At 55.2% G+C, this 1,080,819-nt stretch overlaps 27 protein-coding genes, 4 long non-coding RNA genes, 3 other non-coding genes and 5 pseudogenes across 102 annotated transcripts; 14 read left to right on the plus strand and 25 right to left on the minus strand.

Moving 5' to 3' along the window:
* Positions 1-9,712: 9,712 nt before the first annotated feature.
* LOC105726520 (5-hydroxyisourate hydrolase-like) lies at positions 9,713-12,673 on the plus strand. Its single transcript, XM_012465995.2, has 4 exons — positions 9,713-9,772; positions 10,187-10,326; positions 11,781-11,916; positions 12,417-12,673. The coding sequence occupies exons 1-4, from the start codon at positions 9,713-9,715 to the stop codon at positions 12,504-12,506; spliced, it is 426 nt and encodes a 141-aa protein (XP_012321418.1). The 3' UTR covers positions 12,507-12,673.
* On the minus strand, positions 11,517-93,304 carry GAS8 (growth arrest specific 8). 13 transcript variants are annotated; one of them, XM_064369900.1, is made up of 25 exons: positions 92,457-93,302; positions 88,747-88,834; positions 81,103-81,215; positions 77,069-77,137; positions 76,121-76,245; positions 73,270-73,537; positions 68,490-68,627; positions 68,117-68,270; positions 66,603-66,710; positions 65,811-65,936; positions 61,126-61,236; positions 59,377-59,492; positions 58,588-58,644; positions 58,315-58,509; positions 33,703-33,789; positions 30,409-30,606; positions 26,054-26,260; positions 22,857-22,911; positions 21,977-22,182; positions 21,227-21,394; positions 20,775-20,861; positions 17,463-17,672; positions 13,838-13,903; positions 13,324-13,409; positions 11,517-13,177 (listed from the first exon to the last, which is right to left on the minus strand). In XM_064369900.1, the coding sequence occupies exons 1-25, from the start codon at positions 92,559-92,561 to the stop codon at positions 13,081-13,083; spliced, it is 3,240 nt and encodes a 1,079-aa protein (XP_064225970.1). In that variant the 5' UTR covers positions 92,562-93,302; the 3' UTR covers positions 11,517-13,080. The 13 variants fall into 13 exon arrangements, with proteins under 13 accessions (XP_064225970.1, XP_064225972.1, XP_064225971.1 ...); XM_064369902.1 differs by lacking the exon at positions 13,324-13,409 and having other exon boundaries at positions 92,457-93,301; XM_064369898.1 differs by lacking the exons at positions 11,517-13,177; positions 13,324-13,409; positions 13,838-13,903 and adding an exon at positions 15,577-16,452 and having other exon boundaries at positions 92,457-93,303.
* DBNDD1 (dysbindin domain containing 1) lies at positions 37,664-55,210 on the plus strand. 6 transcript variants are annotated; one of them, XM_064369912.1, is made up of 5 exons: positions 43,475-45,797; positions 46,369-46,686; positions 51,976-52,122; positions 53,042-53,182; positions 53,677-55,210. In XM_064369912.1, exons 2-5 carry the CDS (start codon positions 46,461-46,463, stop codon positions 53,832-53,834), a joined length of 672 nt encoding a protein of 223 aa, XP_064225982.1. In that variant the 5' UTR covers positions 43,475-45,797; positions 46,369-46,460; the 3' UTR covers positions 53,835-55,210. The 6 variants fall into 6 exon arrangements, with proteins under 6 accessions (XP_064225985.1, XP_012321417.2, XP_064225982.1 ...); XM_064369914.1 differs by having other exon boundaries at positions 46,546-46,686; XM_064369913.1 differs by having other exon boundaries at positions 43,475-44,092; positions 45,736-46,686.
* Positions 93,305-93,716: 412 nt separating the features above from the next.
* On the plus strand, positions 93,717-97,267 carry LOC135271884 (tigger transposable element-derived protein 1-like). The gene is made up of 4 exons (XM_064369940.1): positions 93,717-93,788; positions 93,931-94,100; positions 94,442-94,545; positions 94,857-97,267. Exons 1-4 carry the CDS (start codon positions 93,717-93,719, stop codon positions 95,228-95,230), a joined length of 720 nt encoding a protein of 239 aa, XP_064226010.1. The 3' UTR covers positions 95,231-97,267.
* A 3,058-nt stretch (positions 97,268-100,325) lies between these two features.
* On the minus strand, positions 100,326-119,183 carry DEF8 (differentially expressed in FDCP 8 homolog). 6 transcript variants are annotated; one of them, XM_064369978.1, is made up of 12 exons: positions 119,153-119,183; positions 114,713-114,846; positions 113,907-114,004; positions 112,017-112,166; positions 110,134-110,275; positions 107,763-107,927; positions 107,041-107,168; positions 106,770-106,883; positions 105,420-105,500; positions 104,580-104,720; positions 104,318-104,427; positions 100,326-103,118 (listed from the first exon to the last, which is right to left on the minus strand). In XM_064369978.1, the coding sequence occupies exons 2-12, from the start codon at positions 114,834-114,836 to the stop codon at positions 103,016-103,018; spliced, it is 1,356 nt and encodes a 451-aa protein (XP_064226048.1). In that variant the 5' UTR covers positions 114,837-114,846; positions 119,153-119,183; the 3' UTR covers positions 100,326-103,015. The 6 variants fall into 6 exon arrangements, with proteins under 6 accessions (XP_064226048.1, XP_012321422.1, XP_064226047.1 ...); XM_012465999.2 differs by lacking the exon at positions 119,153-119,183 and adding an exon at positions 116,451-117,765 and having other exon boundaries at positions 104,580-104,669; XM_064369977.1 differs by lacking the exon at positions 119,153-119,183 and adding an exon at positions 116,451-117,765 and having other exon boundaries at positions 104,580-104,714.
* A 10,793-nt stretch (positions 119,184-129,976) lies between these two features.
* On the minus strand, positions 129,977-146,207 carry LOC105726524 (tubulin beta-3 chain-like; annotated as a pseudogene). Its single transcript, XR_001109548.2, has 6 exons — positions 145,258-146,207; positions 144,732-144,890; positions 137,038-137,043; positions 133,740-133,848; positions 132,109-132,219; positions 129,977-131,339 (listed from the first exon to the last, which is right to left on the minus strand). The product of XR_001109548.2 is annotated as a tubulin beta-3 chain-like (transcript).
* Positions 146,208-148,392: 2,185 nt separating this feature from the next.
* TCF25 (transcription factor 25) lies at positions 148,393-191,321 on the minus strand. Of its 5 annotated transcripts, XM_012466002.3 has the most exons (19): positions 191,054-191,260; positions 179,107-179,268; positions 177,063-177,137; positions 176,037-176,155; positions 174,794-174,859; positions 170,289-170,371; positions 167,951-168,081; positions 166,715-166,814; positions 165,559-165,652; positions 163,357-163,449; positions 163,017-163,122; positions 160,876-161,035; positions 158,913-159,000; positions 157,712-157,870; positions 156,234-156,324; positions 155,209-155,288; positions 153,448-153,520; positions 152,829-153,011; positions 148,393-150,447 (listed from the first exon to the last, which is right to left on the minus strand). In XM_012466002.3, exons 1-18 carry the CDS (start codon positions 191,243-191,245, stop codon positions 152,853-152,855), a joined length of 2,031 nt encoding a protein of 676 aa, XP_012321425.2. In that variant the 5' UTR covers positions 191,246-191,260; the 3' UTR covers positions 148,393-150,447; positions 152,829-152,852. The 5 variants fall into 5 exon arrangements, 3 of the variants coding, with proteins under 3 accessions (XP_012321425.2, XP_012321426.2, XP_012321424.2); XM_012466003.3 differs by lacking the exon at positions 152,829-153,011; XM_012466001.2 differs by lacking the exon at positions 148,393-150,447 and having other exon boundaries at positions 152,710-153,011; positions 191,054-191,321.
* LOC135271878 (uncharacterized) lies at positions 181,793-184,969 on the minus strand. The gene is made up of 2 exons (XM_064369897.1): positions 184,314-184,969; positions 181,793-183,995 (listed from the first exon to the last, which is right to left on the minus strand). Exon 2 carries the CDS (start codon positions 182,870-182,872, stop codon positions 181,793-181,795), a length of 1,080 nt encoding a protein of 359 aa, XP_064225967.1. The 5' UTR covers positions 182,873-183,995; positions 184,314-184,969.
* Positions 191,322-193,738: 2,417 nt separating the features above from the next.
* Positions 193,739-230,257, minus strand: SPIRE2 (spire type actin nucleation factor 2). 2 transcript variants are annotated; one of them, XM_064369986.1, is made up of 15 exons: positions 229,984-230,257; positions 216,048-216,091; positions 210,605-210,961; positions 207,191-207,271; positions 206,922-207,086; positions 205,641-205,727; positions 205,225-205,348; positions 204,359-204,528; positions 203,475-203,664; positions 201,825-201,937; positions 199,474-199,608; positions 199,225-199,292; positions 196,763-196,790; positions 195,474-195,589; positions 193,739-195,140 (listed from the first exon to the last, which is right to left on the minus strand). In XM_064369986.1, the coding sequence occupies exons 1-15, from the start codon at positions 230,228-230,230 to the stop codon at positions 194,918-194,920; spliced, it is 2,148 nt and encodes a 715-aa protein (XP_064226056.1). In that variant the 5' UTR covers positions 230,231-230,257; the 3' UTR covers positions 193,739-194,917. The 2 variants fall into 2 exon arrangements, with proteins under 2 accessions (XP_064226056.1, XP_064226054.1); XM_064369984.1 differs by lacking the exon at positions 229,984-230,257 and adding an exon at positions 225,899-226,252 and having other exon boundaries at positions 193,741-195,140.
* An 18,044-nt stretch (positions 230,258-248,301) lies between these two features.
* On the plus strand, positions 248,302-332,635 carry FANCA (FA complementation group A). 9 transcript variants are annotated; one of them, XM_064369949.1, is made up of 43 exons: positions 248,302-248,412; positions 248,924-249,033; positions 250,739-250,832; positions 254,975-255,117; positions 255,557-255,652; positions 257,527-257,600; positions 265,519-265,631; positions 267,485-267,567; positions 271,010-271,043; positions 271,514-271,580; positions 274,122-274,234; positions 276,457-276,533; positions 276,937-277,078; positions 277,482-277,615; positions 284,750-284,860; positions 287,037-287,132; positions 287,220-287,279; positions 289,131-289,219; positions 291,177-291,237; positions 291,325-291,374; positions 293,909-293,982; positions 294,883-294,996; positions 298,885-299,021; positions 301,793-301,863; positions 302,162-302,255; positions 302,411-302,598; positions 305,400-305,496; positions 306,886-307,062; positions 310,713-310,786; positions 312,469-312,597; positions 316,428-316,512; positions 321,310-321,482; positions 322,966-323,074; positions 324,830-324,889; positions 325,032-325,136; positions 326,117-326,229; positions 328,180-328,318; positions 330,342-330,404; positions 331,109-331,214; positions 331,669-331,741; positions 331,921-332,077; positions 332,211-332,303; positions 332,460-332,635. In XM_064369949.1, exons 1-43 carry the CDS (start codon positions 248,334-248,336, stop codon positions 332,565-332,567), a joined length of 4,365 nt encoding a protein of 1,454 aa, XP_064226019.1. In that variant the 5' UTR covers positions 248,302-248,333; the 3' UTR covers positions 332,568-332,635. The 9 variants fall into 9 exon arrangements, with proteins under 9 accessions (XP_064226019.1, XP_064226018.1, XP_064226020.1 ...); XM_064369948.1 differs by having other exon boundaries at positions 248,334-248,412; positions 332,211-332,635; XM_064369950.1 differs by having other exon boundaries at positions 248,334-248,412; positions 331,933-332,077; positions 332,211-332,635.
* On the minus strand, positions 259,971-260,728 carry LOC110568318 (small ribosomal subunit protein eS26-like). The gene is made up of 2 exons (XM_021670993.2): positions 260,563-260,728; positions 259,971-260,170 (listed from the first exon to the last, which is right to left on the minus strand). Exons 1-2 carry the CDS (start codon positions 260,726-260,728, stop codon positions 259,971-259,973), a joined length of 366 nt encoding a protein of 121 aa, XP_021526668.2.
* LOC135271879 (large ribosomal subunit protein P1) lies at positions 299,955-300,479 on the minus strand. The gene has a single exon (XM_064369917.1). It carries the CDS (start codon positions 300,351-300,353, stop codon positions 300,009-300,011), a length of 345 nt encoding a protein of 114 aa, XP_064225987.1. The 5' UTR covers positions 300,354-300,479; the 3' UTR covers positions 299,955-300,008.
* Positions 332,599-344,109, minus strand: ZNF276 (zinc finger protein 276). Its single transcript, XM_021671006.2, has 11 exons — positions 344,089-344,109; positions 343,154-343,454; positions 342,807-342,853; positions 342,281-342,730; positions 340,330-340,408; positions 338,843-338,926; positions 335,696-335,806; positions 335,551-335,626; positions 335,138-335,255; positions 333,264-333,363; positions 332,599-333,191 (listed from the first exon to the last, which is right to left on the minus strand). The coding sequence occupies exons 2-11, from the start codon at positions 343,435-343,437 to the stop codon at positions 332,921-332,923; spliced, it is 1,620 nt and encodes a 539-aa protein (XP_021526681.2). The 5' UTR covers positions 343,438-343,454; positions 344,089-344,109; the 3' UTR covers positions 332,599-332,920.
* A 935-nt stretch (positions 344,110-345,044) lies between these two features.
* VPS9D1 (VPS9 domain containing 1) lies at positions 345,045-358,752 on the plus strand. The gene is made up of 15 exons (XM_021671001.2): positions 345,045-345,170; positions 347,085-347,160; positions 349,100-349,192; positions 349,299-349,461; positions 352,916-353,027; positions 353,096-353,158; positions 353,530-353,582; positions 353,673-353,760; positions 354,351-354,436; positions 354,759-355,189; positions 355,947-356,076; positions 356,413-356,615; positions 356,924-357,023; positions 357,339-357,443; positions 357,874-358,752. The coding sequence occupies exons 1-15, from the start codon at positions 345,072-345,074 to the stop codon at positions 357,968-357,970; spliced, it is 1,899 nt and encodes a 632-aa protein (XP_021526676.1). The 5' UTR covers positions 345,045-345,071; the 3' UTR covers positions 357,971-358,752.
* On the minus strand, positions 348,049-353,611 carry LOC135271885 (uncharacterized). Of its 2 annotated transcripts, XR_010340011.1 has the most exons (5): positions 352,813-353,611; positions 349,621-349,713; positions 348,979-349,452; positions 348,505-348,689; positions 348,049-348,278 (listed from the first exon to the last, which is right to left on the minus strand). It is a non-coding gene; the product is annotated as an uncharacterized LOC135271885 (long non-coding RNA). The 2 variants fall into 2 exon arrangements; XR_010340010.1 differs by lacking the exon at positions 352,813-353,611 and having other exon boundaries at positions 349,621-351,530.
* Positions 355,184-366,408, minus strand: LOC110568319 (uncharacterized). Of its 2 annotated transcripts, none has more exons than XR_002478616.2 (6): positions 366,327-366,408; positions 359,645-359,874; positions 359,053-359,188; positions 358,598-358,726; positions 356,540-356,766; positions 355,184-355,299 (listed from the first exon to the last, which is right to left on the minus strand). It is a non-coding gene; the product is annotated as an uncharacterized LOC110568319 (long non-coding RNA). The 2 variants fall into 2 exon arrangements; XR_002478615.2 differs by having other exon boundaries at positions 364,092-366,380.
* A 760-nt stretch (positions 366,409-367,168) lies between these two features.
* On the plus strand, positions 367,169-371,325 carry SPATA2L (spermatogenesis associated 2 like). Its single transcript, XM_012466005.2, has 2 exons — positions 367,169-367,539; positions 369,409-371,325. The coding sequence occupies exons 1-2, from the start codon at positions 367,237-367,239 to the stop codon at positions 370,378-370,380; spliced, it is 1,275 nt and encodes a 424-aa protein (XP_012321428.1). The 5' UTR covers positions 367,169-367,236; the 3' UTR covers positions 370,381-371,325.
* On the minus strand, positions 367,709-386,646 carry CDK10 (cyclin dependent kinase 10). Of its 11 annotated transcripts, none has more exons than XM_012466009.2 (14): positions 380,986-381,088; positions 378,568-378,796; positions 377,256-377,327; positions 376,658-376,760; positions 376,317-376,398; positions 375,924-375,991; positions 374,384-374,436; positions 374,229-374,298; positions 373,484-373,543; positions 372,992-373,115; positions 372,772-372,911; positions 372,486-372,538; positions 372,123-372,253; positions 367,709-368,654 (listed from the first exon to the last, which is right to left on the minus strand). In XM_012466009.2, exons 1-13 carry the CDS (start codon positions 381,070-381,072, stop codon positions 372,156-372,158), a joined length of 1,239 nt encoding a protein of 412 aa, XP_012321432.1. In that variant the 5' UTR covers positions 381,073-381,088; the 3' UTR covers positions 367,709-368,654; positions 372,123-372,155. The 11 variants fall into 11 exon arrangements, with proteins under 11 accessions (XP_012321432.1, XP_012321431.1, XP_064226043.1 ...); XM_012466008.2 differs by lacking the exon at positions 367,709-368,654 and adding an exon at positions 371,328-371,526; XM_064369973.1 differs by lacking the exons at positions 367,709-368,654; positions 380,986-381,088 and adding an exon at positions 386,563-386,646 and having other exon boundaries at positions 371,328-372,253; positions 378,724-378,796.
* LOC135271887 (U6 spliceosomal RNA) lies at positions 382,266-382,370 on the plus strand. The gene has a single exon (XR_010340014.1). It is a non-coding gene; the product is annotated as a U6 spliceosomal RNA (small nuclear RNA).
* A 3,427-nt stretch (positions 386,647-390,073) lies between the features above and the next one.
* Positions 390,074-398,304, minus strand: SPATA33 (spermatogenesis associated 33). The gene has a single exon (XM_064369974.1). It carries the CDS (start codon positions 390,299-390,301, stop codon positions 390,074-390,076), a length of 228 nt encoding a protein of 75 aa, XP_064226044.1. The 5' UTR covers positions 390,302-398,304.
* Positions 398,305-399,325: 1,021 nt separating this feature from the next.
* Positions 399,326-409,123, plus strand: CHMP1A (charged multivesicular body protein 1A). Its single transcript, XM_012466018.3, has 7 exons — positions 399,326-399,445; positions 402,532-402,551; positions 403,684-403,761; positions 405,054-405,200; positions 406,470-406,598; positions 407,047-407,234; positions 407,630-409,123. Exons 1-7 carry the CDS (start codon positions 399,439-399,441, stop codon positions 407,649-407,651), a joined length of 591 nt encoding a protein of 196 aa, XP_012321441.1. The 5' UTR covers positions 399,326-399,438; the 3' UTR covers positions 407,652-409,123.
* A 5,143-nt stretch (positions 409,124-414,266) lies between these two features.
* DPEP1 (dipeptidase 1) lies at positions 414,267-437,782 on the minus strand. 2 transcript variants are annotated; one of them, XM_012466022.2, is made up of 11 exons: positions 437,619-437,782; positions 421,981-422,193; positions 416,824-416,956; positions 416,475-416,607; positions 415,980-416,130; positions 415,753-415,822; positions 415,306-415,482; positions 415,141-415,225; positions 414,987-415,062; positions 414,728-414,863; positions 414,267-414,647 (listed from the first exon to the last, which is right to left on the minus strand). In XM_012466022.2, the coding sequence occupies exons 2-11, from the start codon at positions 422,082-422,084 to the stop codon at positions 414,480-414,482; spliced, it is 1,233 nt and encodes a 410-aa protein (XP_012321445.1). In that variant the 5' UTR covers positions 422,085-422,193; positions 437,619-437,782; the 3' UTR covers positions 414,267-414,479. The 2 variants fall into 2 exon arrangements, with proteins under 2 accessions (XP_012321445.1, XP_012321443.1); XM_012466020.3 differs by lacking the exon at positions 437,619-437,782 and adding an exon at positions 430,705-431,170.
* A 1,488-nt stretch (positions 437,783-439,270) lies between these two features.
* On the minus strand, positions 439,271-443,394 carry LOC105726534 (uncharacterized). Its single transcript, XR_001109550.2, has 2 exons — positions 443,300-443,394; positions 439,271-439,352 (listed from the first exon to the last, which is right to left on the minus strand). It is a non-coding gene; the product is annotated as an uncharacterized LOC105726534 (long non-coding RNA).
* Positions 443,395-453,522: 10,128 nt separating this feature from the next.
* CPNE7 (copine 7) lies at positions 453,523-471,665 on the minus strand. 4 transcript variants are annotated; one of them, XM_021671011.2, is made up of 15 exons: positions 471,348-471,665; positions 469,726-469,911; positions 466,078-466,152; positions 465,793-465,867; positions 465,139-465,222; positions 464,524-464,613; positions 464,309-464,407; positions 463,152-463,238; positions 462,791-462,850; positions 461,656-461,789; positions 460,972-461,026; positions 460,403-460,454; positions 460,202-460,335; positions 455,009-455,245; positions 453,523-454,224 (listed from the first exon to the last, which is right to left on the minus strand). In XM_021671011.2, exons 1-15 carry the CDS (start codon positions 471,519-471,521, stop codon positions 454,087-454,089), a joined length of 1,680 nt encoding a protein of 559 aa, XP_021526686.2. In that variant the 5' UTR covers positions 471,522-471,665; the 3' UTR covers positions 453,523-454,086. The 4 variants fall into 4 exon arrangements, with proteins under 4 accessions (XP_021526686.2, XP_012321447.1, XP_064225997.1 ...); XM_012466024.2 differs by lacking the exon at positions 471,348-471,665 and adding an exon at positions 470,014-470,056 and having other exon boundaries at positions 469,726-469,860; XM_064369926.1 differs by having other exon boundaries at positions 454,142-454,906; positions 471,348-471,521.
* A 6,380-nt stretch (positions 471,666-478,045) lies between these two features.
* LOC105714205 (coiled-coil-helix-coiled-coil-helix domain-containing protein 2-like) lies at positions 478,046-480,630 on the plus strand (annotated as a pseudogene).
* A 3,710-nt stretch (positions 480,631-484,340) lies between these two features.
* RPL13 (ribosomal protein L13) lies at positions 484,341-486,683 on the minus strand. Its single transcript, XM_012466026.2, has 6 exons — positions 486,658-486,683; positions 486,325-486,448; positions 485,978-486,119; positions 485,596-485,769; positions 484,960-485,016; positions 484,341-484,541 (listed from the first exon to the last, which is right to left on the minus strand). Exons 2-6 carry the CDS (start codon positions 486,426-486,428, stop codon positions 484,383-484,385), a joined length of 636 nt encoding a protein of 211 aa, XP_012321449.1. The 5' UTR covers positions 486,429-486,448; positions 486,658-486,683; the 3' UTR covers positions 484,341-484,382.
* LOC135271890 (small nucleolar RNA MBII-202) lies at positions 485,830-485,913 on the minus strand. The gene has a single exon (XR_010340016.1). It is a non-coding gene; the product is annotated as a small nucleolar RNA MBII-202 (small nucleolar RNA).
* Positions 486,684-488,453: 1,770 nt separating the features above from the next.
* Positions 488,454-534,876, minus strand: SPG7 (SPG7 matrix AAA peptidase subunit, paraplegin). Of its 5 annotated transcripts, none has more exons than XM_064369946.1 (17): positions 534,747-534,876; positions 530,927-531,029; positions 527,024-527,107; positions 516,851-517,092; positions 514,887-515,026; positions 512,621-512,723; positions 511,560-511,685; positions 510,327-510,489; positions 509,764-509,937; positions 503,095-503,219; positions 500,824-500,926; positions 499,218-499,328; positions 494,822-494,937; positions 492,410-492,566; positions 491,288-491,454; positions 490,741-490,818; positions 488,454-488,852 (listed from the first exon to the last, which is right to left on the minus strand). In XM_064369946.1, exons 3-17 carry the CDS (start codon positions 527,076-527,078, stop codon positions 488,670-488,672), a joined length of 2,043 nt encoding a protein of 680 aa, XP_064226016.1. In that variant the 5' UTR covers positions 527,079-527,107; positions 530,927-531,029; positions 534,747-534,876; the 3' UTR covers positions 488,454-488,669. The 5 variants fall into 5 exon arrangements, 4 of the variants coding, with proteins under 4 accessions (XP_064226016.1, XP_064226014.1, XP_064226015.1 ...); XM_064369944.1 differs by lacking the exon at positions 534,747-534,876 and adding an exon at positions 533,672-533,854; XM_064369947.1 differs by lacking the exons at positions 488,454-488,852; positions 534,747-534,876 and adding exons at positions 488,860-489,867; positions 533,672-533,854.
* On the plus strand, positions 517,150-523,795 carry LOC110568322 (NADH dehydrogenase [ubiquinone] iron-sulfur protein 4, mitochondrial-like; annotated as a pseudogene).
* A 7,413-nt stretch (positions 534,877-542,289) lies between the features above and the next one.
* LOC105726508 (large ribosomal subunit protein uL24-like) lies at positions 542,290-543,527 on the minus strand (annotated as a pseudogene).
* Positions 543,528-550,799: 7,272 nt separating this feature from the next.
* ANKRD11 (ankyrin repeat domain containing 11) lies at positions 550,800-775,845 on the plus strand. Of its 6 annotated transcripts, none has more exons than XM_064369922.1 (13): positions 550,800-551,119; positions 632,244-632,328; positions 725,635-725,780; positions 739,242-739,380; positions 753,097-753,267; positions 753,444-753,647; positions 755,240-755,382; positions 757,714-757,861; positions 758,252-764,856; positions 768,539-768,637; positions 768,770-768,913; positions 772,081-772,173; positions 774,780-775,845. In XM_064369922.1, the coding sequence occupies exons 3-13, from the start codon at positions 725,694-725,696 to the stop codon at positions 774,963-774,965; spliced, it is 8,019 nt and encodes a 2,672-aa protein (XP_064225992.1). In that variant the 5' UTR covers positions 550,800-551,119; positions 632,244-632,328; positions 725,635-725,693; the 3' UTR covers positions 774,966-775,845. The 6 variants fall into 6 exon arrangements, with proteins under 6 accessions (XP_064225992.1, XP_064225995.1, XP_064225994.1 ...); XM_064369925.1 differs by having other exon boundaries at positions 725,638-725,780; XM_064369924.1 differs by lacking the exon at positions 550,800-551,119 and adding an exon at positions 552,312-552,328.
* LOC135271888 (U6 spliceosomal RNA) lies at positions 610,351-610,458 on the minus strand. The gene has a single exon (XR_010340015.1). It is a non-coding gene; the product is annotated as a U6 spliceosomal RNA (small nuclear RNA).
* Positions 702,615-702,911, minus strand: LOC105726540 (NEDD8-like; annotated as a pseudogene).
* A 75,182-nt stretch (positions 775,846-851,027) lies between the features above and the next one.
* ZNF778 (zinc finger protein 778) lies at positions 851,028-862,776 on the minus strand. Of its 8 annotated transcripts, none has more exons than XR_010340013.1 (7): positions 860,303-862,163; positions 859,736-859,827; positions 858,770-858,896; positions 857,253-857,336; positions 856,332-856,408; positions 853,043-855,234; positions 851,028-851,116 (listed from the first exon to the last, which is right to left on the minus strand). XR_010340013.1 is itself a non-coding variant. In XM_064369991.1 (7 exons), exons 2-7 carry the CDS (start codon positions 860,325-860,327, stop codon positions 853,363-853,365), a joined length of 2,277 nt encoding a protein of 758 aa, XP_064226061.1. In that variant the 5' UTR covers positions 860,328-860,458; positions 862,713-862,776; the 3' UTR covers positions 852,050-853,362. The 8 variants fall into 8 exon arrangements, 7 of the variants coding, with proteins under 7 accessions (XP_064226061.1, XP_064226058.1, XP_064226060.1 ...); XM_064369991.1 differs by lacking the exon at positions 851,028-851,116 and adding an exon at positions 862,713-862,776 and having other exon boundaries at positions 852,050-855,234; positions 860,303-860,458; XM_064369988.1 differs by lacking the exon at positions 851,028-851,116 and adding an exon at positions 862,566-862,618 and having other exon boundaries at positions 852,050-855,234; positions 860,303-860,458.
* Positions 862,777-863,100: 324 nt separating this feature from the next.
* On the plus strand, positions 863,101-866,069 carry LOC105726543 (small ribosomal subunit protein eS4, X isoform-like). Its single transcript, XM_064369980.1, has one exon. The coding sequence runs from the start codon at positions 863,167-863,169 to the stop codon at positions 863,884-863,886; it is 720 nt and encodes a 239-aa protein (XP_064226050.1). The 5' UTR covers positions 863,101-863,166; the 3' UTR covers positions 863,887-866,069.
* A 12,021-nt stretch (positions 866,070-878,090) lies between these two features.
* SLC22A31 (solute carrier family 22 member 31) lies at positions 878,091-883,655 on the plus strand. Its single transcript, XM_064369933.1, has 9 exons — positions 878,091-878,506; positions 879,859-879,962; positions 880,113-880,267; positions 880,484-880,652; positions 880,875-881,020; positions 881,129-881,237; positions 881,342-881,556; positions 882,470-882,581; positions 883,192-883,655. The coding sequence occupies exons 1-9, from the start codon at positions 878,105-878,107 to the stop codon at positions 883,409-883,411; spliced, it is 1,632 nt and encodes a 543-aa protein (XP_064226003.1). The 5' UTR covers positions 878,091-878,104; the 3' UTR covers positions 883,412-883,655.
* CDH15 (cadherin 15) lies at positions 883,384-897,131 on the minus strand. Its single transcript, XM_064369941.1, is given in 13 exon segments — positions 883,384-884,490; positions 885,446-885,604; positions 885,726-885,862; positions 886,491-886,730; positions 886,977-887,216; positions 887,396-887,538; positions 889,308-889,561; positions 890,895-891,080; positions 891,657-891,785; positions 893,025-893,185; positions 894,481-894,625; positions 896,203-896,358; positions 896,949-897,131. Coding segments are annotated over 13 exon segments (2,427 nt in total). The 3' UTR covers positions 883,384-884,196.
* Positions 897,132-924,969: 27,838 nt separating this feature from the next.
* On the minus strand, positions 924,970-983,445 carry ACSF3 (acyl-CoA synthetase family member 3). Its single transcript, XM_012466035.3, has 9 exons — positions 982,755-983,445; positions 981,580-981,735; positions 973,352-973,506; positions 971,239-971,387; positions 965,098-965,210; positions 949,111-949,237; positions 931,355-931,489; positions 930,729-930,840; positions 924,970-925,684 (listed from the first exon to the last, which is right to left on the minus strand). The coding sequence occupies exons 1-9, from the start codon at positions 983,421-983,423 to the stop codon at positions 925,567-925,569; spliced, it is 1,734 nt and encodes a 577-aa protein (XP_012321458.2). The 5' UTR covers positions 983,424-983,445; the 3' UTR covers positions 924,970-925,566.
* An 82,378-nt stretch (positions 983,446-1,065,823) lies between these two features.
* LOC110568317 (uncharacterized) lies at positions 1,065,824-1,067,521 on the plus strand. Its single transcript, XR_002478612.2, has 2 exons — positions 1,065,824-1,066,003; positions 1,066,433-1,067,521. It is a non-coding gene; the product is annotated as an uncharacterized LOC110568317 (long non-coding RNA).
* The last annotated feature ends 13,298 nt before the right edge of the window (positions 1,067,522-1,080,819 follow it).

Genomic DNA, 1,080,819 nt, shown 5'->3' on the forward strand with positions numbered 1-1,080,819 from the left:
ACCTGCAGGCGGCTGGTGAGAGCGGGGCTCGGGAAGACGTACTCGCTGTGTCTTGGAGCATGAAGGCAGACGTGCAGCGTCTCTGCTTTCTCTGTTTGCTTTTCCCCGTCTCCCTTTCCCTAATCAGGACTTAACATCTAGTCGAAATGTGTTGTCTCTGTACACAGTGTAAGATCACTCACCGCCATGCGCGGCTGCGGCTTTTCTCACCTTCTGCAGAGCACGTGCTGCGGGGAGGAAGGCGGGGGGAGGACACCTCCACAACCTGGCAGTCACCACAGCTTCCGTCTTACAGATGAGCAAACCGAGGCAAGAGTAAGAGAGACTCTGGCCATTGACCTGGAACCCTTGACCTTCTCTGCCTTCCCGAGACACTCAGTACTGGGTCAAGGGCGTCCTCAGGCCTCCAGGCCTCTGGTTCTCCCGTTTTAGGGATGCCTGGCTCGGCAGCTACCTCCTCTACTCTGGACAGGGCCCGCGGGACAGGGGATGCCCTCTCCCAGTCCTCGCCCATCGGCAGTCTCTTGTTCCCCTCCCTCCCTGCCCCAGTCGCTATGGGAGCCTCTCCATCTACCCCTTCCAGAACGACCGCCCGTGGGTGTCTCCTGCGTCATCTCAGTTCTCCGGGCCTCCATTCAGAAGTCCGTCCTTAGAGGCTTACCTTTTACTGAAATATGCTTGGGCTCCATACAAATTAGACAAGGGCTCCCAATGGCCCAAAAACGGCACTTTTGATTTCAGTATAAACTTAGACAACTTTTGCCACCGCCATGGGAAGCGGTCTGGTTCAGGCTTCCGTCACTCTTCAAAGCTGCTGTTCGCTCTGCTGGTCCCGCTCCCCTTTAGCTCCAAACCCGACTCTCCCCTGACACCCTCCCCATGGCCCCGGCTGACACCACCTCTTCCTCTGACCCGCCGATTTTCCTCCTCCTCGACTGCATCGTGATCCCCCCCCGACATGACCCCCCAGCCCTATCCCTTTCTCCCCTCCAGCCTCCCGCTTCTGACTCTGAGTTCTCCCATCTCCACCCTTCACTCCTTCTCCAGCACAAAATACCCAGCAACCAGCTACCTGGCTTCCCTTCGGGGAGGGAGCAGGGGCTGAAGGAACTGTCCATGTCCACAGCCCCTTCTCCCACTGCGATCTCTCTCAGATTGAAAACCATCTTGGGGCATTCTCCTCCGATCCTGATACTTAAAGAATTTCAACATCATCTTATAAACCCAGTCTTATGATCCACACTTGGTGATGTAGGGTCGTGGGGTGTCCCTTATGCTGTGCTCAGGTGCACGATCCAAGAGGCAGAGAGACAGGACACTGAAGAACTGGTGAAGAGCATCTGGATTTGGGGGGACCACATCGCCTGTGAGCAGAGATCAGCGGCCCCCAAATGCCCAGAAGCATCTGCATTTATTAGGTACAAGCAGGGGGCAGGGTCGTGAGTGACGTCATCATCTATAGGCTTAGTGATAGGGCATACATAATCATGTGAGTTACAAGTGAGGGAACCACCCCATTAGGTCACCTGGGCAGAGAGGTGGGCCGTGCGCAGCAGGGGGCCGTGCCATGCACAGTACTAGAGGGTCGTGTACAGAAAAGGGGTCCACCCCCATCAGGTCACTGTGGCAAGGAGGTGCGCTGTGTGCAGCAGGTGTCCTGCGCAACACTTCTTATCTGGGGGCTGGAGACTTCAAAGGGTTTCTAATAGAAGGATACTGTAAGCCATCGCAGTGGGAGCCGGCAGACTTGTGCTCTGAAGATATTTATGGGAGGATGATTTGAGCTGGCACAGAAGTGAGAAAAGACTCACAGGGTGTACAGCCGCCGTGACTGGTCACACCAGAGGGTTCCTCTCCCTCGGTTCCTTCCAGGATCTCAGGCCTGAGGCCGACTTTCCACAGGAACTGGATGCAAGGTGCTACAACTTCTTTATCAGGAGGAGCGGCTCCTGCTCCAAGCCTGCCATACAGCGTGTGCCCTTTCAGGCAGGGACGCGGCCGCCTGGGTCTTTGGTTCTCGTCCTGGTCTGGCTGTTTTCCCATGTGCTGCTTCTGTTCCGTGACTGCTCTAGGCATTCCTCCTACTACAGACTACTGTATGGTTATATAGAAGTATACCATAAATCAGCACTAAATGTGTCAGTACAGCTCCGACTACAATACCTGTATGATTCTATAGAAAGATTATATATAGAACTAAGTGTGCTCGATGTAAGTATTAAGTATGATTATATAAACTAGACATAAGTAAGCCGTAAGTGATACTTCAGGCACTAATTCTATAAACTAATATATGATTATATATGAAGGATTATATACAGGAAACAGCTGAGCAGTAACACCATAAACTAAGATATCTCCAGGCTAGTGCCTGGGGCCTGCACAGTTCTCCACCCTCGGTGCCCATGGCGGGCGGTGCCCACAGGCACAATCTTTATATTATCCCCTCTTCCGCCCTCCTCCCGGAAGAGAAGGAGAGAGTGTGGCTCATGATCTCCATCAGCAAGACCCTACTGGGCCTGTCCAAGCCGCTGCCATCCCCTGGGAAGAGCCTTCCTGGGAGGTCCAAGCCACAGACCCCAGCCAGGCAGCCTTACTGCAGGCCTTAGCAAAGCTGCCCAGAAGGCCGTGGATTTTGAAAAGCTGAAAGAAATTCCCCAAAAAGCAGAAGAAAATCCTGCCTAATTCCTTTCCCGCCTTACAAAGGCTCTCCAAAAATAGACTCTCATCGACGCTGCCTCCTCATACCCAATCTACCCTCGACATCCGACCTCACAGCAAGACCTCCTTAACCTGGCTTTCAAAGTCTTCAATAACAGGGATGAGCGGCGTAATGAGATGAAGCCCGAAGAGATCGTGCTGAATACCAGCCTCGAGCTGCGGCTATCCGACAGCCTCGCCATCGTAAGCACGGGCACGAGACCCGAGGGCAGTGGCCCTCCTGGGCCTCGTTTTAAGAATGCCACTGGGCATGGGAAAGCCTAACCCACGAGTGCTGAAAAGTCCCTGCCCAGTCCACCAGCAGACAGGCCACTGGAAGTCTGACTCCTCCCAAAAGATGGACAGAAAAGCCGGCACCTCAGAGCCACCACCCACTCAGCAAGACGAAAGGGAAGAACTGCTTGCGCTCCGGCAGTTCCTCCGCCTAGACCGACGAGGCCAGGGCCCCAGCCCCATCTGCCATCACTGCATCAAAACCCAGGGTAACTCTACACGTAGCAGGCAAGCCGATCTCTTTTTCAATCAATACCACGGCCACCCACTCGGCTTTGCCTGAATTCTCAGGACGCACTCGCCCCTCTCAGGTCTCAGTTGTGGGGGCTGACGGACCCATCTCACACCCACGTGACACCAGACCTTTTAATCGCTCCCTATTCGATATGGTTTTCTCACACCCCTTCCTTATCATCCCATTGCCCTACCCCCATCCTAGGCAGACCTCCTAACCAAATTCAAAGCTTCCATGACCTTCTTCTCTTCCCCACAACTGGAGTCTCCCCTCCTCCTCTCTGCCACCCCGCCAGCCCTCAACCCCTCCTCCCAACATCCACTCCCTACTTCTGCTGTTAATTCATTACTGTGGGACACCACTGCCCCTTCTCTAGCAGCTCACCATGACCCCATCAAAATCCAGCGAAACAGCCATCCAATTTCCTAATGTCTCACAGTATCCCATTTCACTAATGCACCTAAAAGTCTTATCACCCATCGTAAACAGACTCCTCTCACAAGACCACCTTAGGCCAACACGTCCTCCACACGACTCCCCTGTCCTCCCTGTCACATAGTCCAAAATCTCCAGGCTGTCAGTCAGGCGGTCCTTCCCAGGCACCTGGTAGTTCTAACCCCTATAGGCTGCTTTCCCTCATCCCACCAGGCACCATCTGTTACACTGTGACAGGCCTAAAACACGCCTCTTCACCCTGACTCCCAAAATCTCTTTGCTTTCACTTGGACTGACCCTGAAACCCTCCAGTCATGACAACTTCCTTGGACAGCGCCCCCAGGCTCTGGAGATAACCCCCATGTCTTTGGACAACCTGCAGCCCCAGAGCTCACCTCCCGAGCCCCTCCCCTGGCCGGCTCCTTTAGTAGGCAGCTGAGCTCCTCCTCTGTAGCGCCGCCCTGGAGGACTCTGACTCACACTACTGCCCTTCTAAACTTTCTTCTAGTAAAGGATGTAGGGTTTCCCCTCCAAAGCACAGCTCTCCATTCCCACAGCGACGTACTTAGAAGTCCAGCTCTCCCCGGGGCCCGAGCCATGGCCCCAGCACAGGCAGCACTGATGGACGGCCTGCCCCCACCCACCTCTAAGGGTGAAACCCTCTTTCCTAGGACTAGCAGGCTTCTTCAGAATAGAGATTCCCAATTTTGCCCTCCGAGCCCACCCCCTGCATGAAGCAGCCAAAGGCCCCCTCAGTGAGCCCCTAAACCCTTCACACAACATAAGCCCTACCTTCCACAAACTGAAAGCTGCCACCACCCCTGCTCCACCTTTGCCTGTGCAGAGAATGAAGGGCTACCCTCTGCTACCACAGGTACTAGCTAAACAACTAGACACCACCCAGCGTGGCCAACCTGCCTCGGAGCCCTGGCACCTGCCGCCAGCCTAGTCTTAGAAAGCAAAACAGTAACATTCGGTCAAGACGCCGCAGTCCACAGCCTACAGGACCCGCTGTCCTCCGAGCACTGTGCACTCCTTCTCCTTCTCGTACCCAACGCCTCCAGGCCCTCTTTCTTAAAACCCTGAGTTCCGCCTCTCCAGAAGTGCTCCCTCAGTGCTGCGTCTCTACTTCCAGTATTGAGGAAGGAGACCCAGGCATCTGGGCTTCCCTCCCGCTCCGTCATGCACTGTGCATCTCAATAGAAGAGAGAGCAGCCCAGCTGGAGCCTCCTGCATCTCCTTCCTGAAAATAACACGCTTGGTTTTGGGGAAACTCTCCGGAAGACACTGTTTTTACTTAAAAAGAGATCAAGCCAAAACCTTTTCACATGTGAGTCCTAACACTGTAAACTGGACGCTTTCACACGTGATTCCTGAAGCTGTAAACCAAAACCCTTTTCATATGTGATTTCTAAAGCTATAAACCCACGATTCTTCCAAGTTGGTATCAAGGCAGAGCCTTCCTCTGTGAGGGGAGCTGAGCTTTGGACAAACTACCGCTCAGGCTCCCGGCGATGTCCGCGTCCCCCGCCACTCCTGCTGCGGTACGGGCCTCCCCGCCCACGCGCTCCTGCACTGAAATATCACCCACAGCCTCTTTTCCCTCAGACCTCCCCCGAAGCTCTCCCTGATCCTGACAACCAGTTATTTATAGACGGCCTCTCTTCCAAGTCAGCCGACTCCCATAAAATCGCTGGGTATGCAGCGGGGTCTCCCTCGATCGACCCAACCGCTACCCCCGGGGACCTCCTCCCAAAAGGCAGAACTTACAGCTCTCAAATGTCCTGACGTCTCACAGCATGCCATTTCATTAACCCTCTCCAAAGGCAAACAAGTCAACATTTTTACCAACCCCAAATATGCCCATCACATTCCCCATTCACATGCCGCCGTCTGGCAAGAGAGAGGATTTCTTACTGTCAAGGGAACCCCCCTCACTAACGGTCCCTTATCTACCAACTCCTGCTAGCGGCACAGCTCCAGCTAAGGCAGGAGTTAGACACTGCTGAGGACACCACACAGGATCAGAGGCGATCTCAGAAGGAAACAGCCTGGCGATGCAGCAGAAGAAGCCTCCCTTTCTCTGCCCCTGCCGCTCCTCCTCACCCCCACCCTCCAGCGCCAGTACTCTCCCACGGAAAAGCCTCAATGCAGCGACAAGGGGCCTCCCTCCAGGGGAACTGGATAGTCACAGACCGAAAACTCATCCTCCTCCGAGAACAAACCAAAGACATTCTAACCCTCCTCACCAGCCCTTCCATGAGGTGCCCACCCACTGCACCTCCTCCTTCGCCCTTGTCTCTCTTCTCCCACCTACTTACCCACTGAGAGACACAACCTCCAACCGTCACATACGCTCTGCCACTTCCTCTCAAGGGACCCTCCACATCAGCTAAGAGGAACACTCCTGGGGGACGACTGGCAAAGAGAGTTTACCACAGGCCTCCTGCCAAGCGGGCTGAGTTTCTTCTTACTGTTACAAACACCTTCTCCAGGCGGGTGCAAGTGTTTCTCGCCTCCTCTGAGACAGGTGCAGTAGTCTCTCAAATTCTTTTAACAGAAATCATCCCTAGATTTGGTCTCCCGCGCTCCACACGATCAGACGGCGGCCCTCGCTTCATCCCCCAAATCACCCGAAAGGTCTCTCAGCCCCTCAGCGCTCAGTGGCCGCCTCCACATCCACACCGCCCCCAGTCATCAGGAAAAGCTGAAAGGGCAAATGGGATCCTTAAAACTCAGTTAACCAAACTCACTCTTGAAGTCCAGAAACCCTGGACCTCCCTTCTGCGCACGGCCCTAGCCCGCATCAGAGCTAGCCTGAAAGCTTCCTTCCTCAGCCCATTTGAGTTAATGTATGGACACCCTTTCCTTTCACAAAACAGGCCCCCTTCTAACTCTCAGCTAGAAGAATACCTCCCAAAACTTTCCCTCATCCACCTTCTTCTCCATGAACAAGCAGACCAGGCCCTCCCAAAGCCCCATGGAAGCCCCAGCAACCAGACCCTGCTACCAGGAGAACATGTCTTTCTAAAACCTCTTCAACAGCAAGCGGGAAGGTCCCTTTTAAGTGCTTGTCACAACCCCCACCGCAGCTAAACTCTCAGGACATGTCTCTTGGTGCCATCTTTCCAGATTAAAAAGAGCTCCTGAAGCACCCACCGACCCGTCCCCTGCCACCCTCTGCCGATTCTCAGGCACCCTCCTTAGTCCAACCAAACTCCACCTTACAAGAAGTTAGCCCGTCCCCGAAGGAGACCCCTGACAAGTAACTCATTCGTAATCACCTCTGCCCCTGCTCCAGGTGCCAAGGCCCTCACGATGGGGAACAGCCTCTCCCCATAGCATAACAGGTATCAGAAGCCCTCTCCTCTCTCCCCATTCCCACACAAAAAAGGTCTTAACTTCCCTATTCCTCGCTCATCCACGAGGAGACTCTGACTATCCAAGGGACGGGACGCTATCAGCCACCTCACAGCCCCTCTGGAAGAGGTCACCTCCCCATACAGCCCCCACCAACTCCTTCCCCCAGACACGGACTCCGATTCTTCCTCAAGTTCCTAAGTCCTCTAATCGCCAGCCCGACGGCCTCTGCTCCCTCAGAGCCCCTTCTTACTCTACAAGGCTGGACCATCTCTTGTCACTGCGCTCCAACTCTACGCTTCCCAGTGCTGGACCTGCGTTTCCCTTTCCTCTACTGCCTGCTCAGCCACCCCAAATTATCAGCCCGGGGACCACATTCCCGTTCGATTTTCACACACTGTCCAAAAAGGCTCTGCCTTTGAAGACAAAGCCCTCACCCTCACTGGGAACTATCCCGCTGCCCTCGCTCACAGAGCTACCAAACTTCTCTCACATACACTGCCAATTACAACCGCACAAAGCTCCCTCACTCTGCTATCCAAGGTCCCATTCTTAAGTGTCACCTCTTCCAACAGACACACATGCAGGCACCATCCCTCCCTCCACCTGTGGCTCAACTAAAACCATCTCCCATCCCTCACCCGGGGTAATTATTCAGTCTTCCCTGAAGCTAACGGCCTCTTCACCCAGCCCCTCCGCATTATCTCCCTCCCTGCCTCTCCGACATGGAAACCCCTTCCCCAGACAGGAGTTCTCGAAGGGGTCTCTCTCTCCTCCTCACTCTGAGTTGCTGAAGCTGATCCTAGTCTCTCTAAATGAGGAAACTAGGCACTCCAACACCTAGTCTCAATCCACTCGTCTGTCTGCATTAACAAGGCAGGCATATTCTTCCTCTGTGGGTCCACAGCCCACTTTGTCTCCCACCCACTGGACAGGTACTTGCACCCTAGTCTACCTTGCCCCCCACGTTAGGCTTGTCCTCCAAACCAAGAACTCCCTGTCCCTGCTACGTTACATGCCTGCCCAAAAAGACCAATACTGTCCATTCCCTTATTACCAGCCCTCGGAGTCACCACCAGTGTCGGGTTAGGAGCCGGAAGCCTGAGAACCTCGTTATCACATTTCCAGTCACTCTCTGGAGACTTCCAATCGTCACTAGAAGAAACAGACTCTATCACTCACCTCCAAAACCAACTAGACTCTTTATAGCAGGATTCCCCATACAAAACTGCCGAGGTCTAGACCTCCTCGCTGCTGAAAAAGGTTTATGTCTATTTTTAAATTAACAATGCTGATTCTACCTCAATGAATCAGGGCTAGTACAGGACGCTGTGAAAAACTCAGTGACCAAGCACAAAAACTTAGTCACTCCACCTGCCGCCGGCGGTTCCGAACTCCTGGGCGCCCTGGCTACTGTCCCTCGTAGGCCCCGCCAGAACCCCGTCCTCCTTCTAGCATTTGGTCCCTGCCTCTCGCCACTCCTCACCCAGTTTTTACAGGACCGTGTTAAAGCTTTCACCCATGGGGCAATACAAGATATGAAGCCGCTCCAAGGACACCAACAGCTCCCGGAACGACAAGCCCTGCAATCTAGCCTCCCAAACAAACGCCGAGAAGCAGCCCCTCTCCCATTACCTATTAAAAGGCAGCTGAGCCCCCACTCTGATTGCTCTGCAGCTGCATTCCTCTCTCGGCGCCACAGCAAAGCTGCCGGACCTGCTACGATTGAGCAAAGCCTGAATGCAGCCACCTGGGGGCCTGGGGCGGCCCTGGAAAAACAAACCTTCATTCGAATTCCTGTTTACACATCCTGGTTTTTTTTTAAACTGCCGCCACAAAAGTCACAGAATAATGTAAGTCTCTCAAAAGCTGAAAAACGACCTCCGTACCTGTTACAAGCGGATAGATTCAGTCGGTCCTGAAACTCCCTGACGCCCCCTCTAACCCCGTATACACCCCTCGTTCTGTAAGCTCGGGGCTGCCTCCTGTGACGGTTACGGGGCAGCCCGGCAGGTGAATAAAACTCGCTTACCTGACTTGGGTCAAGTCCCCTTTGTCTCGGCTAATCTTAACCGTACTTGCCCTGTAAGGGGCTTCCGTGACACACCCGCGGGGCTCCAAACCTGGCGCGGACCCCAATCCCGCCCCACCTGCGCGCCCGCGGTGACGCCCCCGCCCACGCCCGATCCCGGCACCGCCCCCGGCACCGCCCCGCGACTGGCACCGCCCCCGGCACCGCCCCCTCTACCGCCCACGCCCCCGGTACCACCCCCGGCACCGCCCACGCCCGATCCCGGCACCGCCCCCGGCACCGCCCCGCGACTGGCACCGCCCCCGGCACCGCCCCCTCTACCGCCCACGCCCCCGGCACCGCCCCCGGCACCGCCCCCTCTACCGCCCACGCCCCCCGGTACCACCCCCGGCACCGCCCACGCCCGATCCCGGCACCGCCTCCGGCACCACCCACGCCCCGCCCCCGGCACCGCCCCCGGCACCACCCACGCCCCGCCCCCGGCCCCGTCCTCGACTCCGCTTCGGGCTCCAGGTCTGTGCGCCCCGATTCTCCACCAGCGCCCCTTCCTGGGCAAAGCCCTGCTGCGGTCCTCCCGGTGGGCACGAGGTGGTCCGGGGCGGAGTGACGGCCCCGCCCTTCCCTCTGCCCGCGGGCGTCGCAGTCGGTGGGGCAGGATGAGCTCCGGGGCCGCCCCGCGGCTGCTGCGGCTCCAGCGACACCTGGGCCCCCAGGAGGTTAGGGGGCCAGGCCTGGACATGCGGGGCCTCTGTCCCCTCAGCTGCCTAGGGCGGGGCTGAGCGTCGAGGACCCAGGAAAGGGGGCGGAGGAGAGAGCCCAGAGACCGGAGTGCCTGGGGGACGATGGCCCTTTCCTGGGGGGCGTGGGCGGGAGACTGGGTCCCCAGTGGGGCGGGGGAGCGGGGGAGCGGGGGGCTTGGCCGGGAAGGGTCGGGAGGCACCGGTCCGCTGTTTACGTTTGGAGCCTCTTCAGCTGACTAGGCAGTTCCAGTAACCCTTGCCCCGGTCCCCTGGGCACTGGGAGGACTGTCCAGAGAGTTGTTTACACCTTCCAGCTGGTGTGGACGCAGGATTGGGGCGGGTGGGCACAGGGCCCCAGAGGCTCACCCTGGCCTCCTTCTCCTGGCCTAGGGCAGCAGCATGGAGCCTCTGGGCAGCCCACTGACCACCCATGTGCTGGATACCGCCTCCGGGGTCCCAGCCAGGGGCCTCTGCCTCTGCTTGTCCCGGCTGGAGGACCACAGCCAGCAGTGGATGGAGCTGAGGACTAGGTAGGCGGGAGACGCTGGGAGGGGGGTCCTGTCCTGAGACAGACGGCAGGGGCTAGGGAGCCAGGCAGTGAGGCTGGAGAGCAGGGCTGACCGCTGCTGACCCTCCACTCAGCCCAGGGTGCGGGGAGGGGCGGGGGCCTCTCTGAAAATACGGAGATGAGGAGGTGCGGTTTCCTCCCACCTCCAACCTCAGGCCACTGAGCACCTGATGGGGTGGGAGTGTTTCTGCCTGTTCCTGGCAGCTGTGGGAGCGGGGGCGGGGAGGGGGTTAGGTGAGCCCTGAGGGGAAGACCTCACTGTCTCTGAGATCACAGGTAGCCCTGTGCCAGGCAGTAGCTGGACACTCTGCTCTTTCCATTCTCCATACACCCTGAGGCCAGCACCACGATTACTCCTACAGCAAGCCCAGGTCCGTGCTGGGATTGCCGGGCAATTCCCAGGTGGGTGTCACACCCACCTCCCCAGGCCTTATGGCCCCTGCGTGGGAAGCAGACCCCTCTCTTCCAGCCAGAAGGGCAGGGCTGGGCCCACAGGATCAGGGTGTGACGGTGCCGCTCCTACATCCTCATTTGACCCTTCACAAAAGCTGAGGCATTAATTCCTCCAGGTCCCACCTGAGGGTTAGGAGAGCACCATGTGGCCTACGGGTCTCATGGGGGTTCCCCACATACACTCGTGCTATACTTTTTTTTTTTAGACGTAGTCTTGCTGTTACCCAGGCTGGAGCGCAGTGGCGAAATCTCAACTCACTGCAGCCTCCACCCCACAGGTTCAAGCATTTCTCTGCCTCAGCCTCTCTAGTAGCTGGGATTGCAGGCAAGGACCACCACACCTGGCTGATTTGTTTGTATTTTTAGCAGAGACGGGGTTTCGCAGTGTTGGTCAGGATGGTCTTGAACTCCTGACATCATGGCCTCCCAAAGTGCTGGGATTAAAGGCGGGAGCCACTGCACCCAGCCTGTTCTTTCCAATCACAGCAGAAGCACACACTTTAAAGACCAGCTGGCAAGAACGATGTGAGGTTTTCCGGAGGTGACTGTGGGCAGAACCACAGGCATTGAGGACCCTGACAGGGTACCAGGGCACACGACATGTTTGCTCCGTGCAGTGGACAGGCCCGCCCTGTGGTGAGAGTTTGGTAGTTACTGACCCAGAAACCCACAGCTTATAAAATAATACCAATAGTATAATCCATTTGATGAGTTATTTTGTTTGTCAACAAATATGCATAGAGAAAATCTGGAAAAATACATGCCAGCTCTAAGGTGGTTACTGCTCATGGAGTAAATTATGGGAGCCTTTTCCCTTTTTCTTCTCTGTGTTGATTCCCTAAAGACAGTGCTGTGGGTCCCACTGTGTCTGCTCACCCAAGTCTGACAGGTGGGGTGCAGACCCAGGAAAGCTGGGGTGGGGAGCTCCTCATCTCCCGCTCTGCACCCTCATCCTCTCCCCAGCTACACAGACCCAGATGGCCGCTGCCCTGGACTCCTGACGCGGGACCAGATGAAGGCAGGCACCTACAAGCTCACCTTCGACACTGCGGCCTACTGGAGGAGGAGGGGGCAGGAAAGCTTCTACCCATATGTGGAGGTGAGCGCCCCGGTGCGCTGGAGGGGCTGAGATCTGTGACTCGCTGGGATCGGCATCATTTAGGCAGTGGGCAGACTGGTCCTGGGTTGTGGCAGGTGGGTGAGCTCACTTGCTTTGAGCTCCCAGAAGAAAGGTTTCCAGGCAGCAAGACTCTCTGGAACACACCCATCGCTGACCTGCCCACGGTCAGGCTTTTTGGGGAGACTGGGCCAGGGGTGACTCATCCCCTCTGTTGATAGAGGTTTTCATCCGAGCCAACTCCAGCTCTGTGCCTGACCTCACTGCCTCACCCTGCACTGCAGCCGCACAGAAGCATGTGCACTGTCAGGCTGTGGCTGAGCTCAGGGCCGTGGCTTCTGAGCAATGTCCCTCTGGTGGGGAGGGTTCACTCCATCCCGGACCCTCAGTCTGGGCTGCTGAGCTCTCCCAGGCACGCTGGGGCTAGACGACCAGTTTGCTGCCACCCCCTCACCCTCTCTCCGGCCTTCTCTCCATCTCAGGTTGTTTTCACCATCCCCAGCGAGGCCCAGAAGTTCCACGTGCCCCTGCTGCTGAGCCCCTGGTCCTACACCACCTACCGAGGGAGCTAGAGCCAGGCCCGGCAGCAGGAGGCCACCTGCCCCTTCCCGCACGCGGGCCGTGACCCTCACCCTCAACAGGGAGCACCAGGGTCACCCGCTTCCTAGGGAAGTCCTGGAGATTCCCAGTGGGCAGCTGTGACTCAGGCATCAATAAAGTCACTGCCAGCACCCGCAAAGCCGTCCAGTGGTTGGGACAATGGCGTGAAGACAGGCAGCACAGTGCCCAGCTCCAGGGGAGCGCAGGGCCCTCTGAGAAGGTCCTGCTGTCTGTGGTTGGAGGTGACCAGGGAGCAGGCCCCGGCACAGGCTGGACATGCACCCAGAGGAGGAAGTGGCGGGGACGCCACGGGTGAGGGTCCTGCAGGTGGTTCCATCCACGGAGCCAGGCGAGAGGATGGAAGGACACGTGGAAAGTTTTCATTTGCTGATGATAAAACCTAAAACACTTGCTGTCCTTGGTGTGAAAGGGGGTGTCATCCAGAGAGAGTTCCTAGGCTGGCTCTGGGGGCCGTGCCCCCCCAGAGGGGCAGCTACGTGGGGGTGCCCACCAGTCCCGCAGGGCCCTGGCCTAGCGTCTGCCCGATCACAGCTGTCTCCAAGGGCTTGAAGCCCACGTTGTCCAGAGGGATCCCGAAGGCCAACAGCTTCGCCTCGTACGTGCGCAGCAGGTCATTGTGGGCCTGTGGGGACAGGGCAGCGTTAGGGAGCTCAGGGTCCCCGCGCCCAGGCCCACCAGAACTGAGGGTCCCCGCGCCCAGGCCCACCAGAGCTCAGGGTCCCCGCGCCCAGGCCCACCAGAGCTCAGGGTCCCTGCGCCCAGGCCCACCAGAGCTGAGTGCAGCTCCGTGGAGGGACAAGCATCGTGAGCATCACGGTGTAAAAGGATAGAGCCAAAGGCCTATCAGTCATTTCCTGTGTGGGAGACATCATCCAGGTCAGGTATCGCAGCAGGGAGGGGCCGTCACTATTCCCATTCCACAGATGAGGAGACAGAGGCAGAGGGCAGAGACACTCGGGGCACAGCTGCTCTGGCCCTGGGTGGATGCTCCTCCCTCGGGTTCTTCACGCCCTCCCTACCCAGGGGAAGGGGCCGACCAGGGAAGGGCCCAGGTGCCCCCACACCCATCCCAGCAGAGACATGGTCTAGATGACAGAGCTGTGCCCCAAACCAACAGAACCCAGCTGCCCTCAGCCACGACTGCACCCTCACGTGGGGACAGTGATGACTGCCTTGTCAAACGAGGTACAGAGTGGGCCCCGGCGGGGTCCCCAGAGAGCATCTGCATTTAGAACAGGCTGGCGCCGAGGGTGTCTCTGAGGGAGGGCAGCGCACGTCGCACCTTACAGACCCGGGCCAGCTCATACTGCAGGTCCTTGATGGTGCTGTTCTTCGATTCCAGAACATCCTGAGGAGAGAGAGGTGAGAGTCTGAGACTCATCTTTTGACTGAGGCAATGGGGGTGGCCTGGGGGCTCCAGGCTCTCCTCAGAGACCCGGGGAGTAACAGCCTGGTTCGACGATGCCTCCATCCACACAGGGTTTTCAGCAGAAAAAGGTCTCCAAGGGTTGAGAGAAAACACGGAAGGAGCAGAGAACAGGGAGCCACACGTCTCCATAAAGAAATGGTCCAGGCCAGGCGAGGCAGCCCATGCCTGTGATCTCAGCAGTCTGGGAGGCCAAGACGGTAGATCATTTGAGGTCAGGAGTCCAAGACCAGCCTGGCCAACACGGCCAAACCGCCCCCCGCCTTTTTTTTTTTTTTTTTTTTTTAATAAAGACAGGGTTTCACCATGTTGGCCAGAATGGTCTTGAACTCCTGACTGCAAGTGATCTGCCCGCCTTGGCCTCCCAAAATGCTGAGATTACAGGCGTGAGCCGCCACGCCCAGCCAAAACCCCTTCTTTACTAGAAATACAAAAATTAGCCAGGCGTGCTGGCTCACACCTATAATCCCACCACTTTGGAAGGCCAAGGCGGGCAGATCACTTGCAGTCAGGAGTTTGAGACCAGCCTGGCCAATGTGGTGAAACCCTGTCTCTACTAAAAATACAAAAATTAGCCAGGTGTGGTGGCTCACACCTGTGTAATCCCAGCCACTTGGGAGTCCGAGGCACAAGAATCGCTTGAACCTGGGAAACAGAGGTTGCAGTGAGCTGAGATTGCACCACTGCACTCCAGCCTGGGTGACAGAGCAAGACACAGTCTCAAAAAAAAAAGAACAGTCCAAACCCACAAGAAATGCAGATGAGGTGGCGGCAGGCGGCGTGCGGCCGCACACGGAGACTGTGCACTGAACACTCCTCACACACCGCTTGCATGTCTCGAAGCTTGTGAATGTATTCTCTCAAGTTTTCCTAACAGAAGAAAGTGGTCTTCAGCAGCGCTGGCCCGCCCAGATGTGGGCAAGGGTCTCACCACATGGCCAGGCCAGGGGCTTCTTGGGCTACTGCCTGTGGCCACGACTGGGCCCAGCCTAGCTTTACAGCCGTCTCTGCTGCCCACGGACAGAGCAGCCCTCACACCTGCGCAGCCTGCAGTGTCCCTGCCGGGGCCTCTGTCACTTCGCCAGAAGATTCCTCACTTAGAAGTCACGGTAACAATGACCAGGAAAGGAAGAGCTGGCCCACATTTGGCTCCGTGCTCAGCCTGGTGCGTGGGGACAGCAGCAGTGACCCTCATCTCAATGGTTCAGCAGCCGGCCGGGTGCAGCCTCAGCCAGGAGCTGGGAACGCACCTCCTCCTCCCAACAGTGGGACCTCACTCCCTCACCTGCCTGTGCTCACGGCGCCCAGTGCTGAGCAGACAATCTCAGAGTCTGCCTCTGGCCCCAGTGACACCCCACTTATACAGCCTTACTACCTCAGGCCCTGAGAGCCAGGCCATCCCAGATGACCAGGGTCCCACAGGCACCACTGCCCACTAGGCCAGGACCCACAGTTCCCCAGTGTGCAAACACCAAGCCACCTCGGCCCCTCCCAGCCCCACCCGTTGACTCAGCCTCTGGGCAGCTCTCAAACTCTCTGCCCATCCCCATTCTGTGCTGGCCCCAACCTGCCCCCTCCAGCCCTGCAATCCCAGCAGTGGCAGAGTAGGCTCTGTCCAGTTCTTCCATGGTTACCAACCGGCCCGAAACTCAGACACAGCTGACAGGCCTTTCAGAACCAGCCCCTCAGTAGTGCATCTGTACAACACCTGGTGCCCCCAGGGCAGCTCAGCAAGGGGCTCCAGCCTGGACGACAGAGTGAGACTCCATCTCAGAAAAAAAAGAGATCAGCTGACTTGAATGAGGTCAGCCCTCGGCCTGGTGTCGGTGGTGAGCACATGCATTTGTGTTCAGCTCAACTGCGTGTGCACGAACCACCTTAAAAACGCCATCTGGAGGACAGGCACGGTGGCTCAGGCCTGTAATCCCAGCACTTCAGGAAGCCAAGGCGGGTGGATCACAAGGTCAGAGACTGAGACCATCCTGGCCAACATGGTGAAACCCCATCTCTACTAAAAATACAAAAATAAGGTCAGGTGTGGTGGTGCGCACCTGTAATCCCAGCACTTTGGGAGGCCAAGGCGGGCAGATCACTTAAGGTCAGGAGTTGAAGACCAGCCTGGCCAACATGGTGAAACTGTCTCTACTAAAAATACAAAAATTAGCCAGGTGTGGTGGCACATGCCCATAATCCCAGCTACTTGGGAGGCAGAGGCTGCAGTGGGTCAAGATGGCACCACTGCACTCCAGCCTGGGTGACAGAGCAAGACTCAGTCTCGAAAACAAAACAAAAAAATACCATCTGTGAATGTTCTCAGGATAACAGATACTTCCACGGTGAGGAAGCCTCGAGCCGATGTCCCAGGCATCTATGTCGCTGAAGGACGAGCCCAGCACAGCAGCAGAGTCAGACGGTGCGCGGTGGCCCCAAAGGCTGCATCTCTGTGACCAGCCAGTCTCCCTCTGCGGGGCCTGTTGGTGAAGACCTCACGACCAGCTGTTGCAAGCTCAGGGGCACCAGCTGGGCCAGGGGCATGCATCATCCATCTTGGAGGGCCCCAAGGAAGCCACAGGCTGTGCCTCAACTGGCCAGGATTCCAGTGTCAGTCAGAGACCTTTGCCCTGTGCCTGTTCCTTCCGTGACTTTCCCTAACCGGGTCCAGGGAACAGAGGCCAGGCCCAGGTCCAGAAGCTAGACAGGTAAGAGGCACCTGTGAGGCAGTCTGAGGCTCCAGCATCCTCCTGATCCTCCAGGGCACGCTGTCTCTCCCCATGGGGGCCCCAGGCCTCATCTGCTTTATCCTGGGACACCCTAGCAGAGCAGCACCATACGTAACCGTGACACAGAATGATGGAATGTTCCAGGCTCTTCTTAGACCTCATGTCCCCAGTACCTGCAAAGTGGGGTCAGGGTCCCCAGGCTCCCACAACCCTGCACTTACTGTGTCCGTAACTGCCCATGTCCTAACCCGCCCGTCTCAGGGCCTCCTGGCGCCCTCTCTGTCCCAGGATGGGGGTGGTGCCTGGGCTGAGAGCTCAGGAGGTGCAACCATCCTCCAGGCCTGTGTCTGGGTCTGCTGTCACCAACACAGGCGCTCAGGCCCAGAGAGACTCCATGTGGCTTTTCCACTCCCACGCCCATTGTCAGGCTGCACTGAGATGACTAGAGCCTTAGGTGCTCGGATGAGCCAGGCCTGAGAACTGGAGTGAGCAGAGACCCAGAGGTCAGGAGGCACCGTGAGGTCACACAGGGTCCAGGAAGATCAAGAGACTTCAGCAGAACTGGTGAGAGGAGACCGCCAGCTAAGACGGCGGGAGGCATCCATGCCGCTCTGTTCTGGGGCCACAGGAAGCCCATGAATGCCCCTGCCCAGTGGTTGACCGAGGCGTCTGTGCCCATCCGAGGAGGCACAGCACGGAACGGAAGGGTCCTGCCATAGGGAAGAGGCCGTCCACTGGGGCAGCCTACCTCAAGGGCCTACCTCGAGCTTGCGGGACACCAGCGTCAGGGATGCGGGGTCCAGGTTGGAGGCCGCCAGCACCTCGTTGAACTGCACCTCCTTCTTCTCCACAGCGGCGCTGAGGGCCTGCAGCTTGCGCTCTAGCACCAGGTTCTTAAAGCCGGTCTTCTGCTGCACCTCCTGGATGGCAGCAGTGAACTTCCAGTAGAGCTCATCCCGCTCCTGCTGCACCTGCAGGGACAGCGCTGCGTGGGCTGTGAGGCCCCTGCCCTGGGGACATCTCACTGGGGAGAAGCTGCCTCCCACCTCTGCACCCGCCCAAACACGGTGCTGCTTTTTATGGGAGGTGGCTTTCCGACAGTGCCCACCCCACAGCACCGAGCCGGCGGTTGTCCACACTGCCCACACCCTGGCCCTCTGTACAGCTGTCCACACAGCATAAACCTTCCTCTCAGGAAAGTGTCTCTAGAGGCCATGAGTCCTGGTAAGAGGTGGAGTAGCCCCACCCTGAAAGCCACTCCATGGGTGGCTCCGAGCGAGGGCTGTGGGTTCAGCTAAGACGCGGGATCCAGGGCATCCAGCAGGCAGAGCTGCGGGTTGGGCCGTGGAGGATCTGCTCGCTCAGATCCCATGTGCTGCCTGCCCCACAAATAGAGGACCAAGAACAGCCTTGGAGGCAGCTGCCTGCCGACCAGTAAAACCATTCTTTTTTACCTCCTAAGTTTTCTACCAATTGTGCATTCTAAACAAATCGAGACTTTGTCGAAGACTATAAAAAAGTGAACAGCCTGAGCTTGACGCGGTGGCTCGCGCCTGTCATCCCAGCACTTTGGGAGGCTGAGGTGGGTGGATCGCCTGAGGTCAGGAGTTCGAGACCATTCTGGACAACATAGTGAAAACCCCGTCTCTACTAAAAATACAAGTATTAGTGGGGTGTGGTCATAGGGGCCTGTAATCCCAGCTACTAGGCAGGCTGAGGCAGACAGATTGCTTGAACCCTGGAGGCAGAGGTTGCAGCAAGCTGAGATTGCACTACTGCACTGCAGCCTGGGCAACAAGAGCGAAACTCCATCTCAAAGAAGTGAACACCTTAACCCCAGTTCCCAGAGGCCACCATTGTGAACACATGGTGTGACCCCTTCTAGAATGTTCTCTATACATTTAAAAACATTTACGACTGTTTGGAAGAAAAAAGGACCATGCTAAAACACCGCAGCTTTTTTCAAAGGCACCACCTGGCCCTGCGTTCCTTCCAGCTGGTGTCAGAATTCCCCAGGTTTGCTGAAATCCAGGTCCTCGTCCATATGCATGACACTGTAAGTGCCTCTGGCCTCCACATTGTGCTGACAAATTTGAGCTCTCGGTTCTCTAGGAAGAGACACTGACTTTGATAATTTCAGGAACTGCACCCAAATAGAAGAAAATATGGCAGAGAACAAGGCTCCAACCCAGGCACGTCTCTGCTCTCCTCTTCCTAATAATATTCACTCAAAACCCACAGCCAGGGGGAAGGGTCCCTGTCTAACACAGCAGTCCTCAGGGCCTCACCGGCTGCCTTGCAGATGCCCTTCCCCTGAGCCGTGCAGACAGGGCTGCACCCGGGGGCTGGCACAGCCTAGCAATGCACGTCCTGCAGGACCCGAGGGATCTCTGAAGGTGGGTCTAGATCTGACAGACAGATGGGATGTTCCTGAGGGGCCAACCCCACTACAACCGTCTGTGTTCATACATGTCAATTAAGTTGGAGAACAGAAACAGCACCCACCACTGCTGCTTAAGGTAAGATGCTCTGGCCACGCAAACCACAGGCAAAGCCTGAGGGGCCCATGGTGCTGGACTGGTCCTCGGCCAGAACTTTGAAACTGCACAGAGGCAGGGAGTGTCCAGGGACAGAGACAAGACCTCGCATTTACACTCACTGGAAACCTCAGAAGCACCCGCTAAATGAGATGTTTCCCACCCAATCACATGTGCACAGGTTTAAACCTGTTAGATCTGGTACAGATGAGGAAGGATGGAAATGGCCCCTCCAGCACCCTGGCAGGTGTGTGACTCAGAACGGCCCTCTGGACAGACGATCAGAATCCTCAACACAGACCCCTCAGACCCAACGATCCCGCTGCTAGGAACTGGTTTTCCTAAGAAGCAATCTCACACAGGTGCACAAAGACAAACTTATTGAGGCAGCCGTGCGTACAACAGCAGAGGATCAGAAACACGAAACACAGGGGAGTCAGCTACACGAGCAAGCATTCACGAAACGGAGCACCGTGTGGCTGAGAATGAAGCCGCTCCCTATCTGCAGCCCGATACCCTGTGAGATTAAAAAGTAAGCTGTGCTTATGCCTGATCCTGTGTTCGTAATCCACAGTCACATGCACACTAGAGCATCCAGGAAACCAGGAAGGGAGCTCACAAAGCTCGCCAGTGTGAAGACCGGTGCTCAGCACATGGAGACTCCTTTTTTTTTTTTTTAAGATGGGGTTTCACCATGATGGCCAGGCTGGTCTTGAACTCCTGACCTCAGGTGATCCACCCACCTCGGCCTCCCAAAGTGCTAGGATTACAGAGATGAGCCACCGCGCCCGGCCTGGAGACTCATTTTAACTTACACTTAAGACCCCATGACTTCTTTACAATGAGAAAGTAACATGTCAGTACTTACAAACATACACACACGGGATAAAGATGTGCTGAAGGCGCCAGGCCTCCTTCACGTGCTCAGAGGGGAGCTCGTAAGAAAACAAAAGTCATGCGTGATCCGCGCCCTGTGAGACCCCAGGCCTCCTGCAGGATACACGACTCACGTATGATCTGCTCCCCGTGAGACCCCAAGACTCCTGCAGGACACGCATGTGAGTCATGTATGATCTGCTCCCATGAGACCCCAGGCCTCCTGCAGGATACACGAGTCACGTATGATCTGCTCCCCATGAGACCCCAAGACTCCTGCAGGACACGCATGTGAGTCATGTATGATCCGCTCCCATGAGACCCCAGGCCTCCTGCAGGATACACCTGAGTCATGTATGATCTGCTCCCCATGAGACCCCAAGACTCCTGCAGGACACGCATGTGAGTCATGTGTGATCTGCTCCCATGAGACCCCAGGCCTCCTGCAGGATATGCATGCAAAACAGGCCACAGGTTTTTGCCTCTTAGAAGCTGTGGGATGAGTTACAGCTTCAGAACCCAAAAACATGGTCAAGGCACCTGAAGCTGTTCCAGGGGCCAGGGCAACAAGAAGAGCCCCGTCCCTGGCTGGCAGACCGTGGCCTGTCGTGACCCGTCACTACCACCGCCCGTGGCAGGGCCAGCCTGGTGCCCACTCACCTTGCTGAACCGCTGCTCCAACACCTCGTGCTCCCACTGCAGGTCTTTCAGCTCTTTCTCTGTGACTTTTAAACGTGCTTTTGTGCACTGTAGAGAAGACAGGGAGTCGGGACAGAAAGTATTCAAGATTAAGTCATCAGGTAACAGTCTCCTGGGAGACGGCAAGGCCAAAAACCACTGCTGGAAGGACCAGGCTCCAGGACACCAGCAGCTGAGCCCCGCCAGGGCAGGTCAGTAGCATGCGGTGAAGATGAGGGCCTGTCTCCAAAACACCCCCAGACCTGACTTTCCCCAGAAAACAAGGCTGAGAAAGGAGAAATGCCAGCCTCCCCATCTCCCTTCCTGCCCTGAGGGCCAAGCCCCACGTGGAGCCTCAGGGATCCCCGTGGTGTTCCTTCCTCCTGAGCTGAGGCTGGCGCCAAGGAGGGAGATGAATCCAGCAGGAAACTCACGAGCAGGATGTGCTTGTCCCTCTCGTAGTGCGCGAGCTGCTTCTGCATCTCACCCATCTCCTCGCGAGCCTTCTGGAGAGGGTCCGCCAGGCGCTTGTTCTGCACAGACACCTCTGCCATCTCCCTCTCCAGGCGCTCGTCCTTCTTCCGCATGTCCTCCATTTGCTCCTGCAGGCACAAGCACGGGCCCGGGAGGGGTCAGCAGGCAGAACCACAGGGGCCATGGCTGCAGGGGGAGCCGGGGGGCCCTCCTGCCCACAAACAGGTCCTGTGGCCACATACACGCTGGCACTTAGATCCCCGTTGTAGGTATAAACACAGTATTTCTGCAGTTTCAACTTATTCTGAGTTTTCTGGGAATGCAGCTTCCACGCAGATGGAGGGACTACACTTTGTTCAAGATTCCACCAAGGGCTGTTGCCTCTTGTAGAAAATCCTATCACTGCCAGCATGTGAATGATGAGGACACCTGTCCACTCCAGCCACAACGGGATACCCACTGCACCAAGCTTTTACAAAGCAATTACACTTGATTACCTCCCCCTCTTACTACAGTGAGGAAATATCCTGACAGCTTTTAACAATACGTATAGACAGGTTACGTTATTTAGGAATTTCATTAAGGGTACTAGAGGGGCATCGTCAAATAATCTCATGAAACGGGGTGTGTTGGGAGGAGGGCTGTGGTCCGGATCCCCAGGATTCTGCAGCCCACATCCCCCCAACCCCACCTCATGCGCAGCACCTCACCTTGAGGGAGGTGATGAGGGCCAGGTTGTTGAGGGTGATGTCGTTGTAGTAGTTCTTGATGTCGGTGAAGGCCTCCTCATGGCGCTGCAGCAGCGTGTTCATCTGGCCGTTCTTCCTCTCCTCCACTTCGTGCAGCTCGGTCTTTCTCCGCAGATCGAGCTCGTCCCTCAGCATCTTCATCTTCTTGTCATACTTGGCCTCAGTTTCTGAAAGGCAGCAACAAATAGCAGCTTGGCAAGGAAGAAGGTGCCCCTACGACTACAAAACATGGAGCCTGTAAACAGGACCCCAAACGCCCACTGTGGTCAGAACAGCTTTGCAAGCAAGCTCTGCAGGAGAACAGAGGGCTTTAGTGCTTTCTGCTGATGCTCACAGTCAGCACACATGCCACTGTCCACCTGCCTTTGCCAGTGACAGGCATTGCTAATCGCTCCCTGCACTGGGACTGCCAACAGCTGAATGTCAGCTGACGCTAGGGAGCGTAATCAAGGCCTGTGTGGCCATCCAGACACAGACTACAGGCTCTTATTAGTAAACCAGACTTCTGAAATCGGAGCCTTCTCAGACCAGGAACCATGGAGAAGACTATTTTAAGAATGCTGCCCATGGCACTGAGTAACTGCCACCTGCTGGTAGCTCCTGATTTTAGCTAGGAGTGGGACAGTGTGAGATAATCACAGCCTCCCAGACCCACATGGAAGTCAGTCGTTCTGGGATTCTGAGTGGGTCCGCTGACCTTGGAAACTCCCACATTCTTTCCCTTGCATGCTTGGGCTGCTTTAATCTAGTGTGTGTTCCCTGAGTTCACAAGCTCTGGAGGTAAGTTCCTTTCTGATGGGGGCTCTGGCACCCCTACACAATGAGCATGGGGGAAACTGACCTCGAACTTGCCTCTCAAAATCATTCCGCAACTTGGTGATCTCCTCAGCGTGTTTCTGCACAGGGAAAAGAGGCCGTTACTAGACAGCCAGACACAGAAGGAAGCCCACTCCCCTGGTCCTAACCTCCACGAGAAACCCAGCTCAGCAAACCTCATTCTGCTGCTGGTTGCTGGGTTCTCCACACCTCCAGGTTCATGGACTATGCCCAGGATAACATGGTTCTGGTGACCTCCACACTTCCTAACTCACTTCCCTCAACTAAAGCACCTCTAAGCTTGAGAGAGAACATGAACAGACACTGTGGGCACTGAACCCAGCTTGGTTCCTTTGCCAAACCATCCCACAGCCTGGAGAGCAGCAGTCACACCCACAGAGAGCTGTGGGATCTCTGCAGGTCCCGTGTGTAGCTTCCAACCTGCTGCACTGTTGCCTAAAGCAGCATTTTTAAAGTATTTTAATAGGCTGGGCATGGTGACTCATGCCTGTAATCCCAGCACTTCAGAGGCCAAGGCAGGAGGATCACTCGAGGCCAAGAGTTCAAGAGCAGCCTAGGCAACATAGCAAAACCCTCTACAGAAAATTTAAAGATTAGGTGCGTGTGGTGGCACATGTCTATAGTTCCAGCTACTTGGGAGGCTAAGGTGGAAGGATCACCTGAGCCCAGGGGTTCGAAGCTGCTGTGAGTTACAATTATACCACTGCACTGCAGCCTGGGAGACAGAATGAGACCTCATCTCTAAAAATAAATAAATATGTATTTTTAAACAAATAATTTGTGTACATTATATTTCAATAAACATTATATATTAAAATTTTGAATAAAAAATATTTTTTTTTCCTTGAGACAGAGTCTCGCTCTGTCACCAGGCTGGAGTGCAGTGGCGCGATCTCAGCTCACTGTGACCTCCGCCTCCCAGGTTCCAGTGATTCCCCTGCCTCAGCCTCCCAAGTTGCTGGGATTACAGGCGCGGACCACCACACGTGCCTGTAAATAGAAAATAAAGTAGAAAATAAAATTTTTGTATTTTTAGTAGAGACAGGGTTTCACCATGTTGGCCAGGATGGTCTCGATTTACTGACCTTGTGATCCACCCCCCTTGGTCTCCCAAAGTGCTGGGATTACAGGCTTGAGCCACTGCACCTGGTCATTGATTTTTTTTTTTAAGCAGTATTTTCATCCAACAGTGAACTCTGTTTATGTAACAATACCACATCCAGGACCCGGATTAAGATCAGACAGTTCTGCAGGGTTCAAGAGTTCAGCACCCTCATGCTTTGCTGCGAAGTCAGCAGTGTCACCAAGCTTCTTCCAGATTCAGTTGAGGCTGAACTGCTTCCAGGCATGAGGCAAATGTGTTAAAGTCTCCTTGAGACCAGGCGCAGTGGCTCATGCCCACAATCCCAGGACTCTGGGAGGCCAAGGTAGGCGGATCACCTGAGGTCAGGAGTTCGAGACAGCGTGGTCAACATGGTGAAACCCCATCTCTACAAAAATACAAAAATTAGCCGGGCATGATGGCAGGTGCCTGTAATCCCAGCTACTTGGGAGGCTGAGGTGGGAGAATGGCTTGAATCCGGGAGGCGGAGGCTGCAGTGAGCCACGATCGCGCCACTGCACTCCAGCCTGGGTGACAGAGCAAGACTCCATCTCCAAAAAAAGAGAAAGAAAGAAAGTCTCCTCTACCCAGCACCAGGAAGAACCTTTGAAGACTAAAGTCAGACACATCTCTCCTCCGCCCCAGTTCTCAGAGTGCAGTGGACTCCCCGAGGTCAAAGCCCCAGTCCTCACCCAGCTTTCGAGGCGAACAAGCACAGACCCCTTTCCCCCAGTGTCTTCCTTCTGTTCCTCTGGGCCTTCCCACTGGCACGCCCCTCTCCCCGCTGGTCACCTATCTGTACAAAACTGCACCCCTCCTCTCCCCACTTGGCTTTCTCTGTTTCATGTGTCCCCACCAGACTGTCTGTTTTATCTGACACAGTGATTTTGTCTTCCCTAGACCATCAGCCCCAGTCAGGCAGGCATTTTGTCAGAGATCAGATCAGGACCTAGCAGCTAATGGACACTCAGCAAACAGATCTCTTTCTTTTTTGCTTTGTCTCACTCTGTCAGCGAGGCTGGAGTGCAGTGGCACGATGCTAGCTCACCACAGCCTTGACTTCCTGAACTCAAGGGGTCCTCCCACCTCAGCCTCCCAAGCAGCTGACACTGCAGGCGTGTGCCGCCACGCCAGCTGACGTTTGTTGTTATTGTTATTTGAGACGGAGTCTCGCTCTGCCGTCCAGGCCATAGTGAAGCGCCGCCATCTCGGCTCACCGCAGCCCCCGCCTTCCGGTTTCAGGCAATTCTCCTGTCTCAGCCCCCCAAGTAGGTGAGATTACAGGCACCCACCACCATGCCCAGCTAATTTTTGTATTTTTAGTAGAGACGGGGTTTCACCATGCTAGCCAGGATAGTCTCGAAATCCTGACCTCATGATCCACCCGCCTCGGCCTCCCAAAGTGCTGGGATTACAGGCCTGATCTACCTCATCGGGCCATGGGTTTGTTTTGTTTTGTTTTTCTGTAGAGACAGGGTTCATCCTGCTGAGCAGTCTAGAGAAAAAGAAAGAAATCAAAAAAAGAGAAAAAACAAGATAGGGTTCAATGATTTCACCCAGGCTACTCTCAAACTATTGGCCTCAACCGGTTCTCCCATTTAACCCTCGCAAGTGCTGGGATTATGGGTGTGAGCCACTGAACCAGGTGCACAAATCAATTGTAACGGTGCCCTGGGAACCCCCAGCTTCAGAAGTAAAAATCAGCACAGCTTGTATGACAAACCGTCACAGCTGCCCAGGGGCCGACACGCTGGACATTCTAATGGTTGGTTCACTTTCTACTAAATGCCTATGACACTGTTCTCTAGGAAAGCACCTGGGCATCCTGTGTCAGCAGCACATCAAAGACCCTGAGCTGGATTTTTCTTCGGGATGTCAATTTTTTCCTCGAGGCTGAGACAGCATTGGGCACTTGGCCCCAAAATGGGGTTTGTTTGGATGCATGCTTAAAAATATACATGTATTTCAACAAACTGAAAACATGCAGATCTTATGCAAAAATATGAATTCCCAGTTGCTGTGGAATAAACCAGAGTTCATGCAGCACTGGGCTTGCGTCCCCAACAATGTCAGCCCCCACGTGCCCCCATCACACCTACCAGCCGCAGGTTCTTCACCACCACCTCACTGGCCAGCTCCTGCTCCTTCAGCTCCACCTTCAGCGCCCGCATATCCTTGCGCAGCGCACCCTGCTGCATGTGGTGCTCCTTCTGTGCCAGCTTCATGATCACGGTGCCCTCAGCCTTCATCTCTGTCAGGTTGTTCTGGTGCTCATAGAGCAGGTGCTTCACTTTCTGCTTGTACACCTGCAGGGCAATGAGAGTACCACCTGCTCGCCTGCACACCTGCTCACCTTCACCACACCTGCTCACCTGCACACCTGCTCACCTACACACCTGCTCACTCGTACCTGCTCACCTACACACCTGCTCTCCTACACATCTGCTCACCTACACACCTGCTCACCTGCACACCTGCTCACCTGCACCACACCTGCTCACCTACACACCTGCTCACCCGTACCTGCTCACCTACACACCTGCTCTCCTACACACCTGCTCACCTGCACACCTGCTCACCTACACATCTGCTCACCTGCACACCTGCTCACCTGCACACCTGCTCACCTACACACCTGCTCACCTGCACACCTACACACCTCCTCACCTACACCACACCTCACCTGCACACCTGCTCACCTGCACCACACCTGCTCACCTACACATCTGCTCACCTACACACCTGCTCACCTGCACACCTGCTCACCTGCTCACCTACACACCTGCTCACCTGCACACCTGCTCACCTACACACCTGCTCACCTGCACACCTGCTCTCCTACACATCTGCTCACCTGCACCACACCTGCTCACCTACACACCTCTCACCTGCACACCTGCTCAGCTACACGCCTGCTCACCTGTACCTGCTCACCTACACACCTGCTCTCCTACACACCTGCTCACCTACACACCTGCTCACCTGCTCACCTACACACCTCCTCACCTGCTCACCTACACACCTCCTCACCTGCACCACACCTCCTCACCTGCACACCTGCTCACCTGCACACCTGCTCACCTACACACCTGCTCACCTGCACACCTGCTCACCTACACACCTGCTCACCTGCACACCTACACACCTCCTCACCTGCACCACACCTCACCTGCACACCTGCTCACCTGCACCACACCTGCTCACCTACACATCTGCTCACCTACACACCTGCTCACCTGCACACCTGCTCACCTACACACCTGCTCACCTACACACCTGCTCTCCTACACATCTGCTCACCTGCACACCTGCTCACCTGCACACCTGCTCACCTACACATCTGCTCACCTGCACACCTGCTCACCTGCACACCTGCTCACCTACACACCTGCTCACCTGCACACCTACACACCTCCTCACCTGCACACCTCACCTGCACACCTGCTCACCTGCACCACACCTGCTCACCTACACATCTGCTCACCTACACACCTGCTCACCTGCACACCTGCTCACCTACACACCTGCTCACCTGCACACCTGCTCTCCTACACATCTGCTCACCTGCACCACACCTGCTCACCTGCACACCTGCTCACCTACACACCTCTCACCTGCACACCTGCTCAGCTACACGCCTGCTCACCCGTACCTGCTCACCTACACACCTGCTCACCTACACACCTGCTCTCCTACACACCTGCTCTCCTACACACCTGTTCACCCACACACCTGCTCACCCACATACCTGCTCACCCACACACCTGCTCACCCACACACCTGCTCACCCGCACACCTGCTCACCTACACCTGCTCACCTACACACCTGCTTACCTGCACCACACCTGCTCACCTACACACCTGCTTACCTGCACCACACCTGCTCACCTACACACCTCCTCACCTGCACACCTGCTCACCTACACCACAGCTGCTCATCTACACACCTCCTCACCTGCACCACACCTGCTCACCTACACACCTCCTCACCTGCACCACACCTGCTCACCTGCATCACACCTGCTCACCTACACCATACCTCACCTGTACCACATCTGCTCACCTACAGACCTGCTCACCTGTACCTGCTCACCTGCACCACACCTGCTCACCTGTACAACACCTGCTCACCTGTACACCTGCTCACCTGCACACCTGCTCACCCGTACACCTGCTCACCCGCACACCTGCTCACCTGCACACCTGCTCACCTGCACACCTGCTCTCCTACACATCTGCTCACCTACACACCTGCTCACCTGCACACCTGCTCTCCTACACACCTGCTCACCCGTACCTGCTCACCTGCACCACAGCTGATCACCTGCACACCTGCACACCTGCTCACCTACACACCTGCTCACCTGCACACCTGCTCTCCTACACACCTCCTCATCTGCACACCTGCTCACCTACACACCTGCTCACCTGCACACCTGCTCACCTACACACCTGCTCACCTGCACACCTGCTCTCCTACACACCTGCTCACCTACACACCTCCTCACCTACATACCTGCTCACCTACACACGTGCTCACCTGCACACCTGCTCTCCTACACACCTGCTCACCTACACACCTGCTCACCCGTACCTGCTCACCTACACACCTGCTCTCCTACACATCTGCTCTCCTACACATCTGCTCTCCTACACACCTGCTCACCTGCTTACCTACACACCTGCTCTCCTACACACATGTTCACCTACACACCTGCTCACCTACATACCTGCTCACCCACACACCTGCTCACCTACACACCTGTTCACCTACACACCTCCTCACCTGCACACCTGCTCACCTACACCACAGCTGCTCATCTATACACACCTCCTCACCTGCACTACACCTGCTTACCTACACACCTGCTCACCCGTACCTGCTCACCTGCACCACAGCTGATCACCTACACACCTCCTCATCTGCACACCTGCTCACCTGCACACCTGCTCACCTACACACCTCCTCACCTGCACCACACCTGCTCACCATACACCTGCTCACCTGCATCACACCTGCTCACCTACACCATACCTCACCTGTACCACACCTGCTCACCTACACACCTGCTCACCCGTACCTGTTCACCTGCACCACACCTGCTCACCTGTACACCTGCTCACCCGCACACCTGCTCACCCGTACCTGCTCACCTGCACACCTGCTCACCCACACACCTGCTCACCCATACACCTGCTCACCTGCACCACACCTGCTCACCTGCACCACACCTGCTCACCCGTACACCTGCTCAGCTGCACCACACCTGCTCACCTACGCACCTGCTCACCCATACCTGCTCACCTGCACCACACCTGCTTACCTACACACCTGCTCACCTGCATCACACCTCATTTGCACACCTGCTCACTTGCACACCTGCTCGCCTGCACACCTACTCACCTGCACCACACCTCATCTACACCATACCTGCTCACTTGTACCACACCTGCTCACCTGCACCCACCTGCTCACCTACACTACACCTCCTCACCTGTATACATGTGTACACACCTGGTCACCTGTCCCACACCTGAGCACCATACCTCACCTGTACCCACCTGTTCATCTGTACCACACCTCTTCACCTGTACACACCTGCTCACTGCACCCACCTGTTCACTTACACACCTCATCTGGACACACCTGGATACACCTGGTCCCCCGCACATCTGTTCACCTGCATCACACCTGCTCACTTGCACCACACCTGCTCACTTGCACATCTGCTCACCTGCACACCTCCTCACCTGCACCATACCTGCTCACCTGCACCACCTCACCTGTACACACGTGTACACACCTACTTACCTGCACACCTTCTCACCTATACACACCTGCTCACCTGTACCCACCTGCTCACCTATACCATACCTCCTCACCTGTACACACCTGTAGACACCTGCTCATCTGCACACCTCCTCACCTGCACACACCTGCTCACTTGCATCCACCTGCTTACCTGCACCATCTACTCACCTGCCCACACCTCCTCACCTGCACACATCTCCTCATCTGCACACATCTCCTCATTTGCATCCATCTGCTCCCTTGCATGACTCCTCACCTGCACACAGCTACACATGCCTGTTCACTTAAGCAAACCTGCACGCTTGAGGCAGAGTCGGACACCAAGGCTGGGAGGTGAGGTGCATCCCCAACTCACAGGGTGCTGAGGGGCAGAGCTGAGTTGCAAACAGGCCAGCCTGCCCCCAGAGCCCATGATCCTTCCGTGTTGTAGAGGCTGCACGCTAAACCTCAGGACCTGCGGGGTCTCTCCTGACACTGGCGAGATGAAGTGTCTCTCCCTCGGCCTCTTTTATAAAAAACACCTTTAGGGCTGTGACTCCCAAAGCCGAGGACAGACAGTGTCCCACCCTCACCCTCGTTGGGCCCAGTTGCTCTGTGGCTGTGTGGTGACCAGGTGGGCACGGGCAGGCTGGCCCCACTCACCTTGATCTCCACCTGGTGCCTCTCCTCAGCCTCTTCCATCTCCCGATCTTTGTTCCGCAGCTCGGCCTTCTTCTCCTCCAGCTGCCTCCGGGTGATCTCCCAGAAGGTATGGATCTTGTCCCGCTCCAGCTGGAAGTAGTTGCGCTCCTCCCGCTCACGGTCCAGCTCCTCCCGGATACGGCCCACATGCTCCTCCACCTGGCCAGGTGCAGTGGGTCAGGTGAGCACTGGGCAGGGGCCCGTGCATAGCAGAGGGGCAGGTGGCCAGAGAAGGGCAAGGAAGAAAGAGGGTCGACCCATTTTCACCTAAAATTAAACAGCTGAACATAAAAAGTTAAGATATAAAGCTAGGAAGCTCCAGAGACAGAACACATTCAACAAGTGGCAGAATGCTCTTTAATTTGGCCAATAAACATAAAATAACTATATCCTTTCATCCATTTCTGAGAATTTATACCTAAGAAATTTCTCGAAAGAAATATAAGAGCTTGTTGCTGAAAGATATTACCCACATCATTACTACAAGAGCAAAAATATTAAAGAGGAAACAATCTGAGACCGATGTAAATAGGGAATGGGCAAGAGGCAGTGGTTCTCGCCTGCAATCCCAGCACTTTGGGAGGCCGAGGCGGAAGCATCCCTTGAGCCCAGGAGTTTAAGCCATCTTGGGCAACATAGCAAGACCCCATTTCTGCAAAAAAAAATTTTTTTTTTTTTTGAGACAGAATTTCGCTCTTGTTACCCAGGCTGGAGTGCAATGGCGCAATCTCGGCTCACCGCAACCTCCGCCTCCTGGGTTCAGGCAATTCTCCTGCCTCAGTCTCCTGAGTAGCTGGGATTACAGGCACATGCCACCATGCCCAGCTAATTTTTTGTGTTTTTAGTAGAGACGGGGTTTCACCGTGTTGACCAGGATGGTCGCGATCTCTTGACCTCGTGATCCACCCGCCTCGGTCTCCCAAAGTGCTGGAATTACAGGCGTGAGCCACCGCACCTGGCCAAAAAAATTTTTTTTAATTAGCCACACGTCATGGCACACGCCTGTAGTCTCAGCTACTGGGAAAGCTGAGGTGGGAGAGTCACTTAAGCCCAGGAGGTTGAGGCTGCAGTTAGTCACGATAAAGCCACTACACTCGAGCCTGGGTGACAGACTGAGATTCTGTCTCAAAAAATAAACAGCCAGGCATGGTGGCTCCCAGCATTTTGGGAGGCCAAAGCGGGAGGATCTTCTGAGCCTGAGAGTTGACCAGCCTAGGCAACACATGGCAAAACCCCATCTCTACAAAACAGAAAAATAAAAATTAGCCAGGAGTGGTGGCACGCGCCTATAGCCACAGCTACTGGGAACACTTTGGGAGGACGATCGCTTGAACCTGGGAGCTCGAGGCTGCAGTGAGCCGTGATCACACCACTGCACTCCACCCTTGGTGAAAGAACAGGACCCTGTCTCTCAAACATAAATAAATACTGCAATGGTTGAAAACTTAAGAGTATATCAACTGGGAGAAATATCACATTACCCAAAAAACAAATATGCAAATGAGGTAGCAGCATTTAAACAAATTCATATGTTAAATAAAAAAAAAAAATCACCTTTAAAGATACAATGTCAAGCAAAAAATATACAAGACCAGCAGACTCCTAACCCTCAAGAGGGTTCAACTGCAAATCTGCAAATAGGTTAAAAAACATGGAGAACAGGCTTCCAGCTTCCTGGGGAGCTCATTTCCCTTAAGAATCAGTTATTTTTTGGGCACAGCCCCAGGCCCCTCCAGCCAGGCATGTCCAGGTCACCTCCAGCCCTACCCTCTGCCTGGACCCGGAAGAAGTCTTCTGAGTCTGTGGCTCCGTGTGCCATGCGCAGTGCACGGCCCTGCCCAGTGGACTGTACAGCCACTGCCATGCAAGGCCTGTCTCCACAGGGAGGGGAAGCAAACAGGGAGGTGGCAGCAGCTCACATGCTAGGACAAGGCAACGTTCAATCCATTCTCCACCCAGCAGCTCCAGACGCCTTTCCAGAACACAAACCTCACCCCACCACCTCTTCGCTCAGCCCCCGGCTTGAACTGTCCACGCTTTCCCTGCATGTAAAACACAGCCGTTCTTTAGCATGGTTCAAGGACCTCTGCCCAGCTCCAACTTCAGGTCATATGACTCTTCTAGTCTCCTTCATATTTACTTTTTATCCTAATACTATCAAAAGAAGGTAAGAATTATTAACAATAACACATGAGCTGACATAGCACTCGTGTCCCGTGTCAGAGGCTCATGGGGCAGTCACCCATCAGGGCAGAGGCTGGAGGCTGCACTGTGCTTGCCACAGCCTGCAGGTTTCAGGAGCCTCTTAGATAAAACTGTAATTACATAATTATGTTCTGTAGCCCTTAACTGCATCCAAATGAAGAATGGACTTGAAATGACTCCTACAAAGAAACTATAGAAACATCACCTCCTCCCCAAAATAAGCATAGCCAAGAAGGAAAAGGCAGCCCTGATGGGACTTTCATCAAAAACCATGAATGATCAATCAGACTGAGAAGTGATTTTAAGTAACTCATCTTTCTTTTAAAACTTTCCTTTTTGAGATAATGTTTAATTGTGAATAAAATAAAGGAGAACGCTACGTGTAACAGTTGCAAAAAAGAGTAGATTGAAAGAGAATATTCAAAATTAAAAATAGCTTTTAAATCAGAAAAACTTGTCCTTCCAAATTCCTAGCGCCCTATTAAAACGTTCTATAATGGGCTCTATTGCCTTTTTGAAAACACACAGTCCACGTGAAAGCTTTGCAGCTGATAGGAATTATGGACCAGGCTGGAGTGATCGTTCTGGCTTGCACAGAAGAGTAGATCCACATGGTAAGATGGACAAATGGTGCAGCCACGTGAGAGGTTCACACAGGAACTTGCGTGGCGCCCACCCACACCAGGACTGGGCCACAGCTGGCTCTGCCCACCTGACCCTGTGTGGCGCCCACCCACACCAGGACTGGGCCACAGCCGGCTCTGCCCAGCTGACCCTGCGTGGCACCTGCCCACCCTGGGACTGGGCCACAGCCGGCTCTGCTCACCTGACCCTGTGTGGCGCCCACCCACACCAGGACTGGGCCACAGCCGGCTCTGCCCACCTGACCCTGCGTGGCACCCACCCCCGGACTGGGCCACAGCTGGCTCTGCCCACCTGACCCTGCGTGGCACCCACCCACCCCAGGACTGGGCCACAGCCAGCTCTGCCCAGCTGACCCTGCGTGGCACCCACCCACCCCGGGACTGGGCCACAGCTGGCTCTGCTCACCTGCTCCTTGCTCATGTCCTCTGGGGCGAGTCCATCGACAACTGGGGTGCCTTTGGCTTTGCCTTTCTTCCCTTTCTTTTTGGGTGCCTTTGGAGATAATTGGGCAAGAGAGACTCTAACAGCTTCCCCCTCTTGAATGGCTCTGATTTGCTCACAGGGGCATTTGGCAGAGAAGGTTCTGGAACCTCTCTTCCTCCTGCTCACCTGCAGCACATCATTGCCCTGAGTGTTCCCACCCTTAACCACACACACATATCCTGTTGTTGCATTTGGAGAAGCACAAATGAGAAACCCTCCTCTGAAGAAGGAGAACATTCCTTCTAGAAAAGGGAGGGAATCCATTCTAAACCCACTGATTCCTTGGTCTGTGGTGGCCAAGCGCAGTGGCTCGCATGTGTAATCCCAGCACTCTGGGAGGCCAAGGCAGGAGGATCACTGGAGTCTAGAAGTTTAAGGCTACAGTGAGCTATGGCTGCATCACTGCACTTCAGCATGGGCAGCAGACCGAGACCCTGTCTCCAAAAACGATGACGGGGGAACCCATTCCAAACCCACTCACCCCTTGGTAATAGTAAACACCTCTGCTGTGGATGCAAAATGTGCTTGGGCTCCACAGGGAAGAACCCCAACGCCACACTGCCAGATGTTACCATGCTGGCTGCAATGCTTAGAAACCACCATGGAAAGACGTGCAGGAAACCATTCAGTAAGTACAGGGAGAAGTGCCTCCATAACCAAAATCGGCTGTGCCAACCAGAGGTTTCCTTTCTTCCAAACAGAAAATTCCTTCAGAGAAGCCTGGTCAAGAAAGCTTGCGCAGACGGCACCCACCATGAGTGCTCCGTAAATGGGTTGCCAGAAGGAACTGCGCGCAGCGTCGTGCGTGGTTTTAGCAACTTTGACAAGGTTGGGAGAGAGAACTTTCTAACCCCACCCCCTTGTGAAGGTTGCTGAAACCAAGCATGACACCACGGGCAGTGCTGTCTGATCACCCACTTACAGAGCACTCAGCAGACACTAATTTCCATAGCCTATCCTTCTGACTTTGCCGCTCCCAGTGGTCTTCGGCCTGTGCTTTTCTGTGTCTACATGTCTCGGTAACCTGTTTTGAGGACAAGATCTCGTTCCGTCACCCAAGCTGGAGTGCAGTGGTGTGATTACAGCTCACTGGTGCCTCCAACTGCTGGGCTCAAATGAATACTCCCACCTTAGTCTCCCCGGGAGCTGGGACCAGGGGAGTGCATTGCCTCTGCGCCCAGCTGTGGAACATTTTTATAATTACAAATTTCATGTGGAAATTTTATTTATTTTTTTCAAAACATTAAAATCTAAATTCATTTATCCTTTTTTTTTTTTGAGATGGAGCCTCCCTCTGTCACCCAGGCTGGAGTGCAATGGCACCATCTTGGCTCACGGCAACCTCTGACTCCTCGGTTCAAGCGACTATCCTGCCTCAGCCTCCCCAAATAGCTGGGACTACAGGTGCCTGCAACCATACCTAGCTAATTTTATTTGTATTTTTAGTAGAGACGAGGTTTCACCATGTTGACCAGGCTAGTCTCAAACTCTTGATCTCAGGTGATCCACCTGCCTAGGCCTCCCAAAGTGCTAGGATTACAGGCGTGAGCCACCGTGCCCAGCCCATTTATCTTAATTTATGTTTCATTTAGTCCTGAGTGAAAATATTATGAGGAGCTGAGATATGTCCAGCCTGGGTGACAGAGTGAGACTCTGTCTCAAAGAGATATGTCCAGCCTGGGTGATAGAGTGAGACTCTATCTCAAAAAAAAAAAAAAAAAGAAAAAAGAAAAAATATTATGTGGAAATTTTAGAAAACACTGAGGAGAAGAAAAAAGAAACATCACCCATATTCCTTGGTCCCAAGGATCCAACAGACCACAAACCATATTCTCACAAGCTAGTGTAAACAGAAGTAGTTTAGCCGGGCATGGTGGCTCACACCTATAACCCCAAAACTTTGGGAGGCTAAGGCAGGTGGATGGCCTAAGGTCATAAGTTCAAGACCAGCCTGGCCAACATAGTGAAACCCCATCTCTACTAAAAATACAAAAAGTTAGCTCGGCGTGGTAATGGGCACCTGTAATCCCAGCTACTACGGAGGCTGAAGCAAGCAGAATCACTAGGACCCAGGAGACGGAGACTGCAGTGAGCCAAGATCACACCAGTGCACTCCAGCCTGGGCAACAAGAGTGAAACTCCATCTCAAAAAAATAAATGAATGAATGAATAAATAGTTTGGTAGCGGGTTTTTTTTTTTTTTTTTTTTTTGAGACAGAGTCTCACTCTGTCACTCAGACTGGAGTGGAGTGGTGCAATCTCAGCTCATTGCAACCTCCGCCTCCCAGGTTCAAGGGATTCTCCTGCCTGAGCCTCCCAAGTAGCTGGGATTACAGGTGCTCAGCTAATTTTTGTATTTTCAGTAGAGACAGGGTTTAACTATGTTGGCCAGACTGGTCTCGAGCTCCTGACCTCAAGAGATCTGCTCACCTCGGACTCTTAAAGTGCTAGGTTTACAGGCGTGAGCCACTGAGCCCAGCCTTTTTTTTTTTCTAGAGACAGAGTCTTACTCTGTCACCCAGGCATCTCACTGAGTGCAGTGATACCATCTCAGCTCACTGCAGCCTCCACCTCCTGGGTTCAACTGATCGTCCTGCCTCAGCCTCCCGAATAACTGGGACTACATGCACGCGCCAACATGTCCAGCTATTTTTTGTGTTTTTAGTAGAGACCGGGTTTCATCATGTTGGCCAGGATGGCCTTGATCTCTTGACCTCATGATCCGCCCACCTCAGCCTCCCAAAGTGGTGGGATTAAAGGTGTGAGCCACCGCGCCTGGCTTCCCAGCCTAGTTTCCTATTTTCCAGTTGGTTTTCAGAAGACCCTTCCCGGTTAAGAAAACCCATCCACTTAAATCTTAATATTTAATGTACTGCTCTCTTCCTACTCCCTGCACTCCAAGAAGGCTACCTCATCAAAAAGCCCTAAAAGCCGGGGAGGAAGGTTCAGCACCACTGAGCATCTGGGACCTTCACAGACAGCTGCAGGAACTTGGTCGGGCTATGAGAGCTTTCCTCCCGCACCAGCTGAAACCCACCCTGCCATACCTGCCCAGAAACTGTGTTACTCACAACTCTTGTATCATAAAGGGAGAGCCCTTTACAGGAAAGAGACACAGACGGAGCTGATGAGGCCAAGAGCTCTGCCTTCCTCTTCCCGGTTCGGGCCTGACTCCTGCCAGGCTTTCCAAGGGAGCAGGGGTTCCTGCATCCCAAGGAACCGAGCACCCCACGGGCGACGGACACGTCCAGGCCTCCCTGGTGCAGAGGGACCTCGAGCCACTCCGGTGTGCCCCCGGCTCTCCGTCCCGGAAACCAAAGATCCTCAGGCAATCGCTGCCTCCGACTCTATTCCAGGGGGACCCCGCTGCGCTGCAAAGCCCCTGTGAGGTGAAACCCTAGGTCCCGGGGAGCCAGCGAGCGAGTCTCCATCCCAGGATGGAAGTCCCCCCGACGCTTGTCCACTCTTCGGGGCACCGGGCACCGCGCGCCGCGGGCCCTGGGCGTTCTGTGAGCGGCCCTGGTCTCGGCTCCGAGTGCGCGCAGGCCCCGGGGCCGGGGGCAGCTTGTCGGCCCCACGGGGTCCCCTCAGAAGCCCCGCACCCCAGGCCTCCTCTTCTGGGGTCTCCGTGTACCCAGGCCTCCCTGCCCCGCGCTCTCCAGGCCCCTGGCGAGGACCTCAGCCCGGCTCCCGCCCTTGCTCACCATGACGCCGGCGGACAAGCCCGGCCGCGACCCGGGTCCAAAGCGCCGACCCCGCGGAAGCCGCGCCGTTTCCCGGCAACCGCGGCAGGGGGATGCCGCGATAAGTCGCAAGATCTCGCGAGACTCCGCCCGGCGGCAGCGCGTCCCTAGAGACGGGCGTCAGGGAGGAACCGCTGTGGACGAGCCCGCTGGCAGCACGGAAGCCTTTCGCTGCAGGACGCGTTCTGTTTTTTTGCGGGAACCTAAGCTCCAAGAGGGAGAACCGTTCACTTCTGTCCTTCAGCGCCCAGTACAGCTCCCGGCAGGTGCTCAGTGAACATGTGCTCAGTGCTGAATGAGTGAATGAAGGACCTGTGAATGAATGATCCACCTGCCACCCAAAGCTCTGGGACGTCACCCACGTGAGATTCAGACCTGCGCAGAGACCGTCCCCCGGGCCTCACCGCCCCCGCCCACCCTCGAGGGGCCCTCCCAGCTGCTGCGCCGGCGGGTTCCGCACGCTCAAAACACAGGACTAGGAAAGAAAACTCCCGAAGCATCCCCTTCACAAAAATAAACCGCTCTTCCCGAAGAGGCCTCCTCCCCAGTCCTCAGGGAGGAAGAGAAACCAGAGGCTTCCAGACAGGCCCTGCAGGAAACAGCTGCCACTTCCTTTTCTAACAAGTCTCCCGTTCTGAAAACTACTGGCCGTTTTACAGTTTCTAAAGTGAATTTCCCGTCCCTGAAACTACTGTGTTGCCTGCATACAACCGTCTGTCACCCAGAAGGCCGTCATAAGCAGGTACTTCTTTTTCTTTTCTTTTCTTTTCTTTTTTTTTTTTTTGGACAAGGAGTCTCGCTCTGTTGCCCAAGCTGGAGTGCAGTGGTGTGATCTCGGTTCACTGCAACCTCCACCTCCGGGGTTCAAGCAATTCTTCTGCCTCAGGCTCCCAAGTAGCTGGGACTACAGGTTCATGTCACCACTGCTGGCTAATTTTTGTATTTTTAGTAGAGATGGGATTTCACCATGCTGCCTAGGATGGTCTCAATCTCTTGACCTCGTGATCCACGTGCCTTGGCCTCCCAAAGTGCTGGGATTACAGAGGAGAGCCATTTTTTTTTTTTCTTTTTAGACAGGGTCTCCTTCTGTCTCCTAGGCTGTGATCACAACTCACTGCAGCCTCAACCGCCTGGGCTCAAGCAATCCTCCCACTTCAGCCTCCTGAGAAGCTGGGACTACAGGTGCGAGACACCACACCGGGCTTTTTTGAAAAAGTTTTTTTATAGAGACAGGGTCTTACTTTGTTGCCCAGACTGGTCTCTAACTCCTGGCCTCAAGCAATCCTCCTGCCTCAGCCTCTGAAAGTGCCGGGAGCACAACGTGAGCCCCACACCTGGCCATAAGCTGTCAACCTTAACATCTTCTTAAAAAGTGGTCATCTTGGCTGGCGCGGTGGCTCATGCCTGTAATCCCACACTTTGGGAGGCCGAGGCAGGTGGATCACCTGAGGTCAGGAGTTCAAGACCAGCCTGGCCAACATGGAGAAACCACATCTCTACTAAAAATACAAAAATTAGCCTGGTGTGGTGGTGCATGCCTGTAATCCCAGCTACTTGGGAGGCTGAAGCAGGAGAATCCTTGAACCCAGGAGGTGGGGGCTGCCGTGAGCCAAAATTGCGCCATTGCACTTCAGCCTAGGCAACAAGAGTAAAACTCTGTCTAAAAAAAAAAAAAAAGTAGTCTTCTACTTGGGAGGTTGAGGTGGGAGGATCGTTGGAGCCCTGGAGGTGGAGGTTGCAGTGAGATCACACCACTGCACTCCAGCCTAGGTAACAGAGTGAGACCCGAGACCCTGTTGCCAAAAAAAAAAAAAAAAAAAAAAAAGGGATTCTTGCGGAAGCTCTTGTTCTCCTGTGTGGATGAAGATTCCAGAATCTATGCTCATAGAAAGTTGTGCTGGGGGCAAAGTGTGAGAAATGAAAGAAGGCTTGGTAGACAGGTCTTCCTGTCCAGCTCGGGGAGGAAGCTGCCACATGGGCTGAGCTTGCTCAGGCCTCAGGCACCCACACAGTGGTGGGAATCTGAGAATCACTGTGATGAGAGGCTTCCTGTTTGCCCACCCAAGAACGGATGGTTCTTGGAGAGGAACAGCCAGTTGGCAGAACTGCACTGGCTCAGCCTGCACAAAGCTGTGATTTATTTATAGTAAGCAGCCCTGAGGCCTTTGCGAGGTCTGGCAGGTCACTGTGCCTGGGCAAGCAGAGCCAGCATCACGTGCCAGACTCCTTTGGCCTGATAGACGCCTCCTCCCCCAGGCATAGGGTGGGAGGGGTCTCCCAGGGGAAGCTTGGCAGGTCAGACGGTGCCGCTGGAGAGCACAGTGGGGTGATTATTATTATTTAACACTTACTTCACAAGCCCAATATGCTAGCTGCTTCATGCTGATTGGCTTTTTGCTTTAGAAATCTGGCTAAGAGTCCTGAATTAAATAGCTGTATTAACAATAATTCCTTTCAGCAAAAAGGGCAATAGGAGGGTTAGCTCAGGATAGCCTAGACAGGGTATTCACTTGTCACAAGCGAAGAGCACAGCTTGGTCTATCAGTGTGGACTGCAGAGGTGAATCATTTAGGGAGCCCTGACTGCTGGCTCCCGGGGCTCCCGACAAGGCTCACTGCAACCTGTCCTTTTCATACTGAATTTGATTTCAGATGTTTGGAAAAGAGTCTTTTCTTCACGTACATGGCTTAAGATACTTTCATTCAGCATCAAGCTGTGCAGCTCAGAAACCCAGATAAATGGCATCTGAGTTTCCTGCAAAATCCCAGGGCAAATTTTAATACAAACCAACCAACTGCCCCCTGTCTGATTTCTGCTGCTCCCTGCCGCCACTCCCCACCAAGTAAACCGCCTCCAGCCACTGTGTCAACTCAGTGAAGGCCTGCAGGTTAGGATAACAAGAGTGTTAATGAAGACTAAACCTTTTATTTATTTATTTTTTTTTTTAGACATGCCATCATAGTCACTGCAGTCTTGGACTCCTGGGCTCAAGCGATCCTCCCACCTCTGCCTCCAACCCACTCTACCTGGCTTATATTCTTACTTTTGTTTTTTGAAGAGATGGTGTCTTGCTTTGTTGCCCAGGCTGGTCTCAAACTCCTGGGCTCAAGCTGTCCTCCCACCTCAGCCTCCCAAAGTGCTGGGATTACAGGCATGAGTCACTGCACCAGCAAATGGTCTTTCTTTTAGAGATAAATATTGAAGCATTTACAAATGCAGTGATGTAATATGTATACAATTTGCTTCAAAATGACCCAGGAGTGGAGGGAAGTGAATGAGGACAGGCCATGACTTGGTAGTTGTTGACTCAGGGTGATACGCACATGTGGGTGAGTTGTGACGTTCTCTCTACTTTCGTGTTTGCTAATGTCATTAATAAAAAGTTAGACACTGTCCTCTGGAGTCTGACTGCCTGTTGATTACCAGCAGGGCAGTCTTTGACGAGACCCCCTCTGTATCATTTATTCATCTCTCAAATGGGAATCATTCATACACAGTAATTACTGTCACAGTTACCACAGCTGCGTAACAACCCTAAAACACAGTAGCTGAAAACAATGACAGCATTTGTTTTGTCGTGAATCTGCAACTTGGCCATGACAAAGTAGGGATAGCTTGCCTCAGCCCCACTCATTGCGCCCTCCCCAGGAAAGCTCAAAGGCAGGGTCTGGAACCTTCTGAGGGCTTACTTAGGTAGGCAGCTGAGGCCAGCTGTTGGCAGAGGGCTCAGTAGGAACGCCAGCAGCAACACACACACACACACACACGGGTGTCTCCCGTGTGGCCTGGGCTTCCTCACAACATGGAGGAAGCTCTAGTTCCAAGAGGGGCCTTTCCAGAGAGTAGGACGCTGCTCAAGACGCAGCCTTGGGAGTCCCATGCCATCTGCTGCCCTCTGTTGGCCAGGGCAGGCCCAAGCCCCCATAATGGTTACGGAGAAGCAGCACAGATAGGGGTGTCTTCATGGGAACAGAAGGTCCTGGAAGACACATGGGATCAGAACTACTGCTGTGGCCATTTTGAGAAAACACAACCTGCCACCCCCAACAACTCCAGGTGGTCCACGCCCATCCACTGTCCCCACACCCCGCAGCTGCGCTCCCTGAGAGGCCAGACTCCGCACCCTCAGGGTGGCGGGGACGCCAGTGGGTCATGAAATCATTTCAGAGGCTTTTAAGCAGCAGTTCTGGTTTTTGTTTTGTAAACTAAAGAAACACGGAAACTATGAGCCTGCCCTGCTGACTTCCAGGCTGGAAGGCACGCTGTACCCCGCTAACCGGAGTTGGGCAGGAGTCAGTCTGGGCGGGGCAGCCAGGGCAAAGGGTCTGACTGTGGCTGGTGGAAGCTGAATGCATCCCTGGCGTCTGAGCCGCAGCCCCTCCTGCAGTCTGGGCCGCTCAAGTCCATCTGGCAAGTTCATCGCCTCTCCCACTCGCAAACTTCCTACCTGACACTTGGGTTTGGTTTGTTTTGATTAAAGTGCAGAGCATGGGCTTACAGAGGTCCCCTCCCAGCGCCCGGCTGTGCGTCCTCGGGCGGGTTACTTACCGTCTCTGTGCTGAGCTCCTTCGCCTGAAAGGAGACCTCCTCCTTAGGTCACTGGGAGAAGCGATGGGACACCCATCGCACGACGACGAGGCGCAGAGCTTGGTGCTCGCCGGGTGTGCTCGGAGAGGCGGCCCCGCGCTTGCTGGGAGGTGGGTTTCACCGAAGCTGCCCCGGCGCTCCCCGCACCCGCGCCAGCCGCCCTCCCGCGGCTTCCCGCCCCACCCGCCCCCTGCAGCGTCGCGAGCGCCTGCCTCGTCCCCACCCACCCCCGCGTGGATTCATTCCTTCACACCGTCCAGCGCGCTCTGCGATTCTGCCATTACCCTGCCCGACTCAGGCCCTCCCGCGCCCCCGCCAGCCCCGCCGGGTCCCCGCACGCACGGACCCGGAGGAGAACAGGAGCGCGAGCGAAGCGGCTGCCAAGTGAGTGCGCAGGAACCGCGGACGCCGAGCCAGGGTCGGGAGGCCGCAGCCGGGGCCGGTGGGGTCCGCGGCGGGGCGGGGCCGGGGGAGGGGTCGGCGGGGCGAGGGCCGGCAGGGGGCGCGCGCGGGCCCGGGCGGGGCCGCACCTGTCCTGCGGCTGGGGAGGGCGCCGGGGCCCGGGAGCAGCTGCGCGCCCCGCCCCGCGGGCTCCTCCCCGCCGCCGCGGCCCCCCGGTTGCTGCCCCGATGCGCTGCGCCCGGAGCCGGGGCCGAGTCGCTGCCGCAGCTGTTGGGGCGCCTGGGCCAGGAGACCCCGCCGTCGCCCGCGCCCCTCCCAGACCCCGCCGGCCGCATGGAGCCCCCGGAGAGCGCCGGCCCCGGAGGTGAGTTCAGCCCCAGCCCCCGGGACCCCCAAGCGGCGCCTCCCCGCAGCCCCTCCCGACAGGGCCCACCTTCCCGCTGCCGGAGCCGCCGAGAGCCCTTTGGCAGGTGGGGGGCGGGGGCCTGTCCGGCGGGCCAGGGACACCTCCCGGGAGCGGTCCCCGCGCAGGCTGGGGGCGCACAGGCCGGGTCTCCGCCCCCTTGTTCTCTGCGCTCGCGGCCTGGGTGCATTCGACGTTGGGTGGCCCGGAGTTTCGTCCCGAGCCCCCTCCCAGCCGAGCCAGCCGGGGCCCCGGGGAGGGGGAGGGGCGTTCCGGGGCTGGAGTTTGGGGTCCCTGTCGGCGGGGCGTGGGGGTGACACTGGCCGGTCGCTAGCTCGTCCGCTTTGTTCACCCAGAGGCGAGTCTCGGGGGCGAGGGCCGGAGACTGCGGGCAGGGACACTGCCGGGGCGCGGGGCATGCAGGGGCGCAGCCCGCCTCGGGGCTCCCGAGCTGCGGGAGTGGCTGTTCCGGGCGCGGCCCCGGCGCACGCTCATCGGGGAGGGTCGGTGCGCCTGGACCGCTCGCTGCCCTGACGGTGGAGGCCTCAGTGCAGGACCTTGGAGCCGGTAATGGGAAGAAACGTTCACAACCCCCTTCCCAATCAGCCTTTTCCAAAAGGGCTCTCGGGGTTCCACTGGCCTAGGTCGCAACTTGGATGCAAACTGCAGACTCCTCACCTGCCTGGCAAGGCCCACCACCTCCTGATTTCCCAGAGGTCCCATTCCACGGAGCCAGCAGGTGCCGGGGGCACTGGCCAGCCTGCGCTCTGTAACTGCACGGGAACCTCAGTCCCCAGCCACACACAGTGGCCGCCTCTGGAGCCCGAAGGCCTGTCCCCGGGAGAAACAGGTCCGCCCACCCGGTGTATCTGCAGTCCAAGGTCAAGGATGATGTCCTGGACATGCCCGAGGGCTGGTGGGCTTGGGTTTTGTTTTGTCATTTGTAGGAGGGACCAGAGCTCCTTCTTAAGGCTGACAGTAGCAGCACTGTGGGCATGGGAAGCCTGGAGGTTGGGGCGTGAGGGTTTGGGGGTCGCAGCTGTGACCACCTGTGAACTGTGAGAATAGGTGTGGACGAAGCAGTTAGGACCCTCTGAGCCTCAATTTCCAAGTCCGTCAGTGGAGACAGCTCCGCATCCCCGCAGGGCTGTGGAAGCCCAAGGCTCTGGGAGAGGAGGTTAGTACCTTTTCTCTCCTCCTTTGAGAAAAAGGAGGATTTCCCAGAAGCTTAAAGGCAGAGAAAGTGGGTTCCATTTCTGAGCCCATCACTCACTGGCTGGGGGCTTCGGGTCACTAAAGTGCACACGTATTTACTGACGAGGTGGCGGCTCTGTGTAGGGGACTTAGTGGGAAGACGGTGCCCGGTCATCTGAGAGCTCATGCTCTTGACACCAGCGCCCACTTCCTTAACTGCGAAGGGGCCACTGATGACTACTTTGTGGGGCCTCATGAGGTCACATGATGGTGACTGTAACTGTCATCTTTTATCACTTACTTTTGAAAACCTTACAAAAGTAGCGAGAGCAGCACGACGAAGCCCCATGTGCCACATCCCAGCCCCCAGGCCCACAACCTACTCTCCAGAATACCACCAACCTCCCTTCATTGGTAGTGTGAACCAAATCTACACATACTATTTCATTGATAAGGAATTCAGAAATATCTGTAAAATATTTCTATAAAGCATTACTAAAACACCGTTTTTGCACCTAGATGAATTAACGATTTCTTAATATCAAATGTACAGAACACGGAGGTGCAGGTGCAGGTTTGCACAGGAGTGTGACGTGTGCCCTCCCTGAGGGCCCCACCTGGAAGCCAGCGCTGTAACCCACCCCAACTCAGTCAGCCCGCAGGCCCACAGGGAGAAAGAGAGGGACCCTAAGGAGGCTGAGAGTCTAGACAGGGCCACCTCAGCATCCCTGAAATGCTCTGGGGGCCCAAGTCCAGGGACAAGCATCCTGGGGGATGGGGTGCAGGTGGCCCCTGCGTCTGCGAGCGTCTCTTCTTCCCTGCAGCCAGTTTATGATATTCATTCATTCACTCACTTCATTAGTTCACTCGTCCATGCAGTGGTGTGTGCCAAGGGCCTCCTCAATGCTCTGGGCAGGGCCCTGGGCACACAGCAAGGAACAGGATTTGGGCCAAGTTTTCCAGTTAAGAATGTACTGGAAAATAGGTCGGCAGCAGAGCACAGGGCATCAGCAGTCAGCCCTCAGGGAAGCCTGGGGGGCTGGGCTGAGGCACCCCAATGCCTGGCTCCCTAACTGGGGTGCTGCTTCAGTGCCCACTCAGCCCAGGCCCTGGCAGCCCTGCAGGGGGATGGGTCCCCCTTGATAGGGGCTGTGCTGGGTGAGGACCAGAACATTGCTGTGACCCCACACCTTGGGGTCCTTCCTGGGGCATCAGCAACAGCTGCTTGCCTCTGCCCTGGCCCTGGAAACCCTGGGGCTGCCAGCACCCGGCCCCCATGCCTGCCTGGCACCGAGCCTCTGGTCCCCATGCCTGCCTGGCACCGAGCCTCTGGTCCCCACCCTGGGAAAAGCAGCAGGGTTCGCCCATGAGGAATTTGTTTCTTCTTCCCACAAGAGCTTGTTGAGAGGGTGTCAGACAGACCCTGGTAATTGCTACCACAGCTACTCACTAACCGTGGGCTCCCTGACTCACCCTCATCTATTTATTGCACACCTACTGTGTGCTAGGTCCCAGGAATGTAGCCATGAACTAGATACAAGCTGCTTCAGTCCCATCCTGCTCTGGGGCTGAGCCTGGGGCTCCATGGGCCAACTCACAGTGTACATGTGTATCATTTCCCCCCAGCTTTGCCTGTCAGCTCCAGCCAAGAGCAAGTTTTGTTTCCACTGAGGACTGTTTTTAAACAGGTATTATTCATATATAAAGTTCATCCTTCTAAAGTGTACAGCTCACTGTTTTAGTCTATTCCCAAAGTTGTGTGGCCATCACTGTATCTTCATTACCCCCCAAGAAAACCCGTACCCATTCTCCCCTTCTCCCCTGCCCCCCAGCCTCTGACAATCACTGATCTAACTTCTGTGCACGTGCCTATTCGGTACATTTCGTAAGCATGGACTCAGGCAGGATCTGTCCTTCTGCGCCTGGCTTCTTTCACTGGAGTGAGGTGTTCACGCTCGTCCACCTGGTGTCCCGTGTCAGGGCTGCACTCCTGGGACTGAATCACACTCCTCGGTACACACAGACCACATTCCACATATCCACCGATCCACTGAGGGACATTTAGTTTCCACTTTTGGCTACTGTGAATCACGCTGCTACGGACATGCATGTATGGGTTAGGGGCGCCACCCTCCCTCAGAGTCAGAAATCCACATACAACTTTTGACTCCCCGAGAGCTTAACTGCTAATAACCTACTACTGACCAGAGCTTTCCTGATACAGTCAACTAACACATATTTGCTGCATGTAATACACAGTAGGTTCGATCATTTGAGGAACCACTAAGAGCTTTACAGGAGCCACGCACCTGTCAAGATCCATCCTGCCCCTCCTGGGGCTCAGGCCGTGTATGTCGCTGGCATCACATTCTTCTGGCCAAAAACTTAGCGTCCTGAGAGCAAAGGGTTACATCTTCACATTTGCCTTCCCCGAAGCCTCGACACAGACCCAGAGTTTACAGAATAAAGACGAAGCCACTGTCAAAGGGAGATGGAGAAGGGTCAGACTAGGTACCCGCTGGCTTCAAATGCTCACAGGACTGAATCCCATCAACGCCAAGATGCCGTCAGCTACAGGTGCGTTGCTGTCTCAGGAATGTGAAAATATGAAAAGATTTTTTTTTGAGTCGCATTCTGTCGCCCAGCAGCTCACGGCAACCTCCGCCTCCCGGGTTCAAGTGTTTCTCCTGCATCAGCCTCCCGAGTAGCTGGGACTACAGGCAAGCACCACCACACCCAGCTAATTTTTTTTTTTTTTTTTTTTTGAGACAGAGTCTCGCTCCGTTGCCAGGCGCCAGGCTGAAGTGCAGTGGTGCGATCTCAGCTCACTGCAACCTCCGCCTCCCGGGTTCAAACAATTCTCCTGCCTCCAGTAGCTGGGACTAGAGGTGCACGCCACCATGCCAAGCTAATTTTTTGTATTTTTAGTAGAGATGAGGTTTCACCATGTTGGCCAGGACGGTCTCGATCTCTTGACCTCGTTATCCACCCGCCTTGGCCTCACAAAGTGCTGGGATTACAGGCCTGAGCCACCACACCCAGCCCACACCCTGCTAATTTTTGTATTTTTAGTAGAGATGGGGTTTTGAATGTTGGCCCAGGCTAGTCTTGAACTCCTGAACTCGAGTGATCCACCCGCCTCGGCCTTCAAAAGGGCTGGGGTTACAGGTGAGTCGCTGTGCCCAGCCTGAAAAGATACTTCTTAGAGTCAGTCCAACAGGCCTGCTGTGCGCTCTACAGGGCTAGAGCTTTGTCCAGGGGTGACTGTGGCCCTTAGGACCCCAGGATCTATAGAGGACTTGGGCATTCCCATGCCCCTCCCTAGAGCAAGATGGGGAAGGGGCCTGCGGTATGGCTGAGGTCCTGCTTGGGGCCCCCAGCTCAGCACAAGCAGAGGGCACCCAGCATAAGTGGAGGATGGCGGGGGCAGTGCCTGCAGACTTACCTCCCACTGGACTGTGCCCTCGCCGGCCTCATCATAAAAATGCAGGTAGCCACTTTCCCACTCAGCTCAGACCCCTTCAGCAGCTTCTCCCAGCCCACTGAGTCAAGTCCTGAGAGCGTCCACACAGCCTGCACACACGCTTGCCGGCCTCTGTGCACATTAGGCTGATACCAGGCCTTCTCCCCCATGTCACATGGCTCCCTCCCACCTCCAGGCTCCTCCTCTGAATCTTGGCAGAGCATTCTCCCTAAAATGTGAACACAGTCCCGCACTGCCCCTGGCACTGACTGCCCCTCAGAAGGGCAGGAATCATCTGTTTTGTCTATGCCACGTCCCCAGAACAGCGGGCGATTCGGAAGTCTCGGTGGAGTGAATGAATGAGTGCCTTTTAGAGTGCCTTGGTCTAGATGACGGCCCTGCCCAGCGAGAGGGTGGCTACAGGTGGAGACCCCTCCTCTGTCCCACCTTCCTTCAGTGATCCACTCTGCCTCCAGCCCCCTGCCCCCAACCCAGGTCAGGACCCAGGGAACCTAAGCCAGCAAGTCGGAGGTTTTCCTCTCCCTCTCCTGGGCCCCAGCCAGGAAGGGGCTGGCAGGTAACAGCTGAGAGCTCCAGCTGGGTCCATGGCCCCTCCCTGTGCCGTGTGCTGGGGACAGATGCTGAGCTACTCTGTGCCTCAGCTTCCTCCTCTCAACTGCAAAGCTCAGCGTCTTCCCATGTAGCTGGGAGTTAGGGCGAGTGAGAATGGGGTTAGTAAACACAGAATGTCGGGACTATACTAGAAAACCATGAGCCGCTGTCTTGTCTTAAGACAGGGCTTCTCTTTGTCACTCAGGCTCGAATGTAGGGGCAGGATCACAGCTCACTGCATTCTCTACCTCCTGGGTTTCCAGCCGTCCTCCTGCCACAGCCTCCCGAGTAGCTGTGAGACAGGTGTCCACCACCACACCCAGCTGTCATTAACCCAGAACCACCAGCCCCACCCTGCCTCTGAGAGTGCTGTCCCCCTGAGATTCTCTGCAGAACTGCTCTTGCCCCACGTTTCCTTGATATCGGGGCGCTGTCAGAAAGGAGGTGGTGGGAGGCCAGGGTGGAGGATCGCTTGAACCCAGGAGTTCAAGACCAGCCTGGGCAACATTGCAAAATCCTGTCTCTACCAAAAAAAAAGTTTTAATTAGCCAGGAGTGGTGGTCCAGCTACTCAGGAGGCTGAGGTGGGAGGACAGCCTGAGCCCAGGAGGTCAAGGCTGCAGTGAGCTATGGTTGTGCCACTGCACTCCAGCCTGGGCAACAGACTGAGACCCTGTCTCTTAATGTAAGAGAGGCCAGGCACAGTGGCTCACACTTGTAATCCCAGCACTTTGGGAGACCGAGGTAGGCGGATCACCTGAGGTCAGGAGTTCGAGATCAGCCTGATCAGCATGGTGAAACCCCATCTCTACTAAAAATACAAAATTAGCCAGGTGTGGTGCTGCATACCTGTAATCCCAGTTACTAGGGAGGCTGAGGCAGGAGAATCACTTGGACCCAGGAGGCAGAGTTTGCAGTGAGCCAAGACTGCGCCATTGCGCTCCAGCCTGGACAACAAGAAAAAAAAAAGGAGGGTGCCCCTCAGGACAGGAGGGGCAGAGGTGGAGCTCCTGCTCTGGGAGAGGGTGCCATGGAGGACGTGCCTGTCCTATAAACTGGGGAGGTAAGAGCCCCTATGGCCTTCCTCAGCTGGGGATCCTAAAGCAGGGCCTCCTGGCCAGTGACTCACACCCTGCACCTTGGTTCCCGACTCCTACCTGCTCGCAGGGCTCTGGGCCAGCCATGCCATAGGGACAGCACCTGCTCCGTCTTGGACCTGGCAGGTCTGGGGCCCCTGTCACACCCTCCTGAGACTCAAGGCTGGGACAGAGACACACCCTCTGCAGACTCATTGTTCAAGGGTCAGCTGTGCGTGCGTGGCCACCACTCTGAGTTGTGTGGAAGCATTCTGAAATCGTGACCATGGCTCAGGCCAGCAGGACATGAGCACACTGTGGGGGTGGGGGTGGGCCCTGGGGCTGCAGCTACACCGTCCCTTGAGGAAGGGTCCAAGGGCCAGGTTGGGTCTCCTGGGGGTGTCCCCTCCTCTGGACGCCCCCTCAGCGCTACGGAGAGTGGTTCAAGCAGGCTTCTTCTGGCTGACGTCTGGGAAGTCCCCCTGTTCACAGCCTCAGAAGAGAGTCTGCATCTGACCCTCTGTCTCTTGTGCCCTGTGGGTGGGCAGGTATCCCTGCTGAGCTTGGGGGTGGGCCAGGACCCCAGTAACTTAACCCCTCCAGGATGCTCAGAAACCTCATTGCAGATGCCAGTGGAGAGGTGAAAACCAGCCTGCCCAGCCCCCAGGTCTGAAATGGGCCATGCGATGCGATGACACAGCACTCAGGGCTTCTCAGACAGGAGCCGGGTGGGCCACAGAGAATCATCTCACAGCCGGTGGGGACCAATGATCTCACTGGTCAGGCTGCGGGGCTGCCACCCAGGCAGAGCCTGACACTCAGCTCACTGCCAGGTCACCTGCCACAGCCGCACTGCCAGTTCCCATGCCACTGGGGACCTCCCAGCCCTGCACCGGTGCTCCTGACTCAGAGGCCAGGCACCTGAGGCTCCCTCGGCTTCGCTGGGGAGGACTGGGGGTGCGGATGCTCCAGACCCACTAGGGCCACCTGGCAGTATCCAGGCTGCTGGCTAGTGCCATAGGAGGGCAGGCCCACCCTTCACAGGCAGCTGTTTGCGGCTCCCGCAGGGAGACCCTCATGGAAGCAGCTGCTCCCCTGGCTTCAAGCACACCCAGCTATGATCAGTGCTCACCACTGGGGGCTGCTAAAAATACCCGACAGGGTCCTCAGGGTGCCGCTGGCAGGAGTGGGAGGGCCTTTGTCCATCTGACAAGTGCGCTGAGCACCCATTCAGGTGGGGGGTGCTGGCATCCCTGGAAGGCCCCTGTGTCTCCCCTGCAGGGTCCAGGCTTTGTCTCTCCCCTAAGAGATGGACCTGCAGGGGCTAGAGCCACAGGGCATCGAGCACTCAGGGACAGGCCTGACTCTGGCTGCCTGTGGCAAGTGAGGTGCCCACTGGGACGATGTGGATGAGAGGATGAGCAGCTGGGAGGGCTTGGGGAGGGGCTGAGGGGATCTGGAGGGATGGACACAAGAGGCTTTGCAGCCGAGGGGCCTCCTGCTCTCATCTGACAAAACAATTGTTAACTATAAAAAAGGAACAGTTAGGCCGGGCGCGGTGGCTCATGCCTGTAACCAAGACCAGCCTGACCAACATGGCGAAACCCCATCTCTACTAAAAATATAAAAATTAGCCTGGTGTGGTGTTGGGCGCCTGTAATCCCAGCTACTTGGGAGGCGGAGGCAGAAGAATTGCTTAAACCCGAGAGACGGAGGCTGCAGTGAGCTGAGGCCGCACCACTGCACTCCAGCCTGGGTGACAGAGCAAGACATCGTCTCAAAAAAAAAAGAAACAGTTGGGCTGGGTGCAGGGGCTCATGCCTGTAATCCCAGCACTTTGAGAGGCAGAGGCAGGTGGATCACAAGGTCAGGAGTTCAAGACCAGCCTGACTAACATGGTGAAACCCCATCTCCACTAAAAATACAAAAAAAATTAGCTGGATGTGGTGGTGCGCACCCGTAATCCCAGCTACTCGGGAGGCTGACGCAGGAGAAGAGCTTGAACCCGGGAGGCAGAGACTGCAGTGAGCTGCGATCACGCCACTGCACTCCAGCCTGGCGACAGAGCGAGACTGTGTCTCAAAAAAAGAAAAAAAAAAATGCATGGGGAAAACCTGGAATATTTGCCCAACTGTGAGGTGTGGCCGATGGCTAAGGGCGACAGAACGGCAGGCCTGCCTGTTCCCCCTGGCTTTTAACTTTCATTTACTGAGAATGCATTATTTTGAATTCATACACAACAACATAGGGTTTTAAAAGGAGAAGTCAGTCCACAGTGGAGAGGGGTGGGAGCGAGAGGCTGGGCATGGAAATCCAGTGGCAAGCCTTCGGGGGACCTGGATTCAGCCAGAGACCAGAGGCCAGGATGGTGCTGGGAGGCAGCCACGCAGGCCTTGTGGAACTTGCCGTGGCACGGCCTGCATGGTGCTGCCCTCCCCGGTGCTTGGGTGCCAAGGGTGATCTGGACCTCAGATTCCTTGTTCACCGGGGAGGCCAGGGCCCAAGGGGAAGGGGCAGCCAGCCTCCTTGAAGCCCCCTCAAGCTCTTGCCTGGGGTTTCAGCATGAGACCACAAGCCCAGCCATCCCGTCACCCGCTGGTCATTGCCCAGAGCTTCAAAGAACGGATGTACCATGTCCTCACACCCAGTCCTGCGTCCTGGGGGGAAGTGGGAGCCCTCTGGGTCTCGAGATGACGCCCTTTGTCTTTGGATGCAGAGATCGTTAAGGAGGCTGAGGTGCCACAGGCCGCACTGGGTGTCCCAGCCCACGGGACAGGGGACAGTGGCCACACACCTGTGGAGGAGGAGGTGGGGGGCATCCCAATACCAGCCCCAGGGCTTCTGCAGGTCACGGAGAGGAGGCGTAAGTACTGCTCCCCTGCCCAGCGCACTCTGTTGGGACCGTGTAAGCTCCCCCAGGAGATGAGGGGCTCTGAGCAGCCTTACAGGAGGGCCTGAGGACTGACCGTACCCGCTCTGCCCTCAGAGCCTCTGAGAAGCCTTGTGGGAGGACCTGAGAGCTGACCATACCCTCTCTGCCCTCTAGACCCCCAGGGCTCTGAGCAGCCTTACAGGAGGGCCTGAGGGCTGACCGTACCCTCTCTGCCCTCTAGACCCCCAGGGCTCTGAGCAGCCTTACAGGAGGGCCTGAGGGCTGACCGTACCCTCTCTGTCCTCTAGACCCCCAGGGCTCTGAGCAGCCTTACAGGAGGGCCTGAGGGCTGACCGTACCCTCTCTGCCCTCTAGACCCCCAGGGCTCTGAGCAGCCTTACAGGAGGGCCTGAGGGCTGACCGTACCCTCTCTGCCCTCTAGACCCCCAGGGCTCTGAGCAGCCTTACAGGAGGGCCTGAGGGCTGACCGTACCCTCTCTGCCCTCTAGACCCCCAGGGCTCTGAGCAGCCTTACAGGAGGGCCTGAGGGCTGACCGTACCCTCTCTGCCCTCTAGACCCCCAGGGCTCTGAGCAGCCTTACAGGAGGGCCTGAGGGCTGACCGTACCCTCTCTGCCCTCTAGACCCCCAGGGCTCTGAGCAGCCTTACAGGAGGGCCTGAGGGCTGACCGTACCCTCTCTGCCCTCTAGACCCCCAGGGCTCTGAGCAGCCTTACAGGAGGGCCTGAGGGCTGACCGTACCCTCTCTGCCCTCTAGACCCCCAGGGCTCTGAGCAGCCTTACAGGAGGGCCTGAGGGCTGACTGTACCCTCTCTGCCCTCTAGACCCCCAGGGCTCTGAGCAGCCTTACAGGAGGGCCTGAGGGCTGACCGTACCCTCTCTGCCCTCAGAGCCTCTGAGCAGTGTCTCCTCTCTGGAGGTCCACTTTGACCTCCTGGACCTCACTGAACTGACCGACATGTCCGACCAGGAGCTGGCCGAGGTCTTCGCTGACTCAGACGACGAGAACCTCAACACTGAGTCTCCGGCAGGTGAGGCCGGCGTCAGAGCTGAGGGGTGTGTGGGGAGCCGAGGCCCCCTGGGAAGTCCCGGGCTGACGCACGTGTGTTTTAGCAGAAGTCCATCACCACTTCACCATGCTGCTACTGCCCAACTAGAAGCTGCTTAAAACGTTACTTTTTAGCCGAGTCGGGCAGATCACGAGGTCAGGAGTTCAAGCCTGGTCACTGTGGTGAAACCCAGTCTCTACTAAAAAAACACAAGCCAAGCGTGGTGGCATGCGTCTGTACTCCCAGCTCCTCGGGAGGCCGAGGCAGAAGAATCACTTGAACCTGGGAGACAAGAGGTTGCCGTGAGCTGAGATTGTGCCGCTGCACTCCAGCCTGGGCGACAGAGCAAGACTCTGTCACACTGAGTCCCCTTCCCATATCCCCCCAGGCCTCCCAGCCACACTGAGCCCCCTTCCCACACACCTGCCCAGAGCTCCCAGCCACACTGAGCCCCCTTCTTGCATCCCCCCGCCAAGGTCTGCACCCGCTGCCCCGGGCCGGCTGCCTGCGCTCCCCTTCCTGGACGAGGACGAGGGCTGAGCAGAACCGTGAGAAGCAGACCCTAGGCGACCCCGAGCGGCAGGCTGCGGTCCTGGACACGTTTCTCACTGTGGACAGGCCCCAGGAGGACTAGGCCATCTCTGCCTGCCCTCTAGCTGCTGCAGGGCTGGGGTCAGAACACCACCGCGATGGCAGATCTGGGCAGTCCTGACCCAGCAGACACACTGCGCCCTCCCACGAGGTTCCAGCCGTCACGTCCTGACACAGCGAGTCGAGGTTGGAGGCGCTCCGGAGGAGGCTCCCTGCCAACCCCGAGGCCTGCCTTGTCTGCTGGGCACAGGTCGTAGCCTCGCTTGGAGACCAGCGGCTTTCCTGGGGGACACATGGGGCCCCTGGATGCCTCTGGGGGCCCCAGCACAAGCACAGCCCAGTGGCCTTAAGTCCAGCTCATTCCTGGGCCCCAAATCAGGAAGACAGCATCGTGGAGTCACTGCCAGGCACGCAGTGAGGAGTGGAGCGGACCACGGCGGCCTTGGGGTGAGGGGGACCTAGGCCTGTGAGAGCCACTCCAGGAATTCCTGGGTGTGCTCCACCCTCCACGTTTTCCCTGCTACCCAGCTCAGAAGCCAGAAGTGGGTTTGGCTAATGGGACACTGTGCTGTCCAGCAAAGCACATGGAGGAGCGGCCCCAAAATTCCCATCTTGTTTCCACCTTGCCCCTTCTTCTACCCGACAGAGCCGCTGTCTCACCAGGGTCCCCGCCCCATGTCTCAGCTCCGACACCTGCATCTGCTTCTCCTGGTCCCTGCGTGAAGCCACGTCCATCCCTCCTTAGCTCAGAACACCAAATATCACCAGACTGCCTCGGAAACTTGGCGACACCTCCCGAATGCTCTCAGGGTGGGGTTCACCCTCTCCCTGTCCTGCACCCACTACGAGGCCACATCCTCGTCTATGCTCACATCCCATTGCCCGGATACATGGCCTGCCCACGGCCCTTAAACTTGCTGGGCAGGTCTGGGGCCCATGGGACCCCAGGGGTCTATGTCCAGGGAGCAGCAGGGGAGGCTGACAGGCCCTCCTTCCTCTACTCTGGGGGTGTCTGGGGACCCCAGCTCATGCCCTCCCAATGGTCACATGCTGATGGTCACAAAATAGGCTTCTTGCTCGACAGCAAGTCAAAGAATGAGTTTAATGAGTTTAACATTAAAGTGTAAGCTTGCTCTCCATCCCCAAGCCAACCTGCCCCGCCCGTTTCCCACGAGCACAGTTCTGGGGAAGGAAAACGGGCCCTTGGCCTTGTCGGCAGAGCTTCTGGAGATACCAGGCATGCCCTGAGCTCCTCCTGTGTAGGGGGCTCTTTCTGCGGTACCTGCCCCCACTTCTGAGCCGCTCCCTGCCCCTCAGCACTGCTCTGCCATCCGGTTCCTCCCTCAGCCAGGTCTCCACCCCGGTTTCCAGGAACAGAGCCCAGCAGCTCTCTCTCTCAGTCCCGTAAAGTAGGCTTGCGCCCCTGGCCACACCTCCCCCCACCAGGGTCTTCCATCTTCTTGCTGACGTTCCACAGAGCTCATTTACAAACAGTGGGATTAAAACATCACTGCAGGTTTGACGGCCTGGCTGCAGTCTCTTCCTTTCCAACACCAGAGTGCACGAGGTGCCTGCTGAGGGGCGTGGGCTGAGCTGCCCTGGCCCTGATCATTCCCCAGCGGCCGGAGTCCGAGGGCTCTGCCGTGCTGTGCTCACTTGGGTCACATCTGGGGGCGAGGTTGTACGAACAACAGAAGGGATGACTCAGGGAGTAAGTCCTGCCCCACGTGCACCGTGAAGGTGGCCCAGGCAGGGGAGTCGCTCTCGGCACACTCATGTCCCAGCGGCCACTAGCACTGGTCACGGGGACGCACCAGATGAGGCCAGAACTCCTACCCACTGTCATTACTCATGGAGTGAGATGCCATGGAGCCCGGCCAGGGGTGACCTGCTTTCTGCCAGGCCCGCGGGGCTCTGTGTGCTTTCATGCTGGGCTCTGAGAAATCTGGACCCCCCACATGTGAAAATTTTCAGCCAGGTGTGAACCAGAAACAGCCCCGGTCAGTGCCGCACCTTCCCCAGAGACGGCCCCGGTCAGTGCTCTACCTTCGGGGAAGGGTGCACAGCTGCTACCAGGTGCAGGCATTCCACCCCATCCCACCTTCCCTTCTGGCAGAGGCAGGGAGGCGGGCAGGCTGACAAATAGAGGGGCTGAAGGCTCATGTCCCCGAGGGGTGCAGAGTGCCACAGCACAGACCACAGGGCCCAGAGGCATCACACCGCTTGGGTGATGGTGCTTCTCCACACAGGTGCAGCTGAGCCACCCCGACAGGCAGGTGAGGGCAAACTGTGGGTCACACTCAGGACAGGTGGGAAAAGACCGTGGAAAATGGGTGTGTCGGATTCGGGGAGTAGGGACTAACTTGAGAAGGACACAGGTGGGAAGGCTGGGGGGACGGCACGTGGCAGCCCTAACAAGGTGAGGGCAGAGGCAGGCGCCGAGAAGACAGCTCTGGAGGGATTCCTGTGCCTCCCACATGCAGGTTATCGTGAAGGGCCGCAGGCACGTGCAGCTGCCTGGGAGGTGACAAAACGGATGCCCAGGCTCTCCCAGGGGTGTCGGAGGGAACCACAGTGGGGCCAGGGCCGTGACCTTCCACAACCCCGTGACCACCCTGCATCCTGGAGGCCCCGCCAGATGCTGCGATGTCACGGGGCCTGCTGGGGTTGAGGGAGCACGCCTGCCTCCATCTGAGGGACCAAGACCCAGCCCCATCCAGGCCCCAAGCGGCTCAGCCGCTCTGGGTCTGGTGGAGGCCATGATGAAGGCTGAGTGCTGGGGAGGTTTTGAGCTCCATGACGTGCCCTTTGCAAACAGCGGAAGTTGAACATGCTCATCCCAGCTGGAAATTATATTTTTAAGGCTCCAAGACAAAAGTCACGAGCAATTTACAAAACGTACTATGAAGTCCCAGTGCGGTCTGGCCTAGGCCAAGAGAGAGTCTGAGAACAAACTATGCCCGGCGCAGCCAGCAGGGCCACCTCCTCCTGCCACTCACCAGGACATCTGCAAAAGGGTGTCTCCCCAGTTCCCATCCCAGGTCACCCAGACAGGCATCCGCCCCCCGGAAGGCAGTGGTCGAGGCTGACACTGCACAGCCCTGCTGCTGCTAACCCCAGTGAGTCCTGGAGTCAGGTCGTGTCCTGGAGAAAGCACACGGGCATCCTCACTGAGTCCCCCACACCCCAGATAAGAAAAAGCAAAGCCTCCCTCAGTTAAAGTTTGGTGCCTCCTGAGGCACCAAAGGGCCTGGAGCTCAAAGCCCAGAAAGGGGCTTCCTTTTATTAGGAGCCACCCAGCCCCGGGAAAAGGGTTCATGAACAGGCACCAGGGCCAGAGGTGGCCGCATGCTGAGGCCTCACAACGGCCTCTCCACAAACACCCCTGAGCCAGCCAGGGCCCTGCAGAGCTTCCCTTCCAGAACTCCAACAAAGAGGTCACAGGAGCAGAAGCTGATGATGCAGTCGTAAGTTCAGACACATCTGCAGTTAAAGCGTCTCCACCCCAAGGATAGGTGCCAGGTTTGCTAAGCAACTCACATCCCTCCCACGCAGAGCAGGGCTGCCACAGGGCCCAGATGCAGGCAGAGGTGGGGGTTGCCCAGGCATGGAACCTCACGTATGGAGCCCCACAGTTCCACCATCCTCCCTCAGCCACGCACCTGTGGGTGGAGTGGGCTTTCCCTCTGAAGGACAGATCAGCAGATGAGCTTCTACCCATCCAAACAGCTGCTTAAGAAACCTGACTTTCCCTTGACAACTGGCTGGCGTTCTTCTGAATTCTACCAAACCGAGAGGGTTTCTGTGCTGGGCCCAGACTCCTCTGAGTGACTTTATGACCACATCAACACTCCTCCACAGAGGCAGGCCCCAGGAAGGTTCAGTGTCTCCAGATGCCCCATCAAGCCCCTCCTGAAGCTACACTCAGGGTTCACAGACAGGCACCACGCCTTCCTCAGCACCACGGGAGAGCCCTGCTCCCCTCCCTCTAACCCGGGACCCAACTGTCCTCTAGCAGCAGGGCCCAGGGACTCAGGGCAGCCCCTCTGTCCACTCCCACTCCCTGCATGTGGGCTCAGAGCACCCTCATCTAAAACACCAGTTTGCAGCTGTCACGTTTTAATTTGTTTTTGGTGAGCTTCTGCAGCTGCTTTGCAAAGGTCCCAGGTAATCGGAGTCACCTGACCTCCACCAGCGGCTACAAAGAGCTCCCCTGCACCGGCTGCTCTACGTCTCCCTCCTCCTGTCCCCGGTTCCAGCCCTTCGGCCCCGCGGGTAGGGACGTGTCCTCCTCCAGGCCACCCGTGCCCTCCACAAACTCCTCGTAGGTGGACTTCTCCGCGAAGGGCCAGGGGCCCAACAGCTCCACCATGTCTGCCTTCTCCAGGAGCCGCTGGCCCACCTGGAAACAATGGCCCACTTGTCAGACAGCAAGAGCTGAGCAAGCCCAAGGATAGGTGTGGCCTGAATGTGACCCAACATGGGACCCACGACGCAGTCATCTGGGCAGAGGCCACACTAACCTTCTCCACATGCTCCCGGCACCGTGTCAGCAGGTCCAGGGTGTGCTTGTAGGCGGCGCTGATGAGGCGCCGGACCTCCTCATCGATGAGCTGGGCAGTTGCCTCGCTGTATGGCTTCTCCACCGGGGCCTTGCCTTGTTGGGGAAAGTCGAAGGACACCTGGCCCAGCTTCTCACTCATCCCAAACTGCACAATCTAGAAGTATGGAACCCGGGGTGAGCCCGGCCCGACACAGTTGCCTGCAGCCCCCGCCAGGGGATGCCCACGCTTTACCTGAGCATAGGCGCTCTGGGTGACCTTCCTCAGGGCATCGTCAGCCCCCGCAGTGACCTGCCCGAAGCACAGCTGCTCAGCCACCCTGCCCCGAGCATCATGCACATGCCATCGAAGAGCTGCTCCCTCGGCAAGTACTGCGCATAGCCCAGCCCCTTGCCCCGGGGGATGATGGACGCCTGCAGGAGAGGACACGCGCCCTCGTCACCCCACGTTCCCGAGGCAGGTACTGCGCACGGCCGAGCCCCCTGCCCAGGGGATGATGGACACCTGCAGGAGACGATACACGCCCCCGTCACCCCAAACACAGTCCCCACTTCCTCCAGGAGCCACCCTGGAGCAGCCAGGTCCACGTGACCCTGGCTCTGACTGCAGGTCCTTTTACTGGAACATGAGAGGAGACAGCCTGATCCAGGCCCCCAGACACCCTAGGGATGCCCCAAGAAGTGCACCCGCCTCTGGGAGCTTCACATGGAAACCGCCTCTACTCTGCCTACCCTGCAGAGGCTCTGGCGGGGCCCAAGAGCTGCACGCAAGCTCAGGAGTGAGGCGAGCTGAACGCTGAGGCTGCCGCCTGGAGTCACTTGCCGAAGCCCCATTTGGAACCCACTGCTCTGCCTTCCCACCCCGAATGGATCTTCTGACAAGTTCTAGAGCAGCACATTCCTTAAAACGTTATAGGGCCACCTCCTGAAGGTCCCACGGCCGCAAGACCCCGGGTTGGCCCAGAGATACCAGGCGCAAGCCTGCAGGGTGGACTCACTCGGGGCGCGGCGGGGGGACACCAACCTTCAGCAGGGGGTCCGCATGCTCCAGGAACCAGCCCACCACTGCGTGTCCGGCCTCGTGGTAGGCCACAGTTATCTTTTCCCTGGGCTGCAGGACCTGGGTCTTCTTCTCAAGGCCTAGACATCACATTCCCAGGTGAGTCAGGCGGGGCAGGAGTAGGTGGCTGGGAAACGAGGCCACTCCCTCTGCACCCAGCCAGGATCCCCAGGCCCATCTATACCAGACAGCAGAAGCCAAGCCCCTGTTCCCACTGCCTTCTGCTTTGCAGTGAAACCCACCAACCATACACCTCACACGGAAGACTTAAAACAGGCCCAAGCTGGAGTGCAAGACCAGAGTTCAAGATCAGCCTGCGCAACACAGCAAAACCCCGTCTCTACTAAAAATACAAAAATTAGCTGGGTGTGGTGGCGCACGCCAGTAGCCCCAGCTCTCATGAGGCTGAGGCAGGAGAATCGCTTGAACCCAGGAGGTGGAGGTTGCAGTGGGCCGAGATCACGCCACTGCACTCCAGCCTGAGCAACAGAGGAAGACTCCGTCTCAAAGAAAAAAAAAAAAAGAAAAAGAAAAAAAAGGAAATGCCCGGGATGGATGGTCCCTGCAGCATCCACAAGGCTTTTCCCCGGAAACCGCATCCGTTCCCATTCCCTTCAGGGAAGAAGACTGCTCTGCCCTCCACAGCAGGCATTCAAAGCTGCTTCTAATCTGCTTCCTTGGGCCTCACACGGCCTGGAAGGCCCATCCCTTTCAAGGTCTAAATGTTGCTCCCAAAAGCGGCATGAAAGCTGCTGGAAGATCCCAAGTCCCATGTGTTGGTTTAGAAACTTGGTTCCTGCAGCTGGGCGTGGTGGCTCACATCTGTAATCCCAGCACTTTGGGAGAAGCTGGGTGGATCACATGAGGTCAGGAGTTTGAGACCAGCCTGGGCAACATGACAAAACCCCATCTCTAAAAATACAAAAATTAGCCGGGCATGGTGGCATGCCCCTATAATCCCACCTATTTGGAAAGCTGAGGCAGGAGACTCACTTGAACCCGGGAGGCGGAGGTTGCAGTGAGCCAAGATCGTGCCACTGCACTCCAGCCTGGGCAACAAGAACAAAACTCTGTCTCAAAAAAAAAAAAAGAAAAGAAAATGGGTTCCTGCATGCAAATTGATTTTTTTTCTTTCATGAGATTCTCCTGCCTAAGCCTCCTGAGTAGCTGGTACTAGGCATGTGCCACCACACCTAGCTAATTTTTTTTTTTTGAGACAGAGTTTCATTCTGTCACCAGGCATACAATGGCATGATCTGGGTTCACTGCAATCTCTGCCTCCTGGGTTCAAGTGATCCTCGTGCCTTAGCCTCCTCAATAGCTAGGACTACAGGCACACGCCACCACACCCAGCTAATTTTTGTACTTTTAGTAGTGATGGGGTTTCATCATGTTGGCCAGAACGGTCTCGATCTCCTGACCTTGTGATCCGCCCACCTTGGCCTTTCAAAGTGCTGAGATTACAGGCGCGAGCCATGCACTCAGCCTAATTTCTATATTTAAAAAACGAGACGGGGTTTCGTCATGCTGGCCAGGCTGGTCTTGCACTCCTGACCTCAAGTGATCCACCCGCCTTGGCCTCCCATGGTGCTGGGATAACAGGCGTGAGCCACCACACGCGGCTTGCATGCAGAATTGAAACTGGGGCCAGAGGGTGAGCCTGCCAGGCCTAGAGCTGCAAACACCCCTCCCTCCCCAAGCTGCCAGGCTCACCTCCGATGACCCTCTCGATGGCCTGCTCAAACTGCTTCTCCTGAACAGAAGGACTCAGATGCCGGGCGGCAATCAGAGCTGCTTCACTGCAAACACTGGAAATATCAGCACCTGACCCAGGAAGGGAGAAACAGGGACACTCAGTGCTCCTCCTGGTGGCTGGAGCTTGACCCAGATCAGCTTTGTTAAGGAACATCTCCAGCAGAGAGGCCAAGGCTGAACTTCAGGAGATAACGTGAAGGGAATGGAGCTGTTCCATCTGTCACCACTATCTAGCTACGTGTTTTGAGAACCTTTATTAAGACATAAGTTATATACTATAAAACCCACTCATTTTACATGTACACATCGATGCTTTTTAATAAGCTTATCAAGGAGGGCAACTATTGCCATAATGTAGTTTTAGAAACTTTCCATCGTCTCTGTGAGGTGCCCTCTGCCTATTCACAGTTAACTCCCACTTCCTCCTCTGGCAAGCACCCATCTCACGTCTGTCCCTACGGATTTGCTATTCTGTGTATCTGTGTTACTACTCTGCACATTTCACGTGAATGGAACTATATAGCACACGGCCTTTTGTGTCTGGCTTCCTGCATGGAGAACAGCACTTTCTAGGTTCACCCATGTGGCAGCATGCATCCATGCTTTATTCCCTTTTTTTTTTTTTTGAGATACAGTCTCACTCTGTTGCACAGGCTGCAGTGCAGTGGTGCGGTATCGGCTCACTGCAACCTCCACCTCCTGGGTTCAAGCAATTCTCCTGCCTCAGCCTCCAGAGTAGCTGGGACTATAGGCTCACACCTATAGCCACGTGCTCAGCCTTATTTTTATATTTTAAAAAAATGAGATGGGGTTTTGCCACGCTTAGCTAATTTTTTATGTTTTTATAGACAGGGTCTCACCATTGACCAGGCTGGTCTCAAACTCCTGACCTAGTGATCTGCTCACTTCGGCCTCCCAGTGTTGGGATTATAGGCGTGAGCCACCACACCCGGCCTACTTTATTCCTTTTTATAGCTAAATTCAACTACAGTATATGCCACTTTGGCCATTCACCTGCTGATAGACACTACGATGTTTCCATTGATGCAAAGCAGACTCATTCCTGCTGAGGGGCAGTCAGAGTCATCCCCAAGTCATCTCTATTCCGTCATCCCTGCTGAGTCATCCCTGTTGAGGGACAGTGCTGCCATCTCTGCTGAGTCATCCCTGTTGAGGGACAGTGCTGCCGTCCCTGCTGAGTCATCCCTGCTGAGGGGCAGTGCTGCCATCTCTGCTGAGTCATCCCTGCTGAGGGACAGTGCTGCCATCTCTGCTGAGTCATCCCTGTTGAGGGACAGTGCTGCCGTCCCTGCTGAGTCATCCCTGCTGAGGGACAGTGCTGCCGTCCCTGCTGAGTCATCCCTGCTGAGGGGCAGTGCTGCCATCTCTGCTGAGTCATCCCTGTTGAGGGACAGTGCTGCCATCTCTGCTGAGTCATCCCTGCTGAGGGACAGTGCTGCCATCTCTGCTGAGTCATCCCTGCTGAGGGACAGTGCTGTCATCCCTGCTGAGTCATCCCTGTTGAGGGACAGTGCTGCCATCTCTGCTGAGTCATCCCTGTTGAGGGACAGTGCTGCCATCCCTGCTGAGTCATCCCTGTTGAGGGACAGTGCTGCCGTCCCTGCTGAGTCATCCCTGCTGAGGGACAGTGCTGCCGTCCCTGCTGAGTCATCCCTGCTGAGGGGCAGTGCTGCCATCTCTGCTGAGTCATCCCTGCTGAGGGACAGTGCTGCCGTCCCTGCTGAGTCATCCCTGCTGAGGGGCAGTGCTGCCGTCTCTGCTGAGTCATCCCTGTTGAGGGACAGTGCTGCCGTCTCTGCTGAGTCATCCCTGCTGAGGGACAGTGCTGCCATCTCTGCTGAGTCATCCCTGCTGAGGGACAGTGCTGTCATCCCTGCTGAGTCATCCCTGCTGAGGGACACTGCTGCCATCCCTGCTGAGTCATCCCTGCTGAGGGACAGTGCTGCCATCCCTGCTGAGTCATCCCTGCTGAGGGACAGTGCTGTCATCCCTGCTGAGTCATCCCTGTTGAGGGACAGTGCTGCCATCTCTGCTGAGTCATCCCTGTTGAGGGACAGTGGTGCCATCCCTGCTGAGTCATCCCTGCTGAGGGACAGTGCTGCCATCCCTGCTGAGTCATCCCTGTTGAGGGACAGCGCTGCCATCCCTGCTGAGTCATCCCTGCTGAGGGACAGTGCTGTCATCCCTGCTGAGTCATCCCTGTTGAGGGACAGTGCTGCCATCTCTGCTGAGTCATCCCTGTTGAGGGACAGTGCTGCCATCTCTGCTGAGTCATCCCTGCTGAGGGACAGTGCTGCCGTCCCTGCTGAGTCATCCCTGCTGAGGGACAGTGCTGCCGTCCCTGCTGAGTCATCCCTGCTGAGGGGCAGTGCTGCCGTCCCTGCTGAGTCATCCCTGTTGAGGGACAGTGCTGCCGTCTCTGCTGAGTCATCCCTGTTGAGGGACAGTGCTGCCGTCCCTGCTGAGTCATCCCTGTTGAGGGACAGTGCTGCCGTCCCTGCTGAGTCATCCCTGTTGAGGGACAGTGCTGCCGTCCCTGCTGAGTCATCCCTGCTGAGGGACAGTGCTGCCGTCCCTGCTGAGTCATCCCTGCTGAGGGACAGTGCTGCCGTCCCTGCTGAGTCATCCCTGCTGAGGGACAGTGCTGCCGTCCCTGCTGAGTCATCCCTGCTGAGGGGCAGTGCTGCCGTCCCTGCTGAGTCATCCCTGTTGAGGGACAGTGCTGCCGTCTCTGCTGAGTCATCCCTGTTGAGGGACAGTGCTGCCGTCTCTGCTGAGTCATCCCTGCTGAGGGACAGTGCTGCCGTCCCTGCTGAGTCATCCCTGCTGAGGGACAGTGCTGCCGTCCCTGCTGAGTCATCCCTGCTGAGGGACAGTGCTGCCGTCCCTGCTGAGTCATCCCTGCTGAGGGGCAGTGCTGCCGTCCCTGCTGAGTCATCCCTGTTGAGGGACAGTGCTGCCGTCCCTGCTGAGTCATCCCTGCTGAGGGACAGTGCTGCCATCCCTGCTGAGTCATCCCTGCTGAGGGACAGTGCTGCCATCCCTGCTGAGTCATCCCTGCTGAGGGACAGTGCTGCCATCTCTGCTGAGTCATCCCTGCTGAGGGACAGTGCTGCCATCCCTGCTGAGTCATCCCTGCTGAGGGACAGTGCTGCCATCCCTGCTGAGTCATCCCTGCTGAGGGACAGTGCTGCCATCCCTGCTGAGTCATCCCTGTTGAGGGACAGTGCTGCCATCTCTGCTGAGTCATCCCTGCTGAGTCATCCCTGCTGAGGGACAGTGCTGTCATCCCTGCTGAGTCATCCCTGCTGAGGGACAGTGCTGCCATCGCTGAGTCATCCCTGTTGAGGGACAGTGCTGCCATCCCTGCTGAGTCATCCCTGCTGAGGGACAGTGCTGCCATCGCTGAGTCATCCCTGTTGAGGGACAGTGCTGTCATCCCTGCTGAGTCATCCCTGCTGAGGGACAGTGCTGCCGTCTCTGCTGAGTCATCCCTGCTGAGTCATCCCTGCTGAGGGGCAGTGCTATGTCACCTCTGCTGAGTAATCCCTGCTGAGGAACAGTGTTCAATCTCTGCTAAGTCATCCTTACTGAGGGACAGTGCTGTCATCGCTACTCAGTCATCCCTGCTGAGTCATCCCTGCTGAGAGGCAGTGCTGAGTCATCCCTACTGAGAGGCAGTGCTGAGTCATCCCTGCTGTCAGAGTCATCAGAGTCATTCCTGAGTCATTTCTGCTGAGAGGAAGTGCTGAGTCAGAGCCATCCCTGCTGAGTCATCCCCCTCTAGGGGCACAAGAAAGCAGTCTTGGTAGCATTCCAGCTTCTTATCTTACATCTGAAGTCAGCCAGAGAAGAGAACAAAAGAGAGGAAGCACATTTTGTGTCTAAGACAGATGACACACTTCATATGGCTGCCAGGCAAGAGCTTCTCACTCACCACCCTGCTCACTCACCATCCTGCAGCAGACAAGCGTGCAATTCTGTGTGTGAATACACCTGACCTCACACTAGGCAGGACACTGCGGGGAGCCAGGGGACAGGTACCACCGGGGCTGCCAAGGCAGCTGGAAGGGATGAGACACCACAGCAGAATATTCCAGGCATAGAGGGAGCAGGTGGGGTGTAGGTCGGAGCCCGTGGCCAATGGCCACATAACCATGAGGTACTGAGGCAGAAAACAGCTGCAGAGCAGGGGAGAGGAGGACAGGAATCCCCCTGGAACAGTCCCCACTCATTCCTAGGGTGATCCTGCCCAGACAGGGAAGCAGGTTTCCTAGCATAGACGGAGCTTTCATTAAAAAGACGAGAGAAAAGCAAATGAGCTTGCCCAGCACGGAGGCCAAGCCCCAGGCGGAAACAGCTCAGGAAGCATCAGGCTGGCAGACTCTCTCCGGGACATTACTGTCAGCTCTGCAGTAAGACTCACTAAGTCTGAATATAACTAAAACGAATTCAAATGGGTACAAATTAGTTTTGGGGTCAAGAAAAATGATGTGAGGTCTCTGAACACTCTCAACAGGTGAAAAGTCCTACAGACGAGGGTGAGCGCTGCCAGAACTGAACGGAATGGCAAGTCACCACCGCCCATGAAGAGCAGAGCACACATGGCTCCCACCACTCACCAGTGAAGCCTGGGGTGAGCACTGCCAGCCTCTTCGCCAGGGCGTCCTTCCTGAGGCTCTCGTGCAGCTTCAGTGGGCGCAGGTGGACCTTAAAGATGGAGGACCTGCCTTTGATGTCAGGGGGGCCTAGTGAAAAAGAGACACGGGCTCTTGTGCATTCTGGGCCTTCAGAACAGTCACCACAGCCACATCCCAGAACTGCAAGGACCGCCGGGCAGTCACCACAGCCACATCCCAGAACACCAAGGACAGCCGGGACAGTCACCACAGCCACATCCCAGAACTGCAAGGACAGCTGGGATCCCTGTGGGGGTCTCTGCTGTCGTCCTCCAGCCAGAGCTGGGAAGCAACGGCAGAAACCAGCCAAGACGCACGCACATCTGGCTCCACAGCTACTGAACCCTCAACCCAGGGTCATGTGAGCTGACCGCGAGCAACACAAGGCCTGCCGCGGGCAGGGCACACGGATTAATGCTTCCTAACAAACACAGGAGGGTAGGGAAGGCGACGAAGGCTGTCGGGCTGCAGCGTAACAGACAAGCTGCTGTCTTCTAAATCATCGGTGTCTGCTACAAGCTCCCACCTCCTGTTTCTATTGCAGCAACATCCCTTCAGGCCCGGCCACATGGATTCTTCCCAAAAACTGCACTGCCAGCATCTCCACATTTTCAAAATGTTGCATTAACTGCTTCAGGATTACCATCACAATCTCCTCCAAATACACAGCCAATGACCTAACCAAACTTTCCAGCCCAGGGGAGACCGGCCCGACCCTCAGAAAGGTGCACTCACCAGTGTAAATCTGGCGGTCAAACCGGCCGGGCCGTAGCAGGGCCGGGTCCAGGATGTCAGGGCGGTTGGTGCCGGCCAACACCACAACGGTGGTGGCTGAGGTGAACCCTGGACACAGGAGAAGCAGGTGAGCCAAGTGGCAAGCCCGATGTGTGCATGGCAGGTAACCAGCCAAGCCTCCACGAACCGGGAACCCCACGGCCTGGCTCAGGAGGTACAGACAAGTCCCAAGGTGTGGGTCGTCCTCATCCTGACTTACGACCGGTTCCTGCAGCCTCTGATACCACTTGGTGCTGGATGGATAAGGGCATGCCAAAGGCTACACAGGAGATGGGTGCCCAGCAGAGGGAAGGGAGGAGAAAACCGGAGTGCCCCACTTCCCTCCTCTCTCCAATCAGTGCCCTCCAGATATCAAAACAATCATAATCTAATTAGAATTACCGTTGGGTACTACAGTCAAAAAAGTATTTAGGAAATGCTTTTGGCCTGCAGAGAAAAGTGTTACTAACACAGCAGCCTGACTGCTCTTCAAAAAGGCCTGCTCGCAGGGGCAGTGTGTGGGCATTGTAATGTGGGAACACTCCCACCATTCCCTGAGAACAACAGCTCCCTGCGCCCAAACCCTTTGTGCAAAGCCTGGTGCATGCCAGGCAGAGGGTGCCACAGCCCTGGCCCCCAGCGAAAATCCCGGCTTCCTTGCCAACATCTGGCATGCGTGGTCACAGCTTGCTGCTGGGGGAAGTGAGCGTGTCCCAGGTGGCTCCACTGGAGGAAGGTTCCACACTGCACCTGGCCTCCCTGTGACCCAATTCGCCTTCTGCCCTGGCTGATTTTGCCGTCCCCTTTAACATTAATAAATCACAGCCATGAGTGTAACTATAGGCTGAGTCCTGTGACTTCTAGCAAGTCACCACATCGGGGGTGGTCTCAGGGACCTGAATGCTGCCCTAAAGCCAAAGAGAAATCAAATCTGCCAGACGTCTACGTGACAGTTCTCCCAAATCTGAAAGCTGGCACAGACGCCTGGACGCGCCCAATAAGGCTTTAGCAGGACTGACAGGCGACCATCAGTCACATCTCAGCTAGAATCACTCTGGGAGGAGGCAGGCCTGGGGGGGTCTGTGAGATTCTGGGTGAGGCAGGGACAGTGAGACAAGGCTTAGAGTGGAAGGAGCACGGGCTGTGTGCACACCACCCTGTGGGCACCGTCAGGAGCACCCGTGCTTGTCGACCTGATCCCCCTCCCCAGAGGCAGCTGTCTCCCCACGCCAGAACCCTTTCCATCTGGGGGCAGGGGAGTGCACTGCCCCTGTCTATCACGGGCACTGAAGGAGGCTTGTGAACCTAACACAGCTTTCTCCATCACATTTGCCTGAGAGAAGCCTTCCTGAAAACACAACAATCAGGTATTCTCTTCTGGGGGTGACTTTAGAGAAAAAGGCTGGTGCAGACAGTCGCTCAGCAGCTGTGGAGGAAGAGCTGCACACCACAGGCTGGCTGCAGGCTGCACGCACCGTCCATCTCCACCAGCATCTGGTTCGGGGTGTTCTCCTGCTCACTCTGGCCTCCAAAGTGGCCTCGGCCTCGCTTCCTGCCAATCGCATCAATCTCATCAATGAATAAGATACATGGAGCATTTCTTTGGGCCATTGCAAACATATCACGCACCTGAAAAGGGAATCCACAGAGAGTCTGCTTTGCTACCAGCAGAAGACAGGAATGCCGGTTCTCCACCCTCTCCTCGGAAACCTCTGACCCATTCTGCCTGGGTGCACCAGCACCTCCCACAGGTGCCCACTGCCAGGGCCCCACACCGAGCTATTCGAGGTGACCAGTCCTGGTCAAGCCACGGGGCTGAGGCTGCCTGCAGCGGTTCCATCCACCTACCCTTGCTGGCCCAACGCCGACAAACATTTCCAGGAACTCTGACCCATTCCCAGTGATGAAGGGCACACTGGCCTCCCCTGCAGTTGCTTTGGCAAGACATGTCTTGCCTGTACCAGGAGGACCAGTGAGCATGGCTCCCTGAAAAGAACGAAGACAGCAGGTTCTTAACAGGGGAGCGGCTACTACACAGGACGGAGTGCAGGTTTCTCCTTAGAGTAGACGAGGAATTTGTTTTCCTCAACAGGTGACTTCTGAGATTGACTAAGAAGAATCCCACCAAATGCATACCCTTATAACCTAAGAGTTTTTTCTTTTTATTATTTTTTTCTGAGACAGAGTTGCACTCTTGTTGCCCAGGCTGGAATGCAATGGCACCATCTCGGCTCACAGCAACCCCCACCTCCCAGGTTCAAATGATTCTCCTGCCTCGGCCTCCCAAGGAGCCAGGATTACAGGCATGCGCCACCACGCCTGGCTAATTTTTGTATTTTTAATAGAGACGAGGTTTCTCCATGTTGGTCAGGCTGGTCTTGAATTCCCAATCTCAGGTGAGCTGCCTGCCTTAGCCTCCCAAAGTGCTGGGATTACAGGCGTGAGCCACAGCACCTGGCCATCCTGAGATTTTTTTTTTTTAATCTTTGCTGCCTTTTTTTTTTTTTTTTGAGATGGAGTCTTGCTCTGTCGCCCAGGCTGGAGTGCAGTGGCACGATCTAGGCTCACTGCAACATCCACCTTCTAGGTTCACCATGTTAGCCAGGATGGTCTCCATCTCCTGACTCCATGATCCACCCATCTCTGCCTCCCAAAGTGCTGGGATTACAGGCATGAGCCACCGCGCCCAGCCAATCTTTGTTGCTTTTAAAATTAATGCATATTTACCACAAAAAAGGTCAAACATTATAGAGATAATATAGAAAATGAAAACCTTCATGTTCTGTACTCAGATGAGTCTGTTATTTCTGCAGGAAAAGATGCAGCGGTAGACTTCCTGGATCAAAGGTTCTGAATGTTTATTTATTTATTTACTTATTTACTTATTTATTTTTTAATTTATTTTTTTTGAGACAGAGTCTCAATCTGTTGCCAGGCTGAAGTACAGTGGTGCAATCTCGGCTCACCGCAACCTCCACCTCCTGGGTTCAAGTGATTCTCCTGCCTCAGCCTTCCAAGTAGCTGGGACTACAGGCACGCACCACCACGCCCAGCTAATTTTTATATTTTTAATAGAGACGGTGTTTCACCATCTTGGCCAGGATGGTCTCCATCTCTTGACCTCGTAATCTACTCACCTCTGCCTCCCAAAGTGCTGGGGTTATAGGTGTGAGCCGCCGCGCCCGGCCCTGTATGTTTATTTTAATGATTACTGTCAAACTGCTCTCCAAAACAGTGATACTGACTCACACTCCCACAAGGAAGAAACAGCAGCCTGCCTCTCCAAATCCTTGGCCACAGAGAATGTGTTCAGCTCTGGAACCTCGCAGACCTGAAGGACAGAAATGCCACCTCATTCTCAACCTGTCCCTTCAGCTGTTAAGACTGACGTACGTTCGTGTTTACTGGCTGTTTTCTCTGCCTATTTCTACTATGGCTTCACCAAGTCACGCCCTTGTATCACACCTGTTTCCTTTTTATGGATTATCGTTATGCCTGAATATTGGGAGATACAAAAGGCATACCTGGATTGCTGTTTCTAGTCAAGGCTGAGGGCCAATATCTGACTATCTCAAAAGGGATCCTAAGGCTTTTGGGGATTTTTCTTAAGTGTTTAAGAAGAAAACAAAAGACATAAAGGTGAGAGGGGCCACAAAAGTCACACCAATGCCAGTGCTGGAGCCCAAAACCCAGCACCGCTCTTCCGTGGCAAGGTGGGGCCTGACACATCTCAACCCACTGCGGACAGCTGTAACACACTACAGCAGGACACCCACTCTCCTGCGCCATCCCTGCTGACCTAAGAACATGCCAGAGGTCGGAAGGAGGCTAGACTCGCCCACAGCACACTCCATCCCACTCAGGTGCTCCAGGAAATTCGCCCACCGTGACCACACGCACAGCCACTCTTCATGATGGATTCTCACAGGGGGATGCCACAGGCAGTGGTGATTTTGGGAAATCACTGTACTTCATACCCAAGAAATGGAAAGTCAGATGGGTCCTGACCCCACTAACTCTTTCCTGACATCCACAGCACAGCACAAGGCCTGTGACATGACACCGGCTGACAGAGCCCCCTCTCGCAACAAGAGCCCACGCCTACTGGGAGAGCAGGACCAACACACCACGTGAGGGGCCTTCCCTGGTACCTGACCACCTCACGCACTACCTTGATTACACACATTTTCCCCAGCAAATATATGCATATGAAAAAAAATGTAATAGACATAAATTTAAAAACAAACAGAAAACGGGTGCGTTGGCTCACACCTGTAACCCCAGCACTGTGGGAGGCCGAGGCGGGTCACACCTGTAACCCCAGCACTGTGGGAGGCCGAGGCGGGTCACACCTGTAACCCCAGCACTGTGGGAGGCCGAGGTGGCTCACACCTGTAATCCCAGCACTGTGGGAGGCCGAGGCGGGTCACACCTGTAATCCCAGCACTGTGGGAGGCCGAGGCGGGTCACACCTGTAATCCCAGCACTGTGGGAGGCCGAGGCGGGTCACACCTGTAACCCCAGCACTGTGGGAGGCCGAGGCGGGTCACACCTGTAACCCCAGCACTGTGGGAGGCCGAGGTGGCTCACACCTGTAATCCCAGCACTGTGGGAGGCCGAGGCGGGTCACACCTGTAACCCCAGCACTGTGGGAGGCCGAGGCGGGTCACACCTGTAACCCCAGCACTGTGGGAGGCCGAGGTGGCTCACACCTGTAATCCCAGCACTGTGGGAGGCCGAGGCGGGTCACACCTGTAACCCCAGCACTGTGGGAGGCCGAGGCGGGTCACACCTGTAACCCCAGCACTGTGGGAGGCCGAGGCGGGTCACACCTGTAATCCCAGCACTGTGGGAGGCTGAGGCGGGTCACACCTGTAATCCCAGCACTGTGGGAGGCCGAGGCGGGTCACACCTGTAACCCCAGCACTGTGGGAGGCCGAGGCGGGTCACACCTGTAACCCCAGCACTGTGGGAGGCCGAGGTGGCTCACACCTGTAACCCCAGCACTGTGGGAGGCCGAGGCGGGTCACACCTGTAACCCCAGCACTGTGGGAGGCCGAGGCGGGTCACACCTGTAACCCCAGCACTGTGGGAGGCCGAGGTGGCTCACACCTGTAATCCCAGCACTGTGGGAGGCCGAGGCGGGTCACACCTGTAACCCCAGCACTGTGGGAGGCCGAGGCGGGTCACACCTGTAACCCCAGCACTGTGGGAGGCCGAGGTGGCTCACACCTGTAATCCCAGCACTGTGGGAGGCCGAGGCGGGTCACACCTGTAACCCCAGCACTGTGGGAGGCCGAGGCGGGTCACACCTGTAACCCCAGCACTGTGGGAGGCCGAGGCGGGTCACACCTGTAACCCCAGCACTGTGGGAGGCCGAGGCGGGTCACACCTGTAACCCCAGCACTGTGGGAGGCCGAGGCGGGTCACACCTGTAACCCCAGCACTGTGGGAGGCCGAGGTGGCTCACACCTGTAATCCCAGCACTGTGGGAGGCCGAGGCGGGTCACACCTGTAATCCCAGCACTGTGGGAGGCCGAGGTGGCTCACACCTGTAATCCCAGCACTGTGGGAGGCTGAGGCGGGTCACACCTGTAATCCCAGCACTGTGGGAGGCTGAGGTGGGTCACACCTGTAACCCCAGCACTGTGGGAGGCCGAGGCGGGTCACCTGAGGTCAGGAGATCAAGACCATCCTGGCCAACATGGTGAAACCCCATCTCTACTAAAATTACAAAAATTAGCCAGGCATGGTGACATGCACCTGTAATCCCAACCACTCAGGAGGCCGAGGCAGGAGCATCACTTGAACCCAGGAGGTGGAGGTTGCAGTGAGCCGAGATCACATCACTGCACTCCAGCCTGGGCGACAGAGTAAGACTCTGTCTCAAAAAAAAAAAAAAAAAAATTCTGAAAGGCAAAGAGAACCACCCACTGCAGCGCCTGACTATGAGCAGAGGTGAGCGGCAGCTGCCCGTAGGGCCCCACCACGAGCAGGAGGCCCCAGCTCTGCACGTCCGTCACACACGCCAGCTTCCCGGCCTCGTGCTCACCAAGGCAGAACACAAGTCTGTGACCTCCTGGCTTCACCTAGGTCCACAGTGCATGGTGTAAGAATTATCTGTTGTTTGGAACAAACGTTCCAGTGAATACCACCCCATGGAGAGGGGCTTGAGGGGGTGGACAAGGCCACCGCCAGGATCTGGCTGTCCTCAGCTTGGTCAAAGCCCAGAGACGACTTGAAGGGTCTGTGAATCGAGTTTCTGTGAATTCAAGTATTTCTTGGAAAAAACGCCACGGCTTCTGTCAGGCCCCCCCAAAGAGTCATGACCCCAAAATGGCACCAAGAGATAAACTCGCCTTGGGTGCCCAGAAGCCAGAACCACCACCCTGACCCACAGCACCCGCAACGCGCTGGCTGGCTGGCTGCACACACTAGCCACTGGCCGGGTAGTGGGCTTTCCAAAAGGCACGACCTCTGGTCCCAGGCCTGTTCATGCAGGCTGCACCTGCTGCTTCACGTCATTACTAATAAAGTAACGAAACGAGCGAGAAGCAACTGCGACCCACAGCCATCTCTGCCTTTTACTTGAAGCTCAGGATATTACTATGTTTTCTAAAACCAATACCTTTGGAATTTTTCCTCCTAAGTCCTGATACTGCTTGGGATTCTTCAGGAAATTCACAAACTCCATAATTTCCAATTTGGCTTCTTCGCAACCAGCTACGTCTGCGAACCGCACGTCGATGCCACTCCTTAAGACCCTGGCTGTTGTCTCACCAACACTGAAGAGGCCCCGTCCTCGTCCACTGGGCCCAGCTCCCGTCGGGCCCCTCTGGCAGCATAGAGGAGAATTCCAACCAGGAGAAGAGTGGGCACCAGGCTTCGCAGAAGAGCTGGAAAATCCAAAAGAACTACTCATCATGCTCAGATCAGAAATAGCACACTCATGCCAGGCATGGTGGCTCACATCTGTAATCCCAGCACTTTGGGAGGCTGTGGTGCGAGGATCTCTTGAGCCCAGAAATTCAAGACCAGCCTGGACAACATGGCAAGACCCCATCTGTACAAGAAATATATTAATGGCTGGGCACAGTGACTCACACCTGTAATCCCAGCACTTTGGGAGGCAGAGGCAGGTGGATCACCTGAGGTTAGGAGTTCGAGACAAGCCTAACCAACATGGTGAAACACCATCTCTACTAAAAACACAAAAATTAGCCGGGCGTGGTGGCGTGTGCCTGTCTGTAGTCCCAGCTACTCAGGAGGCTGAGGTGAGAGAACTGCTTGTGCCTGGGAGCTCAAGGCTGCAGTGAGCCGTGATTACACAACTGCACTCCAGCCTGGATGACAAAGCAAAACGCTGTCTTTCAAAATAGACCACTCTAGGACTTTGTTTTGCTACACAAAAGGGAGCAGGTTTTTTTCCTTTTTTTTTTTTTTTTTTTTGTGTGTGTGTATGTGTGTGTGTTTGTTCCACTTTATTTATTCATTTTTGAGACGGAGTCTTGCTTCAAGCAATTCTCCCACCTCATCCTCCGGAGTAGCTGGGACTACAGACACGTGCCACCATGCCCAGCTGAATTTTGTATTTTTAGTAGAGACGGGGTTTCACCATGTTGGCCAGGCTGGTCTTGAACTCCTGACCTCAAGTAATCCTCCCAACTCGGCCTCCCAAAGTGCTGGGATTACAGGCATGAGCCACCACACCCAACCTGGTTTTTTTTTTTTTTTTTTGAGATAGGGTCTCACTTTCACCTAGGCCGGTGGGCAGTGGCATACTCACAGTAACCTTGAACTCTCAGGCTCAAGCGATTCTCCTGCCTCAACCTCCTGAGTAGCTAGAACCAAAGGCATGCGTACCACCACACCAGATAATTTTTTTAAGTTTTTATTTTTTTTTTAATTTTTTTTTTTAAAGACGGGGTTTCACATGTTGGTCAGGCTGGTCTTGAACTCCCAACCTCAGGTGATCCACCCGCTTTGGCCTCCAAAGTGCTTGGATTACAGGCATGAGCCACCACACCCGGCCTGTTTTTTAAGTTTTAAAGACACACAGTCTCACTATGTTGTCCAGGCTGGTCTTGAACTCCTAGCCTTAAGCAATCCTCCCTCCTCGGACTCCCAAAGCACTGGGATTACCTCTGTGAGCCATCACAGCAACTATCTTTTTTTTTTTAAATGTGTCAAAGTCCATCCAGCACGAGGCCTCTCCAGTTCTGAAGGCTGCAGTCATAGGCATTTGTCTCCCTGATGTAGCCTGTGGCTGGTTTGACAGGGTAGGGAGGGTGACCAATTCCACTGCCCACCCACTCCACCTGGCCAAGCAGCTCTGCGGGAGCTTTCCCTCCCTCAGGAGGTGCCCCCAGCAGACCCAGCAAGGCCTCCTCACGCCAACCAGGCTTGTTCCGTAACAGGAAGACACCAAATGTCTTTCTGTTTCATTTATCCTTTTTCTTGCTCTTCGGAGGCTTGGGGCCCTACACCCAACCAAGCATTCCTGGCAACTCAACAAGCAAAGACAAAGCGAAAGTCAGCCAGACACAGCTCCCAGATGACACCCGGGAGCTCCAGCAGGAGACCGCAGGTACTTCAGGCCCCGCCATCAGAGTCTGCGAATTAATCACCAGAATTCTACCTGCCTCACCTTCTCTCACCCCACTGCAACCCCTACTCTGCGCTTAAATGTACGTCTCAAAGAAATCACCTGAACCGCTACAATTCCCATTTTGACCCTGTCCTGGCTAAAGCTGGTCCTTGCCCTTGCACTCTTGGTTCAGTTTCCAATTCAGGGCAAAAGGGCCGGAGAAGACTGAGGAACGACATCCCTAGGAAGTCAACATGACAACAGGATCCAGGCTTAGCAACACTGGCTTCTGTGCTGAGTCCTGGGATGCACAGAGTACTTCATCTGGTCTTCGCTCTCGTGTCCATAATCACTTTAAAAACATATGGCACGGTGGAAACCCAAGTGAACCTAAGAGCCGTGGGAAGCTTGGCGTGACCGAGTGTCAGGGACCCCCAGGACCCAGGAGGACGGCGCAGGGCTGCCCAGCAGGGAGCCTGGCGAAGTCACAGGAGCACAAGCCCTACCTCTGCACACTAATTCGACGGTGCTGCAGGAGTGGCAGGTAGAAGTGACGGTAGGGCTTTCTGACAGGGCTCTCGCGGGGATCCCACTGTGGGGCCCGATTCTGGAAGCTCCCTACGAGACGTCAGGGATTTCGTGCTCTAACGATGACACCCAACGTCTGTTTTTCTTTTTTAAGGCTGCCTCACCAAGTATTTCCCTGCTCCAATTCTCTTCTCATGAAAGACAGAGTTAAAAACATATATATATAAGGAATATACGTATCTCTCACTACAGACATTGTAAATAATAGCGGATGCATATATATGCTTGAGAAGCATTCCAAAGCAGGTTAAACACTGCATTTTTGCTTTGTGTCCAGACAGAGGCTCTTTCCCACCCTCCTCACCCATCGCTCTCAGTGGTGTACACCGCCGCCGCCTGGCTGTGGGGCTCGATCCCCAGCTCCCACTGGGCAGACTCCAGGCTCCGCTCCAAGGTGTCAACACTGCCGACGTTAAACCACACGTACTTCTGCAGAGACCAAGAGCAAGTTCAGGGTACACCACCGCGTCCCACGCCGAACCCGCCCTCACACACGCGCCTCCCACAGCCCCTTCTCGTAGCCTTAATCTCCGTAACATGCACGAGACCTATGCCAAGGCTAGTTCCAAAGGAAGCTCCGCTAACAGCAGAAGACCCTCTGGTTCTGGCCCCATGAAATTATAGTCTTTACACTCTAGATGAATCTAAAGTGTCAACAGTGCAACAACTGCTGGCGTGTGCCTCTGTCTCCTTTGCTTTTATCTTGAAACAGAGTCCCACTCTATCACTCAGACTGGAGTGCGGTGGGACGATCTCAGCTCACTGTAGCCTCCACCTCCTGGGTTCAAGCCATTCTCACGCCCCATCCTCCTGAGTAGCTGAAAGAACAGGCACAGGTCACCATGCCCAGCTAACTATTCTATTTTTAGTAGAGACGGGGTTTCACCATGTTGGCCAGGCTAGTCGTAAACTCCTGGCCTCACGTGATCCACCTGCCTGAGCCTCCCAAAGTGCTGGCATTACAGGTTTGAGCCACCACGCCCGGCTGTCCCTTTTTTCTTTGTCTCTTCTCTCCCCCTAGTTCTTGATGAGTTGTTCTCATATGCCACATGGCAAATCTGAATCCTAGTTATAGTCCATGAGGGCTCTTGTCCTACTTGGAAGACTTTGTTATCGATACGTGGCAACGAGAAAAAATCACAATGAGAAGCTGATGGATACTAAGGGGGTATTTTACCGAAAAAATAGAAAACTACATTTTTACATTAAATAAACTTATGTCTGGAATACTCAGCCTTAAACCCACCCTCACCTCAGAAGAGGTCCCAGGGACAGGAATAACATGCACAAATTGTTTGTTCACGACTTCCAGCCGGTCCACCTGGGAAGAAGAGAAAAATTATCAGCACAGCTGAAGCAGTGAGTATGACACTCAACAGCAAACCACAGGCCTCATCCCAAGACCAGTCCCACAGCGCAGACCTGGGTCCAGCAGCGTCCAGGAGGCTGCATTCACTCTGCTGTGCAGATTCGAGTTTTGTTTTCTGATTAATTGGGATATTTCTAGCCTGGCCTGTGCATGTAATTCAAGAAGAGGAGTTACAATTTGGTACATCTGAACACCAAAGATTCCAGAGTAACTTAAAAATCTATAAGAAAGGCCAGGCATAGTGTCTCAGACCTGTAATCCCAGCACTTAGGGAGACTGAGGAGGGTGGATCACTTGAGGCTAGGAGTTAGAGACCAGCCTGGCCAACATGGTGAAACCCCATCTCTACTAAAAGTACAAAAATTAGCCAGACGTGGTGGCATGTGCCTGTAGTCCCAGCTACTCAGAAGGCATAGGCAAGGAGAACTGCTTCAACCCGCAAAGCACAGGCAGCAGTGAGCCAAGATTGTACACTGTACTCCAGCCTGGGCAACAGAGTGAGACTGCATCTCAAAAAAGAAAAAACAACTCTAAAAGGAGTATAAGTCAGACCGTCAATACAGCCAAGTCTTACAGAACTGACCCAGAAACACTTTGTCCAGCTGCAGGTGCCACAAGAAAATGGTGCCAACAAGAACGAAAATGCAGCCCCAAAGGCCTCCATGCAGCCACCCAGCAGGGAACACAGCCCCGAGAGCCGGGTGCAGCAAACACACAACTTGAGGACGCAGCCACGTCGTGACGTATAATGACAGCAGTGCTGCTCCTGCTGCTCTCCACAGAATCTGAACCACTTCAACACACTTTTCTTGGAAACTAACGATTACTCAGGGTCATACGACGAACATGAACATGTTCATGACAGGTGCCTCTTGACTATAACAGCACGACCACGTCATGGTCAGCGTGTCAGACACCTGGAAAGGAACTCACAGGAGCTCTGGGATCTGTCCAGAACCCACCACCAACAAGCATCTTGGGCCAATGTATCTGCCTCAGCCCTCCTCCTCACGGCAGCAGCTGTGGGTGGCACAGCAACAGCAGAGAGGGGCTGCAGAAGCCCTCCCCTCCTCCTGTGAGGAGTCGTCAGGGACATCTCTGAAGACAGGCACGTGCCCTGAGGCCAGACAAAAAGGCCTTGCGTGGTGGTTCATAACCGTAATCACAGCACTTGAGGAGGCCAAAGTAGGAGCATTATCTGAGCCCAGGAGTCTGAGACCAGCCTGAGCAACATAAGGATATTCTGTCTCTAAAAACAAAATTACGTTTTTTACAGTCCCAGCTACTCAGAAGGCTGAGGTGGGAGGCTGGCTTCAGACTGGAAGGTCGAGGCTGCAGTGAGGTGACTTCACGCCACTGCACTCCAGCCTGGGCAACAGAACAAGACCCTATCTCAAAAAAAAGGCCTTGGCCACAAACCTTGGTGGAAAAAGAAGACTTTCCTACAGAAAGAAGTTCAGATCTTAACAGCATATCACTTAGCAAACATCCCTCTGAGGGCGACTGAGAAACACGGCACTTGCTCTTGTGTAACTTTATGCTAAAGCCTGAGCAGCATCTCACCAGACTTCAGCACCCTGACAGACCCATGCCCAGCGACGGACAAGTGGAGCCTTGCTGGTGCCACATGTCCCTGTGCACAGACACAAAGCCCCAGCTGCTGTCCAGAGCCAGCCTACAGGGGACAGGGGTGCACTGGGCAGAGAAACGATCTGAATTAGACATGAGATTCACACTTGACGACAAACGGACCATCAGAACTTACTCACAGAAGCCGAAGCCAAAAAAAATAAATAAAAGGCCAAGATGTTAAGGAAGCTTCCACCTTGCAAGAACACAAGCTTCATAACCTCTGGGAAAAGTAACACTATGTCTCATCTCTGACCTGAGGGTGGGACTGTCCAGGACATCCAGCACACAACGCATGCTCAACGCAGGCCTCAGAGCTCACAGCTTGTTTAGGGCATCGCAGACCACACACACAGGGCGCACCACTACAGCGGCCCCCTTCCCGGTAGATAAACTATAAATTCCTCTCACCAGACCTCTGGCCAGGTAATACTGTACAAAATGCTTCCAAGTGATTTCTCTTCCAGGATCTCGAAAACAGAGGTAGAAAAATCCCATGGCAACACCTGCCCCCAAAAAGGCCAGACCGCGGAAATCCTTGTCATCCCAGGGGAAGTCCCCCCGTGGAAAAAAGAAAACACATTTTCCAGTCAAATGAACGGAGTTTCCTCATGAAAACAGCTATTTCCTTTTTCAGATATTATTAGAAAAGACCCTCCCCTCCTCACCCTACACATTGTAGCCTCAGTGCCTCCCATGAGGAAAGATGTTTACATGGTGTACAAAACACACCAGAAGCTGCAGCTCGCCAGATGCCCCAGGAGAAGCAGAAAGTCCACAGACAGTGCTGTGTTTGAGCCACTGCTGCTAGGGTCATCTCTTATCTGAGTCTTTTAAAATCCAGATCGAGAACAGACATGGTGGCTCACGTCCATAGTCCTAGCACTTAAGGAGGCCGAGGTGAGAGGACTGCTTGAGCCCAAGAGTTCAAGACCAGCCCGGGCAACATAGGGAGACCCCGTCTCTACAAAAAAAAATTAGCCAGGAGTGATGGTGCAAGCCTGTGGTCTCAGCTGCTCCAGGCGTAGAGGTGAGAGAATCATGTGAGCCTGGGAGGTCAAGGCTACAGTGAACAGTGATCACATCAATGCACTCCAGCCTGGATGACAGAATGAGACCCTATCTCAAAATCATAATAATAAAATCCAGATAGAAATCTCAGCACATTTTTAAAAATTCATTTTATTTACTTATTTTTTTGAGACAGGGTCTTGCTTGGTCACCCAGGCTGGAGTGCAGTGGCATGATCATGGTTCACAACCTCCTAGGCTCAAGCAATCCTGCCTCAGCCTCCTGAGTAGCTGGGACCAGAGGTGCACACCACTGTGCCTAGCTAATTTTTTTTTTTTTTGGTAGAGACGAGGTCTCACTATGTTGCCCAGGCTAGTCTCGAACTCCTAAGCTCAAGCAATCCTCCCACTTCAGCCTCCCAAAGTGCTGGGATTACTGGCATGAGCCACTGCACCCGGCCTCAGTATACTTTTAGAAGTTAATTTCTTTGAAACTTATGAACTAATTCAACAGCTCACCTTTAAACAGAAAGATTGATCATGGGTTTGAATTTATGTGTTCTCCCAAAATTTCAATGTTGGAACTCAACCCCTAAGGTGAAAATATTAGGAGGTGGGGCCCCTGGGAGGGATCAGGTCCCAAGGTCTCTGCATCACAAGTGGGATTAGTGCTGTCACAATCTGTCACCCAGGCTGCAGTGCAGTGGCGTGATCGTGGCTCACTGCAGCCCCGACTCCCAGGTTGATGCGATCCTCCTGCCTGAGCCTCCTGAATAGCTGGGACTACAGGCATGCACCACCACGGCCAGCTAATTTTTCTATTTTTTTTTTTTTTGAGACGGAGTCTCGCTCTGTTGCCAGGCTGGAGTGCAGTGGTACAACCTCGGCTCACTGCAACCTCCGCCTCCCAGGTTCAAGCAATTCCCCTGCCTCAGTCTCCCAAGTAGCTGGGACTACAGGTGTGTGCCACCACACGTGGCTATTTTTATATTTTTAGTAGAGATGGAGTTTCACTATATTGGCCAGGATGGTCTCAATCTCTTGACCTCGTGATTGGCCCGCCTCAGCCGCCCAAAGTGCTGGGATTACAGGTGTGAGCCACTGCGCCTGGCCTGACTTCTACGTTTTTTGTAGAGACGGGGTCCACCATGTTGTACAGGCTATGATCTTGGACCTCCAACTTCCACAACTGTGAGCAGTAAATTTACCCTGTTTATAAATCACCCAGTCTGATGTATTCCATTCCAGCAGCAGGAGCAGACTAAGATGCATGCAAACCTTCTGCATCCGCCTCCACCACGCAAAGCCATCGTGCGTGCCTCCTCTCCTGCCTCCATCTCCTCCAGGCCCAGCATTCTTTAGCTCACCAGCATTCTTTAGCTCAACAGTTTCTGAGAGAAAACAGAGTCTGACTTCAAAAAGAAATTACATGTAATTTTCCAGAGAAAGACGATTCAGAAAACAGAAAAACACTTTCCATCACACAATTGTAATAACACCAGTGCCTTCTGGAAATAAACAGAGAACATGAAAAGGATGAGGCTAGGGACACACTGCTGAGAAGTAGCTTCAGATACATCTAAAATCCCTAAAATTTCACCTTGCTGGCTTCATATTGAGCTTTAATTGCAAACTTTTTTGAGGTAACAGTCCCAAAATTGCCTGTAACTAGGGTAAAAAAGAAAAGAAGAAAATGATAAGGCAGACTGGTATGGGTGGTCCCCCTTCTCAGGAGAACCAGGGAACACATGCCACCTGTTCTAAGCAGAGTCTGCCTCTCCTTCAAAACATCTGGCCTCCTACATACAAGTGTGACCCACGGACCTACTGGCCTCTTCCTGTAAAGTTCACACAAGTTTCAGGACAAATAAGCCATGACATTGTCCCCTTCAAATACAGTGTAACTCCAATGACCCCAAAATAACACTATGAAAGGCCAGAGAAGCCAAGGTGACCCCAGGAATAGCAAACATATTGCAAGATGGAGTAAAACTTTGTACAAATTTAAGGAAAAACAGGAGTCTTCAAAGAAACATTCCTTTCATAGCAAGGCAAGTCACCACACCTCCCAATACGCTTTTACCTGTTTGCCCTCCCCACGCTCACAGGTACCCAAGCAGGAAACACTTCACACAGGAAACACAAAATACCAGCTTCGCCAATCCCAAAACCTACACGGGGATATAATTTTTAAATGATTTGCCAAGGCTGAGAATCTAAACCAGTTAAAAAGGTGCTAAGAGATGAAACAAAAAACAAGATGGCTTGAGAAGGAAGGGTAACACCCAGGAGCAAGCAGAGAGAAGACACAGCCAACATCACACACTCACAGCCCCACCGCTCACACCCAGGAGCAAGCAGAGAGAAGACAGAGCCAACATCACACACTCACAGCCCCACCGCTCACACCCAGGAGCAAGCAGAGAGAAGACAGAGCCAACATCACACACTCACAGCCCCACCACTCACACCCAGGAGCAAGCAGAGGGAAGACAGAGCCAACATCACACACTCACAGCCCCACCGCTCACACCCAGGAGCAAGCAGAGGGAAGACACAGCCAACATCACACACTCACAGCCCCACCGCTCACACCCAGGAGCAAGCAGAGGGAAGACACAGCCAACATCACACACTCACAGCCCCACCGCTCACACCCAGGAGCAAGCAGAGAGAAGACAGAGCCAACATCACACACTCACAGCCCCACTGCTCACACCCAGGAGCAAGCAGAGAGAAGACAGAGCCAACATCACACACTCACAGCCCCACTGCTCACACCCAGGAGCAAGCAGAGAGAAGACAGAGCCAACATCACACACTCACAGCCCCACCGCTCACACCCAGGAGCAAGCAGAGAGAAGACAGAGCCAACATCACACACTCACAGCCCCACCGCTCACACCCAGGAGCAAGCAGAGGGAAGACAGAGCCAACATCACACACTCACAGCCCCACCGCTCACACCCAGGAGCAAGCAGAGAGAAGACAGAGCCAACATCACACACTCACAGCCCCACTGCTCACACCCAGGAGCAAGCAGAGAGAAGACAGAGCCAACATCACACACTCACAGCCCCACTGCTCACACCCAGGAGCAAGCAGAGAGAAGACAGAGCCAACATCACACACTCACAGCCCCACCGCTCACACCCAGGAGCAAGCAGAGAGAAGACAGAGCCAACATCACACACTCACAGCCCCACCGCTCACACCCAGGAGCAAGCAGAGAGAAGACACAGCCAACATCACACACTCACAGCCCCACTGCTCACACCCAGGAGCAAGCAGAGAGAAGACAGAGCCAACATCACACACTCACAGCCCCACCGCTCACACCCAGGAGCAAGCAGAGAGAAGACAGAGCCAACATCACACACTCACAGCCCCACCGCTCACACCCAGGAGCAAGCAGAGGGAAGACACAGCCAAAATCACACACTCACAGCCCCACCGCTCACACCCAGGAGCAAGCAGAGGGAAGACAGAGCCAAAATCACACACTCACAGCCCCACCGCTCACACCCAGGAGCAAGCAGAGAGAAGACAGAGCCAACATCACACACTCACAGCCCCACTGCTCACACCCAGGAGCAAGCAGAGGGAAGACAGAGCCAACATCACACACTCACAGCCCCACCGCTCACACCCAGGAGCAAGCAGAGAGAAGACAGAGCCAACATCACACACTCACAGCCCCACCGCTCACACCCAGGAGCAAGCAGAGAGAAGACACAGCCAACATCACACACTGACAGTCCCACCGCTCACACCCAGGAGCAAGCAGAGGGAAGACACAGCCAACATCACACACTCACAGCCCCACCGCTCACACCCAGGAGCAAGCAGAGGGAAGACAGAGCCAACATCACACACTCACAGCCCCACCGCTCACACCCAGGAGCAAGCAGAGGGAAGACACAGCCAACATCACACACTCACAGCCCCACCGCTCACACCCAGGAGCAAGCAGAGAGAAGACACAGCCAACATCACACACTCACAGCCCCACCGCTCACACCCAGGAGCAAGCAGAGAGAAGACAGAGCCAATATCACACACTCACAGCCCCACTGCTCACACCCAGGAGCAAGCAGAGAGAAGACAGAGCCAACATCACACACTCACAGCCCCACCGCTCACACCCAGGAGCAAGCAGAGAGAAGACAGAGCCAACATCACACACTCACAGCCCCACCGCTCACACCCAGGAGCAAGCAGAGAGAAGACAGAGCCAACATCACACACTCACAGCCCCACTGCTCACACCCAGGAGCAAGCAGAGAGAAGACAGAGCCAACATCACACACTCACAGCCCCACCGCTCACACCCAGGAGCAAGCAGAGGGAAGACAGAGCCAACATCACACACTCACAGCCCCACCGCTCACACCCAGGAGCAAGCAGAGGGAAGACACAGCCAACATCACACACTCACAGCCCCACCGCTCACACCCAGGAGCAAGCAGAGAGAAGACAGAGCCAACATCACACACTCACAGCCCCACCGCTCACACCCAGGAGCAAGCAGAGAGAAGACAGAGCCAATATCACACACTCACAGCCCCACTGCTCACACCCAGGAGCAAGCAGAGAGAAGACAGAGCCAACATCACACACTCACAGCCCCACCGCTCACACCCAGGAGCAAGCAGAGAGAAGACAGAGCCAACATCACACACTCACAGCCCCACCGCTCACACCCAGGAGCAAGCAGAGAGAAGACAGAGCCAACATCACACACTCACAGCCCCACTGCTCACACCCAGGAGCAAGCAGAGAGAAGACAGAGCCAACATCACACACTCACAGCCCCACTGCTCACACCCAGGAGCAAGCAGAGAGAAGACAGAGCCAACATCACACACTCACAGCCCCACCGCTCACACCCAGGAGCAAGCAGAGAGAAGACACAGCCAACATCACACACTCACAGCCCCACCGCTCACACCCAGGAGCAAGCAGAGAGAAGACAGAGCCAACATCACACACTCACAGCCCCACCGCTCACACCCAGGAGCAAGCAGAGGGAAGACAGAGCCAACATCACACACTCACAGCCCCACCGCTCACACCCAGGAGCAAGCAGAGAGAAGACACAGCCAACATCACACACTCACAGCCCCACCGCTCACACCCAGGAGCAAGCAGAGGGAAGACAGAGCCAACATCACACACTCACAGCCCCACTGCTCACACCCAGGAGCAAGCAGAGAGAAGACATAGCCAATATCACACACTCACAGCCACACTGCTCACACCCAGGAGCAAGCAGAGAGAAGACAGAGCCAACATCACACACTCACAGCCCCACCGCTCACACCCAGGAGCAAGCAGAGGGAAGACACAGCCAACATCACACACTCACAGCCCCACCGCTCACACCCAGGAGCAAGCAGAGGGAAGACAGAGCCAATATCACACACTCACAGCCCCACCGCTCACACCCAGGAGCAAGCAGAGAGAAGACACAGCCAACATCACACACTCACAGCCCCACCGCTCACACCCAGGAGCAAGCAGAGAGAAGACAGAGCCAACATCACACACTCACAGCCCCACTGCTCACACCCAGGAGCAAGCAGAGAGAAGACAGAGCCAACATCACACACTCACAGCCCCACTGCTCACACCCAGGAGCAAGCAGAGGGAAGACAGAGCCAACATCACACACTCACAGCCCCACCGCTCACACCCAGGAGCAAGCAGAGGGAAGACACAGCCAACATCACACACTCACAGCCCCACTGCTCACACCCAGGAGCAAGCAGAGAGAAGACAGAGCCAACATCACACACTCACAGCCCCACCGCTCACACCCAGGAGCAAGCAGAGGGAAGACACAGCCAACATCACACACTCACAGCCCCACCGCTCACACCCAGGAGCAAGCAGAGAGAAGACACAGCCAACATCACACACTCACAGCCCCACTGCTCACACCCAGGAGCAAGCAGAGGGAAGACAGAGCCAATATCACACACTCACAGCCCCACCGCTCACACCCAGGAGCAAGCAGAGAGAAGACAGAGCCAACATCACACACTCACAGCCCCACCGCTCACACCCAGGAGCAAGCAGAGAGAAGACAGAGCCAACATCACACACTCACAGCCCCACCGCTCACACCCAGGAGCAAGCAGAGAGAAGACAGAGCCAACATCACACACTCACAGCCCCACCGCTCACACCCAGGAGCAAGCAGAGAGAAGACACAGCCAACATCACACACTCACAGCCCCACCGCTCACACCCAGGAGCAAGCAGAGAGAAGACAGAGCCAACATCACACACTCACAGCCCCACCGCTCACACCCAGGAGCAAGCAGAGGGAAGACAGAGCCAACATCACACACTCACAGCCCCACCGCTCACACCCAGGAGCAAGCAGAGAGAAGACAGAGCCAACATCACACACTCACAGCCCCACCGCTCACACCCAGGAGCAAGCAGAGGGAAGACAGAGCCAACATCACACACTCACAGCCCCACCGCTCACACCCAGGAGCAAGCAGAGAGAAGACACAGCCAACATCACACACTCACAGCCCCACCGCTCACACCCAGGAGCAAGCAGAGAGAAGACAGAGCCAACATCACACACTCACAGCCCCACCGCTCACACCCAGGAGCAAGCAGAGGGAAGACAGAGCCAACATCACACACTCACAGCCCCACCGCTCACACCCAGGAGCAAGCAGAGGGAAGACAGAGCCAACATCACACACTCACAGCCCCACCGCTCACACCCAGGAGCAAGCAGAGGGAAGACAGAGCCAACATCACACACTCACAGCCCCACCGCTCACACCCAGGAGCAAGCAGAGGGAAGACAGAGCCAACATCACACACTCACAGCCCCACTGCTCACACCCAGGAGCAAGCAGAGGGAAGACAGAGCCAACATCACACACTCACAGCCCCACTGCTCACACCCAGGAGCAAGCAGAGAGAAGACACAGCCAACATCACACACTCACAGCCCCACCGCTCACACCCAGGAGCAAGCAGAGAGAAGACAGAGCCAACATCACACACTCACAGCCCCACCGCTCACACCCAGGAGCAAGCAGAGAGAAGACACAGCCAACATCACACACTCACAGCCCCACCGCTCACACCCAGGAGCAAGCAGAGGGAAGACAGAGCCAACATCACACACTCACAGCCCCACCGCTCACACCCAGGAGCAAGCAGAGAGAAGACAGAGCCAACATCACACACTCACAGCCCCACCGCTCACACCCAGGAGCAAGCAGAGGGAAGACAGAGCCAACATCACACACTCACAGCCCCACCGCTCACACCCAGGAGCAAGCAGAGGGAAGACAGAGCCAACATCACACACTCACAGCCCCACCGCTCACACCCAGGAGCAAGCAGAGAGAAGACACAGCCAACATCACACACTCACAGCCCCACCGCTCACACCCAGGAGCAAGCAGAGAGAAGACAGAGCCAATATCACACACTCACAGCCCCACCGCTCACACCCAGGAGCAAGCAGAGGGAAGACAGAGCCAACATCACACACTCACAGCCCCACCGCTCACACCCAGGAGCAAGCAGAGGGAAGACAGAGCCAACATCACACACTCACAGCCCCACCGCTCACACCCAGGAGCAAGCAGAGAGAAGACAGAGCCAACATCACACACTCACAGCCCCACCGCTCACACCCAGGAGAAAGCAGAGGGAAGACAGAGCCAACATCACACACTCACAGCCCCACTGCTCACACCCAGGAGCAAGCAGAGAGAAGACAGAGCCAACATCACACACTGACAGGCCACCGCTCATCAGTTCCCAAGTTCAGCCCACGCAGTAAATGCTTTAGAAGTACTCCAATGTAAAACTTCACAGTCTGATTTTTCAAACTGGCCCTTTAACTTTTTTTGGAGCTGCTGATTTTTCTGAGCTTGTGTTTCTTCCACTCCTCTTAAAGTATTTCTCAAACCCTTAGGGACAAAAGGATGAGGTTCTAGTATTTTAATTCTTTTTTGAGATGGAGTCTCACTTTGTCGCCCAGGCTGGAGCACAGTGGCACTATCTCGGCTCACTGCAACCTCCGCCTACTGGGTTCAAGGAATTTTCCTGCCTCGGCCTCCCGAGTAGCTGGGATTATAGGCACCTGCCACTATGCCCGGCTAATTTTTGTATTTTTAGTAGAGAAAGAGATTTACCAGGTTGCCCAGGCTGGTCTCGAACTCCTGACCTCAGCTGATCTGCCCTCCTCGGCCTCCCAAAGTGCTAGGATTACAGGCGTGAGCCACTGTGCCCGGCCCAGTTCTAATATTTTAGAAGAAAGAATCACACTAAGAAAAGCAACCATACTGTCAAGTCAATACAGAGAAAGTGAGAGAGGCCAGCTTTCCCTGGTCTCGTCTCTCTTCTTGCTTCATACAATCAGCATGTGCCCCCAGGTCCTCACATTGAGGCAAGTGTGGGGAACGCCTTCTACTCTGTGGGGACATAGGGTCTCCAGGGACTTCGGTGGACACTGTCCCTGGACACAAAGCACAGGCCCACGGCCTACAGAAGGACTGCAAGTAGGCAAGTGTGCTCTAAGGTAACGACAGTCTGCTCATCGTTTCTGTTCTGCTTTCCAAGCACGAGGCTTAGCTGGTCCTCAGAATCAGATACACAGAAGCCAAGGCTGGCTCCCATGCCTTCCAAAAGACTCATCGAGCACCTTCCTTTGGAAAGTTTTTCTCTCACCAGCTTTACTGAGGTATCAACAACATAGACATGATGAAGGTGCTGGATGTTGTACGGCTCAATATGGAAGCCAGAAAGGGGTAGAAGGGGGTGGGGTGGAGTGGAGGGGACCCTGAGCTGCCTTACTTCTTGCCCTCTGGTCACCCACTGTGGAAGTTCCTGTAAACCTCACGCTGCTAATGATGGTGGATGGAAAAAAGGTACCTTTGGGTGGTTTCGAACAGAGCCACCGGGAAAATAACGTCAGTCTGGCCTGCAGAGTCGGCTTCTGGAAGTGGACCCTCTGGAGGCACTGAAACAAGAGACCAGAGTAGCTTACTAGCTTCTTCTGCAAGACAAAGCTGCACATTCTCACTGACAACCGCTGGAAGGAGCAGGATGCAGGCTGAGGTGTGAGATTATCGCCTTAAATATCCCATTAGAAATATGGTTCCACAGACTAAAAGGAACAATTCACTGCAGAAATGCACTGCAAATTTTTACAGCTATAGCCTCCAACGGCAAGCAAAAGGCGCCCCAAAAAACAAAACAAAAAAACATGTCTTAGAAACTGAGGCAATTTTAGTAACTTAAAATAGTGCCGCTTCAAAAACATGACTATGAAACTAAAACATAAAATTGTGTAAAATTTAAATACAGAAATATACTATGACTCATCTCTGGTCAACCAAGAAGTTAATTTCTTTTTTGTTTTTGAGACGGAGTTTTGCTCTGTCACCCAGGCTGGAGCGCAGTGGTGCGATCTTGGCTCACTGCAACCTCTGCCTCCCAGGTTCAGACGATTCTCCTGCCTCAGCCTCCCAAGTAGCTGGGACTACAAGGCAACCGCCACAGTGCCCAGCTAATTTTTATATTTTAGTAGAGACGGAGTTTCACCATGTTGCCCAGGCTGATCTCAAACTCCTGACCTCAGGTAATCCGCCCGCCTCAGCCTCCCAAAGTGCTGGGATGGCAGGCGTGAGTCACCGTGATTGGCCTTTTCATTTTGTTCTTTAAATGGGGTCTCACTGGAGTGCAGTGGCTATTCACGGCACAGACTATAGGCAGGTAACACAGCGTCCAAGAAGAGGTAAGTATTTTTGTCAAGCCAAGAAAACTTTTCTTGGCATGCCATATTTTCTTCGGTCTTCAAGCAGGAAAACATTGGCCAGGCGCTGTAATCCCAACACTTTGGGAGGCCGGGGCAGGCAGATCACTTGAGGTCAGGAGTTCAAGACCAGCCTGGCCAACATGGTGAAACCCCCGTCTCTAGTAAAAATGCAAAAATTAGCCAGACGTGGTGGTAGGCACCTACAATCCCAATTACTCAGGAGGCTGAGGCAGGAGAATCGCTTGAAACCAGGAGGTGGAGGTTGTGGTGAGCTGAGATTGCACCACTGCCCTCCAGAATGGGCGTCTGAGTGACACTCCCTCTCAAAACGAAAAAAAAAAAAAAAAAAACCATTACAACAAAAACACTGCAATAAAAGTAAACATATTACAAAACAAAATCTAAGCACTCAACCCAGTACCAACTGTACCCAACAAAATCCCAACACAACCAAAGAATTTATGTGTCCCCAGTTATTTATTTATTTATTTATTTTTTATTTTTGAGACAGAGTCTCGCTCTGTCACTGAGGCTGGAGTGCAGTGATGCAATCTCGGCTCACTACAACCTCCGCCTCCTGGGTTCAAGTGATTCTCCCTGACCCAGCCTCCCAAGCAGCTGGGATTACAGGTGTGCACCACCACACCAGTTAATTTTTGTATTTTTAGTAGAGATGGGGTTTCACCACATTGGTCAGGCTGGTCTCCAACTCTTGAACTCAGATGATTCACCAGCCTCAGCCTCCCAAAGTGCTGGGATTACAGGCGTGAGCCCCCAATATTTTATTATAAAGAAACAAGACCTGTAGCTGACAACACCTATGTTCTTCCAGCTACGTCAACATTCAGGATGAGGCAGACTCTGTAAGATAGTACCCCAAAGTAAACTCATTCCCCAACTAGTAACTTTCTAACTAACTACATTACTCAAATATTCCTATAAAAGACCACAGTAGACTGAAAAGACATGCTATGAAAAAGATATTAAAATCAGGAAAAAAAAAGCAGCTCAGAAGGAGAACGCTAAACAGTAAAGGCTGCGAGCTAACAAAGTCTTCTGTGTGGTAAATGAAATCCACCCACTGCAGCAAGTCATCCCAGCGCCAACGGCACACCGTACCTGACAGAGTCAGTAAGTAAACTCCAAGCATGCCAGGAATGCATGCTGCCGGGATGGGGGTTTGGAACCCACGGTGTGGGTCCACAGGAAACCTACAGGAACAACAGAAGGTAGTCGCACTGCACACCGTAGGCTGCCAGCTGCTTCTTACTCACCTCACTTGATCCCCATTGCCCATCTGAGAAAGTAGAAAAGGAGAGGTAATCTGAGTGCCTGAAGACAGCTGGCAGCTGAAGGTGTGCAGCGAGAACCCTGGTTCCCCAATCTTCCAGGGCTCTTCCAGGACCACCGCAAAGACAGTGTGGCACTGGTGCTGGTGGCTGGTACACACCAGGTAGCCTACAGCCCTGAAGGTACCAAGTATGACTCTTTAGGGTTCCAAAACTTGATGAAACATCCAATTCCTTTGCTTTAGTTCACAATTTAGCCCTTTTGTGATTCAGCCTGGTTAAATCAGATGTCGTTCTCACGGTAAATGTAAACACCGAGACAGGAGTCTACCGTTCCTTCCTGGCGTTTTCTGCAAGTCAGTTCACAGCGCACAGTAGAGAATCTTGGTAAATTAGTTTTTGTGTATGCAAAGTCAAGATGTGAAAGTGGGCAAAACACAAACTCCCTTAAACAGGGCAAAGTGCTGCTGTCCTCTTCCCAGTCAGACCACAAATCAGCTGACCCAACTTACCTGGGTCCCATAGTCTCACACACGGCACACAGGTGCAACCCCAGCAGCCCTCTGAGGCCCTGCCTTTCCTGGCCTCACTGCCCATCACTAGCCTCTTCCTGCTGCTCACACAGAACACAAGGCTGCAGCTACCCTACGCCAGGGCACTTTCTATTCCACGTTCCCAGCAAGCTCATCTCAATCCCTCACTTTCTGCAGGGGCCTCAGGGCCCCACCTAAAACAATAAATAACAGCGTTTCTCCCTCCTCCATTCCCTTTCTTCATTTTCATTTTTACACGGTAAAAGCCCCATAAAACTGCGTACCTCGGGAGGCCGAGGCGGGTGGATCACGAGGTCAAGAGATCGAGACCATCCTGGTCAACATGGTGAAACCCTGTCTCTACTAAAAATACAAAAAATTAGCTGGGCATGGTGGCGCGTGCCTGTAATCCCAGCTACTCGGGAGGCTGAGGCAGGAGAATTGCCTGAACCCAGGAGGCAGAGGTTGCAGTGAGCCGAGATCGCACCATTGCACTCCAGCCTGGGTAACAAGAGCGGAACTCCGTCTCCAAAAAAAAAAAAAAAAAAAAAAAAAAACTGCGTACCTCGACCATACCTCGGCTTTCTATTGAAACTGCTCTCTGTAACCCAAATGTGACGGGCGAGCAGTCCAAACCCATGCCATCTCGGCCCCTGCGACTTGTAATAAGTAATTAAGGACTGTAATTTCCACCCTACCCAGACAATGTGTAAACAAATGCTAATCTTGACTTGAACCACTTAAGTAACAATCAGAATGTCCAACGTCCCCTGGCCCTCGGAATGTCTGGAGCCCCTCACCCTCATCTCCGCCCAGGAGGTGATTTACAGAATCCACTAGCCCTCAGATCGTCTGGGGCCCCTCACCCTCACCCCCACCCCCGCCCCTCACCCCCCACCCCCGAGGTGGTTTTACGGGTATAAAACGTCTTGACACCCTCCTTTCGGGGCCACGCGAGTCCTCCGTGGCCGCCGGCAATAAAGACCCTGCAATCCGGCATACTTTTGTCTTGGTGTCGACTTCCTGTGCTCGGGCCAGCACAGCGCTGCTTCCTTTGCCCAACAGGCCTAGTACTTGCTTCCTGTCTGGTTCCTCCTTGCACAGCATGGAACCTCTACCCGAGCAAGGGCAGCGTAGGCAGCTCGGTGAATTAACTTGACCGCGTGGAAACCTCCACAACCTAAGCTTCCACGAAGAGGCCTGTTAGGTGTTTTGTTTTGTGAGGCGGAGTCTCACTGTCACCCAGGCTGGAACGCAGTGGCGCGATCTCGGCTCACTGCAACCTCCGCCTCCTGGGTTCAAGCGACTCTCCTGCCTCAGCCTCCCGAGCAGCCGGGACTACGGGCGCCCGCTACCACGCCCGAGTAATTTTTGTATTTCCAGTAGAGCCGGGGAGTCACCGCATTGGCCAGGCTGGTCTCAAACTCCTGACCTTGTGATCCGCCCGCCTCGGCCTCCCAAAGCAACGGCGTTACAGGCGTGAGCCGCCGCGCCCGGCAGGGTTTTTAACTACAGAGCGAACTGCTAGGCCAGGCACCGCGGCTCGCGCCTGTAGTCCCGGGGCTCTGGGAGGCGGAGGCCGCTGAACAAACAACAGTTTGCAAAAACCCTTTCGCGTCTCTTATCGTATCTGGTTCGTCGAGTAACTGGGAGGTGGAGACAGCCGAACGCCGCGGAGCCCAGGGGGAAACGGGCGGGCGCGCGGGGCCACAAAGCTGGTTCGAGGGGGCAAGACGCGAGCGCGAGTCGCTCAAAGCCCCGCTCTTCGCAGCGCCGAGCAAGGAGGCTGCGGGTCCCGGTTCCACCGTCAGAGGGTAGCGGGCATCCGGGAACAGCGGGTGGAAGAGGTAGCGGGGAGCAGAGCGGGAGCTCGGGGAGGCAGGGGGCGCCCCGCAGGAGGCGGGCGGCGGGAAGCTCGGCCGGGGGCAGCGGCCTCACCGCGGGGACCGAGGCAGCGCTCCCGCGCTCCCCCGCGGCCGGCGCAGGCGGATGGCGTCACGCGGCGTCCAGCGCAGCCCGGCCGCCCGGAAGCGGCGCACAGCGCCTGCCTGCTCACCGGGCGGGCCGTGCCCAGGGCTCTCACGCTGGTCCTGGACGTCCTGCCGCCTCCTGGGCCACCGCCTCGCCACGGTAAGGACAGTGGCCCGGCCGCCGCCAGCAGCCGCTACAACAGCACCAGGCCCAGGCCTCGCGCGTCCGGAGCGCGCGCATGCGCAGTGGGAACCGGGCCGCTGGCCCCGCGCCCGCTGGGAGGCCTCGCGCATGCGCGACAGGGCCTCGGCGCCGGCTGGGGCCCCCTCTTGGGTGTCCCCGCCGTCGCCTGACCGTTCGAGGGTCTGATCGCGAGCCCCGCCTCGTCCTGCCCGGACGGCTGAGCCCAGCGGCGCAGCGCCCAACTCGGGTTACCTTAAATCGGGCATCCGCGTGAACACTTGTTTCTGGGATCCTCCATGGAAAGCAGCTCCCGGAACCACAGCCGCGCGGCCCGGCTGCGCTAGAAAACCGCCCCGGGGCGTTTCTGCCGCACTGTCCCCCTCACCACGGTTCCTTTGTCCTCTTGGCTGGTTGTTCTCTGGCCTCGGAGTGCACAGGGAAGCGGCTGGGCCCTGGCGACCGGGACATCTGCCCGAGACTCCGCAGCCTCGTGTTCTGTTGACCGAGTTCTGCACGGGGACGTGGAGGAACCACAGCCTCCCTGCACCCGACACCGCTGTGATTGTGACATTTTGGAGGCAGAAATGCCTGGGAAAGGCCCCTGGGCGCAACTGTCATCCCTAGTGCCAAAAGGGAACGGAAAGCGATTACCCCGACATCAAACTGGAAGTGTCACCACGATTCCAAGCGGATGAGAAGCTCGGTCAGGCCGCAAAGGCCTCAGGCCTTGCCGTCTCTACAGTGGCGACCATCCGAGATAGTAAAGGAAAAATCAAACCGAGTTCGCAAATAGCGGCTACCTCGAGAGCCTGTCGGTTGACTCGCCATTGAAGTGCTGTGGTGGAGAGTGTGGAGCGGCTGCTGAGCTTGTGGCTGGAAGACCAGAGCCAGCGAAATGCGCCCTTGAGCGCTGCCTTCGTTCAGGGGAAGGCTAAGAGTTCGATGACTTGGCCGGCGCGGTGGCCCAGCCTGTAATCCCAGCACTTTGGGAGGCCGAGGCGGGCAGATCATGAGGTCAACAGATCAAGACCATCGTGGCCAACATGGTGAAACCCCGTCTCTACTAAAAATACAAAAATTAGCTGGGCATGGTGGCGCGTGCCTTTAGTCCCAGCTACTCGGGAGGCTGAGGCAGGAGAACTGCTTGAACCCGGGAGGCGGAGGTTGCGGTGAGCCGAGATCCCACCACTGCACTCCAGCCTGGCGCCCGGTGACAGGACAAGACTGTGTCTCAAAAATAAAAAAAAGAGTTTGATGACTCACAGCGTGAACATGGTAAGAGTTCCCGAACGGAGAGGTTTCCTGCAAGTCAAGGGTGGCTGGTGAGATTCCAGCACTTCAAGATGAACAGCGCAGCTCCCAGCAACAGGGACAGGAACCCAGAAGTGCCGAAAAGCACCGTCGAAGAAGATGAGTACACCCTCCCCCACCCCAAGTCTTTAATGGGGATGAGACAGGGCTTCATTGGAAGAGAATGCCCGAAGGAACGTTTATTTCTGAGGAAAAGAATGCTGAGCCGCGATCGCTTGATGTTGCTGCTTGGTAGCGATGCTGCAGGCGATTTTGCCGCTGGGAAACCCCCAGGGCTCGGAAGGGGTACTCCAAGCCCAATTTGCCTGTGATTTTGCGCTCCAACAGAAAGGCTTGCGTAACCAGGAGCATCTTTCATGAATGGTTCACTTACTTTCCTTGCCCCGCCATTGAAAAATGCTGTGCCCAAAATAATCTCACAACAAAGCATCGCTCATATTAAACAACGCGCCACGTCACCCTGTAAATTTGAGTGATCTTTCTGACAATGTAAGAGCAGAACACATTCATGACAGTGCAAATGACTCGATCCAGCCCATGGGTCAAGGTGTAGCCTCTACCTTCAAAGCTCAGTACCTGAGAAGGACTTCTGAGCACTTCCTAGAAGCAACAGGTGGTGAGGATACCGCTATGATCAGGGGATTTTGGAAAAATTACGACCTCACGGATGCTGTGGACAACATTGCCATCGCTTAGGAGTATCTCAGACCAGCAATAACGAACAGTGTGGAAGATTTGGCCTGAGTGTGTTCAGGCCCAGACTTTTTCCCAGGCAGACAACATTGCACAGCTTCAAAAACACATTGTGGCCCTTGCCAGAAACATGGCCTTTCAAGAGGTTGCTGAGGCTGCTGTGGGCCAGCTGCTGCAGTCCCTTGAAGAGCTCTCAAATGAGTAACTGATGCAGCTGGAACAGGAGCAGGGAGTGGCGGGGAGGAGGGTGAGGCAGCTCCCTCGCGCGGCAGCAGCTAACCACAGTTGGACTGTGGGCGGCCCTCGAACGCTTTGAGGCTGGCTTGCGGGTCCTCACTAGTCACAGCCCTGATGATGAGTGGGAACTGAGAGTTTCAAGAGCAATCAGGAATGCAGTGAGCTGCTGCCAGGAGCAGTACAGCGAGAAAAAGCGCCCCTCAAAACAACTCTCTCGGGTCGTTTTCAGTGTGTGCGGCCAAAAGTCAGTCAGAAGAAAGCAGAAGCCCCCAGATGGCCTCAGCAGTAGAGGCAGGGAGGCCGCTGCCTTGCGGTGTTTGACTCCTTGGAAATGCTGTTTCCATTTTGATACTTGAGAGTATCAATTTTGTCAGTAACACTTTATTTAAATGCATGCTTTAAGGAGCCCATATATGTGTAGGAATAGTTAGGAAAACTTTTTTTGCTTTGAGACAGGGTATGCAAGTGCTCAGTCAAAAGCTGATGCTGTCAAAAAAAAAAAAAGAGAGAGAGAGACAGGGACTTGCTCCATCACCCAGGCTAGAGTGCAGTGGTGGGATCTTGGCTCACTGTAGCCTCGACCTCCGAAGCTCAAACAATCCTCTGGGCCTACAGGCACGTCCCACCACGTCCAGCTAATTATTTTTGTAGAGAAGGGGTCTTTATGTTGCCCAGGCTGGTCTGGAACTCCTGGGCTCAAGTGATCCTCTAGCCTGGGCCTCCCAAAGTGCAGGGATTACAAGTGTGAACCACCATGCCCAGCAAAAAATGTATTTTTAAAAAGAAAATTGCAAAAGGGAGACTAGCCTTTCCAGACATTAAAACCTAGATGAAATAAAAGAAATATTGATCAAGGGGACCCCATAAAAATGTAAGCAAAATGAAACTTTTCCACAGACAAGAAAATACCACAAACAAGGTCAAATGGCAGTTCTCAAACTGAAAGAAAATATTTACACTACATCTTACAAGTAACAGGCTAATATCCCCAACATGTGAAAAACTCAAAAGATTCAGAATACCAAGAATCCAATAGAAAAATGGGCAAAAGACATAGTTCGTAAATAAATTAGATCCTGAAACATATGAAGTTGGACCTCACTCGTGATTACAGACATGCGAAGTAAAATGACGAAGACGCCATTTCTCACCTACATTGCGAATTGTGAATGGCGTGACCACACCGTCTACTGTGGCGGCTACAGGGGGGCAGGCACGGTCATACACTGCTGGTGGGAATGCAAATTGGTACAACCCTTCTGGAAGGACATCTGACACTAATGAAAAATCAACGCCTGGCCAGGTGCAGTAGCCCGCACCTGTAATCCCAGCACTTTGGGAGTCCAAGGCAGGCAGATCACACCTGAGGCCAGGAGTTTGAGACCAGCCTAACCAACATGGTGAAACCCTGTCTCTACTGAAAATACAAAAAATTAGTTGGGCAAGCACCTGTAGTCCCAGCTACTAGGGAGGCTGAGGCAGGAGAATAGCTTGAACCTGGGAGGCGTTAGGCATATCTGTGTGACACCACCATGGGTACTCTCCAACCAATTAGCACATCCGTGACACCACCACAGTACTCTCCAACCAATCAGCACATCTGTGACACCACCAAGGTATTCTCCAACCAATCAGCACATCCGTGACACCACCACAGGTACTCTCCAACCAATCAGCACATCTGTGTGACACCACCACAGGTACTCTCCAATCAACACATCCGTGACACCACCACAGGTACTCTCCAACCAATCAGAACATCTGTGTGACACCACCACAGTTACTCTCCAACCAATCAGCACATCTGTGACACCACCACAGGTACTCTCCAACCAATCAGCACATCTGTGACATCACCACAGGTATTCTCCAATCAGCACATCTGTGACACCACCAAGGTATTCTCCAACCAATCAGCACATCTGTGACACCACTACAGGTATTCTCCAACCAATCAGCACATCTGTGACACCACCAAGGTATTCTCCAACCAATCAGCACATCTGTGACACCACCAAGGTATTCTCCAACCAATCAGCACATCTGTGACACCACCACAGGTATTCTCCAATCACCACATCTGTGACACCACCAAGGTATTCTCCAACCAATCAGCACATCTGTGACCCAACCAATCAGCACGTCTGTGACATCACCACAGGTACTCTCCAACCAATCAGCACATCTGTGACATCACCACAGGTACTCTCCAACCAATCAGCACATCCGTGACATCACCACAGGTACTCTCCAATCAGCACATCTGTGACACCACCACCGGTACTCTCCAACCAATCAGCACATCTGTGACACCACCACAGGTATTCTCCAACCAATCAGCACATCTGTGACACCACCAAGGTATTCTCCAACCAATCAGCACATCTGTGACCCAACCAATCAGCACGTCTGTGACATCACCACAGGTACTCTCCAACCAATCAGCACATCTGTGACATCACCACAGGTACTCTCCAACCAATCAGCACGTCTGTGACATCACCACAGGTACTCTCCAATCAGCACATCAGTGACACCACCACCGGTACTCTCCAACCAATCAGCACATCTGTGACACCACCTAGGTATTCTCCAACCAATCAGCACATCTGTGACATCACCACAGGTATTCTCCAACCAATCAGCACGTCTGTGACATCACCACAGGTATTCTCCAACCAATCAGCACGTCTGTGACACCACCACAGGTACTCTCCAACGAATCAGCACATCCGTGACACCACCACAGGTACTCTCCAACCAATCAGCACATCCGTGACATCACCACAGGTACTCTCCAATCAGCACATCTGTGACACCACCACCGGTACTCTCCAACCAATCAGCACATCTGTGACACCACCACCGGTACTCTCCAACCAATCAGCACATCCGTGACACCACCACAGGTACTCTCCAACCAATCAGCACATCCGTGACATCACCACAGGTACTCTCCAATCAGCACATCTGTGACACCACCACCGGTACTCTCCAACCAATCAGCACATCTGTGACACCACCAAGGTATTCTCCAACCAATCAGCACATCTGTGACACCACCACAGTTATTCTCCAACCAATCAGCACATCTGTGACACCACCACAGGTACTCTCCAACCAATCAGCACATCTGTGACCCAACCAATCAGCACGTCTGTGACATCACCACAGGTACTCTCCAATCAGCACATCTGTGACACCACCACCGGTACTCTCCAACCAATCAGCACATCTGTGACACCACCAAGGTATTCTCCAACCAATCAGCACATCCGTGACACCACCACAGGTACTCTCCAACCAATCAGCACATCCGTGACACCACCACAGGTACTCTCCAACCAATCAGCACATCCGTGACACCACCACAGGTACTCTCCAACCAATCAGCACGTCTGTGACATCACAGGTACTCTCCAATCAGCACATCTGTGACACCACCATGGTATTCTCCAACCAATCAGCACATCTGTGACAACACCACAGGTATTCTCCAATCAGCACATCTGTGACACCACCAAGGTATTCTCCAACCAATCAGCACATCTGTGACATCACAACAGGTACTCTCCAATCAGCACATCTGTGACACCACCACCGGTACTCTCCAACCAATCAGCACATCTGTGACACCACCACAGGTATTCTCCAACCAATCAGCACATCTGTGACACCACCAAGGTATTCTCCAACCAATCAGCACATCTGTGACACCACCACAGGTACTCTCCAACCAATCAGCACATCTGTGACACCACCAAGGTATTCTCCAACCAATCAGCACATCTGTGACATCACCACAGGTATTCTCCAACCAATCAGCACGTCTGTGACATCACCACAGGTATTCTCCAACCAATCAGCACATCTGTGACACCAGCAAGGTATTCTCTAACCAATCAGCACATCTGTGACACCACCATGGTATTCTCCAACCAATCAGCACATCTGTGACAACACCACAGGTATTCTCCAATCAGCACATCTGTGACACCACCACAGGTATTCTCCAACCAATCAGCACATCTGTGACACCACCAAGGTATTCTCCAACCAATCAGCACATCTGTGACACCACCACAGGTATTCTCCAACCAATCAGCACATCTGTGACACCACCACAGGTACTCTCCAACCAATCAGCACATCCGTGACATCACCACAGGTACTCTCCAATCAGCACATCTGTGACACCACCACAGGTACTCTCCAACCAATCAGCACATCTGTGACACCACCAAGGTATTCTCCAACCAATCAGCACATCTGTGACATCACCACAGGTATTCTCCAACCAATCAGCACATCTGTGACACTACCAAGGTATTCTCTAACCAATCAGCACATCTGTGACACCACCATGGTATTCTCCAACCAATCAGCACATCTGTGACACCACCACAGGTATTTTCCAATCAGCACATCTGTGACATCACCACAGGTACTCTCCAACCAATCAGCACATCTGTGACACCACCACAGGTATTCTCCAACCAATCAGCACATCTGTGACACCACCAAGGTATTCTCCAATCAGCACATCTGTGACACCACCAAGGTATTCTCCAACCAATCAACACATCTGTGACATCACCACAGGTATTCTCCAACCAATCAGCACATCTGTGACCCAACCAATCAGCACGTCTGTGACATCACCACAGGTACTCTCCAACCAATCAGCACGTCTGTGACATCACCACAGGTAATCTCCAACCAATCAGCACATCTGTGACACCACCACAGGTACTCTCCAACCAATCAGCACATCCGTGACACCACCACAGGTACTCTCCAACCAATCAGCACATCTGTGACATCACCACAGGTACTCTCCTATCAGCACATCTGTGACACCACCACCGGTACTCTCCAACCAATCAGCACATCTGTGACACCAGCAAGGTACTCTCCAACCAATCAGCACATCTGTGACACCACCACCGGTACTCTCCAACCAATCAGCACATCTGTGACACCAGCAAGGTACTCTCCAACCAATCAGCACATCTGTGACACCACCACAGGTACTCTCCAACCAATCAGCACATCCGTGACATCACCACAGGTACTCTCCAACCAATCAGCACATCTGTGACACCAGCAAGGTAATCTCCAACCAATCAGGACATGTTACTTCACCCCACACCGGATTACATTCAACCACACTGGATGGAAAAGGCTGTTTTTTCTAAGCCTGCAATTGACTTGTATGTCAACAAAGCGGATTCTCTCCTCTGTCCCCAATTCACCACACACACCAGGCTAAGGGACATGTATTTAATGAGACAGTGACAGCAGCAGTTACAGGCCAGCTGGGTCCCACGCTGTGGCCTTGCGCGAGGCGCTGGCGCTGCAGACCGGGTCCTTGCCGGGCGCTTCCTGCCGCGCTGCGGACTCTGTTTAGAGACTGTGTCACCCGGAACGGGCAGGTGGGGGATACGCTGGGTGGGAGGCTGAAGAAGGAAAAAAAAAAAACGCCCAACGCTTCGTCCAGCAAACGCCAGCGCAGTTTTTCTGCGGACACAGTGATCTGCACCCCGAGTAATGCGATGCACGTATTTGGGAACGGCTGATACCGTGTGGCAGAAACGCGATGCCGTCGTGGGGCGTTGCAGACTGAGGGGTGTCGGGAGACGGCGTTTGGCCTTTCACTCCCTCCTCGGCCCCCACGAGGACGGGAAGCCAGACGGGAATCCAGCCTCACATCACGGTCTCTGAGGACTCCAGCGTGTTCCCCGCTCACCGCTCCCCCTGAGGTAGGTCAGTACCGCGCCCCCATCTTCCAGATGGGGAGACCGAGGCAGAGCCGACAGTAAGAACCTCGCCTACAGCCACCACGGTGGGGAGAGGACAATCCCCTTCCTGACGGCGGAGGGGACAGAGGAGGCTCACGGAACGAGCCCTTGAGCCGGGCGGCCTTTCTGTCTCTGCCCCGTGCCCACCATGTGCACCAACAGCCAAGCACAGTCCAGGGTGTGGGACCCATGTAACCCCTCACCTTCCACTCCCCGAAAAGGACAGAGAGGAGCACCCCCACTTCCCGGGGCAGAAGGCTGGGAAGCCACGTCCCAAAATGTCCTCTCCCGGGGCCCCTCGTGGACCACAGGGTCTATAAAGTGCACACAGCAAAGCCAAGTGTCCCCGCACCCAGGGCTACAGGCCTCCTCTGCTGTCCAGGGGCCTCTGTCCTGCGGCGTGAGGGGCCTCCCACACCCCCTCCCCTGGTCTTCCTGAATGGGCTCAGCTGGGCAAACATTCTCAGCTCTCGACCTCAGGCCCCCAAGACAAGGCCACTGGCCGGTCGTTTCCAAGCTACCCAGAGCTCTCCACAGGCAGCAGGACACAGCTCCTCCAGGCAGATTTGGTTCCAAGAAACGCCACGAGGAACCACTGTAGGATCCCGTTGTCTAACCTGGAGGCCAGGACATCCTCCCCAGGCGGACCCACGGCCTCCTAGCTTAGAGCACCAGCAAAGGTGGGCTGGGCCAAGGCAGGGGCACTCAGCAGGGAAAAGCTCCATGGCCCGCTTCCCTGCAGGTGACCCACTGGGCTGACCACGCGGTGAGGCCTTAGACCCTCAGGCCCCGGGTAGAGGCCGGTCTACAGGTGACAACTATGAACAGCCCCAGCTGGGGACAAGCAGAAGCCCCCCAGAAGGTGCGTGGCTGGAAAGGATGGAGCCTGCAGGCAGAGCAGAAACCCACTGCGTGAGAAACTCGGCCCTGGGCTGGGTGGTAGAGCCGCACCACACGTCTCCTCGGAAGCCCTCTTGGGGTCTTGGCCTGACGAGTTTCCAGGGTGGCCAGGACAGGAGCTGCGAAATCTCTAGGGCCCAGATGCCCTGGTCCAGGGGTGTGGAGGGCTCTGTGCCACAGGGGAGGTGAGATGTCCCCCAACTCCCTGCCCAGGGAGTCCTGCACTGGGGAAGGGTGGGGGCCACATAAGGACCCCTCACAGGAGTGCAGCCAGGTGTGGCCACCCCGAGTCCCCACATGCACGTGGGAGACCACAGTCCTTGACAGTGCCCACCCACTCTGGCCCCGCAGGGGCGAAGGGGTCCTGGGGCCGCACCCCAGGGGTCTCCAGAGCAGAACGAACAACTTGACGTTGGCGGGGTGGGTCCCGGTGGGCCAGGCGGGTGCCGGCACTCCTCTCCAGCCCTAGGCCTCCGCGTCAGCACCTGGCTCCTGGAAGAGCGACTGCTTCCTCAGGCTGAGCCGGGCACACTTGGGGCACGTGGTGGAGTTGTCGTAGTAGCAGTCCCTGGGGGCAGGAACAGGAAACGGCAGCGCTGACTCCCCACACGCGTCCCAGGTCAGCTCTCGTCATCCCCTCTGCAGCCATTACCAGAGGCCAGAGTCAGGCTCTGCACCAGGGGAGTGACTGTGTGGTCGTGTGCAGAGCGCCCGCCCGGCGTGCAGGGGTGGGCCTCCGGGGTCCTCACGGTACCGCGATCGGCAACCACACGGGTCCAGTTCACACGGCTGAGGGGCTGAGCCAGGTGGCCACGCCAGCCTCAGAGCCCTTCCTCACGATCCCCCGTTCCTATCCCAGGGTGCCTGGCACCTGCCTCGGCTCCTAAACTGTGCCCTGCGGCACTGCAGCCGACTTCAAACTTTTAAACAGAACATGGCAGTGAGTGACATCTGTGAGACCTCGGGCACACTGCCAGCTGACGGAGTCCAGTCTCAGCCCGAGTTTCTGCCACAGTCCCCTCTGTGTGACACCATGGCGCTGCAGAGCCGGGATTTCAGCAGTTACTATGGAAAATAGCAAATTCCAGGCAAAAATCAGGGGACAGAAACTGGGGGGAGGGGAGTGTTCCAGCTGATTGCACGTCTGGAAGACATGTAGAGCCCAAAACCTGCACACACGTCAGTGAGTCATCACACTTACTGAAGCATGAAATTCAAATATTGTTCTTCTAATTTGTGTGTATTAGTTTTCCAAACAGCCACTAAATCTTTAGGACATAAATACTTATAAAGTTGTTTGAACGTAAATAATTTTCCCCCTGGCTCTAGCGGCTAGGAAATCGACAGCGTAAGTACTTTCAGGGAGAGTGTCAGGAATTTCCTTTGGCTTAGGAACACTTTGAAAACATTACCAAGACATTAAACCACAAAGTTTGGGAACCTCTAGCCTATACTAACCCTCGAAGAGTGATTTCTATCCTAGTGGTGAGAGGAGGCAGCTGGCACGCCGTGAACACGTCGGGGCTGGTCCGGGAGGGGCCTGGGAAGGAGCAGCCCCCCAGCCCCCAGGTGCTGTCCTGAGGGAACTTCTCATCCAGTCAGACATCAGGGTCTGACTCAGTATCTCAGGGTCAGCAAAGATCCATCTCCCTCTCTCTAGGGCACCAGCGCCATCTCCCGTGGCATCCTCCGTACCTGAGGCCAGGGGTGGCTCCTGGAGGACGGGCAGAGCCCCACCCCCAAGTGCAGGGCCCCAGCCACACCCACCTGTGGAAGACGGCCGAGCAGTCGGTGCACACAGACGTGTGGCTGTCGAACGGGAACAGCACGTCTCCCTCTCTGCAGAGCTCACACACGAAGCCCTTGGCCTGGCACCGCTGGGGGAACAGTGTGGTGTCGGGGCACGGGAACATCAGTGCCGGCTCCTCTGGGCACTCCAGGCCAGGGACACACCAGGCCGGGTGGTGTCTCCCGCAAACCCCCCTCAGGGCTGGGGCCGGGGGAACGCAGCCCTCGGGCAGAGGCCCACCTCGCAGTCCAGCTTGATGTGCTTGGCGAAGAGCGTGTGGACCTCGGTGAGCGAGCAGCCCAGGCGGCCGGCGTGCACGTCCAGGAGGTCCTGGACAGAGTACATCTCGTCGTTCTCCACAAAGTGCTGCCGATCCTGGAGCTGCCAAGTCCCAGCAGCTGTGACCCCCGCGCTGGGGAAGGCCCTGCCCACTGCCCACACGTGGTCACACCAGTGATCAGGGCCAGGTGCTCAGAGAAACGAGCTACAGAAGGGTCTAGGCCCCAGGAGTAGAAACCAGGAGCCCCAGGAAGCCAACAAGGGAAGATGGACCAGAGCCACATTTCCTGACCCGTGTAGACCCCGCCCTCCACTCCCGATGCAGCCCCTCCCAGGCACACTGTGCCCCCTCATTCCCCACCCTTCCGGCTCTGCCTTGTCCACAGGGCTCACCACCCCAACACATGACTTATTTTTCGTGTCTTCCCTACTTGAAAGGCACTCTAAGGGCGAGGACTCCTGCCTATTTTGTTCACTGTGCCCAGAATCTAGACCAGCTGTATCTGTTGAAGACGTGATTAGGTGAACCTTGCAAACTGTGCTTCGCGGTGAACCTGCCTGAGGAGGGTGGGGCTCCACCCCCATGGAGATTCACATAGAGGCTGCAGGGCTCCCCAAACTGAACAGCCTGGAGAACTCCTCTGTGGGTAGAATACCTGCTTGCTTTGCTCCCTGGGACAGTGCTTAGGAGACCCTCTGCTAAAGCTGTGACATGCACACGCTGGAAAAGCCCTGAGCCTGAGCTGCCTTGCCGCCCTGGCCGTGCTTCCCCTCCGGGGCCAGTCCCGCCGTCAGTCTGACCTGCAGCAGCAGACGAGCCTCCATGGCCTCCCTGCAGGTGAGGAAGTACGGCTTCATGAGCAAGATGTCCTGGCGCAGCTTCTGCAGACAAGGCGGGAGTGGGCAGGCTTCCTCAGCTAGGACGCAGGGCTGGCCCGGCACGGGCCTCACAGGGAGCCCTGCTCACAGGCAGCTTGCCTCATGCCTGAGGCCACGCAGGGTCAGGTGGGGTCGGTTCCCCAGGAGGGGCCCAGAGCTGAGGGCTGCAGCGAAGCACACGTCCAAACCACAGCCCCTGGGCCGGGCAGGACCGTGAGGCTCACTTACCCTTCCCTCCCTCTCACCCGGCTCCACGAGCACACAACTGTCTAGGAGCCAGCAGCCTCAGGACCCACGAGCCAAACTTCCAGAGCAATCCCAGCTCCCGCCCCAGCCCTGGCCTTGGCAACTCAATGTGCTGCCCCAGTCTCGTCCCTGGTAAAACGGGACCCAATGCCTTTCCCCACCTCACGGGAGGCTCGGTCACGTCCCGCCTGCTGGGCCGCAGCTCCCGTCTGCGCTTGGCTCCCGCCCTAACTCCTCCCTGACCGCTAGCTAAGAGAGGGGCCACCAGCCACACACAGCCACAGAGCCCTTGAGAGTGGCCGCTGAGCAGTGAGAGGGCCGTAAGCAGAGAATACACACTGCAGACAAAGCATGGCGCAAAAAGAAAAAGAACACAAAATATCTCAAAAACGTACACTGATTTCATGTTGAAATACTATTCTGGATATATTGGGCTAAATAAAATACATTTTTAAAATTAACCTCACTTGTTTCTTTTCACTTTTTTTTTTTTGAGACAGAGTTTCGCTCGTGTCGCCCAGGCTGGAGTGCAGTGGCGCAATCTCGGCCCATTGCAACCTCTGCCTCCCAGGTTCAAGCAATTCTCCTGCCTCAGCCTCCTGAGTGTCTGGGATCACGGGCACGCGCCACCACACCCAGCCAATTTTGCATTTTTAGTAGAGACGGGGTTTCACCATGTTGGTCAGGCTGGTCTCAAACTCCTGACCTCAGGTGATCCACCCGCCTCCACCTCCCAAAGTACTGGGATTACCGGCGTGAGCCACTGAGCCCAGCTCTTTTTACTTTTTTAACATGGCTATTAGAACATTTCATATTGCATTCATGCCTGGCGTAAGAGGACTACTGCACACAGCTCCAGCACCTTCAACGGAAGGGCAGCCATGGCGCCCAGATCACCCTAAGCAGGCGGCCTCCCTCCTCTGCTCAGAACCTCCCACGGCCCAGAGGATAAGAGGGTGCTGGCCCAGCCCTAGGGCCCATCGGACACGGCACCCCTGCCCCCCACTTCCAGGGCCCCAGCCTCACGCGAATCTCCACCAGCTCCTCCACGTAGTTGAACAGCAGAGGGTTGATCTCACGGAGCCTGAGCACGGGCCGAGACACCATCAGCGCCAGGTAGCGCATGCTGCAGCGGGATACCTGCGGGCAAGGCCGGGTGACACCTCGAGTGACACCTCGAACACCCACCCAGGGCCCGTGCACCAGCGACACCCGCCGGGAGCACACGGGCTCCACACCCCAATCCCCCTTCCTGCTCTCCCTCCCCAGGGGGATGCCCCCACCTTGCAGCCCCCACCTTTCGAGGCTCGAAGTCCCAGTTGTGCACCACACGTGCAGGGATGACGGCCAGGTCGTTCCAGTGGCAGTGGCTGCAGTAATACTGGCCGGTGTAGTCACACTGCCTGGCCTCGCTGGGCACACCCCCTGCAGGGGGCAGGGCCATCACCAAGTCAGAGGGGCTGTGAGGGTCCCCGCCTCACCAAAGCCCCCCACGGCTTCCCAGCCTCACAGTCTGTCCTCCCATGGACCACGGCCCTCGGGGAGACAGCGAGCCAGGCCAAGGGCTCCCTCCTGACTCATCCTGTCCTCAGGTGGTCCCAGCATCTCACTGCCCTGTTTTCTGATCAGTAAAAGGAGATACAAACAGGGCCTAGGGCTGTGTGGGGACCGATGAATTAACAGCAGCAGCTCTCCAGAGAGGAGAGGTGGTGCACACACGTGCGTGACAACCGTGTGATCTTCCCAGTCCCTGGGGATGACGCTTTCTGTGACAGAAGGCTGCCCAGGGAGGCCGAGGCCAGGTCCCAGGGGCAGTCACAGAACCGCTGGAACTTCAGTCCGCTTCAGCGAGAAAAAGTACCAGTAGCAGACCCGTGGGTCACTTTCCAAGGGTAACAAGCAGGGACTGCCTCAGGGCCTCACTCTGCTGTCTGACTGACGTGTCCTCACACACCTGCACACCCAGCTCCCCCGCCAGGAACAGCTCCCCTCACCCTCATCTCTCCCCGCCGCACTCACGCAGAGAGATGGGCACCCGGCACTCGGCACAGCGGTAATCCTGGCTGTCCAGCCCGGTCTCAGGGCAGATGTTCAGTTCGTATTCGGCTTGGTGGCTGACTTTGGAGCTCACGCAGGGCTTGGAGATGAGGTTCAAGCACTTGCTGTGACAGCGGTAGTAACACCCTGGGGTGGCAGGACACACTTCTCAGAAGTAGGAAGGGTGCACCTGCAGCCCAGGCCACCCTCAGCCACCCCGCCCCCTCCCCATGGGTTCCATTCTGAGGCCCAGATCAATTTAAGCCCTCCTGGCACCAAGGGAGGCCTTAGAACCTCAAAGATCTTCTTGCCCCTGGCCCCTGAGCCTTGCCCCAAAGGTGGCCCAGATTTTGTCCCTCAACTTGACTCACATGTCTGGGGTCAACCTGCCACTCCCACCCCAGACCCACTGTGTCCAAATGGAATGAAAAGAACTCCCACCCTGCCCTCCCAAGCCCCTCAGCTTCCCATCCTGCTTTCAGCAGCTCCACCCTTTAAACATCGTGAGTTATCCTGACCCCGATGTCTCTGGGTTATTTTGTACTTTTTAAGAGACAGGGTCTTGCTCTGTCACCCAGGGTGGAGTGCAATCACAGCTTCCTGCAGCACTGAACTCCGGCACTCAAGCCGTCCTCCCATCTGTGTGTCAGTATCACAGGTGTGAGTCCCCACACCCAGCCAGAGTTTTCTCATCAGCCACCCTCCGTTCCCAAACCTTCAGCTGGCAGCACACTGAGCTGCCTCTCACTCCCAGCACCTGCCTCACCCGCCGGTGTCCTCCTCCCCTTCTCACTCACCTCCCTCTTTGGTCCTTGCTCAACCAGCAGCCAGAGTGACCCTATTAAAGCCCAAGGATATCCAGCTCCCACCTGTGGCCCCACTGCACTTAAAGAAAAGCCCCAGCCACCTCTGAGCCCACCTCCCCCAGACGTAGAGCTGCAGCCACACATGGCCCTCTGCCCTGCCTTAAAGGCCCTGGACTGTGGAAGAAAGTTGCCCAGGTGCCATGGCAGGAGACCGAGGGCACGATCTGTCCCAGCATAATAAATATCTGATTGCTTAGTTATAGCACAGAAATGACACTGAATAGATACTAGATTCAATCACATAATCAATTATATAATCAATCTTATTACATCATTATTCTCTATTAATCTTCTATTCTGAAGTGTAGGAACATTTCAGTCGTATAGTATCGACATAATCAGGTGAAATATAATTCGCAACTGAAGGGGCACTGTGAGAAGTGATCAGGAGGAGAGCAAATGCCTTGTGGTAGCGCCAGCACCTTGGAAGGCGCCCGTGACTCAGCAGGCTGGCCTTGCGGTAACGCCAGCCCGTCGCTTAGCAGGCCGTGAGGGGGAGTTTCCCTTTCACTGGGGAGTTCAGAGAAAACTGCTCTGCCGGCTCTCGAGGAAAGTCTGACACTAGCCAGCCGGCCCGCGGACATCCAGGGGCTTAAACCCTCTCCGTGGCGCTGTGCTCTGATGGTCACCATCCTTGTCCACTTTCACGCTGCACCTTCCCACCCGATGCTCCCTTGTAAATTCTTAGAAGCTGTGAGAAGTTAGAGGAATCCTGAAGCCTTTGCTCTCTCTGATAAGCGCATAAAAAGACACTGAGGTAAGTGCCTCCCTTCCTTGCAGCGGCTGCCTGAGAGGGAGGGGCCCTCAGTACTGTGCCCACGTGGCCCCTGGAACTATGCCCACGTGGCCCCCTGTATTATAAGAATGGATTTGCTTGAGATGAGTCACTCTCCTGACTCTGCCCCCCTGCCCTGTATACAACAAACATCAGCGTGTCCAGGCCGTCGGGGCCACTGCTGGACTCCGCCCCCGGTAGCAGCGGCCCCCCGAGCCCAGCTGGATTCTTCTTTTATCTCTGTGTCCTCATCTCTTTCTTTTCTACGTCTCCACACACAAAAGAACGCCCACTACGCCCCGTGGGGCTGGACCCTGCACTGGACACATCAGCCTCAGGTGGTAGACACGGCCGCCCCCACAGGAACAGTCCTCCCTGGATATTCTCTTGGCTCCCTGACCTTCAAGTTTTTGCTTCAGAGTCAGGCAATACCTTTACATTCTGCCCTCAACGCGCACGCCATCTGCCCTAACGTGCTATTTCCTTTCCCTTTTTCTCCACTGTAATGACTGACACGCCATGTGATTCACTAGTGTTATTTCTCATCCAGAACAGCACTGTCCAGGGTAGACAGTTCAACTGAGGAAACGCTTATTTAATTAATTTTGAGTAGCCACGTATGGCAAGTGGCCGCCACGCTGGACAGTGAGCCCGGAAGAGGCAGGAGCTTGGGCCTCTCCCATCCCCCCCTCCTCGTCTGGGCTTGGCCCACCTGTGCAGGTGTACCAGGTCTGAATGAGCCCCCAGATGATGGTGTTGCACTTGTCACAGGTCTGCTTGACACTCTTGCTCTTCTCCTTGTAGAAGCGGTGCTCCAGGAGCACTCGGATGTTTGGCTCATCCTCGTTGGGGTCCTGCAGAGGGCGGGTCAGGGAGAGTCACAGGCGGGCATGTGAGCGGGAGGGACGCGGCCTCTCTGGGCCACGGGCATGTGAGCGGGAGGGACGCGGCCTCTCTGGGCCACGGGCGTGTGAGCGGGAGGGACGCGGCCTCTCTGGGCCACGGGCGTGTGAGCGGGAGGGACGCGGCCTCTCTGGGCCACGGGCGTGTGAGCGGGAGGGACGCGGCCTCTCTGGGCCACGGGCGTGTGAGCGGGAGGGACGCGGCCTCTCTGGGCCACGGGCGTGTGAGCGGGAGGGACGCGGCCTCTCTGGGCCACGGGCGTGTGAGCGGGAGGGACGCGGCCTCTCTGGGCCACGGGCGTGTGAGCGGGAGGGACGCGGCCTCTCTGGGCCACGGGCGTGTGAGCGGGAGGGACGCGGCCTCTCTGGGCCACGGGCGTGTGAGCGGGAGGGACGCGGCCTCTCTGGGCCACGGGCGTGTGAGCGGGAGGGACGCGGCCTCTCTGGGCCACGGGCGTGTGAGCGGGAGGGACGCGGCCTCTCTGGGCCACGGGCGTGTGAGCGGGAGGGACGCGGCCTCTCTGGGCCACGGGCGTGTGAGCGGGAGCCATGTGGCCTCTCTGGGCCACGGGCGTGTGAGCGGGAGGGATGTGGCCTCTCTGGGCCACGGGCGTGTGAGCGGGAGGGATGTGGCCTCTCTGGGCCACGGGCATGTGAGCGGGAGCCATGTGGCCTCTCTGGGCCACGGGCATGTGAGCGGGAGCCATGTGGCCTCTCTGGGCCACGGGCATGTGAGCGGGAGCCATGTGGCCTCTCTGCCCCTCCCGCTTTCTGCAGGTCAGGTACAGGGCAACGGGAAAGGAGGCCATCCCCACCTCTCCCAACACCATTAGCTGCAATATGGGCCTCAGACACCTACGGGATTTTTACGTGAGGAAACCGACACAACTTCTGTAAGCCTCTATGTTTTGGGGATTTTGTTACCACTAACTTACCTGTTCCCTAACGAATAGTCTACTTTCCACAGTCCCAGGGACTCATGAGTCAGCACAGGGGACCCAGGGCAGCCGGGCCAAAGCACACGCATACCCAAGGCCTGCATCAGGGATATCTGTGGCTTGGGACCCATCACCTTCTTCTGTCGTCACCTTCAGGACACCACCCCTCCTTGTCCAGGTCATGTTCAGGGAGGAACTCAGCCCACCCACTCGCTTCAGTGGGTGGACACATAGCCCAGAACTAGCCAATCAGCCACCGTCATCGGGTCAGGGGTGGGCCCATGACTGGCCAGTGAAACTCAGGCCTGAGGCTCCTGCTATAACCACAGAAAAGGCAGCTGTCATCACCCGGGGCAGCCCAGCTGCTGGAAAGCAAGGTGCGGCTACCGGGACCGTCTCTGCCACCACCACATGCTGGATCAGACACGGAAAGTACAGCTTGAGACAAGACTCCTGCCATCAGAGGATCTTCGAATCACCAAGCAAATACATTTTTCTCTTTGGTTTAAGCTATTTAGGGTTGGGTTTCTGTTCCTCGAAATAAAAGGGTCTAGACTAATAGAGAAACCTCCCTCGGTTCTGTTCGGGCAAGGGCCATCTTCCACCCTGCCTATCTAGTGCCTTTCTACCTCAGCCCTCAGGCCGAGAGGGAGACCACTGCCTGAGAGAGAGCTAGAGGCCGGCGGGGGCCTCCTGGTCCCACAGGTCTGGCCTCAGCCCCAGGCTGCCCCGTGATGGGGCGGGCCCACACCCACCTTCAGCTCCTGGAGCTTCAGCCGGAGGTGGATGAGCCGCACGACGGCATCCTTCTGCTTCTCCGACTGCTCGGGCAGCTCCAGGATCAGCTGCTTGCATGCCTCGATAGCCTGCCGCAGCTGCTGCACATCAGAGGCCAGGAACAGACCCTGCGCAGGTTGGGGGGCAGTCACATGCTCACACTGCAGGCTCTCCCTGTGAAGTCCCATCCTTCGAGACAGGCCCAGAGCGGACTCACTCAAGGGCCACCCCGTGCACCTGTTCCCCCTGCGAAAACCTAATGTGTGAAAGATGCTTTTCAAAAGACAACTTCCTTCTTTAGAAATCCGGTTGCTTTTTCCGCTATGTCATTTCGGTTACTTCTCGAGCTTCCTCTTGGAGGAAGGCCAGGGAAATGACATTTGCTGTTATGAAGGAGAGTAAGTAGCCTCAAGCTTAACCTCCAAGCCCAGGCAGGTGCCAACCCCCCAGCACTTCCGGCTGCTTTCTCCACATAGCAGCCAGGGGGCTCCTCGGGGGCCCAGCAAGACCCCAGACTCAGAACACTCTGGTGCTCCTGGGGAAGACAAGATCGGGTCTCAGAGCTGGGGAGCCTGGGCTGACCCTGCCCTCAGGAGCCTCCTCCTCCTCCAGGCTGCTGGGCTCTGAGGCCCAGGCAAAGAGGACGGGGCACCCTCCTCTCTCCCAGTCTGTGGCCCCAAAGCAAGTGCTGAAAATGTCATAATAAATAAGACAAGCTGAGCACAGTGGGTCCCACCTGTAATCCCAGCAGTCTGGGAGGCCGCCGTGGGAGGACTGCTTGAGCTCAGGAGCTTGAGACCAGCCTGGGCAACAAAGCAAGAACCCCACATCTGTACAAAAAGTTTAAAAATTATCTGAGCATCGTAGTGCACACCTGCAGTCTCAGCTAACCAGGAAGCTGAGGTGAGAGCATCGCGTGAGCCCAGGAGGTCGAGGCTGCAGTGAGCCGTGATCACGCCACTCCAGAGCCAGGCAACAGAGTAAGACCCTATCTCAAAAAAAGAAAAAAAAAAAGATACTCAACTTGATTGGATTAAAGGAAAAGAAAAATAAACAAACAAAGATATGAAACACATATATGAAGTCCCTCTAGTGGGCAAAGCTCAAAGGCCACACACAAAATGAACAGTGAATTAGAATGGGGAGGTTCTGACCAAATCTTTTCAGAGTTACATTTTAATGTTATTGTAATGTTTCTCTCAAAAGTTGGAGACAGTTTGCAAAAAAGGTTTTCAAAGTTTTTTTTAAAAATCCTTGGCCGGGCGCGGTGGCTCACGCCTGTAATCCCAGCACTTTGGGAGGCCAAGGTGGGTGGATCACCTGAGGTCAGGAGTTCAAGACCAGCCTGGCCATCATGGTGAAACCCCATCTTTGTTTAAAAAAAAAAAAAAAAGTCCTTACAGCCTCCCCTTTTTCTTCTTCAAAGCAAGGTTTCCAAGGAAGGAAACAGAACAAGCAAAGGGCCCGTGACGCCGACCGGTCAGGAGGAGGCAGACAGGGGCTTCTCCCTTGCCTCCCGCACCCCCTTCCCTCAGCACCGGGGTCTGCAGGACCCCGAGGACCCCAGAGGGAACCGACTCTCACATTTGCTTCGTGAAGACAAGGAGCTCAGGGGAGAGGAGCAGCCCCAGGTTCAGGAACCGCAATCCAGGCTGTCTCCACCTGCCTCACACAGGCTCTGAGGGTGGGGGTCCGCGGTGTCACACAGGCCTCAGATTCGAAGCCGGGAGCCCTGGCTGAGGTGGGGGCTGCACCCCAGCTCACAGGATGCTGCCCTGCCACCTGGGAGCAAGTGACAAGGAACCCGCTGGCCCTTCCCGCCTTGAGGGCTCACTCAGTCCCTCTCCCCCCCCACATCCGAAACCTACCACAGGGCGGGAGAAGTGGTCCTCAGACAGGCCGAGATCCATCACACGCTCGGTGCAGCGGAACTCTGGCTCTGCAGGGGGCAGCTCCGGCAGGGCTTCTGGGGGAAGACGGGGGCAGGTGTGGAGGGTCAGCTGCTGCCTCCTGTCTCCCATCCCCAAGGGAGGAGCTGGACAGCAGGAGTGGGACAGCGATCCAGGAAGCCGCACAGAAAGCAGGCACTGGGGAGCTGGGCAGCACTCAGACCTGCACATCCACTTCTCACGCAGACAGGAAGAGCATTCGAGAAGAGCAGGTGGAGAAGGTGCTAAAAGGTCCTCAGGATGGCATTACAGAAACATCCCCATTCCCAAGGCAGACGCCTCATGCATGAACGTGGGGATCACAGAAAAACCACGCTGGCTACACGGTAAAATCCACGAACGCCAGGGCCCACTCCAGCCCGTCTCTGCAGCTGCCCCGCCCCATCTGCAGTTTCTGAGGCTGACGCCATCCTGATGCCCAGAGCACAGTCAGTCGGGTAACCTCTTCCTCACAGGTCTCAGGGCCGAGCTCACCCAGCCAGTGTTCCCTGAGCACCTACTGTGTGCGGGGCCCTAGGATACAGCAGTGACGAGTCAGGCACAAATCCTGCTGTCAGGAGTGTGACTTCTAGTGGGCACACAGAACCACAGAGCAGGTGGGAACAAGAAGACAGCCAGCAGGCGTCAGCTCCGTGGGGAAGGCAGGACCACAGCAGGAAGAACGGGGGTCACAGAAGTGGTCAGAGACCTTCCCAGCTCCCACCCCGCCTCCTACCAGCACCCACCTTCAGGTGTGGCGTCCGGGGCCTCCTCTCCAGGGCGCTGCTCATGCTGACTCGGTCCCGACTGCTTGTTGAAGGGGTTGAGGTGGGCCTGCCGGAAGCGGGCCAGCTTCTCACCATATTCCATAGCATTCCACCTGAGGGCCAGGCAGGGCCGGGATGAGTCCCCTGGTACCAGGCTCACCACAGACCACCTCCTCTCCCCGGCCACATTGGGGTTTCTGGGGTGAGGTGGTCCTCGAACCACACAGCCTCTTCCTGAAACACCTCAGGTGCCCCGCCCAGGCCCCCATTGGTGGTGTCGCCTTGGGAAGAGCTTACAGTGACAATAATTCCACAATAGGAGAGAGGCACGTGTCCCACCTGAGGGGCCCAGCTCCTGCCTCCCAGCACAGGGTCCTCCGGCCCCAGACGCTCAAGAGTCCCAGCCCCAGAGCTACCTATGGGATCCTCTCCGGCCTCAGCCCCAGACACTCACTCAGCCCCGGTCCAGCTTGCTAGCCACCTGCTCCTGTGAGACAGACCTCCCAGAAATGGTTGCTCCTTCCTGGGCCCCACCCAAAAATACTGCTTTCCTGTCAGAGCACTCCAAAACCTCAGCCCGTGTCTCAGGGCTCAGGGTTGGGCACTTGGGGACAGTGCCAAGGCCCATTCCTGCTCGGCCACATGTGGGTGAGCAGCCCCCACCTTCCCCATGCCCAGGAAGGGGGATCTTGGGAGAAGCCCCACACACGCATCCAGGCTCTCTGGCCTGGTTCTGATCCTGGATGTGCGACACAGCCCGAGCCAGGCTGCCGGCTCTGCGCCTCCAGAGCCCCAGGAAACAGTCGGGAAGGGCCTAGTTCTCCACGGGGCAGAAGCTGAGAATCAAGAATGGCTCCTTCCTGGCCCTGAGCCTCAGAAAAACTGCAGAACACACAGGACTGATGGCTCCTGGCAGGGAGGAAGGCACTTTGGTCGCGTGGGAGTAGAGGCGGTTTGCATGCCGCCCTCCCAATCAGCTTCCTGGGCCACGTTGCTTAGCCTCTCTGCCTCCATTTCCCCATCTGCAATGGGCCACGGTGAGGGTGAAATGAGCTAATAGAGATCGCACAAAACAACCTCTCAGTAAGGTTTGCGGATGTTACAGGATGTCTTCAGTACTGCTTACACTTTCACGGCACTTGTACAGTCTGAAATAATTCGCAATTATAAAAAAAAATCCGATCATTTATCCTCTGTCCCTTCTCCCAAAAGAAAGAGCTGAGCCCAGAGGAGACAGCCCTGCTCAGGGTCACGCTGTGGCCTCGGGGAGCTGGGATTTGAACACATTGTCTCACTGGCAGTGGGACGAGGAGGCCACCCCAACCCCACATGCCTACCCTGCCACTGGGCAAGACTCCACCCCACCTATGGGACCAGCGCTGCCTGTTGTACCTGTGGGGCAGGAGTGTGGGTGGGGCACCTGCACTCCAGCCTGGAAGGACCCAGCACCCACTGACAGGCTGACCCCGGACCAAAACAGGGAGGTGCTGGGAAGACAGAGGGAGCGTGGCCCCAGTCCCACCTCTTTCTGTTATTACCTGACGACTCTGGGTGGGTCACGGAGCCAGAGGCGGCCACCCGACGCCAGCGCCTCCCCAGTCTCCCGGGGGCACCCAGGACACAGGAGGAGTCAGGCCATCGACATCACGCCTCCTCCTTCCTGAATGGGGTACCGCGTTTTGCTTTTGCAATTTCCCAGCCTCCCCTGCAGATAGACCTGGTCATGTGACTGTGTTCTGAGCCCCTGGGCTTGAGAAGATCAGCAGATCTGAGCAGCTCTGAGCTCCTGGCTTCACTGACATACACAAGTCCTCAGCCCTTCCATCTGCCCCAGGAAGTAGGTGTTCTCCCTGATTTATAGGCAAGAAAATGGAGAAGCAGAGTCTGAATCGGGGCTATCTGAAAATAATAGTATGGGCCAGGCGTGGTAGCGCACACCTGTAATCCCAGCACTTTGCAAGGCTGAAGCCGAAGGACCACATTAGGCCAGGCTCGGTGCAGTGAAAACCAATCTCTATTGAATGTAACATACGTATACGTGTGTGTGTGTGTGTGTATATATATGCATGTGTATACATGTGTATGTGTGTATATATGTATGTATGTATAGGTGTGTGCGTATATATGAGAAAAAAGAAAAGAAAGACTTTTGAGACTTGTCTTTTTTTTTGAGACAGAGTCTCGCTCTGTCACCCCAGGCTGGGGTGCAGTGGTGCAATCTCGGCTCACTGCAACCTCCACTTCCCAAATTCAAGCAATTCTCTGCCTCAGCCTCCCAAGTAGCTGGTATTATAGGCACCCGCCACCACACCCAGCTAATTTTTGTATTTTTAGTAGAGATGGGGTTTCACCATCTTGGCCAGGCTGGTCTCCAACTCCTGACCTCGTGATCCACCTGGCTCAGGCTCCTAAGGTGCTGGGATTACAGGCGTGAGACACTGTGCCCGGCCAAGACTTGTCATTAAAGGTAGAGGCTGCACCTCTCCGGCCGTTCCCACATGTTGCTACGTGGGATGCAGATGTAAAGGCTGGAGCTGGAGCAGCCACACTGGGCTGTGACATAAAAGCCATGCATGAGGATGGCAGTGACAGGACTGCAGGGGACTCCGCCTGAGCCCTGAGGCTCACAGCCAGGCTGCACTCCAGTGATAGAAATATGGTATTCCCACCACTGTCATTGGGCAGGAGGTTTCTGCATCTTACAGCCAAAATAGATTCTGACTGAAAGTCCAGAGCGGTGGCTCACACCTGTAATCCCAGCACTTTGGGAGGCCTAGTAGGCGGATCATCTGAGGTGAAGAGTTTGAGACCAGCCTGGGCAACATGGGGAAACCCTGTCTCTACCAAAAATACAAAAAGTAGCCGGGCGTGGTGGCGGGCACCTGTAATCCCAGCTACTTGGGAGGCTGAGGCAGGAGAACCACCTGAACCCAGGAGGTGGAGGCTGCAGTGGGCCAAGATTGAGCCACTGCCCTCCAGCTTCGGTGACAGAGTGATACTCCATCTAAAAAAAAAAAAAAAGGCCAGGCACAATGGCTCACGCCTGTAATCCCAGCACTTTGGGAGACTGAGGCAGGTGGATCATTTAAGGTCAAGAGTTCTAAACCAGCCTGACCAACATGGCAAAACCCCGTCTCTACTGAAAATACAAAAATATTAGCTGGGCGTGGTGGTGCACGCCTGTAATCCCAGCTACTCGGGAAGCTGAGGCAGGAGAATGGCTTGAACCTGGAAGGTGGAGGTTGCAGTGAGCAGAAATCGCGCCACTGCACTCCGGCCTGGGCAACACAGCAAAACTCAATCTCAGAAAAAGAAAAGAATCAGCCCTGATTTAGACTCTGGTTCTGCACTTTCTTGCCTATAAATCACGGAGAACGTGTACTTCCTGGGGCGGACGGAGGGTTAAGGGCTGCTGTGTCAGCGAAGGCAGGAGCCCAGAGCTGCTCAGAGCAGACACTGTCACACACACCGCGGCCAGTGCAGGAAGGAGGGCGCGGCAGCTAAGCCGGGGCAGCCCCTGGAGACCTCCTCGTGTTTCAGGCACGGCCAGAGGAGCTGAAGGCAGGTGCCCGGGCACCGACACCGCTGCTCTGCCCAGCGCTGTCCTCTAGGCCACGACCTCTCCTCTGGGCTGTGAAAAAAAGCCTCTTTTATTTGCCGAGTGAGAGTCCGTGCCAGCCCCAGGCCTGGCGCACGGGCAGGGGAGCAACGAGGGGAGGCCTTAGGCCTCACAGCCTCGGCTTCTCCGCACACCCTGGCCTGGGGACGCCCACCCCGCCAGTCCTGCACCCAGGTGTCGGCGCGGCCCCAGAAAGGAGCCGGCAGGAAGCGGGCGAGTGTGGAAAGGGGCCTCGCGCGCCCCGCCCCTCCTCCCGAGCCCGCCGCTGTCACGGGTTCGACCCCACGGCTCAGCAAAGAAAAGAAAACAGAGGAGGCCGGCGGGGCTGGGCGCGCGGAGGGAGCCCGGGACACTCGGGGTGCGTGGGGCTGGCCTCGCGCGTCCCGCCCGCGGGGGACCACCGGGAAGCGGCGTCGCCCCTGCAGCTGCAGCCCGAGAGCCTGGGAGCTCCCGCGCGCGCGGGGGGAACGGCGCCCCGGCTCCGGGGCTCGCAGGGACGGGGGGCCTCGCTCTCGGCTGCTCCCCGGAAGCCCGGCCGTGGGTCCCACCCGCTGCCGGGAGAAGCCGCCCCAGGACCGCGCCCCGGGGGGCAGGTCTCCCCCACCCACCCATTCCACAGCGGGGAAACTGAGGCCCGGAGCGGCCGGGAGGTGGCACCGCCGCGCGGGGGTCCTGGGCCGCCCGGAAACGCCGCGCACGGCGGGTGTGGACCCGGGTGTGGACCCCGGAGCGGCCGCGGGGCCCGGGTGGGGCGGCCGAGGTCTCCAGGCCCCGCGTCCCGCCAGCTCCGCGCCGCTCACCTGACCGCCGCCGCCGCCGCCGCCGCGCGTCCGCCCGGCCTCCCCGCTCCCCGGCCCCGCCCGGCCGCCCCGCTGCGCCGTCTACACCCGCGCCCGCTGCTGCCGCCTCCGGCGCGGAGGCTCATGGCACGCGGGCCCCGGTCGCAGAAGGCCGGGCTGGAATCCGAGCGTCAACACGCTTTTGTTTTCCTTTTCGTCGTCATTTTTGAGATGGAGCCTCGTTCTGCGGCCCCGGCTGGAGCGCAGTGGCGCGACCTCCGCCTCCCGGGTTCGAGCGAGTCCCCTGCCTCGGCCTCCCGCGCAGCCGGGACTGCAGGCGCCCCGCGCCGGCTAATCTCCGTAGTCTTAGTGGAGACGGGGTTTCGCCACGGCCAGGCTGGGCTCGACCTCTTGACCTCGTGATCCGCCCGCCTCGGCCTCCCACGGTGCTGGGATCGCAGGCGGGAGCACCGCGCCCGGCCACACGCGCTGTTTAAACAATGGGCGTCTTTTAGCCTTTCCTTGTAAACCCCAGTGGTTGAGGAGAAGAAAGGAACCAGCGCCGCCGTGTGCGGGACCGCGGCCCCTCCACCCTCTCCACAGAGGCGGCCACGCGCCGGGCGCTCGGGAGCTGCTCCACGGAGGCCCGGGGAGCGCACTTCGCCAGCAGCTGCCGTCCGCGGACCTGCCATCGCTCCGGCGTGTTCCTGCAGGAGCAGGGCCGCTGCTCCCCGCCCCCAGAGCCCGGCTCCTCCACGGCTCAGGCGGAAGACTCTTCACCCGCCACCCCGTGTGCCCGAGCCGAGGACAGATGAAGGCCAGCATACGGGTCTGGTGCCCTCGCCCTGAGCTCCCGGACTCAGTTTCCCCTCTCTGTAGAAGGGTGTGGCTTTTGCTGCCTCTGGCTTGGCCTGCCTTGGTGATGACGGGGCAATTGCGGCCTCCCACGTGGGAACCACACGCCATCTCATTCAACCCTGTAGAAGCCTGGGGCCAGCTGTCGCCTGCAGGACGGCCAACCGCATCAGCTTCACCACGGCCACATTGCTCAGACGGGGTGGGGGGAGACTGCACCCCGGCTCACACCCCAGATCCGTACACTGTGCTGCCGCATCCACTCAGACCCAGAGGGGACCGCATCAGCCGCTGCACTGTGGCTGCTTTGAGGTCCCCAGTCCTAGAGATTCCACTTCACCTGGCCTCTCTCCCAGCTCCCCTGGCAAGCCCTTTCCCCATCCTCAACTCCCAGCTGGGCCCCACACTACATCCTCGGCCCGGGAAGAAGTCAGCCCCCACCTTCACCTCCAGGCTCCTGCTCCCCAACAAGCCAGGCCCACCCGCACCGGGCCCCTGCCTGGCGGAGCCTCTGCTCGGCGGCCCTCGGCGATCCCCGGAGGCAGAGCCCTTCCCCTCCCTCCCTCGCCGTCTCCTCCAGCTGGGGCCCTGACCACCATAAAGCTGAGAGTGAGGCAGCATTTTGCTGGCTGTCTTCACTGCTTCAGGGCCAGTGCCTGGACGCAGCGGGTGCTTCCTCACAGGGACACAGGAGGGACTGAGTTCCCAGTTGAGGCTGGCCCTGAGAGGAGGGAGGTTCCGCCCAGCCCGTGCCACTGCGCAAATGCATGTTAGAACCATGGGTCTACAAACGCGATGGGGACCCTCCGCCAAGGATAGACAAAGATAAACCCACACTCCACACACGGTTTAAAGTCTACTTTCTTAATTAGAAGTGTTGGCCGGGTGGGGTGGCCCCTGCTTGTAATCCCAGCACTTTTGGAGGCCGAGCTGGGAGGATTGCCTGACCCTAGGAATTTCAGGCTGCAGTGACCCACTGCACGCCAGCAGGACCTCGTCTCTATACATAAATCAGTAAACAAGCACAGAGTGTGCCGTGACCATCTCTCTGTAGACATTCAACAACGCATCTTTTAAAATTTTCTAATTTTACGTGTTTATTTTAGGACAGAGTCTCACTCTGCCACCCAGGCTGGAGTGCAGTGGCTCAATCTCACCTCACGGCCACCTCCACCTCCCAGGCTCAAGTGGTTCTCCCACATCAGCCTCCTGAGTAGCCGGGATCACAGGGAAGTGCCACCGCCTGGCTGATTTTATTCGTATTTTTGTGGAGACAGGGTTTTGCCACATTGCCCAGGCTGGTCTCAAACTCCTGGACTCAAGTGATCTACCCACCTCAGTCTACCAGAGTGCTGGGATTACAGGTGTGAGCTGCCACACCTGGCCCTGTTTTATTCTTATTTTTTATTAAGGGGCAGGGTCTCACTCTGGCTGAAGCTCATCACTGCAACCTCAAATGACTGGGCTCAAGTGATCCTCCAGCCTTAGCCTCCAAGAGTTCTGGGAGAATCTACAGTCACAGAGACTTTGTATACTTGATTAGAACCTTCACAGTTTTGCGTTGCTTCAGATGTGGCTGTCCAGGCCGCCCTCAACCTCCTGGGCTCAAGTGACCCTCCCGCCTCAGGCCCCTGAGTACCTGGAACCACAGGCAGGCACTGCCATGCCCAACTAATTTTCATATTTTTTATAGAGCCAGGGTCTTGCCATGTTGCCCAGGCTGGTCTCTAACTCCTGAACTCAAGTGATCTGCCTGCCTCAGCCTCCCAAAATTCTGCGATTACAGGCATGAGCCACCACATTTATTGAGCTCCAACTGTATGCCATGCTCTGGTCAAAGCACTGGGGCACAGTGGCGAAAAAACAGACAAGGTCCCATCACTCCAGGGTCCAGAGAGTAAGCAAAGAAGAAAATTGATCAGAGATACAACGAGCATCAGGAAGGAAATGAACAGTTTGACGAGACAGGGGCTGCAGTCAGAGGAGCAAGATGCTTGAGCCAAGACTCACAGGGTCGGAAGGCGCGAACCAGTGAAAAGCATTACAGTGAACCCCAAGTTTCTCTCAGAGAATCAATATGTCAGTATGCTCAGCTCTCTTATTCTTTAAATCTGTACTTCCATGTAATTCCAGTAAACAACATTCTCCACCAGTTCCTCAGTAGTCCACATCTGCTCCCCCTCCTCCCTTCCATCCTGACTCGTCCCGGTCACCTGATCACCCCCGGCTACCTGCTCTGACACCCCGGTAACCGTCCTTCCCGCCAAAACACCTACCCTGCCACTCCAGCTCGGACCCCTGTTCTTTTTAAAATAGCCAGTCGGGATTAGTCTATCTTGTGCGGTTTAACCCTGGCCAACAGGGGGTGACAGAGCAGCAGGGACGACTCCCGTCAGCCTTAAGAACACCTTCCCCCTTGGCCAAGCGCGCAGCGGCCGGTGCTTCATCCGAGCGCCACCCCCTCCGGTGGAAGTTAACTGCCTGGCCGAGAGGACTCATTCTGGAGCGCTGTTTCTTTTGTGGCATCAAAATTTTACTTGTAACAAGTGGGAGGGGCATCCAGGTGGAAACAGCAAGTGCAAAGGCCTGGAGGAGGCGAAAGAGCCTCCGGGGACTGAGGAGCTGGAAGCGGGTCCCTGTGGGTGGCGCTTAGCACAAGGTGAGGGCCGGAGACCAGAGACGGAGGCTATGAGCAGATGGTGAACACGTTGGCCTTGACTGGCGGTGAGACAGGAGCCATTGGAAGTTTCTCTCTTAACTTTTTTTTTTTTTGGAGACGGAGTTTCGCTCTTGTCACCCAGGCTGGAGTGCGATGGCGCGATCTCGGCTCACCGCAACCTCCGCCTCCTGGGTTCAGGCAATTCTCCTGCCTCAGCCTCCTGAGTAGCTGGGATTACAGGCACGCACCACCGTGCCCAGCTAATTTTTGTATTTTTAGTAGAGACGGGGTTTCACCGTGTCGACCAGGATGGTCTCGATCTCTTGACCTCGTGATCCACCCGCCTCGGCCTCCCAAAGTGCTGGGATTACAGGCTTGAGCCACCGCGCCTGGCCATATTTCTTATTTTTTAACTTTTTTTTTTTTTTACCAAAGGTAACCTCCTACGTGAAATTATTGATAAGTTAATAAGCTTTTTGTTTTTTTGCGATGGAGCTTCACTCAATCTGTCTCCCAGGCTAGAGTGGAGTGGCCCAATGTCAGCTCACTGTAATCGCTGCCTCCTGGGTTCAAGCAATACTCCTGCCTCAGTCACCCGAGTAGCTGGGGCTACAGGCATGGGCCACCATGCCCTGCTAATTTTTGTATGTTTAGTAGAGATAGGGTTTCACCATGTTGACCAGGCTGGCCTCAAACTCCTGGCAAGTGATCTGCCTGCCTCAGCCTCCCAACATGCTGGAATTACAGGCGTGAGTCACTGCGGCTGGTCAATAATACGTCTCAACTAAAGTTATGACAACCACAGATGCATGCGGTGTGTCAAAGAGATGGTGAGCAGTTTTTACGTTTAGAATCTCCCCAAAGGTGGTGTTACGGGACCTTTGAAGTGTCGTTTTTCTGGCCAGAAACCTCTGTGGCCACCGGTGCCTCTGCCCAACTTTTGCTCGGGCTGCTGGGCTTGTTTTGCCCACTTGCCCTGGCAGGCTGTGCTTGGCTCTTGCCACCAGCCTGGGTCCCACACCTGCCAGGAGAGACTCAGGTGTGGAACGACCAAGGGTGTGTGAGGAAGCGTGCGGGCTGGCCACTGAACAAGCAAAGCGTGTGTGAGGAAGCGTGTGGGCTGGCCACCGAGCACAGTCTGACGTGCCAGCTCCTACAGCGGGGTGGGGGGGTCCAGGCGCTGGCGCAGGTGCCGGTTCTCTGCGAGGCTGTGGCCCGACCAGGTGCACCACAAGCAGCTTCCACAGCCAGCACTGGGGAACATGAATCCAGGGCCCAAGGAGGGAGTCACGGCCCCTGCTCGGGGACGCCCAGGTCTGGACCCCTGAAGGGCTGCAGTTCGTCTCTGCTTCCCTTTGCCCACACCGTGATGAGTGAGGACCATGTTACCGCCCTGTCTGTGTTACAGCTCTTTTACCCCACCATTGCGTGGGTCCCAGCGGGTCCCATTCTGCATCCAAGAAGAATGAAGCACGCAGACAAGTGGAGGGTGAGCAAGGCGAAGAGACGCTTAACCGAGCGATAGAACAGCTCAGTCTCCCACAGCGGGCAGCTCCTGTCCACAGCAGGCGTCTCGACGAGTGTTCAGCTCCCAGCAGAGAGGAGACCCTGGAGTCGGCAGCTCCTCTCTGCAGCTGGACATCCCGACATCTGCTCTGCTCTGCCTGAGCTCCGGGCTCTTATGGGCCTCAGAGGGGAGGAAGGGCGCACTGATTGGCCCATGGGTGGCCCTGGGTGGGCCCAGAAGAGGCACACAAGTTCCTACTCTGGTTCTGGTCCGCAGGACTGGCATCCCTGGCCTGAAGGTGGGGCCTCACTGGGGACCCGTCCCCTTCAACTCAGGAGTTTGTCTGCCTCCTGCCACTATCCATGGGGTACCTGCAGGCCAGCACCAGGCTGTCCTTTCCTCCCTCAGCCTCCCTCCTGTGCTAGTTGGCACCCAAAGTCCGGAGCGGGTAGAGACGGGGTTTCACCATGTTGACCAGGATGGTCTCAATCTCTTGACCTCGTGATCCACCCGCCTCAGCCTCCCAAAGTGCTGGGATTACAGGTGTGAGCCACCGCGCCAGGCCCAATGTGACACTATCATGTGTTCTTTAAGACTGGTTGTCTGACACGAACCCAAAAAGTCATGCCCTGTGTATCCCTCCAGGACAGAATGACATAGAAAGACAGAAAGGACTAGTCACATAAATTTTCCTACTAACAAAAACCTTCCAGAGGAGACAGTGACTTCCACCGTTCACCCACCGGGTTTGCACAGCAAAAGAGAGGCCCGAAGCCTGGCTGGGAAGAAATCCTCTCCCTTTGCAGGCGTGCTGGGTCTCCAGGTTCCCTTTCTCTGCAGCTCCTGGCTGCAGAAGAACAGGGTGGTTTTTGATGAAACAGCCCCCTATTCTGTGCAGCTGCTCGCCGCGCCACCGCTGTGGGGGTCAAGGAGCACCACTCAAGAAAGTCATCTTTTTCTGATTAGTGGAACCCAGGCAAAAGCCCCTCACTTTTGCAACAGGCTATGTGGGGGAAACTGAATTCACACGTCCCATTCCAACCATAGCAAAATACATGCACCAAAACCCACGCTGGGCCCCTGGTCAGCGTTCAGTACTGACCTGGCAAGGCTCCTATCATCTCTGATTCACTCAAAGTGGGATGGGATGGCCTCCGGCCAGGAGTTGTAATGGGCACTCTCTGGGCAAGACAGAAGAACAGACAGCCACCCTGAGTTAGGCCTGCTGAGCTTCCTTCTGGGGTCCCCAAACACGGCAGACCAGCAAACGGGGAGAGACCACTGGCTCCTCAGGGACCTCCTCTGTGTACACAGATGGCCCTCAGAGCCAGGACTCCAGACCAGATTTCAGATCCAGAGAGCATTTCTCCAAACAGCACCTCGATTCTGTGCAGCTGGGGAGAAACCTCCTCAAACCAAGGCTCTTCTCTCTACAGTGTAGGGAGAGACGGACAGTTCCCATGACAGGGCCACAAAGCCTCTGAGAGGCCAACGGGTCAGGAGAAGAAAGGGGCTGTTGGCAGCGGCTGGAAAACTCGCACAGACCAGGTGAAAAGACGCCTTCCAGTCTCACTTCTCCACTGCAGCTAGACCTGTGAACCGTGGGTGACAGCGCCCTGCTCGTAGAGATGGTGCCAGAGACAGCCGCCGCCCGAGAGAACTAAGCGGTCGCCTGGAACTGGCTCTGGGTCCACCGCCAGTGGGGGCAGCAAACCCACAGGCAGGAACCACAAGGGCTGTCTCGGGGGAACCCCCAAATCTGTAACCGCCCAATGGGTTCTTCTCGCCCGCTGCCCGGATAGAGCTGGTTTATCCAGATGGGAATTTCAGTGGAGAGTTTAATTCATGCAAAGCTGGCTAAAGGAGAGACTAGAGTTTTCATCCTGGGCAACACAGTGAAACCCCGTCTCTACTGAAAATACAAAAATTAGCCAGGCACAGTGGTGGCACATGCCTGCAAACCCAGCTACTCACAGGGCTGAGGCAGAAGAATCGCTTGAACCTGAGAGGCAGAGGTTGCAGTGAGCCGAGACCGTGCTGCTGTACTCCAGCCTGGGCAACAGAGCAAGACTGTGTCTAAACAAACAGGCAGACAGACAAACAGAAACCACAGCAATGAGAGCGGCAGGCGCGGGAGCGGTTTAATCATTGCAGCGCCGGCCGGGAGGAACGTTTTAGACCTGTGGTGTTGGTCTGTTATCACACTGCCATGAGGAAATACTCGAGACTGAGTCATTTGTGAAGGACAGACTTTCAGTGGACTCACAGTTCCGCATTGCTGGGAAGGCCTCAGGAAGCTTATAATCACGGTGGAAGGCAAAAGAGAAGCAGGCAGCTCTCCACAGGGCAGCAGGGTGGAGTGAGGGCAGGCAGAGGCAAATGCCAGACGCTTTTAAAACCAGCAGAACTCCTGAGACTCACTACCACGCGAAACCACTCCCATGACCAACTACCTCCACCTGGTCCTGCCCTTGGCACGTGGGGGTTATGGGGATTACAATTCGAGCAGAGATTTGGGTGGGGTCACCCATCTTCCCAAGAATTCAGAGCCTCGGCTTTTTAAGGACACTGTGGCAGGCAGGGGTCAGCGCACTGAGCAATTGATCGGCTGGAGATGAAGTCACAGGGGCATCCAGATCACCCTTCCTGCAGCTGAGTCCGATTTTGGGTTGGGGTGGGTGGGGCTGATCTCAGGACCCGGTGGCTCTTTCTGGTCTACTGAAACGCTAAATCTGAAAGCTATCTCAAAACCCGGTGGTTTTGCTTTCATAAGAGTGATGTTATCTACAGGAGTCGTTGGGAGGGTTATAAACCTCGTGATCCTGGTTACATGGCTCTGGGGAAGCAATTTATAGAAAACAAACTGAGCAGTGGCAGGCCACTGTTTAACTCTATCTAGTTGTAGCAAAGCTGATTTAACCTGGTTTTAACCTTGCCTGATGAATGCAGCCTCCGCCTACCAGCAGGGAGAGGGGTCACGTTTTCTTTTTCCTTTTTTTTTTTTTTAAAGGTGGGATTTCACCATGTTGGTCAGGCTGGTCTTGAACTCCCAACCTCAGGTGATCCGCCCGCCTTGACCTCCAAAGTGCTTGGATTACAGGCGTGAGCCACCACACCCCGCCTCAAAGTTTAATTATAAACTAAATTTCTGTCACAGTTATCTTGCCTTCCACACTAGGATAAGCAAAAACAGACAAACAAAAAACAAAAATTTAGCCTGTGAGAGTAAAGGCCACATGGAGCAGTCCTGTTGATTTTTTAAATCCTTGTACGTCTGTGGAGGCAGTTTTCTCGGGACGAAGCGTCTCACGCAGTGGGGACGAGACCCACACACAGCGGTGCCCCAGAACCACTCCCTGTCCAGAACTTCGTTACGCGAAAGACCACAGTGTAAGCCACTTAGTCCGTAAATACTTACCTACCGCCAGTCAGGCATCGTTCCAGGTTCAGGTTCTAATGGGAACAGGACAGTCTCTCGTGGAGCTGGCCCCGTGGAGGAGACAGCGTTAGACCCGGACGAGGTTCTAACCTTCCACTGGCCGCAGACCCACCTTTCACACCTCCTGACCCTGGTTTCCGCCCGGAGGCTGATCTGCAGCTGAGCTCAGCAGGAGACCGGAGGGCAGAGCACAGGCAGGGCAGGGGTTTGCTCCGAGGAAGCTTCCCCTTCAGAGGCCTCAGCTCGGGTGGGGTGGCCTCTGCTGTGGCTCCAGCTCTCACCAGGGCCCAGCCCCTTCCCCTTCATTGCTCCAGGACCCCCTAACCCAACCCTCTTCTGCCGTTAGACCCCCTTTGACCGCCCCTCCCCTGAAGGCACAGTCTCCTGATGTGGGTGCCGAGTGCTGCCCAGAAGGCAGCTGCAGAAGGAGAGTCCAGAGCGCAGGGGCCAGGAAGGGTCTCCTGAGGGGGACACCGTGGGACGTCTGCAGGGAGAAGGCTCTGGCGGAGGGCAGCCCCCGGGCCCCGATGTTCCAGGAACATTAGGGAAGTGGCGTGGAGGGGGCAGATGTAACATGAGGGAGTGGGGTCAGCGTGGCACAGGAGCAGATGCCCAATCGCAGGTGAGGAGCTGCCAGGCAGGCGCCAGCTGGGCAGCAGGGAGCGCTGAGTGGGCCAGAGCCTCCCAGCTGTTTGTGAGGGGGACGGAGGGCGACGGAGGGCCAGGCAGGTGTCGGAGCCCCGTGAGGAGGGAGGACGGGGGAGGATCGCAGGCAGCACAGGCAGTAGCAGACACCGCGGAGCCGGGCTCTGGGCGTGTTCTGAAGGTGCAGCCGGCCGCGTTTGCAGTCAGCACAGGCGTAGGCCTGGGAAGAAGAGAAGGCCCCGGTGACTCTGGGTGTCTGGCCTGAGCCCCTGGGGAGTCCTGGCCGGCATCGCCTGCATGAGGGATGTGGAGAAGCAGGGCCGGGGTCAGCTCAGCTTCGGGTGTGTGGGGTTGGAGGTGCAAGCCACGCTGCGTCCAGGTAACCTCCCAGGAAAGACACGCCCCAGAGTTCATGCCCAGTGAGTGCGGTTCCTCACGGCTGACATCTGGGCTGGCTCTAGGACTTGCTCAAACCCACCGAACGTAGCACAGTGATGCCAGGCCCATTAGTGACTTGGGCCTGGAGCTCTTAAGAGCCAGTGCCACGTAAGACGCGGGCTCAGCTCCCCCCACCACCACGCAAGGGGAAGGCCAGCCGTGCGAAGCAGCCCGTGGGGGACGGCAGAGCCCGCAAACGCCCACCCCAAGGGCGAGGTGTGAGCCTGTGGTTACCCCGCCCTCCGCCCCTTTGTGGGAAGCTAACACACTGGGTCAAGAGAAATGTCCCCTTGCTGTTTCAGGTAAGCCTGGGGTGGTTTGTTACACAAACAGCTGGCAGAGGAGACGGATCCCAGCCCCATCCACGCTGGGGGTGTCAGGGCTGGAACTGGAGACTGCGGCCTCTGCGGCCTTCAGTCCTCTGATCTGAAGCTGGGGCGGCCTTCAGTGCCCTCAGCGTCTCTTCTTCTGCACCCGTGGCCACACTGAAGGGTGACCCAAGAAGGGGCTGCTCTCAGGGTACCGCTGAACAGAGCCGGGGGAACTGAGGCTGCTGATACCCCTTGGCTCCAAGGGGCAGGGAGGCAGGGAGGTGGCATGGAGGTCCCAGGTGGGGCAGCAGGGAGGCGGCATGGAGGGCTCAGCAAGTCAGCCTCTCTGGGCCCCAGGCTCTTTCCCTGTAGGGAGATGTGGGGCACCAGCTGGGCTCCATGGGCCACACCCTCCAGGGGCCTGTGTGGACCAGGTATCGTGCACCCGGGAACATGGAGCGATGCATCCCTCTGGCAGCCCACATCTCCCCTACCCCAGCAGCCCCTCCCAGAGCCCCAGCCCCAAGACACACGACACACGGTCTTCAGGGAGCGCTCGGGGCCCCTTCCCTACCTCCCCGGTTCTGACCTGAGGCTTCCGGTCTCATGTCAGTTTCCACCCCCACAGGGACCACCTGTCCCAACTTTCAGCACACAGACAGGTGGGAGAAGTTTCCAGAAGGCAAGCCACTCTGAGGGACCAGGGAGTGGGTGCAGGGTTGTTTCTAAGTCACAGGAGGGCTGCTCCTCGGGGTCTGGATGAGGATTTATCTAGGCAGTCACTGCCCGTTCCTTCTCCCGGGTCCCTCCTTCCAGGAGATCCCCATGGGCTGTGCCTTGAGACACCCTCCAGCCCCAAGCACAGGCCTCACTCAGCCACCAGCCTGTGAGAGAATGGGCTCCCGCCTGTCCATGCAGGCCTCCCTGCCAGCCCCTCCCCCCACTGGACACCACTTTCCAGAACAAAATGAAGTCACCGGCACCAGGCAAGCGTATCTGACAGCAATAGATTTATTAAGTATCCCCAAAAATATAAACACAAACCAGTAAAAAACAAAAGCGTAAAACCTCAGGCCAGGAGCTGCAGTGAGACAGGAGCAGCACGCAGGTGGCCTGGGTGGGGAGGAGGAGGCCGTAAATACTGCAGGAGGCGGCACGGGAGCCCGAGGGTGGGGGGATAGCGGGGGACGCCGGTGGCAGCAAGATGGCTCTGGGGGTCAGGCACCGCTGGCCTGGGCCCTGGCCGCCGCCTGCCCCTCACGCCGGCCACAAGCAGCTTCACTTCGGGCCCTGGGCCTCCGACTCCTCATCATCATCTTCGTACATCTCGCCCTCCTCCTCGGCCGTGGCGTCCTGGTACTGCTGGTACTCGGACACCAGGTCGTTCATGTTGCTCTCGGCCTCGGTGAACTCCATCTCGTCCATGCCCTCGCCCGTGTACCAGTGCAGGAAGGCCTTGCGCCGGAACATGGCCGTGAACTGCTCGGAGATGCGCTTGAACAGCTCCTGGATGGCCGTGCTGTTGCCGATGAAGGTGGAGGACATCTTGAGGCCGCGGGGCGGGATGTCGCACACGGCCACCTTCACGTTGTTGGGGATCCACTCCACGAAGTAGCTGCTGTTCTTGCTCTGGATGGCCAGCATCTGCTCGTCCACCTCCTTCATGGACATGCGGCCCCGGAACACGGTGGCCACGGTCAGGTAGCGGCCGTGGCGCGGGTCGCAGGCGGCCATCATGTTCTTGGCGTCAAACATCTGCTGGGTGAGCTCGGGCACGGTCAGGGCCCGGTACTGCTGGCTGCCGCGGGCCGTGAGGGGCGCGAAGCCGGGCATGAAGAAGTGCAGGCGGGGGAAGGGCACCATGTTCACCGCCAGCTTGCGCAGGTCGGCGTTGAGCTGGCCCGGGAAGCGCAGCGAGGTGGTGACCCCGCTCATGGTGGCCGACACCAGGTGGTTGAGGTCCCCGTAGGTGGGCGTGGCCAGCTTGAGGGTGCGGAAGCAGATGTCGTAGAGCGCCTCGTTGTCGATGCAGTAGGTCTCGTCCGTGTTCTCCACCAGCTGGTGGATGGACAGCGTGGCGTTGTAGGGCTCCACCACCGTGTCGGACACTTTGGGCGAGGGCACCACGCTGAAGGTGTTCATGATGCGGTCGGGGTACTCCTCGCGCACCTTGCTGATGAGCAGCGTGCCCATGCCGGAGCCCGTGCCCCCGCCCAGCGAGTGGGTGAGCTGGAAGCCCTGCAGGCAGTCGCAGTTTTCACACTCCTTCCGCACGACGTCCAGGACCGAATCCACCAGCTCCGCACCCTCCGTGTAGTGGCCCTTGGCCCAGTTGTTGCCGGCCCCACTCTGACCTGTGCAGGGAGAAGAGGAGTAGCAGACGGGGTCAGGGGCTCTGCAGTCCGGACCCCAGCCCCATGCCCGTTGTCCCTTCTGTAAAGTAGGCCCCACTCAGCACCCCTCTCACACCCGCCGCGGCTTCCCTGAGCCAGTCGTGCTCAGTGCTCAGGACGAGGGCTCTGGACAAGGACTTGAGAGCTCGGGGTCACCCCAGAGCCGTGCTCTGCCTCCTGAGGGGACCCGGGGTGAATGGACCAGCCCTCCTGCTCCAGCCCACCTTCCTTCTGACTGGCAGTGCCAGGAGCCTACACAATAACCCCAGAATCCCTGCAGTGGGGGCTGGATGCAAGTTGGCATCTATCAGTTGGATGTGCTGGGGACTGGGGGCACAAGTCAGCGAGGCCCTGCTGTTTCTGTGGCGCATCCAGGGCCCTGCCCCGGGGCACAGGCCTGAGAACGTCCTGACCTGTTGGCGGCGGCACGGCCCCATGTTCGTGGACCCTGGAGGTCCCGTTCTGTCTCAGCAGCTCTCCAGCAATTCTGTCAGCTTCTGTCTGCTCTACACCTCATTCCCCTGGAAATGCATGAGTGCTTTCTGCTTTCCCCACGGAACCCTTTCTGGGGGCCTCCGGTGCCCAGCGGTAAAATGGAGAGATCAGCTCTCACCCTTCAAGACCACGTGAGGAGCTGACCATTCCTTGTTTCTGACAGCCGCCCCGTCCACTGACCTGAGCTTGTGTGTCATGGGCTCTGCCCTCAGAGCTCGGAGCAGGCGAAACTTACCGAAGATGAAGTTGTCAGGCCTGAAAAGATGTCCGAAGGCCCCAGAGCGGACGCTGTCCATGGTCCCAGGCTCCAGGTCCACCAGGATGGCCCGAGGCACATACTTGTGAGCTGAGAGAAGAGAAGGCTCAGGTGATTACAGGGGCCAGAGCCTCTCCCTCATCCTTTCTTTCTTTTTTTTTTTTTGAGATGGAGTCTTGCTCTATAGCCCAGGCTGGAGTGCAATGGCTTAGTCTCAGCTCACTCCACCAACCACCTCCCAAGTTCAAGTGATTCTTCTGCCTCAGCCTCCCAAGTAGCTGGGATTACAGGCACAAGCCACCATGCTCTGCTAATTGTTGTGTTTTTAGTAGAGATGGGGTTTCACCATGTTGGCCAGTCTGGTCTTGAACTCCTGACCTTGTGATCCACCTGCCTCGGCCTCCCAAAGTGCTGGGATTACAGGCGTGAGCCACCACGCCCGGCCCAGAAAAGTTCCTTTTTAAAGTTTCCTTTCTTGTTAAAAATAAGTGTGCTAATAACTTTGTTAAGCCCTGTCCTGTGTAGCTGTTAGACGTGCCATGCTGACAGGCACGCAGTACATTCTATGTCCTTGTACTTTAACCAAGATGTCTGTGCTGGGTGTGCTCGCAGGCATGTCCCAGCTCTCCACTGCTTTCACCTGTTTAGAAAAGTTGTAAGTTGTTAGTCAATTGCGTTTTAGTTTAGATTGTGAGGTCTGGCTCCAGCCAAAGATGACCCCAAATGCATAATTTGTCTATTTCCCTTTGTTCATTGTACTCTCATGGCAAGATGGCTGGCGAGGTACCCTTCCTGCAGTCCAGGAAGTAAAAATTGAGTCCCTGAAAAATCCTTTGTCTCAGTGCTGATTTTTCTTTGCAGCACTGAGCATCTATTTCCAACACTGGCCAACCCATGGGAGGACAGAGAGGCTGAGACCTGGTCAGTCCAGGCACCCCCCACGTCCTCACCAGGGCTGGGATGGAGTACGGAAAGAAAAGGGTTCCTCTTCAAAGTTTCCCTTCTCGTTAAAGAATAAAAAATGCTAGAAATAATAGTTTCTTTTAAAGACTAACTTCCTTCACAGCCTTCTTGGTTTTTTGGTTTTTGAGGTTTTTTTTTGCTAATAACTCTTTGTGAAGCCCTATCCTACGTAGCTGTTAAAGGAATGGGTACATTCTATGCCCTTGTGCTTCAACCAAGATACTTGTTCTGGACAAGCTCAGGCATGTCCCCGCTTGCCGCCTGTGCCCCTTCCTTATTTGGAAATGTTATTACTTTTCTAAGTCCTTTCGCAAGCAACGTCCTGTTTTCCTTTGTTCTCCATTGCCTTTACCTATTTAGCAAAGTTTTAAGTTGTTAGCCCGTCAGGTTTGGCTTAGACTGTGAGGTCCAGCTCCAACCAATGGAGACGGGACAGAGCAGTAAGGACCCGACGCATACGGGATAAACATTCCTGCCTTTCCTTTGTTCAGTGCACTGTCATGGCAGGACTGCTGATGGGTGGCACCCTTTCTGCAGAAAGTACAGTTGCCTCGCTGAGAAAGCGTTTTGTCTGAATGCTAATTTTTCCTTTCGGCACCTAGGAAGAAGCATCTGGTTCCAACAGGGAGGCTGGGGCAGGCACTCACAAGATGCCTCGTTGTAGTAGACGCTGATCCTCTCCAGCTGCAAGTCAGAGTCGCCCACGTAGTTGCCACTGGGGTCTATGCCATGCTCGTCACTGATGACTTCCCAGAACTGCAGAAGAAGCGGGAGAGGAGGGGTCGGCAGGAGGCCTGTAAGCCCCAGCCAGGCCCTTTCCCTTGTGAAGCCTTATAGCCCTCACTATAAAATTAGGGCTTTGGACCCAAGGCCTCCACTAGCCCCATTCAGAAGAGAGCCCCACACTCCGTCATCTGTCAAAAAATTGCCGTAATAAATATGCACCCCGACTCATGCACACCCAGGCTGACCACAGCCCCAGGATGGCTCAAGGTTCAACAGACCAACGCCCAGGCTCCCAGGCCCAGCTCTGCACCTGCTGCCAAGGGCCTGGGCCAGCTGATGCATCCATGAAGGGCATTGGTAATAAACACCTTGAGGGATAGTTTTCATTATCCCTTCTTTTCAGGCAAGGAAACGGAGACACAGAGGGGTAGACACACCCACACTAGCTGGCAGAGGGCAGCCAGGTTCAGAGGCCCAGAGCTGAGGATCGTTTCCAGTGGCTACACCTGCCCCTCCACATCAGAGCAAACCATGTCCAGTGACAGTGCTGGGACATCAGTGACCTCAGCCGACAGGACTCATAGGGACCCGGACAACCATCTCATCAAGGACCCCCAGCTGGGTCTGCAGAGGGGTCCTTGGGGTCCCAAATGGGAAGCGACCTGCCTGGGGTCACCCAGCCTGTCCATGTGGGGCTGGCATTATCCCAGCTCCCAGAGGTCATCCTCTCTCTACCTGCCACCCCACTTCTTCCCCCCGAATGCAAACCTACAGTGCTTCTCAGACTCTGCTCCCACGACTGCCGCAGAGCAGAGCCTAGATTCAGGGGCTGGACCTGCTGGGTTTATAGACCCTTCTCCCACCCTTCCCAACTGTGTGACCTTGGGTGGGTCACAAGGATTGTGACTCAGTGTCCTCATCTGTTCAATGGGCGTGATGATAGCAGGTCTTTGTGAGAATAAAGTGAGTTAATCTGTGTAAGGCATAGAAATGGCATACGGCAAACGTAGAATTATTAGCACATGGGAGTGCACATGGAGACACACACCCCTGGGTGAGAGGAAGGCCTTCAGAGAGATGCCCCCTCATCGTGGGACACACCCTGATGGCCAACCTCAGCTGCGCCCGGGAGCAGCGTCTGCAGGCAACAGGCCTCCTGGGACACAGGCCATATGGCTTCCCGGGGCTGTCTGACCTCTCCCAGTGCCCCTTGCACTGACTCCTCAGGGGTGACTTTCAGATGAGCTGATGGGTTTGAAGGCCTCAAGAAACAAGGGCCACTATGTGTGAGTCACGTGCTGGAGAAAAGGTTACTCAAGAGAAAAGCAGGTTAGAAAACAATTTGGCAGCTGGGCACAGTGGCTCATGACTGCAATCCCAGCACTTTGGGAGGCTGAGGTGGGAGGAGCCCGAGAGTGAAGACCAAGATGTGCTTTGGAACAGAGACAGGGGAGAGACATTCTAAGATGCTTCTAGTTAAAGGGGTTACTTTAGTGGAAACTGCTCTGTGCAGGAGGCAGGACAGGGTGGCAGCAAGCATGAGCCTCAGAGTTCACATCAAGACCCCATCTCAAAATAAATACATAAAGGCCAGGTGTGGGGGCTCACCCCTGTAATACCAACACTTTGGGAGGCTGAGGTGGGCGGATCACCAGAGGTCAGGAGTTCGGGACCAGGCTGGTCAACATGGTAAAACCGTGTCCCTTCTAAAAATACAAAAATTAGCCAGATGTGGTGGCTCATACATCCCAGCTACTCAGGAGGCTGAGGCAAGAGAATCACTTGAACCCAGGAGACGGGGAGGCTGCAGTGAGCCAAGATTGTACCACTGTACTCCAGCCGGGGCAACAGAGTCTCTGGTTCATAGAATAAATAGAAAGAAAACTGCTTATAGCTGGGCGCAGTGGCTCCAGCCTGTAATCCCAGCACTTTGGGAGGCTGAGGCGGGCAGATCACAAGGATAGGATCACTATGTAGCCTTGCCAACATAGTGAAACCCTGTGTCTACTAAAAATACAAAAATAATCCGGGCATGGTGGTGCACACCTATAGTCCCAGCTACTCAGGCGGCTGAGGCAGGAGAATCGCTTGAGCCTTGGAGGCAGAGGCTGTGCTGAGCCGAGATCATGCCACTGCACTCCAGCCTGGGCAACAGAGTAAGACTCTGTCTCAAAGAAAAAAAATCTCAAAGAAAAAAAAAAAAGAGAGAAAAAGAAAACCACTTGTTTCTGGCGCAGTTGTTCACACCTGCAATCCCAGCACTTTGGGAGGTAGAGGCAGCAGTCATCTGAGGTCAGGAGTTCAAGACCAGCCTGGGCAACATAGCGAAACCCCACCTCTACTAAAAATAAGAAAATTCCCCAGCACTTTGGGAGGTTGAGGTGGGCAGATCACAAGGTCAGGCATTCAAGACCAGCCTGACCAACATGGTGAAACTCTGTCTCTACTAAAAATAAAAAAAACTAGCTGGGCATGGTGGCACACACCTGTAATCCCAGCTACCCAGGAGGCTGAGGCAGGAGAATCGCTTGAACCCAGGAGACAGAGGTTGCAGTGAGCCGAGACTGTGCCACTGCACTCCATTCTGGGCAACAGAGTGAGAATCCATCTCAAGAAAAAAAATTAGCCAGGTGTGGTGGCGGGTGCCTGTAATCTCAGTTACTCGAGGGGCTGAGGTGGGAGGATCACATGAACTCAGAAGGCAAAGTTTGCAGTGAGCTTACATTGCTCCACTGCACTCAACCCTGGGCAACAGAGGAAGACTCCATCTCAACAAAGAGAAAGAAAGCGGGGACGGGTGCTTCTCTATCTGCGGCTGTCTCTGGTGGACGCTCGGAAGGCTGTGCCCGGGAAGGGGCCGGACTGGGAGAAGCTTCTTCCCACTGCATGCCCTTCGGTACTGCTGGGATTTTGTTATGAGCACACGGTAGCTTTTTAAAGAAAATTTGTTAAAAGTAAATGTCTTTGAAACAGTGTAATTATTGTAACATGTACAGGAGCATTCTCCTCTGATGAGTCTCTCAGGATACCCGTTCTTCCCGAGACTGCTACCGGCGCTCACCTCTCCACAAGGGTCACGAATGGATTTCTTTCTGCCTTTTGTGCGTTTTTGTCATTGCTAAGTTTTATTTTTTTTGCATTAAGTTTTTTGTTTGTTCCTTTGTTTTTGAGACGAAGCCCAGGATAAAGTGCAATGGCGTGATCTCGGCTCACCGCAACTTCCTTCTCCCGGGTTCAAGCAATTCTCCCACCTCAGCCTCCCGAGTAGCTGGGACTACAGGCCTCTGCCACCACGCCCGGCTAATTTTTGTATTTTTAGTAGAGACAGGGTTTCACCGTATTAGTCAGGATGGTATCGATCTCCTGACCCTGTGATCTGCCCAGCTTGGCCCCCCAAAGGGCTGGGATCACAGGTGTGAGACACTGCACCTGGCAAGTTTTTAAATTATAAAAATGAAACCAGGCTGGGCGTGGTGGCTCATGCCTGTAATCCCAGCACTTTGGGAGGCTGAGGCAGACAGATCACTTGAGGTCAGGGGTTTGAGACCAGTCTGGCCAACATGGCAAAACCTCATTTCTACTAAAAATACAAAAATTAGCCAGGCATGGTAGTGCACACGTGTAATCCCAGCTACTTGGGAGTCTGAGACATAAGAATCACTTGAACCCAGGAGGTGGAGGTTGCAGTGAGCTGAGATCAAGGCACTGCATACCAGCCTGTGTGAGAAGAGCAAGACCCTGTCTCAAAAAAAAAAAAAAGAAGGAAGGAAGGAAGGAAAGAACGACATAAAAGAGAAAAGAAAAGTAAAGAAAGAAAACAAATCAGCTGGCCATGGTGGCTCACACCTATAATCCTAGCACTTTGAGTGGCCAAGAGAGGTGGATCACTTGAATCCAGGAGTTCGAGACCAATCGGGGGAACATGGTGAAACCCTGTCTCTACCAAAAAAAAAAAAAAATTAGTTGGGCATGGTGAACACATGGCTGTAGCCCCAGCTACTCAGGAGGCTGAGGTGAGAGGATCATTTGAGCCAGGAAGGTGGAGGTTGCAGTGAGCCGGAGATCTCGCTATGGCACTCTAGTCCAGGTGACAGAGTGAGACCCTGTCTCAAAAAGAAAAAAAAAAGTTACAGAAGGGTTGCAGACGCATTTGGGGCCTTGTTCAAGCTTCCCACCTACTGCTTGGCTCCCTGACGCTGTCTTTGAGGACCCGCCATTAATTTAGTTGCTGGCAGTCCACTCTAGCCAGGGACCTTGGTTCCCAAAGCGCTGGGATACCCTAAATTTGTGCTTCCAGGGAACCCACAGCCCTACCAGCCCCTGTAAAGGAAGGCGGAGACAGTAGCATGTTGATGGGAAGCTCTCTGCAGAGTGAGGCGCGGGGCAGCAGGAGCAATGGACTGGAGCGGGTTCAGCGCCAGCAGGAGCACGGCTGTGAGCCAGGCACCACGCCTCATAGGACGTGTTTTCACCTGTGAGATGGATGTGTGAACGGTATCCACATCAAAGCCTTACACAAAGCTTGACATGTTGGCTTCATTTTGTTAAACGGTTTTAGATGCTATTGGCCAGGTGTGGTGGTTCACACCTGTAATCCCAGCACTTTGGGAGTTCAAGACCAGCCTGGCCAACATGGTGAATCCCCCCTCTCTACTGAAAATACAAAAATTAGCCGGGCGTGCTGGCACATGCCTGTAATCCCAGCTACTCAGGAGGGAAGCAGGAGAACTGTTTGAACCCAGGAGGCGGAGGTTGCAGTGAGCTGAGATCGCGTGACTGCACTCCAGCCTGGGCGACAGGAGCGAAACTCCGTCTAAAAAGAAATAAACAAATAAAAAAGGAAAAGAAGGAAATCGTGGCCGGGCACGGTGGGAGTGCCTGTGGTCCCAGCTACTCAGCACCGCAGGAGGTCGAGGTCGCGCCACCGGACTCCAGCCTGGGCCACAGAGCCAGACCCCGCCTCATAACAAAAAACAAAACAAAAAACACACCGAAACCTGAAAACAAAACGCAAAACCGGCCTCGGGACGCCGCGAGGTGCTCGGCCCGGGCGCTGTCCTCGGTGCTGACCGCGAGCCACGCTTGGGGTCCGGGGGAAAGCGGGGACGGGATTCGGGGGCGGCGGCCGAGGCCAGGCGGGGGCGGCGGCTCCCGGGGCAGCGGCCGCGCGACTGCGGCCTCCGCGACCCCGCGACTGCGGCCTCCGCGACCCCCCGGGACCCCCACGCGGTTCCCGCCCGGCCCCGCCACGCGGTTCCCGCCCGGCCCCGGCTCCGCAGGGGCGCTCAGGCGGGGGGCGGGACGAGCCAGGGCGCCGTCTCCCATTGGCTGCGAGCGCCAAGCCCCGCCCACTCACCGCCCCACCCAGCAGCCGCCAGGAGGGGGCGCCGGAGCGCGCACGGAGGACAAAGGCCCCCCCAGCCGCGGCAGGCGGCACCGCCCCGGGGCGGAGCCCGCGCACCGGGAAAGGAAAGCCCGGGCCTCGACGCGGCCTCTGCGGCAGCCGGGCGTCCTGGGTCCTGCGGGCCCTGGTGTTTCCGCACAGCCCGGCCCGGCCCTACCCCCGGGGTGACTGCGGGCGGCCGCGTGGCTTCCAGGCCTCCAGGTTTGCTGCTCCTCGGGGCGCATCCCTGAGAGATGACGGCGCGGTGCACAGCGCAGGGGTGACCCGCGTGAGTCGTCCGCGCTGCCGCGTGACCACTTGGGACCCGGCTTTGCTCCCGGCCTCCAGTTACCCCGGCTTCCCTTCTCCCACCTGCCCCGGCCGGGCGCCTCCCAGAGTCCAGGGGCCTCGCCGCGCACACAGGCACCACCCGAGGACCCCCAAACGGGGAAGCGGCCCCCTTGCCCGCCTTCAGCTGCTGCCGCCCACCCACCCGGCCGCCCCCACCAGCTGTGGGAGTGGGGGCCGAGAATGGCCAAGGAACTTCCCTCCACGGGCCTGGCCCGGGGGAATTCGCGTTTGACCTCTGGAGACATTCCAGGGTGAGGTGCCGGCTGGACGCAAAGCACTGAGCTGTTTCCCGTTGCTTCCACAAGGGAAGGGTGGAAAGGCGCAGACTGTTCCTCCCTGAGAAGACTTACTTCCCTGTTTTTGCATTGTTGAAAAGAATCATATGTTATCATTATTGTTATTTTGAGACAAGGTCTCGCTCTGTCGCCTAGCTGGGAGTGCAGTGGGGCGGTCACGGCTCACTGCAACCTCGACCTCCCAGGCTAAAGTCATTCTCCCATCTCAGACTCCCAAGTAGCTGGGACTACGGGCGCGGGCCACCACGCCAGGCCGATTCATTTATTTATTATTATTATTTTTAATAGAAACGGAGTTTCACCATGTTCCCCAGGCTGGTCTCCTACTCCTGTGCTAAAGCGATCCTCCCGTTTCAGTCTCCCAAAGCGCTGGGATTACATGAGATTCCTGAGCCACCGTGCCCAGCCAGGTATTAATTTTTAAAACAAAATAAATTAAGAAAAAACAACTCAAAAGGAATTAAAAAGTAGCGGGCAAACTAGGGCTCCAGTGCCCGAGGCAAGCCAAGGACCCAGCCGGGGGCAGAGCTGCCTCTGCCGCGTGGACCCTCAGGGGATGTCTGCCTGTGGACCTGACTTCTAGGTCCCAGCTCTTGCCTGACAAGGGCCTTGTGGGACCACGGCTCTGCGCGCATCCCAGCCACAGAAGGAGGAACCCCAGGTGGGCCTCAGGGCTGCCTGCCCTCCCTCCCCCCAGCGACCCCTGACCCTCCCAGGAGCAGATGTTCAGGGCAGGCTCTCTGCCCCAGTGACCACATTAATGAGACCTCGGCCCCTCCCATCAGGCCAGGGCAGCTGTCAGAGGGTGCTCCGGGAGTTTTGGTTTGATGTGAGGCCACTGTCCCCCAGGCCTCCCCTCCCCCAGGCTCTCCTAGGCGGGCCCAGCTGTCTCCTTGGGTGATTAGTCTCCCCACCACTGGGCCTCCCACCCTCGGAGGCGCCTCCACCCGGAGCCAAAGTTGCAATTTACATGTCAGCCACGTGGCTGGCCCTGTTGTAATTAGCTTTTTGTTCCTGCCTGGTTTCCATAGCAACAGCCTCTCGAGGAAGCCTTTCTCTGGCCCCTTCCTCTCCAAGACCCGTCTCCTCCAGCCCCTCCTTCCCGGAATCAGCGCTGCACCAGCCCTGAGCTGGGTCCCTAGCCTTGGTCCTGACAAAGCCGGCCTCCCCTATCCCGGTTTCCCAGGACTGTTCCGAACGCAGATCCTTTGGCAAGCAGGCCCCACCCGCCCCGCCCGAGCCCCAGGGTGGCTCCTGCTAGGGAGGCGGACCAAGGGGCAGCCCGGCTGTCTGGCACCTGCTGTGTGACCTTGGGCCAGGGGCAGCCTCCCAGGACCAGGGGACATGACATCCCCTGAATGATTTAGGCAGGGGTCCCTGCACAACGACACCAACGCCCCTTCCTGCCTGGCCCGGACATCTGCGAGGTGGGCTAACAATGGAGGGAGGGGCGCACCACGGAGCAGCCTCCACACCCCACAGCCCGGCTTTGTTCCCACGTCCAATCCCCAGACTGGTAGACCCTGGGTGGGCGCGGTCAAGCCCCGCGGGGGTTGCCCAGGAGCGGCTGTGCCGACAGAGCCCGGTCCCCGACCAAGGTCGTCTCGAGTCCAGGCACAACCCCTCCAACAAAGGGACAGGGTGGGGCCAGGACGCCGAGGGGTGTCGGAGCAGGCTGGAGACATCAGGACGGCTCAGGCCTCTCGGGGGACGTTCGGCTCCTCGAGTGGGGGGTTCGAGCCGAGGGCATCATGGCTGTGGGGAGAGCCGCACCCACCCAAACCTGCCCATCCCGCCCATCTCACTCAGGGCTATGTTGCGGGCCCAAAAGAGAGGGCCACGCCCAGACAGGGCCCCCAGCTGCACCTGCCGAGGCCCGGTGGAGGGGACGCAGGCGTGGAGGGGGCTGAGGCTTCGCGACTAACGTGAGCTGCGCCCCGACAGCCCGAGGTCACCTGGGCTGGGGCGGAGAGTTGAGGGCGAGAGTCCCAGGGCGGGGCCCCGCGTCCCCGCCGCCCGGCTCGGCGCGGGGGGCATCCCTTTGTTTCAGGTTCGCAGGGGCGGGGGCGGCTGGAGTTGCGGGCCGCGGGGCACGGCGCCTCCCTCCTCCCGCCCTGGGGCCCGGGGCAGGCCGGGGCGCGCAGCCTCACCTTGGCCCCGATCTGGTTGCCGCACTGGCCGGCCTGGATGTGCACGATCTCCCTCATGCTGGGCGCGTCGGGCGGGCGGCTGCGGACGGGTGCGGGCGGGCCGGGCTGGCTGCTGAGGGTCGGGGACCGCGGCCGTGTGCTCTTAAAGCTGCGGCCCCGCCCGCCGCATCGACTGACGTCATCGCGGGCGGCCAATCGGGAGGCGCCGCCGCAGAAAGCCGCCCGGCCCGCACCGTCAGCCCCGCGCGTCCCCGCCGCACCCCGCGCCCCGCGCGTCCCCGCCGCACCCCGCGCCCCGCGCGTCCCCGCCCGCCGCGCGCACTGCGGCGCCCCTCCCGCAGCCAAGGATCCCGCAGCGCTGGGCCGGGCGCGGTCTGGGGGCCCCGCGCACTGGAAAGGAGGGTCTGGCTCACAGCGGCGCCGGCTGTGGGGGCGTCGGGATCCAGGGAGGACAATGGAAACCCCCCTGGGCCCTGGGAACCCCGTCCCCAGCTACCCTCTCGGTCCCGCCCTGGCGACAGCCCCACCCTGCGGTTTGTAAGGAGGGTCTTTTTTCCTCACGCCCGTTTAGGGACCAACCCGCATCTTCCCAGCTCCCTGTCTTTTGGCAGACAAGGTGCTCTGAGCTTTGCCCGCCCGTTTGGGTGGGGGAGGTAGGTAAAGGCTGACGCAGGCCCCGAACCCACTGAGAAGAAACAAAGCGTCCGATCAGGCCTGGGAAGAGCCCGAGGCTGGAGGGCGCGGGCACAGAGGGGTGGCGGCGGCTGCCAGCGAGCTCCGTGGGTCGCCAGCTTCCGCAGTTGGGGGGCCACCTGGCCCCCTCCCTCAGGGGACTGCCAAGAGCGCTCAAAGCTTTGTGGCCCGGGCGCGCGCAGCACCTGGACGTGACTCTGCCTTGCGCATCGGTGTCAGGAATTGTCACAAGGACGCACAAGCCAGGGAAGAACCCGGCCAGGGTGGGGGAGGGTGGGCCGCAGCTTCTATCTGACTCACTCCCTGAGGTCTGAGACTGTGCAGGGTGCCTCTGGGGAACAAGAGGAGCTGAGTGTGCTGGTCAGAGAAGGGAGAGACAGAAGGACTGCAGGGCTCGCAACATCAGCTACACGCCACAGCACCGACCTCCTGGGCCGTGTATTACAGCGACAGCACCTTTGACGAGATCCTTCCGACATTTCAATGACAAAAATCCTTCAGGAAGGATCTGACAGTGCGCAGTGTACGGACTACCCCGCCTCCCGCAAGTCAGCATTCATTTCACAAAATGAGCCGCTGCAAACACGACGCCTGTGTCGGGTCTGTGTGCACAGGGGTGTGTGTGGGGGGTGTCACTGGGCCTGTCTCTCTCTTTTCTCTCAAGAGAAGCTTCCCAGTTCAGAAAGTCAAGAAATGGATCTTTTGTTCTCAAGAGATGCCCCTCCCCACCAGTGCTTATGTGGCTGTGATTGGTGTCTAGCTGCCTGGGGGTCCTCCCTGTCCCTGTTTAAGGGGGTCCTGGGTGAGCATCTCGGGTGCCTCCCTGTCTCAGCGAGGGAAGAAGCTTTGCAGCCTCGGGCCAGCCAGCTCCTGCTCTGTCCTCAGAGGGCTCTGGTGCCAGGCTGCCAGGCTTAAGGCTGACTCACTGTCCGGTCTCCCAGAAGAGGCAGGCCCTGCCAGGAAGCAGCTCCCAGTCCTGAGGCTGGCAGTCAGGGCTGGAGCTGATGCAGGGGTGGGGCTGGCCAGGGGGCTGCTTACTGGGCCTGCTTGGGAGCTGGCTGATGGCACCCCTGCAGCCTCCATGGAGGCTGAGTGCTCAGCGTCTGCAGAGGGAATGGAGATCGTCTCCTCAGCGACACGCCCAGGTTTCAGCAGAGGGACGACCCAGGGGCTCCACTGCTCCCCAGCACCAGACACCAGCGTTATCCCCAGGGACCTGTCCACTGGCTGGACCCCTGCCTCATCCCCATCGTCAGAGGCCTCACATCAAATATAGACCCCACCTGCCCACTCCCGGAAGGGCAGTCCTGGGCAGAGAACAGACCCAGCCCCCAGCCCCCAGCCCCCCTGCACTGGAGCCCCTTCCCGGCATCTCAGAGTGCATGAGGATGGTCCCATTCACGGCCCATCATGGTTGGAGGGGCTCAGGACCAGGGCAGGGAAAAAGGAATGTGTCCCAGCTGAGGTAGGTCACATGTGGTCACGTGGAGGACTGGGCACCTGTATCTACTCCAGCTGGGACAGTGTCAGAGTGGAGGGGACTTGGGACCGGCTGCACCTGCTCCTCCTTCCTCCAGGCTGGGGTTTGCAAGCAGAGAGGGAAAGCCAAGGTCAGAGTCAGCACAGGCCTGGCTGGGGCCTCCGCGTCCCCAGGCACTCGGAGCCTCTGGGGCTGTGGCTTCCTCACCTGGCGAGGCGGGCCATGCTTTCTCGGACTCCTTTCTTCCCTCTCTTGACTCTCATCTCTGCTCCCCTTCCCCTCCCCTTCCCCTCCACCCGCAAACTCCAAGCCCTTTCTGGAAGGGGCTAAGGTGGGCGATGCTGAGGCACATTTATTACCAGACTCCCGGCCCTGTGCTCCCAGGCACTGGTCACTGATTCAGGCATTTGCCAGAGCTGTCTGCCTGGGCAACTGGCACAGAAAAGCAGGCTGAGGACCCAGTCCCAGTCACCACCACGAGCCTTAGAACCGACCCTGGGAAGAGATCAGCCCCACACCACTTGTGAGGCTCCTGCAAACCTGGTCCCTTGGCCTGAGACAGGGATTTCACTTCCTGCTGCATGGCTGTGGCTAAGCTGGTCACAAAGCCCCTTCTCCTGGGGCCGTTGTGGGAGCAGAACTCCCTCTCAGAGGCTCTTGGCACACATTTCCACCCAGAGACTTCACGTCCCAGCTGATGAGGGCACAGGTCCTGAGAGCTGGCGGCAAAGATGGGGTGGGGTGGGTGCTGCCCAGTCATCGGAGCAGGTGGAGTGCCCCAGGAGTGGGTAGGGAATGTCTCTTCAGGAGCCCAGAGCCTGACAACTTCCCATGGCCTCCTCCATTCCCCATGACTGCTGGTGAGGAGTCCTGCCTAGAGTTCCGCATGGACTCCCCTCCCTGGTCCCAGAAGGGTCGGCGCTTCAACACTTTGGGAGGTCATTTAGTCCATCCTCTTTGACAAATGGGGACCAGGGAGGTAAGGGACCCCCCAGGGTCACACAGGAGCCAGGCCACATGCTAGCACCACCTCCCTCTGCCCAGCACCCCGGCCACCACCCTGCAGGCCGCCTGTGCCGTGCTCACCAGGAGCACAGCAGCACCTCCTTGAGCGTCCTGCGGAGCTCCTGGCTGCGGAAAGCGTAGATAAGGGGGTCGATGATGGTGTTGCAGAGGATGAGGGTGAGAAAGACCTTGAAGTTCTTGAAGATACAGCTGCAGGTCAGGTGCTGGGGGCAGAAGGCTACCAGTGTGAGATGCAGGAAGAAGGGGCCCCAGCAGAGGAAGAAGATACCCAGCAGGATGGTGAGGGTGGCAGCACCTCTGAGGCCAAAGCCCTGGTGGGCTGGCGGCTGTCTCTTGTGGAGCCGGGTGATGCCCTGGGCGTGCTGGCAGGCCCGGGCCAGCATGTGGACGTAGAGCACGGCCATGAGCACCAGCATGGCCAGGAAGAAGACCACGAGGCACAGCAGGACGGCCGCGTGGTCGTAGTAGGCGATGAAGAGTGTGCTGGAGAGGACGCTGGCCACCCAGATGGCCGCGATCGCTCTCCGCGCCCGCGGCAGGGTCACGACGCTGTGGTAGCGCAGCGCGTAGAAGATGGAGATGTAGCGGTCCACGGCGATGGCGCCCAGGAAGCAGAGGCTGCACAGCATGGAGCTGCAGGTGAGCACGTCGATGGTGTTGTGCAGCTGCTGCACCACCGAGGCCCGGGTCGCCAGCGCGCCAGCCTCCAGCAGGAGGATGACGGCCGTCTCCAGCATGTTGCTGCCGCTCACCAGCAGGTCCGACAGGGCCAGGCAGCAGATGAAGCAGTACGTGGGCGCGTGCAGCTTGCGGTTCTTGGCGACGGCGGCCACCACCAGCACGTTCTCCACCAAGCTCACCAGCCCCAGGCTGAGGAAGAGCCCGTCAGGGACGGACACCTCCAGGCATGAGGCTCCTGTGTGGTTAGCAGCCAGACCCAGGTTGGGGGTGGCTGTGGGGGTGGAGTTGAGGGACCCCAGGAGTTTCCTCTGAGCTCCCTGCATAGGCATAGTCCTGTCCAGGAAGCAGGAAGGGGTCGTTGGAGGCTCCCAGGTCCCCACAGTTCTCCCCCTGCAGGTGTCCTGCTCAGCTCATGGTGCCGCTGGGGGGCCTTAGGTGTCCCCCATGCCTGCCTCATTCCATCCGGGCACCCCCCAGATCTGCCCTCACAGTCACCCTCTCCCTCCTGGACCGGCCAGCTTGGGCATGGCCCAGCCAGTCCAGACACTTCCTAGCATGAACCCGCTGACCTCAGGACATCTCACAACCAATGCGAACAAACCTGATCCTCAGCTCTCTCCTTGCCTCTTCCCTGGAGGCCGCTCAGGTTCCCCGGACATCTCCACACCTCTGGCCCCTCCTGCCCTCTGAGACCTCTGCCTGCCTCCTGCTTCCCTGGGCCAGGGTCGGACTGAGGTCCTGGGAAGAATGGAGCCTTTCTCTGCATCTTTAAAGTAATCCTCGGAGCCCCTCCCACGAGGGCGGCCACATGATGGGCGTGTGCCTGGGATGTGTGAGCGCCCACCCCCGCCTGGCCTGCCAGTAGATAGTCACTGGCCATGGACAGCAGCCCCAGCCCCTACCCCGCTCCCCACGTCAGCAGCTCAGTGAGGACAGGGGCCTCCTCTGCTCTCAGCCGAAGCACGCATGGAGCAGCAACTCAGCCGTCAGCGTTCATGGCAGATTTGGGGGCTGTACCAGGGAGAACTTTCCAATAAAGTTCTGGAAGCCGAGTGGACCCTGGTGGAGACACACATCACAGGGCTGTGAGGGGCTTCCAGGCAGGGCAGAGGGTGTGAAAGGGCCCAGTGCCAGAGGTCCCCGAAGGGGGTGATGCTTCTAGGTATCACATAGAGCCTGAGGCCGCTCTGGCCCCTGCCCCTGAGGGCCCAGCCTCGCCCAGCCAGAGGAGCAGCCCCCTCGATGGCAGCCCTGGGGCTGGGGGTGTTGCCTTCTGGGCGCGGACCAGCAGACTGGCTGGGGGGCATCCTGGTGAGGTCTTCGGGACCCTCCAGTCATCTCATGGCTCAGCCTCACTGGGGCACCTGGGACACTGCTCCTGCCCTCCCCCAGCAGTGCCCCCATTTCCGCTGCGGAGGCACCACAGGCCCAGCACCAGGAGCCACATCAAAGGCGGACCTCTCGCCTCCAGCCAGTGGCCGCACGTGGTGCTCTGCCATCCGTTCACAGCAGTCGGGTGTGGCCCCCAGGCCCGGCAGGGACAGTCGTGAGGGGCCGCCACGCCCAGTGCGAGCATCTTTCTGCGTTCACTCCGGGGCGCTCCCAGCCCTTCCTTGCGGAACACTGCGTCTGTGCTGACGAAAAACCTCCTTCTGAAGGTGGAAGCGGGAGGGGGAACCGAATTATTCGTACCATTTACAGGTGCAGAAAAGGAGGCAATGGACAGGCGCGGCATCAGGGTTTCGATGTTTGTACCTGCGACGTCTGAGTTAAGACCCGTGCTCTCTGTTGCTCGCCGGACTGCCAGTCCCCGACCGTGGAATGCCCACATCACTCACAAGCCACCTCCGTGGGTGAGCACAGTACTATTTTCTGATACAGTATATATTAATTTACTTGTTACATCTGCGTTTTGCAATTTATAAATATTTTTGCTTTGAAATTAATTATTTTTATTTTTTTGAGACTCAGTTTCATTCTGCCACCGAGGCTGGAGTGCAGTGGCTTGATCTCTGCTCACTGCAACCTCCACGTCCCGGGTTCAAGTGATTTTCGTGCCTCAGTCTCCCAAGTAGCTGGGATTGCAGATGCCCACGACCACCCCTGGTTAATTTTGGTATTTTTAGTAGAGATGGGGTTTCGCTGTTGGTCAGGCTGGTCTTGAACTCCTAATAGGTGATCCGCCTGCCTCGGCCTCCCAAAGTGCTGAGATTACAGGTGTGAGCCACCATGCCTGGCCGCTTTTAATTTTTTTTTTTTTTTTTTGAGATGGAGTTTTTCTCTGTCACCCAGGCCGGAGTGCAGTTGCACGATCTTGGTTCACTGCAGATTCCACCTTCCCAGTTCAAGCAATTTTTCTGCCTCAGCCTCCCAAGTAGCTGGCACTACAGGCGCGCATCGCCATGCACAGGTAATTTTTGTACTTTTTTAGTAGAGACGGGGTTTCATGGTCTTGATCTCCCGATCCACCCGCCTTGGCCTCCCAGCGCTGGGATTACAGGCGTGAGCCACTGCACCGGGCCTAAAATGTTTTAATTGAAGTACAACACACATAAAACTGCACCAAAGACAAATATGCAGGCTGAGGGATGCCCCCACCCGGACCAGGTACACAAGCAGCACCAGACACACACACACTACGTTCCCACCCGGCTCACTCTCTCTGGCTAAGGTTTGCCCATGCTGGTGGCTGCAATCCTCTGCCTCAGACTGTGGTGTCCATTGTGTGAACACACCACGTGGCATCGGGGTGGCCTCAGACTCCCTATCAATGACAGTGCTGCTGGCAGATTCTTGTACCACCTGATGGACACGGGTGTGTGCACCTGCTGGATGGCTCGCAGGAGGGACATGGGCGGGGCTTCAGCCTTGGGAGACTTGGTCAAACCACCTTCAGACTGGTAGCACACACAGCTCATTTGGAGAGCGTGCCCTGCCCACACCTCCACAGCCCTGCGGTCTGGCCGCACCCACAAGCCTCACCTCAGTCCAGCCTTTTGCCTCCCATGACCTTTGCCACCTCACGCTGTGCTTCCAGCTGAGCACAGGGGACAGAAGGGTCCCGGATGTGAGGAAGAGGCTGAGCCTGGCTGAGGAAGGCAGACGGCCCCATCGTATGAGGGGCCGTGTCCCTGCATAGGAGTCCCTGGACATCCACAGCACCTCACAGACCCCAGCCCTGCTCCCCTCTGGCCATGAGCTGGTGAGCAGCCCTATCCCAGCCCACTGCGTCCTCACATTTCAGGGATGTTCACGTTCGCATCTCCATAATGAGGCCTTTGAGACAGAGGGTGGTTAACCCCAGCCTCCACCCCAGCCACCCAGCCTGGGACTTCAAAGGGCATGAGAATCGGCAGCCTGTTTCCTGCCAGGACACAGCTGGGGGGCATCGGAAGTGGGTGACCCTGACACAGGACTCCCACTGTGGTTCTCACTGGATGTGCCTGTCGGGGCATCGTGGGAAGCAGATGAGGTACAGACGTGCTGGAAAAAATCAACGTTCTGATTCGTTACGGTCATGGGGGAAATAAATTAGCCTCAGGATCATCTGTGATTATATGGAATCAGATAATCCTACAGCTAATCCTATCTGTTTGGATCTCCTAGTGCCCCTGGAGACGCTGCGTGTTGAGCGGCAGGAAGACACGTGGGGCCGGCGTGCCTGCTCACCAGGGTCGCAGCAGACAGCGCCTTCCCACGGGCAGAGGCACGGTCCCACGGAGCACTTTCCACAAGGACGTTTCTGGACTAGGGCCCCATGAGGACAATGAAGACAGATGCCTTCCTGGGTTTGTTCCGTGTCTGGTCTGGCACCCAAGGTCTGCAACACCCACACACACACGCACACATACACCTGCACCCACACACATACGCGTGCGCACACACAAATATGCACACACATATGCATGCCCTCAGTGTGCACCGAAGGGCTGCAGGGAAACCAGCTCTGTAGCCCAGGGTGGCCTGTCCAGCTGCAGCCACGCACAGGGAGGTGGGGGTCACCGCCGAGCTCTTGGGCCACTGTGAGTCTGCCTCTGGGTCCCAACGTGGTGGGCTCCAGTACAGCTCCCAAGGACAGCCGGGCCCACAGCCCGCCTCAGCCCTTGGCTCAGGGGCTGTCAGTTTCCTTTGAACCTGGGGGTGGGAGTCTGGGAGGTGCCTGTGTTGAAGACTCTGGGGTGGGTCTGGCTCAGTGGAAAAGGGCCCAGCTGGGGAGGAATGCTGCGATGGGCACCGGGGAAGCCACATGTGCCTCAGGCTCTCGCTGGGCTCAGCAGGGCCGGGGAGGAAGCAGGATCCACCATCCCCCACAAGCATGGCAGAGGCCAAGCCTTGAGAGTAGTCTTCAGATCTCACAGTCATTAGAAACAGGCTCAGTGGCAGCTCACGACAGCCCCAGCAGCAGTGCCAAGGCATCAGTGACCCAGCCACCTCTCAGGACAGCAGGTCTGGCCTCAACCTCTGCTGCACTCACTGTCCCTGGAACACCGGCTCTTCTTTGACTCCCAAGCACAGGACGGCTGCTGGAGCTCCAAACACCACATCCCCATGTGGGTGGACTCAAGGCATCTGGAATGGAAGAGGCAGGAACCCAGCTCTCCTTGCTTGCCTGTCATTTTCAGAGAACAAGCCCCTGAAGACTCTAGCGGTCCCCCCATCTCAATGGCGGAAGCTCATCACAGGCACCTGGCTGTGGAGGGCAGGGAACCAAGGCAGACTGGGATGATCCTGGCCACCTTCCCTGGAGCTGAGTGCAGATCCCCAGCAAAGCCAGTTATGCTGGCATGGAAAAAAGGGTGGGTGAGATGCCGGGAGGGCCCCACTCTGCACCAGCCTGTGCTCCCCAGAGCCTCCCGCTGACCAGACATCATTCCCTTGCTGCAGAAAGGAAGGAGGCTGCAGCATCTGGGGAGAGGATGTCACAGCTGGGACCCCGGTGCACCCCTCCAAATGGCCAGCCCAGCGTGAGGGCTGCACCCTCAGGCCCACGTCTGAGATGGACACACAGGGCTCACCCCTCAGGCCGCCTCTTATCACCGACAGAGGGCCCTCACCGTCCTAGGGGGGGTCCTGCACCCTAGGCTCCCACCTGGAAACGCTGAGCAGTCAGGCGACACCAGCAAAAAGATGCGCTCACAGGCCTCAGTGGGCCCTTGACAGACGATGATACAGTGATGGGGCTTTCTGGGAGGCGGGTCCATGGACCAGGACCCAGCTGGGGCTGGAACATGTCTCCTGCCTCACTGGCCGCCCTAGAGCCTTGGGCAGCCCCTCCTCCCAGCCCTTTGTGCTTGCTGCCTCCTGAGGGTGAAAGACCAGGGTGCTGTGGGGTGCAGGGGACAGAAACCCTGGTGCAGCCATAACACCTTCATGTTCTCAATCCTTCCAGAACATGCCAGCTTCTGATGCTGTCTGGCTGCAGACTCTGTCCTCCTGTAGCCGCAGCACTGTGGGATGCAGAGTTTCGGGACACCACTGCTCAAGCGTGCCCAGACCTGCTCCAGCTACGCCCCCTCCCCAGGCTGGGGTCTCAGTCAGAGCGGCCCATTCACCCCCAGACCGAACATCTCCTGATCTTTGCCACACTAGCCTTCAGAGCTGCCCATGGACTTCTCTTTCCAAAACATGCTCCTGGGGCTTCTCCTTCAATTCCAGGCACTGCCCTCAAGTTTTCTTTTTCTTTTTTTTTTTTTTGAGACGGAGTTTCGCTCTCGTTACCCAGGCTGGAGTGCAGTGGCGCGATCTCGGCTCACCGCAACCTCCGCCTCCTGGGTTCAGGCAATTCTCCTGCCTCAGCCTCCTGAGTAGCTGGGATTACAGGCACGCGCCACCATGCCCAGCTAATTTTTTGTATTTTTAGTAGAGACGGGGTTTCACCATGTTGACCAGGATGGTCTCGATCTCTTGACCTCGTGATCCACCCACCTCGGCCTCCCAAAGTGCTGGGATTACAGGCTTGAGCCACCACGCCCGGCAAGTTTTCTAATAAAATTATTTGGGCCGGGCGAGATTGCTCACACGTGTAATCCCAGCACTTTGGGAGGCCGAGGTGGGTGGATCACCAGGTCAAGAGATCGAGACCATCCTGGCCAACAAGGTGAAACCCCATCTCTACTAAATACAAAACTTGGGCCGGGCACAGTGGCTCATGCATGTAATCCCAGCACTTTGGGAAGCTGAGGTGGGTGGATCACCTGAGTTCAGGAGTTCGAGATTAGCCTGGCCAACATGGTGAAACCCTATCTCTAATAAAAATACAAAAATTAGCCAGGTGTGGTGGCAGACACCTGCAATCCCAGCTACTTGGGAGGCTGAGGCACGAGAGTCACTTGAACCCAGGAGGTGGAGGTTGCAGTGAGCTGAGATCACGCCACTGCACTCTAGCCTGGGTGACAGAGCGAGACTCCGTCTCAAAAAAAAAAAAAGATGTGTCAGACTGAACAGATGGTGGCATCCAGCCAGAGGACCGCAGCACATCAGCTCCCACTGGCTTGGAGGAACAAGGCTGAAGGCGGGCCGCAGCGTAGGGGACTCCCTGCTCCAGCCCCACCCTGAAACCCTCTACCAACAAGGAATGCAGCTCTGTCCATGAACCCCAGAGCAGGCTGATGGAGGACCAGCCCCAGGGCCCTGGCATTCAGCAGGAACTTGCCCTGAATACCCTGTGGGTCCCCTTCCCCACCGTGTCCCAGATTCTGGGAGCACAGGAAGCACGTGGCCTGGGCCCTGCCTCACCCACAGGCCACTGGGAAGAGACTGGACTGAGTGATTGGAATCTGAGGGCACTGGACACACTCAGTGCCGGGGAAAGAAGAGCGTGTGGACAGCAGAGCATGACCCATTCACATTTATAGGAGACACAGCGGACCAGGCCGGCAGTACAATCAGCATCTCTACTTCAGGGAGCCGGCCAATTCCGACCAGCACAGAAATCAGGAACGCAAGCGTACAGCTTCCGGGCGCTCTGCGGATGCTCAGTCCCACTCCCCCTCCCCCTCTGCGTCGTCCTCGTGGGGCGCCTCTACGTCGTTGAGGTGGAAGTTGGCCATCATGTCGCGCACAGCCAGCATCAGCCTGTTGAGGCCCTGGTTGCGGTTCAGACCCCCAGCCACTCCTTCCTCGGGTCTCTCCCCCTGCAGCAACGGGACACGTCTAAGCAGGGGGCGTCCATGCTGGGACTCGGAGCCCAGGGCCCCGGCAGGAAGGTACCGTGGAGCCCCAGGTGGCCCTTGCCCCAGCGTCAGACCCTGAAGCCTCACCAGGTCCCTGTGAGGAGAGGAAGCTCTCAAAACCAAAAGTAGCGTCTAGGCCAAGCCAGGCCCAGAGAGGGGGGTCAAGATCAAGTCGGGCTGGCTCACGGGCCCCGCATCAGGCCTGGCTGCTCCCATCTGAGCAGGCCCCAGCTTCCCCAGCAGAATGAGCATCCGCTGGCACGATGCAGCCTTAGCCCTTCGCTGCCTCCTGCACCGGCCTGCACCGGCCTGGCTCAAGAGGGCTCCAGATATCTGCACTGGAACCGAGGTGCCCACACCCACCAGGCAGGCAGTACCTGGGACCAGCGCGACCTACCTCCATGGTATAATTTGGCAACAGGGACCGAAAGAAGAGCGCAATCGTGTTTCCATGGCTGACAGGACTTAGTCTGAAAGAAAAAGTAAAGAAAAGTCAGAAATGGAATGGAACCGATACTTGTGGGACCCAACCCGGCCCCTGGGGCTGCCTGCCAGCTGCCTCCCTGCAGGGACACGGAGGGGCCCCACCCAGGGGCAGAGCAGCACAGCTGAGGACAGGCCCTGGATTCCCACAAAGCGGAGATCAGGGCCCTGGGTGGGCAGTGAGGCTTCCTCATCAGCTTGGGGTGAGGCTGCGGACAGCGGGAACAGGACGAGGGAGACCAAATCAGCCGAGGCAGACACAGCGTCCACAGCAAGGCTCTCATGGCCACCATCTGCCACCGCACAGGTGCCTTGCTTTGAAAAGCTGTAGTTTCAATGCCTCCTTCAGCAGTGAGGATTTGAGAGCACAGACTCCTTACAGGAACGCAGCAGCTTGCAGATCCTGTGTTAAGTGGACACTCACGGGATGCCCAGCAGCCCAGGCCTAAGCAGCTGTGGGAAGGGCGAGAGACTGTGGTCCACGGTGAGGAACAGGATAAACCTGCAAGGCAGCCACGTACGGCAATTCCTCAGTGCTACCACCCACTCCTGCAGGAATCATTCATCACAACCACTGCGTGGGGGACAGGTCCTCGGTAAGGCAAGTGCTCTCAAGGCCAGAGGAAAGGGAAAAAGCCTTTCAATGACCCAGATGCTGAAAGCCACCCCAGACACACACCAGCAGCCTGGGAGTCGGCTTGGATCTGCTCCCCAGCCCTCTCACCCTGCGGCCCTGCTCTCCCGGCCCAGCCACGGGGCTGTAGGCTCTGCTCCTGGCAGCCTGCTCTCCCGGCCCGGCCACGGGGCTGTCTGCTCTGCTCCTGGCAGCCCTGCTCTCCCGGCCCGGCCACGGGGCTGTAGGCTCTGCTCCTGGCAGCCCTGCTCTCCCGGCCCGGCCACGGGGCTGTAGGCTCTGCTCCTGGCAGCCCTGCTCTCCCGGCCCGGCCACGGGGCTGTCTGCTCTGCTCCTGGCAGCCTGCTCTCCCGGCCCGGCCACGGGGCTGTAGGCTCTGCTCCTGGCACAGGGCCTTGGCACGTGGCAACTCTGCTGTGGAACATGAATACCCTTCTACCCACTGAGCCTGGGGAAGCCACATTCTCCTGTGTCTCAGCACACCAACCCCTCCTTCCTTCCTATGGTTTTTGGTTTTTTTTTTTTTTTAGATGGAGTCATGCTGTCACCCAGGCTCAAGTACGGTGGTGCAATCTTGGCTCACTGCAACCTCTACCTCCCAGTTTCAAGTGGTTCTCCTGCCTCAGCCTTCCAAGTAGCTGGGACTACAGATGCATGCCGCTATGCCCGGCTACGTTTTGTATTTTTAATAGAGACGGGGTTTTGCCACGTTGGCCAGGATGGTGCAGTTTCATTTTACATTTCTTTCTACATCCTAAAATTCCTGTGTTTTCCCCACATCACTGCACACCTGCTACAGAGCCTGACACACAGGTGCCTGCACATTCGAAGGAGACAAGAAACGACGTGGCTGCAGAGGCAGAGCTGTGACCCCTGGTGACACCGTCCCTCTCCCCCTCCTTTCCTGTTAAGGGAAAGGCCCGCCTGACCATGTGCCCCAACTCTTAGCACCTATCCCAAGCTGGCAGCCAGTCCCTGGGAGCCCCGAAGCACTGACCTTAGCTGCACAAGCCAAGGAGTGAACGGGGAGGTGGGAGGTACCTCTCGGGCCTGACGTAGGAGTAGATGGTGTCCGCAGGAGGCAGAGGGTCAAAGCCCATCACAGACTGCGTGGTCACGTCCTTCAGAAAGGGACACAAAACGAAGATGCTACGGATGCTGCCGGGGGCCTCTGCCTCTCCCAGCAGAGTCCTTCAGTCGGCTCCAGCAAGGACTGGACGCATCTGCTGAGAGATAGCCACAGAGTCTGACAGAAATGGCTGTGCTTTTTGTACCAACAGACTTTGGGTGAGGGTGGGACCGCCCTTCTGCCACCAGGACACTCACGGGAGTGGAGGTGCACCGGCACAGCGTCTGCCCTTCTCACGGGGGTGTGTGGTGGGAAAGGAAGGGGGTCACGTGCTGCTCACGCCTGCCAAGATCTTCACCACGGGTCAGAAGCTCTCACTTCAGCAACTGCAGGCTACGGGGACCCTGGGCCACCCGAGGATCACACAGCTCCTGGTGCACTCCCTGCCCTGCCCCTCAGCCCCTCTAGTGATGAGAGTCAGAAGCTCACAGCCCCAGACAAGGCCAGCCATGCCAGTCACCAGGATCTGCAGAGCAGCCAAAATTAAACCAGGAGGTGCTAAGCTGTTCTCAGCGACGGCCCCTGGGCCTGCGACCCGCTGGCTTGCTGGTTATCTCACTCATTCTGTCTCATCCCTTAGCAACAGTATAAAGTCTTTAGGTTTTGAGACAGAAACAGAACCTCCAGCACAGGAGGTGAGAGCAGGACTATACCCCATGACTACAGAGAAGCCCCCACAGCTGCACCCGCAGTCCCAACCATGGACAGAGCAGCTCACCAAGGTGACTACTCAGTTCGTGCTCAGCCCCAAAGGATTTCTCTCTCAAAACCACGCATCTGAAACCCGGCTGCCAGGAAAGGAGGCGCCCTCGCCGTGGCAGAGCTGGGCCGTGAGGGTGCGCGCACCGTGCACACCTGCATGTGGACTGCCAGGGCGCACAGGGGCAGTGCAGGTGACTGGCTTACACAAAGCTCCCATTTCAGCCTCTCTCCTTACCGGGGGCAGGGCGGCGACGGCTTCCTTGATCTCAGAGAGGATCACGTGGCGGTGGATATTCCTGGGTGCGCGCTGGTAGAGCACCTTCCGCCTGAGGCCGAGGAGGAACGAGGCACGGTAGATGAAACGGGAACGGCCCCAGCGCCGGGCCCCGCCCGCTCCTGCCCAGCACTCGCCACCTCTCTGCATTTCCGGTGGTGCCAAAAACTGCACATTTCACTTCTCAAGCAGAAGCAGCACAGCTGGTCCCTGGCCTGCAGTGAGGGAGGCCCTTAGGGGCCAATCCCAGCTGCACGGCCTGACTCAGTGCAATCAAAAAACAAGGCTGACTGGAGCCGCAGCCAGTGGCTTCTTGTGGGAATTCACTGAGTTTGTGTACACGAAGTGACACCTGGGCACGTCACCACTGTCACTGCTACAGGCACAGGCACTGGTCCCTGGTTGAAGTCACTCTGGGAGGGCAGCACAGGGAACAAAATGCTTTCCTGTCCATGAGAAATGTCTGGTCCAGCTTGGGCGCAGTGGCTCACACCCGTAATCCCAGCACTTTGGGAGGACGAGGCAGGCGGATCACCTGAGGTCAAGAGATCGAGACCATCTTGGCCAACATGGTGACACCTCGTCTCTACTAAAAATACAAAAAGTAGCCAGTCACGGTGAAATGCGCCTGTAGTCCCAGCTACTCAGGAGGTTGAGGCAGGAGAATCACTTGAACCCAGGAGGCGGAGGCTGCAGTGAGCCGAGAATGCACCACCGCACTCCAGCCTGGGCGACAGACTGAGACTCCATCTCAAAAAACAAAGCAAGAAAGAAATGTCTGGTGCGGTGGGGAACATAGACACACAAACGGGGCCCACGACTGCCGACGGCTGGGGAACCCGCGCCTCTTAGGCACCCCCGGCACAGCCTCACGTCCGAGGCAGACAGACTTGACCGTGGAGGTGCAAATGGCCGCCACTCCCACGTGGTCCACACCAAGCCTGGCCACGCCGGTGGGCAGAACCACGGTGCTGACACACAGAACTAGCACAGGGCCAAGGGTACAGCACACCAGATAAGAACAGGCAAGGGGCTGCCTGCCAAACATAGAGCACCAGGGTCCCAGCCTCTGACATGCTGACATGCAGGACAAAAGACTCGCTCTCAGCTCTGCCAGATTTCTTTACCCCCAAGATGCTGGTGTGAGAGACTCATCAGCACCCCAGCTGATGTGGAAACACCACACAACCGGAAGCTACCACTCCAGCCCTAAGCACCCGGGAACGCCAGCTCGTGACCTGTGCTGATGACCACAGCTGCTTCCCAGGAAGCGTCTGGGACAGGACAAGGCTGTGCTCCCTGTTAGGCTCCACATGGGCCCCACGGCTGGCCACACTGCAGGGAGGCCAAGCTGCTCACAGCCCTCCTCGCCTCCCGAATCCGAGGCCCCTGAGGAGGGGGTGTGGCGGGGCTACTGCCCTGTGCAGGCCCCAGCTCACCTGTGCTCACAGGCTTCCACCGCAGGGTCTCCGGCGTCCACTGCCTGCAGCACCCTGTGGACGCTCTCCTCCAGCCAGCTCATGGTGGCGGGCTCTTTCCAGAGGAAGTGTGACCTCCCGAGATACAGGCTCACCAGCTGGCTCAGGGCAGGGGGCTGGCTGGAGGAGAGCAAGGTCTGTGAGCAGAACACTCTTCAGGCCAGCAGAGCCCCAGGGGTGGGCAGAAGGGAGGTGCAGGGAGGGCCCTGTGGGCTGCTGGACCCGAGAGCGTGGGGCTGGGGCACACAGATATGTGCCATGGCCTCTTATGCACTGTCTGTGTTCCTTAGGAAGCACCACTGACTCCACAGAAATGTGAAAATATAACCAGGGCAAGTCCATCTGTGGGCACACAGGGGGAGCCCTGGATGCCACCCTGGCTCCCGAGGGCTGGGGTCGGACCTGGAGGTCACACTGACCCCCAAGGACTGTGGGAGGACCTGGAGGTCACACTGGCTCCCGACGGCTGTGGGAGGACCTGGAAGTCACATTGGCCCCAGATGGCTGGGGGAGGATGTGGAGGCCACACTGGCTCCCGAGGGCTGGGGGAGGACGTGGAGGCCACATTGGCTCCAGGGGGAGGACTCTGTGGCATACACTTTCTCCTGTGCTTGCTCCCTCTTCGTTATTTTTTTGAGACCAGGTCTCGCTCTGTCACTTAGGCTGGAGTGCAGGAGCACAGGCCAACCTTCCACCTCGGCTTCCCAAAACGCTGGGATTACAGGTGTGTGCCCCCGTGCCCAGTACCCTCTTTATGAGCCTGGGTTTTAAGCTGGAGGCTGCTCACTGCCCCACCGGGGCTTTTCCACATATCAATGAGGGCTCCAGAGCCCTCCCAGGTCGGATGAAAGTCCCCGAGTTCCCTATCACAGGCCCTCCTGCTGCTGGGAGCAGGTCCCTCAAGGCCTCTCAGGATGAGTGAAAATGGCTCCCAGGCTCCGAAGCCACAGACACCCCACAGATGGGCACCCCTCAGACAGGCACTCCACAGATGGACACGCCACAGACAGATGGACACCTCACAGATGGACACCACACAGACACCTCACAGATGGTCACCCCGCAGACGGGCACCCCACAGACGGGCACCCCACAGACGGGCACCCCACAGTCGGGCACCCCACAGACGGGCACCCCACAGACGGGCACCACCACTCTTTACCTTATCTCAGCATTGGGTCCAAAGAAGTGATGAGCGGACACGGTGGCATCGGGCTGCACGCTGCAGTACTCTAGCAGGGGCAGGAGGACTGCGGGAGAAGCAGAGGCTCTGTGGGACCCCTCGGCCCACAGCCCAGCCACTCCCAGCCCCCAAGGTGCTAAGGGACACGGTAAGGTCTTTGTCACAGACACAGCTGAGTGCTTTCAGATGGAGGAGCCTGCAGGGCCAGTGGCTTGCTTCTGGCTGGCACTCTGAGTTGCTGCTGCTGGGGTGCCCAGGGTCTGAGGTGGGGGTCTCCTCACACCAGCCCCCAGGAGCCTCCCAGCACCCCCATCTGCATCTGAGGAAGACTCACCCACCGCCCTCCACACACGTGGGGCTGGATGTTCTAATCACAAAGTCCAGACCCCATGGCAGGCTGGTGGGAGCAGAGGCCACCTGTGTCCAGTAGAAGGGCTAGCACCGCAGGGCCGGGTTGAGGTCTAGGCCACCATGTAGGGGCATGGGCCCCCACGGCAGAGCCTGTCCCACCCCTGCCTGCAGTGATCTCCAGTGCTCTGGGATAAGTGGCGGTGGCTTCTTGGGAGCCTGCCTGCCTTCGAAGCAGGTGCTGACACTACAGCTTGTAAGACAGCAGCACCGCTCTGTCACACAGCACACGGCCTCCCAGCCCTGTTCCCGGAGACGGCTGCACTGGTGGACCACAGCACACGGCCTCCAACCCGTTCCCAGACACTGCTACACTGGGGAACGCGGCACAGGGCTGCAGAGGAGGACAAAGGTGCTTCTTAGGCACAGGAGATGAAGCTTTTGGGGTCAGCGAGCAGACCGAGGGCTTGCCAGGCCCCTCTGGTTGGCACATTTCTCTGCCTGTGCTGGAAGCTTGCCCAAAGCCATGCCGTGGGCCTCCCTGGGGCCCAGACAGAGCCCTAGAAATCCGCAGAAGCAGTGAGGCGCTGCTGCTTCCAGGACGTGCTAACAGAAGGTGAGTGGTCACGCACGTGTCACATCAGCTGCACGCAAACAACCCTCAGCCCCCACAGCCCCTCAGAGGAGCCCTGTCTTAAAAAGAGATGTCACACATGCTGTCTGGCAGGTGTCAGCCCCACTGTGCCCGCGCCACGTGTGTGGATGGAGAACACCCAGATGCAGTCGGGGCTCAGGGGCTGTGCAGGCTGAGTCTGTGTGAGCAGGACAGGCCTCCGCGGCACATCCCAGCGTGGTGCTCAGCACAACCCTCTCCGCCACGCCTCGGCACCTCTGACACCTTCCTCTGCTTTGTTCTCCTCCCCAGCACTGACACGACCCGTGCCCGGCACCTCCCAGCCAGCCCCGTCTCTGCACCCTACAGCACAGCCGCACGGGGAAGGACGGCTGCCACCTCCTCGTGCCCGGCACCTCCCAGCCAGCCCCGTCTCTGCACCCTACAACACAGCCCCACGGGGAAGGACGGCTGCCACCTCCTCGTGCCCGGCACCTCCCAGCCAGCCCCGTCTCTGCACCCTACAGCACAGCTGCACGGGGAAGGACGGCTGCCACCTCCTCGTGCCCGGCACCTCCCAGCCAGCCCCGTCTCTGCACCCTACAGCACAGCCGCACGGGGAAGGACGGCTGCCACCTCCTCGTGCCTGGCACCTCCCAGCCAGTCCCGTCTCTGCACCCTACAACACAGCCCCACGGGGAAGGACGGCTGCCACCTCCTCGTGCCCGGCACCTCCCAGCCAGCCCCGTCTCTGCACCCTACAGCACAGCCCCACGGGGAAGGACGGCTGCCACCTCCTCGTGCCTGGCATGCACGCAGCAGGTCCCCAGATGGACCGATCATCTTTCGAGTTTGGTAGGGCAGGTTTGCAGGCCCTACCACAGAATGTACGTTTCTGAAGGTTTAGGGGAGGTCAGGGACCTGGCCCCCACCACCATGGCTGACAGGACACACCCCACTCCAGCAAGATTCGGCACCCACCTCCAGGGAACATGGTGAGCGCCTGCTGTATCAAGAGCGAGGCCTTCTCCCTGGCAGAGCTCTGCTCATGCTCGGGGAGGTCCGTCTGCTGGCTCAGCAGGAAATACGCCAGTGGAACAGAGAAGGCAAAATTTGGGAGCTGCGACAGGTTCCGATGAGCCTAAAACAGACAGAAACAGAGTGGAGCCTCAAGTCAGAAAGACAAAGTATGTCAGTTGGCAGATGCTCTGACGCCACCACGAGCCCTGCCAGGAGCAGGTAGATTCTGCCGGCAATGCGAGGGCCTCTTCTCAACTTAGCATAAAGATAACTTACACACCCACCTGGGGGAATTTCCACATGCAGAAGAGAGAGGACACGGGGGCCTGAGGAATCACAGAGTGAGAGTGAGGGGGCTACAGGGAGGGAGGGCCCCACCTGCCACAGGGGCTCCTCTTTGAAGCTGAGCAGTCAGTGCTCTCAATGTGGAAAACGCACATAGCACGAAGCAGCAAAGATGAGGGCAGTCTACCACCCCGTGAGTGCTACTGCCGTTCTCAGCAGACGCCACGGCCCTCAGACATGCGACTCACTGCCTTTTTTTCTATCAAAATGGGATCACAGACTCACAGCTTTCGACCTTAAACACCATCATCCACATTCGCCTGTGGCCCCATTTTGGGGGATTCCCTGAGCTTTTCCTGCACCTCCATTTTTGTGAGATCCAGGGATTTCTATAAACCACATTCCTGAGGTGAGATTTCCTGGCCGATTATGCCAAATGCTAAACAATTCAAAGTAATTTACCCATTTTCTTTTTTTTTTTTCAGTTATCATTAGTTTATTATAAAAGAGACATATGGGAATTATTTACATGATGAAAGATTTCAGAACTTCAGTGGAATGGGCAGCTTCACGTTGATGCCATTTCAATAGTGACTTATTTCAGTCTACGTACTTTCCAAGAATGTCACCATCTCTAAATAGGAAATAATCCTTGTCATCTAGAACTACTTTGGTGCCTCCACATTCTGGGAGAAGAACTTTATCTCCACCTTTCACGCTAACTGCTTGACTCTCTCCGCCCTTCCCTTTGGAACCCGCTCCCACGGCGACTACTGTGGCTTGCCGCACTTTCCCTTGAGATGTTTCCGAAGCATAACGCCTCCTTTGGTTACAGTTTCAGCAGCACTCCTTTCAACCAACACTCGGTCAAAGAGTGGGAGAAACTTTCTAAACGCCTGTCCTGCCGTGACTCCCTCCGCCTCAGACTCGGCGAGCAGAGACCCGCGACACCGCCCTCGCGCCACGTGAAAAGGCCGCCCGGCGCACAGGCGCGCCCGCCCCGGCCCCGACCGCTGGCCCGTCGCCCCTCGAGGGCCCTGCGCACGCCGCTGACGCGGGGACTGGGAGGCGGAAGGAAAGAGGAGCTGTTTCTAGGCTTTTCTAGGCGCCCAGCCGAGGTGAAAGCAATTTACCCACTTTCGTTAGGCATAACCATGTGCTACGAAAAATTCAGCACAGAAACAGGGAAGGTAAGAACTGCCGTCACCTGCTCCCCAGCCCTGGGCCCTGCGGGAGGTCAGCATGACAAAGTCTCATGTGTCCTTCCAGGTAAGTGGCACCCAGAGGAACATAATGGGAGCCCAGGGGTCAGTTTAAATTTTCTAGGAGCTGCATTAAAGAGAAAACAGGTGAGATTAACTTTAATACATTATATCCAATCCAATCCAACTAAATTATCACTCCAACACGTGTCTGTTACTGGTGGCAGAGTTCGGGTCTCTCCTGCTGTACAGTCACTCCCCTGGGACAGGGTGTGCTGGGGGCAACCCTCCCACTGCCTCTCGGCTGCCTCTTCCTGTCCTGCCCACGAGGAGCTCAGGTGCTGCCACTTTCTCATTACTAGCTCCACGATCCTGGCAGGCAGGCGTACACACATTGGAGGGTCTGACATAAGGCTGCTGTAACATCCCTAGGAAAACCAGATTCCGCTCCGCAGAGGCTCGAGGGAGACAAAAAGTCAGGAGGATGTGGTTCTACTCTCGAACAATTACCATTTCATCACCAAACCATCCCTTGAGCACACAGACACCAAACCAGGAAAACAGAAGGAGCAGCAGACGTCTGTCCCTCCAGGGACCCACCAGGCTCCCACCTACCTCCCACTCCTGGAAGAGGCGGATCAGGTACTCATAGTTCCGGGCCCGCAAGGCCAGGTGGTCGATGAGCAGCAGCATGCAGAGGGGGTCCTCATCCGGCTCGAGACTTCCAGAGGCAGCGCAGGGAGCACAGAGAAGGAGAACGTGGCGCTGTCAGGCCGGGAGTGGGCCAGAGGCAGAGTAGGGAGCACAGTGAAGGACAATGGGGCGCTGTCAGGCCGGGAGTGGGCCGGAGGCAGAGCAGGGAGCAGAACGAAGGAGAACCAGCCACCATCAGGCAGGGAATAGGCCTGCAGCCAAGGCAGGGAGCACGGGCAGGTGTGGTGGAGCAGCCACTCACCTCAGGATGAGCTTGCAGTACTCCAGTGCGGTGCGTGGGCAGCCTCGCTTCTCCAGGAAGCTCATCTGCTTGTAGAGGGCCAGGTAGAAGCTCCTAGATCCACAACAGTTCCACATGAATTACAGCGACACAAAGCAGAAAGCCCTGTGGACAGTGCTGCGGCCAGCACCCGCTCCACCCTGCCCTCCGCACAGTGCCAGGGTGCCGTTCAGCTCTCTGGGTTCTGCTGGCATTTCCTACGTGCCCAGCACACAGAGATCCGTGTCTGGAGAGGAGGTGAGCACTCTCCTTGTGCTTTACAGACTTACACACAAATTTGCATACTGAAAACCAAACCTCTCTGAAATCTTTATCTTTTTTGTTGACTATTTATGATTTAAGGGGAGAGAATTAAAATCTCCTGTTACAATTATGGCAAATTAGATCTTAATGTGTCCTCCAATCTCAACAGTGGCTCACAGCACTCAGGCTGGACACATGGAGCCTGTGACTTCTGCATCCAGGTCTTGGTGGGCTGCTACTTCTGTCAACAGTCCACTGTCCCTTTTATGCCTGGAAATATTAGTATTTTATAATCTACCTCAAAGTACTAATAATTTCATTGGAAGAGACAAACCTAACATAAAGAAAACCAGGCCAGGCGTGGTGGCTCACACCTATAATCCCAGCACTTTGGGAGGCTGAGGTAGGCAGATCACAAGGTCAAGAGATGGAGACCATCCTGGCCAAGACAGTGAAACCCCGTCTCCACTAAAAATACAAAAATCAGCCAGGCACAGGTGGTGGGCACCTGTAATCCCAGCTACTCGGGAGGTTGAGGCAGGAGAACTGCTTGAACCCAGGAGGCGGAGGATGGAGTGAGCTGAGATCACATCACTGCACTCCAGCCTGATGACAGAGCAAGACTCCATCTCGAAAAAAAAAAAAAAGAAAAGAAAAAAGAAAACCAGTGGAGGAAATTCAGACCCAGCACACAATGTGGACCATCTGTGCAGCAGGGCTGGATGGACCTTGGCTTGCCAGGAGGGCCGAGAGAGTAGGGGTGGGTCGCACATGGGAGACACCCAGGGTGGCCAGAGAAACCAGGCGCTGCACAAGGAGAGTCAGGACAGCGGACAGAAGCTGGTCCACACACAGGACACACAGGACAGTGGACAGAGGCTGGTCCACACACAGGACACACAGGACAGCAGACAGAGGCTGGTCCACACACAGGACACACAGGACAGCGGACAGAGGCTGGTCCACACACAGGACACACAGGACAATGTACAGAGGCTGGTCCTCGCCACAAGTGCCCACAGGACAGGCTGTGGGGGGGGCCTGGTGGGAGCCAGTCCAGGTCTGACCAGTGAGGGCTGATGGCAGATGGATGGCTTTAGGGGCACAAGTGTCTGGAAGAAGAGAGTGCCACACGTGTGGCCGCTCAGGGCAGTGGAGCGAGCCTCAGGCTGACTCTGAGCTGCTCACTGATTGAAGGTTAACCCTGTAAAGCCTTCCAAAGCTTCTAAACTTGCCAGGGACGGGTTCTTTGGCCAAACATACAAGGAAACGCAACTGCAGAGCCCATCGTGGGGATGTGGTTTGTCAGGCTCATCGTTTGTTTTTTTTTTAAGAGGAGGTCTCACTCCGGTGCCCAGGCTGGAGTACAGTGGCGCAACCTCAGCTCGCTGCAGCCTTGACCTCCTGGGCAGCTGGGACCACAGGCATGTGTCACCAGGCCTAGGTGGTTTTTAAAATGTTCAGTAGAGACTGCATCTTGCCACGGTGCTCAGACTGGTTTTCAAGCAATCCTCTCATCTTGGCCTCCCAAAGTGCTGGGATGAGAGGCATGAATCACTGTGCCCAGCCAGGCTTACTTCTAACACAAACAAATTTATTTTTCTTTTTGTTTATTTATTTTTTAAGAGATGGAGGTCTCACTATGGTGCCCGGGTTGGACCCGAACTCCTGGGCTCAGCAGACCTCCCACTCCAACCTCCAGAGTAGCATCGGGCATGTTCACAGACAAAGGTAAACCTGGGCTGAGCCAATCCAATCCCTCTATCCTTGAGCCCAGAGAGAGGAAGGCGGGTCATCCTGGGTCTGTGGGCTCTGGTCCAACCTGGTGGGCAGTCACCTACTGCCTGCAGCACTGCCCTTGAGCTCACTCACAGGAGAAGGGAGGGGAGAGCTGCGAGCACCCAGGCCGGCTGCACTCACCTGTTCTCGGGTCTGCGGTAATCCAGCCGGCAAGCCCCGCTGGTGAGGCTGAACAAGGGGTGGAACGCACACTCCATACTGTACAGTGCTCTCTCTGCGGGCACAGAAACACCAGGGGAGGGTGTTACGGCCACACACAGCAACCACGGCCCCTCCTCTGATGATGCACAATGAGAGGTCTGGAAGGAAGATCACGAAACTAGAATCCTGGACACTTAAGAGGGCAGACATGACCCTGGGCATCCCAGATGCCACTCTGAGTTTATTTCAACCACAGAACTTGTGAGCTTGAGACAGAAACACCTTAAACACCACGAGGCACAACTGCTGCCACGTCCTGGCGGAATCAGGCGTCCACGCGTGAAGCACAAACGTGTCACGTCCTGGCGGAATCAGGCGTCCACGCGTGCAGCACAAACGTGTCACGTCCTGGCGGAATCAGGCGTCCACGCGTGCAGCACAAATGTGTCACGTCCTGGCGGAATCAGGCGTCCACGCGTGCAGCACAAACGTGTCATGTCCTGGCGGAATCAGGTGTCCACGCATGCAGCACAAACGTGTCCACATAAGACCAGCACGTGCAAGCTCACATCAGCTCTATTATTTACAATAGTCAAAAAGCGGAAACAGCCCAGACAGCAACCAACTAATGATGGATACACAAAATGTGGTCTATCCACACAGTGGATTATTATTCAGCCATAAAAACGAATGAGGTTCTGATCCGTGTCACAATGAGGATGAACCTTGGAAACGTCATGCTAAATAAAAGCCAGAGACAAAAAGACCACGTGGTCTAAGATTCCGTTCATGTGATATGTGCAGAACAGGCAGATCCACAGGGCAGGAGGAGAACAGCAGTGCAAGGGGCTGGGAGGAGGAGAGCTAACAGGCTGAGGGGCTTCTTTTGTGGGTAAGGAAAATGATCTGAAATTGATCATGGTGTCTGCTGTACAGCTCCGGCATATACTAAATACCAGCAAACCGTATCTTTCAATGGGTGCATTTTGTGCTCTGTAGGTAGCATCTCAATAAAGTTGTCGTGGATATCCTGGCAAACCCCTGCACCCTCTGACATCTCAAACCACCACATCTGCCCTGAAGGCTTGAGGTGCTCCCACAGCTGATGGGAACGGGGTGGGGGACTCCGTCTCACCTACGAGGTCTCGAGCCATCTCCTGATCCTCTTGAAAGCGGCAGGCGTCGCTGAGCTGCAGGAGCGAGTCCACGTGATACGGGCTCGTCTGGAGCAGAACCTACCAGAAGGGAGGACAGGCCTGGAGGAAAGCCACACGCAGCCCTCTTGGGGACAGACACCCAGCAAGGCACCAGCTCCCAGTCACGCCTTTCTTTCAGGCATTTAAAACCAGGGGAGGCCAGACACAGTGGCTCTTGCCGGTAATCCCAGCACTTTGGGAGGTTGAGGCGGGAGGATCACTTGAGGTCAGGAGTTCAAGATCAACCTGGCCAACATGGCAAAACCTAGTCTCTACTAAAAATACAAAAATCAGTTGGGTGGGGTGGCGCATGCCTGTAGTCCCAGTTACTCGGGAGGCTGAGGCAGGAGAATCGCTTGAACCCAGGCTGTGACTGCACCAATGCACTCTAGCTAAGAATATGAGATTCCGACTCAAAAAAAAAAAAAACTGGGGGAAATTAATTCCAGGTGTGACAGTCACAACGTCTCCCAACTCACAATATGCTAGTTATTATTGCTAAGCTGAACCAAGCATCTGACCTAAAGCAGGAACTCAGAACCTGACACGCCCAGGCCAGGGGCTACCCACTACGCCCTGAGAATGAGGAGTGGAGGCCAGCAGCCTGCTTTTCCCACAGGGAAGAGGACGTGAGCTCTCAAAAGCACCCTGCCCCCAACCACAGTCCTGAGGTGGCATGGACAGGGATGAGGGTGTCCAGAGAGCGTGGAGGACGACCTCCTTCTGGTTCTGAGGACAGGGTTGGTTAGGATCTCGGGACCCGGGGGCACCAAGCCTGGGGGTTTGTGAGGAGAGGACGCCGTCACTGACAGGTGGACGGGCCGTCCGGGGGCAGGGAATCTGAGCTGCTCCCCTGTGCTGAGCCAGCAGGAGGCAATGGCAGCAGCAAGAAGCCCCAAAGTCCCCGGCCTGCGTCACACAGCAACAGTCTCGAAGAACAGGCAGTGACAGCAGCGCTCCAGGCTCTCCTCAGAGTATGGACAGATTTCACTTTGCCTAGAGCCTCTGAACACATCTCCCTCTGGTCACGGGGCCTGACGGCCCTGCAGAGACAGGTGCCCTTCCTGTTGGGAAGGGCAGGAGGCCGCACACCTCCCCGTCACCAGGGAAGGACATGGCCCAGTGCAGCGGTGGCTACACGGCCCTGCTCCTGTCGGGCTGCAAGGACCACGCACCACGATGTTGTTGGGCTCCATGGACTCCACAGCCACCAGGAACTTGTGCTGCGCCTGCTGGTACTCCTCACTGTGCTCAAACGCAAACAAGGACAGGCCTTTTTTCGATTCCAGTAGCCGCATGGACAGACCTGGGAGGGGAGAGTGCTCAGAGAGGGCGTGCCAGGAGCAGGGACTGTGGGCACCTCTGCAGGGCACAACAGCTCCCCACCCTTTTGGTGTTCTTGACAAGGCCTCTGCGGTATCAACAAACTTGACCTGAGCGTGTATTTACGCGTGTCACCCGGGTCCGGGCACCTTCCCAGGATACCCACCATCTGGTCTATACCAGCAGACGGTATCCTGTCTCCTTTAGTTTCCTATCAAGATGTGTTTCCCCCCAGAACTCAGATACAGCTCAAGCCTCACTGGCCTGGAGGGAGTGTCAGGGACGAGGACACATACAGTCCACAGGTCACCAGATCCGACCAGGCCAAACCCTGCCCCCAGACCAAGTCTGATTGGGGTGAACGTCCAGGGTGGCCGTGAAAAGGCAGGGGTGGAGTGCTGTGGTACAGATGGCCACAGCGCTTTAGAACCCATGGCCACCCTCTCTCTCTGCTCCTCATGTCTGACTTTGCTGTACAAGGCCCAGTTTCTCCTGATAAACCTGAAAAACTCAGCCTCCCAGGAACTCCATGGAATAGGTGCCCCGTAGCGACACCTTCTTGATGGCTCTGCCCAAGGCCTGAGTCCTGCAAGAACTCATGGAGCCCCCGTCTGCAGTGTTCAGGGGCCTGGGGGACAAAAGATGCCACGAGCAGTGGGGTTCACCCTCTGACAGCACGGGCCTCACTCCTAGACACATCCTTACAGAATGTGCGCAGGCACAGGAGAGGCAGGGCATGGGAGCCAGGGCCGCACAGACAGCAGCAGCCATGGGCACAGCACAGCTCCCTTCCCACGGGGCCATCCCTGCCCTGGCCCCTGAGGAGTGGAAGCTGGCGTGGAGGGCCTCCTGACGCTTCTCCACACCACGCAACCAAGCACGCCAACAGGGCATCTATGTAGCACTCCATGCCTTTCTGCACTGTTGCAATTTATCTTTAAATCACGGGCACTTATTAGTTTGCAATATACAAAATAGTGCAGTTTAAAATTAACTCGATCACTTCTATAAGAAAAAGGTCGATGGCAGCACGGTAGGAAAAACCTGCATCAAAAAAAAACCAAACACACAAATACTGTGCCTGGGAGGCTCCGTGTCAGAGGCACCGGGCCAGCCTTCAGCATGCAAGCCCTCAGTGTGGTAACAAATAGTCACACACTGCACCTCGGTGCTCCAGGTGTGAAGAGACTCGGCTCAAGAGGCACTGACACTCCCAGTGCCTGCACTGGCCAGTGCGCAGACCACCCCTCCCCGCGGCCTCTGCAGACCCACCCCTCCCCGCAGCCTCTGCAGACCCTCCCCTGGTTTGCTGTACAGACCCCCCTGCAGCCTCTGCAGACCCTCCCCTGGTTTGCTGTACAGACCCCCCGCAGCCTCTGCAGACCCTCCCCTGGTTTGCTGTACAGACCCCCCGCAGCCTCTGCAGACCCTCCCCTGGTTTGCTGTACAGACCCCCCTGCAGCCTCTGCAGACCCTCCCCTGGTTTGCTGTACAGACCTCCCTGCAGCCTCTGCAGACCCTCCCCTGGTTTGCTGTACAGACCTCCCTGCAGCCTCTGCAGACCCTCCCCTGGTTTGCTGTACAGACCCCCCGCAGCCTCTGCAGACCCTCCCCTGGTTTGCTGTACAGACCCCCCTACAGCCTCTGCAGACCCTCCCCTGGTTTGTTGTACAGACCTCCCTACAGCCTCTGCAGACCCCCCGCAGCCTCTGCAGACCCTCCCCTGGTTTGCTGTACAGACCCCCCGCAGCCTCTGCAGACCCTCCCCTGGTTTGCTGTACAGACCCCCCGCAGCCTCTGCAGACCCTCCCCTGGTTTGCTGTACAGACCTCCCTGCAGCCTCTGCAGACCCTCCCCTGGTTTGCTGTACAGACCCCCCTGCAGCCTCTGCAGACCCTCCCCTGGTTTGCTGTACAGACCTCCCTGCAGCCTCTGCAGACCCTCCCCTGGTTTGCTGTACAGACCCCCCGCAGCCTCTGCAGACCCTCCCCTGGTTTGCTGTACAGACCCCCCTACAGCCTCTGCAGACCCTCCCCTGGTTTGTTGTACAGACCTCCCTACAGCCTCTGCAGACCCCCCGCAGCCTCTGCAGACCCTCCCCTGGTTTGCTGTACAGACCCCCCCACAGCCTCTGCAGACCCTCCCCTGGTTTGCTGTACAGACCCCCCTGCAGTCTCTGCAGGCCCTCACCTGGTTTGCTGTACCGGGGCCAGGTGCTCTTAGGGGTTGTCAGCCATGTGCATTTGGGGTACACGCGCTGTCTCTGCCGTGGCCTGGGGAGAATGGGACGTGGGCACAGCTTTACTTTCTGTGGTGTGTGGGGACCTAGGCTTTGCTGCCTGATCCCTGTAGTGCCTGTGCAAGCAACACTGAGGGCAGAGAAGGCATGTGGGGCAGGGTGGGGAAGCACAGGGACAGGATGCAAATGAGCGTCAGCACCTGCTGCTGGGCAGGGGGGGCAGGGAGGCCGGCTCACCAACGCCCCATAGAGAGAAAGAAAAAAGGAAATTCTGGCCGGGCACAGTGGCTCACACCTATAATCCCAGCACTTTGAGAGGCCAAGATGGGAGGATTTCTTGAGCCCAGGAATTCGAGACTGGCCTGGCCAAGACAGCAAAACCCCATTTCTACAAAGGATTTTAAAAATTAGCCTGGTGTGATGGCCTGCACTTGTGATCCCAGCACTGCAGCCTGGGCAAGAATGAGACCCTGTCTCAAGAAGAAAAGAAAAAAAGAAGAAAAACAAAAGAAAGAGAATAACATGCCAATATCCACATGCCCATCATTCAGCTTAAGAAACCAACCATCTCTGATGTGACAGTAGCTCCATGCCTTTTCCATGTCTCCCTAGCTGCCCAGCTGAGATACCATCTGACCAGGGCTTAGGGTCGGCCTGACCCCTGTGGCAGATACCCCCAAGTAACAGAGCTCAGTGCACTCTGCCTAGGCACACAGAAACAGGAGAGGCGGGGTGTGGGAGCCACGGCAGCAATGACAGTCACCACGGGCACAGCACAGCTCCCTTCCCACAGGACCATCCCTGGCTTGAGGGCCCCACAGTGCAGCCACTGCAGAGTAGGCCAGCGTGGAGGCCCCTGCCGATGTCAAGGTGGCCCCAGCCCCTCCTCCTGACTGCGGCACACGCCCAGGCCTGGCGGAGTCGGCCCTTAACACTCTCATGTGCCACATCTACAAAATTCCAGGGACAGCCTGGCCCGCAGGGAGCAGTCCCACAAAACAAGTAAGGAAGCCTCCAGAACAGACCCAACGAGGCAGCCTGGAGCGATGCTGAGAGCGGGTAGGGGACAGGAGTCTGGAGGAATCTGAAGGCTGGCAGGCCTTCTCAGCAGGAGGAGTGGTGCCAAGGAGCTGGGGCAATGAGCTGACCCGGCTGTGACAGTACAAAGTCAGGGACCCAGGAGGAAGCAGAGCCTATGTTATTCTGAGCTTCTGAGGGAACCAGCGCTGGGGGCAGTGAGCTGACCCAGCTCACACAGTAGAAAGTCAGGGCCCAGGAAGAAGCAGAGCCTATGTTATTCTGAGCTTCTGAGGGAACCACCAGAAGGAGAAACAGAAACAGGCCAGGTCTTTGTCTTGGAGGAGCAGGACAAGGGTGATGGGATGAATAAAAAGGTAACTGTGGTTTCTCCATCGAAGTCTTTTGGTAGAACTTAAATTTTTAAAGAAATGAATATAACAGGGCAGACGCAGTGGCTCACACCTGTAATCCCAGCACCTTGGGAGGCTGAGGCAGGCGGATCACGAGGTCAGGAGATCGAGACCACCCCGGCCGACATAGTAAAACCACGTCTCTACTAAAATACAAAAAATTAGCCGGGTGGGGTGGCAAGTGCCTGTAGTCCCAGCCGCTCAGGAGGCTGAGGCAGAACTGCTCGACCCTGGGAGGCAGAGGTTGCAGTGAGCCGAGATCGCACCACTGCACTCGAGCCTGGGCAACACAGCGAGACTCAGTCTCAAAAATAAATAAATAAATACAATAAAAAGTATGATACTACTATAAAAATATTAAAAGCAATCATTATCAACTAATTACTCTTATAAATCCGCATTAATTTTACTAATTACTATTAATAATCATAATTTGCAGAAATGTAAAGAAGTGGCACAGACAGACCAAGCAGATGCAAACACAGGGTGGGGAGGTGGCGCCCTCAGGCCGGGGAAATACAGCTGACAAAGCAGGCATTTTCAAGTCTATTTCTCATAATTAACACAAAAATGTGAAGTAAAGACCAGCCTGGCCACCACAGTGAAACCCCGTCTCTACTAAAAATACAAAAACTAGCTGGGCGTGGTGTCAGGTGCCTGTAGTCCCAGCTACTCGGGAGGCTGAGGCAGGAGAAGCCCTTGAAGCCGGGAGGTGGAGGCTGCAGTGAGCTGAGATCGTGCCACTGCACTCCAGCCTGGGCGACAGCGGTCTCAAGAGGGAAAAAAAAAAAAAAGAAATCCAAGGCAAATGTGAACAAGGAGCACAAAAAACACCCTCAATCTTACCCAGGATCAAAAGGTAAAGTTAAAACACCAACACGACTTTTTGTCTACACGTGATGATGCGTTTCTAAACCCACTACCATCTGTCTCGAGTGAGAAGATGAAGGAGGACCCTGGGCGGGAACCTGCGTGCAAGTTGTCTGACTCTACTCGAGGGCGCTGGCAGCGTGCAGCTGACTCGAAATACAGCGTGCAGCAATACTCATTCTTGGGCAGTTTCACAGAAATGCCTGCAGACATTGGGGGACTGAGCCGACATCTGGGCAGTCGCCAACACTAGGGTGAGGAAGGACCCAGAACACCACGGTGCAGCAGCAACGCTTAGGCCAGGTCTGGTGCCTCACGCCTGGAATCCCAGCACTTTGGGAGGCCAAGGCGGGCAGATCATTTGAGGTCAGAAGTTCGAGACCAGCCTGGCCCACACGGTGAAATCCTGTGTCTACTAAAAATACAAAAATTAGCTGAGCATGGTGGCATTGACCTGTAATCCCAGCTACTTGCGAAGCTGAGGCAGGAGAATCATATGAACCCAGGAGGGGGAGGATGCCGTGAGCTGAGATTGCCCCACTGCACTCCAGCCTAGGTGACAGAGCGAGACCCCATCTCAAAAAAAAAAAGACAGAAAAAAAAAGAAACAATGCTTAGAACTCAAGAGGTGCAAAACCAGGGCATGATACAGACCACCAGTCCTCTCTGTGGTCCAATAAAACAGAGGACTGGCCAGGCGCGGTGGCTCACACCTGAAATCCCAGCACTGTGGGTGACAAAGGTGGGTGGATTATGAGGTCAAGAGATCGAGACCAGCCTGGACAAGATGGTGAAACCCCATCTCTACTAAAAATACAAAAATTAGTAGGGCATGGTGCCACGTGCCTGTAATCTCAGCCACTCAGGAGGCTAAGGCAGGGAACTGCTTACACCCAGGAGGCGGAGATTGCAGTGAGCCGAGGTCAAGGTTGCAGTGAGCCAAGATCATGCCACTGCACTCCAGCCTGGGTGATGGAGCAAGACTCTGTCTGAAAACAAAACACAAAAAAAGAAAACAGCAGGATTACGTCTGGATAGGCTTGGTGGCTCGTGCCTGTAATCCCAGCACTTTGGGAGGCCAAGGGAGAAGGATCACTTGAAGCCAGGAGTCTGACAACAGCCTGGGCAACAAAGTGAGACCTTGTCTCTACAAAAAATAAAATAAAATAAATTAGCGGTAGCATGCGCCTGTAGTCCCAGCTATTTGGGAGGCTGAGGTGGGGGTATCGCCTGGGCCCAGGAGTTCTGGGCTGTAGTGTGCCGTGCCGATCGGGTGCCCGCACTGAGTTCGGCATCAATATGGTGACCTCCAGTGGGAGCAGGGGACCACCAGGCTGCTTAAGGAGGGGTAAACTGGCCCAGGTTGAAAACAGAGCAGGTCAAAACTCCCATGCTGATCAGTAGTGGGATCGTGCCTGTGAATAGCCACTGCACTCCGGCCTGGTCAACATAATGAGACCCCGTCTCTAAATAAATAAATAAATAAATACAAAGGGAAAAAAAAAAAGAAACTTATCTCAGAACCTGAGAATCTTAGAATTTGACAGTTTTTGAAACCACCTCCCCCTCCTTTTTTTTAAGACAGAGTCTCACTGCGTTTCCCAGGCTCAAGTACAGTGGTACAATCTCAGCTCGTTGCAACCTCCGCCTCCCGGGTTCAAGTGATTCTCCTGCCTCAGCCTCCCAAGTAGCTGGGATTACAGGTGCCCAGCTAATTTTTATATTTTCAGTAGAGACAGGGTTCACTATGTTGCCCAGGCTGGTCTCGAACTCTTAACCTCAGGTGATCCACCCACCTCGGTCTCCCATAGTGCTGGGATTACAGGTGTGAGCATCGCACCTGGTTGCAGTGAGCCGGGATCATACCACTGCACTCCAGCCTGGGCGTTTGGAACCTTACACTAGAGAAGGCCCCTTACGCTGTGAGGGATGAAACCCATCTACCCCGGCCATCTCCACAACCCAGTTACAGACAAGGTCACACACAGACCATCCGTGGACTCCCTTTCAGATCCCAATTCTGAGGGTAATGTGCGCACTCTGGCTTTAAATATTCTCCCTCCAAGGTCGTTAACTGGCTTCAGGAACACCACCCGCCTCAAGAGTGTAAGAGAGAAGGAAGCAGCTGTGGGAATGCAGTTTACCGTGGACCTTACCTTTGTTCCCCCAGGACTGCCCGAGCACCAAAATACCTTTTCAGTTCTGTGTCTGGATTCAAGTGTCTAGGGAATTGAAAATTTTAGAAAGAAAAATGAAATTATGTTCAACGATGATTCCAAAAATTTTAGAAAGCCACTTAATAATCAGGAAAGAAAACAGTGGTTTTTGGCTTAGAAGGTAACCTCCAGGCCTACTTTCTTTAAAATCACCCCCCAGCCACGGTTGGGGTCTCACCACTGCGGGTACCACAGTGAAGCAGCTGGACACTATGTGGTGAGGGGCACTTTGGGGACCGCTGCATAGAGAGAGCCACTGTGTGGGACACACATCAGCTTCTGAAGCTGAGTTAGGGCCGCACACACACCCTGAGACTACATTCGTGTGTCTTAACTGACTCTAGAAGTTTTTTTTTTTTGAAAGCTGGCAATAATTTCTGAAGTAGAGACAGCGACTCATTAAGCATCTATAAGACCAAGAGAGGAATAATCATCCGAGGATGACAAGATAAGAAATAACTTTTTGACCAGTCGCGGTGATTCACACCTGTGATTCCAGCATTCTGGGAGGCTGAGGCAAGAGGATCTCCTGAGCCCATGAGGTCGAGGCTGCAGTGAGCTATGATCACACCACTGCACTCCAGCCTGGGTGACAGAGAGATCCTGTCTTTCCAAAAAAAAAAAGGGAAAAAGAAAAAGAAGGAACTCTCTAAGATACACAAGAAGTAAAGGCAAAAGTCCTCTGAAGTGTGGATGACTTCCTTTCCTCCTTGTTCCCATTTCCTTTTTTTTGAAGACAGAGTCTCGCTCCATCATCCAGGCTGCAGTGCAGAGGTGCGATCTCAATCTTGGCTCACTGCAACCTCTGCCTCCCAGGTTCAAGCAATTCTGCCTCAGCCTCCCGAATAGCTGGGATTACAGGCAACTGCCACCACATCCAGCTAATTTTTGTGTTTTTAGTAGAGATGGGGTTTCACCATGTTGGCCGGGCTGGTCTCAAACTCCTCAGGTGATCTCCCTGCCTTGGCCTCCCAAAGTGCTGGGATCACAGGCGTGAGCCACTGGGCCCAGCCTATTTCCTAAATGATTGATAATAAACTCATATTATTTTTTAATAAAGATACCACATTTTCTTTTCCTTTTCTTTTTCTTTTTTTTTTGATTTTCTCTTTTCTCTTCTCCTTTTCTTAGAGAACCTTTTCCTCCCATGGAGTCTCTGTGGCTGCTAAGGGTGGGGCCGCACCTGTGCTCCACATAGAGAACGTGCTTCCTGGGGCTCAGGGCAGCTGGGCCGGGACGGTTCAAACCACTGCTGTCCTCAATCCTCTCTAGGATGCGATCAATATCTTCTAGTCCGTTCTCCTAAAAGCCCCAAAACAACCTCTTCATCACCACACTGACATTATTTTAAATGTCGTAAAAATCACAAAATTATTTATTTAAAGAGACCTACTACACTGTATTAGTTCCTAAAGGACAGTACAGGTCAAATGCTATGTACCATCCACACGTTCAGAAAAAACAAGACATGTCTCATAAGAAGTGCTCAGCATGGACGGAATCACAGAACCAGAAGGACCCTAGAAAAAACTGGGCTGAAAGACCACGTCGCACACCTGACAGGTGTGCTCACCTCCTCAGGTAAACAGGGTTGGGACTTGTGGCTCCAACTAAGAGCAACAAAGCCACACCCTGGTCTCAGGACACAATCAGACGAGGACGAAGGGCAACTATGAAAACACGTTTTGTGATGACAGACGAGCTCCAGTGGTGGGTCCTGTGCCACCATCCGATTAACCCAGAAGCACAGGCAGACAGCAGGGGCTCAGGGCCACGGGAGCGGCAGAACAAGGGACCCCCCCATCAGACCACACACTCCCACAGAGACACACACACAGCAGAGCTCTGACCCTCCAAGGAACGAGGGTGAAAACAGGAAGCAGAATTTAGCAAGTAATTTTTCCTTTTCTTGTTCGCTGACCTTTTAATTAGTTACATTCCTTTTTTTTTTCTTTTTCTTTTAGAGACGGGGTTTCACCATGTTAGCCAGGATGCCTCGATCTCCTGACCTCGTGATCCACCCGACTCGGCCTCCCACAGTGCTGGGATTACAGGCGTGAGCCACCGCGCCCGGCCTTAGTTATACTCCTAACGGGAAGGAATACAGATATTAAATAAACTTCCTGCAATACCACCTTGAGAAACAGGCAGAGAGAATGGAGAGGGCGTCAGGCAGAGGGAGAAGCAGAGCCAGGCCCGATCCACATACCAGTGCTTCCCCCGTGCTGCTTTTCTTAGTTTTCTGTTTCTTTTTCTTCTTCCGGAGTTTGCCACTTGCATTAGACTAACGACAGAAACACATTTTAATCAGTGGAAAGAGAAGTAAAATCTGAAGAACTGAAAATTAAAGCCGCTAGTGTGACTCTACCCTCCAGGCAGCCCCCATCATCCCCCGACCCCCAAGGGTCCTCAAAGTCCCTTCAGCTCACTTTCTTCTCTCCAGCAGGCACCACCCCACCTCTCTGAGCCCCTTGCTCTCATGCCCCTCAGACTGTGCTCCAGGGGTCCCTGTGCCCAGCCTCACAATGGTTCACAGGGCTGAGCCAGCACCCACCCACAAGCACCAGCCTCTCCAGCTCCTGTTTCTCACTTTGCCAGCCCCTCCCTGTCACACTGCAGCCACCCTGAAGGCCGGGCCCTCGCTGTGCTCCTGCTGCCTCACACTGAACCCGTATCTGTGTTCCCGACAGCTGCACCTGGCCAACCACTTCTGACAGTGGAAAGGCTCCTCAGGAGGCCCCCCAGGACCCTGAGCCTCAAGTCAGGACCCACGTGTCACTTCACATCTATGTTGCCCTCTCAACCAGAGGCTCCTGGGAGCAAAGGCACGTTCCTAGCACCCAGCAGCCTCCCAAGAACACTTGGGAGCCCTTCTTTCAGGCCTCTCTTCTGTGCTGTGCAGCACAGCGGCAGGCTGCCTGCATCTCTGCCCACCCCACACTAACCTGACCTGCAAGTTTCTTCAAAGTTCAGTTACACCAGCACCCAGATCCATACCCAGCCAAGTGAATGCTCAGGGCACAGTTAGGAAGAATACATGTGTGCACTGACACACCCTGCTGGGCAGGCGCAGACTCTCCTGAACGCAGGAGACGGGTCTGAGACCACGTACGTGGCACCCCTGATGCCACCACTGCTCTGCTGAACGCAGGAGATGGGTCTGGGACCACGTACGTGGCACCCCTGATGCCACCACCGCTCTGCTGAACGCAGGAGATGGGTCTGGGACCACGTACGTGGCGCCTGTGATGCCACCACTGCTCTGCTGAACGCAGGAGATGGGTCTGCGACCACGTACGTGGCACCCCTGATGCCACCACTGCTCTGCTGAACGCAGGAGATGGGTCTGGGACCACGTACGTGGCACCTGTGATGCCACCACTACTCTCCGGAACGCAAGAGACGGGTTTGGGAGACTCTCCTGAATGCGGTAGACGGGTCTGGGACCACGTACGTGGCACCTGTGATGCCACCACTACTCTCCGGAACGCAGGAGACAGGTTTGGGAGACTCTCCTAAATGCGGTAGATGGGTCTGGGACCTCGTATGTGGCACCTGTGATGCCACCACTGCTCTGCTGAACGCAGGAGATGGGTCTGCGACCACGTACGTGGCACCCCTGATGCCACCACTGCTCTGCTGAACGCAGGAGATGGGTCTGGGACCACGTACGTGGCACCTGTGATGCCACCACTACTCTCCGGAACGCAAGAGACGGGTTTGGGAGACTCTCCTGAATGCGGTAGACGGGTCTGGGACCACGTACGTGGCACCTGTGATGCCACCACTACTCTCCGGAACGCAGGAGACAGGTTTGGGAGACTCTCCTGAATGCGGTAGACGGGTCTGGGACCATGTACGTGGCACCTGTGATGCCACCACTACTCTCCGGAACGCAAGAGACGGGTTTGGGAGACTCTCCTGAATGCGGTAGACGGGTCTGGGACCACGTACGTGGCACCTGTGATGCCACCACTACTCTCCGGAACGCAAGAGACGGGTTTGGGAGACTCTCCTAAATGCGGTAGATGGGTCTGGGACCTCGTATGTGGCACCTGTGATGCCACCACTGCTCTTACACATTTCATGCAAATCTCACCAAGGTTCCCAAGTACATTTTGGGGCAACTGGCGATTGAGCAAAACTGAACTCAGAAAATTATACCTCCAAGGACAATCACAGCACAGAATACATGTAGCCAGTGCCTTGGAACCCTTCTGTCCAGTGCCCCTCCTCACCACTCAGCCCCCCACCTGCTCTGGGTGCACTGTCCTGGCCACGCCTCCATCCGCCCTGGTGTCTGTGTTTCCACGCCGAGCCCGTCCTTTGTTCCCTGGTGCCGCGGTGTCTGTGAGCGAAGAGCCAGACCTCTCCCCGTTCACCACAGAGTCATCCTCAAGATCTTCAATGTTTATCTGGAAAAACAGGTTGGAGAAGAGCCAGGGCGTTACTTACAGTGTGAACGCTGATGCTGAATATGAACAGTAAGATGTGAACAGGCTTGCGCTGGGGGCGCCCAGGGTCTCTGTGAGACACTGCTGGCTACACCAGGGACTCAGCTCTGGCTCTGGGTGACTTCGTGAGTGACCTCTACAGAAAGCAGGGCCCCAAGGCTATGTGACAGCTCTGCCTTCAGAGGTGATGTACGGAAGACTCCTCAAATATTGTAATTCACTCCATTTACAGAGGGCCACCTGCAGGAGAAAAGCTTAAATATGTATATCCAGCCAATGCATTCAAGTTCCTTCTTTCTCCTTTATCCTCAAGCCTCAGCTCCTCTCCAGCAGCAGGCAGAAAAAAAAAAAAAACAAGGACCCATCAAACCTACAAACTTTTTTGTAATAATGAAAATGATAGGCCAGGTGTGATGCTCATGCCTGTAATCCCCACACTCTGGGAGGCCGAGGCAGGCAGATCACTTGAGGTCAGGAGTTTGAGACCAGCCTGGCCAACATGGTGAAACCCCATCTCTATTAAACATTGAAAAATTAGCCAGGCATGGTGGTGGATGCCTGTAGTCCCAGCTACTTGGGAGACCAAAGTGGGAGAATTGCTTGAACCTGGGAGGCAGTGATTACTATGAGCCAAGATCACACCACTGCACTCCAGCCTGGGCAACAGAACAAGACTCCATCTCAAAATTTTTAAAAAAATGGAAAAAGAAAATGATAGAGGACAAAAACAATTCATACAATGGAACCCGCTCTCCTTTTTGAGACAGGGTCTCACTCTGGCGCCCAGGCTGCAGTGCGGCAGTGTGATCTGGACTCACTGCAGCCTGGGCCTCCTGAATTTAAGCATCCTCTTGCCTCAGCCTCCCAAGCAGCTGGAACTACAGGCATGAGCTGTGTGCCTGGCTAATTTTTCTAATTTTTTATAGACATGGAGTCTCACCACATTGGCCAGGCTGATCTTGAGCTCCTGACCTCAAGTGATCCTCCCACTTCAGCCTCCCAAAGAGCTGGAGTTATAGGCATCAACCACCATGCAGAGCCTGGAACCTTCTATAGCAGTGAAAATGAATGAATGAATGAATGAACTACCATTGCATATGCACATGGATGAATCTCACGAGCACAGTGTTGAATGGATAAAAGCCCACCACACATATTCACATACAGATTGCAGGCGAGACAAGCAGTGGGAGAAGGCTAAGAACTGGAAAAGTGCTGGCTCCTCAGCTAGTCAAAGAATAAACAACGGGGGCTAACAGGCTGGGTGCGGTGGCTCACACCTACAACCCCCGCGGCTCCTCAGCTAGTCAAAGAATAAACAACAGGGGCTAACAGGCTGGGTGCGGTGGCTCACACCTACAACCCCGTGCTTCGGGAGGCTGAGGCAGGAGGATCGCCTGAGCCCATGAGCCGAAAACCAGCCTGTGCAAATAGAGCGAAATCCCATCTCTACAAAAAATCAGCAGAGCGTGGTGGCATGCACCTCCCAAGTCCCAGCTGCTCAAGAGGCTGAGGAGAGTGCTGGAGCCCAGCAGTCGGAGTCTGGAGTCTGGAGTGAGCCATGATTGGGCAATGGCACTCCGGCACGGGCAACAGAGCAAGACTCTATCGCTAAATTTAAAAAAAAAAAAAAAAAAAAAAAAAGGCTAACAGAGACGAACATTAATAATTCTTGATGAAGCAGGAGATTCTGATTGATTGATCCAATCTGATGCACTAAGGTTTGGAAATAAACAAAAATGCAAGTTTAATTTAAAACATCCTGAAAACCACAAAGCTCAAAATATAAAAATACAACCAGCTCCAAGCCCCACAGCCCTGAGAGAGTTTGAAACAGAGCTGCGACTGTGCTGCACTTTGGGACAGACACCCAGGCCACGGCTGCTCGTGTGTCCGCCTTCTCTCCACTGGAGGCTCCCACGTGACGAGGATGAAATTCAGGAGCATACTACACCATCTGTCAAGAAAATCCACGACAGTAGATGTGTTATGTAAAAAGAGCACCCGATTTGAAAACACAGAAATTCCACCAAAATGCGGTTTGTCGCCACACCACCAGCCCGACGGCGATTCTCACGCCGACACCTTCTTCTGCCGGCCTTCCCTGGTGAGGCTGGGGTCTAGGCATGGGCCGGCTGCTTTGCACCTCACAGTAAAGGAAGAAAACGGAAACAAAGCCTACTGCTGAAATGTTTCTAACCTGAGGGCGGTCACTGAGAAATTCTATCTATACCATCTCCAACATTCACCTGATGATGACATCTCTTAGTGAAGCTGGGTGCTATGTACTTGTCTGTTTTCACAGACAGGGTCTCACTATGTTGCCGAGGCTGGCCTCAAACTCCTGTGGTCAAGGGATACTCCTGTCTCAGCCTGCCCAGGAGGTGGGACTACAGGCACATGCCACCACACCCAAATTACTTTTATTATGTCATGCTCATTTCCTAAAAAAAAAAAAAAATTATTTTGAAGGGTCTGACAAATTCTAATTCATAAAAAGTTCTATGCCAAGCTGAATTTCAATAGAAAGGAGCTTGGCTGCATAGACAGACAGCACATGTGATAAGTCCAAGAGCCTGACCGTGTAGACGGACAGAACGCGTGGTGAGTCCAGGAGCCTGACCGTGTAGACGGACAGAACGCGTGGTGAGTCCAGGAGCCTGACCGTGTAGACGGACAGAACGCGTGGTGAGTCCAGGAGCCTGACCGTGTAGACGGACAGAACGCGTGGTGAGTCCAGGAGCCTGACCGTGTAGACGGACAGAACGCGTGGTGAGTCCAGGAGCCTGACCGTGTAGACGGACAGAACGCGTGGTGAGTCCAGGAGCCTGACCGTGTAGACGGACAGAACGCGTGGTGAGTCCAGGAGCCTGACCGTGTAGACGGACAGAACGCGTGGTGAGTCCAGGAGCCTGACCGTGTAGACGGACAGAACGCGTGGTGAGTCCAGGAGCCTGACCGTGTAGACGGACAGAACGCGTGGTGAGTCCAGGAGCCTGACCGTGTAGACGGACAGAACGCGTGGTGAGTCCAGGAGCCTGACCGTGTAGACGGACAGAACGCGTGGTGAGTCCTGGAGGCTGACCGTGTAGACGGACAGCACGTGTGATGAGTCCAGGAGCCTGACCGTGCAGACGGACAGAACGCGTGGTGAGTCCAGGAGCCTGACCGTGTAGACGGACAGAACGCGTGGTGAGTCCAGGAGCCTGACCGTGCAGACGGACAGAACGCGTGGTGAGTCCAGGAGCCTGACCGTGTAGACGGACAGAACGCGTGGTGAGTCCTGGAGCCTGACCGTGTAGACGGACGGCACGTGTGATGAGTCCAGGAGCCTGACCGTGCAGACGGACAGAACATGTGATGAGTCCAGGAGCCTGACCGTGTAGACAGACAGCATGTGTGATGAGTCCAGTTTTGCTTCTTTAGTGAAGTTCTGCTGATGAAGCGATTTGCTGCAATCTCTACTGGCATGCATCAGTTCCAAAATGCCGTCAAACACCCTCATATAAACTTTATCCCAAAAGCTGTCACTTTCAATAGTTTTAGGATCTCGAATCGGAAACATTTCACAAGGTTCTTATCCACTGTCATGGGTTTGCTGATCTTCTTTAGGACAAGGCTTGATGAGCATTTTACTTAATAACCACGAATGAGTTTTATTCTTTCTTGGTGGAGAGGAAAAAGTCCATTTTTCCTTAAAAAATTTGTGATTTTTAGTAGAAACAGAGTTTCACCATATTGGCCAGACTGGTCTCGAACCCCTGACCTCAGGTGATCCACCTGTCTCGGCGCCCCAAAGAGCTGGGATTACAGGTGCGGGCCACTGTGCCAGCCTGGAGTTTTCTTTCTTGGATTTTTTCTGTTTTTTTGAGACAGGGTCTCACTTTGTCACCCAGGCTGGAATGCAGTGGCATCATCTCATCTCACTGCAGCCTCAACTCCTAGGTTTAAATGATCCTCCCGCCTCAGCCTCCCGAGTAGCTGGGACTACAGGTACGTGCCACCACACTTGGACAATTTTTTATTGGTATTTTTTGTAGAGATGGGGTTTCACCATGTTGCCCAGGCTGGTCTAAAACACCTGAGCTCAAGCAATCCACCTGCCTTGGCCTCCCAAAGTGATGGGATTACACGTATGAGACACCAAGCTTGGCCTGGAACATTCTATACTTTAAAAAATTCCGTATCTTTAATAGATAAAGGGCTCAGATTTTTCTATTCTCTCTTTTTTTTTTTCTTATAAAGACGGGGTTTTACCATGTTGGTCAGGCTGGTCTTGAACTCCCAACCTCAGGTGATCTGCCCACCTTGGCCTCCAAAGTGCTTGGATTACAGGCGTGAGCCACCACGCCCAGCCTCCCTTTCTTTTTTCTTTTTGAGCTGGAGCCTTGCTCTGACACCAGGCTGGAGTGCAGTGGCTCAATCTCATCTCACTGCAGCCTCCAGCTCCCAGTGAAGTGATTCTTCCACCTCAGCCTCCCGAGTAGCTGGGACTACAAGCACACACCACCATGCCTGGCTAATCTTTGTATTTTTTAGTAGAGATGGGGTTTCACCATGTTGGTGAGGATGGTCTCAATCTCTTGATCTTGTGATCCACCCACCTTGGCCTCCCAAAGTTCTGGGATTACAGGCGTAAGCCACCGTGCCCAGCCCAGATTTTTCTATTCCTTTACCAGTCAGTTTCACTAAGTTTTATCTTTTTTTTTTTTTTTTTTTTTTTTTTTTGAGACGGAGTTTCGCTCTTGATACCCAGGCTGGAGCGCAATGGCGCGATCTCGGCTCACCGCAATCTCCGCTTCCTGGGTTCAGGCAATTCTCCTGCCTCAGCCTCCTGAGTAGCTGGGATTACAGGCACGCGCCACTGTGCCCAGCTAATTTTTTGTATTAGTAGAGACGGGGTTTCACCATGTTGACCAGGATGGTCTCGATCTCTTGACCTCGTGATCCACCCGCCTCAGCCTCCCAAAGTGCTGGGATTACAGGCATGAGCCACCGCGCCCGGCCTAAGTTTTATCTTTAAAGGAACTTGCCCATTTGTCTAACCTGGAGTTCCTTATCACCCCTGAGTATCTGTGCCATCTTGTGAGCACTCTCTCATTCCTGAACATGGTATTGAATCTGCATCTTCCCTTTTTTTTTCCATCAGTCAACCTAGAGTTTGGCGATCGCTCTGTTGACGGCACCAAGTCCGGTTTTACTGATTTTCTCCCTTTTGTCCATATTCTACTTTATTGATTCCTCATTAGTTTCTTCCTTCTAAACATTTTGAGTTTAATTCACTCTTTTTCTAGTTTCTTAAGGTGGAAGTTTAAGGTAAATTTATTGATTTTTAAACACTTCTAATTTAAGATTTACAACTATAAAGTTCTCAACATTTTACAAATTTTGATAGGCTGCATTTTCATTATAAATCAGTTCGAAAAATATTCCAGGCCAGGCAGAGCAGCTCACGCCTATAATCCCAGCACAATGGGAGGCCGAAGCAGGTGGATCACTTGGGGCCAGGAGTATGTGATTGGACTGGCCAACGCAGTGAAACCCCATCTCTACTAAAAATACAAAAAAACTAGCTGGGAGTGGTGGCAGACACCGGCAATCCCAGCTACTCTGGAGGCTGAGGCAGGAGAACTGCCTGAACCCGGAAGGCAGAGGCTGCAGCGAACCGAGATTGTGCCACTGCACTCTAGCCTGGGAAACACAGCAAGATTCCATCCAAAAACAAACAGACAAACAAATCAATCAATCATAACAATAATTATGGGTTTGTCTAATTCTACTTTCTTTCTTTTTTTTTGAGACGGAGTTTCACTCTTGTTACCCAGGCTGGAGTGCAATGGCGTGATCTCGGCTCACCGCAACCTCCGCCTCCCGGGTTCAGGCAATTCTCCTGCCTCAGCCTCCTGAGTAGCTGGGACTACAGGTGTGCGCCACCATGCCCAGCTAATTTTTTGTATTTTTAGTAGAGACGGGGTTTCACCATGTTGACCTAATTCTACTTTCAACCCTGTCAGTTTTTGCTGTGTTTGAGTGTGTGTGTACTTTGGTTTTTTAGAGACAGGGTCTTGCTCTGTTGACCAGGCTGCAGTTTAATGGCACAATTATAGCTCACACTAACCTTGAACTCATGGGCTCAAACCACCCTCCCACCTCAGCCTCCCAAGTAGCTGGAACTACAGGTGTGTGTCACCACACCTGGCTAATTTTTTCAAAATTTTTTTGTAAAGACAGGGTCTCACCACGTTGCCTAAGCTGGTCTCCAACGCGTGGCTCCTATGCCACCTTATGGCCTCTACTGGCTTAGTAACCATGCTTGTTCTTAGTTTTAATGATTGCTCCAGAGTTTACATTAGGCTTCGTTTATTTAACACAGTCTACACTAAAGTATCATATTAATTCACAGAAAACATGAGAACTTTACGACAGTACACTTCCACTTTCTTTTTTTCTTTTTTTTGAGATGGAGTCTTGCTCTATCGCCAGGCTGGAGTGCAGTGGTGCAATCTCGGCTTACTGCAACCTCCGCCTCCTGGATCCAAGTGATTCTTCTGCCTCAGCCTCCCGAGTAGCTGGGACCACAGGCACGCACCACCATGCCCGGCTATTTTTTGTATTTTTAGTAGAGATGGGGTTTCACCATGTTGGCCAGGATGGTCTCGATCTCTCGACCTCGTGATCTGCCCGCCTCAGCCTCCCACAGTGCTGGGATTACAGGCATGAGCACCGTGCCCAGCCTCCCACAGTGCTGGGATTACAGGCGTGAGCCACCGCGCCCGGCCGGTCTTGATCTCTCCACCTCATGATCCGCCCGCCTCGGCCCCCCCCAGTGCTGGGATTACAGGTGTGAGCCAACAAGCCCAGCCTCACCATTTCATCAATTATTTTTTCTGCCCAATTTCTGTATCCTCTTGTTCTATTACTTCAATTACGAATGTCAGACTGGGGGATATTTTCCCATGGGTTACTGAGACGCTATGCTTTTCGGCTACCCCTCTCCCTGAGCCACAACTTGAAGAACACTGATCTTTTTCTTCTCTAGTGTCTAATGTGCTATTTAAGACTATTAAGACCCCTCATCTTATCTGCTATTAAGACCGTCAGGTGAATTAATAATCTCAGACATTGGATTTTTCAGTTGTATAATTTGCTCTTTCTTTTCTCTCTCTTTTTTTTTTTTTTTTTTTTTTTAAGATGGAGTCTCGCTCTGTCACCCAGGCTGGAGTACAATAGTGCGATCTTGGCTCACTGCAGCCAACCTCCGCCTCTCGGGTCAAGCAATGCTTCTGCCTCAGCCTTCCGAGTAGTTGGGATTACAGGCATGCGCCACCACATCCGGCTAATTTTTGTATTTTTAGTAGGTACGGGTCTCACCATGTTGGCCATGCTGGTCTCAAACTCCTGACCTCACGATCCACCCACCTTGGCCTCCCAGTGCTGGAATATAATCTGCTCTTTCTACAGTTTCCACTTCTCTATTGAGATTCCTTGGACTTTCCCTCATTATGGTCATGATTTTCTATAAATTCTTGAATATATCTGCATGCTGACTTAAGTTCATGTCCAATTCTACCATGTGTAATTTCAGGGCCTGTTTCTACTGACTGATTTTTCTCCTACTCATGTGTCGTGTTTTCATGCTTTTTTGCATGTCTGGTCATCTTTCAGTGAGGACTAGACATCGTGATGCTGCACTGCTGAATGACTGGCTTCTGTCCTTTTCCTTAGTAGAGTCTGAAATTTATTTAGGCGGGCAGTTAACGTGCTTGCATATCAGCACAATCTCTTCAATCCTTCTATTTAAGCTTTGCTAAGACAGGTCTAGAGTACCCGTTTTTGGTAGAGATGGTGTCTCCCTACGTTGCTCAGGCTGGTCTCAAACTCCTGGGCTCAAGCAGTCCTCCCACCCTAGCCTCTGAAAGTGCTGGGACTGTAGGTGTGAGCCAACATGCCCAGACTAGAGGATTCTTTATTGAAGCCTTACTTTAGCCCTACTCCTGAGAAACAGCATCCCTAAAGCCTCTACTGAAGACCCAGTCTTTTCAAAGACACCTCTGCATTCCAGCTAGTCAGAATGGAAGGTCTTCCCCACCCTCGGGAGCTCTGGGCATAGTTACCCTTCCCCACCCTCGGGAGCTCTGGTGACGGTTACCCTTCTCCACCCTCGGGAGCTCTGGTGACGGTTACCCTTCCCCACCATCGGGAGCTCTGGTCATAGTTACCCTTCCCCACCCTCGGGAGCTCTGGTGACGGTTACCCTTCTCCACCCTCGGGAGCTCTGGTCATAGTTACCCTTCCCCACCCTCGGGAGCTCTGGTGACGGTTACCCTTCCCCACCCTCGGGAGCTCTGGTGACGGTTACCCTTCCCCACCCTCGGGAGCTCTGGTCATAGTTACCCTTCCCCACTATCGGGAGCTCGGGCTCTACTAAAAATACAATTAGCCAGGAGTGGTGGCAGGAGCCTGTAGTCCCAGCTACTCAGGAGGCTGAGGCATGATAATCGCTTCAACCCAGGAGGGGGAGGTTGCAGTGAGCCAAGATCAAGATCATGCCACTGCATTCCAGCCTGGGGGACAGGGCAAGACTCTGTCTCCAAAAAAAAAAAAAAAAGTTTCATTATAAACAACACTGTAACACATCTGTGTAATAAATCCTTTTACTGAGTGAGCAAACTGGTACCTTACGGTAAATTTCTGAAGGGAAACTGCTAGGTCATTTAAGGTTTTACCAAACTGCCCTCCAAATGATCTGTCAACTGACACTTAGAGACCCCACACTGGCCAGGTGTAGTGGCTCACACTTGTAATCCCAGCAGTTTGGGAGGCCAAGGCGGAAGGATCTCTTAAGCCCAGGAGTTCAGGACCAATCTGGGCAACATAAGGAGATCTTGTCTCTAAATAAAAAAAAATAAATATTTTTTAAGAAAGAGACACGCCGTGTCTCTCACCAAAGCATTCACATTTATAACCATTCAGTTGTAAGTGGCTGTTTATCATCTCTCACACTCCTGTTTCTTAAGAGCTATTTCACAACAGAACACCAAGAAACATTTCTATTGTATTACTTCAAAATGTGAGTTATATAGAATGCTTAAGTTAGGACTGATGTGTACCACTGGATAAAATTCTTTGACATTCCTAAGAACACAAACACAACAAGCAGTCACTCATCCACGGAGGCTGTCAGTGTCACTGATACTCAAAACTCACTCCAGAAATTCCACAAGGGTTTATGTGGTTTCTGACCTTAGGGACTCTTCTTCTGTCAAATTAAGCCACACTTTTTCCAAATTCCCACCAACACAAACATAAAGGCCAAAAAGATTATTTAAATGAAAAACAAAAGCATTAAAATAACAAGATGGCCACAGTAGGGTATACCATAGTCCCAGCTATTCAGGAGGCTGTGGCAGGAGGATCACTTGAGCCCAGGTGTTCAAGACCAGCAACCTGCCTGGGCAACATAGTGAGACCCTGTCTGTAACAAAAAAAAACCAAAAAACAAAAACAAAAACAAGAGAAGACTCTGCATAAAGTCACATCAGGAAAGATCTATGTGAAGACACCAGAGAGACAGACGTGTAACAATTAGAAAAGCGGCTCCAGTATCTTTCAGCACACAGAAATTAAGGAAGTGGCCGGGCGCGGTGGCTCACGCCTGTAATCCCAGCACTTTGGGAGGCTGAGGCGGGTGGATCACGAGGTCAAGGGATCGAGACCATCCTGGTCAACATGATGAAACTCCGTCTCTACTAATACAAAAAATTAGCTGGGCATGATGGCGCGTGCCTGTAATCCCAGCTACTCAGGAGGCTGAGGCAGGAGAATTGCCTGAACCCAGGAGGCGGAGGTTGCGGTGAGCCAAGATCATGCCATTGCACTCCAGCCTGGGTAACAAGAGCGAAATTCCGTCTCAAACAAAAAAAAAAAAATAAGGAAGTGAAAGAACAAATGCAAACTGAGAAAATACGTTAAAGAGAATCGATAGTGAGCTTTCACGAACATAAAGACTTTTTAAAACTCTGTATAAAAAGGCAAAGGATATAAATGGGTTGTCACAAAGAGAATATAAAAGGCCAACAAATACATAGCTAGGTGCTGAATTTCACTAACAAAGAAGTGTAAAATAAAATAATGTGATACAATTTTTGACAAATTACACTGACAAAAATTAAAAAGATTTATGTGGGGGCGGGCTCCATGGCTCACGCCTGTAATCCCAACACTTTGGGAGGCAAAGGCAGGCGGATCACAAGGTCAGGAGACCATCCTGGCCAACGTGGTGAAACCGTCTTTACTGAAAGTACAAAAACTAGCCGGGCGTGGTGGCGCACAGCTGTGACCCCAACTACTCAGGAGGCTGACGCAGGAGAATCGCTGGAACCCGGGTGGGAGAGGTTGCAGTGAGCTGAGATCGCATCCCTGCACTCCAGCCTGGCAACAGAGCAAGACTCCATCTCAAAAAAAAAAAAAAAAAAGAAGAAGACTTATGGGGCTGAGTACAGTGGCTCGCCTGTAATGCCAACACTTTGAGAAGCCAAGGTGAGAGGAATGTTTGAGCCCAGGAGTTCAAGGTTGCAGTGAGCTAGGACTGTGCCAGCACTCCAGCCTGGGCAACAGCAAGAATTCATGTCAAAAAAAAAAAAAAAAAAAAAAAAAAGCTTTCAGTAACTGCTGTGATTCTAGCCAATTACTGAACCTTGAGGGTGGTCTTGGGGACCCTGGAGTTGGAATTGATGTCGGAAAGGCAGTCAGCCAAGCATGGTGACTCAGGCCTGTAGTTCAGCACTTTGTGAGGCTGAGGTGGACAGATGTTTGAACCCAGGAATTCTAGACCAGCCTGGGCAACAAGGCAAAACCTTAAATCTACAAAAAAAAAAAAAAAAATTAGCTGGGCATGGTGACATGCACCTGTAGTCCCAGCTACTGAGGAGGCTGAGGTTGGGAGGACTGCAGAGCCCGCACAGGCCGAGTTACACACCAAGGCCAGGACTTAAGACAAAACGTCACAGGACCTCGTGGGCAAACCATTTACTCTGTGCCAGAAACGTGCAGCCTGAGATACAGCGAAGAGCAAGACAGGAGGCCCTGGGTTAGGCAGGGTTGTTGTGAGGATTAAAGGAGTGCTCGCAGAGGCCCTGAGAGTGCTCAACCCTAGAACCAAGAGAAGGCCCCTCAAGTTCGGAGAAGACCCACTGCACTGCTGCGCCCCACCCCTACCCCATGGCCTCACCCCCACGGTGGCCCCAGTCCCCAATTAACCCCGCCCACGCCATCACCTCGCCCCCATGTCCTTAGCCACGCACTTTAGTGTCAAGGCCCCACCCTCGCCAGGCTGGCCAGAACTCCCGTTTAACCCCGCCCACGTCGTGGCCCCGCCCTGCGGACGTTGACCACGCCCTTCGCATGATGGCCGCGCCCCCTTCACAGCCCGGGCCCCGCTTAACCCCACTCATTCTGTCGCCCGGCTCCGACGGCACGGCCCCGCCCCATGACCGTATGATCCCGCCCACCTCACTGGGGTTCGAACCCAATGTAACTGCGTCCAGCTACCTTGACCTCACGCCACCGCCCACCCGCATCGCCTCGGCCCGACGCACGGCCCCGCCCTCCCCACTGCAGCCGGGACCCACGTCACCCGATCCACCCCTGGTATCACGACCCCCGCTCCCCGACCAGACTGGACGCTCGCCACGCCCCGCGACGTCACGGCCCACCCCGCCCCCACCACGGCCACCGCGATCCTCACCAGCTCGAACCGGTTGTTGACTCGGACGCCCTCCTTCCCGGCCTCCCCGGGGCGCCGGCTACCCAGCTCCCGCTTGGGCCCTTCTTCTTCCGCGTCATCGTCATCACGGAGGTCGAACTGCAGGGCGCCGGGCCCGAGGGGCTCCTGGCCGCGCTGTTCCCCCCTCAGCCTCCTGAGGGCCCGGCGCGACATAGGACCCAACGACCACGACGTCTGGCCAGAGGGAGAAGGAAGCGCAGAAAACTCCGCGGACGCCGCGCCTGCGCACTCCTGGCGTCGGGGGGCGCTGGCTGCGGCGCCTGCGCACTCCTGGAGCGAGAGGTGGGGGCGGGGCCTGTCGTGCGGCGCCTGCGCGTTGCGGCTCTCCGGAATGTCCCCGCCTCGGCCGCGGCGTCTGGGCGGTCTCTGGCGCGTCCCGGTCAGGTTTTTCGGGAGCGCCGGGTACCTGCGCGCCGTGGGCCCCGGGCTCGGAGAGGTGCCCCGCGGGGATGACGGGGTTGATGTGGGGGAAGGGGCGCGCAGCGGGCGACACTCGGCCCTGCCGGGCCTTGCCCACCCGTGTGGCCCGGACCCCGCAGCCCCGCTCGGCCCGCCGGGAACCGCCGCCAGGGCCTGTCCCCACTCCGGGCCTGGAGCGTTTCAGCTGCGTCCCGGGCGCAGCGAGTTGGTTCTTTTCGTGTCACCGTGGTCGAGCGATCTGGCCGTCGATGGCGGCCTCTGCCCTGGCCTGGAGCCGCCGCCCCCTCGCGCACCGGTGACGGACGCGGCCTCCCTGCCCGGCGGAGGCCTCGTTCGGGACAGCGGTTCTCAGCAGTTCTAGGACGCGCCGCCCGCGTTTGTTCGCCACGGTCTGAGGGCCGGACGCGGTGCCCACGCCTGCAGTCCCAGCACTGGGGGAGGCAGAGGCGGGCGGATCACCCGAGGCCAGTTTCCAGACCAGCCTGGGCAACATGGTGAACCCGTCTCTACGAAAATACAAAAAATTGCCTGTAATCCCAGCGACTCCGAAGGCCGAGGCTGCCGTGAGCCGAGATCGCGCCCCTCCCCTCCAGCCTGGGGGACAGGGCCAGACCGTCTCAAAAAAATGAAAAACAGACACACAGAGGCCGAGACGGGGCTCGGTTCCGTGGGCTGGGGGACGTGGGGCCAGGCGCCAGCAGCCTCCTGCGCCCAGGAAACAGCGCTGGTGGGCCGGCCCCGCCCCTCCCAGGCTGGGTTAGGGTTTCGTTTTCTCAGATGCGTCTTGCTCTGTCGCCCAGGCTGCAGTGCACTGGTGCGATCTCGGCTCACTGCAACCTCCAACTCCCAGGCTCCCAAGTACCTGGGACTACAGGCGTGCACCACCACGCCAGGCTAATTTTTGTACTTTTAGTAGAGATGGGGTTTCGCCATGTTGGCCAGGCTGGTCTCCAACTCCTGACCTTAACTGATCCACCTGCCCCGGCCTCCAAAAGTACTGGGATTACAGGCGTGAGCCACTGTGCCTGCCTGGGGTTAGGGTTTTAATGGGGGCTTTCATTTCCAAGCGCTTCTGTATGGATTACAACCCAGTCTTCCCATGATAGGGAGTGTAAGCCCCTGTGGAACCAGGAGAACCACAGTTGTCCTTACTGAGCGCTACACATCAGCTTTCTTATTGCTATGTGACCAGGGGAAATCCCTGACCCTCTTTCTGCCTGTTTTCTTATTTTTCATCATTTTTTTGAGACGGAGTCTCACTCTATCACCAGGCTGGAGTACAGTAGCACAATCTTGACTTACTGCAACCTCTGCCTCCTGGGTTCAAGCAATTCTCCTGCCTCAGCCCCTGAGTAGCTCGGATTACAGGCATGTGCCACCACACCTGGCTAATTTTTCTATTTTTAGTAGAAACAGGGTTTCACCATGTTGGTCAGGCTGGTCTTGAGCTCATGACGTCATGATCCGCTTGCCTCAGCCTCCCAAAGTGCTAGGATTACAGGCGTGAGCCACCGCACATGGCTGTTTTCTTAAACAGCAATAAAAATACAGGGCCAGCAGGAGGCAGAGGTTGCTGTGAGCAAAGATCACACCATTGCATTCCAGCCTGGGCAACAAGACCAAAACTCTATCTGAAAAAAAAAAAAAATACACACACACACACAAGCAAAAAAAATTCTGTCTCAAAAAAAAATACACACACACACACAGCAGAAGCTGGCTGATTTTACTGGGGGCTCCATGTGTGTGGATTTCCTGGGCCCCAGCTGATAGGAGTGTTTCTCCCACAGGCCTATCTGTTACAAGTCAGGTCCCTTCCCAACCTCCAGGCCCCATGGCCGGCATTACAGCCTGGGGTCAAAGTTCCTGGGTGAGCTATGTATTTTTGGCCAAATTATTTCACCTCGTTGAACCTCAGTTTCCTCAAGTGTAAGGTGAAATGAGAGCAGAACCTCACAGAGGAACAGGGCAGGGCACTGTACCAGGCTGAGCCAGGCACAGGTGGGCAGACAGCACTGGGCACAGGGCCTGTCTAGAGCCTCAGTCACACTTCCAGCCTCTGCGATTCCTCTCCCTGGAGAATAGGGATCTGGAAAGTGAGACTAAACTGTCCCCCAGGCCAGCAGGTGTGGCCAGGGGAGCTGATGGGATGTGGTCTGTGCTGTCTGCCTGCACCCCTGACCAGGGTGGCCAGGACCATGAAGCTGGTAGAGCCAGCCAGGGCTGCAGGGACAGAGCAGGCCTGGGACCCTTGCGGGGTGGGCATGCAACTATGCTAAGCCAGGGATGCCTTTCCTGGTCCTGGAGGGCAGGTGGCCCCTCAAGCCGAGCTTCAACCTTGGGAGAATATGCCCACTGCCATGCTGGGCGAACCCTCAGTGCACATCCCAGACAGAACGTGTGAGACTTCCTTTATTAGGCCAAGACTGGCCATGTGCACAGATTGACAGAGCTGCTCCTCCCTGGACTGGGACCTCCCAGCATCTTCAGTAGCCTCTGAGCCTGAGGCGAGTGAGGACAGCACCAGAATGTGGTAGGGCAAAGGGGCAGGACAGCTAGGGTGTGGACCCCAGGCAAAGGGCAGGGAGAAGCTTGGCATGGACTTTTTTTTTTTTTTTTTTGAGGCAGAGTCTCACTCTATCACCCAGGCTCGAGTGTAGTGGTGTGATCTTGGCTCACTGCAACCTCCGCCTTCGAGGTTCAAGTGATTCTTCTGTCTCAGCCTCCTGAGAAGCTAGGATTGTAGGCGTGCACCACCACGCCCGGCTAATTTTTGTATTTTTAGCAGAGGCAAGGTTTCATCATGTTGGCCAGGCTGGTCTTGAACTTCTGACCTCAGGTGATCTTCCCTCCTCAGCCTCCCAAAGTGCTGGGATTACAGATGTGAGCCCCCACGCCTGGCCAGACCTTTCACAGGTGGGGGGTGCCTCCCAGGAGAACCCCGCTCACTCAGACACTTCCCAGGTGCTGCCCAAGTCTCCACGGAGAGCAGAGGCGAGAAGGGAGCCAAGATACCCAATCCCCACCTAGACACCCACTGGGGAGGGGAAGCTGCTGTCCTCATTGCTGGGGACAGAGAAGAGAATGGGAACATGGGATGCAGTCTGTGCCAGGATCTAGAACCCTCTGCTCTCTCTCCTCAGTGAGAAAACCCACTCCCTGTTCCCCCCTTCCTCCCTGGCAAGGAATCCTGAGAAGAAACAGCCTCCCCAAGGGAGGGTTCTGAAGTGCGCCTGAACCCAAATGAGCTCTGGGGCCAGGAAATGATGTCTATAAATATATAGGCCGGGTGTATATATTATAAATCTATCTATATATGTATATATGTACATGCACAGCTCAGCGCATCCTAGCCCGGAACAGGGCCTGCCTGGTGCCTCCTGGAGGCCTGGCGTGCTGGTGCTGTCACTTGAAGTCAAGAGTCCTGGGGTTAGGAATGTAGAGGGACTGGGTCTGGCGGCCGCGTCGTGGCGTGGTGTTGAGGACGTCCACGCTCTTACGGCTGGAGCGCACCACGTCGGCCACAAAGCCACTGCACTCACTGCAGACGTCCTTGAGGACACAGCCGTGGGAGTAGATGTGGGGGAACGCCTCCTCCACGCTCTGCCACTGTGGTCCTTGCAGAGATCTAGGGAGCAGGAGAGGGCAGTCAGGGAAAGCAGCCAGCCAGGATGCAAGACCCCACCCCTATCCCTGACTGCACCCGAGCCCCCTCCCGGCTGCCTTTCACCCTGGGCCTCCCCTTGGTTCATCTCAGCAAACACTGCTCCCTGAGCACCGAAGTCCACCTCCTACTACTCAGCCTCCCAGAGACCTCCAAAATCATCTCTCTGCCTTGGAGTTCCATTTCCTTGGGGTGTCCTAGCAAATGGAGACAAAGCCAGCCCCCTCCCCCCAGCTCCCAGGTTACTGTTCATGCCCGACCACCACAGTGACATCAGCAGCAAGGTAAAGAACGCACTGGAAGACGTCTCTTCTCTGGACTGGCGCGGTTTTGGCAGCCGACAGCCTCTGAGGACTCTCAAAGCCCAGTGTGTAGACAGGGATGTGTGCAAACTTCTTAGAAGGCATCTTCATCTGCAGCAGAGGGAGGAGGTATGGACCAGGCACCCCCACAGGGACATTCAGGTCACACTCAGTGCTAGCGAACCCTGTGGGACCTGCGTGGGAGCCAGCACCACCCAGACAACTTCCGCAATTGCTACGCTCTCCGACGTCTGTGCCATTTGTCTGAAGACCCACACGTGACTCCTGCTGGCTGCACACACCCATTCACGTTCTCTGCTCATCTGGACAGGGCCTTCGTAGACGGCAAAAACTGGACCTTTTTACACCATATGGGACCTACCACCGTGCCCTGCACATCATCAACATTTAACATGGAGGATGCGGTGGAAGTTTTCCCATTGCCAAGTGTCAGGATATGGAGTAAGGGTTTTAAAATAGTGGTGGGGAAAGTACCCCTGAAGCAGAGTCTTGCTTCTGAACTGAGGCATGAAGAGAAACTGAAGACACAAGATCTTGCTCTGCTGCCCAGGCTGGAGTGCAGAGGCACGATAGCTCACTGTAGCCTTGAACTTCTGGGCTCAAGAGATCCTCCTACCTCAGCCTCCCAAACTGCTGGAACTGCAGGCATGAACCACCGTGCTTGGCTGGTGACATACTTGTATGTATTTATGAGACGGAGTTTCAGTATGTCACCCAGGCTGGAGTGCAGTGGCATCATCATAGCTCACCACGGCCTCTGTCTCCTGGGTTCAAGTGATGCTCGTACCTCAGCCTCCTGAGTAGCTGGGATTACAGGTGTGTTCCACCATGCCCAGCTAATTTTTTTGTATTTTTAATAGAGACGGGGGTTCACCATGTTGGCCAGGCTGGTCTCAAGTGGTCCGCCAGCCATGGCCTCCCAAAGTGCTGGGGTAACAGGCGTAAGCACACACACAGCTGCAATAAGGAACCCCTCCTAAAACACTCAAAAAGTTACAGAATGTCAGAAGATAGGACTTTGAGATGGGAAGTGAAGGGTTTTTTTTTTTGGCACCAGGCTACTAACATGGAATGTTTACAATCAAAAACCTGTAAGGGTCTTGAAAAACTGCACACTGTCTTGGAATGTTAAGAATGGATTCTGCCTGAAGGGAAATGGATGAGGTGCCTGGTGAGGGCAGGATCATCCAACACATCCGATCAAAGACAGTGGGGCCTCTCACCTACCTTGCTGAGACCCCAGAGATCCCACATACTCCTCACCTTTATGCTACAGGAAGTGCAGACAGCTCTGGAAGGGAACAGAGGAAATGCGTCGTCAGCAGGGAAGAAGCCCACAAAGAAACAGCTGAGAAACGGTCGCATCCCGGCCTCCACACATCCCGGTTCAAACCCTCCTTGCCTTCTGCTTGATCCCTGGTTACTTCAGTACTTTCATTGTACTCCAAAATCCTGCTTTTCTTTACACTTAGGTATCCACCCAAAATACATGTGGTCCTCAGCATTCTCTCAGGAAGGTCTGCACCTGGAGTTTTCTACTGCCAAGTGGCAGGATATAAAGTTTAAAAATAGTGGTGCTAAAAGTCCCTCTTAAGCAGACTCTTGTTTCTGAACTGAGGTATGATGGGTGACATACTTTTGGAATGTTTAAAAACAAAAACCTACAAAGGTCTTTAAAAACTGCACACTGTCTTGCAAAGACATCTAAGATGCCTTCTAAACAGACATGTAGACAATGGCGTGTGCCTGACACTACTCACCATGTAAGCCAGAGGGGCCTCAATTGAGATGCTCAATTCTAAACCATGATTCATGTTTTTTTAAATTCCCATATCTGATTTCAAAAGTAAATACCTTATAAAAATTCAAACATGAAAGAATTTGCAATTTAGACACCCCATCCTCAGAAATGACCCATGCTAGTAATAGTTTCCACTCTCCAGGCTTTTCCAAGCATATATCAACAAAAATATTTTACAGATAAAATTAGGTGATTTTTCTTTTTCCAGACAGGGTGTCGCTCTGTCACACAGGCTGGAGTGCAGTGACACCATCATAGCTCACTGCAGCCTTGACCTCATGGGCTCAAGTGATCCTCCCGCCTCAGCCTCCCAAAGTGCCCGGATTACAGGCGTGAGCTACCACACTCAGGCTTACTTTTTCAGTCCACGTGGGAAACTCTGCCTTTCGCTTGGGTTGTTTAGATCACTTACAGTTGATGTGATGCTTGTTACAGCCGTGTTGACATCAGTCATTTGCTGTTCGTTTTCCTTTTGACTCATTTGTCTTTCCCTCTTTTTCTACCATGTTTTGTATTAATTACTCTTTATGGTTCCATCTTACCTCTCGTTGGCTTATTGGCTGTAACTGTTCTAGTGGCTGCTTTAGGACTTATGGTGTGTATCTTTAACGTACCACAGTCCTACCTTCACGTAATACACACTTGGTAAAGCATGTGTAATATTCCGAACCTTATCGTGGTGAATCCTGCAATACTATACTTCCAATTTCCCCTCTCCCCGGCCTCCATGCTAACTGCTGTTATCAACACCACTGAGACGTGTGGTGCAAAGCGCACAATGCGTATGCATAGGTGTGAGCCTAAAAAGGGGTTAAAGAAAAGAAAAAGAGGCAAAGCCCACAATACACTGTAACTGATTTCTGTCTCGTTTTTGTGTGACTGGTGATCTTTGGTCAGACACCAGACCGTTTACCCTGCGGAGTGCTAGTTTTTGTTGTTGTTAATTCTTATTCTTGAGCTTTGTTCTCAGAATCAGTTCAGATACTTATGAACAGTGTGATCCTTTCCTTTAAGGTCTTGCTTTTACGACTCCTCAGTCAGGCCCGGAGCGGCACTGGCTGCGGGCTACTTACTCGACGTGAGCGAGGCCAGGCCTTCGTGTGCACGCCAGGTAGTGCCCTGTGACATATTTCTGGCTGTGGCTGGTGGAAACAGATGCTATTCCTGGCCCTGAGCATTGTTCCTTCAGATCTTTAGAACAGGGAAAGGTAAATTTTTTCTGTGAAGGGCCAGAGAATAACCATTTTAGGTGTGGCTAAATGAGCATCAAATGGGCGTGGCTGTGTCCCAGTAAAACTTTACTTACGGAACAGGCACAGGACCAGCTCGCCTGTGGCTATAGTGTGCCAGCCTTTGCTTCAGGATAGTTGCTGCTGGATAAAGAACTTCTATCACATGAAGTGTTACACTTGGGTCTTTTAAACAGGGTTTTTTAGAGTGCTGGAGAGAAATTAGCTAAGTAATTTCCTTCAGACAAGCGGGGCCCTCTCTGAGGCCCTCTCCTCTAATTCTGCACTGGGGACTCCAGCTGCTGTGGGCTCCTCGGATTCTCAGCTTTCCCTCCTCCGCTGGGGAGTCCAGCAGCTCTGGCTCCTGACCTAGAAGCTCTCCAGGCGATGACTGACGACCACACGGCTGCCTGCCGTTTCCTTCCTGGTGCCTGATTGTTTCATGTCCTGTTTGTTCCTGGCTGTGGAAGGTGCCTATTACCCCAACTTGGCTGAAACTGGGAGTTGCTTAGCTCTTTGAATTCAATTTAAATAAAATTTCAATGTAATTCCTCATCCATGCTAACTGTATCACATGGAACATGCTAGAACACTCCTGGAATCACAGGAAGTTCTATGGGCAGCACTGCCCCAAAGGCTTCTCACCTCCTCCTTCCCTTGTGAACTGACAGCTCAAGTGTTCAGGGAAGGCTCACCTCTTACAAAAGAGACAGGTGGGTGGCCACGAGAACAGCGGGAACCTGGCCCGGCAGCAGCAGCAGATCTGTCAGGACAGACGTGGTTAGAGCCCCGCTTTGTCCAAAGCGCCCTAGGGACCGGCCCTGTCCCTGCTGCCCCTCGGCGTTCCCAGCCGGATCGTGAGCAAACAGTCCTGGGCTCTGGTCTGTCCACACCTGCCCCTCACCCCGCAGGCAAGAGAGCGGCCCACGCCCAGGCAGCCTCACCTTCCCCTTCTTCAGACTGCTGAAGAGCTCCTTGTTCTGCAAAAACTTCTCCATCTCGGCCTTCACCAGCACACGGCGCACATCCATCACCTCCTCCACGGTCAGGGCCAGGCTCTCCACGGGGTGGCTGAACTCCTGGGGCACAGTGCAAGGGGCTGTGCACACTCGGCCTCAGGTATGAAGTCTTCTCTGCAGGAGTCTCCCCCACCTTATTCTCCTTCTGTGAGGACCCTCATGCCTTCCTGGACTCAGCCTAAACAAGCCGGACAACTTTCTAAAACACTTGTGCATCCGCCATCCAGTCCTGGGAGCCGTGTGCCGTCCCCGTTTCTTTGACAAGGCCCTGCTGCTACAGGCCAGGCCTCCCATAACCAGCGGGCCCTGCCAGCCAGCCCAGCCCTCACTGCCACGCTCCACACACTCCCCTCAGCCCGTCTGTTCAAGGTGCCGCCGCCTGCAAACACAGCACGGCTGACCCAAACCAATGAGTCCGTCTCAAATCCTCCCTCCCTGAGCAGCTCATCTCCTCTCTTCCAGGAGACCCAGGACCCTCCAACAGGCCACCTCACTCCTGAGGCTCACCGTGCTCTGCCCACCTGCACTCGGCACCCTCCCGTGTCCTGACCACTGATTCCTGGGGACACATTACGCCGAGTTTGCCTCCCAGTGCTTAGCATAGAACTTGACACCTGATCTCTCTAAGCCTCCGTATTCTGTGAAATAGGGCTGTATTTCAGCTCCATTGAGATGATACACTGAAAGCCCTCAGACACAATGCCATTAGCCATGATTGCCAAGGCAGGTGGGTACCACCTACGAAGATGCCACAGAGATGGAGATGGACCATGTTTTCTATTTTGGATTTGCAGTGGGTTATCCTGTCTAGAGCTGTGAACACTTGCCGGGACCCTTGCAATTGTCCCCACTCTGACCTGAGGCACCTAGGGCTTTGGGCTTTGGCACTGTTTCCCTTCAAATGTCACAGACGCTACACTAACAACACCTGTGGCCAGGAGACCTCATGTCGGGTGCAGAGAACAGCAGCCTCCTCCCCAGGTGAGGATGTTAGCCCAGCGCAGATGGAAGGCCACAGGTTCTGTGATGCTCCATACCCCCTTCAGAAAGCACTTCTGAGACCTCAGAGCTAAAGAGCCACTCATGTGACCTGCAGTCATCTTAACTGTGTCCTCTGATTACTTGAGAAAGAAGTGGGTATTAACTCCCTTCCTCCCCTTGAGAAAAGGAGGCTGGGCTTTGACTCACTCCCAACGAGCTGGGAAGACGGGCTCTTCGGGACGTGGTCAGTAACACTCAGTGGCTTTCACTGTGCTCACTTTTGAACCACTTGCTCTAGGGGACACCAGCCGCCATGCTGTGGGGTACCCAAGCGCCCCGACAGAGGCCTACATAGCAATGGACTCAGGCCTCCTGCTCACAGCTGGGTGAAGACCACACTTGAAGCGGCTCCTCCAGCCCTGAGACTGCAGGTCCCACCGCCATCCCCACTGCAGCCTCACAGAAGACCCTGAACCACAGCCACACCGCGAAGGCACTCCCGGATTCCCAAGCCTCAGAAGCTGTGTGAGGTGATTCACGTTTGTTATTTTAAGATGCTATACTGTTTTTGATGCAGCAATATATAACTAACCCTCAACGGGCAAGCACTGTGTGTAGCTGGAGGATAGTAACGTGCCTTGTATTTATACAAGGCTTGTACTTCACAAAGCATTTTAACACCTGTTCTCATCTGAGCCTCTTGACAAAACCTCAAACAATGACAGCGACCACACCGTTCACATCTCTCCAACACCTGCACGCTGCCACCAAGACCCACTGGCCATGTGGGTCCGTTACCTCATTTGATTAAATCACACACCAGACTCATCCACGAGATAGGAGACCGAGGGCAGAGGGGCTGAGCAGCACCGTGGCAGCCTCAGGCCAGAGTCAAGGTCTCCACCCAGCGAACCCCCATCACACTGACCTCCGGGCACAGGGCGTGTGGGTTTGCCGTCTGCCCTAACCCCACACTGAACCCTTCAATTAGAGACTTCCCCTGCAAGGTGGCTCCAGGTCTGCAGTGCAGTTCGGCTCCAGCAGGCGGCAGCAGAGACCACGGCTCCAGCAGCTCCACCACTGGTGCCCCAGAGGACGTTTAGGCCACGCCCTCTGGCCACGCCCCCCGACAGCCCTCAGACCACGCCCCTCTCCCCCCCACCCCGCGAAAGCGCTCGGACCACGCACCGGTCGGCCTCAGCGCCAACACCTGGCTGGCGACCGGTTTCGCAGAGGGAAGGTGAGCCCAAAGACCCCCCCAGGCCGCCCTGGACGACAATCGCATCCTCACTCACCAGCCACAGGTGTTTGGCATCGGGTGTCATGGAGGCCTCGGGTGTGTTCCCCGTGGAGCCCTGGTTGCCGAGGAAGGGGTGGCTGGGGTCAGGGACGTTGGCGGGGTAGGTACCTGGGGGAGAGCAGAGGCCCCGTCAGGACCGCCTGGCAGGAGCCGGGGTACGGAGGGCTGGGCCAAGGGGCTGATGGAGATGTTGGGGGCTCCAGGGTGAACCAAGCAAAAGGCCAAGCGGAGAAGCGGCTGCACAATAGCCACGGGGCAGTTCCAGCACGTAGGATGCCGAGGAGGGACGATCGCTTGAGCCCACTCCTGGCAACGGAGGGAGACCCCCATCTCTACAGAAAAATAAAAAAGCCAGGCATCGCGGAGCACGCCAATAGCGCTAGCTGCTCAAGAGGCCGAGGCAGGAGGATTGCTTGAAAACAGGAGGTCAAGGCTGCAACGAGCAATCACGGTGCCTCGGCACCCTATCCTGGGAAGCGGAGCGAGACTCTGTCTCAAAAAGAAAAACGCCCTGAGGGGTGTGGCTTCCATGCTGGGACCTTTGCTGAGGCCCATGCGGCACAGTGGACCCAGGAAGGGTCCCTGTCTCTGGGCCCTACAACGAGCCGGCGTGGGGAGTCCCTCGGCACCACTGAGGCGGACCACCGATGCGGAGCAGGACCCTCCTCCCACAGTCCACACCACATCGCAGCTGGGGGTTGGCCTCCCTCCCTGCCACCAACTCCAAGAGGCTGAGGCACAGCTCCAGGGTTGGGGGCCTGGGGCAAGTGCGAGGTTTGGAACCGACCTGGCCTGGACCTCTTAACACCAGGAAGGGAGCCATAACCACCTAACGGGATTGTCCCAAGACTCTGGCCTCGCAGGCAGACCAGGAAGCCTGGCCATGTCTGGTGGGATGTAGGGGTGGGGGACAAGAACCCTGAGTGGTGAGGGCTCTCTGCAGGGTTCAGCTCTCACGATGGTAGAACCAGCCCTGCACAGCCAGCAGGAATCGTTCTGTGCTCAGCAGAGTGGAAATCACTTGCAGGAACCATGGCAGCACGGAGGCAGGGTCCAGGGCGTGTGCGGTGAGCCCACCCGGCTTCCTAGGGACATGCCCCTCCCTTCTCAGAGGACCGCAAGGATCTCTCATCTAGTCAGCTATCTTCCTATAGCCCGATGTGTTAGTAATAATGATGTCTAGGTAACAGAATCATGGGAATTCTTTTTAAATATTAAAAAATATTTTCACGGCCGGGCACGGTGGCTTACGCTTGTAATCCCAGCACTTCGGGAGGCCGAGGTGGGCGGATCACAAGGTCAGGAGTTTGAGACCAGTCTGGCCAATATGGTGAAACCCCGTCTCTACTAAAAATACAAAAAATTAGCCAGGCACGGTGGTGCGGGCCTGTAATCCCAGCTACTTGGGAGGCTAAGGCAGAAGAATTGCTTGAACCCGGGAGGTGGAGGTTGCAGTGAGTTGAGATCACACCAGTACACTCCAGCCTGAGCACCTGAGGTGGTGCCGTCTTGCAGGCATGAGCTCCCTGAGTCCCTGGGAGCTGCCTGCTCAGGAAGACGTGGGCTGAGGTGGAGGGATGGGTACCAGCAGGATGGATCAGGGGTGGGGGTGACGGGGGGTGCGGGGGTGGGAGGCAATACTTGCCCTGGTCTTGGGAGCCAGGACTCAACGCATGTGCGCTGCCCGCTCGGGGCCGTGGGGGCTCCATCCCTGCTTCGGGCTGTGTGGCCGGCTGCAGGCCAGAGGCCACCTCACTTCGGAGCTGGGCCAGGTCATGCTCTGAGAAGGAGCGGTCCCGCTTCAGTGTCACCTCCCCACACGGAGACTCTTCTTCCTGTGGACAAAACAGATGCAGCCCTGCCCTGACAACACCCGCCAGTGCCTTCTGCCCGTGCCTGGACTGAGGCAAAGGACCCATGGGTGCCGCTGGGTCTGCTGCGATGTGGGGCGGCCTCCACCTACTTCCCAGCCTGCCCCTCTCTGGACAGTTCACGGCAAGCACCTTAATAACCAAGCCCTTCCCCGAGGCCTTCCAGAAAGTCCTAGAAAGGCACAGGTCTGGTGTCTAGTGTCAGATGGAGGCAGAGAGCTCTGGGATGGCCCTCAGCACAGCCAGCACCAGGCCTTCCTGGGAAGAGAGGACCACCCCTTTCACAGGGCAGCCAGGGTGGACAGGTAGCCTCCCTGGGACCAGCTTTTCACATCAACCGAGGGGCGCTCAGCTTCCTGGCCCTGAGACAACGCGGCCCTTCCACTGCCAGCCCTCCGTTGCTGTGGGAAGAGGCAGCCCAGGGACTCTCCCAGTCATCCTTGTGAGCAGCCCAAATGGCAGGGTCCCCGAGCCCCACCTCCTCCTGCTGGGGCGGAAAGACGCAGCGATGCCACAACAGGACATCGGTTTCAAAGGAGGGCCCTGGGCAGGGGACACCACACTCGCTGCTGCCCCCCACTTAGCTGAGCCCTTCTTGCTTCCTCAGGCCCCACCCGCCATTCCTGGTCTCCTATCAGGAACGTCCACAGACTCTGACCTCAGACGTGTTCATCTCTTCCATCTCGGCCAAGGTGGGTGCCTTGAGCAGCACACGGGGCCTCAGGCGCTGGGCGCTACCCCCAGCACCTGTGACCGACAGGTTGATGCAGGAGGTGGATCTGGAGTCTCCCGAGCATGCGTCGAGGATGCAGGGCAGAGAGCCAAACCCTGTGGAGAAAGACTCCATCTCAAATATACGTATGTATATATTATTTTAATTGTTTTTCTTTTTTTTTTTTTTTAATAAAGATGGGGTTTCACCATGTTGGTCAGGCTGGTCTTGAACTCCCGACCTCAGGTGATCCTCCCACCTTGGCCTCCAAAGTGCTTGGATTACAGGCGTGAGCCACGACACCCGGCCTACTTTAATTTTTTTAATTTAATTTTTTGAAGTGGAGTCTCTCTCTGTTGCCCAGGCTGGAGTGCAGTGGCACGATCTTGGCTCACTGTAACTTCTGCCTCCCAGGTTCAAGCAATTCTCCTGCCTTAGCCTCCCAGGTGGCCGGGATCACAGCCATGCACCACCACACCCAGGTAATTTTTTATATTTTTGGTAGAGATGATTTCACCGCGTTGGCCAGGCTGGTCTCGAACTCCTGACCTCAAATGATTCACCCACCTCAGCCTCCCAAACTGCTGGGATTACAGGCATGAGCCACTTTGCCCAGCCAATTTTATTTTTTTATCCTCAAGTATTCTGAGTTTCAAAAGCCTGTGTGCCTGAAAAATTAAGATGTTCTGTGTCTTCCATGTGTTCAGAAGCTTTTAGGGACAATGCCACCTTCCAATTTGCAACCTGACCAGGGAATGAGGGAGCCCAGCCAGGACACAGGGTCTCCCTTATCCCGCTGTCCCCTGGCTCACCGCGGGCGGCCCAGCCCTCGCCCCGCACCGGGCGCAGCCTCCGCTCCTGCTTGATCTCCTCCAGGATCTTCTCATGCAGGGACCTCTGCTTCTGCGGCAACGGGCGCAGCCGTCTCTCGGAGACCTGGGTGCAGAAGCACGCCATGACGCGGGTCCACTCTGGAGTCGGAAGAGCCGGCCAGGCCCACCTGGAGGGCGTGGGGCTCCCCTGGAGGGGATGGGTGCGGTTCACATGGCCCCTTCCCAGAAAGAAGGCCCCGGGCCAGCCCACAGGCAAGAGGAAGCCAGCCCGCCTCACCCAAGACGCAGACGCGCTGAGACACCTCCCGGGTTGGCCACAGGAGAGCGCCAGGCCCCAGGCTGCCCCTGAGGAGGAAGAGGCTGGAAGACCCCAGGGAGGAGGCGCAGAGGGGCACCTGCTTCAGTGGAGGCCTTGAGCGGATGAAATCCAGGATGAGCTCGTGAGCGTCCTTCTTCACCCGGGGCGGGATGTCCCCATCCACCTGCCAGGGAGGACGGCCAGCCTGAGACCCTGCAGGAGCCACTGCTAGTGCCGGGTGACAGGGAGGGGCTCGCTCAGCCCAAGAGGAGCCTGGTGCTCACACCCGCCCACCCTCCCGGGGACCCAGCCGCTTCTCCCGTAAGTGCATGGTGGACCCACGCTCTGAGCAGCCGTGGCATCCAGGGTCTGAGGCCTCCCCACCCAGCTGCCCCAGCCTCATCTGGAGGTGGGGGTGGGGTGGCACGAACCTCACAGGGGCCTCTTAGGAACCATGCCAGGTTGTCCTAAGGACTCCATGAGTTTTGTTAAGAAAAAATGTCCTACAGCCTTGGCTCTCACGGCCCGTCCTCCAGAGGTCACCCCTGGTACCCCAGAACCTTCCACACTTCCTTTCCCTGCCTGGCCACTGTACCTGATGTGATCTCCAGCTGTGTGAATTGGGGCCACATCTCCCTAATCCATATTCTATGCCCCAGTACCCAGCACAGAGAGCAGGGACCCGGGGCGACTCTCTAGGAGGGGCTGCCCAACAGCCAGGCCGCCTCTCGGCACCCACCCCACTCACCGTGACCTTACACACCAGGCCGCCCCCTACACCCAGCCCGCTCACCATGACCCTACACACCAGGCCGCCCCCTATACCCAGCCCGCTCACCATGACCCTACACACCAGGCCGCCCCCTACACCCAGCCCGCTCACCATGACCTTACACACCAGGCTGCCCCCTACGCCCGGCCCGCTCACCATGACCCTACACACCAGGCCGCCCCCTACGCCCGGCCCGCTCACCATGGCCCTACACACCAGGCCGCCCTCTACACCCAGCCCGCTCACCATGACCTTACACACCAGGCCGCCCCCTACGCCCAGCCCGCTCACCATGACCCTACACACCAGGCCGCCCCCTACGCCCAGCCCGCTCACCATGACCCTACACACCAGGCCGCGCCCTACGCCCAGCCCGCTCACCATGACCTTACACACCAGGCCGCCCCCTACGCCCAGCCCGCTCACCATGACCCTACACACCAGGCCGCCCCCTACGCCCAGCCCGCTCACCATGACCCTACACACCAGGCTGCGCCCTACGCCCAGCCCGCTCACCATGACCTTACACACCAGGCCGCCCCCTACACCCAGCCCGCTCACCATGACCCTACACACCAGGCCGCCCCCTACGCCCGGCCCGCTCACCATGACCTTGCGCAGTTTGTAATTCCGGGCCCGGATGTCCTGCATCAGCATCTCGAAAGGTGTGAGCTGGAACTCGGTGGGGAGGGGGTTGAACTCCTGCTCCTGCACCTTCTTCAGCTTCACTCCGTGGCGGAGCTCCCGCATGAGCTGGACCCACAGTCGGGCCTGGGCCCCGGGATAGGAGAACACTCTCAGCCCAGGCCCCCAGGCAGGGACCCTCAGCGGCCTGGGCTGCGTCGGTCGCCCCGTCAGGTGGGAGCGCGTCTTACCCAGTCTGTGTGGCCCAGGCTGTCAAGCTCGGCCTGCGGCGTCTCCACCTGCGGCTCGTCCTCCCGGAGCTTCTGCAACATCTGTGACCACACACGTGCGTTAGTCCAGGGAAGGTGCCAGAATGGCGGACGCAGGACGGGCCCCGTCCGTCAGGGACACGACCACACAACGGGGGCTCCGACTCAACCAGCAGGAGAAGAGAAGAGTGGACATTTGGTCCAGGCCTCAGGACTCGCAAAGGTATCTGGGGAAACTGAGTCATCAGCCTCAGAACCACATAGGGCAGCTGATGTCCCGTCAGGCTTCCCTGATGGCTCCTCCTGAGCAGTGACAGGCTAGAGCCCAACACCACGTGGCACCGTGCAGGGCTTGAATAAACGGCTGTGTGGTGGGTGATGAGCTGTTGCCCAGGAAGTCCAGGGAAACAGCCATGGTGTGCACTTTGTGAGCTGGGGAGGGTGCCAGCACTGTGACGAGGGCCTGTCTGGGAATTGCTCTATGCTGAGAACTTGGGAAGAAGGTCCCACACCTGCTGCCTTGGTGGCACGTGACCTCGGTAGCACAGAGCCTCTTCTCTCACCAAGTTCCAACTGTAGAGAAGCACCCGCCCTTCAACACAGCCCCCACAACCAAGACAGAACTGGTCACCCTGGCTTCTGCCCCAGGTACCTGCCACATGGCTTTGGGACACTCCCTGAGAAGCTCCAGGTGTGAGTCTACCCACGGGCCTCATGTGTGCCAGCCTCAGGCAAAGGGCACGGAGGGGGCACTGCTGTCCTTCCCAGAACACCTGTCCCTATTCCTGAACAGGCTGCTCCTGGCCGAAATGCCAGCAGCACACCCATACTCCACGGAGAGACCCTTCTCTCACTTGGTCCCACGACCAATTAAACTTTGCCTCGGTCAGCTCCCTGCATACAGAGCGGTATCACCCCAAAGGGCTTCCAGGCCAGGTGCAGTGGCTCATGCCTGTAACCCCAGGACTCTGGGAGGCCGAGGCAGGAGGATCACCTGAGCCCAAGAGTTTGAGACCAGCCTGAGCGACATAGTGAGACCCTGTCTCTAAGAAAAGAAGAAAAAAAGAGCTTCCACTGTCTGAGTAAGAAACTGATCTGAGCAGCAGAATACAGACTGAGATCAGAGACAGAGACACAACGGCATAAGGACCATCTGCTGATTGTGGGGAAGAATGTCCAGGAGGGCCAGGAGGAGCGGGGAGGGAGAGGGGGAGCGGGGAGGGAGAGGAGGAGCAGGGAGGGAGAGGAGGAGGGAGAGGGAGAGGAGGAGCAGGGAGGGAGAGGGGGACGGAGAGGGGGAGGGAGAGGAGGAGCGGGGAGGGAGAGGAGGAGCGGGCGAAGGACAGAAGATGGGCTGTGGGGATGGGGGGTGGGGGGAGGGAAGATGGGCTGTGGGATCTGGGGGGGTGGAGGAGGGAAGATGGGCTGTGGGATCTGGGGGGTGAGGGGAGGGAAGATAGGCTGTGGGATCTGGGGGGTGGGAGGGAAGATGGGCTGTGGGATCTGGGGGGTGAGGGGAGGGAAGATGGGCTGTGGGGATGGGGGTGGGGGGGAAGATGGGCTGTGGGATCTGGGGGGTGGGGGAGGGAAGATGGGCTGTGGGATTGGGTAGTGGGAGGAGAGCTGTCCAACCCTGGCACAGGCTTGGGCTGCAGATGGGGCCAAGCAGCTCGGGCTGCCACCTGGCATCCAGCACTGTGGTGACAGCCTGCCTGGTAACTGCTCTCTGCTGAGAACTCGGGAAGGAGGTCCCGCACCTGCTGCCTCTGCACTCACTAAGTCCCAGCCCCTGAGAGGCGGAAGTGGGAAGATCACTTCTCGAACCCAAGAGTTCGAGACCAGCCTGAGCAACACGGGTGCTAAGAAAAGAAGAAAAATAGAGCTGGGGAACTGGGGGGTGGGATGACCACCCGCTACGGCTCAGAGGGTCAGGGAAACCGGCCAGGAACCCTTCTTGGTTAGAGGACAGGAGAGACACAGCCCCTTACAGGGTCAGGGAGAAATGGGGACAAGCAGCAGTTAACTCCAAAAACACCTTCTGCCACTAAGGCGAGAGAGAATCCCGCCTCTCCAAGGCCTGGCCTTCTCTGTGAGATGATGGGAGACAAGGCAGAGCCCAGCTGTGCAGAGACCCCAGGACACAGAAACACATCGGCTCCCTCGGGGCAGCAGCCGCTCCCGGGGAGAGGCTGAGAGAGTCAGGGAAGGATGGCTGCTCCTAACTCTGGGTTCACGGAGAGGCAGGAGGCCCCGCGGACAGCCCCAGCTTGGGAGCCACGTGGAGCCGAGCACTGCCTGACTCTTGCTTTGTGGCTTCGGGAAGGGTCCCAGCCTCGGAGCTGGCACGTGCTCATCTGTCAAATGGCTCCTCCGCCTGGAAGAGGCAGGAGGACAAGGCAGGGTTGTCACAGGCCCAGCAAGTGGGTTCTGTCACTGAACAGCCCATCCCCACATCCCCACCTAAAGCTCTAAGCGGGCTGCTGAGGCTTTCTGTGGTTCCAGAGTATAGCGGGGCCACCTTTGGCATCTTATTTCAGAAGGCACCTGGCCCCGGAGAGGCTGGAGGGGAGGCAAGAGGAAGGTGCCTTCTTGTAGATGTGAAAGTGGGGAAGACAGAACAGCGCGTGTGGGGAGAGGTGACAACGTAGAGGAACAGGAGAGCGCGGCTGGGAAGGGGCCGAGTCCACCACTTAACCTCTCTGATAAGAGGAGAGTGTGAGGCTGGGCGAGGTGGCTCACACCTGTAATCCCAGCACTTTGAGAGGCCAAGGCAGGCAGATCACCTCAGGTCAGGAGTTTGAGACCAGCTTGGCCAACATGGTGAAACCCCTTTCTACCAGGCGTGGTGGTGTGCGTGTGTAACCCCAGCTACTTGGCAGGCTGAGGCGGGAGAACTGCTTGAACCTGGGAGGTGGAGGTTACAGTGAGACGAGATGGAGCTGCTGCCCTCCAGCCTGGGCAACAGAGTAAGACCGTGTCCCGTGTCTCCAAAAAAAAAAAAAAACAAAAAACAGTGGCTCATGCCTGTAATCCCAGCACTTTGGGAGGCCGAGGCGGGCAGATCATGAGGTCAAGAGATCCAGACCATCCTGGCCAACATGGCAAAACCCCGTCTCTACTAAAATACAAAAATTAGCTGGGCGTGGTGGTGCGCGCCTGTAGTCCCGGCTACTCGGGAGGCTGAGGCAGGAGAATCGCTTGAACCCACGAGGCGGAGGTTGCGGTGAGCCGAGATCGCGCCACTGCACTCCTGCCTGGCGCCTGGAGACAGAGCAAGACTGTGTCTCAAAAAAATAAAAAAGAAAAGAAAAGAAAAAGCAAGCGTGAGGGTTAAGTGGGAGCACAGAACGCAACCGCCGCCACCCCGCGGCCCCGACTCTGCCCCGCGCCGCTCACCTCCTTGGCCTCGCGGACCCGGGCCAGGAACGCCCGCAGCTCCAGCGTCTCCACGAAGAGCGCGCGGCACACGGCCTGGTAATGCGCCTGCGCGCCCCGGGGGTCGGTCAGCCGCGCCGCGCACAGCCGCATGGCCTGGGCGAAGGTGCGCACGCTGCGGGGCGCGCCCTCGGCCTCCTCCTCCTCCTCGGGGCCCCCGTAGCCCTCGTCCGCGGCGCCGCAGCCGCCGTCGTCGCCGTCGTTGTTGGCCATGAGGTCGATGAGCCGCTCCAGCTGCGGGCTGAGCTCGCGCTCCTCGCTCTCGTCGAGCCCCCAGTCCAGCGCGCGGTAGATGGCGAAGCCCAGGGACTGCACGGTCTGCGGGACAGGGGCGCGGTCACCGGGCGGCGCTGGGTGGCCGGGCTGGGGGGACGCGCGGGGAGGGGAGAAGGCGGCCGGCAGGTGCAGAGAGCCCCGCACCCAGCCAGGGAGGCAGCAGCCCCATGCAGAGGAGACCGAGGCGCGTGCTCACGCCTGTCTTCCCAGCGCCTCGGGAGGCCGAGGCAGGCGGATCACCTGAGGACGGGAGATCGAGACCAGCCTGGCCGACACGGTGAAACCCCGTACCTACTAAAAACACAAAATTATCCAGGCGTGGTGGCGGGTGCCTGTAATTCCGGCTAAGAAGGCTTAGGCAGGAGTTCAAGTGGCCAAGGCAGGAGAATCGCTTGAACCCAGGGGGAGAGGTTGCAATGAGCTGAGATCGCACCACTGAACTCCAGCCTGGGCAACAGAGCAAGACTCCTTCTCAAAATAATAACAATAAATCAGTGTAGCCTCACAGCAGAGAGATCTTAACTCAGCGCTTCTCGATTTTACTTTGCAGGAACCCTGAATCGACCACAAGGGGCAGCAGTAGTCTGTGGAGTGACCTGGGAGGTGCTGACACGCCCACCCTGGTCACCAACATCCCCACGGACTTCCGGGCCCACAGGCCCAGGTGGCCCCCAGGTCTTCTGGGGCAGGGAGGCAGGGGTGGCACGGCCAGACACAGGAGGTCAGCGATAATTACAAGGATACTTACACGCTGCACAGCACTCTGTTCCATGTCTTAAAGGGTTCTCAGAGTTTAAGACAAGCAAAGAAAGATCCACAACCCAAATACACCTACAGCACTCCTTACGACAGACACTGCTGGGCCCTGCACACCACCTACCCTCCTCACTTCGAGCCACACTCACGTGGGTACAGGGACAGAGGCACAGAGAGGTCGGGCCCCTTGACCACGGTCTCAACTGGCCAAGATGGACCAGGGCAGGGGGCTGCTTATGACCCCTCTCTGAGCTCGGGCCACGCTTCCAGGGTGGGAGGCCACGGTGTGGCAGATGGAGCGACGCCTCCCCCAGGCACTGTCCACTTCCTCAGACCACCCTGCCTCCCCAGCCCTGCAGGAGGGCCCTCTGGCCTCTAATTTCGTGTGTACTCTCCACCCCCACTCCCCGCTGAAAACCCAGGAAACCTGAGCCTGAGCCGGGCAGAACAAGAACAGGTGAAAGTCAGGCCAGGGACAAGGCCTGAGAACACAGCCTCCTCCATCCTGCAGAAACTCCACAGAAGGCTCCGGAACCTGCCTCCTCCATCCTGCAGAAACTCCACAGAAGGCTCCGGAACCTGCCTCCTCCCTCCTGCAGAAACTCCACAGAAGGCTCCGGAACCTGCCTCCTCCCTCCTGCAGAAACTCCACAGAAGGCTCTAGAACCTGCCTCCTCCCTCCTGCAAAAACACCACAGAAGGCTCCGGAACCTGCCTCCTCCCTCCTGCAGAAACTCCACAGAAGGCTCCGGAACCTGCCTCCTCCCTCCTGCAGAAACACCACAGAAGGCTCCGGAACCTGCCTCCTCCCTCCTGCAGAAACACCACAGAAGGCTCCGGAACCTGCCTCCTCCCTCCTGCAGAAACTCCACAGAAGGCTCCGGAACCTGCCTCCTCCATCCTGCAGAAACACCACAGAAGGCTCCGGAACCTGCCTCCTCCATCCTGCAGAAACTCCACAGAAGGCTCCGGAACCTGCCTCCTCCATCCTGCAGAAACACCACAGAAGGCTCCGGAACCTGCCTCCTCCATCCTGCAGAAACTCCACAGAAGGCTCCGGAACCTGCCTCCTCCCTCCTGCAAAAACACCACAGAAGGCTCCGGAACCTGCCTCCTCCCTCCTGCAGAAACACCACAGAAGGCTCCGGAACCTGCCTCCTCCCTCCTGCAGAAACTCCACAGAAGGCTCTAGAACCTGCCTCCTCCCTCCTGCAGAAACTCCACAGAAGGCTCCGGAACCTGCCTCCTCCCTCCTGCAGAAACACCACAGAAGGCTCCGGAACCTGCCTCCTCCCTCCTGCAGAAACACCACAGAAGGCTCCGGAACCTGCCTCCTCCCTCCTGCAGAAACACCACAGAAGGCTCTAGAACCTGCCTCCTCCCTCCTGCAGAAACACCACAGAAGGCTCCGGAACCTGCCTCCTCCCTCCTGCAGAAACTCCACAGAAGGCTCCGGAACCTGCCTCCTCCCTCCTGCAGAAACACCACAGAAGGCTCTGGAACCTGCAGGGGCACTGTTGGAAAGTGTGAGGGTTCAGGGGCAGCGCAGCCCCAGCCCCCCCATGACTCACTGTTGTCTCATATCTGCTGTAGACGGGCAAGACTTGCCGTGGAATCAAGGTCAGAGGGTGCCAGAGCAGCTACGGCCTAACGGCCACACCCAACCAGTGACAGCAGGGTCCCCTGGGGTAAGGGATCTCAGAGAGGAATCTTAGGGCCCCTCCTGGGCACAGTGACAAACAGAGGGCAGGGTTGCGGGAAGCCGACTGGCCAGAGCCACCGTTAATGCAATTTCCCAGCAGTCCTTTCTGAGCCCCAGAGGGAAATGCCAGGAAGGAGAGCGTAGCAGGAAGTGCGTTTCTGCTACGGAGCAGAAAATGGTGGGGCTGGCCTCAGCTCCTGGGGTCCCTGGTCGTGTGGCTCCGATTCTAACCCGTGACACAGGAGAGACAAAGGGAGCAGGCAGCAAAGCCCCCAACCCCCATGCTGCACACAGCAGCACCCAACCCCTCTGGCCACTCCCTCCTTTTCCTGGACAGAGCCGAAAGGGTTAACTCCAGCCCGTGCCTCTTATCTGATGGCTGCCTCCATAAAAGTTCTTTTGTGCCCAGGTCACTGGGAACTTTCTCTGAACAGCAAAAAACTTGCTTTCCCATAAGGAAAATGCTGGGCGGGGAGCCAGTCTCAGGGCCTCCCAGCTCCACCCGCCCATAGCAGGTGCAGGCCTGGGGCAGCTGGTGGGCAGTAATCGGGACCAGTAAGCGAGGGGAATCCAGGAGCGACAACTGAGATGAGCTCGTTCAGCGGTTCCCCCGCCCTCTTTCCTGGGGACGGGTCGATAAGGATGATGTCAGGATAAGGCAAGCCTCTCGGACAAACGGTCCAGGCTGCGTCCCGCACACACAGCTGTCTGTAAAACGTTTCACAGGTGCCACAGCAGACCTGCTTTGGAAAGTTCCAGGCGGGAGGCAGCAGCTGCACCTCTCTTTGGAGACTTGGGACAGTGAGGCCAGCGGCCTCCCGGCCCTGGGTCCCAGGCTTCAGACACGTCAACTATCTGGTGAATTACGCAACAGCGGGACAGAATGTCGAACAAGCCGACACAGCCACACAGACCGGCCCCACGCACGTCCCAGGAAACGACGGACACCACGGTGGCATCTCCGCGGGGCCACCAAGCAACCCCGAGTGGCACGCTGTGGGAGGTGCCAGCGCCCCAGGGTTCTCCGAGGTGGGAGGGCATCTCACCACTGAACTGTTGAGCATTACACGTGGTGACGTCGACGCTGGTTCTATTACCGTTCTTAAGTTATCAGCAACAGACCACATGCCCTCTTCTGGTCTCTCACACCCACCCTGGGTATACCACTATCTCTAATGATGTATAAATAGGTATTCCGACAAAACTGTTCTCATTTTCTTCTTTTAAAAAAAAAATCAATCTCACTTGGGCATGAAAAACTGTTTTAAACAAGACAGAAGATACTTGGGAGGCTGAGGCAGGAGAATTCCTTGAACCCGGGAGGCACAGGTTGCAGTGAGCTGAGATCACGCCACTGCACTCCTGCCTGGGCAACAAGAGTGAAACTCCGTCTTAAAAAAAAAAAAAAAACTTGACATTCAATTTTGGGAGAGGCGCTAAAAAAAAACAAAAAAGACAAAAATAAATAAATAAAATAAAAATAAAAATAATTAAAAAAAAAAAAAAAGGCCAGGTGCGGTGGCTCACGCCACCCTGAAGAGGGCAGATCACAAGGTCAGGAGATCAAGACCATCCTGGCCAACATGGCAAAACCCCTAAAAAGACAAAAATTAACTGGGTGTGGTGGCGCGTGCATATAGTCCCAGCTATTCGGGAGGCTGAGGCTGGAGAATCGCCTGAACACGGGAGGCAGGGGTTGCACTGAGCCAAGATCGTGCCACTGCACTCCAGCCTGGTAAAAAAGCCCGGCGTAGTGGCCCACGCCTGTAGCTCCAGCACTTCGGGAGGCCGAGGTGCGAGGGTGGCTCAAGGGCAGGCACAGTGGCCCACGCCTGTAGCCCCAGCACTTCGGGAGGCCGAGGTGCGAGGGTGGCTCGAGGGCAGGCACAGTGGCCCACGCCTGTAGCCCCAGCACTTCGGGAGGCCGAGGTGCGAGGGTGGCTCGAGGGCAGGCACAGTGGCCCACGCCTGTAGCCCCAGCACTTCGGGAGGCCGAGGTGCGAGGGTGGCTCGAGGGCAGGCACAGTGGCCCACGCCTGTAGCCCCAGCACTTCGGGAGGCTGAGGTGCGAGGGTGGCTTGAGCCCAGCCTGGGCAACACAGTGAGACCTTGTCTCAATCAAAAAATAAAATGAACACAAGCAAAAAAACAAACGAAGAAAACCAAAAAGGCAGTAGAAAGACAAGACGTGAAGCTGAGAACATTAATTCCGGGCAGGCTGGGAGGAGGAACGTGGCGCCCTGCTGCTGAGGGTCCAGCTGTGGGTTGGGTGGGGTTTCTGGGCACTGGTCATCAGGCTGATTTTTCCTGTTTGCACCTGAAGTCCTCTCCCTGACCCAGGATCTGTGTCCGGGAGGCCAGCCCCGCAGACCTCACCTGGGCTCCCCATCTGTCCAGATGCGGAAGGAAGTCAATGCCACTGCCCCTCTTCTCCCGGCCGGGCTGCTATGGCACCACAGGGGCCCCCCCCACGCTGGTGGTCTCCTCCCTGTCTGCTCTTGGTGAACAGTGTCTTCACCAAGTCCCTACAATTAACCTGTTGGATATTTTATCTGTGCCCCACCTCCCTGAAACAACTGTATTAACTATACATGCTTTATTATTTGCATTTTAAGATGCAAGTATGTTTTAATACATACCAAGTAATATTTGGAATTTTTTAAAAAGTACCTGGGCTTCCGAACTGGCTAGTGGCACCACCATGGTTGCAGGTTCTGTAAAAGAAGAGGGAGTTAGGGTATTTGTCAGCATCCCTGGGACCCTCACAAACATAGCTGTCACCCCACCTCCCCTCAGGGACACACACCACATCCCCAGTCTCTGTGGGAACACCAGAAAGCTCACAGCAGGCCCAGCTGCTCGGTCATGTGGACGCCCACCTAGGAGGCCCAGCTCGAGCTGGCTCTAAGCAGGACACCCAGGTCTAGGGGCCGGAAGAGCAGCGTAGCCCCTGCTCGCAGAAGGATGATGGTCAGCCGGTGGACAGACCTCCAATGCCTCATGCAGCAGTCACACTCCATCATGACCACTGGGGGGCGGGGGCTGGAGAGCAGCCAACGGGTCCCACAGAGTCCATCCCGGGCACTAAGGAGGCTGCCCCAGGGAAACTCAGCTTCAAGTGAGAGTGAAGAAGGGTGAGGAGGAGGCCGGATGTGGTGTTCACACCTATAATCCCGGCACTTTGAGAGGCTGAGGTGGGAGAACTGCCAGGGGCCGGGAGTCCAAGACCAGCCCAGACAACATAGTAAGACCCTGTGGCTACACAAAATTTTAAAACTACTTTGGGAGGCCGAGGTGGGTGGATCACTTGAGGCCAAGAGTTCAAGACCAGCCTGACCAACATGATGAAATCCCAACTCTACTAAAAATACCAAATACAGAAATGAGCCAGGCATGGTGGCAGGCACCTGTAGTCCCAGCTACTCAGGAGGCCGAGGCAGGAGAATCGCTTGAACCCGGGTAATGGAGGCTGCAGTGAGCCAAGATCATGCCACTACACTCCCGCTTGGGCAACAGAGCGTGACTCCGTCTCAAAAAATATATAAAAATAAAAATGAAAAGATTAGCCGGGCATGGTGGCACGCGCCTGTAGCTCTGCTGCTTGGGAGGACCACTGGAGCCCAGGAGGTCGAGGCTGCCGTGAGCCATCACAGCACCACTGCCCTCTAGCCTGGGTGACAGAATGACACCGTCACAAAAAAAATAAAAATAAAAAAAAGGCAGCAGCTCCATTGAGGCGCATCTTCAGGAAAGATCCCGTGGTCTGAAATGAGACACACACCTGCCTGAGATTGAGGCTGTGCACCCCCAAATCACGACACAGTCAGATGAGAAACCCAAGCTCAGAGGGAGTGACAGACTTCAGTCGCTGAGTGGGTGAGTCAGCATCCGACCGAGGCTCCAATTTGGGGCTGTCCCCCGAGACTGCTCATGCCCGTCTCAGAGAGCTGAGTCCGACTGGAACTGCAGGTGGAAGCTGGAATCTCACGCATTTCGCTTGTGAAAATGGCCTCAGGGACGCCAGGCGGCAAGTCTGCCTTGTGCAGTGCTCCGTACAACCCTGGAGGCTGCTCCAGTTCCCACGTCACAGATGAGGAAACAGAGACCCGGAGGGTGAATCTGTTTGCTCCGAGCTGTCGAGGTCGGTAGGTGCTGGAAGCAGGGCCAGGCCGTGGGACCCCAGGGCCTTCCCAAGATACTACACTGGGTGAGGTGCAAAAAATCCACCCACTTCTACAGCCTTCCTTGAACTGGGCATGCAGGGGAGCAGGGCTAGAACCGGAGTTCCAGCTGCCTGAAATTCTTTCTGGAATGAGGTAAGGTACGGACATGTATACAGAGATAAGTCATGAAATTGTCTGCTAAGTGGACCTGCTAACTCCGCAAATATTTTCAAAATGCCATCAAGAACCAGGAAGACTGCCAAAGATAAAGGGAGTCTGATACATTAGAATGGAAGCAATCCCCTCCCAGCATCAGCGCAGGGAGTAAGAAACCGGCAGCCCGCCATGGCGGGCGGGGGGATCCCCAGGCCCTGGGCAGTCCTGGCCGGGCATTCGGCAAGTCTGCAGCTGTGACTGGGTGAGGCAATGGGAAGGTGGAAGAGACATCAGACCAAACCAAAGGGCTGCCTGGAGAGACCAGGGCCTGGGCTCCTCGTGTGGGGAAGGGCTGGCTGGGGACTGGCCCTGCAGTGCCCTTCACAGACTCAGCCACGGTCGGTCAGGCGAGGACCTCAGTCCACTGGAAGCTTCTGGTTGGAATAACTGTAATGTCTGTGCCCCTGGCTCAAATACTCCACATGTTAACAAAAAAGTTGTGCCAAAATTAAACGTTCATGGCCGGGCGCCGTGGCTCACGCCTGTGATCCCAGCACTTTGGGAGGCCGAGGCGGGCGGATCACCTGAAGTCAGGAGTTCGAGACCAGCCTGGCCAACATGGTGAAAACCCATTTCTATTAAAAAATACAAAATTAAGCCGGGCACAGTGGCTCACACCTGTAATCCCAGGACTTTGGGAGGCAGAGGCAGGAGGATGAAAAGGTCAGGAGTTTGAAATCAGCCTGACCAACATGGTGAAACCACATCCCTACTAAAAATATAAAAATTAGCTGGGTGTGGTGGTGGGCACCTGCAATCCCAGCTACTCAGGAGGCTGAGGCAGGGGAATCACTTGGACCCAGGAGGTGGAGCTTGGAGTGAGTTGAGATCAAGCCACTGCACTCCAGCCCAGGTGACAGAGCAAGGCTCTGTCTCAAAAAAAAAACCTAAGTGTTCATGAATCTAACTGTATTTAAGCTGCAAGGACCTGCGGTGTCTCTGGGTTCTCAGATGAGAGACCATCTCGGGGAGGCCTGCAGGCTGACAGAGGCCTTGCAGCCAGGGCCTGAGCCTAGGACTCTGCTCAGATAGTATAAAACTAGACGCTGAAAAATTATTTACTGTGGCCTCAATCTGCACAGCCATCCCACAAACGTTGGTGCCAGGATTCCCTCGTGACAGATGAGGAAATCGAGGTTCAGGCAGGTTGAGAAACTGACCCAAGACCATACCCCTAATAAAGGGAGAAGCTGGGCCCCCACGCACAGCCAGACCACAGCAAGCAACCCACCCAAACACCCAGGTATAAACGCACGGAGCTACCACAGACGGGTTGCCAATGTGGTCACACAGGGTTATGGAAACTATCTTGGGCTTATTTGAAAAATCCTCTCTAGGGGAGAGCAGACGGAGGCCGTGAGGACTCGGGGCTCATCGCGTCTGAGAGCACCACGTTGAGGTGGGAGCCAGAGCAGGACCCCGGCTTCTATCACCGCGCACCCCAACCTCCGCTGAGAACTCAGAACTATTTCTCCCTGTAGGGAAGCACAGCCTCAGTGAAAGAAGGAAAGCTACTGGGTTTTCCTTTTTTTTTTTTTTTTCAGAGATAGGATTTCACCATCTTGGCCAGGCTGGTTTTAAACTCCTGACCTCATGATCCACCCATCTCGGCCTCCCAAAGTGTTGGAATTACAGGCGTGAGCCACCGCGCCCGGCCACCACTGGGTTTTTCTATGTCCTTCTCGTTTCTTTAAACAGGGTCTTGCTCTCTGACCCAGGCTGGAGTGCAGTGGCGTGATCGTGGCTCGCTGCAGTCTCGACTTCCTGGGCTCAAGCAGCCCTCCTGCCTCAGCCTCCCAAAGTGCGGGGGTGAGTGGTGTGAGACGCCACCTGATTCAGGCTTCTTTTGTACAAAACAACAAACGAGTAGAACCAAGATGCCAGGGAGTCTTCTTTGAAGCGATGCTGTGTACAGTTGGAAAAGATGACAGGGTTCATTTGAAAGAGAGAGGTCTGTGGGTCATTCGCAGCCTCAGTTCCCCCAGCAGCTTCAAGAGGAAGTGCTGTTCCCACACGGCAGGCAGGCGGTGGGTGGGCAGAGGTTACCGGGCAGCCTCGGCCTCCATCTACCTGGGGTGTCAGCCCAGCGCGGCAAGGGGTTTGGTGGGAATGGGGCCCCCGGGAGGAGGTCGGATTCTGACCAGCCTGTGGCTGCTGGCACTGGGTATCTTGCCCGTGTGACCTCACTTCCTCGCCTGCAGAACAGAGAGGACTCCTGCCCAATCGCACTCACACTGTAACCTCAAAGGACAAGTCAGGTGGCAGACACACAGACACGATCCTTGGTGACAACAGCGTGAGGCCAAGACCTCCTGGCCAGGCTCGGCCCAAGGGTGCCCTGCCCTTGACTCTCTAAGGCTTAGGGTCAGGACACGGATGGCTCTGGGAGAGCCCACGCTCTCTGCATGGGAAGGGGTATGACTGACTCCCCTTTTCTCCCCACCCCCAGAGAAAGGAGCCTCACACATCCTGAGGAGGCCACAGCATTTGGCTACACTGGGCCCACCCCCAGTGTACATGTGGCCCCCGGGAGTGTGTCAACACGGAAAGCGAGTGAAGCCTATCTCTGATCTCTCCTGCCTCAAGGGGCTTCCTGCCTTCCCAGGTCTCAGGCTGAGAGCTCTGAGAAGCATCCAGCTGGCCAGGGCAGACAGGGGGACACAGCACACCCACTCCTGGTGGACACATGAACTGGCCCCCCGCAGCAACTCGGCCAATGCTCCTGGAAGGTACAGGCACCCGGCCACGCACGCACGACACCCCTCCTGACAGTTTAAACTCAAACCACAGTGTCCATCGGAGACACATGGAGACACCCACGCGGGGACACTGGGCAGCCAGGAAAGAATGAGAGCCCTCTGTGTGGAGAAAACCCACGACCCGCACTGAGGGAAAGAGAGGGCAGCCCTGAGTTCAGGAGGAGACGGAGCTGCCTGCCTGCTGCACAGACACGGTTCTAGCACTGGCCGCCGGGACAGGCTTCCGCTGCCCTACACATGGATTTAGAGCATGCGGATGTGCTAACATCCAGAAACCAACGTGTGTGAGAGTGAGCCCACAGCACCCACTTCAGCCTTAGAATTCAGGCTGGGAGCCTGATGGTCCGGAGCAAACAGAGCTGCAGTCAAACAGGCCGTGTGGCCTCGGTGGCTCACGGCGCTTCCCTGAGCGTCCCTGGTTCCCACAGACGAAATACACACATCACCTACCATAAAAGTTACTGCAGGCCAGACATGGTGGCTCACGCCTGTAATCCCAGCACTACAGAAGGCCAAGGCAGGCGGATCACCTGAGGTCAGGAGTTCGAGACCAGCCTGGCCAACACATGGTGAAACCCCCTCTACTAAAAATACAAAATTAGCCTCACATGGTGGTGGGCACCAGGAATTCCAGCTACTTGGGAGGCTGAGGCCAGAGAATGTCTTGAATCTGGGAGGGGGAAGTTTCAGTGAGCCAGTATCATGCCACTGCACTCCAGCCTGGGTGGCAGGGCAAGAGTGTCTCAAAAAAAAAAAAAAAGTCATTGTAAAGATTAAGTGAAAACAGACATAATGTCTATCACTCAATAAGCCATCAATAAGAGCTTGTTTCATTCTCAGGAAATAAATTTGAGGCCGGGTATGGTGGCTCACGCCTGTAATCCCAGCACTTTGGGAGGCCGAGACGGCAAGTTACCTTGAGGTCAGGAGTTTGAGACCAGCCTGGCCAACATGGTGAAACTTGTCTCTACCAAAAATACAAAAATTAGCTGGGAGTGGTGGCAGGTGCCTGTAGTCCCAGCTACAAGGGAGGCTGAGACAGGAGAATCACTTGAACCAGGGAGGTGGAGGTTGCAGTGAGCCAACATTGCGCCACTGCACTCCAGCCAGGGCAACACAGCAAGACTCCATCAAAAAAAAAGGCTGTTGCTGAGAGCAAGCAAACGGAAGCCCAGAGGGAGAAACGCCCTCATGAAACCAGGGAGCCTGTGTTTGTACAGCAAACAGACGGTGCTCTTTGGCTCAGAGTGACCCATGTGGTGAGGCGTGTGCTTCCTCCCACATTCACTTCCGCCAGTGCCCATCTCAGAGGGCGGTGGCTGATCCCAGGAATGACATCAACCCGCTTCTTCCTTAAACTCACATACCCCTCACACAGGGCTCCCACAGGGTGTCCTCCCCCGGCAACAAGAACCCAGGATGCCAGGCATCAGTTTGTGTGGAGACCCACGTCAGGGATTTGTGTGTTGGCCAAAGAACAGCCCCCAGCAGTCCCGGCATCCCCAGCTTCTCTGCCCCTTCAGTGGCACTCTACACAGGGCTCCCACACCCAGCGCCTGCCTGGTGTGTCTCCAGGTCAGTCCCAAGGAGATCTGACACTGGTCACAGCAGAAAGGCAGCAGCTCAGAGGTGACAGCGTCAGATTCTACCCAAGAAGGTGCCCTCCCTTCTGGCTGATGAAGACGCCTCGAGATTCGGGTACGCCGCTAATCCCAGTCCACGAGGTCCAGCGAAGGTCAGGAACTGGCCCACGGCCACCCAGCTCAGACTCACCCTGGGCTAGCCTCAGCTCCGGGGCTGACACTAAGACCTCAACTCTTCCCCTCACCACCATCCCAGTCCCCTGAAGGCACAGCGCCGCATTCCTGCACACCACAGACCAGGGAACTTGTTACCTTCTCAGGCTGGCCTCAGAAGGTCAGATTCAGATGCTCTGGGCAGAACTCAGATCTGGCTTTAAAAGGCCCACCACCGGAGCCTGGAGCCTGCTCCAGGGAGAGGACCTGCAATTACAGAACCCACGAGATAAACCAGGCACCGGCAGCTCTGAAAACACAGATTCCACGGCCCTGGAAAGACCTACAGAACTGGAATCTGGGGTGGGGGAATTTTTTTTTTAAGACGTAGTTTCACTCTTATTGCCCAGGCTGGAGTGCAATGACGCAATCTCAGCTCACTACAACCTCTGCCTTGCAGATTCAGGCAATTCTCCTGCCTCAGCCTCCTAAGTACCTGGGATTACAGGTGTGCACCACCAGCTAATTTTTGTATTTTTAGTAGAGAAAGGGTTTCACCATGTTGGCCAGGATGGTCTCGATCTCTCAACCTTATGATCCGCCCGCCTCGGCCTCCCAAAGTGCTGGAATTACAGGCGTGAGCCACCACGCCCGGCCCTGACCTCTTAAACTGTAAGAGGATAACCTATGGTTTTGTTTTGCTTTGGTTGTTTTTGAAATGGAGTCTCGCCCTGTCGCCCAGACTGGAGTGCAGTGGCGCAATCTCAGCTCACTACAACCTCCACCTCCCAGATTCAAGCAATTCTCCTGCCTCAGCCTCCTGAGTGGCTGAGACTATAGGCGCACGCCACCATGCCCAGCTAATTTTTTTGTATTTTAGTGGAGACGGGGTTTCACTGTGTTGGCCAGGATGGTTTTGATCTCCTGACCTTGTGATCCGCCTGCCTAAGCCTCCCAAAGTGCTGGGATTACAGGCGTGAGCCACCGCGCCTGGCCGCCCGGCTAATTTTGTATTTTTAGTAGAAATGGTGTTTCTCCATGTTGGTCAGGTTGGTTTTGAACTCCCAACCTCAGGTGATCCGCCCCCTTCAGCCTCCCAAAGTGCTGGGATTACAGGCATGAGCCATTGCGCCCGGCTCCCGTATGCTGTTTTAATGTTGTAAGCCAGCAAATTGGTCATAATTTTTTGTCACAGAGACAGGAAACCCATACACTCCTTTTAAACTATTCCCACGCACCCCACCCGTTCCTCAGTCCCAGAGAGACACAGGCACTGGAATGAAGGGGCCTTTGGAATGAGGAGGCGAGCAGCGAGGCCAGGCTGGGCCTTCTTCCAGGGCTCCTGGGCTTCCCCAGCACGAGCTGATTCGCCTAATTACCAGGTGTGTTTCAAGGCTGCCTTCCTCCTAAACACAGCCTCAACCTCAACTGGAGCCCAAGGCCCTCTGAGGAGTTACGGTGAATGATCAGAGCCGAAACCCTCTGTCTTTCTGTGCCGAGACCCACTGACATATTTGCTTAAATGGGCCACATCCCAGGACCAGACCAACCAGTCCCTACAGGCCGTGGGAGCTCGCTCCCCCGACCAGTCCAACACCGTGGCGCTGAATGAGAAAGACGTAGCAGAGCCTTTCCTATCAGGGGCAGAGAAACCATTCTCTGTGGACATCGGGGTGACAGCACGTTGGTGTAGGAGGACTGGAGGGTGGCAGTGAGGATGGGCTCACGTCCCCACCATTAACCGAACCTCAATGGCAGCACGGAGACCCCAGGCTTCCCCGAAAAGCACAGACAGAACTTGCAACGACTGGTCAGACCGGGGCTCAGGTCACACGGGCTACGGGGCTCCCAGGCACAGTCACACAGGCTATGCTTATCGTCGGCCACGCAGGCCGCGCAGTTTCAGGGATGTCTACATAAAGAAAACACGCTTGCTGAAGGACTGCCTTCCTGTGAGGTAATCCTTGCTCAGAGGTGAGACTAAATCGGGAATGCTATCTACAAACAAAGCCCAGCTCAAACACAGACACACCCAGCTCACGCTGCACCCACACGGTGCCCCTCCCAGGGCTGGCACCGCCACACACAGCGGCCAGCCTCCTTCCCACTTTCTACATAGAAGCCCTCAGGGACGGAGGTCATTTGACATCACCGAGAAATCTGTCCAGAAGAGCGCCCAGAGCCCCCCGCCCCTCCCCACATCCCTCTTGCGCTTTGCAGAACCGCTCCGGTCCCACCGGCTGGAACCGCAATTCGGGGCGAGAATCACGACCCGAACCCACACGTGCCGCTCCCCGAGACGGCTCCGGAGAGGCGCGCAGAGGCACAGCGTCCCTCGCTGTCCCCAGGCCGGTGCTCCGGAGCTGGGCTTGCCCCAGGGCCACACAGATGTTGACGCCAGCACGGGGGTTATGTCGCTCCCATGTCGCAGAGGAGACTGAGAGGGAGGCACGAAGGCGCAACTTGTCAAGCCCGGCGAGCAAAGGGGCCTGAGCTGAGCCAGCCCGACACCGCCTGGGTGGTGGCTTCCCCTTTGTGGGTTTCGGTTTTCTCGTTTGTAAAATGGGAATCAAAACGGTGCCTTTCTCATCAGAGGCACGAATGAGAGGATAGAGGGGCACAGCTCAGCCCTGCCCTGCCAACGCCCCTCAGCAGGGGCTTCGCCCTGGATGCTGAAACAAGGCACCCGCCTGTCAGAGCGCCTGGCCTCATCTCCACACCTTGCCGTGACTGAGTGCCCCTCCCAGGGTACAACACAAGCAGAGCCTGGCCGGGCGCGGCGGCTCACGCCTGCAATCCCGACACTTTGGGAGGCTGAGGCGGGCAGATCAGGAGGTCAGGAGTTTGAGACCATCCTGGCCAACATGGCGAAACCCTGTCTCTACTAAAAATACAAAAATTACGCCAGGCACACTGGCTCACGCCTGTAATCTCGGCACCTTGGGAGGCTGAGGCAGGCAGATTACGAGGTCAAGAGATTGAGATCATCCTGACCAACATGGTGAAACCCCATCTCTACTAAACATACAAAAATTAGCCGGGTGTGGTGGCACTTGCCTGTAGTCCCAGCTACTTGGGAGGCTGAGGCAGGAGAATTGCTTGAACCCAGGAGGCGGAAAGATTTTCCTTCTCGGGAGGAGGAAAATATTCTCTCCTCTGGAAGCAGAATTTCATCTTTCCAATCTGTTCTTGCTTTTCTCCAGCAAACATACAGACACCATCTCCAGAAAACAACGAAATGCTCACCTGCACACATCTGCAGAGAGCTATTTTAAAATAAAGGCAAGCTAACCAGACAGTCCTGGACACTAAGGAGGCCCAGCCAGCCCAGCTCCAGTGGCAGAAGAAGAGGGCTGGCTGCAGGCTGGAGGCCGGAGGACGTACACGGTGTCCTCAGCAAAGGTGGACTCCAGCACACAGACATGCGAATGGGCTTCTGCGGGTGAAAAGGATCCCCCTTCACACAGGCAGTGCCCGTGACGTCGCACTGCGGGCTGCTTCCCGGGCCCACATTCCCCTCTCCCCTCAGCCCACACGAGCTGCCATCGCTCCAACTTGAGGAGGAGGAATGGGGGTGAGAAGCCAGGGCTTGCTCATTGGCGCGGTGTGGGACGGAGAGGGAGCCAGAGGAGGAGGGAGCTTCGTACCCCACAGAGCTCCCGCCACGGACCCGGTGCCTGGTGCTGCCTAGATGAGATGAATGGATTGCGAAGGCTTCGTGTTCATCCATCTGAGAGCACGGTGGGGCTGCCGAGCTGCACGATGCCAGAGCCAGTGCTCTAGGGGTGCCTTAGGGGTAGATGGCCTGAGAGCCAGGCAGAAGGGGCAGGGGCAGGAGGAAGGGAGGGGTACCTGGAGGACCAGCACCGTGCAGCATCCTAGCGCAATGGGTGAGGCCTGCCTGTGAACAAGGGTAGTGTCCAAAGTGGACAAGAAAAAACATTAAAAACAATAGGGTCACGTGTAAACAAGCTGAGCAAGGTGAAGAAGCCAGAAGGTGACGGAAGGAAGGACCGTCCCACCCGCCCGCCTCACACGTGACCCACACAGACACTCATCAGCACCGCATCCCAGACGTGTTTGAGCCAGAAGGTGACGGAAGGAAGGACCGTCCCACCCGCCCGCCTCACACGCGAACCACACAGACGCTCATCGGCACCGCATCCCAGACGTATTTGAGAAATCAGCCAGCCGGGCACTGTGGTGCAGTGGCTCACGCCTGTAATCCCAACATTTTGGGAGGCTGAGGCAGGAGGATCACCTGAGGTCAGGAGTTCAAGACCAGCCTGGCCAATATAGTGAAGCCCCATCTCTACTAAAAATACAAAAATTACCCAGGTGTGGTGGTGCGCGCCTGCAGTCCCAGCTATTGGGGAAGCTGACGCAGGAGAATCGCTTGAACCCAGAAAGCGGAAGTTGCCATGAGCAGACATCTCACCACTGCACTCCAGCTTGGTGACAGAGGGAGACTCTGCCTCAACAAAGAGATCTTTTCCCTCTGGACTGCTGGAAAAGAAAAAAAAAACAAACTAATAAGAAAAGAGAGAAATCAGCCTTGACTCAGGGAACAGCTCCCCACACAGCAGTGATGCCTGACAGAGTTTCCTGCCTAGAGTTTTACAAAGTAACGCTCCATCATGAGGTTTTATTAATGGCCTCTTAAAATAACTTCACATGGGGCCAGGTGCCTGTAATCTCAGCACTTTGGAAGGCCGAGGCGGGCGGATCAGGAGGACAGGAGTTTGAGACCAGCCTGGCCAACATAATGGCGAAACCCCGTCTCTACTAAAAATACAAAAATTATGCCTGTAATTTTTGCATTACAGGCACAGTGGCTCATGCCTGTAATCCCAGCACTGTGGGAGGCTGAGGCAGGCGGATCACGAGGTCAAGAGATTGAAATCATCCTGGCCAACATGGTGAAACCTCATCTCTACTAAAAATACAAAAATTAGCCAGGTGTGGGGGCGTGCACCTGTAGTCCCAGGTACTTGGGAGGCTGAGGCAGGAGAATCACTTGAACCCAGGTGGTGGAGGTTGTGCCACTGCACTCCAGCCCAGGCAACAGCGTGAAACTCCATCTCAAAAAAAAAAAAAAAAGTTTCCAAGCAGTCGCGAGGTCTTCGGGGTAAAGATGAGCAAATGTGTTCTAGTCCTTTTTTTCCTAATGTTAGCTTGGAAATGTGAAGTGTTACAGCTTGTGTGCTCAGATGATATTATTCATCCTTCCAAATACGGTTTAGTTTTTTGTTGGGTTTTTGTTTTTTTTTTTTGAGACGGAGTCTCACACTGTCGCCCAGGCTATAGTGCAATGGCACGATCTCGGCCCACTGCAATCTCTGCCTCCCGGGTTTAAGCGATTCTCCTGCCTCAGCCTCCTGAGTAGTTGGGATTACAGGCATGCACCAGCACGCCCAGCTCATTTTTTTATATTTTTAGTAAAGATGGAGCTTCACCACGTTAGCCAGGATGGTCTTGAACTCCTGACCTCATGATCCACACGCCTCGGCCTCCAAAAGTGCTGGGATTACAGGCGTGAGCCACCGCACCTGACCCCTGTTGCTGGTTTTTTCCAAAGTTGTTTTACACATCGACTGCCCATATTCAGTCTGTGTGAGAGGACGGGTACTGAAGGTCCGAGGTTACAGGTGGAGAGATTCAACTGGCGTAAAAAACTGAGACTAAAGTGCTGGCAAGTGAGCTGTGGACGTTCTCCTATTACATTCACAGGGAGAAATAACTATGCACCTTTTAGCGTATCTACTTATCATTGAAGTCCCAGAGAACGGCTGGATTGGCCACCTTTGAGGAGACAGCTGGCCTAAAGTCTCAGCTGACTCACAGAAGCACCAGGATGGCAGAGGAAGTTCAGGGTAATAGATTTTTCTTAAACCCTAAAGAGACAGCAAGTCATAAACTTCATCCACCTTTATGAGACAAGGTTATGAACAGAAACCAAAGATCGTATCAAATAAAAAATGAATCGGACCAGAGATGGGTACCACCCGCTAAGGTCAACACAGGGCTCTGCCTGCACTTTGAACCCCAGCCAGGAACTGCTGCCTCACAGTCCTCCAGGACTGTGAGGACCGGGAAGGGGCCACACCACCCAGGGGATGGCAGTGGAGAGAATCAGATCACTGCTGTGAAGACGCCTTGCACAGCGCCGACAGGAAGCAGGCAGCTGGGCTCCCACATGGTTCAGGGACAAACCAGAGGCCCTCAGTTCTAACCAGCGGCAAACTATTTAACCACTCTGTGCCTCAGTTTCCCCGTCTTTACAGTCAGAGGGTCAGACGGACTAGGCTGCCTATGGCTCTCTCCTGCTCTGCACTGACCTCCGGGGATGGGTTGGAGCCCAGGCACCAGCTCACAGAGGCTCCCGGCCCGCTGGTGCTGTCCGGCCAGGCACACCAGAGGCGGCTGTGGGCACAGCCCTGAGGGGAGCCATGCTGAACCCAAACGCTGCTACTGTCTGGGTGCCTGTGTGAGCCTAAGCTGCTCGTTTCCCCAGCGGGAGGAACACCGTCAAGGCCTGCTCTTGCTGTCACCTGTGTGGGATACAGCAAATTGCAGGAGTGTGGAGGCAGCTGCAACGGAGTCTGGGATGAGCAGAACCTGGTGAAGGAACAGGGAAGGCCCTTGGGTGGGCACAGCGGCCCCCACCCTCTGGGGCTGTGTCAGTGGCTTCTGTCTGGCCTTGCCCTGGCCCTTCCTGGTCCTCCACAAAGGCCGCTCATGCAAACCCACAGCTGTCAGACCTAGAAAGAGTCCCGCTCTGCCCCCCAGCAGGGTACCAGCATTCGCGGTGATATCCTGTGCTCCAAGCCAGCACTCCAGCTCTCCAGGGAAGAAAGCACTTTTTTTTTATTTTTTGGTAAAGGGTAAAATAAGCCCTTAAGCTCACCATCTTCCTAACTTCAAGTACCTTTCTAGGGCTCAATTGTCGGCTCTGGGTGATGGTTAACAGCAGAAGCAGCAAGCAGGGTGTCCCCGCAGTTTTACACCCCCCCTGCAATTTTACACACACCCCCGCAGTTTTACACACGCACCCGCAGTTTTACACACGCACCCGCAGCTTTACACACGCACCCGCAGTTTTACACACACCCCCGCAGTTTTACACACACCCCCGCAGTTTTACACACGCACCCGCAGTTTTACACACACCCCCGCAGTTTTACACACGCCCCCGCAGTTTTACACACACACCCGCAATTTTACACCCCCCACACAATCATTTTACACACCCCGTGCTCTCCCAACTAAACCCAGGAATGTGGTGTCAGTTCAGCCCCAAGTGAGAGGCTCAGCCCCACCTCCCACCAGAGGGAAAGTGCCCGGAGGGGACGCTTCTGTCTCCTTTCCCGCTGAAGGCCGGGGAGGAGGCGGCCCCCGGCGGGAGGACCCGCCCAGCAGCGGCCGAGCTCCCGGCCCCCCGAGACGCCGGGCCCAGCTCCAGGGCTCGGTCCCGGAGGAAGCCCGGCCACCGGGAGCCCGCCCCGCGCTGGGAGAGGCGTCCATGTTGTGGGGGGCTTTCGGGAGGGCACCGTCCTGTGCCGAGGACGGAGAGGAGGGAGGTGCGGAGGGAGGGAGGAAAGAGGGGGGTCCCCGCTCCGGAAACGGTGGCAGCGCCTCCGCCGGGACACCCCGCGGGGGCGGGACGGACACCCCAGACCTCGGTCCTCGCCGCCCGCCCCGGCCCCGGCCCCGGCCCCGCCCCCGGCCTCACCCGCGGCTCCGGGCTCCCGCGCCCCGACCGAGCCGTCCCCGCGCAGCAGGAGGTCCCCGGTGTCCCGCAGGCGTCGGCCCGGCGCGCCCCGCAGCCCGCGGCAGCCCTGGAAGCACACGGCCCACGCCTGCTCCTCGTTGAGCGGCTGCTCGTAGGCCTTCAGCACCTCCTCCAGGGACAGCTCCCACGGCTCCGTCCGCCCCGGGCCCGCCGCGTCGCCGCCACCGCAGCTGCCGGCCCAGGCCATGGCGGGGCCGTCATCGCCGCCCGCGCGCCCGGCCCGCGTCCGTGCAGCCGCGCCTAACGCCGCGCAGGGTCAGCCCGGCCGCCCCGCCCCGCGCCAGCGCCGCAGGTGGGGGGCGGGGCGTGTAGGGGCGGGGCGGGGGGAGGGGCCCGGAGGGGGAGGGGCCCGGAGGGGGAGGGGCCCGGAGGGGGAGGGGCCCGGAGGGGGAGGGGCCCGGAGGGGGAGGGGCCCGGAGGGGGAGGGGCCCGGAGGGGGAGGGGCCCGGAGGGGGAGGGGCCCGGAGGGGGAGGGGCCGGAGGGGGAGGGGCCCGGAGGGGAGGGGCGCCGGGGAGGGGCCCGGTGGGGCCGGGGCTCGGAGCGGGGAGGGCCGGGGCTCGCCAGGGGCCCGGAGGAGGAGGAGGGGTGCGGGGCAGGTGTAGGGTGTCGGGGCGCGGGCAGGCGCGGCAGGGCTGGGGGCGAGGGGGCGCAGGGCCGAGGCCGGGGCGCTCGGCAGGACCGGGGTGAGGGGTGGGGGCTGCAGACACGGGCCGGGCCCTGTGCTCTCGGACACGCGGTGACACCCCCGGCGCTCCCCGCAGACCCAGACGTGCGGCTCCCACTCAGGCTCGGGCCGGCGTCCAGCCGGGGACACGGCGGGGACCGCGGGGCTTGGGGGTTTGCCTCTGGGAACGCGGGAGGCAGCCAGGAGGAGCGCGCGCCAGGCTCGGGTGAGCCGAGCAGACAAAGCCCGCAGTGGCCTCCCCGAGCCCCGGGCAAGGTGACCTCCGGGGGTTGCCGCAGGGCGGCTGGTGTGAGGGCGACTCCCCGCATCCGCCTTCGGGTACGAAGCCCTTTTGATAAATGCCTCTGCCCAGCAGGGAATGTGTCTGCGGCGTGTCTCCAGGATGTCCGCGAAAAACAGACACACACGGTTGGCCAGCGACGTCCGCACCCCGATTGGGGCTGGCTGTGTCTGCAGGCCGGGTCCCTCCGGGAGGCTGGGCGATGGCCCGAGGGGCGCACGGCGAGCTCGGCTGGGGCTCATCCCCAGGCCCCTTCAGCCCTAGCTGTGCCAGAGCTGAGTAACTGGGCGAGAACGCGGCGGACCCCAAGCCTGGCTGCTGCCGGTGCCACCCAGGCAGCTTGAAATGGAGATTCTTGGGCTCCAGGGCTGGAGATTCTGATGCAGGCCTGAGGCGAGACTTGGGACATTTATTAAGTTTCCTGGTCACCCAAGAGTTCTAGTGAGATCCCATCCCAAAAAAGAAATTCCACAGTCATTTTTTTTCTTTTTTTTCCACATAGGCTGAAGTGCAATTATACACTCATAACTCACTATAACCTCAGAGTCCCGTGCTCAAGAGACCATCTACTCAGCTTCCTGAGTAGATAGGACTAAAGGCATGAACAACCAGGCCCAGCTGATTTTCTCTATTTTTGATAGAGGTGGCAGCTCATCATGTTGCCCAGACTGGTCTTGAACTACTGGGCTCAAGCAATCCGCCCACCTTGGCCTCCCAAAGTGCTGGGATGACAAGCGTGAACGACCGTGCCTGCTCCAGCTGCTCTTTTAATCTATAAGCAGAAATGAGTTTGATGATAAGGAAATGTGACTAAAGGTTTTATCATCAATCGTGGGCAACTTTTGGCCGGGCGCGGTGGCTCACGCCTGTAATCCCAGCACTTTGGGAGGCCGAGGCGGGTGGATCACGAGGTCAAGAGATTGAGACCATCCTGGCCAACATGGTGAAACCCCATCTCTACTAAAAATACAAAAATTAGCTGCAAGTGGTGGTGCACACTTGTAATCCCAGCGACTCGGGAGGCTGAGGCAGGAGAATTGCTTGAACCTGGGAGGCAGAGGTTGCAGTGAGTTGAGATTGTGCCATTGCACTCCAGCCTGGGTGACAAGAGCGAAACTCCGTCTCAAAAAAAAAAAAAAAAAAAAAACAGTGGACAACTTTCACATCTTTCCTTGGTTCCCCAAGCTAAAACACACAGCCAAAAGTAACAGGAGTGGGCTGGGCACGGTGGCTCATGCCTGCGACCCCAGTAATCTGGGTGGCCAAGGCAGGCAGATGGCTTGAACCCAAGAGATTGAGACCAGCCTTAGCAACATGAGACCCTATGTCTACAAAACTTTTTTTTTTTTTGAGACAGAGACTTGCTCTGTCTCTCAGGTTGTAGTGCAGTGGCATTATCTTGGCTCACTGCAATCTCTACCTCCTGAGTTCAAGTGGTTCTCCTGCCTCAGCCTCCTGAGTAGCTGGGACTACAGGTGTGTACCACCACGCTCAGCTGATTTTTTTGTATTTTTATTAGAGATGGGGTTTCACTATATTGGCCAGGATGGTCTTAATCTCCTGACCTCATGATCAGCCTGCCTCGGTCTCCCAAAGTGCTGGGATTACATGCGTGAGCCACCTCACCCGGCCAAAACTTTTTAAAAATTAGCTGGGTGTGACGGTGTGTGCCTGTAGTCCCAGCTACTTTGGAGGCTAAGGCAGGAGGACCACTTGAGCCTGGGAGGTGGAGGCTGCAGTGAGCTGTGATTTCACCATTGCACTCCAGCCTGAGTGACAGCGAGACCCTGTGTCTAGTGAATACATACATAAAGACTAATAGGAGCCCTCGGGCTTTGCAGAAGGAAAACGAGCTGAGCCTGAGCCGGGTGGGGGCAGGGTGCTATGCCCTGAATACAGTGAGCCGCAAACCTGGCTGTCAAGCAAATCTCCCCTCCTGATCTGCCCTTGCCACCCCCAGGATGGTTACCAACAAAGGATAAGTTAGGAATTTCAAGTTCCGCCTTAGAAAAGCAACAGCAGAAAACTTTCCATGAGGCATCGTATTTATGCAGGAGCGGCAGTCTCTCCATTTGTGGTAAGGAGAGTCCCTGGCCCACACGATGCCAGATGTGTCATGATGGGGAATTGTTCTCTGCTGACGTGTGAGCTAATCCCGTGGGCCTGTGCAGGGTGGTTTCTCCCTCGAGGATCCATGAGAATGAAGGCTTCCCTTTGCAACACCCCACTGAGTAGGTCTCTCCGCCCCTGGCCAGGAGTCAAGCTGGGGAACGTTGCTCTCACCTGGCCTGGCCCACCACTCCCCCAGCATGCATCGGAGCCACATTGGGAAGAAGATGGCAATTGTCCTAGTGGAAAGCTGGCTGGGGCACAGCAGGGACCTTCTCTCTTCCTCAAAGGGGCTCACATGTCCCTTACTGACCACAAGGTTTTAGGATGTCATTTGTGAGCTGAGTCCTCCAGCCACTGCTGCATCCTGGCAAGGACCCGGTGCTGACTCACCTGGCTGAAGAGTGATCCTTGAGGTCACCTGAGTGGGATATAGTGACCCTTTCTGAACTGGCAGTAATCATCCTATCTGGGATCCCTATGGAACACTGAGATTTTACTAAAAAAATATTTATTCTGTTTTGAGACAGAGTCTCACTCTGTCACCCAGGCTGGAGTGCAATGGCACGATCTCAGCTCACTGCAACCTCTGCCTCCCCAGTTCAAGCAATTCTCCTGCCTCAGCCTCCTGAATAGCTGGGACTAAAGGTGCCTGCCCCCACGCCAACCTACTTTTTGTATTTTTAGCAGAGACGGGGTTTCACCATGTTGGCCAGGATGGTCTTAATCTCCTGACCTCGTGATCCGCCTGCCTTGGCCTCCCAAAGTGCTGGGATTACAGGTGTGAGCCACCACGCCTGGCCTTTACTAACAAAATTTAAAAGTTAGGTTACGGCTGGGCGTGGTGGCTCAAGCCTGTAATCCCAGCACTTTGGGAGGCCGAGGTGGGTGGATCACAAGGTCAGGAGATCAAGACCATCCTAGTCAACATGATGGAACCCCGTCTCTACTAAAAATACAAAAAAAATTAGCTGGGCACGGTGGCGCGTGCCTGTAATCCCAGCTACTCAGGAGGCCGAGGCAGGAGAATTGCCCGAACCCAGGAGGCGGAGGTTGCGGTGAGCCGAGATGGCGCCATTGCACTCCAGCCTGGGTAACAAGAGCGAAACTCCGTCTCAAAAAAAAAAAAAAAAAAGTTAGGTTACATTTCCTTATTTCTTGCTGCGTGAGGGTTTGCTCCCGAAGCTGTGACCAAACTGGGGAAGAAGCGTCTGTTTTCTTGATGCTCATAGAAACTGTGTTTTCTTCCCTTCGGTCATTTACACACATCCCCCAAAAAGTACAAGATGAGACTCAGAAATGGGGCTAAGGTGAGAAGTTAGCCCAGCACGCCATGAGGCGGCCGTGCAGTAAGGCAGCAAGGGGGTTTCAGCCTCATAGACAGGGGCCCTGAGACTCACTTTCAAGCCGGTAGTGAGAATTTAACAGTGAGATCACAGGGAGAGACCACTGATCAAACTGCCCCCTGACTCCAGCTCATGGGTTCTCATCTGGCTGGTGTCACTCCTCACACAGCGATGAGTCCCTCCCCTTAGTCACTCAAGTCCGAGGGAAGATGCCCATTTCCTCCTGCGGTCAGGGAGCAGGCAGGGCTGGGCGCATGGCGCTCGCCTGCAGTCCCAACCACTCGGGAGGCTGAGGTGTGAGGATCGCTTGAGCCCAGGAGTTCTGTGCTATAGGGCACTATGCCAATCCGGGGTCCGCACTGAGTTCGGCATCAATGTGGTGACTTCCAGGGAGGAGGGGACCACCAGGTTGCCTAAGGAGGGGTGAACCGGCCCAGGTCAGAAACGGAGGAGGTCAAAACTCCCATGCTGATCAGTAGTGGGATCGTGCCTGTGAATAGCCACTGCCCTCCAGCCTGGGCAACACAGCGAGCCCTCATCTCTTAAAAAAAAAAAAAGAAAAAAGAAAGGGAGCAGGCAGGGCCGATACCTTTGATTGAAAAGTCTGTTCAGCCTGTGAGCTCTACTATAAAGAACTCATGCACATAACCACAGGAATACACACAGCAGGGAAGAGCAAATACCAGCTGTTTTTACAGCTGAGAAAGCAAACGTCTGATTACAGTGAGAACTGTGGTTATTCTTGGTTGATGACGCCACCAGGGCTATAAAACATTTAGATATTTGTCCATGAAATATGCAATGCAGGACATCAGAATCAAAGAAATGCTTGTTCTTTCATAACTTGAACTTGCCAACTGGATTTATTTTAGAAATAAAACATTGTCTGGGCGCGGTGGCTCCCACCTGTAATCCCAGCACTTTGGGAGGCCGAGGTGGGTGGATCATGAGGTCAAGAGATCGAGACCATCCTGGTCAACATGGTGAAACCCCGTCTCTACTAAAAATACAAAAAATTAGCTGGGCATGGTGGTGCGTGCCTGTAATCCCAGCTACTCAGGAGGCTGAGGCAGGAGAATTGCCTGAACCCAGAAGGCGGAGGTTCCGGTGAGCTGAGATCGCGCCATTGCACTCCAGCCTGGGTAACAAGAGCGAAACTCTGTCTCAAAAAAAAAAAAAAAAAAAAAAAGAGATCAAGACCATCCTGGCCAACCCCGTCTCTACTAAAAAAAAAAATACAAAAAATTAGCTGGGCATGGTGGTGCATGCCTGTAGTCCCAGCTACTCGGGAGGCTGAGGCAGGAGAATTGCTTGAAACCGGAAAACAGAAGTTGCAGTGAGCCAAGACTACGCCCCTGCACTCCAGCCTGGTGATAGAGGGAGACTCTGTCTAAAAAAAAAAAAAAAAAAGCTGGGCGCGGTGGCTCACGCCTGTAATCCCAGCACTTTGGGAGGCCGAGGCGGGTGGATCACGAGGTCAAGAGATTGAGACCATCCTGGTCAACATGGTGAAACCCCGTCTCTACTAAAAATACAAAAAAAAATTAGCTGGGCATGGTGGCACCCGCATGTGATCCCAGCTACTCAGGAGGCTGAGGCAGGAGAATTGCCTGAACCCAGGAGGCGGAGGTTGCGGTGAGCCGAGATCGCACCATTGCACTCCAGCCTGGGTAACAAGAGCGAAACTCCGTCTCAAAAAAAAAAAAAAAAAAAAAAAGGGACTCAATGCCAGGCATTGTAGAGATTGATGCAGGTCAGTCATTAACGCAGTTTGGAAAGCTTTAGAGCACGGTCCTTCCCTGGACCACACTGGAAGAATAATTATCTTGGGCCACACATAAAATACACTATACTAACAGTAACTCCGTGCATAAATCTCACAAGTTTTAAGAAAATTTGCGAATTTGTGCTGGACTGCGTTCAAACCTGTCCTGGACCGCATGCAGCCCACAGGCTGCGGTTGGACAAGCTTGCTTTAGACCAAGGCCGTTTTTACAGTTATGGATTGCCTAGTCCTGAAAACATGCATCTGCTGCACACGGTGGCTCACACCTGTAATCCTAGTACTTTGGGAGGCCAAGGCAGGAGGAACACCTGAGGTTGGGAGTTCGAGACCAGCCTGACCAACATGGTGAAACCCTGTCTCTACTAAAAATACAAAATTAGCCAGGCGCACTCCTGTAATCCCAGCTACTCAAGAGGCTGAGGCACAAGAATCATCTGAACCCAGGAGGCGGAGGTTGCGGTGAGCCAGGATCGTGCCATTGCACTCCAGTCTAGGCAACAAGAGCGAAACTCCGTCTGAAATCAAAAACAAAACATGCTCCTTCATTTCCAGTAGATGAGGAAATCCTGGGAGGGGGAAATGGCCGGTAACTGGGCTGCTCTGCTTGGGGATGGAGCAGAGACATTTAGTGTGATGATCAACACACCAGGGCTTGGGACTCGATCCTCACTTCTTCAAGGTATCACATTGGCAGCAACGCCCCCAAAATGTTTATCTTATGGTACAACCCGCTCAGTCATGCAAATTCACCAGGCACTGCTTTCTTACACCTGGGGAAAGAGCAGTGTGAACCCAGGTCGGTGCCTGTCCCTCTATTCTTATGGCAGGCAAGGAAACCACGCCCAGCACAGCAGGTGGGGAAGGGCCCCAGGTGCTGACGTGAATCAGGAACCACTGGTTATGTTTGCTTTTTTCCCATGCTCTATTTGGTGCTTTGAAAACTACCACAGGGAGCCCTTTGAGGGGCCATAAACCTTCTCCATCCCATGGCAGTGCAGTCAGAGGGGCTGTGTGGCTGGTGAGTGCAGTTGGCCACAGATGAAAAAACTCTAGGGATTCTACCTCTGAGCATCTTTTCAGACGCAGAGCCTAGAAGATCTGAACTGTGGGTTCCTGGAGGCGGAGAAGGTAAGTGGGTGCTGGGTCCCCAAGTATTCTGTGGACTATAATTGCACGGACAATTCCTGGGTTCTTCATTTCAGGAGAGGCGTGCCGGGCTCCAGAGTTCACGGTGGCACAGCGGGAGCCCTAAGTGCCTTGGGACAAAAGTCAGAGCAAGTCAGGAAGGAAGCGAAGCGCAGGTCAAAGGCCTCCTCCACCATCTGGACGCAGGCAGAGTCACCTCACCTGTGGCATGTGGAGTGCAGAAGATCCTTTGGACCATGCCTCACTAATTCCATTTCAACTCAAAAAGAAGGTCGACTCCTCCCGAGGGATTCTGTGCACGCAGTGCGGGGGAGCAGCCAGGCTTCCTGCACCCCCGAGGCCCCTGAATACGCTCTTTGTCACAGTCTGTGCAGCCAGGCAGGGCCAGAGCTCAGGGGCCCAGAGGGAAGAGCAGACATTTGAGAGGCCCAGGTTTTGTGCTTTCAGTTTATTTTAGGGTAACTATAAAGGCTGTGAATCCCGAGGGGGCCCGATCCAGCCAGACTGGGCTTGATCTCTGAAAGAAAACCCAGGACAGCTCCAAGGGAAGGGTTCCGGCCCCAGGTGTCCAGGTTCCCAGGCTGGCAACCTAGAAGACACGGAGGCAGAGCACGGCCGAGCCTGGACACCGCAAAGGTTCCAGAGCATGGGGTGGGACGTGTGGCCGTGGGGAGGTCCCAGAGCGGAGACAGAGGAAGCCCTGGACAGCAGGCGGCCCGGGTCAGGTAACAGGACCAGAGCGGTGCGGTGGAGGGAGACGCTCACCCCGTGATTCCCCGTCAGGAGTTGAGAAATACTGAAGGCGCTGTCTGCTTCCCATGGAGGGCAGTCAGAGTCATTTACACATGTTGAATTTGTTTGTTTTAGAAACCAGAGTGGTTAAAAATGAATGGGACATGCTAGTTCCGGTGTGAACATGAGGTGAAGAACCTCTTCCCCGCATGCAAAAGTAGACATGAGATGGTGCCAAGTGCCTCCAGCGCCTGCCCCGGGGCCTGAACGTTGTAAGGTTAGAGAAATAGGCTGGGCGTGGCACCTCGCGCCTGTCCTCGCAGCACTTTGGGAGGCTCGGGCAGGAGGACCGTGAGCCTGGGAGGCAGAGGTTGTAGTGAGGTGAGATTGCACCACTGCACTCCAGCCTTGGTGGCAGAGCAAGACCGTGTTCCAAAAAAAGAAAGAAAGAAAGAAAGAAAAAGAATGCAAAAGCTCCTTACAACTGATAGGGATGATTCTCCCCAACTGCTGAGTGACAAAGCTGAGGCAGAACAGGAGATGGGCCAGATCAAAGGACAGACGAACTTTTTTTTTTTTGAGACTGTTTCACTTTTGTCGGCCAGACTAGAGTGCAGTGGTGCGATCTCAGCTCACTGCAAGCTCCACCTCCCAGGTTTAAGTGATTCTCCTGTCTCACCCTCCCGAGTAGCTGGGATTACAGACACTCACTGCCACGCCCAGCTAATTTTTTGTACTTTTAGTAGAGATGGGGTTTCGCCATGTCGGGCAGGCTGGTCTCGAACTCCTGACCTCAGGTGATCTGCCCACCTTGCCACCCAAAGTGCTGGGATTACAGGCGTGAGCCAGCGTCTCGCTCTGTCACCCAGGCTGGAGCCAGCACGATCTTGGCTCACTGCAACCTCTGTTTCCCAGGTTCAAGTGATTCTCCTGTCTCAGCCTCCTGAGTAGCTGGAATTACAGGCACCTGCCACCATGCCCAGCTAATTTTGTATTTTTAGTAGAGACAGGGTTTCACCCTGTTGGCCAGGCCAGGCTTGAACTCCTGACCTCAGGTGATCTGCCTGCCTCAGCCTCCCAAATGCTGGGATTACAGTCATGAGTCATCCCACTCTGCCTAGATAAACCATTATCTATTACAGTGTTTTATATTTGCCTTCATCTTACTGTTTCTGGAGATTTTCATTTTTTGTGTGTAGGTCCAAGTTTCTATCATATTTCTTCTACCTGAAGGACTTTAACATTTCTTGCAGTGGTGTCTCCTGGTAATAAATCCTGTCAGCTTCTATATGTCTGAAAAAGCAGTGATTTGGCCTTCCTCTTTTGAAAAATATCTTTGCTAAGTATAGAAATCTAGGCTAATGGTGTTTTCCCAAACTTCAGTTATGCTGTTCTGTTGTCTTCTGTTTGCATGGTTTCTCAGAATTTGGCTGTAATTCTGATCTCTTCTTTCTTCCTTTCTTTTCTTTCTTTCTTTCTGGGTCCGCAAGGGGGCGTAGTTTTAAGAGCAAGAACTTCCCAGCGCCACGCTCCCCTCCCAGGCCTCTCCATTCAGGAGATTTAAGGGTTTCTGCTTTAATTTTCGCACGGGGGCAGAACCAAAGGTCAATCACTCCGGTGGAAGTTTAAAGGAACTCTTTTCATTGGCCAGGGGGCTTGGAGAAGGTAGGAATTCCTTCCAGGTTAAAAGTCCCCTTCTTCCACACCGCTTTGGATTCCATACTTGGGTCCCCTTCCACACTCCCTTTGTGGGAGCTGTCTTTCCTCTCTGGGATTTCCCCTCTGGGGTCCCCTTCCACACTCTCTGGTGGAAGCCTGACTTCCCCTCCTAAACTCCATCTCTCTCTCTCTATTCCCTTCCACTCAGTGTGGAAGCTGCTTTCCTCTCCTGGATTCCATCTTTCTGGATTCTCTCAGTGTGAGAGGAGCTTTCCTTCTCTGGTTTCCCCCTCTGGGAACCCTTCTCACTCAGTGTGAGAGCGGCTTTTCTTTCTCTCACTCAGCGTGAGAGCTAGCTGTCCCTTTCTCTCCTTCTCCTTTTTCTCTCTGCCTAAATAAATCACTTTCTGCAATAACTTTTCGGGGTCTGGTATTCACTTTACAAGCATACTGTGCCTGGCGAGATTCCCTCTCCCATTCTTGGGTGAGTCAGAGACCAAGAGCCTGCAAAAACGTCCTCTCGGGGGAGCTAAGCGCTCCCCTGCACCCCAAAACCTGGCAACAATGCAAGGATAATTTTTGTAATTTTAGTAGAGATGGGGTTTCGCCATGTTGGCCAGGGTGGCCTCGAACTCCTGACCTCAGGTGGATTCATCCACCTCAGCCTCCCAAAGTGCTGGGATTACAGGTGTGAACCACTGCGCCTGGCTATCCCCACTTTTTCTTTTTTTGAGACAGCTTCTCACTGTGTCAACCAGGCTGGAGTGATTTACTGCAGCCTCAACCTCCTGGGCTCAAGTGATCCTTTCACCTCAGCCTCCCAAGTAGCTGGGACTACAGGCTCATGTCACCACGCTGGGCTAATTTTTGTATTTTTTGTAGAGACATAGAGACAGGGTCTTGCCACATTGCCCAGGCTGCAAGTGTTACCTTTGTTGCCGTATTTACTGTGTCTTTTTTCTCTGGCCATTCTTCACGTTTTCTCTCTCTGTGATTTCCACAGTTTGAATACAGTACGCGTGTGAGGTGGGGGTTCACATTTATCATGTTTCGTGTGTGCACCGAGCTCAGGTCTGCACTTGGTTGTCTTTCATTATTTTGGGAAAATTCTTGGTAATTTTCTCTTCAAGTGTTTTTTCTGCTTTGCTCTTTCTTCTTCTTTTGGGAGCCCTAGTACATGAATTACATCATTTGATATTTTCCACAAGTTTTGGATGCCTTTGCTTGTCTTAAACTTTTTTCTCTTTGTTTTCCAATGTGGGTAATTCCTGTTTTTCTCGGTGTTGAGCCTACCGCTGCCCCATCGAGAGTGTTACCTGTTACTGCGTGGTTTCTTTCTTACGGTCTGATGAGTTTCCTCTTCTCTTCGTGAACATTGTTCACCTTTCATACAGGAGACCTTCACATATTAATCACAGTTATTTTAAATTTCCAGTCTGTTTCGATTTCTCAGTGACCTCTGAGTCTGGTTCCGTTAATTGCTTTGTCTTTTTTTTTTTTTTTTTGAGACAGGGTCTTGTATAGGGCTGAGGGCCCCACAGCGTCGTGGGATGAGCCTTATGCTGTGCTGAGGCGAAGGATTCGAGAAATAAAGAGACGGGACACAGAAGTGCAAAGAAAACGCAGCTGGGCTCAGGGGGCCACGCCACCTATGAGCGGAGACAGGCGAGGCCCCGAATGTCCAGAAGCGTGAGTATTTATTGTGTATAGGTTAGGGGGCAGGGCAGTGAGTGAAATCATCTTTAAGGATAGTGATAGGGTCGTGAGCAATAAAACATGGGGTCCACCCCCATTAGGTCACCTAGGCCAGGAGGTGGACGGTGCGCAGCAAGGGGCCCTTTCCCATGAAGGCAAGGGCCGTGTGCAGTAAGGGGTCCACCCCCATTAGGTCACCGAGGCTTGAAGGTGGGCCGTGCGCAGTGAAGAGGGTGCAGTGTGCAATACTTCTGTCTATGGGCAAACTACTTCTAAGAAGATTTATAGGAGGATGCTTTAAGTCACACAGCAGTGACAGAGCTGTCAGGGTTACCGCCACCTTCTGGCAGCTTCCAATGGGTTCTATGGGAAGATGCTTTTCAAGCAGCACAGTAGCAAGAGCTGATAAAGTTCACAGTCACCAAGGTGGATTGCCGGTCTGAGGGCAGCCTTCCACAAGAACTGGAGCAAGGTCCTACAACTCCTTTATCAGGAGGAGTGGCTCTCGCCCCAGTCCTGCCATACAGTGGGTATCTTTACGATACTGAACGCTGCCGCCTGGGCCATGGGTTGTTGTCCTGGTGTAACTGTTTTTCCCTTAAATCATGCTCTGCACTGTGTCTGCTTTAGGCATTCCTCCGACTATAAGCTGCTTATTCCTTAATTCATGCTCTGTGCTGTGTCCACTCTAGGCATTCCTCCGATTATGAACTAAGATATGATTATAGGTATATATGTAGGGAAATATTTTTTAGGCACTCACACTATTAACTATTATATGAGTATACATAGAGGATTATATAAAGGGATTTGTTAAGCCCTATTTCCATAAACTAATATATGATTATGTAAAGGATTACATAAAAGGAAATAGCTGAGTAGTAATACTATAAAGTGAGATATTCCTCAGGCCCTAACTGTGCCAGGGTTCTGCTTAGCTTTTATTCCTTGGTGCCTATATGGGGGGTTACCCACAGTCTTGCTCTATCGCCCAGGCTGGAGTGCAGTGGCGCTACCTCAGCTCACTGCAGCCTCAGCCTCTTGGGTTCAAGTGAACCCAAATAGTTAGTGCCACAGCTCCTGAGTAGCTGGGATTACAGGCTTGAGCCACCATGCCTGGCTAATTTTTTTGGTATTTTTATTAGAGATGGGGATTTTACCATGTTGGCCAGGGTGGTCTTGAACTCCTGGCCTCAAGTGATCCACCTGCCTCAGCCTCCTAACATGCTGGGATCACAGGCATGAGCCACCACGTTCGGCCACTTTGTCTTTGCCTTTTTTTTTTTGCGATGGAGTCCGGCTCTGTCGCCCAGACTGGAGTTCAGTGGCGCGATCTTGGCTCGCCACAACCTCCACCTCCCAGGTTCAAGGGATTCTCCTGCCTCAGCCTCCTGAGTTGCTGGGACTACAGGCATGTGCCACCATGTCTGGCGCACTTTTTGTATTTTTAGTGCAGATGAGATTTCACTATGTTGGTCTGGCTGGTCTCAAACTCCTGACCTGTTGACCGGCCGGGCTCAGCCTCCCAAAGTGCTGGGATTACAGGCATGAGCCACCGTGCCCGGCCCACTTTGTCTTTTAAAGGCTGTTGTTTTCTTTTTTGGGTCTCACAGTTTCTGACTGAACGCCACACGCTGCCTGCAGGCCAGTGGCGTCAGCTTAGGAGCTGAGCTGGGTTTGGGTTTTGTGGCTTTGTGGTCGCCGTGCTTACCTCTGCACACCTCTCTGCTTATGGCAGGGGCTGGGTCGCTGCACCCCATGGTCCAGCCTTCCCTGGACTCTCTGTATGTCTTCCCTCACTGCCATGGCAGTGGCTGCTGTTACTCCTTGGCCTGGAGGGTATTTTCTTTCTTTAGTTTCTGAGACGGAGTCTCGCTCTGTCGCCCAGGCTGGAGTGCAATGGTGGGATCTCGGCTCACTGCAGCCTCCGCCTCCTGGGTTCAAATGACTTTCCTGTGTCAGCGTCCTGAGTAGCTGGGATTACAGGTGCACGCCCCCATGTCCAGCTAATTTTTGTATTTTTATTTTATTAAAAATTTGTTTTTGTGTGTGTGTGAGGCAGAGTCTTGCTCTGTCGTCCAGGCTCGACTGCAGTGGTGCAATCTTGGTTCACTGCAACCTCCACCTCCTAGGTTCAAGCGATTGTTCTGCCTCAGCCTCCCTACAGGCACACGCCACCACACCCAGCCAATTTTTGTATTTTTAGTAGAGATGGGGGGGTTTCACCATATTGACCAGGCTAGTCTCGAACTCCTGATGTTGTGATCCATCCACTTTGGCCTCTGAAATTGCTGGGATTACAGGCGTGAGCCACTGCACCTGGCCTAATTTTTGAATTTTTAGTAGAGATGGGGTTTTACCAGGTTGGCAAGGGTTGTCTTGAACTCCTGACCTCAAGTGATCTGCCTGCCTTGGCCTCCAAAGTGCTGGGATTACAGGTGTGAGCCACTGTGCCTGGCCTGTGCTGCTGGGACTGTCTTTCTCTCTTTTTTTTTTTTTTGAGACGGAGTTTCGCTCTTGTTACCCAGACTGGAGTGCGATGGCGCGATCTCAGCTCACCGCAACCTCCGCCTCCTGGGGTCAGGCAATTCTCCTGCCTCAGCCTCCTGAGTAGCTGGGATTACAGGCATGCGCCACCATGCCCAGCTAATTTTTTGTATTTTTAGTAGAGACGGGGTTTCACCATGTTGACCGGGATGGTCTCGATCTCTTGACCTCATGATCCACCTGCCTCGGCCTCCCAAAGTGCTGGGATTACAGGCGTGAGCCACCGTGCCCGGCCCTTCTCTTTTTTTTTAATTACCCCCACCCCCTCCTTTTTTTTCTGAGACGGAGTCTCACTCTGCTGCCCAGGCTGGAGTGCAATGGTGCAATCTTGGCTCACTGCAACCTCTGCCTGCTAGGTTCAAGCAATTCTCCTGCCTCAGCCTCCTGAGTAGCCGGGATACAGGCGCCCGCCACCGTGCCTGGCTAATTTTTGTATTTTTAGTAGAGACGGGGTTTCACCATCTTGGCCAGGCTGGTCTTGAACTCCTGACCTCGTGATCTACCCGCCTTGGCCTCCCAAAGTGCTGGGATTATAGGCATGAGCCACTACACCTGGCCTGTGCTGGGGCTCTCTTGTCGGATGAGTGGCAGCTGGGATCCTCCGCCTTCTGCCAGCCCCACCCGCTTGTCTCTCCTTCTCCTACCCACCTTCCTCTCTTTTGTCTGAAATCCAGGAATCTGGAGTAGTGAAGCTCCCACTTTCAGTTGTGAGCGGTGAGGAACTCCCTCATTTATTTCTTAGAGATAGTCCATCTAGCCAGGCGCAGTGGCTCATGCCTGTAATTCCAGCACTTTGTGAGGCTGAGGTGGGCGGATTACCTGAGGTCGGGAGTTCGAGGCAAGCCTAACCAACATGCAAAAACCCTGTCTCTACTAAAAATACAGAATTAGCCGGGCGTGATGGCACTTGACTGTAATCCCAGGTACTCTGGAGGTGGAGGCAGGACACTCGCTTGAACCCAGGAGGCAGAGGTTGCAGTGAACTGATATCACAGCATTGTACTCCAGCCTGGGCAACAAGAGTGAAACTCTGTCTCAAAAAAAGAGATGTCCTTCTCAGGAGTGTGTAGAAGCAGTGGTGTGAGCTCCTACCAGATGCCATCGGGATGGGCAGAGGCAGCCCCTGAGGAGACCTGAGCGGCCACTGTGGACCCCGCTGGTTCCCTTGTGGAAGGAGCATTTCCAGGAAAAGGACACTCCTCACTTGGGTGTCTGCTGGGTGGGGTCTCAGCCGGACTTCAGCAGTGAAAGGTGACTCTGGACTTTCACACATACCTCAAAGTGTGCAGACAATGGCAGAACCGCTCCTGAGCATGTCAGGCTGGTGTTACAAATGGAGAAACCGAGGCACAAAAGCGTTCTTTGGCCCGTGCTACCTCCTGAGCAGTCTGGGTGCTGAGCAAGGAAGGGTCTTAGGAATTCCATGTCCCCCACCTTAGTGAACACCTCAGCATGAAAATTCCCTGGGCCAGCTTTCCCTGTGATCAGAGGCAGACCCATATGGCAGCCTCTGGGAGAGACATGCGGAGTTTTGGGGCTGCTGCAGGACAGGGTACATGACCCTGGCTCCATGTGCCAGCCCTGTCCATGAGCAGTATTAGCAGCATGAAGCCTCACCCAGGCGAGGCTCAGCCTCTATCGAGAGTCTCCCAGTGTGATGATGCTGGCCAGCTCAGTGGCCTTGGGGGTCTGCACTCACCTGAGTGTTTCTGAGCACGGCTCCTTTCCAGGCTGGTAGCTGGACCCTGCTTGCACGTGCTGGTGACATTTATGACTTATCATTTCACTTGGAGAAATTTCTGCCAAGGCGGGTGGAACACCTGAGGTCAGGAGTTCGAGACCAGCCTGACCAACGTGTAGAAACCTCGTTTCTACCAAAAATACAAAATTAGCCAGGCATGGTGGTGCCTGGGCAACAAGAGTGAACATCTGTCTCAAAAACAAAAACCAAAAAAAGAAGATGAATAAATCTGATGTTTTGCTAATTAAAATAATCAGGGCCAGGCAGTGTGGCTCATGCCTGTAAGCACGCCCTTTGGGAAGCTGAAGTGGGAGAACTGCTTGAGTCCAGGAGTTTTGGTCCAGCCTTGGCAACATGGCGTGGTGAGACCTCATCTCTACAAAAGTTAAAAACTAGTTGAGTTAGAACTTTAGAAAAAGTGCTAAGGAAAAAAATTTTAAAAAAAGACTGGGTGTGGTGGCTTATGTCTGTAATCCCAGCACTTTGGGAGGCTGACGAAGGAGGATTGTTTTGTTTTGTTTTTGAGATGGAGTTTCACTCTGTCGCCCAGGCTGGAGTGCAGTGGCGGGATCTCGGATCACTGCAACTTCCGCCTCCTGGATTCAAGCCATTCTCCTGCCTCAGCCTCCCAGATAGCTGGGACTACAGGCGTATGCCACGACACCCAGCTACTTTTAGTATTTTTAGTAGAGACAGGGTTGGCCATGATGGGCTCAGTATCCTGACCTCATGGTGAGGCAGGAGGATTGCTTAAAGCTGGGAGTTTGAGACTAGCCTGGGCAACATAGCAAACCCCATGTTTACAAAAAATAGAGAAAATTAGTGAGGCATAATGGTGCACACCTGTGGTCCCAGCTACTTGGGAGGCCAAGGAAGGAGAATCACTTGAGCCCAGGAAGGTCAAGGCTGCAGTGAGCTGATTGTGCCACTGCACTCCAGCCTGGATAAGAGACCGAGACCCTGTCTCAAAAAGACAAAACAATTAGCCAGGTGTGGTAGTGCACACCTGTAGGTTTAGCTACTCGGGAGGCTGAGGTGGGAGCATCACTTATTTGGTTGACGTGATCACGCCACTGCCCTCCAGGCTGAGCCACAAAGGGAGACTTTCAAAATGAAAATTAAAAACCAGGGTTCCATTCTTGCTAGCAGTCTGGTGGAATTAAGAGAAAGACTTTTCTCAGGGCGACTGATGACCAAGGGGGAAGTGCAGCCCAAAGCTTCATAAACTCCCCACTCAACTAATCTAAGAGGTGCACGGAAGCCACCTTTGAGATTCAGACATTCGGCGCTTGCTGCGGCCCAGGCGTGGCCAGGATGGGAGGAGAACAGGGTTCCTAACAGGGTCCTGGCTTACCCGGGGTCTCTCTGGCTCCATCAGCCAGCCTCCTCCTGAGGCTCTGCCTGTGCACCCTCCCGACGGGCTGGCCGGTCCCCTGGTCCACGCCATTGCCCTCGGCCAGCAGACTGCAATGTGTCTGAGTCAGGCTGTGCACGAGTCTTTGCGGGGGTTTCAAGGATTCGTCAATTCTCATTCCTGCTCCGCACCCAGCTCGTGGATCCAAGGCCCCCGCTGTGCCTCAGGTCACACCGAAGAGCATTTGTGGTGCTGAATGTGGTGATCTAAGCAGCCGACACAAAGCCGGCTGCCGGGGAACACGGCCCTTGGGCTGAATCCCTTCCCTGGCTCCAAGGCCACTGCTAAGGGAGGAGGCGGCGGCCTCCCGGGGCCTCCCCGGCCTCTACTTCCCCAGGGCTTTGAGGCCCACAGCTTCCCTCACGCACTCCTTTGACGAATTTTTTTTTTTTTTTTGAGACGGAGTTTCGCTCTCGTTACCCAGGCTGGAGTGCAGTGGCGCGATCTCGGCTCACCGCAACCTCCGCCTCCTGGGTTCGGGCAATTCTCCTGCCTCAGCCTCCCGAGTAGCTGGGACTACGGGCGCGCGCCACCACGCCCGGCAGGAGAATCGCTTGAACCCGGAGTCGCGGGTTGCAGTGAGCCGGGCAGCGTCACTACAGGCCAGCCTAAGAGACAGAGCAAGACTCTATCTCAAAAGAAAAAAAAAAAAAGAGATGGGGTCTCGCTTTGTTGCCGAGGCTGGTGTGGAACTTCCGGGCTCAAGCGACCTCCGGCCTCGGCCTCCCAAAGTGCAGGGGCCACAGGCCCCCGGCTGCTGAAACGCAGCCCCGCGCGAGGACCGTTTGGCCGCCGGGAGGAGGAACAGCGCTGCTCGGCGCCTCCCTCGGCTTGGCCGGCCAGGCGGTCTCTTCGGACCGACCCCATCATCCCCTGCAGGAACCACGCCAGAGGGGCCGCAGGCTCCCGCGCGAGACGCCTCGGCGGATGACACCGCGGCGTGGCGAATCCCAGCCCGCCCTTCCCACGCGCAGGCGCCTCCGCCACGACGCACAAGGCCGCGTCGCGACGCCCGGAGCGTAAGGGCGTGGCCTGGGTGCCACCAGCCAATGGACGCGCGCGCCTGGCCGCAGCCAATAGGAAGGCAGCGCGGGCTCAGCGCGGGCTCAGCCGCAGTGAGTCGCCGCCGGGGCCGCAGGAGCTCGGGCCATGTCCGACTCGCGGGTCCCGAACTCCTCCTCCGGCCAGGGCCCAGGGGGCCGCCGGAGGTCCTGGGCCGAGCTGCTGGGTAGGCGGGCGTGGGCGGCGCCGGGCCCCGGACGGGTTCCCGGGAACCCCGACCCCTCTCGCCCGAGCCTCCGCCAGTCCGACCCCCCCAGGAGGCCGCGCCCGGGGGGCTGGGCTGGGGCGGGCGCTAGGCTGGGGCGGTGCGGCTGCCACGGACCCGGCCTCGACCCGGCCCCTCCTGCGCCCCCCGCCCCAGCCCGCGCCCCCGGGGCGCCCCCTCCTTTCCCGAACGCCGCCTCCGCCGGCTGCCGCGTCAGAGCCGGGTCTGGGGTGGGCGGCTCCGCGAACCGAGGTTCTTTCGGGGTCCGCCCGCGCGCTCCCGCGGCCTGGGGTTCCCCGCAGCGCCGAGGCCTCCCCTCGCCGGCCTCCCCCGGCCTTCCCTCCCCCGGGCCCTCTGCGCGGGGGCGAGACCTGCGCCCTGGGGAGGAGGGCCGGTCCGTTTGGGAGGGTGTCCAGCCGGGGACCCCTGTGTCCACAGCGCCGTGACGCTTGGAACTGACTTCTCTCCGTAGCCGGAAGGGTCAAGAGGCAAAAGTACAATCCCGAGAGGGCACAGAAATTAAAGGAATCAGCTGTGCGCCTCCTGAGAAGCCGCCAGGACCTGAGTGCCCTGTTGCTTGAGGTAAGAGGAAGCTGGTGTCCGTCTGCCGGCAGAGTGAGATTCGGGGTTTTCGAGCCCGGCCCTGGCAAAGCCTTCCTAAGAAAACCCCCGAGGCGGCGGGCACGGGGGTCTGGTCCGCAGAGGGGAGGGTCGCCTGAGCCCTCTGCGGGAGTTCTGACCAGTCTGGGCAACAAGGTGAGACCTGCCCCTTTTATTTAAAGAAAAAAAAAAAAAAGGCCGGGCGCGGTGGCTCACGCCTGTAATCCCAGCACTTTGGGAGGCCGAGGCGGGTCGATCACGAGGTCAAGAGATCGAGACCATCCTGGTCAACACGGTGAAACCCCGTCTCTACTAAAAATACAAAAAAATTAGCTGGGCACGGTGGCGCGTGCCTGTAATCCCAGCTACTCAGGAGGCTGAGGCAGGAGAATTGCCTGAACCCAAGAGGCGGAGGTTGCGGTGAGCCGAGATTGCGCCATTGCACTCCAGCCTGGGAAACAAGAGCGAAACTCCGTCACAAAAAAAAAAAAAAAAAGACGGGCACAGTGTCTCAAGCCTGTAATTCCATCACTTTGGGAGGCCGAGGCATTTGGATCACCTGAGATGAGGCGTTCAAGACCAGCCTGGCCAACATGGTGAAAACTCGTCTCTACTAAAAATACCAAAAAAAATAGCTGAGCCTGGTGGCGCCCGCATGTGATCCCAGCTACTCGGGAGGCTGAGGTGGCGGTGGACCGAGACCGCGCCGTTGCACGCCAGTCTGGGCGACAAGAATGAAACTCCCTCCGTCGGGCTCTGTGGCTCACACCTGTAACCCCAGCACTTTTGGAGGCCGAGTCAGGTGAATCACGAGGTCAAGAGTTAGAAACCACCCTGGCCAACGTGTTGAAACCCGTCTCTACTAAAAATACAAAAATTATCTGGGCATGGTGGCACGCGCCTGTAATCCCAGCTGCTCAGGAGGCTGAAGCAGGAGAATCGCTTCAACCAGCATCCGGGAGGTGGAAGTTGCAGTGAGCCAAAAAATTGTAAATAGCCCAGTAGGCAAGCATTAATTACACACAGCTTTTGTTTATTCACAGAACTTCAATTTTTTTTTTTTTTTTTTGAGACATCTCACTCTGTCACCCAGGCTGGCGTACAATCTCACGATCTTGGCTCACTGCAACCTCTGCTTCCCAGGTTCAAGCAATTCTCTTGCCTCAGCCTCCTGTAGCTGGGATTACAGGTGTGCACCACTACTCCCAGCTAATTTTTTTTTTTTTGGTGATGGAGTTTTGTTCTTGTTGCCCAGGCTGGAGTAGCTCACTGCAACCTCCGCCTCCCAGGTTCAAGGGATTCTCTTGCCTCAGCCTCCCGAGTAGCTGGGATTACAGGCATGCGCTACCATGCCCAGCTAATTTTGTATTTTTAGTAGAGATGGGGTTTTTCTGTGTTGGTTAGGCTGATCTCAAACTCTTGACTTCAGGTGTTCCGCCCACCTCAGCCTCCCAAAGTGCTGGGATCATAGGCGTGAGCCACTGCACCCGGCCTACACCTGGCTAATTTTTTTTATTTTTAGTAGGGATGAGGTTTCACCATGTTGGCCAGGCTGGTCTTGAACTCGTGACCTCAAGTGATCAACCTGCCTCAGCCTTTCAAAGTGCTGGGACTACAGACGTGAGCCACTGCACCCATCCCAGAGCTTGAATTTTTAAAATGGAGTTCATTGTGTTCTGAATTCTAGGTAGAAGGTCTACAGTGTAAAAAATCGTGTCTCAGCAACTTGATCGACTGTGGCAGTTCTGAGGCCCATGCTAATCATTCTAGTTCATTTATAGGTAAGTTCTAGCTTCATTTCCATTATTTGAATTGCAGAAAAGTTTTTATATAGTAACCATCATTTGCTAAATTAAGTAGAAACTTACATTTCCTCAGATGATGGATTTCCACTTGTGTGTGTAGTCAAATTCTAAATGATGTTTTTGTGACTTGGTTTTGGGCTTGTTACGATGCTGTGTTTAAAAACAGTGTTTGACTCATCCTGAGGCTCAGAAGCCGTTGGCTCCAGAGTGTCCCTTGGAAAAACGTGAGAGCTGGCAGCAACAGGGATGTGCCCCTCACTCGTGGAAGTGTGAGACAGGTTGTGCTGTGCTCAGGAGAGTAGATGGGAAAACAGAAGTAATTTTCTAGGTACCTCCTTCTCCCCGCAACTTGAGAGTGGGAGACAGGGAAAGTTCTGGGTCAACAACAGTTGTTTTCTGATCCTTCACAACTTTATTATATAGTGACTTGTTTTAGAAAAAAACAGTAATTGTTTTACATTTTTATTCAAATAACCTTCAGTAATAGGGCTCCCTTGACAACTGATTACTCAATGGCATTGGTAAATGATACAGATTTTTACTTCCATAATTATATTTGAATTTCACAAATTATGCATTTTCATTCCAAGGAGTCAAGTTCAGCCACACAGATAAACCTTTAATTCATTAATTTTTGAGTTTGTTTTATTCTGCTAAAGATATAGCCAGTACACACACACACACACACACACACACACACACACACACCCCTGTGATAAAAATGAACTTTCTGATGAAGATACGTTGGAAACCAATGACTAGAAATTGGCATTGTTGGCTGGGCGTGGTGGCTCATGCCCGTAATCCCAGCACTTTGGGAAGCCAAGGCATGCAGATCACCTGAGGTCAGGATTCAAGACCAGCCTGAGCAACGTGGTGAAACCCTGTCTCTACTGAAAATACAAAATTGGCCGGGTGTGGTGACTCACACCTGTAATCCCAGCACTTTGGGAGGCCGAGGCAGGCTTATTGCCTAAGCTTAGGCGTTCAAGACTAGCCTGGGCTATAGGGTCCAGCCCTACTAGGGTTGTGGGGTATCCCCTATTGCTGTGCTGAGGCGCAGGTCTGAGAAGGAGTTAAAACACCGAAGGACAGAATAAGAGTAGCTGGGCTCGGGGGGGCCAATGCCACTTACAGGCGGAGTCTGGCGATGCCTCGAGTGTCCAGGTGCGTCTGTATTTATTAGGTACAGGTTGGGACGGGTAGTGAGTCAGGTCATCTTAAGGATAGTGATAGGGCCAGGACAGTCACATGAGTGATAAGCAAGGAGTCCACCCCCATTAGGTCACCGAGATGGGGAGGTGGGCAGTACAAGGGGTCCACCCCTATTTTGTCACCGAGGCAGGGAGGTGGGCAGTACAAGGGGTCCATCCCTGTTTGGTTCCCAAGGCAAGGAGGTGGGCAGTACAAGGGGTCCACCCCCGTTAGGTCACTGAGGCAGGGAGGTGGGCAGTACAAGGGGTCCACCCCTTTAAGTCACTGAGGCAGGGAGGTGGGCAGTACAAGGGGTCCACCCCCATTTTGTCACTGAGGCAGGGAGGTGGGCAGTACAAGGGGTCCACCCCTGTTTGGTACCCAAGGCTAGGCAATGGGCAGTGTGCATTAAGGAGGGTGCAGTGTGCAACATCGCTTATCCAGGGGCAGGCTACTTCTGAGGATATCTGTGGGAGGAGTCTTTGAGTCAGCCTAGTAGCAAGAGAGCTGACAGGGTATACGGCCACCTAGCTGCGATTATACCGGAGAGGTTTTAAGCCCTCGAACGTTCACAGGATTGCCGACCTGAAGCCAGCCTTCTGCAAGAACTGGACACAAGATACTAGAGCTCCCTTACAGCAGGAGTAACTCTTGCTCCAAGCCTGCCATACAGTGGGTATCTTTATGATACTGAACGCTGCTGCCTGGGCCGACCTGCCATGTAGCGCATGCCCTTTCAGGCAGGGGCACTACTGCCTGGGTCATTGATTCTTGTTCTGGTATGGCTGTTTTTCCCTAGTACATGCTCTGTATCATGTCTGCTCTAGCTACTACTCTTGTCTACAAACTAAGATATGATCATATAAAAAGAAAATAAATGAGCAGTAAGTTATTCTTCAGGCACTGATGGTGCCGGGGTCTGCTTAGCTCTTCCTGCTTGGTGCCCAGAGGTGGAGTTATCCACATTGGGCAACATGGTGAAACCCTATCTCTACTAAAATACAAAAAATTAACTCGACATGGTGGTGGTCACCTGTAGTCCCAGCTACTCAGGAGGCTGAGGCATGAGAATTGCTTGAACCCGGGAGGCGGAAGTTACAGTGAGCTAAGGTCATGCTACTGCACTCCAGCCTGGGCAGCAGAGGAAGACTCCGTCTCTAACAACAACAGCAACAGCAACAAAATAAATAAAAATAAAATAACGAATTTCAGCCGGGCAGGGTGGTGAGCGCCTGTGATCCCAGCTGCTTGGGAGGCTGAGGCAGGAGAGTTGCTCAAACCCAGGAGGCAGAGGTTGCAGTGAGCCGAGACTGCGCCATTGTACTCCAGCCTGGGCAACTAGAGCAAAACTCCATCTCAAAAAAAAAAAAAAAAATGGCATTGTCTACCTTTCTATCTTTTTTTTTCTTGGATACAGGGTCTTGCTGTTGCCCAGGAGAGCAGTGGTGTGATCACATCTCACTGCATCTTGACCTCCTGGGCTCAGGTGATCCTCCCACTCCAGCCTCTTGAGTTGCTGGGACTACAGGTGTGTACTACCTTGCCTGGCTAATTTTTTTGTTTAGATGGGGTTTTGCCGTATTGCTAAGGTTGGTCTCAAACTCCTGAGCTCAAGCAGTTCGTTCACATCAGCTTCCTGAAGTGTTGGGATTACAGGCATAAGCCACTTTGGCCGATCTGTCTACCTTTCTTTTGTCTTTTTGAGGTGGAGTTTCACTGTTGTTGCCTGGGCTGGAATGCAATAGTGCAATCTTGGCTCACTTCAGCCTCTGCCCTCTGGGTTCAAATGATTCTCCTGCCTCGCTCTCCTGAGTAGCTGGGATTATAGGCGCACACCACCTTGTCCAGCTAATTTTGTGTTTTTATTAGAGATGGGGTTTCTCCATGTTAGTCAGATTAGTCTCAGACTCCTGACTTCAGGTGATCTGCCTGCCTCTGCCTCTGAAAGTGCCATGCCAGGTGACTCATACCAGTGAACAATTAATTTGGCTGGTCGTGGTGGCTCACGCCTGTAATCCCAGCACTTTGGAAGGCTGAGGCGGGCAGATCACGAGTTCAGGAATTTGAGACCAGTATGTCCAACATAGTGAAACCCCGTCTTTACTAAAACTACAAAAAATTAGCCAGGCATGGTGGTGTGTGCGTGCCTGTAATCCCAGTTCCTTGGGAGACTGAGGCAGGACAATCGCTTGAACCTGGCAGGCAGAGGTTGCAGTGAGCCGAGATTGCGATATTGCCCTCAGCCTGGGTGACAGTGCGAGTCACCATCTCAAAAAATAACAATTAATTTTGGAAGGCAAATAAATTAGAAAATGGTTGACTTTGCCTCTTCCACGTTGCCCACCATGTCTCACTTTATTGAGTGCAGACCAGAGGCTAGTTGCTCAGAGAATTGTGGCTGCCTGTGGGCTGTGAGTGAGATTCCACCTGGTGGCCCCGGGGACTGAGCACACCAGTGACTGCTCCTGCCTACCAGGTGTCTGGCAGAGCATTGGGAAATCCCTGCCTCATTTTGACACGAAACAGCAATGTGAGTCAACAGGAATAGGCTTATCTGGAAGTAATGGGTAAAACTGTGTATTTGAAAGAGCCTGCTGGAGTTCTCCATTTGTTATGCTCCTTTGGAAAAAGACGATAAAGTTCTCCGTCAGAATATGTTTCTTTGTCTTGCTCCTGTTGTGTCCTGGGAAACGTAACATATAGAATGCATAGCTCTGGGTTCAGGTGCTGCCACCAGTTGCATTGTGAGCTGCTTGGGTCGTCAAATTCTAATGTTTATCTCATGTTTTTCCCTTTGCATCTGTTTTGCCCCTTTAAAAGGCAGTTTTCTGTGCCTCATCTTTAAGGCATTTTAAACTATAAGTCTTTTGTTTTAGATTTTGTCTCATGTTAAGAGAAAGCTGTGGTTTTGTTTTGTCTTTAAGGCTCTGCTTTGCAGGATCAGGCCTCACGGCTTGGGGTTCCTGTGGGTGTTTTCTCAGCCACGATGGTTGCCTCTGGTGTGGGACAGATCTGTGCGGCTCCAGTGGATCCCAGCCACCCTGTGCTGCTGACCGTGGAGCAGAGAGTAAGACCAGCAAACATGAGGAAACCTGCCCTTGTTGCTTTTAAGTTGGTTGGGAAAATAGGACATTTCTTTAATAGTGTTTCATGTAAGGCTGGGCGTGGAGGCTTAAGCCTGTAATCCCAGCAATTTGGGAGGCCGAGGCGGGCGGATCGAGAGGTCAGGAGTTACAAGACCAGCCTGACCAATATAGTGAAACCCTGTCTCTACTAAAAACATAAAAATTAGATGGGCACGGTGGTGCATGCCTGTAATCTCAGCTACTTGGGAGGCTGAGGTAGGAGAATCTCTTGGACCCTGGAGGTAGGGGTTGCAGTGAGCTGAGATCGTGCCGCTGTACTCCAGCTTGGGCGACAGAGTAAGACTCCGTTTCAAAAGAATTTATATATTGTTTCAGGTAATTTGTCTCTGTTTTTAAGAACATTTAATCTCTCTTTTTCAGAAGAAGCTGTCTTCCCTGTTAGACGTTGCTCAGTACGTATTGGCACACAATATGTTCTCCCGTCTTTCCTTTTGTCAAGAATTGTGGAAAATACAGGTAAATTTGAGATTGGAAATCTGACTTTCCACTGTTTGAGGCAATGTTTTGTTGATCTGGATGGAAGCAACAGAGTCCCTAGGTTTTCTTGGAAATTCTACCAAGCTTCTTACTAATTACAGAGAGTGGATGAAAAAGGGTTTAGAAGGCCGGGCGCGGTGGCTCACGCCTATAATCCCAGCACTTTGGGAAGCCGAGGGAGATGGATCACGAGGTCAAGAGATCGAGACCATCCTGGTCAACGAGGTGAAACCCCGTCTCTACTAAAAATACAAAAATTAGCTGGGCATGGTGACGTGCGCCTGTAGTCCCAGTTACTCGGGAGGCTGAGGCAGGAAAATTGCTTGAACCCAGGAGGCAGAGGTTGCGGTGAGTCGAGATCGTGCCATTGCACTCCAGCCTGGGTAACGAGTGAATCTCCATCTCAAAAAAAAAAAAAAAAAAAAAGGGTTTAGAAATTCCCCATGGATTGGAAAGAGGTACCTTCAGTTACCATTTTTGTCACTATTCACCCATCGTTAGTAATATTTATTAGAATAGAGCATACCATAAAAGCATGATACTCAGCCTTCTTGGGTATATTATTGTGAAGAGTTTTCCAGGGCAGTAAACTATTAAAAATGTTTCTGTTTTTGTTTTTGTTTTTGTTTTTTTTTTTTTTGAGATGAAGTCTCACTCTGTTGCCCAGGCAGGAGTGCAGTGGTGTGATCTGGGCTCACCGTAACCTCCGTCTCCTGGATTCAGTTGATTCTCTTGCTTCAGCCTCCTGAGTAGCTGAGATTACAGGCACCCAACACCGCGCCTGGCTAATTTTCTTGTATTTTTAGTAGAGATGGAGTTTTACCATGTTGCTCAGACTGTTCTTAAACTCCTAACCTTGTGATCCACCCGCCTCTGCCTCCCAAAGTGCTGGGATTACAGGTGTGGACCACCACGCCTGGCTAATTTTTGTATCTTTAGTAGAGATGGGGTTTCACCATGTTGGCCAGGATCGTCTTCAACTCCTGAACTCAGGTGATCTGCCCATGTTGACTTCCCAGAGTGTTGGGGTTACAGGCGTGAGCCGCTGCTCCTGGCCTTTCCCATCTTTTATCCAGCATACATTATAGGGTTTGTTGGATTTGTCAGGTATTGCTGTGGCCCGCGCACTCATTCTCATCTAGTTGGGGAAGCAAGGCACTAAATCCACAAGAATTGCGATGATGCAGGTGCTCACAGATTTGCAGAGAAGAGAATGGACGTGCATATCAGATTGGAGAGTTAGGAAAGCCTCCCTGCACGGAGTGTGAAGAGTGTGAATTAGGGGGATGAGAAGGGGAGGCCACAGGGAGATCCGGACAGTATGACCGGAGCACAGGGTCTGAGCTGAGCATGGAGGTTATCAAGTGGGAGAGGGTTGAGTGGGAAAGATGCGGGACACCCACAGGCCACAGTGAAGCCTGACCTTTGTCCTGGAAGCTACGAGGAGCCAGTGAAGGCTTCTAAAGAAGAGATTGACATGTCAAGTATGTGTTTTGGAATACTGTGTTGGCCACAGTGTGGAGAAAGGGTTGGAAGTAGTTTACTCTAGAGCCCAGGTGGGGAGCTAGTCAGGGCCTGCAGCCCAGGCAGGGTGCCGGTCACGGCCTGTGCCAAAGCAGTAGGAAGAGGGAAGGAGGAGGAGGAGGAAGTGTCAGGTAACAATGTGCGAGTGTCCGAAGGCCAGTGAGTTTGAAAACCAGAACAATTTTGTAAAAAACAGCGGCTTATTTCCGGCTCTACTTTTTGGTTGATGGCAATTTTCAGTAGGGCACGGTGGTTAAGCGTCTAGGTTGAACATTTTGTAGGAAAATGCGTGTATAAAGGACTCAAATGCTGTTATTTATTTTCTTCAGAATTCTTTGTTGCTTGAAGCGGTGTGGCGTCTTCATGTACAAAGCATTGTGAGCCTGCAGCAGTTGCTGGAAAGGTAGCGTACTTATGATTCAGTGTTACTGTTTTCGCAGTCTAGTCTAGTATAAATTACATTTCAAAACCAAAAATCGGGATTTTCCATTGCATATTTATACTAGACTAGGCCTGGAGAAACTATTGCTTTATTATTTCAAGAGAACATTTGGGGCCGGGCGCGGTGGCTCACGCCTGTAATCCCAGCACTTTGGGAGGCCGAGGCGGGTGGATCACGAGGTCAAGAGATTGAGACCATTCTGTTCAACATGGTGAAACCCCGTCTCTACTAAAAATACAAAAAATTAGCTGGGCATGGTGGCGCGTGCCTTTAATCGCAGCTACTCAGGACGCTGAGGCAGGAGAATTGCCTGAACCTCGGAGGCGGAGATCGTGCCATTGCACTCCAGCCTGGGTAACGAGCGAAACTGTCTCAAAAAAAAAAAAAAAAGAGAGAACATTTGCTTTAATTGAAGTCTTTTTTTTTTTTTTTTTTTGGAGACAGGGTCTCACTCTTTATTATTATTTTTTTCTTTGGAGACAGAGTGGATCACCTAAGGTTAGGAGTTCGAGACCAGCCTGGCCAACGTGGAGAAATCCTGTCTCTGCTAAAAATACAAAATATAGCCGGTCATGGTGTTGGGTGCCTGTAATCCCAGCTGCTAGGGAGGCCAAGGCAGGAGAGTCGATTGAACCCGGGAGGCAGAGGTTACAATGAGTTGGGATGGCACTTGCACTCCAGACTGGGCGCTGGAGCAGGACTCTGTCTCAAAAAAAAACCAAAAAACACGTTTTTCCTTGAGACAGCCTCACTGTTGCCCAGGCCGGAGTGCAGTGACATCATAGCTCCCTATAGCTCAACTACTGGGCTCAAGTGATCTTTCCACCTCTGCCTCCCAAGTAGCTGGAACTATAGGTGTACATCACCATACGTGGCTACGTTTTAACATTTGTTTCGTTTTTTGTAGAGACAGAGTCTCACTTTGTTGCCCAAGCTGGGGTTAATTTTTTTTTTTAATTACAGATGTTGGGGCGGGTCTCACTCTGTTACTGGGATCTTACTTTGTTGCTCAGGCTGGTCTTGAACTTGGAGGCTCAAGCAGTCTTCCCACTTCAGCCTCCCAGAGTGCTGGGATTACAAGCGTGAATCACCGCACCTGCCAAGGAATAATTTTTTTTGTTTTGAGATGGAGTCTTGCTCTGTTGCCAGGCTAGAGTGCGGTGGCATCATCTAGGCTCACTGCAACCTCTGCCTCATGGGTTCAAGCGATTCTCCTGCCTCACCCTCCCGAGTAGCTGGGACTACAGGCGTCTGCCAACTTACCTGGCTAATTTTTGTATTTTTAGTAGAGATGGGGTTTCCCCATGTTAGCCAGGATGGTCTTGATCTCTTGACCTTGGGATCCACCCACCTTGGCCTCCCAAAGTGCTGGGATTACAGGCGTGAACCAGTGTGCCCAGCCAGAATGATAATTTTTAAAACTAAAAAAGAAGCATCCAGGTAAATGTGACTGATAAAATACATGCAGCTACCTCTCCTGAAATCCCCTTAGGAGTCAAAAAAGGGAATTTGTAAAAAGTATAAAGCTATAAAGATAGGAGAGTGTAGGAGAGGAGGTAACAGAACAAAACTTTTTGTTGTTGTTTTGTTTTCTTTTGAGACAGTCTCGCTGTCTCAGGCTGGAGTGTAGTGGCACAATCTTGGCTCACTGCAGCCTTTCTCCTGGGTTAAAGAGATGCTGTTGTCTCAGCTGCTCTACTAGCTGGGATTACAGGTGCCTGCCACAATGCCTGGCTAGTTTTTGTATATATTTTTTGATGCCTAAACTTTTTATTTCACACAGCTATGCAAGTTGTGAGGCCAAGGACATGATTGCAAATAAGGTTTAATTTAAATGAACAGCCAGGCATGATGGCTCACACCTGTAATCCCAGCACTTTGGGAGACCTAAGGGGTGAATTATCTGAGGTCAGGTGTTCCAGACCAGCCTGGCCAATATAGTAAAACCCCATCTCTACTAAAAATACAAAAAATTAGCTGGGTGTGGTGGCACATGTCTCTAATCCTAGCTACTTGGAAAGCCAAGGCAGGAGAATCGCTTGAACCCAGGAGGCAGAGGTTGCAATGAGCTGAGATAGCGCCATTGCACTGCAGCCTGGGCAACAGAGCAAGACTCCCATCTCCCACCCCTCCCCCTCAACAACAACAAAATTGATGACATAAATAAGCTTTCTTCCCCATGAAAATACTACTTGTTACTTCACACTTGGTCTGACACACACAAAATCCCCACCTTATCTGGCACAGATACACTTAACAGGCAATATCAAGAACAATTTCCATTTTATTTTTCTCTAGAGCATAGTTGTCTTCAATCTTTTACTCACCTCCTTACATGGGTTTTGGTGGGGGTCGTGGGGCAGCACCCGCAGGTCTAAATCGGGGTGGGGGTGTTTGGTTCTTGCGGGCTTCAGGAGATCGATTCCTGACTACTTTGCTGTGAATTGCACAGCTCACACAGTAATGTAGCTTCACATAGAGATTGAGAAGCACATAGGCATCAAAGACGCTCACTTTAGAAATATCCCTGACTTGGCCGGGCGCGGTGGCTCACGCCTGTAATCCCAGCACTTTGGGAGGCCGAGGCGGGTGGATCACGAGGTCAAGAGATCGAGACCATCCTGGTCAACATGGTCTCCCTGACTGCTGCGGCTTCCACTATGTTTCCAATGACGAATTTCTTTTTTTTTTTTTTTTTTGAGACGGAGTTTCGCTCTTGTTACCCAGGCTGGAGTGCAATGGCGCGATCTCGGCTCACCGCAACCTCCGCCTCCCGGGTTCAGGCAATTCTCCTGCCTCAGCCTCCCGAGTAGCTGGGATTACAGGCACGCGCCACCATGCCCAGCTAATTTTTTGTATTAGTAGAGACGGGGTTTCACCATGTTGACCAGGATGGTCTCGATCTCTTGACCTCGTGATCCACCCGCCTCGGCCTCCCAAAGTGCTGGGATTACAGGCTTGAGTCCAATGACGAATTTCTTAATGGCCTTGTCCTTGGGCACGTATTGGGCACAGTTGGTGCAGCGAATAGGCTGAACGTGGCCGCAGCCGTTTTTGGCACGACCGTTGTTCCTTCTTTTCTTTGTCATCTTGGAAGCTCGCAGCAGAGAAAGAACTAGTTTTTGTGTTTTTATTAGAGATGGAGTTTCGCCTTGTTGGCCAGGCTGGTCTCGAACTCTTGACCTCAGGTTGTCTGCCTGCCTCAGCCTCCCAAAGTGCTGGGATTACAGGCATGAGCCACTGCACCCACTTATAAACAAAGCTTTGGAAGCAGGAAACACATGGACCAATAATAATGACTTAGCAAACCTGAGGAAAACCTATCCTGAGCCAGCAGTGTAGAAAGAAGAGACCCAGTTTAGCTTATTCCCTTGATTGCTAAAAGCTCAAGGATTGACAGCATCAGGATCCTCTGTAGGTAGTGGTGAAAGATTTGGGAAGCATTGATTGAAAGTGTAGGGAGAGGGCATCTGGAACCTTGGATCCCCTCCCTTTCTCCTCTCCTAAGCCAGCAGAAGACAGGAGGTTTATGTGTTATTCTCTTTAGTTCGGGGAAACTGTGACGCAGTCAAAAATAGCATACTGGGCCAGGTGCTTGAGGCCAGGAGCTTTAGACCACCCTGGGCAACATAGCAAGACCCCATCAACATTAAAAAAAAGAAAATGCAGTACTGAAACTAGGTGGTGGTGGTAACATAGGCTCACATCAGGATTTATATATATATATATATATGTATGTCTATATGTATCTATTCATTTATTTATCTTATTTTGTGTATTTTTTTTTTTTTTTTTTTTTTTTGGGACAGAGTTTCGCTGTTCTCACCCAAACTGGAGTGCAATGGCACGATCTCGGCTCACCGCAGCCTCCGCCTCCTGGGTTCAAGCAATTCTCCTGCTTCAGCCTCCCGAGTAATTGGGACTACAGGCGCGCACCACCATGCCCAGCTTATTTTTGTATTTTTAGTAGAGACGGGGTTTCACCTTGTTGACTAGGCTTGAGCCACTGCACCTGGCCTTTTTTTTTTTTTTTTGAGATGGAGTCTCGCTCTGTCACCACACTGGAGTGCAGTGGCGCTATCTCGGCTCACCACAACCTCCGCCTCCTGGGTTCAAGCAATTCTCCTGCCTCAGCCTCCCGAGTAGCTGGGACTACAGGCATGCGCCACCATGCCCAGCAAATTTTTGTATTTTTAGTAGAAACGGGGTTTCACCATGTTGACCAGGATGGTCTCGATCTCTTGACCTCGTGATCCACCCGCCTCAGCCTCCCAAAGTGTTGGGATTATAGGCATGAGCCACCGCGCCTGACCGATTGATTTATTTTTTGAGATGGAGTCTTGTTCTGTCGCCCAGGCTGGATGCAGTGTTGTGATCTTGGCTCACTGCAACCTCCACCTCCCAGGTTCAAGTGATTCTTTCGCCTCATCCTCCCAAGTAGCTGGGATTACAGGTACCTGCTACTATGCCCAGCTAATTTTTGTATTTTCAGTAGAGACAGGGTCTTACTGCCTTGGCCAGGCTGGCCTTGAACTCCTGACCTCAGGCAATCCACCCACGTCAGCCTCCCAAAGTGCTAGGATTACAGGTGTGAGCTACTGTACCCAGCCTACATCAGGACTGTTTTTTTTTTTTTTTTTTTTTTTTTTTTTTTTTTTTTGAGTTAGGGTCTTGCTTTGTCTCCCAGGCTGGAGTTCAGTCTCACAATCACAACTGACTGCAGCTTTAATCTCCTGGGCTCAAGTGATCCTTCCACTTAACCCTCCTGAGTAGCTTGTACTACAGGCATGAGCCACCATACCTAACTAATTTAAAATATTTTTTGTTTTTTTTGAGACAGAGTCTCCCTCTGTTGCCAAGCTGGAGTGCAGTGATGTGATCTTGGCTCACTGCAGCCTCCGCTTCCTGGCTTTAAGCGATTCTCTTGTCTCAGCCTCCCAAGTAGCTGGGAGTACTGGGGTGCGCCACCACGCCCAGCTAATTTTTGTATTTTTAGTAGAGATGTGGTTTCACTATGTTGGCCAGGCTGATCTCGATCTCTTGACCTTGTAATCCACCTGCCTCGGCTTCCCAAAGTGCTGGGATAACAGGCCTGCGCCACTACGCCTGGCCTAAACTATTTTTTTTTTTTTTTTTTTTTTGAGACGGAGTTTCGATGGCATGATCTCGGCTCACCGCAACCTCCACCTCCTGGGTTCAGGCAATTCTCCTGCCTCAGCCTCCTGAGTAGCTGGGATTACAGGCACGCGCCACCGTGCCCAGCTAATTTTTTGTATTTAGTAGAGACGGGTTTCACCATGTTGACCGGGATGGTCTCGATCTCTTGACCTCGTGATCCACCCGCCTCAGCCTCCCAAAGTGCTGGGATTACAGGCCTGCGCCACCGCGCCCGGCCTAAACTATTTTTTAAGATGGAGTTTTGCTTTCACCTAGGCTGGAGTGCAGTGGCACGATCTCTACTCACTACAACCTCTGCCTTTTGGTTTTAAGTGATTATTTGGCCTCAGCCTCCTGAGTAGCTGGGATTACAGGTGCCCACCACCATGCCTGGCTAATTTTTTTTTTTTTTATAGAGATAGGGTTTCACTATATTGGCCAGTTTGGTCTCGAATTCCTCACATCGTGATTGCGCGCCTTGTCCTCCCAAAGTGCTTGGATTACAGGTGTAAGCCACTGCGCCCTACCTTAACATTTTTTTTTTTTTTTAGACGGTGTCTCTCTCTGTAGCCCAGGCTGGAGTGCAGTGGCACGATCTCGGCTCACTGCAACCTTCATCTCCTGGGTTGCACTTCAAGCAATTCTCCTATCTCAGCCTTCCAAGTAGCTGGGATTACAGGCAGGAACCACCATGTCCCGCTAATTTTTGTATTTTTTTTACTAGAGATGGAATTTCACCATGTTGGCCAGTCTGGTCTTGAACTTCTGACCTTGTGATCTGCCGACCTCGGCCTTCCAAAGTGCTGGGATTACAGGCATGAGCCACTCTGCCCGGCCAAATTTTTTTTTATAGAGTCAGGAGGATCTTTTCCTTATACCAAAGCAATTCAGCGTGCATTAAAGAACAAAGAATAATGAGTATATAAAAGTACTAGAAGAAAACATGCAAGACTTTTTCTTGAGACAGGGTCTTGCTCTGTCGCCCAGGCTGGAGTGTGGTTGTGTGATCTTGGCTCACTGCAGCCTCTGCCCCCCACCGCGTTCCAGCAATTCTCTTGCCTTAGTCTTCAGGTAGCTGAGATTACAGGCTCACGCCACCATAGCTGGTTAATTTTTGTATTTTTAGTAGAGTCGGGGGTTTCACCATATTGGCCAAGCTTTTCTTCCACTCCTGACCTCAGGTGATCCATCTGACTTGGCCTCCCAAAGTGCTAGGATTACAGGTGTGAGCCACTTAGCCTGTCCAGGAAGAATATTTTCATAATCTTGAAGTAGGAATGCTTAAATATGACATAAAACCCAGAAGCTGTAAAAGATCAGTAAACTTAATTCCATGAAAAACATGCTTTCTGGCCAGGCACGGTGGCTCATGGCTGTCATCTGAGCACTTTGGGAGGCCGAGTCAGATGGATCACCTGAGGTCAGCTGTTCAAGACCAGCCTGATTAACATGGTGAAATCTTGTCTTTATTAAAAATATAAATATTAATGGGATGTGATGGCATGTGCCTGTAATCTCAGCTACTCGGGAGGCTGAGGCAGGAGAATTGCTTGAACCTGGGAGGCAGAGGTTACAGTGAGCCGAAATCAAGCCATTGCACTGCAGCCTGGGCAACAAGAGTGAAACTTCATCTCCAACGAAAAAAAATAAATGGAAAAAGTTGCTTCCCAGTATATATACACCTAATGTCAGAGCACCAAAATCTATGAAGCAAAAATGGGCAGAATTAAAGGGAGAAATAGACATTTCAGCAATAATAATTAGAGGTTTCAATACCCCCTTTCAGTAATAGGTAGAACAAGTCATACTAACAATGATACAGAAATTGAATGCTGCAAACTAGCTGACCTGACTGACGGTCAGTAGTAGCAGAATGCTATTTGTAAGTCCAAATGCAACAGTCCCCAGGATAGACTATAAGGTTCAGGCCATGGTTGGGCACGGTGGCTCACGCCTGTAATTCTACCACTTTGGGAGGCCGAGGCGGGCAGATCACCTGAGGTCAGGAGTTACAGACTAGCCTGGCCAACACAGTGAAACCCCATCTCTGGTAAAAATACAGTAATTAGCTGGGCTTGGTGGCTGGTGCCTGTAATCCCAGCTACTTGGGAGGCTGAGGCAGGAGAATTGCTTGAACCCGTGAGGTAGAAGTTGCTGTGAGCTGAGATCATGCCATTGCACTCCAGCCTGGACGACAAGCAAAACTGTCTCAAAAAAGAAAAATAAAAAAAGGTTCAGGCCATAAAACAAATACAAATAAATTTAGAAGGGTTGAAATCATTCAAAATACGTTCTTCATCCATAAATGAGTTTACTTAGAATCAACGACAGAAGGGAATTGGGAAAATCCACAATATTTGGAAGTTAAACAGCGTACTGTGAAATAATCAATGGGTCAAAGAAGTCACAAGGAAAGTGAGAAAATAATGTGAGGTTTGGCGCAGCAGCTCACACTAGTAATCCCAGAGCTGTGGGAGGCCTGGGTGGGAGTCTTGAGCCTAGGAGTTGGAGAGCAGCTTGGGCAAAGTAGTAAGACCTCCAGCTGGGTGTGGTGGTACATGCCTGTTGTCCCAGCTACTCAGTAGGCTAGAGGGTAAGGATTACTTGAGCCTGGGAGGTCCAGGCTGCAGTGAGCTATGATGGCACCACTGCACTCCTGCCCGGGTGAACTACCTAATGACGGGATTGAGTTGAGCCAGGCATCCTCCGTGTTTGTCTCCAGCCATCCCGACATGCGTGGTGTGGGAGCGTGGCTCTTCAGGAACCTGTGCTGCCTCTGTGAACAGATAGAAGCATCCTGCCAGCATGCCGATGTCGCCAGGGCCATGCTTTCTGGTATGTTCACGACAAGACGTGCGTTCTTGGGTAAAACTCATTTTGATCAGTGGTAACATGGCTTTTGCTATCATGAGCTCTGGGAAGCAGAACAGCCTCTCTCTACCGGTGACTGTGGGAACCTGGCGTGACAACCTCCCAGTGTGAGCCTGCTGTGGGTTTGCATTTAACTTGACTGTTGTGGAAATACTAGTAAGTTGGCCCATTGCCTTGTGTTACGTATTTCCATGCACCTGTCTCATAAAGTGTCCCCAGCTGCTGCTTTTCTGAACCAGCAGACCCTTGCTTTGGCAGTAATTCCTGAGGACGGACATTAGGAGAAAAACTTGGGACTGTAATGTCCCCCCACAGACTAAGAAGGTGCAGAGAGACCAGGGAATGGCGTGGACGAGTGCATCTTAGTGAGTAGTCGGGTTTGTCAGGACTTACATCCAGGGCTTTCCTGTACAGCAGCAGGAGACCCCATCTCCAAGCTGCGTTTGGGCTGATTTTCTGGCTCTTTGCTTGCTGTGTTTAGCGATGAGACTATTTTCCTTGTTGAATTCTCAGATCCTCTCTAGGATGTTTGGGTTCTGAGGGACACCTACTGAGAGACCGGTCCCACTACAGATGACACCTACAGATAAAAATTAGATGAGAAACTCACCTGTCGGGTAGCTTGTGGGTTTTTTCCTTTGCAAAAGACATTCCTTTTTCCTAAAATTGCTTGGTGGCATGAGTGACTTAGCATTCCTGAGCTCCTATAATCGGGTCCCAGATAGGTTAAATCACATTTAGAAAATCGTTCTGATTTTGGTCCTCTTGATCTTAATTTTTAAAAAGCTGTGAATCCGTTTTCCTCCTTCATGACGTTCCTCAGAATAGGATGCTTCTGGGTTCCTCTAGACCCTCTAATATTGAAGATTGGCAGGCGAGATGATCTGTAAGACTTCCCTTGGAAGCCACTTTTGTTAGAAAAAAAATTCAGCCGGGCACCTAACATTTTGGGAGGCTGAGACGGGTGCATCACAACATCAGGAATTCAAGACCAGCCTGGCCCAAGATGGTGAACTCTGTTTCTGTTAAAAATATAAAAATTAGGCCAGGCATGGTGGCTCACTCCTGTAATCCCAGCACTTTGGGAGGCTGAGGCGGGCGGATCATGAGGTCGGGAGATCAAAACCGTCCTGGCCAGCATGGTGAAACCCCATGTCTCCTGAAAATACAAAAATTAGTTGGACGTGGTGGTGTGTGCCTGTAATCCCAGCTACTCGGGAGGCTGAAGAAGGAGAATCACTTGAACCAGGGAGTCGGAGGTTGTAGTGAGCCGAATGCTCCACTGCACTCCAGCCTGGATGACAGAGTGAGATTCCTTCTCAAAAAAAAAAAAAAAAAGTGTGTGTGTGTGTGTGTGTGTGTGCGTATAAATTAGCTGGGCATGGTGGTGCCTGCCTATACTGCCAACTGCTCGAGAGGCTGAGACAGGAGAATCACCATAACCTGGACGGCAGAGGTTACAGTGAACCGAGATAGCACCACTGCACTCCAGCCTGGGCAACAGAGTGAGATTCCGTTTCAAAAAAAAACAAAAGAGAAAAAAATGCTTGCTATAAACTTGATTCATTATAAGTATTTCCCTTTCAAACAGAATTGCAAGAGGAAACATCTGGCTCATCTAAGGGCTCTGATTGGTTGGGTTTGGTGAATGCTTGTGTGCCTGTGCAGGGTTCCCCTCAGGTCAGGAGCAGCTCACAGGGGTCCTGCTTGGCCCAAGCCATATGCACACCTGTCCCTCTGAAGTAGATGGTCTGTGCGATTCACAGTTGCTTGGAGACCATGATATATATAAATGCTTTGGTTTTGTGGTTTTTCAGATTTTGTGCAGATGTTTGTTTTGAGGGGATTCCAGGAAAATTCAGATCTGAGAAGAACTGTGGAGCCTGAAAAAGTGCCCCAGGTAGGAGGAAAAATAAAGTGAAGAGTTTGGAGAATTGACCTCCTGAAAATAGGCTGCACCCTAAAGAGCAGTCCTTAGCCCAGTGTTCAGATGCGTCAGGTATTTCTGCATTAAAACATGTTGTTTGTGGGTATCTACGGGCACATGTAATACTTATGTGCATGGAGCGTGTAATGATCAAGTGAGGGTGTTTAGAGTATCCATCACCTCGAGTAGTTATCATTTCTGTGTGCTGGCAACGTTTCAAATACTCCACTTTTTTTTGGTAATATACATTGGTTGTTTTTTTTTTTCTTTTAATAAAGACAGGTTTCACCATGTTGGTCAGGCTGGTCTTGAACTCCCGACCTCAGGTGATCCGTCTGCCTTGGCCTCCAAAGTGCTTAGATTACAGGCGTCAGCAACCGCGCCTGGCCTGTGATACACATTGTTACCTATAGCCACATTGCTCTGCTATGCAGCATTAGAACTTACTTCTTCTGTCTAGCTGTGTGTTTGTACCTGTTAACCAACTCTTCCTTCCCCCACCCCATATACCCGTCCCATCTTTGGTATCTCTCATTCTACTCTCTACCTCCACAAGATCCACTTTTTTTTTTTTTTTGTAGATGGAGTCTCTTGTTCTGTCCCCAGGCTGGAGTGCAGTGGCGCGATTCCGGCTCACTGCAACTTCTGTTTTCTGGTTTTAAGCAATTCTTGCCTCAGCCTCCTGAGTAGCTGGGACTGCAGGCATGTCCCACCACTCCTGGCTAAATTTTTTTGTATTTATAGTAGAGACAGGGTTTCACCATGTTGGCCAGGATGGTCTCAATCTCTTGACCTCATGATCCGCCTGCCTTGGCCTCCCAAAGTGCTAGAATTACAGGCGTGAGCCACCGTGCCTGGCCAAGATCCTCTGTTTAACTCCCACGTATGAGTGATATAACATGCAATATTTGTCCTTCTGTGCCTGGCTCATTTCACCTAATATAATGACCTTCAGGTTCCATTTCTTTTGCTGTGAATGACACAATTTTACTTAAAAAAAAATTTGCTGAGGCTAGACTCAGTGGCTCACGCCTGTGATCCCAGCACTGCAGAAGGCCAAGACGGGTGGATCCCCTGAGATCAGGAGTTCAAGACCAGCCAAACCAATGTGGTGAAACGCCCTCTCTACTATAAATACAAAAAAATTAGCCAGGTGTGGTGGCGCATGCCTGTAGTCCCAGCTCCAGGCAGGGAGGCAGGAGAACTGTTTTAACCTTGGAGGTGGAGGTTGCACTGTGACGAGAACGAATCCGTGCGCTGCAGCCTGGGCAACAGAGTGAGACTCCGTCAAAGCTGAATAGTATTCCATTGTGTGTATATACCATGCCCAGCTAATTTTTTATTTTTAGTTGAGATGGGATTTCACCATTTTGGTCAGGATGTTCTGGAACTCCTGACCTGGTGATCTGCCCGCCTCAGCCTCCCATAGTGCTGGGATTACAGGTGTGAGCCACTGTACCCAGTGCTTTTTAGTTTAGTATGGTCCCATTTGTCTTTTTTTTTTTTTTTGCCTGTGCCTTTGAGGTCTTAGCCCTAAAATCTTTGCTCAGACCAGTGTCCTGAAATGTTTCCCCTACGTTTTCTCCTTGTCATTTCATAGTTTTGGGACTTACATGTAAGTCTTTATCCATTTTGAGTTGATTGTTGTATATAGTGAGAGATACGGGTTCTGTTTCGTTCTGCATATAGATAGCCAGTTTTCCCAGCACTTTTTTGATTATTTTTTTGGAGACAGAGTCTTGCTCTGCCACCCAGGCTGAAGTGCAGTGGCTCGATCCCGGCTCACTGCAACCTCCACCTCCCAGGACCAAGTGATCCTCCTGCCCTCAGCCTCCTGAGTAGCTGGGACTACAGGCGCCCGCCACCACGCCTGGATAATTTTTTTGTATTTTTAGTAGAGATGATGTTTCGCCATATTGGCCATGGTAGTCTCAAACTCCTGAACTCAGGTGATCCGCCTGCCTCGACCCTTCAGAGTGCTGGGATTACAGGCTTGAGCCACTGTGCCCAGCCTCCCAATACCATTTTCCATTTTTTTGAACAGTCTGTTCCTTCCCTTATCTTTTTGAAATTTTTGTCTAAAATGAGCTGGCTGTGACCAGGCATGGTGGCTTATGCCTGTAAACCCAGCATTTTGGGAGGCCAAGGTGGGTGGATTACCTGAGGTCAGGAGGTTGAGACCAACCTGGCCAACATGGCGAAACCCTGTCTGTACTAAAAATATAAAAAATTAGCTGGGTGCAGTGGCACACACCTGTAGTCCCAGCTACTTAGGAGGCTGAGGCAGAAGAATCACTTAAACCCAGGAGGCGGAGGTTGCAGTGAGCCGAGATCGCACTGTTGCATTCCAGCATGGATGACAGAGCAAGACTCCTCAAAAAAAATAAAAAAAAAACAATGAGCTGACTATAAAGTTACGGATTTATTTCTGGATTCTCTATTCTGTTTCGTCGGTCTGTGTGTTTCCATCAACATCGTACTGTTTTCATTTCTATAGCTTTGTAGTGTGTTTTGACGTCAGGCAGTGTGATGTCTACAGCTTTGTCCTTTTCGCTCAGGATTGCTTTGGTTATCTGTATTGTTTTTTTGGTTCCATGTGAATTTTAGAATCTTTTTTTCTATTTCTGTGAAGAATGTGATTGGTATTTTGATAGAGATTGCATTGAATCTGTAGATTGCTCTGGGTACATCCCAAATTTTCATTCCCTTTTGGATGTTCCTGAGCCAGTGGCTCATTTTGCCTATACTGCAATCTGTGGGCTTTGAGGAAGCCTGCTTTATCGTTGCCATGAGTTGCTCCCTGCGTAGTAGTACGCTTTAAATCCGGAAGATGTAAAGAAGGGAAATGGCAGTGATACCTTCTCACCGTCTCCTGGCTCCAGAGGTGTCCAAGGTGAAAGCCTTTAGTTCCACAGCCCAGAATGAAGGCCTGTGCTTTCCTGTCTTCACCAAGTACTTCGGCAAAACGCTGTGCCTGCAGAAGTCAGTGTCCTGCCCAGCCCTAGGTTCAAAGCCTTAGGCCATGTCCAGAGCAGTCACGAGTAATTCCAGAAAGTTTGGCCTTTTTTCTCTGTCTGGTTCCCTTCAGTATTGGGATAATTTCTAGGTCTACGAGAAAGTTTTAAAAGTTGACCTCTGTTAAGTCAGTTTCTTACTTTACTTTATTTTTATTTTTTTAAATTCTTTTTTTTTTTTTTTTTTTTTAAGACAGGGTTTCACCATGTTGGTCAGGCTGGTCTTGAACTCCCAACCTCAGGTGATCCACCCGCCTTGGCCTCCAAAGTGCTTGGATTACAGGCGTGAGCCACCGGCCTGTTCCCTTACTTTACTTTAGAATAACAAGTGTTAATTCTCTTGTGTGATGCAGGTATGTGAAAATTACAGAGTGATGGTGATTCATACTCTGTTTTGACAGGTCGCGGTTGATGTACTGCAGAGAATGCTGATTTGTAAGTTGATTGCTATGTGGCCCAGTTTGTAAATGACTCAGTTTGCTTTTTTAACAATTCTGGCAGTTTTCTGTCTTTCCATGTGAAGTATTTCTCCTCTGTGTGTTTCGCGGTGTAGAGTCCTGGTACTGGAATGCCCTTGCTTTGGTTGTAATTTGGTATGAATTTACCTTTTACTTCTTATTCTGGCTTCCAATTCCTAGTGGCTTTAGATTTAATTTTCAGAGCTGTGAAGGCATACCACGTTAATCTGTGGTTAAGAGGGAAGCGTTTTATTTTCTGTGTTTTCATTAACTTTAAAGGCTTACAGATTGCAGGAGCACTGAAGGAGGGCACTGAAAAATCTTGATGGATGTGGGTCCTGTGGGGGGTTGGACGTCAATCTGTTGTCTGAAGGCACTTGGGGACTGTTTGTGGTGGAGCGTCACTGTGCTGATGTCTGTTTTCTCTTCCTGGCTCTCTGTCATCAGTTGCACTTGACGCTTTAGCTGCTGGAGTACAGGAGGAGTCCTCCACTCACAAGACCTTGAGGTGCTGGTATGTTCCTGAGGGCGGCCTGCCTGAGGGCAGCGGGGAGGTTCCTGCTACGTTAAAAAGCCAGGATATCCGACTCTTGAGCACACTTCCTCTGCCAGTTATGATAACGTGTGTGAGGAGAAGGTGACGTTGGGAGAGAGCCCTGGGGTGCTCTAGTCAGCATTTTCCCTATGAGGATGAGGTCGGAAGGGGCGCCCCACTGCAGGACCCTGTTCTGCCTCTGGAAGTCCTGAACCAACGCTTTGTCGCACTCAGTGTGTCCCGGTGACCTCCTCCCCTGTCTGGAGTCTCCCCTTGCTCTTCCTTCCCTAGGTGTCGTCCAGGCTCTAGAGCTCACCCTGCCCCTCAGGATTCCCCATGTTTCTAGAACACACTGTAGCCATGCCTCTATGGACTTGTAAACTCTACCTGCCCTCCACGGGTCCTGCTCAGATTCATGGGTAGTCAAAGCTTTGCCCTATTTGCCTTTTCTCTCCGTGGCTCTGTAGAGATGCGCAGATACCCTCACAGGTGGGGAGGCGAAAGCTGAGGAGTGGGGGCTTGGCAGAAGGTGGGTGTTAGGGTTTGGTGGAAATGGAGCTCTGGGGTTTGCTTTCCTCGAATGTTGACGGGGAACCTTGCAGTGAAGTCGTAAGAAACCAGTAGAATTCCCCACCGTTCCCAGGCCTTGTCAGCCTTGGCATGCTTTGATCGTTCTGCTCATTTCCCATCCCTCACAGTGACTGATGGCTTAATTAAACAGGTGATTGAAACAGTGAATAAAGCACCGCATGATTTTCTGAACGTTTACGTGTGCGTCAGTTAGCTTGGGCTGCTGTAACAAACTGCCAGAGGCTGCGTGTGCGTGGCACGTGTGTTCTCACAGCTGCGGAGGCTAGAGGTTGGAGGTCAGGGTGCCACCAAGCTAGGGTTCTGGTGAGGACCCTCTTCCCGGCTTTCAGGAGGCCTCCTTTTTCTGTGTCCTTACGAGGTAGAGATGGGGAGAGCAAGCCGTCTGTCTTACCGGGGCAGTCATCTCATTATGAGGGCCCCACTTTCAGGACCTCATTGCCTAGGCCTTATCAACACCCCACCTCAAATTACTTGACACTGTGAGGTGGGGCTTCACCAGAGGAACCTTGTGGGGATACAGTTTAGTCTTGGCTGTGGCAAGTGCATGTTTTTATAATCTGGGCGATAAGATTACTTAGACTGGTGGCCCGAGAGTCGGAGAACAACCACTGACCTGCTGCTTTTTACATTTTGTAAATAGTTGCTAATACTTTATTTATTTATTTAATTTTGAGGCGGAGTTTCACTCTTGTTGTCCAGGCTGGTGTGTAATGGCAGGATCGCAGCTCACTGCAGCCTCTGCCTCCCAGGTTCAATCAGTGCTCCTGCTTCACCCTTCCAAGTAGCTGGGATTACAGGCTTGCACCACCACACCTGCTGAAAGCCTGTAGTTTTGTATTTTGTATTTTTAGAAGGAACGGGGTTTCACCATGTTGGTCAGGCTGCTCTCAAACTCCTGACCTCAAGTACGCCCACCTTGGCCTCCCAAAGTGCTGGGATTACAGGTGTGAACCGCCGCACCCAGCCCGCCAATACTTTAAAATCGGACATCCTCTAACAGTCTGGGTGGCCAGCTTCCCTTACACACTGAGGGCTGTGGTGTCCCAAAGCCCTGCCCTGTGAGGAAGGACAGCAGGGCTGAAAAGTGCGTCTCCATGGTGTCCCCACCCTGTTGTGTGAGTGTGTTGGGTTTGCACATAGCTGATGTTTAGTCAGGTGTGTGACCCTGGGGCAGTTCACTAAACGGGTAGGACCCTTGATTTTCTTACCTGGGTGATCGGCGTAAAGTGCCTCTTGCTGTTGCAAGTTGTAAGCCTCACAAGGGGGACTGGGTTTGGTCTGGTGGTCTGTGTAAGTCTGCTGGGCTGTGAGACGCTAGCAGACCTCAAATGCTCTTGGCACCTGGCTCCATGACCCCATTCAACCCCAGAACATCCTGTTCTCTCACTCAAATTGCTCAGGAAACCATAGTCCCTTCCATTCCTTCCTCATCCTCATGGATGGTGCTGGCCTCGGTCCCTGTCGTGACTGCAGTGCTTGAGGCCCTGTGTGCGGGGCTCTGCACGTGAGGCTTGGCACCACCCTTTGAAGGAGTTCCATTTCGCAGAGGGTGCTGCTGAGGCCCCGAGGGTGGGCTCTTCACTCGAGGCTTGGCACGCGCCTTTGGGGGAGGGAGTTTCCATTTCATAAAGAGTTCCACTGAGGTCCCCTCGGGTGGGCTCCCGCTGCTCCGCTCCAGGGTGTGGTGCGCCCTGCCCTTCCCAGCCTGTTTCTTTCTCCTGTTTCCCCCGCTGCTCTGCTCCATGGGTTTTGCCATTGCTTTGTCTCCTTTCTGGTTGAAATGCCACCTCCTTGGATTCAGTTTCAAGTCTGTGGTTACAGTAGCCTGGCCCAGAAAGCCCCTTCCTTGGGCACACTTTGTGCTGGGACCCACGAGTGGTGTGCAGGGCACCCTCCCTTTGCTCAGCCCTCTTTCTGCTGCATTGGCAGGTTCGACGTGTTCAACGGACACACACTTGGCAGTATAATTTCCACAGATTCTCCGAAGAGGTTTTTCAGTCATACCCTGACTCAGATATTCACTCACAGCCCTGTGCTGAAAGGTAGGCCTAGCGCAGAGGCTGCCCTGTCACTACTCAGTGTGGGGAATGCTGTTTCATTGTTGCCTTGATAACTCTGATGGGAGATGCCAGGAACTCTGGGACCACTTTTGTGTCTCTGTTTTCAACCAGAGATTGGGTTCTGAGATGCCTGAGATTGTTACTAAATATCCTTTCACCTGAAAGGAGCACATTCTTACAAGAAAATTCAGAATTGGCCAGGCATGGTGGCTCACATCTGTAATCCCAGCACTTTGGGAGGCCGAGGCGGGTGGATCACACAAGGTCAAGAGATCGAGACCATCCTGGCCAATATGGTGAAACCCCGTTTCTACTAAAAATACAAAAAAATTAGCCGGGTCTGGTGGCGTGCACCTGTAGTTCCAGCTACTCAGGAGGCTGAGGCTGGAGAATTGTTTGAACCTGAGAGGCGGAGGTTGCAGTGAGCTGAGATTGCACTGCTACACTCCTGCTGGGGTGACAGAGACAGACTCTGTCTCGAAAAGAAAATTCAGAATTATGAGTGGACAGAAGAATGTCTTTTTTTTTTTTTTTTTTTTTTGAGAGGGAGTCTCACTCTTTTGCCCATGCTGGACTGCAGTGGTGTGATCTCGGCTCACTGCTGCTTCCGTCTCCCAGGTTCAAGTGATGCTCGTGTCTCAGCTTCCCGAGTAGCTGGGAATACAGGCACACACCACATGCCAGGTTAATTTTTTGTATTTTTAGTAGACACGGCGTTTCACCTTGTTGGCCAGGCTGGCCTCGAACTCCTGACTTCAGGAACTCCTGATCTGCCTGCCTCGGCCTCCCAAAGTGTTGGGATTACCAGCATGAGCCATCGCCCCCGGCCTAAAATAGAAATAAATACGTTTAACGTGAAACATTTCAGTGGTGTTTTTCTAAACAGATTGTTTAAAAACGTAGTTCTTCTCTAAGTGCCACGATTCTGTCTTAAAATGTTATATAAGCATGTTCTCATGCAGGTTTGCCCAGCGTTCCCAGCAGACCTTCCACAGAGCATGCTGGGGGCCCACTGCTTCTGCTCTGAGAAGCCAGAGTGTCCTCTGCTGCTTCACTCAAGTGTCTAGGGATTTGTGCTTGACATGCTGTGATTACTGTCTAGTCTTCTAAAATTTGGGCATGGACATTCTCCTGCTGGAATACCTGATCACCCAGCACAGCTCACGTTATCTTTCTGCTGGCTGCCTTTGCCTTGCTGTGACTGTGTCATGTTCTCAACTAGACTGGGTGGCACATTTGATGGTCCAGGCATCGTCCGCCCACTCTGTCCTGTTACCCAACTGTTTCTTAGAAATCAGGCCAAGATGAACACTTTGATTGTTGAGCTTTTTCTGTGTCTAGAATATCCCCAGGGTAGGTGCTCAGGCGGGAAACTGGGAGGGGGACAAAGGATGCATGGACAGCTCCCGACAGGTGCTGTGAGGTACTTAGGAGTTTATCGGCACTTGCACGGAGCTGAGCTTCCTTTGAACAGTTTTCCCACCATAAATTGTTTATTGACAGTTTAAGAGTAGGAAAATTGAAATGTGATTGATATATTGGCAAATATTTACCTTGACTATGAGAAAGCATTACAGTAAGCAGGCCTAAGAAGCAGAGAATTGATAACTTAGCCAATAGGCAACAAACAGGGAGATGGTGAACTTTAATAGTTGGAAAAATACATAGTAAGATCTTTTTCACACCGAAGCTTTGAATCACAACTTTTTGGCCACCAGTGGTGGCTCACCCTTGTAATCCCAGCACTTTGGGAGGCCAAGGCACGTGGATCTACAAGGTCAGGAGTTCAAGACCAGCCTGGCCAACACAGTAAAACCCCATCTCTACTAAAAATACAAAAATTAGCCAGGCGTGGTGGCAGGTGCTGGTAGTCTTCAGCTACTTGGGAGGCTGAGGCAGGAGGATTGCTTGAACCCAGGGGGTGGAAGTTGCAGTGAGCTGAGACCATGCCATTATACTCCCACCTGGGGACAGAGCGAGACTCTGTGTCACAAAAAAATACAAAAAAGTATCTAGGTTGATGGCACACGCCTGTGATTGCTGCTCCTTTGGAGACTGAGGCAGGTGGATTGCTTGAGCCAGGGAGGTTGAGGCTGTGGGGAGCACCACACTCCAGCCTGGGTGATAGACCCTTCCAAAACCAAAAAAAACCCCACAACTTTTTGATCTCTGACTTGAAGTTTTGTCTGTTTCTCCCCCTGCAGCATCTGATGCTGTTCAGATGCAGAGAGAGTGGAGCTTTGCGCGGATGCACCCTCTGCTCACTGCGTTGTACCGCAGGGTGAGTAGAGGTGGCATTAGATCTGCTGCTGAGCTCGTGGCGGGGGGATTAAGATCTGCTGAGTCTTTGTCGTGCTTCCTGCCATGGATAGCACATGGGGAGGTTCAGGGGTCTCTACTGAGATGTGGCTGTCCTCATCTAGGCCACCATTCAGGTCAGGAGACTGAACGTGTCACTTGGGCAGAGCCCGTCCTGCCAGAGATAAGGAGAATTCTCTCCACCCGGTGCTGACCACTGTGAGGGGAGAGACGCCACAGTGTTTCTTGTCCCAGCTCCACGTGCTGCCTTTCCAGTGGGAAGCGGGAGGGGCTGTGGGTGGCTGCCGGCTGGGAGGGAGGTGCGGGGTCATCTGTCCCATGCTGCTTTGCTTTGACATTGAAGGGAGTGGATGCCTTTATTTCAGCTCTTTGTGATGCTGAGTCCAGAGGAGTTGGTTGGCCATTTGCAAGAAGTTCTGGAAACACAGGAGGTTAACTGGCAGCGAGTGCTCTCATTTGTGTCTGCACTGGTTGTCTGCTTCCCAGAAGCACAGCAGCTGCTCAAAGGTGAGCTTCTATGAGAGCCTGGGGGTGCTGGTCAGAGTGTGTGCGGGTGTGTAACTTGAGTACTGCTGTCAGCAGAGTCCCAGCTGACCGTGGGGGAGCCTCTCAGCGAGACCCTTCCCTACCTGCCTGGAACCTGTAGTGCCTCCTGTCAGCGGAACAGTCTTCGTCGGACGCTTCCATGAGCACTGATTGCTGCTCTGAGAGGCCAGAGTGTGCACTGCTGGTTCATTCACGTCTCTAGCGGTTTCTGCTTGACATGCTGTAATTGCCTTCTAGTCTTTTAAAACTTGGTGTTTGTGCATGCACATTCTCCTACTGGAATACCTGATCACCCAGCACAGCTCACGTTATCTTTCTGCTGGCTGCCCTTGCCTTGCTGTGACGGTGTCATGTTCTCGACTAGACTGGGTGGCGCGTTTGATGGCCCAGGCATTCGAGAGCTGCCAGCTGGACAACATGGTCACTGCGTTCCTGGTTGTGCGCCAGGCAGCACTGGAAGGCCCCTCTGCGTTCCAGTCATATGCAGACTGGTTCAAGGTAAGTGACCTGCCCATCACTAACTAGCACCTGATCCTTCTGGAAGGCTTGGGAATGGGGACCATGCTATCCCCACCTGACACTCTGTCATGACAGTGAATGACCTTGCTGTGAGCTTTGCCAAGTGGCCTCTGCAGACCTTCTACTGAGTGTGCTGGGGGGCCTGGGTTCTTCCTGTTGGGGCCTTGGTCCCTTCCCCTGGTTTCGTCTCACTTGCTTGATGCAGAGTCCTGCTGTCTTTTATAAGAAAATTAGGGAAATCAAGCCCCAACAACATAGTGAGGCCTCGTTGCCTCCAAAAACAACAGCAACAACAACAAACAACAAACTAGGCAGGTGTGGTGGTGCACACCTGTAGTCCTGGTCGCCTGGCAGGCTGAGATTCGAGGACTGCTTGAGCCTGGGAGCTAAGGCCGCAGTGAGCTCTGATTGCTCCAGTGTACTCCAGCCTGGGTGACAGGAGACTCCATCCCAGAAAGAAAAAAGGAAATTAGGAGAGGGGGGACACAGAAGTGGCTGCTGCTTTTTGCAGAATATACAGCATCTCTTATCTCCCTCTTTTTTTCCCTTTTGTTTTTTTAACTTGAGACAGAGTCTCATTCTGTCGCCCAGTCTGGAGTGCAGTGGTGTGATCTCGGCTCACTGCAGTCTCCATCTCCTGGGTTCAAGTGATTCTCCTGCCTCAGCCTCCTGAGTAGCTGGAATTACAGGCACCCGCCACCACGCCCAGGTAATTTTTGTATTTTTAGTAGAGACTGGGTTTCACCATGTTGGTTGGGCTGGTCTCAAACTCGTGACCTCGTGATTCACCTGCCTCGGCCTCCCAAGGTGTTGGGATTACAGGTGTGAGCCACCATGCCCAGCCTTTCCTTATTTTTTTTGGAGATGGAGTCTGACTCTGTCACCATGCTGGAGTTCAGTGGCATGATCTCTGCTCACTGCAACCTCTGCCTCATGGGTTCAGGCGATTTTCCTGCCTCAGCCCTGTAGCTGGGGTTACAGGTGTTTGTCACCACACCTGGCTCATTTTTGTTTTTGTTTGTTTGTTTTTCAGAGAGTCTTTCTCTGTCGCCCAGGCTAAGGTGCAGTGGTGTGATCTCGGCTCACTGCAACCTCCACCTACCAGGTTCAAGTGGTTCTCCTGCCTCGGCCTCCCGAGTAGCTGGGACGACAGGCATGTTCCACCATGGCCAGCTAATTTTTCATATTTTTAGTAGAGATGGGGTTTCACTGTGTTAGCCAGGATGGTCTTGATCTTCTGACCTCGTGATCCACCCTCCTCGGCCTCCCAGTGTGCTGGGATTATAGGTGTGAGCCACCGCACCCAGCCTAATTTTTGTATTTTCAGTAGAGACGGGATTTCATCATGTTGGCCAGGCTGGTCTTGCACTCCTAACCTCAAGTGATCCGCCCGCCTCAGCCTCCCAAAGTGTTGGGATTACAGGCGTGAGCCACTGCACCTGGCCTTGCGTCTTTATTTCATGAAAGTCCCGAAACAAGTACTCCCTTATTCAGAGGTGTCACATATTCTTCCCTTTTCTGTGGAGTACACACAGTGTTCTCTCTGACAGAAGTTTATGCTGCTGTTCCCAAACCTGAGTGGGTGTTAGACTCGCCTGCAGGGGGCCTTTGGAAATACAGATCCCAGGGCCCATTTCACACTGGAGTCTGAGCTTTCAAGATCAGCCTGGGCAACGCAGTGAGACCCCTGTCTCTACAAAAAATGAAAAATTAGCTGGGTATATGGGTAAGCACCTGTAGTCTCATCTACTTGTGGACTGTGGCGGGAGGATTGCTTGAACTGAGGAGGTTGAGGCTGCAGTGAGCTGGGATTGCAGTACTACGCTCCAGTCTGGGAGACAGAGCAGGACTCTGTCTCCAAAAAATAAAAAGTACTGGATTTGTTTGCCATCACCATTTTGGTGAAGTAGTTCCCTCTTTGTAGGAGTCTCAGCTTCCTGAAATTTTAAAGACCCGCGTGCCTGCATAGCGATCACGGTGCCTGCTCCTCCCCGGGGTCTTCTGAGGAGGTGAGACTGCCCAGCAGGCTGAGCCACTTAGGCTTATATTGGGAGAAGGTGGTGATCCTTGCAGTGTCAACTCACGCTTATTCCTTAAGGTTTCTTTTCATCTGCCCTCAGGCTCTCCCCAGCTCTACGCAGTTGGCCTGCTACTTAGTTGGCCTCACCTTAGTTTCTGCTAAACTAAGCTGAGAGGCATTTGCTCTGTCCGTAGTGAGGTGCTGAGGTATTTATGCCAGAGTCTACGCTGGTGCTTTTGGGGCCGTGAGTTCACGTATCTCCCAGGTCCTTGGTTCAGGGGTCTGCCAGCGTTTACTTCTTTTCAGTTCCCAAGGTGACAGTCAGTGTGAGAGGAATGCTTCTCAAGTGCTGTGTTGACGGTGTTGTTTGCTTTTCCTTTTACCTTTTCACATCACCTTCATCAAAATTTAGTTTTTTTTTTTTTTTTTTTTTTTTTTTTTGAGACGGAGTTTCGCTCTTGATACCCAGGCTGGAGTGCAATGGCACAATCTCGGCTCACCGCAACCTCCGCCTCCTGGGTTCAGGCAATTCTCCTGCCTCAGCCTCCTGAGTAACTGGGATTACAGGCACGCGCCACCGTGCCCAGCTAATTTTTTGTATTAGTAGAGACGGGGTTTCACTATGTTGACCAGGATGGTCTCAATCTCTTGACCTCGTGATCCACCTGCCTCGGCCTCCCAAAGTGCTGGGATTACAGGCTTGAGCCACCGCGCCCGGCCCAAAATTTAGTTTTAATGAAATAATAAAATGCACACAATTTAACTGTACTATTAAATGAGGTTTTTTGTTTTTGTGTTTTCAGAGACTCGGGCTTGCTCTGTTGCCCGGGCTGGAGTGCAGTGGCATGATCATAGCTCACTGCAGCCTTGACCTCCTGGGGTCAAGCAGTCCTGTCTCGGCTTCCAGAGTAACTGGGACTGTAGGTGTGTGCCACCACACCTAGCTAATTAAAAAATTTTTTGTGTGAATACAACATCCCCCTGTGTGGCCTAGGGTGGTCGCAGACTCCTGGCCTCAAGTGATCCACCTGCCTCAACCCCCAAAACACTGGGATTACAGGTGGGAGCCATCACATCTAGGCAGTTAGATGAGTTTTGATAAACATATATATGCATATTCAGTATTCAAACATCTGTTCTAATTTTTAATTTTGTGCATGAATCCCAGCACTGTGGGAGGACAAGATGGGCACATCGCTTGAGCTCAGGAGTTTGAGACCAGCCTGGGCAACATGGTAAAACCCCGTCTCTACCAAAAATACAAAAATTAGCTGGGTGTGGTGGTGGGTGCCTGTAATCCCAACTGCTCGGGAGGCTGAGGCAGGAGAATTGCTTGAACCTGGGAGGCAGAGGCTGCAGTCAGCTGAGATTGCACCATTGTGCTCCAACGTGGGTGACAGAGCAAGACTCTGTCTCAAAAAAAACTTTTTTTTGGTTCTAGGAAGTGTTAATATACATAGACCAAATGATTGCTAGTTTGAGCCCTCTGGGGTCATTAATACGGTTTTCAGCACATTACCTTATGTAGTTAAATGTAATTTGTGGGTTTGTTTACCTTTTTTTTTTTTTTAATTGAGGCTGGGTCTCTGCTCTGTCTCCCAGGCTGGGATGTGGTGGTATCATCATGGCTCACTGCAGTCTCAGCCTTCCAGACTCAAATGATCCTTCTACCTCAACTTCCCCAGTAGCCAGGACTGCAGGTCTGTGTCACCACGCCTGGCTAATTATTAAAAACATTTTTTGTAGAGGTAGGGTCTCACCATGTTGCCCTGGCTTGTCTTGACCTCCTTGTCTCAAGTGAACCTCCTGCCTCAAGCTCCCAAAGTATTGGAATTAGTACAGAGAGCCACTGCACCCAGACATTAAGTGTAAATTTTTTTCAAAAATAACGAACAGGTCCGGGCGCGGTGGCTCACGCCTGTAATCACGGCACTTCGGGAGGTTGAGGCTGGCGGATCATGAGGTCAAGAGATTGAGACCATCCTGGCCAACATGGTGAAACCCTTTTCAGCCTGTAGTCCTAGCTACTCGGGAGGCTGAGGCAGAAAAATTGCTTGAACCTGGGAGGTGGAGGTTGCAGTGAGCCGAGATCATGCCACTGCACTCCAGCCTGGTGCCTGAAGGCGGAGCGAGACTCTGTCTCAAAAAAAATAATAATAGCAGTCAGAACTGCCTTTTTTCCCGGTGACTCTAAAAGTGACTGCTGTGACCCCAGGTCTGGCTTGTGTCAGTTAGCCACCTTACAGAAATGCCTTCAGTGATGGGTCAGGACTGTTCCTCGCTGCAGCCAGTGATCATCTAGCTCGCTGTAATTGAACATTGCTGAGAGACAGTAGGAGTTCCGTTGTGGATGGCTGAATGGAGGATAGGAAGTCATGGTGTGGCTGGTGGGAGAATTTTTGTTGAAACTGTATGCTGATGTTTTGAAGAGGGAACCCTTGAGTGATCTCAGTTGTATTTAAATCTTTTTTTTTTTTTTTTTTTTAAGACAGAGTTTCGTTCTTGTTACCGAGGCTGGAGTGCAATGGCGTGATCTCGGCTCACCGCAACCTCTGCCTCCTGGTTTCAAGCAATTCTCCTGCCTCAGCCTCCCGAATAGCTGGGACTGCAGGCTTGCGCCACCATGCCTAGCTAATTTTTGTATTTTTAGTAGAGATGGGGTTTCACCGTGTTGACCAAGATGGTCTCGATCTCTTGACCTCGTGATCCACCCGCCTCGGCCTCCTAAAGTGCTGGGATTATAGGCGTGAGCTACCGCACCTGGCCTTAAATCTTTTTTTTTGAGACAGAATTGCGCTCTGTAGCCCAGGCTGGAGTGCATTGGTGTGATCTCGGCTCACTGCAACCTCTGTCTCTCAGGTTCAAGTGAGTCTCCTGCCTCAGCCTCTCTAGTAGCTGGGATTACAGGCATGCACCACCACGCCCAGCTAATTTTTGTATTTTTAGTAGAGAGAGGGTTTCACCATACTGATTGAGTTGGTCTGAAACTCCTCGCCTCATGATCTGCCCGCTTTGGCCTCCCAAGAGTGCTGGGATTACAGGTGCTAGCCACCATGCCCGGTCCTTATTTAAATTTTTAAGTGGCAAGTATTGAGCTGCTTTCCTGGCATTTGGAACAGACAGTTCATGTCTCTGACCTCTGTTTTTCCCTGACTCTGTTGCTCTCAGAGACATTTGATGAGCATTATCAGCATTTTCCCCTTTTTATCTAATGGCTTTTTGAGTTTGTATATATGGTAGTAACGTTTAAAAGAATGTACACATGGTCAGGTGTGGTGGCTCATGCCTGTAATACCAGCACTTTGGGAGGCTGAGGCGGGAGGATCACCTAGAGGTCAGGAGTTCAAGATCAGCCTGGCCAACATGACAAAACCTCATCTCTACTAAAAGTATAAAAAGTAGCCGGGCTGGACATCGTGGCTCACGCCTGTAATCCCAACACTTTGGGAGTTCGAGGCAGGCGGATCACCTGAGGTCAGGAGCTCAAGACCAGCCTGGCCAAAATGATGAAACCCTGTCCCCACTAAAAATATGTAATTGACCGGGCGCGGTGGCTCACGCCTGTCATCCCAGCACTTTTGGAGGCCAAGGCGGGTGGATCACGAGGTCAAGAGATCAAGACCATCCTGGTCAACATGGTGAAACCCCGCCTCTACTAAAAATACATAAAAAATTAGCTGGGCATGGTGGCACATGCCTGTAGTCCCAGCTACTCGGGAGGCTGAGGCAGGAGAGTTGCCTGAACCCAGGAAGCAGAGGTTGCGGTGAGCTGGGAATCACGCCATTACACTCCAGCCTGGGTAACGAGCGAAATTCCGTCTCAAAAAATAAAAACAAAAACGTAATTAGCCAGGCAGCTACTTGGGAGGCCGAGGCAAGAGAATCGCTTGAACCTGGGACGCAGAGGTTACCATTAGCTGAGATTGCACCAGTGCAGTCCAGCCTGGGCAACAGAGTGAGAGTTTGTCTCAGAAAAAAGAAAAAAAAGTTAGCCAGGTGTGGTGGCATGTGCTTTGTAGTCCCAGCTATTTGGAAGGCTGAGGTGGGAGAATCCCTTGAACTCTGGAGGCCGAGGTTGCAGTGAGCTGTCATTGTGCCACTGCACTCCAGCCTGGGCAACAAAGCAAGACTCTCTCAAAGAACAGAAAAAAAAATTAGCTGGCCATGGTGGCAAATCCTTGTAATAACGGCTACTAGGAAGATTGAGGCAGAAGAATTGCTCCATCCTGGCGGGGCAGATGTTGCATTGAGCTGAGATCACGCCACTGTGCTCCAGCCTGGGTGACACAGCGAGACTCTGCCTCAAAAAAAAAAAAAAAATGTACGCAAGGTTGTACACTTGCAGAAAGACCGTAGTAAGCCTTCAGTTCATGTTGCAGTTCAGGCTTCATGATGAATAATAACTCACTGAGGTTTCACCGTGATATCCTGTGCACTCACACATGGCCAGGGTGGCAGAAGCTCGTGTGTTTTTGCAGGTAAGTTGTTCCATTCTCACATATGTACACATTTTCTCTCCAGGTTCACCTGTGATGCGTTCAGGGCCATGCCCATATAAGACCTCCTTCCTTTGCTGACTCACTGCAGCCTTTGCCCCCAGGAGCTCGCTGCTGCCCCCTTGGTTCCTGGAAGGGTTTGCTCTTGTTCCACGCTTGCTCTGCTCTGGGGTCTTTCGGTTTCGTTGTCTGGGGGTGGCCCTCCTTGGCCTCTGTTCTTCAGCCGCCTCTTTTGCGGTGATCTGTCCACTGATGGATGAGGTTAGAAGTTGAAGTGTGTTCCAAAGTGGCTTCATCCGACAAAATCAGTTTGTTTGCTGTGCACAAACACTTGTTAGGGCATTCTACAAATTTTACCCCTAAGGGTCCCAAAAAGATACCATAGTTAGTGTTTATTTTGGCTAATTATTTTAACTTCTTTATTTGAATAACTTTTAGACCATCTCTTCAGTGAAATCATAGCCATGGCATCTGTAAATGTGTGACCCAAAGTGACTTTCGGTTTCTCTTTCTTCCTTTTCTGTTCAGGAGGCCGACTAGAGCAGCAGCCAGACGCTGCCTGGCTGGCCTGGGTTTCATGCTCTTCTCTCCACACAGGCCTCCTTTGGGAGTGCGCGAGGCTACCATGGCTGCAGCAAGAAGGCACTGGTTTTCCTCTTCAAGTTCCTGTCAGACCTTGTGCCTTTTGAGTCCCCTCGGTACCTGCAGGTGAGGAGCTGCCTGCCACGTCCATGATTTCTGGTGCTTCTGCTCACCTGCTCAGTCTGAGGACTGCCTTGGCCTCCCCAAGAGCCTTCTGCAGATCTGCGCTGAGCCTCTCAGCCAGGCCCCTCTCCTTCCCCAAGCAGTTTATGGTGAAACAACACGGACACTGCAACTGGCAAGTGCTCAGAAACCCTTTGCTCTTCTGGGCCAAGGAGATGGGTAAATACATAATGTCACTGTGCAGTCAACCTTCAAACAGTGAGCAGGTCTAAGTGGTGACATGGAAAGATGTTCTCGGCGGCACCCAGTTTTGCAGAAACAGCAAATTGTACTGCATTGTATTAGGATCTCATTTGTGCTTTTTTTAATTTTTAACCTACACTCTGGAGCCGTGCTCACAGAGGTGTGTGGGCAGCCTGTGAGTGAGGCTGTGGGTGCAGGCTGTCGCCATCCTTTTGAGTACCTGGATCTTAGGGCAAGCTTCTTTCTTATACAGGGCCCTCAACCCATTCATTTGCATTTATTTGGTTGTCTTTTGTTTTTTTGAGTCGGAGTCTTGCTCCGTTGCCCAGGCTGGAGTGCAGTGGCGGGATCTTGGCTCATTGCAACCTCTGCCTCCTGGGTTCTAGCACTTCTCCTGCCTCAACCTCCCGAGTACCTGGGATTACAGGCACCTGCCACCATGCCCGGCTAATTTTTGTATTTTTAGTAGAGAAGGGGTTTTACCATATTGGCCGGACTGGTCTCAAACTCCTGACCTTGTGATCTGCCCTCCTTGGCCTCACATAGTGCTGGGATTACAGGTGTGAGCCACCATGCGTGGCTTTTTTTTTTTCTTTTTTAAATAATTTCATGGCTTTCTTTTTTTTTGAATTATTCTCACTCTGTCACCCGGCTGGAGTACGGTGGTGTGATCATAGCTCACTGTAGCCTAGACCTTCCAGGCTCAAGCAATTCTCCCACCTCAGCCTCCAGAGTAGTTGAGACTATAGGCACACTCCAGCATATCTGGGTAATTTTTTAAAAAAAAATTGTTATTGCCCAGGCTGGTCTTGAACCGAGCTCAAGTGATTTCTTCTGCCTTGACCTCCCAGCATGCTGGGATTACAGGCATCAGCCACTGCGCCCAGCCTGACCCTGTTTTTTTTTGAGGTGGAATCTTGCTTTGTCACCTAGCTGGAGTGCAGTGGTGTCATCTCTGCTCACTGTAACCTCCGCCACCCGCATTCAAATGATTCACGTGCCTCAGCCTCTTGAGTAGCTGGGACTACAGGCACAGGCCACCATGCCTGGCTAATTATTTGTATTTTAGTAGAGACGGTTTCACCATGTTGTGCAGGTTGGTCTTGAACTCTTGACCTCATAATCTGCCTGCCTCGGTCTCCCAGAGTGCTGAGATTACAGGCATGAACCATGAGCCTGGCTCTCTTTTATTAAGGAAATTGCAGTATCCCCACTATTGCCTTTGATGTTCTCGGCGGCACCCAGTTATGCAGGAAGAGCAAGTTGTACTGCATTGTATTAGGATCTCATTTGTGCTTTTTTTTTTTTTTTTTTTTTGAGACGAGTCTTGCTCTGTCACCAGGCTGGAGTGCAGTGGTGCAGTCTTGGCTCACTGCAACCTCCGCCTCCTAGGTTCAAGCGATTCTTCCGCCTCAGCCTCCCGAGTAGCTGGGACTACAGGCGCGTGCCATCATGCCCTGCTAATTTTTTTTGTATTTTTAGTAGAGATAGGGTTTCACTGTGTTGGCCAGGATGGTCTCGATCTCTTGACCTTGTGATCCGCCCGCCTTGGCCTACCAATGTGCTTTTTTTTTTTTTTTTAAACCTACACCCTGGAGCAGTGGTCCTCACAGGTGTGTGGAAAGCCAAAGGTGTGGAGCTGCAGGTGGGCTGGCTGGCCTGGCTGGGCCCTGCCTGCTGCTTCTGGGAATGCACAGAGCCACCCTCGACTTACAGGACTAATTACATGAGAATTGCTTCATTTTTCACCTGGGAAAGCAGCCTTCTGTTGTGTTTTAGTTTTACTAACGATTTGCTTTGCATCCTCTTAAGTCCCCGGAGAGGGCTGTGTTTCTCTACTGAGCAGCACTGTGGATGGTGGAACTGAACTGCGGCCTCCCTGGAGTCCCAGACAGTTCCCTGACTAATGGTGCTGCACTCTGTTATCTGTCCTCAGGTGCACATTCTCCACCCACCCCTGGTTCCCAGCAGGTACCGCTCCCTCCTCACAGACTACATCTCACTGGCCAAGACGCGGCTGGCTGACCTCAAGGCAAGCTGCCCCTCCATGCCCACTCCTCACACCCGTTCAGCAGAGACAGCTTTGTTTTCATATTCGCGTTCTGTCTCTTCTCTGAAGGTTTCTATAGAAAACATGGGACTCTACGAGGATTTGTCATCAGCTGGGGACATTACTGAGGTAATGTTGCTTGAGCCCTGAAGGGTCTCAGCCAGTCACGCCCACGTAGCAAAGGTCCAGTTTCCTTTGTCTCTTGAGCCTTTCAGCCTTCCCAATCTCTGGTCTGGTCTTGGTTTGGGCGCAGCTGGGGGCAAGGCTCTGAAGGCCTCTGTTTTGCCTGTCCCACCATATGTGTGTTCCCAGCATTAGCATGAGGGAATTTTCTGTGTGTGGGAAAGAAGTGCCTCATGCTGCAGTAAATGTGTCCCTTTACAAGATCTTGGTTCTTGTGGGGTTGAATGGAGAGGTGGTCAGCCATGTTTTTCTTTGAATTAAAGTGTTAACTTTTTTTTTTTTCAACTCCAAGTAAAATACACATTTTTTTTTTTTTTTTTTTGAGATAAGAGTCTAGCTCTGTCACCAGGCTGCAGTGCAATGGCACAGTTTTGGCTAACTGCAACCTTCACCTCCCGGGTTCAAGTGATTCTTCTGCCTCAGCTTCCTGGGTACCTGGGACTAGAGGTGTGCGCCACCACGCCCAGCTGATTTTTGTATTTTTAGTAAAGACGGCGTTTCACTGTGTTGGCCAGGATGGTCTTGATCTCTTGGCCTCGTGATCTGCCCACCTCGGCCTCCCAAAGTGCTGGGATTACAGACATTAGCCACCATGCCCGGCGCAAGTATTAACTATTTTTGTAGAAGCCAAATGTCAGATGGCATGTGATGTATGTCACTCATAAAAACATTCTTTACTGCTTAAGACCTTTTTATTTTAAAGTTACTGGTTACTGAAGAACACTTATAGATGACATTAAAGTGTTTGGTGAAAATATTTAATGCAACTTTCCGTTTATAATTCATTGCTATTTATAAGGTACTATATTTTTTTGAGGTGGGATCTTGTTCTGTTGCCCAGGTTGAAGCAGTGGTGTGATGATAGCTCAGTGCAGCCTCAACCGCGTGTGTTTTAAGCCATCCACCTTGACCTCCTGAGTAGCTGGGGCTACAGGCGTGCGCCACCACTCCTGGCTAGTTTTTAAAATTTTTTGTAGAGATAGGGTCTCTCTGTGTTGCCCACGCTTGTCTTGAACTCTTGGGCTCAAGTGATCCTTCTGCGTTGGCCTCCCAAAGTGCTGAGATTACAGATGTGAGCTATCATGCCTGACCTAATTTTTTTTTTTTTTTTTTTTTGACACAGGGACTTGCTCTGTTGCCACTAGAGTACAGTCACACGATCATGACTCCTGCAGCGTTAATTTCCTGGGCGCAGGCAATCCTCCCACCTCTGTGTCCTCAGTAGCTGGGACTACTGCCTCATGCCGACTCCCTGGCTGATTGTGTTTTTTGTAGAGTTGGGATTTTGTCATGTTGCCCAAGCTGGTCTTGAACTCTTTGGGCTCAAGCAGTACCCCCTCCTTAGCCTCTCAAAGTACCGGATGTATAGCCATGAGCCATGCATGGCCCCAAGCCCTCGTAATTGTTTTTAATCTCAAAAATTAAGTCTTGACTCCTTCCCACCTGGAAATCTTTACTTTCAACTCTTCACTCTCTTAGTGGTAGCAAAGAGGCTCATGGCACGCAGAGGAGGGAGCAGCTCTCAGTAGAGCTCAGCTCCCATGAGGAGGGCCTCAGGTCACCGGGTCTGAGCCTTGTTGGTGTAGGAACAGCAGTGCTGTCCCTTCCCATGTCTTGCTGGCATTTTGGGATGTTGTGGGAGTGCTCCAGTGCCCCTGCTGTGCGCACTCATATGGGCCTTCAATATGTACAGAGCCTTTGCCCAGTGAAGCACAGGTTGAGTCTGGCCTTCACTGCGTGCTTTCTTTTCCTTTAAGTCGTCTGTTCTTTTTTTCTTCCTCCCTGTACTGGAACCAGCCCCACAGCCAGGCTCTTCAGGATGTTGAAAAGGCCATCATGGTATTTGAGCATACAGGGAAAATCCCAGTCACCGTCATGGAGGCCAGGTAGGCTGGGCTGCCCAAAGGGCAGGGGCAGCTGCAGTGAATACAGAGTCCACTCTGATGCCTGTCAGTGTCTTGGGGCTTGAGTGTGTCCCAGGTCTGCTCAGAACCACATGGGGAAGATTGGCCGCTGTCTATTCATAGAGAGACAGCAGTCAGGTGTATAGGGCTGAGGGCCCCACAGGGTCGTGGGGTGAACCTTATGCTGTGCTGAGGCGCAGGATTCGAGAAAAAAAGAGACGGGACACAGAAGTGCAAAGAAAATGCAGCTGGGTTCAGGGGGCCACGCCACCTGTAAGTGGAGTCAGGCGAGGCCCCGAATGTCCAGAAGCGTGAGTATTTATTGTGTATAGGTTACGGGGCAGGGCAGTGAGTGAAATCATCTTTAAGGATAGTGATAGGGTCGTGAGCAATAAAACATGGGGTCCACCCCCATTAGGTCACCTAGGCCAGGAGGTGGACAGTGTGCAGCAAGGGGCCCTTTCCCATGAAGGCAAGGGCCGTGTGCAGTAAGGGGTCCACCCCCATTAGGTCACCAAGGCTTGAAGGTGGGCCGTGCGCAGTGAAGAGGGTGCAGTGTGCAGTACTTCTATCTATGGGCAAACTACTTCTAAGAAGATTTATAGGAGGATGCTTTAAGTCACACAGCAGTGACAGAGCTGTCAGGGTTACCGCCAGCTTCTGGCAGCTTCCAATGAGTTCTATAGGAAGATGCTTTTCAAGCAGCACAGTAGCAAGAGCTGATAAAGTTCACAGTCACCAAGGTGGATCGCCGTTCTGAGGGCAGCCTTCCACAAGAACTGGAGCAAGGTCCTACAACTCCTTTATTGGGAGGAGTAGCTCTCACCCCAAGCCTGCCATACAGCGGGTATCTTTACGATACTGAACGCTGCCGCCTGGGCCATGGGTTCTTGTCCTGGTGTAACTGTTTTTCCCTTAAATCATGCTCTGCACTGTGTCTGCTCTAGGCATTCCTCCGACTATAAGCTGCTTATTCCTTAATTCATGCTCTGTACTGTGTCCACTCTAGGCATTCCTCCTATTATGAACTGAGATATAATTATAGGTATATATGTAGGGAAATAGTCTTTAGGCACTCTTATTATCAACTATTTTATGATTATAGAGGATTATATAAAGGGATCCTTCAAGCCCTATTTCTATAATATATGATTATGTAAAGGATTATGTAAAAGGAAATAGCTGAGTAGTAACACAATAAAGTGAGAATTTCCTCCAGCCCTAACTGTGCCAGGGTTCTGCTTATCTCTCATTCCTCGGTGCCTAGATAGGGGGTTACCCACAGTCAGGGCTGTAAATTCACATCAAGGATCCTGCGATTGGGGGATTTGGGGTGAGGTCAAGCTATGCATTTTGCTGTGAAGCATGATTTCTGTGTGAAAGCATGTGATGCTCCTCCCACGCTGAAACAGTCAATAGGAAGTGTTGACTGGGGAGCCCGCAGTGGGAGGGAAGACAATGGGGCACAGTGATCTTTTTTATCAGTGCTTTCTTCGTGACCAATATGGCATCGGTAGCAAAGAGCTGAATAGCACAGCTTTATTGAACTTTGTGTAATCCCAAAGCATCTTGAATTCTGGTGGTTACCTGTGTGGACAAGCTGATTGCAGCTCCCAGGGTTTTCAAATTAGCTCCAAGCAAAACGCCCCAAAGGACCTTATATGGGTCTTACAGCCTCAGATTGATCCAGGCTGCACGGCCAAGCCCAGTGAGCAGGCAGAATGTAGTCCTGAATCCCACGGACTCCGGGCTGGGCTCCCACAGCCTGCCCTGTACATGCCTTGTCCCGGAACTGTGCACAAGAAGACTTTGTGGCACAGCAGCACATCGTGGCTTTGGAATAAGCCCCTGCAGTCCACTCTCTGAAGCACCAGTCACTCTTTGTGGGAATTGCATTTCCGCTGCGGTCACCTACCCACCGTCTGCTTCTCTGTTGCAGCATATTCAGGAGGCCTTACTACGTGTCCCACTTCCTCCCTGCGCTGCTCACACCTCGAGTGGTCAGTATGCATCTCCACGAGAACCAGTTGTGTGGAAAGCAAGGACTTTCCTTGTCAGCGTCTCACAGGACTCTTGTCTTCCCACAGCTCCCAAAAGTCCCTGACTCCCGTGTGGCTTTTATAGAGTCTCTGAAGAGGTACGCAGGAACATCTAGAGGGGGACTACTGTGCTTTTCAGGTTTTTTTTTTGTCAGTGTGAAGAATTGTGGCTCTTCTGTAGAGAAACTTGTGTGATCACTAATGTGTTTTATTTGTTTTTTCGATACAGAGTCTTGCTCTCTTGCCAGGCTGGAGTGCAGTGGTGCGACCTCAGCTCACTGCAGTCTTCGCCTCCCAGGTTCTAGCCATTCTTCTGCCTTAGCTTCCCAAGTAGCTGGGACTACAGGTGTCTGCCAGCACCCCTGGCTAATTTTTGTCTTTGTAGTAGAGACGGGATTTCACCATGTTGGCCAGAATGGCCTCGATCTCTTGACCTCATGATCCGCCCACCTCGGCTTCCCAAAATGCTGGGATTACAGGTGTGAGCTACTGCACCTGGCTCATGTGTTTTATTTATAAAATATTGACTCCAAGATTAGTTGCTTACAATTTTTTTTTTAGATGGAGTCTTGCTGTCACCCAGGCTGGAGTGCAGTGGCGTGATCTCGGCTCAGTGCAACCTTTACCTCTTAGGTTCAAGCGATTCTCCTGCTTGACTCTTCTGAGTAGCTGGGATTACAAGTGTGTGCCACCACTTTTTAATTTTTTTTTTTTTTTTTTTTATTAGTAGAGATGGGTTTCACCATATTGGCCAGGCTGGTTCTCAAACTCCTGGTCTTAAATGATCTGCCCGCCTCGGCCTCCCAGAGTTCTGGGATTACAGACGTTAGCCACTGTGCCCAGTTGGTTACAATTTTTAAACGAAAATTTGTTTGATTCTGAATATCACTACTAGCATCATCTTTTTTTTTTTTTTTTTTTTTTTTGAGATGGGTTCTGGCTTTGTCACGCAAGCTGGAGTGCAGTGGTTCAATCTCGGCTCATTGCAACCTCCACCTCCTGTGTGCAAGCAGTTCTGCCTCAGCCTCCCGAGTAGCTGAGACTATAGGCAGGTGCCACCATGCCCAGCTACTTTTTGTATTTTTAGTAGAGATGGGGTTTCACCGTGTTGGTCAGGCTGGTCTCAATCTCTTGACCTCGTGATCTGCCTACCTTGGCCTCCCAAAGTGCTGGCATAACAGGCAAGAGCCACTGTGCCCAGTCTTTTTTTTTTTTTTTGAGATAGAATTTTGCTTTTTGTTGCCCAGGTTGGAGTGCAGTGGCATCATCTCAGCTCACTGCAACCTCCAGCTCCCTGGTTCAAGTGATTCTCCTGTGTCAGCCTCCCCAATAGCTGGGATTACAGGTGCCCGCCACCATGTCCGGCTACTTTTTGTATTTTTAGTAGAAACAGGGTTTCACCGTGTTGGCCAGGCTGGTCTCAAACTCCTGGCTTCAGGCGATCTCCCTGCCTCGGCCTCCCAAAGTGGTGTGATTACAGCTGTGAGCCACCATGCCTGGCCCCTTTTGTTTAAGACTGGGTCTTACTCTGTCACCCAGGCTGGAATGCGGTGGTGTAGTCATGGCTCACTACAACCTTGACCTCCTGGGCTTAAATAATCCTTCCACCTCAGCCTCCCAAGCAGCTTGGTCGAGAGGCATGCTCCACCACACCCAGCCAATGTATATGTATTTTGTGAAACAAGAGTCTCACCCTGCCGCCCAGGATGTAGTACAGTGGCTTCATCTGGGCTCACTGCAACCTCCAGGTTCACACAGTGCTCCTGCCTCAGCCTCCTGAGTAGCTGGGACTACAGACGTGCACCACCAGGCCCAGCTAGTTTTTGTATTTTTAATAGAGAGTTGGTTTTTCCATGTTAGTCAGGCTCATCTCCAACGCCTGACCTCAGGTGATCCGCCCACCTCAGCCTCCCAAAGTTCTGGAATTACAAGCATGAGCCACTGCACCTGGCCCAATTTTGCATATTTTTAATGACATGAACTAAGTACTTTTCTTAGTATTATTCATTAAAATTAACAAAGATTCATTTTTTGAATTTAGAAATTACCAAAAATTGAGAGAAATAGAAATAATTTGTAATTTTACTGCCCATTGATACTTCTGGTGATATTTTGTGGTCTAGCTTTTTATATATTAATATGTGATCAATAAGCCATATTTTGAAACAGTAAGTGCTATTTAAATCCATATATATATATATGTATTTTTGAGACAGAGTCTTGCTCTGTCACTTAGGCTGGGGTGCAGTGGCTCAACCTCCATCTCCTGAGTTCAAGTGATTCTCCTGCCTCAGCCTCCTGAGTAGCTGAGATTACAGGCACCCACCACCATGCCCGGCTAATTTTTGTATTTTTAGTAAGAGACGGGGTTTGCCATATTGACCAACCTGGTCTTGAACTCGTGAACTCAGGTGATCCGCCTGCCTCGGCCTCCCCAGGTGCTGGGATTACAGGCGTGAGCCACCGCACCCTGCCTAAATCCATCTATATTTTTATATCTTTTTTTCTAAAAACAGGCTCATAATGTACACAGTATTTAGTATGTTTCTATTTTATAATAGATTTGGGGATTGCAATCTTGAATTAATTTAAGTCATAGCTGACTTGCTTTTATTGTTTTCCTGTGATCCAGAGCAGATAAAATCCCCCCATCTCTGTACTCCACATACTGCCGGGCCTGCACCACTGCTGAAGCAAAGCCGGAAGGTCAGTTCCTGGGCCGCTTGCCCCTGCTGGGACTTGTGCTTTTCCACTTCCCTGACCTTGAGCATCTGTTGTTCAGTACCACCGAATGAGCTTGGGGGTGGCTGTGCCAGCTGGGGCCAGAGCTGTGGGTACAGGGTCTGCCCCCCATGCTGACACCCAGGGCGGGGGTGGCTGTGCCGGCTTGGGCCAGAGCTGTGGGTACAGGGTCTGCCCGCCATGCTGACGCCCAGGGCGGGGGTGGCTGTGCCGGCTTGGGCCAGAGCTGTGGGTACCAGTCTGCCCGCCATGCTGACGCCCAGGGCGGGGGTGTCTCTGCCGGCTTGGGCCAGAGCTGTGGGTACCAGTCTGCCCGCCATGCTGACGCCCAGGGTGGGGGTGGCTGTGCCGGCTGGGGCCAGAGCTGTGGGTATCGGGTCCACCTGGCATGCTGACACCCAGGGCCATCCATGGCACAGGCTCTTACTTGGGGGCCCTGAAGAATCACCTAACATAGCACTTTCTGGGGAAAAAAAATAAGACAAGATTGATGAACCAGAGACTAAATCATCACCTCTCCATGATCCTGTGCCCAGCCTCCCCAGCCCCTGGGCTTCCTTGGCTGGGCTTCTGGTCTTTTCCGCAATGTGTGTGCTTCTCACGGTGATTGAGTGGTGTTCATGGTGCACACAGAACCACTTTGTTTTTTAAACTTGTTATAAATGTTTAATTGTTCATGTGGTGGCATGTCACATCAAGGAGAACACCTCATTTACCTTCTCAGAGACTCCCATGCATGCACAGAGCAGCATAGAAATGCACAGCTCTGTATTTGACTGTGCGAAGTTTCTGGTTTTGTAATGAAAAGTTCTGGTGAGTGTCTGCCCATCTGGTCTGATTGTGAAAATTGCCTACTCCTTACAGATGCAGCCCTGGGAGTAAGGGCAGACCCCAGCTGTGCTGAGGAGCCCCTGGGACAGCTCACGGCTGCATTGGAAGAGCTGAGAGCATCCGTGACAAATGCCAGCCAATATGACGGTGAGGATGGACGGATGGGGTGCTCACGTTGTGCCCCTGTGTGTAGCCTGTGGTTGGAGCTCGGTGCCTGGGCCATCCTCCCTTTAGTGATGTCAGGCTAGTGTGTCTTCCTAGTAGTCCAGCGGTGAAGCTTGACCATGGGCAGGCAGGTGTGGATCCTTTTTTGAGACAAAGTGGAAGGCTGGTCCTAATCAGGCTGTCACAGACCTCTGGCAGAAGTTGAGTATTCTGCTCGTTGTATTTGGGTAGGACAGATGATGGGGAAGAATAAAACACGGGAAGTGACTAAGATGTGCATTTGCCTTCTCATCCTGACTGTTGGAGTAGATACTACATGAGACACACGGGGTCTCTGCCCTGTAATCCTGCTTTCACGTGACAGCTTTTTGTAAAACCCGGAGTATGAAATGTTCATCTGTGGACTGAGAAGATGCAGGTGTCTGAGCACTTAGTAAAACACGGAGTACAAAACGTTCATCTGAGGGCTGAGTCCACACAGAGTGTCTGAGCACTTAGTACAACACAAAGTACAAAACGTTCATCTGAGTACTTGAGTTCACGCAGAGTGTCTGAGCATTTAGTACAACACGAAGTACAGAACGTTCATCTGAGGACTGAGTCCACGCAGAGTTTCTGAGCACTTAGTACAACACGAAGTACAGAACGTTCATCTGAGGAGTGAGTCCACGCAGAGTGTCTGAGCACTTAGTACAACACGAAGTACAGAACGTTCATCTGAGGACTGAGTCCACGCAGAGTGTCTGAGCACTTAGTACAACACGAAGTACAGAACGTTCATCTGAGGACTGAGTCCACGCAGAGTGTCTGAGCACTTAGTACAACACGAAGTACAGAACGTTCATCTGAGGACTGAGTCCACGCAGAGTGTCTGAGCACTTAGTACAACACGAAGTACAGAACGTTCATCTGAGGACTGAGTCCACGCAGAGTTTCTGAGCACTTAGTACAACACGAAGTACAGAACGTTCATCTGAGGACTGAGTCCACGCAGAGTGTCTGAGCACTTAGTACAACACGAAGTACAGAACGTTCATCTGAGGACTGAGTCCACGCAGAGTGTCTGAGCACTTAGTACAACACGAAGTACAGAACGTTCATCTGAGGACTGAGTCCACGCAGAGTGTCTGAGCACTTAGTACAACACGGAGTACAGAACGTTCATCTGAGGACTGAGTCCACGCAGAGTGTCTGAGCACTTAGTACAACACGAAGTACAGAACGTTCATCTGAGGACTGAGTCCACGCAGAGTTTCTGAGCACTTAGTACAACACGAAGTACAGAACGTTCATCTGAGGACTGAGTCCACGCAGAGTGTCTGAGCACTTAGTACAACACGGAGTACAGAACGTTCATCTGAGGACTGAGTCCACGCAGAGTGTCTGAGCACTTAGTACAACACGAAGTACAGAACGTTCATCTGAGGACTGAGTCCACGCAGAGTGTCTGAGCACTTAGTACAACACGAAGTACAAAACGTTCATCTGAGGACTGAGTCCACGCAGAGTGTCTGAGCACTTAGTACAACACGAAGTACAAAACGTTCATCTCAGGACTGAGTCCACGCAGAGTGTCTGAGCACTTAGTACAACACGAAGTACAGAACGTTCATCTGAGGACTGAGTCCACGCAGAGTGTCTGAGCACTTAGTACAACACGAAGTACAGAACTTTCATCTGAGGACTGAGTCCACGCAGAGTGTCTGAGCACTTAGTACAACACGAAGTACAGAACGTTCATCTGAGGATTGAGTTCACGCAGAGTGTCTGAGCACTTAGTACAACACGGAGTACAGAACGTTCATCTGAGGACTGAGTCCACGCAGAGTGTCTGAGCACTTAGTACAACACGAAGTACAGAACGTTCATCTCAGGACTGAGTCCACGCAGAGTGTCTGAGCACTTAGTACAACACGAAGTACAGAACGTTCATCTGAGGACTGAGTCCACGCAGAGTGTCTGAGCACTTAGTACAACACGAAGTACAGAACGTTCATCTCAGGACTGAGTCCACGCAGAGTGTCTGAGCACTTAGTACAACACGGAGTACAGAACGTTCATCTGAGGACTGAGTCCACGCAGAGTGTCTGAGCACTTAGTACAACACGGAGTACAGAACGTTCATCTGAGGACTGAGTCCACGCAGAGTGTCTGAGCACTTAGTACAACACGGAGTACAGAACGTTCATCTGAGGACTGAGCTCACGCAGAGTCTCTGAGCACTTAGTACAACACGAAGTACAGAACGTTCATCTGAGGACTGAGTCCACGCAGAGTGTCTGAGCACTTAGTACAACACGGAGTACAGAACGTTCATCTGAGGACTGAGTCCACGCAGAGTGTCTGAGCACTTAGTACAACACGAAGTACAGAACGTTCATCTGAGGACTGAGTCCACGCAGAGTGTCTGAGCACTTAGTACAACACGGAGTACAGAACGTTCATCTGAGGACTGAGTCCACGCAGAGTGTCTGAGCACTTAGTACAACACGAAGTACAAAACGTTCATCTGAGGACTGAGTCCACGCAGAGTGTCTGAGCACTTAGTACAACACGAAGTACAGAACGTTCATCTGAGGACTGAGTCCACGCAGAGTCTCTGAGCACTTAGGTGTCGCGTGGCAGTCCACAGTGGAAAAGGCCATGTTCTAGGACTTTCACAGTTCTATGATGTCACACACAGAATCTAAAATAAGGAAGCCATATTTTTAATTGAGTGACGTTAATAAATTTTTATTTGTCATTAATTGATTTGATTTGAACTAAGGGAGGCTCATGGAGGCGTGGGTGTGTGTGCGTGCGCATGCACGCGTGTCCCAGAATCTCTTGTCGCCCAGGCTGGAGTGCAGTGATGTGATATCAGCTCACTGCAACCTCCATCTCCTGGGTTCTAGCAATTTGCCTGCCTCAGGCTCCCGAGTAGCTGGGATTACAGGTGTCAGCCACCACGCCCAGCTAATTTTTGTTTATTTTTTAGTAGAGATGGGGTTTCACCATGTTGGCCAGGCTCTCAGCTGGTCTCGAACTCTTGACCTCAGGTGATCCACCAGTCTCAGCCCCCCAAAGTGCTGGGATTATAGGGTTGAGCCACCCTGCACAGCCTAGATGGAGGCAATATTAACAAAACTTTCTTAGTGCTGGCTGGGGCTGCAGTGCCTCCGCATGGTCTTTACTCAGACCAAGGGCACACATTCCTGAGGACTGAGTGCCCTTTCATTGATGAAATGAAATCTGCACAATTAGACCTAATGTTTTAGACTACTATTTAAAATCCAGCTGCTTATTACTGAGGAGAAAAGTTTATCTTGTTAGTAATATTTCCCTTTGGAAGCATTTTCAATGAAAGCAGCCTTTCATTGATGTGCTTGTACAGAATGTGTTGCATGGGGGACATCGAGGAAATGTTTTAGTGCTTAAGCAAGAGGCTGATAAATGTCAGGTGAGTTCTGTTTCTAAAAGCAACACAATGGTTTTCGTGTTTAAATGATGTAGTTGGGCTGTCTGTGGCTCGTCACCCTGGGCAAACATGGAACCTCTGGCATTGTGCTCAGGCAGGTGTCGTACCCGGAGGGCTGACCGAGATTTCAGATGGGAGGTTTGTGTTGGTGAATGAAGAACATGGCCAACTCTCAGCTGAGCAGAAAAAGGTAGTGGGTGGCGTCTGGCCCCATCTGCCACGACACATGCTGTGTCACAAGGCTGCAAGCCCCGTGCAGTGCGAACGGACGCCAGTATTCAGCGTCTGGCTGGGGGATGTGTGCAGCCAGCAGGATCCGTGGAATTGCACTTGACAGGAGGCGGAGCTGTAGGCCACAGCTGTGCGTTTTCTTCAGGGTTCCCTTCTTTCCTAACTGGTTTTTCCATTTGCAGTTATCTCCACACAGGTGGCAGTGATTTCTGAAAGACTGAGGGCTGCCCTGGGCCACAGTGAGGATGACAGCAGCATCGAGATAGCAAAGATTCAGCTCAGCATCGACGCACCGAGACTGGAGCCACGGGAACACACGGTGGGTTTGGGGCTCAGAACAAGGCAGGAGGTCTTCATTTTCCTTTAGGCAGAGGCACTAGACGCGTGGAGCCTCCTCTCACTTTCTGTTTGACTTGCTCAATAAGCTGTACAAGTGATGTGAGATGTTCCAGGATTGGAAGCAGTCTGCCAGGGTCAGCTGCCCTAGCCTGTTTGTGTATGAAGAGCTCCTTTGCCATTTTATTTATTTATTTTTGGAGACAAGGTCTTGCTTTGGTGCTCACGCTGGAGTACAGTGGTACAGTCATGGCTCACTGCAGCCTCAACCTCGTGGGCTTAAATGATCCTTCTACCTCAAGCCTCCTGAGTAGCTGGGACGACAGGCATGTGCCACCACACCCGGCTAATTTTTGTATTTTTTGTAAAGATGGGGTTTCTCTGTGTTGTCTTGACTGGTCTAGAGCTTCTGAACTCAAGTGATCTGCCTGCCTCGCAGATGTTGGGATTACAGGCATGAGTCACCGTGCCCGGCCCCTTCTTTTTTCTTCTTTTGAGGCTGAGTGTTGCTCTGTTGCCTGCAGGGTTTAGTGAGTATTCTTTTGTGTATGGAGACAATAGATTGCAGGAAAGAAAGGACACAAGGACACAGAGTTAAAAGAAGAATTCACCTGGGCCCGGGGGACCACTGCTACCAAGGCGCAGAGTCCAGTAGTGGTGCCGCATGCCTGGATGCACTGATATTTATCGTCTACGAGGCAGGGGGGCAGGGGCAGGAGAGTGACTCATCTGACATGATGAGTAGGGGTCAAGCAAATCACATTCTTTTTTTTTTTTTTTTTTTTTTTTTTTCCAAACCATCACAAAAACTTTTTATTTGCCACTATTATAAGTCTGAACTTTAAACAGATTCTTGGACTGGTGGTTCATATCCATCAGCTCGTTCAACTTTAGCACCTGTCTCATCCCCAGTGGCTTTTTTTTTTTTTTTTAAAGTTCAGCTTTTTATTGAACACCTTATAAAAGAGGTTTAGTCAAAAAGACCAAAGCCCATATCATCATCAGACTCCTCGGATTCTTCTTTCTTTGCTTCCACTTTCTTCTCCTCAGCTGGAGCAGCAGTAGTGGAGGGGGCAGGACCTCCTGCTGGTGCAGCACCAGCTGCTGGAGCAGGCCCACCAGCCCCTACATTGCAGATGAGGCTCCCAATGTTGACGTTGGCCAGGGCCTTTGCAAACAAGCCAGGCCAAAAAGGTTCAACATTTACACCGGCTGCTTTAATGAGGGCATTGATCTTATCCTCCGTGACGGTCACCTCATCGTCGTGCAGAATGAGGGCCGAGTAGATGCAGGCGAGCTCGGAGACGGAGGCCATGGTGCGGGCAAGTGTGTGGCTAGCGCTGCCGGACGCGGTGCTAGTCGCCGGATGAAGTGAGGGCCTCACCCCAACGCGGCCTTAGCTTCCCCGGAAGGACCGAGCACCTTGGCGGCAGCTGAGGAAAGGGCGCAAATCACATTCTTACAATACAGGGGGCCACGTGGGTACAGCACAGGGGGCCCCTCCCTCTCAGGTAGCTGCTGCAAGGAGGGGAGGCACATACATCAGTATCTTTCTGTGCTCTTCTCAGAGAGAGCAAAGGCTTTCTGGATTCCTCTGTTCTAAGAATTTACAAGGGAGCATCGGGTGGGAAGGTGCAGCGTGAAAGTGGACAAGGATGGTGACCATCAGAGCACAGCACCACGGAGAGGGTTTAAGCCCCTGGATGTCTGCGGGCCGGCTGGCTAGTGTCAGACTTTCCTCGAGAGCCGGCAGAGCAGTTTTCTCTGAACTCCCCAGTGAAAGGGAAACTCCCCCTCACGGCCTGACGGGCTGGCGTTACCGCAAGGCCAGCCTGCTGAGTCACGGGCGCCTTCCAAGGTGCTGGCGCTACCACAAGGCATTTGCTCTCCTCCTGATCACTTCTCACAGTGGCCCTTCAGTTCCGAATTACATTTCTTTTGATTATTTCTATACTATAAGGCTAAAAGTGTTCCTACCCTGTAATACTAAAGCAAACGTTAGTAATAGTGATAACGCAATGAGATGAAGTATGTAATTATGTGATTGTATCTAATCTAATTGGTGTCGTTGCTGTAACCAAGTAATGAGCTATTTGTTATGCTGTAACTAAGCAGTCAGTAAATATATTCAGTATCATTGCTGTATTTACGTCATCAGATATTTATTATGCTGGGACAGATTGTGCCTTCAGTCTCCTGCCGTGGCACCTGGGCAACTTTCTTCCCACGGTTGCCTAGGCTGGAGTGCAGTGGCACGATCTCGGCTCGCTGCAGCCTCCACCTCCTGGGCTCAAGCAATTCTCCTGCCTCAGCCTCCTGGGTAGCTGGGATTACAGGCGTGTGCCACTACGCCTGGCTAACTTTTGCATTTTTAGTAGAGACAGGGTTTCACCATGTTGACCAGGCCTGTCTTGACGGCCTCTTTAGAATATGCAACGGAGACTTGTTTGTGGCCGCAGAACCTAAAATATTTTTCTGGCCCTTGACACACAAGGTTTGCCAGTCCTGCTCACTGCTGTAGAATTTTGTGATTGGCAGTTACGTGAGGGCACTTGGACTTTTACTTTCCCAGGATTGGGGAATGGGGGCCTTTGGTGCCAGTTTGCACTGTAGTGTGCTCTCCAGACACAAGCCTGTTTTGCAGTTCTGTTTGTGAAGCAGAATTGTGATGTCCATGGTGGAAGCACTGCCCGACTTTGTTCCTCCTGCTCCCATCCCCGGGACGCTGCACTCACGAGAACCATGTCTCCTCAGGCTGTGGACCTCCTGCTGACGTCTTTCTGTCAGAACCTGATGACAGCGTCCAGTGTGGCTCCTCCAGAGAGGTGAAGGCGCAGGTGTCTCCCGGGGGTGTGGGGCTGCTCTGGGTTCCCCTTCCTGCTGGGCCATGGCCACAGGCCAGGCAAGCATGAGCTCGGCTCCGCGGGAGCAAGCGGCCATGCTGAGTTTCGTCAAACAGGACACAGCCGAATTCAGGAAGCACCGTGGAAGATGGGTTGTCTTCCAGAAAGACCACTGCTTTGGCGAACAGCCTGGCTCTTGGGCCCGGTGCCTGGATTAGCCATTGGAGGGATGCGCTGGACTACATGCCCAGTGCTGATGGTTTCGTGGCTGTCTCTGCAGGCAGGGGCCCTGGGCCACCCTCTTCGTGAGGACCATGTGTGGACGCGTGCTCCCTGCGGTGCTCACCCGGCTCTGCCAGCTGCTCTGTCACCAGGTGAGCCCCTGCTTTACATGGGCCACCCTTGGGGGCTGCTCTGAGGGCCAGGCTGCTTCTTCCTGGCTTGTCTTCAGTGCCCTGGAAAATTCCAGCTGGGAAGAGGGCGACTGGGAAGAGGGCGGTCTGCTCTGCCACCCTCATTTTTATTGCAGGGCCCGAGCCTGAGTGCCCCGCATATTCTGGGCTTGGGTGCCCTGGCTGTGCACCTGGGTGAGTCCAGGTCTGTGCTCCCGGAGGTGGATGTGGGTCCTCCTGCTGCCACTGTGGGCCTTCCTGTGCCCGAGCTCTTCGAAAACCTCCTGACCTATAGGACCAGGGATTCCTTGCTCTTCTGCCTGAAGTGAGTTCTTCTTCCCAATTGCATCTTCTCTCCTCTCTCCAGAAAAGTGGCACATGCTTGTTTGATAAAATTAGAAGGGACAGACATGGGACATACTACCCAGAGATAACTTTTTAGCATTTTGGTATTTATCCTTCCAGAATTTTATCTGGCATGTGTTTATAATTTGCCTGCATTTGTTTCTTCGTTCATAAAAATGGGATCATACTATACTAAACTGCTAAAATTAATACTGCTGCTAAAATTAATAGTAGATAATAACTGTCCACATTGTGAGGCGTTCTTTGATGTCCTAGTGAGAGCTCTGTTTTGTCTTGGGGTTGTCTGGCCCTTGGTTGGATCAACTCCCTCTGGTCACCCCGTGGTGAGCAGGTCCCAGTGTTCCACACCTCGGACTGTTCCTCTAGGGCTCAGCAGATGAACAGGTCGCAGTGTGCACACCTCGGACTGTTTCTCTAGGGCTCAGCAGATGGTGAGCAGGTCCCGGTGTTCCACACCTCGGACTGTTCCTCTAGGGCTCAGCAGATGGTGAGCAGGTCCCAGTGTTCCACACCTCGGACTGTTCCTCTAGGGCTCAGCAGATGGTGAGCAGGTCCCAGTGTGAATACCTCGGACTGTTCCTCTAGGGCTCAGCAGATGGTGAGCAGGTCGCAGTGTGCACACCTCGGACTGTTTCTCTAGGGCTCGGCAGATGGGGGCCATGTGCTTAGGTGGAGAATGGTCTGCTCAGGGCCTCAGGACCTCACTTCAGGTGCCACGCATAGGCAGAGGCCAGGACAGAAGGCTGGGAGACTCCAGTGGGAATTCCTGGCTGGGGCTGGGCTTGTAGCTTCTGAGTCCTTGTGCAGAAGTAGCCCGGGTCAGGACAGAAGCCCTGTTGCAATACTGGAGATCCTGTGGGGGAAAGGGGCAGCTGGCATTATGACAGGGTCCGGACAACAGAGGACTAACAAGAGGCCCAAGAAATGTACATAGAGCTAGGAGAGGGAGTCAAATGGCAGCTATGTGGATCCCCCACCCTCAGACATGGGCCACGGGATGCAGGCCCTCAGCCCTCTGGGGGTATAGAGCCCCTCCCAGGCTCTTGGCCACAGCAGATAGTCCTCACTCACCCCAGGGCCCCCAAGACTGAGTGCTGGGTATTGGTGTGAGAGGCACCCAGCCGATGGAGAAATCAGGAGCTGGTGAGGAGGAAGGTGTCCAGGTGGCTTGGGGCAGACAGGGCCATCCCCTCTTAGGAACACAGAGATGCCTTATATGTATTCAAGCGAAGAAAGCAAAATACTGAACTCTGTATCAGATGCTACTTTTGGCATAAGAAAGGAGGGGAGAATGAAATACATATATTTGGTGGTTTTTGTTTTTTTGAGACAGAGTCTTGCTCTGTTGTCTAGGCTGGAGTACATTCGTGGCTCACTGCAACTTCTGTCTCCTGGGTTCAAGCAATTCTTATGCCTCACCTTCCTGAGTAGCTGAGACTACAGGTGCATGCCACCATGTCCAGCTAATTTATGTATTTTTAGTAGAGATGGGGTTTTGCCCTGTTGGTTAGGCTGCTCTTGAACTCCTAATCTCAAGTGATCTGCACACCTCGGCCTTCCAAAGTGTTAGGATTACAGGTGTGAGCCTCCATGTCTGGCTGAAATATGTATTTGTGAAACAGAAATACTAGAACTCTTAAGAAGGCCATGACAGGCCGGGTGCAGTGGCTCACGGCTGTAATGCCAGCACTTTGTGAGGCCGAAGTGGGTGACTTATGAGGTCAGGTGTTCAAGACCAGCCTGGCCAATATAGCGAAACCCTATCTCTACTAAAAATATAAAAATTAGCCAGGCATGGTGGCAGGCGCCTTTAATCCTAGCTACTCAAGAGGCTGAGGCAGGAGAATCACTGGAACGTGGGAGGCAGAGATTGCAGATCGTGCTGCTGCACTCCAGCCTGGGCAACAGTGCTAGACTCCGTTTAAAAACAAAAACAAAACACCATGACAGCAACTTCCTGCTGGGAGTGATCGCTCCGTCTCCTTGGCCTCATGGAATCTCATTTTTTTCACACGGGTATTGCTGTATGTACTTATATATGAATAAATGACACAAGGCCTCACTGTGTCACCCAGGCTGAAGTGCGCTATAGAGATCATGGCTCACTGTAGCCTTGATTCCCCAGGCTCAAGCGGTCTTCCTGGTAGCTGAGACTGCAGATGCATACCCCCACACCCAGCTACTGAGAGATAGGGTCTCACTGTGTTGCCCAAGCTGGTCTTGAACTTCTGGGGTCAAGTGACCCCCTGAGCTGTGATTATGCTACTGCACTCTAGCCTGGGCATCCACTTAAGGCCCTGTATCAAAGAAAGAGTAAACCAAGGACTGGGCCGGGCACAATGGATCACACCTATAATCCCAGCACTTTGAGAGGCTGAGGCAGGTAGATCACTTGAGGTCAGGAGTTTGAGACCAGCCTGGCCAACATGGTGAAACCCTGTCTCTACTAAAAAAAAGTACACGAATTAACTGGGCTTGGTGGCAGATGCCTGTAATCCCAGCTACCTGGGAGGCTAAGGCAGGAGAATTGCTTGAACCCAGGGGGCAGAGATTGCAGTAAGCCGAGGTAGTGCCACTGCACTCCAGCCTGGGTGACAGAGTGAGACTCAGTCTTCAAACAAACCAAAAAACCAAGAACGGCTGCTCCAGCCGTCCAGTTTAGAATGCACTACATTGAGTTTCGTGAAATTCAAAGTTACTTCTTCCTTCATCGCTGATTTTGTATGAAGTGCATTTATCTGTTATAATTTCCATTTTCAGGTTTTGTACAGCAGCAATTTCTTACTCTCTGTGCAAGTTTCCTTCCCAGTCACTTGGTGTTTTGTGCAGCTGCTTATCTTCAGGCCTTATTAAAAAGGTAGGTTCCCTTGTTTTCTGTTTTTTCATTCTGCTCTAAGTATCAGGTTTACGCAGCTTTCTGGCCGAAAGCCGAGGTCTGCTGCCACTTTGCGCCGATCTCAGGGGCAGCTCCGGAGCCAGGCTGTCGTGGCCACCGCTGCTGTCTGCTTGGGCAGCCTGCCTGCTGAGCACGGCCTTGTCCTCTGTTCTCTGAGTGTAAAGGGAAGTTGTAGGAAGACAGCTACAAGTCTGTAGTTACAAGGAAGTAGATGTTGGTGTTTATCAGATAAGTGAATTAAAAGATCAGTACTCATAGAAAGTATCTTTCCCAGTGAAGAAGAATTCTCATTTTTCTCATCTGCCAAGTGCTCCTTACGTTGATCAGGACAGAGGAATTTAAAGATGAGCATTGGAAACCCTGAATGTCAAAAGCAAGGGTGAAATTGCACTGCAAACTAGTGTTGTCCTTTTATAGGATTTTTATAAACGTATCGTTTATTAAATAGTGGTTTTCAGGCTGGATGCGGTAGCTCATGCCTGTACTCCCAGCATTTTGGGAGGCCAAGGCAGGTGGACCACGAGGTCCGGAATTTGAGACCAACCTGGCCAACATGGTGTAACCACGTCTCTACTAAAAATACAAAAATTAGCTAGGCGTGGTGGTGCATGTCTGTGGTACCAGCTACTAGGGAGGCTGAGCAGGAAAATTGCTTGAAGCCGGGAAGCAGAGGTTGCAGTGAGCCGAGATCGCGCCACAGAGTGAGTCTCCGCCTCAAAAAAAAAACAGCGGTTTTCAGCTGCAGGCTTCACAACATGAGAATCAACTGAGAAGCTTTTGAAACTACGGTACCTGGTGCCTTCCCAGATAAATTAATTCAGAATCTGAGGATCCAGGGTACACATATTTACAGTGATTTCCTATGAGGAGCTTTGTCTCAGGTGCCAAGTTTTTAAAGAAAACATGGAATTGGAGCTTAGGAGAGGCCAGCCGGTCCCCACCCACCGCAGCCCTTTGAGCAGTCGCGGGCTGGTTATGAACCTGACGGGCAGCCTTGTCTCCTCGGGTCAGAGATGGACGCAGTGACGCAGCACTGGTAGTCTGTTTCGCTTGTCCAATTAGCGTGCATTTTTGGTGGGAATGCTATCCCTGGCAGAGGCCTGGAGATTGGCGGTTTCACTGCTTCCAGACATTTATCCCAGGGAAGTAGGTAGGTGGCAGGAACGTCTGCACGCAGGCACAGCCACGACCACTGAGGGGCTCTGTGCCCTCCCAGGGGCTGGACTGAAGTTCCCTGAACGTGGGGTTGTGTGTGTGGCATGGATGTTGATGGTCTGTTAGCACCTGAGCATTTTCTTAGCCACTCACGGTGAAACTTGCCTAATGAAGAAACTGCTGGGTCTGTTTCAGTTTCAGTTCCTTGTGCTCAGATTATTCCCAGAGGCCCGACAGCCTCTTTCTCAGGAGGACGCAGCCAGCCTTTCCTGGAGACCCTTGTACCTGCCTTCTGCAGACTGGCAGAGAGCTGCCCTCTCTCTCTGGACACACAGAACCTTCCGAGAGCTGTTAAAGGAGGAAGATGTTCAGGTAGGTGACCCTTTCTTTTCCCTGCATGGTGCCATGTCCCAAGTCTAGGGTTTGTGTGTGCAGACTATCTTCTCTGAGGCAAGAACAGCAGCACTTAGGAGGTTTGATTGGAATCTTGACTGAGATTGTTGTGGCTTCACGTGCAGCTGTTAAGAAATAATAATGAGACGGCATGGTGCTCACACCTGTGATCCCAGCACTGGGGGAAGCCAAGGCGGGTAGATCACCTGAGGTCAGGAGTTCAAGACCAGCCTGGGAAACATGGTGAAACCCCATCTCTAAAAACAAAAATGCAAACATTAGCTGGGCGCAGTGGTGTGCACCTGTTATTCCAGCTACTCGGGGGGCCGAGGCAGGAGAATCGCTTGAGCCTGGGAGGTGGAGGTTGCAGTGAGCCAAGATTGCGCCATTGTACTCCAGCCTGGATATCAGAGTGAGACCCTGTCTTAAATAAATAAATAGGATAGATGGATATGCTGTCATACTTTCCCATTTTTTCTCAATAGAAACTTCTTTTTTATTCTTATTTATTTTTTGAGACACTGTCTCACTGTATCACCCAGTCTGGAGTACAGTGGTGCAGGCTTGGCTCACTGCAGCCTCAGCCTCCTGGGTGGCTAGGATTACAGGCACACACCACCATGCCTGGCTAATTTTTGTATTTTTAGTAGAGATGAGATTTCGCTGGTCTTGAACTCCTGATCTCCAGTGATCTGCACGCCTTGACCTCCCAAAGTTCTGGCATTACAGGCATGAGCCACCATGCCTGGGAACTTCTTCTTCTTTTTTTTTTAAATAGAGTCTCACTCTGTCGCCAGGCACCAGGCTGGAGTGCAATGGCACGATCTCGGCTCACTGCAACCTCTGCCTCCTGGGTTCAAGCGATTCTCCTGCCTCAGCCTCCTGAGTAGCTGGTACTACAGGTGGATGCCACCATGCCCAGTTAATTTTTGTATTTTTGGTAGAGACGGGGTTTCACCATGTTGGCCAGGATGGTCTCAATCTCTTGACTTCGTGATCTGCCTGCCTCGGCCTCCCAAAGTGCTGGGATTACAGATGTGAGCCACCACACCTGGCTGGGAAGTTCTTTTACACGTGTCTGCCAGGCTCTGTGGTGGCCACTCGGCATCTCTGGGCTTGCCCCTGTGTGTCTGATCAGTGGGAGCTGGTGCTGCTCTCACCAGGCTCTGTGGTGGCCACTCGGCATCTCTGGGCTTGCCCCTGTGTGTCTGATCAGTGGGAGCTGGTGCTGCTCTCACCAGCGTGCCTTGGTACTATTTATTTCCTAGGGTGCTTCCCTGGTTGCTTTGGTCTTTAGAAAAAGAACCCTCAAGATTATTGTACTACTTTTTTCCATGAATTTTATTGTTAACTATATTAGCTACACAAAAGTTAGATGCCCTGTTTTAGTGTAAGGAATGATGGGCAGGCACAGTGGAAAAGAAGAAGGATGAGGCAGTGAACAGCTCTGTACCCACCAACAGCTCAGAGGGAATTGTCCTGCCTTTGGGGCACTGGCAGCATCCCTCCCTTGGCTGTGCCACGTCAGTGGGTGTCCCTGTGCAGAGCACTGCAGCTCTGGCTTTTACCCAGATAGAGTGCGAGCTGGTCTGTGGGTGTCACTGCAGCTCTGGCCTTTACCCAGATAGAGTGCGAGCTGGTCTGTGGGTGTCCTGCGCAGAGCACTGCAGCTCTGGCCTTTACCCAGATAGAGTGCGAGCTGGTCTGTGGGTGTCCTGCGCAGAGCACTGCAGCTCTGGCCTTTACCCAGATGGAGTGCGAGCTGGTCTGTGGGTGTCCTGCGCAGAGCACTGCAGCTCTGGCCTTTACGCAGATGGAGTGCGAGCTGGTCTGTGGGTGTCCTGCGCAGAGCACTGCAGCTCTGGCCTTTACCCAGATGGAGTGCGAGCTGGTCTGTGGGTGTCCTGCGCAGAGCACTGCAGCTCTGGCCTTTACCCAGATGGAGTGCGAGCTGGTCTGTGGGTGTCCTGCGCAGAGCACTGCAGCTTTGGTCTCACCCAGATGGAGTGCGAGCTGGTCTGTGGGTGTCCTGCGCAGAGCACTGCAGCTTTGGTCTCACCAGATGGAGTGCGTGCTGGTCTGTGGGTGTCCTGCACAGAGCACTGCAGCTCTGGCCTTTACCCAGATGGAGTGCGAGCTGGTCTGTGGGTGTCCTGCGCAGAGCACTGCAGCTTTGGTCTCACCAGATGGAGTGCGTGCCGGTCTGTGGGTGTCCTGCACAGAGCACTGCAGCTCTGGCCTTTACCCAGATGGAGTGCGAGCTGGTCTGTGGGTGTCCTGCGCAGAGCACTGCAGCTCTGGCCTTTACCCAGATGGAGTGCGAGCTGGTCTGTGGGTGTCCTGCGCAGAGCACTGCAGCTCTGGCCTTTACCCAGATGGAGTGCGAGCTGGTCTGTGGGTGTCCTGCGCAGAGCACTGCAGCTCTGGCCTTTACCCAGATGGAGTGCGAGCTGGTCTGTGGGTGTCCTGCGCAGAGCACTGCAGCTCTGGCCTTTACCCAGATGGAGTGCGAGCTGGTCTGTGGGTGTCCTGCGCAGAGCACTGCAGCTCTGGCCTTTACCCAGATGGAGTGCGAGCTGGTCTGTGGGTGTCCTGCGCAGAGCACTGCAGCTCTGGCCTTTACCCAGATGGAGTGCGAGCTGGTCTGTGGGTGTCCTGCACAGAGCACTGCAGCTTTGGTCTCACCCAGATGGAGTGCGAGCTGGTCTGTGGGTGTCCTGCGCAGAGCACTGCAGCTCTGGCCTTTACCCAGATGGAGTGCGAGCTGGTCTGTGGGTGTCCTGCACAGAGCACTGCAGCTCTGGCCTTTACCCCGATGGAGTGCGAGCCGGTCTGTGGGTGTCCTGCACAGAGCACTGCAGCTCTGGCCTTTACCCAGATGGAGTGCGAGCTGGTCTGTGCAGGAGGATTGCTAGAGTCCACGAGGTGGAGCCTGCAGCAGGCTATGATTGCACCACTGCACACATTCCAGCCTGGGCTGCAGACCCTGTTTCCAAAAATAAATAAAGATATGCTACCATGAATAGGCCTCTGTTTTTGTTAGGTTCTTTCTTGGGGTGTTGTTGTTGTTGTTGTTGTAGATCGGTCTCGCTCTCTCACTGACTGCAGCCTTGATCTCCTGGGCTCAAGCAGTCCTCTTGCCTCCGCCTCCCGAGTGGCTGGGACCACGTGTACAAGCCACCATGCCTGGTTGATGTTTAAATCTTTTGTAGAGGTGAGGTCTTGCCATGTCGCCTAGGCTGGTGTCAAACTCATAGGCTCAAGCAATTTGCTGGCCTCAGCCTCCCAAAGTGCGGGATTACAAGCATGAGCCACTGTGCCCTGGTAATTTTTAAATTTTTTGTAGAGATGGGGTGTTACTATGTTGCCCATACTAAAATGGCCCTTTTATGCTTGGGAAAAAAGGATTACAGTGCTAACATCTTTGTGCCAGTGAATGCTGTAAGAATAGAAGTAATTCCTGACAGAACTTAGGTTTCTTTCCTGTGGGACTCTTCCAGCTGCAATCTCATTATAACACAGGGACATGGATGGCTGCTCATGAGATGAAATGACAGACTGTTTAAGCCTAGCGTGTGCGTCGTGTGTTCTGTCCTGCTTATTGTATTGAATTGTTCCCTTTCTCTTAGATGACTTACCGAGACTGGCTGCACCTGGAACTGGAAATTCGACCTGAAGTTGATGCTCTTTCAGATACAGAACGGTAAAGGTTTAAAAGAGCTACCCTAGTTGGGCGTGGTGGCTCACGCCTATAATCCCAGCACTTTGGGAGATGTATTCCTGGGATTGTCTTTCTTAATTACTTAAATGATACCTAGATACCCCGTTCTGGGCAAGTTTCAGACAGTGTAGATAAAGCACACACCCGCCGGGCGTAATCCTGGCATTTTGGGAGGCCGAGGCAGGTGGATCACGAGGTCAAGAGATCAAGACCATCCTGGTCAACATGGTGAAACCCCGTCTCTACTAAAAATACAAAAAATTAGCTGGGCATGGTGGTGCGTGCCTGTAATCCCAGCTACTCAGGAGGCTGAGGCAGGAGAATTGCCTGAACCCAGGAGGCGGAGGTTGCGGTGAGCCGAGATAGCGCCATTGCACTCCAGCCTGGGTAACAAATGAAACTCCGTCTCAAAAAAAAAAAAAAAAAGCACACACCCCTAGCACTCCCATTTTCCTGGGCATGGCTCTTTCTGTATGAATGGATTACAGTATTGGTGGTTCTGTGCATTGCAAATTTGTTTGTTTGTTTGAGACAGGGTCTCCCTCTGTTGCCCAGGCTGGAGTGCAATGGTGCGATCACGACTCACTGCAGCCCCCCTCCCCAGAGCTCAAGTGATCCTCCTGCCTCAGCTTCCTGAGTAGCAGGGACCACAGGTGGGCACCACTATGCCCAGCTGATTTTTTATTTTTTGTAGGGATGGGGTCTCCCTATGTTGCTCAGGCTAATCTCAAACTTGGGCTCTAGTGATCCTCTCACCTTGGCCTCCCACACTGCTGGGATTACAGGTGTAGCCGACGCAGTTTTGAGTGAGTGTGTCTTGAGCCCTTTCCTGTCCATATGCACAGAGCCCACAGTCAGGACGCAGGTTGCTTCACCATCCCCTGCTGGTGGGCTGTGAGGAGCCCTTTCCTGTCCATATGCACAGAGCCCACAGTCAGGATGCAGGTTGCTTCACCATCCCCTGCTGGTGGGCTGTGAGGAGCCCTTTGCTGTCCATATGCGCAGAGCCCACAGTCAGGACACAGGTTGCTTCACCATCCCCTGCTGGTGGGCTGTGAGGAGCCCTTTCCTGTCCATATGCGCAGAGCCCACAGTCAGGACACAGGTTGCTTCACCATCCCCTGCTGGTGGGCTGTGAGGAGCCCTTTCCTGTCCATATGCACAGAGCCCACAGTCAGGACGCAGGTTGCTTCACCATCCCCTGCTGGTGCGGGCTGTGAGGAGCCCTTTCCTGTCTGTATGCGCAGAGCCCACAGTCAGGACACAGGTTGCTTCACCGTCCCCTGCTGGTGGGCTGTGAGGAGCTCAGGTGTGTCCTCAGGCAACTTTCTAGCCTACATTTGTGTGGTTGGCCATTCTGTTCACCAAGGTCATCAGCTATGTGGTCAGCAGATAACCATTGGGATGATATCCTGAGTGGGCTTTGATCAGTAGAAGAGAGGGGTCATAGAAGTCACTCCTGAGACTAGGCCTTTCCCACAGCCTGCAGCACCTCAACCTGCAGACGGTGAGGTCGAATCTCACTGAGGAGGTCCTGAGCCACCAGTCTTCATTCAGCTGTCATTCGGGCTGTGTGTTCCTTACTGTGGGCCTACTTCCTGGGTATGGGTAACCTCTGGCCACGAAGCATTTCTCAGAAGTGATGTCAGTGTTTGCTGTTCCAGACAGGACTTCCACCAGTGGGCGATCCATGAGCACTTTCTCCCTGAGGCCTCTGCCTCAGGGGGCTGTGACGGAGACCTGGAGACTGCGTGTACCATTCTTGTCAACGCGCTGATGGATTTCCACCAAAGGTTGGCAGTGTACACAGAATTAGTCTGGGTTTTCTAGAGGGACAGAACTCATAGGATATCTACAAAGGGGAGTTTCTGGCTGTCCTGGCAGCTGATTAGATGGTGCCCACCCAGATGAAGGGTGGGTCTGCCTTTCCCAGCCCACTGACTCAAATGTTCATCTCCATCAGCAGCACCCTCACAGACACACCAAGGATCAGTACTTTGCATCCTTCAGTCCAATCAAGTTGACACTCAGTATTAACCATCACACACACCGATGAGGCCTCACTTTTTTTTTTTTTTTTTGAGACGGAGTTTTGCTTTTGTTACCCAGGCTGGAGTGCAATGGCGCCATCTCGGCTCATCGCAACCTCCAACTCCTGGGTTCAGGCAATTCTCCTGCCTCAGCCTCCTGAGTAGCTGGGATTACAGGCACGCACCACCGTGCCCAGCTAATTTTTTGTATTTTTAGTAGAGACGGGGTTTCACCGTGTTGACCAGGATGGTCTCGATCTCTTGACCTCGCGATCCACCCGCCTCGGCCTCCCAAAGTGCTGGGATTACAGGCCTGAGCCACCGCGCCCGGCCTGAGGCCGTACTTTTAATCACGGTAGTTCTAAGACTGCATTTTTATCTCATTCCAGTTTTATTATGCAGAGTACACTTGAGCGTATCACACAGCAAATTTAAGTCTGTAGAAAATAAAAGCAAGCTTTCCAAATCGGTAGCTTCTTTATGGGTATACACTTGTCAAGAGCAACAACTTTGGGCTGGGCGCGGTGGCTCACACCTGTAATCTAGCGCTTTGGGAGGCTGAAGTGGGTGGATCAGCTGAGGTCAGGAGTTCGAGACCAGCCTGGCCAACATGGTGAAACCCCGTCTACTAAAAATACAAAAATTAACCGGGCATGGTGGTGGGTGCCTGTAGTCCTAGCTACTTGGGAGGCTGAGGCAGGAGAAGTACTTGAACCCAGAAGACGGAGGTTGCCGTGAGCTGAGATCGTGCCACTGCACTCCAGCCTGGGCATCAGAGCGAGACTCTGTCTCAAAAAAGAAAAAGAAAGAGCAACAACTTTGTCTTTCTTCCGTCACCTGGTGTTGAAGATCAGTAAGTGTGAAGCATGGCACAGATGGTCCAGCAGGTATTGGGCATCACGGCATCTCACCGTCTGAGTGGAACGCTTAGGACACAGCAGTTTCTGAGGCATTCCATGTGGGCCAGAAGGATGGGCGGCGTGCACCTGGGTCCGTCCCGCCTTTGTCCCACTGGGCTCCTGCCTGCAGCGCTGCAGGGATAGCAAGTGTGTGTGTGTACCTTCCTGCCATGTCCCCTGCCTGAGGCAACCATCAATCCATCTTGGTTCATGGATTTGCCTGTTTTGGATATTTACTATTAACAGAATCATGTAGTATGTGGCCCTTAGTGTCTGGTTTCTTTTGCTGAGGAGGAAGCAGAATGTGTTTGAGGCTCACGTGTGCCATAGCCCTTATCAGCACACATTCCTGATGGCCGATGGATGCTCACGGCAGGTGTGGAGGCTAACGCCCCTCCATCGTGGGTGCTAGTGAGCCACGGTGACTTCTTGTTAACCCTACTCCAAGAATGCCGCCTGAGGTTTCCCATATGTCTGCTGTTACCTTAAATCCCACTCTTAGGTCAAAACAGCCTTGAGGCCGGGCACGGTAGCTCATGCCTGTAATCTCAGCACTGGGAGGCTGAGGCAGGTGGGCTCGAGACCACCTGATGAAGCCCTGTCTCGACAAAAAAATACAAAAAAAATATTAGCCAGGCATGGTGGTGTGTGCTTGTGGTCCCTTGTGGTCCCAGCTGTTTGGGAGGCCGAAGTGGGAGGATTGCTTGAGCTTGGGAGACATAAGTTGCAGTGAGTTGTGATAACACTCCATCGTGAGTGACAGTGAGACCGCATCTCAGAACAAAAAAACAAATCTTCCACCATAAATCCAGCGGTTAGAGTCACAGAGATTTCTTGCCTTTCCCTGAGGGGCTGACTTCAGGAGTCCTACATAGTCCTTCCCTGTGGTATAGAAGCCCCGCCTGCGGGTAACAGTGGAGGGATGCAGCATCTCCTCAGCATCTAGGCTGCTGGAGACATGGCTTCTGTCTGTAAGTCTTCAAATGTTTTTGTCTGAGAAACTGGATTTTTCAGCCTCATTCTTCAGCCTCCCGGCTTGGCTTCCTCAGCCTTTAATGGGTAGGTTTGCAGAGACCTGGTTACTGTGGAACAGAAGGATCGGCCACATTTTGTTTATCCATTCACTTTTTTTTTTGAGACAGTCTGTCTTTTATTTATTTATTTATTTATTTTATTTAGAGGAAGAGTTATTGGTCTCCCAGGCTGGAGTGCAGTGGTGAGGTCTCAACCCACCACCGTAGCCTCGACCTTCTGGGCTCAAGTGATCTTCCTGCTTTAGCCCCTCAAGTAGCTGGGACTACAGACACCTCACGCCTGGCTAATTTTTGTATTTTTATTTATTATTTGTGTATTTATTTGAGACAAGAGTCTCACTGTCTCCCAGGCTGGAGTGCAGTGGCGCCATCTCACCTTACTGCAACCTCCACCTCTCAGTCAGGTTCAAGCAATTCTCCTGCTTTAGCCTCCCGAGTAGCTGGGATTACAGGCACCCACTACCATGCCAAGCTAATTTTTTGTGTTTTCAATAGAGATGGGCTTTTACTGTTTTAGCCAGGATCGTCTTGGACTCCTGACCTTGTGATCTGCCCACCTTGGCCTCCCAAAGTGCTGGGATTACAGGCCTGAGCCACTATGCCTGGCCTAATTTTTGTATTTTTAGTAGAGATGGGATTTCACTGTGTTGGCCAGACTGGTCTTGAACTCATGATCTCAAGTGACCCTCCTGCCTCGTCCTCCCCAAGTGGTGAGACTCTGTGCCGGACCTGACTCTTTGATAATAGCCATCCTAGTGGGTAAAGGCTGTTTCATTGTGGTTTTTGCACTTCCCTGATTCCCTGATGTATAATGATTTTGAGCTTTTTTTTTTTTTTTTTTCTATACGGACCCTCACGTTGTCACCCGGGCTGGAGTGTAATGAGGTGATTTTAGCTCACTGCAACAACCCTAAGCCTCCCGGGTTCAAACCATTCTCCTGCCTTGGCCTCCCAGTGTGCTGCAATTATAGGTATGGGCCACTGTGCCTGGCCTGATTTTTGTATTTTTAGTAGAGGGGGTTTCACCATGTTGGCCAGGCTGGTCTTCAACTTCTGATCTCAGGTGACTTGCCCGCCTTGGCCTCCCAAAGTGCTGGGATTACAGGCGTGAGCCACCATGCCCTGCCCCAGGCAGTACTGAGTAGAAACAGCAACACTTCTCTGAGTGTAGAGAGGACATCCTTGTTGCCCCTGATCTTAGGAGTAAAGCTTTCAGTCTTTCCTCATTAAATTTGATGTTAGCTGTGGGTTTTTCATAAATGCCAGGTACCAGATTGAGAAGATTCCCTTCTGTTCCTAGTTTATTGACTGTTTTCATCACAAAAGAATGTTCAGTTTTGTCAAGTGCTTTTTCTGCATCCATTCCGACAATCTTATGCTTTTGCTTTGTATTTTATTGATAACTGCATTATATTAGTTTTGAGATGTTAAGCTAACCTTGCATTCTTGGGATAAACCCTCTTGGCCGGGGCACATAATTTCTGTATTTCCAGGATTGGGGTTGCTAGTATTGGGTCGCGGTTTTTGTCGTTTATTGCCTAATGTGAGGGCCACACTGTCAGACAAGCACAGGCATCACCCAACTCTGGAGGCAGGGGGAGAACTGGGAACTTCACTATCAGGCAATACTAAGGAGGGTTTTATTGTATTTTCATTTCAGCTCAAGGAGTTACGTCCGCTCAGAGAATTCTGATTGGGTCCTTGGTGGCCACACAGGAAATCAGGATATTATTTCCAGATTGCAGGTGAGTTAGAGGATGCCAGAACTCAGTGCGCCAGTCCGTTTAAGCTGTGTCCTATTAAGATATTAATTGGCTGGGCGCGGTGGCTCAAGCCGGTAATCCCAGCACTTTGGGAGGCCAAGGCGGGCGGATCACCAGGTCAAGAGATCGAGACCATCCTGGCCAACATGGTGAAACCCCGTCTCTACTAAATATACAAAAAATTAGCTGGGCGTGGTGGCATGCGCCTGTAGTCCCAGCTACTGGGAAGGCTGAGGCAGGAGAATTCCTTGAACCCTGGAGGCGGAGGTTGCAGTGAGCCGAGATTGTGCCACTGCACTCCAGCCTGGCGCCTGGTGACAGAGCAAGACTCTGTCCCCCCCCCAAAAAAAAGAAAAAAGATATTAATTATAGGCTGGGCGTGGTGGCTCACTCTTGTAATACCAGCACTTTGGGAGGCTAAGGTGGGTGGATTCCTGTGGTCAGGAATTCAAGACCAGCCTGACCAATGTGGTGAAACCCCGTCTCTGCTAAAAATACAAAAATTATCTGGGTGTGGTGATGCACACGTGTAATCCCAGCTACTTCGGAGGCTGAGGCAGGAGAAGTGCTTGAACTTGGGAGGCGGAGGTAGCAGAGAGCTGAGATCACACCATGGTACTTCAGACTGGGCAACAAGAGCGAATCTCCGTCTCAAAAAAAAAAAAGATATTTATTATATATTTCTTTAATGGTTCCTAACCCAAACAAGCATAATGAAAACTCAGGCCATTCACACAGTGGCTGAGATCTAGAGTGATAGCATGCTGTGTGAATTTACTTCACAGGCAAACGTCACAAAAATGTAAAAACAACCTGTGATGCCGTAACCGTCTCCAAGAGAAGGTCGACTGGGCACGGTTTGGGAGGCTGAGGCGGGCAGATCACGGGGTCAGGCGGTCGAGACCATCCTAGCCAAGATGGGCAAACTCTGTCTCTATTAAAATACAAAACATTACCCTGGCCTGTAGTCCGCTACTCGGGAGGCTGAGGCAGGAGAATTGCTTGAAGCCAGGCGGCAGAGGTTGCAGTGAGCCGAGTCACACCACTGCACTCCAGCTTGGTGACAGAGGGAGACTGTCTCAAAAAAAAAAAAAAAGGACGGCAACTTCAGTGATAAAGTTATTGTTGTTCTACTTTTTAACCTTTTTTTTTTTTTTTTTTTTTTTTGAGACAGTCTCACTTTGTAGCCCAGGCTGGAGTACAGTAGTGAGATCTTGACTTACTGCAATCTCCGCCTCTCAGGTCCTGGTTCAAGTACTTCTCCTGCCTCGGCCTCCAGAGTAGCTGGGATTATAGGCACCTCCCAGCATGCCCAGCTAATTTTTGTATTTTTAGTAGAGACAGGGTTTTACCATGTTGGCCAGGCTGGTCTTGAACTCCTGACGACGTGAGCCACCGTGTGTGGCCTCTCTGGTTTTTGTTTTTGTTTTTTTTTTTTTGAGGTGGAGTCTGGCTTTGTTGCCCAGGCTAGAGTGCTATGGCACAATCTTGGCTCACTGCAACCTCTGCCTCCCAAGTTTAAGTGTTTCTCCTGTCTCAGCCTCCTGAGTAGCTGGGATTACAGGCGTCCACCAGCATGCTTGGCTAATTTTTGGGTTTTTAGTAGAGACAGGGTTTCACCATGTTGGCCAGGCTGGTCTCGAACTCCTGACCTCAGGTGATCTGCGTGCCTCAGTCTCTCAAAGTGTTGGTATTATAGGCGTGAGCTGTCACACCCAGCCATGCTTTACTCTTGAAAGCGACATTAACAAGCCTTCACACAGCAGAGGTCAGAGAGCCTGTGGAGCTGGAAGGTTGGGGACTCTTGTTTCATATGATGATTGGGCACCTGCAGAGGCTGCTGGATTTTATGTCCAAGGCGAAAGCTCAAGCAGAACACAGCAGAGTGTCCTCTCCTTAAAGGCAAAGTGCCCTTTTGGTCCACGTTTCTGTCACACCCAGAACTTCCCAGTGAGCTCTGGGGTTCTTCAGGAGCAGTGTGCAGAGTGAGGCCTCTGTTCTGCCTCCATGTCCACTGCCTGCACCTGACCCTGCGCCTTTGGAAGGGCGTTTGCAGGCCTATTTTACGTGATGATATGTGTCTGGTGCATGTTTCCTGGTGGTTTTTTGGTGCTACTCCTAAAAGCCTGAATTTACAAAACGTGGGAAAGGAAGGAGATACCATGAAGCGCGTGATTTTGCATACTGGGAAAATTTACTTACAAATTAGAAAAACGTCCCACAGAAGAGGAGACCCAAGACCCCAGATCTCATCTTGACCTTTGCTGTTGTTGTCTGTCGTTAGAACTGTCCAAGGTAGAGTGAATGGGGAGTGCAGACAGTGTGGGCATCCCCCTGGGTGTCACAGGAGACAGGCTATGAAGGGACGTGGGTACTCAGGTGTTCTGTGTCTGCATCTGGATCTCTACAGGTAGACAGCACGTACCTGTGTGTCAGTCAGCAGGTGTTTACTGGTACTGGCCACCCGTGTGTCTTCTGTGCCAGGTCCCTTTCTGTTCCTATTCTAGCACTGGGGCCTCCCAACTCCTTAGCCAGATGCCTTCCCCAGACCCACCTGGCTCCTCCTCAGTGAGGCCATCTGATTATTATTCTTAATCATTGTTATTCTTATTGAGACAGTGTCTTACTTTGTCACCCAGACTAGAGTACAGTGGTGCGATCCTAGCTCATTGCAGCCTTGACTTCCTGGGCTCAAGCAATGCTCATACCGTGCGTTGCCCAGGCTTGTCTCGAACTCCTGGGCCCAAGTGAACCACCCATCTCCGTCTTCCAAATTGCTGATTACAGGTGTGAGCCACTGCACCTGACCTTTATTCTTCTTCAAAACATACAGCCTTTCCCATACCACTACCTGTCGCTCGGTGCTTCCCCTCATGGGCAAGGGCCCAGTCACGATGTTCTCTCTGCCTGGCCTGCAGAAGCGGGATGCCATGTTCACTGCTGCATCCTCCCACCTGAAGGAGGGCAGGGCAAGATTTCTCTTGAGTACGGAGGAGCTATGAAAGTCTCTTCCCCAGTCAGCTCAGACCTCAAACCTCACACAGAGGTGTAAAAGCCACAGTGGCCCAGCCTCGGGCAAATGCCACCTCGATGGAGCTCCCTGGATGTTCTCAGGAGCAGCCCCATGTTCTTGGGGCAGAAATGGCATCTGCTGATGGATGCGTTGGCAGAGTGCTCAGCCTCTTTCCTCCATAGCCCCCATGCTGGGCTAGAACCCGAGGATGCGGATGAGCTGGGAGTGGGGAAGGTGCAGTGCAGCCAGCCCTGCAGTGTGGGGTGGTGCTTTTTGTGGGACTTGGTTCTCCAGACTGGGCTGTGAAAGTGAGGAAAGCATTTCCTGTCATCAGAAACATTTAAAAGAACAGGATGCAAGCTCTTAGGAAGGTCCACAATGGAAATTGATGTCATTTCATCAGACTGGGCACCCTTTGGCATTTAGAAAGTTATATTCATTTTCTTTAGAAATGTCTATGTCATAAAAAACACACTGAAAATGTTCCAGAATTAGGGAGGCTTATGAGCTGTGCTGGCAGAGTGTGTGCGGGACAGTGACCTGGACCCTCAGGGAACCCCCGCCGTCTCGCAGTTAGCCGGGCAAACAGCTGTGGCCACCATGATGGGGTCCTCAAGCAATGAGGGAAGAAGCAGCGTGTGGAAGTGCCCACAATTGTGTTCAGGATCGGGGCCCTGTGTGTGTGATTCACCTCACACTGTCCAGACACAAATCACACACGTGCACACACCTGTCTATAGGGAGAGCAGATGCGTGGGGACAGAATGGGTGACATCGGTCATAATGGCTCACAGCTGTAATTGCAGCACTTTGTGAGACCCAGGTGGGCAGATTAATTGAGGTCAGCGGCTCGAGACCAACTTGGCCAACATGGTGAAATTCCATCTCTACTAAAAATTCAAAAACTACTTGGGCGTGGTGGTGTGTACCTACAGTCCCAGCTCCCAGCTGCTGAGGAGGCTGAGGGAGGAGAATCAACTGAGCTTGAGAGGACAAGGCTGCAGTGAGCCGAGACTGCACTGCTGCACTCCAGCCTGGGCAACCAGAGTGAGATGCTGTCTCAAAAAGAAAAAAAGAGACTTGTGAGGCAGAAATGATGTATGGGGCAGAATGTTAGCCAGAGGTGAATCTGGGTGGAGGGCACATGGGAGTCCTTGCGATGTTCTGTGTTTGAGAGTCTTGCTCTGTTGCCCAGGCTGGAGTGCAGTGGCACGATCTCGGCTCACTGCAGCCTCCGCCTTCTGGGTTCGAGTGATTCTCCTGCCTCCGCCTTCCTGTAGCTGGGATTACAGGTGTGTGCCACCACCACGCCCGGCCATTTTTGTATTTTTAGTAGAGATGGGGTTTTACCATGTTGGCCAGACTGGTCTTGAAATCCTGACCTCAAATGATCGGGCTGTCTCAGTGGATCTCAGCCTCCGAAATTGCTGGGATTACAGGTGTGAGCCACCACACCCGGCCTTTTTTTTTTTAATTTTATTTTTTATTGATAAGCCACTGGGTTTAACCTTGTTACTCTAGTAGTACTAGAGCTCCTGCCCTCAAGGGATCCACCTGCCTCAGCCTCCCAAAGCACTGGCATTGCTGCAGGTGCAACAGCACCTGGACTGCCCTGTTCTATCTTTGCAATTTCAAAATGATTACCAGTTGAAAAAGCTGGCCCTGGCCCCTGTGGAGACCTCTCCCCGATGCCCTGTCTCAGCATCCCTTACTGGCCGTCAGTGAGCCTGGAGTCCTTCCTGTGCCAGCATCTTGCTCTTTTCCAGGAGATGGCAGCTGACCTGGAGCTGCAGCAAGACCCCTCGGTGCCCCCTGGCCACTCCTCTTCCCAGGGGCACTTCCTCTATGGGATTTTCCACAGACGGCTCCAGGCTCTGATCAGCGGGCGGGGCGTGGCTGCCAGCCTTCAGAGACAGAGGGAGCTTCTCATGTACAAAAGGTAAGATCTGCCAGCACCTCGGCAGGGCAGCATCTCCTGATGGTCCTGGAGTTTGTTTGTAATGCGTTTGTTTGTGTGTCCCCACCCCAAGTCTGTCTGTCTCCGAGGCACTTGCCACAAAGAGGAGGATCCAGCTGGTTGAAAGTACTTTGGATTAAAACCTCCCAGCTGGGCAAGGTGGCTCACAACTGTAATCCTAGCACTTTGGAAGGTCGTGTGTGGATCACCTGAGGTCAGGAGTTCGAGACCAGTCTGACCAACATGGTGAAACTCCATCTTTACTAGAAATGCAAAAATTAGCTGGGCGTGGTGGTGGGTACCTGTAATCCCAGCTACTTGGGAGGCTGAGGCAGGAGAATTGCTTGAACCTTGGAGGCAGAGGTTGCAGTGAGCCGAGTTCATGCCATTTCACTCCAGCCTGGGTGACAGAGTGAGATGGTCTCAAAAAAAAAAAAAAAAGCTACTTCATTTACTGGGCATGGTGGCTCATGCCTGTAATCCCAGTACTTTGGGAGGCCACGGCAGGCGGATCACGAGTTCAAGACCAGCCTGGCCAACCTGGTAAAATGCTGTTTATACTCAAAATAAAAAAATTAGCCAGGCATGGGCAGGCGCAATGCCTCACGCCTGTAATCCCAGCATTTTGGGAGGCTGAGGTGGGCAGATCACCTGAGGCTGGGAGTTTGAAACCAGCCTTAGCAACATGGAGAAACCCTGTCTCTACTGAAAATACAAAATTAGCCTAGCTAGCATGCTTGTAATCCTAGCTATTCAGTAGGAGAATGGCTTGAACCCGGGAGGGGGAGGTTGTGGTAAGCCGAGATCACACCACTGCACTCCAGCCTGGGTAATAGAGCGAGACTCCCTCTCAAAAAAAAAAAAAATTAGCCGGGCGTGGTGGCACATGCCTGTAGTCCGAACTACCTGGGAGGCTGAGGCAGGAGAATCACCTGAACCTGGGAGGTAGAGGTTGTAGTGAGCCGAGATCGCACCACTGCTCTCCAGCCTAGATGACAGAGCGAGACTCTGTTTCAAAAAAGCAAGTACGTAAGTAAAGCCTTTCTGCTCAGATTCACAAATCCTCCTGGAGGGACACAGCAGAAGGAGCTCTTGTCAAAGTAAGGAAAAGTTGAGAAATGTTCACCGCAGCTGTATTTATAATAAAATGAAGTCATTAAATTTTACAGTTACAGGGAATTGCTTCATGACACAGACTGGTGCAGCTTCCACTTGGTTATTATGTAACTGTTAAAAGTTGGGGTTTTTTGATAACACATTTTGAGTGTGGTAGGCAAAGCATGATACAGGCGAGCGGGGCTCCGAGTGCAGGCATTGGGTGGGACAGAGAGACACAGGCCCAGGCTCCGGTTCTAGCAGTGGCACTGGGTCTCAGGGTGGTGGTTGCTGGTCTGAGAGTCCGAGCCCTTGGGAAGGAGCAGAGTGTGTGCTGTGTGTCGCCAGCAGTATGGCCCCTTCCTTCCAGAATCCTCCTCCGCCTGCCTTCATCTGTCCTCTGCGGCAGCAGCTTCCAGGCCCACCAGCCCATCACCGCCAGATGCGAGCAGTTCTTCCACTTGGTCAACTCGGAGATGGTAGGTGCTGCGTGTCGCGTCGGCCTGTCTGGTCAGTGCCTGTGTGCTGACCGCGGCTCCTGCAGCCTCCGTGGCTGTCTCGAGCGTGGATTCACTCAGGAAAGGGTTCAGAGTCACATAGGGAACAACGTCTGGAACGCTGTGTGAGTGTGGAGTGCCGTGTGAGGGAGGCCCTGACCCACAGCCAGGACGCACATCACAGCGGCTGGCACATCAGACCAGCTAAAGGCTTCCCTCTCCTGTTTGAACTCCTTCACTTTCCCTCAAGTTTTAATGACTCTGACGTGTGGAATCGTACAGACCATTTTGTGTGCCACACACCTCCATGCATTTATTTCCAACCTCAACATGCTTCATGTGTGAAAAAGCCTGTGGTGATCTGACTTCTGCTGTTACCTGCGGCAGCCCAGTTACCTTTCATTTTAGACGCTGCCCAGTGTGAGTTGCAGGGTGATCTTAACCAGCAGGCCAGTGCAGTGGCTCATGCCTGTAATCGCAGCACTTTAGGAGGCTGATGTGGGCGGATCACTTTAGTCGAGGAGTTCGAGACCAGTCTGGGCAACATGGCAAAACCCTGTTTCTAAAAAATATACTAAAATTAACTGGGCATGGTGGTGTATGCCTGTAGTCCCACCTACTTGGGAGGCTAAGTCAGGAGGATTAATTGAGCCCAGGAGGTTGAGGTTGCTCGGAACCAAGACCCCACCACTGATCTTCAGCCTGGGCGACAGAGGGAGACTGTCTCAAAAAAAAAAAAAAAAAAAAAAGAAGCGGAACTTGCTGGGGGGATGGGTCAGTGTCAGAGACCCGGCTGGGAAGATACCAGCCCCTCGCGTGCCATAGAGAGCAGCTTCTGCTCCTGAGGCCTTTTTCTTGTTTTTGAAGATGCACAAATGTGACAGATGGAATTGAGGTTCCACGCCAGCCATGTAGCACATTTTTTTTTTCTTTTTTGATATGGAGTCTTGCTCTGTCACCCAGGTTGGAGTGCAGTGGTGCGATCTCGGCTTACTGCAACCTCCGCCTCCTGGGTTCAAGTGATTCTCCTGCTCAGCCTCCTGAGTAGCTGAGATCACAGGCATGCGCCACCACACCCAGCTAATTTTTGTATTTTTAGTAGAGATGGGGTTTCACCATGTTGGTCAGGCTGGTCTCGAACTCCTGACCTCATGATCCACCCATCTCAGCCTCCCAAAGTGCTGGTATTACAGCTGTAAGCCACCGTGCCCCAGCTTGTGTAGCACTTTAAAATGTGACAACGAAAGCAGAGGAGATGAGACCAGTGGAAGCTTTAAGAAAATCACTATGGTTTCCTTTGAATTCTTATGAAAGGATGTTTTTCGGAAAGCTCTCAGAATGGCACGTGACAGCACACAGACAGGAAAACACCGTGGACAGCACTTGGTTAGCGAAGGACAGAGGAACCAGAGGATGGCTGGGCAGTGGTGTTACTGTCCTCGGCAATCAGAGATCTGGGCCCCAGTGCTTCCCTGTCCCTGTAGCCACTTGTGCTTCCCTGCCTTCTGGAGCATATAGACTGTTTGGGCTGCGGGAGCTGGCTGCACAGGGAAGGTGTTAAGTTTCAGGACAGCATGGCCAGGGCTCCAGGCCAGGTCAGACAGGTGTGCCATCCATGGTCGCCTCTGCCAAGCCTCAGGGAGTGTTTTTCTCACAACCGAACCCTCCCAGCAGCCTCTCTGCACGCTGGTCTCACCTCTACCTGTGGCCTTTTTCTTGCCTTGAACTCTTTTACAGAGAAACATCTGCTCCCACAGAGGTGCCCTGACGCAGGACATCACTGCCCACTTCTTCAGGGTAAGCCGGTCCCTCAGCCCCTCCCATGGCCTTCTCAGCACCCTGTGGGTAGATCCTCCTATCAGGGTCCTGCAGGTTCTGGCACTCTGCTGATCATGGGTCCTGGCAAACCGCTGAGCTTCTGGTGTGTTCTCTCCTGCAGGGGCTCCTGAACGCGAGTCTGCGGAGCAGAGACCCTTCTCTGATGGTCGACTTGATGTTGGCCCAGTGCCAGACGAAATGCCCCTTAATTTTGACCTCTGCTCTGGTAGGCCAGCTGTCTTCTCAGATGTTTTGCTTTGGGCATGAGTGGGAGACTGTGTGGCTGCCTCTGGCTCTTCTCCAGCTCTTTTCCATCTCGCGTGTTATAATCCCAGAGAAAACTGTGTCAGGAGACTCCGAGGCCACAGTTAAAGATGTCAGCTCCCAGCAGATCAGGGTCGAGCGTCCCGAGTTCCCACAACTGTCCCAGCCCCCACCGCAGACGCCGTGGGAACCCTCATGACTTTTCCACTGTGGACCCCGCTCAGACCCCATGGGCACCTTTGTGTCCATTTGTGCGTGGGGCTTGTTGGTTCACGGTTTTGGGTTACACGTTGGCTGGAGGCTGTTGGTGGCTGCCTGTGCTCCCTCATGAGCGTGTAACTGTGGCCCACTTGCGCCTGACTATGGAATTCGGAGCAGAGACTTCACCTCAGTTCCCGCCAGAGCTCACAGGCTCCCCTAACATCCCGGGGTCCCGGGCATGGGGGAAGAGGCAGCGCTTTCCTCACTACCTCGGCGGCTCACGTAGTCCTGAAGACTCGTCATCGGGGACGTGTGAGGGCTTTTTTCTTCCAGGAGCACAGCATGTTCCCCACGGAGCTCCTCACGTAGGCTGACGTTTCCCCTGAGTTGTAGCTCAGTTGGTGGAATTCACTAGAAATAAACTCTTCTGTATTTAGAATGCCAGCTCTCAGCTGAGGACGTCCAAGGACAAGGCAGGCCCAGCTCAGGGGCGGTGTGGTTGCTTCACTGCTGTGCCAGGCCAGGCTCTTCCTTTTCCTAATTCCCCTTCTTCCGCGAGTGTGGGTAATCATGCCTCATAGAACAGTGTGGACCCTTCATTGAGGTAAAAGATACTGTCTTTGGAGTTCCAAAGCGAAGGGCGAGTGTGGGCCCATGGTGGCTGGTAGGAGCGCTGGGGGCTCGTCGTGGCTCTGGCATCTCAGCCGCCCTCATCTGTGTCCTGGTGCTGTCTCTCTGTAGTTGTGGTGGCCGAGCCTGGAGCCTGGGCTGCTCTGCCAGTGGAGGAGACGCTGCCAGAGCCCACTGCCCCGGGAGCTGCAGAGGCTGCAAGAAGGCCGGCAGTTTGCCAGCGAGTACGTGTGGGTGGCCGCACCAGGTGTGCATGCCTAGATGCACTTTGGGACCTGCTCGGTGTTGTCCCCGGACACCCTAGGTTGCTTGAGAGAAGGGGCATGGGCAGCCTCTCGTGGGAGCAGGGAGAAAAGAACAGCTGTCGTGATGGCGGGCACCTGTAATCCTAGCTACCCGGGAGGCTGAGGTAGGAGAATCGCTTGAACCCAGGAGGTAGAGGTTGCAGTGGGCTGAGATCACACCACTGTACTCCCGTAAGTAATACAGCGAGCCTCAGTCTTGGGAAAAAAATAACAAAACCAGCCTCTGGCAGGCCCCTGTCTGAGTGAGGAGCTCGAGAATGATTCCTTCCCACCTGCTCCCCACTTCCTCTTACATCTAACGTGGGCTCCCAGAGTCAGCCTCGTGCTGGCAGGGTCACTGTCGTTGGGACCTCAAGGTGCAGATTCTCAACCTACTCTGACCTGTGGACCCCAGTCCCATATTCATGGGCCCTTGCAAACTGCTGAGCTCTTGGTGCATTCTAGACTAAACCAACCTCCTGGGGGACGACAGAGGTGATGGCCACTGCACCTGCTGAATCTGGGTGCGTGTTCTTAGGGAGTCGCAGAGGATATTGCTAGTCCCAATCCAGCCTCCTCTGAGAACACCATCCTTTGTCACTATTTTGAGTCTCTGATGCCACACTGGGTCCCCTCAGGATTCAGCTGCTCACAGTCTGCTTATGAAACAGAAGCGCTGGGAATGGTGGCGCATACCTGTAATCCCAGCACTTTGGGAGGCCAAAGCAGGTGAATCACCTGAGGTCAGGAGTTTGAGACCAGCCTGGCCAACATGGTGAAACTCCATCTCTACTAAAAATGAAATTAGCTGGATGTGGTGGCGGGCGCCTGTAGTCCCAGGTACTCGGGAATGTGGCAGGAAAATTGTTTGACCTGGGAGGCGGAGGTTGCAATGAGCTGAGACGACACTCCAGCCTGTACAAGAATGAAACTCCCTCAAGTGATCCGCCCGCCTTGACTTCCCAAAGTGCTGGGATTAAAGCGTGAGTCACCACACCTGGCCTTGTTTTGGTGTTTTGAGATTGAGTCTCACTGTGTTGCCCAGGCTGGTCTTGAACTCCTGGGCTTAAGTGATCCTCCCAAAGTGTTAAGACTACAGGCGTGAGCCACGACGCCCAGCTTATTTGATGTTTCTTAAGCCACAGCATCATGTTTCATTAATTTACTGCCAATTTTGTCTTTTGGAGGTGAAATTTCGCTCTGTCGCCTAGGCTGGAGTGCAGTGACGCCATCTCAGTTCACAGCAACCTCCACCTTCCAGGTTCAGGCGATTCTTCTGCCTCAGCCTCCTCAGTAGCTGGGATTACAGGCACCCACCGTCACTCCTGGCTAATTTTTGTATTTTCAGTAGAGATGGGGTTTCATGTTGGTCAGGCTGATCTCGAATCCCAAACTCCTGACCTTGTGATCTACCTGCCTCAGCCTCCCGAAGTGCTGGGATTATAGGTGTGAGCCATGGTGCCCAGTCTCCTGCCAATTTTTTAACTGGCTGGAAAACTGTCAGACACCACAGTGGGGTCAGAGCCGGGTGGTCCTTTGTTCTCTGTTCTAGGAGGGAATGCCTGATCCAGTCACAGGGCCAGCCATGGGGAACTGAGGGAACTGAGGTCTCTTATTCTAAAACTTAGGCAGCTGGGGCCCTAGAACACAGGGCAAGGTGGACAGTAGGAGCTGTGGGGGCAGCACCAGCACCTGCCCAGACTCTCAGGTGGACCTGAGGTGCGCAGGGATGCAGACCTCGTTTCCGATGGCCTGATAACCTTCTGTATCCTCTGATAGAAAGGCAAGCCCCAAAGGTGTACAGGAAGCATTGTGACAGTGGGGAATGAGGACTTGGTGTCTGTGGTGTGGCTGTAAAGCCCTGCAGTGACCACCTTCTCTCTGTTCCAGTTTCCTCTCTCCCAGTGCCACCCCCCAGGCACCCAACCCAGCCTGGCTCTCGGCTGCTGCACTGTACTTTGCAATTCAACAAGTCGGGGAAGAAAACGTCAGGACCCAGCTCAAAAAGTTGGACTGCGAGAGAGAGGAGGCAAGATACGAAATTCTTTTCTTTTCTTCTCTCGCAAGCTTGGTTTTAGTCAGTGCTGTTTCTCTGGGTTTGCCTGATGAACTGTGTTTTTCTAATGACAAATACGAGGCTTGGAGTTCTTGTCACATTATTTGGAAATAAAAAAGACTGAGTCTCAAGTTTAGTAAAAATAATACGTTTCATTTTTTAAAATGCTTCTATCTGCTTATTTTTGAGACAAAGTCTCACTCTCTTGCCCAGGCTGGAGTGCAGTGGTGCAACCACAGCTCACTGAAGCCTCTTTCTCCTGGGCTCAGGCCATCCTCCAACCTCAGCCTCTGAAGTAGCTGGGACAACAGGTGTGTACCACCATGCCCAGCTAAGTTTTTTAATTTTTTTAAGAGATGAGAGGGTCCCAAAGAGAGAGATGAGGGTCTCTAGGCCGGGTGCGATGGCTCACACCTGTAATCTCAACATGTTTGGAGGCACCGAGGTGGGCAGATCACTTGAGGTGAGGAGTTCGAGACCAGCTTGGCCAACATGGTGAAACCCTGTCTCTACTAAAAATAAAAAAATTAGCTGGGCTTGGTGGCACATGCCTGTAATCCTATAGCCTGTAAAACTACTCGGGAGGCTAAGGCAGGAGAATCTCTTGAACCTGGGCGGCAGAGGCTACAGTGAGCCAAGATCCTGTCCCTGCCCTGTAAGCCTGGGTGATAGAGCAAGACTGTCTCCAAAAAATAAAAAGAAAAAAGAAAACGCCGGGCACAGTGGCTCATGCCTGTAATCCCAGCTCTTTGGGAGGCTGAGGTGGGCGGATCACCTGAGGTCGGGAGTTCGAGACCAGCCTGACCAACATGGAGAAACCGCATCTCTACTAAAAATTCAAAATTAGCTGGGCGTGGTGGTGCACGCCTGTAATCCCAGCTACTCAGGAGGCTGAGGCAGGAGAATTGTTTGAACCCAGGAGGTGGAGGTTGCAGTGAGCCGAGATCATACCACTGCCCTCCAGCCTGGGCAAGAACAAAACTCCATCTCAAAAAAATAAATAAGGGAGATGGTGGGGGGCGTTTCACTCTGTTGCCCAGGCTTGAGGTGCTTTTATTTAGACTATTTTTATCTTCATCACAGCCCAGTGTGAAGCCATCAGTCAAGTGGTGTCTTCTTTGTTAATGCTGCTGGAGCCTTAATTCTTGTGCTGAGGGAGTCCCAGATAAGCTTGCAGTGAGACAGCTCAGAGCTGGGGTGCTGGGGACAAGTGGCAGAAAGGATGGGACTCTCTAGCCATAGGTATGGGGAAAGGAGCGGAAGAAAAGGCTGCTCCGAATTCCAGTCCAGGGACCATGCTGGACTCACACCCAGTGCCCACCTGATTGCGGCACCCTGGAAAGCCTGACTGCCCCTGCCAGGCCAGTGACACCCACATGGCCCTCCGTGTAGGGAGCCAGGGGTGGTGTGGGTACAACAGGAACTGAAGGTAGCATCCCCCAAGAGAGCTGGAGTCAGCAGTCCCCTGTGCCCAGCCCGTGGTCAACACAGGCTCTGCGTCAGCATGCTACTTAGAAAGCTGGGTCCACGGCACAGCCAAAGGTTTTGGTGATTTTAACAACCCTCCAGGAGTTAGGGTTCTTCTGAGGATGTCTTCAGGTTGCCCGTGGACTTTTGTTAGAAGGAATTTTAGTGGCTCCACAGCCTTGAGGCCCTACTGTGCAGAGAGGACAGTGTCCACAGATACCTGCCCAGTCAGGCCCTGGGTGAGGATGGAGGCTGTGGGTTTAACTCCAAGGATTGGGACCCCACACAGCCAAGGAGTCTGCAGCACCCCCGCTTTCTGACTGTGTCTAAAGGCAAGTGTGAAATGACCCAGTCAGTAGTAATTCTTGATTAAGCTCTCTCTTTAAAAGTGACTGGAAAGTTTTCTTTTCTAAGATCCACTTAAAGGATTTATGGCCTAGATGTAAAAGATTCAGTTAAAGAGAAATGTAATTGCAATCACAGTACAGGTCATTTTAATGTAATAATATGTGCACATTTTTCTTTGCAGCTGTTGGTTTTCCTTTTCTTCTTCTCCTTGATGGGCCTGCTCTCGTCACATCTGACCCCAAATGTAAGTCAGACCTTACCAACTAAGGTGTCCTTCCCTGCTGTGGACCAGGCAGGGGCTCCAGGCAGCCAGTTTCCAAGTCAGGGTTTCCATAGTAGCTCAGGAGCTCCCTGTGTTTGCAGAAGTATGAGAATTCCCAGGCCGTGGGCTTTTTTTTTTTTTTTTTTTGATACAGAGTCTCGCTCTGTTACCCAGGTTGGACTGCAGTGGCACAGTCTTGACTCACTGCAATTTCTGCCTCCTGGATCCAAACTATTCTCCTTCCTCAGCCTACTGAGTAGCTGTCTAGGATTATAGGCATGTGCCGTGATGCCCAGCTAATTTTTGTATTTTTAGTAGAGACCAAGTTTCACCATGTTTCCAGGCTGGTCTTGAACTGCCCTCAGTGATCTGCCACCCCACCCCCGGCCTTTCAGGGTGTTGGATCACAGGCGCGAGCCACTGCATCCGGCCCGTGGGCCTTTCTTTTCACATCGATTTCAGGATGTGGTACAGTGGCCTGGCGTGTGAGCACCTGAGGTTCCTGGCCTCCTCCTGAGCCCCTTCTGTCCAAAGGCCCCCGTGGTATCTTCTATAGGTTGTCACCAGTTCTAGGACTTTGAGTAAGCAGAGGGGAAATGCCTTCTGTGCGGAGGGCCATACTCCCCTATACCCTCGTGAGCACAGCAGGTCGGCCATTCTCAGGGTTCCTCTCGCACGGTTTGCAGAGCGCCCCGGGCCCACTAAAAGCTTTAGATGTTTGTGCCGCAGTCCTCGAGTGTTTAGAGAAGAGGAAGATATCCTGGCTGGCGCTCTTTCAGTTGACAGAGAGTGGTAAGAAAAACACGGAGCACTGCTCTTTTCAGAGGCAACTTTCAAATGGTTAAGAACGAGCCCTCCTTGAGGTTCGCTTTGCAAATTCATTTTTGTGAGTTTATCCTCTTGCTTAGTTGATAAGCTCCATTTTAGTTGGGACAGATTAAGTACAAACTTGTTTAAAGCAGTAAGATAAATTTACCGGTTCACTGGTCAGCCCTAGGACTCACAGGCCTGTTGTGGAAACTGCCTCACTCTGCCCCACATCCCCACTCTCCTGCTGGAGGGCGACTCCCCCATCTTCTCCCAACTGCTGACAGGTGCCCAGGTGTCCTCAGCTTGGGCTCTTCGCCCCACACCATCACCGTAGCCAGGCCTCCTAGAGCACACGTCCCGACCCTAGGGGTGTCCCCCAGCACTGCTAATAGGCAGAGATGTCCAGAATTGTCCGAATCACCTCTTGGTGTTGCAGACACCAGGCTGGGGTGCCTCCTCCGCGTGGCCCCGGATCAGCACACCAGGCTGCTGCCTTTCGCCTTCTACAGGTAACTACACAGCCATGTGTGGTCAGGGAGGGGGCAGTGTTTCCCAGACCCCTATCTTAGGCCCTCTGGGTCCCAAAGGTTGTCTGTGCCTCTGCCCCACCGATGAGCAGGTATCTCCTGACATCACCTGCGACCTTTCCAGCGGTCTTAGCCACCTGTCACCATGTCTTTACCTCTAGTCTTCTCTCCAGCTTCCACGAAGACGCAGCCATGAGGGAAGAGGCCTTCCTGTGTGTCGCTGTCGACATGTACCTGAAGCTGGTCCAACTCTTCGTGGCTGGGGATACGAGCACAGTTTCACCTCCAGCTGGCAGAAGCCTGGAGCTCCAGGGTCAGGCAGGTGCAGGGGCCAGTCCCATCTCCAGGGGAGCTCCCCCGACCTGAGGTGCAGCATGCAGATGGTAGGGGACATACCAACCCTGTCTCAGTATGCCTGCCAAGCTGTGATTTTGCCTGTTACTCTCTTTAGGACAATCCTGTTGATCTGATAACAAAAGCTCGCCTTTTTCTGCTGCAGTTAATACCTCGGTGCCCGAAAAAGAACTTCTCACACATAACAGAGGTAATGTCAAGATGCCCACCTTGGGGACATGAGAAGTCCCAGCCGCCTGGGCCATGTGCCCGCCTGGCAGGCATGACTCCGCTGTCCTACCAGCACCCCTCCCTTGTGGTCTGAGAGCCATTGGGCGGCATGGGCTGACTACCTGCTCTCTCCCAGCTGCTGGCTGATCGTGGGGACTGCGACCCAGAAGTAAGCGCTGCCCTCTGGAGCAGGCAGCAGCCTGCCCCTGACACTGACCTGTACCAGGAGCCTCATTTCTTCTGACAGGACCTGCCAGTGCACACCAGCCCTGCTCCTTTGTAAATAATTTATTACATAAAGTGTAACATGGAGCTCTTGTTGCACTAAAAAGTGGGTTACGAATCTTGATTGCTTTAGTGGGGAAAAGGAATCCAGTATTTATAAACTGTCTGGCCCAAGTCACTTCAGTGTTTGTAGGAAAATAAGCCACTGGTCCCAGAGCGGAGAAAGGCTACTTGAGCTGTACACCAAGCCCGCCTCCACCACCAAAGGCGGGCACATCCTCTGACCCTCCTACATGGCTTCACAGGAAGGGTGAGGCTGACACGGCCCCTGCAGAGTCCAGGCTGCTACAGGTCCCATCCTCACTGCTGTCCTCAGGTGGGTTCGGGCTTCACCGCCTGGCCCTCTGTGGTTCCAGAGGGGCTAGGTGGCCTGGGGGGTGGCTCTGCCTCCAGGGGCAGGGCCTTGTCCTGGGTCTGTGTGAGCGGGTGCACCATGGACATATGCACGTTGAGGTTGTGGGCCTTCTCAAACCGCCGGCCACACTGGTCACAGGCAAAGTCCAGCTCAGTCTCAGCCTTGTGTTTGGTCATGTGGTACTTGAGGGACGCCCGCTGCCTGCACTGGAAACCACAGACCTCACACCTGAGGGACAGAGGCAGGTGAGAAGGTGCCTGGGTCAGCCACAGCCCTGGGGCGGGCCTGGCTCACACTTACTGCAAAGGCTTGGCTCCTGAATGTCGCATCTGGTGGACGAGGAGGTGCTTCCGCTGCTTGAAGGTCTGTCCACACTCGTCACAGATGTAGTTCCGCACCTCTGAGAGAACAGACTGCAGTGAGCACAGGCCCCTGATGCTCCAACTGCTTGGTGGGCGCGGCGATGTGGGGAATGACGGTCTAAAACATCACAGCTGGGAGGATCACGCTTCAACATGTAGCAGGCACAAGCAAGGGGCCTCTGAGGCCTAATTTATTAGTAAGACCTTTAAATTGCTTGACAGGACCGTCACATGGCTAGTCATCAACCAGGTACATTTAAGGACGGTTTTTAAAGGAACTTCAAAAGCCACCTATTTCCTTGAGCACAAATTCTTGAAGCTGTGAGAGGGGCTGTACCCAGGGTGTGGGAGAGACCCCGGTGGCATGCATGTCTGTACTCGCTCTGGAATCTTTCTCACACGCTTCTTCCTCCACAAACCCCATGTGTGGACATGCACACTCGCTGACCCTGTGCTGTCCACGTATCTGTCAAGCCTGAAACAGCTGCGCAAGACAGACTTTGTTGAGGTAAACTTTACCCTGAGGTTTTACTCTATGCTGTTCCACTTCAAAAAAGAAAAGTCTTGCTTACCCAGTTGCCCAGGCTGGGGTGCAGTGGTACAATAATGGCTCACTATAGCCTCGAACCCCCAGACTTAACTGATCTCTTGCCTCAGCCTCCCAGCTACACCCTGCTAATTAAAAAGAATTAGGGGCCTGGGCCCGGTGGCTCACACCTGTAATCCCAGCACTTTGGGAGGTCGAGGCGAGCGAATCACCTGAGGTCAGGAGTTACTAGCCTGGCCAACATAGCAAAACCCGCCTCTCTACTAAAAAAAAAAAAAATCATGGCATCGGGTGCCTATAATCTTAACTACTCAGGAGGGGACGCTGAGACAGGAGAATCACTTGAAGCAGGGAGGCGGAGGTTGCAGTGAGCTAAGATACTGCGACTGTACTCCAGCCTGGGCAATAGTTAGACTCTTATCTCAATCGATAAATAATAATAAAACTTTTGGTAGAGATGGGGCCTCACTATGTTGCCCAGGCTGGTCTCCAACTCCTGGCCTCAAACAGTCTTCCTGCCTCAGCCTCCAAAATGTTGAGATTACAGGCGTAAGCCACCACACCCAGCCTGACGTCACGTGCAGTCTGAAGAACCAAAGCCAAGGAACTAGTGCCATCAGGAGAGATGGGGGAGAACACCCAGCAGAGTAACAGAAATCACCAACATGTCAGCTGACAGGAAAATGGTTTCACTGAAATCCACAAGGAGATGATCCAGCAATAAAAATAAATCCTAATGAGAAAATACTTTCTGCAATAAATTGTTCTTTAAAAACCTCAAAACCAAGCAAAACTATGTATTTAGGGATCAATATACAGTTGTCCTCAGCTGCTTCCTCAGGGGAGCTCGGGCTTCACCAAGGACCCCCCTTAATACCAAACACCCCCACAGAACCTGCACATAGGAAAACGCAGCCCTCTGTATACCGTGGATTTGAGTTCCTGACCACAGGTAGATGGGTGCACGCAGTTCACCAAGACCAGGCTGGCCAACATGGTGAAACCCTGTCTCTACTAAAAAGCTAGCTGGGCTTTGTGGCAGGTACCTGTAATCCCAGGTACTTGGGCAGCTGAGGTGGGAGAATCACTTGAACTCGGGAGGCAGAGGTTGCAGTGAGCTAAGATCACACGACTTTATAGCCTTCATCTACCTACGTGACTCATGAGCACCCGAGGCCTTTGGCCACCTGCCCGTGACCCTCAACTCCCGGGGCAGGGCTGGGGATCTGCAGAGTGGAAAGCAGGCCACGTGTCCCTGGCAGTACCTGTATGGATGAGCTTCACGTGGCGCTGCAGGTAGCGGTCGATCATGAAAACCTTGTTGCAGCCAGGGTGGGGGCAGGGCCGCTCCCGGACCTCCTCGTGGTGCTCCTTGATGTGCTTCTGCAGAAGAGACTCAGTGAGAGCCTCAGCCTCACCTGGGCCAAGCCCCACGGGCCCTCGGGTTCATGGCTGACCCCCGCAGAAGGCAGGCAGCTACACCACTGGCTCCACAGCTCCACAGCTTCACTCTAAGAAACTTCTGGACCCCCAGGGGGTGTCTCCAATCAAAGTCTGGCCCCACACCTACCCCCGGGGATGTTGCCATTAGTCTAGGTCAGGAGCATCCTTGGGCACAAGTCTGAGTCAGGTCACACTGACAGCTGCTAGGCCCTGGTCAGGCACCGCCACTGCTCACCTTCATGCCGTCAGCGCCTCGGTACACGGCCGTGCAGCCCTGGTAAGGACACTTGTAGATGGTGGGAAGCTCCTCCCTGGAATGAAAACCAAGCATGAAGCCTCAGTCCCGACAGGTGGGGCAAGCCCCGCACTCCAGGCCTCACCTCTCACAACGAAGCTTCTTCTTCCACCCCGGCTTGGGTCCGGGCTTCTTCCGAATTCTCGGTTCTTCAGACTTCTTGGCTTCTTTGCTTTCAGTCTTCTTACCAGAGACCCTGAAAAAAAGAGGTTCCTAGGTTCAGTGGCTTCTGATCTCTATTTGCAAACATTTCTTGTCTGTCCTCCAACATGAGAGGGTTTTTCTGAAGCTTCCCTGACTGAGTTGCTTCCGTGCTGACTAGCCCCCAAATCTAACCGTAGCCACGGAAGGCAGAGCGACTCTGGCCAGGAGGCCTCAGGAGCAAACATAGCAGAAGGCCAGGGAGCAGGGCACAAGTTCATGGAGCGACCTGCTTGCTACAGGGGTAAGTTCTCAGAATTGAAGCTTCACCCCGTTCTACATGTAAAACCCAAAACTGGAGCTATCAGGAAAGACGGCACATCAGGGATGCTCTAGGGGCCACTCCTTACTAAAATGACCTTACGCGAGAAAAGAGCTCAGAATCCACTCTCAAAACGTGAGAGCCTGATTCCAAGCTCAAGGCACCTAGGCAGGGCTTCAGAGGAAGAGGTGCTGTTCCCCCAGGAAGCACACGCTGAGCAGCTGCCACCCCCATTCCTCAGCTCTGCCTCCGCTGCTGGGAGCCCAGCCTGTGTTCCTGGAGCTGCTGGCTGGGGCCATGGTGGGCAGGAGACCTTGTCCTCCAAAACTTTAGCGCCGTGCATTTTAGTTGGTCTGGCAAGTCCGTGAAGGGCCAGCAAATGCAGCAGCTTCCCGTGTGTGTGTATGTCGGAGACTTAAAGGGGGATAGGGTTGTGTTTGCTTTTTGGATCCAGAAAATTAAGGAAATCTGTGTCAGGAACAAAAGGGAAATTCTTCACCATGATAAAGCCTCAACGTGAAAAACCCACAGCAGCCATCACACTCGATGCTGAAAGACTAAAAGCTCTTCCTCTAAGATCAGGAAGAAGACAAGGATTATCTCACCGCTGTTACTCAGCACAGTACCTGGAGACCCTAGCCAGAGTAACTGGGCAAGAAAAAAAAACACTTGAAGAAAAATTGTCTGTATTGACAAATGACATGACCTTGTATGTAGAAAACCCTAAAGATCGACAGACAAAAAAACCCAACAAATGATTAGAGCAAAGCGGCAGAGTCCAAAGGCCACGCACAAAACCCAGTTATGCTTCCATATACTATCAATGAACAATCGCAAAAGGAAAGTCAGAAAACTGATGCACAATAGCATCAAAAAGCAATTCACGCTGCAGTGGCTCACGCTGGTAATCGCAGCGCTTTGGGAGGCCGAGGTGGGAGGACAGCCTGACGCACAGGGCTGCTATCAGCCGTGACGGTGCCGTGAGACCCTGTCTCTAACTGCCCTTCTCCTTAAAGAGTGCACTGAAAAGGACTGTGATGACGTACTGCTGCCCCTTCTCTCCCTGACCCTAATAACTGTTTTTCGTGACCTAGCCACATGTCCCTCCACCTGCCCTGCCTTGTTTGAGTGACTGGCACGCTGCTCCCACAATGACCGCTTACTTCCTAGGCACAGGAGGCTTCAGACCACCTACGGCCTCTGTGCCCTTGGGTTTGGGATGGGAGTCCTTGCGGACAGGGGTGGACTGTGCTCAGGCCTCACTGCTGCTTGTCAGTTCTTTCACCACGATGGCAGAGGCCCTGGCCTTCACCACGGGCTGCAGCCAGAGCCCTAATGAACACATCACTGAGGTCTCTTTTCACCTGCCCCCGGCTGAGGACCCAGGTAAGCATGCCTGCTAGAACTCTACGGTCAGCAGCAAGATGACTGCGAGGTGGCACATGGGCTGGGGGCTGTGCAGACACAGTCAGGAGGCCACGTGTGCTTCCACCCAGCCCTGCCTCCTCAACAGAGCAGTTTCCACTCAACTAACCCCTTTTACTAGCGGCCTCTTAAAACATGTCTCCTGTGTCTCTGTTCCAAGGCACATCTTTCCCACACTCCTGGGATTCCAAGGGGCCGGTGATACAGCAGCAGGGGCTCTGCAGGGAAGACCCTCCCCTCCTGAACCTGCCTTGATTTGGAAAAAGGGCTCACCTGTCCCCTTCCCATCCCAGCTCCCAGCCCTCCTCACACCAGTGGCCCCAGACCTTCTGGGCAGCAAGCCACAGACACACATTCTCGGGTGTCCTGGGATTCGGACTCAGCCAGGGGAGGTCACAGGACACGGAGTAGGGGCCCTTCAACAGCAGCCATGATTCCTGGGAACAAACCTGAGGGTGGGGACCCCCGGGGCACCTTCTCTAGGCCTGACCAGTTTTCTGTCCATGCTAAGGCCGCTGGAGCTCCCCTGGCTCCATCCCGCCCTCTGCTTCTGATCTCTCTCCAGGCCTCCTACACTCGTTTCTCTTTTCATAACTGAACAGCATCAGGACTTCAGTTAAACAGGCAGGTGACCTCAGTCTTCGATGCAGGGTTCTCTTGGCTGACCATGGTACCCAGAGTTGCCAGCCCTCTGGATCTTTGTTTTGGACTGTGAAATGCTAAGGAAAGGGACTGGGTCAGCCACTAACTACCTGGGAGTGTTCTGGGTACTCCTGGGTACAGGGTTGCAAAGAAACAGCATAAGTGAAAAGCAGCCCTCACTATCAAGGCCTGTGTCCTAACTGAAGAGAGAAAACGTAAATCCCCAAAACACAAGGTCAAAACAAGGTCACGGAAGTGATTCAACAACAAAGTGAGCCATGGCTGCCTGGCGAGGGAGGTCAATGACAGGGTCAGAGCTGGGAGGATGACAGATGCTGGGCTGGCGGTTCCAGGGGGACATTGGGGTGAACCCAGAATAGGACTGGCAGAAGGGACGCTGGGTTTTGTCAAAGGGGACCTCTGCCGTCCATTGCTGGGACCCTGAGGCAGTCCTGCCCCGGCCCGCTGGTCACCTCACAGTGCTGAGACAGGCAGCCAGGAGGACCCACCTTCTCACCTGCCCCTCCCGCTGCCTCCCAGCTCACAGATGGAAGCCACATTTGACTGTGCTTGGGAAATCGGCCACAAAGAGTGAACTGAGGGTAGGCACGGCAGGGAGTGGAGGCTCCGCCTCCCCTGCCCCTCCAGTGTTGAGGGGGGTGTCTAGACCACACGTGTGATGCCTCCACCAGACTCACTCACTTCCTTTCTGGGTAAGGCTCGAAGGACTCGTCTGAAGACTGAGCATTTTGCTTCTTGTCGTTTTCATCTTCACTCAGGAAGTCTCTAGGAATTAAGAGAGAATCTTCAGCAAAGCCCTGGGCAGTGACACAAGACTTCCTGCCTAAAGACACCAAGTGGACCCCCATGTCCCACGTTTCAGTTCTTCTGAAATTGTCTTCAGAAATCTAAAATCTCCAAATTTCTAATCCCATTTCCGAACAGAAGGGGCAAACTGGGCTCACAAGCCAGCAATCCCCCACAAGCCAGGCGCTCCAGGCACCTGGACCCTGGACTTGGAAAAAGCCCTTTCCACCGCAGTCCGGAAGGACTATAGGCTTGCAAAGGGGGCTTCCTGATAAGACTCAGAAACCGACCACCTCACCTGCAACTGTGAACCCTTAATGCAGCTGATAGGTTTGCAATCAGCCACTTCTAAGCTCACAAAAGCAGCCGGGTGTGGTGGCTCCCACGTGTAATCCAAGCACTCTGGGAGGCTGAGGGAGGTAGATCACCTGAAGTCAGGAGTTTGAGACCAGCCTGGCCAACATCGTGAAACCCCGTCTCTTATTAAAAACACAAAAATTAGCCGGCCATAGTGGCGCGTGCCTGTAATCCCAGCTCCTTGGAAGGCTGAGGCGGGAGAATTGCTTGTACCAGGGAGGTGGAGTTTGCAGTGGGCTGAGATCGTGCCACAACACTCCAGCCTGGGCAAAAGAGTGACAGTCTAAAAAAGTTCACCAAAGTCTTCATCCGAAAACATGAGTTGCAATTTCATCTCCTGGTGGTCTTGGGGGCAGCCTCAGCCACCCCAGGTACCTGCAGGATTTCATCACTGGACACCCCGCTGGGATTGCCCCCAAAATTGGGCTGTCCTCATTTGGATCAGGTATGTCTGTTTTGCAGCCAAGGTTTACAGAGGAAGCTGGAAAGGGTGTGAACCCCTGTCCGGCACAGCTGCCCTGAGCGCTCCTTGGCTGAGAGGCAGGGGATTCCCAAGGAGCTCACAGACACTGATGGGGTCCCTTCTGAGAAGTCCTGTCCTCCACCACCTCCTCATGAAGCCTCCGCTTCAGGTCACAACACTGTCATATTCAAGGGCTAGAGTCGGGCTTTCTTGACTCTAGAAACATCTAGAGCAAACACAAGACTATAGCTTTAAAGGAGGTAACGGTAGCGGTAGCCAAGGGCTCGGCCACAGGGTGGTTTCAACAAGCTCATTTCTATGCTGCTCTGGGTTAGAAACCCTATCAGGCTCCCTCTGGAGCTGCCCCAGGTCTAGGGGGTCCTGTGGCACCCAGAAAACCACTAATCAGGGACAAGAAGCCTCGGAAGCTCCCCAGCCCCTCCTCTCCTCCCACCTCGAGAGGAGGCACATCCCGACCAGGGCATGGGCAGCCGGCCCCTATGATGGCTGTTTGGTTTGTGAAGGAGAAATTTTAGGCTATTTAAACCCACTCTTCTCTCACCCCTCAGAAAGGTCACTGAACTCGTCTTTTACCCGATCATCCGAGGCTGAAGATGGAACCTGCTTCTCACCCAACTGCCCTGAGAAACAAAGAACAAGGCTCCTGTCACCCACGTGGGACACAGGAAGGCCTCACCTGCAAGGAGGCACGACTTGACTAGAAGGAAGCCTGGGGTCCCCGACCTTCAAGTTTCCCCCACCTTGGCCCCATCCCTGCCACGGGTGCTATGTGGCCTCTGATCCTACCAGCCCCACATCCAGAAGTGCACAGGCAGCAGCAAGCATCAGAACCCCCAGGAGCCGCACACCCAGAAAGCCCAGTTCTTCCACAGACTCAGATCTAGTCCTCCTCACACAGCCTGGACCTGGTGGATGTTCTAGACATTTAAAAAATTACTGTTGTTGGCCAGGCATGGTGGCTCACGCCCGTAATCCCAGCACTTTGGGTGGCCGAGGAGGGCGGATCACCAGAGGTCAGGAGTTGGAGACCAGCCTGACAAACATGGTGAAACCCTGTCTCTACTAAAAATAGAACAAATAGCAGGGCATGGTGGCAGGTGCCTGTAATCCCAGCTACTCAGGCGGCTGAACCGGGAAAAGCGCCTGAACCCGAGGGGCAGAGGTTGCAGTGAGCCACAGTCACAGCACAGTACTACAGCCTGGGCGGTAAGAGTAAGGCTGTCTCAAATAAATAAATAAATATCAGAAAAGTATGGGAAGTTACTTAAAAAAAAAAATTACTGTTCCCTCGGCCGGGTGCAGTGGTTCACGCCTGTAGTCCCAGCACTTTGGGAGGCCGAGGCGAGAGGATCACTTCAAGCCAGGAATTCAAGACCGGCCTGGGCAAAATAACGAGAGCCCCATCTCTACTAAAATAAGTTTTAAAAAAGTATTGTTTTCACTGTACCGCACACAAGTTTAAAAAGCCAAGCAGTTCTAAGATGTGACACTCACAACCCTGCTTCCTCTCTGAGGCCCCTGAGCTACCCCGTCTCATCTGTGCACCCGTATCTAGCTGAGCCATCTCAGGCAGCTGCATGTTTGTTTGTTTGGGACAGTCTTGCTGGAGTGCAGTGGTTCAATCTCAGCTCACTGCAACCTCCACCTCCCAGGCTCAAGTAATTCTCGTGCCTCAGCCTCCAGAGTAGCTGGGATTACAGACACACGCCACCACACCCCGCTAGTTTTTGTGTTTTTAGCAGAGATGGGGTTTCACCATGTTGGCCAGGCTGGTCTTGAACTCCTCACCTCGAGCGATCTGCCCGCCTCAGCCTACCAAAGTGCTGGGATTACAGGTAGCTGCGATTTCTGGGAGCTCCACTGAGGACTCAAGGTCAGAGCTGAGTGCCCAGGTGGGGACAGGTGTGCAGAGCACACGCAGGGCGAGAGGTCGGTGGGAAACTGTCCCCGGCCCTCCTAACACAACGTCCAGGAGCAGCTGCACCAGCCCACGGTGCTGACGGTTCTGGGACCCAAATAAGAGCTCTGTATTTCCCTGAGCCTGTCAGCAGAGAAAGCTGCGCCACACTGGCCCACGCCAGGGTGCCACCAGGCAACTGTCTGAGCGCCAGGAAATGACCTGCAGCTGGCCCAGGGCAGCAGCCACTAAGGCAGTGGCCGCTCTCTCCCCCACGTCCACAGACAAGGCTCCATTATTCTCTCTTCCTCAGTCCCCTCAGCTCCAAGCACAGGCTTAGAGAAAGACTAGATGGCTAATGAACACGTCTCTACAAAAACTGCTGTGAGCTGCGCTCATGAGACAGGCTGGCCACCCCTCCCTGCTCTTTGGATGTGGTGAGCCGCCGCAGGCAGAAGCCCCAAGACCCCCCGGCCCCTTCTGACACCACGCCACAGCCACCACCCAGAGCAGTGGAGACCCATTTTCTGCCGAAAACCCTGCCCCATGGAGGAGCACGGATCCTGGTCTAGCACTGGCATGAGGTGCCTCCTACCTGGGGCCCCACACAGGGGCAGGCTTGGCTGAGGTGGGAAGCCCCGCCTGGGCCCTGCCGGGTTGCTGTCTGAAGGAGGCTGGGCCATGTCTGTGCCGGGCAGGGTCCTGGTCTCAGACCCCACTGGGGTCCCTGTCCCTCTGCCCTGGGAGGTCTGAGGGGCGGCCCCAGGGTTGCAGCCTCGGTGCTGGGGCAGCCGTGGCACCGTCTCCTTGTCCCATGGCCACTTGACCGCCAGCGTACTGTCCAGCAAGAAGGCCTTGCAGCTAGAGCTGGAGTCCATGGTGTAGTCGTGGCCCTGGTCGCAGCCCCACACGGCCTGGATGACGCCACAGTACTCAGAGGACAGCGTCCTCTGAAGGTGGGGCAGGGCCCTGCAGCTGGCCGCATGTCCGTGCACCCACCCCACCAAGCCGTGCAGGCACTGGGGGCTCGATGTGATCAGATCCACTGCAGAGAGTCAACAGAGATGTCAGTTCCACGGCTGGCCGGCACCCAGCCCACCGTCCACCGGGGGAGGACTCACCCAGACACGCTCCCTCCTCTGCCCCTGTTGAGGGCTGGGCACCGACCCTGCAAAGGATCAGTGTGGCCATGAGCAGGACCAGCAGGCGGAGACTCACGGCACTCCCCATACAGGAGCCTCTTGAGGTCTCAAACCTCAGCGGTCCCCACAGGGAACCCTCTCCTCTCCCCTCCCCGCAGCTACTCCCGGCTCGCTCCACACCGGTCCCAGGGTGTTTGCGCTGAGCCAGGCATGGCCCATTCCCCCACCCAGAGGCTCCCGCTGAGGCTCGCCATTGTCCCTCTCTCAGCACGTGTCACTCCACAGTGCTGACGGCCTGAACGTGACCTAAACAGACTAGGGCGTACTTTGCACAAGGCTTCCGGTGGCCCGTCGGGGAGACATTGATCCTCTGCAGGAAGGACTTGAGGAGGCTGTGGCACTGGTAGAACTGGGCGTGGCAGCTCTTGCAGACAAACTGAGATAAGCTGGGGTCCTGGCGGACAGCCACGCCCAGCAGGCGCTGGAAGTCCCTGACGAGGACGCGCTCCCCTGCAGACGGCCTCTCCACGCTGGCTCCAGGCGCCCTGTCGGAGATGCTGCGCAGGCTTCTCGAGGAAAACTTCCCGTGGCAGAGGCGACAGTGCCCCATAGTGACAGCCCGGCCTGCTGCACAGAGCGGCAGGAAATATTAGCAGCAGGCAAAGGAGGAGGCTCCTGAGCGCGGGGTGTCCTGGACTCCAGGTCCGAGCGCCCTGCCCGCATCGCCCTCCGAGCAAGCGGCTCGGGCGCCGGGCTCGCGGCGAGACAGCCGCCCTGTGGGCGATATGGCTGCTGATCCAGGACATCTTCCAAACGGCTCTGAAGGCCGCCAGGGCGAAGCGAGTTCGCCAGTGAAGCCTGGAACTGCACCCTCCTCCCAGCGACCGCGAGACCCGGGGAAGGCGCTGCGCTCTCCAGGAAACGCAGCGGTTTCCTGTCTGCCCAGTGCAGATGCCACCCGCTCCTTTCCTGCTCCCGAGAGGACACGAAGCCGGGGACGGAGACCTGCCCGCGGCGACGGCGCTCCTCACGCCGGGTCCCTTCGGACGGAAAGCGCGGCCGGGGAGGCCAGACCGGCGACGCCAGCGTCACGCAGCGCGATAAAAACGGGGCCGGGCGCGCAGCGCCGAACCAGGAGCAGCCCCGAGTCCGCTGAACGCTCGGCCGGGTGGAGGCGAGGCCGCGCCGGCTTCCGGGCAACTCCGCCCACATGCAGTCCCCGCCGCGACCCCCGCCCGCCACGTCCGGTCCCCGGACACACCTGCCTCGTCCGTGCCGTCCTCGCCCGCGTCCCCGCAGGCCCCCGCCGGGCCCCAGGCACGCCGCGCCGCCGTCCCGTCCACCCGCGGCCCGCCGCTGCGGGAGGCACGGCCCCGAGCCCGGCCGTCGCCGCCGCCCGACGCTCCGCACTGCCGGCTCGCCCCAGCGGACAGGAAGCGTCCCAGCCGGTCCCGCTTCATAGCAGCGGAGGACGTACGCCACCAGCCCCGCGGGTGCTGCCCGGCCCCGCTCGGCCCGGCTCGAGGTTCCCGGACGACCAGCGTTCGGCTCGGCCCGGCTCCGCTCGGCGCGCTGGAAGCGAGGCGAGGCGGGCCAGGGGCGGGGCGAGAAGCAAAGCGAGGCGGGCGGGGCGCGAGAGGGGACAGGGGCGGGACCCCGCCGGCCGAGGTTCCATCCGCGGGGCCCGCACCCCCGCTCGCACCGCTCCCCTCTCCGGCCCGAGGGCGACCGTGCCCGCCGCTGCCGGCAATGGGGCGCTGGCCTGGGGCGGGGCGCTGAGCGGAGGGGCTCGCCGAGACCTCACGACGAGCCCTCCAAGGAGAGGCGACCCGGCCCTCCCCGCCTCTTACCGTGGGAGACGTGGGCGCGGGGCGGGCGGGCGCCGGCCGAGGCGACGCGGCGCGCAGGTGGCGGGCGAGCTGCAGAGAGGGAAGCCGGCGTCTCACGGAGAGGGAGGCCTGGCAGCTGCGGCTAAACGCCCGGGGCAACTCCGGGAGGGGCCCTTCTCGCCCACCCCGTCTCGAGGAGCCGCCCGAGATCCGTCGCCCCCGCCACTGACACCCGCGGGACCTGAAGTACGCGCGGCGGGGCCCGTCGCCGGAAGTGCGCTCGCTTCCCTTCCGGCGGTCCGCTGCTCCGGCGGCTTCCGCGCCCGCGCCCGCTGCGTTCCGGGATCCCGCCCGTCTGCCCCGCCCCTCCGCTGCTGCCGCGGCGCCGCCGCCGCCGCCTCCCCCGCCCGGCGTCATGGCCGCTGCGGCCGGGGACGGCACGGTAAAGCCGCTGCAGAGCGCCATGAAGCTGGCCAACGGGGCCATCGAGTTGGACACCGGCGACCGGCCCCGGGTGAGGCGGGGCGGGGGCGGGGCTTGGCTGCCGGGGTGGCCCCAGGAGGGCGAGGACGGGGCCGGCGCGGGCTGGGGACGCGGGGGCGGGCGCCGACAGGGATCCGGGACCGCGGTTCCCCGGCGAGGAATGGGGCGGGGCGCGGCGGGCGTCGCCTGGGCCGCGTGTGGTGACCTTGGACAGCTCAGAGCCTGCCGTTCCGTTGTCGGGCCGGTGCCTCTGAGACCTGTGGAGGGGATGCGGAGCGGGGCCAGGCGACCTTCCAAGCCCCGTGTGGCGAGCGCGGCGCCTGCGTTCGTGCAGACTTAATCCGGTTGCCACAGGGGGCGGAATCCCGAGAAGGCCACATGCCCGCTCATTTGCGATGCTGTTTGCAGTCGCCTTCTGGGAGCCCTAGGAAGGAAACGCAGGCCGGAGGGGTGTGGTCCGCTCCTGAGGCAGGGCCGGATCTAAGGCTGGCGACCAGGTGGGGCTCAGCCACAGCCGGCCGCCCCGGGAGGGAAGGAGCTTGCCTGTGCCTCGGAGAAGCCTCCTTCCTGAATCTGCTGCTTTCCCCAGCTTGGTTTTCAGGGCAGTGGGGCCCCCACACCTCAGAAATCCTGCCTGGATTATATTTTGTCTTTCTCTCTGAGGCACCGACTTGATTAACGATAGGTAACTTAACACCTAGGGATAAAACAGCAACAAAAACACACCATATTGCCGGCGCCGTGGCTCACGCCTGTAATTCCAGCACTTTGGGAGGCCCAGGCAGGTGTATCACGAGGTCAAGAGATCGAGACCATCCTGGCCAACAGGCTGAAACCCCGTCTCTACTAAAGATAGAAAAAAATTAGCTGAGCGTGGTGGCCCGTGCCTGTAATCCCAGCTACTCAGGAGGCTGAGGCACGAGAATTGCTTGAACCCAGGAGGCGGAGATTGCAGTGAGCCGAGATCATGCCACTGCACTACAGCCTGGGGGACAGTGCAACACTCTGTCTCAAAAAAAAAAAAAAAAAAAATCAAGACCATCCTGGCCCACATGGTTAAACCCCGTCTCTACTAAAAATACAAAAATAGCCAGGGTGGTGGCTCACGCCCATAATCGCAGCTAGTGGAGAGGCTGAGGCAGGAGAATTGCTTGAGCGCAGGAGGCAGTTGCAGTGAGCCGAGATTGTGCCACTGCACTCCAGCCTGGGCGACAGAGTGACGCTCCGTTGCCAGTGAGTGAGCCAGTGCCCGGCCAGCTAAGCCGTCCCTTTAGTGATTCCCAAAAACCACTAAAACAAACAAACAAAACAAAACAAACAGCACGCTGTGTTCCTGATGACCTCTGCCTTGCTAGAGGGGACCGCACAGCTTTGAAACACAACAGCCACGTGTTCTAGGCTCCTGCGTGCACCGGGCATACTTAACTGGCTTCTGGGAAAGGGATTTCTCAGAACTTAAGCCAGGAAGTGATCAAAAAACTTGCGGCATTACTCCTCTGTATCCTCTCAGGAAGTATTTTTTAAGCCACTGAATGAATCGCCCTTGAGTTGCACAAGAAGGAAACTTGCTTCACAGGGTGAAAAATGACAGAAACTGCTGAAGTCACTTCCCCGGGCCGCTGAATGAGAACCCCAGCTCCTGTGCTGGAGAGAAAGGCAGCGAGAGGAGGAAGCGAGGTCCAGCTTGTCCCTGGCTCCCTCTCAGGCCCCCACTTCCTTTCCAAGTCTGGAGAGCAGTGAACTGCCTGTGCCATGGGCAGGACACCACTGATCAGACCACTGAGGCTTTCCAGCTGCAGCTCATCGCTGAAGGCTACGTGTCTCTCGGTGCATCTTGAGATAAGCACTTGCTGGTGTTCCTTGCTTATCCCACAAGTGCACCTGGCAGGAGAGACGGAGTCACTCCCCTCCACTGGCCTGACCCACTTCTCTTTCCTGGACACAGGAGGCATACACAGAATACCTGAGGAGCATCCACTATATCTCCCAGGTGCTACTGGAAGAAGTGGAAACCACGAAAGGTACAGCTCAGCCGGCCGGGCGCTGGCTCACTCACTGGCATCCCAGCACTGTGGGAGGCCTAGGTGGGCGGATCACCTGAGGTCAGGAGTTCGAGCCCAGCCTGGGCAACCCGTCTCTACTAAAAATACAAAAATTAGCTGGGCATGGTGGCAGGAGCCTGTAATCCCAGCTACTTGGGAGCCTGAGGCAGGAGAATCACTTGAACCCAGGAGGCAGAGGTTGCAGTGAGCCGAGATCATGCCATTGCATTCCAGCCTGGGCGACAAGAGCAAAACTCTCTCTCAAAAAAAAAAAAAAAAAAGATACGGTTCAGCCTTGCCGCTCCCTCCATGCTGGACGAATTGTGGGCAGCCTAGCCCTTGATGGGCGCCAGGCTTGGGGAAGCTCCTGTATCCTTCCAGTCTGACCACTGGTAGCAGGTGGACTGGCCTGCACTCAGTGTGACATAGTGACAGGAAGGGACCAGTGTTGTGGGTAAGGTGGAGACTGGGATGTGAGAAGATAGGGGCTCCAGCGGGCTGCACAGAAGAGGGGCGGCATTCCAGCACTGGAACGTGCAAAGGCCCTGAAATCAGAGGTGCAGGGCGGGGCTCTGTGCCTGCCTCAGCTGGAACTGGAGCCATTCTGGTCTGAAGGGAAACTGGAAGAGGCTTTGAGCTTTGAGGGAGAGGCCAGCCTGGGAGTGGAGCTTCGGGTGAGGACTGAGGGCGGCAGTGGCCAGACCACCCGGGATGGGAGCAGTAAACGGCCTGGGAATGATCCTGAAGGTGAATCACAGCAGACGAGCAGGAGGCAGATGGGGGCAGGAGCGGACTGGCAAGGGGGCAGTAGAAAGTTCCACAATGATTGTTCTCACTTCAGACAAAAAAAGAATATATATATATATATATATATATATATATATATATAAAAAGAAAGTTCCACAATGAACACATTCAGTTTGAGGAGCGGCAGCCACTGGACACAGGAGCACAGAGGTCAGGGGAACTAGTAGGGGGCTGTGAGCTCGGCTGAGCTCTGTGGCTCCAAGATTGAGGAGTTGGGAGGAGGACTGGCAGAGGATCCCATGGGGAGAGCAAGGTCCCAGAAGACGGAGAACTCCAGGGGCCCACCGCATCTGGCAAAGTGGCGATGGGGATGGGTAAGGGCAGTTTTCAGGGGTGTCGGGGGCTAAATCAGGGGGCAGGATGAGAAGACCGGAGTGCGAAGTTTGCTATGAAAGGCAGCAGGGAGGTGGGTCAGGAGCTGGGGTGGTGGGTCCAGGGGTGGGTCACAGAGAGGCAGCTTCCACAGTGTGTGGAGGTGGGTGGGGCGCTGGGGCAGTGGGGCAAGGGGCGACTCACAGCGTGCAAAAGGACTGTGTGAGCATGTCCGTGGTCCCGAGCAGAGGGGCTCCATGCCAAGCCCATGGGGAGGCAGGGCTTTGGGTACATACAGCCGGCGGGAGATGGGCGAGGAGATTCCCCTCAGCACGTCCTTGTCTCTGAAACGGCCCCCTTCCCAGAGGGCTGCAGCTGCAAGTGAGGCCCTGAGTGAGCAGCAAAGGCCCTGTTTAGGGTCCAGGCTCTCACAGGCCTCCGTGAGGGGCACGTGGACTCAGCAGGGTCATGAGGTAAAACCAGGGCAGGTGATTAGAGATGAGTGGTTGGGGGCTGGCCCAGGGTCCATGGTGGGGACAGTGGGCTTCCCTGGGGTCAGTGGGCTTGCCAGGGGGCAGTGGCAGGCATGGGGGGCAGTGGGCTTGCCCAGGGGCAGTGTGGGGGGCATGGGGAGCAGTAGGCTTGCCCAGGGTCAGTGGTGGGGGGCAGTGGACTTACCCGGGGTCAGTGGAGGTGGGGGGCAGTGGGCTTGCCTGACTTTTCCATCGCCTCATTTTATCTCAGCAACAGGTAACAGTCATAGAGCCAACTGTGACCAGCTTTCTTGTCCCTTCCCCAGAAGCTGGGGAAGCCATGCCCCCCGATACCTCCAGGATGCTGAAGCTAGCACAGCAGTGTCTGGAGAGGGCCCAGTCGACAGCCGCCAAGCTTGGTGGGTCCCTGCAGTAGGCACGGTGCTCCTGGGTCACCCCCAAGCCTGCATCTCCTTTGTGGGGTGTGGGCCCACCTGCTGACCCCTGCCGATCAATGGCTTGCAGGGAAAATACGCCTGAAGCCAGCCATGCCTGCGGCTTCTCCCAACCCCCAACCTGCCAGCCGACACCGACGTGTGTATTCAGACGAAGGAGGGAAGCTCTCTCCTTTTCTTCCGCCGGAGATCTTCCAGAAGCTTCAGGGGGCAGAGTCACAAAGCTTTAAGAAGTAAGATGGGCAAGATGGGAGCTGGGCTGAGCCTGGGATTGGGTTTTTGAGGCTGAGGAAGATGAGCCGATCATATCGAATTTAGTTAAAATGGGTCCCAGAACGGGAATATCCTCTTGCCTGACAAAAGCAAATGGGGGCCGAGTGAGGTGCTCATACCTTAATCCCGGCACTTTGGGAGGCTGAGGCGGGTGGATCTGGAAGTCAGGAGTTCAAGACCAGCTTGGCCAAGATGGTGAAACGCCATCTCTACTAAAAATACAAAAATTAGCTGGTCGTGGTGGCGGGCGTCTGTAATCCCAGCTACTCAGGAGGCTGAGACAGAGAATTGCTTGAACCCAGGAGGCAGAGGTTGCAGTGAGTCGAGATTGCACTACTGCACTTCAGTGTGGTCAACAGAGTGAGACTGAGTCTCAAAAAAAAAAAAAAAAAAGAAAGAAAGGAAAAAAAAATAGGCACAGTGGCATGCCCCTGTAGTCCCAGCTACTAGGGAGGCTGATGTGGGAGGCTCACTTGAGCTTAGCAGGTTGAGGGTCCAGTGAGCCATGATTGAGCCACTGCATTCCAGCCTGGGCAACAAAATGAGACCCTTTCTCAAATAAAAAAAAAAAGAAAAAAGGCTGGGCGCAGTGACTCACACCTATAATCCCAGCACTTCAGAAGGCCAAGGCAGGTGGATCACCTGAGGTCAGGAGTTCAAGACCAGCCTGACCAACATGGTAAAACCCCATCTCTACTAAAAACATAAAGTGAGCGGGGCATGGAGGCTGAGGCAGGAGAATTGCTTGAACCCGGGAATCGGAGGTTGCAGTGAGCCGAGATTGCACCAGTGCACTCCATCCTGGGTGATAGTGTGAGATTGTCTCAAAAAAAAAATATTGTATATATACGTACAAATCCTTACATACACACAAAAGTGAGCAAACAGGTTTATCTCAACAGCAGAGCAGACACAGGTGAAGAGCAAATTCATGTATTGGAAAAAAGGTCAAAAGATACCCGGAATGAATTACAAAAACCAGTAAGGCAGAAAGCAAGAGATGCAAAGCCCAATGTGTTCACTGGAGTTCCAGAGAGAGGAGAAGGAAAATGGGAGAGAGGCACTGTTAGAAGGTAGAACGGCAGGGCGGCACAGAGGCTCACGCCTGTAATCCCGGCACTTTGGGAGGCCAAGGCGGGTGGATCTGGAAGGCAGGAGTTCAAGACCAGCTTGGCCAAGATGGTGAAGCCCCGTCTCTACTAAAAATACAAAAATTAGCCAGGTGTGGTGGTGGGTGCTTGTAATTCCAGCTACTCAGGAGACTGAAGCAGAGAATTGCTTGAACCCAGGAGGTGGGGGTTGCAGAGAACTGAGATCGCGCCATTGCACTTCAGCCTGGGTGACAGAGCAAGACTCCGTATCAAAAACAAAAACAAAAACAAAAACAAAGGAAGTTAGAATGGCAGACAGTTGTCTAGAACTGATGAAAGGCACAGAGACACGGATGCACAAAGCCCAGTGAATCCCAAGTGGGACAGACAAGAAGGGCCCACTCTCGTCCCTGCCGTGGCCGGGCTTGGCGTCCAGTCACCTCGTTTTGGCAAGTGCGGCTTTGGGGCAGGATGGCCAGGTGTAAGGCTCAGTCTTTCCTCCTCCTCATCCCCACCAGCACCCTCCATTGTCCCTGACAGTGGGAAGGTAAGAGGGACCAAAGCTTTCAAGGTGGAGTGGCTGTTGGGAACTGTTTAAAGGAGACAGTACCCTTCTTCTTTTCATGAGTCAGAAACTCGTCTAGCTATTTGGCCCATATAGTGCCTTTAAAGCAGGGGTGTCTAATCTTTTGGCTTCCTTGGGCCACACTGGAAGAACAATTATCTTGGACCACACATAAAATACACTAACGCTAATGATAGCTGATAAGCTTTAAAAAAATTGCAAATGCCAAGCACGGTGGATCACTCCTGTAATCCCAGCACTTTGGGAGGCCTAGGCGGGCAGATTATGACGTCAGGAGTTTGAGACCAGCCTGGCCAACACGTTGAAACCCCGTATCTACTAAAAATATAAAAAATTAGCTGGGTGTATTGGCACACGCCTGTAGTTCCAGCTACTCGGGAGGCTGAGGCAGGAGAATCGCTTGAACCTAGGAGGCGGAGGTTGCAGTGAGTCAGGAGCGGACCACTGCACTCCAGCCTGGGTGACAGAGTGAGACTTCATCTGAAACCAAAAAAATCTAACTTCCACCTCCCGGGTTCAAGCGATTCTCCCGCCTCAGCCTCCCAAGTAGCTGGGACTACAGGCGTGTGCCACCACGGCCGGCTAATGTTTTGTGTTTTAGTAGAGAAGGGGTTTCACCATGTTAGCCAGGATGGTCTTGATCTCCTGACTTCGTGATCCGCCTGCCTTGGCCTCCCAAAGAGCTGGGGTTACAGGCGTGAGCCACCGCACCTGGCCCTCAGTGATGGTTTAAGAAAGTTTAGGAGTCGGGTGTGGTGGCTCACGCCTGTAATCCCAGCACTTTGGGAGGCCGAGGTGGGTGGATCATGAGGTCAAGAGATCAAGACCATCCTGGTCAACATGGTGAAACCCCGTCTCTACTAAAAATACAAAAAATTAGCTGGGCACGGTGGTGCGTGCCTGTAATCCCAGCTACTCAGGAGGCTGAGGCAGGAGAATTGCCAGAACCCAGGAGGCGGAGGTTGCGGTGAGCCGAGATCGCGCCATTGCACTCCAGCCTGGGTAACAAGAGCAAAACTCTGTCTCAAAAAAAAAAAAAGAAAGTTTAGGAATTTGTGTTGGGCTGGAGTCAAAGTCTTCCAGCCCTTGGGTTGCACAAGCTTTTGCTTTGACAAGATTCATGTTTTGCTGAACACACATAACTAATCTCCATGAAAGTCCAGTGGTCCAACTTCTCTTGAAAAGTCAAAAGTCCTGGCAATACCAAAACCTGTGGTTTTTGTTTTTGTTTTGTTTTTTTGAGATGGAATCTCCCTCTATCGCCCAGGCTTGAGTGCAGTGGCTGGATCTCGGCTCACTGCAACCTTGCCCCCCCCCAGGTTCAAGCATTTCTGCCTCAGCCTCCCGAGTAGCTGGGATTACAGGTGTGCACCACCATGCCCAGCTAATCTTTATGTTTTTAGTAGAGATGTAGTTTCACCATGTTGGCCAGGCTGGTCTCGAACTCCTGACCTCAGGTGCTCTGCCCGCCTTGGCTTCCCAAACTGCCCGGATTATAGGAGGGAGCCACTGTAACTGGCCAAAATCACTGTACTGGCAGGGCAGGCAAGAAGAGGCAGGTGCTGCAGCCCACCCCAGATGGCTCCCTGCCTGCCCCCATTACCACCACCGCCTCCCCTCCTCCTCCTCCTCACCTCCTGGCTTCAGAGACAACAGGGAGGATGAGAGAAGCTCCTTTTGCAGCCAGAACACCACTGGGCTTCCTGGGGTCTAGACAGCAGCTCTTCACATTTCTAGAGAGCTGACGCCCTTGGAGGAAGCCTCCCTGCAGAATCAGAAGCTGAAGGCTGCGTATGAGGCCCGGATGGCCCGACTAGACCCCAGCCAGGCTATGCAGAAGACATCCCTGGTGAGTGGGGCCTAGGGAGGGCCTGGCGGTGCAGGGCAGCTGGCCTTACTCCCTCCTTCCTCTCCCAGACCCTCTCTCTACAGCGGCAGATGATGGAGAACCTGGTGATCGCCAAAGCCCGGGAGGAGACAGCACCCTTTCTGACCACCCTGGTGGTCTCTGGGGAGAACTCAAGTGTGGCCATGAGCCAAAGGCAGAGAACAGGGTAGCAAGGGTGGTGGACGTTCCGGGGTCGGGGTACAGGGCTAAGGGGCTTCCGGCTTTGCAGAGGGATGGCCTCTGGGGAAGGTCCCCGCCCCTATTCTCGGGGCCCTCTGGCTCTGCCCTCCTGGCTTCAGCACAGGCTGCCTTCTGTCCCAGAAGCCTTCCCTGAGGACTGCTCCTCACTGAGGGGGTCCCTGGCACGTCCCGGCTGCTCGGGGTGTGGTTGCAGGTGTGGGGCCGGGGTGGGGGCCGAGAGCCCCCTCAGATCCGACGCTTGTCCCCTTGACTCTGCACCCAGCTCCAGAGGAAGATGGAGGAGCGCCGGTTGCGGCTCCAGGAGGCCGCCAACAGGTGCGACTCCTGCCCGGTCCCCCGCTGCGGAGACAGCCCCGCCCAACCCCGGCCCCGGCCCTGGGATCCACCGCGCGCCTTCTTCCCCAGGAGATTTTGCAGCCAGGTCGCCCTGACCCCGGAGGAGCGGGAGCAGCGGGCACTTTACGCAGCCATCCTGGAGTACGAGCAGGACCACGTGCGTCCCCCTCCGGCCCACAGGGCCCAGGATTTGTAGGAGAGTCCCAGTGAGGCGGGCGGGGCCAGGGCCGCGTGGGAGGGACCGAGCGAGGGGCGGGGCCAGGGCCGCGTGGGAGGGACCGAGCGAGGGGGCGGGGCCAGGGCCGCGTGGGAGGGACCGAGCGAGGGGGCGGGGCCGGGGCCGAGCGAGGGGGCGGGGCCGGGGCCGAGCGAGGGGGCGGGGCCAGGACCGCGTGGGAGGGACCGAGCGAGGGGGCGGCGCCAGGGCCGCGTGGGAGGGACCGAGCGAGGGGGCGGGGCCAGGGCCGCGTGGGAGGGACCGAGCGAGGGGGCGGGGCCAGGGCCGCGTGGGAGGGACCGAGCGAGGGGGCGGGGCCAGGGCTGCGTGGGAGGGACCGAGCGAGAGAGCGGGGCCAGGTTTCAAGTAAGGTCTCCCTCTAGTGGGGGTCGGTTGCGCGGCCTGCTGGTGCTGGGTCTCCTGCACCCCAGGACGGTCTCCCAGTCTCTTGGGGCAGGCACTGATGGGAGATGGAGCGCGTCTGGTCGTGGGGACCCACGTGCTTCCCTCCAAGCTCCCCTGTCCCGTAGGACTGGCCGAAGCACTGGAAGGCCAAGCTCAAGAGGAGCCCGGGCGACCTGTCGCTGGTGACCAGCCTGCTGTCACACCTGCTCAGGTAGCTGGGCTTCAGGCACCGCTGAGCCCCTGTATGGGTTGGGTGCCGGGAGGGGCTGGACCGACGAGGACGAGGCTGCCGCGCTGCCCCAGGGACTTTGTGCCCCAGCCACGTGGACGCCACAGCTCCCTTGGCGCTGAGGGCGTTTCCTCGGCTTCTACAAGTGCTCTGCAGTACACTCACGGTCAGGAGGTGACGCGAATCACTTCTCTAAACCGGGCGTAGCGCGGCTCCTCTATAGACTGGCGGGTGCCACCCGGAGGGCGGCACGGGCAACGGGAGGCCGAGGCTGGCCGCGTTCTCACGCCCTCCTCTCCCGCAGCCTCCCTGACCACCCGATCGCGCAGCTCCTGAGGCGGCTGCAGTGCGCAGTGTACAGCACCCTGTACCCCGCGGTGAGCAGGGCGGCCACGCCAGCCCCAGGCTGCTGCCCCCCGACCCCCAACCCTGGAAGCCGGCGGCTGCGGCCCTCGCAGAGCCTCCACTGCATGCTGTCCCCGTGCGAGCCCAGCACGGCCCCGAGGCCCCAGGACAGCCCCCCTACGCCCCCACTCCACCCCGGCCCTGCGGGGCCTGCCTCGCCTGTGGGGGACATTGCGTCTGGCCTGCCAGACAAGGACAGCTCGTTCGAGGACCTGGAACAGTTCCTGGGGACGTCTGAGCGGCAGGGCCGGGGCCGGGGCCATGGGGGGCAGCCCGAGCCCCAGCTGCAGCAGCTGAAGAGCGCGGTGGAGGACATCCACAACGCCATCGGTGAGGCCAGGCCTCCACGTCCCGGGCCCCCTCAGCCTTCACTGCGGGAGGGGCTGCGGCTCTTGACCCCTGCTTGTTGGTCAATTTCAAGCTTCTATTTGGGGAAAGGCCTGTCGGTCAGAGCCTCTGATCAGACTCATGTCCACCCAGCCCAGCCTGCAGGTGGTGATGGCCCCATGCCTCAGCCCTTCTCATTTTGGAAATGGAGAGTAGAGACGGGGTTTCACCATGTTGGCCAGGCTGGTCTCAAACTGTTGACCTCAGGTGATCCCCCCGCCTCGGCCTCCCAAAGTGCTGGCATTACAGGTGTGAGCCACCACGCCTGGCCCAGGGTTCTCTTAAGAACCAGTGAGGGAGGCCAGCAGCCCAAGGCACCATTCTGGCTGTGCGGCCCACACACACGACCTTGGTCAGGGGCCCCACCTGCAGGGAGCTGATTCTAAAGTCTACTCTGGTTCCTGCAGTTTTGGATAAAGGCCCTTTTGAGAAAGGGCTCATCCTCCGTTCTCTTCTCAGGCCGCTGGCCAAAGGGGAAAGCAGCTGTAGGTGACAGTTTCTGCTCCCAGACTCCCTGCCCTGGGCCCAGGAGCATCAGGGGTGGGTGCAGGAGGCTTGAAGCTGGCTTGCTGCTCCTGGACACTGCGGGTTGCCCTGCTCCTCAGAGAGCTTGCTCAGCAGAGGCGGCCCCATGGCTTCAAGCCTCTTGACCCAGCAGGGGAGGGGCCTGTGTGGATGTCCCCGGCTCTGTTCCCAGCAGACAGGCTGCTCTCGCTGACCCTTCTGGCCTTCGAAGGCCTCAACACAGCTGCCTCCAAGGACCGCTGCCTGGCGTGCATAGAGGAGCCCTTCTTCTCCCCGCTGTGGCCTCTGCTGCTGGCCCTGTACAGGTACAGGCCCACTCCCACGTGGCCTGGCATCTGCCCACCCAGTACCCCTGGAGGCCTGCCCTGGTCCCTGGCACGGTCTCCTCTGCTCAATCCCCAAGACGCGTGTTTGCTGCCCTGGCCTGTGTTTTACCCCGAGGCCATCCTCAGGGGCTTCCAGTTTGCAGGTAGAGCTGTGCCCACCTCCCATGCCTGGGGCTTGGGAACACTGAGGCTTTTTGCTTGGGATACGTAGCCAGTTTTCTCCGGGAGAGCTCCAGGGACCTCCAGCCACAGCCCTGCCTCTGTCCCCAGGACAGGATCCCTGGGGCGGCTTAGCCTGGCCTCTCTCTGCCCTAGGAGCGTACACCGAGCCCGGGAGGCCGCTCTGAGCAGGAGTATGGAGCTCTACAGGAATGCACCCCCCACCGCCATCGGCATCCCCACCAAGCTCCTCCCCAAGGACTTGGAGGCCAAGGGGACCTACCCGTACTGCGCTGCGGCCCAGGAGCTTGGACTGCTGGTCCTGGAGAGCTGCCCCCAAAAGAAGTTGGAGTGCATAGGTTAGCAGGTTCGAGAGGCAGGCTCCCATCCCGGTGGGTGACCTGGAGCCTGTGTCTTCACCACTGAGCTTGCCACATGCGGGGTGGGTGGGACCAGGACAAAAGTGGTGTCAGAGCAATATCCTCAGGGTCACGGCAGCTCTTCCCAGCCCTGCACATCAGGAAGTGGGTGGGTGGGTAGGTGGGCAGAGTGTGAGGGGGGGCTCAGGCTGCCGGGTGGGACAGCGGCCTGGGTTCGCTTTCCCATCCCTGCTGGGTCCCCCTGTGGCATCCCCAACTGCCCCTGAAGCCATATGTCTGCGGCGCAGTTCGGACCCTGCGGGTCATCTGTGTCTGCGCAGAAGACTACTGCCCCACCTCGGAGGCCACACCCCAGGCCGGACCCCAGCCCATCGCTGCAGCAGCCATGTGAGTCCCAGGAGGCCGAAGCGTGGCCAGGGAGGAGGGCCCTGGAAAAGCACGGGGCATCAGAGGGGCTGTGTTCACGACCCTTAGCCTCGTGCCGCGGCTGGGCTGTAGCAGCAAAAAGGCCCCGAGTGTGGGCCCAGCCCTTGCTCAGCAGAGCGGGAGCTCCCATTTAGGCACAGCCTTGCCACTCCCAGGTGGCTTCCTGGACCACTGGGCAGGAGGCACAGAGATTGTGGCCGGGACGGCTGCACAGCCGCCGGGTTTGCGGAGCGAGAGGCCCGGCCCACGGTCACGGCCGCCGTGCCCTTCCCACAGCGGTGCCGACGACCTGCTGCCCATCCTCTCCTTCGTGGTGCTGAGGAGCGGCCTCCCTCAGCTGGTGTCAGAGTGCGCGGCCCTGGAGGAGTTCATCCACGAGGGGTAGAACCCGGTGGGGGCAGGGTGGGGGCCTCTGTGGGAAGAGTGGGGACCTCGTCCCTCAACCTGAAGGGTGGTTGTCAGTGGCGGCTGGTGAGGGCAGTGACTTCGTCACAGCCACGCCGCCTTCAGGCAGCCCCCACGGGTGCCCCTGTGCAGTGTGCCTGCTGCCTCATGCCCCGTGGCCCCTCACTTAGCTCAGCCTCTCCCACAGCAGGAGCTGGGGGCCACCCCCTGAGCAGTGTCTGCCTGGGGATTGAGGGCCATCCCTGGCTCTGCTGTCCAAGGACAAGCACAGAGGGGGTGGGAAAGGCCTCCTCCAGCCCAGCCACCCTGACAGCCCCACCTGTGCACCCGCACCGCCCAGACCCTGAACTGGGAAGGCAGACACTGCCCTCTGGAGGCCGGGTGATGCCTGCTGCCATCCGTGCAGGTACCTGATCGGAGAGGAGGGTTACTGCCTGACATCACTGCAGAGTGCCCTGAGCTATGTGGAGCTGCTGCCCCGGGGAGGCCTGGCCAAGCAGTAGAGCCAGACCCAGGGCTCTGGCAGGGCCTGGCCTTGCCTCCCAGGACCGTACCTCCTGCACCTAGAGCCACGAGGCCTACCGAGGACTGCCCTGGAGCCCCACGCTGCTCTGCACACGGCGCGTGGGCACTGGGGAGCTGGTCCATGTTGTGTGCGCTCCAGCTCTTGCCCCTTCCTCGCCCAACATCTAACCCTGGAGCTTGGGGTTGGCATCTCTGCCCCAACAGGATGGGTCTGAAGCAGCTCCAGGAGGAACCCAGCCCTGCTCTCCTGTGCAGACGTCACAGGCTCTGCGAAGGGAAGCCTCGGGCTCCAGTGGGCGCAGGCTCAGCCATGAGCGTCTGGCTGGGTCCTGCTCTGCCCTTCACTGGGGCAGCTCCTGGGAGGCATCGGGAAAAAGGGGGCCATGAGCCAGCCAGCAGTGGAGGCGGCAGTCCAGTTTCTCTTCCTCCAGCCCCTAGAAAGGGGAGTTGTAACCCTATGAAGCAGTTTCTTGTCTGGGTCAGGAGCAAGGGCTGGCTGGGGCCTGAGGCGCAGCTGTTACGAGGCTGAGCTCCATGCTGAATGGCAGGGTCATCCCTGGGGGGTCTGGGACTCTCAGCCCAGGACATTCCCTGCCCTCGCTCACCTTGGCAGTGGGCAGTGAACGTTCCGAGACTCCTGGCCAACTCCCACCCTGGGCATCTTCTCCAGGTCCGTGCAGCCCAGGGGTCAGCCCTCTGACGGTCACATGCCCCCATGCAGCCACCCACCCAGCCTAAAATAAAGAGGTCACTGCTGTCCTGCTCCGTGTGGCTCCCTCAGTCCCCACCCCACTGGCCAGGCAGCACAGCCACCCCTGCTGCCCATGGCAGAGGCCACTGAGCACAGGTGAGGAGGAGCCACAGCCCAGCCCCAAACCAAGCCTGGCCCGACCTCTCGTGCCTTTGCCAGCCTCTGAGACCCTCTGCATAGAAGCAGGGTCCTCTTGAGACTGCGTGCCCTGGCAGGTGTGGGCTTCACTCGCTAGGACAGGCGAGCTCTGCAGGGTATTGGTGTGGGGGAGAGCGGGTGTCCCTGGGGACCTGAGTCCAGAGCACTCACCTGAGGGTCTCAGGATACATCATCATCTGTGCATGAGGACACACAGAGGCCCTGAGGTGCAGAGGAGGCAGCCGGCCGCCGGGCGTGGACAGCATGTGCCAGGGAGGTGTGGGCAGGTCATGGAGGGAGGGTGCTTCTGCAAGGAAGGAGCCCCCGCCAGCTTGATATGCCATGGGGGGGCAGATGCAGGGCTGGTGGGGTCCCAACCCTAGATGCCACCAGGAGCTGGTTGTGGGGAGCAGGTGCAGGGCTGGGGCATAGGGATCTGGCTCTGAGGCAGGGCTGGCTTCCTCAGGGAAAGGGTGGTAAAAGCAGCGGCTGTGGAGTTGCTGGGATGCTTGCACCCTCGGCAGTGGCTGGTTTACCCCTGAGGACTCTGGGGAGGCAGATGAAGCGCCTCTCCAAGTGGGGGCAGGGCTGGAGCATTTGCCTCAGCCCTCAATGTGAACCCCAGCTGGCCATGGTGCCTTGGGGCTTGGGTAGGAGCGCTGCTCAGGCTTAGCGTTGGTGTCTAGAAGGTGGGATTTTCAAGTCCACTTAACAGAATGGTAGGGATGAGCTATGTCTTGAACAGATCTTGGCATGGGAGCACCTGCTGGCTGGGCTGTCTCCCTGGCGGAGATCAGGCAGGCGTGTTGGGAGCACCTGCTGGCTGGGCTGTGTCCCTGGCGGAGATCAGGCAGGCGTGTTGGGAGCACCTGCTGGACTGTCTGTCTCCCTGGCGTGAGATCAGGCGCTGCTGCTTGCTGTGCAATGTTGCCCTCTCTGAGCCTGTGGCTCCCCCACAAGACAGGAGTGAATAGTGGCTTCCTTTTAGAAATCCTGCAAATGAAAAAAACCAAGAACCCCCAATTAGAAAAATAGCAAAGGCTACAAACAGGCTATCTGGAGAGTGTGGGTAACCCCCAATACAGGCACCGAGGAAGGAGAGCTAAGCAGAACCCTGGCACAATTAGGCCTGAAGAATATCTCAGTTTATAGTTACTACTCAGCTATTTCCCTTTATATAATCCTCTATATAGAACCACATAATAGTTCATAGTAAAGAAGATTTCTCTACATATAATTATATCTTAGTTCATAATCGGAGGAATGCCTAGAGTGGACACAGTACAGACCATAAATTAAGGAATAAGCAGCTTATAGTCGGAGGAATGCCTAAAGCAGACACAGTGCAGAGCATGATTTAAGGGAAAAACAGTTACACCAGGACAAGAACCCATGGCCCAGGCGGCAGCGTTCAGTATCGTAAAGATACCCGCTGTGTGGCAGGCCTGGGGCAAGAGCCACTCCTCCCGATAAAGGAGTTGTAGGACCTTGCTCCAGTTCTTGTGGAAGGCTGCCCTCAGACCGGCAATCCACCTTGGTGACTGTGAACTTTATCAGCTCTTGCTACTGTGCTGCTTGAAAAGCATCTTCCCATAGAACACATTGGAAGCTGCCAGAAGCTGGCGGTAACCCTGACAGCTCTGTCACTGCTGTGTGACTTAAAGCATCCTCCTATAAATCTTCTTAGAAGTAGTTTGCCCATAGATAGAAGTATTGCACACTGCACCCTCTTCACTGCGCACGGCCCACCTTCAAGCCTTGGTGACCTAATGGGGGTGGACCCCTTACTGCACACGGCCCTTGCCTTCATGGGAAAGGGCCCCTTGCTGCACACTGTCCACCTCCTGGCCTAGGTGACCTAATGGGGGTGGACCCCATGTTTTACTGCTCATGACCCTATCACTATCCTTAAAGATGATTTCACTCACTGCCCTGCCCCGTAACCTATACACAATAAATACACTTCTGGACATTCGGGGCCTCGCCTGTCTCCGCTCATAGGTGGCGTGGCCCCCCGAGCCCAGCTGCATTTTCCTTGTACTTCTGTGTCCTGTCTTTATTTCTCGGATCCTGTGCCTCAGCACAGCATAAGGGACACCCCACGACCCTGTGGGCCATCAGCCCTACAGAGAGGAAACAAATTTATTCTGAACTGGGTACAGTAGCTCATGACTGTAATTTGAGGTCATTTGAGGTTACAAGTTCGAGACCTGTAGGGCTGTTGGTCCCACAGGTTCGTGGGGCGTCCCTTATGCTGTGCTAAGGTGCAGGATCTGAGAAGTAAAGAGACAGGACACTGGCCGGGCGCGGTGGCTCAAGCCTGTAATCCCAGCACTTTGGGAGGCCGAGGCGGGTGGATCACGAGGTCAAGAGATCGAGACCATCCTGATCAACATGGTGAAACCCCGTCTCTACTAATACAAAAAATTAGCTGGGCATGGTGGCGCATGCCTGTAATCCCAGCTACTCAGGAGGCTGAGGCAGGAGAATTGCCTGAACCCAGGAGGCGGAGGTTGCGGTGAGCCGAGATCGCGCCATTGCACTCCAGCCTGGGTAACAAGAGCAAAAACTCCGTCTCGAAAAAAAAAAAAAAAGAAAAAAAAAGAAAAGGGGTCCACCCCCGTTAGGTCACCGTGGCAAGGAGGTGGGCTGTGTGCAGCAGGTGTCGTGCGCAACACTTCTTATCTGGGGGCTGGAGACTTCAAAGGGTTTCTAATAGAAGGATACTGTAAGCCATCGCAGTGGGAGCCGGCAGACTTGTGCTCTGAAGATATTTATGGGAGGATGATTTGAGCTGGCACAGAAGTGAGAAAAGACTCACAGGGTGTACAGCCACCGTGACTGGTCACACCAGAGGGTTCCTCTCCCTCGGTTACTTCCAGGATCTCAGGCCTGAGACCTGCTTTCCACAGGAACTGGATGCAAGGTGCTACAACTCCTTTATCAGGAGGAGCGGCTCCTGCTCCAAGCCTGCCATACAGCGTGTGCCCTTTCAGGCAGGGACGCGGCCGCCTGGGTCTTTGGTTCTCGTCCTGGTCTGGCTGTTTTCCCATGTGCTGCTTCTGTTCCGTGACTGCTCTAGGCATTCCTCCTACTACAAACTACTATACGTTTATATAGAAGTATTCCATAAATCAGCACTAAATGTGTCAGTACAGCTCCGACTACAATACCTGTATGATTCTATAGGATATATATATGATTATATAGACTACAATATTTGTATGACTACATAGAAAGATTATATAGAACTAGGTATGCTAGATGTAAGTATTAAGTATGATTATATAAGCTACATATATGTAAGCAGTAAGTTATACTTCAGGCACTAATTCTATAAACATATATGATTATATATATAGGATTATATAAAGGAAATAGCTGAGTAATAACACTATAAACTAAGATATTCTTCAGGCACTAATTGTGCCTGGGGTCTGGATAGTTCTCCTTCTTTGGTGTCCATGGGGGGTGGTACCCTCAGAGACCAGCCTGACCAACATGGTGAAAACTCATCTTTACTAAAAATATGAAAAAATTTAGCCGGGCGTGGTGGCACATGCCTGTAGTCCCAGCTACTGGGGAGGCTGAGGCAAGAGAATCCCTTTAACCCAGGAGGCAGAGGTTGCAGTGAGCTGAGATTGGGCCACTGCACTGCAGCCTAGGCAACAGAGTGAAACTCTGTCTCAAAAAATAAATAACAACAAAAAGTAATAGCTAGGTGCGGTGGCTCATGCCTGCAATCCCAGCAGTTTGGGAGGCCGAGGCAGGCGAATGGATCATTTGAGGTTGGGAGTTCGATACCAGCCTGGCTAACGTGGCGAAACCCCGTGTCTACTAAAAATTCAAAAATTGGCTGGGCATTGTGGCGTGTGCTTATAATCCCAACGACTTGGGAGGCTGAGGCAGGTAAATCGCTTGAACCCAGGAGGCAAAGATTACAGTGAGCTGAGATCGCGCCACTGCACTCTGGCCTGAGCTACAGAGCAAGACTCTGTCTCAAAAATAAATAAATAAATAAATAAATATTGAAAAGCTACTCTGCATAAGAAGCAGTGTTCAAATTGTGACAAGAATCAAAGGACAAGTACGATTTAGCGTTGTATCAGCTGGACTGCAGAAGATGAGGAAGCTGGACCATGGCGCGTCTGGCCGGGGAGGGAACTCAAGCACCGTGGGGTGGACTGGGCAGTGGCCCCAGAGGACCAGGTGTGGTCCTAGGACAGGTAAGTGTAGACGGACGCTCTGACCTAGCAAGGCTGATCTCAGTTTTAGAGGACGCGTATTCATATGTGGTCAAGATAATGGGCTGTCCATCCCAGGAGGTCATGGAAGGAGCGGAGAATGCACACAGCCCACGGAGGGTCCTTGGGTAGGCGCGAGGGAGCTGGGAATGCATGCGGCCCATGTAGCTACCGCTGAGTAACAGACTACCCCAACTCATGGGCTGCAGTACACAGCAGGCCGGGCATGGTGGCTCACATCTGGAATCCCAGCACTTGGGGAGGCTGAGGTGGGAGGATCACTTGGGTCCAGGAGTTTGAGAACAGCCTGGGCAACATAGTAAGGCCCCATCTCTACTAAAAAATTAAAAATTACGCTGAGCACCTTGGGAGGCCAAGGTGGGTTGATCACCTGAGGTCAGGAGTTTGAGACCAGCCTGGCCAATGTGGTGAAACCCCTGTCTCTATTAAAAATAGAAAAAAAAAAAAAAATACAAAAATTCAGTATTGAATTTTTTAAAAAAGAAAAAAAAAATACAGAAGTCAGCTGGGTGGCTCTAGGTGCAGCTTCTAGGTGGTAACCCAGTGGCTGGGGGTTGCATTCATCCGAAAAGCTGTCTGCTGTCTGTGGCTGGTGCCAGCTGTCGTCTGGGACCCCAGTCAGGCTATCACAATGACAACGTGAGGCCCAGATGGGTCTCCAGGCGCTGCCAGAGCGACAAAATGGGTGGCTTGAACCAGCAGAAATGTACTCTCATCATTTGCAGGCCTCAAGTCAAAATCAAGCTGCAGGCAGGCCGACTCCCTCTGGAGAGTTTAGGGGAGAATCCTTTTTGCCTCCAGCTTCAGGCGGCCTTCTCTCCCGTGGTTCATCTCTATGTTACAAGGACACCAGTCACTGGATTTAGGGCCAACGCCAATGCCGAACAACCTCATCTTAACTTGATTTTGTCTGGAAAAACTATTTCCAAATAAAATCCCACTCACAGACTCCAGGTGAAGGTGAATTTCAGGTACAAGTGCAGCGCAAAACCTCCACATATGGCCCCGGCTTCTTCACTATAGTGGCTGGGCTCTGAGGCTGTGTTAGTCCGTCCTCATGCCGCTGTAAAGAACTGCCTGAGAACTGGCCGGGCGTGGCGGCTCATGCCTGTAATCTCAGCACTTTGAGAGGGTGAGGTGGGTGGATCACGAGGTCAGGAGTTCAAGACCAGCCTGGCCAAGATGGTGAAACCCTGTTTCTACTAAAAATACACCAAAAAAAAAAAAAAAAAGCCGGGTGTAGTGGTGGGCACTTGTAATCCCAGACACTCAGGTGGCTGAGGCAGAGAACTGTTTGAATCCTGGAGGCGGAGGTTGCAGTGAGCTGACATCTTGCCACTGCTGTCCAGCCTGGGCAACAGAGCGGAACTCCGTTTTTGTTTTTTGTTCTTTTAAAGCTGTCTGAGACTGGGTAATTTAATTAAAAAAAAAAAAAAGAGAGAGAGGTTTAATTGACTCAGTTTCACATGGCTAGAGAGGCCTCAGAAAACTTACAATCATGGCAGAAGGCAGTGCCTGACAGGGTGACAGGAGAGAGAATGAGCACTGAGCGAAGGGGAAAACTCCTTATAAAACCATCAGATCTGCTGGAACTCACTAGCATAACAGCGTGGAGGAGGCTGTCCCCAGGATATAATTATTTCCACCTGGTCCCACGCTTGACAAGTGGGGATTATTACAATGCAAGATGAGATTTTAAGGCCCGGCTCAGTGGCTCACGCCTGTAATCCCAGCACTCTGGGAGACTGACAAGGGTGGATCACCTGAGGTCAAGAGTTTGAGACCAGCCTGACTAACATGGAGAAACCCCGTCTCTACTAAAAATACAAAATTAGCCGGGCATGGTGGTGGTGTATGCCTGTAGTCCCAGCTACTTGGATTGAGGCAGGAAAATTGCTTGAACCTGAGAGGCGGAGGTTGCAGTGAGCCGATATTGTGCCACTGCACTCCAGCCTAGGCAACAAGAGCGAAATTGCATCTCAAAAAAAATTTAAAAAGATGAGATTTTGGGAGAGGACAGACGCAGACGCAAAGCATATCAGAGGCCAAGTATCTCGAGACAAGGCCAAGGGCGTGGCGTGTCTGTGATCTAGCCTTGGAATTCACAGCACTCCAGTTCTGTTCCGTGGGGTGAGGCGGGTACAAACCCACCTCCCCGCCCCAGGCCCATGGGAGGTGAGGTAGGCCCACTGCTGGATGGATGGACTGGGGCCACCGGATTCAGCGAGGATGGAGGGACAGAAGTTACCGCCACCCTCCTCTGCACCAGAAAAAGAAAACAGAGGAGCTGGAGGCATATGAAGTTAGTTGCCCACTGAGGTGACACTGGGCACCACGGCTGGGTTCAGTCAACAGTAAGTAAAAGAGCTCCCTGCCCAGATGTGGCCACCCAGATGACTTAGGGAGATACACCGACTCCATCACCATTTTTTAAAAAATAGAGTCCCATTCTGTCACCCACGCTGGAGTGCAGTGGCGCGATCTTGGCTCACTGCAACCGCAACCTTCCCCTCCAGGGTTCAATTAATTCTCCTGCCTCAGCCTCCAAAGTAGCTGGGATTACAGACATGCGCCACCACGCCTGGCTAATTTTTGTATTTTTAGTAGATACAGGGCTTCACCATGTTGGCCAGGCTTGGCTCAAACTCCCGACCTCAAGTGATCCGCCCTCCTCGGCTTCCCAGAGTGCTGGGATTACAGGTGTGAGCCACCATGCCCGGCCACGATTACAGTATTTTTAAGACTGTAATTTAAGAAAAAGCAGAGACGTCGCGGCCCAGGGAAAGTTTCAACAAACTTGGGCCTTGGTTTTGGCGGCGTGAAAGGTGAGGGGCACAAACGGGAAGGAGCAGAGCCTGCCCAAAGCGGGAGTGTAGGTCGGGGGGGTGTCTAGGCTGGGACGCCCAAGGGTCTCCCTCGTCCTCCTCTCCTGGGCAACGCGAGAAAATGGCTTTAGGACAGAACAGAGGAACCCGAGCGAAAAAAACGCCCCCAGGACGGCGCGGCCCGGATTTAGCCTGGATGGATCCGCAGCCCAGGTCAGCTTTTAGCCTAGAGACGGGGCAGCTTCGCCTGCCTCAGAGACCCGCCCAGACGCTGCTCTCAAGGGCGGCGGATGACAAGTGCGGGAAGCCGGTAAGCGGAACCGGCAGAAATAGAACCCGAGGTCCCGGCACCCACCTGAGACGAGGCTGAAAAAGGCTTGTCCTTGCGCCCACCTTCCGTGACGGGCACCGCCCACAAGCGGATAGCCCCGCCCCGCACGAGGCCCGCCCCCGGGCCCGGCCAATCCCCGCAGGTAATGCAGGTGGCCCCGCCCCGGAGGGGGACGAGCCCGCGCACCTGCTTCCCCGCGCCGGGACGCCTGAGGCCGGGTCCCTGTCTCGTAGAGAGGAGCGGCCCAGGCACAACCTTCACTGAGCACCTCCCCTGAGGCCGCAGCCCTCGGCCCTGGGGCGTCGTGAAAGTCACGGGTCCCGTGGGGAGACAGGCGACGCGGTGACAGGAGACTCTCGGGGCGCCTCGCGCAGGTGCTCCCCGGCGGGACACCGCCTCCTTCCGGCGTCCACCAGGCCTTGCCCAGGCTCGGAGGCCCCGCCCCTCCTGAATTAGCTGGAGGCGGGGCCTGAGCCAAGCCCCGCCCCTGGCGTCAAGGCCGCGGACCCCGGGCGGAGCCGACTCCCGGCGGAAGCGCACGGCGCACGCGGAGGCCCGAACTGAGCGGTGGCTGCCGGGGACCGCTGGGGACGGACAGGTAGCGCCATCTCCCGCGAGTTCCGCAGCTCCATCTGTCGGGAGAGGGCTCAGCGGGCGGAAGGGTGCGGTCGGTCACCGGGGCGCCCCTGGAAGGCCGAGGTCCCCCGGCTGGGGAGGGGCTGGGGGTGCGGGAGCGCTCAGCTGGAGAGGGCCGGATCGCCGGGTGGGCGGGCAGATGGCGCCGGGGGCTTCAGGGTAGGGGGCGCCAAGGATACCGGGGCGCTCAGCCTGTGGGGGCGGGGTCTCCAGGCTCGGGGGGTCCTGGGGACGCCGGGCGGGGGCTCGGAGACAGCGGGGCGCGGCCTGAGGTCCCTGACCCCCCGCCCGCCGCAGGATGGGCAGCAGCTCGCTGTCCGAGGACTACCGCCTGTGCCTGGAGCGCGAGCTGCGACGGGGCCGCGCGGGCGTGTGCGGGGACCCCTCGCTGCGCGCGGTGCTCTGGCAGATCCTGGTGGAGGACTTCGACCTGCACGGGGCGCTGCAGGACGACGCCCTGGCGCTGCTCACCGACGGGCTGTGGGGCCGCGCCGACCTGGCGCCCGCGCTGCGCGGCCTGGCCCGCGCCTTCGAGCTGCTGGAACTGGCCGCTGTGCACCTGTACCTGCTGCCCTGGAGGAAGGAGTTCACTACCATCAAGGTAGGCGCCGGCCCGCGGAAGCGCGCCCCTCGTCCTGGCCTGCGGGTCGTGGGAGACCACGCCTTTCGGAAGAGAGGGGCTTCCAGCGTCCTTAGCGCCCGGTGGGCGTCTCAAGGCTCAGAGCGCCGAGGGGTCGTGGGCGTGCTGGGGCACCCACTCTGAGGGCCGAGAACATGGGTGGGCGAGGGCAGGCTTGGCCTGCTCGAGAGCGTGCGTCAGCGTCTTCCCTAAGGCGGCCTCGCGACCCCAGCTGCCATGGGACTCTTGGGACAGGGGCACGGGAGGGACTTGCGGTCCCGCGGTCATCCCGATTCCTCCAGGATACGGGCCACTCCCATTTGCAGAGGCGGCCGCCGAGGCTGGGAGGACTGCAGACGGGCGTATCCCTGTAAAGGTGCAGGGCTGGGCACAGACCTAGTGAACTCCTTGGCCTGGGGCCGACCTGGCCCCTCTAGGTGAGCTCCTGGCGGCAGGAGGGGGCAGGGCCGCCCGGAGCTCTGAGCTAATTCGGAAGAGTAGGAAGCAGATGACGTCACTGCGCACGTGGGCGAGCTATGCCTCCACCGGTTGCCATGGCAGCGGCAATCTCTCCGCGGCTCCGCAGGGACACCTGCTGGTCCGCTGGACTCTCATTCACGAGAGGGAACGGACAGGCCCGCCTTGGAGGCCTCCCAAGCAAGGCAAGAGAATGACCCGGGCTTCAGTGCCCAGCACCCCTGGATTGGAGCTAGTTCTGCTGCCTCCTGGCTGGGAGGCCTCGGCCATTACCTCATCTCTCTCAGCCTCTTTCCTCCTCTGAAACAGGGACACAGGACAGTCCAGTTCATGGGACCGGAGGAATGAATGGAAGCCCTGAGCTCAGTGTGGCAGGCACTGGGTGCTGGCACGTGGGCCGCGTCCCGGCGTTCTTGGAGCTAGGGGATTTTACATTCAGGAGAGGCTGGCAGTGACTGTCCTGATGTTCTTCACCTAACTGTAGGCTGGAAAGCACTCACCATTCTGTTATGGCTGTCAGCCCAGTGCAAGGACAGCCTCTGGAGAGCTCTGAAAACAGGTGTTATCTCCAGGCAGCAGGGGAAGAATGAAGGGTGGAGCTTCTGTCCTGATCTGCAAGACTGTAATGGGAAGAAAAGTTGACAACAGTATGTTTAAGAGGCTACCTATTCTAGCTTTGCGTAGAGACCCTGAAAAGGGGTGGGGCACCTCATAAGAGGGGCAAACCAAAATCTTATTTGTGTTTGCACAACAAACACCTGGGCAGGTCCATCCAAAACTAATTAGACTAGGCCGTCCCCAGGGAGGAAAGAGAGCGGCAGGGAACCAAGACAATGGAAGTTCTCAGTACAGGGGCTGTTTTCTTCTGATTCATGTATCAGGGGCAGGTTCATGTACTAGTTGTTTTTTCCATTAAATTTAAGAAATCCTAGGCTGGGCACGGTGGCTCAGACCTGTAAACCCAGCACTTTGGGAGGCCGAGGCAGGCAGATCACTTGAGGTTGGGCGTTCGAGTCCAGCCTGGCCAACAGGGTGAAACCCCGTCTCTACTAAAAATATGAGTATTAGCCGGGTGTGGTGGCGGGTGCCTGTAGTCCCAGCTACTCAGGAGGCTGCGGCAGGGGAAGTGCTTGAATCTGGGAGGCACAGGCAACAGTGAGCTGAGATCGAGCCACTGCACTCCATCCTGGATGACAGACTGATGGTGTCTCAAAGAAACAGCAACAAAAAAGAAATTCTGATGTTCGGGCCTGGCCCAGGCTGGCTAAGCCTAGTTTCTGGGGTTGGGCCCAAGCATCAGAAGCTGCCAAGGCTTGAGCCGATGATCCTGGACCCACTGTGTTCTGGGTCCGCTGACCAGCCGCTCTCTTGCAGACCTTCTCCGGGGGCTACGTGCACGTGCTGAAGGCTGTGCTGTCAGATGACCTCCTCCTCAAGAGCTTCCAGAAGATGGGCTACGTGCGCAGGGACAGCCACCGGCTCATGGTGACTGCCCTGCCCCCCGCCTGCCAGCTGGTGCAGGTGGCCCTGGGCTGCTTCGCCCTCCGGCTGGAATGTGAGATCCTGGGTGAGGTGCTGGCCCAGCTGGGCACCAGTGTGCTGCCGGCTGAGGACCTGCTGCAGGCGCGGCGTGCCAGTGGGGATGTGGCCTCCTGCGTGGCCTGGCTGCAGCAGCGGCTCGCCCACGATGAGGAGCCGCCACCTCTGCCCCCCCGAGGCTCCCCTGCTGCTTACAGGCCCCCACTGGACTTATACCGGGACCTGCAGGAGGACGAGGGCTCTGAGGACGCCAGCCTCTACGGGGAGCCGTCACCAGGTCCCGACTCTCCCTCGGTGGAGCTGGCCTACAGGCCGCCACTCTGGGAGCAGAGCGCCAAACTGTGGAGCCCTGAGGGCCGGGCCTGGGATACCCCAGCTGAGGAGCTGTCGCAGGCCAGCACCCCACCCTACGGGGCCTTGGAGGAGGGGCTGGAACCCGAATCCTCGGCCTTCTCCTTCCTCTCCCTGCGCAGTGAGCTCAGTAGGCCTGGAGACCTGGCCACTCCCGAAAGCTCTGCGGGGGCCAGCCCCAGGCGCATTCGGTCAGAGGGCGTACCGGCCTCAGCCTACAGGTCTGTCTCTGAGCCCCCAGGCTACCAGGCACACGGCTGCCTGTCCCCTGGTGCCCTGCCGACCCTCTGCTGCGACACGTGTCGCCAGCTGCACGCTGCCCACTGCGCGGCCCTGCCCGCCTGCCGCCCCGGCCACTCCCTGCGCGTGCTGCTTGGCGACGCCCAGCGGCGCCTGTGGCTGCAGCGTGCACAGATGGACACCCTGCTCTTCAACAGCCCCGGGGCCCGGCCCTAGGCAGGTGGGCCCGCGTCAAGGGCTCTTGGGAGACAGCTCCCGCGGTGCTTCTCTTTGCTGGGGAGGGTCTGGGCCTCCTAGGGCCTGGACCCCTGGTTGCTTTGTCCCTGGGGGAGTCCTGGGCACAGCAGGGGCTGGGAGAGTTCAGGCCAACCTCTGCTGGAGGCAGGACTCACCCTGTATATGGAATGCTTGGAGGGCCATAGGCCTCAGCTGGCCGGCAGGCAGGAACCTTTCCACATTTCTCTGTCCTCAGAACTCAGACCCGTGCCCACATGTGCTGGGCAGAGGGGTCAAGCCTGTTCCAGCCAGTGCCTGAACCTGTCCCCAGGGCTGGCAGCTCCTGGCCGGCTCCCTGCAGTGTAGGGCTCAGGACTTCGGGGCACTCCAGGGGTCCCAGATCTTCTCCACACAGGAGTATCTTCAAGGGTCTGTTGGTGACACCAAGGCCCCCCCAAGCTCTGCTGGGGCCCATCTCATCTGGGGGGCTCTGCTGAGTGTATGGCTGACCTGGCTTTGGGGACGCTGGCCCTCCCCTTGGGTGTCACAGCAGCTGGGCTCACAGAGAGGGAATGACCTCAGCCCAGACATGGAGGTGCCTGAGAGCTGCAGGAATGGCCAGCAGCTGACAGCCAGGCAGGCCCTCAGCGTCACTGCTACTGGGCAGAGGGGCCTTGCAGGCCCGCCCTGGTTTTGGTGGGTCCTGTGGTAACAATGCTCCCAGCCTCCCTTCCCTTGGGTGCAGCCCACAGGCTGGAGAGGAGGTGGCTCTGCCCTGAATACCCTCTTGGGTCCGGTGAGGGAGGGCCAGGGCACATGCACTGCGACAGCCCTCTGGGCTGACCTCCCTCACCCTGCTCTCCTGACCCTCCCCCCACTCCTCTCCTCCTGGCACACTCAGAGGGCACTGTCAACATCAGAGCACATTAAATGCTGGTGAAACCACGTCTTTTAAGAAAGTTTTTATCCAACCAGAGCCTACCAAACCTCTCACCATTAGCGTTGTGGCCCTGTGGGGAGTGGGATGCAATGGGGCCCACTGCCCTGTGCTCTCCTGGGGGTCCCGGGGCATCCTCACTCGTGGCCCGCATACCACACCTCGTCCCTTGTTCTCATCTGGAGTCCTGGCAGGCCCACCTGGGGTCACTGAAAGGGGAGAAGGTGGTCTTCTGGGGTCTGCTTGTCCCAAGCCAGCGTCCACCACAACTCCAAGACACCAGAGGGAATGGCACTGGCCACTCCTCCCAAGACACTGGGTCCCATGCTTCCAACAGTGAGGCCAGGGAGCCGCGTGAGACTGCTGCGGCTGGGGACGGAGCCACCAGACCACCCTTCCAGGGTGCACAGGCTGGAAGCCCCTGAAGCGCTGTCCTGCACCCAAGCCCTGTTTCTAGGGCAGCAGTGGGAAGACAGTGGGATGGGCACTGGAGAATGGTCCCAGCCAAGGGGACCAGCCAGATCCCAGGTGCCTGGTCAGCCTGGATCACAGCACCCTTCACAGACACCGCCGATCTGATGATCTGGCTGTGGGATGCAAGCGTGAGCCAGGCCCCCAGACCTGAAGATGTGGCTGTAGGGTGCAGGCATCAGTCAGGCCCCTAGACCTGAAGATCTGGCTGTGGGATGCAGGCATCAGCCAGGCCCCTAGACCTGAAGATCTGGCTGTGGGATGCAAGCGTGAGCCAGGCCCCTAGACCTGAAGATCTGGCTGTGGGATGCAGGCATCAGCCAGGCCCGCCGACCTGAAGATCTGGCTGTGGGATGTAGGCCCGCCGTCAGGGCTTGCAGCGCTTGCTCTGGCCCTCAGAGGTGGCAGGGGCAGCCCGCTTGTTGCGGTGGTGGGGAAAGGTGGGCATGAGCTCCGGCTCACAGGCTGTAGGGAGAAGGATGGTTCAGGGCTGGCAGGCAGCAGGCCCAGGTCTGAGTCCAGCACTGCCTCTTGACCTGGCCCTGGGCTGTCTCTGCATCTCCATGTCCCCGTCCTCTTACCCTGGAGAGGGCGCGCAGTCAGTGACAGCACCAGGACAGTTCTCCACCACCCACCCCTGGGCAAAGGGCTCCCAGCCAAGCCCTTCTGAGCGAGCCTGAGGAAGCCAGACACTCACGCAGGGGCTTCTCCTTGAAGTAGGAGCTCTCCAGGCAGTCCCCAGCGGTCGCCCTGGAGGAAAGCAGCGTGCATGACTGGACGGTGAGTCTGGCTTCCTCACCTCCCACCCGGTGGAGTAGCCCATGACCCAGATTCTCAAAGGCAGGATGAGCAGCCAGAAGCCACTTCGAGTGGGTGTGTGCCTGGGGAGGGCGTCTCTGCGGCAGTGGGCTAGGTAGGCCCTGGGAAACCGTCTCCCCAGAACGTGGGCGGTGGGCGTCCCTGGCCCGCGCAGGGATCAGCACCTTTTCTTGGGGTCATACATGAACAGGAAGTGCAGCAGGCGCAGCCCGGCCTCCGACAGCCACGGGAACTTGTGCTTCAGGTTGTTGTATGGCTGCTTCCGAAGGCTATACTGGCCAACCAGCGGCAGCTTGGAAAAGCCCTACGGGAGGCAGGAGCTGAGGCGCAGAGGGCACGGGCACGGGCACGGGCAAGGGGCTGCAGGGCGCCCAGGACACCCACCGGCCAGATGTTCTCACTCGGCGTCCCCAGCAGCTGCACGATCAAGTCGATCTGGTGGATCTCGGAAGTGCCGGGGAGGAGGGGCTTGTGGGCCAGCAGCTCAGCCAGGATGCAGCCCACGGCCCTGCAGAGAACGGGGGACCTCACTGCGGCCAGACCTCTGCTGACCCCACCGGTGCGAGGCTGGGTCGAGGGCACTGAGGACAGGCAGGGACCACAGGCTCCCCTCCTGGGCCCCGCAGGCCTCCCAGGGTGACAGGGGCAGGGGCAAGCGTCCCTCCTGTGGACCTCTGTGCTCCAGGCCTGGCAACAGCAAGCTAGGTTCTCACACTTCCTCCTGGGTTCCCAGGCTCAGGCCCACCTCTCTGGGAGTGGAAGGCTGGCAAATGCCCTACTGCACTCCTGCTCCTCCCCTGGGGCTGAGCTCAGGGACCAGGTGACCCAGCTCCTGTCCCCGCCCTTCCTGAGGCCACAGGAGCCGCGGGCACTCACCACATGTCGATGCTGGTGGTCTGCGTGGTGGTTCCCAGCAGCAGCTCAGGGGCTCGGTACCTACACACAGAAACGCCACCTCAGTACGGCCAGCTCTCTGCCCGAGCCCCGGCCTCCACAGGACACGACCTCCCCGAGAGCCTGCAGGCTTGGAAAAGTGCTCCAGCTGGGACCACCCTCCGCCCCAAGCCCTGCAATCCAGGTGGCGCATACAGCAACAGCTGCGCGGCTATGTCCTGAGAGCCTCGAGGACCACGGCCCTTACCACACAGCCACACCAGCCCCCACCAGCCCATTCTGACGGGGACCACACAGCACGTGTCCAGACCTGGGTCTGACCAACCTGACGTTCAGCCCGTGCTAAGCATGACCCTGTCCGGCCTGCCACAACTGTTCTGGAGGAAGAACCAGGGGCAGGACGCAAGCTGCCCACCCTTCAGTCTGTGAAGCAACCTTCCCTCCCAGAGACAGATTCACAGCCACGCTGTGTTTCTGGCTACCTCAGGCCAAGGTGTGTCTTACCTGGGCAGGTCCCTTGGTGCTACTGTGCCCGGCTCTCACCATTTTCTGGGACAGCCCTGCTGTTTCCCGGGAGGCTGTCCCAGACCCAGCGTTTACAAGTGTGCACAGGCCCTATAGCTTAACATTCTCAAGGCCCAGTTGCCACTTCAGCATGACATCCCCAAGGAGCGGTCCCCCAGGCACACCTGGTCCCCAGGGGCCACCATGCTTTCGAGGAACTCACCAGAGAGTGACCACCTTGGGGGTCATTGGCTTTACTGGGACGCCGTAGGCCCGGGCGAGGCCAAAATCCGCTGCAGCAGAAAGAGGAGTGAGTGTCCCCGAGCAAGAGCTGACGAGCTGCCATCTGGGGACAGGGCTTGCACGAGCTGCACCCACCTGTCTTCACGCAGCCCTTGTCCGTCATGAGCAAGTTGGAGACCTTCAGGTCCCTGTGATGGAAAGACAGTGGCGGTGGTTCCCGGAGAGCCAGGGCTGCCTGGGGGATCAGATTTTCCCCATGGCACCAGTGCCCACATCCTTCCTGCACACTTCCTCACGCTTCAGCTTTTTAGTATCTTTATTTATTTTCTCATTAACTCATACATGCTCTTAATGTTTGAGCCTTTTAAAAATGGGAGTGGGCGATGCACAGGGGCTCACGCCTGTAATCCCCACACAGGAAGGCTGAGGCAGGCAGATCACAAGGTCAAGAGAGTGAGACCATCCTGGCCCTCACGGTGAAATCCTGTCTTTATTAAAAATACAAATATTAGCTGGGCGTGCCAGTGCACGTCTGTAGTCCCAGCTACATGGGAGGCTGAGGCAGGAGAATCACTTGAACCCAGGAGGCACGTGCTGCAGTGAGCCAAGATCATGCCACTGGACTCCAGCCTGATGACAGAGCGAGACTCTGTCTCAAAACAAACAAAAAAAAGACTGGGCGTGGTGGCTCACACCTGTAATCCCAGCACTCTGGGAGGTTGAGGTGGGCGGATCATGAGGTCAGGAGTTTGAGACCAGCCGGACCAGCAGGGTGAAACCCCGTCTCTACTAAAAAAACTACAGCCGGACGCGGTGGCTCACACCTGTAATCGCAGCATTTTGGGAGGCTGAGGTGGGCGGATCATGAGGTCAGGAGTTTGAGACCAGCTGGACCAGCACGGTGAAACCCCATCTCTACTAAAAAAACTACAGCCGGACGCGGTGGCTCACGCCTGTAATCCCAGCACTTTGGGAGGCCGAGGCGGGTGGATCACGAGGTCAAGAGATCGAGACCATCCTGGTTAACAAGGTGAAACCCTGTCTCTACTAAAAAATACAAAAATTAGCTGGGCATGGTGGCGCATGCCTGTAGTCCCAGCTACTCGGGAGGCTGAGGCAGGAGAATTGCCTGAACCCAGGAGGCGGAGGTTGCGGTGAGCTGAGATCGCGCCATTGCACTCCAGCCTGGATAACAAGAGTGAAACTCTGTCTCAAAAAAAAAAAAAAAAAAAAACCAAAAAAATTAGCTGGGCGTGGTGGCATGTTCCTGTAATCCCAGCTAATTGGGAGGCTGAGGCAGAAGAATTGCTTGAACTTGGGAGGTGGAGGTTGCAGTGAGCCAAGATCATGCCACTGAACTCCAGCCTGGCAACAGAGCAAGACTCTGTCTCAAATTAAAAAAAAAAAAAAGGGAGCACATGGCCAGGCAAGCTGGCTCCCACTTGTAATCCCAGCACTCTGGGAGGCCAAGGTGGGTGGATCACTTGAGCCCAGGAGTTTGAGAGCAGCCTGGGCAACACAGAGAGACTCCATCTCTATTTTAGAAAAAATGCCAGTGGGGTGCAAGCAGTGGGCAAGCCGCGACAGCCAGGAACCCTGAGCTCTTCTAACCGCGGGAGGCAGCACTCAGGCCTCAGTGGAAGTGGTGCTTCCACCTCTGCCTGGCTCCACCCACCTGTGGATGATGAAGTTCCTGTGCAGGTACTGGAGGCCCCGGAGCACCTGCAGCACGATGCACTTCACCTGTGCAGAGGGTCAGAGGTCAGAGGTACCAGTCAGGGTGAACCTGCAGGGGAGCCGGCCCACACTGGCCAGCAGGTCTAGCCGTCACCACAACAGCCCGGGAAACCAGAGCCCTCACAAGGCTCTCAGCCTGGGGCTGCCCACTCCCGGCAAATGCCCCACCACAGGAATTCCCCTCATGGGATTTCAGCTCGCTGAAACACTGGAGGCAGAGGCGGAGGCAGCAGCACTCTACCAGTCCCCAGGTGGCCCTGTGTGTTACGAATGTGCACCACAAGGGCCCACGCGGCCCATCCCGCCATCCCAGGCCCCCTCTGCCACGCACCTGGGCTTCCGAGAAGGGTGTTGGCATATTCTCCAGGAGGCTGGCCAGGTCCTGCTCACAGTAACCCATCACCAGGAAGATGCTGGAAGAAACAGAAGATGCATGCCACCCTTCTGCCTTCTCCCAAGGGGTCAAGGTGGACCTCCCCTTCTGCAGGAGGGGACATGGGCAGGACAGCCCGTGTCCCCCTCAGACAACGGGGACCAAGCCAGGCGGTGAGGTGGGGTCACCTCTTGTCTGACAACCTCATGCCCAGTGACGCTCAGTCTTCACTCTGTGCAATGCCTCTAGCCCAACACACATGCTCCCCGGGGCCCGACGCAGACCAGGAGACCGCTCACCTCTCCAGGTGGTTCCCCACGACCACCTCCTTCAGCTCCACGATGTTCGGGTGGTGCAGGCGGAGCAGCAGCGTGATCTCCCGCAGGCTGCTGATGGGGATGCCTGCAGAGGGAGGCGGCCTCAGCGAGCCCCACCCAGTGACCACAGGGAAGCCCCCAACCCCGCTGCTCCTGCAGCTCCAGGAACACCGGATACCAGGTGCTGCAGTTGTCCCCACTTCAGGGAGAATCAGGGCGGCCCCAATAAGCACTTTTAACTCTTCCTTGACCAAATACAAAGTGACACCTCTCTAACTACTGTGGACATTCATCTGGGGCCAGGCAGGTGCTGGGGGTGGAGGGGCCAGCAAAGCTGAGCCTGCGGGGAGGTGGGCTCACCAGACAGGAGGGAGAAGAGGGGATACAGACCACAAAGCCCTCCTGGCAGAGATCTGGGGCCGAGTGTGGACCTGGGAGGTGACACACTGGGCCGCAGCAGAACCCTCCCAGAGGCTGGCCCCTACAGCCACAGTGCAGTTGCGCTCAGGAGGGTTTAGATAACTCACGCCTTCCCGCCGCCTCCCACTGTGAGGTCCCAGCACCCCATCTCCCCGCTCACCATCCTTCTCCTTGTCCATCCGCACCTTCTTCAGTGCAACAATCTCATCTGTCTGGGTGTCCCGGGCCCGATCTGCAATGGAAATGCATCTATGATGACGTCCCATCGATGCCCTCGTGGGCTCCCTAGCACCGCACAGGAGCCTCTCCCTCAGCCACAGGGGTGCCCTTTCTTTCCTGACAACCTCATGCCAGCGACACTCAATTCTCACTCTGTGCAACAGCTCTAGCCCAAGACACGTGCTCCCTGAGGGATTTCCTCATTTGACCTGGGCGGGGGTGCCCAGGTTTGCTCTGTGCAGGACCCTGGCTCCAGCCACTCAGTTCTGTGGCTCCAGGCTCTCCGTGTCCTCCTCCTCAGCACGCAGACCGCAAATAAGGTATTATGTGTAGAAAAAAGTCAACCTTGTTTTGTGTGAAGATAACGCTACAATTTCGTAGCCGTTGTAAGCGTCAGTTATGTGGTGTGGTTTATTCTCTTTTCCTTTTTTTTTTTTTTTTTTTGAGACAGTCTCACTCTGTTGCCAGGCTGGAGTGCAATGGCACGATCTCAGCTCACTGCAACCTCCGCCTCCTGTGTTCAAGCAATTCTCTTGCCTCAGCCTCCTGAGTAGCTGGGACTACAGGCACACGCCACCACGCCCAGTTAATTTTATATTTTAGTAGAGATGGGGTTTCAGTATGTTTGCCAGGATGGTCTCGATGTCTTGACCTCATGATACACCCGCCTTGGCCTCCCAAAGTGCTGGGATTACAGGCGTGAGCTGCTGCTTTTTTCTTTTTGAGACAGGGTCTCACTCTGTTGCCAAGGCTGGAGTGCAGTGGCATGATGACAGCTCACTGCAGCCTCCGACTCCTGGGCTTGGCTGGGTCACTGGCTCACCCCTGTAATCCCAGTGCTTTGGGAGACTGAGGCAGGAGGATCATTTGAGCCCAGGACTTCAAGACCAAGCCGGTCAATATAAGGAAATCCCATTGAAAAATAAGCTGGTGTGGCGGTGCACGCTTGTGGTCCCAGCTACTCAGGAGGCTGAGGTGGGAAGATCACTAGAGCCTGGGAGGTCGAGGCTGCAGTGAGGTATGATTACGTCACTGGGCTCCAGCCTGGGCACTAGAGCAAGACCCATCTCGCAAACAAACTAACAAAAAACCCCTGGGCTCAGGGGACTCCTCGAGAGTGGCTGAGGTTCTTGACACGAGCACTGTGTCCATCTCCAGATACTTTTAGAAAGTTCTGCATTTTATTTCTCTAAGAGTTCACGCTACCCTGCAGTGACACACTGGATTATGGGTATTAGCAACCTGATGCTTACGTTTATCCAGAAATGGAATAATGCTTGCGATAATCACACCAGGAATTAAACTTCCTGAACAAGTTTCTGGCCTGGTTCGGAGCACGGGGTATGAGTCCCGTCCGGCCCCAACGCTCTCGTCCCACACTGTCACAGGCACCAGCCTTGGCCACTCACACACGATGCCGTAGGTGCCCTCTCCAATCCGGTTTAGCTTCTCAAACTCCTTCACACTCCGGCATCGCCCCAGCTGAAAGAAAGGGGAGTTGCGAGTGTGGAAATCTGACAGCTGATCAAACGACTGAGGATGGGGACTTCACAGGTAATTTGTTCCAGGGAGCCCACTCAGGTCTTGCTCACCAAACAGAAAGGCAACTACACGCTTGGGCTTTTTTTAAACATTTTTTCTTTTTTTGAGATGGAGTCTCGCTCTGTCACCTGGGCTGGAGTGCAGTGGCACGATCTTGGCTCACTGCAACCTCTGCCTTCTGGGTTCAAGTGATTTTCCTGCCTCAGCCTCCTGAGTAGCTGGAACTACAGGCGTGTGCCACTACACCGATTAATTTTGTATTTTTAGTAGAGATGAGGTTTCACCATGCTGGCCAGGCTGGTCTGGAGCTCCTGACCTCAAGTGATCTGCCCACCTCGGCCTCCCAAAGTGTGGGGATTACAGGTGTGAGCCACCGCGCCCGGCCTCTCGGGCTTTTCTAATGAGAAAAGGTGGTGACGATACTGGGCCAACACTTTGAAATATCAGAGGCAGCCACTCAACTACCCCTTTTCAATCCCACATGCAAAAATACATCTGTGGCAGAGGCTGCTATCCCAGCATCCGTATGTCACTACTTCCTTGAAGTTATAAAACACCACCCAGTGGCATCTGGCCTCGGGATGTGAGCTGAAGGGACCGTGTGACTTCCAGATGAAAGGAAGCTGGAAACACCCACTTCTCCTCCCCTCAGCCACAGGAAGACAGATGGAACCAGAATGCCTGGCCCACTTGTGCAGAACAACTGCTTCTCTCCAGAACGTTAGAGGAGAGTGAGAAAAAGCATCCTCTTACTTGAGCCAGTGTATTTTGGGGTCTGTGTTGTAGTACAGTCTGCACTCTTCCCCATGGATCTAAGACGTCCATGTGGCAAGGTTGGAATTCTAACAGCCCCTACTTTCTGGCTTCCTTCTCTTAACCCTACCCTTGCTCTCAAACCTGGGCTCAAGCAATCCTCCCACCTCGGCATCCCAGACAGCTGAGACCACAGGTGTGAGCCACTGGCCGGCTGTCCTCAGTCTTATTACTTCCTCACACCTGGGGGCCGCGTCAGAATCATCTAGCCTGCCACTCTTCCACAGTGTCGCCTCAACCTCCCTTTCCGTCCTTAAACCCTCTCTCACATCTTCTCTGCGTGTGCACTTTCTGCCACCCTTATTTCTGGGTGTCCAAATTCTAGTCACACTTCCTGACTCCAAAGAAATGCCATGCGAGGCTGGACGCAGTGGCTCATGCCTGTAATACTTTGGGAGGCCGAGGGGGGAAGATCACTTGAACCCAGGAGGCTGACGACGCGCTGAGCCGGGATCACTCCACTGCATTCTAGCCTGGGCAACGGAGCGAGACACTGTCTGGAAAAAAAAAAAAAAGAAATGCCAACTCACTGCTTCACCCCAGCGTCCAGCACAGAGCTCTCAACTCGGGGAGCGCCTGCTGCACGTCTGAAAGAGGTACCAGGAGCAGCCAAGGCCTGTGTAGCTCCTGCTGTCATCCAGCCACGATCTGTTAACGATTCTTACTGGACACATAGCCTCTCAGATCATCAGGCACCAGCTAAAACACCACCCAGCGGCCAAAGTTCAAGCCTCTGCGCCCCCGCCAGCCACGCACCTCGGCAACATCGCCCCACGCCCCGCGGCTCTCTCCTCCTCTCTGCAGAGGGAGGCACGGACACCTCGTCACGGGCCGCGCACCAGGGCTCGCGTGAAGCCACCAGGCAGCGCTGGCGCCCGCTCGATGCAGCCCAGGCCCAGCGGGAGCCTCCAAGCTCCAACTCGTCGCGCGGGTCAATGCTGCCGCTACACAAGCGGCTCGCGGCGCGGCCTGCAAAGCCCAGCCAGGACGCAGATCTCAGCAGCGCCCGAGCTGGATCCCGGAGGCTGCTCTTCCCAGGGCGCGGGCCCGTCCGTCCGTGGCGCTAGGCGCCCTTGGGCCCGCCCGGCACCCGGAGACCCCCAAGTCTCAGCTAACGGGGTCCCGAGCTCCCGCCCGCCCCCGCCCCCGCCTGCGCCCCCGTGCCGGCTTCAGCCCCCGCCGCGGTGAAACTGGGAATGTCGTTCCCGCCCGTGCCGGAAGCCTCCGCGCCGCAACGCGACACGATGGTCCCCGCGCCCGGCCGGGCACTGCCGCTAGCGAAGCGAGTAGAGCTGCCCGGATGGCACCCCGCGCACCCTGTGTTCTGGAGGCACCGTGAAGAAGCCCTCCTTACGAATACACTTCAGACGGATGTGCTCTGACTCCACGTCAGGCTCCGCCATGCTGAGCGCCCGCCTCGCCTCCCGTGCGCGCAGGCGCAGACGCGGACAACCAAGCAGCGCAGGCGCGAAAGCTCTTTCCCGGGCCTCCTCTCCTTAGCAACGGTTACCAAGAGACGCTCCCGCGGGTCCGCCTTAGGCGCTCAGCTCCAGGGACCTGCTCTGACTGCCGCGGTTCGGGCCTTATTTTATGATGAAGCCCGGGCACCCGACCAGGCTGCGCCAGAGTGGGAGGTCATGGCGATTATCCAGGTGAAGGTCTTCCAGGTTAGGGGTCCCCCAGGTGGGAGACCTTCAGGTGGGGAGGTTCTCCAGTTGTTGGGGGGGTCCTTCAGATGAGAAGGTCCTCCAGGTGAAGGTTCTCTAGGTGGGAGGATCCTCTAGGTGGGGGGGCGTGTCCCCCAGGTGAGGGGTCCTTCAGGTGGGGAGGTTCTACAGGTAGGGGGGTCCTTCAGGTGAAGGTTCTGCAGGTGAGAGGATCCTCCAGGTGGGAGGGGGTCCCCAAGGTGAGGGGGTCCTCAAGGTGAGAGCATCCTCCAGGTGAGGGTCAGGTCACTTGGTCCAGGGATGTGGGCTTCAGCAGGCATTGGGTCCCTCCTCTGTGCTGTGGACATGGGGGCTTCGGGAAACTGAAGGAAACCAGTGCCGATATCCATGCTGTCAAGTTCTGTGACAGAAGCAAGCAGGGGCAAGCGAAAGACAGGAGAGGAGCTCTGTGAGGGGGTGTCATTCAAGCTTAGCTTCTGGGTGGGAAGAGACATGCAGCAAAGCAGATACCTCCCCTCACTCATAGAAGACCTGACCTCCCAGGCTGATAGAAGCCACTCTCACAGGCACCTGCCTCTCCAGATTTGCTCACAGCCCAGCCCTGGAAGGTGGAAGAAAAGTCGACATGGAATGTTTAGGAAACACCGTTGGTGCCTAGGTCCAGCGTCAGGGACAGGCAGCACGTCCTCTAATCTGGCTCCACTGTTGAAATCCAGTTGAGCTAGCAGGGCTCAAACCACTGCCCATAGCCAAACCTACTCCACTCAGATGGGTTTTGATCAGCATGTAGAAAATGAGGGAGTTGAGGCCAGGCTCACACCTGTAATCCCAGCACTTTAGGAGGCTGAGGCAGGAGGATTGCTTGAGGCCAGAAGTTCGACACCAGACTGGGCAACAGGGCGAGACCCTGTCTCTATAAAAAATATAATGCTCACTTTGGCAGGACACAAACTAACATGGGAACAATGCAGAGAAGATTAGCTTGGTCTCTGCACAAGGATGACACAGAAATTTGTGAAACATTCTATATAATTTTTAAAAATAAGAAAAAAAGGAAGATGGGGAGTTGAGTCCAATGTCTCTCCCCCACTGCACAACCCTATTGCATTGGCCCCTAGAGAAAATAAAATGCCTCCCCTTCTGAGTTCCGATATTTCATTCACATCCTGGAGACTTTAGGAGATATTTAACTTACACCTGTGTTCAGGAGTTTGAGACCAGCCTGACTAACACGGTGAAACCCCGTCTCTACTAAAAAATACAAAATTTAGCCAGGCATGGTTGCGGGTGCCTAAATCTCAGCTACTGGGGAAGCTGAAGGAGGAGAATCGCTTGAACCAGGGAGGCAGAGGTTGCAGTGAGCCGAGATTGCACCACTGCACTCCAGTCTGGGTGACACAGCAAGACTCCGTCTCAAAAAAAAATAATTCTTGGCAGGCACGGTGGCTCACGCCTGTAATCCCAGCACTTTGGGAGGCCGAGGCGGGTGGATCATCTGAGGTCAGGAGTTTGTGACCAGCCTGACCATCATGGTAAAATCCCATTTCTATTAAAAATACAAAAATTAGCCCGGCATGGTAGTGTGCATCTATAATCCCAGCTACTTGGGAGTCTGAGCCAGGATAATCACTTGAACCCGGGAAGCAGAGGTTGCAGTGAGCTGAGATCACACCACTTCACTCCAGCCTGGGCAACAAGAGCATAACTCTATCTCAAAAAAAAAAAAAAAAAAAAAAAAATCCTCTTTTTTACAAACTTTATCACAACTTACACAAACCATTTATGATACACTTGCACTTCCTGTTTTATCCTGACCATCCCTCTTTTCAAAATAATCAGCCATTTTAGGACAAAAATTTACCATACAATATTGTTTCTCATATCAATTTATTTTCCTTTTAACTGTTCCTACTAAAAATACCTCCTTATAACTATCTTTACATCTCTCTTTATTTGTTTAAAGACAAGGTCTCACTATGTTGCCCAGGTTGGTCTCAAACGCCTGTGCTGAAGCAATCCACCCAGGTCAGCCTCCCAAAGTGCTGGGGTTACAGCCATGTGTCGCCATCCCGGGCTAACTGTTGTATTTTTAGTAGAGACAGGGTTTCATCATTTTGGCCAGACTGGTCTGGAACTACCGACTCCAAGCGATTCACCTGCGTCGGCCTCCCAAAGTGCTGGGATTATAGGTGTGAGCCATTGTGCCTGGCCTATTTCCTTTCAATAAAAACTTTATTAGAAAAATGTTTTCCTGAAATATGTATTTTTTGAGACAGAGTCTTGCTCTGTTGCCCAGGCTGGAGTGCAGTAGCGCAATCTTGGCTCACTGCAACCTCTGCTACAAGGATCAAGTGATTCTCCTGCCCCAGCCTCCTGAGTAATGGGACTACAGGCATATGCCATTATGCCTTGCTAATTTTTGTATTTTTAGAAGAGATGGAGTTTCATCATATTGGCCAGTCTGGTGTCGAACTCCTGATCTCTGGTAATCCACCCACCTCAGCCTCCCAAAGTGCTGGGATTATAGGCATGAGCACCATGCCCAGCCAAATATAATTGTTTGTAAGAAAATTTAGAAATGAGCTAGATGTTTAATGGGTATCTATTATTTAACATAACTTTTGATTTGAAATTATAACAAGCTTATTTACAAGTATTTATTCCATTACATTTACCTAATTTTAAAAATAGTTTACCTAGATTACTTAAGAAAACTGTGATAGGCTGGGCACGGTGGCTTACACTTGTAATCCCAGCACTTTGGGAGGCCGAGTTGGGCGGATCACCTGAGGTCAGGAGTTCAAGAGCATCCTGGCCAACTTGGTGAAACCCTGTCTCTACTAAAAATATTTTTTTTTAATTGCCATTCCTGGTCACAAGTGCCTGTAAACCTAGCTACCTGGGAGGCTGAGGCGTGACAATCACTTGAACCCAGGAGGCAGAGAGTGCATTGAGACAAGATCGCACCACCTGCACTCCAGCCTGGGCAGTAGAGTGAGACTCCATGTCAAAAAAAGAAAACAACAACAAAAAAACTGTGGCATTCTTCATTTAAAAGTATTTCTCTGTTAACCTTTTTTTTTGTGTGCTGGGGTTTCACTCTTTTTCCCCAGGCTAGAGTGCAATGGTACAATCTCAGTTCACTGCGACTTCTGCCTGCAGGGTTCAAGTGATTCTCCTGCATCAGCTTCCTGAGTAGCAGGGATTATAGGTGCCCACCACCATGCCTGCCTAATTTTTGTATTTTTAGTAGAGACTTTTCTCACCATGTTGGCCAGGCTGGTCTCAAACTCCTGACCTCAGGTGATCCACCCATCTCAGCCTCCCAAAATGCTAGAGTTACAGACGTGAGACACTGTGCCTGGCCTAACCACTTTTATAGCCTGTGAATTTCAGGTTTTTACCTAAGTAAGAACCTTATGGTTAAACAAATGTTTCTCTTTTTTCTCTTTTTTTTTAATGCCATTGAGATGTCGACCACCACCTGTGAAGTCTGGCCTGCAGAGCCTGACTACCACGGATGAATGAACGCGTTCTCACACATTACAGTCATACAAGTGGGCTAGGGGTGGCTGTTGGCTGCTTTCAGAGGGCGAGATGCAACCAATCGACCAAGACCCCCGTCCATCCACATTTATTCCTAACAGTGGTTCTAAGTCAACACGCTTGTGTATGATTCACATGGTAAAAGAGTGGTTTTATGAATGATAAAAGCTTTAGTTTCTGGGCCCTGGGTAAACATTATGTATGGGTAATTCCCCTTTGACCTCCCCCTGAGAGGGCTATTCAGCACAAAGTTTACATGAGTAAACAGAGTAGAGACAAAGTGACATGGGGTAAACAGACTTAATTAGGAAAGCCTCATTCCTATTTCCTCCCTAACTTAGTGGAACAACTGGCCGCATTTGGCCTGCTCCAATAAAGCCTTTTGGCCTCCCAAAAGGTTTCAGACTAATCTATAACTTTTCCTAATGTATCTTTAATATTTTGCCAACCACCCCAAGTGAATATCAACAGCCAATACCTCAGGATTTAGCTCTTTTCATGAAACAATATTAAATACCTTACTTATTGGAAAATTATACAAATATAATTTTCTCTTTTGGGTTGCAAGCTTTGTAACCCTCATGCCAAATTTTGACAATTTACATTATGTAGTGATAAATATTAAACTCCTTGACCAATAAATCTAAATAATTTATGTTGACAATTCTGAAGACATTTCTAATTTTATTTTACCAATACTTTTAAAACCAGCTTATTTATTAAGGATTTACTTAAGTCACATAAACTTGAAAAGGCATTTGAGTGAAAGTTTCCATTTTTCTGATACAGTATTTGATGTAAGTGCTTTCTTTCCTTTAAGCCAGTTAATTAAAGGCCTTTTATATATTTTTGGTAGTGAAACATTGTATATGTCACACATAAATACACAGTTGTATCAGATACACAGAAGATTCATAAGACCCCTTCTTTTTTTCTAGTATTTTAAACTTCCAATATCTTTCAATTTTTTTTTTTTTTTTTTTTTTTGAGATGGAGTCTCATACTGTTGCCCAGGCTGGAGTGCAGTGGCACAATCTCAGCTCACTACAACCTCTACCTCTTGGGTTCAAGTGATTCTCCTGCCTCAGCCTCCCGAGTACCTGGGATTACTAGCACTTCCCACTATGCCTGGCTAATTTTTATATTTTTAGTAGTGTCAGGGTTTCAACATGTTGGCCAGGCTGGTCCCAAACTCCTGACCTCAAGTGATCCACCCACATTGGTCTCCCTAAGTACTTGGATTATAGGCGTGAACCAATGTGCTTAAACTAAGCTTCCAACTTCTTGATAACCTGTTTCACCGTCCTAGGCAATTTTCGGCTAGATAGCCCCAAATTCACATACCAAAGGCAGAATGCTTAAGTGAAAAATCAGGTAGCAAAATTTACATCTCAAAATGCAGACAGATAGTCTGGGTGTGTTAGAGGGACATGAAAAATGAATGCCATGTCAAACATAAAATTACCGGCTGTGCATGGTGGGGGACTTCAGCGGGGGACTACCCAACTTTGGGTCCCTTCTCCTGAGAACTGTTCCACCATTCAACCCAACTCTCTGTTCTGCTCACCTCCTGGTTGTCTGCATAACTGCATTCTTCTTGGACATGGGGCAAGAACTTGGGACCTGCCGAATCACAGACAGAAAAAGGACCGTGACCCTGTAAGACAACAACCCACTCACCAGCCCACTGGCCATGGGAATGATCAAGCTGTGATGTCCTTGGGGCTCTGAGTTCCTGGCAGCTCCAAGTTTTCAGGAGTCACCACATTCCCCTCGTCCAGACACCGATGCTGAAGGTGGAAGCAGGCTGTGGCAGGCGCAGCCCAGCCATGGGCTGAGCACAGATCCCATGGTGTGTGTGGTCTGCTGGGCTAGGTGGGTGGAGTACCTCTAGCGGCAAGCCCAGAGCAAGCAAGTCCTGGGTAGGGGCACCACCAGCCACAGAGGTCTCCAGCAGAAGCAGCAGCAACCCAAGAAATCCTGTGTCAACTATTTCAGTACAAAAAAAAAAAAAAAATCAGGTAACACAATACAATAGCAAGCTATTTAAGATGTGAGAGGAGCTTGTCTGTTTACACTCTTGGGGTTCCATAAGAAAAACAGAAGTTTCTTCCCAAATAGAAGTCTGGTGCCTTCTCTTCTACACATACACAGGAGTCTGTTAGAGGGACATGAAAAAGGAATGCCAAGTCAAACATAAAATTATAGGCTGCGTGTGGTGGGGACTTCAGCAGGGAACTGCCCAACTTCAGGTAGAGGGCTGCCCACTTTGGGTCCCTTCTCCACTGAGAACTGTTCCAACCCCAATAAAACTCTCTGTCCTGCTCATCTTCAGGTTGTTTGCATAACTGTATATGTGAATGTGGCACACAGACTTAATTCAGCTAATATGTTGGATATTAGCTTTTAATTAAGCTTACTTTTGACCATCAAGCTCTTTAAAAAAATCCTTTTGGATGTGTACAGTGGCTCACGCCTGTAATCCCAACACTTTAGGAGGCCAAGGTGGGTGGATCACGAGGTCAGGAGTTCAAGACCAGCCTGGCCAAGATGGTGAAACCCCATCTCTACTAAAATACAAAAATTAGCCAGGCATAGTGGCCCACACCTGTAATCGCAGCTACTCGGGAGGCAAGGCAACAGAAACACTTGAACCCGGGTGGCAGAGGTTGCAGTGAGCCGAGATCACATCAGTGTACTCCAGCCTGGGTGACAGAGTAAGACTGCATCTCAAAAAAAAAAAAAAAAATCCATTTAAATCTCACTACTTTCTTTTAGCTGGAACAAACTGCTGCTATTTCAAAAGTTAAACAAATTTCAAACCAGAAAGGATTTAGGAATCAAACCTGGGCTGTCTGGTGGAAAAATGGCGGAATCTACCTACAGAACTACAGTGTGACCACACTTACTCTGAGTGTGGCTTGGCTCCCAAAAGGTGGCCTTGTTATGCAAATAAAGCCCGTCAGGTGGTCAAAATCTTTTTTCCCCTTTGCTGGATGTTTTGTTTTTCCTTTTTCTCAGCTGTGGGAACTTAGCCAACTCAGAGGCCTTGTTTCCTACAATTTGGAAGTTTCAAGTCTAAGAGAGATGGTCAAGTCCAATGGGAAAGAGACTGAAGCAGCAAAAATAGCAAACACAGAAACAACAAAACAAAAAGCAGTTAAGCAAAACAATCACACAATTCATACAATTACTGAGCACACTAACAGTAAGAAATTAGACCAGCCAGTTGTTAATCTTAGTTTTAGTCATTAAGGAGAGTTTCCAAGACAGAGCCCCAATTCAGCTACTTACCTAGGAACGGGGCCCAGGCTTTAGACTGTCTGCCGTCCTGGAATCAGGAAAAACTCCAACTCCCCTTCCCTGTTGGATGTGAGCTGAACTCCAGGAAAGCTTCCTGTCCCCATCATTTTGAAAACAGGAAAACTCATCTTCTTTGTTGGAAGTAACACACCAGAAAAGGAAAAGGCATTGTACAGCAAAATAAACCTCAGACCTCAACCAAGTTGCAGGAGACCAGAGACTCTCTGGAGGGTGATGGGGCTCCCAGGTCTCAGCAAACTGTCCCATCGTCTTGAGCAATACACACAGCCAAAACTGGTCCTAAGCACCATTAGGACACCTGCCAAGGTCAGGGCCACCTACACTCTGAGCCCCTTCATGGTCGCCAATTTGTAAACCAAAAAGTATCTGAGACAGGTCTCCCTCAACTTAGAAGTTTATTTAACCAAGGTTAAGGATGTGTGCCTGAGAGCCAGGTCTGTGCCCTCCTCCAAAGATGATGCTGAGGGCTTCAGTATAGAACGGGGAAAAGAGGGCAGCAGGGGAAGGATGGAGGGTGTGGCTACATCATTGAATCCACTTGTTACAAGAGAAAAGGAGCAGGCAGGAAAAAGTCACTTATACTTTTATCTGCTGCCCAGTAAACTGGCACTTCACCTAAGGTGAACAAAGAGCAGCTCCCTGTGGAGAAATTTTATTTGTAGCTCTCTGCTTAGGAACAAAAAGAAAGCAGCTTCTTGTGTGCTCATCTTTCAGCTTATTTTTTTTTTCTTTTGGCACAGTGAAATTAGAGTCCCAAGTTTTATCGGCCCTTCACATTTCCTGAGGCTCTGTGTATGTGTGTATGTGCCAGATAGGCCTGTCTGGATTGGAACTGCATGTGTGTGGCAGGCAGCAGGCTCCCTCCCATTGGCACCTGAGAAGTCCATGTCTGGGACTCTGGTGGACACGCTGCTGTCCCGTGGGTCTGTTGGCCACTGAAGCAAGCATATTTCAGGAGATCACATGAAAGGCCTGTTGGCCAGACTAGAAACTAACAAAGCTAACACACTGTCACTAGATGCATAAGCCTTCCACACAGGGCAGGGCATTCTCTCAGGCACACAGGAGGAGCGTCCAGCCTCACCTGACTGGAGAGGGTGCAGCCATCGTGCTCGGGACCCTTCAATGGCCTTCCACAATCAGGAGCCCTCATCTATGTGCCAGAAAGCCAGGACAGCGCTGACAAGGCCACCTCCAACATCTAAGTGTGGTCGCTGTCCCTGCCCCGAACACATCCCACTTTCTTCTTCGGGGCCTTTTAATACGCCGAGTCGGAACACAGTCAAGCTAGGAGCCCTGGGCCCTGTTAGGGGGCTCTCTGCACCTCTTTGCTCTGGAATGTTACATCTCAAAGTTTAGCTCTTAAAATCTGACCTTTTCCCCAAGTTTGTGGGGTATCTCATCATTTTAATCTCTTTTTACTTCCAGTTTATGAATCGAACATCTCATTCACTATAACTTCCAAGTACTCACACCACACTCTTCTGAAATGAAGGGGAAGTGTTTTAACTGTCCACCACGAAGCAGAGTGAGATGCCATCTGCTGTCCATCACTCTGCACAGCCAGCCACTCCCAACAGGAACATACTCATTTATTCATTTACCACCACAAAGCTCGCTTTCTGAGCTAGTCACTCCTGCCTCGGCCGAGCTGCCAGCAACTCTGGGGAAGGCAGGACCAAATGGCACTAGAGAACGGGCCATGGCTTCTCACAAGGTTGGGGTGGCCCCGGTGCCACCCTCCCGGAGAGCACTGGAGAAGAGGGACGTGGCTTCCCAGAGGTGGGTGGCCGTTCCACTCAGGCAGTGCCACCCTTCCTGATACGCCTATCACGAGGAGTAACGGGTGCTATGCAAGGGTGTCCGTTTATTCTTTGGTATGTAAGTCATAGGCATCTGCCGTACTGGGGGTCCTGTGTCGCTGGTAGGGGCCCCAGTCCTCAGGTTCCCGGATGGTTCTCTGCTCTTCACTTCCGCTGGAACCGTAGCTGACTAGCGACTCATTTGAGGCCCGAGTGATGATAATCTGCGGAATGACGAATTTCCTCTTGGTGGACTTTTGCTTTACATCAGGTTTCTCTAGAGGAAAAAACATCCAGGCATTTAGTAGATGTGTGTAAAGCTCCTTCCATGATGCACATACCTCCTGCCACTGGTCAGAGTAAAGGAATTAGATTTCTAGTTAGCAGAAGAAATAGTTCACAAGAGTCCAAAAGTGATCAAAACTGTCCGTGAACATTCCAGAGCTTAAACGGATTTGCAACTCAGCCACGAGGGTTCCTGATGCCAGACACCTCTTTTCAGGGAAGAAAACGAGAAACACTCCCACTCCGCCGTGAAGAGACTGCATGCAGCCTGGCATCAGGGCGACCGGCACAGGGAGGAGAGAGGGCACATGTCCAGACGGGAGCCGCCTCAGAGCCTCAGCTTCAGAGACAGCATCACCACTCCAAAGGTCTCTAAGCCTGGTCTAGAAGTGGACATTTCTGATGTTGCTCACATCTTCTTAGACTCGTTAAGATCACAAGGAATGCCGGCGACCTGTGAAACTGCTGAGCTTGCTGAATGTTATCACGTAACAGCGGGAGTGCTCCTCACCACCTGCTCTCCCCGCCTGCCGCCTGCCCCTTCCCGGAGTGCCACTGCTACAAGCTTAGGCACAGACATTCAGGTGTGTGGGAGAGCAGGGTGGAGCTCTCTCTCTGCACACGTATTTGTAGTGTGCAATCAGAAGACTCACACGGTCACCTTTTCACAAAAACACAACTACACTGGTCAGGTTGTTTCACAGCTTGTTTTGTGGGGACACTCGGTATCTCATAAACCTGGATACCTGGTGGGATGGGACAGCTGGCAACGACAGTGCTGGCTTTATTATTATTAGAGATGGAGTTTCACGCTTGTTGCCCAGGCTGGAGTGCTGTGGCGCGATCTCGGCTCACTGCAACCTCCACCTACTGGGTTCAAGCGATTCTCCTGCCTCAGCCTCCCGAGTAGCTGGGATTACAGGCACGCGCCACCATGCCCAGCTAATTTTTGTATTTTTAGTAGAGACGGGGTTTCACCATGTTGACCAGGATGGTCTCGATCTCTTGACCTTGTGATGCACCCGCCTTGGCCTCCCAAAGTGCTGGGATTACAGGCGTGAGCCACCACGCCCGGCCTTATTTTATTTTTATGTATTTGTGATGAGGTCTTGCTCTGTTGCCCAGGCTGGAGTGCAGTGGTGCAATCTCAGCTCACTGCAACCTCCGCCTTCCCGGTTCAAGCGAATTCTCCTGCCTCGGCCTCCCGAGTAGCTCAGACTACCAGCGCCCAGCTAATTTTTGTACTTTTAGTAGAGACAGGGTTTCACCATGTTGGTCAGGCTGCTCTGGAACTCCCGACCTCAGGGGATCTGCCCACCTCGGCCTCCCAAAGTCCTGGGGTTACAGGCATGAGCCACTGCACTTGGCCCCCAGAGCTAACATTTTATGGAACTATAGTACTATTATTGACATGAGGAAATGGCAGACCTACACCATTTAATCGATTGCCACCAGCACAGCCAACATGCCAACCTTCCCCCTGCTGCCACTTCACAGACACACCCACTCCCCACCCCAACCCTAAACCCCTGGTGACCAACAATCTGTCCTCCATGTCTATAATCTTGCCATATAAATGGAATCATACATGTGACTTTCTGCGAATGGCTTTCTCACTCAGCATATTTTTCAATAGCTGATAGAGGTGTTCTATTTCTCTACTTTTTCAAAATTTTCTTGCAATTCAGCATACTGTACCTTCATAAAAGTGTTATGAAAGTGTTTAAACACACTGGGTGCGGTGGCTCACGCCTGTAATCCCAGCACTCGGGAGTCTGAGGTTAGCAGATCACCTAAGGCCAGGAGTTCCAAGCCAGCCTGGCCAACATGGTGAAACCCCATCTCTACTAAAAATAGAAAAAAAAATTTAGCCAGGTGTGGTGGTGGCAGGTGCCTATAATCCCAGGTACGCAGGAGGCTGAGGCAGGAGAATCACTCAAACTCGGGAGGCGGAGGCTGCAATGAGCCGAGAGGAGAGATCGCGCCATTGCACTACAGCCTGGACAACAAGAGCTAAAGTCCATCTCAAAAACAAACAAATAAATAAAGTGTTCAAGCACATATGAAAACAGAATAGTATAACAAGCAGCTGCATCTCTGCAGCACTCGGCTTCGGTCACTATTTTATCTTTTTCTTTCTCATTTTCCTCCTTTATTTTTTATTTTTATAAATAAAGAGGGGGTTTCACCATGTTGTCATGCTAGTCTTCAACTCCGGAACTCAGGTGATCTGCCTGCCTTGGCCTTCAAAGTGCCTGGATTACAGGCGTGAGCTACCACGCCCGGCTTTCTTTCTTTCTTTTTTTTTTTTAATTCCTTTTTTTTTTTTTTTTTTGAGAGTCTTGCTCTGTCACCCAGGCTGGAGTGCAGTGGCATGATCCTGGCTCACTGCAACCTCTGCCTCCTGGGTTCAAGCGATTTTCCGGCCTCAGCCTCCCAAGTAGCTGGGATTACAGGTGCACACCACCACACCCAGCTAATTTTTTTGTATGTTTAGTAGAGACAGGGTTTCACCATATTGTCACGCTGGTCTTGAACTCCTGACCTCAAGTGATCCACCCACGTTGGCCTCCCAAAGTGCTGGGATTACAGGCGGGAGCCATGGAGCCCAGCCTCCTGAATATCTTTAAGTAAATTTCAGACATATGCTTTTACCCATAAATATTGCAGCATATCTCTTTATCAGATAGGGATTTTGTTTCGGCATACAATGACTGACCATCAAATCCTCAATTTGACTGTCTCAGGAGTGACCGAGCCTAGGTCCCAGGTCCCTAGGGTTTCCTTCTAACATTCTCCTCCTTTTTATCCAGTTCTTTATTTGTGGTAGAATTTCCAACATTCTGGAATAAGCTGACTGTAAATCAGTGACGTGTTAATCTCTATAATGTTTGCAAATTTTGTAATGCAAAAATGTAAGAATATACAGAAGTAGTAGCGATAATACTATAATGTATCCGTTTTCATGCTGTTAACAAAGACACCAGAGACTGAGCAATTTATACAAGAAAAAGGTTTAATGGACTTACAGTTCCACACGGCTGGGGAGGCGTCACAATCACAGCGGAAGGCAAGGAGGAGCGTCATGTTTTACACGGACAGCAGCAGGCAGAGAGACAGCTTGTGCAAGGAAACTCCCATTTTTAAAACCACCACATCTCATGAGACTCATTCACCATCATGAGAATAGCTTAGCAAAGACCTGCCCCCAATAATTCAGTCACCTGCGACCTGGTTCCTCCCACAACATGTGGGAATTTAAGATGAGATTTGGGTGAGGACACAGCCAGACCACATCAATATCCCAACATCTGCCACAAAGATTAACTTACAGCCAAACTTCGTCTTCTTCACTTAGCCCCTCTGTTCTGGTTACTACTGCTTCACAGCAACTTACCCTAAGCCCTATCAACGATTTTCTTAAAACAACGGTTTTCTCTTCTCATGATTTTATGCATTCAGGACAGGTTTGGCGGGACAGGTTCACCTGTGGTTGCCCAGGCAGTTGCAGGCATTTGAACACTCACTGAGATGTCCAGGGTGGCTCTTGGGAGTGGATGTTGATGCCAGCTGCCCGAGGTGCGTGGCCCAAGCTGTGAAGACTCAAGATTCCAGCCAGAGCATGGAATTGCTGATGGCTTGTTCACTCACAAGTATGGCTCCTGGTTTGGAAGTGCTGAGGGACCAGGATTGCTAACTACAGGGTTTCCCAGGGTCAGGTTCAGGTTTGAGAGCATTTCTATCACCCCGCAAGTGCCCTGTGCTTGGTCGTGGCCAGCTCCCATCCCTGCTAAGTGTGTCTTTTCTGGACATTTTATCTAAAGGGAATTGCAATATGGCTCATCCTTCCTCTGGCTATTCTCAGTGTCCTATCTTGGTGGCTCCTTTACAGTGTGGTAACGGAGTAAGTAGCCTGCTCCTCACTGTCAGTCAGCCTGTCAATATACATGTACACGTCACTCTGCAAGTCACTGCGTGAACACAAACACTTAACTCACTCAGATCATAACTGCGTGGAGAATACACAGACTTTACTCAGCCTGTCACTGCACGGAGAACATACACACTTCACTCACTGAGCCCGTCACTGCGTGGAGAAGACACACACTTCACTCACTCAGCCCGTCACTGCGTGGAGAACACACACACTTCACTCAGCCCATCACTGTGTGGAGAACACGCACACTTCACTCACTCAGCTCGTCACTGCATAGAGAACACGCACACTCCACTCACTCAGCCCGTCACTGCATAGAGAACACGCACACTTCACTCACTCAGCTCGTCACTGCATAGAGAACACGCACTTCACTCACTCAGTCCGTCACTGCATAGAGAACACACACACTTCACTCACTCAGCCCGTCACTGCATAGAGAACACGCACACTTCACTCACTCAGCCCGTCACTGCATAGAGAACACGCACACTTCACTCACTCAGCCCGTCACTGCATAGAGAACACGCACACTTCACTCACTCAGCCCGTCACTGCATAGAGAACACGCACTTCACTCACTCAGCCCGTCACTGCATAGAGAACACGCACACTTCACTCACTCAGCCCGTCACTGCATAGAGAACACGCACACTTCATTCACTCAGCCCGTCACTGCATAGAGAACACGCACACTTCACTCACTCAGCCCGTCACTGCATAGAGAACACGCACTTCACTCACTCAGCCCGTCACTGCATAGAGAACACGCACACTCCACTCACTCAGCCCGTCACTGCGTAGAGAACATGCACACTTCACTCACTCAGCCCGTCACTGCGTAGAGAACATGCACACTCCACTCACTCAGCCCGTCACTGCATAGAGAACACGCACACTTCACTGAGCCCGTCACTGCATAGAGAACACGCACACTTCACTCAGCCCGTCACTGCATAGAGAACACGCACACTTCACTCACTCAGCCCGTCACTGCATAGAGAACACGCACACTTCACTCACTCAGCCCGTCACTGCATAGAGAACACGCACACTTCACTCAGCCCATCACTGCGTGGAGAACACACACACTTCACTCAGCCCATCACTGTGTGGAGAACACGCACACTTCACTCACTCAGCTCGTCACTGCATAGAGAACACGCACACTTCACTGAGCCCGTCACTGCATAGAGAACACGCACACTTCACTGAGCCCGTCACTGCATAGAGAACACGCACACTTCACTCAGCCCGTCACTGCATAGAGAACACGCACACTTCACTCACTGAGCCCATCACTGCATAGAGAACACGCACACTTCACTGAGCCCGTCACTGCATAGAGAACACGCACACTTCACTGAGCCCGTCACTGCATAGAGAACACGCACACTTCACTGAGCCCGTCACTGCATAGAGAACACGCACACTTCACTCAGCCCGTCACTGCATAGAGAACACGCACACTTCACTCAGCCCATCACTGCATGGAGAACACACACACTTCACTCAGCCCATCAGTGCGTGGAGAACACGCACACTTCACTCACTCAGCCCGTCACTGCATAGAGAACACGCACTTCACTCACTCAGCCCGTCACTGCATAGAGAACACGCACACTCCACTCACTCAGCCCGTCACTGCATAGAGAACACGCACACTCCACTCACTCAGCCCATCACTGCGTAGAGAACACGCACACTCCACTCACTCAGCCCGTCACTGCGTAGAGAACACGCACACTCCACTCACTGAGCCCGTCACTGCGTAGAGAACACGCACACTCCACTCACTGAGCCCGTCACTGCGTAGAGAACACGCACACTCCACTCACTCAGCCCGTCACTGCGTAGAGAACACGCACACTCCACTCACTCAGCCCGTCACTGCGTAGAGAACACGCACACTCCACTCACTCAGCCCGTCACTGCGTAGAGAACACGCACACTCCACTCACTCAGCCCGTCACTGCGTAGAGAACACGCACACTCCACTCACTCAGCCCGTCACTGCGTAGAGAACACGCACACTCCACTCACTCAGCCCGTCACTGCGTAGAGAACACGCACACTCCACTCACTCAGCCCGTCACTGCGTAGAGAACACGCACACTCCACTCACTCAGCCCGTCACTGCGTAGAGAACACGCACACTCCACTCACTCAGCCCGTCACTGCGTAGAGAACACGCACACTCCACTCACTCAGCCCGTCACTGCGTAGAGAACACGCACACTCCACTCACTCAGCCCGTCACTGCGTAGAGAACACGCACACTCCACTCACTCAGCCCGTCACTGCGTAGAGAACACGCACACTCCACTCACTCAGCCCGTCACTGCGTAGAGAACACGCACACTCCACTCACTCAGCCCGTCACTGCGTAGAGAACACGCACACTCCACTCACTCAGCCCGTCACTGCGTAGAGAACACGCACACTTCACTCACTCAGCCCGTCACTGCGTAGAGAACACGCACACTCCACTCACTCTGCCCGTCACTGCGTAGAGAACACGCACACTTCATTCACTCTGCCCGTCACTGCGTAGAGAACACGCACACTTCACTCACTCAGCCCGTCACTGTGTGGAGAATGGGCACGCTTCATCCTCCCTCCTGAAACTCTGTCCTCATTCTTGCTCTGCAGTTTTCCCTTCACGTCCGCCTTCCTCTCCCCACCCCCTGGAATGACAGACACTGCTGGGGCCCTTCCCTACTTGCACTGCTGGCAGAGGTCCTGCCGGTTTCTGAGCTTCACAGGTACCTCCAACCACTGGTGAACCTGCAAAGTTGAGTACATCCTAGAGAGGCTGGGCAGGCAAAGCCTTCCTGGAAAGGTTTCCTTGCTAATATAAGGCAAAGACCAACGCCTCTTGGAGTAGACGCAGGCCTGCCTGCATGCGGGAGCAGTACAGTCATCAGGAGCTGTGGAAGAGGACATCCCTGACACTGAGGGTGGCAGAGAGGAGACCTACAAAGCCCTTGATGTCACCGCTGTGCTAATGAGCAAGGCACCCCAGAATCCCTGCCTCTGATCCTTCATTTGTGACACATTAAATCCCTGCGTTAAAGCTCAGTTTAGTTGGCTGTTCTGTAACTTTCAGCTAAAAGCACCCTGAGAGACAGGTAGCATTTTCCAAACTGCCTTCCTAGGGTGATGCTATTCCTGTAGACTTCCACCCTCCAGTGAGGGGTTACGAATCTGGGGATTCAAATCTATGCCTTTCTTCCAAGTCCAAGGCCCGGAGCCTCTTCCCTCCAGCGCTTGATCCCACAGGCGTGCCAGTCTGAAGCAGCCCAGGCCCAGATCCTCTGCCTCACAGGCCAGTCATACCTGCCATTCTTTTTTGTCTGACCCATGAGGGGTCCACTCTTGTCATGAAATGGAAACAACTCTTCCTGGCACAGGCCCCGAATCTCCTCAGACGGCAGGCTCTGCGGGTTCTGGAATTCCTGCTGCACGGCATGGCTAGTTCCCAGCAGACCACAGCAAGGGGCCTCTGAAGGGACCACCCTCCTGGGAACTTGCCCCCTACTGGTAGGCACAGGGCCCATCATGCTGCCCTTCCTTTATTTTTATATATTCATTTTTTGCAGAGACAAGGTCTCACTATGGTGCCCAAGCTGGCCTTGGCCTCCCAAGTAGCTGGGACAACAGGTGTGAACCACCGCGCCTGGCAGCACCTGTGTTTTTTGTTTTGTTTTTTTTTTTTTTTTTGAGATTGTATCTCGTTCTGTCGCCCAGGCTGGAGTGCAATGGTGCGATCTCGGCTCACTGCAACCTCTGCCTCCCAGGTTCAAGTGACTCTCCTTCCTCAGCCTCCCAGCTGAGATTGCAGGCGCCTGCCACCATGCCCAGCTAACTTTCTTGTATTTTTGGTAGAGACGAGGTTTCACCATCTTGGTCAGGCTGGTGTTGAAGTCCTGACCTCAGGTGATCTGCCCGCCTCAGCCTCCCAAAGTGCTGGGATCACAGGCCTCAGCCACCGCAGCCGGCCACCCTCTGTTCTTTAAAATATTTCACAGCTCGAGCTCCACAACCCATGTGGCAAAAGTGACGGGAAACTGCCTTCTAGTTTCCTCTTACCTGGGGGGCCTCACGCCCCTGCACACACCAAAGGCCTGGTCGCAGCCGGCTGTCGCCCGGGGTCCCTCTGCACAGCGTGCTTGCGCCAGCGCGCTCCGGGCCGGGGTGCGAGGGGCGGGGGCGCTCCGCGGCAGCAGCGGACGCGCCGGGAGAACCTCGGGCGAGCACGGGACCCCGCTGCGGCCCCTCCGGCACCTGGAAGCCCGCATCACTCGGGAGCTCACCTTCACAGGCCACGAACGCTGGGTATCCACCCCCGGAAAGCTCCTGAATCAAAGCGGCTGCGCCCCCAGTGCCCGCGCCTGCCGCCAGCGTCCACCACCCCGCCGCGTCTCAGGCGCGGCCCCAGCGGCTCCGCTCCCGCCCGGCGCGTCCTACCTTCCGGCGCAGCCGCGGGCCGCCCCGACCCCCGCTCTGCCTGCCCGGGTTCCGGGCCCGGCCTCTCCATCGCCCGCTCCGCGGCCTGGGGCGCGGGACGCCTGGGCGGCGCCCTCCTCTGCTCCGCACCCGTTAGAGCCGGGACTTACGGAACACAGGACTGCGGGTCCCGTCGACTTCGGGCGCCCGCCTGGGTGCAGAACAAGCTTCACAGACGCGAGTCGCTCCGTTTCCGCCACCGCCTCGGGCGGGAAAATGCGCCGTCGCCGGCGGACGCGGGGTCAGGAACGGTCCGCGCTCGCGCCGCCCAGCCCAGCCCCGCCCTGGGCCGCGCCGAGGGGCGGAGAGGCGGGGAGCCCAGCGCCGGCGCCCCCTTTACCTTTCCGGGGTTTCCCTTTGCTTTTGGAAAGGCCCATAGGCGAGCTCACCGTCCCCGCGGGCACGGGCCCGGGTTCCCGCACCTCAGTGGCCGCGCAGCCCGGAGCGAGTCACAGAAGGCCGTGGCGTCCGCGGCGCGCATCACCATGGCAACCGCGCGTCGCGTAGCCCTGCCCCGCCCCTCCCGCGGGACCCGCCGCTTCCTCTCGCGAGAGCAACTCGTGCGACCGGAAGCGGGGCGGTGACCCCGGAAGTCCCCGCCGGGCGCCGCTTGGTCGGTTCGATCGCCGCCGGGACCTGACGCCACCCGGAGTTCGCGTCCCCTCCCGCTCTCCAAGTGTTGCTCTTATCATTGTGGTCATGGACGGTAAGAGGTCGCAGCCGCTCTCCGGGGAATCGCGCGCGGGGCGCGGCCGGTTCTCCCACTGGCGCGGGCTCCGCCCACCTGGGACCGCGGGCGGCGCTCTGGAGGGCTCCCGGGCCCCTACCCTCGATCCCTACCCGAGACCCCTATCCTGGAGCCTCGACTACCGGCCCGGGACCCCTTCTTCCGGGCCTTGATCGCCGATCCCCGACCTGGACCCCTTCTCCCGGGCCTCGCCCCCGACCACCGACCTGGACCCCTTCCCCCAGGCCTCCACCCCCGATCCCTGACCCGAGACCCCTTCCACGGGGCCTCGACCACCGACCCCGGACTCCTTCTCCCGAGCCTCGATCCCCGACCCGAACCCCTTCTCCTGGGCCTCAACCACCGACCGGGACCCCTTCCCCGGCCCCCAACCCACAATCCGGGATCCTTTCCCCCGGGCCCCGACCCCCGACCCGGGACCCCTTCCCTCGCCCTCGACCTCCGATCCGGAACCCCTACCCCCGACCGGGGACCCCTTATCCGGGACCTCGACCCCTGACCACCGACCCAAGACCCTTACCCCCGTCGACTGCTCCCCTTCCCCTGGCCCCTGGCACTCCTCAGCATCAGGCACCCTTCCCCACCAGTTCGGTACAGGGAACTGGCAGCATGCCTGTTCAGCCTTTTGGGCCCTGGAATGTCGGGTCAAAGGGCACAAGAAAAAGTGACAGTTGCATCCCCTGCCCCCAAACAGCATCACGACAGATCAGAAGAGCTCAGACAAAAACTGATCTCTAAGTGCCAGGCCCTGCTCACAGCAGCTCTTTGACATAGGACCTGTAAGCGTCCATTCTACAGACCGGGAAGCAGAGATCTGAGCAGGAGCCAGTGTGGGGCAGGCAGCTCCAGGCAGTGGGATGCCCTGGTCCTGACCTTCTCCACCTGGGGCCTGCTCTGTGCTCAGGGATACCAAAGAACAGGAAGAATCCTGAAAAAATGAAGTATTACATTTGCTGAAACGTTGATGGGTGGATGTAATAGTCAGGCTTTTAAAAATACTTTTGAAGTTTGAAAAGCTATAGTATCACCGTGTCATCATCATGAAGGAAATGTGTAGAGATTTTCTACAAATCGCTCCAGAGAGAAGATGAAAGATAGCATTTACCTCCCCTCACACAAAATATGCTGGCTACGCCGGGTGCGGTGGCTCAGGCCTGTAATCCCAGCACTTTGGGAGGCCGAGGTGGTTGGATCACCTGAGGTCAGGAGTTCAAGACCAGCCTGGCCAACATGGTAAAACCCTGTCTCTACTAAAAATACAAAAATTAGCTGGGTGTGGTGGCACGCACCTGTAATCCCAGCTACTCTGGAGGCTGAGGCAGGAGAATCACTTGAACCCAGGAGGCAGAGGTTGCAGTGAGCCAAGTTCGTGCCACTGCACTACAGCCTGTGTGACAGAGTGAGACTGTCTCAAAAAAAAAAAAAAAAAACAAAGCTGGCTTTTCCCTCCACAACTCACTCAGCAATTTTGAGGGGACTTTTCTCAAGCCTATGTCAAATTTTGCCCTAACTGGGTTTTTGTGCTGCCACACACATGGCTAGAGGAGAAAGCTGAGGTGGAGAGGGGCACACTCCCCAGCACCCTGAAGTGAGTTGGATGGGAAGGCCCGCCTGGCCTGCATTGTGCACCTGGGTCGGGTTGGCTGTTTCCCAGAGTCACAGATCACCTTGGCCTTGACAACACCTGCGCTGAGAGACGACAGATTGAACTTGGCCTTGACCATACCTGCCTTCACAGGTGATGGACTGAACCGTGCACAGAGCTCACCGGAGCGGCAGGAGGTCTCAGCGTAGAGCTTTGATTTGCATTTGTGAATGCTCAGTCACCTCATTCCTTTGACACGTTCCACTTCCTCATTCTGGAATGTGTGGTAAAAGCCCTTTCAGCAATCAGGTATTAGGGTCACTCTCCAAATTTAGTAGTTGAATGAATTGAGATCAATCCTACTTTTTAAAAAACATTTTTTTTCATCCCAGCTACTCTGGAGGCTGAGGCAGGAGAATTGCTTGAACCCAGGAGGTGGAGGTTGCAGTGAGCGTAGATCACGCCACTGCTCTCCGGCCTGGGCGACAGAGTGAGATGGAGTGCAATGGTGCGATCTCGGCTCACTGCAACCTCCGCCTCCCGGGTTCAAGCAATTCTCTGCCTCAGCCTCCTGAGTAGCTGGGATTACAGGCGCCTGCCATCATGCCTGGCTAATTTTTGTATTTTTAGTAGAGACGGGGTTTCACCATCTTGGCCAAGCTGGTCTTGAACCCCTGACCTCGTGATCCACTTGCCTCAGCCTCCGAAAGTGCTGAGATTAGAGGTGTGAACCACCACGCCCGGCCAAACATATTTTTTTCTAATAGAGATGAGGTCTGACTGTATTCCTGAGGCTAGTCTCGAGCTCCTGACCTCAAGTGATCTGCCTGCCTCGGCCTGCCAAAGTGCTGTGGTTACGGGCTTGAGCCACCATGCCTGGTGGGAATCAGCTCTTTGATGCCTAAGAGTTAGCACCTTGCTGTCCGTATCCATTTACCTTTGGGGAGAAAAAGTCTGTAAAAAGTAGACTATCAGGTACCCAACTTTTAAATTGGCCCAGGCTGCCCTGAAACCCCTGGTCTCAAGTGATCCATTGGCCTTGGCCCCCCAGAGTGCTGGGATTACAGGTGAACTTTTAAATTGGGAAAGAATCCCAAGGCTCTTAGCAAAGTTGCATTAATTATAAACCTCCGTCCTTTGGATCCTAACCCTGGCTGTGGCCTCCTCTGTCCTCACCTGACCCTTTGAGATTGTCTGGGGCCATCCTCAGGTTCCCAGCAAGGAAACGGGTAGGGAGGGTCTGCATTTGCTGGCCCTGTGCTAGCAAGGGGCCAGGGCTGGCACACCAATCTGTGTTCTGCCTTCCCTGTTTGGGGACTCCCTGCAGACCCCAGGTGGGTGTGTCTGTGTATGTGTTTGTCGTAGCTGCTGGTGTCTAGAAGGGTCCTAAGGAGTCCTGCTTGCTAGAAGTGTAACGTCTCATTCCCAGATCCTCAAACCATTCCCTCTTTCTTTGCAGATACCCTGTTCCAGTTGAAGGTATGTACTGAATGTCTGTTAATCCCGCCCTATTCTGGTGAAGACAGATAGTCTAAGCTGCACTCACTCAGAGCCACAGAAACAGTCGGGCAGATTATCTAACAACAGTTGAGTGACCACTGTGCGGGGCTCGGACTGCTGACCAAGGTGGGGATTATTGAGCCGAGCCGGCTTGGTGACATATTAGCTCTCTTGTTGTTGGCCAAGTGGAGGCAGATCCTTAGGCTCGCCCGTGAAAGACCAGGCGTTATCTTTAAGAAAGATGACTTGGGAATTATGCCTCGGATGTTCCGCTGGGCATTTCTTAACACTTAAATGTGGACTCCTCCTTTGAGATCATTTGAAGGAGAGCTTTCTGAGTATTCCTCCTACGTGGGTGGTGGTTCCAGGGCAGGCTTCTGTGCACTTCCTGGGCATGTGCTCCTGGCTGCTCCGCCGTGGCCAGTTTTATCTTGCCTTTTCACTGGTTCTGAGCTACTGATGCAGCTTTGGGGTGTTTGCCCATCACGGTGGGCCTGTCAGATGCCACTGGGGACAGGGGTAACCAGCTGAGGCCTGCTTGTGTCCTGAGCCCTGAGGCGCTATGGTAGGCAGGGCTCCCCAGTACCAGGGCGTCTGTGGCTCCAGGTGGGTTGCCAGAGGCCCTGTTTCCCTGTGGTGCCAGCAGAACAGTTAGGTTCCGGAAGCTTCATGGGCTGCCCAGCAACCCGCTGCGTCCCCCCATTCGTCGTTCAAGGTAATACTTTCGGGTGTGTTTTTACCTGGAATTCTGTGTTATAACGTGGGGGTAGCCTGAGAGCAGTTTTCTTGAGTCTTTCTTCTACGCTGAAAAGCCATCCACAAGCAGGAGTCGAGACCAGAGTGAGACGCTTATGACCCTTCCGCTCAGAGGCGGCCTTGGGTGAGGGTGTTCGTGGAGAGGACAGACACTGGAGGCGAGCCAGACAGAGCCTGAGGTCGAGCAGGCAGCGTCCTCCTTGAACTGGTGCCATCTCTCACCGCCTGCCGTGTGCTGGTCCCAGGCTGGCTGATGGGTGCTTAGGAACCTGCGTGGCCCAGGTGTGGGTGTGGAGAGCAGGGGCTGGGGGCTGGGCTCTGCACGTCTGACCCAGGACACTGGGTTTCTGCTCAGTTCACAGCGAAGCAGCTGGAGAAGCTGGCCAAGAAGGCGGAGAAGGACTCCAAGGCGGAGCAGGCCAAAGTGAAGAAGGTGAGGCCCAGGGGCCCGAGGGCCGTAACTCTCCTGGGTCTTTTTCTGTCCTTCTCTGCCCTTGTTTTTGTTTCCTGTTTTGTTTTGATGCCTTTTGGGGAGGGGCAGGGCACTTTCTACATCATGATTTAATCCTCACCGTGATTTCTTCTTTTCGAGAGGGGGTCTCGCTCTGCTGCCCAGGCTAGGCAGTGCTGCCATCTCATCTCACTGCAGCCTCCACCTCCCGGGTCCAGGAGATTCTCATGCCTCAGCCTCACGAGTAGCTGGGATTACAGGCTTGCACCCATCTAATCTTGGTATTTCTTGTAGACAGGGTGTCGCCATGTTGGCCAGGCCAGTCTTGAACTCTTGACCTCAAATGATGCTCCCACCTAGGCCTCCCAAAGTGCCGGGATTACAGGCGTGAGCCACCGTGCCTGGCTCATCCGATCGTTTTTAGCTCTCTTCTCCTATGGAGCTGGTGCCTTGGGCATCAGAGTCTGGGCAGAGGTATGATGCCCCCATCCCCATGGGTGGGACAGGGTGGAGGCTCACAGGGGTCCCCTCCCCATGATGGACAGGGCAGAAGGAAAGGTGGGATCTAGGCCAGGCACAGAGCTTATGCCTGTAATCCCAGCACTTTGGGAGGTCGAGGCAGGTGGATCACCTGAGGTCAGGAGTTTGAGACCAGCCTGGCCAACATGGTTAATCCCCGTCTCTACTAAAATTTCAAAAATTAGCCGGGTGTGGTGGCGTACACCTGTAGTCCCAACTACTTGGGAGGCTGAGGCAGGAGAAAGGCTTGAACCCAGGAGGCGGAGGTTGCAGTGAGCCGAGATCGCACCGTTGCATTCCAGCCTGGGAGACAGAGTGAGACTCCATCTCCAAAAAAAAAACAGAAATAAGAAATAAAGGCAGATGGGATCTTGTGCAGTTCTTAAAACTTTGCCTAATGGGTGAGATCAGTCCCAGGGTACTGGGCTGCGGTAACTCTTCACCCACAGCCCGGCTCCCAGGCAGAAAGGAGCTGGAGAGCTGCCTCCCACAGGCTCTGAGTGCCGCCGGCTGTGTTCTGTGCCCCATGGAGTGCTGGGGGCGGGTGCTCGGGGGAGCAGAAGCCTGCATGGGGGGCTGGGCTGGGGCCTGGGCATCTGCATTTTTAGCTCAGACATTTCTGGTGAAGGCATGGGAGAGGACTGGAGAGACTTACCCACTGTGGCCAGTGGTGTCCGGGAGAGCTCACCACCGGGCTGCTAGCTGCAGGCACAGGCACCACCACGATCTACCAGCCGCTTTTCCCCGGGTTTCAGGCCCTTCAGCAGAAAAATGTGGAATGTGCCCGTGTGTATGCCGAGAATGCCATCCGTAAGAAGAACGAAGGTGTGAACTGGCTTCGAATGGCGTCCCGTGTAGACGCGGTGGCCTCCAAGGTGCAGACGGCTGTGACCATGAAGGGGGTGAGTGCTGGGACCTGGTGCCCGAGGGGCGGCTTCTGCTGGCTGAGGCGGGACCTGGTGCCCGAGGGGCGGCTTCTGCTGGCTGAGGCGGGACCTGGTGCCCGAGGGGCAACTTCTGCTGGCTGAGGCGGGACCTGGTGCCCAAGGGGCGGCTTCTGCTGGCTCAGGCGGGACCTGGTGCCCGAGGGGCGGCTTCTGCTGGCTGAGGCGGGACCTGGTGCCCGAGGGGCGGCTTCTGCTGGCTGAGGCGGGACCTGGTGCCCGAGGGGCGGCTTCTGCTGGCTGAGGCGGGACCTGGTGCCCGAGGGGCGGCTTCTGCTGGCTGAGGCGGGACCTGGTGCCCGAGGGGCGGCTTCTGCTGGCTGAGGCGGGACCTGGTGCCCGAGGGGCGGCTTCTGCTGGCTCAGGCGGGACCTGGTGCCCGAGGGGCGGCTTCTGCTGGCTGAGGCGGGGATGGCCTCTGTGGTCTGGATCTGGGGCAGCTCAGAGTTGAAGGACACTGGATCAGCATGGGGCAGGAAATGCCGGCAGAGACACAGGTGAGGCTGCACCTGAGCTTGCACTGATGACCCAGGAAGGGCCTCCTCATAGGCCTTGGGCCTTTTTTTTGTTTTTTAATACTGTTTTTTAGAGACTGTCTTGCTCTATCACCCAGGCTGGAGTGCAGTGCTGCAGTTACAGTGCACTGCAGCCTCCATCCCCTGGGCTGAAGTGATCCTCCTGCCTCAGCCTCCCAAGTAGCTGGGACCACAGGCATCAACCACCACGCCCGGCTGATTTTTCATTTTTTTGTAGAGACGGGGTCTCTATGTTGGCCAGACTGGTCTCAAAGCTGGCCTCAAGCAATTTTCCTACCTCGGCCTCCCAAAGTGCTGGAATTAGGGGGTGAACCCCTCACCGCGCCTGGCCAGGCCTCGGACTTAGCAACCTCCCGCAAGACGCAGGGCCTGCACGGCCGGGCTCATCTGCTGGGGCAGGGGACGTCACGGTGGGGCCGTGGCTCTGTCGAGGGCGTTTCCTTCACACAGTGCATGCGCCAGTAGAGCACAGCGGTCCCGAAGGCCCCGCGGCGGCAGCCGTTTCCCGGGGCCCCGTACTGGGTCTCCTCGGCCTTCTCCGTCTACTTGCCGGGCTCTCCGGACCCGGACCATGGCTCAGCCCAGAGCTGCGGGTTGTGGATTGGGGTTGGGATGCCCCGGCTCTCCCCTCCTAGTGTGTGAGCGCCGCTCGCCCTTCATCCTGTTCCTCCTGCACCCTCTCCTGTCTCAGGTGACCAAGAACATGGCCCAGGTGACCAAAGCCCTGGACAAGGCCCTGAGCACCATGGACCTGCAGAAGGTGTCCACGGTCATGGACAGGTTTGAGCAGCAGGTGCAGAACCTGGACGTCCACACGTCGGTATGTAGCCCCCGACCTCGGGGATATGGCCAGGGACAGGGAGGGGCAGCTCATGGGAGGGGGGCTCACAGGAGGATGTGCCGTCTCTGCACACGTGTCGTGGCTCCCTGACGTCACCAAGCGTCGTCTGTGCTGGGCCCTGCCAGGACCCTGAGAGGTGGTAGGGGCAGGGCGGCAGGAGCCTTCTGCAGGCACCTGGCTCCCTGTGGGGAGCTCAGACGGCAAACAAGCATGCAGAGGCGCAGAACGGTGTTCACCAGGGCGGCAGGCACGGCAGGCTCAGAGGCCGCGGCGGGGTAGCGGCAGGAAGCTGAGACAGAGTCACTGAGAACAGGGCAAGAAGGTGGCTGTGGGAGGGAATGAAAAGTGTGGTCGGGCCGTCGTGAGGCTGTGTGGGGCTCCGTGGGCCTGGGCCCCACCTGTGTCCAGAGCATGCCCCTGTCCCCAGGTGATGGAGGACTCCATGAGCTCGGCCACCACCCTGACCACGCCGCAGGAGCAGGTGGACAGCCTCATCGTGCAGATTGCCGAGGAGAACGGCCTGGAGGTGCTGGACCAGCTCAGCCAGCTGCCCGAGGGCGCCTCTGCTGTGGGCGAGAGCTCTGTGCGCAGCCAGGAAGACCAGCTGTCCCGGAGGTACGGTCTGTCCCTGAGATGCTGTGTCACCAGCCCCACACTCTGGAGCTGTGGGACAGGAGAGGGTTGTGGCTCAGAGGCTAGAGGAGAGCTTGGACTGAGGCTCCGATCGGGGAGCACCGATCTGGACTCAGGGGCCCCAGCCACGGCCACCCCCGAGCCGAGCCGCCCCGCTGCCGCCTGTCCTGCCCTGGCTGGCGTGGGGCATGGCGCTCACACAAGTGTGTGCAGCGCGCCCTTCCTCACGGAGCAGGTACGAGTGGGACAGTGCACGTCACTCACGTCGGGACAGCTTGAAACGCTGGCCCTGAGGAGGAGGCGGGCCGCTGGGAGCACGCGGGGGTCAGAGGCCGTCCGTGCCCGGCCGTGACCCGAGTCCCGTTGCTGGTTTCCAGGTTGGCCGCCTTGAGGAACTAGCCGTGCCCTGCCGCCTCCGCCCTGCGACGCGCTCACGGCTCCCGTCCTCTCCCCACCGCGTCTTGCCCATGTGCTGACCTGCAGAGCTGCGGCTGGCAGCCACCACCGCTCCGCTCCTCTCGCCGCCGGGCCTGGGCGGCCTCGGGTTGTTCCTGGTCTACGTTGGGCGGTGGGTCTGTGTCCTAGTGTTGAGTTTCTGCAAATTTGTGGGAGTGATTTCTGTGACTCTGGGCCGGCAGCGGGGAGGCCAGGAAGGGCCTGTGGACTTTTCACCCAGCACTGTAGGGGCTTCGGACTCTGGGGCGGCAGGTGTGCGGCTTCCCCGTCAGCCAGAGGGGTCAGGGCTGCCCTGTTGCCAAGCAACTCCTGGAGGCCTCTCCGCACCCCTCAGCGGGCAGGAGGTCCCACCATGTGGACGGACGCAGCCCAGGGAGCCACCACAGGCCTGTGTGTGCTGGAGGACGTCAGTGCCACCCACACCGACCCCGCCTCCTCCATCGTTCAGGCAGTGGGTCTCAGCCCCCGGCCCCCTGTCCTCAGCTCCCTCGGTTCCCTCAGTTCCTAAAGCTGCCCAGTGCCCAGTCTGTGGAGACAGAACCGTCACCCAGATCCAGATCCAAGCGTGCCCACCCCGTGGAATTCTCTCGCGCAGCGCTGCGTCTGGAGGTGCCTTCGGCCTCGCGGTCTGTGCCGTCTCCGTGGCAGGAGCCTGTCCCAGGCCGCCTGGCTGCAGTCCCAGCAGGGGCGGCTGGGGCTCCCCCGGTGGGCGGCCTGCTTCTCTCGGACGACCTTTCCCTGTGTCACCCTCTACCGTCTCTCTCAACAAGTGGGTGCCTTCCCAGCGTGGAAGCCAGGGCAGCTGGTGAGGGGAGCCCAGGAGAGCCGTCTTCAGCCGGGCTGGACCGGGGCTGCTCTGAGGAGGACCCACTCCTGTGGCCCGAGGATGGCCTCGCTGAGCGGGCGTTGGGCGCAGCCTGCTCCTTTCCACTTCCTGACGTTTACTTTGTGGTTGTCTTGAGGCTTCCAGGAGTTTTTCTTTTTTGTTTTGCCAAAGTAGAAAAGGCAGGTGGCGGGCGGCTGGCGGGGAGTCTGGGTCCCACCCCTGAGTCCTGCCCACCCCGCCGCCTACGCTGAGGCAGCAGTGCTGTGTGGCTCTTACGTGCGCGAACGTGGGGACCCTCACTTGGGCTCACTGAGTTGTTTGGTTTTCTTTTCAGAACTTGGGAGCTCCCAGGGAGGGTCTCGTGTTGGTAGATCTGGATGTGGGGGTCGGGGCCCTGCCGGGCTGTGGTTCCCTCCAGCCTCCCCACAGTCACCCCTGGTGTTGACAGAATGTCCTTCTATCCATCGGTAACAGCCTTGAGGAGGGTGGGGGCTGCCCCAGCCTGTCCCTTTGGGCACCGAGGACAGGGGCTGTTTACGCTTTTCCTAGAATACTGTTGTAAATAAACACATGGGTCCCTGGAAACGTTCTCAAGCTTTGCTTTGGAGCTTTGTGTGAGCCCCTGGAGTGTCCTCTCCCCACTGAGGAGGCTGAGGAGGGGCAGCTGGAGTGTCCATTATGGGGGCGGGCGGACAGGCAATGCTCATTCTCAGGCCTGCCCCAACCAGCAGGCAGAATCTCCCATTTCAAGTTCTCTTCTTACTTTGAAATTACTTGAAACTTACCTAACAGTTGTATGGTACGTGGTCTGCGTACACTGGCTGGACACCACGCTGCCTTGACCATCATCTCTGGTCCAACGTCCCACGTTGCGTGTCCTCCTGCTGCCGCCTCCAATATGGGACAGTTCCTTTTTCATCTTTCATGACCAGAATGGTTTGAAACTGCTGGCCACTGTTTTGCAGAATGTTCTCAGCTTGGGTGATGCGGTTTTCACGTGATGTGGGGGAGGTCTTCCTGACTGCTGGTGGCAGGGGCCGTGGCGTCCCTGTGTCTCGGTGCTGGTGACTTTGTGCCCTTCATCACTCCTGGAGAAGGCAGTGGCATCCCCAGCCTTCTCCACTGTGAAATTAGCATTTTCCCTTTTCATTTATATTTTATTTTTGAGACGGAGTCTTGCTCTTAGCACCCAGGCTGGAGTGCAGTGGTGTGATCTCGGCTCACTGTAACCTCTGCCTCCTGGGTTCAAGCAATTCTCCTGCCTCAGCCTCCTGATTAGCTGAGACTACATGTGCCTGCCACCACGCCCAGCTAATTTTAGTAGAGATAGGGTTTCTACATGTTGGCCAGGCTGGTCTCAAACTCCTGGCCTCAGGTGATCCGTCTGCCTCGGCCTCCAAAGTGCTGGGATTGCATGTGTGAGCCACTGCGCCAGGCTGCATTTTCCCTTTTGAATTAACGTGCCTTGTGGGAAGATCCTGACAACTCTGCAGGCCTCGACCTGCTTTCCCTGAGTGTCATGTCCACTGACTCGAATAAAACGGCTGTGATTTTCTTCAGGATTCTAGGCAGGACCCTCCCCACTCCCTGCATGTTTCCCATCCGTCTGGACCTGTTTGTGTTCACTGCGTGGGTTGCGATGCTTGCTGGTGCTTACTTTGTGGCTCAGATAGTGTCATATTCAGGAGACAGGGCAGCTTCCCTCCCACCCTGGCAGTCTCTGAGCACGGCCGGGCCCAGCACTGCAGGAGGCTCTTGGCTCATCTTGGTGCCTCTTGCCCCGGCCCTGAGTATCAGCCCCTTCTCCAGGAAGCTCTGATTCCTTTGAGTGGGGAATGGTGTTTAGAAAACCAGGATCTGGAGGCCGGGTGCAGGAGCTCGCGCCTGTAATCCCAGCACTTTGGGAGGCTAAGGTGGGAGGGAGTTGGAGACCAGCCTGGGCAGCATAGTGAGACGCCCATCTCTACCAAGTAATAGTAGCCAGGCATGATGGAATGGGCCTGGGGACCCAGCTACTTGGGAAGCTGGTACAGGAGGTTTGCTTGCAACTAGGAGGGTGTGGCTGTACTGACTGACCCAGGATTACACCACTACACTCCAGCCTGAGTGACAGAGGGAGACCCTGTCTCAGAAAAAAAACCAACCAGAAAGCCAAGACATGGGTACGAAGCGTGGGCCTCAGTGCCGTGTGCCGCCGCCTTGAGCCCCACAGCCCACGGCTAAGAGGCGTCCACGGCTGCCCCAGTGCGGCGCCGCAGCCCCCTCCGTCCTCTGCAGCCGCGAGCTCGCACCATCTGTGGAATGTGGTCCAGCCTCCCCCTCGTTGCAGCCTCTCTGAAAATCTGGCTCTGGCACACTCACCTTTCTGCTCATTTGTACACAAAGTAATGTCAGAATTGCCAGCCACACTTCCGTGAGGGCCCCCAGCTGGAGAACGGCGTTTGCGTGTGGCTCCGAGCGCTGCCCTCACCCTTCCAGAGCGGCTGGGTCACACTGTACATTCACAGGTTTGAATCCAGTAATAATAAGATGCCCCATGCTGATAGGTCTTTGTTACTATTTTTGAGTGTGAAACGTCACTATGAACGTACAGTGAGGGTTGCATGCCTGCCCCTCAGCTCCAGCCACAGGGCCAGCCTGCCACTCCCAGGCTTATGGTCCATGGAGCTCCAGGACTTCCCAGAGAGGGAGGGCCCAGAGGAGTGGAGCTTGGGGTCTGCCTGCACCCCATGATGGGGGTCTCTGCCGTGGGGAGTCTCCAGCCCCTGCGCCCCTGTGTCACCTCTTACCGGAGGGCTGGGTGCTCTCCTTCCCAGCCTCCTCTGGAAAGGTCTGCGTTTCCAACCTGAGGCTGGACTCGGGACGCATGAACATGGACTGCGCCGAGGGAAGGACTCCGGGAACCAGGTGCGATCCTGGGGGGCAGGTAAGGTGCTGTCTTTCTGGACACTTTGGTGTGAATTTAATGTAGTTAGGATTATTTTCAGATTAGGATTTAAGCTCTTCTCATGAGAAAATACTGACAACAAAGTCAGGTGTAATACCCCTGCAGCCTGCCAAGGACCCTGTCTCCAGTCCCAGAGGGGGAAGGACAGAGATTGTGGATAAGAGGAACCAAGGGGATCAGCACGTGTCCCTTCTGGAGAGCCACCTTCGGGGGCTGCTCCGTGGGAGGGCATGGTTGCCAGAACCCCTGCTCCTTGACTCAGGGTCCCTCGCTGAGGCCTGGCCAGTGGACAGTGAAGCTTCCTAGTAGCTCCCGGGGACCCAGCCTGCACCCCCAATGCTGTGGTCACCTCTACCCAGCATTCTCCCTGCGAAGTCAGATCTGGAAGGTACCTGGGCCCTGGGGCTTCACATTTCCTAACAGAGCTGCGGGAGAACTCCAGAACACATGGGCGCTGTGTGGGCGGTCCCTCATCCCCAGGGCCCTCCAGGGCGGGACAGCAGCATTGGGGGTCTGGTCCTGCCCTGTGGTCACCTCAAGACAAGCTGGTGGGGGCCCTGATGGGAAGGCACTGAGCCCCAGTGGCCACCTAGGAGGACCCAGTGCTGCGCAGCTCACAGCTGGACCACATCTGTCCCTGCGGTTCGCCTGGTTCTGCTGCTCAAGATGTCCGGGGCCCCTGGGGCCAGACTGATTCAGACCCTGCCTCCCCATTTACCAAAAGAGACCGGTGGCTCACACCTGTTATCCCAGCACCTTGGGAGGCTGAAGAGAGCAGATCACCTGAGGTCAGGGGTTCAAGACCGGCCTGGCCAATAGAGTGAAACCTACATCTCTACTGAAATTACCTGGGGATAGTGGCGTACATCTGTCGTCTCAGCTACTCAGGAGGCCGAGGCAAGAGAATCTCTTCAACCTGGGAGGCGGAGGTTGCAGTGACCAAGATCATGCCACTGCACTCCAGACTGGGTGACAGAGCAAGACTCGGTCTCAAAAAAAAAAAAAAGGCTGGACAAAGGGAGTGGTTCTGCCAGGGCAGATTCCTGGGCCCTTAGCCGTGTTCACAAAACCAGAATGGGCAGGAGTGGGGGTGTGCGTGCAGGGGTGGGGGGTGTGCGTGCAGGGGTGGGGTGTGTGTGCAGAGGTGGGGCTGTGCGTGCAGGGGTTGGGAGAATGTGTGTGCAGGAGTGGGGAGCACGTGTGTGTGCAGGAGTGGAGAGTGTGCAGGGGTGGGGTATGAATGTACAGGGGTGGGGTGTGTGTGTGCAGGGGTGGGGGTGTGTGAGCAGGGGTGGGGCTGTGCGTGTGCAAGGGTGGGGTACGCGTGTGTAGAGGCAGGGACATGTGTGCAGGGGTGGGGTGTGCGTACAGGGGTGGGATGCGTGTGTGCAGGGGTGAGGTGTGCCTGTGCGGGGGTGAGAGGTGTGTGCAGGGGTGGGGTGTGCCTGTGCGGGGGTGAGAGGTGTGTGCAGGGGTGGGGTGTGCCTGTGCGGGGGTGAGAGGTGTGTGCAGGGGTGGGGTGTGCCTGTGCGGGGGTGAGAGGTGTGTGCAGGGGTGGGGGATGTGTGTACAGGGGTGGATGTGTGTGTGAGCAGGGGTGGGGGTGTGTATGAAGGGGTGGGGGTGTTAGCAGGGTTGGGTGGTGTGTGTGTGCAGGGGTGGGAGGTATGAGCAGGGGTGGGGTGTATGTGTGTGCAGGTGTAGGGAAGGTATGTGTGCTGGGGTGGGGGGTGTGTGCACAGGTGGGTGTGTGCAGAGGTGGGGTGTGTGCAGGGGTGGGGGTGTGAATAGGGGTGGGAGTGAGCAGGGATGGGTATGTGTGTGCAGGAGTGGGGAGTGTGTGTGCGCATATGCAGGGGTGGAGTGGTGTTTGTGCAGTGATGGGGAGTGTGCACACGGGTGTGTGTGTGTGCATGCAGGGGTGGGGAGTGTGTGTGCATGCAGGGGTGGAAGGGTGTGCAGGGGTGTGTGTGCATGCAGGGGTGGTGGTGTGTATGAAGGGGTGGGGGTGTTAGCAGGGTTGGGTGGTGTGTGTGCAGGGGTGGGGTGTATGTGTGTGCAGGTGTAGGGGAGGTATGTGTGCTGGGGTGGGGTGTGTGCAGGGGTGGGGGTGTGAGTAGGGGTGGGAGTGAGCAGGGATGGGTATGTGTGTGCAGGAGTGGGGAGTGTGTGTGCGCATATGCAGGGGTGGAGTGGTGTTTGTGCAGTGATGGGGAGTGTGCACACGGGTGGGTGTGTGCATGCAGGGGTGGGGGTCTGTGTGCATGCAGGGGTGGGGGTCTGTGTGTGCGGGGTGGAAGGGTGTTTGTGTAGGGGTGGAAGGGTGTTTATGCAGGGGTGTGTGTGCATGCAGGGGTGGGGGCGTGTTTGTGCAGGGATGGGGAGAGTGTGCACACGGGTGGGTGTGTGTGCATGCAGGGGTGGGGAGTGTGTATGCATGCAGGTGCGGGGGCGTGTTTGTGCAGGGATGGGGAGAGTGTGCGTGCAGGGGTGGGGGTCTGTGCATGCAGGGGTGGGGGTCTGTGTGCAGGGGTGGGGTGGGGAGTGTGTGTGCACACCAGTGCGTAGCTGGACGTGTCCACTGCAGCCAAGACCACGTCCCTAAAGACACTCACGCAGCATCTGTGGAAAGCCCTCTTCATACTTTCCGAGCCCTCCTGGCTGGACCAAGGACTCATCACTCCTGCGCCCAGGTCCAACCAAGAGCCATTTTCACAAAACACGCTGTTACGTGAAGATAGCATGGACTCCCGGGCTGGCTGCCGATGACACGTACCCTAGGACATGACGGGACGTCGCTTTTATTGAGGGCCTACTGTGTACGCGTGCCCTGAGCCGTCCAGGCATCTTGCCCCGCCTCCCGTGAGCCCAGGCGCCTGCGCAGAAGACACTGGTCCTTGCAATGTGGGCAGCAGGGTTCCTGGCATCTGGCATCCTCAGGTGGGCAGGTGTTCCCTGAGCTCCCGGAGTCGTAAACGGGGCTCTGGTCTCCCAGGTGTCACAGGAACCACAGACAGAGGAGCAGGGGAGCAAGGGAGGCCAGCAGAAACCCCTGCCGGTGGTAGAGGCCGGGAGCCCCGGAGTAGCCGTACCGCGTCCTGCAGGAGCCTTCCAGCTCGTCCAGCGGGATGGGCTCCTCCTCGGGAGCCTGCGTGAGGTCTCTGACCTGGGGACAGACACGGGTAGGCAGCCTGCCTGCTGGTGCGAGTGGCGGAAGCTCAGGGGCCCGTCCCGTCCCGTCCTCACCTTCTCCACGGCGTCGAAGACCCTCAGCAGGTTACCAGCCAGCGCGCCCCTCACTTCCACCTCCGTCCAGTTCCTCCTGAGCAGCTCGGCGATGAGGTCTGGGTACTTGGAGACGTCTTCCAGCCCCTCCGGGAGCCTGTGTTGAAACCAGGAACTTGGGCCCCCATGCCAGGACCCACGTCCCTCCTCCCGACGCCCCACCCCACCGACGGGTCGTGACCCCCCCAGCTCATCCACAGACAGGGGTCTCACCCCTTACCTTGGGACACCATCGAAGTCCCCACCAAAGCCCACGGCTCCAGCTCCTGCCACCTTCTTGATGTGGTCCAGGTGGTCTGTCGGGGGAATGGCAGGTGTGGGTCCCGAGGGAGACCCTCCCCACTCAGCCCCTCGGCCGCTCACACCCCACCTACCGGCCACTTGGGACAGGGTGGCCTGGTTTGTGCAGGAAACGTAGTTGTTGTAGAAGTTCACCATCACCAGGCTCTCTTTTTCTTTCTGCACAGGAAGACAGGGTGGAGCTGAGGGCTGGGAGGGCCTGCCCAGGGAGGCGGGTGGGGGTGCTCCCTCGGCCTCACCACCAGCTGCAGGACGTCGTCGGGCACGTTGCGCCGGCTGGCACACAGGCTGTAGGCCGAGGAGTGGCTGAAGATGACCGGGGCTCTGGACAGCCGCAGCGCATCCTTCATGGTGGCCACAGACACATGAGCCAAGTCGATCATGACCCCCAGGCGGTTCAGCTCCTTCAACACACGCTAGGAAGACAGGGCCACGTCCACCCTCACGGGATGTCCCCCAGGGTAAGGGCTGGGGAGGCTGAAGGGCTGGACCAGGTGTCTGTCAGTCCTTCAGTGCCTGCAAGTCCGGGACCACTCAGGGCTCAGCACCCACCCTGAGGGGACGGCTGCCAGCTCCATTTTCCAGACGAGGAGACTGAGTCCCACTGGGGAGCGGCATCATTCCGGTCACCCTCAGGGCCCTCTGCCTTCTCTGACGGGGCGACTAGCCCCTCCCACCCCACTCACCTGCCCAAAGGGTGACAGGCCTTGGCTGTGGGCATCACTGTCTCCCGTGTCCACCAGCCAGTTGTCAGCCCTGTGGGAGCAAAAGGCAGGTCCCCAGGTGGTGAGCGGTGGCCTCAGCCTCCCATCACCCAACAGGCAAGGCCTGGCCTGGGACTCACGGGCAGAAGGGAGTGTCCGCCCCACCCTCCTGCCCATAGCCCAGGGGCCTCCTGTGGGGCGTCGCAAACCAGGGCGTGTTGCAGCTGTGGGTGAGGGTCAGGTAGCGCATGCCCAGCTGATAGAGTGCCCGCAGAACGCCCAGACTGCTGTCAATGGAGTGGCCGCCCTCCACACCAATCAGGCTGGCCACCTTCCCCTCCTGGAAGGCATTCCGGATGCCTGCGGGGATAGCCAGGTGCAGGGGAGTGGGTGCCTGGCGTCTGGAGGTGGGGGGTGCAGGGGGTGCAGGGGTGTGGGCACCTGGCATCTGGAAGGTGGAGGGTACAGGGGCATGAGCACCTGGCATCTAGAGGGTAGGGGGTGCAGGAGAGTGGGTACCTGATGTCTGGAGAGTAGGGGGCATGGGGGAGGGGGTGTCTGGAGGGTGGGGGGGTACAGGGGAGGGGTACAGGGAGGGGGCGCCTGGCTTCTGGAGGGTGAGGGATCCTGACCAGCACTCGCTGCTCTGGATAAGTGCTGGGTGGGGGGACTTGGGACCTGGAGGACCCAGGCCAGGACCTTACCTTCACTGCTGGTGACACACAGGAAGGTATCGGGGTACATCTGGCACATGCGTTGGACCACGTCAATCTGCTCCAGCGTCCTCCTCACAGAGTCTTTGTTCTGGGTGTCGCAAGGCGTGTACACGGACCAGAACTGCGGACCACAGGGAGCACCAAGAGCTGCTGCAGCCAGGTCCCAGCCCACCCCTCCATGCCTGCAGGAGTCTACTTTCCCACCCGCAGGAAACCCTCCCTCACCCTGAGTGGCTGCTCTTTCAAGGGCCTGTGGCACCGAGGGACCCTGGAGGGACAGCACTGCGGAGGCGGGGTGACCCCATGCAGGACGAGCACGAGGCAGGGCAGGCAGTACCTGGCCCCCCACGAAGCCGGCCCTCAGCTTGGGGATGTTGGTGTGCGTGCCGGCCAGGCTACTCAGGTTGGCCCTCTCGTCCTGCAGACGGTTGTTGAACATGTCCAGGAGCTGCCAGGGGAGGTCGTTGTGCCTGGAATGGTGGCGGGAGGCCAGGCGGTCAGGATGGCCACGGGGACCCAGGGGCTTCCAAGCTCCTGCCCTCCGGCCTTGCCCCACCACTGCTCCTCACGTGGGCGCAGGAGTGATGCATCGCCGGCCAGCTGAGCACACCTGTGCAGGTGCGCCTCCCAACTGTGCCCACCCCAGGGCAACGACCCGCCGGCCAGGAGCTAAGGGAGCTGGGTGGGCCACCCCTTCCACGGTGTGTGTCTGTGGAGGTGGCAGGGGGTGGACACACTGCCCGACGGTGGACAGAAAAAGGCTAATGACCTCAGTAGTCAGGAATGGGGACGTGGGTGAAGGGGAAGGGGCCTGGGGGCAACACTCCTCCTGAGAATTTTCTGTTTAAAGGGCAAATTCCCTGTTGGGAAGTACGGTGGGTGGCTGGGTAATCGGAACAGCCTATCCTCGGGGGGTCTGGCCCCTCCATCCTCCTAGGGAGGAGGGCGATGGGTACAGGCTTTGGGGGCGACCCAGGCCTCTCTGCTGCCTCTGTCTCTGGGGAGGAGCCCTGCACCCAAACTCCCATCAGATCCTTCTCAGCTTCCAAAGGACTGAGGTTCTCCAAGGTTTTCCCAGGAGCTGGTGGTGAGGGTGGGGGCTGTGGAGACAAGAAAGGAGAAAGAAGGGAACGCAGCGGCGGGAGCTGAGGCCGTCAGAGCTGGTGGCTGAGTGAGGGGCTCACGGGGTCTGAATCCAGCTGCCCAGGCAGAGGCCAGGAGCAAAGGGAATCCATCCTCATTAGAAACGCTGTTCTCAGGCCTGTGCAGGCTCCAGCTTATGATCTGTGTTTCACCCAGCAGGTCTGAGCCCCTGGGAATGAGCGGGCCCCAATGCAGCCCTATACAACCCTCGCCCCAATTCTATGACCTGGAGGCTTTGAGGAGGATGAGAGGGGGCTGGGGCCTGGCCCTGACCCTGACCCTGGGGGATGCCCAGGGTTCCCCTCCTCACTGGGTCTGGGGCCTCAGGCTCCTTCCCTCCACATCCAGTTCCCAGCTCAAATTCCAGAGCTGCCCCTCTGTGCCTCAGTTTCCCCATCTGTAAATGAGGGTGTCTTGATGCCTTCCTCAGAGGGCAACTGGGAGAGGCAGAGGAGTAACCATGTTAATAATCTCCAGCCGTGGGCCCTGAAGATCATCTTCATGACCCCGCCCAAATCTACCTGCCCGAAATGAGCTTTTCAAAGGCAAGTCCACCCACAGAGCTCCTGCTTGGGGGAAACCAGGGGAGGGCTCTGCCCTTCCTGGGTCCCTGCCGCCCCTGACCTCCCCTGGGCTGGTGCCCCCAAGCCTAACTTGGCACACTCTCCAGCCCTACCCCTGGGCAGACGGACAGGCACATGCCTGACACTAGTGTCAAAGTCACTCCCAAAGCTCCTGCGACAAGGAGGAGGTCTCTGGTGACAGTGGGTCCACGTGATGGCCTGGGCTGGCACCCGCCTCTCCCCAGCCCTCAGCACAGAGCGACAGCTCAGGACGCATTTGCTGCGGGAACCACGAGCTCCAGCCAGGGACCCTGCCTGGGGGGTGGCCTCGTTGCCAGGGTGCAGCCCTGCACTGGGCACTGTCCTGGGCAGGGCTGGGTGGGGCTCCAGGAGCAGACTTGACTCCCTGGCCTGAGGACATCAGCCCGGGATGGGCAGGGATTCCCACACCCCAGGAGCCGGCTTGGAGGGAGAGGCCGAAACAGGCCGCTCTCTGCTCTCACCTCCATCCTCCTCCTGCAGTCCCTCCTTTTTTTTTTTGAGACAGGGTGTCACTCTGTTGCCCAGGCTGGAGGGCAGGAGTGCAATCACAGCTCACTGCAGCCCCAACCCCTGAGGCTCAAGCAATCCTCCCAAAGTACAGGGACCACAGGTGTGAACCACCGTGCCCAGCCAGCCCTCTCCACTCTTGCTGGAAAAGATGGGAGGGTGGGGCCCCTGGTTTCTCAGTAGGACAGAGACCATACCTTACACTCGGGTCAAACTGCAGTTCAGGAGCTAATCAGACCCACCCTCCTTATCTGTGTGGGCTGGCGCAGTGCCCTTAGCTGGCACATGGAATCGGTATCCTGCTGCAAGGATCGCTGACACCTGCCGGAATGGCAGCGAGCACACACTCGGGCGGCTGTTCCCGGGAGGGACTGCAGACCGCCCCGCTACCCCTCCTCCTCCGTTTCCTCTGTAACTTCAAAGCCCTCCATTTTTAGCAGGTACACAGCCATAAGGATGGAAGCCACCTCCCTGCCCCTTGTCACTGGGTGTGGCTGTGTAAGTTGGGTCCTGTGACAGCTTTTTTTTTTTTTTGAGATGGAGTCTCGCTCTGTCACCCAGGCTGGAGTGTAGTGGCTGCCACTCTGCCTCCCAGGTTCAAGCCATTCTCCCGCCACAGCCACCCAGGGAGCCTGGACTACAGATGGGCGCCACCACACCCAGCTAATTTTTTGTAGTAGAGACGGGGTTTCACTGTGTTAGCCAGGATGGTCTCGATCTCCTGACCTCGTGATCCGCCCGCCTCGGCCTCCCGAAGTGCTGGGATTACAGGCGTGAGCACAGTGCCTGGGCCCTTCTTCCCTTCTTTATCCCTCCCTTCTCCCTGCTGGCCCGCGTGCAGACATGAGGGTACTTTAAACCGTGAGGGTGCGGTGGTGGTGGCCGGGCTGAGTCTCCGGCACCGTGAACGGCCGTGCAGGCCCCCACACCACTCTGCTGTTGGAGCTACTTCTGTGGGTCTCTCACCTGCTAGAGTCACTAGTGCGTCAGCTTTGCCTCTGCCTGCCAGGCCTGTCTGGGACAATCCCAGATCCCCGAACCTTCCTGGCTATTGGCTCACTTGGGACCCTGCTCAGCCCCGGCACCTGCACTCAGATCCCTCCCTGTGTGGCCTGGGGTCCCCCATGGCCGGTGTCTTCAGCCTGCCCTCACTGCTGTGGGACGCCCAGTCCCTAGGCCCAGGCCCTCTCCGGCCACAAAGCAGGGGTTGCGGGGTGGGAGCCTCCGTTCCCCACTGAGCCCGTGTGAGGGGCCTGACCCCTGGAACACCAGCGGGAAGGAGGCGGGCGGGGAGGAAGGACGGGTGCCGGGACCGCCCTCCGCCCCCTTAAGTGTTTTGTCTTTTTTTTTTTAAATTGAGATGGTGTCTCACTCTGTCACCCAGGCTGGAGTGCAGTAGTGCAATCTCAGCTCACTGCAGCCTCCGCCTCCTGGGTTAAAGTGATTCTCCTGCCTCAGCCTCCTGAATAGCTGGGACTACAGGTGCCTGTCACCACGCCCGGCTAATTTTTTGTACATTTAGTAGAGACGGGGTTTCACCATGTTGGCCAGTCTGGTCTTGAACTCTTGACCTCGTGACTCCTGACTCTTGAACTCCTGACCTTGGGTCATTCGCCCACCTCAGCCTCCCAAAATCCTGGGATTACAGGTATGAGCCACCCAGCCTGGCCTGTCCCCTGAAGTTCTTTTTCAGTTCTGCTCTTGTGGCCCAGGCTGGAGTGCAATGGCACAATCCTGACTCACTGCAACCTCCACCTCCTCGGTTCAAGTGATTCTCCTGCCTCAGCCTCCCGAGGATCTGGGACTACAGGCATGCACCACTACACCTGGCTAACTTTATATTTTTAGTAGAGATGGGGTTTCTCCACGTAGGAGTCAGGCCGGTCTCGAACTCCTGAACTCAGGTGATCCGCCCGCCTTGGCCTCCCAAAGTGCTGGGATTACAGGCATGAGCCATGTGCTAGGCCTCCTGAAGTTCTTATGTAATAAGACAGTGGGTTTTCCTGCTTTTTTAACAGAGCTTTGTTCTTGGACAAAGCCCAGAGGCATCTTCCAGGTGGAGACACTCCCGGACATCGGGCAGACTCTCAGGGAGCCCCCTGCCCGCGCACGGAGCCAGTGTGAACCTGGTCTGAGTCTGGTACCTGGAAGCAGGAGGCCCCCATGGCAACCTAGTGTTGGGGTGCTGGGCCAGGAGGGGCAGGGAGGAGGGGCAGGTTCCCGGGCAGTGGGAATCCTGACCCTGTGGAGGCTGAGAGAGACGCAGGTGACACAAGGGCCCCAGTGAGGTCAGGGTGGGAGCGGGGTGGGCACAGGCGGAGGCTCAGACAGGGCCCCAAGCCACGTGGGCCTCCCCTCGGGAGAATGCAGGCTGTGGGAGCGGAAGGTGCCAAAAAATGCTGGCAGAGAGGGCCTCGAGGCACCACCCCACCTGTAGCTTTCCAGAGAAGCTGAGGCTGAGAGGCACAGGCAGAGTCCGGGGCACAGGGAGAGTCCGGGGCACAGGCAGGGTCCGGGACACAGGCAGGGTCCGGGGCACAGGGAGGGTCCGGGGCACAGGGAGGGTCCGGGGCACAGGCAGGGTCCGGGGCACAGGCAGGGTCCGGGGCACAGGCAGGGTCCGGGGCACAGGCAGGGTCCGGGGCACAGGGAGGGTCCGGGGCACAGGGAGGGTCCGGGGCACAGGGAGGGTCCGGGGCACAGGCAGGGTCCGGGGCACAGGGAGAGTCCGGGGCACAGGGAGAGTCCGGGGCACAGGGAGAGTCCGGGGCACAGGGAGGGTCCGGGGCACAGGCAGGGTCCGGGGCACAGGGAGAGTCCGGGGCACAGGCAGGGTCCGGGGCACAGGCAGAGTCCGGGGCACAGGCAGAGTCCAGGGCACAGGCAGAGTCCGGGGCACAGGGAGAGTCCGGGGCACAGGGCTTCACTGTCCCCAGGCAGAGACTCTGAGCTTAAGGGCCCAGGAGCCCGGGCCTTGCTTCCTTCCTGCCCCGCTCCCTGCAGACCTTCATTTGCTGAAGGCTTTGGGGGCCCTGAGAGACCCCACAAAGCAGCATGAGCCAGGAAAGGGCAAGGCCCTGGCACAGTTGCAGAAACTGAGCCCCAAGCCAAGGCCACATGAGCCTCACCCCAGCTCCCCCAATCTGGCTCCCAGCCCTGGCTGCCCCAGACCCAGCTCCCCCGGCTGCCCTGGCTCCCAATCCTGGTTCCCTAAGCACCTAGCTTAGATGGCCACTCACCCATCAATGACAGGGGTGTCCCTCATGATCCTCTCTGCCTCGTCCCGAAAGAAGTCTGCAGTGCACACGGCCACAAGGGGCCAGAGCCACCATCCGGTCCACATGGTGAAGTCCCTGGGGACCTGCCTGCCTTGCTGCTCCTGCGCCTCTGTGCTGGCCTGGCTGGCTCGTGCTGGAGAAGGATGAGCTTCGGACTGTGAGGAGCCACTCCGCCTGCCAGGGGAGGCACCAGAGGTCTTTGGTGGAAGTCGTGATCGCTGGGCTCTCTCCTGTTTACAGCTTCCCATGTTCAATAAGTAACCAACACATTCCCTGAGAGAGTGGGTAGGATGGAAGGCCAGACACCCAGTGACTGGACATTGCTATCTGGGCTAGGCGGAGGGGTATAAGAAGCTGGGATCGGTCAGGCGTGGCAGCTCATGCCTGTAATCCCAGCACTTTGGGAGGCTGAGGTGGGCGGACCACCTGAGGTCAGGAGTTCAAGACCAGCCTAGCAAACATGGTGAAACCCCATCTCAACAAAAATACAAAAATTAGCCAGGCATGATGGCAGGTGCCTGTAATCCCAGCTACACAGGAGGCTGAGGTGGAAGAATTGCTTGAACCCAGGAGGCGGAGGTTGCAGTGAGCTGAGATTGTGCCACTGCACTCCAGCCTGGGTGACAGAGCAAGACTCAAAGACCCAGGGTTGGGGCCAGAGCCCAGATGAGAGGACAAGACGCTGACAGCAGGCTGAGGGAAGGCCTGGCGCAGGGCGAGTGGCGAGGGGGCGTCAGCGTTGCCGCGCTGCTGCTGTTACGTTATTTCCACCTCCCTCTGGACCCAGGGGCCTAGAGCTGCAAGTGATCAAACAGTCACTCAAATCGTGCATTCTCAGCAAGCACCTCTTTCCATATAAGAAGAATTTTCCCAGACTCACCATGGGGGATAAAACATCAGGACGTTTCAGGAACGTGCTAAACAGCCCAGGTGTGCCCTGACGCCCGCCCTGATGCTGGGGGGCCAGCACTCCCCCGCCCCCGACGCCCGCCCTGATGCTGGGGGGTCAGCACTCCCCGGCCCCCGACGCCCGCCCTGATGCTGGGGGGTCAGCACTCCCCCGCCCCCGACGCCCGCCCTGATGCTGGGGGGTCAGCACTCCCCGGCCCCCGACGCCCGCCCTGATGCTGGGGGGTCAGCACTCCCCGGCCCCCGACGCCCGCCCTGATGCTGGGGGGTCAGCACTCCCCGGCCCCCGACGCCCGCCCTGATGCTGGGGGGTCAGCACTCCCCCGCCCCCGACGCCCGCCCTGATGCTGGGGGGTCAGCACTCCCCGGCCCCCGACGCATGCCCTGATGCTGGGGGTCAGCACTACTCTGACCTCCAGCGTCACAGGGACCCACACTCCGGCCACAGGGCTTCTGGCCGAGCAGCTGGACTTTCCCTTAGAACAGGCGCCTTTCTAGGCCTCGGCAGAGCACACTCGAGTCGCCTGGGGGCGTGTGGGAACACAGTGGCCCAGTGGTCCCTGACAGAAGAATCCCAATCCCAGGGCCGGCAGTGTCGGGGGTTCTTGGGGACAGCAAGCTGAGAAGCAGGGCTAAGCTAGGCCTCCTGGGAGGAGCAGGAGGGAAAGCTGGTCAGAGGCTTGGGAGGGGGAAGACTGGCAGGGAAGGAGGGTCGCCCTGGCTGGAGTGCAGTGGCTCGATCTCAGCTTAGGCAGCCTGAGCCTCCCGAGTAGCTGGGAGCACAGGTCTGGATCCCACCACTGGCCTCAGCCTCCCGAGTAGCTGGGAGCACAGGTCTGGATCCCACCACACGCCTCAGCCTCCCGAGTAGCTGGGAGCACAGGTCTGGATCCCACCACAGGCCTCAGCCTCCCGAGTAGCTGGGAGCACAGGTCTGGATCCCACCACAGGCCTCAGCCTCCCGAGTAGCTGGGAGCACAGGTCTGGATCCCACCACACGCCTCAGCCTCCCGAGTAGCTGGGAGCACAGGTCTGGATCCCACCACAGGCCTCGGCCTCCCGAGTAGCTGGGAGCACAGGTCTGGATCCCACCACACGCCTCGGCCTCCCGAGTAGCTGGGAGCACAGGTCTGGATCCCACCACACGCCTCGGCCTCCCGAGTAGCTGGGAGCACAGGTCTGGATCCCACCACAGGCCTCGGCCTCCCGAGTAGCTGGGAGCACAGGTCTGGATCCCACCACACGCCTCGGCCTCCCGAGTAGCTGGGAGCACAGGTCTGGATCCCACCACACGCCTCGGCCTCCCGAGTAGCTGGGAACACAGGTCTGGATCCCACCACAGGCCTCGGCCTCCCGAGTAGCTGGGAGCACAGGTCTGGATCCCACCACACGCTTCAGCCTCCCGAGTCAGGACCCCCGGCCAACATGGTGAAACCTTGTCTCTAGTAAAAATTCAAAATTAGTCAGATGTGGGGCCAGGTATGGTGGCTCACATCTGTAATCCCAGCACTTTAAGGGCCAAGGCGGGCAGATCATTTGAGATGAGGAGTTTGAGACCAGCCTGACCAACATGTAAAACCCCATCTCTACTAAAAATACAAAAAGCCACAGTGCCCAGGCCATGATAAATAGTATTTTCATTCAATATTTTTAAAAGATCAGAATTCATGTCTGGGTGCCATGGTTCACGCCTGTAATCCCAGCATTTTGGGAGGCCAAGGCGGGCAGATCACGAGGTCAAGAGACCGAGACCATCCCGGTTAACATGGTGAGACCCCTCCCCGTCTCTACTAAAAATAAAAAATTAGCCCGGCGTGGTGACACGTGCCTGTAGACCCAGCTACCGAGGAGGCTGAGGCAGGAGAATCACGTGAACCCAAGAGGCGAAGGTTGCCGTGAGCTGAGATGGTGCCACTGCACTCCAGCCTGGGCAGCAGAGTGAGACTCCGTTTCAAAAAAAAAAAAAAAAGGGGAAAAAAGAAGTAAGCACCCAAGACTGGGTTTCCTGCCCCTCGTTTTCCTCCCCCCTGCTTCTTCTCTCCCCTCTCCTCTCTCCTCCTCTTCCTGAGACAGTTTCCATCAGTCACCCAGGCTGGAGTGCAGTGGCACAATCTCAGCTCACGGCAACCTCTGCCCAAGTGATTCTCCTGCCTCAGCCTCCTGAGTAGCTGGGATTACAGGCATGTGCCACCACAGCCGGCTAATTTTTTTTTTTTTCCCGAGACGGAGTTTCGCTCTTGTTACCCAGGCTGGAGTGCAATGGTGCGATCTTGGCTCTCTGCAACCTCCGCCTCCTGGGTTCAGGCAATTCTCCTGCCTCGGCTCCTGAGTAGCTGGGATTAGAGGCACACAGCACCATGCCCAGCTAATTTTTTGTATTTTTTAGTAGAGATGGGGTTTCACCATGTTGACCAGGATGGTCTTGATCTCGTGACCTCGTGATCCACCAGCCTTGGCCTCCCAAAGTGCTGGGATTACAGGCGTGAGCCACTGCACCCGGCCCAGCTAAATTTTTTGTATTTTTAGTAGAGATGGGGTTTTACATGTTGGTCAAGCTGGTCTCAAACTCCTCACCTCAAATGATCTACCTGCCTTAGCCTCCTAAAGTGCTGGGATTACAGATGTGAGCCACCATGCCTGGCCCCACATCTGACTAATTTTGAATTTTTACTAGACACAAGGTTTCACCACGTTGGCCAGGCTGGTCTCGAACTCATGACCTCAAGTGGTCCACCCACCTCGGCCTCCCAAGCTGCTGGGATTACAGGGACGAGCCACTGTGCCTGGCCAAGACTGGATAATTTATAAAGGAAAAAAGGCTTAATTGACTCACAGTTCTGCATGGCTGGGGAGGCCTCAGGAAACTTACAATCATGGCGGAAGGTGAAGGAGAAGCAAGGCATCTCTCACGTCGCAGCCGGAGAGAGACAGTGCGAGGGGAAGGGCCAAACTCTCTTAAAAACCGGATCTGGTGAGAACTCGCCCACTACCAGGAGCACACGGGGTGAGCCGCCCCCACGATGCAATCTCCTGCACCTGGTCTCTGCCTTGACACGTGGGGGTTATAACCCGAGATGAGATTTTGGGTGCGCCGCAGAGCCAAACCCTGCCACCCAGCTACACGCTTCAGGGCCCAGTGCAAAATGAAAATGTAGTGCCCTGATCCAAACATCACAAGAATTTCTGGCCTTGCCGTAGGCGAGTGAGCTCTTCTGAGTGCCCGGGAAAACGGCCCTGTGTGGACTGCATTTTGCGCCGTTCCCGAGACTCTAAGCCACTGACTTCATTCCACATGACGATGGCCTGGTAGTCTGTGGGTGCCCCTCTCACGGCCGCCATGGAAAGGCATCGTGGGGGAGCTGGTCACCTTCCTCAGCCTCAGCCTCTTCATCTGTAGACGCCATCGAGAAACCCACCTCACAACCGTCCTGCTGTGAGCACAACTGTTCCTGCCACTCAGAAGCACCCTCAGATCCAGCCCGTTGCCTTCGGCCCGTCTTCTCCCTGGGGTCTGACAGTTTGTCCCGGCTCTCCAGTTGCCCTTCTTTTCCTGCCCCTCACTGGGTGCCCTCGTCATCTTCCGCCTCCCAAGCTCTGAGCTCTGCGACGTCCCTCCTGCCCCCACGCCATCCCTCGTCCACCCTGCGGCCCCCTGCCTGGAATCTCGGGGCACCCCTCATTTATGCACTGGAGGTCTCCCACCTCTGGTTCCTAGTCTTGATAGAGTTTGGATGCTTGTCCAAATCTCGTGTGGAAATTGGATCCCCGGTGTTGGAGTTTTGGGGTCCCAGGGACAGATCCCTCGTGGATGGCCTGGTGCTGTTCCGGAGGTAATGAGTGAGTTCTGCTCTGACGGTTAAGCCGCGCCTGACGCCTCCCCCATCGCTCTCACTCCCTCTCCGCACGTGGTGCCTGTGAGGCAGAAGAACGGGGTCTGGGGGCAGGGAAGCTAAGGCCAGTTCGCACGGAAGCCAGTAAAAACACAGAGGGCTGCGCGCGGGGAATGGGAGCGCAATACGTGCTGACCTCCTAAAAGAGAAACACCCAGGTCTCGGGGCCGAGAGTCCGAAGTCAATTCATGCTGAATCAAGGAAAACACCCAGGGCTGGGGGCAGGGAACCTGAGGCCAATTAATGCCAACTTCCAAAAACTAAACCAGAAGGAAAAGCCCCACGCCGAGTAGCGAAGGATCAGAGGCTGCTCTGCCTCCAGCCCCTCCCGCCACATCCCAGGTAGAAAGGGAAGTGCCCTGGCATGGGGTGGCCATCCCCATCTTCACAGACACAGCTCACCCGGCCTTAGATTAGCCACGGACCACATCTTTCATCTAGATGACGGGTAGTCGATAGGAACCACGAAACGTGCGCTTGAAATGCAGGAAACTGGCCGGCGTGGTGGCTCACGCCTGTAATCCCAGCACTTTGGGAGGCCGAGGCGGGTGGATCAGCTGAGGTCAGGAATTTAAGACCAGCCTGACCCACGTGGAGAAACCCCGTCTCTACTAAAACTACAAAACGTAACTGGGCGTGGTGGTGTGCACCTGTGGTCCCAGCCGCTCAGGAGGCTTAGGCAGGGGAATCGCTTGCACCTGGGGGGCGGGGGTTGCGGTGAGCCGAGATGAAGCCACTGCACTGCAGCCTGGGCAACAGAGTGAGACTCCGTATCACAAACAAACCCAAGAAAACCCCCAGAAAACTTTGTAACAGGGCCCACTCCCACCGCACGCCCGAGTGTGCGCTCCCTGTAATAAATCCTGCGTTTGCTGCTTCCCTCCTCTGCTGCGTTCCTTCGTTACTGTGAACGTTTTGTTCAATTCTTTGTTCAAAACGCCAAGGACCTGGAAAATCACACTGCGTCCCTCCTTCCCCTGACACCTGCTCCTCCCCTTCTGCCGTGACTGGAGACTCCGAGGTCCTCGCCAGCGGTAGACACTGGTGCCAGGTGCCCGTGAATTCAACCCCGAGTCCTCCCCTGCCCGTGTGTCTTTATCCGGCCCGCCTCACGGATCAGCAGCTTCGCTGGATGTGCTTGCTGGGTGGTAAACCTTTTTCCCTGAGGACACGAACGTGCCACGGTCGGTCTGTGCACACGTGACTGATGGGAGCCACGTCCTGTGGGCCTGAGCCGGCTCTCTGCGGCGACTGTGCTCTTCCCTCCGAGGTGTGGAGCCCCCAGTTTCCTCGGAGCTCTGCGCTTCTCCGCCACGTGCTCTAGCGTGAGGCTTTGATTTCGTCCCTGGAGCTCTCCCTCAGCCTCAGGTTCAGGGACCTCTCCAGCCGTCGGCATTCCTCCTCCGACACCTCCTTTCTGATCGCTGTCTGGCGTGGGTTTCAGGCCAGGCTGGACGGCCTGAGCTTCCTTTCTGCCTCCGGTCCGGGTTTCCTGCGCTCCATTTCCTCTGTTTTGTCTCCCAGGACGTTCCTCTCGTTGTGTGTCTGGTCCCCGAGGGTGGCTTCTGCGGTTTGCCGTGTTCTTTCCTGTGGCGCCCGGGTCCCGCCAGCGAGCTACGCTCGCTTTTCTTCCGTTGTTTGCTGGATGGAATGCGGACGCGGCCCCCCGTGTTCATCTGGAGCTTTTGCTGCATTTGCGGACTTCCCTCAGTAGCTGGTCATCTTTGTCACTTCGAATTTAACCTTCACAAATAAAGCGATAGCAACTCCAGGCTTTGTCCGGACGCGCTCTGGAGATGCCTCATTACCAGGGGCCCTTTAACCCAGAATGCAAGCATGACTTTTTTTTTTTTTTTTAATGACATAGGGTCTTGCTCTACTGCCCAGGCTGGACACCAACTCCCAGGCTCAAGCGATCCTCCCACCTCAGCCTCCCAAGTAGCTGGGTCCACAGTGGCTGTTTTTACAGTAAATGCCACCGCACCCAGCAGCAGTTTTAAAAATAGCCACCCTGATTCTCAAAAACATATTTAGGGAAGGGCGTCCTGACTTTCTTCTGGCTGAGGGTGGGTTAGGATGATGTGTCTGTCTGGGTCGTCCTGGGGTCAGTTACTCCATCAACCGTGAGCTTCTGCCTCACTCCCGGCGTGTGAGCAGACTCCCCTCTGCACCCTGCAATGCTCCCAGTGGGCCCTAGTCGGCCTCACAGACAGGCTCTTCCATCCACTTCCTCATTCCCAGAAATGGGTCGGAATCTTTGCCTGCAGCGGTGGCCTTTCTGTTCTGATGACGGCGTTATTCTTTTTTAATTCCCTTCCTCTCGCCTTTGTGGACAGGAGCGGGGGAAATGCTTGTGCCTTGCCAGACGTCGTGACATGGAGCGTGAAGCCCACAGGGTCGCCGTGGGAAAGGCTCAGGGTGTGTTTTTAATTCTAACACCGGTTCTGGGTGTGCATCTTTCACGTCCCCGACTGACCAGGGTCCTTCTCCTGCCCCTTCCCTCCCCTGGCCATGGTGAGGCTTAGGCAGACAGCCGGGCTTAGGAGTCCTGGCCCCAAACGTTAATATTTAGAGAAGCGTTGCTCAGAGAGCCGCTGGGGGATGGGAGAAGCGCTTTGTGACGAGCCTGAGCTCCCGCATCAGAGACTCCTGGTCCACAGTCCTGTCTGTGGCAGGTTCCATCTCCAGAGATGGCTGCACCGAGGACCACCCCTCCTCACACGGTGGTGCTGACCCAGCTCTGTCTGTCGAGAAGCAAGCGACAGCCTTAACAGAGAGAAGGCGGTGGGTCAGAGGCCAGGTGTCTCTGTGTGTCCACCTGGCTCTGTTTCCCAAAACTGCACACAAGCCGCATCCACAGCCTATCAGATGTCACTACCTCTGCACAAGTAGCCGCAGGCAACGGGGACCCGCGCATGCCCCACACACCTGCACACACACAGATCATCGGGATCACTGCAGACAGGAGCACCTGGACACATCGCAAGCCCACGTGGTCAGATGTCCAGGTACCCAGAACAGGTACATGCGGACTTTCCCACATGTGGTAAGTAAACGCACACTCAGATACTACACACGTGCACACAGACACACACGTGCCCCTGTCCTTGTACCTGCGAGGGCACAAGGCCACATCAGCGTGGGGCCCATGTGACCACCCACGGAGCCTGGCACGGCAGCCCCCAAATAAGCATTGAGGAAGGCACTCCCGGGAGCATGTGGCTCCACAGCGAGCCTGGCCCTGTCTCTTTCCCTGGGAAGCCCCAGAGGCTCACGGAAGGCTCAGCAGCACCTGCCTCTCTTCGGGCTCCTGATCAGGCTGATGTCTGCCCTGGGAAGTCCACAGGCTCCTCAGTCTGCAGGCCCAGCTGCAAGGGCAGCACCCCGGCTTCTGTCCCCAGTGCCTCCCTCCCAGCATCCAGCCCACCCTGAGGCTGGTGGCTTCCCCGAATCCCTCCTCGCCCCACCCAGGCCCCCCATGGCTGCCCCCACCACTCTGCCCCCACACCCTACATCTGCACCAGGGTGGGACCTCTTCCTCCCAGTGAGTCCCAGTGAAGCACCTCTCAGGGACTCCCCCGTAGGCTCCCGGCTCCCGTGGGGTCGGAGCCCCTCAGCCTGGCCTCCCCGCACTCCCTCACCCACCCTCCAGACACAGGCACCCCAGAGGCTACCCTCAGCCCTGCCTGGAGTTGAGGCGCCGCCCACTTCCATCATCCAAGACTCACCCTTCGCTGCCCAAGACAGCGCCCCATGGCATACAGTAGGTGCCTACTAACTGAGGTTCTCCCTCCCTGATGGATTGAGGCAGTCAGAGAAGACAGGGGCTTTCTGCCCTCATGCCAACCCTGGACCTCAGCCTGGCTGCATGCTCCCCGAGACTCACCATGAGCAAGACGCAGTGCTGAGCGCCTCCGAGCAGCTCCCGCAGCCCCAGGGAGACAGACCCGCCTCCTGCCTCCCAGGTCACAAGGCTCGGGGGTTGTTTCTGATTCTCACCCACAGAGCTCTCCAGCTACAAAACAGCCACCTCGTCAAGAGCAACAGTCCCCAGGCCTGCACAGTCCCTGGGAGAGCAGGGCTAACGCCACACAGGTGTCAGCTGGTTCTTGTTTCTGAAGACACGCATGCCCTGAGTGAGGCGGCCAGCATCCAGCCAGCCTGGGGCTCCTGGGACTCTTGGTCCCAGGCCAGGCAGGGGAGCTTGTGCTGGGTGACCACCCTTCAAGGGTCTCCCTCTCAGGCCGAAGGCAGCATCAGGTTGAGTACTGACTTGGGAGATGGGGAGGAGGAGGGGGCCTGGGTGCTTGGGCCCCTCCCAACGAGCCCAGAGGGTCTCAAGTGGCCCGGGGATTCCCGGCCATGTGTTTCCCCCACCGGACCCCAGCCACCTCCCTGACTCCCTGGGAGGAGGCTGACCCTGGCCTTGGGGTTGGGACAAACTGCCCTCAGTTTCTTCATCTGTCAGTGCGAGGGGCTGATCTCCCTCCATTCCCAGCCACGACCAAGGATCGGAATGTCCTCTGGCAGAGCCACAGGGGCTTTCGAAATCAGGAGGGTCTGTGGTGGACCGGGCTGAGCTGGAAACTGGGCTACACCCAGATGCCTTTGGAATTCTGAGGTTTCAGCGGGAGGGGGGCATCCTCAGTGGGTTCCAGTAAGCGGGGAGGCCAGGCCTGTCCCCGACCCCACCCAGGCGGGTGAAGACCCAGGGCTGCTGCTGGGCCAGTCACTGGGGCCTTGGAGTCTCACTTCTCCAAGCAGCCATGGTGGGAGCAATGGGAGGAAGAGTGGGGGCTGCAGAGGGGGGTGCAGGGGGCTGCAGAGAGGGGAGGGGGCACAGGGGGCTGCAGGGGGCACAGGGGGCTGCAGAGAGGAGGGAGTACAGGGGGCTGCAGGGGGGCACCGCAGAGTGGGGACACCCTCCAGAAGCCACAGGCAGAGGGTGCTGGTGAGACGTGCACATGTCTAGAGCAAAATAAAACCAGTTTTGTGCAGGGTTCCCACTGTTCTGGTGAGAAGAAAATATATATTAATGTATAAGTTACAAAATGTGAATTGTGCAATTTTGTCTGGGCATTGGGGCTGGGCCTCAAGTGGCAAAGCAGGCCTCATTCCAACTCACTTGTATCCCCTCTGTCCTGGCCAAGCAGGTCTCATCCCGACTCACTTGTGTCCCCTCTGTCCTGGCCGGCAGGCCCCGTCCCGACTCACTTGTGTCCCCTCTGTCCTGGCCGGCGGGCCCCGTCCCGACTCACTTGTGTCCCCTCTGTCCTGGCCGGCGGGCCCCGTCCCGACTCACTTGTGTCCCCTCTGTCCTGGCCGGCGGGCCCCATCCCGACTCACTTGTGTCCCCTCTGTCCTGGCCGGCGGGCCCCGTCCCGACTCACTTGTGTCCCCTCTGTCCTGGCCGGCAGGCCCCGTCCCGACTCACTTGTGTCCACTCTGTTCCACCATCCAGATGAGGAAATCAAGAGGCTAAGTCACACAAAAAGGAAGAGGACGAGGCCGGGCGCGGTGGCTCACGCCTGTGATCCCAGCACTTTGGGAGGCTGAGGCAGGCAAATCATGAGGTCAGGAGTTTGGGACCAGCCTGGCCAACATGGTGAAACCCTGTCTCTACTAAAAATATACAAACTGAGCTGGGCGTGGTGATGGGCGCCTGTAATCCCAGCTACTCGGGAGGCTGAGGCAGGAGAATCACTTGAACCCGGGAGGCGGAGGTTACAGTGAGCCGAGATGGCGCCACTGCACTCCAGCCTGGCCGCAGAGTGAGACTCTGTCTCAAAAAAAAAGGAAGAGGAGGATGTGAGCCCCAGCCATCTGGAACAGGCCTGTGCCCGGACCCTGAAAACCCAGCCTGAGTTAATACACACTCATGTGTCCCTCAACACAGGGCACGTCCTGAGACACCAGCAGCCAGGTGACGTCACTGTCGCGTGAGGGTCTCAGCTGCGCTTCCACTGCCCCCAGGCTGCTACCTGAACAGCGCGTGGTCGTGCTGAATCCGCGGGCCACGGGATAGGGTGGAGGGCATGTGTGCAGCTGAGCCTGCCTGAACATGGAGAAGGCAGAGGAATACAGCATTGTAACCTACAGACCAGCACCGTGCGCGCCGTCCGCCATGGACCAAAACACCGAAGCGGGTGAGTGTGCACGGGCGCTCCTCGACAATTCCCCCAGGAAACCACTGCGCGCCGAAAACACTGTCAGCCTCCGCCTCCCGGGTTCAAGCGATTCTCCCGCCCCAGCCTCCCGAGTAGCTGGGATTACAGGCACCCACCACCACGCCCGGCTCATTTTTGGAGTTTTAGTAGAGACAGGGTTTCCCCATGTTGGCCAGGCTGGTCTCGATCGCCTGACCTCAAATGATCCGACCGCCTTGACTCCCCAGACTTTGCTGGGATTACAGGTGTGAGCCACTGAGCCCAGCCACCTTCCAGCATTTTCTAGGCACAGACTGGCACGGGCATGGCCTCCACCCTGCTGAGGGAGCTCACGTGGCCTTGTGAGGGCAGCGCTCTTCCCTTCCCATCAGGGCCCCAGTGCCTGCCTTCCCTCTCCCAGCTCCACCCAGCTCAGCCCCGTGTCTTCACTCAGTGCCCTGGGGCTTCACGTGCCAATCCCTAAGCACCCCACCTCTCTGCCGCTCCCTCTCCCTCACTCCAGCTCCACCCTGTCACGACTCTTGGCAATTTTAATAACAGAGAGGATTGTCTTCAACCCTGGCCAGGTGCTCCCCCTTCCCAGCTCCGCGGACCCAGACTTCGCTGCAGTCCCGACTCCGCACGCCTCCCTTCCCCTTCTGCTCCAGGGCCAGCCTGAGACCTCCAGCCTCCCGCTATTCCCTGCCAGACTCCGCCTTCCCCTCTAGAGCCATCAAGCCTCCTCAGTAAAACCTGCAAGTGGCCAGGTGCAGTGGCTCACGCCTGTAATCACAGCACTTTGGGAGGCCGAGGCAGGTGGATCATGAGGTCAGGAGATCAAGACAATCTGGGCCAACATGGTGAAACCCCATTTCTACTAAAAACACAAAAAAATTAGCTGGGCGTGGTGGCGCACACCTGCGGTCCCAACTACTTGGGAGCCTGAGGCAGGAGAATTGCTTGAACCCAAGAGGCAGAGACTGCGCTGAGCGGAGACCGTGCCACTGCCCTCCAGCCTGGGAGACTGCGCTGAGCGGAGACGGTGCCTGGCACTCCAGCCTGGGCCACAGTGCGAGACTCCTGCCCACTCCCTGGCCGCTCTGCATCTGCACTGCCTCCTCAGAGCACGCTGACGGGAGAGGGCCCAGCTGTCCTGATCCGTGCTACTTTGAATTCATGATCACAAACCTCAAGGGACCTCTTTGTGTCACCCAGGAATCCTGGTGCAGGTCCCAGACCATAAGCATCAGCGCCATCTGGGGACGTCGTGGTGGAGAACTGCCCTGTCCTCGAGGTCAGCTGCACACGCTGGGTGTCCACGGCCCCAGGGATGCGGATGCCTCGTGGTGACCCCCTCCTCCACCCAGGGACCCTCGTGGCACAGCTCTGAGCGCAGCGTCTGCCCAGGCCCACTGTCTCCCCTCCTCTCCCGTGACTCTCTCTCTCTCTGATCCTGACAGCAGCTGGGCCACACCGCTCCTGAAACTGTGCTTCCGGCCTGTCTGTCTCCGGGTTCTGAGCCCACCCCCACACTGCTGACTCCCCACACTCCGCCCACAGGAATCCCCAGCCCAGGTTGGCCCCTGAAGCCCCAGGGACCCAGCCTCCTGCTGTGCACCCCAGCTGGAGTTTAGGGAGCATTTTAAGTTCAGATCTGTTTGTTTGTTTGAGGAAGTCTTGCTCTGTCACCCAGGCAGCAGTGCAGTGGCTCTATCTTGGCTCACAGCAACCTCCACCTCCTGGGTTCAAGAAATTCTCCTGCCTCGGCCTCTCGAGTAGCTGGGATTACAGGCAACTGCCACTACACCCGGCCAACTATTTTTTTTTTTTTTTTTTTTTTTGTATTTTTAGTAGAGGCGGGTTTTACCGTGTTGGCCAGGCTGGTCTCAAACTCCTGAAGTCAAGTGATCCACCCACCTCTGCCTCTCAAAGGGCTGAGCTGACAGGTGTGAGCCACCGCGCCCAGCCCATCTTCTCTTGCCTTCAAACTCAAACCAGACTGTACAGCACCTGCACCCTCCTGGGTCTCAGCCTCCACGATCGCACGGGCCGATGCCACACCGTGAGTCTCTGCCCGTGGTCTTCTGGGGGTGGTTTCTTGCAGAGCCCTACAGAGCCCATTTGTCCAGAGCAAAGCCCTGCAGAAAGCACGCCCCACCCTCCCCTCCTCCGCTGCCCTCTCTCCTAGCTGCTGATCCCTACCCCTGCCCCAGCCTCTCATTGCCTTCTGGAGACTGTGGCTATGGGGGTCTTTGAGCCCAGCTGCATACCCCCCCAGGAGGCCTTAGAAGACCCTGCAACTCACCCTGAGGTCCCGGCCCCAAAGCCGCCTCTCCGCCCCTCCCTCCCTGCCTTTCCTGGTCTTCTCCCTCGCCCTCCTCATCTCTCAGGTCCTTCTTCCCCACAGCTGCAGGCTGAGCGCTGATCTTCCAGTCCCTGGGGGCCGCCAGCGTCTATAACAGACCAGGCACGAGCACCTGATGGAGGGTGAGGAGGGATGTGGGGTCCTGCGTCTGGGGGTCACAGCTGACCCTGGTGGGCCCTGGCTGGCATCCAGGGCGGTGCAGCAGCTGAGCATGGCTGGTGGCCTGTGCCGTGTGGGTCTGTGCTCCCACCAAACACTGGCTCCCGTGCCCGCGCACACGCCAGCTCGGGTGGAGTTTGGCGGCTGCACTGTGCATGTCTGGGCCCGAGTCTGTGCTGGATTTGCAGATGCCCGCCCTGACCTGCTCTCCCGGCCCCACTCTCCCAGGTGGGCCCCGTGGGGGATTCTGAGGCCAGCCTAGGGCAAGGACCGTCAGGCTGGGGGCCACCCTGGCTGAGGGGTCACCACCAGTGGCTTCACCAGCAGGTCCCTCTCCTGAGGAGTCCCTGTGTCCTGAGGGCACTGCCCTCTGCCCTGGCCATGACCTCAGAGGTCTGGCACAGCAGGGCAGGAGGGATGTGCTGCTGGCGACGGCAGCCTCTGGGCTGTAGAACAGGGAGGGGTCCCCTGGATCCGAAGGGGATGCAGTGAGCAGGCGGCAGGGACCTTGGGTCTCGGTGTCTGTGAACTGGGTCTGAGGCTGATGGACACTCAAGGCAAGGTGGGGCCTGGGGGCTTGGTGCCTCTTCAGCCATCCACTCCTCTCAGAGCCACACCCCACGGGCCGGCCAGGCCAGGCCAGTGCCCACTGGCACCCCCTCCCCCGCCCCCATGCAGCTCCTGCGGCCACACCGTTGACCGCACACCCGCCCGCCTGCTGCGGCTGCCGCCCTCTGGTGGCCAAATCCCGACGAGCCACCGTGGGGCCAGTTCACTGGGGCCTTGCTGAGTCCTGCAGGGCTGGGCCCTGGGGGTTCAGTTCAAGGAAGAACCGGCTGTGCCTCAGGGTGGGCTCCGCCTGGGAGCTCTGAGGACCTGGGAAAGCTGAGCAGGTGCCTGGAGCCACTACCGCCTCCACGGCCGTCCTGCCCTTTAACCCACACCCTCGCCGCTGAGAGCAGGGCTGCTGTTTCCCCGTTTCCCAGTCCTGGAAACTGAGGCAGAGAAGCCAGGCCCAATCCACCTGGCTCATGGGAGGTGGACTGGGATGTACGCACAGGACAGACATCCGGAGACGCCAGAGCTGCACAGAGCCCGCCTGCCCGCTCCGTCCCCACCTCTGAGGCCCCCTCTCAGGGTGGCTCCGAGAGGCCACTTTGGGGCTCAGTGTCCGCCCACTGTAGCCAACATCCCCCTGAAGCTGCCGCAGGGACTGAGGAACCCTCTCGCTCTGCCCCCAGCCTCTGCTGGGGATTCATCAGTCAAAGATGCCCTTTTGTCAACGAGATGAGCCCCAGCGAGAGGCATTTTAGAGACACACGTTTGGGGGTCCCAGACGCCCCTTGCATTCATGTCCCTCTGAGCCGCTGCATGGGGTCAGACGCTAATTAGCAGGAATCCACTGAGAGATGTGAAGGCTACTTGACCATCACCATGAAGAAACCTTCATTGGGTAACAGCCGTCGGCCCCAACTCGACTCCAATGCCCCTGGAGCCCCAGGCTTTCTCTCTAGAATGTTCTATGATAACCCTGAAGCTCCCCCCGCCCCAACCAGGGAGCAGCTTTGATTTTCATTCGGTAAATCCTTTCCACCTCAAAGGGAAACGTGGGGCAGGACAGTGCGCCCTGGTCTCAGCTGGGCAGGGAGGCCGATGAGTGCACAGAGAATTCCAGAGCAGAGAGTATGTCCAGGGCCCGGGCCCTCCTCACGCAGCCTCCGGGAAGTCTTCCTGGAGGAAGGGGCATGTGAGCTGAATCCCAAGGCTGCACAGGACTGCGGGGGCTAGCATGCAAGGAAGAAACAGCCCATGCCGGGGCCGGGGGTGGGGGTGGGGCCGGGCTCTGGAGGGCCCGACGGGTCCAGACCTCATCCTAGTGACCACGGGAGGGCTTGTGGGGGCAGACGGTAGGCTCCATCAGCAAGCGGAGGGTCTGCGAGCAGCTCTCCCACCCACCTCCACCTGCCCCACACCTGGTCCCACCTCCCAGAATCCCAGGAAGCCACGGCCTCACCTGCCCCTCACACCTGGTCCCATTTTCCACCCACAGTGGTGCCCTGGGCTCCTCGGCCACACATCCTCAAGTGAGCACCCCAGTCCCCTGGGCTCCCAACTGCCTGGCGCACTCACCCTGGCCTCTGCGATGCACACTTGCTCTCCAGGGAGGCCCCAGCCTAGGCAGCTCCCCTTCCATGCCAGCCTCACAGCTGGGCTGGCCCCAGTTGGCCACCTGCTGCCCCTCCCAGGCCTCTCCTCAGGAAGGTGAAACTGCCCTGTTTCCTGCAGGAACCCTCTGTTCTCTGAAAGTAGAAAGAGGACAGAAATGGATTAGGGGAGGGAGTGTGGGGGGGAGGGGAAGGTTGAAAAGGGCCAGGGTCAGGTCAGAAGGAAGGGCTGGCTGTAAGAGGGAGAGAGGAGGAGGGAGCTTTGCCCCAGGAGACGGCTCAGCATCCTGACCTCCCCCAAGGCTGGAAACTCCTTCAGCAGCTTCCTCATTTCCTGGGTGCCCTGAGATGTCAGGCAGTGTGGTCCCATCATGTATGGGCGTGCCAGCTCCCGGCCAGGGCGTGCGTGCACAGCTGTGCTGCTCAGCTCTGTGGTGTCAGATCTTAGAGAATGCTACACACCAGCATGTGTAAGCCATCCGTGTTCGTTTATGCATTCTAGTTGTGAAAATACAGCATGGATACCAGCAATAAGACATCTATGGACTACATTTACATGGAAACTACACAGGAGTTCATAGCAGGACTATTGATTACAGCCAAAATGTGGGAGCAGCCCGGATGTCCAACAGAGGGACAGATAAATACAACATCCTCTTCACACGGTGCAGTATCAGCCATAAAGAAGCGTGAAGAGCTGACCCAGGCCGTAACGGGATGATCCTCAAAAGCACTCTAAGCGGGTGTGGTGGTGCACACCTGCAGTCTCAGCTGCTGTGAGGCTGAGGCAGGAGGACTGCTTGAACCTGGGAGATTGAGGCTGCAGTGAGCCGAGATCGCGCCACTGCACTGCGGCCCGGGCCACAAGCAAGAACCTGTCTCAGAAAAGCAAGGGGCTACCCTGAAAAGAGCACATGTTGTGTGATTCCATTTGTATGAAATGTCCAGAGTAAGTGGCTCCACAGAGGCGGAAGGTGGGCTGCTGGCTGTGGAGGCAGTGAAGGAAAGTGGGGAGTGGGTGCTGATAGGAATGGGGTTTCTATTCAGCCAATGAAAATTGTTAAATTAAAAGTCTAGAGTTAAATAGTGGTGATGACTGTGCAACTTGAATGTTCTAGACACGTTCAATTGTACACACTAAGGGATGGATTTTATGGTGTGTGAATTGTCTCAATAGAGCTTCTATAAAAATAGAAGTACAGTTTAAGGCGTTATTGTGAAGTGAGTGAAGACACAGACACCAGCCCCCGAGGCTCCCTGTGGCCCGTCCGTTCATGGCTCCCCCCCTCCATTTTCTCTGTGGTTCCCGGTGGCTGGAGCTGCGCGGGTCGGTGCTGTGTTCTAGTCCTCGGTCTGAACATTCTCACGCTGTCTGCTCTCTGATGCTTGGCCTTTGGGTGAGCGAGGGTGACGGTAGCCACATCTCCCATCCCACACGTGCACCCGCAGGGCACCTTGACACTTTTCCACGAGGGAGTCTGTGTCCCTCTGTGTGAGTTTGTGACTTGCCTGTAGCCCGTAGGATGTGGTAGGAGTGACTCCGAGTGTCAGGGCAGAGCTCGTGCTATGGACTGAATGTCTGTGTTTCTCCAAAATCCTTTCATGGAAGCCTGGATCCTCTGCCTTACAGAATTTGGAGGTGGGGCCTTCAGGAGGTGATCAGGTCATGAAGCTGGAGTCTCACGCTAGGATTACTATCCTGTAAGAAGAGACACGGCCGGTTCAGTGGCTCACGCCTGTAATTCTAGCACTTTGGGAGGCCGAGGAGGGAGGATCACTTGAGTCCAGGAGTTCAAGACCAGCCCGGGCAACATGGGAAGCGCTGATCTCTACAAATAATGCAAAAATTAGTTGGACTATTTTGTTTTTTTTGAGATGGAGTCTCTTACTGTCACCCAGGCTGTAGTGCGGTGGCACGATCTCGGCTCACTGCAATCTCTGCCTCCTGAGTTCAAGCAATTCTCCTGCCTCAGCCTCCCAAGTAGCAGGGACTATAGGCGCATGCCACCATGCCCAGCTATTTATTTTTTTGTATTTTTAGTAGAGATGGGGTTTCACCATGCTGGCCAGGATGGTCTGGATCTCCTGACCTCCTGATCCACCCGCCTCGGCCTCCCAAAGTGCTGGGATTACAGGTGTGAGCCACCGCGCCCAGTCTGGGCTAATTTTTAAAATGCAAAAATTAGCCTCAGCTAGAAAGGCCTGATGACCGAAGGTGACTCTGTAGCTGAGTGCTGGAATCAACTAGAAAGTTCATCTGGTAGTTGATGTTAGCCGCAGGCTGGGGCTGGGGCTGGAAACCAGAGACCCCTGCAAAACCTCCCCATCTGGCCTGGGCTTCCTCACCTGCCCAGAGCTCCACAAACAAGCTTGGCAGAGATTATGGCAGAAGCCACAGCCTTGTGACACCTGGAGGCAGCTGTGGCTGCTATAACAAATACCAGAGGCTGGTGGCTTGAACAGCAACATTTATCCCTCACCCTTCTGAAGCCTGGGCAGCCTGAGCACCACGTCCTGCAGGTACACTGGCTGGTGATGGCTTCTCGGCTTGCAGATGAGACCACTGGCTTGCTTTGCCCTCACCAGGCAGGGAGAGAGAGAGAGAGACAGAACCGGCGTCCCGGGTCCAAGCTGTTCCCCTGCTTCAGCCTCCTGAGTAATTGGAATTACAGGCATGCACCACCACACCTGTCTAATTTTGTATTTTTAGTAGAGACGGGGTTTCGCCATGTTGGCCAGGCTGGTCTCGAACTCCTGACCTCAAGTGATCCACCCACCTCAGCCTCCCGAAGTGCTGGGATCACAGGCATGAGCCACGGCGCCCGGCCAAGGATGAGGATTTTACAGGGAGGGTGAGGGAGAGGGGAGGCCCTGAGCTGGGCTCAGGAGATGCAGGGAACTGAAAACTGACAATAGAACAGGGTGGCCTGTGGGACCCACCACCTGAGGTCACACCTCTTTCCCCACAGAGGCCAGAAGGTGGGCCCTGTCTGCTGAGTTCTGGCAGCGTTGGGTTTTCTCAGCAGGCCCCTTCAGGCCTTGAGCTGTCAGAAGCTGTGTTAGTTTTCGTTTCAGTCTCTGCCCGCCGAGGTGGGGCGAAGTCGAGGGCGGGCTCGGGGAAGGCTGGCTGGAGTTTGGTCAGGGACAGGGTCTTGGTTACCCGCTTCTGAACAGGAGCCAGTTTTTCATTTGGTGACTTTTTGTTTGTTAAAGGTGGTGCCAGTGGTGCCAGCTGTCAAGACTTGATAGTGGGGACTATTTGCTGGGTGGTGTGAGTGACCAGGTGTCTCTGTGGAAAGCACAGGTTCATGGCTACAGCCCACTCAGAGCCCGGCTTTCGAGTCTACAGCGAAGGGAGTGGAGAGATGTGAGTGGGAAAATCATGCAGGGAAGAAACCTGGCCCAAGCAACCGCCTTCTTTCTGCCTTTCATCACCAGCTGCCCTGTTCACTCCCGGGTGCAGGCAGAACTAACTTTAGTGGAGTTTAGTTTTTAGTTTAACTTTGAAACAAAGATGACAGCCCCTCTCAGAAACAAGCCCCTTCTTCTGTGGGGACCAGACCGCCACTGTAAGACTAACAAATTAGCCACAGATTAGAAATGATGGTTTAAGAGGCAGGGTGCAGTGGCTCACACCTGTAATCCCAGCACTTTGGGAGGCTGAGGCTGGTAGATCACCTGAGGTCAGAAGTTCGAGACCAGCCTGGCCAACATGGCGAAACCCCGTCTCTACTAAAAATACAAAATTAGCTGGGCGCGGTGGCACGTGCCTGTAATCCCAGCTACTTAGGAGGCTAAGGCAGGAGAATCGATTGAACCTGGGAGGCAGAAGTTGCGGTGAGCCAAGATGGTGCCATTGCACTCCAGCCTTGGCAACAAGAGCAAAACTCCATCTCAAAAAAAAAAAAAAAAAAAAAATTAGCTAGGCATAGTGGTGGGAGCCTGTAATCCCAGCTACTCGGGAGGCTGAGGCAGGAGAATCACATAGAGCAGAGGTCCCAGTGAGCCGAGATTGCACCGTTGCACTCCAGCCTAGGTGACAGTGCGAGACTCCAGCTCAAAAAATAATAATAACTGAAATCATAAACGGTAACATAGGAGAACAGATTGCATCACAAGGGCATTGACAATTTTTTAGGAAATTTATATAATTTCTGAAATAGCAACATTTTAACTATATAAATACAATGTAGGGAAGGTTTAATGTCTCTTCTGTGACAATGGTTCCCATGTAATTGAATATATCAAATAAACAGAATTAGCTTTTTTTTTTTTTTTGAGATGGAGTGTCACCCTGTGGCCAGGCTGGAATGCAGTTGGGTGATCTCAGCCCACCACAAACTCTGCCCCCCAGGTTCAAGTGATTCTCCTGCCTCAGCCTCCTGAGTAGCTGGGATTACAGGTGTATGCCAACACGCCCAGCTATTTTTGTATTTTTAGTAGAGACTGGGTTTCACCATCTTGGCCAGGCTGGTTTTTTTTTTTTTGAGACGGAGTTTCGCTCTTGTTACCCAGGCTGGAGTGCAGTGGCGTGATCTCGGCTCACCGCAACCTCCGCCTCCTGGGTTCAGGCAATTCTCCTGCCTCAGCCTCCTGAGTAGCTGGGATTACAGGCACACACCACCATGCCCAGCTATTTTTTTGTATTTTTAGTAGAGACGGGGTTTCACCATGTTGACCAGGATGGTCTTGATGTCTTGACCTTGTGATCCACCCGCCTCAGCCTCTCAAAGTGCTGGGATTACACGCGTGAGCCACCGCGCCCGGCTCTTTTTTTTTTTTTTAAGGCAGTTTTGCTCTTGTTGTCCAGGCTGGAGTGCAGTGACGAGATCTTGGCTTACGGCAACTTTCAGGTACCAGGTTCAAGTGATTCTCCCGCCTCAGCCCCCTGAGTAGCTGGGATTACAGGCACGCACCACTGCGCCCAGCTAATTTTAGACAGGGGTTTTGCCATGTTGGCCAGGCTGATCTCAAGCTCCTGACCTGAGGTGATCCACCCGCCTCAGCTACCCCAGGTACTGGGATCACAGGTGTGAGGCCCTGTGCTCAGCCGACCAGGCTGGTCTTAAACGCTTGACCTCAAGTGATCTGCCTGCCGCAGCCTCCAAAGTGCTGAGATTATAGGCATGAGCCACAGTGCTCAGCTGCATCTGTTTTAAATAAATTTATAAATTAAAAACAATAATAGGCCCGGTGTGGTGGCTCACACCTGCAGTCCCAGCACTTTGGGAGGCCGAGACAGGCGGATCACAAGGTGAGGAGACCAAGAGCATCTTGACCAATACGGTCAAACCCTGTGTCTACTGAAAATACAAAAAGTAGCTGGAGAGGGCGCCGGGCGGACAGGGCAGAGCTGAGACAACTGCTTCGGCCGCTCCCCGGAGCTCCTGCGCTTCCGGCTGACCCTGTGTGTGTGCGGAGTCAACCAACCAGACTGAAACGATGTTGGAAAAAAAATTCCAGGAAGTTTCAAAAAGCAAAATTTGAATTTCCTGAACATCAGTCCTGACGTTAGCCGTGAGCTCCTCCGATCTGAAGGTGACGTGGCACGCGCCAGTTTCTCTCAGGGCTTGAGCATCCGTGGACTGTGTGACCCTCTGGGGTCCTGGAACGCGTCCCCACAAACACCAAGGGCCCACTGCTTACGTTTGCTGGAACCAACCCCGTGGACGCCAGGGGCCAACCGCATACATTCGCTGGCAGGGAGCTCGGCCACGCCCATCCCCCTCCGGGCTAGAGACTACGTCATCACCCCGCGCCCATCCCTCACCGGGCTAGAGACTACGTCATCACCCCGCGCCCATCCCTCCCCGGGCTAGAGACTACGTCATCACCCCGCGCCCACTTCTGCACTCGGCACTAGGCTTTGCACTCAGCACCTAGCCAGCCGTGGAAAACCCCGCCAAAATGCAAAAGAAGCCGCGTAAATCTGCCCAACAGCATTGTGCATCCCGCTTACCTGCCAATGGCAGCTTGCCCCGCCCACGTCCTGCTCTCCCACAGCCAATCAAAGGCCTCCACTCCCTATAAAACCCCACGTCTGCGACGAGTCCGCAATTTCTCCGGCCCCACCTGTCGGATCGGGGAACCTCGCCCGGGAGCTGAATAAATTCGCATTGGCTCTTCTTGTGCTGGTCTCAGTTTCCTCATTTTAAACTTGGCAATAACCCTTACACTTCTGATGTGTTGAGCCTAAATTCTGTTTTTCTAGCTCAAGTAAAGTTTCAATTCTGTTTACAAATCAAACAAGATTGACGTTACTTTTAAGGCCTAATTGATTCTGTCTGTGCAAGTTTTTCAGGCCTGGTGTCCCTTATGATTTAATAATTATCACCTCTGCCAGGTGCAGTGGCTCACGCCTGTAAGCCCAGCACTTTGGGAGGCCGTGGCGGGTGGATCATCTGAGGTTAGGAGTTTGAGACCAGCCTGACCAACATAGTGAAATCCCGTCTCTGCTAAAAATTAAAAAAAAATAAGCCAGGCATGGTGATGTGTGTCCATAATCCCAGCTACCTTTTATAAATTTTTTGAAACACAGTCTCTTTCTTGTCACTCATGCTGGAGTGCAACGGCATGATCTTGGCTCACTGCAACCTCCACCTCTGGGTCTTAAGCAATTCTCCTGCCTCAAACTCCCAAGTAGCCGGGATTACAGATGCACGCCACTACGCCTGGCTAGTTTTTCTATTTTTGATAGAGAACGGAGTTTCACCATGTTGGCCAGGCTGGTCTCAAACTCCTGACTGTAGGTGATCCACCTGCCTCGACCTCCCCAAGGTGTGAGCCACAGCATCCAGCCAATCCCAGCTACTCTTGCTGAGGCAGGAGAATCGCTTGAACCCAGTAGGTGGAGGTTGCACCACTGCGACAAGATTGCACCAATGCATTCCAGCCTGGGTGACACAGCGAGACTCTGTCTCAAAATAAATAAGTACATAATGGCCGGGTGCAGTGGCTCACGCCTGTAATCCCTGCACTTTGGGAGGCCAAGGCAGGTGGATCATGAGGTCAGATGGAGACCTTTCTGGCTAATACAGTGAAACCCCGTCTCTACTAAAAATACAAAAAAAAAAAAAAAAAAAAAAAAGCCAGGTATGGTGGCATGCACCTGTAGTCCCAGCTACTTGGGAGGCTGAGGCAGGAGAATCACTTGAACCTGGGAGGCGGAGGTTGCAGTGAGCCAAGATCACATCACTGTACTCCAGCCTGGATGATAGAGCAAGACTCCGTCTCGAAAAAAAAAATAATAATAATACTCACCTCATCCTGGCAGGTGGGTGTCTTTTCTGCCTCAGATGGGGAAGGGCTGGCAGTGTGGCCAAGCCCAGGTGTAGCTAAGGCTCCTAAAGAGGTTTCAGTAAAGCAGTGAGGACCAAGACCCCCACTCCAGCCTCTCCCACATGCACAGAGTGACACATATACACCTGTGCACACATATGCACACATATATCCATGCACACACACCTGCATACACGCCTATGCACACACATAGAAAACACATATACACCTGTGCACACATATGCACACATACATCCGGCACATGCACATACGCCTATGCACACACATAGAAAACATATACACCTGTGCACACATATGCACACATACATCCATGCACACACACACCTGCACACACGCCTATGCACACACATAGAAAACATATACACCTGTGCACCACACATATGCACACATACATCCATGCACACACACACCTGCACACACGCCTATGCACACACATAGAAAATACATATACACCTGTGCACATATATGCACCCATACATCTGGCACACGCACACATGCACACACGCCTATGCACACACATAGAAAACATATACACCTGTGCACACATACATCCATGCACACACACCTGCACACACGCCTATGCACACACATAGAAAACACATATACACCTGTGCACACATATGCACCCATACATCCATGCACACATGCACCTGCACACATGCCTATGCACACATAGAAAACACATATACACCTGTGCACACATATGCACCCATACATCCATGCACACACACATGTGCACACGCCTATGCACACACATAGAAAACACATATACACCTGTGCACATACACACCCATACATCCATGCACCACACACATGCATGCATGCCTATGCACACACATAGAAAACACATATACACCTGTGCACACACATAGAAAACACATATACACCTGTGCATACATATGCACCCATACATCCATGCACACACACACTTGCACACACATAGAAAACACATATACACCTGTGCACATACACACCCATACATTCATGCACACGCACGCACCTGCACACACGCCTATGCACACACATAGAAAACACATATACGCCTTGCACATACACACCCATACATCCACGCACACACGCACCTGCACACACACCTATGCACACACATAGAAAACACATATACACCTGTGCACATACACACCCATACATCCACGCACACACGCACCTGCACACGCCCATGCACACACATAGAAAACACATATACACCTTTGTACACATTTGTACCCATGCATCCGTGCATACACACAAGTGCCTATGCACACACGCCTAACACACATGTGCACATGTACATGTGCTTAGCCACGACCTGGGGGCTCCAGTCGCCTCTCTCTGCTCTGCCTCCCCAGCAGTGCAGGCTGGGGTTTCTCTGAGGTCAGCTGTCCCTTGAGTGAGACACACTCACAGCAGTCAGGCGGGGTTGTGAGAACTTAGCTCAGTGAGTTCTGGAATACTCAGTACTCCAGGGCTGTGGTGGGTCTTGATGGGGTGGCGAGAGGGAGGCACCCGCTGGGCAGGGGTCCTGGGTGGGCTCCGATGGGGTGGGACCCCGGTGCAGGGACAGGTGAGGCGTCAGCTGGCGAGGAAGACAGCTTTCGCCCACGGCCCTGCTGTGCCAGGGGCCGGCACTGCTCCGTCTGACAGCCCTGCCTCAGCCCCCGCACCAATTACAAGCTTAGTCACAACTTCCTGCCTGTGCCTGACTCGGCAGCAGGAGAAAGAACAGCCTGGACGCTGAGCTGCTGCTCCTCTCACTCCCTCCAGCCGCCCCCCGCCCCAGTCAGCGCCCCCGACAGACTCTGCAGATGGGTGGGCGGGGACTGACCCTGAGTCCTCAGCCTGTGAGGCCTGGGCGGCCGGCGGCCAGCAGGACAGGGCGGAGGACGTTCCGCATAAAAACATGCAGCCGTGATTGGCGGTCCCTGAGAATAAGGAGAAGCTGGCTCCCCGTGTCACATTGACACCGATTGCCAAGCAGGCCTCTGCATCCCTCGTTCAATCCTTACAAGGTCCCTGGGAGGGAGGACGCGTCTGTCACTTCCCGCTCTGCCACTCATCCCACCCAAACCGAGCGGCTCTGAACAGCCGCCTTGGGTTACTCCTGCCACGTTGTGGGTCAGGAATCTGAGAGAGGATTTGCTGTGTGGCTTCATCTCAGGCCTCTCATGAGGACCCAGGCAGGCCTGCCCAGGGTTTCAGGAGCTGCTGGAGGTGGTTTTCTCTGGGCCCGGGCACTGGATGCCAGCCGGGAGCTCAAATGGGATGGGGGCACTTGGGCTTTCTCACACAGTCAGGTTCCCAGGAGCCTGTGTCTCCTGAGCATGGGAGCAGTGCCCAGCACGCTTACCATTGAGCATCAGAATCCACGTTGGGGCTGGGCACAGTGGCTCACGCCTGTAATCCCAGCACTTTGGGAGGCCGAAGTGGGTGGATCGCTTGAGGTCCGGAGTTCGAGACCAGCCTGGCCAACATGGTGAAACTCTGTCTCCAGTAAAAAAACAAAAAGTAGCCACGTGTGGTGGCACATGCCTATAATCCCAGCTACTCGGGAGGCTGAGGCAGGAGAATCACTTGAGCCTGGGAGGCGGAGGTTGCAGTGAGCCAAGATCACACCACTGCACTCCAGCCTGGGCGACAGAGTGAGACTTGGTCTCAAAAACAAACAAAAATAAAGCATGTTGGACCCAAGTCTTCCTAGGTTCAAGAAGGAACACAAACTCACCTTCCAATGGAAGTGGCCGAGGATTCTAGCGCCATGTTTTTGGTTTTTTTAGCCAGAGTGTCACTCTGCCACCAGGCTGGAGTGCAGCGGCGCAGTCTCGGCTCACTGCAACCTCCAACTCCCTGGTTTAAGCAATTCTCCTACCTCAGCCTCCCAAGCAGCTGGAACTACAGGCGTGTGCCACCAAGCCCAGCTAATTATTTTGTATTATTTTTTGTAGAAACAGGGTTTCACCATGTTGGCCAGGATGGTCTCAAACTCCTGACCTTGTGACCCGCACACTTCAGCCTGTCAAAGTGCTGGGATTACATGTGTGAGCAGCCTCACCTGGCCTTTTTTTTTTTTTGAGATGGAGTCTTGCTCTGTTGCCCAGGCTGGAGCTGGAGTGCAGTGGCACAATCTCCGCTCACTGCAACTTCTGCCTCCTGGGTTCAAGCAATTCTCCAGCCTCAGCCTCCCGACTACCTGAGATTACAAGCATGTGCCGCCATGCCCTGCTAAGTTTTGTATTTTTAGTAGAGGTGGGGGTTTCACCATGTTGGCCAGGCTGGTCTTGAACTCCTGACCTTGGCCTCCCAAAGAGCTGGGATTACAGGTGTGAGCCACCGCGCCCAGCTCTAGGGCTGTGTTTTAAAACTGCTATATCCGTGTGACAGGCAAGGAACGGGGCTCGACTCACTGAGACTGCGATGGCTTGTCCAGGGTCCCACGGCAGGAGCTGGCGTCCAGCTCGACTCAGGCAAGTGCCTCCAGGCCGTTTCCAAATCCCAAATCCCCTCCCCTCCCAGGAGGAGCTCCCTCCACCCCTGCAGCTGCGGTCCCTGAAGACTGGATCCAGGGGTGGCCCTCACGGTGGGGTCTTCGCAGTTACACGTTCTCTGGCTCTTCTTATTTGGGAAGGAAGTCCACATCCAGCAAGTCTTACCCAGGCTGTTCTTGGCAAGGGTCAGGCTCTCACTCGAGGTCAGAGGGGCTGACCTCAGGGGACCCATTGGTCTCGTCTGGGGGTCTCCGCCCCAGCCGGCAGAACCTCCGACTACCCTGTTCTGGGTTTTAGAGCTGGATGTGGCACCACATGGAGAAAGACGTCATAAGAGGTGGACCCACAGGAGCTGCACAGAGCTACTGTCTGTTCCCACGACTCAGCCTGGAGCCTTCAGGTCCCGGCTAAACACGTGTACGTGTGTGATAGGCATGTGTGCACCTGTGTGTGCATAGATGTATGCGTGCATGCGTTAGGCGTGTGTGCACGCGTGTGGATACATAGGTGCATGTGTTAGGCATGGGTGCAGGTGTGTGCATGGATGTATCGTGTGTGCACAAGTGTGGATGTATATCAGGCATGTGTGCACATGTGGATGTGTGTGCACGTGTGTCATGCACGTGTGACTGTGTGTGTGGGTGTATCGTGTGTGGATGTGTGTGTATGTGTTAGGCACATGTGCAAGTGTGTGCGTGGGTGTATGGTGTGTGTGTGGATGTGTGTGCACGTGTGTCATGCACGTGTGCCTGTGTGCGTGGGTGTATGGTGTGTGTATAGATGTGTGTGCGCGCGTGTCAGGCACGTGTGCCCGTGTGCACCGGTGTCTATACGTTGCTGTGTGTAGACGTGTGTGCGCGCGTGTCAGGCACGTGTGCCCGTGTGCACCGGTGTCTATACGTTGCTGTGTGTGTGTGCGCGCGTGTCAGGCACGTGTGCCCGTGTGCACCGGTGTCTATACGTTGCTGTGTGTAGACGTGTGTGCGCGCGTGTCAGGCACGTGTGCCCGTGTGCACCGGTGTCTATACGTTGCTGTGTGTGTGTGCGCGCGTGTCAGGCACGTGTGCCCGTGTGCACCGGTGTCTATACGTTGCTGTGTGTAGACGTGTGTGCGCGCGTGTCAGGCACGTGTGCCCGTGTGCACCGGTGTCTATACGTTGCTGTGTGTGGACGTGTGTGCGCGCGTGTCAGGCACGTGTGCCCGTGTGCACCGGTGTCTATACGTTGCTGTGTGTGGACGTGTGTGCGCGCGTGTCAGGCACGTGTGCCCGTGTGCACCGGTGTCTATACGTTGCTGTGTGTGGACGTGTGTGCGCGTGTGTCAGGCACGTGTGCTCGTGTGCACCGGTGTCTATACGTTGCTGTGTGTAGACGTGTGTGCGCGCGTGTCAGGCACGTGTGCCCGTGTGCACCGGTGTCTATACGTTGCTGTGTGTGTGTGCGCGCGTGTCAGGCACGTGTGCCCGTGTGCACCGGTGTCTATACGTTGCTGTGTGTGGACGTGTGTGCGCGCATGTCAGGCACGTGTGCCCGTGTGCACCGGTGTCTATACGTTGCTGTGTGTAGACGTGTGTGCACGTGTGTCAGGCACGTGTGCTCGTGTGCACCGGTGTCTATACGTTGCTGTGTGTAGACGTGTGTGCGCGCGTGTCAGGCACGTGTGCCCGTGTGCACCGGTGTCTATACGTTGCTGTGTGTGTGTGCGCGCGTGTCAGGCACGTGTGCCCGTGTGCACCGGTGTCTATACGTTGCTGTGTGTGGACGTGTGTGCGCGCGTGTCAGGCACGTGTGCCCGTGTGCACCGGTGTCTATACGTTGCTGTGTGTAGACGTGTGTGCACGTGTGTCAGGCACGTGTGCTCGTGTGCACCGGTGTCTATACGTTGCTGTGTGTGGACGTGTGTGCGCGCGTGTCAGGCACGTGTGCCCGTGTGCACCGGTGTCTATACGTTGCTGTGTGTAGACGTGTGTGCACGTGTGTCAGGCACGTGTGCCCGTGTGCACCGGTGTCTATACGTTGCTGTGTGTGTGTGCGCGCGTGTCAGGCACGTGTGCCCGTGTGCACCGGTGTCTATACGTTGCTGTGTGTAGACGTGTGTGCGCGCGTGTCAGGCACGTGTGCCCGTGTGCACCGGTGTCTATACGTTGCTGTGTGTGTGTGCGCGTGTGTCAGGCACGTGTGCCCGTGTGCACCGGTGTCTATACGTTGCTGTGTGTGTGCCCCAGCTGCACAGAGCCAGCGCCTCTGCTTCTGATTAGCTGTGTGGCCTCGGGCCAGGCGCCTCATGCTGGGCCCTGATATTCTTGTCTGTGAAACAGCAGTGTTTGTCATCCTTTCGGGCCAGGATCCTTGGGTGACAAATGACAGAAACCCTCTTCCACCCGCCCCATCAGAGAGGGAGCGCATGGCTCCTTAATGGGGAGTCTTGGCTCAGGAGCAGGCCTGGGCATGTCCCTGCCACCAGTTCTCTGGGTAGTGTCCTTCCCAGGCAGGCCCTGCCCACAGAACCACACCAAGTGGTCCCTGTCCCACAGCTCCTCAAGCCAAGAGGAAAGCAGGGCTGCACGAGTCCCATGACTGAGTGTCACGGGCCAGCTCGGGGCGTGTCCATCCCCGAAGCAAACACTGTGGCCTGGGGGCAGCAGCCCGACCGGCTGGGCCAGGGTCCTGTGTCCACCCCAATGGACCCATGGGGCTAGAGGGAGAAGGAGAAGTGTCATTTTATCAGTACGTGTGTCTCGGAGCAAAGCTGGGCTGCTTTCTCCGGCTGGGCATTGCTGGTGAAAGCCATATCCTCACAGCTGAGCTGGCAGACGTCATCCTGTCCCTGCTGTCAGGCAAGGCCTCACACACACCCCAGACACCCAGCAGCACAGAGCCAGGGTGGCCCAGCCTGCCCACGGGCCTGACCCCAGGGCTGCTGCCTTCTGCCATGAGAGGCTGGCAGGAGAAGGGAGGGTGGGAGGAGGGGGCTGGGGTACCCACAGCCACTCCCCGCCTGCTCCACAGGGTCTGGGAGTGGCCACGTCCCTGTAGTGTGACAGCTCTGGGAAGAGACGCTCCCTCCAAGGTGCCAGCTCGCCAAGCATCCTGCCCTCCCGTGTGTCTGGGAGCAGCTCCCAGGGGCCCCGTGGTGGCTGTTCTGAGGTAGGCCCCACAGCACTGCCTGCTTCCTGCTAAGATTACCGACCAACACCCCTCGGCTTTGTCTGAGCCCAGAAACTGATTATTTCTGGCATGAAAGACACAGGCAGGCGGCTCAGGGCCCCGACACTCACCCTCTGCCTAGCCCCTGAGACCCCCCACTCACTCAGGACCCTGACACTCACCTTCTGTCCAGCCCCTGAGACCCCCCATTCACTCACTCAGGACCCTGACACTCACCTTCTGTCCAGCCCCTGAGACCCCCCATTCACTCACTCAGGACCCTGACACTCACCTTCTGTCCAGCCCCTGAGACCCCCCACTCACTCACTCAGGACCCTGACACTCACCCTCTGCCTAGCTGCTGAGAACCCCCATTCAGTCACTCAGGACCCTGACACTCACCCTCTGCTCAGCCCCTGAGACCCCCCACTCACTCACTCAGGACCCTGACACTCACCCTCTGTCCAGCCCCTGAGACCCCCCACTCACTCACTGAGGACCCTGACACTCACCTTCTGTCCAGCCCCTGAGACCCCCCACTCACTCACTGAGGACCCTGACACTCACCCTCTGTCCAGCCCCTGAGACCTCCCACTCACTCACTGAGGACCCTGACACTCACCTTCTGTCCAGCCCCTGAGACCCCCCACTCACTCACTGAGGACCCTGACACTCACCTTCTGTCCAGCCCCTGAGACCCCCCACTCACTCAGGACCCTGACACTCACCTTCTGTCCAGCCCTTGAGACCCCCCATTCACTCACTCAGGACCCTGACACTCACCCTCTGTCCAGCCCCTGAGACCCCCCACCTGCTCAGGGCCCCTGACACCCTCTTCCCAGCCCATGACTCAGAGCCCTGACACTCACCCTCTGCCTGAACCCCCTGACCTGCTCAGGGCCCTGCAGCCTCCAGATGTGGATGGAGGGGTGTTCTCTGGAATCCTCTCCATCCTGAAAGAAACCAACGTTGGTCCTTATGAAATTCATGGACTGACCAGGTTACCATGGCGATAGCTATTATCCCTGCTTAACAGATGATGAATCAAGAGCTAAAAATAGGCCCAAGTGAATGAGTGCATGGATGGATGGATGGATGGGTGGATGCGTGGATGGGTGGGTGGATGGGTGGACGGGTGGATGGACGGACGGACGGGTGGATGGGTGGATGTGTGGACGGGTGGACGGGTGGATGGGTGGATGGACGGACGGACGGGTGGACGGGTGGGTGGGTGGACGGACGGACGGGTGGGTGGACGGACGGACGGGTGGATGGGTGGATGGACGGACGGACGGGTGGACGGGTGGGTGGACGGGTGGGTGGACGGGTGGATGGATGGGTGGATGGATGGGTGGATGGATGGGTAGATGGATGGGTAGATGGGTGGATGGATGGGTGGGTGGATAGATGGATGGACAGGTAGATGGATGGGTGGATGGACAGGTGGATGGATGGACATGTAGATGGACAGATGGGTGGGCCTACATTCAGGGTTAGGACAATTTGTTTTTCTCATTCAAGATAATTCAGGTGAAATCTCAAATTCAGGTGGGGGTGTCTGGCTGCACAAGCACCCGAGTCTGGCTGGCTTCGCCCAGGCTTCACCCAGTGCCCCCAGCCCGGGTCCCCACGGTGCCGGCCACGTGGGAGGATCCTGACACCCATGTCACAGCCACAGCCCTCACTGAGTGGGTTCCAGGCCTGGGGAGTCCCAGGAAGCCGAGTGGAGCTCCTTTGGGGGTGGAGGCAGCCATGGTCCAGTTTACCCCCTCCCCACGCCGAGCCTTCGCACCCCTGGGAGGGTCTTCCATTCAGTCCGGGGGTCCCTGGTGTGCTGGGTCTGGAAGATCCCCTGCCGCAGATTCACCGGCCCACCCACCTGCGCTGGGCCCAGTCCTCTGGGGGGGTGGGGGAAGACTGAAGGCACGAGACACCTGCCGGGGTTAGGGTGACATTTTATTAATCCTGAAGCCACACAGGCAGACCCCATAGGCCAGGCAGACCCCGCAGGCCTGAGCACAGACGCCAGACGGCAAAAAGCACAGGGCGGGTCGGGTGGGGGCGCCAGCAGGGACAGAAGGAAGCTGACTGTGGGGGCAGGGTGTCTGGGTGCCCCGGGCTTTCTCAGGGACTGGGGTGCTGCCTTGCTGGCCCTCCCCCACAAAGATCAGATGCAAAGCAGAGCCCCCAGCCCATGCCCCTTCTCACTGGGGTAGGGTCTCCCTGGATGAGCTCCCAGGCCCTGCAAGCCCCTCACAATCTCCCTCCCTGCACCCACCTGGCTCAGGCAGGGCCAGGCATGGGGCCTATATTTTGTCACCCTTCAGCCTTGGGGTCCCCAGACCCTGGCCTAAGCCAGCAGGATCCCAGGAAGACTAGGAGTGGGATCTGGTGGGGGCCTGGAGGCTTTGGGGAGGTCAGAGAGAGCTTAAGGGACCTCCAAGCGTGCTGGAGATGGCGGCTCTACAGCCCCACTCTTCCGTGACCCTCCCCACCCCCTCCATATCTTCATGGGGTGCAGCCTGGGCTGGTCTCTGGGGCAGGGGTGCCCAGGCCTCTCGGGGGCAGCCCTCTGTGGCTGTAGTACTCCACCACCTGCTTCGGCACCTCAGCCAGCACGCACTTGGCCAGCGCCGCTGGGGACGCCTGGAGGGCAGGACAATGTGGTTACATGTGGGACCTTCAAGATCATATCTCCGAACCTGGGTCACAGCCAGGCCTCGTCCTCCAGAGCTGGGGCCTTTGCACCCTGGTGACATCCTGCCCCCACCAGGGGCTCACCAGGGGCTCAGCTGGGGGCCGGGCCAGCCTTGCTAAGGACGTCAGCCACACGAGGCTGCAGGTGGGTAATTCCAGCCCTCCAGGCACAGAGAGGAAACAGGCTGCCTTGGAGGTGAGGCAAGGCCCCCTCCACGGCCCAGGTCCCCCCAGCAGAGCCCGAGTGTGCCTGTGTGGCGTGGATGTCCCACTGCAGAGCGTCATGTGTCTGTAACGTGTTTTGCTGTGTGGAATGTCATGTGTGTATGTCTGCAGAGTCTTGCTACGCAGAACCTCACGTGTCTGTGTGGCACGCACGTCTTACTGCAGAGGCTCATGTATCACATGCGTGCGTCACTGTGGGTGTCTCACTGGGTCACAGAGGTTGGCAGCAACGGGGCACGGATCCAGCTGCGTGGTGGAGCCCAGAGTCCCTCATGCTGTTCTCCGCGTTTGTGTACATTTGATGAGTTTCATAATGGGAAGTTTTTCAGGTGCCGAAAGCCCCAGCTTCAGGTACAGCTCTCAATCGGTGGAGAACAGCCTGGGACCCCCAGACACAAGATGGGACCTGCCAGGTCCACTGGCGTGAGCCTGGCCTGAGAGGGCCTGGGGCAGTGGTATGAACAGGGACCCCAGGCCGGCCTCGACCGAGCCCCTCCCAGACACTCACGTTCTTGAGCTCCCGGAAGGGCACGAACTGCACGATGTCCCGGAGCGCGGGCTCACCCCGCGGGGAGCGCAGGACGCCGTCGTCACCGTCCAGGACCTGCATGTCGGTGAAGTCGGCGTTGCCCACGCCCACGATGATGATGGACATGGGCAGGCGGGAGGCGCGCACGATGGCCTCCCGTGTGTCGGCCATGTCGGTCACCACGCCGTCCGTCAGGATCAGCAGGATGTAGTATTGCTGGGGGCACAGGAAGGAGTGCTGTGCCCCACGTGCGCCCCGCAACCCACAGGCCCCCAGAGAGCCCAGAGCGGGCTTCGCAAGTCAGAGCTTCCTAGAACCGCCTTCCAGAGGGTGACGCCCGCGTCACAGGCATCATGAGCAATGATGGGTCAGGGTCCCCCACCCCGCCCCGTGGCGGGCAGTCTGCTCTGGGCCTCCTGTGCCCCAACTCAGGTAACAAGACAGAATGGAACTTCAAGTAAAATCCATTGTTTAAAAAAAAAACCCACTCGGGGCAGGGAGGAAGGAAAAAAGAAAAAAACCCACTCAATCATCTTGCTGAGACTGTGGACACTCGCCCAAGCTGCTGCCCCGGGGGCTGGGCCGTCCCTGCCCTGGGCAGAGCAGGAGCCCACAGCAGCCTCTCCCAGGCTGGCCTTGGCTGAGCGCTTCCCACGGAGGGCAGATGGGTCCTGGAAAGGGACAGGGGCCCCAGGACCCGCTCAGATGTCGCTTTCTCCAAGGGGCTCTGCTCTGCGCCCTCCGCATTGCCCCTCTCGAGCCCCAGGCCCGTGGGAAGAATTACCTGTTTGCAAGTCCGTCTCGGGCCCAGGGCTACACGCACCCATGGCTGTGCCCGGCCTGGCTCTCAGCCCCCAGATCAACAGCCCAGCCTCAGAAAGCCCCCCACCCCCTGCAAACTGTGTGAACACCGGGCACCAAAACCCACTGTGGGGCCCGCTAGGACGGAAGCTTGACGGAGGGCTCAGCTGATCATGTCTGAGTCCTCATTTCAACCCAGTTCTAACCACAGAAAACCATGTCACAGGTAAGAGCATGGGAAACACAGCCCCAGACAACGGGCAACGCCAGGAGTGGTGGTTTAGGTGTGACCAGGTGTCCTGGCTGTTTAAAAAGAGTGCTTATCTTCATGACAGGCTGATATGGACATGCACAGATGAAACTGTCTAAGACTCGCTTCAAAACACCACAGGAACCTGACAGGCAAACACAATCCTGGATTCTGGACTGGGTCCTCTGCCAGGAATAATGCTGCTAGCCGAGTCAGTGTTGGGCCAATCAATGAAACTGGAACATATTCTATGCATTAGATAAAAGTATCGCATCTAAATAAAATCTCCTGAGATCTGTGTTTGTGCTACAGTTATATAAGAGAATATCTTTGCTCTTACAGAATGTACGCAAAATATTAAGGGGTAGAAGGCATTACACTGCAACCTGCTCTCAGTTCACAAATGTGTGTGCCCATGTGTGTGTGCATGCGTGTGTGCATATGTGCATGCATGTGTATGCATGTGCGCATGTATGTGTGCCCGTGTGTGTGCGTGCGTGCATACATGTGTGCTCATGTGTGTGTGCATATGGGTGCTCGTGTATGTGTATGCAACCTGTGTGCACACACACACATGCATGTGTGCATGGCTGTGTGTGGGTGTGTACACATATGTGCGTGTATGTGTGCATGTGTGCACACGTCTGTATGTGTGTGCACGTGTATGCATATATGCATGTGTGCATGAGTGTATGTGTGCATGCCTGTATGTGTGTGCACATGTGCGTGTGCGGGAGCATGTGTGTGCACACATATGTATACGTGTGTGCACATGTGTCTGTGTGTGCGTGAATGCGTGCACGTGTATACGTGTCTGTGCATGTGCGTGTGTGTATGTGTGTGCAGTGCCAAGTTTAAAAAGCATCAGAGTATCACAATAATACCTGTATAAATTAAAAATAGATGCAAACGCCGAGGCGGGTGGCTCAAGCCTGTAATCCCAGCACTTTGGGAGGCCGAGGTGGGTGGATCACGAGGTCAAGAGATCGAGACCATCCTGGTCGACATGGTGAAACCCCGTCTCTACTAAAAATACAAAAAATTAGCTGGGCATGGTGGCGCGTGCCTGTAATCCCAGCTACTCAGGAGGCTGAGGCAGGAGAATTGCCTGAACCCAGGAGGCGGAGGTTGCGGTGAGCCGAGATCGCGCCATTGCACTCCAGCCTGGGTAACAAGAGCGAAACTCCGCCTCAAAAAAAAAAAAAATAGATGCAAACAGATACAGTGTTCCCACTTGGCATGAAGATGTAACTAGACAGAGGTGATGTTTGTTCATCACGAATGTACTCAGTGCCTCTGAACTGGACACATTAAAACGGTTACGGACACATTAAAATGGTTACAGGTGGCTCACACCTGTAATCCCAGCACTTTGGGAGACCAAGGAGGACAGATCACTTGAGGTCAGGGGCTTGAGACCATCCTGGCCAACATGGTGAAACCCTACCTCTACCAAAATATAAAAATGAGCCGGGCGTGGCAGCAGGTACCTGTAATCCCAGCTACTCGGGATGCTGAGGCAAGAGAATCTCTTGAACCCAGGAGGCGGAGGCTGCAGTGAGCCAAGATCCCACCACTGCACTCCAGCCCGGGCGACAGAGCGAGACTCCATCTCAAAAAGAGAAAAGAAAAAGGTTACAATGGTAACTGTGCATATTTAATCACAATAAAAAAAATGAAAAAATAAAACAGACGAATAGAAAAGGACGCAGACGCGAAGCGCAAGCGTGTCACGTGAGCAGCTCGTGGCCTCCCGGGCCGCAGGACCTCAGAGAGCCTGTAACTTTTCAGTAAATTTAAACTTACTTCAAAGTAAAAAGAATAAAACTTTTAAAATTCAGAAAGGGGTGTAGACAGGGCCACTGCTGAGCTGGATGAAAATCTGTGGGGATTTATTTTGCTGTTTTTTGACTTTTTTTTTGCTTTTTAGAGACAGGAGCTCACTCTGTGCCCAGGCTGTGGTACAATCAGAGCTCACTGCAGCCTCAACCTCCCAGGCACAGGCGAGCCTCTAGCCTCGGCCTCCTGAGTAGCTGGGACCACAGGGGCACATTACCATGCCCAGCTAATTTTTTATTTTTTTTTGTAGACACAGGGGTCTCACTCTGATGTCCAGGCTGGTCTCAAACTCCTGGACTCAAGCAATCCTCCCACCTTGATCTCCCGAAGTGCTGGGATTAAAGGTACGGGTGGCTGCGCCTGGACTGTTTCTTGACTTTTGATGTTTGAAATTCTCAGTAATAAAATATTTTTTTAAATGGAAAAAAATTAAGGATAGAAATTGCTTAAAAAGAAAGGGCAAGCCTGGGCATGTGGTGCGCGCCTATGGTCCCAGCTACTCACTCAAGAGGCTGAGGTGGGAGAATCACCTGAGCCCAGGAGGTGGAGGCTACAGTGAGCTATGATCTCGTCACTGCACTCCAACCTGGGTGACAGAATGAGACCCTGTCTCAAAAGAAAAGAAAAGAGAAAGAATGAAAAAGTAAAAGAAAAAAAGAGAAAGGCACCGAGGAACTCACTCTGAGCAGAAGGCGCACGTGCCTGGCTCACCAAGGTCCATCCTCCCCGGCCACATGGTCAGGGTGACTCGAACGGGCTGCACCCGGCCAAAGTTCCCGTGCGTGCAGGATCAAGGGCAGGTCTGCACCCAGCACCCAAAAGGAGGGAGCAAGAGGAGCTGCACAGCCCTGAAGGGGCCCCCGCCTGCCCTCCCTGCAAAACTCCTGCTCCTGGAGCTTGGCTTGTGGGGGCTACCCCCTTCCAGGATGCTGGGCAGGTGGGCAATAGGGCCACACATGGCCAGGGGCTAGACAGAATCAAGGTGGTACCGGAACAGAGCAAGGTAGGAACAGCCCGAATCAGGGGCCAACCCCGGCTCTGAAATAGTATGTTCTCCAAGAACGTCCTTCAATTAGCAGGTCAATGTGAACAGTTTAAGTAGGAGGCAGGCGGCTTGCTCTCAAAGGCTTTAGAAAGCAAACAGTTAATCCCAACATTCTGTGGTGAGGTGGGCAGATCACTTGAGGTTGGGAGTTTGGGACCAGCCTGACCAACATGGTGAAACCCCATCTCTACTAAAAATACAAAAATTAGCTGGGCGTGGTGGTGTGCACCTGTAATCCCAGCTGTTTGGGAGGCTGAGGCAGGAGAATCATTCGAACCTGGGAGGCAGAGGTTGCAGTGAGCCAAGATCACACCACTGAAGTCCAGCCTGGCAAGACAGCAAGAACCCGTCTCCAAAAAAAAAAAACAGAAAGAAAGAAAGCAAGCGAAGAGTGACCCTGCACACGCGGGGAGAGGCAGGGGAGGGGAGACTGGCCAAGTTCCAGGGACTCTGAGTCCAAGCGAAGGGCAGCCCGGGGCTGCTACACCACTCTTGCCACCCGTAAATTTCATGTTTCTCCAAAATAAAATATTAAAAGAAAGCAACAGGCTGGGTGTGGTGGCTCACGCCTGTAATCCCAGCACTTCGGGAGGCCGAGGCGGGTGGATCACAGCATCAGGAGTTTGCGACCAGCCTGGGCAACATGGTGAAACCCCGTCTCTACTAAAGATACAAAAATTAGTTGGGCGTGGTGGTGGGTGCCTGTAGTCCCAGCTACTCGAGAGGCTGAGGCAGGAGAATCGCTTGAACCTGGGAGGCGGAGGTTTCAGTGAGCTGAGATCGCGCCACTGCGCTCCAGCCTGGGCGACACAGTGAGACAGACACTCCGTCTCAAAGAAAGAGAGAAAAAGCAACAGGCTGGCTGTGGCCAAAGCGACGCACGCAGGGCCACAGAACACGGTGGCAAAGGAGAGCCCAGTGCCGTTCTCGGCCCCGTATCATTTGTGCAGAGTAAAGACACATTCAAACGTGCAGCCAAACGGTAGAACAGCAGAGGGGCAGCCTCGCAGGAGCTGCGGCCGTGACCCTGTAAGGCAACGGACAGCCCTGTGCCCGGGAGCTGCGTGTCTGCCAGCTGGGGCCTCCGCACTCCCGAGCTCTGTCCTGCCCCCGAGCCTTTGTGCCGGCTGTTCCCTCTGCTGGTTCCCTCTGCCTGCCCGCCTCCCCGACCTCCACGCGCTGGTGCCCACGCAGCCGGCCCCACCCCCTGCATGCACCGTGCCCCCCGGGCACCTACAGAAGCTTCAGCGGTGCGCTCCTCGGCCGCTGCCACGCGTGCCACCTTGGAGATGATGGGCGCCACGTTGGTGGGGCCGTAGAGCTGGACCCTGGGCACGCAGTTCCGGTAGGCCTCCACTACACCCTGGATGCCTGTTGGGGGCAGGGGTTGAGTCCAGCCCCCCTGCGCCCCCTCCCCAGGCCTGCCGTGGGCTCCTACCTTCACACTCATCGTCCTCAGGATTGAAGTTGATGGCGAAGTCATGGGACACCTGGGCGGGGACAAGGGGGCTCAGTCAGCTGCTCCACCCCCCACAGCCCCCATGTCCCCCACCTACGAGAGAGGGAGGTTTGCAGCTTTAGTGGAAGCCGACCCTGTGGGTAGCCATGCTCTGCAGAGCCAAGGGGCAGAGCGGGAGACGAGAGACGCCCCCGGACCCAGCAGAGCCTGAGGTTTGCATTAGTCAGTCAATCCCCATACACCATTTTTTCTGCTGAAGCCAGTTGAATTGTTACGTGCGATAGAATTTCAATTTCAATCAATTTCAATTCTAGACTAATGTGCTTCCCCATCTCCTGGAGGAACATGGAACTGGTCTCCACACACCATTCAAGCTAACAAGTCCCAGGAAGTCAAAGGCCAACCTCTGGCAGGAAGGGTAGTGTTCCCGCTTTGAGCCCCAATCCCATCCTACGGTGCATGCTTTCCAGCCAGGGATCCCTGGGCCAGGCCACCCTCTCCTGAGACCTGTGGGACGGGTGCAGCTCCGAGGCCTCGGGCTCTCCTACCTCATACTTGGGAGGGATCCGGGCTCCAAACCCCAAGGCAGAAAACCTCTTGTCGCTGAAAGAGAGGCAGGCTGGTCACCAGGGGCCCTGAGCTCACATGGCTGCTGCGAGGGCCACTTCTGGGGAGACACGACTGGTGCCAGGAGACCAGGGCCACGTGGGGCCAGTCCCGGGGATCACGGCAGTAAGCACAGGCCACAGTCAGGAAACTGAGTCTCGGGGCAGCGGAGGCACCAGCCAGCGCGGAGGATGGGGAGCGGAGTGTGGACAGTCCCAGGTGCCCTTGGGCTGGCCTCCCGATGCCATGCCTGTGCACAAGCCATCCCCCTGCAGATGCCTCCTCGGGGGGCTCCTGGACCCCAGGAGGGGTCGTGTGGGGCCAAGGCAACCTCTGTGGCCCTCACCAATGCAGACAGAGGGGTCTGTGGGGCAGGAGCTCAGGGCGTCCTCTCCCAAGCTCCAGGCCAGGGCCCTGTGTTGTGGGGAGGAGCTCAGGGCGCAGTTTTGTGCCAGGCCCTCCCTGGTAGAGCATCTGTGGCCTCGACTTGCTGGTCTGGCAAAGTGGGACACAGACGTCCCCAGGGCCATGCGCAGCCTGTGCACCGCCTTCCTCGCGGTCTTCCCAGTGGACCACCTCAGTGCCCACCTCGCGGGCCCCCGGGCCTGACCTGGAGCAGGGCACACCTGTCGTAGTCCTGGCAGATCTCGCCCACACACACCAGGGCCTTCAGGTACTCGTTGGGCTGGTAAGGGTTGATGTAGTGCAGGGAGCAGCTGTTGCGTGGGTCCCCGTTGGAGGCGGTGAAGTCGATGGCCACCTGCAGCGGGCGGGGCCGGGGCTGTGCTGCGCCGGGCTCCCGGAACCCGCTCCTGACAGGTAGAGAAACCTCGCCCAGACCCTCCAGGACTCGGGGTCAGGGGCTGCATGCGTGGGTGGGGCTGTCCCCCCACTACACAGGGCCAGGAGGGGTCTCCCCAAAACTTGCCAAGCCCTAGGCTCTCTGAATCCCCAGGAGGACGCCCCATCGGGATCACCCTGGCCTTGTGGGGGCCCCTCTACCACCCTCCCCTAGCAGGGCCTGAGAGGACCCAGCCTGGGCTGACCCCTCCACACCTCCCACAAGCTGGCTTCTCACAAAGCCATTCTGGGGCTCCCTCAACAAACAACACACGGGTGACACGGGGGTCCGTGTATCTGAGGGTGACACGGGAGTGACACAGGGGTCTGTGTATCTGAGGGTGGTACGGGGGTGACACGGGGGTCTGCTTATCTTCTGGTGGCACACAGGTGATGTGGGGGTCTGCGCATCTGCAAATGACAATCAGGTGACAGGTGACTCGAGGGTGACACGGGGCCTGCACATCTGCAGGTGTAGTGGGGTGATGCAGGGGTGACACATCTGTGGGTGACATGGTGTGATGTGGGGTCTGCACATCTGCACGTGACGGGATGACACAGGGTCTGTGCTAGGCTCTACCCCACGTTACAGCCTGTGGCTGGTTCCCCCAAATGCTCACTCCAGCTTCTCCTTGTTCACATTTTGTTTGTTGTTAACTATGTTCGTGGAAGGTAAGCCGTGCTGCTGTCACCTCCCAAAGGGGCCTTCAGGCTGGCTCCTGAACCCCAAGCCCATTCCTTCGCCTGCACAGAAGCAAGGACCCCAGGAGCCACACACGGAGACCTTGGCCCACGGGGACCCGCCAGGGCCCTTTCACCCCCCAGGCCGGGCCCCTCGGGAGCTGGGGTCTCCACGTGTCTGGCCTGGTTGCTTCTCAGGGCGGTGGGGGCGCCCAGCACAGGGCGGGGCTGTGGACTCACGGTGAAGTGGATCTGGCAGCCACCCATGATGTAGTCCAGGAAGGAGTATACCCTGTGGAACTTCCGGCCAGCGGTGTCGGCAAGGCCTTCGGGGACGCCACCCCGCCGGGGACGCTGAGGCCAGCAAGGCCTTCGGGGACGCCACCCCGCTGGGGACGCTGAGGCCGGCATAGCCGGGGTCCAGACCTCCCTCCTTCCTCTCCCCTATCCTGTCTCCCCAACCTCATCGTTCCCCGTCTCTCAGCCCCTCCCCAAACACGCTACGGCCCATCAGGCCTCTGGTTGAGGGTCCATCCAACAACTGGGGGCAGTGGAGGCCCCTCCCGTGGGTGGGGAAGCTTCGCACATGGCCCCCTCTCACCTTCAGGTCGGCCAGGACGACCACTCCCGAGTTCTTATAATTTCGTCTCTTCTGCTTGTACTTGGGGTTCACACAGTCCCACTGGGCCTGAGGCAGGGACAGGCAGGGACAGGCAGAGGCCCCATAGAGTGGTAGCTCTGAACACCTGCCCAGGGAGACCCCACCCAAAACCATCCCAAACAGCAAGGGTTGAGCCCCCCAAGGTGGGGAAGGGCAGGGCTGCCGCAAGGCAGCTGGAGGGGGATGACAGTTGGACCCCGAACAGGACATGACCCTGTCACTAAGCCCAAGGATGACAAGGCCCAGGGAGGGGCAGGAAGCAGGGCGTGCGGTGGCCCCTCAGCTGCACCCTCGCCTGGCTGCTGCAGGCTGGGCAGACGCAGGGGAGGGCACCCCCCAGCCCCACCTCCCACCACCGTGTGCCCAGCTCTGCCCCCCATCCACGGTTTCACAGACACCAGCTCCTCGAGGGCTGGCCCAAGTACCCACATTTCCAGCTGAACCTGATGGAGGCCACCCCTGCTGTGGCCCTCCGGAGCCAGTACCAGCTTCCGCCATCCCCAGCCCCCTCTGGGGGATGGACTTTCACAGCCTCCGTGCGGAGCTGACACTGGCATTCACCCAACCCCCCTGAAGGCCCCCGCTCACCTGCCCCTCCCCGGAGGCCCCCCTCCCCGCTCACCTGCCCCTCCCCTGATGCCCCCCTCACCCGCCCCTCCCCAGAGGCCCCCTCCCCGCTCACCTGACCCTCCCCGAGGGCCCCCCTCACCTGCCCCTCCCCGGAAGCCCCCTCCCTGCTCACCTGCCCCTCCCCGGAAGTCCCCTCCCTGCTCACCTGCCCCTCCCCGGAAGCCCCCTCCCTGCTCACCTGCCCCTCCCCGGAAGCCCCCTCCCTGCTCACCTGCCCCTCCCCGGAGGCCCCCTCCCTGCTCACCTGCCCCTCCCCGGAGGCTCCCCCCCCCCCGCTCACCTGCCCCTCCCCGGAGGCTCCCCGCCCCCGCCACCTGCCCCTCCCCTGATGCCCCCCTCACCCGCCCCTCCCCAGAGGCCCCCTCCCCGCTCACCTGACCCTCCCCGAGGGCCCCCCTCACCTGCCCCTCCCCGGAGGCCCCCTCCCTGCTCACCTGCCCCTCCCCGGAGGCCCCCTCCCTGCTCACCTGCCCCTCCCCGGAGGCCTTCTGCATCTCCTCGAAGGTGGTAGAGAATTCTCCGATGAAGTCGTGCTTTCCTCGTGAGTCGTAATCCCAGACCAGGCACTGGGGAGCCCAGGCCCCCTCAGCTCTGTCCTGGGGGCCCCCAAGACCCTCCCACCCCTGAGCCTGGGCGTCTCCATCCCCAGCCTGCAGACAGGCCACCCCTCACTGCCCCCAACCTTCAGAGGCCGCGTCTCCTCGCAGCTGCACAGGGAGCTCAGCGACACCTTGAAGGGCTCCCACACGGGGTTCAGGTCGTTCTTCACCACCTGTGGGCAGGAGGGACTGGCTCAGGGGAGGCCCAGAGCCCTGGGATACTCGGGGCTCACAGAGACCCGGACGGAGGAGCAGCTGTGAGTCGGGCACAGCCGGCCTGCCCATCAACACAGACTGCGCGGGGCTCTGAGCCGGCTGGTTCCCGCTTCCCGCAGAGAAGCCACATTTCCCAGCGCTGTGGCTTCGGAAACCACCTCCGTCACTTCTGCATCTCTAGCCACTGCACTGCTCTGCCCCTTAAACACACCCTCTCCGTTCAAGTTAATTTCCCTCAGAAGAAAGGGCTCTCTCCCTGCAGCCGCTGAAATCCCATTTCACCTGCAGGAAGCGAAAGGTGGGCCTAAAAATCATCACAGCGACAGCTAAACAGGCCTGCCGGGTTCTGGCTGTAGCCACGGCCACCAAGGCCCTGTCCCCTGCCCCCCACCCTCCCAGTGGAGGGGGAGCTCCGGCTGTGCCCGGCAGGAGGCGGGGCCGGCCCCTTCCCCTCCGCTCTGCGTCCCGCCCCGGCCGCTCACCTCCGTCCTATACACCAGCTGCAAGCCCTGGTCGTCGTTGACCCGGTACAGCTCCAGGAAGGGGTCGGACTTGCTGAAGAGGTCCTGGGGAGTGGCACAGCGGCTGCTCTGGATGGGAGCTGCTTTCATCACGTCCCAGAGCCTCACATCCCGCCTCCCAGCACTGGTTCCTCAGGCACAAAACAAGGTGACAAGTCCGCCCCGAGACATCTCCCCGCCCGTCCCTCTCGCCACCTGGGGTCTGCCCAACTCAGCCCCTCTCGGGAGGCCTCGGGACGCCCTACGCGGCGGGCAGGGTGGACCCCGCTCTGCCCCACCCGTGTGAGGAGCCCGCAGAACCACACGCTGTTCCAGTTTCTGCTGCTTCAGGATGGCGGCCTCGAGGGCGCTGGGCCTGTTTCCCTGTCACCGAGCAGGGTCATGAGCGGAGCTGCCACCGTCCCAGCCCGGCTGCCAGGAGGGGCAGGCGAGCTAACGTGGGTGACGGTGAGGATGGCGACTGAGACGGCAGCACAGCCCCACACGCACTCCCACGCTGCACACGCATCTCACACGGGACACGGCCGTGCGAGGTCAGTGCTGGGCAGGGACCGGGTTTTCCAACTGCTTCCCAGACCGAGGCCTGAGCCAGCCATGCCCGGCGCCCACTCTCACCTTGTCGTCCAGCTTCCTGGCCCGGAAGGACAGCTCCACGTAGCCATTGTTCCCGGAGATGTCCTCAGCGATCACCTGGCAGGGCAAGGCCGGGGGCCTGACCCCAGCGCGGGAGACCCGAAGCCCCAGGCCAGCTGAGCCCACCCGGCCGGGCTGAGAGGCGGCGTCTGGGCACCCCCAAGACTGGGCAGCTGTGGGCTCTGGCTGACCCTCCCTGGACTGCGCGCCACCCATCCTCCACCTGGGACGCCCTCAGAGCCGCAGCAGTGGGGCCGCCCTGCTCACCGTGATGGTGGATTTGCCGGCATTTCTGCCAAACTTGAGTAGCAGCGGGCGGGTCACTTTCTTCTGGGCCACAATCTGGAAGTCAGAAGTGTCAGGCAGGGAGGGGCGGGTAGGGGCGGGTAGGGACGGTTCCTGACCCTGGGGCCCCACCTCGTCCTCACCCGACCCTCATGCCGGTCATGTGTCCCACTGCCCAGGGCCCGGGGCCTGCTTTGGGGCAGCTCTCAAGTTCCTGCCTTCCCTGTATGGCCACCCCTGCAGTCCGCCCCCGCACGTCCGCCCCCTCACGTCTACCACCTCCTGGGGCCAGCCACCACCCGGGAGAGGCAGCCATCCTCACCCCTATTTACCAGGTGAGGATACAGGCTCGGGGGCGGCCAGGGAGCAGCCCACAGCCCAGCCAGGGCGCACCTGCACAGGTGTGGTGGAAGCAGTGCGTCTGCCCTGACCCTCTCCAGCCCCAGATGAGGACGCACAGAGGCAGGGGGAGGCAGGTCCTCACACCCCGCATGCCCAAATGGCCCCAGGTGCACTCCTCTGCGAAGGTGCTGAGGCGCAGAGTTGATCATGGAGGTGGACGGAGGCTTAGCCCCCAGGCCTCCTCACGCAGCCTGGCCTCCTCCTCCTCTCTGCCATGCCCTTCTGGACGCCCACCCCATCAGCTCTGAGCCCCTCATTGGGGTGGGTGGAAGACAGGCCCAGGCCCATGGAGCCATGCCATCTGCTTAGTGGGGAGCAGGGTGGGGGAGGTGCATGGCCCTCCCAGGCTCCACGTCCTGAGGGTATGGCAATGACCCCGGCCAAGCGGGAACTGGTGACTGTCACCTCCTCACCTGGGTGTGCTCTCAGCAACCATCCAGGGGCACAGCAGGTAGCAGGTGTGGGCTTCCACCTGCCCCTCGCACCTGCCCTTCGCACCTGCCCCTCGCACCTGCGCACCTGCCCCTCGCACCTGCGCACCTGCCCCTCGCACCTGCCCCTCGCACCTGCGCCTCGCACCTGCCCCTCGCACCTGCGCACCTGCCCCTCGCACCTGTGCACCTGCCCCTTGCACCTGCACACCTGCCCCTTGCACCTGCCCCTCGCCCCTCGCACCTGCCCCTCGCACCTGCACACCTGCCCCTTGCACCTGCCCCTCGCCCCTCGCACCTGCCCCTCCCACCTGCGCACCTGCCCCTCGCACCTGCCCCTCGCACCTGCCCCTCGCACCTGCCCCTCGCCCCTCGCACCTGCCCCTCGCCCCTCGCACCTGCCCCTCGCCCCTCCCACCTGCCCCTCGCACCTGCCCCTCACACCTGCTGCTGTCTGGTGGACACAAATACAAAGCAAAGATAGGCGGTCCCTCCACCCCCAGCCAGGGCCTGCCCCGCCAGCGGCTTCTGAGTGGAAGAGAAAATGGATCCTAGGTGGGGGCTGGGAAGTCAGAACAGGCTAAGGGGTGGGAAAGCTTTCTTACGGGTGCAGAGAGGGGGTCCTGGGTGCCGGGAGGGGGCACCTTGGGCCAGGCCCCCCAAAATTCCCCAATTGAAAGGTTTCCTTCTGGGGCTCAGCCTCCCACCTGGGACTGGACTGCCATCCTGGTTTGCCTCCAGGGAGGGCGCAGGAAGGAAGGGGTGGCCTCCCCTTTCTGGCAGGAGAGCAGCCCCTTAGGCATAACAGCCTCCTCAACAGGAAAAGCAGATCGCAGGTTTGTGATAACCGCGTTTAATTAGCAGTTCCCGTGCGCCTGGCTCTGCACTGAGTCACTATTGACTTGAATCACATCAGGAAACAGTCGAGGCAGAGGTCAGAGGGTAGGTCAGGCTCGAGGCCACAGCACAGGGATCTGAGGGCAGCAGCCTCTCCCCGATCATGGTGCCCGCAGGTCAGCTGAGTGGCAGCAAAGCAGAAGCCCACAGGGGCCACTTCACTGCTTAAAGTTTGCACATACACACAGCACACGTGTCCGACACACACATGGGCCCTGCGTGTGCTTCTGTGGACAGCACATCCTGTGTGGATGATGGTGGCCGTTGTGCCTGTGGACACCTCTGCAGGTGTCCAGTCCACACACAGTGGCACATGCCTACAATCCCGACATTTTGGCAGGCCAGGGTGGGTGGACTGGTGAGCCCGGGAGTTCAAGACCAGCCGGGTCAATATGTGAGACGCCTGCCTCTACGAAAAATGCAAAAATTAGCCAGGTCTGGTGGCGCACACCTGTAGTCCCAGCTACTCAGGAGGCCGAGGTGAGAGGATGGCTTGAGCCCAGGATGTCAAGGCTTCAGTGAGCCGTGATTGTGCCACTGTACGCTGGCCTGAGAGACACAGAGAGACCCCAACTCAAAAAAAAAAGGGTGTCCATATTTCTGTGTCCATGCCACCCTCTTCCCTCTGCACTGTGGGAGCCTGGGAGAGCCTTGCTCCACCAGTTTCATGGAGGAATGTCCCCTCCACAAATCTCAGGTTCCTTATCTGAAAAACAGGGAGGACACCAGGCTCCACGCAGGCCAGCACCGGCCCGTGCTGCAGCGGAATGAGTCACGCAGACACGGTGTTGGGTAAAAGAAGCCCGCACCGGGAGAACACACGGTGCGATTCATGGACGTGGAATTCCGGAACAGATGAACCAGGGGGAGCTGCTGCAAAGGGGTGGGGGGCCTGCAGTGATGCAAGTGTGATCAGTCTCAACCCTTGAGATCTATGCATTGTATCACAAACTACGTCTCAATAAAAAAGAAGGTCCCCACATGGCAGCGCGTGAGAATTCAATGCGCAGCACGTGAAGTGTTTAGTGTGTTTCGCACAGCACCCAGCACATCGACAGACACCCTGGTTGTGACTTGCAGAAGTCACTTTCACGCTGGCTGTGGACGCCATCACAGGGCGGGCATCACTGAGGGTGGTGGCCTATCTCTCAGGCGGGCCTGCCACTCACAGGGCACTTTTTTTTTGAGAGAGAGAGAGACTGAGTCTCGATCTGTCACTCCGGCTGGAGTGCAGTGGTGACATCTCCACTCACTGCAGACTCCGCCTCCCGGGTTTAAGTGATTCTCCTGCCTCAGCCTCCCGAGTAGCTGGGATGACAGGAGCGTGCCACCATGCCCAGCTAATTTTGGTATATTTAGTAGAGACGGGGTTTCACCATGTTGGCCAGGCTGGTCTAGAGCTCCTGACCTCAGGGGATGCCCACTTCAGCCTCCTGCAGTGCTGGGATCACAGGTGTGAGCCACCGCACCTGGCCTCCAGGGAGGCTTGAGGCACTGACGTGGAGGGTCTGCCGTATGTCATGGAAGTGAAAACGCAGGATGCAGAACAGGGAACGTAATTTGTGTCTTTTTGAAAAAAGAGGAAAAGTGATAGTTTCATTTGCTCCTGTGAAAATCTCTCCGGACGGCGTACAAGAACCTGGCGGCAGGCTGGATGGGCAGGAGGGAGGCGCGCCACAGGCTCTTACACCTTCCAGGCTTTCAAACACAGGAATGCATTCCCCCGCTCAAAATTCCATGTATATTTTAACCTAATCAGGAACGTTCAGGAGGAGCCTTGAAGACGGCGCAGCAAGGGTGGCCCCAGCAGGGGCCCTGCGGTGCCGGCACACTGGCCTTTGATGGGCTGTGGGTCCCATGCCATCACCGCCCTCCTCCCTCCGAGGGCGCGGGCACCCACCTGCCCCAGGGTGCACTCCATGCCGCCCAGGAAGTCGTCCTCCTGACAGCTGAGGCCGCTGGGCCCCCCGTGTGTGTCGTACACCTCAAAGCGCAGCTTCTGCACCTCCTCAAAATAGTAGTCAACCGTGAAGACCTTGGAGAACACAGGGTGCAGGCTGCTCCGGACCACCTCGGTTCTGTCCACCTGCAGGTGCGCCCTATGAGCCAACCCCATGCCAGGGCTTCCACCCTGCCCTCCTTGAGGGCCGTCCTGGCTCCAGCCCTCAGGTTCCCCTCTGCCACTCACCCACATCACACGCCTCAGGAAGACCCTCTTCTGGGCCGCACCCGGGAAGACCTCCTCCCACCTGCTCTCTGTCCATGGGACCCGCACTCCTGAGGGCCACCGTGGGGGTCACCCCTGGCCAGCCGTGAGCTGCAGCTTTTCAGCTCACACCCACCACTGTGTGCTCCACCCTCAGATCATAGATGGGGAAACTGAGGCTCACAGAGAACAAGAATGATACGCTGAGTCGGCAATGAGGTCAGATTCACACCCTGGGCTGGGCAACCCCAAAGCGCAGGCCACTCCCTAGCCCCAGCTGAGTGGGAAGGGGCATGGGGTGCGGACCCCCTCCCTCCTGGCTGGGTACATCGGTTCACTAGCCTCTCCCGTCCTGAGCAGCTCCCTCCCAAATGCCCCTTAAGGACAAGACCCAGCTTGGCCAGTAGACGTCTCACTTCCAGAATCCCAAAAACTCCCGCACCGCAGACCAATGGCAAGCATGTGCCAGCTGCACGGCTCAGGCTCTGAGACTGTGGGCATCAGGCCGCCGGGGAAACCAGGGCTCGGGCTCTGGGGGGACGGGCATGGGGCGTCCTGGGGGAGCCCGATCCGGTGGAGAACAGGTGGTGGGGGTGGGGCAGGCCCTTCACCTTGGAGGTCGGTGACTGGGGACACCAGCGCCACTGGGTGAGAGCCGCCCGGTACCCTGTGACGCGTCCCCTCCACCGCCCCAGCCGCCACAGGGGCCCCCTTGCCCACCCCACCGGGCCCCGCTGGAGCCTGGAGAGACCCCTGCGCGGGGGAAAAGCGCGCTGGCGCCCCCGCGGACGAGGGTTCGAGTTCCAGCTCCTCCGCCTGCCGCGGCTTCGCGCCCTGTGTTTCTCGCCCTTTGGCGGTGAAGCCACACGTTTCACGCGAGAGGGCGACTGAGAAAGCGCCTGTGCGGCGCCGGCCCCGCAGCGCGCCCCGTGGTGAGGACCCGAGCCCGTCCTGCCTCTCGCCCGGCTCGGCCGGCACCCGTCGCCCCTCATTCTCTTCTGCGCCTCTTGGTCAAGCCCCCTGTGTGTGCCCGGAGCCCCGACGCTTCCCTCCGGCCCGGGGTGCACCCCTCCCTGCGGGGCACTCCCCCCTCCTTCTGAGCCCCCTCGCCGCCTCCTCCAGCCCAGCCCCCCCCACAGCTCCGGACGCCTCCCCCCAGATCTGGTCACCCAGACGCTGACCGCGGGCTGAGCCCCAGCTCCGGGGGTCCCCGCCTCGCGCCCCACCGGCCCCGGCGCGCCCGCTTGGATCTCCGCGTCCCCAGCCCGGTGCGCGCCCCGGCTCGCGGCCTCCCCGCTCCTGCGCCCCGGCCCTACCTGCGCCCACTGGCCCTGCGCCTGCTGCAGCAGCAGCACCACGCTGGGGTCGGACTTGGTGAGCGGGTCCCGGTCCAGCACGTGCCGGCAGCTCAGCCGCAGCTCCACCTTCGAGGCGCAGGGCGCGGGCAGACCCCCGGGGGCCGCCGCCGCGCGCTCGCAGCCCGCGCTCATGCTCCCGGCGCTGGGGGCCCGGCTGGGCGCACGAAGGGGCCGCTGCCCGCGAGTCGAGTCGGCGCCGCCGCGGCGCCCGGGAAATGGTGGCCGGCCCAGGCGTGGCCACGCTTCCCTGCACGCCTCCCGGGCGCGGGCACACGTGGCTCCGGCGGCCGCCGCGCGGGGACTGCAGGGGGTGGGGCGCGGCCGGGGCGGGGCCGGGGGCGGGGCCGGGGAGGGGCCCGAGGCAGGGAAGCCCCTCGGAGACGCGGGCGGAGACCGGTTCGAATTCCCCGGGGACCCGCAACTGACAGCTTTGGGGTCGGGTCGGGCGCGCCCTCCCCGGCTGTGCGTATCCCCGGCCCAGGGACCCACTCCAGGCTGGAGACTCCGAGCTACGCGGGTTCGGGCCCAGGCAGCCCCTCCGGGACGCGAGGGGCGCACGGACCGCAGCTCAGCACCAGGTCCGCACCCTGCCCGGACCTCTCGGATCCCGTCTCCAGGCGCCGCTGGTTTCGGGTACTCGCCGCCTCCATCACCGAGCATTTAGTGGGCGCCTCCTGTGTGCAGGCGCCGCGCTGGCCTGCGGCTGGAAGGACCGTTCGCGGTGCCGCCACCCGACTGCCGAGGGCTGACACGGGCGGCGGAGGGGTGAGCAGGGCACGCTCCACACCAGTCCCCCGAGGCCGAGGGGGCAGGCCGGGGCTCCGTGGGAGGGTCCCCGCTCCGCCTTGGGCTTCATTCCACCCCCAGCCCACCACCTTCCCGGCCACCCGGCCCGCTGGAGGGAGCCGCGGAAGAGGCGGCGTCGCGGAGACAGAAACCACCTCCCAGTCCACCCTTTTCGCCAATTTCTGCCTAAAAATAGGGCGCGGACCCAGCCAGAAGCCACGAGGGTGTGGGGTGAGGGTAGGGGGGCAAGACTGAGGGGGTGAAGGTGAAGGGGGCGGGAAGACCGTGCGCCCCGGCTCGGCCTCAGCAATCTGGATTCTAGAAGACGAGCCTGGGGTCAGAGGGGCCGCCGCCGCCAGGACGAGGAGGCTGGAGGCCCAGGCGGGGGAGGCGGCACCGGGCAGCCTCGGCCTGGGAGGAGGAACGCGGCCGGCGGCGCCCCCTCGCGGTCGGACGGCGGGATTGCACCGGGCGCGACGGCCAGGCGGAGGCCCGCACGGAGCTGGAGGGCCACAGGCCCAGGGGACACGCTCCGGCCTTCCTGGGAGGTCGCCTAAGGAGGCGAGCAACGAGGCCGGGCGCGGTGGCTCACGCCTGTAATCCCAGCACTTTGAGAGCCCGAGGCGGGCAGATCACGAGGTCAAGAGATCCAGACCAGCCTGGCCAACGTGGAGAAACCCCATCTCTACTAAAAATACAAAAATTAGCCGGGTGTGGTGGCGCGTGCCTGTAGTCCCAGCTACTTGGGAGGCTGAGGCAGGAGAATCCCTTGAACTCGGGAGGCAGACGTTGCGGTGAGCCGAGATCACACCACTGGACTCCAGCCTGGCACCAGAGATAGACTCTGTCTCAAAAAAAAAAAAAGAAAGCAAACAGAAAAATAGGCGAGGACTGGGTCAGGGCCAGCAAGGCCTGCCGGGGTTCTGCTTCTGCCTCTTCTCGGCCCTGTGTCCTCCGCAGCCCAGCTTCCCAGGCTGCAGGGAGGACACACCCTCAGCTCCCAGCCACTTCCATGGGAAAAGATGAGAAATTCAGGCAGAGGATGTGGGCGCCCAGGCGCCTCCAACAGGTGCCCGCCTCCCACTCCGTTCTGTGGGCCACCAGCCCTGGGGCGCTTCTCCCCAGACCAAGGCTGACTTCCTACCTTGACCTCACCTGAACGCTCCCCTCGCTGCCGCCCTGAGGCTTGCTGGTCTGCAGTGCGGCCTGAGGCCTGAGGTCACCCAGGCTGGCTGAGGGGTACGGAGCTTAAACCTGAAACACCCCAGTGCAGCCCTCAGCCATCCCATGGTGGCACCCTAGCAAAGTGACAGATGGCTTCCAAGCAAAAGATGCAGCCAGTGAATAAAGGTCATGGAGTTTGGAAATTTGAGTCGCTGAAGACCAGGGCGGTTTTAATCGACCCACTGGGGTCCCCAGCCACAGCCCTGGGCCGCCTTGGTGTCCCCTGGCTGACGGCCCTGACCACAGCCTGCTCTAATGGAGAGAAACCGCAGGAGAAAACGCAAGTGTTCCTGCAGCATGGGTCTCCGGATGCTGCCTGCCCAGCTCAGGGACCAGCCTGCAGGAGCCCCCGCTACAAAGGAAAGGCCCCGGGCAGGTTGCAGCTCTCTTTTTTTTTTCTTTGAGACAGAGTCTTGCTCTGTCACCCAGGCTGGAGTGCAGTGGCACAATCTCAGCTCTGCAACCTCTGTCTCCCAGGTTCAAGCAATTCTTCTGCCTCAGCCTCCCGAGTAGCTGGGATTATAGGCACCCGCCACCACGCCTGGCTAAATTTTGTATTTTTACTAGAGACGTGGTTTCACCATGTTGTCCAGGCTGTTCTCAAATTCCTGACCCCTTGATCTGCCCGCCTCAGCCTCCCAAAGGGCTGGGATTACAGGCGTGAGCCGCCATGCCCGGCCTCGGAGCGGTCTTTCTGAGGCTTCCTCTCCCAGTTTATCCTGCAGGGCCGGACACAGGAAATGAGATTCCCACCACCCCATACACATGCAGGAATCACAGCCGCGTTCCTTGTTGAAATATTAGACGATGCGGATACGGCGTAAAAATGAGCCCGAGGAGCACAGTCGTCTCCCCACATCTATCCCTCTAGCGTCTTCTACGTGCAAATTTCTTTTTATTGTCCAAAAAAAGATGCCTGACTCTCAGAGCCCCTCCCAGCCTTGAGAGGAGCACTCAGTGTCTGCAGCAGGCTCACCACGCGGGCAGCCCGGGCCCAGGACCCCGCCTGGCGCAGCCGCAGCAACGTAGACGCTGGAGCACATGGTTTCTGTCGTTCTTATTGACAACACTGCATTCAGTGTTCAGCCTGGCTCCCCTCATCACAGGGTCACCCACGCGACCCTCTGTTTGGACCCATCCGCGAGACCTCAGAACTACCCGGAGGCTCACACGGGATCAGTATGAGCAGCAGCAGTGACGCATCCTTGCCCGTGTCCTGTGTGGCTTCCCTGGCATCCACTACTCTCAGGCCTGAGTGCCCCTGCCTCCTCTGGCCTCTCCCCACCAGCCGGCTCCCACCCACCCTGCAAAGCCCAGCTCAGTCTGAACCACTGCCCCACATCCCTCTCTGGGCTCCCAGCCCACACGTCCACAACATCAATTCCACTGTCCAGGGCTGTGCTGCCCATGACCTTGTCCACTGAGGCCTGGGTTAGCACCAGGACAGCTCCCAACACAGTCCAAGGCAGCGAGCTCCAGGCGGATGAATGGAGGGTGAATCCGCGAATGAAACGCAGCTCTGCTGGCTGCTCCCGGGTCCTGATCTGCCTGGAGGGTGCCGTCTCCATCGGGTCACAGAGTCCCCATCTCCCATTTCAGTCACACTGGCCGCAGGGCCAACCGGGAGCAGGGAAACCGGTCCAGGGGCTCCAGAGGTTCCGGGCAGACCCCGGCCCCACTGCCACGGCCTTGCGGGCACACACCTGACGCTGGTGCTCTCCCCAACGCTCCAACAGCCCCTGGCCTCCTCCCTGGCCGTCCTGAGCACCCGGCTGGTACAGCCCAGGCCCCATCCTGAGCGCACGGCTCGTACAGCCCAGGCCCCGTCCTGAGCGCACGGCTGGTACAGCCCAGGCCCCGTCCTGAGCGCACGGCTGGCACAGCCCCGGCCCCGTCCTGAGCGCACGGCTGGCACATCCCAGGCCCCGTCCTGAGCGCACGGCTGGCACAGCCCCGGCCGCGTCCTGAGCGCACGGCTGGCACAGCCCCGGCCCCGTCCTGAGCGCACGGCTGGCACAGCCCCGGCCGCGTCCTGAGCGCACGGCTGGCACAGCCCAGGCCCCGTCCTGAGCGCACGGCTGGCACAGCCCCGGCCCCGTCCTGAGCGCACGGCTGGCACAGCCCCGGCCCCGTCCTGAGCGCACGGCTCGTACAGCCCAGGCCCAGGTGTTGCTCCGGAGAGCTTGGTCCCCGGCCCTGAATCCAGGGTCCTCCGACCTGCCCTTCATATGGAGAGATTGTCCCAGGAGGTGCCTTAAAAGACACTGCAGGGAGTGGGGGTGGGGGTTACTCACAGGATGTTTTAAAAGGGAACAGCTCTCCGCATGTCCGGACGGGTGCTTCTTTTTTTAACCTGGTTGCAAACCTACCATCTTTGTGTCTTTCCTCCTAAAGAAAGGTTATTCTGTCTTAGAACATCTGCACCCCGTCTGGATCAGGCTGCCTTCCTGCAGGGTCTGGCTTTTTATCTTATTTGAGAATCAACCATGCCCAGAGGCGCCCACACCGGCTGTGACTGAGACAGCAGACCTGGCCGGTCTCAGAGACCTGGGGACAGATGAGGGGGCCTTTCTCGTCACCACACTCAGCACAGGCAGGCGCACACGAGCACAACCACACACGTGTGCCGATACCACAGGCACGTGCACCCATTCACAGAGAGAGCCCACAGGCAGACACACCAGGCACCGAAGACACACAAGTGCAGACACAGGCCACCGCCAGGGCAACGTCCGTTCCAACCAGGTGGTCCCTTTTCTCCATGTCCTCCTCCCAGCACCATCTTCTGGGTGTGGGTGAGACCCCTCCTCCTCCAGGCGCCTTCTCGCGTGCAGCCCCGGCTGCCATCCCTCCTGTCCCGTGTCTGCGTGCAGCCAGGGGTGGACCCTCCGGCCCCCAGCATCCGTGCCCTCCAGGAGACACCACTGCTGGCAGGAGACATGGCTCAGAGAGGGCACTGTGGTGCCTGAGGCCACACAGCAGGGGTGGAGCCGGAACCCAGAACAGAGCTCGGAACCCAGCGCTCACGCCTGCCTCGGCCGTCCAGGCCCCTGGGTGGAGCTGGAATCCTGCTGAGAACCCAGCGCCGATGCCGTCATCAGCCCCTCCAGGCCCCGGCGTGTCTCGACGGCTTTGCTGCCCCTGTCCAGAATGTTCCGAGCAGGCCCCGAGGTGCGTGTACTGTGGAGGGGCCCAGTCCTCACAGCCCTGTAAGTGAGACCCTGGGGTCAGGGGCCCTGCCCAGGGCTACATGTTGGGGACACCTTCCGAGACCAGCTCTTCCTCACCCACCTGGGTGCCCCTAAGCCAGGACCCCTCTGTACTCAGACCCAGGCACCAGCTGTCCCAGGGGCCCCCAGGACTTGGGCAGACAGGCTCCTGTCCCCACTGTCCTCACTCCTGGGTCGTCTCTTCTTCCCAGCTGCCAAGCCTGCTGACGAGCAGTGGCCCCGGGCCCCCAACCACCTCCCCAGGCCTGTGAACCACCTGTGCCCACTCACCTCCTCCTGCCCTCCCCCCCACCTCCTTCCGGCCCCCATCCCCTCCTCCCACCCCCACTCACCTCCTCCTGTACCCGGACCCACCTCCCCGGCCTCGCCTCCTCCCGTGCTGCCCTTTTGCAGACTTCAGCGTCTGGAGTGCCTGGCCTCCCTGGCCGTTCCGCCGTGCTGACCCTCTGGATCTCGCTTCCGTCCAGTGTCCTGTCGACTCCCCAGAACTAAGCCCTAGAACCCCAGGGTGCTGGTGGGACACCTTCCGACCCTGAGCGACGGCTGCCCATGAGGTCCGTGCCCTCAAAGGGCAGCTACCATCCAAGCTGAGCAGGGCCTCAGAACCACTGGGCCTCTGAGTCCCAAGTGCTCGTGACCAGCAGGCTCTCCCCCCGTGAAGTCCCCAGCCAGCGGTGCCACTGCTGCTGGGGGCTCTGTACCCGGCCCGGGGTCAACCCCTCAGATGGCAGCCGTGGGACTTCTGAGCCTGTGCCGCCCCAGCCCCACTTCGCTGAGGCTTTTCTGAGACCAGGGCTCTCTAAGCCAGGGCAGCCCCTCTGAACAGCGCTGGCACCCCCACAGCCACACGCCTTCCTGTTGCCCACCTGTCCCCTCAGCCAGCGCACCAAGGTCAAAAGAGGCTTCGGGGAGAGCCCTGTGCTGGGTCTGGCCCATGCGTGAGGGAGGGGCTGGCACAGGGTAAGCGTCACTAGAGGGGACCGGGGGGCGGCTGCTGACCGTGAGGCCAGGGCAGAAGGAGAGGCACAGAGGAGACTCTGGTCCCACAGGACGCGATGGCAGGTGGGAGTCGTGTCCCCAGGGCCGGTGTCCTCAGGCCCATCCCAACCGATGGACGCCCTGGTTTTCATCGTGCTTGACTCATTGGAGGCTTTTGATGCTATTCTCGGTGAAAGGCGGCCCGGAATGAAGCCCCGACGCTTCCCTCTGTTCTCTAGTCCCTTTCATCAATAGCCTAGTTCTTCTTCCTCCTCACCAGGAGGTACCACCCTTTCCGAAGAGCTTCTCAGAAGGGCAGGAGCTGCCAGGGACTGTGCCACATCAGATCCGTCCCCAGCACCACGGCCGTGCCACTGCAGATGTGGCGCCTGAGGGTAAGACCATGGGCGGCTGGGCTGGACGATGCCAGGCTGACTGATGTGCCCTAAGGCCCTGCCCCTCTCGCCAGTGCAGGAGGCCCCTGAGACAGTGGCTGTGATGTCCAGGCCCCCAGGAAGGGGGTCTGGAGAAGGCTGTGTGATGCCAGCCCCCTCTACTCCTAGGCCACCTCCAGAGAAAGCCCCCAGGCGCTCCACCCCCACAGCCCTCCCCCTGCCCACTCTAAGGCCAGGGGAAAGGGAGGAGCTTCTGGCATCGGGCTCTGCCAGTATCTTCTCCACAGATCCCCCAGCATTAGCCCGTGAGCCGCCTGCCTAGGTACGGGTAAGGGAAGAGGCCAGATCCTGTGTCAAGAATGGAAACAGGGAAGGTGAAGGGAAGAGATGCTTTTTTTTTAAAGACGGAGTCTCGCTCTGTCACCCTGGCTGGAGTGCAGTGCGACAATCTTGGTTCACTGCAACCTCCACCTACCGGGTTCAAGCAATTCTCCCACCTCAGCCTCCTGAGTAGCTGGGACTACAGGTGCCCGCCACCACGCCCAGCTAATTTTTGTGTTTTTAGTAGAGACGGGATTTCATCATGTTGGCCAGGATGGTCTCGATCTCTTGACCTCCTGATCCGCCCACCTCGGGCTCCCAAAGTGCTGGGATTACAGGCGTGAGTCACCACGCCCAGCCAATTTTTAAATTTTTTTTTTTTTTTTTTTTTTTTTGAGACGGAGTTTCGCTCGTTACCCAGGCTGGAGCGCAATGGCGCAATCTCGGCTCACCGCAACCTCCGCCTCCTGGGTTCAGGCAATTCTCCTGCCTCAGCCTCCTGAGTAGCTGGGATTACAGGCACGCGCAATTTTTAAATTTTTTTGTAGAGACGGGGTTTCACTATGTTGCCCAGGCTGGTCTTGAATGCCTGGGCTGAAGCTATCCACCCACCATGGCCTCCCAAAGGGCTGGGATTACAGGTAGGAGCTACTGCCGGCGGCAGAGATGAGGCGCCTGTGAGGAGTGGGGGAGTTGTTTGTTCGCCGTGGTCCTAGCCTGGGGCCATGCCTGGGTGGCGGCAGGTGCCCCAACTCACCCGGTGAACAAATACTGCCCTCTCTTCATCTCCCTGCCTTGAGGTGACCCCTCCGCCTCCCCTGTGGCCGCCTCTCTGCCCAGCGTCTGCTCCAGGTCAATGCCCCTCTTGCTCCTTCTGGCCCAGTGCCCTCATGGCACCTGGCGTGCTTAGCACACTTGCTGAATGAGCGACACAGAAGGCCCAGAGCCGGGCTGGGTCAGCTCCCTCAGCATTGGCAGGGACTTCTAAGCAACTGAAAACACCTCCGGCCAACTGAGCGAGAGAAGGTTTCCAGAAAATCCCTTGAACTGCAGGGCGGTGCCCCAAAGCCCACGGTGAGGACAGCGAGGGCAGCCGTCCCGCCTGGACTCAGCGCCCACCCGGGACACATGATGTGACCTTTCTGCCCACAGACCTGTGGCCCGGCCTCACAGCCATCCACAAAGCGTGGGCCGGCAGGGCCTGGGCTTGGCTCACTGCAAGGAGCCTGGGAAACGGGGGCAGTGAGGTCAATCCTGCAGAGGGAGGGCCTCGGCCTCCCCTTCCCCAAAAGTGGGTTCTGACGTTGCAGAGTCAGAAGGCATGACCAGCATCCACTCTCAAGGCGAGCCTGCAGCCCGTCCCGCCACACCATCTCCTGAAAGAACAAAGCGGGGAAAGAAATGTCGTCCTAACATTTAAAACCTGCTGCAGGGCTGGGCGCGGTGCTCATGGCCGCCATCCAGCACTTTGGGAGGCTGAGGCGGGTGGATCACGAGGTCAGGACGTTGAAGACCAGCCTGGCCAACATGGTGAAACCCCGTCTGTACTAAAAATACAAAAATTAGCTGGGCGTGGTGGTGCACGCCTGCAATCCCAGCTACTTGGGAGGCTGAGGCAGGAGAACGGCTTGAACTAGGACCGGGGAGGAGGAGGTTGTACTGAGCTGAGATGGCGCCACTGCACTCCAGCCTGGGCTACAGAGCGAGACTGTCTCAAAAAAAAAAAGAAAAGAAAAGAAAAGAGAAAAGCCTGGTTGTCGCCCTTCTAAAGGCTGAGCCTCCCAGCAGCTAGGAGGCTGCATGGAAGCCGAAGTGGCACCTCCCACACGGCCCCTCTGGCCAGCCAGGCCCCTCAGATGAGAGCTGCACCCAGGCCAGCACCAGCCACTCAGCCACCAGCAGTGGCCCCCCGCCGCAGTTGGCCCTCCTGCCTCTGCATCCCGGCACCAGGTCTGCTGGGCCAGATGGCCGTCACTGCAGCCAGTGTGGCTGTGGGCTCTGCTGTGGGGCACACACTGGGCCATGCCATTACTGGGGGCTTCCGTGGAGGAAGTGATGCTGAGCCTGCGAGGCCTGACATCACTTAGCAGAGCCTCAGGGAACCCGGCCGGCCCAGCAGCGGCAGGCTTGCCTCTATGACATCAAATAGTCTGTGGAGTGTGCCCGGAACCGGGGTGACGTCGGGTTTCAGTGAGGTGCTGAAACAGTGTGACTTGCGAACAGATTGGCCTAATCAAGAAGTTCAGCCCGGAGAAGGGGAAAAGCAGCTCTCATAACCAAGTTAATTTAATACAAACATTTAATTGATAATGCAGGTATAAGGTGCAGCCATCCGTTAAACCTGTCGTTCCTGGCTTCCTTGCTTCAGAATTGAAATGGAGGGGTGTTCCTACTCTGCAGAATTTGGAGCTGGGCAAATGTTTGTGTGGCCTCCTTCAACTAGCTATTATGATTTTATTCTTTGTATGTTAATTAGAATAAAGCGATTTTCTTCCAAGAAAAAAAAAAAAAACCTGCTGCAGTTCAAGAAAATGATGAAAAACTGGAGGAGGGAGGTAACAGGGGCCCTGCAGAGGGACCAGCTCGCAGGAACTGGAGGGAGGTAACAGGGGCCCTGCAGAGGGACCAGCTCGCAGGAACTGTAGGTGCTCAGCTCTGAGCAAATGAAGAATGACAGCCAAGACAGCAGCTCTCCAGCCGTACTGCCCGCAAGACTGCCCAGACGCCACCCACCCGCACTTCACAGAGACGCCATGTCTGCACCACTCAGACACCGCCCATGCCGTCCACCCTTCACAGGCACACGGAGAAGCCAGGTCTGTCTAGGTGCCTGGCACAGCACGGCACAGGGCACAGTGTGGCATCAGCTGCTTTTGTAAGAAACAGAAGTCCAGATTCTTGTGCTGGAATATTCTAACACGCCCCGTCTCTGGACACATGGGGCGTGGCTGTTCCAGGGTTTGGGGCGTCGAGGGCCGTTTGCTTTGCACTCCTCTCTTCTGAGTAGCTGGACCTTTTTTTTTTTTTTAAACCAATAGCACATATTTCTTCTATAACTTAAAAAAAAAATTTAAGATACAGAAACCATAAAAAATAAATGGAACTAATTATAAATAATTACTTACAAAGAATTGGCCAGGCGAGGTGGCTCATGCCGGAATCCCAGCACTTTGGGAGGCCAAGGTGGGCGGATCATGAGATCGAGACAGTGGTCTCCCTGCCTCAAGGGATGGACGCCAATCTGGCCAACATGGTGAAACCCCGTCTCTACTCAAAATACAAAAATTAGCCGGGCATGGTGGCGCACACATGTAATCCCAGCTACTTGGGAGGCCGAGGCAAGAGAATCGCTTGAACCTGGGAAGCGAAGGCTGCAGTGAGCAGAGATCACACCACTGAACTCCAGCCTTGGTGACAGAGCAAGACTCCGCCTCAAAAGAAAGAAAAGAAAAGAAAAAAGAAAAAAGCAAGTAACATACGGAGACACAAAAATAGAGAAGAGAATGCAGATACTTCTCTGGCTTAAAGTTAGAACACTAACCTAAAATGACTAATTTCCCTCTAAATTACAAGTTCTAATGCGTACTGAGTTTATTTCTTCCTTTTGAGACACGGTCTCGCTCTGTCAGTCACCCAAGTTGGAGCACAGTGGCACAGTCTCAGCTCACTGCGGCCTTGACCTCCCAGGCTCCAGCCATCCTCCCGCCTCAGCCTCCTGAGTTGCTGGGACTATAGGCGCACGCCACCATGGCGGCTGTTTTTATTTTTTGGTAGAGACGGGTTTTCGCCATGTTGCCTGGCAAGCTAGAGCACTGGCAAACGGCTGAGTCCCGGACTCCACGGGGAAAGTGACGCCCTCACCATCTCCTCACCGGGTCTTCATGGATTGAGCCAATGGAGAGACTGGTTAGGAGCTCAGCCCCGGGGACTTTTCTGTCAAGTGGGGAGGATGTGCCTCTGGCAGACGCCTGAACCCCCCAATTTCCTGTGGAACGGAGCTGGTCAGAGGCCCCCAGCACAGACAGATGAGCACTTCTGTCCCACAGGGGCAGACAGTAGGGGTGTGGATCTCTGCTACTCCAGGTGGGACCCTGAGACAGCAGGCAGGAGTGCCGGTGACCCCACCCCGCCCCCAGGGACCAGAGGTTCCCCATTCACTGACTTCAGCGAGATTGGAATCAGCCGGGGCCGACCTTCATGCCCTTTCACTTTAGAGGGCTGGGGCAATGGCTGACATCTGTAATCCCAGGACTTCGGGAGGCCGAGGCAGGATTACAGTCAAGAGATTGAGACCATCCCGACCAACATGGCGATCCCCCGAGTCTACTAAAAATTAGCCAGCTGTGGTGGTGTGCGTCTGTAGTCTTAGTGAGGATGAGGCAGGAGAATAACTTAAGCCTAAGAAGTGGAGATTGCAATGAGCCAGGATGGCGCCACTGCACTCCAGTCTGGTGACAGCAAGACTCCATCTCAAAATTTTAAAAAGGGATTGAACCTAGGCGCAGGCTCCCAACCTGCCCCCTTGCACTTTCTGAGATGGAGTTTCACTCATCACCCAGGCTGGAGTGCAGTGGCACGATCACAGCTCACTGCAACCTCTGCCTCCTAGGTTTAAGCATTTCTGCCTCAGCCTCCAGAGTAGCTGGGACTACAGGCATGTGCTACCACACTTGGCTAACTTTTTCATTTTTAGTAGATACGAGGCTTTGCTATGTTGGCCAGGCTAGTCTTGAACCCCTGACCTCAATTGATGTGTGTGGCTGGGATCACAGGCATAAGCCACCAGGACAGGCCCTCCCTGCACTTCTGAAATGATTCCCATACAAGCCGAGCACAAACTCAGCACGCACACCTTAGACAGGAAGATGGGAGCCAACGGCCCTCCAAATCATTGGATGTTCAGCATCTGTTTGCTAACAAGCCAGGCACTGTCGCGTATCAACTGTGGGCAACAGAGGTACTGGCACCACCTGCATCAACAGTGCCCAGGTGCCTCCACACCTGCCCCTGGCAGAAATGTGCACACAGAACCTGGCTGGGCCCGAGGCGCGTCTCTGGGGGTCACAGCCACAGCTGCCAAGCACTGGTAGGACAAGGGCAGGCTGTGTCTGAAAACCTCACGAGAAACCATGCTGCCCTTGGACCCAGGAGCGGGCTGCCCACCTCAGACCCCCTATACTATCTGGCTCCCTCTTGTCCATGAAGCAAGAACAATGACTTTAGAATGTTTTAGGATTGCCAGAGAGACCAAAACTTGGCAGGGCCATCTAATACCATGGTGTCTGGGTGAAGACACCCAGTGAAGATCCGAGCAAGATGACCTCAGTCACCAGGCACAAAAGGTTCAACAGTGATGCCCCGAAAAAGATGCTACACTGACTGGAAACTACTCTGCTTAAAAAAGGCAACTCCAGGCTGGGTGCAGGGGCTCACGCCCATAAACCCCAATACTTGGGAAGCCGAGGCCGTGAGTTCAAGGGTGCAGTGAGCCAGGAATGTGGCACTGTACTCCAGCCCTCTTCATTTTCTCGGTTGCTGCTGCCCAGGCTGGAGTGCAGTGGTGTGATCCTGGCTCACTGCAACCTCCGCATCCAGGTTCAGGCAATCCCCTCACCTCAGCCTCCTAAGTAGCCGGGATCACAGGTGCGCACATCATCACACCCAGCTAATTTTATTAGAGACAGGATTTTTGTCATGTTGGTGAGGCTGGTCTCCCATTCCTGAGCCCAAGTGGCTTCCCAACGTGCTGGGATTACAGGTGTGAGCACCAGCCCAACCTTGTCTCTCTAAAAACAAAAATAAAGGGCATCTGCAGTGAAGTCAGCCTCCGTAACCTCCCCACAAGAAAACCATGTTACATCAGTCACTAAACAAGCAAGCAACGTGCTTTCACAGAAAACGAGGCACGATCCAGGGCTGGACTGTCTTCCAAGAACACCCCAAACCCTGCCAGGAAGTCCCGGCCGCCAAGCCCCAGCCCAGGCGCAGTTGTTCCCGCGAGACAGATCACGTGGAGACCCAGCATGACCGCTGATTTATTACAAGTCCCCAGGGGGGCTTCATTTTTTCTTTTCCACGTCCTGCTCCGCAGCTTCCTTGGCTCGTTTTGCTCGTATGCCGAAGAGCCGGGCATTGGCACGGGCCATGCGGAGACTAGCAAAGGCTTTGAAGTTCTTCTCCTCCTCAGTGATGACCCGCGCTTTCTCCTTCTTGTAGACCTAGAAGAGAGAACGGGGTGTTAAACCCACATGAATCACTGGGCAAGGGCACAACCAGGTGGCAGCAGAACCCAGGAGACAGCCTCGGGGGGCAGGTACACCGCCCAGGCACTGCTGAAAAGCGACCCTGGCTTTGCCGAGAAATCACCTTCCCTAAGATTTAAAAAAAAAAAAAAAAAGAAATAATCCTCCCGGAGCCAGACATGGTGGCCCAGGCCTGTAAACCCAGAAATTCAAAAGCAATGTAAACAACAGAGAAACTCAACTCTCCCGACGTAGGGCTAAAAGGAAACGTTCCTTTCCACAAATCTCCATACGCACTACAATTGCCACTGTTTCCTTTCTTAAGCCTGATCCCCACCTCAAATTCACCCACTGATCTCCTCTAAAGCCTGGACTGGAGTAAGCGTCCACTTACATTCCGGATGGGCATGACCGGTCCTGTCAGCTGGGTGGCAAGCTTCAGTTCCTCAGCCTGTTGCGGAATGAGAAGGTTCAGTGGGTTTGGCCCCTCTGCCCCGAGGACGCCACACTTACCCAGCCCGTAACCTCCCCTGGGACCTCGTGTTCCGGAACCGGTGTCAGCCTTCCCTGCAACGCACTCTGTGGTCCCAGTGTTGAAACAGTCGTTATTAGATCGTGACGAAACTATCTTACTGAGCTGACACTCAGAGAGTGATGTACCTGTGAACCAGGGTCCGGGCTGAGAAGAACTGCTCCCTAATTCAACTCCCAGGAAGCCCACACAATGGACTCTTACCAACCTCACCCTACAAGGTCTTCCAGAAGTAGTTTGGAGCACTACCGTTTTAGGGACAACAGTGGACAAAGCTGGCTCCAAGCCACACTGCCTTTGCCACGACCCCCGAGCAGAAGGTAATCCCTGCTGAAAGGCAGCAGCCGCCCCTCGGCAGTCCTGATGAGCTCACTGCCTGCGCCTGCAGACCGTGTTTTGCTAACAGAACAGCCACAATGTGGTGATACCTCTCACCCCAGCCGGACCCAGGGACGGGTGTCCCCGCCCGCCAGGATGGCCCCAGAGCCCCGTACTCACAGAACTGTCGCCCTTCTGCGGGGCCGAGGGCTTCCTGGGGAACAGGATGAGTTTGGAGCGGTACTCCTTCAGCCGCTGCACGTTGGCCTGCAGGGACTCGGTGGATTTATTCCGCCTCCTCGGATCCACGGAAATGCCGATGGTCCGGGCCACCTTCTTGTGAATGCCGGCCACCTGCCGCAGAACCAGAGCGAGATGGAGACGGGCCCGCACTGTCTGCAGCCCCGAGGCGCGGACGAAGAGCCTCAGCGATCAGATGGAAAAGGGTTCAAACGTGCTTTCATCAACGCCGTACAGCGATTCCGGAGAAGGTCATCACGCGACCGAGGCCGGCGGGGCGGACCTGGGCGCTTCCCGACGCCGCGGCGCGGCCAGTACTCACCCTGAGCTCCTCCAGGCTGAAGCCGCGGCCGGCGCGCACCTTCGTGTGGTACCGAACCGTGGGGCAGCGCACGATGGGCCGGATGGGCCCCGACGCGGGGCGCGGGGCGATGCGGCGCGCCTTGGCTTGCCGGGCCTTGCGTCTGGCGGAGAGAAGCCCGGCGGGTCAACCGCGCCCAAGGCCGCAGACAGCGCCCCCGCCCCGGCACCGCGCAGCCCGACCCGCGGCGCAGCGGCGAGCACGAGCCCCGGGGCAGCGGCGAGCACGAGCCCCGGGGCAGCGGCGAGCACGAGCCCCGGGGCAGCGGCGAGCACGAGCCCCGGGGCAGCCGCGAGCGCAGCGCTCACCTACGGATCTTCCGGGCCGGCTGGTTGAACCACGTGGCCACGCGCCGCTGCCAGTCCTTGTGGAAGTGGGGCTTCAAGATCATGCCGTTCCGGCTGGGCGCCATGGCTGACTACGGCCCTGCGGCTGCGGACGCAAGCGGAGCGAGTGAGGGACCGGCCCCCAGGCCCCCGCCCCGAACCCGCCATCCCGGGCCGTCCGGCCGCGTTTAGAGCCCGGGACCCGGCCCAACGCTGCCTGCGAAGCGGAAGAGGCTCCCGCACGCCCGCGCTGGCGGCAGCGCCAGGCCGATGGCCCTGGATGGAGCCCGCAGGCCGGGAACCAGCCTCACTAACCTCCCGCGCGGGACGACAGCGGAGCGGAAAGGAAGCGGCGCCGCAGCGCACCCTGGGATGATGGCCGCGCGGGCCAACCAGACGCGCCGGGCGCTCTGTCCAATCAGACGCGCCGGGCGCTCTGGCCAATCAGAGTCCGGGAAGGAGGAAGTGACGTACAGCGGCTCTCCCGGCAGTTCTAGCCCCACCCTTGCAAACAGGGCGCCTCCCTGAGTGCGGCGGAGCGAGAACCCGGCAGGGAGAGGTGTCGGTGAGCCGAGATCGCACCACTGCACTTCAGCCTACGCAACAGAGCAACATTCAAGTCTCAAAAAAAAAAAAAAAAAAAAAGAGAACTTCGGCCAGGCGCGGTGGCTCACGCCTGTAATCCCTCAGAGGCCGACGCGGGCGGATTACGAGGTCAAGAGTTCGAGACCAGCCTGGCCAATATGGCGAAACGCCGTCTCTACTAAAAATGCAAAAATTAGCCGGGAGTGGTGGTGCGCGCCTGTAATCCCAGCTACTCGTAATACTGAGACAGGGAAATCTCTTGAATCCGGGAGATGGAGGTTGCTGTGAGCCGAGATCACACCACTGCACTCCAGCCTGGGCAACAGAACAAAAGTCCGCGCCCCCCCCCGAAAAAAAGTTTTTTTTTTACAAGCCAGGCACGGTGGCTCATACCTGTAATCCCAGCAGTTTGGGAGGCCGAGGAGCGTGGATCACCTGAGGTCAGGAGTTCGAGACTAGCATAGCCAAAATGGTGAAACCCCATGTCTACTAAAAACAAAAAATTGGCCAGGTGTGGTGGCGGGTGCCAGTTATCCCAACTACTCGGGAGGGAGAGAGCAGTAGGCAAGATCATGCCACTGCACCCCAGCCTGGGTGACAGAGCAAGACTCTGTCAAAAAACAACACAACAACAACAAAAAAACATTACTGAGGACACCAGTCTTGGGTGTAGCAGCTGAAAACCTCCCAGCTGCATGCTGGCCTTTGGTAATGGAGTTGGAGAACTGGGGCAAAGGTCTAAGTGTCTCTCAGAGATGCCCACCCCTGGGTGTGTGACAGCGCCTGCGGCTGCCCCCCTACAACTCTGCTGGCGTTTTTTGGGGGTATTCAGTGTTGCAGCAACACTAGGACAATCGGTTCACGTCACTGCACCACAGGAGGCCAGAGTGTGAGCTGCACGCTCTGAACACAGGGCCAGGCCCACTGCTCGGCCTCCGTCCTGGGTCATCCTCTCTTCCTACAAGGTCCAGGCCCCAGATTCCTAGTTTTCCACTTAGCCCCTCCATTACTCAAATTATAACCTGAAAACACAAGCCCACCAGCTCCTGTGTTAGAGCTGGCCAGACGATGCAATTGTATATTTTTCCAACCACAGAGTTTATTAGTAAAGTATCTCAACAATTCTCAGGGCAATAAAAACCAACGCATCCCAACACTGCATGACTAGACCACATGGCAGCAGGAGGCAGTGTTGAGTTTGGCCCAGTTTCTGGGCCTGTGTGGCCTCATTGATGAGTGAACTCCACGACAGAGCCGCTGGAGTCAGGACAATCGGCTCAGAGGGTCCTTTCATATCCGATCCCCTTAGCATTCCGAGGGAGCCACGGGAACTGGAACGGCTGTGCAGGCGTCAGCATGAACGGGGGTCTGTTCGGAGTGTGAATGCCGTGCGGTCTCTGGGTGGCCTCAGCCACACTGGGAAGGGCTGTGTCTGTAACCCTGGGAACCCGAGGTGTCCCATGCTCACTTGGGAAAGCACTCATAACCTTCCCCATGGGGGAAAAGATGCACAAACACAGGCCTCATTCAGTTGTTTCCGAAGAGAAATTTACAATCGTGAAAAGGGTAATCAATAGAGAGACCTCAGAAGCCGCTGTGCAGAGACTACTGAGGGCCCAAGAGCAAGTGCAAAGCTCAGCTGAAAAGAAACACGGGGTGGCTGAGTAAGCCGCTCACTTCTTACATCACCCGCACGTGCGGCCAACACGTCCCAACTACTTTGGCCAAGATGCCTCTTTGCCTCAAAGTGGGGGCCGCTGGGCCTCTTCCGCCGCTTCCTCCTCTCCAGAGTCCTGCTTCTCCCTCTGGGCGTCGATCCACCTCTGTGGCGCGATCATTTTCTTCGGCCCATGGGGCGGTGGGCCAATGAGAGCCTCAATGTCCTCATAGTTTATCACTTCCTTTTCCAGAAGGGCATCTGCCAGCTAGAAAGAACAGAGCAGTGTGAGTCCCAGGACAGACACAGAGCATCTCTATGTCTCGGGGAGGCGGCGGGAGGTGTGAGGGCCCGCCTGTGGGCAGGACACCCTGGACAGGCCACTTTCCCAGGGAAGCGGAGGCACGGAGGCAGCTCTGAAAGAACAATCACCCCCATCTCAACCTCACAAATGATTTCCAGTGGCCAGCCTCATTAATTTTTCTACTTCCCTTCAAAACCTTGGCTTATTTTTGGCAACTGCAATTTCCTTCACCAAACAAGATGTGTGTGTCTACAGGGAAGTAGATGTGTAAAAGGCTGCGCTCTCCTAACTGGAATCTGAGGACCGGGAAGAAGGAATCTGAGGTGGTGTGTGAGCTCCGAACTCACAATTTGGGGAAGGGAATTCCTGCCACTCCAGCTGGGATCCTGGAAAACACTCTGGATGCCGAGTGTCCCGTGCCAGCAGCCCTGCCTCTGCTGCGGCCTGGCCGACCACAGAAAACACCGCCACAGCCACATTTCCCTGGTTTCTGTCAAGGCAAAACTCTTCCAGATTTTCTTTCTTTTTTCAACTGCCTGCTCCTTTCCTCACTCTTCCAAATTTTCTAAAGAAAACGGTAACTCCTGAAGCCAGGGTGATTTACCTGCAGCTGTATTCCAGGAGACACACATTTCCTCTCCAGGGCTGCTCTGAGATTGTACTAGGCTCTGAAACCCACCGAGTGTGTGAGTGACTGGCGGTTCACGCACAGGGCCGACACTCCACTCCGCAGCCAGTGAGAGAAGCCAGAAGCCTGGAGCTCTGCCCTTGCTAACCCTGGCTTCCCCTGTGGTGAGTGAGTTCTGCAAAGCTGCTTCGTCAGCCGTGACGTGCAGGTGACTCGCAAGAGCCCGTCTGCAGGCAGGTGCTGCTTCAGAGGGAGATGGCACTGTCCACACCTCCCCCAAGGTGCTGCTGCTGGTTGGGGGCGACACTCCAAGGGCCCCAAACACAGGATACCCATGTGACACAACCGTGCCTCACTTGAAAGCAACAAGGGGAGCTGAAGAGACAACTTCCCTTCCCCTGCCTACCCATCTGTTCACAACATGGGACAGAGAGCCATTCACCTCTCCTGAGTTCTAAGCAGCAGTTACCAGGACCCAAATACAAAATTGTTTTTTGTATTTTTAGTAGAGATGGGGTTTCACCATGCTGGCCAGGATGGTCCCGAGCTCCTGACCTCGTGATCTGCCCGCGCTGGCCTCCCAAAGTGCTGGGATTATAGGCGTGAGCCACTGCACCCAGCCAAAACTTTATTTAAAAAAAAAGTTCAGGCCGGGCGCGGTGGCTCAGGCCTGTAATCCCAGCACTTTGGGAGGCCGAGGCGGGTGGATCACGAGGTCAAGAGATCGAGACCATCCTGGTCAACATGGTGAAACCCCGTCTCTACTAATACAAAAAATTAGCTGGGCACGGTGGCGCGTGCCTGTAATCCCAGCTACTCGGGAGGCTGAGGCAGGAGAATTGCCTGAACCCAGGAGGCGGAGATTGCGGTGAGCCGAGATCGCGCCATTGCGCTCCAGCCTGGGTATCAAGAGCGAAACTCCGTCTCAAAAAAAAAAAAAAAAAAAAAAAAAGTTCAAGAAGAAAGTTTAAGAGCTGGAAAAAGATTAAACACAACTGACAAAATACTGCTAACCGCTAATGCCAGGTAACAGGCACACGAGACGCTGTGGCAGCTTCCCTCTGCCTTGAGGGAGCACACGTGATGTGTTCATGATCAAAGCATGGAAAATGTAAGGTAGAATTCCCATTGACCGAGTGTTGTCTGCACTCTCGGCCCATGGGGACTGTGGGTGCTGTGAGGACTCTGTGAGGCGTGTGGCCTTCCGCTGGGCTGGGGCCTCACCGCCTGCAGCTTGTCCAGGTTCTCCTGCAGCACCTTCTCGGTGTGTCTGTAGGCCTTGGCCACCAGCAGTCTTGCTTCCTGTGAGTGGAGGAGACTGTGTCAGGGGCAAGGCTGGCTGCCTAGCTCCAGCACCAAAGCACAGAAAAGAAACGCAGGGCTGGAAAACATGGCCTTTCCCCTCCCAGGATGGCAGGACTCCTCGGCCAGCATGTCTCCTGCCCCCGTGACCCCTGCCAGGAAAGCAGGGCCCCCCATGCCTGCCCACCCACAGGCACACAGCCGGTCCTTCCTGGCCCAATCTGAAGGCCATGTGGGCCTGGCTCTATCGCTCAGTTCATTTATTTGATATTCTTCCCAGATTCACATCTGTAATTTCATCAGGAGCATCTATGTCCTCCACAGGTCAGAGCTACCGCAGAGCCCAGAAGGAAGAAAGCCACGTGGGGCCTGCAGCTGAGCTCAGCTGGGGCAGCCCTCATGTGGCAAACCCGGGGACCTCCCTTCCCAGGGAGCAGGCAGCACAGTGGTGAGGCCAGAACAGACTCACATGATCCATCATCTGCTGCAGGCCTTGGCTGAAGGGGCGCCGCCCGACGTCCATGAGGCCCTCCTGTGCCTCAGGGAAGGAGATGGGCCCGATGCCAGGTGCCATCCCAAACTGCTTCACCATGGAGTAGGCAATGCGGGTGACCTTCCTTAGGTCGTCCTGTGCCCCTGGAGGGTGGTCAAGACAGAGGGACCCTCAGCACTGCAGGCGCACAGCCGCGTTGGCCCAGGCATCCCGGTTAGAGCCCTGGGGCTACACCGCGCCTCCCCATCCATTTCCTCCCAAGGAATCCCACCATGAAACTGGACAGCGAGGACGTCAGCACCTCGCCACTGTTCCTTAAGAGAGCCTTACAACTTTCAGAAATGCTCTTCGTTTAGAAATCTAGAACGGGGGGTGCATCAGAGCTCACTGCAAGGCAGTTCTCCAGCACAAGCCTGGCCTACGTGAGGCAAACCTGAGGACCTGGAGCCCAGGGGTCCCAGGACCCTCCTTCAGCTCAGCACATCCCAGTAAAGTAACAGCTTGAGAACAGTCAAGCCGCGTCAATTTCATTCCGTTTCCTATAGACATTACCAATAATTAACCAATTAAATGCCTTTAGAGTCAGCATCCGTGTTAAGTTTTTTTTTTTTTGAGGCGGAGTTTCGCTCGTTACCCAGGCTGGAGTGCAATGGCGCGATCTTGGCTCACCGCAACCTCCGCCTCCTGGGTTCAGGCAATTCTCCTGCCTCAGCCTCATGAGTAGCTGGGATTACAGGCACGCGCCACCATGCCCAGCTAATTTTTTGTATTAGTAGAGACGGGGTTTCACCATGTTGACCAGGATGGTCTCGATCTCTTGACCTTGTGATCCACCCGCCTCGGCCTCCCAAAGTGCTGGGATTACAGACTTGAGCCACCGCGCCCGGCCCGTGTTAAGTTTTTGTCCAATTAAATTGTATAAAAACTCTTGCTTGGCTCCAAATCTCCCATGAACACAACTTATCTTTGAAAAAATACTTAATAAAACTCAAAACTATGCCTACACCAGTTCACCCCATCGCGTGCACTGGAACAGAAGGGAGATTGCCGTGGAAACACTCTGAAACCCCAGGCCCACGTGGCCGCTCCGCTCCTCACCCGAAGTGACCCTGTTGAAGGTCAGTGCTTCCGACGCCCGGCCCCCAAGGGCCATGCACATTCGCTCGAACAGCTGCTCCGTGGTGAAGAGGTACTGGTCTCTGGGGAGCATCTGGGCAAAGCCCAGGGCAGCGTTTGTCCGAGGCGCTATGGAGACCTGCACAAGGTCAGGATGGCCAGGTCAGCAGGCAGGATATGGGCTTTGAGGAGGAAGGTGTGGGAGGGACTAAGAGGACTCCGTCACCAGAGCGTCTCAGAGTAGGAAGGCCAATCTGCACCGTTTACAACAAAGGACCCTAACGCTCCATACGGCCAGCCCACAGAGACAGCAGGGTTCCCAAGTGCAGGAGCGTGTTCACAGTCATGTACGACCAGGTGCCAGGCCAAGGACAAGTCACGCCTCCGACAGCCGCTGCGCTGACCCCTCACCAAGGGTCCAGTAGTGATAGGATGCCAAGCAGCAGCGACTGTCCTCACCTCTGCTGCTCCCCACAACCCCACATCAGGTGTGCAAGGAGGTCGGCTTGGGGCCAACACACTAACCCAATGAGAAGGAACTGCTGTGTGGGAGACGGAGGGAGACGGGGCAGGGGCAGGTCCTCTGCTGGCTCAGCTGCTGTTTCTGAGAATTGTGGCAGCAAGACGACCATATCTAAGTGCTCTGAGAATCCTGAGAGGAAGCTTACTTTAAAATCTAAAACTAGGCCGGGCGTGGTAGCTCACACCTGTCATCTCAGTACTTTGGGAGGTAGAGGCCGGCGGATTGCTTGAGCCCAGGAATTCGAGACTAGCCTGGGCAACATAACAAGACTCCTTCTCTACAAAAAATACAAAAATTACCTGAGCATGGTGGCGCATGCCTGTAATCCCAGCTACTAAGGAGGCTGAGGTGGGAGCATCACTTGAGCCCAGAAGGTTGAGGCTGCACTGAGCTGTGATCGTACCAATGGACTCCAGTCTGGGAGACAAAGAGAAAGACCCCATCTCAAAACAAAAAGGCCTCTCTGAGTAACTGTTGCAGTGATGATCCCATTAATCACCAAAACCGTAACAGTCAATTCACCACCTTTCTCTGGCAGGACACTGAAGGCCTTGGGAAGGAGACTGACTTTTTCATTTTGACTATCTAACTTTTGCCCATCAAATAGAGTAAAAATTCTTTTTTTCCCCTTTGAGAGAGAGTTCCACTCTCACCCAGGCTGGAGTGTAGTAGCATGGTCTTGGCTCACTGCAGCCTCTCCGGCTGGGTTCAAGCAATTCTTGTGCTTTGCCTCTCAAGTAGGTGGGATGACAGGTACCCACCACCGCACCTAGCTAATTTTTTGTATTTTTGGTAGAGATGGGGTGGGTTTCACCATGTTGGCCAGGCTGGTCTCGAACTCCTGACCTCAACTGATCCACCTGCCTCGGCCTCCCAAAGCCCCTGCATTAATTTTGACTTGTTGAGATACTGTGTTAAAACGTTACGTTCATTGCTGGGTTTTTCAGTGTGCCATAGATGGGCCCGCAGCTGAGTGTCCGCTCACCCCACACCAGGCCTGGCTCTGGCCCCATAACTGCAGTGACACATACCTGGTCCCCAAATGCTGGCCTCAGCCCTACTGGGAGCCTGGGATGGGCAGGATACTCTCAGATTAACACCCTGCTTTGCTACAACTCCCACCTGAGAAAGAGTAACAGGGCCCAGCACTGATTAACCAAGCTGCTCCGCTGCCACATGGTATGCATCTTCTGCAGCGAGCCCTGCGGTGGGAGCACGGCACTGCTGCCTTCTCAGGGAGCCTCCAGCCTGCACCGGCTCCCTGGCTCCACTGTAGACAGCACCTGTGCTCCGGACAGCCACCTCCTCTTGGCAGCACTCAGGCAGGTCTTAGGGAAGCTGGCTGTTAACGTCAACATCTGATAAGAATAAACTTCCATCGAGTTCACAGCTGCCTACAAGAGTAGTTTTTTTTTTTTTTTAATTAGTAGAGACAGGGTTTCACCATGTTGGCCAGGCTGGTCTCAAACTCCTGACCTTATGATCCACCCACCTCGGCCTCCCAAGGTACTGGGACTACAGGAGTGAGACACTGCGCCTGGCCTAGAGTAGTATTTTTAAATGTATGCTCAACTCACTTTCCTAAGTTAGAAGTCACTTTGGAGGGACAGGCTAAGGACAGGCAAAGGCAGTGAAAGCTCACTGCAAGGAGTGACGTTCCTGGGGTCACCCCAGGAGCAGCACCACGCTCCGACGGGACAGCCCGCTCCTGCCTCCCATGTCCGAGTTTTGGCCCATCACCTGAGATAGTCACCTCCCACTGTCCTTCCTGCTCCCTGGATCATGACAGTGGCAGGCTTTTTCACATGACCTACAGACACAGGTGGGATGTCCCAATCAGCGATGCCCAAGGCCCATGTGCCGAGACCCACCTTCATCACAGCCTCCGTGTGCTCCAGCATCCAGCCCACCAAGGCGTGGCCCGACTCGTGAAATGCGACCACTTTCTGTTCTTCCTTAGACAGGATCTTGCTCTTTTTGGCAGTCCCTGAAAAAATGCCGGGGTGTGAGCTGAGGCCCCGGCCCTCTCCCTGGCCGGGCCCTGCTCCTGCCCCGTGGAGTCAACGCAAGGCCCTCTCTGCACGTCTGCCTCCTGGAGCTCTGCCCCAAACTTCACGCAGTCATTGCTTTGGATGCCCCAACTCAAAAGGACGCTCTTCAGGTGAAAGCTGTTGAAGGAGGTCATGATTTCTTCTTCCACAAATGTTGCCATCATTGAAGTAGCTGCTGCTGCTTTTAGGAGCCAGCACAACCCTCCTGAAGAGCCTCTCTCCTGCCCCAGGGTTGGGGGACCCAGAGGGCCAGGGCAGGGCTCACAGACAGCAGCTTCTGACTCTCTCCCTAGCGGGATGGCAGAGGTGTCCTCCGAGTCACGGGCCTCCCGCTTACTCTCCCTCTCCCCTCAGACCTGGCGGGGCAGCTCTTGCCCCTGTTACTTACGGCTCCTTACGGCTTTTACTCATCCCTTCGGTGGCCTTTTGCCTCAGGGACAAGGCTTTTTAAGAGACGGGCTGTTGCTGTCTCTTAAAAATAAAAAAAGGCTAGAGTGCAATGGTACAATCATGGCTCACTGTCACTTATACCTCCTGGGTTCAAGCAATCCTCTCGCTCCAGCCTCCTGAGTAGCTGGGACCAGAGGTGTGCTTCGCCACCATGCCTGGCTGATATTCTTTTTTTTTTCTTTAAGAGATGGGGTCTTGAGGTCTTGCTATGTTGCCCAGGCTGGTCTCGAACTCCTGGCCTCAAGCAATCCTCCTGCCTCAGCCTCCAAAGTGCTGGGATTACAGGCCAGCCAGGGACAAATGTTTGCATTAAGTTTCCCCTGTTCAGCTCACTGGTGATTTCCATTCTGTGCAACTTGATTCAGCTCATGGTCCTGGGCACTCAGTACACCAGGCTACTGGGACCTTCCACCACCACTGCACTGTAAGGCTTTAAATGCTGAGACACACTGGCTGTGGCCGATGAGTTACTTCAACCGCAGCCGGCTACAGGACTATGCACAAAGCCGCAAGACCACAGGGCTTACGAGACAGGCTTTACCTGAAAATCAACGTTTCTAGTATGGGTGAACGCAGGCAGGCTGACACCAGAAGCGGAAGAGCTCAGTCTGACAGACAGCACAGCCAAGCCTGCAGCCTGGGCACCAGGAGGACACCATGCCCAGGCGCCCATGCCACCTACCAGAGATGAGCACTCAGAGGCGTCTCTCCCACCAGGCGCCTGGGCCCCCATGCTCCCTGCACTTCCTTTCGTAAGACCATTAAGGCATTTGTCCGTGAACCTGCGCTGACCACTCCCCATTCCCTGTGCATATGGCTTGCTGCCACACGCCCTCTTCTCTCTGCCCGAACCTTCACTTCTGCCTCGTGGGATCTGGGGATGGACGATGGCCGTCCCCACTCCTGGCGCCCTCCCTGCCCAGGATCTGTGACTAGTAAGTCTTTGAACATGTTTCCCATTGTGGTGGGGACTGAATTTGTACCTTACACAAGGAAGAACCAGGGGCTGCCAAGGCTGGGTTTTCTTGGGGATGCAGGGGACACAGGGCAGGCTCCCAGCACCAGAGCGATGGTCAGGCAGGTATAACCTGGACGCGAATCAGACAAGAGCCACAGGGCGTCTGCCAGTGTGAGCGAGTTTCCCGGAGGAACTCCTGGACTCACGATGGACATTAGGCTGCTCCCCGGGTCAAAGACGCATCCCACCACCACACACACATCTCCCTGAATGCAGGACTGCTGGCCACCAGGTACTGGACCCCAGTTTAGCTGGGGGCTCTCAACACTCACAGAGCACCCACTCAATGCATCACACACGTGAGATGGTGTCCTTTCAGTATTTTCGCTTCTTCTCCTGGAGTCAGGGTGTCGCCCAGGCGGAACTGCAGTGGTGTGATCACAGCTCGCTGGAGCCGCCACCTCCTGGGCTGAAGCCATCCTCCTGCCTTGACCTCCTCAAGTGCTGAGATTACCGGCGTGAGCCACCACATCCCCCCTGGCCTGTAGTTCCCACTCACTCCTTTCTGCTTTGATACTATTATCAAAAGCTTATCAATTTCCATATAAAAGTAAATGGTTACACAAAAACACACTTTAGTAAGACACGGTCAGTGGCTGCCAGCCCTCTTGACTTGTGGGGCTGTCAGGGAGAAGCCACGGCGTGTTCTGTACAGCGTCTGGCACAGCAGCTGCCCCCACTCCCGTCCTCTTCAGGGATCCGCTGCTTCCCCAGGCTGCAGCCCTGGGAGCCCACGAGAGGTGTGTCCGTGCCAGGGATTCACTCACATTGAGGGTGAGGGAACTTGGTTCGCTCAGGGACAGCTCGCCAGGAGGTTTGTGCTCCTTAAACACCCGCGCCTCCCTTTTAAAATGTTCAGTCTGTCTCAGAGTGACGGTGTGCGTCTGAACCATTCAGTGAGAAGATGACTGACTGATCACGTCCGGGTGTCACCACCATAGCTACGGAAACCTCCGGCACCTCTGACTCCCAGTGTGGTCCCGCTGTCCTCTGACTCCCAGTGTGGTCCCGCTGTCCTCTGACTCCCAGTGTGGCCCCGCTGTCCTCTGACTCCCAGTGTGATCCTGCTGTCCTCTGACTCCCAGTGTGATCCTGCTGTCCTCTGACTCCCAGTGTGGCCCCGCTGTCCTCTGACTCCCAGTGTGGTCCCGCTGTCCTCAGACCCCACACTGAGCAGCCGCGGATCAGCACTGTCAGAGGCAGCCAGCCCGCCAGTCACCCGCCACACCAAAACTCATCTCCTGTTCCTACTGACGGCCGGGCCATGCTTTTCGCCAGAGTCGTGCTGCAGCCCACACCTCTCCTCAGGGCCCTACTGCGGGAAGGCACGGATGGCCCTCCAGGGCGGTGGGCAGCAGTGGCCCTCCGGTCCAGTCAGTGCAGGTTCACAGGCAAATGCTCGAATGGTCTGATTAAAGGAAGTGAGCCTGGCACACCCAGGCCGGCAAGGCATTTTTACTTTTTTATGTTTATATTTTTATTATTTATTTATTTTTGAGATGAAGTCTTGCTCTGTTGCCCAGGTAGAATGCAGTGGCACTATCTCAACTCACTGCAACTTCCGCCTCCTGGGTTCAAGCGATTCTTCCTGCCTCAGCCTCCTGAGTAGCTGAGAATACTGGCGCCCACCACCATGACCAGCTAGTTTTGTATTTTTAGTAGAGATGGGGTTTTGCCATGTTGGTTAGTCTGGTCTCCAACTCCTGACCTCAAGTGATCCACCCGCCTCAGCCTCCCAAAGTGTTAGGATTACAGGCGTGAGCCACCACACCCATTTTTTTTTTTTTTTGAGACAGAGTCTTGCTCTGTTACCCAAACTGGAGTGCAACGGAGTGACCTCAGCTCACTGAAACCTCCACCGCCCAGGTTCAAGCAATTCTCCTGCCTCAGCCTCCGGAGTAGCTAGGATTACAGGTGTGCACCACCACATCCAGCTAATTTTTGTATTTTTAGTAGAGACGGGGTTTCACCATCTTGGCCAGGCTGGTCTCAAACTCTTGACCCTGTGATCCACCCGCCTTGGCCTCCCAAAGTGCTGAGATTACAGGCGTGAGCCACCACGCCCAGCCCCAGTTATTTTTTATATTATTATTTTTATTTTTTTTGGGGGGGGGGCGTTTTATTATTATGTTTTCTTTTTATTTTCTTTGGCAAGGCATTTTTATATTTCTGTCGGACGAGTCTGTCTACTCTTAGGTAAATCTGTGATATTTTAAACTAAGGAAAACTATGTTGTATATGAAGACATGAGCTATACAGAACTGAAATGCGGCCGGGCGCGGTGGCTCACGCCTGTAATCCCAGCACTTTGGGAGGCCGAGGCGGGTGGATCACGAGGTCAAGAGATCAAGACCATCCTGGTCAACATGGTGAAACCCCGTCTCTACTAAAAATACAAAAAATTAGCTGGGCATCGTGGCGCACGCCTGTAATCCCAGCTACTCAGGAGGCTGAGGCAGGAGAATTGCCTGAACCCAGGAGGCGGAGGTTGCAGTGAGCCGAGATCACGCCATTGTGCTCCAGCCCGGGTAATAAGAGCGAAACTCCGTCTCAAAAAAAAAAGAAAAAAAAAAAAAGAACTGAAATGCAACGTGTCTCCTTCCCGTATGATGGTTCCCTGCTGTTGAATGACAGGACGCCCAGGCCCAGATCTGACCCCATCCACCTCACCTCTAAATACCTGCCTGGGTATTTCTGGGGTTCAAGCCCTGCTAAGAACAGCATTCCCCAAGGGCGTGCCCCTCTTACCTGCAAGGACACGCTCCACGGCGTACTCGAAGCTGAGCGTGTGCACAGACGTGTGTCCCTCCCGAGCCGCATGCAGTGCAGCCTCATTGCAGATGTTTGCGATGTCAGCCCCTGTCAACACAAACAGCAGCCAGGCGTCGGGGGGGGACGACGAGGTTCTGCTCTATCATAGCTTCAGAGGAGTAAGGGGCCCTCAAGGAAGAACAAAGCAGCTGGGTGCAGTGCTCACACGTGCCATCCCAGCACTTTGGGAGGCCGAGGTGGGGGGATCACCTGAGGTCAGGTATTTGAGACCAGCCTGTGCAACGTGGTGAAACACTGTCTCTACTAAATATACAAAGTTAGCTGGGTGTGGTGGCACATGCCTGTAATCCCAGCTACTCAGGAGCCTGAGGCAGTAGAATCACTAAACTCGCAATGCGGAAGCTGCAGTGAGCTGAGATCGCGCCACTGCACTCCAGCCTGGGCGACAGAGTACGACTCTGTCTCAAAAAATTAAAAAATAAAAAAGGGAAGAACAAAGAGGGAAAGAGACCAAGAGTGCTGGTGAGAACGTGCAGGAGAGACAAGGCCCGGGGGAGCTGGTGCCAGGAGCAGAGGTGGAGAGAGCGGCAGGCACTCAGACCACGTTCTACTGAGGCCATTCCGCAGAGGAGGAGACACACAACTGCCCAGGTCCATCCGCCTGACACCCCTCTCGTCCCAAGTGCAGCTCCACACACCATCTTGTGACTGATTCCACCTAACAGCTCCTGAGCACTGATGGGAAAGAGCTTAAAGACTCTCTAGTATCCACAACACTGCAGTGAAAGGCGTTAAAAAAGCATCAGAAAGGAAGTTCATAATAGACGGGAGTTTTGTTTACATTCACTTTTAAAATGAAAGCCCACAGAAAAACATCTTGCCGGGCATGGTGGCTGACACCTGTAATCCAAGCACTTTGGAGGCCAAGGCGGGCGGATCACCTGAGGTCGGGAGTTCAAGACCAGCCTGACCAACATGGTGAAACCCCACCTTAAAAAAAAAAAAAAGAAAAACATCTTAATGTATGATTTTTTTTACATTTTATTATTATTAATTTTTTAGAGACGGACTTTCACCATGTTGGCCAGGATAGTCTTGAACTCCTGAGCTCAGGTGAACCACTCGCCTCGGCCTCCCAAAGTGCTGGGATTACAGGCGTGCGCCACCGTGCCCGGCAATGTATGATTTCTATTTCTACGACTTGACAGAGACTGTGAGGGTCGGAGGCAGGAGGTTTGCTGGCACCACCTGGTGCAGGGCGGTAAGACGCCCGGTCAGATGGGAAGCGCCCTGGATGATGGCTCACTGTGTGGACGCAAACATGAGTCTCACTATCCCTGGAGTCAACACAGACCCAGAACCCCCGTCTGGTTTCTCACTCCTGGGGCGGAGGAAGGAGTGCGGGTGCCGTCCGGACCTCCTGCTGCCCCACACACATAGCGGCTCCCACGCAGGCTTGTACTAAGCAGGGGCCCCGGAGAAGGGGCAGCGCCTACCCTATAGGAGACCCCGATGCCGCGTGGGCAGGTAACACCACCTGCTCTCAACACGACACTGCCCAGGCTGCGGGTTGAGAACGTACCACTGAATCCTGGCGTCAGCTCTGCCAGACGCTGGGAGTAAAAGGTGCTGGCCTGGGTCAGCTTCAGGCTCTTCAGGTGCTGCTCGAAAATCTCCCGCCTCTCCTGCCAGAGCCGGGGGAGGACAGACCGTTGGGCTCACACCCAGCTACTGCTGCAGGCGTGGCTTGTATGTCTGTGGGGAGAGGCGGGGTGTCCCCGACGCATCTGCCCTGAGGACAAGCCCCACTTGGAGGCCTGCAGGAACTGCTAGTTTTTAAATCAGTGTTCTTTACCATCAGTCACCACCCATGCGGCTTGTGAGCTGCAAGCAGAATTTTTTTTCTTTTTTGAGACAGGGCATCGCTCCATCGGCCAGGCTGGAGTGCAGGAGCATACATGGTCTCAGCTCACTGCAACCTCGGCCTCCTGGGTTCAAGCCATTCTCCTGACTCAGCCTCCCAAGTAGCTGGCATTACAGACAGGTGTGTGCCATCATGCCTGCCCAAGTTTTGTATTTTTAGTAGAGACAGCATTTCGCCAAGTTGGTCAGGCTAGTCTCAAATTCCTGGCTTCAAGTGATCCACGTGCCTCAGCCTCCCAAAGTTCTGGAATTACAGGCGTTAGCCACTACACCCGGCCATTGGTAGCATTTTATTTCTCATTTTTTTGAGACAGAGTTTCACTCTTGTTGCCCAGGTTGGAGTGCAATGGTGCGATCTCGGCTCAGGGCAACCTCCACCTCCTGGGTTCAAGCAATTCTCCTGACTCAGCCTCCCAAGTAGCTGGGATTACAGGCAATTGTCACCACACCCAGCTAATTTTGCATTTTTAGTAGAGACAGGGTTTCTCCATGTTGGTCAGGTTGGTCTCGAACTCCCAACCTCAGGTGATCCACCTGCCTCAGTCTCCCAAAATGCTGAGATTACAGGCATGAACCACCACACCCAGCCAGGAGCAGCAATTTAAACATAAACAGAACGCTCTTGGATGGCCGGGCCTGGTGGCTCACGCCTGTAATCCCAGCACTTTGGAAGCCAAGGCGGGCAGATCACCTGAGGTCAGGAGTTCAAGATCAGCCTAGCCAATCCAGTGAAATCCCATCTTTACTAAAATACAAAAATTAGCTGGGCATGATGGCAAGTACCTATAATCCCAGCTACTTGCAAGGATGAGACGGAAGAATTACTTAAACCTGGGAGATGGTGGTTGCACTGAGCCGAGATCACATCACTGCACTCCAGCTTGGGCGGTTTGGGGTGGGGGAGAGACAACCTAGCCAGACATGGTGGCACACGCCCGTGGCAGTCCAGGCTACTCAGCTTGAGCCCTGAAGGTCAAGGCTACAGTGAGTTATGATCGCAGCATTGCACTCCAGCTTGGGTGGCAGTGTGACGCCCTTTCTCTAAAAATTAAAAGAAAAAAACTCTAGTGGAATAGCTAAGGAAGCACGTCACACACACCAAGAGCTTATTCTGCAAAACTTCTAATTCCCACACGTTAAATGCATTGAAATCCTGATGTAAAAATGTTTCTTACACAGTCAAGAAACACAGGAGCTGCCCTCCCCTGGAGAAGCAGCGTCCCAGGGGGAGAAAGGCCTCTGCTCCACCCCTCCACTCTCCATCCCAACTCTGGAAGGGTCTCCACTCCACCCCTGCACCCTCCATCCCAACAGAGGCCAAGCACCTGCTGAGGCATCATGGCAGCCGCCTGTGTGCACCCAGCCCTGCTCCCCACCAGCTGACCATGAGGCCCACTCTCCAAACCCTCCCCTTCATGAGCGGAACTCCTGCTCCCTCAGGCCACAACCAAGGCCCTTTGGCCAAGAGGAGTAATGTCCAACCAGAGCCCTGTAAGAGAGGAGGGATTGGGCGAGAGGCCTCATGACTTCTACCCCCACCCCTACTTCAGGCCAGCTGCACAGTCCATGTCCCCAGAGCCCACTCTCCAGATGGAAGGGAGTGAGGCCATGCAAGAATCAAGCTTCCCACTAATTTTCCTCCTGGATCTTGTTTGAAAGGATTTGCTATAAAACCCAGACTGACACCCAGGATAAAAGAGGAGCCCACAGCGGGTAGACAACTGCAAAACCAACAGCAGTGGGTGCAGGAGGCGGACGGGTCTGCCAGGGCATGTGTGGCCCATGTGGGGGCACGCTGGGCAGCGCCAGCACCTGTGGGGCTGTGGCAGGCTTCACACCGAGACGTGGCTTAAAGGAGAGGCCGGACCACTCAGGACCAGAGCGAGGGCGGCCCAGGCGGAGTGGGAGGGACTGGGGTCCTGGCTCTGACCTGCAGCGTGGGAAGATCAATGAAGACGTGCCGGTCCAGTCGGCCTGGCCTCATCAGAGCACCGTCCAAAATGTCGGCTCGGTTCGTGGACGCCAGGACGATAACATGGTCTGTGGTTCCCATTCCTGAGGGGACAGAGGAGACAGGGGCCCTGAGGGTGGGGTCCTGAAACAACAGATTTCCCCTGAGTTCCACTTCAGGATACAGGAGTGGGAGAGCCATCCCCCACTCCGAGGCCCAGCGAGAAAGGAACAGCCCGGTCCTTCTTAACTGGGAGCTGAGCTGTGATCCTTCCCTCATCACTCTCAGCCAGTATCACCAGAAGGAACAGGAATTTGCTTATTTGACAAGTGAAAACAGCAATGCCTTCCCTGGGGCTGGCTACTGAGGCAGAAGGGTCCGAGGCCCTCCTGGAGCTCCCATGGCACCCTGCAGGGTCTCACGGTCTCACGTTTGGTCCTCACAGCCCCACTCGCCTTGGGTCCTGTCATTATTATTGTGACCTTGTAACATCTTTAATGGCTTGATTTAGGTTATGACTTGAAACATTTTATTTTTAACACTTGGCCTTAGGCCCTGGGTTTCAGGCTTGAGGGTTCTCATCAGAGAATTTAAAAGTGAGTCCAGCCAGGTGTGGTGGCTCATGCCTGTAATCCCAGCACTTTTGGAGGCTGAGGCCGGCCAATCACAAAGTCAAGAGATCGAGGCCATCCTGGCCAACATGGTGAAACCCTGTCTCTACTAAAGATACAAAAATTTGCTAGGCATGGTGGCATGCGCCTGTGGTCCCAGCTACTTGGGAGGCTGAGGCAGGAGAATTGCTTGAACCCAGGAGGTGGAGATTGCAGTGAGCTGAGATTGCGCCATTGCACTCCAGCCTAGTGAGAGAGAAACTCCGTCTCAAAAAAAAAAAAAAAAGAGAGTCCAGAAACAATCACTGACTCCTGGTGTATGTGAACCTTGACTGGCCCCTGATGTGAAAAAATCAACTGCAGCTGGGCGTGGTGGCTCACACCTGTAATCCAAGCACTTTGGAGGCCAAGGAGGGCTGATCACCTGAGGTCAGGAGTTCAAGACCAGCCTGACCAACATGGTGAAACCCCATCTTTAAAAAAAAAAAAAAAAAAGGAAAGAAAAATCAACTGCAAAATGCGATTTATGAAGCTTCAGGGAACACCTGAACGGATGCCCATAAGAATTTTCAGGTGTTACCATAATGCTGTGATATTTCTCTGAATTAAAAAAAATGTACTCAGAGCTCATAAGATTCAAAACTCTGGGTCTGCTTTAAAGGAATCCACTGACGGCTGGGTGCGGTGGCTCACACCTGTAATCCCAGCACTTTGGGAGGTCAGGGTGGGCAGATCACCTGAGGTCACGAGTTTGAAACCAGCCTGGCCAACATGGTGAAACCCCGTCTCTACTAAAAACAAAAAATTAGGCAGGTGTGGTGACGGGCACCTGTAGTCCCAGCTACTCGAGGGCTGAGGCAGGGAGGCAGAGGCTGTGGTGAGCCACCCTGGCAAGGGTGCAAGCAGAACTCAGTGGAGAGAAGACAGCGTTTGAGACCAGTGGGGCTAGAGCGCTTTTCCACAGGCAGAAACTGAGCCTGACCAACCTCCCACTTCACATAGAAGCTAACTTAAAATAAGATCATGGATTAGCACAGCTCCTAGGGCAGAGTGTGCTCTATACACTCACTGCCACATTAAGGACAGAGGTAGGGGTGTTCCAGGGTCACACTGGGACCAGGACCCGGGCTTCCCAGGGCCTCATTCAGTGCTTAGACATGGCGAGTTCACACACTGGAGATAAAAGACCCCATGGCAACTACCGCCATGCACACATGTCTGATGACTTGACTTCTCACGGACTGAAAACACAGAGCCTGGCAGCTGACACAGGGTAAGAGCTTGAGCCTGGGAGGTGGAGGCTGCAGTGAGCTACGATGGTGGCACTGCACTCCAGCCTGGGCAATGGAACGAGACTCTGTCTCTGAAGAAAAAAAAAAGCTGAAGCAAGGATGGCATTTTCACAGCAGCCTTTTCTGTGCGTGGCTGCGTGTCAGGGGCCGCCATCTTGGCTTCCGCCTTCTGGGGATGCCCATGTCTAAGGGAAGCCTGTGTGCACTGTTGGGCGTCTGCGGCTCCGGCGTGCAGTCAGAGCTCCTGCTCCCCATCACTTCTTCTTAGCACAGGAGCCGGGACCTGGACGTCCGTTGCTGGAGCAGCCTCTAATGCTGACTTAGGCCCTTCCCAAGGGGGTCTGGGGTCTCTAGGACACCACGTGGCCTGGCTGGCGTGACCAACAAGGCGGGGGTGTTCCTTTTCCTCGGGGTTTTGCCCACGACTGGCGCAGCATACGCCCATCCTGTGCATGTCAATGAACAGAAACTACTCTTCCCCGCAGAAGCAACAAAGCCTGGCCTGAGACCTCAGCGGGGCTGAGCGTGCACAGCTGCGGCTCTGCATAAAAAGACTTGTTTAGTGCTGGCACGACTCAACAAGAGTCCTTCAGTCAGCGATTCCCAGGCCTCAGCAAATCCGGGAACGGAAGCAGCTATTCTTACAGTAGCATAGAGAGGTTCCGTGGAAAAGGCTGTTTGATAAATGCTTGCCGGTAGGCTCAAGTACCCGAAAAGGTGGCCTCTGTCTTCAGTGCGAAAAGCACCCCAAGCAGAGTAAACGACGTCCGTGGCCCTGTGGGCTCCATGAGACAGGAGCAGGTGGGGCCTCTTCTCAGAGTTTCCTCATGGTCCCCTGGGAGGGCGCCTGGTCAACACAGGGAAGGCCGCAGACTCACAGGACGAAGGCCTCACAGTCCACGCCATGCAGCCAGCATGGCCCAGCCACCTGCTTTGGGGCCCTAAGACTCAGACCCGAACCCAGGGTGTGCTGTAGATTTTCTCAAAACCCAAACCCACCACCTTGAGCAGCCTCCAGAAGCAATGGTCAGAGCCACAGTGAAGGCCACACAGCCCCAAACAGGCCACATAAAGATGCTCCACAGAGACGCAGCACAGCAAGCCTGGGGATCCAGAGGCCTCTGAAACGCACGGTGATCTCTGCTTGAGGCGCAGGGCCCGCTTCCCCAGCAGAGGCAGTGGGGTCCCTTGAGGACCCATTTCTGAGGACGTGTCTCCTCAGTGACACCTCAGACATCACAGAATCTGAGTGACTCAGCCCACGTCTCTGAAGACACTCTGTTCTCTGAAAACTATTCCCAGGACCGTTTGCTCTGTGTGCGGAAGGCGGCCGTTCAGGTCTCAGTTGTTCACGCATTAGTTCCTGAACTAGCGTGCTGACAGACGCTGGGATGAGGTACGGGAGACAAGCAGCAGGAGAGACGTGAAGCGTTCTCTGCAAACAGCTCAGCAACGCCGCTGCGTCCTACACGGTCGGGAATCTCGCTCTGATCCTGTACCCTCGGAGCCTGCGGAGCCTACGGAGCACTTGCGTGGCCATCGGTCCATGTGACTTCACAGCAGCCCAGAGACAGATGGGAACGCAGGGCGCCCAGAAGAGACGCGAGACAGCGCGAGGCCAGAGCCCTCAGCAGAGTCCACCAGCTACAGGCACGGTGACACTGCGAACCGTGAGGCGCACCACAGCACCGGTCCAGCCAAATGCACTGCTCGATCTGCCCCTGAGGGTATGTCACAGCTCCAGAGAGGATATTCCTTAACGTCACTGGCCTGTACAAAATGTCACAGCCACCAAAGACAAAGACCGAGAAACAGTGGAGCCTGCCTGTAATCCCAACTACTCGGGAGGCTCCGGCAGGAGGATTTCTTGAGCCAAGGAGTTCAAGACCAACCTGGGCCCAAAGCAAGACCCTGCCTCAAGAAAACAAAAAAAACAAGACCAAGAAATGACACAGGATGGGAGGAAATAAAGGAGATCGAACATCCACGTCGGGGGTCGGAGGCACCCGCGGCTGGGTCTGTGGACACTGTGGCCTGGACCAGCAGACCATACACACCGCAGTTAGCCTTCGAGGCGCTTGTAGGAGGGCATAAAGGAACACTCTGACTACTGTGCCGATGCTTCTGTAAGTCTAAAATTACTTCACAATGAAAGGTGAAAAAAGTTCCACCCTGAGCTGAGTAAAAGCCACGCTGGACTGTGCATGTGCCGGCTAACACACAACTCCAAGCAGGAAGCCACGGGCAATGGAGAAAACGGCAAGTGAGTGGCTCTCCTGGAGCCAGAACATGTGGGGAAATGTCTCCCTCATCTGCAACACCTAAAATGCAACTCAAATTCTGATTAGAATTAAAAATAAACCTTACAAAGCAGAGACTTGAAAAGATGCTTGTACCCCTGGTAAACACAGCCTGATTCACAACAGCCCACATGTCCATGGACGGGCGAATAAACAGACGCGGCCCTACACACAGTGAAGGAAATCCTGACCTGCGTCCAGCACAGACGGCCCCGAAGACGCTCTGCTCCGTGAAAGAAGATGGGCAGCAAAGGACAAACACTGTGGGTCTCTAGCTCTATAAGGTCCTAGAAGAGTCGAACTCAGAGACAGACAGATACAGGCTATAAGAGGCTGGGGCTGGAGAATGGGGAGGGCTCAAAGGGGACAAATTTTCTGTTTGGACTGAAGACAAAGTTCTGGGGTGGATGGCGCTGATGGTGCTCAACAATGGGAATGTACTAATGCCGATAAACCTCAGAATGATCAAAATGGCCACTTTATGTTGATGTATTTTTAAAATTGTTTCTAGAGACAAGGTCTCGCTGTATCACCCATGCTGCAGTGCAGTGGCAGTTGGTGGGAAGACCATGGCACAGCACAGCCCCTAACTTAGGCCCCAGCACCCCCTACCTCAGCCTCTCAAACAGCTGAGAACACAGGCATGCACACCAAGCCTGGCTGTCTGGACATTTTACCACAACAATATCCACCCCCCCAAAAAATAACCTTGCAAAAGTATCTCAGAAGAAAAACAATTCCATGTCACTTTTATTGGGTCAGCTCCATTAAAAAGAAAAACATTGTCAAAGCCAGGCCAGAAGTCAATTTCAAGGAGTCACACAAGAGGTGTGCCTCCCAGGCTGCAGTGCACTGAGGCTCTGCTCAGCGCCCTAACCAGTGTCACACCCTCCCCAGGTGGCACAGAGAGACACATGGCCACACAATCAGACAGACTCACTTGAACCTGGAGATGGAGGCTGCAGTGAGCTGAGACTGTGCCACCATACTCCAGCCTGGCGACAGACTCAAAAAAAAAAAAAACAAACAAACAAACTACTAAATAAAAAATAAATGAAATAGGGCTGGGCACAGTGGCTCACGCCTGTAATCCCAGCACTACAGGGTGGGTGAAACCCCGTCTCTACTAAAATACAAAAAATGAGCCAGCCATTGGGATGCGTGTCTATAGTCCTAGCTACTCAGGAGGCTGACGCAGGGGAATCGCCTGAACCCAGGAGGCAATGAATGCAGTGAGCTGAGATCACACCACTGCATTGCACCCTGGCGACAGACCAAGACTCCCATCTCAAAAAAAAACCACAAAAAAACAAAAATTAGCTGGGTGTAGTGGCAGGCACCTGTAATCCCAGCTACTTGGGAGGCTGAGGCAGGAGAACTGCTTGAACCCGGGACTCAGAGGCTGCAGTGAGTCAAAATCGCACCATTGCACTCCAGCCTGAGTGACACAGCAAGACTGTATCTCAAAAAAAAAGCCAAGTGCAGTGGCTCATGCCTGCAATTCCAGCACTTTGGGAGGCCGAGGCGGGCAGATCACGAGGTCAAGAGATCGAGACCATCCTGGCCATGGTGAAACCCCGTCTCTACTAAAAATACAAAAAAAATTAGCCGGCGTGGTGGCACACGCCTGTGGTCCCAGCTACTCAGCAGGCTGAGGCAGAAGAATCGCTTGAACCCAGGAGCTGGAGTATGCAGTGAGCCGAGATTGCGTCACTGCACTCCAGCCTGGTGACAGAGCAAGACTCCATCTCAAAAAAAAAAAAAAAAAAAAAAAATTACATCTGACAAACCACTTATAATCCTAGTTTTCTTTTATACTATTGCCTTGACCTTGTTTTTTAAAAATTAAAATCTGTGTTTCTTTTTTCTTTTCTTTTTTTTTTGAGATGGGGTCTCCCTCTGTCACCCAGGCCAGAGTGCAATGGTGTGATCTCAGCCCACTGTAAACTCCACCTCCTGGGTTCAAGCCATTCTCTTGCCTCAGCCTCCTGGGTAGCTGGGACTACAGGCTTGTGTCACCACTACCAGCTAATTTTTGTATTTTTGGTAGAGACAAGGTTTCACCAAGTTGCCAGGCTGGTCATGAACTCCTGACATCAGGTGATCCACCAGCCTCAGCCTCCCAAGGTGCTGGGATTACAGGCGTGAGCCACCGCGGCTGTGTTTGCCGAGCGCAGCACAATGACGACGGTTCTTCCACCGACTGCCCTCTAGTTACGAACTGCTGGATAGCATGTGCTCTCATATCATCCTCCCCTGCAGCAAGCAGGGGCACAGGGGCAGCAGACACCCGGGACTCAAGACGAATCACGTCTCATAAGCACTAGTTTAAGACGCTGGAACAATACACGTAAACAGCGTCATCTACCCAGAAAATGACTGTCCTGAAAGCATCAGAAACCTTCTCTGATGGTGCAACGGGGGCGCGGGGCGCACGGCACTGACCGTCCATTTCCACCAGAAGCTGGTTGAGTGTCTGCTCCTCCTCGGTGTTGGAGAAGCCAGACATGGTGGTGGAGCGCTTCTTGCCCACCGCGTCGATCTCGTCGATGTAGACGATGCAGGGAGCGCGGGCTCGGGCTTCCTTGAAGAGGCTCCGCACACGGGCAGCACCAAGGCCTGAGGGGACAGAGAGAACCAGGAAACAGGCAGAGAAAAAACAAAGCCTCTTCCTGTGCCTGGGCCAGACAAAGGTGTCCCCTAAAGATCAATAAACCTATCAGCCTCATCCCTCCAAAGAGACACACAGCAGCTGCTCCCGGGGGGCCCTTGGCAGCCCCTCAAGGCTCACACGCACCGTGCTGGCTCGCAGGACACAAGCGAGAGCGGCTTCAAAGCAGACATCATGCTGTCCGCAGACGCAACAGCTCCTCTAACCCAGGCCTCACTTTCCCTCTCTACTCCCCGCCCACCTGCTTCCCCTTCAGTCTAGCTGCCTGAGGAAGGACGTGTGAAAGGAGCCACGTGGTCAGCAAACACCATCCACAGCCCCCAACCACAACACCTACCTCCAATGACCTCCACGAACTCCGGGCCAGCCATTGCCAAGAACGGCACCTGGGCCTCTGTGGCTACCGCCTTGGCCAGCAGGGTCTTCCCACAGCCAGGGGGGCCGAGCAGCAGCGCACCCTTTGGGACCTTGGCACCAAGCTGGAGGAAGCGCTCTGGGCTCTGGACGGCAGTAGACAACGTCACACTGGTGACATGAGCTTTCAGATTTTTTTTTTTTTTTTTTTTTTTTGAGACAGAGTTTCGCTCTTGTTACCCAGGCTGGAGTGCAATGGTGTGATCTCGGCTCACCGCAACCTCCGCCTCCCGGGTTCAGGCGATTCTCCTGCCTCAGCCTCCTGAGTAGCTGGGATTACAGGCACGCGCCACCATGCCCAGCTAATTTTTTGTATTTTTAGTAGAGACAAGGTTTCACCATGTTGACCAGGATGGTCTCGCTCTCTTGACCTCGTGATCCACCCACCTCAGCCTCCCAAAGTGCTGGTATTACAGGCGTGAGCCACCACGCCCGGCCAGATATTTTTTTTTAAAGGTAACGTCTCGCTGCATCGCCCAGGCTGGAATGCAGTGGCTGCCATGATAGCTCACTGCAGCCTCAAACTCCTGGGCTCAAGCCATCCTCTCACCTCAGTCTCTCGTGTATCTGAGACTATACAGGTATGTGCCACCACGCCTGGCTACTTATAAACATTTTTTGCAGACAGGTTTTCACTGTTACCCAGGCTGATCTCCTGCTACTGGGCTCAAGCAATTCCCCTGCCTCAGCCTCCCGAGGTGCTAGGACTACAGGCATGACCCTGCACCTGCACCACGTCTCTGCACCACGCCTCTGCACCACGCCCTCAGAGACCACGCCCTCAGAGAGAATCTTTAAATGACGCACATGAAAGGCAGGTCATGCACTGCCATGAACTCCGTATGGGGTTTACATGGTTCTGGGATAAGCACGGAGCTCTGCCAGGAATCCAGGATGGCTAATGGCACAGCAGGTATGGGCCTCGGCAGCCTCCCCTTGGCTGCACCCTGTGCACGGAGCTGGCGCTGCTGGTTGAACAGGCACCAGCACCTGCTTGGTGCCCCCATGGGACAGGGTAGAGGCCACCACCAACCCACAACATGTAATCGATGGAATTCCGGGTCCCAAGGCTCTCATCCCCACAAAAAGCCTTCTGGGAGAGAAGGCAGGTCATCTGCCTGCTCACGTCTCCCTCCTGGTCAGCGCTGGCTCTCACCTTCAGATAATCCACAAATTCTCGCACTTCCAGCTTGGCTTCGTGCATTCCTGCCACGTCTTTGAAGCTGACCCCTTTTCCCATCTTCCCATCCACAATTGTGAAACGAGCCATTTTAAGCTGATTCTGTGTGTAAAGAACGAAGTACAAGGAGCTGCGCAAAGCGAGGAAATCAGCAACACAATGCAGGAGGCTGAGCCCACGCACCTGAGCCACTCCCACCCCCCGCCCCACATCTCCATCCCAGGATCCCTTTGGCTCCGCTCAAGTCAGACTGACAGGGCACATGGGTCAGTCTTCAGGCATACAAGGAAAACCTGTTTCGTGTTATTAATTACTAAGAGACTTGACTAGCTATTTACCTTAAAAACCATTATCCCCAGCAGGGCAGTGGCTCACACCTGTAATCCCAGCACTTTGGGAGGCTGAGGTGGGCGGATCACTTGAGCCCAGGAGTTCGAGACCAGCCTGGCCAACATGGCAAAACCCTGTTTCTTTCTTTTTTGTGGAGACGGAGTCTGCTCTGTCCCAGGCTGGAGTGCAGTGGCACAATCTTGGCTCACTGCAACCTCTGCCTCCCGAGGCAAAACCCTGTTTCTACAAAAATACAATAATTAGCCAGGCATGGTGGTCCACACCTGTAGTCCCAACTACTCAGGAGACTGAGGCAGGAGGACTGCTTTAACCCAGGAGGCGGAGGTTACAGTGAGCAGAGATCATGCCACTGCACTCCAGCCTAGGCAATAAAGCAAGACTTTGTTTAAAAAAGAAAAGAAAAATGCAGATTCAACTGCCTTGTAAACTCACCTGGCTCGGGCACCACAGAGTTAGGGTGAGAGGCCCTCAGGCAATGCTGGTCACTAGACGCCTTGCAGCCAGCCTGGGAAACAAAGCCCATGGGAATTTGGCTGCTGCCACATCGTGGCTCCAGGCTGCTCTCTGCCACAGGTTTTCACTGTATTATTTACCTATCCTACAGCTTACGGGAAAAGTATTCAGCAAACACGAACAGAAAAACCCTGAGACTGTAAGTTCAGAGGGCTCTAATTTACAGAACTTACAAAAGCACTGAATCCACCTTCTCTTCCGGTCATTCCAGCCAGGCGGAAAATGTACCACAGGATGGCCAGGCCCACTGCTGTCATCCCCAGGGCGTACAGGGCACTACCAGAAGAAAAGAGGCAGGGGCAGGGGCAGATGGCATCACGAGACAGACACACTTTTCTAAGTCAGAACCACCAGCAGCAAGGTTTCCAAGACGAGAGGAGTAATCCCTATGTCTGGGACTGATGCACAGACGCAGATGATGTGAAAATGGGTTCTCTCATTTCATTCTCGCTGACTATGCTCTGTCACGAAGGCTTCCCAAACGGTCAGACTGAGTGTGCAAAGGCTGGAAATACCTAGTGATCTGGCCAGCCTTGTGACAATAACGCTCAGGGTTTTCTATTTTCAGTATATTTTGTTTTCAGAAGTAAGCAATCAGTTTCAATCAGCAAGGCAAGATCAGTCTAGCAGCAAAAAGCAAATCCCAGGCCGGGCACAGCGGCTCACGCCTGTAATTCCAGCACTTTGGGAGGCTGAGGCAGGTGGATCACAAGGTCAGGAGTTCAAGACCAGCCTGGCCAACACGGTGAAACCTCATCTCTACTAAAGAAAATACAAATATTAGCAGGGCATGGTGGTGTGCACCTGCAATCCCAGCTATTCTGGAGGCTGAGGCAGGAGAATTCCTTGAACCTAGGAGGCGGAGGTTGCAGTGAGCCAAGATCATGCCACTGTAGTCCAGCCTGGGTGACACAACGAGACTCCGTCTCAAAAAAAGAAAAAAAAAAAAAAAGAAATTCTGTCTCTACTAAAAATACAAAAAAACTTAGCTGGACGTGGTGGCATGTGCCTGTAGTCCCAGCTGCTCAGGAGGCTGAGGTGGGAGAATCATCTGATCACGGGAGGTTGAGGTTGCAGTGAGCCAAGACTGTGCTCTGCACTCCAGCCTGGGCGACAGAGTGAGACCCTGTCTCAAATCCCAGGACTTTAGCCCTCATCCTGAAGGAGGGGCTGCCCTGACCCTCCATCTTCTCCGCATCATCGACCTACGAAGACACGAGAAGCGCAGCCTCAGAGCACTGATCTTCCAGGAGTTGCTGGGTGGTACAATTAGAGGTGCATCTTTTTTTTTTTTTTTAATAGAGATGGGGTTCTCCATGCTGCCCAGCTGGTCTCGAACTCATGGGCTCAAGAGATCCTTCTGCCTCGGCCTCCCAAAGTGCTGGGATTACAGGCATAGCCACTGCGTGCAGCTAGAGGTGCATTTTAATCGAAGGACTCCTTGCCGGTCACTGGCATTCTACATCTTCAGAGACTACAAGGGAACAGTAAACCTCTCTGGTTGCAGTACCTGTTGGCCCTTCATTTGCTCCTAGGAAGGAACCTGTGTCAGGGCCGATGGCCCATAACTGCCCATAGCTCCCACCAGGTCTGCTTCTCCCTCAACACTCAAGTGACAACTTCACATTCCTGTTTCTACCCCTCTTGTAGAAAACAGCAACCCCAGGACATTATCAAAGTCCTTGACTCTCTTTTTTCACTGCTAGGCTGATACCGCCTTGCTAACTGAAACTGATCAGTTAGTTTTGAAAACAAAACACAATGAAACTAGAAAAACCTGGATGTCGTTATTGTCCAAGGCTGGCCAGGTCACTAGGTATCTCCAGCATCTGTACCCTTCATCTGACCATTTGGAAAGCCCTCACGAAACAACATACTTGGCGAAAGTTAAACAAGAATGTGAATTCAGACACGCCAGACGACTCAAAAAAGTGACGAAACAAACCCCAACAGACTCGCATGCAGCTGGCCTCCGTATCCATGGGCTCCACCTCTGTGTGTTCGATCAAGCACAGATTGAAAAATCGCACCTGTACTGAACGTGCACAGAAACTTCTTGTCATCATTCCCTAAACAATAAAGTACAACTACCAAAATACTATTTACAGGGTACTGGGTACTACTGGCAATCTAGAGATGGCTGAAAGCATATCACAGGGTGTTCTTAGGTTATATGCAAACACTGTGGCATTTTACCTCAGGGACTTAGGTATCTTCAGATGTTGGTATCCTTGGGAGGCCCTGGAACCAATCCCCCATGGATACCCAGGGTTGACTATATTTGCAAATTTCCTGGCATCGTATCATTCACTTCTACGTTTATTTAACCCTCCCACGAAGGAGTCTAATTAACTACAGGCAAAGACAGTTTGCGATTTTTGTTTGCAATCTGTTTCTCACATTACAAAGCCAAGCTGGGTTTAAAGATGTCCAACATACTTTCCAAAGAATCCCGTTCGCTTGTAGGTAACCGGAATCCTATCCTTGCCCTCGATATTCAGCTCATCTTCAGCTGCTCGAAGCTTCTCTTCAAACCTGTCGATATTTGCAACCTGCATTCGGTACATCAAGGCTAGCCGCTGGGGGCAGAAAGGAGAGGGGACAGTGAGAAAGACGCAGGGACAGACTGGCAACTCACAGTCAACAGAAAACCTGCAGGGAACCCACGGCTCAGACAGCCTCCATGCTGTGAAGAGGATGCCAGTCAGAAACTAGAGATGACTCCAGACCAGGCACGGTGGCTCACGCCTGTCATCCCAGCACTCTGGGAGGCCGAGGCGGGCAGATCACCTGAGGTCGGGAGTTCGAGGCCAGGCTGACCAACACGGAGAAACCCGTCTCCACTAAAAATACAAAATTAGCCAGGCGTGGTGGCGCATGCCTGTGATCCCAGCTCCTCAGGAGGTGGGACCTTCCCACTTCACAACAACATGAATGCAAAGGCACACCAAGCTCCTCGAGTCAACGATGGGGCTACCTCCCGGCGGGCCCCTGGGAAGCTGACAAGGAGCACGTGTACTTCCAAGTCTAAACACTTGTAGTTTCCTCAACCACAATCTGAGAAATGAAATTTCAACAGATAGACTTTCTGATCTAAATTCCATTCATAGGACAACTGTAAGAAGTGGAGTGGTGTCCGCATGCCAGCTCACAGCCCTACCTCTGCTGGGTACCTAGGACTCAGCCCCACCTCTGCCGGGGGCCTGCAGACACAAGGGAGCCTCCCCCACAGAGGCCGGCGTGGCTGCAGGACGGGACTGAGCAAAGCAGTCGAGATGACAGTCAAAACCAGATGTGTTAGGAAACTGCAGCCACAGAGGGTTCGTGCTTCCCCACAAAAGCTGACTGTTCATCCCTCACACCAGGACACCACTGGGTCTGCCTCCCTGGCCTGTCATTCTCCAAAAGCAGTGTTTTCCTAAGTGAGCTCCACACGTTTAGCTCAGATTTCAGCATGACTGGACGGCACCAGCCCAAAGCGGACAAGACAGACCTGCAGGGCTCTCTGAGGCTCGCTGGAAACTCCAGCAGAGGACAGGGATGGGGGGGTGGCACCTACTGCTCCCTCACTTACACCCCAAACTGCTAAGACGGCATTCTGAGCATTTTCTCCTGAAGGTAGCTGTTTTATCAGGTGACTCATCTAGAAATGAGCACGATGCCCCAGGTTAAAATAACCTTCCAGGCTGAAAAGAGCAGGTGTCCCTTGGAGAATTTGCGTGAATGAATGCCACCCTCCACTTAGCCATGGTGTTCATTTGGGTTTCCGGTTTTGAAAAATATCAAGACAGAGCCCAGGAGGTCAAGGATGCAGTGACATGCAGAATCCTGAGCAACCCAGTGAAGGGGCAGACGCTCTGGTGGAGGCCCCGGGCATTTCCCCCTGGTCTGGGCCACGCCAATCCCAGACCACTTTTCCTAATCACTGGTCCACACATTATCCAGGGTTAAATTGCTCCAAACACAGGTTCTGACACACTCTTGGAATCTAAAGACCTGGCTGGGAGCAGTGGCTCACACCTGCAATCCCAGCACTTTGGGAGGCTGAGGGGGGCAGATCACCTGAGGTCAGGAATTCAAGACCAGCCTGGCCAACATGGAGAAACCCCATCTCTGCTAAAAATAAAAAAATTAGTTGGGTGCGGTGGCAGGTGCCTGTCATCCCAGCTACTCAGGAGGCTGAGGCAGGAGAACCACTTGAACCTGGGAGAAAGACGTTGCAGTGAGCCGAGATCACATTATCGCACTCCAGCCTGAGTGACAGAGTGAGACTCCACCTCAAAAAAAAAACGACCAAATAAATACAGATAAATGGGTTGAGGGCCCTCTATGAGAAAGCAGCACGCCCTCAACTCCAGGCGTCCAAGAGGACGGCAACAGCCTGCGCCCACACCCTCACTCACAGGCCGCCCAAACACCACCGCTCCGGGGTGCAGGTAGACTTCCACCACGTCGCTCTCGGGCACGACCTGGACGCGCTGCACCTCGCCCTTTGCCAGCATCTCGTGGACAAAGTCGTTCCAGGAAATGCTGCCCCCGCCGGTGCTGAGGGCGTTCAGGAGGCTCATGACAACCGCGATGACCAGCAAGGTACGGAGCCGCTCTCGGTACATCTGGTCCTCCCGCTCCCGGCGTCTCCTGTCCTCTGAGCCAGCAGAGAAGCAAGAAAGAGAACCAAACGCATGAGCATGACACGGGTGACATGCAGAGCTTCTTCAGGAAAGCTCCACTGAACTGGGAGGGGCGGTGTCCTGTGCGGAAGATCCTGCATTTGTGCCGATTTTTCCCTAAAGATAATGGAGAGAAAGACAACGGGAATCTGTCCCAGGTCACCGACACGTCATTCGCCAAGGTCACTTCAGCAAGGAGCAGGAGTGCTTCCCACCTTAGATAAGACGAAACCATTTCTTTTTCTTTTTTCTTTTGTGCAGGGGTGACAAGAAGCCAAGTCACCCCCGCACAGCCGGTATCTATAGCAAACCACCCCACGTGGAGCTCCCCAAGACAGGCCCACACCTGTTGAATAAAGCAAAGCTTCAACTGGTTACCAGCTCTCCTAGCTGCCTGTGTCCAAGGAACTCCACCTCATTACACACACCTGGTCAGAGCAAGCGCCAAGACCCAGACACAGGCGGGGCTGGTATAAACACAAAGGCCAGTCCAAGGGCCAAACCCTAAGGCAGGAAGCCCACTCGGTCTCACCTGCGCCTGAGGACATACCAACATGGATCCAGCAGCACATACGCCATCTCCAGAACACCTAAGCCTGAGGACACACCGCCACGGACCCAGAAGAGGGGACAATGCCATCTCCAGAACACCTGTGCCTGCGGACACACTGCCAGGGACCCCGCAGCGGGAACAAGAGGTGCATGTGTGCTTGAGATTCACAGCTCCACTCCTCCCACACTGTCTGGGGGCTTCATGCTGGCAGCACAGCCAGGCCTGTGCATATCCCATGTACCACTTCCTTTCCAACAATCAGTTTAGAGGAATTCAAACAATATTTAAATTAGTTTAAAAATACAAAATGCGGCTGAGCACAGTGGCTCATGCCTGTAATCCCAGCACTTTGGGAGGCCGAGGCGGGCGGATCATGAGGTCAGAAGATCAAGATGATCCTGGCCATGGTGAAACCCCGTCTCTACTAAAATACAAAAAATTATCTGGGCTTGGTGGCAGGTGCCTGTAATTCCAGCTACTCAGGAGGCTGAGGCAGCGGAATCGCTTGAATCTGGGAGACGGAGGATGCAGTGAGCCAAGATCGTGCCGCTGCACTTCAGTCTAGCAAAAGAGCAAGACTCTGTCTCAAAAAAAAAAAAAAAAAGAAAAAGAAAAATACAAAATGAAGCTGGGTGCGGTGGCTCACGCCTGTAATCCCAGCACTTTGGGAGGCCGAGGCGGGCGGATCATGAGGTCAAGAAATCGAGACCATCCTGGCTAATATGGTGAAACACCTCTCTAATAAAATACAAAAATTAGCTGGGCATGGTGGCGTGCGCCTGTAGTCCCAGCTACTCGGGAGGCTGAGGCAGGAGAATCGCTTGACCCCAGGAGGCGGAGGTTGCAGAGATCGCACCACTGCACTCCAGCCTGGCGCCTGGCGACAGAGTGAAACTGTCTCAAAAAACCAAATAAACCCAACATGAAACCTACTGAAAAGGTCTGTCAAAATAATTGCTTTGAAAATATGAAGGTACATTTTAGATACCACTGTGTCTTGTTGTAACAGATTCTAATAGCATACTTAATACTTAAAGCTCGTATTCATAAAGACAATTTTATAAATCCTAGCGCTTATTTTAGAGAGCAAATTTAGGTTCTCAGTTGAGTATCTAATTACTACTTCCCATATTTAACTACCAACCGTGTTTTCTACTAGAAACATGGTACGCCCCGTGAAACTGCGAGAAATAACTTCCTAAAAGCTACTCCAGCCGCCCCAGAGGGAGGATCCAGAGCCACGGTCAACGCTTCTCCTTCAGAAGCTCTGTGACCATACCGACAGGGTCCCATTTTCTTTTTGTTGCCATGGATCTCGCTCTATCACCCAGACTGGACTGCAGTAGTGCAATCAGGGCTCATCGCAGCCTCGACCTCCTAGGTTCAAGTGATCCTCCCGCCTCAGCCTCCTGAGTAGCTGGGAATACAGGTGCACGCCACTGTGCCCTGATAATTTTTTAAATTTAGTACAACATGAGGTCTCACTATGTTGCCCAAGCTGGTCTCAAACGACTGAGCTCAGATGACCCTCCCACCTCAGCCTCCCAAAGTGTTGGGATTACAGGCGTGAGCCACTGCACCTGGCCAAAGAATTTCTTTTTTTTTTTTTTTTTTTTTTTTTTTTTTTTTTTTTTGAGACGGAGTTTCGCTCTTGATACCCAGGCTGGAGTGCAATGGCGCGATCTCGGCTCACCGCAATCTCCGCCTCCTGGGTTCAGGCAATTCTCCTGCCTCAGCCTCCTGAGTAGCTAGGATTACAGGCACGCGCCACCGTGCCCAGCTAATTTTTTGTATTAGTAGAGACGGGGTTTCACCATGTTGACCAGGATGGTCTCGATCTCTTGACCTCGTGATCCACCCGCCTCGGCCTCCCAAAGTGCTGGGATTACAGGCTTGAGCCACCGCGCCCGGCCAAGAATTTCTAATAAAATTCAAATGACGACTTGGATTTCGTCTCCAATTTTGTCACTAACATGGAACCCTTCCCCAGTGAGGGGCAGCCAGGCATGTTAATTCACAGGCTGTGTGACACAGGCAGGCGATTCGTCTCACTGCGTCAGGGAGCAGGATCTGCCCAACATGGTGCTGAGGCCACGCAGACCTTGGGAGAGTCTGACCCCATCATACCACCTTCTTCTGAAGCTCCTGAGGCTAAAACAGTTTAGCTGTTCAGTGAGTCCTCTCCGGCCTCCGGGGCCTCCTCAGTGGCAGGAAGGAGGCCAACAGAGCGCCCAGGATGCAGGACCACAGAGAGGCCTCTTTCAGCCACGAGTCAAGGCACTGCAGGAGAAATCCACTGTGCTCTGTGAGCACACGCGGGCGATGACCTAGAGAACCAGGCCAAGGAGGGTCCTCAAACAGGCCCTGCACCCGTTCTGGGGTTCTGCGCTGGCGCAGGCCAGTACAGCCCTGTCTGAGAACTGCGTGGCAGGTAGGATCAAGAGCTATAAATAGCATTTCGTTTAACTCAAAATCCTACCTCTGAAACGTTCACCTAAGGAAATGAACCTTAAATTCTGGCCAGGTGCGGTGACTCACGCTTGTCATCCCAGCACTCTGAGAGGCTGAGGAGGGTGCATCACCTGAGGTCAGGAGTTTTAGACCAGCCTGGCCAACATGGTGAAACGCTGTTCCTACTAAAAATAAAAAAATTAGCCAGTCGTGGTGGCATGCATCTGTAATCCCAGTTACTTGAGAGGCTGAGGCAGGAGAATCGCTTGAACCTGGGAGGTAGAGGCTGCAGTGAGCCGAGACTGCACCACTGCACTCCAGCCTGGGTGACAGAGCATGACTCTCTCCCCAAGTCAAAAAACAAACTTAGCTGGGCATGGTGGCATGTGCCTGTGGTCTCAGTTATTCAGGAGGCTGAGATGGAAGAATTAATAAAAAACAAAAACCCTCACAAGATCCTTGAGGTGTAAAAGATGAAACTGAATCTCATCCTGAGATTCTCAACAGAAGGTGACATCTAAACACTCTAGGGGCGGGGCCGCGCGGTGGCTCACGCCTGTAATCCCAGCACTTTGGGAGGCCGAGGTGGGTGGATCACGAGGTCAAGAGATCGAGACCATCCTGGTCAACATGGTGAAACCCCGTCTCTACTAAAAATACAAAACATTAGCTGGGCATGGTGGCGCGTGCCTGTAATCCCAGCTACTCAGGAAGCTGAGGCGGGAGAATTGCCTGAACCCAGGAGGCGGAGGTTGCGGTGAGCTGAGATCACACCATTGCACTCCAGCCTGGGTAACAAGAGCGAAACTCCGTCTCAAAAAAAAAAAAAAAACAACACTCTAGGGGCCAGGGGGCAGTGACTCACACCTGTAATCCTAGCACTTTGGGAGGCTGAGGCAAGTAGATCACCTGAGGTCAGGAGTTCGAGACCAGCCTGAGGAACATGATGAATTCTGCTGAGAACCCCGTCTCTGCTAAAAATACAAAAATTAGCCAGGCGTGGTGGCAGGCACCTGTAATCCCAGCTACTTGGGAGGCTGAGGCAGCAGAACTGCTTGAACCTGGGAGGCGGAGGCTGCACTGAGTTGAGATTGCACCATTGCACTCCAGCCTGGGTGACAGAGGTAGATTCTGTCTCAAAACAGAAAAAACAAACGAAAAACACTCTAGGTATAAAAGGCACTTCCTCTGCCTGGAAGACCCTCCAGCTCCTTCCCGTTAAGTCCTTAACTTGTCCAGCCCAAGCCTGCAGAGCGTCCTTCCGTGGAGCTGCCCAACATGCCTCTTACCACCATGCCTTCAGCGTTGTGGCCATTTGTGCCCGCGCACCCAGTGCTGCAAGCGCCTTCCACCCGTGTGCCTCCAGCAAGGTTCCTCAGGACACTCTGGGGAGTCGCAAGCTCACAGGGAGCTGGGGGTGCAGCCTGAGTTCCTGCTGCCTGTGCTTCTGAGGCAGTGCTGCCCCGCAGCACTCAGGAAACGCACCTGCCTCCTGGGCCTCACTGCACAGCCGTGGACAGCAGCCTGCAGGACCACTGGCAAGTTTTGTTGCCAAAATTCCTCTTCCAGGAAAAAAAAAAAAGTCAATTGTTGACAATTAGATATTATGATCAGTAACTCACCTGAGTCATCTAAAAATGGCTGATATCACTGAGTCTCAAGGAATCAGCCACAGGGCCACACGAGGCTTATCACACTTGAAAACCGCCCCTGCAGACAGCAGCCCCGAGTGCCACAGCTGAACCTTACGGACGAGAGGCACAGTGGAGCAGGGGCTCCACCACGAGCAGTCACACCTCACAGGGGAGGGGCCTTCTCCACAGGAAGCTGTGAAAATGTGACCAGTTGCTTTGTTGCTGGTTAAGTTTCTGACTGTGAAGTAATAGCTTCACATGTAGTTGTAAGAAAGGGGACAGGGCAATGCCTTGTCCACCTGCTTCCAGTGGTTACATCTCGCAAGCGATGACCAGATCCCTGCCGGGCTCTCCCACCACGACAGTCCTCCAAGCTCCTGGGCCACCCCGTGACATACGCGCAGTGTGTGCATTCGTGTACCCACCGTAGCCAAGGCGGGCAACAGCCCAACCACAGGATCCCTCGGCTGTCTCCCTCCCCATCCTTGGCCCCTGGCAAACACGAATCTCTGTTCCATCTCTGTAACTTTTGCCTTCAGAGAATGCTCTATAGAAAACTGAAAACCACACAGAATGGGATGTTTTGGGCCTGCCTTTTCTCACTTGGCATAATTCCTTCTGGCTTCCCCCGAGTTATCAGTGAGTAGTATAAGAGATGAAACTGAATCTGACCCTGAGATTCCAACCAATTACTTTTTGGGCAACCACTACTTACAATTATCCTGTGTGGCTGGCAAAGCTGTTTCTAAGCCATGTTCAGTACTGCTCTTTCATTTAAGGAGGAGCCAAAGAATCTTCATGTACACAGATGCGATGAGGTTCAGCATCCGACCACGAAGGAGGCCTGTCTGAGGGCCAGGACTGTGCTGTGCGTGTCTGATGGAGTCAGCAGTCCTGAAAACCCACACAAACCAACCCCCCTCAACCACAGCAGAAGGCCCAGGGGAAGCCCAGGGTAGGTTCTCAAAAGAATGATTCTCTGGCTCAGTAAATAATGATCCTCTAATGCAGATTTCCTCAAAGCAAAGTACAATTCAACCCAAAACTGAGTAAATGTGCGACACTCAGAGGCAGAAGAGACGCACAAGTCAGCCACTTGCAGCCTCCCCCATAAGCAGCTGCAGGACCGAGGACAGCAAAGGGCATGATGACTCCTGCTCTGCCTGCCCACCTGCACGCACACAAAGGCACCTGCCACCGCAGCTGCGGCTACGATTTCCCTGGGTAAGCACCTACAGCACGCCAAGAGTGATCACCAGGAGGCTGCCATGCCATTCCTTCCAGGAATAAGAGTTATTAGTGGAGCCAAGCATGTCCCTGAGTAACCACCACACAACACACGAGGCTGAATGCAAAATCTGCCCAGGCCACAAAATCCTTCCCTCTTCTCACAGGTGACCTCTGAGCAACATGGGAGTGAGGTGCACATGTTCACTTACACGTGCATTTTCTAACACCCCTGTTACCCCTGAGACAAGGAGACCAGCCCCTCGGCCTCCTCCTCAGCCCACTCAAAGTGAAGGCCCCGATCCTGGTGTTTGCCTGCAGCAAGACGGCGGTGGTCTCAATGTCAGTGGCGCTGAAGCAGGCGTTGTGGTGGAGAAGGGCAGTGGCTGTAGCTGCCCTTTCTGTTTCCAAGGTTCCGACCAGGTCGTTGAGCACTTCCACATGGAGATTGGCACAGGACCAAACTCAAGACAAGCAACTCATAACTGCTGATGAAAAACTGGGCTGATCCCTTATCCAACATGGTTCTAACCTTCCGTACTAAAGAAGATGCAATTTTCTTTGCAGAAAAAAATGGATGGAGCTATGATGTTGAAGAGAGGAGAGTTCCAAAACCCAAGTCCAAGTCTTATGGTGCAAACTTTTCTTGGAACAAAAGAACAAGAGTATCCACAAAATAGGTTGGCACTGACTATATCTGTGCTTGACTGTGAATAAAGTCAGCTGTGCAGTATTTATACTCCATGTATAATACATCTCTTAATCTCCTAATAAATTTGACCTTTAAACTACAAAAAAAAAAAAAAAAAAAAAGTGAAGGCCCCAAGAATGAAGACCTTTATGCTGAGGGGCCTTAATAAATAGGGAATTAGGCCAGGCACGGTGGCTCTCGCCTGTAATCCCAGCACTTTGGGAGGCCAAGGTAGGCGGATCACCTGAGGTCAGGAGTTCAAGACCAGCCTGGCCAACAGGGAGAAACCCCATCTCTTTAAAAATAAAATAAAATAAAATAAATAGGGAATAGCCAGGCATGGTGGCTCACGCCCATAATCCCAGCACTTTGGGAGGCCGAGGCAAATGGATCACAAGGCCAGGAGTTCAAGACCAGCCTGGTCAACATGGTGAAACCCTGTCTCTACTAAAAATACAAAAATTAGCCGGGCATGGTGGTGGGCACCTGTAATCCAAGGTACTTGGGAGGCTGAGGCAGGAGAATCACTTGAACCTGGAAGTCAGAGGTTGCAGTGAGCCAAGATAATGCCACTTCACTCCACCCTGGACAGTGAGACTCCATCTCAAAAAATAAATAAATATGGCAGGGCGCAGTGGCTCCCACCTGTAATCCCAGGACTACGAAAGGCCCAGGGAGGCAGATCACCTGAGGTTGCAAGTTCGAGACAAGCCTGACCAACATCGAGGCCCCTTCTTCACTAAAAATACAAAAGTACCCGGGCATGGTGGTGCATGCCTGTAATCCCAGCTACTCGGGAGGCTGAGACAGGAAAATTGCTTGAACCGGGAGGTGGAGGTTGCAGTGAGCTGAGATCACACCACTGCACTCCAGCCTGGGAGACAAAGTGAAACTGTGGCGCAAAAAAAAAAAAAAAAAAAATACAGGAGAAAAGTCCTGCAATCTATTCAGAACAATTACATATGAAGATTCAGAAACCTTTGAAAAGGTAGTTCTGAGTGGCTGTAGGCATTGACACTTACTGTAAAACCAACAGTGACGCTGAGGATGAGCCTGAAGCCAGAAACACCTGAACTGAATCCAACCAAGAAACACTGGTGTCCTTTCCTGCAGTCACGACCTCCCCTCGAGAGCCCAGCAGCGAGCGTCACAGCTCCTCTCACAGAGAGTAAAGGTGTTCCAAGCCTTGGGAAATGCAGTGTCTCACCCAAAATCAAACAACCAGGACGGCACTCCTGAAACAAACTCCCGCTAAACTCCACCCACATTCACAATAATAATCCAATCTTCCCAGGGCTGAACCCTGATTTCCACATCCTGAAAACCATTCTGAAAAGCAACATGGGAAAAAAGTCCTCATGACAGCGCCCGACTCAGCTTCCAAGGCCATGGTGCCGTTCTAGAAAGACGAGCTCTAATGAGCAGCTGACTTCTGGTGACAGGCCTCAGGGATCCAGAAGCAAAGCATTTCTGAAGCTGACTTTCACCCTTGTGCCCCTCAGGGCTGTGAATCTGACGCTGACTTCCACTCTTGTGCCCTTTGGGGCAGTGATTCTAAGCAGGGCTGGCCTCTAGAGCCTTAGGATCACCCTCCTCCAGACTCTGCTTCCCGAGAAGCACAAGAGGCCCTGGACAGGGGAGGCCACTTCCTGAAGAGAGCACCCCACAGAAGACCCAGTACAACGCAGGTGTGGAATGGTCTTGACGGAACCTCAGCTTCCTCACGTGCAGATGGGGGGTAACAGCAACAGGGCTACTCTGAGAAGACAATGAAATGAGATGATGTATGTAATCACTTGCTGTGGCGCCAGGCAAAGTCTATTCATTCGTAAAGTGGTTAGCATTTCCATTATTCTTATTATTAGCTATCAGCAGCTAAAAGCAAAATGCCAGCTTTTCTCTTAGAGCTCTCGGAAACTTGATCAGTTCAGTTGGGACTTTTACCTCTGTAGCTCCCTCACCCTTCACACCAGCAAGTGAGTCCTAATTCCAGAACTGAAACGTGATTTAAGATTGCAGAATGTTCTTAGATCTCATAAGTGAGGCAGCTGTGAACTGGGGCAGAGACTCACTGGCACATGGTGGTGGCTCTTACAGGGGACAAGAATCCATCCCAATAATTGTGCCATCACGGCCACTCATGGTGCCAGCCTCTCCTCCTCACACTCCTCCGGGGCTGCTTCCCAAGCCCAGTGGCAGTGGCAACGTTAACCAGGTGTGTATGGGAGTGGGTTTAGCCAAAGAGTTCTCGTCCTTTCTACCACCCCTAGAACCAGATCTGAGCAGATCTGAGATTCCTGCTTTCTGTGCAGAGGTAGACATGACCTGCCATCAGATATTCCTGAACACAACACAGAGAGGCAGGTGCCCCAAAAGGCATTTCTAGAAGAAGAGGCACAAAGGACCCAGCAATTGTGTGTTTAGAGAAGGGGGAGCAAATGTGCAGAGTGCGAGGCAAGCTCAGGTGTGTGGGCTCTCCCTACACTGCTTCTTTCTGAGACAGGGTCTTGCTCTGCTGCCCAGGCTGGAGTGCAGTGGTATGATCATAGCTTATGATCAAGGAGTCTACCTGACAACGCAGATTTCCAGTGAGAGGCCTCAAAGGTCCACAAATAAAGCATTTCTGAAGCTGACTTCAACCCTTATATCCTTTGGGGCTGTCAATCTGAGGCTGAGCTTCTAACTCCTGGGCTCAGGTGATCCTCCCACCTCAGCCTCCTCAGTAGCTACGACTACAGGTGCGCACAGCCAATTATTTTATTTTTTTCTTTTTCTTTCTGTATAGATGGTCTTTTTTTTTTTTTGAGATGGAGTTTTGTTCTTGTTACCCAGGCTGGAGTGCAATGGCACGATCTCGGCTCACCGCAACCTCCGCCTCCTGGGTTCAGGCAATTCTCCTGCCTCAGCCTCCTGAGTAGCTGGGATTACAGGCACGCGCCACTACACCCAGCTAATTTTTTGTATTTTTAGTAGAGGCGGGGTTTCACCATGTTGACCAGGATGGTCTTGATCTCTTGACCTCGTGATCCACCCGCTTCGGCCTCCCAAAGTGCTGGGATTACAGGCTTGAGCCACCGCGCCCGGCCCTAGACAGGGTCTTTTTAAACTTTTATTTTATTTTAATTTTTAGGGAGACAGGGTCTGGCTATGTGGCCTGGGTCGATTCCAAACTCCTGGCCTCCAGTGTTTCTTCCACCTGGGCCTCCCTAAGGGCTTTGATTACAGGTGTGAGCCACTGCACCCAGCCCATCTCCCCACTTTCAAGACTGGCTTCACTTTGCCAAGAGGAGAACAGAGATGTGAAGACAGGCAGAGGCAGCCACCGACTGAAGAGCGGCAGATGAGCGTACCTTCGTCCTCTTGAGGCGCCTTCCCCTTTGACTTCTCCTTATTCTTCTGCTTCATCCTTGAGGTGTTAAAATAGTAAGTACCACCTGTAATAAACAGAGAAATGATTTAACAATTGAGGTTTGCAGCTACAGGGGAGATACACAGGAGAACAGTGTATTTGGAAATAACCAAGGCAAAACAGAAACCATCTGAAAAAGCCTACTTCTAGCCATTAGATTTATAAATTTAAAATAAAGCATTACCTGTATCACTTAGTCCAGTAATTACTAATTACAGAATAATAAACTATTTTAACTTATGAAATTAAGTATCTTTGCCGTTTAAACTGGCTAATGCAAGCTGGGTGCCATGGCTCACACTTGTAATCCCAGCACTTTGGCAGGTTGAGGCAGGCGGGTCATGAGGTCAAGAGATTGAGACCATCCTGACCAACATGGTGAAACCCTGTCTCTACTAAAAATACAAAAATTAGCTGGGTGTGGTGGCTAGCTCCTGTAATCTCAGCTACTCGGGAGGCTGAGGCGGGAGAATCGCTTGAACCCGGGATGCAGAGGTTGCAGTGAGTCAAGACCACGTCACTGAACTCCAGCCTGGTGACACAGCAAGACTCTGTCTCAAATAAATAAATAAAACTTAAAAATTGGTTAATAAAAATAAAAGGGAATAAAAATAGTTGTGAACACAAATTTGGGAAAATATCACGGGTGTTACAGCAGAATCCCTGTAACATACAAAGTTTCTTTAAATGAACTTAATCAAACGGCTCACGCCTGTCATCCCAGCACTTTGAGAGGCTGAGGCAGGTGGATCACCTCAGGTTGGCCACCTCAGCCTACAGACAACATTATTTTAGTAGAGAAACTCCATCTCTACTAAAATTACAGTAATTAGCCAGGTGAGCTGTAGTCCCAGCTACTCGGGAGGCTAAGGGAGGAGAATCACTTGAAACCTGGAGGTGGAGGTTGAAGTGAGCTGAGATGGAGTCATTGCATTCCAGCCTAGAGGACAGAGCGAGACTCAGTCTCAAAAATAAATAAATAAATAAATGGCACAAGAGGCTTCCAGACAAGTGGCAACAGCAGCAGCCCAGTCGCCACCACCAAGAGAGGCTGGCGTGACACTCCACACACAGGCTCTCTGTGAACAAATCAGCCCAAAGTATGAACAAATCAGTGTTTACAGATGGGTGAGGCCAGGTGTAACAGCTCACGCTTGTAATCCCAGCACTCTGGGAGGCCGAAGAGAGTGGATCACGAGGTCAGTAGTTCAAGACCAGCCTGGCCAAGATGGTGAAACCCCGTCTTTGCTAAAAACACAAAAATTAGCCTGGCGTGGTGGCACATGCATGCCTGTAATCCCAGCTACTCAGGAGGCTGAGGCAGGAGAACTGCTTGAACCAGGACCCAGGAGGCAGAGGTTGCAGTGAGCTGAGATTGTGCCACTGCATTCCAGCCTGGTCTACAGAGCAAGACTGTCGCAAAAAAAAAAAAAAAAAAAAAAGAGTAGCTGGACATGGTATCATACACCTGAAGTCCCAGCTACTCAGGAGGCTGAAGTGGGAGGAGTACTTGGGCCCAGGAGGTTGAGCCTGCAGTGAGTGGAGATTGCGCCTGGGCAGCAGGGTGTGACCCTATCTCAATAATAAAAAATTAATAAAAATGGGGAAAGATTTTTCACAGCCGTGACCTGAAATACAACTTTCTTCACAAACACATGAACGGGTTCACCAATGAAATGACCCTGGTTGCCTCTTGCACACAACCTGAGGTGTGAAGAGGGTTCAAGCGTGGGCTTCCCGTCTCACAGCCCAGGCACCAGTGGGCTGAGGCTAAACACTGACAGCAGATGGGCAGGCTGCAGCTGGACGGCCCATCAGTGGGCACAGCACTCTCCCTACCCATGTGTTGGCACCTGGCTGCTTAATATCAATTAGGAGCAGAAATGTTTGACTTCTTCCCTGTCCCATCTGCATAAAGGGAGAGTAAAATAAAGGGGTGAGGTGTCAATCCTTCAGGTTCTTTTTTTTTTTTTTGAGACGGAGTTTTGCTCTTGTTACCCAGGCTGGAGTGCAATGGTGCGATCTCGGCTCACCGCAACCTCCGCCTCCTGGGTTCAGGCAATTCTCCTGCCTCAGCCTCCCGAGTAGCTGGGATTACAGGCACACGCCACCATGCCCAGCTAATTTTTGTATTTTTAGTAGAGACGGGGTTTCACCATGTTGACCAGGATGGTCTTGATCTCTAGACCTCGTGATCCACCCGCCTCGGCCTCCCAAAGAGCTGGGATTACAGGCGTGAGCCACCGCGCCCGGCCCAATCCTTCAGGTTCTTTAACCTCGAGTCATGAGGGACCAGAGAATGTCACAAGTTTTCACTAAATGATTATTCAAAAGCAAATTATCTGCAGGGTATTTTTAGTGATTGTCTGGATATAAAACATCTGATGACACTTTGTAGAGGTGTACTAAGCATTCTTGTAGCTGACTACATAACATGAAAAACTTTTTTCAAGTCGCCCAATTATTACAATACACCAGAATTTAAAAAAAAGAAAAAAAAAGGACAACTTGGGCCGGGCACGGTAACTCACGCCAGTACTCACGCCAGTAATCCTAGCACTTTGGGAGGCTGAGGTGGGCGGATCACAGGATCAGGAGATTAAGCCTATGAGATTACCCTGGCCAACATGGTAAAACCCCATCTCTACTAAAAATACAAAAATTAGTTGGGCACGATGGCATGTGCCTGTAGTCCCAGCTACTTGAGAGGCTGAGGCAAGAGAATTGCTTGAACCAGGGAGCTGGAGGTTGTAATGAGCCGAGATCATACCACAGCACTCTAGCCTGGGCAGCAGAAGCAAAACTCCCTCTCAAAAAACAAAACAAAACAAAACAAAACAAGACTGGCACAGTGGCTCATGCCTGTAATGGAATCCCAGCACTTTGTAAGGATGAGGCAGGTGGATTATGAGGTCAAGAGTTCAAGACCGGCCTCCCCAAAATGGTGAAACCCCATCTCTACTAAAAACACAAAAATTAGCCAGGTGTGGTGGCAGGCACCTATAATCCCAGCTACTAGGTAGGCTGAGATAGAGAACTGCCTGAACCCAGGAGGCAGAGGTTGCAGTGAGCTAAGATCATGCCACTGCACTCCAGCCTGGGTGACATAGTGAGACTCTATCTCAAAAAAAAAGAAAGAAAGAAAGAAAGAAAAAAAAAAAAGACAACTAGGCCACGTGCAGTGGCTCATGCCTGTAATCTCAACACTGTGGAAGGCCAAGGAAGGCTGACTGCTTGAGTCCAGGAGTTCAAGACCAGCCTGGGAAACGTGGCAAAGCCCCATCTCTACAAAAAAAAAATGTAGCTAGATGCAGTGGTGTGTGGCTGTAGGCCTGGCTATTCAGAAGGCTGAGATGGGAGGACCACTTAAGCTCAAGAGGTCAAGGCTCTGAAGCTAGGGGACAAGGAAGTAAAGAGACCCCTTTGGGCCTGGACAACAAAGTAAAACCTTGGCTCTACAAAAAATTAAAAAATTAGCCCAGTGTGATGGCATGCACCTTTAGTCCTAGCTATCTGGAAGCAGAGGTAGGAGGATCACTTGAGCCCAGGAGTTCTAGGCTGTAGTGAGCTCTGATCACACACCTGCACTGCACTCCCACCTGTGCAACAGAACACAGTCCCGTCTCTAAAACAAAACAAAAAAGAAAATAGTATCTGCTTTGTCACTTCTGTATTTTTTTTCTGTTTAGAGACAGGGTCTCACTCTGTCACCCAGGCTGGAGTCCAGTAGCAGCATCAGCCTTGAACTCCTAGGCTCAGGCGATCTTCCCGCCTCAGCCTCCCAAGCAGCTGGGATATAGGCCTGCAATGTCATGCTCAGCTGCTTCTTTCAACAGATACGTACCTAAAAGGTGCCAGAGTCTGACCGGATTCTGAAGTAAATGTTGTTTCAATAAAAATCCATTGATCCCTTCAAAGGTAGGGGTTAGCGGTCGCAATTGTAAGCTCTGAAAAAAAAAATCCCAATACCAGAGGTCACACCAACATAACAAAATATCAAAGCAACGAGGACTAAAAATCAATTTTTTTTTTTTTTTAAGAGATGGGGTTTCACCATGTTGGCCAGACTGGTCTCGAACTTCTGACCTCAGGTGATCTGCCCGCCTCGGCCTCCCAAAGTGCTGGGATTACAGGCGTGAGCCACCGCGCCCAGCCTAAAAATCATTTTTAAAAGTTCAAACATATAATTATTTGTAATATCTACATTGCCCTGAAAAATGAGGTAATAGTCTAAGCAGTATTTCAAAGCTTTAAGGTAACATCAAAATATCGAAAGCAAGCAAACAGGTTAAAACGCAGTAGTTGGCCAGGCGAGATGGCTCCCGCCTGTAATCCCAGAACTTAGGAGGCTGAGATGAGTGGATCACCTGAGGTCAGGAGTTCAAGACCAGCCTGGCCATGATGGTGAAACCTGAGATCTACTAAAAACATAAAAATTAGCCAGTGTGGTGGGTGGTGGGAGACACCTGTAATCTCAGCTACTCAGGAAGCTGAGGCAGGAGAATTGCTTGAACCTGGGAGGGGAGGTTGCAGTGAGCCGAGATCACGCCATTGCACTCCAGCCTGGGTAACAAGAGCGAAACTCCGTCTCAAAAAAATAAAAACACCGGCCGGGCGCGGTGGCTCACGCCTGTAATCCCAGCACTTTGGGAGGCCGAGGTGGGTGGATCACGAAGTCAAGAGATCGAGACCATCCTGGTCAACATGGTGAAACCCCGTCTCTACTAAAAATACAAAAAATTAGCTGGGCACGGTGGCACGTGCCTGTAATCCCAGCTTCTCAGGAGGCTGAGGCAGGAGAATTCCCTGAACCCAGGAGGCGGAGGTTGCGGTGAGCCGAGATCGCGCCATTGCACTCCAGCCTGGGTTAACAAGAGCGAAACTCCGTCTCAAACAAAAACAAAAACAAAAACACCATAGTAGTGGCCAGGCATGGTGGCTCAGGTCTGTGGGTGGCTGAGGTGAGAGCACTGCTTGAGCTCAAGACTTCAAGACCAGCCAGAGCAACATGGGGAAACCCTACCTCTACAAAGAAAGCCTGTGTGCACCTGTAGTCCCAGCTACTGAGGAGGAGGCCGGCACGGGAGGATTGCTTGGGCCCAGGAAGCAGAGGCTTCAGTGAGCCATCATCCCGCCACTGCACTCCAGCCTGGGCGATAGAATGAGACCCTGTCTCAAAAAAAGGAAAAATGAAAACAAAACACAGCAGTGTGCTGGCTGCTATCCCATGGCCTGAAGCTTCTGCAGGGGGAACGGACGAGACCAGCTCTCCAAAGGCCACAGTGGCCGCGAAGACCCGGTGCTCCCGTTGTCACCAGAGAGTGGCTCCCTGTAGAACATTTCCAGGTACTAAACCAGTTAACAAGTATGTATTTTCAGCGACTTCCTTTCAAGATAAACATTTTCCCATTTAAATGTGTTTTAAGTTCTAAAGATCAGTGGCAAATCTAGGCAACATTGGGAGACTCCATCTCTTCAAAAAAATACAAAAGTTAGAGAGGTGCGGTGGCCCGTGCCTCGCTAAGACCTTTGACGTCAGGAGGATGAGGTAGGAGAATCACTGGAGTCCGGAATGTCGAGGCCACAGTGAGCCGAGATCGCACCACTGCATTCCAGCCTGGGCGACAGAGCCAGACTCTGTCTCAAAATTAACTAAATAAACAGCAACCGAAAATGGGTGGGTTAAGCTCCCAGGAGGGAGAGGAGAAAAAGCATCAGGCCAAAAGGTCGAGACTCAGGGTCTGGTTTTCGGGAGGAGATGGTATCCTTCGCAGAACTTGAAACAAGGCTTCCCCACAGGGGGTGCTGATGACTCTGTATCAGTACCATGCCAAACTAAAACAGCAAAATGCAACTACGGGGTTTCTGCGCACACAGAAACTTTCTGGGCCGCGCACTCGGCATTGAGCACCATAACTGGAAGGCGCTGGAATTCCTGGAGACTGAATCCAGCCACAGGTGCGGACTGCAAAATTCCACTTTAAAAGGCGACGGAGGGCCAGGAGCGGCGGCTCACGCTTGTAATCCCATCACTTTGGGAAGCCAAAGCAGGCGGATCACTCGAGGACAGGAGTTCGAGATTAGCCTTGGCTAACGTGGTGAAACTCCGTCTCTACTAAAAAAGCAAAAAAATTAGCCGGCCGTGTGGCGCGCGCCTGTACCACCAGCTCCTCCAGAGGCTGAGAAGAATCGCTTGAACACGGAAGGCAGAGATTGCAGTGAGCCGAGATCAGGCCACTGCACTCCAGCCTGAACAAAGAAAGAAACAACCAACCAACAAACACCCCAGAGAGATAGGCGGAAAATAGCCAAACACAACAGAAGGGCTGGGAAAGCCCACGCCGAGGGCTGCGCGGATCCCAGTCCTGCCCCTTCCCAGCCCGTCCAGCGCCCACGCTCCAGGGCCCGAACGGCCGCTCCGGACGCCGAGGGGGCGCAGCTGGAGGACCCGCGGGCCCACAGGCGCAGGCTGCCCCGCCACAGGGGCCAAGCGGCCTCTGACACCGACCCGCGCGGCGCGGCCGTCCCGAGGAGGTCGTCGCGAAAAGGGCGGGGCGGGAGGTGGGGCCCGGGCGCCGCGGGGATTTACCTGTATGGCTTGGCCTCCAGCCTCAGCGAGGCCCCCCGGAGGCCTGCTGGCCACGTACGGCCGCCCCCTCCCGGGCCCCGCGGGGAACCCCGGACTCCAGGCCGGGCCTGGGCCCCACAGCCGCCCGGGACCCGGACCTGGGCACCGGCGAAGGGCGCGGAGCAGCAGCAGCACAGCCGCCATGTTGGCCTGGAAGCCGCGCCTGCGCGAGCCGCGGGCCGCCACGGGGCGCCTGCGCGGGGGGGGTGGGCGGGGCCTGTCGGGCGCCTGCGCACCGGGTGCTGCCTGCCCCACCCCGCCGCCCTAGGCGGGCTCTCTCGCAGCTGCGTGAGGCTGTGCAGCGGGGGCGCCGTCTGTTAGGAGGCCGCGGCTGCCCTGTTGGTTTTTAACGCCCGCCTTGTATGTCCGGGTCGTGGCTGCGTGGTCGCGCTCCGCCCGCGCCGAGGGACCGCCCGCACGGGCAGCCTCGGTCCCCCGCAGGGCTCCGTCACAGGCGCGGGCGGACGTTGCGGGCCCGAATCCCGCCTGCGAGGAGAGGCCGGCGCGGGAGGCCTCGCGTCGGGAGGGCCCCTTCGGGGTGACGAGCGCAGGAAGGGGGCGGTTTTCCCGCTTCTTGAGCAGCCGGAGGACGGGAACCGGAGTTGCAGCCGACGCAGGAAGGGCAGCCCCGGACGGGGCGGGGAGCGCGCGGCGTGGCCTGGCTGGAGTGCGCAGAGCTCTGAGCGGAGCGCCGGTCCTGTCCCCTCCGACTGACTCACCTCGGAGGCGCTTCAAGCCCCCGTCCTGCCCCGGGAGTCCGGTCAGGGTTTGTCCCGGGCGCTGCGCGAGCCCAGCGTGGGAAGCGGGGAGGCGCGGCCCGGAAGCCGGGACGAAGGCTCTGTTCTCTCCGGGGCCCGCGCTCCAGGCCCGGGCAGGGTCCCTCGTGGGCTCCCAGGCGCGCGGGCTCCTCCGCGCCCCCCGCCCCTTCGTCCGTCCGCCTTAGGGCCCGAGCTGACGCCAGGGGCTGACAAGCTCGTTGAGTAGGAAGAGCAAAGACTAGACGGGTCTGTTACAGAGGTAGGATGAGGGGACTTACTTATTTTTATGCTTCTCTGTGTTTCCCAAATTCGTGACAATGAATGCTCAATGACAGCCAGCATCCCGCGTGCCTGGCTCCGTGTCCGACGCCCTGTGCGGGAAATCATCTCTCTTTTGCAAATAAGAAAACAGATTCAGAAGCATTAAAAGTAACCTGCCCAGGATCACAGCTCTGAAGTTAGTGCGGAATTTCAAGGCCGGTCTCGAGTCTGGGCCTGCACTCCCTCCACCGCTACAGACTAGACGGCCGAGCCAGCGGGCTGCGGTTATCCTCCTCTTCCTCAGCCCCTAAACGCTCGGGGAATTGTTTTGAATATCGCGGGTATTCGCCCTCTGCCCCCCCGAGGCCCGGGTGCCTCTGCAGAGGTGCTCGTGGCTGGGGAGGCGTTCTGCTGGTTTGCAGAGAGGGCCTCCCCCTAAACCCGGGGCTCCCACTGATTTTCACAACTGAACTGCCTTTTTTGCTTCTCTCATTGTACGGGCTGCCTTTGCAGTGAGTCCACCCTTGCCGTTTCCTCCTCTACATTTTTCTTTCCCTGGTTAAAAAACACGTGGTGGGCCGGGCGCGGTGGCTCACGCCTGTAATCCCAGCACTTTGGGGAGGCCGAGTGGGCAGATCACGAGATCAAGAGACGAGACCATCCTGGCCAACATGGTGAAACCCCGTCTCTCTTTTATTAAATAAATAAATAAATAAAAATAAAAAGCACCTGGTGGCCTTGGTCAGAGGGATCGAGCTTGTCACCGTCCTGCCCACTTTTCGCCTCCCAGCTCCAGGTGCTGCCCTCACCCTTTCTCCAGCCTTGTCCCGTGACCAACCCAACCAAACTTCTGAAAGGGTTTCTTGTGTCCTAGGAAGTGACTGATCCTCACACCCTTTATGCATATGTTCACAGAATTTGTGATTCAAAGCACACACATTTGGATATGTTTGGGAAGAGTTTAAGAAGCAGTCCTGTTAATACTGTCTGAGATGATTTAAAATCGTTTCCTGGCAATTCATCAGAAGCAGTGTGGGGTGTTGGCAAGCGGCCGCCTCTGGGGAAGAACACTGGGTTCTGTCCTCCTTGGCCTATGACCTGAAGCAAGTTATTAACTTCTCCAAGCCTCAATTTTCCCAGCAGTAAAATGGGGATGATAATTATGTGCAAAGCGAGGCTACGATCAGCCTTGGGTTTCCCACAGGGTGCTTGTAAAGATAAAATGCAGTAAATGTCTGTGAGGGCAACTGACGGGACAGGAATCTCTGGCATCCACAGTTATTACTGAGATGTCATGGGAAATGAGGGCATGGGAAAAGAGTACTGGTGCATTTATTCAAGCTTATCTATTTAACAACTGTGCTTTGAAGGCCGGCTGCGTCCCAAACCTACAGAGGTGAACTGTGTGGCTCTCAGCTTCAGTCCCGCCATAGTGCCAGGCAGCAGAGGCTCACGTAGCCTCGAGCCGTAGGGGTTTTAATGATTTGGGTGCCCCATGGTTTGGATCCAGGAAGAGGGACATGTGGGAGCGCTGGCTCCTGGGTCTGCCTTGGCCCCCAGAGCCAGCGGCAGAGCAGTTCCTCAGCTGTCAGGACACTGGCTTTCCCTCCTCCACACCGTCTGTTCTCTCTGCACTCCCTAACTGCCGCTCGCTCACTTCGACTGTCACCCTTCCTTAGCCCTCTGAACTCTGCACATTAGGACTTGGCATGACTTCCCTTCCCCGGCTGTTCTCTAGAGAGGCAGTCCCTTGGTGACTCGTGATTTGGGTCACCCTTAGGCCTCTGGATGGCTACCGACCCCAGGTTCCCTCAGCTCTTACTCCATCAGGGAGGATGCCTCAGGAGGACCTAGGGCAGCCCTTTCAGCCTGGGCTGTGGGAAGAGGACGGGAATCTGTCCCCATTCCCATGCCTTTGTTCCTGTTAATGCAGAAGCATCCTGGGCTCTGTGCCTTAGTCCCTGTCAGTTGAAGCACTTGAGGCAAGCTGCACTACAAACTTCAATTGCCTTATCTATCAAATAGTAATATTTGGCGTTCTGGAGACGGAAGTTGATCCTTTGGGACTTTTTTTGGTTTTAAGATCTAGGCTTTGGGCCGGCTGCGGTGGCCCATGCCTGTAATACCAGCACTTTCGGAGGGCGAGGCGGGTGGATCACTTGAGTTCAGGAGTTAGGGTTAGAGACCAGACTGGCCAACATGACAAAACTCCGTCTCTACTAAAAATACAAAAATATTAGCCAGGTATGGTAGCAACACGCCTGTAGTCCCAACTACTTGGGAGGCTGAGGCATGAGAATCGCTTGAACCCGGGAGGTGGAGGCTGCAGTGAGTCGAGATCGTGCTACTGCACTCCAGCCTAAGTGATGAGTGAGACCCTGTCTTTTTTTTTTTTTTTTTTTTTGGAGACGGAGTTTCGCTCTTGTTTCCCAGGCTGGAGTGCAATGGCGCGATCTCGGCTCACCGCAACCTCCGCCTCCTGGGTTCAGGCAATTCTCCTGCCTCAGCCTCCTGAGTAGCTGGGATTACAGTCACGTGCCACCATGCCCAGCTAATTTTTTGTATTTTTTAGTAGAGACGGGGTTTCACCATGTTGACCAGGATGGTCTCGCTCTGTTGACCTCGTGATCCACCCGCCTCGGCCTCCCAAAGTGCTGGGATTACAGGCGTGAGCCACCGCGCCCGGCCCCATATTTTTTCTTAAGCACGTTTGCTTCTGCAGTTAGCCTGGCCTCCAGAGCTCGTCGACTGCGGCACCCATAATGACTGCGCCAGAGCTGCAGCACTTGTGGCTCCTCTGCTGACTAATCCTGTATTCCTCAGTGTTTCTTTCTTTTCTTTTTTTTTTAAAGATGGAGTTTTGGCCGGGCGCGGTGGCTCACGCCTATAATCCCAGCACTTTGGGAGGCCGAGGCGGGTGGATCACGAGGTCAAGAGATCGAGACCATCCTGGTCAACATGGTGAAACCCCGTCTCTATTAAAAATACAAAAAATTAGCTGGGCATAGTGGCGCGTGCCTGTAATCCCAGCTACTCAGGAGGCTGAGGCAGGAGAATTGCCTGAACCCAGGAGGCGGAGGTTGCGGTGAGCCGAGATCGTGCCATTGCACTCCAGCCTGGGTAACGAGCGAAACTCCGTCTCAAAAAAAAAAACAAAAATCTCAACCCCAGCCGGCCCACTTAAGACCCCCTCTCCTCAGGAATCCGTGGACAAACAGAACCACACAAGTGGACTCTGGCTGGCGCTGGGAGTTTCCTGGGTGCTGTCAGAATGCGTTTCTGGTTTCTGGAAGTCTCAGCGAGCTCTGGCTGGAGGGCACAAGGGCTGATCAGGTTAAATTCAAGATTACTTGGAGATCAGATATGCCTGGAACCAAAGCATGCAATTCGGGTTTTACCGTCCCTGTCCCGGCTGTTTGTTTTTTTTTGTAAAGACGGGTTTCACCATGTTGGTCGTGCTGGTCTTGAACTCCCGACCTCAGGTGATCTGCCCGCCTTGGCCTCCAAAGGGCTTGGATTACAGGCGTGAGCCACCGCGCCCGGCCTTTTTTTTCTTTTTGTCCCTGCTGTTTTATGTTTTATTTAGCTTGATAGTTTACTTCGGCCCTAAGGCCGTCCTATATGAACTTAGTTTTGTAAACAGAACAGACAAAATAGAACAAACTCCATAGACTGTTTGCAGCACTTGACAGGTGAAGGGAAGAACCGAAGTGCTTGTCTAGGACGACACCGTTGCTCCCAGGGGCGCAGAGGAGCTGCCTCCCTGCAGCGTGGAGGCCACGGGGGAGTGACTGACAGTAATTTAACAGCCAGTAGCACTTCTATATTTAACTCATACAAAATCTATTCTTCAATTTTCTGAAAAAAATTTAAAGTTGCTTCTGAGTGAGTCACTGCATCTGTTGCAGTTGGCAAGCATGGAGTTTCCCCAAGTTGGGATGTCAAAAAAATAAAAATAAAAATAAAATTTAAAGTTGCAAAGTAAAACTGGGTTTCAGTAACAAAATGTATTAATTCATACGATACTGAGCACATACGCTGTCCCTGTGTTGTTTTCTTTTTCTTTTTTTCTTTTTTTTTTGACAGAGTTGCGCTCTTGTTACCCAGGCTGGAGTGCAATGGCGCGATCTCGGCTCACCGCAACCTCCGCCTCCTGGGTTCAGGCAATTCTCCTGCCTCAGCCTCCTGAGTAGCTGGGATTACAGGCACGTGCCACCATGCCCAGCTAATTTTTTGTGTTTTTAATAGAGATGGGGTTTCACCATGTTCACCAGGATGGTCTCGATCTCTTGACCTCATGATCCACCCGCCTCGGCCTCCCAAAGTGCTGGGATTACAGGCGTGAGCCACCGCACCCAGCTGTTTTCTTTTTCTAAGACCGGGTCTTGTTCTGTTCCGAGGCTGGAGGGCAGTGGCATGATGATGGCTCGCTGCAGTCTTGGCCTCCTGGGCTTAAGGAGGCCTCACAGCCGGCTAATGTTTTAATCTTGGTAGAGTTGAGGTCTTGCTGTGTTGCCGGTGCTAGTCTCAACTCCTGGCCTCAAACAGTCCTCCCATCTCAGCCTCCCAAAGTAGCTCCTGCTTCTTAATGTATGAAACATTTGAAACATTACCTGCTAAATTTAGCTAAGTTCCTGGAAGTGTTTTATTTATTTATTTTTTGTAAAAAGTGAGTTATTTAGAGAGAGAAAAAGGAGAAGGAGAGAAAGGGACAGCTAGCTCTCACACTGAGTGAGAGAAAGAAAAGCCGCTCTCACACTGAGTGAGAAGGGTTCCCAGAGGAGGAAACCAGAGAAGGAAAGCTCCTCTCACACTGAGAGAATCCAGAAAGATGGAATCCAGGAGAGGAAAGCAGCTTCCACACTGAGTGGAAGGGAATAGAGAGAGAGAGATGGAGTTTAGGAGGGGAAGACAGGCTTCCACCAGAGAGTGTGGAAGGGGACCCCGGAGGGGAAATCCCGAAGAGGAAAGACAGCTTCCACAAAGGGAGTGTGGAAGGGGACCCCGGAGGGGAAATCCAGGAGAGAGAAAAACAGCTTCCACTTGAGTATTTGTGGAAGGGGGCCCAAACCCTGGAAGTGTTATCACCACCACCTTCTGACTGCACAGTGGCTCATGCCTGTTAACCCAGCAATTTGGGAGGCAAAGGCAGAAGGACTGCTTGAGCCCAGGAGTTCAAGACCAGCCTGGGAAACATGGTAAGACCCTATCTCTACAAAGAAACACAAAAAATAACTGGGGGTGCTGGCGTGTGTCTGTAGTCCCAGCTACTCGGAGGCTGAGGCGGGAGGACTGCTTGAGCCTGGGGGTCAGGCTGTATGAGCCTCGATTTTGTCACTGCACTCCAGCCTAGGGGAAAAAGACCCTGTTTCAAAAAAACCAAAAAACTCTTTTTCCAAAGATACCTGTGATTTTACACATTTTAAAAGGGAACTTGTCATATGAGATTTAAGATTATCCCTTGCAGCCAGGCACAGTGGCTCATGCCTGTAATCCCAGCACTTTGGGAGGCCAAGGTGGGTAGATCACCTGAGGTCAGGAGTTCAAGACCAGCCTGGCCAACAGCGCGAAACTCTGTCTCTACTCCAAGTACAAAAATTAGCCGGGCGTGGTGGTGCGTGCCTGCAGTCCCAGCTACTCGGGGGCTGAGGCAGGAGAATCACTGGAACCGGGAGGCAGAGGTTGTGGAGAGCTGACATCACGCCACTGCTCTCCAGCCTGGCCAACAGAGCGAGACTCCATCTAAAAAACAAAAATCCCTTGCAAGCTCCTCTCTAGCTAAGACATCCTGAAGTACTATTGAGGACTTGAGGAATGTGCTATTAAACCTTTCCTGAATTCAGCACTAGGAAGAAGTTCTGAATCTGCTGCCCCGTAACTTAAGCACTGCAGTTATTCCCACCACTGACACAGCTGGGGCCTGGCTGTCACCATGGCTTTGACCACGTCACTCAACTCAATTCCAGGGATGGACGGAGCCTCCATGGCCAGTACGTCTTCGGCTGCTTTCCAAATCCAAGGAGCAGCTGGAGAGAGTGTTGTGTCATGTGCTGGATACAACCACACACAGGAGTTTCTGGTACATCACGTGCCAGTCATGCATCCCCAGGACAGACTGGAGTCCTTGCTGGGATGGTGTTTGAGATCCCGCTGTTGTCTCCCTGCTACTGCAGCAGCACTTGGAACAGCAGGCACTCCAACCTTTGCTGAATGAGTGCACGATTCATCTTCCCAGCTAAGTCCCTGCTTTGTGCAGGCTGAAATTCATTACATAAAACACATTATGCAATATTATGACAGCCTTACTAGGAAAAAGTCTTAGGAAATCTTTTCCTTTTTTTTTTTTTTTTTTTTTTTGAGACAGAGTCTCACTCAGCAGTGGCGTGATCTTGGCTCGCTGCAACCACCATTTCCTGGGTTTCGCCATGTTGGCCAGGCTGGTCTTGAACTCTTGACCTCAGGTGATCTGCCCACCTCGGCCTCCCAAAGTGCTGAGGTTACAGGGGTGAGCCACAGCGCCCAACGACTTTTATTTTCTTCTACTCCCACCCTTCCCTGGGCTCAGTCAGCTCTCCAGCCTCAGCCTCCCAATGTATTGGGATCATAGGCAGAAGCTACCATGCCCAGCTTGCACCTTTTATTTATTTATTTATTTTAAGACAGAGTTTTGCTCTTGTTGCCCAGGCTGGAGTGTAATGATGCGATCTCAGCTCACTGCAATCTCTGCCCCCCCAGGTTCAAGTGATTCTCCTGCCTCAGCCTCCCAAGTAGCTGGGACTACAAGCATGTGCCACAAAGCTTGGCTAATTTTTTGTATTTTTAGTAGAGACAGGATTTCTCCATGTTGGTCAGGCTGATCTTGAACTCCCAACCTCAGGTGATCTGCCCACCTCCCAAAGTGCTGGAATTACAGGCATGAGCCATTTTGCCCAGCCTCTTTTATTTATTTTCATTGCCTAATTAGAGCCTTATCAGTTTTGGTGTCATTTTAAAGTCTAAATATATGATGTGTTTTTTTCTCAATATATCACAAATTGCATACTTACAATCCAACTGCAGTCCATGTTGGTCAGGCTGGTCTTCAACACCTGACCTCAGGCGATCTGTCTGCCTTGGCCTCCCAAAGTACTGAGATTACTGGGTTCGCTTGACCCCGGGAGGCAAAAAAAAAAAAAAAAAGTCTAGCTTTTTACTTTTTTTCCAACACATTTTATATATATTTCAGGTTTACAACATGATATTGAGGCTGGGCACAGTGACTCACGTCTGTGAGCCCAACACTATGGGAGGCTGAGGTTGGGGGACTGCTTGAGGCCAGGAGTTCCAGACCAGCCTTGCAACATAGGGAGACCCCCATCTCGGCAAAAAAGATTTTTTTTATATTAACTAGGTGTGGTGGCTCATACCTGTGGTCCCAGCTACTCAGGAGGCTGAGGTGGGAGGATCCCTTGAGCCCAGGAATTTAAGGTTACAGTGAGTCTTGGTCACACTACCACACTCCATCCTGGGGGACAGAGTGAGACCCTGTCTCTAAAAGAAAAGGTAAAAATAAAATAAAAGTAAGTTTCATGTTATATGTACTTTACCACAATGAAAATTGGGGAGAAAATAGAATACAAAATAGCATTTGACAGTAGACACTGCAATTGATAGGGCTACAGACGAAGTATGGGGTTTAGAGTTTTTTTTTTTCCTCGTTTCAAGTTTTAATCAAAGCTTGTATATAAGATTACTTTCTTCCTCAATCTTCTCAATTGTTTCCTCCTTGTATTTGCCCTTTTCCTTTCCTACTTGGCGAGATTGGGCTTTCTGTTCAAGGATCTTTTTGCGGTCTTTGTCCAGTTTTAGTCTAGTGATAACCAACTTGCTGGGGTGAATGCCTGCGTGGACAGTTGTGCCATTAGCCTTTTCCCGCTGCACCCGTTGAGTGTAGATTACGTATTTCTTCCTGTAAACCTGGACTACTTTGCCAATCTGCTGACCTTTCTAGTGTCTTCATACAACCTGAACTTCATCATCCTTTCGGATGGGCATGGATCGCACGCTGTACTTCTGTCTCAGCTCTTTGGAAAGAGGGGAGGACATAATCTTCCTGCGAATGTGGGAAGGTGCATTGAAATGCCTTTTGGGATTCTTGCTTCGGTCGGAAGTCACAAAGGGATTGAACTTCATTTTGGCAGCTCCCGCTTAGGTGATGGCCGCAAAAGGTGGGGTTTAGAGTTTCAAAACTTGGCCAGGTGTGGTGGCTCACACCTGTCACCCCAGTACTTTGGGAGGCCGAGGTCAGGAGTTCGAGACAAGCCTGACCAATATGGTGAAACCCTGTCACTACTGAAAATACAACCAGGCATGGTGGCAGGCGCCTGTAGTTGGGCACCTGAGGCAGGAGAATCGCTTGAACCCAGGAGGTGGAGGTTGCAGTGAACCGAGATTGTGCCATTGCACTCCAGCCTGGACCACAGAGCAAGACTCTGTTTCAAAAAAATAAAAAATAAAATAAAAAATAGGCCAGGCGCAGTGGCTCACTCCTGTAATCCCAGCACTTTGGGAGGCTGAGGTGGGTGGGTCACCTGAGGTCAGGAGTTCAAGACCAGCCTGGCCAACCTGGTGAAACCCTGTCTCTAAAAAAAATAAAAAGAAAGAAATAGGCCGGGTGCAGTGACTGACATCTGTAATCCCAGCACTTTGGGAGGGCGAGGCAGGTGGATCACTACGTCAGGAGATTGAGACCATCCTGGCTAACACGATGAAACCCAGTCTCCACTAAAAATACAAAAAATTAGCCAGGTGTGGTGGCAGGCGCCTGTAGTCCCAGCTACTTGGGAGGCTGAGGCTGGAGAATCGCTTTAACCCGGGAGGCAGAGGTTGCAGTGAGCTGAGATTGTGCCACTGCACTGCAGCCTGTGTGACAGAGCAAGACTGTCTTAAAAAAAACAAAAACAGCCAGGTGCGGTGGCTCACGCCTGTAATCCCAGCACTTCGGGAGGCCGAGGCGGGTGGATCACGAGGTCAACAGATCGAGACCATCCTGGTCAACATGGTGAAACCCCGTCTCTACTAAAAATACAAAACATTAGCTGGGCATGGTGGCGCGTGCCTGTAATCCCAGCTACTCAGGAGGCTGAGGCAGGAGAATTGCCTGAACCCGGGAGGCGGAGGTTGCGGTGAGCCGAGATCGCGCCATTGCACTCCAGCCTGGGTAACAAGAGTGAAACTCTGTCTCAAAAAAAAAAAAAAAAAAACCAAAAACAAATTGTGGGGTAGTTTTAGTGGTACTGAGGTCAGGGGCTCCAAGAATATCTGAATCATGTTTAATCCCACAGCTCCTCCTGCCTTTGAGATTTGGAAGGTGATACCCCAGAGTTACAGTAACTGGGAATCAAGACACATCACAACTGATTGTGAAATGAGCCTGGGTTCCAGATTCTAATGCTAGCAATACTGGTGAGCTGTGGCTGACCACAGAGCTGAGGCCAGGCCTGGTGGACTCACACTGAGCTATCAGTTCTCACCACAGGGCCGGGGCAGAAGGCAGAAGGGAAAGGCCAGGGGTGAGCCTGCTCCGCCCATTTCTGCCACTCGCGGAGAAGAGGAAGCAGGAAGAAGGCTGGGCTGCCTCTCTTCACAGTGACCTCTGGGCCATCTGCAAGGAAAGGGCAGAGGGTCCCACGGCGCATGCAGTTGCTGGTGGGCCAGTGCGGGGAAAAGACCTCATAAGCGCCGAGGCAGGAGCCAAAAGCCTCAGCCCATTTCCCTTTTTTTTTTTTTCCCTGAGACGGAGTTTTGTTCTTGCTACTCAGGCTGGAGTGCAATGGCGCGATCTCGGCTCACCGCAACCTCTGCCTCCTGGGTTCAGGCAATTTTCCTGCCTCAAACTCCTGAGTAGCTGGGATTACAGGCACGCGTCACTGTGCCCAGCTAATGTTTTGTATTTTTAGTAGAGACAGGGTTTCACCATGTTGACCAGGATGGTCTCGATCTGTTGACCTCGTAATCCGCCTGCCTCGGCCTCCCAAAGTGCTGGGATTACAGGCGTGAGCCACCGCGCCGGCCCCAGCCTATTTCCATATAAATAACGAAGAAGAAAGTAACTAGAAATTAACTGTAGTAGTTATTATTCATATGCGATCTTAGTTATTCATAGGTGATCTTAATTCTTTTACTGAAGCCTCTCAAGTCAGAAGTGTGAACCTGGGGTGACACTGTGAAATGAATGACACTAAGGCAAGATGCTTTAAGCCCTCTGTCACACCTGCATAAGGGCTGCTGGAGGGCACCTCGGCTGTGCAGTGGCACCAGCACTGGGAAAACACCTGCCGTTTAGCCAGCCAGGGAAGGAGACGTCCAAAATGGCCGAGACATCTCCTTCCCCGGAGGAGTTAGAAGAAAACTCCGCTTCTCCAAGCTCTTGCGGTAGGCTTGACGGCTGTCAGGGAGACCCACAAACATCCGGGGTCTTAACTGTCTCTATGTGATGCTGTGCTTCAGTGGTCATGTTCCATGTCTACTCTCACGTTCTGCTTCTGCACCTGGTTCCTTTTTTCTTAGAAATGATATATCAGTAATAGTAACATAAATCTTAGTATTTCAGTTCTTTCTTGATAAGTATGGAAAAAGTGCTGATGCATTATGCTCCTTACCTCACTTCGGGTGCCAGAAATTCCTGCGCCCCGACCTGAATGCCACGCCCTATCCACCCTGCCCCCAGTCTCTGACCTCCAAGACCACGCCCTACCTACCCTGTCCCCAGATTTGCAACTCAATAAAAGTGGGAGCGTCCAGGCATTCGGGGGCACTGCTGGTCTCCGCGGTCTGGGTAGCAGTGGACCCCGGGCCCAAACTCTCTTTTCTCGATCTCTGTCTTGTGCCTTTTATTTCTACAATTTCTCATCTTCGCACCAGCAGAGAGGGGCTCACAGAACCCTGTAGGGCTGGACCCTACAGGCCAGGAGGTCCTTCGCCGGCCCAGTCCACAGCTGAGAGTGGGGTGTCATGAGGGAACAGGACGAGGACTGTGGAGCAGCCTTGAAAGCCTTTGTTTAGGGGCAAAATGAAGTCTGCACATCACTTCCCAGAAGGGCAGTTGTCCAACACTGCCTGGTGCTGGGCTCTTCCCCATGGGTGTGCCAGATCTAGGAGGTCATCTGGCAGAGGCAGTGCCTGAGTGTTTGGCTACACAAAACAGCACTGGGGCCGGGTGTGGTGGCTCACCCCTGTAATCCCAGCACTTTGGGAGGCCAAGGCAGGCGGATCATGAGGTCAAGAGATTGAGACCATCCTGGCCAACACGGTGAAACCCCGCCTCTACTAAAATACAAAAATTAGCTGGGTGTGGTGTTGCACGCCTGTAGTCCCAGCTACTTGGGAGGCTGAGGCAGGAGAATTGCTTGAACCCAGGAGGTAGAGGTTGATTGCAGTGAGCTGAGATCGCACCACTGCACTCCAGCCTGGCACCTGGCAACAGAGCGAGACTGTGTCTCAAAAAAAAAAAAAAATTAACTGCACTTAGTGAAATGTCACAAAAAATTTAATTTCCAGTTTGGAGGATGTGGCAATGCTGGCACTCCAGGACCTGTCCCCATGGCCCCTTGGGGCTGTGCCGGCTGCCTGCCCGACCCCCCCACCTCTCTGTATCCTCCCGTTTCTACTTGAACTACTGCAACAGCTTCCCACCTGGCCTCTCCCTTCAGGCTGTTTTGAGGGTGATGTTTTAAAATAGGAGTTTGATCTTTAAGCCTCGTGTTGGAAACCTTCACTGGTCCCCCGCTGCTATAGACCAAGTAGCACTGCTGCACCCCGACGACATCCCTCCTCCTGCTTCTGTCTTGCTGCCTCTCCGCTTTCGGTGGCTGCGCCCGATGCCCTGTACCCATCACCCACGCAGCAGGACCAAAGAGCATCTCAGACTTTAAGTGCACAAAACTAAACTCTTAAAAAAAAAAAGCCTCAAGGTAAAAAAAAAAAAATTAAAAAAAAACTAAACTCGGCTGGGTGCGGTGGCTCACGCCTATAATCCCAGCACTTTGGGAGGCTGAGGCGGGTGGATCATGAGGTCAAGAGATCGAGACCATCCTGGTCAACAAGATGAAACCCTGTCTCTACTAAAAATACAAAAATTAGCTGGGCATGGTGGCGCGCGCCTGTAGTCCCAGTTACTCGGGAGGCTGAGGCGGGAGAACTGCTTGAACCCAGGAGGAGGAGGTTGTGGTGAGCTGAGATCGCACCATTGCACTCCAGCCTGGGTAACAAGAGTGAAACTCCATCCCAAAAAAAAAGAAAAAACTAAACTCTTTTTTTCACCCAAACTGGCCCCTTCCTTAAGGCTGTCTTCCAGGCAATGCTAACCTCACCCTGAACCTTCTTTTACTGCCCACAGAACCTTGCCGATCATCTTCAGTCCAGCTGTCTCTACTCCATCTGCACCTGTCTCTGTGCGTTCATCATCTCACAGCCATCCTTTCAGGCAGGTCGGACCATCTCCCACCCACCTTCCCACAACCCTCTGATGGCTTACCTTTTCCCTTAGGATAAAATGCCAACTCTTTTTTTTTTTTGAGATGGAGTCTTGCTCTGTTGCCCTCAGTGGAGTGCAGTGGTGCGATCTCAGCTCACAGCAGCCTCTGCCTCCAGGATTCAAGTGATTCTCCTGCCTCAGCCTCCCAGGTAGCTGGGATTACAGGCACCCGTCACCATGCCCAACTAATTTTTTTTTTTTTTTTTTTTTGATGGAGTCTCATTCTGTTGCCAGGCGCCAGGCTGGAGTGCAGTGGCACAATCTCGGCTCACTGCAACCTCCGCCTCCTGTGTTCAAGCAATCCTCCTGCCTCAGCCTCCCAAGTAGCTGGGACTACAGGCACACGCCACCACGCCCAGCTAGTTTTTTTTTTTTTGTATTTTTACTAGAGACGGGGTTTCACCATGTTGACCAGGATGGTCTCGATCTCTTGACCTCGTGATCCACCCGCCTCAGCCTCCCAAAGTGCTGGGATTACAGGCTTGAGCCACCGCGCCCGGCTAATTTTTGTATTTTTAGTAGAGACAGCGTTTCACCATGTTGGCCAGGCTGGTCTGAAACTCCTGACCTCAGTGATCTGCCTGCCTCGGCCTCCCAAAGTGCTGGGATTGCAGGCATGAGCCACCTCACCCAGCCTCAAAGTTTTTCTAATTAATGCATTACCTGGCTTCTTTCCCTTTAATCTGCATTTTTCTCTACATGTTCTGCTTCTGTTGAAATTCAGTTTGCTTTTACCTTAGTGTAGTTTCAGATTCTGTTTCCAAGGCCAACTGCCTGCTGATTCATATTAATATTTCATACTTGAAATTTCCTTGATAGCTGAGCATGGTGGTGCTCGCTTGTAATCTCAGCTACTCAGGCGGGAGGATCACTTGAAGCTGGACTGCGCTGCCAGCTCCTGTGACTACCACGCCCCTCAGCCCCAGGGGAAGAAATTCCTGAGTGTGAGCTTGACTGCTCAGCTTGATGTTTTTCAAAGCTTCCCAATGATGAGTATTCTGAGGGACCAAAATAAAAAAATACCAATTTCTAGTCCCCCCTCATCTCGATTAATTCAACGGGTGATGATGGGGTCCAGGACTGTGAATTTTGTTGATTTTACCAGATATTTCTTCCAGTGAGGCAAATATGGAAACCCTTGATCAGCTACTGATGAACGCTCATCAGCCCATACACGGCTATGCTTTCGTTTTTGTTTTTTTTTTGAGACAGAGTCTTGCTCTGTTGCCCAGGCTGGCGTGTAGTGGCGCGATTTTGGCTCATTGCAACCGTCCACCTCCTAGGTTCAAGTGATTCTCCTGCCTCAGCCTCCTGAGTAGCTGGGATTACAGACAGGCACGTGCCACCAAGCCCGGCTAATTTTTTTGTATTTTCAGTGGAGGCGGGTTTTCAGCATGTTGGTCAGGCTGATCTCAAACTCCTGACCTTGTGATCCGCCCGCCTCGGGGTCCCAAAGTGCTGTGATTACAGGAGTGAGCCACTGCGCCCTGCACATCGGCTGTTTTTATCAGCTGTTCACCCTCATCCAATGCCATGAGTAGTTGGGGGTAAAGACCAAAATCTGGCTGCCTACAGGAGGCTAAAAGTCCAGTTACAGCATAACTAATGCTTCCACAGAGCTCCCGCCAAGCTATAACTAATGGTTACTACCATAACTAATGGTAGTTAGTTATAACTAATGGTTACTATAACTAATGGTTACTACCATAACTAATGGTTATTAGTTATAAGCATTATAACTAATGCTTCCACAGAGCTCCCGCCAAGCTATAACTAATGGTTACTACCATAACTATACTACCATAACTAATGCTTCCACAGCTCTCCCGCCAAGCACCATGCTACAGCCTCTTCATTTAATCTTCCCTATGAGTCTGAAACAGGTGCTACGGGCGGGTGCGGTGGCTCATGTCTATAATCCCAGCACTCTGGAAAGCTCAGGAGGGAGGGTAGCTTGAGTCCAGGATTTTGACACCAGCCTGGGCAACACAGCAAGATCCTTTCTCTATGAAAATTTTAAAAATTAGCCAGGTGTGGTGCCTGCCTGTGGTCCCAGCTACTTAGGAGGCTGTTGGGAGGATCCTCTGAGCCCGAGAGGCGGAAGATGCAGTTAGCAGTGCACTCCAGCATGGGCGACCGAGTGAGACCCTGACTCAAAGAGAAAAAAAAAAAAAAGAAATGCTACTTGTAGTTCCCATTTTACCCATCAAGAAACTGAAGATCTGAGAGGCAAAGCCTCCAGGGTGACTGCTAGTTACTGGTAAGGCTGGGATTTGAATATGGGCGGTTTAACAACTGAAGGTCACTGGACATACTGCGTGTTGCCCAAGGGGAAAGACCATCTTCACGGTCTATCCGCTCAGGACTTCGCAATTCCAGTATTTCGTAATTTGAGGCTTGTAAATATTTTGCTTACCAGCTGTCTTAGACTTCAGTAAGATGCAGAATTAAAAAAAGAGACTCGGGCCGGGCGTGGTGGCTCACGCCTGTAACCCAAGCACTTTGGAGGTCAAGGCGGGCCGATCACCTGAGGTCGGGAGTTCAAGACCAGCCTGACCAACATGGTGAAACCCCGTCTTTAAAAAAACAAAAAAATAATAAAATAAAATAAAATAAAAAAATAAAGACACTCAAAGGTGCACCGATTTTGTTCACGTGGCTTTTCTGGTTTTAGTGCTGGATGAGAACACAGGTGCACTTAGAACAGGATCCATACTTATCAGAGGCTTGATAAATTTTAGCTGCAAACAAAACCAGTTCTCATCTACCTTTTTCGCGTCTTGCAGAACTAGCAAGGCAGGGGCTGCGGCTCAGGCTCTCAAAGCGGGAGGCCCAGGCGCTCTCGAGCCGCGACCGCGATCCACCCGGGGGCTGTTCCCTGGGATTGGCAGAGGAAGCTTCACCGCGCGGGAGCGGGGCTGCGCGGCCAGAGCCCTCCCCGAGCGACCGCCCCGAGGCCCCGGTCCCTTCCCCTCCCTTGGCCGCCGCCCAGGGCTCCGTGCCCCGTGACGCCCGCCAGGGCAGTGCGGCCGGAAGCCGGGCCTTCCGGGGGGCGGGCCGTGCGTGGCCCGAGATGGCCGCGGGACAGGCAAGAGACCACGGGTACACCATAAGTACCCGCCGCTACGGCCCGCGAAGCGGACGTTTTGTCTCGCAGCGCTTGAATACCAGATTTTGTTTCCAGGCCACATCCCTATCGCTTCCGGCACTTCGAAAGACCAATCGCCAGGCCCGAGAATGCAAGACCCACGCCCTTTGCGACGGAAGCAGCCAATCCCGTTGCTCGCTGCTCCTAGCGTCGCGTGCGCCCTTGCGCAGGACCCTGCCCAATCGTTACCGGGACGTCCTCCTAGTCCCGCCTCCGGGCCGCCACAGAGGCTGTCAATCCCGCCTCGCCCCTTCACTCCATTAGCGAGCTTCCTCCCGACGCTGTGACGTGCGCAGCCCCTACGGCCGGCCGGGGCGGGCCAATGGCGGTGGCGGATACGGCGGGCCAATGGGCGGGAGCGTCTCATGTGGCCGGCGCCCGCCGCAGCCGCCGCTGGGTCCTGGAGCCAGAGGCCGCCCTGAGACGGTGCGCGATGGACCGAGGGCCCCAGCCGGGGAGGCGCCGCCGCCGAGCCCGCGGCCAGACGGCCCCTCAGTAGCGTCCACACCGGGAGTCGCGGCGCTCGCCCGAGCCGTGGGCGCGCCCGAGGGGCGGGCTCGCCTCCCGCCGGCCCTCGCAGCTCGGCCGGGTCCGAGCCCGCGCCGCCGCCGCCGCCGCCGCCTTCGCGCTCGGGCCGCGCGGCCCGGGAAACGCGGCCGCGGGCTGCATGGGCAGCGCCCGCGCCCCGCCGGTGAGCCGCCGCGGAGCCGCGCAGCCCTCGGAGCCCGGTGAGAGGTGCCGCTGGCCTGGGGGTGGTGGTCGGGGCGGGCGCGGGTCATTCGCGCGGCCTTGCGGCCTGCAGGCCTTCCCCGGCGGCGGAGCTGCGCCTCGGGCCTCGGGACGGGCCTGGGGATCCGGGTCCGGGTCCGGGGCCGGGTGGGCGGGGGGCTTTGGGGGCCCGGGGCTGTCGTGAGGGGCCAGTAATGGGTCCCGGGGCCGGCCTGGGGTCTTTAGGGGCACGGGGTGGCCGTGAGGGGCCAATAGGGGTTCCGGGGCGGGCCCGGGAGGTCGGGGGAGCTCGGAACGCCGTGAGGGAGGCCGAGCGGTTCGAGGTGGCCGTGAGGGGCGGACGGTGGCTCCGGGCCCGTCTGGGTGACCGGGGTCTCGGGGCGGCTGTGAGGGACCAACTGGGGGCTCCGCTGCGGGCCTGGGCGGCCGTGAGAGGCGGACGGGGGTCTCCGCGGCGGGCCTGGGTGGCCGGGGGCCCGGGGCGGTCGTCAGAGGCGGACGAGGGGCTCCGGGGCGGGCCTGAGGGGTGTTGGGGACCTGGGGCTGCCGGGAGGGGCCTCCAGGGGGCCCCGGGCGGGTGCCGGGTGCTGCGGAGCGGAGGCGCCGACCTCTGACCCGCGAGAGGGGCGCCTTCGCGGTGCTGGTCCTAGTTGTTATTCTCAGCGTCCCTATTATTATCGCTGTTTTGAAGTGAGAGCAGGCGGCTCTCGGGCTCCGAGCCGGAGGGGGCGGGCGAACGGGGGACCTGGGGGCGTCAGAGTTGCTGGAGGCGCGCGTAGGCCGAGGAGGGGCAGGAATGCGGGTAGCCGTGCTGGGGGTGTTAGGGGGAGGGTAGGCGGGCCGGGGGGGCGGCTGGGAGGAAAGCGGTGGCGGTGGCGGCTGCAACAGCAGCCCTTGGCCTCAAGGAACAATGTGAGACGTTGCCTGAAATGTTAATTTCCGTTCCTCATTTCATCATCCCCTGGCAGGGCGGTAGCTGTGTGTGGTGTGTGTGTGTGTGTGCGCGCGCGCGTGTGCGTGTGTGTGTGTGTGTGTATAGGGTTGGCCCTGCCACATTGATTCAGTCCCCTCTCAAAGAGGGATTGTACTGTTAACTCTTGTATCTGTGTCGTGGGAAGGTTGGGCGGGGGGAGTCTTGATTTTTCTCGAGGCCTGCTCTTTTCCCCGTGCCTCACTAAGATTTTCTGTTCCTGTTGTGTTTTTGGAAGGTTAGTGTTGTATACCAGCTTCCAGGGAGTTTTAGAAGACGCTTGGGAAGATGAAGCTGGTCTACCAGCTACCTATGCGTTAAAACTATTTTTCTTCTAACGGTTAAGATGTAAACATGCTTAGGTTTCCTGGGTTTTGCAGGTTGTGATTAGTTTTGTATCCATTTGCAGGAACAAGGTTTTTTTGGTAGAGAAATCAGATTTCAGGCTTTCTTATATGAAGAGAGAGTTTTATGCAGTGATTTGAGCAATATCCTTAACACTTGAAATGAGAAATGAGTGTACACAATTGTTGAACTGCAAAACTTAGAATCTTTTGATCCTTTTTGGAGTGATGAGACATATAAGATGAAATTGCTTGTGGAAAAAATGCCGTTGAAACAGTTACTATTTTTGTTGTGTGCAGACCCAGTCAATGGCATAACTTGGATAGTTCAAAATCAGAGACCCTGAGACTGTTTAGTTGGTGTCTCTCAGACCTGGATTTCTCATTACTAAGTGTTGGCTGCCTTGGGAGACCTAGAGTTCTATTAGAGAATGATTGCACAAGTCTTCTGATACTACTTTGCAACTGTAGTTAAACCAGAAAAAAAAAACGGGGGTGGGGGAGTGGGGTCGATATCTTCCTCAGCTTTCATTGTGACCCTTGCATTGGATCTAGTATGGTTGGTGTGGCCTCCCCCACCCTCCATTCAGCGGTGGTTCTCCTGTTTCTGTCGTTTCTCCCCTAAGAGCAGGATCTCATTTGATAGGCTGGCCATCTGAATGGAACGGGATGGGAGGGAACAAAGACCTAGTCGCTGTGACGTTTTCTCTGTTCTTTGTGTGTGCCTCTTGAGTTTGTTGAAAAGTTCCCCGCAAGATATTGCTAAATTTGACCGAAACTTGAAACTTTCAGCAGTTTTTTCTTGTGTTTTATTTTTACTGTGGTAAAATGTAACACAATTTAGCAGAAGTTTGTCTTTAAATGTGTCACCTTTAAATCCTGAGTTCCTCTTTTGCAGCTCTAATTTGTGTTGCCTTCTGACTTGCCTTGCCGCCATCAGATGCTGTTCTCCGGACTAGCCATGCTCATCACCGCACACCAGCAGTGGCTTTCATCGCACCCAGATGGGCTGCTGCTCAGTGGCCGTCACATTAGCTGTAATTACAGTGTTGGTACAGTGACAAGTAGAACTCCCTACAAATAGAGTTTAAAAACCTATGCCGTTTGTATATGAGAATATTTTTCTGAGCTTTTTGTGCTTTTTTTTTTTTTTCTTTTTTTTTTGAGATGGAGTCTCACTGTGTTGCTCGGGCTGGAGTGCAGTGGTTCGATCTTGGCTCACTGTAACCTCCGCCTCAGCCTCCCTAGTAGCTGGGATTACAGGCACCCGCCACCATGCCTGGCTAATTTTTCTATTTTTAGTAGAGATGGGGTTTCACCATCTTGGCCAGGCTGATCTTGAACTCCTGACCTCATGATCCACCTGCCTTTGCCTCCAAAGTGCTGGGATTACAGGCGTGAGCCACTGTGCCTGGCGTCTTCTTATGACTTCTTAAGTAGGTTTGATACAGAAACGTTATGCTTGGTCAAATATAAGAGTAGACTTACTTGCATATGGGCAGTGAGCCCATTATCAATTAAATAACATAATTAGTATCAGTAAATGCTAGTTCAGAAAATAATCTGCATTTTGTTGCCAAAATAAGTGTTTTGATCTGTCCATTACCCTGTGTAAGTCCCTTCATCCCTCATATGGCAAGTGTGATGGATGAATGTCTCTTCCTAGCAAAGTATTTGTAGGTAACAGGTGAAAATGATGATGCGCTCCTTGTCTGATGGTACGCTGTGTCAGTTTATTACTGCTGTGTAGTCAGGGCTCTGTGGGAATTGACTGAGGCCTGTTTGATAAACTTTATAGAAAAATGGAATGAATTCAAATAACTAAAAGTTATTGTCTTGAAATCTTGAAATGTTTTTAGTATGTGTTCTCTGAATTTGAATTTTTTAGAGTCTTGCTCTGTCGCCCAGGGTGGAGTGCAGTGGTGGGATCTCGCCTCACTGCACCCTTCGTCTCCTGGTTCAAGTGATTCTTCTGCCTCAGCCTCCCGAGTAGCTGGGACTACAGGTGCATGCCAACATGCCTGGCTAATTTTTATATATTTAGTAGATTTGGGGTTTCACCATATTGGCCAGGCTGGTCTCAAACTCCTGACCTTGCCGTCTACCTGCCTCAGCCTCCCATAGTGCTAGGATTACAGGCCACGGCGCCCGGCCTTAATTTGAATTTTAAATGGAATGTCTGTGCAATTGAACTTTTCTAGTTTTTCTTGTGAAGCTGTATGAAAGAAGGTGTCAATCCTTAGCTCCTGGAAGTCAGGCAGTTAGATAATTGCCATAGAAGCCTTTTTAGGCTTAGGAAATGATCCATTTTAATGAGTGCTTTGTTAATTTTGATAGCTCTTTCTATTATTTTACTTTGTTTTATGTTTTGAGACATTGTCTTGCTCTGTCTGCCAGGCTGGAGTGTAGTGGTGCAATCTCGGCTCCCTGCAGCCTCTGCCTCTCGGGTTCAAGCCATTCTCCTGCCTCGGCCTCTCGAGTGTCTTGGACTAGAGGCGCGTGCCACCATGCCTCGATAATTTTTTCTGTTTTTAGTAGAGACAGGGTTTCACCAGAATCGTCTCAATTTCTTGACCTCGTGATCCACCCACCTCGGCCTCCCAAAGTGCTGAGGTTACAGGCGTGAGCCAGCACACCCGGCCACTATTTCTATTATTTTATTGTATATTATTTATATATTTTTGAGATGGAGTCTTGCTCTAATCTGTCTCCCAGGATGGAGTGCAATGGTGTGATCTGGGCTCACTGCAACGTCTGCCTCCCGGGTTCAAGTGATTCTCCTGCCTCTTCTTTTTCTCGATACAGAGAGAGGGTCTCTCTGTGTTGGCCAGGCTGGTCTTGAAGTCCTGGGCCCAAGAGATCTACCCCCGTCAGCCTCCTGTAGTGCTGGGATTAGAGGCGTGAGCGCTGCGTCTTGCCCCTTGTTTCTATTAAGTGGCTTTTGTTTATTTGAGAGACCTTATTCATGGCATCTCTTACATTAAAGCCAGATTCAGCTTATGCTTATTTTATGTATATATGAGGTAGAGTTTCAATTTGTTTTTGTTTTTGTTTTTTTTTGAGACAGAGTCTCACTTTGTTGCCTAGGCTGGAGTACAGTGGCATGATCTCGGCTCACCGCAACCTCCACCTCCACCTCCTGGGTTCAAGCAATTCTCCTGCCTCAGCCTCCTGAGTAGCTGGGATTATAGGCGCCCACCACCATGCCTGGCTAATTTTTTTGTATTTTTAGCAAACAAGGAGTTTTACCATGTTGGCCAGGCTGGTTCACACTCCTGACCTCAAGTGATCTGCTAGGCTTAGCCTCCCAAAGTGCTGAGATTACAGGTGTGAGCCACCACGCCTGGCCTCAAATCTTAGTTTTATGATAACGTCCCAAATGATGATTGTGGCCTCACTCTGATTCCAAGCCCCGTTCTTTTTTTATTTTTCGTTTTTAAATTTTTATTTCTTTTCCTCCCCGCACCCCCATGCCCCCGTTCTTTACCCTGCCCCAGGCCTCCAGTCAGATAGTGGGTCGTTCTGGTTGCATTGGCCTCTCCTTTCCTCAGTTGGGCCACGTGCCATAGTTTGTGGCACGGCTTTAATGTATCTCTCGCTGCCTCCAGTGCAGCTCCCCCAATCTCAGCTGCCACTAACTCCCACTCAGTCTTTGCATCTTAGTTTAATATCACTTCCTTTTAGCAAGTCTTTTTTTTTGGAGATGGGGTTTCACTGTGTTGGCCAGGATGGTCTCGATCTCTCTCTTTTTTTTTTTTTTGAGACGGAGTTTCGCTCTTGTTACCCAGGCTGAAGTGCAATGGCGCGATCTCGGCTCACCGCAACCTACGCCTCCTGGGTTCAGGCAATTCTCCTGCCTCAGCCTCCCGAGTAGCTGGGACTACAGGCACGCGCCACCATGCCCAGCTAATTTTTTTTTGTATTTTTAGTAGAGACGGGGTTTCACCATGTTGACCAGGATGGTCTCGATCTCTTGACCTCGTGATCCACCCGCCTTGGCCTCCCAAAGTGCTGGGATTATAGGCGTGAGCCACCGCGCGCGGCCTTTTTTTTTTTTTTTGAGGCACCGTCTTGCTATGTTGCTCAGGCTGGAGTGTAGTGGCCAGGTGCATTAACACGGCTCTCTTCAGCCTCGACTGTCTGGGCTGAAGCGATCCTCCCACCTCAGACTCCTTAGGAGCTGGGACTACAGGCCTGTGCCACCATGTCCATCTAGTTTATCTTTTCCTTTTTGTAGAAACAGGCTCTCCCTATGTTGCCGTAGGCCTCAGCCTTCTGGGCTTACCTCAGCCTCCTAAAGTGTTGGGGTTATAGGCGTGAGCCATTGTGCCTGGCCCCATTTGTTTTCATTACAAATTTGCTTTTATAATTTAGATAGAGGTGGGAACACAGTTTTCAAAATTGAGACTTTGAGACTTTCAAAATTGAGAATAAGAGATTAAGAAACATAATTAAAGAGGGAGTTGTCTTTGTGGGAAGAAAGTGCTTTCTGTGAAAGTAGTTTTAGTAGCACTGCTGTTTTTAGGCCAAAGTAGAAGGCCGGAAGCAGTTTTTATTCTGATTTCCTCATCCTTTCCATCAAAGTGTCAGTTGCTGTAGAGGCTAGGTTGAAATCAGTCTGGGCCGAGTGTAGTTTTCTGCTGCTGCTTATGAGAATTCAGTGTTTCGTTTGTAACTTTCTGGCCGAATGTAGCCAAACAAGTGGGGTCATGTGAAAATTTTCACATTTTAATGAAGAAAAATCTCTTTGTAGGGAAATACAACGAAATGGAGGTGTGCCTTACTGATTTTACCATATGTTTAGGTTTTCAGAGTTTCTTTTTCTTTTTTATTTTATTTATTTATTTTTTTTGAGACGGAGTTTCGCTCTTGTTACCCAGGCTGGAGTGCAATGGCGCGATCTCGGCTCACCGCAACCTCCGCCTCCTGGGTTCAGGCAATTCTCCTGCCTCAGCCTCCCGAGTAGCTGGGATTACAGGCACACACCACCATGCCCAGCTAATTTTTTGTATTTTTAGTAGAGACGGGGTTTCACCATGTTGACCAGGATGGTCTCGATCTCTTGACCTCGTGATCGACCCGCCTCGGCCTCCCAAAGTGCTGGGATTACAGGCGTGAGCCACCGCGCCCGGCCCCAGAGTTTCTTTTTAAATGAGACTGTTAAGTAATGGCAGAAGATTGCTTTTGAAAAGACTATGGGTATATTTGGGAGATTGAGGTTTGTTTTAGCTTTTTGGGTTTACAGTAAGGGGCGAGGGTGTCTGGTGGAGGCAAACTGGTTGGTTGTGGTGGAACACATTCAGACACTATTCTAAGTCTAAGAAACCCCACAGTTTTGTTTTGGTTTTTGTTTTGAGCTAGAGTCTCACTCTGTTACCCAGGCTGGAGTGCAGTGGCGTGATCTCGGCTCACTGCACTCTCTGCCTCCCGGGTTCAAGCAATTATCCTGATTCAGCCTCTCAGGTAGCTGGGATTATAGGTGCTTACCACCATGCCTGGTTAATTTTTGGATTTCTTTTTTAGTAGAGACCGGCTTTCACTATATTGGTTAGGCTGGTCTCGAACTCCTGACCTCAGATGATCCACCCGTTTGGGCCTCCCAAAGTGCTGGGATTACAGGTGTCCACTACTGCACCTGGCCAGAAGCCCCACAGTTCTAAAGCTGGCTTTGTGAATGGAGTTAAGAGGGTTTTCATTGTGAAAGTAAAAGCCATCCTGTCAGTATGGCCGAGATTTTTCAGGGGCTGAAAGGACTGAATCTTCTTGACCGAAAATCCAGTCTTCTGAGCTACCCCACACCCGCTTTCTCTCTTTTTCTTGGAGGTCAAGGTTGAGGCAGCTGTCGGAGTGCTGCTGTCTCAGTTACGGCGCGTCCTTGTGGCTGGTGGAGGGTGAGACCTGTTTCCAGGCCTGTCCTTTGCATCTGTGCAGTGAATTATTTATTATCCTGCAAATCTGTAGGCACTCTTTTTTCCACTTGTAAAGCAACCAACGTGCACCTGTTCATTATTTGAAAATGTTGGCTTTTTCTCAACATAAAACATTTTGATCAATTATATGAACGTTTCTTCTTTCATGGTAAAATTCATAAAACTTTCCCCCTCATTACTTAACTCTAAAAAATGTGACTTTTAAGAATGTCTGGCCAGGCACGGTGGCTCATGCCTGTAGTCCCAGCACTTTGGGAGGCCGAGGCAGGTGGATCATGAGGTCAAGAGATTGAGACCATCCTGGCCAACATGGTGAAACCCTGTCTCTACTAAAAATACAAAAATTTGTTGGGTGTGGTGGCGCGCGCCTATAGTCCCAGCTACTTGGGAGGCTGAGACAGGTGAATCACTTGAACCCGGGAGGCGGAGGTTGCAGTGAGCTAGGATCGCGCCACTGTATTTCAGCCTGGGTAAGTAACAGAGCGAGACTGTCTCAAAAAAAAAAAAAAAAAAAAGAATGGCTTAAATTGAGATTTTCTTTGTAAATACTTAATAACTTTGTGATATCAAAGGTTATTTTTCATGTAAAATTAGAAAATAGACCTCTTTTCTTGGTGCATTGATAGTAAGTAGCCCTTTCTCTCCCCGCCATGGCAGTTTTCAGACTTAAATGCTAATCTCCTGGAATAATGAATGCTGTATTTCCAAGTAAAGGGAAGATTGCAGAGGGTGCTTGGTTCCTGAGGTTTTACCAGAGTTACGATTAGCTTACCGCTGCATTCATATCTGGCAAAATCAAAGAAGACTTTGATTTAATTCTGGATGATGATGTAAGCTTGAGATCATTATGGTTATACTGTTTAAACTTATCTAAAATAGAGAAGATAAGAAGCAGTGAGGGACCTTATTTTAGTTTTTTTTTTTTTTCTTGAGATGGAGTTTCGCTCTTGTTACCCAGGCTGGAGTGCAATGGCGCGATCTCGGCTCACCGCAACCTCCGCCTCCTGGGTTCAGGCAGTTCTCCTGCCTCAGCCTCCTGAGTAGCTGGGATTACAGGCACGCGCCACCATGCCCAGCTATTTTTTTTTTTTTGTATTTTTAGTAGAGATGGGGTTTCACCATGTTGACCAGGATGGTCTTGATCTCTTGACCTTGTGATCCACCCGCCTCGGCCTCCCAAAGTGCTGGGATTACAGCCGTGAGCCACCGCGCCCGGCCTTATTTTACTTTTCAAAAAAATTTTTTTTCTTTTTTATTAAAAAAAAAAAAATAGAGACGGGGTTTCACCATGTTGGCCAGGATGGTCTCCATCTCTTGACCTCGTGATCCGCCTGTCTCAGCCTCCCAAAGTGCTGGGATTACAGGCTTGAGCCACCGCGCCCGGCCTTATTTTACTTTTTTTTTTTTTTTTTGAAACGGAGTTTCACTCGTTACCCAGGCTGGAGTGCAATGGTGCGATTTCGGCTCACTGCAACCTCCACCTCCTGGGTTCAGGCAATTTCTCCTGCCTCCGCCTCCCGAGTAGCTGGGACTACAGGCACGTGCCACCACGCCCAGCTAATTTTTGTATTTTTAGTAGAGACGGGTTCACTTTGTTGACCAGGATGTTCTTGATCTCTTGACCTTCTGATCCACCCACCTCGGCCTCCCAAAGTGCTGGGATTATAGGCGTGAGCCACTGCGCCTGGCCACCTTATTTTACTTTTAAGAAATCAAGCTTTGTTAGTATTCACCATGTTTCCAGATGTGGTTTCACATTTTGCAAAACAGGAAGTAAAAGTAAAAAAGATTAAAAAAAAAAAAAACCCAGAACACCACACTCTAAAGGATTAACTTTAAAAATTATTATGGCTAGCCGGGCGCGGTGGCTCAAGCCTGTAATCCCAGCACTTTGGGAGGCCGAGGCGGGTGGATCATGAGGTCAAGAGATTGAGACCATCCTGGTCAACATGATGAAACCCCGTCTCTACTAATAGAAAAAATAAGCTGGGCATGGTGGCGCGTGCCTGTAATCCCAGCTACTCAGGAGGCTGAGGCAGGAGAATTGCCTGAACCCAGGAGGTGGAGGTTGTGGTGAGCCGAGATCGCACCATTGCACTCCAGCCTGGGTAACAAGAGCGAAACTCCGTCTCAAGAGAAAAAAAAAAAAAAAAATTATTATGGCTAAGGTGTCTGGCTGATTAAAGGATGTGCAGAACACTGAATAACCTTTGCCTTTCCCAATGGTGACAAATAAGAAATCCAACTTTGAGGAGGCTGAACTGCGTCTTGAGAACTTGCAGTGTTAGTATTCCACAACCCCACAGTTGATTTTGATTTCAAGGAATTTTTAGACTTAGTGAATTTTTTCTTCACTAGAATTGTATGTTTGGCTCCTAATTTATTTAAATTACATACATAGATATTTTTGTTACTTTAAGAATAGTCTATCTGAAATTTAAAGTTCTTTAGAGCTTAATATATTAAATATGCTAACACTCAAAACATTTTCTTTTTTTTTTTTTGAGATGGAGTTTTGCTCTTGTTGCCCAGGCTGGAGTGCAGTGGCGTGATCTCGGCTCACCACAACCTCCGCCTCCTGGGTTCAAGCAATTCTCCTGCCTCAGCCTCCCGAGTAGCTGGGACTACAGGCGTGCACCACCATGCTTGGCTAATTTTGTATTTTGAATGGAGACGGGATTTCTCCGTGTTGGTCAGGCTGGTCTCAAACTCCCGATCTCAGGTGATCTGCCTGCCTTGGCCTCCCAAACTGCTGGGATTACAGGCATGAGCCACCGAGTTTAAAAATCACACAGTTGATACTCGGCAGACAGAAAATACACACCTTGGCCTCCCAGCGTGCTGGGATTATAGGTGTGAGCCACCACCTGTCCCTGGCCACAAAATTTTCTTAATTTTTCCCCTAACACATGAGAGAGGTATTTTTGAATTGTATACTTTATCTTTTATTATGAAGCTCAGAAAAGTGATATGTGTTTTCACTTATAGTTTAGGTAATATTAAGCAGACGTAGTATTAATGAGATTCACATTCAGACTTTATTTTTCTTTGGCAAAGTGATTAGATCTGATTCTGGTCAACTTGGGTTCTCATCAGATTACTGGCTTTTAAAAAAGATGATGTTGAAACTGACTCCTCCTTCTGTAAGAAAGGACGTTTAAGTAGAAGCTAACGGCACAGTGAAGTTTTAGAGAGTTGAGGAGAAAAACCTGTCTTAGAACTAAACCTGCACCTTCTCCTTTTCCTTAATAGCTTTCTTCTAAGCCCATAAATACATTCGTTCAGGGGGATGAGCAAAGGCAGATGGAGGGTGTGTAGGCAGCCGTGTTGCGGGCGGTGTGGAAGGTAGAAGGAAAACAGCTCTCAGGCTCTGGAGAAGCGCCGGGATTTGTGTCAGTGCTGCCTGTATTGGTTTTATAGTGCCACTGTAACAAACGACCGTACTCTTAGATTTATTTTATAATTCTGTTGATTAGAAGCCTCATGTGATCTGCCTGGGCTAAAATCAAGGTGTGGGTAGGGCTGGTTCCTTCTGGAGGCTCCAGGGGAAAATATGGTTTCTTGTCTTTTCCGCGTTCAGAGGCTACCTGCATTCTGTGGCCTGTAGTGCTTTCCTCAGTCTTCAAAGCCAGCCTCATGGCGTCTCACTGACTCTTGTGCTGTCCACCCCCTGTTTTGGAGACAGGGTCTCAGCTCTGTTGCCCAGGCTGGAGTACAGTGACACAATCAAGGCTCACTGCAGCCTCGACCTCCTGGGCTCAACCAATCCTCCTGCCTCAGCCCCGCAAAGTGCTGGAATTACAGGCGTGGAGCCCCTGCGCCTGGCCCCTCTTCCACTTCTGGATCCTTGTGGTTACATGGGGCCCACATGAACAGTGCAGGATCATCTCCCTCTCTCCTGGTTAGTAACCTTAATTCCCTTTTCTATGTGACGTAAGATATTCACAGGTTCCAGGGATGAGCACGCTGGAGGTTTTTCCAGTAATGCTCCCTTGCTGTCCCCAGATGCCATCCAGGATCCCACATGGCATTTAGTTGTCTTGTCTCCTTAATCTCATCTGTAACCGTTTCTCAGTGTTTCCTTGTTTTTCATGGCCTTGGCAGTTTTGATGAGGGCAATCCTGTTTTTTTATGTCTTTGTGACCATTCACACATTTGGCATGTTTGTAAAGCACTGTGTGGATGACTTCTGGCTCACCTGACTATTTTTCCAAGTGGGGTACGCTCTATAGTGGGAGAACAGCTTTGTGTCTTTTTTCAGCTGGAAGGACTTACATGTTTTATGGAAGGGACTTCTAAAACTAGACAGGCTCAGCTTTTCCAGGGTTTCACTGATTTCTTCCACAGATGTTTATTGGCTGCTCACTATGTGCAGTGCTGTGTTTTAGGAAACACAAAGACGGTGCAGCCTGGACCTCGCGCTCTGAGATCTGGGAGGAAGATGCGTTCGGTTGATTAAAGCTTGCGTGAAGTACTGGTTCTTATGAAAAGAGAGATAATCAGAGGAGAGAAAGGCTCTGTGACCTGGGAGATTTAATGGAAGAAGTGCTATATTTAAAAAAAAATGTAAGCTGTGTTTCTGTTTTAAAAAAAGAATCAGTGAAATGTCACTGCAGAAATCAGAGTAAGGCCATCTTAGACTGCAGGAAGGCTGTGGACAAAGGCTGGGAAGGTGGGATGTAACGTGAGAATGTCAGCTAAACCTGTCTGAACCTGAAGACGTATCAGACAAGATGGTAGCGAATGAGACTGGAAACGTGACTGGAGTTGGGTTGTATAGAGTTTGCAGTGGTAGCCGTGAATTTGGTCTGCTGACTTTCAGGCGGAAGATGATGTGTCAGAGTTTGAAGATGGTGGATGAGCGAGATCAAAGCACTGGCTTTGCAGTGCTGTGGTTTTTTTTGTTTGTTTGTTTTTTGAGACGGAGTTTCACTCTTGTTGCCTGGGCTGGAGTGTGTAATGGCACGATCTTGGCTCACCGCAACCTCTGCCTCCTCGGTTCAAGTGCTTCTCCTGCTTCAGCCTCCCAAGTAGCTGAGGTTTCAGTCATGCACCACCACACCCAGCTAATTTTGTATTTTTAGTAGAGACGGGGTTTATCCATGTTGGTCATGCTGGTCTTCAACTCTCTACCTCAAGTGATCTGCCTTCCTTGGCCTCCCAAAGTGCTAGGATTACAGGCATGAGCCACCGTGCCTGGCCTGTGGTTCTTTGTTCGAGACAAGGTCTTGCTCTGTCACCCAGGCTGGAGTACAGTGGCATGATCGTAGCTCACTGCAGCCTTGAGTTTCTGGGCTCAAGTGATCTTCCGGGCTCAAGTGATCTTCCTGCCTAAGCCTCCTGAGTGGCTGGGACTACAGGCATGTGCCATCACACCATGCTAATTTAAAAAAAAAAATTGTAGAAATGGGGTTTTGCTGTGTTTCTTAGGCTGATCTTGAACTCATGACCTCAAGGAGTCCTCCCACCTCAGCCTCCCAAAGTGCTGGGATTATAGGCACTAGACATCATGCCCCTCCTTAAGAAGATCCTTACAAGAGAATCTAGAGAAACTTGAAACAGAGTGGGAACTTGGAAAGCAGACTGCGTAGGCAGGTTCTGAAGACTTGGTGGTGTTTGTTCACAGGTATTGACACACACAAAAAAAAACTTGGAGAAAGAGAAGATGAATTGATTCCCAGTGGAGGGAATGGGGCAAACAGGAGAATGGGTCTGTGAAAGGAGACAGCAAAGAAAGCAGGAATAGGGAAGGGGCGGTGGAGCAGAAGCTGGGGGCTGTTTATTTTGTGCCTACTGTATGTCACACTCCATTCTCTGCCCTGGGGACATTTGACAGATGTGGATGTTGCCGGTGTCATGTGCTTACATTCTGGAGGAAGAAGTGGGCATCTCAGTTGAGGAAAGGAAATGGTTATCTGGGAAAGTGTGATGGACAGAGCCCAGGAGGGAACCTTGTGTTTGTCAGATGCGCACCTGCTGGCTCTGCAGCTCGCATGTCCGTGGCAGACTGGTATTTGCCCTCAGAGACTTTTGTCAGGACAGTGTAAAGTGTGGGCCAAGACAGTGGTTTTCGGTCCAAATTGAAGGGTTTTCGAGATTTTGGAGGTTGAAGCCTGCTGCTAGAAGCGTTATAGAAGGAGGAACGTGGATTCTGTTTGCCAAGATACATGGGTAGGCCCATCTTGGACTTGTTTTTGTTTCATGTCTTCTAATACTTCTATGTACATATTGATAGATACCTAATTAATATTTGGTTGAAGTCTTAGAAGTTAGAATTTTGAAAAGGTTTATGGTCAGAGAAGGCAGTAATACCTGGCAGGAAATACCTAATATTTTATACAAGAAAGATTTGATGTGTTAAACCTGTGCCAAGCTTATGAACTACTGTGAATGTGGGAGAGTTGCCTCGAGTGAGTAGTATGCAGCCTTCTCTGGATGTGAGCCTCTGTGGTCTGTGTGCGGGGCAGCGGCACCAGGCCCCTGGCTTAGGGAGCCTTACATTGGGTGGTCGTGTGTGGCGGCAGTGTTCCTGTCAGCAGCCTGAATCACATTTTTGCCTAATTGCAGACGTAGAGGTGAATGGAGAGCAGAAGTCACTGTTCTGTGCAGCTCATTGCCTGCAGCGTGCTCAGGTCCAGGTGATCTTAAAGGGAGTTGCTTCTGGGGAGAGGGGGGCCCTGTGTGGCGCACTTTCTTTCTGTTTATTTTTACTTAAGCCCTCCACAGTTCAGCTGAGTCCTTTTCTTGACCAGCGCTTCCCTCACGAGAACATTTTACTTTATTCAGTAGTTACCTTGAGGGAGATCATTTGTTTTTTGACACTGCCACTGTGCAGTGTCAGTGTTGTAAACAGTCACCTTTTCCTTATTAATTGTTAGACTGCACTGGATTTGCCATCGACATCTATAAGGGCCTGGGTGACCTTCACTCTGGGGTTTCACTAGTGCACTGATGCCAGTGGGAGCCAAGGGCTCATTAAAAATAGTTCTCAGGGCCTGACTCAGACAGGCTAGCTTGGCCTTGCCTTCTTTTTTTTTTTGAAATGGACTTTCATTGTGTCGCCCAGGTTGGAGTGCAAAGGTGTGATTTCGGGTCACAGCAACCTCTGCTTCCTGGGTTCAGGTGATTCTCCTGCCTCAGCCTCCTGAGTAGCTGGAGTTAGAGGGGTGTGCTACCACACTTGGCTAATTTTTTGTATTTGTCGTAGAGATGGGGTTTTGCCATGTTGGCCAGGCTGGTGATCCACCCACCTCAGCCTCCTAAAGTGCTGGAATTTAGGCATGACCTTGGCCTGCCACCTTCCTTTTTTTTTTTTTTGGCAGGATCTTGCTCTGTCTCCCCAGGCTGGAGTACACTGGCATGATCATGGGTGGCTCACTGCAGCTTCCGTCTCCCAGGCTGAATGAAGCAGTCCTCCAGGCTCAAGCAGTTATCCAACCTCAGGCTCCTGGGTAGCTGGGGCCACAGGTGTGTGCTGTCACACCAGGCATTTTTTTTTTTTTTTTTTTTTTTTTTGAGACGGAGTTTCGCTCTTGATACCCAGGTTGGAGCGCAATGGCGCGATCTCGGCTCACCGCAATCTCCGCCTCCTGGGTTCAGGCAATTCTCCTGCCTCAGCCTCCTGAGTAGCTGGGATTACAGGCACGCGCCACCGTGCCCAGCTAATTTTTTGTATTAGTAGAGACGGGGTTTCGCCATGTTGACCAGGATGGTCTCGATCTCTTGACCTCGTGATCCACCCGCCTCGGCCTCCCAAAGTGCTGGGATTACAGGCTTGAGCCACCGCGCCCGGCCTTTTTTTTTTTTTTTTTTTTTTTTTTAAAGACAGAAGTTTGCTCTTGTTACCCAGGCTGGAGTGCAATGGCGTGGTCTTGGCTCGCTGCCACCACCGTCTCCTGACTTCAAACAATTCCCCTGCCTCGGCTTCCTGAGTAGCTGGGATTACAGGTGCCTACCACCATGCCTGGCTAATTTTTCTATTTTTAGTAGAGATGAGGTTTCACCGTGTTGGCCAGACTGGTCTTGAACTCCTGATCTCTGGTGATCCACCTGCCTCAGCCTTCTAAAGTGCTGGGATTACAGGCGTGAGCCCCCACTCCTGGCGTGTTTTGGTTTTTTTGTAGAGACAATTTCACTATGTTGCCCAGGCTGGTCTTGAACTCTTGGGCTTGAGCTTTCTTCCCTCCCTGCCTCCCAAAGAGCTGGGATTACAGGTGTGAGCCACTGTGCCTGGTCACCTTTCCTTATGTGACCTATGGATGGCTTCTTGTTTGTCATCCAAGGATGCATTTGTTTGTTTTTATGTCCTGTGTAAGCTGCTGACAGGCATGCTTTTTTGTTGTTGTTTTTGAGATGGAGTTTTGCTCTTGTTGCCCAGTCTGGAGTACAATGGTGTGATCTCTGCTTACTGCAATCTCTGCTGCCCAGGTTCAAGTGATTCTCCTGTCTCAGCCTCCTGAGTAGCTGGGACTACAGGCACTTGCTACCACGCCTGGCTAATTTTTTGTATTTTAGTAGAGATGGGGTTTTACCCTGTTGGCCAGGATGGTCTCGATCTCTTGACCTTGTGATCTGCCCACCTTGGTCTCCCAAAGTGCTGGGATTACAGTCATGTGCCACTGTGCCCGGCCTAACTTTGTATTTTTAGTAGATACGGGGTTTCTCCATGTTGGTCAGGCTGGTCTGAACTCCCGACCTTAGGTGATCCACCCACTTCTGCCTCCCAAAGTGCTGGGATTACAGGCGTGAGCCACCATACCTGGCCCACAGGGATGCTTTTGAGGGCTGTGCTTTTAGTAAAACAGATTAAATATAAATCATTTAAGATCAGTGGGCTAATAAAGGCTATTTGGTTTCAAAGTATTCATAGCTGAGGCTGAAGTCAACCGCTCCTGGGCCATGGGGTAAATCTGTGCCTCCTGTCTTGTTCTCAGATTCCCCTTTATTTTTATTTTTGAGACGGAGTTTCGCTCTTGTTACCCAGGCTGGAGTGCAATGGCGCGATCTCGGCTCACCACAACCTCCGCCTCCTGGGTTCAAGCAATTCTCCTGCCTCAGCCTCCTGAGTAGCTGGGACTACAGGTGCGCGCCACCATGCCCAGCTAATTTTTATATTTTTAGTAGAGACGGGGTTTCACCATGTTGACCAGGATGGTCTCAATCTCTTGACCTCGTGATCGACCTGCCTTGGCCTCCCAAAGTGCTGGGATTATAGGCGTGAGCCACCGCGCCCGGCCTCAGATTCCCCTTTTTTTTATTTACAGAGTTGGGGTCCTGCTATGTTGCCTAGGCTGATCTCAAACTCCTGTGTTCAAGCTCTTCTCCCCCTTGGCCTCCGAAACTGTTGAGATTACAGGTGTAAGCCACTGTTCTTGGCCTTGAGATATTTTTTATATCAGGTCACATATCTTTTATCTAGGAGGAAAATCTTCTTTGTAATTAATGTTTTTCTAGTGATGCTACACTCTCTGGAAGTCAGTTAAGTGTCTCTTGAATCTGCAGGGACTGGGTTGGATTGTGGGGGTGCTGGTGGTATGACTTGCTACTGATGGGATGCTGCCCCTGGGGAATAGGAACCCACTGCTCACACAGTTAGTAAGGGTGTGGAGTTTTGAGGCCCGGAGGTTGAGGTTGCAGTGAGCTGAGATCATGCTACTGTACCGTAGCCCTGGTGACAGGGTGAGACAATCTCAAAAAGAAAAGAAAAGAAAAGGTGTTGGGTCGCTATTTACACATCCGAACAAGTGGAAGGTCTAGAAGGGCCCAAGTGAGGACAGCTCATTTCAGGCACGTTTGACCTCCAGATGATCTCATCCTTGAGAAATTTAGTAATAATCGAAGTTTTAGTCTGTTGAGGTGTGGTTCTTTGATGTTAGTCATGGGAATAGGCAATTTGCATTAAGCCTCAAGAATTGTGGGAAGTCCTAATGAGAAATGTCACGGGAAGAAGCTGCTTTCATGGTGTAGGGGATGGCTGTGCAGGAGAGCTGTGCATGGCCAGCTGTTAGAGGAGACGATGTGGCCTCCAGAGGTCGCTTAGTGCTGGGGGCTGGTTGTTGGTGGGCAGCAAGGACGAAAGGGACACGTTCGTATGATGCCCAGGGGCTTATGGCAGCAGGATGTCTGTGTTGCTTTTCTGGGGGCTGTGGGTCCTTGAGACCCTGAGACTCATTCTCTTTGGAACATAGTGAGTTAACAGGTGGTCTGGGGGAGAACGTTCTGTAGTGGTATGGAGACATTGGGTTGCTCAACCTCAGAGGGGTCTTTCTTTCCTATGAGTTGGGTAGAAGAGGATGTATTATAGAGATTTGAAGGATATTAAAAAACAAAAAAACCCAATTTGCCTTTCCTTCTTTTTCACTGTTGCAGGCTGAGTGTTCATTACGGTAATACCTCCTAGGTGCATTTCTATTTCTTGGACCCTGGCTGTAAAAATTGGGTCATTGAAGGCACTGGGAGTGTTTCTCTGGTCTGTGCTGGCCCCAGAGGCCCGTGTGAGCTGCTGACGAGGCAGCTGGGCCACTGTCACTGTGCCCTGACAGCAATGCTGGGAACTGTTCCTCAAAGTGTTAAACACAGTTTCAATTTATCAAGCGCTCCTCTCATTAAGCCATTGTTGTCTTTCTCTTTTTTGAGTTTTTGGGCTTCTTTTGAAGCCATAATAAATTGAAATACAAAATATACATACCAAGAAACAATTATGAGGTCTGATTGTTTTTATTTATTTATGTTTTATTATTTTTATTTGGATGGACTCTCACTCTGTCACCAGGCTGGCGTGCAGTGGCATGATCTCGGCTGATTGCAACCTCCACCTCCCAGGTTCAAGCAGTTCTCCTGTCTCAGCCTCCAGAGTAGCTGGGATTACAGGCACACGCCACTTTGCCCAGCTAATTTTTGTATTTTTAGTAGAGACGGGGTTTCACCATATTGGGCAGGCTGGTCTTGAACTCCTGACCTCAAGTAATTCGCCTGCCTCATTCTCCCAAAGTGCTAGGATTACAGCCGTGAGTCACCACACCTGGCCCCCCCACCTTTTTTTTTTTTTTTTAATGAGAGGGCGTTTCACTCTTGTTGCCCAGGCTGGAGTGCAATGGCTTGATCTCAGCTCACTGCATCCTCTGCCTCCTGGGTTCAAGTAATTCTCCTGCTTCGGCCTCCCAAATAGCTGGGATCACAGGCATGCGCCATCACACCTAGCTAATTTTTGTATTTTTAGTAGAGATGGAAGTTTCACCATGTTGGCCAGGCTGGTCTCGAACTCCTGACCTCAGGTGATCCGCCCTCCTCAGCCTCCCAAAGTGCTGGGATTACAGGCATGAGCCACTGCGCCTGACTGGCCCTGAGGTATTCTTACCAAATATTTAAACCCGATATTGATGTCCACTTGCAGTAAGGAAACTTTGATTAGATCCTGGTTTGGAAGGAAGGAATAAAATGGCTCTAAAAAATGTTTCGGGCCGGGCGTGGTGGCTCACGCCTATAATCCCAGCACTTTGGGAGGCCAAGGTGGGCATCTCACCTGAGATCAGGAGTTTGAGACCAGTCTGGGCAACATTGTGGAACCCTGTCTCTACTAAAAATACAAAAAAATTCCCCAGTTGTGGTGGCAGGTGCCTGTAATCCCATCTACTTGGGAGGTTGAGGTGAGAGAATCTCTTGAAGCCCAGAGGTGGAAGTTGCAGTGAGCCGAGATTGCACCATTGCACTCCAGCCTGCGTGATGAGTCAAATTCCGTTTCGGGGGGAATTAGTCAGGCGTCATGGCCCATGCGTGTAATCCCAGCTACTCATGAGGCTGAGGCAAGAGAATTGCTTGAACTTGGGAGGCGGAGGTTGCAGTGAGCGCCAAGATGGTGCCACTGGCTCTAGCCTGGGTGACAGAGTGAGACTGTTAAAAAAAAAATTGGAGAAATGACTTAAAGGTGATGCTTTTATACTTCTGTTGTGTCTGTTTTGAGATACAGATTTAATGAACTAAGCTAACTCCGTTTTATGATAAATACAAGAGAAAGGTGAGACCAAAGGAGAACCTTTTTCTCAGTGTTTCTTAAGCTGTCTGCTTTTATTAATAGATGCTCATGGTAGAGTCTTCATTTTCCCTTTCATCTCTCAGCTTAACGAGTTCCTTTTTTATCGATTGTTAGCAGATCATGTGTTCCAGTCTGTGCCCATGTATAAACATGTGTTGTGTGTTACATGATACTGTGGGATGAGTCTGCCCAGAGGGACTCTGAAGTCAGGACTTGTCTTTTCTCCTCCTCTATACCCCAGCTCTCACCATGCCTCAGTGAGAACCAGATTCAGAGGGTGGTGAGGTGGGGGGATGAGGTGGTTTGTGGTGGGCTGTGGTCCCCAGTCTCTTTGCAGGGAATGTGTGACCTTTAGGGTGTGTTTCCAAATAGTTGGTTGTAAGACCAAGGAGGAGAAGTCTTTTTCGGCAGGCTAGTGCTTGTGGCTTGAGGTCTCAGCATCTGCAGCTGCCAGGTTGCAGAGCCCCACCTGGCTGAGTCAGGAGTGTGTTGTAACCTGCCCACCTGCCCAGGCTGGTTATAGGCAAGTGTGGGGTTGGGTTTGCGTGTCCTGGTCCAGGCACCTTTCCTGGTTTGGCCCGGTTTTGGTTTGTATTTATTCCTTGTGTTGACATGTAACTGGTATTGTTACAAAGCAGTTGCTTTGCTGTTCTATGAACAACCCAAGAACTTGAGGGTAATAGGACACACTAACATTCTTCTAGTGAAGAGTTCTGATTCTATGTCTTCAGGGGACATATGACCATCCTGATTACAGTTGGTTATTAAGGCTGTGATAAGTCACTGGTAGCTTTAGGGATGTCAAAGATAGGTTCTTTTAAATTTGATTTCCTCTTTTGAGAATGGGATGATGTACTTGAAATTGGGTTTGGAGTTTTGCTGTTTCCTTGTAAGAAGGCATTGAAGGCATCGGTTAAAGTTTTTTGTTCTCATAATTTGCATATTTTCTGTGTTTTTGTCATTGTTTGGCTCAGTTTTTTTTTTTTTTTTTTTGAGACGGTGTCTTGCTGTGTCACTCAGGCTGGAGTGCAATGGTGCAGTCTCAGCTCACTGCAGTCTTTACCTCCCAGGTTCAAGTGATTATCCTGCCTCAGCCTCCAGAGTAGCTGGGATTACAGGTGGCCACCACCACACCCGACTGATTTTTGTATTTTTTTTTTTTTTAGTAGAGATGGGGTTTCACCATGTTGGTCAGGCTGTTCTTGAACTCCCGACCTTGCCCTCAGTTTCCCAAAGTGCTGGGATTATAGGCGTGAGCCACCATGTCCAGCGAGGGTCAGTTGTTTTCGTATTCCTTTTCCCTCTTTAAACTTGGGAGGGCATGTTGTGTTTGATGGAGGTATTACAGCAAAGAGCAGAATTTCAGTTCTAATTATTTTGTTTGTTGTTGACTTGCCCTTGCTACTGTTACCTAATTACAAAATGGGGGACCCAGCGTACCTTCTTGATAGTAGTGTTTAATAGTCACAAAATCGTTTTCAGGCCTCCAGTATGAACAACTGAAGATCGTTTTAAAATTTTAGGAAAAATTATCTTTTGTATGGGTATTGAATAAATAATTAGCATTAATGCTACTGATGTTTTCTACCTAGTTATTTATCAAAATTCTTTTCCTGACTGCAATATTTCATTTTAATGGAGAATAATTTTCATGTAAACCTGGTTGCTTTATATTTTCTGGTTGCTATAGAAACAGTGCAGTGTGGTGGGTTATGGGGCTTTTATGAGGGAGCTCTCTGTGAGACAGCAGCCGCCTGGTGGTGAGGGAGGGGCACAGAATTGTCTTCTTTCACATCCCAGCTTGGTCATGGAGCCTCAGGAGCTGCATCATAAGAATATGGGGTTTTCCTGTCCCTCCAGCTTAAGTGCAGTGGGCTTTGTTCTGCAGTGGAACGGTTTTCGGCGTTCTTCTTACCTGTGAGTCTGTCGGTCTCTCCAGCCTCACTGGTAATCCAAGAGCTCTCCAGCCTTTCTCTGCCTGTCCTGCAAGAGAGGGCACAGTCAGGTGGGTCTGTTGGAAAATTACTGACTGAACAACAAATGCCAGAATCTGTCCTGAATTGCGGAAGTCCTGGCTGCCGTCCCCTTACTCGAGGTCCTCATCTCACTGTACCAGCAGGGGTTAGGACAGGGTAGGGACGGCCTGGCACACCGCTGGGGAAGAGAAGAGGCAGCTCCTTGCTAGATCATCAGCACAGATTTGTGTTTCAAGATGTAACTTAGTTTTTTTTTTTTTTCGTTATAGAATCTGTAAGTTTTGGGTTGTTAACGCAGTGTTCTGAGGATTGATGTTGGTGGCGTATGTTAACCTCAAAAGCAGCATTTTGTTAATTATTAAAAAATGTGGAATATAGTAATTGAAGCTGTGAGGTCAGTTATAAAGAACTTGGTCTCAGGAGTCTCTCTCAGACTACTCTGGCTTGGGAGGCTGCCTGAAAAACAAAGAAAAGACCTTGGTCTCAGGGAGGTTGGCATCCTACACAGGATGGTAGGTTGTAAAGAGCATTTGGAGTTGTGAATAGTGATCTGTCTCCCCGTTTTGGCCACCAGTCATTATTTGTGCGTGGAAGGAAGTAGCATGGACCAAGGTTCCAATGGGATGGAGTATGGAAGTGTATTTTTCTTGAAATTAAAAAAAATAAGATAGAGGTGGGGTTTCACTGTGTTGCCCAGGCTGGTCTGGAAGTCCTAGGCTCAATCATTCCTTCTACCTTGACCTCTCACAGAGCTGGGATTACAGGTCTGAGCCACCATGCCAGGGCAATATATTTATTTTCTACTGCCGTGTAACAGATTGACACACAACATGTTTATTATCTCACAGTGTCTGTGGGTTGGAAGTCTGGGCACAGCTTAGTGGGATTCTTTGCTCAGGATTTCATCAGGTTGCAGTCCAGGTAGTTGGGTGGGACTGTGATCTCCTCAGAGGCTAGAGTGGGAAATAGTGTGCTTTGGAGCTCTGTCCCTTGAGGTCTCCTCTTGACTCTTAGAGGCCCCCTCTTGACTCTTAGAGGCCTCCTGTACTTGCTTGCCACATGGCCCGTTGCATCATGGCAGCTCACTTCAAAGCAGGGAGGAGTCATCTGCTTCAGTAGACTAAGTCTTATATAACATAATGTAGTCGTGGGAGTGACATCACAGCAACTCTGCATCTAATGCAGCCCAGTCAAGGGAATGGTATTCCATTATTTTCACCATATTCTGTGGGTTAGAAGCACATCACAGGTCCGACCTGTCCTGCACTCAATGCAAGGTGGCTACAGGGAGGCATGGACAGTGGGCAGGGAGATGGCCACGTTCACCTAGGGTCTGTCTGCCACTCCAGGTGTCTGCTGGCATGGGGTGTTCTTCAGAACCTTCATTCTCTGGATACTGACTGATAGGTATTACTCCCTGGGAGAGGGGTGCGACTCTTCTCTCTCCTCCGTGACGTATTAGTCTCTGGGAATTGGTTGCATCTCTTCTCTCTCCTCCATGATGTGTCAGTCTTTGAGGGAGGGGTGCGTCGTCTCCTCGCTCTCTTCCATGATGTATCAGTCTTTGGGAGAAGAGTGTGTCTCTTCTCTTTCTTCCATTACAGTCTGTCTCTGGGAGAGGTGTGTGTCTCTTCCCGCTCCTTTCATTTGCATGCACTCCCAGACCCACTTGTACAGATAGGAGCAGAATCAAGACTCATGGCCACAGATTGGGTGGACAGGACACCTAGGGTTGCCCTGCTGCTGTCAGGCTATTTGCCCTGTGCCTTGTGTTTCCCGCTGTCCTGCCTGCCTCTCAGGCTTTTGGTGAGGATGAGATGAGATAATGGATGTGGGCAGTGAACCAGCTGGTCAGGGCGTGGTGGAATTCCACTCTAGTCCGGTCTGCCTCTTCTCCACCTCCATTCTGTAGGCAGAGATTTGTTCTTCTCAGGCGTAAGTGTGGGATCATCAGAGTTGTTGAGGTCTTTGTTTTCTGCCTGAAATTGCCTTCTCTCCTTTTCCTGACTGATGCCTATTCATCTTTCAGGCCTCCAGCTTCCTACTGATCCTTTTTTGAGACAGGGTCTTGCTTTGTTACTCTGGCTGGAGGGTAATGATGTGATCTTGATTCACTGCAGCCCTGACCTTCTGAGCTCAAGCCAAGCCATTCTCCTGCCCCAGCCTCCTGAGTAGCTGGGGCCACAGGTGTGCATCACCACCCACGCCTGGCTAATGTTTGTATTTTTTGTAGAGACAGGGTCTCACTGTGTTGCTCAGGCTGGTCTCCCAACTTTGGGCCTCAAGTGATCGTCCTGCGTCAGCCTCCCACAGTGCTGGGATCACAGACGTGAGCCTCCATTCCTGGCCCCCAGTGAGCCTCTTGATCTTATGGCTTAGCCATTTTTTCACTTGGGACTTCTGCCGTTGGTTAGATTTCTCACCCTCGGTCTTGGGGTGCCCTCTGCTTCCCTCTCTGGTAATAATTTATTGTTTTGCTTTAATTTGTCTTTTACTTAACTTCTTTTCCACTAACTGATACTCATTGGATCCTCAAGCACAAACACAAGACTTGGCTCATTTATGGCAGATACCTAATAAAACAGTAACATCTCTGTGGTCAATATTTAAATGGTGTGCACGGCTATTAGAATGGAATAAGCTGGGCGCAGTGGAATGGGAGGTTGAAGTTGCAGTGACCCGTGAATGTGCCATTGCCCTCCATCCTGGGGTACAGAGCAAGACCTCATCTCAAAAAACAAAAGTAAGTAAGTGGCTCAGAGTAGCGTGATGTGCTCGTGCCCCGAGTCCCTGCTCCACTGCCGTGACTTCTCTGGCCTTGCTGTGCCTTTGCTTCGGATGTCATTGGACCTGTTCATTTTCATTCCTAGATTTATTGTTGAGTCTGAGATGGTTTTCTTTCTCCCTTCCCCTTCCCCTACTCCTTAGTAAATGTTCACATCTCCTAATACTGCTCCTAACTTAGAGATCTTGGTACCATCTCCACAGATCCACACAAACACAAAAGCACAGGTGATACTCAGGTTGGGACATGAACATGCAAACTCATCATCCCCGTGCGCCTCTCACTCTTCTTTCTTTCCTAGGTGTCCTGCAAGTGTTTATTGGGAAGTGTTGACAGCAGCTTCAGCCTCAGGGTGGGAAATTGTTTTCAGACTGAGAACCCTAAGACGTGGTGCTGTATTAGGTTTCTGCCCCTGATCCTGATGCTCTCTGCTCTGTGGAGAGCACCTTTACAAGTAGTCACCTGAGGGTTAGGGCTGGAGGAGGTCGAGGGTACAACAGCTTTGCATTTTATTAGAGAAGATGTGTCTGGAGATGAAATGAGCGTGTGGGGTTTGACAGGGCTGCATGCATCAGGGTAGTGGCCATCGCTCATGATGTTCAGGGCCCAGTAATTGGGGGAGGAAGGACTTTAGGCACATGTTTTCCTGTTTGCTCTTTGCTGTGAGGTGTTAGATGTGAGTCGATACGGATGGTAAATAAATGAAATTATATTTGTTTTTTGTTGTTGTTGTTGTTGAGATGGAGTCTTAACTCTGTTGCCCAGGATGGAGTGCGGTGGCATGATCTCGGCTCACTGTAACCTCCACCTTCCGGGTGCAAGCAGTTCTTCTGCCTCAGCCTCCTGAGTAGCTGGGATTACAGGCATTAGCCACCGTGCCCAGCTGAAATCGTATCTTAAGTTTCTCTGTGGTGGCCTAATTTGTTACCTGAAGCTTCTTCTCAGAGCAGTCCCTAACAAAGGGAATCACTTCCTGTTGACTTCTTCAGGACTGCAGGTAACTTGGTGAGTACTTGCTGTCTGGTGAATTCTTGAGGGGGTGAGACTACCACACCACACAGGATTTCAGGGCTGCAGGCTTTTAGGTTTTGCACGCAGCTCCTTGAAAGCTGTGATTTGGAAATTGTTAGAATTTCCAGATAGTATCTAGGTTGGAGGTTCAGCAGTGCTTTATTTTCATTTTTAAAATAGAGATGGAGTTTCACTCTGCTGTCCAGCTTGGTCTCCAGCTTCTGAGCTCAAATGATCCTGCCTGCTTGGCCTCCCAGAGTGCTGGGATTACGAGAGTGAACCACCGCGCCTGGCCGCAGTTGTGCTTTTAAATTGAGGATATAGGAAGGAAGACTTTGGTTCCTATGCTTTCGTGAAATTTCTTAGAGGCTGATACCTTTTTTACTCCTTTCTGAGTCTATCGTGTTAACCAGTATTCTCTACCTACATTTAGTCTGTACACAAAACACCCATGGCGCCTCTCTCTCCTCCACCTGGTTGCTGACACCTCCTCTCCTCAGACTGACCCGTGTTGACTTGGACTTGGATAAGCTCGCCTCACTGTCATCTGGGGGTTGTGTGTTACCCTTGTGTGCCTGTCAGAATAGTGCCTCACATTACAACTCTTTCTACAGGGCAGAATTTGTAGAGAGGGTTTGAATCTTAGTGATGAGCTATGACCATGAGGAAGTTACTTAATTTTTCCTTGCTTTTGATTTTTTTTTTTTTTTTGAGACGGAGTTTCGCTCTTGTTTCCCAGGCTGGAGTGCAATGGTGCGATCTTGGCTCACTGCAACCTCCGTCTCCTGGGTTCAGGCAATTCTCCTGCCTCAGCCTCCTGAGTAGCTGGGATTACAGGCACGCGCCACCATGCCCAGCTAATTTTTTCTATTAGTAGAGACGGGGTTTCACCATGTCGACCAGGATGGTCTCGATCTCTTGACCTTGTGATCCACCCGCCTCGGCCTTCCATAATGCTGGGATTACAGGCGTGAGCCACTGCGCCCGGCTGCTTTTGATTTTCTTGTAACAATTGGGATTATAGGCCAGGCGCGGTGGCTGTAATCCCAGCACTTTGGGAGGCCCAGGCGGGTAGATCACCTGAGGTCAGGAGTTCGAGACCAGCCTGGCAAACATGGTGAAACCTGTTCTCTATTGAAAATATAAGAATAAGTGAGGCATAATGGCGGGTGCTTGTAGTCCTAGCTACTAGGGAGGCTGAGGCAGGAGAATCGCTTGAAACTGGGAGGCGGAGGTTGTAGTGAGCTGAAATTGTGCCATTGTATTCCAGCCTGGGCGACAGAGCGAGACTCCATCTCAAAAAAAAAAAAAAAAAGAAAGAAAGAAAGCCCTTCAACATTTTTTCTTTTTTGAAGTTGTTTTGGTTATTTTAGGTCTTCCACATTTCTGTATGAATTTTAGAATGAGTTAGTCCATTTTCACTAAAAAGCCAGCTGGGATGTTTATTGGGATTGCAGTGACTCTGGAGTTGGAGGGCAGTGACATTGTGGTGGTATTGAGGCTTCTGACTCATGAACGTAGCGTATCTGCCCATTGATTCAGAGGGACTGTGGCTTCCTCAGCCGCGCTTTAGCTTTCAGCGCGCTAACCTCACTTACCTTTGTCAGATTTATCCCTTAGGATTTCATATTTTGATATTGTTGTAAATTATTTTGCTTTTTTATTTTTATTTTTTTTTGTGTGTGTAACAGAGTTCCGCTTTTGTTGCCAAGGCTCGAGTGCAATGGCGCGATGTCGGCTCACCATAATCTCCGCTGCCCAGGTTTAAGCGATTCTCCTGCCCTAGCCTCCTAAGTAGCTGGGATTACAGGCATACACTACCAGGCCCAGCTAATTTTGTATTTTTAGTAGAGATGGAGTTTTTCTCCGTGTTGGTCAGGCTGGTCTTGAACTACCAACCTCAGGTGATCCATCCGCCTCAGTCTCCCAAAGCACTGTGATTATAGGCCTCAGCCACCGTGCCGGGCCTGTTCTTCAAATGTTTAACCATTCATGTATTCCTGGGTTAAAACCCACTTGGTAACAATGTGTCATTTTTCCTGTATGATACATTGGCTGGCAGGGTGTCAGCTGAGCCCTATACTTTCACCATCCAGAAGGCTGGCCGTCGGTAGTACCAAGAACAGTAGGACAGCAGAAGCAGAAGCCGTACAGCTTCACTTTTGCCTCATTGTTGTTTTAGATACGGAGTCTCACTCTGTTGCCCAGGCTGGAGTGCACTGCCGTGATCTCAGCTCACTGCAACCTCCACCTCTCAGGTTTAGCTCAAGCGGTTGTCCAGCCTTAGCCTCCTGAGTTGCTGAGATTATAGGCATGTGCCACGATGCACAGCTAATTTTTGTATTTTTAGTAGAGACAGGATTTCGACATGTTGGCCAGGCTAGTCTCGATCTCCTGGCCTCAAGTGATCCACCGGCCTGGGCCTCCCAAACTGCTGGGATTACAGGTGTGAGCCGTTGTGCCCGGCTCACTTTTGCTTCATTCTGTTGGTAAAAGCAAATCACTGAGCGAGACCAGATTCAAGGGGTGCAAGATGGACTTTCTTCCTCGACCTCATGATGTGAGGAGCTGCCTTCACACTGCAGGTGTGGGTGAGAAGGTGAGAGTCTGTGCCATGTGGACATGGATACTGCAACAACTTCAACCCAAATCCTCTCATTTTTGCTTTTGTCATCCTAATAATAGTTTAGTTTCTGCTTTGGTTTTTCAAGTTAACACTAAGTTAACAGGCCCTTTTTAATAAGTTCGTGATTACAATGTCATAAAGTGGTAAAGACTGCAGGCTGGGCAAGGTGGCTTACTCCTGTAATCCCAGCACTTTGGGAGGCTGAGGTGAGCAGATCACTTGAGGCCTGCAGTTCAAGACGATCGTGGCCAACATAACAAAACCCAGTCTCTACTAAAAATAGAGAAAAGCTTAACTGGGCATGGTGGTGCACGGCTACAATCCCAGCTACTCAGGAAGTTGAGGCAAGAGAATCACTTGAACCCAAGAGACAGAAGTTGCAGTGAGCCAAGATCACACCATTACATTCCAGCCCGGGAAGCAGAGTGAGACTTTGTATCAAAAAAAAAAAAAAAAGACTGTAGATAGCAAGTCACTCAGTTGTCTTATCTGATTTGTATAAACATATGCTGCATTGTGCCTTACGGTATCTTGATTGGATTCACAACAGCATTTGGGATCGGCAATGCAGTGCATCTTGCATGTTGAAGAGTGATACAGGACCAGATGCAGTGCCTGTAGTCTCAGCACTTTGAGAGGCCGAGGCAGGAGGATCACTTGAGATCAGGAGCTTAAGACCAGCCTGGGCAGCACAGCAAGACCTTGTCTTTACAGAAATAAAAATAAAACTTAGCCGGGTGTGGTGGCGTGTGCCTGTACTCACAGCTGCTTGGGAGGCTGAGGCTGAAAGGTCACTTAAGCCCCCAGGGTTTCTTTCTGGAGACAAGGTTTTCCTTTATGGTCCAGGCTGGTGTGCAGTGATTCCATCACAGCTCACTGCAGCCTCAGCTTCCGGGGCTGAGGCAGTTCTCCCGCCTCTGCCTCCCAAGTAGCTGTGGCTACAGGTGGCACGCACTCAGTAGCAGCCAAACATAAAAGATGTGGGCGGCGGGGGCCTTCTGGCGTACTAATTAGCCACATAATCTTTGTATTTTTTTTTTTTTTTTTGTAGAAATGGGGTTTACTCATGTTGCCCAGGCTGGTCTTGAACTCAAGCGATCCACCTGTCTTGGCCTCCCCAAGTTCTGGGGTTACAGATGTGAGCCGCTCGCCTGGCCTAACTGCAGCTTGTTGGTTTGGCAACTTTGGTCAATAAAAGTTGATGTGGTGTTTGTCTCCCCACCTTCTCACTCCTGGTACAGAGTTCCGGCAACCTTTGGAATTTCTTGAGTGATAGGATGTTGTTTGTTACTCATAACCAGCTGCTTTCGGATCACGCCAGAGTTTAAACTCACGAACTAACAGGGTAGGGCTGGCCACCAGGAAGACAGAGTGATTATTAGAGGGCTAGAGCCTTCCTCTCCAGCCACTGACCTCCAGGGAGGGGAGCAGGAGCTGACAGTGGAGCTTCGAAAGTAACTCTTGGGCAAAGTGGAGTAGTGGGAAGGCCCCTGCCGCCCACACCTTGCTCTGCATCTTTTATGTTTGGCTGCCACGAGTTGTCTTTTTTATGTCTTCCGTGACGTGCATGTGGAATACAGTTACCACAGCTTTTAGTGTCTTTGTCTGCTAACTTTAGCACCTGTTTCAGTTCTGAGTTGGTTTGATGATTTCTTTTTCTCTCATTATGGTTTGTATTTGTTTTTTTGAGCACTTAGCATGATTCTTGGAGGCTTGCGTTTTTTTCCTTCTTTGCATGCGTAGTGATTTTTATTGGATGCTAGGCATTAGGAATTTTACCCTGTGGGGTGATGACTTTCCTTTTGAAATTACAAAATAAACAACATGTAGTTCACAGAATGCAAAATTTACCATTTAAACCTCACAATTCAGTGCTTGTTAGTATATTCATTATATTGTGCACCTATCAGCGCTGTCAAATTCCAGAACATTTTTATGCTCACAAGGTCCCCTGTGCCATCAGTCCCTGTTCCCCTTCCCTGCTTCCCTGGCTACTGGCACTCTACTTTCCGTCTCTGTGTATTTGCCTACTGTGCACATTTCACATAAATGGGAATTGCGTCTTTTGGGTTTGATAAATAAGAGAACCATTTCCTTTTCAGAGAATTGGACTGTCAGCAGATGTGGGCTTGTTACCGAGGGGGCTGGCTGCCTGTGCTCTCCTGTGTTCACCGCATGCGACTGAGCCCACGGCCGATGCAGCAGGTTCTGCCAGCGTCTTTATCTGGGCACCTTGTCGAATTTATGACACAGCCTCCTTTTACTGGTCCCTCTCGTGATCAGCACCCTGACCTTTCAGAAAGTGTGATGGTGGTGACCGGGCTCGGTGGCTCACGTAATCCCAGCACTTTGGGAGGCCGATGTGGGCGGATCACGAGGTCAGGAGTTTGAGATCAGCCTGGCCAAGATGGTGAAACCCCATCTCTACTAAAAATACAAAAATTAGCCAGGCATGTTGGCATGCACCTGTAATCCCAGCTACTCTGGAGGCTGAGGCAGGAGAATCACTTGAACCTGAGGGGCAGAGTTTGCAGTGAGCTGAAATTGTTCCACTGCGCTCCAGCCTGGGCAACAGAGCAAGATGCTGTCTCAAAAAAGAAAAAAAAAAAAAAGTGCAATGGTGGCTGTGGAGCAGAAGAGTCTTCTTTCAGTAGTACACGTGACGTGCCAGGAGTACATGGGAGTTGTGTGCCGGCGGACACTCAGAAGAGCCTTTTTCCTTTGTCTCATGGTGGAATACTGGAGGAGCAAGCGTTGCCACCTGCTGAGCAGCTGAAAGCAGGCATTCTGCTGATGTGTGCGGGCGGGCAGTGTGGCACAGTGAGGCCTTGATGGACTGTCTGCTCTTCACGGCAAGAGTGTGCCGCCCTTGTTCTCTGTTGTGGCCTCTTCTGTAAAGATGAGAGAAGTCCGACGCCAGTCTAATTTATGATTCTTTTGTAGGTAAACTTTTTAGGATGTTATGGAAACTTGTAGAATTTTTTTTTATATGTGGGAGTCTGACATTTTGCCATGTTTAATGTGACTTTTTTGTATTGGCTAACATTTTGCAGCTCTTTTAATAGGCAGACTTGTCTTTAGAAATCGGTCTCCGTTTTTCTGTAAAGGGCCAGATAGTAGATATGTTAGACCTGTGGGCCACATGTTCTCTGATAGCTGTTCAGCTCTGCTGTGATATCATGGAAGGAACCGTGGGCCACACTTAAATGAGCCTAGGTGTTTTCCAGTTAAAAATATTATTGACGCTGAAATTAGAATTTCATATAATTTTCACTTATCACAAGATACTATTTTCTTTTTCAACCAGTATAAATATAAACCTCATTCTTAGCCTATGGACTGTCTAAAAAAAGCTATTGGGCCAGATTTGGCCCCTGAAGCTCAGAGGGTTGCCCCATCATAGTAGATGAACTTGTAACTGTCGCTTTATTGGTTTTTGCCCTTGAAGCTTGCTCTTTCTCTGCAGCAGTCCTGACTTTCTGTAGAGTTTGATCTCTGCAGCTTCGTCCTGTAGAGTTTGAGTTCTGGTTTCTTTAGACTTGTCTGTCTGATCTCATTTGCTTTCTGTTCTGTTAATTCTAGTCAACTATTGGCATATGATTCTTCTGTTTTCCAGAGCCGTTACAGATTCATTCTTCTCAAAATGTTTCTTTCTTTAAGAAATTTTACGTGAGAGGGATAGTTTCCACCATTGTGATCTTTTTTTTTCTTTGGAGATGGAGTCCCTCTCTGTCTCCTAGGCTGGAGTGTGGTGGTACAATCTTGGCTCACTGCAGCCTTCGCCTCCCGGATTCAAGTGACTCTCCTGCCTCAGCCTCCTGAATAGCTGGGACTACAGGCTCCTGCCACCATGCCTGGTTAAATTTTTTTTTAATTTTTAGTAGAGACGGGGGTTTCACCTTGTTGGCCAGGCTGGTCTGGAACTCCTGACCTCAAGTGATCCGCCCACCTTACCCTCCCAAAATGAGTAACAAACTGCACTACTTCCTGTTGGGATTACAGGTGTGAGCCACTGCACCTGGCATTACCTTTGTGATATAATAGTTTTATAGTACTATTATTTCTTGTAAGGAGAATTGCAATGTGAACAGGAAGCACTTCTACAATAGGTGTTTTGAACAAGTTAATTTTTTCTGTATGTAGAAAGCCATGGGAGCATTAAACTTAATCTATTGCTTGTGTGGTCAGGTAAGGAGTTAATTTTGAGTTAAATGTGAACTAGACAGTTTGCCGTGGAATACTATTTTGAAATTATAAAAAAACACTGATTTAGCCATTTTGACTCTTTTTATAAAAATGAAGCTGTGATAGATGGATGTATACCAGTGATTAAGAAGATGCTGGGATGGGCTTCTGCAGTAGGTGCTCTGCATGTCTTCACAAATGAGTGTCAGAGGAGGGAGAGGGCAGTGACTCAGTCTTCTGAACATTCTGAGAGCTGAGCTGCTGGGAGACAGAGGCTTAAATGTGAACCCTGGTTTTTAAAACTTTATTTTATTTTAAAGTTGAGGTTTCACCATGATGGCCAGGCTGGTCTTGAACTCCTGACCTCAGGTGATCCACCCACCTCGGCCTCCGAAAGTGCTAGGATTACAGGCGTGAGCCACCGTGCCCGGCTGGTTTTTAAAACTTAATGTTTTAATCGAAATGACCATAATTATTAGTGTAAAAAGATGCATTAGTGTAAAAAGATGCATAATTATTAATGTAAAAAGATGCATACTTATGTAGAGGATGAAATTCAGTAGCCTAAATGAGATGGTATAGTTAATAATTCTATGAATTTTTCCTTGTTTAATAAATCTATATTAAAATGGAATTATTATGTGGGGTGTGGTGGCTCACGCCTGTGATCTCAGCACTTTGGGAGGCCGAGGCAGGCAGATAACTTGAGCAGAGGAGTTCAAGACCAGCCTGGGCAACATGGTGAAACCCCATTTCTACAAAAAATATAAAAATTAGCCAGGTGTGGTGGCATGTGCCTGTAGTCCCAGCTACCCAGGAGGCTGAGGGGAAGGATTGCTTGAGCCCAGCAGTATAAAACTTACAGTATCTCCCATTTTTGAGTTGCAGTTGTCTGGTATTCTATTCACATCGTGTGAAGCCATCACCACCATCCCTCTCCAGAAGTTCTTCGTCTTCCCAGACGACATCTTCCTGTGTCCTTCCTGTGTCCCCATTAACACTAACTCTTTCTCCCCTCTCCCTACAACCCCGGCAACCCCTGCTCTACTTTTTGTCTCTTAGGAAAGTCACTACTGTACGCATCTCTCCTGTAAGGGGGGAGTCATACAATATTTGTCCTTTCGTGACTGGCATATTTCCCTTTTGGATCAGTTTGTTCCTGTGGGTCAGAGTCTTCAGTTGAACAGTTCACCCCCATAACTTAGATTCTTCAGTTGTGACCACCCCCTGCAGGTCAGATTCAATTTTTGTTTACTTATTTTGAGACAGAGTCTTGCCGTCTTGCCCAGGCTGGGGTGCAGCTCTCTGTAGTCTCAACCTCCTGGCCTCAAGCAGCCCGCCTGCTTTGGCCTCCCATAGTGCTGGGGTTACCTGTGTGAGCTACTGTGCCCAGTGTCATTTAATTCTGTGTGTGTGTGTCTGACTGAGTCTTGTCCTGTCACCCAGGCTGGAGTGCAATGGCGTGATCTTGGCTCACTGCAGCCTCCACCTCCTGGGTTCAAACAGTTCTCCTGCTCAGCCTCCCAGTAACTGGGATTTCAGGCACCCGCCACCATGCCTGGCTAATTTTTTTGTATTTTCAGTAGAGAGGGGGTTTTGCCATTTTGGTCAAGCTGGTCTTAAACTCCTGACCTCAGGTGATCCACTTGCCTCAGCCTCTCAAAGTGCTGGGATTACAGGCATGAGCCACTGCGCCCAGTTCAAGTTTTATTTTTTTTAAGTGGCTTTATTTTTGAGAAAATTTTCACTTCACCTCTTGCAGTGGGTAAGTTTATTTCAAGATATGCTGCAGTCTAGTCTTGTGAGTGTCTCGCACTTACCAGCCATTGGCTTCTGCAAGTAGTGCACTGGGTTACTCATGACTCCTGGATGGTCCTTTGTCACTGCCGTTAGAATGGCTGCTATGATGCCAGTGCAGCGACAACTATTTGGTGGCAGTGTATTCAGCTCCATTGCCAATTGTCATGGTCCTGTCTTTTCCCCAAAACCCAGCATTTCCCTGGGAATTTGCCTTCATTTTTATTATGGTCTGCAGATATAACGGAGAAAGCAGCTGCTTCTGTTACTGGAATTTCAGCTCATACCGTGGTCAGTCTCTGTAATTTTTGTCACAGACTATGGAGGCATCACTTTGAACTACATCTGATACTGCTTGGAGGAGCAGCCCATCATTTGCAAATCGACAAGTGCTGTTGTAGCCACAGAATTAAGTGGCATAGAGGCTGTGTTCCCAGAGGGACATGGAGCTTGGGATGTGGGTGTGGTAGACACCCCCCATCATGCTGTTTTGGACTCAATGGTTGCCTGAATTTGTTTGGTGTGATCGATTTGGAAATAATGCTCACAGTTTCCTTTCACTGCACATGTCATAACGATCTCCTGCTATAACTAATACAGTGTTTTGACTTTGGGTTTTAGTATGTTTTAGTGCCAATATCCAGGGTCAAATCCTTCATTTGAATACATCCTAGAGGCACATTGTTAATTTCCTTGAATGTTTGTCTGTGCAGTGACATGTAGAATTTCCTTCCTGCACCACATTTTCGTTCTCCATTCCTCTGTTGATGGGCACTGGTGTTGCTTCCGCCTTTTGGCTGTGGTAATTAATGTTACTATGAACAAGGGAAGGGCATACAAATATATGTTAAAATTCCTTCTTTGCTGCTTTTGGATATATATCCAAAGGCATATAGCTCTTTGAAGTAGAATTCTGGATCTTATGGTAATTCTGTTTCTTTTCTTTTCTTTTTTCTTTTTTTTTTTGTTTTGAGACGGAGTCTCACTCTGTCGCCCGGGCTGGAGCACGGTGGTGTGATCTTGGCTCACTGCAACCTCCGCCTCCTGGGTTCAAGTGATTCTCCTGCCTCAGCCTCCCAAGTAGCTGGGATTACAGGTGCATGCCACCATGCCCGGCTAATTTCTGTATTTTTAGTGGAGACAGGGTTTCACCATCTTGGCCAGCCTGGTCTCAAACTCCTGACCTTGTGATCCACCCACCTCGGCCTCCCAGAATGCTGAGATTACAGGTGTGAGCCAGCTTGCCTGGCCTTTTATTTTATTTTTTTAAGACATAGTCTGTCTCTGTCACCTAGACTGGAGTGCAGTGGCACGATTTCAGCCCACTACAACCTCTGCCTTTCAAGTGATTCCCAAATCTCAGCCTCCTGAGTAGCTGGAATTACAGGCATGTTACCATAGCCAATTAATTTTTGTATTTTTAGTATAGACAGGGTTTCACCGTATTGGCCAGGTTGATCTTGAACTCCTGGCCTCAAGTGACGTCCTCGCTTCAGCCTCGCAGAGTGCTGGAATTAGAGGCATGAGTCACTGTGTCCTTCCCAATTTTAATTTTTTGAGGAACATACTGTTTTACGCAGAGGCTGTACTATTTTATATTCTTTTTTTTTTTTTTTGAAACTGTGTGTGTGTGTGCGTGTGTGTGTGTTTTGACTTAGTCTTGCTCTGCTGCCCAGGCTTGAGTGTTGTGGGGCAATCTCAGCTCACTGCAACCTCTACCTCCCGGGTTCAAGCAGTTCTCCTGCCACAGCCTCCCAGGTAGCTTGGATTACAATTCCCAGTAGCTGGGGTTACAAGCGTGTGCCACCATGCCCAGCTGATTTTTGTATTTTTATTAGAGACGGGTTTCATCATGTTGGCTGGAATGCTCTCCATCTCTGCCCTCGTGATGTGCCCACCTTGGCCTCCCAAACTGCTGGGATTACAGGCGTGACCCACTGTGCCCTGCCTATTTTATATTTGTAGCAGTGCATAAGGGTCCAGTTTCTCCACATCCTCATCTTGTTTTTTTTTCTTTTTCTTTCATTTTTACTAGTAGCTGTCCTAATGGGTGTGACTTTCACTTCTCTAATACTGATGTTGGGCATCCGTGCGTGTACTTATTATTTGTATGTCTTTGGAGAAATGTCTGTTCACGTCTTTAGCCCATTTTAAAATTGGGCTCTTTTCAGTTGTAGGAGTTAAATATCTGGTTTTCAGTCCCTTATCAGATACATTGTTTGCAAATATTTTCTGACATCATGGGTTGCTTTTTCACTCTTTTATTGTCCTTGATGCACAGAAGTTTTACCTTTTTTTTTTTGGACACAGTCTCAGTCTTCCAGGCTGGGGTGCAGTCTCTAGCTCCACGCCTCAGGCCGTGCCTTCCGTTGCAGCCTCCTGTGCAGTTACAAGCGTCCATGCCACCACTCCCAACTTCATGTTCTTTCTCTGTCCCAGGATACAGTCTAGGGTACCGTGGTGCATTTGGCTAACTTTTTTTTTTATTGAGACAGTCTTGCTCTTTCCCTCAAGCTGGAGTGTAGTGGCTTGATCACAGTGGCCAGAACTTTTCATTAATATAGTCACATTTGTCTTTTCCTGTTGTTGTTTCCTGTGCTTTTCTTTGTCCAAACTGTGTCCTGAAGTGTTTCACAGGTGGTGGTAGGTTTTACCTGCTGAGGCAGGAGAGTTGCTTGAACCCAGGAGGCGGAAGTTGTGTGAGCCGAGATCGTGCCATTGCACTCCAGTCTGGGTAACAACAGCGAAACTTTGTCTCAAAAAAAAAAAAAAATGTAGCTGGGCCTAGTGGCTTCTGTCTGTCCCAGCGACTTGGGAGGCTAGGCAGGAGGATCCCTTGAGCCCAGGCGTTTGAGGCTGCAGTGAGCCATGACTGTACCACTGCACCCCATTCTGGGCCACAGTTACATATCTAATAGCACTGAATGGAAATAATAATCAATTTAAGAAAGTCAGGGCTCTTTAGAGAAACTGAAAAAGTTACTAGTGACTGTTTTCAACAAATGGAACGACCACAGTAGTGAAGTCAGATTAGTCGCAGTCAACATGTTTCTGTTCTCAGATGCCACAGAAAGACATTTGAGGAAAGCAGGCAAGGCACCTGGGCAGTGTCCTTAGAAACTGTCAGGTTGCTTTCACAGTGTCAGTATAATAACTTGATTCCAGTGGGACAGATTTCCTTGCTCATGTGTTAGGAATACTCTTAGGTGGGGCTCAGTGGCTCACTCTTGTAATCTGAGCACTTTGGGAGGCCGAGGTGGGTGGATCACTTGAGGTCAGGAGTTCGAGACTAGCCTGACCAACATAGTGAAACCCCATCTCTACTAAAAATACAAAAGTTAGCTGGGCATGGTGGTGTGTGCCTGTAATCCCAGTTACTCAGGAAGCTGAGAAAGGAGAATTGCTTGAACCCAGGAGGTGGAGGTTGTGTTGATTTGAGATTGCACCACTACACTCCTGCCTGGGCAACAGAGTGAGACTCTGTCTCCAAAAAAAAAAGGGTGAGGGGGGCCGGGCGCGGTGGCTCACGCCTATAATCCCAGCACTTTGGGAGGCCGAGGCAGGTGGATCACGAGGTCAAGAGATCGAGACCATCCTGGTCGACATGGTGAAACCCCGTCTCTACTAATACAAAAAATTAGCTGGGCATGGTGGCGCGTGCCTGTAATCCCAGCTACTCAGGAGGCTGAGGCAGGAGAATTGCCTGAACCCAGGAGGCGGAGGTTGCGGTGAGCCGAGATCGCGCCATTGCACTCCAGCCTGGGTAACAAGAGCGAAACTCCGTCTCCAAAAAAAAAAAAAAAAAAAAAAAATAAGGGAATACTCTTAATAGTCAGTCTTTACTCTTGCTTCATACTGTTGCTGTTTGACTAAACCCCACAATAAATCCTCTCTCTGTAGCGGCTGGGCTGAAATGCTAGTCAGTAACTCATTACAGTCTCTTCCAGGAAGCCAGGTTCACCTCAATACAAAGATTGGTGGCCAATATGTTAGCAATACTTAGGGATACTTTGTTGTCTAATGGCAAGTGCGTTGAACAACTTATCATGAATGACTAAATTTTATAACTACCCGTATCATGTAAAAACATCCATTAAGGAATCAGAGTTTTTTTTTTTTTTTTTTTTAAGACAGTCTCACATTGCTGCCCAGGCTGGAGTGCAGTGGCGTGATCTCGTCTCTTTGCATCCTCCACCTCCCAGGTTCAAATGATTGTCCCGCCTCAGCCTCCTGAGTAGCTGGGATTACAGGCGCCTGCCACCATGCCCAGCTTTTTTTTTTTTTTTTTTTTTTTTTTTTTTGTATTTTTAGCAGAGTTGGGGTTTCACCATGTTGGCCAGGCTGGTCTCAAACTCCTGACCTCAAATGATCCATCCGCCTTGGCTTCCCAAAGTGCTGGGATTACAGGGGTGGGCCACCACATCTGACCCAAAAAATGATTTTTAAATCTTCTTAAATAACTGCGGAAACAGTATTCAAGAAAATAAAATTTAAATGCAAAATTTTAACTATTAGATTGCTTCTTTTTTTTTTTGAGATGGAGTTTTACTCTTGTCACCCAGGCCGGAGTGCAGTGGCACAATCTTGGCTGACTGCAACGTCTGCCTCCTGGGTTGAAGCAATTCTGCCTCAGCCTCCCAAGTAGCTTGGACTATAGGTGTCCACCACCATGCCCGGCTAATTTTTTGTATTTTTAGTCAAGACGGGGTTTCACCACGTTGGCCAGGCTGGTGTCGACCTCCTAACCTCAGGTGATCTGCCCTCCTTGGCCTCCCAAAGTGCTGGGATTACAAGTGTGAGCCACTGCGCCCAGCGGGACTGCTGCTTTTAATTTATTTCAATTCTAAATTTAATCTGGAAAACAAACCTTTGACGGGTTGCTAAAAAGCTAACTGTATCATCGTAACGTGTCTAGCACATGCCTTTCAAGGCTCCACTGCAAGGAGATGTGTTGAGATCAGCTGAATCATGATTGATAATGGAATATAAGGAGCACAGGCCTCTAGACGTGACCCATGCTACACCCTCAGATTACATCCGCGGAGAGCTGGCAACCTGCCTGGCCCTGAACTCACACTGCCCCCAGCCACCCAACATCTTGGATGCAAAGAATACTCTCTTTCCTACCATGTTGTACAAGGCGTAGTAAACAAAACCTGCCTTTTTATTTTTTGATACAGGATCTTGCTTGGTCGCACAGGATGGAGTGCGGTGACACGATCTTGGCTAACTGCAATCATGACTTTCTGGGCTCAGCCCCCTGAGTAGCTGGGACTGCAGGCACGACCATCGATTGCCCAGCTAATTTTTTCTTGTTTGTAGGTACAGGGCCTTGGTCTGTCGCCCAGGCTGGTCTCGGATGCCTGGCCTCAAGCGTAGGCTCTTGCCTAGGCTTCCCACTGTGCTGGGATTACGAGCATGAGCCACTGTTCCTGGCCTTTTTTAAAAAACCTTTTTATAGAAAATGATCAGTTATTTGATCATTTTAAATAAATACTGAAACAGTGCTAGAAATCAATTTTTTAGTTATTTACCAAACGTATCATGCAGGAACTGAATGACACAAAAAGTTGTTTTGAAATTTGGTCCACAAATTTACATTAAGGTTGGAAATTTAAAAGTTGTAAGAGGCTTGGTGTGGTGGTTCAAAAAAAAAGGTTGCTTTCAGAGTTAGAGTTAGTCTGTTTTGTTGGAAATTTTCACAGTTTCAACCAAATCTTGATCAGGTTTGGAAGCATCTATTTTCTTGACTTTGCTGATTTCTTCGTGTGAGTCAATAATTGTTTTTGTTTTCTTGAAGATGGGTCTGAATTCGATTTCCCAGACTCTTCTTGTTCTCTTCACTTCCACCATTATTCTCTCCTCTCACGACATCCTTTGATAGAGATCTCGTTATTATGGTCAGAAAACAGAACCAGATGAACATCTGCCTTTCCCGTCCATGCTCTTGGCCCAACCTCGAAGATTGTCTTGATTTCTTAGAAACTCATCCGTAAGAATTTATCCCTAGCCTTGGCAGCCATTGTCTGACCCATTTCCCATGTGAGTAAATACATTCATGGCTGTTTCATCTGGCAGAGTCTTCCCTCCTTTAATGTAGTTTTCAGAGAGTTCACTGCTGTGAATCTGAGTTCTTTCATCACAGGGAAGTTTTCCTGAAGAAAGGTGTATTTCACAGTGGTGCAGGTTTTCTGCATTCCCTTGTTAGTGCCAGGATCCCTGAGGAAAGACAGGACCATTTGGCAGCTTTGTGAGGCAGGGGGCGCAGAGGAGGTGCAGGCAGCCAGTTGGCGGTGGGAAGCTGAGGCCCAGGACACGCAGTGGCCAGCAGCAGGCTGGCTCCCTGTTTTGGAATTTAAATCAAGTTTTGCTTGCCTAAGGCAAGGCAAGCTTGGATTTTGTTTAAGGAGATGCTGTTGAATGAAACAGCGTGTTTGTAATGAGCAGGCTTGGAGATGATTAATGGAACATGTCTGTACATGCCAGAGTGATGTTCAACCTTCCAGTGGAACTGCAGAATCATCAGTGAAAGCGTAACAAAGTATTGTTTTAATGCATAGTGGGTAATTCCTAAGAAAGGAAATCCACGTATCTAAATTATGTGAAGCGAGTGCTCAGGGACAACAACAACAGGAGTCTATGTTTTGAAGGAAATGGACTGAGTTTTATTTTGATTAAACCTCCAAAAAATCATTTCAGAAAGCTTTTATTTTTCTTTCTGCATTGCTGCTTTTCTGGGGCCACCCCACAGCAGTGGTGTCTGAGAGCAGAGCTGCAGGTGGATGGCTGCTGTCTCCCGTCCCTGGGAGTGGGGTCTCCAGGGCTCTGGCCAGGACATCGCTCTTTGGAGTAGCTCATTGCGAGGTGCATTCTCAGCCGTGGGCTTGGTCTGAATCTGACAGTCGTGTGTTGGTTTGCATGGTTCCATTCAGCTTCGCGTTGGCACATTTCATATGTACCTGTGATTTCTTTGGTGATGCTTATACCGGTATACTTCATATAATGAAAGCACCCATTCCGGAAGGTACAGTAGGATGAGTTCAACAGTTTTATTATCCTATGTATTAACATAGAACATTTGCATCGCCGCAGAATGTCCGTTTGTAACCAGAGCCCTCGACTGCCCCAGAAGCGCCAGTCCACTTTCTGTCATTATGGATTAGTTTTGCTTATTTTAGAATTTCATATTAATGGAATTAGACAGGCTATAGTCTTTTGAGTCTGACATACAACTTTAATTTTGTTGAGGTAAGATCCATGTAACAAAACCCCACCACTCTGACCGTGTGAGTGTGTACAGTTCCATGGCTTTCAGCACCTTTACTACTTCGTGCAGCTAGCACCATTCTCCATTCCAGAGTATTTCTGCTCCCCAGGTCTAACAGCCGCTTGTTGACTCTGTCACTCTGAATCTGTCTATTCTGGAGACTTCACAGGAACGAACTCATGTCATGTACGGCCTTTAGTGCCTGGCTTCTTTTGCATGTTCTAACATGTCTTTGGGGTCCCTCTGTGTTGTGTGTCTTGGAATTTTATTTTTGTTTAGTTGTGAGTAATGCGTTGTCTGGGTGTAGGCATTGTGTTTATTCAGCTCTTGAGTGATGCTTGGCTTGTTTTCACCTTTTTCTTTTTTTTTTGAGACGAAGTCTTGCCCTGTCTCCCAGGCTGGAGTGCAGTGGCATAATCTGGACTTAATGCAGCAACCTTCTCCTGGGTTCAAGCGATTCTCCTGCCTCAGCCTCCAGAGTAGCTAGATCTACAGACATGTAGCACTGTGCCCCCCTAATTTTTGTGGGGGTTTCACCATGTTGGTCAGGCTGGTCTGGAACTCCTGATCTCAGGTGATCCACCTGCCTTTGCCCCTCAAAGTGCTGGGATTACAGGTGTGAGCCACCACGCCTGGTCTCCACCTTTTTTTTTTTTGAGATGGAGTCTTGCTCTGTCGCCCAGGCTGGAGTGCAGTGGCACGATTTCAGCTCACCACAACCTCCGCCTCCTGGGTTCACATGATTCTTCTGCCTCAGCCTCCCAATTAGCTGGGACTATAGGTGTGTGCCACCATGCCCAGCTAATTTGTTTTGTATTTTTTAGTAGAGACTTGTTTTCACCGTGTTAGCCAGGATGGTGTCAATCTCCCGACCTTGTGATCTGCCTGCCTTGGCCTTCCAAAGTACATGCATGGCCAGTGGTGCGACCTTGGCTCAACTGCAACCTCTTCCTCATGAGTTCAAGTGATTCTCCTGCCTCAGCCTCCCAAGTAGCTGGGACTTCAGGCGCACACCACCACACCCGGCTAATTTTTGTATTTTTAGTAGAGAGGGGATTTCAGCATGTTGGCCAGGCTGATCTCGAACTCCTGACTGCTTCCCTGTATGCTAGGATTCCACAAGCTGCTTCCCTGGGTGCTGTTAGAGTTCCTCAGGCTGCTCCTCTGGGTGCTGTGAGGGTTCTACAAGCTTCTTTCCTGGGTGCTGTGAGGGTCTCTCATGCTGTTCCCCATCAGGTGATGGGCCGGCCTCTGCCTCTCAAAAGAGCTGGGATTACAGGAGTGAGCCACCACGCCTGACCTGTTTCTACCTTTTTGACTGTTTTGAATAGTGCTGCCGTGAGCTTGTGTTCACAGGTTTTCATTTGAACACTTCTTGGGTGTATACCTAGGAGTGGAGTTGCTGTGTCGTATCAGTTCTGTGTTTGCGTGTTGAGGAATTGCTACAGTATTTCAACAGCAGTTGCACCATTTTACATTCCTACTAGGCAGGTTAGAATGTGCAACCCACTTCTTTGAGAACAGGGTCTGCAGCACTCTCTTTTATCGCAGCAGTGGGGGCTGCTGTCTTCAGGGATGGGGTGTGAGCAGGTAAGTTCATCACCGCAGCTCGCTCTCTCCTGCCCAGATGGAGCAGCTTTTGCATTAGGTGTTCTCTGCTTGTTAGAAGTTTTTGATTCGATTCCATAGTTCTGAAGATGTTGATTCTAACAGTTTTTGCCAGCTTATTCATTTCATTGTTGGAGGGAAGGAGTTTTGGAGTCCTCACTTGTGCTATTTTCAGTGACATCTCCACCTGGTGTGGTGTTTTGAGGTTTGTGCATGACATGGCACGTGTGACTCCTTTGTGGTTTTTCTTACTGAGTGGATTGTGCAGCTGTGTTGGCTCCGCACTGCCGCCATAGCACCTAAGGGTGCATGAGGAACCCTTACAGCACCCAGGGAAGCAGCATGAGGAACCCTCACAGCACCCAGGGGAGCAGCTTGTGGAACCCTCATAGCACCCAGGGGAGGAACCTAAGGAACCCTCACAGCACCCAGCGGAGTAGCATGAGGAGTGCTTATTAAAAATTAATTGCTTATCTGAGTGAAGTATGATTGTTTTAGAAAGCTGCCTTTTCTTAGGGTTTTTTTACCCACTGGGTCAAGGGTGTAAGATTTGCAGCCTGCAGTAGAAGCCTTCTGTGGGACTCAGCGTAGGCCTCAGGTGCTCTCCTTATCTGCCTGTGTGTCCCAAGCAAGCCTGCAGAAGTTGTGGTCTGTGGCCCTTGGTCTGTAAGCTGCAGCCGCCCGCACTTGCCGGGCAGTGACTGAGAGCGGCTCTTAAGCCTCTTTTGCTTATAGCGTGGATGTGGTTGCGTTGGCTGTGGTGTGCCAGGGACTGTTGTGAAACGCTGCCCCATGATGAGTTTAGCACGGGTGTGATTTGCGTTGTGGAAGGATTGTTATGAAACACGTACTACCTGCTCGGTGCTCCTCTGTGTGCTCCACTGAGATCCACTTAGACAGCCTTGGTCACCCCTGAGGTGCCGTGCTCTTCTGCCCCTGGTGGCAGAGATAAGTCATTTGAGGTGAAGAGAAGTTGGGCCACTTTCCCAGGGTCACACAGCTGGAAGTGGACGCCAGCACTGGACCCTGGGCAGGCTGGCTCCAGAGTCCTGCCTCAGATTCACAGATTTTGTCTCCAGTCACGTTTTGTAGTGCATGTTTTCCTTCTTGGACGGGTCAGTATCGTATGGTCCTTCTTGTTTGCCGCTGCGTCTTCAGGACATGACATTGTCCCGAGCATGCTGTGCTTGTATTTTTTCCCGTTTATGTTCCTGTTCATTGAGCAGGTGCTTTATGCTTTTGCTTAAATAACATCTCTCTTGCCTCCTTTCTGTTGGCCACACTTTTGAAATATGCAGTACCAGTGATTGGCAGCTGGTGAGCACCTTTGTCCTGGGGCACCTTGGCGGGCAGGGTGTGTTCCTGTGATAAAGGATGATAATTCTGTCTTGTGCTGCTTAAATTAGTACTTTAACTTAGTCGAAATTCCTATTAGAGTTTTTGAGGAAACTTCCATAAGGAAATAAGTGTTCTCTAAGGGATTCCTCTTCCATTTTGAGTTGGAAGTTGTTATAAACGTGGATTACTTACCTCGAGGAATAATTATCTTATTTCTGGGATTTGAAACATTGATGTAAGCAAACCGAAACAAAATTTAATGGAAGTGAAATAGTTTTTGAGAGTTATCTAACAAATGTAGTTAACCCCTGAATGGCAGAGCATTGAAAACAAAAAGGAACCAAGATATTTATCTTGTTAAATATTATTATTAAAAAAGAAATGTGCTTAAGATGTTATGTGTAGCCAGGCGTGGTGGCTCACACCTGTAAGCAGCACTTTGGGAGGCTGAGTCAGGAGGATGGCTCGAGCCCACGAGTTTGAGACCAGCCTGGGCAGCACAGGGAGACCCTGTCTCTATTTAGAAAATAAAAGATGATACATGTTTATTCATGCATGTGCGATTTCATGAAAAAGAAGGTATGTGCAGCTTCTTTAAAGTAGGCCATGTAAAAACAAGAACCTAAAAGTAGTAAGGGGAATAGGACCTCCTAATTTTAAAACATATCGTCAGTGTTCTTTTTTTTTTTTTTGAGACAGAGTCTCTTTCTGTTGCCCAGGCTGGAGTGCAGTGTCATGATCCGATCACTGCAGCCTCCGCCTCCCTGGTTCTGGTGCTTTTCCTGCCTCCAGCCTTAGCCTCCCAAGCTGAGATGACAGGCGCCTGCTACACCATGCCTGGCTAATTTTTGCATTTTTAGTAGAGATGGGGTTTCACCAGGTTGGCCAGGCTGGTCTCAAACTCCTGACCTCAGGTGATCCACCTGCCTGGCCTCCCAAAGTACTGAGATTAGCATTCTTGAATAAAAGTAAAGCTGGCTGGGCGAGGTGGCTCATGCCTGTAATCCCGGCACTTTGGGAGGCCTGGGCGGGCAGATCACGAGGTTAGGAGATCGAGACCATCCTGGCCAACATGGTGAAGTCCCGTTTCTACTAAAAATAGAAAAAAATTACCTGGGTGTGGTGGTGCATGCCTGTAGTCCCAGCTACTCGGTAGTCTGAGGCAGGAGAATTGCTTGAACCCAGCAGGTGGGGATTACAGTGAGCTGAGATTGCGCTGTTGCACTACAGCCTGGGTGACAGTGTGAAACTCCGTCTCAAAAAAAAAAAAAAGTAAACCTAACCCTCACCCTCTTTGGTTAACAGAAAGATGTTACTGGTTTTAGTCATGCCCAGGGTGTGGGAGGGATCTTTGGGTTCCTGGAGCCATTGGTATTGGGACACCAGGTGTGGTTGGTCCTCTCTCTTTTGCCTTCTCAGTTTGTGGCTCCAGGGGAGCAGATAATGGGTGCTCCTGGGTGTAATTCCTGTCTCTAAATTGCAAATAAGCATTTTTTTTGTTTTTGTTTTTTGAGACAGTTTCTCTCTGTCCCACAGGCTGGAACATAGTGGCTGTGATCTTCGCTCACTGCAACCTCCGCCTCCCAGATTCAGGTGTTTCTCCTACCTCAGCCTCCTGAGTAGCTGGGATTACAGGCACCCACCACCTTGCCTGGCTAATTTTTGTATCTTAGAAGAGACAGAGTTTCACCATGTTGGCGAGGCTGGTCTCGAACTCCTGTCCTCAGGTAATCCACCTGCCTCGGCCTCCCAGAGTGCTGGGATTACAGGCGTGAGACACCACACGGCCTCCCAGAGTGCTGGGATTACAAGTGTGAGATACCAAATCCAGTGCAGATGAGCTTATTTGATATCAGAGGTTAAATTTTGAAAGTCTGGACACATCTTTTAAAGAAATTTTAGGATTTTATTGCAGGTTGTTCCCTGAACTTTAGGTCTTAGATTGCAAAAGTACAATTATACAGATAGTTGACTTTTGTTTTTAATTCTTAAAATTTATTCAGATACTTTTTCTGTCATAAATAGATGGATTTTAAATATGCAGTCCAATGACTTTAGTTAAGTTTGCTTACTAAATGGAATTTGTGAAATGGGCCAGGTGCGGTGACTCCCACCTGTAATCTCAGCACTTTGGGAGGCTGAGGCGAGCAGATCACCTTAGGTCAGGAGTTCGAGACTTGCCTGGCCAACGTGGTGAAACCCTGTGTCTACTAAAAATACAAAAATTAACCAGGCATGATGGTGCGTGCCTGTAATATTAACTATTCAGGAGGCTCAGATGTGAGGATTGCTTGAACTTGGGAGGTGGAGTCTGCAGTGAGCCCAGATCACACTACTGCACTGCACTTCAGCCTGGGTGACACAGTGAGACTCTTGTCTTAAAAAAAAAAAGGTAATTTGTGAAACCATCACCATAATCCAATTTTAGAAAATTTTTGTCACTCTGGTAAGATCCCTTCTGCCAGTTTATAGTGAATCTGTTCACACCCTAGCCCCAGGCAACCACTAATGTGTTTGACTCTTGGTTTGTCTTTACAGATAATTAACTTTTAAAACAGAAACCCTAAACACCCTTAAAACTATCAGCACTTGACCAGCTTGTTCGGCTAGTCTGTAGGTATATAGTTTGGATTCTGACATAGGCCAGGCATTGGCAAACTTTTTCTGCGGAGGACCAAGTGGTCAGTATTTTGGACTTTGCCAGCCATAGATCTTTCCGCTGAAACTGCTTAACTTTACCATTGAAGCATGAGTGTTTCTTTTTTTTTTTTTTTTTTTTTTTTTTTGAGACGGAGTTTCGCTCTTGTTACCCAGGCTGGAGTGCAATGGCGCGATCTCGGCTCACTGCAACCTCCGCCTCCTGGGTTCAGGCAATTCTCCTGCCTCAGCCTCCCGAGTAGCTGGGATTACAGGCACGCGCCACCATGCCCAGCTAATTTTTTGTATTTTTAGTAGAGACGGGGTTTCACCATGTTGACCAGGATGGTCTCGATCTCTTGACCTCGTGATCCACCCGCCTCGGCCTCCCAAAGTGCTGGGATTACAGGCGTGAGCCACCGCGCCCGGCCCCGCATGAGTGTTTCTTTACAGAAACAGTGCTTTACTCACTCCTCATCTAGGCTATAACTCTTAGACGGGTTATGAGCCAGCTAGTCTTCCTGTGGAAACCAGGATTAGACCATTTAGTCATTTACATTTTTCTTAGTCATTTTCATGGCTGATGGAAGGCATACTTAGTTTCCACCTGATGTTAAATTGAGCAAAATAGAATGTCTTGACAGGCCTGGTGTGGTGGCTCACACCTGTAGTCCCACCACTTTTGGAGGCTGTGGTAGGAGGATTGATTGAGGCCAGGAGTTAGAGACCAGCCTAGGCACTAGAATGAGACCCTGTGTCTCTAAAACGGAATGTTTTGACAATTTGGAGAAATTAGGAATGTATGCATAGTGAGTTAGAAAGAGAGTTTGGGAATGATAATTTAGAGCTTGGTGGGAGTGTCGTCCCTTGTCTGCAATCAGTACTAAAACAAAGCAGGTCTAGAAGTTAAAATGAACTTCATACTTGCAAGTATTTGTTAGGTGTCGCTGGAAAGTCCTGACTGCGCATAAACCACTGGAGGCATGAGTTTTGTCCTGACGGCCCGTTAGGGTGTGGTTGTCACTGTCAGAGCTGTTCTTCAGCCGCCTGTGCTTAGTTGTCTTCTTGCATTCTGTCTCTGAGTCTTATGTTTTTGTTTGCTTTTTTACAAAATGGGGGTGAATGTCTTAGGTACTTGATTTTTAAGTGATTAGAAATAATTGATGGCATAACTTCAGGTAGAAGCCACTCCCGGATCTGAGCTTGCTCCATGTGCAGGTCTTGATTTGGGCACAGAGGTAAAGGGGAAGTCAGGGTCTGTGTCAGAATCCCCCACTCTCATCACTCGGGTCCTTCCCTGCAGCGTGGAGGGGAGTGTGACACATTCAGCAACACAGTTGTTTGCAAATCCTGAAGTTCCTGGGCCTCTGAGAAACTGAGGGAAATAATGCCTTTTTTTCCTGTTGTGGGTTAAAGCATTCCCTGTGCTTAGGAAGGGCTCTGGCAGGCTGCTCAGTGCAGCAGGAGGAGCTGGGACTTGTAGCCAAGACTGTGCCTTCTTCATTGTGGCTCTGTGTGTCTGTGTGACTTTGATCATATCACCTGCTTCCTTTATTTTTTTGAGATAGCATCTCACTCTGTCGCCCAGGCTGGAGTGCAGTGGTGCGATCTCAGCTAACTGCAGCCTCAGCCTCCTGGGTTCAGGCAGTTCTCCTGCTTCATCCTCCTGAGTAGCTGGGTCTACAGGCATGCGCCACCATGTCTGGCTAATTTTTTGTATTTTTAGTAGAGTTGAGGTTTCACCATGCTGACCAGGCTGGTCTTTAACTCCTGACCTCGTGATTCGCCCACCTCAGCCTCCCAAAGTGCCGGGATTACAGGCGTGAGCCACTGTGTCCTGCCGTCACCTGCTTTCTATTGCCAGTATGTGAGTACCTTACTGAGCTTATGAGGTTGGTATGCACGCTCCCTTTCTTTTTTTTGAGAGGAGGTTTCACTCTTGTTGTCCGGGCTACAGTGCAGTGGCGCCACCTCGGCTTACCGAATCCTCTGTCTCCTAGATTCAAGTGATTTTTCTGTGTCAGCCTCCCGTGTAGCTGGGATTACAGGCATGCGCCACCACACCTGGCTAATTCTGTACTTTTAGTAGAGATGGGGTTTCTCCTTGTTAGTCAGGCTGGTCTCGGACTCCCGACCTCAGGTGATCCACCCACCTCAGCCTCCGAGCGTACTAGGATTACAGGTGTGAGCCACCATACCATCCTGCATTCCTGCACATTCCTTTTCTTTTCTTTCTTTTTTTTTTTTTTTTTTTTTTTGAGACTGAGTCTTGCTCTTTCGACCAGGCTGGAGTGCAGTGGCGTGATCCCAGCTTATTGCATCCCCTACCTCCTGGGTTCAAGCGATTCTCCTGCCTCAGCCTGCCGAGTAACTGGGACTACAGGCGCACACCACCATGCCCAGCTCATTTTTGTATTTTTAGTAGAGAGGGGGTTTCACCATGCTGGCCAGGATGATCTTGATATCATAACCTTGTGATCTGCCTGCCTCAGCCTCCCAAAGTGCTGGGATTGTAGGCATGAGCCACTGTGCTAAGCCTGCACACTCCTTTTCTAAGTATAGAAGAATGTGGAAGGTGTTGGGGGGGGTTATAATTAAAAAACAACAAATTTTCAGAGATCCTCGTTGACATTTGCCCCATTATAGCTGCTTTCTCTCTCCATGTCTGTCTGTTTGTTTGTTTGTTTCTTTTTCTTTCTTTTCTTCTTTCTTTTTTCGGACAGGGTCTCATTCTGTCATCCAGGATGGAATGTGGTTGTATGATCATGACTCACTGTAGCCTCAACCTTCCCAGCTCGAGTAATCCTCCCACCCTAGCCTCCCAAGTAGCTGGGACTACAGGCATGAATTACCATGCCTCATGCCTGGAAATTTTTTGTTTTTGTAGAGACTGGGTTTCACTGTGTTGCTAAAGCAGGTTTTACATTCCTGGGCTCAAGCAGTCCTTCAGCCTTAGCCTCCCAACATGCTGGCATTATAGGTGTGAGCCGCCACACCTGGACCATTTCTGTTTCTATTCTTGCATTTTCCTTTTCATTTGTGATTTGAAGTAGCCAAGAAGAAAAGAAGCTGCTTTATGACAGTTCATAGCTGCTACCAAGAACTAAATAAAATGGTGATATGGGCAAGTAAAACATGAACAGATGGCATGTTAGGTCTGGGGGGTGCAGTTTTGCTTGTACTCACAGAGTGAGCCAGAGGCGGGTGGGGATGGAAAGAGCTCTCCTGCCCTGCTTGCACTCATGCCGGGACTCACGTGCTCGTGTTGATTGGGTGGTGCTGGTGAGTGTTTTTCCAGGACTGCTAGTCCAGCAAAGTCTCATCTTGGACTTTGAAAATGATTTTAGGGTATTGTAAGGCCTCAAAAGCAGTTTATCTTTACTTTTAAATGTTAAATTCTTTAAATTTGTGCAGTTAAATGCCTACTTTTAATTAGGCATGTTTGGAGATTATTTGGAATGTATTACTGTGCTTATGGCATTTATAAGACTTAGATTTTTAGTTTCAACTTTTGGCTTGAGAGTTTTAGTAGTAAGGCTAATTGAAGAAAAAAGAAAATGGAGATTTGTGTTTAGATGCTGTAGTAGGTTTGCTTTGGCCAAGACTTTGAGTACTTTGCTGTGATTTGGAACTCATGGTTTGAATTCTGCCAGATGAGGGGAAAGATTTTCTTGAGCACTAATTTAACTTGTCCTTTCAATTCAGATTTTTAAGAAAAGATTTGATCACTGGACTGTTGATGCTAGTTTGACAGTTGAGACTTTTTCTTTGTGTATTATATGGGAATATGTACATATATTCTCTCTAATTAAAAACATATCAAGAGATCGAGACCATCCTGGTCAACATGGTGAAACCCCGTCTCTACTAAAAATACAAAAAATTAGCTGGGCATAGTGGCGCGTGCCTGTAATCCCAGCTACTCAGGAGGCTGAGGCAGGAGAATTGCCTGAACCCAGGAGGCGGAGGTTGCGGTGAGCCGAGATCGCGCCATTGCACTCTAGCCTGGGTAACAAGAGCGAAACTCCGTCTCAAAAAAAACAAAACAAAACACATAACCTATTCAGCTTATTGAGTTCCTGTGCCTGCTGTGTGCAAGGGTGCATGTGACAAAGTCATCCCTGCTTCAGCGAGCCCTAGGCCCGGTCAAAGAATAGATGGCCCACCTCACCCTGGACTCCCTCAGCAGGCATGTGCCCTGCCCGTGTTGGGCCTTAGAGAGGAGCTGGCTGCCTTCCTTTGGGGAGGGACTGGACAGGAAACTGTTAGAAGAGCTTGGGAAGGACTAGAGCAAGGCAGGTGCAGGTTAGAAGAGAGCTACTTGGCCAGGCACGGTGGCTCATGCCTGTAATCCCAGCACTTCGGGAGGCTGAGGCGGGCGGATCACCTCATGTTAGGAGTTCGAGACCAACCTGGGCAACATGGTGAAATCCCGTCTCTACCAAAAATACAAAAATGAGCTGGGCATCCTGATGTACACCTGTAATCCCAGGTACTTGGCAGGCTGAGGCAGAAGAATTGCTTGAACCCAGGAGGCAGAGGTTGTGGTGGGCTGAGATTGCACCACTGGACTCCAGCCTGGGGGACAGAGTGAGACTCTGTCTTCAAAGAAAAGGAAAGAAAGGAAAGGAAAGAGTGCTCCTAGCCTTATGGGTGAGCATGTGTTTGCATGTACTGATATGTGTCGTTGTGGTGGCTTAAATAAATTTCTGCTGGAGCAGAAAGGTGGAGTGGAGAGCATGAGATGTCACCCATACATTCCTGCCTGTGGCTCTGGAATGTGCTGGGAGCTCTGCCACGGCTGGAGAGGCGGGCTTGGCCTAGGGTTTACTTCAAGGGAAGCAGGAAGATGTGGAAGGAATTGCAGAGGTTCTCCAAGTCGGGGCTGAAGTACAGATCTTGTAGGCGGGCTGGTGTTACATTTAGGGTTTTGTCTGTGTGAAAAACGGTGCTTGTTTCCCATTTACCATAAAGCTGTTATGAAGGGAATTTTAATTTTCATTTATGCATGTAAATAAAGTTATTGTATTGTAGGAGAATACTAGATAAATGCTGGTACATATAATGAATACATGATTATGGCAAAAACTGGGGATTATGGTGCTTAAGTGAGCGAGTCTGGCAAACACTGGCTGGAGGAACTTCTGGGTGGGGCAGAGGGACACCAGTAGGATGGATCTTGCCAGGTTTGTTTGTTTGTTTGTTTGTTTGTTTTTTTTTTGAAATCTAAGGGAATAGCAGACATCAGGCGCAGGGTGCAGTAGCTCATGCTTGTCATTCCAGGATTTTGAGAGGCTGAGTTAGGAGGCTTGAGCCCAGGAGTTCTAGGTCAGCCTGGGCAATATAGCGAAATGCTCGTCTCTCCAAAAAATTTTGAAAGACTAGCTGGCCATGGTGGTGCATGCCTGTAGCCCCGGTTACTCGGGAGACTGAGGCAGGAGGATCACTTTGAGCCCAGGAGATTGAGGCTACAGTGAGATATGATTGTGCCACTGCATTCCAGGCTGGGTGACAGAGCAAGACCATGTCTCTAAGAAAAGAAGAACCAAAGCTGGGATTACAGGTGTACATCAGGACGCCCAGCTCATTTTTGTGTTTTTGGTAGAGACGGGGTTTCACCATGTTGAAAAACCAACGTGTCACGTGTAGTATAAGGTAATACTGTTGTTGTAAAGTTTTGTTTTGCTTGGGTGTGGTACAGCCTTGGCCAAGGCATAGGTTTTGTTTGTAATCACGATTATACCCAGGAATGCGTGAGAGCTTCTGGCCTGAATCAGCTTGAAGGCACTGTTCGCCTCTTGTGTCTGGTTTGTTTTATTTTTGTAACAAATATCTGTTGAGCCGGGCGCGGTGGCTCATACCTGTAATCCCAGCACTTTGGGAGGCCGAGGCGGGAGGATCACGAGGTCAAGAGATCGAGACCATCCTGGCCAACGTGGTGAAACCCCGTCTCTACTAAAAAGTACAAAAAATAGCTGGGTTTGGTGGTGTGTGATTGTAGTCCCAGCTACTTTGGAGGCTGAGGCAGGAGAATTGCTTGAAACCAGAAAACAGAAGTTGCAGTCAGCTGGGATCGCGCCACTGCACTCCAGCCTGGGTAACGAGAGCGAAACTCCGTCTCTGGGGAAAAAAACAAAACAAAACAAAACAAAAAACAAATATCCATTGAACGGTTACTGTATGCCAGGCTCTAGCCTAGGATACTGGGGTAGAGAAGTGAATGAGGCATTCAGGCCCTGTTCTTTTTTCTTTTTTTTTTGGGTGGCTTGCATTGGAATCAGGCCCTGTTCTTTAGGAACTTGGCTTGGTATGAGAAAAACCTTGTTTTTTTTCTTTTTTAAAAGATGGAGACTTGCTCTGTCACCCAGGCTAGTGTGCAGTGGCGCAATCTCGGCCCACTGCAACCTCCGCCTCCTGGGTTCAAGTGATTGTCCTGCCTCATCCTCCTGAGTAGCTGGGATTACAGGCGCCCACCACTGCACCCAGCTCATTTTTGTATTTTTAGTAGAGATGGGGTTTCACCATCTTGGCCAGGCTGGTCTCAAACTCCTGACCTCAGATGATCCGCCCACCTCGGCCTCCCAAAGTGCTGGGATTGCAGGTATGAGCCACTGTGCCCAGCCAAGAAAACTATTTTTATTAAAGTTATTATTATGATCTTTTTCATTGATTCCAATACGTGCAGTTTTTTTTACAGCTGTGAAATGAGGATGTCTGCATAGGCAACTTGTTTTTTTTTTTTTTCTTCTGAGATGGAGTCTCACTCTGTTGACCATGGTAGAGTGCAGTGGTGCAGTCACAGCACACTGCAGTCTCAACTTCCTGGGCTCAAGTGATCCTCCTGCCTCAGCCTTTGAGTAGCTGGGGCTACAGGCAGGCACCAGCACACCCAGCAGATTTATAATTTTTTTTGTAATGATGGGGTCTGGCCATGTTGCCTAGGCTCCTCTTGAACTACTGAGCTCAAGAGAGACAGTATTTGTAATGTCGTAATTTCTTGCAAGTGGGTGGACGTAGTCATTGCTGTTCAAGCTGTCATCAACTCACTTGAGTTATATACGTTGTTACTATATATGGTACTAAAAGTGTGAAGCATAGTTGATGTTGTAATGTCTTTAGATTCAGCCTTGAAATGGAAAGTTCTTTTGTGTGCAGAAAGCAAGCAATAGCCAGGTAGCAGAAGGCTGTATCAGTCTGTTAGTGAGGCATGAGGCCGTCACTGGTCCATTGACTCCAGTTCCATAATTTCTTGCAGAGCAGTAACTAAGCACTCCATAGAGCAGGGAAGGGCGGTGAACAGATGCGGCTCTGCTCACCTGCGAGCTGAGAAGTGCCTGTCCTGCTCCCTGAGCTCCACGTCTGCCCTCAGCTGAGCAAAGCAGAGGCTCAGGCAGGAGGCATCTGTCTGGAGGGCAAGGCAGCATTTGGCAGCTATTTTTATTTTTAAGCAGCAAAACTGATGCATAGATGACTTGATATGCTGGGGAAAATGTGGTGGCCCCAGGAATCACTCTTAGCCCAGGGCATTTCTCCTGCCTTCTGAGGAAAGGGTTCCTGACTCGGGTTCTGCAGGATGAGGCAGGAGTTGACCAGATGCACAGAAGGGTTGTGGGGCCTGGAAAGAATCAAGTGCTGGTGGGTGTGGCCAGGAGGGAAGCAGTGTGGGTGGGACCGGTTGGGGGGAGGGTGGGGTCACTGAAGATCTGTGGGGCCCTGAGGATTATAGAAAGGAACTGAAGGTGAATGCCAGAGGAATTTTTTAGGATGTGTTAGTTGGTATGTATTAGGGTTTTTGTTTGTTTGTTCATTTGTTTTTTGAGGTAGAGTATTGCTCTGTCACCCAGGCTGGAGTGCAGTGGCATGATCTCAGCTTACTGCAGCCTTCACCTCTCAGGTTCAAGCGATCCTCCTCCTTCAGCCTCCCCAGCAGCTGATACTACAGGTGCTTGCCACCATGCTCTGCAAAATTTTGCATTTTTAGTAGAGATCGGGTTTCGCGATGTTGGCCAGGCTGGTCTCAAACTCCTGACCTCAGGTGATCTGCCCACCTCAGCCTCCCTAAGTGTTGGGATTACAGGCTTAAGCCACTGTGTCTGGCTTGTATTAGGATATTTTATGTTTATAAATACAAAGGTTATTTTGTAGCAAAAGTTATAGAAAATAAAGCTTACTAGCCATCAGTGGCAAGGCTCCCACAGTAGACAGGAAAGGATGGGATTTTTGGAAGGATTGGCCACGGGCATGAAGAATCCTGGTTCCTCAAGAGAGAAGGAAGAGAAGGTTTGGGTGTGGAGGTGGCAGTTGTAGAAGCTGAGGGCCTGCACACCTGGGTGCAGTGTTCTTAGGGCCAAGGGTGGTTGTTTAGGAGGGGTGAGAACAGGTAGAGTGTGGGCACTTAGAGACCAAGCATGGAGCATTGTCGTGGGATTTTGGATGACAGAGGGGAGTGGTGGGTGCATAGGTGGAGATCACAAGGACCTTCTGATTTGGGTGTCAGCTCTGTGGCTGCCACAGTCTGTATTGTGCTGTGTGATGTTTCTTTGGCAGTATCTAATGCAGAGACTGGGGAGTTGGGGTGTTAAGGAGTTTGGTGATAAGGAGCTGAATTGGGAGGAGAGGGAGGCATCCAGGGACCCCGTCTTTAGGAGTTTAATGAGGGCAAGGAAGGGGACAGTAGGAGTTGGGGCAGCAACAGTTATTAAACTTATGGCAGTATTGGGTTGCAAACATGCATTGGAGGTGGGGAGGCCACTGGTGTTGAATGTGGAGCTTTGTGGTTGGAATGATGGATGTGCCGTTGGTGTGGGGATGGCGCAGGTAGTTGCTCAGTGGCAGAAGATGGTTGCTCCCATGCAGTGTCCTTGGAGGGTGGGGAAGGGTGCTAGGCATTCTGTTGGTGGCAGGTTGCTTGGGTCCTTTCCAAACTTTGCTTCAATCAGGCTTTAAGCAGAACCTGGCCTGTGAGGCATTTGGTACACAGTGAGAGCACCTTGGCTGTTCCTGGAACTGCAGGGACAGAGGGTTTGTGGGTGGGAGGTGCAGGAGGGTGACAAGTGGAGAAGCAGCAGCAGGGGCTGGCGACAGCCTCTGGGCCCCAGATTGGAGGAGAGAAGCGGATGCTGTGGAGGTGTGAGTGGGAGGCTGTGTGTAAGAAGGCCGCTTGGGTGCCCACTGGGCAGGGAGCTGTGTGCTGGGCGTGGCTGTGGCTCATGCCACTGTCATTGTGTGTCGTCCAGGGTCCTGCCACAAGGATCTCAGGGCTTCACCTTACAGCCCTTCATGGCCTGGCAGCCAGAATTGACTTTGTGGGGTTTTGTTTTTGTTTTTGTTTGTTTGTTTTTAGACAGGGTCTTGCTCTGTCGCCCACGCTGGAGTGCAGTGGCGCCTGCTAGGCTTAAGCAGTCTTTTGTCCTCATCCTCCGGAATAGCTGGGAGTACAGATGATGCGTGCTACCACACCCGGATAAGTTTTGTATTTTCTGCACAGATGGGGTTTTGCCGTGTTTCCCAGGTTGGTCTTGAACTCCTGGGCTCAAGCGATCTGCCCATCTCAGCTTCCCAAAGTGCTGGGATTACAGGCGTGAGCCACTGGGCCTAGCCACCTTAGTGTTAAACTCTCTTTAGATGCAGATATCACGGAAGCTTTAGGAGAACCTCACCTGTTTTCACATTAGAAACTTTGGCTGCAGCTTTAGGTGTCTTCTTAGAGCATGTGTTAGGCCTTTTGTGAATAGGATTGCAGGCTGTGTCCAGGGCCTCTGTCTGTACACCCAGGTCTCACCTCCATCACTGTCCTCTCTGGAAATAGGGACCCCTGCTCTGCCAGGACACCCCCCAAACACCTCCTGGTTCTTCATGGGGGTTTGGTTGAAGGAACCTCTGGGCTCCTCAGGCCTCATCCCTTCATCTGCATCCAAATAGCTCATTCATTGAAAACATACCCAACTAGGGACTGATTAAGGATTTCCTACTCACTCCCTTTATGAAACACAATTAGAAGTCCTTTTTAAATTACAAGAAAATTGTAAAAAAAAAAAAAAAAAAATCAGTTCTAAGTGTGGTTCTCAGTGTGGATCCACCTGAAGAACAAAGCTTCGTATTCTCTTAGGCAGGAACATATACCAGGCCGTTTTTTAACAACAACAACAAAAAAAAACAAAAATCTTTTCCTTTTTTTTGTTTCTTTTTTTTTGTTGTTGAGATGATTGAGATAGGGTCTCCATCTTGTTGCCCAGGCTGGAGTGCAGTGGCGCAATGTTGGCTCACCACAGCCTTTACCTCCTAGGTTCAGGCAGTTCTCCTGCCTCAGCCTCCCGAGTAGCTGGGATTACAGGTGTGTGCCACCACACCCGGCTAATTTTTTTTTTTTTTTTGTATTTTTAGTAGAGATGAGGTTTCTCCACGTTGGTCACGCTGATCTCGAACGCCTGACCTCCGGTGGTCGGCCTGCCTCGGCCTCCCAAAGTGCTGGGATTACAGGCATGAGCCACCGCACCTGGCCTAAAAATCTTTATTTTTAAAAACACACAGTTATTTCTTGATTTTTATTGAAGTGGAGGTTATAGTATCAGAGTAAGAATTCATATGTCAGGGAGAGAATTGGCCCTGTGTTTGCGATGATTGCTGTCTTTGTTTGCAGCCTTGGAGTAGCCTGAGTGTGTGGAGGAGAACTAATCATCCCCAGCTTCTGTGGGTTGTTGGGGTTGGGGCATTGGTCCCAGGTATGTTTGTGAGTTAGGGTGGAGGATGATAGTGACACCCATGAGAGGTGGGATGTTGCTTCAGGAGTAGCATTGACCTCTTAGTTTACTGAAACTCAAAGGCTGAATTTACTCAGCCAGTGGTTCGAACTGGCTGACTGGTGGTTGAACTAGGGTTGGTTCTTTTTTTCCTTTTTTCTTTCTTTCTTTTTTTTTTGTTTCAACAATGTTTTCCCATGAAGGCCTAGGGTTGGTTCTATATATACTAGTTAAAGAAAACAGCTTTCCTCCCCTTCCTTTACTAATACGTTGGTTAATGCCATGTCTAAACAGCCTGTTTTACTTTTGCAAACAGGCCACATGGATAAGGGCTTAGCTTTCTGGGAAGAAATCAGCCATTCACATTTGCCTTCTCTGAGGTGGGCCTCCTGTGGAGACATGGGGAGCTGAGTCGGTGAGTGCCTGAGTACCCTCACCCAAGGGGCCAGCAGGCCTGGGTGCTGAGCCTCCAGGTAGGTGGAAGGGCAGGTGCTCAACGGGTATGCGTGACAGGGTCTGCAGGGGTCGGAGCATGCCTGCTCCTCCTGTGGTGATGTTCTCTGAGGTCTCTTCTGCTTCCTTGAAGCGGTGGTTCCCTGAGCTTAAGCCCATCAGGTACTCCCCACACTGTAGGGTTACTTGGTTGTTGCATCATAGTTTATTTTTGTTAGATTTGCTGTTTTAAAAATTATGTATTTATTTATTTATAATAGAGATGGGATAGCTCTGTTTTCCAGCCTGGTCTTGAACTCGTGGGCTCAAGCCACTCCTTCCTGTCTGCCAAAGTGCTGGGATTACAGGCATGAGCCAGCACGCCCGGACTAGAACTTCTGAGAGTAGTAGCCTTGCATGCCGATAGAACCAGAAGTGGTTCATCATAGCTTTTCTTTTCCTTGCTTTTGGAGAAGAAACAGTGGGGAAAGTATTATGATTGGATTTCCGGTGACATGAAAGTCCTGGGCTGGGCTAGCTCCAGGGATGCTGATGGCAAAACCTACCCTGCATCCCCTCCTTAAAAGTAGGCCATTGGTACTTTCTGGAGGCCAAATAAAATGTTTAATTCTCAGCTGCTCTTGCCAGCGAGATTCTGTCCTGTATGGGAGTTGCAGTGAGCGGCAGCATGTTCACACTGTAGTTGAGGCATTAATTTCATGGAGACTGTCTTCTGCTCACTGCATTTACATCTGGAGGGACGCCGCATAGTGTCACTTCTTCTGCTGGTAATTTCAAAATTCGCGTATCAGTAGCTGCCTGTTCTGAGTCTTATTAGTATTTTATGCAGAAACACAAAAACTATTTAACTCCCTTTTTTTTTTTTTTTGTAAAACACCTAAGTGAGTTACTTATTTGATATTTAAACTTTTCATCAACCTTTGTCCCTGCCGTGGTGAGTTTCAACGTACTACATAAAGTGTGTTCTTGGTCTGCAGAGTCTTTGCCACCCTGTCCAGTCTGACAGGGCGATTTGTCTCTGTACAGCTCTCCTTTGGTGTTGGCGCTGACGCGGCACGGCAGCTGTAGTTGGCACAGGCTTTGTGGGTGCTGTCCTCCGGGACAAACCTCTGTCCTCCCGGCAGGCTCGCTCTGCACCCCTGGGCCTTGCTTCACCTTCTGTGCAGATGTTTCTTGACGCCTCTTGGTCGTAGGTCATCACTTTTCACCCCTAGTTAATTAATCCTGCTTGTGTATCTTTACATTTAAAAAAGGGGTGTTGCCGCTCTTAAGAATTTCATTTCATTTCTCTTGCTTGCAAAAACTGGTTGAAAAGGCTTAACAGGTCTGGTAGCCTTCTGGGTGGAGAGGGTATTGCTGAAAGAATTTTCCATGAGTGGCAGGCAGCTTGTAGGTGTTTGTCTGGCGTCCTTCCCTGTGGGTGGTGCAGGGTGGTGCTTGCTGTGGGAATGGGTGCACCTTTGTATCTCTTGTCTTTTACTGCTTGGAAGGCACCTTGCAGTGCAGGTCCCAGTTTGTGTGTGTGTTTTTTTTTAAAGCATGGAATGCTTCACAAATTTGCATGTCATCATTGCACAGGGACTGTGCTCATCTTCTCTGTGTTGTTAGAATGTTTAGTACATGTGCTGCCAGAGCGAGCATGTCATGCTTGGCTTGCCAATGAGAAGTTCAATTTGAAATCATTCATGTTTGAGGCTAGGGTGGTGGCTCACGCCTGTCATCCCAGCACTTTGGAGGCCAAGGCGGGCAGATCAGTTGAGGTCAGGAGTTTGAGACCAGCCTGACCAACGTGGTGAAAACCTGTCTGTACTAAAAATACAAAAATTAGCCGGGTGTGGTGGCACATGCCTGTAATCTCAGCTACTGCGGAGGTTGAGGCAGTGGGCCTGGGAGATGGTGATCTCAGTGAGCCAAGATTGCATCTGTGCACTCCAGCCTGAGTGACAGAGCAAGACTCTGTCTCAACAATATAAGAGTAAAAGAAAAAGAAATATTTCACATTTGAACGGTTTCCTGACTGGAGGAAAAATCCTTGCTATGTTTGTAATGAAAGAGGTAGAGCCTGGGTACTGTGGTGAGGTGTTTGCTGACGTTGTCAGGGCCTGCGGAAAGTGGTGACCGGGTTGTGCTGTAAGAGGCAGGAGCACTGGAGGTTTGTCAGGCATGGAGGCCATGATGGGGTTGGAGGTGAGAATGGGGCATACAACTTCCTGCCACTGGGAACACAGGGCAGCCAGCAGAACCTTGCCGTGAGAGTCTAGGATCTAGCGACATTCCTGGTGGGTAATGGGGAGAAAGGACTAACCTGGCAGCACCTGCCCTTTGTGGAACACAGGCCTCCTCCCTGGAGCATCAGGCTTCATTTGGAAATGAGTCTTCAATGTATAAAACCATTCCTGAATGATACAGTCCAGCTGGTGGAAATAGAGATTTGTTTTGGCCTAAAATCTAGAGGTATTGAGAGAGACAGAATCAGAAGCAAACAGCGTGTGGGGGTAGCTGTGCATAAAAGGGCGTTTGTGGGATCATCTTTACTCAGGATCCAGTTTGAGCCAAAACGGGGAAAGAGTGTTGGTTTCTCTTAAACAGGCGGTTTTCCGAGACAAATTCAAAAGCATTTTTTGGAGAAGCACTATTGCATCTCTCTATCACATTCCAAACATAGTTTCTAATGGTGTTTTTAGAGTGTAGAGTTACAGAATATTGAAATTAAATCCTTAGTCAGGAAAGGGTAGACGTTACCTGCCATGTTCCCCAAGGCGCTGGCACCAGCGGGCGGTGCGTCGTCAGCTGGGGTGTCCTCCCTCTGCTGAGCCTCCCCGGCCCCGTGGCCTCCCCCAGTGCACTGCACGCCGTGTGCCGTGTGCTCACTGTGCGCAAACCTTTGCCATACTGATGAATTCATGTTCAGTACTTTTTACAGAGTTCATTTCTTAGTCACAGCTAACCTTGATTTTGCTTTCAGTGCAAAGACTTTTCATTTCTAGACTGGATTTGAGTGGTTTGAACTGAGGTCTGGTGACTTTGGGAAAGGTCTTTGTATGGATCGTGTGGGAAAGCGCCTTTTTGGTGAGCACCATAGTCGGCCAGCATCTTGCGATCACAGATTCCTGCTTGTGGCCAGTGTTCAGTTACGCGGGGTACATTTAATTTTTTAAGAATCAGGTTTGCATATTTTTGAATAATTCTTTCTCTGAAGAATTTTTGATGACTGCATTTGTTGTTCGGTGATGGAACGTATTCTGATGGTAGATGTGCGAGATTTTAAAAAAGTCTGTAATAGAGTCTGTGTAAGAGAGCCTGTTTTGAGACGTTCTTTAGCCTCTTCAGAATGAAAATTCATTTAAATATTTTAGAACTTTACTCTGGAGAGTTTTAGCACATGCATAGCAAGGAAAGTTAATCTGTATAAACCACGATCCACGTTCTCTTTCCGTTTTGACTGTGACACACATACCCGTACCAGGATTCATGCACACTCACGCAGCCACACAGCCACACATGTGCCTTTTGTTGCCATGTGGATGTATTTTCTGTCCTGGCAGCCTTGGAGGCAGGCATCCCCCTTTCTGGAGCCCCTTACTGGGTGGTGTCTGGGCGTCCTCTGTGGCTTCTCCAGGGCTCTACCCGCATTGCTGTGAGTTGGATTTTTTGGGGCCCTGAGTTTGTGCTTTATATTTTCTTTTGCTTTCTTGCTCTCCCTCTTTCCTCCCTTTCCCCCTGAATTTGAGACAGGGTCTTGCCATGTTGTCCAGGCAGGAATGCAGTGGTATTCACAGCCTGGTGTGCTCACAGTTCACTGCGGTGTTGACCTCCTGAGCTCAAGCAATCCTCCTACCTCAGCTTCCAAGTGCATACCACCATGCCTGGCTATTTTTTTATTCTGTTTTTGTTGTTATAAAGATGAGGTCTCACTATATTGCTCAGGTTGGTCTGGAACTTCTGGCTTCAACTGATCCTCCCATCTGAGCCTTCCCAGACAGAGTGCTGGGATTCCAGGTGTGAGCCACCATGCCCAGCCCGTGACATTTTCTGGTGGTTTGCTTTTCCTGGTTCCACTGTTACTTAACCCTCCCTCCAGGAAACATGTACATTTTACATGAATATATTAATAAAATGTTCATTTTGAATCACAGCACTCTGAATTCTTTTGGAGGAAGCCTCTTGATGTGAACTGCCATCATCCCCTTGAGGACTGGAGAAGGAGGAGGAGGCAAGGAGATGGTTGCGGGGTGAGCACTGGGCTGAAGGTTCAGTGTTTTAGACCTCAGTCCTGAAAGGCTATGATTTCCTCTGAGTGTCTGATTCTTTGTCAGATTCCTCATGAGAGTCAGGTCACAGATCATGGAGCTAAGGTAGTGGGCTGTGGCTCGGCCCCGACACCTGTGAGAGATGCATGCCTCCTGCTGTGCGTGTGTGCAGAGGAGCTGGAGCTCTGGACTTCTCTGGGGGTCGCCCATCAGTCTAGGTCAGCTGCACTGTGTATGGTGTTACTGTTGAGCTTATGACTGGCTCTTTTGGTGATAATTGGGAATGAAAACGTTCCACAGAGTTCTAAGGTATGCAGAGTTGTGTTGAGAATGAACACCTTTGGTGTTGTGTGTGAGCAGTGTAGATGAAGAATAGAATAAGCTTTTCTTTGCTGATTGTGGTTGTATTCACAACCTCGATTGCTGAGACGCTGTGGCGTGTTTCAGCTTCATCCTAAATACTGCATTGCATTTTGGATGGATTTTCTCACCCATATCCCTGTGTCCCTGTTTTACATGGAGAACTTTGACACTTGTTTTTTCTTTGGTGTAGTTTTTGGCACTAAAAGAGTATACAGATAGTCCCTCACTTAACGATGGGTCAGCTTAGGATTTTTGACTTCACTATGGGTTTATTGGGTTGTAACCCCATTACAAGTCAAGGAATGTTTGTATTTGATTGTATCTCTTTCGAAGTAAAATCATTAATTTAGTGTTACCTCTTTTTAAATTTTTATATACTAAGAGGTCATATATGTTTGTGCTTGGGACTCAGTTGTATATACTTGTAAACAGCATCTTCCAAAAAAGTTTTCTGTTTACTAAAAACAGTGGGACTGACGTGAACCTTCAGTGCCTCAGTGCTGCGGATGGGAAAGAAGACTTTGCCTGGGACTGTGCATGCACGTGCATTTGAACAGCGTGCCACGCTGAGAGTTTCCATTGTGATCTTTACCTTTGATATGAATGGAAGAATACAGTTCCTTTTTTTTGGGCTTTGTTTTTCTTAAGAAAAAGGTTAATCTTTTTTTTTTGAGGCAGGGTCTTGCTCTTTTGTTCAGGTTGGAGTGCAGTGGTGTGATCACGAACTCCTTGAACTCCTGGGATCACGCAATCCTCCCACTTTGGCCTCCTAAATGCTGTAACATTTGATGACTTGAGATGTGAATACTTTTACTTTGAAGGGATTGTGCTTGGTTCTTGGGGGACAATGCCTTTCAAACTGTGGATCATGACCCATTATCTCTTATTTAAGAAAATTTTCTTGGCCGGGTGCAGTGGCTCATGCCTGTAATCCCAGCACTTTGGGAGGCCCAGGTGGGTGGATTGTTAAGGTCAGGAGTTCAAGACGAGCCTGGCCAACATAGTGAAACCCTATTTCAACTAAAAATACCGCCCCCCCCGCCCCCAAAAAAAAAAGTTGGATGTGGCGGCACATGCCAGTAGTCCCAGCTACTCGGGAGGCTAAGACAGGAGAATTGCTTGAACCCAGGAAGTGAAGGCTGCAGTGAGCTGAGATCGTGCCACTGCACTCCAGTCTGGGCGACAGAGCAAGACTCTGTTTCAAAAAAGAAAATAAAAATGTTCCCTATCCCAAGTCCATAAAGATAGCTTCCTATGCCTTCTGCACATTTTGTACTTTTGCCCTTTGCATTTAAGCTTTTAATCTATCCTAAATTGACTTTTGTGTATGCTGTGAGATAAGGAGCCACCTGTTCCTAGTCTTCATGCAAACACCGGTTGTCCCCGCCTCCTGGGCCGTGCACGCAGTTCATGCCTTCATGCCGTCTCCAGTGCTCCTGCCGCGTCCCAGCTTGTGGTGTCGTGCTGGCCAGCAGCGGGCTCTCCTTGAGACACCGTCACCTGTCTTCATGGTGGACAGTGCCTGGTGTTTGTGTCTAGAAATGTAATGGACTTGTATATATTCATCTTATCTTTTGTATCCAGGAATTTTTCTTTCTACAGATGAGGAAACTAGGAACAATAGAGGCTACTAGAATGTACTTGGAGTCACCCCACCAGTATATGGGCAGGGCCAGGATTTTAACTCCGGCTGTCAGACTCCACAGCCCCTGGGCCTAGTTTGCATCATGCACTGCTCTGCACTGACCTGTAGGAGATTCAGCTGGGCACAGTGTCGAGGTGCACTGGAGGTTGGATGGCTGGAGCTGGGAGTGGCATTAGGAGCAGTGGAGAGGCACGGCAGAGGAGCAGACACGTGGAGGCGCAGAGGCCAGAGAGAAGTGAGAGTAGCCGGGCAGCACAGCCTCCCTGCGAGACAGGAGGAGCCAGAGAGAGCTGGTCTGAGGGGACAGCGTCTCTAGTCTTGAGCCCACGGGTTTTATAGCCCCCCAGACATATGGTGAGTGGGCTCTTGGGAGAGATGTCAGGTTGGAGAGAGCTCTGGAGGACTATTTGCCCAGGGGCGATGGTGGCACGCTAGAGAGTGAGGGGCTGCTGAGTGAGAGACGGGGAGGCACAGAAGAGCAGGTAGGAGAAGAGGGGAATGAGGAGAGAGGATATAGGGGTGTGGAGGAGTCAGTGGGAGGCTGGAGGAGCCAGCCTGTTTGCTGCACTAGGTGTTGGGAACATTAGAGTGAAGGAAGCGGATGCTGAGAATACCAAAGTCTTTCACTTACTGGTATTCTTTTGGTGGCTTTTAAAAAAAATTCTCTGTCACAGGATACATTCTGGCATCATGCTGGGTTCAAGAAATGGGAGTCCGCTGTTGTTGCCCCTCTTACTAAGTGGGCATTACTTTCTTCACAGTTTAGGTTAGAGGGTCTGTTCTCAAGGAATCTGGCTTCGTTTCTTTCTCTGTTGTGAAAATGGTTGCACCCAGGCTGATGCCATTTGGGTATGTGTCGTTGTTTTCTTCTGTGATGTCTCCTTCCTCATGTCACTTTTTAGGAGACTGGGGACAAATGTTCTAAATTCATCAACTGTGACCATCTTTTGTTTAAAGCAAACTACTTTGAGTTTCCGACTGTTCTCTCTTTTTAAAAGATGTGGTTGATAAATGTATGTTAAATTTAGAATTCTATTGAATTAGCTTAAGAAAGAAGATAAGTTGATTTAAGAGGAAAACACAAAACTTAATGTCATTACCATTCTTTAACCTTCAAGGTTCTCTGAACTGACAATTGTGGAGTTACTAATTCCCTCACAGTTACCTCAGGTGATTAGGATCATTTTATTAAAACACAAATGTAGCAGAAGTTTCTTGGCGTGCAAGTATCCTACATTTACTTGTTAGTGTTGAGAGTTATTTCTTATTTTGTATCTGAAGAAGCAGCTTAGAGGAACAGTCATTCCGGGAAGAGGGACTCTGATTGCTGAGGCCGGTGCGTCTTCCCTTTCCGCAGGTGTCAGTCCTGCGCCTGCAGAGCAGCCTTCCTGTTTTGCTCTGTCCTGACACCCAAGGCAGGTGTTGCTTGAGGTTCCTGTATAATATTTGCTGTTAGAAACAGTGGTCTTTTCTGCTTGAATTTCTTTTTTTTTTTTGAGATGGAGTCTCGCTCTGTCACCAGGATGGAGTGTGTAGTGGTGTGATCTCGGAGGTTCCTATATAATACTTGCTGTTAGAGACAGTGGTCTTTTCTGCTTGAATTTCCTTCCTTCCTTCCTTCCTTCCTTCCTTCCTTCCTTCCTTCCTTCCTTCCCTCCCTCCCTCCCTCCCTCCCTCCCTCCCTCCGTCCCTCCTTCCTTCCTCCTTCCTTCCTTCCCTCCCTCCCTCCTTCCTTCCCTCCTTCCTTCCTTCCCTCCCTCCCTCCTTCCTTCCCTCCTTCCTTCCTTCTTTTTTCCTTCCTTCCTTCCTTCCTTCCTTCCTTTCCTCCCTCCCTCCTTCCCTCCCTCCCTCCTTCCTTCCCTCCCTCCTTCCTTCCTTCTTTTTATTGAGATGGAGTCTCGCTCTGTCACCAGGGTGGAGTGTAGTGGTGTGATTTTGGCTCACTGCAACCTCTGCCTCCTGGGTTCAAGTGATTCTCCTGCCTCAGCCCACCAAGTAGCTGAGATTACAGGCATGCACCACCATGCCCTGCTAACTTTTGTATTTTTAGTAGAGATGGGGTTTCCCCGTGAAGGCCAGCATGGTCTCGATCTCTTGACCTCGTGATCCACCGGCCTTGGCTTCCCAAAGTGCTGGGATTACAGGCGTGATTACATCCACCACATCCTACCCTCTCTGCTTGTCTTTCTTGATGAGTGTCATCTGCCAGGAGAAACTTGGATTATCTTTTTTTTTTTTCTTTTTGAGACCAAGTCTCACTCTGTCGCCCAGGCCGGAGTGCAGTGGTGCGAACTTGGCTGACTGCAACCTCCACCTCCCGGGTTCAAGGATCTCCTGCCTCAGCCTCCTGAGTAGCTGGGACTACAAGTGTGAGCCCCCATACCCAGCTAATTTTTGTATTGTTAGTAGAGACAGATTTCACCATGTTGGCCAGGCTGGTCTTGAACTCCTGACCTCAGGTGATCCACCTGGCTCAGCCTCCTAAAGTGCTGGGATTATAGGCGTGAGCCAGTATGCCCAGCTGAATTACCATGTTTTGATAGAAAAATATTTCAGTCTGCTTTCCCAAATGGGGAATCTTGCTTTTGCCCCGAGGGTCTTCAGTCAGATTGTTGGAAGAATGTGTTTGACAGTGCAGAATCCCCTCTGCTCTCTGCCGCACCTTCTGGTCCAGTGGGCGTGTTCAGAGCAGCCCCAGGACACTACTGGCTGTCCTGGAAACTTGCAGTGATTGAGAGGTGTTGGGCTGCAGCAGCATGTTGACCTGAATGTGGAAATTGAAGTGAAAAAGGCTTCCTGTTCCTTGAACAGACAGACTGAAAGCGTATCTGTGTGTGAAGAGCCAGTGGCTGTGGGTGTGTCAGTGGGTCTTGGGCTCCCGTTAGGTGAGTGTTTGCACCTGGGCCCGCACCCCGCTTCAGCCAGCCGTCTGCATGGGTACTTCAGGTTGTTGCAGGTATTCTTGTGCCTGGGTGCAGTCTCAGCAGTTAGAGGATAACTTCCTCACGGCATAGCTGCCCCAGACACCCGGGGTGCTTGCTGCATTTCCCTCCAGGCTTTTCCTGTTTCAGTTATTAGACACTCGTCAAACATGGGGCCACTAGAATCCAGAAGACCTTGGCCAGAGTCTTCAGACCTGGTGTGTGTGGTGTGCCTTTGTGAGTCTGCACCCGTCCCACATGCCACTCTTTAACAAAAACAGATTTTGGATCCCAGAAGATATCCGTTGTGAAATTTATAGACACGGACTGTTGGGCCAGCTTTCCTTCTGCTGATTAGCCACTGACAGGCTGCATGCTTCTGCAGTCTCACAGTGACAAGTGGGCCTCAGGTGGTCTGGGCAGGGATGAGACACAGGACTGGGCAGAGGTGAGGCATGGGACAGGCACGGGACTGGGCAGGGACGAGGCACAGGACTGGGCAGGGGTGAGGCACGGGACAGGCACGGGACTGGGCGGGGACGAGGCACAGGACTGGGCAGGGGTGAGGCACGGGAGAGGCAGGACTGGGCAGGGGTGAGGCACGGGACTGGGCAGGGGTGAGGCACGGGACAGGCACGGGACTGGGCAGGGGCGAGGCATGGGACTGGGCAGGGGCGAGGCACGGGACTGGGCAGGGGCGAAGCACGGGACTGGGCAGGGGTGAGGCACGGGACAGGCACAGGACTGGGCAGGGGTGAGGCACGGGACTGGGCAGGGGCGAGGCATGGGAGTGGGCAGGGGTGAGACACGGGACTGGGTAGGGGCGAGGCATGGGAGTGAGCAGGAGTCAGGACTGGGCAGGGCAAGGCACGGGACTGGGCAGGGGCGAGGCACTGGTCTGGGCAGGGATCAGGACTGGGCAGGGGCGAGGCACAGGACTGCATGATGCTGCTTCTCCTGGCTGCAGTGACTTCGCTGGACTCTCCCATTTTTATGGCTTTCTTTCTCAAACTTGGTCTCTCTGACTTACCTGGAGAAGAAGGGTGTGAGAATTCTCAAGTTAGAGAAGAATTGCTTTATGGCCATTATTTCTACAACTGTATGATTGGGAGTTTGGGTGGGGAAGGGCTAGGTCAGTGATGTTTTTTATAAGTTTCAGCCTTTACCCTCAGACACACACAATCCAAAGCGTCTTGAGGAGGTGAGTGTGTGCAGGGCGCACCATGGGTGAGTGCGGCCTTGAAAGCACTGGGGTGTGGCTGCCGTGTGGCCTTTCTGTAGGTCCTGTTTGCATTTGGGCCTGTTGTTTATTTCTTGTGGGTGGTACAGGCCGGGCAGGGTAGATGGGTATCCTACCTTGTCTGTGGGTGACATACTAGGTGCACCTTCTCTGAGTAACCACCTAGGAGCTGGAAACTTCTGTATTTAGAGGCCAGTATCCTGTCCATGTCCTCCTCCCCCTCGTACCGTGGTTAACAAATCATGTGTTTAAAGCTTATAATTCTCAGATGTTGTTATCAGAAAAGAGAAAAAGAAAAAGAAAAAAAGAATCATATGTTAGGGCTGGTCGCAGTGGCTCACGCCTGTAAATTCCATGGCTGGGCCATGACAGGCTGGGGTTTGTCGTCATGAAACCCTCTTAAGGGGAGGGCTCCTTATTGTCTTCCTTTTTAATTTCTGAATTACTTTTCTCTGTAAGCTACATTTATTTGAGGTGAACGTTCATCTGTTCTGAAGAATGTAAGTTGAATGGATCAAAAGGGTAAAACGCACAGAGGCTGAGGGACAGCTGCTTTGACTATGGCAGTGCGTCTACACAAGGTGGCCCTATGTCCGTGTTTATTTTTTTGGTGCGGAGGCCAAGGTGGGTGGGTCATGAGGTCAGGAGTTCAAGACCAGCCTTGCCAAGATGGTGAAACCCCGTCTCTACTAAAAAATACAAAAATTAGCCCGCCATGGTGGTGTGCACCTGTAATCCCAGCTACTGGGGAGCCTGAGGCAGAGAATTGCTTCAACTGGGAGACAGAGGTTGCAGTGAATCAAGATCATGCCACTGTACTCCAGCCTGGGCTGCAGAGCAAGACTCCAACTCCAAAAAAAAAAAAAAATCAAATTTTACTAGTATCGGATGTTCACATAGCTGTTTTCTCAGGAGTTCTTGGATTCTGAAGCAGAGAGCAGCCCCTCTTCTCTCCACATTGGGGCTGGGCCTGGAGAATGTGGTGTGCTCGGTCCCCGTGTCCAAGCCTGCTCCTTAGGTGCTGCTGCTTTAGGGTGGTGTTGCTTGAGCTGGGACCGGTGACCAACACTGTGTTTCTGTACCGAATGGTGTATTTGGAGAGCCCATCGGTGGTAGTGAGGTGGGAAGGAAAAGGAGTCTGAACTTGGCATACTGTTAGGGTCTTGTGCTGTCAGAAAGTGGAAAGTCTGCAGAGGAGAAAATGGATACTTTATTCCTAGAAATGTGCTAATTAGCTTGTAGGTGAGCAGACTTAAAGAACTTGGAGGGATCCATATGCTAAGGCCAAAATCTTGAATTATTCAGGGATGCAGGAGCCAGCTAGTCACGGCCGCTCAGCTGGGGCTTCTCAGGAAACCCTCTTGAAGGGGAGGGCTCCTTACTGTCCAGCTTTTTAATTTCGAAATTACTCTTCTCAATAAGCTACATTTATCTGAGGTGAACTTTCATCTGTTCCAAAGACTGTAAGCCGAATGGATCGAAAGGGTAAAATGCTCAGAGGCCAAGGGACAGCCGCTTTGACTACGGCAGTGCTTCTACGCAATGTGGCCCTATGTCCATGTTTGTTAGTTAGTTTGTTTTGCTGAGATAGGGTCTCACTCTGTCACCCACGGCTGGAGTGTGGTGCCGTGATAAAAGATCCCTGTAGCCTTGACCTCACAGTCTACAGCGATCCTCCTGAGTAGCTGGGACCACAGGCATGCACCTCTATACCTAATTTTTTTGTTTTTGTGTAGGGACGGGGTCCCATTATGTTGTCCAGGCTGGTCTGGAACTCCTGGGCTCAGGACCACACTGTGATAGTGTACGAATGGAGGTGACATAGTATGAAAATAACACAAGCAATACATGTCCCTCTAGAGAATTTGAAGACTATTGAGAAGTATAAGGAGGAGAGTCAAGACCTGAGCTTGACTTTGAAGAATGAATGGGAGTTTGCCAGGTGGACACAGTGGAAAAAGGCTTTCTAGGAAGAGGGAGAGGGACCCCCCTAAACTGGAAGGCATTTGCTCAGAGGCTGGGGAGGTGGCTGCCACGGCGACGAGTCCTGAGGTCACAAACAGCGGCCGCCAGCCCAGGGAAACACTGGAGCGTGTCCCACGTGGGGCAGGAGCTTTTGTTTTCCAGTTGTGTGTATGTGTATGGGTACTGTGCCACGACGTAAAACATGAACATACTCCTTGTTAGCTCAGTGACTTCCGTACACCAAACTGAGGTGTAAATAAGGAGTGCATCAGGTGTGCACTGTGGGGAGTAAGTTGATGGTGTGACTGGAGATGGAGACAGTTAAGTTGTTACGGTAATGCAGGTAAAGAAATACTGAGACACTCTTGATCTAGAAATCAGGGCGGTGGCAGTAGGGAGGAGTGATAGTGATGGGGAGGAGCTGGAATGGACAGGATTTGTATGTGGGCTTTTGATGAGGAGGAGGCAGCTGGTTTCTGGCTTGGAGGGTTAGTTAGACAGTGGGTGCCCTGCAGCAGGGCAGGGGATACAGGAAGGAGTGAGCGCTCTGTGCTCTGTATGTGCACAGGCTATGAGAGGAGAGCTGAGCTCAGTGAGAACATTGTCTCTGATTGACAGGGTCCCTACTTGGACACTGGTGCAGTGGGTTCAGTAGGGAGCTCTGATTGCCTGAGCTTGGATTCAGCAGCGTATTGTTAAAGCCAGAGGCTGGTGAGAGTGCCCAGGCAATGGCTGATGATGACATTGAGCGGGGAGGTGGAGGAAGGAGATCTAGCAGGTGAAACAAAATGGAAGCAAAGATGGCAAGAGAAACCAGGAATGGTGGAGCAGAAGCCTGGGAAGAGAAAGTGGTTTGTAGGTTAAATGCCACTGCCAGGCTGTGCCACATGAGTGCCAGTTATATTCCATGTTTCTCACAAGAAAAATGGAGGTGGCATCTCTTACAGGCTGTCGTGAGGGTTGAATGAGGCGGTGTGTGGAGAGCACAGACTGGATGTGCCTGGGCGTGTGGTCACCATGGCATGGCTAGTGGTGGTGATGGGAGGGGCTGCCACTCACCAGCTTGCTTGCTCTTCAGCCCATGCAGCCTGCCAGGACTCTGCCAGACATGGGACGTGTCGCCGAAAAAACGCAGAGCTGATGCAGACATGTGGATAAAGATGTCCATTTTGCCTCACTCACCGGCCAGCTTGTTTGTATTTGTCTTTTGTACTTTGCCTTTGCTGCTTGAGAGTTCTGTAAGCAATTCTTAATAAACAAAAAAGCAGGTTTTATGTGGAAACTCCATGGAGATTAGAGGATTTCACTGAGTGCACACAGGAGGAAGGAGAAGATGTAAACCCCAGGCTTCCGGAAGCCGTGTTGAGTCAGTGGCGCCTTGGTCTTAAGAGGAGGCTGGGAGGGCGCTTAGGCTGACCCTAGGAGTGGCCATTTCTGTCCCTCCCCGCCCACCCACCCACCCACTTTCAAGGCTTGCAGGGGCTTGGTTTGTGATGCAGGAGAAAGCAGAATGGGAAGAGAAGAGCACAGGCACAGCTAGTGAACATATGGTGATGTTCGACAGGAATTATGAAGCATCATATGTAAGGAGCAGACTCCTTTTGCTTGTCTTTAGGAAGAACTAGAATTCATTTTGGTGATTTTTTTTTTTTTTTTGTTAGAGTGGCTGGCCGTCAGGTTGCATTAATGAAACTGGAAAAGTAGTGTTTCAAGATAGTGGACAGGTCTAGCTGGGCGGGGACAGAGCCTGCCGTGTGGAATCCTTTCCAGTCAGTCACTCATCGAAGGGGCATTTGTTGACCTTTGTCCTTATTAAAGGGAAAACGTACCTGCTGTGTACTGGAAGGTCTGAGCAGGAGAGTTGAGAATCCCGCTGTTACTCAGCAGCAGAGCAGTCCCTTCCCTCCCCCAGCCCGCATTTAGGAGTAGGGTGTGGTGGCTCACACCTGTAAGCACAGCTCATTTCAGTTCTCTTCATTGCATTTTAGATGTTGAGCTGTACAAATTATTGTGGGCTCACGTTCTACATTAATAGAACAGTACACATTTAGGGGCAGTGCTTTATTTTTATTTTTATTTTTTTGAGATGGAGTCTTACTCTGTTGCCTAGGCTGGAGTGCAATGGCACGATCTCTTGCTCACTGCAACCTCCACCTCCCAGGTTAAAGCAGTTCTCCTGCCATAGCCTCCTGAGTAGGTGGGATTACAGTTGTGTGCCTCCATGCCCAGCTAATTTTTTTGTATTTATTGTAGAGATGGGGTTGTGCCAGGCTGATGTTGGCCGGGCTGGTTTTGAACTCCTGACCTCAGGTGATCCTCCCGCCTCTGCCTCCCAGCGAGCTGCGATTACAGGTGTGAACCAGCATGCCCGACCCCTAGACATTTCAATTATGTCTTCTATACTCTCAGAGTTTAAAACCTGTATAGTTCTGTAAGTTGTAGTATCTAAGAGGTTTACGATTCCGTATAGATTTTTGGATCACTTTTCTAGTTTTGAAAGAAGGCAGTTGAAATTCTGATAGGTACTGCACTGAATCATTAGGTTACCTTGGGGGTGTTGCCGTAGTAAAGATACTGTGTCTTTTGATCCATGAACATGGGATTCCCTGTCCCCAGTTTATTTAGGTCTTCAGTTTCTTTCAGCAGTATTTTGTGGTTACAGGGTACAAGTTTTACATTTCTTTGGTCAAATTTGTTGCTAAATATTCTTTTTGATGCTGTTATAAATGGAAATGTTTTCTTAATGTTTTTCAGATTGTTCACTGCTTGTGTATGATGATGATACAACTGACTTTTGTATATTGATCTTGTATCATGCAGCTCTGCTAAATTGATTGATTGAGGACCTTGTTGCTTATCAAGAGAACGGTTTTCTTCATGGAGCTGTATCTGATTCTGAGGTTCCTACTTGGCAAAAGACAGGCTGGTAACCAGTGTCCTGAAGTCTGCCACCACTTGGATCATTCATTTTGTAGAAACAGAACAGATGAGTGTTGTGAGAGGTTGCGAGTAACTAAGCGATTGTCAGTGAAGTGAATCAGCCACTTCCTGGCTTTCTCTGTCTTCTCTGTTTTCCAGCGTTCATGACACTGATCATAAATAGTGAGGCCAACAGTGAACTCCAGAGACAGGTAGATAACAAGATATTCATGTTTTCTTTTGAGATTTGCCATTAGAATATGATGCTGATTTGGAATTCTGTGGGTTTACTAAGAGCTAGAATTAAATTGGTCATCTGTATGCCTGATTTAGGCTTTCTAAAAAGTTGGTCTTAAGTCTTTGTTGGTCAGGATTTCAGGTGTGTTAAGTGACCCTCAGAGCTGCTCTTTCCTTATTAAGGCTTGTTTTAGCCTTGCAAGGCCAAGCAGGGAGGTGGCGTTTGTTGCTCGGGGAGCTTGTGAACTCTGCCACACTGCTTGGGTCTTGTGGAGCCGGACCTCCTGTGGGAGGGAGGCAGGCGTTGCACAGCCCAGCCCTGTCCTTCCTGTAGCTTCTCCTGGCGTGTCTTTGGGGCCGTTCTCACTGTTGGCATTTGCGTCACTTTGTCTGATTTCATGCCTTTATCCTCCTAATTTTCAAGTATTTCCCGGTTTCTGATCTGTAGCTTCCTTTTTTGATGATAGCCGTGCATCTGTTTCCTTCTAACCATGCATCTGTTTACTTTAATTTTTTTTGCCATTCCCCTGAATCAGGTGAGGAAGGGAAGGTTCTGGTAGGAGTCTGAGGACTGAAGGTTCTCCTGCGTTCCAGAGTTGGGTTTTGTTCTTTTGCAAAGGAGTTTGATTCCTATCAGGGCAGGCATTGTGGAAAGGGAAGAACAGTTGTGTGAAACCATCCCCTTTTGTTCTCATTCTGCATTCATCCACTTTGCACTTTCTTCTGCTAAATGGTATAAAGAGAATTATTTAGAAACATTAATTTTGTTTCCTGCTTTGTTTTTTCCTGTAGTAAAAAGAAACATTTGCATTGAAGAGGGAAGCCTGGTTTTCTTCTAGCTCCTCCCTCCCCTCACCTCAGTTCTTACGTTTGCTTAGTTGCCTTTATTGTCTCCAGCCTTCTCTCTTTAACTTTAAATGAAGGAAAACAGAAACAAATAGCACCCCATCCTTAAAAGAAAAACACCTAAACAAGAAACAAATAACTGCTCACCACCTCTGCTCCCAGCCTCAAAAACACGGGGTGAGGGGCGCCACTGTGTTCACTGGAAGGAGGCCAAGGTCGGGATCGTCGCCTAACCAGAGCCAGCAGGTGGCTTGTCTGCACCAGCCGGCCTTGGGATTGTGGGGCTCCTGGCACCATTGTGGGAGTGGAATCCAATTGGTTGTGCCTTTTTTAAAATGAGACGAGGCTGGATCTGAGGTCCTTAGTGTTCATTTAAGTCCTCTGAAGTTACATTGTAAGGAGATTTTTAAAGCCATAATAATAGCAGATGCATATTCATGTTTCACATTTCCAGTTTTAAGACTGATCGTGGTGCAGAGTGTGTGCTCTGGAGCCAACCTGATTTTAAGTCTTGGTCCCACCAATTAAAATGTGATCCTGACTACATTTCTCACACCCCTGGGACTTCTCATCTGCAAAGGGGAGATGAGATACCTACTCTGTGGGATTATTGTGAGGATAAAGTGAGTTGATACTAGATAAAACCATATGAAATTGTCAGTATGGGACTCTATGTTTTTTTTAAATTGAGCTTGTGTATTCAGTTATAGTTGTAAGAAATCCTTGAGAGAGCCCCTTGGACACTTCGGGCAGTCTCTTCCTCTCTTCCAATGGTACCACGTTGTAGAACTGTGGTATTAATAGAACATCACAGCCAGGATGTGAACACGGTATTGCTCACCAGTCTTACCTAGATTGCTTGAGGTTTACTTGTAGAGTGTGTGTGTGTGTGTGTGTGTGTGTGTGTGTGTGTGTGTGAGAGAGAGAGAGAGAGAGAGAGAGAGAGAGAGAGAGAGATTGATTGATTTGAGTTCCGTGTGGTTTCACCACTGGGGGCTCCTGTCCCCGCCGTGCTGCAGTACTGAATAGTGAGGGTCACAGCCACAAGGATCTGCCGTTTGCCCTTTTCTAGTCACATTTGCCCTTCCAGCCCATCTCCCCACCCTGGTCCCTAATCCCTGGGAACTACTAATTTGTCCTCCATTTCTAAAATTTGTTGTAAGAGCCTCACATAAATGGAATCATAGAAACGTGACCTTCTCGATTGACCAGTTGTCCATTTTGCTTAGCGTAGTGTTTGCTCTTTTTTGTTGCTGAGTGGTCACCGTAGTGTGGGTGGACCGCAGCTTGCTTACCTGTCTGCCCATTGTGAGAAATGCACATTCACCCGTCCAAACCCAAAGAGTGGACTTGGAGACACAAAGAATAGTGGAATCGAGACTTCTGATGGTGGTCTTGCAGGACTGGGCACCTGGGGGCAGGTTTTCCCGGGGCATCCACACACCTGCTAGCATGCAGGGCCCTCCCCCAGGTCCTCACTGGTCGAGTACTGTGGGGCTACAATATTTATTTATTTATTCATTTATTTTGAGACAAAGTCTTGCTCTGTTACCCAGGCTGGAGTGCAGTGGTGCAATCTCGGCTCACTGCAGTCTCCGCCTCCCAGGTTGAAGTGATTCTCCTGCTTCAGCCTCCCAAGTAGCTGGGAGTACAGGTGCCCACCACCTTGCCCGGCTAAGTTTTGTATTTTTAGTCCAGATGGGGTTTCGGCATCTTGGCCAGGCTGGTCTCTAACTCTTGACCTCGTGAGCCACCCACCTCGGCCTCCCAAAGTCCTGGTATTACAAGCAAGAACCACCATGCCCGGCCGTCACCTGAGTTTCATGATCCGCCTTACAAGGTTGTACCATCCCCTTCCCTGCTTACGTTTCCATTTCTCAGTAACGAAATCTCCTTCCATTTTATGGGCTGACCCGTCCTCTACATTCTTGATCGCTTATCGCGACCTTCCAGGTGCATGAGCTGTGTGGTTTGTTACATCTGCAGGCTGGCTGCCAGTGCTCAGATTTATCATGCCTTGAAAATGGACCATTTAAAATATTTTCTTAAACCATAGAAGCACATCTGACCTGATTCCACTTTGTGGTGCATATGAATAAAACAGCTATGAACATTGGAATGGGGATGATTGGACAATTTTTGACTTACAGTAAAGGTGGCCACATGCTGAGTGTGGGTGTTTCTGCCCAAAAGCAGCAGCAACCGTGGTGTCCTTCCAGGTTCACTCAAGCCTTCCCTGTGCATGTGTTTGAAGGCACTGAAAACATATTTATCAGAAAAGCCACAGCTCTGCCCTGGTCTCTGGAAACCCATCTGTGTGCTCTTGCTGTTCTGTGGAAAGTTGGGAAGAGACAGACCCAGGCCTAAGACAGGCTGGTGTGACCGCCACTCAGAGCTCAGGGTTCATGGGCTGGTTTAGTGAGCCGGTGTCGGGGGTAGTAGGCCCTGTACTGGACTCCCATCGTCAGTAGTTCCCCTGTGGACCTTCCCACTCAGCCTAACTCGATTGAAAATCGTCGTTCATATAAAGTTGTGATTGAAAAAGTGCTCTGGCTAACAGCGTTTTGAGACCCAAGGCCTGTGTAGGGACCGGTATTTGCTAACATGGATTCCTGGGCTCTGAGGGTGTTGGGAAGGTGGCTCACGGGAGGGAGCTGAGGGACCTGAGCTCACTAGCTCATACCAGCTATGACACCAGAGTGGTGCTTGGTTTTCAGAAGGAGCAGGCGGCGTGGAACAGCCACAGGCCTCGCCATTTCTTCTCTGTCAGTTGGAGTTACGTCAGTGTGGCTAAAAAGAATTGCTCATCTTAGCAGATTGAAAACTATGATTAGCAGTTGTAGGTCTGCTCATTGAAAAAAGTGATTATTGATGTGCCTTGATATAAAGAAAGAAAAAAGTGATTAAAAAAAGTCAGAGTGAATTAACCATTAATACAGTTGTGTAAGTCAGCGTCTTCTAAAACTTGTGGTTCTGTCAGGGGAGAAAAGGGAGACTCTGTACTAAAAACATTAGCAATCTTGGAACTTCTGTTCTTCTCCAAAAATAAGCATCAGGTCTGCCCAGCTTTCTTCCCAGGGAGTCTGTGATTCTGTTTCGGATGGGGCTTGTGGCCGTGACTGCTTGTCGAGACCAGTGAGTGAAGCAGCTCTCTACAAGCAGCAGAGCGAGGGGAAAGCCGATGACTTTGGAAGAATGTCAGAAAGAAGTGGGGTGCGATTGGGTCAGCTTAAATACCATGGTACTACTTGACATTTTAAATAAAAAGCGTGTTCATTACCGACCCATAATCGTACCTGCTGGTGGGGTCTGGTAAGATGCCTCAGTCTACGGATGCCTTGTATGGCAATGAGACCAGGGTGGGTGCTGTGTCCAGGACCTCAAATACCACTTCTTTTTGGGGAAATATCTAAGATCCTCTTTTTTAAAAAAAATTGTTTTAAAAGTTATTTTAATCATTTGGATATTTATTTCTCCTTAAAGAGACAGGGTCTCACTCCCTCACCCAGGTGGAGTGCAGAGGTGCCATCCTTACTCACTACAGCCTTGAACTTCTGTGCTGAAGTGATTCTTACACCTCGGCCTCTCAAAGTTCTGTGGTTATAGGTTTTGCTTGGAACTCTTTATTCTTATGTAACTAACTTTTTACCCATTGATTATATGAAATCATTTTCTTTCTGTATCCCTAATATGGCAGCTAGCCCCTGAAAAGGGTTGATGAGAGTCTCTGGAGTAGTAACAGAAGCTTAAAACCTTGAATTGGTCCACTATTCAGAGAGAACCACCAGTGGCATTGAAAATATTTCCTAGTTTTTCTTACACAGAGTGCATGTAGCAAATGTCCTCAGCACCTGGGATTATCATCTTGTCCTGTTGCCATTTCCATAGGTAGAAGCGTCTCCCTTTGTTTTAACTAGATTGTGGTTTTGGTTGTGCATATGTGCCAACCCACCCACCCCCAGTCCACCCTCACCCCCAGACAACTCTGACCCCCGGTCCTCTCATCTCGCTCTGACTCTTCATGTCTCCATGATCTGTGTCTACATTATGCCTCCACAGACCTGTACGATCCTGAGTGGCTGTGGACATGAGCTGACTGTAGGAAGTGTAGCCTGCTGCATTTCTGTTTGACAGCAGGGCTTGTTTATAGTTGTGGTGGTGGTTTTGATGTGAAACCATGTATTCTAATTGAAGCTTTTTTTCATACCTTAGAATATTTCTTTACTCAGGAGGCTGAGGTGGGAGGATCCCTTGGGCCCAGGAGGTCAAGGCTGCAGTGAGCTGTGTTTGCGCCACTGCATCTTAGCCTGGGCAACACAGTGAGACCCTGTCTCTTAAAAAAATTCTTGGCTAAATGTGGTGTCTCATGCCTATAATCTCAGCACTTTGGGAGGCCAAGGCAGACGGATCACCTGAGGTCAGGAGTTTGAAACCAGACTGGCCAACATGGCAAAACCCCGTCTCTACTAAAAATGCAAAAATTAACCAGGCGTGATGGCATGTGCCTGTAATTCCAGCTACCCAGGAGACTGAGGCAGGAGAATCGCTGGAACCCGGCAGGGCACAGAGGCTGCAGTGAGCTGAGATTGCACCACTGCACTCCAGCCTGGGCAACAGAGCAAGACTGTGCCTAAAAAAGTTTTTCTCATGTTTATTGCAAATATTTTAGAGGCTCTGGATTGGTATTGTTTCCCAGAAATAATGGGGTCAGTTACTGAGATATTTTCTCTTAGTCCGAAAGAAAAGACCTTTGGACCAGAACTTTCTTCCCAACTTGGTTTTAATACCCTGTGTGACCCTAAGACAACAAATAACTTAGCTTTGTTTCACTTTACCTAATTTGGGCCCAGTGTCATCTATATGCGTAACAGTAGTTGGATTAAAGCAGTAATTTTCACTGGGGCGTTTTGCCCTTTAGCGGACGCCATCTGGAGACATTTTTGGTTGTCAGGATTTGGTTGGGTGGCCCTACTGGCATCTAGGAGAAGACAGGTGCTGATCAACCCTGTCGCATGCTCAGACTCTGAGCCCAAATGCCAGTGGCACTGAGCATGTGAATCCATAGACTTGTGGCACTTCCGAGTGCCCACAGGACTCCGGAGGTCAATCCTGGGGTTTCTTTGTGACTTCCTCTGCAGTTGTTCCTCCTCTCCTGAACTGTTTTACAGAAAACTTCGTGGCATACTTGCTGCTTTTCACTGAAACCAGGCTGTGTGGTGACTGGAAGCTGCTTATTCACATTTATTTTGATCGATTGACTGATTGAGTCTGGAGTGCAGTGGTATGAGTAGCTCTGGTCACAGGTGCACACCACCATGCCTGGCTAATTTTTTTGATTTTTTTTAATACAGATGAGGACTCGCTGTGTTGCCCTGGCTGGTCTTCATTCAACTCCTGGGCTCAAGCGATCCGCCTGCCTCAGCCTCCTGAAGTGTTTGGATTACAGGCGTGAGCCAGCGCACCCAGCACACATTTATTTTTAATGGTCCTTGAGGTTAATGGCAGCTTTGAACAGTCCTGTCTAGGAATTTAAGGACAGAAAAACCTTACTCCATCTTTGCAGAACGCGCATGTCATGAGTGTTTCTCAGGAAACACGTGATTCTCTTGGCCGCTAAACATAGAGCCAGGGAACCCCACACTAGCAAGCCCTGTCTGGGGAGCTGCCTTCAGTCCTGTCTGTCCTTTGCTCCCTGGTTCTGCACACAGATGTGTTTGGGGTTGGAGGAGAGCCTGATCTGCTTGGATTGGACTGAAGTAACATGGGTGTGGATTTTTTTTTCCCATTTAGACTGGTTTGTTTTATTCTTAGAGTCCCCAGAGCTCTTCAGGGAGATTATATAGTTTCATTCAGCATTTTAATTTTAATTTTTATTTTTGAGACCGAGTTTTACTCTTTCACCCAGGCTGCAGTGCAGTGGTGCAGTCTCAGTTCACTGAAATCTTCACTTCCCAGGTTCAAGCGATTCACCTGCCCCAGCCTTCTAGTAGTTGGGATTACAGGCATGCGCCACCATACCTGGCTAATTTTTGTATTTTTAATGGAGACAGGATTTTACCATGTTGGTCAGGATCGTCTAGAACTCCTGACCTCAAGTGATCTGCCCACCTCAGCCTCCCAAAGTGCTGGGATTACAGGTGTAAGTCACTGCGAATGGCCTTATTAAGCTTTTTAAAAAATGGTACTGTAGTATAATCTTTTCCTTTTAAAATACTCAGTAGTAATGAAAACTACGTTTTTGTTTTGTCTTGTTTTGTTTTTTTTTTTTTTTTTTGCATATTTTGTATAGTCTAAAACTTAATACGATTCTTAAAATTAGCCTTTTAAGGCCAGGCGTAGTGACTCACGCCTGTAATCCTAGCACTTGGGGAAGCTGAGGTGGGGGGATCACCCGAGGTCAGGAGCTGGAGACCAGCTTGGCCAACGTGGTGAAACCCCGTCTCTATCAAAAACACAAAAATTAGCTGGGCGTGGTGGCGGGCGCCTGTAATCCCAGCTACTTGGGAGGCTGAGGTTGAGTTGAGGCAGGAAAGTCACTTGAACCCGGGAGGCTGAGGCTGCAGTGAGCTGAGATCACACCGCTGCGCTCCAGCCTGGGATACAAAAGCGAAACTGCATCTCAAAAAAAAAAAATGGCCTTTTAAAAAACTTACCTTATTGATAATGTTTTGTTTATATGGCAAGACTACAGTGGTTACTTGATTTATTTGGTTTCTTGTGTATAAAAAGCTTTAGGGCCCTCTGAAATCTGATTTTATGGTGATTTCTCAAGATTGTATTAGTGTCATTTGCTCTTTTTTTATATTGGACTTTGGATTTACCTTTAAGTTGTTGGAATTGCTACATTTTGACGTAAAACTGTTGGATGAATGAAGATAAGTTTTGGCCATGGCACAGTGACTAGGAGCTGAGCAGGGGGTTATGGGAGAGGAAGGGAGATGGAATAAACCGTGTGGACCAAACAGGGGGAGACAAAAGCTACGAAAGAGCTGAGGTTGAAATTATTATTTACATGAATGAATTTCACTCTCTTGTTTCAGATTATCTACAGCCCTGCTCTGGGATACACCTCCACTGGATTTAAGAGACAGTCCTCGTCAGCACTGACTTTGAGCTATGGAATCGGTAAGTACTCACTGCACTGTCTCTTTATCAGTTTGTGTTATTGTCATTGGTTTGTAAAAATGAGTATGAAAATAACGCATGAGTGTCCTTGTTGGTTTTCTTGGACCTGATGGAGTTTTGTCGAAATGTTTTGAATTTTGGTCTCGATTTCACTTAGAGTGTTTTCAGAGTGGTAACAGGTGAGCTTTTTTGGATTAATACATGCGATCCTTGGTGTCACAGTGAGAGGAAATCTGCTGAAAAATTAAATAGGTTGTTAATAGCCTATAGAAGAAGTTTATTTCCTCACAGCTTCCTTTAATTTTCTTCCTCCTCGGATTGTCTGTATGTTCTGTGCTCTGTGCATGTTGTGAGAACAGTTTGCATGAGGCTTCTGTATCCTGGGAGCTGTTCTTCTCTTGTTAGGAACCCGGTGGTGGTCTCACCTGGTTGTCCTGTGCTTCTGGGCACAGCACTGCTGCAGAGCCCTCTAGGTGGCTACTCCGGCCTTTCCTGGTAGCTGGAGACCAGTGTGGTGGTTGGCAGGTAGGGAGTGGGAGCCTGGGTTGCTGGCCCTGACTCCTTGCCTCCTACTGGGAGTGACTGGCATGTTTTTTGAGAGGAGGGGCAGCAGTCTCCATAAAGAGTTTGGCCTTGACTCTGACCAAACACTTGTTGCTGTAGGGCAGAGTCCTCCCTCCTCCGGGAGACGCACGGTGACTGGCAGGTTATTTTCTCTGATATGTGGGCTGACAGCAATTGGAGAGGAAACTCTTGGATAATTTAAATCTTCATAATTTGGCCAAGTGTGAGTGAGGGTTTTAAAGTGAACAGTCCAAAAATACATGATCTGGTTTGTGTTGTTACTCCTAGCAAACATGAAAGAACCTTTCCTGCAGCTTCTTCCGGGAGTTGCACATGCTTTATCTCAGTCACGGTGGAATCAGGCCACTCTGAAATACACCTGACTGGTGTCTTTCACATTATTGAAGTATTTCCTTGGAAATGGAGATGAGGTTTGAGGAAAGGGAAATCTGAGATATCCCTGAAGATAGGTCTAGAATTGTCTTCTCTGAATCTGGAGGATGGTTTGCAGTTAGAATGAAGCCAGCCTGGGTAGTCGTGGTGTTCATGATCAGGTGAGATGTTTTTCAAGATCTGGAGGTGGGCTGAGTCTGGCTGTGATAAAAGGGGTGCCATGGAGGGGCCAGGTACATGGGAAGAGGGAGCAGTGATGAGGGAGCGCCCCATACCCCAGGGTCTGAGCTGTGCCTCTTTGTGTAAAGGATACTGCTGACCTTAATGTATGACAAAGAAAAGCAAATTGCTGCATTTTCTTAAATTTTTTTTTTTTTTTTTTTTTTTTTTGGTAGACACAGTCTTGTTATGTTGCCCAGGCCTGTCTTGAACTCCTGCCCTCAAGCAGTCGTCCTGCCTCAGCCTCCCAAAGTGCTGGGATTACAGGTGCAAAGCCACCACACCTGGCTAAAATGCTGCTTACTAGTGTGAAAAATGAAATTATTAATAAACAATTAGTGGCCAGGCGAGGTGGCTCACACCTGTAATCCCAGCACTTTGGGAGGCCAAGGTGGGTGGATCACTTGAGGCCAGGAGTTTGAGACCAGTCTGGCCAATATGGTGAAACTCCGTCTCTATTACAAATATAAAAATTAATCAGACGTGGTGGTGAACACCTGTAATTCCAGCTAGTTGGGAGGCTGAGTCAGGAGAATTGCTTGAATCTGGAAGTGGAGGTTGCAGTGAGCCAAGATCACAGCGCTGCTCTCCAGCCTGGGTTACAGAGTGAGACTCTGTCTCCTAAAAAAAGTAATAGATGGATTCAACAAAATAACATGCTTTACTGATTAAAGGGGAACAAGCTATCAGTGACTCTGCCGACGGGACCTGCAGTTGGCCTAATGGTGTAGCACTGTAGTGGATTGAGAACAGTAGATGTACTGTTGCGTAGGTTTGATGACATAGGAAATGTTGGCATTTTCCACCATGTCACAGTAATAATCTAATGTGTCTAATGCCATTTGTCACTTTTGTGAACTATAAACACTCAATATATTGATTTTTGTCTTTTTTTTTTTGTCTGTGGTGGTTAGATTGAATAAGATGAAGGTCCTTAGCATGAGGTCTGTTCTAGGCACCAGGGAGACTGTAGTGTTTCTGCAGAGAGGACCTCCCGAGCAGGGGTTGGGCGCCGTGACCCATGTGGGCATGTGAGGCCCTGGCTGAGGCTTGTTCTCCATTGTTCTGGAGGGTTTCTAAAAACTACAGGGTTTAAAAAAAAAAAATTGCTGGCCAAGCGCACTGGCTCCCACCTGTGATCTCAGCACTTTGGGAGGACGGGGTGGGTAGATGACTTGAGCTCAGGAGTGCGAGAACAGTGTAAGTAACATGATGAGACCCTGTCTCTACAACAAATAAAAAAAAAAAGCCAGACGTGGTGGTGCCTGCCTGTGATCCCAGCTACTTGGGGAGGTTGACGGGGGACAGAAGGATCACTTGAGCCCAGGAGATTGAGGCTGCAGTGGGTTGTGATCACGCCACTGCACGCCAGCCTGGGCTACAGGGTGAGACCCTGTCTCAACTAAAGAAGAAGAATTTTACAGGTTCTCTAATAATTTTTCATTGCTATTTGTGTCATTCCTGTATTTCCCTTTGATTACTTGAGGTGGAATGTGAGCAGTTTAAATGAGTTCCATAGTTGCTTCCTCAGTATGTGCTGCTGTGCTCTTCTCTCTCTTCTGGGCATGACTTAGGTGCCCAGCTTGGATGGATTCTGGGCTGGGTGGTCCTGCCCTGGGTTGGGGTCAGGGTCCAGGGCAGCCTGTGTGTGCTGGGCTGACTGGTGCTAGCTCTGTGGCCCTGACCCCTCCCTTCTGCTCTCCAAGCCTCGGTCTCCTACCCTGGGCAGTGGTCATGTTCATACCTACTGTAAAGTCGTCTTTAGAGATTAAATGACACTTTACAGAAACAAAGCTGCATGAAAATAGAAGCTTTGAAACAATTAGATTTAGTTTGTAAATTGTTTCTCTAGTATAAAGTAGTTGAAGCTGATGAAGTGAATCTTACGGATGCAAGAACACCAAGGTCCCCTTTTCCCATCCGTCTTGTTTCTTGTCAAATGTAATTGGTTCCCTGTAGCAAATGGAGTAAGGGCTCTGCGTGTCTTAAACACGTGTCATTGCCAACAGAAGGCCCATTTACAACTTGCTGAGATTTTGGTGGGAAGAGGAGGAAGGGAGGAGGAAGGAGACGGAGGGTCCAGTGTGGCTTGAGCACCCCAGTGCCTGGCTGAGCGGGAGGGATTGGGCGGGGGGTGAGGGTGCATGGCCAGAAGACTCTGGGAGGCATCTTCGTGACTGGCCGTCGGATTCCTCAAGTTCTGCTGAGAATTCTAGTCTCTTTTTACCCACTGTAGAATAAGGATCTTAATTATTTATTTGTGTTGTCCATTGGGAAAAATAATTTGGGATATGCTTAATGTCAACAGTGGGATAATGGTGGAATTCAAAATGTAAACTGGCCGGACACCATGAGATCACGCCTGTAATCCCAGCACTTTGGGAGGCTGAGGTGGGAGGATTGCCTGAGGTGAAAGGGATAGTGAGTAGTGGGATTCAAAATGTAAACTGGCCGGACACCATGAGATCACGCCTGTAATCCCAGCACTTTGGGAGGCTGAGGTGGGAGGATTGCCTGAGGTGAAAGGGATAGTGAGTAGTGGGATTCAAAATGTAAACTGGCCGGACACCATGAGATCACGCCTGTAATCCCAGCACTTTGGGAGGCTGAGGTGGGAGGATCCCCTGAAGTCAGGAGTTCAAGATCAGCCTGGGCAACATGGCAAGACCCCATCTCTACAAAAAGACACAAAAATCTCTACAAAAAAGACACCCCCCCCGCCCCCGGCGGGGGGGTGGTGGTACATTCCTGTTGTTGTCCTAGGTACTCAGGAGGCTGAGGGGGGAGGATTCCTTGGGCCTGGGAGGCAGAGGTTGTAGTGAGCTATGATCACACCACTGTACGCCAGCTCTGGGTGACAGAAGGATTAGAAGAAAAAGAAAAAAGGAAGACATGGACCATCCCAACAGCGAGATGTGTAGCATGTGGCCCAGCCAGGGCAGTCTGCGCCCCTCTCAGGTGCAGTTGAGGTTAACCTCGATCACGTGTAGGGATTCTGAAGGCAGTGCTGGCCGCTGGTGCAGGGCTGCAAGTTGAAAGAGAAGTAGAGTAAAAGGGTCCCTAGGGCCCCACGGTGGCCCCAGCATGCGCATGAGAGGACGTGGTGGAGGGCACTGGCCTGGAGGCATGGCCAGCCAGCGTGGAACCCAAGCCCCTGTGCTGCTGCTGGGGGCCTCCTGCCCTGGCTGTCCCTCCTTCCGCAGCAGCTTTGAGGAAAGTGCCTGCGGAGGCCCGGCAGCCGGAACGTGTTGACTTTGGCAGCAGGAGCTGTCCGGCTCTGCTTATGCTGTGGCCCAGTACATACGGCTCTGTGTAGAACACGTGCTCATGCACATGTGGTTTCTGTCTCACCCTGGCCACGGGTGCCCACTCCCCACCCGCTTCCGTGGAGCTTCTCGTGGGCTCAAAGGGCTCTCTGCCTGGGTATGGGAAAGTAAGGGAAATGAGGAGTGAGTTTTTTGTAAATCAGAGGACACTTTTAAAGCTTTTGGTTTTGTTGACTTTTTGCTAAATGGATGATTTGTTTATCAGAAAAAATAAAACTGGGATTCTTGTTCATATCTGATGCTGTCAGTACATCAGCAGGATAGCGGCTGCGTTAGGGACCTGTTTGTGTCTGGAGGGCAGACAGAGCAGTAAGCAGAGGGCAGGGGAGGCCTTTGTAGCCTAGGGCAAGTGTGTCCCCTCTGTGCCTCTCTGTGGTTCCTGATGAAGGCCTCAGCTCTGCAGGGTGTCTTAGTTTGGCCTGAAGGCCGAGACCATCGCACCCCCCTGCCACCCGTCGCTATCCATGAGTCTTTTTCTGTTCATTCTCTTCATTGCCTGGGTACTGTCAGACTGTGTTTAAAACTTATTCTTGCCAGTGTTTTGTTAGTGGGAACAAAGTTTCTGAATACTGAATCCTGGTGGCTGACTAAACACAGCCTTTGGGGATGGGCTTGGTAATGATTTCCTGAGGTGTCAGGTGATGCTGAAAGGGCTGCACCCACCCGGTTGGGTTCTCTTTTAAATTCTTCCCTGGAGCTGAAGAGCAAACAGTGTTATAAATTTGGATTGCAATTGAGAAGTGAGCTCAAAGATGCCAGTTTAGATGTGATCAGATCTTGTTAAACAAATCCTATAAAATGCCAGGATATTTTGGCCTAGTAATACTGTATTCTAAACTTCAGTGTTAAAATGGAAACTTTTGGTAACATAACAACCAATTTTCCTGTGTGTGTGTGTGTTTTGGTACAGACAGGATCTTGCCGTGTTACTCAGACTGTCCTGGAACTCCTGGCCTTAGGCAGTCCTCCCTCCTCTGCCTCCCAAAGCTGTGTGATCATAAGCATGAGCCCTGGCACCCAGCCTCTCCTGCTCTTCTGAGAAGCCGGCTGTCTTGCTCGTCTCCCTGACACCTGTATGCTTTTGTGCTATAGTGGGCAGGGCTGTGACGTTTACAAGATAACCCACAGGAAACCCTGGCTTTGCCCATGGAGAAAGAATGGACTAAGGGTGGGGGACGTCTTCCACCCACCCCTGTTGATAGGTGGGTCTTGAACAGAGTTGTGTTGGTGGCTGGGGTGCTGGAACCTGTGGGGGTTTGAGCTTGGTTGTAGCCTAGCAATTAGTCTCACACCAGCACTTGGTCTGCATCCTGTGGAGGCAGAAGAATGGATCTAGACAAAGTTCAGTAACCTGGCAGGGGTGGATTTGCTGAGGGAAGCTGTCATCAGGTGTGTGAGCGCATTTCATTTCCTCAGACTGTGGACCTCACCTAAAATCTGTTTTCTGCTCTTTCAGGGGCCTGGCACCTGGCCCAGGGCTCACCGGCCTTGGCTGCTCTGGCCTTTGGGCAGGTGGCCTCTCTGAATTCTCTGCTGTGCTGTGGCTCTTCTTGGTTTTGCTCCCACCTTTCCTGTGTTCCTCCTGCTCCTGGAAACCGCACTCCAGAACGGCCTGTCGATGGGTTTTCCTGTAACTCCTAAGGTCTGTGAGAGGCACACGCTCTGCTACACCTTCTCACTTACATTCTCTCTTTTCCCTACAAAATCCCAGAAAATTGCATTTTCCACATTTTTATTACAAGAGGAATCTAGGCCTCCAAAGAAGCTTAGGAAGTAGGGTTTTCAGGGTTCCATGGCTGATCAGTGAAGTGAAGTGAGTGAGTCCTGGGACCCTGCTCCACCACGCTGAGGCCGGAGGCAGTTGTATTAGCTCTGGACTCTAGGGAAAGAGGCAGGGGGCACAAGGAGGGGCTGGTGTAGCCCTGGGCATGGCTGGGGTGTCTTTCACGTTCATCCCAAGGGTCTGAGTGTGCGTGGGGCGGTGCTCACGCTCGTCAGCTTGGGCACCGGGTGTTACTCTCCTGCCAGATGCAGCGGGCCTGCGGTGTGCCACAGCTTGGCGAGGGCCACTTGCCACCACGCTCTGGGTCAAGGCCAGGCTGTTTCTAACAACCTGCACACCTGTCGTCCTCTCGCTCCTCCGCCCAGACAACTGGGTGCTGATGCTGGCCTTTTCTGTGCATCGAACCTGGTAGTTTTGCCAGCTTCACACCTCTTTGTCCTGGTCATTGTGTCTGTGGTAGCCCAAGGCTCAAGTGAACGTGGAAGTGCTGCCACAGTGCTATTGCCGTCCTTGTCCTGAGGGCTGTCACTTCTCTGGGGTGGAGAACCGGGCATTGGGGTGAACGACATTGGTGTGAGCTCTCTCAGGGAGTTCGTTGGCTGGATCTGTAGCACCCAGTGCTTGCCAAACAGTGCAGCCTTTGCAGGGATCATGCACAAGTACTTAGAGCTGTCTTGGCTTGTCTTCCTGCTCAGTGGTCACACACATGCAGTAGCTTCCTGTTGGAGTCTGGGACCAGCTTTAGGGCAGGGGCAGTACCACTGTGTGGCAGCTGTACCTGAGACCTGACGGCAGTGAGGGTCTACGCATTGTGATAGGTGTGTTTACTCTTAAAAATTTATCAGTTTGGCTTTTTGAAGTTAACGGAAGACTGAGTTTTACTTTGTGGACAAAGGAGTTAATTTCATTTCGTTTCTTTTTTAAGTATTTTCTTTTTTCCCTTATGTTCCTCATATAAAAATATTAGTCTTTTTCTGTCAGTCTGTTTCATTCCTTTCTGTAAGATGCTGATGTATCTTGTGTCTCTTCTTAGGTTGCTCTTTTCCATCTGCATGTTATTATTATTTTTATTTTTTTATTTTTGAGACAGAGTTTCACTCTTGTTGCCCAGGCTGGAGCGCAGTGACGTGATCTCAGTTCACTGCAACTTCTGCCTTCCAAGTTGAAGCGATTCTCCAGCCTCAGCCTCCTGAGTAGCTGGGATTATAGGCGTGCACCACCACACCCGGCTAATTTGTGTATTTTTAGTAGACACCGGGTTTCACCGTGTTGGCCAGGCTGGTGTCAACTCCTGACCTCACGTGATCCACCCCCTCACCTCCCTTGGCCTCCCAAAGTGCTGAGATTACAGGCATGAGCCACCACCTTTGGCCTGGATGTTCTTAATGCTGCTGATTTGTCTCCCATTCTTTTTCCTTGTCCCCTTCCGTATTCCACAGCTGTCCTTCTGCTACCTCCAGAAGGGCACCCTGCCCTGGACACAGGCTTTGTCCTGTGTTGTGGGTCATGCTTGACGGGATCACTTATCAGCTCAAGGGAGGCTCTGAGGTCCTCTTCTTCTTCTTCTTCCCTCTTTCTTCCCTCTTTCTTATTCTTCTTCCTTCTTCCCTCTTTCTTCTTCGTCTTCTTCTCTTCCTTCTTCGTCTTCTTCTCTTCCTCGTCCTTCTTCTCTTCCTCCCTCTCTTCCTTCTTGTTCTTCTCTTCCTTCTTCTTCTCTTCCTTCTTCCTTTCTTCTTTTCTTCTTCTTTCTTCCTTTCTTCTTTCTTCTTCCTCCTTCTTTTTCCTCTTCCTCTTCTTCCTCCTCTTCCTCCTCCTTCTCTTCTTCTTCCTCTTCTTCCTCTTTTTCCTCTTCCTCCTCCCCCTCCCCCTCCTCCTCCCCCCACCTGCTGCCCTGTGCTTTCCTTGTCTCTTTTCTGTCCCCACCCAGACCATGAGCGCTGGGTGAGCATATCTGTCTAACTCACTGTGGCCTCTGGTGCCTGCGTGTCTGTATGCTGACGCCGGGCATGGCCAGAGATCATGTTGTCGTGTTGTTGTGGTGCATGGCGGCTCCTTCGCCCGTGCGTCCTTCTCAGACCACAGCTGCTGCTTCTGCTCTAGGACTGACCGTAAGTCTCATAGTGCGCTGGCTGGTTTGTTGTTGCCCTCAGGAGTGTGGCCGAGACCGTGCTGTGGAGTTCTTTTGACCTGGCGATGAGGGTCTGTGCTTCTGTTACTGTCGCTGGCATGAGGCATGCAGTCCTGGAGACCAGCATGTCTGGGCGCCGACTCCCACAGAGCTCTTGATCACAGCACCAAATCCCTTGCTGTGTTTTTATTGTTAAGAAAGAGGAAACAATGTGCATAACCAGACTTAGGACTTTGGTGATTTTCTGGCTGAAGGTTTTTTTTGTTTGTTTGTTTGTTTGTTTTTTGAGACAGAGTGTCACTCTGTCATCCAGGCTAGAGCTCCCTGCAGCCTCTGCCTTTGGAGTTCAAGCGATTCTCCTGCCTCAGCCTTCTGAGTAGCCGAGACTACAGGTGCTGGCCACCACGGTTGGCTAAGTTTCTGTGTTTTTGCTAGAGACGGGGTTTTACCATGTTGACCAGGCTGGTCTTGAACTCCTGACCTCAAGTGATCTGCCTGCCTTGGCCTCCCAAAGTGCTGCGATTACTCTGGCTGGAATTTTGCTGGAGATAATTTGGGATTCACTGCATTGCATCCTTTGTGAGGAGTGCTGGGTGAAGATGTGAGGTATTTGAGCCCTGAGCACCAGGGTCTGGCTGGAAGGAGGAGCTTCATGGACAGGCCTTGAGGACACTTTGGTGCCTTACCTGAATTGTCCCTGTGAGGACATGCCTTACCAGAAGAAGTCAGAAAGGCCGATAGGAAAGTTACCTGTAAGTCCAGGCATGGTGGCTCAGGCCTGTAATCCCAGCACTTTGTGAGGCAAAGGCGGGAGGACTGCTGCAGCCCAGCAGTTCAAGACCAGCCCAGACAACACAGTAAGAGCCTGTCTCTACCGCCCCCCCCACCCTCCCAACCCAAGAAAAAAATTAGCCATGTGTGGTGGCTCATGTCTGTAGTCACAGCTACTTGGGGAGGCTGAGGTAGGAGGATCGCCTGAGCCCAGGAGGTTGAGGCTACAGTGAAACAAGATCATACCACTTCGCTCCACCCCCGAGTGACAGAGCCAGAACCGGTCTCAAAAAAAAAAAGTTATTCGTGTGAACACAGGTGCTGTTTTGCAAATGTGCCCTACAAAATACAGTCATGCCCCACATAACATTTTATTCTACAACAGACTACATATGGTGGTACCTCCCTCCTTGCATAAGATCTTTTTTTTCTTTTTTTAAATTTGAGACGGAGTTTTGCTCTTGTTGCCCAGGCTGAAGTGCAGTGGCGCTATCTTGGCTCATCACAACCTCTACCTCCTGGGTTCGAGCAATTCTCCTGCCTCAGCCTCCAGAATAGCTGGGATTACAGGCCTGTGCCACCATGCCCAGCTAATTTTGTATTTTTTATAGAGTCGGGGTTTCTTCATGTTGGTCAGGCTGGTCTCGAACTCCCGACCTCAGGTGATCCACCCACCTCAGCCTCCCAGAGTGCTGGGATTACAGGCGTGAGCCACTGTGCCCGGCCCCATAAGATCTTAACACTGTATTCTTACTGTACCTTTTCTATGTTTAGTTAGGTTTAGATACCCAAATACCATGTGTTACAGTTGCTACAGTGTCCAGCACGGTAGCATGCTGTCCAGGTCTGCAGGCTGCCCCACGCAGCCTTGGAGTGTGTAGTAGGCTGCACCATGTAGGTCTGTGGAAGTGCACTCTAGGACGTGTACACAGTGATGAAATTGCCTGGCGATGCAGTTCTCAGGACATCATCCTGTCGTTCAGTGACACCTGACTATGCTGTATTTTCTCATCCCTTTATTGCAGAAGTAGGGCATCTGTTATAAGCTAGTAAAAATTGTTTGAGAACACAGAATCTGGGGAAGAATCGCCCTGAAACTCATTTAGAAATAACTGTAGAGAAAGTGACTGGAGAAAGGTTTTGTTGTGTCCCTTCCGTGACTTCACGGTGTCACAGGTTAACTGGTCAGTTGTGCTGTGGGAGTGCCTGACTGGGCATTGCACTGTGGTGTGGACCGTGGCCCTGCGGGGGATGGGGAGAGAAGTTATTCAGTGTTCCTTTTTGGAGTCTGACTTCGCTTTTATTTAAAACAGCAAACCGCATTTATGGTGGTCTGTGGACAGGATGTTTGTTCGTGAGTTCTCTGTACTGACTCTGAAGGAAAGGACACCAACCAAACGTCAGCGGTGTGATTTACGTGGCGGTTCCTTATTTATGTCGTCCATTCAGCCTCAGCGTGGCATTTGGATACATGATGCCTTTCATCCTCAGAATGCCCTTGGAGGTAGGCATGGCTGAGCACATACCAACCTTTGCCTGCCCCAGCCTCTTCTCCAGGCTTCACCTCTGGAAGGTTAAACATGCCACTCTGTGGCGTCCAGAGTTTCTGTCCTTCAGGATCCATAGTAGTGACTGTGTCTGTGTCCTCTCCTGACCCACGAGTCAGCCCGATAGAGTGCTGGTAGCTTTGCCAGTCAGCAGTGTTTTCAAAGGCAGGTTTTCATTCTCTTCTTTACCCCATACGCTTTAAACTGATGCCTCATTTTCTGTAAAATAACAAAATAACATTTTGTGGTTATTAAGGCAGTTTTATTCATGCCCTTTGATTCCATAAAGGTAAAGGTGACTTCCTTTGTGCACTTCCATTTTCCTTAGTTACACAGATGTGCCTGTTCTCTGAGTCTTTCCTTATGGTTTAGTGCCTTGGTTGGGGTGGGCAGGAGACTAGAATGGAGGTCTGCAGTTAGCCCACACTGGGCTTCCCCTCTCAGCCCCATGCTGCCTGAGGTTGGTGGGTTGAGCCTCCTGTGGGCTGTGCCCGCAACTGAATGTTGGTGTTGACTGAGAGGACTCCTGGTTCTTGACAAACATGTGCCTGGCTGGCAGCATACGTGTTGTTCGCTCTTAGACTTTCTTGTAGTTTGGAATTTTAGTTATAAGTTTGCCATATTCTGAGTCTCATGCATTCTTTCACCCTATTTTAATCTTATAATCTGTTTACTTTCTGTGTTCCGTAACATAAAGACGTGTTTTTGTTTTGTTTTTTTAAGAGACAAGTCTTGCTTTGTTGCCTAGGCTGGAGTGCCGGGGTGCCGTCGTGGCTCACTAGAGCCTCAACTCTTGGACTCAAACGATCCCCCTTCCTTAGCCTCCCAAGTAGCCGAGACCGCAGGCGCATGTCACAACACCTGGCCGATTTTTTAATTTTTATTTTTTCAGAAGTGGGCTTCCTATGTTACCCAGACTGGCCTCCAACTCCTGGCCTCAAGTGATCCTCCTGCCTCAGCCTCTTGAGTAGCTGGGATTAAAGGCAAAGGCACGTGCCATCGTGCTCACCTAAAGAAATGTTTTGAAACCCTTCCCAGGGAGGCAGCAGGGCTGTTATCTTAAGAGGTGTCCGGTCTCGGTCTGTTTGGGGGAGTACTTTGTTTTAAATCGGCTGTCATTACCTAATCCTAGTTGAGCATGTGTCCAGTTGCTTTATCTGTGGGCTTCCTGGCGGTGTCCTCATAGAGTGTGGGGCCTCACTCACCAATAAACTTCCTCAGAACTCAGGTTCCCTGCACTGCCCTCACCTGCGTGCGCTCTGCTGCTCCCTAGGGTAGCGGATCCTCCAAGAGACACGTGTCCTCAGACGACATCTGGACAGATGAGCCATGTTCTTCCATGTGCGGTGCTGGGTCCAGTCAGGAGTGGGGAGCAGGCCATGCAGGATTGTTGGCACATCACGTGGCTGTCTGAGTTAGCCCATCCGATGCTTCCTGTCAGTGCTCCTAAAGCCAAAGAGAGTGAGCAGATCAGGCTCCCGGGAGTGCGGGGTCCACCTGCCAATAGGAAGTTTCTCTGTAGCATTTCACCTGAGAGCTCAAGGGCACATCACGCTGAGTGGCTGATGGCATGTCAGTGCACAGTGATGACAGCAGCTTTCCAGGTCATCCACCACCACGCAGCCCAGTGACGTTAGCGGTGTTGGGCACCTCCTGGGGCAGTTCCAGGTGGAGCCTGGTGTTTGAAGATGGGGCTGAGGTGACTGGCCTTACTCTAGAGCTGGAACCCAGGAGGAAAGGTCTCCGCTAGAAGGCTGGGGTGCTGTGCTTTGTCGGGAGCAGCGCGGTGCTGTCCCTGATTGGGCTCCTTCCCCCGGGAGAGCCTAGAGGATCTGCAGGTCCCCTGGTCTCTCCCCCGGTGTCTCCCGCCCCACCTTCTCCCTCAGTGCCTCCACCTCACCTCCTCCTGCAGAGCCCCTGCCCCCACCTTACCCCGCAGAGCCCCCGCCCGCTTCCTCATGGCACAGAGCCCCCCTCACCTCACCTCACTCCGCAGAGCCCCCCTCACCTCACCCTGCAGAGCCCCCTCACCTCACCCCGCAGTGCCGGCTGCCCCGCTCCCCACCCCACCCCCGCCCCCCCGCCAAGCTCACTGCAGCCTTGAACTCCCATGCTCAGGCCATCTTCCCACCTCAGTCTCCCAAGTAGTTGAGAGTCTACTGGTTTGCACCCCACCCCTAGCCAATTTTTAAATGTTTTTCTAGAGGCTGGTTCTCCCTATCATTCTTGGGATGCTCTTGAACTTGTGGAGTCAAGTGATCTTTCTGCCTCGGCTTCCTCACGTGTTAGGTACAGGCTGAGCCACTACCTAAACTTAAATTGGTGTGCTCACCAGCTTAAGCGCTTAATACCAGTTGCCTTCTTGTGGCTTGCTAAGGTTAGGAGTTCATGTGAACTACACATTAATATCACTAGACAAGCTTCGTTCTTTCTGCAGAGAACTGGTGTAAGTAAAGTGTAGGTGCCCAGACACAATGGGCTTCACATTTTGCCTGCCTTTGTTGGAAGGACTGAGCTTTCATGCAATGAACTGTAGGTCCTTATCTTTACTCTAAAAGTTACGCAGATTCAGTGCCTTATGGAAAAATCAGACTTTCCGTTATTAATGAGGTTCATGGACAGAGAAGGAAACTTGACGTGGGCGTATCCTGGGACTGCCGTGAGAAAGCACCACACACCGGGAGCCATGACCAGCCTCCAGCACAGGCAGGCCTGGGACAGAGGCTGCCTCTGTTGTGACAGGCAGCCGTACTGCTTGTTGGTCGTGGTGGCCTGGTCCTCCCTGTGCTCTGAGAGCCGATCTGTGCTGTGTGAATCCAAGTCCTGTGCTGCAGGACATTTTTGTTTATCACAGGAGGGTCACTCTTAACAAAAGAAACTTTTTTTTTTTTCATATCAGCTTTAGGTTCACAGGAAAATTAACATAAAGTACAGAGGGTTCCCCTGCACCCCCGGCCTCAGTATCCCAAAGAGAGTGGCCGTTTGTTGCAGTCGTGACCCCCTGGACACAGCGTCATCACCCACAGGCCACACGACCTCAGGGTCTAGCTGCTGCTGTGCAGCGTATGGTTTGGACGCACGTATCCTGACGTGGACCCACGGCTGTGGTATCATGCAGAGTAGCTTCACTGCCCCAGGGCCCCCGTGCTCCTGCTACACATCCCTCCGTCCCTCCCTCTCCACAGCCCCTGGCATCTCTGATCCACAGTTTTGCCCTTTCCTGGGTGTCACAGAGTAGGAACCCTACAGAGTGTAGTCTTTGTAGCTGGGCCGCCTTCACTCAGCAGCGTGCATTTACCGTCCCTCTGTGTCTTTTCAGGGCCTGGTGATGTTCTGTGGTCTGGGTGGACACTGGGTGGTTTATCCACTCACCTCTGAGGGTGTCTTGGGTCACTTGCAGTTGTCTCTGTGGTCTTTTCTTATGGAGAAGTGAACAGTAAACAAAGCCAGCCACTGGCCCCTGAACTCGGTTCTGACCTCTGTCTCTGACCTGCCTTGATGAGCAGGTGTCCCTGCATGGACTCTTGCTGTGTCATGGTGCCCCTGCTCCATGTTCAGAGCCACCTGGACAGTGACAAGAAGGACACTGTGCCTTCTGCTGAGGAAACACTCCCTGCATGGACTCCTGCTGTGTCATGGTGCTCCTGCTCCGTGTCTGTGTGGACTCCTGCTGTGTCATGGTGCCCCTGCTCCGTGTCTGTGTGGACTCTTGCTGTGTCATAGTGTTCCTGCTCCATGTCTCCGTGGACTCCTGCTGTGTCATGGTGCCCCTGCTGCGTGTCTGTGTGGACTCTTGCTGTGTCATGGTGCTCCTTCTCCATGTCTCCGTGGACTCCTGCTGTGTCATGGTGCTCCTGCTCCGTGTCTGTGTGGACTCCTGCTATGTCATGGTGCTCCTGCTCCGTGTCTGTGTGGACTCCTGCTGTGTCATGGTGCCCCTGCTCCATGTCTGTGTGGACTCCTGCTGTGTCATGGTGTTCCTGCTCCATGTCTCTGTGGACTCCTGCTGTGTCATGGTGCCCCTGCTCCGTGTCTCTGTGGACTCCTGCTGTTTCATGGTGCCCCTGCTCCGTGTCTGTGTGGACTCTTGCTGTGTCATGGTGCTCCTGCTCCATGTCTGTGTGGACTCCTGCTGTGTCATGGTGCCTCTGCTCCGTGTCTGTGTGGACTCCTGCTGTGTCATGGTGCTCCTGCTGCGTGTCTGTGTGGACTCCTGCTGTGTCATGGTGCTCCTGCTCCATGTCTCCGTGGACTCCTGCTGTGTCATGGTGTTCCTGCTCCGTGTCTGTGTGGACTCCTGCTGTGTCATGGTGCTCCTGCTCGGTGTCTGTGTGGACTCTTGCTGTGTCATGGTGCTCCTGCTCCATGTCTACGTGGATACTTGTTTTGTCATGGTGCCCCCGCTCCATGTCTACGTGGATTCCTGCTGTGTCATGGTGCCCCTGCTCCGTGTCTCTGTGGACTCCTGCTGTTTCATGGTGCCCCTGCTCTGTGTTTAGAGTGCCTGGACAGTGACAGGAGGACACTGTGCCCCCTGCTGAGGAAACACTGAAACCAGATCTTACAACACATGGAGTTCGCTAACAGATTTTAAACATGAATGATGCTGATGGGAGAGAGGGATGATTGTAGTCTCTCGGGGGTCTTTGAGGCCTTGTCCAGAGACTGTTGGAGATGTTCCCTGCCCCAGGATCCTGTGTGGTGGTGCACAGCCAGCTGAGCTGTGTGCATGCCACTGCGTTGCACTCTTGGGCTCGAAAGTACCTTTGCTTAGTCCTCTGATTTTTCTATCAGAGACTAGACTAGTAATTTCTAACCTGGGCCTGAGACACTTAACAGTGTATTGTGATTTTTTTTTGGGGGAGGGGGGGGACACAGTCTCTCTATGTCACTCAGGCTAGAGTGCAGTGGCACAGTTAGATAGCTCACTGCAGCCTCAACCTCCAAGGCTCACACCATCCTCCTGCCTAAGCCTCCTTACTGTCTGACACGACAGGCACATGCCACTACACCCGGCTAATTTTTTTTTTATTTTGATAGAGGTGGGGTCTTTCTGTGTTGCCCAGGCTGGTCTCACACTCTTGGACTCAGGCAGTACTCCTATGTTAGCCTCCCAAATTGCTGAGATTACACGTGATCTCTAGCTGTTTCAGTGTCACCAGATTCTCCAAACACAATTTAATTTTACTGACTCAAGACAGACCAGGCTTGTTGGTTCTTTGTGGTCGTTTTTCATAGGTCAATGTTGCACCGCTTCAGCGACAGGTGATCAGTGCCTGTGGGTCCTGTGTTGCCACCCAAGGCAACTGCTTTGACCAGGGATGCAGGGTCCCATGCCCAGGACGCAGGCTGGTGTGCTGGTGCTGAGCTAATTGGGAGTCATTGCCAGAGCCGTCTGGCCACCGCCTGCTGCCAAGGGCTCCACTCTCGTCCCTTCCCTGTTGATCATAAGATGCTTAGAGGAGAGGCTTCTGGATCATCTTCATCTGGACATTCCAACGACAGTACTAGGTCAGCATCCACAGAAGCACACTGTAAAATTGGGAACTGTGTCTTATTCTTCCTGAGTGAAAAGGGAAAGTTCCATTATTCCTCAGCCTGAGGCAGGTGGGCCCTTTGCCATCCACATCCATGTCCTGCAGCCGGGGGTCTACTCTTCCCCGTCGGAGGTGACTGTATCTCCACAGAAGCCTCTCTTTGTACAGAAAGGAGCTTGGATAGCAGCAAGGCTGGCCACGGGAAAAGCCTGCTGCCTGTGGATCCCCTGTGCGGCTGGCAGGGAGTGACACAGCGCTGGGAATCCAGAATTACTTGGAAGACTCAGAAACCTTCAGCTTCTTTGAGAAAACTCGGATTTTGTAATGCACGTCCAGTTGACGAGCATTTACGGTGGAATCTGTGGAGTTGGACTTGGTGCCAGGCCTTGCTGTGAGGGGGTCTTGGCTGGTGTCTGTCCTGGACATCTGTCCTGGACAGATGGCTGTCTCTGCCGTGCTCCTCTTGCCCAGGCCTCACCCTCAGGACTGTGAGATGCCCTTGGATGTGGAGGCGCCTGAAGAGCTCTGGCTCTGTGTGTTTATCTGCTGACATTTGCCAAGTTAAACCTGAAGGATTGTAAAATGTCTGTATACCAATTCCGATCAAAAATAGAAATAATAAACCCATTGCATGTAAGTAGCTCATTCTTTTTTCAAAAATCTTGTATTTTGCACTATAAAAAATTAGTGATCTGGCCAAGTGTACTGGCTCACGCCTGTAATCCCAACACTTTTGGGAGGCCAAGGTGGGCAGATCACTTGAGGTCAGGAGTTCAAGAGCAGCCTGGCCAAGATGGAGAAACCCCATCTCTACTAAAAATACAAAAATTAACCAGGCATGCTGGCAGTTGCCTGTAATCCCAGCTACTCAGGAGGCTGAGGCAGGATTATCGCTTGAACCCGGGAGGTGGAGGTTGCAGTGAGCTGAGATCGCGCCACTGCACTCCAGCCTGGGCAACAAGAGCATGACTCCCTCACGAGAAAAAGAATAGTGATTAGAGGAGCATTTTCTTTCTTTTTTCTCCCCTCCCCACGCCTGTTTCCCTCTCCACGTTCCTTTTTACTTTTACTTTTCCCTTTCCTTTCCTTTTGCTCTTATTTCCAGGCTGGAGTGCAGTGGCGTGATCTTGGCTCACCTCAACCTCTGCCTCCCGGGTTCAGGCGATTCTCCTGCCTCAGCCTCCTGAGTAGCTGAGATTACAGGCAGGCACCACCACGCCCAGCTAACTCTGTGTTTTTATTAGAGATGGGGTTTCTCCATGTTGGTCAGGCTGGTCTTGAACTCCCAACCTCAGATGATTCACCTGCCTCGTCCTCCCAAAGTGCTGGGATTACAGGCATGAGCCACTGTGCCCAGCTGGAGGAGCATTTTCTTAAAATTTTACAAACCCCACTTATTGTGGCTTACTAAAAGACAGCGGGGTTCTCCTAGCTGTTTCTGCATCAGTCTGTTGTAAATATGTTCTGGTTGAAGTATACAAAGGAAAAAGAATCTAGTTGGAAAATGGAAGAGTGTTTTAATAGCTTTCTGACTTAATTTTGGAGATTTTCATTGATGTGACAGCAAAACCCAGCAGGTGTTGGTGCTGTGAGAGTCTGCAGCAGCAGAGGGGGCTGCCCTCGTGTCTCAGGGTTCCCTTCGGCCTCTCTGGCGGTGGGTGCGGCTCCCCTGCCTGTGTGAGCACACAGTGTGCACCAAGGGCCAGTTTGCTGCTATTGACTGGTGTGCATCTCCAGATGTGGATTCACTTGCTTTCACTGCGTCAGAAAGCACCACCGGTCTCATCAAGGGAGACTTTTAATTCTTCAGAAGCTGTCTGCTCATGAACTTTTCCAAAATTCTTACCTTTGGAAGCTTGAATTTTCACATTGACAAGTTATTGAGGTGTTCTATATGAACTTGCAGCCTTTGTTCATTTTTTGGAAATGATCAGCCAGTACTCGTATCTGAACAACCAGAGTTTGCATGTCGGTCATTCTTTCACGGAAGAATGGTGCTTCCTGTCCAGAGGCCGCTGTGTCTGGCGTGCGGCAGCAGCGTTTTGCACATTCTTGATTTGTCGTGAAGGATACGCACAGGATGAGTGCTGCGGGCTTGGGACGTAGTGCGTGTAAACAGACATGCTGCACAGCAGCTCTCCAGTGAGCTGGATCGTCAGGGCGGGTGTCACCCAGCTCAGAAGGCATTGTCATCAGAGGGTAGTTTTATATCTAGGGAGCAGCTGTGCCAAGCTCTTCAGTCCATGTGAGAAAATGTAGTTGAATGAAGCAGGTCAGCCTTTATGCTTATTGACAGTTTTTAAACACTTCACACCCTTAGGAGAGTCTGCTTGTATCAATTACCTCCCCCAAAACATTTGCTCGCAAATGTGTGTGCAGTTTTAGAGGTTCTAATGTAGTGACCCTGGGGAAGGAGTCTCTTCCTGGGAGTCTTACGGACGTGGAGGATTTGGTTCCCCATTAGGGTGGGTCTGTGCCTCCGTTCCTGGGTGCACGCTCACAGATGCAGCACATGTCCCGCTTGTGAGCTAGCATCACAGAGCGGTCTCCTTCCTTTGATCTTTGCATGCCAGTAGCACACAGGCTGTCCCCACAGTGCAGGACTGGGTTCTTCTTTTAACAGCTTGCCACCAAGGTCCCAGGATTACGGAGCTGGAAAGAGTCCAGCCCATTCCTCTGGCAGTGCACGGCCCTTCCCTGGGGTTCAGCCGGATTACTTTGCTTGCATAATTCTTCCTGTTAAGATGCTGCCTTAACATTGACCAAGCATCTCACTTTTTAGATGGTTTGAGTGGTGCTGTTGCCTGTTCTTGGCCTTCTTTCATCTTGTCCTTTGGCTCAGCCTGGTCACCTGGTTTAGTAACTTGTCTTTGTTTTTCAAAATTGTGCAGATCTTTTAAGATGATCTGGATTGCGGTGAGTTAAAAACATACTATGATATGTTTGCCGGTTTCAAGATCTTTATTTTTTTTTAAAGACTAGTCAAGTACAGCAGTGAGAAGGCAGGAAAGAGTAGAACAGGCAGTTGGATCTGTAACTGACTGTGAACAGTCAATTGAGATAACTCACTGCCTTCGGACCAGCCGAGTTTGGAGATCTTTTTAACAGTTAGGGAGTTCTCTCATCAGTTCTAAGTAGCCTTGGAGAAATTGCCACCTCTGAATTGGCTGCAAATGAACCTTGAGGCTTTCCAACAATGCTACAGCCAACCTGCCTTAATTGGAAGGCCAAGAACAGGCAACAGCACCACTCTGAACGTTTAAAAAATAACTCAGTAACCTCTTGTGTTTAACTTTTTAGGCCATTTATTATGGAAATGGTTATATATACTATTACAGCATCCTTAAAGAAGCTCTTTATCATGAAATATGACTCCTGTATATGAAAGTGGTCTTTTATTGAGATGAGGTTTTATTGAGATGAGTAGTAGAAAATACCCTCATTTTTCCACAAGAGCTATTTTTTTTTGAGACGGAGTTTCGCTCTTGTTTCCCAGGCTGGAGTGCAATGGCGCAATCTCGGCTCACCGCAACCTCCGCCTCCTGGGTTCAGGCAATTCTCCTGCCTCAGCCTCCTGAGTAGCTGGGATTACAGGCACGCACCACCATGCCCAGCTAATTTTTTTTGTATTAGTAGAGACGGGGTTTCACCATGTCGACCAGGATGGTCTCGATCTCTTGACCTCGTGATCCACCCGCCTCGGCCTCCCAAAGTGCTGGGATTACAGGCTTGAGCCACCGCGCCCGGCTTTTTTTTTTTTTTTAAGATGGAGTTTCACTCTTGTCACCCAGGCTGGAGTGCAGTGGTGCGATACTGGCTCATTGCAACCTCTGACTCCCAGGTTCAAGCAACTCTCCTACCTCAGCCTCCCAGGTAGCTGGGATTACATGTGCCATCACCACCACACCCAACTAATTTTTGTATTTTTTGTAGAGCCAGGGTTTCACCCTGCCAGGCTGGTCTTGAACTCCTGACCTCAAGTGATCCACCCGCCTTGACCTCCCAAAAGTGCTGGGATTATAGGCGGAAGCCACCGTGTCTAGCCCACAAAAGCTATTTTTATAATGAGAAGTTTCCTGAGGAGTGAGAGTGGTGGGCAGGCATGGAGGAGAGGAAGACGCCCGCTTTTCAGGGACAGGGAGGCCACTGTGGAATTGCAGTCCCAGAATGTGCCTGTGTCATGGAAAGAAGCAGGTCAGAGGCTCCTGCTGCCTGCCCATGGACCTCAGCAGGACATTGTGCTCACGGCATGGAGTGGCCTGGGGAGCCTGCCTGGAACCTGGGCTGTGATCTGGCGAGTCTCCAGTCGGGTTAGGGAGGCGGGGAGGAGCAGTCTGTGAGCTACAGACGCTGCTGTGTTCCATTCAGCAAACACTGGGGTCTAGGAACCCACATTCACTTTTGACACATAGTGGTTTGAGCTTTGCTTATTCATAGCTCTCACAGTTACATTAGTCTCTATTACAAGAACTTTCCTTTGTGATTTTTTCACTCTTGTTTTTATACATCTTCCTCATGCGGATCAGAATGATTATTCCCACTGTCTGCCATGTCTTCTTCTATTCGTGAAATATTTAGAGCCTGTTTTGTGCAGGATGCCATGCAGCGCTCTGCCGGATTCCAGAACAAAGGGTAGTACCCCACTTGGAGTAATTCCAGCTTCTTTGCATCAGCCAGCTACTTTCCCTTTAATCCTTCAAGATTTTCTGAGGTGGACCTTCCTACTCCTGGTAAGAGGAAACTAGGCCCGGCACGGTGGCTCCCTCCCATAATCCCAGCACTGTGGGAGGCCAAGGCGGGCAGATCACTTTGAGGTTGGGAGTTCAAGACCAGCCTGGGCAACATGGTGAAACCCCTGTCTCTGTTAAAAAATACACATACACACAAATTAGCTGGGCATGGTGGTGGACGCCTGTAATCGCAGCCTGTAATCAGGAGACTTAGGTAGGAGAATTGCTTGAACCCAGGAGGCAGAGGTTACCGTGATCCGAGATTGCGCCACTGCACTCCATCCTGGGCAACAAAGTGAGACTCCCTCTCAAAAAAAATAAAAAGGAAACTCAAGTTGAAAGTGTGCGATGGACTCGAGTTGAATGTGTGTGGTGGATCTTTTGGTCCCAGAGTGTGAGCCATGTCACCTGTGAGCACAGGTGAATGAGGCTGGCATGGTGACCTCAAGGTATTTATGATGTAGCAAGAAGGTGCTAGGTCCTGAGAGAGACTTCCAGAAGCTCCTGTGAGAGGAGGTGTGCAGCGCAAAGGAGAGGGAGGGAGACCGAGACCGCGTTTCCTTGGGGGCTGGGCTTGCCAGAGGCTCCACTGAGGGCTAGCATTTGCATGGGCTTTGAATAATAAGTAAAATGTGAAGAAATTGCATGGAGTTTACAAAGCGAATTTTGGGGGAAACAAACAAAGGGCCTTGCTGACTGTAGATCACTCACTCAGTTCAGATGCAGGTAGATCCCAAGGTGGTGAGTAGACACAAGTTCACTCTTGAAGGTGTTTTCCTGTGTAGTTGATGACACGTATTTCTTGTGGAGTTGGTTAAATGTATTCCCAGTTTTCTTTTTTCCTAACCCAGTGTTAAGAGAAAAGCAGGCTTCGGGGACTTCCTGTCCTAGGAACCTGGTTAAGTGCAGGTTCTGTGTGTGCCGGAGGTCCTAGACATGGTTGTCTGTGAACCTGACCGTGTTGATTGGGTGTGCTCTTGTAGGCTGACATCCAAAGTGTATTACAGATGCTGAGTTAAGCATTCTGTAGCTCGGCTCTGAGGGACGCCTGAGATAGGTCTGCTTCTGCACAGTGCCTGCCGAGAATCAGTGAATCAGTGCTCAGCATGTGTTCTCGAACAGGATGCAGATCCTGGAGCATGTCAGCATGGCATCAAGGGTGCCGCTCATGTAGAAAGTGGACTGGCAGACCCATTGAGACGTTTTCAAAAAATAAACATTGTATTTCTTGTTTCCATTTTTACCCGTTGTAGAAAATGTAATATAACATGAAAAGAGTGAAAATCTGCCTTATGCTCCCTTATCCAGATCGTGAACTTCAGCTTATTATTTATTCCTTCAGGAAGGACCCATCATGTCCTGACTGATTTTCTGTTAGCTTGTCCTTTCAGTGATTGAGAACAAGGTGTTAACATCGTGACCACAGTTTGTGGTTTTGTGTACCTGTCTGTGCAGTTCTAACAGGTTTCACTTCATGAATTTCTAAGCTTAGTAGGGCTCTGAGAGGGAAAAGGGAAATTTTTTCCTCTGCTCTCATGCCAGAGCGGCAATCAGCACAGAAAACACAGAAGACGTCTGTGACCCGATGTGTGGGTTTTTTCCCCAATAGCAAAAAAGCAGTCAGTTCTGCAGGGGACACCAGTGGGTGTCCCCCAATCCACTGCAGTCCCAGCACTGTCTACCTGGAGACAGCGTGGGATACCACAGGGCGAGGACTCAGTCTCATAGGCTGCCACCACTTCCAATACCCATCCCAAGCCCTGGGTTACTGTGTCTGTGCTCCTCACCGACCTGCCATGGATCTGGGTTTCCATGACCCCTCCTTGGGTTAAATAATTTGGTGAGAGTGGCTCACACAACTCAAGGTTACACTTACTTATACATTGACGGGTGTAGTGGAAAGGATTTTGCAAAGGATATATGCAGTCGGATGCAGAGGGTAGGGTGCATGGGGAGGAGTGCAGAGCTCCAGGAGATTCCTCCCCAGAGTTAGACAACTATTGCCGGGACCTTTGTTTTTGAAAGATTTTCACAGATGTTTCTCTGCAGGACTCACAGGTTCTGGCCCCTGGCTGTGTGCTCACCGCTTCCCTGAGAACCTGTGGCTTTCTTGTATGTTCTTCTTTATCTGATTTCTCACCTTTGACTGCCTTTAAGATTTTCTTTTCACCTCTGTGATGTAGTACCTTGGTCTGGTTCTCCATGTTTTGTGATTGGGATTTGCTGAGCTTCTTGGATCACTAGAGTTTACAGTTTTTATCCAAATTTGGAAATGTTCAGGCTTTATTGCTTCACTTTTGTTTGTTTGATTTGTTTTGTTCGAGACGGAGTCTCAGTCTGTTGCCTAGGCTGGAGTGCAGTGGCGTGATCTTGGCTCATGGCAGCCTCTCCTGCCTGGGTTCAAGAGGTTCTCCTGCCTCTGCCTCCCAAGTAGCTGGGATTGCAGGCACTTGCCACTGCACCTGGCTAATTTTTGTATTTTTAGTAGAGACGGGGTTTCACCATCTTGGCCAGGCTGGTCTTGAACTCTTGACCTCGTGATCCACCTGCCTGGGCCTCCCAGAGTGCTGGGATTACAGGTGTGAGCCACTGCACCCAGCCTCCTTTACGTATTTTTTTCTGCCCTCCACCTCCTTTGGGAACTCCACTTACCTGTAGGTTAGGCCGCTGCACCTTACACACACCACCCTCAGGGTCTGCCCCAGTGATCCATCTGTCTGTTTTCCTGCTGGAAGTGTTGACAGGCCGTTTCTCTTAGTTCACAGATCTCGTGAATGCCTGTTCCTCTGTGAGTCTCACCCAGTGTGTTTTTCATTTCACACAGTGCAGTCTTCACCTCTACAGGTTCATTCCATTGTGTGTTCGTATCTTCTATTTTTTTAGTTTTTGAATGTGGGGAACTGAGCTGTATGATTTCATGTCTGCATCTACTAATTTTGCCTTCTGTGTCAATTCTGGGTTGCTTTTGATTGATTTTTTTTTTCCTATGCAGTTGTATTTTCTTATTTACATGCTCAGAACTTTTTTCAATATGCTTTTTATTTTTGAAAATTTTTAGGTTTACAGAAATGTTGTAGGTTGGGTGTGGTGGCTCATGCCTGTAATCCCAGCACTTTGGGGAGCCAAAGTGGGAAGATCGCTGGAGCCCAGGAGTTTGAGACCAGACTGGGCAACGTGGTGAAACCCCGTCTCTACTAAAAATACAAAAAATTAGCTGGGCACGGTGGCGCGTGCCTGTAATCCCAGCTACTCAGGAGGCTGAGGCAGGAGAATTGCCTGAACCCAGGAGGCGGAGGTTGCGGTGAGCCGAGATCGTGCCATTGCACTCCAGCCTGGGTAACAAGAGTGAAACTCCGTCTCAAAAAAAAAAAAAAAAAAAAAAAAAGAAGACCTCTTCTCTACTGAAAGTTAAACAAATTAGCCAGGCGTAGTGGCACATGTCTGTCACTCCAGCCACTCAGGAAACTGAGGTGGGAGAATCGCTTGAGCCCTGGAGGCGGTCGTGCTGCTGCACTCCAGCACTGTAATCTACTGCTATGCTATTTATGTTTTGCTCAAATTGTTCCACCTTCTATGCCTGAGAACATTTGATTGGATGCAGGATGTTGTGAATTTTGCTTCATTATGTGCTGGATAATTGTGTATTCCTGTATATCTTCTTGGGCTTTGTTCTGGGATGCAGATAATTCCTTGGAACCGTTTTGCCCCTTTCAACTGTTGCTTTTAGGATTTGTGAGACAGGCTGGAGCTCGGCTCAGTTTTGGGTTATTCAGTCCCCCGGCTGTGGCAAGCCCTTCCAGACCCTTCTTCTCAGGGCTGTGGACAGGGATCTGGCTGGGAGTAGCCCGATTCCAGTCTTGTGTGAGCCTGGGGACCTTTGCGTGGATGGCGTCCTGTCCTCTAAACCTCCAAGGGAATCCTCTGCACACCCTAGGGCTCCTGCTCTGTGCATCCTCTGTCAGCCCCATCTTCTCAGGCCTAAATATTTCCCAGTGACAGACACACTTGCAGCCGTGTTCAGGCTTTCTCATCACACCTTGGGCTTTTCTGTGACCTGCTTGTGCTCGAGAGCACCACAGGCAAAGGCAGGTCTGGCTTCCCTTCTGTTCCACGTCAGTTTTCAAGACATGAGAAATCAACCTCGTGGAGAGAAAGGGAAGATGGCACTCAGCACCACCCGTGGGGGCCCTGGAGCAGGGGGGCTGCGTTGGAATCAGGTCTTTGTGGTGGTCAGTAGTCTGATGTTAGTGCCGATTTGGAATTAGATAATTTTACTGTGATTATGTATGATGTTAGCCTTAGGGAAGTTGGGTAAGGTGGTACAGGGACTCTAAACTATTTTTGCAACTTTTCTGTAAGTCTGAAGTTTAAAAAAGGATCCTAACAGATGAGCACAGTCTTTTTTTTTTTTTTTTTGGGAGATGGAGTCTCGCCCAGTCTGGAGTGCAGTGACACGATCTTGGCTCACTGCAGCCTCCACCTCCCGGGTTCAAGCATTTCTCCTGCCTCAGCCTCCCAGTAGCTGGGATTACAGGCACCCGCCAACATGCCTGGCTAACTTTTTTGAATTTTTGGTAGAGACGGGGTTTCACCTTGTTGGCCAGGCTGGTCTTGAACCCCTGACCTCAAATGATTTGCCTGCCTTGGCCTCCCAACGTGCTGGAATTACAGGTGTGAGCCACCGTGCCCGGCTAAGCACAGTCTTAATAGAAACTTTGCAGACCTGCGGTGCAGAATGGGAGGCCTGACTATCCTCTGCTCTCCCCTGGCTGCAGCCTCCATCCAGCCCCTTCCTTCTGTTCCAGGGGTGCTCCCTCCATCTCAGCCCCTCCCCTGAGAGTTGCCTTTTTTTTTTTTTGTGCGCCCCAGATCTTCTTGTGTTTCTTTGCTGAGCAGTGTCCTTAGTGAGCAGTCTTCACCATTGTTTGGTGGTGGCCAAATGACCTGCCTCTCCCACCCTCCCTGCTCTTGGCAGAGCAGATACCACCTCCATGTCATTGGGGCCTTCTGTGGCTCCTGCACCTTCTGGAACATCTGAAATCAGCCCTGGCCTTTCCCCATGGTCGACCCCCAGAGTACCCAGTGGACAGTGTGCACCTGGGATGGGGCCGCCCTCCTGCTCTCACTGCCAAGCCCTTCATGCCTTTGAACCCGGTGATCGAGGTGTGGGGAGCTGGGGCAGGGTGTCTTGCTGGCACGTTTCACAGGGACTGTCCATTTGCATGCAGCTCTGGCTGTGATAGGACTGAGTCTTCACACTTCTGCTTTATGGAGATGCTGTTTACAAGTCATTGTGCCATCTGGAAGGATTCTGCAGTGTAATTTTGGATTTTTGGAATCTAATAGTCAATGCTTTTCTTTAATAAAAAAGTTCAGTAACTTATGAACATGTCTGCTTTTCCAAACCTAGCAGAAGATAAGAAGTCAGTTTCCTAGATAAGATTGGTGATTCTGTCTTGACTTGTGCCTTGCAGGCTGCTTTTGGAAATACTGCTCCCAGAGGGATCTTTCAGGAGGCAAGGACACTGCAGGTGCAGCCATCCTTCCAGGGAAAAGCCCCCTGGGCCCCCACACCCTCTCGCTGTGTGCAGTGCTCTCTATCCTCTGCTGTCCCTGCTGAGAAAAGACAGCCCTTTACTAGGGAGAGAGTGGCTTGGTTTCCAGCATCTCCTTGGGGACAGGGTGGGGCAGTAGGGCAGTGTGGACGGCCCTGGACACACGAGTAATGTTGGAAATTGGTCTTGCTGGCCTCAGAAGGGAGGATTCGTGCGTTGCCTGTCTTAATAATGAAGCTTTAAAAATATATGGCTATGATTTTGAACATGGAGTTATTATTTGTTCAGTCATTATGTTAATGGAAAACTTGTGTGTGGATTTCCATTTTTTTTTGAAACTACACTAAAAGTAGGTAAGTTGTTCATTGGAAGCTGGTATTATATTTTCTTTTTCTTTTTCTTTTTCTTTTTTTTTTTTTTTTTTGAGACAGGGTTTCGCTCGTTACCCAGGCTGGAGTGCAATGGCGCGATCTCGGCTCACCACAACCTCTGCCTCCTGGGTTCAGGCAATTCTCCTGCCTCAGCCTCCTGAGTAGCTGGGATTACAGGCACGCGCCACCACGCCCAGCTAATTTTTTGTATTAGTAGAGACGGGGTTTCACCATGTTGACCAGGATGGTCTTGATCTCTTGACCTCGTGATCGACCCGCCTCGGCCTCCCAAAGTGCTGGGATTATAGGCTTGAGCCACCGCGCCCGGCCATATTTTCTTAATCTATAATGACTCTACTTAAAAACAAAAATCTAAGGAATAGGAGAAACTCTGGCAGCCCCTTTGCTTCTCTCACAGACAGATTTGACCCAGTTGCTTGGTATGGCGGCACATACCCGTGGTTCCAGCTACCTGGGCGACTGAGTGGGAGGCTGGCTGGAGCCTGGGGGTTCTGGACTGTTGTGCACTCTGCATCAAGTTTGGCATCAGCATGGGGACATCCTGAGAGTGGGGCCGCCAGGTTGCCTAAGGAGGGAATGGCGAGCCGCTCGCCTCTGGTCTTACATACCCAGCCTCTTTGCTTCTGGCTGCTCAGCAGCTGGGGTGATGCAGCCAGAGCAGCAGGGGTGAGGCAGGCAGGCTCTTGCATGGTCTCACTGCCGCTCACGTTGGCTTTCTGTCATCAAACAGGAAAATGGTGCCAAATGGGGTTTTCTTTACAGATTGTGCGTGATAATTTGTGTACCTAAAATGTATTCGTATTTCTGAAGTCTTTGAAAGCATTTGAATGAAATGTAAAAACAGCATTGTGCGTGTATTGTGGTGTTGGGAATGGTGACTGTCTTCTCGCTCGCCCAGTAGAGTTAGGGTATTGGTAGGGAGCAGCTTGAGGCTCTGCCCCAGGAGCACCCACAGGCTCTCAGCATCTCTGGTGCCCTTCCCTCTGTGGGGTGCCGACTGGGGGATGGGCTTGGTCTGCTCTTCAGGGTGGGGTAGAGGTGTGCTCCATTAGCAGGTGGCCCTGGCAGGAGGTTCTGGTGATGCTTCAGGCTCCCTTTGAGTTCTCTCTTTCTTCTCTCTTACATACTCTGCCATAGAAAACCATTTCTTTCGACTGGGTTTGGTGGCTTACGCCTGTAATCCCAGCACTTTGGGAAGCCAAGGCTGGCAGATCACCTGAGGTCAGGAATTTGAGACCAGCCTGGCTAACATGGCGAAATGCCGTCTCTACTAAAACTATAAAATTAGCTGGGCGTAGTGGCAGGCACCTGTATTTCCAGCTACTTGGGAGGTTGAGACAGGGGGAATTGCTTGAACCTGGGAGGCAGAAGTTGCAGTGAGCCTAGACATGCCACTGCACTCCTGCCTGGGTGACAGAGCAGGACTCTGTCTCCAAAAAAAAAAAAAAAAAAAAAAAATTTTTTTTTTTTCTCAAGGCTGGGTGCAGTGGCTCACTCCTGTAATTCCAGCACTTTGGGAGGCCGAGGTAGGTGGATCACCTGAGGTCAGGAGTTGGAGACCAGTGTGGCCAACCTGGTGAAACCCAGTCTCTATTAAAAATACAAAAATTAGCCAGGTGTGGTGGTGCATGCCTGTAATCCCAGCTACTCTGGAGGCTGAGGTGGGAGAATCACTTTGAACCCAGGTGTCGGAGGTGGCGTTGAGCTGAGATCATGCTGCTGCACTCCAGCCTGGGCTACAGAAACTTATTCTTAAAAAAATAAAACAAAACAAAAAGTAAAGAAAACCGTTTCTCAGTTTGTGCTGACACACACATGTTCTTACACAGGTATGTTCTCACCGACCTCCGGTGGTTCTATTGTTGGGCTGTCTAGTGGGTCTGCTTTTTCTGTAGGTGTTAAATAGAGGTTGCCAAAAATGCAGTCAGACTGAAAGGCCACCTGATTGCAGCCAAAGGAGGGAAGAATCTAGTCCTGTTCTTCTGTAGTGTGTGTCTTCACAACTCCTTTGCAGCTGTCTGTGCCACTGCTAGTGCAGAGGCTCCTTCCTGCAGAGACCATCCTGTCCTGTCCTCCCCTTCTCGTCCTGTCCTCCCCGTCTCGTCCTGTCCCTGTCCTGTACTGTCCTGCCCCACGCCGTCTCGTCCTGTCCTGCCGTATCCTGTCCATGTTAGAGGCTCCTTCCTGCAGAGGCTGTCCTGCCCTGTCCTGTCTCACCTCAGTCCTCTGAGTAGCTTGGATTACAGGCACGCGCCACCATGCCTGGCTGATTTCTCTATTTTTAATAGAGATGGAGTTTCACCGTGTTAACCAGGCTGATCTTGAAACTACTGAGCTCGGGTGAGCTGCGTGCCTCAGCCTCCCAGTTTCAGGTTCTTTATCTTGCTAGATTCTTTTGTGGAGTGCCTACTTCAGTGGGAGCTGAGTTTGACAGGGCCCTAGAGGGTGTTAGTGAGACAGAGGTCTGACTTCAGTTTGGAGGTGGTATTCAGGAAAGGTGGAGTGAGTGAGGAATCTGCACCTGTGCCCACTGGGTGCCATCATGATTGGGCTCGGGCTCTTGGCTTTGGGCCTTCTTGGCTTTCCACCTGCTGCATAGCTGGTCTCAGGGCAGGGGCTTGTGTTGACCTCCCATGGGAGGCTCATGTCCTTTGGCCTCTTGGGCTTTGGCTGTTCCTGGTCGTGGTTTGTTCCATGGAGACTTCATGGCTCTTCCTTCCTGCAGACACATGAAGCAGCAGCGTCCACTTGACATGCACCAAGGTTTTGAATCAGATAGAAATCAGCCCATCAGGAAGGGTAGACACAGCACCTTTATGAACTCACATGCTTCCAGAGTGTGGGGATAGCCGTGGCAGTGATTTCTTGATCTGTTCTCTCAGGAGGTCAGGGTTGGCATAGGACTGCTGCTGTTTCTCCAGAGCACCCAGGCAGGCATGGCTGAGAGGGGTTTCCCTGGAAATCTGACTGCCAGTGCTTCTGCTGGAGCTGTTATCTTGCAGGTTTCACCCCAGCTGAACACTCTTCCTCTTGTGGCTCCTCCCTCTTCCTCTTGGAGGTGACCCTTGCCCCACACCGCTCCCTTTACTCAGCAGCACGGGTGTGTCTGTTTGGCCTTCCGTTCTGGGTCTGCATGAGCCACCCCGCCGGGCTGAATGTCACTCTTTTGAAACATGTCTTACAGTGGTGTGAAAGTGGAATCCAGACAAGAAAAAGGTGTATGACACAGCATAACTGAATAACTGCATTTATTAAAAATGATACTTTTGGCCAGGAGCGGTGGCTAACACCTGTAATGCCAGCACTTTGGGAGCCTAAGGCGGGTAGATCATGAGGTCAGGAGTTCCAAACTAGCTTGACCAACATGTCGAAACCCCATCTCTACTAAAAATACAAAAATTAGCTGAGTGTAGTGGCAGGCGCCTGTAATCGTAGCTACTCGGGAGGCTGAGGCAGGAGAATTGCTTGATCCTGGGAGGCGGAGGTGGCAGTGAGCCAAGATCACACCACAACACTCTATTCTGGGCGACAAAGTACTACTCCATCTCAAAAAAAATTAAGAAAAAAATTTCACTTTTGTTTCTTGGATATGATGTCAAAGTGGTGGTTAAGTGTTTATTTCTGCTGGACGCAGTGGCTTACAGCTGTCATCTCAGCAGTTTGTGAGGCTGAGGCTGGAGGATCACTTGACCCCAGGAGTTTGAGACCTACCTGGACAACATAGTGAGGCTCCCATCTATTTAAAAACAACAAACCATATTTATTTCTTGGCCAGGTGTGGTGGCCCAGGCCTGTAATCTCAGCACTTGGCAGGCCGAGGCAGGTAGATCACTTGAGGTTAGGAGTCTAAGACTAGCCTGGCCAACATGGTAAAACCCCGTCTCTATTAAAAATACAAAAAATTAGTTGTGCATGGTAGCACACAGTTCTCCCGCCTCAGCCTCCCAAGTAGCTGGAGTTACAGGTGCAGGCCACCACACCCGGATAAATTTTCTTTTTTTTCTTTTTTCTTTTTTTTTGAGACAGAGTCTTGCGCTGTCGCCCAGGCTGTAGTGCAGTGGTGTGATCTTGGCTCACTGCAATCTCGGCCTCCTGGGTTCATGCCATTCTCCTGCCTCAGCCTCTGGAGTACTTGGGACTACGGGTGTGCGCCACCACGCCCAGCTATTTTTTTTTTTTTTTTTTTTTTTTTTTTGTATTTTTAGTAGAGACGAGGTTTCACCATGTTAGCCAGGATGGTCTCAATCTCCTGACCTCATGATCCCCCCACTTCAGCCTCCCAGAGTGCAGGGATTACAGGCGGGAGTAACCTCGCCCAGCCATTTTTTTTTTTTTTTTTAAAGTAGAGACAGGGCTTTGCCATGTTGGCCGGGCTGGTCTTGAACTCCTGACCTCAAATGATCCACTTACCTCAGCCTCCCAAACTGCTGGGATTATAGGCATGAGCCACCTCGCTCAGCTGCGCTTCTCACCTCTTTTTGGATTGATTGTTCACCATGTGCTCAGGGAGTTCACTAAGATCCCTTTAGAACCTTGCTCAGCCAGAGTGGGCCCACACTGGGCAGCAGGTGCGCACGTTCTATCTACCTGTGTAGGTCTGGTCACCTTTGGGGCCAGAAGGGCACACATTCCTTCTTCCCGTAAGCCCCAGTGCTATGCTGATTATGCAGCCCTGCTACCCGTGCAGGAGACGTTCCCTGAGGCCTCCACGTTCTTCTCTGCCTTTGCTCACTTCTCCCTGGAAAGCAGGCAGGTACTTGTCAGGCTTTGCTTCATTTTTTTCTAGCATTTCTGCAAATCTAGAAACCTGTCTCCTGTTGGTTATTGTCTTTCAACAAAGACTTGTTTGGCATTACATAAAAAATACTTCGAAACGTCTAAGGCAGTGGGCAGGATCCTGGGGCTGCTTTTAGTGCTCTATGTCCTGTTTCTTATGCGGGTGGAGACTGCTGGTTGTGCTCTTGAGTAGCCCCAAGGAAGCTATCTCAGGGCACAGGGAGCTCTAATCCACTTAGGAGAAAAGCTGTTAAAATGGCAGCATTGGGCCAGGTGCGGTGGTTCACACCTGTAATCCCAGCACTTTGGGAGGCCGAGGTGGGTGGATCTCCTGAGGTCAGGAGTTCAAGACCAGCCTGGCCAATGTGTCAAAACGTTGTGTCTACTAAAAATACAAAATTTTATTTTATTTTATTTATTTATTTTTTCTTTTTTTTGAGACGGAGTTTCACTCTTGTTACCCAGGCTGGAGTGCAATGGCGTGATCTCGGCTCACCGCAACCTCCGCCTCCTGGGTTCAAGTAATTCTCCTGCCTCAGCCTCCGAAGTAGCTGGGACTACAGGTGTGCGCCACCATGCCCAGCTAATTTTTTTGTATTTTTAGTAGAGACGGGGTTTCACCATGTTGACCAGTATGTTCTCGATCTCTTGACCTTGTGATCCACCCGCCTTGGCCTCCCAAAGTGCTGGGATTACAGGCGTGAGCTACCGTGCCCGGCCTAATTTTATTTTGTAAAATAACATTTTGTGGTGTGGTGGCCTGCACACGTAGTCCTAGCTGCTTGAGAGGCTGAGACGGGAGAAGTGCTGGAACCTGGGAGGTGGAGGTTGCCGTGAGGCAAGATTGTGCTGTTGCACTCCAGCCTGGGCAACAGAGCAAGACTCCGTCCCAACAGCAACAACAAAGAAAAAAAAAAGGGATGGTTGTTTTGCAACTGGGCTACCACGAATAACATTTTTCCATAGTGAATTTCTTGTGGCAGAGGAACTTTATATATATCCTTTGACATTTGGACCTGGATTGAAGCTTGAGGGTTTTGGAGATGCCAAAAGTGTGTTTATAGAGATAAAAGTGTGTTTTGAGAAATGATGATTGGAAAACTGAAAAGGTCAGTGTCTGCAGCAGTTTATTTCTAAATTACTTATTTTTTTTGTATTTTCAAAAATGTTAGATTGATTTTATTTTTTGGGAAATCACTGTATGTGTTCTTCTTGCTAAAGAGAATGTTAAAACGTAACAGCTGACATCTTCTGTGCCCATTGTCCTCAATCTCAAGTTCTTGGTGAATCACAAGACCGAACACGTCCTTCGCAAACCCGTGCATCGCACTGAGCCCTTCCATGCAGCTCTTCCATGTTCTTGGGGCGCTCGCATCCCAGTTGCCTGCGGGTAGGAGGGAGAGAGTAGTGGTGGAGCAGAAAGCTCTAAGCTCCGTTTGGAGCTGGAAGGCTGAGGCTGCAGTGAGTCATGGTGGAGCCACTGTATTCCAGCCTGGGCGACAGAGCTAGACTCGGTGTCTTAAAAAAATAAAAAAATGCTCGAGTTGGACGCCTGGAAACCAGAGTTACCTGAGCTGATTTTGGATGCGCTGACAAGGTGTGGCCTCCTTTTCCCATGGCCAGCTTGTGGTACATAATGAAAGCCCCGTTCACTGGTAATGCTTCATTTCAGCCATTTAAAATTACCTTATAAAATTTTTCTTCCACATAGGAATTGGCACAAGGTCTGTGTCAGAAAGTCCTGTGTTTTCAAGATAAGATAAAAATGCATGAGCCCATGTTTTCTGGCACACGTGTACCAACAGCGTGCACCTCTTCCACAGCCCACTGGCTGCCAGCAGCTCCCAGAATGGCCTTGTGCTGGGGCAGGCCTGGGGGCCGGCCCCACCTTCTAGAAGCCAGTGACATAGCCTTCCTGGGGTTCATCCACACTTCTCATGGTTTTGGGCACAGATGACCCTAAGTTTTCTGCTATGAGGTACAGTGAATGCCACAGCCAGGCTTGTTCTCGACCGCAAGAGGCATCTTGCTGCTCCCCAGTGTGCCATCAGAACATTAACCCAGAAAGGTTTTTAGCCTTGGAAAGCCTTTCCCCACCTCACCCCCACCCAGCAACCCCTTAAAACATGCATGAAAGAGTTTTCAAAAAACAGTGCCTGAAATTCCTGAAGTTCAAGACCAGCCTGGCCAAAATGGTGAAACCCCATCTCTACTAAAAATACATACACAAAATTAGCCAGGCATGATGGTGCACGCCTGTAATCCCAGCTACTCTGGGGGCTGAGACAGGAGAATTGCTTGAACCCAGGAGTTGGAGGTTGCAGTAAGCCGAGGTCGTGCCCATTGCGCTCCTGGGAACGCCTCCTCAGGCTCCAACCCTGGCTCCGCCTCTCCTGATTGTTTGTTACAGAGGCTGGGCGGGGCACCTGCAGATCCAGCCTGGGCAGACTGGGTTCTGCCCTGGGAGTGGTGGAAGCCGAACCCTGCCTGTCTGGAATCTTGCAGGGGCCTGCGTGGGGCAGGCCTCTGGGGTGCATGTGTGTGTGTGAGCGTGTGTGGTGTGCGCATGAGTACATGAGTATGGCGAGGTGCTGGGGTCAAGATGTGTAGAAAGCAACGTGGTTGCTTGTTCTTAACCCTTTCTACTCTAGCCACCGCTAAGCTCAACCTTTCTCTGCATAGTACTAGGTTTGTAACTCTGGCATGTGGACAAGTTTAGATGCATTTTTCTTAGTCTGCTAATATTCTAAATCTTTGTGTACACCAGTGTCTTCAAACAAGAGAAACCTGAGCACTGGAGTACTTGCTCGTCATGCTGGCCGGTTGTGTGCTCTCAGCCAGGGCTGTTTCCAGCCTACTTTATCTGTGGCCTTATAGCACAATACATTTAACTTCATATCTTTAAAGCTCCACATTTTTGCTATTTTCTGAGGAGGGTTTTGTGGTTGGGCTTCAATGCCATGATTTGAAATTACTATCAAGAATTACAAATCAATATCGACCTAACCAGTATGGTGGACATAGACGTGTATGAAATCATTATGTGCCTTTGACCCTCGAACAATTTGGGGATTAGTGGCACAGACCCCTCTGGTACAGTAAAGTCCACATGTAACCTTTGATACCCCCAGAATTTAATTCTGTTGACCAGAGCCTTCCGGATCACATAAACAGTCAATTAACACACATTTTAACACAACACTGGCATATACAAAGCACTTTTTCTTCTTCTTCTTAAAGTGACAGAGCCTCGCTTGCCATGTGGCCCAGGCTGGTCTCAAATGTGGCCCAGTCTGGGCTCAAGTGATCTTCCCACCTCAGCCTCCTAAAGCACTGGGATTATGAATGTGAGCCTCTGTGCCCCTCATATTGTATACGCCATAAGTGTTATATACTGTATTCTTAGGGTAAAGTAAGCTAGAGAAAAGAAAACGTTATTAAGAAAATCATAAGGAAGAGAAAATAGTTTACTTTTCATTAAGTGGAAGTGGACCGTCATTAAAGTCTTCATCCTCATCATCTCATTGAGTGGGAGGAGGAGGAGGAGGAGCAGGTAGTTGTGCTGCCTCAAGGATGGTGGGGAGGCAGAAGGGGAAGCCGGAGAGGCAGGTGCATTTGGTGTCACTTATGGAAGTGCATCATAATTTCTAATTTTTGCTTTTTCACTTCTCTAGAAATGTTCCTGTGTGCTAACAGTCCTCCCCTCACTGTCGGCTTTAGTTTCAGTGCTCATATCATAGACAGATGCATGTTGTACAAGAAGTCACAAGCAGACGGGAGTGACGGGAACCCCACTGCAGGAGTATCTGATGTCAGTTTGTTTTCTGGCACTGCTGCTGCCTCCTCCTCGTCACCTGGTGTGGTTCAGAAGCACGTATCACCAGCAGGTTGTCTAATACTAATTTCTCTGGTGTGGTATCTCTTACCTCTTGTGTTTCTCCAAGATTCATGTCTTGAAATGAAACACTTAATCCCTACCTTCCCCACCGTCCCCCCACCCCTCGCCCCCATATCCACAGTGTTTTCATGCTCTTGATTAGCTCTCTTGTAAACCCTGTGAAATGAGGCAAAATCTCTGGAGACAGTTTTCTCCAGCAGGAAAGCATTGTTTTGGGCTTGACAGCTTTCATGGCTTTTTCTGTAACAGTGATGGCATCTTCAATAGTGTCATCCTTTCAGACATTCATGATGTCCTCTCTGTTCAGTTCTCTTCCGTGTTGACAATCCTTTCCATAGAGTGCAGTGCGTAATGAGCCTTACAGATCCTTTTGACCCCTGATTTAGGGGCTGAATTAGAGACGTTGTGTTTGGGGACAGGAAGACCATGTTGACCAGCCTCTGCTGTTGAACTCATGCGGTGCTGGGGACCACGGGCATTGTTCATTGTCAAAAGCACTTTAAAGGCAGTCCCTCACTGGCAAGGTACTTCCTGACTTCACGGACAGAGCATCAGTGGAAGCAGTCTGGAAAAAGGGTTCTTGTCCAGACTTCTTGTTGCACAGCCGAATACCTGGCAGGTGGTGTTTATCTTTTCCTTTCAAGCCTCAGGGGTAAGGCAGCTTTATACATAAGGGCAGTCCTGATCATAATCCCTACTGAATTTGCACAAAACAGTAGCATTAGCTTATCCCTTGTTGCCTTCTCTCCCAGCACTCCTTTCTCTTTCTTACTAACAAATGTTCTTGTAGCATTTTTCCCCCAGAATAGGGCAATTTTGCCTACATTCAAAACCTATTGAGGGCTGGGTGCGGTGGTACACATCTGTATTCTCAGCGCTTAGGGAGGCTGAGGTGGGTGGATCACTTGAGGCCAGAAGTTTGAGACCAACCTGGCCTACGTGATGAAATCTCCGTCTCTGCTAAAAATATAAAAATTAGCCAGGTGTGGCGGTGGGCACCTGTGATCCCAGCTATTTGGGAGGCTGAGGCAGGAGAATTGTTTGAACCCTGGAGGTGGAGGTTGCTGTGAGTCAAGATCATGCCACTGCATTCCAGCTTGGGCAACAGAGCAAGAATCTGACTCAAATAAAAAACAGTAACAGAAAACCAAAACCCCAATCCAGGCCTATGTCCTTTTTCCTCAATGATATTATTATTATTATTATTATTATTATTATTATTTTAGGGCACTAATCTGCTACTTGATGATATTCTTAATGGTGTCTGGGACCTCATCTGCTACTTCTTGGTTTTGCAGGAGCTGTTTCTGCTGTTATCTTGATGTTTTTAAAGCCAAACCTCTTTGTAAAACTATCGAACCATCCTTTGCTGGTGTTAAATTCTCTAGTTTTATTTCCTTCCCCTTCCTTGTGCTTTCAGTTGTTGTATAATGGCTTTGCTTTTCTGGAATCACACTAGAGTCTCTTGGTACGCATTTCTTATAGCACTCCTGCACCCACATAAAAGTTGGGTTTTGTCACATGCTAGACCATAGGGCTACTCGGAGAAAAAAAGGAAAAGTTGCATTTTTATGTATCCATGCTGCTTGTGAATTAATTTTTAAGCCGCATTTTCTTTCTTTTTTTTTTAAGCCGCATTTTCATGAGATAAAAAGGTATTTCGCAGAAAGCTTTCATGCCTGCTGCCATAGCTGTGGGATGGCTTCATGGATGTCCTGTCTTTTTTTTTGTGGTGGCCCTTCTGCTGGATTTATTCATTTTGAAATGGCAGCATCCACAGCTGCAGAGCACAGGCTGTGCTGCATGTCATGCAAGTTTAGCTTTTTCCTATTTAAAACTTGTGCTGCTTGGGAGCACTGCCAGCATCACTATTGGCACTTTGTATGGGTCCTGTGGTGTCATTTAAGGTTTATGGTATTTCCAGTAAACACAATAAAGAATACTTGAGAACTGCAAGAGGAGGAGGAGGAGGAGGTGGTCGTCTTCATTTTCTTCTTTTTCTTCCTTCTTCGTTACATATTTTTTTTAAAGGTTGAGGGTGGAGTGGTTTGGCATTTCTGTTTTAAATAAACATTTAAACTCTCAAAAAAAAAAAAAAAGACACAGCAGTTGTCTGTGCATAGTGGCTCACGCCTATAATCCCAGCACTTTGGGAGGCTAAGACAGATGGATCACCTGAAGTCAGGAGTTTGAGACCAGCCTGGCCAACATGGTGAAACCCTATGTCTACTAAAAATTGAAAAATTAACTGGGCATGGTGACAGGCACCTGTCGTCCCAGCTACTCCAGAGGCTGAGACAGGCCTGGGAGGCAGAGGTTACAGTGAGCCAAGATGGTGCCACTGCACTCCAGCCAGGCAACAAGAGCAAAACTCCATCTCAAAAAAAAAAAAAAAAAAAAAAAAAGAGAGAGAGAGAGATGGAGTCTTGCTGTGTTGCCTGGGCTGGAGTGCAGTGGATTGTCACAGGTGTGATCATCGTCCACTGTAATCTGGGACTCCTGGGCTCAAATGATCCTCTTTTCGCAGCCTTCTGAGTTGCTAGGACTCCAGGTCCATGCAACCGCAACTAGCTTAAGACTTGAGATAATTTGTTTACTGCAGTACACAATTTCTAGAGAGACCAGCTGCTCACGCGGAGATGATTAGTGTCACACGGTGTTTTAAGCGGATACTGAAGCACTTGAGCTCACAGCCATAGCGCAGGCCGTGGCTATGAAGTCGTTACAGTGTGCAGTGGAGTATGTGCCGCACTTGGTTTTGTACGGTTATGCCCGAGCCTGCATCTTTATGTTTGTCTCCATTTCTCTCTACTGATTGATGCCATGTGTAGTCTCTGTGTGTAAGTTTTTATAAACTTTTAACTTTTTATAATATATGTGTAATTGCGGTAGTAAATGATATACTAATAGCTGCATGTATTTTGTACATTTGTGACATACTTAACTTTTTCTGAAATTTTTTTGTATTCCCGGGCTGTATGGTTTGTCTGTAATTTTTTTTAAATTGTCACAAATCTCTAGTAACTAGTTTTCCAGTATATTTGTTGAGTGGCCTTGTGCAGCCAAGCCTGTGGCGTACAGGGTCCAGCTGTGTACATACACACGTGTCCACGTTCACCATGGAGTTACTCAGCTGACATGTTTTCTTTCCTGCTCTTTCTAGTCCTTACCTGGACAGAGTAGAAGTGCTTTTCCCAACGCTCTCAGGAGGAGCTTTTCTCCTCTGACCAGTAGGAAACTGGAGATGGCCGGAGCCGCTGTTCCCACAGCCCTCCTGAGGTTGCTCTGTAGATGGTGCAGCCTGGAAGCGTAGAGCAGAAGTGTAGCTCACACACACAGGCCGGCAGAGGCCGTCAGTTCTGAATTCTCTTACAGAGCTGGGTTTGACAGGCTCTTTCTGTACTGGGCCAGTTAGTCATATTTTAGGCTTTTCTGGATGTACAGTTCCTGTTGTATTATTCAGCTCTGTCCATGTAGAACAAAAGTATTCATAGATTTTATGTAGACAAGTGAGTATGGTTATGTTTCAATAATTTTTTTTTTTTTTTAAAACAAAAACACGGGGTGGGCCATAACTCGCTGACCTTGGCTTTCTAGGAGTATTTTTTTGAGCGAAGAGAATTACTAGGATCGGTAAGCATAAAATCTCATTGATTTCTGTTAAAATATTATCAGTCCTTAAAGTCTGATGTTAATGTTTTTCAAAAGCATTGTCATGAGTAAAGGACCTCTTTAAGGGATGTCATGGGGAGAGAAGAAGCTGCAGAAGATCATCAGTAAAATTATTTCACGTTCTTGTCTCCAGTAACACCCCCTCTCTCTGCGGTCCCCTCACACTTTCGTGTTTTCTCCACTCTGACTTTGTGGAAGCGTGGGTGGAAAGCCGTCTCTAGCAGGCTCGCTTGCTTCCGAAAGCCTGGAGAAGCCGAGGGCCGTGATGGTGAGTGAGGAAACCGTGGAGGTGGGTAGTGCTTGGCCGTTGGAGGGACTTCCCTTACTTATGCAGCAGTCAAAAACCAGGTGTTTGTTTTTTGGGGGCAAGGTGGGGAATCGGTGCTTGCTAGGTCTTAAGTGCTTTGTTAATTATTTTCTCAGCTTTCTGATCTCAGAGTTCACAGATGAAGTTCAGAGGAAAGAGCTGTCAAGAAAGGAGCCAGAGCTCGGGTGAGGGACCTTTCTGGGCCGTGAGCAAGGCTTAACCAAGTGTGGATCTGTGGTGTAGGTGGAGGGAGAGGTGTGAACTTGCCTCCAGGTGCAGAGACTCGGAGAGAGAAGAGCACCAGGAGGAAATCCTTAGGGGCGGTGGGCACACCAGCGCTTTGGGAGCACATTAGCAGGGGAAGGCGGAGTGGGGTGCGGTTTCGGAGGAAGCACGGCAGTATCTGCTCAGGGTCCTGTCAGGAAGTGAGACTGGAGGTCCTGGGTCTGATGGCGACAGGCAGATGTGGGCGCTGTCCTGTCCCGCACATGTTCCCCGGCTCCCCATCAAGTCTCGGACTGAACGGTAGGGGGCGCTGGGCTGGTGGCCTTGCTTCTTCCTGTGGGCCCTGCCTTGGACAGACGTGCGCTCCCTGGAGCCCAGCGACTGAGGGGAGGAAGCTCCTGTCCTGCAGGTGTGCGGTCGGCCGGCAGGACCTTCTGGAGAGGTTGAGTGGGCCAGGGCCCCGGCCACTCAGTCGTCGCCCCTGACCTTGTCCCATGTGCATCACCTCTGAGGCTCAGGCACCACCTCTGTGTCAAATGTAGTCAGCAGCAGCTCTAATCAAAAGTAACAATAAGGATATACCAATCCCGTGACCGCACGGGGCGCCTGTCAGGTGTCTCTGGGCGCTGGGTTCCCGGGGGGTCCTGGTAGGTATGGGGGGCTGTCGTGTGCATGCCTCCCACGTGGGGTTGTGTTTGTACAGCATTCCCGTGGGTGTTCCTTACCCATCAGCGAGAGTTACGTCATGTTTTGATTTTTGTAAAGTAGAGCAGCTCGTGGGAATGTGAACTTCCGACGTCGGTCTCAGTCACACGCTTGTGATTCTCTCCATTCGTTGGTTTCTGGTACTGCTGCGAGCCATATTTAGTCTCCCCTTGCGGCCGTGACTCAGGCAGTGCACAACCTGAAGGAGCAGCTGGGTGTGGACTGCGGTGCTGCTGTGTCTGGAGAGGGTGGCCTGGCTCTCTGTTGGCGTTGCTCCCAGGTTGAAAGCGTATGTTTTGGAGTCGGTCTTCCTTCGCATCCGCATCGCTGTGCAGGCTCTTCCAGTGGGGACCGAGTGTTGATGTGATGGACACTGCCTCTTACCCACAGCCTTACCACTTACTTTGGGATCATTTTGTAAACATGTTTTTGTTCAAGTTCAGCCATTAAATTGCTTCGCAGTCTTGGGTAAATTTCTTAACTTTACAGTTGCATTGGACGATCTGTGAAGGCCTTTGCATTACTTCTGTCATTCTCACAGGGCCTCCCTCAGAAGTGCTGTATTTGCCAGTCCGGTGATCTGCAGCGGTGGAAGAGTTCTTTATGACAGCGACAGCGGGGACAGAGGAATGATGACTGGAAAGTTCCTTTCTTGCAGTGAACACATGTACTGAGGGTTGCCGTGCCTTCTTTGTGCTGTGTGTACACAGGCAGGCACACACCAGTGAGCTTGCGTTCTGTGGATGACACTCTGAGGTGGACTGGGTCACCTGGGAGCTTCCCAGGTGCATGAACAGGGACTGCTGAGGAAAGGGTGGCACAGGAGCTGTAGGAAGTGGCTTTCAGTGAGTCCCTGCCACAAGGTGACTTTCTCCCTCTGAACATTTGTCTAACTTTCCTTCTGTCACAAAATCTGAGGACACTGTTCCCGGTCCCCAGGTTCAGCGTTTACTAGCATTTGGCCAGCTTGGGTTTATTCATCTATTCCTTCTACTTGTTCATGTTTTCAAAGTTTTTTTTCTTTCTTTAAAAACTTTTTAATTTTAGTATTTTAACTTTTAGTATTAATATTTTAATGTTAGTATTTTAGTAAATCTCAGACATCACCTTGTTTTACCAGCACGGGTTTCAGTGGGGTCTCTGTCAGCTGGAAACTTTCACAAGCCATGACCTTTGCTCTCTTCACAGCGGCTTGGTGGGCAGCTGGTGCCCCTAGTTGTCTCAGACGCCGCCCGCCACTGCCTTACTGACCCTGTCCGTGCTGTGAGGGCAGTTTGGGCTCCATGGCTCAGGCTCTCCACACCGGTGGCAGATCCTGCCCTGACCCACCTTCCCTGCTCTGAGTATCACAGTCTGTCTCGCCGTGCGCTGCTGCTGCTTTTCCTCATGGGGGTGGGTGCCGGTTTTTCTTCCCAGCTGAGTTGTGAAGGCGCCCGCGTGTGCATGTGAGGCTGGTGTCCGCCGTGGTGGTCCTTGTGGTTCCTGAGTCCACCTGGAGACCCTGGTTTCAGTGTGAATGTTCATTCCTGCCTTCACTGCATTTTTGGGCCCCAGCCTCTCTGAGCTTCCATCCCCACAGATGGGGTTTGAGGTGGGCTAAGCATCCTCCTCCCGCCATGTTTGGTTTTTGTTTGTTTTCTTCTGAGATTATCATGGATCACATGAGATGTAAGAAACAACAGGGAGCAGTTCCTCGTACACGGGGCCCAGCTTCCCCACCGTCGAATTTTGCAAAATGATCAGTATCACACCTTGGGTATGTATGGGCATTGATAAAGCCCTCTGGTCTTATTCAGACAGCTGTTTTACCCTGACTCAGAACAGGGGTTGAGTTCTATACAGTTTATCACAGATGCAGTTTCCCGTGTTCACAGTCAAGATGTTAAAACCCTTGCGTCACCACGGGGATCCCTCTGGTTGTCCTTCTGTGACCACACCCATCCTCTCTCAGGATCCTCTTTCCAACCTGGCAGCCACTAGTCTGTTTTCTGTGTCTGCGGATTTATGTGCCTATTCCGGATGTTCGTGTGAAGGACAATCTGTGGGCCTTTGTGTCTGATACGTCCGAGCTTGGTGCTGTCGAGGGGCACCCATGCTGCTGTAGGCATCAGAGCACAGCCCTCCCTGTGGCAGGTCGTGTGGGCGGTGCAGTCACCTGCCTTTGGACATCTGAGTGGTCTCCTGGCTCTTGGCAGTGCTGCTGTGAACACGGATATGCTAGTGTCATGTAGACGTGTGTGCATTTCTTGGGCGCACCTCGGTGTAGATTGCCGCACTGCCTTTTGCTTGGAATCCAGACCTTTGAAGATTATTGTTTTCTGTTCTGTTTTTGGAACCCATTCGGGTTGGGGTGCTTATGCTGTGATCTGGTGTGATTTGACCTTTCTTGGGTAGATTGTCAGGCCAGAACTAGGTAGTGATGTGATCATTCTGGGGGTGGCTCTGGGCTTGCTGGGGGAGGAATGGTTGCCAGTGGAGGGTCTCCCAATCTGCTGCTCACATCCTGATTGAATCCCAAGTCCCTATGCAACTGTTGTTTCCTCCAGGCGAGCATGAAGACCTCCTCTTACAGTCCCACCACCTCTTTGTTCTGTGTGCCATCCCCCGCCTCACCCTTTTTTTTTTTTGGGAAAAGGGTCTTGCTCTGTCCCCCCAGGCTGGAGTGCAGTGGCATGACCACAACTCATTGCACCCTCGACCTCCTGGGCCCAAGGGATGCCACCTGCCTCTGGAATAGCTGGAACCACAGGCGTGCAATATATATATATGTATATATTGAGCTGTGCATTTTTATTGCTGTCTTTTCCCTTAGAGCAAGAAGTTAATTGAGAGCAAGAGAAAATGCTGCAGAAAAATAGCTCTGGTCTGGGCCTGGTGGCTCATGCCTGTAATCCCAGCACTTTGGGAGGCCAAGATGGGTGGATCACTAGGTTGGGAGTTCGAGACCAACCTGGGCAACATGGTGAAAACCCATTTCTACTAAAAAATACAAAAATGAGCCGGGTACAGTGGCAGGCGCCTGTAGTCCCAGCTACTTGGGAGGCGGAGGGAGGAGACTTCGCTTGAACCTGAGAGGCAGATGTTGCAGTGAGCCGAGATAGTGCCACTGCACTCCAGCCTGGGTGATAGAGTAAGACTCCATCAAAAAAAAAAAGCCTCTGAAAACATGTTAAGTATGGACAAAGTATTTTGGAATCTGGTTTGATGTAGGGCTTATTTTTTTTAAACCAGTGAGTAGTGTAGTGAGCACTGTGAACAAAACTAGAAACCAGATAACAGTGTTTTCAGATAAACAGAGTACAGCAGTCGGTTGCAAAGACAGTTTCTCCGCCCCTCCCACCATCTCCTTTTTGGTTTTTGGTTTGAGAGAGAAAGAGTCTCGTTCTGTTGGCCACACTGGACTGCAGTGGTACGATCATGGCTCACTGCAGACTTGACTTCCTGGGCTCAAGTGATCCTCCCACCTCCGCCTCCTGAGTAGCTGGTGCAGCAGGCATACCACCGTGCCTGGCTGAATTTTGTTTTTTGTAGAGACAGGATTTTGCCATGTTGCCCAGGCTCCCCACCAGGTTTTGAACAAGTTGTAGTTGTCAAGAGGCAGCAGCAGGTGGACATAGAGCCGCTCGATGTAGTAAGGGTGGTGGTGCATAGAGCTGTAATCACCAGTTTGCAGAGAACCTGCAGCTGTTGCTGCTTGGAGCCTTTGGGGGCGTTCTTGGTGGAGGGATGTTTTGTGCCATGGAGGATTTATAGAGGCCCTCAGGCAGTGTGGACTTGTTTGGCTGAGGAGGGACTAGTCAGGAACAGGGTAGAGGGGAGCAGGGACGGGTGTGTGCCGTGGCCTGAGGAGGGAGCGTGAGTGACCCTGGCAGCCGCACACTCCACGTCGTTTGAAATTGTTGCTGAGTTGCTGGCTAGGGCTGCATGGAGCATCACCGGCCTTTCCCTAGTGGAAGCAGTGGTGTGAGGTCTGCTGCTCTGGGCACTGCCTCTGTGCTCAGTAGGAGGGGCTCCCGGTGCTGCAGGGCTAGTGCTGGCCCCTGTGGCAGGAATCTGGAGCTGCGCTCCACCCATTCCTGAGAGAATGCTGAACTAACACCCTGTGGAACGGACACTTGTGTTTTGATGTGAGCCACCAAGAGGGGCGTGTGGACTGTCTCCCTTTACTAAGGGGCCTGCTCCTTCTTACCAGTGGGTGTGGTTTGGAGATTTGAGGTAGCTAGTATCTGGTGAGCCTCGGGCTGGCACCTTGGAGTCTGTCAGAGAAGAGAGGGCGCTCTAGCAAAAGGAGCCATGGCTGGGCATCCAGCCTGCACACTGGCAAAGCTGCAGGCCAGGAGCTAGCAAACCATGATCAGTGGACCTAATCCAGCTTCTAGTCTGTCTCTGTACAGCCTGATTGTGAAGGATTGTCTTCACATTCTTAAAAGGTTGTTCACAGCAGCAATAAAGATGACGTGACAGAGGCTGTACGTGGCTTGCAAAACCCGAAGTGTGTGTCATCTGGACGCTTGCAGAAAGCCTTTGCTGACTCTGTCCTGGGTGCCCCTGCAAGTGGGACTTGGTGTAACCATAGCCCACATTTAAGCGAGCTGCTTTGTGAGGGCCAAGTCAGGCGTGACGTCTAGGTGACTGCGCCGCACCTCTGTCTAGAGTCTCTCTCAGCACCCTCACGACAGATGCAGGAGACAGCTCGGGTTAGCCAAGGCAAGAAGGCAGCCTTTTCAGCAAGAGTGTGCTGATTGTGCCAAGTGGAAACCGATGGATCGTGAAAATTGGGTTTCTCATACCTCGCCACAACAGTCAGAATGGCTGTTATTAAAAAGTCCAAAAAAAAACAGATGCTGGTGAGTCTGTGGATTAAAGAGAGCACTTATACACTGTTGGTGGAAGTGCAAATTAGTTCAACCATGTGGAAAGCAGTATGCCAGTTCCTCAGAGAGCTAAAACCAGAACTACCGTTTGACCCAGCAATCCCATTACTGGGTATATACCCAGAGGAATAGAAATCATTCTGCCATAAAGACACACACAGGCGAGTGTCCATTGCAGCACCATTCACAGAAAAAGACGTGGAATCCACCTGGCTATCCAGCAGTGACAGATGGGATAAAGAAAATGTGGTACATATATACCATGGAATACTATGCAGCCATAAAAAAAGAGTGAGATCATATCTTTTTTTTTTTTTTTGAGATGGAGTCTCACTTTGTCAGGCTGGAGTGCAGTGGCGCCATCTTGGTTCACTGCACCCTTCGCCTCCCAGGTTTAATGGATGAGATCATGTCTTTTGTGGGAACATGGATGGAGCTGGAGGCCATTATCCTTAACAAACTAACACAGGGACAGAAAACCAAGTGCTGCATGTTCTCACAAGTGGAAACTAAATGATGAGCGCACATGGACACAAAAAGGGAACCACAGGCACTGGGGTCTGCTTGAGAGAGGAGGAGAGGAAGAAGGAGCGAAGCAGAAAAGATAACTATTGGGTACTGGGCTTCATATCTGGGTGATGAAATCATCTGTTCAGCAAACCCCCATGACACAAGTTTACCTCTATGAGAAACCTGCACCCTGAACCTAAAATAAAAGTTTTTTTAAAAAGTTGGGCTTCTGCTGAGAGATCACCTGCGCCTGTTTCTTATTTCCGTGGACACTGGCCAGGAGGAATTGTGGTGAAAGGCCCCTACTTGGCTTACTGTTCTTCCCTTTCTTGAGTGAACATACCTACTTCTCAGTCATTAAGGCATGCACAAGACATAAACGCTTGGAAATATTTTGAAAGCGAGTTTCAGAAAATCCTGGAGCCATTTCACATGCAGGATGTCTCAGCAGCACGGTGAGGCTACGCCATGCGGTACCCGGTGCAGGCCTCTCATCTGGGAGGCTCCCCTGCACCCTGGTTGGGCACAGTTGCTCCCACTCTTCTGTGGCCAAGGAGAGCTCTGTGTTCTGTGCTTTGCAGCCCCCACCAGTGCTTCGGCTTCATGCTCTTTAACGCGAGAGCTCTGCCTCTGCTGATGGAAACGTTAGGATTCGATGACACAGGGTTTAGACTACATGAACAGTTGCCCTGGGGTTCGAAGTGTGTGTGTTTTATCAAACAGAATCCAAGGTTTCTGAAATTCCATGTATGTCTTTTCAACAGAAGCCCGCTCTGGAACTTCTCCTTCTCCAGGCTTTTCCGCCACTTTTAGAATTCAATTCTCTGACCAGCCAACACAGTAGTCATCACTGGACAGGGTTGTTGAAAAAAATGAGTTAACCACCTGGTAAAAAGGAAAGCATACAGGGTCTGTTGTAAGGGAAGGAGAGTCTCATCACTTTTGAGGCCATTTTATTATATCTTCATTATTTTGACTTCCAGACTTGTTACCTATTAAACAGATTTTATATCATCTCCAGAAAGCTTGGGAAGCATCTAGAATGTGATTTCCATGCCAGCATTTGAAGATTAACATAGTGTTGTTCATTTGGCTTCATAATACATGATTTCACAGGTATTCAGCATTTGATGAGGCTTTTCCCTGGGCCGTCTACTCGCCAGGCTTTCTGAACGGCTGCAGTTGGATCAGGTTGGCCATGGTGCTGACAGAGCTTCCACTTCTCAGAGCCGAGATGAGATTGTGTGATTCTGAGTAGTGTTTACAGTCTGACAGGGAACATCAGTGTGCGATAGGGCAAGCTTGTTCCCACGGCCCATGGTGGCTTTGAATGTGGCCTAATGCACATTTGTAAACTTTATTATGAGATTTATTTTTAAAGCTTATCAGCTGTGTTAGCATTGGTGTATTTTATGTGTGGCCAGGTCAGTCCTTCTTCCAGTGTGGTCCAGGGAAGCCAAAAGATGGGACACCTGTGCTTTCAGGTCTGACTTCTACGCTCAGTGCTGTTTTAAGGGCGAGTAGATTAAGAAAAATACATTGAAAGGCTCCACTCTGTTGAGAGTTACATCTGTGTTGAAGCAGCATCTCATACAACTTGCCATGTCTCAGGTGGTTCTTACCGTGAGTAGGATGTGTTTTTTTAGTTGCCTATTCTGGTGTAACAAAACCTTGTCAATACGTGATGTCTTAAGAAAATAATGACATGATTTCTCATAATTCTCGTGTTGCCTGGTGTTTCTGCTGGTCATGCCTGGTATCACTCATGAGGCTGCAGTAGGCTGGTGGCGGGGAGGAGGGGATGCGGCGCTCCTCATGGTTCAGTTGTGCCTGAGGTCACAGGTGGAAGTGGCAGGATCCTCTTGGGCCAGCAGGTCTGGGGTGCACCCATGCCCCAGGGCTGGAGAGGAAAGCTCCATGTCTTTTTTTTTCTTCCTTTTCTTTTGTGTGGCCTTCTAATGAATGAATGAATGAATGTGTGTGTGTGTGTGTGTGTGTGTGTGTGTGTGTTTAAATCAGTGTGTCGCTTGGTTGACTGTGCCAGGAGCGCAGTGGCATAATGATAGCTCACTGCACCCTCGAGCTCCTGGGCTCAAGCCATCTTCCTGTCTCAGGCTCCTGAGTGGCTGGGACTTTCGGCATGTTTGCCATCATACCTGGGTAAATTTTTTTACTTTTTTGTAGAGACAGGGTTTTGCCATGATGTCCGGGCTGGTCTCAAACTTTTTGCCTCAGTCAGTCCTCTTTGCCTCAGCCTTCTAAACTGCTGGGCTCAGTCATGAGCCACTGTGTAGGGCTAGGGCTCCACTTCCTGATGGCCAGAGTCCTGGAACCCATAGGCGCGTGTTTGAGTCCCTCACAGCGTGTGTGTGTGTGTGTGCATGTGCGCGTGTGTGTGTGTGTGTGTGTGTGTGTCTGTCTCACAGGGGCCTAGGCCACATAAATGGAAAGGAGCGTGTGGTGCTTGGTGACATCAAGAGTGAGTGAGGCTTGCCACACAGAGTGCATTTAAATTGGACAGAATACAAAGAAAGTTTCGGTGGTTTTTCCTAGATTCTAGTCTCAGGATTGTGAACTGTGTAAGGTTTTTTTTTCCTTCAGAGATTTTAAGACTTTGCAAGCTGAATCTTAATCCTCGGCTGGCATTTAAGCATCAATAACAAATTGATATGCATTGTCAAATACAGGGTGAATTTAGAGAATGCTTCAGAAGTTAGAGTGAAAGAAAATCTTTAAATGAAAGCCTACCTATTCTGATCCGAATTTTTTTATCTGGAAACATTGTATATTTTTGATAACCAGGGATAAGCACGTTCCGGCTGAGATGTGTGCTCGCTCTCGTATCTTCGGAGCTGCACACATGCTTTCAGTCGTCATGTAGGGTTTGGTATCGTCCCTTCGGGCTTCAGTGCTGTCCACTTCATTCTGTAGCTGTGCATTTTAGACTCGATTCTAAATGGAACTTTCATACACTCTCTACAGCTCCAATTTTGGTTCTGCTTCCAGTCAGCGAGGACAGCTGGCTGTGCAGGGTGTTGTGACGTTTCCCTCAGGCAGACGGAAGAGCATTCTTCATCCCTAGCAGTGGGGGCTGCATACCCTGGGATCCCAAAAGCGTATGTGCCTTTCAGTTTGCCCAGTGGTGGTTTCAGAAAGGGAAGGAGAAGGGAATTGGTATTTCAAAAGAGTAATACAGAAATTCCCTAGTCAATTTTGTTAGCCCAAGTCACATTTGTTAACCCACGTGTCAAATCGGGGAAATAATTGTGTCTCGTGTTGAAACTTGCATCTTTACAAAACTTTCCGTGCATTTAATGAAACAGCTGAGAAGTACTTGAGGATTAGTCTAGCTTGCCCCTTCCCACAAATTCAGGGTCCTCCTGCCTGGGGCCGCTGTCACAAGCCCCCGGCCATCCATCCAGGGTGTTGCAGTGCTGCGCCAGCTCACACCCCATTGCTGCCTTGTCTGACCTTTACTGTCCGTCTGAGAGTCATGCAGTTTTGAAGGTCTTATCTAGAGTGAGGTTTTTTTTTTTTTGTTTTGTTTTTTTTAATGTTTAAGGTTAATTTTCCCAAGCTTAAATCTTTTTTACTTTGTGCTTCTCCCTAAATCCTTAAAAACACTTGTCTTTGTAACTTGTGGTCCCTGGGTTTGAAAGTGATGTTTCTGGTGGTAAGCTTCTGCTGATGGTGCTTCAGTGGCAGTGGAAGGTCTGCCTGAGCCTTTGGCCTTTTCCGCAGTCCCGCTGCCCTCAGAGCGGCGTTCTCCCAGCAGGGAGGGCCTCAGTGCTGCCTGGGCAGAGCCTTGTGGTGATGTGGATGTTTCTTAGCTGATTCTGTAGTGTCATAACCAAAGAGTAAAACACTTGTTAATGGCTTGAGTTATGTAAATATGGACTATAAACAGGTGAACTGGCACAGACCCTAAATTTCGAAGTTGAATGATGATGAAGACGATCACTTGGCCGGAATGAGGCAGCTCATGCCCAGTGGTTTGTGCTGCCCTCAGAGAAGTGCAGCTGGGACATCTCCCTGCAGCCCCCGGGCCTCAGCACTGTGATGGCTCTGTGTGCCGAGGCCAAGGCCTGCATCACCCTGTTTCCTGCTGCTTGGGGCCCTCTGCAGGAGGAAGAAGCGGGGTGTGCCACTGGGGTTTCCTAAGGGGATGCAGAGCTGGTGGTTTAGGGTAACTAAACAGGATTTCTGACTTAACTGGAAGAAGTGGGGGCCTGGCCAGGGTGCCAGAGCCTCATCTGTGATTGGGTTAACAGGTTTCCATGATGAGAATAGGAGGTGCTGTTACAGCAGGGCCTGGGGCCGGCTGATCCTGGAAGCCAAGACTGCCCAGGTTTGCAATAATGTACTGTGTGAGTTGGATTGGATCCCATCTGGATGTGAGACATGAGGAGCCTCTGGCGGGTGCTGAGCAGCAGCCACGTCCCAACATGGGCTCAGTGCAGGGTCAAAAGACCGTGGGTTTTGTTGAGGTTTCGTGCTGAGAAGCTGTGACTGACTAGGTCTTTCGCTGCTTGGATCTTTCTTGGAGGCCTAATAGGAGTTTTTAGTGAACCTAAATGTTTCCTCCTCCTCCTCCTCCTCCTCCTCCTCCTCCTCCTCCTCCTCTCCATAGCCCCATGACTGACACACACACCTGGAGTTTTGAAACGGAGTCCTCATATGACAGATGAAGCTGCTTAGTGTTGACCTTAGACGTTCTGGGTTCCATACCATTAATTTCATCTTAGGCGCACCTGCTTCTAGAATGCCGTCCTTCCTGACTTCATGCTTTGATGCCATTTTAGTCAGTGGGGAAGATAAATTATTGAAAGCACTGACATTGGCTAATGCATGTAACAGTAATAGATCCATGGTTTTTAATTTTGTAAGATTTATGGTATATGGTTCCTTAGAATTTTGCTATGTGTAATTTAATGTCATTCATCATAAATGTTGATCAGGTGATTCAAATGGATAAGTTGGGCATGGTGATGTTCACCTGTAGTCCCAGCTAGTTGGGAGACCAATTCTAGAGGATTGCCTGAACCCAGGAGTTTGAGGCCAGCCTGGGCAACATAGTGAAGCCCCATCTCTTAAAAAAAAAAAAAAATTATAAGAGAATAATGTAGCCATAAAAATGAACAAGATCATGTCTTTTGTGGGAACGTGGATGGAGCTGGAGGCTGTTAGCCTCAACAAACTAACTCAGGAGCAGAAAACCAAATACTGCATGTTATGATTCAAAAAGTGGAAGCCAAATGATAAGAATTTAGAAACACAAGGAAAGAAACACCAGACACGGGGCTCTACTTGAAGGGGGAGGGTAGGAGGAGGGAGAGGAGCGGAGAAGGTAACTATTGAGTACTGGGCTTAGTACCTGGGTGATGAAATAATTTGTACAACAAACTCCTGTGACATGTGTTTACTTACGTAGCAGACCTCCACGTGTGCTCCCGAATCTAAAAGTCATAAAACATAAAATACGTGTTGCTCGTTTTGGTATCTGTGGCTCTCCTTCTTCTCAGGCTTTTACACAAGAATTGGATAAAAACTATTTTATCTTTCTGCGTCACATAGAATGTAGTGTAGACCAAAATGCAAATACCTCATACCGCTGGCTGTCGAGACTTGGATATGAAGATCTTTCAGAGTGCCTGTTATACAATTACCCAGTTTGTGCTTCAGTGTGGAGAGGCAGAGAGGTGGACAGCCAGCTACCTTCGTGGTAAAAGAGTCTGAAATGAGAAGCTCTGTGCCATTAATAACAGTTTTGGCCAGCAGCCAAGGCTCAGAGTGTGGGATTAGCCTGAACAGTTGAGACTGTAGGGCCAGAACAGGGAGGTAGGAACGGTGAGGTCACAGTGCTGCCATCTGCGTCCTGACTTGGTGGGGGCCAGGGGGTGCAGCAGATGCATGGGCTGTTTCTTAGCGCAGGCTGGAGGGTCATCCTGATCCTCCGCTCGGGCTGACTCCAGGGAGCTGGTCCTCAATTCTCAGGGAGTCTGCTTTTAAAGGGCTGTAGGTGTGGTTGAATTGTATGGGAAATGGCTGCTCTGGGATTTTCTGGAGTCTTTACTAAAAATAAAGAAGCATACTCAAGCAGTTTGCATCTAGCATTTGTTCTGTGGAGGCACCATTCATGTTAAAGATGGTGTGTGGGGGACAGATAGCATTTCCGTGATCTTGTTTCAGATTTTTTTTTCTTCTGGAATCAGTCTTTTAGGTGAAGACGCTGACAGTGATGTTTTACGTATTTTGGAATATTAAAATTTGAAACAGAGAAAGGCTTTGCTCTGTCAGTGTTAATACTGACAATTTAGACATACATAAGAAATTTATAGCCTTGTCTCTAAAAAAAGAAATTTAGCCAGGCGTGGTGGTGTATGCCTGTCGTCCCAGCTACTCTGGAGGCTGAGGTGGGATGATCGCGTGAGCTCGGGAAGTTGAGGGCACAGTGGGCCATGATCGCACCACTGGACTCCAGCCTGGGCAGCAGAGGGACACCCTGTTCTCAAAAAGAAAAAGAAAAAGAAATTTGCTGGATGAAAGGTTTGGATCATTGATGACCTCTTGTCCATTGTGAAGTGATTGGAAATCGGGTACTGGTTTACAAAATGGAAGGAGAGACAGTTGTTTCTGTCTTTGCGATCAGCGTGTGTCAGACTTGGGTGGAAACGTCAGTAGCAGAGAGTCGTCTTTGCATCTGACAGCTGTTGGAGTAAACATTATTTTCTGGTTTGTAGTACTTTACTCTCTGTAGTGTTTTTGAAGAGCAGTTTGTGAAACATAAAAAGTAAGTTGTTTTAGTCCGTTTTCTGTTGCTACAGTTAAATCCCGAGGCTGGGTACTTTGTAAAGAAAAGTACTTTATTTATTATAGTTCTGGAGGCTGGGAAGTCCAGAGTTGAGGGGCTGTATCTGGTGACGGCCTTCTTGGTGGTAGGACTTAGTGGAGGCAGGGGGCTAAGTGTGTCTGCTCTGATCTCTCTCTGCTTACCAAGCCATTACTGCCCCACCTTTGTGACCTCATGTCATCCAAACTGCCTCCGAACGGTCTCACCTCTCAAATAGCACAGGTGGATTTCCCACCTTCTGCAGATGTGCTGTCGTAGTGGGGATGAAGTTTCCACATGAGCCTCGGAGGGGACACATTTAAATCATAGGAGTAGGAAGCACCTGTGTTTCCATGGAACTAGGTGTCTTCTTTTTACCAGCATAATTTAAAACGGCTATGAATAATGTTTCAGAATCAGGGAAAAAACAAAATATAACTAAAACGTAAGTGAGATGTGGGTTTTAGCGGCACAGGGGAAGTAGTTTGCATGCGAGGTTATCTTGGGCTGGATGCAGACGTTCCGTCCTCAGCACTCACGGGCCAGCGAGGGCAGCTTTTGGGTTGTCACTGAAATTAGCTGCAGACAGCAGTAAACATAGTTGAAATCTTAGTCATTTAACTTACTGCTTAATTTTTTTTTAATTTTTGTGAGTACATAGTAGATGAATGTATTTATTTATGGGGTCCATGAGATGATTTGATTAGGCGTGCAATGCATAGTGATTGTTTCATGGAAAATGGGGTGTCTGTCTCTTGAAGTATTTATCCTTTGTATTACGAACAATCCAATTACTAATCCCCCTGAAAACTGGGTACCAGTAATACAGGGAGTTATCCACGTGGCTGTTTGAAACATGGTCGCTAAGCTGTGCATGTTTACAAACGTGGAAGTTGTTGTGTAGGTGATGTTCACTCCCATGAACGTGCAGCTGTGGTGTGCCCGACAGTAGGGAAGGAACATGCCTGTGTGCTCTAAGTGTTCTGCAAGCTGGCGCAGCTCCACACAGGACCAGTGCTGATGCCAGAGTGAGGCGTGGGGGCTGTGACCTGTGTCTGTCCTGGTGGCATTCCAGCAAAGCCATGTGGGTGGGTACACCATCTCCAGCAACCCTGGTGGTTATTAACTATCACACCTTGACCTTCATCCTTGGGGCAAAAGTTGTGCCTGGTGCCTCAGTTTCTCCATTGTTCAAAGCAGTGAGAGGATTCAGTCTTAACTGGGATCAAAAGGGAATTCATTTTAAAAAACTGACTTCAGATATTGAGCGTAGTAACTAAATCTGACTGTGTTTTGAAAGGATATACTACTTTTCATTACTTCCATCCCAGTGTTTCTTACAAACAGGAAAAGCAAGGAGAGGTGGCCCAGAAAGGGGCACCTTCAGCAGCCGTGTCCTGAGGGCCTGGAGCTGGGCTTGCTTCCTCTGGGGCATCTGCTGTTCGTCCTGTAACATGTGAGTGGACTCTGCAGCCCCGGCTGGGTCCAGGTCATAGCATGTGTCGATGGCCTGCCTTGTTGAGGCTGAGTCGTGTTGAGCTGTGTGTAGACACAATTTTGCTTGTCTGACATCTGCCAGCGTACACTCGGGTTAGCTGCTGGGAACTATGTCGTGTGAACTGTGCAGGTTGAGGTGCAACTGTCTCTTGGGGGCCCTGCTTTCGGTTCTTTTGTGTATCTACCTGGAAGTGGAACTGGTAGAGCCTGTGCTTACTCCATTTTTTTATTTTTTGAGGAATCGTCAGGCTGTTTTTTAGCAGTTGCACCATTACACGTTCCCACCAGCAGTGCACAAGGATTCCTGTTTCTCCACAACCTCACCTGCTCCCTGGTTCCCTGTAGGGTGCCAGAGACTGGCAGCAAGCACCCTGTCACCAGGACACGGTGAGCACAGTCCCCAGCTGCCCTTCCTCTACGGTGTGACCTTTACCCCTTTACCGGCAGATCTGACGGACCAGAGGTGAATCCTGGGTATGTTTAAAGGAAGTTTACTCACCCCGCCCCCAACCCCACTCTGTCTTTGGAGGTGTGCTGTGCTGTAGCTCTGGCCGAGCCCCACACTGGGCAGTGCCCCCAGATGGCTCCACCTTTCTCATGCTGCCCTCCTGCAGACTCATCCTCATCCCCCACCACCACTGCTCTGCCACTGCAGACCTGACTGCTGCAATGTTGACTGTGCCAAGCACTTTTTATATTTGGAGATTTGTCTTATATTGGTAAAATCATTTTTGAGACTTCAAAAAGAATTCTCAATGAGAAGGAAAAAAAGGCTTTTCAAATTCTAGGGTGAGATACTGTTTTGAAATTTGTTTTTCTTTTGCTTAATGCAAAATTTAGTTTGTTATATGTACAAGGTGTGAAGATGCACGCCTTGGAAGATGAGAATGGGTAAAGGTACACTTTTCAACTGTGTCTGCTATGTATTGTTTAGAAGCAGTGGAGTGACCTTGCTGGTGGCACCTGAGGGAGTGCCGGGCATGGGGCTGCTGGGCAGGCAGCTCCCGAGAGCCCTGCAGGGCCGGGCGCGGCTCCCATCAATTATTGACATACTTGGGGCACTCAGCCAGGCAGGTTCACAGAGCTGGAAGCCAGCTCTGCCTTTGTGTCTCCAGCTCTGCCCTCTGCCTGTCACGCTGTGGCAGACGCAGCCCATGCTCCCTGCATGAGAGGCTGCAGCAGCTGTGTCTTGCTTTGGGTGTCTCAGGGCTGATGACTGTTGTGTTCCCATAGTGGCCATTGATCTTGAAAAACATTATATTACATAAAATATGTGACCATGCCCGGTGCGTGTGGCTCATGCCTGTAATCCCAGCACTTTTGGGGGGCTGAGGCGGGTGGATCACCTGAGGTCAGGAGTTCAAGACCAGTCTGGCTAACATGGTGAATACTCCATCGCTACCAAAAATACAACATTTAGCTGGGTGTGGTGGCAGGCGCCTGTAGTCCCAGCTACTCGGAAGCCTGAGGCAGGAGTTGCTTGAATCCAGGAAGCGGAGGTTGCAGTGAGCGGAGATTGTGCCACTCCACTCCAGCCTGAGTAACAGCAAGACTCCATCTAAAAAAAAAAAAAGGTAGGGCGTGGTGGCTCACGCCTATAATCCCAGCACAGGAGGGTGGATCACCTGAGGTTAGGAGTTCAAGACCAGCCTGACTAATAAGGAGAAACCCCATCTCTACTAAAAATACAAAAAATTAGCAGGGCGTGGTGGCACATGCCTGTAATCCCAGTTACTTGGGAGGCTGAGGCAGGAGAATTGTGTGAACCTGGGGGGCGGAGGTTGCAGTGAACCAAGATAGCGCACCTTTGAACTCCAGCCTGGGCAACAAGAGCGAAATCATCTCAAAAAAAAACCACACAAAAACATATATATATAACTAGTTTCTTCTCGTTGTCTTGGACTGTTGTTCATCTTACTGCTAGCATTTCCTGCTCTATCCTTTGAGGTCCTCTGGAGAAATAAATAGAAACTTTATTTTCTCTCTCTCTCTCTCTCTTTTTTTTTTTTTTGATGAAATCTGGTGCTGTCGCTCAGGCTGGAGTGCAGTGGCGCGATCTTGGCTCACTGCAACCTCTGCCTCAGCCTCCCGAGTAGCTGGGATTACAGGCGCCCACCACCACTCCGGCTAATTTTTGTATTTTTGGTAGAAACAAGGTTTCACCGTATTGGCCAGGCTGGTCTCTTCTTGAATTGCTGACCTTGTGATCCGCCCTCTTCATCCTCCTAAAGTGCTGAGATTACAGGTGGGAGCCACTGCGCCCAGCCCTACTTTCTCTTGTGTTATAATTTTGCGTCAATGTTAGGATGAAGTATATGAATCCTGTAAGGTTAATAGATAAATATTCAATGATTTATGTTTTCCATAAACTTTTCTCAAATATGTTTGTTTTAAAATAATTTTGTTGTAAAATATTTTTGTTTCAAAATAATTTAAACTATTTAAAATAAAATATTTTTGTTTTAAAATAAATTTGTATGTTTTGCTTAAACATACCATGAAGTAGAAGAAGCAGGGAGAGAAAAGAGGAGGAAAAGACAAGTCGCCGGCAAAGCAGGTGTGGGCCTGGCTTGGGGGGCCCATGTGGTCATCCTGCAGGAGGGCAGGCAGCACACAGCAGATGCTCTCGGGAATCTGCCTAGCCGAGCACACACATTCTCAAAGGCAAGCGGGACCCACCCAGCCGAGGCTTCTAGAGGCAAACTGGTGCATTTGGTGGACAAGGCCAGGTGCTGAGCAGTTTGGTGCTGATGAATAGAGCGGACAGAGCTTTTACCTCTCAAAGGTCAGCCACGGTGTGTGTGAGGTCGAGGGTGGAGCCGAGAGGAAGTGGCCCTGACCAAGGCCTCACTCTTGTGGGGCAGGGTCTTCTCACTTTACTGAGTTTGCCAGAAGCTCTGCTGCGAAATCGTGCGTGTGACCCCTGAAGATCCGTCCTGACCTCCCTCTGTGCCCAGCATCGGCGAGTGCCCTGCTGCCACTGACGTGAGAGCAGGGGGCTTCACTGTGGCTTCTGCTCAGCTTTTTTGGGGGGCTCTGAGACCCGGGGGGCTTCACTGTAGCTTCTGCTCAGCTTTCTTGGTGGCTGCCTGAGACATTGCCGGGCATGGGCCCCTGGCTTCTGACTCGCCTTCCCCCAGGGCTCTGCACCTCCTGTGTAGCACGATGTACATGTGGCCACCATGTCCAGTACTTAGGACAAGTCTCATCTCATGTCCAGCACTCCATCCCTAGGGAAATGTGTCTCATGCTTTTCAAAGAAAATAGCAGCCGGATGCGGTGGCTCACACCTGTGGTCCTAGCATTTGGGAGGCTGAGGCAGGCGGATCACTTGAGGTCCGGAATCAGTCTGACCAACGTGGTGAAACTCCATCCCTACAAAAATTAACCGTGCATGGTGGCACGTGCCTGTCATCCCAGCTACTCGAGAGGCTGAGACATGAGAATGGCTTGAACCTGGGAGGCAGAGATTGCAGTGAGCCAAGATCACACCACTGCCTCCCATCCTGGGCGACAGCTGAGACTCTGTCTCCAAAAAAGAGATAATATCAGCTTTGTTTAGAGAATTGACACACCGTAAGTTTACCCAGTTCAAGCGTACAGTTCAAGGGTTGTTAGTGTAGTCACAGGTCTGTTCAACCACCATGACTGTCAGTTCTAGAACATTTCTGTCACCTCAGAAAGAAAGTTGGACCTTTAATCATCACTCCTTGTCCTCCCTCCAGGGTCTGCTTTCTGTGGGTCTGCTGTCCTGGTCATTTTGTGTCTGTGGAATTGCGTGCAGTGTAGCATAACAGGATCCTGTGCATGGGACGTGGGACCTGTGTCCACAGCACCCACAGCAGCATTCCCTTAATGCCAAGCACAGAGAGGAGCTTCATCTCCATGCCTTAACTTAACAGACATGTCAGAGAGTCTGTATCCAGTGTTTTCTTTAAACAGTTTGCTAGGATCTTCTTTGAAGACATATATTTATGAGATGAGAATCAGTTACTTGGTTTAGTGGGTAATGAATGCCTGGAGTGATTTGAAGGGTAGTGAAGGGTGTGGGGTAAAGTCAGCCTCCTATGTACTGCCATCCCCCCGGGCCCTGAGGCCATCCTAGAAGTGCTGCCTGCTCAGCGTCAAGGACAGCCTCTTCCTGCTCCCATGGGAATCTGGTCTTCCTTCCCTGGGGCCATGGATGCCATCCCTCCAGGAATTTGTTCTGCTTTTCCAGGTGTGTTTGGTGGTGTGTGGGTGTGGGGTGATCGGTATTTGATTTCATTCCTGGCCGTGGAACCCCTTGCTCACGCCCACCACCAGCCGCCTCCGCCTCTCTGCTCTCCTCAGCGGTACTCTTCCTGTGCTTGCCGCTGTCCACTCTCTTGCACTCTCTCTTAGAGCTTCTTCGAGGTATAATTTTTAAATACTGTGGAATGCACTGATTTTAATAGCGGTCAGGGGATGCAGCCTGAGAAATGCATTGTTAGGTGGTCTTGTCCTGTGAGCGTCACAGAGTGCGTGTACACAGACATAGAAGGCAGAGCCTCCCACACACGTAAGCTACATGATAGATCCTGTTGCTGAGTCACTGTGCCGAATCGTGTAAAGAAATCGCAACACAGTGCAAAGTGTTTATGCCCTGGGACCAGTTCCGCTCAGTGATGATTTTATGGTACCACATTCCCCCGTGATGAGTGTGGCCTGTTGACCAAAGCAGCATGTAGCTCATGACTACAAATGGGAGAGTTTTAACAAACTTGTTGGAACAGTCTCCTTCCCCCATCACAGTCACGATACAGAGTATTTCCAGCACCTCAAAAAAGTTCCCCTTTTCCTTTGTGCAGCACTTTCCCCTTGTTTCCTAGACCCAGGATGCTGACGTGCTTTCGGTCACTGTAGGTTTTGTTTTTCTAGAACTTAACATGCATGCAATCATCGAGCGTGGAGTCTTGCGTCCGGTGTGTTTCATCTTCCTTTTGAGGTTCATCTGTGTTGTGTGGTGTATGTCAGTACTTTTCTGAGTAGGTTTTTTGGGAGGTAAATATGTCATGTGCTTATTCAATAAGCAGTTTGTAGACGTGTACATGGTTTCCTATTTTTAGCTATTGGGAGTCAAGCTATTTTGAGTAGATGCATGCAGAGCATCCAGTGGATGTGTGGTGTACTTTTTATCTGTTAAATTCCTGGGCCCGGGTTTCTGGGTCCTATGTTAGATGAATGTTTAGCTTTTTAAGAACCTGCCAGACTCCTTCCAAAGCGACCACACAGTTTTGTCTTCCCACCAGCAGAGAATGGGAATTCCGTTTGCTCTGTCCTCACCGCTATGTGGTATAATCCGTCTTCTCCATTTTAGCCATTCTAGTAGATTGTGGTTTTAATTTCCATTGCCTTAATGACAAATGATGTTGCTTGTGTTTTCAAGTGGCTCTTTTGGTGAGGGGAAGGGATCGTCCATGTGTCTGCTTTGCTGAAGCATCCGTCTTTACCTTCACATCTGCCATTCGTTCATTTCTCAAAGTCACGTTGTCTGGTGATTTTTGAGAGTTCTTTATAGATTCTAGACACAGGTCCTTTACCAGCTCTGTGTTGTTTGAATTTTATTAAAAACCAGTATTTGGCACGTATTTTTCTTTTCTTTTTTTTAAAATTATTATTTTAGAGATGAGATTTCACTATGTTGGTCAGGATGGTCTCCATCTCTTGACCTTGTGATCCGCCCGCCCGCCTCTGCCCCACAAAGTGCTGGGATTACAGCCGTGAGCCACTGCGCCCGGCCTTACTTTTATTTTCTTAATAGTGTCTTTTGAACAGCTGAAGTTTTTAGTTTGATGAAATCTAACTTAGTAGCTTTCTCTTGTGTACTTTGTGCTTTTCGTGTCTTTAAGAAATCTCTCTAACCCAGTGTCGTAGAGGTTTTCTCTCATGTTTTCTTCTAGAAGTTACATAGTTTTCACCCATATTTACTTCAATTACGAGGCAATTTTTGGTTTATGGCATAAGGTAAGGTTAGAGGTTTTTGTTGTTGTTTTTTTGCATAAAGATATCCAATTTCTGCATCATTTGTTGAAAGGATTGTTTTCCCATTCATTGGCTTTACCTTTGTTAAGAAATTAGTTGACTATATTTGTATGGGTCTATTTTTGGTCATTTATGTTCCATTGGTCTATTTATTCTTTTGCTAATACCACGCTGTCTTGATTACTATAGTTACTGTTTAAAAAAGAATTTTTTTTGAGACGATCTTACTCTCTTTCCCAGGCTGGAGTGCAGTGGTGCCATCTAGACTCACTGCAACCTCTGCCTCCCAGGCTCAAGTGATTCTCCTGCCTCAGGCTCCTGAACAGCTGGGATTACAGGCATCTGCCACCACATCCGGCTAATTATTGTATTTTTAGTGTGGATGAGGTTTCACCATGTTGGCCAGGCCAGTCTTGAGCTCCTAACCTCATGTGACCCACCTGCCTCGATGTCCCAAAGTGCTGGGATTACAAGTGTAAGCCACTGCGCCTAGCAATGATGGCTGTAGTGTCATGTTATGTCTTGAAATCAGTAATCAGTAATTTTCATCTATCTACTTGGCTCTTTTTCTACAGTGCTGGGTTCTACTAGGTCCTTTGCATTTTTCAGAATCAGCTTGTCAATTTCTATTTATAAAAAGTCAGCTGGGATTTTGATTGAGATTGTTTTGAATCTTTAGATCAATTTGGAGAGAATCAACATCTTAGTATGGAGCCTTCTGTTTATTTCGAGTGGTCTTGCATATATTTTATCCTAGTAATTTTTTAATCCTATTGATTTTTTTAAACTTTAATTTCCTGTGGTTTGTTGCCAGTCCACAGAAACACAATTGGTTTTTTAAAATACTGACCTTAGGTCTTGCAAATTTGTTGAAAGTTATTTAAAACAGAAATTTCACAGGATTTTCTATATAGATGTTTGTGTCATCTGTGAATGGACAGCTTTCCTTTCTTTTTTTGTACTGTTGCACTATTTAGGAATTCTAGTACAACACTTAATGGAGGTGTTGAGAGTGGAAATTATTGCCGTGTTCAGAATCTTAGGGGAAGAGTTAGGTTCTTCAATTAAATATGTTGCCTGTTGTGTTTCAGTAGATTCCTTTTATCTGGTCGGCAGTTTCCTGTTTCTTAGTTTCCTGAGAGTCTTGTTGTTGTTGTTGTTGTTGTTGATTTGGAGTTTTGCTCTTGTTGCCCAGTCTGGAGTGCAATGGCTCGATCTCAGCACAACCTGCACCTCCCGGGTTCAAGCAATTCTCCTGCCTCAGCCTCCCGAGTAGCTGGGATTACAGGCATGTGCGACCACACCCAGCTAATTTTGTAGTTTTTGTAGACATGGGTTTTCTCCATGTTGGTCAGCCTGGTCTTTGAACTCGCAACCTCAGGTGATCCACCCACCTCACCTGCCCAAAGTGCTCGGATTACAGGCATGAATCACCGCGCTCACCCTCCTGAGAGTCTTTAACGACAATGGAGCAGAATTTTGTCCTTTGCTTTCTCCCCCCATCTGTCAACATGATAATTTTATGAAAAAGCAGTTGTGGAAACAAAAGTCAATAAAACAAGACTTGTTTTCTTTGGGAGACCGAGTCTTATTCGGTCGCCCAGTCTGGAGCGCAGTGGAGCGATTTCAGCTCACTGCAACCTTCGCCTCCCGGGTTCAAGCCGTTCTCCTGCCTCAGCCTCCCAAGTAGCTGGGATACAGGCGTGTGCCACCACGCCTGGCTAATTTTTGTATTTTTAGTAGAGGCGGGGTTTGACCATGTTCACCAGGCTGCTCTCCAACTCCTGACCTGACCTCAAGTGATCTGCGTGCCTTGGCCTCCCCAAGTGCTGGGATTACAGGCATGAGCCACCGCACCCACCCGGGATTTTTTTTTTTTTTTTTTTTTTTTTTTTAAAGACATTAAAACTGGTAGCGCTTTAGCCAAACGATCAGGAGAAAAAAGAAGCAACAAAATTTCAGTATATTGACATGGACATGAGAAAATGGGCATTGCTGTGATCCTGTAACCGTTCACAGGACAGGACGGGAATTCTGTTAACAACTTTATGCCCATATATGAGACAACTTAGATAAAATAGATGCATTCTTTAAAACATGCAAACTGCATCAGCTTACTCAAGAAGAAATAGGTAGCTTCAATAGCCCTGTATCTTTTAAAGAAATTGAATTTTTAGGTAATGCCCTTCCCACAAAGAAGCTTCAGTCCCAGATGACTGACTTGGTTATTTGTACCATACATTTGAAGAATAAGTAAAGTCAGTTATATAGAAGCCCTTTCACAACAGAGGAGGGTATACTGCCCAGTCTTTCTATGAGTCAGGAACACCTTGATTCCAAAATTAGAGAAATACCCACATTAATACAGACGTAAATTAAATTACAGCATCTGTAAAGGATAACAATACCTCATGATTGAGTGGGGTTTATCTCAGAAGTTCGAATTTGGTTTTAGCATTTAAAAATCAATGTACTGTACCATAATAAAAAAGAATAATAGAAAAGAAATGTCATAAGATCATCTATAAAGGTTTTTGATTTTAAATGGCATTTGAGCCTGTAATCCCATCTACTCAGGAGGCTGAGGTAGGAGAATCGCTTGAACCCGGGAGGCAGAGGTTACAGTGAGCTGAGATGGTGCCGTTGCACTTCAGCCTGGGCAACAAGAGTGAAACTCCGTCTCATTTAAAGAAAAAAAAACGGTATTTGAGGCCAGACAAGATGGCTCAGGCCTGTAAGCCCAGTATTTTGGGAGGCTGAGATAGGAGAACTGCCTCAGTCCGGGAGTTGCAGACCAGCCTGGGCAACGTGGTGAAACGCCCCGTCTCTACAAAAATACAGAAATGAGCTGGACGTGGTGGCATGCTGGTAGTCCCAGCTACTCTGGAGGCTGAGGTGGAAGGATCAGTTGAGCTCAGGAGGTAGAGGCTGCAGTGGGTCGAGATCATGCCATTTCACTCCAGTCTGGGTGACCCAGTGAGATGCTGTCTCAAAATGACAAAATTCCATATCCATTCATAAGGAAAGTAAGAACAGAAGGGAGTTTCCTCAGTCTGATGGAGGACATTCTGAGAAGCACCTGCAGCTGACTGACACCATTCTTACTGGTGAAAACCTGAATACATGTTTCCTCATGTTGGAGATGTTTCTGGTCACCTCTTTTTATTCGCTTTTTTAAAAAGTAACCTTTATTACTGAAGCGCAATACTCAACATTTTAGAAAATTAGGAAAAACCAATAAGGAGAAATACAATGTAAAATAATCACATTTTTTGTGACCTGAAGAACAGATTTTTTTTATGCGTACATGTTCACGTACACACACGCGCGCGCTCACACGCACGCAACAGTTAGGCTTCTGTGTCAGCTTGTCGGGGCTCCGCTTCCAGAGATGTGAAGAAGCACGCATGCGGGTGCTGCCGTGGCCGTGTTCATTCAGATTTCCTTTTTGACAAGCTTCTTTCTGTTTCCTCCAAAGCCCAGACCAAGGAGAGACACCCCACAGGCCTAGTGCCTCGCTCCAGCTTGAGCCCAGCCCATGTGTGCCCAGTCATCCCCTATAGCTGGCCTTTCACCCAGCAGAGCTTCTCTTCCTGCTGCTGACCAGCCATGGGGATCGGGCCATTGGCTTTGCAGAAAGCTGGCTCCTTCCCGTTTTGTCTTGTTGTTTTCCTGTTGTGTCATTTAGCTTGTTCTCTGTTGATGTAAAATAGAACTCACCTTTCATTTTGTTTAACCTCTGTTACGTGTTTGCTTTCTGTTTAGTTTATGTTCTTCCATTTCTCATGTGTTCTGTTCTTTTGGTTATGTTCTAATTTTTAGAACCTCTTTATTGGGATGCCTTCCAGCAATAAATATAAATCCATTTCCCTGTAAGAACACTTTACCTCTGTCTCCCAGTTTGCTGTGTCGCATCTCTGTCATTTCTAATTTTGAATATTTCTCTGGTTTCCCCTCCTCCCTCATACTGAGAAATGCATTTCTAATTCCCAGATTCGGGGTCATGTTTTCGAGTCACTCTTCCCCCTGTCTGAGTGGCATTGTCACTTCAGAAGGTGACCCTGTCACAGTTTTTAGGCTTACTCTGTAGTTGTGTGTGTGGTCAAGTTTTGATGACTGTTCCGTGTGATCTTGAACAATGGAGATCGCGTGCTTATTGGATTATTTTCTATGTGCTTGTTGGCTCAAGCTTGGCATTGCTTCTGAATCTTCTGTCTTGTAGTTTTGGTTGGGGTTATCTCCTTGGTCTGTTCTTCACTGAAAGGCACTTTAATGTTTGCTCTACGGCTCAGGCTCATTTTCTGTTGGTTCTTTTTTGGAGTTGGGGTCTCCCTATGTTGCCCAGGCTGGAGTGCAGTGGTATGATCTTGGCTCACTGCGACCCCCGCTTCCCAGGTTCAAGGGATTTTCCTGCCTCAGCCTTCCAAGTAGCTGGGATTACAAGCACCTGCCACCATGCCTGGCTAATTTTTTTTTGTATTGTTAAGTAGAGGTGGGGTTATACCATGTCGACTAGGCTGGGATTGCCTGCCTTGGCCTCCGAATGTGCTGGGATTACAGGCATGAGCCACTGTATCTGGCCTGTTGTGTTGGTTCTTGCTCTTTACTCGGAGGCTCTCTTATTTGCATAAATGTTTGGACTGTCTTAGCTCTCCTGTGAAAGGAACTTTTTGCCATATTATAGTGGCACACTATCTCCTGAAATGCATTCTGCCCTCACATCTGTACCCAGCATTGATAGAGCAGCTCAGTCTGGTGTTCGTAGCATGTACCTGGTGTCTTTTCTGAAATGTTTGCCGATTTTCATGGTTTAGACATCGCTCAACTCATTCTGAGCTAGCTGGATCACTTTTTCCATTCCAGTCTGACAAACTTTGTCTTTTAAGTGGATTTCTTAGTCCATTTACTTTTTTCCCCTTAGCCTGTTTATGCTGCTGTAACAAAATGCCTGAGACCAGTTCATTTATGAAGAACAAAAATTTATTTCTCACAGTTCTGGAAGGTGGAAGTCGGAGAGCCTGGCGCCACTGGAGGGCCCCGTGCCTGTTGCTGTGTCCTCTGTGGCTACAAGGACAGAGGTGTGGACAGGACTGCCTCCCATTCCCAGCCCTTCATAGCAGCCAGTGCTCGTCCACCCACGAGGGCAGAGCCTCCCCGAACAGGGCACCAAGTGTGGTGGGGGCCGCAGGGGGGTTGGCACTGAGTTACGTGCTGTTGTGTGCTTTCCATTTGTCGGGACGTGTCTTCTCTCTCTCCTTTCGCCAGGGGGCCAGGGTGGGGGCTTATATGTTTCTTCCTGCTCCATTTATTTTTTTCTCTTTACAATTTGGAGATTGTACAGTGTCTTTTTGTGGTTATGTTGGGAGTTTGCCTTTGTCATTTCCTGGATGCTCGCAGATGTTAGGACTTGTTTAGACTGTGGAGTGGTTGGGAAATCGTCTGGTCTGGGCCTCCCTGGAGCACCTGTTGGCCTGCCTTTCCTCCTGCCCCATCTGTGCCTACCTCTGCTGTGTGGTGTGTTTGTGCTTTTTCTACACTAGTATTTTCTACAAGGAGCCTAGTAATGAAACTAGGGAACATGTAGTTTGAGGTTCTCTTGAAGGTGAAAACTTAGAAGGTTGTTGAGAGTCTCACGCCTCATCTGCTGTTGCTGGAAGTTGCTGCTCCAGCCGCCTCCAGCCTCACGTCCGGCCGTCCACTGTGCTCCTGTGCCCTCCTGCCTGGGAGCTCTTTGTTCTTCCCAGTCTGAAGGTGTTGGCAGCTCCCAGCATGCGTGAGGGTGCCCTCATTTCTGGCCCTCTTTATTCCTGGGCCCTTCGGCCCGGAGTGTCCTCCTGGATGCTTGCATTGTGGGCTTATCCTCTAGACGCTGAGGCAGCGTTCAGACAAGGAGGAGGAGCCTTTATTCGTGGGTCATTTTGGCAGACAGGATTATTTCATCCTCAAGAGGGTAAAATCTATATCAGACATATATTTTCTGGGAGTGCGCAGACAGCAGTGGCCTGTGTTGGCCCTGATGGGGTCTCGAGTTGGTGGTCCTGCCTGGAGGCCTGGCCAGGCATTCACAGCAGGGGGTTGTCTTTGGATGGCTGCAGCTACTGTCTCTGTTTGCGATGTGGAAATAATACCATCTGTTAGCTGAGGCTCTTTAGAGGCTCCAAATAAAATAACATATGAAAGTAAAGCACTGTGCAGATGTAATCTGAAATGGATCATTAAGCCCTGGTCATGACTTAGGGGGCTGGGAAACTGTCCTGAGTCAGGGTTGCCCACATGTGCTCAGCATACACTGCTCTGTGTGCTCCTCCTAGAGCACACACCCCGGGGATTGTTCCCAGCGTACAGATGAGGAGACTGAGGCCCAGGAAGTCCTGTGCTGAAAGCCTCAGTTGGGAGCAGGGGTGTGTGGGCCCAGCTTGAGGAGAGGCTGGCTGCCTGCGCTGACATTTATGTCTGTGACGTGCCCCCGGGTTCAGAGGGTCAGAGCTGGCCATGAGTGTAAGTGGATGGATTCCCCATACCCAAAACAGCACGTGATCTGTAGCGTCCAAGGTGCCTTTGTTTCCCCTACTCTGCTAGTTCATGGGAGCGAAGAGCATAGCCTAACGACCTGCAGAGCATAAACTGTGTCAGACACAGGCAACGCGGGGACAGCTGGTGGGAGGCATGCCATGACGCATGCTGCGCTGCGATTCTAGTTGGAGGCCCCTCCTTGAAAAACATGAGCTGTGAATCATTTGTGATAACCCTATTAGTCGTCGTCTGTGGAGGCTGTGGATGTAACTAAGTTCAGGTTCGTTGCCGCTTTGTGTTTTCTGACTGGGGTGAGGTTGTGAACGAGGTCAATTGTCTGGCAAATCCAAGAGGAGGCGCTGTGTTTTGCATGCGCCCTCACCATCCCTCCAGCCGATGCCAGGCTCTCTCTCTCATTTGCTCGTGCACGTTATGTGTTAGGAATACCTGTGTACCCTGCCTTTTAAGAGATTACACATAAAAACATAAATCTGAGCTGATTTTTATTTGGAAATAATTCACCGCAGATTCAGTTAAAACAAAGTGTTGGAGCTTATAATTAAATGTTAATTTTTCTCTTTTTGGAAACACAGGTATTGCTTTTACAAAATCTGCTTAGGCCCAGCGCAATGGCTCACATCACACTTGTAATCCCAGCCCTTTGGGAGGCTGAGGTGGGTGGATCACTCTTGAGGTCAGGAGTTTGAGACCAGCCTGACCAACATGGTGAAAGTAATGCCATTTCTACTAAAAATACAAAAAGTTAGCCGGGTGTGGTGGTGCACACCTGTAATCCCAGCTACTCAGGAGGTTGAGGCTGCAGTGAGCCTTGATCATGCCACTGCACTGCAGCCTGGGCGACAGTAGAGAGACTCTGTCCCAAAGCAAATAACAACAACAACAAAATCCTTGGATTTGCAAACAGACATGAGCACATAATTTTTATCGGCTTGTGCCTCCCGAATTCGGGATTATGAAGCATGTAAATGACGCCTGGTCTGGGCTCCGTGGCACCAGCCTTCTTCTCATTCTCCTCTTTCCCTTCTCCCCATTCCTTCGCCTGTTGGGCATAAATTATCACAAAAAGGCACTCCGAGAGAACGAAAGCTGGGTTCTTCTGTAATAACGTTTTTCATGTTTTAACATGCAGTGTGTGTTTCCTTGGAGTATTTAGTTTTAATGAGGGCTATAATGAGAAGTATTTCTGTAGGACCCATAAATAGACTTTTACACCATGAAATATCAAGTTTGTTTTTTCTCCGAAGAATGTCAGCTCATACTTGGGGATTTATTCGCCCAGTTTTCGATATAATGCTTCAAAAAGACGCTAGAGGGGAAACAAGGAAAGGGCATATCCTGCTCAGGCGCGCGGCATGCTGGGAGAGCTGCGCAGGCAGGGAGTTCACGCTGGCTTCTCCCTGCCCGTCCCTCCTCACCCTTTGCCCTGTTCATGTTGGGCCATCTCTTTGCAGACCTGGTCCGGAGTGTTGCTGGTTTATCCTGGACTAAATGCTGTCTTCCCAGGGTCTCAACGTGTCTGGGAAATTCCATGTTTTCTGACTCTCAGGTGAAATGGACTGTTTTCTTCAAAGGTAGAAACTGGTTCAGAGGTCTGAACCTGGATTCTTGCTCAGCTTTACCAGAAACTCTTGATGTTCCACCTGGAACCTTTGCCCAGGTACTCGACCTCATTCTCTCTCCTGGTAGAGACCTACCTGTCAGTACCTGTGTTGCACTTTGAGGCCCAGATGCCAAGATCTGGAATGGCCCTGAGAGAAGGGACTAAGTGCCCATGGTGGTGTGAGGCAGAGGGTGGGAAGCAGAGCCATGGCCAGTGGAGGTGCAGCACTCCCGCGGCTGAGCCGTGGCTGCTGTGGCCAGTGGAGGTGCAGTGCTCCCGCAGGTGAGCCGTGGCTGCTGTGGCCAGTGGAGGTGCAGCACTCCCGCGGCTGAGCCGTGGCTGCTGTGGCCAGCGGAGGTGCAGCACTCCCGTGGGTGAGCCGTGGCTGCTGTGGCCAGTGGAGGTGCAGTGCTCCTGCAGGTGAGCCGTGGCTGCTGTGGCCAGCGGAGGTGCAGCGCTCCCGCGGGTGAGCTGTGGCTGCTGTGGCCAGTGGAGGTGCAGCACTCCTGCGGGTGAGCCGTGGCTGCTGTGGCCAGTGGAGGTGCAGCACTCCCGCGGGTGAGCCGTGGCCGCTGTGGGCTGGTCCATCCATGCCAGACTCTGCCATCTCTTGGCCACTTTTTGTTTGTGCTCATGCTTGTGCAGAGTGTTAATCCAAGGACCTCATTTTGCTTTTGTAGGTCTATGATTAGACAAATGAATTAGGCATACGTGGCATTGCTCCCATTGTTAACAGTAGGATTTAGGGGTTGGGTGGGGTGGGAGAGGAGGCAGTGGGTGGTCCTTACTTTAAATCTGGCATATTTTTTATGCCATTATCCTCTATTTACAGCTTTCAGAAATCAGCTGGTGTCACTGCACATATGTTTAGAGCCGTTGCTAAGGTGACGAGCCCAGCAACCCACACAGGCCTTCTGGAAGGCAGAGAAGCTGCGTGGTGGGGCCTGTTCACATTGGGGCCTCATCTGTCCAACCTGTGGGTATCTGCAGATTGCCCTGTTCCAACTTAAATTGTCTGCTTCCTCTTGGTTTGATTGCCTGATTAATGAATAATTTAAAAAGAAAAAACGTTGTGGTGTCTTTAATACAGAGAAACAGACCCGCAGCATTGTTTCCAAAGCGTGTCTCCTTTCCATGATTGCAGCTGCTTTCACCTTTCTCATTCACCTTAGAAACAAAGCTGTGGGCTTCAGGCTTTTCTCCGTGGAAACCTGGATTTCTTTTCTAATATTGCATATAAATAGTCCACATAACTTGAGTTATGGCTTATTAATGTTTTCCTGGGTATATGTTAAAGGATTCTGAAGTCATTTATATTTAAAAACGTTTTCTTTGTGTGTGTTGGTGAGTCTTTGATCTGCTTTGGAAGGTAGGAGTGTCAGTCCAGGGCTCTGTCAGCTGATGCTCACTCCCACATCACTGCCCACGTTTGGAAATTGAGAAGGTGCCTTACTAAACGTTTTTGGGGTCTGGACTCTCTGAGAATTGAGTAAAAGCTATGGATCCTCTTCCCAGGACAGTGCGCATGCCTGTCCATCTTCTTTGTGATTTCTGGGGTTTCAGAACTCTCTGGGCCGTCGTGCCTCTTCTGAGCTCTTGTTTTGCTAACGGACAGCCTCCTGTTAGCCCTTGAGTTTATAGTTTTTATTTGAATGAAATTTGTTAATTATGTTGTCTCTCTCTTTTTTTTTTTTTTTTTTTTTTTGGCCAGGAAATATTCTATTGAGAACCAGGGACACAGCCATAAGAGAGGGAAGCACAGAGGACTGCAAACCAACACCCAGTAGCCAGCAAGGGCCCTCTGGGCCAGGAATGCTGCATCCTGCGGTCCTCATAGTCTCCCACCAGTAGACATACATTACTGGGCATCCAGGGGAGGGGGCAGTGGCTCTGGTATCCCCGAGAGTGAGAGGATATATGATGCCTCATTATGAGCGACAGGGTAAGGAGGTAAAATGGAGGGTCCATCACTGCCTAAGACCACCTCCTCCTCTCAGAGCCAACACGAGGTGGAGGACTGAACCACCTAAAATCCTGTAATCAGCTGCTGTCTTCTCATCATCGTTGGCCACCGTAGATGAGCCTCTGCTGTTGTGGAGGGATTCCCTCTTTCTCCTCCACGTGCTCCTTGATTTGCTCCACCTTATCTGTAGGTTCAGTGTCAGTCTCAATTTCCTTTCCGGTCAGCGTCTTCACTTTAATTAGCATCTTCTTTCCAGTCTGGGACTGCACGCGGATAAATTGCTGCTCCTGACACTCCGGTCGCGGCTGCCGCTCCCTAGCACTCTGTCTGCGAGTGTATTGTCTCTTTTTGTAGAGTGTAATCTTGTTACAGAAAAAAGATTATGTGCAGAGTACTGTTTCCCCTTTTCCAGCCAAGATCTCTTAATAAAAGTTTTACAACAGGACTGGGCACCTGTAATCCCAGTGCTTTGGGAGGCAGAGACGGGTGGACTGCCTGAAGTCAGGAGTTCAAGACAAGCCTGGCCAACATGGTGAAAATGCGTCTCTACTAAAAATACGAAAATTAGCCGGGTGTGGTGGTGGGCACCTGTAATCCCAGCTACTTGGGAGGCTGAGGCAGGAGAATCCCTTGAACCCGGGAGGCGGAAGTTGCAGTGAGCCGAGATGGCGCTACTGCGTTCCAGCCTGGGCGACAGAGGGAGACTTCATACCCCCGTCCCCCCAAAAAATCCTTTTTTTTTCTTTTAAACAACAGAAGACATCCGCCCTAATCAGGAGTGAAAGGCGGTATGTTTGTCAGTGACTGTACAGTGTGACGCTTCGTCGGGTTTTTACAAAGCATTTTACAGTTTCCTGGAATTCCATTTCTAGTTGTAATTTTTAGATTTGTAAAGAAACAAATACTTTAGTGTTGTTTGTATTCGCAAAAAATTGGAAAAAAACAAATGTCAGTCAACAGGAGGATGGATTTTTTTCAAACAGTGAAGAGCACACTGCAGTTGTCATAAGAACAGTAGAACTGCCTGTATGCACACAGATAAATCCCAGAGCAGAGCGTGGAGGGACAGGCAGGCAGGAACCGCCCAGTACGTTACCTGCAAAGACGTCGGCAGTCCTCGGCGTAGGCTTAGGTGTAGCATGAATGTCAAAGCACCGATAGGAATGATTAGCCTCAAAATCAGATTTACACTGAGAAGGAACTGCAGCAGGATGGGGCTTATATAAGGGGCTTCAACCGTTATGTAAGTTTTAAATTTTAAAATTCTAAGGCAAATATGGCAAAATGAACAGATGGTGGATATGTTTGTATTCTTCTTCATACTTTTCTGTGTGCTTCAAAACTTTTAAAGAAAACATTAGCTATTGTTAACTTGTTGTAAAATGATACGGTTAGAAAATATTTTCTATGTAGAAATCATAAAATATACCCCATTCTAAATAAATTCTGAAATGGTTTGAAAAAGAGCCACCTTTACACCTGACACTTCACAAACGCCGGGTGCACTCAGGGTCGGATGGGCTTCTCAGACCATGGAGCTTTCACATTCAGCCTGTGTGGTGTGTGGTGCTGCCAGCTGGCTTCCCCAGCTCTCAGTGCTCTGCGTTTTGATTTGCTAGTGTAAGCCTTCAAGCAGACCTGGAGCCCTCTTACTGCTTTGGTTTGTACCAAGGAGGAATTCACACCTCTCTAGGTCCTTTTATTGCTTAACGCACGATTTTGACGTAATACCAAAAATTCCTCTTCATTGTAATAATGGACTGAAAAGTGGACCTTTTGGCAGGCATCACGGGAAGAAGTTTCTAATTGGAATATGGGTTCTGGTCCTCGTGTTCTTGAGAACCTGTAGTTACAGGGATCCGGGGGTACACAGTTCACCCATCAGCAGTTATCCAGGACATCTTTCCCCTGGTTTAGAGGATCCTGGATGTGCTCCGCTCACCCATCAGCAGTTACCCAGGACGACTCTCCCCTGGTTTAGAGGATCCTGGATGTGCTCCGCTCACCCATCAGCAATTACCCAGGACGACTCTCCCCTGGTCTAGAGGATCCTGGATGTGCACCGCTCACCCATCAGCAATTACCCAGGACGACTCTCCCCTGGTTTAGAGGATCCTGGATGTGCTCCGCTCACCCATCAGCAATTACCCAGGACGACTCTCCCCTGGTCTAGAGGATCCTGGATGTGCACCGCTCACCCATCAGCAATTACCCAGGACGACTCTCCCCTGGTTTAGAGGATCCTGGATGTGCACCGCTCACCCATCAGCAATTACCCAGGACGACTCTCCCCTGGTCTAGAGGATCCTGGATGTGCACCGCTCACCCATCAGCAATTACCCAGGACGACTCTCCCCTGGTTTAGAGGATCCTGGATGTGCTCCGCTCACCCATCAGCAATTACCCAGGACGACTCTCCCCTGGTCTAGAGGATCCTGGATGTGCACCGCTCACCCATCAGCAATTACCCAGGACGACTCTCCCCTGGTTTAGAGGATCCTGGATGTGCACCGCTCACCCATCAGCAATTACCCAGGACGACTCTCACATGGTTTAGAGGATTGGGGCAGGGGGTCACTGCTCACCCATCAGCAGTTACCCAGGGTGTCTCTCCCTGGGTTTAGAGAGTCAGGTCAGGAGCATATGGACACATCATTCCTTCCTGGGTCCTAAGTCCAGTGAGGCCATGGGTTGCAACTTTGACGGGAAAGGAGGTTCCCACGTGCTTTCGTTATGGGTTTGCATCTGAGTGATTTACTTGTTACTAATTAGGCTTCTTTTGCTCCAGACCTTTCAGTTGAGAGAGGGAAATTATTGTTTTGCCTGGCTGATTCTCTAAATGCTGAAAAGAGCAGAGATTTTTTTTTTTTTACCTATTTCTGCAAAAACTCTTTTTTTTTTTTTTCTTTTTTTAAACAGAGTATGTGTTAACTACAGTATTTCCACTACTGACAGGCCCTTTTCAAATCAATGTTTTAATTTTGCAGGTAGTCATTATTTGTCAACACTCCTGTAAACAGGTGTCTGTCCTGGCTTGGTAGGGGAGGGACTAACAGAGACTCACATCCTGGAGGACACAGTGTGGCACTCACGGCAGCACCCAGACAGAGTGAACGTGCTGTGCTGCAGAGGTGCCCACCCCCTGGCACAGTAAGGGTGGGTCCGGGGGTGCCACACCCACTGAAACTGGGTGATTGGGGCAGTGTCCTGGGAGCCTGACAGAACAGCATCCCGGGATGACCACCATGGTTGCCTCTGGAGCTCCTGAGTGGCAGAGTGACATAGTGGCCCTGGTGTGTAGGGAGTCAGCATGATAGTGGCACCAAGTGACATGGGAGGCGGGTCACAGTGTTGCTTGTCACTCATGGGACAGTGAGCTTGGAAGCTGGACCCTCATGCTCAGCAGGTGCTTGCAGTCCAGGAGCTGTAGTCCCAACAGAGGGGGATTCCACACACAGTAGAGTGAACAGAGGGAGAGGAACAGACATTGCATGGCTCAGCTGCCTCCGGCCCCGCCCGTGTGACCTGGGCAGACTTGTTTTCCATTGAGGAAAGAGCTGCACGTTGCCTGCGTGTTTGGAATTGCTTAGACCATATTCGTGTGTTGTGCAGTGGAGTTAACAGTGTGAAAACTGTGAGTGAATGTCTGATGACACGTCCAGTGAGACCCAGCACTCAGTTCTGCTTGGTCATGTGGCGCTGAGGACTCCAAGTCACCTGAAGTGTTCTCCTTTCTGACGTTTCCTCTGGAGCTTTTGGCATGGGGCTTCATCCATTAATCTGTGGGTTTTAGCAAATTTTTAATGTGCAGGGTTTGGTTTTTTTTTTTTTTTTTTTTTTTTTTCCTTCTCAACCATTAAGCAGGAGGATAATTTGCAGGGTTTTGTTTTTTTGTTTTTGTTTTTTGAGATAGGATCTCTGTTGCCCAGGCTGGAGTACAGGTGGTGTGAGCTCAGCTCACTGCAGCCTCTGCCTACCAGGTTCAGGTGATCCTCCAATCTCAGCCTCCGAAGTAGCTGGGACTACAGGTGTGCCACATCTGGCTAGTTTTTTCTTTCTTTTTTTTTTTTTTTTTTTTTTTTTTTTTTTTTTTTGGAGAGACAGGGTTTCACCGTGTTGCCCAGGCTAATCTCCAACTCCTAAGCTCAGCCTGCCTGAGCCTCCCAAAGTGCTGGGATGACAGGTGTGAGCCGCCACGCCCAGCCTGCTGTTGTTCTCTTATGGAAAGACATTTTTTTATGTTTAAAATGTGACACTTGTATTGAAACCCTTTTGTCGTCTCTCATATAGTCAGAACATTAGAAACAGATTGTAGGGCGTGTTTTTAGGACAGGCTGGGTCCTAGTGCCTGTGTTCCCGGTCATGGCCACGGGGCGGAGTGGCACCCACAGGTGGCTAAACTTCCCTACAAAGCATCACTTTAACCTCGTGTCTCATTAAAGTGCTGGGTTCCCACCAGTACAGAAGAAACGGTATTGTGATTTTGACTTTAGAGGAAATGGTGAGAAATGTGGGCAGTGTCTTGCTGTAGGACTCCTCCTGCACCCCTCTGCCTCCTCCTTCAGTGTTTACCTGGCCCTAGCACCACGGGGCCGCCATGGATGCAGAAGCCGGCAGCAGACACACTCCTTCCTGGGTCTTTGAATCCAGCATGCTGTCTGTGGACACTGCCCCCCAAGGTCGGACAACGATCTTGGGTGTGCAGGCAGTCACGTGCTCTGGTGCGTGTGCATTCTGTGGGCATGCCCCGCCAGGTCTGATGAGATCTTGAGGAGTGCCGGCAGTCGCGTGCCCTGGTGCGTGTGCTTTCTGTGGCTGATGTCCTGCACCTGCTTCCAGCTAGGCACCAGTTCTGTCTCTGTCGATGTGGCTCTTGCCTCAGCCCCTCAAGTCTTGAGTAGCCCACGAGGACAGTGGCTCTGAGCTCCACAAGTATCCCGGACAAGTGGCCAGAGACCTGGGTTCTGTGGATTACATGGCAGAAAACTATGACTGAAAACTGGATCAGCAGATTAACAGTTAAAGCTTTTTGCAAACCACCTGCCAGGAATAGTATGTAAGGTTTCCTGTGAATGTTGGCCCTCACTTCTTAATTTAGAAACACTAATAAAAGACCCATCTGAGAGAGTCAGAGGGCATTTCGAAGCATGGTGCATGGTCCTGTCTGTGGCGCATGCCTCAGCACAGGCAGGGGTCTGGCCAGCCAGCTGCCGGCTTGCAGGGATCCTGCCCCACTGTTTCTCCTAGCCCTTTAAAAGTACAGGCTGTAGGGGAAACTCACAGGTACCCTCAGTCAAACCATAGCACAAACTTGTGAGAACTAAGACTGGTGCCTCTCACAGTCAGTGATGCCTTAGTCCTTGCTGTTTGCAGGCCCCTGGACACCCATGTGCTCTGTCCTCAGCTAAGGTGCAGACACAGACTTCTTACCTCGGCTTGTGTGTGTGACGGGCTTCGCGAACCGAAGGTTCCCTGCCAACGCGACATCACTCGCTGTTCCGTTACAGGGGTCCTGAGGCAGCACACACAGGCTTTCATCGGAGCGGTACGGCCTTCATAGGGACAGCATCTGCCCCTCGCCCACTGTGTGCTAGGTGAGAACCCACTCACCTGTGGCTCAGGATGGCAGAGACCCCTGAATGCAGAGGCCTCGAGGTGCTCCCATGCTTCTCTGGGATCTGTGGATTCGGTCCTGTGCTGGAAGGAACTGGAGCCTCCTCTGTGTGGCCCTATTGCAGCCCCTGCTTTGGGGTGTACTGGTCTCTTCTGGGAACGGGGGTAGTGTGAGGCTGTCACACAGGCCCGGCCCCGCATCTGAGCCTTCATGGAATGCCAGGACGATGGGGAAGGCGTGCACTGAGCTCACTGCTGTGCTCCTCACAGTGCCTCCACAGGCCGCACACGGGGCATTGGGGCGTGTCTTGGTTAGTTATTTGGGGAGGTGGTCATCAGTCAGTCTTAGTCTTTTCTTTGTTGTTCTTTGAGGTATAACATCCATGCAGGAAATGGCACACATCTTAGGTGCGCATGATAGAGTTCATGTCACACGTACCTGTGGGACCACCCAGTGAAGGTGCAGGATTCCTCCCGGACCTTTCCTCTACCCTGATTCTTGAGTTTCTGCCTGGCCCCTAATTGCACGAAGCCCTCATGCATTCAGAAGCCACAGCAAACACACTTGTGTTTGGCTCTTGGCATCCAGTGTGCTGTCTGTGGACACCTGCACGCCCTGATGTTATGGTTTGCCTGCACTCATTTGCTCTTCTGCTGGTGGACACTTGAGCCTTTTGCAGTTGGAGGGTGTTTTGCACAATTGAGTGTGGTGTGACGTGGTAGGCTGCCTGTGCTGCCCTCACCGGGGTGTGCGTGGGATGCTCCTGGGCTGTGGCCCCTCATGGAGCATGGCTGAGCCTGTGCTGGGCTCTGCTTGCTCTGGGTCAGGATCTGGCTACTTCTCACGGGCCCCACAGCCTGCCGCATGTCGGCTGCCCACACGGGTAGTGCATTTTCCCATTACTTTGCCAGCCTGGGGTTGGAAATGGCAGGACCCCTCCTTCTGAGAGGAAGGAAAGCGGTGGAGGAAGAGAGGGCTCCGCAGAGAAGGGCAGGCTTGGAGGAGTGAGGAGAGGTGGACTCAGCTCAGAACCTGAGAGCAGGTTCTTTCCATTCAGTCTTGGAGTACCCTCAAATGTCACCAACTTCAGAAACTTAGCCATATTGACAATACACTCCCAGTCAGCAGGGATTGTGAAGGTCATTGATGAGGGCCAAGCTGGGCATCCAACACTGTCCTGAGCTCGCAGCTTGCATCTTGGGAACAGTGCTTTCTCTTTTCTGTTTTTTGGGTTTTTTTTTTTAATTTTAATTATTTTATTTTATTTAAAGACAACATCTCACTCTATTGCCCCGGCTGCAAACCTGCCTAATTTGTTTTGTAGAGTCAGGGTTTCATCATGTTACCCAGGCTGGTCTTGAACTCCTGGGCTCCAGCAGTCCACCCAATTCAGCCTCCCAAACTGCTTGGATTATAGGCGTGAGCCACTACACCTGGCCTTATTTCTGTATTTTGTAGATTGAGAAACTTATATATATCTGACTGCAAATCGAGGGCTCTCAACCAGTTAGAGCAGCGTTTGAATTGTCCCCACTACTTCCAGTTGTGAGAAAAGTAGTTTACCTCTCTGTTCATAGCATACACCCCACCTACTGGGAACATGCTCACAAAATAATACTCTCTTTTTCCATGATGGTGTGTTCAGTGCCCCCTGATACTTTCTGTTCTGTATTATTTCACTGTCACAAAAAGGCTTTATTCATAATTGCCAAAACGTGGAAGCAGCCGAGATGTCCTGCAGAGGTGAATGGATCGGTAACCCAAGGTCCATCCAGACAACGGAGTATTATGATGCTATAAAAACAAGTGAGTTGCTAGGCCCTGAAAACACACAGAGGGACGGTAAATGCACGCTGCTGAGTGAAGGCAGCCCAGCTTACAAAGACTACACTCTGTAGGGTTCCTACTCTGTGACACCCAGGAAAGGGCAAAACTGTGGATCAGAGATGCCAGGGGCTGTGGAGAGGGAGGGACGGAGGGATGTGTAGCAGGAGCACGGGGGCCCTGGGGCAGCGAAGCTACTCTGCATGATACCACAGCCGTGGGTCCACGTCAGGATACGTGCGTCCAAACCATACGCTGCACAGCAGCAGCTGGACCCTGCGGTCGTGTGGCCTGTGGGTGATGACGCTGTGTCCAGGGGGTCACGACTGCAACAAACGGCCACTCTCTTTGGGATACTGAGGCCGGGGGTGCAGGGGAACCCTCTGTACTTCATGCTGAGTTTTGCTGTAAACCTAAAGCTGCTTTAAAAAATAAAATATATTTTTTTATTTTAAATGGCTCTCTAACATGCTAAAATGATTCAGGAATTGACCTTAGTCATAACCCAGAAGTTGTGATGCAGTACTGTGTCTTTTAGTAGAGTTCCCAGAGCATTGTTGAGCTTCGACACTGAGTCCAGTGATGTCAGGCCAGGCAGGCATTTGTGCGTCCTCCACAGGGGACCCTTGTTCCCTGGGGCTTCCCTGTTACTCTGGGGGACCACGTGTCAGATCCCCCAAGTGTGCTGGATGGGAAAGCCACTGAGAACCGTGGGGCGGCACCTCTGTTCTGCTGCAGCTCTTGTTTCTGGAGTTTGTAATTACGTTGTACTGTGGACCCTTGCATCAAGAAATAAAGCAGCCCTAAGGAGTCATACAAAATAGGAGTATAAAGGTAAGAAATGGAAGTTTCTAAGTGAATTGCTTTCTTTCTCACTTGCACCTGGATAACCTCCTTAGTGGTGTGGAGAGTGAAACTATGGAAATGAGGGCAGTGAGGTGCTTTCTCTCTTAGCAGCTCCGTGCATCGGAGAGGGCATTGCAGACGAGGCCCCAGGGAACCCCGCCTGCCTCTCAGCACCTCTCTCCTTGTGTTTGTCCTCTGCTTTTTTCTAAAGCCGTGACAGTGTGATAACATGGATTTAGGTAGTGCTTTACTGTTTACAAAGTACATTTTCATCTAATCCCCACAAGATCCTTTAAGAGAATGTGTTCTTGTCCTCATTTTATAGGAGAAGTTGGTGAGAATCAGTGAGCGGATGAGGTGAGAGTTTTCCTGCGTTTGTCTTGGGCTGCAAGTGCCATTTCTCTCCAGTGCTGCTCCTCCATCCCCATCTGCGGGTGTAGGTGGTGGCAGCCTAGGGGGACGCATGGAGCTCAGGCATCTCTGCCCTCTGGGACTCGGGGGCTCGGGGTTTCCTTCTGAAACACCAAAGATGCTTCAGCCATCACAGGACTTCACAGAACTGAAGAGTGTTCACGGGCGTTTTGTATGAGTTGGGTTTTTAGTTTTTTGTTTGTTTCAATGTTTGTAGACTGCTCGTGAATTGCTCCTTTTTTATGAGAATTCTTTAATACATAAGGGAGTCATTTCTTTGACACATTCTGAAGTTTTCTGGCATTTTGTCTTTTGAGTTTTAAAATTTTTGTTATCATATTTTATAGAGACGGGGTCTTGCTTGCCCAGTCTGGTCTCAAACTCCTGGGCTCGAGTGATCCTCCCACCTCAGCCTGCTGGTTCTGGGATTACAGGCATGAGCCACTGCACCCTACTGAGTTTTAAAATTTTTACTCAAAGTGTTGTATGCCCTTCTTAACAGAGAGTGTGGTGAATACAGTGATGATGACAGTTCCCAGCCTGTGGGTTCCACTTGCCGGAGCCATCCCCTCCCGTTACCCGGAGCCAAACCTGAGACCGCAGCATTGCAGTCGCAGAAAACAATCAAAACCATCACCGTGTGTTAGACTAAATAAAAATTAAAAGAGCTCACAGGCTAGGTGTGGTGGCTCACGCCGCTGGCCCCAGTATTTTGGGAGGCTGAGGCAGGAAGATCCCTTGAGCCCAGGAGTTTGATTGTTTTGTACGCTCCAGCCTGGGCGACAGAGGAGATCCTGTGTCTCACTATATATCTATAAATATCTCTATCTCGGTGGTGAGTCCTCGTGTGCCTGAACTTCCTCAGTGTTACCACACACCCTGTGCTATCAGAAGGCTCTGTCCTAAGTGGACCATTTTAAACAGTTCTGAGTGTGAACTGGGTTCCATACAAGGTCTATACACTAAGATTCTTTTATGTCTTTTTTAATCCATAAACCCTCCCCATGTTCTTTTCTCTTGGATTGTTTCCCACATTTGCCAGAGATCTGGGTCTTTTGTCCCGTAGAGTGTTCTGTCTGTTGGGTATATGACGTGAACTGTGTATCTACTTGTGAATTTTCTATTAGCCTCATTGTAGAGTAAAAAGAAACACATGAAGTTAATATTAAGAACGCATTTTATCAGGCCGGATATGGTGGTTCATGCCTGTAATCCTAGTGCTTAGGGACGCCAAGGCAGGCGGGTCACCTGAGGTCAGGTGTTTGAGACTAGCCTGTCCGATGTGGTGAAACCCCATCTCTACTAAAATTAAAAAAATTAGCCGGCCTTGGTGGCATATGCCTGTAATCCCAGCTACTCAGGAGACTGAGGCAAGTGAATTGCTTGAACCTGGGAGGCGGAGGTTGCGGTGAGCCTAGACAGTGCCACTGCACTCCAGCCTTGGGGGCAGAGTGAGACTCCGTCTCAAAAAAAAAAAATGTATTTCATCAAACCTGGCATATGCCAAAATACTGTCATTTTAACATGTAATCGATATGAAAAGTATTCGTGAAATTTTTTTGGTATTAAGTCTTTGAAATCAGAGTGTATTAAATGCTTCAGCTCATCTCAGCTTGGACTGACCCAGCGTCCAGTGCTTAGTGGCTCCACGTAGCTCGCAGCTGTGTTCATTGCCTGTCTAGCTCTGAGAGTGTCTTCCAGTCTGGATGGGACGTTCCGTGGTGGTATCACGCATCTCTTGTCCCTGAGGGAGCTGTGCATTGGCATTTGGATCTAGAGGCATGGTGAGATTCAGATTCACTTGTATTGGTGTTTTTCTTGTTCTTTTTTTGGCAAGACTGCTTCGTAGCGTTCATCATTTTGCAGTAGGGCGCACACAGCATCTGGCTGCGTCCCGTTTTGTCAGGCAACCCTGCATGGATGCTGATTGCTTGGCTCCACTGATTAATTAGGCTTGCATGTGGTGATGCTGTGACTCTGCCATTCTCTCGTTGCTGGAATATTTGTGTGTGGAGATCGTTTCCTCCCATCCTCTGTCAGGTTGAGGCACAGCTTATGTTTCAGAATAATAAATGTTTGATTGCCCTTAACAATTTTCAAAACAGTGACTTTTTTTTTTCAGGCAGTATCTCGTTCTGTTGCCCAAGCTGGAGTGCAGTGGCATACTCCACCTCTACATCCCAGGCTCAAGCGATTCTCCTGCCTTAGCCTCCTGAGTAGCTGGGACTACAGGAGCACGCTACTCGTATTTTTAGTAGAGACGGGGTTTCACCATGTTGACCAGGGTGGTCTCAAACTCCTGACCTTAAGTGATCCACCCAACTCAGCCTCCCAAAGTGCTGGGATTACAGGTGCGAGCCACTGTGCATGGCCATCATTGCAAACTGTATACTGAACAATCTCAGAATAATTCTAACATAACCACCAACAATATTATTATTGAAAATAGGAAGATTTGGCCAGGCACAGTGGCTCACGCCTGTAATCCGAACACTTTGGGAGGTCAAGGTGGGCAGATCATGGGGTCGGGAGTTGAAGACCAGCCTGGCCAACAGAGTGAAATCCTGTCTCTACTAAAATACAAAAATTGCGTGGGCATGGTGATGTGCGTGGCTGTAATCCCAGCTACTTAGGAGGCTGAGGCAGGAGAATCGCTTGAACCCAGGAGGTGGAGGTTGCAGTGAGCCGACATCATGCCCTTGTACTCCAGTCTGAGCAAGAGTGAGACTCAGTCTCCAAAAAATAAAAATAAAAATAAGGTTTTTTGCTTATGATATTTTTTAAACTTTTAATTTTTGTCCTCCGGGCATTTAGCACTAATTAGAACTGTGCAGTGAGATTACCAGGTTTTCATCAAAAGCCACTTGTGTAACAGTTTAAAGAATGTCCGCAGCATCTTTGGTCTGCCGTCCTTTGGAAGGTAGAGCGCCATTCTCTGCTGAGTGTGGGCTGCACGTTGTAACTCACTGAGGAGGAACCGGATGAGGTGGAAGTGAAGCCATGGGACTTCTGATACTAGAGGTGCCCTGACTTCCTCCTTGCCACCCATCAGTCACTGTCCCGGGGAAGCCAGCTGCCATGTCACGAAGACCCTCACACAGCCCCATGGACGTGTCCACACATCTAGTCTGTCTGTGCACCAAGGAATTCAGGCTTTCTGCCAGAACCGGCAACAGCTGCCCCCCCACCCCGCCCCCACCCGTGCGAGCGGCCCCCTGGGGAGCAGCCCCTCCCACTGCACTGGCCCCACTAGCACCTGACTCATCTCCTGAGCCAAGTCCCCCGAGCCCTCCCACCCAGAAGCTGCATGGTGTCAGGAATGCTTTTATGGTGTGGTGTTGGCTCCTGGTCACAGTTGACAGATGCTCTCTCTCCTGCCCCTGGCCCGACACACAGCTAAGTGTATTGCTTCCTCTTCCCTTTTGGAGGTTTAGAGATTGCTTTTTGTATTTTTATATTGAATGTTTTAAATCCTTTAAATGTTAATATTTAACATCAGATATATTTAAGTCATTTTAAACATTATTAAAATGTTTATATTTAATGTGAATATTTAAGTTTTTACAGTCTATTTTTGAGACAAGGTCTCACTGTCTGTTGCCCAGGCTAGAGTGCAGTGGTGCAGTCTCAACTCAGAACTCCTGACCTCAAGTGATCCCCACTCCTCATCCTCCAAAGTGCTGGTATTCACCATGCCCAGTCTCATTTTATATTTAATGGTTTAAATGATGCAAAATGCATGATTCCAAAGCCAAATACACAAAACAAGATTTATGAAAGGAAGCTTACCTTCTACCTCAGTTTTTTTTTTAACTGTATTTCTTCTCCCTTTTTGTGAGAATTAAATTTTTTTGTTACTAGTAAATTTTTTAACAGCTTTATTGGTTATGAATGACATGAAATTCACCCATTTTAAATGTGCAGTTCAGTGGGTTTTGGGAAATGCATACTGTTGGGAAAACACCATCACATGGATGTATAGAATATTTTCATCACCCATGGAAGTTTCCATGTACCCCTTGTTTGTGTTTTTTTTATCCCTTTGAAGTCATTGTAGACTCAAAGGAAGTTGAAAAAATTATAGAGCCTCACGTTCCCTTCCCCAGCTTCCCCTGGTGGTCGGGAATGTGACGTCGGAAGACATGCTGACTGGACCCCAGACTCCATTCAGATCCCACCAGCTCTATCCTGGATACCTGGTCCTAGAGCCTCCTCACGGGGTCCCACCTGTTTGTCCTGGAGGAAGCCAGCTGCCAGGAGTCTCACAGGGAGTGACCTGCAAGATGGGCTTCGTGCACTCACTCAGCAGTGTCCTGCCCTCTGCAGAATCGCCTGCGCTCTTGGGTGTATCCACAGCCATTCCTTTCATTGCTGAGGGGCTGCCATGGTGTGAAGGAAACCCAGTTCGAAGGACATTATTGGGACAGCTGCTGAAGGGTTTTCCCTGTTGTCTGTCACTAGTAGGTCTTTGTGTGCGCATGAGGCTCCATTTCTCAGATAAATGCCCTGGAGTGCAGTCGTCTTGTTGGGTGGCAAGTGCACACTTGGGTTTATGAGGCACCGCCTCGCTGTCCTCCAGAGCAGCAGCACCACTCCCCCTCCCTGCAGCAAGTGAGGGAGTTCCAGCTATGTTCCCTCCTCTCCAGCATTCATTCTTACCTTGTATTTCAGCTGTTCCCATAGGTGTGTAGTCATGTCTCACTATGGTTTTAAGTTTCATTTCCCTAATGGCTTAGGGTGTTGAGTGTCTTTTCATGTGCTTGTTCACCGTGCATACCTCTTCTGAAATGTCTGTATCTTTTCTCTTACTTTCGAGTTAATGTTGGTTTGTTGTTTGGTATTTCTTTCTTCTGCGTGTAAGTCTACCATCTGACTTGTGATTTGCAGATATTTTTCCCTGTCTGAAGTTTGTCTTTGCACTCTTTAAATTAGATCTTTCATAGAGCAAAAGGTTTAATTTTGTCGAGGTAGTTTATTGATTTTTTTCTTTTATGGATTGTGCTTTGGTGCCTTGTTTAACTTTGGCCCTAGGTCCTAAAGATTTTCTCCTATTTTTTTCCTAAACTTTGTATAGGTTTTTATAGTTTTGTTCCATTTGAACCTAAGCATTTTATTTTTATTTGGAGCAACTATAAATGGTACTGTGTCTTTGTTTCTTCTTTTCATGTGATCATTGCTAGGGTATAGAATTAGGATGGGTTTGCATATTGATCTTGGATTCTGTGGCCTTGCTGAACTCTATTAAATAAAGTTTCTCGGGATTTTTGATAGATTCCTTGTGATATTTGACATGGGCACTTAGGCCGTCTTTATTCCATTCCTTCCTTTCTGCCCTATATGCCATTCCATCTGCTTCCCAGTCCGCACTGTGCTGGCCAGATTCTGTTGCGTGTTGAGTGGCAGCCCTCAGCACACCACCCTTGATCATACTAGCCTCGAGCTCTTGGTAGATGGCCTTTACTGTGTTGTGGATGTTTCTCCACACTCCTGTTTCGCTAGGAATTTTTATCATGAGTTTTGAATTTTATCAGATGATTTTCCGTACCAGTTGTGATTATGTGAGTTTTCTTCTTTAGCTGTTGGCATGCTGGGTGACGACTGAGTGAGTGAGTGTTGAGCCGGGCTTGCGTATTTTACTGTCACCAGAAGCGTAGCTGTCCCTCTGAATTTCTAGACCTGTGCAGATTTTTCTCTGGGTTGCACCCACTTTTTTCTGCTTCTCCACATGGTCGTGTATCTGTAGATCCTCATTTGTTCTGTCAGCTCCATGTGCAGATGTGCCTGGATGCCACCATCAGCCCCTGGCGGGGGGCTTTATGTTCAGCCCCTTTCTTAGGAGGCGCTGCAGTGCACTGCTCTCGTCCAGGCACATTTTCGTGTCCTGGTCGTGTTGTTTTGGCTTGGGGTTTGGGTTTTCCTCACACAGGGTCTTGCTCTGTCACCCAGCCTAGAGTGCAGTGGTGTGATCTCACCTCACTGAAGCCTTGACCTCCTGGGCTCACGGGGTCTTCCTGCCTCAGGCTCCCGAGTAGCTGGGATGACAGATGCACAAAACCTCGACTGGCTGATTTTCTGATGTGTTTGTAAAGATGAGACCTCCCTACATTGCCTGGGTCTTGAACTCGTGGGCCCAAAAGACCCCCCTGCCTTGGCCTCCTGAGTAGCTGGGACCACAGGGGTCAGCCACCATGCCTGGCCCTATTTGGGCAGATTGAGCAATGGGTGGCAGGTTGTTGAGTGGTGTGCACCTCGTGCTGCGGGGTGGCTGCGCCCCTTCTGCGGGCCATCCTTCTCTGCGTTCCCAGCAGCGGTGCATGACACTCGTTACCCTTCTAACCTTCCTCTTCCCTGCGTGTTTCTCTCTGCTGGTCACTTCCGTGTGTTTATTTCCACACTTGGAAGCCTTGGAGGATATCTGCTGACTCACCCTCCATCTGCCGTCTGTGCCTTATGGCTGTGGTTATTTTTAGCTATGCAGTTGTACCTTTAACACACACGCCTACATTTCTTTGTCTTCATCACGTTTAGTTTATATCTTGGTGCCTTCTGTGTAAGAGAAGCGTTTTCCTTGCTCTTCTTCCCCTCCATCTTCACAGAGCTGTGCCTCCCTGTGTCAGGGTCCTAGCTAGCTCCCTGTGCTACTGCGCAGTGTGTGCTGGGCGTGGCCAGGCCTTCCCGACGTGCTGGGAAGCCTCAGCTTGCTCCCTCGGCACGCTCTTGCCCCTGCGGTTCCCAGCAGGGCCTAGCAGGGCACTGCGGTCCTTCTTCCTCAGGGCCAGGACCCCCTGAGAAGACAGGTTCTGCAGCCAGGGCATAGTGTGGCCTTTACCTCTGTCTCCCTAAAACTGTACTTCAGCTGAAAGGCGGCACAGCACCAGAATGTCCACACAGTACAAATGTACGACTCAGCAGACTGCAAAGCAGACGCCTTGCAACCTTGACTTAGAACGCCCTCGGATTCACCCTCACTTCCAGTTCCCGGTCCACCCAAGCAGCCGTTATCCACACTTTGATGATGTCAACTAAGTGTGCGTCCCTAAGTACTGTAGTTTGCTATTTTCGGAAATTTATGAGAATATGTCGTGTATTTTTGTCCCCAATATTATTATTATGTGTGTGTGAGAGAGAGAGGAGGGAGGGACAGGGTCTGGCTCTGACTGTAACATCCGGGCTGGAGTGCAGTCAGAGTGAGATGCTCTTGGCTCACTGCAGCCTCAACCTCCTGGGCCCTCCAAGTGATCCTCCTGCCTCACCTTCCTGGGTAGCTGAGGCTGGACGGCATGCACCACAGGGCCTGGCTAGTTGTTAAATTTTTGTAGAGATACGGTTCCTCAACATTATCTGCGGGGTTGATTCATGCTGTGACGTGTGTGCTTTCCCTGCTGTGTAGTGTTCCATCCTCACGTCCAGTGGTGTGCTGCAAACGCCACTGCTGAGAAGCATTTCATGCTTGTCTCCGGTGTGTGTGCGCCTGCCTTTCTTCTGAATGTGTATGTCTCCAGTGGCATTGCTGGGGCATGCCTATGTTCAGTTTGAGTAGAGAGCGCCAGGTTCGTGAGGTTGCCCTGATGAGAGTGGGTCAGTTTCTGTTTTTTCTACCTCATCACCAATACTTGTGTGTATTAGGGTTCTCTAGAGGGAGACGACTAATAAGATCAATGCATATGTGGAGGGCAGTTTATTGGGAGTATTGGCTCACATGATCACAAGGTGAAGTCCCACAATAGGCCGTCTGCAAGCTGAGGAGCAGGAAGCCAGTCCGAGCCCCAAAACCTCCACAGCGGGGAAGCCGACAGCGCAGCCTTCAGTCTGTGGCCAAAGGCCCGAGAGCCCCTGGCAAACCACTGGTGTCGGCCCAAGAGTCCCTAAGCTGAAGAACTTGGCGTCTGATATTTGAGGGCAGGAAGAACCCAGCACGGGAGAAAGCCGGAAGACTCCATCAGTCCCGTCCTTCCATGCTCCTCTGCCTGCTTTATTCTAGCTGCGCCGGTCACTGATGAGACGGTGCCCAGGCCGACTGAGGGTGGGCCTCCCTCTCCCAGTCCACTGACTGAAATGTTAATCTCCTTTAGCAACCGCCCCCGACACTCCCGGGTGCAGCACTTCACACCCTTCAGTGCAGTGAAGTGGACACTCAGTAGTGATCGTCGCATTCACCTTGGTTTTAGTTTGGATTCTCTTAATGACTGACGTTGTTGAGAACTTTGCACCCACTTGCCGCCCTCCTGGCTTCCCTCCTCTGTAAGGCGCCCACGTAACTCCTGTGTCCGTGTTCGTGTTGGATAGCTCGTGTTTCTCGAGCAAAGGGGCTTCTGTATGTTTCACGCAGCCTGGTGGCCGAGCATGCGTGTGTGTGACCAAAGCAGAGGTCAGAGATGCAGAATGCCCTCCTGCTGCTGCCCACCCTGTGGTAACGGAAAATAGAAGTGGAATAGGGGCCGCATGTGGAGAACTGGGCTGCAGCAGAGAGCCTGTGTGCCTTGGAACAGAGGATGGGGAGATGGGAACAGCCCCTGCCGCTGTAACAAGAAAACCACAGATCCTGTGTGTCTTATAAATAAGCAGAAATCTGTGTCTCATGGTTCTGGAGGCTGACACGCCTGAGATCAAGGTGCTGGCAGCTTTGGTTCCTGGCATTTTCTCATGCAACATAGTGGAAGGGCAGACAGGCCTCCCTTTTTTTCCTTTGAGACAGAGTCTTGCTCCGTTGCCAGGCTGATCACGCAGTGGCGTGATCTCGGCTCACTGCAACCTCCACCTCCCAGGTTCAAGCGGTTCTCCTCCCTCAGCCTCCCGAGTGACTGGGATTATAGGCGTGCACCACCACTGCTGTACTCACAGCTACTTGGGAGGCTCAAGTGGGAGGATGGCTTGAACCCAGGAGGCACCGGCTGCAGTCCAGCCTGGGCGAAAGAATGAGATCCTGTCTCAAACAAACAAAATGAACCCTTCAAAGAAAGTTAAGGTGTTTGGAGCATGGGCTTGTGTGCTACAGGCAGACCAGGCCTCCTCACCATGCCGGGCTGTGTCCAGGGCTAAGGAGGCGCAAGCCTGGAGCCGTGCAGGACTGCTGCTTCCAGCCTCTCCTCACTCCCCTTCCCCACCCTCCCCAGTGTCCCCACAAGGTAAACAGCCCTTTGGCATTTGATCCTCTCAATCATGAGTGTGTTCCCGTCTTTAGAATTGGAGCTGGGATTGAACAGTTCTTGACGAGCTTTCCCCCACCCCTTTTTCCACCCGGCTTCTGACTTCTAGTCTTTTCTGCGTGAGGGCGCCTCCCTCCTCCTGGGCCTCTGAGACCAAGTGCCTTCGTGAGGGGCAGGGGGCTGAATCACATCACTTCTCAGGGACTTTGGGCACCATTCAATATTTAAACAGTAATTAAAGAAACTAGTGGTCGGTGGAGTTGTTAACTTATGCAAGGAGAGGAGCATTTGCCCAGGACATGTTTAAAAGCCCTGTTCTATCAAAACAGTGTGTAAGACAAATCTGAATTTGAAGTGTTCTCTTTCTCTCTGGGAGTCTGTGGAGAGTAATGTTGTCTGTTGAGGCAGAGACACTCACGCAGGTGGAAGGGGCTTGATGTTTTAATACAAATTACAGCGAACCCTTGAACGACACAGGAGTTGAAGGCACCAGTCTCCTGTGCAGTTGCAAATTTGTATATAACGTTTAACTTCCCTAAGCTTAACTAACAGCTTCCTGTTGACCAGAGCCTCCCGACCACATAAAGCCAGTCACACACGTTTTGTATGTGATGTGTGTTGTACTCTCACTGTTAGGGTACGGCAAACTAGAGAAGCAAAGCTACTAAGAAGATGATGAGAAAACAGACCTAGGCCTCGCGCAGCGGCGGCGATCTCAGTAAAAGGCTTTCATCCTCGTTTTCACATCGAGGAGGCTGAAGAGGAAGAGGAGAGATGGGTCTCGCCATCTCAGAAATGGCAGCGGCAGAAGAAAATCTGCGTATAAGTGAACGCACGTGGTGCAAACCCTAGCCCAGGTTGTTCAAGAGTCCACTGTACTTACATTCTATCCCTTTATTCAAGGTGAATTTCAGCCCTGAAGTTTTTTTTTTCCTGTGAGTTTTAGGAATTAATTGCGTCACTACAGGTTTCTTCTTGTGTGGTCCTTCTCAGATGTTAGTGTGCAGAACAGAACAGTGTGAAAGTGCAGGGTTGGAATCAGAAGGTCTCGGAGACCCGTGAGTCTCCGTGTTCCACAGGCTCCCTGGTGATGCCAAGGCCTCTGGCAAGGAGTGCTCTGGGCAGCCCCCGCCCCATGCCGCCCCACAGCTGTCTCGGGATCCTAGAAGCCCAGGAGAGGCAGCTCCAGATTCCCCACCAGTGCCTCCTACTCTTCACTCCTCAGCTGAAGAGACCAGATCAGGCTGGAATTCCTGGAGTTTTTGCCAGACTCATCTTACAGCAGTCAATGTAACCCCTTCTGTGTCAGGCTTGGTCCTGGAGGTAGACTCTTTGGTGCTTGCCGAGTCTCCTGGGGAGCAGAGGGAATCGCATTTGGGCTTCTGTGTGTGCGGATGGGGAGGGCGCGCTGTCTGGGATGGTTTAGGCGAAGGCTCTGTGCTTGCTGGCGCGTGGAGGGTGCTGGGAAGCCTCCCCTGTGGTTTCCCTGGGCCGGTCTTGATAGCACCTCTCACACCTGAGTGCTCTTGTTGCCCCCTTCAGGGAGGGTCAGGGTGTCCTTGTTCCTGTCATGTCTCTTCAGCCCCATGGTAGGGGAGGTGGAGCCCCGGTGGGCTCCAGGGCCCCTTGCAGTATGGAGAGGCAAAGGACAAGCACGGCTGTGCCCAGCATCAGCTGGCCTTGGATCCCAGAGCTGCCCACAGATACTGTCCACTCCGCTGGGCTGAGCTCTGTCTTGTTTTGGCAGCTGCGGGGCTGCCAGGTAATGGGCCAAGTTCCTGAACCCACAGCATTGGTGCTGTGGATTCTGCGTCAGGGAGTGTGCCGCTGGCTCGTGTGGGGGACTCCCGCCACCCTGGACTCTCAGTGACCCTGACAGCCTGTGGAGCTGGGACAGTTGCCGTCCATCTCGAGGTGAAGGAACAGGGAATGCGTGGCATGGGGCTGGTCAGGGCCATGGTGCTGTCCGGCCCCTTCAGCCGCAGCTCTGCGTTTCCCTTCCCATGGGCCGTGCTCTCCGCTCTGCACGGGGCATGAGTCAGCCCCAGTGTCCCGAGGCACATTTCTTCTCCTCCTGACTAAAGGGTCACGAGTTTAAAATAGACTTTGCCTGATAACTTGGAAATGAGGGAGATGTAGGCTGCTCTTAAAATGACTCTAGTCAGGGATAGCCAAGTCACCTTCCAGGGAAGGGACTCTGTCTTGGGGGTGAGGCCCAGTGGCCCCTGCTGTGTGGTTGGCTGTGCAGCATCGTGATGAGAAGGCACAGGGGCCAGGCCCAGGGAGCCTTGGAACTGTCTAAAGCGGGGACTCCCATATGTTCAAAGATTACCCTATGTGACAGCTCTGCCAGGGAGGTGTGGAGGCGTCATGGCAGCCCCCACCCCCGGACAACGCCTGTGAGGAAGCCGAACCCGTGGGCTTGGCTCCTGAGTGACGGTGCCTCGGGCCTCAGCCGGCTCTGCCATGTCATGGCAAGGGGTGAGGCTGGCCAGCCCTACGCCTGGTGCCTGCAGACACGTCCTGGGAGGCATAGGATGGGCTAGATGGCAGCTGCATCCAAACCAGCGGCATCCACATTGACCCAGATGCTTCAGCAGCACATCTCAGCTCTGTCACCCATCTCGATGACTGTGATGAGAGTGGTGGTTCATGGAGAGGCTGGGGCTGGGGCTGCAGGGCCTTGAGCAGATCGTTGCCATCAGTAATGTGTTGTAGCCAAGGCCAGGCAGACAGGAGGGTCCTAAAAGGGCAGCTTCCTGGATGGTCATGGCCATATCGTCATGCAGGTGGCTGGAGAAACATCTCTTTCCAGAAAACACAGCGTATGCCTGGGGCAACACTCCCAAGCCGCCGGAGCGTTCAGTGTGATACAGGCCATGGGAAGTATTCTGCCTGGCGGGTGTGGCCCACTTCCTCCACCTCCTGAGTGCACTTCCAGATCCCTGGTCCATTAGCGGGGGACACTGAGAGAACCAGGTGTTTCAGGAGTGAAGTGATAAGCCCTTGCACCATCGGGCACAGGCACTGTTCGCAGGCCGTGGGGTCTGCGCCCTGACCACGCGAGAGCTGTTCTGGGTGTGTCCATGGGCCACAGACTCACATCCGAGTTCAGGACGGTGGACTATAGTGTGGTGAAGGCTCCATTTTTCCATCCTGAGAGCAGGCAGTCTGGGTTTTGTAAAATTTTACTTCCTCATAATCCTTAACTTCTACTTAAACGTTGCCATTGAGTTTCTAGACAGCTACGAGTTTGAACAGCCTTCCTTGAGTCAGGCGCTGAGATGGCATTTCTCCACGCTGAGACATTCCAGTTTTGTGGTGGAAAACTGGAAGAGAATGTAAAATTCATAGGGTCAGATAGAGAAAATGTCTTTGGCCTCAGCCGTCAGGGATTGTGCACCTGCACCGTGGTCCACGTGGAGGCCTCAGGCAGTGAATACATGGACCAGACCTGTCCCTCTCTCCGGAGTAACTTTACGTCTGTTCTTGTGCCAGTTAAATACCAAGACAGCACTTTGTGGGATGTTATCATTTATTTTGGAAAGACAAAGCAGGTCTTGAGATGATGTTGGAAGAGAAGCATCTGGTGGTCTCCCCCAAGCCTGCGTCCAGGGGCAGGTGGCACACATAGTGTACCCTTGAGCCGACGTGGTGGAGGTGGGAGAGGCTTGGAGTGGAGCTGCCACTCACAGGAGTATCTGCACATTGTGTTTCAAAAGCCACACTTGGTGCATGAGCAGGATGGGTAAATACGGGGGCGAGGGGGTGTCGAGGGCAGAAGCTGCTTCCTGGATGGTTATGCACAGTGGGGCTGCTGTGGTGACAGCAGAGGCCTGTGCACAATTCGGTTCCTGTGAAATGTTTTTAACAGACGGCGTGGTGATGACCTGAATGGGGGACAGTGGCTTTGGGCAAGGGGGTGTAGGTGTGCCCCCCATTCCTCTTGTAGGTGCAGCTGGAAGGCCTGGCTGTGGTGGTGAAGAAACCTAGAAGGGCCACAGGCTGGGAGGAGGCCGTGCTCCAGGAATGTCCATGCTGAGCATGGCGTGGTGAGGAGACCAGGACGAGGCTTGGAGGGAAGGAGTGCGCTCACACTGCGTGTCTTACAGGGGCCGCTTCACACCAGAGCGGCCGGGGGTCGGGAGCAGGGACACGGGGAAGGCCTCCGCCATTGCCTGTTGAGTTTTCTGCAGGAAGAGTGGGACTGAGCAGAGCAAACAGTTCAGAAGTGGCTACTCTGGAAAGTTCTTGCAGGCTTTGTGCTGTAGGGATGCTTTCTCATATCCGTTACCTGGCTCTGCACTGGTTTCAGGCAGGGATTGGCTTGTGTGTGGGAGTTAGGTAAGAAGGTGGTTGGGTTGCATAGGAGCCCTTGGCTATCTAAGAATTTGCTACCCCTGAGAGGGGGCAGTCTCTCCATGGCCTGAAACTTTTTAAGATGCCAAAATTTCCTTAAATACAGAAAATAAAACGTGGCTAGTACAGTATGTGTCCTCAGTTTTCTTGGGAAACCCAGGAGCTGCAGCCTGAGGCCGAGGGGAACATCTGGTTTCGTGGGCATGGAGTTGGGACCTCGGAGCTGCCGGGACTCCCTCAAAGACACTCCTTGCCCACCAAGTTAGGGAGCTGGCTGTGCAAAGGGCACAGGCCTGGTGGGGAAAGGAGTTGCTTCTCAGGTGGCGAATGGGATGTGAGGCTGGGACTGTGGACCTGACCTGCCAGACCTGAGGGCTGTGGTACAGCACTGCCTGTTGTGACCTTGCCTGCGCTGCCTGCAGGAAAGGGACTGCCTTGCGGTGCCTGACCATTTTGGGTGCAGCCTGTACCAGGTGGGACCCAGGACCCAGGTGCTGCTGACAGCCACACCCTAGGCCAGGTGTACCTTTCTGCCACCATGAAGTGCCTGACCCCTCTCTGTTCTCCTTCCTGCTCAAAGCTGCCATTCCTGTTGCTGGTGACCCAGAGAGGCGCATCCTGAGATGTCCCTTCCTGGGCCCAGCCCCTGCCCTGATCGGAACAGCTGCATGCTTTGACCAGTTACTGAATTTGTTGAGTGCAGTGTGAGAGTGGGTGAGTTTTGTGCTGCCTCTGGGTTCAGTGAATGTTGTGTTCTCTCTTTTGAAGCAGACGGTTGACGATGAAGCACCAGCCATGTAAATGAAGACCAGGTGAGGAGCAGGACGATGCCCAAGGGTGGGTGCCCTAAAGCACCACAGCAGGAAGACCTTTCCCTCAGCAGCGACATGGTGGAGAAGCAGACTGGGAAAAAGGTAAGGCTGCCCCTCCCGCCCCTGCGTGCTCACCACACCCAGATGGGGATGAAGCCGGCTGGGGTGCTCCCCGCTCCTGGCGCTCCCTGCTTGTGGCTAGCCTATTCTCTGCCCTCCCGCCCTTTCACTGTGCCTCTGTCTTCCCCAGGAGTGGAGAGGGTGGTGAGGAATGATCTTTCCAAAAGTGGCTTTGCTTTTTTTGTATTTGTTATTTGGGGAGCGAAGTCTGGCATTAAGTAATAGCTTTATGTGCAGAGATTGCCCTGAGCCTTAGTGTGGCTGCTTGTGTCTACACCCAGGAATACAGGATGCTGTCCTGGCTTCCGCTAGACCTGTCAGACGTTTAGATATCCCGACCTCAAGCACTGCTGGGGAATGTCATTTCCAATTTTGGTTTATTGTGTATGTGAGTAGGAAAATGATGTAAATTGAAACCACTGCGTTTTATTAACGTGCTGTTTATGCTGATTCCTGGGCTGCAAACTTCCTGTCCTGCCGTGTGCTGGGTGACACAGTTTCCTTGGGTGCAAACTTCCCATCCTGCAGTAGTGGCAGGTGATGCTGGGTTCTGGGGTGTGCACTTCCTGTCCTGCAGTGTTGGGGGAGATGCTGAGTTTTGGGGGTGCCTGGCGAACGTGAACTTGGACAGATCCAGGTTCAAGTTCAGGCTTTGCCATATGTTACCTTTGTGACCGTCCACAGGTCAGGTATCTATCCTGAGTCAGCTTGCTGTGGAGGACACGGGGCAGCTCCTGCCAGCCTGTCGTCATCATTTGATCCTTGTGCTTCCTTGCTCTCGCTCTCTGCTTGGCCTGTGTGGCAGGCCGTTCATCAGTGACCTGTCTGACTTTCCGTGGTCCCTGGTGAGCAGGTCTGCTCACTGTGGCTCCCAGTTCCCGGTTGCTCTGAGCTGCCTCTGGTCCCCGGGTCACTACCTGTGAGGCTGCTCGCTGCTTCCTGTGCTGGTTTGTTGGGGCTCGGCCCTCTGGTCACGTTCTGGGTTGGGTGTGGTGTGAGCTCAGCAGGCATTCCACATGTGAACATAACCAGCAAGATGGCCTTCCTCTTAGCAACAACATGGGCAATTCAGTTCACTAATTTTTGGTTAATTGTGAAGCATTTTGTGAACATGGACATCTGTAGGTGCTAAACGACAGTGGCTCTGATGCCCTTGATGCCTGGGCAGTGTCCAAGTGTCTGCTCCCACTTGCTCTGTCCCGAGCCCCTCGTGCCGTGTACAGGGCGAGGGGGCACCATGGCATGCAGCCGTCAGCAAAAGATGAGCCGAAGCTGGTGCTTGGTCAGCACCACACTGCCGAGCTCACCCACGGGGACGCACATGTCCGTGAAGCCCGTGGTGGGTCTGGGTTTGGCGCTCGGGATGGGCGTGTCCTACTGAGCTCCTGAGGAGATGGGTGGTCAGTGCAAACATGCGGCCTTCAGCGGTGAGGCAGAAAGGCACGAGGGCAGATCACTCTTCCCGATGGTTCCTGCTCTTTTGTGGCTAAGCGCTCGGAGTGTTGGGACGGCTTCATGTTGCCGCCCTGGCCTCATCTTCCTCATCTCATGGGGTTGGGTCCTGGGACTCAGCATTCATGGGGAGCGAGCAGCCCAGCTCTGCAAGGGTGCAGAATGCTGTGCACACAGCCCAGGCCTCACCCCGGCCCCTTGAGCTCCTGCTGCTGCTGCAAAGCTTCGGCTTCAGCACATTCCATGCATCAGTTGAGCGCTGCTTTTATGCGTTGAAGAATTCCCCACGGAGAGCTGGAACTGTCTCCCAAAAAAGTTGTGTATGGTGTGGTTTCAGCCTGAGAGCTTGGACGCGTGAACCGTGTGTCATGTTCACGTGGTGATATGAGTGAGGGTCTCTGAAAGGGTTGCTTGGCTTCTGTACCTGGGCTGTGCTCTAGGAAAAAGATGTTTGGGTTGTGCCCTTGGGGATCTGACGCTGCAGTTCTGGAGTGGCTGTGTGAACGGACTGCTGAATGAACCTGGCCTGCACCCACAGAGGATCCCAGCCTCCTGCCCACAGGTTTTAGGATACGAGTGATAGTGGCGGCCTGGGTAGGATGCAGAAGGCACGTGGGGAAAGGAGATCCTGGCTCTGGTGTTGATGGCACCTGTCACTCCCGTTCATCTGTGTGCCTGGTCTGACGAAGATGAATAAGCAGTGGAGGGAAGAATCGGCTCCTTTGGCTCAGGTCTCAGAAATGCTTATTGAGGAGGGGATCCTGAGCAGTTTGACACACCAGCCTGCTGGCCGTGGTGGAGCCCTGCCTCAGTGGACTTGGAGGGAAGGCAGTCCAGGCAGGGGAGCCAGCAGGTTGTGTCGGCTCCTGAGGGCAGGGTGTCCTGACTCGCAGGCAGCCTCACCACTGACGGGTGTTCTCAGCTGCTGTGAGTTGTTCTCTTAGTTAAGGAGAAGAGAGACTTGACTTCACTGGTTCCGATATTGTAGATGCAAGCTCTGCTCACACATGTGCTATGAAGGGTGCATGGGTTTGACTCTGGGTTTTTCCAGTTAGGTTGCTGTGTTCTGGGTTCAGTTGTGAGGTTTTGGTTTTTTGTTTTGATACATGGTTTGGCTCTGTCACACAGGCTGGAGTGCAGTGGTATAAGCTCAGCTCACCGCAACTTCTGCCCCAACCCCGGGCTCAAGCAGTCCTCCTGCTTCAGCCTCCCTAGTAGCTGGGGCCACAGGAACATACCACCACACCCAACTAATTTTTGTATTTTTTGTAGACACAAGGTCTTACCATGTTGCCGAGGCTGGTCTTCAAACTTCTGAGCTCAAGCGATCCTTCAGCCTCGGCCTCCCAATGTGCTGGGATTACAGGCAAGAACTACCACATCCAGCCTGTCCTGGGTTTTAGGTTTTGTTGTTGTTGTTTAACTACTCACAGTAAAGCCAGGCAGTTTTCTCATTGAGGCAGACACATTTTAAATGTATTACAGGGAGTAGGGAGCTCTCAGACCTAGTTGAGCTTTCTGAGCTTAAACAGTAGCTTGAAATAGAATGTCTGGGAAAATGCACCCGTTTGCAGCTGCTATTAGAAGCTGGATTCCTTAGGGAGGGAGTGATGCCAGAGCGCCAGCACTCAGGTGCACGCGTCTGACATGCCCTTCTCCTGGTATAGGCTGAAATGGCTTCTGCTCAGTTTTCTTCCATAAACTCCCATTTCCCCAGATCAAGTTTTATGTTATCAAAAACAATATATTTTTAGATTTTTCCGAAAGAATCGTCTCCGTGCCATATACATGGAAGATGGAAACGGAGCCCAGCCCAGTCCTGGGGCCCTGCTGACCTGATGGCTTGTTCTTGTGTCTTGCACAGTCTCAGGCACGCCAGAGAAGGGGCTCCTCTCAGGTCCCCCTCCGGGAGGCAGTCTCTCACCTCCTCTGGCCACGTAATTCTAGAACTGCCGGGCTGCCTCAGGAAGAAGCAGCAGGTGTCTGCATCATTGAGTGTGTTCTGATCCAAAGGTGTCAGGGCTGCCAGAGAGCAGCATCGTCCCCAGCCCCATGGCTCAGTCGTACGGTCTTACAGTGCTCCGTGCCTGCCACCAGAGCACAGCCTCTCAGCCACCTGAGCTCCATTTGGTGGTTCTCAAAGATGTCCTCTGACCAGCAGAGTCACCTGAGCACTTGGATCCTGTTAGGAGCCCGCATCTGCAGCCCCGCTCAGACCCTGCCAGCTGTGTGGAGGCTGAGAAGCTGGAGGTGGCAGCCGTGGGCATAGAGGCTGCAGTTGAGAACTACGCATGTGAGCCTTCCAGCAAGTCTCAGTGGAAACCCCCCAGTCCACATCAGTTACTTACAGACTCCCGTCTGGTCTGAGACCCCTCCCTGAAGGTAGCTTTGTCAGTGCTGCAAGTGAGCGGTTGTGAGCTACGTCAAGACAAGTATTCAAGAAGTGACCTTAGGTGCGAAGCTGGGAGGCGGATGCCCGGGCTTTGATGTGTCCCACCTCATGCTGTGGCTTCGTGAGCAGGTCTGGGATGGGGTCTACTCAGAACAGAGCCCAGAACTCACCCTTGGAGGAGCAGGAGGCTGTGTGTGATGGCAAGAGCACACGAGGGCAAAGCTGGGCCCAGCTGCCGCCTAAGTGTCAGCTCTGCCTCAGGCTCAGACAGGCCTGAGGCCATTATGGGCCCACATGGGATCCTGAGAGGGTGGTTTCTGTCCATCCTTTTCACTAAGGCGGAAAAGGACATAGGGCATAGAGCAGCATCACGGAGGAAGCCAGGTTTGCCAGGCTTGGGTCCGCTTCTCTTGCCAGTCCTTGGGCTCGGAGTGCAGAGCCTGTGGCCGGCCAGCCTGGCACATCCTAGCAAGCTCTGACCACTTCTGCTTACCCACCACCCAGTTCACATGCCTGCATGCTGACTCCGTCCCACCTTTCCCTGTGTTATTCCTCTCTCAGAACACTCTGTCTCCGACTCCTCCCACCACAGGTTTCGCTCTGAAGGAGTGAATTTGCATTCTCTGTGTTCTCAGCTCTGCCACATGCTGTCTGCACTGAGGCTCACCCGATGCTGTTAACGCTGAGCCCCTCAGGTTCTCACATCACGTTTTAAGAAGTGGAAGTCCTGGCTGGGTGCAGTGGCATGGGCCTATAATCCCAGCACTTTGGGAGGCCGAGGCATGAGGATCACCTAAGGTCGGGAGTTTGAGACCAGCCTGGCCAACATGTGAAACCCTGTCTCTACTAAAAATAGAAAAATTAGCTGGGCATAGTGGTGCACGCCTGTAAACCAACTTGGGAGGCTGAGGCAGAAGAATCGCTTGAACTAGGGAGGCATAGACTGAAGTGAGCCGAGATCGTGCCACTGCACTGCAGCCTGGGCAGCAGCAGAGCGAGACTGGCTCTGGGGAAAAAAAGAAAAGAAAAGAAGAAGCACAAGCCCTTCCCTGTGTTCCTTTTCCTGATTTTCATTAATAGAATAAAGCAAAAACTTCCCACTTTAAGGATGTAAAAGCCAAGGAAATCCTCTTGGCTCTGGGTCCTTAGACGGTGGCGCGTAGGGCGCTCGGGGTCCTGGGACGGTGGCGCGTAGGGCGCTCGGGGTCCTGGGACGGTGGCGCGTAGGGCGCTCCGGGTCCTGGGACGGTGGCGCCTGGGGTGCTCTGGGCAGTCACCAGTGCTTTCATTCCTCCCTGACTTCCAAGATAGAAGTCCACTCTTTAATTTTTTCTTCTGGAACTCAGGCTCTCTTTTAAAATCATATCTTGGACAAATGAAGGTTAGAAAATTTTTTCCTGCGTTCTGTAGGTTTTACACAGTGTTGGTTCTTAGACATGGGTCTGTGCTCCATTTCTGGTTAGTTTTTGTGCTGTGAGGTATAAGCATAGAGGTCATGTTTTGTATCTAGATGGGCAGTTGTTCCGTCAGTACCATACTGATAGCAAAGCCAGACAGAGATAGTACAGGATAAGAAAACTGCAGACCAGTGGCCCTCATGAACACAGACATAAACATTAAAAATAATTTTAGCGAATTGAATTCATCAGTATATAAAAGGAACAATGTACCATGACCAAGTAGGGTGTATACCAAGCATTCAAGTTTGAACATCCAGTGTCAATCAGTTCAAGTTGTTATATTACCAAACTGAAAAAAAGAAAACCATGTGATCGTAGCAACTAATGCAGCAAAAACATCTGACAAATGTCAACACCCATTCGTTATTTTAAAACAATTTCTGCAAACTAGGAATAGAGGGGAATTTTCTCAACCTGATACAGAGCATCTGTGGGAAAACTTACAACTGACGTCATATTTAATGTCCAAGACTGAATTCTTTCCACCTAAAATGGTGGACAGAGAAACACTGGCCGTCTCCACTGCCTCTCCCTGCAGGCTCCAGGCAGCACAGTCAGCTACAGGAAAGGCAGACTGGAGAGGAAAGAGGAGCGCCGTCTTTATTCACCCACATCTCTGGAGAGATCCTGAGATGTCTATACAGAAGCTCCAAGAGTAAACGAGCCTAGCATGGTGTTACACTGCAAAGCCAGTATGCAAAAGTGCATTTCTAAATACTATTCGAAAATCATAGAGGGCTGAAACTGTAAAAATGTGTTCGCTGTAGTATCAGAAATACAGATGATTTTGGGATAAATTTAACTAAAGATGTGCTGCAAGACCTGTAACCTGAAAGCTGCAAAGTACTACTGAGAGAAATTAAGGAACCTGAAGTGTAGAGTCATACAGTATTCATTGATCGGGAGACTCTCGAGATTGCTCAGATGCCATCTCTCTCCAAATGGATGTATGGATTCAGCAAAATGCCAGCAGAATCCCTATGGGCTCTTTTCGGGTAGAAATTCATAAGATGATTCCCAAGTTAATAGAGAAATTCCAAGGACCTAGAATAACCAAAGCCACCTTGAGAAAGAACAGAATTGCAGGATGCAGACAGTGCATTCTCAGTGCTCCCCCTGAAGCCACAGGCATGAGGTAGTCTGCGTCCTGAGCAGCAGGACAGGCACATGGGTGAGTGGCCCACAAGCAGACCCCACACACAAGCAACTTGAGTTGCTGAGGCAGCTGAGTGGGGAACAGAGCTCGGGTGACTGGGCGGCACCCCTGTGCTGCTGTCAGTGGCCAACACGACTCTCGTTCTTACCGGGCCCTTCTGCTCTGGCCACTCAGAGAAAGAATGAGCGCCAGGGGTAGGGTGTCAAGCAGACATGGCCGGTTTTCAGTTACTGCGACTGTCTTTCCTCTCTGTATACTTCCTGTGAGTGCAAGTCATGGTATGATGCGGAATCTGTGTATGGCGTGTGCAGAGCCCACCTACCTTGTGTTGTGGGGAGAAGCCAGGTGATCAGCGGACCGGTGGGCCCTGCAGGGTCTTTGTGCCTTGGATGTCACCTTCTGGTGGTTCTTGGAGCATCATGTGGCTATACAGGAGGTGCCTGATAAGGATTGGACTTAATGTTTGGGGCATTCACATTTAGGAAACAAAATCATTCTGTAACGCACACAGGTGGGTCCCACTAACAGCCCTCTTGTTCTGGCGGGGAAAGCTCAGGGGGGCTGAAACAGGGCCTGTCCCACCCCAGCCGCACACACTGCAGGTTCTGAGCCCAGGTTGATGGGCACCGCCTTCCTGGTGGCTGTGCCACAACTCAGCCTTGTACGCAGCTTGGGGGGAGCCCTCATGTCTGCAGGCATCTTGCCCGTGTTTGCTTTTCCCTGCACAGCTCGTTGAGGTGTCAGGAGCTGGGAGGTGAAAAAGAAATTTGTGAACTTTTTAAGTGAAATATAAATATACACTATAGCTGGTATTTCATCTGTAAAACCAGGGATAATCACCACCCACTGAGAACACACAGTATTTCCAGGGTCCTAGGGGCCTTCAGTAATGTTCCCCATACCAGAAGTCACCTCTGCTCTGACTTCTCTCTCCACGGGTAGGTTTCAGCTGTGGAGATTTCCATGGGAGATGCCGGTCGCTCTGCACTGTGTCTGACTTGCAGGATTTTGCTCCTGTCAGCGTTTCCTCCCCTTGTGGCTGTGGCTGTGCCCAGTGTTTGCGGGCCCTTCTGTGGATGAGCCAGTGTGCCCCAGGAACCACCAGGGAGTCCGCATCCCTGCCAACGCGCAGCGTGTGGAACTGACGTTAGCGACTCTGACATCAGAGACGTGGTGGCATCTCACGGTGCTGTGGTGTGTGTTCTCTGTTGTCATCTGGTTGTGAACATGTCCTCCTGTGCTGTGTTCTAGAAGCTTCCATGTGTGATTCATCTGGAGCTCATCTTCACGTGGTTTGAGGGCGATTGGGTGTGCTTCCCTATGGAGGGTGGCACGGAGCCTTTGTCACCAGGGAGCTGTGGTTGTGGTTTTTGCTCTATGCAGAGCCCGCTGGACTCTGTGTCCTTTCTCCAGGACACCCTGTGTTGATAATGCCGTCTTGCAGGCTTGGGACCCAGGTGTGTAGCGCTACTGTTCTTTAGGATCGTCCTTTGCATTTCCATATCCATTTTGGAATTAGCTGGTTGATTTCCTCAAACGGCTTGCTAAGATTTGGACTGGATTGCTTCGAATGTGGTGTGACGTGGTAAAAGTCCCATAAAACTGCATACCTTAATCATAGTCAATAGAGTCAGGTATGCCGGGACAGCCGTGGTCACTCTCAATAGGGTTGTTTGGGCCCAGGCCCTTCCTCATAGAACCTCGGCCCAGAAAGCAGAACTCATAGCTCTAACAAAAGCCTTATACTAGACGAAAAAAAAACTGTCAGCATTTATACAGACAGCCAATATGCCTTTACTATGACTCATATACATAAGACTATTAAAAAAAAAAAAAACAACTACTTACCTCAAAAAAAAACCAAAACCATAAAAAAGCAAAAATAAAAAAATCCTAGCCCTACTAAAGACTATATACAAGCCCGACAGTGACATTAATACACTACAAAAGACACACACCAGGCCACTCACTTAAGACAAACCAAACTAACTAAACTACTAAAAGCCAAGTACTACATTCCCCATTTACATAATCTTATCAAAAAAATCACTACTCAATATAATGTATATGCCCAAGTAAATCTGAAAAAAAAAAAAAAAAAGTCTAGCCAAGTAAAAATAAGACTCAAAAAAACTAGCCCTGAAAAACATTTAGAAGAAAATTTCACTAAAATAAAACCCCCAGTAAATAAGTGTAAATACCTCCTTGTATGTATAAATATATTCTCTAAATGAGTCAAGGCCTTCCCCGCTAAGTCCGAAACTACTTTGTTGGTCACAAAAAAAAAACTATTACAAGACCTTGTTCCTTGGTTCGACCTCTCTCTAACACTAAAGTCAGACATTAGGCCCGCCTTTGCTATACAGATTTCTCAGGGCCTAGCCAAGGCCTTGGATATATCCAAAAATTACACTATACCTGTTGTCCCTAGAATTCAGAACAGGTCAAGTTAATAAACCAGACCCTAAAAAAAACCCTGACAAAATTTACCCTAAAAACCGATAAAAACTAAGTCAGCCTGCTTCCTTTTGTCCTCCTCCGCATCCGATGCACACCCTATCAAAAAATATCTTCCCTTTTAAAATCACGTTCAGCAGGCCCTCTCCCTTACTTTCCAGACCCACAGATACCGTACATGCTAAAGTCCATAACTATACACTCCTTAAGTCCTTACAGGGGCTCCAGTCTGTTCAATCCCAAGTACACCAGCTCATTAAGGAAACCCGTCCCACCCCAGTAGACCTTGCAGACCAGCCAGGAGGCTGTCCCTGTTAAAAGATTTGCCACCTCCATTGAAAGGGACCCTACACGGTTATCCTGACCACACCCACTGCATTCAAGGTAGACGGACTAACAGCCTAAATTCATCACACCCCCGTCAAGACTGCCCCACCGAAGAAACAATAAAGCATCAGCCATCCATCCCCTAATGCACTAAAACTAAGACTGTGCGCTCTGCAGTCACCACCCTCGCCACCCTAATCCCTACTCTAACTCCCTATAGCGGATGCCTCGTAAAGCAAACAACAATACTAACCTACTAGAGAAATCAATAATTTAATTCCTATAAATAAAACAAGGGGGGAATGTGACATGGTAAAAGCCCCATAAAACGGCACACCTCAACCATACCTCAGCTTTCTGCTGAAACTGCTTTCTGTACCCCTGATGTGACAGGCAAGCAGTCCAAATCCACGCCACCTTGGCCCCTGCGACTTGTAATAAGTAACTAAGGTCTGTAATTTCCACCCTACCCAGGCAGTGTGTAAACTAACGCTTATCTTGACTTCTGTGAACCACTTAAGTAACAGTCGGAATATCCGAAGCCCCTCACCGTCAGGAGCTGGTTTACAGAATGTCCAAAGTCCACTGGCCCTCGGAATGTCCGAAGCCCCTCGCCCCCACCCCTGCCCAGAAGGTGGTTTACAGACATAAAAAGTCTTGACACCCTCCTTTCGAGGTCATGGGTTGGAGAGACCTGAGTCCTCCGTGGCCGCCTGCAGTTTGGCCTACTTTTGTCTTAGGGTCGACTTTCTCTGCTCGCTCTAATACAACAGGGGAACTCCCTCTGGGGAGCTGCCGCACCAGCGTTGTGCCTTCCCGTCGTGAGCGTGATACTCCCTGTGCTCTTCATGTCTGCTTCGTGTTTGCTCAGCCCTGTTTGGTGGTTGTCCGTGTGGAGAGCCTCTGCCTCTCTGTTGCCCGTGTTTGCTTTCCCTGCGCGGCTCGTTGTCTTCCTTGGTATCATGTCCTGATTGTTCGTGGTCAGACAGAACCATTCACTTTCTGTATCCAGCACGTTTTCTCATCCACTTACAAACTTGAGTAGTTGAGCTGTGTATTCCTTTGCGTGTTTCACGTATGCAGTCGTGTCATGTTAAGATCGTTCGTACTTCTGTTTTCCTCGGCGGCAGGGATCGAGTCCAGTCTGATTCCAGAGGAGGCCTTATCTTTGGGGTACACACGTTCCCAGCTCGGTCTCCGTGTTCACAGCGTACGCTGTGTGTTCATGGCGCTCACCCCATGTTTATGGCGAGCACCTCCTGCATTCACGGTGTGCACACGCCGTGTGGTACTTCGTTTGTATTCTAGAATTGTTCATGTGCCTTTGGACAGGCAGTTTAGTTGTGTCATTTTTTGTATTATGAAGAAAACTGCCTTTAATGTCCTTGTACTTGTTTGTAAACACACACCCTCCTTTCAGTCCACGTCATGGGAAACTCACTTGCAGCTCTCGCTTGCTGGGGCGGAGCCCGTCTTCTCCCAGCTGTCCTGGCGGAAGTGCTGGCATGCGTCTCCTGCTGGCTGTAATTTGCTTTTTCCTGATGAGAAACACCTTTTGAATGTTCATTGTCTATTTGGATATTTTCTTTTGTGAAGTGCCTGTCAGGCCTTTTGTTTCTATGTTTCCTGGGGTGTGCCTGTAGGCTTTCTTGCCTTCATCCGTGGCCCTGGGGACAGCCTTCCTTTTGCCCAGGCTTCCTGGAGGCCTTGATGAGTTTGGGGTTTTTTCTCCCACATCACAAACAGTGTTGAATTTTATCACAGCCCTTTTCTGTAGCTCTTGAAGTGAGCACGATTTTCTTTCCTTGGTTTCTTAATGTGGTAGAATACATTGCTTTCTACATTGCTTGCATTCTCACATCTACTCCTATTCCTATCATTTGTGTTACCTTTTATATATATGTATATATATCTGTCTGTGTTCATAAGGTATGTTGGTTTATAATATTCTTTTCATGGAATACCCTGTTCAGTTTCTGAAATTAGGGTTATGATAGCCTCCTCGGATGTTTGGTAGAACCCTCCCCTGGGCCAGGAGTGTTCTTGGAGGAAGGGGTTTGAGATGCGCTCCTTTCTGGTGTGTACCATTCTTTCCTGGCATTTGCTGGCCCTGTGGAAAATGCCTCTCTCATTCCAGTGAGTGGGGACTGCACTCTGTAGCAGGGGAGGCAGGGGCGTCGAAAAGCTCTGGAGATGCAACCAGGCGGCGGGCGAGCTGCATCCGGGCACCCAGGCCGAGGGCCAGGAGGGTCCTGCCCTGCCGCGATGGGTGTCACGCTCCTGAGACCCCGTCTCCCTCCGAGGTCTGCCTGGCGCCCTCCTCCTGTCCCCATGCTCACTGGAGAGGTGGGCACACGGCCATGACTCAGGTCTTGCCTGGCAGCTTCTCTTTCACTCCAGATGCCTTCGTGAAACAAGCTTGCAGCATGTTCTGGAAAGCTCTCCCATGGTCACTCAGGGATGTTGCTGATTAACTGCCAGGTTTGGTGGGTGCAGTGTTGACCTGTTGAGCTAGAAGATGCATCTGGGCCCCAGGAGGCAGGACTGTGGCTGGGGGTGCTTGGGCTTCTCAGAATAGTTGAGCGTCTCAGCCCTGGAGCAACTGAGGCCTCCAGTGCTCTGAGGGTGCCGCTGACCACTGCACCTTATTTGCCAGCAGCTTACTCAGGGAAAGTTCCAGAAGGAAGGCTTACTGGTGGGGAAGGGGGCAGTGTGCTTCTGGGGACGGTGCTGTCCATGAAGGCAGCTAGATGCAGCACCCAGGACCTGTGTGTGTGACATGCTTGGTTGGTGTGGGTGGGCGCTGCCCTGGCATCTTCCCTGTGGCTCTGCTGGTGCCCCATGTAAGGGAGGTCGCCATTTCTGGAGCCTCCACCTCTGACGTGTACTGGAGAGGCCATGGAGTGGAGTTGCTGAGCCTGTCCAGTCCTGGTGCTGACTAGAATTTGTAAGACTCCAGTGAGCAACCTGAGCCAGGCCAGCCTGCCCACCCACCCCCAGCCCACCCCGGTGCTCCTGTCTACTCTGAGAGGGGGTGCCGTGACAGTGCTGGCGGTGCCTGAGTCTGTCTCGGGGCTTCCCCCCCAGTCCCCCACTCCCACCCCGGTGCTCCTCCCTGCTCTGTGAGAGGGGGTGCTGTGACAGTGCTGGCGGTGCCTGAGTCTCTCGGGGCTTCTGCTGTTGTACACTCTCCTACCTGGGTTTGAGATTGTGCTCCCCACCCCCTCCCTCTCCCTCCATGGCTCCCAGTTGTGCCATTCCATATGCGTCTTGTGACCTCACCCGCACGGTACCGTTTAGGAGACTGCAGAAATTACAGAAACCCCGTGTCCCAAGCACTGTGTGTCACACCGGCTCCCAGTCCCCATCCCCAGGGCATGTCCTCCGGCCAGTGGATTATGCCCATGAGACACACTTGCTCAAGGCCAACGTTGGGGCTGGGGCTGGAGTTGGGGCTTCTTGGTCCTGCCCTGCATCTTGCCTGCTGGGTGGGCCTTGCACTCAGACCTGCAGGGGGCTCTGTTACCCCACAGGGTTCCTCCTGCCTCTTGGGGAGGTGAGAGATGGGGGCCAGGTGCTGCGCAGTGGCCTCTAGAATAGCGGACAGTCCATGTTCAAGAATGGAAAAGGCGAAACTACAGCACAGCCCGTGTGAGATGGGCAGAGGAAGGAGTGCCAGCTCCCAGAACTGAGGGTGGAGGGAGCCTAGCCCGGCCACTCCCCTGGGGAGGACACACATCTCCTGGAGGCCCTGCCAGCCTTCACTTCACAGTGAGACTGCTGATGGGAACGTAGCTATGAGTGGCAACGCCTCTCTTTGGAGAAGGCAAAGCCCTGGTTTTTCCTCATCGTCTAGCACTTCCCCAGGAAGGCAGGAGTGGAGTGGGAGGTAGCACGTGTCTGCCACCTCTGCTTTCTCCACACACACACAACAGGGATTTTCCGAGAGCCCCTCAGGTGCACAGGACGAACCGTGGGCCAGAGTCAGGGCCGAGCCACAGCCAGGCCCCAGGCTTCTGGGTGAAGGTCCTGCGGTTGGTGACCAGCCTCACCTGGCCACGCCCCGGGGTACAGGAAGGGCATTCATTGCCCACATAAGAGATCTGCTTCTCCTGGCACATGAAACAGAATCGTAGTGGACAGTGAGCTTGAGCATTTAATTTAGGAATAATGACTGAAAGCATCCCTTTCTTTTCTAGGATAAAGATAAAGTTTCTCTAACCAAGACCCCAAAGCTGGAGCGTGGCGATGGCGGGAAGGAGGTGAGGGAGCGAGCCAGCAAGCGGAAGCTGCCCTTTACCGCGGGTGCCAATGGGGAGCAGAAGGACTCGGACACAGGTACCAGCCCGCAGCCCCTCCTGCAGTGAGCCCTCCATGGGCATCCCCGGCCCCCGCCCGCCCCTCCCAGCTTTGCACCAGGACCCACTTGAGCGCTCTGCAAGCTATCCAGGCCAGGGGCAGCAGGGCAGGAGCACAGACCCCCATGCGCCACCTCCTCTTCACTCGAGGCTCAGCCCCATGAGGCTGATTGGAGAGCTGCACCCTTGGGTCCCACACGCATGGAGATGTCTAGTGCACGTCCAGCCCTGGGCGAGGTCTGGGGCTGCTCACCTGTGGGTCTTCTGACAGCTGGGCACAGGAGGGAGTCCATGGTTCCCCTCAGAGCCACAAAGGCACAGGAAGAAACTCCATCATTTGTAGTAAAAACCAAAAGGAGCCTTAGAAGTGAGCAGGAGCCAGGGAGGTCTTCCTAGGTGCAGGCGGGGCCTGAGGCTGCAGAGCAGGGGTGTGTGCCCGTGTGTGTGCCCATGGGTCTGCCCATGTGTGCTTGTATATGCCCGTGTGCGCATCTGTGTGTATGTGCCCATGTGTGTTTCTACGTGTGTGTCTGTTCATGTGTGCTCTGTGTATGCATGCTTGTGTGTGTGCCCGTGTGTATGTGTGTGTCCATGTTTGTGTGTGTGTGTGCCTGAGTGTATATGTGCTGGTTTGTGTGTCTGCCCATGTGTGTGCCCATGTGTATGTGTGCCCGTGTGTGCCTATGCTCGTGTGTACCCATGTGCGAGCCCACACATGTTCATTGCACATGCTCCTGGTGGGGTCAGTGCCTCCTGCATATCCCGCTTTCCAGCATATTCTGTCTTGAGCTGCTGAGTGGGGAGCCCAAGCCTCTGTGCTGGCCATGCTTGCTCTTTGGTGATTCTTGTGCCCAGAGGCCTCCTTGTCCTCCTGGTCATCCGTTTTCTCTGCAGCCCTGCTGGGGAAGGTTGGATGCAGTAGAGCACTAGGCTGACCACAGAGACTGGAGTGAACCGGGAGAGCTCTGAGTCAGGCCCTAGGTTCTGTTCCTGGCTTCCTAAGACTCCAGATGCAGCCGTACCACAAAGTGCAGAGGCTGTGCCAGGATGTGGGGTTATTTCAGATGGGGAAGTGGTCAAAGTGAGAGAAGCTCATGACACTGAGAGAGTTGAAGCAATGAGAATCTGTGCCCCCGCTTTTGTTGGCACAGCCCAGGAAGCTTCAGCCTTTATGATTGTGTGACTGCTGCAGGCCCGTTCTCCCCCCGCCCGGCCCTACTTGGGGTGCTCCCGGGATGTGCTCACAGTAGCCTGGTAGAGACTGCCAAGTGAAAAGCCAGCAGAGAGGGCTGGTTTTCCCAGACAGGAAGTGAGGGGGTGGTGCAGTGCCAGGTACATGGCCAGCACATTTGGGGACAGGAAGGCTGTAGGGACAACAGCACAGACCAGGGGATGGTGCGTCTTCCCAGCAGTGGACAGCTTCAAGGAAGTGCGGTGGGAGGCGCCGGGAAGCAAGTGGACAGAATGTGTGGACGGGTCGTGTGAGGACCTTAGCCCCCAGAAGGGAGGGCCTGGGCAGCTCCCCAGAGCTCTCGGCTGCTGTCTCGGGCTTTAGGCCTAGAGAAAATCACTCCAGGCCTGAAAACCCTGTGTTTACTCTCTTTCTTTGGTCCCCGTGCTGGTTTTGTTGTAGAAGGCCGTCATGTTCATACGTAGCTGTTAGCTCTTTGCATAGTGGCCATGTGGGAGTTGGCTTCAGGCCTCTCAGGTGTCTCTGTGACGTCTCTGGAAGTGTTGCTGAAAGGGTTAATGAGACAAGCATCTGTGCTTCTGCTTCCTGGGAGAGCGATCTGAACTGGGTAAGGTGGTGTTCCCAGGCCTACCTGGTGCCCACCCGCTCTGGCTGGTCAGGTGTCTTTGTGGTGGCTGTTTCATCCTGGTGGAGAGAAGCGGTTGCCCAAGGCCCCGTTGTGCCATCAGAAGCCTCCAGGGTCTGTTGATGGGTGGTGCCCGCATGGTGCCAGCCCCACGCTCACTCAGGCTGCTCTCGCTCTCTGTAGGTCTTGGGGGTATTTTCTGCCACAGCCCTTAGCGCTCCTGGAACCATGTGTTGAACACCACATCCTTTCTCTGTGAGGGGCAGGCCCAGGTGAGGATAGGTGGGGAGAATCCTTGTGAGGTAGCAAGCCAGTAAAGAACCTTTTTTTTTTTTTTTTTGGGAGACAGAGTCTCACTCTGTCACCCAGGCTGGAGTACAGTGGCGTTTTCTCGGCTCACCACAACCTCCGCCTCCCAGGTTCAAGCAATTCTCCTGCCTCAGACTCCTGAGTAGCTGGGATTACAGGCATGGGCCATCACGCCCAGCCAGAGAGACACAGGAAACGTAGTATTTGTCCTCCTGCGTTTGTGATCCTTTCAGGGCCAATTTAAATCACTTCCTGTGTAATATGCTTTGTTTAACGTTGCAAAACTTGATTTCCTGGGAAGATTGTTCCCATGTATGAGTGTGGGGGGTTGCTTATCCTAGAAGCTTGCATTTTAACCAGGACCCTCGTAAGGTAGCCAGTCCCCCTCCAGCGTGTTCAGCCCCACCCTGGGCCAGGAGGCGGGCTGCTGGGCACTGTGGCTCTCACACACCCTGTGCCCCTCTCCTTCCTCCAGAGGAGCAGTTCTTGCCCAGAAGCAAGTGGGATAGAGGGTGAAGTGCACACCTCAGCTGTGCCTGCCTGGTGGCCACAGCAGGGGTGAGAAGAGAAACACTGGTCAGAGTTAATTGACAAGTGATGGATAGGAGACTCCTCTCTGGTCCCCAGGAGTCTGGCCCCTCTGGAGGGGTGTGGGTGCCCCCGGGCATCCTTACCAGGTCCTCCTCCTGCAGTGTCCCTGCAGCACTCTGCTGAGCAGGCATGGCCAGTGCCCTTTGCCATGGTGGGAGGGTTGCAGGGTCACCACCGTGCCGAATATCTTGGCTGTGCCTGAGTGGGAGAGGCCGGCACACCTTCCTCAGAGACCACTATGTTGCCTTGGGGGTGGCTCCCACCTCCGAGACGCAGGGTGGAGTCAGCCCTGCCCGTGGTCCAGTCCTTTGGAGGTTTGGCCTCTGCAGTGCTTAGTCAGGGCTAGGGGCGGCCTGCCAAGATCAGCATGGCTCTGTCTTGTTGTGAATCAGAGCCCAGTTTAAAGCAGTCCCTGGTTATGCATCTCTGCGGTCCCTGGTTATGCATCTCTGCGGTCCCGGCACAGCCGCATGGAGTCTGTGGCTGACCAGGTAGATATGAGCGTGTGACAGAATCACCTCTGCGCCTTCCAGAGTGCTGGGCAAGAGCGCGTCCCAGGACCAGCCTCTGTTAGGGCTGTGGGTACAGCAAGGACTGGGAAGGCACCTGCCACGTCCCGGCCCTGAGACAGCTCTGCCCACCCAGCCCTCTCAGACCCGGCTGCCCTGGGACTTTGATCCCCTCTGGCCTGCCCTGCTCTGCTGCCCTGTCTGCCCAGGGCCTCTCATGTCTGCTTTTGAAGTCTGTCCTCTACCAGTTCAGTGGTGCTCTCAGTTAAGCCTTACCACTGAAAGCATTCATATTAAATTATATGATATCTGGGATTTGCTTCAAATTATACTACTTTGTCTATTTTTTTATATGTGTAAGTTTTCCTAAAACTTAAAAAATCTAAAAGTAGCCAGGCACAGTGGCTCACACCCTCACAGGACTTTGGCGGCAGGATTTGAGACCAAGAGGTCGAGGCTACGGTGAGCCGTGATTGTGCCACTGTACTCCAACCTGGGCAGCAGAGCGAGACCCTGTCCTTAAAAAATGAAATAGATAAATAAATAATCAGTCAATCAGCTAATGTTTTTGAGGTTGCTGTGCATCATTGCCTGGCCTCCCTGGGGTTCTGGGGAGCTTCCTGCCCTGCTGTTTCTACTGCGCCTTCATCTGTGACCCTGAGTCTCACTTCTCCCTGCCTAGGACCGCCGGGGTCCTGTTTGTCCTGGGGCAGCCACGAGGGAGCCCTCGTCAGGAGCGCCAGGGGCCGAAGCTGTCTGCCCTCTGCACGTGGATGTTTCTTTGGAACAAGGGGAACAATTATGATTTTCTTACTTTGCTTTGGCCTGTGAATAACCCCTTTTCTCTGGTGTCTGGGTGTGCGCTCTGCAGTGCTGATGGGCACATGCCCATCCTTCAGCGTTAGGTGGGTGGCATATTCAGTCTTTCCCGACGTCATGTTTGCTCCTGGTGCTTCAGAGATGGCTGCTCTGATGTTTCCTGCTCCCCATTCCTGGAGGGAAGTGGCAGGCTTAGCCACTGCTGTCTGTGGGACTTCTCAGAACTGTGAATGCCAGACCTTGCCCAGTGCTCGAGGCAACAAGCGTGTGAAGTTGAAGAGGCTTCTCCCACACGCTAAGCTGCAGTGGACCTGGGCGAGCAGAGCGTGAGTGCCACAGGGCCCAGGCTGTGCACGCAGGCAGGGCAGGGGCCTGGAGAGCATGGCGCCCCTGGGAGCCTCTGGCCAGGAAGGGCGTGTGCACTGCAGTGTGCTGGGGACCAGTGGTCTCAGCTCATGTCTTGCTGAAGGTCCAAGGCACTCACCTGTGTGAGGATGTTAGCAAACACAGTGGGAAGCCCTGGTACACTGTCTCCCCCAGGACGCAGCAGGGCCAGCAGGGAATAGCAGATCCCACACAGAGCACTGCCGGCAGGGAACGGCCAGCCCGAGGCCAGGCCCCTCCCCTTCAGCGTTCCTCTCAGGCAGGCCGGAGCCACAGTGCCTACCACATCATCTCCTTCCCCAGAACCCCCAGCATACTCTTCCTCCCCTGCTGGCTGCACAGGGGCCCGGCTGCTGACCCTCTGCCACCTCCTGAGTCTCAGGAAAGCAGGGCTGGCCTCTGGATACAGAGGACTTCATCCTGCCGGAGGATGATTGGCCGGTGGGCGCTGGCATGCCAGCAGACAGGCAGAGTGGGGCTGCAGTGAAGGCCATGGTGGTTGAGATGAGGGTGGTAGCCAGGTCTCAGCACAGTGAGGATCCTGGGGTAACCCTAAGAGCCACATTCAGGCAGTCATGAAAAAGCACATCAGAATAAAATATTTTCAGATGATTAAGAACTCTGCGTTATTGGTCTCTGGTCCTACTATTTCTCAATCGTTTTTCCTCTCTAGTCGGAAGCAGGTTCTCATACAAAGGGAAGCTTGGACTAGCAAAGGAAAGTTTCTTCCTGTTTAAAATTCTGTATTCCCCAAGCTGCAGCAAAGGCCTCCCTGACACCCCTCAGAAGTGCATTTGGGCCGGCAGCCAGGCCCATACTGTCAGCACAACACAGGCAAGCTGGGTCCACAAGCCCACCCTAGGCTGGGCGATTTGCTCAGAGGACCCCAGGACTGGGAGCCAGTGTGTGCACAGCAGGTGGCCGCAGGGGCCATCCCCTGCCTCCTGGCTCCATGCTGTTGGACTTTGAGCCCATTTTTCAGCCTTTCTGTGCCCCTCAAGAGAGGAGACCCCCACCCCCAGCCCTGTGCTCACACCTCCCACACACTGGGCCAGGCAGGCCTGTGCCCTGCAGGAGGGACAGACACAACTCATGCCTCGGCGCAGGTTTGGATGTTGATCTTGGTTATTTTAAAATACCCAGTATGCTTTGTGAGTGGAAAGGAGGCCGGGGTGGGAAGCTGTTCTGTTTGGTTGTCGTCTGAGCCCTCTTGCGGGCATTGCTTCCTTCCTTCCTGCTTTCCTCTTCACCGTGGTGACAGCTGATGCTGGTGAAACCAACATTGGGCTTGGGCCCTGCTCCTTCACCCCCGCCACATGACCCTGTTTGCCTCCACAAGCTTCCTATATGGAATGGAACTGGCCCTGCTGTCGCCCTCGGCCTGGAGACGGGGAAGGCATGGGGATGGTCTGGGCAAGGGCTGGGCACACAGCCTCACCTCTGTGTAACCCCTTCACGTACCCTGCAGAAGAAACTGAAGCTGAAAGGCATAAGAGATGACCGTAGCCCCTGTCGGAGGTGGGGAGGGCTGAAGTCACACAGCAGACAGGTATAGGCCCTGTCTTTCTTTAAATGATCAATGATGGTAATAGAAAGAAGGCAGAAATGGAGAGAAACCTGGAAGTTGGAAGGAGAAGCCAGTCTCACCACAAGGTGGCCCACACTGCTCAGCCGTGGCCCTGCCAGCTCCTCTTGTTGGTCCAGGACAGGCTGTTCGGAGCTTCTGTCTCGCTGGCCTGAGGATGGTTTTGGTGGGAATACACTGCACACTCTCTTGCAGTTGTGCAAGTACTGAGCTCAGTGCTTAGGTGGGAACTTTGGAGATCTGACCACCCGCCCCGTGTAAACAGCCTTGATGTAGACTTCTCAGCCAGAAGTGCTGTATTTCATGGCTTTGAACATCAAGACTAGGCCACATGTTTGGTTTGGATGGCATGTTTTTGAGGTCAAGTGAAACAGAAGCTGTGAGCAGCAGCCGTGCTCCTTGGTGCCTCACCCCTGTGGGACTGGCCCTGCTGATCAGTTACATGAGCTGTAACGTTGCACATGAACTTTCTGTTGTTTCAAAGTATCACCATGGAAACATCCCTTTGTAGAGTAGAATCGAGAGTGTACTGACATCTTAGAATTTTATGGTGGGACATAGGAATCACATTTTCCTATGTGGAGTGCGTCTGCTAAAAACTCTTGCTGGAAAAGCCTAGAAATTAGAGGTGCAAAATGATTGCTGCCAAAGGCTTCTGTTTAGATGAGTAGCCGAGGCCTCGCAGCTCCACATCCCGGGGGCTCTTTGAGGGTCCCTGCATTGGAGCCCAGCCTCAGGCCTCCCAGGGAGGCAGAGGAAAGGGCTCTAAGCCCAGAACCCACGGAAAGCTTGTCCCTTCAAGAGGGGACACCTTGGGCTATCAGGGAAGAGACACACTCCCCCCAGTTAAGGGGACAGGTGCTGAGGAGGGATGAAGGGCTTTGAGAGGTCACGCCAGAGACTTCTGACCCAGTCCTGCCCTCTGATGGGGCTGGCATTTGGACATGTGCTGTTGTATGCTGCTGGCATTTGGGTTTGTGCTGTTTTATGCTGCTGGAAGTGTCCCATACTCCCTCAGGCCCCCACCACAGCAAAAGCAAACCCTCTCCTGGCTCTCAGAGTGCAGATAGAGGAAGAGGTTGGTGGGAATTACAGACCTTGAGGAAGAAAGCTGTCCTGAGAGAGTCAGCAGGGGTCAGCCCAGGGACCTCACATGCTGCGATGGTTAAATGCACAGTATCCATCAGTAGAATGCAGTGAGAGGATTGAAAACTGTCGAGTATCACACAGATACTTCTAAAGCACCAGTGGAATATCTGGAAATGAAAACTGTAATCACTGAAATTAAAAACACAGTGCGCAGATTACGTAGCTTATTAGATACGACGTAAGAAAGTATTGGTGAATTGCAAGTTCTAACAAAAGAAATTGCCTAGAGCGGGGCACAGAAAGAAAATACTGGATGTGGTGGCTCCCGCCTGTAATCCCAGCACTTTGGGAGGCTGAGGTGGGTAGATCACCTGAGGTGATGAAGTTGAGACCTGGCTGGCCAACATGATGAAACCCTGGCTCTACTAAAAGTACAAAAATTAGCCTGGTGTGGTGGTGCACGCCTGTAGCTTCATCTACTCGGGAGGCTGAGGCAGGAGAATCAGGTGAACCCAGGAGGCGGAGGTTGTGGGCGACAGAGCGAGACTCCCTTCTCAAAAAAAAAAAAAAAAGAGAGAGAGAGAGAGGAAGAGAGAAAGAGAAAATGAGGCGGGGAGCTATGGAGAAGAGAATGTGGCCGAGCTGCAGAGAGAGAAGGGGCAGGGAGATGGTGGCTCCAGAGGGTTTTTCAAGGTTCATAAAGACACAGTTATACGCAGGAGAAAGAACAGTAATTACACATTTAAATATGACTCTGAAGGGAAGTTTTCGGAACAGCAAAGGGAAGATATTAAAAGCAGCCAGATGTGGTGGCACATGTGCCCATGGTCCCAGCTCATCCAGAGGCTAAAGTGGGAGGATTGCTTGAATCTGGGAGGCCGAGGCTGTGGTGAGCTGAGATTGCCCCATTGCACTCCATCCTTGGCTACAGAGCAAGACCTTGTCTCAAAAGGCAGCCAGATAGAGATGTTCCCTGCAGGGCACCCTCAGGCGGGTTACAGCCCCCCCCCCAGGAGAAAGAACAGTAATTACACATTTAAATATGACTCTGAAGGGAAGTTTTCGGAACAGCAAAGGGAAGATATTAAAAGCAGCCAGATGTGGTGGCACATGTGCCCATGGTCCCAGCTCATCCAGAGGCTAAAGTGGGAGGATTGCTTGAATCTGGGAGGCCGAGGCTGTGGTGAGCTGAGATTGCCCCATTGCACTCCATCCTTGGCTACAGAGCAAGACCTTGTCTCAAAAGGCAGCCAGATAGAGATGTTCCCTGCAGGGCACCCTCAGGCGGGTTACAGCCCCCCATCCCACCTGCACAGCACCTCCAGGGATGTCACAGCCCCCCATCCCACCTGCACAGAGCACCCCCATGGATGTCACATCCCCCCATCCCACCTGCACAGAGCACCCCCATGGATGTCACATCCCCCCATCCCACCTGCACGGAGCACCCCCATGGATGTCACATCCCTCCATCCTACCTGCACAGAGCACCCCCATGGATGTCACATCCCCCCATCCCACCTGCACAGAGCACCCCCATGGAGGTCACAGCCCCCCATCCCACCAGCACAGAGCACCCCCATGGAGGTCACATCCCCCCATCCCACCAGCACAGAGCACCCCCATGGATGTCACATCCCCCCATCCCACCTGCACGGAGCACCCCCATGGATGTCACATCCCCCCAGCCTACCTGCACGGAGCACCCCCAGGCGGGTCACAGCCCCCCATCCCACCAGCACAGAGCAACCCCATGGCTGTCACAGCCTCCCATCCCACCAGCACAGAGCACCCCCATGGAGGTCACATCCCCCCATCCCACCTGCACAGAGCACCCCCAGGCGGGTCACAGCCCCCCATCCCACCAGCACAGAGCAACCCCATGGCTGTCACAGCCCCCCATCCCACCAGCACAGAGCACCCCCATGGAGGTCACATCCCCCCATCCCACCTGCACAGAGCACCCCCAGGCGGGTCACAGCCCCCCATCCCACCAGCACAGAGCAACCCCATGGATGTCACAGCCCCCCATCCCACCAGCACAGAGCAACCCCATGGATGTCACATCCCCCTATCCCACCTGCACAGAGCACCCCCATGGAGGTCACATCCCCCCATCCCACCAGCACAGAGCACCCCCATGGAGGTCACATCCCCCTATCCCACCTGCACAGAGCACCCCCAGGCGGGTCACAGCCCCCCATCCCACCAGCACAGAGCAACCCCAGGCGGGTCACAGCCCCCCATCCCACCAGCACAGAGCAACCCCATGGCTGTCACAGCCCCCCATCCCACCAGCACAGAGCACCCCCATGGAGGTCACATCCCCCCATCCCACCAGCACAGAGCACCCCCATGGAGGTCACATCCCCCTATCCCACCTGCACAGAGCACTCCCAGGCGGGTCACATCCCCCCATCCCACCTGCACAGAGCACCCCCAGGCGGGTCACAGCCCCCCATCCCACCAGCACAGAGCAACCCCAGGCGGGTCACAGCCCCCCATCCCACCAGCACAGAGCAACCCCATGGCTGTCACAGCCCCCCATCCCACCAGCACAGAGCACCCCCATGGAGGTCACATCCCCCCATCCCACCAGCACAGAGCACCCCCATGGAGGTCACATCCCCCCATCCCACCAGCACAGAGCACCCCCATGGAGGTCACATCCCCCCATCCCACCTGCACAGAGCACCCCCAGGCGGGTCACAGCCCCCCATCCCACCAGCACAGAGCAACCCCATGGCTGTCACAGCCCCCCATCCCACCAGCACAGAGCACCCCCATGGAGGTCACATCCCCCCATCCCACCTGCACAGAGCACCCCCAGGCGGGTCACAGCCCCCCATCCCACCAGCACAGAGCAACCCCATGGATGTCACAGCCCCCCATCCCACCAGCACAGAGCAACCCCATGGATGTCACATCCCCCTATCCCACCTGCACAGAGCACCCCCATGGAGGTCACATCCCCCCATCCCACCTGCACAGAGCACCCCCAGGCGTGTCAGAGCCCCCTATTGCACGAGCACAGCACCTCAAGGGAGGTCACATCCCCCCATCCCGCCTGCACAGAGACCCCCAGGTGGTCACATCCCCCCGATCCCACCTGCACAGAGCACCCCAAGGGACATGCCTGTGGTCCCTAGAGGTATCTCTAGGTGCTCTCACTCTCTTCTTACCTGCAGGCAGCACCCTACACCCGCTGTGCTCTGCACCGTGGAGGGGCAGGGAGGAGGTTTTGCATCCTCTCCTCTCAGAGGGCCCTTTCTCAGGGGCGCACAGCTCCGAGTCGGCCCAGGCTGGGGGAGGAGGGCAGGCAGGCAGTGCGTGTCTCCTCTGTGGGACCTGCTTCTGTGGCACCTGAGGGTGCAGGTGCCTTCGGTGTGTGTACACGTCAGGGACCCACTCAGCCGCTCTCAGACCATGGCGTTGCTGGGCTGGAATGGAGAACAGACGTTGTCGAGCCACGGGCTGTGGTACACGCGGGTCTCTCTCCAAGGGTGGGGCTTCTGTGGTGCGTTCCCTCTACCCCAGAGGCCACTGGAGTGGGCGGTGTCTCAGGCCTGACAGACATGCAGGTTTGCTGGGCTCCGGAGCTTGTGTGGGGCTTGGTGTGTGTTGTGGGCCTTGGGATGCTCACAGCTGCAGGCGCTTGCCTCACAGTGGAGAAATTGGCATCCTGGGAGATCCGATTTCATATTGGACTTTTTTGTGTTCGGACAAGTAAAATGTCCTGTTTTGGGACTGGGAGAGCTGGGTGAAAAGGTGCTGCTTCCCGGGAGTGAGCTCTTCCTAAGTTTGGGGCAGAGTGAGATCCCTTGGTGGCTCCAGGCACCATAATTCACCAGGAGGCTGGTGGCACCTTCCATGCGAATTGCTGGGAGCCATTTAAAGCTGTCCTGGCCGTGTGAACTCAGTGTTTCTTCACCAAAGCTCAGAGCAGAAGCAGAGGGGAGGCCTGGTGGGGAGCGGGAGGGATGAGGCTCAGGCCCTGGAGCCCACCCAGGAAGTTACTGGGAGCACTGAGTCCTGCCCAGTCTGGACATGGATGCCTGCTGCACGGGAGACGGCAGGCCTGGGGCTTGCAGCCACCCTGCAGGAGTGGGACAAGTTGTGTTTGCCATAGAAAGCAACTCTTCGCTGCCCATGGATCAGGGGTGCGGTGTGGGTTCCTGGCCTGCCAGTCTAAGGGCTGAGTTCTGAGGAATGCCTCTGCTTCTGCTTGTTCACCTGACACATGCCTCCTAGTATCCTTTGATAACTTAAGAACGTGGACACATCTGCCCTTTGGGATCTGAACATACTGCCGCCCAAACCCTGCACCACCTCCTTCCTGTGTCCACCCCGTGTCCACACACAGCACAGATTGGGGCTGGCCCATTTGCTTTTGATTCTGACGGTGTGCAGGGGAGTGAGGAGATGCCGTGTACTCCCTGGCGTCTCCTGTGCTGTGTGCACCTTGCTGAAATCCATGTGTCTCGGGGATTCTGCTTTCCTCGTGTTCTCAGCAGGCTTCATGTCCCTAAAACAGTAACTCCCCTGCTCTGGGTGACGGAGGGAGCAGGCCTCTGAATGTGCGTGGCTAGGTCGTGGAGGTGAGGGCCCTGCAGAAGTTCTCAGCTTCTTGTCCAGACGACCGTGGGCCCCCATCCCAGAGAGAGGAGGACTTGAGGACTTTGGGTGTGGGAGCTGGCGTCCCGGAGCACAGGGTTTTTCTGGCACCTTGGCTGCCTCTTTCCTAGAGGGAGGCAGCACGCGCCTGCTTCTCTTGCTGCTTAGACATGGCTGTGGGAAGCAGCCTAGGGAGAGGCTACCGGCTTGCAGCATGGAGAGTGCGGGGAAGGCATGGGGCGCGTGCACAGAGACGCACGGCCAAGCGTCCGACTTGGCAGCTACGACCCAAGCTCACTGCTAAGGTGCGGATACGCCAGTGGGCTGGGACTAGTGGCCAGTGGCAGGGCTGCCTCCCCACCACTGTGTTTGCCAGGTTATATGAGGGGCTGGCACCGGAGCCCGAGTGCTTTCTCAGATCTGTGCATTGAGGACAGTTTAAAAACTAGCTGGTGGTGGTGATGGCAGCCTGCAGTACTTGGGGTTTTGCCCATGAGAGTGACGCGGGTCGATGTGTCCAGTTGGCCCACAGAACACACGAATCCACATTCTCAGCATGCCACAGACCTAATTCTTAAGAAGGGAGCCTAAAATAACCGTTAAAAGAATCAGGGTTTGTGGGCAGTGTCTTCTTAGGAAAATGACGGACACATCAGTGGGCACATTCACGGGGCCTTTGGTGGTGAACAGCAAGGGAGTTGCACCCTGGGAACTGAGCTGACACCAGTTAGGACCCTTCTGTGTTGCAGTGACCATGCAGGTGTGGGATCCAGGGAGTCCATTGTTACAGATGTCACCCACTTCTCTAGGGTTAGACACCAGCTGAGAGAGAAGTTACGTCCTTGAAGAGGGAGGCTTCTTGGATGTGCTGAGTGGAAGGGAAGGAGGTGCCTCAGAGGAGAGCTTTGCAGGGCCACATCTCCCTGGTGGCCCTTCTTCCCCATGTGAGGCCTCTGCAGAGCCCTGCCTCTGGGCTACAGCTCTGCACCCCATGACCTAGAACACCCCAGAACCCACAGGGCAGCTGGAGGAGCATCTCCGTCCACAGTAGGTCACTGTCAGGCAGAGGAGAAGGCAGCTTCTGGAACACCCCAGAACCCACGGGACAGCTGGAGGAGCATTTCCATCCACAGTAGGTCACTGTCAGGCAGAGGAGGAGGCAGCTTCTGTGCCCCCGGCTCTCGGTGCTCAGGGCATCATCTTCTCTTCCCCACCCCTGCCTCCTGCCTCTCTTAAAAGACACAGCACATGAGTTGTGTTAGAAGCTGGTCTAGCGTTCTGTAACGGGTCAGTTGAGTGCAAGGCGTCCTCGCTTGAGGAGGCTGAGGTGGAAGCAGCCGAGCTCTCACACCGTGTCTTGTTAGTGCTCTGTGTTGATGCCTTTAGATGCCTCCAGCCCAGTCCCTGTTGTGGTGCTGCAAGGCTGGTACGCTCCTCGAAGCACCATGCCATGAGATGGAGGTGCCTAGAAGCAAGAAGAAAGGTACAGTACTGACCGGTTGGCCTTGATTTACTGATGTGTTTTAAACTGTGTCTGCCATTTATATCTGCACTGTTTGTTTGGAGGAGGGATGGGGAAGGTGGAATTTCATTTCAGGCACGTGTATTTAACAGAGACCTGTCCTGTGTGAGCCAGGTCGCCGGTGCTAAGCTGTCCCACCGCATTCATGTGTGGCACGAGGTCTGGGGAGGCCCAGGAGAGGTGCCCGGAGTGAGTGAATGCTCGGTGGAGGTCCAGCCTTAGCAGACTTGAGGGGCTGATAACCAGGTGTTTAAATGGTCTCACAGTCACTGCTGAGAGGTGAGGTGGGCGGCACGTTCCCAACGCCATTGTGCTCTCCCCACTCACAGGCCTTCCTTTCTGCTCTGTAAGGTGTCAGGTGGACGCAGGGGGCTCCGTAACGTTAGGTAAGGACCTGGGTTTGGGGGACACCATGGCATGAAATCTCTCCTCCCTCTCTCCCTCGCCCGCCTCACAGAGAAGCAGGGCCCTGAGCGGAAGAGGATTAAGAAGGAACCTGTCACCCGGAAGGCCGGGCTGCTGTTTGGCATGGGGCTGTCTGGAATCCGAGCCGGCTACCCTCTCTCTGAGCGCCAGCAGGTGGCCCTTCTCATGCAGATGACAGCCGAGGAGTCTGCCAACAGCCCAGGTGAGCCTGGCCTGTGGGTGGTCCCTGGCGCAGGGAAGGGGCTCTGCTTGGTCACAGCCCTGTGCGAAGGACAAGCCCTGTGCAGAGGGACCTCATGATGGTGGCCTGGGCTTTTGAGGATTCGACAGAGCGGGGCACCCACAGTAATGCCCACCTGTCCCCTCCTTGGCCTGCAGTGGACACAACACCAAAGCACCCCTCCCAGTCTACAGTGTGTCAGAAGGGAACGCCCAACTCTGCCTCAAAAACCAAAGATAAAGTGAACAAGAGAAATGAGCGAGGAGAGACCCGGCTGCACCGAGCGGCCATCCGCGGGGATGCCCGGCGCATCAAGGAGCTCATCAGCGAGGGGGCGGATGTCAACGTCAAGGACTTCGCAGGTGGGCGCCCTGTGCCTGGCAGGGGCCCGAGAGCCCTGCTGGAGCCCTAAGCCTCCCATTGGGTCAGAGGGTTGTGCCCTCGTGGGGCACTGCAGGGCCCGGGGCTTTCACAGCCACACTCACTGCAGTGGAGTTCGCCGTTGCTGAGGAGCAACCACTGTCTCATGGAAAGTATTTCACAGTCAACTTGTTTGCTCTTGGTTTTATTTTTAGACAGGGTGTCTCGCTCTGTCGCCCAGGCTGGAGTACAGTGGCGCGATCACAGCTCACTGAAGCTTTAAACTCTTGGGCTCAAGTTACGTTCCCACCTCAGCCTTCCCAGTGAATGCAGACACACCCCGCCATGCCTGGCTAATTTTTTTATTTTTTGCAGAGATGGGGTCTTGCTATGTTGCCCAAACTGGCTTGAACTCATGGCCTCAAGCCGTTCTCACATCTTGGCTTCCCAAAGTACTGGGATTATAGCTGGGAGCTGCCATGCCTGGCCTATTTTTAAAAGGACTGAAGAATTTTAAATTTTAATCTGCTGTGTTCCATAAACCGCACTTCCAGTCCTCTGGAGGGGTCTGTCCCTGGTGTGTCTAGCAAGTGGCTGTGTTTCCCAGCAGAGGGCACCTCTGAGCCGGGAGCCCCAGGCTCGGTCCACACCCTGAACTCCCCTCACTTCACAGGGCTGGGTCCTGGGGCTTGCCTGGGCCTGGGACAGAACTGAGCGAGCCTCCCCAGACCCAGGGGCTATTCTTTTTTTTTAAGGGTCCCAGGATTAGAGTTTAGTCTTGTGTTTCTTTACATAAAATATCCACATCAAACCTGGGTGGTCCACATACCCCAGGACTGCCTGTCCACAGTGTAAGGAGAACAGAAGAGCGAGAACACGCTGTGTAGAATCCTTCTAGAGTTTCCCCACTGCCCTAGCTTAGAGCTGTCTGACCCAAACATCATTTAGCACCTTTTCTTTTTTCTTTTTCCTAAAAAAAAAAAGCATTTTTCTGAAAGAAGCTTCTCTGGAGCACTGCCACTTGCTTCCATGGGGCTGGGCTCCGTTTCCACGATGCATGCAGCCACACCACCTGCTGTTGGGCTCCCAGCTCCCCAGGCAGGAGCTGCCTGCCCAGGTACCTTCAGCGTGTGGCCCAAGCCTGGGTGCCCCTGGTGGAGCTCCTGCTGTAGCAGCTCTTCAGTCTCCATCAGGCACTCTCAGCCTCAGTTTCCCCATTTCCGACACAATGTTTCCCCTCTGTGTTCTGCAAAGGCACCTGTGCTTCCAAATCGGTAGGGATGAGGCTGCTGTTCGCTACACCATGTGTTCACTGACCTCCTGCCCTTTAGGGTGATTATGCAGATGAGCCCTGCCGGCCGTTAGTGTGTAGGGTTAACAAGCTACATACGGATTGTGCTCGCAGAGGGGTGCCACAGAGAAGTTCAGGGTTCTCTGGGCCGGCACCTGCTCCCCTCGACTGCAGCCCTCAACAGTGCAGCTCCCCAGCTCGCTTGTCCCTTGTCTTTTAGCACATCCTCAGGGCGCTATCTCCAGAGATGGGAGTGGCGTTCCCGAGGATCACATAACATACGTCCTGAGTGTCTGTTTCCAGGCTGGACGGCGCTGCACGAGGCCTGTAACCGGGGCTACTACGACGTCGCGAAGCAGCTGCTGGCTGCAGGTGCGGAGGTGAACACCAAGGGCCTGGATGATGACACGCCTTTGCACGATGCTGCCAACAACGGACACTACAAGGTTGGCATCTCCCCTCGGCCCTTCACACTGGCCTGATCTGGCATCTGGGTGGTTCTGGAGCTTTGTCCCTGCAGCTAGCCAGTTACCTTGTGTGGGGCGCCGGAAAGCAAGTTTTTGCCACCCCTTACCCTGAAGGCCGAGCTGTGCCCTCTGTCTGCCTCCAGCTTTCCCATCCGGGGTCAGCACCTGGACGGCCTCTCAGGTTTCGCAGCGAGCGCCATCTGTGGAAGGGCTCGTATCCACTAGCCGTTTAGGTCTGGTTGGATTTTAGCAGGTGAAGGATTCCACGAAGTGGAAGGAGGCCTGCAGGAGTTGCTGCTGGTCCCCGTCACCACTGTGGGGCTGTTAGACCTGCAAGGCAGACCCACTCTCGTCTGGAATGAGGTAACACCAAGAGGTGTGGCCAGTGCATAGGACATAGGCCCAAGATTTAGAAAGTGGCCATTGTGGCCGGCCCAGGAACAGTGGGCCTGAGAGGTCTCAGCCTCTGTCAGGGGGCGAGAGAGGTTGTGGGGTCCCTGACACCCCCATCCTGCTGGAAAGCAGGGGTGCTGCCTGGAGATGGGGCGGGTCTCACTGAAGTCATCAGCAGAGCTTCGTGGAGAGCCCCTGCTTACAGGCAGGACAGCAAGGCCGGGTGCACATTGCCCTCGCCCATCAGGCTCCTCTGCAGCAAGCCCCGCCTGGCCACTGCGGGAGGTCCTGGAGCCAACACCTTGGTCTTAGGGAGCATGCTTGGGACACGGCTCGTTCCTGCAGGGTGGGGGGTGATTGAAGACTCTGTGACAAGCAGGGATCTCAGAACACTGAGTCAGTGTTTGATGTTAAAACGTGACCATTAAACTTATAGGTAAGATGATGAATGGCATTATGGTTTATTTTGTTTTTTATGGGCCCTTTCAGAGACATGAACTGGAGAAAGCTCTGTAGTGTCTGGGTTCACCCAGCAGTGCAGGGAAGGGCAGGCACGAGGGAATGGTGGTGGTGGGTGAGGGGCTGGGGCACCCAGTGCATCTTCATACTTTTCTAATTACCGCTTTTAAACTTTTGATTATGAAAAACGTCAAAGACCCTGGAATTATGGCATGGTAGGCAGGATAATGGCCCCCAAGATGCCCATGTTGTGACCCCCAGACCTTAATAGCACGTGGCCTCACGTGGCGAAATCGCCCTAGGTCATTTGGCAGGCCCTGGGCAGCCCTATGGGCCCTTAAAGCTTGAGAGCCTTTCCTGCTGAGGCTGAGAGATACCAGAAGCAGGAGAGGGTAGAGCCCGAGGAGGGCCTTACTGTGCACTGCTGGCCTTAGAGGAGGGGCCGAGGAGTGTGGTGGCCCCTAGCAGCTGGGACTGGGGACCTCCAACCCAGCCCTGCAAGAACCTGAATTCTGCCAGCAACCCTTCCATGATGGAGGAGAGGAAGGACCCAGCCCTGCCAGCACCTTGACCTCTGACCTCCAGAATTGTAAGCCTGAGGTTTTGTTGTAGTTAAAATAGAAAACTCACACACATGAGAACTCTGTGCCAATTAAACAGTATGAAATGTCCTATATGAACTGGGAATGGATTCTGTGAGCGACGAGAGTCTGTATTAAACTTTATTACAGATTCTTTGAATGCTCTAGTCTCAGACTGGACTGAAGTTGGGTTTAAATTTAATATTTGTACTTGAGTTCAGTGCGTTGCTGCTCTGGGCATAGGAAATGTAGGTTGCTGTTGAGAAGCACCTGGACAGAGCTGTGGAAACGTCACCGTGGCTGTTCATATCATTCGTGTGACCCCTTACTCTTGTAAAATCAAGCAGGGGAGAGATTATTTTATTTTCTAATGTAAATGAAAATAAAAAATAAAGCAGCTTGCAGAAACTTGGTCTTTGTTTCCTCTATTCTGTCCCCCACCCCCCATAACACGCTTCTCCCTAACCTCTTGCCTGTGCCCTCCACGACCACTCCGGCACCGCTCTGCTGAGGAGCTCACTGTTGGCGGGAGGGGAGAGCCTTCGTGAGAAGATTCCTGGGAAGTCATCTACTCGCGGCAAAGGAGAAACGGTGGAAAAAATGCAAAGGAGTCAGAGCCTTTCCGAAGGAGAGTACGGGAGGGGTGCGGGAGCCCTGGCGGCCACAGCCCTTCCCACAGAGGAGCCACAGCCTCGCCCGCCACACCCGGAGCCTCGCCAGGCAGTCCCTGTGCACTCGGCTCCCACAGCCTTGGACCGTGAGGGGCTGCTCTCGGGTCGGACCCTGGGGCTCTTGGAAGGGGCTGCAGTGTTGTACAGAGCGGTAGAGGAGCTGTGCGTCTCCAGCAGGCCCTGACGCAGGTGTTACTGTCTTGTAGGTGGTGAAGCTGCTCCTGCGGTACGGAGGGAACCCGCAGCAGAGCAACAGGAAAGGCGAGACGCCGCTGAAAGTGGCCAGCTCCCCCACGATGGTGAACCTCCTATTAGGCAAAGGCACTTACACTTCCAGCGAGGAGAGCTCGACGGGTAAGTCACGGCCACCTGAGCTGCCTGTTCTTTCATGCAGGGAAGGTAGGAGCTGCCCTGTGGTGTGTGTGCAGTGCTGCGCCTCACATCAGCTCCTCCTTGGATGCTGGGGGTTTACAGGAGCTTCTGGACTGCGGGAGACCCCGCCCAGGCGTGTCACTGCCGAAAAGCCTGCAGTCTTGCTTCTAAGATGCCAGCCCTGTCTGTGAGCCGAGCTCTGTCTGGTTTCCTGCTGCCTGTGGCTGGTTTCCATGAGTCAAGCAAAGTGCCTCTGCAGAGGCTGGGTGGGAACCTTACCCCAGGGCACATCTGCAGAGCCTCTCTCCTCTGCCATTCGGGGGAGAGCTCTTTTGAGCCTGCCTGTGACCTCTCCCTTCCTGCCTCCAACAGAGAGCTCAGAAGAGGAAGACGCCCCCTCCTTCGCACCTTCCAGTTCAGTCGACGGCAACAACACGGACTCTGAGTTCGAAAAAGGCCTCAAGCACAAGGCCAAGAACCCAGAGCCACAGAAGGCCGCGGCCCCCGTCAAGGACGAGTATGAGTTTGACGAGGACGATGAGCAGGACAGGGTTCCTCCGGTGGACGACAAGCACCTGTTGAAAAAGGACTACAGAAGAGAAGTGAAGCCCAGGAGCTTCATCTCTATACCCAAAATGGAGGCTAAAAGTTACACTAAAAACAACACGATTGCACCAAAGAAAGCGCCCCATCGCATCCTGTCCGACACGTCGGACGAGGAGGACGCCAGTGTCGGCGCAGGCGCAGCAGAGAAGCTGAGACTCTCGGCACATGCGCTCTTGCCTGGCGGTAAGACGCGAGAGCCTTCTAATGCCAAGCAGCAGAAGGAGAAAAACAAAGTGAAAAAGAAGCGAAAGAAAGAAACGAAAGGCAGAGAGGTTCGCTTTGGAAAAAGGAGCGACAAGTTCTGTTCCTCAGAGTCAGAGAGCGAGTCCTCCGAGAGCGGGGAGGACGACAGGGACTCTGTGGGGAGCTCCAGCTGCCTCAAGGGGTCCCCGCTGGTGCTGAAGGACCCCTCCCTGTTCAGCTCCCTCTCCGCCTCTTCCACCTCGTCTCACGGGAGCTCTGCCGCGCAGAAGCAGAACCCCAACCACACAGACCAGCACACCAAGCACTGGCGGACAGACAATTGGAAAACCATTTCTTCCCCAGCTTGGTCAGAGGTCAGTTCTTTATCAGACTCCACAAGGACGAGACTGACAAGCGAGTCTGATTACTCCTCTGAGGGCTCCAGCGTGGAGTCGCTGAAGCCAGTGAGGAAGAAGCAGGAGCACAGGAAGCGGGGCGGGCTGCAGGGCTGCCCCTCGGAGAAGAAGAGCCCCTTCCTCTCCAGCGCGGAGGGTGCGGTCCCCAAGCTGGACAAGGAGGGGAAGGTTGTCAAAAAACACAAAACAAAACACAAACACAAAAACAAGGAGAAGGGACAGTGTTCCATCAGCCAAGAGCTGAAACTGAAAAGTTTTACTTACGAGTATGAGGACTCCAAGCAGAAGTCAGATAAGGCGATACTCTTAGAGAACGATATTTCCACCGAAAATAAGTTAAAAGTGTTAAAGCATGATCGAGACCACTTTAAAAAAGAAGAGAAACTTAGCAAGATGAAATCGGAAGAAAAAGAATGGCTCTTTAAAGATGAGATCATGAAGGTCTCCAAAGATGAAAAATCACTGAAGAGAATCAAAGACATGAACAAAGACATCGGCAGGTCTTTCCGAGAAGAGAAGGACCGTTCGAATAAAACAGAAAAGGAGAAACCTCTGAAGGAAAAGTCTCCAAAAGAAGAAAAACTGAGACTATACAAAGAGGAGAGAAAGAAGAAGTCAAAAGACCGGCCCTCAAAATTAGAGAAAAAGAATGATTTAAAAGAGGACAAAATGTCAAAAGAGAAGGAGAAGGCTTTTAAAGAAGATAAAGAAAAACTCAAGAAAGAAAAGGTTTATCGGGAAGATTCTGCTTTTGACGAATTTTGTAACAAAAATCAGTTTCTGGAGAATGAAGACACCAAGTTTAGCCTGTCTGATGATCAGCGAGATCGGTGGTTTTCTGACTTATCGGACTCATCCTTTGATTTCAAAGGGGAGGACAGCTGGGACTCTCCAGTGACAGACTACAGGGACATGAAGAGCGACTCTGTGGCCAAGCTGATCCTGGAAACCGTGAAGGAGGACAGCAAGGAGAGGAAGCGAGACAGCAGGGCCCGGGAGAAGCGAGACTGCAGAGAGCCCTTCTTCCGAAAGAAGGACAGGGACTACTTGGATAAAAACTCTGAGAAGAGGAAAGACCAGATGGAAAAGCATAAAAGTGTCCCCGGCTACCTTTCGGAAAAGGACAAGAAGCGGAGAGAGTCCGCAGATGCCGGGCGGGACAGGAAGGACAGCCTCGAGAGCTGCAAGGAGCGCAGGGACGGCAGGGCCAGGCCCGAGGAGGCGCATCGGGAGGAGCTGAAGGAGTGCGGCTGCGAGGGCGGCTTCAAGGACAAGTCTGACTGTGACTTTGGGAAGGGCCTGGAGCCGTGGGAACGGCACCACCCTGCGCGAGAGAAGGAGAAGAAGGATGGCCTTGATAAGGAGAGGAGGGAGAAAACCAAACCAGAAAAGTACAAAGAGAAGTCCAGTGACAAGGACAAAAGCGAGAAGTCGATGCTCGAAAAATGCCAGAAGGACAAAGAATTCGATAAATGTTTTAAAGAGAAAAAAGATACCAAGGAAAAACATAAAGACACTCATGGCAAAGACAAAGAAAGGAAAGCGTCTCTGGACCAAGGGAAAGAGAAAAAAGAGAAGGCTTTCCCTGGGATTCTCTCAGAAGACTTCTCTGAAAAAAAAGACGACAAGAAAGGCAAGGAGAAGAGCTGGTACATTGCAGACATATTCACAGACGAGAGTGAGGACGACAGAGATGACTGCGTGGGGGGCGGGTTCAAGGTGGGAGAGGCTGGCGACCTGCAGAGGGTGGACGGCCTCCAGGACAAGGAGGAAGGGCGAGAGGCCTACGCCTCTGACAGACACAGGAAGTCCTCCTCTGACAAGCAGCACCCCGAGAGGCAGAAGGACAAGGAGCCCAAAGACAAGAGAAAGGACAGAGGGTCTGCCGACGGAGGGAGAGACAAAAAAGAGAAAGGCTTTGAAAAGCACAAGGAGAAGAAGGATAAAGAGTCCACAGAAAAGTATAAGGACAGGAAGGACAGAGCTTCAGTGGACTCCATTCAAGACAAGAAAAATAAACAGAAGCTCCCAGAGAAGGCCGAAAAGAAACACTCTGCTGAAGACAAGGCTAAAAGCAAACACAAAGAGAAGTCGGATAAGGAACATGCCAAGGAGAGGAAGTCCTCGAGAAGCGCCGACGTGGAGAAAAGCTTGCTTGAAAAGTTGGAAGAAGAAGCTCTCCATGAGTACAGAGAAGATTCCAATGACAAAATCAGTGAGGTCTCCTCCGACAGCTTCACAGACCGAGGGCAGGAACCGGGGCTGACTGCCTTTCTGGAGGTCTCTTTCACGGAGCCACCCATGGAGGACAAGGCCAGGGAGAGTGCCTGCCTCCCGGAGAAGCTGAAAGAGAAGGAAAGGCATAGACACTCCTCATCCTCATCCAAGAAGAGCCACGACCGAGAGAGGGCCAAGAAAGAAAAGGCCGAGAAGAAGGAGAAGGGCGACGATTACAAGGAGGGCGGCAGCAGGAAGGACTCCGGCCAGTATGAAAAGGACTTCCTGGAGGCGGACGCTTACGGAGTTTGTTACAGCATGAAAGCCGACATCGAAGATGAGCTAGATAAAACCATTGAATTGTTTTCTACCGAAAAGAAGGATAAGAATGATTCCGAGAGAGAACCTTCCAAGAAAATAGAAAAGGAACTAAAGCCTTATGGCTCTAGCACCATCAGCATCTTAAAAGAGAAGAAGAGGAGGGAGAAACACAGGGAGAAGTGGAGAGACGAGAAGGAGAGGCACCGGGACAGGCATGCGGACGGGCTGCTGCGCCACCACCACAGGGACGAGCAGCAGAAGCCCGCCACCAGGGACAAGGACAGCCCTCCCCGCGCACCGAAAGACAAGTCTAGGGACGAGGGCCCGAGGCTCAGCGACGCCAAACTGAAGGAGAAATTCAAGGACGGTGCGGAGAAAGAAAAGGGCGACTCGGTGAAAATGAGCAATGGGAATGATAAGGTAGCGCCGGCCAAAGACCCAGGCAGGAAAGAAGCCAGGCCCAGGGAAAAGCTCCTGGGGGACGGCGACCTGATGATGACCAGCTTCGAGAGGATGCTCTCCCAGAAGGATCTGGAGATCGAGGAGCGCCACAAGCGGCACAAGGAGAGGATGAAGCAGATGGAGAAGCTGAGGCACCGGTCCGGAGACCCCAAGCTCAAGGAGAAGGTGAAGCCGGCAGACGACGGGCGGAAGAAGGGTCTGGACGCTCCCGCCAAGAAACCACCAGGGCCGGACCCTCCGTTTAAAGACAAAAAGCTCAAGGAGTCGACTCCTCTTCCACCTGCTGCCGAAAATAAGCTACACCCGGGATCAGGGACAGATTCCAAAGACTGGCTCGCAGGGCCACACATGAAGGAGGCCCTGCCCGCGTCCCCAAGGCCTGATCAGAGCCGGCCCACTGGCGTGCCCACCCCTACGTCGGTGCTGTCCTGCCCCAGCTACGAGGAGGTGATGCACACGCCCAGGACCCCGTCGTGCAGCGCCGATGACTACGCGGACCTCGTGCTCGACTGCGCCGACTCCCAGCACTCCACGCCCGTGCCCACCGCTCCCGCCAGCGCCTGCTCCCCCTCCTTTTTCGACAGGTTCTCTGTGGCATCAAGCGGGCTTTCAGAAAACGCCAGCCAGGCCCCGGCCCGGCCTCTCTCCACAAACCTGTACCGCTCGGTCTCTGTCGATATTAGGAGGACCCCAGAGGAGGAATTCAGCGTCGGCGACAAGCTCTTCAGGCAGCAGAGCGTTCCCGCCGCCTCCAGCTACGACTCTCCTGTGCCGCACTCGATGGAAGACAGGGTGCCCCTGCCCCCGGTTCCCACAGAGAAGTTTGCCTGCTTGTCCCCAGGGTACTACTCCCCAGACTATGGCCTCCCCTCGCCCAAAGTCGATGCTCTGCACTGCCCGCCGGCTGCCATTGTCACTGTTACCCCGTCTCCAGAGGGCGTCTTCTCAAGTTTACAAGCAAAACCTGCCCCTTCACCCAGGGGGGAGCTGCTGGTTCCTTCTCTTGAAGGGACCCTTCCCCCGGACCTGGACGCCACCGAGGACCAGCAGGCTACGGCCGCCATCATCCCCCCGGAGCCGGGCTACCTGGAGCCGCTGGACGAGGGTCCGTTCAGTGCCGTCATCACCGAGGAGCCTGTGGAGTGGGCCCATCCCACCGAGCAGGCCCTTGCTTCCAGCCTGATTGGGAGCGCCTCTGAAAACCCTGTCAGCTGGCCCGTGGGCTCGGACCTCCTGCTCAAGTCTCCACAGAGATTCTCTGAGTCCCCCAAACATTTCTGCCCTGCGGACTCCCTCCACTCTGCTGCCCCAGGGCCCTTCAGCGCCTCCGAGGCGCCCTACCCCGCCCCTTCCACCTCCCCTGCCCCGTATACTCTGCCTGTCACTGACCCAGGACTGGAGGATGTCAAAGACGGGGTGGAAACCATCCCGACCGCCATCTCCACCTCAGAGGCAGCTCCTTACGCCTCTCCCTCCGGGCTGGAGTCCTTTTTCAGCAACTGCAAGTCACTTCCGGAAGCTCCACTGGACATGGCCCCTGAGCCTGCATGTGTCACTACTGTGGCTCAGGTGGAGGCTCTGGGGCCCCTGGAAAATAGTTTCCTGGACAACAGCCACAGCCTGTCTGCCCTTGGCCAGGTGGAGCCGGTGCCTTGGGCAGACGCCTTTGCCGGCCCTGAGGACGACCTGGACCTGGGGCCCTTCTCACTGCCAGAGCTTCCATTGCAGACAAAAGACGTCCCAGATGTTGAAACAGAACCCATAGAAGAAAGTCTTGCTCCTTCAGAAAAGATCCCTCCAGGGGCCCCTGTGCTTGTAAATGGTGGGGACATTTCCACCTTGGTGGCTGAGGAACCACCAGCGCTGCCTCCAGACCAGGCCTCCACCCGGCTCCCCACAGAGCAGGAGCCTGAGCCCTCAGAGGAGCCAAAGCTGGACGTGGTTCTTGAAGCTACGGTGGAGGCAGAGACGGTGCCCGAAGAGAGGGCCCCTGGGGATCTGGACTCCAGCACGGAGCCCCCACCCATTCCCCCTGAACAGCGCCCACTGGGGAGTGGAGACCAGGGGGCCGAGACCCAAGGACCCCCTGCTGCATCCCTCTGTACCCCTGATGGCCCCCCCTTGGACGCTGTGGCACAAGCCCAGGCTGCAGACAGTGCCAGTCCCCAGGACAACGCTGAGGCCTCCCGTGCTGCTGCCCCAGCCGAAGGCCCTCCCGGTAGCATCCAGCCAGAAGCCACAGAACCAGAAACAAAACCCACGGCCGAAGCCCCTAAGGCCCCCAGAGTGGAGGAGATCCCTCAGCGCATGACCAGGAACCGGGCGCAGATGCTCGCAAACCAGAGTAAGCAGGGCACACCCCCCTCCGAGAAGGACTGTGCCCCCGCCCCCGCCCCAGCCACCAGGGCCAAGGCCCGCAGCTCCGAGGAGGATGACGCTCAGGCCCAGCATCCGCGCAAACGCCGCTTCCAGCGCTCCACCCAGCAGTTGCCGCAGCAGCTGAACACGTCCACGCAGCAGACGCGGGAGGTGATCCAGCAGACGCTGGCCGCCATCGTGGACGCCATCAAGCTGGACGCCATTGAGCCCTACCACAGCGACAGGGCCAACCCCTACTTCGAATACCTGCAGATCAGGAAGAAGATCGAGGAGAAGCGCAAGATCCTGTGCTGCATCACGCCGCAGGCGCCCCAGTGCTACGCCGAGTACGTCACCTACACGGGCTCCTACCTCCTGGACGGCAAGCCACTCAGCAAGCTCCACATCCCCGTGGTGAGTGCGGGGCCTGGGGAGCCACTGCCTTCTCTCTCGGGTGCGTCCGGGGCACCCCAATCATGAGTTCCTCGAGTCCTTTATGTCCTGCTCCCGGCCCTTGACCTCTCTTGACCTTTTCCCACCTGAGTAGAAGGCAGAGGCCGGAAGCTACACAGCTGTTGTGCAGACCTGAGGCCCTTCCTCAAGCTGGCTCTGTGCCAGGCCTTGGTCTCCTAGTGTCTCCTCACCCTGGGTGCACCCCAGTACCACTCGTGTCGGGCTGCCCCTTCACGCCGCTCACTGTCCGCTCTCCACTCCCCCTCCACCAGGACGGCCTCAGCAGAGCCACACCCTCTGTCTTCAGCCCCCGCCCCCTTCTCCTTTGGACCCTTGTGGGTTCCCTCAGCGCCCACACCTGCACATTGGGTCCCTTCCCCTACCTCCCTGGGCTTCTAGGACAGCAGACGCTGCAGCTCCCTCTGGGCAGGGTGGTCCTACCTCTATAGTCTCAGGCGAAACGTCTCAGAACCACGCCCACTCCCTCAGCCCCTTATGTTCCATCTGGACCCAAAACAAATCCCTCTGAATGGGGCCCTGCTCTGAGCACATTCCTACATTAGGCAGCCTCCCGTGTGCATCCTCTGCCCTGGGCCGCAGGGCCTGGCTGGGGTCTCACCTCCTAGCCCATCAGTGTCTTTCCCAGCAGGCACAGGGATTCCTCACGGTGGAGCCAGAGCTTACCCATCTGTGCTTGGTGACGGCCTGAGTTGCGCGAAGCCTCCCCTGCCCTCCTGTTCTCAGGTCCCCGGGGTCCATCCGGTCCCAGCATGTGACGTTCTCCTGGCCCTTTCTTGGAGTCCCCTCCAAGACCACGCAATTCCGTTGACACAGTGCCTGGTAGATTGTGTGGTTGATGGAGCCGTCTCACTGGAGTTTGTTGTGTTATGCCCAGAACGGGCTCTTGGTCACCAACGGCCATTTCCTTGTGGGGATTCCTGGCTGCTGAAACCTGCAGGTGGTGCGAGGCACCGTTGGGCCTGCCACACGCATTGGCTCTGTGGGCCCGGGGCCTTCTCAGAGCCCTCCCCATGCTGGCCCCGACTCGGCTCAGGTACCGAGCATCCCTCAGAAGAGGACCACGGGGTCTGCTGAGCTTGCCCTGAGGGTCAGGCTGGGGTGGGGCTGCTGTCCATCAGGGAGGCTCTGCAGGACCCCAGGATCGGGCGCCTGCGGGCCCCACCCTGCTGAGCTCTGAGCTCTGTACTCTGGGAGCACAGGGGGCTTTGCACCCAGGGCGACCCTTCCCCTGGAGCCCTGACCCTAGCTGTCCCCGGGGAGGCTCGTCCACAGGAAACAGAGCCTGCGGTTGGGTCGCGACATTCAGAAAAACCTGCCCTAGGATCTGTCCTCAGTAAGACCTTTTGTACTTTGTCTTTGCTGCTGTTGTTTCTTGTTGTAATGTGTCAAAACAGTAGTCTGACAGCTGTAGAAAATTTGGAAAATACAGGGGGAAAAAGCCACCAGAATCCTGCCAATCAAAGTAATCCTGGGAATGTTCTGTGCATCTCCCACCTGGTCTTTTTTAGTTCCCCCCAGACTTGAGACCAAGGCAGGCAGAGGCGCCAGGAGCGGCCAGAGGCCCCCACCGCTCCTGCTGCTGGTGGCCCTAGGGCCGAGCCGGAGGAAGGGGCGGTGCCGTTAGAGTGCGCATCGGTCCCACCTTGGAGGGGGCCCACAGAATCTCTGCCACAGACGGGCAGGTTGCAGCTCAGCTGAAAACCCACACCCAGAACCCCCACTAGGGGGCTGGGCTTCTCAAGTCGGGGTAGAGACCGTGGTGAACAGTGAGGTCTGTGGACTAGCGAGACTTAGCTGAATTTTTTAATCATTAATTTTGAACTGATTTTACTTGGGCGGAAAAGTTCAAAGGCAGCAGAGACAGGTTTGGCGCCTGCCACACGTCCATCCTCCTCTGAATGTGCCTGGGGAGCCCTGCAGGTGACGAGGCTCTCCTGTGCGCCGTCTCCTGGTGGGCCCTTCTGGGAGTGGCGGGCAGCAGTGTGGTCAGATGCCCCATGCCTGGCCTGCGATGACGACTGTTAGGCAGGAGCCCACTGGCGTGAGGTGCGGCCTCCTGCTCCTGGTGTCCTACGTGGTGTCACCTGGAGACCTGGTCGGGCCCGTCCACTGTGAGCTGAGGGCTCTCCCTCTGCGGTGGGTGTGTGTCTTGGGGAAGCGATGTGGAGACGGTGGAAGCCTGTTTCTCCGAGACCGCTGCCCATGCACATGGCAGTCACTACTGTGCCCTGGGCCTCTGTGTCCCTCTCCTGCATTTGCTCACTGGAGCTCTGCTGGCAGGAGCCGCCGCCCCTTCTGCCTGCAGGTGCCCAGCGTCACCAGCGTTTGGTCTCCTGCTGTGAGTCGTCCAGCCTTGGCTGTCAGGAGCTCTTCCTGGTGCCCTCTTCTGCGTCCACGTACCCATCTGCCCCCAGCACTCCCGTTTCTGGCTGGCCCCCTCTATGTTCTAGCTGTTCTTGGCCACCCCTCTCCCACTCTGCCATCACCACGTGGCCCCACCTGTACAAAACGGTGGGTCCCGGTGGGACTGCTGCAGGCCCCCTGAGCACAGGGCCATGCTTTCCGTGTCTGCTTTGGAAACGTCACTCCCTGTAGGCCTGAGGTCTGCCCTGCACCACGGTCCTCAGCCTGGCCCCATGCCCCTGTGTGTCCCTTTTTTCTGCAGGAGAGCAAGCCTTCATCGGCTGGGCGTGGTGGCTCATGCATCAGCACTTTGGGAGGCCAAGGCAGGCAGATCACGAGGTCAAGAGACTGAGACCATCTTGGCCAACATCGTGAAACCCCTTCCTTACTAAAACACAAAAAATTAGCCAGGCACGGTGGTGCACGCCTATAATCCCAGCGACTCGGGAGGCTGAGGCAGGGGAATCGCTTGAACCTGGGAGGCGGAGGTTGCAGTGAGCCTGAGATCGCACCACTGCACTCCAGCCTGGATGACAGAGTGAGACTCCGTCTCAAAAACAAACAAACAAAAAAAACAGTCCTAGGCCTCGTCCTAATGTTCTCTGCTGTCTTTACTTCCTCATTCACTTCCCAGCGTGCCTGTAGTTTCGCTGACCCACCCTGTGAGGACCCTTCCGCTGGTGGGAGTGCAGTGCCTACTCACCACGCCTCCAGCCGCAGCCCCACTGCGCTCCATGGGGACCTGGGCCAGTGTGCTCTTATCTCTCCCGAGCCACCCCAAGACCAGAGGCTTGGTTGTCAGCCTTCATATTCCACTGTGGGCATTGCACCCTGGTTGAAGCTGATTTGGGGTGTGTGGACCCTCCCTGTGAACACAGGAAGCTCAGCCTTCCCCAGCCCGCTCCTGCTGTCTTGCTGTATTCCTTCCACAGAGTTGGGTGCTCACGAGCCTGTGCTTCATGCCCTCTTTGGGCACGCCACAGGTACTGTCCTGTGCCTCTCCCTGCACTCCATCCCCTCCCCACATGGTGTCGTACGGGGCACCGTGCAGGTGCCCGCTCTCCCGTGTCCTGCACTTCGGTGGTGTGTCTGTTGCTGGGACTGGAGGGGGTCTCCAGGGCAGGCTTCTAGGAGTGGGGAGGCCGAGTAGGGGCTTCCCTGAGCTCCAGTCTGTTAGTGCAGTGCCCCAGCCAACCCCCCACTCACCTTTTACCTGCAGATCGCGCCCCCTCCCTCCCTGGCGGAGCCCCTGAAGGAGCTGTTCAAGCAGCAGGAGGCAGTCCGGGGAAAGCTGCGCCTGCAGCACAGCATCGAGCGGGTAAGTGCGCCAGCATGGGCAGGGGTGGCCGTGGCCAGGGTGTCCACGGTGCAGGCTCCTGGGGCTGTCTTGTCGGGACAGGGGGGCCTAGGGCGTGGTTGTGTCCCGGCTCACCTGGCTCCTCTCCTCCAGGAGAAGCTGATCGTGTCCTGTGAGCAGGAGATTCTGCGGGTTCACTGCCGGGCAGCCAGGACCATCGCCAACCAGGCAGTGCCATTCAGCGCCTGCACGATGCTGCTGGACTCTGAGGTCTACAACATGCCCCTGGAGAGCCAGGTAGGGCCATCTGCAGGTCACACTCAGGAGTCTAAGCACCCGAACACCCCCCCCCCTCCCCTTTACAGATTCTGTACTTTGACCAGGAGCTTCCCAGGTGCCCCTGTGCCCGGTGCCTTGCAGGGCCTGCAGAGTCCTTTGTGTACCTCTAGCCTTGGGTGAGCCTCAGAAAGGAGCCAAGAAGGCTGGAGCCGAGAGTGGACAGCTCTCCTCACGGGCAGGGCCCTGGGCCTCTGGGCTGGGCCTCAGCAGCTCAGTCCCTTCGTGCTCCTTAGACTTCTGAAACACTTGTCCATGCAGTTGGAGCAGCTGCCCCTACCTCTCGCAGGTTTCAGGGCTGGCCTTATTTTCCGTTTAAACTGCTGGGCTTCACCTGCAGCTCTCAGGCACCCCAGGGGCTGTCCTGTGGGGACACCCACACCTAGATGCGCAGCTCTTCTCAGCCAGGATGGACCTGGCCCAGGGTCCCAGAACCACAGTCCCTGTCCTGCCCATCTGCTGTGGGGCTCCACTCACTCCTGCCCCTCCCCTACCTTTGACCTGTTCTATCCACTGGGACGTAGGATGTGGGCGGCCAGGGCCCTGTGCTCTCCCCTGGGCAGCTCTTTGTGTGTGCCTGCAAGTGACCCATGTGCTGGGGCCTCCTGCCCTAGAAATCGTTCTCCAGCCACCACTGATCTGTCCATGTGGGCCCCATGGACCCCTGGCCCCCCCATCGCCTGCCCTGCATCAGCCCCTCCCTCCTCTTCAGAGGCCCTGCGCTCAGGTCGTGGGCTCCCAGGGCCCCAGGCCCCACATCCTACATAGGGGATGCGCCTGGAACCATGCCCGCCTTGATGTTCAGACCTCGCACCAACACTCATAACGTGTGCCCCTCCCATGACGCCACCTAGCCCTGGGCACTCTGAGCAGCACCAGGCTTTGCTGTGTCAGGTGACAGGCAGGCTCTCCGCGACGTTCACTTGGAAATATCGCTTAGTGCATTAAAGATCTTGCTTTCTCTGGGGATGTATTTTATCAACGTCCCTTGTTTAAACATTCTACACAGTGACAGATTTTCTTTAAAGAAAACATGAGTTGGAGCAAACGATGCTTTGGGGGCTGGATGCTGAAAAGTGTGGGTTCTCGCACCCACTGAAGGCTGTGATGGACCGGCGGTCAGGACAGCACTGTGCAGACCGAGCTCTGTGGAGCAGAAACGAGCAGAACCAGCTGGGGCCTCTCACGCAAACCTTCCAAGGAAGCACGCTTCCCTTCATTTCTCATGGGGAGTGGGGTGTCCACCCCTCAGTCATTTATCCTTTGAGTTAAACAATCCAGTTAAAATACACAGTTCAGTTGCTGTTGCTACAGTCATCCTGGTGTGTCCTCAAGCAGGAGGTTTTACTCATTCTTCCTTTTAGTACCCATGAACCATTTCTTCCTCCCTGCCCAGCCTCTGGTAACCCTCGTCCTGCTCTCTCTGTCCGTGACTTCACTTGTCAAGTGAGAGCATGTGATGTTTGTCTTTCTGTGCCTGGCTTATTTTACCTGACATGATGGCCTCCAGTTCCATCCACGCTTTTGAAAATGACAGGCTCTCCTTTTTTGTGGCTGAATAGTACTCCGTTGTGTGTGTGCCACATTTTCTTTATCCATCCATCTGTTGATGGGCACTCGAGTTGCTTCCAGGTCTTAGCTACTGTAAACGGAGTTGCATCAAATATGGGAGTGCAGGTTACTCTTAGATACACTGAGTAGTGCTCGCTCTGTCACCGAAGCTCAGTGCGGTGGCGCAGTCTCAGCTCACTGCTGCTTCTGGCTCTCTCCCCAGCAGTGGGATTGCTGGATGCTATGGTAGCCCAATTTCTAGTATTTTGAGGAACCGCCAAACCGTTCCGTAGCGGCTGTATTCACTTACGTTCCCACCAGCCGGGCACGAGGGCTCCTTTTCTCCACGCCGTCGCCAGCATCTGTGATCGCCTGTCTTTTGGATACAGGCCGTTTTAACTGGGTGAGACGATAGCTCATTGTAGTTTTGATTTGCGTTTCTCCGACGAGCGGTGATGCAGAGCTTCCCTTCAGATGCCTGTTCCCCATTTGTGTGTCTTCTTTGAGAGATGTCGATTCAGATCTTTTGCCCATTTTTTGATCAGATGATTAGACTTTGTTCGTACAGAGTGGATGACGTGCCTTACAGGTTCCGGTTACGAATCCTCTGTCCGATGAATGGTTTGCGGTGTTTCCCTCATTCTGTGGATTCCCTGTCACGGCGCTGACCGTGTCCTTTGTTGTGCACAGCTTTTCAGCTGGACGTGATCCCAGTTGTCCTTGTTTGCTGTGCTTACCTGTGCTTGTGGGGTATGCTCGAGAACTTGTTGCCCAGACCAGTGTCCTAGAGATTTACCCCAGTGATGTTTTCTTGTGGTAGTTTTCATGGTTTGAGGTCTTAGATTCCAGCCTTTAATCCATTTTGGCTTTATGTTTGTATATGGTGAGAGATGGGGTCTAGTTTCAGTCTTCTCTGTGTGGCTGTCCATTGCCCCCAGCACCGTTTATGGAAGAGACCGTCCTTGGCCCCTTTGTGGAAAGTGAGTTCCCTGCAGTTGTGTGGGTTTGTTTCTGGGTGTGTTGATGTCGATGCTCTACATGTTCTGAGAAGCAGATGATGTCGTCAGGTTCACTGTGAACCCTCTGCTGTGTTACTGAGCCCACTGAAAAAGGGGAGGGAGCCCAGACATTTTATCTGTCTGTCCCTCACCAGGACACAGGGACGATGACGTACCTAGAAAGTCTCACCCAGGAGACTTTGTTAATGTATTGAATATACATTGAATGATTGGATGATGAGATTTTTTTCGTATAGAGTGGATTACACGCGGGCTGAGCCCTGCCTGTCGCATGGGGCAGGGCTGGGGACCAGCTCAGAGGCGGGGCCTGCAGCCTCCCGGTGCTTAGGAGACAAAGGCCCAACCGCCTTCACATGCATTTTAAGGAAGCTGTTTGGGGAGAAGGGGCAGGTCCTGCCTTCTGTGCCTTGAAGGTCATTAAACGTGTGGGCGGTGGAGTGAGGCTGCCCCTTTGGTTTTTCCCTTGAGAAAGGTCATTGTAGCATCGCCCAGGCTGGTGCCACTTCCCGTGGTGGTCTCCGGGTCTTCCGATGAAACACCTGTGTTTGGTTTCCACAGGGCGACGAGAACAAGTCAGTGCGTGACCGGTTCAACGCCCGCCAGTTCATCTCCTGGCTCCAGGACGTGGATGACAAGTACGACCGCATGAAGGTCGGTGCTGCGCTTCCCCCACAGCTCGGCCCGGCACTCCAGGTGCCCCTGGGGACAAGGGAGGCTGCTGCCCAGTAACAATTTCAGATTCTCTTAACCTGGCCCATGCTTGCAGGGAGGCGAGGTCCTGCCCCTGCACGTGGCCTCCTGAGTCTTCCCTTCTGCCCAGGTGTGCAGGAAGCGGCTCCTGTCACCAGCTCAGCAGGGCCCTGGTGGGGCCGGCGGGACGAGGAGACCACACCGGCTGCACACATGGCAGCTTCTGTCTGAAAACGGTGACCTTCGGGCCCTTTTCTCCAGCCAACTGCAGAGGCATTTCAGACCTCCTGGGGCTGCCCTGTGAGCCCCCCGTAAAGTCTCAGCGTTTGCCCTCCACTCTCTGGAAGCATGGGCCAGGGCAGCGGGCAGAGGCGGGGTAGGCGCTGGGAAGGGCAGCACACCCTCGGTCCCAGTCGCTAGGGCTGCTCATCCGGACACCCAGAGGATGCACTAAGGAGCGGTGGAAAGTGGCAACTTGCCAAGTCACAGAACCACAAAGTGAGCGTCACGCTGCAGTCGCCCGCCAGGCCTGGAGCAGGCGGCCCCGGCTACCTGCAGTATGAGGCTCAGCACCTCTCAGGTCCCTGAACCAAGCACCCGTGTGTCGCGCTGCAGCTCTCAGAAGGCGCTGGTATGCGCGCAGATGAGAACCAGCAGCCCTACCTGGTGGGAGCCGCGAGTACTTGGGAGGCGCGGCCCTTGGGGGCTTGTGCTGAGGCAGGAGCTCAGGTCTGAGCTGTAACCGGCCCCAAGATGACGGTGCGTGAAGTCGCTCACATCACACCACGCCCTCCCTAGGCCCCTAGGCCCCTTCTAACTGAAGCTGTGAGAAAAACTGACTGAAAGCTCCAAAAACACACACACAGGGAAGACTTTCCTATAAGAAGATAAATAAATGTTTGACTACATTAATAGGACTTTGGGCCAGGCACAGTGGCTCCCCCTGTAATCTCAGCACTGGGAGGCCAAGGAGGGAGGATCACCTGAGGTCAGGAGTTTGAGATCACCCTGGCCAACACGGTGAAAACCAGTCTCTACTAAAAATACAAAATTAGCTGGGCATGGTGGCACGTGTCTGTAATCCCAGGTACTTGGGAGGCTGAGGCAGGAGAATTGCTTGAACCCAGGAGGGCAGAGATCGCAGTGAGCTGAGATCACGCCATTGCACTCCAGCCTGGGCGACAAGTGAAAGTCTGTACGATACTTTAAATACGTTAATGAATTAGATACAGTTTAAATTGTAGACATTCAGTACATTAACAGTGCCACTTAGGTTTAGTAGCATCAGTGTAAAAAGAACGCTTACCAACTAGTGAGAAAAATGGTGCACCGAAAAATAATTTATATAGAGGCTCCACAAAGGAGATAAAATGACCAAACCTTAATGAAAAGATCTTCACTATAATCATCATTAATGTCAGAACCATAAATTACGCAAGCGCTCATGTAACGGTGCTGTGCGGGGTTGCAGGGGGCAGTATCACTGCAGTATAGGAGAAGTTACAGTTCTGTTTTTATCAAGTAAACTGACAGTATCAAATTTCAAAATGCTGTCACCACCTCACCTAGCTATTTCACCTTAGTCATTTAAAACTGAGGGATCTGGCCAGGTGCCGTGACTCACACCTGTAATCCCAACACTTTGGGAGGCCGAGCAAGCGGATTACGTGAGGTCAGGAGTTCGAGACCAGCCTGGCCAGCATGGTGAAATCTCGTGTCTACTAAAAATAGAAAAGTTAGCCGGGTGTGGTGGTGGTGCCTATAATTCTAGGAGACTGATGCATGAGAATCACTTGAACCAGGGAGACGGAGGTTGCAGTGAGCTGATAGATACATGCTAAGAGAAACGTAGAGACAGCTACGTACCGCACTGCGGCTGGCCGGCACTGCAAAACCCTGTCGGTACACAGATTAACTGGGCATGGTAGCACCTGTAATCCCAGCTACTCGGGAGGCTGAGGAGGGAGGATCCCTTGAGGACAAGGCTGCAGTGAACCATGACTGCGCCACTGCACTCCAGCCTTGAGACCCTGTCAAAAAAAAAAAACCCCAAAGATTCTCCTGTGACATATCGGCACTCCCTGGGCCATGCTTAAATTCCTCCATGAGTTCCCAAAATATGTCCGACCCCAGTCTGGCCCTTACATGCACTCTTAAATGGCATCGTTTCTACTATAAATACAAGTCACACTATCATCACTGGCCATAAATACTCATCAGAGTAGAAAGCACAAAGCTGTTTGATTCTAATCAGAGCAGTGGCTGCCGGAGGTGAGCCGCAGGCCGACCCAGAGCAGCGGGCAGGGACCTCAGGCGGGGGTGGCACAGACAGCAGTAATGGTGATGGACACCCAGCACAGCTGGCGCTACCGCCACATGTAATGGCTAGATGCCAGGGACGGGTACAGCTGGTCCTGGGCATGTGCCCCCTGGCAGCAGCACCACCGTGGACAGAGGGCTGCGTGGGCCTGGCCCGTCCCAGGGTAGGTTCATGGCCCTGCTGGGGGTGGCAGGGTCTGGGGCTCTCCCTTCACTCCTCCTCCCTCTCCCCACCGTGTGTCCCGCAGACCTGCCTCCTCATGCGGCAGCAGCACGAGGCCGCGGCCCTGAATGCCGTGCAGAGGATGGAGTGGCAGCTGAAGGTGCAGGAGCTAGACCCCGCCGGGCACAAGTCCCTGTGCGTGAACGAGGTGCCCTCCTTCTACGTGCCCATGGTTGACGTCAACGACGACTTCGTGTTGTTGCCGGCGTGACACCGCGGGATGGACGCAGGACGCAGACGAGGGCGGCACCGCTGCCAGGGCTGCTGCTGAGCCCCAGGGGTGGAGGAGGGAGCGCCATGTCCACCCAGGCGGGGAGAGACCCCGAGAGAGACTGCACTTGGCCACAGCGTCTCCATCCCTTCCAGACTGGTCCAGACGTCAGGGAGGTGAAACACGTCTCTTCTCTACCAGCTGCCGTGGCGGGGGCAAAGCCCCCAGAGCCTCACCGGCCCCGGCGGGACGAGGAGACCACGCCGGCCGCACACATGGCAGCTTCTGTCTGAAAACGGTGACCTTCGGGCCCTTTTCTCCAGCCAACTGCAGAGGCATTTCAGGAGTTGAACGGAGTGCATTTTTAAAATTTTTTGTTCCATTCTGATCAACTAAATAAAAATAAGGTGTCCACCTCTCACAGACAGTGACCTGCAAGTCGGAGGGGCCGGAGTGCCATCCCAGCCATGGTCCCGTTGCCACAGAGTTGCGACGGCCTGAGACTGGGCTTTTGACCTGGTGCGGAGCAGGGCGCTGGCCGTGCCCCTGCCCAGGCACAGGGACACAGAGCCAGGACTCCCCGTAGTGTTTTTAATGGAGTCAAATCCACGTGGTTTGTATATTTTTTCCTTTAATCTTGGGCATTTTGTTTCTCTTTCTGAGAACATAACTTGAAACACTACAGAGCCAATAATCATATAAAAAGTGTATCCGTAAGCGCTGTACAGTTTTCTATACATTCACAATGTACTTTTGCTGCCTTCTAGATAATTTATTTTGCAACACATTACTGCACAGTTGTAAATAACTTATGTACTGTAACATCACTTTCAGTTATGTGTAAAGAAATAAATAAATTAATTAAAATGCTCTTTGTCCAGTGCGTCCCTCTCAGGAGAGGGGCTGTGTGTGGGCTTGAGACACTCACTCCCCAGACGGGCGCAGTGGCTCACACCTGTAAACCTAGCACTTTGAGACCAGCCCGCCCAACATGGCGAAATCCCATCTCTATTAAAAATACCAAAATTAGCCGGTGTGGTGGTGCATGCCTGTAGTCCCAGCTACTTGGGAGGCTGAGGCAGGAGAATCGTTTGAACCCGGGAGGTGGAGGCTGCAATGAGCCAAGATCCCACCACTGTACTCCGTAGTAGGCTCTGTCTCAAGAAAACACGGCCAGGTGTGGCGGCTCGCACCTGTAATCCAAGCACTTTGGAGGCCAAGGTGGACAGATCACCTGAGTTGAGAGTTCAAGACCAGCCTGATCAACATGGTGAAACCCCATCTTTTAAAAAAATAATAATAGTAATTTAAAAAAAAGAAAACCTTTTTCCTCTCAAATTGTTAGCTTTTAATTTTGAAACAAATTATATTTTCCCCTCCTCCTCTGCCATGACACAGAGCGGGAACACTACAAGATTACTGCCACCTCCTCGGTGAAGGCGGCGGCTCGGGACGGGAGCCTGTTCCTCACCGCTGGATGCAGGCGCTTGTCCTGCACTCCCGGTGGACCGGCTCAGGGGAGCCTTTATCTTGCGGCAGGGCCGTGCAGGAAAGAAGGCGGCCAGCCCTTGGCCATCTGTTCCACGGGGCCTGTGAGAAGTTGGAGAGAAACAGCATCGCTCCCTACAGCTCGGAGCACTGCAGCCCTGAACAGACCTGTGGCTAGCTATTCATGTCGCAGCTGGCTGGCTTGTAGCACCACTCTCAGCTCCCTGGCAGCTGCAGCTGGCAAGGGAATCCAGGGAATCGCTTTCAGAGCCCTCGTCCTGGCCAGAATGCAGCTCGGGCAAGGCCTCCACTTAGATGGTGCTGTGCTCTGCGGCGTCCTGGCTCAGAGGAGGCCTGCCAGGGCCCTCCAGCAACTGTGGCTCCAGGAGACTGTTGACGCTCAGCGTGGCGGGAGGGGGAGTTAATAGAGGCGCCTTACCCTTTTCCTTCGGAGCTCTGTCTCCCCTCTACCTGGGGGTTCCGGAAGGAGCAGCAGCTGTAGTAACAAACCCCACAGAACAGCAGAGCCTACCCGTGCATCAGAAGCAATGGGGGTCCTGGTCACTGTGTCCCCTGCAGAGGAGCCTGACCTGGGAGGGTCCCTGAGCCGGGCCAGGCAGAGCCGGTGGTGGAGGCAGTGCCTTCATTTCCCCCAAAGGCCGCTGCGAGCTCCCTCGATGGCCAGGCCCCTGCGTGGGGTTGGCGGTGGGTGTGAGGCTGTGCCCCCCTTCCTCTGACTCCTGTCTTCCATATGTGCATAAGGCTTTTGTGGATTTCCTCCAGTTCCCTTCAGGGCTCAGCCTGGGCAAAGGCAGGGTGTCCCCACCTCACTTATAACCTTGGGGGTGGGGGTGTGGAGAAGGCCATAAGGTTCCAGTGTATTTTTTCTGTGTTTGGATTGGCTGTGCTTTGTTTTTGGACGGAGTCCTGCTCTGTCCCCCAGGCTGGATGCAGTGCAGTGGCGTCATCGTGGCTCACTGCAGCCTCCACCTCCTGGGTTCATGCAATCCTGCCTCAGCCTCAAGTAGCTGGGATTACAGGCAGCCACCACCATGCGTGGCTAGTTTTCTATTTTTAGTAGAGACGGCGTTTCACTGTGTTAGCCAGGCTTCCCACCCCACTCTTAACCACAGAACTTTGGTCACAGTAAAACTTCCTGTAAACCCTGCTTTAAAAGAAAAATCTGAGTCAGCCTGTATCACACAGAGCGCACTGCAGTACCAGCCCACAGTGGTGACGGCGCCCCAGCCCCGTGCTGTGGTTCCACAGGGGGTGTCGGGTGTGAGCCCCTCCCTTTCGGCGCCCACCCAGGTCTGCTGGAGTCAGCTCCTGGGTACCTGCTGGGGGTGCTGGGCATGTGATTCCCATAGAGCCTGCTCCCACAAGGGACAAGTGACAAAGCCTGCTGTCTTCAGAGAGAAGACCTGTGAATAAATGCTGAGTAACGTCAAGAGTGCCCAGGACTGCAGGAGCCTTTGTGCCAGCCTGGAAACCCTGCTGCCCGGGGCCACCCATGTGGGCGTCAGACCGCCCTTGGGAGGCTCTGGCTGGAGCTGGAGGAAGATGGCGCAACCCCGCCCACTCACCTACATCAGTGAGCCACCCAGCTCCTGCCTGGGGCCCGGGCTCTGGAGCAGGCTGGCTCTGACCACCTGACTGGTGACAGGGTCCATGCCCTGTAACTCAAGGCTTCCCGATTCCTTAACTTCTGGAAGCTGTCAGGACTGCGCTTAGCAACAAAACCCAAATCACAGAGCAGGTGAGTGATCGGACCCCGGCGCTTCAGGGAGGCCGGCACCCCTCCCTCACACAGGGGCCCTCTTAGGGAAGCTGTCACCTTGCGAAGGGTAGGACCCCAGGCTTCAAAGGAAAAATGGGAAAAATTTGGGGCTTTTTCTGTTACAGAAGCGAAGCTGGTGGCTTTCATAAAACCTGGAAGGAGGTGAGAGGTTTTCATGAAAAGCCCGTGAGCTGTCAGCCCCCAGCACAGAGGGCGTGCCCTGCCCATGCGACCTTGCAGGGTCTGGAGGACAGGTCTCTATCCAGAGGTCTCCACTTCCAAGTGGCAGCTGGGCCTGAGCCTGGCAGGAAAGGAAGGGTACCAGCACATGGAGACAAGCAGGGCGGGGCCTCCATCTCCCCCCACACCAGGGAGCTGCTTTTCTCCTTCCAGTTACGGGACAGGGAAGACACCCCACAGGACATTAGAAAGAACAGGGCCCAGCTTGCCCCTGTTGAAAAGTAAGATGAAATACTGAAACGAGAGAGAGGGGCCAGAAAGCAGCCATGGTACCAAGAGCTCAAGGACGGGGTAGAAGTCGCACACCAGAGCTGGGGTGCAGAGGCCCTGTCACTGGGCAGAGGACGAGGTGCAAGTCGCCCACCAGAGCTGGGGTGCTGAGGCCCTGTAACTGCACAGACGACGGGGTGCAAGTCGCACACCAGAGCTGGGGTGCCGAGGCCCTGTCACTGGGGAGAGGACGGGGTGCAAGTCACCCACGAGAGCTGGGGTGCTGAGGCCCTGTCACTGGGCAGAGGACGGGTTGGAAGTCGCCCACCAGAGCTGGGGTGCCGAGGCCCTGTCACTGGGCAGAGGACGGGGTGCAAGACGCCCACCAGAGCTGGGGTGCTGAGGCCCTGTCACTGCGCAGACGACGGGGTGCAAGTCGCCCACCAGAGCTGGGGTGCCGAGGCCCTGTCACTGGGCAGAGGACGGGGTGCAAGTCGCACACCAGAGCTGCGGTGCTGAGGCCCTGTCACTGGGCAGAGGACGGGTTGGAAGTCGCCCACCAGAGCTGGGGTGCCGAGGCCCTGTCACTGGGCAGAGGACGGGGTGCAAGACGCCCACCAGAGCTGGGGTGCTGAGGCCCTGTCACTGCGCAGACGACGGGGTGCAAGTCGCCCACCAGACCTGGGGTGCCGAGGCCCTGTCACTGGGCAGAGGACGGGGTGGAAGTCACACAACAGAGCTGGGGTGCTGAGGCCCTGTCACTGAGCAGAGGACGAGGTGCAAGTCGCCCACCAGAGCTGCGGTGCTGAGGCCCTGTCACAGGGCAGAGGACGGAGTGGAAGTCGCACACCAGAGCTGGGGTACTGAGGCCCTGTCACTGGGCAGAGGACGGGGTGCAAGTCTCACACCAGAGCTGGGGTGCCGAGGCCCTGACACTGGGCAGAGGACGGGATGCAAGTCGCCCACAAGAGCTGGGGTGCCAAAGCCCTGCACATGGCAGAGGACGGGGTGCAAGTCGCCCAGCAGAGCTGGGGTGCTGAGACCCTGTCACTGCACAGACGACGGGGTGAAAGTCGCCCACCAGAGCTGGGGTGCTGAGGCCCTGTCACTGGGCAGAGTACGGGGTGCAAGTCACCCACCAGACCTGGGGTGCCGAGGCCCTGTCACTGGGCAGAGGACGGGGTGGATGTTGCCCACCAGAGCTGGGGTGCTGAGGCCCGGTCACTGGACAGAGGACGGGGTGGAAGTCGCCCACCAGAGCTGGGGTGCTGAGGCCCGGTCACTGGGCAGACGACGGGGTGCAAGTCGCCCACCAGAGCTGGGGTGCTGAGGCCCTGTCACTGGGCAGAGGACGGGGGCAAGTCGCCCACCAGAGCTGCGGTGCTGAGGCCCTGTCACTGAGCAGAGGACGAGGTGCAAGTCGCCCACCAGAGCTGCGGTGCTGAGGCCCTGTCACAGGGCAGAGGACGGAGTGGAAGTCGCACACCAGAGCTGGGGTACTGAGGCCCTGTCACTGGGCAGAGGACGGGGTGCAAGTCGCACACCAGAGATGAGGTGCTGAGGCCCTGTCACTGGGCAGAAGACACGGTGGAAGTCGCACACCAGAGCTGAGTTGGTGACGCCCTGTCACTGTACAGAGGACGGAGTGCACGACGCCCACGAGAGCTGGGGTGCTGAGGCCCTGTCACTGGGCAGAGGACGGGGTGCAAGTCTCACACCAGAGCTGGGGTGCCGAGGCCCTGACACTGGGCAGAGGACGGGATGCAAGTCGCCCACAAGAGCTGGGGTGCCAAAGCCCTGCACTTGGCAGAGGACGGGGTGCAAGTCGCCCAGCAGAGCTGGGGTGCTGAGACCCTGTCACTGCACAGACGACGGGGTGAAAGTCGCCCACCAGAGCTGGGGTGCCGAGGCCCTGTCACTGGGCAGAGGACGGGGTGGATGTTGCCCACCAGAGCTGGGGTGCTGAGGCCCGGTCACTGGACAAAGGACGGGGTGGAAGTCACCCACCAGAGCTGGGGTGCTGAGGCCCGGTCACTGGGCAGACGACGGGGTGCAAGTCGCCCACCAGAGCTGGGGTGCTGAGGCCCTGTCACTGGGCAGAGGACGGAGTGGAGGTCGCCCACCAGAGCTATGGTGCTGAGGCCCTGTCACTGGGCAGAACGGGGTGCAAGTCGCCAACCAGAGCTGGGGTGCTGAGGCCCTGGCACTGGGTAGAGGACGGGATGCAAGCCACCCACCAGAGCTGGGGTGCTGAGGCCCTGTCACTGGGCAGAGGACGGGGTGGAAGTCGCACACCAGAGCTGGGGTGCTGAGGCCCTGTCACTGGGCAGAGGACGGGGTGGAAGTCGCCCACCAGAGCTGGGGTGCTGAGGCCCTGTCACTGGGCAGAGGACGGGGTGGAAGTCGCCCACCAGAGCTGGGGTGCTGAGGCCCTGACACTGTGAAGAGGACGGGGTGCAAGTCGCACACCAGAGATGAGGTGCTGAGGCCCTGTCACTGGGCAGAAGACACGGTGGAAGTCGCACACCAGAGCTGAGTTGGTGACGCCCTGTCACTGTACAGAGGACGGAGTGCATGACGCCCACGAGAGCTGGGGTGCTGAGGCCCTGTCACTGGGCAGAGGACGGGGTGCAAGTCACCCAGCAGAGCTGGGATGCCGAGTCCCTATCACTGGGCAGAGGACGGGGTGCAAGTCGCACACCAGAGCTGGGGTGCTGAGGCCCTGTCACCGGGCAGAGGACGGGGTGGAAGTCGCCCACCAGAGCTGGGGTGCTGAGGCCCTGTCACTGGACAGAGGATGGGGAGGAAGTCGCCCACCAGAGCTGGGGTGCTGAGGCCCTGACACTGTGTAGAGGACGGGGTGCAAGTCGCACACCAGAGCTGAGGTGCTGAGGCCCTGTCACTGGGCAGAGGACACGGTGGAAGTCGCACACCAGAGCTGAGTTGGTGAGGCCCTGTCACTGTGCAGAGGACGGGGTGCACGACGCCCACGAGAGCTGGGGTGCTGAGGCCCTGTCACTAGGCAGAGGACGGGGTGCAAGTCACCCAGCAGAGCTGGGATGCCGAGTCCCTATCACTGGGCAGAGGACGGGGTGCAAGTCGCACACCAGAGCTGGGGTGCTAAGGCCCTGTCGCCGGGCAGAGGACGGGGTGGAAGTCGCCCACCAGAGCTGGGGTGCGGAGGCCCTGTCACTGTGCAGAGGACGGGGTTCAAGTCGCCCACCAGAGCTGAGGTTCTGAGGCCTGTCACCGGGCAGAGGACGGGGTTCAAGTCGCCCACCAGAGCTGAGGTGCTGAGGCCCTGTCACTGAGCAGAGGACGGGTTGAAAGTCTCCCACCAGAGCTGGGGTGCTGAGGCCGTGTCACTGGGTAGAGGACGGGGTGGAAGTCGCCCACCAGAGCTGGGGTGCCGAGTCCTTATCACTGGGCAGAGGACGGGGTGCAAGTCGCCCACCAGAGCTGGGGTGCGGAGGCCCTGTCACTGTGCAGAGGACGGGGTGCAAGTCACCCACCAGAGCTGGGGTGCTGAGGCCCTGTCACTGGGCAGAACGGGGTGCAAGTCGCCAACCAGAGCTGGGGTGCCGAGGCCTTGGCACTGGATAGAGGACGGGATGCAAGTCACCCACCAGAGCTGGGGTGCTGAGGCCGTGTCACTGGGCAGAGGACGGGGTGGAAGTCGCCCACCAGAGCTGGGGTGCCGAGGCCCTGTCACTGGGCAGAGGACGGGGTGCAAGTCGCCCACCAGAGCTGGGGTGCTGAGGCCCTGTCACTGGTCAGAGGACGGGGTGCAAGTCACACACCAGAGCTGGGGTGCTGAGGCCCTGTCACTGGTCAGAGGACGGGGTGCAAGTCACACACCAGAGCTGGGGTGCTGAGGCCATGTCACTGGGCAGAGGACGGGGTGCAAGTCGCACACCAGAGCTGAGTTGGTGAGGCCCTGTCACTGTGCAGAGGACGGGGTGCAAGTCGCCCACCAGAGCTGGGGTGCTGAGGCCCTGTCACTGAGCAGAGGACGGGGTGCAAGTCACACACCAGAGCTGGGGTGCTGAGGCCATGTCACTGGGCAGAGGACGGGGTGCAAGTCGCACACCAGAGCTGAGTTGGTGAGGCCCTGTCACTGTGCAGAGGACGGGGTGGAAGTCGCCCACCAGAGCTGGGGTGCTGAGGCCCTGTCACTGAGCAGAGGACGGGGTGCAAGTCACACACCAGAGCTGGGGTGCTGAGGCCATGTCACTGAGCAGAGGACGGGGTGCAAGTCGCCCACCAGAGCTGGGGTGTTGAGGCCATGTCACTGGGCAGAGGACGGGGTGCAAGTCACACACCAGAGCTGGGGTGCTCAGGCCCTGTCACTGGGGAGAGGACGGGGTGCAAGTCACCCACCAGAGCTGGCGGGCTGAGGCCCTGTCACTGGGCAGAGGACGCGGGGGAAGTCGCCCACCAGAGCTGGGGTGCGGAGGCCATGTCACTGGGCAGAGGACGGGGTGGAAGTTGCCCACCAGAGCTGGGGTGCCGAGGCGCTGTCCCTGGGTAGAGGACGGGATGCACGTCGCCCACCAGAGCTGGGGTGCTGAGGCCCTGTCACTGGGCAGAATGGGGTGCAAGTCGCCCACCAGAGCTGAGTTGGTGAGGCCCTGTCACTGTGCAGAGGAAGGGATGCACGACGCCCACGAGAGCTGGGGTGCTGAGGCCCTGTCACTGGGCAGAAGACGGGGTGCAAGTCGCACACCAGAGCTGGGGTGCTGAGGCCCTCTCACCGGGCAGAGGACGGGGTGGAAGTCGCCCACCAGAGCTGGGGTGCTGAGGCCCTGTCACCGGGCAGAGGACGGGGTTCAACTCGCCCACCAGAGCTGAGGTGCTGAGGCCCTGTCACTGAGCAGAGGACGGGTTGAAAGTCTCCCACCCGAGCTGGGGTGCAGAGGCCATGTCACTGGGCAGAGGACGGGGTGGAAGTCCCCCACCAGAGCTGGGGTGCCGAGTCCCTATCACTGGGCAGAGGACGGGGTGCAAGTCGCCCACCAGAGCTGGGGTGCTGAGGCCCTGTCACTGGGCAGACGACGGGGTGCAAGTCGCCCACCAGAGCTGGGGTGCTGAGGCCCTGTCACTGGGCAGAGGACGGGATGCAAGTCACACACCAGAGCTGGGGTGCTCAGGCCCTGTCACTGGTGAGAGGACGGGGTGCAAGTCACCCACCAGAGCTGGCGGGCTGAGGCCCTGTCACTGGGCAGAGGACGCGGGGGAAGTCGCCCACCAGAGCTGGGGTGCTGAGGCCCTCTCACTGGGCAGAGGACGGAGTGGAGGTCGCCCACCAGAGCTGGGGTGCTGAGGCCCTGTCACTGGGCAGAGGACGGGGTGCAAGTCACACACCAGAGCTGGGGTGCTCAGGCCCTGTCACTGGTGAGAGGACGGGGTGCAAGTCACCCACCAGAGCTGGCGGGCTGAGGCCCTGTCACTGGGCAGAGGACGCGGGGGAAGTCGCCCACCAGAGCTGGGGTGCTGAGGCCCTGTCACTGGTCAGAGGACGGGGTGCAAGTCGCCCACCAGAGCTGTGGTGCTGAGGCCCTGTCACTGGGCAGAACGGGGAGCAAGTCGCCAACCAGAGCTGGGGTGCTGAGGCCCTGGCACTGGGCAGAGGATGGGGTGGAAGTCGCCCACCCGAGCTGGGGTGCTGAGGCCCTGTCACTGGGCAGAGGACGGGGTGGAAGTCGCCCACCAGAGCTGGGGTGCTGAGGCCCTGTCACTGGGCAGACGACGGGGTGCAAGTCGCCCACCAGAGCTGGGGTGCTGAGGCCCTGTCACTGGGCAGAGGACACGGTGGAAGTCGCACACCAGAGCTGAGTTGGTGAGGCCCTGTCACTGTGCAGAGGACGGGGTGCACGACGCCCACCCGAGCTGGGGTGCTGAGGCCCTGTCACTGCGCAGAGGACGGGTTCCAAGTCACCCAGCAGAGCTGGGGTGCTGAGGCCCTATCACTGGGCAGAGGACGGGTTGGAAGTCGCCCACCAGAGTTGGGGTGCCGAGGCCCTGTCACTCGTCAGAGGACGGGGTGCAAGTCACCCACCAGAGCTGGGGTGCTGAGGCCCTGTCACAGGGCAGAGGACGCGGTGGAAGTCGCACACCAGAGCTGGGGTGCTGAGGCCCTGACACTGTGTAGAGGACGGGGTGCAAGTCGCACACCAGAGCTGAGGTGCTGAGGCCCTGTCACTGCGCAGAGGACACGGTGGAAGTCGCACACCAGAGCTGAGTTGGTGAGGCCCTGTCACTGTGCAGAGGACGGGGTGCACGACGCCCACGAGAGCAGGGGTGCTGAGGCCCTGTCACTAGGCAGAGGACGGGGTGCAAGTCACCCAGCAGAGCTGGGATGCCGAGTCCCTATCACTGGGCAGAGGACGGGGTGCAAGTCGCACACCAGAGCTGGGGTGCTAAGGCCCTGTCACCGGGCAGAGGACGGGGTGGAAGTCGCCCACCAGAGCTGGGGTGCGGAGGCCCTGTCACTGTGCAGAGGACGGGGTTCAAGTCGCCCACCAGAGCTGAGGTGCTGAGGCCCTGTCACTGAGCAGAGGACGGGTTGAAAGTCTCCCACCAGATCTGGGGTGCTGAGGCCGTGTCACTGGGTAGAGGACGGGGTGGAAGTTGCCCACCAGAGCTGGGGTGCCGAGGCCCTGTCCCTGGGTAGAGGACGGGATGCACGTCGCCCACCAGAGCTGGGGTGCGGAGGCCCTGTCACTAAGCAGAGGACGGGTTGAAAGTCTCCCACCAGATCTGGGGTGCTGAGGCCGTGTCACTGGGTAGAGGACGCGGTGGAAGTCGCCCACCAGAGCTGGGGTGCCGAGTCCCTATCACTGGGCAGAGGACGGGGTGCAAGTCGCCCACCAGAGCTGGGGTGCGGAGGCCCTGTCACTGTGCAGAGGACGGGGTGCAAGTCACCCACCACAGCTGGGGTGCAGAGGCCCTGTCACTGGGCAGAACGGGGTGCAAGTCGCCAACCAGAGCCGGGGTGCCGAGGCCTTGGCACTGGATAGAGGACGGGATGCAAGTCACCCACCAGAGCTGGGGTGCCGAGGCCCTGTCACTGGGCAGAGGACGGGGTGCAAGTCACCCACCAGAGCTGGGGTGCTGAGGCCCTGTCACTGGGCAGAACGGGGTGCAAGTCGCCAACCAGAGCCGGGGTGCCGAGGCCTTGGCACTGGATAGAGGACGGGATGCAAGTCACCCACCAGAGCTGGGGTGCCGAGGCCCTGTCACTGGGCAGAGGACGGGGTGCAAGTCACCCACCAGAGCTGGGGTGCTGAGGCCCTGTCACTGGGCAGACGACGGGGTGCAAGTCACCCACCAGAGCTGCGCTGCCGAGGCCCTGTCACTGGTCAGAGGACGGGGTGGAAGTCGCCCACCAGAGCTGGGGTGCTGAGGCCCCGTCACTGGGCAGAGGACGGGGTGGAAGTCGCCCACCAGAGCTGGGGTGCTGAGGGCCTGTCACTGGGCAGAGGACGGGGTGCAAGTCGCCCACCGGAGCTGGGGTGCCGAGGCCCTGTCACTGGGCAGAGGACGGGGTGCAAGTCGCCCACCAGGGCTGGGGTGCCGAGGCCCTGTCACTGGGCAGACGACGGGGTGCAAGTCGCCCACCAGAGCTAGGGTGCCGAGGCCCTGTCACTGGGCAGAGGACGGGGTGGATGTTGCCCACCAGAGCTACAGTGCTGAGGCCCTGTCACTGGGCAGAGGACGGGGTGGAAGTCGCCCACCCGAGCTGGGGTGCTGAGGCCCTGTCACTGGACAGAGGACGGGGTGGAAGTCGCCCACCAGAGCTGGGGTGCTGAGGCCCTGTCACTGGGCAGAGGACACGGTGGAAGTCGCACACCAGAGCTGAGTTGGTGAGGCCCTGTCACTGTGCAGAGGACGGAGTGCACGACGCCCACGAGAGCTGGGGTGCTGAGGCCCTGTCACTGGGTAGAGGATGGGGTGCACGACGCCCACGAGAGCTGGGGTGCTGAGGCCCTGTCACTGGGCAGAGGATGGGGTGCAAGTCACCCAGCAGAGCTGGGATGCCGCGTCCCTATCACTGGGCAGAGGACGGGGTGCAAGTCGTACACCAGAGCTGGGGTGCTGAGGCCCTGTCACTGGACAGAGGACGGGGTGGAAGTCGCCCACCAGAGCTGGGGTGCTGAGGCCCTGTCACTGGGTAGAGGACGCGGTGGAATTCGCACACCAGAGCTGGGTTGCTGAGGCCCTGTCACTGGGTAGAGGACGCGGTGGAAGTCGCACACCAGAGCTGAGTTGGTGAGGCCCTGTCACTGTGCAGAGGACGGAGTGCACGACGCCCACGAGAGCTGGGGTGCTGAGGCCCTGTCACTGGGTAGAGGATGGGGTGCACGACGCCCACGAGAGCTGGGGTGCTGAGGCCCTGTCACTGGGCCGAGGATGGGGTGCAAGTCACCCAGCAGAGCTGGGATGCCACGTCCCTATCACTGGGCAGAGGACGGGGTGCAAGTCGCACACCAGAGCTGGGGTGCTGAGGCCCTGTCACTGGACAGAGGACGGGGTAGAAGTCGCCCACCAGAGCTGGGGTGCTGAGGCCCGGTCACTGGGAAGACGACAGGGTGCAAGTCGCCCACCACAGCTGGGGTGCTGAGGCCCTGACACTGGGCAGAGGACGGAGTGGAGGTCGCCCACCAGAGCTGTGGTGCTGAGTCCCTGTCACTGGGCAGAGGACGGGGTGCAAGTCGCCCACCAGAGCTGGGGTGCTGAGGCCCTGTCACTGTGCAGAAGACGGGGTGCAAGTCGCACACCAGAGCTGGGGTGCTGAGGCCCTGTCACTGGTCAGAGGACGGGGTACAAGTCGCCCACCAGAGCTGGGGTGCTGCGGCCCTGTCACTGGGCAGAGGACACGGTGGAAGTTGCACACCAGAGCTGACGTGGTGAGGCCCTGTCACTGTGCAGAGGACGGGGTGCACGACGCCCACCAGAGCTGGGGTGCTGAGGCCCTGTCACTGCGCAGAGGATGGGGTGTAAGTCGCCCACCAGAGCTAGGGTGCTGAGGCCCTGTCACTGGGCAGAGGACGGGGTGCAAGTCACCCAACAGAGCTGTGATGCCGAGTCCCTATCACTGGGCAGAGGACGGGGTACAAGTCGCACACCAGAGCTGGGGTGCTGAGGCCCTGTCACTGGGCAGAGGACGGGGTGGAAGTCGCCCACCAGAGCTGGGGTGCTGAGGCCCTGTCACTGGGCAGAGGACGGGGTGCAAGTCGCCCACCAGAGCTGGGGTGCTGAGGCCCTGTCACTGGGCAGAGGACGGGGTGGAAGTCGCCCACCAGAGCTGGGGTGCTGAGGCCCTGTCACTGGGCAGAGGACGGGGTGCAAGTCACCCAACAGAGCTGTGATGCCGAGTCCCTATCACTGGGCAGAGGACGGGGTACAAGTCGCACACCAGAGCTGGGGTGCTGAGGCCCTGTCACTGGGCCGATGACGCGTTGCAAGTCGCCCACCACAGCGGCGGTGCTGAGGCCCTGTCACTGGGCAGAGGACGGAGTGGAGGTCGCCCAACAGAGCTGGGGTGCTGAGGCCCTGTCACTGAGCAGAGGACGGGGTGCAAGTCGCCCACCAGAGCTGGGGTGCTGCGGCCCTGTCACTGGGCAGAGGACACGGTGGAAGTCGCACACCAGAGCTGGGGTGCTGAGGCCCTGTCACTGAGCAGAGGACGGGGTGCAAGTCGCCCACCAGAGCTGGGGTGCTGCGGCCCTGTCACTGGGCAGAGGACACGGTGGAAGTTGCACACCAGAGCTGACGTGGTGAGGCCCTGTCACTGTGCAGAGGACGGGGTGCACGACGCCCACCAGAGGTGAGGTGCTGAGGCCCTGTCACTGGGCAGAGGACGGGGTGCAAGTCACCCAGCAGAGCTGGGATGCCGAGTCCCTATCACTGGGCAGAGGACGGGGTGCAAGTCGCACACCAGAGCTGGGGTGCTGAGGCCCTGTCACCGGGCAGAGGACGGGGTGGAAGTCGCCCACCAGAGCTGGGGTGCCGAGGCCCCGTCACTGGGCAGAGGACGGGGTGGAAGTCGCCCACCAGAGCTGGGGTGCTGAGGCCCCGTCACTGGGCAGAGGACGGGGTGGAAGTCGCCCACCAGAGCTGGGGTGCTGAGGCCCTGTCACTGGGCAGAGGACGGGGTGGAAGTCGCCCACCAGAGCTGGGGTGCCGAGGCCCTGTCACTGGGCGGAGGACGGGGTGCAAGTCGCCCACCAGAGCTGGGGTGCCGAGGCCCTGTCACTGGGCAGAGGACGGGGTGCAAGTCACCCACCAGAGCTGGGGTGCTGAGGCCCTGTCACTGGGCAGACGACGGGGTGCAAGTCACCCACCAGAGCTGGGGTGCCGAGGCCCTGTCACTGGGCAGAGGACGGGGTGCAAGTCACCCACCAGAGCTGGGGTGCTGAGGCCCTGTCACTGGGCAGACGACGGGGTGCAAGTCACCCACCAGAGCTGCGCTGCCGAGGCCCTGTCACTGGTCAGAGGACGGGGTGGAAGTCGCCCACCAGAGCTGGGGTGCCGAGGCCCCGTCACTGGGCAGAGGACGGGGTGGAAGTCGCCCACCAGAGCTGGGGTGCTGAGGCCCCGTCACTGGGCAGAGGACGGGGTGGAAGTCGCCCACCAGGGCTGGGGTGCCGAGGCCCTGTCACTGGGCAGACGACGGGGTGCAAGTCGCCCACCAGAGCTAGGGTGCCGAGGCCCTGTCACTGGGCAGAGGACGGGGTGGATGTTGCCCACCAGAGCTACAGTGCTGAGGCCCTGTCACTGGGCAGAGGACGGGGTGGAAGTCGCCCACCCGAGCTGGGGTGCTGAGGCCCTGTCACTGGACAGAGGACGGGGTGGAAGTCGCCCACCAGAGCTGGGGTGCTGAGGCCCTGTCACTGGGCAGAGGACACGGTGGAAGTCGCACACCAGAGCTGAGTTGGTGAGGCCCTGTCACTGTGCAGAGGACGGAGTGCACGACGCCCACGAGTGCTGGGGTGCTGAGGCCCTGTCACTGGGCAGAGGATGGGGTGCAAGTCACCCAGCAGAGCTGGGATGCCGCGTCCCTATCACTGGGCAGAGGACGGGGTGCAAGTCGTACACCAGAGCTGGGGTGCTGAGGCCCTGTCACTGGACAGAGGACGGGGTGGAAGTCGCCCACCAGAGCTGGGGTGCTGAGGCCCTGTCACTGGGTAGAGGACGCGGTGGAAGTCGCACACCAGAGCTGAGTTGGTGAGGCCCTGTCACTGTGCAGAGGACGGAGTGCACGACGCCCACGAGAGCTGGGGTGCTGAGGCCCTGTCACTGGGCAGAGGATGGGGTGCAAGTCACCCAGCAGAGCTGGGATGCCGCGTCCCTATCACTGGGCAGAGGACGGGGTGCAAGTCGCACACCAGAGCTGGGGTGCTGAGGCCCTGTCACTGGGCAGAGGACGGGGTGCAAGTCGCCCACCAGAGCTGCGGTGCTGAGGCCCTGTCACTGTGCAGAGGACGGGGTGCAAGTCGCACACCAGAGCTGGGGTGCTGAGGCCCTGTCACTGGGCAGAGGACGGGGTCCAAGTCGCCCACCAGAGCTGCGGTGCTGAGGCCCTGTCACTGTGCAGAAGACGGGGTGCAAGTCGCACACCAGAGCTGGGGTGCTGAGGCCCTGTCACTGGTCAGAGGATGGGGTGGAAGTCGCCCACCAGAGCTGGGGTGCTGAGGCCCGGTCACTGGGAAGACGACAGGGTGCAAGTCGCCCACCACAGCTGGGGTGCTGAGGCCCTGACACTGGGCAGAGGACGGAGTGGAGGTCGCCCACCAGAGCTGTGGTGCTGAGGCCCTGTCACTGGGCAGAGGACGGGGTCCAAGTCGCCCACCAGAGCTGCGGTGCTGAGGCCCTGTCACTGTGCAGAAGACGGGGTGCAAGTCGCACACCAGAGCTGGGGTGCTGAGTCCCTGTCACTGGTCAGAGGACGGGGTGGAAGTCGCCCACCAGAGCTGGGGTGCTGAGGCCCGGTCACTGGGAAGACGACAGGGTGCAAGTCGCCCACCACAGCTGGGGTGCTGAGGCCCTGACACTGGGCAGAGGACGGAGTGGAGGTCGCCCACCAGAGCTGTGGTGCTGAGGCCCTGTCACTGGGCAGAGGACGGGGTGCAAGTCGCCCACCAGAGCTGCGGTGCTGAGGCCCTGTCACTGTGCAGAAGACGGGGTGCAAGTCGCCCACCCGAGCTGGGGTGCTGAGGCCCTGTCACTGGACAGAGGACGGGGTGGAAGTCGCCCACCAGAGCTGGGGTGCTGAGGCCCCGTCACTGGGCAGAGGACGGGGTGGAAGTCGCCCACCAGGGCTGGGGTGCCGAGGCCCTGTCACTGGGCAGACGACGGGGTGCAAGTCGCCCACCAGAGCTAGGGTGCCGAGGCCCTGTCACTGGGCAGAGGACGGGGTGGATGTTGCCCACCAGAGCTACAGTGCTGAGGCCCTGTCACTGGGCAGAGGACGGGGTGGAAGTCGCCCACCCGAGCTGGGGTGCTGAGGCCCTGTCACTGGACAGAGGACGGGGTGGAAGTCCCCCACCAGAGCTGGGGTGCTGAGGCCCTGTCACTGGGCAGAGGACACGGTGGAAGTCGCACACCAGAGCTGAGTTGGTGAGGCCCTGTCACTGTGCAGAGGACGGAGTGCACGACGCCCACGAGAGCTGGGGTGCTGAGGCCCTGTCACTGGGCAGAGGATGGGGTGCAAGTCACCCAGCAGAGCTGGGATGCCGCGTCCCTATCACTGGGCAGAGGACGGGGTGCAAGTCGTACACCAGAGCTGGGGTGCTGAGGCCCTGTCACTGGACAGAGGACGGGGTGGAAGTCGCCCACCAGAGCTGGGGTGCTGAGGCCCTGTCACTGGGTAGAGGACGCGGTGGAAGTCGCACACCAGAGCTGAGTTGGTGAGGCCCTGTCACTGTGCAGAGGACGGAGTGCACGACGCCCACGAGAGCTGGGGTGCTGAGGCCCTGTCACTGGGCAGAGGATGGGGTGCAAGTCACCCAGCAGAGCTGGGATGCCGCGTCCCTATCACTGGGCAGAGGACGGGGTGCAAGTCGCACACCAGAGCTGGGGTGCTGAGGCCCTGTCACTGGGCAGAGGACGGGGTGCAAGTCGCCCACCAGAGCTGCGGTGCTGAGGCCCTGTCACTGTGCAGAGGACGGGGTGCAAGTCGCACACCAGAGCTGGGGTGCTGAGGCCCTGTCACTGGGCAGAGGACGGGATCCAAGTCGCCCACCAGAGCTGCGGTGCTGAGGCCCTGTCACTGTGCAGAAGACGGGGTGCAAGTCGCACACCAGAGCTGGGGTGCTGAGGCCCTGTCACTGGTCAGAGGACGGGGTGGAAGTCGCCCACCAGAGCTGGGGTGCTGAGGCCCGGTCACTGGGAAGACGACAGGGTGCAAGTCGCCCACCACAGCTGGGGTGCTGAGGCCCTGACACTGGGCAGAGGACGGAGTGGAGGTCGCCCACCAGAGCTGTGGTGCTGAGGCCCTGTCACTGGGCAGAGGACGGGGTCCAAGTCGCCCACCAGAGCTGCGGTGCTGAGGCCCTGTCACTGTGCAGAAGACGGGGTGCAAGTCGCACACCAGAGCTGGGGTGCTGAGGCCCTGTCACTGGTCAGAGGACGGGGTGGAAGTCGCCCACCAGAGCTGGGGTGCTGAGGCCCGGTCACTGGGAAGACGACAGGGTGCAAGTCGCCCACCACAGCTGGGGTGCTGAGGCCCTGACACTGGGCAGAGGACGGAGTGGAGGTCGCCCACCAGAGCTGGGGTGCTGAGGCCCTGTCACCGGGCAGAGGACGGGGTGGAAGTCGCCCACCAGAGCTGGGGTGCCGAGGCCCCGTCACTGGGCAGAGGACGGGGTGGAAGTCGCCCACCAGAGCTGGGGTGCTGAGGCCCCGTCACTGGGCAGAGGACGGGGTGGAAGTCGCCCACCAGAGCTGGGGTGCTGAGGCCCCGTCACTGGGCAGAGGACGGGGTGGAAGTCGCCCACCAGAGCTGGGGTGCCGAGGCCCTGTCACTGGGCGGAGGACGGGGTGCAAGTCGCCCACCAGAGCTGGGGTGCCGAGGCCCTGTCACTGGGCAGAGGACGGGGTGCAAGTCACCCACCAGAGCTGGGGTGCTGAGGCCCTGTCACTGGGCAGACGACGGGGTGCAAGTCACCCACCAGAGCTGGGGTGCCGAGGCCCTGTCACTGGGCAGAGGACGGGGTGCAAGTCACCCACCAGAGCTGGGGTGCTGAGGCCCTGTCACTGGGCAGACGACGGGGTGCAAGTCACCCACCAGAGCTGCGCTGCCGAGGCCCTGTCACTGGTCAGAGGACGGGGTGGAAGTCGCCCACCAGAGCTGGGGTGCCGAGGCCCCGTCACTGGGCAGAGGACGGGGTGGAAGTCGCCCACCAGAGCTGGGGTGCTGAGGCCCCGTCACTGGGCAGAGGACGGGGTGGAAGTCGCCCACCAGGGCTGGGGTGCCGAGGCCCTGTCACTGGGCAGACGACGGGGTGCAAGTCGCCCACCAGAGCTAGGGTGCCGAGGCCCTGTCACTGGGCAGAGGACGGGGTGGATGTTGCCCACCAGAGCTACAGTGCTGAGGCCCTGTCACTGGGCAGAGGACGGGGTGGAAGTCGCCCACCCGAGCTGGGGTGCTGAGGCCCTGTCACTGGACAGAGGACGGGGTGGAAGTCGCCCACCAGAGCTGGGGTGCTGAGGCCCTGTCACTGGGCAGAGGACACGGTGGAAGTCGCACACCAGAGCTGAGTTGGTGAGGCCCTGTCACTGTGCAGAGGACGGAGTGCACGACGCCCACGAGTGCTGGGGTGCTGAGGCCCTGTCACTGGGCAGAGGATGGGGTGCAAGTCACCCAGCAGAGCTGGGATGCCGCGTCCCTATCACTGGGCAGAGGACGGGGTGCAAGTCGTACACCAGAGCTGGGGTGCTGAGGCCCTGTCACTGGACAGAGGACGGGGTGGAAGTCGCCCACCAGAGCTGGGGTGCTGAGGCCCTGTCACTGGGTAGAGGACGCGGTGGAAGTCGCACACCAGAGCTGAGTTGGTGAGGCCCTGTCACTGTGCAGAGGACGGAGTGCACGACGCCCACGAGAGCTGGGGTGCTGAGGCCCTGTCACTGGGCAGAGGATGGGGTGCAAGTCACCCAGCAGAGCTGGGATGCCGCGTCCCTATCACTGGGCAGAGGACGGGGTGCAAGTCGCACACCAGAGCTGGGGTGCTGAGGCCCTGTCACTGGGCAGAGGACGGGGTGCAAGTCGCCCACCAGAGCTGGGGTGCTGAGGCCCGGTCACTGGGAAGACGACAGGGTGCAAGTCGCCCACCACAGCTGGGGTGCTGAGGCCCTGACACTGGGCAGAGGACGGAGTGGAGGTCGCCCACCAGAGCTGTGGTGCTGAGGCCCTGTCACTGGGCAGAGGACGGGGTCCAAGTCGCCCACCAGAGCTGCGGTGCTGAGGCCCTGTCACTGTGCAGAAGACGGGGTGCAAGTCGCACACCAGAGCTGGGGTGCTGAGGCCCTGTCACTGGTCAGAGGACGGGGTGGAAGTCGCCCACCAGAGCTGGGGTGCTGAGGCCCGGTCACTGGGAAGACGACAGGGTGCAAGTCGCCCACCACAGCTGGGGTGCTGAGGCCCTGACACTGGGCAGAGGACGGAGTGGAGGTCGCCCACCAGAGCTGTGGTGCTGAGGCCCTGTCACTGGGCAGAGGACGGGGTGCAAGTCGCCCACCAGAGCTGCGGTGCTGAGGCCCTGTCACTGTGCAGAAGACGGGGTGCAAGTCGCCCACCCGAGCTGGGGTGCTGAGGCCCTGTCACTGGACAGAGGACGGGGTGGAAGTCGCCCACCAGAGCTGGGGTGCTGAGGCCCCGTCACTGGGCAGAGGACGGGGTGGAAGTCGCCCACCAGGGCTGGGGTGCCGAGGCCCTGTCACTGGGCAGACGACGGGGTGCAAGTCGCCCACCAGAGCTAGGGTGCCGAGGCCCTGTCACTGGGCAGAGGACGGGGTGGATGTTGCCCACCAGAGCTACAGTGCTGAGGCCCTGTCACTGGGCAGAGGACGGGGTGGAAGTCGCCCACCCGAGCTGGGGTGCTGAGGCCCTGTCACTGGACAGAGGACGGGGTGGAAGTCCCCCACCAGAGCTGGGGTGCTGAGGCCCTGTCACTGGGCAGAGGACACGGTGGAAGTCGCACACCAGAGCTGAGTTGGTGAGGCCCTGTCACTGTGCAGAGGACGGAGTGCACGACGCCCACGAGAGCTGGGGTGCTGAGGCCCTGTCACTGGGCAGAGGATGGGGTGCAAGTCACCCAGCAGAGCTGGGATGCCGCGTCCCTATCACTGGGCAGAGGACGGGGTGCAAGTCGTACACCAGAGCTGGGGTGCTGAGGCCCTGTCACTGGACAGAGGACGGGGTGGAAGTCGCCCACCAGAGCTGGGGTGCTGAGGCCCTGTCACTGGGTAGAGGACGCGGTGGAAGTCGCACACCAGAGCTGAGTTGGTGAGGCCCTGTCACTGTGCAGAGGACGGAGTGCACGACGCCCACGAGAGCTGGGGTGCTGAGGCCCTGTCACTGGGCAGAGGATGGGGTGCAAGTCACCAGCAGAGCTGGGATGCCGCGTCCCTATCACTGGGCAGAGGACGGGGTGCAAGTCGCACACCAGAGCTGGGGTGCTGAGGCCCTGTCACTGGGCAGAGGACGGGGTGCAAGTCGCCCACCAGAGCTGCGGTGCTGAGGCCCTGTCACTGTGCAGAGGACGGGGTGCAAGTCGCACACCAGAGCTGGGGTGCTGAGGCCCTGTCACTGGGCAGAGGACGGGGTCCAAGTCGCCCACCAGAGCTGCGGTGCTGAGGCCCTGTCACTGTGCAGAAGACGGGGTGCAAGTCGCACACCAGAGCTGGGGTGCTGAGGCCCTGTCACTGGTCAGAGGACGGGGTGGAAGTCGCCCACCAGAGCTGGGGTGCTGAGGCCCGGTCACTGGGAAGACGACAGGGTGCAAGTCGCCCACCACAGCTGGGGTGCTGAGGCCCTGACACTGGGCAGAGGACGGAGTGGAGGTCGCCCACCAGAGCTGTGGTGCTGAGGCCCTGTCACTGGGCAGAGGACGGGGTCCAAGTCGCCCACCAGAGCTGCGGTGCTGAGGCCCTGTCACTGTGCAGAAGACGGGGTGCAAGTCGCACACCAGAGCTGGGGTGCTGAGGCCCTGTCACTGGTCAGAGGACGGGGTGGAAGTCGCCCACCAGAGCTGGGGTGCTGAGGCCCGGTCACTGGGAAGACGACAGGGTGCAAGTCGCCCACCACAGCTGGGGTGCTGAGGCCCTGACACTGGGCAGAGGACGGAGTGGAGGTCGCCCACCAGAGCTGTGGTGCTGAGGCCCTGTCACTGGGCAGAGGACGGGGTGCAAGTCGCCCACCAGAGCTGCGGTGCTGAGGCCCTGTCACTGTGCAGAAGACGGGGTGCAAGTCGCCCACCCGAGCTGGGGTGCTGAGGCCCTGTCACTGGACAGAGGACGGGGTGGAAGTAGCCCACCAGAGCTGGGGTGCTGAGGCCCTGTCACTGGGCAGAGGACACGGTGGAAGTCGCACACCAGAGCTGACGTGGTGAGGCCCTGTCACTGTGCAGAGGACGGGGTGCACGACGCCCACCAGAGCTGGGGTGCTGAGGCCCTGTCACTGCGCAGAGGATGGGGTGTAAGTCGCCCACCAGAGCTGGGGTGCTGAGGCCCTGTCACTGGGCAGAGGACGGGGTGCAAGTCACCCAACAGAGCTGTGATGCCGAGTCCCTATCACTGGGCAGAGGACGGGGTACAAGTCGCACACCAGAGCTGGGGTGCTGAGGCCCTGTCACTGGGCAGAGGACGGGGTGGAGGTCGCCCACCAGAGCTGTGGTGCTGAGGCCCTGTCACTGGGCAGAGGACGGGGTGCAAGTCGCCCACCAGAGCTGCGGTGCTGAGGCCCTGTCACTGTGCAGAAGACGGGGTGCAAGTCGCACACCAGAGCTGGGGTGCTGAGGCCCGGTCACTGGGAAGACGACAGGGTGCAAGTCGCCCACCACAGCTGGGGTGCTGAGGCCCTGACACTGGGCAGAGGACGGAGTGGAGGTCGCCCACCAGAGCTGTGGTGCTGAGGCCCTGTCACTGGGCAGAGGACGGGGTGCAAGTCGCCCACCAGAGCTGCGGTGCTGAGGCCCTGTCACTGTGCAGAAGACGGGGTGCAAGTCGCACACCAGAGCTGGGGTGCTGAGGCCCTGTCACTGGTCAGAGGACGGGGTACAAGTCGCCCACCAGAGCTGGGGTGCTGCGGCCCTGTCACTGGGCAGAGGACACGGTGGAAGTTGCACACCAGAGCTGACGTGGTGAGGCCCTGTCACTGTGCAGAGGACGGGGTGCACGACGCCCACCAGAGCTGGGGTGCTGAGGCCCTGTCACTGGGCAGAGGACGGGGTGCAAGTCACACACCAGAGCTGGGGTGCTGAGGCCCTGTCACTGGGGAGAGGACGGGGTGCAAGTCACCCACCAGAGCTGGCGGGCTGAGGCTCTGTCACTGGGCAGAGGACGCGGTGGATGTCGCACACCAGAGATTAGTTGCTGAGGCCCTGTCACTGTGCAGAGGACGGGGTGCACGTCGCACACCAGAGCTGGGGTGCTGAGGCCCTGTCACTGGGCAGAACGGGGTGCAAGTCGCCAACCAGAGCCGGGGTGCCGAGGCCTTGGCACTGGATAGAGGACGGGATGCAAGTCACCCACCAGAGCTGGGGTGCCGAGGCCCTGTCACTGGGCAGAGGACGGGGTGCAAGTCACCCACCAGAGCTGGGGTGCTGAGGCCCTGTCACTGGGCAGACGACGGGGTGCAAGACACCCACCAGAGCTGCGCTGCCGAGGCCCTGTCACTGGTCAGAGGACGGGGTGGAAGTCGCCCACCAGAGCTGGGGTGCCGAGGCCCCGTCACTGGGCAGAGGACGGGGTGGAAGTCGCCCACCAGAGCTGGGGTGCTGAGGCCCCGTCACTGGGCAGAGGACGGGGTGGAAGTCGCCCACCAGAGCTGGGGTGCTGAGGCCCTGTCACTGGGCAGAGGACGGGGTGGACGTCGCCCACCAGAGCTGGGGTGCCGAGGCCCTGTCACTGGGCGGAGGACGGGGTGCAAGTCGCCCACCAGAGCTGGGGTGCCGAGGCCCTGTCACTGGGCAGAGGACGGGGTGCAAGTCACCCACCAGAGCTGGGGTGCTGAGGCCCTGTCACTGGGCAGACGACGGGGTGCAAGTCACCCACCAGAGCTGGGGTGCCGAGGCCCTGTCACTGGGCAGAGGACGGGGTGCAAGTCACCCACCAGAGCTGGGGTGCTGAGGCCCTGTCACTGGGCAGACGACGGGGTGCAAGTCACCCACCAGAGCTGCGCTGCCGAGGCCCTGTCACTGGTCAGAGGACGGGGTGGAAGTCGCCCACCAGAGCTGGGGTGCCGAGGCCCCGTCACTGGGCAGAGGACGGGGTGGAAGTCGCCCACCAGAGCTGGGGTGCTGAGGCCCCGTCACTGGGCAGAGGACGGGGTGGAAGTCGCCCACCAGGGCTGGGGTGCCGAGGCCCTGTCACTGGGCAGACGACGGGGTGCAAGTCGCCCACCAGAGCTAGGGTGCCGAGGCCCTGTCACTGGGCAGAGGACGGGGTGGATGTTGCCCACCAGAGCTACAGTGCTGAGGCCCTGTCACTGGGCAGAGGACGGGGTGGAAGTCGCCCACCCGAGCTGGGGTGCTGAGGCCCTGTCACTGGACAGAGGACGGGGTGGAAGTCGCCCACCAGAGCTGGGGTGCTGAGGCCCTGTCACTGGGCAGAGGACACGGTGGAAGTCGCACACCAGAGCTGAGTTGGTGAGGCCCTGTCACTGTGCAGAGGACGGAGTGCACGACGCCCACGAGAGCTGGGGTGCTGAGGCCCTGTCACTGGGCAGAGGATGGGGTGCAAGTCACCCAGCAGAGCTGGGATGCCGCGTCCCTATCACTGGGCAGAGGACGGGGTGCAAGTCGTACACCAGAGCTGGGGTGCTGAGGCCCTGTCACTGGACAGAGGACGGGGTGGAAGTCGCCCACCAGAGCTGGGGTGCTGAGGCCCTGTCACTGGGTAGAGGACGCGGTGGAAGTCGCACACCAGAGCTGAGTTGGTGAGGCCCTGTCACTGTGCAGAGGACGGAGTGCACGACGCCCACGAGAGCTGGGGTGCTGAGGCCCTGTCACTGGGCAGAGGATGGGGTGCAAGTCACCCAGCAGAGCTGGGATGCCGCGTCCCTATCACTGGGCAGAGGACGGGGTGCAAGTCGCACACCAGAGCTGGGGTGCTGAGGCCCTGTCACTGGGCAGAGGACGGGGTGCAAGTCGCCCACCAGAGCTGCGGTGCTGAGGCCCTGTCACTGTGCAGAGGACGGGGTGCAAGTCGCACACCAGAGCTGGGGTGCTGAGGCCCTGTCACTGGGCAGAGGACGGGGTCCAAGTCGCCCACCAGAGCTGCGGTGCTGAGGCCCTGTCACTGTGCAGAAGACGGGGTGCAAGTCGCACACCAGAGCTGGGGTGCTGAGGCCCTGTCACTGGTCAGAGGACGGGGTGGAAGTCGCCCACCAGAGCTGGGGTGCTGAGGCCCGGTCACTGGGAAGACGACAGGGTGCAAGTCGCCCACCACAGCTGGGGTGCTGAGGCCCTGACACTGGGCAGAGGACGGAGTGGAGGTCGCCCACCAGAGCTGTGGTACTGAGGCCCTGTCACTGGGCAGAGGACGGGGTGCAAGTCGCCCACCAGAGCTGCGGTGCTGAGGCCCTGTCACTGTGCAGAAGACGGGGTGCAAGTCGCCCACCCGAGCTGGGGTGCTGAGGCCCTGTCACTGGACAGAGGACGGGGTGGAAGTCGCCCACCAGAGCTGGGGTGCTGAGGCCCTGTCACTGGGCAGAGGACACGGTGGAAGTCGCACACCAGAGCAGACGTGGTGAGGCCCTGTCACTGTGCAGAGGACGGGGTGCACGACGCCCACCAGAGCTGGGGTGCTGAGGCCCTGTCACTGCGCAGAGGATGGGGTGTAAGTCACCCACCAGAGCTGGGGTGCTGAGGCCCTGTCACTGGGCAGAGGACGGGGTGCAAGTCACCCAACAGAGCTGTGATGCCGAGTCCCTATCACTGGGCAGAGGACGGGGTACAAGTCGCACACCAGAGCTGGGGTGCTGAGGCCCTGTCACTGGGCAGAGGACGGGGTGCAAGTCGCCCACCAGAGCTGGGGTGCTGAGGCCCTGTCACTGGTCAGAGGACGGGGTGCAAGTCGCCCACCAGAGCTGGGGTGCTGAGGCCCTGTCACTGGTCAGAGGACGGGGTGCAAGTCACACACCAGAGCTGGGGTGCTGAGGCCATGTCACTGGGCAGAGGACGGGGTGCAAGTCGCACACCAGAGCTGAGTTGGTGAGGCCCTGTCACTGTGCAGAGGACGGGGTGCAAGTCGCCCACCAGAGCTGGGGTGCTGAGGCCCTGTCACTGAGCAGAGGACGGGGTGCAAGTCACACACCAGAGCTGGGGTGCTGAGGCCATGTCACTGGGCAGAGGACGGGGTGCAAGTCGCACACCAGAGCTGAGTTGGTGAGGCCCTGTCACTGTGCAGAGGACGGGGTGCACGTCGCCCACCAGAGCTGGGGTGCTGAGGCCCTGTCACTGAGCAGAGGACGGGGTGCAAGTCACACACCAGAGCTGGGGTGCTGAGGCCATGTCACTGAGCAGAGGACGGGGTGCAAGTCGCCCACCAGAGCTGGGGTGTTGAGGCCATGTCACTGGGCAGAGGACGGGGTGCAAGTCACACACCAGAGCTGGGGTGCTCAGGCCCTGTCACTGGGGAGAGGACGGGGTGCAAGTCACCCACCAGAGCTGGCGGGCTGAGGCCCTGTCACTGGGCAGAGGACGCGGGGGAAGTCGCCCACCAGAGCTGGGGTGCGGAGGCCATGTCACTGGGCAGAGGACGGGGTGGAAGTTGCCCACCAGAGCTGGGGTGCCGAGGCGCTGTCCCTGGGTAGAGGACGGGATGCACGTCGCCCACCAGAGCTGGGGTGCTGAGGCCCTGTCACTGGGCAGAATGGGGTGCAAGTCGCCCACCAGAGCTGAGTTGGTGAGGCCCTGTCACTGTGCAGAGGAAGGGATGCACGACGCCCACGAGAGCTGGGGTGCTGAGGCCCTGTCACTGGGCAGAAGACGGGGTGCAAGTCGCACACCAGAGCTGGGGTGCTGAGGCCCTCTCACCGGGCAGAGGACGGGGTGGAAGTCGCCCACCAGAGCTGGGGTGCTGAGGCCCTGTCACCGGGCAGAGGACGGGGTTCAAGTCGCCCACCAGAGCTGAGGTGCTGAGGCCCTGTCACTGAGCAGAGGACGGGTTGAAAGTCTCCCACCCGCGCTGGGGTGCTGAGGCCGTGTCACTGGGCAGAGGACGGGGTGGAAGTCCCCCACCAGAGCTGGGGTGCCGAGTCCCTATCACTGGGCAGAGGACGGGATGCAAGTCACACACCAGAGCTGGGGTGCTCAGGCCCTGTCACTGGTGAGAGGACGGGGTGCAAGTCACCCACCAGAGCTGGCGGGCTGAGGCCCTGTCACTGGGCAGAGGACGCGGGGGAAGTCGCCCACCAGAGCTGGGGTGCTGAGGCCCTGTCACTGGTCAGAGGACGGGGTGCAAGTCGCCCACCAGAGCTGGGGTGCTGAGGCCCTGTCACTGGGCAGAGGACGGAGTGGAGGTCGCCCACCAGAGCTGGGGTGCTGAGTCCCTGTCACTGGGCAGAGGACGGGGTGCAAGTCACACACCAGAGCTGGGGTGCTCAGGCCCTGTCACTGGTAGGAGGACGGGGTGCAAGTCACCCACCAGAGCTGGCGGGCTGAGGCCCTGTCACTGGGCAGAGGACGCGGGGGAAGTCGCCCACCAGAGCTGGGGTGCTGAGGCCCTGTCACTGGTCAGAGGACGGGGTGCAAGTCGCCCACCAGAGCTGTGGTGCTGAGGCCCTGTCACTGGGCAGAACGGGGAGCAAGTCGCCAACCAGAGCTGGGGTGCTGAGGCCCTGGCACTGGGCAGAGGATGGGGTGGAAGTCGCCCACCCGAGCTGGGGTGCTGAGGCCCTGTCACTGGGCAGAGGACGGGGTGGAAGTCGCCCACCAGAGCTGGGGTGCTGAGGCCCTGTCACTGGGCAGACGACGGGGTGCAAGTCGCCCACCAGAGCTGGGGTGCTGAGGCCCTGTCACTGGGCAGAGGACACGGTGGAAGTCGCACACCAGAGGTGAGTTGGTGAGGACCTGTCACTGTGCAGAGGACGGGGTGCACGACGCCCACCCGAGCTGGGGTGCTGAGGCCCTGTCACTGCGCAGAGGACGGGTTCCAAGTCACCCAGCAGAGCTGGGGTGCTGAGGCCCTATCACTGGGCAGAGGACGGGTTGGAAGTCGCCCACCAGAGTTGGGGTGCCGAGGCCCTGTCACTCGTCAGAGGACGGGGTGCAAGTCACCCACCAGAGCTGGGGTGCTGAGGCCCTGTCACAGGGCAGAGGACGCGGTGGAAGTCGCACACCAGAGCTGGGGTGCTGAGGCCCTGACACTGTGTAGAGGACGGGGTGCAAGTCGCACACCAGAGCTGAGGTGCTGAGGCCCTGTCACTGCGCAGAGGACACGGTGGAAGTCGCACACCAGAGCTGAGTTGGTGAGGCCCTGTCACTGTGCAGAGGACGGGGTGCACGACGCCCACGAGAGCTGGGGTGCTGAGGCCCTGTCACTAGGCAGAGGACGGGGTGCAAGTCACCCAGCAGAGCTGGGATGCCGAGTCCCTATCACTGGGCAGAGGACGGGGTGCAAGTCGCACACCAGAGCTGGGGTGCTAAGGCCCTGTCACCGGGCAGAGGACGGGGTGGAAGTCGCCCACCAGAGCTGGGGTGCGGAGGCCCTGTCACTGTGCAGAGGACGGGGTTCAAGTCGCCCACCAGAGCTGAGGTGCTGAGGCCCTGTCACTGAGCAGAGGACGGGTTGAAAGTCTCCCACCAGATCTGGGGTGCTGAGGCCGTGTCACTGGGTAGAGGACGGGGTGGAAGTTGCCCACCAGAGCTGGGGTGCCGAGGCCCTGTCCCTGGGTAGAGGACGGGATGCACGTCGCCCACCAGAGCTGGGGTGCGGAGGCCCTGTCACTAAGCAGAGGACGGGTTGAAAGTCTCCCACCAGATCTGGGGTGCTGAGGCCGTGTCACTGGGTAGAGGACGCGGTGGAAGTCGCCCACCAGAGCTGGGGTGCCGAGTCCCTATCACTGGGCAGAGGACGGGGTGCAAGTCGCCCACCAGAGCTGGGGTGCGGAGGCCCTGTCACTGTGCAGAGGACGGGGTGCAAGTCACCCACCAGAGCTGGGGTGCAGAGGCCCTGTCACTGGGCAGAACGGGGTGCAAGTCGCCAACCAGAGCCGGGGTGCCGAGGCCTTGGCACTGGATAGAGGACGGGATGCAAGTCACCCACCAGAGCTGGGGTGCCGAGGCCCTGTCACTGGGCAGAGGACGGGGTGCAAGTCACCCACCAGAGCTGGGGTGCTGAGGCCCTGTCACTGGGCAGAACGGGGTGCAAGTCGCCAACCAGAGCCGGGGTGCCGAGGCCTTGGCACTGGATAGAGGACGGGATGCAAGTCACCCACCAGAGCTGGGGTGCCGAGGCCCTGTCACTGGGCAGAGGACGGGGTGCAAGTCACCCACCAGAGCTGGGGTGCTGAGGCCCTGTCACTGGGCAGACGACGGGGTGCAAGTCACCCACCAGAGCTGCGCTGCCGAGGCCCTGTCACTGGTCAGAGGACGGGGTGGAAGTCGCCCACCAGAGCTGGGGTGCTGAGGCCCCGTCACTGGGCAGAGGACGGGGTGGAAGTCGCCCACCAGAGCTGGGGTGCTGAGGGCCTGTCACTGGGCAGAGGACGGGGTGCAAGTCGCCCACCGGAGCTGGGGTGCCGAGGCCCTGTCACTGGGCAGAGGACGGGGTGCAAGTCGCCCACCAGGGCTGGGGTGCCGAGGCCCTGTCACTGGGCAGACGACGGGGTGCAAGTCGCCCACCAGAGCTAGGGTGCCGAGGCCCTGTCACTGGGCAGAGGACGGGGTGGATGTTGCCCACCAGAGCTACAGTGCTGAGGCCCTGTCACTGGGCAGAGGACGGGGTGGAAGTCGCCCACCCGAGCTGGGGTGCTGAGGCCCTGTCACTGGACAGAGGACGGGGTGGAAGTCGCCCACCAGAGCTGGGGTGCTGAGGCCCTGTCACTGGGCAGAGGACACGGTGGAAGTCGCACACCAGAGCTGAGTTGGTGAGGCCCTGTCACTGTGCAGAGGACGGAGTGCACGACGCCCACGAGAGCTGGGGTGCTGAGGCCCTGTCACTGGGTAGAGGATGGGGTGCACGACGCCCACGAGAGCTGGGGTGCTGAGGCCCTGTCACTGGGCAGAGGATGGGGTGCAAGTCACCCAGCAGAGCTGGGATGCCGCGTCCCTATCACTGGGCAGAGGACGGGGTGCAAGTCGTACACCAGAGCTGGGGTGCTGAGGCCCTGTCACTGGACAGAGGACGGGGTGGAAGTCGCCCACCAGAGCTGGGGTGCTGAGGCCCTGTCACTGGGTAGAGGACGCGGTGGAATTCGCACACCAGAGCTGGGGTGCTGAGGCCCTGTCACTGGGTAGAGGACGCGGTGGAAGTCGCACACCAGAGCTGAGTTGGTGAGGCCCTGTCACTGTGCAGAGGACGGAGTGCACGACGCCCACGAGAGCTGGGGTGCTGAGGCCCTGTCACTGGGTAGAGGATGGGGTGCACGACGCCCACGAGAGCTGGGGTGCTGAGGCCCTGTCACTGGGCCGAGGATGGGGTGCAAGTCACCCAGCAGAGCTGGGATGCCGCGTCCCTATCACTGGGCAGAGGACGGGGTGCAAGTCGCACACCAGAGCTGGGGTGCTGAGGCCCTGTCACTGGACAGAGGACGGGGTAGAAGTCGCCCACCAGAGCTGGGGTGCTGAGGCCCGGTCACTGGGAAGACGACAGGGTGCAAGTCGCCCACCACAGCTGGGGTGCTGAGGCCCTGACACTGGGCAGAGGACGGAGTGGAGGTCGCCCACCAGAGCTGTGGTGCTGAGTCCCTGTCACTGGGCAGAGGACGGGGTGCAAGTCGCCCACCAGAGCTGGGGTGCTGAGGCCCTGTCACTGTGCAGAAGACGGGGTGCAAGTCGCACACCAGAGCTGGGGTGCTGAGGCCCTGTCACTGGTCAGAGGACGGGGTACAAGTCGCCCACCAGAGCTGGGGTGCTGCGGCCCTGTCACTGGGCAGAGGACACGGTGGAAGTTGCACACCAGAGCTGACGTGGTGAGGCCCTGTCACTGTGCAGAGGACGGGGTGCACGACGCCCACCAGAGCTGGGGTGCTGAGGCCCTGTCACTGCGCAGAGGATGGGGTGTAAGTCGCCCACCAGAGCTAGGGTGCTGAGGCCCTGTCACTGGGCAGAGGACGGGGTGCAAGTCACCCAACAGAGCTGTGATGCCGAGTCCCTATCACTGGGCAGAGGACGGGGTACAAGTCGCACACCAGAGCTGGGGTGCTGAGGCCCTGTCACTGGGCAGAGGACGGGGTGGAAGTCGCCCACCAGAGCTGGGGTGCTGAGGCCCTGTCACTGGGCAGAGGACGGGGTGCAAGTCGCCCACCAGAGCTGGGGTGCTGAGGCCCTGTCACTGGGCAGAGGACGGGGTGGAAGTCGCCCACCAGAGCTGGGGTGCTGAGGCCCTGTCACTGGGCAGAGGACGGGGTGCAAGTCACCCAACAGAGCTGTGATGCCGAGTCCCTATCACTGGGCAGAGGACGGGGTACAAGTCGCACACCAGAGCTGGGGTGCTGAGGCCCTGTCACTGGGCCGATGACGCGTTGCAAGTCGCCCACCACAGCGGCGGTGCTGAGGCCCTGTCACTGGGCAGAGGACGGAGTGGAGGTCGCCCAACAGAGCTGGGGTGCTGAGGCCCTGTCACTGAGCAGAGGACGGGGTGCAAGTCGCCCACCAGAGCTGGGGTGCTGCGGCCCTGTCACTGGGCAGAGGACACGGTGGAAGTCGCACACCAGAGCTGGGGTGCTGAGGCCCTGTCACTGAGCAGAGGACGGGGTGCAAGTCGCCCACCAGAGCTGGGGTGCTGCGGCCCTGTCACTGGGCAGAGGACACGGTGGAAGTTGCACACCAGAGCTGACGTGGTGAGGCCCTGTCACTGTGCAGAGGACGGGGTGCACGACGCCCACCAGAGGTGAGGTGCTGAGGCCCTGTCACTGGGCAGAGGACGGGGTGCAAGTCACCCAGCAGAGCTGGGATGCCGAGTCCCTATCACTGGGCAGAGGACGGGGTGCAAGTCGCACACCAGAGCTGGGGTGCTGAGGCCCTGTCACCGGGCAGAGGACGGGGTGGAAGTCGCCCACCAGAGCTGGGGTGCCGAGGCCCCGTCACTGGGCAGAGGACGGGGTGGAAGTCGCCCACCAGAGCTGGGGTGCTGAGGCCCCGTCACTGGGCAGAGGACGGGGTGGAAGTCGCCCACCAGAGCTGGGGTGCTGAGGCCCTGTCACTGGGCAGAGGACGGGGTGGAAGTCGCCCACCAGAGCTGGGGTGCCGAGGCCCTGTCACTGGGCGGAGGACGGGGTGCAAGTCGCCCACCAGAGCTGGGGTGCCGAGGCCCTGTCACTGGGCAGAGGACGGGGTGCAAGTCACCCACCAGAGCTGGGGTGCTGAGGCCCTGTCACTGGGCAGACGACGGGGTGCAAGTCACCCACCAGAGCTGGGGTGCCGAGGCCCTGTCACTGGGCAGAGGACGGGGTGCAAGTCACCCACCAGAGCTGGGGTGCTGAGGCCCTGTCACTGGGCAGACGACGGGGTGCAAGTCACCCACCAGAGCTGCGCTGCCGAGGCCCTGTCACTGGTCAGAGGACGGGGTGGAAGTCGCCCACCAGAGCTGGGGTGCCGAGGCCCCGTCACTGGGCAGAGGACGGGGTGGAAGTCGCCCACCAGAGCTGGGGTGCTGAGGCCCCGTCACTGGGCAGAGGACGGGGTGGAAGTCGCCCACCAGGGCTGGGGTGCCGAGGCCCTGTCACTGGGCAGACGACGGGGTGCAAGTCGCCCACCAGAGCTAGGGTGCCGAGGCCCTGTCACTGGGCAGAGGACGGGGTGGATGTTGCCCACCAGAGCTACAGTGCTGAGGCCCTGTCACTGGGCAGAGGACGGGGTGGAAGTCGCCCACCCGAGCTGGGGTGCTGAGGCCCTGTCACTGGACAGAGGACGGGGTGGAAGTCGCCCACCAGAGCTGGGGTGCTGAGGCCCTGTCACTGGGCAGAGGACACGGTGGAAGTCGCACACCAGAGCTGAGTTGGTGAGGCCCTGTCACTGTGCAGAGGACGGAGTGCACGACGCCCACGAGTGCTGGGGTGCTGAGGCCCTGTCACTGGGCAGAGGATGGGGTGCAAGTCACCCAGCAGAGCTGGGATGCCGCGTCCCTATCACTGGGCAGAGGACGGGGTGCAAGTCGTACACCAGAGCTGGGGTGCTGAGGCCCTGTCACTGGACAGAGGACGGGGTGGAAGTCGCCCACCAGAGCTGGGGTGCTGAGGCCCTGTCACTGGGTAGAGGACGCGGTGGAAGTCGCACACCAGAGCTGAGTTGGTGAGGCCCTGTCACTGTGCAGAGGACGGAGTGCACGACGCCCACGAGAGCTGGGGTGCTGAGGCCCTGTCACTGGGCAGAGGATGGGGTGCAAGTCACCCAGCAGAGCTGGGATGCCGCGTCCCTATCACTGGGCAGAGGACGGGGTGCAAGTCGCACACCAGAGCTGGGGTGCTGAGGCCCTGTCACTGGGCAGAGGACGGGGTGCAAGTCGCCCACCAGAGCTGCGGTGCTGAGGCCCTGTCACTGTGCAGAGGACGGGGTGCAAGTCGCACACCAGAGCTGGGGTGCTGAGGCCCTGTCACTGGGCAGAGGACGGGGTCCAAGTCGCCCACCAGAGCTGCGGTGCTGAGGCCCTGTCACTGTGCAGAAGACGGGGTGCAAGTCGCACACCAGAGCTGGGGTGCTGAGGCCCTGTCACTGGTCAGAGGACGGGGTGGAAGTCGCCCACCAGAGCTGGGGTGCTGAGGCCCGGTCACTGGGAAGACGACAGGGTGCAAGTCGCCCACCACAGCTGGGGTGCTGAGGCCCTGACACTGGGCAGAGGACGGAGTGGAGGTCGCCCACCAGAGCTGTGGTGCTGAGGCCCTGTCACTGGGCAGAGGACGGGGTCCAAGTCGCCCACCAGAGCTGCGGTGCTGAGGCCCTGTCACTGTGCAGAAGACGGGGTGCAAGTCGCACACCAGAGCTGGGGTGCTGAGGCCCTGTCACTGGTCAGAGGACGGGGTGGAAGTCGCCCACCAGAGCTGGGGTGCTGAGGCCCGGTCACTGGGAAGACGACAGGGTGCAAGTCGCCCACCACAGCTGGGGTGCTGAGGCCCTGACACTGGGCAGAGGACGGAGTGGAGGTCGCCCACCAGAGCTGTGGTGCTGAGGCCCTGTCACTGGGCAGAGGACGGGGTGCAAGTCGCCCACCAGAGCTGCGGTGCTGAGGCCCTGTCACTGTGCAGAAGACGGGGTGCAAGTCGCCCACCCGAGCTGGGGTGCTGAGGCCCTGTCACTGGACAGAGGACGGGGTGGAAGTCGCCCACCAGAGCTGGGGTGCTGAGGCCCCGTCACTGGGCAGAGGACGGGGTGGAAGTCGCCCACCAGGGCTGGGGTGCCGAGGCCCTGTCACTGGGCAGACGACGGGGTGCAAGTCGCCCACCAGAGCTAGGGTGCCGAGGCCCTGTCACTGGGCAGAGGACGGGGTGGATGTTGCCCACCAGAGCTACAGTGCTGAGGCCCTGTCACTGGGCAGAGGACGGGGTGGAAGTCGCCCACCCGAGCTGGGGTGCTGAGGCCCTGTCACTGGACAGAGGACGGGGTGGAAGTCCCCCACCAGAGCTGGGGTGCTGAGGCCCTGTCACTGGGCAGAGGACACGGTGGAAGTCGCACACCAGAGCTGAGTTGGTGAGGCCCTGTCACTGTGCAGAGGACGGAGTGCACGACGCCCACGAGAGCTGGGGTGCTGAGGCCCTGTCACTGGGCAGAGGATGGGGTGCAAGTCACCCAGCAGAGCTGGGATGCCGCGTCCCTATCACTGGGCAGAGGACGGGGTGCAAGTCGTACACCAGAGCTGGGGTGCTGAGGCCCTGTCACTGGACAGAGGACGGGGTGGAAGTCGCCCACCAGAGCTGGGGTGCTGAGGCCCTGTCACTGGGTAGAGGACGCGGTGGAAGTCGCACACCAGAGCTGAGTTGGTGAGGCCCTGTCACTGTGCAGAGGACGGAGTGCACGACGCCCACGAGAGCTGGGGTGCTGAGGCCCTGTCACTGGGCAGAGGATGGGGTGCAAGTCACCAGCAGAGCTGGGATGCCGCGTCCCTATCACTGGGCAGAGGACGGGGTGCAAGTCGCACACCAGAGCTGGGGTGCTGAGGCCCTGTCACTGGGCAGAGGACGGGGTGCAAGTCGCCCACCAGAGCTGCGGTGCTGAGGCCCTGTCACTGTGCAGAGGACGGGGTGCAAGTCGCACACCAGAGCTGGGGTGCTGAGGCCCTGTCACTGGGCAGAGGACGGGGTCCAAGTCGCCCACCAGAGCTGCGGTGCTGAGGCCCTGTCACTGTGCAGAAGACGGGGTGCAAGTCGCACACCAGAGCTGGGGTGCTGAGGCCCTGTCACTGGTCAGAGGACGGGGTGGAAGTCGCCCACCAGAGCTGGGGTGCTGAGGCCCGGTCACTGGGAAGACGACAGGGTGCAAGTCGCCCACCACAGCTGGGGTGCTGAGGCCCTGACACTGGGCAGAGGACGGAGTGGAGGTCGCCCACCAGAGCTGTGGTGCTGAGGCCCTGTCACTGGGCAGAGGACGGGGTCCAAGTCGCCCACCAGAGCTGCGGTGCTGAGGCCCTGTCACTGTGCAGAAGACGGGGTGCAAGTCGCACACCAGAGCTGGGGTGCTGAGGCCCTGTCACTGGTCAGAGGACGGGGTGGAAGTCGCCCACCAGAGCTGGGGTGCTGAGGCCCGGTCACTGGGAAGACGACAGGGTGCAAGTCGCCCACCACAGCTGGGGTGCTGAGGCCCTGACACTGGGCAGAGGACGGAGTGGAGGTCGCCCACCAGAGCTGTGGTGCTGAGGCCCTGTCACTGGGCAGAGGACGGGGTGCAAGTCGCCCACCAGAGCTGCGGTGCTGAGGCCCTGTCACTGTGCAGAAGACGGGGTGCAAGTCGCCCACCCGAGCTGGGGTGCTGAGGCCCTGTCACTGGACAGAGGACGGGGTGGAAGTAGCCCACCAGAGCTGGGGTGCTGAGGCCCTGTCACTGGGCAGAGGACACGGTGGAAGTCGCACACCAGAGCTGACGTGGTGAGGCCCTGTCACTGTGCAGAGGACGGGGTGCACGACGCCCACCAGAGCTGGGGTGCTGAGGCCCTGTCACTGCGCAGAGGATGGGGTGTAAGTCGCCCACCAGAGCTGGGGTGCTGAGGCCCTGTCACTGGGCAGAGGACGGGGTGCAAGTCACCCAACAGAGCTGTGATGCCGAGTCCCTATCACTGGGCAGAGGACGGGGTACAAGTCGCACACCAGAGCTGGGGTGCTGAGGCCCTGTCACTGGGCAGAGGACGGGGTGGAGGTCGCCCACCAGAGCTGTGGTGCTGAGGCCCTGTCACTGGGCAGAGGACGGGGTGCAAGTCGCCCACCAGAGCTGCGGTGCTGAGGCCCTGTCACTGTGCAGAAGACGGGGTGCAAGTCGCACACCAGAGCTGGGGTGCTGAGGCCCGGTCACTGGGAAGACGACAGGGTGCAAGTCGCCCACCACAGCTGGGGTGCTGAGGCCCTGACACTGGGCAGAGGACGGAGTGGAGGTCGCCCACCAGAGCTGTGGTGCTGAGGCCCTGTCACTGGGCAGAGGACGGGGTGCAAGTCGCCCACCAGAGCTGCGGTGCTGAGGCCCTGTCACTGTGCAGAAGACGGGGTGCAAGTCGCACACCAGAGCTGGGGTGCTGAGGCCCTGTCACTGGTCAGAGGACGGGGTACAAGTCGCCCACCAGAGCTGGGGTGCTGCGGCCCTGTCACTGGGCAGAGGACACGGTGGAAGTTGCACACCAGAGCTGACGTGGTGAGGCCCTGTCACTGTGCAGAGGACGGGGTGCACGACGCCCACCAGAGCTGGGGTGCTGAGGCCCTGTCACTGGGCAGAGGACGGGGTGCAAGTCACACACCAGAGCTGGGGTGCTGAGGCCCTGTCACTGGGGAGAGGACGGGGTGCAAGTCACCCACCAGAGCTGGCGGGCTGAGGCTCTGTCACTGGGCAGAGGACGCGGTGGATGTCGCACACCAGAGATTAGTTGCTGAGGCCCTGTCACTGTGCAGAGGACGGGGTGCACGTCGCACACCAGAGCTGGGGTGCTGAGGCCCTGTCACTGGGCAGAACGGGGTGCAAGTCGCCAACCAGAGCCGGGGTGCCGAGGCCTTGGCACTGGATAGAGGACGGGATGCAAGTCACCCACCAGAGCTGGGGTGCCGAGGCCCTGTCACTGGGCAGAGGACGGGGTGCAAGTCACCCACCAGAGCTGGGGTGCTGAGGCCCTGTCACTGGGCAGACGACGGGGTGCAAGTCACCCACCAGAGCTGCGCTGCCGAGGCCCTGTCACTGGTCAGAGGACGGGGTGGAAGTCGCCCACCAGAGCTGGGGTGCTGAGGCCCCGTCACTGGGCAGAGGATGGGGTGGAAGTCGCCCACCAGAGCTGGGGTGCCGAGGCCCTGTCACTGGGCAGAGGACGGGGTGCAAGTCGCCCACCAGAGCTGGGGTGCCGAGGCCCTGTCACTGGGCAGAGGACGGGGTGCAAGTCGCCCACCAGGGCTGGGGTGCCGAGGCCCTGTCACTGGGCAGACGACGGGGTGCAAGTCGCCCACCAGAGCTAGGGTGCCGAGGCCCTGTCACTGGGCAGAGGACGGGGTGGATGTTGCCCACCAGAGCTACAGTGCTGAGGCCCTGTCACTGGGCAGAGGACGGGGTGGAAGTCGCCCACCCGAGCTGGGGTGCTGAGGCCCTGTCACTGGACAGAGGACGGGGTGGAAGTCGCCCACCAGAGCTGGGGTGCTGAGGCCCTGTCACTGGGCAGAGGACACGGTGGAAGTCGCACACCAGAGCTGAGTTGGTGAGGCCCTGTCACTGTGCAGAGGACGGAGTGCACGACGCCCACGAGAGCTGGGGTGCTGAGGCCCTGTCACTGGGCAGAGGATGGGGTGCAAGTCACCCAGCAGAGCTGGGATGCCGCGTCCCTATCACTGGGCAGAGGACGGGGTGCAAGTCGTACACCAGAGCTGGGGTGCTGAGGCCCTGTCACTGGACAGAGGACGGGGTGGAAGTCGCCCACCAGAGCTGGGGTGCTGAGGCCCTGTCACTGGGTAGAGGACGCGGTGGAAGTCGCACACCAGAGCTGAGTTGGTGAGGCCCTGTCACTGTGCAGAGGACGGAGTGCACGACGCCCACGAGAGCTGGGGTGCTGAGGCCCTGTCACTGGGTAGAGGATGGGGTGCACGACGCCCACGAGAGCTGGGGTGCTGAGGCCCTGTCACTGGGCAGAGGATGGGGTGCAAGTCACCCAGCAGAGCTGGGATGCCGCGTCCCTATCACTGGGCAGAGGACGGGGTGCAAGTCGCACACCAGAGCTGGGGTGCTGAGGCCCTGTCACTGGACAGAGGACGGGGTGGAAGTCGCCCACCAGAGCTGGGGTGCTGAGGCCCGGTCACTGGGAAGACGACAGGGTGCAAGTCTCCCACCACAGCTGGGGTGCTGAGGCCCTGACACTGGGCAGAGGACGGAGTGGAGGTCGCCCACCAGAGCTGTGGTGCTGAGGCCCTGTCACTGGGCAGAGGACGGGGTGCAAGTCGCCCACCAGAGCTGGGGTGCTGAGGCCCGGTCACTGGGAAGACGACAGGGTGCAAGTCGCCCACCACAGCTGGGGTGCTGAGGCCCTGTCACTGGGCAGAGGATGGGGTGCAAGTCACCCAGCAGAGCTGGGATGCCACGTCCCTATCACTGGGCAGAGGACGGGGTGCAAGTCGCACACCAGAGCTGGGGTGCTGAGGCCCTATCACTGGGCAGAGGACGGGGTGCAAGTCGCCCACCAGAGCTGCGGTGCTGAGGCCCTGTCACTGTGCAGAGGACGGGGTGCAAGTCGCACACCAGAGCTGGGGTGCTGAGGCCCTGTCACTGGGCAGAGGACGGGGTCCAAGTCGCCCACCAGAGCTGCGGTGCTGAGGCCCTGTCACTGTGCAGAAGACGGGGTGCAAGTCGCACACCAGAGCTGGGGTGCTGAGGCCCTGTCACTGGTCAGAGGACGGGGTGGAAGTCGCCCACCAGAGCTGGGGTGCTGAGGCCCGGTCACTGGGAAGACGACAGGGTGCAAGTCGCCCACCACAGCTGGGGTGCTGAGGCCCTGACACTGGGCAGAGGACGGAGTGGAGGTCGCCCACCAGAGCTGTGGTGCTGAGGCCCTGTCACTGGGCAGAGGACGGGGTGCAAGTCGCCCACCAGAGCTGCGGTGCTGAGGCCCTGTCACTGTGCAGAAGACGGGGTGCAAGTCGCCCACCCGAGCTGGGGTGCTGAGGCCCTGTCACTGGACAGAGGACGGGGTGGAAGTAGCCCACCAGAGCTGGGGTGCTGAGGCCCTGTCACTGGGCAGAGGACACGGTGGAAGTCGCACACCAGAGCTGACGTGGTGAGGCCCTGTCACTGTGCAGAGGACGGGGTGCACGACGCCCACCAGAGCTGGGGTGCTGAGGCCCTGTCACTGCGCAGAGGATGGGGTGTAAGTCGCCCACCAGAGCTGGGGTGCTGAGGCCCTGTCACTGGGCAGAGGACGGGGTGCAAGTCACCCAACAGAGCTGTGATGCCGAGTCCCTATCACTGGGCAGAGGACGGGGTACAAGTCGCACACCAGAGCTGGGGTGCTGAGGCCCTGTCACTGGGCAGAGGACGGGGTGCAAGTCGCCCACCAGAGCTGTGGTGCTGAGGCCCTGTCACTGGGCAGAGGACGGGGTGCAAGTCGCCCACCAGAGCTGCGGTGCTGAGGCCCTGTCACTGTGCAGAAGACGGGGTGCAAGTCGCACACCAGAGCTGGGGTGCTGAGGCCCGGTCACTGGGAAGACGACAGGGTGCAAGTCGCCCACCACAGCTGGGGTGCTGAGGCCCTGACACTGGGCAGAGGACGGAGTGGAGGTCGCCCACCAGAGCTGTGGTGCTGAGGCCCTGTCACTGGGCAGAGGACGGGGTGCAAGTCGCCCACCAGAGCTGCGGTGCTGAGGCCCTGTCACTGTGCAGAAGACGGGGTGCAAGTCGCACACCAGAGCTGGGGTGCTGAGGCCCTGTCACTGGTCAGAGGACGGGGTACAAGTCGCCCACCAGAGCTGGGGTGCTGCGGCCCTGTCACTGGGCAGAGGACACGGTGGAAGTTGCACACCAGAGCTGACGTGGTGAGGCCCTGTCACTGTGCAGAGGACGGGGTGCACGACGCCCACCAGAGCTGGGGTGCTGAGGCCCTGTCACTGCGCAGAGGATGGGGTGTAAGTCGCCCACCAGAGCTGGGGTGCTGAGGCCCTGTCACTGGGCAGAGGACGGGGTGGAAGTCGCCCACCAGAGCTGGGGTGCTGAGGCCCTGTCACTGGGCAGAGGACGGGGTGGAAGTCGCCCAACAGAGCTGTGATGCCGAGTCCCTATCACTGGGCAGAGGACGGGGTACAAGTCGCACACCAGAGCTGGGGTGCTGAGGCCCTGTCACTGGGCAGAGGACGGGGTGGAAGTCGCCCACCAGAGCTGGGGTGCTGAGGCCCTGTCACTGGGCAGAGGACGGGGTGCAAGTCACCCAACAGAGCTGTGATGCCGAGTCCCTATCACTGGGCAGAGGACGGGGTACAAGTCGCACACCAGAGCTGGGGTGCTGAGGCCCTGTCACTGGGCAGAGGACGGGGTGGAAGTCGCCCAACAGAGCTGTGATGCCGAGTCCCTATCACTGGGCAGAGGACGGGGTACAAGTCGCACACCAGAGCTGGGGTGCTGAGGCCCTGTCACTGGGCAGAGGACGGGGTGGAAGTCGCCCACCAGAGCTGGGGTGCTGAGGCCCTGTCACTGGGCAGAGGACGGGGTGCAAGTCACCCAACAGAGCTGTGATGCCGAGTCCCTATCACTGGGCAGAGGACGGGGTACAAGTCGCACACCAGAGCTGGGGTGCTGAGGCCCTGTCACTGGGCCGATGACGCGTTGCAAGTCGCCCACCACAGCGGCGGTGCTGAGGCCCTGTCACTGGGCAGAGGACGGAGTGGAGGTCGCCCAACAGAGCTGGGGTGCTGAGGCCCTGTCACTGAGCAGAGGACGGGGTGGAAGTCGCCCACCAGAGCTGGGGTGCTGCGGCCCTGTCACTGAGCAGAGGACGGGGTGCAAGTCGCCCACCAGAGCTGGGGTGCTGCGGCCCTGTCACTGGGCAGAGGACACGGTGGAAGTTGCACACCAGAGCTGACGTGGTGAGGCCCTGTCACTGTGCAGAGGACGGGGTGCACGACGCCCACCAGAGCTGGGTTGCTGAGGCCCTGTCACCGGGCAGAGGACGGGGTGGAAGTCGCCCACCAGAGCTGGGGTGCTGAGGCCCTGTCACTGGACAGAGGACGGGGTGGAAGTCGCCCACCAGAGCTGGGGTGCTGAGGCCCGGTCACTGGGAAGACGACGGGGTGCAAGTCGCCCACCACAGCTGGGGTGCTGAGGCCCTGTCACTGGACAGAGGACGGAGTGGAGGTCGCCCACCAGAGCTGTGGTGCTGAGGCCCTGTCACTGGGCAGAGGACGGGGTGGAAGTCGCTCACCAATGCTGGGCTGCTGAGGCCCTGTCAGTGGGCAGACGACGGGGTGCAAGTCGCCCACCTGAGCTGGGGTGCTGAGGCCCTGTCACTGGGCAGAACGGGGTGCAAGTCGCCCACCAGAGCTGGGGTGCCGAGTCCCTGTCACTGGGCAGAGGACGTGGTGGAAGTCGCACCCCTGAGCTGGGGTGCTGAGGACCTGTCACTGGGCAGAGGACGGGGTGGAAGTCGCACCCCTGAGCTGGGGTGCTGAGGACCTGTCACTGGGCAGAGGACGGGGTGCAAGTCGCCCACCAGAGCTGGGGTGCCGAGTCCCTGTCACTGGGCAGAGGACGTGGTGGAAGTCGCACCCCAGAGCTGGGGTGCTGAGGACCTGTCACTGGGCAGAGGACGGGGTGGAAGTCGCACCCCAGAGCTGGGGTGCTGAGGACCTGTCACTGGGCAGAGGACGGGGTGCAAGTCGCCCACCAGAGCTGGGGTGCCGAGTCCCTGTCACTGGGCAGAGGACGTGGTGGAAGTCGCACCCCAGAGCTGGGGTGCTGAGGACCTGTCACTGGGCAGAGGACGGGGTGCAAGTCGCCCACCAGAGCTGGGGTGCTGATGCCCTGTCACTGGGCAGAGGACGGGGTGCCAGTCGCCCACCAGAGCTGCGGTGCTGAGACCCTGTCACTGGGCAGAGGACGAGGTGGAAGTCACACACCAGAGCTGGGGTGCTTAGGCCGTGTCACTGGGTTGAGGATGTGGTGGAAGTCGCACACCAGAGCTGGGGTGCTGAGGTCCTGTCACTGGGTAGAGGACGGGGTGCAAGTCACACACCAGAGCTGGGGTGCTGAGGCCCTGTCACTGGGTAGAGGACCCGGTGGAAGTCGCACACCAGAGCTGGGGTGCTGAGGCCCTGTCACTGGGTAGAGGACGGGGTGCAAGTCACACACCAGAGCTGGGGTGCTGAGGCCCTGTTCACTGCGCAGAGGACGCGGTGGAAGTCGCACACCAGAGCTGGGGTGCTGAGGTCCTGTCACTGGGTAGAGGACGGGGTGCAAGTCACACACCAGAGCTGGGGTGCTGAGGCCCTGTCACTGGGTAGAGGACGCGGTGGAAGTCGCACACCAGAGCTGGGGTGCTGAGTCCCTGTCACTGGGTAGAGGACGGGGTGCAAGTCACACACCAGAGCTGGGGTGCTGAGGCCCTGTCACTGGGTAGAGGACGTGGTGGAAGTCGCACACCAGAGCTGGGGTGCTGAGGTCCTGTCACTGGGTAGAGGACGGGGTGCAAGTCACACACCAGAGCTGGGGTGCTGAGGCCCTGTCACTGCGCAGAGGACGCGGTGGAAGTCGCACACCAGAGCTGGGGTGCTAAGGCCCTGTCACTGGGTAGAGGACGCGGTGGAAGTTGCACACCAGAGCTGGGGTGCTGAGGCCCTGTCACTGGGCAGAGGACGGGGTTGAAGTCACACACCAGAGCTGGGGTGCTGAGGCCCTGTCACTGCGCAGAGGACGGGGTGCCAGTCGCCCACCAGAGCTGCGGTGCTGAGGCCCTGTCACTGGGTAGAGGACGCGGTGGAAGTCGCACACCAGAGCTGGGGTGCTGAGGCCCTGTCACTGCGCAGAGGACGGGGTGCCAGTCGCCCACCAGAGCTGCGGTGCTGAGGCCCTGTCACTGGGTAGAGGACGCGGTGGAAGTCGCACACCAGAGCTGGGGTGCTGAGGCCCTGTCACTGGGTAGAGGACGCGGTGGAAGTCGCACACCAGAGCTGGGGTGCTGAGGCCCTGTCACTGGGCAGAGGACGGGGTTGAAGTCACACACCAGAGCTGGGGTGCTGAGGCCCTGTCACTGGGCAGAGGACGAGGTGGAAGTCACACACCAGAGGTGGGGTGCTGAGGCCCTGTTACTGTGCAGAGGACGGGGTGCAAGTCGCACACCAGAGCTGGGGTGCCGAGGCCCTGTCACTGGGCACAACGGGGTGCAAGTCGCCCACCAGAGCTGGGGTGCCGAGGCCCTGTCACTGGGCAGAGGACGGGATGCAAGTCGCCCACCAGAGCTGGGGTGCCGAGGCCTTGTCACTGGGCACAACGGGGTGCAAGTCGCCCACCAGAGCTGGGGTGCCGAGGCCCTGTCACTGGGCAGAGGACGGGATGCACGTTGCCCACCGGAGCTGGGGTGCTGAGGCCTTGTCACTGGGCACAGAATGTCTCTCACATCTGAAATTACCTCTGACAGTGTAAAAGTGGAGATGTGGATCGCACCTACGTTCCCGCTCGCGAGGCTGTGGCAGGAGATCACTTGAGCCCAGGAGCTCAAGGCCGTAGCGTACCATGCGTGAGCCTGTGAACAGCCACTGCCCTCCAGCCTGGGCAGCTCAGCAAGACTGTCTCTAAAACCAAAAATCGGGCTGGGTGTGGTATTTCACACTTATAATCCCAACACTTTGGGAAGCCAAGGCAAGAGGATGCTTGAGCCCAGGAGTTCACGTCCAGTCTGGACAAACACCCCCTGTCTCTTGAGACACAAAAAGCAGGCATGGTCGTGCTTGTCTGTGGTCCCAGGGACTCGGGAGGCTGAGGTGGGAGGGTTTCCTGGGCCTGGTCGGTTGAAGCTTCAGTGAGCTGTGCTGGTCCCACTGCCCTCCAGCCTAGGTGACAGAGCGAGACTCTGTCTTGTGGATTACCTGAGGTCGGGAGTTTGAGACCAGCCTGACCAACATGGAGAAAGCTCATCTCTACTTAAAATACAACTAGTCAAACGTGATGGCGCATGTCTGTAATCCCAGATACTTGGGAGGCTGAGGCAGGAGAATTGCTTGAACCCAGTAGGTGGAGGCTGCAGTGAGCCAAGATCACGCCACGGCACTCCAATCTGGGTGAGAAGAGTGAGACTCCATCTCAGAAAAGAAGAGAAAGGGTACCGAGTTAAAACAGCAGCAGCTAGAGCCGTTTACCCTGCAGTTAAGACCCCCAAAATTAAGAAGAGGGGAAATAAGCGACCAATTTAAAGCCGTGGCTCAACCTGTAATCCCAGCACTCTGGGAGGCCGAGGCAGGCTCAACACAGGTCAGGAGTTCAGGACCAGCCCGGCGAAGATGGTGAAACCCCATCGCTACTAAAATACAGGCAATTGCTGAGATGACAGGCGTGATGCACTAACTCAGCTGAAAGACTTCAGGTCAGCTTATATGAATTATGTACACAGCACTTAAGGCAATTATGTTGAAAGAACTAAAGATAGTATGAAAATTGTCTCACTAAATAGAGATAAATTATTCAAAAATAATTAACTGGACATTCTACAGTTGAAAAGTAAAGTAGGCCGGGCGCGGTGGCTCACGCCTGTAATCCTAGCACTTTGGGAGGCCGAGGCGGGTGGATCACGACGTCAGCAGATCGAGACCATCCTGGTCAACATGGTGAAACCCCGTCTCTACTAAAAATACAAAAAATTAGCTGGGCATAGTGGTGTGTGCCTGTAATCCCAGCTACTCAGGAGGCTGAGGCAGGAGAATTGCCTGAACCCAGGAGGCGGAGGTTGCGGTGAGCTGAGATCGCGCCATTGCACTCCAGCCTGGGTAACGAGCGAAACTCTGTCTCAGAAAAAAAAATAAATAAAAATAAAAAATATAAATAAAAATTAAAAGAAAAAAGAATAAAGAAGAGTAAAGTAATTGAATTTGAGTTGGTAGAAGCAAGAATCAGCAAACTTGAAGATAGTTCAATTGAGATAATGAAACGTGGCCACGCACGGTGGCTCAGTAAGCCCAAGACTGCGAGGCTGAGGCGGGCAGATCCCTTGAGCCCAAGGGTTTGAAACCAGCCTCGGCAACATGGCAAAACCCCATCTCTACAAAAAAAATTAGCCAGGCGTGGTGGCGTGCACCTATAGTCTGAGCTACTCAGGAGGCTGAGGTGGGAGGATTGCTCGAGTCCGGGAGGCGGAGGTTGCAGTGAGCCGAGATCATGGCGCTGCACTGCAGCCTCGGTGACGCAGCGAGACTCTGCTTTGTCTTGTTTTGTTTTTGTTTTTTAAAAAGCTCAGAAATGTTGTAAAAGAAACAAGGGAATTTAAATGGAATACTAGAAAATACTTGTTTAACACAAGAAGGCAGTAATGGAAGACGCGAGAAAGGAAAGTCACAACACACACACACGCGCGCACGGCAGAAGGGCCGAAGTCCTTAACAGCAATTAACTGCGAGTGGATTAAACCTTCCAATTAGAAGGCAGAGACTGAAAACCCAGACTCGACTGAAAAATAAAAATGAAGATAACTAGACCGTCCCACAGTCATGGCGGGTGTGGGTGACCCCTGCATGGGTGCCGGGGAAGGAGAGCTGTGCAAACCCGAGGCACAGCTGGTGCCCGAGGAGCATCTTACAGTCTATTACTCAGCAACGTCCTTTCTGGGATCCTTTATATGTCGTCATATATTCGTTTATAGAATTAGTGCCTGAAGTATAACTCACTGCTTACTTACATCCAGATTATGTATATAATCATACTTAGTCCCATGTAGTCTTTCTACATCATCATATAAAGTACTGCTTAGTACTCCTTAGTACTCCTTAGTACTACTTAGTACTAGTACTTACTGCTTATACTAGTTTGTAGCAGGAGGAATGCCTAGAGCAGTCACTGGAAAACAGCCAGACCAGGACGAGAACCAAAGACCCAGGCGGCCGCGTCCCTGCCTGAAAGGGCACACGCTGTATGGCAGGCTTGGAGCAGGAGCCGCTCCTCCTGATAAAGGAGTTGTAGCACCTTGCATCCAGTTCCTGTGGAAAGTCGGTCTCAGGCCTGAGATCCTGGAAGTAACCGAGGGAGAAGAACCCTCTGGTGTGACCAGTCACGGCGGCTGTACACCCCGTCAGCCTTTTCTCGCTTCTGTGCTAGTTTGGAATTCACCACTCCATCCCAACAAATAAAAGGCTAAACAAGCTGGGAGATAGCCACTGATCTTCTTAGGTTAGGTCTGCGAGAAACGAGGGGCCACAGGGCAAACCGCGCCCCCAGATCAGCAGACGACAGAGCTGAGTGGGGCTGATGCCTCCGCAGGATCCAGGCTGAGCTGGAAACCTGAACCCGACTGGCGAAGCCCTGGCAGCTGGGCGTGTGTGACTCAGTCTGATGCCTACATAGCTGAATCTCCACCCCGTGCCAGCTGTTTCAGAAGCAGCATGCCTGTGATAGAAAGTTCCTCTTTTAAGCAGAACAGTTGAGACTGACTAGAGTCAAGACAGCTGATCTAACAACGTCCAACACACGGTCTGACTCATGATCATCTCATTTCCACGCTAACTGACAACTGGCCATCCCAAGACAACCGACAGAAGCAGCCGAGGAAAGCGAGACCGCCCTGGCTCTGGGAATTTCACCGCCCACTTCCAGAAAAGACAAGGATCTTCCTCCCCTCCCTTTTGATGCCCAACGCCTTCAGGAGAAAACCCCTGCATCTAAGCTGCCCCGTTCACCTGCTGAGAAGCTGCATTGTGAGCCCAGGCCCTGCTCCTCGGTTCCACAGCCGCCGACTCAAGTCTGCCCTGTGTGACACTCGCCCTCGGTCTTATCCATCTGCTTCGTGACACCAAAGATGCAAGGACCCCGTCTTTTGGGCAGCCGGCTTTGTCAGTGCCACGTGGAGAAGCCTGAGAGTTCGGGACCCCCTGGGGGTGCCCAGTCACAGGAGGCTTCTGTGCTTTTGTGAATTTTACTTTCTGGAATGCTGCCAGGTTCTCACAACAAAAAGCAGAGAAAACCCCCTCAGGACTCTGGTGGGCACAGGGGAGAAGGGAGCACTTTGCAATATGCCAGAGCGTGATGACAAATACCTAATGCATGTGGGGCTTAAAACCTGGATGGCGGCTGGATAGATGCAGCAGACCACCATGGCACACGTACACCTACCCAACACACCTGCAGACTCAAGAACAAGTAGCATGGAAAACCAAAATACCAAAGGCACAGTTTGAAAAGCAAAATCAGACAGCGATATGGCAGGAACGCTGGGCCATTCCGGCCGAGAATGTAAAGCCATGATGATGGCTATCAGGAGGTTCTAATGCAGACAGAGGCCGGCATGCAGGAACACACAGGCTCGGCAAGCACCCAGGAAACCCTCGGATTGCTAGACACTAGAAACCCTGTAACAGAAGTGGCCGGGCATGGTGGCTCATGCCTGGAACCCCAGCACTCTGGGAGGCCGAGGCAGGCGGATCACCTGAGATCTGGAGATCAGGAGTTCGAGATCATCCTGGCCAACAAGGAGAAACCCCATCTCTACTAAAAACACAAAAATTAGCCAGACGTGGCAGCAGGCGCCTGTAATCTCAGCTACTCAGGAGGCTGAGTTGGGACAATCGCTTGAATCCAGGAGGCGGAGGTTGCAGTGAGCTGAAATGGTGCTACTGCACTCCAGGCTACTGACAGATCGAGACTCCATCTCAAACGAAAAAAAAGAAAAGAAAAGAAATACGCCTTAAAGGACTTCAGACTAGACACGGTTCAGGAAGGAATCTCCGAGCTGGAAGATACCTTAGTGGAAACCTCCACAACTGAAACACAAGGAGAACAGAGACTGAGAAAAGCAGAACAGAGTATCCTGGAAATTCAGAAATTCAGAAGGTCTGGCATATGTTCCATCAGAAACCAGAAAGGAAGAAAGGGGGCAGAAGACACCGCAGCAGTCCCAGCACTGTGGGACACCGAGGCGGGCGGATCACCTGAGGTCCGGAGTTCGAGACCAGCCTGACCAACACGGTGACACCCAGTCTCTCCTAAAAATACAAAATTAGCTGGGCGTGGTGGCGTGTGCCTGTAATCCCAGCCTCCATCTTTCTCCTGTGCTGGGTGCTTCCTGTCCTGGAACACTGGACTCCCAGTTCTTCAGCTGTGGAACTCAGACTGGCTTTCCTACTCCTTAGCCTGCAGACAGCCTGCTGTGGGACCTTGCGATCGTGTGAGTTAATACTTAATAAATTCCTATGTTTCCAGTGGTTCTTCCCCTCTAGAAAACCCTAACACAGCTTTTGGTACTGGGTGTGGGTCTAGAGGAACAGAATGTTAAGCGTGAAGTCCTTTCACTGGTTTTGGGGTTTCTGGAGTGGGCTGCTTAATATGATTAGACCCCAAAATGCCAAGGACTCTACTCCTAACAGTGTGGCGAACACTGACAGTCCTTGGCATGAGCTGTTTAGAGAGTTACGCAAAATAAATGCATGTGACAGTCCTGATTCCGCGCTCGCGAGAGGCAAGGAGTTTAGTGACTCCAGACATAACACCAGTGAGAGACTACGTTATGAGGAGGAAGAGCTACAATCTCTCGCACTATGACCATTGGCTGCTATTGGCGTAAACACTCGCCCATGTATATGTTAGCTATGTCTCCAAACAGCTGCCTCGACTCACTCTGGTGTGTCTGAACAGAGCTGGGCGAGCTGCAAACCCCGGAGCGTGCCGTTCCTTCTGTGGAAACCCCCGAGCTTCTCCTGCCGGCTTCCTCCTCTTCCTTGTCTGCTTTCCCCGTATCCATTCAGGAAATTTCCAAGCTTTTCGCCAGTTGGGTCAAGCATAGAATGTGAGTTCCCGTTGCGGCCAGTGGCAACTGGACACAGCAGTAGGGCGACTGTGTCAGGTCGCGAAAGTTATAAACACCCTGTCTGCCGTGCTCGGGTGTGCTCTCGTGGCGAGACCGCGGGCAAGTCGCACCCTTCCTGCAGGAAGTAAACTAGCCCTGCTGAGTGACCCATCGTCTTGGTGTGGATTCACCCATTTCCAACAAATCTGGGGGCTCGTCCGGATTCCGTCTCCCCTCTGGGGCAGGAGAGAGCCAGGACTTACACAGTGTGAGGAACAAACCCAGGTTCTCAGCAACACAGAGGAAGGAGATTTCAAACCATGGTGACCAGGGGCCTTGGCCAGGCAACCTCGTGCAGGAGCCGAGGTAGGAGACGTTGCAAAGGGGTGACAAAGTACCCCCTTGGTGGTCAGCTTCCGGGGGACGGAGTGTGCGTGTGAATGCGGTGCTGTTTGTGTGAATGGTGACAAGTCCTACTGCCCCACATCACACCCATGGGTACCCCAAGTTCAGTGGCGACAAAGGAATGAGAAAAAGATAAGAGAACATGGGACCAGGGGGCCATCACTTATTACTGGAGGAGACAGTGAAGGCCCGAACTCCGATCATCCACACTATTTATTGGTTACAGTCACTTTGATCTATAGGGTAGGGGTGACGAGATGGTGGGGAGAGGGGACGTGATGGTGGGGTCAATCCGCGAGCCGGAACTGGTGTGTCGTTCCGAAGACTGATAACAGTGGTGATCTGGGGGTTTCACAAAACAAGAACATGTGGTTATCTTCAGCTTATTATTTCTGTGTAGTTGGTGGAACACGGGCCTTACAAGGAGCCTGCACGTGTGGCTAAGTCCTAGCCACGAAGGGGTTGCAGTCCTTGAGCACAATGTTTATGGTAACAGAGCCTGGTCACCCCGCGCTGGCACAGGAGGCGTGGAGAAGTTCACCTCCGCAGAGGCCTCCCGCAGCGTGCCGAGTGCTGTGGATCCGTTTCCGAGTCGGCACTCTAAGTCCTTTCTGCTGTGCTGCTTCTCCCATCACCCTCAGAGGCAGGAAGGGAGGAAACAGGTCAAGCTCCCAGGGCAGCAAATGGAAGAAATTCCTGGCTTGAGGAGCTGAGCCTTCCGTAAGCTTTAAGTTTTTACAACGGAATAGGCAAGAGATTCCCAGCTTGGGGGGTGGAGTCTTCTGTAAAAACAGAATAAGCGAGAAATTCCCAGATTGGGGGATTGGGCCTTCAGCGGGGAAAACAGAATAGGTGAGAGATTCCTTGCTTGAGGGGTTGAGTCTTCTGTAACAAATGATTAAGTTCTGCTGTTTTATCTTGTGGGTAACTCCCCACATGGGCACCGAGGAAGGAGAGCTGTGCAAACCCCAGGCATTTATAGTGTCATTACTCAGCTATTTCCTTCATATAATCCTATATATATAATCATATATGTTTATAGAATTAGTGCCTGAAGTATAACTTACTGCTTACATATATGTAGCTTATATAATCATACTTAATACTTACATCTAGCATACTTAGTTCTATATAATCTTTCTATGTAGTCATACAAATATTGTAGTCTATATAATCATATATATATCCTATAGAATCATACAGGTATTGTAGTCGGAGCTGTACTGACACATTTAGTGCTGATTTATGGAATACTTCTATATAAACGTATAGTAGTCTGTAGTAGGAGGAATGCCTAGAGCAGTCACGGAACAGAAGCAGCACATGGGAAAACAGCCAGACCAGGACGAGAACCAAAGACCCAGGCGGCGGCGGCCCTGCCTGAAAGGGCACACGCTGTATGGCGGGCTTGGAGCAGGAGCCGCTCCTCCTGGAAGTAACCGAGGGAGAGGAACCCTCTGGTGTGACCAGTCACGGCGGCTGTACACCCTGTGAGTCTTTTCTCACTTCTGTGCCAGCTCAAATCATCCTCCCATAAATATCTTCAGAGCACAAGTCTGCCGGCTCCCACTGCGATGGCTTACAGTATCCTTCTATTAGAAACCCTTTGAAGTCTCCAGCCCCCAGATAAGAAGTGTTGCGCATGACACCTGCTGCACACAGCCCACCTCCTTGCCACGGTGACCTAATGGGGGTGGACCCCTTTTCTGTACACGACCCTCTAGTACTGCGCATGGCATGGCCCCCTACTGTGCACGGCCCACCTCTCTGCCCAGGTGACCTAATGGGGTGGTCCCCTTGCTTGTGACTCCCGTGATGATATATGCTCTGTCACTAAGCCTATAGATAATGACCTCACTCGTGACCCTGCCCGCTGCTTGTACCTAATAAATACGGACGCTTCTGCAAGTTTGGGGCTCTCACCAATCTCTGCTTACAGGTGGCGTGGCCCCCCAAGTCCAGATGCTCTTCACCAGTTCTTCAGTGTTCTGTCTCTTTACTTCTCAGATCCTGCACCTCAGCACAGCATAAGGGACGCCCCACGACCCCGTGGGGCCATTAGCCCTACAGGGATGGAGGTTATGCGTGGGCTCAGCAACATGGACTTCCACTCACCAAGGCTGACCTGGCTACGGCCATTGCGGAGTGCCCAATTTGAGCCCTCAATATGGCACCATTCCTCAGGCCATCAGCCAGCTACCTGGTGGCGAGTTGATTATATTGGACCTCTTCCATCATGGAAAGGTCAGAGGTTTGTCCTCACTGGAACAGACACTTACTTTGGATATGGGTTTGCGTGTCCTGCACGCAAGACTTCTGCCAAGACTGCCGTCCGTGGACTCACAGAATGCCTTATCCAGCATCGGGTATTCCACACAGCACTGCCTCTGACTAAGGCACTCGCTTTACGGTAAAGAAGTGCGGCTGTGGGCTCATGCTCGTGGGATTCACTGGTCTTACCACGTTCCCCAGCATCCTGAGGAAGCTGGATTGACAGAACAGTGGAACAGCCCTTTGAAGTCACAACTGCAATGCCAAGTAGGTGACAAGCGTTTGCAGGGCTGGGGCAGAGTCCTCCAGAAGGCTGTGTGCCGTGATTCGGCCTACCGCTTCTCTCACAGCCAGGACTCATGGGTCCAGGAATCGAGGGGTGGAAGAGGCGTCACTCCCCATCACCCCTAGTGATAGCAACATGTTTGCCTCCTGCTCCCACGGTATTACGTTCTGCTGGCTAAGGTCTTAGTTCCAGAGGGAGGAAGGCTGCCACCAGGAGACACGATTCCATTAAACTGGAAGTTAAGATTGATGCCTGGACACGTTGGGCTCTTCCTACCTTTAAGTCAACAGGCCAAGAAGGAGTTACAGTGCTGGCCGGGTTGACTGATCTAGACTAACAGGGTGAGATCAGTCCACGACTCCGCAGCGGAGGTCAGGAAGAGCACGCGGGAACACAGGAGGTCCATTAGGCGTCTCTTCATGTCACCATGCCCTGTGATTCAGGTCAAGGGGAAAGCGCCCCAGCCCAATACAGGCAGGATGACCAAAGGTCTGGGTGAGTCCACCAGGGAAACAGCCATGGCCTGCTGAGGTGCCTGCTGAAGGCAGCGGGATAAACGCGGAGGGGTAGACGGCGGTCACCAACACCAGCTACGACCATGTGAGCAGCTGCAGAATCGAGACAGACTCTCACGACAGCTCCTCCTCCTCTTGTTAAAAACCTGTCTGTGCATGTGCACCCTACCCTTGCACTGAGGAAACGTCTCCATTTTATTTCCTTTCTCCTTTATCACGTGTTGTCAACTTGAAGTACCAGTATGTGGGTTGGGGTTGGTGCGTTTCCGGTTGAACAAAGGAGAGCTGTATTGTGTTAGGTGTAACTATGACCTCATTATTGTCCTTATTTGAAGATTGTGTATGATCTCAGGAGATGTGTACCGGTTCAAGCTGACAAGGGCTGGATTTGTGATGGTTAATACTGTGTCAACTTGATTGAAGGATGCCAAGTATCGTTCCCAGGTGTGTCTGTGAGGGTGTGCCAAAGGAGATGAACATTTGAGTCGGTGGCTGGGGAAGGCAGGCCCCCCCTTAATCTGAGTGGGCGCCATCTGATCAGCTGCCAGGGCAGCCAGAACATAAGCAGGGAGAACAGTGTGCAGAGACGGGCCTCGCCTCCCAGCCTCCACCCTTCGCCTGGGCTGGATGCTGGGTGCTTCCCGCCCTCGAACGCGGGACTCCGAGTTCCTTAGTTTTGAGACTCGCACTGGCTTTCCTTGCTCCTCAGCCTGCAGACAGTCTGTTGTGGGACCTTGAGATAATGTGAGTCAATAAACTCCCGATTATATGTGTCTGTTCCTTTAGTTCTTTCCCTCTAGAGAACCCTGGCGAATACAGCCAGTTTGGCAAGTTCTTCCAAACTAAGTGGACTCTCACCATACAGTCCAGCGGCCACGCTCCTTGCTGTCTACCAAAAGGAGCTGAAGACTTGTGTCTACACCGAAACCTGTACATGGATGTTTAAGCAGTTTTATTCGTAACTGCCAAAACTTGGAAGCCACCGAGATGTCTTCCACAGGTGAACAGACGGGCTGCGGTACAGCGGCCGGGGCGCCCTCAGCACTCGGGTAAACCAGCTGACCAGCCACGAGGAAACCGGGAAGAAACTGAAATGCCTGTCACCAAGGGAGAGAAGCCAGTCTGAAAGGGCGACACTTGTATGATTCCAACTCTGTGACATTCTGGAAAAGACAAAGTATGGAGACAGTAGAAAGATCAGCCGGCGCCGGGCGTCCCGGGGGAAGAGGGGTCAGCCAACGCCAGGTGTCCCGGGGGAAGAGGGTCAGCCAACGCCGGGTGTCCCGGGGGAAGAGGGGTCAGCCAACGCCAGGCGTCCCGGGGGAAGAGGGGTCAGCCAACGCCAGGTGTCCCGGGGGAAGAGGGTCAGCCAACACCGGGTGTCCCGGGGGAAGAGGGGTCAGCCAACGCCGGGTGTCCCGGGGGAAGAGGGGTCAGCCAACGCCGGGTGTCCCGGGGGAAGAGGGGTCAGCCAACGCCGGGTGTCCCGGGGGAAGAGGGGTCAGCCAACGCCAGGTCCCGGGGGAAGAGGGGTCAGCCAACGCCGGGTGTCCCGGGGGAAGAGGGGTCAGCCAACGCCAGGCGTCCCGGGGGAAGAGGGGTCAGCCAACGCCAGGCGTCCCGGGGGAAGAGGGGTCAGCCAACGCCGGGTGTCCCGGGGGAAGAGGGTCAGCCAACACCGGGTGTCCCGGGGGAAGAGGGGTCAGCCAACGCCGGGTGTCCCGGGGGAAGAGGGGTCAGCCAACGCCGGGTGTCCCGGGGGAAGAGGGGTCAGCCAACGCCGGGTGTCCCGGGGGAAGAGGGGTCAGCCAACGCCAGGTCCCGGGGGAAGAGGGGTCAGCCAACGCCGGGTGTCCCGGGGGAAGAGGGTCAGCCAACGCCGGGCGTCCCGGGGGAAGAGGGTCAGCCAACGCCGGGTGTCCCGGGGGAAGAGGGTCAGCCAACGCCGGGCGTCCCGGGGGAAGAGGGGTCAGCCAACGCCGGGCGTCCCGGGGGAAGAGGGGTCAGCCAACGCCGGGCGTCCCGGGGGAAGAGGGGTCAGCCAACGCCGGGCGTCCCGGGGGAAGAGGGGTCAGCCGGCGCCGGGCGTCCCGGGGGAAGAGGGGTCAGCCAACGCCGGGTGTCCCGGGGGAAGAGGGTCAGCCAACGCCGGGCGTCCCGGGGGAAGAGGGGTCAGCCAACGCCGGGCGTCCCGGGGGAAGAGGGGTCAGCCAACGCCGGGCGTCCTGGGGGAAGAGGGGTCAGCCAACGCCGGGTGTCCCGGGGGAAGAGGGGTCAGCCAACGCCGGGTGTCCCGGGGGAAGAGGGGTCAGCCAACGCCGGGTGTCCCGGGGGAAGAGGGGTCAGCCAACGCCGGGTGTCCCGGGGGAAGAGGGGTCGGCCGGCAGAGCACAGAGGACTCTGGGGTGAGAAACTCCTCGGGACAGTCCTGGAATGGTGGTTCCATGTCGTGGATGTCTGTCCAGACCCACAGGATAAACAGCATAAGAGTGAACCTTTATGTCAACTGTGGACTCTGGGTGACAACCATGTGTCATGTGGGTCCAGCCGCTGTGACAAAGGTCCCATGCTAGTGGGGAATGTTGACAGTGGATGAAGCTGTGGGGCAGGCTTGGGTTAAACGGAACATTTCTGCACCTTGCCCTTAATTTTCTTTCTTCCTAATTTTTTTTTTTTTTTGAGACGTAGGCAACTCTTGTTGCCCAGGCTGGAGTGCAGCGGTGTGACTTCGGCTCACTGCAACCTCCACCTCCAGGGTTCAAGCGATTCTCCTGCCTCAGCCTCCCGAGTAGCTGGATGAGGCCTCCTGAGTAGCTGGGATTACAGGCATGGGCCACCACGCTCAGCTAATTTTGTATTTTTAGTAGAGATGAGGTTTCTCAGTGTTGGTCAGGCTGGTCTCGAACTCCCGACTTCAGGTGATCTGCCCGCCTCAGGTAGATGGGGGTACTGGGATTACAGGCGTAAGCCACCACACCCGGCCCCTCTTAATATTTTTAGAACCTAGAAGTGCTTTATAGAATAAGTCTATAAAAAAAAAAGTAAAACACTTGGTTTTATTTCTAAACACGAGCAATGACGAATGTGAAAAAGAAATGGAGAAATAATTCCATTTACAATAGAACCGAAAACAACATAATATGTAGGAAAAACATTAATTAAAGAAGTAGAAGACTTGTATACCCCTGGCCGGGTGCGGTGGCTCACGCCTGTAATCCCAGAACTTTGGGAGGCCAAGGCGGGTGGATCACAAGGTCAGGAGTCTGAGACCAGCCTGGCCAACCTGGTCAAACCTTGTCTATCCAAAAACAGAGCAATTAGCCGGGCATGTTGGCAAGTGCTTGTAATCCCAGCTACTCGGGAGGCTCAGGCAGGAGAACGGCTTGAACCTGGGAGACAGACGTTGCAGCGACTCAAGACCGCCCCATTGCACTCCAGCCTGGGTGACGGAGTAAGACTCAATCTCAAAAAAAAAAAAAAAACAAACTTGTATACCCCAAACCATGTAATATTTCTGAAAAATGAGAGCCAACCTAAATAGAAGACATCTTGTGTTCAAGACCTGGGAGACCTTATTCTATTTATTTGTTTGAGCAGTGTTCTCACTGTCACCCAGGCTGGAGTGCAGCAGCGTGGCCCCGGCGCTTCAGAGCACCAGGCCCAGGTACTCCGCCCCCTCCACCTGCCTAGTAGCTGGGACTACAGCTACACCCCACCACGCCTGGCTGTTTTTTCTGTTTTGTAGAGATGGGATTTCCGTATGTTGCCCAGGCTGGGCTCAAATTCCTGGACTCCCTCCTCAGCCTCCCAAAGTGCTGTAATGGCAGGAGTGAGCCACCACGCCCAGTGAAAGGAGACTTCATATTATTAAAATGGCAAAACTCTCCAAAACATTCTACAAATTCAGTGCAATTCAATGCAAAAAGCCCAAGGGATTTTTTTTTTTTTCAGAAATGCAAAGGGCGTCTCAAATTCCTACGAAACTGCAAAGGACCTCAAATATTCAAAAACAATCTTGAAAAAGAAAAACCAAGCTGGAAGATGCCCACTTCGTAATTTCAGAATATAGTAAACAGCTACTCTAATAAAAACGGTGTCATGACAGCATGAAGGCAGACATGGCTCAATGGGATGAACAGGAAAGTCCATGTATAAACCAGGGAGCCTATGTGTTTCAATTAAGAGAAGGTAGTTTTTTCAACAGCTGGTGCTCAGAGAAACGAATATCCACATGTAAAACAGCAAAGTGGGACTCATCACGCCCTATACAAAAATGAACTCAAATTGGATCAAAAGTTAAAACTAAAACTTAGAAGGACATGAGGTAGAACCTTCGTCAACTTGGACTGGGTAATAATTCTTAGATATGACACCAGAACCACAAACACAAAAAGGAAAATAATAAACTGAAGCTCATGAAAATTGAACACTTTATCCATCAAAGAACAGCGTTAAGACAGCGGCAGGACAGCTAGAGAATGGGAGAAAATATTTGCAAATTGTATATACGAGAATCCGGTGGGGCCAGGCTGCGAGGCTCACACCTGTAATCAGCACTGTGGGAGGCCGAGGCGGGCGGATCACCTGGGTTGGGAGTTTGAGACCAGCTGGACCAACATAGTGAAATCCCATCTCTACTAAAAATACAAAAATTAGGTGGCGCACGCCTGTAATCCCAGCTACTAGGGAGGCTAATGGGAGGAGAATCACTTGAACCCTAGAAGCACAGGTTGCAGTGAGCCGGGATTGCGCCACTGCACTCCAGCTTGGGCAACAGAGTGAGACTCCATCTCCAAAAAATAAATAAATTTGCTTAAATTTAGACTCGGCTCATCGCCACTTTATCTCTGCACCTGCGAGGTCTCCGCAGGACTGGCCCCAGTGAGGGGTGGGGGGGAAATAAACAGTGGGGGTGGCCCGGGGCCTGTCGCAGCGCGGTCTCCATCCACGGAATATTATTCACTCATGAAAAGGAACGCGGTCCTCATCCCCGCTCTACCGGGGATGAACCTTGAAGACGCGATTCTAGGCCAAAGACACCAGACACAAAAGCCACAACACGTCGGGCTCCATTGAATGGATGTCAGAACGGGCAGATGCGGAAGGAAGGCGGAGGCTGCAGGGCCCTGGAGGGGCGCGGGGAGCGGAGGGAGCGGGTCCAGAGCGCGGTGAGGCCGCAGCACTCGCGTGCGTGTGCGCGTGTGCGTGCGTGTGTGTGTGCGCGCGTGTCTGTGGGGGGGTGTGTCTGTTCGGGGAGGAGGGAGGGGGCACTGAGCTAGCCCCGTGCCGCGGGTTGTGTGAGTTCCACCGCAACAGAAGTGTAGGAAGCGAACCGCGTTCTTAAACGCAGGAACGAGCCAATTCCAACTGCGAACGCAAACGCAGAGCCCACTGGCAAAGCGAAAGAAGACACACTGGGAGTCGGAAAACTCAGGGGTGACCCGCAGGAACCGCCGTGACTGTTCTCACAAATGTTACAGCGGAAATAATCGGACTTGAAAATAAACGCGACCTACCTGGTTCTCCGAAGGGGAGAAGGAACCCGGCGAAAAGCGACCGTTCTCCCTGGCTCGCCCTGGAGACGCCGCGCAGGCCCCGAGCTCCCGGGCGGCGGTTTCGGAACCCGCGGGTCACCTGGGAGCTCCGCCCGCAAAACCAGACGAAAGCTCCCCGCGCGGAGAAGAGCGGGCGGCTGCCCGCCCCGACCTCGCCACGCCGGACCCCGAGCAACCTGCGTGCACCTGCGCCCCGCGCGCACCTGAGCGCCCGGCCACGCCCACGCCTCCACGTGCCGCCCCCACTGGGCCCCGCCTCTTAGTGGCCCTAAGCCCCGCCCCTCTGAGGCCCCGCCCGCGGCGCAGCTTAGCCCCGCCCCCACACCATCCCCGGTCTGGGCCCCGCCCCGGCACCACCGAGGCCCCGCCCCCAACCCGCGCCGCTCGCAGCCCGCCCCGACACCAGTCCTTGCAGAGCCCCGCGCTGCTGGACGCCGCGGTCAGGCGCCTGGAGCCCGCTTGCCTCAAGCTCCTGCCCGCTCCTGTGCAGCCGGGTCACCCAGGTGCGCCCCTTTCCCGCTGCCCGGCAGCCCCAGGCTCTCCCCGCCCGCAGCCTGCGGAGGCCCTGGATGTCCCTTCTCCGCCCTCCCTGGCGCCTCTGCCCCGGGCCACCCTCCCGTCCTCCTGGGCTCCCCTCTCGGGGCGGCCACCGGCCCGAAGGTCCCGCAGACGCGCGCGCACGGGCCAGGCCCCCAGAGAGGCTGCTCCTGGGCGCCGGGCGGGGGCTGCGGGGCGGCCTGGGGCGCAGGAGGTTTGGAGTTGAAGGCGCCGGTGGGTCAGCAGGGCCTGGAATTTGCTTCACTACCACCAGCGTGCAAACTGCGACGGGGCTGCCACATCTCTGCCAGGGCCTGCCTGGGGCCCTGGAACCGGCCGGCTTCTTTCTCCACCCGCCTCCGTCCCATGTCCCCACCTGCTGTCCTATTTGGTGCTTGGAGCCCCATCAGTTTTCACAAAGCTTCGGATTTTTTTTTTAAATAGATCCGGGGTACAGGTGCAGGACATGCAGGCCTGTTAGGTAGGTGGACGTGTGCCATGCTGGTTTGCTACACCTATCAACCCATCACGTAGGTATGAACCCGGCATGCATTCGCTATTTTTCCTAAAGCTCTCCCATCCACCCCGCACAGGCCCAAGTGTGCGTTGTTTCCCTCCCTGTGGCCATATGTTCTCACTGCTCATCTCCAACTTGCAAGTGAGAACATGCCATGTTTAGCTCTTGTTCCTTCCTTACTTTGCTGAGGACGACGCTTCCAGCTGCATCCATGTCCCTACAAGCGACGTGATCTTTTTTTTACAGCTGCACAGTATTCCTTGGTGTGTATGTACCACATTTTCTTCATCCAGTCATCACTGATGGACATTGGGGTTGATTCCATGTCTTTGCTATTGTGAATAGCGCTGCAGTGGTGAAATCACCAAAAGCAATTGCAACAAAAGCAAAAATTGACAAATAGGATCTAATTAAATGAAAGATCTAATTAAACTTTTGCATAGCAAAAGAAACTATCGGAGTGAACAGAGACCTTTTGCAATCTCTGCATCTGACAAAGGTCTAATATCCCGAATCTACAAGGAACTTAAGGAAATTTACAAAAAAATCCATTAAAAAGTGGGCAGAGGACATGAACAGACGCTTCTCAAAAGAAGACATACATGCAGCCAACAAGAAAAAAGCTCAGCATCACTGACCATCAGAGAAATGCAAATCAAAACCGCAGTGAGATATCATCTCACGCTAGTCAGAATGGCAATTATTTTATTTTATTTTTTGTTTTTTTGTTTTGAGACACAATCTCTGTCTGTCACCCAGGCTGGAGTGCAGTGGCATGATCTCAGCTCATTGCAACCTCTGCCTCCTGAGTTCAAGTGATTCTCCTGCCTCAGCCTCCCAAGTAGCTGGAATTACAGGCCAGTGCCGACACACCTGGCTAATTTTTATATTTTTTGTAGAGATGGGGTTTCACCACGTTGGCCAGGCTGGTCTTGAACTCCTGACCTCAGGTGATTCACTCACCTCGGTCTCCCAAAGTGCTGTTATTACATTCGTGAGCCACCGTGCCTGGCACAGAATGGCGATTATTAAAAAGCCAAGAAATAGGCCAGGCATGGTGGCTCATAGTTGTAATCCCAGCACTTTTGGAGACTGAGGCGGGTTGATCACCTGAGGTCAGGAGTTTGAGACCAGTCTGGCCAACATGGCAAAACCCCATCTCTACTAAAAATACAAAAATTAGCCAGGTGTGGTGACACATGCCTGTAATCCCAGCTACTCAGGAGGCTGAGGCAGGAGAATCGCTTGAACCCTGGAGGTGGAGGTTGCAGTGAGCTGAGATCTTGCCACTGCACCCCAACTTGGGCTACAGAGAGAGACTACATCTTGAAAACAAAAGAAAAAAAAGTAATAACAGATGCTGGCAAGGTTGCGGAGAAGAAGGAACGCTTTTACACTGTTGGTGAGAGTATAAATTAGATCAAGCATTGGGGAAGGGTCCTTAAAGATTTAGACCCAGAAACGCCATTTGACCCAGCAATCCCATTGCTGAGTATATACCCAGAGACATGTAAATCATTCTTTTATAAAGACACATGCACTTATATGTTCAAAACGTTGGATTTTAAAGTAAAAACTCAGGGATAGCAGAGCCCCCAGCAGTACATTAACCTGGGTGAGAAGAGCCAGGACCTGGAAAGGGGAGGAGAAGGCCCAGAGCTGAGGTCAAGGGTCAAGGGCCTCGCAGGGAAATGCCGCTGAGCACAGGTCTCCAGCAGCTGCCTGAGTCCCTCTTGAAATGGGCAGGGGCGGGGCAGGGGCGGGTGCTGCGGCTCATTTCTTAAGCCTGCATCATGGCTATGGCCCTTAGCTGGGTGGGGTGGGGGCTGTGTCTATGATGCCACAGAGGTCGTGGGTGTTCCTGGGGTCCCTGGGAATTGGAGGTGGATCCTGGCGCACTTTGCTGAAGCCAGCGATGGTCCCATCTGGCCCTTCACTCCGACCCTCACGGGTACCCGTACATGTCTGCCAGCCTGGCGAAGCGGGGCCCCCAGTCCCTGAGGTAGTCGTAGTCCTGATCCTCATCGCCCTGGCTGGACAGGATGGAGCTCAGCGTCCCCGCCACGGAGCCCTCGCCCTCGTAGTCATGGATGAGGGCTGTGTCCTAAGGTGGCACGCTGGGGTCAGTGTCTGCAGCCTCCAAGCCCTGCAAAGAGGCCTGGAGAGCTCAGGATGCACGTAGGGGCCAGCAAGTGCCCCCCCTTCCCCCACCCCCCATGGCCACAGCCCAGGGCAAAGTCAGCTCCAGGCACGGTCTCAGGAAGGGGAAGCTGCCCATGTCCGGGGCGAGGTCTGCGGGGAGGCAAAGCGTCCTGAGGGCACAGCAGAGGGCGTGAAGAGGGTGCAGTGGGCTGCCCCCTTCCTCAGGATTAGGCCAGTGGCCAGCCCGTCCCCCAGGGTTCTACCTGCCCCAGCAGGTGAAAGGGGTTGCTCCCATCACCCTGGTCTCCTCGTCCCGGCGGCCCCTGTCCACTGACGCCAGAACCCGAGTCTCCCGGACACTGCCATCCACAAACGGCCCTCCTGCCTTTCCGAGGCTCTGTCCACACCTCCGTCCTCTCAGCTCATGGGGACGCACACTCTCCTAGCCGGGGGGGTGGGGGGACACCTCTGCTGGGGGCTTTCTCTGAGCGGGTGCTGCAGGTGCAGGCAGGCCGAGGGGAGGGTTCCCTGCGCACCCCCCACCCCAGATTTCCCATGTTCACATCCAGCCTGTGGACGGCAGGGAAGCGTTAACGCTGCCTCCAAAGGGGCTCGTGGGGAGGCCTTGATTCCGCTGATGGCCACCGAAGCCAGGGGATGCTCCCGTGGCTTCCCCTGCCCCTCCACAGTGGACACGGGACAGTGGACGGGTCTGTGGCCACTGCCACTCCATCCATGCAAAGACCTGCGTCGTGGGCGCAGACCGATGGCCTGGTTGAGGCGGTGGCAGGGCGGCTTCCACACCCCCACCCGCGCTCCATCTTGCTCTTCGGGCGCCCTTGGAGCCGGCTCCACCCTGCTGGCGCTCCTCTCCCAGCCCAGCGGGCCGTGCTTGTCCCCAGGAGCCTCCCATCCCCGCTGGGGCACCCTCCCCTGACGCTGGAGCACCCCGGCGGGAAGCTCAGCGGACACGCAACACAGAGACTCTCTGCAAAGGCTGTGAGCCCGCGAGGCTGAGTGACAGCGCAGGTGCGTGGGGGCGGGGCGGGAATGAGTGACAGTCTGTGTGTGTGTGGGGTGGGGCCGAAGGTTGAGTGAGAGGGTTGAGGGGTGGGGCCAGGCCTTGCGCTGAGTGGCAGCACGTGCACGTGTGGGCGGAGCCGGGCCGGGGCCCAGCGGCGGGACCTGGGTGAGCGGGGCGGGGCCGAGGGCTGAGTGACAGCGCGTGCAGAGCTCTGGCGGGCAGGGCCACGGCGAGGTCTGAGAAGCGCGGGTTTCGGGGTCCGGAGTGGAGAGAGAGGCGAGGCTGTGCGGAAGGCAGGGTGGGGGCGCAGGGTCAGGGACCAGCCTGGATTCCTTGCTGCTTCACTTCCTGCTCCTTGGGCCGGGCCCCGCCCCTGCTAGCGCAACCCCCGAGTCCCATTTCCTCAGCCCCTCCTAACGGCTCATGAGACACCCCCAGATCCCCTGGTCTGCTCGCCTCCTTCAGCCACAGTGGGTAGCTGGGTGGGGATATTGCCTTCCATATATATGTTTTTTATTTTATTTTATTTTGAGATGGAGTCTCACTCTGTCACTCAGGCTGGAGTGCAATGGCGCGATCTCGGCTCACTGCAACCTCCGGCTCCCGGGCTCAAGCGATTCTCCTGCCTCAGCCTCCCGAGTAGCTGGGATGGATCACAGGCACGTGCCACCACGCCCGGCTAATTTTTGTATTTTCAGTAGAGATGGGGTTTCACCACGTTGGCCAGGCTGGTCTCGAACTCCTGACCTCAAGTGATGTGCCCGCCTCTACCTCCCAAAGTGCTGGGATTACAGGCGTGAGGCACCAGACCCAACCCCTTATAGTCATATTTTTATATGTTTATATTACCATTCTCCCACCAGTCCCTGATAATGTCTAAACACCCCACAGCTTTTGGGGGCAAAAATAAACTTTCCAAGATGAGTGTTTGCTTAATATTTACCCAATCTCTATCCGATTTCTCATAGGAAACCTACCTAATTTTTTTTTTTTCTGAGATGGCGTCTCACTCTATTGCCCAGGCTAGAGTGCAAGGGCCTCCTGAATTCAATCAATTCTCCTGCCACAGCCTCCTTAGTAGCTGGGATTACGCGCCACTATGCCTGGCAAATTTCGTATTTTTAGTAGAGATGGGGTTTCACCACGTTGGCCAGGCTGGTCTTGAACTCCTGACCTCACACATTCCACCTGCCTTGGCCTCCCAAAGTGCTGGGATTATAGCTGTGAACCATGGCACCTGGCCAGAAGCTACCTAAATTTTAAACCAGTAACTTCAATCTGGTTAGTCCCGTCTCAGTGGTTTGTAAATAGCCCACACTTACTCAGATAAGCCTTAGTAAAATGTAACCCAGCAATCTCTTGAGGGGAATCGTGTCTACACTGTGTAGATAACCTCCCCACTGCACCCTTCTCTATCCCTGCATCTTCCTCTGAACCAACCGGTGCTCTCCAGCCGCAGCCCTGAGGAAGCAACAGGCTGGGCACTGTAAAACCTGCATCCATACCCTAATGCTGGGCACATGTCAGAGCAGGCTAGCAACCGTCCCAGCGGGCATGTCTAGCACCAGCTACCTGGGCATGTCCTCACCCACTATGTCAGTTTCACATTCTTCTAAATCCTTTTTTTGTTTTCTTTTTTTTGGGACGGGGTTTCACCATGATGGTCAGGCTGATCTTGAACTCCCGACCTCAGGTGATCCGCCAGCCTTGGCCTCCAAAGTGCTTGGATTACAGGTGTGAGACACCACGCCCGGCCAATCCTTTTTTTTTTTTTTTTTTTTTTAAAGAGTCTGACTCTGTCACCCAGCATGGAGTGCAGTGATGTGGTCTTGGCTCACTGTGCAACCTTCACCTCCCAGGTTCAACCGATTCTTGTGCCTCAGCCTCCATAGTAGCTGGGATTATAGGCACGTGCCATCACATCCGGCTAATTTTTTTTTCCTGTATTTTTAGTAGAGATGGAGTTTCACCATGTTGCCCAGGCTGGTCTCGAACTCCTGTCCTCAGGTGATCTGCCCGCCTCGACCTCCCAAAGTGCTGAGATTACAGGTGTGAGCCACCACACCTGGCCAACATTATTCTAAATCTAATAAATCAATTTGTGTCCTCCACCTTCAGGTCATCCAGCTCCAGATGGCCCTCATCGAGGGATAGGTCCTCTCGATATTCAAGAGCCACCCTTCTATGCGGGACCCCTGCACCGCCCATCGGGGTGACAGGACAGAGGCAAAATCCTGCCCGTCTCCCTCGATACCGCTCCCTGGCTGGGCACCGCTTTCGGCAATCCAAGGAGCCAGCCCTGCCTCGACAGCTCGCGGGAGGCCAAGACTCACAGAACCGCCGCCACCGCCCCTCTGCAGCAGCCAGCAGCTACAGAAGACTGACCTTTGTCCATTTTCCCTCAAGAATTGGGGTCTTGAACTCTGGCGGGAGGAGATGTTGGCGTGGGTAGCTAGAGGAGTATGAGCAGGGCAGGAGAGGGCCCCCCCGGCCACACGCATGCCGCAGGGGTGCCGGCCACCGTCACGTGATGGCCAGGCAGTTCTTAACTGTCTCTAAAGCAGTAATTGGTCGCAGCCAGCGCCAGGGAAAGACAGCCTCCTAGTAGATAGAAAACACCCGAAGCTGGTGACGAGCAGCTTCCCGATAAGAGCTCAGGGGCTGGGCGAGGGGGAAGGCACGCAGGACCCCGCGTGGCGTCAGCACAGGAAACCCCAAGCCAGAAGGCCTCACCACACACGTGCCTTCCAAGCGTACGTTCCTTCCTTTCACTCCTGCTGTAACGCTTGCCTCGGTCTCTCCCTCTGCCTTGTGACTCTCAGCTGAATTCTTTCTTCTAAGGAGGGAAGAACTGAGGCTGCTGCAGACCCGGACGGATTCATCGCTGGTGACTTGTTCCCCGAGGCGCCTGCCCGGAGCTCCTTCCTTCCCGCTGCTGCCCACAGAACTGCTCATCCCTCAAGGCCCAAGGCCAACGCTGCCCGCTCCTCCCGGAGCCTCCTCGCCACCTCGGCCAGAAGCCCTCCCTCCCGCTGAGTGTGGCACCTGCTCTCCCCTCCGAGACCCGCCCCCGGGAGGGCGTGGGCGCAGCTCAACACCCGCACAGGCCCCCGCCCGATGAGGGAGGTCCTGGACGGAGGGTGGAGGGCGCTGCCAGGAGGAGGACCTGTTCTTTTGAGCAGGCAGGTTGGGGAGTGGGGGTTGCTGAGCAGCCCAGGGCCCCGTGGAGAGCCCGTTCTTCTGTGGTGGAGCAGCAGGCCCTGTGCTCTGCTCTGCCCGCCTCTCCCTGCGGTGGGCCGGGCACCTCTGCTTTCCCCTCCCCAGGGGGTGGCTGGGCAGGTGCAGGCACTGTGGGTAACCCCCATATAGGCACCTAGGAAAGAGACCTAAGCAGAACGCTGGCACAGTTAGGGCTTGAAGAATATCTCACTTTATAGTGTTACTACTCAGCTATTTCCTTTTATATAACCCTTTACATAATCATGTATTAGTTTATGGAAATAGGGCTTGAAGGATCCCTTTATATAATCCTCTATATATAATCATGTAATAGTTGATAGTATGAGTGCCTAAAGAATATTTCCCTACATATATACCTATAATCATATCTCAGTTCATAATAGGAGGAATGCCTAGAGTGGACACAGTACAGAGCATGAATTAAGGAATAAGCAGCTTATAGTCGGAGGAATGCCTAGAGCAGACACAGTGCAGAGCATGATTTAAGGGAAAAACAGTTACACCAGGACAAGAACCCATGGCCCAGGCGGCAGCGTTCAGTATCGTAAAGATACCCGCTGTATGGCAGGCTTGGGGCGAGAGCCACTCCTCCCGATAAAGGAGTTGTAGGACCTTGCTCCAGTTCTTGTGGAAGGCTGCCCTCAGAACGGCAATCCACCTTGGTGACTGTGAACTTTATCAGCTCTTGCTACTGTGCTGCTTGAAAAATATCTTCCCATAGAACCCATTGGAAGCTGCCAGAAGCTGGCGGTAACCCTGACAGCTCTGTCACTGCTGTGTGACTTAAAGCATCCTCCTATAAATCTTCTTAGAAGTAGTTTGCCCATAGACAGAAGTATTGCACACTGCACCCTCTTCACTGCACATGGCCCACCTTCAAGCCTCAGTGACCTAATGGGGGTGGACCCCTTACTGCACACGGCCCTTGCCTTCATGGGAAAGGGCCCCTTGCTGCGCACTGTCCACCTCCTGGCCTAGGTGACCTAATGGGGGTGGACCCCATGTTTTATTGTTCACGACCCTATCACTATCCTTAAAGATGATATCACTCACTGCCCTGCCCCCTAACCTATACACAATAAATACGCTTCTGGACATTCGGGGCCTCGCCTGACTCCGCTCATAGGTGGCGTGGCCCCCTGAGCCCAGCTGCGTTTTCTTTGCACTTCTGTGTCCCGTCTCTTTATTTCTCGGATCCGGCGCCTCAGCACAGCATAAGGTTCACCCCACGACCCTGTGGGCACTCAGCCCTACAGGCATCATCTGTGCCCTTGGCCTGCTTGGAACTTTGTTAAAGATTAGACGTTTGAATCTAATAACGTGGTAATGAAAAGTCTGGAAGTCAGACTCTCCCCCTTCCCCCGGGTTTGCTGTTTTGCTTTGAGTTGTAATGGCTGCCTCTGTGCTGATGGTCAGCCTGAGGTGTAAAGTGAGACTTTCTCACACCTTTCCTGATCTTCTGTCAATTCATATCTATTTATAATATATATATTTAGAGACGGGCTCGCTGTGTAGCCCAGGCTGGTGTGCAGTGATGCTATTATGGCTCACTGCAGCCTCGAACTCCTGGGTTCAAGTGATCCTCCTGCCTCAGCCTCCGGAGGACTTGGAAGCACAGGTGTGAGCCACCACGCCCAGCCAATATTTTAAACTTTTTTTGCAGAGACAGCATCTCCCCGATTCCCAGCCTGGTCTCAAATTCCAGGGCTCTAGCGACCCTCCCACCCTGAGCTCCCAAATTGCTGGGATCCCAGTCGTGAGCCACCATGTCTGGTCTAAATGTCTTTTCAAGAAGTTTAAAAATTACTCTCTAGCTGGGCAAGGTGGTTCATGCCCGTAATCCCAGCATTGTGGGAGGCTCTGCGGGGAGGACCACTCGAGCTCAGGAGGTTGAGGCTGCAGTGAGCCGTGACAGCGGCACTGCACTCCAGCCTGGGCGACAGAGCAAGAGCCTGTCTCCAAAAAAAAAAAAAAAAGGAAGAGGAAAAAAAAGGAAAACTGCTACTTAAAGGATGGTATTTTCAGGCTTTTAATCTGTTGGGATTGTCACTTTCAGGGTTTTACACCGTAGGGATTTTCGTGACTTCAACATTCGGGATTCTGCTCTTGGAGACTCTGGCTGAGATGCATTTTCAACAGAGAAGCAGAGCTCAGACGAGCAGATTTGTAGCCGTTTAGGTCCTGTCTTCTCTGTGTGCCCTGTGAAATACTGTCAAACATTTCCTAGCCACAGGTAAGGGGAACCCCAGGGCTGTGAGGACCCCCAGCGGCTGCTGCCCTTCCGAGGGTAGTGACCATGGCTCCGGGCGGGCGCCGAGTGTGTCACTCAGCACACAAGCCCCTCTCCACCCCATTACCCCGGAAGTCCCCTGCTCTCCTCCCCTTCTGCACGGTGACCCCGACACTGCAGCTGGTGGAGGCACGTTGTTACCCAGCTGCCTGTGCTACTGCCCCTCCTGGGCAGACCCTCTTCCAATCGCCCAGAAACCATTCACATAACCCGCTGTGCGTGCTTCTAGTTTACACATTTAGATCCCTGATCCATTTAGAACTTATTCTTGTGAATGGTGTAATTTTTCTTTACTTTTTTTGGGGTGAGGGGGCGGAGTCTCGCTCTGTCACCAGGCTGGACTGCAGTGGTGCGTTTTGGCTCACTTAACCTCCGCCTCCCAGGCTCAACCGATTCTCCTGCCTCAGCCTCCTGAGTAGCTGGGATTACAGGAGCCCACCACCACACCTGGCTAATTTTGGTATTTTTAGTAGAGAAGGGGTTTCACCACGTTGGCCAGGCTGGTTTCGAACTCCTGACCTCAAGTGATCCACCCGCCTTGGCCTCCCAAAGTGCTGGGATTACAGGCATGAGCCACCACACCCGGCCTGAATGGTGTAATTTATACATGTAATACCCTCTTGTTCAAAGAGCTAACCAGTTTTCTTAGCATCTTCCATTACACACTGCATTTCTGCCCCAGTGATCTGAAATCCACCTTTATCAACCACATTTCCACGTTCCTCTTTCCAGATAACCCCTTTTTGTCCGCTTGTCTGTCTCCTGGTCACGTGCCGCACCTTTTGATAGGGCGGCTTCAGCGGATGCTGCGGGACCCGCAGGGAAGCATCAGTTTTGTCTTCTGGGTTTTCCTGGTGCCATCAGATGTCCGTGGTCCCATACGAACTTCAGCGTCATTCTGCACTAATCCCACAAAAGCTCGGTGCTGTTTTAACTGGGATTGAGCCTCACTTCTGAATTAACCTGTGGAGAAACGCTATCTTTATGATGTGAAGTCATCCTGTCAAAGAACAAGGCATTTGCCCATTTGTTCAGGTCTGTGTTGAGCCCTTCAAGAATACTCTTAGGCTGGGTACAGTGGCTCAATCGCACCTGCATTCCCAGCAATTTGGGAGGCCGAGGCGGGAGGACGGCTTGAGCACAGCAGTTCCAGACCAGCCTGGATAACAAAATGAGACCGTCTCTAGATGTTTTTAAATGAGCCTGGTGTGGTGGCGTGCACCTGTGGTCTCAGCTACTTGAGAGGCTAAGGAGGAAGGATCGCCGGAGCCCTGGAGGTCAAGGCTGCAGTGAGCTGTGATCACACCACTGCTCTGCAGCCCGTGGGGCAGACAGAGTCCCTGTCCCAATAAGAAGGTGTTTTAAAGTTTCCTCATTTGGGTTTTATACATTTCTTGGTAAGTTTATTTCTAAGCATGGTTTTATTGCTTTAAATGTTTTCTCTACCATTATATAACCGTACTGGTTATTGATTGTGCAGATGAAGACCATCTATTTTTTGACAGTAATTTCACCTCCTCTAAATTACAACATGTTTTTATTGATAGATTTTACAGGGCTTTCCATGTAAATCATATGAGTATGAGAGATCGTTTCCTGTTTGCAATTCTGTTTTGAATTAATTTATCTTACCCAACTGCACTAGGTAACATTTCCAGTACACACACACGCATATGTATATACACACACAAATGTATACAGACACATACACACACACATATACAACACACAAATATACACACACATATATACACACATACATACACACAAATATATACACTCATACACACATATACATACAACACACAAATATACACACACATATACACATACAGACATACAAATATATACAACACAAATATACAAACACACACATACACATATACACACATACATACACAACACAAATATACACACACATATGTACACACACACATATATACACACATACATACACAACACAAATATACACACACATATATACACACACATACATATACACACAAATATATACTCATACATATACATACAACACACAAATATACACACACATATACACATACAGACATACACACAAATACATACAACACAAATATACAAACACATACACATATACACACATACATACACAACACAAATATACACACACATATATACACACACACATATATACACACATACATACACAACACAAATATACACACACATATATACACACACATACATATACACACAAATATATACTCATACATATACATACAACACACAAATATACACACAACACACACATACACATATACACAAACATATACATACACAACACACAAATACATACACAACACACATATACACACAGAGACATACACACATATACATACAACACACAAATATACACACAACACACACACATACACACAAACATATACATACACAACACACAAATACATACACAACACACATATACACACACAGACATACACACAAATATATACACTCATACACACATATACATACAACACACAAATATACACACAACACGCACATATACACACAACACATATACATACACAACACACAAATACAACACACACACACACATATACACACACATACACACACACACATATACACGCACAGCTATAGACACAGGCGTCCTGAGAAAGTACTCACCAATTCCTATTTTGAGTGCTCGTAACGATAGGCCCTGAATTTTCCCAAAAGCGTCATCAGCACCAGTGGATGTAATTACCTGCTCTGTCTTCTTAGATGCATTCGTACGGTGCAGTCCTGAATGGCTTTTCTAATAACTGGACCAGCTGCAGTCTTAGGATAAATTCCACTTGGTTATGATTTATTACTTTCTTAATGTGGTTTTGTATTGTTTGCTAATATTTAACGTTAACTAATTTGAATCAATATAATTGATATAACTAATTTCTCCATTTTTGAGACAGAGTTTCACTCTTGTTGCCCAGGTTGGAGTGCAATGGCGCGATCTCGGCTCACGGCAACATCTGCCTCCCAGGTTCAAGTGATTCTCCTGCCTCAGCCTCCCGAGTAGCTGGGATTACAGGCACGTGCCACCACACCTGGCTATTTTTGTATTTTTAATAGAGTTGGGGTTTCTGCATGTTGGTCAGGATGGTCTCAAACATCCGATCTCAGGTGATCCACCCACCTCAGCCTCCCAAAGTGCTGGGATTACAGGCGTGAGCCAACGTGCCTGGCCGCTTTTTGTTTTTAAATGGGGTCCTGCTACATTGCCTAGGCTGGTCTTGAACTCCCGTCCTTAAGTGAGCCAGTCACCTCAGCCTCCCAAAGTACTGTCGTTACAGGAATCAGCCCGCGCACTCGACACCCTGTGGTGATTTTCTTTGCTCTGAAGTCGATGTCTGATGTTAATTATACGGTCCAGCCCTACAGGGTTCCGTGAGCCCCTCTCTGCTGGTGCGGAGATGAGAAATTGTAGAAATAAAGGGCACAAGACACGGAGATCAAGAAAAGAGAATTTGGGCCCGGGGTCCACTGCTACCCAGACCGCGGAGACCAGCACTGGCCCCGAATGCCTGGACGCTCCCACTTTTATTGAGTTGCAAATCTGGGGACAGGGTAGGTAGGGCGTGGTCTTGGAGGTCAGAGACTGGGGGCAGGGTGGATAGGGCGTGTCATTCAGGTGGGGGCGCAGGAATTTCTGGCACCCGAAGTGAGGTAAGGTGCATAATGCATCAGCACTTTTTCCATACTTATCAAGAAAGAACTGAAATACTAAGATTTATGTTACTATTACTGATTATCTTTTCTAAGAAAAAAGGAACCAGGTGCAGAAGCAGAACGTGAGAGTAGACATGGAACATGACCACTGAAGCACAGCATCACATAGAGACAGTTAAGACCCCGGATGTTTGTGGGTCTCCCTGACAGCCGTCAGGCCTACCGCAAGAGCTTGGAGAAGTGGAGTTTTCTCCAAACTTCCCAAGGAAGGCGATGTCTCGGCCATTTTGGACATCTCCTTCCCCACCTGGCTAAACAGCGGGCGCTTTCCCAGCTCTGGCGCTGCCGCACAGCTGAGGCGCCCTCCAGCAGTCCTTATGCGGGCGTGACAGAGGGCTTAGAGCATCTTGCCTTAGTGTCATTCATTTCACGGTGTCACCCCAGGTTCACACTTCCGACCTGAGAGGCGTTAGTAAAGGAATTAAGATCACATGTGAGTAACTAAGATCGCCTGTGAGTAACTAAGATCGCCTGTGAATAACTAAGATCGCATGTGAGTAACTAAGATCGCCTGTGAATAACTAAGATCGCCTGTGAATAACTAAGATCGCCTGTGAATAACTAAGATCGCCTGTGAATAACTAAGATCGCATGTGAGTAACTAAGATCGCATGTGAATAACTAATAACTATTATAGTTATATTTCTAGTTGTTTTCTTCTTCATTATTTATATGGGAATAGGCTGAGGGCCCCCCTATAAAATACTCCTCTCCTCCACGTTTTCACTGACTGTTTCCACAGTATACACTCTTCCATTCCTTCACTGTCAACTTACTTACATCATTGTATTTGAAGTGAGTGTCTTGTAGGTGACATATTGATGGGTCCTACTTTTTATCTGTCCTATCTTTAAATGAGCATGTGCAGCTCATGTGCATTTTTTCTTTGAGACAGACTCTTGCTGTTGCCCAGGCTGGTGTGCAGTGGCATGATCTTGGCTCATTGCAACCTCCACCTCCTGGGCTCAGGTGATTCTCCTGCCTCAGCCTCCCAAATAGTTGGGACTACAGGCACGAGCCACCACGCCCAACTAATTTTTGTATTTTTAGTAGAGATGGGGCTTCACCATGTTGGTCAGGATGGTCTGGAACTCCTGACCTTGTGATGTACCTGCCTCGGCCTCCCAAAGTGCTGGGATTACAGGTGTAGCCATCATGTCTGGCCTTTTTTTTTTTTTTTAAGATGGGGTTTCACCATGTTGGTCAGGCTGGTCTTGAACTCCCGACCTCAGGTGATCCGCCCGCCTTGGCCTCCAAAGTGCTTGGATTACAGGTGTGCGCCACCGTGCCCAGCTACTTTTTTTTTTTTTTTGAGATGGAGTCTCGCTGTTGCCTGGGCTGGAGTGTAATGGTGCAATCTCAGCTCACTGCAACCTCTGCCTCCGCCTCCCACATAGCTGGGATTACAGGCGCCCACCACTATGCCTGGCTAATTTTCACCATGTTGGCCAGACTGGTCTTGAACTCCTGATCTCAAGTGAGCCACTCACCTCACTCTCCCAAAGTGTTGGGATTACAGGCGAGAGCCACCACACCCAGCTGTACACTTCTTTAGTAATTAAAATACACATACTTAGCTTTTCCAGTCTTTCTGGGATATTTTGCCACGGAAATGGAGCATGCGCATCCACACCATTCAGCCACGTTACCCACACCTTGACGCTGCAGCTGTCTTATGTATTAAATATACATAAATGGAAGCCCCACGTGATGATTTTTGGTTTTGCAGTCCTGCGTATTTTAAAGAACTCCAGAGTGGAATACTCTATTTACTCAGATATTTGGCATTTCTATTGCTTTTCCTTTGTTCCAGGTTTCCTTCTTTAAGAGTCGTCTGTAACCATTTATTTAAACCAAGTCTTCAGGCAATTATTCTTTGTATCATATTGTCCCTAAAGGACATTTTTGCTGGATACAGTATTCTGGGTTGGCATTTTTTCTTTCAGAACTTAAAAATGTTCCTACACTTCCTGTTGGCCTTTCTGGCTTCAGAGGAGAAACCTGATCCACTCAACTATTCTAGAAGCACTGTGTCCGCCTTCTCAGTCTCCTTTTAGGACTCTCTCTGTAGCCTTCACCAGTTTCATTATGGTAGGTTTGGGTTGGTTTTCTTTCGGTCTATCATGTTTGGCGCTCACTGAACCTCTTGAAACTGTAAGTTTATATCTTACTCAGAACATGAGGGGTTTTTCATCAATATTTTGTCAAGTGGTTTGACTACACCCCATTTTCTCCTTTTCTTCTAGGATTCCGAGGTCACGAATGTCAGCTGTTTCATATCATCGCACTGCTACCTAAGGCTGCTGCTCATATGCTGAGTAACTTAAGATCATGGACACTTCTGAATTTTACATTATGACACTCTGGCTCTTTCAATCCCATGGGTAATGGAGATATCTGTTAATCAGGCGAGTGACCTAGTTAGGTTTGGCCAGCAAGTTTTAATGGACGTTGTGTGGGTTGTGCTTTCAATGTGAATTCCCTTCTCGAAGGCTGTGCAGTGCTGCTCACATCTCTTCTAGGAGCGGGGCTTGTCCACCTGCACAGTAGTCAGCCTCACAGGCCAGCTCTGAAGGCCTATGATGTTTCTGCAGCTGCAGGACTGCCTGGAGGCCAGGGCAACTGAATGGAAAAAACCAAACTTTAAAATTGTCTGTTTCACCAGTGTTAGGATATCTGTTTCCTACTGGTTATGTGAAAACAGAAGTCGGCATGAGGCCCCCATCTGAAGTCTAGCGGATGCTGGTGCCATGCTTCTGGGACCTCCTGGCCTTCAGAATTGTGAGCCAAATAAACCTCTTTCCTTCATCAAAAAAAACAGAGGTCTTGGCTGGGTGTGGTGGCTCATGCCTGTAATCCCAGCAGTTTGGGAGGCCGAGGTGGGTAGATCACCTGAGGTCAGGAGATCGAGACCAGTCTGACAAAAACGGAGAGACCCCTCTCTCCTAAAAATACAAATTACCCAGGTGTGGTGGCACATGCTATAATCCCAGCTACTCGGGAGGCTGAGGCAGGAGAATTGCTTGAACCCAGGAGGTGGAGGTTGCGGTGAGTGGAGATTGTGCCAGGCACTCCAGCCTGGGTAACAAGAACAAAGGAAAGAAAGAAAGAAAAAAACAGAGGTCTTGCAAAAATTTTATGTCCATAGCGGGAAAAATGAAATTAGACCTCTACAGATATCATCAACAAAACTCAACTCCAGAAGGATTAAGCATAGCTACCTGGGATAAAACATTGTGGAAGCCAAGGCCAGGTGTGGTGGCTCACGCCTGTAATCCCAGCACTTTGGGAGGCTGAGGTGGGTGGGTCACTTGAGGTCAGGAGTTTCAGACCAGTCTGGCCAACATGATGAAACCCCATCTCTACTAAAAATACAAAAATTAGCTGGTGTGGTGGCAGGTGCCTGTAATCCCAGCTACTCGGGAGGCTGAGGCAGAGAATCGCTTGAACCCAGGAGATGAAGGTTGCAGTGAGCTGAGGTCATGCCTGGGCAACAGAGTGGGACTGTGTCTCAAAAAAAAAACAAATTTTGCGGAAGCCAAAATACTACAGCATACTTAAGGCCTTAAAGTGAAATAAAGTTTCTATAAAGATAAAAGCTGTATAAATTTGAGTATGCCAAAATGAAGACATCTTTTTCCTTAAAACACCATCACAAAAGTGAAAACATGTAAAGTGGAAACCTCTATGATCTTAGAAGCCACAAGTGGTGACTCACCTCAGAGCAGCCTTGCTATTTCTAAAAAAGAACAAACAGCAGACAAATCAGGAAAAAACAAAGCCAGGTATTTCATCCAAAGAGGAAAATAACCAGCACAAAGCACGTTCATACTATCGGTAATCAAGAGAAATGCAAAGGCACACCCCAGGGAGGTGCTGTTTCACAGCCACGTTGGAAACAATGTCACTCCCTCATAAGGATGAGAAGTAGAGAGAAGGAATAAAACTGCCCAGGAGCCCACATGGCAGCTGTTACTGCCAGATAGTCCCAGACTCCCCCGGGGTTGGTAAGCTCCTCTCATGGGGCAGGTGCTTGGGTAGAAAGACCTGTGGGGAGAGAAACATGGCTGAGGGCCTAGATGGGAATGCGTAAGGGTGAGTAAGTGAATACACACAGGTTCCTGACATGGAAAGTTTATCACTCATGGTGTCAAAAGAAGGGGCACATCAGTCCAGGCAGGGCCCAAGGGGAGTGGCAGAGCTGGGCAGAAGGCAGAAGGAGGCAGGGAGGCAGAGCCCACAGCCTTTTACTGGGTTTCCCCAGGGAAGGCAGGGCATGGCAGGATGAAGTCTGGGGCTGGCTAGCTGCATACTTCCAGCAGGCCAAGGGCACTTCGGGGAGGAGGGATACAGGCTTGGGCGTCAGCTGAAGAAAGGGAGCGGTGGTGGATTTGCATCTGAAGTGAGCGTTCCCAGCAAGCTGGTCACCATCTTTAGGAATTACCATCCCCGAGGGACGGTCTAGCCCCCACAGCAGACCCCAGGATGAAAAGCATCCTAATAGACAAAAAACACGACACAATACAACAGGTCCTTTAATGTTTTACCCGACGCCAAGGAACACTCAGGGGTCGATGGTGATGCTCACACGGGAGGGAATACGTTGCCCTAATGGCATGGACACGTTCTGAGAGTAAGAAGGAGAAACGTGGGTCTCTGCGGGAGCAGTCCTGCCTATCACCCACTTTTCCACGATGCACGGCGTCAGTCTGGTTCGCGCTGCTATGGATCTGAGGCTGGGTAACTGATCAAGAGACTTGATTTGGCTTATGGTTCTGCAGGCTGCACAAGGGGCCCCCAACCTGCTGCTGACGAGGACTTCTGTTGCCCTGTCAGACAGCGCAAAGAAGGTCAAGGGCAGTCAGCCAAACCCAAGGGACAGCTCGGCTTTATCACAACCAGACTCACGGCAACTAACGCACCCCCACCAACCAATCCAGTCCTGACAGAGCAAGAACTGATGGCACCCAGCCATCCAGGAGGGGTGCCCCCAAGCCCGCACCAGGCCCACCTCACAGCACTGCCACACTGAGGGTGAAATTTCAACATGAGACTCGGTGACGACATACCAATCACATCCACATCCCAGCATGTGCTATGACTCAAGACAATCACTTTGAGATGTCGGGAGTTCAGTGATAATGTCCTCGAGCAGTGGTAAAGGTGACAAGGGGTGAGCCCGACAGTGGTCAGGATGGCAGGTCTGCTACGGGCGGGCATGAAGTGAAAAGCGAGGCCATGTAAAGAAGAGGCTCTGTGTGAAGCTGGGCCTAGGGAGTAAGGAGGTGACGCCGGAAGCTGCAGGGGAGAGGAGGCGCTGGGAGACAGTGGTCTCCCAGGAGGGTGAGCGCCTGACTGACCGGAGGTGGGTCCTGGGGAAACAAAAACATGTGTTATCAGCTACCAAGATTCCACAGACACTACCAGATTCTCCTACGGGCATGGCGTGAGGGGCTGCGGGTTTTGGCTGAGATTACAGCAGGATCACAGGCTGGCTGACAGCAAGCTCAGGCTCCTCACAGAATCTCAAATATCAAATCTGTGCCTAGGGGCACCGGTCCATGGGCATCGCTTCTGAGGGGCTCTGGAGAAGCGGGTGAAGTCACCTCCTGTGAAGGGAGGGGAAGTCTTTTTTTTTTTTTTTGAGACGGAGTCTTGCTCTATCACCAGGCTGGAGTGCAGTGGCACGATCCCGGCTGACTGCAACTTCCGTTTTCCGGTTTCAAGCAATTCTCCTGCCTCAGCCTCCCGAGCAGTTGGGACTACAGGCACACACCACCACGCCCAGCTAATTTTTTTTTTTGTACTTTTTTAGTAGAAATGGGGTTTCACCATGTTGGCCAGGATGGTCTCGATCTCTTGACCTCGTGATCTGCCTGTCTCGGCCTCCCAAAGTGCTGGGATTACAGGCGTGAGCCATCGCGCCTGGCTAGGAGTCGTCTTAATAATGAGATCTGGGGCTGGGGTGATGTCTCCACCAGCAGGGAGCATGTCAGGCAGGGCGGTGTCTGTGCTGCCGCCTGCTCAGGATGCTGTCACCATAAGTCCAAGCCCCAGGACGGGCGTCACCTGAGACTCACAAGCTCTGGACTCAGGCAATTGTGAGTTTTCAGCCAATGAGGATGGCATCTGAGGCCCGACCAGGAGCCGCCACAGCCCAAGGTGGTTCACACTCATCTGATGACCTCTGGTGTCGCTGCCAACAATTAAAGGTGGCAACAGATAGGCTCAACAGCCACACTCAATCCCACAAGGGAAACACTGCACAACCCACTCCTCTCCACGACAAACACGTAACGCAAAGGTGCACAGGTGTCTCCATCTAGGATTTATTGTTCACCTTGTAGATTACCTTTATACCGTGGGGATTTAACACCACACAGTCACCAAGCAGCTGCAGCCCCGATGGCCATAAAGGCTGCAGCCAGGGGACACACATTCGAGGCACTCACACAGAAACCTGGCTCTGCTGCGAGTTTAAGGCCTCATCCAGGAAGTGCTGGTGATGCTGCCAAGTGCCATGGACACCAGGACCAGCAGTGTCCCCGGTCTGTTTTCACGGCATGCAAAGGGGCAGCACACACACAAACAGCTCCCTCCAAGAAGGGCCAGATCGCAGCAGCTGCCAGGACTGCTCTGCGCACTGTGGAGAGGATCTGGAGGTCAACGGGGACACTCAGGGCTCTCACCCTCCTGCACTGCCTGAGGTACAAGAATTCCAACATCCCCGCATGTGGGGTGCTGGCTCTCCCTCCACAGCCATGAAACAGGGGCAGCTCATGGTGCTGGCCTCTGACCTTGCCCCTCTCCACTCTGCCCCTCCTTGCACCTGGTGTTTTATCTGAAGGGATCAGGTATGGGAGAAGAACGAGGGCATTTTCATGAAATGTGGAGCTGTGTAATGCCCCACCTTGGCCAGTGTGGGACCCTATAGGTGGAGTCATGCCTAAGAGCACGACTAGGCAACCAGAGCCCACATGGCTAACACAGGATGACATCTGAATCCTCAAGACCCACTCTTGGCCAGGCTGAAACTCAGACAGTGCAATAACCAGACAGGAGAATTTCTACTGGAACAGAGTCATCACTCCAAGAAGGATCAGTGCAGCATCATAAAGGTTCACAATACATCTACAGAACCCCTGGAAAGACACGCCTCTGTTAGCCTACAAGGTTTCAGGACACAGTGAAGCAATTCCTATCTTCTGTACATTTACAATACTTCAAGTGTCAATCCCCGCGTTTACTAAAGGCTGAGGAACGATGTCATGTGAAAACGACCTCACAACGATCCTCACCTTCCTAAGGTTTTCTCCAGTGTTTCATCACAAGGGATCGTCACAGCACCGTGCAGAACCTCAAAGCAACACCGCACCTATCACACATCAGCAGGGTCCTCTCCACTGGATACCGGCCGTATTTTGCAAGACCCAAGAGAACACTAGGGCTTCCTCTGTCCTGATGTTCTAGGGCTCCGGGTGCCTTCCTGCATGCCAGGCTGTGATCAGATGCTGACAGCCTGGCCACGTTCCTCAGGTCATGGGCACCGGGGAGCAAGACATCTTTCACGTCTTCAGCGTAAGCGAGTATAACTGAGGGCTTCCCCACGTTGCTTATATCAGTAAGGTTTCTCATCAGTGTGAATTTGAGTGTGATGGTTAAGGCATGAGGAATTCTTAAAGGACTTTCCACAGTCCTTACATACAAAAAGCTGTGCTTCAGTGTAACTTTTTAAATGTTCTTTTAGGAGATAAAACCGATTATATGCTTTCCCACAGTCCTTACATTTATAGGGTTTCTGCCCTGTGTGAATTCTCCCATGTTTACGCAGGTGAGAGGAGGCGCGGAAGGCCTTCCCACATTCGTTACATAGGTAAGGTTTCTCTCCTGTGTGAGTCCTTCTGTGTTCAATGAGGTGTGAGGAGGAAGCAAAGGCTTTTCCACACTCCTTACATATGTAGGGTTTCTCTCCAGTGTGGGTTCTCACGTGCACGATGAGGTGTGAGGACGTGGTGAAGGCCTTTCCGCACGTTTCACACTCATAAGGCTTCTCTCCAGTGTGAGTTCGCACGTGTTCAGTCAGGCTTGAAGAAACGGTGAAGGTTTTCCCACAGTCCCTACATTCGTAAGGTTTTATTCCAGTGTGAATCTGAATGTGCTTATTCAGGCATGAGGAATTTCTAAAGGACTTCCTGCATATCATACATATAAAGGGCTTCTCCTCTGTGTGAGTTTTCCTATGTTCATTCAGTAGATAAACTCTGTTGTAGGCTTTCCCACAGTCCTTACATTCGTAGGGCTTCTCCCCGGTGTGTGTCCGCTCGTGTTTCGTAAGGCCCGAGCGCCCCGTGAAGGCTTTGCCACACTGCTTACATTCATAGGGTTTCTCTCCAGTATGGATTCTCACATGTTCAGTCAGGCTTGAAGAAACAGTGAAGGATTTCCCACAATCTTTACATTCATAGGGTTTCTCTCCAGTGTGAGTCCTGACATGTTCAGTAAGGCCCGAGGACGTACAGAAGGCTTTCCCACAGTCCTTACACAGGTATGGCTTCTCGCCCGTGTGTGTTCGTACGTGTCTAGTAAGGCCACAGCGCACAGTGAAGGCCTTCCCACAGTAGCTGCACGCGTAGGGTTTTATTCCAGTGTGAATTCGAAGGTGATTATTAAGGCATGAGGAATTTCTAAAATACTTTCCGCAAACCACACATGCAAAGGGCTTCTCCCTCATGTGAGTTTTTAAATGTTCACTCGGTAGATAAAACCTACTGTAGGCTTTCCCACAGTCCTTACGTTCGTAGGGCTTCTCTCCAGTGTGTGTTCGGACGTGCTGAGAAAGACCTGAGCAGCCTGTGATGGCTCTTTCACATTCTTTACATTCACAGGGCTTCTCTGCAGCATGGATACTTACGTGTTGAGTTAGGCTTGAGGCAACAGGGGAGGATTTTCCACGTTCTTTAAACTCACAGGGCTTCTCACCAGCGTGGATTCGCATGTGACTAGTAAGGTATGCAGTGTACCTAAAGGCCTTCCCACATTCCCTGCATACGTGAGGATTCCTCACAGCATGCATTTCAACAGGTGTGGCACAGCCTGGGGAGTGAGCGAGAGCCTTCCCACACTGCTTCCATTTACATGTTCCTTCTCCGTTGTGAGTTCTCACACGACCCTGAAGGTAAGTCTGGTTAAGGAATGCTTTCCCACAGTTGCTGTAGTCAAAAGATCTGTCCCAAGTGCATGTTTGCTGGTAAACAACATTTGGAGTAGGGCTAAAGGCTTTTCCACACTGATTCAACACAGAAAACTGCCCTCCAACTTTGCACAAGGTTTTCTTGTGTGAAATTAAAAAGCCTTTTCCATAATGGTTAGAGACACAACTGCATCCTGTATTTTGAGTCCTCACATGCGAGCTGAGGTCTGAGTGCTCACTGACAGCCTCTCCACACTGCATCCGGTCGCAGAGCCGCCCTCCATTGTGACTTCTTGCCTGCTGGTAAAGAATGAGTGATCATCAGAGGACTGCTGAGGCTTATTCAAAGATCTCACCCAGTTGAAGACAGAAGTATGATGGTGATGACTACGATTTTTGCCATTTCCACGACACACATGCAGCTCCTGCCCTGTACATGTCTTTCAAGTCGAATGACGTGCCCGACGGCGAGAATCCTGTGCCATCTGCTCTAACTTTGAAAAGACTCCTGTCGGTGCTCACCAAACAGCCTCTGCAATCTCAGTACCTCGTTACGTGTGTGCTGATGTGTGTCTGAAGAAACTCTGAACCACCAAGTTTCTTTGTGTTGAGACAGTCTCACTCTGTCACCCAGGCTGGAGTGCAGTGGCGTGATCTCAGCTCACCACAACGTCTGCCTCTCAGGTTGGAGCAATTCTTGTGCCTCAGCCTCCCAAGTAGTTGGGATTTCAGGCGCATTCTGGCACAGAAATTTTCTTTTGTATTTTCAGTTGAGATGGGGTTTTACCAGGTTGCCCAGGCTGGTTTTGAACTCCTGAGCTCAGGCAGTCTGCCCACCTCGGCCTCCCAAAGTGCTGGGATTACAGGCATGAGGCACCGTGCCCGCCAGCACCAAGTTCCAAGACAGGATTAGCTCCTTCCAAATTCCTCACATTCAGAGTGTTCTCTGCAGACAGCCCCCACCTAAGTGAATGCTGCTTCTCTAAAGTCTCTCAATTTTGCTCATTTTCTTTTCCTTTCTTTTTATTTTTTCTTTTGAGATGGAGTTTCACTCTTGTTGCCTAGACTGGAGTGCGATGGCACAATCTTTGCTACCGCAACCTCCACCTCCCAGGTTAAAGTGATTCTCCTGCCTCAGCCTCCCAGTAGCTGGGATTATAGGCATGTACCACCATGCCCAACTAATTTTATATTTTTACTAGAGATGAGGTTTCACCATGTTGGTCAAGTTGGTCTCAAACTCCTGACCTCAGGTGGCTTGCCTGCCTCAGCCTCCCAAAGTGCTGGGATTACAGGCGTGAGCCACTCTGCCCAGCCAATTTTGCTCATTTTCTATAGTGGAATTCACAATCTTTTATGAGTGTGATATATAAAAGCATCTCTCTTGTTCATCTTACCGTTTGTGTCTCATCTGATGCTCTGAACCAAGCTCTGTCCTGCTGAAGTGCTGACCCTTTGCTTTTAAGTCGCCATTCTGAAGCATAAAAGAAAAAAAGTAAGGGTTTGCAGAACAAAATGGGAGGTTAATTGACCTAAAAATGATCAAACTCATCGTTATTTGTTTTCATATAAAACAGCAAAAAAAAAAAGCAAAGATAGATTTGAGGAGTGTGGCTATGTGTAAAAGTTGGAATATAGGAACTGGGAGTCATACTTTAGAAGATTTTAAAATAAATTTGGTCTATAAAAAAATTAATGTGATGGTAAACAGAAACAGTATTATCAATGAAAGAAAGCAAGAAAAATCTGGACAAACAGCATATATTAAAAACACAAAGTTGGTCGGATGTGGTGGCTCAGGCGTGTAATCCCAGCACTTTGGGAGGCCAAGGCGGGCGGATCACTTGAGGTCAGGAGTTTGAGACCAGCTTGATCAACATGGTGAAATCCCATCTCTACTAAAAACAAAAAATTAGCTGGTGTGGTGGCACGTGCCTCTAATTCCAGCTACTCGGGAGGCTGAGGCAGGATAATTGCTGGAACCCGGGAGGTGGAGGCTGCAGTGAGCTGAGATCACACCACTGCACTCCAGGCTGGTGACATAGCGAGACTCCGCCTCAAAACCAAAACCAAACAAACAAACAAAACACAAAAAACACACAAACTCAAAGAACAAACGAGCAGGTTTTTAATGAGATCACAGGGAAGTCCAGATCAGATGGAAACCAAGGAAATATGGGAAGCTCAGGATACCCCAAAACTTGTGAGTCCGATGGCCTCACGTTCTGTGCCAGAATGCATCTTAAAACATACACTCAGGAACCTTCCACACCCACCAAACTTGACATCAACCAGGGATGCTCTTCACACTCACTCACCTTGGAGAACTCCTCTCTGCCCTGCCCTCAACTGCCCTTCCTCCTCCAGCCAACAGATCACACGGGGTTTAAACAGGTGATGTCCTGTACACAGGGAAAGAGACATCAGTGGAAGAGATTCAGGCAAGAGATGACAAACCTACACATGAAATAACTACATTTCTTTCTTTTTCTTTTTTTTTTTTTTTTGAGACAGAGTCTCACTCCGTCACCAGGCACCAGGCTGGAGTGCAGTGGCGCGACCTTGGCTCACTGCAACCTCCGCCTCCCTGGTTCAAGCAATTCTCGTGTCTCAGCCTCCCGAGTAGCTGGGACCACAGGCGCACGCCACCACGCCCAGCTAATTTTTTTGTATTTTTAGTAGAGACAGGGTTTCACCATGTTGGCCAGGATGGTGTCTCGATCTCTTGACCTCGTGATCCGCCTGTCTCGGCCTCCCAAAGAGCAGGGATTACAGGCGTGAGCCACCGTTTCTTTTTTTTTTGAGACAAAGTTTCCCTCTCTTTGCCCAGGATGGAGTGCAACTGTGTGATCTTGGCTCACCACAACTTCCGCCTCCTGGGTTCTCCTGTCTCAGCCTCCGAGTAGCTGGGATTACCTGCGCGTGCTACCACACCTGCCTAACTTTGTATTTTTTTTTGAGACAGAGATTCGCTCTTGTTACCCAGGCTGGAGTGCAATAGCGCGATCTCGGCTCACCGCAACCTCCGCCTCCTGGGTTCAGGCAATTCTCCTGCCTCAGCCTCCCGAGTAGCTGGGACTACAGGCACGTGCCACCATGCTCAGCTAATTTTTGTATTTTTAGTAGAGACGAGGTTTCACCATGTTGACCAGGATGGTCTCGATCTCTTGACCTCGTGATCCACCCGCCTCGGCCTCCCAAAGTGCTGGGATTACAGGCGTGAGCCATCACGCCTGGCCTAACTTTGTATTTTTAGTAGAGACGGGGTTTCTCCATGTTGGTCAGGCTGGTCTCGAACTCCTGACCTCAGGTGATCCATCCACCTTTGCCTCCCAAAGTGCTGGGATTATAGGCATGAGCCACTGCACCTGGCCAAGAACTACATTATTAAAGAAAGCAGTGAAACTGTCGTGAAAGAGCTCAAAGTGCAAATACCCCATCCTTGTGTGCCTCAAAAACACTGGTTATCTCTGAGCACTGGAACCACATTCAGGCTTCAATGCACATGTAAAAACCGCTAAGACTCCTACTGAAATAGGAAATAATGTAAGCACAGAGATTTTCATACAGTTGGGAAACTACTACCCAGTGGTTCTCAGTGGTACAGTGAATCGGCTTCATCTGGAGGGCTTGTTAAGCAGAGATGACAGGCACCCCCCCAGCAGACACTGTGATCCAGCGTGCCACACTGCAGTCTGATAATACACATTTCTAGATGAGTGATGTGACAGTCCTGACCCTAGGGCCACATTCTGGAAACTACCACCCCTGGAGCACGGTAAGGAGAAACACGTATCGGTGCTACAGAAGCTGCAAAGGATGGAGGCCGCCTCACCTACTGAGGCCAGGTTTTCATAGTTTTCCAGCATCACATCCCTGTAGAGGTCTCTCTGAGATGGGTCCAGTAAAGTCCATTCCTCCTGGGTGAAGTCCACAGCCACGTCGTCAAAGGTCACCGAGTCCTAAATCATCACACATGACAGTCAGAGCGCTCGACCTGTCATCAGTGTTCCCTGGAGAATGAGGAAGTGGGGCCCTAGGCCTCCATGGGACCGTGAGGCCTCCCACTGTCTACCCCATGGCCCAACGGTCCTGGGAGCCCTTCTCTGTCCACACACGCGATGTCGGTCTCCCCCATCACATGGCTGGAAAGGCCCCTCTATTTGCACTTTTCTCACCACAACCCCACAGGGCGCCCGTCTCGCCTTACGTCCCTCTCCTCAGCACAGTACAAGCAAGTGATAAGTCGTGATGTGGAAATAAGTTCCCAGAGAGGACACTCTCTCCTTACCATGTGTCAGAGCAGCAGCAAAGTAAGAACCACGCATTCGGTGCCACAGGGTCAAAATAATAAGTAACATTGAAGCCAGGCACAGTGACTCTCGCCTGTAATCCCCGCACTTTGGGAGGCCAAGGTGGGTGGATCACTGAAGGTCAGGAGTTCGAGACCAGCGTGGCCAACATGGTAAAACCCCGTCTCTACTAAAAATAAAAAAAATTAGCTGGGCGTGGTGGTGGACGCCTGTAATCCCAGCTACTCAGGAAGCTGAGGCAGGGGAATCGTGAACCCAAGAGGCAGAGGTTGCCGTGAGCCGAGCTAACGCTGAAGTACTGGGAGGATTTTCACAGTAACACCTGACCAGCTAAGCTCTGCTCCTGGGGTGATTCAGCTAGGGACTCAGTCCTTGAGTGAGGCTTTATTTGCTTTAAGAAGCAGTGGAGGCAAGTCTGTCCAGACAGAAATGTGTCAATCTGATGAATACCAGTATGTTATTTTTAGAAACATACGGTTTTGGCATACCTGATAAGAATCTATCAGCCAGCCAGCCAACATCCCTGCTGCCTGGGTCTGTTCTTCACGAAGGCAGACTAAGTCCTTAGAAACACGACCTCCTAAAAAAGAAAGAAGGCACGCGAGTCCACAGCTGACCCTAATTTAGACGTTTCGTACCCAGAAGTCATTCCATCTTGGCAGGAAATTCCCATGTGGTCCTGCACACTCAGGAAAATACACACACACAGCCACATAGTGCCAGGGTGGTCTGTGTCGCCCAGTGACACAAAAGGTTTGTGAGCTACGCTGCCCATCGGGAAATGGCAATTCTCCTCTTGCAGATACGGAAACGCAAACCCCTTAGAACGTGACTCTTCACGTGCCCACGACAAGAAAACTCATGAAGGAGTTTATGCATCACCGCTTTCCACAGCACACACACCCGGGGCTGACCAACAAGCCCGCGCTCTCTGGCTCACTCCAGCGGCTACGACAGGAACCTGGAGCGTGACTACTGAGGCCCGTCCGTGGGACTCACACTGTGTATCAGGACCTAGAGCAAAGCATCGGAGAAAGAGCAACACCAGGACTCACTGTGGGCCAGGTCAGGGGCTGCCATCCTGGGAGGCTGATGGGAACGTCTGAAGGCTCCGTTCCTGAGGCCAAGGCTGCTGCAGGGCGGCTTGCGAACCTCTGTGGATGGCGCAGTCTACTTCCCTCCTGATGCAGAGACGGCTGGATCTCGATTTCCTACCAACCACAACGAAGAAGCATTACTTCCCAGTTAACAAACCTCATGCCTTAGCTTGTCTCTGCGGATGATACGTGTGAAAGCCACTGTACCCCGGTGACTCTCTTGAGGACTAGTAATACCCGTATCATCTACTCAAGAGCAGTGTATGGGTCAGAAGACACACCAGAAGCCTTATTTAATTATCAGAACAGCCATTCACGAATTTCACTTGGGTTTATACCTAAAATACCCTGGACTCGGAAAACAGGAGTTCGTCCCACTTCATCCACTCAGGAGGTGGTAAAGCAAGACGGCCGGCCGGTACAGGTTCAACCTCCTGGTCGGTTTGTACTCCTGAGCCTGTGATCACTCCCCAGCGGGACAGAAGCAAGCCTAGGGCCGTGCTTTCTTCTTCTACTGACGAGGTGACTAAAACAGTGTAACGCTTCACAGGTCAGGAAAATACGTCCATTCTCTTAGTATACACTGTACTTACTACCGGGTGTCTGAGACGGGGGAAAGGCCCACATGTGTTCAATTTGGTGCCGCCCGCACAGCTCCCTTCCTTGTTTCAAAAAGGGAGGTAAAATTCCGTTCTGTGCCTTACCATCCCCAGAGGACCCGCCTTTCAGGCTGCCCTTATACGCTATGATGACATCATGCTGGCTGGATACAGTGAACAGGAAACCAACACGTTTTAGTTATCTTCATACGAAACATAAAGAGTAGAGGGCTTGGGATTCAGGGGCCAGTTTCTGTGAGTTCAGGAGCCTGGATTACATAAAGACATCCCCTCCAATATGCACCCCCAAGTTACAGCCTCATAAAACCTATAACCAAAAAAGAATCATGACATTTTGCAGATCTTTTAATTTTAGAGGCAGCGTATATAACGGCTTCAATGCTGCATACAGTTGCCTAGAAGGCTGCCAGTGCCAAGTGTGGGTCCGTGCAGCTCAGGTGCAGGACAAGCTTCTCAGGCACTCGGTGGAGATGAGGCAGCAGACCCAGTGACACAGTGTCCATGGTACACAGGTTCCGCTGGAAGCCTCTGGCAGGCACGGATGAGATTTAGAGCACAGCTCTCTGGGGCTTTAGAGTAAACCTACAACCTCTAAACGGCCATCTCTGCAGCTGGCCGGTGACCTTCTGAGAAATGGGCTATGGCTTGCCACCAGTACAGAGCAGAGACGAGCAGCTAACAGCTAGAGAAGGATGGGACAGGAAGCGACTCAGTAATCTGAGACCTCGTGGCCCCCAAAGCATAAGGTACTCACTGTCCGCCCTCTGCCAACCTCTCCTCTGAATTCAACTACTGGTTCATGGGAAGCAGCAAGAAATGGAGGGCCATTTAAACATATCGAGAGAAAACAATACCAAAGGCAACACGCTAGAGAAATGACAGGAACGGTTCTAGGTGAAAAGACGCTAAGACATTAACGGTGGGAATGTGGAAACCTCGAATGGCTCTTAGTCCCCAAATACCCAACAGCGTAACGTTGGAGCCACACTGAGAATTCTGGGCATTACACAGAGTAGGCAGCGGATGATTGTGCCATTTTTAATTTTCTTAGGAGAAATACTAGGGTCTAGCAGGACAACGTTTTTGTCTTTGAGATGCTTCACCAAGTATTTAAAGGCTAAGTATCACGTGCGCAGTTTATTTTCAACTTAATTATGCTCAAATACTGGTCCACAGAAGGCTCATTCACCGGAGACACAGAAAACACGGCCCAATGCTAAAAACGAGTAACACGACCGCAGGATGCTCCCTGCGGCGGACGCTCAGCCTTTAGATTCGGATTTCTCTGCAGCAAAACGTGAGAACGAACACGGTCAGCCGCGCACGCCGTGCACAGCGGGTTCGAGGGCCCCGGGAGCAGCGGGGGAGCGGCCGCGTCCCTCCTCCCCGAGGCGGCGCCGCGCTCCCGCCGCTGTCGCGCGCAAAGGCCGCGGTCCCCGCAGGCGAACGGGCACAGGGAGCGGCGGCCCCGGACACCGGGAATCCACCTGATGCTTCGATCCCAACACGATGTGCCAGAATCAAACACGAACCGTCAAAGCCAAATTCTCACAGAAACACGCCCTCTTCATAGCGAAGGAAGCGGAGGTCCCCTCTCTCACCAGCTCCGCGGAACGGAGGCGCGGCCCGGGTCCACCCGCCGCGAGCGGCGGCGGCGACTCTCCCTTCTGGAACCGGGGGCGACGCGCTACCCGGGGCGCCCGGGCCGAGACCCCCGCGAGCGGCCCCAGGACACGCGCGGAACTCACCAGCGCCGGGACCGGGCGCCGCGAGGACGGGGACCGCTCACGGACAGGCGGAGCCGATGCCGGAAGACAGGCCGGCGCGTCTCTGGCGTCACTTCCGCCTCCTGCCGGCTGGCCGAACCGTTGGCTTCCGGCGCCCGGAAGTTGTAATTTCTTCCGCGAGGAAGCGGGAGGGTCCCGGGGCTGCCTCGGGAACGGGGCTGGAGGCGGAGACAGGCCCGGAGGACCAGGCGGCCGTAAGGATCAGGCCTCTGGGCGCCACTGCGGAGCCGGAACAGACCGAGAGCGCGAGGCTGGGCACAGCCCGGAAGCGCTCGTCGCGAGCGCGGCGCGCGATTTGGCCACGGCGGGAGGCCGCGGGTGCGGAGTGCTCGGTCCCCTCTCCATCGCTACAGGGAGTCGCTGGCCCCGTTCCTTTTTATCTGTCTGAGCTGCTCTTTCCTTGCCTAACGCAGCCATGGCTCGTGGTCCCCAGAAGCACCTGAAGCGGGTGGCAGCTCCAAAGCATTGGATGCTGGATAAACTGCCCGGTGCGTTTGCTCCTCGTCCATCCACCGGTCCTCACAAGTTGAGAGAGTGTCTCCCCCTCATCATTTTCCTAAGGAACAGACTTAAGTGTGCCCTGACAGGAGATGAAGGAAAGAAGATTTGCATGCAGCGGTTCATTAAGATTGATGGCAAGGTCCGAACTGATATAACCTACCCTGCTGGTTTCCTGGATGTCATCAGCATTGACAAGACGGGAGAGAATTTCCGTCTGATCTATGACACCAAGGGTCGGTCTGCTGTACATCGTGTCACACCCGAGGAGGCCAAGTACAAATTGTGCAAAGTACGAAAAATCTTTGTGGGCACAAAAGGAATCCCCCATCTGGTGACTCATGATGCTCGCACCATCCGCTACCCTGATCCCCTCATCAAGGTGAATGACACCATTCAGATTGATTTGGAGACTGGCAAGATCACTGATTTCATCAAGTTTGACACTGGTAACCTGTGTATGGTGACTGGGGGTGCTAACCTGGGAAGAACTGGTGTGATTACCAACAGAGAGAGGCACCCTGGATCTTCCGATGTGGTTCATGTGAAAGATGCCCACGGCAACAGCTTTGCCACTCGACTTTCCAATATTTTTGTTATTGGCAAGGGCAACAAACCGTGGATTTCTCTTCCCTGAGGAAAGGGTATCCGCCTCACCTTTGCTGAAGAGAGAGACAAAAGACTGGCGGCCAAACAGAGCAGTGGGTGAAACGGTCCCTGGGTGATATGTTAGATCTTTATGCGTAATTAAAAGTCATGTGGCATGATTAATAGCAAAAAAAAAAAAAAAAAAAAAGAGTTCCTTTTATCTGTCTGATAAAAAGGAACTCTTAACGGTTGATTCTTTCGCATTTTCTTTTTTTCTAACTTTTTTTTTAGACTGAGAATCGCTCAGTCGCCCAGGCTGGAGTGCAGCGGCGCGATCTCGGCTCACTGCGGCCTCCGCCTCCCGGATTTGTATTTTTAGTAGAGAGGGGTTTCCCCATATTGGTCAGGTTGGTCTTGAACTCCTGTCCCCACGCCCAGCAGTTCCTTTGCATTTTCAGTGCATTTTTTTTTCTGTAAATGTTCATATTTTTCCCTTCAAATACGTGTTTCTGTTATTTTTCTAATGTACTGTAGGGACCAGGACCACCAACACGACGTTGCAAAATAGCACTGCTGGTACCAGGTTTTCTCCCAAGGTTCATTCAGAAATGTAATGTGATTCCAGTAACAATACAGAAAGGCTTTTTTTTTTTTTTGGAGCCAGGCATATTGATAATAGACTTCACATAGAAGAACAAATGTCTAATAACGAAGAAGACGCGGACAAACAGAAGCGCCGTGCCCTACAGATACGAAAACAGCCCTTAAAACTGTGTGGTACTGGCACATGAACAGGAAACAGACAAGTGGAATAACCAGAAAGCAACCCCATAACATGGAAATTTGGTTCATACACATATTTCAGACCAGTAGGACAAATATGCAGTTTATAGTGAAAGGTGCTAAGAGAGATGGTTAGCCGTCTGAGAAATGATGAAATTAAATCTGGACCTCACAGGGATAAATTGCAAACGGATCAGTAATCTACATGTGAAAAACAAAACCACGTGTGAGGTGTTCACGTGATTTCGTGGCTGATTAAGGAACAAGATGTGCCCAGGAGGTGGCAGCAGCACACGAGCTTTGACAGATCATGTTTCTCAGCAGCCTGCCAGGTGTCTGAGTCACAGAGCTCTGAAGTGCAGCAGGGGCTTGCAGTCTTCATAGCCCAGGGTTTATCCTATCTATCGCTAGCAGAGATTGGGCACAATTTCACCAAGTATACAAAGCAAGCACATGCTAAATGGTTTAACACTATGCTTCTTTGGGATGTGTTTTATTTATTTACTATTTATTTGAGACAGAGTCTCCCTCTGTCGCCTAGGCTGGAGTGCAATGGTGCGATCTTGGCTCACTGCAACCTCTGCCTCCTGGGTTCCAGCAATTCTCCTGTCTCAGCCTGCCAAGTAGCTGGAAATATAGGCACCTGCCACTATGCCTGGCTAGTTTTTTTTTTTTTTTTTGAGACGGAGTTTTGGCAGCGTCACCCAGGGTGTAGTACAGTGGCACGATCTCGGCTCACTGCAATCGCGGCTCCTGGGTTCAAGCAATTCTTCCTCAGCCTCCTGAGTAGCTGGAACTACAGGCATGTGCCACCACGCCCAGCTAATTTTTTTGTGTATTTTTAGTAGAGCTTGGGTTTCACTATGTTGGCCAGGATGGTCTCCATCTCCTGACTTCATGGACTGCCCACCTTGGCCTCCCAAAGTGCTGGGATTACAGGTGTGAGCCACTGCACCAGGCCTTGGGATATGTTTTAAGTAACTGAATATTAAAATTTGAGTGTGGCACCAGCAGGCTATTGTAAATAATGGTGCTATGACCATTGTGAACAAATACATCTTAGATCCTTGTTCTCAGCACTTTTGGATATATATGGGAAAGGAATAGCTCTGTCTGATGAGAATTCTAATTTTCTGACAAGCCAGTGCACTGTTCAGAGCTGATGCATCATTTTACATTCCCACAAGCCACGCACAAGGTTCCAGCTGTACCACAGCCAACCAGCACTTACCTCTGATCAAACGGCTACTAGCTACCACCACAGGGGTAACTGATCTCAGTGTGGCTTTTATTTTCATTTTTCTAATGTTTAGTTATGTTGATCATCTTCTCATGTTCTTATTGGCCATCTGTTTATCTTCTTTATTACAAGTCCTTTTTTGAATTAATTTGGTTTTGTTGTTATTGAGTTTTAGTTCTTAATAAACTGAATATTCATCCTTAATGAAACACATGATTTGCAAATATTTCCTCCCATTCTGTGGCTTTTCTTTTCACTCGTTATTATCCTTCGATGCACAAAATTTGTAATACTGATGAAGTCCAGTTCAACTAGTTTTCTTCAGTTGCCTGTGTGGTTGATTTCATAACCAAGAAATCATTTCCAATTCCAATATCATGAAGCTTTTTCCTCTTTGTTTTCTTTTGAGAGTTTTATATGTTAGCTCTTACGTTTAGGTTTTAAATCCATTTTCAATTCATTTTTACATATGGTATAAAGTAAGGGTCCAGCTCCATTCTTCTGCATATAGATATCCATTTTCTCTAGCACCATTTCTCCCCCAGGCTCTACTGAGGTATAACTGACAGGAAAAGAATCATATAAAGATGTGCAACATGCTGCATCGACATCTGCACACATCGATACGTGCACCGTGATCACACAGACTCACACATCCATCCCCTCACCGAGGCACCGTCTTTGAGTGTGGTGAAGATAGTTAAGATCTACAATACGGTGTTATTCACTAAAGTCTCCATGCTGTACATCGCATCCCAGAACTTACTCAGCCTTCGACTTATGTGTGCCATTTGACCAGCATCTCCCCATTCCTTCCACTGACCCCAGCCTCTGGCACCCAACACTGTACTCTCTGCTTCCAGAAGGTCAGCTTGTTTGGATTCCATGTGAGGTTATATAGGATTTCCTTAAAAAAAAAAAAAAAAGGCTAAATAATATTTGTGTGTGTGTGTGTGTGTGTGTGTCATGGTTTTTTTTGTTTTTAGAGATAAGATCTCATGCTGGAGAGAGTGCAATGGCACAGTCATGGCTCACTATAGCCTTGAACTCCTGGCCTCCATCATCCTCCTGCCTCAGGTTCCTGTGTAGCTGGGGCTGCAGGCATGGACCACCACACCTGGCTGCCTTTTTCAAGATTGGTTTAACTAACTGAACTCCATTGAGATTCCGTATGTGCTTGCTTGCTTTATTTATGAGACCGAGTTTTGCTCTTGTTGCCCAGGCTGTAGTGCAGTGGCATGATCTTAGCTCACTGCAACCTCCACCTCCCCGGTTCAAGTGATTCTCCTGCCTCAGCCTCCCGAGTAGCTGGGATTACAGGTGCCCACCACCATCCCGGCTAATATTTTTATATTTTTAGTAGAGATGGGGTTTCTCCATGTTGGTCAGGCTGGTCTCAAACTTCCAACCTCAGGTGATCCGTCTGCCTCGGCCTCCCACAGTGCTGGGATTACAGGCGTGCGCCACCACGCCCAGCCCTTTTATTCATGTTTTTTGAGATGGAGTCTCACTCTGTTGCAGTGGTGGCATGTCGCCCAGGCTGGAGTGCAGTGGTGCCATCTTGGCTCACTGCAACCTCTGCCTCCTGGGTTCAAGCGATTCTCCTGCCTCAGCCTCCCAAGTAGCTCAGATTACAAGCATGTGCACTAGACCTGGCTAATTTTTGTATTTTTAGTAGAGATGGGGTTTCACCATGTTGGCCAGGATGGTCGTGCACTCCTGAACTCAAGTAATCCGCCCGCCTAGGCCTCCCCAAGAGCTGGGATTACAGGTGTGAGCCGCTGCGCCTGGCCTATGCATGGTATTTTAAAGCTAATTTTGGAAGTCCATTAACGTCACTTCTGTCATATTCTGCTGGTCATAGAGACCAACCCTGGTATGACACGTGAGAGGACTACACACAGGTACAAATGTCAGGAAGCAGGAATTACTGGGCCACGTCATCCTCCTAGAACAGGGAAGAATTTGGCAACACCCAACAAGTGCAGGTGCGATCCAGCAACCCTCCTGCTCAAAACTCTCTCTGAAGGGAAATCTCGAACAATTCAAAAACGCCTGAGGGTACTGATTGCCGTCAAGTAGTCAAGCAGCTGAGTACCGCATGTCACATCCGCCGGCGGAGTGCTGCACAGCTCTGGAGATGGAGGTCTCTGTGAGCTCCTCTGGAGTGATTTCCAAGATACACCATTAAGTAAAAATGCAAACTGCACAACAGTAGCTACAGTAGGAAGCCTTTTCTTTAGAAAAATAGACTGGGTGCAGTGGCTCACACCTGTAATCCCAGCACTTCGGTAGAGGTGGGTGGATGACTTGAGGTCAGGAGTTCGAGACCACCCCGGCCAACATGGCGATACCCCGTTTCTACCAAAAAACGCAAAATATAGCTGGCCATGGAGGCGCACACCTGTAGTCCCAGCTACTTGGGAGGCTGAGGCAGAATCACTTGAACCTGGGAGGCGGAGGTTGAGTGAGCCAAGATTGTGTCACTGCACTCCAGACTAGGGGACCGAACGAGACTACATCTTAAAAAAATAATAACAGGCAACAAAATATATATGTATCTTTATCTCTTCATGTCGAATACAAGGAAATACAGATGAGATTATTCAGAAAATAATAGCCCACAGGCTGAGACAGATGGTAGGATGGGAACACGGTGGAAAGGAAAGGATGGGGACAGGGAAAGCTCTCTGAGCGTGTCATTCTGTTCAGTTCTGATGTCCAGAGTTATTTCTTTACAGTCTTAATTCTAAAAAATTAACAGGGGCCAGACATGGTGGCTTATGCCTGTAATCCGAGCACTTTGAGACGCCAAGGTGGGAAGATCGCTTGAGGCCAGGAGTTCAAGACCAGCCTGGCCAACGTGCTGTAACCCCGTCTCTACTAACAATACAAAACAAATTAGCTGGGCTTGGTGGTAGGCGCCTCTGATCCCAGCTACTCGGGAGGCTGAGACAGGAGAACTGCTTGAACCCGGGAGGCTGCAGTGAACTGAGATCGCACCACTGCACTCCAGCCTGGGTGACAGAGTAAGTCTCAAAAAAAAAAAAAAAAAAAAACCCCAACATGGATGGGGGAAAACCCCAAATGTAAAACGCACAGAAACAATCAAACTGAACTCGGTATCAAATGAGTAACGACACCGTGTGAGGACACACAGCAAAGGCTGAGCCTGGGCATTCGAGTAACGACACCGTGTGAGGACACACAGCAAAGGCTGAGCCCGGGCATTCGGGTAACGACACCGCGTGAGAGGACACACAGCAAAGGCTGAGCCCGGGCATTCGAGTAACGACACTGTGTGTGAGGACACACAGCAAAGGCTGAGCCTGGGCATTCGAGTAACGACACCGTGTGTGAGGACACACAGCAAAGGCTGAGCCCGGGCATTCGGGTAACGACACCGTGTGTGAGGACACACAGCAAAGGCTGAGCCCGGGCATTCGAGTAACGACACCGTGTGTGAGGACACACAGCAAAGGCTGAGCCTGGGCATTCGGGTAACGACACCGTGTGAGGACACACAGCAAAGGCTGAGCCCGGGCATTCGGGGGACGCGACGCCGAGCGTGGTGCTGCGGGCAGAGAGGAGCATCCAGAGGCCTCGCTCCCACTAGGGAGTGGCTCCCTCCCTGCTTTCCCGCCACTTCCTCATAGACTTTTTATTAATTGTGGATACGGGCCTCGTGATGTTGCCTAGGTTGGTCTTGAACTCCTGGCCCCAAGCAATCCTCCCGCCTTAGCCTGGGATTATAGGCGTGAGCCACCGCCCTGGCCTCCCACTTCCTCTAAAGGGACGGTTCAGGCAGCTGCCTGTGAAGTTATAGGTAAAGGTACAGTACACCTATAAATACTTGATGCCCTTGTCAACAGGTTCTTGGAAACTGCGACTTTAAGGGAGATGACATCAATAAACCAATTTTTATTCTCATGAGCGCTGTAAGAAAACAACATGGAACAAAATGTTGTTATTCAAGAGCCTGCTGGATGTCGTTCTGCTTCAAGTCAGAGATTCCCAGACGCCCTGGATGGCATTAAGTGGAGACTTGACTACATTTTGGGGGTTACCACGCTCTGGCTCCCACTCCCTCCCCCCGCGGCCCCCCGCTCCCTCCGCTCCCCCCGGGCTCCCCCCCCCCGCCTCCCCCCCGGCTCTCCCCCCGCTCTCCCACCCCCCCGCTCCGCCCCCGGCTCCCCCCCCACTCCCACTCCCTCCCCCCGCTCCCCCCGGCTCCCCCCCGCTTCCCCCCGGCTCCCCCCCCGCTTCCCCCCCCGCCCCCCGCTCCCCCCCGCTCCCTCCGCTCCCCCCGGGCTCCCCCCCCCGCCTCCCCCCGGCTCTCCCCCCGCTCTCCCACCCCCCCGCTCCGCCCCCGGCTCCCCCCCCACTCCCACTCCCTCCCCCCGCTCCCCCCGGCTCCCCCCCGCTTCCCCCCGGCTCCCCCCCTGCTTCCCCCCCCGCCCCCCCGCTCCCCCCCGCTCCCCCCCCGCTCCCCCCCGCCTCCCCCCGCTCCCCCCCCGCTCCCCCCCCCGCTCCCCCCCGGCTCCCCCCCGGCTCCCCCCCGGCTCCCCCCCGGCTCCCCCCCGCTCCCCCCCCGCTCCCCCCCCCGCTCCCCCCCCGCTCCCCCCCCGCTCCCCCCGCTCCCCCCGCTCCCCCCCGCTCCCCCCGCTCCCCCCGCACCTACTCTGTCTGCCTCACTCTTTTCTCGTGGGACCTACAGACAGAGAACTAACTTCTCCACTCCTGAAGCCCTCGTTGCCCAGGATCTGTAAGGAATAAATCTTTAAATGTGTTTCCTACTGCAGAGCTTGAATTCGCACCTTCCACTGGAAGGACCAGGGGCTGCCCAGACTGGGATTTCCCGGAGACGGGGGTTGTGGCGGGGAAACCCCGCAAGTGCCTTTGCAAGGGTCTGAAGCCTCAGCCTGTTCCCACATAAACATTGATTTAGAAAAGAATTAGAAATGTAGGCACATAGTTATTCCTTTACATAATCATATATAATCTTAAAAAAATTTTTTTTTAATTTTATTATTTTTAAAAAATATATATATTTTATTGCACTTTAGGTTCTGGGGTACATGTGCAGAACATGCAAAATTGTTGCATACGTGCACACATGGCAGTGTGATTTGCTGCCTTCCTCCCCATCACCTATATCTGGCATTTCTTCCCATGCTATCTCTCCCCAACTCCGCACCCCCCGCTGTCCCTCCCCTAGTTCTCCCCCACAGACCCCAGTGTGTGATGCTCCCCTCCCTGTGTCCATGTGTTCCCATTGTTCAACACCCGCCTATGAGTGAGAACATGCGGTGTTTGATTTTCTGTTCTTGTGTCAGTTTGCTGAGAATGATGGTTTCCAGGTTCATCCATGTCCCTACAAAGGACGTGAACTCATCGTTTTTGATGGCTGCATAGTATTCCATGGTGTATATGTGCCACATTTTCCCTGTCCAGTCTATCATCGACGGGCATTTGGGTTGGTTCCAGGTCTTTGCTATTGTAAACAGTGCCTCAATGAACATACATGTGCATGTGTCCTTATAATAGAACGATTTATAATCCTTTGGATATATACCCAGTAATGGGATTGCTGGGTCAAATGGGATTTCTATTTCTAGGTCCTTGAGGAATCGCCACACTGTCTTCCACAATGGTTGAACTAATTTACATCCCCACCAACAGTATAAAAGTGTTCCTATTTCTCCACATCCTCTCCAGCATCTGTTGTCTCCAGATTTTTTAATGATCGCCATTCTAACTGGCGTGAGATGGTATCTCAATGTAGTTTTGATTTGCATTTCTCTAATGACCAGTGATTATGAGCATTTTTTCATATGTTTGTTGGCCTCATGTAGGGCTGTTGGGCCCCACAGGGTCGTGGGGCATCCCTTACGCTGTGTTGAAGTGTAGAATCCAAGAAGCAAAGAGACAGGACGCTGAAGAACTGGGAAGAGCATCTAGACTCAGCGGCCACATCACCTGTGAGCAGAGATCAGTGGCCCCCAAATGCCCAGAAGCATGTGCATTTATTAGGTACAAGCAAGGGGCAGGGTCGTGAGTGAGGTCATCATCTATAGGCTTAGTAATAGGGCATACATAATCTTGTGAGTCACAAGTGAGGGAACCACCCTATTATGTCACCTGGGCAGAGAGTTGGGCCATGCGCAGTAGGGGGACATGCCATGCACAGTACTAGAGGGTCGTGTACAGAAAAGGGGTCCACCCCCATTAGGTCACCGTGGCAAGGAGGTGGGCTGTGTGCAACAGGTGTCGTGCACGACACTTCTTATCTGGGGGCTGGAGACTTCAAAGGGTTTCTAATAGAAGGATACTGTAAGCCATCGCAGTGGGAGCCGGCAGACTTGTGCTCTGAAGATATTTATGGGAGGATGATTTGAGCTGGCACAGAAGCGAGAAAAGACTCACAGGGTGTACAGCCACCGTGACTGGTCACACCAGAGGGTTCCTCTCCCTCAGTTACTTCCAGGATCTCAGGCCTGAGGCCGACTTTCCACAGGAACTGGATGCAAGGTGCTACAACTCCTTTATCAGGAGGAGCGGCTCCTGCTCCAAGCCTGCCATACAGCGTGTGCCCTTTCAGGCAGGGACGCCACTGCCTGGGTCTTTGGTTCTCATCCTGGTCTGGCTATTTTCCCATGTACTGCTTCTGTTCTGCGACTGCTCTAGGCATTCCTCCTACTACAAACTACTATACGTTTATATAGAAGTATTCCATAAATCAGCACTAAATGTGTCAGTACAGCTCTGACTACAATACCTGTATGATTCTATAGAAAGATTATATGAGACTAAGTATACTTATATATATAAGCTGGATATAGTAAGCAGTGAGTTATACTTCAGGCACTAATTCTATAAACTAATATATGATTATATATAAAGGATTATATAAAGGAAATAGCTGAGTAATAACACTATAAACTAAAATATTCTTCAGGCACTGACTGTGCCTGGGGTCTGGACATTTCTCCTTCCTCGGTGCCCATGGAGGGGTGTGACCCACACCTCATATACGTCTTCTTTTGAAAAGTGTCTGTTCATATCCTTTGCCCACTTTTGTATGGGTTTGTTTGTTTGTTTGTTTTCTTGTAAATCTGTTTTAGTTCTTTGTAGATTCTGGATATCAGCCCTTTGTCAGATGGGTAGATTTTGCAAAAAATTTTTCCCATTCTGTTGGTTGCTGGTTCACTCTAATGATGGTTTCTTTTGCTGTACAGAAGCTGTGGAGTTTGATTAGATCCCATTTGTCTATTTTGGCTTTTGTTGCCAATGCTTTTGATGTTTTGGTCATGAAGTCCTTGCCTACGCCTGTGTCTTGAATGGTTTTGCCTAGATTTTCTTCTAGGGTTTCTATGGTGTTAGGTCTTATGTTTAAGTCTTTAATCCATCTGGAGTTAATTTTAGTGCAAGGTGTCGGGAAGGGGTCCAGTTTCTGCTTTCTGCACATGGCTAGCCAGTTTTCCCAACACCATTTATTAAACAGGGAATCCTTTCCCCATTGCCTGTTTTTGTCATGTTTGTCAAAGATCAGATGGTTGAAGATATGTTGTGTTGCCTCCGAGGTCTCTGTTCTGTTCCATTGGTCTATATCTCTGTTTTGGTACCAGTACCATGCTGTTTTGATTACTGTAGCCTTGCAGTATAGTTTGAAGTCAGGTAGCGTGAAGCCTCCAGCTTTGTTCTTTTTGCTTAGAATAGACTTGGCTATGTGGGTTCTCTTTTGGTTCCATATGAAGTTCAAGGTAGTTTTTTCCAGTTCTGTGAAGAGGGTCATGGGGATAGCATTGAATCTATAAATTACTCTGGGCAGTATGGCCATTTGACAATATTGATTCTTCCTAACCATGAACATGGAATGTTTCTTCATCTGTTTGTGTCCTCTCTTATTTCGTTGAGCAGTGGTTTGTAGTTCTCCTTGAAGAGTTCCTTTATGTTCCTTGTTAGTTGTATTCCTAGGTATTTTATTCTCTTTGTAGCATTGTGAATGGCAGTTTGTTCTTGATTTGGCTCTCTTTAAGTCTGTTATTGGTGTATATCTTCTCTTCATCCCTTTGTCGTCACCAGGGTGATGCAGGGCAGGTGAGTTCCCAAACTGGAGCCTGGCCCAGAAGGGTCCTTGACTTTACCCAGGAAAGTATGCAAGGGTAAGCCAGCGGTGAAAGAAGGCAGCTTTACTGAAGCGTCCATGTACAGAGAGTGGCCGGTCCTTGCAGAGCAAGGCCAACAGGCAGTGCACACAGAGTAGCCGTGTGTAGGGTGCTGGCAGCTGTATTTACCCATTTTTAATTACATGCAAACTAAGGAAGTTGTTTATTTTTTATATTTTGAGACCAAGTCTCGCTCTGTTGCCCAGGCTGGAGTGCACTGGCATGATCTCGGCTCACCACAGCTTCCAGCTCCCAGGTTCAAGAGATTTGCCTGGCCAGACATGGTGGCTCAGGCCTGTAACCCCAGCACTTTGGGAGGCTGAGGTGAGCAGATCACCTGAGGTCAGGAGTTGGAGACCAGCTTGGCAGTGTCAGTAGGAAGCAGATAGGTATAAAAGCTACATTAAAAAACAAGAATATCCCAAATCAACTTAAAGAATCAGAAAGGAATAACGTAAACCCAACGCTAGCAGAAATAGAAAAATAATAAAAATTAGAACAAAAATAACAGAAAAGAAGAACAGAAAAACAGAGGATGAACAAAGTTGATTTTTTGAAAAGATCCACAAAATTGACAAACTTTTAGCTAGATGAACTAAGAAAAAAAAGAGAAGACTCCAGTTACTAACAGCAGAAATCAAAGTGGGGACGTTATCACTGATTCTACAGACATAAAAAGACTCTACGAGAGCACCATGAGACATTGCACACAAAGTGTATAACCCAGATGAAAGAAACACTTTCCCAGACACACTGAACATACCAAGGCTAACTCATGCAGAAGTTGGAATCTGAGTAGACCTGTAACTAGTGTGGTGATTGAATCATCACTCAAAATCCTGATTCAGAAAAGCCCCTACAGGCCGGGCGTGCTGGCTCACACCTATGATCCCACCACTTTGGGAGGCTGAGGCAGGCGGACCACTTGAGGTCAGGAGTTTGAAACCAGCCTGGCCAGCATGGTGAAACCGAGTCTGTACTAAAAATAATAATAATAATAATAAAACCCAATCAAACAAACAAACAAAAAAACAGGCGTGGTGGCACACGTCTGTAGTCCCAGCTACTTGGAAGGCTGAGGCAAGAGAACTGCTTGAACCTGGGAGGTGGAGGCTGCAGTGAGCTGTGTCTGCAGCACTGCACTCTAGCCCGGGTGGCAGAGCGAGACTCCATCTCAAAAAAAAAAGGAAAGAAAAGCCTTGGACCTGATGGCTTCTCTAGTGAATTCTAACCACATGTTTAAAGATGATCTAATATCAAAAATTCTCAAACATTTCCAAAAAATTTAAGAGGAAGAAATGATTCTTAACTTTCTCTATGAAAATTGCATTACTCTGACACCAAACCCCATCAGCAATATCCCGAAGAAGCTACAGACTAATATGCCTGTGAACATTAATGTAAAACCGGCGAAACACCAAGCACCTGAAGTTAGCGTCACACTGAACGGCTTAGACACCATACATCCCAATGGGATTTACTCCTCGAAGGCAAGGGTAGTTCCAAACATAAAACCCGATCAATGTGATACACCGCATTAATATAATGAAAGGGAAAAACGATCATCTCAATCGATGTGGAAATACAGCCAACGAGCCTGGAACTTGAAGGAAACTACCACAATATAATAAAGCCATATATGAAAAAGCCAAAGCAAGTCTTACAGAACGCTGAGAGAATGAGCTCTGCCCTCACGACCAGGAATCAGGCAAGTCCGAGGCTGCTCACTTCAGAATGCTGAGAGAACGAGCTCTGCCCTCACGACCAGGAATCAGGCGAGGCTGCTCACTTTCACCACTTGGGTTCCACACAGTACTGGAAGTTCTGGCCAGAGCAATCAGGGGAGAAAATACAATAAAAGCCACCCAAAGTGGAAAGAAGTAAAACGATCTGTTTGCAGAGGATATGATCTGATATACAGGGAATCCTGCAGATGACACACACAGACGAAACGTGTTGGGAGTAATAAATGCATCCAGCACAGTAGCAATCGGCGGCGTTTCTATGTACTGTCAATGAACAATCTAAAAAAGCATTCACAAAAGTAATTCTACTTAAAATAGCATCTTGGTCAGGGGCGGTGGCTCACGCCTGTAGTCCCAGCACTTTAGGAGGTGGGCGATCACTTGAGGTCAGGAGTTTGAAACCAGCCTGGACAACATGGTGAAACCCCGTCTTTACTAAGAATACAAAAAAATTAGCCAGGCATGGTGATGGGCGCCTGTAATCTCAGCTACTTGGGAGGCTGAGGTAAGAGAATTGCTTGAACCTGGGAGGTGGAGGTTGCAGTGAGCTGAGATCGCGCCACTCCACTCCAGCCTGGGTGACAGAGCAAGACTCCATCTAAAATAATAATAATAATAATAATAAAAAAGAATAAAATAGTAAGTAACTTAACCAAGGAGGTAACAGAATTGTGCAATAAACATCTACAAAATGCTGCTGAAAAAAATTGAAGAGAGCATAAATAAATGAAAACACGTCCCATGTGGACGGATTAGAAGATATTGTTACAAATGTCACACTGCCCGTATAAATCTACGGATTCAATGCAATCAATTTGGATAAATTCAAAACAGTATTAAATATTCTATCAAAAGATTTTCATACGGAATCCATATCAAAATCCCAGGGACACTGTTTTTGCAGAAAAAGAAAACTCCATTAAAAAATTGATATTGAACCTGGAAGAACCCCGAATAGTTCAAATAATTTTTTCTTTGATATAGTCTCTCACTGTCACCCAGGCTGCAGTGCAGTGGCGCGATCTCAGCTCACTGCAATCCCCACCTCCTGGGTGCAAGCAATTCTCCTGCCTCAGCCTCCTAAGTAGCTGGGACTATAGGTGTGCACCACCGCACCCAGATATTTTTTTGTGTGTTTTTAAAACAGACGAGGTTTCACCATGTTGGCCAGGATGGTCTCGATCTCCTGACCTCATGATCCTCCCGCCTCGGCCTCCCAAAGTGCTGGGATTACAGGCCTGAGCCACCGCGCCCGGCCTTTTATGTGATGTGAGTTCCACCTCAATGGAGGTGTTAGGAAGCGAAGTGCCAATTCGAATTTTGCACGCAAATGCAGAGCCCACTGACAAAGCAGAACGAGAGAAACTGGGAGTCAGAAAACTCAGGAGTGACCCACAGGATCCGCCATGATTGTTCTCACAAATGTTACCCCGAAAACAGTCTGACTTGGCCAGGAGCCGTGGCTCACGCCTGTAATCCCAGCGCTTTGGGAGGCCGAGGCGGGTGGATCACTTGTGGTCTGGAGGTCGAGACCAGTCTGGCCAACACAGTGAAGCCCCGTCTCTACTAAAAACACAAAAATTAGCTGGGCGTGGTGGCGGGTGCCTGTAATCGCAACTACTCGGGAGCTAAGGCAGGAGAATCACTTGAACCCGGGAGGCGGAGGTTGCGGCGAGCTGGGATCACGCCATTGCACTCCAGCCTGGACGACAGAGCGAGACTCCGCCTCCAAAAGAAAACAAGAAAACAATCGGACTCGAAAATAAACGCAACCTACTTGGTTCTCAGAAGGGGAGAAGGAACCCGGCGAATGGCGTCAGTTCTTCCTCGATCGCCCCGGAGGTGCCGCGCAGGCCCCGAGCTCCCAAGCGGCGGTTTCAGAACCCGCAGGTCACCTGGGAGCTTCTCCCGCAAAACCAGACGAAAGCTCCCCGCGTGGAGAAGGGCAGGCGGCTGCCCTCCCCGACCTCGCCCCGGCCGGGCGGACGCCCTCGGCGCCACGCAGGGACCACCCCTCCCAGACGCCCGCCGGACCGCGCGCCCAGAGCGACCTGCGTGCACCTGCGCCCCGCGGGCACCTGAGCGCGCGGCCACGCCCCTGGCCACGCCCCCGGCCCGCTGGCCGCCCTCACTCGGCCCCGCCCCCTCGCTGTTCGGTCTCAAGCCCCGCCCCTACGGCCCAGATCAGGCCCCGCCCTGTCAGGCCTCGCCCCTCACTGGTCCCGCCCACATCCCCGCCTCCATTCGTCTCGGGCCCCGCCCATCAAGGCCCCGCCCACGGAGCCCGCCAGGGTCCCGGCCCAGGCCCGTCGAGCGCGCAGCCCGCTGCAGATGGAGCCGGAGGCGCGGGTGCTGAGGGCTGCGGGGGGCTTCGGCCGGGCCCGGCGCCTGCTGGCCGCCGCCTCGTGGGTGCCCTGCGTGGTGCTGGGGCTGGCGCTGAGCTCCGAGGCGCTGCTGACCGCGCAGCCCGCGCACCACTGCCGGCCGGACCCCGCGCTGCTGCCCCCCGCGCTGCGCGCCCTGCGCGGGCAGGCCCTGCTCGACGCCGCCATCCCGCGCCTGGGACCCACGCGCGTCCAGAGCCCCTGCCTGCTCCTGCGCTACCCCGAGCCCGCGCCCCGCGCCCGCCGCGGCCCTCGCCCTGCGCCCGCGCCCAACGGCACGCGCCCCTGCACTCGCGGCTGGCTCTACGCGCTGCCCGCCGCCGGCCTCCTGCGCAGCCCGGTCACCCAGGTGCGCCCCTTCCCCGCTGCCCGGCGGCCCTCCCCGCCCGCAGCCTGCCGAGGCCCTGGTGTCCCTTCTCCGCCCTCCCTGGCGCCTCTGTCCCGGGCCAGCCGCCCGTCCTCCTGCGCTCCCCGCTTGGGGGCGGCCCCCGGCCCGACGGTGCGGTAGACGCGCGCCCAGCGCGAGGCCTGCGGAGAGGCTGCTCCCAGGGGCCGGGCGGGCGCTGAGTCTGGGCGCGGGGTGGCCTGGGGCGCAGGAGGATTGGAGCTGAAGGCCAGGGGGAGCAGGGCCTGGAATTTGCTTCACGACCACCAGCGTCTTGAGCAGACCGTGGCTTTGGGCTGGCTTCCCAGGGAGAGTCTCTGCTTGGAGAGACTGGCGTGGTCAGCACAGACTGGGAACGGTGGGCTTCCCACCGGTGGGGCGTGGCGCGCGGAGGCTGGGCTGGAGACAGCGTTGCCTGCAGGGGAACCCTGACAGTCTGCCAGAGGAGAGATGGGGAGCGGCGGCACGGACCCCCAGGTCCCGCTTTTCCTTCCCACTCCTGCGGCAGCCTTTACCCCGCGGCCTCCTCCTCCCACCCTGGGAGGACTGGCCCCAGCGTGCAAACTGGTTCTGGGTTGCCACATCTCCGCAAGGGCCTGCCTGGGGCCCTGGAACCCGCCCGGCTTCTCTCTCCACCCCCCCTCCCACCTGCCCTCCCGTCTGGGGCCTGGATCCACAAAACGTCAGGTTTGAAAGTAAAATCGCGGCCATAGCACGTTCCCCAGCAGTAGCTTAAGCTTGGCAAGAAGAGCCAGGAACTGGAAAGGGGGCGGGGGGCGCAGAGCTGAGGTCAAAGGTCAAGGGCCTCACCGGGAAATGCCTCTGAGCACAGCTCTCCAGCGGCTGCTGAGTCCCTCTTGATATGGGCAGGGCGGGACGGGGGCGGGTGCTGCGGCTCATTTCTTAGGCCTGTGTCATGGCCGTGGCCCTTGGCTGGGTGGGGTGGGGGTTGTGTCTACGACGCCACTGAGGCCGTGGGTGTCCCTGCGGTCCCTCGGAATAGGAGGTAGAAACAGGTGGGACAAGATTCGGCTTCGGAGGAGAGCAATCAATGGTGTGCAGAGGTGGGGAGGCCCCTTCTAGAGACAAGCAGAAAACTCTGCAGGGACTGCCGGAGTCCCAAGAGGCTGCTGTGTGACCTGGACCAAGCCACCTTGCCCTCTCATGCCTCAGTTTCCCCTTCTCTTCAGGGAGGGATTGAGCAGGCCGTGTAGGGAGCTTTCTGGCAGCCATTCTGGGACCCCCTGCACCTGTCCCCAGCGAGGAGGCAGGGGTGGGTCCTGAGCTGGCCTCCACGTGGCTGCTGTTCCCCACAGTGGAACCTTGTGTGCAGAGACAGCTGGAAGGTCCCGCTGGAGCAGCTGAGCCACCTCCTGGGCTGGCTGCTGGGCTGTGTCATCCTGGGAGCAGGCTGTGACCGGTGAGGCCCCTTCCCCTTCCCTGCTGCCCAGCAGCCCTCCCCGCCCCTGGCCCACTGCTCTCAGGCTTCAGCTAGACCCGGTGCTGCCAGGATTAAGCGGCCCCTGGGTTACCCTGGCCCCGTCCTAGCACGTCCCCTGCTACCCCCTAGGTTTGGCCGCCGGACAGTTTTTGTGGCCTCCCTGGTGCTGTCCACGGCCCTTGGGGCTGGTGAGGCCCTGGTGACCAGCTTCCCTACCCTACTGGTCCTGCGCCTAGTCCATGGGGGGACGTTGGCAGGGGCCCTGCTCGCCCTGTACCTGGCTCGTGAGTACCATGGGGGCTGCTGTCACTGGGGGAGGGGCAGTGGGTGGCCCGAAGGCCTCTGAGGCTCGGTTGCCAAGAGCCCCGAGCTGTAGGGGTGGGGAGTCCAGCTCGGGCATCCCACTCCCGGGCAGGTCAGCACTAGGTCCCTGCAGACCCCAGTGGGACTGTTCCAGCCCTCCCTGAGGCCTCCACCTCAGCCCGTCTCTATCTGCCCAGGCCTGGAGCTGTGTGACCCCCCGCACCGCCTGGCCTTCTCCATGGGGGCCGGCCTTTTCTCTGTGGCGGGCACCCTGCTGCTGCCTGGCCTGGCTGTGCTTGTGCAGGACTGGCGCCTTCTGCAGGGGCTGGGCGCCCTGATGAGTGGGCTTTTGCTGCTCTTTTGCGGGTAAGTGTGATGGGAGCTGGGCCAGCAGCCCCCGGGGGGGGCTGAGTGTGTCGTTTCCCTCTGCACAGATGTATCCCACACGGGGTAAGCTGTTGGGACAGGGTCACAGAGAACCACAGCCCTGTCCCTCCCCTGAGTCCGGGGAGGAGTGGGGGCCTGGCCTCTGCCTCTCCGTCCTGCAGGAGGTGGAGGGAGCCTTGGGTATCCTCACCAACCCTGCAGGTTCCCAGCCCTGTTCCCCGAGTCTCCCTGTTGGCTGCTGGCCACAGGGCAGGTGGCCCGAGCCAGGAAGATCCTGTGGCACTTTGCAGAAGCCAGTGGTGTGGACCCTGAGGATAGTTCCTTGGAGGAGAACTCCCTGGCTACAGGTCAGGCACCGGGCAGGGAGGAGGGAGGTTCCGGTACTAGAGGAGGGCTTCAGAGAGGCACTGCCTGCTCTTCACTCCCCCTCTGCTCCCACATCTCTGCTGCTACAGAGCTGGCCATGCTGTCTGCAGGGAGCCCCCAGCCCCGGTACCACTCCCCGCTGGGGCTCCTGCACACCCAGGTCACCTGGAGAAACGGGCTTATCTTGAGCTTCAGTTCGTGAGTAGAGGAAGGCCTGGGCTATGCACCTTCCCCGGGGGGTGGGTGTGTGGTCAGCAGAGTCCCGGCTCTGGCTGGGCCCATAGCTTTGTTCTCTCTCCCAGACTGGTTGGTGGGGGCATCAGAGCCAGCTTCCTTCGCAGCCTGGCCCCTCAGGTGCTGACCTTCTACCTGCCCTACTTCCTGGAGGCCGGCCTGGAGGCAGCCGCCTTGCTCTTCCTGCTCCTGACGGCAGATCGCTGGGGACGCCGCCCCGTCCTGCTGCTGGGCACCATGGCCACAGGCCTGGCGTCCCTGCTGCTCCTCGCTGGGGCCCAGTGTGAGCTTGGGGCCCCGCAGGCCATATAGGGGCCGTGGTGTTTGGGCTGAAAGTCTGCCCCATCAGGGGGCCGTGGTGCAGACAGGGGAGCAGCATGGTTTTCCTCTGATCCTTTTGGAAGGCCCAAAGTAAGGAACCAGGAACCTGTCTGAGCCTAAAACACCTAGCCGGGCATGGTGGCTCACGCCTATGATCCCAGCACTCTGGGAGGCCAAGGCTTGTGGATCACCTGAGGTCAAGAGTTCAAGACCAACCTGACCAACATGGAGAAACCCTGTCTCTACTAAAAATACAAAAATTAGCTGGGAGTGGTGGCGGATGCCTGTGATCCCAGCTACGCGGGAGGCTGAACCAGGGAGGCGGATGTTGTAGTGAGCTGAAATCACGCCACTACCCTCCAGCCTGGGCAACGAGTGAAATTCTATCTCAAAAAAAGCTGTCCCCAACCGCAGAATGCAGCACAGGGGTGAGAGGTCAAGAGGCCAGGCTGGGTAGGCTCTGCCCAGAGTTCGGCTGGCCCCAGGCTGGGGTGGGAGGGCCCATCTACTCAGGGCTGGTCACATGGTGTGTGGGGCAGGGTGCCAAATGAGATACAGGCCTTGCTTCCAAAGTATTCAAGATTTTAGGACGGTTCTCGAAATTGCAAAGACAGTAGACAGCGTGCAGTAGCTGAGCACAGGCCCAGGGGGAGGTGGCTGGTGTGGCCGTGGCTCCGGGTTAGGATTCTACCATCCCGAGAATCCAAACCAGGCTGGAATCAGGCAGCAGAGGACAGGGTCCCCTGCCAGGTTCCTCAGAGGGGCTGGAGGTGGAGGCCTGGGAAGTAGGTGCCCAGACAGCAGTGTGGTTCTCTGGGGAGAGGCTCTGCGTGGCCAGGGTGGAAGGCCTGGGAACCCCTGTCCTTTATCCCCAGATCTGCCGGGCTGGACCGTGCTGTCCGTCTCTGTCCTGGGACTCCTGGCCTCCCAGGCTGTGTCTGCACTCAGCAGCCTCTTTGCAGCTGAGGTGTTCCCTACAGTGATTAGGTGAGCTACAGAGTCACCCAGCCGCACAGCAGGGCCCAGGGCCCCTCATGGGGAGGAGGGGCCAGGTGGAAGGAGGGCCGGTCCCCACACCCCGCCCTGCTACAATTCCTCCGTCCAGTGAGCACTCGGGCGAAGCTGCCCTGCTCCTGGGTGGCGGGCGCCCCTGCTCACAGGAGGCTCTGGGCAGACGGCTCAGGAACTGGGAAGGGGAGGGAAGGCCATGCAGGCCTGAGCAGGGTGGCGGGGGACAAGGGGCGGGGCAGAGACGAGGAAGCCTCCAGAGATGGCAGAATTTCCGGGGAACCATCACTTCCAATCTTTGAATGAACGGAGCGCAAAGTGCTGCTCCGGGACAGGAAGGAAGGAGATTTTTCCAACACAAGTTTGAAAGTTATCCTCAGCCAGCAAACCTTAGGCTCTGCTTCGGTCAGCCTTCCTGCCCCTCACTCTGCAGTCACATGCGTGTGTCCCCATGTCTGATGCCCCACAGCTGCCCCACCAGCTGTCCCCAACATACTCCCTCCCACAGAGGGGCCGGGCTGGGCCTGGTGCTAGGGGCCGGGTTCCTGGGCCAGGCGGCCGACCCCCTGGACGCCGTGCACGGCCGGAGGGCCTTCTTCCTCCAACATGTGGTCTTCACCTCCCTCGCCGTCCTTACCCTGCTGTGCGTCCTGCTGCTGCCGGAGAGCCGAAGCCGGGGCCTGCCCCAGTCACTGCAGGACGCCGACCGCCTGCGCCGCTCCCCACTCCTGCGGGGCTGCTCCCGCCAGGACCACCTGCCCCTGCTGTCGCCCTCTGACGCCTGCCGGGCTGGCCACACCCTTGAGTAGCACTAGTCCTGCCTGCTGGCCCCAGGAGCCAGGATGGACCGAGGTCAAGGCCTGCGGCATGGCTGAGTACCCTAGACGTCTGGTCCAGGGGAGACACATACCCCTCAGAAGCCCGTGTCTCAGTGCAGGTGGAGCCGTGGGGACAGCGCGAACTTGTCCCCAGCTGAGCCCTGGGCCCTGGGAGGCCCTGAGTCTCCTCCCTGGTCAAACCCAGCAGGTGAGGAGGATAAAGGCTTCCGTGGAACTAGGCGTCCTCCCTGGTTCTTCCCTCAGTCCACACCTGGGGCCTGGAGGGGCCTCACCTGTGCCCACTCCCCACCTCTGGGCTCCCTAGCGAGGAGCCAGCATATCAGCAGTCGCTCCACAGCCCCTCTCCAGGCAGGGGCAGCCCCCAGCCACCCCCAAGCAGGGTGGGATGGGGGCCTGGCCCTCATTCCCCTCACCGTCAGTGTGGCACTGGGCGCCCACCCCCCACGAGAGACACTAGTACGTTTTTCATTCAGATTTACCCAGGAGGCTGCTGTCTTTCATACGAAGATGAAGTCCACTGGTGGGAGGCGACCCCCATGGGGCTGATGGACAGAAGCTCTTCCCACCCCGGCAGGAAGGAGCCTCTTCCTGGCTGCCCCCTCCACACTTGGATTCTGCCCAAGACTTGGGTCCTCCCCTCCAGGAAGGAGGCTGCCCCAGGCCCTTGAGGTCAGGCCCAGTGACCTCAGGCTGCCTCTGCAGGGGCCATCACTGCCAGGTGGCCTGGGAGTGACGTGTCCAGTTGTGCCCCAGGGTCAGGCTGTCCACCCTCTGTGTCTGGGTGGAGGTGCCCCAGGAGAAAGACTGTCCCTGGCCTGGTGGTCCCATCTGATTCCTGGCTCCGACCCTCACGGGTACCCGTACATGTCTGCCAGCCTGGCGAAGCGGGGCCCCCAGTCCCTGAGGTAGTCGTAGTCCTGATCCTCGTCGCCCTGGCTGGACAGGATGGAGCTCAGCGTCCCCGCCACGGAGCCCTCGCCCTCGTAGTCATAGATGAGGGCTGTGTCATAAGGTGGCACGCTGGGGTCACTGTCTGCAGCCTCCAAGCCCTGCAAAGAGGCCTGGAGAGCTCAGGATGCACGTAGGAGACAGCAGGTGCCCCCCCGCCCCACCGTGGCCACAGCCCAGGGCAAAGTCAGCTCCAGGCGCGGTCTCAGGAAGGGGAAGCTGCCCATGTCCGGGCGAGGTCTGCGGGGAGGCAAAGCGTCCTGAGGGCACAGCAGAGGGCGTGAAGAGGGTGCAATGGGCTGCCCCCTTCCTCAGGATTAGGCCAGTGGCCAGCCCGTCCCCCAGGGCTCTGCCTGCCCCAGCAGGTGAAAGGGGTTGCTCCCATCACCCTGGTCTTGTCCCCGCAGCTCCTGTTCACTCAAGCCAGAACCCAAGCCTCCTGGACACCCCAATCCGCAGGACTGTCTGCCTGCCTTTCTGAGGCTCTGCACCTCTGTCCTCTCAGCTCCTGGGACACACACTCTGCTACCGGGGGTGCACACCTTTGTTGGGGTGCTTTCTCCGAGCCAGGTGCTACAGGTGCAGGCAGGCACAGGGGAGGGGGTTCCCTGCGCACCCCACCCCAGATTTCCCATGTTTGTATCCACCCTGTGGATGGCAGGGAATTGTTAACGCTGCGTCCAGAGGGGGCTCCTGGGGAGGCCTTGATTCTGCTGAGAGCCACCAAAGCCCGGGGGATGCTCCTGGGGCTCCCCCTCCCCCTCCACGGTGGGTATGGAGCAGTGGATGGGTCTGTGGCCACGCCACTCCATCCATGCAAAGACCTGCATCGTGGGTGGAGGCCGATGGCCCAGTTCGGACGGAGGCAGGGCGGCTTCCGCACCCCCACCCGCGCTCCATCTTCCTCTGCGGGTGCCCTTGGACAGCTCGTGCACAGTGCATACACGCTGGTCCTTGCATGTGTGGGCAGGTGTGCAAATGTGCACGTGTGTGTGTGCCTACATGTGTGTACCTTTGTGTGCCTGTGTGTGCTGGGGTGTTCCCAGGAGCACCTACATCACTGATGAAGTCAGCGATGTCCAGGGGGCTGGTGGGCAGAGCTCGGAGTGGCTGGGGGTGCAGGCGGCCCTGTGGGGCATCTCTGCGAAGCGGCGGCGGCCCCAGAGGCAGGCTCAGTGCTGTCGGGTGACGCAGCTGGCTGATGTCGTAGGCATCCTGTGGGCGAGGACGTGGAGCAGAGCCAAGCATCCCGCGGTGGCTCCTGGCCAACTTGCTGTGTGAAGGCCCGCAGCCTGTGTTCCTTAGAGACCCCTCCCACCCACACCTTCCCCCTCACCTGGTCTTCTTCCCCGCCTCCCTGCTCATCGTAGTTGAGGACATTGTCTCGAAGGTCGTCCTGGGGGCTCCCCAGAAGCCCCTTGCCCCGAGACTGCTGCTGGAACCGTGCCCGGAGCGCCACAAGCAGGACTAGCACTGGGGAATGAGGGGGACGCAGGCGGGGGCCAGACACGAAGCGCGACATCAGGGGGAGGGCTGCGAGGGAGGTGGGAGGAGCGGGCGGGGCCGGGTGCTGGGTGGAAGGGGCGGGCTGGGCAAGAGACCGAGGCCCGCAAGCAGGGGGCGGAGCTTTGGAAAGGGGCGTGGCTAGTAAAATGGCTCGGGGTTGGGGAGGGGCGGGGTTGAGGAGAAGAGGGCGTGACTGGTAATGAGGAGTTGGGTCGGAAGGGGTGGCGGAACTTGGGATAAACAAGCCTGGCTGGTAATGGGAGTGACTGGTAATGAGGGGGCGGGGTTAGGGAGGGGGCGGCGGAGCTGGGGAGGAAAGGGGGTGTCTGGTCATGGGGGCGTGGCTGGTAATAAAGCAGCGGAGCCGGGAAAGGGCGTGTCTGGTAATGAAGGGGCGGGGTTAGGGAGGGGCGGTGGCGCTGGGGAGGAAGGGGCGTGTCTGGTAACGAGGGGGCGGGGTTAGGGGGCGGTGGCGCTGGGGAGGAAGGGGCGTGTCTGGTAACGAGGGGGCGGGGTTAGGGAGGAGCCCTGGTAAGCATGGGTTGGCCTGGAGAGGAGGGCCCGAGGGTCCGGGTGGAGGTGGGTGCTCACTCACGCAGCAGCAGGAGGACGCTGGCCAGCACGATGACCAGCGCGCCCAGGCTGACGCCCGCGCCCCCCGCCTGCAGCGCAGCGGCCCCCGGCAGGCAGACGCCATCCTGGCTGCAGCGGCACACGGTCACGTTCAGCGGCTGCTCGCGCTGCTGGGGCGGCTGCCCGGAGTCCCGGAGCAGCAGGCTGAGGCGGTGCAGGCCTTCGGGGACCTGGTGTCGCGGCCGCAGGCGCGCGTGGCTCACTGCGGAGGGCGCCCGTGGTCAGCGAGGGCCTGCCGCGGCCGCCCCCACCTCGCCTGTCCTCACGCCAAGACAGGGTGCGAGTCCCGAGATCCTGGGCCTGGGTACCCCCCATCCATCTGGGCGCGATGAGCAACCTTGCCCCGCGCAAGGATGCAGCCGGGGGGACCCCGCGGCAGGACCACGGCGTTGCGCACCCCTCGCCCTCCTGTCCCGTCCCCGGCCCGAGCGCGGTGAGGGGAGCGCACCGTTGACCTGGCTGAGGCTCCAGTTCCGGCTGAGCTCTGGGAGCCTGGGGCTCAGCTGGAAGTGGAAGGGGGCCCCGTGGGGGGGCAGGTCCTCATCCGTAGCGCCCAGGAGGAGGCCGGGGCCCTGGTGCGGCTCACTGCACAGCCTGCCTAGCAGCGGCAGGGCCAGCACGGGGGCGTGGTCGTTCACCTCCAGGATCTCCACAGACAGCGTGCCGGTGGCGGTGCGGGGCGGGGAGGCTGCAAGCGAAGGGGCCACAGTTCGGCGACCCCACCCCAAGACCCTGGCCTGCCCCACCTGTCGCTCAGAGGGCTGCACCGCTCTGAGCCCCACCCCCCGGGGGATGGGCAGAGCCTCGGACACCAGCAGGGGTCCTCAGCCAGGGCAAGGCCGGATCAGGGAGCCCCAAACTGCTCACCGTCATCCTGGGCCAGGACGATGGCTCTGTACCAGCCACCCTTGAGGAAGGGGGACGCCGGGCTGAGCACCCGCTGGGTCTGGATCCGGCCAGTGGCTGGGTCCACTTGCAGCCAGTCTTCTGGGTCGTAGTCCTTGGAGTAGCTGATGCGGGGGAAGGGAAGAGCGGGATCTGAGCTTACCCCAGGGCCCCACAAGTGTGGTCAGGCATGGGTGCACAAGACACCTTACACACACACGTTGCACACACATACCACATAGTCACACATGCACACACCATATGCACACACAGCATGCACAGCACATGCACACATATACACATGCATATACACGTTCCCACACCTGTGCACACCACCCACACACACACACACACATCTCATGCATATACATGTGCACACAAATGCACACATATATGTACACACAGCCCATGTGAGTATGATGGGAGCTGGGCAGGAAAGGGGGTGTCTGGTCACCTCACCGGCACCTTCTGTGAGGTGAGGAAACTGAGGCTCAGGGAGGGCAGGCGAGCTGTGCAGGGCCCTGAGTCAGTGGTGTGGCAGCCTAGGTAAGCCCCAGTCAGTGCCCTTCCCCAGCATCATGGAGACTCCAGGTGAAATGAGACATGAATGGCCCACCACTTGGGAGCAGGGGCCTCCTGGGATGGACGTGGCTGGCAGGAACAGACTGTGGTGTGCACAGGCTGGAGCCGGGCCTGCCCTAGGGGGTGAGGTCAGTCCAACACATACACGTGGGTGTGCCTGGGACTCGAGACCCTTCAGACCTTCAGGAACCCACACCAACAGGTGGCCCCTACAGCCTCTGACCACCAGCAGGCGCCCCTATACCCTCTGACCACCAGCAGGCGCCCCTACACCCTCTGACCACCAGCAGGCAGCCCCTACACCCTCTGACCACCAGCAGGCGGCCCCTACACCCTCTGACCACCAGCAGTCGGCCCCTACACCCTCTGACCACCAGCAGGCGGCTCCTACACCCTCTGACCACCAGCAGGCGCCCCTACACCCTCTGACCACCAGCAGGCGGCCCCTACACCCTCTGACCCTCAGCAGGCGGCCCCTACACCCTCTGACCCTCAGCAGGCGGCCCCTACACCCTCTGACCCTCAGCAGGCGGCCCCTACACCCTCTGACCCTCAGCAGGCGGCCCCTACACCCTCTGACCCTCAGCAGGCGGCCCCTACACCCTCTGACCCTCAGCAGGCGGCCCCTACACCCTCTGACCCTCAGCAGGCGGCCCCTACACCCTCTGACCCTCAGCAGGCGGCCCCTACACCCTCTGACCCTCAGCAGGCGCCCCTACACCCTCTGACCACCAGCCCACCAGCAGGCGCCCCTACACCCTCTGACCACCAGCCCACCAGCAGGCGCCCCTACACCCTCTGACCACCAGCAGGCGCCCCTACACCCTCTGACCACCAGCAGGGGCCCCTACACCCTCTGACCACCAGCAGGCGCCCCTACACCCTCTGACCACCAGCAGGTGGCCCCTACACCCTCTGACCCTCAGCAGGCGGCCCCTACACCCTCTGACCACCAGCCCACCAGCAGGCGGCCCTACACCCTCTGACCACCAGCAGGCGCCCCTACACCCTCTGACCACCAGCAGGTGGCCCCTACACCCTCTGACCACCAGCAGGCGCCCCTACACCCTCTGACCACCAGCAGGCGGCCCCTACACCCTCTGACCCTCAGCAGGCGGCCCCTACACCCTCTGACCCTCAGCAGGCAGCCCCTACACCCTCTGACCACCAGCAGGCGCCCCTACACCCTCTGACCACCAGCAGGCAGCCCCTACACCCTCCTCTGACCCTCAGGCCCAGGGGCCAGGGGCGCCCGAAGCAGGAATGCAGCTGTCAGCCTCCTCAGCCTTGCCCAGGGCCTCGGGAGCCCCACCTCAGCCTCTGCAGCTGCTCTGTGTCAGGGTCCCGGGCAGAGAAGGTGGCCACCAGAGTGCCTGGGGGTGCCCCCTCTGCTAGGCTGGTCCGAAGTGGGTTCTCCTGGAACACGGGGGCCTCGTTGGTGTCCTGCACATGCACGCGGACCCTGGCCTGGCCCCACTCGGCCCTGGGGGCAGCCGCCTGCAGCGGGGCCTCATTCTCTACTGACACTTTGAGCTCGTAGCGTTCACAGCTCTCGTAGTCCAGGGCCTGAGGGAAGGAAGCACAGCCTGTCACCCGCTCAGATCAAGTGTAGGCACCCAAGGGTGGTGCCCGGGGAAGCTGCTCCTTGGGTCTGTCCAGAGCGCCTGTACCTTCCTTCTGCCCCTTTAAGCTTGAAAAACAGAAATGATGCAGGACAGGAAGGCACAGAGCATATGATGAAAACGCCTGTTGTGCCGGGAGCAGCCCAGGGTTCGAGCGCACGCTCTGCAGGTGTCTGTCAGGGCCGAGAGGTGGGCGGCGTTGCCAGCCCTTGCAGTCACTCGATTTTAAATAAAGGAGTTAGCCCTGCGTAATGTGGGTCAGCTTTTTCCACTCAGGGGAAGGCTTTGAAAGCAAAGCTGCATTTTCTCTGGAAACAGCTGTTTTGACTCTGGCCTGTGGTGGACCTGCCCAGCCAGACCCCAGCGTCGCATGAACCAGTTTCTTGCAGTAAGCCTCTTACTGTCAGTATCTGAACGCCTCCGTATCTGCATCTGTGCACGCGTCTGTGTGGACGCAGTTCCCGTGGGCCCTGCTCGTATCTGCATCTGTGCACGCGTCTGTGTGGACGCAGCTCCCGTGGGCCCTGCTCGTATCTGCACCCATGCACGCGTCTGTGCGGACGCAGCTCCCGTGGGCCCTGCTTGTATCTGCACCCATGCACGCGTCTGTGCGGACGCAGCTCCCGTGGGCCCTGCTCGTATCTGCACCCATGCACGCGTCTGTGCGGACGCAGCTCCCGTGGGCCCTGCTTGTATCTGCACCCATGCACGCGTCTGTGCGGACGCAGCTCCCGTGGGCCCTGCTCGTATCTGCACCCATGCACGCGTCTGTGTGGACGCAGCTCCCGTGGGCCCTGCTCGTATCTGCATCTGTGCACGCGTCTGTGCGGACACAGCTCCTGTGGGCCCTGCTCGTATCTGCATCTGTGCACGCGTCTGTGCGGACGCAGCTCCTGTGCGCCCTGCTCGTATCTGCATCTGTGCACGCGTCTGTGCGGAGGCAGCTCCTGTGGGCTCTGCTTCTCTGGTAGAACCAGGACTGACACAGGTGTCTGGCTGTGTTTTTGGACACGGATTCCACACAAAAGGAGGAAGGCTGGGCAAACACAAGGTACAGGGTGTTCCCCGCCTCTGGCCCTCAAGCCCCCTGGGCAGCACGGCCTGAGCCCTTCAACCCTGGGACCCAGTCCTCAGGCTGGGGGCTCCATGCCCTCCTCCACTGTCTCTGACCTAAGGATGAACACAAGGTTCCAGCCAGTCAGGGGAGGTGACCCTACTGGGAAGGGGCTTGGACCCCAGTGGGGGCCATCTGTGTGTGCCAGTCGGGCGCTGCTCACCTTCACAATGGACAGCACACCCTCGTTGGTCTTAGGGTCTGTGCGGATGGTGAATTGCCCATCGGGGTCGCCTTCCAGGATGGTGAACCTGGCCACCCAGTTGGGGGAGCCTGGCAGGTCCCTGTCCTCCACCTCCAGCCGCCCTACGTCCACTCCGCTGACGGCTTCTGTGGCCTCCATGAAGAACTGGGGGGATCCCAGCCCCAGTTACCAGCAGGGTAGAGGGGACAGCATGTGTGGGGCCCTCAGCCCACCCTCCCCCCAACTTTCCCCCACCCTCCCCCCTGCCTCCAGTGGGAACCCCTCCCTTTGCTTCTGCCTGTCGAAGCTGCTCCCCACCCACTGGGTGTCCTCAGGATTGCCTGTTTTGTGAGTCACTGCCTCCCAGGGACCCCCATTGTCCTCCTCTGTGGGCTCAGCTTCATGCCAGGCACCCATACGTGCCACCTTCGCCTGGAGGGCAGGGCTGGCTGCTCCCTTCCCATATAGCAAGGGAAGGAGGAAGCTGCCTTCCTGACACTAAAGGGTCCCAGAGGGTCCCACGAGGCTGCTTCTCTCCCAGCTCTGACTCCATTCACAGGCTGCCACGCGCCACCCTAGGCCCTTCCAGCTCGGGCTTCCAGCCATCCACGAAGAGCCCCTTCTTCCAAGCACACCATCCTCCTCCTGCCCCTCGTGAAGCCCCCAGCCTTCTGCAGGAGCCCGAGAAGGGAAGGCAGCCCCAAGCAGCGGCTACTTTCAAGGGACGGACAGCAGCACCACCTCATCCCTGGTGAACTCAGGGGCATTGTCATTGATGTCATCGAGGGTGATGATGGCCGAGGCAGTGGCTGTGAGGCCGTCTCCAGACATGTCGGCCACCTGCAGGGTTAGATTGTACACCGCGACCACCTGGGGACGCGGGGCGTGGGGTCAGAAGATGAGGGCCCAGGCGGGGCCCATAGGGACTGGTTGGGGGCGGGAGCCAGGCCGCCTGGCCAGCTCAATTCCTACAGGAGCACTCAGTGGGTGCTAAGAACCCAAGTGGCCCTGAGAATCCTGCCCCGATCCCAAGAGCATGGGGCCGTGATGCTGCCCCAGTCTATGAAGATGGCTAAGCGTTTACAGAGCACCTGCTGTGCCCCGGGTAAGCGTTTACAGAGCGCCTGCTGTGCCCCGGGTAAGCGTTTACAGAGCGCCTGCCGTGGGCCGGGTAAGCGTTTACAGAGCGCCTGCCGTGGGCCGGGTAAGCGTTTACAGAGCGCCTGCTGTGCCCCGGGTAAGCGTTTACAGAGCGCCTGCTGTGCCCCGGGTAAGCGTTTACAGAGCGCCTCCCGGTAAGCGTTTACAGAGCGCCTGCTGTGCCCCAGGTAAGCGTTTACAGAGCGCCTGCTGTGCCCCAGGTAAGCGTTTACAGAGCGCCTGCTGTGCCCTGGGTAAGCGTTTACAGAGCGCCTGCTGTGGGCCGGGTAAGCGTTTACAGAGCGCCTGCTGTGGGCCGGGTAAGCGTTTACAGAGCGCCTGCTGTGCCCCGGGTAAGCGTTTACAGAGCGCCTGCTGTGGGCCGGGTAAGCGTTTACAGAGCGCCTGCTGTGGGCTGGGTAAGCGTTGACCGAGCACCTACTGTGTGCTGGGTACCTAGTGCACCAGTGATCTTGGCTTCCTGCCCTGGGGAACCGTGGTTGGTGGCAGGGACAGAAATGGACAGAGACTACAAACACAGTGTAACCAGGAGGGCTTCCCAGAGGGGCTGACTCAAGGGGTGGTCTTCAGGGAGCACAGAAGCTCGGCAGCGAGGGGCAGCGGAGGCCCTGACGGAGGGAGCTAGTCACTTCCTAGCGGGGCGCCGTTGCCATGAGACTGAGAGGGGAGGGGCCGCTTGGGGAGGCCCTGGCCTGTGTAAGGCCCCTCACACCCTACTTGGACCAGACCTCTCCTGCCTGGGCCAGTGCAATTCCTGTCTCTGTCCATCAGTGGGTCCACCCCATGCCGTCTCCTCAAGAACCAGGACCACTGTGAGCTCTGCAGCGAAGGGGTGCTCCCCTCTGATGGCAGGGACGGGAGAGTCTGGGGTGGGCAGGCTGGGGGCACAGGGACCCACGGAGACGGGCCGCCCTGCCGTGCGGGCGTGCAGCTGCTGGGGCGCCTCACCTCGCGGTCCAGCCCCACTTGCACCGTGCGGATCTCCCCTGTGAGCTCGTCGATACTGAAGAGCTCAGGGCTGGCCTGCTGCAGGATGGAGAACCGTAGCGCTGCGTTGTCCGTCTCGGGGTCGTCGGCATCTGTGGCCTCCGCCCTGGTCACGTAGGTGCCTGGGAAGCACAGGGAGGCATGAGGACCAACGTCCACAGGGCGGGTGGGCTGGGGGCATTGTGAGGGGCACGTGGGCACCTCATGTGCACAGGCTCCCCCGCCCAGCACAGCTCGACCCCAGATGGGGCCGTCAGTCCATGCTGCTGTTTGCATCACTGAGGCGGCCAGCGTGCGGCAACTCCCAAGTCCAGATGCTTCCCGCCACCCTGAAGCCTGCCATGCTGTGCCCAGGGCACCTATTTGGCCGAGCCACTTGGCCGGCCTGTGCTGTTATGGGGTCGAAGCGCACGAGCACTGGATGCGACCCTGGGTCAGGTGCTGGCTCCGTGCCTGCCTGGTGCAGAGGCTAAGGGTGCTGGGTCACACCGGGAAAGCTAGTGGGGGGTCTCCAGGAGCTGCTGGTGTCCAGGGTGACAGGACGCACGGGCAGGCTGAGCAGAGGACGCACGTCGCGTTTTGTAGGCCAGAGCCCCAGCCCCACCTGCTGCGGGAAGTGGCGCTCGGGAAGGTGCTGAGAGGAAGCCACATGTGGCGGGGCCAGCGTCCTGCGTCACCTTCCCCCTTTCCCTCTCCTGAGACTTAGGCCTGACCCCTCGGGCAGCTCAGGTGGACTGAGCCCCAAGGTGGGGTGGGAAGGACGGGCTTCAGGCCACCCTGGAGGGAAGCTCCTGCTGACTGTGACCGCCCCCACAGGACAGCTGTGGCTGGGACCCGCTGTAACCTGGGGCAGAACGAGGCGCAGAGGCCACTGCCACAGACACGGGAAGGAAGCTGAGGCGGGACGCAAGCCCTGAGGCCTGAGCCAAGCCTGGGAGCCCCAGACATGAAGGGGCCTGTGCCCTTCTGCCAGGCCTTTCCCACAGGCCCCCAGGGAGGTGGGACCGAGTCCCTGTGGCTGGCTGAGGCATGCAGGTCAGCCTGGGTTTGGGGTGGAGCACACCCAGAGATGCTTGTGGGTGCTCTGGACCCCATGTGAGTACAGGGAGAGGATGGGGTGTGCCTGGCTCCAGATGCCCCCTCGGCAGGAGGGAGAAGTCATTTGCTTTTAGGGGAGAAGCAGGACCCCTGAAAAAGCCCCACTCCAGGCTCAGATTTTTGGGTTTGAAATTTATCTTGAAATGGGAAGTGGTGTGGGTTGACCTGTGGAAACAGACCTGCCTTGGAGACCTGTTTGCTAATTTTTAGACTCTCTGAGGGGCCTCCGGAATTCTTGCTTAAGGGAAATCCTGTACTTCTGGCTTCGCAGAGCTCTTCCCTGCAGCCCGTCCCGGCTGGGGCTGGGCTCCTGCCTCACCTGGGGCTGCGCCCTCCAGCACTCGGCCAGTGAATGCCTCCTGCAGGAAGGCTGGGCGGTTGTCGTTCTGATCCACAACTACGATCTCCAGGTCCGTGGGGTCCTCCAGGGTGGATCCTCCCAGGTCCAGGGCAAACGCTCTTAGCTGTTCAAACAGAGAGCGAGGGCTGGCTCTGCTGCCCCCGAATTTCTGTGGCTCCCATTAGGCCCATGTGAAACAGCACGTTCAGACTTTGTCTCCAGCTGCAAACACCAACTTCAACAGGTGAGAAACAGCACAGGGTGGGGCATCTGCCACAGTGGCTGAGGACGTCCCTGGATGGGGGCCACCCTCCCTTAGCAGACAGGGCAGGTGCCAATTTTCCTGCTTGCTTTGGCTGCCAGGAAGCTCACACCCACTTTATGTGTGACTAAAGTGAGGCTTTCAGAGGGTTCCTAATCTCTCTTCCCTTTCTCTCTATGGTCTTGGTTCCTCCTGAAGTTTTGTTTGTTTGTTTTTGAGACAGAGTTTTGCTCTTGTTGCCCAAGCTGGAGTGCAGCGGCACAATCTTGGCTCACTGCAGCCTCAGCCTTCTGGGTTCAAGCAAGTCTCCTGACTCAGTCTCCTGAGTAGCTGGGATTACAGGCGTGCGCCACCACGCCAGCTAATTTTTGTATTTTTAGTAGAAACGGGGTTTCACCATGTTGGCCAGGCTGGTCTCAAACTCCTGACCTCAGGTCATCCGCCCGCCTCAGCCTCCCAAAGTGCTGGGATTACAGGTGTGAGCCACCGCGCCCGGCCCTATTCTTTTTTTTGAGACAAGGTCTTGCTCTGCCGCGTAGGCTGGAGTGCGGTGCCGCCGTCCTGCGGGATCTTCCCACCTCAGCCTTCCAAGTAGCTGGGGCCACAGGTTTGCAACAACACCCCTGGCTAATTTATTTCACCATTTGACGTTCTTTAGGGACAAGGCCTCACTTTGCTGCCCAGCCTGGTCGCGAACTACTGGCTTCAAGCAATCCTCCTGCCTCGGCCTCCCAAAGTGCTGGGATTCCAGGTGTGAGCCCCTTCGCCCGGCTCTCACTACCCCTTCTCTCAGACCTCGGAACCCCAGCCTCCAAAGGGCATCAGCGGTTTCTTCCCTGACTAATCCCACGCACAAGAACAGTGGCTGCCGCTGGGGTAGCACAATTCTGGGGCTGGGCTCGGTGGCTCACACCTGTCATCCCAGCACTTTGGGAGGCCGACATGGGAAACCCTATCTCTACTAAACATACAAAAATTAACTGGGCGTGGTGGCACACACCCGTGATCCCAGCGACTCAGGAGGCTGAGGCAGGAGAATCGCTTGAACCGGGGAGGTAGAGATTGCAGTGAGCTGAGATCATGCCACTACACTCCAGCCTGGGCAACAGAGCGAATCTCCGGCTCAAAAAAACCCAGTAACGCTATTTTGAGATTCTTCGTGGCACTCCTGCGCTGCAGCAAGCTCCTCCCGGCAGAACCGAGCCGCTCCTCCCCGGGGCCTGTCTGCCCTCCTGTTTAACGGGAGCGTGACCCCAAACACCCGCCTCCTCGGGCTGCCGGGCCTGGCTCCCAGACCCCTGTACCTGCCCCTCGTTTAAGGGTGTCTGGATCTTGCAGGGGAAGCGGTCTGGCCTGAAGGCCTGGGTCTGGTGGGGGGAGGATCACAGCTCCCGCCAGGCCTGTTTGAGGGGCGCAGGCCGGACTGCGCAGACCCGCACCCGGAAGCGGTCGGTCTTCTCGCGGTCCAGCATGGCGTTGAGGAACACCTTCCCGGTGAACTTGTCGATGGAGAAGACGCCCCGGGGCTCCTCGTCCACGCCGGGCCCCTGGATGCTGTAAATGACGCTGCCCAGCTGCTGCTTGTCCGACTTGATCTGCGGGGCAGGAGACCCGGCTGGAGAGAGCCACTCCGGGGGCGCGGTGGCCTCTGCCCTCTCCGCAGCCCCTCAGGCCCCTCCCCGGCTGGGAGCAGGGCGGCTCTACAGCTCCCAGGACTGGAGGAGGGGCCTGGCGCCCAGTGCTGGGCTGGGGCCGGCTCAGCCTGTGGCCTCAAGGGTGCCCCGTCCTGCAGCCTCCTTTCAGGCTCAGCCCCTGGTGTCCTCAGGGCCCTGGTCCCTGGGCCGATTCCGGGTGTGTGTAGCTGAGGCTCCGGCAATGAGGTCCACCTTTACCTCCATCTACTCAGTGCCAGTGGATACGGGACACAGATCACGCCCGAGCGTGCAGCCCAGTGAGGACAGTGTCCGCCCGAGGCACATGTGGGGTGGGAGCAGCTCTGGATTCTGATGTGGCCCGGGGCGACGGGGAGGATTTGAACCCAGGTCGGAAGCCCGGAGCCCTGGCAAGGCCCTGAAATGTGGCCCCACTGGCTCGGCTGTAACAGCAGTGGGGGCTCCCCCAGCTCCCAGGAGACCCACAGGGAACCAGCCCACCCCTCCCTTCCCTCCCCACTCCACCCACTCACCTGCACCAGTGGGTAGGGGAGACGCTTGTGGTTCTCGGACACACTGATCGGAGGGATGACCCAGGCCCTCCGCACGCGGCTGGGGGCGGGCACCCGGCGCCAGGGGTACAGGGTGCTGGGCTTCCTCCATCCAGGAGCCCCCAAAGACACGCAGAGGCTCTGTAACAGACAGACGAGTCGCATAGCATGATCTCCAGGAGCCCTGGGTGGCAGGAGCAGCTGGGAGCTGGGGCTTGCGGGGAGGCCGTGGCTGGGTGCTCACTGGCTCGTGGGGCTTCCACACTGAGCTGGGGCCTTGGTGGCCACACCCCAAGTACTGGCCCTCAAAGCCCCATACAGCTGCCCCAGTCTCCTCCTGGGCCCACTCAGCAGCCTGCTGTCTGCAGCCCCTGGTGAGTTCCGGTCTCTGGCTGGGAGAGACCCCTGAGATTCACTTGGCGGGGGCACAGCCTCGCCCCAGATGCCAGGGTAGCCGAGTACACAGCAGGCCCCGGGGTCACTGGCGGTCCTGACTCCAAATGACCCCAGGAAGCTGGTGGCAGTGCCCAGGGTGCGGGATGCTGGCGGTGGAGGGTCCGTCCCAGGGAGCCGCGGGGTGGTGCCTGTCCCCCTCCACCTCTCCAGGCTGCTTTGTGGGAACAAAAGCCCAGGGTGCCAGAGCTGCAGTCCATCAAGAGCAGCTGGAAACGTATCCCCAATTCCTACAGCAGCCCCCAGTTGTGTGGCTGACCCAGCCTGCAGCTGGTCTGACAGTTCCCATCAGGTCCGGCGGTGACCAGCAGTGGCTGCTGGGTTCCTGAGGCTGGCTGGGGGGGCCACGGCTGCCTCAGAGGGGCTGGGCGGGGTGGGGCTTGCTGTGGCTACACAGCCAAGAGGACACGGCGGGGGCCGGAGGGCCAGCCCCACCCCTGCCTCACCGCTCTTCTCCCAGGACGGGGAAACTCAGTGCAGTCTGCACCCCATACTTCAGCTCCTGGGACCCCGGCGTGCCCATCTCCTCCTCTGCCACACCCAGGGCTGGGGTGCACTGTTGGTAATGCACCCAGGAAGCCCCAGAGGTAGGGGATGGGGCCTGGGCAGAGAGTGGGGCTGCAGAGGGAGACCCAGCGCATCTGCACCTACCCCAGGGCCAGGGACCCTCGGGCCGGTAAAGGCCTCAAAGTGGAGGCAGCTGCCGTCCCTAACTTCTCCCGAGGTCCGCTGACTGTCAGCAGCGTTTGTGACCACAGGTGGCCCCACCCCACCGCTGAGCTTGGGAAACTGAGGCCTAGAGAAGGGACCCAAGTCAAAGAGCCGGGTGTGGAGGGGCACTGGCCGCAAGCCCAGAAGCGCCCTGAATGTTCTGGTGTTAGAAATGCGGTTGCCACACCCAGCTCCTAGCCTGGCTCCTAGCCCAGGCTCCTAGCCCAGGCCCGCGGCCACCCTCCCAGGGGGCCTGGTCCCGCCTTGGTCAGAGGGAAGCTTAGACAGGGATGGCAGGTCCTGCCTGGTGCTGGAATCACTGGGATCCCCAGGACACCTGTGCTTGGGACCACCCGAGCCTGGGGAGTCAGTGTTTCTGGGTGGGCTGCATGGCTCTTCCTGAAAGACCCCTGACCCCAAAGCACAGCCTGGTAGAAGCTGCTGCAGCTGACGGGACGGGAACACAGCTTTGCGCTGACCCCACCCGGCTAGCCACAGACATGGGGGTCACTGTCAAGCTCTCAGGACAGGGAGGATCCCCAGGCCGATGCCCGGTGCAGCTCGTGGGGGCACAGAGTCTGCCTGGACGCAGCGAGTGCGGCAGGGGCCAGGGTTGGGAGAGAGGTGGGGGAGGAGGAGGTGGGGGAGGAGGAGGGGGAAGTGGGGGAGGAGGAGGGGGAGGAGGAGGTGGGGGAGGAGGAGGGGGAAGTGGGGGAGGAGGAGGGGGAGGAGGAGGTGGGGGAGGAGGAGGGGGGGAAGTGGGGGAGGAGGAGGGGGAGGAGGAGGGGGAGGGGAGGAGGAGGTGGGGGAGGAGGAGGTGGGGGAGGAGGGGGAGGAGGGGAAGGAAGAGGGGGAGGAGGAGGTGGGGGAGGAAGAGGTGGGGGAGGAGGAGGTGGGGGAGGAGGAGGTGGGGGAGGAGGAGGTGGGGAGGAGGAGGGGGAGGAGGAGGTGGGGGAGGAGGAGGTGGGGAGGAGGAGGAGGAGGGGGAGGAGGGGAAGGAAGAGGGGGAGGAGGAGGTGGGGGAGGAGGAGGAGGGGGAGGAGGAGGTGGGGGAGGAGGAGGGGGAGGAGGAGGTGGGGGAGGAGGAGGGGGAGGAGGAGGTGGGGGAGGAGGAGGTGGGGAGGAGGAGGAGGAGGGGGAGGAGGGGAAGGAAGAGGGGGAGGAGGAGGTGGGGGAGGAGGAGGAGGTGGGGGGGAGGAAGTGGAGGGGGGAGGAGGTGTGGGGGGAGGTTGGGGAGGGGAACACAGCTGCCCCTCTCCGTCCTCTGTGCTGCGGGCCTGGTTAGGAGCCATCTGTGCCCCCCGTCCAGGGGTCTCCAGGCTCCCAGCCCTTCTCTTGGGCGGCCTCTCCTAGCTGTGGGCATGGCCAGGACGCCTGTTAGGCTGAACCCCATGAGGCTGCGCCTCTGCTGGACCCGCAGCATCCAAGCCCCACAGGCCACACGGGGCGCTGAGCCCTTGAAATGTGCCAGGCAAAAGTGAGAAGCTGCGTTCCCCTTTCCCCTCACTGTGCTTAAGGCCCACGTGGACAGTACCCAGCCCCACAGGCCCAGCGCTCACGGCCTCAGTCAGCCTTGGCAAGGGTGCCCGGGGCCCCGGGGCCGTCCCCTGACCTTCCCAGTCCTCCACCGCAGGGCTGTGCGTCGAGGGCGTGGCGTCTGCATCGTCCCAGCGATGGGGGCTACAGAGGAAGATGCTGAGCTGGGGTGGGTAGGGTGGGAAGCTTCCAGGGTCCTGTGGCCAGCGTTGTGGTGGGGGTAGCAGCGACTCCCCAAGAAACAGACCCTAACGCAGAGGCTGGGCAGCTGCCTGCATCTCCTGGGTGGGGAGGGACACAGAGACCCCCTGCCCTCGTGCCGCGCTCTCCGGGGCACCCCACCCAGGGCAAGCCCTCAGGCTGCTGGGGTGCCATTAGGGGCAGGGTGGAGCATGTGAGGTGCTGGGGGTCCCGGGCAGACGATGGGGCGTCTGGGGGCAGGGCAGGCCCGAACACCACCCACCACGAACAAACTCCTCAGCTCTCCTTTCAGACAGGGCACCCATCTCATCATCGTCTTCACAGCAGGCCCTGAGCTCCTTCCTCCAGACAGCAGGTGGGCTGGGGTCTAGGGAGGCTCACAGGACGTCCTATCCAGCGCCAGGCCCTGTGCCTACCACGCCAACACCTAAAACAGCTCCCTACCTCGGGCAGGGGAGGGAGCGCCGACTGCGCCCTGGTCAGCGGGATTCTGCGTGGGAGGGACTCAGGCGAGGCCTCACCCAGCTCCCCTCTGGAAGGGGCACCCGCTCCAGGCAGGCCAGGGCGCCATGAAAGGGAGCACTGGGAACCGGGGGCTCAGAGCTGGGCAAGCCGGGCCGCCCTTCCTGCTGCGGAACCACAGACCTCAAGGGCTGCTCTGGCCACCTAGTGCCGCTGGCTCCGAGGCTGCCCGCTGTCCTCAGCCCCGCACCGATGCCTCACCCTCCCGTGCCGCCTGCTCCCACTGGCTTCAGCAAGACCTCAGTCCCTGCAGGGGCCGGGACGTGGGGGCAGGCGGACTTGGAGGAGGTGGCGGCTGGGGGCTGGTAGGTCTGGGCGGGCAGGGGCCAGAAGGAGACGTGGGCATGGCCAGGAGGCCTGTTAGGCTGAATCCCGAGGCTCGGCCTCCGTCCTGCACCGCCGGCCGCTCACCCCCTGTGGACGTGCAAGCTCCAGGCTGTCCACCTGCCCACCCTGAGATGGGGCACTGGGCCTCTCACTCTGGCCGTGCCCTGTCCCCAGGGCTGGTCCAGCACGCAGAGGTCCCCACAGGTGGTGGCAGCAGTATCCAAACCACGGCCAGCTGGACCTGACCCCTCCCCTATGGCCTCCTGGGAGCTCAGAGAGGAGCATACGCTTCTGCAGGAAGCGGGGCGAGGACAGGGTGGCGGCTCCCCTGCCTCCCAGGTGGAGACCCTGCCGGAGAAGCTCTCTGCCAGCTGACAGATGGCGGCCCTGGCCTCGGAGCCTGCCAGTGCCCACAGAACACAAGCCACTTCCAGGGCAGGGCAGCTCCTGCCAAGTGGAAACCTGCCTGCCCAGCGTGGGGCCTGCGTCAGCCTTGGTGGGCACAGGGTCCATTTCCGCCCCGGCTGGGCCTGGGAGCCACCTTCCCCTCCACGTCCCCTCAGTCCTTGGGAGCCTGTGGTGGTCCCTCACCTTCCGGCTATGGACAGTGAGGTTCTGGGAGCCTGAGCCGTTTACCCAAAGCCACGCAGGCAGAGCCAGGAGCCACGCGGGGCCCGAGACCCAAGCCAGGCTCTGAACCGCACGCTCTGAAGGAAATCCAGCCACAGAGCCACGCCTGCCTTGGGCTAGGCCTGGCCATGGGGGGGGGAGACCCCAGGCCCTGGGACCCCCACATGGCTGAGGGGGAGGGGGCTGCCCCCACCCGTGCAGACGTTTCCACCCTCTACCCGCCCGGCTGCCGCCAAACCTGGGCCGGCTGTTCCCCCACCCTCCAGTCACGCTGGGCCGGGTGCAGCGAAGGCAGGGCCTGGGAGTCCTGGGCCCAGGCCTGTCCACAGCCGAGTTCACCAGGTCACAGAGGCCGAAAAGCCTTGGCAGGGTGGCGTTGCCCAAATCACAGGCCGTGTGGGTGTGGGTGGGCAGGCAGGCCGCAGCCCGCTTCCGGCCCTTGGGGGCGTTCTCCAAGCTGGCTCTTTGTCCTCCAGCCTCACCCCCGTTCCAGAAGACGTGGCCAGTGGAGGGAGGGCCTGTGAGCTGCCTTGGGGAGATCGGGACATCAGGTGCCCGGGACAAAGGCACCTCAACACAGCCAGCCCACAGCCCCACACCTGGGCTAGGGGACGTGAGCGCCCGGGGGGTGGGTTTTGTGGACGCCCGTCCACTCCTCTCTGCCCCCGCAGTGGGTCCCGAGTGACATCCCCGAGCTCATCCCTGCCCCTGCCCTTAGCCAAGAACCTGGAGGGAACCATCTGGAAGCCCTAGACACACCTGGGGCCACAGCCTGGAGTGGGGCTCCGGGGACTTAACGCCTCTCTTGGGGTCCGCTCCAAGCCCGACACCCAACCCCGAGGGGCTGCTGCCGGACAGAGCTTCCCACACACTGACTGCTTGCTGCAGTTTACAAAGACCACTTAGAGGTGGGAATGGGGAGCTCTGGGGCCCTCACACTCCTGCTCCCCATTTTTATGGAAGGTGCTGCTTGATTCTAGGGACACGCTTGGTGGGCCGGTAGGTGGGGGGGGTTGCCTGGGAAGGGAGTGTGAGTGAAGGGCCCTCAGACCTCACCCCTCCCCGAGGCTGGAATCTGGGGCGCCCCGTTCCTGGATGGCCAGGCATGCCAGGAATGGCCCCAGCTGTCGGCCTGGCCCAGAGTGGCTGGAGCATCTCCCCTGGGCCCCACCCTCTCTAGCTGCTGCAGGCTTCAGAGAAGGGATGTGGAGAAAGAGGCGCGGAGGCAGCTGTTCCCTCCAAACCGCAGTGTCTGGGGCTGTCCTGCCACTTCGGGGAGAACAGTAGCCTGGGAGCCGCCTCCCATCTTGGCCTCGGTCACAGTCACCCGAGCTAAAAGCCTCCATCTGGCCCCCGGTGCTGCAGATGCTCTGTCTCCCAGAGTCCAAGGGGCTCCCAAAACCCAGCAAGGTTCGGGGGTTCTGAGTGACCAGTGCTGCCCCAGCCCTCAGCCACCTCCCAGCTGGGGTGGGGTCCCAGGTGCAGAAACGGCGACTAGCAATAGTGTGGGTGCAGGGGGGCTGACAGGGGCCAGGAGGCGGCACAGGACCCAGAGGCCGCCCTGGACCGGAGGTGGCACCGGAGCGCACATGGTCCTGAAGGTGGGGGAGGGGCGGGCAGGGTCCTGACACAGATATTTTGCCTCACAGTGGAGTGAATTCGAGCCTCGGCTCCAGTCCCCCCCAGCAGGCCCCCCCTCCACCAACTCCCTCAGCCTCCAGCTGTCAGGGGAGGGGGCTATTGTCCCCCAGCCCTGAGGGAGAAAAGAAGGGACAGCGAGAGGGGAGGCCTCTGGGGAGTGAGAGGTCCAGTTTTCCCCCCGCCCGTCACAGAGCCCCCCGGGGCCTGTTGAAAGGCAAACACCCCCAAATCCAAAAGGAGGAGGTCTCGAGGGATGTTTTCACAGCTGCTGGCCTCTCCCCAGCACGCCCCAGGTTGGGATGCCAGGGAAGAAACGCTGTCCCTGGAACAGGTGGGGAAGGGCCCTGGAGGTGTGGGGCCCCCAAGCTGCTCTCCCCGGCAGAGGGCTGAGGGGTGCAGGGCCTGGGGGTGAGCATGCGTGCTGAGCCACTGTCTCCAGAGGGGGAGTGGGGGGCCAAAAGTTGGGGGATGGCAGGAGCCGTGGTGCCCTTGGGGGCAGCTGCTGGAGGGTCTGGCTGGCCAGGCGCCTGGTCGGCTGCCAGGGGCTGAAATTGGAGCCAGCTGGAACCGCAAGGACTGTGGGAATGAGCGGACTCACGAAGCCCCTTCAGTGAGGGCTGGGAAAGGGCTCCCCTCACTCACTGTGTCCAGCGCTCCCTGACCACCCCAGGACCACAAGAGCAATGAATGCCGTGAGCACCGCTAACCCCTTTATGTCCATTCTCTCTTAAATTGGCAAGAGGGAGGCTGCCCTCTTGTACCCAGTGATGTCCCGACCACAGCTGGCCCTGCCCCGGCCCGGCCACATCCTCTACGTCCTGGTCCGCCTAGGGTGTGAGGAGACGTGGCTCTGGCTAGGGAGTGCCATGGGGGGTGTGGGGGCCGACGCCTGGGCTTCCTTCCACGCTGGCTTGCTCCCATGTTGGAGAGACCGTGGTGTCAGGGGACCAGAGAAGATTTTGAGGGGCAGAGTCCAGCAGCCTCCGGGGCCGGGCCCCCAGACCTGATCAGCCCAGGCAGCTGCCAAGGGTCCAGGAGAAGCCCAGGCCCAGAGCCGCAGGGCTGCCGCATGCCACGGTGAGGCCCCTGTGCGGCAGGACCTGGCTTGGGCTGGGCGCTCCCAACCAAGAAGCAGCCCCGAGTGTGAGTTCCTGGAGGGCAGGGCCTGCAGCCACCCCTGCTGGCCAGGAACTTGGGGTGGGTGGTGGGACATCACCCCAGACTGGCCAGGGTCATGGACCCACCGCAGGGAGTCCCTATGGAAACCCGGCCCCAGCCCCGCAGAGTGGGGCGCTCCTGCCGCTCCCCCGTCTCTCTGCTCCACTCAAGACTGGCAACCCCCCAGACCCTGGCAGGGGTCCCTCCAAAGAGAGGGCACGGTCTGCTGGGTGGTCCCCGCCTGACCCCAGCGGTCCCGGGCTTATCCCACTAGGATAAGGGTTTGTTACACTCACTCCCCACACCCTCCGGAGTGCGGCGCCCACCCGAGGCCCCTCAGCTCACAGGCCCCCAAAGGCGGCCCGGGCCAGCGGTCCCGGGGGAGACCTGTGGCGCTCCAGCGGAAGACGCTGTCCCGCAGGGGCGGGAGAGGCAGCCCGGACCCCGCAGGAGCCGATGCCTTACCTGGGCCAGCAGCCCGAGGACCAGGAGGAGCGCGGCGTCCATCGGGGCCGGGGCGGGAGCGGGGCCCGAGTGCACCCGAGACCCAAAGGAGCGCGGCGGGGCTGAGTGACAGCGCAAGTGCGCGGGGCGGGCCAGGCCAGGACCAGCACGTGTGAGGGGGGCGTGGCGGGGCGTGGCGAGGGCTGAGTGACAGCACGAGAGAGGCCTCTGACGGGCCGAGGCCGGCCTGGGCGGGGCTAAGGCTGAGTGACAGCACTTGGGCAGGCGGGTGGGGCGGAGCCTCCGGAGGGTGGAAGCGGGGCCGAAGGCTGAGTGACAGCACGTGTGTGAGTGGGGCGGGCGGGGCGTGGCCAGGGCCGAGGGCTGAGTGACAGCGCAGGTGCGCCTGCGGAGCGGTGACTGCTTGCGGCTGGTGGGGCGGGGCCAGAGGGGGCTGGGCGGGGCTAAGGGCTGAGTGACACCTTGTGAGCGTGCGGGGCCGGGCCGAGGGCTGAGTGACAGCACGTGCGGGGCTCCGGCGGGCAGGGCCAGGGCGAGGTCGCAGATGCCCCGGCTTGCGCGTCGGAGCGCAGGGAGAGGCAAGGCTGTGGGAAGGCAGGGTGGGTGGGGCCGGGTCAGGGACCAGCTGGGGCTTATTGCTCCATTAGCTGGGCCCTGACCCAGGGCGTCTGCACCGCAGTTCCTACGTGGGGGACACCTGAGCTCTTCCTGGACCCCGCGTCCCTCGGGCTGCGTCTCCCCTCACCCTACTGAGCGTTCTCCACGCACCTCCTCATGGCCTCACTTTACTCAGTTCCTGTTCAATGTGGAGCTGCTCTGGTTCCCACGCCTCTGACGCCAGCGCGGCTGTACGACACCCCCAGTTCCGCGGGTCCACGCGCCTCCTCCAGCATCCCCTTGTTCCCCGAGGCCCCTGCCCGGAGCTCCTTCCTTCCCGCTGCTGCCTACAGAACTCCTTCTCATCCCTCAAGGCCCAAGGCCAACGCTGCCCGTTCCTCCCGGAGCCTCCTGGCCACCTCGGCCAGAAGCCCTCCCTCCTGCTGAGTGTGGCACCTGCTCTCCCCTCCGTGACCCCGCCCCCGGGAGGGCGTGGGCGCAGCTCAACACCCGCACAGGCCCCGCGCATGGTCCGGGAGGCCCTGGAGGGAGGGTGGAGGGGGCTGTCGGGAGGGCTCGTTCTTTTGAGCAGGCAGGTTGGCGAATAGGCCAGGACTGGGCTGGGGAGCCCGTTCCTCTCTGTGGTGGGAGCAGCCGGGCACCTCTGCTCTCCTCTCCAGGTTGTGGGGTGGCTGGGTAGGTTCAGGCACCATCTGTCCCGCTGGCCCGCTTGGAAGGAGGCCAGGCTGCCCGCGAGGCTCAGGCCGGGACTGTCCCTAGCGCTCACTGCTCCAAGATGAGGGAACGCAGGGAGCCCCTCCATCTCCAGACTGGGAGGCCTGTGGGGCCGGGTGTAGCCCACTGGGGACCACCGACCCGTCTCTGTGGTCAGACACCCCAACCTAGGGGCGGAGAAGCCCTCTGAATGCTTTTGGTTTTCAGCCTCACGGGACTAGTGCAGGAGGGAGATAGAAGTGCCCGCCCTCCCTCCAGAAAGAGGCCCGGGGTAGCTGCCGTCTGCCACCCCCAGCTCCTCTTCCCTTCCACCCAGCATTCACCTTGCTCAGTCACCTGCCTCCCACCCACGGAGGCCAAGCCCCTCCTCCACGGGGTGTGGGGGTCTCTAAGGAAAAGGCTCAGCTGGGCCAGGTCCTGGGTGAGCCCCAAATGTGGGGAGGAGTTGGGAGGCAGCTGGCGGCCTCTGTGGGAGGACGAGAGACCCCACTCCACGTGCTCCTAGATCAGCGGGAAGGCCAGCAGGCAGGAGCCCTGAGTCCAGTCCCAGCTTGGAGCCTTGGGCTGGAGGTTCTTCCCCCAGCCTCAGTTTCCCCTTGTGTCAAAGGAAGGGGGCAGGGAAGGGCTGGGCGTCCTGAGTCTGGAGGTCCAGTCCAGCGGGGACAGGAGTCCAATTCCGGCTGCAGGACCATCACCCCTAGAAGAGCCCTCCTCTTTTCTGGCGGACTTGGAGACACCCTACCCTCCCTCTGCACCCCAAGCCTCCAGCTGGAACCCCACTCTGGGCTTCCCCCTCCTTTTTCCAGAGTCTGCAGTCCTGGGCCTTCCAGGACTCTCCTCCATCACTCCTGCCCTCTGCCTCGCCCATCTCAACTCTCCAGCTCACCCAGTGCAGGGGAAGTGCCTCATGGGCATGGGGTGGGGGTGGGGCCGGCCGAGGTGAAGAGGGGGCCCCCTGGTCCACAGCCTCGGTTCCCCACCCAATTTCCTCTCCCTAGTATGAGGAACTGGGGGACAACAAACGGCCCAGGACCCCCCAGGAGCCCCGAAGCCTTGGAAGTCCCACAGGCCGTCCCATCCCCCTGGCGCTGGGCTGCTCCTCCTGCCACGGCAGGCAGAGGTCCAGGGTGGGCGGAGGAATTTCCAACTTTCTCTCGATAGATGTGGGTGGGTGCCAGCTTTCAGCTGTCCGCTCTGGAGTGATTCTGTAATCAGTCACACGGTGCAGTAACAGCGCTCCACCCTCATTGATTGTTAAATTGAATCTGTGTAATCACGGTGTATAAATACAGACCACACCCCACCCACTAAGGGGCCGGCATGATTCGGGACGCTGGGGTCAAGCAAGGTGTGCTGGCAGGGGGCCCATGGAGGCCCAGGGCTCAGGCCAGACACAGCCCTGTTCCCGGAGAGGCAGCGGGGGCCGGAGGGCAGGGGTTAGCAGGTGTGAGGGCTGCTCCCACCCAGGGTGCGGGGCCATGGAGGGCAGAGGGGGGCGTCCTGGGAGTTTGTACCCAACACCAAAGGAGGGCCCCGGTGTGAGGAGGCCCTGGCCTGGGGGCTGTGTCCATTCCAGACCTGAGCCCATTTTGCCTGTGGCAGAGGGTCTGGGGGCTCGCCCTGCAGGTGGCAGCTGCTCCCTGAGGACCCCTTGGGCAGGTGGCCCCATCTGACAGGCAGGGCCTGAGGCTGGAGGAGGCCGGGGTGCGGAGTCGGACACAGGTGAGGCCTGGCCAGGAGCCAGGTGTTGGCCACCGGCCATGCCCTTCCCACGTTCTCCTCTGGCCTAGAGGCCGCCAGGCGTTGGGGTGAGGCCGATATCCAGTCCTGGGGCTGTCAGAGCAAGAACAACCCATCTAGGTGGACACAGATCCTCATAGAGCGAGTGGGGGTGGGGAGTGGATCCCGAAGGCCTGGGCCCAGCACCCACAGCACCTGAGTCCTGGCTGAGTGTCCGTGGCCCCCACTGGATGGGGCCCTGTAGAGGGGCTGCTGCCCGAAAGTTTCCCCGGGACGGAGGGGGCGGGATCTCGGGGTGTGGAGGAGGCCAGGCAGTGTCTGGCTGGGGCCATCCTGGACCCCGCTGTGCTTGGGGTGTCCGGGCTCAGGGGTGACGCTGTCCCCGTGTTCAGGCCACTACCTGACCCCACGGCCATGGGGCTCAGTGCAACGGGCTCAAGGGACCGCCCATCAGGTTTGGGGATGCTGTTTTTGTTCAGAAGCCACTGACACCCCCCCACAACACACACATGAAAATAATTTTTGACAAGTCTGTTGAAAAAATCTTGGGCATTCAAAACACACAGACAGACGCATGGGCAATGTCGGCTAGAAGAGCGGCTGGGGGAGGGAGGCCCTCCTGAGGACCTGGGGACAGCAGGCCCCTGGAGCCTGATGGTCAGTCCTGGCTGTTGTGCCAACAGGGAGTTGAGCACAGAGGGGTGAGGTGGTGGTGGGCCTGCTGGGGCCTCCCCCTGGGCTGTCCGGGTCCTGTCCTGCCCAGCTGCCCTGACACTGGTCTTGCATCTCACCCCTACAGTGACAGGAGCCAACCAGGCAGGTGCAGCCCCAAGAGTTCGGCAGGTCTCCAGAGGCCTGGGGGCGGGGTCAGGGCTGGGCGGGTCAGGGCTGGGGGCGGGATCAGGGCTGGGGGGTCAGGGCTACAGGCAGGGTCAGGCCTGGGGGCGGGGTCAGGGCTGTGGGGGTCAGGGCTACAGGCAGGGTCAGGCTTGGGGGCGGGGTCAGGGTGGGGGGGGTCATGGCTGGGGGGGTCAGGGTTGGTGGGGTCAGGACTGGGGGTCAGCGGTCAGGGCTGTGGGGGTCAGGGCTACAGGCAGGGTCAGGCCTGGGGGCGGGGTCAGGGCTACAGGCAGAGTCAGGCTTGGGGGCGGGGTCAGGGCTGGGGGGGTCAGGGCTGGGGGGGTCAGGGCTACAGGCAGGGTCAGGCCTGGGGGTGGGGTCAGGGCTGGAGGCGGGGTCAGGGCTGGGGGGGCTCAGGGCTGTGGGGGTCAGGGCTACAGGCAGGGTCAGGCCTGGGGGTGGGGTCAGGGCTGGTGGGGGTCAGGGCTGTGGGGATCAGGGCTACAGGCAGGGTCAGGGCTGGGGGCGGGGTCAGGGCTGGGGGGTGTCAGGGTTGGTGGGGTCAGGGCTGGGGGTCAGCGGTCAGGGCTGTGGGGGTCAGGGCTACAGGCGGGGTCGGGCTTGGGGGCGGGGTCAGGGTTGGTGGGGTCTGGGCTGGTGGCTTGGTGGCCTGTCACACCCACCGGCCCCAGCAGGGGGCAGTGTGGCTCCAGGACAGCAGCGAGGCAGGTGGGGGAGGGGCAGCCAACTCCTTTGATTGCCAGAGAGTCTTCAGGGCAGAGCTGGGCGGGGACGATGGGCCCTTCCCGGCTGCTCTCCCCATGCTAGACATTCCTGCCCCCTCCAGGCCGGCCCAGCACTGTCACCCAGCGTGGATGCCTTGGTGTCTTGCCCTTGCAGCCACCATGCAGACAAGGATCAGGGAGGCTGGAGGCCAGGCCCGCACCAGGGGAGAACTATGGAGTTTGGCCCAGGCCCACCTTCCTTCCCCTGGCCCCAAGCACTGGGAGGGTGGGGCAGCTCACCTGAGGTCTCACCTGGCATTGCCCCGAGGCCACCCCAGCCTCCCCGATGGTCGGTCGAAGGCGCAGGGTGGCTGAGCTGGCAGGGGCTCCTGAGGTCGGCCCAGGCCCCAGCAAGGCTGAGGCTGAGGGGGCAGGGCTGACCACAGAGACCGGGACCTGGGCCAGCACCGTCGGGGAAGGGGGCAGACGGTGGAGGTGGCCAGGCTCCTCCCGACGCTTATGCTATCACGGGGTCCACAAGCTTCAGGGCCCCCAGTCAGCATCCTCCAAAGACGGGCTGGGGCAGGGGCCCCTGGGGTCCATGGAGGCTGGTTTGGTGAGCCTGGCTGTCCTCTCGGGCAGTGCTGGAGCTCCCAGCTGCCTTGTGAGTCATGGGGGTGGGGGCCGTATTTGGCTGAATCCCAGAAGGGCAGGTGGGACACAGGTGGCCTTGTCCTGGCCTAGCCCAGAAAGTCGTGGTCCCGGAGACAGTGGCTGTCCAGCCCCCGACACCATGTGAACTCCCCACTCCCGGCAAATCCCACCTACGGGCAGGCCCGTCTCCACCCAGATCCGGACGGCTGCCCTCTCCTCTGCATGGGTGTCTGCGTCCCTCCCTCAGTGCCCCACGCCTCTGTGTCCTTCATCCCCATAACCCAACGCTGACAGGAGGGAGGAGGTAGGAGCAGGATGGGGCTGGAGAGGGGGGAGGGGCTCTGAGGGGTTAGAAGGAGAAGGACGTGGTGGGGGTGGGGCTTAGACGGGCCCTGGCTGCATCTATAGCCCAGGGGCTGCCTCCTGGATGCACTCCAGGTCCCGGCCTCATCCCCAGTGGCCCTGGAGCTGCTCTGTGCCATGGGGCAGAGGCAGCCCCTGACCATCCAGCCTGGCTGCTGTAGCTGGGTGCTGCCTGGGCTGGAGGAAGCCGGAGACTGCTTGCTCCTGACCACCAGCTTACTGTCCCTACCATCCCGTCTCTTGGGTGGCTGGCACCTGTGGAGGCTGGCAGCCTCAGTTCTGATTCCCGGGCAGGAGGAAACGGGGAAACGGGATAAGAGGCCCTTTGAGATTCTGGGCTTGTCATCAGAAGAGGCCAGCATTGCCCTGGGTCATTCCACACCTGGCCCTTTGTGGGGACCAGCTGGGGCTGGAAGAGGATGGTCCCATGTTCCGGAAGCTTCTCGAAGGATGGGCCGCCTGGTGGCATGCGCTTCTGGGCCAGGGCTGGGCGGGAGGGAGGGCAGAGGCCGGGGAAGTATGCTGGACACTGAGGGCGCCGGGTCCTCTCTGCCACCTCCCTGATCTTCCCAGCACAGCTGTGCTTGGCGCCCCCGCAATCACAGCAGAGAGGTAGGGGTGAGCCGTCCCTGAGTCAGCCCAGGCAGCCCGCCCTCCCTGCGTCCTCTACTCACAGGCCTTGTCTTTCAATCGGTATCAAGTGGATGGGAGACAAATTCGGGAGCAAAGGATCCCGAGTAGCCTATAAATCACAGTAACGACCATTCAGATTAAATCAGTTGCTGTAATAGAATCAATCCAGCTGAAGCCGCTGGTATCCCTGTTTCATGCCCCCTCCAGCCGCTGGTGGGAGAGGGGCTGATCTGAGTTTCCTCCGGTGACCCCTCCAGGCCTGGCCTACAGGCTGGGAAGACAGGCTGGGCCGCCCAGGGCTCCGGAGCCACCAGACATTCCTGCTGTCCTCTTTCTTTTCCAGACAGTGGACTTAGACCAGAGGAGGCCCAGAAAGACGCCTGTGCCCAGGGCGGTTCAAAAACCATCAGACAGATCAGGAGCCTCACCCAGAGCCAGGATTCCAGGCTGAGCAGCCGCGCCCGGGGCAGGACTGGAGGCTGGGCCATGGCCCCAAGTCCCCGAGCAGCTGGGCGGTGTCCAGGGCATTGGTGTCCAGCGGGAGGCCCTGCTGAGCGCTCGGGGTGTCCGAGGCTGGGCCCCTGGCTCCCTGCAGAGGCCCTCGCTCTTCCGGCCTCAGATCCTGGCTTGCGCTCTGAATGCTGGGCCAGGTGCACACCTGTTCTGGAGCCCGCGCCTCTCGCTCTTTTTTTTCCCTGAGATGCAGTCTCGCGCTGTTGCCCAGGCTGGAGTGCAGTGGCGAGATCTCGGCTCACGGCAACCTCTGCTCCCTGGACTCTCCTGCCTCAGCCTCCTGAGTAGCTGGGATTACAGGCACACACCACCATGCCCTGTTAATTTTTTTTCCAATTTTTAGTTGAGACGGGGTTTTGCCATGTTGGCCAGGCTGGTTTCCAACTCCTGACCTCATGATCCGCCTGCCTGGGCCCCCTAAAGTGCTGGGATTACAGGTGTGAGCCACCGCGCCCGGCCAAGTACAGACTTTTCCTAATGCACACGCTGGGAGAGCTCACCACGTAGAGACACTGACTCAGACAACAACTAAAAAATATTGTTTATTAAAATGAAGTCCCTTGAGCCAAGAAGTTGCAAAATGTTAGTAAATTTAACTAGTGACTGTAACACAAAACCTAGTAAACAAAACAAAATGAACTTGAGACTCAACAGGCCCTCCCAAGATGGCGGGAGGACTCCGCGGGGGCCTGGAGGATGTCACAGCCTGTCGTGGCCTTGGGGGATCCGTGGAGTGAAAAGCTATAAACTTGGTTGGAAAAAAAAAAGAACTGCAGATTTTATAGCATTTAAAAATGTTGGCTGGGCACGGTGGCTCACGCCTGTAATCCCAACACTTTGGGAGGCCAAGGTGGGCGGATCACAAGGTCAAGAGTTCAAGACCAGCCTGGCCAACATGATGAAACCCCGTCTTCACTAAAAATACAAAAAAAAAAAAAAGAAAGAAACTAGCTGGGTGTGGTGTCGCATGCCTGTAGTCTCAGCCACTCGGGAGGTTGAGGGAGGAGAATTGCTGGAACTCAGGAAACAGAAGTTGCAGTGAGCCGAGATCACGCCACTGCACTCCAGCCTGGGCGACAGATCGAGACTCCATCTGAAAAAAAAAAAAGTGAAAGGTTAGCTGGGCACGGCAGTGACACGTGCGTGTGGTCCCAGCGACTTTACAGGCTGAGGTGGGAGGATCGCTTGAGCCCAGGGGTTCCAGACCGGTCTGCGTAACTGTAGAAAATAAAAATACGAAGTTCCTCTTCAAAGTCTTCCTGTTAGTTCATTATAAATAATAGCTTTTGAAGAAGTTAATTTACTCCAGACCCTTCGCTAATACTGCTGAACAGCTGTTAGTCATAACACAGAAATGCACATCCAGTGTCCTTGGTTCTCAGAATGTCACGTAGATGTTTGCCCTGGCAAGTCTGGGATCCTAGCTTGTTTCCCTTCCTTATGCGGAAGTAGTTTTGCCTCTCTAGGCATTCCTGAGTGACCCCCTTTTCCGCTGTTGCCCGCTGCCTGTGCCTATTTAGGAAAGTCGTAAGTGGTCAGCCAACCGGGCGCAGCCTCGACTGTGAGTGGGATCAGGACACGGCGGCAGGGTGGGTGTGTTCCATCTGAGCGGCCCGGCCTGCTTCGTTCCGTGTACTCTTGTGGCAAACTGCGGTTGACTGTACCCTTTCTGCAGAAAGCAAAGCTGCCTTGCTGTGAGAAAACGCATATTCGGGGGCTGCTGCTTTTGCGGCAATGAAAATTTACATGTAACAGCAACAAATTGAGGCTGTGTTGCTATAAATTAAAAAAAAAAAATTAGCTGAGGCGTGGTGGCACACGCTTGTCCCAGCTACTCAGAAGGCTGAGGCAGGAGGCTTGCTTGAGCCCAGGAGTTCAAGGCTGCAGTGAGCTATGATTGCACCACTGCACTCCAGCCTGGGCGGCAGAGAAAGACCCTGTCTCAAAAAAAAAAAAAAAAAAAAAAAAAAATAGCCGGCCCTGGTGGTGCCTGAGGCCGGGAAACCAGCGAGGTGGACCCACGTCCTGCAGCAGGAGGGCTCAGGGCCCTGGAGAGCAGGGAGAGGAGGGGATGCCCACGGGAGTTCCTGAAGTCAGAGGCGGAGGAACAGGGTGAGAAAAGACAGAGAACACCTGCAGCTGAGACGCCCCGCAGAGCTGAGCGGAGAGCGCAGACTCCGCCGAGTTCCCGGACAGCAGAGACGCGGGGCGACTGTGGGTCAGTAGGTCTGAAAGCCAGCGCGGGGTGTATGCAGGCCGCCCAAACTGTCTCAGAAGTAGAAATCTTGAGTAAACCTCAGCCCTAAGGAAACCGAATCTGCAATCGGACACCCCACTTCCTCCACAAAGAGGCCTCGTCCTGTGGTCGCAGACGCCAATGTATCCACCCTTCAAAATCCTAAATAAAACGTAGGTCCTGCACCCACACCCCAGGCAGGAAGCGTGTTGGAATTCAGCTTTCCCAGCGTTGTAAAGGCACGTGGCCCACAGGGCTCTGAGACCCCTGAGCTGAGCCTCTGTCCGGGGTTGCCACTGAGGCCTCCGGAAACAGCGGATAGGGCTGTCTCCACACAGCCTGGGCTTCTTGGACAAATTAATTTACTGCAAACATTAAAAAACAAAACACCCTTTGATTTTCAGAGCTTTTGGGGTTTTGAAATTGGAAATAAGATTCCAAGACCTGGAGCAACAGTCAGATTAAATATAATAATTCACTCTCCACACGCACACACACAACCAAGCAGGGTCCGTCCCAGGAGCAGCAGGAAGCCCTCCAGGAGTTCATCCTAACGGAGCGAAGACGAAAAGTATCACCGATTTAGTAGAAACGAGACATTTCCGCGGAACCATCAGCAGCTAGGCATGGCGGCGGCTGAGTCAGCCCGTTGCCCACCGCTGGCCTCAAGGAAGCTTTAACAAGGAACATGAAGCTGCTCTTGGGATTCAGATGGAGGCGGGGGCTGGGCGTGCTGCCGCGCTGTGATGCACAGCACTGTGCTTGAGCCTCGGAGCTTGTCAACACGGGCGACCAGCCTGGGCAACATGGTGAAACCTGTTTCTACAAAAAATACAAAAATTAACCAGGCGTGGGGGCAGGCGCCTGTAATTCCAGCTACTCGGGAGGCTGAGGCAGGAGAATCGCTTGAACTGGGGAGGCGGAGGTTGCAGTGAGCCAATATCGTGTCACTGCGCTCCAGCCTGGGTAACAGAGCAAGATGCAGTCTTAAAAAAAAAACAAAAAGAGAAAAAAAAGTAAAGGACCAGGAACAGCTCAGACCGTGCTGTGGAGGAAACCAGAGGGGGTGCCCCGTCCTGCCAGACTCCAAGGCCTCGGAGAAGCTACGGGAGGTGGGAGGAGCCCAGCCTGGAGACAGGGACTTGGACCAGGCAGGGTTGGGAGCAGGGGGCACGGGGGCACAGGGGCAGTGCGGTGGGGAGAGAAGGGCGACTCGGTGAACGTGCAGGGCTGCACTTCACACCACGCACAAATGCATTTCCAGTGAACTAACGGCTTCAGTGAGAAAAGCTAAGCTTTGTAACGTTTAGAAGAACTACGTGAAAATGTATTTAAAAGCTTTGAGTAAGAAATGCTTTTTTTAGGACAAGATCCCAAAAACCCAAACCATAAGAAAGTAGAGATTAATGCATTTGAATATATTAAAACTTAACAATTCTGCACATTGATCAATAGAACAAATGAAGCCAAAGGCCAGCCACGTAACCCACGTACAATCACGAGAAATAGCGACCAGCCAACAGGAAATGGGCAAAGAACCGGAACAGGTGACCTGCAGAGTAAGAAAACCAAATGGCCCAGAAACAGAGTGGCGATGTCCCCGCTAGCTGGTCATCAGGGAAATGCAAGTTCAAATCAGAAGATTCCACCTCACACTAAGCACCGAGGCGAGAACCGAGCGGCTGGCCAGGGGCTGCTGACCTGTTGGTGACATGGAGCGTCTCACCCCCGCCGTGCACAGCCTCCTCGGACGGCATCAGGCAAAGCTGAGCACGTGGAAGGCATCTGGGCCTATGGTCCGGTGACTCCACTCGCAGGAATGTTTTCTGGAGAAATTCTTCCACTGTGCAAGAGGCCGCACCTGCGGCTTTGCTCTTGGAAGGGGAGCGTCCAACCGCTGGGGTCAGCGTGCGCCCCACAGGGCGACCGAGGACGACCAGGTGAGGGAGTCCACGTGGGAGCCGGAAACATCCCTCACAGAGGACCCGAGCTCTGCCAGACGTGCCAGCACTGAAACCTAGACCCACAACACCACGCACGCATCGGAGCCCTGTGAGCGGCCAGCCCCATGGGCTGGGAGGGCGCCCACCTGGTGAGAGCCAGAGGCTCAGGAGGCCGGAGGGCTCAGGCTCCATGAACCTGGCGGGGAGGTGCACGGGGTTGGCCGTCATCTCTCTTCTGTCCTCGATGTTTAAAATGGCTTTAAAAAATGTTCTTAAGCCATATTAGTAGATTTCACTGTCCTGGGGACAGCAGAAGCGGGACGTGAACACATGAGCTTCCTTGCAGACTGGGAGGGGCCGTGTGGTCCCCGCCGGAGGATTAGAAAGCGTGAGTCCACCTGGGCCCACCTCCCCACATCCCAAGCTCAGCCTGGGGCCAGCTCTGCCGGCTCCCATGGGCCCTTGAGGCTGCTCTGATCCTGCTGTGGCTGTCACCAGATGCTGGGGCCTGGGGCACCCGCACCTGGAGTGTGGCTCTGAGGCCAGCTCTGTTTATGGACACGTGTGTCTGTGCGTGTATGTTTGTGTGTGTGTGCATGTGTGCAGGCGGACAGTCCATTCACCTGGCACGAGGTGTCGTCTTTTTTCCAGCTAAGAGGCGGCTGTTCCCCATCGAAGTGGGAGTGCCAGGCACGCCGGGCACGCGGCTGATGCGGTAAAGATGCCACGTGCTGCTGTCTTAATGGGCTTGGCTGCGAGACCGGGGAGAGCTGGCAGGTGGACATGAGGATTGATGACTTTGTGACCTGCAGCCATTCTGGGATAACTGAATGGTTGTGAGCGACCAGACTGTCAATGAAGGACGCGTCCTGTGAGCTGATGACGACGGGCTGCCTGGGTGGGCACTGGATCATGCTTCAGAGGACCAGGGCTGTGGCTAGGGCCACCACAGGTGAAGGACGCCAGATGTGCCCCCCCCCACCGCACCCCGAGCCTGAGCCTGGGCCGCCCGACAGCGCCCCCACGTGGACACACGCACATCCTGCACCCACGCCCCCATGTGGACACACGCATGTCCCCACAGGCAGGTTCACGCCGGAGGCTGCAGGAAACCCAGTCACCAGCACACACGGCGACTCCGTCTCATTCCTCTGTGACGCGGCCGCGCGTGTGCGACGTGCTGGACACACACTTGCCGATGTCACACACACACGCCCATGTGCCCCAGGGAATGAAGCTAGGAAGGGCGTCCCCAGAGAGGCTGCATCGCACATGGCAGACGCACAACAGGGCAGCGGGGGAGCGTCCAGCCCAGGATGGTCAGGGCCTGGCTGGCGGAGCCTGGGGCCCTGCACCTACCCTGTGCTCCTGAGGTCCTGGAAGCACAGTGGGTTTTGAAGATGCGCTCGCTGGCCTGTAGGCACCAAGCTCCATCCATCCCAGCTGGTCAGGGACTGAGGGCAAGACGAGGACCCCCTGCTGAGCCTGCAGCCTGCCCTGGGAGCTGGGCTAGAAACCTTCTGAAACGTGACTTCATGGGACCCTCTCATGCCCTTGCACGAGTGCCCCTTATTCCTGTGTCACGGATGAGGACACAGGCCCTGAGTGGCCGAGGGACCCATCGGGGGCAGGGCTGGTGCCGGCTGTCCCACTTTAAAGACTTGCCACAGCTTGGGACCCACGGAGGGAAGGTGAGGGGACAAAGGGCAGAGCTGGGCCCTGGGGCAAGGCCAGTGGCAGCGCCAGGCTCCTGGACACAGCAGATGGCCCCAGGGGACTGGCCCTGCCCCGCCTGACCAGGTCTCGGGAGTTCAGGGTCTCCATCCAGTCAGACTGCGGACCAGTCGGCTGCCAGCCAAGGCCATGGGACACCCTCCTTGAGACTCTCAGGGTGAGGCTCAGCTCCTGATGACCGAGTGGCCTCCGCAGGGCACTCCCTCCCCAGATCTGCCTGGCTCAATGCACATCCATCCTGGGCCCTCCCGGCCTTACCTGGCCAAGCCGTGGCTGTGCCTGCCTGCCTGGACCTCTCCCTCCTGACTGGGTGCGTTCTGCAGACAGCAGCATCAGTGCTGCACGGAGGGGCTGCGGCCCGATGCCCACAGCACGCACCACATCCGTAAGCTGCGCCCAGTCCAGCCTGGTGGCTCCTTGTGTGAGCCGGAGCTTGCGGCCAGTGCCACAGAGGGGACAACCTGGGGCTCTGACCCCAAGCAGAGGGGACAACCTGGGGCTCTGACCCCAAGCAGAGGGGACAACCTGGGGCTCTGACCCCAAGCAGAGGGGACAAACTGGGGCTCTGACCCCAAGCAGAGGGGACAACCTGGGGCTCTGACCCCAAGCACAGGGGACAACCTGGGGCCTTGACCCCAAGCAGAGGGGACAACCTGGGGCCTTGACCCCAAGCAGAGGGGACAACCTGGGGCCTTGACCCCAAGCCCATGGTTCCCACGTCGCCCTCAACTCAGCTGCCTCAGCTGCTCATGTGCAAAGCTGGCTGTGCGCCGCCTTCAGCAGGTGTGAGAACCTTGGGAAGGCACCTGCAGGGGTGTCTGGGCCGGGCGGGCGCCTGGAGTGTGCAGGTCAGCGTGTGCTGCGTGTGTGGGGAACGGCAGCAGTACCCTCCGCCCACCCTCAGACCCGGGACCCGCCCCTTCCCTGCACCTGTGTGTGGCACCTGCGGGTTTCCTACTCAGAGAGAGGCAGATGGGTCCCACGCCGCTACCGTGCGTGTCCATCCCGCGGCAAGTGTGACCCCAAGCCTTGTTCACGGCTGTGCTGGCAGCTGGCAGGGAACGCCATGGCCGCTGTGGGTGACGGATCATGAGCTGCAGTCGCAGGTGTTCATTCTCCAGTGACCTCATCCCTCATACGGCTGCTCACTGCGGCAGAGGCACGTGGGGCGTGATCGTTGATACTGACCCATTTGGTGAGCTGCTCCTCTGCCATGTCGACGTCTTCCATGTGTCAACACAGGGTCCACTTCACTCTCCCAGGCAGAGGGCTGCACTGATCTCCTGCTCTGTAGCCAGGGAGGAGGGACAGAATTGATGCTTAGGGCCCATGAAGCCAGGCTCTGGGCCTCTGGGGAGTGAGAGTCTGGTCCGGCTCAGGAAGGTTCTGGAAGGGCCACTGCGAGCAGCCGCAACGGTGCACGAGGACCTCGCAATGAGAGGAGCCTGAGTGACTCCCACCTTGATCAGAGGCACCGTGTGTGGGAAGCCAGGGTCTGAGTGCAGCTGCCCCCACAAGCAGCGACCACTGGCCTGGCAGAGCACAGCCTGAAGAGGGGGAGGAGGGAGGGAGGGACTGGTGTGCACACAGGGGCCCGTGTGCACGTGTGTATATATGCAGGCCTGTGTGCAAGACATACATGTGTGTGGCGTATGCAGGTGAGACATAGATACACATGGGCATGCAGGTGTGTGAGATATATACACGTGGGGCATGCAGGTATGTGGGATATATACACGTGGGGCATGCAGGTGTGTGATACACGTGGGGTATGCAGGTGTGTGGGACAATACACGTGGGGCACGCAGGTGTGTGATACATACACGTGGGGCATGCAGGTATGTGAGATATATACACATAGGGCATGCAGGTGTGTGATATATATACAAGTGGGACATGCAGGTGTGTGGGATATATACACGTGGGGCATGCAGGTGTGTGAGATATATACACGTGGGACATGCAGGTGTGTGGGATATATACACGTGGGACATGCAGGTGTGTGAGATATACATACACGTGGGGCACGCAGGTGTGTGAGACATACATACACGTGGGACATGCAGGTGTGTGAGACATACATACACGTGGGGCATGCAGGTGTGTGGGATATATACACGTGGGGCATGCAGGTGTGTGAGATATATACACGTGGGGCATGCAGGTGTGTGGGATATATACACGTGGGGCATGCAGGTGTGTGGGATATATACACGTGGGGCATGCAGGTGTGTGGATATACACGTGGGGCATGCAGGTGTGTGAGACATACATACACGTGGGGCATGCAGGTGTGTGAGACATACACGTGGGACATGCAGGTGTGTGGGATTTATACACGTGGGGCATGCAGGTGTGTGAGATATACACGTGGGACATGCAGGTGTGTGAGATATATACACGTGGGACATGCAGGTGCGTGAGACATACATACACGTGGGGCACGCAGGTGTGTGAGATATATACACGTGGGACATGCAGCTGTGTGAGACATACATACACGTGGGACATGCAGGTGTGTGGGATATATACACGTGGGACATGCAGGTGTGTGGGATATATACACGTGGGGCATGCAGGTGTGTGAGACATACATACACGTGGGGCATGCAGGTGTGTGGGACATAATACACGTGGGGCATGCAGGTGTGTGAGATATATACACGTGGGACATGCAGGTGTGTGGGATATATACACGTGGGACATGCAGGTGTGTGGGATATATACACGTGGGACATGCAGGTGTGTGGGATATATACACGTGGGACATGCAGGTGTGTGAGATATATACACGTGGGACATGCAGCTGTGTGAGACATACATACACGTGGGACATGCAGGTGTGTGGGATATATACACGTGGGACATGCAGGTGTGTGGGATATATACACGTGGGGCATGCAGGTGTGTGAGACATACATACACGTGGGGCATGCAGGTGTGTGGGACATAATACACGTGGGGCACGGAGGTGTGTGAGATATATACACGTGGGACATGCAGGTGTGTGAGATATATACACGTGGGACATGCAGGTGTGTGAGATATATACACGTGGGACATGCAGGTGTGTGGGATATATACACGTGGGACATGCAGGTGTGTGGGATATATACACGTGGGGCACGCAGGTGTGTGAGATATATACACGTGGGGCACGCAGGTGTGTGAGATATATACACGTGAGGCACGCAGGTGTGTGGGATATATACACGTGGGGCACGCAGGTGTGTGAGATATATACACGTGGGACATGCAGCTGTGTGAGATATATACACGTGGGGCATGCAGGTGTGTGAGATATATACACGTGGGACATGCAGCTGTGTGAGATATATACACGTGGGGCATGCAGGTGTGTGAGATATACATACACGTGGGGCACGCAGGTGTGTGGGATATATACATGTGGGACATGCAGGTGTGTGAGACATACACGTGGGACATGCAGGTGTGTGGGATATATACATGTGGGACATGCAGGTGTGTGAGATATATACACGTGGGACATGCAGGTGTGTGGGACATATACACGTGGGGCATGCAGGTGTGTGGGACAATACACGTGGTGCACGCAGGTGTGTGAGATATATACACGTGGGGCATGCAGGTGTGTGAGATATATACACGTGGGACATGCAGGTGTGTGAGATATATACACGTGGGACATGCAGGTGTGTGAGATATATACACGTGGGACATGCAGGTGTGTGAGATATATATACGTGGGACATGCAGGTGTGTGAGATATACATACACGTGGGGCACGCAGGTGTGTGAGATATATATACGTGGGGCATGCAGGTGTGTGAGATATATACACGTGGGGCATACAGGTGTGTGAGATATACATACACGTGGGGCATACATACACGTGGCGCACGCAGGTGTGTGAGATATATATACGTGGGGCATGCAGGTGTGTGGGACATAATACACGTGGGGCACGGAGGTGTGTGAGATATATACACGTGGGACATGCAGGTGTGTGAGATATACATACACGTGGGGCATGCAGGTGTGTGATACACGTGGGGTATGCAGGTGTGTGAGATATACATACACGTGGGGCATGCAGGTGTGTGGGATATACACACGTGGGGCATGCAGGTGTGTGAGATATACATACACGTGGGGCATGCAGGTGTGAGATATACATACACGTGGGGCACGCAGGTGTGATATATACACGTGGGGCATGCAGGTGTGAGATATATACACGTGGGGCATGCAGGTGTGTGGTATATATACACGTGCGACATGCAGGTGTGTGAGATATACATACACGTGGGGCACGCAGGTGTGTGGGATATATATACGTGGGGCATGCAGGTGTGTGAGATATATACACGTGGGCATGCAGGTGTGTGAGATATATACACGTGGGACATGCAGGTGTGTGAGACATACATACACGTGGGACATGCAGGTGTGTGAGATATATACACGTGGGGCATGCAGGTGACACACGTACCTGTGGGATATGCAGGTGTGGGGGACATACATGTGGGGCACGCAGGTGTGTGACATACACGTGGGGTATGCAGGTGTGAGACACGTACACGTGGGCACGCAGGTGTGACATACACGTGGGGCACGCAGGTGTGAGACACATACACGTGGGGCATGCCCACTTGCACCGATCTGTTACTGACTCAGTGGCCAGCAACAAGCTGCTGTTCTGCACAAGAACCTCCTCCCACCTCCCAGCAAACGAGGCCAGAAGCTTTGACGTGAAGGCCCGGGAGCTGCGGCTCCTCCGGGTTGGTGCCCACAGTGCTTGCCTGGCTCCCTGCTGTGCCTGGCGCTGCTCCCGACCCTGGTGCCACAGGACAGAGTCCAGGTGGGAGGGAGGCATGGGTGTCGCAGTCTCCATGAACAGGACTTGAAGGGAACAAAGCCCCCACTCCCCAGTCAGTGCTGGAACGGCCCCGAGAGAGCAGCAGCCTCAGTTCAGAGTGGGGAAACTGAGGCGGAGCAGGCTCAGGCCGTGTTGGGCCTGGACACCGGGGAGGACGGCGGCCCTTGGGTGGGAATGTGGTCCCAGCTTAGCACTCCTGAGCTGCCGGGCCTGGCTGCCCCGCAGGACCTCTCGGCCTCAGCGGACCTGCCAGCCTAACGCCTGGGCTGCTGGCCCCGGCCCCATCTGTTGAACGAATGGAGGAGGCAGGAGCTGAGCCCATGTCCTCCCTCCCGGGGAAGGCGCAGGCTGAGGGAAGGCAAAGGGCGGCAGGGGCCTCACCTGGCCCCTGATGAGGACAGGCCGAAAGGACGGTGTGGCGGCTCCCACAGGCTGCGTGTGGGACGTTCCTGCCAGCAGCAGGCATGGTGCCACAGCTTCGGGAGTCCCGCCACCCCCCGGGCCTGAGAGAAGCTGGGCCACTAGTCTGGGAGCAGCTCCTGACAGTACCCCCGTGTCTGGCTGGGGTCAGAGCTGGCTGACTTTTCACGGATTCAAGCTAGCCTCCCAGGAGGTCAAAGGCACCCAGTATGCAGAGAGGGCTTCTGACCCAGCCGGCACCTGCTCCTGGGTCTGAATTGTGTGGTGTGGGGCTGCCCAGCCAGGGACAGGGTGTGTGGGGTAGGCGCTGCCAGCCATGGGGGCTGTGGTATCTGGAGGGACTCAGTCACGGTGACTTAGCTCTAACGGAGCTCCACCTGCGTCTCCAGAGGCCAGGTCAGCACCAGAGGCCAAGACAGGGAATAAACGGGCCTTTAATGGGCTGGGGAGGAGAGGGCGAGTTCCCTCCAGGATGGGCTTGGTCCCGGCTGGCAGAGTGGAGGGGAACCGGGGGCCTAGCCAGGCACTGGCGGACTGTGTGCACAGACGCTGACCAGCCTGGCATAGGGAAGGCTGGAGAGTCACTCGTGACTTCAGGACACAGCATTCCACCGTGTCCTTGGAGCACCATATTCCGCGGCTGCTCGGCGAGCTCCAGGCTCCCTGCGGTCCGTGGCACCGGCAGCGGCAGGTTACCCTGGCTGAGTGTGTGGTATCTACCGTGGCATCGCAGTTTGTGGTTTTGGCAGCACCAAGCTACCCCTGTCATTTTGAAAGGAAGTGATACACACTATCACATAAAGCAAAGGATTATGTAAACTTTTCAGGAATCAGATTTTCAGGGCTAAAGGAGATGCGAATGTAGACTCAGTGGAAGTAAAAATCTTGCTGTGTGAAATCTGACCTTTTCCGAACAGAAGGCATTTCCTTAGCTACTAGCAAGGCCTGGACCCCGCCATCTGGACTGCGGTCTCTGGGTGCCATTCCCTGGGGTCCAGGCCTCTGGCGGGTGGGCGGGCCGCCTTCCCCTGACTGTTCCAGGGTCGGCCATGGGGACGGCACAAGGCCACGTGGTGAGGCAGGAGATCAGGTGTGGTAGGGCTGCGGCCGGGGGTGCCCACCCGTCCTGGAAGGCGGGGCTGGATGCTGCTCTGTGGCCTCACAGGAGCTTGGTGACGACACGCTGAAGTGAGCAGGGGCCCCAGGCCATGCCTGCCTGTCCCTGAGGCTCATGAGCCTGAGATGGGGCTGGTCCCCTGCCCGGCACACTAGCTTATGGCCACCCTTTCAGACGTGCATTCTGAGGGCAGAACGTTCTGGGTAAGTTGAGGCCAGACACTGCTGGGCTGTTGTGGGAAATGCGAAAAAGTTCCTTTTTAAAGTTTCCTTTCTTGTTAAAGAGCAAGTGTGCTAATAACTTTGTTAAGCCCCGTCCTCTGTGGCTGTCAGACGTGCCGTGCTTACAGGCACGTAGTACATTCTGTGTCCTGGTCCTTTAACCAAGACATCTGTGCTGGACGTGCTCACAGGCATGTCCCAGCTCTCCACTGCTTTTACCTGTTTAGAAACGTTCTAAGTCGTTAGCCAGTCGGGTTTTAGTTTAGATCGTGAGGTCTGGCTCCACCAGCAGAGATCAGACACGGCAGCAAGGACGAACCCACGTGCGTAAGGGAGAAATTTGTGTGTTTTCCTTTGCTCATCGTACTCTCGTGGCACGATGGCTGGCGAGGGTCCCCTTCCTGCAGTCCAGGAAGTAAAAATTGCGTTGCTGAAAAATCCTTTGTCTCAGCGCCAATTTTTCTTTTCAGCACCGAGCATCTATTTCCAACAGCTGTGAACGCTACTTCCCAGAGGCTGTGCTCCTGAAAACTGTTCAGAAACTTCTGGATTCTCCATGGTCTCCGTGCGACCCCACTAAGTGCGACGTGGGTGCACCCAACATTCACAACACACCTTCCTGAGGTTTCTGCATCGTTCAAGCCTGTGGGAAAGGCTGGCGAGCCGCAGACATGAGATCAGGGGTGATAGGACAGGTGGGGTTCTGGGTGGAGATGGTGATGGGAGGGAGGGTTCACGGGCTGAGGAGGGGCCGGTGCGGAGACCTGGACAGTCCCTGCGCTGGGGGGTGAGGCGGGGTCCCGGCAGAGCAACCCCAGGGCTGTCCGTCTGCACACTTCCGGTGGCATGTGCCGGCGGACACACAGGACTGTGCAGGGTGGCAGGTGTCCCCACAGCGGGAGCTGCTCTCCTCAGACGCCCGAGACCCGTGGGGCAGGGCTGGCTCTGGGAGGTTTGTGAACCCTCAGCCCCTCCCAGGAGGCCCCCTGGGCACTGCCCAGACCTCCGAGGTGGGCCGGGAGACACTGGCTCTGGGGAGGCTCAGGCATGTACAGTGTGCTGCGCGCAGGTGCAGGCAGGGCAGACGGCATGGGACAGGGCCTTCTTTCCTCCAGTGGAGTCTTTATTTCTTTTTTGGGGGACACCTCGGGGACCCTCCTGGGACCTGCCCTGGAGAGCCCAGCAGTCACAGGGCACTGTGGGGTGGGAGGTGCCTGAGCGTACGGGGCACGCCGCGAAGCTGGTGGTGACCAGGCAAGGGTGGAGTGCGTGGGGCCGGCCACACCGGAGCGTGGCTGCGTCGTACTACACGGCTGAGGTCAGTGGTGACCAGGCCACAATGCAGTGTGGCTGCATTACGCTGCACGGGTGAGGTCGGTGGTGACTAGGCAGAGGTGACACCAGGGACAGGGACAGTCTCCCTAAGCAGCGACAACTGGCCCGAGGCTGGGGCCTCATGAGGTCATTTCATCCCAAACAGTTCATTCTGTGTGCCGTGACTTGCGGGGTTGAGGTTTGACGGAGGCCAGGTCTCCGCCCAGACCCCGTGGTGCTCGGCATGAAGGGGGCGTCTGCCAATCCCTGCCAGACCTCCAGTCCGAGTGCCCAGCCCCTGGCACCTGGGTCATGAGGGGCAGAAGCGCCTGATGAGCTCCTTCTTGTCAGTCTTGCCCATCTGGTTCCGTGGGATCTCCTCCACCAGCACGAGATCCGAGGGCACTGCGTAAGGGGCCAGGACGTCTCTGCAGAGACAAGCACAGCCTGAGGCGTGTGGCCCTGACACTGCCCAGTGGCAGGAACTCAGGCGCCCCTGGGACCCTGTACCTGGCCAGGCACCGTGGCTGTCCTGTGGCCAGGCATATGTACTGGGTGACCATAGCCATCTCTGCCCCAGCAGCCCAGGGGTGGTGACCGCAGGAGGTGGCAGCATGCTGCCATCACTGCTACCACAGAGGCCATGGTGTGTGCAGGCCTTGGGCGAGGTCACCCCTGAGGACAGGGCTGCACACAGTGGCATGCAGGGTGGAGGGCCCCCACACCGGGCCAGGCCTTCCAAGATCCCGCACTGCAGCTGGAACGCCCCGTGTCACCCTATGGCCAGTTCCCCTTCCAGAAGAGACATCTGGAAGGGGTGGGGAGGGGTGAGCAGGCTGGGAGTGGGTGAGCAGGGGCAGGGGCATTTGAGATGGGAAAAGGCCACATGGTTCTGCACACGCCAGCCTGCATAGCAGGAGGCCTCACAGACCCCGCACGGCAGGGACGGCCCCTGAGACTTGACACCTCCACTCAGGGTCCCCTTTCCTCACGGCCAAAACTCAGTGGGTGGGGTCGAGGGCAGGGGGCAGGGATGCGGGGCTGGGATCAGAAGCTGAGACTGTGTGATGCTTGGTGCTCCTCCGTTCACCGTTAAAGAAAGAAGGAAAGGCCGGGCACGGCGGCTCACGCCTGTCATCCCAGCACTGTGGGAGGCCGAGGTGGGCGGATCACCTGAGGTCAGGAGTTCGAGACCAGCCTGACAACATGGTGAAACCCTGTCTTTACTAAAAATACAAAAATTAGCCAGGCGTGGTGGCTCATGCCTGTAGTCCAAGCTACTTGGGAGGTTGAGGCAGGAGAATCACTTGAACCCAAGAGGCAGAAGTTGCAGTGAGCCGAGATCGCGCCACTACACTCTAGCCTGAGCGACTAGAAAAAAAAAAGGAGGGGAGGAAATAAACGAGATTAACTCCCTGAAGGCAGGCGGTCGTGCGGCTGCTGCCCACCAGGTGTGCCTTGAAGGCATCGGCTGCAGCTGACGCACAGGAATGGCCGGCTCAGGGCACGCAGGCTGCACCGAGCCATGTCGGAAAACAAACCCGACCCCTGAATGTTCAGGTTACGAAAAGTCCAGAAACCAAGCATCGTGTTTTCTTGACGCATTTCATGGAGAAGGCACTGCCTGTTGTCCAGAAACGGCCAGAGACCCAGCATGGGCCCCCCGCCCACCTGCCCCTGCCCGAATGCCTCTCAGGACGGAGGAGAGTCGGCCCCGCCTAGCCCCTCACTCCCCAGGGGCAGCTGGCTTCGACCTCAGTGCTGCTGCCAACCTTGACCTCCACATTTTTCTTTTTCTCTCTTTTCTTTCTGAGACAGGATCTCACCGTTGCCTGGGCCAGAGTGCAGCGGCACAGTCGCAGCTCACTGAAGCCTTGACCTCCTGGGCTCAAAGAATCCTCCTGCTGTGGCCTCCCAAAGTGCTCCAGGCACGTCACCACGCCCACCTCCAACCTTCCTATTTCACAGTTACCTAAAACTACTACAGATGTTTACATGGAGGTGTGATTCACACCCAGCTGTCCAATGCACAGTGTGGTGAGGGATGTGCAGTTTTTTTTTTTTTGAGACAGAGTCTTGCTCTGTCGCCCAGGCTGGAAAGCAGTGGTGTGATCTCAGCTCACTGCAACCTCCGCCTCCTGGGTTCAAGCAATTCTCCTGCCTCAGCCTCTGGAGCAGCTGGGATTACAGATGCCTGCCACCATGACCGACTAATTTTTTATTTTTAGTAGAGACGGGGTTTCTCCATGTTGGCTAGGCTGGTCTCGAACTCCTGACCTCAGGTGATCCACCCGCCTCGGCCTTCCACAGTGCTGGGATTACAGGCGTGAACCACTGTGCCTGGCCTGTGTAGGAATTTCTGAAGTTTTATTGAAGCAACTGCCCCCATCTAAGTGGCACCCAGGCTGAAAGGGAACACGGCCGGGTCCCCAGAAGCCCATGCCTGCCTGAGCCTCCCCAGCCTCCGTGTGTAACCAGTGTCTCAACCTCTAACAGTGGACAGACTCTGGTTGAATGAGACTGGGGGGCGGTGGGAAGGGCAGACACCCCTTCCTGGTCACAAGAAGCAAGCGCCAGCAGCTCCCCACTGAGCAGGACGTCATCTGGTGGCTTTTTATAGACGCACTCATCAGGTTCAGGGATGTTCCTTCTGGTTTGCTAAGAGTTTTTTTTTTTTTGAGACGGAGTTTCGCTCTTGTTACCCAGGCTGGAATGCAATGGCGCGATCTCGGCTCACCACAACCTCCGCCTCCTGGGTTCAGGCAATTCTCCTGCCTCAGCCTCCTGAGTAGCTGGGATTACAGGCACGCACCACCGTGCCCAGCTAATTTTATGTATTTTTAGTAGAGACGGGGTTTCACCATGTTGACCAGGATGGTCTCGATCTCTTGACCGCGTGATCCACCCGCCTCGGCCTCCCAAAGTGCTGGGATTACAGGCTTGAGCCACCGCGCCCGGCCTGCTAAGAGTTTTTGCTACAAAAGGGTTCTGAGATTTGCAAATGCTTTTTCTGTATCTATTGAAACATGGTTTTTCTTCTTCGTTCTGTAAATACGGTGAGTTACACAGACCGAGTTTTGAATATGAAAGTGCCCCTCTCTCCCTGGCTTCAGCGCTGCCTGATCATGTCGTGCCGTCTTGGTGTGCGTTAATCAGATGTCATTGCTGATGTTTCGTTAGGGATTTTGTGTGTGTGTCCATCGGGAATCCTGTCCTATCGCTTCCTTGTCCGGCTTTGATTTCAGGACAGCGACGGTCCCGTGAGGGGAGTTAGGAAATGCCCCTCCCTGCTCTGTTTCATCAGAGACTTACTTTGTTGGGTTTGGTTTTATTTTTCACACTAAAGCTTTGATAGAATTGACCAGTGGAGCCTTTGAGGTCGTGTATTTGTTTTACGGTAGTTTAAACGGAGGACTGGAAGTTCACAGATCGGGAACTCGTCCTTTCTTCCACAGTGAAATGGGCAAGCACCGGTCTCAGCCTGAGCTGCGCACAGCGAACGGGGGTTAGGACTGCAGGCGGGGCCGCTGTCACCTGAGCACAGCAAGTGGCCTGGACAGTGAGCGCCCGGCAAGTCCTGGGCTGTGACCGCATGACGGGTGGCCTTCCCGGCCTGGTCCTGCCCCTCACAGGCGGCTTCTCCCCAGCAGGCCCTCAAGTGCCCAGCCCACAGCTTCCTGCCTCAGGGTCTTCTCACACCCACTGTCACTGCCCACACGATGCTGTGTGAGGAGCCTGACTCCAGAGAGATGCACAGAGCAGGGGCGGGCGGCCTGGTGTCCCGAGGAGAGGGCGGCCTGGTGTCCCGGGGAGAGGGCGGCCTGGTGTCCCGGGGAGAGGGCGGCCCTGAGGACAGCCAAGGGCTGAGGAGCATTGGGACTTCAGTTCCTGCACACTTGGACCCTGAAACTCTCCAGCGCAGCTCTGAGCACATGACACCTACCTTTTCTTTCCCACAAGGTGGCTGTTTAACGAAAGCAGCTGCCACTGCAGAGCGGGAGTGCTCCAGCTGTGCCCTGCACACCCGGGCCTCTGTGCTCCCTGCTGTCTGCGGAGCGGGAGTGCTCCAGCTGTGCCCTGCACACCTGGGCCTCTGTGCTCCCTGCTGTCTGCAGACCGGAAGTGCTCCAGCTGTGCCCCGCACACCCGGGCCTCTGTGCTCCCTGCTGTCTGCGGAGCGGGAGTGCTCCAGCTGTGCCCTGCACACCCGGGCCTCTGTGCTCCCTGCTGTCTGCGGAGCGGGAGTGCTCCAGCTGTGCCCTGCACACCCGGGCCTCTGTGCTCCCTGCGGAGTGGGAGTGCTCCAGCTGTGCCCCGCACACCCGGGCCTCTGTGCTCCCTGCTGTCTGCGGAGCGGGAGTGCTCCAGCTGTGCCCTGCACACCCGGGCCTCTGTGCTCCCTGCTGTCTGCGGAGCGGGAGTGCTCCAGCTGTGCCCCGCACACCCGGGCCTCTGTGCTCCCTGCGGAGCGGGAGTGCTCCAGCTGTGCCCCGCACACCCGGGCCTCTGTGCTCCCTGCTGTCTGCGGAGCGGGAGTGCTCCAGCTGTGCCCCGCACACCCGGGCCTCTGTGCTCCCTGCGGAGCGGGAGTGCTCCAGCTGTGCCCCGCACACCCGGGCCTCTGTGCTCCCTGCGGAATGGGAGTGCTCCAGTTGTGCCCTGCACACCCGGGCCTCTGTGCTCCCTGCTGCTATGTTGCCTGATGAGCAAGAGTTCCTGCTCTTTGTGGAGTCACATCTGATGAGCCAAAGCTACCTTCAGAGCTCAGGAGAAGGCGAGTCAGGGTGGAGGCAGGGAGGGTGTGAATGGAGAGGGAACAGAGGGAACAGAACAGAACTGTTCTGAAGGAATCTGCCATAGGTGAGCTCTTCCTCCTGCTCCACCACGTGGGACGTGCCAGCCTCCCCCTCACCTTCCACGGTGACGGTCTCCCGAGGCCTCCCAGCCATGCTTCCTTACAGCCTGCGGAACTGGGAGCCGATTAAACCTGTTTTCTTATAAATTACTGCCTCGGGGACCTCTTTAAGGCAGCAATGGGAGGCAGGCAAATGCCCACGTGGGCAGGGCAGGCCCCACTGAAACCAGCCTTCAAGCCAAACACGGCCTGGAACCTGCAGCCCAGAGCAAGAACTTCTACTCCTGTTTGCCCACTCTTTCCCGACTGTTTCTTTCTGAATAACGCTTTGTAACCAACCAAACGTCCTTTTCCAATGTCACCTACAGCCTGCCCCTCCCCATTCTGTGCCCCCAAAAAGCCTGGACCCAGCCACACCCAACTCTGCGTGGCTAACCACCCTCACGTCTTCTCTCTCTGCTGAGAACTCAGTAAAATTCACCTTCTCCACCCTCCTCACCCATCAAACTGTCAGTGTAACCTCATACTTCTTGGACCCAGGACAAGAGCTAGGGCCGCCCTCACCCCCAGACCACCAAGACCCCACAGATGCCCCTGCCCGCCCCGCCCAGCCCTACCTGGCCCACTCTTTGAGCTCCCTGTGGGACAGCAAGTGTCCTTCTCCAACAGTCACCACAGCAATGACCCGCTGGCCCCATGTCATATCCGGAACTCCAATAACGGCCACATCTGCAGATAGAAGAACAGTATGGGGACGTGGGAACGCCTCAGTGGCACTCGCAGGCTGAAGAGTGCCTGGATGCACAGGGAGTGCTCAGTCTGGCCGCAGCCCTGGAGCCCGTCCTCGGAGAGGGCCACTCCCGTTGCCCGTCCTGGTGCCGGCTGGTCCTGCGGGGAGGGGAGTGAGGGCGGGCTCCTCACGGTGGATCTGGCACTGGGCACTCGCAGGACTCAGCCTTCCCACCCCTGGCTCTCTGCACTCTCCCTCTCGCCCTCCCGCAGGGGCATCACGCAGATGCGAGCTGCGCCCGATCAGGCCTGGGAGCCCCGGTGGGTACGTGGGCGGCGGCTCCAACACTGAGTAGGCTGTGCCCCCATCAGCCCTGTGTGCCCGGGCCACGGCAGGGAGCAGAAGCGAGCGCCACAGGGACCTCTGCCTCATCTGCAATCCTCTAACACGCAGACGTGGAAGGCAGCACCCGTCATCTAGCCCAGCCTCCCGGGCGCAGACCTGGCCACGCACCTGTGATGCTGGGGTGAGCCAGCAGGTGGCGCTCCACCTCCAGGGCGCTGACCTTGTAGCCTCCGGTCTTGATGATGTCCACCGAGGTCCGGCCTCGGATCCAGTACTGGCCGTCCTTAAACACCACGGTGTCCCCTGAGGAAAGGGGGCTCTGGTTACCCCGCACGGCAACCGCAACACAGAAGCAGCCATGCCAGGTAAGCCCACGTTCCTGAAGGTCACGACGTGCATCCCAAGGTGGGACTGAGCCCACGGCATGGGGTCTGCCCCTCCCCACCCTCAGCCGTATGTACCTCCTCCAGGGGCAGGTCAGCAGTGGGCCCAAGGCCTGCCCGGACCAGGAGGTGGCAGAAGCACTGCTGGGCTGTGGGCTGCAGACGCCCTGCATTAGTAAGTCAGCTCAGCCCGTTTCTGTGACAGTCGTCGGTAACCACCAGTCACGGGTGGGATGTGTGGCCTTTTCTAAGCACCAAGCACCCCGCATCAGGGTGCGCGGGGTGAGCCTCGCTCAGGACGGGCGCCAGGGTGCGCGGGGTGAGCCTCGCTCAGGACGGGAGCCAGGGTGCGCGGGGTGAGCCTCGCTCAGGACGGGCGTCAGGGTGTGCTGGGCCACCTGGCTGTGCTGCGCTACTGCTGTAAGGCCCCAGATGGCCTCCCTCGACAGCAGCACACAGGGCCCACTCCTCGTGCAAGCAGGCTCTGGGGGAGGGGCTGAGGCCCATCAGGGCCTGTTGCTGTTTCTCTCAGGTCCATAAAAGCATCCAGGTCAAATATTCAGTAAAACAAGTGAACCAGACACCTCTCAACACCCTGCGGAGGCCCAGCAGTGACTGCCCAGCTCCTCTCGATGGGAGGGGCTCCGAAGCCCACACCGAGGCCCACAGGGAGGGGCAGGCACCAAGGAGGACAGGCCTTTCCTGGTTCCCGGAGCCTCCGCTGGTGTCCACCTCCTGCCCGCCGCACCCGACCATGCTGGTCCCAGAACAGTGGCTGGGCTGCCCCACACTTTCTTCCTCAGGCAAAGCCATGGCCTCTGCTCGTCCCCCGTGAAGTTCCTGGAGCCTCCTGCTGGGAACTGACCTTCCCTGCTGCTTGCTTTCTCAAGTAGCTCAACACAGACGGCACAAGCCACCGAGGGTGGGGAGCCCGGGAGAGCGGCTGCAGCCTCGGAGCCTGCACTCCCGGCCCGAAGCTGTCTCACGGCACATGGGTACAAGGTGCGTGTGCAGCCTGGGAGGGCACGGTACACGTCTGTGAGCGTGCACAGGCACACGTGTGTGCCTGCGGCCGTGGGAGCACGCGGTGCGTGTGAGAGCAGTGCTGAGGCCTCACCCATGCTTGCACACACCCTGCAATCCACAAGGGTTATTAGCTGGAATAAATCATAAATACTTCATTATACATCAAGCTGTTAGACGCAGAAAGGCCTCATCCATCACCTTGCCACTCCTCGAGACCCACGGTGCGCTCCTCAATCTATTAAACAAGACGGATGGGTGTGCCCCGGTGGGCTTCGGGCCCATTTATGGAGTGGAGGGCTGGGCGTTCAGGCAGGACCCTCCCCAGCTCTGGAACTCTGTGCTGACGGGAAGCAGAAGAAATGAAAGGATCCCCACCAGGAGGTGAGCACGCTGTGGCCCTGGGGGAGCCTGACTGGGTGGCTGGCTGGAGGGCTGTTGGCAGGGGTGGACAAAGCCTGTCCCGAGTCCCGTGGGGCCCAATGTGGCTCGTGCTCCTGCTGTGCAGCTTGGCTCCACGTGTCCCCTCTGGACCAGACAGCCACCGGTCTTCCAGCACCATCTCTTAATTGCACCAAGCCACTCCGTCCAGGCTGCTCCTGCTCCACAGCTGCTGACACCTGTGCCCAGGGCCCCCCACGCAGCTTCTGACGCAGGTCCCCATGCAGCAAGGAGCTGCTGGCCTGCTCTGGTCCTGCCGGAGGCCACACTGCCTGCACCCAAGGCTGCCGAGTGCCTGGCACCCTCTCAAGCTGCTCTAAGTGTAACTCTCCAGGGGCCCAGTGTCATCACAGCATGATACATGGGTGCATGTCCTCAGGACAAAGATAGAATCCCAGGTCTGCAGGAGGTGCTGAAGGGGTCACCCCTGGGCTGTACGTACACCCCACACTGGGCCAGTGGGCGACAGAGGCTCCCAGTAGGGCTGGGCCATCGGACACGGCTGAAATCTCTCTGCTCTCCAGGGGCCCCTCCCCATGCTGCCTGAGCCCAAGGGTGTGGCTCCGGTTCTGAGGTGCGGGACACAGGCTGTGGGGAGAGGGCATGGTGTGTGCAGAGAGCATCCTGTAGGAACAGTGGGGGGAGGAAGAGGTGCTGATGCGGCAGGGAGAGGCGCTGACTGGGGGACGGGGGAGGAAAAGGCACTGATGGAGGGCGGGAGGCGGGCAGGAAAGCACTGACCCAGCAGCGGCCCAGACGGACCTCGAGGGAGAGCTGCTGATGAAAGCGACCATTCCTAAAAGGCTCCATCACCTGACTGCAGTTAGGAACCTTCCCTACCTGCAAAGTCACAGGAAGACCAGGGGTGTGGGGGAGCAGTGGGAGGGGGTGTGAGGCCATGATGGCCGCTTGAGGCAGCCACGAGGTGAGCTATGGCGGGTCTGCGCAGGAGTGGGTTGGTAGAGAGCTAAGCTCACACAGGCACATGCCTTGCGTGTAGAGCCCGGGAAGCTGTCCATGCCCCATGACTGCCCAGTGCCGTGTCCTGGTTCCAAAGCTGCAAAACAGTTACACATGGGGTTGAGACTGCACCACGGTCACACGTGGGGCCGAGGCTGCAGGACAGACACGCACGGGGCCAAGGCTGCAGGACAGACACGCATGGGGCCGAGGCTGCAGGACAGACACGCACGGGGCCGAGGCTGCAGGACAGACACACACACGGGGCCGAGGCTGCAGGACAGACACACACGGGGCCGGGGTCGAGGCTGCAGGACAGACACACACACGGGGCCGAGCCTGCAGGACAGACACGCACGGGGCCGAGGCTGCAGGACAGACACACACGGGGCCGGGGCCGAGGCTGCAGCACAGACACACGCACGGGGCTGAGCCTGCAGGACAGACACGCACGGGGCCGAGGCTGCAGCACAGTCACACACACGGGGCCGAGGCTGCAGGACAGACACACACGGGGCCGAGGCTGCAGGACAGTCACACACACGGGGCCGAGGCTGCAGGACAGACACACACGGGGCCGGGGTCGAGGCTGCAGGACAGACACGCACGGGGCCGAGGCTGCAGGACAGACACACGCATGGGGCCGGGGTCGAGGCTGCAGGACAGACACGCACGGGGCCGAGGCTGCAGGACAGACACACACACGGGGCCGAGGCTGCAGCACAGTCACACACGGGGCCGAGGCTGCAGGACAGACACACGCACGGGGCTGAGCCTGCAGGACAGACACACACACGGGGCCAAGCCTGCAGGACAGACACGCACGGGGCCGAGGCTGCAGGACAGACACACGCATGGGGCCGAGGCTGCAGGACAGACACGCACGGGGCCGAGGCTGCGGGACAGACACACACACGGGGCCAAGCCTGCAGGACAGACACGCACGGGGCCGAGGCTGCAGGACAGACACACACATGGGGCCGAGGCTGCAGGACAGACACGCACGGGGCCGAGGCTGCGGGACAGACACGCACGGGGCCGAGGCTGCAGCACAGTCACGCACGGGGCCGAGACTGGGAGAAACTGGGGGGGACGGCACAAGGAGCTCTTGTGTGCTATTTCTAACTTCTTGTGAATCTCTTTTTTAAGTAAGTTTTTTTGCTTTTTGGTTTATGGAGCAATTTTCTTCCCAATCTCCAGGAGCATCAACACCCCATCAAGAGATAAGTCACACCAACGTCAGCTTTGGATTATGATCGTGCAACAACTTTTTAAAGAACAAATTCACATAAACTAAGTTTATGAATACAAGGGATGAGTGCTACAAACACAGGAACGGCCCATCAGTGGCTGATTACACACAACCAGACCTCTCTGCACACTGCAAGACCCCCTACGTCTCTGCAGGTGTGTGTGTCTCTGCAGGCACGGATGTCTGCGGGTGTATCTCAGGTCTCTGCAGGCGTGGCTGTGTCTCTGCCGGTGTGGCTGTGTCTCAGCAGGCGTGGCTGTGTCTCAGCAGGTGTGGCTGTGTCTCAGCAGGTGTGGCTGTGTCTCTGCCGGTGTGGCTGTGTCTCTGCAGGCGTGGCTGTGTCTCTGCAGGCGTGGCTGTGTCTCAGCAGGTGTGGCTGTGTCTCTGCAGGTGTGGCTGTGTCTCTGCAGGTGCCAGGGTGTGTGCATGGTGTGCGGGGCCTCAGTGCCCGGGCGTGTGCGTGGTGTGTGGGGCCCTCAGTGCCCGGGCGTGTGCGTCGTGTGTGGGGCCTCAGTGCCCGGGTGTGTGCGTGCTGTGTGGGGCCCTCAGTGCCCGGGTGTGTGCGTGGTGTGTGGGCCCTCAGTGCCCGCGTGTGTGCGTTGTGTGTGGGGCCCTGAGTGCCCGGGTGTGTGCGTGGTCCTGAGTGCCCGGGTGTGTGCGTGGTGTGTGGGCCCTGAGTGCCCGGGTGTGTGCGTTGTGTGTGGGGTCCTGAGTGTCCGGGTGTGTGTGTGGTGTGTGGGGCCCTGAGTGCCCGGGTGTGTGCGTGGTGTGTGGGGCCCTGAGTGCCCGGGTGTGTGCGTTGTGTGTGGGGCCCTCAGTGCCCGGGTGTGTGTGTGGTGTGTGGGGCCCTCAGTGCCCGGGTGTGTGTGTGGTGTGCGGGGTCTCAGTGCCCGGGTGTGTGAGTGGTGTGTGGGGCCTCAGTGCCCGGGTGTGTGGTGTGTGGGGCCTCAGTGCCCGGGTGTGTGCGTTGTGTGTGGGGCCCTGAGCGCCCGGGTGTGTGCGTGGTGTGTGGGGTCCTGAGTGCCCGGGTGTGTGCGTGGTGTGTGGGCCCTCAGTGCCCGGGTGTGTGTGTGGTGTGTGGGGCCCTCAGTGCCCGGGTGTGTGTGTGGTGTGCGGGGTCTCAGTGCCTGGGTGTGTGAGTGGTGTGTGGGGCCCTCAGTGCCCGGGTGTGTGGTGTGTGGGGCCTCAGTGCCCAGGTGTGTGCGTTGTGTGTGGGACCCTCAGTGCCCGGGTGTGTGCGTTGTGTGTGGGGTCCTGAGTGCCCGGGTGTGTGCGTGGTGTGTGGGGCCCTCAGTGCCCGGGTGTGTGTGTTGTGTGTGGGGCCCTCAGTGCCCGGGTGTGTGTGTGGTGTGCGGGGTCTCAGTGCCCGGGTGTGTGAGTGGTGTGTGGGGCCCTCAGTGCCCGGGTGTGTGGTGTGTGGGGCCTCAGTGCCCAGGTGTGTGCGTTGTGTGTGGGACCCTCAGTGCCCGGGTGTGTGCGTTGTGTGTGGGGCCCTGAGTGCCTGGGTGTGTGCGTGGTGTGTGGGGCCCTCAGTGCCCGGGTGTGTGGGGCCCTCAGTGGATGGTGGCAGCTGTGCATCTTTCCCACCCTGGGCATCAGAGGGTGGTGCGGCTCTCAGCCCGGCAAGCCCCAGAGGTCCAGCCCCACCCTCCAGAGTCAGAATCTCCAACCTCACTGCTGCCTACAGCTCCTTCTGGTGTAGGGAGAGACTTCTTGCTGCCCACAGAAAAAAGACCAAGTCCCACGTGTGTCTCCCAGGCCTGGCTGCCTTTGCCTGGACATTTCTGGCATCCTCCTCGCAAAGGCCCCTCTAGGCCAGGACCCTTCAGGGTCCCTCCTGCTGTGCACACATGGCCCCTCTGCTCCAATGCCTCCGGTCTACCTCCCCTGGCCCGTGCCTTGTCTGCAAGGCCTGGACGTCTCCACCCACAGGGGCCGCCGCGCGGCTTCCCTCTCAGCCCTGAGCTTGGCCTTTGGAACACGTCAGGCTTTGTTCCGGCTTCTCAGCGCACAGCAGCCTCAGCCCCAAGGGCTGGCACCTCCCTGCACATTCCCAGACTGCCCAGCACCTGTCTCACCCACCTTGCTGTGCCCCTGCCAAGAGAAAGAGTGGCTGGTTTTGTTCTTCCAGGCTTGGACCCTGCTATCAAGGGTTCAGGAGCATCAGAGCCAGGGTTTTAATAAAGTCCCGGCCAAGCAAGGGCAGGCTGGACACCGTGGGAGGAGGCCCCGCGGCAGTGCGGGTGACCCACAAGGTTCACAGGCTCCAGGGCGACTGGCCGTCCAGAGCCGGAGTGCAGAGGACACGCTCGATCATTGTGAAATGCAGGTCAAACAAGTTAAATTACCTTCACTTTCTTTTTTCGTTTTAGAGACGGGGTTTCACCATGTTGGTCAGGCTGGTCTTGAACTCCTGACTTCAGGTGATCTGCCTGCCTCGGCCTCCCAAAGTGCTGGGGTTACAGGTGTGAGCCACCGTGCCCGGCCAATAACCTTTGCTTTTTATAACAACATAGTTATCAAAATGCATTGATTCCGGAATGAGAGTCGGCTGCCAATGGGCGGTCTATCTCCCCGACCTGACTCTCGCATTGAAGGAGTTTTGTTCTGACAGATAGAATGCAGCACAATACACTGCTACTACCTGGACTGATAAGCTGCTTTCGGATTCAGCGCTATTTCACGCCTCTGCCTTCCACTGTAATTGAAAATAAATCTCCCAGTACTCAGATTCTCTCCCTGGAAATATGGGTGGAGTGTGGCGCTGAGGCCCCTGGTCCCCCGGCAAGAGACCTTGTCTGTGGGCCTGGGAGGAAGCACTCCTGGCCGGGCGCGTCCTGACCCGCACATGAGGTAACAGCAGCACCTGTGCTGTGCAGATCCGGTTCCTGAGCCTGGATGTGGAGCGACACCAGCCCCGCAAAGCTCTGTCCCAGGAAACAAGGTGTGGAGAGGCCCAGACCCAGCCTGTTGGACTTTTGCTCCCAAAGCACTGACGCCAGCGACAAAGTGTGTTTGAAGCTTGGCTCCTGGTCCGTGAGGAAGTGCTGAGGGGACCCCGAGGCCCCTGCCTGAGCCCCTGCCCGAGAGCTCTGCTCTCTGCCTCCGAGGCCCCTGCCTGCGAGCCTGGAACAGGTGCCCCCATGTGGGTACAGAGTGCCAGCTGGAAACCAACTTACATGAAAGGCTCCACCAGTTGCCCCTGGGCAAGGGAGGGGGCTACGAGGAGGACAGACTGAGGCTCGGAGGGGTAGCGGCGCAGGCGGCCTCCACCGAGGCAGGCGCTGGCCATCACCCAGCAGGATGAAAGGTGCTGGAAGCTCCGGTGCCCATGGACACTGGAGGCTCCAGTCATCCATGTCTCCCCTGTGGGCCCGGGTGGAAGAGGCTTCTTGAAGGCAGAGGGAGTCCCAGCGATGGCCTAGACCCAGCTCCCTGACCTGGGCGCAATCCCCACCCGGAGGCTCCCCGACCTGGGCGCAATCCCCACCCGGAGGCTCCCCGACCTGGGCTCAGTCCCCACCCGGAGGCTCCCCGGCCTGGGCTCAGTCCCCACCCGAGGCTCCCCGGCCTGGGTTCAGTCCCCATCTGGAGGTTCCCCGACCTGGGCTCGGTCCCCACCTGGAGGCTCCCCGTCCTGGGTTCAGTCCCCATCTGGAGGTTCCCCGACCTGGGCTCAGTCCCCACCCGGAGGCTCCCCGTCCTGGGCTCAGTCCCCACCCGGAGGCTCCCCGACCTGGGCTCAGTCCCCACCCGGAGGCTCCCCGACCTGGGCTCAGTCCCCACCCGGAGGCTCCCCGTCCTGGGCTCAGTCCCCACCCGAGGCTCCCCGGCCTGGGTTCAGTCCCCACCCGGAGGCTCCCCGGCCTGGGCTCAGTCCCCACCCGGAGGCTCCCTGACCTGGGCTCAGGGCTCTGGGGACGGAAGAGACACCTTATGTTAAAAAGAAGGGGTCACCAAGTGCCAGGATTCAACATGGCTGTGGCACCAGCAACTCTGGAGGCCAGAAAATGATAAAGAAGTGACTTCTAACCCAGAACCCCACACCCAGCCAAACCAGCAACGCAGGCTGAGGGTGGAACGAGGACACAGAGACACGCAAATCTCCAATACGGACCCAAGCGCCCCGCCTCAGGAAGCCCCATAGGAAAGCAGTCCCCAGAGCTAGGGGGTGGAGCGGGGAGGAGGAGGACATGCGGGCAGGGGCAGAAGCCCTGACCCGGCAGGAGGGAAGGAGCGGCTGTGAAGGGGAAGGAGGCTGGTGGCGAGACCAGCCCAGTCCATGAGGAACTGGTACCTAGACCAAGAAAATCGAGACTTTCCTGACTCTGGAAAACAAAGAACAGAACGGCAGTGTCTCCTGGGCTCAGTTCTCAGTGGGGACGCCAGGTCTTAACAGTGCGGACTCTGCACACAACTGAGCCGGGCCGAGCCTGGGGAGGGGCCTCCTGTGGGAGCCACAGAGGCAAAAAGGAGTTGAGGTGGCGGTGCCGTGGCCCTCAGGGCGTGGAGACCACACAGAAGCCGCAGCCGGCGGGTCCTCGGGACGCAGAGACGGCACAGAAGCCGCAGCCGGCGGGTCCTCGGGACGCAGAGACGGCACAGAAGCCGCAGCCGGCGGGTTGGGGGAAGGGGCGCAGCTGTAGTTCTTGTTCCTGAACTGCTAAAACTACTTGGGTCTTTAAACCATGGGTATATAACTTCGGTTTTAAAAAAACCAAAGGAAAAACACTCACCCTTTGCCCAGAGTCCTCATGCGTTTTCTAGGGAACCCAGGCTAAGATACACCTGATGCCCATCTTGTGGGCCTGGTGAGGTCCTGTGGGCCCCAGTGGCCCCGCAGGCTGCAGGGAAGGGCATCTGGCAGGAGGGTTGGGACCGCCCCTCCTCAGCATGGCCTGTCAGCCAGCCTGGTACCTGTAGGCACCAAAACATGGCCCTCTCAGGAGCTGTCAGCATGCACACGTGGCTCAGAGGGAAGAGACGGGCTTCCCCACACAGCCCGGCCAACGAGAGGCCCAGTGGGTCCTTCTGCCAGATGGAAGGGGCTGGGGCGGGTGTGGGCACTTCTGTACCTGTCCTCCCTGTGGTCACCTCTGACCCTGGCTGGCAACCTTGGCACAGGGGCTGGCAGCAGCCAGGCCGGCCTTGGTTCCCACCAGGATGCCTGTGTCCTTTCCCTTGTCCCACAGAGGCCCCGTGTCCTGTAAAGGGAGGACGGCCAGGGGAGTTCTGGCCAAGGACACAAAGGCCCCAAAGGCCCCAAAGGCCCCAGGGCTTCTGAAAAGGCGCCTGCTCTGAAGGAGCAGCTCAGGTGCCACCATCTGACCTCCAATGTGCCACCAGGCCTGGGGCTCAGCATCCACCTCTTTACCACAGGGAGAGGCCGTGGGCCAGAACCGTGATACCGCCGGTTCCCACTGGGCCTCCACGGTGCTCCCCGGCCAGCTCTGGCTCCGCAGGGGAAACCCTGGGTGGCTGGGGCTGCTGGCCCTCTGATTTTCTGCTTCTTGAGGCCAGCGGGTCCCACTAAATCACAAGGTCCCTTTAACCTTTCTGGCCCAGATGTAAGCACCCCATGGCTGAGAGCCAGAGGGTCTGGGGATGCACAGCGACACATGGAACCCTGGCTGGGCCCCGGGAGAAGTGACCTCGGACAGGCTGACAAGTAAGCTGGCACCCGGCAGTGGTGCCCATGAGCATGGAAGGACCAGGCAACAGGGCTGACGCTCAGCCTCGGGGAATGGGGCCACCTGGGCCCAGCTCCCTTCTCCTTCCCTGAGCAGGATGTCTCTGTCTGGGGGTTCTCCAGCCCCCCACTCCCCACTCCCCATCTTTCCCCACGAGCTCCTGGTAATCCTCCAGGGACCCAGGGCTCCTCCCCCCAGTCCTTCCCTGAGAACTCCTGGTGGTCCTCCCAGGATCCCTGGTTCCCCCTGCAGTCCTTCCCTGAGAACTCCTGGTGGTCCTCCCGGGATCCCCGGTTCCCCCTGCAGTCCTTCCCTGAGAACTCCTGGTGGTCCTCCCGGGATCCCCGGTTCCCCCTGCAATCCTTCCCCGCAAGCTCCTGGTGGTCCTCCCGGGATCCCCGGCTCCCCCTGCAGTCCTTCCCTGAGAACTCCTGGTGGTCCTCCCGGGATCCCCGGTTCCCCCTGCAATCCTTCCCCGCAAGCTCCTGGTGGTCTTCCCGGGACCCAGGGCTCTTCTCTATGGAGTTCTGTCATCAGATTTCCTCCCCCGGCTAGAGCCTAAGACCCTCCACCTATGCAGGGACACCAGTCTGCCCCACCGCACACTCCTGACCCCGGTTCCCCCAGGAGGGGCTGCTGCTCCCACCACCTGCCTGGCAGAGGCGCCCACCTCCGTGCTGCCTTCCACGTGGCCCAGGCAGCAAATGTGCCCGTGTGTCTCTGAGCGAGGGCAGGTGGAGTCAGAGCATCGGGAAAGACCATTTTGGCTGTCAGAAGAGCTACCTGAGGGAGACCTTTGACACGTCCCTGAGCAGCGGAGACCCCATGGCCTTGAAGCTCCCTGTGCAATCTTGAGGCAGAAGCAGGCTGTAGGCTTGGAGGCAGGTCAGGGAGGCAGGAGTGGCTGGCATCGAAGCCGGCAACCTCTCTTCTCATCCTGACCCAGAGGAGGCCGCCGAGGAGCTATGGACTGGCTTTGGCCATCCCGGCCGTCCCTGGCTGTGTCCAGACATCCCTGGCGGTCCCCTGTGCCCGACAGCTTATGCCAGAATCCACGTGGTAGGAGGGGCTGGCCAGGGAAAGGGTTAAGTTTAATTTCTCCTGATTTCTATTTAATATCATGCTCTCCCCGCAGGAGCGGCAGCTGTGAGCTGATTGCAGGCTCTCATCACGCAGGCGGCATCGCTAATGGCCTGTGACAAAGGCATGCGGCTTCCAGGCCTTACCCCCGAGAGCCAATTAAACACACATACTCCCTTCCTGTTTGCAGCACATTACAATGAAATTAAACTGAATTTCAAAACCATTTTCTCCTAAAGACATCTCTTTACAATAATTAATGCACGCTATTTCACCCCGGCTGAAACCTGCATGGGTGCCGGGACCGCGGGGTTTCTGCGCCCACAGCCCCGCACGTCACGGGCTGCCCTGCCAGCAGCTCAGAGAGCCCAGCCGTTCGAAAAATCCACAGGGTTAGGGTTCCTGTGCCTTGAGAAAACATCTTCAGCTTTTTATCTGAATTTAAAAATAAAAGAAGAACCAGAGCAGGACGGACTCAAGTCGGGCTCCTGTAATTCCGAATCTGAAGGGGAGTCATGGACAGGCTCAGTCCCCGGACCAGCTTGCATCCTGGGATGTATACAAACGGCAAATCAGCAGGGAGGGTTGACTGTGCCGGCCACGTCCTGTCGCAGACAGGCTTCTAGGCCCCAGTCCCCGGTCCTCTGCTGATGTCCAGCCACAAAGGTGCGTCCTGGGGTCCCTTGGGGAGCCTGTGGGACGCTGCATAGCGCACTGGCCTCTGCTCTAGGGGCTCACAAAATCTTCACTTTGCGAATGTGCTCAAAGACCACACACCTAGCACGCCTGCCTCACAGCAGCACACACTCCAGAGCCTTCGGGAGCCACAGATCAAGCCACAAGGCAGCGAGGCTGCAGGGAACACAGCACCATCCAGCACCCCTCCAGGAGCCCATCCCCCACGCTCTGCTCCCTCCCAGCACCCCTCCAGGAGCCCATGCCCCGCGCTCTCTTCCCTCCCGGCACCCCTCCAGGAGCCCATCCCCCGCGCTCTGCTCCCTCCCGGCACCCCTCCAGGAGCCCATGCCCCGCGCTCTCTTCCCTCCCGGCACCCCTCCAGGAGCCCATCCCCCGCGCTCTCCTCCCTCCCGGCACCCCTCCAGGAGCCCATCCCCCGCGCTCTGCTCCCTCCCGGCACCCCTCCAGGAGCCCATGCCCCGCGCTCTGCTCCCTCCCGGCACCCCTCCAGGAGCCCATGCCCCGCGCTCTCTTCCCTCCAGGCACCCCTCCAGGAGCCCATGCCCCGCGCTCTCTTCCCTCCCGCACCCCTCCAGGAGCCCATGCCCCGCGCTCTCCTCCCTCCCGCACCCCTCCAGGAGCCCATCCCCCGCGCTCTCCTCCCTCCCGCACCCCTCCAGGAGCCCATCCCCCGCGCTCTCCTCCCTCCCGCACCCCTCCAGGAGCCCATCCCCCGCGCTCTCTTCCCTCCAGGCACCCCTCCAGGAGCCCATGCCCCGCGCTCTCTTCCCTCCCGCACCCCTCCAGGAGCCCATGCCCCGCGCTCTCCTCCCTCCCGCACCCCTCCAGGAGCCCATCCCCCGCGCTCTCCTCCCTCCCGCACCCCTCCAGGAGCCCATCCCCCGCGCTCTCCTCCCTCCCGCACCCCTCCAGGAGCCCATCCCCCGCGCTCTCTTCCCTCCCGCACCCCTCCAGGAGCCCATGCCCCGCGCTCTCCTCCCTCCCGCACCCCTCCAGGAGCCCATCCCCCGCGCTCTCCTCCCTCCCGCACCCCTCCAGGAGCCCATGCCCCGCGCTCTCCTCCCTCCCAGCACCCCTCCAGGAGCCCATCCCCCGCGCTCTCCTCCCTCCCGCACCCCTCCAGGAGCCCATGCCCCGCGCTCTCCTCCCTCCCGCACCCCTCCAGGAGCCCATCCCCCGCGCTCTCCTCCCTCCCGCACCCCTCCAGGAGCCCATCCCCCGCGCTCTCCTCCCTCCCAGCACCCCTCCAGGAGCCCATCCCCCGCGCTCTCCTCCCTCCCGCACCCCTCCAGGAGCCCATGCCCCGCGCTCTCTTCCCTCCCGCACCCCTCCAGGAGCCCATGCCCCGCGCTCTCTTCCCTCCCGGCACCCCTCCAGGAGCCCATGCCCCGCGCTCTCTTCCCTCCCGCACCCCTCCAGGAGCCCATGCCCCGCGCTCTCTTCCCTCCCGCACGCCTCCAGGAGCCCATGCCCCGCGCTCTCTTCCCTCCCGCACCCCTCCAGGAGCCCATGCCCCGCGCTCTCCTCCTTCCCGCACCCCTCCAGGAGCCCATCCCCCGCGCTCTCCTCCCTCCCGCACCCCTCCAGGAGCCCATGCCCCGCGCTCTCCTCCCTCCCGGCACCCCTCCAGGAGCCCATGCCCCACGCTCTCCTCCCTCCCGCACCCCTCCAGGAGCCCATCCCCCGCGCTCTCCTCCCTCCCGCACCCCTCCAGGAGCCCATCCCCCGCGCTCTCCTCCCTCCCGCACCCCTCCAGGAGCCCATGCCCCACGCTCTCCTCCCTCCCGCACCCCTCCAGGAGCCCATCCCCCGCGCTCTCCTCCCTCCCGCACCCCTCCAGGAGCCCATCCCCCGCGCTCTCTTCCCTCCCGCACCCCTCCAGGAGCCCATGCCCCGCGCTCTCCTCCCTCCCGCACCCCTCCAGGAGCCCATCCCCCGCGCTCTCCTCCCTCCCGCACCCCTCCAGGAGCCCATGCCCCGCGCTCTCCTCCCTCCCGGCACCCCTCCAGGAGCCCATCCCCCGCGCTCTCCTCCCTCCCGCACCCCTCCAGGAGCCCATCCCCCGCGCTCTCCTCCCTCCCGCACCCCTCCAGGAGCCCATGCCCCGCGCTCTCTTCCCTCCCGCACCCCTCCAGGAGCCCATGCCCCGCGCTCTCTTCCCTCCCGCACCCCTCCAGGAGCCCATGCCCCGCGCTCTCCTCCCTCCCGCACCCCTCCAGGAGCCCATCCCCCGCGCTCTCCTCCCTCCCGGCACCCCTCCAGGAGCCCATCCCCCGCGCTCTCCTCCCTCCCGCACCCCTCCAGGAGCCCATCCCCCGCGCTCTCCTCCCTCCCGCACCCCTCCAGGAGCCCATGCCCCGCGCTCTCTTCCCTCCCGCACCCCTCCAGGAGCCCATGCCCCGCGCTCTCTTCCCTCCCGCACCCCTCCAGGAGCCCATCCCCCGCGCTCTCCTCCCTCCCGCACCCCTCCAGGAGCCCATGCCCCGCGCTCTCCTCCCTCCCGGCACCCCTCCAGGAGCCCATCCCCCGCGCTCTCTTCCCTCCCGGCACCCCTCCAGGAGCCCATCCCCCGCGCTCTCCTCCCTCCCGCACCCCTCCAGGAGCCCATCCCCCGCGCTCTCCTCCCTCCCGCACCCCTCCAGGAGCCCATGCCCCGCGCTCTCTTCCCTCCCGCACCCCTCCAGGAGCCCATGCCCCGCGCTCTCTTCCCTCCCGCACCCCTCCAGGAGCCCATGCCCCGCGCTCTCCTCCCTCCCGCACCCCTCCAGGAGCCCATCCCCCGCGCTCTCCTCCCTCCCGCACCCCTCCAGGAGCCCATCCCCCGCGCTCTCTTCCCTCCCGCACCCCTCCAGGAGCCCATGCCCCGCGCTCTCCTCCCTCCCGCACCCCTCCAGGAGCCCATCCCCCGCGCTCTCCTCCCTCCCGCACCCCTCCAGGAGCCCATGCCCCGCGCTCTCCTCCCTCCCGGCACCCCTCCAGGAGCCCATCCCCCGCGCTCTCTTCCCTCCCGGCACCCCTCCAGGAGCCCATCCCCCGCGCTCTCCTCCCTCCCGCACCCCTCCAGGAGCCCATCCCCCGCGCTCTCCTCCCTCCCGCACCCCTCCAGGAGCCCATGCCCCGCGCTCTCTTCCCTCCCGCACCCCTCCAGGAGCCCATGCCCCGCGCTCTCTTCCCTCCCGCACCCCTCCAGGAGCCCATGCCCCGCGCTCTCCTCCCTCCCGCACCCCTCCAGGAGCCCATCCCCCGCGCTCTCCTCCCTCCCGCACCCCTCCAGGAGCCCATGCCCCGCGCTCTCCTCCCTCCCGGCACCCCTCCAGGAGCCCATGCCCCACGCTCTCCTCCCTCCCGCACCCCTCCAGGAGCCCATCCCCCGCGCTCTCCTCCCTCCCGCACCCCTCCAGGAGCCCATCCCCCGCGCTCTCCTCCCTCCCGCACCCCTCCAGGAGCCCATCCCCCGCGCTCTCCTCCCTCCCGGCACCCCTCCAGGAGCCCATGCCCCGCGCTCTCTTCCCTCCCGCACCCCTCCAGGAGCCCATGCCCCGCGCTCTCTTCCCTCCCGCACCCCTCCAGGAGCCCATGCCCCGCGCTCTCCTCCCTCCCGCACCCCTCCAGGAGCCCATCCCCCGCGCTCTCCTCCCTCCCGCACCCCTCCAGGAGCCCATGCCCCGCGCTCTCTTCCCTCCCGCACCCCTCCAGGAGCCCATGCCCCGCGCTCTCTTCCCTCCCGCACCCCTCCAGGAGCCCATGCCCCGCGCTCTCTTCCCTCCCGCACCCCTCCAGGAGCCCATGCCCCGCGCTCTCCTCCCTCCCGCACCCCTCCAGGAGCCCATCCCCCGCGCTCTCCTCCCTCCCGCACCCCTCCAGGAGCCCATGCCCCGCGCTCTCTTCCCTCCCGCACCCCTCCAGGAGCCCATGCCCCACGCTCTCCTCCCTCCCGCACCCCTCCAGGAGCCCATCCCCCGCGCTCTCTTCCCTCCCGCACCCCTCCAGGAGCCCATGCCCCGCGCTCTCCTCCCTCCCGCACCCCTCCAGGAGCCCATCCCCCGCGCTCTCCTCCCTCCCGCACCCCTCCAGGAGCCCATGCCCCGCGCTCTCTTCCCTCCCGCACCCCTCCAGGAGCCCATCCCCCGCGCTCTCCTCCCTCCCGCACCCCTCCAGGAGCCCATCCCCCGCGCTCTCCTCCCTCCCGCACCCCTCCAGGAGCCCATGCCCCGCGCTCTCTTCCCTCCCGCACCCCTCCAGGAGCCCATGCCCCGCGCTCTCTTCCCTCCCGCACCCCTCCAGGAGCCCATGCCCCGCGCTCTCCTCCCTCCCGCACCCCTCCAGGAGCCCATCCCCCGCGCTCTCCTCCCTCCCGCACCCCTCCAGGAGCCCATGCCCCGCGCTCTCCTCCCTCCCGGCACCCCTCCAGGAGCCCATGCCCCACGCTCTCCTCCCTCCCGCACCCCTCCAGGAGCCCATCCCCCGCGCTCTCCTCCCTCCCGCACCCCTCCAGGAGCCCATCCCCCGCGCTCTCCTCCCTCCCGCACCCCTCCAGGAGCCCATGCCCCACGCTCTCCTCCCTCCCGCACCCCTCCAGGAGCCCATCCCCCGCGCTCTCCTCCCTCCCGCACCCCTCCAGGAGCCCATCCCCCGCGCTCTCTTCCCTCCCGCACCCCTCCAGGAGCCCATGCCCCGCGCTCTCCTCCCTCCCGCACCCCTCCAGGAGCCCATCCCCCGCGCTCTCCTCCCTCCCGCACCCCTCCAGGAGCCCATGCCCCGCGCTCTCCTCCCTCCCGACACCCCTCCAGGAGCCCATCCCCCGCGCTCTCTTCCCTCCCGCACCCCTCCAGGAGCCCATCCCCCGCGCTCTCCTCCCTCCCGCACCCCTCCAGGAGCCCATCCCCCGCGCTCTCCTCCCTCCCGGCACCCCTCCAGGAGTCCATCCCCCGCGCTCTCCTCCCTCCCGCACCCCTCCAGGAGCCCATCCCCCGCGCTCTCCTCCCTCCCGGCACCCCTCCAGGAGTCCATCCCCCGTGCTCTCTTCCCTCCCGGCACCCCTCCAGGAGCCCATCCCCCGCGCTCTCCTCCCTCCCGCACCCCTCCAGGAGCCCATCCCCCGCGCTCTCTTCCCTCCCGGCACCCCTCCAGGAGCCCATGCCCCGCGCTCTGCTCCCTCCCGCACCCCTCCAGGAGCCCATGCCCCGCGCTCTGCTCCCTCCCGGCACCCCTCCAGGAGCCCATCCCCCGCGCTCTCCTCCCTCCCGCACCCCTCCAGGAGCCCATGCCCCGCGCTCTGCTCCCTCCCGGCACCCCTCCAGGAGCCCATGCCCCGCGCTCTCTTCCAGGAGCCCCTCCCGCCTGCACACTGTGTCCCCCGAGCTCTCTCTCTGTGGAAGGACATGGCGCAGGCATGTTTCTGATTTTGGGCCAGCAGATTCTGATGTGTGAAAATGGGCCTCTCTTTTTGGAAAATATTACTTCAGATTATTATAAAATAATGACGTCTAGCACAAAATAAAGACAAGCCAAAAGACAAAAAAAAAAAAAAAAGAAAAGGAAAAGACATCCTACCACCATCTCACACCCAGAGTTCAGGAACAAAGTTCCAGTGCAGATCTTCTGGATAAATCCACTGCCTGTCAACACCTGCACACCCAAATAGATCCGCTATCCAAACGTCCAAATGTGCCCCATGGGGCGGGACGTGGGATCCTGGACCAAGTCGGTTTCTCACAAAGGAGGGAGCGGGGCAGGCAGCGGTCAGGGCAGGCTGAGAGAGAGCACGAGGGTGGCAGCGGGGGCTGCCCACAGTCTCGGCTGACTGCCACAGGGTTCCTGGGCCACCTCAATCTGGCGGGCAGGTTCTGCCCCCCCACAGGCCTGTTCCAGCAGGCGGAGAAAGTGCACTAACTGAGGAATGGTGAAGGAACAGCCACCCCGCACCCACCACACTGTAGCAGGGGACTTCGGACCCCGGTGGGAGAAGGGAGATGTGCAGGGCACGAGGGCGGCTGGGCGTGGGGGTGACGAGGTCTCTGGGTGCAGAGGTGCACTTGGGAGGTGGAGGGCGCCCTGGCCCACGATGGGCAGAGGGGCCACAGGAAGGGGTGTGTGGGGTCCAGCGTCTGTGGTCAGGATATGTACTTGCTGGAGCGGCTGCCACGCTGAAGGACAGTGCGGACGTCTTGTGTGGTGGCACCAAGGGACTGACGGACGGGGCCACGGACCCTGCTCTAGAGGCCGGTGGGGAGGCCGGGTGCTCAGAGGGTGCAGCGCCGGAACAGCGGCCTCCAGCCCTACCCGCACCACCCTCGTCTTCTGCCTTTGGCTGAAAGCTCTGGAATTCCCAGCCTTGGCGCCACTGTCCCCTCCCCGCCCCGGGGTCTCCTCCACTCCCGCGGGGCTGGACCCTACCTGTCTTAAACCAGCCATCCCCGGTGAACACGCTTTTAGTTTCTTCTGGTTTATTCCAGTATTCTCGAAACACGGAGGGTCCCCTCACCAGCAGCTCCCCGTCCTTCTCTTCAAACCCTGGGGTCACCTGTGGAAGACGAAGCACGTGCAGGTCAGAGCCGGCACACCCGCCTGGCGGTGACGCTGCCACCCTGCCCATCCGGGACCACGTGCTTTCTGGAACTGAGCGCTTCGTTGGAATGTCTGGAAAACGCAGCTTTCGACAGGTAGAAACCAACCACCCCGAGCTAAGCATTCCGCCGTCCTTGGCACAGGCCCTGGTGCCCTGGCTGGGAGCTGGGTGTCCTTTCGCTCGTCCCAGAACAGCTACAGAAGCGCATGTTGCCACCCCGTCCTCTAGACTTGAGCATGTGACTGGAACCGCCCTCAGCACTCGGGGCCTGGGCTGGATTCGGGCAGCCTGTCCACTTCTAAAACCTGTGCCCAAATCCCATCTTCAGGGTGTTTCTCAAACCAGGGAGCATAGCAGCGGGCATCTGTGCACACCTCGCCCACAGGGGCTGAGGCAGCTCGGAGCGGGCAGTGCCGTCCACAGGGTGGAGGCTCTCTGGAGGTCCTTGTTAGACATGCGGGCACTGCTGCGGCCCCGGGAAGTATAGCCACGGCATTCTTCTATGGTGACTGTGGAGAGGGCAGGAGGGAGGCTGGGTTACACGAGCCTGGGCTGGGGCTCCATGCACATCAGGAGCAGATGGCATGAGCACGTGGGAGGCCCTGGACGTGGTGGGTCTGTGAAGACACCAGCCAAGCCCTTGGCTCAACGGTCAAGAGGGTCTGGGGAGGGCAGAGAAGGAGCAGGGGCTTCAGGTGAGCAGCTGCCAGCTCCACCACCCTCACCCTTCTCAACTGTGACGGCATCTGGCTGTGACCCAGGAGGTCAGGGATGTGTAGAGTCTCACTGAGGCTCATCACCTGCCATCTGGAATGGACTTCAAAAAGCCAGGGGCCAAGGCAGAAGCTGTGAAACCGCAGAACACACTGATGCGACGTGCAGAAAGGAAGCTTACATGCCCCTGGGCCAACACTGCCTCACGGCAGCCTCGGCCAACTGTGTCACCTGCTGCTAACCAGGCAGCCTGGGCTCCTCCGGGAGGGGCGGACGTCATGCACAGGACATGAAATGCCCGCCTCACGCGGTGATGGGCTTTCCGTGCAGTGCCCCAGCCTAACTCCTGCCTGCTCAGACGCTTGTGTTTGTTTTTTCAAAGGAAACCACGGACTTAACCTGGATTTCATGAGATTTTGCACTGCCGTCCTTCATCTGCTGCACTGCAGTGGTCAGACCGGCTACCGGTGAGTACACTTGTGGGACGTGCAGAGACAGCAGGGCCAAGGCCCTAAAAGTAAAATGACATTGAAAGCAGTCCCAGGGAAGGAGGTCAGACTTTACGGAGTTACGCCAACCAAGTCACAGTAAAACAAACACATCCACATCTTCACCGAAGGTGAGTAAGACCAGGAATCTCACCCCTAACATTAAGAATGTCCAGGGTACAATACGAAGTTACTCAACACGGGAGAACCAGGGAAATATCAACTCATACGAAAGAAGAACACGACAGCACGGAGACAGCACAGTGACTGGAGTTACCTGAAAACACCTGCAAACTCTATTACAAAGACGCTCCAGAACTGAGGGCGCTGCGGGAGGCCGAGGTGGGCAGACCGCCTGAGCTCAGGGGTTTGAGACCAGCCTGGGCAACACGGCAAAACCCTGTCTCTACAAAAAAGACAAAAACCAGCCATGTGTGTCGGTGCATGCCTGTAGTCCCAGCTACTTGGGAGGCTGCAGTGAGATGAGATAGTGCCACTGCACTCCAGCCTGGGTGACAGAGTGTCCCCCCCAAAAAAAAGAAAAGAAAAAAAGGAAATAGGAAGGGCAAACGTTTGCACAGACATGGAAAAATAGAAAGTCTCAACCAAGAAATAACAGATACAAAGCAGAACCAAATGAAAATTTTAAAACTGAAAAATACAGAATAAAAAAATGTCACTGGATTGGCTCAATGGCAGAATGACTCTGACACGTGAAGACAGAGCAATAGAAATGTCCAACCTGAACGACAGAGCCAAGTGACTAGGAACACCAGCACACAGAGGGCTAGCACTCACGCTACTGGAGGAACAGAAGGAAAGATGAGACTCAGGTGCAGGAAGGCAAGTGACAAACTTGGGCCAAAAACCCAACATCTGGTGAAAACACAAGCCTATAAATGAAAGAAGCTGAGCAAATCCCAAACAGGACAAAGCAAAGGCCGTACGTCGTCACCCCGTCACTGATGCCTAGACCGGAACAGCGGGTCCCGCGACCGCTGCCTTCTCCATGGAAACAATGGAGGCCAGAAAGAAGCAGAGTCGTATTTTTATTATTATTATTTTTTGAGCCAGAGACGTCCTCTGTTGCTCAGACTGGAGTCCAATGGCATGATCTTGGCTCACTGCAACCTCCTGGTAGCCTCCCAAGTAGCTGGGATTACAGGTGCATTCCACCAAGCCTGGCTAATTTTTGTATTTTTAGTAGACATGGAGTTTCCCCATTGGTCTCAAATTCTTGACCTCAGGTGATCTGCCCCCTCGGCCTCCCAAACTGTGGGGACTACAGGCGGGAGCCACCGCAATGGGCCAAGAGTCATATTTTTAAAATGCTGAAAAAAAAAACAATTATCAACTCAGAATTCCTAATCCAATAAAAATATCCTTCAGGAAGGAAGATAAAATCAAGAAATTCTTAGAGGAATAAAACTAAGATAATCTGTCGCAAGCAGATCTGATCTAAAGAATTACTACAGAATGTCATTCGGACAGAAAGAAACGGGTATCAGAAGGAGACTTGGAACACTAGAGATACGGGCAAGCAGCAGAAGTGGGAAACGTTCGGATGAATAAAGCTGAGTTCCTTTCTTCTCAAGTTGTCTAAAATGTTTTTGACTGTTGAAAGCAAAAATTGCCATTCTGTCAAATGGAGTTTACAACAAATGCAGGAATCATGACAACTGCGACATGAAGGCAGAGGGTCGGTGACCGACACGGAGGCCGGGGTGTGGCTCCACAGTCTTCTGGAAGTGTTAAAATGCTGATTCTAAGCAGACTGTGAAAAACGAAGTCTGTATATTTTATTCCCTGGAACTATTAGTAAAAAAACTATGCAAAGCATTTATGGTCAAACACTTGAGACAAAATAAAACAGAATACGAAAAAATGACGTCAAAGAAGACAGTAAAGTTAAGCAATAAAACCCTCAGGAAACAACAGTAAGCAAATAGGAAAACGGGAGGCTTCATTCTAGCGCGTCAGTCATGACATTAAATGTAAATGGTCTAAACACACCAACTACAAAGCTTGTCAGGCTGGATTAAAAAACCACACATAACCCAACGGTGTGCCGTTTATGAGAAACTTTCTTCAAATACAATCGTACAGGTAAGTTGAAAGCAAAGAGAACAGTATACACCAGGCACACTCCAGTCAAGGGAAATTAAAACAGCTGTATTAACATCACAGTAAAGTCAGAGCACACAGCACGACCAGAAGCATTAAACGTCTAAGACACAATCATTTACAAACGTGAATGTACCGAACCACAGCCTTTCAAAGTATACGAAACAGGCAGTTACAGTTGAAAAATGCAAGCCCTCACTTAGTAAGAGAACACGTGGTGAGAAAAGCAGCAAGGATACAGAAGAACTGAACACCACTATCGAACATGTTCATCTAATTAACAGAACAGACATTTACTAAAGCAAGAAGGACACACCCTTGCCGTCCCCTGGGCTGGAGTGCAGTGGTGCGATCACAGCTCACCGCAGCCTCAAACTCCCAGGTTCGGGTGATCCTCCCACCTAAGCCTCCTGACTAGCTGGGACAAAAGGCATGTAACACCATACCCAGCTAACTTTTTTTAAAAACTTTTTGTAGAGATGGGGGTCTCACCATGTTGCCCAGGCTGGGCTCAAACTCCTGGGCTCAAGTGATTCTCCTGCCCTGGCCTCCCAAAGTGCTGGGATTACAGGTGTGAGCCACCACACCCGGGGAAGAATATATACTCAAGTATACCAGAACATTCTTCAAAAGAAACCACATTCTGGGCCACAAACCACAACTTAACAAATTTAAAAGAACTGAAATATACCAAGTATGTCTTCTGACTGTAATGGACTTGAACTAGAAGCCAATAGCATAAAGATAATGGAAACATATCCAAATATTTGGAAAATAGGTGCCATATTTCTAAATAATTCACAAGTCAAAGAGGAAGTCTTAAGGAACATTTAAAATATTTTGAACTAAATGAAAATAAAAATATATCAAAATTTGGCGATGCAGCTACAGCAATGCTTAAGGGCAATGCACGTCATTAAATGTACATGTTACAAAGACGAGAGGCCTCAGATCAGTAACTGAAGCTTCACCTTCAGCAACTAGAAAAAGAGAAAAGCCAGAAGCAAGCAGAGAAAAATCAACAAAAATCAGTGAAATTGAAAACAGAAAAACAATAAAGAAAAATCAATGTATCCAAAAGCGACTTGTTTGAAAAAAGAGCCATAAAACAGATAAACCTCTAGAAATAACAAAGAAAAAAGAAAGAGAAGACACAACTTACCAACATGAGGCATGGGAGGAACATAACATCAGGCCCTGACATCATTAAAAGGTTATTAGGAGAATTCCCTTTAACATTTTTTTTATCCTGTTTCTGCGGAACCCTGATTAACCTTTCAATGATTTCATGGCCTGAAGGGAAACTCTACACACAAAAAGTTAACAGATTAAATGAACCAACTCCTCAAAAATCATATGTTCCAAAAGTCACCCAAGATGCAACAGAGGACCTGAATAGTCTCATAAGCACTCAAGAAATTGAATTCATAGTTCTTTTTCTTCCAAAAAAGAAACGCTGGTAGGGCACAGTGGCTCACACCTGTAATCCCAGCACTTTGGGAGGCCGAGGCGGGTGGATCACGAGGTCAAGAGATCGAGACCATCCCGGTCAACATGGTGAAACCCCGTCTCTACTAAAAATACAAAAAATTAGCTGGGCACGGTGGTGCGTGCCTGTAATCCCAGCTACTCAGGAGGCTGAGGCAGGAGAATTGCCTGAACCCAGGAGGCGGAGGTTGCGGTGAGCCGAGATCGCGCCATTGCACTCCAGCCTGGGTAACAAGAGTGAAACTTCGTCTCAAAAAAAAAAAAAAAAAAAAAAGTTAGCTGGGCTTGGTGGCACACGTCTGTGGTCCCAGCTACTTGAGAGGGCGAGGCAGAAGGATCACTTGAGCCCAGGAGTACAAGGCTGCAGGGAGCTATGATGGCACCACTGCACTCCATCCAGCCTGTATTCTGGAACGAGACTGTCACATATACACAATAATAATACAAAAGAAAACCTCTAGGTCCAGACGATTTCCTTGGTGAATTCCACCAATAATTTAAATTAGAAATAATACCAATTCCACACAATCTCTTCCAGAAAAGAATAGGAAAGGAGGGAACACTTCTCAACTCATTTAATGAGGCCAGCATCAGCCTCAAACACAACCCAGACAAAGGAAGTACACAAACGGGGACTACAGACCAAAATTTCTCATGAATACAGATGCAAAAATACTCAGCAGTATGTTAGCAAATCAAATCCTGCACTACATACAACAATGACGCACCATGACCAAGTGGCGTTTGTCCTGGGAATAAAAGGTGGGTTCAATTTAATCTACCATATTAACAGCCTAATAAATAAAAATGATTTAATGCAGAATTAATGCAGAAAAGGTTTTTGAAAATATTCAACATGCGTTTGGTGATAAAAACTCTCAGCATATTATAGATAGAATCTGCAAAAAGCCAGTAACTAACACACTTGCTGAAAGACTGAACCCTTCCACTGGAAGATCACGAATAAGAAAGTCCACTCTTACTGCTTCTATGCAATATGCTATTGGAAGTCTTAGGGCTTTAGTCATACAGATTGGAAAGGAAGAAATAAAACTATCTGTATTTGCAGAAAACATGATTGTATTTGTAGAAATTCCCAAGAAGTCTACAAAAATCTCTGAAAACTAGTAAGTGAATTTAGCAAGGTAACAACTGAAGTATTTGAGGCCAACACACAAAAATCAATTAATCATATTTCTACCTACTAGCAATGAACAATTTAAAATTAACAACAAGACAACTGAAAACAGCAAGAAAAACCTGAGTGTACAGATCACGCCTGTAATCTCAGCACTTTGGAAGGCTGAGGTGGGCAGATTACTTGAGGCCAGGAGTTTGAGACCAGCCTGGCCAACATGTTGAAACCTTGCCTCTATTAAAAATCAGCCAGGTATGGTGCACACGTCTGTAATCTCAGTTACTTGGGAGGCTGAGGCATGAGAATCACTTGAACCCAGGAAGAAGAGGTTGCAGTGAGTTGAGATCACACCATTACACTCTAGCCTGGGTGACAGGGAAAGACTCTGTCTCAAACAAACAAACAACCCCCCCACCCCCTGCCATAGTGACAATAGTTTAAAAAAAAGAGGAGGAAAAGGAGGAGGAGGACTCAAAGGTGGAGTAAAGAAAAGAAGAAACATTTAGGCATAAATCTAACACAACAAGTACAGCATCTATATGCTGAAAACAACATAGAAGAAACCAAAGTAGATCCATGTAAATGGAGAGACATACCATGTTCATGAACTGGAAGACTCAATATAGTAACCGTTAATTCTCCCCCAAGTGATCTCCCCATCAGAATGGCTAAATTCCAGTCAATGTCTCTGTCTCTGTCTCTGTCTCTGTCTCTCTGTCTCTCTGTCTCTCTCTCTCTCTCTCTCTCTCACTCACTCACTCGACAGAGTCTCACTCTGTTGCCCAGACTGAAGTGCAGTGGCAAAATCTTGGCTCACTTCCACCTCTACCTCCCAGGCTCAAACAATTCTTATGCCTCAGTCTCCTGAGTAGCTAGGATTACAGGCATGTGCCACCACATCTGGCTAATTTTTTTTCTATTTTTAGTAGAGACAGGATTTCACCCTGTTGGCCAGGCTGGTCTTGAAGTCCTGGCTTCAAGTTGACCTGCCTGCCTTGGCTTCCCAAAGTGCTGGGATTACAGGCATGAGCCACCACGCCTGGCTTTCCAATCAAGATCTCAAAAGGACTCTTTGTAGATATAGACAAGCTAATTCTAAAATTGATATATGCAACAAAACAACTCTGAAAAAGAAGAATAAAGCTGGTAAGATCACACTACAATCATAAGACTTAGCATAAAACCACAACAGTCAGAACAATGTGGTGTCAGCAGAACAGACACATAGATCATGGGAACAGAACAGAGAACCTACAGACAGACCCTCTCAAATATGTCCAACTAATTTTTGGCAAAGAGGAAATGGTAACTCAATGCAGAAAGGGTAGTCTTTTCAAATGATATTTGAACAATCGTTCATGCAAAAAAATGAACCTCCCACCTAAACCTCACATATTACCCAAAAATTCACTCAAAATGCTGCATGGACATAAATGTAAACTATAAACATTCAGATGAAGACCTAAAAGAAAACCCTTGCAACCTGGAGTTAGACATGACAGCAAAAGCTTGATCCATGAAAGAAAAGAAAAGAAAAAAGAAAAGATAAAGCAGACTTGCCCTATGAAATGGAAGAGAAGGAAAAGACAAGACTGAGAGAAAATACTGGCAAATCGTCTATTCTAAATCTCAACGGCAAGAAAATAAACCAGTTAAATGGTCTGAAGAGTTAAACAGATACGTCAAAACAAGACCTATAGATGACAAATAAACATGTGTACAGATGCCCCACATCAATGGCCACTGGGGAAACAACTACTCACTGAAACTACAGCTAGGCACTGAAACCACGGCCAGAGCAACACTGAAACCACGGCGAGGGCGACACTGAAACCACGGTCAGAGTGGCACTGAAACCACGGCCAGAGTGACACGGAAACCACGGTCAGAGTGACACTGAAACCACGGCAAGGGCAACACTGAAACCATGGCCAGAGCAACACTGAAACCACGGCCAGAGTGGCACTGAAACCACGGCCAGAGTGACACGGAAACCACGGTCAGAGTGACACTGAAACCATGGCAAGGGCAACACTGAAACCATGGCCAGAGCAACACTGAAACCACGGCCAGAGTGGCACTGAAACCACGGCCAGAATGGCACTGAAACCATGGCCTGAGTGACACGGAAACCACGGTAAGAGTGACACGGAAACCATGGCCAGAGAGACACTGAAACCAGGGCCAGAGTGGCACTGAAAACATGGCCAGAGTGACACTGAAACCACGGCCAGACTGACACTGAAACCAGGTCCAGAGCGACACGGAAACCATGGCCAGACTGACACTGAAACCACGGCTACGGTGACTCTGAAACCATGGCCAGGGTGACATAGAAACCACGTCCAGGGCGACACAGAAACTATGGCTAGAGTGATACGGAAAATCATGGCCAGGGCAACATTGAAACCACAGTCAGCCACTGCTGAACACCAGCCACAGTGACACCGAAACCACGGCCAGGCACTGCGAACACCGGCCAGAGCAGCTAATGGAAAAACTTCCAACAATACGAAGTGCCGGAAGGATGCAGAGCCACCAGGACTCTCACCAGCCGCTGGCAGAAATGCAAAATAACACAGCAACTCCACAAGAACAGGCTGGCAGTTTCTACTAAAGTTAACTATATACTTAATATGACCAAGCAACTCCATTCCAAGGTATTTACCTTAGAGAAATAGAAACTTATTTTCACACAAAATCCTGAAATTAATAATGTTTATAAAGCTGTACTTACCATGGCCCCAACCTGGAAACAACTCAATGTCTTCCAATGAGTGACCGGATAAACATCCACACCACAGGCTACTACTTAGCAATAAAAAAGAGCAAATTCCTGGCACACACAGCACCCTTGGGTGGATCTCAATGGCACCATCTAAAGTGAGAGAAGCTGCAGGCTCGAAATATAACACAATAGGATTCTAGCCATAAGCGATTCTTGAGGAGACAGAACCCAAATGGAAACAGATCAGGGGTACCCGAGGATAAGTGAATGCTTTTGGGTGTGACCCTACTCTGATCCTGACTGTGGTGGGAGTTCTGTGAATCCACAGATGTTTGAAAATGATAAAACTGTGTGACAAGAAAAAAGGAGTCAATTTAACTGTGTGCCACTTCTCAATGTGGTGCGGCCTCTCCACTCATGGCCAGTACTTTGGTGACAGTGAACCGAGCACCTCAGCCCCTGTCCACACTGCAGACACACAGACTCCCTCCACACAGCACCTCAGCCTCTGTCCACACTGCAGACACACAGACTCCCTCCACCCAGCACCTCAGCCCCTGTCCACACTCTAAACACACAGACTCCCTCCACCCAGCACCTCAGCCTCTGTCCACACTGCAGACACACAGACTCCCTCCACCCAGCACCTCAGCCCCTGTCCACACTCTAAACACACAGACTCCCTCCACCCAGCACCTCAGCCCCTGTCCACACTGCAGACACACAGACTCCCTCCACCCAGCACCTCAGCCCCTGTCCACACTCTAAACACACAGACTCCCTTCACCCAGCACCTCAGCCCCTGTCCACACTGCAGACACACAGACTCCCTCCACCCAGCACCTCAGCCTCTGTCCACACTCTAAACACACAGACTCCATCCACCCAGCACCTCAGCCCCTGTCCACACTCTAAACACACAGACTCCCTCCACCCAGCACCTCAGCCTCTGTCCACACTGCAGACACACAGACTCCCTCCACACAGCACCTCAGCCCCTGTCCACACTCTAAACACACAGACTCCCTTCACCCAGCACCTCAGCCCCTGTCCACACTGCAGACACACAGACTCCCTCCACCCAGCACCTCAGACCCTCTCCACACTCTAAACACACAGACTCCATCCACACAGCACCTCAGACCCTCTCCACACTGGAGACACACAGACTCCCTCCACCCAGCACCTCAGCCCCTGTCCACACTGCAGACACACAGACTCCCTCCACACAGCACCTCAGCCCCTGTCCACACTGCAGACACACAGACTCCCTCCACCCAGCACCTCAGACCCTCTCCACACTCTAAACACACAGACTCCATCCACACAGCACCTCAGACCCTCTCCACACTGGAGACACACAGACTCCCTCCACCCAGCACCTCAGCCCCTGTCCACACTGCAGACACACAGACTCCCTCCACCCAGCACCTCAGCCCCTGTCCACACTCTAAACACACAGACTCCCTCCACACAGCACCTCAGCCTCTGTCCACACTCTAAACACACAGACTCCCTCCACCCAGCACCTCAGCCCCTGTCCACACTCTAAACACACAGACTCCCTTCACCCAGCACCTCAGCCCCTGTCCACACTGCAGACACACAGACTCCCTCCACCCAGCACCTCAGACCCTCTCCACACTCTAAACACACAGACTCCATCCACACAGCACCTCAGACCCTCTCCACACTGGAGACACACAGACTCCCTCCACCCAGCACCTCAGCCCCTGTCCACACTGCAGACACACAGACTCCCTCCACCCAGCACCTCAGCCCCTGTCCACACTGCAGACACACAGACTCCCTCCACCCAGCACCTCAGCCTCTGTCCACACTCTAAACACACAGACTCCCTCCACCCAGCACCTCAGCCTCTGTCCACACTCTAAACACACAGACTCCCTCCACCCAGCACCTCAGCCTCTGTCCACACTGCAGACACACAGACTCCCTCCACCCAGCACCTCAGCCCCTGTCCACACTGCAGACACAGACTCCCTCCACCCAGCACCTCAGCCCCTGTCCACACTCTAAACACACAGACTCCCTTCACCCAGCACCTCAGCCACTGTCCACACTGCAGACACACAGACTCCCTCCACCCAGCACCTCAGACCCTCTCCACACTCTAAACACACAGACTCCATCCACACAGCACCTCAGACCCTCTCCACACTGGAGACACACAGACTCCCTCCACCCAGCACCTCAGCCCCTGTCCACACTGCAGACACACAGACTCCCTCCACCCAGCACCTCAGCCCCTGTCCACACTGCAGACACACAGACTCCCTCCACCCAGCACCTCAGCCTCTGTCCACACTCTAAACACACAGACTCCCTCCACCCAGCACCTCAGCCTCTGTCCACACTGCAGACACACAGACTCCCTCCACCCAGCACCTCAGCCCCTGTCCACACTGCAGACACACAGACTCCCTCCACCCAGCACCTCAGCCCCTGTCCACACTCTAAACACACAGACTCCCTTCACCCAGCACCTCAGCCCCTGTCCACACTGCAGACACACAGACTCCCTCCACCCAGCACCTCAGACCCTCTCCACACTCTAAACACACAGACTCCCTCCACCCAGCACCTCAGCCTCTGTCCACACTCTAAACACACAGACTCCCTTCACCCAGCACCTCAGCCCCTGTCCACACTGCAGACACACAGACTCCCTCCACCCAGCACCTCAGCCTCTGTCCACACTCTAAACACACAGACTCCCTTCACCCAGCACCTCAGCCCCTGTCCACACTGCAGACACACAGACTCCCTCCACCCAGCACCTCAGACCCTCTCCACACTCTAAACACACAGACTCCCTCCACACAGCACCTCAGCCTCTGTCCACACTCTAAACACACAGACTCCCTCCACCCAGCACCTCAGCCCCTGTCCACACTCTAAACACACAGACTCCCTTCACCCAGCACCTCAGCCCCTGTCCACACTGCAGACACACAGACTCCCTCCACCCAGCACCTCAGACCCTTTCCACACTGGAGACACACAGACTCCCTCCACCCAGCACCTCAGCCCCTGTCCACACTGCAGACACACAGACTCCCTCCACCCAGCACCTCAGCCCCTGTCCACACTGCAGACACACAGACTCCCTCCACCCAGCACCTCAGCCTCTGTCCACACTCTAAACACACAGACTCCCTCCACCCAGCACCTCAGCCCCTGTCCACACTGCAGACACACAGACTCCCTCCACCCAGCACCTCAGCCCCTGTCCACACTCTAAACACACAGACTCCCTTCACCCAGCACCTCAGCCCCTGTCCACACTGCAGACACACAGACTCCCTCCACCCAGCACCTCAGCCTCTGTCCACACTCTAAACACACAGACTCCCTCCACCCAGCACCTCAGCCCCTGTCCACACTGCAGACACACAGACTCCCTCCACCCAGCACCTCAGCCCCTGTCCACACTCTAAACACACAGACTCCCTCCACACAGCACCTCAGCCCCTGTCCACACTGCAGACACACAGACTCCCTCCACCCAGCACCTCAGCCTCTGTCCACACTCTAAACACACAGACTCCCTTCACCCAGCACCTCAGCCCCTGTCCACACTGCAGACACACAGACTCCCTCCACCCAGCACCTCAGCCTCTGTCCACACTCTAAACACACAGACTCCCTCCACCCAGCACCTCAGCCCCTGTCCACACTGCAGACACACAGACTCCCTCCACCCAGCACCTCAGCCCCTGTCCACACTCTAAACACACAGACTCCCTTCACCCAGCACCTCAGCCCCTGTCCACACTGCAGACACACAGACTCCCTCCACCCAGCACCTCAGACCCTCTCCACACTCTAAACACACAGACTCCCTCCACCCAGCACCTCAGCCTCTGTCCACACTCTAAACACACAGACTCCCTTCACCCAGCACCTCAGCCCCTGTCCACACTGCAGACACACAGACTCCCTCCACCCAGCACCTCAGCCTCTGTCCACACTCTAAACACACAGACTCCCTTCACCCAGCACCTCAGCCCCTGTCCACACTGCAGACACACAGACTCCCTCCACCCAGCACCTCAGACCCTCTCCACACTCTAAACACACAGACTCCCTCCACACAGCACCTCAGCCTCTGTCCACACTCTAAACACACAGACTCCCTCCACCCAGCACCTCAGCCCCTGTCCACACTCTAAACACACAGACTCCCTTCACCCAGCACCTCAGCCCCTGTCCACACTGCAGACACACAGACTCCCTCCACCCAGCACCTCAGACCCTTTCCACACTCTAAACACACAGACTCCATCCACACAGCACCTCAGACCCTCTCCACACTGGAGACACACAGACTCCCTCCACCCAGCACCTCAGCCCCTGTCCACACTGCAGACACACAGACTCCCTCCACCCAGCACCTCAGCCCCTGTCCACACTGCAGACACACAGACTCCCTCCACCCAGCACCTCAGCCTCTGTCCACACTCTAAACACACAGACTCCCTCCACCCAGCACCTCAGCCCCTGTCCACACTGCAGACACACAGACTCCCTCCACCCAGCACCTCAGCCCCTGTCCACACTCTAAACACACAGACTCCCTTCACCCAGCACCTCAGCCCCTGTCCACACTGCAGACACACAGACTCCCTCCACCCAGCACCTCAGCCTCTGTCCACACTCTAAACACACAGACTCCCTCCACCCAGCACCTCAGCCCCTGTCCACACTGCAGACACACAGACTCCCTCCACCCAGCACCTCAGCCCCTGTCCACACTCTAAACACACAGACTCCCTCCACACAGCACCTCAGCCCCTGTCCACACTGCAGACACACAGACTCCCTCCACCCAGCACCTCAGCCTCTGTCCACACTCTAAACACACAGACTCCCTTCACCCAGCACCTCAGCCCCTGTCCACACTGCAGACACACAGACTCCCTCCACCCAGCACCTCAGCCTCTGTCCACACTCTAAACACACAGACTCCCTTCACCCAGCACCTCAGCCCCTGTCCACACTGCAGACACACAGACTCCCTCCACCCAGCACCTCAGCCTCTGTCCACACTCTAAACACACAGACTCCCTTCACCCAGCACCTCAGCCCCTGTCCACACTGCAGACACACAGACTCCCTCCACCCAGCACCTCAGACCCTCTCCACACTCTAAACACACAGACTCCATCCACACAGCACCTCAGACCCTCTCCACACTGGAGACACACAGACTCCCTCCACCCAGCACCTCAGCCCCTGTCCACACTGCAGACACACAGACTCCCTCCACCCAGCACCTCAGCCCCTGTCCACACTGCAGACACACAGACTCCCTCCACCCAGCACCTCAGCCCCTGTCCACACTGCAGACACACAGACTCCCTCCACACAGCACCTCAGCCCCTGTCCACACTCTAAAGACACAGACTCCATCCACACAGCACCTCAGCCCCTGTCCACACTCTAAAGACACAGACTCCATCCACACAGCACCTCAGCCCCTGTCCACACTCTAAAGACACAGACTCCCTCCACCCAGCACCTCAGCCCCTGTCCACATTCTAAACACACAGGCTTGCTCCATCCAGGCCTTGAGGTCCACACAGCTGCCTGCATGGCAGTGACTCACTAGACAGACCTGGGAACAAGAAGGCGACTGAAGGTCAGTCACGGACACCTGTGAACTTGAGTTCTGGCCATGAAAGGGTGGAGAGGGAGAAGGGGACAGACCAGGAAGAGGAATCTCACAGAGAGGAATCTGAAGCCATGTGAAACAGTGAGTACTTCCTTGACTAAAACATAACCAAGGTATCACCATGTTCACCCGTCTGGAGCACGAGCCCTGAGGGAGCACAGACCTGAGAGCCGGGAAGGGCCGGTGTCTTCAGGGACCCGAGAGGCGGGGTGTGGCCAGCAGCCTGGTAACAGCGGGGCCGAGGCAGGAGCCCCGGGAGAGGGGTGTCGGGACAACCACATGGCCTGGGGCCCGAGGCCACCCTATAGAGCGCGGGGGGCAGGTGTCCACCAAGGGGCAGCCACCCAGATGGGTTTCAGGAAGGTGCCCATGGCACTGTCGGGGCCACAGCGGGGGCCTCGGAGGATAACAGCCCAGTGAGGCGCTGCAGGTGACCAGGCCCGGCAGCACGCACCGTGTGACCGTCCACGCAAGGTCGGCTGCTACAGGTGGCCCCAGTGAGAGGTTTTCGTGGGGAAACAATGACCACTTCAGGTGCTTCTGGAGTTTGTCATTAAATTACACTGAAAGCCACCTGCGTCCTACTTGTTTGCTGCAGCTAAAACGTCCAGCCACAACCACCGCTCCAACCGTCACCTGGTCAGGTGTGGAAAGCAAGGTCCAGGGAGGGCGTGTGGCTGTCCACTCACGAGAGCAGCCCACGGCCCCTCTGCCTCTGTGCGGGGAGCCGCGACGTGACCCCGAGGGCCGAGACAGCGCCACAGAGAAGGCGGCCTGCTGAGGGGGGACTTGATCCTTCATCTTTTAAAACCTCAGGGCAACAGTCAGTCATGTGGTATCAGGTGTGGATACCGGCTTTAGAGAAAATAATTTCCTTTTACATCAATGTTCCATTTCCCCATAATCCCTAACCCTTTCTCCATGACGCGAGTTCACTTGTGATGGGTAGATTCTCACGCTGAAATACTCACAGAAATGAGACAACGTCCTTTCTTCTCGTTCACTTTTGTCAATTTTAGACTAATGCACTAGACTAGGAGGCCACCAGTTAGCGCCGCGCGGGCACCACCTTAGCGTGCAGAGCTCTGGGACCCTCTCCACACCTGCCCTGGGGGCCCGTGGTCAGCGTCGCCTCAGGACGGATGCCAGGGCCAGGCCAGTCCCTATTTTTAACCAGATTCCCATCATCAACAACAATCTCTCCTGCTTTCTCTCGGGGGTGCCCTCAGCCGAGGCCTTCATGGCCCACGTCAGCGTGTCGCTGTGGATGGGGCCCCTAGGAGGAGCTGTGCGCCCAGCGTGGGTCCCCTAGGCATTCTGCTCCGTGAGCGCACAGACGAGCACTGGCTGGAACCTGCAGTGTCCAGAGTCCGTCTCCAGGGGAAAGACGCACCCGCGGGCCCACCGCAGGGGGCCGGCCTGGACAGAGTGGCCTACCTTGGTGCCCCTCTCGTCCCCCTCTGCGTGCACGGTGTGGGCGCCGCCTTCCTTCTGTGACTTTTCTGAGACGATGCGCACCTGCACTCCTGGTAGCGGGGTCCCCACAGAACCTACAGGGGAGGAGAAACAGAGGGGAGGCTGCAGTGAGAGGGACCTGGGGAGAGAAGTACGTGCTGCGCTCGCGTTCCGCTGGGCTTCCGTGTGCCACGTGCGGGAGTCAGTGTGTGAATGGAGCGACATGCCCGGAGGCAAGAGAAGACGGCCTAGGAAGCGGGAGTGCAGGCCTCGTGACCGCGAGGGGAGACGTCCTGGGAAGTGGGGAGTGCAGAGCCTCGTGACCGCGAGGGGAGACGGCCTGGGAAGTGGGAGTGCAGGCCACGTGACCGCGAGGAGAGACGGCCTGGGAAGCGGGAGTGCAGAGCCCCGTGACCGCGAGGGGAGACGGCCTGGGAAGCGGGAGTGCAGAGCCACGTGACCGCGAGGGGAGACAGCCTGGGAAGCGGGAGTGCAGGCCTCGTGACCGTGAGGGGAGACGGCCTGGGGAGCAGGAGTGCAGGCCACGTGACCGCGAGGAGAGACGGCCTGGGGAGCGGGAGTGCAGGCCACGTGACCGCGAGGGGAGACGGCCTGGGGAGCGGGAGTGCAGGCCTCGTGACCGCGAGGGGAGACGGCCTGGGAAGCGGGAGTGCAGAGCCACGTGACCGCGAGGGGAGACGGCCTGGGAAGCCTTCGGGAGTGCAGGCCACATGACCGCGAGGGGAGACGGCCTGGGGAGCGGGGAGTGCAGAGCCACGTGACCGCGAGGGGAGACGGCCTGGGAAGCGGGAGTGAAGGCCACGTGACCGCGAGGGGAGATGGCCTAGGAAGCGGGAGTGCAGGCCTTGTGACCGCGAGGGGAGACGGCCTGGGAAGCCTTCGGGAGTGCAGGCCACGTGACCGCGAGGGGAGACGGCCTGGGGAGCGGGGAGTGCAGGCCACGTGACCGCGAGGGGAGACGGCCTGGGGAGCGGGGAGTGCAGAGCCACGTGACTACGAGGGGAAGACGGCCTGGGAAGCGGGAGTGAAGGCCACGTGACCGCGAGGGGAAGACGGCCTGGGAAGCGGGGAGTGCAGGCCACGTGACCGCGAGGAGAGACAGCCTGGGGAGCGGGGAGTGCAGAGCCATGTGACTGAGAGGGGAGACGGCCTGGGGAGCGGGGAGTGCAGAGCCACGTGACCGCGACGGGAGACGGCCTGGGAAGCCTTCGGGAGTGCAGGCCACGTGACCACGAGGAGAGACGGCCTGGGGAGCGGGGAGTGCAGAGCCACGTGACCGCGACGGGAGACGGCCTGGGAAGCCTTCGGGAGTGCAGGCCACGTGACCGCGAGGAGAGACGGCCTGGGAAGCGGGAGTGCAGAGCCACGTGACCGCGAGGGGAGATGGCCTGGGGAGCGGGGAGTGCAGAGCCACGTGACCACGAGGGGAGACGGCCTGGGAAGCGGGAGTGAAGGCCACGTGACCGCAAGGGGAGACGGCCTGGGAAGCGGGAGTGAAGGCCACGTGACCGCGAGGGGAGACGGCCCGGGAAGCGGGAGTGCAGGCCTCGTGACCGCGAGGGGAGACGGCCCGGGGAGCGGGAGTGCAGGCCACGTGACCGCGAGGAGAGACGGCCTGGGGAGCGGGAGTGCAGGCCTCGTGACTGCGAGGGGAGATAGCCTGGGAAGCGGGGAGTGCAGGCCTCGTGACCGCGAGGGGAGACGGCCTGGGAAGCGGCAGTGCAGGCCACGTGACCGCGAGGGGAGACGGCCTGGGAAGCGGGGAGTGCAGGCCTCGTGACCCCGCGAGGAGAGACGGCCTGGGGAGCGGGAGTGCAGAGCCCCGTGACCGCGAGGGGAGATGGCCTGGGGAGCGGGAGTGAAGGCCACGTGACCGCGAGGGGAAATGGCCTGGAAAGCGGGAGTGCAGGTCACGTGACCGCGAGGAGAGACGGCCTGGGAAGCGGGAGTGCAGGCCACGTGACCGCGAGGAGAGACGGCCTGGGAAGCGGGAGTGCAGGCCACGTGACCGCGAGAAGAGACGGCCTGGGAAGCGGGAGTGCAGGCCTCGTGACCGCGAGGGGAGACGGCCTGGGACGCGGGAGTGCAGGCCTCGTGACCCCGCGAGGGGAGACGGCCTGGGGAGCGGGAGTGCAGAGCCCCGTGACCGCGAGGGGAGACGGCCTCGGAAGCGGGAGTGCAGGCCACGTGACCCTGAGGGGAGACGGCCTGGGAAGTGGGGAGTGCAGGCCTCGTGACCCCACGAGGAGAGACGGCCTGGGGAGCGGGAGTGCAGAGCCCCGTGACCGCGAGGGGAGACAGCCTGGGAAGCGGGAGTACAGGCCTCTTGACCGCGAGGGGAGACGGCCTCAGAAGCGGGAGTGCAGGCCACGTGACCGCAAGGGGAGACGGCCTGGGGAGCGGGAGTGCAGGCCTCGTGACCCCACGAGGAGAGACGGCCTGGGAAGCGGGAGTGCAGGCCACGTGACCGCGAGGAGAGACGGCCTGGGGAGCGGGAGTGCAGGCCTCATGACCACGAGGGGAGATGGCCTGGGAAGCGGGAGTGCAGGCCACGAGACCGCGAGGGGAGACGTCCTGGGAAGCGGGAGTGCAGGCCACGTGACCGCGAGGAGAGACGGCCTGGGAAGCGGGAGTGCAGGCCACGTGACTGCGAGGGGAGACTGCCTGGGAAGCGGGGAGTGCAGGCCTCATGACCCTGCGAGGAGACGGCCTGGGGAGCGGGAGTGCAGGCCACGTGACCTCGAGGGGAGACGGCCTGGGAAGTGGGAGTGCAGGCCACGTGACCGCGAGGGGAGACGGCCTGGGAAGTGGGAGTGCAGGCCATGTAACCACGAGGGGAGACGGCCTGGGAAGTGGGAGTGCAGGCCACGTGACCGCGAGGGGAGACGGCCTGGGGAGCGGGGAGTGCAGAGCCACACAGGACATGCCAGCGGGCAGTGTGCTCAGGCCCAGCGGATGCCATAGCGATGGCCACGTGGCACAGCAGGTGCTCACACTGCACCCTGGGCCTGGCCTGGCCTGCCCTGGGCCCCTCATACATCACGTTCCCAGTTACCTCCCGAAGCCTCACTGCTGCCCACGGACTCTGCTGTCCTTTCCCCTTTGATACACTTGTTGCCTAAGGAGGGCTGGCACGTCACCGTCATGGCCCCAGGGCTGTCCACGATGAGGTTCCTGTGTGTGCCCGGGACACAGCGGGAGGTGCTCTCCTGCACTCTGCATGGCAGGCGGGCCACACCTTGGAGTGGCTCATTTATTAGACAACCACGATTTGCTCAGTGTATCCATCCGACCCGCACAGTATCAAATCTCATCCTGGCCAGGGTGGGACAGAGCCCAGGTGGGGGGGCGCACCCTGCTGGCATACACAGGGCTGCTGCAGCCTTGCTCTGCCCGTGCTCCAGGATGGCGGTGGGACAGCAGAGGCTGCTTATGGAACACAGCCCTGGCAACGTGGCATCAGCACAGGCACGGCCTAGGGGCAGAGCAGAGATGGGACTTTCTGTCCATCCATGAGGCGTTAGGCCTTCACCCTAGACTTCCTGTCCATCCACGGGACATGAGGCCTTTGCCCCGGACTTCCCATCCACCCATAGGGCGTGAGGCCTTTGCCCTCGCCTGCGTCATGGGAGTGCCTGAACGCTTATCACATGTGAGAGTCCACACTGAGATTTCAGGCACTTCAAGGGTCAGCATGGAGGATCAGTGCAGTGAACTCTGTAACCCACAGGGCATCCCAGCTTCCAGACACTTGGTGAAGGGCTGCTGGTGCCGGGATCACTCTTGCTGGCCCGGCTAGACCTGTTCATGCCTGGGGTCCCATAGGCAAGGCCGGGCCACCTTGGGAGTTCTCTGTGGTTCCACATGTGCACACGCCTCACACCTTAACTCTGGTCAGAACCAGCACAGGGACATGGTGGGCCGGCTTCAGCCCCCTTTCTCCCATCCTTCCCCCACTTTTATTATTTTGCTTCTGAAGATTTTAAAATGGAGGTGAAACCCACGTAACATGATTTGGCATTTCACAGTACACAGCACGGCACAGCCCACAGCTCGCTCGTCAGAACTGCACAGCTGGGAAAACCCACGTAACACGTGATTCGCCATTCCACAGTACACAGCACGGCGGTGTTACACACACACAGCACAGCCCCCAGCTCACTCCAGTTGGAACTCCCCCATGGCCCTGAAGTGCCGTCCCACGACCGCCACACCCTCCCTCCCCAGACCTGGCACTGAGTCTGCTGTCTGTGTCCATAGGTTTTCTGCTCTGGGCGTTTCACAGGAACAGGAACATCTCACGCGGCTTCTGCCTCTTCCTGGCGGGGCCTGTACTGGGGTGGGGGAACAGCGCCAGGACACGGCACGGCTGGGCTAAGGGCGGGGGCCGCAGGTGGGTAGGTGTGTGGCCGTCCCACGCCATCCGCAGTGGCTGAAGAGGCTCTGGTGTCTGGATTCTCCAGAAGTCAAGCAGTGGCGCTGCCCATGGAAGCTCAAGGGAGCGGCCCCCACACCCTGGGTGCCCCCTCTGTGCCCTGGGCACGTGCGTGGTGCGGACAGAGCCCGGCCTGTGAGGGCCAATGTTGAGCGTGGCTGCAGGTAGGGGTGGGGGTGGGGGGATGCCTGAACGTTTCTTACATCCCCGTGGCAGCCCACCTCTAAAATGGCTGTAAGCCCCTCCCTGATAACTCTAACTGGCCTGTGGCCCTTCCTGGTGCCTGGGACCTGGACAAGGGAAACGGCCAGTAAGGCCCTGGAGCTCCCTGTCAATGCCACAGAGACGCCCAGGAGCTGTGAGCACGTCTGACCTCAACCCTCAATTAGAGTGTGAATAGGCACAGCAGTGCTCACCGTGAATTATTCATCTTCCTCCACAGGAACCACATGGAGCACGCCCAGAACTGTAACACACGCAGAGCTCACCCTCCGCCTGGCGGAGACGTTACACACACAGAGCTCACCCTCCGCCCGGCGGACACGTTACACACGCAGAGCTCACCCTCCGCCCGGCGGACACGTTACACACTCAAAGCTCACCCTCCGCCCGGCGGAGACGTTACACACGCAGAGCTCACCCTCCGCCCAGCGGACACGTTACACACGCAGAGCTCACCCTCCGCCCGGTGGAGACGTTACACACGCAGAGCTCACCCTCCGCCCGGCGGACACGTTACACACGCAGAGCTCACCCCAGCTGTGGGCTCTGCTCCCCTAAGTCCCTGTGGAAGACCCAGGCTGGAAGCGGTGGCTGAGACGAAAGTCAGAATGGGATTGCTAGGGAAGGCTGGACAAGAGGGGCCTGGTACCAGGAGCCCCTGTCTAGAGAAGACAGGCACTTGGGTCACTCACCCCACGCTGTTCCCCACACCCACCTCCCCTGGCACTGCATGGCACCCGGACTCCAGGCAGATGGAGGCTCCCGCCACGGCTGACATGGTGTGGAGCCAGCAGCATGGGCCCAGCCTTCCTCTGAGATGTGCGCCAACCTGTTCCAGGCACTGCTGTTCTTTCCATGTCGCCCCAGTCACGCAGCCAGGGGCTGGCACGACACTCCTCCCTACCCGCCCGACTGAGACCTGGGAGAAGGCTTGTCTGCCCGGAGGGGGAGGTCGCAGTGCACCCCGAGTGCCAGGAGGGGCAGTTTGTTGGGCACCCCGAGTGCCGGGAGGGGCAGTTTGTGGGGCATCCTGAGTGCCGGGAGGGGCAGGTTGTGGGGCACCCCGAGTGCCGGGAGGGGCAGGTCACGGGGCACCGAGTGCCGGGAGGGGCAGGTCACGGGGCACCGAGTGCCGGGAGGGGCAGGTCACGGGGCACCCCGAGTGCCGGGAGGGGCAGGTCACGGGGCACCGAGTGCCGGGAGGGGCAGGTCGCGGGGCACCGAGTGCCGGGAGGGGCAGGTCGCAGTGCACCCCGAGTGCCGGGAGGGGCAGTTTGTGGGGGATCCCGAGTGCCGGGAGGGCTCTCCTGGCCTGGTGGCCTGTCCCACAGGGGAGCATCCTCCATACTGCCCTTCAGTCCAAATGTGGGTGGTTGGAGACAGGCCCACCTGGGGGGGCTCAAGGCAAAGCGGGAGGGAAACGGGGTTGTGGGCAGTGCTTGTACCTGGCACGCGCGCTGCAGGGTTCAGGGGCCCGGACAGAGCCATGCCGATCTCGGTCATGCCGTAGCGCTCCAGCAGGGTGTGGCCCGTGATGTTCTTCCACTTCTCCAGCACGGGGAGGGGCAGGGCAGCGGAGCCTGAGACCATGAGCCTGCACGCACAACCAAAGGCAGCCTCAGCCCCTCGGGGAGGCCCTGCGCGCAGAGGTGGCGCCCCTTCACCAGCACGGCAGCCCAGGCCGCACGCAGCACTGCGCGAGGCACACGCTCAGGCCGGCACTGCAGCCCGGGCAACGGCGTGACTTCGCTTTTCGGAAATGATTTGTTGGGTATATTTTAGAAGGTAAGCAGGCCTAACAGCTAATTAGGGTGACGATGTGCTTAGGGTCCGTGGTGTCCCCCACAAAGTTCCCCCGCTGTTCACAGCGATGCTCAAGAACAGTGGTGAGCGCACAGCTGCTGACCACGGAGCCGATCACGGGGGAACGGCCACGGTGTGGTGGCTGCGGCCAGGCACCTCCAGGGATGAGAGCCAGCTTAGCTCGCAGGCTCCACAGGAGAACAGGGACACGGATGAATGGCTGCAGCACCCAAGGGGTGAGGCCGGACACCCAAGGGGCTCAGAACCGCCCGCAGAGGTGGAGCCATCTCAGCTCATAGGCTCGGCTCAGGCTTGGCAGGATGAGGGCTGGAGAACCCTCTGAGTCCTGCGCTGCGCTCACGTGGCATTCCCGCAGCCTCGCGTGTAGAGTGAGGGTTAGAGCCCCCACGTGCAGAGGGACGGCGCTTTGTTTGGGTTTCAGCGGAGGGTCCCTGCTGCCGCCCCTGCTTTATGAGGAGGCAGCACGGCCAGGACCCCGGCTGGGAAGTCCAGATAGCCAAGGTCTCATTGCCTCTGTCACCCCGGAAATCACGGGATCCTCTCCTTCACTGACCTCATTCCCGCCCTCGGATCCTTAGATGTGGTAAAATGTACTGCTTATCCCGCTCAGCTTGGGATCTGCCCTGCCCCAGGGCAGCGAGCAGCCGCAGCAAAACCACGGCTCCGGCAGCCTCGCAGAAAAGGGGCAAGGGGAGGAAGCAGGAACAGGTGTGTGCCCTGACAGCCCGGAATTCTCCCCAGGAACCAAGTGCCGCTTCCCTGGGCACTTCCTGGGGACGGGGAGGAGTGGCGTGGCAGCCGCAGACACACACTAACCCCACTGGAAACGCAATTAAGTTGAGCCTTCTGTTTACTTCCTGTGGTCCGCCCACCATGCCACTCCTGCCTCTCACAACAAGAAAAAAAATCCCACCCAGGACTCTGCGGGTGGTGCAGGCGATGGTGCGTGCAGAGACTCGCTGAGCCACATGTGTGCATCTCCAGTTAGTGGACACTTCAGCAGACACGAGGGAAAGGGGACTTTCCCAGGCCTGCAGGTTCACACGGGAGTGCAGAGCAAACATGCCACTGAATGGCCTGAAAGACCAGCTCGGCCCTGGGAGGGAGCTGGGAGGGGAGGAGCAGGGATGGGAGGAAAAGCAGCAGAACGTGCCCCACGCAGGAGAGGGCACAAGGCTGCTCATGAAGGCAGAGAGAAACTGCCGAGCGGCGGCAGGCGCCGTGGACATGTGGGCACAGGAGGCAGGCGCCGTGGACATGTGGGCACAGGAGGCGGGAGCCAGTGGCTCAGGTCACTGTCCTCACCCTGGTCCTTCAGACCCCATGACAGAGAGACAGACAGACAGGAGAGAGAGAAGACACACAGATGAAGACAAAGACACGGAGAGGTAGAGACAGATGGAGAGACAGACAGATGGAGAGTTAGACGGAGACAAAGACCAGAGAGATAGAAGACAGACAGAGAGATGGAGAGATAAGACAGATGGTGAGAAAGACAGACGAGAGATAGACAGAGACAATGAGACCTGAGAGGCAGAGACAGAGTGACACAGAATACAGACAGAAGTCAACGTGGAACAGATTCCAGATACACGTACAGAGGGGTGGAGAGGGAGGGCACCGAAAGGAAATGCCAAGTGCTGCTTCCTAGAACTTGGAAGTGACTTATTGGAAGTAAGCTCTATCTGCTGATCTTTAAGACTGTCTGAACAGAAAGTGGGCTGTTTCAGTTACCTGATTTTTTGTTCACAAACGGCACGCACGAAATCCTGGACATGCGTCTGGGTAAGATGTCTGTCGTAGTACTCCATCAGCTTGGCGTATATGGTAGGCACTGCCATAAACACACTGATCTGCGGCGTTTCAGAACTTAAGAACTTCTCCCAAACCTGCAGAGGAAAGGAAGCCCTCAGTAAGAAGATGAGCAAGCAGGCACCGAGAACCACGGCAGAGGCTCCCGGCTCCACGCACGGTGTTCTCATCGGTCCCAGTCAGGAGTCCACAGCGCCTCCCATCTAAAAGCGGTGCCTCAGCCTCTGACCCATTCCCACAGAAGTCACCTCGCGTGGGGCAACTGTGTCTGGCCTGAAAGGGGAAGAGCAACCGTGGAAGGGGAAGTGCAATCCTAGTGGGGGGAAGAGCAGCCGTGGGGGGAAAGAGCAACCATGGGAAGGGGAAGTGCAATTCTAGTCGGGGGAAGAGCAACCGTGGAGGGGGAAGAGCAGCCGTGGGGGGGAAGAGCAATCGTGGGAAGGGGAAGAGCAATCCTAGTGGGGGGAAGAGCAATCGTGGAGGGGGAAGAGCAGCCGTGGGGGTGGGAAGAGCAATCGTGGAGGGGGAAGAGCAACCGTGGAGGGGGAAGAGCAGCCGTGGGGGGGGGGAAGAGCAATCATGGTGGGGGGAAGAGCAATCGTGGAGGGGGAAGAACCGTGGAGGGGGAAGAGCAGCCATGGGAAGGGGAAGTGCAATCCTAGTGGGGGGAAGAGCAACCGTGGAGGGGGAAGAGCAACCGTGGAGGGGGAAGAGCAGCCGTGGGCGGGGGGAAGGGCAATCATGGTGGGGGGAAGAGCAATCGTGGAGGGGGAAGAACCGTGGAGGGGGAAGAGCAGCCATGGGAAGGGGAAGTGCAATCCTAGTGGGGGGAAGAGCAATCATGGTGGGGGGAAGAGCAATCGTGGAGGGGGAAGAACCGTGGAGGGGGAAGAGCAGCCATGGGAAGGGGAAGTGCAATCCTAGTGGGGGGAAGAGCAATCGTGGAGGGGGAAGAGCAACCGTGGAGGGGGAAGAGCAACCGTGGAGGGGGAAGAGCAGCCGTGGGAAGGGGAAGAGCAATCATGGTGGGGGGAAGAGCAATTGTGGAGGGGGAAGAGCAACCGTGGAGGGGGAAGAGCAGCCGTGGGGGGGGGAAGAGCAATCATGGTGGGGGGAAGAGCAATCATGGAGGGGGAAGAGCAGCCATGGGAAGGGGAAGTGCAATCCTAGTGGGGGGAAGAGCAATCGTGGAGGGGGAAGAGCAACCGTGGAGGGGGAAGAGCAACCGTGGAGGGGGAAGAGCAGCCGTGGGGGGGGGGAAGAGCAATCATGGTGGGGGGAAGAGCAATCATGGAGGGGGAAGAGCAGCCGTGGGAAGGGGAAGAGCAATCATGGTGGGGGGAAGAGCAATCGTGGAGGGGGAAGAGCAACCGTGGAGGGGGAAGAGCAGCCGTGGGGGGGGAAGAGCAACCGTGGGAGGGGGAAGAGCAATCCTAATGGGGGGAAGAGCAGCTGTGGGGGGAAAGAGCAACCGTGGGAGAGGGGAGAGCAACCGTGGGAGGGGGGAGAGCAACCGTGGGAGGGGGGAGAGCAACCGTGGTGGGGGGAAGAGCAATCGTGGTGGTGGGGAAGAGCAATCGTGGAGGGGGAAGAGCAACTCTGGGAGGGTGGAGAGCAATCGTTGCGGTGGGGAGAGCAACTGTGGGAGGGGGCAGAGCAATTGTTGGGCGGAGAGAGCAATCGTGGGAGGGAGAAGAGCAATCGTGGGGAGAGCTGGGAAAGGCTTTGGGATCTGTGGGCATGGAGAGACTTGGGTAGGGCAGGCTCTTCCAGAGACACAGAGGAGGGCAGACATGCACCTTGGGGAAGCTGGCAGGAGGCCCCGGCAGCCACCGGCAGACCCCAAGTCAGCATGGTTTCCAGTATGGAGAGGCACGCAGTGACTAGTCAATAGGTGAAGTCTTTTATCTAAGAGTCATGTGAATATATTTTATTCCAATAATAAACATTTCTTGCTTAAATATAAATATGTTTTAAGTTCCTCACTCATTAGCGGTTTCTTGCATCACCCATAAAGCTTCAGGAAGAGCTGATGAGGCACGCTCCTTCCGTGGCCCTCTCTACCTGCAGATGTTCCACATGGAGCCCTGAATGGCTGTGGCAGAGGGCAGAGAGCAGAGGGCATGCTTTGTGCTATGGGGTCAGACCCTAACAGAGGCCCATGACACACTGGTCAGATCTCGTCCACACGGTGCTGAGACTGGGGCCGATGAAAGCTGACGTTGCAGTCCATCCCGGGGCCATCGGCCTCCTCACCATCCATCCCGGGCCCATCCGCCTCCTCACCGTCCATCTCGGCCCATCCCCCTCCTCACTGTCCAGCCCAGGCCCATCCCCCTCCTCACCGTCCATCCCCGGCCCATCCCCCTCCTCACGGTCCATCCCCGGCCCATCCCCCACTCACTGTCCATCCCCGGCCCATCCCCCCTCCTCACCGTCCATCCCTGGCCCATCCCCCCCCTCACTGTCCATCCCTGGCCCATCCCCTCTCCTCACTGGACTGCAGTTATAAGCGCCTCCCCGTGCTGCCTGGCAGAGAAAGGCAGGAATCTCCCGGGAAGAAATGATATCATTCTTTCAAAGACAAAGACAAAGACTGGAACCCTTCACCGTTACAAAGCACGTAGGGAAACCACGATGTGACCCCAAATTGAAGGGAAGAGTGAACAGAGCAGAGCCTCAGGAAATCCAGAGGCCAGAATCGCCAGACAAGGCCCTTCATGTAACTGCTATAACCAGATTAAGGAATTCAGAAGAAAAGATGAACAACATGGGGAAATGGAAAACTGCAAAGAAAAGGAGAACTGCGAAAAATCATAAAGCTGAAAACACAAGCTCCGAAATGAAGATTCATTAAATAGACCTAATAACAAACAAGACGCAGCAGGAAACAGGAAAGAAGTCAGGCGCAGGTCAGCGGACGGGATCCAGGCTGACGTGCAGACAGAAAAGCAAAGACACAGACGAGCAGAGCGCGGGAGGCGACCACAGCACGGGAGGCGCGCAGCACCCGAGAAGCAGCACCCTTGACGGGTGCAGTCCAGGGGAGGGAGACGGAACAGAGGCGCAGAGGGAGAGAGGCCAGGCTGGTGGATAAGACGGTTCTTCCCACACTGAGCTCCAGCTTCAAAGCAATCTTTCCCAAAATTCCAGCAAGCTTTATTTTGCAGAAATTGATACACCCATCCTACGTTTTACACAAAAAGGCAAAGGACCCAGAAGATCCAAAATAAATTTCCAAGGGCAGATTAAAGGTGAAGACACACAGTTCCCAACTCCAAAACTGACTGTAAAGCAAAAGTAATTGACACAGCGTGATGCTGTGTAAGATGAGACAAGAGATCCCCAGAACAGAACTGAGAGTCCAGAAATAAACCAATGCACATGTGGTCAAGCGATTCTTGGCAAAGAAGTCAAGCCACCAACAGGGGTGGATAAAAGGACAATCCTTCTCACAAATGGCACCGATACACTGAAGAGCTCCATGCAGAGGTGAATCTTAGTCCCCACCTCACACCATATGCAAAACTAACCCACAGTGGGTCAGAAACCTCCACATGCGAGCTAAAACTAGAAAACGACTAAGAAAAAACAAAAGCAAGTATCTCCACGACACGACCTTTGCTTTGGCAAAGACTTTTTAGATGAGATACAAAAAGCACAATCTATAGTTTAAAAATTGATAAAATAAATTTGTTTAAAAAATTTTTTTTTTGATAAAATGAATTTCATCAAAATTAATATATGCTTCAAAAGACACACTAAGAAAATAAAAAGACAAGCCAGAGTTGGAGGAAATATTTGCAAACCATACATCTGAAAAAAGACTTGTATCTAGAATACACAGAGAAGTCTTACAACTCATTGAGAAGACATGGAGACCAATGAAAAAATGGTGAGAAGATTTCACTAGACAGTTCACCAAAGACTGCATATGGATGCAAAGAAGAACAAACAGCGCTGGGCACAGTGCTCACGCCTGTAACCCTGGCACTCTGGGAGGCCGGGGCGGGAGCATGCCTTGAGCTCAGGAGTTCCAGACCAGGCTGGGCAACGTAGGGAGGCCGTGTCTCTACAAAAAAAAGTTTAAAAAGAAAAAAGTAAATATAAACATGAAAATGCTCAACATCTGGCCGGGCATGGAGGTTCACGCCTGTAATCACGGCACTTTGGGAGGCTGAGGCAGGTAGATTACTTGAGGTCAGGAGCTCGAGATCAGCCTGGCCAACACGACGAAACCCTGTCCCTAAAAAAATACAAAAAATTAGCTGGGCGTGGTGGTGCACGCCTGTAATCCCAGCTGCTGAGATGGCTGAGACAGGAGAATCGCTTGAACCCGAAAGGCGGAGATTGCAGCGAGCTGAGACTAAGCCACTGCACTCCAGCCTGGATGACCGAGCAAGACTCCGTCTCAAAAAAACAAAGAGCTCAACATCAGTAGTCATTAGGAACAGGAAGTGAAGGCAGAGAAGTGCTGCTGTGGCGTAAAGAAACTGAACCTCTCATGTGCCACTGTTGAGAACGCACAACACAACCATCTTGGAAAACAGTTTCCCAGTTTCTTTTCTCTCCTTTTTGAGACAGTCTTGCTCTGTTGCCCAGGCTGGAGAGCAGTGGTGTGGTGTCGGTCGGCTCACTGCAACCTCCGCCCCCTGGGTTCAAGCGATTCTCCTACCTCAGCCTCCCGAGTAGCTGGGATTACAGGCATGTGCCACCACACCCGGCTATTTTGTATTTTCAGTAGAGATGAAGTTTCACCATGTTGGCCAGGCTGGTCTCCAACTCCTGACCTCAGATGATCCGCCTGCCTGGCCGCCCAAAGTGCTGGGATTACAGGTGTGAGCCACTGCGCCCGGCCAGTTTGCCAGTCTCTAAAAACATTAAACAGAAACTCACCATACAACCCATCAATTCTACCCCTATGCATCCATGTAAGATCAATGCAAACACGTCTACAGAGATTCATATGCAAATGCTCATGGCAGCACGATCCATACAGCCCCAAACTGGAATCAATGCAAATGCCCACGAGATGGTGAAGGGATAGAGTGTAAGGCTGGTCGCCTCGCCGGGAACTCGGACACCCCGCCCGCCTGCTCCGGGAACTCGGACACATCCATCCCCCTCGCACAGCCTAGTCCTCCCTTAAAGAACCCCACCAAAATGCAAAAGAAGTCTTGTAACTCTACCCAATAGCAGTCGAGTCTTGTAAAACTACCCAATGGCATTCAAACCCTGCCTACCTGCCAACAGCAAGCTTGCCTCGCCCACACCCTGCTCTCCCACAATCAATCGAACGCCTCCACTCCCTATAAAACCCCACGTCCGAAGGGAGTCCGTGCGACTTCTCTGGCCCCTCCTGTCGGACCGCAGAACCTCGCCTGGGAGCCAAATAAATTCGCATTTGATCTTCTTGTGCTGGCCTCAGTTTCTTCTTTTTAAACTCAGCAAGAACCTAACAACCCTTACATAGAGAAAATGTGGTATGTTCACAGGATAAAGTAATCTTCCGGAACAAGCGACTGACACACAGGAGAGCGCCCTACAAATGAAGGAAGCTGGAATGAAGGCGGCAGGTGAACGAAGGTCTGCCTGTGTGCATGCACTGCCGTCTACAAGCAGGAATGTCGGAGGCAGAAAGCAGGTTCGTGGTTGCAAGGGGCTGGGAACGGCGGGAAGGACTGACGGAAAATGGACGCTGGTCTGAGGTAACGGCCACACAGTTCTTAACTGGCGACAGTGAATTTTACAGCACGTGAACTGTATCTTGATAGAGCTGCTTTTGAAAAGGGAAGGTGCAATAAAAACATTTTGAGTGAAACAATGTTGAGGGATTTGTCGTCAGCAAAGCTGCAGAACGAGAACTACTGAAAAGAAGTTCTCCAGGCGGAAGGAAAATAACGCGGGGAAGCACTGTGCGTCCCTGGGGAACTTCTGCAGGAGCAGATGAAGCCAGCAGAGAGGAGACACGTGGGGAATTGTTAAAAGTGTAAGGACTCCTGATATGCTGTGTCTGTGTCCCCACCCAAATCTCAACTTGAACTGTATCCCCAGAATGACCACGTGCTGTGGGAGGAACACGGGGAGGAGATAATTGCATGATGGGGTCGGTCTTTCCCATGCTATTCTCATGAAACTGAAACAGGGGTTTCCACTTTTGCTTCTTCCTCATTTTCTCTTGGCTCCGCCATGTAAGAAGTGCGTTTCACCTCCCGCCATGATTCTGAGGCCTCCCCAGCCATGTGGAACTGTGAGGCCAATTACAGCCTTTTTCTTCACAGCCTTCTCTATCAGCAGCGTCGCATGGATTCATATAGTAAACTGGTACCAGCAGAATGGGGCTGGTAGGCACATGAAATACGCAACCATGCCTGAGAACTTTGGCAGTTTCCACGAAAATGAAATCCATGCCTAGCCTGTAAGCTGGCACCAGGACGCGTGGGTCCAAGAAGCACCTACGATGATACCTACACGAGACTGTTCTCAGCAACTGTTCTTTCTAATAGCCACAAACTGAAAAGAGTGCAAAGTCTTTCAGCAGGAGAAGGGAACAGCACACAGTGGCACCTGCATATCACAAAATGCAACACAGCAATGCTAAAAGAACAAACCCATATGATGCAACACTCAGAGAAACTATAAAACGGTGCAGTGAACCGGAAGCACAGAGAACACGCGTAGTGGGACGGCGCTGAGGGGTGGAGAGGGGCGGGGAGCACGTGCGCAGAGGGACGAGGCTGAGGGCGGGGAGCACGTGCGCAGAGGGACGAGGCTGAGGGCGGGGAGCACGTGCGCAGAGGGACGAGGCTGAGGGCGGGGAGCACGTGCGCAGAGGGACGAGGCTGAGGGCGGGGAGCACCCACAAAGCAGGACAAGGCTGAGGGTGGAGAGCCCGCAGAGGTGACAGACCCAGAAGGAATGCCTTTCCTGGAATTCATCGAAAGCTTCAGCAGGCAGCTGCAGCCATAGAGAAGGGCACTGAGAGCCGAGCATGACCTCCTTCCTCCAGCACATCCCAATGCGCTGCCACACTTCCCAGCAGCACTTAAGGCCTGGAGCCCCCCAAAGGGCGCCACAACACTTCACTACCACCAAGTGCTTCCAAGGCAGCAGGCAGGAGTATGCCTGTTGCTCTAACCTGAGCTGCCACAGCACAGACTGTACGCTGCAGCTCGGGGATGACCGCTCCTACCCCAGTGCTCTGCGTGCCCAGTGCCGTGTCCTTCCCTCTCTGCCTGCATCGAGGAAGACCTACGGAGGTCACGATGCAGAGGGCAGGCATGGAGGCTCTGCAGCAGCCCTTTGGCTGGGCCAGTACTCCGGAGTAACCAAGAGCTGTCACAGTGGCCACGTCACAGCTCAAGATGCTACACCATGCGCCCTGGATCCCCAAGGCGTCACCTCACAAAGTGGCGGGAACGGCAGGTAGGTGAAGCGAAGGACCTCACGACGGGAGATTATCTTGAACATCCACACAGGCCGTGCAAAGGGAAGACGAGGAGCGCTCACCACAGAGAGAAGGCCATGTGCCTCCAAAAGCAGAGCTGGCCGTGAAGCAGCTGGAGCCGGGGGCACAGGAGGCCTCTAGATTCCAGAAGCTGGAAGAGGCAGGAACAGACTCTGCCCTGGAGCCTCCTGATAGAGCAGCCCCACTACACACAGCGTCAGCTCTGCAGACTCAGCTCAGACTCCTGGCTTTCATGCATGGAAAAAGAAACTCGCACTGTGTTAAACCAGGCTAAGAGCATTCGCAGCCCGGGAGCTCACGGCCAGCAGGGCCTGCAGTCGCCCGGCTCACACACACTCACTGTTCACGGCTTCAGTGACGTGAGGCCCACTGCAGTCTCAAAACAGAGGAGCACGGTACCAGAAGGTATTTTGAAGAGATAGAGGACTTCCACATAACTTTTACTACAGTACATGGTTATAACTTGTTATTAATTGTTAATCTCTTCCTATGTCTAACTTATAAATGAAGCTTTATCACAGGTACACATGCACAGCAAAAAGCCTTGTAGGCACAAGGTTCCATGCTTCCCAAGGTCCTGGCATCTGCGGTCTTGCAGCACGTGCCCTGTGGGTACAGACGACTGCACACCAGGAAAGAAACCGGCTCTGAGGGTGCTGCCAGGAGCCATGACCCAACTCACCTGCTGAGCGCTGAATTCGGGCATCATCACGCAGGTGGCACCCACCCAGAGCGGGCAGAGCAGTGCGTTGACCACACCGTGGACGTGGTGCAGCGGGAGCACGTGGAGGATCACGTCGTCTTTGGTCCATGCCCACTTGTGGACCAGCCCAGTCACCTGCAGGGGATGAGAGCGCAGCTGAAAGCAGGAGCAAGACTGTGGCCCGCAGCAGCACACAGACCCGGGCTCAGGGACGGGAGTTCTGGGTCCCCAGCCGAGGAAGTGGGAGGGAGAAGGCTGGCTCTTTGCTGCTCCCCTCTAAAGCCTCTCAAGATGACGAAGAAACCGCAGCAGATCTGCTGGGTCACTCGCTGATTCTGGGGACAGAGGACAGTACCATACCCAGCCAGAGGCTTTAGGGAATTTAGAAGGTGGTGGAGCGGCTCTGCAAACATCAGGCAGATGGGGTCATGACCCGGCATCGCCACCCCCAGCTCCGCCCCTGCGCAGGCCTGGGACTCAGGGACCCAGCGCCCTTCAGACTGGAATCCAGACTCCCAGCCCAACCACTGGCTCAGCCACAGCACCGCCCACGCAGAGCTCTGCCGATTCGTGAACTGTCGTCACCTGTGTGCTCACGGCACCTGTCAAGCCACGACTCCGCAGGGCCCACTTCCTACCCTCCCTGCCGTGGTTCTGAGCTCTCATTTTTACTTTATTGCTTCAATTGCATGAGAGACTCTATGACACACATGGATACTTTGGGAAGAAAGCAGGATACAAGTGACAGATAAGTGGCCTGGCTCTAGAGTTCTGCAAAGATGTGACTGAGGCCACAGGACACAAAAATGAGTGAGACATGGTGTATGTGGGGTCCTCACCATGCATCCGCCTCTGACAAGCCCCTCGGCATCACAGGCAGCGAGGGGTCCCCTGACCTCACGGCACATGGTCCTGGTGGGGTCAGCAGCAGCCCCTCAATCCCTCTACACCGGAAGGTGTCGCCCCTGCCTGTGCCTTTGTGGTTGGCCACTCCCAGAGCCATCCTGTGCGGCCAGTGAGGCCAGCAGCCACACCCTGCGGGCCGTGTCTGGGCACCTCGCACAGGTCTGCAGGATGGTGACAACTGTGAATGACTCCACAGAAGAGCTTCTGGCACTGTGACGGGCGCCATGGTGGCGCGGGGCGGCACTCACCACAGCCCTGAGGTTGCAGTGCGTGCTCAGCACGCCCTTGGGCCTCCCTGTGGTCCCACTGGTGTAAATGATCATGGCGCCCCGGTCTCTCCACCCCTGCTCCAGGACCGGCCCCTCTGCCACTTCCTCTGCCGCTCCACTGTAGACAGCTGGTGTGAGAGGCAGCAGCGGGACCCCCAGCTTCCGGACCACCGGGCTCAGGAACTCCAGGTACTCCTGGCCGGCAAGGACCACTGAGCTCTGGGAGTCACGGATGACGTACTCCAGCTGGGCCGCGGGGTGCTTCCTGTACAGGGGGACCGCCACACCGCCGCTCATCCACGAGGCCCACTGGGCCACGACGTAGGAGGCGTCGTTAGCGCACAGGAAGGAGACCCTCTCCTCGCGGAGGCCCCCGCCAACACACCCGCAGAGCCTGCAGATCTCCCGGGACAGGCGAAGGCTGCGGGAATAAAGCTCCGCGTACGTGTGGTGGCCGTGCTGGTCAACCAGGGCGGTTCTGTCCCCAAAGCCCAGGGCGCGGGAGAACACTGGGGCGGTCCCGTCTGAGGGGGCCACGGGGGCTGTGTGCAGAAGGCCACTTCCTCTGTGTCCTGCAGGAGCCAGACGGCAGGAGGCCAAGGCGCAGGCCAGGCGCCGGAAGGTCAGCTTCACGGGGCGCGGCATCATCCTGACAGGGGTCCCGCGGGCCTCCTGGGGGCGACCTGGAGAAAAGCAAGGCACAGCACGTCAGTGCCCAACCGGCCATCTAAACTCGGCCAAGGCAGGATTTAAAACACCTCTCCAGGCCCCAGCCAGGTATGCTTGCCGCACCTGCCATCACGAGGCAGCGCACCGGAGCGCTCCAGCCTTCTTACCCATGCCCAGGCCCACGCCGCTGGAATGTACACGCCCGGCATCTCAGCTTTCTATCTAGCTTCATTAGTTTAAGGATTCCCACATCACACAAGATTCTAAACAATGAAATAAACTAGGTAAAACCAAGGAGAAGCATACAAAATTGCAGACCTTAAGGTATATCTGAATGAGTTTTAAGAATCCTGAGCCTGGAAAACCCCGAGTGAGAGGAGGAAGTGTCAACAGCTCGGCCGGGGCCCTCCCCACAGCAGGTGCGGCCTGGAGACCCAGACCCCGGGGCTTCTCTCACGCACTTCCCACACAGGTGCGACAGTGGAAATGTGGTGAGGTGGCCAAGGCTGGTTCCTTTTTTTTTTAGGATACGGGGTCTTGGTGTGTCACCCAGGCTGGAGTGTAATGGCACAATCATGACTCACTGCAGCCTTGACTTTCTGGGCTCAAGCGATCCTCCATCCTCAGCCTCCTGAGTAGCTGGTGTAAGGCCGGCTGCCTCACTGGGAGTTAAATGGACACACTTATCTCTCCCCATGCTGGCCTCTCTATGCTGGCTCCCCACACCCACTCCTATCTGTTCTCTCTATGCAGGCTCCACAAACCCACTCCTGCATTCCTCACTCGACCCCTTCAAAATTTAAAAAGCCTGCCAAAGATTTGTCCAACGGCAGCTTAACATTGACCTCCCCAGCCGGTCAGCCCACCAGTAGTCCCGCCTGGCAACCAATGGCAGCTCGCCCCATCAGCACCTTGACTTTCCCTCACCAATGAAACTCTCTGCTCTTTGTTTCCCTAATAATCAATCAAACCCCCTCACCAATGAAGCTGTCTGCTCTTTGTTTCCCTAAAGACCAATCAATTACCTCCACTCCCTATAAAACCCCACACCCTGAGAAGCCCAGTGCGACTTCTCTGGCCCCTTCCCGGACCACAGAACCTCGCCCGGGAGCTGAATAAATTGGATTCTCGTTTTCTCACACTGGCCTCAGTTTCCTCATTTTAACTCGGCAATATACCTTACAGCTGGAACCACAGGCGCGTGACACCACACTCAGCATTTTTTTTTTTTTGGTAGAGACACCCAGGCTGACCCAAAGTCCTGGGCTGCAGTGAGCTGCAGTGAGCAGGTGCGAGCCATGCTTTTTTCCTTCTTTTCTCTCTGTCTCCCCCTTTCCTATCTGAGATGGAGTCTTACCCACTCTATCTGTCTGTCTGTCTGTCTGTCTATCTATCTATCTGAGACGGAGCCTTGCTCTGTCACATAGCCTCGAGTGTAAGTGTCATCTCAGCTCACTGCAACTTCCACCTCCTGGGTTCAAGTGATTCTCCTGCCTCAGCCTCTCGAATAGCTGGGCTTACAGGTGTGCATTACCACACCCGGCTAATTTTTGTAATGTTGGTAGAGACGGCAGGGTCCACCATGTTGACCAGACTGGTCTCCAACTCCTGACCTCCGGTGATCTGCCCACCTCAGCCTCCCAAAGTGTTGGGATTACAGGGGTGAGCCACTGCACCTAGCCAAGCCGAGCTTTAAATCAGGCAGTTCACAGGACTAGAGAATGTATTTTAGGTTCAACTATAATTCTCCCCTCTCCCTACAAAAACTTAACTACTAAATAACAAATAATCCTCAAGGAGCAAGAGTGCCCTGGGAGGGGCCGTGGCAGGCCTGCTGTCCGCTGGAATTCCTTGTTCAAAGAAAAGAGACTGAGAACAGGCCACAGTGCCTCTGCCTGTGGGCTCACTGCTCGCGACATGTGGGGGCTGGCATCCCGCCACCAGAGGACACAAACACAGGCCAGGGGCAGAGTCCCCGCATCCCAAGCGAGGCCACGGGGTGGCACTTTCCACGAGCCTCCTGCCTCCTTGGCCTTTATAACTGAAGCTTCGCTCTGCTCACAAGGGCACGAGACAGTCAGCTTTCTCAGGCTCTTTACAGCCAGAACTGACAGCGTCCTTCCTAGCACTGACGCCACCTGCTGAGCAAACAGCCGCTCACCCCGGGTTCCAGCCCCTAAATTCACATCTCCTTCAGGACCCCGCTGTCCCTGCCTCAGCCTCTGAAGTAAGAAGAGGCTGGTCTGCCTCCCTTCCTGGGGAAGCACCCTCTGGCTCTGCTACTACTGGGCGCTCAGGAGCCCTCAGTCTGACAGTGCCCAGGCCTGGGAGAAGCACCCACTGGGCGCTCAGGGGCCCTCGGTCTGACAGTGTCCAGGCCTGGGAGAAGCACCCACTGGGCGCTCAGGGGCCCTCGGTCTGACAGTGTCCAGGCCTGGGAGAAGCACCCACTGGGCACTCAGGGGCCCTCGGTCTGACAGTGTCCTGGGCCTGGGAGAAGCACCCACTGGGCGCTCAGGAGCCCTCGGTCTGACAGTGTCCAGGCCTGGGAGAAGCACCCACTGGGCACTCAGGGGCCCTCGGTCTGACAGTGTCCTGGGCCTGGGAGAAGCACCCACTGGGCACTCAGGGGCCCTCGGTCTGACAGTGTCCAGGCCTGGGAGAAGCACCCACTGGGCGCTCAGGAGCCCTCGGTCTGACAGTGTCCAGGCCTGGGAGAAGCACCCACTGGGCGCTCAGGGGCCCTCGGTCTGACAGTGTCCAGGCCTGGGAGAAGCACCCACTGGGCGCTCAGGGGCCCTCGGTCTGACAGTGTCCTGGGCCTGGGAGAAGCACCCACTGGGCGCTCAGGGGCCCTCGGTCTGACAGTGTCCTGGGCCTGGGAGAAGCACCCACTGGGCGCTCAGGGGCCCTCGGTCTGACAGTGTCCAGGCCTGGGAGAAGCACCCACTGGGCGCTCAGGGGCCCTCGGTCTGACAGTGTCCTGGGCCTGGGAGAAGCACCCACTGGGCGCTCAGGGGCCCTCGGTCTGACAGTGTCCTGGGCCTGGGAGAAGCACCCACTGGGCGCTCAGGGGCCCTCGGTCTGACAGTGTCCTGGGCCTGGGAGAAGCACCCACTGGGCGCTCAGGGGCCCTCGGTCTGACAGTGTCCTGGGCCTGGGAGAAGCACCCACTGGGCGCTCAGGGGCCCTCGGTCTGACAGTGTCCTGGGCCTGGGAGAAGCACCCACTGGGCGCTCAGGGGCCCTCGGTCTGACAGTGTCCTGGGCCTGGGGCTGAAGCACAGTCGAGTTGCCCACTTGGATCCCAGAGACTCTGAACAGCATGATTTTGACAATGATGTTTCCATCTAATACACACATATTAGGTTAGGTTTCATCTCAGAATTTTGCATTCAACACTGTTCAGTAAACAAGACCACCACTTGTTCACACACAGGAAAACAAAGGAGGCCAAATTCAAGGTCACTCGCTCCTGAGCCAGAGAGGAGAGCCAAGGGGAGCTCCCAGTTCACAGGAGCAGCGGGCGCAGGGGCGCTGGAACCTGGAAGGCCGGCGGGAACACCTGCCAGCGGGCATCTGAGCGGAGGTCCCAGGCCCCGTGTCTCACACTTCCCGCAGGCGTCACACTCAACACTCCATGGGGAAGGGAAACATGTTCCTTTCCAAACTCAAGACAACATTGGAAAGCAGCAAGCCTCGTCTCCCGGCAAAGGGCAGCAGTGACCCCACGACCCTGTCTCCCCCTCTGCGGGGTCTGTTTCCCATGCCCAGCAGGCGCTCTCTCCAGCACATCTCTTTCATTAACTTTCTAGGGGAGTGTCACCACATTGCTGTTTGTGGTTTGCACTAAAGTTGTTTTCTGCTCTTAGTCTGAAACCACACACAACACTTTGCAGTTTAACAAAACAAACTCCACAGCAATAAAAACTGTCAGAACCAACGTATGTTTTGTGCTTGAGACCCTCAACTACTGGCCTTGGTGTCTGTTTGTTTGATTGGGGTGTCTGGTTTCTCCGCTAGCCTGTCTCTTAGTGAAGCCCCCTGTCCCGGCCAGCAGAGGGATCCCCGACCTCTGGCCAAGGCAGGAGGAAAAGCAGCCCCACAGGGCCCTGAACCTCAGCACAGCTCCAGGGGCTGCCTGGACGTCCTGTGCGAGGATTCTCCGAATTCCACCCGACGGTCAGCCCTGCAGGCCACATCACCTCCTGACATGGGCACCACGCTCTGCCCTCCACAGCTGTTTGGAGTCAGGGCCACGGCTGGTCCGCCCACCCCTCTGGACTCTGCTACCATAGAGAAACCCAGAGATCGGCAAGAGAACACCGGGGCTTGACCAGAGACGAGACACGAGATTGGCACGTGGGCTGTGCCAACTTCAGAAAGTAGCAAACCAGAGCGTCCCCATCGCCCTTCCTCCTCACTTCCAACCAATTCCGCACTGCTTTACAGCTGTGGGGCACAGGAACATGAAGGACCCCCACACGGAAACCAAGCGGGGGCTGGGTGTTTCTGGGTTGGAGTCCCGCTGCCGACAGCCACAGGGCGTGTCTGGAGCGTGTGCTGCAGGGCACGGGGCTTTCTGGGGTGGCGCGTCTGGAGCGCGTGGTGCAGGGCACGGGGCTTTCTGGGGTGCTCCGCAGCAGAGCACTCGGGCAGCCAACGACACGGTGGAAACAGACAGTGCCTGTCATTGTCTGCAGCTGTTCCTCAACACGACAGCAGCACAGCAAGGGCAGAGGACGGCTTTCCTCTAACCAAAGCTGCTGCTCAGAAGAGATTTCTGCAGACCACAAAGAACCGAGTTCTCACAAAGCGAGTTCGGCCTCACGCTGTACACACACTGAGCACACACAGCACACACTACCAGGGCGCAGCACCCCTTCCGGCATTTCTCCACATTCCTGGGTCACCCTGCAGGGTGAAGCCATGGAAGAGTAAGACTGGATTCCCCACAAAACTCAGGGCTCGGTGGAGCCGGTGATGCTGGCGTGCGCAGCCGGGCTGGGCAAACTCAAAGTGCAGGCCGAGCAGAAACTGCTGCCTTCCTGGGCAGAGTCCAGAGCCCCACACGTGGTGGGCACTCCTGCCACCCACCCCCGGGAAGTGACAGATGCGACTGGCCCTGTGTGAGATGGTCCCGGCTCCCACAGAGCCCACGTGCTGTGAGGAGAGGCCAGGGGCAGGAGGGACGGAGGGGGTGGAGGGGAGGCTTCCTATGGAGGGTGAGAAGGGGCTGTCCACCCAGCGTCTGCTGGGGGCACGGGAGTCCCGGCACCCACAGCTGCGCTCACTCAGGGTGTCTAGGGCACAGACGCTGGGAAGTGACATTGCTGGGTCATCTTTAATTTTGAGAAACCCTGACAAAGTCCCCTCCGAAGAGGTGCTGATTTATTCTCCCACCAAGCACGTGAGAGATGGAAACAGCCCCATGAAACCAGCTTTGAAGGTCCTCAGGCTTGAGACCACGGAGCACTCAACCACAATTCTTTTCAGCACAGAGGTCGAATCCTCAGGGTCATCGCAACAGAGCCCTGCCTTGAACAAGCAGACAGACTCTGCTCAGGAAAGATGGCCATGCATGGTCTTCCTGAACACCTCCTGGTCCAGAGCTTAGAGCAGGGCGCCGGCCCGCAGCAGAGCTCAGAGCAGGGCGCCGGCCCGCAGCAGAGCTCAGAGCAGGGCGCCGGCCCGCAGCAGAGCTCAGAGCAGGGCGCCGGCCCGCAGCAGAGCTTAGAATCGCCACAGACTTCTACTCGAATGGCTGCTCCCTTTGTCCCAATTTTCTCACTGGTCTAGCCCTTTGCTTCCCATCAATAAGATGGGACTGTCACTAGACCTGCCTCACAGGGTCACATGAGAATAAACCAACGTTCCGGCACAGGCCAGGCAGAAGACAAACGGCCACCATGCCGGGCAGCGTGCTCCCCAAAGAGCCTCACAACAAAAATCCCTTGATCAGAACGACACTGGCATTCAAATGAAGGGGCTGTTTCACAATGAGTAAAATGCACCTGACCCGTTCACCCCCACACCTGACCCACCCGCCCGTTCCAGACCTTGTGTTTGAAGTGGACGCAGCACTTCCTCCTGTCTGCTGCCCTGACGGGGCTGTAGGGCAGAAGAGGGCTGTGCGGGGCCGGCGGGGCGGGGTGCGTTTCAGCATGACACCTGTGGTTTGGGGGGCTGTTTTCAAAACTACACTTTTAAGTAACAGACATTCACATCGCATTCATGAGCAGTGCACTCAAATCAAGAAAACCAACAGGGAAAAACATACTTGAAACCCATATACATTTTAGGAAGAAAAATACTATTTTTAAAATGCCATCTGGAAAGGTGGCGCTTACAGCTATCCCAAGCACACAGTTCCATTCGCTGTTTCTGTCTGCCTTGAGAAGGTTCACAGCCAAACGGGCCAGAGCAAGGGAAGCCTCATCTTATGCCCGCAACACCTGCGCAAGGAGCACCAGCCAGGGCCAAGCGTCACACTACGATCAGGTCACTCCTTTGCTGCAAAGCTCCCGGGGTGCCCATGGCCCACCGCCAGTGACACCTGTGCTCCTGGGTCCAGCATGTGAACCCCTCCCAGGCTGAGAAAGCAACATGACGCCACAAACACGATTTGTGTTCCCATCTCTAAACTCGTTCCCTTTTTGGCAAATTCCTAATAATTCTTCCAAACCTAGTTCAAATGACACCTCTTATTTTTCAATTTTATTTATTTATGGAGACAGTGTCTTGCTCTGCCGCCGAGGCTGGAGTGCAATGGTGCTGTCATGGACCACGGCAGCCTCGGATTCCTGGGCTCAAGCGCTCCTCCCGCCTCGGCCTCCTAGGTAGCTGGAACTGCAGGTGTACGCCACCACGCCCAGCTAATTTTTGCATTGTTTTGGAGAGACAGGGCTCTCACTATGCTGCCCAGGCTGGTCTTGAACTCCTGACCAGAAGTGATCCTCCTAGGAGCCTCTGCCGCCCGAAGTGCTGGGACTCCCGGCACAAGCCACTGCACCCGGCCCGCGTCGTGGAATTTGGACTCAGGACGGCGACATCAACTCCCGACCGCAGCGGGCCTCGCCCTTTGGAAGCCTTCCCTCTCTCCAGGGAACGGGCGGCCTGCCGCGCCTTCCCAACACTTCCCGCGCACGCCGCCGTCTGCTCAGGAGCTAGGCGGGCCCTGAACCCGTACCCCACGCGCGGCCAGGTGCACGCAGCAACCACGGAGGCGGGAGGACCGCGAGGGTGACTTCCGCAGGCCCCATGAGAAGCGGAAGCGAATCTACTCTGGACACGGCCCGACACGATTCGCTCTGAGGACGCCTGAACACGGACCCCGCCGGCTCGACGGTCTCTCTCCCGTCCCCCGCTCCCCACGGGACACCAGAGGCTCGGGGGCCCGGGAAGGCCGACGCCCGGCCCCAGGCGAATCGCCCAGAAGCGGCCGCGCCACGGCTCCAGCCCAGCGGCGGCCAGGGACGGGCGCCGGAACCGCGCCCCCGAGAGCTCTCTGCCCCGCCGGCCCGCCGCGGTCCCGTGGGCTCTGCCGCCCGCACCTACGAGACGGCCGCGCGGCCGGGGCGCGGGATCTGCCTCGCCCGAGCGCTTCCTGTCCGCCGCCGGGGTCGCGCCGGGTCCCGCGGGGTCGCGAGTCGGACCGGAACCGCTTCCGGCGCCCAACAGCTTCCCCGGCGCGGCGCGTCCGTCGCCCAATCGCGTCCCCCGGGCGCGGCGCCGCGGTGGCGGGTTCCGGGCGCGCGCGTTCCCCCTCCGGTCCCGCCTGTCCCGTCGCGGCTGGGTCGGGGCCGCGGGCGTCTCGCGAGCCGTGGCCGAGGCAGGCGTCGTGGTTCCCGGCGCTACCCCAGGGCTGCCCGGATCAGAACGGCGCGCGGGACCGCTCCGACGCGGATGGCTGGGCCTCGCCCTCTCCTCCCAGCAGGGGCTCCCTGGGGTTTGGGGCCGGGGGTCTGAGCTCCTGGCTGATTTCATTTATTTGCTGAGATGGAGCCTCGCTCTGTCGCCCGAGCCGGGGAGCAATGGCGCCGCCTCGGCTCGCTGCAGCCTCCGCCTCCCGTGTTCAAGCGATGCTCCTGCCTCAGCCTCCGGAGTAGCTGGGACTAAAGGCGCGCGCCACTGTTTGCTTTTCCTCGGTGATTTTAAAAGGACGGCGTTCGGCCGGGCGCGGCGGCCCACGCCTGTGATCCCAGCACTGTGGGAGGCTGAGGCGGGCGGATCACGGGGTCAGGAGTTCGAGACCAGCCTGATCAACAGGGTGAAACCCCGTCTCTACTAAAAATACCAAAAAAAAAAAAATTTGCCAGGAGGTGGCAGGCGCCTGTAGTCCCAGCTACTCGGGAGGCTGAGGCAGGAGACTCGCTTGAACCCGGGAGGCAGAGGTTGCAGTGAGCTGAGATCGTGCCACTGCACTCCAGCCTGGGTGACAGAGCAAGACTCCGTCTCAAAAACAACAACAACAAACGGACCCCGTCTGAGAATCTCTCCGGGAAGGAACTTGGGAACCAGGATACAGATATGAAGCTAGACTGTTTGTTCGGTGGACAGTGGCGGAAAACATTTAAAGTCCAGTTGGCTGAAATGTGAGGGTTTTTTTCCCCCTAAAATAAATACAAATATCACAAAGACACGTACTGGTAAACAGTAGTACAATGATCTGCAGAACCGGCCGGGCACGGTGGCTCACACCTGTGATCCCAACACTGTGGGAGGCTGAGGCAAGCGCATCACCTGAGGTCAGGATTTGAGACCAGCCTGACCAACATGGCGAAACCCCGTCTCCCCTAAAAACGCAAAAATTAGCCCGGCGCGGTGGTGGGTGCCTATGATTCCAGCTACTCGGGAGGCTGAGGCAGGAGAATCACTTGAACCCAGGAGGTGGAGGTTGCAGTGAGCAAGATTGCGCCATTGCACTCCAGCCTGGGGGACAGAGCGAGACTGTCTTTAAATAAATAAATAAGTAAATATCAGCAGAGTCTCGCACACGTTCTGTTGTAAGTGTATTATTTTCCAGGCCCATCTTCCTTTCTGCTGATGGTTGTTACGGCAGCAGCGATGTCCTTGGGAAGGTCAGGAAAGGGCACTTCAGGAGCCTGAGGCTGGCTTTCCTGGGAGGATGGAGCTGGATCTGGGGGACGTTTATAAGAAGAGCATGAGGGGAAAGCTGAAAGTTCTAGTGCCCTGCTTACCACCCTGCTAGGTATTATACAGGGAAGGCGAGTCCAGGCCTCTGCCACTGGGACAGGCTTGATCTGGGGTCAGAGTTCCGTCCCCTTCCAGGGCTCAGCAGGCTGAATGGTGTTTCCAGGCAGGGGACTCATGAGGGGAAGGGGCAGGAGGAAGGGTGAGGAGGGCGTCTAACGTCGGGATTATGCCACCTTCGGCCCCAGGACGTGTGTGAGCAAACTTCTGTCCCTGCAGCCATTTCTGGTTTCCTGTCACACACCTGGAGACAGGACATGGGTCAGGGTGACAGCTCCTGCAGTCCCTGGCCATGGCTCTGTGAAGGTGGCCATGGGGGGAGGGTGCAGTCTCTGAGAAATGGCCAGTCCTCCAGTAAGCCGCGGTCCCATCCGTGCCATGGCTCTGGTAGCTTCCTAGCGGCAGGTGGGCAGCAGGAGCAGTCAGAAATGACCAGATGTTGGAGGACGGCCTCTAGCCGGAGAAGTGTAGTCTAAAACAACCAGCAGAACAGCCACAGGCAGCCAGGCTGTGCAGAGGGAAGAGATTCCAAACCACCCCGTTAACACCTTCAAGGGTAACAAGGGACGCAACAGCTCCCATGAGTCCAGGACCAGACGCCCGAGAAAGAGCATTCCGGTAACACCAAGGGGTGCCGGGAGGGTCAGAATACAACAGCCCGGGTGAAAACCCTGAGGGAAGGGCTAAAGGACGTCTCCCAGAAAAAGAACAGAAAGACCAAGAGATGAAAAACGGGATGAAAGATAAAAAAGCCGGTCGGCTGGGACGGGCATGCAGGGTGAGAAGCGTGGTGGTTTCAGGCAGGAGAGCCGAGGAGACCGAGGAAAGCGGCTGTGGGTAAATTCATGACGTGAGCGGAGCGAGGGGCCACAGAGCGCCCAGCACAGGGAGTGAAAGCGGCCACACCAGCCAAGCGGACCACGTGGACACAGTTCAGAACCCAGGGACAGGGATGGTCCAGAGCCCCACCTGGCATCTCACCGGAACACCCGAGAGACATCAGACCCCAGTGTGGCCCCACAGAAGCTCAGGTCTGTCCCGCAGCAGCACCCCACCCTCCCACTTCACGCCTCACCCTCCATCCTGGGGTCAGTCGATGGCTCCCTCCTTCCTCCCATCCCAGCTCCAGTCCTACTGACTTCTTCTGCAAATTCTCTCAGAAGCTGACTGTCCCGCCAGCTCTGCTGTGACCACCCAGACCAGGAGAGCCTTGTTCTCACCTGGATTCCTAAGAGTCCCAGCACAGTGTCTGGAGCCGCCCCATCAAAGCTCAGTCGGATCCTGCTCAGAACCCACAGGGGGCCCTGCCGAAGCCCTGGCTGTGGCCACCAGGCCCCCGAGCCCCGCCCTCTTCCCCTCCAGCCTTGTTTCCTACGACTCCTGGGAATCCTGGCCTGGCAGGCAGGGGCCGGCCACCCCCAGGAAGACAGTGGACAGAGAGTCCTGTGTGTTTACCATGTTGAGAGGAGATTTGAACGGTGAAAGCAGAGTCAGGGATAGATGACAAATACTTAGAAAACTAAGCAAGAAAAAATAAGGCAGAGACTAAATGCTGGGAACACAGGAGAATGTTTCCCAGCGAGGGCCACGTGATCCTGCTAGGACATCAACATCTGTAGTGTAGCCATCAGTACGCAGAACTGCCACTGATCAAACCGAGCTTACCGTGGACTATGGGAGGGACGTGGTGTGGAAGCTGTGGGGTGTGGCCTGGGCGGGCCTGGCAGGAGGCCACGCAGACCTCCAGGGATCCCCGTGGGGTAAACACCGAGATTCAGAACGATGGTGCACCTGTGGTGAGCAGGAAGGGGAGGGTAGTTCTTTAAACTGTGTGGATATAGAACAGATAAGAATAAAAGTTAAACCACACTATGGAATAGTTTTTAAAGGCGGAAGAGGAAAGGAAACGCTTCAGGTGACCACGTGAACTCGGCTCCTCTCGGCTGGATTCTTGCCCTGTTCCTTAAACAAACCAAGAGGCTTCCTGCAAGTCACCTTCCAGCAGGTGCACAGCCAGGTCTTCAGACGCCAGCGCCAGGGCCCCTCTGTGCATGGAGGGCGGTGAGCCGAGTGACTGTTGGGCAAAGGATCACTGTGCCGTTTTACAAGGAAACTGAGAAGTTATGTCACGTGTCCACGCCAGCATCCCTAGAAAGTGGCCGAGCTGGGATTTGAACCCAGAATTTGGTGTCCGCCCCCCCCGCCCGTCCCCCAGATACGCCTGTCTTTGCATCGCCGTGAGACTCAGTGAACAAACGACACCTCCCTCTGCTGAGAACCGAACTTTTCCGCACAACACCAGACAGACAGCTTCCTAAAGAACAGTGAACTGCAAAGGCTGGATCCTCGCGGATGTTTACGGCAGCCACAAGTCAGGAAACAGCCCGGATACCCTGCCGCAGGCTTAGCGCCCTAGGAGAGGGCCAGATCTCGAGAGGTTCTGCAGCCGTTAACGGTGACACCAAACAGCAACGTGGGAACCGTGCGCGGCGGTCTAATGTTGAATGAGAACCTGAAATTCACACATCAGAACACGGCATTATCTGTGCACTGGGATCCCCAACTCTACAGAAAGAAGGTCTGCAGGACGGCGTGGAGGGGTGCAGCTGCCTCCGAAGAGAGCCCCTGGCTGGCTTCCCGCAGCCTGTGGACTGCCCGCGGCAGCCTGTGCGCTCCAGGGGCTGGGGCCTCCGGCCTTGGCTTGGCGGGGAGCTGCCCCCACGTGAAAGGGCTCTGAGCTAGGGAGGTCTGGGTCCTGGGAAAGCAGGGACTCGCTGCTCTGGGGCTGCTCTGAGGCCCCTCTTGCCTGTTCTGTGAGCTTGGGATCTGACCCTCAGAGAGGTGCCCTGGGGAGGGGTCTTGGGTGGGTCACCCCCAAACGGGTGAGATGCTGTGTGTCCTGGCCCTGACTGCTCAGCAAGCTCCTGCTTCCAGCGCAGCGCTGCCTGTGCGCCTCCTCCCGGATGCCCTCCCCTGCAAGCGTGACAGGGTAGGAAGCACTCCCACCTCGGTGCAGGGAGGAGGCGGGAGCCAGGCCCTGAGCTGCTGGTGGATAGTAACTGCTGCTCTTTCCCGCTCTTCATTCTAGCATCTCCCTCGCCAGCTCCTCAAGCAGAGGCCTCTGAGCAGATGCTCAGGGAACGCATGTTTCTCTGACGAGCAGACAGCGTCTGCAGCCGCTGCAGCCCCTGAAGAGGCGCGGGTTCCAGGAGCCGGCCACGCCTCCCTGCTGACAACGTGGGCATCGCTCAGCCTGGCTGAGGTGCCCCATCCACCCCAGCCTTTCCCCGAGGAAATCCTCCCAGCTGGAAAGTGGCAGAGGCCAGCGGGGAATCACCACCCCCTCTCCCGGATTCCATTCGCACCTCCTGCTTAATGAGCCGGAACTGCTGGTGGCATCTGGGTCACACCTTTTCACTTGATTAAAGCAAAGCACAGATCTGGCTGGCCGTGTTTGCTCACAAAGGTGCTCGCCCTGCAGGCTCTGGCGGGGGGCTAACCCTGAGTGGTGGTAACAGTAGGACGGGGTCCCCCTGGAAGCACCCAGGTGGGATTTGCTCATCGGCGGCCACTTGAGGGGGAGGACCAGGGCCCCGCGATGGGGCCAGGCAAGTCTAGGCTGACCCTGCCTGTGGCTGCTGGCCTGCAGGATGGCCCCGGAGGACCCTGCCTCCCGGTGTCTGTCCCGCACTGACTGGGGTGGCCCTGTGTCGGCAACAGGTGGCCAAGGGGATGGCTGTGTGTGACTAGGGTTGGCAGCTCAGCTTCCTCCTTGCTGCCTCTTCTATCATACACTCAGGGGGGTCACGCAAGTGAGGCTGCAGCCCACAGCACTGTGGGGGAGACCCAGAGCCACAGCCACCCAGCACAGCTGCTCTGGAATCCAGACTTACAGAAGCCGTGAGATAACAAATCTTCATTGTTCTAAGCCACTAAGTTTTGGGGTAATTTGAAGACAGCAATAGAGAACGAATACGCGGCCTCAGCCAGTTAGCAGCTGTGTGATACCAGGAAACCAATCTCTCTGAGCCTCAGTTCCTCACCTGAAGATAACAGGGCCAGAGCCAGTGGACGTTATAAAAATTAAATACGGGCTGGGCATGATGGCTCATGCCTGTGATCCCAGCACTTTGAGAGGCTAAGGTGGGCAGATCACTTGAGCCCAGGAGTTTGAGACCAGCCTGGGCAACATCATGAGATCCCATCTCTACAAAAAATACAAAAAAATTAGCCGGGCAAGATGGGTGTGCGGGTGGAGGCTGCGGTGAGCTGTGTTTGCACCACTCCTGGGTGACAGAGTGAGACCCTATCTCAAAAAGAATTAAATAAGATGTTTCGGCCAACATTCCCAGGACGGTGCCTGGACTGGAGAAAACGTTCAGTAAATATTTATTTATTTATGTTTGAGATGGAGTCTCGCTCTGTCACTCAAGCTGGAGTGCAGTGGCATGATTTCAGCTCACTGCAACCTTCACCTTCCAGGTCCAAGCGATTCTCCTGCCTCAGCCTGCCGGGTAGCTGGGATTACAGGTGTCTGCCACCACACCCAGCTGATTTTTGTATTTTTAGTAGAGACGGGGTTTCACCGTGTTAGCCAGGGTGGTCTCAATAGTCATCATCACTGTCATAAAAACGTCTATATCGTAAAGTGGGAAGACTTCAGGATTGTCTCAGTTCAAGCAGGTGGGCTCAGGAACGCTTTGTGGGAAAAGCCACATTTGAGTTGGCTCTTGAAGGAGAAGCAGGCTTTGGACCTGGGGTGATGGGAGGAGCAGTGTACTCAGAGAGGGGGCGCCGTGGACACAGGCGTGGAGGCTGCAGGGCCTGGGGTGCAGTGGCACAGTCACGGCTAACCGCAGTGAGGCTTGCTGAGGGCAGCATGTGCTCCGTTGGAGCTGGGGCCCGAACGTGCGATGGGTGGGCAGCTGTGCGGGTGAAGGGATCAAACCAGGAGGTGCTGGGGTTAAGTGGTCTGGAATCTAGATGGAGGGAGCTCGGGCCTCCAGAGGGTTCTATGTCAGCTGTGGGAGGCTGGAGCAGGGAGCTAGCTTGGAAGCGGTGGCGCCACATGGCAAGGCCTCGGACATGGTCACCCGGGCGTATCAGCTCACGGGTTCTGGCAGGACCAGATACGGCAGAGGCTGACTCACATTGGAAGAGCTGTAGGCAGAGACGCTGCTGCGTGGGACCCACATATTCCACAGGTCCCACTGCGGTCCATGCAGCCAAGCAGCCCCACCCCAACTCCCCTTCCCGGCCTCTGGCCACCATCATTCCCCTCTCCGTCTCCGTGAGCTCCCGGGTTTCAGAGCTCCCACTGCGCGCCGAATGGCCTCCACAACTGTGAGAGGGCCCTGTGGCCCCATGAGAACAGTTGCTCTGGGCCACAGGGAGCCATTGCAGGTTGTAGAGCACAGCCGGAGACAAGGACGTGGCTCATGAAGATGCCAACCTGGAGGCAGAGGGCATCGGGCGCTGCTGGGGCTGTGCAGAGCCAGGATGATGGCTCTGACCGAGGAGCCGGCCTGGGAGATGGAGGCGGGCGAGGCCAAGAGACTGACGGGCAGCCACAGGATCCTCGAGTGGTGGCAGACGGGCTGAGCAGAAGCAGGGCCCCGCTGCTTAGAGCCTCCCAATGGAGGAGAAGTAAGAAAAGAAGGGTCAGCAGTGGGCAGAGACAGCGAGGGGCCGGCAGGAGGGCAGAGTGTCCCCTCTGGAGACCAGGCTCTGCCCATCCAGCCACTCGAAGTCTTGGGCAGGGAGCACACCTTTCAGTGCCCAGGCTCCAGCTGTGAAAGTAAGTGGGGTCCCACTGAAGCCCCCCCACTCCAGGAGCTCACACCAAGGCCCCTCACACTGACCATTTCCACACCTCACCATGTGGCTCCACTGACCACACCCACAGCTCACCCCCAAGGCCCCACTGACCATGTCCACACTTCACACGTGTGGCACGTGACCACACCCACAGCTCACCCCCAAGGCCCACATCCATTGACCACGTCCATGCCTCACCCCCAAGGCCCACGTCCACTGACCACACCCACACCTCACCCCCAAGGCCCACGTCCACTGACCACGTCCATGCCTCACCCCCAAGGCCCACGTCCATTGACCACGTCCATGCCTCACCCCCAAGGCCCACGTCCATTGACCACGTCCATGCCTCACCCCAAAGGCCCACGTCCACTGACCACGTCCATGCCTCATCCTTCATGTCCTTGGAGCTTCCAAGCTGCCCCCTCCCTTCCTGACCACCTTGACTTCATTGCTCACCCTCTGGGCTCACCTTGCTGTGGGGTAACCAGGAGAGGCCGGGGGCAGGTGCCAGCCTTCAGGAGGGGCTGTACCTTCTCCGTCCCAGAATCAGGACACTTGCAGACCTTCTCTGTTCAGCAGGCACTGGTCACACCTTCTCGGCACTGACGTGAGGTGCATTTGTACGCTCAGTGCCCTGGGCTGGACATCGTGAGGGCGGGTGCCTGGCAGCAGAATGAGGCCTCTGGGGCTGGTTGTGACATCCTCCCCTGCACCTCCAGCAGCCTGCCTGGGAGGAGGGGCTGGCTGGGGTCTGTGATGCTCACCCAGCAGCTCTGCAGGGACATGGGGCTCAGAAAATGCAGAGGTGTCCCCTGCCCTGCCCAGGAATAGAATTGGCTGAGGCATTCCACCTGCAGCCTGGTCCACACATGACTGGTCCATACATGACAGATCCACATGTGACAGGTCCACATGTGGCAGGTCCACATGTGACAGGTCCATTCATGACAGGTCCACATGTGACAGGTCCACACATGACAGGTCCATCCATGACAGGTCACCCTCTGGGTGACAGGTCCACACGTGACAGGTCCACACATGACTGGTCTACACACGACTGGTGTATATTTGACTGGTCTTTGACATGACAGGTCCACACACTACTGTCTACATGTAACAGGTCCACACATGACAGGTCCACATGTGACAGGCCCACACATGACTGATCCACACACAACAGGTCCACTCGTGACGGGTCCACACATGACATGTCCACATGTAACAGGTCCACAGATGACAGGTCCACACACTATAGGTCTACACATGACAGGTCCACACGTGACAGGTCCACACGTGACAGGTCCACATGTGACGGTCCACACATGACTGGTGTATACATGACACCACGTGGCTGTGTCAGTTCCAGCTCCCAGTGGAATTTCGCTGACTGTGCTGGCTTCCATGGCGGTGGCACCCGCTTCCTGCAATGTGGCTGCAGTGTGGATTCCTGCACACGCACCATTCAGGAAAGGCAGCAGCAGGGCGTTGTGAGCACACAGTGTCTGTCTTGGGAAGAAAAACATAGGTTTTCTGGGAGTGAAAAAGTCGGGTGTAGCTGTTTCCCGTGTGTGCCATGACAAAGCACCACATGTGGAAATGGCGGGTGTGGAAATGGTGCCACCATTCTCCGAAGCAGCAACTCTCACACCCGCTGGTGTCCTGCAACTCAGTTCAGTCCCGACACCACCCATGTGACAGTTCTCAGTGTGTTACACCCTCGCTGAACAGGAGCTGGAGACTGTGAAGGAGAAGCCAACATGCGCAGGGCATGCCCACGAGAAGAACCACGTGAGGGGCCGGGCATGTCGGCCCACGCCTGTAATCCCAGCACTTAGGGAGGGTGAGGCAGGTGGATTACTTGAGCCAAGGAGTTTGAGACTAGCCTGGGTTGGTCCGGGTTGAGACCCTGTTCTTTTTTTTTTTTTTTTTTTTTTTTTTTGAGACGGAGTTTCGCTCTTGGTACCCAGGCTGGAGCGCAATGGCGCGATCTCGGCTCACCGCAATCTCCGCCTCCTGGGTTCAGGCAATTCTCCTGCCTCAGCCTCCTGAGTAGCTGGGATTACAGGCACGCGCCACCGTGCCCAGCTAATTTTTTTTGTATTAGTAGAGACGGGGTTTCACCATGTTGACCAGGATGGTCTCGATCTCTTGACCTCGTGATCCACCCGCCTCGGCCTCCCAAAGTGCTGGGATTACAGGCTTGAGCCACCGCGCCCGGCCGAGACCCTGTTCTTAAAAAAACATTTAAAAATGAGCAGGGCATGGTGGTGTACACCTGTAGTCCCAGCTACTCAGAAGGCTGAGGTGGGAGGATTGCTGCACCCCAGGAGGTGGAGGCTCCAGGAGATCGTGCCACAGCACTGAAGCCTGGGTGACAGAGTGAGACTCTGTCTCAAAAAAAAAAATGGAGGCTGGGCGTGGTGGCTCACGCCTACAATCCCAGCACTTTGGGAGGCCGAGGAGGGTGGATCACGAGGTCAAGAGATCGAGTCCATCCTGGTCAACATGGTGAAACCCCGTCTCTACTCAAAATACAAAAATTAGCTGGGCATGGTAGTGCGCGCCTGTAGTCCCAGCTACTAGGGAGGCTGAGGCAGGAGAATCGCTTGAACCCAGGAGGTGGAGGCTGCAGTGAGCTGAGATAGTGCCAATGCACTCCAGCCTGGGTAACAAGAATGAAACTCCATCTTAAAAAAAAAAAAATGGAACTGGGCAAGAGATTCCTCAAGCCGCAGCACTCCAGGTAACTGTTCTGCTCAACGGCGGCTGCCTGACACCTCGACGGCCACTCCCAACACACCTGCAGGGCCCGGCTCTGCCGTGCTTCTGAGCCAGCCTGCACCAGCATCGCCCTGCACGTCCCTCCTGCTTTGGGGAGCCCCAGGCTGGAAGGACACCCTTCAAGAGATGCCACAGGCAGGACCTGGTGCAGGGTGGAGGCTGGGGTGAAGGGCGTGACTGCGGCTGACTGGGGGGTCCACACGGAGCCTCGGGCTCTGCACTTACCTGCTTTTCTTACTCGTCCTCCTGGCAGCTCTGCCAGCTTGGAAGCCTCTGAGCCTCCACTTCCAGGACAGGAAATGAAGATCTGGGTCCCAGCTTGCCTGGCCCAGGCTCCCGACGTGACAGATGTCAATGACCGTGTGTGATAGTGATGGGGACCACTCTCTCCCGGCAGCACAGCAGCCCTGGGCCAAGCACCCTCTCACTGCAGGTGCAGCTCTCCTGGGTGCCCCGTGACTTGCTGGGGCAACAGATTCGGGAGATTCCAGGCCTTGGGCGGGCCCAGCAGTGGCCAGGAAGCTGGTGGGGGAGGGGAGCTGTGCCAGGCCGGGGACTGGGCCACCTGCCGTGGGTGCGGGTACAGGGACCGCTCCTCTCTCTCCCTGGCTCCCATGAAGCCGGCCCTGGGAACACCTCTGATCCTTGTGTTTTTATTTAAACGCTCCCCAGAGCTCATTTGTCTCAAGTACGAGGGGCATCTGGATTCAATCAAAACGACAGCTGGGCAGTCTCGCCACCGCCAATCCAGAGTGGGCGTGGAGCCAGCCGGTCTGTGCACAGCCCTCGTGCCCCTTCCCTGGTCCTGCTGGGCCCTCAGTGCCTCAGTGTCCCTTTCTGTCCCTCCAGGGCCCTTCCTGTGCGGCTCCCCACTGGCCCCGAGGAGCCAGCCCGCCCCCAGCACCTCCTGCCCTTGCAGAGCGCGGAGTACGACAGAAGAGCCTTGTAGAGACGGCTCGGGCCAGCGGCAGTTGAGGCTAATGGTGGCTGAGTGGGAGAGCGGCTGTGAACGCAGAACTGAGGTCTCATTCTGAGCCCGTACTGGGCTCAGGGATTTACACGTTATCCCGTCAACTCCACAGGCCCATCGGGAGGGGCCCTGACTCCCTGCTTTACAGCTGGGGAAAGTGGAATGGGCAGGTCAGGGGTGGGGACCCCCAGCTAGGAGCATTTTCCATCTCTGGCCGAGGAGGCAGGAAGGGAGCCAGGAACTGCAGAGCAGAGCCCAGGACACCTGTGGCGTCCAGAGTCCGGAAAGGACCTGGGAGGCGGCGGCAGAGGCAAGGGGTGGGGGAGACGCGTGTTGAGGCCCGGGCCCCACCACTCGTTCTGTGATCTCCAGCAGGGCCCCTTACCTCCCTGAAGCGGCGTTTACTCACCTGTAAGACGGGATTCATGTTGGCACCAACCGCACAGGGTGGGAGGTTCGAACGCGAAGGCTGGGAGAGACGCGGGCACCGCGCAGCCACCGCTGTGTCTGTCTGTCCTTCCGTCTCTCTCGGAGGCTGGGTGGGTGCCTGGAGAGGAGAAGCTGCGAGATCATCGGGCCCCAGGGCTCACCTGGCTCCCCTGACCTGCAGGAGCATCTCCCGGAGGACAGGGCAGGCCGGCTCCCGTCCCCTGCAACGCGGTGGTGGCTCCGCCCAGGGCGAGCGCTGGCCTGGAAACCCGGCCCGACGCTGGTTCCCGGTGGTCGTGCCTTCCCCAGAGCAGCTGTTCCTGCCAGGCCGGTTCCCCTGCAGAAGCCGAGAAAAGAAAGCTCTCAGGGGACACCCGAAGGCTCTGCGGCGCCCCTCAGTCACAGCCCCGAGACCCCGTAGTTCTGGCTCTGAGCTGGGCGGGTGCCGCCAGAGGGCAGACTGGGCCCTGGTGGAGAAGAGGTGCGGTGTAGGTGAGTGACCAGCGGCGCCCGCAGCAGCAGACGGCGCGCTACCCAGAAAAGCAAACCGAGGCAGGGAGTGGTGGCAGTAGAGCTCGCATCCAGGCTTTCACCCCAAGTCGAGAATTCTGCTTTGCGGCAGAGGGAGCAGGCGAGGCAAGGGTGCTGTGGGGGGCAAGGGTGCTGGGGGGTCAGGGCACTGGTTGTGGTGAGGGTGGTGGGGGGTGAGGGCGGTGGGGGGTGAGGGCGGTTGGGGGTGGGGGGGCGAGGAAGGTGGTGGGGGGTGAGGGCGGTGGGGGGTGAGGGCGGTGGGGGGGCGAGGAAGGTGGTCGGAGGTGAGGGCGGTGGAGGGGTGAGGGCAGCGTGGGTGAGGGTGGTGGAGGTGAGGGCGGTGGAGGTGAGGGCGATGGGGGTGAGGGTGGTGGGGGGGTAAGGGGGTAGTGAGGGTGGCAGTGGAGGGTGAGGGCAGTTAGGGTGATGCTGCATGAGGGAGGTGGCAGAGGCGGGTGAGAGTGGCAGTCGGGGGTGAGGCCAGTCCCCCTTGCTGCACCGAGGGCCTCTGGCACACCTTGGAAGGCTCCCCTCCCACCAGCCAGCAGTTCCCCTAGGGTGCCTGGCTATCCCTGCTTGACATATCAGGGCCCACATGTGGCTCTGCTCAGCCTGGGGCATGGACTCATGTAGACAGGGGAGGAATCTGGGCAAAGAGGCCCCCAAACTGCCTGCATCGGAGAGTGAACCTAGCTGCTGGCAGGATGTGTGGCTGGCAGACGGGCACTGCAGGGAGGTCCCACTGCTGCATCTGGAGCTCGGGCCCCCCAGAGCCAGACTCCCGTCGGTGAGAGTTGAGCCCTGAGACCTTGCTCCATTCCCGGGCAGACCCTCCCACTCTGACCCACTTACAGGTGTCCTTCAAGGCACAGCCGAAATGTCACCTCCTGCCTCAGACAGCTGGGGCCACTGTAAAAAAGGACCATGGGCTTGGTCTCATTCTCGAGGGTCCACCCTCATACTGAATCACCTGCTGAAGGCGCCACCTAATACCATCACAGTGGGGAAAAGGTTTTCAATATCTGAATCTGGGGAGGGCAGAAACATTGAACCCACTGTGCCTCCCGTATAATCCAGCTCCTCCGGAGGGGCTGCGCCCTGTGCTCTGAACTCAGTCCCTTTCCCCAGGTTCATGAGAAGCTTTGTGTGAGCAGCGTGCCTTCACAGGGCAGGACGGTGCAGAGGCTGCGGATACAGGCTGTGGACATGGGCTCTGACCAGCGTGTGTAGCCCTGAGCCCCTGCTCTGCCACTTACTGGTGGTGTGGTCTGGAGCAAACCACTCTCTCTCTCTGCTTCCCTGTCCTCACTTGCAAATGGATATGGTCATTGGCTTATCGTGCTAATTAAATGAGTTAATATATATAAACTGCTAAGAACAATGTCACCATAATCATCACCATCACCACTATCACAATCACTATTATCACCATCATCATTGCCATCACCATCACCACCATCATCACCATCATCACCACCATCATCATCATATATTATCACCATCATTGCCATCATTATCACCACTATCACCACCATATCACCATCACCACCACCATAATAATCACCATCATCACCATCATCACCAAGACTATCACCATTACCATCGTCACCATTAGTACCATCACCGTCCCCCTCATCACCTTCACCACCATCACCACTGTCACCACCACCATCACCATCCCCCTCACCTGCACCATCATCACCATCACCACCACCATTATCATCACCACCATTATCACCATCACCATAATCATCACCATCATCACCGAGACTATCACCATTACCATCGTCACCATTAGTACCATCACCGTCCCCCTCATCACCTTCACCATCACCACCACCACCATCAGCAACACCATCATCATCATATATTATCACCATCATTGCCATCATTATCACCACTATCACCACCATATCACCATCACCATCACCGTAATCATCACCATCATCATCATTACCGAGACTATCACCATTACCATCGTCACCATTAGTACCATCACTGTCCCCCTCATCACCTTCACCATCACCACCACCACCATCAGCAACACCAACACCATCACCACTGTCACTACCACCATCACCATCCCCCTCACCTACACCATCATCACCATCATCACCATCACCTGCACCCCCACCATCATCACCATTACCATCACCACCATCACCACCATCACCACCATCACCACCACCATCACCACCCTCACCATCATCACCATTACCATCACGACCATCATCACCACCACCACCATCACCTGCACCCTCACCATCATCACCATTACCATCACGACCATCATCACCATCACCACCACCACCATCACCTGCACCCCCACCATCATCACCATTACCATCACCACCATCACCACCATCACCACCACCATCACCTGCACCCTCACCATCATCACCATTACCATCACGACCGTCATCACCATCACCACCACCACCATCACCTGCACCCCCACCATCACCACCATCACCACCACCACCATCACCTGCACCCCCACCATCACCACCATCACCACCCCCACCATCATCACCATTACCATCACCACCATCACCACCATCACCACCACCACCACCACCATCACCTGCACCCCCACCATCATCACCATTACCATCACCACCATCACCACCATCACCACCACCATCACCTGCACCCTCACCATCATCACCATTACCATCACGACCGTCATCACCATCACCACCACCACCATCACCTGCACCCCCACCATCACCACCATCACCACCACCACCATCACCTGCACCCCCACCATCACCACCATCACCACCCCCACCATCATCACCATTACCATCACCACCATCACCACCATCACCACCACCACCACCACCATCACCTGCACCCCCACCATCATCACCATTACCATCACCACCATCACCACCATCACCACCACCATCACCTGCACCCTCACCATCATCACCATTACCATCACGACCGTCATCACCATCACCACCACCACCATCACCTGCACCCTCACCATCATCACCATTACCATCACGACCGTCATCACCATCACCACCACCACCATCACCTGCACCCCCACCATCACCACCATCACCACCCCCACCATCATCACCATTACCATCACCACCATCACCACCATCACCACCAGCATCACCACCATCACCAGCATCACCACCAGCATCACTAACATCACTACCATCTTTGCCATCACCAGCAGCATCATCACCATCCTGGCTGAATTGCCAGCTCCTTCTCTACTAGCTGCGTGGCTTCAGGTGCGCATGAAACTTCCAGTGCCTTGGCTTCCTCCTCTGTAGGGGAAGGTGACAGTGCTTCCATTCCCAGGAACCTTTGAGGACTACAGTGGCTAACCTGTGCCCATGATGTGATGGCACACATGGGTTGTCACTTTGTTGTGCCAGGAATATGCACAGAGTGTCACCTCATTTGGCCGTCCCTAGGACCTGGGGGTGGAAGGACTCCTATCCCTATTCTACAGATGGAGAAACAGGCTTGGGTAATGCAGGATTCTGCCAAGGCCTCAGAGTGGTCAGTAGAGTAGCCGGGAGAACGCCCGGAACTGCCTGTGGCTGGACTCTGCCTCTTCCTGACTCTTTTTGGGGGACTCACCCTCCCCATCAGCAGTTTTCACTGCCACACACACAGCTGTGCTGCTGGGACAGGTGTGGCTGGCACTTGGCTCCAGAACTTCCCCAGCTTCCCGGGGGCTGTCAAGTGTGGCAGCTACAGCTGGGAGTCCCTGAGCAAGCTGAGTTGAGACAGAGGCCACCAACCCCTTTCAGGGGCTCCTGTGGGGCCTGGCACTGGGGAACTGTCCTGGTCAGCCAGAACCTGGGCCAGTGGTTCCTGTGTGGGAAAGGGGGTAACTCCAGCCTCCAGCCCTGGAGAGGGGGTGGCTCCCTCAGGAGCCCCCCCACAGGGAGATTAGGGGCAGGATGGCTGCCACCGGGCCCAGCTGCTCTGGGCAACACGTTTTGTACGCAAGAGTCCGGGAACAGGACGTGTGAGCTGGTGCACAGATGCGACACACCCGGATGGGTACCTGGGCAGCTGTGGTGCAGGCTGTGGGGCTGCCGTGGTGTCTGCCACGGGTGTGGTCCAGCCAGCCCCAGGGGGTCCCGCAGCGGCTCTTCCCTCCCCGACATCTTGTTTTAGCCACAACACTCACCGGGTGACCTCCCTGCAAAAAAACTAGAAAAAATTCTCACTGAATGTGACCCTCCCCGGGCCACTCTTTCTCCATGTCCTCACTGGCTGTGTTACCTCCACTCTACGGAAGGGGACGCTGAGGCTCAGACAGGTCCGGCAGCTTGCCCAGGCCACACAGCAAGCCCTCAGTGGGACAGGTCCAGCCTCTGCTCCCGGAGTGTCTGTCCAGAACTTGGGCAGCCACGGAACACCGCTCTGCCAATGTTTCTGGAAGGCGGCGATGAGGCAGCAGGCCTGTGCCCGCACCACGGGCAGCGGGAGGAGAAGAGCCACAGGTCTTGGGGCCAGGCTGGGCTGCACCCACTCCCGAGTGTGAACCCACCCTGGCCTCCCTGCCGCCTCCCCTCCCTGATTCGCGGTGAATTCTGCAAACATCTCCTGCCCACCTGTGTGATGAGCACCTCAAGAGAAAATGACCGGGAGCTTAGGTGGGCGGGGACGGCGATCCACAGTCGCCCGCAGAGGCAGAAGCCAGGTGCATGAGCTGCCGTGGGGCGGGGGGCGGAGAGGCCATTCTGGAGGAATTTCCAGCTGGCGGGGAAGCCCCGGCCTGTCTGGAGACGGCTCACAGCCCGTCCAGCCAGGGTCACAGGGACCAGGGGAGGGACCTGGATTCCAGGCTCAGGCCCACTGTGTGCAAGAGGTCACCCTGCTCTCAGGCCTCAGTTCACTTATGTTGAAATGTGGTGGCCGGGCGCGGCGGCTCACACCTGTAATCCCAGCACTTTGGGAGGCCGAGGCAGGTAGATCACAAGGTCAGGAGTTCGAGACCACCCTGGCCAACATAGTGAAACCCCGTCTCTACTAAAACAATACAAAAATTAGCCGGGCCTGGTGGCAGGTGCCTGTAACCCCAGCTACTCAGGAAACTGAGGCAGGAGAATTGCTTGAACCCGGGAGGTGGAGGTTGCAGTGAGTGGAGATCGCGCCACCGCACAGCAGCCCGGGTGACAGTGTCAGACTCCGTCTCTCCCAAAAAAAAAAGAAAAGTGCGATTAGATGAAATTTGCCCTTTACGTTTTTAAGCACACGTGTCACACGTATCTCTAACCATCCCTCCTCCCTGTTGCCAAGGCTTTTTTTTATGTGGAAGTTCAATATTCAATTATTCCAAACAGCACTGGCCAGGAATACGTCAACGGAGCAGGCGGAGTTGGGGGATCTGGGGAAAGGGGTTTTTCTCAGCCACCTGCCACGGCAGCCAGGGAGCGGCCCACAGAACCACGATTCTCTAGGGAACCCAGCCTGAGAATGCAGGGGCTGGGCAGGAGCCGGGAGAGCCATCTGGTGCCCGGGACCTGTGCTCTGAGGCTGGAGTCCCGCCGTGCCACTCCACGCTGGATGCGGCTGACCGGAGCGGTCTCGGAGAACGGCGTGGGGCGCTGGTTCGTGGGTGCCCAGAGGGCCTGCCCGCTTCTCAGGCGGGATGCCACGGCGCTGAGCCCCTAACTGCCAGGGCCGAGGCCTCGACGCCCCTTCCCAACCTGCATTTCACAGATCGCCAGCCTGGGAGAGGTCCCGAGAAAGGAGCGTTCTGTGTCCGACTGTTTGGGGAACGCCAAACACTGTAGCCTCCCCTCCCCACTCCTTGGGGCCCATCGTGTGTGTGGGCGGGTACGTCATGTGTGTGGGTCCCGTGGACAGAAATGCATCACTGTGCTTGACCCAGATTCCTGGACGTGTCTGACTTGAGTCCCTTGTGTAGACGACGGGCCGAGGCAGTGGAGGCCACCAAGCTCTCGGCTCCAGGGCCCCCCTCACTCCCTCCCCGACTCGCCTACACTCTGGCCCCTCTGGACCCGACTCTCCCCGTCCCTGCAGGCCAGGCGTGCTAACCAGCCTCCCGAAACTGCATGCCGAGGCCCTGCTGAGCTAAGCTCTGCTGCCGCCATCCAAAACGCTTAATACTTCTCAAAGCACGGCCCACATTCTCGTCACTCAGGCTGGACTGCAATGGTGCCGTCCTGGCTCACCGCAACCTCCGACCCAGCTTCAAGCAATTCTCCCGCCTCAGCCTCCCGAGTAGCCAGGTTACAGATGCTCCACCATGCCTATTTTTGTGTGTGTATTTAGTAGAGATGGGGTTTCTGTGTTGCCCAGGCTGGTCTTGAACTCCTGGGCTCAAGCGATCCTCCCACCTCAGCCTCCCAAAGTGCTGGGGTGACAGGTGTGAGCCGCGTGCCCACACATTTTCATTTTCTGTAGGCGCTGCAGGTGATATAGCTGGCCCGTCTCTGTGCCTCAGTTTCCTCTCCTGCAAAGGAGAGGGGTTAGTGGAAAGGATTGCTGCCTCTCAGGGCGCTGAGTGAAGACTCGCCGAGTGCTGAGAACAGAGGCCTGGCCGACTACCCAGGGCAGCCACGCTCCCGAGAGGCCTCATGGGATCAGAGGGGCAGAAGCCATGCGGAAGCCCACGCCTCGTGGCCAGCCCGACGCTCCCTCTGATTAGCCGAAGAACTGCTTCCTCCTGTGGCCGGTGGCCCGTGGGCAGGGTGGGGGTCTCTCCCTCACCCCCAAAGGTCTAGCCCATCTCTCCTCTGAGGAGGGTACCCAATGCCCACCCCAGGTGCCTGGGCTGCCTGGAAGAAGGTGGGTTCCCATGCCACCCTGGAAACATTTGCCTGGTGGGCCCACCCGGCCCTCATCTGCCATGCCAGGCACAGACCGAGTAATTTCACTTCCCAGTCCCTGGGTGGGTGGTGGCAGGCGCGGTGGCAGAATGTTCCAACACCCACTCACCACACGCTTCCGCTCGGGGCAGCTGGGCAGGGCGGCCTCTGAGAGCCTGAGCCCCTCAGAGTCTAAGGAGCACAGCCAGGGCCCAGCTCCTGGCATCTGGGGACGGCTGGGGACAGCGCCTCGGCTCTCACGGCCTGGGCCGCCGCTGAGCCCCGGGGGGAGACCCCCAGAGTGAAGGACACTCAACGGCCCTCTGAGCCTCCTCACCACACTCTGTGGGTGGTGGGCCAGCCCCGGGAGCTCTCAGCCTCCTTGATCCAGGCTGTGGGTGGTGGGCCGGCCCCGGGAGCTCTCAGCCTCCTTGATCCAGGCTGTGGGGGTGGGCCGGGCCCCAAGAGCTCCAGGCCTGATCTGTGACACCCTCCTTGGGCCATGAGACAGGGAAGGGTTGTGATTCACAGAGCAAGCGGTGCCTCTGAACACACCTTTCAGGCCATGGTGGGTGGGGAGAGGCAGGACGCTTCCAGAAGTAGGGGCCTGGCCTGAGGCTGCGTCCTTTGCAGGACGGCCCTGGTGGTCCTGGCTCTTCTGACAAATTCCTGCAACCTCATATGTCCCTATCGTGCTGGACGGAGGGCCATGTGGCAACGAGGGGCCGGGGTCCCAGTGGGATGGCCTTGGATCTGCTGGGGCTGCTCTACGGGACCCCGAGAGGGGACTTGGAGGGAGCTCTGGAGCCACAGCGTCAGGACTGGGTTTCGCTCACATTGGAAGCTTTGTGAAGCCTGGAGGTCAGGGGACAGGCGAGGCCACAGGACACACCTGCGTGGCGAAATCTCTCCTTGAGCCACCGCAAGGCCTCATCAGAGGGAGTTCAGTCTTGGCGGAGAGAAAGGAGAAACATCTCACAGGCCTGACGGGGAAGGAACAGGAGTGAGCAGCTGTGCCCACCTGGCCCACAAGGAGACCGAGGTTCAGACAGGAACCTGGGCAGCCGGCGGGCAGCAGTCTGGCCCCCAGCACTGCAATGCTCCCCTTCCTGGGTCCTGGTTAAGGACCTAGTCTAGCGGGATTCCCTGATAGCCGAGGGGCCATGCTGTCCCACAGGGCACCCCGGACAGCAGCTGCTGGCCGCTCCCCACCCCCACCCCTGCGGGAAGCAGAGTCCAAGGTGGAGCCAGGGCCGAGCCAGGGCTGATCTCGTGGGGGCACGGGACTGCGTGGCGCTGAGAACACGGCCCCCGGCTCCCGCAGCCCAGAGGCAAGACCCAGGCCGAGGCCCAGGAGGCTCCTCTGTGCCCCTCCCCCCATGTCATTCCCTGAGCCCGCCATGCCCCTGGGTTACGTGGCGCAGCCTGCCCGGTGGGTGGGCCACGGTAGGGATGGTCACGCGCTCAGCAGGCCAGCCTACGTTTCCGGGCCGAGCGGCTGGGAAACTCCCGGGGCCGGGCCCTCCCCGCCCAGTCTCCCTTCCTCCTTCTCAGGGCTGGCCTGGCTGGACCACACCTGGGCCGTGGCCACCTGCGCCCCTTTTCTCAGCCTCTTCCTGCTCGGGCCTCCTGGGACACTCCAGCACCCCAAGACATGAGGGCCAGCAGACTCCCCCTGCAAAGAGGGCCCCGGTGCAGAAGCCCTCAGAGACATCAGCCCTTCCTCCTGGTGTAGAGGGGAGACAGAACCCCCGTGCCGAGGACGCCTGCTCAGCCCCACAGTCGGGCCAGGTTTTGGCAGCTGGGAGGCTGGATAAGGCCGAGGGCACCAGGCCCTTGGGCAACCCAGTGGGCGCAGCCCAGAAGAGGGGGGCTCATGGCTGGCCAGGAGCAGGGTGGGGACCCCGCATCCTCCTCACCCCCCCGGGCCTTCCCTTCCTTGGCTGGGCTTCCTTGCTGCAATCAAAGAGCTCCCGGCATCTCCAGCCCCTGGGCCAGGGGACCTGGACCCACCCCCGTGCATCCCCAGAAACGGAAGGGATGCCGTGGAAGGGGCTGGACTTAGACTTCTTGTCCCCCAGGCAGGTCTGCGGCTCCTCAGAAGCCTGGCCGGGTTTCCAGGGGTGGGCCGCTCTGAGCTCATCTGCACAGAGCCCTGACTTCTGGCTCTGGGACCAGACTGGGAGACATTGCCAGGGAAGAAGAGAGAGGGTAGAAAGCGGGGGGCCGGGGAGCAGCGGGGGTAGAAAGCGGGGGCCGGGGAGCAGCGGGGGGCCGAGGAGCAGTGGGGGTAGAAAGCGGGGGCCGGGGGGGGGAGCAGGTGGGGCCGGCCCAGGAGGCATGTGCAACCCCTGTCTCTCCACGCCAGGGGTCCTAGCTTTGGCCTTGGATCAGCTCACACTCCCGGAGCAGACAGGCTGCAGGGGTGGAAGGTGACCGCAGACTCCGCAGGTTCCCAGGCCCAGAATCCCCCATGTGGGACGGGCCTGGAGCACGGCCACCACCCTCAGCCCCCAAACATACTCATCCAGCCACCCTGGAGGGTGGGGCCCAGGTAGAGAGGGGCTCCCCGCTTTCTTGTGGGCCCCGTGTTTCTGTGGGGACACCCCAAACCCAGGATTTTCCGGCTTCTCTCTAGGTCTTGCTGTGGTGCATACCTGCAGGCGCCCTGTGGGGCCCTCCCGCCCCGCCTCTCCCCAGCTCGCACAGACCTCGCTCCCTCCCTCCCACTGCAGCCCTGCAGCTGCCAAGGCTGCCTGGCTCCGTCACCCTCCTGTGGTCAGACCCCATCTTTGTCCACAGCTTGGTCCGCTCCATGCCCCTTAATCGTGGGGTGTCTCACACGCTCCTGTGGTTCTCACAGCTTCTTTGGGGCTGCGCGGTCCCAGATGCCCCCCCAGGAGACCCCGAAAATCCTCCACCTCCCCTTGTCTGTGGGTCCCCATCAGCTTGGGGTCCTTGGGCCGGGTTGCCTCCTTCCTGTCACCCTGCCCTTCCTCACTCCAAGCTGGACACAGCCATGCCCCACGGGCTGCCCCTGCTCTGCCTGCCCCACCCTGCTGTCTCCCTGGCGATTGAAGCTTTGGAGTGGCGGCGGCGGCGGGGGCGGCGGCGGGGGGCGGCGGTGGGGGGCGGCGGTGGCGGTGGCGGTGGCGGTGGTGGTGGGGGCGGTGGCGGTGGGGGGCGGTGGCGGTGGGGGCGGCGGCGGTGGGGGCGGCGGTGGCGGTGGCGGTGGGGGCGGCGGTGGCGGGGGCGGTGGCGGTGGGGGCGGCGGTGGGGGCGGCGGGTGGCGGTGGTGGTGGGGGCGGTGGCGGTGGGGGCGGTGGCGGTGGGGGCGGCGGGTGGCGGCGGGGGGCGGGGGCGGCGGCGGCGGGGGCGGGGGCGGCGGCGGCGGCGGGGGGCGGCGGCGGCGGCGGGGGCGGCGGCGGCGGCGGCGGCGGCGGCGGCGGCGGCGGCGGCGGCGGTGGCGGTGGCGGGTGGCGGTGGCGGCGGGGGCGGCGGCGGTGGCGGCGGTGGCGGCGGCGGCGGGGGGCGGCGGGGGCGGTGGCGGTGGGGGCGGCGGCGGCGGGTGGCGGCGGCGGCGGTGGCGGCGGTGGCGGTGGCGGTGGGGGGCGGCGGTGGCGGCGGCGGTGGCGGCGGGGGCGGCGGCGGGGGCGGCGGGGGCGGCGGGGGCGGCGGCGGGGGGCGGCGGCGGCGGTGGCGGCGGTGGCGGCGGTGGCGGTGGCGGTGGGGGGCGGCGGTGGCGGCGGCGGGTGGCGGCGGGGGGCGGCGGCGGGGGCGGCGGGGGCGGCGGCGGGGGCGGCGGTGGCGGCGGCGGTGGCGGCGGGGGGCGGCGGCGGGGGCGGCGGGGGGCGGTGGCGGCGGCGGCGGTGGCGGTGGCGGTGGCGGCGGGGGCGGCGGGTGGCGGCGGGGGGCGGCGGTGGCGGCGGCGGGTGGCGGTGGGGGCGGCGGTGGCGGCGGGGGGCAGCGGCGGGGGCGGCGGCGGCGGTGGGGGTGGCTGCGGCGGTGGGGGTGGCGGCGGCGGCGGGGGCGGCATACCCCCATTGACGCATACCTTTGAAAGTCCAGATCATCTCTGGGGTGACGCTGGACATGACAGCCTTTTCCTACCCACCAAGTCAAGCAGGGTTCAACCAGGGTTAAGGCTAAGTGGTGCTCCTGTCCCCCCACCCACCCCCAGCAGTGGGGCCCTCCTGCTGGCTGCCCTGAAACCTGCGGCTTCAGTCCCTCAGCGTTTCCTCACATCAGCGTCCGCGCCATTCAGGTAACTGTGGCGGGAGCACCTCTGCTGTGTGCAGAGCTGAAAGCAGCTCGGGCTTGGTGGCAGCTTGGGTTGAAGTGGCCACTGAGCCCAGGCATGAGGCTCCAGGTCCTGGTGAAGGAGCCAGGCAGGAAGGGCTGGTGGGTCAGGAGGTCCTAACACGGCCCCCAGCATCTCAGACTGGCCTGGGAGGGGGACAGGAAGGAGGGAGAGGATCCCCACATCACCTGGGAGGAGGGCAGGAAGGAGGTAGGGGATCCCCGCATCACCTGGGGGTTAAAGGAAGGAGGGAGGGAGGGGATCCCCGCATCACCTGGGAGGAGGGAAGGAGGGAGGGAGGGGATCCTCACATCACCTGGGAGGAGGGAAGGAGGGAGGGAGGGGATCCCCGCATCACCAGGGGGTTAAAGGAAGGAGGGAGGGAGGGGATCCCCGCATCACCTGGGAGGAGGGAAGGAGGGAGGGAGGGGATCCTCACATCACCTGGGAGGAGGGAAGGAGGGAGGGAGGGGATCCTCGCATCACCTGGGAGGAGGGCAGGAGGGAGGGAGGGGATCCCCGCATCACCTGGGAGGAGGGAAGGAGGGAGGGAGGGGATCCTCGCATCACCTGGGAGGAGGGCAGGAGGGAGGGAGGGGATCCCCGCATCACCTGGGAGGAGGGAAGGAGGGAGGGAGGGGATCCCCGCATCACCTGGGAGGAGGGAAGGAGGGAGGGAGGGGATCCCCGCATCACCTGGGAGGAGGGAAGGAGGGAGGGAGGGGATCCCCGCATCACCTGGGAGGAGGGAAGGAGGGAGGGAGGGGATCCTCACATCACCAGGGAGGAGGGAAGGAGGGAGGGAGGGGATCCTCACATCACCTGGGAGGAGGGCAGGAGGGAGGGAGGGGATACCCGCATCACCTGGGAGGAGGGAAGGAGGGAGGGAGGGGATCCTCACATCACCAGGGAAGAGGGAAGGAGGGAGGGAGGGGATCCTCGCATCACCTGGGAGGAGGGCAGGAGGGAGGGAGGGGATCCCCGCATCACCAGGGAGGAGGGAAGGAGGGAGGGAGGGGATCCCCGCATCACCTGGGAGGAGGGAAGGAGGGAGGGAGGGGATCCCCGCATCACCTGGGAGGAGGGAAGGAGGGAGGGAGGGGATCCCCGCATCACCTGGGAGGAGGGAAGGAGGGAGGGAGGGGATCCTCACATCACCAGGGAGGAGGGAAGGAGGGAGGGAGGGGATCCTCACATCACCTGGGAGGAGGGCAGGAGGGAGGGAGGGGATCCCCGCATCACCAGGGAGGAGGGAAGGAGGGAGGGAGGGGATCCCCGCATCACCTGGGAGGAGGGAAGGAGGGAGGGAGGGGATCCTCGCATCACCTGGGAGGAGGGCAGGAGGGAGGGAGGGGATCCTCACATCACCTGGGAGGAGGGAAGGAAGGAGGGAGGGGATCCCCGCATCACCTGGGAGGAGGGCAGGAGGGAGGGGATCCCCGCATCACCTGGGGGTTGAAGGAAGGCTCTGTGCCTCCGGGGTGCTTGTTAGCCTTCCCTTCTCTTTAGACGAACTGAGAACAGGGAGGAGGGTGCAGAGGGAGGCGGGTGTGCCGGGCCCTCTCCCGGCTCCTGCACCTCACATGCCACCGGCAGCGGTCACAGTGGACCCCAGACCTCAGGTCCAGCCAGGTAGCCATGGCGAGCCACAGAGGCACCTCCAGGACTCACAGGAGGCGCGTCCAGGCTGAGGGGACAGCGGGGGGGTCTGTGTGGTGGGGCAGAGTGAGCCTGACCCCAGGGGGGCTGCAGGGGCCCCAAGGTCAGCTGAGTAGCCCAGGCCCCTCACCTCCCGTGGGGTTAGGCCGTGCCTTCCAGGACCTCCTCCAGCCTGGGGCCTGGGCACGCTGATGCAGAGGGAGACCCAGGGGCCTGAGGTCAGACGCTGTGGCCTAAATGCAGCCTGTGAGCAGGTTGGCGGCGGCGGTGGGGGGCGGGGAGGGGGTGAGGAGGGCCGCAGCCGCAGGGCAGAAGCCACAGGCAGGAGTTCCTGCAGCAGGGCACGGGGAAGAGGACGGGCTCTTCTTGGGGTGAGGCGGCCCCAGGAGCCCCAGCCACACAATCTGGCTGTGCGGTGTCCAGGCATTGAGAGGATCTCAGGGCCGAGTCTCGGGGTCAGCCCGGGAGGGTGTTAGCATCCTGGGTGAGGCTCCTTGCCTGTCCATTTCGGGGCACTCCAGGGGTTCTGAAGCTCGCTAAGGTTGTCTTTAGTGGGTTGGATAAAAATAGTTGACACTCAGAAGAGCAGTGCGGTGCCTGAAAATGCCGGGAAGAGGCGTCTGCCACCAGGCGACCAGCGGCCAGGGTGGCGGGTTTCAGGAGAGCAGGTTTGAGGGGGCCGGTGACCCAGATGCAATCTGTCTCTGCAGGAGGACCCCACGGGGGGAGGGCAGGGAGCCATCCTGGAAGGCCCTCACTCCGCCCTCCAGCACCCGCCGGGCCTTCTTCCTTCCACTGCAGCGTCCATGAGTTGCAGGGACACGGGCTTGGGTTGTCTTCTCAGGTGACGAGGTGGCCATCAGGGCAGGGCAGCTGCTCCCTAGGCTTCTCCGGCCTCTTCACCCCGCTTTCGGAGGGAGCAGCCTCTTCCTCAGGGCTCAGACGCCAGCTCCACCTCGAGGTGCCCGGTCACTCCACCCAGGAAGGGGGTTGGACGCTTGACGGCTGGCTGTCTCCCCAACACCTCTCCCCGATGCCCGGGAGCTGTCACCTGTGTCTCCAGGGTCAGCGGAGATGCACGTAACCAACCTGGGCTTCTTCAAGCAAGGGAGGCGGCAGAGACGGTGGGGTCTGCACGGAGCAGGCGCCTGGCTGAGGCTCCCGCCCTGTCCTCAGCCTGAGGCTGACCTTGACTTTCACGTCCAATCGGGATACCCTAACCCCTCAGACACAGGTCAGGACTCTGGCAAACCCCCCGGTCGTCCGCCAGACTCTTGGCCGGGCTTGCTGTCTCACCGACCACCGCGTTGGCACAGGAGGCAGGGTTGGCATTCGATGAATAAATGCCTTTCAGGAGGAGGAATGCAGGAGGCTGGGTACGGTCACCAAGGCAGACGGGCAGGGGCGGAGGGAGGCTGGGCAGGGGACAGGGTGGTCGGGCCACAGCGTGCCCCAGGGGACCTGGCTGGTGAAGGTGAGCCCAATCAGGAGGCATCCCAATGTGACGTGGGCCCGCGTTTTCTCCTCTTGCTCCTGGTGGCTTACGTAAGAGGGAGAGCGATGGGGGTGGCAGGGACGGAGCTGCAGGCTGACGTTCCCCCACTCGGCAAAGCCCCTTCTCTTCTCTCTGCCCCCGCCTGCTTGGGGCATTCTTGGCTGGGTCTGCTCCTGACAGAAGGGATGCGTGTTGCCAGGGGCGGGGGCTTGGCATGTGTGCATGTGAGAGTATGTGTGTGTGTTTAAAACACAGAAAAAAGAAGTGTGCCTGCACTCTGCCTCGAGATGCTGGCCAGACTCCATCCGGGCCAAGTCCCCTCCAAGCCAGCGCCGGGGACTCCGGAGGCATCAGGAGGAGGAAGGTACAGGCGGCATGCGTTGAGGATGGATGCATGCCACCGACGCGTGCCAGCGGCTGCACGGGCCAAACGCCCACCCACAAAACCCCCACAATCGCTGGCAGCCGTGGAGCGAGGCGGCCGCAGTTGGCAGAGGAGCCAGGGACGGCCAGCTGGGGCAGGTGGATCCTGGCAGCGGCAGCGCAGGTAAAGGGTGCGGGCTCGAGGGCTGTGGGCACCTGGCATCTTCGTTGGGTGCCAGAGGCGGGGGTCGGATCGCAGCCTGGCTCTGGGTTGCAGGGCATGGCAGCGTTGAGGAGGGCTGAGTCCCACGGGGTGTCTGGGCCAGCCTGGTAGGCGACGCCTCCTTTCGGCTCCCCCAGCGCCACCCTGGGGCATGTTTGCCTGGCCCTTGTCCTCCAGGGAGCTAGGTTGGGCGGGCTGGGTGGGGCTGGCACAGGGCGCCCACGGGGGCTGCGTGTTGGGCTTTCCTCTGGGGTCTCACGGCTTCGTCACCTCTGCCTGATGCACTGGGGGTCCCACGGCCAGCCCCCCAGATGGTCCCTGAACGTGGGTTGCACTCTCCAGGCGTGGGCTGGCAGGGTGGGCTGCAGGGCGGCACCTTCGGGTCCAGGGTTCCTAGGGGAGCACGTCTGCCCTCCCTCCCATCTTCCCAGAGCCCCCTGCCCCACCTCTTGCAGCCTGGCTTGGTGCCTCGGAGCCTGTGCGGAAGGATGGGACGGACGCCAAATGTGCTATAGCAGGGCTGCTGAGAACGGAAAGGAGCCTGGGGTGAGGGACTCCCCAGCAGCTCCAAGGCGAAGTCCTGCTGCCCTTCCCACAATTACCGGCCGGGCAGAAAGAGCTGGGGGCCGTGGGAGGGGGGATTTTCAACTTCAGAAAGGTGGGCAGCCCCCAGGTGGGCTGGCGTGGAGCTGGCAGGGCTGGGAGTGTTAGCCCGGGTGTCTGGCTGTGGCACCTCAGCGTGATCCATGGCAAGCAGGATGGCAGCCGCCGCCAGCCGCAGCATCAGCTGGCAGAGGCTGGCACCAGACCCACGCCCTGGCAGGGGCACGGCACAGAGGGGCCCTGGCCATGCGGGGGGATCCAGGCTGGCGGCCATCCCAGTCATTGCTCTGGGTAGCCAGTCCAGTCCCGGAAAGAAGGTTCCAGCTGAGGGGCGATGGGAGCACATGGGCAGGGGCTGGGGGAGAGGAAGCAGGTGCCCGGGAGGAGGCTGGGCTCGAGGACTTTAAAAATCAAGCCTGGAGCCTGGCTGGCCCATGGGAGCCTCCACCCTGAAGGAGCTAGGAGGGGGCTCTGGGACCAAGGTCAGGAGCCTGGGCTGGGCTGACGGGCAGGGAGGGCTGAGGGAGGTGGAGGGGGGCAGCAGTGGTCTGGTCCAGATGCCCAGGGGTCAGGGCAGACGTCAGGGACACAGGGTCCTGGGGTCAGGCACAGGTTGGGGACACAGGATCCTGGGGTCAGGGCAGAGGTCAGGGACACAGGGTCCTGGGGTCGGGCAGAGGTCGGGGACACAGGGTCCTAGGGTCTGAGAAGTTGGGGACACAGGGTCCTGGGGTCGGGCAGAGGTCAGGACACAGGGTCCTAGGGTCAGGGCAGAGATGGGGGACACAGGGTCCTGGGGTCTGGGTTATGCTTCAGAACTTTGGGGCATGGCTCAGAGCCCCGCAGAGGCCCAGCCTCAGAGGTCCTGGGGGCAGGGGTGGGGCAGGGCTCCAATGATTGGCCGCCCTCAGCCTCTTTTTCCTCTTGAGCCCACAGTCCCAGGAGGCTTCAGCCTGACTCCAGCCAACACTTCATGACAGGGGCTTCCCATTCCAAGTCCTGTTGTGGGGGCAATGTGGGGGGTGATGCCCGGTGGACCTTGGCACAGTGAGCGTCCCTAACGGGTGTCTGGACACAACCCTGCGCTCACGGCGTGGGCACAGAGGACGGGCGGGGCGGGCCTCAGCATGGGTGCTGGTGGCATAAACACTCAGGCAAACGGCTCCCAGACTCGGGGACAACAGCGTCCCTGGCCCCTCAGGCTCAGGGCAGGGCATACACATTCTAGGATTCCCAGAGGAGACTCGGGTGGGCGAGGTGCCGGCTGGAACCCTGGCCTGGGGTCTGCACTGGGGGTGGGGGTGGCAGCAGCTATGGGTTCCTGGTCTCAGCCGTGAGGACAGTGGTGTGAGTGGGTGCCCCAGGCCATGGGCCTGCGTGGGAAGGGTCGGCAGGGGGCCGTCACCCCCACCATGTCACCCACGGGTGCCCCCGCGCGGGGATGGTCTTGGTCAGGGGAGCAGGCTGGCCGGGCCACAGCAGTAACAGCGGACGCCGGAGGGGACCTTCTGCCTGCCGCAGCCCCCCTCCCTCGCCTCTGAATTTCACAGTCCCTGCTTCCCGCGCTGGCTCAGAGCTCCCAGGAGACTCCTGCCAGATGTTCCTGGCGCCCCACATTGCCTCCCTAATGAAATATTCATGGGGCCTTTCCGCCTCTTCACATAAAGGCTTCCGCAGCCTACACACCATGGAGACGGGGCCGGCCTCCCAACAAGCCCAAGAAGGAGTGGGTACCCGGCCAGCCCCTCCCCCGTGCCAACCCTGGGTGCCCACTCCCTGTGCGCCAACCACAGCTGCCCACTGGGCCTCCGCCTCCCTTTTGCTCTGCTAAGGATCAGGGGTCCGGCTGCCTACACATTCCCCTGCACAGAGGCCTCCCCACCCCCTCTGCCTCCTGAGAGCCCAGGGCCAGCTGTGTGGGCACATCAGCCGTGGGGCTGGGCTCTGGAGGGAGGGCAGCCGCCATCCCACACAGGAAGGAGCCAGGGCCGCCCTCACAGGCCTGGGGCAGAGAGGCTCTACCTATCTCTTCCTTCAGTACCTTGGTGGCCGACAGCTCCCTACCCACGCCAGCAAGGCTGGGCTCCTGCAGCCCACCTCGCCCCTTGCTGTGTGGCGGCTGGCCTGGCCTCGCGGTGACCTGCGGTCATCCGTCCACGCCTCTGTCCATGTGCTTATGCACCCGGTGCTGGCAGGGAGCCGGCACTGCGCCAGGTCCAGTGCGTGGAGACCAGGCTTCAGGCCCAGCCCTGCGCTCCGTGTGTTCACGCAGCCCCCAGCCGGGCAGTGAGGGCGGAGGACCTCCAGCCAGGGCTGGTGAGGCCAAGAAGGACGAGGTGGACGGAAGTTTCCAGGGGCCTCGGAGCTGTGTGAGGAGTAAAAAGCGGCCAGCCTGTGAGTCCCACACAGAGGGGACCTTTGCGCTCCAGGTCAAAGGAGAAGGGATCCGGCCCAGGCTGAATCCACACCAGCCTCTGCTCAGTCCACAGGCCCTGTCTGGCTCTGCCAGGCCTCCTCAAGGCCCTGGTCTGCAGGCGGTGGTCACAGTGAGGCCCCTCTGGGTCAGAGTCTGCCCCACATGGGGTGCCGTCTCTGGGTGGCTGGCCCTGGGCTCCACTCTGGCTGTGCAGGGCCAGCCTCAGCTGGGAGGGGCCCAGTGGGCTTGCTGGGAGCCGTAGGGCTGCCCCGGCCTCTGTGACTCCCACGCCCTCCTTGCTCCTGGCCTCTGGGTCAAGCCTTTGTCTTTCGTGGGCATCTCGACCTTAACTGTCACCTAAAGCGGCAGGGAAAGGGTTACACAACCATTCACAGAGGCACTCTCAGCCTCCGCATTAGGGGAGGTAGAGGCCCAAAGAGACCCCGTTGCTTCCCTGAGGCGAGCGAGCGAGCGAGCCGGATGGGCCAGAGCCAGGAAGGAAGCTGCCACGCGTCTGTCCTGGAGCCCAGCACAAGCAGCCGGGACCCTCCTGGGAACCAGCTCTCTGCCCAGGACGCCCCAGCTCTCCTGAGCTCACTGACCAGGGATTTGGCCAGTGCCCTCCCCCATGCGGGCAGTGGGCTGGTTTGCACAGCGGCAGGGGTGTCGGCCAGACGTCCCTCCACCTCCCCCGTCCGGCCTTGCTCCCTGAGCTGCTGGCAGAGTGTAGAAATAAAGCACATTCCACAGAACAAATGGTGTTAATCTGCAGTAGCACCGCGGCCCGGAGTTACCCGGTGCCCCAGGGCAGCGCCGCAATGAGCGGTTGCACGTGGAGAATCGGCCGGGCCCCATGCAGCCCCGCGGAGGGACAAAGCATCCCAGCCGCGGCTCTGGCACGGCGGCCCTTCAGGCGGGAGGCGGTTCCAAGAAGCGAAGGAGCAGCTGCTGGGGCCCCCGCTCGTCTCCCGAAGGCTCTTGCCGGAGAAATCAGTGAGCATCCGAGGTCCCACCTGACTGCCCTGCCTGGCCAAGTGTGGTGGCCTCCGGAACAGCCGCTTCCAGAACGGAGGCCACTGCCTGTCCGGCCCAGTAGCCTTGTCCCACCTCAGCTGCCGTCACCCCACCAGGCCCCCAAAACATGCTCTGGGGCTCACCCCGCCATGAAGCCTGGGGTCTCACTGTTCCTCTCCCAGACAGTCACTTTTCTTCTCTACGTGAGGATCACGCACCAGGCCTTGCTCCAAGCCCTCCCTGCCCTGGGACACCTACCCGCCTGCCTGGTGACCTCTTCCGGTTCCCACTCCTGGGCTGCTCAGAGCTGCTGCTGCCTGTTCATGAGCAGTGTGGGTGGCTCGGAGATGCACCACCTGGGCGCTCGGTCTCCTGCCCAGCTGCCGTCCTGGGCACTCGGTCTCCTGTCCAGCTGCCGTCCTGGGCGATCCGTCTCCTGCCCGGCTGCCGTCCTGGGCGCTCGGTCTCCTGTCCGGCTGCCGTCCTGGGCGATCCGTCTCCTGCCCGGCTGCCGTCCTGGGCGATCCGTCTCCTGCCCGGCTGCCGTCCTGGGCGATCCGTCTCCTGCCCGGCTGCCGTCCTGGGCGATCCGTCTCCTGCCCGGCTGCCGTCCTGGGCGCTCGGTCTCCTGTCTGGCTGCCGTCCTGGGCGATCCGTCTCCTGCCCGGCTGCCGTCCTGGGCGATCCGTCTCCTGCCCGGCTGCCGTCCTGGGCGATCCGTCTCCTGCCCGGCTGCCGTCCTGGGCGATCCGTCTCCTGCCCGGCTGCCGTCCTGGACGATCCGTCTCCTGCCCGGCTGCTGTCCTGGACGATCCGTTTCCTGCCCGGCTGCCGTCCCCGCAGTGATGAGCACCTGCCCTGCGTGTTAGGACCGAGCCACACATCGCACCTTACATCTTCACGGGCGGCTCCGGGAGACCCCGCAGCTGATGAGTTTCACAGCATCATCCATGCGTGTGGCTGTTGGGACTGGCACAGGCCCTCTGGACGCCTTTACCTGGAAACCAGGGCTGTTCTCCCTGGATGGCAGGAAGGCGGCAGATGGGAGGCGGGAGGGCAGTGCTGGCTCCACGGGTCCTCCTGAGTTCTGAGGACCGGGCGCTTCCCTGCGTGTGTCTTGCTCTGGCCGTAGGCCCTGGGCTTCTGCTGCTCCTCTGTGGGTACAAGGGCCGTCCTGGCATTCCGTCTTCTCTTGGGAACCTAGAGAGCCCTGTGGCTCCTTCGGAGGTCAGAGGGCCGTGCCGTGCACTCAGAGGCATCTGGGAATGCTTTTGGGGTTTGGATGGATGGACAGATGGGCAAATTAACAGGACCCTGCACTTGGAATCACAAAACTTTAGGTAAGAAAGGGTCATTAGAGAGCATCTAATCCAACACTCTAACGGGATAGGAGGGAAACTGAGGCCAGTCACAGCCCTTGGCCTAGACAGGGAGACAGTGCACCGGCTGCTCCTGCATCTCCCACAGCCCAGGTTCACACATCTTCCTCCAGGTCAGGGAGAGAAGGGTCTGCACTCCTCACCAACTGACGGCAGGGACAGCCTTTATGTCCTGAGACCCCAGCCCGACCGACCTGCCTGCTGCCTGGCAAGGACGCCCCTATCAGGTTCCACAGTAAGGCAACCAGGCTGGGTCTGACTCACCCACCATCCATCAGCCTGCTGGTCTTTACACACTCTGGGAGAGGCAAGAATCTCTTCCTCTTGGCTATTCTGCTAACTAAGAACACGCGTTATTTGGAAGTCTTGGGTTTCATCCAATCTAAATCCCTCAGGCCGTGCGTGACCTAAGCTCTGGCCTCAGAGGTCTGGGCCTCTGCAGCACTGGGTCTCCGTTTCTGCACAGATGAGCCTCTCCTTTGGTCTTCATCCCCTCACTGGAAGGCATGGCCATGAGCACATGGGAAGAAGAATATAGGGCTATGAACTTGGCATTTTGGTGTCAGAAGGACCCAGGTTCAAGTTCAGGCTCTGTCACTAGCTAGGGACCTCAGTGTCTTCATGTGTAGACAGAGGATAATAATAGTACATACTTCAAAAGAGCTGTGCCTGTTCAGTGTGGTCTATGTCTAAACCCTTCTGCATGATGTCTGGTACCAAATCAATGCCCAGAAAATGGCGAGGATTGTTGCAATGATGATGATGATGGTGATGGTGATGATGGTGATGCTGGTGATGGTGATGATGGTGATGCTGGTGATGGTGATGATGGTGATGGTGACGATGATGGTGATGGTGATGGTGATGGTGATGATGGTGATGATGGTGATGGTGATGATGATGATGATGGTGATGGTGATGGTGATGGTGATCATGATGGTGATAATGATGATGGTGGTGATGGTGATGATGGTGATGGTGATGATGGTGATGGTGATGGTGGTTACGATGATGGTGATGGTGATGATGGTGATGATGATGGTGGTGATGGTGATGATGGCGATGATGGTGATGATGATGGTGATGATGGTGATAGTGATGATGATGGTGATGGTGATGATGATGGTGATGCTGGTGATGGTGATGATGATGATGATGATGGTGATGGTGATGGTGATGGTGATCATGATGGTGATAATGATGATGGTGGTGATGGTGATGATGGTGATGATGATGGTGGTGATGGTGATGATGGTGATGATGATGGTGGTGATGGTGATGATGGTGATGGTGATGATGGTGATGGTGATGGTGGTTACGATGATGGTGATGGTGATGATGGTGATGATGATGGTGGTGATGGTGATGATGGCGATGATGGTGATGATGATGGTGATGATGATGGTGATGGTGATGTGATGATGATGGTGATGATAATGGTGATGATGGTGATGGTGATGGTGATGATGGTGATGATGATGGTGGTGATGGTGATGATGGTGATGATGGTGATGATGATGGTGATGGTGATGGTGATGATGGTGATGATGGTGATGGTGATGGTGGTTACGATGATGGTGATGGTGATGGTGATGATGGTGATGATGATGGTGGTGATGGTGATGATGGTGATGATGGTGATGATGATGGTGATGGTGATGGTGATGATGGTGATGATGGTGATGATGGTGATGGTGATGATGGTGATGATGATGGTGATGGTGATGATGGTGATGGTGATGGTGGTGATGATGGTGATGGCGATGATGGTGATGATGGTGATGATGATGGTGATGGTGATGTGATGATGATGGTGATGATAATGGTGATGATGTTGATGGTGATGATGGTGATGATAGTGATGATGATGGTGATGGTGATGGTGATGGTGATGATGGTGATGATGATGGTGGTGATGGTGATGATGGTGATGATAGTGATGGTGATGATGGTGATGATGATGGTGATGGTGATGTGATGATAATGGTGATAATGATAATGGTGATAATGGTGATGATGGTGATGGTGATGATGGTGATGGTGATGGTGATGATGATGATGGTGGTGATGGTGGTGATGGTGATGGTGATGATGGTGATGATGGTGATGATGGTGATGGTGATGATGGTGGTGATGGTGATGGTGATGGTGATGATGGTGATGGTGATGATGGTGATGATGATGGTGATGGTGATGATGGTGATGATGATGGTGGTGATGATGGTGATGGTGATGATGATGATGGTGGTGATGGTGATGATGGTGATGATGGTGATGGTGATGATGGTGATGATGATGGTGCTGATGTTGATGATGGTGATGGTGATGATGGTGATGGTGATGATGGTGATGATGATGGTGATGGTGATGATGATGATGATGGTGATGGTGATGGTGATGATGATGATGGTGGTGATGGTGATGATGATGATGGTGATGGTGATGATGATGATGGTGGTGGTGATGGTGATGATGATGATGGTGGTGATGGTGATGATGGTGATGATGGTGATGGTGATGATGGTGATGATGATGGTGGTGATGGTGATGATGGTGATGGTGATGATGGTGATGGTGATGGTGGTGATGTTGATGGTGGTGGTGATGATGATGATGGTGGTGGTGATGATGGTGATGATGATGATGGTGATGTGATGATGGTGATGATGGTGATGATGGTGATGGTGATGATGATGATGGTGGTGATGGTGATGATGGTGATGATGATGGTGATGATGGTGATGGTGATGATGATGATGGTGGTGATGGTGATGATGATGGTGATGATGGTGATGGTGATGATGATGATGGTGGTGATGGTGATGATGGTGATGATGATGGTGGTGATGATGGTGATGATGATGGTGATGATGGTGATGGTGATGATGGTGATGATGATGGTGGTGATGGTGATGGTGGTGGTGATGATGATGATGGTGGTGGTGATGATGGTGATGATGATGATGGTGATGTGATGATGGTGATGATGGTGATGATGGTGATGGTGATGATGATGATGGTGGTGATGGTGATGATGGTGATGATGATGGTGATGATGGTGATGGTGATGATGATGATGGTGGTGATGGTGATGATGATGGTGATGATGGTGATGGTGATGATGATGATGGTGGTGATGGTGATGATGGTGATGATGATGGTGGTGATGATGGTGATGATGATGGTGATGATGATGGTGATGGTGGTGATGGTGATGGTGATGATGATGGTGATAGTGATGATGGTGATGATGGTGGTGATGATGGTGATGGTGATGGTGATGATGATGATGGTGGTAATGGTGATGATGGTGATGATGGTGATGGTGATGATGGTGATGATGATGATGGTGATGGTGATGGTGATGATGGTGATGGTGATGATGATGGTGATGATGGTGATGATGGTGGTGATGATGGTGATGATGGTGATGATGATGGTGGTGATGGTGATGGTGATGATGATGGTGATGGTCATGGTGATGATGATGGTAGTGATGGTGATGGTGATGATGGTGATGATGGTGTTGATGGTGATGATGATGGTGATGGTGATGATGGTGGTTATGGTGATGGTGATGATGGTGATGATGATGGTGATGGTGATGTGATGATAATGGTGATGATGATAATGGTGATGCTGGTGATGATGGTGATGGTGATGATGGTGATGATGGTGATGGTGGTGATGATGGTAATGGTGATGATGGTGATAGGGATGCTGATGGTGACAGTGCTGGTGATGGTGGTGGTGGTGATGGATGGTGATGGTGGTGATGGTGATGGTGGTGATGGTGATGGTGGTGATGGTGATGATGGTGATGGTGACAGTGCTGGTGATGGTGGTGGTGATGATGGTGATGGTGACAGTGACGATAATGCTGCTTCTTTTACAGCGTGAGTAAACCTAGACCAGTGTATGGACCCACCAAGGACTTCCTCTGAAGTACTGGGCACACATTTCAGAAAGGAGCCTCCTTCTCATGTGCAGCTACAAATAGCACGTCCAGCAGATTGGGGCTGCCTAACCAGTCCTTGCAGCAATGTCCCCATGGACAGGTCTTAAGCAAGCTGAGGTCAGGACCAGGTGCCATGGGTGCTCCAGAGATCCAGCATAAAGCTATTTCCTGCGGGGGTTTAGAGACAAGTGGGAAAGACACGCTTGGACTTGGGGAGTATTAAGCCTCCGTGCTTCACAAGAGTAAAAGAGGCCTCGTGAGCCTTCACAAGAACAGTGGCCCAGGGCACAGGGGGCGAGATGGAAGGCTGGGCGGAGGCAGTCGTTCTGGACAGGGCCCTGAGACTAATTAACTGAGCTGGAGGTGAGGGAGAGGCTGTGCCAGGAGAGGGCCCCGTGATGTGCAGCCTGAGAGCTCCTGCATCTGGGATCCCTGGTGCGTGATAGGAGGTGGCTGGGACAGGCCCCAAGAAGCAGGGAGGTCGGGTTCTCCAGTAAATGCAGAGCAAGGCCCTGTGAGAAAGGGTTCCAGCCTCTGGCCCATCTTAGAGCCGGGGCTCAGACAGCCTGCCTGCTCCCTGCGGCCCTGTTCCTCTCTGATGCCAGGCAGCCTCTGGCCTCTGTTTCTCCTGCTAGTCAAACTCTGACTTTGCAGGAAAACTCTATTTTGAAGTGAAATTTTAGTTACAACTGCAATTTATAACGCATCTGCTCGGGAGGTGCTGTGGCTAGTCGGGCTGGCGGTGCGGGCGGCTGCAGTGAGGGCGCCACGTGGTCTGCCGCCCCCGCCCGCCCTGCACAGACACCCCTTGGCAGAGCTCCAGGGCTCTGCTTCACACGGTCTGAGGCCTCCGTAGCTCTGGCTGCCTGCCATGGCCTTCACCCCAGCACCCTGGTCTGAGGTTCTGACTGAAGGATGAGCAGCAAAGTCTCCGGGGGAGGCTGCGTGGCACTGTGGGGTTCCTCGGTGGGGAAAAGGGAGGCTACATGGCTGCTCACACGGTCCCGTCTTCCCTCGCCTGGAACCAGGCCCCTTCCCAGGCCGGGGGCAGCCGGCGGTCACTGCTGGGTTCCATCTGCTGGGCGCGCGCGAGCAGCTCCAGATGCAGCAGGAGGGCCGCGTTCGAATGTCAGCTCCGTGCTCTCACAATCATTTCCCGCATCCCCTTAGCGCCCAGTGAGCGCAGCCTGCTCGTTTGAATGCATAATTAGCCCTAGCATTCTACCTCGCTAATTTCAAGGCAGGGGTAGGGAATGGAGGGGGGTTTAGGAATTTGCATGTTAATTTAGCCGAGGGAGAGAAAAATTGTTTACCATTTCCTTCGCATAGCTGCTCACAGAGGACTTAACTCTTTCCTGCTCTGCGTCCGGGGCCTCCGGGAGAGGGCGCGCGTGGGAGGTGCGGCCAGCTCCCCATCCCGCTGCGTTTTCTCCAGGGCAGTCCCTGAGCATGACCTGCTGGGCTCAGCCACAGCCCCCTTTCTTTGCAGGGACCATGTGAGGGCTGCCTGGGTGCCAAACGACGTGGGGACAGGGGCTGGGGGTGCCCTCCTCGGCTGGTCCTCACCTGCAGTTTTCAGGAGCCAGAGATACTTGGGTCCCATAAGCCCCTCCAGTGTCCCCATGTATTTTCTCCACAATCCTCCCCCAGCCCAGACTGGGCATCAGCACAGGGCTGCATGGAGGGAGGCCCCCATGCTGCCCCCTGCACCGGGGAGAGAGGGGCAGCCGGCAGAGGGTGAGGTTCCACAGAGGCTTTGGGTCAGGAAGAGTAAGCATCCACTGGGGGAATCAAGGCAGGCTTCCTGGAGGAAGTGGTATCTTCCTTGGGCCTTGTAGGGTGAGCATGCTTCTCCAAGCGAGGGAGCAGGTGAGTGGAAGAGCCTGGGGCCTGGGGCCGCTCCAGAGACACCTGGGAAGCCTGGGCTATTTGTCCCGACCTGATGTAAGTGAGGGCTTGTGAGGGCTCAGAAGTCAGGAAGGTTTGTGCGGGGCTCCGATGATGGACTGGGGCCTCTGCCAGCCAACAGCTCCACTGCTCCATGACCCGTCTAGCCTGGAGCGGAGAACAATTTTTTTTTTGAGACACAGTCTCACTCTGTTGCCCAGGCTGGAGTGCAGTAGTGCAATCTCGGCTCACTGCAACCTCCGCCTGCCGGGTTCAAGTGATTCTCCAACTCAGCCTACCAAGTAGCTCCTGAGTAGCTGTGCCACCACGCCCGGCTAATTTTTGTATTTTTAGTAGAGATGGGGTTTCATCATGTTGGTCAGGATGGTCTTGAACTCCTGATGTGATCTGCCCACCTCGGCCACCCAAAGTGCTGGGATTACAGGTGTGAGCCACTGCGCCCGGCCGCGGAGTGGAGAATAATCCCAAGGGCCACTGAGATGGCCGCAGCGCGTCCCCTTGGAAAGGGCCCAGTGCCTCACAGCAGCTGGCAGCACCAGTTCTCCCTGGAGACACGGTTTCCACAGCCATGTGTCTATGTAGAAATGATCAGCCACCTGCATTTGACCCCACAGGCGCTTGTGAGGACTAAATGGGGCGAGCACATGGCGTTCTACACGGCCCTGCCCCAGCATGGGAGGCACTGCACAGGAGCCACATGCTGTCACATCTCCTGACGGCAGCCATGAGGGGCGCACGGGGTCCCCGCGATCTTGTGCACAGATGCCACCTGGATGGCAGCGCCTGGCTCTGTCTTCTTCAGGACTGGGAGGGCTCTGCTGCTGGGAGGGGCTCGCGCATCAGCAAGGGCCAAGTCAGGGGAAAGGAGGGCAGCTTCCAGGGCCTCTAAACACCAATGGGGTGGAGGGTGGTGTCAGACAGAGAGGTCCATGAGCAAGAATCAAAGGATGTCAGAGGCCGGGGCCAAGGGCTGGGTGAGCAGAGCTGAGATGGTCTCTGCAGGTGGAGGCCAGGCCGGCCTAGACCCGGCCACTCTCACGGTGACTCTAGCCCACTTCCCCCTCAGTTTCTGGATCTGTCTCAGGAGAGGCCGGCCCCATCCTGAGCCTTCTCCCGCCATCCCAAGGGAATTCCAGGACGCCGCTGCTTGTCCATCCTCCTGAACGGGCGGGTGACCTCTGTTTGCCACCCTGGATTCTATGAGCTCCAAGACCCCCTCACGCTTGGACCCACTCAGGGCTGATCTAGGCCCCCACATAGGTCACCCAGGAGCCCATAGGGCCTCAGCATTGAAGACCACGCAATGGCTGCCTCGAGCACATAGGAGCAAGCTCTCTCCACGACACCCATGGAGCCCGGAGACCTGGCACAGACCCCTCCTGCTCCCCCAAGCGGCTTCCCAGCAGCCAGACACATGGGGTCTGCACCCTGGCAGGCCGGCCCCGCACCCACCACGCCTGCCACCCTGGGAATCCCCAGCCACGTGCCCCCACCCCCTCCCATCTCAACAGCACACTGTGACCCAAACACGGGCCGTGGGTTCAGAGACCTGGGTTCTGGAAGTCTAGGCTCAGTGCTGACCACCCCGTGACCAACGGGACCGCCATCCCCCAGGAATGCTCTCCACACATGCGTGGTGGCCTCCTGGTCACTGGTCACGCGGGCACACAGGATGTGCTCAGTAAAGTCGAGGCCCCTGAGCGTCATGTACAAGTTCAACAGAGGAGGCTGCCAGGAGGGGAGGCCCGAGGAGGCCACGGTTACGTGGAGGTCTGGGTGGGAGGGCCGGGGAGGCCAGGGGCACGCGGAGGTCTGGACAGGAGGGTGTTGGGGATTTCAGAAGCTGAGCTGCTCTGCCAGTGCTCACAGGCACCCATGGGGGGCCAGCCAGGCACGGGAGTCCACTGCTGCCAGGAGGACACGACGTGGCCCAGAACCAGAAGAGCTGCTGCTGCCGTGAGCACAGGGCTGGTGGGGCCGGACAGCAGCAGGGGCCAAGGACACTCGGGAAGTCGGAGCCAGGTGCGTCCTCAGGCCCCCTGCCTAGCCAGGCTCCCGGGCTGGACTGTCGCTATGGACGCCTCTGCTGGAGGTGAGGACCAGAGGCGTCGCTGCCGTGCAGCCTTTCCTAGGTCCAGCCCAGCGTGGCCGAGACGCGTGCCTGTGGTGCCGGATAGGAGGCACGTGGGGTCAGTAACTGGCCTAGAGCCACACAGCCCGTGACAGATGGCCATGGACTTGTCTGACTCCTCTCGTCCCTCAGGACATAGTATGTGTGGGAAAGGGCATTACCCGGGGCGGGGGAACTCAGGGGGAAGGCTGGCACTCCGGAGAACTTGAACCCAGGCAGACTCGGCCACCCTCCCACCTGGGCTGGGAGTAAGGTTGTGCCAAGGAGCAGGCGTGATGTCAGCTCCAACAAGGCAGGGGACGGGAGGAGCCCCATTCCCATGCCCCTCTTTGCCCAGGCCTCCCTGGCTCCTCCTGCACAGGATGGGGTGAGGCCGGGACTGAGAGCCGGCCGATGGACACTGACGGGGTCCTGGGGGCCCAGCACTCCCTCCATGGTCCTCATGGTCTGACTGCTGGGACCCTCCCAGAGTCAGTGCTCAGTGGGCCTGAGAGCCCCCAGCGCAGAGGACAGACCCTGCCCCCCACCGTGCCCACTCTGCCAAGCCCAGCTGCGGGAACCTGGACCCACAGCCGCCCCTCCGAGCCTTGGGTTCCGGAGGAACAGTCAGAGGCGGCCTCTTCCCCTGCACCTGTTCCTTTGGGGACTGTGAGAACAAACAGTGAATGGATTCATAAATGGAGCTGAGGGCAGAGGCCAAGAGGCTATGGAATGGGTGGGGGACCTGGTGTACGGACACGAAGCCGGGCGGTGGTCAGGCTGCCCACAAGAGACGGTGGCATTGGGCGGGTGCTGCCCTTGAGGGGGTGGCTTTGGGGTGTCAGGAGGAGCTGGCTCCAGCCCTCGCTCCCCCAGGTAAGCAGGCTGGCTCCCTCTGTGGGGCCATGGGCATCATGGGCTGGCCCTGGAGAGGAGGCCACCTCCCATCTGTGAACCAGCTTCACCTCACTGCCATCAACACCAGGCCTGACAGGTGGGGGAAACCACATGAAAACCAGTACCCAGGGGCGGCCTCAGCTCAGCAGAAACCCCGCCTCCAGCCCAGGGCCAGGACCCTTGGGGAGATAGGGTGGGAACTCTGCCCCAGCCCCTGCTGCTCTGGGGTAAGCTGGGTCAAGCTGGATAAGTGTGGACCTGTCATCCAATACGGGTGCCAGAGGAAGAGGCCAGGCCACAGACAGGCGAGGGCAGAGGCCGCCGACCACGTGCCAGGGGCTGCAGGCACAGCTCCCGATGCTGGAGGTGTGGTGGGGGGCCACAGATGCACAATGGGACCCAAGAGGTCATGTGCCACACCCGCGTCACATGGCCAGAACCTAACGCCTTGCTTTGGCCAGCCCTTAGCCTCCCATCTGGCCAGGAGACCAGGGGCTTGCTGTCTTGGAGGCTTGGGGCAAATTCTTTTGGTTTCTGGCCACTCCTCTCTCCTGGGCTGGAAGAGCCCCTGTAGGAAGATCCACCAGGGCCTGGAAAGGACCCCACGGTATCTCTCCTCAGGGCTGAAGGAGGCGGCCAGGCACCCCCACCATGTCCTATGGCCCTGAGGGCCCCTGAATGCCCAACGAGGCCACAGGGCAGGGCCAGGCATTAGAGCCAGCCAGACGACAGCTCTGCTTCTTGAAATTTCTCCATGACTGGGTCCGGCCACTTCCCCCTCTGAACCCCCGGGAGGCATTGGTCCGTGGTAGCATGTGGGTGGGAGGTGCCAGCCCAGGGAGGGCGCAGGACGCTGGCCTCATGGAGGGGCCTAGCTCTGCCCTTGTCGCAGAAGCAGGCCCTCGAGCTGCTGTGAAGTGTGGCTCTCGGGCAGTGGCGGGTGCTACCGTCCAGTTCTGCAGCAGGTGGCACTGGACATGAGCCGGAGCACACGTGCACGGCAGCCCCAGACACAGACCTGCGCCCTGCAGACCTCCTTCGTGGGACAGAGGAGAGCACCACCCTCCCCAGGAAAAAGCGTTGAGACACCCGGCATGGGGGGGCAGGATGTACACCAAGGGGTCCGTCCTCACCGCCCACCACCCTGAGGCCTCCCTGTGTGGCATGCACCACTTGCCAGGCCGTGGCGATTCTCTGCTGTGGCCTCAGGCCAGCTGGGAGCCTTAAGAAGGCTGCCCCATATAGCACCCATGGCCTGGGACTGGAGCCAAGGGGGTTCCAGACCCTGTGTCTCTCCCCAGGGTGCCATAAGCACGCGGGGTGGACATCTGGAGAGAGCTCAGAGAGGGCTCCAGGAGTAGCTGGTCCCCTCTGCCAGGGGACAGGGCGGTCTCTCCAAGGCCTGGACCCTGTGCAGCGGGGAGCTGGCGTGCAGAGGGTTAAGTGCTGATGATGGCTCCGACTCCATCCCCGCATCAGTGAGCTTAATGTGCTCCTCATTTGCATACTGCAGTGTGCACGATTAACATGAACTTTTAATTTCTTCTAAGTAAATTACTTCTTGCCGGTACGTGAGGTGCACAAATGTCAGAAAAACGGGAGCGCCTTACTGAGTCAGGGAGGGGATGAGGGCTGTCGGGAGTCACCCAGGAATGCGCACACACACACATGCACTCACACACGCACACACACTCACACACATGCACTCACACGCATGCACACACGTGCACACACACACGCGCACACTGCACGGATCCATGTGGGCCAACACCACAGACACTCGCCACCTCTGGCCAGCTGTGCACAGACCCAGGGCTGGCTGGCAGCCTCCGCCCAGCAGCCTCCACCCGGCAAACACCCTGCACGCCCAGCCTGGCCTGGAGCTGCCTGCTCCCATGCCCAGCCTCACCGCTGTGTGTCTGACACTTGCACACACACGCGTACAGGATCCCACCTGAGAGAGCCAGCAGACTTACCCAGCCTCAACTTCCCTTTCTGCTTCTGCTTTTTAGGTTGTAAATAAGGATGTAAATTTACAAGGATTTAAAAAAAGAATCTGGAGCAACAAAGACACAGAGGCCGTTCCCCTGCCCTGTCCACAGGACTGGAGGGAGGCCAGGTGGGGCTGCTTTGGGGAGAGTTGGGTGGAAGAGACCCTTCCCGGAAATTCCCTGGCTGCCAGCCCAAGTGACAGACACTGACACTCCACCCCAGCCCCGCCGGGAGCCTGGCCTTCACTGTTTCTCATTCTCACGGTGGCTGGGTGCTCATTCCTCCCTGCACGCTCCTCTCCTGGCCCTTTGGAAAGCACACATCACAAAACGGGGAGGCTGAGGCTGACGCCAGACGGCAATTTCAGCACCTCGGAGAGGGACAGCCGCCAGCCCTATGGGATCCAGGGCAGAGCTCGGGGAATGGTGGCAGCCTGAGTCTGCATCCCATGGGTGCAAGGGACCAGGAGCATCTCAGGAGCGGTGAGGTCAAGGAACGTCCAGCTAGACCCTCTGACAAGGGCCTGTCCCCATCCACAGGAGGCAGCACAGATGCTGTGTCCACACAGACCTGGTGTCCAGCCTCGGCTCTGCAGCCCATGGGCCCGGGGCCTGGACAGACCCTCTGTGGCCCTGTCTTCTCTGTGCACTTGTGTCTGCCTAGGGCTGGGGGCCTCCCACATTCACCCCCTGCCCTGAATCATATCGAAGCCACGCTGGGTGGCTGGGACCACAGAGCACCACCCAAAACATGAAACCGACCCGCCCAGGGCCGGAGCCACTACCCAGCACCCTGAGGAAGGCCCCCTCAGCCACCCCAGGACGGTGGAGATCAAGGATCAGGACACTACAAGGGCCAGGCAGGACCCCTCCCTGCCCAGCACTCACTGCAGGGGTGCGGCACCTCACGGCCAGTCTCCCGGGGCGTCTCGACCTTTAACACTTGGTTCTTGGGGGGCCCATCTCCCAGCCTCCCTGGGTCCAGAAGGGTCAGCGGGGAACCCATGCTGTCGATGACTCTCAGGCAGCCATGAGGATGGAGCAAACCCCAGCTGCCAGCATCTCTCGGCCTGCCCCTCACACCCTGGTGCACCGGGATGGAGGCCAGCACCCCAAGCAGACGAGCTCAGGACTGCACAGGGCACTGACCTCACTGATAATGCAGCTGGCCCTGACTATGCAGACTGTGACCACACTGCCCTCAGAGGGTGGTCAGGGAAGGCTTCCTGGAGGAAAAGGTCTAGTGTCCCGTTATGAAGGATGCATCAGGACAGGGAATGAAGGATCCGAGGCAGGCAGGTATGGAGTCCCAGGCTCTTGCTGGGGGCCCCCGAGTGGGACAGTGGGGTGATTCCTCAGCACAGGATAGGTGCCCTGATGCCACATTCACAGACCTCCTCCCCTGTCCTTGGCACAGCACCCCGGACAGCAGGTGGAAAGCCCCCAACTCGCCTGCATGGAGGGAAACAGGCGTGGAGGGCCTCCCAGCCAGCTGATGGTGGGGGCAAGATGAGGGGGATGGGGAGAGCCAGGGCCTCCTGGTGTGGCTGCCTCCGTGTGGCTTGGTGAAACTGGGGGCCTGGGTGGGCAGGAGCAAGAGGAGGGACGCTGGAGCCCCAGAGGGAGGACAGCTGTAAGGCGGCAGCGCCTGTGCAAGGGGCTTGAGAAGCCCTGGCAGTGCCACCCAGTCACCTCCATTCCAGAACTTTTCGTGGCTCCCTGTTGCCACCTCCCTGCCTCTGCCGGCCTGACATCCCCCAGAACAGCCACCACCACCCACTCCTCCAAGGCCCACACTGCCTTCACCCCTGGCCACTCTCCTCTCATCTGCTGCCGTGCGACGGTCCACACTGCACCTGCCCTGATCCGCCCTCACCTGCCGGAGGCTGGAGAAGCTCCCTGCACACTGGGAGCATGGGGACACTCAGTCCTCAGCCAGTGGCCGCCCTCCCCATACCTGAGGAGGCGAACCTGGGGCCCTGGGGAGGGGCGCTGTCCCCTGCCCTCCAGCTTTTAAGAGGTGTAATCACACCCACTATTCCACTGCACCCCGCTGCTCATGCCAGACCCTCTCCCCTGCATGAGGCTGACAATGACCCCTTACCTGGTAGCTGGGATGTGTGTGTGTGTGCACATGTGTGTGCATGGTACATGTGCGTGTCTATCTGTGCTCATGAGGTGGCTCTGTGTGTGTGTGCGTGTGTGTAGATGGTGCGTGTGTGTGTGTCTATTTGTGCTCATGAGGTGACTGTGTGTGCATGTGCGTGTGCACGTGTGTAGATGGTGCCTGTGTGTGTCTATCTGTGCTCACGAGGTGACTGGAGCCCAGCTTTCCCCATCACTGAAATTTACATTGAACCACAAATTAATTTCATAATTTTTTCCTCTCTAATTATGCCAACATCTGCTGCAAAGCCAAGCTGTGCACATGCATTTTAATATCCCCCTCCCCCTGCAGCATGCTGTCTGCTTCTGTGCTGAACTTTTCAATAATTATCACCGAGAGAAGATCTTGACTTCCATTTCTCTTGCTTTTCAAGAGGGAGAGAGAGAATGAGGGAGGGAGAGGGGAGGAGGACGAGGAGGGAGAGGGGAAAAGATAAAGAACAAGGCGAGGAGAGAGAGACAAACTGATAAACAGGTCTCGCAGGGTGTCTTGGGGAGAGCGGCAGGGGTGGGGCAGCGACGAGGAGGAGGGAGAGCAGGAGCTGGGGTGAGGTGAGGGGGCGGGGAGGGACATGCAGGCGGGGGCTCTGCTCCCAGGCACACCTGCCCCCAGCCTCAGCACAGGCCCTGCCCCTCTCCCACCTGCTCTACAAGCCGTGTGGCCACTCCCTCCAGGACAGAGGTGGCCGGGGCAAAAACAAAGTTTCCTCTCGCCTCCTGCCAGCATGCTGGCTCCTGGCCAGGGCCCTGCTCTCACCGCGAGACCACGGACACCACCAGTTCGGAGTGCACTAGTGCCTCTGCTACATGGCGTCCAGCTGGGTCCCGGACAGGAGGCCTGGCCTGTGCGCCAGACCTAGCTAGGGAAGGTGCCCCAAGCGGGCAGGAAAGAATGCCAGGCACCAAGAGCTCCACTGTCAGCCTCTCCTCCCCTCGGCGCCCGCGGCCTGCCCAGCCTCCAGCACCACTGAAGAGGGCAGGCCCCAGACACCCATGGGCCCGGGGAGCTCCCAGAACCATGCCTTCTCTCCAAACTCGGAGTGAGCGTGCCTGCCTGCATGCCCACATGGTGCGAGTATGCTGTGCCTGTGTGTGAGCTGTGTGAGCGTGTTGTGGGTGTGTGAGCCCACGTGTGTTGTGGGTGTGAGTGCATGTGTGAGCCCACATGTGAGTGTGCATGTGTGATGTAGGTGTGAGTGTGTATGTGAGCCCATGTGTTATGGGTGTGCATGCATGTGGGTGAGCCCACGTGTGAGTGTTGTGGGTGAGTGCATATGAACCCACGTGTGAGTGTTGTGGGTGTGAATGCATGTGTGTGAGCCCACGAGTGTGTGTTGGTGTGAGTGCATGTGTGTGAGCACACATGAGTGTTGTGGGTGAGTGCGTGTGTGTAAACCCACATGTGAGTGTGTTGGTGTGAATGCGTGTGGGGTGCCTGTGTGAGCCCACGTGTGTTGAGGGTGTGAGTGCATGTGTGTGAACCCACGTGAGTGTGTTGTGGGTGTGAGTGCATGTGTGAGCCCACGTGTGTGTTGGTGTGAGCATGTGTGAGCCCACGTGTGAGTGTGTTGTGGGTGAGTTCGTGTGGGTGAGCCCACGTGTGTGTTGTGGGTGTGTGTGTAAACCCACATGTGAGTGTGTTGTAGGTGTGAATGTGTGGGTAAGTGCGTGTGAGGCATGTGTGTTGAGGGTGTGAGTGCATGTGTGTGAACCCACATGTGAGTGTATTGTGGATGTGAGTGCATGTGGGTGTGAGTTCGTGTGGATGAGCCCATGTATGTGTTGTGGGCATGAGTGTGAGTGTGTGAGCCCACGTGAGTATTGTGGGTGAGTGCATGTATGTGAACCCATGTGTGTTGTGGGTGTGAGTGCGTTTTTGTGAGCCCACGTGAATGTGTTGTGGGTGTGAGTGTGTGTGGGTGAGCCCATGTGTGTGTACATGTGTGTTGTGGATGTGAGTGCATGTGGGTGAGCCCATGTGTGTGTACATGTGTGTTGTGGGTGTGAGCCCACATGTGTGTTATGGGTGTGCGTGCATGTGTGTGAGCCCACATGTGTGTGTCGTGGGTGAGTTCATGTGGGTGAGCCCACCTGTGTGTTGTGGTTGTGAGTGCGTGTGAACCCGTGTGTGTGTTGTGGTTGTGAGTGCGTGTGAACCCACGTGTGTATTGTGGTTGTGAGTGCATGTGTGTGAGCCCACATATGAGTGTGTTGAGGGTGTGAGTGCATGTGTGTCAACCCACATGTGTGTTGTGGCTGTATGTTGTGGGTGTGAGTGCATGTGTGTGAGCCCACGTGTGTTGGTGTCAGTGCATGTGTGTGAGCCCACATGTGAGTGTGTTGTGGGTGACTTTGTGTGGGTGAACCTACGTGTGAGTGTTGTGGGCGAGTGCATGTGTGTCAACCCACATGAGTGTGTTGTAGGTGTGAGTGAGTGAGTGCATGTGTGAGCCCACATGTGTTGAGGGTGTGAGTGCATGTGTGTGAACCCACGTGTGTGTCGTGGGTGTGAGTGAGAGCCCATGTGTGTGTTGTGGGTGTGAGTTCATGTGGGTGAGCCCACGTGTGAGTGTTGTGGGTGTGAGTGCATGTGTGTGAGCCCACATGTGAGTGTGTTGTGGGTGTGAGTGCATGTGGGTGAACCCATGTCTGTGTTGTGGGTGTGAGTGCATGTGGTTGAACCCATGTGTGTTATGGTGTGAGTGCATGTGTGTGAGCCCACGTGTGTGTTGTGGGTGTGAGTGCATGTGGGTGAGCCCACGTGTGATTGTGTTGTGGGTACATGTGATTGAACCCATGTGTGAGTGTTGTGGGTGTGAATGCATGTGGGTGAGCCCACGTGTGAGTGTGAGTGCATGTGGGTGAACCCATGTGTGAGTGTGTTGTGGGTTTGAGTGCATGTGGGTGAGCCCATGTGTGTCTGTGTTGTAGGTGTGAGTGTATGTGGGTGAACCCATGTCTGTGTTGTGGGTGAGTGTGGGTGAGCCCACGTGAGTGTGTGTTGTGAGTGTGAGTGCATGTGGGTGAACCCATTTCTGTGTTGTGGGTGTGCGTGTGGGTGAGCCCACGTGTGAGTGTGTGTTGTGGGTGTGAGTGCATGTGGGTGAACCCACATGTGTGTGTTCTGTGGGTGTGAGGGCTTGTGGGTGAACCCACGTGTGAGTGTGTATTGTGGGTATGAGTGCATGTGGGTGAGCCCACGTGTGTGTTGAGTGTGAGTGCATGTGGGTGAGCCCATGTGTGAGTGTGTATTGTGGGTGTGAGTGCATGTGGGTGAGCCCACGTGAGTGTGTGTTGAGTGTGAGTGCATGTGGGTGAGCTCACGTGTGTGTATTGTGGGTGTGAGTGCATGTGGGTGAGCCCACATGTGTGTTGAGTGTGAGTGCATGTGGGTGAGCCCACATGTGTGTTGAGTGTGAGTGCATGTGGGTGAGCCCATGTGTGTGTATTGTGAGTATGAGTGCATGTGGGTGAGCCCACGTGTGAGTGTGTTGAGTGTGAGTGCATGTGTGTGAGCCCATGTGAGTGTGTATTGTGGGTGAGCCCACGTGTGTGTTGTGTGAGTGCATGTGGGTGAGCCCACGTGAGTGCGTGTATTGTGGGTGTGAGTGCATGTGGGTGAGCCCACGTGTGTGTGTTGAGTGTGAGTGCATGTGTGTGAGCCCACGTGAGTGTGTATTGTGGGTGTGAGTGCATGTGGGTGAGCCCACGTGTGAGTGTGTGAGTGTGAGTGCATGTGGGTGAGCCCACGTGAGTGTGTATTGTGGGTGTGAGTGCATGTGGGTGAGCCCACGTGTGAGTGTGTGTTGAGTGTGAGTGCGTGTGTGTGAGCTCACATGTGTGTGTATTGTGGGTGTGAGTGCATGTGGGTGAGCCCACGTGTGCGTGTGTTGAGTGTGAGTGCATGTGGGTGAGCTCACATGTGTGTGTATTGTGGGTGTGAGTGCATGTGGGTGAGTCCACGTGTGAGTGTGTGTTGAGTGTGAGTGCATGTGGGTGAGCCCACGTGAGTGTGTGTGTGCACCTGCAGCTCAGGCCACACACTAGCGTCCGCTCAGCTCAGCCTGCAGTGCAGGGGACGCCCAGGGAGGCGGTGAGCTTGCCTGCAGTCCGAGGGCTGGGCTCTAGCCCCACTCTGCCTGTGTGCTGTGTGGGCCAGGGTGCGGTACCTCCTCCCCCACCATGAACCCAAGTCCCTTCCCGTGCAAATGAGAGCAAAACCCAGGTACCGTGACCAGGCACCAGCACAGACACGGATGAACGGCAGCCGCACAGGCTCCCTGGGTGCCCTCGGGCCTGGTCTCAGCTTTGGAAAAGCACGCTGGCTCTGGGGAAGGATTCTGCTTCCCCTTCTACCTCCTGAGTCCCCCTAGAGCCCACCGCCTCTGCTCCATCCCACAACCCCCTCTCTGGAAGAGCTCCTGGCTGCGCACCTGCCTCCCAAACCCCCTCTCCTCCGGCCTGTCCAGCCCAAGGTGACTGGAGAGAAACCACACGCTGGACCACACTGCCCTGACCTGGGCCCTCTGGCCACTCCTCACCACCATCCTATCAAGTCCACTGTCGCCCCGCCCCCTGTGCCAGCACACGGGGACCTTGCCGCAAATCCTCAGGGCGCCACGTACACCTCAAAACTGTCCTCACAGGGCCCCTGGGGCCTTTCAACACGCTCTCCTGCTGGTGTGGACGTGCCCCGGGGCCTTTCAACACGCTCTCCTGCTGGTGTGGACGTGCCCCGGGGCCTTTCAACACGCTCTCCTGCTGGTGTGGACGTGCCCCGGGGCCTTTCAACACGCTCTCCTGCTGGTGTGGACGTGCCACTTCCCAGCCCTCTCCCGACAACCTCACGGCTCCACGCCCCCACCTTCCTCCAGGCCTTCCCTGCCTGCACCAGTCCGGCCCCCCCAAGCTCACACCACACAGAGTCCTGAGCAGATGTCAGTCATTTATTCCTCTATTTCCCCCACTCCACCACCTCAGGTCTTTTTAAGGACAAAGCAATTTATCTCTAGCCCCAGAGCCTAACTCACGGCTGATGTTTGATACTTTTTTCTTAAGTAATAAATAAACAGGCCAGGCCCAGCGGCTCACGCCTGGAATCCCAGCATCTCTACTAAAAATACAAAAATTATCCAGGTGTGCCTGTAGTCCCAACTACTCGGGAGGCCGAGGCAGGAGAATCGCTTGAACCCGGGAGGCAGAGCTTGCGGTGAGCCAAGATTGCACCACTGCACTCCAGCCTGGGTGACAGAGCAAAACTCCATCTCAAAAATTAAAAATTGTGTAAAAATAATAAATAAAGAAATAATGAGATAATTGAAATAGATTATGAAACTTTTCTGGACCCATTTCCTCATCGAGAAAGTTAAGAAGTTGAACGTGACAGTCCAGATTCCCCTCACGCCTTTAAATGTCCACTCCGGCCCAAGCGAGAGGCCAGCAGTGGCTAGTGAGACCCGTCCCCACTGCGTTCGGCACAGTTCAGATTAATCCCCCTTCATGGAGGCCACACCGTGCCCGACGCCACAGAGAACTTTCCGAGAGCACCTGGTGTCTCTGGCCTCTGGGGCACTCACTGCCCAGAAAAGGACGCACCAGTGGTGGAGACGCCTGTGGGGACGGGCGAGGGTCTGCGTGGAGACGGGGAGGCAGAACCGAGACCCAGCGTTTGGATGAAGCCTGGAGGAACGAGGGGCTCTGATGGGACCGAGGGTGTGGCGGGAACGGCGCTACCAGTGGAAGGGCAGGACTCTGCAAGGCGGAGCATGGCGGCCACTCCCGGCCATGCTAAAAATCGCGGGTGTCTGTCGGGCTCACCCTCCTTCTATAAACAATTATTTAACTGGATGAAATGTCAATGAACTGTTTTCAGCCACTGCACAACAGGCATTTCCACACTCACCAAGCTTTCTGCTGGGAGGTACTTTCCAAAGCACAGGACAAGAACGTGGGGACCCTCAACGGGCAGAGGAGCAGAGCAGGGAGTGTGGGGCTGCCGCGGTGTCTGCAGCTTGCAGAGAAAACAGAGGCAGAAGCCATGTCAAACGGGGAGCTCAGTGATCCGCACGGAGTTGCCTTGAGCCGACGGGGAGGCCCTCACGAGGCCTGGCGGAGACAAGACTTTGGAGGTGAAACTGTGCTGGAAGACATTGTGTGATCCAAACAGCCAGAGTGGAAAGACCTGGCAGACAACCCCAGGAAGGCAGGGCTCAGGAGGACTGTCATAGCCACAGGCTAAGGATGGCTTGAGAGCCTGCCCTGGCGAAGCCTAAAACCAAGCCCTGACAGATGAAGCCAAGCTGAGAGCCACCCATCTCCCAGAACAAAACTTAGCATCTTAAAGATGACAGTATCATGGCCTCATGATGTCCAGCACACAGCAAAAAATTATATATATGCAAAGAAGCAGACAATTCAACCAGAAGACACGATACAGACGCTGCAATCGGAAGAGAAAGATTTAAAAGAAGAGAAAGGCATGAGTGAGGAGATAGAGAATCTCAAAAGAATGGAAACTATGGAAGGAAAATCTAATCAAAAATCTAGAACTAAAACTTACAATATCTAAACTTTAAAATTCACTAGATGAGTCCAACAGAGAACTGGACTATAGAAGAAATGGTTAGCGGACTTGAAGATGGATCCATAACAACAATCTAAAGAGACTGGGCGTGGGGTCCCATGCCTGTAACGGCAGCACTGTGGGAGGCTAACTCGGTGAATCACTGGAGGCCAGGAGTTCGAGACCCCGTCTCTACTAAAGATACGAAGACTAGCTGGGCATGGTGGCATGCACCTGTAATCCCAGCTTCTCAGGAGGCGGAGGCATGAGAATCACTTGAACTGAAATTGTGCCACTGCACTCCAGCCTGCGTGACAGAGCAAGACTCCATCTCAAAAAAATAAATAAATAAAAAATAAATTAAAAAAAGATGAGCTCATAGCACAGTGACTGGCATATAGCAATAAAAGCTAACATTAAAACAAACAAAATATTCAGCTTCTAATCAGGAGCACGGCAAGCCAGAGGACCGTGGAATGGCATCTTTAGAGTGTTACCACTGTGAGCTCACAATCCTACACCCTGCCGGAGAAAAAGAGAGTCCTTCAAAAATTAAGGTAAAATAAGCATTTGGAGAAACAAAATCTGAGAAAATTCATCACTAGAAGACCTGTACCTAATTAAACGTGGAGGGAGCCCTTCGGGCTGAAGCGAAGCGACACCACGTGCGGTTTCAGATCCACACGAAGCACTGAAGGGCACTGGCGGGGGCAAGCGTGCAGTAAATTCAGAGTCTGCTCTGCTCATGTACTGATTTTCTGTAAAAGACAACTGACTGTTTTAAGCAAAAATAATAAAAAGGTATCATAAGAATCATAAAATTTGTAGAAGTAGAATATATAACTGAAATACAAACGAGAGGGTAAATGGAACCATGTTGTAATCTTCTTACATTATACATGAAGCAAAATAATATAAATCCAGGGAAGACACTGTAATCCTTGGTGCAACTGTTAAAAAAGAAAAAAAGAGGTGTAGCCTCCAAATAAATACACACACACACACACACACACACACACACGTGCGCACGTGTATATGAAATAAATTAAATGGCCAGGCACAGTGGCTCACACCTGTAATCCCAACCCTTTGGGAAGCTGATGTGGGAGGGTCACTTGAGCCCAGGAGTTCAAGACCAGCCTGGCAACATAGTGAGACCCTGTCTCTCCAAAAAAATGTTTTTAATCAGCGGGGCACAGAGCCTCCCATCTAGTCTCAACTACTCAGGAGGCTGAGGCGGGAGAATTGCTTGAGCCCAGGAGTTCAAGGCTGTAGTCAGCTAGGATTGTGTCACTGTACTCCAGCCTGGGCAACACAGTAAGACCCCATTTCTAAATAATGTTTTCTTTATTAAAAAAAGAAAGAAAGAAAAGAAAATGAAATAGTAAGAAATAATTAAGTAATTCAGAACAAGGCAGAAAGGAGGAAAATTGAAAATGAAAGCCAAGTGGGACAAACAGCAAGATGCTTTATGCCCAAACATGTCAGTAATTACATTAAATGTAAACGGACTAACACTTCAGTTAAAAGGCAAAGATTGCCAGTCTAGATTTTAAAAAAGTTAGACTCAACCATCTGTTGTCTACAAGGGAATATAGTCTAAATATAAAGCACAGATAGTTTAAAAGCAAGAGGATGGAAAAAGACAATCACACAAATAGTACTACAAGCCAGCGCGAGTAATTGCATTAATATCAGACGAAACAGACTGCAAGGCAGTATTATCAGAACTAAGGAGGAACGAATAGTCACAAATTTGTCAGTTCATCAGAAACACAAAACAATCCTAACTATACACACAGCTAATAAGAGCTTCAAAGTATGTGAAGCAACATAGTCAGAGCCACAGAGACACAGGCGAACCCACAGTCATAGGCGTTCAGGACTCCTCTCTCAGCAGCTGAGTGTGTAAACAGAAAATCACAAGCATGCAAAAGTCAAAACAACGTATCAGCCAAAATAACCTCGTTGACATTAACAGGACACTCCTACCCACCCGAAACAGAACACATATGTATATTTGTCAAATGTGCATACACCAGTCACCATAAAACATATCAATAAATTTAAAAGATTTAAACCATATAAGGTATCTTCTTTAACTATAAAGTTAAAAATTAATTACATTATGGTATCTATAAAATTTCCTTAAATTTTTGGAAATTAAACAATAAACTTCTAAATAACCCATGGGTCAAATAAGAAATCACAAAGGAAATTAGAAAATATTTTGAACTAATAATAATTAAAACATGGCATATCAAAATTTGGGGGCTTTAAACAAAATAGTGCTTAAAGTTGAATTTAGAGCTTTAAATACTGGTGTTAGCAGACTAAAGGTTTAAAATAAATGATTTAAACTTCCACTTTGAACATCTAGAAAAAGAACAAATTAATCTCAAAAAGGAGGTAATAAACAGCAAAAATTGACCAAATAAAAAATAAACCATAGAGAAAAAGTCAAGAAACTCACAAGTTAGTTCATTGAAAATATTGATAAGATTGATAAACTCCTAGATTACTATAGAGAGAGACAGAATATAAATGACCAGTATCAGGAATGAAGGATAGGACATAACCACAGATCCTGTAGTGATAAGGAGAATTACGGAATATTCTGAACAACTTTTTGCAAATAAACTTCACACTAGAGGGTATGCACAAATTTCTTGAAAGACACAAATTACCAGAACTGACATGAGAAGAAATGGAAACTCTGAAAAGACATCTGATTCTTAAAAAATTACTCATCAGCTGTTACTGAAGAACAGAGCCTGGAAGGTTAAATGCAACTGAGGCAATGATGAGCACAGCAGCTGTCTCCAACCATTTCTACTGCGCCTGTCACGGCCACGGCGCCCGGTGATTTACCGACCGTCTCTACTGCGCCTGCCACGGCCACGGCGCCCGGTGATTTACCGACCGTCTCTACAGCGCCTGCCACGGCCACGGCGCCCGGTGATTTACCGACCGTCTCTACAGCGCCTGCCACGGCCACGGCGCCCGGTGATTTACCGACCGTCTCTACTGCGCCTGCCACGGCCACGGCGCCCGGTGATTTACCGACCGTCTCTACTGCGCCTGCCACGGCCACGGCGCCCGGTGATTTACCGACCGTCTCTACTGCGCCTGCCACGGCCACGGCGCCCGGTGATTTACCGACCGTCTCTACTGCGCCTGCCACGGCCACGGCGCCCGGTGATTTACCGACCGTCTCTACTGCGCCTGCCACGGCCACGGCGCCCGGTGATTTACCGACCGTCTCTACTGCGCCTGCCACGGCCACGGCGCCCGGTGATTTACCGACCGTCTCTACTGCGCCTGCCACGGCCACGGCGCCCGGTGATTTACCGACCGTCTCTACTGCGCCTGTCACGGCCACGGCGCCCGGTGATTTACCGACCATTTCTACTGCGCCTGTCACGGCCACGGCGCCTGGTGATTTACTGACTATTTTTACAACCCTGAGTCACAGAGTGTTTCTGTGCCTTGCCGAAGTCACACAGGAAGTGGCAGAAGTGTCTTCACAACCCCTCACATCAGGGAAGGTACTTGGTGCAAAAGACAAAGCCCCCATGAGAAGAGAGGAGGCTGTGGGGTCTGCCGAATCTTTACACACTGCACTTCGTGGCATCCCCTGCTGTTGTCGAGACTTGATATTTTTAACTCTTCCACAACCAGAGTGCAATAAATACAAAACCGAACATAGGCATGTGCATGGGTTCATTACCATACAATTTCTCCTCCAAACCAAAAACGCTGGCAGACGCGAAGGCGGTGCTGGTTGTAACCTCAGGCATGGAGCCGAGAACCGAGAAGCACCCCGCCCACCTAGGGCAGCGGTGGACCGCATCCTCGCCCTCCAGGAGCTGAACGTAGGACCCCTCTTATTCACAGTCCCCCGGAGACGCCTGACTGCACTTCACAAGCGTCCGCTCCCTTGGGGCTGTCATCCTCCCAGGGAAGCAGGGAGATGTTCTTATTATTATTACGTTTATTCATTTATTTACTCGTCAGAGGTACATGGTGGGATCTCGGCTCACTGCAACCTCTGCCTCCCAGGTTTAAGCAATTCAGCCTCGGTCTCCTGAGTAGCTGGGATTACAGGCATGTGCCACCATACCCAGTTAATTTTTATGTTTTTAGTGGAGACGGGGTTTCACTATGTTGGCCAGGCTGGTCTCGAGTTCCTGGCCTCAAGTGATTCACCTGCCTCAGCCTCCCAAGGTACTGGGATCACAGGTGTGAGCCCCTGCGCCCGGGCTGGAATTATTACACCCATTTCACTGTAGACAAAAACAAGGCAAAACAGGTTGGTGGTTTTCTTGAGACCAGAGAGGCCATTCCAGGTTTCTCGTGGCTTTTGCACTCCTTCCATGAAAGCTCCTACCTCTCCTATAATGTTGGGGAAAAATGGAAAAGCCAAACATGAAATGAAAGCTCACGAACCCTTCGTTTCTCTTTTTGCTTCAGGTGCCAGGACGTCCTGAACAAAACCCCAGGCTGGTTTGAAGCACGACGATCCGTGCCATCTCTGCGATTACCTGCTGGTTCTATTTCCACTGTTCTATTTTTTTCTTGCATTTCCCAAACCCCTTTTGGAAGCAGATGGGGTACAAGCTATAAATAACATCTTCAAAGGAATCACTCTGTGTGCACAGGTGGGCCGCACCTACTAACCTGTCCGACGCTCCGTCTGCTAGAAGGCGTTGCCTGGGGTCCGCAGCGGCCACCCCGCCTCTTGGCATCTGTAGGCGCCTGCTTCTGAGGGAGCCCCACACTCCCTGCAGCTCCGTCTTGCTGAGCCCCCCCCAGGCGGCAGACGACGGGGTGGGTACCTGGTACAGGAGTGAGACCCCAGCTTAGGAGCCAGGTGGCCTGCACTGAATGTGTGAGGCACCTCTTAACGTGCGAGGCTGGAGGTACCTCCTCTGAGCTCCAGCCCTGCCAGGCCAAAACTCAGGGCCCTCCTGGAGCCACCCTGGCAGACCACAGGAGCACCAGGGTCCAGGCAACACCACTCACTCTCCTGCGCCACCCAGCCTCTTCCCAGGCTCCTGCAGCCAACGCGCCTTGGCACACATCCCCCACAGGAAGCTCAGACATGGGTGAGAGAAGGCCCTGCAGCTCTCCGAGCCAAGCCTAGTGCCCGCCTCCATGCCCAGGGCACATGCGCATGGTGTGGCAGTGTCAACCCAGCCGTTCTGCCTGGACCCTGGCGAGCTTGGAACCCGCCACGCGGCGCCCTGCACGCCGTGGTGCTCGGCAGGTATGTGCAGAACAGGTGAGCCACAGAGCCTACGTATCCTGAACCTCCTCACCTGTGAGTGGCACGACCAGCGGCCGCCCCTCGCACAGCAAAGACACAGAGGCGACCTGTTGGTTGAGACCCTGTCCCACGGGGAAGAGTGGCAAGGACTGGCCGTGTCATCCCCAGACCGAGAGCTGACAGCCAGCCTCCACAGCAGCCTCGAGGGCAGAGGCACAGGCCGGTGGCTCCCTGGCCACGTTCCCGCCCTCTGGGAGGAGCAGGAGGCCCCTACCCCGCCGCCCCGCCTCTTCAGACGCCTCCTCCGGTGTCTGCTGTTTTGTTACTGTTGCTAATTCCTCACCAGGTGGAACTCGGCACTGTGGGGCTTAATTAAGCTCAGCCAGCTGTTTCGTACACAGGGAATGTGACTCGTGGCAGAGTCAGCCTGAGCAGTGGAGGTGGGGAAGGGCTGAGGGGCCGGGAGGGCCGGGAGCCCCAGGTCCAGAACAGAATGGGGTCTGTGTTAGGGGACAGGAAGCTGGGGCTGCCAGAGGGGTCTCTCTGGGAAGGTGCAAGGATGTGGGTGGGACGAGGCCACAGCTGCCACCTCCCCTCCCCACACTGACGACAAGATCTCAGCTCCTGAGAACCCAGACCCCGAAGGCCCAAGCAAGGCTCTGCAGAGGGAGCTCCTGCTGCAGGAGACGAGAGCCCTGGGCAGCCCTGAGGGGTGAACTGCCTAGACCCGGGGGGCAGCACCAGGGGGGATGCGCGTGAGTGTGGGTGCACGTGCGACTGTGCATGTGAGTGTATGAGTGTATGTGTGCGTGTGTGTGGGTGTGGATGCATGTGTGTGTGAGCATGTGAGCGTATGCATGTGTGTGAGTGTGAGTGTGGGTGCATGTGTGACTGTGCATGTGAGTGTTTGAGTGTGTGAGTGTGAGCGTGGATGCATGTGAGCCTATGCATGTGAGTGTGGGTGCCTGTGTGGCTGTGCATGTGTGTATGTCTTGTGTGAGCGTGGGTATGTGTGACTGTCATGTGTGAGTGTGTGTGTGAGTGTGGGTACCTGTGTGGCTGTGCATGTGTCTTGTGAGTGTGAGCGTGGGTGTATGTGTGACTGTCATGTGTGAGTGTGTGTGTGTGGGTGCCTGTGTGACTGTCATGTGTGTATGTGTGTGAGTGTGCGTGGGTGCATGTGTGACTGTCATGTGTGTATGAGTGTGTGTGTGAGCGTGGGTGCATGTGAGCATATGCGTGTGTATGTGTGTGGGGTGTGGGACGCAGGGCGTCCACATAAAGATCCCGCGTCCACGTGTGCGTCTCTGGACAGGGTTAGGATGGGCCAGCACGGCCCATTCTTCATTCCCAGAGCCTGACTTCCGTAAGACAGCACAGACATTTGGTAAAACCACGGGCAGATAAGCATGCCAAGCTCTCGGCCAAACAGGGCGAACAGGTGTGCGGGCTGCAGGACCTGCCGAGCCACGCCTGTGTGCTGTGGACGCCCTGTGCGCAGAGGCCGTGGGTCCACTGTGGAGCCCTTTATCTGAGAGGCGCCTGTGAGCTGAGCCTGACCAACGTGGCGAAACCACATCTCTATTTAAAGAAAAAATTAGCTGGGCATGGTGGCAGGTGCCTGTAATCCCAGCTACTTGGGAGGCTGAGGCAGGAGAATCACTTGAACCTGGGAGGCGGAGGTTGCAGTGAGCCGAGATTGCGCCACTGCACTCCAGCGTGGGTCACAACAGCAAGACTCTGTCTCAAAAAAAAAAACAAAAAAACAAAAAAACCATCCTCAGGCTTCTTGCTGAGTCATAAAGGGCTTTGCTTCTGATCCAGGAGTCTTGTGTCCTAGCATCTCTAAAACAATGGCAAGCCAACGTGTTCGCCTCAGACCCCTCGCAGTTCTTGACGGTTTGGTCAGGACGGCTGAGCTGTTTGGGGTGTCACGCCCTGTGACGGGAGTAGCTCATGGAGAAAGAAGCTGCGTCATCCTGCAGCTCTCCCTGAAGACCAGAAACACATTTCCCGAAGTCCTCCTGGTAACCACACCTCCGGGACGTGCCCCTGTGCTTGACAGGAGTCACTGGATCCACCTGACTCGGGCTGGCTGCTCCGGGGGCTCCAGGCATGGCCTCAGAGCTCTTGTCTACACGGCTGCCTCTCATGTCTATGTGGGTGCCGGCACGTGGAGCATGCCATGAATATCTGGTCGTGCAGCTTGCTCCGGGAGTCTGCAGGGCTGCCAGTGGGAGGAAGAGGGGCTCCGGGGACACCACCGCCCTCCTGGCCCCATCTTTGACTGAGACGTGCTGTCCTCCTCCATCAGCCCCCCAGGATTCCAGCTGCTTCTGGAATGCTGGGCAGGGTCTGGGCAGCCCCTCCAACACCTGCGGGGGGTCCTGCAGCATCCTGTGATGACATTCCTGGGCCAGCTTCCCCCTTCGCCCTGCCCTGTACCCAGCACCGAGGGATGAGCCGCAGTAACCTGCCGATTTGGCTTCCGTGACGCTTTTCCCAGTGGTCGCTATCCCCTGCCCTTGGCGCCGGGACCTCAATTCTTCCTTCTGAGCCCTTTGGCTCCAGCCTCCTCCCCGGGATCCTCAGAGGCCCGGGAAGCCCCCAGGCGAGCGGTGCCTCTCCCTGCCGAGGGTGCGCTGGTCCCGGCTCCCCTACCTGCGGCGTCTCCTTCTCAGCCTACGGCACTGTTGTTCCTGCTCCTAAAACACTCCTGGGGCTTCCCCACTGCTTGGAAAAGAAAATCGAGGTTGGGCGCAGTGGCACGTGCCTGTAATCCCAGCACTTTGGGAGGCCAAGGCGGGTGGATCACCGAAGGTCAGGAGTTGGAGACCAGTCTGGCCAATATGGTGAAACCCCATCTCTACTAAACATACAAAAAATTAGCTGGGCGTGGTGGCGGGCACCTGTAATCCCAGCTACTCAGGAGGCTGAGGCAGGGGAATTGCTTGAACCTGGGAGGCAGAGGTTGCAATGAGCCATAATTGTGCCACTGTGCTTCAGTCTGGGTGACAGAGCGAGATTCCATCTCAAAAAAAAAAAAAAAATCCAAACTCACCACCAGGGCCATGTGCTCTGGACCCGCCTGCAGCCTGTTCTGTGGGGTGGGAACTGCCTGAGCTCCCTGCAGTGGGGTGGGGTGAGGCTGGGCCCAGAGACTCTGAGTGGCCATGTCCCATCCTGCCACGGTGGTGGAAGCCCTCCTTCCCTGGCTCTGAGTGGCCATGGCTGTGGCCGTGTCCTGTCCTGCCGCGGTGGTGGGAAGCCCTCCTTCCCTGGCTCTGAGTGGCCGTGCCCCGTCCTGCCCCGGTGGTGGGAAGCCCTCCTTCCCTGGCTCTGAGTGGCCGTGTCTCGTCCTGCCCCGGTGGTGGGAAGCCCTCCTTCCCTGGCTCTGAGTGGCCGTGTCCCGTCCTGCCCCGGTGGTGGGAAGCCCTCCTTCCCTGGCTCTGAGTGGCTGTGCCCCGTCCTGCCCCGGTGGTGGGAAGCCCTCCTTCCCTGGCTCTGAGTGGCCGTGCCCCGTCCTGCCCCGGTGGTGGGAAGCCCTCCTTCCCTGGCTCTGAGTGGCTGTGCCCCGTCCTGCCCCGGTGGTGGGAAGCCCTCCTTCCCTGGCTCTGAGTGGCCGTGCCCCGTCCTGCCCCGGTGGTGGGAAGCCCTCCTTCCCTGGCTCTGAGTGGCCGTGGCTGTGGCCGTGTCCCGTCCTGCCCCGGTGGTGGGAAGCCCTCCTTCCCTGGCTCTGAGTGGCTGTGGCTGTGGCCGTGTCCCATCCTGCCACGGGTGGTGGGAAGGCCTCCTTCCCTGGTGCACAGCTGCCCCCTCAAATCCTTGTCCCTTCACCCAGCCCCTCCTCTGGGTGCCTCTGGGAAAAGAGACATTGCATGAGCCCAAGTTTAGCCTCAAAACCAGAACCACCAGCCCCTGTAGGAAAAGCAGGCCCGGCCCCTGTCCTCCCGGGAGTAGGAGGACGACCCCACCGCTAGTGCTTCCTGCGCTGGGCTGGGCTCGGCTCGGGAGATGGGCTGGAATGGGGAGGGTGCCAGCCCTTCTCTGCGGACTCCCGCATGCTGTGGTCAGAGGGAGTCGTGTCTCCTGATCGTGGTGTCACCAGAAGGAGCAGCAGTACGTGGCCACACGCTCTTGCCTACTGGTCCAGCTCCTGTGAGTACAACTGGCTGGTGGGGCCTCGTCTGGAGCCAGAAGGCCGCAGCAGGGGAGAGGCGTAGTTAGCTTTTCATCCTCTCCAAGACGAAGAGCAAAGCCGACAGCCCTGCATGGCCCACCTGCGACTGCCCCGCCCACGCACCCCCTTTCACTCAGCCCAGACCTCCGGATGACATCAGCCCCAGCCACCCTCCTGACAAGCGGTGCCCTCCCCACACGGGGCCAGACTCTGTCTCACTCTCCCCAACATATGACACTGGGAAGGCAACGTCCGATTCCACTTGAATCACAAACCCTTTGCTGACCAGCTCCACTTTAGGGCCGTCCCTCGGCTCTGCCTGTCCCGGGGCCCGTCCCCAGATCTTCAGAGACAGTGGACCAGACGGCCTCCGTGCTCACCCCCAGGAACAGCCGGCTGTGGGTGAAGCACGATCAGGGCTCTGGTGTTCAGGGAATCGCAGTGAAGCGGAAGCAGCTCTCTTCCAGGAGAAACGGTGGGCTGCTGGGCTGCACTGCGCCGTCAGCCTCCCAGCACCGGCTGAATACTAAAATTCTCTACGAAGTTAAAAGCAAAAAAAACCTGCTCTGCCCAACCCCGTCAACTGGGCTGGACTCAGCATGTGCGGGCGGAGCCTCAGCGCCTGTCTCTGCTTGGGAGGCGGTAGCGGCTCACCGCAGACAGACGGCGGCTCAGCCACGGGAAGCCAGTTCTCACGCTCCGGAGGCTGGAAGCTGCTATCCGGGTCCTGGACGGGGCTGGGAGGGCCTCCTCCGGGTTGTGGGTGGCGCCTTTGCTCCCTGTGCTCCCAGAGGGCTCCCTTGGCCCCTTTGGTGAGGACACTGACCCACTGGGAGGACTCCGGCCTCCTGCCCTGACTGCCCTCTAAAGGCCTCCTCCTCATTCACCCTCATGGGAGAGGATTCCATCCTGGGCTGGAGGAGGACGTGAACGCCTCTGTGGTGCTTTGCACGTGCAGGGAGACCCCCATTCTGGGCTTTGCTGCCATGTGTGTGGGTGCCGGTGAGACGCGCGACGTGAGGCACATGCGTTCCAGCGCAGGGCCAGCTCCAGGAGGGTTCAGGAGACGCCGTGGCCTCCGGGGCTGCAGATGGACAGCACTGGCCTTGCTCCTGCCGGGCCTCACCGTGCTGGCTGTTGGGCTTGGTGCTACAGGCGTGTCTTCCCTTTGCACCATTTGCGTTTTTAAAATTAAAAATGATGTCTTCTCTAGGCCCTACCTCCAAGAACGGGGTTTCTGCTCAGGAATGACCCTGCAGTGTTATGGGGGCAGACAGCCCTCTTCAGCCCCGGCTGCCGCGTGGACCTCACCTCTCCTCTGCCCCCGCACCTCAGGACTGGGTGTTTGTCACGCGGCGGGTGGGATGCTGGTCCTGAGCAGGGTCGGGGAGGCCTCTGCAGAGCGGTTCCACCTTGGCAGCCAGCCGAGCTGAGGTCCCCGCACTCCTTGGTGTGAGCAGCGGCCGTGTCTGCTAGGCTGTGCCCGCCGTCTGCTGGGTCTGCCTCCAACTCCCAGCGCAGGGCTGAACCCGCCTGCAAACAGCCAGGTGGACGAAGACCTCACAGGGCTGCTTCAGGGGAGGGAAGCGGCTGGGAGCCCAGGGAGGAGGCAGGGAGTTCCCGGGAGCCTGTCAGGGAAGGTTCCTGCCGAGGTCAGGCATCAGCTGTCAAAGCTGCACCCCCGCCTTGTCTGACCTCTGCGAGTGGCCAAGGTACCCCTCAGCAGTACCTCTGGCCTTAGCTCAGGACCCGGCTCTCCAGGATCCAGCAAAGGCTTCCTCCTGGGAAGGAAAGCAGCCTGGGCCATCCCCCAGCCCAGCAGGGAGGGCCCCAGGCAATGCTCTCTAAGAGGGGCTGCACCAGACGGGGGTCTCCAGGTGAGGCCTGAGCCACCTGACCCACCTGGACTTCACATAAATTCAGATGCCCAGGATCCAGCCAGCCAGCCTGGGCGGGTCAGGAACGTGCATGGTAGCAAGCACCCCGGGCGGCCGATGTGCTGGCCAGGACGGTTTCCACCCAGAGGGTCTCAAGGCGGCCCCAGAGAATCCCATTCAAGCGCTCTCATGGGTCTAGCTGGGCTGGAGGAGAGCAAGGCTGCGTGTTCCAAAGGGAGCCTGAGGGCCTGGGGAGTCCCAGCAGGTGGGAGAGGGCGGCTGGGAAAGGGGGTGACTGACGTCCTGTCCTGCAGGGCAGGCCCCAGGAGAGCCCGGTGTGGTGGCCCTGGCTTTGCAGCCAGTGGGCGCTCCCACAGTGCTGGGGGCCTGGCCTGGCCTCCTTTTCCCACTTTGAAAGTGCAACCGGGAAGGCTGCAGACAGGACCGGGCGGCCCAAGCGTTCCCTACATCCCAGCGTCCCCCCAACTGCTCATTTTTAATTGGATTTAATTATTTTCCATTTAATTGCATTTTTTACAGCTCTCCCCAGTGGGTCTCTAATCTGAGCATCCCTCCCTCCTCACCTCTCTCCTTCCCTCCCGTCTCCTCCCCTCCCCTCTTCCTCTCTTGAGAAAGAAGCCTTGGCCTCCATGGAGAAGTGAGACAGGGCTCCCTGGGGACCTGGGAAGTGGGGGTTCTCCACCCTGGGGTGGGGGCCTAGAGCCTGGGGTGCCCACATTCACCAGCCAGGGTCCCCTCGGGCCTCCACGGGCTCCATCCTTGCGGCCCCACACAGTCCCATCCCCCGTCGACTCCTGTCTTTCCCGACTCCTGGCAGATCCAGACTTGATCCCTCCGCTCCGTTGAGAAGCTTTCCTGACCCACACCCCAGCCTGGCAGGAGAACCCCCATCTGGCCCCTTTTCCTCCTCAACTGCACCCTGTCCTCGGCGGCAGCACTCCTCCACCTTCCTCCTGCTTTCTATGCCTGTGCACCAGCCCAGGCCCTCACCCCTCCCCTGCACCCCACAGCCCTCACCCCCTACACCCCACAGACCTCACCCCCTACATCCCCACAGTCCTCAGCCCTCCCCTGCACCCCACTGCCCTCACCCTCCCCCGCACCCCACAGCCCACACCCCTCCCCTGTACCTCACAGCCCTCACCCTTCCCCCGCACCCCACAGCCCTCACCCCTCCCCCGCACCCCACAGCCCACTCCCCTCCCCCGCACCCCACAGCCCTCAGCCCTCCCCTGCACCCCACTAGCCCTCACCCTCTACTACACACCACAGTCTGCATTCACCACACACGGCCATGCTCGGTAGACTCTGGGCCCCAGCGCTGCAACCACAGGGATTTTCTGAAATTCCCTTGGAGAGGTGGAGTCCCCCCTTCCAAATCTTGGTGGGCTTCTAATTTGCTTCGACCCACAGAACTTGGTGGAAGTGGTGTCCTGCCCGGAGAGGCTGTGTGGCCTCCCCCTCTGCCCTCTCGCAGCTGCCCTGAGAACCTCGTGGAAGGAGCTGCCGTCTGCATGCAGGAGACTGAGGGACTCTGGCTGCTGTCCAGACCGTCAGCCCAGGAGAACGGCAGGTCGCTGTTGTTTGAAGCCACCAAGGTCTGGGTGTTTGGTTACACAGCCAGTTAATGATACAGTAACACCGACAGCAGCACCTTATCTTTTAGACTTAGCCAGATCTCCCCCAACCCCCTGCCCAGCAGCTTCTGCCCCCACTCCCTCCTGGTCCTCACAGAGCTTCACTCAGGCTCATGGCCGAGACCAGACACCCTCATCCTCCTTCGACAGCGTCTGGTACCAACCAGGTGGAGTTAAGGCTGCCTGTGAACCAGCATCAAAGCCATACCCATCGACAGCACTTCCGTCCCCGCATCCTGCAGCCCCCGCTCCAAAACGCCATGCCCTGGGTGCCTCCTCATGATCCACCCCTGCTGGCTGCACCAGTCCTGCCCGGGGAAGGTCCTTCGCCAACTTCCCATCCAACAAATTCACCCGCCAAGGCCCGGACGAATCCTCCCCTCTCCTGCAGCCTGTGACCCAGCCACAGGCTCTTTCCGTTGAGATTGTTACATGCGTTCTCATTTACCTGGCTCAGTCACCCACTTGCTCACTTAATTGTAACCCCTTAACAGAGAGGCATGACTGAGCAGCCCCCTGCGTTGCAAAACAGGTATACAGACGGAGTCACATGAAGAATGAGGCGTGATGGAAGACACACAAACCCAAGTGGTAATATTTACTTCCTCCACCCCATGGGTTGTGTTCTGCATCTACCTGCAGCCTCATAATAGACTGGAAACTTGAGGTAAACATGACAGGTATTTTACTGCCGAGCTTCCCAAAGGCTAGCAAAGCGCCCAGGCACATGGCACCAGCTCAGCAAATATCTGTGCATGGACGGACAGGTGGATGGATGGATGGGTGGGTGGGTGCATGGAAGGGTGGGTGGGTGGAGGGATGGATGAATGAATGGGTAAGTGGATGGATGGATAGATGGGCAGATGGATGGTGGGTGGGTGTGTGGGTGGATGGGGGTGAGCAAATGGATAGATGGTGGGTGGATGGGTGAGTGGATGAATGGATGGACAGATGGTGGGGGTGTGGAGGAGTGGGTGGGTAGATGGATGGGTGAATAGGTAGATGGATGGATGGGTGGATAGGTGCATGGGTGGGTGGATAGATGTATGGGTGGATGGATGAACGTGTGAATGGGTGGGTAAATGGGTGGATGGATGGGTGGGTGGATGAATGGATGGGTGGGTAAATGAATGAATGAATAGGTTGGTACATGGATGGATGAGTGGGTGGGTAGATGAGTGGATGAATGGGTGGATGGATAATGAGTGGGCGGGTGGGTGGATGGATGGATGGATGGGTGGATGGAAGGATAGATGGGTGGGTGGGTGGGCAGGTGGATAGATGGGTGGGTGGGTGGAAGAGTGGGTGGATGAATGGATGGTGGGTGGGGTGGATGGACAGAAGAGTGGATGAGTGGGTGGGTGGATGGGTGGGTGAATAGGTAGATGGATGAATGGGTGGATAGGTGCCTGAGTGGTGGATAGACATGGGTGGATGAGTGCATGGGTGGGTGAGTGGATGGATAAGTGGATGAATGAATGTATGAATGGGTGCATAAATGGATGGATGGATGGGTGGGTGGATGAATGAATGGATGGATGGTGGGTGGATGGATGGATGGATGAGTGGGTGGGTTGATGAGTGAGTGAATAGGTAGATGGATGGATGGGTGAATAGGTGCTTGGGTGGGTGGACAGATGGATAGGTGGAGGGATGAATGTATGAGTGGGTGGGTAAATGGGTGGATGGATGGGTAGGTGAGTGGGTAAATGGATGGATGGGTGGGTGGGCAAATGGATGGATGAATAGGTTGGCACATGGATGGATGGGTGGGTAGATAAGTGGATGGATGGGTGGGTGGATAATGGGTGGGTGGGTGGATGGATGGGGGGCAGATGGATAGATGGGTGGGTGGGTGGATAGGCTGATGGATGAATGGATGAATGGATGGTGGGTGGGGTGGATGGATGGATGAATGAGTGGATGAGTGGGTGGGTGAATAGGTAGATGGATGGGTGGATGCGTGAGTGTGTGGGTGGATGGATGGATAAGTGGATGGATGAATGTATGAATGGGTGGGTAAATGGATGGATGGATGGGTGGGCAGATCAGTGGATGGTTGGGTGGGTGGATAACGGGTGCATGGGCGAGTGGGTGAATGAATGGTGGGTGGGTGAGTGTGTGGATAGGTGGGTGGCTTGATGGCACACATTCATGGGAACAAAGTAGAGGCTTCACTTCCCAAATTAGTAAACTTTCTGTGCTTTTCCAGAGTCAGGAGAAACAGTGAGAAGCTTCATATGCAGCCAGAAGGGGTCGAGGGGAGGAGGGTTGGCAGTTTCTTCCAAGGACCCTTTGGTAAGGTGCCAAGGACGAGGACAGATGGGCTCACAGGCAGGACGTAGGCCTGACCCAAGAGGAACTAACTGCACACCACAGCTGGCTGCCAGAGCCCATTCCTGCAGCCCCCTTGCTGCAGCGGCTCTGTCCTGGGTCACCCAGCCTATACTCAGCTCCGTCTCTGCATGGGAGCCCCAGAGGAGTCTGGTGGGGAGGTGGCCTCCGCTCTTAGCTCCCATGATGTTCCCCGATCTTTGGAGTTACTGGTTGCCATGTGGCTATGGCAGGGTCTGCTCCCGCGACACAGTGGCCTGACCCTCTTTCAGCTTCTCTGATTCCGGGACCTGGGGTGTGTCCCTCTTTGTGATGAGGTCCCAGTTTCTGCAGGACACCCCCATTGCCAAGGCCACAGGCACAGCTGCCAGGACACCTGGAGCCTGTCCTTGAGGGGGTCCAGCCCACGCATGAGGGCTGCAGCTCGTCCTCACCCCACTCTACAGACAGTGCCCCTACCCACTGCCCACCGTGTCTTCATCTCCAGCGCTGGATAACAGCAGAGGTCACTTAGCCAGATGCCCAAACTCTGCACAGTCAACTCCCTGCAGCACATCCAAGTTGTGTGTGTACATGTATGCTGTGCATGTGTGTGTGTATGTGAGTGTGCATGGGTGCATGTGTGTGCATGTGCACGTGTGTATGAGTGTGTGTGCACGTGTGAGTGTGTGCATGTGTGCATACAGTGTATGTGTGTGCATGTGTGCCTGGACGTGTGTGTGCATGAGTGTGCATCTGGGTGCATGCATATGGATGAGTGTGTGCTCACATGTGTGTGAGTGTGTGCGTGCACATGTGGATGAGTATGTGCATGTGTGCGTGCGTGATGTCCATGTGCACACACACTTCTCTATCCACACAGCTCATGCACATAAACGTCAGCTCTGCTTCCTGAGCTCTGACAGATACACAGACCTGCCCAGGGACCCACAGGTGCAGCCCTTAGGAAGGAGTATGATGGCAAATAACCGCACAGAAACGCACTCCTTAGAGACCGTGATGTCCGAACAAGGATGTCAAGACAAAAGCTGCTCTCCCTCCCTCGGCTTCGCAGACCCCCTGCCTCACCTCCCTTTCTCTCTCTCCACCTCCCCCTCTCTTCCTGATTCTCTTCCCTTTTTCTGCCCTTGCTTCTCCTCCAACACCTTCTTCCTGTCACTGGCTCACCCGTGGGGCTCAGGGTGGCGGAAAGCGACGTTTCCAGCAAGAGGACAGTTCAGCACCATGGACAGAGGAGCTGCAGTCTAAGCACCTCCCCAGGCGCGTCACAGCCCTGCGGGGACCACCCCACAGCCCCAGGGGGTCTCCTGCCCATTCCCTGGGCAGATCTGCCCAGTGTGACAGGGCTGTGGGCAAACAGCTGTGCCGACACACCATGAGCTGTCTCCTCTAACCCGTGCCACGGCCGGCGAGGTCAGCACGGCGGCCCCACATTCTCAGGAGGTGTGGACCTGAGAACCAGATACCGCTCAGCCAGGGTCCCAAGGGAAGGAGTAGCCAGGAGTCCAACCAAACCACCACCAAGGCCCGTGTCATGGGTCCTCTTGGCAGAGCTGAGGTGGGCGGCGGATACTCACCCGCTGGGGAGACCTGCACACCCCAAAGCCCTTTACACACCAGAACACGGGGCTGCCTCCCTGGTGAACTAGGAGGGCCCAGCTCAGAACCAGCCGTGGAGGGAGGGGAGAGGGAAGGAGATGGAGGGGGAGGGAAGGAAGGGGGAAAAGATGGAGGGGCAGGGAAGAAAGTGGAGAGGACATGGGGGGAGGGAGGGGAGTGGGGAGGAGATGGAGGGGGAAGGAGGGGAGGAGGCAGGAGAGAGAATAGAGGGAGGGGAGTGGGGAGGAGATTGAGAAGGAGGAAGGCGGGGAGGAGATGGAGGGGGAGGGAGAGGAGTGGGGAGAAGATGGGGGAGGAGATGTAATGGAGGGAGGGGAGGAGGGAGGAGATGGGGGAGGGGAGGAGGGAGGAGATGGCATGGATGGGAGTGGGGAGGAGATGGAGAGTGGGGAGGGGAGTGGGGAAAAGATGGAGGGGAAGGGGGAGGAGATGGAGAGGGAGGAAGGGGAGGAGGAAGGAGATGGAATGGAGGCAAATAGGGTGGAGATGGAGGGGGAAGGAGGGAAGCAGGGAGCAGATGGAGGGGGAGGGAGGGGAGTGGGGAGGAGGGGGAGGGTGGGGAGGGGAGGAGGGAGGAGATGATGGGGAAGGGAGGGGAGCAGGGAGAACATGGAGTTAGAGGGAGGGAAGGGGGGAGAGAGAGGAGGGGAGGTGATGGAGGGGGGGATTGGAGTGGAGGAGATTCAGGGGTGTCTGAAGTGCTGGTTTCGAGGTCTATGTCCCATTCACTCCGCAGATTGTCCTTGGGAGAAGCCCCCGGTGTTGTGCAGCTCCAGATGGGGAGTGAGGGTCTCAGCGGTGTGAGGGGAGTTGTCTGTGCGTGTTCAGCCAGGGGTGGTGCGTAGCAGTTGCCCGGTTCTGTCCCCACCGCCCCCCTGGCGTTCCAGCAGAGCCGGGCCCTGGGCCTGCTGTCCCTCCGCTTCCTCGGTGGTAAATGGAGAGGAGGGGAGAGTCTCCTTCTGGTGTGAGGAAAGGAGGGGACCTGCCCTGTGGGTTCTGGCGTTGTCCTCCTCCTCGTACATCTGTGACCAGAACCGATGTTTCACCAATCTGTGTGGACTTTTAAGTTTTCCTCCGTGCTATGCCACTGGTGTGTTTTAAAAGATTGATCTTCACCCCCACGGTTAATCTCATGAGCCACAGTTTTCCAATGCCTCCAGCAGGGGAGGAGAAAGTCTGGAGGGAGAGCTCCTGAGGGGCTGGGCCTGGACACCCAGGGCCTTCCTCTCCCCAGGGAACCGCCCTCTGTCCTCCTATCTGCTTAGCCCGGTGGGGGGCGGATAGGGGTTTTGTTTGAGAAAGGGAGGCCCCTCCCCACTTTGTTCCACCCGGAGGAAACCTGGTTATGATAAGATTTGATCAAATAACCCAGTTGAGTGCAAATCTCAGGGGGAACGTGACCAGGGGATGGGCTGTGGCCACAGAACGTGGGAGTGTGATGAGGGGCAGGTGTGGAATGCAGCCTCGGGGATGGTAGCCGGGGCAGGGGCTCCCTGGGAAGGCTCTCGGGTCTTCCTTTAGCTGTTGGGCAATAGGTTGGTGGCTCTCGCCCTCCCGTTCCACAAGCTGGGACTGAATGTGGACGGCACCTGCTGCTGTGAAGACACTGGGTCCCCTGCTGTACCCCTGCATCCCACCTGGGCATCCACCGACCAGGTCCCCTCTCTGTGTGGCTGCTGGAGCTGTGAGCTTACAGCAGCCTGAGGCAGAGGGCATCCCACGTGTGATGGCCATAGGGAGCCGGCATGCATACAGCCCATCTCCAGCCCTGTGGCAGCGCTGAGCTGTACTCCAGATTCCCCAGAGCCCACACCTGGAGGAGGTGCCACACCCCTCGGCAGTGACCAGGGCTTGCCCTCCATGTCACTCCCCGCCTTCGGGGGCCTCCGGGGTCGCACCGAAAATGGTGAGTTCCCCGTCTCCACGCCGGCTTCTGCGGCAGCCGGGGCTAATATGGCTGAGCCTGGGCTGAGTCTGGGGAGCGGAGGTTGGGGCGCAGTCGGCACCTTGGGCGAGGCCTGCCCGGGAGGAGGTGGGCGCGCTCTGGGGACATACTCTGGGGCTGCACTCTGGGGTTGCTCCTGGAGCACTGCCCTGAGACCCCTGCTTGGGTGCACTGGATTCCTGCCTCTTGTTCCTCACCCTCTCCTCAGCCACCTGAACCCTCCACCTGGGGGCCTTTGTTGAAGCCAGTCCCTCTGTATAGAGGTCCTTCCCTTACACTCACCTCTGCCTGGCCCAGCCCCCCAACGCCTCATGGTCCGGCCTCCCACCCCACCCCTGCATCTAACCCCACTGCTCCTGACAGCCCTGGAGCGATGCCTGCCACTCCCCACTCGCCATTCTCAACCCGAGGAAGGAGTAGGGGAGGAAGTGGACACAAACACCTGCTCCCGTGGCACCTGCTCCCGTGGCATCCACTCCTGTGGCACCTGCTCCCATGGCACTTGCTCCTGTGGCATCCACTCCTGTGGCACCTGCTCCCATGCATGGGCAAGGAGGTGTGCAGTAAAGGGAGGGGCTGGTCATGGAGGCATCTCTGGGGAGGTGGCAGTTGAGCCAGGCCTTGAAGGAGGAGGGCGGGCTGCGAGGATGTCAGAAGAATAGGGCTCCCAGGGGCCTGCAACTCACGTGAGGCCCTGCATGGAGCAAGGCCAGACCAAGCCCAGACCAGGAAGGAGGCCAGACCTGGAGGCCTAAGCTGCTCACAGAGGGCTTTGCAGCCATGGAGGGTGTGGGCAGAGTGGTGGCCTGGCTGGCCCAGCCTCAGCAGGAGTGGCCCCCTTGTCACAGGGCCCTGCGGCGGCTCCGGAGCCATCTCGCCTCCTTCCTGCAAGAACAAGGCTGTTTATGTGGTTGTGTTTTAGGTGCTTGTCTCTGCCAGCTGGGCCAACAGCTCAATGCAAGAAAAGACAGAGTTCAGCCGAGCGCGGTGGCCCACGCTCATAATCCCAGCACTTTGGGAGGCCAAGGGAGGCGGATCACCTGAGGTCAGGAGTTCGAGACCAGCCTGACCAACATGGAGAAACCCCGTTTCTACTAAAAAAAAAAAACAAAAAATAGCCAGGCGTGGTGGCACGTGCCTGTGACCCCAGCTACTCAAGAGGCTGAGGCAGGAGAATCGCTTGAACCTGGGCGGAGGCTGCAGTGAGCTGAGATCGCACCACTGCACGCCAGCCTGGGTGTCAGAGTAAGACTTCATCTCAAAGAAAAAGGAATGATCAAACCCAAACCAGGAACCCAGCACATCAAGGACTCAAAAAGGGTGAGGTCACAGCAGGCTGCCCACATGCGGTACGCTCTGCCCGCCCGGACCTCAGGGACAGCTCCCCCAAGTGGTGTGACCCCATGGGTTCCCCCACCCACCAGGTGGCCCCTCCACCTGCACCTAAAACTTCCCTTCCCAGCAGAAGTTGGGGCCCAGAGAGGATGCCAAGGAGAGGGGCTGGGGGGGAAGAATCTGATGAAGCGTCAAGCCAACTGTCAGCTGCGGCCCTAAGCTCCATATTTCCCACGGCATTTAAATGCCTGCAAGCGGATTAATAAGGTCTCGGTAATAGCGTGGCCGCGTGTCTTTATTCTATCTGGAACGCCAGTTGGTCAGGCTGTCTGCATGCTGATGGCAGCCGGGATTGAGGACAGGCGCGTGCTGGCTTTATCTCGCCCGCGCAGGCTGTGGGGCCTTATCAGGCCCGCCCGGCTGTGCAGCTGTGTCCTCAAGGGCTCACGCTGCCTCTGCCGCCTGCTTTGTAATCAGAAGAGAAGTTGCTGCCTTGATATTTCCATTTTTATCTTTTATTTACTTCATTTTAATGTGTCTTTCAGGGAATATTTTCTTTGCAACAAGACAAGGCTGTTGGTCGCTTACATCTTTCTGCGGCCCCTGCCTCTCGGCCAGGCTGGGGAAAAGGGGGTGGGGGGTGGGGGTCTGGGCATCCCCTTCTCCCCGGCCCCTTCCTGCCCCACCTCAGCCTCTCCCCGTCAGTCCTGGCCTGGTCTGCCCTCTTCTCCTATCTTCCACCTCCTGCTTTCACTCCCGTCTGCTTCCAGCCCTTCCTGGCTGCCGTGGGTGTCGGGGAGCTTCCCCTCCGCATCCAGATCAAGCCCACAGCCTCTTCGGTGAGCCCCTGCCACTCCCCACGTGGCTCCCCTCCCTTCTCTCCCAGTACCCCCAGCCCAGCCCCCTCTGAGGGCTCCCCTCCCAGTGCCAGCCGTGTGCCCCTGATGGTGGGGCTGAGCCAGGCATGGGTGACACAGCGCACCCCAATCGAGGAATGGGGTGGTTTTGAGCGGGTCCACCATCTCCTCCACTCCTGCCTGATCCTGAGAGAGACTCGGTTGTCTCCTCTCGGACAGGGAAACTGAGGTTCCAAGCGGTTTTCGCTCACGCCCAGCCTGCTGCGGCTCGTGATGGGAGGCAGAAGTGGGATAGAAGTGGCACGTGACCTGCCTAGCCCCTCGACTGGCAAAGCTGGCACTGAGCAAGTGCCCAGCCCATCTGCCTGCTGTGCTGCCCCTCCTGTCTGAGAGGCGGGGGTTAGAACAAGTTCATGTGCCCATTCAGCAGGACAGGCAGGTGGGATGGGCAGAGGGAGCCAGAGCCCGCAGCCCGACCCCTGCTGAACCCGGCTCCTGCGTCCCCCAGCTCCCAGTTCCATGTTGTCACTGGACTCATCCTAAAACCCAGAGCCCTTATTCAGAAATACGGTCTTTGCAGGAAAACTGAAGTGAAGGCTCTTGAGACGAGACCGTCCCGGGGAGGATGGACCCTAAACCCAATGGCCAGTGCCGTTAGAAGACAAGTGGGATGGAGCCCGACTTGCAGGGACGGCAGCTGCGTGTGGACACAGGGCCACGAGCCAGGGAGCCCTGGGAGCTGGAGGAGGCGGGAAGGGCCCTCTCCCAGCACCTTCAGAGGACGCCAGCGCTGCCCACACCTCCGTCTCAGGCTCCCGGCTGCAGGCTGTGACAGCCCGAACCTCCACTGTCACGGCCCCAGAGTTTGGTGCGTTGATACTCAGCCAGGGGACACATGGACCCCTGCCTGGCTGCAGCCCCTCATGGGCAGATAGCAGGGTCCAATCCACTCTGAGTCTGCAGCTGAGAGCCTGAAGCCTCCACCCGCATGAATTCCCCCAACGCAGGAACGAGGTGGAGCGCCCACAGCTGGGGGGCGGGTGCCGAGGCCCGAGTGCAGGAGGCTCCCGGGATGCTGAGCCCAGGAAATCCGCTGCAGCCGGGCAGCGTGGTACTCCCCAAGCACGTTTTGCCTGCACCTCTCTGAGCCATGCAGTCAGCAGCCCTCCTCCTCCCTGAGGTGCAGAGGCTGTGGCTTCAGATCTCGGCAGCCTGGATCCCTGAGTCACCGCGTGGAGGACAGCAGCCTGGTCCAACTCACGTGGAAGCTGTGGCTGTGTCCAGTGGGGAATCTTGCCCCTGCAGCAATCCCAGCCCTCCTGACCCACGTGTTCCCTCCTCAGTGGGGCCAAATGGAGTGTGGAGCCCACCCGTGGGGGATGGGCAGGTCCACTTCTCCATCTTCTTAAACAGTGAGTGCCAGCCATAGGCCACACCAGGGCAGAAGCTGGGATGGAGGTGGCTGAGGTTGCTTTAAAAATCGGGACTCTGAGTATCTGTGGGGTTGCATGTTGGTCAGGATTTGTTATTTTCCAGAATTCTCTCTGAATAACAGGAGGTACTGGAAGCTGGCAGAGCACCTACGTGGCGCCTGTCCTTACAGGGAGACAGGTGGAGGCTGGAAAGGGCCCCTTTCTCCTCTCTGCAGGCTGTTGAGGGTCTCCGTTGGGTCCTCTGTTCCCCACTAGGAAGCAGCGTGCCTGGAGTCACCTTCGACAGCGCACTGAGGCTGCGGCACCACCGGCCACACACAGGAGACAGCGAGAGTCACTCTAGTGGCCTTGAGCAATTTGGGTCTGGAGAAGGAGGTGGCACAGACAGAGGTGGGGGCATCGGAGGAAGCCCCGGTCACGGGAGATGCCCCAGCTCAGGGACGGAGGTGCGTGTGGGTGCAGGGGACATTTGAGGACGGGTCCATCTGGGGGGACGGTGGACATGTGGCAGCAGGAGAGAAGACAGACAGCGTGGCCTCCCTGGAGTCTGCTCCTGAGGCTGGTGCTGGGCGAGGCGCGCTGCTCAGATGGCTCCTGGAAGCACAGGGCACCCGGTCTGCTCTTCCAGGCTCTGTTTCACCTTCACCTTTCCCATGCCCTGCCCTTCCCAGAAAGATGGCGTCTAGTGACCGACGAAGGCCAGGGTGTGTGGCCCCCCCACAGTGCCGACTGGATGGGCCTCGCATGCCCCAGAGCTCCCCATGGGTCACACAGCCTCGTGGTACCTGCCCACACGTCAGCCCTACCCTTTCCCTTTGCACCTGCTGGTCCTAAACGTCTTGCTCACCCAAGTCCCGACTCACTTCTGTTTCCAGAGACGTCTGAAGATGTGGCAGCGTTTGACGAGACACCCACACCTTTTCAGCAGTGGCCTTCCCCTCCCACCCCAACGCCTCGCGCTCCTCTCCTCACACTGTTGGAGATAGATGCTCGGTGCCACAAAGAAGAATCAGCACTGAGACAAAGGATCTTTCAGCAACGCAAGTTTTACTTCCTGGACTGCAGGAAGGGGACCCTCGCCAGCCATCGTGCCACGAGAGTACGATGAACAAAGGAAAACACACAAATTTCTCCCTTACGCACGTGGGGTCGTCCTTGCTGCCGTGTCTGATCTCCGCTGGTGGAGCCAGACCTCACGATCTAAACTAAAACCCGACTGGCTAACGACTTAGAACGTTTCTAAACAGGTCAAAGCAGTGGAGAGCTGGGACATGCCTGTGAGCACGTCCAGCACAGATGTCTTGGTTAAAGGACCAGGACACAGAATGTACTACGTGCCTGTAAGCACGGCATGTCTGACAGCCACAGAGGACGGGGCTTAACAAAGTTATTAGCACACCTGCTCTTTAACAGGAAAGGAAACTTTAAAAAGGAACTTTCCCGCTTCCACGTGTTCCACGACCCAGACCCCACGAAGCGCATGGTGCTGGACACACAGCGTGCAGATTTGCCCTTTAAAAGAGATGACGAGGAGCGGACGGTGGTCCTGCAAGGTCACACGGGGGCTGTCACCCCCCGCCGTCCAGCGAGCTCCTTCCGTTGTGCCGACGATGTGGCGTTAGCGCGCTTTGTCAGGCGGCTCTTAGGACGGCAAATTTTCTCAGCTTTCATTTACTTCAAAGAGCTTTTATCTTGCCTTCGCCTTCAGCGAGGATTTTTGAGGATTTTTTTGCTGGATCTGGAGCGCTGGGGGCGGCTCATCGCTCTCGCTGCTCTGCCCTCCGCCCTCCGGTGAGGCGTCTGACCAGCAGGCACCAGCATTCGGCACCTCCGGCTGCCCTTTTCTCCGGCTTCTTTCCAACTTTTCTTTAGTTTTCAGCAGTTTGATGGTGCTGTTGCTTCTGTTTGTCCTGTTTGAAGTTAGCTGAACTTCTTGGGTCTATAAATGGATGTTTTTCACTAGATCCAAGGAACTTTGGGCCAGTATTTCTCTAAATAGCGTGCGCTCCAACTTCTCTCTCCACTCATTCGGAGACTCCAGTCACACGCATGCACATGGAAGTTTTACGCTGTTCTGTACATTGCTTGGCTCTGTCTCTTTTTTCGTTGTCTTAAAAATTTCTGTTCTTTAGATGATTTCAGCTGCTGTGTCTTCAGTTTCCTTCTATAGCTGCAATACGCTGTTAAGCCTACCAGTGTCACTATTTTGTTTTGAGGCAGAGTCTCGCTCTGTCACCCAGGCCAGAATGCAGTGGCATGATCACGGCTCACTGAAGCCTCGTACTCCCAGGCTCAAGTGATCCTCCCGCCTCAGCCTCCAGAATAGCTGGGACTACAGGCACACGCTACCACACCCAGCTAATTTTTAAATTTTTAGTAGAGATAAGATCTCATTATGTTGCCCAGGCTGGTCTCAAACTCCTAGGCTCAGATGTCAAATGATCCTTCCGCCTGGGCCTCCCGAAGTGCTGGGACTACAGGTGTGAGCCACTGCACCTGGCCCAGAGAATTTCTTATTTTGAGTATTATGCTTCTTAGTTCTAGGATCTCTGTTTCTTCTTCTCCTGTGAAGCCCTGTCTGTTCATCCATTGCGATCACATGTTTTGTTAAGTGGTTGAGCATTATTTCTTTTGGAGTGAGGACTGGCATTGATTTATTTATTTAGATAAATAAATAAAGAACGATCTTGTTCTGCCACCCAGGTTGGAGTACAATCACATGATCACAGCTCACTGTGGCCTCAACATTTCGGGCTCAACCAATTCTCCCTCCTTGGCTCCCCAAGTAGCTGGGACCACAGGCGCATGCCGCCACGCCTGGCAGTTGAACACATTTCTCTTTTTTTTTTTTTTGGAGACAGAGTCTCACTCTATCACCCAGGCTGGAGTGCAGTGTCATGACCTCGGCTCACTGCAACTTCCACCTCCCAGGTTCAAGCCATTCGTCGGCCTCAGCCCCCCGAGTAGTTGGGATGGCAGCCGCGTACCACCATGTCAGGCTAATTTTTGTATTTTTAGTAGAGATGGAGTTTCACCACGTTGGCCAGGCTGGTCTTGAACTCCTGACCTCAGATGATCCATCCGCCTCCACCTCCCAAAGCACTGGGATTACAGGCGTGAGCCACCGCACCGGGCCACTTGAGCACGTTTCTAGGAGCTGCCTTAAAGTTCTTACTAACTGTGGCATCTGGGCCATGTGAGTGTGTACTACTAGTAACTGTTTTTGCTGTTGACTTTGGGTATGCGTTCCTGTTTTTCTACGTGTCCAGTCGTGTTGTAGTTGTGTGTTGAGTGCTGAGAATGATGTGCCGTGGACATTTTGGGTGTAGTAGTTGTGTGTTGCGTGTTGGTTGTAGTTGTGTGTTGGGTGTTGAGAATGATGTGCCGTGGACATTTTGGGTGTTGTAGTTGTGTGTTGGGTGTTGGTTGTAGTTGTGTGTTGGGTGTTGAGAATGATGTGCCGTGGACATTTTGGGTATTGTAGTTGTGTGTTGAGTGTTGGTTGTAGTTGTGTGTTGGGTGTTGAGAATGATGTGCCATGGACATTTTGGGTGTAGTAGTTGTGTGTTGCGTGTTGGTTGTAGTTGTGTGTTGGGTGTTGAGAATGATGTGCCGTGGACATTTTGGGTATTGTAGTTGTGTGTTGAGTGTTGGTTGTAGTTGTGTGTTGGGTGTTGAGAATGATGTGCTGTGCACATCTTGGATTCTGCTTCTTCCTTTGAAGAGTCTTCCTTTTTCCATCTTTTCCTGCCTTCTCTGGCTTTAACTATATAAAACGCTCAGTCCCCTCCTCACCTCAACTTCTTTTCATATTTTTCTGTCTTTGGTTTCCTGCTGTTTGAACAGGATGTGCCTTGGTGTGGGTTTTCATTGTTTGCCATATTCTTGCTGTGCTGTCCCGTGTGGCATTCCCAAGCTTCCCCGATCTGTGGTTTGGTGACTGCTCCGGGTCCAGCCTCCCATCAGCTCCCGCAGCCCCGGCCGTGCTGGGATCCGATGCCCTGGAGGGTGGTGTGCGTGGCAGCCCAGATCGCTAACATTCAGGCACCAGCGCAGGCGGCCGAGAAGCACTGCCTTGACTCAGTCTCAAAACCCATGTTACTGGCCCAATCCAGTGTGACCAGCTTCTCGGGGTTCATCCAAGTCACTTGAGTGAAACTGGTTTGAATGGCTCAAGGCCAGGAGCCCCGAAGACTGGCGACGGGGTGTGGGAGGCTTTTCCACCCATGGCTGCATTCAGTAGGGTTGCACCTGCTCAGGGCCAAGCCCCTTCTCAAGAGTCGAAATCCTACCCCATCCTCAGTCGCCACAGGCGCTGGCTCCGGGAAGCCCAAGGGGAGATGCTCCCACCCGAGGCCCTGGGGCCCAAGAGGTTTACCTTACAAGGTGGACGGAGGCCCCCACCAATTTATACGTTGAAGTCCTAACCCCAGTAACACAGACGATGGCCTTTCTGGAAGCAGGGTCTTTGCCGACGATAAAGAAGGTGAGATCACTAGGGTGGGCCCTCACCCCGTAGGACTAGTCTCCTTCTGGACAGGGCGGGTGTGGACACTCAGATGTGCACGCAGGGAGAAGGCCACGTGAAGATGGAGGCCGAGATCATGGTGATGCGCCCACAAGCCCGGGCACACCAGAGACTGCCCACCAATCTCCAGAACCTGGAGAGAGGCCTGGAGCAGACGCCCCGCTGCAGCAGCTCAGTCTCAGAGCCGCGGGAGGACCTTGCTGCTGAGGTCCCAGGAGTGTGGTGCCTTCTCACGGCAGCCCCGGGAGACTCCCACACCGGCCATCAGAGCAGACTCTGGCTGTCACCTGGGGGTGGCACAGGGTCCCAGATGCCCCCCCAGGCCAGGGGCTGCCTTTTTATTGATGGCTAGTGGGGGTGAGGGGCTGGGTGACCAGGACAGGGCTGGGGTCCCAGGGGCCTCTGAGGCTGCACTGTCACCCTGTGCACCAGGGCCACCCCTCAGCCCTCCCCAAACCCGTAGGCCAGCCTTTGTCAGGCTGCGGGAGGTGACCCGTCCCTGCAGGAAACACAGACCCATTTAGAGAACTGTGACCAGCTCTTTTCAATGCGATAGAATACCATGGAGAGTGCGGGTGCTGAGCGATGCAGGGCCTAGGCCGAGGTGCCCCCTGCACCCAAGGAGACTGTGTGTGCCCAGATGCCAGGCCCCGGGTCTGGGAAGAGGGAAGCAACCCCCTGCTCAGACAGCTGCTCACTCCAGCCCCGGACGCGGGGGGCTTCCCACACCCACCCAGTCTCCGGCTCTCTGTGGAGGACAGAGGGATGCCCCACAATTCAGCTTGATTAAATCGAGTCACCACAGACCCCGGCGGCCAGGGGTGGCCCACAGCCTGCCCCTACACAGCGCCCGTCTCAGGACCAGGCCGTGCTTCTCACTGACCCACCATAAATCGGGGTTCCCGTGAGCCCTGGCCCCCAGTTTGGTTTGTGCTAGGCCAGCTCACAGGACTCAGAAGCACTCAAATGGATGGGTTTATTGCAGAGGACGTTGTTGAGGACTCTCAGGAAGGGATCTGCAGGGCGGGTTCTGGAAGCTTCCCAAGCGCTGGAGCGCTGCCCGCTGAGTGGTGCTGGCCGCCCTCATGGCACTGATGCATTTCCACCCTGGACGTTCCCAAGTCCCGTCTTCCGTCTCTTAGGGGTTTCTTTGGAGGCTTCATCACATAAGCGTGACCCCTGATGACCTCCACGTCCACTCATCTTCTTCCCAGGGGCAATGGCAAGCTCCCGGCTTCTTATCCTAGGGGGTCTCCAGTGTCCAGCCCCCTTCCAGGAGCCCCCACGGTGTCTCAGTAGAGCCAAAGCTGCTCCCAGCATCCCGGAAAGGCTAAGGGTTCAGAGCACCATGCCAGGAACTGGGGCAGAGGCCAAGTGCATGTTTCCTCGGATGCCACAGTTTGTGACCGTGATCGTCCCACAGCGACCCCACGGAACAGACAGACAAAGTGAGGAGGCGTCTCCTGAAGCAGCACCACGTGGCACAAACGTGGAAGCGTGAGCCTCACCCACCACACGAAACAGAACTCAGAGCCAAGGAGGAAGAAGAGACGTCCAGTCCCGACACAGGCAGGTGACTCTGTGATGACGGACGGACACACACAGAGACGTGAAGCGATAGAGACAGCAGAGATGTGATCGCGGCCCGAGGCGGGGCTGAAGCCACCTCCCTCCCTGGGCAGCCGTGGAGGACGCAGGGGACCAGGGCGTCCTACATGCTCTGTTTTCCGCTGACCCAAGGGCGTGTGCACCTCACAATTAAAAGGTAAAAGAAATGCTGGGAGAGGCTGGGCACGGTGGCTTACGCCTCTAATCCCAGCACTTTTGGAGGCCGATGCAGGAAGACCATCCTGACCAGCATGGTGAAACCCTGCCTCTACTGAGAATACAAAAATTAGCCAGGGGTGGTGGCCTGCACCTGTAATCCCTGCTACTCAGGAGGCTGAGACAGGAGAATCGTTCGAACCCGTTGCAGTGAGCTGAGATCGCGCCACTGCACTCCAGCCTGGGCGACAGAGCGAGACTCTATCTCGGAAAAAAAAAAAGAAAGAAATGCCGCAACAAATTAAATAGTAGCCAGCTCTCCCAGGGGAAGGGAAGGCCGCTCTCGGCAGCGTGTGAGGGGGACACAGGTTCTACGCTTACGCTCACAAATCACAGACTCTCGTGCATCTAAGTGGCATATGTGTGTCATCTGCGGACACACAAGAGCGTGTGCATATTAAGACGGAATAAGACGCTCGTCTCACTGTAGACTCTGCTCAGAAAGGCTCGAAGGCCGCACACCTGGGCGGATTTCAGGCAAACACGGGGAGAACTGGCTTCTTCTGATCCCCATTTCAGGGATGAGCAAAGTGAGGCTTCTGTGGGGTGGGTGGGGGACAGCCAGGGGTCCCCAGCCAGGTCCCAAACCTGGGTTCTGGTGGCGGAGCCCTTGCCCCAAGCCCCTGGCGAGACCCGTGACTGTGGCCTCAGCGCCGCCCGGATCGGGGCCCCGATTGCTGCTGGGAGGCCTCGTCCGGGTCCCACAGCTCAGCCACTTGGGGACCGCGGTCGTGGGTGCCTGGTACACAGAGCAGGCACTGGGTTCCAATTCTGGTGCCGCATTTTCCTGCCTGGGAGACCCTGGCCCTCAGTGACTTCATCCTGAAGGGAGTGAAGCCCACGCTGCCGACCAGCCCTGGTGTCCAGGGAAAAGCAGCAAGAGCGGAGGGGGCTGAGTGGCGGACAGGCCCCTGGCTTCCTCGGCCAGGATGCGGGCCCCCCGCCTGACCAGCAAGGCTGAGCCTGCCTCAGCGCCAGTGCCCTCGGCCCCCAGGACCCTGGACAGGCCCGGTTCCTACTGAGGCCTCTAGACTCCTGGTCCTAGGCCCCCTCGGACGTCCCTGGAGCTGAACGGGTGTTGATCACAGGAAAGCCTCAGGCACAGGTGCCAGGGGGCACCCTCTGGGGCAGGGGCAGGGCCGGCCACTCCAGAGAACCTCGGTTTTTCTCATCCGCCAGATAGTCCTGTTGCTTCTTCCCCAGCTACAGCCAGATTCCGGCTCCTCCAGCTCCTCCCAGCTCCTCCAGCTCCTCCCAGCTCCTCCAGCTCCTCCAGCTCCTCCCAGCTCCTCCAGCTCCTCCAGCTCCTCCAGCTCCTCCCAGCTCCTCCAGCTCCTCCCAGCTCCTCCCAGCTCCTCCAGCTCCTCCAGCTCCTCCCAGCTCCTCCAGCTCCTCCAGCTCCTCCCAGCTCCTCCAGCTCCTCCCAGCTCCTCCAGCTCCTCCAGCTCCTCCAGCTCCTCCCAGCTCCTCCCAGCTCCTCCAGCTCCTCCAGCTCCTCCAGCTCCTCCCAGCTCCTCCAGCTCCTCCCAGCTCCTCCAGCTCCTCCAGCTCCTCCCAGCTCCTCCAGCTCCTCCAGCTCCTCCCAGCTCCTCCAGCTCCTCCAGCTCCTCCCAGCTCCTCCAGCTCCTCCAGCTCCTCCCAGCTCCTCCAGCTCCTCCCAGCTCCTCCAGCTCCTCCAGCTCCTCCCAGCTCCTCCCAGCTCCTCCAGCTCCTCCAGCTCCTCCAGCTCCTCCAGCTCCTCCCAGCTCCTCCAGCTCCTCCAGCTCCTCCCAGCTCCTCCAGCTCCTCCCAGCTCCTCCCAGCTCCTCCAGCTCCTCCAGCTCCTCCCAGCTCCTCCAGCTCCTCCAGCTCCTCCCAGCTCCTCCAGCTCCTCCAGCTCCTCCCAGCTCCTCCAGCTCCTCCAGCTCCTCCCAGCTCCTCCAGCTCCTCCCAGCTCCTCCAGCTCCTCCAGCTCCTCCCAGCTCCTCCAGCTCCTCCAGCTCCTCCCAGCTCCTCCCAGCTCCTCCAGCTCCTCCAGCTCCTCCCAGCTCCTCCAGCTCCTCCCAGCTCCTCCAGCTCCTCCCAGCTCCTCCCAGCTCCTCCAGCTCCTCCAGCTCCTCCCAGCTCCTCCAGCTCCTCCCAGCTCCTCCAGCTCCTCCAGCTCCTCCCAGCTCCTCCCAGCTCCTCCAGCTCCTCCAGCTCCTCCAGCTCCTCCAGCTCCTCCCAGCTCCTCCAGCTCCTCCCAGCTCCTCCCAGCTCCTCCAGCTCCTCCCAGCTCCTCCAGCTCCTCCCACCCACCAGCCACAGCCCCTCCCCACGTCCAGCCCCATCCTCAGACTCCTGAACCACAGCCTCTTCACTGGGCGCCTGACTCTGGCTCCTACAGAAGGGAAAGAGAAGAAAGACAGAGTAGAGGAGGGAGGAGAAAGGGAGGGGAAGGAACAGAGATTCTACATGAAGAGGGAGGAGGAAGGAGGAAGGAGGGAAGAGGGAGGAGGGAGGAGGAGAAGGGAGGGAGGGACGGAGGAGGGGAGAGGGAGGAGGGACGAAGAGAGAGGGAGGAGGGACGAAGAGGGAGGGAGGAGGGACGAAGAGGCAGGGAGGAGGGAGGAAGGGGGAGGGAGGAGGGAGGAGGGACGAAGGGGGAGGGAGGAGGGAGGAGGGAGGAAGGGGGAGGGAGGAGGGAGGAAGGGGGAGGGAGGAGGGAGGAAGGGGGAGGGAAGAGGGAGGAAGAGGGAGGGAGGAGGGAAGAAGGAGGAAGAGGGAGGGAGGAGGGAGGAGGGAGGAAGAGGCAGGGAGGAGGGAGGGGTGTTTGCTTTGTTCTCTCACCTTTCCCTCTGGAAATAAGAGCAGTAGGGGCATCTGTTACATGAAGCAGCCAGAAGGGACCCTCATGTGAACCCAAAGCAAGCTGCAAATGTATTGTTTGGACCCAGCCAAGGAGCCCTGGGGCCCCTGGGGATGTGGTCCAGGCAGAGGGAAGCAGTGCCGAGGTGGTGATGACCCCAGAGCAGACCCCGCCCCTGCCCAGCTGCAGCCCCGGGCCAGCTTCTGAGCAGAGACTCACGGCAAAGGGTCCCAGCTGGTGGGCCTGGCTCCTGTGGGAGACCCGGGACACTCCTCCCGCTTGGTGGGGCAGGCCCCTTCCAGAGGCTCCCGGGGCTGGGAGGGGCCGGATCACGAGGGCACGGGGGGCCGCGGCAGCAGATGCCTCTCCTAACAGCCCTGACCGGCTGTCAGCCCCCTCTGAAATCCGGAGCACATCTGTGCTCATCAGTTGGCCGGCAGCTGGGCCCCGGCTTAATATTTTTGGATTCGGTTAGACTCGAGGGCTGATGTGAACGGACTCAGAGCGCAGGTGTGACAGCGAAACAGCCCTGAGCGGTGGGGGGTGGGGGGGAGGGAAGCCGCAGGCAGTGGAAGGGATGTGGCTCTCACCCTTGGGGCCCGTAGCCCACCCCTCAGCGGACGGGAGCTCAGGTGCCCGTGGGGAAGGAGCGCCTCGGAGTGACTGGGATTTGGGAAGAAGCCTCTTGCAGGGGCGCCTGATGCTGTGACCCTCGCCGCCAGCTCACTGTGGCCGTGATAAGGAGGCGGCCTGGCTGGGCCATGGGAGATAAACTTGGAGGAAGGTCAAGCCAGCCGGGCCAACTGCTCCTGTCACAGCAGGAAAGCTCCCAGCCCCCTGCCCCGTATCTCTCGGGCCACCTTGGGCAGCCTGGGGAAGTTCGCAGGCACTGGCACGGCTGCCGGAAGTGGATTTGTCTGCAGACTCAGAGCCCCAACCCCACCCTGCAGAGACAACCCCGAGGATGGGAGGTGGCCCAGGAAACCGTCCCCAAGGCCACCCGGCCCCAGCAGCAGCTGCAGCCTGGCCCCAGCCCTCCCGACCCCAGATGCTTTCTGCAGAGAACCTGCTTTCTCTCACAACACACTATTATCCCTGTAGCATGGTGGGGAAACTGAGGCCCGGGTGGTCAGGGAGCCCCACATCACAGCCTCAGTGGCCCAGGGAGAAGCCAGGTGCCTCACCCGCATGAGGGGGCCTTGCCCCCAGGATCCACGAGGCCGCCACGTTCTGTGTGACCCGCTAGTTTGGGCAGTCTGAGATCGCAGCCACCAGGTGGCTGTGGGCCCCGCGGAGCGCCCACCCCGTGTTTGGCTTTGGCTGTGGGCTGCAGTCTGGAGTTGTGGGAAAACAAATTCCTACCCAGAGAGGGGCTCCAGTGTGTCTGGAAAGAAAAAACTCTGGTTTATAAACACATACCACATCCCCCAGCACCCACGTGTGATCAGGCGTGTGCTGCGTGTGTCAGTCCCCCAGCACCCACGTGTGATCAGGCGTGTGCTGCGTGTGTCATGTGGGGCTTCCTAGGCCCATGTCAGGAGGCATTGTTCATTCTTTCCTTCTACAAACATGTACAAACACCTGCTCTGTGCCTGGTACAATTCCAGGTGCTGGGGACACAAAGGAAACACAGCCTCCGCCCTGCGTTCAGATGAACAGGGGCACTTGTTCTGCGCTCATCAGTTGGCCGACAGATGGCCGTTCAGATGAACAGGGGTATTTGTGGTGGAAGGAGCAGCTAAAGGGACCAGGGCCACTGCATTGTGTTTATTTATTTATTTATTTTTGAGACAGAGTCTCACTCTGTTGCCCGGTGCCAGGCTGGAGTGTAGCGGCACTATCTCAGCTCACTGCAACCTGCGCCTCCCGGGTTCAAGCAATTCTCCTGCCTCAGCCTCCCAAGTAGCTGGGATTACAGGCAACCACCACCATGTCCAGCTAATTTTTGTATTTTTTTTAGTAGAGACGGAGTTTCACCATGTTGGCCAGGATGGTCTCGATCTCTTGACCTTGTGATCCGCCCACCTTGGCCTCCCAAAGTGCTGGGATTACAGGCGTGAGCCACCGCGCCCGGCCATATTTATTTATTTTCTGAGACAGAGTTTCGCTATGTTGCCCAGGCTGGAGTGCAGTGGTGAGATCCCGGCTCACTGCAACCTCCGCCTCCGAGGTTCAAGTGATTCTCCTGCCTCAAGTGATAATCCATCCCGAGGCGCTGGGATTACAGACATGCACCACCACGCCCGGCTAATTTTGTATTTTTAGTAGAGACAGGGTTTCGCCATGTTGGGGCTGGTCTTGAACTCCTGACCTCAGGTGATCCACCCGCCTTGGCCTCCCAAAGTGCTGGGATGCAAGCAGGAGCCACCTCGCCCCGCCGCTGCTGCATTTTAAAGCAAAAATTGGGATTTCCAGGGTAAGTGTGGAAGTGAGCCTCTTCTGAACTCCTCAGAACAGCCAGGCAAGGAACAGCACTGTCAGCGACAGCCCAGAAGCGGGTAGAGCTGAAGGTCCCCATCTCAGTGAGGGTTCGCAGGGCTCCCAGCCAGCCGCTGTCCCATCGCTCCAAGCTCGGCAGGGGAGCAGGGCAGCCCCAGGTGGAGGGAAAGTGAGAGGGACCCACACAGCTCCGCAGGGAGCCTCCTCGGAGAAGCGGTGCACGTGGACCCGGGCCTTGCAGCCTCCCTGGCCCGGCAGGAAGAGGAGGGCTTCTCCGCGCTGCAGGTGGGAACCTGCCCCAGGTCTCTGGTGCAAGAAGCTGTCATGCTTTGCGTGTCTGGGTCTAACGGAGCCGCCCGAGGGCCTCCAGGACAAGCCCCCGGGCCCCTCGCCAGCATTCCGAGCCTGCTGTCCACACCTGGGGGGCACACACGCCCCCAGCACAGCACGCTGGCCTCCCGCCGACCGGAGCGGGCCCGGCAGCAGCGTTCAGGCCCACTCGGCCTGGGGGAGCTCGGCCGTGGTGTTCCCTCTGCGCTCTCGCCGTCATGCCCCGGAAAGGCAAGGACCCCACAGGACCTTCCCCGCAGCCAGGCACGACCGCGAGACCCCGCAAGCCGTCAGCCGAAAGGGGAGCGCTGCAGGGGGTTTCCGGAAAAGATTTTCCTCCCCGGCTCTTCCTCCTCCTTCCCTGAATGCAGTGGTCAGAAGCGGAGGTTCCGGGAGCTGCAGCGGCCACCTGGACGTCACTGACCGTGAGAGGGAGGGGCGGGGTCCCCATGACGTCACTGACTGTGAGAGGGAGGGGCGGGTCCCCATGACGTCACTGACTGTGAGAGGGAGGGGCGGGTCCCCATGACGTCACTGTGAGAGGGAAGGGCGGGTCCCCATGACGTCACTGACTGTGAGAGGGAGGGGCGGGGTCCCCGTGACGTCACTGCGAGAGGGAGGGGCGGGGTCCCCGTGACGTCACTGGCCGTGAGACGGAGGGGCGGGGTCCCTGTGACGTCACTGACAGCGAGAGGGAGTACAGGGTCCCCGTGACGTCACTGACCGAAAGAGGGAGGGGCGGGGTCCCCGTGACGTCACTGTGAGAGGGAGGGGCGGGGTCCCCGTGACGTCACTGGCTGTGAGATGGAGGGGCGGGGTCCCTGTGACGTCACTGACCGAGAGAGGGAGGGGCGGGGTCCCCGTGACATCACTGTGAGCAGGCGCGGGCGGGGGAGGGAGCAGGGCAGGGAGCAGGTCGGAGTCCTTGGTGAAGTCTCTGACTCACACACCCCGTCCAGAACCTTGGGCATAGCCCCACGCCGGCCTGTGTTTTCCGTTTGAAGCTGGAGAGGGCCCAGCAGCCCTCAGGAGGCCCCCACGGTGCCCCTGTCTGCCACTGCTGCACTGGGCCCCCTCCCAGGGCCTCGCAGCCCAGACCCCCACGACCGTGACCGAGGTCGGCAGCTGGAGCTGGGAGTGGTGGGGCTTTCGTGCAGGACCATCGGGAAGCCCCAGCTGTGGAGAGAGCCCGGGAGTGCAGCTTGCTCGGGGCTGCGAGGGCTGAACTCAGACTTCGCCTTGGGTCGACGGAGATGGGGAGCCAGTGCTTGTTCTAGAGGGGAGGCAGCCCATGAGTCCAGGCAGATACGGCTCTGCTCCCATCTCCCAGGGTCCGAGTCCGAGGTGTCTCTCGGGGTGTCTGGGAGGAGCCACCTCAGCTGGGAGAGAAGAGGCAGGAATTCTGAGGCTTCTGTGTGGCCAGGAAGGTCCCCTGCCAAGATGACCCTGTGAGCGGCCGTGTGGTTTACCATGCAGGCCCACAGGTGAGCACCTGGCTCTTCCCCAACCAGGGGTAGGGCCAAGTGTGGGAAGAGAGAAGTCACCCGATGCTGCCAAGGCTGCAGAGACCCACACCCATCGCGCTGGCGCCAGGCCCAAGCCCCTCAGGTCCCCCCACAGCCTCCTCATGGCCAAGGCAGCTGGCACGGTCTCAGCCCACCTGACAGATGGCAGGGCGGGCAGCAGCCAGTGAGGGGCCGGCAGGACTCAAGTCGGACCCCCGGTAGACACCGCTGGGGGCCCAGGGAGCCAAGGGCCCCGCCAGGCAGCGCCCCCGATCCAGGAGACAAGCCATATGGCCCCGGCTCCCACGCACACGGAGGCCGCAGCTCCCAGCTGCTCTACGCTGAAAACATTTACATCCAAATATGTCCCAGCGCGCCGTGTTTTTGCCTCAAGCCTGCCTAGGAGTCTGTCCTCACCACCTGGGAGGCCCTGGTGCCCGGATTAGGGAGGGCCTTGCCTTCCAGGGATCCCGTGACCGAATTCGCAGCGGCTCCGCGAGACTGGCGGGGGTCCGGGGCAGAGGGAGCTGGGCCTTTGCACGTTCGGCTGGGCCTGCAGGGAGGGCGCCCCCCAAAGCAGGCTGGACCCACGCGGGGCGGTTCAGGCTGCCCGGTGTTGCCTCCCCCGTCTGCCCTTAAGGCCTCCCCACCCTGCAGTCGCACCGTGCACCTCACCCCTCCTACTGCACGCACGGCTCGGCGCTTCTGCCTCCCTGGCAGTACGGTCAGACCCCAGCCTCATACAGGGACCAGCAGCCAGCTCCCAGCTCCCATCGGGCCTGCGGGACACGCGTGCGCCGTGCAGAAGACACTGGGTGGGTGTGAAGGAGGTCGCTGGGAGCCAGGAGCTCCTGTCACCCTGCGTGGAGTGGGACCATCACCCAGTGCTGACCCCTGCTTCCCACGTGCAACATGGGACCAGAGGCTGACAGCAGACAAGTGGCAGGCGCCCCTGTTGCCCTGCACGCAAAGCCCCGCAGCCCGGGGCTGGAAACCACAGAAATGGGCCCTCGAAGCTTCGGGTGCACAGGGTGAAATCAAGGCATCAGCAAGGCCATCCCGTCCGAAGGCTCCAGCGACGAATCCTGTGATGGGGTCAGTTCTGCCCCCCAGATTCCCGTGTGGACGTCCTGATGGGACCTTAGAATGTGACTGTGTGAAATCGGGTTCTTTAAATAGATAAGCCCGTTAAACAGAGGCCATCGGGTGGGGCCCTGACCCAGGCCCACAGGTGTCTTTGTAAGAGTAGGAGACTTGGACTTACGGCCGGGCTCGGGGGCTCAACCTGTGATCCCGGCACTGTGGGAGGCCGAGGTGGGTGGATCACCTGAGGTCAGGTGTTCGAGACCAGCCTGGCCAACATGGTGAAACCCTGTCTCTACTAAAAATACAAAAATTAGCCAGGCGTGGTGGTGCACACCTGTAATCCCAGCTATTTGGGAGGCTGAGGCAGGAGAATTGCTTGAACCTGGGAAGTGGAGGTTGCAGTGAGCCGAGATGGCACCACTGCACTCCAGTCTAGGCAACAGAGTGAGACTCTGTCTCAAAAAAAAAAAGAAAAGAAAAGGAAAAAAAGAAAACGGCCGCAATTCCCAAGTCACTCTGTCCCTGCAGCGCTGGGGCCCCGTCCCGCCCCGCCCCTCGCTGGGCCCTGACTACGCCTCCCTAATCCACCTTGCTGCTTAAACAGCAGCACCTACTGCCCTGAGCCATCAGGCGGGCTGGCCACCCCGAGGCCACCGTGCTGCCAGGAAGGACGGCCACAGGAAGAGGCCACGGGAGGTACCACCTGCCGGTCCCACCCGAGCC

The sequence above is a fragment of the Aotus nancymaae genome, unplaced genomic scaffold, assembly GCF_030222135.1.
Source record: "Aotus nancymaae isolate 86718 unplaced genomic scaffold, 86718_ANA_hifiasm-v0.15.2.pri h1tg000095l, whole genome shotgun sequence".
In the NCBI taxonomy this organism is placed as follows: Eukaryota; Metazoa; Chordata; class Mammalia; order Primates; family Aotidae; genus Aotus; species Aotus nancymaae.

Bases quoted from the DNA above. Each gene is read 5' to 3' on its own strand.
- LOC105726520 (XM_012465995.2), top strand. From the start codon at position 9,713: ATGAGCTCCGGGGCCGCCCCGCGGCTGCTGCGGCTCCAGCGACACCTG. The intron at 10,327-11,780 runs GTAGGCGGGAGA...TCCTCTCCCCAG, and splicing joins TGGATGGAGCTGAGGACTAG to CTACACAGACCCAGATGGCC. The intron at 11,917-12,416 runs GTGAGCGCCCCG...TCTCCATCTCAG, and splicing joins GCTTCTACCCATATGTGGAG to GTTGTTTTCACCATCCCCAG.
- DBNDD1 (XM_064369911.1), top strand. From the start codon at position 46,461: ATGTCGCTGGCATCACATTCTTCTGGCCAAAAACTTAGCGTCCTGAGA. The intron at 52,123-53,041 runs GTAAGTACTGCT...CTCTGCCCTCAG, and splicing joins GCAGGTCACGGAGAGGAGGC to AGCCTCTGAGCAGTGTCTCC. The intron at 53,183-53,676 runs GTGAGGCCGGCG...CCCCCCGCCAAG, and splicing joins CAACACTGAGTCTCCGGCAG to GTCTGCACCCGCTGCCCCGG.
- GAS8 (XM_064369898.1), bottom strand. From the start codon at position 92,561: ATGCTGTGCAAGGAGGAACCAGACAGGAAGCAAGTACTAGGCCTGTTG. The intron at 26,261-30,408 runs GTGAGTGGGGCC...ATTGCCCTGCAG, and splicing joins GGCACCAGGTGGAGATCAAG to GTGTACAAGCAGAAAGTGAA. The intron at 21,395-21,976 runs GTGAGGTGCTGC...TTGTGCCTGCAG, and splicing joins CCCTCATCACCTCCCTCAAG to GAGCAAATGGAGGACATGCG.
- LOC135271884 (XM_064369940.1), top strand. From the start codon at position 93,717: ATGCGCGACAGGGCCTCGGCGCCGGCTGGGGCCCCCTCTTGGGTGTCC. The intron at 93,789-93,930 runs GTCTGATCGCGA...CCGGAACCACAG, and splicing joins CGTCGCCTGACCGTTCGAGG to CCGCGCGGCCCGGCTGCGCT. The intron at 94,101-94,441 runs GTTCTGTTGACC...TCGCCATTGAAG, and splicing joins CCGAGACTCCGCAGCCTCGT to TGCTGTGGTGGAGAGTGTGG.
- DEF8 (XM_012465997.2), bottom strand. The intron at 112,167-113,906 runs GTAGGTTTCGGA...CAACCTGCGCAG, and splicing joins ACCACTTCTCCCGCCCTGTG to GGTCTGTTCCTGGCCTCTGA. The intron at 104,428-104,579 runs GTGGGCCTCTGC...CTGTTCCCCCAG, and splicing joins ACATCAAGCTGGACTGCGAG to CGGTGCCAGGCCAAGGGCTT.
- LOC135271878 (XM_064369897.1), bottom strand. From the start codon at position 182,872: ATGTTTCCGATTCGAGATCCTAAAACTATTGAAAGTGACAGCTTTTGG.
- TCF25 (XM_012466002.3), bottom strand. From the start codon at position 191,245: ATGTCGCGCCGGGCCCTCAGGAGGCTGAGGGGGGAACAGCGCGGCCAG. The intron at 177,138-179,106 runs GTGGGGGGCTGA...TTCTGTCGTTAG, and splicing joins GGACAGTGCACCCAGAGCAG to TCTAATGCAAGTGGCAAACT. The intron at 159,001-160,875 runs GTGGGTGCCGAA...CTTCTCCCGCAG, and splicing joins GCTCACCATGTTCCCTGGAG to TCCTCCTGCCCCTGCTAGAG.
- SPIRE2 (XM_064369986.1), bottom strand. From the start codon at position 230,230: ATGGCCTGGGCCGGCAGCTGCGGTGGCGGCGACGCGGCGGGCCCGGGG. The intron at 216,092-229,983 runs GTGAGGCCGGGG...CTTCTTTTACAG, and splicing joins GCGGGAGCCCGGAGCCGCGG to AACCTGCAACCATGGTGGTG. The intron at 207,272-210,604 runs GTGAGCGGCGCG...GTGTGGTCACAG, and splicing joins GGGTCCGCGAGGCCAAGGAG to ATGTTGCAGAAGCTCCGGGA.
- FANCA (XM_064369948.1), top strand. From the start codon at position 248,334: ATGTCCGACTCGCGGGTCCCGAACTCCTCCTCCGGCCAGGGCCCAGGG. The intron at 291,238-291,324 runs GTCAGTATGCAT...GTCTTCCCACAG, and splicing joins CGCTGCTCACACCTCGAGTG to CTCCCAAAAGTCCCTGACTC. The intron at 302,599-305,399 runs GTGAGTTCTTCT...TTCCATTTTCAG, and splicing joins TCCTTGCTCTTCTGCCTGAA to GTTTTGTACAGCAGCAATTT.
- LOC110568318 (XM_021670993.2), bottom strand. From the start codon at position 260,728: ATGACAAAGAAAAGAAGGAACAACGGTCGTGCCAAAAACGGCTGCGGC. The intron at 260,171-260,562 runs GTGGATCACGAG...CGCCCGGCCAAG, and splicing joins ACTTTGGGAGGCCGAGGCGG to TCAGGGATATTTCTAAAGTG.
- LOC135271879 (XM_064369917.1), bottom strand. From the start codon at position 300,353: ATGGCCTCCGTCTCCGAGCTCGCCTGCATCTACTCGGCCCTCATTCTG.
- ZNF276 (XM_021671006.2), bottom strand. From the start codon at position 343,437: ATGGGGCACTGTCGCCTCTGCCACGGGAAGTTTTCCTCGAGAAGCCTG. The intron at 342,731-342,806 runs GTGAGTCCTCCC...GACTCTCTGCAG, and splicing joins AGAGGAGGGAGCGTGTCTGG to TGGATCTGATCACATCGAGC. The intron at 333,192-333,263 runs GTAAGTGTGAGC...TCTGTCCCTCAG, and splicing joins TCAGGAGCCAAGCCTTTGCA to GTGTGAGGTCTGTGGTTTCC.
- VPS9D1 (XM_021671001.2), top strand. From the start codon at position 345,072: ATGGCCGCTGCGGCCGGGGACGGCACGGTAAAGCCGCTGCAGAGCGCC. The intron at 353,028-353,095 runs GTGAGTGGGGCC...TTCCTCTCCCAG, and splicing joins CTATGCAGAAGACATCCCTG to ACCCTCTCTCTACAGCGGCA. The intron at 354,437-354,758 runs GTAGCTGGGCTT...CCTCTCCCGCAG, and splicing joins CTGCTGTCACACCTGCTCAG to CCTCCCTGACCACCCGATCG.
- SPATA2L (XM_012466005.2), top strand. From the start codon at position 367,237: ATGGGCAGCAGCTCGCTGTCCGAGGACTACCGCCTGTGCCTGGAGCGC. The intron at 367,540-369,408 runs GTAGGCGCCGGC...GCTCTCTTGCAG, and splicing joins AGGAGTTCACTACCATCAAG to ACCTTCTCCGGGGGCTACGT.
- CDK10 (XM_012466009.2), bottom strand. From the start codon at position 381,072: ATGGCGGAGCCTGACGTGGAGTCAGAGCACATCCGTCTGAAGTGTATT. The intron at 374,299-374,383 runs GTGGGTGCAGCT...TTTCTGCTGCAG, and splicing joins CAAGGGCTGCGTGAAGACAG to CGGATTTTGGCCTCGCCCGG. The intron at 373,544-374,228 runs GTGAGTTCCTCG...TTCTGTGTGTAG, and splicing joins CCCAAGGTGGTCACTCTCTG to GTACCGAGCCCCTGAGCTGC.
- SPATA33 (XM_064369974.1), bottom strand. From the start codon at position 390,301: ATGTTTTTTCCTCTAGAGAAACCTGATGTAAAGCAAAAGTCCACCAAG.
- CHMP1A (XM_012466018.3), top strand. The intron at 402,552-403,683 runs GTATGTACTGAA...GTTTCTGCTCAG, and splicing joins ATACCCTGTTCCAGTTGAAG to TTCACAGCGAAGCAGCTGGA. The intron at 407,235-407,629 runs GTACGGTCTGTC...GCTGGTTTCCAG, and splicing joins GAAGACCAGCTGTCCCGGAG to GTTGGCCGCCTTGAGGAACT.
- DPEP1 (XM_012466022.2), bottom strand. From the start codon at position 422,084: ATGTGGACCGGATGGTGGCTCTGGCCCCTTGTGGCCGTGTGCACTGCA. The intron at 416,957-421,980 runs GTGAGTGGCCAT...CCACCATTCCAG, and splicing joins GACACCCCTGTCATTGATGG to GCACAACGACCTCCCCTGGC. The intron at 416,608-416,823 runs GTACTGCCTGCC...TGTGGTCCGCAG, and splicing joins CCGGCTTCGTGGGGGGCCAG to TTCTGGTCCGTGTACACGCC.
- CPNE7 (XM_021671011.2), bottom strand. From the start codon at position 471,521: ATGAGCGCGGGCTGCGAGCGCGCGGCGGCGGCCCCCGGGGGTCTGCCC. The intron at 464,614-465,138 runs GTGAGCGGCCGG...TCCTGCCCACAG, and splicing joins AGCTGGTGTATAGGACGGAG to GTGGTGAAGAACGACCTGAA. The intron at 455,246-460,201 runs GTAGGTGCCCGG...CTGTGCCCCCAG, and splicing joins AGCGCACCGCTGAAGCTTCT to CAATACTACATCCTGCTGAT.
- RPL13 (XM_012466026.2), bottom strand. From the start codon at position 486,428: ATGGCGCCCAGCCGGAACGGCATGATCTTGAAGCCCCACTTCCACAAG. The intron at 486,120-486,324 runs GTGAGCGCTGCG...TCTCTCCGCCAG, and splicing joins CCGGCCCGGAAGATCCGTAG to ACGCAAGGCCCGGCAAGCCA. The intron at 485,017-485,595 runs GTGAGTACGGGG...ATTCCGCAACAG, and splicing joins CGCAGAAGGGCGACAGTTCT to GCTGAGGAACTGAAGCTTGC.
- SPG7 (XM_064369947.1), bottom strand. From the start codon at position 533,854: ATGGCGGCTGTGCTGCTGCTGCTCCGCGCCCTTCGCCGGTGCCCAGGT. The intron at 509,938-510,326 runs GTAGGTGTTGTG...CTGTCCCCTCAG, and splicing joins GTTCGTGGAGGTCATTGGAG to GCCTTGGTGCTGCCCGTGTG. The intron at 503,220-509,763 runs GTCAGTGCCGTG...CTGTCCCCTCAG, and splicing joins GCTTCTGGTGGAAATGGACG to GAATGGGAACCACAGACCAT.
- ANKRD11 (XM_064369922.1), top strand. From the start codon at position 725,694: ATGCCCAAGGGTGGGTGCCCTAAAGCACCACAGCAGGAAGACCTTTCC. The intron at 725,781-739,241 runs GTAAGGCTGCCC...TTTCTTTTCTAG, and splicing joins AGAAGCAGACTGGGAAAAAG to GATAAAGATAAAGTTTCTCT. The intron at 768,638-768,769 runs GTAAGTGCGCCA...CCTCTCCTCCAG, and splicing joins TGCAGCACAGCATCGAGCGG to GAGAAGCTGATCGTGTCCTG.
- ZNF778 (XM_064369991.1), bottom strand. From the start codon at position 860,327: ATGGCAGCCCCTGACCTGGCCCACA. The intron at 859,828-860,302 runs GTGAGTCCTGGT...TTTCTTTTTTAG, and splicing joins AGCCCCTGACCTGGCCCACA to GAGGTCGTGTTTCTAAGGAC. The intron at 855,235-856,331 runs GTAAGATGAACA...ATTCTTTACCAG, and splicing joins CATCAGATGAGACACAAACG to CAGGCAAGAAGTCACAATGG.
- LOC105726543 (XM_064369980.1), top strand. From the start codon at position 863,167: ATGGCTCGTGGTCCCCAGAAGCACCTGAAGCGGGTGGCAGCTCCAAAG.
- SLC22A31 (XM_064369933.1), top strand. From the start codon at position 878,105: ATGGAGCCGGAGGCGCGGGTGCTGAGGGCTGCGGGGGGCTTCGGCCGG. The intron at 880,653-880,874 runs GTAAGTGTGATG...CCAACCCTGCAG, and splicing joins CTTTTGCTGCTCTTTTGCGG to GTTCCCAGCCCTGTTCCCCG. The intron at 881,021-881,128 runs GTCAGGCACCGG...CTGCTGCTACAG, and splicing joins GGAGAACTCCCTGGCTACAG to AGCTGGCCATGCTGTCTGCA.
- ACSF3 (XM_012466035.3), bottom strand. From the start codon at position 983,423: ATGATGCCGCGCCCCGTGAAGCTGACCTTCCGGCGCCTGGCCTGCGCC. The intron at 949,238-965,097 runs GTAGGCCACTCT...CGTCTTCCACAG, and splicing joins GGGACGAGAGGGGCACCAAG to GTGACCCCAGGGTTTGAAGA. The intron at 931,490-949,110 runs GTAGGGTCCAGC...CCCTTTCCTCAG, and splicing joins GGATGGCTGGTTTAAGACAG to GGGACACCGTGGTGTTTAAG.